Source organism: Diorhabda carinulata, chromosome 2 (assembly GCF_026250575.1).
Source record: "Diorhabda carinulata isolate Delta chromosome 2, icDioCari1.1, whole genome shotgun sequence".
In the NCBI taxonomy this organism is placed as follows: Eukaryota; Metazoa; Arthropoda; class Insecta; order Coleoptera; family Chrysomelidae; genus Diorhabda; species Diorhabda carinulata.
The window spans coordinates 11,232,574-12,263,282 of record NC_079461.1 but is presented as its reverse complement, the minus strand read 5'-3'; the positions used below and the strand labels follow the sequence as shown (position 1 = coordinate 12,263,282).

At 32.1% G+C, this 1,030,709-nt stretch overlaps 12 protein-coding genes and 1 long non-coding RNA gene across 20 annotated transcripts in view; 6 read left to right on the top strand and 7 right to left on the bottom strand.

The window, feature by feature from the left end:
* Nucleotides 1-58,678: 58,678 nt before the first annotated feature.
* Nucleotides 58,679-93,472, top strand: LOC130903725 (venom allergen 5-like). Its single transcript, XM_057815967.1, has 6 exons — nt 58,679-58,988; nt 62,368-62,660; nt 91,166-91,410; nt 92,051-92,095; nt 92,159-92,273; nt 93,223-93,472. The coding sequence occupies exons 1-6, from the start codon at nt 58,773-58,775 to the stop codon at nt 93,470-93,472; spliced, it is 1,164 nt and encodes a 387-aa protein (XP_057671950.1). The 5' UTR covers nt 58,679-58,772.
* A 21,955-nt stretch (nt 93,473-115,427) lies between these two features.
* LOC130903639 (NADH dehydrogenase [ubiquinone] 1 beta subcomplex subunit 1) lies at nt 115,428-115,984 on the top strand. The gene is made up of 2 exons (XM_057815865.1): nt 115,428-115,555; nt 115,643-115,984. Exon 2 carries the CDS (start codon nt 115,773-115,775, stop codon nt 115,941-115,943), a length of 171 nt encoding a protein of 56 aa, XP_057671848.1. The 5' UTR covers nt 115,428-115,555; nt 115,643-115,772; the 3' UTR covers nt 115,944-115,984.
* Nucleotides 115,985-129,485: 13,501 nt separating this feature from the next.
* LOC130903608 (serine/threonine-protein kinase Nek2-like) lies at nt 129,486-134,441 on the bottom strand. 2 transcript variants are annotated; one of them, XM_057815820.1, is made up of 2 exons: nt 134,323-134,441; nt 129,486-131,279 (listed from the first exon to the last, which is right to left on the bottom strand). In XM_057815820.1, the coding sequence occupies exon 2, from the start codon at nt 131,277-131,279 to the stop codon at nt 129,786-129,788; it is 1,494 nt and encodes a 497-aa protein (XP_057671803.1). In that variant the 5' UTR covers nt 134,323-134,441; the 3' UTR covers nt 129,486-129,785. The 2 variants fall into 2 exon arrangements, with proteins under 2 accessions (XP_057671803.1, XP_057671804.1); XM_057815821.1 differs by having other exon boundaries at nt 134,319-134,385.
* A 62-nt stretch (nt 134,442-134,503) lies between these two features.
* Nucleotides 134,504-157,671, top strand: LOC130903607 (WD repeat-containing protein 3). Its single transcript, XM_057815819.1, has 13 exons — nt 134,504-134,771; nt 134,914-135,123; nt 135,943-136,140; nt 137,568-137,744; nt 139,576-139,775; nt 139,876-140,259; nt 142,527-142,686; nt 144,295-144,522; nt 144,771-145,040; nt 147,022-147,261; nt 150,589-150,776; nt 154,459-154,681; nt 157,426-157,671. The coding sequence occupies exons 1-13, from the start codon at nt 134,601-134,603 to the stop codon at nt 157,588-157,590; spliced, it is 2,814 nt and encodes a 937-aa protein (XP_057671802.1). The 5' UTR covers nt 134,504-134,600; the 3' UTR covers nt 157,591-157,671.
* Nucleotides 157,672-159,666: 1,995 nt separating this feature from the next.
* On the bottom strand, nt 159,667-640,156 carry LOC130903447 (uncharacterized). Of its 5 annotated transcripts, none has more exons than XM_057815547.1 (8): nt 639,957-640,156; nt 603,539-603,580; nt 487,870-487,915; nt 376,469-376,588; nt 284,352-284,444; nt 175,088-175,259; nt 172,392-172,453; nt 159,667-167,103 (listed from the first exon to the last, which is right to left on the bottom strand). In XM_057815547.1, the coding sequence occupies exons 4-8, from the start codon at nt 376,575-376,577 to the stop codon at nt 166,784-166,786; spliced, it is 756 nt and encodes a 251-aa protein (XP_057671530.1). In that variant the 5' UTR covers nt 376,578-376,588; nt 487,870-487,915; nt 603,539-603,580; nt 639,957-640,156; the 3' UTR covers nt 159,667-166,783. The 5 variants fall into 5 exon arrangements, with proteins under 5 accessions (XP_057671530.1, XP_057671531.1, XP_057671532.1 ...); XM_057815548.1 differs by having other exon boundaries at nt 487,895-487,915; XM_057815549.1 differs by lacking the exon at nt 487,870-487,915.
* On the top strand, nt 313,476-315,656 carry LOC130903445 (putative nuclease HARBI1). Its single transcript, XM_057815543.1, has 2 exons — nt 313,476-314,080; nt 314,831-315,656. The coding sequence occupies exons 1-2, from the start codon at nt 313,667-313,669 to the stop codon at nt 315,554-315,556; spliced, it is 1,140 nt and encodes a 379-aa protein (XP_057671526.1). The 5' UTR covers nt 313,476-313,666; the 3' UTR covers nt 315,557-315,656.
* LOC130903446 (uncharacterized) lies at nt 314,104-316,715 on the bottom strand. Its single transcript, XM_057815544.1, has 4 exons — nt 316,581-316,715; nt 315,907-316,151; nt 315,651-315,783; nt 314,104-314,676 (listed from the first exon to the last, which is right to left on the bottom strand). Exons 2-4 carry the CDS (start codon nt 316,149-316,151, stop codon nt 314,161-314,163), a joined length of 894 nt encoding a protein of 297 aa, XP_057671527.1. The 5' UTR covers nt 316,581-316,715; the 3' UTR covers nt 314,104-314,160.
* On the bottom strand, nt 572,837-574,545 carry LOC130903444 (adenosine deaminase 2-like). Its single transcript, XM_057815542.1, has one exon. The coding sequence runs from the start codon at nt 574,496-574,498 to the stop codon at nt 573,011-573,013; it is 1,488 nt and encodes a 495-aa protein (XP_057671525.1). The 5' UTR covers nt 574,499-574,545; the 3' UTR covers nt 572,837-573,010.
* Nucleotides 640,157-641,269: 1,113 nt separating the features above from the next.
* LOC130903912 (probable ribosome production factor 1) lies at nt 641,270-646,321 on the top strand. The gene is made up of 4 exons (XM_057816298.1): nt 641,270-641,517; nt 642,564-642,788; nt 643,745-644,163; nt 645,912-646,321. Exons 1-4 carry the CDS (start codon nt 641,350-641,352, stop codon nt 646,087-646,089), a joined length of 990 nt encoding a protein of 329 aa, XP_057672281.1. The 5' UTR covers nt 641,270-641,349; the 3' UTR covers nt 646,090-646,321.
* A 104-nt stretch (nt 646,322-646,425) lies between these two features.
* LOC130903913 (uncharacterized) lies at nt 646,426-649,866 on the bottom strand. Its single transcript, XR_009060790.1, has 3 exons — nt 649,622-649,866; nt 649,347-649,534; nt 646,426-649,257 (listed from the first exon to the last, which is right to left on the bottom strand). It is a non-coding gene; the product is annotated as an uncharacterized LOC130903913 (long non-coding RNA).
* LOC130903911 (retinoblastoma-binding protein 5 homolog) lies at nt 649,463-665,947 on the top strand. 3 transcript variants are annotated; one of them, XM_057816297.1, is made up of 10 exons: nt 649,463-649,600; nt 649,934-650,259; nt 650,316-650,341; nt 650,435-650,836; nt 652,271-652,452; nt 655,148-655,267; nt 657,044-657,237; nt 657,378-657,553; nt 659,147-659,245; nt 660,921-661,404. In XM_057816297.1, exons 2-10 carry the CDS (start codon nt 650,241-650,243, stop codon nt 661,068-661,070), a joined length of 1,368 nt encoding a protein of 455 aa, XP_057672280.1. In that variant the 5' UTR covers nt 649,463-649,600; nt 649,934-650,240; the 3' UTR covers nt 661,071-661,404. The 3 variants fall into 3 exon arrangements, with proteins under 3 accessions (XP_057672280.1, XP_057672279.1, XP_057672277.1); XM_057816296.1 differs by lacking the exon at nt 649,463-649,600 and adding an exon at nt 649,775-649,872; XM_057816294.1 differs by lacking the exon at nt 649,463-649,600 and adding an exon at nt 664,651-665,947 and having other exon boundaries at nt 649,848-650,259; nt 660,921-661,056.
* Nucleotides 665,948-668,975: 3,028 nt separating this feature from the next.
* Nucleotides 668,976-672,833, bottom strand: LOC130904088 (mitochondrial import receptor subunit TOM40 homolog 1). Its single transcript, XM_057816645.1, has 5 exons — nt 672,502-672,833; nt 672,150-672,412; nt 670,340-670,569; nt 670,011-670,198; nt 668,976-669,198 (listed from the first exon to the last, which is right to left on the bottom strand). Exons 1-5 carry the CDS (start codon nt 672,659-672,661, stop codon nt 669,059-669,061), a joined length of 981 nt encoding a protein of 326 aa, XP_057672628.1. The 5' UTR covers nt 672,662-672,833; the 3' UTR covers nt 668,976-669,058.
* Nucleotides 672,834-693,179: 20,346 nt separating this feature from the next.
* The window catches only part of LOC130903512 (limbic system-associated membrane protein-like), a 1,047,744-nt gene continuing 710,214 nt past the window's right edge, over nt 693,180-1,030,709 (bottom strand). The window contains exons 6-11 of the mRNA XM_057815654.1: nt 841,108-841,205; nt 740,680-740,854; nt 729,742-729,944; nt 721,871-722,123; nt 717,495-717,542; nt 693,180-702,555 (exon numbers count right to left, since the gene is read on the bottom strand). Of these exons, the coding sequence (XP_057671637.1) occupies nt 702,434-702,555; nt 717,495-717,542; nt 721,871-722,123; nt 729,742-729,944; nt 740,680-740,854; nt 841,108-841,205 (899 nt within the window). The 3' untranslated portion in view covers nt 693,180-702,433. The remainder of the gene's footprint in view (nt 702,556-717,494; nt 717,543-721,870; nt 722,124-729,741; nt 729,945-740,679; nt 740,855-841,107; nt 841,206-1,030,709) is intronic.

Sequence of the window (1,030,709 nt, the reverse complement as noted above, 5' to 3'; positions counted from 1 at the left end):
ATAGGGAATCCGACATGAGAAAGATTCTAGATGAGTGGCAAGACGGAATATCAGTTGGCAGATAGAGGATCAACAACCTGCGCTACGCCGACAACACACTGATCTTAGCGTCAACCATACCAGCAATAGCAGAAATTATGACCAGCGAAAAATATTGCTTAATAAATCCAAAACGAAAATAGTGATAGTTGATAGACAACAATTCTCCACAAACATCAGAAATTGCAGGCTACGAAGTAGTAAACATTAAAAAAACAGTAAAAATCTATCACGAAAACAACGAAACTCCGTTTAGTTGATGCTCTTATCTTCCCCATTGCAACGTACGCAGCCGAAACATGGATTATAAACAAAGCAGATAAAAACCGAATAGAGGGTTTCAAAATGTGGGTTTATAGACTACTCTTACGAGTATCATGGACAAAACACCGAACCAACGTATCCCTATTACAAGAAAATGGTCTACGTACAAGGCTGCTAACTAGAATAAAACACACGTATCTGCAATACCTGGAACATATAGCTAGAAGAACAGGAACAATGGAACGTTTAATCATAGAAGGGAAAGTAGAAGGCAAAGGCACAAGAGGATATCTCTAACTATATGGGTAGACCAAACGAAACCCTTAATAAATATGAGACTGCATCATGCCGAAAAGATTGCACACGATAGGCAAGCATGGTAATAACTGTTGAATCAAATATAAATGGTGACACTTCATCCTTTGGAGTATAATGGGAAGAAGAGTAGGTGGAGGTATAAAAACTATATTACTTAACAATTGAGCGTAAATCGAAGACAAAAGTAGAGAGTTAAAACGTTTCAAATGACTAAATGGACAAGCCTAAAGGTGGTTCACATTTTCGTTTTGGACATGAGCAATCAAAAGCTGTTAATAAGAGGAATTAGAAGGCTGAATTCAGATCTGCAGTCAGTTTAGGAAATTAGTTCCAGTTTTTGAAATATTAAATAAACTCCTAACTTTGATAACTTTGACAATAACAACCTGTAATTAAAAACTATACATCAGAAATGTGCGAAGGCCGATCTATGTTTTTTATAATACTTGTTATATATTTTTTATTCACTTTTTATCTTGAATTTTTCGCTCGCCACTCGTTTTGTTAGGATAAAATTATCTATCATAAATATGTAAATAAACGCCATTCATTTCAATTACATGGTATATTTGTGACATGAAATTAACCTTCAATGTCATTGCAGAAACACGTGTCATTTTCTTTTTTAAATAACGTAAAAATAGCGTGATTTCTTTTTCTGTATCTAGTGGTTCAGAATCAACCCTGTTACTATAAATTTAAATCGCAAATCAAATCACTTCACGAAATTAAATCCTTTTTTTTTTTCGTAATGAAATCTAGTCTAAGAGCTGGTCGCCACTTCGACTAAGGTACTTTCACAAGGCTGAAACTGCTTCTAAATGATATTTAATATATTTAAAGTAGACAAATCAACTTCCGACAGGGTTAGCGCGGTTGCAATAATATCTATTGTTTTTTGCATATTGCAAATTTTTTATTTAAAAAAATTTATCTTAGCAAATCTGGCTTTCGAGTATATTTTTAATTAGGCAATTTTGAGTATAAAAAAAATTTCCAGATGATTTGCTCGGTTGCAAGTATCTGTAAAATGGATCGTTGCAAATCTAATTCCTAAAGAAAATATCTTGTAAACTATTTTGTAAAGTTAGGCATTTATAATAAAATATCATGATACAGGTAATTTATATTTTTCTTCAATTACAGATACTTGCAACCGAGCAAATCATCCGGCAATTTTTTTTACTCCAAATTGTCTAATATGCAAAAAACAATGGATATTATTGCAACCGCGATAACCTTGCCAGAAGTTGATTTTTTTACTTTAAATATATTAAATAACATACAGAAAAAGTTTCAGCCTTGTGAAAGTACCTTAGTCAAAAAGGCGACCAGCTCTCCAACTAATCGTAAATAATAAAGACGAAGTTATTGAGTGAAGCATTACTATTTGTATGTGGAACCAATTCCGATACCGATGATAAGTCACGATATTTATCTATACATTCAAACCGACGATATTCATCGATCAAAAGTAGCAATTATCTACATGATGTTTCTATTCTGTCCACATCGATGACAAAAAAATGAAAAGGATAAATTCAGCACGGGACCGCTTGTACAGCATTGTTTTGTGTTAAAAACAAAACCCAAGTAATGCAAATACATGTTTGAATGCATTTGACATATAGCACAAACGTAAAAGAAATACTTTAAATCGAATTTGTAGCATCGTTTTTGCATTTTATACGTTCTGAAGTACCATTACAATACAGAAACCTACTCTAAAAAATCTTTATTACAATCAAAATCAATTCAGCTACGTTATAAGAGCGTTGTTCTGCTCGTGTCCAAAAATTGAGCAGAATTTATTAATATGTGTCGAAGGAGAAGCCAAAGCCGAACAAGTACCTGTTGTTAACTACAGTACTAATTCCGAAATACGTTGACAAATCCAGAAGAAAAATTGTCTGTATTGAGTATTTATTAGTAAATTTGATTTTTCAAAGTTAAAAGTAAACCTATAGTAGAAAATATTACATAAATAATAAATATTTAGTAACATTACTGGCGTCCCTTAAACATCAAATTTAGTTATTTTAAAATTTTGTACCTATAGTGAATGGTGAAAGAGTAACTCCTATGAGTTACATCGGAAAATATATTGAAAAAATTGAACCAAACAAACAAACTAAATGTAAATATGTGATAATGTTATAGATATTTTATTTCACGATATTCAGCAAAATGAAAGATTGACAAAAGAAATCAACCACTCAAACCTCCAAAGAAAATACCATTAAATATTATACTGATAATTCAAAAACATATAAACATACTCACACTACCCCTAGGCTCCTGTAAGAGCACATTTTAGGCAGATGTGTGGAAATGAACATGATAAGAAACTATCAGAAATATGACATAGGGATCAATATCTATGGTGGGGCTACTATTAAAGTATTGAGCTCCTACGTCATCGACTCAAAGCTAATCTAAGAGTGCCGTGCCAAAGTTAATGACAAACGCAAGAATAATAAAGTTCTTTGAGTTTAGGTTTCTGACCATTCGGAATAATAAGGTCGATAATATCACTATACTTACCAATGAAGACATGCAAAAGCTTCTCATTAGACATTAAAAAATATGGAAGACAATTACTCTGGCGGATGATTCCAGCACTGGACTACGATCAAAAATTTTCCTTCGAACTTAACTTCTAAGTACTCTCTCGATCGCTTCAAAAATATGCTACCTGGTGAAGTATATTTCTCATAGACATTACCACATCCAGAAGTACTTAATATATCGAATATTGATGGGTGCAGATTTTGTAAGGAAGATAAAAAAATCCGATCTCCTAGTAACACAATGTCCTTTCATTGTTAGCCACCGCAGAAAATGTTTGACAGGAAATTTTGGCGCCAGGCCATATACTAGAGTTCATAAGAACTCGGTGTGAATAAATATAAAAATGATGTGAAATAAACATAATATAAACATATAGATGATATTAATCATGGAGTATAATCACTTATTTGAATAGAGGTGCAAATGCACGTATATAGAGGGAGTTGTGTTTAGGAGTAGAAGTTATATGAGAAGTACTTCATTCAAAAATAATCAAAATACCTCGATTCAATTTTTCTCCAAAGATGCTCGTTTGTTGGAAACAAGTAAATAAACAAATAAAAGGAATACAAAGAATACAAAGAATAAGCATTCATTGTATATTTCCTGGGGTGATATAAAACGGATTTTTAAACTATTATTTCTTTAAAAATATGGAACTTAAAAAATACTTTGTGTAACTCGATGCAGCAACAAGAAAAAATATATTTTTTTCCATGCTCATTTTTATTCCTCGCATAGTATAGACACTTTTGCAGCAATGCAACATTTTCAAACCTTCCATGTAATAGCTGCTATGTTTCTCATCGGAATAGGTGTTTATATATTTATATATGCGACACGTCTTCGTCTGATGTGAACTGCACTCCTGCAAGTGAAACTTTCAGTTTGGGACAAAGTCATTGGGGGGTATATCTTGTGATTACGTTGGTTGATCCAATTCGAAATGCAATAAGTAAATTATAACCATGCTCACAGAAGTGTGAGAAGGTGCGATGTCCCGATGGAAAAGCACTTTCTTTTTCAAATGTGATTGGTTTTTTGCAATTCGTTCCTTTACCTTATCAAGCAATGATGGGTAATACTCTACTGTTATTGTTGTTATTTCTATCTCTCTAACCTTAATTTGATGGTTGTTCAGAACTGCGTCGAATTTAGGGAGAATCTAGGGGGGATGAAGCACTAGTTACCGAGCAGGTATGGGCCCCGCAAATAATCGAAACTTTTTCAAATGTATATATAGCCCAACGATTGCTCGTGACGATACCTAAAACGAATTTTGAAACAGAAATGTCGTTATTTTAGCGAGAATGAATAATGTACATTAATTTATATTGTTAGATGAGCTATTGTCGGCGTTAACAAGACTGTGTATTGAAAACGAGATATTGCAGAATATGAATTTCTATAAAGTAATTGAAAATTTTGCCACAAAATCCAGAAAAAAATTTCGAGATGATTTCGATTTCCTTTGCCCCAGTATTTAATCCAACGCTAGTTCAGTACCATTTGGATGGTATCGCTGGTTGTCACAGTTTTTAGCCACACAACGAATTAATAATTCTGCGTAAATATGAATGTATGTACAATCCAAACAAGTACAAAAATGTATGGTACTAAAGTTTATATTGTGGAAGAAAATTGGAGATACACTTGGAATACAATACATCTACTTATTTAGCTATTGAAATATGTAATAAACTCTTCTTTCATAGTCATTGCATCATTAGGTGACTTTGTGTTAGAAGTTTCGTTCCAAGTTTCGTTAACTTGTTTCAATTTCCTGCATAATAATATTACATTGTTTTATTCTTTCATAATTATGTATACAATATGCTACCCTCGTAACGAGAATAGTTTTTTCAACATGGCATATGAAACATTCTCCATTTTGTAGCTAAAATCCCAAAAGTATTTTCAAGGCTACGACGGACACGACATAATCTGTAGTTTTAATTTCCATCTCTCGTATCAGGTTCGTTAGTACCGGTTAGAGGTTAATATTGTTTTTTTTTTCCAGTAAATAGTCAGATTTAGGTTATGTTATTTACTATGTGTTTCTCTTCTTTTATTTATATCATTTTCTCCTTGCACACGCAAAAGTATTCTGACACAATAGTAGTAATATTGCTTCTTTCTCGTCAGATGAACACATTGGACAATTTACACAATCTTCATCAGATATCATGTACAACATAAGCTTCAAAAACAGTGAAATAAAATATGGCTGCCGCAGTAGTTATTTTTTAACTACAAAAATATTTAATGAATCTCAATTTCTCACATTTACAGATAAATCTTCACAACGACTCACTCATACGATTTTATATATATATATATATATATATATATATATATATATATATATATATATATATATATGTGTGTGTGTGTGTGTGTCTTAGTGTCTTAGGTCTATAATTAGAAATAGTGTAAATATTTTAAATTAGAAACAAAATATTATATTCTATACATCGTTGTTAATTATATGATCAACCTCTTAATTATACAAAATGTGCTTCAGTGACTATACGTCCAGTTTTCATCTTTTATTCGATTAATAGTCTTTCTTAACGAAAATCTCTGTGCTGTCGAGTTTTCTTTACCTAAAAAAGTTAGCTACATTCAACTATTCTAACATAATATATCAACTATTGACAATCTATTATTCAATAACTTTTCCGATGTGAAATATTGGCAAATGTATAAAATGGTGTGATGTAACGAAGTCAAAAAGGAAATATGGTGATTGATTGTTGACGAAAACCGCCAGTTTGAAGCTTTTCAATAATATCACAATATTAGAATGGAATTTCAATTCAATGACCCATTTTCGGTTTTTTAAGGAGTCATACATCTCAACTACTCAAACACAGAGGCATTACAGGAACAGAACCACTTAAAAAACATCCCACGTTATTTGAATCTCAAGAGAAATAAGAAGATCGACATACTTGTTAAAGAGGGTCACTAGAACGCCGTCGGAATACTGTGTTTTCAAAAACCATAAAAAGTACTGGGAATTCATTCCTGACATAGCTTCTACTTTAACTAGCTAGTTGTAAAACTGATACGAAAAAGACAGTTAAATGTAAAAGGAAACATAGTTATTTAACTGGTAATGGAAGATTTAAACTTAAAACATAAAATGTCTATTAGATACCTAATGGAGCATGTTGTTTGTAAGGATTAATATTTGAGAAATCATATCACAGAAATTAATATCTGATAATCTCATAGCAAGAGTTTTTATTCTTCTGCTCTGATCCAAAATTTTAATGAATAGAGTTTACACGTTATGAAATTGATAATTAAATCATTATTTTATATGTTTGTCGTCAAATAAACCCCATTCATACTTAATATAGTCAAAGAAAGTTCCTAAATAAACGGGTATTCTTCAGCTTATATCAAGATCATTACAAATAAAAATTATTATTGTTTGTACTAATATCACTAATATTAATCACCCGGATATCATACTACTCCTCGTTTGGATACTATTGGACTAAATATAATAGCTTGCCTTAACCTCTCTTTTAATCTATCTGTTTTAAACAGCAAAGAATTGAAACCAGAAATTTCATCTAACCCTAACCTTGATAGTTTCCTAGTATTTTAACTATGAGACTGGCGTCAGATCTTGCTGTGGTTAAGTTGATGTCATACATCATACATAAGGGTTCCTAGGTATTTGATCGGTTTGATCATCTCATTAAGCTGTCCGAAATTGGCTCAATTACCCAAGTTTTTCATCAAGTTGTTTATACCAAACCTGACGGAAATAAGTGGTTACTATATTTATCAACGAATTATGAGAAGGCCTTATCGCTTGTAAAGATAAACCTTTGCATCCCCCTTGGTCACCTTCGACCTAGATAATAGAGGCTTTCCAGAATTCTAGAATCCTCTGGGCACTACTGGATGTAAGGCAAGGATGTTCCTCTGGGTAAACAGTCTTCTCCTCTTGTTTACTTGGCTGCGGTATCCAGACTATGGCTTGTTAGCAGCCATTTAACTGAGGCCATGCCTCTTTGTTTTTTCCTTTTGCTCAAGATGTTCAATAATGTACAATTAAGAGATTCCCACTGTAGGTTTGGGTCCTGTCAGTGGTTCAGAAGCTCCTACGTGACTAGGTCATCGGAAATCAAAAAAATTCTACACTACGGTTTCCATTCGATAGAAACTAATGCACCTTCTTAGGTGCCACATAGTTCAGTTGATGAGTCAACATTATTTTTGAATTTTAAAATAAGATTGTTTTGAAATAATATTTTAATATTTTTGCTTATGCAGATGATGTAAAGCTATTTTATTCTATAATCAGTATTAGCAATTGCCTCTTACTTTGATCTGATATTGTTGCTATACTTGAATAAAGCGATAAAATGCACTTCTTAATATTTTCAAATATATAATACCTTCATTAGTCGAATTTTTCTATTAATAATAATAGTCTAATTTTTCTTTGAAAAATTCGACTATTACGGTAGGCATGACAAGAAGAAAAATGGGGGGCACATCATTTTTCCCATGTTTTGAGACCTCCTGAACACGGGGTGATGTTGAAGAATTGTCTTTCTCAAGTTCAAAGTTTTCTTCTTCAGTTCTTCTAGCACAAAACGCCCGAAATCATTTTGATCGTTGTAATTGTTGAACTGGACCGCCTCTTATTTAATGAATAATACGAATATGATCGTTGCTGGGGTGATTTTTTTTACTTCCCATTTTCGAAATTTCTTGTCATTATGACAATTTTTTCTTTGTTGTCAATTGGAATTGAACAAGAGTGTTCGAGACCACCGGGTCTATTGAAATTATGAATTTTCATTCGAAAGAGAGAGTTAACTCGTGAAATGAAAAGTTATTGAGGAATAGCAAATTTTCCATATAAAGAAATAAGTTTGAGAATTGATATCATTTCCAAGAAATTCATTTTATGGAAATATTTGTTTGTTTATTAGTTAAATTCTTCATTCGACGAAAAATTCGACTTTCGTGATGGAGCTCTGCTGCTCACGGCTTTTTTTTACTAGGAAACTTAACCTTGGTTCAATTATAAGAAATTCTAGACAATTCTTTTAAATGCACGCATTTTAATACCTGGAGTCGTTGTTGATATTCATTCTGAACACACTATTCAATGCTGCTACTATACCCTCATTCACAATTCACTTCGGTTCCTGAAGACGATAACTTAGTTATTGGAACGCGCATCAGAAAACAGAATTCTAAATATTTGTGTAATGATAGTTGTATAAAGTATTCAGTATACAGAACGTTTATTGAATAATTTTGTTTAAATCTAAGAATATTTATCCACCTTAAGGAATACCTCAAAAGATATTGTTACAAGCTTTAATATGATGTGATATTCTAGAAAGCTTCATATTTTCAAAATTACGTCTTCACGATTATTTCAACGCGTGAATAATATGAGACCTTTACCTTACAGAAACTATTGACTATGAATGATTTCTAATCTTGATATAATTGTAATTCTCGCGCTTTCACACATGCTAGAACATACTTCAAATGAGCACAATTGGTAACCAATGAAAAAATATTTTTTCTATATCAAAAAAGCTTCATTGAATATACACTTCAATAGTAAAATGCCTTATCACATATGGAGCTATTGTGTGGTTTCAATCCACAGAGAAAGTAAAACTGGAGTACAACTGGACAGAGACCACAGCCCTCGCGTGTAGAGGACTGAGGAGTTCAAGTCTACAATAATGGAGCCAACTCCTGGAGCAGGCTTTTTGGCAGAAGACACTCATAATATTATTAGGGGACACGTAGTCGTCGTCCAAGCCAAAGTAGTCGATAGTATGTAAGTGCAAAATGTCCTAGGTAGATTGGTTAGTGATAGCTGCAAGATCCAGCTCTTTTGGGAGATGGATAAGCCTTCCAATTTGCCTATGTTCACAACGGTTCCTCACCGCCAAGTAACAATGAACTGTGAAGAACTTGTTGATGTTGAGAATCTATATTTTATAATAATGTTTCAAACAGATAACACTTTGTAAACTGCTATTCCTGTGCGGTAAGAGGAGGTAGTGAACCTCAACTAAGAGTCTCCACCTACAAGTAGTGAATTTTGTTATCTATACAGAAAAGTATGGAATGTTTGTAAAAATGTAAAAATTCCGGGATCACAAGAAAATATTTTGACAAAAAGATTTTCAAAAAGAAGTGCTCTGTAATTTCCAAGTGGAGTGCTGCTCTGAAAGGGCTTATTCTCGAGGCATCGGTATGAAAAGTTGGAGAGCACGTTTTATAATAAAGGTTAGAGAATGACAGCTAGGTAGACTGTGTCGAGTAGGCTTGAAGATATTGTTACATTGGCAGAAAGACGAGGGTTGAAAACTTAGGCATTGATGTGCAGAGTGATCAGTTCTGATGTGCTGTAGAGTGCTGTCAGAATGTCGTCGAATACCACCAGACCCATTCCAAAAACTCATCTGTTAACCTAACCTACATTCGAGGAATATAGTTCAGTGTTGAGTTTGGGAGTTCTGAGGGACAGGCAACTGTCGAGTTCCGTCGAATTAACAACAATTTCCTGATCCTCAGAACTTTCGATCTCAACACTTAAGTATATGACTCGATTTTAGATTAGGTTAGGTTAGATTAGACGAAGAGTTTTTAGAGTAAGGTTGGTAGCATTCGACGGCACTCTGCAGCATACAGCCCCAATATCCCCGTAAAACATAGCACTCTATTCTAAATCACCAAAGTACTCACACACACGTTAATTTCCAATCATACCCAGAACTACCATTTACGCATCCTCAATATAAAAGAGCAAAAACTCATAATAATTAACCACATAAAACAACATCAAAAACGTTATGAAGGAAAGTACAGAAGAGCAAGAGAACTAGAAATGAAAGACAAAAGACCAGTGGAAAAGGGTTTGCGAAAATGTATGTCGGCATCGGAAGAACAATAAGTGGAAAATCAAAAACTTCAGTGATTAGTAAATTCATACCAAAAATCCACAAAAATAGCCAGCTGAAAGAAGCAGATCAGAATAACGAAATTGGGTGGAACTATATATATCAGGAGATTCAGAAGATTCAAAAAGATTAAGGATTATACAATTTTAGACTATCATAGCAATGAAATTGGGAACTAAAATGAACAAAGTCATGCAAATAAAGAATAAGTTTATGGAATTTTTAAATATTTGTTGTGAATTTGGTCAAAAAAGTGAGCAGTCTGGAAGGGTCGGCAAATTCTTTCAATAGAGTCAACAATCTTATCTGATACGCACGAGATTATGAATCATAATAACATGCATCCAAACAACTTCGTATTTTCATTCATTACTCTACTCATGCTTTTCTTATAAGCAACTCCTACAATCCCACTATCACGTGCCCTAGAAAAAATTTCAAGTTCCTTTAAAATTCGTGATATGACTCTGTTTTCCATAGAACTTTCCCGATATTAGAATGTATTCAATTTTCTCTTTTCAAATCCTTGACTTCTCTGGATTGCTTGATATGAACTTATAATTAGTATAGTATAGTACGACAGAAGTAGAATTGGTGAACAATTTCTCTACTAGAGAAACTACAACAGATTCGTTAAAAATATTGCCAGTTTCTTATTAAAAAGAATAAAATACAAATGGAATAGTTAGTATCACATAATTGAAAAATTATTTCGATTTATTATGTTACGTATCATAATTTTTCAATTATAATGTAATAGTAAAAGTAACGCCAGCATCCTGGAATCATATTCCCATCTCTGGACTTACTGCAGTGGCACTCGAGATTCGAGACCGGGACATCGGTGTCCCTATTGATCAACGAGAGTTCGCGCCAAGAACTCGCGCAAGTCCTTGTAATTTCTGTTATTATCACGCCTGTATTTTATATTTCTGCAGGATATCTCTCTTTCGCTCGCATCTTTACCTTGCTCAAGACTCAACACATTGCAGAAGCTATACCACTTGTTTGATCATTGATATGCTATGGTTTCGAATTTTACTTTTTATATCAAAAGAAAAAAATATTCTTATGTTGTTCTTGTTAATATTTTTTAGCCAGAAAGAAAGAAATCATTGAATCCCAATGGAAAATTTCTTTCCAAATATCTCACAAAAGAGAAAAGATGGAAACAAGGTTTTAATAGTTGTTTGGAAATAAGTATAGACTGTAATTGTCAATTTTTTTAATGGAATACATCACATATTATATCAGTTTATGAATTCTTCAGACCTTCATGTCGTAAGAACTGAATTTTATGAATACGCATGTAGACACTAATTTTTTTTCGCCCAAATTATTTGGTTAAACTGATTTAATGATCACTAAACGTAAAGAAGTTGGTTATATAACATAAAAATTGGTATTCTAGTACTGTAACTGGAATCCTTAAAACAGTAATAACCGTTTGAAGGAACAAATTTTATGAATGTCAATCACTTCAAACATTAGTTTTTCTTAGGATGTATTGATATCTAGTTAGCCTAGACCAATTCCATGCATAAACAAAATATTGCGTTACCATAGCAACGTACAATAACTTATTAGAAGTATCAGTGTAAAGTTTGACGTCAAAAGAGTAAACCAGAGTTACGCAATAAATTAAAAGAAAAAATATTTCCACCGAAATTGTGAAAATCGTAAAAATTGAAGTATCGAGTCATCATCAAGTACCTGTATTTGAAAGGGTTAAGAGGTAAGCAGATTTACGAAGATATGCTTAATAGCCTTGGTGATTAGTGTCCTTCGTATGCAACCGTGAAAAATTGGACTCCAAGCTTCAAAAGAGGTAAATTTTCCATTGAAGATGATGACCAATCGGGAAGGCCAGTTTCTGTGTTAGTCCCCGAAAAAATCGATGCAGTTCATGACATGATTTTATCAGACTGTCGAATATCTGAACGTCATATAGTTCACATCAATTTGGACATGAGAAAAATTGCTGCAAAATAGATCCCCAAATGTTTGAATGCTGATCAAAGGCGTTCGATCTGTGCTCTATTTAAAAACAATGTAGACTTCTTAAACCGAATTGTTATTATGGATGAAACTGGGTACATTACTACGATCCAGAAACAAGTAACAATCGATGGAATGGCGACACTCTGGTTCTCCAAGACCTAAGAAGTTTCGTGTCCAAAAATCTGCTGGAAAAGTTCTTGCTTCAGTTTTTTGGGATTGCCATGGAGTAATCATGATTGATTTTTTGGATAAGGATAAGGAACTGGAGATTACTATTCGACATTACTGACCACTCTGCGGGAAAAAATTAAAGAGAAAAGACGCGGAAAGCTATCCAAAGGTGTTTTGTTTTTGCAGGACAACGCCCCTGCACACAAATCTCATGTTGCCATGCAAAAAATTGTTGATTTAGGGTTTGAATTATTAGAACACCCCCCTTATTCACCAGATTTGGTTCCGTCCAACTATCATCTCTTTCCTCAACTAAAAAAAGTTTAAAAGGTCGTAAATTTTCTTCCAGCGAGGAGGTAATAAAAGCTGTGGAGGTCTGGTTTGCAGAGCAAGAAGAAACATTTTTTTTAATGGTCCAGAGACATTGCAGGTTCGCTGTAATAAATGTATCCAATTAAAAGGAGACTATGAAAGAAAAAGAGAATTTTCGTAAAAACGTAATATTTTATCTCAACGATGAAGTAAATGGACTTAATTAACGAATTTGTTAGTTGTAATTCCGGTTGGATGAGGAAATGGTACAGAAAATAAATGTTTTAACAGGGATTATTAATGAACTAATAATCTGACCTTTCTTTATTTAAACGATGACAGATACTTGGACTTATTAGACAATTCCCTTGTGCCAGCAACTTTATCCATATTTCCCCATTCTAACTATTCCATCTTATGTTCCGATGACATATATAAGCTATCAAAATTACGCTTTTTCTCATTACACCTGAGCCGATTAAAACTCTTTACAATATCTCCACACAAGTAATAAAATGAAGCTTTCGATAACTTGGGTTTATAAAAATAAATTAATACATATTTGAGTGATTCAAATATAAAATTTTTTCTTTGTGTTTCATGTTCATTACATCTGGGTAACCATAGAATTTAGGAGAACGAAGATTATCGAGAGATCCAAGAAATCAATGATTTTATATGATATACAGGATATTCCATTAAAAAAAAACAGCTCTACTCGTACGTCGTTTTTATAACCCGAAAATTTGCTGTGGCAACCATGCAACACCTGTTTCTATCTATTGTGAGCGTTGGTGTAGTGGTAGTGTAAACAGTGTGTTCAGTACGAATATCACCGACGGTTCCAGAATTTCCAGTCAATTCAATCCAATCAAATAAATAAATATAATAACGAGCAACTACAAAGAATTTCAAAATCACATAAGAATACATATTTCTTGTGTGTATCTTCGTTACGAACTATTTGCTATGGTAAAGTATTACTTTCGTTTAAAATATGGAGACATAATTTTTGCTTATAGGTTCTGTAATGCTAGAATTGCTGCTAGAAAATATTACAGGAGCTTTTCTGATTTTAAAATTCCCAGTTAGATCTAGCATTTGGATCAGTTTTTAATTATTTGCGAGAAAATGGTAATTTTCCTAGTGAAAGAACAAAACGCCATGTTGATGGCGTGGAAAAAGGGTCGAGAGCTTGCTGTTACTCAGTCAAAAGTGAGTATAATCTCACAAAAAAATGATTTGTACGCATTTCATACATATTCAAATGGTTCAGCGATTACATCCTATTGTATATATTAACAATCATCGACCATCGACCAGCGGTGTACAGGACAGTATTTACATATAAAGGCGTCTTTTTATGAGACGGGATAAATAATTCCCATCATTCTCATGTGTAGTCTGAAGAAAATGTTATATGAGAATGTCGTTCCTAGTTAAGGTTTTCAGTTAACACGTGGATTGGTGTCATAAATGACTATAGGTACTCACTTTGTGGATGGCCCTTTAAGAGGACAGGTCTATTCAGAATTCTGACTTTGCACTGTAATATAACATTTAAATAATGTTTTTCGCGAAAGTTAGTGGCTTTCAGAATCCCCTGCATCCTGAGAAAATCTGAAAAATCAAATGAACTGTATAAATACTATAATTAATGAAAATTTATGGTCAATTCCGCAAAACACCCGGTAAATTGATAAAGAAGAGAAGTTGACACTTTCTACTAGCCACATGATATACTCCCTGGCGGATTGAACATATGGTAGACGTATGTAAAGTTCCTCATAACTCAGGCAGTATAATAGTAGAAACAGTAGACATAAACGAATATACCCTGATCTAAGTTGTGTGAGAAGGTCTGAAGTACATTCGGAAGAAATACTCTTTATTTTCTTCAACAGTATTCAACAGATGATACAGAAATATCATTCAATGATAACAGCATACTTAAAGAGAGTTTAAAAACTTAATAAAAAGAAACGAGACACTCAATCGAGGGTTTTTCTATAACAATTTAAAAGGACTCTCAGCAGAGAAATGTTTGTCGATTGGCACCTTTTGATTATTTGTAATATCATGTTTTTTAAGAAATCATGATATATGTTCAAAAAATAATGTAGTCATTGTCGACTGAAGTCACAATAAAACGTTGGTGTGAGCTAGTACCTTCTCTTTCAGCAGATATCCTCCGTCTACTTGGCAGACATCCAAGGATGGTATAGAATATCAAATTCTAATGTTTAATTTGAATAAAATGCCGCATCTCCTTTTTTGTAACAAGTTTATTGCCTTGACAAATATTTTTAACTCATTTTTTACATTTCTTTGTATAAATGAATTGAAACGTCCAGTTCATTTTTTGTGCATATCTATGTTTCAATTTATTTAATAAAAATGGTATTTTCAGAGAAGCAAAGTATTCAAGTCCTGATATTGTTGGGTTATGAGGATAGAATACGGATAGAATAGAATACGTATAGTGAAATTTGCATTCATTTCATAAAGTTATTAAGAACTATAAATTTGAATAACATGATACAGACAAAGACTTTTCCCAGAAGTGGAATGTGTTTTATAAAAAAATAAGAAATTAGACTTCAACCCTCCAAGAATGTCAATATTTGTTAACGGTATTATTGGACGAAAATCACGTTGAGTATAGACTAACGATTTGGAGGTTCCTGAATACAGAAAAATACCACCTATATAAAGTATCTTCTTCAAGTGTATTTAGAAGATGACTATGGAAATTACGTGAGGAAATTTTGCGACAATGTGATAAGAGAAATTGATTTCCATGGATTACTCTTTTTAGACGAAGCTACTTTTCATTTATATCAAGTAGTTAACAGGTAAAGTTACAAATATCTATACTGGTTTGGTTAGGTCATGTTCGAAGCATTTAAAAGGTGACAAGTCTATAATTTTTTAAGATCCTTATACCTGAACTCTACTTAGACTTTTTAATATTATTAATAGTACCAGTTATAGCTGTTATAATTTAATAGCCACCAATATCCCCAAACTTAATACCATTAGATTTCTTTCTGAAAGATGAGTTTATCAGATTGGACCAACAAATGAAGAAAATACAAATATAGTGGAATCAAATGATATATCGGCTGAAAATCTTTGGAATTCCATGCTATGTTAATTCACCCGTAGATAGTAGTTTTTGTAACTTTTTTGTTTTTGATAGAATCATATCTCTAAACCACATTAGAGAGAAAAAAAGTTGAGTGGAGTTGCAACTAAGAAAAAATTTCCAACTATTGGTATGGTATGGAAGCTTATGCGGTCTAGTTTCGAAAAACGTTGATTGGCTCTTAATTATAACATTAATTTATAATAAAGATATTTATAATTATTAGTGAATATGAGTTGCTAATAATTCAATCGATCGTCTCAATAATAAGACTATTAGTTATCTTTTTCTGATACATTCACTTCATTAGAAAACATCGCTCGTATTCATGTTATCAAATTACTCGACTCCAAGAATTGAACAGAACTATTCTCAAGATTTTGTAACTTCCAACTAATTTCATGTCAACCACAAACTAAATACTACCTTAATCAGTCCAAAACATTCTCTTGTTTTAGCTTTTGGTGCTTTACTGAACTAAATAGTTGATTAAGTTAACCGTATTGTATCCAAAGTACGAGAGAACGGCATGAATTCAGTTTCAGTTCATTTTAACAAGAAAATAAACAAGAAACATAGTGTTTAAGACATGATATGACGAAGTTATATTTTTTAATACAATTTACAAACGGTGGCCCAGAAATATGTACCTTAATTTTAGAGTATATCAAAAACAAAGGAACTTTTATGTGCACTTTTCTCTAGAGCTTAACAACATGAAGAAAAAAGTAACAAAAAACTCTCTGAAAGAGTGAATTGAGAAGCATATTTTCGTGAATACCTACCAAACGTTTTTAATGCAGAATTCGTAATTAAGTCCTATTTCATCGCAGATGAAGAATGCGGTTTTTTAAAGTTAAGTGAGAGAAAATTTTTTTATTATCTATGAATATTTTTTCTACTAATGTCAAAAAAAAGGTTCGCGCTCTGATAACATTATGCCAAATATATATTTTTTTCATTTTCCTATATTATCCCATAACCGTCTGCGAAATGCAGATATACACATTTTTACACGTTAATTTTAATGTTTTGTTTTATAATCTTTTTCTGCTAGAGAATTCATGCTTAAGGCCCGCCGCAAATTAAACCCAGCCCACGCACAGCACACGCGTGGATTATTTTGTAGAACGTTGTTTGAAATGGAGTGGCGCATATTGAATCCATCCCACGGCCAGCTCCGACCCAACCTGGTTCGCGTGGTACGGAGTTGTACTTGCAACACAGTTTCGTGGGTCGTGGGTAGCTACTTTTAAATAAACCATTACCAAACAGTTTTTCTTTTGACTCAAAAATGGAAAAATTAATCGAAATTGTGATATCCTTTCCTGTACTCTATGATTCTACTCATGAAGATTATATGAGAGCAAAACTGAAGGATGATGTGTGGGAGAAAATAGCAAAAGAATTAAATTTTACGGATGGTAAATGATTTTATTTGTAATACTTCACCTTAGTAGTCTGAGAGAGCGTCATAGAGAAGCTCTTCGAAGGCAACGAAAAAAAAGTGGGCAACAGGCAACGCAGAATAGGCTATGGACTTATCAGAAACAAATGGACTTCCTGAAACCACACATGAAAAACAGAAATACAGTTGGATATCCGACTTCGTCCATGGAAAGTCAGTTGGAAGAGGAGGACACTTCCGATAGCATGATATTCCTCAGAGTTGACGATCCAAATTGTGGCAAACCAATTGAACTATCTGAAAACGTCGCCCCTAAAAGTGCCAAAAAAACTAAATTATTCGCTGATCCCGCTTTGCTAAAGTTTATGGAGGACAGTGACGACAGAGTCAGAAAGAGGGACGAATTACGCCAAAAGATTGTTCTAGAAACGACCATCAACCCTCCAGCCTAATACTGCACTTTCTTGTTTCATAACACAAGAATTTCCTGAATTTTTTTCTCCATCGAACTCAACATCTATCAGCTCACTAGAAACGACAGAGAGAAGTTACTCAGGACATGAAGACGATTCCTTAAGAATACTTTTAGAGTTATGATAGCATGTATAAATTCACCGAATAAATATTTTTCAAAAAAAAATGTCTTTTGTTATAAATATTAAATTTTTTTAACCTTAACTCAAACATACTGCTAATTTTTTACTTCACACCCAATAGGTTTGTTTGCATTGCACTCTTGACCAGTAATATCCTTTTCAATTAATTTATGAGCCTCACTAAACTGTCTGCTGTTTAAACTAAACCCCTCCCTAAACATATTTTCTGGAATATCACCAGATAACTTGAACTCTCCGTAACTCACTCTTTTTCGCAAAAACATCTGAAGATTTGTTTTTCAATTGATGCAGTTTTTCTACGCCCTGTTTTTTCACCAATTTACTGACAGTAGATCTTGTTATGGGATTTCGGTTAGGAAATAAATTATTATAGATATTATACTTTCTTATTGAGTTCTACGCCTACCACCTTATCCTAATTTCATTTTAATATCAATTCGCTCTTTTTCAAATAAACGATCCATTGTGACTTTCAATAGACTTCAAAAATAATAACTTATTGAAACGTCAAATTTGTTATTGTAGTAGTCATAGCCACCTAAATGTAAACTTCGGCGGAGAAAACGCAAATGTATTTCTTAAGGATTTCGAAAAACGGAAAATATACAGGTTGATTCATTTGAAATAACTAAGTTCGTTATTTTCCGGAAAAAGGAAAGATCTGACAATGTAAATACCACTGTAATACCGGTCGTTTCACAAGACCCTTATATACAAAGATTTATGAAAATCGTACAAGCCGTGACCGAGATAATTGAGGCATGAAACTCACTCTATTAATTTTTTTAATTTCTATTTTTTCATCTAAACTTAGACCTTTCTATATCATATATATTTTTTGTGCACTTTATGAGATGTTTTAATGACAACCAGTGAATAAATCAGTATTATTCCTATACTAGATTCAAATTCAGCTCGTAATATTGTAGTTTTGGAGATTGGAAAAAAATCTATTTTTAACATAATGAAGGGTGATAGCACTTGATCCTGAAATTTCTCAATTTTTTTGATACCCGAATTTTATTGTCAAAAGTAGTTTCACGCATTCTATCGTGATGGTCAAAGCTTCCCATTCTTCATTAAATAATATTCTTCAAAAATTGCAACCTGTGCGTGAAATACATCGATAATTAAGAACTACCATATTTAAATTCGACGATGTATTTATATTTTACTGTAGTCGTCACCTTTTTGCAAGTAAGCAAGTAAATACGTAGATAATACAAGTTAATGTTAAATGGTTATTGTATAGAATTACAATAAAAACTTTTCACATAAAAAGGTTAAGAAAAAAATTTTTTTGTCATTTTGTCAAATAATTGTAAATTTGAAAAATAAAATGTGACGCAATATTCACCCTACAAAACTACCCTGTATTCATATTGATTGACGTAGGTGGTGACATGAAATTAATCATCTCTAAACTCTTATAATCAGTCTAAAAATATTAATTTCGTAATCATATTATTTAAAACAATAGGGTTTTTAATTCGCCCCATTAAAGAATCGTATCTTGCTTACTATTCCATTTTTTGAAAAGTGATATAAGTTTAAATCTAAAAAAATCAGTAGATTTGTGTGTATATGAATCAATTTAATTATGGTATTTAGCAACATTTGAAAATGCGAAGCACTTAATATGCGAGTTAATTAACAGAAATGTAGATTTCCACGATGAATCGAATGCCTACATAATCGAGGTACATTTTATACATCTGGGATTGTTACTAATTTGATAATTTATAAGTCTATTCCATACAATACTAATATTGATTTCGATATTTGTTCGTTAGTAAGTAGATAAACTAGTTTAATTAAGTTAATTAAAACCCACAACAATAACAGGGAATAGGTTGATTGTCGTGAAGTTTTAGAACGTTGCTATAGTTAGGTACTTTATACTTATATGTTTCCACCCTTACAGGTATGAGGCGTGGGATTGACTTTTCTTCTACTTTTCTTTCGATATTATATATTTTTTCTATTTACTGTACCTGATACATTACGGAAGAGGAGTTCTTTTTACGATAATTGAAAAAATACTTATCCAGGAACTAGTATAACTCATAACATTATTGAACCCCTTGTCCTCTACCTTAACTACAATGTAAACAGCCTGGAACTCCTCCTTAAATATTACATCTACTATTTCTTGCCTCTCTAAAGGTTTATCTTTTCTCACTTCTGTTTTCATTCATTGGCTCCTCTGTTGAGTTTTGTTTAATTACTTTTGAGACTGCTTAAAACTTCTCCTTTCCATGTTCAGTGGACTCCCTTGTCATTAACGGCACAAAATTGTCTAGAACTCATGGGTGCAACCTCTTGGTACGCCAGAGAAAAAGTTATTTCGACCGAGTCTCCTTGCTCTCAACAACAGTCGTTCCTTGAAATTTTGATCTTCTTCAGTAAACTACGGAAAAACACGCATGGCAATAGTTCACTTCACAATACTTCCTTTTGCTTTAGTTCTTTGTTAGTAGATATGTTGAGACTATATCACTGGATAAACCCGACTTCATACTTTTCTTCGAATCACTCCAAATATTGGTTCAATATTGGAGAGGATATTTAAGCAGCGTGTAGCATTACGTGTTACTTGTGAACATATAACAACTGCAATGCCTAAGTGAAATGAACCGTAGCACAGCAGACCATTATTTATTGGTGATAATAGCTTCGAAGCTACGTCTTGATTATCACAAATGTATTCGAAATGACCTCCAAAGACATCTATGCATGCTTAAAAACGATAATTGAAAGAGTTACTAACATTATAAACCATTTCTATAGGAACATTCCGAAATTCATTCCGTATCAATCCATCATGTCATACCTTGTTGTTGGAGGTATTTTGTACACTTTATTCTTAACGTGATCCTAGAAAAGTGTGTCTATTTCATTTAAATCTGGATGGCCACTGTACTGGACTATTTCTTCCAATCCACTATCCGGAAAAATTGGTTAATTCAGTTCACCATAAATTAATTAATTAGCGTGAGGAGGTGTACCGTCATGCAAAAACCACATACTTTGACGTTTAAGAAGTTGGTCCTCTTCCAATAACAGAGGTAATTGGTGCACTCACCTCTCAGCATTTCATTGTCAATCAAAAAAATATCGTCCTACTACATATTCATCAACAATACCTCCCCACACATTTAACGACCATCTAGTTTCACTGCGTTTCCCTATGTGATATAGACTATGAATAATAGAGAAACTTTTGCTTGTTAAAACAACTATTTTCATTAAACGAGGCTTCATCTCCAAATAGCACATTGTGGAAAATGTCTCCCCGTTGATTCAATTATCGTGAAGCTCACCTAAAAATACTGGTTTTTTTTTTCAAAATCAACTTTAATTAATTTCTGTTGCAAGTAAATATAGTAAGAGTGCATTTTGTCAGGGATTCTTAGCACATCCTAGTAGCTTAATTCTTGTGCGCTGTAAATACTCCTTACACTTATGTGTGGGTTTTCAATAACTGCCAGCAAAACATTAATTTCATTTTCTTCTGTTTTAAACCCTTCATGCTTTCCAAAATTAACTCAACCAATCTTGCTTTTGTGGGTTGCCGTCTTTCAGGAAAACGTTCATGGTATACTCGTGCAGAGCATTTTTATTGCATTCTTCCAATATCCAGATGATATCAATCATTTCATCACTAGAGAAAATGTACCAAACTGTTAGATTAAAAAATAATATTGTAGTTATTGTCATGTCATGTCTTCAGTTTTTGACAAAGCAATCATAGCCAACTCACAACTAATTGTTAAATTATTAGATAAATTGGGTAAGATTAGATATAGAAAATTGGTTATTATTTTTTCAATACCCCGTAGAACACTTCACAACCCTATATTTTTGCAATGCGGTAATTCATTTATAAAAATGTAGCTTTGATACGGCACAGCATTCTGGAATACCTTGTAAGATTGTAAATAATTTGAAGAAGACTAATTATGGATATCGTTAAAAAATTTAATGTCCATATAAATATTTGACAAGCAATATGTCAATCCTGTTTCATTACTGAGTATCCTATCGTCTGATTACCAACTTTTAAATACTTCGATATGAGAAGAGTTTACTATATCGACGGGATGAGCATCAGAGGTTTGAAAATTACGGGACCAATGATTATTTTGTTTGAGGAAAGGTTCTTTCTCAATAGTTGCTCTGGTATTCGAGACGGAGACCAATACGATAAATCAAAAACTAAGAAAACTCGATTTATGTGTTCGAATAAAACCGACTTGTTTTATATGTTAAGATGAAACCGTAGTAGTAGAAAATCACCCACTGGTCCAAAACATTTAAATTTAGCAAGATCATTAGTATGTTCGCTATACTTTAACACGTGTACAGATCTGTAGATGAAAAAGACAAATAACAAAAACACCATGAATTCATCCTCCGTTTATTTAGAGAAAACAATTGGGAACAAATCCAGTATTTTTGAATATTTGATTTTATTTCATTCGATCAAATTCTTTCCATTTCGAACACAATGTTTCTTAAAATTCCAATTCAAACAGGAACAAACTTTTCTATTCTCTTTCTATCAAATCAATTTGTGTTGTCCATCCTGGTGACTTTGAAAGTTTGATGAGAAAGAACTTATTCGAAAGCAGAAAACTATATAAAACTGAATTACACTGGTATCTCATGTCGAATCACATTTCGGCGTTTAACAGTTGAACGGCAGGATTTTTCCCAGTCGGAAACAGGATTCAGTTTTTGAGATGATTGAATTTTATGTTTCTCGAGGTTGAATAGGAAGCAAAAAACCAATTTTGAAAGTTGTTTCAACGTTCCATGAACGTGAACTGTGGAAATTGTACGACATAATGATGATTGAATAATGTACGGGATGGATAGTAACAAGATAAAAATATTGTCACAATCAGTGGTTCCATTTTGCTATTTCCGTCAAATTAAATATGAAAAATAAGGATAATTTGTCATTAAATAAGAGTCAAAGAGAACTAAACCAGGTAAAATATAATCACTATAGTGCAACAACTTAAAAGTTGATTTAGTTAGGTTAGCTACGTTCTTCTCTTGTCGAACGTAAATTATAGCGACCTTTCTTGTTAATACGACAACTTATCTATTATATCACGTATGAAACACTAGAAGTCTGCAATTTCTAATATAACATTTTGGCGCGCCATGTAAAACTTCATCTTTTTCAAAATAACATATGGTGCTTCAGTATATTTCCTTCGACTTTTTAGACAATACTCAGATGCGAATATTCCGAACACCGAAACTGGCCTCCCTAATCTTTTGAATTCAATCCATGTGACTGTTCTTTCAGAGGGTATTATAACCAGTAGTATACATACAACATCGACTTGAAGAACCTTTATTATAGTATTTTCAAAACTTAATACTTAGTTTTTCATTTGATAGATAAATATAATATTGTGTATTTCTTATTCTCCGAAATTTCTTATTAGTTTAATTAGAAAAATTCTCCAAAGAGGATGAGCTATTATGAAAAAAATTATAATTCTAATTTCATGCATGCAATCACCCTCTGAATTTTTTAACGTGAATCTAGAAATACTTTCAATTTTTCATGAATCTTCTCTAACAATTAATGAGCGATTGTTTAAGAATTTTATTTATTTGACACAATTTTTAAGCGGTGTATCTTACTTACGTAATTTATACTCTAACACTAAATACACTAAACTATCCACTAATCACTAATACTTATCACATTTATATAATTCTTATTACACTAATCTATTTAAATCCATCTCTTGATTTACTTTGAACTATACCGTGGTATTCACTTTGACATCATATTATTTCCAGACTACTACAATTATTAGAGACATTTATTTACGCTATTTCATTTTCTATAATGTTCAAAATATCTATTAGCTTTCTTATAAATTGTTCATAAAACGGGCACAACATAAAGTAAAGGTTATGAAAATAATAACAAAGAGTTGCATTCGTGCAACCGGCGTATCCATCAAACTTTAGCATCGATTAATATAATCGAACAGGATCGGCTTCACGGTCTATGTCAGTGGACGAGTTCATAATAATATATTCATTATAGTTGATTATAGAGATTTGATAAAAACTAGAGAATTTAGAAGTGAAGTTTTTTATATTCAGAGAAGAAATAAAGGAACGTAAAAAGGATCAGTAAAAAACTAAAAAATAATTAAAAATATTACATATTTCAACCGTGCGTACAAGGCACAAAAGGTGAAGTTAATGTGGAAATATGAAATGCATAATACATATTACATTAATAATTCATTTTTATATTTAATTTGGAAATGTAATCAACAATATTTTCCGAGGCTCAAGTTAATGGATAACATACTGAGCTTCCACGGCATGTTTGTATTCAAATCTTAGAGTTGCTAGAGGCTAAACCGATTTCACTCTGATATTTTAATTGTATTACCCATACAGTTGTCAACATAAAGTTTTAGAGTTGAAATATGTTCCCCTACATTAACTAAAATAGTCGCAGATTACCTTCGCAAATAGTAGTCCGTATATAAAATTGGATTTGCTAATTGCAAACTATTCACTATAACTTTTGCTAAGGTATGTATTTTTTTCCACCGTCTGTTTTGTACATTTACCATTTTGATGATTAAAAGATAGTCCATGTATGGACCAAACTGCATAATTTTATTAAATTTTATATTATTCTCGCTTGACTGTGAGAAGGAACTTTGATTTTTTTATCAGCAAACATGCAATCTCCAATAAGATTTTTTTAAATGTCTTCACCAGCAAGTCCTTTTCATCAAGTTCATCTTTTAGGAATTGTTGAATTTTTTCTTGATGGTTTTAAAACAAATTTTTGTTCCAAAAATTCACATAGTTTTGATATATTAACACCGTTTTCAATATTGTTACAAACTCTTCCACGACATGGTGGATGATATAAATTTTTATACAAAATAAATGTTTATACAAAGTGAGTTTTATATATGGAACGTCTCAATTATCTTGGAAACAGCTTTTACAATTTTAATAAATTTTATCAGATCTCTCCTTTCGGAAAAACAATGAACTTTGTTATTTTAAATGGATCACCCTCTATATTTTTCACTTTTCGAAATCCTTGAGAAATATTTATTATTTTTCATCCGATGTCATAATTTCGGAGTTATAGCTACATTTGGGTCAACCTCTCTTCCGACGTTAAAATTATATATTCAGGTGGCTATGACTGCAACTATACCAAATTTGACGTTTCAATAAATTATTATTGTTGAAGTTTTCAAGTCTAGGACCATAAAATAATTCCAGGTGACTGAGACTGTGGAATAGGGTGCATGAGGTAGCAGTTCAAACTTCAATTCTTTTGGCTTTTGTAACAACGGATAAGTGAGCTTGTTAATCATAATAAAAACTAAAAGCAATACAAATTATAATTAAGTTTATGTTAGACATCAGATCCCTAACATTTTTCTACGTTTAATTTCTTATTTAAATAAGTTCAACTAACTATTGGTTCAGTATTTCATTAGCGAACATCTCACAGTTCGTTTTATCTCATCAACACTAAATTTAACATAACTTGGGCTCAATTGCGATTTAAGCTGATGATTTCCGTTATGTTCATAATCTGTCCAACACGTTTCTACAACAAGATATGAATTATAATAGCTTATGTGATCTCACAATAACTTTGGGTATTATCAATCATCAATTATGATACTGGTCAGCCTTTCAATCTCCTTAATTGAATTGGTAAGAGGGAATTTGAAGGTCGAATTACTACAAACGTTTTCCCAAATTAAGTATAATAGTCACGTAAATAATCATTCTATTATCGGATTTTTATTGAACGGAATTAGTTATACCAAGGTTGCTACTTCAGTTTTGAGATAGAGAACTGAAAATAAATATTTATAATTGGATATAGCTCAAGTAATTTTCAAATAATTACCAATGGAGACTAATATACCTTTCCTTATATTTAAATCAATTCTTTTTCCTATTCAGATTGATCAACCTCTTTTTCAGAAGAGAAAACCGTTGACCTCGCAATTTATTTTTGATCTGCGGGAATAAACAGACATAATTGGGTGTCAACCAAGGACTTTACGGCGGATGACCCATCAATTCGATGATTTGACTGTTGAAAAACGATTTTTTACAATAATACTAGTATTTTAATTCATCATTGTTTCAAGCTTATTTAAAAAAAATATTCTCTTTTTTGTTTCATGTGCGTCTTTCAGTCTATATTTATTTTTCACATTTTAGTTTCATTTCCTGTGAGAGCGTGTTTCTCGGATTTTTGACACCATATTTATTTTCCATTGTTTAATTCGAAATATTATCATAAATAAAATTTTTTTAAGTTCTAGTCATTAGTTTTGGAAATCTCCAACAGAGGGTGCACAAATGTAAAATTCTTCTCGAACAACATAATAAAATTTAAGGGGTTACATTCTAAAATAATACTGTTGTATGTAAATCTCAAACAGAGGGCAAATTTAATTCGATGTGAAAAGAAAGTGATAATTTCTAGAAAAAAAATTCTGAAAAAACATTTTTTTACAGCGTGAACGGAATTTGAACCTACGACCGGCGAATTCTGAGGTTGACGACTTCGCCTTCTCAGCTAACAAACAAAGTGGTGGGATATACTAATAGTAATAAGTCACAACGGAGAGTTTCAAATAAACAAACCCACATACAGGTGAAACTAATATGAGCGTTTCAAAAATGTGTATTCTTGTATATATAAATAACAGTTGATAATTTATTTTTATTGCTTTTTTACCTAGAAATAAGTATTAGAACAAAAAATACTTCTAAATTTGTTTTTATGGGTATAAAATCAATGAAAGTACATAGAAAATCCACAAAGAGATGATCGATTGATACATATAAAAAATCAACAGTTTTAAAATGGAGTTAAAAAGTATAAAAATGAGTTTTTCTCACTTTTTCTGTCATGTTCGGTATAAGTTTCTCTTATTAACCCCCAAATATATTGTCCCATCATGCTTTCAGCATACTGGCCTTAGTAACGTCTCTCAAATTCCATTATGTCTTGATGGATCTTTAAATTTATATAGATGAGAATGTAACAGGCATTTTTAGGGACATCTCATGATATAAAAAATCGTAATCATATCAGTTATCAGCTCTTCGTAGTTTTCAGCTCTACGGTTTCCAAGAAAACCATGAGCTTCTTCATTAAAACAGGCTTTTTTCTTTTTATTGTTGAGTAACTCTAGAACAATATCCCAATTCATTATTTTTTTTAGTTGAGCGCCAACAAAGATTCCAGCTGCAATTTTCGCATCTGAGAGCTTTGGAAAAAAAAATTCAAATAGTTGAAATGATTAGGAGCCTTCACAAATTGTTTAATAAGACCCCATTCAATATGCAATGGTGATATAGTTTTGAGATCGACAATTGTTTAACATTGTATTTCCCTACTTCGTGCACAGTACGTACAGGACAATGTTTTTGTCGGTAGTGAGCGGCAACATTTCTACTATCCCACAGGCATAGATAACAGGAGTGTTCAGTATAACCACCTTGAATTCCTGTAAAAAAACACACTATCTTGAAATCACCAATAACTTACCACTTGTATTTAATTGCAGTTAATAGCATTTTAGTTTTGTCGTAGTTTTCTTTGAGATGTGCGGAAAGTGCTATTGGAATCGATGAAAATTTCTTCCTTATGTGTAGTTGAATAGCCTTCAGATTTTTAGTTGAACTGTCAATGAAAAGACGCTGTTCAAATGTATGACTTGGAATATCGAATTCTTCAAATAGACCTTTCACGTCATGGCAAAAACAAGAAATAAGAAAATTCTTCATGACGTTTTCTTTGACGGGATATTCGAACATCAGATTTAATTAAATTCCATTATTTTGACCGCGGTGCTAGTATCTGGGCTTTACTTTTTGGAAGATTTGAGTCTCTTATTAAGTCACTGAGATCTTAGCGGAGCAGGTACAGGATTTTTTTCTGTATGTGGTATTGAAGCAGATGTGGATGGTAGGTCAGGATAAGTTATATCCGTTAAATTTTTGCCTTTGAGTGGATTCACAATACAAAAATAACAATCAGTGAAATGGGCTCCCACCAAATTCTCGGCACTGTAAACTTCATTGCTCTTTTCTCACCTCGGTAACAACCTATAATAAAACGTAACGTAACGTACATCTCGTTCATGTTATTATAAGAAGAATTAAACAAGGAAAATGAAGATAAGAGGTTAAGATTGTATTTGCATGAGTTACATGATACATGTGGAGCCCATTTTTGACTCGTAGGTTGAAGTTAGCTTAAATCATACTTTTTCTCTCTCACTTTAATGAATGGCCGCAAATGTGACGAAACGAGTCAGCATCTCGTTTACAACTTCTTGTAGCAATTTTGCACAGATTTATACCGTGAAAAATGATATAAAAGACGTTATTTCTCTGTAATATTCAAACACCAACTGTCGTACACAACAAGCGATGCAAGAAACACTTCTCACACGCCCTTTTACTTATCTTTCTAGACCAGCGCGCGAAAACCGACATTGATTGGGCGCAAAAATCAAACATTGTCAAATCAGTGTAAGTTCTTAAAAAGCAAATAGTTTTAAATTATAATCACATTTTATTTTATGTATATGCTTATACATTCATGAGAACCGGATGTTTTTAAAATAATCATAAAAAATGAATTTTAAGAGAGTTTTATCGGTACAGAAATACTTTTTAAATCATAGGATTTGTTACTTCCTCACTTACGAAAAATTATGTCCGGCAAGTGATGTCTATTTTGGGCAATATAATGTTGTAGCCTTTGATGGAAACTGGCCTTAATTCTTTGCAGCATATCTACATCAATCTGGGTGACATGTCGACGAATAGCGATCTTTAGGTCCTCCAAAGTACGCGGTTTATTGTTGTACACACGTTTCGTCACTCATTAACAATATCTACTATTCAAAAATAGTAAGCATTTGTCTACAAAATTGTAATCGCTGCTGGGAATCTTGTTCTTTCAACCACGGCCCCATCTCAATGGTTGAAATGTAATTGCTATGAACAAAGGAAAAGTTAGATACCAGTCACGTGCCCCTCCTACCATGAGTACCATGAGTAAAATTTTTTTGTTCACTCGATTAATACAAGGAGACAGTAAAGATGTAGTTGAATTTATACATACATATTAGATTATGTTGTAGGTACTCATTTTAGTTGAAATACTCGAAATTTATTAATTACAATCTTAATATGTCATACGTCATTATGATTGTTGTATTTTTGGTAATATTCTAACGTTCACTAAAAATTGAATAAGTGCTACATTTCCCTTATGCTGTTTTCATTGATTATTTATGTAGTTTGAAAATCACTTATTGCATTGAAAAAATATTATACAGGTTGTAGTTCACTAAAGGCAATCAAAATGTATGGCCAATTTCATGAATCTTCATGTAAATAAGAAAAGAGAAGATGACACTTTTTAGTAGCCTCATAATATACTCCCCGAGTGGCTCTACATATGGTAAAAATATGTAAAATTCCTCATGACTCACACTGTATATTGTATTGAACATAATTCAAAAGATATGAGCGTTTAAACGTAAGAAAATATTTATCAAATTTTCCTTTTTGCAATTCATCATTCAAACTAGATAAGATACGTATTAAACTTTTTGGAGTCTTCCATATTTGCGAGATTGCAGGCTCGAATGAAATAATTTCTTTACAATTTCCAACATAGTGTTGTTAAAATATCAGCTCCAAATGTGAGCCTATATAATAGAAAGATTAAGGGTGTTCTGCCTTCTCCTGAAACCGCGCTAAAGGTTAATCCCTACACTTAGTTAGGCTCCTCTACAGTCGCTCGAAACATAGGGCGTAACTAAAACATCATTCACTGGCTCTTAGACTATAATAGTTGATACGTAAGGAACAGACTGAACCCTTGTGCTACAAGCTTCTATAATTGATTTGACAAACGGAACTCTAGGTCAAACTCATGTCTTACATTTCGAAAGCGCCAGTAACGGGAAACTTTAACTTTTAGATATTTGTTGATAGGAAACAGCCAAGAAACTATTAGTTAGTTAAGCATCGATACCAACATTGAAATAGTTCAATGTTTCCAAATAAATTCGTCATGACATCGATCAAGTTATTCAGAAGTATAATTTATGTAGTTAAATACAAATAATGGGCGATTTTGATTTTGAGAGGAAATAAATTATGAAGAGCTTTTGAGTAAATTGAAACAATATAATACTAAAAAATTTATTTAGTGTTATAATTATTCGTCTCGTTTCACCTTGGATTAAAGTGAACAAAACGAAAGATATAATAATAAAAGAATGATCCAAAGATGATAAAAGAGGATGAAAAACTGAATGTTGACGAAACATTTTAGACAGAATATCGGTGTATGGATATCTAGACACAGTCATCACATACAAGAAAATAGACACAGAATGATCAAAGCCAATGAATAGACAAAAATATCTTATTCAACTGAATAAATTTAAAATAAATAAATAAATTGATAAAAGGTACTTAATGTAGGAAGAAAAAAAGATAATTGGTTAATTCAGAGATACTAATAAGCTAAAATTAAAGGAATTGGTATCTGAAAAATAGTAGAAATAACAAAGTAAGACAAAATCAGAAACAAAAACATAAGGAACATGATGGGACGAAATGATTAATTCATGTAATGGAAAATATTAATTCAAATGAAGCAATTTAAAACAAGAAAAGAGCATTAAAAAATATCCAACAAGACAATGGACTGACTGAGTTAGAAGAATAAAGATGAAATTAAAGAAAGTACTTTTTAGAAATAGAAAAACATGGAAAGTTTTTCTTGAAAAATTCGAAAAGTTAACGTCCCAACAAGGAACGCTACCAAAAAGGAAATCAAGCTTATGCTAAAGGGAATTGTTTTTCTTTTATTTAGATGTAATAGGTCCTCAGATCATACAGTTAATATTAAGGAGATAGAGAGAAATATGTGGGAACTTGTTCAGTTGTCAGTCAGAACTGCTGATAGAGAGAAAAAGAGTATCGGCATATCACTCCCTATTCTGATTAGGTCTTATTTGTGCAGTAGCGGTTTGAAACGAATGTGTTTCTTTCTCGTGTCGACAACCATGTGTGACAAAAAACAGGAGCAACGTGTCAATCTCAAATTTCTCAATAAATTGAAAAACACTCCGATGCTATAAATTGTTGCAAGAGGTCTATGGGGACAATTCTCTATCTCTTGCGCGTATTTTTGAGTGGTGTAATCGCTTTAGTGAGGGCCGAGAGAGAACTGAAGATAACCAGCGCCCAGATCGCCCTGTGACTGTTTCAACTCCGGAAATAGTGACCAAAATCAACCAAAATGTGCAAACAGATCGTCGAATAAGCATAGGAATAATTGCCAAGGATGTAAACACCGATAAAGAAACTGATTCAGAGAATACCGAATACAAAAAAAGTTTGTGTGGTAAAGTAAATAAAACGTTTCCGTAAATCGGCATTTAAACCTAAGATATATAGTTTCTTGTTAAATTCGTACAAGTCTTATTTTTTCTCCTATCCGCGAAAGTGGATCAAAATATCTTGAAAATTTGTATTAAAGTATGGTTCAAATCAAGAATACAATTTCTCGAGGATCAGAAAGTGAATTTATGTATTCAAATGAAATATTTGAAGAGAAGCATTGTTCATTCCTCATGATTGAAAGTGAAATGCCCTCCTTTCAAAATCCTCCTTGTAATAAAAAGTAGCTATTCTCTCTGGTTGTACAAACAATTTTGTACTGGTATTATTATTCATCCCGCTTTATAAATACAAATGATGAATAAGTTATTACCTGAGGGTTTTAGCAGGTTATTTGTTTTCGAGAAGGAAAAACCAAAATAAATTATGCTTTTCTTCCGAATAAATTTTCTTTCTACTTATAATGAAAGTATACAGAAGTGGCAACAAGTTTTCTACGAGAGCTAGGTGACTGGAAAAATTTTGAATTAATGATAGTTCTATCCTCAATTGACTCCTAATATTAGGGAAGCCCACACGGGGACTTCAGGATTTACTAAAGCGCGGTAGATTGATATACAAGTTTAAGCACCTTCACCAAAATTGACACCCATATATATGGCCGCCCATCAAGGATAAAAGAATAGTAGAAAAAAATGATCATCGGACATTACGCGTCAAATTAAGGTAGCGAGAGTTTATTACATACTAAAAAGTGTATATTTCACTACTCTGACAATTTGAGAGTGATGTAATGGAAGAGGAGGGCTACAAAGTCTTTTGCAATCCTTACGTGCGACTACCCCATCATGTAAACGATCAGATTAACATAGATACATTATCTGACAAAAATCTAGTCCAACCAAATTGAAGTCGAATTCGCCCCAAATTAAAGAACAAATGACTTAACACAAAATATCAAACCTTCCGAAATAAATCAGCTTTAATTTCTATAAGATCAACCATAGGAAATATGTTAGTTATATCACACGTCGATGATTTTGCACTATAATGCTTTCTCAAAGAAAACAAAATTCTATGAAAACGTCTATCTTATTGGACTTCTATAGATCAATTTCATTCTCTTCTCATTCTCATTCTCAAACACACACCGATTCAGAATAAGGAAGTAACTTGTTCTGTAGACTAGATTAGAATAAAACATACGAAAGAAATGTGAGTAAATATCTTTTCAACAACCACATACATTGCGGTTCCCGCCGAATGGTATCAGAAGATTTGTTGTCGAATTTCAGTAAGTCACTAATGCACTACTATTGTCGCAATAAAGTAGTTGGCAATACAATATAGAAAGCAATTTGTAACAAATTGTTTTCGCATGTTCTCTAGATTTGAAAACCGATCACGACAAGAAATAACGTTATATAAAACGGATAGATTATAGAGAACAGGATTTCCCCCAAAAAAATGTGTTTCTTATTAGATGAAGCTTTATTTCTGTTGCTTTACTTTACTCCGAATAATTAAATCAAACACAAGAATTCTTTGGGTGATGTGATTGATCGACCTCTTGTCATGTGCGTCATAAATATTATTGCAGTATTATTTGTTCAACACATTTGTGCCTGAAAAATTAAAAAAATTCGGAAAACAAAAAAATCATATCATAAGGATACTTAATCATAACTTTTATGCTACTTAGATAGGACAAACATCACACATATTGAAAAATAGATTGTATAGGAATTGTATAGAAACTTCTTGGAACAGTATCAAGTACAAAAGGAACAAGATTGAAGAGTATTTTGAGTATAATGTATTATTCTATGAACAATTTTAATTTTAATTGCTTCTTCTGACATTAAGTATCATATTTATATAATACAATGTTAAATAATATCCAGATAATTAAAACAAGACAGGGAGATAGCCTCAGCCCATGCCTTTTCAACGTAATAATGGACCAAATAATTGAGAGCGTAAACGAAGTTAATGCAGGATTCGAAATGAATAACCGTCGCCTGAGAATCCTTTGCTACGCAGATGACGCTATACTTATAGCTGAAAATGAAGACGATCTACAACGCCTCCTTCATAAATTTAACCTGACGGCACAGAGACTTAACATGCAAATCTCATGCGAGAAAACACAAAGCATGGTAATATCCAAAGACCCAATAAGATGCAAGTTGGTAGTAAATGAACGCATTATAGAGCAAGTAATGAATTTCAACTACTTGGGCGTAGAAACAACGAGCAGCAGAAACATAACGGACGAGGTAGATAAGCAGATCAAGAAAGCAACTAGAATATCGGGATATTTACGGGACATTATATGGAGAAATAAATATATGAGCATAGAAAGTAAGACGCGAATCTACAAGACCTGTATCAGACCCATACTAACCTATGCCGCAGAAACAAGGGCAGACACAACACAAACAAAGAGAAAAATGAGAACAGCAGAGATGAAGATATTACGAACAATAAAGGGTACCACACTCCACGATAGAATACCCAACACAGATACCTTAAGAGAACTGGGAGTACAAGATGTCGTTAGATGGGTAAGAGCAAGACGGATTGCCAAATGGGCCAAAACACAGAAACCAGACACAAGACGCCCAATCGGTAGGCCCCCAAAACGCTGGTACGATAGCTGGACATCGGCGTCACAAGAGGGCAGATGACAGACCTGACAGGACCTCGTCCTACTACAAGAAGAAGAAGAAGAAGAATGTTAAATAATATTCAGATAATTAAAACAAGAATAAGAAAATTTGAGGAAACGTTAGATTGGTCCAGCACCACCAATCGGGACTAAAGAAAACAATAGCCAGCGTTGTTATTTTGTGCATATGAAAACACTTCAGCAGACGATTTTCTGATACAACTACGTCACATTCCATGAGGAAACAAATAGGCACAATTGCCGTTAATGAGTTATGTCTTTACCCAAAAATATGAAAAAAATCTTGTTGCAACGGCACAATAAATCCTTGAAGATCGCTTTTGCATTTGTTTTGTTCATAGGTGAAAGCCTCTGGCACAAACTTTACAATACGGTTTCCTAGGTGTAACATCACACGGAACATCAGGTTAGATACCACTCAGATAGAGAGAATACCGTTACTGAGCATATGTGGACAAAGAGAGTAGTGTTGCCGGTTCCCGAGTTGTGGATAATATCCAGGAACGTAATTGTAGCGCTATGTGGCTAAAGAGATGGTGTAAAATATTGAGTATCACTGTAGTCTATCTCTTCTTAAAGCTTCGCAATATAATTGTGTTCTGTATTTGTGTTTGGAGGTAAGTTTTCAAAAATTAATACACAATTGTCGTATGATAATGAACTATTAAGCTAAAATTAACATGTATCAATACAATCAACCATAAATAAACTATATTCAATTTCGCTAACAGATTATAGAAAAGTAAAATATGTAATCTGACATATAGTTGCTTTGCCAATGAAGTTTAATATGCAAAAACGTGAATATCATGAAATACTCCAAACATTATTCGTCTACTCCAAATGAAATATCGACATTCAGTATAAAACTAGATATGTAGGTTATGCATTCCAGATGTTGATATTCCTCTGGCAGAGTTTCAATATCCAGTAACTCAAATTTTGTTTTGACATATATAAATGGAAATTTGTACTATACTCCCGCAGAATACTAAAAATTTATTGACATGACATTGATATCAGTTATCCAGGGTGTAACAAAAAGTAATGATATGAAGTAAAGCACATATTCTGGGACCGAAATTAATATGTTCTTTATGTTAACATACACAAAAGTAGATTTTTTTACCTATTACTGACTATGGTGTACATACCAATACCTAAATGTATCAGATGCAAAAATAACTCATGATTTAACTGATATTCAATATGTACTTCTTCAAGAAATAGTAGATAATCATTTGTAACATGCCATTCGGCTTGTTACGTTTTTCCTCAACCATTTTGAATATTCCTTTGTTCACATATTGTGGCACACTTCTGATTTATTTATTCTAACATTCGGGTTTTTGAAGAAATTAATTTCTTATCGACCTCCCACTTCTTGCAATAAATTCATAAAAACTTCAGAATGTATTCGAATTATTCCTCTACCTATTTATACTTCAAATCAAAGTAAATTTGAGTTTTTAAGTTCTTCTTTATTTATTTTTATTGTGGTGACAAAAATTCCACTTATCTTTATGGATTTTCTTTTGTTTTAAGCAAATTTTGTATGATAGTTTTCATATAAATTCGTATTTTCTATTTATTTGAGAGATCGAAAGGATATGAAAAAAAGGGTTTAGTGAATAATAAAATTAACTGGTGAAGAATTGCAATTGATCAAATATGTTCAGACCCTTCCTAAACTTTTTGTTGAAGTTCGAAAAAGTTGAAAACTGCAGATGAAAAAAATGCAAAGCATCACAATTCACGAAAGAGATTTGCAATTTCATGTTTGTGACAGATTATGGAAAAAGAATTAGTTCCCTCCAATAAGCCTAAGAATTTTGCAACTAAATTTGCTCCTAAATAGATCTACCAGCTTCTCGTTAACATCTATGCTTTTCTTCTTATTCTTTCGTTCTGTTCAAATAAACAGAAAATACGAAAATACGAATTTATATGATAACTATCATATAAAATTTGCCTAAGACAAAAGGAAATCCATCAAGATAACCGGAGTTTTTGTGAGCATAATAAAAAAAGCAACAAAAATCTTACCAACGAATATAAAAAATAAAATCACCACAAATTTACTGAAATTTACTTTGACTTGAAGTGTAGATAGGTAGAGGAAGAATTCTTTTCAATTTAGAGGTTTTATTGAATTTCTCCAATGAAGTGGGAGGTCGATAACAAATTAATTTCTTCAAAAACCAAACCTATAAACCAAAAAATATAGTTAGATGAAACCTCAATCCAAAAAACCAACTAGCTAACTAAAATGTTGAAAGATTATTTCGATATAAATTTTTTCAAGAGACTAGCCAGTCACATTGTTAATCTGCATAAACTGTTTTTTAGATAATCATTGAAGACGTACGATCTCTCAGAATACCAGACATAAATACAATTTCAACTAAAGGAGGGGACTCGTCCGAAGGCATTATAATGATTCACTAAGGCAAACTGAGTCTTCTTATATTGCTAAGTATGATATTGATTTATTAAAAAGAAGGTCAATACTTGCTTGATGTTAATAACCGACTGCTTCAAGACTTTAACTATACGTAATTCTTGGTTTTCTACAGTAGAAGAGAAGTTCCAAAAAAGTAATCTTAGTTCTAAAAGTTAAATCCAAATAGGAATAGTTATACTGGAAATTAACTATGACATTCGTTTTATGTGCCGCGGGCCAAATGGTCGAACCAAAATTAATTTTGAATGAAAAAGGAGAATCTAAACTTGGACGTTGTCGCTCCACCAAATTTCTGAATAGAACTTTTAGACGTGTACTTCGAAATGATTTCACTCCTGCGGATATATTAATCACTAATCAATCCTTGAATAGAAGTTAGGGTATTGAAAATACAAGGCGTTTTAATAGTATAATTTACATCAAAAAAATGATGAAAAAATTCATGAATGATGCACCAATATAGCTGCAAAAGAATCCATTTTTCCATTTCTGCGTTTAGCTGTTTTTTCATTTTTGGTTATTATTTTGCGGAGATTTTCATCATTGTTTTTGTGTATTCGTTCCTTCTATAAATATTTTTCGATACCTATACATCATTATCTTATACATATGTTTTTTCAAAACACCACACAAGTGGAGAACATGCCTAAATATATTAAGGTGCAGATTATAGACTAGCTTTGTGCTGATGTCATAGCAAAAAGCCAAAAAGCTGATCCAATACGGGCAACTTTTCCCATTAAGAAACAAAAATATTATTTTCTTTACTATCTGGATGATTATTTCTTCTTCTACCCTCACTTACAGAATAAAGTGCAATGGTAAAATATTAATAATTATTATAAATGTGTCCGACAAATATCACATAAAATAAACCTATATGGTATCTTCTCATTTTTCTCAAAGTTGTTTCCATATAATCCTCCAACAGCGTTCAATACTGATTTTTGTCTTCCAGAACCCAGATTTGAATAATAGTAGGTATAATTCAACTTCAAAAGCCACGAACTTTGACCAATATGTTTGCTATTGATTTGCCGCCAGAAAATTATTTGCTTCAAACACATATTCGAGTCTTTTTCTATATGTTTTGTTAATAAAAATCAGTGTTGTTCAATTATTTTTTTTTCCAAAGCTACATACTTTTCTAACAAATCAGCTTGTCATTTGAATATTACTTATTTATTTCTATTAGACTAATTTATTTACAGTTGCTACTAAACACCAATTTAAAATAATTCACACAGCTCATAGAACATAAAAAACATGAATTGTTGAACATTTTCTTCTTTCTATCATCAATTGAATAAATCAAATTCGTCTTTCACATTGTTAAAAAAATTATGTTGTGTTATTAGATTCTGGTCAGAGTAGAAACAGATTTACTAATCAAGGAATTGATGTACTATCCAACTTATAATCAATCAGGTGATAAGTGTGTAATTACATATAAAATAATTGTGAATTTTATATAAAAATTCAGCTTAGTTTTTGATACTCAAACATCTATCCAAGGTAGCTTGAACGCATCAGTACTTTCAATATTGGTTGTGTAGGCGAGGGCCAAAGATGTACTTTATCAGACACTAAATTAAAATTTAAAAGGTTCATTGTATGCTATTATTGTTAATTGTAATTGTAGTTAAATAAAATACAGTGAAAAAGAAACGTAACCATAGCCAAAGATGAATATATATTAAATGTCAAATACAATAAGCTTATTGTTAAGCCGCTAAAATATGAGAAAGTAAGAAATACTTTATTGTCAAAAAATTGAAACAATTTGCAGACAAATCTTGTAAAAACTGAAAAACAAACTTGAAAAAAAAATTAAATAAAGATAAACCAAATAAAATAAAATTTCAATATACAGAAGAAAACAACAATGAGTAATTATAGGTAATAGTAATAAGTAATAATTAGTCGTAAATAGCAATAATTAAGCCAGTATGCAGCATGTCCCGAATTACTATTATTATTAGAATAAAATTCGTTCACAGAGTAGAAGGCACTTTCCAGTAAATATGCCCTCAAACTATTGCGAAATGCGGGAAATTTTGATATTGATTGGATTTCAATTGGCAAGCGATTATGCATTTTTTGTATGGTAAAATATTGAGCCCTTAACTTAATCTGAGCATGGAGTAGGTAGGTAAAGGTTGTGCTCCACGTTTCTAAGTGTATAGACGTGCAACGATCTTTCTGAAATTGGAGATGCTTGCTTACGAATTGAGCAAACGGATTCAAATATGAATAAGGAAGGGAGAGTCAGAATTCTTAATCTTTTAAAGAAGTCTCTGCACTGAGCCCTGCTGTTTAGTTCGAGTAAATATCAAACAGCTCTCTTTTGTAGTTTGATTATTCGCTCAAATTGAGTCGTACCACAACTACCCCGGAAGAGGAGGGAGATGTGACTCAATAAGGGCGTAATAGACTGTTAAGGAGATGGATGAGTTCAGTTCTTTGAAAACTGATCACAGCGCAAAACAAGAGGAACTTAATTTTTCAGATAAGGCGGTAATATAAAACTCCCATTTTAAGGAATTGTCCAGAACAAGCCCTAAGAATTTTATAGATTCAATGACATCAATAGTGGTTTTATTTAATAATAAGGGCTTGTAATGTATTTTATATGATAAAGGTTTGGTTTTAGAAACGTTGAGACAGAGAAGATTAAAATCGCACCATGATTTAATGGTGATTAGGTCACTAGATATGGTGCTATGAAGTTCCGTGGGATCAGGGCTGCTCCAAGAGAAACTGGTGCAAATAGACATATTCCACCACTGATGTCTAGATGTCGTTTATAAACAGATGAAACAAAATAAGGCCTAGCACTCAGCCTTGGGGCTATTGGCTTGCAAGAAGACATCGTTGTATCAACCCTTATAAGCTAACTTCTGTTGGTAAGGTATGACTTGATCCATGCGAGACGTGTTCCCTAAAACCGTAGTAATGCAATTTGTCGATTAAAATATGATCAAGGCGGGAGAATATAGCATAATAATATAAACAAGTATAAACAACGAAGCAAACTGAAGAAAAGAATGTGAAACTTGATGCACGCTTTCAATGATGTATTCGTTTTCAAACAATAACATACCTCCGATACTACAATTGCCCTTTGGTTTTGCATTATTTTGAACCTGTCTGGTTATTATTTTTCCTAACATTGTATTATGTATTAATATCTTAATTTTTGGTCCTGCTCCGACCACACAATTACTCCTAAAGTGTACTCCATTAATTAGGGCTTTGAGTCCCCCTTCACTAGTTTCTATCAGTAACGTGTGCCTCCAATCTTTGTTTATCAATGATCACAGGCGGCATTTGGTCACTGTACATCACAATAATTGGAAATTTTGCACATGTTTACATGGCCAGCTACTCCAATCTACAATTCATTCAGTAAATATGCCCTCCTTATAGCTCTAATTGTATCTTTAGGTCCCGAAGTGGAAGATTTAGTAGACTACAAGGATCTGTTTGAGGCCGTAAGTATGTACCCTCTAAGACTCAAACGTGAGGAGCTGAACTCTCTGTAGTGGTACTCCAGTTTTTCGATCATTGCTTAAACAAGAGCAGTTTTGGATTCAGAGTGATCCTCTGATGTTTTAGATAGTACACAAGAGTCTGGTGTCCCAATTGATGACGTGCCAATGCTACGCCATAGATGCAAAGAAGGAACTCTATTCTTTATACAATATATGACATATTTTACTATACAGAGTGAGTCATTTCGATATTTTATAGTACAAATTCATTAGGATATAAGGAAATGTTACATTAAATATTATCAATCAATTTTGAAACAACGAATTAGGTGTTCAAAATGGTATACTTCGTGAAAAAATCCTTAGCTTTCAATTCAATTCTTCACTAGGAAATCGAATATCCATATTATTATCTTATAGTTTTGATAATGGTAATGAGCCGACATGTTATCAGCTCATGAATATTATTTATTATCATATTCGATTGTAACTGTGAGGTTAGAATCGATATTCAGGGTTTGTGGTGTAATACCGGAAGACTTCAACTTTATTATTTTAAATAGGGCATTAATTTTTATCTTATTTCATGGTTGTTCAAGAAAATTTAGCTGAAATTTATGCACAAGGTCCTATAACAAAAATGAGTATTTTAAAAAAATGGTGTACGGTTTGGTATACGTATTATGCTTTGCTTCAGCCCCTTTGAAGATATGACAAAGTTAATTATTTATATTAATTGGACAAATTTCTAATCCAATTTGTACTTCATAGTAAATGGTGGCGCATGTAGGATTTAATAATGATAATTTTCTTAATCTCATTACATAGAGCAAATGTAATAGAAACATGAAAATAAACCGCTAGTGGATAGTAACATAATCGAAATTAATGTTTTGTGTTATTTTATGGCCTCTCCAAATACCTTCATTACATTATGAGATCTTATTTTGTAGACGACAACAGTTCATGGCTTTAAAAAAAGCACAAATAGAAATCATTATCATATCATTGCATTTCGTATCACTGATAATTATGTGATCTCCACCGAAGGTTAGAATTCTGTAATAAGGGAGGTAAGGAAGTAGAGAGATAACAAAAGACTTTATCGTGCAATTTGCTAAAAACGGCATTAAACTTTTTTCTTTAGTTTACTCTGTTTACACTACACAGAAAATTAAGATATCTACTCATAAAATGCACTAGAGTCTGAATATGGTTGTGTAGGAAAAAACAGGCGAATCAATCATTCAGCAGCTGCATAACAATAATAAACAAAATTTTTTCTGTTCATATTCAAAAAAGTTTATTATTAATATAAAAATAAATGCTCCGCATTAGTGATGACGTTTTGAACAGCTTATAGATTTTTTATTGTTATAAGGCATATTCAAATTCAACAAACTTTTGTGGATCAGATTTTGTCGGAATAAACACTATCTAATGTAAATCGAAAGTAAATAATAATTTTGAGGTTATTTCGAACTTGAATGTTACAATTTATTGTAATTATATTTTAAAGTGTATATTTATATATATATATTTATTTCCACAATGTATTTATTGTGAAATATTTTCCTGCCATTCGAGGAAATGTTTCATTTATCAATATTTATGTTATACCCTGCCTACACATTTCAAGATAGATGTTCTTCCACAAAGATACAAATAAATACGTTCATATCAGATATGTCTGGAAATAGATAAAGTAGAACTCAATCTTAAGCTTCTCTTGCAGACTTGAGTTGAAATGAAAGTAGAGACGATATGTGCCACATTGAAAATTTTCTCCCTTTAAAATTCTTGTCGACGTTTTTATCAATCTACATTGGATTTTCGAAATGTTCGATATTTATCAAATCTTCATCGTACATGGATTGAATAAGCTGTCATAACTCTAATAATAGAAAGTATTGATAAGTAATTACCTATCCATAAACTGAATAACGGAGTTTTAATGTGTTATAATATTTATCACTTTACACTAACAGTTGTAAATTATAATCGAATAGAAGAGCAAATCTAACAGTTTTATTTAGAAGCCTACAAAGTCGAGTTGTTTCCAAAAGTTGATCTGTGTTTTAAGTGATATGTCCACGGCGACCTCAAGCCTGTTACTCAAATCGAAAAGATTGGCTGGTTGTTTAAGCAGATACCAACGATCTTCTTTTAACACCCAAAAACAGTGTAATATGTTTGTGAAAATGGATTATATCAGGGTAGAGGTATAACTGGGTTCAAGAAAGCCGGTTTTCACCATTATAATACAAGTAAGATATACAACCAAATTGCCGGTTCTGTAAAAGAGAGATGAAACTCTGCAAATGTCAAGTTCTTATTAACATATGGAGAAAAAAGCTAGTTAAAGAAGCCTCCATAGTTAAACAATGGAGTAGTTAAACTTTGGAGTAGTTAAACTATGGAGTATTTAAACTATGGAGTATTTAAACTATGGAGTGATTAAACTTTGGAGTAGATAAACTAGGGAGTAGTTAAACTATGGAGTAGTTAAACAATGAAGTTAGGATGACTTACGGAAACAGATTAACCAGGCCTAACCTAATAGTATTAATACAATTATTTCATCCAAAGCTCATAAAGTTTCCCTCGAGATATAGCACAAATACATTCAGTTTAAAAGTGTCTCGTTGCACTTGTACCATCCCGTGAATGTTTTCTGATCCTCAGGAAGGCAGAATATGATACACTACATAGATAAAAGGTTGATTTCTCACTGAAGATGACAAGATACAGAAAACCATCATTATCATGTAATTGGTACGTAAATCAAGGCCTGTAGGCTTTAGGGCATGTAACAACTACAAACGATAAGGACGTATTTTAAGTTTTGTGCCTTCGATGAGTCAAGCTGTCAAAAATGATGCGTAAGAAATTAGAGTATAGTTTCGATCTCTGAAAACGATAACTTGTTTATTGAAAAATGTTTCGGTAATTGCTAGTGTTGGTGCCGTAATAGGAGGTAACAATGTGTACGTTTAATATAAATATAACCAACGGCTCCAAAAACTTTTACTTGAATAAGGAAGTGCTTCTACAATAATTCCAAATAATCACGTATAATATTATATGAGCATTGAATATAATCGATAATTTCATCTGCGAAAAATCATAAAAACTTTACTGGTTTTTTCCAGAGTCGTCTAGATACGAGTTAAAAATAATAATCGATTATTTTAGATTGCTCGTTACAATTATATAAGTAATAAATGGATCAACCTTTATGTTGTTTTAATATTGAACGTACAAAACCTTATTATCTATTCCTGACCTTGATAATGCACACCCTTTTTTTACTCTAATTTCCTCGTTTTTTGAAAAACTTCAACAGGTAGTTATCATCGCGGCAAATATTGTTGGACCCACCGAAAAACGAAGTGATTATAATACGTCGCCAACCATATAATCGCTTATCTGAACGCCGTAACTATGATCACATCGGAATTTCTTTCAACTAATTTTACAATAGATTGTATAATCCCTATAACAACGCTTCAAATTTCCAAAATTATATTCTTTACACTGATTTCTCATAGAGTTTTCTAAAAAGTTTCAAAGAAATAAAAATTTTTTCATAATGATTCTTATTTTCCAACATTATTTTCTTTCTATTTTTATATACTTAGTCCAGCTATGCTGTAGCCTTTTTAATATTCCAAATAATAGTTGCCATCTTTCTCCACAAAACAAGCGTAAACGTTTTCGATAACGTCTTAGTCTTATGAAAATCTCGTGTAAGTGAAACTTCAAGGTTAGAAAACAGAAAAAATTCACTGAAAACGTAAATAAGATAGGAGTTAACCAATCCGAAATGCCAAATATGATTTTTAGGAATGGCGATCATCGCAATGTGAGAAGGTGCATTCTACTGAGACTTTCCTGAGAAAGGGTCGTAATAATTGACGCAGGAAATCCTACTCATTTTGTTTTTAAATTAAATCTATAAGGTGTCAATAACTTACGCATTCATAATACAGTGCTTTTCAGATAAAAGTATCCACCTTTAATAACTTTTGTAATACTGGTATTTAGAAAAAATCCAAAAACACGTCAATTTATGTTGGAAGGGGCAAGCATTATGGCTTATTTAAACTTACTGGAAAAACCACCCCCTCACCCCTAGCAGCATCCCCTTTATTTTTTTAAATTACTTTTCATATTTTTTATGTAAAATTTGGATACTCCTCTTTGAGCTGATTTCAAAAATGTATAATACTTGTAGGTTAAAGTGGTTAGTTTATGAGATGAACAATTTTTCTTTTAAGAGCACAAATTTTACTTATTATTTACTTTCACCTTATTTTCCTGTACTAAAATGGGTTGTACAACAGTTCAAACTCTTTAATCTTTTTAACTGTGCTATTTATTCTACTTAAAAAATCCAAACAACAAAAAACTCTACTTTTTATTAAAGTTTGACATTGTCAACTAGAATTTGTAGTCACTATTGATAGTGTAATTTGATACATTATTTATTTTGTTTCTCTGAAATGGTTTACTCTTTGCAAGAAAAAATTGAAATTGTAGGTTTATACTACCAAAATAATAATTGTGCAAGAGCTGCTGCTAGAATATTTAACGAATTACATGACGGAAGACATGCAACTCATAAGTATGTAATTCAACTGATGGAGAAATTTACCACAACAGGGTCTGTTTGCAATAAAGTGCATAAGCGAGAGGGACTCGTAAATAACGAAGCAATCCAAGTGGCAATTTTAGGGCAAGTCAGTTTAGAGGCTCAACAACCCCAATCGTTGTCAACAATAAGTAGAGCGATCGGTGTTTCATCTTCTACAGTTTTCCGAGTTCTACATAAATTCAAGTACCACCCATACAAAGTTAAGTTGGTGCACGAGTTGAATGAAGATGATTTTGATCGTCGTCTAGAGTTTTGCGAATCAATGACGCAAATTATCAATAACAATCCACAATTGTTAAACAATATTTGCTTTTCTGATGAATGCTCATGGTCATTAAATGGCTTAGTAAGTAGGCATAATTGTAGATATTGGGCTGAAAGTGATCCACATATTATGCGTGAATTCCATACACAACATCCCCAAAAGTTAAACGTTTGGTGTGGTATCCTAGGTGACCACATTGTCGGACCTTTCTTCATCAACGGAAATTTAAATGGTGAATCATATCTTGAGTGACTCAGGGAAGGGGTTGACCCACGTATTACAACAATAATAGAAAATGATGATAACCTTTCCGAAGATTTACTGGTATTTCAACAAGACGGAGCTCCCCCACACTATGCTATGCCTGTCCGACAATTTTTAAACGAAACATTCCCCGCTCGTTGGATAGGTAGAAGGGGGCAGATGATGGAGTGGCCACCTAGGTCACCGGATTTAACACCCCTAGACTTCTTTTTATGGGGGTATTTAAAAACAAAAGTTTAAGCTACCCAACCAGAATCTCTGGATGATTTACGAGAGAGGATAGAAAATGAATGTCGACAATTAAATCCAGCCGTATTAAGCAATGTCAGAGAGGCATTTCAAAATGGATTATACCATTGTATGGAAGTGAATGGTACTCATTTTGAACACTTATTGTAACTTCATAATAAATAGCACAGTTAAAAAGATTAAAGAGTTTGAACTGTTGTACAACCCATTTTAGTACAGGCAAATAAGGTGAAAGTAAATAATAAGTAAAATTTGTGCTCTTAAAAGAAAAATTGTTTATCTCATAAACTAACCACTTTAACCTACAAGTATTATACATTTTTGAAATCAGCTCAAAGAGGAGTATCCAAATTTTACATAAAAAATATGAAAAGTAATTTAAAAAAATAAAGGGGATGCTGCTAGGGGTGAGGGGGTGGCTTTTCCAGTAAGTTTAAATAAGCCATAATGCTTGCCCCTTCCAACATAAATTGACGTGTTTTTGGATTTTTTCTAAATACCAGTATTACAAAAGTTATTAAAGGTGGATACTTTTATCTGAAAAGCACAGTATATCAATCAATATGTCTCAAATACGTTCTTTTGATTATGCCGAAAGCGTTTTCTACCTCCCTGTAACCTAATTTCGACAGATGTCTAGTATAGTTCTTTCAATATCAATTGCCGATTATAAAAACCCTTGCCGATAATTTTGTTTGATCTACCATAGGAGTAGATACCTCATTTTATGCATATATAATTTTTTTTATAAACACTTTAATAAATATGTATATCTTATAAGAGAAAGTATTCGTTAAAAGGCAATCGAATCATTATAAATTTGACGAAATTATAGCCGTAATTTAGACAGATTCATTTTAATTGTATTCCTACTTGGAACTTAGAAAAAAATAATTATTATACCTCGCTAACTAGCTACAACTGAATATTGAATTATAAAACGTAAATAGACGAGTAAAATGTACCTGCCCGTAAAGAAGTTTGGTTTAAACAGGTTACCAGATGTGAACTATGTCCTTTTTGTACCCTATTCGGTTTTTTTATGAATAACGAAATTTCAAAGTAAAAACCATAAAGCAAAATAAATTCTTTGCAAATAAAACATAAGAAAAAAAAACATTTCATTCCAAAGTATCTCTATAAATAATAATGGTAGTCAGAATCGTCTGAACTAGAGTCATCATTTGATTGAATTATAAAAGGTTGTAAAGAGGGTGATACCACAAGATCATCAAAAAATATTTGACGTGTATGTGGTTTTGTGAACTTGTTTATTTGTTTGTTGGTAACTCTAATTTGTGGCTAATTACTGTTAGTATATATTATCACTGAATTAGTTATGCAAGCGGGCTAATGAGTCAAACTTCGAATTCGCTGGACGTGGATTCAACTCCCTTTTACACTGTTTTTTTTTCTGCATTTTTTTAAGAATTTATCAGGTATCTAGAAAATCTCCTACCAAATGCAAACTAAAGATTCTAGATGTGAAATGATGATCAGCCTCCAAAGGTTTCTTCAAAGGAAGTTTGCACACTAAAGATGATAATGTTTTTTGCGCATAATTACAAGAACGGCTATATAAAATATTAAACATGGTCTATTGTACCAAGTGATACAAGAAGAGGTTGTATTGCAAGAATCACCAAGGGGATACAGCTATAGGGATACCTCGATAAATCCAAAAAAAAAGGACAAATATTGTAAATCTATCAACCTACCAGCTGAACAAACTTCACCGTTAATTTTATTAATAAAAAATACAACAATGAAACACCTAAAATTTTTATAGCACCGTTTTAAATAACTCTAAAAATTTGTGAATAAAGTTTTTTCTCTGAATTTATATCTTAATATTTATCTTAGTCATAGATAAAGTATAATATTCAAGTTGTAATGCTCATACACCAAGTGTTCCAGATTATCACTTGTTAAATAATATATCATTACCAAAAAAAGTCCATATCAAATATATCAGTTGTCAAACTTCGATAATACAGCTTTCTAATATTTACTATAATAATGTAGTTGAATAAAGATAACATTTAATAGCTCCAAAACGTGAGGTTGTGCATATATTTCTATGTTTCATAAAATTGGTAATATACCTGATATCGTTAAATTGGCGGGCTTTCAAGAAAATTTCAACATAATTTAGTCATTATCACAAGCTTGGTTTATGCAGCCAAAATTTAAAACTACCACTAAACGAACAAATTCAATTACTAAAAAACACTGAAATGGTACTTGTAGTTCATGCAGAAAATTAAGAATGAATTTAATTTAAAATTAAACTAAGACTTCCAACTTCTTTCAGTTCCTCAATTTTGTGAGGTTATGAGGACAGAATATGTTAAGTCGGTCGGTATTGGTGGTGTTGTTTTGTTTACAACATCCTTGTTCTTTGGTTATGGAAATATTATTCTCCTTATTGCGCCGATTTCCACTATGGGGTTTAATTTTTAAGACTGATATAAAAAATAGGAAAAAGCAATGTCTGATAATTAGCAATGTCCTTTAGACGATGGAACACTGATAGACAGTGTAAGAAGTTCTATTGGTTACCAGTAATTTACAATTATCTTTAACTCACTGCAAGAACCAAAAAATTACCACTAAGAAAGATTAGTTAAATGTTAATTTTAATTTAGTTTTAATTTTGGGTGCATGAACCAACCTTCGCACAATCGTTAAATATAGTCCATAAAATTACGTTTGTTGGATTTGAATTAAAAGTATGTAATTTCAATTATTTTCCTGCAAGCTAGACAACACATACAACATGTTTTAGCATTCGTGGTTGCCTTTATTCATTAGAGATTCTATTTCACCTTTGACATTTGAATGGGTGCAAGAAATTTTGAAGACGGAATTAAGCTGGAGGAATTCTTAGACCTACTTACATAAGCTGGTATCGCAAATAGGCGATCATCATCCTATCCGATAGTCAAGCAGCCCTTAGACTCCAAGAACATGAAATTCAAACTCGTTTGGATTTGCCTAGAAAAATTAAACGAGCTAGGCAAGAAAAATGTAGTTACCCTACAATGGATTCTGATTCATACCGGAGCGAAGGGAATTGAAACAATTGATAAGCTCACTGAAGCGAAGGCAGAAAAGCCTCTTATGGGACCCGAACCCTTCTGTATCAGTTACAGAACAACAAAAAGCACTGGAAAAGAATGTAGATAAGACCAAAACCAATTATTGAATACTGAATGTATCAACCTAAGTAAGAACAATCTACGAATACTAACAGAATTTCTATCGGGGCACTGTCACTTCAATAAATACCTGAAGACGCTAGACTTATCAGATGATGCGGCGTGCAGATTTTGTTGCACAGAAGACGAAACCTCTATCTACATTTTCTCAAAGTGTGAAACTCCAGAGCACTACACTTGAGAGCGCTTGAAATAGAAGACGAAGATCTCTGGCAATTAAAGCCATCTCACATTCTAGACTTTTTAAAAGAAGTTGGATTGATGGCTCAAATCCCATAATTCATACATAAATACATAAGCTGGTATAAATCTTCTGCTAATTGGTCAACGAAAATGTGTTGAAGGGAGCTTTCTGAAGTCTTTTTTTAGTGAAATGGATGAAATCTGAGGTCAATATATCGAATGGAACACGATTTTAAGCATTATTTCAATTTAACTCTTTTCAAAGGAGCTATCATACTTGACTGACTATATTGTCAGTTCGTACAACATTGTTAATGGATGTGTAATTTATAATGTATAACTCTAACATAACATCTTTAATTACTGAAGCCTGAGCCATTAGGATCAACGCAAACTCTTGATTTACATTGTAATAAGACACTGAAATTGTAATTAGAAATTTCTCAACAATATATCTTCCAATGTCATTGATATCAATTCCCCTAACAAAGGAGGAATGTACTTGAAATTTATTTGGAGTGAAATATGGAGTTAGCGAAGGAATGCGTTATTAAATTTTAAACTTCCATGGAACGAACCGGTGGTTATTTTGATTAGGGAGCATACGAATTGAATAACATTGAAATGAATAAAAAATAAACTTCGAGAGCTGATCTCTTTACGATTCACCCAACCCATTCAAAAAGTGGCATTCTCCATTAAATTGAACGTATTTTTTCTCATTGATCTTCTTACATTCATAATGGGTCTCGAAAGAAGCATTGTTAAACTTTTGAAAACAGCCGGAAATTTCTGTGAGACACAAACTGAATAATGTGGCGGATGCTCAATTAATTAGAAGCCTGCCTGAGCTATTGCGGCGGTCACCAAGAAACACCTCACAGTCTTATAACACTAGCGGTTTGCGAGCGGCTACGGGGCGGAGCGGGCGCGCAACAAATGCGCCGCGAACATGCCGCATGGACGTCGCGGACGCGTGGCAGAAACGCAAGGTTTTCGTCGCGTGTTTGTATCGCACAATACACTCATTAACAAAATGGATTTCGCAGCAATGTCTTTGCGCGTGCGGGGCGTGATCGTTGCGCGCCGGCTCCGCTGGAATTTAATATCTGCATCGTAGTGACAGATTCAGAGCTCATTCATTGTTGAAAATTCGAGCCGCTAAGTTACCAGATCTAGTATATCATTTTATTAATACTTCTTCAAGACTACACCCTAGTCTTTTTAATATCGAATGTGATCATTCAACAATTCAAATTCCCAGACCCCCTTTTGACGTTCGCTTACATCACATCGACATATTATAACTTACTTTTCAATAGTTCTCAAAAGACGAACCCTCACTTCCACTCCAGAACATCCTTTGTTTAACGAAATTATAACGTTCAAATTATCTAACTTCAAAATAGTTTATTTGTAATTTCAATACGAAAATAATAAAAGACCAATAACTGAGGCAGATTAGTGTTCATTACGATAAAACATAAAACCAAATTCCGTATTTTCATATTACGGGATGGAACACTATAATGTGCATATTTTTTTGTGGGGCAGAAATTGCCCTCAAGATAAGAACTTATTACCATTTTTGCCAAGTAATTTTACTATTCTGGATGTGGACCAAGGTGAATTAGTGAAGCTCTGATTAAGTTAATTACAATATAAGTAAAGCGTTTTAAAGAGACAAGCAAAGCTTAAGCCACAAGCAGAAAAGTCGTGCTAGAACATCTAGAACCGAAGATAATATTGAGAGTGTTATGCAGTTCGTATGAGAAGAACGGTGACTATTCATTAACATGAGATCGTCTGTCTTACAGTCATTCCGACGAAGATTGCAACAAATTTTCAACTTTTACCTTAAACTGCATCCATACAATTTGCAATTAACGCAATTCCAAACTCAAGACCAAAAACCACAACATAGTCCTAAATTGACAGTATGGGCAAAGGAATAATTGACCTTTTTCTTTGAAAATGAAATGTTGGAAAGTCTTTTAGCTTCAAAACTTGGAACTTCGGACCGAGCTAACAGTCGTAGATCAAATATCTACATGGTAGTTGTGAAACAGATATTTCCAGGCGTACGATTCCCAAAAAGAATTGATAATCTATAGACCCCTTGTAATCCAGATTTGACGCCTCTTAACTTGTCTATAGGATTACCTCAAACTCGAAATCTACCCTGTACTTCAAAGTAATTTTTCTTGATAAAATTTCCTGTATACAGTTAATATTCGTTATAATACAATCACATCCTTTTCTTATACACCAAAGCCTATAGATTACTATTCGGTGCGAATAGTCTATTTTATCGCTTTGAAATGAGTAAGTAACAAAAATTATTTTTAAATCATCTAAAGTATTTACGGTCTTCATGTATTATTAGTCGTCAATCAAAAGGTTTACAAAAGATTTTTGGTCCCGGCAACTCCTTTGATATCAACATTAAGTCAAAATAAATGTAAGAATCGAATTTAGAAATATGCTTGCACCTGTCTCTGGGGTTGCAGCCACCCCTTTTAGGAGGTGGAAGATAGAATCTTAAAATTAAGTGCAGGAATGGATAAAAAGAGTAATTGTATGAAAAAATATTTATTTAAGCGATTATTTACGTAGTTTTCCAAAATAACTTTGAAAATGTTCAACTTATAGAAAAAATGAAAGAAATATAGTTGGAGTATGTCAAAAAACAAATAAATTTATTTTAAATTTAGTTATCTAAGAGCAAAATAACTGAGAAGTGACTAGTTACTGATATTTTTCTTCCCATCAGTAAAATTAATAACTATCTAGGATCTCAAAACTAATCAAATATCAAATATTATAAAAAAATGTATTGAACATTTTTTAAGGAAAAAAAATTTCAATGAATTTTATTTCATCTTATTGGGATGAGAATTAACAAAGTTATAACAAAAATAAATTTTTTTATAAATTTTTCAGAAAAAATTATACAAAAAGTAATAAATTTTTAATAAATATAAAAATAAAAGATAATCACTCCAAAATATACCTCAGTCGGAACGTTACACAGGTATTCCTGTGAGAATATACATACTTTATACTTGCAGTTATTGAATACTTTTACATACTTTAGCGATTCGACATGTGAAACATGCTTTTGAGACAGCTATTTAAATTGCCCCCCTATCACAGATGAAGATGATGAAGAAGGGGAAGAAATCGAAAGTGTCTTTTCCGTTTAATAAAAAATTTATTATATACATTGTTTTAATTTTTTCTTTCAATCATTAAGAAATATAATAAACAACAAAAAAGGATTGATTCATGATAAAAATGTTTTTAAGCGTGAAAATATTATTATGAATTAATGTTTGACCACTAAGTATCACATTGTTTATTAGTTATTATTCAGCATTGAATAAACATATTAAAGCTGAAGAAAATCTTTTTATACCTAATGGTATCATTAAGCGTAGTTTATAGGGGTTGAAATATGATAAATATTATAAGAATTATATTGATTGACAGGTAACAATAAATTTTTCATACAGAAAAGTTTGATTTTGATTCATGCAAGGTATTTTTTCAACTTTTTCAATTATTCTGCATAAGGGGTGGTTTTCACCCTTTTAGAATATAAAGCCGATTCTTAAAGCTTTTTAAAAATAATCTACAGGGTAAAATAATCTTAATTCAGAATTTTCATAAAAATATGTAGCGGGAAAACACAATTCTATAATCGTACACCTTTTTTCTCCAGATTGAATGAACTATATCTTCGAATCTTGTATTTGTGTTTTTATTCTTTTTGTGACTTTAGAAAAACTACTTAATGCTCGTTCACTCGAGGCAATTGTTATTACTTGTATTTTTCGATTATAACAAATATGTCGTTTTTTTTAAAGCCATATTGAAATTTATAAATATCAGAAGCAATTATTGTGGTATTTTTAAAATGACAACAATTTATACATATATTTTTCGATTTTCATTAGTGCCCATATTCTTTTGTGTGATGAGAGAAATTAATTGATGATCTTTGGTTCTATAAAATCACGATATTACAATTTTAATCGGCTCCGACTGTTTGAGCAAAAACTTTTCAATTGTTTCGAAAAGAATTTTCTTTTAGTGGTCAAGGTTAACGACATTACTTTCATTTTGCATATAATTTTATCGTCTGATCACATGTATGCGTCCTTCAAACACCAAAAAATAGTTATAGTTACAATCGAATATATTATTAATTGTTAAAATCTTCGGTTGGTTTTCGCGTTGTCTATTTCAACTTGAGGTCCAGTACTAATAATGGTGCTGGGCTGAGCAAGGTTTGATTACAGATTGAGATAATAGTGGACATTCTCGGGAAACTCACCCCACAGGGGCTTTAATGTTAGTTCGTTACAAAAAAATGGTTTCAGAGCTTCAGCCATATTAAAAAAAAATTTTTGCTCTGCTTTCGCAATCTTAAAAGGAGCAGGCTTCTCTCTTGCTGCTGATATTAATCTATCCCAGTCAGACTGCACTTCTGCAGTGTTCTCCCTTTTTTTGCATGAATTAAAATAATCTTGATCGTTGGGCAGTCGGGAATGTCCTCAAATAGGAAAATAATATTTAATGGTTTTGAAAATTTTAAAAATGTGAGCTAAGGCGTAAAGGAATCTAACCCTCAAATAATTTTGTGTTGCCCCAGGCATCCATCACTAAACAACATCTTTGTTGCTTATATCTGCCCTGTTAAAATAATGCAACAACAAAGAAGTAACATCATACTGGGCTTTCTTGCCAACAGTTTCATTGTATACGAACATGGCATCATTGGCATCATGGCATCATTGGTTGCCAAATCATGCATTCTAAAAACATAGTACTAGAGGTGGCTGGCTGGCAAAAAAAACATCACCAGTTTGAATGTGGGGGTTTACATTGCCTTTTTATCTCATAGAATTTGTCAGTCTTACATAGATGAAAATTTTTCGCAGTTTCGATGCTAAAACGTTCTAAGTCACTGCATAAATTAAGTTTTGATATAAATCTATCACAAATGGCACACTCAGATCTCGGCAGACCAAACTTAATATTAAATGATGTGAAAACTGACCAATAAGCTTTGTAGGATACATTAATTTCTGCCTTATACTCTTATCTTGTAAGAAAACACTGTCTTGTTACTAAACGATTTCTGTCATTTCCTTGTTCCGCATTTAGTTCAGTATCAGTTGTATTACTAACTTTTCTGAATATCCTTTGACGCCATGTTATTAAACAGGGTTATCAAAGTCTGTAGATTATTCAGTTTTTGACATACCTACAATCAGCGCCAGTAACTCTAGCCGGAATTTGTTTTCCCACATGATTTATATGTGCGTACGTACGTACTTTATTTACCTTTATAACTGTTTCTTTCTTTACACATTTTTATCACAAATATCGTTAACACTTGCCATTCTTACTAATCAAACAGATCGGGACAAAGGTGTATTTTGCAGGAATTTTGTTGGACTATGGCTGTTTTTGTAAAGCTACTTGACGGCTACTTTTGACGGCTGTAAACACATACTATAGTTCTTTTTGAGGAATCTGACTTTCCCGGTCAAGCAGGTGGCCCCTGATTTATAAGTGTCAATTTAAACCACGGAATCCGAATTTCAGGACTATGGTCGTTTTTGTAAGAAACGCCTCAATTGCTTATCTTCCCTATTTAAAAATCTTTCTATATATTCCGGAATTTGTTTTACAATCTGCTGGTCAATCGGAGAATTCTTTTTTGATTTTTATGAATTTATTGATTACTCTCATGAAGAATCCATCACATCCGCAATTTTATCAAAGTGACACGCCTCATATGACCACACTTAATCTAAGAATTTTATATTCTTTTCCAATGGCTTTATTAAATTCTCGACAACCCATGTATCAGTTAAGCTTCGTTTGAAAGCAGTAGTAGATGTAGATTCCATCAATATCGCATTCCCACATTCAATAACCTCATATATACATAAAAATTCAAGCATTCCTCATAATATCTTGCGAAAATTGAGTGAAAGTTTTTTTACACGATTCAGGTCATATGCAAGACATTGTTGACAGATTCCTCCTCACTGATGTTTTCCTTATCACTGAGAGGAATATGACATTGTTGATAATATAAGTACGCGAACACTGTTGTTAGCGACATAATTGCATTAAAATTTCCATCTTTTTAAAAAAGATCTCCCACCATTTTCTTCTAAAATTACGTCGTGACCCTTGGAAACGTATGCGTAAACTACAATTTTATTTCTAAAGCATCCTTAAAGCTTTAATGTAATGTCATTCTGAAATTCCACATTATCATTATCACTTTCGAGATGGAATCCATAAGTTTAAACATTACTTGAATAATTACGTATCTATATCCACAACAGTTTCGGCTAGCTAGCTGGTTACTAAAACTGCTTTAGTGAGATCACCTCTGTAGTGTTTAACTAAGTTGGAGTTTCTCAAATCAAACTCTTTCCATTGCATCCGTACTGAACCCACTTCACCAACACTCCCAATTACACTGTCTGACGCGCGTTTCGAGAACCAACGTTTTCAGAGACTTAAGGTTCAACATAAGATGGCTAGTCTCCATTACCTAGTTTAAATCATTTTTCACATCGATATATACAAGGAAAGAACTTTTATTGAGGATGTGTTATGATCAGAGAATTGTAGATATATTAATTAACCGTCATAGGTATAGAAAATCTCTTTGGGAAACCAACTTTCTTTAAAGTCAAAATAAAATACAGGAAAAATTTGCTGTTTGAATCCCTTTTATACAAATGGATTGCAAAGAGTTTTTAACATAGTGGGTTTAAAATTGGTTTATAAGTCCAACAATACATTGAAACATTTATTCAATAATCCTAACGATAAAATACCAGATTTGGAAAAGAGCGGTATCTATGAAAGTATGTTGGGCAGACGAAGAGATCCATTAATTTCCGGTTCAAAGAGCACATTTAATATATGGACGAACCGAAAAACAGGGTATTTTCGAGCTGGAAGTCATAACCATATAATAAATATAAATAATATGAAATTGTTAAAAAATTTATCTAATAATAAATTGTTGGATGCATTTGTGAGCATTAGTTTGTGTGTTAAATGTAAGAACAGTTTGAATAAGAACAAGTGGCCTATTCCGTACAGCTCACTCTATAGGTTAGTAGTCAAGGATTGAATGTCACTTTTCCTGTCGAAGAGGTGATAAAGCAGTAACTTGTAAGACTATTTACAAGTGGTAAGGGAGAATTAAAAATGGTAAACGGCCAAGGACGTCAAGGACAAGGGATTATGCAAAATATGTCAAAAGTGGAGAAACTTTGTCATTTACTGGAGCAGCTTTGACCTTCATGAGAGCAGCGCACCGATACACGAATATGCTAAAAGTAAAACGTTCTGACACCATTCCTGAAATTTAGAATTCAATTTAGCAATTCAATAGCAATAGCAATTCAAATTTTATATTGTCTTTTACTTTGTTTTTAATCAAATATTTTTTTATCACTCGTATTTTATTTAAAGCGTGACTGTAATATTCTGAGATATATCATATATTTCAATATAACGATAGAAAATTCAATAGCTGCAATATATTCATGACCATAACAGTTATTAAATGAGTTTCACGCATGAATAACTGGGATATTGTAAAATGAAAACACGCCGTTTGGACGGAAATTATGGCACGCAATTTTCAAATGAATAAAGTCAGTGAATATTAGATTGTTTGTTTGATAAAGCCGATATGCATGGAAAGCTTTCCAGGATTTATTTTTTGTTGGGAGAAAACATACATATATCGGAAACTCATAAAGAGCATTTCAATCTAGAAATTCAAAAAATTTGCCTATTGGTATCAACCTATCTCCCTAATTTAATTGAGAAATTCAGAAACAGAGTTCGACCAGGCAAAATTTACGTAGGAGAAAAGAAATTTCAGAAGTAACAAGTTTTAAATACCATGTAACGACACTGAAAAATCTGAATTAGAAAAAGAGAAAGTCATTCCTGACTATTACTATTAGTTGAGCACGTAAAAAACGATATTATTTGAACGCTATAGCCTAATATATTTTCGGCGCCAGTGATTTCGTTGTTTTTTTATTCATGACTTGCGATATTGAGGCATCTTGGTGAAAAAAGAAATACTTTTCCATTAATTTAGCTGTTTTCAGAGCTTCTTCAATACTCGTCGAAAGGTCAGGTTTATCCATTTCATCTTCTCTCTTCTCAGCCACTTAAAGCAGCAGTCGCCTACTCCGACATAGATTTGAAGATTTTCAGTAACATTTCTTGTCATTTTGAACTGTTGAATCCACTCAGTTAATGGAAGATCGTCGTCGATCATCAAACTAAGGTTTTGTTTTCATCTCATTCAAAATCGAGCATGTCGGGTATAGTTATGACTTGCACTTGCACTATATTGAAAAAAGTTTCAACGTCACATTCGACTAGCTCCGTCAATAAACTTGTTCTGTAGTGAAACTTGAGGCTTTTAATCACACTTTGGTCCATTGTTTGTAAGACACTATATATCTAGGTAGTGTTTTTGCCAGGATACGTACATTTTATTTTTTATTGAAATAATCGCATCTCTTCCTGTATATACGTTACAAAAAGGTCAAGTAAATTCTGAATGTTTTGCAAATAGATCAGCTTTTTCATTATCATGTATTCCAATTTAATAGAAGAGCTTGAAGATGATGGAAGGAAGAAAAGAATTATTTGGGCAAAAAAAAAACAAGCAAAAACCCACATAATTTTATAACAGAAAAACAAATCATAGACATAGTAAAGTGTAGGAATGGAAAGATGGCAGGAAATGAAAAAGAAATTATAGAAGAATATATTGAATAGACGGTTACTCCTACAGAGAAGAGTTACTGCTAACAGTCATCTAAACTGTACCAGAATGAAGGGCTGTAGATATTTAGGATGACTTTTATAGAGGTATCTAAGTCTGTGTATTTTGCAGCTTAAATTGAAGCAAATAGTTCCTTAGTAGAAAGAATAGTTGATTTTTAATAAAATGTTAGTTTGGGAGAGTAACTAATTTACCTAGAACATCACTGTTTTAAGATACAACGCACTCAACTCTAAATGACTAACTAATACAGAAAGAGGGCTGTTAAAGTAACTGACTTGATTTAGAGAAGAAGATGAAATGACTAGAACTGACTTCTCCACTTAACAAATGAAGAGCTCTCATTACGTCACCTTGACCCTGCTGACCAGCGTCAATAACAGAAGCACCACTTATGATACCGCTGGCTCATATTTAGATTACTCGTGGGTGTAGTATTTGATTAAAAATAGATTGGTTTTGGGTAAATTTGATTCTACAGATGTCTTGAGAAGCAAGTAATAAGCTTTGTCTGCTGAGGAAAGGAATAGTAGTGCAATGTTTCTCTTGTACATAACAGTATAAACTTCATTAAACGGATTTGAAGGTACTCTAGAGCAGTGTGACAATTATATGCGCTATTTCTAAAACCAGTAAAAAAGCACATCAGCTAGGGATGTAAACTACCTATTGTCCATATTGCTCTTAAGCATATACATAGAGCTGCATTATGTTCAGTCTTTTTTATTATTATTTTTGAACTATTCATTGTGTCTTTTCCAGTGAATTGTATGAAGTAGAAAAGTATATAAAAATTACAGAAAACGATGAAAATCATATTCTGCTGTCATGAGAACGAATTGACTGTATTTCATACATCACTTAATATAGGAGTTACTCTTCATATGTACTGTTGCCAACGTTCAAAGCGCCCATGAATCTCCCGAACGTATTGTATGATACGAATATATCTATTCGGTTGTACTCTATATTTGATGTATATAACGCGTTCATCAATTTGTCACTTCCAATTTGTCAAAATCATGTATATACGTCACGGTGTTTTACTTTCAGTGTATTTGCTAACATTTTCTTGTTCATTAAATCAACCTTCAGATTATCTTTCAATTGGCAATATAAGGATGTGGTACAAGAATTTTACAAGGAATGCGACTCCAAAAAATCCTTATTGTTCAATTTGTTGTGTGGATACAAGTAAGAATAGTCTCACTAAAATTTGTGGGAAGCACACAATGTGTATGTACCAATCTGGACAATATGGAGCTGGATGTAAGGGAGTTTTAGATATTCCTTTTCAACAACAAGAAATTGATGTTATAGTAGATGCGCACAATACGGTGAGTATCGATTAGATGCTTCAATTTCAATAGTAATAATACTAGTGATTGAATTTTCTCGAAAATTCTGTCGACTTATTTTTCGACAAAATTGAGTTGCTTGAAATCACCCCAATGACGAAAGGTGAATCAAAATAGAGACTAATGAGATAAATTTAATCAAAAATTGTATTGTATCGAACTATCTCACGAATACAGTGAAAAGATACAAACTTTATATTTTGGAGAATTGGTGGAAGACTTTCAATATTAGATTCAATCTAGAAAGTTACTCAGAATATGTATTTAAATCTTCCTCTTTCCAAATTTGTTGCCGCTTCTATATACATCTTGCTATAGTCTATTTCAAAAATGTGTAGAGTAATAAAATGGGGAATTCCGTCCAGTTCCGCTCAATTTCGGTGTCGGCCATAGGTATAGGTCTTTAAATATTGTGAAGTGATTACTTTGGTAGTAGATTATACAGTTACGTTTTGCGTTTAACAGGTATCGTTTAACCTTCTATATTTTGAGAAATATGCATTTTGCCTGGGAAAAGCATAACCGTAAAGCACTTTTACTCGAAAGCGATGAAATTGTTTGCTGACGACGAAAATACTTAAGAAGTATAAAGCAGTATAGAACGGAGCAGAAGAAAATCTTTTATCTTGATGAGACGTAGATTAATGAAGGTTATACAGTACCAAAAACGTGGCAAGACAAAAATATAACCAGAGCTCGCCAAGCTTTCATGGAAGGCCTGTCAACGGGTATTAAGGTGCCATAATGGCCTAATTTTTATTCTGTTAAAATAAAATTCTTTCCTTTTCTTTTCCTTTTCCTACTGGCACGCCTTTGGCACAATATTTTCAGTGTTTGTGAATGGATAACAATAGGCTAAACCCATATATTGAGCTTAACACGGATGATACTACCTGCACATGATAAAAAAAAATTTTACAATGAAATCAATGCCAAACTATGAAAGTGGCTTAAATATTCGTTGGGTCACTCTGTAGTCCCCTTGCATACCTAATGAGGTTTTATTACTCCATACCTTCCTGAAATAACCTACAGTAGCTGCTGATTTGATTGTTCATTTCTTCACCTTCTAATTACTACTTTGTCAAACTGTCCGTATTCATTGTTACATTTTTTGTCACGTTGAAAAGATAATAATTATTGGTCAAATACTTGGAGAATTTTGATATGAGTGAAATAGTCATACTTATGTCACATTAACGCATTAGAATAAAGCGTTATTTAAGGTACACGTCATAAGAAATTGTTAACAAAATTATACTTATAATCAACCTCATCAAAATAGTACATCAAAGATAAGGTGGACCGACGAGAACGTTCGAAACTCGCCTTTGAACAGTATAATTGCCATTTTATATTTTTATTTGCTGTAAGGTCATTAAAAGGCACGCAATTTTTTTACTACGGCTTGAAATAGAGCAAGTGTTAGTTAGCCACGCATTTTTTGTATCTTTAAATCACAAATACTGATAATATTACACAAAATCAAATTTGAGCTAATAATTTAGAATGATCATTGACAACAGTATACCTTCCGTTGTTAAAGAAACTGACAAAAATTAACTTGCAGTATGATTGAAAAGCAAGCACAGATCAAATGAACGAATTGTATTTGCTTATCTTCAAAAAATATCGAAGCAATACCAGACATCCAATTTCTTGAGATGCGTTAGTAGAATCGTATGTCCAATATTTTCAATACAAAATTGTTTGTCTAATTGTATATCAACTAAAAGTTGAGATGCATAAGTCAAGGATTACATAAAGCATTTGGGTATTTACATATTAAACTCTTTCTTCACTAACAAAAATACTGATTCACTCATACTTATAATTTTATGAATTGTAGTAGCTCCATCCCCTGATATGGTAAAATAATCTTATTAAACGTTCCTTACCAAAATAATACTATCCTAGAAGCTATCGTGATAATTTTGTTCTTCGCTAGATGGCAATAGGTGGATACTGACTTTTTGCGTCCAGAAATTATATGTATCTAATCTGATAAACAAGGTTTAGCCTTATTCAAATGAAATAGCTTTTCGTGTGATAAATCATTTCAAATCACGGAAGATTTTCATAATTTCGCTAGACCCGATGGCTCCTTCCACGGTCAGATTAACACAAAAGTCTTCTAGTTAAGGCAATCGTTACATTATATCTTGACTAAGGGATCCTGCTATTTTATCGTCTTTCAAGCTATTCCTCGCCTATATACATGACCAACTAACGTCTGTATGTTTTGAAGGTGATACTCCCACAAGTGTTTTTAGCATCAGAGGGTCTGTCCGTTGATCCCATAGCGTTAAGGGCAATTTAACATCAGTTTCATGATTATTTTGGCATAAGCTCAGCCGAAGTGGATGATGATCTAGCTACCTACAGAACTTACATCACCTCGAACGGAGAACTCACCAACAAATTAGAGAGAGCAATAGTCGTTACTTTACTGCCAATTCTTCTAGGAAAAATGTTGAGATAATAGGACGTGTCCAGAGGAACTAGAATCCTCACTTAATTTTAAGGACTGTTAATTGAAAATGATTCCAATTAATATTCAGTCTATATGCAACAAAACGGACGAGTTGTATTTGTTTTTAGAGAAGTTATTAGCAGATATCACAGGGGTCATTTACAGAGGAACTCTAATTTCGAATTCCGGCGAGGACTTCTCGGCTGTATCAAATTATGTTTTTTTACCAGTAGAAAATTCTTTTGAATGTTCCATTACAACAAAACTATCGCTTTAGTAAGCTTATTAGCTATTTGATTTCCTTCGCTCTGGTGTATCTCGGAATTCATTGTATGGTAATTTTATTTTTCTTGTCTAGCTTGTTCAATTTTTCTAGGCAATCCCAAACGTGGAATAATTTGAAATACAAATTATAAAAGTACAATCATCTTCCTAATAATTTGGATAAAAATACCCTCAAAAAGTATCACATTTTACATATTAATTATTGTCACATAATCGAATGGAAATAGCCACAATCTCCCAATGATGCTCTTGCATATGTGCTGCGAGGTAGACAGCGCAGATTGTAAATTTTAACAGTAGGTACCTCGTCCTCGTCGCAGTATCTATATTTAGATAATTATACCTGAAGCTTGATTTATAGTTGGTAATGTTCGAATGGTCGATTGCATCAACACAATAAATATAAATATCTATTAATACAAAATTTATATAAGTATAATTTTGTTCAGATATTTCGATTCTCCAAAAAAAGTTCTTTTTGTTTCAAATTTTCATTATACTCTTAAGTTTCCACTACTCAGATATATATCTTCTGTGTATAATATCAATCTCAATTATTTTATGTCGTCTCAAAATAAAATAATCAATAATTTCCAATAGCTGAGAAATCGAATAGCATTAGGCCTGGAAGAAAGAGGGAACCCAGGTCCGCAGCCGCCAGCGTCAAACATGAGAGAAATTGAATGGAACGACGAATTAGCTGATGTTGCTCATCGATGGGCGTTTCAGTGTGTATACTCGCATGATATTTGTAGGGATTTAGATAGATTCCCAGTTGGACAAAACATTGCGAGAGGAAGTTTTGCCACAAATTACGATATTTCCTTTATCGCTGGTTGGTATGATCAAGTGCAATGGATAAATGAGCTTGATCTTAATACATATCAAATATCGTGAGTATAAACAATTTAGTTCTTAGCTCAAGAAACATACTTCAATGCACATTTGTATTATGTATACAAAATTCGATTACAAAAAACCAATTATTCCCGAGCCAGTTGTACACTGGAAGGCAATTGGGTGGAATGAGTATAATACTATATATTTTTCTAGTCTAACGAATATATTCAACAAGAAATTAATATTATTATATACAGAATAGGCTAAAATGAGCGGAGCACCAATTTTGTAGCTTAGTTACGAGTTTTATGAAAAAAATTTTCTGTATATTTTGTAGACTATCTAATGGTGTTAACAGATCTTCTGTTAAATTTTTTGAGATATAACGTGGTCTGGTAATATTGTAGATGCATCACCATGTATTTATATATTTTTGTATAAGTAGATAGGATATTGCTAAATTCATTTATTCCAAGTTTATTGGGTCTTTAACTTACCATGGTAAAATTCAAACGTTAGTACTAATATTAATATAATTAATTATCAAAAGGTTTATTCCAGCAGTATGTTCTAATCATATTTCGAAGTTAGCTGCACTACACATGGCGTTACCATAATCTAAGCACGTACGTAATAATTGCTGCTGGAACACCACCTTCAACACAGGTAGGGAAGAATAAAGAAAATCATAATTTCTGTTTTTATATAGTTTCACTCTAATCTCCTCTACAAACTATAAACTCTATCTCCATCTCATAAATATTTTTTAGATGACGCCATCTGTTGTTCGTTCTGCATTCATTTACATACCGAAAGTTGCGTTTTGAGTGTTCCATGTAGTGAAAGTGACAGTTCCGTACTGCAAAACACTTTCGGGACAACTTTAACTTTCTTAAATGTGACTCTAGTCACTTCAATGTTGACAGTTTCACATCGATGATTTTGTATAACCTTAAATTTTTAATTTATATTTATAAATAACAATGAATGATGATGAAAAAGAGAAAAAATAATATTGAAAATGCAAATATCATTAAGTACATTATATTTTTAATAAATAAAATGTTTATCATTCTCTATTATTTATTTTCTTTCCTAATTGAAAAAGTTTTGGATCTTATACGTCGTCTAAAAAATGTTGTGTGCGCCGCGGCTGAAATACTACTTTGTTGGACTCGTCTGTTGCTCGCCTCGCTTCTCTTGTCTCGCAATTTGCAGACTCATCGTACAAAGTAGCATTTTCAGTCCTTGGCATATAAATAACTATTACATACTAATAAAGCACGATACATGATCTGAAATATGTGTTGACATTACTTCAACCTATCAATCATGTCAGAACTAAGTGCATGTCAAAGAATAATTTAATTCATGATTGTTGATATTTTGGAGATACAGAGAAGCCACCGAATAAGGTACTTGCATTATTTAGAAAGTATTTATTTTATTGTTTATTTTATAAATTTTATAAGTTCTCAATCTCATCAAACGATTCTCATTGGTTTTCATTTGATGATCACGAGGTTATCGTTGCCGGCAATGTAGCGTGTGCTGTTTAATACAGTTTATATTCATTAGTTACGTATAAATAGAACTTTTTCTATATATAAGAATAAAGTGATTAAACCTTTTATAGATTAATTTCTTACATTATTACATAATCACATTAAAAATTGAAAGCATAATAAACTTAATTACCTACTATAAAATATTAAAATAAGTTGAATTTGAATCTTATTTATATTGAAATGATCCTGGCACCAAAAATAATTACATTTCGCAGGATCGTCAAAACGACCAGCACTTTCAAACCATTTTGGTTGTGTATTCAAATTTCTTGGCATCATAAAAAAAACTTTATCAGGTGTTTCAGTCGTTGTATTTTCACATCCTTGCACAAAACACGATTTATATACCATTTTTCAAATTATTCAAAGTTTAATAATAATGCTTATGTTAAAATAACCGAGAAAATAACTGTAGTATTTACTTTGTATTATATATTCAGTGTTTATTTTATACGTATAACGAAACGCAATATGGCGGCCTTACTGAAATGTTTAGACTACCTATAAAATTTTTCATTTCCGTACATTTTTTTCTCTATAAATATTGATCAGATAATTTACAAAAATTATAATAAAAGTTGTAAATAAACTATCCAAAACCATTTTTTCTCAAACCATGTAAGTACCCTATTGTTTAATGATACATATCCTAATAAAGTTTCACATAATTCTATATCTATAGGGTTTCGAAATTCGAGAAAATATAATGAGACTGACAGTGTAAAAAATATTCCTTATTGTGGACAAGAAAGAAAGTCACAAATGAAGATTATGAACTTTACTATTGAACAATTCAATATCAAAATTCACAATAAATAACAATATTGGTGAGAGATTTATAAGTGCAATAACACCAAGCTATAAAGCATTGAATGAAGATGATCTTGTTAAACGATTTCAGTTTAACAAACCAATTATGAATTATATCGTGAATAAAACATCCATGAATAAAATTGTTTTCCAATGAAATTTGCATTTGATGGAAGGTCATATATAATATCCACAAAAGCTTAACGTTTGGTATGGAATATTGAGGGGAATAATAATTGCACCCTTGTCTATGAAAGACACATTAAATAGTTAAAGATATTTACAACTTTTACAAGATAAGATAATACCAGAAGTAATTCGTTCGCTGCTCCGTAGCATTAACCAGATACAGTGATAAGAAGAAATCTGGTATGAGAACGATGGTGCTCCACCTCATTATGCTGCTAGGGTTAGACAATTCCTGAACAATGTATTTCCCCAAAGTTGGATGGGCCGAAGTGGTTATATTGAAGAAGTGGCAAGATCACCGGATATCCTCACTATAGTTTCTTCTTTAGGATTATTTGAAGTCTATACTTTATAAGATTTAAGCTTAAACTCTCTAATAACTAAGAAGCTAAGACTAAGATGACGCCTGAAATGATTCAATTTGTCAAAAAATGACTTTTTCTACAGATTAGGATACTATGAGATAACCGAACGTTTTTGCGTTCAACAACTGTTCTAATAAATAATGAATTTCTATATGTCAATATTGTATTTAATAAATAAATATTCCACTTTACTATTGAATTTGATGTTAAACCGTAATCCGTAAGTCGGAGATCCATTCAACCTAATATCAGTAAATTCAGCAATACAATACCTACTCAAAAAAATATAAATATAGGGTGATGCATTCAAAATATTAGATGATAACGTCATATCTCAAAAGATGTGATATAAACAATATAAAAACCATTAGTAATTCAGTCAAAATAGACAAAAATATGTCATAACTTAGCCAAAATTCGCATAGAGCTGAAAATTGACAGAGACGTTAAATACATCATTATAAATGAAATGTCAAAAGTTCCCTTCGATCCTACTTCTGCGAAAAATTTTATTCAAGAAAGTAGGTCAGGCAAAAGTTGTAGATCATACAATTTTCTACAAAAATGGTCCAGTCACTTTTTCTCTTACGACTCACCATACGTGAAATATCGCGGTTTTAATCTTTAGAAAATTCAAATTTTACATAATATACACTAAAATGCATCCAGTATACGTCACCAGACGTTAAATATAAATGAAAATAAGAAACTATTGGTTCGTGTTACATATACAATAAAACTTATATACATTAAACATCTGCTAGCTACGTCATTGTTCGAGTGTGGAGGGTCGCGTACCTGCCTATTTTTGAAGGAAGTAAATGAAATGACTTAGTACATAATGTACTGTACTGAAAATTCCTGTGCAGTGAACAGACGTGCTTATTGGTAATATTTTCAATTTTAATTTGTGCTGTTAAATAATTGAAACAAAATGTCAGAAGTTTATTTCATTTGTGATAAACCTTTGAAAGAAAGTGAAGTTGTTGTTGTTGATCGTGGAATGAAGACTTTGTTTGATGCAAGTGTTGAAAGGAATGATAATTTTTTTTATTATACTTGAAAGACAAGCAGTCTGTGACAGTCCACTTGCAGTGTCGTAAAATGTATACTCGAAAGAGTGCAGCTAAAAGACAGCGCAAGTCAGAACAAGGTAGTACATCTACGATAAGTCCACCTCATACTAGAGACCGGATTTCAACTTTAAAAGATATTGTTCATTTTGCGGCGATGAAGCAAATGAAGAAGCTGAAAAGAAGAAAGCGCAGAATGTTCGTCGTAAAATTTATAACGTATCTACACTTAAATTTAAAAACTCCACTTTAAAGGTAGCTCGGACTCGTTCTGATGACGTAGCAAAAGCTGTTATTGCCAGCATTGAGTATGAATTTGACATAGTTGCTGCTGAAGCTAAGTACCACCATAACTGTTATAATATCTTTCTGAAGCCTACTACGGGATATAAAGTCTGTCGGCCCGAAGATGAGTCAGTAAACTTGGCGATGGAGGAAATATTTCAGTACATTGAAAATAATGATTGTCAATTTTCATTACAAGAATTAAAAAATATCGGCAAAAATCCAACTATAGATAATAAAACCATTAAAAGAAGTTAAAGTATGGTGATAAAATTATAACTGAGGAGAAAGGTAGATTAACAATTATCTGTTTTATTGATAATCAGTACAATATTCTTAATAAAGCTTGATATGAAAATAAAAAACTAAATACAAACGTAGAACGATTCAGAATATTGAAAGCTACTGCAGCAATTATTCGAGAGGATATTCAATCTGTAGTGATTGATAAGACCCAAACGAATGGGGTTGGAAATTAAGCAATAATTATTTGGAGCCAATTCAAACTTTACTCCCGCCTGCTCCAGAAAAACTACTCAATACTATTTTTTGTAAATGCATGACGGATTGTGGTAAAAGTTGTGGCTGTCAAAAAGTGGAATTATTTTCTTCGACAGTATGCATCAATTGTCACAGTCAGACTTGCTCCAATATTGAAACAAATACAACAGATGAAGATATTTATGATATTAATGAAGAGACTATTGATGCATCCCTTTTCTTAAAACAGCGAACAGAAATTCTGCAAGAAGAAGAGAATGAAGACGAAGAAATAATTGTCGAAGTAGAATTAGACAATCATCTTATTTAATGACATGTAGAAAAAAACAACCTATTCCACTTTAATTATTAGCAATATTACTATTCTTTCAATTGATCTGAATTTGAATACGATCTGATCAAACTTTCTTTATTACAATAGATCGTGGAGTATACCTCCTAGGGAAACCACGTTAAAAAAATGCGCCAAGTACATTACCTCATAGGTGGTGCGGAAATATGTGCATATTATGTAAAATCTTCTAATGATTAAAACCGCGATATCTCACTGGACCATTTTTGTAGAGAATTGTATGATTTACAACTTTTGCCAGACCTACTTTCATGATAATAAATAAATAATAAATAAATCTTAAGTTTGTACTTTTGACCTTGAATAAAATTTTTTGCCGAAGTAGGATCGAAGGGAACTGTTGACATTTCATTTATAATGATGTATTTAATGTCGCTGTCAATTTTCAGCTCTATGCCAATTTTGCCTAAGTCAAATGTCTATTTTGATAGGACTATAGGTAGTATATGTACAAAAAATTTTATTCTAGAATATTTTTCATAAAGTCATTAATAAGCCACTCATTCGGTTTTTCGTCTATTTTGCCCGATCCTGTATAATACATGTAACCGCATCAGTAATATAAGTAAAATTATTTATACAGTAGCATTTATTTATGGCAGGACCCATATCAATATTAATTTTTTGATTGTTTATGAGTACGTTCCTATGAAGATTACATCAAAAAGTATTGTACAGAGAAAACGATTTACGTTTTGGTATAAACACTGCATAAAATTGAACAATCATTGAAGTTTTTCTATACGAGGTGTGGTCAATAAATTTAATGAATGGATTTTCATGGCAGCAATTGAGACAAACGGGAACTATAGCTACTTTAGTCAAATGATGTCAACTGTGTTTGTCGTGAAGCACAGATTTTGAAAAAAGCATTAGTTTTTGTTTCAAGTTGAAAAAAAATGCCAAAGAAGCTCACGAAATGTTTGAAACTGTCTGAAATGATAATATAGTAACTTTATTTGAAAGTAGTAGGACAAAATAAAAATCTAAAATGGTTGTCGTTTTTTTCTATTGTGAGAACATAGTGGGAATAGAGCTCCCAAGGGACAATAGAATGGGGCTAGAAGAAAACACTATTATACGTTAGTAGTTTTCAAGTTTTTTAAAACGTAGACGAAAATTTTAAATAAATGATAGTGTAATTTGAAACTTGAATCTGTTTCAAACTTCAAACTTGTCTGTGTAGGATCGAGTTAGGGATATTCTACCACTAAAATTTAATCAATAAACTTCGTCTTTAGACAAATTTGCTCATAACAAAACAAAGCAAATTAAATAAGAAATGACCAAATAAGTTATATGCTGTCAACTCGGAAAGTAGATATCTAGTAGGATACTAAATTTAGCATGATCTCTTTCATTGAGACTTCTTCGAATATTAATGAAAATCTTTGAAGATATGATCGATCAAACTTTTATAACAGAAGTCGTTAATGCATTAGCTATACTGATAAATATGGTAAGTATCAAGTATATTGGTATTCTGCAAGTTTTAATAAATCTTGCTGATGACTAGGAAGATCCCAATCATGTACCAGTATCAGAGATATCTGATTTATAAAATTCTAATAAAGTAATATTTAGAATATTGGGTGTTTTGTTCAATACATCATTACTATGTTTGATTTTTCACAAAAAACTTTTCTGTCGTAAAGTAATGAATCAACGCACCTCATTAAAACGATTGAATACATTAAATGGCTACCAACTCCCAATTCCCAAGATATGGTGATATTGTCTATAACAATCAAATTCTCTTGCACACTCGAAAATTAGAACGGATTTCATTTGAATGAAACTAAGTTTCTCTCTAATGATGCTCATTTTGTTAGTACAAACTTGATAATGCTGAATGCCAAATGTCTAAAACTTGTAAGGTAATCTAAATTATAGGAAATCCTGCAACAAAGAAATTCCAGAAACCCTTTCCCAAGCCGTGCTCAACTCCAACCCAATTTCTCGACAATGCACGTTCCTAAGGTACCGTGGAAACTGATTAGCTTACTCGGAGTAGAAGTGAATACCTGCTTACTCTGTTACGTATCCCAAAAAAATAGTTAATAAATGAAATCATATAAATTTTACTAATTCGTTAGAAAAATTAACATACAGTACATTAAGGCACAGAAAAAAAAGAGCATTGGATATTGGGAACGATAACCACGTATATAAATATCCAAGGTACACAGCTTTGGCTACAAAATAACGAAATCGGTATTCAAAATTAATAACCACAATCGGCGGTTACTAAAAATGATCAATTAATATTCAACTTAATTAATAGTAGTTATACTATATTATACAAAAAGCTTCGATCAGAGATTCCCAATATTTTGGAGGTAAAACACGAAAATCTACGGAATTCAGAACGCTCTCACGAACAAAGAAAGTATGTGCCTTCTTAGACGTAGGAAGCGCTTTTGACAATACTCCACACGAGGCTATCAAAAGTACATTAGATGCAAGAGGAGTAGATAGAACAACCTCTAGATGGATTTTAAAATTACTATCAACTAGAACAGCAGAAATGAAAGTAGGACAAGACATCATTTCAATTACATTACAAATTGTAGCATTTTATAAAGCTAGGTGATGAATCGAAAGTTTCATCTGATTCTAAAACTCCAGAGTAAAGCCACACACACACGTGCGCGTGAGAAGTCCCGTTTCTCTAAGCACCAACCCTTGATAAAACCACGGATGGGTGCGAAGAAGGACATTTCACCAACCCTCTGTCATTTCGAAAGATCCTCATCCTCATTCGCGTCATAGTTTCGCTTGTAGACTCCTTCCCCTCCCTGTTCTATGGCAGATTCCGGAAAGTCTTATCTTTTTGTTAAGAGTTAGCCTGTTGGCTATACACTCTTGGCTTCTTTTTCTGGACGTCCTATTGTGTGTGAGTTTCGCTACCACGGGTAAACCCTTTCTCACCTTTTTAGGGAAATAAAAGATCTAATTCGAGTATTCCTTCGCCTTTTCTATAGCTGTCCCCGTTATATAACTCGGCACTTTTTCATGAAATGTGTAGTTACCGTGTCGAGGGGTGTCCTCTTGTGGGACTGTCTCGGTAAACCTAGGACCTTGGGAAAATGTTTTTGTTGTTTTTTGTTTTTTGTGTGTGTATTTGTGTTTTTGTTTTTTGAAAATTTTTTACTAACCTAACTCGTTCCTGTTGTTCTCTGTTTTAGTTTACCTGTTGGGCAATGAGTGTTGCTCGGATGTTTTTTGTCTTGCTGGGCCTTGCGTTTTAGAAGCAGTTAAAGCTTAGCTAACTCCTGTTTGTTTGGTGCTCGTGGCTGGTTTGTTTTCCGTCTTCTTTGGGTTTTTCAAGCACCACCTGTAATTCAACAGGTGCTCTCCTCCGTAGGTCTTACATTTTGGCTTTTCTGTCCTACTTAGGGTCCAGTCCGCCGCTCTGTGCGCTCCCGCGCATCTTACTTATTGCACGTGCTTTGTCAGCGATGAAACCCTTGGCATCTGTAACATTGTACAGATCCGTCGTGCCTTTTCTCCTCTACTGCACTTATTTTTGTACGGCTTCTTGTAAGATTATTTGGTTTTGGTTTTAATCCGTTTTCCCTAACGCAGGGGTGTTTAAAGCCAGTCCTTTTTTGACTAGCTTCCTTTTCTTCTCTTCGTTGAGTAGGTACTTATACCACTCAATCTCTTTATACTCGCTCAGGAGCATCTTCATTTTGTTGAAATCATCTTTCGTTGCTGTTATAATCTTTTCTGAGTGTATTCTCATTTTGCACTGTGCATCGATTTTTCTCTGCACTAGCTGCTTCCATTTTGCTGTCCATATTAGTGGGGACTTTAATATTATGGTGGCCTTCTCTCTGATTTTTGCCTATTTTTTTGTTCTTCTCTTCTTATCTGTCCTAATTCTTTTTGAACTAGTCCGTACTGCAAATGAAATATAAAGGGTGGTCCCCTATCCAAAATAGGTAGAAAACTCAAATATAATTAGAGTTTGCTTTGAAAAAAATCAAACTTTTTTCCAATTTTGCTAAACTACTGGCAACATTGTAATGATTCCTGTATTCCATGCATTTGTTTTTATATCTGACTTCCATAGTAGGCGCTTGTTACACGGTTCGTACCAAGTAGTATTACACTGAACATTTTTTTTTCGCTATGAAAAAAAGTTAACATTAACGCATCAATAGACATACAGAAGTGTCGAGTATATTTGACAGTTGTGAAAAAATATCCAAAATAATAGATATTCGCATACAGAGTGTTTATTCCGTAGTGATTGCGATGTAAAAATTCCCATATCTTTTCAAATGCCCTGAATAGTTTGAGCTATTACCCACCTTGTATCTATGTATGAATGAATTTGGGGTCTCGTATAAACGGCGACCCAAAGGATCTAGTGTGTCCCCTTTTCTTGCTGCGATATCGGAGAACCCAGTGTTTCCAGCTGATCTTCTTTCATTTAAAAAGTCTAGAATGTGAGATGGCTTTAATTGCCAGAGATCTTCGTCTTCTATTTCAAGCGCTCCCAAGTGTAGTGCTCTGAAGTTTCTTAGTGTTTCACACTTCGAGAGAATGTGGATAGAGGCTTCGTCTTCTGTGCAACAAAATCTGCACGCCCCATTCAGGTGTTTATTGAGGCGATAGAACCCCTGTTAGTATTAGTAGATTGTTCTTACTTAGGTTGATACATTAAGCATATCTACTCTAGTTATCATTTCCCAGAAGAGTCTTTGTCTGTCTCGACTCCTGTAGGTTGTCCCAATAATTGGTTTTGCTCCTATCTACCTTTTTTCCCATTATCCACCTTATAGTTTGGGATATTTTCCATATAAGCAACATGTTTCTCACTTTATTGTGTTGATAATTTTATCGGATACCTTTCATAATAATGAAAATATTATAGAATAATCATCGTGAATATCATATAAATATACTTCAGTTCAATTTGAATAATTGGAAAAACTAATATCACAAAACCAACATTTTTCAGATTCGAAAGTCCCCTTCGTTATTATACTCAATTTATCTGGGCTGACAGTTATCAAATTGGCTGTGCTAGGGTTTTATTTGAGCATGAAAACGGTGCAAACATCACATATAACGAACATTTCATTTGTAACTACGGGCCAAGTGGAAATTTACCAGGACAACCTGTTTACAGAAAAGGTGCACCATGTACTAATTGTCCTGAAGGTACAGGTTGTAGCATAATGTATCCAGGACTATGTAAAAATGAACTTTTTTATGATGATCCGGAATTTAATATGGATGATAGTATAAGAAATAAAGAATGTTTACGATACAGAAGATCCAATTTGAATAAGACGAACAACGGTCAATTAAATTCCTTGTCAACTTTATTAACCTATATTTCTTGTATTTGTATATCGTTTTTATAATAATTAATATATTTAGTGAAGACACTCGGGTTTTCTATCGTTATGTTGATGATTTCGTCATCAACTGTATCTAAGAAATTTTCCGATAATTCGGTAATTTTCTTTGTGAATAAATTGAGAACTATAAAAATACGGTGAACAAAAACGATTAGTCGAACCGAATAGATGACTCGTTGAAAGTAGCCAGTCCAGTTGCTGGCGGCCACAGGTACAAGTTATAAACAAAAAGGCTGCAATTTTTTTACGAGTAATTTGAAGTATGCTAATTGAGAGAAGAGCTTAAGAAGTTATCTATTTCTCAAAGTGAAAAGAAATGTCGACAATAATTTTGATTTTAAAAATTTCCCATTATTTCATTCTATGATAGAAAACAGAAAAGTTTTTCTTAAATCAATTAGTATAATTTGAAGTACTTTTAAGAAAAAACAGCTTTATTGCTTATAACATTCTTTTGGTGCAAATTGTCTCCACCGACTGGGCTATCCACTGAAGGTATGGGAATGCATTTTGCTAACGTTGGTCTATCTTTAAAGGCAAGCCGCAACAAACCCAATCAAATCATTTTAGTTAAATTGTGTGGTGTATTTTGATACATTTTTGGTGGCGAAAGGTCACAAAACAAAGGAAATATGTTCCATAGAACAAGATGAAGAAGAATCAATGCAGTGTAAACCCATTCGGCATTGTATGATACAAGCTGGAGACAACGCTTGAGGTGATGTTGATTTGATTCTGACAAACTTAAGAATAACACATCATCTTCTGCTTTTGATAAGATACCTGCTAGTACGCCATAGCAGTTTCATGAGCTACCGTTGTCAGTATAGAAACACGCAAGTTTTCCACACAGCGACTAATTGACACTAGGTAGATCGTACTTTAAGGACTAATCGACGCGTTTAATCGCTTCGACTAATGGCCATAAATAAACCGTACCTTAACACATGTTTTGAAGAACTCAAAATTCATCAGTTCACTTTGAAGGTACGGTCTACATATAGCGATTAGTCGAAACGATTAATTATAGTCTATTGTATTGTATAAGTCAGTTAGAAAAATTGCCCACAACCAGTAAACGAAAAAAGATTTACATAATTGGCCAAATTCAAATATCAATTCACATCCCGGTTCATTGAGAATATAACTGTATTCTTCGAGTTCCATTCATCATTTATTCGAGATATATTTAAAACATATGAAATAGATAAAATTGCAGAAAATCGTCGAATGACGGTGGTTAGATCACTGCGAATCACCAAACAAACTGCAAAAAAAGTTTTTCAGAACACTAACAAATAGAACGTTGATTTCAAGAAGCTGTTAGCACATAAGAAATGGAGAGCTTATTTTATATCGATGATAAATAAAATTGCTTTTCAGAATTCCTAACTATTTGTCAGTATTACTTTGCCACCCCAGGATATAACGCAAACGTTGAAAAAGCTTTTTCATTGATAGGTTAGGAATGAACGAAAAAATGCAATAGATTATGTTGACAATGTTGCCAAAATGTTGGTTATAGAAAACATTTGACATGTAAGTATATATATATATATATATATATATATATATATATATATATATATATATATATATATATATATATATATATATATATATATATATATATTAATCGGGTTAAAACGTTCTTCGCCGTCTTCCGATTCCCAGTTTCCATTTTTCTCGATCTTCCCAAAGATCTTCTTCCAATACTCTCTCTCGAATATCCTTCTCGATACCTTGTCTCCAGCTTAATCTTGGTCTTCCTCTTTTTCTTCTTCCTTGTGGTGCCCAATTTAAAATTTGTGTGGGTATGCGGTCTTCAGGCATTCTTTGGACATGTCCGTACCATCTTAACTGATTTACCCTAATGTCTTCCGTAATCGTATGTTGCACTTTCATGATCTCCCTGATTCTGTCGTTTCTTATTTTTTCCAGTCTTGATATTCCTGCCACGCGTCTCCAATAATCCATTTCTGTGGCTTCAAGCATTTTGATTGTTTTTTCTTTTAGAGGCCAGATTTCGCTACTATATGTTGTTATACTTTTTATTATGCTATTGTATATTCGATGTTTGTTTTCCTTGGATATTTGTTTGTCCCACAATACACTATTTAGTTGTCTTATTGCTTGTCTTCCTTGTTATTTCTTTGTGTTATTGCTTCATCTAATCTTCCATCATTAGTGATGATCATGCCTAGGTATTTGTATTTTGTACAATGACTTATTTTTTGTTGTGTTTCTTCAAGTATTAAATTTTGTTGTTCTCCTCCAATACACATATATTCCGTTTTACTAAAATTTACTTCTAGACCCCATTTCCTGTATTCCTCTACTAGCTTTCTTGTCATATATTCTAAGTCTTCGTAGTCCTGTGCCAAGATTATTTGGTCATCTGCAAAACACAGGGTATATAGTGTGGAATCGATTAGTGGGATGCCCATGTTCTTACATTTCCTTTTCCAGTGTGCTAGTACGTGACATGTAAGTATTTTTACAAATACATTTTGAAAGAAACAGAAAGAAGAAGGTTTCAGCAACCTAAAAATATGAATAATTATTTTTATTATTTAACTCAAAGAGAGTATTTTTCTTTTATTGTATATCTTAAAGAGAGGAAGTCTTTGATAATTTTTTTAATTAAAAAAGTCTTAATCCAGTCACATCCTAGGCTAAACCGTTGGATCTCTGAGCACTTTGTTTTTTCTTTTACCCAAGCAGGTCGCTAGTCTCTTTTATCCGGGCTTGGGACCAGCTGTGAAACCACTGAGCTACTCAGTTCACCCAGCGATATCACAGGCACTAAGCACAATAGAAATGCGAACTCTGAGATCAATAACAGGATATACGTTACTCGATCGGAAGAGAAATGAAGAAATAAGGGACATGTGCGATATTCAGGATGTAGTAAGATGGGCAAGGAGCCGCAGAAGAGAATGGAGAGAAAATGTTGACAGAATGCCAAATGAACGGTTAGCAAAAATTGCAAATGGAAAGAAACCAGACACAACTCGACTTCCTGGACGACCACCTATAAGGTGGTATGAAAGCTGGTCCTCAGCTTCCCAACTACTCCTGGCAAACCCTTGATGAAAATACAGGACCTAGTCCTAACGTAAGAAGAAAAAGAAAAAAGTCTTATTTGTTCCTTTCATTGGGATTTAGAAAGAATTTAAATATTATGATGAATCTTCAAGTACCTAGAATTTAATTTTTAATGAATAATAATATAGTACCTACCTAAGACTATATTATATTAATTAGATTATAATAAAAAAAGCTTGAGTGTACATACAATTAATACTGAGAGGAAATCGTCAATAACATAGGGTGTCCGGCTTTTCTACCCAAATGTCGACTTGGCAACCCCGATTGCGATCTAAACCCGATTGACCTGGTATGGGAAAGATAAAGGAAGAAAAATAATTCTTCTAAAATGAATAATGTTAAACAGTTTAGATAATGTGAAGCTTTAGATAATCTGAAGTCTGAAAACTGAGAAAAGGCAGAAAAAAGGAAATGTGGAAGTTGTACACTTCTGTTCATTGAAATATCATACAAGTCTTGGGACAGATTTTTGCAATTTTATAACTGTGTCATTTTGCTTAACATTTGGTGCCATGTTTACCAATATCAAGTTAACAGGTAAGTTTTTATGAAAAAAGTCTTCTGATAGACCAGCTACCTTACAATTTGACAATAATGGCAGTTTTCTGGATTTCAGTTAACTAAGTAAACTTGTACTTCAACTGAACAGAAATTAATTATTAGATAATCTGTCAATGACAATGAAAGTGACATTAGGTAGGAATTCTGATATACTTAGGCAAAATGTAACTGTATTCTTTTTCAGTAAATAAAGGTGTATATTACTGATAAAATGATCGAACCACTCATTGTAAATATTTGTTACGATAGATCATCTTCTGATTTCGATTCTGATTCTGTTTACAAGTCAAAATTTGAACCGTAACGCCTATATAACCAGTATGACTCAATGTTTTTAATATATACCTTGTGAAAAAATAAAAGGTTTTAGAAAAAAAAGCACTTTTTTTACCTTTAGCTGTTCAACTGTATATAACAAATTAATAACGTGAAATTATAAGTGTAGAGGGTGTCAAACATAATATAACCCATATACTTTTCTTCAAACCTGTAAGAGTTATCAAAAAATTCTAATTACAAAAGTTTTTTGTATTTGACAGAATTTTTAGTTTATTGACTTTTGGATTACAAAGGGTATCCCAATTCTTCAGTATAGATATCAACTTTGGAATTTTAAAAACACTCTATATTTTATTGCGTTTTTTGATTTAGTGGTAAAAACAAAGGTAACTTTCAAAAGATCGACCTTTTTTACTTCAGCACGGTGTAAGAAATATTTGAGTTTTTTAAACTTTTATTTAAAAATCATTATATTTGGTCAATTTCGCGAAATGAAAATTAGGCGTGCTGGCATCATTGCAAAAGGAATTTTCAAACACAAACCCTAGGTTTATTAAATTTTCGTGATTTTCTAGTCTAAAATCATACTTGGTTTAATTTTTTAATGTATGAGTTTCGAATTTTGTAAATAACATAATCTCATTTTTTGTAAATGGCTCGTATATTATACCTTTAATAGAACGCGCATTAAAATAAGAATATTTTCATACATACATATCCTATATATAATGGTTGTGAAGTTATTTAACTTTTTCTCATTTTTTGCTAATCCTATATTTAAAATACTGAAAAACACTGGGTATTGCATTTTTGAGAAAAAACTGAATAGAGAATATTCATTAAAAACAATATGCTATAAAAATATCACACCCTTAAACAAATATTTTTAATACGAATAATGCAAATAAACATTTTATCTACATCTCGAGATATTTGAAGTATGAAAATGCAGAAAATTAATAAAATATACTCAATTAAAATACCCGATTCATATTTAAAGACCGGTATTTTACAATTTGTTTTCTATGTATCCGTGCTTCAGATTGGTTGACATAATTAATTTCCTCTTGAATTTTTTCTTTCAGTTCAGCCACTGCATAATTATTCCTATCTTTGCATATTCTATTTTTTGAAGTACGTCACAAAAAAAATTCTATCGGTGTTAAATCAGAACTCCCTGGAGGCCACGCATATGTCCCATTTCTACAGATAGTTTTATTGTATATTTTGAAATAAATTTGTTTAAGGGTACAAAAGCATATAGGAAAATGGAGGATACATAGAAAACAAATTGAGTATATTTTAATAATTTTCTGCATTTTCCTACTTCAAATCTCTCGAGATGTAGATAAAATGTTTCTTTGAATTATTGCTAATAAAAATATTTGCTTAAGAGTATTTTTATAGCTTTTTGTTTTTGATAAAAATTTTCTATTTTATCTAGTATTAAACTATTTTCAATATAGCATTAGCAAAAAAATGAGAAAAAGTCAAATAGTTCCACAATCACTGTATATAGTTATAGGACATGTATAAAAATATGAAAATATTATTTTTTTATGTGCGTTTAATTCCTTTTGCAATGATGCCAGCACGCCTAATTTTCATTTCGCGAAATTGACCAAATATAATGATTTTTAAATAAAAGTTTAAAAAACCTCAAGTATTTCTTACACCGTGCTGAAGTAAAAAAGGTCGATCTTTTGAAAGTTACCTTTGTTTTTACCACTAAATCAAAAAACGCAATAAAATATAGAGTGTTTTTAAAATTCCAAAGTTGATATCTATATTATTACTGTATATTTTGTTATTTACAAAATTCGAAACTCATATAGTAAAAAAATACACATAAACTAGAAAACCTCAAAAATTTAATAAACCTAGGGTTTGTGTTTTAAAATTCATTTCGCAAATGATGCCAGCAAGCCTCATTTCCATATCACATTTTATAAAAGTTACCTTTCTTTTAATCACTCAATCAAAAAACGCAATAAAATATAGGGTGTTCCATTTAAAATTTAAACGTTGATACTGAATACTTGGGGCACCCTGTATAATCCAAAAGTCAATAATATAAAAATTTCTTCAAATATAAAGAACTTTCGTAAAGTTTTTTGATAACAATAACAGGTTTTGAGAAAAATATGGGTCACCCGATATATTCATCATATTTATAAAAATGTTATTTCATCCAAAAATACTAGAAGTATAAACTAATATTTTAACTGTCTTCTAAAAGAAGCGATACGACTATGTATAACAAATTAATTATTTTCATACGCGTTTAAATGCATCGATTAGTCGTTATAGTATCATTTACCTCGTGTCCATTAGTTGCTGTAATGTGGAAATCAACTTGCGTGTTTCTTTACTAACAATGGCAGTTTATGAAAGTGTATACCAGCAACTTATTAGAAGAAGATGATGCGTTATGATTAAGTTTGCGAAAAGTAATATTTATCTTCAATGTTGAAAGAAAGAAAGAAAGATCCTATAATATATTAATTACAAGACATCTAATTGACGATGAAACTAAATTTCATCAATACTTTGCACTTCAACGACACAGATCCCTGAAGTATAATCATATACATGGTGCCCCAAGAAGAGTTAAAACTATCTGTTTACGGCAAAATACTTAACAGCAAAATCATGAAAATTTCTACGTTTGGGTTTTCGGATGGCCAGCTTCCGGTTCTACCGGAAGTCGACTGTAACTCTGTTAATTTGAATAGAACACCCTGTATATTTTTTTCGCAAACTGCATACTTATTGAGTTATTAATTTTTTTGTAAAAAATTTGACCGTGCCAGATAAATTACTTTTTTACGAGGATACCCTTAAAAATATGAAAATGGTTTCTATTCGGTTGCTTTTAGCAAGATCAGACGTATTTGGATCTATGTTGAAAAATTCATTCTATACCGGGTGTGTATAAAAAGGAATCAAAGTTTAACTTCATAAATATGAAATTCTCATTTTTTTAAATTATTTTTAAATCACCCGGTTTTTCTATTTTAAAGTATTTCAGGGGTAAAAAATAAGGCAATTGCATGTATATTTTCCTATACCTAAATCTTAGCGTTATCTAGATATTACATGTTTTCTGTGAATTTTTAGAGATGCAGGTATGGTCTAAATTTTTATTTATTCGTTATTAACTTGAGAACGAGCTATTTTAACGATTTTCGAAAGTATCAACAATTGACTAATGACTAAGTGTCATTTATTACAAAGCCTACTAAAAGTATACATAAAAAATTAAAACTTGTTAAAAAATACAATAATAATTTAAAACCTCAAATATCTCAGAAACGGCTAAAAGTTGAAATAGTATTAGTAAATACAATTTGATTTGATTTTTTTACAGACCTTGAGAAGACAAAGCTAAATACTTTTTTTATTTCTTAGTGCTTGAATCGACGGGTCAAAATAAAATTTAGACCACACCTCTAAAAATTTACAGAAAACATTTAATATCTGGATAACGGTAAGGTTTAGGAATAGGAAAATATACATGAATTTGCCTTATTTTTTACCCCTGAATGCTTTAAAATAGAAAAAACTGGGTGGTTCTATTTAAAAAAATGAAGAAATTTCATATTTATGAAGTTAATCTCTGAACCCTTTTTTATACACACCCTGTATAGATTAAAAAATTTTTCAACATAAATTCAAACACGTCTGATCTCAAAGCAACCGAACAGAAACCATTTTCATATCTTTAAGGGTATCCTCGTAAAAAAGTAATTTATAAGGGTCTGCCACGGTCAATTTTTTTACAAAAAAAATAATAACTCAAAAAATGTGCATTTTTTGAAAAAGTTTTTAGACAAAAGTATACTAAAATTATACGTAGATTTCAAAAATGATTAATTTACAGGGTGTTCTATTCAAATTAACAGAATTACAGTCGACTTCCGGTAGAACCGGAAGCTGGCTATCCGAAAACCCAAGCGTAGAAATTTTCATGATTTTACTATAAGTATTTTGCCATATACAGATAATTTTAACTCGTCGTGGAACACCCTGTATAGTAAACGACAAATTAAAAACTCCAAATACATTCCTTACTTAACCAATTCTGCTTGTCAACAACTTAATCTAACGTTGATGTTAGTTTTTGCAAATATGGCATTAATCTATCTGTCTTACAAGCTCCAACAAAGATATATTCATTTTTCAGATATCGTACAAGCGAGGAATCATTTCAATCAATGTCTTTCAGCTACCGGAATTCGTATAATCATATTAGCTTACGTTAACAGTTATTTGGGTAAAACGAATGCTTTCTTTTTTGCCGAAATTAACTGTCTAAAAAAAATTCATAGTGAGTTCATACGAAAAATTGAATTTTCCAAATTGTTATGGTACAACTGATGGCAAACATGAGCGTATTCCATGCCAATTTGGGGAGTTTATTTTTCAACTACGAACCATTTTTTGCAAACATATCGTTATCAATATATATATACAGGATGTTTCTTTATTCGACCCACAACGCTCTACGACAGAGATCTCAATAAATGATTCATTTTGATATAGGAATACGAATACCCCTTACGGGGCTTAGTTGCTGAGATATAGGGTGTTCAAAATTTTAAATTAAATTCAAAAATTTGTTTTGAACTACTTATGCTTTATCATTATTCGGAATTAAATGAATAATTCATTAATTTGTAAATTACTTACGTGCTTACAGACTTTTGTTTAGAGGCAAATTTGAGATCTTTCTATGGTAGAGCGTTGTCGGTCGAATATAGAAACACCCTGTAGATATTAGATGGAAAAGATGGAAAAGAAGAGGATAGCGGTGTGTTGTAAAAAATATCACTATATGAAGGATAGTAGTGAAGAATTTCTGCCCAGTGAAAATATGTTACTTGAATCAAATTTTGTAGTACCTCATGTAATGTGGGTGATGAAGCTTTTAGGCTTTCACGTCATGTGTTACGACATATTCCAAGACATCAAGTCAATAATGATCTTCATAAACGTATATTTAACTATCGTATACGTTGCGCAAGGAGAAAACCGAACACGCACTTGTAATTTTATGTCAAACATTTCGAGATTTTTATACCATATTGAAGTGAAGTTTTTCCACCAAAGATCTGAATATAACTGCGGTTTGTTGTTTTCACGTAACTAGTTATGAAAAGAACGATACTGTTCAACAGGAGTAATATTTACCATAACGGGAGTCGGTGAGTTTTGCAAATTAAGCGAGTTGAACAATATGGCTTTTTTCCAAACGTCTTTACCTACAACGTTTTATCTATTTCCGCGCTTTCATAATGTTTGATGGTATCTTCAATTACAACGAAAATATTAATGTGGAATCAAATTGTGTTAGAAGTATGGTTACTGTAGAAGCAAACAACGATTTTAGAAAATAAGCCAAAGCAAGTCAGAAGTAATTACTAGAAATGTCTTCATATAGCGAATCAGACATTCCATTTGAAGTAAGAGAGTCTGCAAATGCTACAAGGGGTAGTGTAGTACCTAAAAAATCAAGAAGTAGATACGCGCTGACCTACCAAAAATTTGAAAATTGGTGCGAATTGAAAAATATAAAGAACATCAACGAAAGGGTACTACTTGCTTATTTTGAAGCGTGAAAAACATTGAAGGCGTCAACTTTATGAACTACATATTCAATGTTGAGATCTGAACTCCTCGTGTGTAAAAATGTCGAAATCAAGTAGTACCTATGCTTTTGGCGTGGCTGAAGAGACGGTCAATAGAATTATAATGGAAAATGTGGCTTACAAATGTGGGCATAAATACCATTGGAAATTACCAGCAAAGATTGCTCAGTACCTGGGTCTACCTAATGTTAAAGGATTCGCAGGACATTGTTTCAGATACTCGTTAGCGTCTTTCATGGTAGAAATCCATTAGTGTAACCGAAGTCTATGTTGATAGTTCATTAGAAAATAAGATAAGAATTTCAGAAAACATTCTGAGCCAAGCCCTTGGCATACATGTAGGTATCAGAGCTTTAAATGAAATTAACATTAGACAAGAAGTTCAAGAGTTTTCAACGTTTATAAATCTTAAAATACTATTGAGTTAAAATAATGAGTCAATTGTCAGATTAAATAAAAAATAAACATTTGATAGCAGAATTAGATAAAAACAAACTAAAAAAGAATGTTTGACAGTTTATTTTAACAGATTAATACTGCTATGCTTCTGCACAATTTGAATTTTATACGGGTGTAATTTCAGATCTTTCGACGCGACGCGACGCAAAGATGTTCTGGATACCACAAATTCGGCTGATCGCTTGCGAGTCGATCAACCAGGATTACATTGAACTGAAGCTCTAACTTGTTAAATTGTGTCTTCTGTTCTTGTTGATCTTGGGGGTCCCGTAGGCTTCTGACTGAAAGTCGAACCAGTAGCTTCGAACTATCTGACTCACGATCGTATCACACTTTTCCTAGGACACTGATTTATGTCATGTAATCAATAATCAAAAAGGAGGTAATCAATGCCTACATAGGATATGTCGTTCCATACAACTTGGTCTTCGTGGATTAGCTGCGACAGAATCTGTAGAGAGTGGTTCGAATTCGATAGTCTCTTTCTCATCATATCTCATTGATATTCGATGGAAAATAAATCTGGTGTCCGGGATTTCTACGACAAAACATTAACGTTAGCTTTTTAGAGAAAATTGATGTGCAATAGGTAGGACTGCGTCGTCTCCCTGAAAAAAGAATTGTGGACGCTCGTTTAGATGAGACAGTAATTTGGTTTTTGGGACATAACTAACTGAATGATAGCTATTATACTGCTTCGGCAGCCACCTCAAATCATTACTCTAACAGTCCTGTGCACAACAGCGAATCCAATACCACATCGTGCTACGGTTTTCTGCATCAACTCAAACGTTAAGGATGATATGGCTTAAGCATAGTAACAAGTTTACTTTTCTCTCCAAACTATGGGTCATAAATTTGACATGTAGTACAAAAAGGTGTCACAGAGCTTGTTATCTGTGGGGCCTATCCACTGGTAGCCTGGTACCACGTCTATAAATTGGTCTTTTTCGTATTCTACTGTCTTCTTCTTCATACGCGACACTGACACTTTATAGTTGTCACTGCGGATCATTTCGGAAAAAAATAGACCAAAATTCTATCCCTGTAAAAATTATTGACATGGCGATAATATTGACATTTTTGATCTTGAGGCATTTTAACACTTCTAACACAAGTAGACGAATTTGCAATAACTAACAAATTTGTATTATTCGGATTCTGTCTGAAAAATTTTCCAGAAAAAAATAAAAGAAAATATCCAGCATTTAGTATTAATGTCATGAAAATTCATTATGCAAAACAGCGAATTAGGTCGTGAAATTTACAGCATTAGCCCAGAAATGTAAATCGTTGTGGGAAAAGTTCATCAGTGTCAAGAAAATAAATTTGAGCAGATGATTGAACCTATTTTCAATAATAGTCAATAAGATTAATTAGTTTTTGCATTCTATCATAATTAACTTTACAAATTAAATTAGAAAATTGATTCTTTTGATTTGAATTTTATACAAAAAGTGTTTCTTCTCTAGAAATTGATCTATTTCACTGTTTAACAAAATCTACGAATAAACTGACTATGGCGTCTAACAGGAAACGAACATCTATAAATCTGGCTGATATCAAGCAAATAGAACAGTCCGCAAACTAAAGAATAGTATAAATATCTAACAAAATCGTTCAACTTGGAATATATTTGATAAAGGAAAAATAACATAACAATACCCAAAAACACGATTTGTTTGTGAAAAAAAACTTATATTAATCAATGTAAAACATAAGAAATGTAAATAGCAATATAGTAGAGGGATACAAAAAGTATGTTTCTAGATAATGTGTGTGAAGTGAGCGAATAGAAAATTGTAAGACTTCCGTGTCTTGCCGGTGATGTAGATGCGGTTTGAGGTACGTATATTGGGTTGAAGGTGATGACTCAAAATATGCAGCCATGCATTGCGGAAAATAGAGATATGAAAAATGATTCTACAGCTGTAATTGGACACAAAAAAAAGCATTAAAACGAGAAAATCGCATAAATTGTATATAATTTGGAAAGAAATTGCTCTAAATAAATCAGAGAGTTTGAAACGATACCTAGAATGCGCCTAACATAATCTAACCTAACCCAACCTAACTTTACCTAATCTAACCTAACCTAAGAACCTAGATTTTAGATCCGAACCTAGAACCACAAGTTACGCAATGTCAGCATCTTCAACAATTTGGCTATGTATGTGTTAGGTGATATTGCATGATAGAAAGTTCATTATAATTTAAATTTTTCAAAATTTTTCGGCTTGTACGAGCTCAAAACACTTAACACCCTTATATTTACGGGTTTGATAAGCTCAGAGTACATTATAATCACATCCCCCACTCTTATACCAAACCCCACTACCATCTGTCACCGGCGTGTTACAGAAGTCTAGCCTAAAAAATTTCGAACGCAAAGAAATCTTATTAATTTTTTATTATATAGAGTGATTCATCTATATTGTCTCCAGTATGCAAACGGTGATATGTTTCAATATTTTCTTCTCATATAAACATGAATTAAGGCTACCATCTGAAATTATTAATAGCCATACATGATGTACCAAAAGTAATTCAACAAACCAAACGTACAATTTTTTAAATGTATATTTGATTACATATTTGAAATCTGCATGGGAAATTTGATCACCTTTGAATGAGGTTTCGTATATCGTTCACAGGTGTGAACTATCAATGATGATATTTGTTGTTCCATTATTTTATAATAGGGTGTGCATATATTAAAGGTTAGTTGACCCAAATTAACACAGCAAAACGTGCATAGGACATATGGGTTCCTTACAACTATCTGACCGTTCCGAAGTTACACACGACAAGACTCCACTTAGTAATCGTAGATTGTTCTTACCTAGGTTAATACATTCAACAGATCTTCCCTAGATATTATTTCCCAGTAGTAATATTCTTCAGTTGTTGCGATAACGCTTTCTTCAATAATTCGAATTTCTTTCTGTTTAGAGTTCATTTTAGTTGTTTGAGTTCAATAAATTGTTTGAAAATTTTTATTTTTGTGTGTTCGACGTACATCTCCCCATCCTTATTATGGGGTCCCGCGAAGCTGTTAAGTTCACGATAATTTATTATGAGATTATATTGAATGTAAATAAAACCAATACCGTATAGAAGGTTATTCCGGATAAGTACTTAGCCTCACCGACTAGTAGCGCCAATATCTCAAAAGGAACTTACTATCGAATAATACATTTTCTACGACGATCATCTGAGTCGAATCGGATTTCAAAAATAGAAAAAAAAGAAAATCGATCGATGCTTAGATTAGGAGTCCCAAAAACGGATACCACAGAGAATAACGTGAGAAGAATACATGATCTCATATAAGCAAACCGCCGAATGAGTGCGGGGAAGATTATGGGAACAGTAGGCATTTCAAAAGATCGTTTTTGCTCACTAAAGGCAAAGCGCGATCATGAGAGCTGTGTTTGACGCTATTCAAGCGTATTCCAAAGAAGTTACTATGTCGTTTATCAGTTGACTAAACATGGATCCACTGATACACACTACAGACCAAGAAACGGTCGAAGCAATGGGATTCTTCCGTCAAACGTGTTCCAAAGACGAAAACTGTTATGCCGGTCGAAAAGGTGATGGATACTGTTTTCCGGAAGTCAAAGGGTGTGATCCATTTCGAATACCTAAAGAGCGGCTGAGGAAGAAACAGCCCTATTCGACAAACAAGTGCTCTTTATATTATTATAACGCACCGACTCACACCTTTACACCCTCACGGCCAAATTGATCGAATTGGACTTACGAACTTATACCCCATTCACCGTATCATCCAGATTTGGCACCGTGCCATTTTATATTGTTTCCAAACTTGAAAAAGTCCCTCGTTATCCTCAAATTTGAATCGAATGACGAGATAACCGCTGCAACGGAGGACTACTATGTAGTGCTCGAGAAAACGTATCTTCTCATAAATATGGAACGCAATAAGCGTTTCATTTGACATTGACATTTCCTTGAGGTACAGTATGTTCTCAATGTAACGCAACACTCTAATATTGTTGAATAATGTTAAAACTTTTCAGACCAGTCGCATAAATCGAGACCGTATAATTATAACTCAATTTATTCTACACTCATCGAAATAACAAATAGCGTAGGTTTTCCTTGAAAAAAATAATTATCATGAAAAAATTACTTAGATATCTTATAAAATTACTTAGATATCTTATAAAATTACTTAGATATCTTATAAAATTACTTAGATATCTCATAAAACTAATGTTCGATTTGTGTTTATTCTTCTATTTGACAGTATCGATGTCTATTATAAACTATTATGAAAGTACGTGATATTTCATTTTCCATCAGTATTTTATTTCACATTTTATTCGGATTGTCACGATTGGTTTTGTAATAATTATTTTTTGAATATTCCTTGAAAAAAAATTGGTATAAAAACGATAAAACGGGAGATCTGGCTAGCCACTCTATGGTGTTCCTTCATCCAATCCATCTTCAAAAACGAAAAACTATTTGATTTCTCAAATTATCTTCTACTAAGATTCGTCTAATCACATATTGGGTCTTCAGAATTCGATGTTATGATGTTACTATACAGGCCTCCTAGCGATACCCGCTACAAGTGGGTTATTCTCAAGCAATTACCTGCAATCAAACGATCAAAGAGCAAATATTGTCATCGCTGATCACTTTAATTTTCGGTTGTCTGCTGATAGAATTTTTCCAACAGAACTGATGATGAGGGAAGGGGAACTGAAGATTTTGTCAACAGTCCCCAATCTAGATGGTGACTTTGCTAGCCTTTTAGACCTGTTTCTAACGACACATCCAAATCCGTAGGCAACAACAGATTACCACCAACAATACCGATCTTGTAAATATTCTTGAGTGGGGTGGAAGCAGCCTGAGTTTAATGCAAGAAATACTAACTACTGTTTACAAAGAAGGCTGGCAGTGCAGCTCAGGATTTCGTCTTATCTGGACATAAAATATCATTCACTTGTTGAGTGTGGAGGCTGGGAGCTATATCTCTATCTGTAGATGAAGTAGCTAAGGCAGATCCACAAAAACTTGGAGCCCCCTTTAAGACTAAAAAGCTATATATTCAGCAACAGCTTCTAATCCCCTACAAGACCCATATTCGTCCATCTTTGGAGTATTACTCGCACATTTGGAGCTCGGTCCCCAAACATACCCCGAGGATATTTGTCTCAATACAGAAGAGAGCAATTCGACTGATTGGTGATCCAGAGTTGACCAGAAACTTGGACAGCTTAGAGCATAGAAGAAAGGTCGCTGACCTAACTCAGTTTACCGATCCTACCACGGCAGATACTCTTCCAAGCTGTCCAACATAATTCCACCTTAAGCAGTTTTTGCAAGATCTACTCAACAGGCAGACTTGGCTAATTAATACCAAGTTAATAAATCGGGACTCCTTCCTTTGGATAAGTAGAAGCCTATGGAACCAGCTATTAAGGCACGTCTTTCCCGAACACTACAACCTACGAAAGTTCAAGATCATTATTCACAGGCACCACTGGAACTACTCCAGTGTAATAGTCTTTACCATCTTGTGCTAACTTTTTACATAAAAAAGTGGTGCCGATAATACCTGCCTTCATAATTAATATCACTCCAATGTCCAATATCTACAATTGTATTGATTGTATTGAAACAAACGTGGCCCCATCTGTAAAGAATACTTGTAAACTCTAAACCTAAATTATTTGACAAAAATCGAAATATCAAGTTACAATACTTTATGATCACACTATATAATTGTCATTTTAACGGTCAACAAAACACGTAATTTTGGATAATATAAATATGTTCATTTGTAAGGAGTGCAGTTCTCAGTACAGCGGATTTCATTACCTTTGTTCCATTTTTACTTTTTAAAGGAAAGATTATAATTGGTGAGAAGAATAGAGACACTGGTTGTTATTAGTTCTGAGTAATGCTTTTGCTATTTCTTTATTTTCATCCAGTGTCACAGTTTTTGTGGCCTGTGAGTATCACGTTGCTTTCATTGCCCTTCGACCTTCACTTCAAGCATTGTTCAGTGAAATTTTTTATTTTTCAGTAATCTTTTCATTTCATGAGTTACTCTATATAATTTATTACTATCTGCGGATGGATTTGTATTTTATCGTCTTCTCTCATTGATTATTTAACTTCGTTGGGTAGTTTTTATTGCTGGCAAAGTGATAAAAATTACAACTTTGTAGCCTTAGACGTTTTTTTATGAAATCGTGTAAATTGCAAACGCATTAGGGAGCTTCCGTTGGTTTCATATTAATATATCGATTTTCTATTTTGATATAAGGATTATTATTTACTGAAATTTTACTCTCTAAGAACGAAAAACAGAAAATAATTGATGACATATTTAACAAGATTTCTCAATTTCAATAGGTTAACATCTTGGTTGCTAATACTGTTAAATATATTCAATTTCGCGCATTGTTTGCTTTAAGTTTTAATCAGTTCCCCATAATAATATTAAACGATGATTCTTTAAACTGGAAATAAACTGTGAATGGCAAGCTTCTCGGCAATATATGTGCCGGAATTGCTGCTCGTAAAGCAATAAACTGTGAATGGCAAGCTTCTCGGCAATATATGTGTCGGAATTGCTGCTCGTAAAGCAATAAAGACTTCGATATCCTGCAAAAATTTAGATGGTAGAACGTGGGGATGTAGTCCTGAAAAACTGATGATAGTGAAAACCATTATTCCTTATGACGGGAACACCTTGATAAATTATAAAAACCAATTACACCAATGGAGAATACTAAAGATATCACATAGATATATCAGTTTAAGAGGATATTCTCCAGATATCTAAGAAATGTAGAGGTCATTAGAAAATTGAAAAGCAAACAATGCAATGCAACATGAAGTAGCCAACTAATCAATCTTAGCTGATTTGGGAGTGATGTAGAAGAAACAAAGGCTTGATCAAGAACAATAAGTTTTGGTTTTCTTGTCATTCAGGAAACAAGGGTAAATAATATACTCGCTATGAAAGTAGCACCTGCATCATAGCTATTCTATGCTAAGAGACAATGAATATTCAAGAAAGATTTCAAGAAAAAGCAATGTATGAAAGAGAATTACTTAATCGGATGCTTCCAGGAATTGACCACAATAATTTCTTTCGGAATTTTATTGCTGGGAGATCTAGATATATCTGGATATTAGCAGTGGATGAGTAAGGATTCCTGTGGAAGATTAAGAAACTTCAAATCACATTGTTAAATAATTCATTCCCATCACAGAAGGTGATTTGTATGCCCAGGTACTAAAATTCTAAATCTATAAGCCGAGTAGTGGATGGTATTCAACAAAGGAATCTTTCATGAGGGGACATAATAGACTTTGAGGTTGTAGGGTAACTGTACAATCTACAATATCGTTTTCAACAGTCTTCTATTGATTTTATTTCAACAATAAGTAGTTTAAAGCATAAAAAGCATGTCAGTGTTGATACGTCTATATTTGATGTTTTGTTTCCGTATAAAAGTCGATTCAGTTCTTTCTATGGCAAAATATTAGACCTTTGATTTAAAATTGGAGGTTTTTTTTTTATTGAACGAATCCTGCTAACTCGAATTTTCACTTCTTATTTCTAACCATTGTACTAGCACTCACAATCAGCTACAGACAACATCCATATGTTCTTGGAGGATATCCAAAATACCAAAATGAAAATCCAAATACAAATCTCCTTGGATAAAAATATTATCAGGATGAATCTCTTTACAGACATGATGAGCATTAAACCTCTGACATCATATTCTTCTACCCTCACTCAGACGTACTAAGCTTGACAACAGTTTGAAAAGTTTCGAAAAAATAATGAAAAGGTTGGGGGTTGGGGTTATCTTTAAAATGGAATCAAAATATAGCAATGAAGAATGTTAAATTATAGTTCAACATCGACGTGTTTTTGGTTTTTTAAGGAATATTAAAAGAAACTTTTCTAGGTTAATGAACTCATTGCGTCACTTCACTCAGCTTGTTTGGGCAGAAACCTATCAAGTCGGATGCGCAAGAGTTTTATTTCAACGATACAACGGAGCTAAAACGGCATACCGACAGCATTTTATATGCAATTATGGGCCAACCGGAAACATACCTGGTCAGCCAGTATATAAAAAAGGAATTCCCTGCTCGAACTGTCCTAAGAAAACATTTTGTAGTGATCAATATACAGGATTGTGTAGCAGAGGTAATTCTTTTCAGGCCGAATATACTTTTGATAACAAATTTAAGAGAAATGTCCAAATAAAGCGAAAGGATGTTAGAATTGTTGTTAAAAATAGTTGTAGTAAAAGTAATTCTTATTTATATACCCTACTTTTTATATCATATATAATTTTTAACTAATTCGCAACTAAAGTTGTTTCTTTTAATTTGTTTTATCATTTTTTTAAAAAATTGGTTCATAAAGTAATTGTTTTTATTTAATTATCATTTGTAACATAGTGAATTAATATGTGTCTCTCTATATTAACTCTTCCAAAAGCGTAATTACTATGGACAAGGGTAGCAGTATGTTTAATCTGTTCTCCAAGTTTCATCCTTTATATACTAACTAAACCGGTGGAAGTCTCCCATCGCGTGACTCAATCTACGATTTATCAAACGCATATTTTTACATGATATCTTCTTCTTTCAATAGATATCAAACATGATAACATAATATCGATGGTCTTCTCCATAAGACCAACTACAAGATATATGTAAAAGTTTTTTTTTTAATTTGGAGGTAGTAATCGAAATGAGACAAGGATATTTGACGAACTTGAATAACTGAGCGTACCAAATGTTGAATTTGACGTTAGCTTTGTTTACTGTGTTGTTTTTAGGGCTTTTTTGGGAACTAATTTGCATTTTTATTTCTTTTTACATCGGTAAGTATAAATATTATATATCATCAACTTGTCAACTTTGACCTATTCTCACATATGCCTCAGAAACCAGAGCCGAGACATCAACAACAAAAAGAATAATGAGAACCTCAGAGATGAAAACACTGCTAATCATCAAAGGAGTGATGACATACGAGAAGAATTGGGCGTACAAGATGTGGTGAGATGGGACAGGGCACGAAAATGATTCTGACAGATGGGCAAAGAAGGAAAATAATCCAAATTTCCCAATACCATTCAGTCGGACACCTCAAATAAAACTAAAAACAGAGATATACCAGAGGGAGCCAACATGGCAGGATGGAATACCTTATATAACATTTAGGAACCAAATAAGTAAATAAACACGTGAAACAATAATACAATACCGTCTCATGTTCTTAACCATTAGATTAAAGTCAGCTTACACTTAATTAATTCAAGGATATAGATTAGGTAGTTTGAAACTTTTTATTTTTTAAAGAAACTGTCAAAACCATAAATGATGAAATTAAGAATAAGGAAATTATTTCTATTGAAAGTATCTCTTTATCGGTGTATTAAAACATTTGGGGTAAAGAAAAGTAAACAACAGAAGGGCTTCAATAGAACAATTTAAAAATATACTCGTAGAGAAAATCGTGATAGTGTATTTTCAATGCAAGTTATATTTGTAGATAAACCATGGATATATGCCGAAAAGGAAACAAATCAAGTTCTTGGCAGGACAATAATAAGGTGTACGTAAACCTGGAGGTTACGACGGTAAACGCTTTTTATTGTTCACGTTGGTTCATCAAAAGGAGTTGTAAAAAATGTCAGATTAGTGTTTTCCTTTATTTCATCGTTGTCAGATTACCATGGTAAAATGAACTGCGAAATATTTACAAAGTAGATTGCGACGCAGTTAACTTAGAAGAACCATCGTTAATAGTAAAGATAATGTGCCTTATCATAGTATACTTGCAGAAAAGCAACCTTCTACTTCGTCCAAAAATATGAAATTATCACTTGGATGCAAGCCAAAAATGTTGAGTTTTTATGGAAACCTCTCAAGACCTGAACTATTACAAAGTGCTAAAATGAGCCAAAAAGAAGTTGATCCGAAAACATGGTCATGATGTCTTTAGGCTATCATGCTACCATTGCGAATTTAATGTCAATAAACTTATTAGAGCCAACTGCAAGACATATTGTAATAAGTATATTGGTAGAGACGAATACGGTGATGGAAGGGTATTGAGTATGTGGAAAGAGGCATTGGAAAAATGTATTGCATTTGTTTGGGATAATTGTGTTAGATACACCGTCAAAATAATTGGAGACTGGTTTACTGGAGAACAAAATTTGGTGAATATACGAGGTCTGGCTACTAAATAACGAGACAGCGCGTCTAGAGAGGACACTAGACGGATGATGTAAAAAATGAGTAGTGCGTTGGGTATCTAGATATCGTGTCTATGCACGTCCCAAAACTATTATAGTGTTTGTGCCGTAGCGGTTTGAAACGAAAGTGTGTGACGAAAAACAGGAACAACGTGTCAATCTCAAATTGATCGTTAAATTGGAAGAAACTCCAGCTAAGTGCTATAAATTGTTGCAAGAGACATATGCGGACAATTCTCTATCTCGTGCGCGTGTTTTTGAGTGGTCTAAGCGCTCTAGTGAGAGATAACTGAAGATGACCAGCACCCAGATCGTCCTGTGACTATTTTAACTCCAGAAGCAGTGACAAAAATCAACCAAATTGTGCGTGCAAATAGTCGAATGAGCATCCAGATGTTTGCCGATGCTGTAAACGCCGATAAACAAACGGTTAGAAAAATTACGAGAAATTAGACATGACAAAAGTCTGTGCGAAATTGGTGCCAAAAAATATGACTCCTGACCAAAAGCTCTTGCGTCCTTGAAAGGTTAGAAAAAGATCTGCTTTGAAAGATACTCGATTTGAGTCGATGGAAGCGACAAAACAAAAAACGGTAGAGCTCCTAAAGGCGCTCAATAAAGAAGACTTCCAGAACTGCTTCGATCAATGGAAAAAACGTATGGAGAGGTATATGGCGGAGGTGAGGAGAGTATATTGAAGGGGAGCATTCGAATGTAGAATAATTTTTATAATAGAACCCTTTTTCGTAACCAGTCTCGTTATTTAATATCCAGACCTCGTATATATTGATGAACTAGTAATAATAAATACTGGTGAAGACAGGTTATATTCCTAATTGAATGAACTCTAAAGCAAGTTTTTCTGCTACAATTTCACAGTCTTAGTCAAATATTCTGCTTTCAACGTTACACGAGTGTTAATCTACTAACGGTCCTAATATAATCAGTTTATAAAATGTGATTTTGAATCAGTTAGAGGATACCCAGTTGATACACTAAATATTGTTACTTTTGGAAACTACTTACTACTTATATGAAATCCTAGTCATCTTGCAAAAAATCAGCTCTCTAGTAATAAGCCAGCATGGCTAATATCAATTTTGAAACTTAGTCACCCTGTATATAAATAAGATGATGTTAACTATGTAAATGAAATACAAACAATTAAAAAAGTTCAATTTCTTTTTTTAACGACCAATTCATAAAAGACCGATCTTTGGAATATTAGTCATAACGATTATTTTTACTACGTTGCTGACGTATTAGCTACGTGATAAAAGACTTCCACGGTTCCACCAATAGTCGTTTGTTTTTAGAAAGTATTTGCTTTGAACAAACTGTTGTATCAAAATATACTCTGGTTTCAATAGAATGACTGTAGACCATATCTCGTTTATCATTTAAAGTACATCATGAGAATATTTTTAGTACATAAAGTAAATTAATAAATTAAATTCTATTTATAAATAAATAGTGAACTAAAACAATGATCAGTTCATGATCATCACGTGAACATTCCGAGCGAAACGGGGAACGGCATCGTTATTAGTCCAAATTAGAGGCACCATTATATACCACAAATGAAAAGATGCGTGGGAGGAGCCAGTGCGGCATTGCTGCAAAAGCCTCTAGATGTATTTGTCTGTTGCGTAATTTTCTTGAACATATCTGACACGGATACAGCTGATGAAGTTATTGACATTAGCTATACTCTGCCTAAGAAAAGAGCTAAAAAACTTCATTTTAACGCTAGCGAAAAACAAATGATTGTGAATATTTATAAAGATGAAATGGCAGAAAATGATGAAAAGACTATTGATGAAGTTATTTCCAAAACGGCAAATATTTCGGGAGTGTCTACCGAATGATTCGTGAGTACAGAGCTAATCATTCAGTGGCAGACCCAAAAAAGTACCAATCAAGAAAAAAAAATTAACAATTCAATTGATGATTTTGAAAGAAGCCCCATCAGAAGAAATGTGCACAATTTTTTCTTTCTACTATCTATAGTAGATAAAGTTCTGATTTTATAATTTCAATACAAAAAAGAGTAAGGAACAGTTAATTATTAGAAAAAGCATAAATAATTGTGTGGACGCGAGATTACCTTAGAAAAAGAAAATAGAAAAATTCACTACATCTAAGAAACATGGATAAACACTGGATATACTAAAGATAATATTTCAAAAAATTATTTTACGAGTTTTATTTAGTGTCACCTCTCTGTGTATGTATGTGTGTAATCACATCTAAGACGTTCATTTTAATTGACATCTACTTATAGCACAATATCTTCTCTTCTTATTTGATCAAAGGCTATCTCCAAAACTATAAAACAAATCAATTTCCTAAACTCTTATTATAAATGCTCGCGTAATTGTCTAATGCTAAATATCAAGTTATTTGAGCTTTCATTTTTAAAGCCATATTGTGAATCCTTTAAAATTATTTCATTCAAATAAAAGCTTGTTTCTGAAGAGATTGTTTTACTATTATTTATTATTGGTTTGACTTCTATAATTTCCATATTGATTCAATTCAATTAATAGCACATTTTATGTTTTGTTGTATACGTGTCTGGTTTTGTAGGGAAATTTTAATTGCAGGAAAAGGACAGAGAGTAATAATTTGTCACATCGGTAGTGTTTTCTGCCAGATTCTTAAAGGATATTTCATTCGAAAAAAAAATGGAAAAGGACAGGGTCTCCTTCGAAAATTGGTTTTCGAAAACTCTACCGAAGCTTGAAGAGAATTGTGTTATCATATTAGAAAATGCTTCATATCACAAGAGGAAACTTGAGAAAATTCCAGCAATGACAACAAGGAATGTAGGTATTCAAAAGGGGCTTACTTCTAAAAATATCGATTTTATTGAAACGATGGTTAAAGCAGAGCTTTTGGAAAAGGCCAAATATCATAAAAATAAGTTTAACTCAAACATCATGGATAAAATGGTTAGAAAACAAAATCAATATCATTGTGAACTCAATGATTGAGTTGATCTGGGCAGATGTGAAAGAATATGTTGCAGCAGAAAATAAAACATGGCCGTTCACTTTGTATCTACTCCAAACTTCACGTTTACATTGTATATTTTTGTATCAATAATTCTTCTTATTTATCGTACGTTAAGACTTAGTCCTATTTTTGCATCAAGGGTTGCCTAGCTGCAGCTGGGATGATGAAGACCAGCTTTCATACCAGCTTTCTCTGCTCGCGTATGTCATTACTGGTCTCACACAGGTCTTGTATATTCTGACTTTGCTCCAAATTACATCTCTCAGGTACCCTGATGTCAATGACGCCTTTGTTGTTTGAGCTTTCACTTAATTCTTTAGATTTCTATTACCTGTTATGTTCGCTCCTAGATATTTGAATGACATCACTTGTTCTACACTCTGAGTTTACATCTTCTCGGTTCTCTGGATACTGTAAAAGATTTTGTTTTCATTAGGGATATTTGCATGTTAAAAGCTTTCGCTATTTATTCAAATCTATACAGTAGCCTTTGTAAGTTATCTTCGTCTTCTGAGATGATTACTGCGTCATCATTATAACATATTATTTTTATTTCTTTCGTTCCCGTCCGGTATCCTCTTCCAGCTTGCGTTCGGGCCGAGGTTGTCTCCTTGTCTGATACCGGCCGTCACAGTTTTCTACTGGTCAGTTTATTTTCCATTCTGACATATTAGTAATTGTCGGTGTTCAGGTCTTCGATTACTTTTATTATATTGGGGTGAATCCTCCTTCTCTTCAGTAGAGATGTTACATCACTCAATCGTACCCTATCAAATGCTTGGGTGAGATCGATGAAGCACATATAGGCTGTCTTATTGAACTCTACACAATAAATGTGCATGATAATTTATTATTAATCTGCTGTAGGAATCGCAAATTATTTCTTAAATGCGGTCCTGTTACATACTCAACTCTGATCATGTGCAGTATGCGTGAATATGTTTTGATTTAATATTTTTCTTCGATAAATAGTGAATACAAAGTTTATTTTTTTCTTTAAAAAAAGTTTAGACGCCAAAAAATATTTGATTCACAATTTTAGCCAGTTATACTACAAAAAGTCTATATCTCTCCATCTCATCATAATCAGAACGAGCTGTGAGAAAATATATTTTTTTCTAATTTGCAAAGTAATTTTTTCAAAACTTTGACAATATAAAAAAACGAAGCTGAAGGAAGCAGGAGAGACTTTAATCGTATTTCCTTCTTCAAGTTATAGTATAACTACTATAACAGAAGACAACGACTGTCTGTAATTTAGAATAAATAGAATAATATTTTTGATCGCGATTTTGTCCCAATTTAGAAAAATGACGTCAATCTTGATTGTGTTGAAATTGGGACAACTTTATTTTAATGGCTATTATTATACTTAACAACCAAATATCGATTTTTCCCATATTCTGATTTGGATTTCACTATTCACCACGTTTATTCATTTATCCGAAGTAACAATTGTCGATGAAATAGGTTTGGTTTTTTGACGGCCAATATTCTTAGCCCATTTCTATGGATTTGTAATTAACTATAACGGGGACACCATCTTGGACACGTAGAGGTTCTCTTCATTAAGTAGGTGATAAATCATTGTATTTAAATCACTAACCCAATCATTAAAGGATTTTATATGTATGTATTATATCACTCAATAAGTCGTGTGACTGACACACAGATGTTGCTGCCATTGTCAAATTCATTTTCATCATCTTTCAAAATACTATGTGTAAAATTTCATGATATTTGATTAGTCAGGAAAAACTGACAGCCATTCAAGTTTAATTTCTTGTGTTAATTTCTCATTCCTTCTTGATGAAAAAAATACTGTACAAGCTCAGCAATAGCTTCCAAAGTGATATTCGGACTCCGTACTATTGAAAACAACCATTTGTTATTGGTTTACTGAATTTAAAGGTGGTCGTACAGTCATCGATGATATTGAACGTTCTGGTCGTGGAATTGAGGTGGTTTCTCCAAAAAACATCAAAAAAGTCCACAAATTGGTTACATCTAATCGTAAATTCAAATGGCGTGAGATAGCTGAAGCCGTAAAGATATCAGAGAGAGTGTGTTTACAATTATACATGAACATTTGACCATAAGAAAGTGAATGCCGCGTTTACTCACAATTGCTCAAAAACAACAACAACAACGTGTTGATTTTTGTGTCGATAAGGGACAATGGATGAAATATGAAACAATGAAACTTCAATATTTTGGGATTCGCATGGAATATTGTTCATCGACTATCTCCAAAAGGGAGAGACAATCAATGGCGATTACTATATAAAGTTGTTAGATCGTTTGAATGCAAACATCAAGGAAAAAGGGCTTCATATATCGAAGATAAAATCACTGTTTCGCCAAGACAACGTACCGATTCACAAGTCGATGGTAAAGATGGTTAAATTGAACGAATTACACTCATCTTCTGCGCAACAGAATCTGTACGTTGCATCCTCTTCTAGATCCAAGAGCTTCAGGTGTCTATTAAGACAAGAATGCCCCGGCAAGACTCCTCTTGCTCTTACCCATGTTCATACATTCATCAGATCTTCTCTTGTTATAGCTTTCCAGGAGTTCTTGAAAAACTCATCTGATATTTGAAAATAAGGATACCAGGTTTGGAGAATGTATTTATTTGCATTTCTCATTGATTCTTCTCTTTGAATAAATTGTCGGTTCGGTACATGACTTTTTTCTCAAAAGTTACTATGTCTTCGTTCATTGTATACTTTGATGATAGCAAGTGGTAAGTATAAAATGAGGCTCAAATTGAATAATGTTAATAAGCCTATACTCTTAGCCACTCATTTCTAAAATAACTTTCTAATTCTTCAGATTTTGGTGAAAAAAGATACTTCTCGATCACAAACCTCATCATATACTTTCTGGACGATAAAGACTATAGCGTTTCAACTAAAGTGACGAACGAGACATTTTCTCGCAATTTCAGTGAAGAATGTAAATAAAATAGAGGTAAGAAAGTTTGTACTTTTTTTTTCAAATTTGGTCTTCTCTTCGGGAGAAACGATGAGTGAAGGTGGAAAATAGCATATCAAAACTTACTGAGCGGTCTTAAATCGTACTTCAGAAATTATGGAAGATCGGATATATACATCGACCTAAGCAGTAATAACATAGTCATTCTCACAAGGTTGCTAACGAGAGCACTGATAATTTTAACATGCACCAAGATAGCATGCAGTATTTTGTTAAACCATCATCGAAAATGGAGAATCAACCACCCTGAAGCCGTCACAAAATATAATCCAGTCTATATGTAGGAAAAGCAAGCATAATAGATCTTCTATTTCGAAGTACAAGTACAAAATCATTATGTATCAGTCCAATTTAATAAAGCTAATATTAACTTATTGTGAAACAGTATTTCACACTTCACACTATGTCACTCTATATAATGAGAGCATTTGATTGATGGCTTATAGGACAAGATTAAATTTATCTAATTTAATATCATTTTGATCGCAATCAAGCAAATATTTTATGTTTTTGTTTATTATTCTTCGAACTATTTGATAATGTGATTGCAAAAGTACGAATGTTGATCAAATGAAAAGATACGAATCGACACTATGTGTATAATTAAAGTCTTATTCCAAAGTAACCATCGGATGCTTGAGCATAACTATCCCGATAATCAAAGAGGCGTGCTTCCAGTATTCCTGTATCCTTGGGGTCTCGTATACACTGCGTTCCAAAGTATCTAATGTGTATCCCTTTCTTGTGCGCGACTGGAGAACCCAGTATTTATAGCTGATCCATCAATCCCTCTCCTTTTAAAAAGTCAAGAGTATGGGATGGCTTCAATTGCCAGAGATCTTCGTCTTCTATTTCATAAACACCCATGTGTAGTTCCTTAGTGTTTCACATTTCGAGAGAATGTGGATAGAGGTTTCTCTGTGCAACAAAATCTGCACGCCGCATTATCTGCGTTGAGGCGATAGACCTCTTGTTGGTATTCGTAGTTTGTTTTTACTTAGGTTGATACGTTCAGCAGATCCACTCTGGTTATACTTTCCCAGAAGAGCCTTCGCCTGTCTCAGCCCCTATAGGTTGTCTCAATAACTGGTTTTGCTTCTATCTACCTTCTTTTCCAGTGTTTTTTCCATTGTTCTGTAGCTGATACCACAGATGTGTTGGGTCCCATGAAGACCTTGCCTGCCCCCGCTTTAGCGAGCTTATTAGCTATTTCATTTCCCTTCGCTCCGGTGTGTCCCGAAATCCATTGTAGGATGATTTTACTTTTCTTGCTCATTCATTTTTTCTAGGCAATTCCAAACGGGTTTTGAGCTTAGGGCTCTAAAAGCTATTTGACTTTCGGACAGGTTGATGCGAAAGTACCTCTCTAGATAGAGCTGAGCACATTTTTCAATACCCCTCTAGTTTTGTCAATTTAGAGATTGAAGGTTACATATCGTAGAATAATAATCAAACTTAAAACAAAACACTGAGAAACATTATATTTCAACGAATTAGCGGTTGAAATAGAATAAATAAACTGGATATCCTACCAACGAGTTTTAGATTAACTAAAACTTGAAATCTTAACCCCTCATGGAACAGAATATCTTTTTTCTCATCAATATACTTCTTAACGTTCTCGTGAAAGACACTTTGCAAAAAAATTACGATAAGAATGTTGAGAAAATGGCTTTTAGCTTGGATATTCTCAAAATAAAATGTAAATGAAGAAGGGGTGCCAGAGTTGAACGCAGCCCTTTAGAAACAACATTTTCAGTAAAACTAATGAAATTGGTAATGTCACAGAATTTTAATCTTTTCTGTTACAAAATCAGATTCAAAATTGAGATTTTTGAGAAGGGGAAAACAAAAGCATATAGATCGAGTTATAGATGAAGATTTATATCATGTAGTTTTATAGAGGTTATAAAGTAACGTTACTTGCTAATGTTTTCTTTTCTGTGCACTAAGTTTTCCTATTATTATGTTTTGATGTCATGAATCTTTTCACAATAATACAATCAAAAGTGGCAATGAGCAGTCTCTTGAATTCGGGCACTAGAATAAGCCTCTGCTGGATGTCTGGACACTATGAAGTGGAAGGTAACTTTCGTGTAAATAGGCTCGCGAAAAGTGATTCAAGAAAAGAGCATGCCGAAAAAACAGTTACAGTCCGATGGAAATCAGAACCAAATAGCAAGATACATGAATAAAAACAAAGATCAACCAAAAACTTATCACTGGATATTGTACTGTTTGCAAAATAATCCAAAAATGGGAAGTTACAAAAGATATCTATTGTAATGAGCGTAAAGGAGAAAAGACGATCGAGGATCTGTTCTTTCGGTGCCCTAGATTGGAAAACGTCAAATACTGGGAGATGACACAGTAGATTGCATCGAAGAAATTGCGGAATTAAAAAGAGAAAAAGTTGAAAACTTCATTCTGCGTTTGATATAAAATACGCCATGAAAGGAAAAAATACCAAAACTGCTGATTGAAGAATTATGACATTTTTTGAAGAAGTTCTAAAACTGACGAACCAAAGAAACTTTTATAGAAAATTAGAGGTATATGGAATAGAAGAAATTTGTATTCGTCTTATGAAAATAGACCCAAAAAAACTACCATCATTTTTTTGCTAAACAGAGCAGAAAACGAAATATCAAGTTACTCTATAAAGAGTATTCCAATTTCCAATATGCGCTTATACAAACAACAGTGAAGATACAGTTACGTTCGAGGTAGTCAGATTCTTCGACAGGCATTAATAACAAAGCAGACTGATAATTTATACATAGAACGTGTAATTAAGTGGTATGTAATTGCATACTTATCAGCTGATATTTTAGTTTGGATAAGAAATTACTCCTTTGAATAGTAATTCTGTTTGTACTTTGAATTCAATTGACGGATAGAAAGAAAAAAGTGTTCATTTTTATATAGTGTTTTTTTGTCCGTCTCTACGACAAATAGTGTTCGAGGTATTATTATCTGTCTACCCATTATATCAAGAGGATTTATTTATTTATGTTTATTTATATATATTTCTTCAATTTCTTAAACCTTTTAATATGTTTCTAAATCATCTTGATTTCAGATGTCTTCTGAATGAAAATTAGTTTTTTAAGACAGGTAAAAAATTGACGTTTAGACCTACTTCCGTCTTTATCAAAATATAACTGGAGACTATACTAGAAATCCGAACGAGAAGTTGTTACGTCGGTCTGAAACGACGCAAAAACATCAAAGCTAGTCAGCAGTTACAATTGCAAGCCATTATGGATATTGAAACCGACATATTTTTCTCTTTTAATAACGGCAAACCACATTATCGAATTATTCAAATTCGAAATAATTTCCGAAGTGAAAAGTAGAGATTCCATAATCTCATATAATGGCGGATGCAATTTATTTTTCTTTCTATTCTTTTTAGATAATGTTATTATTTTTCAGTTCAATCAATATTTTCGAAACAAAAAACTATTATATCGAATATTCTGATGATTCAAAAAATAAATCCCTATTATCTCCAGTAGTAATTGCATCAAATTGTTCGAACGGCCTTAATCCTGCACTGAATAAGAAACTTGAAAGACGAAACGGAATAAAAAGCAAACTGTGAGTTCTATTCACCACATATTCAGATAATGATATTAATACATATTGAGATGATAATTGATATTTTCAAAACATTCTCCAATCCCATTTTCCAATAAGTTATTTTTAAACCTGAATAAAGTTCATTTAAACTATATCTTCTCTAAGCAGTATACGTATAGTGTGTTTATAAATTAAAGTAACTTGCTAAAATCTCTACTTCTGTTGGGTTTACAAAGAAGGCCATCTGCGAAAGTCGTTTGGACGTATACAGGGTGCGCCAAAATAACAACTTATCGATATATTTGTGAAATAGTAGTACATAGTAGTATATAGTTTTCCATAGTTTCCAATACTCTAGTAAATCACAAATACAACCATCAAGATCTCATAATCATAGATATAATAGACCCAAGTTATAAACGTTTGAAATTATGATTATTAAAAAATATGGATTCTGGGATTTTCTCATTGTCGTTATCAAATAAGTTTGTTCGTGCTAGGTAAAATTAAACTATGTTTATAGAAAAGGAACAGAACAGAAAAGAATATCTTTTCCAAATCAACATAAAATCGCTTTAAAATTATCCGACAAAAGACGACCGTAGATTGTAGATTGTTTGGAAAGTCTTTTTGGCTTTCCAGTCGCTCTGCACCTATACCTGAAAAAATATCTATTTTTCTAAGGTTTCTGTTTCCAAGATGTTAGGAATACTCCTTCGAGGTACTCAAGCTTTTCGCTTAAATGAGCAGACATTCGCAAAGTAGATGCTCTGTTGCCCCTATGGCTTCGTCGCGGAATCTGTAATTGCCTTCCTCTGCCTTGCCTATCGTTTCAAGATGGTATTTGACGGAGCAATGTCCTGTCAAAACACCAGTTCCTACTACTTGCTGATATAGTCATATATCTTTGGAATTGTCTTATATCTGGAGTGTTTCTCCAGTAAGACTCCATCTGATACTTTAGCAATCCGTTCAATGTTGTATGAAATCTCAAGAAGCCAAAGTAGGGCTCTGTTTCAAAATCAAAAGAGGTTTTTATCCACAAAATTCTGAGCACATATACTGCAAGCCAAAAGTTTAAGGCTACATTAACACAACATAATTATCTATTAATTGTAACGAAACCCCGTAACCTAAATAAATAAGATTTACACTTTCACATTTTATTATTTATATAGAATATCTAAAGAAGTCATTCTTTTATTTACTTCCAAGTTATTGGACAATAAACATGTATTGTTTCCAAACGCCGACAAACGCTACATTAGAACCAGTTGGTAGAGTCGTAATAATATTTTTATCATATGCTAATAACTAAACGTTTTAATTTTGTTTCCCATTGGTCAATAATAAGGATTATTTACCTTTTAAACACGTGCTTCCGACTTATTATTATCTGAGGCTACATGGATATGTTCACAAACAATCTCAATTGGCTAAACTTATGATTTATGCACTGGACACGTCTTAAAATGGGAAAAGCACGCGAAATTAGCAGCTAATTGCGTTCAGTCATCGTTGTTTTACGTAATGAAGGCAATTCCGAACGTGATATTGCTTTAGAATTGAAGACTTGTGTTCATGACACAAGAACTCCACGTTCGGGAAGGCCGAGAGCTCCCATGTCAAGTGAAGATAATTTCATTGTTGTTACTAGCTAGCGCTTAACAACAGAACTAAACAAACAAAAATTATAAAACAAAATGCCGTTTCTTAAAAAAGAAATATGGTTTGGCCTCCTCGGAGCCCAGGTCCATCCTCCTTCATGCGGAAGTTGAAGCAGTATATCACAAGACACTATCAACAAATTGATTGCCCTATGCCGAGGATTTTTGTGTGAAAAATCAGTTTAGCTAACTATAGCCTTATTTAGCAGGGACTGATATTTCTTAACACTTTTCAAGTATATTAATTGTCGAAAACTGTTTTATTAAATGATTTAACAGTTTAATTAAACACTTAATATTTTATTGTAGTTTTATTTAATGTTCCTACTTTCATTAGGATGGTCATGCCTGCTGTTGATGTTTAGAGATGCATTTCGAGTTAGCGGAAGATCTATATTGACCCATGATTGGTCGTCATGATTGCCAGTTCGCATGAGATGTCTGTGTTCATCATCTTATGCATTTAGTCCATTGGTTTGTCACTGCTTTCTACCTTTATTAATTCTATAATCTTTGCTGAGCTGTCATATTCTCTGACTTCAATTGTTCTGTATGGATTAGCCTATGGGCGTCACTAAATATCTCTTTTTTTCAATATAAAATGAAGAAGAAGTGGCAAGTTTAACAGCGCCTCTAAGGCAGTAGCATAGCACATTTGTGTTAAGTAATTTATTTAATCACCACGATTGTTGATTTTAAATTGTCACTAATCTTAGATTTGTTGTAAATATCGAATAGTTCCTTTAATAAGAATTGCAGTTGGTAACAATTTTAATGACATTTGCTGTTCTAAATTACATAAATATTGTCTTCCAAAACAGCCGGAATAAGGATACCTAAAAAGCGTAGTGTAGAAGACATACCTTATAATCGGGGTTAACTATAAAAATAGACTAATGGTAACAATCTATCAAATAACAAATCAGTAATCACGTAATTATACAACAGCTTTTAATAAAAGATTTGGATACTATCAGACTTGCTTGAGTTATAAGATCGTGTTCATTATTTTTGTTAATGTAAATGTAAATTATCGATCAATAACTATCTATGAATAAAAAAGTGCCTTAGACATTCAAAAACAAAAATCACCAATATTTCATCCCCAATAATGTTTACAAGTTTTAATATTTGGAAGATTTTCGTAATGGAGTCTAAGATTCGTTCATGCAAGAAGAAACCAAGGCTAAGAAATGCAGAGTGATCCATAAAATTTAGAATTTTGATTATTAACCGATTATTTGAATTTCTGTCCAACAGCGGAGGGTTATGGACACATATAAGGAAACATGATACCAGTAGAATGTTAAATCGCATTCTCATGGTTACCTTTTTACAATAATAATATTAGAATTTACATTGGCTTGCGGGTTGTAAAGACTCATTTTTAGTTGGTATTTCTACTTCCTTAATGTTCAACCAAATAAACATAAATGGAGCAAGTTTCTAAGCACTTTGACTTTTGAATGTATGCATATATAACTTCAGAAAGTTTGAAACTTTATAAAGATTAAAGGATCGTTTTGGAAATAATTTCAAATTTTCTTCTAGTTTGAGTGGTTTGACTTCCATTTAGTTTACAGAAATTTTGGTATACTTTAAACCAATAAGACATTTATTTCTATAACTAAAATAGTAATAGTAATAAACTGACAGCTTATCATTGTAAAAATGCGTGCTTTACTAAATACGTTGTTTCAATGAATATTTCCGACAAAAGACAAACCCATTTTGCTCGATTCATGTTATATTTCCGTTTTTCCCACTGCTTTACGTCATAAAATTAGAATAACTTTTTTGTAACCGATTTTAATATGAATCAACTTGTTTAATTCTATGAATGTACTGATCCTTTCAGTGATCCACTACCGACCTCTAAGTAGGATCTGGAAGAACTAATTTACTTGAAGTTTCTGTACGTAACGCCTCTATTATTCCTTTGACCATTTTTTGAAAATTGAGAGGACTATGTGAAAATAAACCATTTATCTGACAAAGAATCTCCATTTCTATAAACCTTTAATAAGTCATAACAATGATATTGATGTTTTAAAGTTCAAAAACTTTAGAAATATACGCTGCTCAACAGAGACGAGTACACTCTTATCACTCAGAAGGCTTCTCACCCAAGCACTGAACGAGCCGGCTAATGAGGGTTCCCTACTCTAGGTATGAATTCTCCTACGTTTACCTTTTTCGTATAGAGAATACATTAAAACAATTGTTAGGTAGTCCTAAGGATAAAATACCCAATTTGGAAAAGATTGGTATATATAAAATTAGCTGTAATGATTGTGACAGGACGTATATTGGGCAGACTAAGTCATGGATTCAATTCAGGGGAACGTGATGGTCATCCGAATGGACCTCCCCGACTAATCCACCTGTTAGGAAACATGTTTTAAGATGATTTTTATATCATTTAGGAAGTGGAGAGGGGCTCCATCGTGCATGAACCACATATATCTGCGATTGTTTAAAGTAATATCACATAATATGGGGAGAAATCATTTTAGAGAAATTCCGCTGACCACTCAAGTTATTATTAAAAAAATATGGACCTAATAAATTATTACCCACTATACCTGCCCACACATTAATACAAAATCTATGTTGATTTTTTGTTTTACAATTTATGATAATTTTCTTCAGAATGTCTCTGTATGACGAACGGATTCCTTGGCATGTACAACGATCAATAGTAATTGTCCATTAAAAATTCATAATGTTCGAATGTATAATTTACAAAATATACTCAAATATAAGTGCCGATTTCGCAATTTTAAATGCCTATAACTCAAGAACGAGGGGTGGTATAAGAAATTTTATGTTCAGCATTATTTGCACGTCATCTACTCACTTGCGAATTTTTTTGCATCAAGTCCCAAAACACCCTGTAAAGCAATGTCTTTCTCCATCCTTAGCTACGATATAAAATTTTTCCGTAACAATTAATTTTCTGACAATTTTCGTTTTTGTATTCGTCTATGAACTTCTGTATACTAATGTTATTTGCATAGAGTGCAAGTCCGCTGCACGACAAGCATCCGTAATGCCCATTATATTAGCAAACCAACATAAATCATGCAATCGACTAGACTCGGAGCTGTGTTTAGAAAATTATGAATTTGATCTGGCATACAAGCTTTCCCTTTTTCAGCTATATTGTTTTTGGAACTGTCGTTCAAGAAACGCACGTAATTTTATATGATCCCCTATATTAAATCAATTATTTTTGTTGTGTGCTATTTGGTATGGAAAAGAAAGTTCATGTAGAGTAATTTTCATATTTCTTATTTTCTTAAATTAGCTAAAATATGCACTGCTGTAAATTACGACAATTAAATTGGAATTTAAAGAACCGTTGGTGACATTTATGCTGTATTATTAAGGCCGCTTGACATGATACAATACAACGTGCAATGCAATGCGCAGATGAAGTTCAGCTGATTGTTTCATCATCGGTTTGGTGTCATTTTTATTACGTGCAAGCTGCAATTCTAGGGAGAAATCTAGTTACTTTCATCATGTTCAAACCGGTCACAAAATATTGAATCAAATTTTAGGTAAGGTATTTGTTTAATTCACTTATTGAATTTTTGGTATTGGTAGCCATGATGCAATGGCAAGAAACTTGCATAATATCAAGCGACGTGCAATATGCATCTATGCAATATTTTGACCTTGCAAGAAATTGCATACAATTGCAAAAAATGTCAAGCGGCCTTTAAGAGTATGTTTGTTCAATAACGATGACCATTTTCTTACTATTACAACAATGTTGAAAAAGTATCTAATTTATGGAGATGTGCATAATAATTCATCTTCACTATCTGACAGCACAAAAGCAGTTGAATAATTAATGTGTAAAGTAATAGGAATAGATAAACTAGTTTAATCAATCACAGCTATCTTATTGTAGAGATTTTGCAAATCTAAATGTAATTAGACATAGGAAACATCACATGAAAAATATCCAGCATTTTTTAAAGCTATCAAAAACATAGAAAATTTCCTCAGGAATAAAAATTCATGAAAATCGTGAAAGCCGTTTCCGAAATATCAAATCTCAAATCCACTGCATTAAATTCATAAAAGCAAATCTACAAAAATCGTACATTTCTAAATAGAAACACAACACGACCACGGGGTACGTGTGGTGCGTCTCAATTTAAGCGAATCTTCAAACTACAAAAGAGAGCTGGGGGGGAGAGCAGGGCTCACTACCGGGACTTCTTTAAAAGATTAAAAATTGTGACTATTCCTTCCCTATTCATCTTTGAATCCATTTACCTAATTCCTAAGCACACTTCTCCAATTTTAGAAAGATTGTTGCACGGCTATCCACTTAGGAACGCAGAGCACGACCTTTAACTACCTACACCATGTTCAGAATTAGTTAAAGGCTCAATGAAAAAAAAAAACGCACAATCACTTGCCAATTGAAATCAAATCGATATCATCTTTTCCCGCATTCCGCAATAATTTGAAGACATGGAAAGTGATTTCTACTCGTAAACAGCTTCTATTCTAATAATAATATTAATTAAATTAATATTAATTAATTCCCGGCATGCTGCATACTGATTTAATTTTGCTATGGACTTATATACTAATTATTATATTACCTATTACTATTACCTATAATTTTCTTAATCATTGTGGTTTTATTCTGTATATTGAAATTTTATTTTATTTGTATCTATATTTAGTTATTTTTTTGTTAGTTTTTTAGTTTTTACAAGTCTTTATCTACAAATTGTAACAATTTTTTGAAAATAAAACATTTCCCTCTCTGATTTGCACTAAATAAACTCAAGTTTCAAAACACATTGAAACTGGACTGAAAAAATAAAACTCCAACTGCCGCAAATCACACCAGCACTGGGAAAGATTACTAAAAGTTTTTTTCATTCGGCACCGGAGGTAAACACAATTTCTAAAGACGTTAACTTGGTTATCGAAACCCGGTGTCAGACAGCGTAATTTTGAGGATTGGTGTAGTGGTGATAAAAAACGTGTTCAGTTTGTCCATTTAGTGGAAAATAGTCTTTATATTACCAACAAAATGTTTACTGCTAAAGAGGTGGATGTTAACGTAGTTTCGTCAAAACAAACATTAAACATTTCAGTTACATATTAAATTAGAAACCGTGAATATCCACATTATTATTCCTCGAAGTTAACAAAAGTTTGTCTATAAAATAGAATTTTACAAAAAAAAACTCGTGGCAGCTTATCCAAGCGATGCTCGAATTTCTCGAAGACAATTAATCTTTTGCATAATTTAAAATGCATTTATTTAATTTAAAATGTATTTTACGGAGCTAAATATGCAAATTCATGCTTGCAGTCGACGCTGGATTTGGCATCTGGAATAGATGTAGCCACCAATGTAAATAACATCAAACGTCAAAAATCACCATTGTTGGCACGAAGAAGTCCGAGTAATATTTCGTCAGTAGAGCGCACTGCTTTTAAAGAAGTACTTGTTTAAATACATAAATGGGAAGTCTTTTGCCAAAATTAATACTAATAATAAATTGAATTTCATTTATTTCTACTTCGAAAAGTCAGGCAGTCCATATTTACCTTAATAATAATAATAATAATAATAATAGTATCGGTACCTCCTAAATTCTAAAATATTCAATACTCTCTCTTATTGTTTTCTATAACTACATTATAATTTACATATTATTAGAAAAAATGGTGTATTTTCTAGCATTTCCAGCATACTTTCATTAAAGCAAATTTTACTGAAAACTAATTTTTTTAAATTTCAATGGACTTTACTAATATTATAAATGTGGAAACCTGATGGTCGGTCGGTCCTAATGGCCTGAGTAGTCTATTTTCAATCCCCTTTGTCGCTTTCACCTTAACCCATGGAGTCTCTACAATATTGGAGAATCCTATGGGCGTCACTGGCCTTGAAGCAAGGCTATTCCACTAGGTCATATCCCAGGATTTATCTCCTTGTGTTAATATGAGCTTGTTCAATGTACTTACAAATCTAAAAATAATTTCCTGCAACTTCTCTGGTCGTCAATAAACTTTTGAATAATTAAATGGAATTTTTAGAACATTATGAAACTGCTTACATTTTTGGAAAATATCGAAAGACATCGAAATTTCAAGAAATTGTTAAGATCTTTTAAAAATACTTAAAATATACAGAGGATACATAACAAGTGTCTGAAGGTTATTGAAGTTTCTACTTTACCACAAAGATCCTAAAAGTTTCGAATTTTCCTAGAAATCACTCACATACATTCTCATAACTTTTGACCCCTTATATTTCACACCTCACATCTATCAATCTAATAAGAACAATTCCAATATACAAACACAATTTAATAACTTGTTGCTACTCCATTTAATTGAATATATTTTGCTACCCTTCTGGACATAATTGATTAAGATGATCAATTGTTTGAGGTATTTCATCTGCTATTTATACGACATAGAAGTACAAAGTGAAAAATTTTATAATCGGCTTACTTTTCTACTGATCACAATGCAAGTATGCTCAATATGCAGCAACTGATTGGATGAGCTAAAAGAGATTGGTGGGGCTTCTTCTAGGTACTATAACAGCTTTTATATTGAAAAAGATATTATCCGACTGTATCTGACTGAAAGTATATTATGTAATGCCTACCAGGTGTAGCAATATTCCAAATCTAAAATGTAAACTCAGCTGAATACTGAATGCGTTGTAGGTTTATGACCAATTTCATCCAGAATAACATTTCCCACTGACTTTGTTGAGGTATAGTAGTCTTCAAGGGTAAATAACTACCTACCAATTTTCTTGCTCCGTTGGTTTTTTGGGTGGGCCATACCACCTCTATCAAATCTCTTCATCAATGAAATGTTATGTACCTTACACACTGTCTTTGAGGCCTTGACTTAAATTGAAATAATTTGAAGAAATTCATGAATACTAGGTAAGAGATGTCTTTAGACAATCAGTATATAAAAGATGGATACAATAGATTATTTAACATCAAATAGTATTTCATTTTGAGCAAACAGGATTTATAATTAGATATATAAATAGGTATGCCAATTGTGGCACCTCATATTTATTTTGTTCACTAAGTAAAAATATATTATATATAAAAACTTTGGTGGCAAGTTAAAAATTGCATAGAATAATTAAATATAAAATATACAAAAAAATCATCTGAAAGGAAGTATTTCCATGAGGCTTCATCAATTATTGGTAATAGGAGAGTATGAATACATTTGTTTATCTATTTTTGTCTAGTAATTTCAAATCATTATTGCAATCATAACTTGACAAATATATTTATATGAGTAATATTACTGCTAATATAGATATTATAGGTGAATATTATCTTACCACAAACAAACTAATGAAGGACCTTTATATATAGGGTTTACATCCAGTAGAAGTATAATTTCATCCACTACAGGACTCTTCAGCATTGGACCCTTATTCTTTAGCTACTTGGGGGAACACCATGGACAATATAACAACACATAGCAGCATAGAGTAACCGATCATGTGAGAATCTAGACGCAGGTTACAGGTAAATGTCCAAACATTTTGATGGACAGTGGTCAAATGGCGCCATTCACTGTTAATAATAAGGGATTGGAGGCACACAATACTGACGAGACGAGAAGACGGGCTCCATGACCGCAATACTAGATAATGAAGCCACCTGGTACAGGATAAATGGATTAACAGGAGATAAGCGAATTTTTCTCGCTTGGGGAGCACACTAGCCTCTTTCAAGTTGAAGTATTCGCTATGATGAAATATGGACGGGCGATACTTAATCAACGCCACAGAGACAGTAACCTTAATCTGCTCAGATAGCAGAGCTCCTATATAGATCGTTTATGTGACAAATCACTCGGACAATGACGATGCTGACTCGCTCGTCAGACTGAGATGAACAAGTGTAGCTAAAGTGCAGCTGTTAAATCTCTGAGGAGTCTGCTTGCAACACAAACTGGACAGTGATGCAATGCAATGTTTGATAAGTGGGCCATTTAAGCTGTAAATTAATGTGCACACAAATTTAGCAACATTTTCAACTTCAATGAATATTTTCCTAATATTGATCCAATTAAAATGTTTCTGATACTATGATTGGACAATTTTTTCTAATTTTAAGTTTAAATCATTCTATAATCTTATTATTTATTATTCCAATGATTTACTGACTTTCAGCAACTATAAATAATCCTTTGGAGTTTTCTTTGTATACTTGCTTAATGTCAGAAAGCTGTTGAATTTAACCAAAATATAAAAAAATATATAAAATTTTTCATGTATATTCTTGATTACTCTACCCCTTTGCTACCACTGTTAAAAAAATGTTTAATTTACTAATTATCACATTTTATTAATAAAAACTTCACCTCCTAAATTAAAAAGTAACAAAACGTTTGCTGATTAAATAACAAAATTTTTAAAAAGTATGATTGTAAAATTTACTGATGCTAGCAAATTAGTCAGCATTAAATCAATGTATACAAATATAAAAATTAGCATAAATCAAATTGCACTTAACCACTGATTTGATAATATAAAGGTTTACACAAAAACACCAAACTACAACTATTTGTTTTCACAAAGCTGAATGCACACCCACTTAAATACACATGCAGATTTCACTGTGGGTTTCTTTTCACAAGCGACTAATGCAGCATTACCTGTTTAACAAGAGGAAGCAGAGTCTGTTCTATACTACGAGTTTTAATTTCTAAAACGTCAAAATTTGTTGAACCTAATTCTGCCATTTTCTACACTAACTAACATTTTTATTTCGTACATGAATGTTTACCATACTCTTGCTTTTCTTTAAAACATAACCTCGGCATTTAAACTACACTACTGAAAAATCAGCTGTTCACATAAGCGACTGAGGGTACAAGCACATGAAAAGGATAGAAGTTTCGGAGTAGATCGAGCGTAATAAAAACAACCAATCAGCGCCACTTTCTAGACCGATATTCTCAAAAGTCTATTCTATATACTAGCGGAGATTAGAAGCGGTATTTAGATCTAAGTAGAAAAAATAGTCAATTTATTATACTATACATTTGACTAAACATATTTGCAATTTCACTGATTTTAAGGAATATCAATAGTAAAACGTATATAGTAGTAAATAGTTGTTGTCACATCGTAGATTCGAATACCATTTCTATTCCTGCGGAGCATGTTGAATAGGGGCTAATTGGCTGCTTCTATTTCGCTCTGTATACTTCAAAACTTCTATGTTCTTCAAGTGACTTTAATCTAATCAACACATCTTGCCATACACAGAACATACCCTGAATATATTCTGTGTTGCCATCTATCTAAAATCACGAGAGTTGACTGTTTAAAACCTTCACCAAAAATTATGTTTTAGTACATAACTATACTATAAAAAAATAGTATAGAAGGTATATGTAAAGAATAATATTTCATACGGAAGAAAATTTAAAAAAAAATATCCGGCTACATAAAATAATAGAATAAATAAATAATTAATAATATATAAAAACCTTCCAGAATTGCGCTGGTGTAGACAAAGAATATGTTATCAATGTAGCAACGATTTGAAATATGTGGGATTAGAAATTTTAGATCATAGTTTATTATTGGAAATTTCAACAACTTTTTTTGTACAAAAGTGTGAAAAGTCGTCCAGGGCGTTTCTCTTAAAATTTACACCAATGTGTCACAAACCTTATTTAACTTTGTTAGATATGTATACATATTTGTTCTTCTGACCTTTTCCCTCCATAACAACCAGGAAATGTATATTCTATATTCTAAACAAAAAAATATCCTACTTTAAAGGTCGGAACATATAGGACAAAATATGAGGTAGATTTAAAGGGTCAGTGTAGCAAAACGCACACACACGATTATCGATTGAAAAAAGCTGTGGAATCTACTTATCCGATTTAAATATCCGCCGTTTCTAGAGAAATCGAAGCAGTGATATACCTGTAGTATTTAGTCTCGGGGATAGATATATTTTATTTCACAAGCTTCCTAGTTATTTCTTTTGACTGAATCACTATCTAAGGACAAACTACTGACAAATTAAAGTATTATCATACAAATAAGACAAACACAGCAAAATGGAGGAATGAATCATCAACCAGAAACATAGATAACCTTATATACTCCGGAAACAGTTACTTTCACTGCAACTATGGAGGGTAGCGGTAAGAAGAACCGTCTTGTATGGGGGATTAATTGATTAAGTGTCCAGCTGTAAACAGTAAATTATAATACAAAAAAGCGCCAAAATAGCGCTAGTGTAGCAAGTGGAAATGATATGAATTCAGCAGTTATATATTTTATGTACAATTTTCGAATGAATTTGTATATTAATAGTTTCTTTGAAATATTTATCTTTCCAAAAAGAATTTAATTTACTATCCTACTTTAAGAATTTGTGGTGCTCTATTTAAAATTCTTCCATTTGCTACTATAGCGCCACCTTAATTTGCTTCTTTTCAACAGACACTTTTCGATACATCGAGATGGTTCTCCTTACATCTACCCTCCATAACGGCAATTTAAAATTATTTATATTTGCGTCATTTATACTGGCATGCCCATCTAGGGTTCTAAAATAAAAATAAATATAAAATAAATGGTTGCTGTACCAATAATGTACAGGTAAAACGTCAGAAAAATGAAAGATGACAATTTTGACAGATGAATTGATAGATCTTTAGTTGATGGTAATAATTTTTAATCGGACAATTTTCTAAAGCAGATTGTCATAAGTTGATTTCAAGGCGCATTTTTAATTTTGTAAGTGTGTAAAATACTGAATGTGTAACTACATCACTATATTTTATTTAAAATAAATCATAACCTAAATGATGATGTAATTTTTAGATGGCCCTAGGAATCGGCCGCCTTATAAAAAGGTACTGCATTGTAACAGTATTACCCCTTTTTGTAGTAAGTAGTATCTACGCCGACTACAGTCGTACACAAATATACAAAGCTAAAGTATATAAAGAAAATGTTCTATCCAATTATTCCTAAGGGCATTGGTTGGGGTATCCTACCAGTAATTGGATTAGTTACTGGATGGTATTTAGATAGGCTGGAAACAGAGCGCCTTACTTTATTTCGAGATAAAAGTGCTCTTTATGGTAGAGAACTTAAAGAAGGTGAAAAACCTAGTTGGTAAATGTAAAAATGTTTCATAGTTAATATATTGTACATCTAGAATATTTGCTTTCTTTTCTAATTCCTAGTTATATATATTGAATTGAAATTAACTTCCTAGAAGTAAACCATTTCAAATATTCAAAAGTTCCTTACTTTTAACAAATACTTTATAAGTGAATATTGTTAATACATATTGATATAATGAAGAATTATTTTTATATTTCTGTTGTGATACTCTTGTATTATTACATTAAAACCTAACCTAATCAACCTGCTAATTTGGAATGGTTATGGTTATTGGAAGCATTTAAATGATATATAAAACTTTTTCAAGGTTCATTTGAATTTCTGATCATATTATTGATATATTTTATATGTACATACATTGTAAACTGATGAAATTAATTATAAAAATATAAAGATCAAAATGGCATTAAGTAATGTCTAACCATATTTTTAATTGATTTTAAAAGCTTCATTTGTAGATTTTGACCTTTTAAACATAAAACAATGTTAGTCAGCTTAGCCAACTTGAAAGTCTTAGTTGACTAAATAAATATTTAAAAGGTTCGATAATTTTTATTTTTAATGTACTAAAGCAAAAAACAATTGAATTTATATAATCATATTTTATTAACATTTTCATAAGAATTTCAACTTATTGTACACTGATCTTGGATGCCAAGGACGTATTTCTGATGGAATGGTATTTAAGTATTTAAAACAATACTGCACACATACCTAGAAGCGAGGCTTCACCAGGGGGAACAGTATCAGTACTATACGTTCTGGTGGAAGAAGATACTTTTGCTATGTCTAATTATTTAATGAAACCATACCCTGGACGTACATTAGACATTCAGGAGAGAGTGTACAACTATACGCTGAACAGAGCTCGAAGGATAATACAGAATGTTTTTGGTATCATGTCTTTCAAATTCCAGATGTATCTTAAACCGCTGTTTTTAGAGACTAATAAAGTGAAGTCTGTCGTGTTGGCTTGCATCTATCTACCCAATTTTTTACGCAGGAGTTCAGTTTCAAGACGTGACTACATCTCAGATGGAAGTTTTGACCCATTTGATGGTGATGAAAATTTAATTGAAGGATCATGGAGAAGGGAAATAAATTTGTGATGAATTTTGTGATTACTTTGTTTCCCCTGATGGGGAGGTACCTCGGCAATAGGATTCAATAAATTAATATAATATAATAATAAATATAAGTAAAGGTTGATTTAAATTATTTTAATAAAGAATGAATTTAATTTATATAATATAATAAATTTGTACTTACTTCAGCCGTGGAGATGATCTACTTGTCGTCGAGTTTTTTTTTCTACTCCCCGTTGAATGATGTTCTTAAATTATGAATTTTCTTTGCAATTTCCGCCACTGTCACATTGTGCTTTGCAGTCAGAGGTTCCATGGCCAATTTCCTTTTTACCCGGTTTTTGTAGTCTGGACTTGTAATATCCCACAAACAATGATGAGATGCTTGGAAATCTTCAATCAGTTTCAAAACCTCCTCGTTCGACATCTTCACAAAGCGCTGTATTAACAAAAAATAAAGAACTACACAAAAACAGTCGAACCACGCCACTCTGTAGCCTGAGACAGACTCGTCTCGTCTCTAAACTCTGATTGAAGTCCGCACTGTCAAAATGTTGCGCAATATGTCTAATGTTGCATGAAGTCGGAAGACCCTAGACCTGCGATTTTTCGTCTCGCAATAGGCCCGTAGAAGGGGATTGGTCTATAGACATGTCTACGAAGGCAACCTAAGACAAGTCTCTGAGACCACGCGCTACGTTTTTAGATGAAGATGGAATATGGATACATACACTTTTTCGAATCTGCCAGATTACACATTAAATCACCTACCATTTTACTTTAATTAACGTTTAATTTCAAAATGGCACTTCCCAATTGCCTTAAGACGGCTATAATTATACCTCTGAATAAAGGAGCAGTTCAAGCATTGAATTATCGCCCAATTGCATTCCTTCCCACGTTAACTAGTATCTTAGAAAGATTGGTCAAAAACATGCTTTTATCATTTCTGTTTAAATATAAAATACTTACTACCCATCAATTTAGGTTTTTAAGTAACGAATGCACAAATGATGCTATATTCTACCTCCTAAATAATGTCTACTCTAGCCTAAACAGCCATCACTCCTCTGCAACAACTTTTTGTGATTTTTCTAAAGCTTTCGATTGTGTTAATTATAATATTTTAATCAACAAATTGCAGTACTACGGTTTCAGGGGAACACCTCTCGCATGGTTCATGTGTCATACCTTACCAACAGAAGTAAGCTTGTAAGGGTTGATACAACGATGTCTTTTTGCAAGCCAATAGAATGTGGAGTGCTCCAAGGCTCAGTACTAGGTCCTATTTTTTTTGTCTATAAACGACATTAATGGTAAAATATGTGCAGACGACACTATTTTCCCTTGGAGCAACCCTAAACTCACGGCACTTCATAAGACCATATCTAATGACCTAATCACTCTTAAATCATGGGGCGATTCTAATCTTCCCTACCTGAACGTTTCTAAAACCAAAGTTTTATCATATACAACTATATTGCAGCCTTTTTTATTAAAAAACATCACCATTGACAACGACGTCAATTTGTAAAATTCTTAATGCTTGTTGTGGACAATTCCCTGAAATGAGAGCTACATATTGCCGCCTTATCTAAAAAATTAAGTTCCTCCTGTTTTGCGATGACATCAGTTTCCAAAGAACTGAACTTATCCACCTCTTCAACAGTTTATTATGCCCTTATAGAGTCGCCTCCCTAATTTGGCCTTCCATTCTGGGGTATGTGTGGTGCGACTCAATGTGAGCGAATCTTATAACTACAAAAAAGAGCTATTAATTATTTACTCGGGCTAAAGCAGGGCTCACTGGACTTCTTTAAAAGATAGAAAATTCTGACTCTTCCTTTATTATTCATCCTTGAATTCGTTTGCCTAATTAGTAATAACGCTTCTCAAATTTCAGTAAGGTCGTTGCAGGGCCATCCACTTACGAACGCGGAGCAAGACCTTTACCTACCTACTCCACGTTCAGAATTAGTTAAGGGCTCAATATTTCACAATGCAAAAAATGCACAATCACTTGCCAATTGAAATCAAATCGATTCATCTTTTCCCTCATTCCGCAATAATTTGAGGGCATATTTACTAGAAAGTGCCTTCTACTCTGTAAACTAATTCTATTCTAATGATAATATTTAATTCCGGGCATGCTGCATACTGGTTTAATTTTTGCTATGGACAACAATTTTGTTACTCGTTGTAGTTTTCTTCTGTATATTGAAATTTAATTTCGTTTTCTTTATCTCTCTCTCTCACTACAATAAAGAATAGATTCAACAAAATATAATTGTAAAATAATATAAATTTATCTCCTTGTTGCGATTTGAGGTTCTTTTAGTGTATTTCACATTAAAATATGTCATGATTTTTGACATTCATCCTTTCAATGCATTTTGTAGCAAGTTACCGTTTCTGTGTGTGAGTTGCCTGGGATTAAATCTACTTCAACTTACATATTTTGAAGCAACTTTGTAAATTCGGTCCTAATATCTTTTCATCATATACCTACTAAAAATTACTACGTCTAACATCAAAGTTTGATTGTTATACCTATGTAACTTTAATTATTATGGAACTATTTTTGCCTGGTTTTTGAAATGTTTATACATACCTTCGGTTCCACGGTTCTATATTTAGGCATATATTCGTGTTTTCGTATTTTATAATAATAACTTAGACATTTCTGATTCCTATTGTTGTCCATGATTACTTTTAGAATTAATTCCTAGTAACATTTGCAATCTGCTTAAGTCTGTCTCTTATTGGATATTGGAAAAACATCCATAAAATTGAATAGCACAGTAGAATAGGAGGAATATTCATCGGGTTACTTATAAAAATAAAATGCATTTTATAACATACACTGTAATTGCAAATTTTTTAATAATACTGAAAGACGGTAAACAATTCTTAAAGCTGTACTTAGATTTTAAAAGAATTATAACTTTTATTTTACTTAAAAAAATGTATTATTAGAAACGAAACAATTGCACAAACTTACATTAACGCTAAGATATATTTATAATAAAAGCTTAATTAAGTCACTCTTAAATTGCACAGTAATACTGAAATATTCTAATCAACATGTCTCCATCCATCATTTTAACAATCACATAATTAAAAAGAATCTACAAATAACTATTCTAAATATTAGTCTAAAAATACAGTCTATAGGATTTCCCTTAACCAGGAGCGATCTGCAGACAATTGTATTTAAATTTGTACAGCAGTTAAATTTAAAACAGAAAAGCAGAAAGCTGGATATGATTTTGTGAATGGGTTTTTACGAAGAAATCAAGATATTAAAATGCGTAAATCGGAGGGAATATCTATTGTTTGCTTAAAAGGTATGAATCGGAATGAGGTAGACTCATATTTCAACATTTTGAAAACTGTTTTGAAGGATAACGCATTGTTTACAGCCGTCCAATATCTTTAATATGGAGTTGCATCATGAAGGGCAAAAATAAAAAAGCAGAGTATGAAGATGGTTCCGTCCTCTACATGTTAAAAAAATCGGCCACATAACTGCGGATAAGGTCCTACTGATTGTTGATAGACATGCATCGCATTGTGCGTTAGAAGTACTTGAAATAGCTGAAGCAAATGCCAAGCCATACTACTAATTATGACCAGTTCTTATCCAAAGCTTTTTCAAGTTCTTAAAATCGTAATTTTATTAACAATGTCATAACTAGCTCAATCATCATCCAGGTCGAAGATTTACACGATCAACATTTGGCACTATTTTTTCAAAACCTATATATAAAAGAAATGTTTCCTCTACTGGAAAAAAAGATCCATATAACCCATCCATTATTCATAACCATGCTTTCATATCAGACTTCTATGAAGAGCAAAATAAAGGACCAATACAACCTAAAGTTTGTAATGAAAGTCAAATCGCAGATCCATTGCGTCATGAGTCGAAGTTACCCCAACCAAGAACCTCAAAATCTGTTACAGACATTATCGAAGCTCCTTCTAAATTTCTTTGTTAATTGAATCCAGTTCCAGAAATTGAAAACGTGCAAAACAAGTAGCAGAAATAGGGGCTTCAAAAGAAAATATTATAAACAGAAAACATAGAATATTAACTACTATAAAATTGAAAAAATCGAAGATTGGATTCAGTGTATTTATTGTCTTTAATGTGGAAAAAAAGGCAAAGGAAAATACCTAATACAAGGAAAATCAAAGCAAGGAAAAAAAGACGAAGAAATAATATGGACTATGAACTTCTACTTCTTGCTATGGCCATCTGACACGGATGAGTCGGATAAGATGGCCACTTATTTAGTTGAAAAAAAAACTTATTTCTAAATTGTGATTTAATAAATCGATGTATTTTTTATCTTCATAATTCTTTTTTTAAAATACACTTTGAACACTATCTAAATAGTAGATAGTTACTAACATACCTATATTAGGTATAATTCATGACACAGAACATAAGCCAGCCACTGAGACAATGAATATCCACTACTGGGACAGTCAGCATCTGGTACGAATGGTATTTTTCATTTTATTAAAAATTTATCAATAGAGTAATCAAGACGTTGAACAACTATTAAAATCTATAATCACCAAAACTTCGATTTGCACAAAAATTCTTTAAAAAAAATAATAAAATTATGATGCTGAATACACGATGGTTTTGCCTTAACCCAGCGTTACATACGTGGGGTTTAATAATCCCCAGTTGCAGAAAACTCTTTGAAAATGAAATCAAATTTAAAGCTATGCGCGTGTCCGTCCCTGTAGCTTCCCATATATGTATCCGCCCTCTTTTCCGGGTCTCAACTCAGTACTCGGTTGACACTGAATAAGATCATACGCTGTGAAACGCTCTGGGGTGTATTAAACCCCATCTAAGTTTTTTAATTTCTTCTTCAACGTATTGTAAGTCTTAGGCCTGTAGTTTCCAACTTGTCATATTTGAGATGTTGATGTCCATAAATCCATCCATCTTTTTGGAAGTCTTCCTAAATGTCGTCGTGTCCCTGGTTTACCGTCTCGTGCATGCATATGTCAATATGAGTCTATCGGAGGTTTTGTATATTTTAACTTTTGCCCTTTTGTTCATACTGGTATTATTCCAGATAATGTCCCGGAGTACGCCTGATATTCGGCTGGCTTTGTTTGCTTGTCTTTTTACTTCATTTATTCTATTCTGGTCTGTGCTGATTTGTGTTCTTAGGTAGTCAAATGACATTACCTGTTCTATGGTTCTATTTTCTAGGACGAGTTCGCACCTCATTGGTTTGTTAGGGATGACAAAGGTTTTAGTTTTTGCGGTAGATATTTGCACGTTAAAGGTTTTTGCTTTTACGTAGAACGAATATAGGAGCTGTAAGTCGTCTTCGCACTCTGCCACAATTACAGCGTCATCGGCATAACAGATTTTTTTATTGCGCCCGTTGTAAATGAATATACTCTTGCTGTATTCTCGGCATGATTTATTATTTCATTCATTATCAGGTTAAACAGTTGCGGGCTTAAGGAGTCTCCCTGTCTGATACCTGTTGGTATTTGGTTCTGTTAGGTTTTGATTAATTTAGGTGTGAGTGGATGTGTTATAGTTTAAATGTTTTATGATGTCTATTATGGTTTTCGGAAGGTATTCAGTTCATTGCTTTCTTCATCTTCTTCTTCATTGTTTTCTTTGTTTCCATCCTCTTCGGGATCATCTGCGTGCAGTTGTTCGAAATAGGTTTTCCAGTGGGATTCGTTCTTAGCATTCCCCATACCTTTTTTTGTGCTCTGTATAGGTCATGTTCCAGGAACAGAAAAGGCTCCTGACGCTGTGGGCTGAGACAGAAACTGATGATGACGTAGTGGTTTCAGGAAGCGAAAATGACATTTCGTTTCTGAAAGCGACCTCAACTCTGGCACCGATTCTGAGTAGGATATAATAATGGAAGATCAAACTCCTAACAATGACCGGAAAAAGAAAAGTTCGAAGTGATTTGGAAAATACAAATGAAATCCTCCTTCAAAAAAACAAAAATATGTATGTTGGAAAAGATGGAACCAAGTGGAATAAACAACCTGAAAATGGACGTGTTCGAACAAGAGCAGAAAACATTATTACTCATTTGTTTGGTGTTAAACAAATTGCAACAGATGCAAAAAGTACTATAGAATGTTGGAACTTGTTTTTCGATAATGAGATGATCGAAGACATAGGGCACTTTACTAAGATGAAAATTGAAGAAAAATCCATTTCATATGGAAATTGTAAAAGCTACCAGTGTTCAAGAACTAAATGCGGACTTCTTTATTTAGCAGAATCAGAATTCAAAAGATTTATGGCAGACTGACGAGACTGGTATAGATATTTTTCGAAATCCAATGTCCCTAAATCGTTTCAATTTTTTAATGGTCTCTCTGAGGTTCGATAATTCGTAAAGACAGATTAGCTATTGACAAATCAGCTCCTTTGCGGGCCATTTTGGATAGATTCACCAAAAACTGTAAGCGATCCTATACTCCATAATACCTGACAATTGATGAAAAGCTTGAGTCATTCCGTGAAAGATGTTCCTTCAAACAATACATCCCAAATAAACCGGCCAAATATGGCATCAAAGTACATCAAGCCTTGGTTGATGCCCGTTCCTAATACGTTTTAAATATGGAAGTGTATCCGGGAAAACAACCAGAAGGGCCATACAGCCTTAGTAACTCTCCAAAAAATATTGTAGATAGGCTTGTACAACCGATTTCTGGTTCAAACCGAAATGTGACCTTTGATAATTGGTACACTAGTTATGATTTAATGACAAAGTTGCTGAAAGAGCACAAGCTTACGTCTGTGGATACATACAGTACAAAAAATGGAACCAAATTCGTCGTTATTTGGCTTTCAGAAATATATTACACTTTTATCTTACGTGCCCAAAAAGAACAAAAATGTTTTGCTGATGTCCATTATGCATTATTATTTCGACAAAAATAACGTTGAAGTTCCACCGGCCAAGGTTTCAAAGGTTATAGGAAGGTGTTCCGTATGCCCAAGAAGTCGAGATCGTAAAATCAAATACTCCTGTGAACGCTGGCACTCATTATTATCTATGAAGCATGCAGTGCTGAGGTGTGAAAATTGTGTTAATCCAGTCAAAGAGTAATGACTTGCATGTAATTCTCAAATATATTGTTGTCTCACTTGTGAAACTTTTGTTTTTTACACATTTTTTAGGGCTAGAATTTTTATTTTTGTTCAACCGATTTTTAGGAAAAAATGTGTTTTTCAGCAGTACAAAATACACATGGTTCTTTTATTTTATTTTTTTTTTCAAATAAATTTTTGATAAAGTATTTTTTGTGTTATTTTGATTTCCGGATGATTGCTTAAGAATATAAAAGTATAAAATATTGGTAAATTTAAAATCAAAGGAAATGTTGGTAAATGGGGTTTCACAGACCCCACGTATGTACTGATGTAAGAATTTTCCACCTATATAACGCCGGGTTAAAACCTGAGCTATTGAGACATTTACGGTAAATGTCTAACATTATATAATTTATATTGTCTAAGCGCCTAAAAAATATTAAAATTTGTACTTAAAATGTATTATAATAATTTATTATGTATAATAAATGAGAATAGATCTCATTGATAATAAAACAATTGTAAAAAAATGATAAACTTCTATAAAATAATATCATATCTTCGGCTCAACCGGCAAAATGCGTAATTCCACCTTTTGGTGAAAACAGGGTTTTAGCGACATCTGATATTACTATCTATGACCCAGAATAAACCGTTTGTCCAAAATACAGCGGGTTAATTTACTATTTTCAAAGAAAAAAACTACCTTCGGGTTGTACATATGCATATGTGTCTTTCTTCAGTAGTTTGACCGTGAAAATAAAGTTTTAAATTTTGGAAAATCATCTTAAGTGGTAAGTTCAGAATCTAAGAATTAGAAATAATACTTCAATAAGTGTAGGAGTGTTGGTAAAGTCGTAGGAAAGATATCAAGCATTCAATGGAGTTACGCAGTTTTCTTTGTTCGTTTTTTAAAAAGTATTTTTTTGTTCTTGATATGAAATAATGTCAGAAAGTAAAATATTTAATAAAAAGTGAAAAAATAATAACTAAATATTTAATTGAAAACTCATTGGTTTTCAGTTTTGACGTCATAGGTTTAATAAAAACATTAAGTAGTTGTCTGCTTGATGATTACGATATCGTTTCCGGCAACGTAGCGTGTGCTGTTATAATACAGTTTTTATTTATTAGTTACGTATAAATAAAAAAATTTTCTATAGATAAGAATAAAGTGAATAAATTTTTTATAGGTTAAGTTTTTACATTATTACATAATCACCTTTAAAATTGAAAGCATAGTAACTTAATTACTATAAAATATTAAAATAAGTTGAATTTGAATCTTACTTAGGTATATTAAAATGATCTTGGCAACAAAAATAATTACACCTCGCAGGGTCGTCAAAATGACCAACACTTTCAAACCATTTTTATTGTAGTATATTCGAATTTCTTGGCATCATAAAAAACCTTATTAAGTGTTTCAGTCGTGGTATTTTCACATCCCTGCACAAAACACGATTCATATACCATTTTTCAAATTAATCAAATATTAATAATAACGCTTATTTTAGAATAACCGTGAGAATAGGGGAAATGTGCCTATGATGGACCCCCGCCAATGATGGACCACTAGCTATATTTTCAAATTTACCGCGCATATTACACTACCACCATATTGGTTGGGTTGATTGATGCTTATAGTCAGTTGTTTACAAGCGCTCTTGCGAATCTAAACCGTTTTTGTGAAAATAAATAAATAAATTGAAATTGGTATGTATTGATATAACAAAGTAGCATGGCATGATGTTAGATAACTTTTGTTTTACTCTTAGCTAGAATCTGATTTTGTTACTACAGCTTGATAGAACTGTTGCATGTTGATTGACGAGTAAAAATTGAGGTTATGGCGGAGAACAAAAAAAATTGAGATTTTTATCTGATTTATGCAATATGGCCTATGATGGACTACTTAACGGATCCCAATGATGGACCAGGGGTCCATCATTGGAACTGAAATAAACAAAATAAATATACAGTCGAACTCCGATAATTCGAACACCGATAATTCGAATTCCTCGTTAATTCGAACTTTTGCGTCGGTCCCTTGACATTCCTATTACTAACACATGTAAAAAAACCTCGATAATTCGAACTTTTGAAGTTCGAATTATCAAAAAATTCGTATTTTCTGTGTTAATTACCGAAAAATTCGAATTTTTGGCGTTTAAATAATTGAAAAGTTCGAATTTTTGATGTTCGAATAATTGAAAAATTCGAATTTTTCTTGTATAAATTATGTATGTACAAAGGTATTAAAAAATTCGAACTGTTAGTGTTGAAAAAAATTGAAAAATTCGAATCTTCAGATTCTAGGTAAGACGACGATATTTTGTCGAATCACTCGATTTGCTTTAAAGGAAAAAATCGTCAGCATGAAGCAATCTAGCATAGCTGATTTCTTTACAAAAAAATAAATATATGTATTTTTTTTTATTTTAAGATAAATAATCGGTCCTTTTTAGGACCAAAAATTCTTCAAACGTATACAAATTATTATTTTAAATAAATAAACATGTTATATACCCATAACATATTTATTTATTTATAAAATGGAAAGATGCATCGAAATGCATACATATATGTATGTAAATGTGCACAACTCCGATAATTCGAACACCTCGATAATTCGAACTTTTGCTATGGTCCCTTGCAGTTCGAATTATTGGAGTTCGACTGTATTGTTTTAGTAGTTTTTCTTTTCCATTTATAGAGATGGCATCCAAAAAAAGACAACAGTGGGACGAGCATGATATGCGACAGGCTATTGAGAACGTACAAGATCACATTATGGGCTTTAAGTTGGCTGCAAAGACCTTCAATGTTCCCAAAACAACTTTGCGAAGGCGTTTGGCTAAACAGGACAGTTCCGAGGGTAATTTGGGAGGACGAACCGCAATTTTCTCTAAAGCCATCGAAGAGGAGATTGCAGGATATATTATTGATATGGAAACACGTTTTTTTGGTTTAACCTCTAAAGATTTGCGGCGGATGGTATTCGAAGTAGCCGAAAAAAATAAAATATAGCATCGTTTCAATCGTGAAACAAAAATGGCAGGTTGGAAATGGGTGAGGGGATTCCTGAAGCGCCAATCCATGAATTTCTTTGCGTAGTCCAGAAAGTACATCATTAGCTAGAGCCCAGGCTTTTAACAAGCCTAATATTCAAGCCTATTTCAATGCACTATCTAACACTCTGGAGCAGTACAACTTTCCTCCCGAAAATATATTTAATATGGATGAGTCAGGTTTGACTACGGTCCAAAAGAAATGTCAAAAAATTTACGCTTCAAAAGGTCGGAAGCAAGTTGGTGCACTCAGCAGTGCAGAGCGTGGGCAGCACGTGACCGTAGTGTGCGCAATGAATGTCATGGGCACTTACATCCCTCCTGCTCTTATTTACCCTCGTCAAAGGATGAACGATGAGCTTATGAACGGTGCTTCCGTTGGTAGCATAGCTTTCGTACAAGAAAAAGGTTGGATGACCAGTGAAATTTTTTGTAGATGGCTAAAGCATTTCGTGAAGTATACGAAAGCATCTAATAACAATAAGGTTCTTTTGCTCCTAGATGGGCACAGTAGCCATAAGAGTCTCGAATCTCTTCAGTTTGCAAAAGAAAATGGGGTAATTGTGTTCTGCTTCCCGGCACATTGTTCACATCACGTTCAACCATTGGACGTAGGATTCTTCCGTCCTCTTCATACGTATTTTGATCAAGAAATTCAATTATGGCTTCTTCAAAACCCGGGGAAGGCAGTGACTCAATTCAAAATAGCAGGTCTTCTCAATCAAGCTTATTTGAAGAGTGCTGTACCATCAAATGCAATAAATTCGTTCAAAAAAACTGGCATTCATCCTTTCAATCCTCATGTCTTCGAGGACTGGCAGTTTGCACCAGCTTTAGCAACGGATAAGCAGATTCCCGAGGCCCAAGGAGATATCATCGAGAACCAAATGGAATTAGAAATTCAAACCCCATCCACATCTGGTCTTAACATGTCTTCATCGTCAGTTCTCGACATTTCTGTGAAGGAAATTTGTCCTCCCCCTCAAACTGTAGCAATTGGTACTGATAAAAAAAATGCAGAAGAAGGGGAAAAACTGGTCATTTGAATTCAACACCAGAAATTCATGAACTCAAAGAGAAGGTTATAGAAAAGGAAACAAAGATAAGAAAACAACAAGCCAGGATAGTAAAACGGAAACTTGTCATTGAAAATGACAGTTCTGATGAAGATGAATCCGCCTTAGAGAACTTTTTGGAAAAGGGACAAGATGACTCAGATGATGATGCTAGCTGCCTTTACTGCAATGAGTTATTCTCGCACTCACGTGCAAAAGAAAAGTGGATTCGTTGTCAAAAATGTAACTCGTGGTGCCATAATGAGTGCGCTGGTGTTTCCTTCCATTGCAAGTCTTTTATTTGTGAGCTCTGTACCTAACGTGATGTTAGTTTGTTCTATATTTTTTCTAATAAAACTTTAAAGACATTTTTTTTTCATTTATTTTAAAGGGGTCCGACATGGGCAGATGTGTGCCAATGATGGACCCCTCGACTACTTTTTTAAAAATAGCTATGCTATTAAACAGGAAATTATTTGACAGAAAAATCTTCCTATACTATAATAAACTTCGAGCTAAGTATATATTTTCATGTAAAAAAAATTAATAAGTCCAAAACTAAAAAAGTTGTAATGATATTTCCTTAAGGGGTCCATCATAGGCACATTTCCCCTAATTGTCGTATTTACTTTGTATCATATGTTCATTGTTTATTTTATACCTATGACGTCACATCATAATTTTTTCCCTATAAATATTGATCAAAGAATTGAAAAAAAAAACTTATAATAAAAGTTGTTAATGAACTACCCAAAACTTTTTATTTCTCAAACCATGCAAGTACCTAATTGTAAGTTTTTTAGCACCTCACAATTTGGCCTTCAGGAGTCATAGAGAGAAGTTAACATCTGACTTAGATTCGAGTGTAACAAGTAGCAAATTTATAGATTTACTGAAGTTAACAGCCCAATTTGATCCCGTGCTGTGACTTCACCTCCAACATGTAAAGTATAAGACGATTAATGACTACTATATCGAAAAGACTATTTAAAATGAGAAAGAAACTGCAGACCATGTCATCATCGTCTACACTCATACGTATTTTACTCAAAAAAGCCTTACAGTTTGCCTAGTAACGTTTAAAGATTGAAGCAAAGACAACTTTTCATCGGCCAGACGGTCTTTGTGCGAATATCTCTATTTGATAACATTGCGTCGGTATGCATGCGATATAAACTGCCAGTTCGGTACTGCTAATGAGTCAGCGGCTTTATAGTTTCCAATTATTTATATTTTTCCAAAACTTCGACAGTTTTTCACAAAAAAAAATATTTCTATGGAAACATGGATCAACAGTGACTGTAATTCGAGTAAATAAAGTTTTAAATATTTTAAAGATTGCAAAAAAAATACATGGATCTTAGAAATTTGGAAAATTGTAAAACTAATTTTTCTTATTTCCACCAATATATTACCAGTAGTTTCTGATATACACGTCGAATCAGTTCATTGTGGTATACTTTGTTTTTATAAATTATTCCTTAGATAACTGGAATTGATGATTAACATCTACAAGTAGGTATGTTTAACATCAGAAGGATTATTCTCTTTATTATCACCATTCATTAACCTAAGTAATTCAAAGGCGTGTTTCTTATTCTCCTCTGTCCATTTTCTGGGTTTCTCAGTATTATCATTGACCACCTTTTCATTATTTTCATATGTATGAAACAATTGTTTTCCCTTTTTACCAACGTTTTTATGGTAAGTGAGAGATGACTTATCTGTATCATCAGAACAAGTTATCCATTCATTATCAGTAATTTTCATATTCGCCCCTTTCTGAATTTTTGGGTATCTAACAGTTTTTCTTCTGTTAAAATCAATGTCTTTCAAGGGACTGTGTCCTTTAAATTTTATACGTTTTTCAGATAATGTTCTTGTGAATAAAGCAGGTTTAATTATATCGTTGGCATCAAGTTTTTTGCTTGTAGGAACTATTGTCGAATCCCCACAACTTACATAGCTCACATCCAAGTTTTCTGTAACACCATTTGTTCTCTCAATAATGGAACTCATTTTTTTAAAATTGCATTTCAATGTTTGATCATGTTTTACTAATTCTTCATTTGCTTTTTTAATATTATTTTTCAGTGTAAGTTCCAATACGGCCAATTTATTTTCTTTAATCGATATTCTATGTTCTCTTTCTTGTAACAGCTTTTCTTTTTTCTGTAACATTAATTCCTTCTCCCTCAATTTTTCCATTTGGATAAGAAAAACATCATCTGCTTTTTCAGAGGGTACTGCAGAACCAACAATTGTGTCAGTAATTTTTATCAATAATTTGTATTTATTCCAATGGGTTGATTTTAATAATATCGTAGAATTGCATAATATTCTGTCCACATTTTTCTTTAAATCGCTATTGTCTTTGATCAAGCTGTTGATAAGTAGTAAAAAACCCTTAGAATATAAATTACCACAATTTTTCAATTCTTTTTCGAAACTACTTTTTTTAAATTTAATAAATGTGCATATCTCATAAATTAAAACTCCTAATGAACTTAACTTTTGACCTTTGCTCTTCGTTCTCTTGCAATCAAAATCAAAATTAACTAGTTTAACATTGTAGTTTTCATCGAAAAAAATATTTTTTATATCAATGTTAGTTACGAATGGAATTGTCTTAACAACCAGAGCTATTTGATAGATTATTTTACATAAAAATTCTTCACATATACGTGAAACATCTCTCAAAGCAACATCCATAAGATCTTTTAGTGACCCATGTCTACAGTATTCAAGGACTAAATAATATAATTCCGTATCTGTTTCTTGAAATAAATCATAAAAACCTAATAAATTTGGATGTTCTTGATATTTTCTTATTTGAAAAGTTTCTTCTAATGCAGCAATTTGTTGTTTTGAAAAGTGTTGTGGATCTATGATAATCCATGCAAAAAATTCACCATTTTCTTTATTTTTCACTTTGAAACATTTTGGACTCCTTTCTTTATCTTTGTCGAGAATGCTTATTAGTTCGTAGTTGTTAACAGACATCTGAAAAAATATTAATAGGTATTTGATTATTGCAATTGCATAATTATTATCAATCTTTTTGATAATTAAAAGATTCCGTCTTGTGAAAAAAGTATTGATATATTTTCCTTGATGGCTAATTAATAATTTTCTGGAGTAAAAATTTTTTAATTAAACAATGTTTGACATCAGTGTGAAATTTAAAAAAACATTAAAGGCGTTCTTGATTTATAGCAAATTTTTGAAGAAGAAGAAGAAGAGCTGCCATACAAGCTATAACAGCTGAAAAGGTATGCTCTAGACTAGTGCTGGAGTGTAAGAGAGTCCTTCAAAATCTGGTGAGTGATGTCTGCAAGATTCAGCCCGTTTGGGTGCCCAGCCACTCGGGCAACAAAGAGAACGATGAAACTGACTCACTTGCTAGACTGGGATCGGCGAACCCACCCTTGGGCCCAGAGCCCATCATTGGTGTGGCCAAAAGCGCTGTCATCACGTCCCTCAATAGCCTCCTCGCAAGGCGGGCTCGGCTCCAACTAAATAGGCGCAAAATCAGACTAGTGACTAGACTCCTAACCAAACAGTGCCATCTAAGACATCACCTTCACACCATGGGTATCACGGATGATCCGGAGTGCCGCTGGTGGAAGAGGACGAAACCGCAGATCACGTTATCACACGAGCGCGATTTAAACACCTGGACAAATCCCACAACCTGCCTAACGACATCAAAGGATTCAAGCCAAAGCACCTGATTGGCTTCTCAAAGAACATCGGACTTTGGTAATATCAAGTGGGAAACGACGGGCCTATCTGAAGCCTACGTGCTCAACGGCTTCACGGCCGCTCACACCTACGAACTATGAACTTAATATAAAATAAAAGTTGTATGAAATAAATTTATTGTTTATAGTTATTAGTTATTATGTACAATATGGGACAAAACTAAAAGAGGTCAATTTTTATTCTTAAATTGACAATTTACAGTATGAAAATATTATGCTCCTTCAGTACCCCCACTGAATTATGAGCATCCCTTCAAAAATTTTAAATAAGAGAGGAGTCGTTTGGCACCTTGTTGGAAAGAGATTTTAGTCCTGTGCTCAGCAATATAAAGTTTTTTTTTTAATTTGGTGCAATCATAACTGAAAAAATTAATTTTTAAGATGTAAAATTTTGATAATGTTTCTATCACTAAACTTTACATATAATGAAGATAATAGAATCACATAATATTTAGAATATACTTTACAATTAAATTAAATGTATTCACTTCTTGACAATAACCGAGGCGATTTTGGAATTCTCGTACATTTTGTATAACCTGAGGGGTTATTTTGTTAATTTCCTCTGTTACACTAGAAGTATATCTTTTTTTTCATCAGTAAATTGAGTCCCCTTACTTATTTAAATATAAAATATATAATATTTTGTTAATTTCCTCTGTTACACTAGAAGTATATCTTTTTTTTCATCAGTAAATTGAGTCCCCTTACTTATTTAAATATAAAATATATAATATTTTCATACTGTAAAATGGCAATTTAAGAATAAAAATCGACCTCTTTCAGTTTTTTTTCACATAGTACATAATAACACTAAAATTGAATTTATTCCCTACATATGGACCGCATTGTATATAAATATACATTTAAAAACTATATGGAAGGTTTTTTATTTTTAATCTTTGTGTTTGTTAACTGTTGTCAAGTAGATTCACTACTAGCTCGTTCGGGTGGTTGTTAAGACTGTTTAAGTGATGTTAACTAAATGCACTTATTTCTTCTTTGACAGGATGCGCATGGAGATCTTTCCTGACTTCATCATTAGGTATAAACCACAGTGTGTCGGCGATTGTGAGTAATACTTGAAACAGAAACTTCTTCATAATCTCCAGGTGAAATTTGGCTGCTATCCCCCATAACTAGATTCCATTGATCTATACTGGCTTGAAGACGACTTCGTAATTTTGCAATTATAATTTGGATTTACATCCTGATAACCAGTAGTGTTAACTGAATTTAATTCCTAACTGTTTCCTTTTAGTAAGGATATGTGTTTTCCAGGTGAGTCTTTTGTCTAGATCGATACTCAGTTATTTTACGCTGTCTGTTTGAGGTAGTGTTTGTCCATTTAGCGTTACTGTAGGTGTAACTGCTCTACATTTTGTAAAGGTGGTTTGAAGTGATTTTGCCTCATTAATTTTGATTCCCCAAATTCTTGTCCAATCGTTTATTTTGTTAATATGTTGTTGTAGATCTGCTGCTGCTAAGGTAGAATTTGTGTGATTTGCCAATATTGCTTTGTCATCGGTAAATTATGTGGTAGTTATATTTCTACTTGTTGGGATATCAGCAGTAAACAGTAAGTATAGTAAGTCAATACTATCACTATAAAATACGTTTCTTGCAAAAAGGATTCTAATATGAAGTATGTTGTGTGTGGGAAATGTGTCTTAAATTTAAAAAGTTAGCCTTGGAGTTCAAAACCACACTTTATGGGTAAGAGGATTAAAGCCACATAAAAACTGCACCTAGGTGTTTTACTACAAAGACTACAAATATACATTCAAAATTTCTGCATTGAATTTAAAAGTTTGCCTGGTTTTCCGATTTTTCATCACTAAGGAAGTTCGATAATAATATATTTTCAATAAATTTGTTAAATTCTGATTCTCATCGAACATGTAAATATATTATTCATATTATCTATAAAAATTAGTACTGTACGGGCACGATTATAAAGAAATGTTTGCTTAAAAATGGTAGATATTTATTCATTATCAATGCAGGAGGTTCAATCTGCTGTTTACCTAGTTATAAATTTACCTATCGAGAACTTATGTCTAAATTAACTGAGAATACTTGAGTATAGCTACTAAAAGTGTGTGAAGATTCTTAATAATATACTTAGGAAGAATATTTAGCAATATCGAGACTGCCAGATAATTGAGAACAAAACTTTTTGGATTAGTTCAATTAAATTACAGAAAAAAAATGATATATCAGGATGCTAGCATGAACAAATAAGGAATCAATATTTGAAATATTGTTTTTTACCTACTTACTTTTCACAAAATTTATCTCAATTTTAATATTTACACATATTGATACATATTCAAACAACAACAAACCGTTAAACTTTTAAATCTCCCACATAGACAAATGACTTTTTTACCAAAGGTATACTTCTTCTGCAAAGACAGTTACGGCTGAAGATAAAACCAGCCCACTGTAGATCTTTATGCTGCGAAACTAGCCCAACGTAAAAGAAGAATGTTTTATTTAACTTTCGCACGTGTAAAATGGGTATACAGAGTTGTAATTTGGACGTTATTTATTAGAAATGGGTTTAACAAAGCAATATCTAAGATATATTCCCGCTGGAAATTTTAATATCGTAGCAAGTCAAGCCTGTAATGTGTGTTTTGTTACTTTAGATGGACAGGAAGGAAGATTTGTTGCCGTTGGAGCCTGTGAACATATAATTATTTGGGATCTAAGATTAGGGGAGAAGGTATATTTGATATTTAAAAGAATATTTGCCCTCAACCTTTATCCGAATGTTCCTATTTCAGTTTCGTTCATTTCCTCTTTTGGAAAAATTATATCAATGTCCTGATATATAATAATAGACCATATTGTCATTATTCTTACAGGCACAAGTTTTACCAGGTGAAAAATCAGTGGTAACTTCATTAGCAGCTAGTCCAAATAAACGACATTTAGCAGCAGGCTATTCTAATGGAGACATCCAAATTTATGATCTTAAATCTGCTGAAGTAATCAGTATTTTTTCTGGGCATAAATCGGAGGTAACAACATTAATATATGACAATTTTGGTCACAAATTAGCATCTGGTTCAAAGGTAAGAATAAAATATTCCATTACAACTATATTTTTGTTTTAATAAGCTCCAGTTTTAACATTTGTCTTATCCCAAATATGGTAATTCTGATGGAGTCTCATCCATGCCCTTGAAACTCATTGCACTTCTACTTCAAGAATTCTATTAGAAAACTAGAATGCGTTTTAATCAAACTATTATGTAAATAATATACCTCTGTTGATGTACAGTCATAATTTACATAAAACTAATACTTAAAAGTTAAAAAAATCGTATTTAAAAGTAAATATTCATTTTTTATTTATTACTATTAAAAATTTTTACAATATATTCCATTTGGAGATTTTTTGAAATCTGTTCGCAGTTATCTATCTTCTATTAAACTGAAAATTTTCCCTTATAGAATTCGATAAAACAATTCATTCCAGTACAAAAGCATGGTTCCCCTTCACATCCCAGATTATAAGAACTGACTTCATTTTTTGTTTGCTGAAAACACATGCCATTTTTTTTGTTTTCTGCTGTTTTGCCATTCACTTCATTTAGGGGAAATTTTTGGTAGGTGGCTGAATTTAGAACTTCTTGTAATTTGAAGTGAACGATAATGAAATAGTCTTTGTTTTTAATTATTAATATTCTTTCATTAAATAATGTTACTTCTAAAAGAATATCTTTTTATGAGAGCTTTGACGTTACTAAAGGGACAAGTGTTCAGACAAGAAAACTATATATCTGATCAATGGCTTAGAAGGATAGGCATATTACCTTTTCCAAAAGGACAGCTAGGCAGTATATTACCTCTTCCGAAATGAAGATATTGAAAGTATTTTATTTTTATAGGATACTGATATTATAACTTGGGATACAGTTGCAGAAGTAGGCTTAAGCAGATTGTCTGGCCATAAAGGGCCCATTACACAGTTACAGTTTATGAAAGATCATGCCATCCTGATTTCAAGTTCAAAAGATAGCTTTGTTAAATTTTGGGATCTAGACACTCAGCACTGTTTTAAAACCTTAACTGGACACCAATCTGAAGTAAGTACACAGAATATTTTGTTAACAATGACTCCTTTTTTGGAAAAGCTATCTGCTTCCTGATTGCTTGATATACCCTGGTTTTCTACTTTAAGAGTTTTTATGTTGTTGATAACCAATATACTTATTAAAAGTGTCTTTTGGAAATTTACCTTCAAAAAACTTCAACAATTACAATAATTCTGTTTTATGATATGTGTTTGTAGTGATATACAAACTATTGTTTAAAATACAGGTAAGTGTCCAAATACTTTGAGGAGTAATTGTTGTTCGATACTATATAAGTAATAAATCATTTTGAACAGGAAATCAGAATTAATTTACAAATATGAAGACATATTTATATTTAGACTAACATTTTCGTGCTGAAAAATATACCCAACTGTCCTCTTAAATGTTAATTACAATTATTATGCAAATATTTGGCAATGCATGTAATTCATTATAGTAAATATTAGCTGCAGATCAATCATTATTAGTATTTTGAGATGGTATTATCTTTTGGAAATGTATATCCTCCTTATTTTCAAAAAAAGAAGTACACAATACTTCAGCAAGCACAATATTTTTATGGTATAGTTTTAAGGTATCAAATATTATTAAAATACATATTTTATTTTCACACATGTAATAACATACTTTGACAATAATTAATCAAGATCTACTCAACAATTCTGATAATTGTTGAACACATAATGATAGATCCCACTGGCCTCAATTATATAATAATCCCAATAACTTATACTTCTATTAGGACTCAATAATGCAGACAACTGTATCTTTTTTATATCATTTGCCATATGTTGAATATAATCTAGTTAAATTGATCCTAAGAATAATAGAGAATGCTGAAAAATCATTACTCCTGCAAGTGCGTGGTAAAAATTTTGATCAATATCAAGAGTCTCAAAAGATGGTTATTCGCATTATTCAAGACTTGTGTTATTGAAGATTACAACTTGTTCTACTCTTAAAAGCATTCAATTTTAAAAACGGTGGCTCTTAGGAAATAAGTAGGGAGACATTTTATTTTTTTAATATTTCAATTTTTTCGAATTTTATTTCATAATATAGCTTACTATTTTAAAGTCGTTGACCTTAAAAAAATTCCAGATATGGGATTGTTGGAGACAAATTATTTTTAATTCAATAAAATTTGGCATCAATTGCTAATATTATTATTCTAAAACTATATATAAATACCGATACCTTTTTTTAGACTACACTATAAACTATAAACAGCAGTGTTAATTGGATCACATATGTAAGTAATGTAGTGAGAATTTACATATCAAAATCATTGAAAATGATCCACCCCCTAAGGATCTCATGTTGTATACAGTGCAAACTAGATATATTGTTGTTATGATAATGTTCTTCAAATTTTTTGCTTTTATATTGCATCGTTATGATTGCAAAAATTTTAGGTATGGTCTATAACATTGATGAAAGACGACCAATATCTAGTGACCGGTTGTGGGGATATGGAACTTACAGTGTATAAATTGTTTTTCCGTGATCCCGATAGTGAAAATAAAAACCCATTGGAACATTTATCAATGAGGTTAGAACTTTCATCACTAGAAGATTCAGATGATTTAACTGTGAGTACAATTGAATTTTATGGATCAGGCAAACAAAAGTAACATTTGTGTGTGACAATGTGTGAATAATTTTTGAATGTAATGAAACAGTATATCATTGCCACAATCTTCATAGGTTATTTGATATTGATGAATTACTTTTGGACCAATATGTTGAATAGTACAAATCACAGTGAAAAAAAGCTTTATCTAATAGGTTGAGGAGTTAAATGCTGTATGAACCTGACGAGTTTATTTAATGTCCAAGTTTTATCAGTGATTCTAATTGTTGATTTATCTACTGTTATGTTACATTTCTATATAGTTGTCAATGATTAACTTTGTGATATATGTTTCACAGGATTTATTTTGGTTACTTGACAATGTTTATGTTTCTGCCTTTTGATGTTTGTTTTATGTTATGTAAGTCTTGGTTTACATGGTGCATTTATTATACTATTGGATCTTCCTTTATCTTTGAATCGAATATTTACAGATATATCTTTTTAAAAGTCTCGATCTTTATAATTTTTCAAGGTATATATAAATAAAAATCTTAACCTTAATAGATTTAATTCGGAAATAATGGTAGTGTCATTGATTATTTTCTTGTCTGGTTTATTGAAAAAAATTATCTCATACAGTTTTGTAGAAAAGCATTTGATGATATAATTCTAATTCTATTAGACCAGGGTCCAACATTATAGTAGGTTGAAACCTATTAGAAAAGGCAGAGGTATAAAAAGAATGAAGGGAAAAATAAATTACGGGCGAGTTCGGGAAATGGGTGGTGGTGAGTTTTTAAGGGTATAATATAGTTTATTTTTATTTCTGCCAAAACTATAAGTTCTACAGAAAAAACTTGAATGGTAAAGTTGTAGGTAATCAAAATATCTACAACTATTGCTCTTACACTTTTTTCACATAACCTAAAAATTTATACGATAAATGGAAAAAACCATATTTTTGGTTTTTTATTTATATCCTTTAAAAAAAATGTTTTACAAAATTTGGTTCTATGTCTTAAATTCACTGTAAATTTTCTGATTTAAAATACTTATTTTTTTACCCTATTTTGAACCGAAAAGCACCCTAATTTTCAATAGAAGAATCTCAGGTCAAAATATTCAATATTTCTAAAAACTTGGTGGGTTTTTTGTTCATTCAAATTTACTCTTTAATTACTCAAAAAATGTAAGATTCTATGTTATATTGATAAAAGAGAAAAATTGTAAATCCATAAAACATAAACATTACAAAAACCTGCGAAAATGGTTGTTCTAAACATTAAAGTTAGAATTTAAAGGGGATTCCATGTAAAAAGTGCGACTACTGCCATTGTTTTCAGTAAAAAAGTTAATTTATTAAATTATTCTCTCATTTAGGATTCATTAATGATGACTATTTCAATTTGGTTGTTAAAATATTTCTTTTGATTTTTAAAAAAAAACCTATCTAAATTCTAATTTCGAAAAAACCCATAACCATTTATAAGTAAGGTTGTAAGCACGTACCTTCCCTATTTTTGGATGTAAAATCTACTGGCGCTGATAAAAAAAGAAGTCATAATTTGAAACAGACAAAATTAAAAAAACATTAATAAAACTTGAGAATTAAAGATTGTAACCCTAAAATTTGCTATTGGAATTCATTGTATATTCTTGAAATACTATAACATACAGCATGATACATTTTAAAAATATTGAAATCCGCTTCCAGAATAACCAGAAGATTGATATCTATAATTATGTGATAACATATTAATTGGTTTGTTAACAAAACTTTTTATACATTTTTTAAGGATAAAGAGTAAAATATTAACATAATTTTAATAATGAATATAATTTTTAAGCATCCACTACAATGCCATAAAGCTGGCACACTTTTAAGAGGCGGACGCGGTAGAGTTATATCAATGTATAGTGATGTTAGCGGACATATTTTGGGATGTCATGGTACAGATAAGAAGATAGAACTCTTCCAATTTGTATATGAGGAAGATGCTAAATTACGACTTAAAAAAAGACTGAAAAAAGAAAAGAAAAAAAACAAGTAAGTTTATAACTAAACAATAATATAATAAAAGCTTTGAAATTATTTTCTTGAAGCATAAAATTGATACATCTCTGTATATAACTGTTATTTATTTTAGATCTGAAGGAAATATGGAAACTGATCAAGAAGATTCTGTCATTAATCCAACAAATCAATTAAGCTTATGTGATGAAGTTAAAAGGTTACCATCTATTACACTTTCCGATAAACCTAAAAGTTTTCATTTGGTTCTGGGTAATGGTGGAGAATTGCGTATTGCAACGAATCTTTCTAATAACGTTGTAGAACTATACTCTATTCAATCATCAGCCAAGGACTCAGAACCCAAACGTCTAAGATCAATTTTACATCAAGGACACAGAACTGATGTACGTTCAGTTTGTTTCAGTAGTGACAACTTAGCAATTGCCTCTGGAAGTGCAGAGTCAGTAAAATTGTGGAATAGGCCTTCACAAGCTTGTCTAAGAACAATTAGTACACAGTAAGTATATAATTTTTCTAAAAATGGAAGTGTATCCTAACATGATCTAAAGCAGGGATGGGCAAATAGTTTTAAGCACTGGCCAAAATGAAATTCTCAAAATGTCGCCCTGTTGGATCCTTCCAGGTTTCAGAAAATAAATAATTTTATCCATTGGAGTCCTTGCTGTAAGTAGTACTAACCAATCAACATCTTCACCAACTATAATTGTGAGTTTGTTGCAATCAATTTTTCTTTTGCTGTTTCAATTATAAGAACATCTGAGTCATTTAGAGCTTGTTTCACTGCAATATTTGCAGCTGTTAATTTTTCACTTAACATGGAGACGATAGAATAGCCAGATGATTTTTAAGTCCAGTTGGGTAGAGGAGATTCAGTTAGAGACTGACTTTCTTTTGAATAAATGTTTTGAGAATAGTATAATATATAAGAGACACAAATAGGTATTCATAATTGTCTTAAGGGCCTGCTATGTATATACGTGACTTATATGTGCATATCATGTGTAATGAGACTCTTAGAATCGCGATATCTCAAAAATAGTAAATCATAGGGACCACTTTGGTACAGAATTTTAAGATCTACAACTTTGGTTTGAGGTTTGAAAATTACTGTTTTCAGGGGAATCCGAAAAATCACAAATTTTGACCTTTGACCCCGAATAACTTGATGGGGATTTTTAAAACTTTATTTGTAATGGTAAACCCCAGATCTCCATCAATATTTGTCTTTTCGGGAATTTTTGTTATTTGGCCACTTTTTTTATGACTAAATTGACCATTGATAATTTTTTCTAATAATGTTACAAAGAGATTGAGGACTTGAATACTGACATTCAATTTTTTCTAAGAATTGTGCAAATTGTCGTTTATTGAGAGCTCTTGCGTTTATCTAGTTGATAACTTTTATTACAATTGATATTACATTGGGAAATGTTTTTTAACCTTGCTTCGCACATGATACATTATGGTATATCATACAATGAAATTCAATCAGAGAATGTGAAATATTTTGCTTAAGATACTGAATAAATCTAATCTTTTCCCTATCATACAAGATGCACCGTCTGTTGTTAAAGGAACTATTTTCTGTAGGTCAATATCCATTTCTTCAAATACAACATCAAATTCTTTAAATATATGTACACGTTACTAGTTTAATTAACTTTTCTTTCATTATATTTCCTGACTTATACTGAGCAAAAACTGTTAATTGTGCATAACCATTTACATCATTACTCTCATCCAAATCAATTAAATAAATTTCTGCATAATTTAAGTCACTATGTATTTGGGAAAAAATATTTTTTTCTAATTCTATCACTCGATCTTTAATTGTATTGGGACTTAAAGCTAAATCATTCATACACTTTGTAATCAAGTCTTCTTCTTTTAAATCAGCAAAGTAACATTACATTTTAAAAACGCTTTTTTTTTAGAAATTGCCTACTGAAAGAGGTTTCTTGTGACGAGCAATGCAATACGCAACTTGAAAACTAACACTGTAATGTTATTTTTTTGATCCAAAAACTTTTTAAAACACTACTTTGGGACAAATTCTCATTTTTCTTTTTCAAAAAATAGGTTTTTTCTTTCTTCATCTGTTGATAAACCGAGATTAGAATGCAACTTCTCAAAGTCTCATTTTACATTATATGTACGTGAATATTTTTCATTACAAATTACATATATGTAATCATTCGATCACACTGTATTTTCAAACCATTCAGTTTGATATGGTCTAGAACTTGTATCGCTTGTTTTTAATTTTGTAACAGCCATCATAGTGCAGGGTTACAATTAAAAATATTTATAATTAGAATGTAACGATTTGAGATTTTTTTTATTAACTTTTGTACATATTACATATAATACACATAACTTTTGACAACAGTGCCACATGTTAGTTCAGCGTACTGCGTCAAGTAGCGCAGGGACAGGAATACGATAGGAATAGAAAATGGATAGAATTATTTGCTCCTTCAAAATGATTTAACCACTTTTCAACGGTGTTACTGTCGCACATAATTGTGCCAGGCTTTGGCATGTTTTTGACAGGAAACAGTATTTTTTGACAATAAAATAATGTGACATTTAGTGTAATATGTTTAATCTTCTTGCCCTCAATCCCTTTATGTACTTAATGGACGCTCCTTCACTTGCATCAAAAAGTGATTTTCACGTTTTGTAATTTATTTTTCTCTTTTCATTCTCAACAACTAACTTGATTGACTTAATTAATTTTAATAATTTTATTTTTATTTTAAGGTACATTTTGTCTACTGTATTTGTACCTGGAGATCGGCATCTTCTGGCTGGTTTAAAAAATGGAATGTTATTAATTATTGATATTGCATCTGGTGATATTTTAGAAGAAATTCCAGCACATTCTACTGAACTATGGTCTGTAATTTTAACACACGATTTGGTAAGTATTGTCAAATTTTGTTTTTTGAATTTGATACAAACTTACAAAATTGCAAAAACATACTAAATTTATATTTTAGAAATCAGTTATTTATTACAGAAATTAACAATTATAAAACTATCACTGTTTCACTATTCTCGCTTGTCGTGCGTTGCTTTTATTGCCAATCCATGCCCTTAGAGATTTTGTTGAGCTCTTCTTAACAGTTTTAGAAGATAACTTGAACCAAAACAAATCTTGACACCTTGAAAAGGCGCAAGCAGGGATGCTAATCGGTTGTAATTCTATCCCCCAAGCATATTTTAAAATCTCCTAAATTTACTCTAAGACACCATAAGTTTTTTTGTGATGAAGTTTAGTTATAAATATACAAAGAAATACGAGGATCGCTTTTTTTCAGCCTCTAATAAGCTATAAATAAAAGCAAGTTCATTTAAAACAATAATATTATTACCAAAAGATTGGTAACACTTACGGTTACGACATCACCAAAGAGGTTGAGGCATTTGTCATATCTGTGAACAAGCTTTTCAATACCCTCTTCAAAGAAAGTTGCCGCCAATGTAGCCTAACCGTTCAGCAACAATAGAGTACAAAACAGACCTTGAAACTTCTGGAAATTCCGTAGACAAATCAGTAATGGTGAATCTGTGGATTTCTTTAAGCCACCATTCTGTCAACTCGTTGAACCATCCATCATGAAGTTTCACCCATACACACGATTCATTCACCGATGGATTTCTGCAGCACTATCGCCTTCAGCTTGTAGAAAACGAATCTCACTTGGCGGGAGCATCAATAATGACGGACATGTTTACGACGTAAACTTTACATGGCTCTAACACAACGCCGACTGATGTTTGAATGTCAACAATGGCTTAGTATGTAGTGCAAGAGCTTCGCAGTCGCCTTCAGCGCGTGCCCGCTTTCTTTTGACGCGTAGCTTATGCACGGAGCGAGGTTGGAAAACGATAGAAGGTGACAATCTACTTTTAATTAGAATTCCAAAACTTACACATTTTAAACTTATTTACTTTTTCCCTACAAAATACCCTAAAACTTTTTACCCCCGAAAAAATCCTCTTTCTTAAATTTTTATTGAATTAATACAAATATTTATTGGGGTGTTTAAGAAACTGTGTCGCGCAATAAGGGATAAGCACCGAGTCTTTCCTTGGCTATTAGTGGTACAACAACAATAACATGTTATTTCAAGGTTCATTGCACAAGTATACGAAGTTGCAGACAAAAACTTGTATCAAGATATTACCAATGCTTGGAAAATCACAGAGTCTTGTCAAAAAGAGTGTAAAGAGAAGTAGTATCTGCACTGTTTTTTTTAATGGAACTTACTATACGAACATCCCTGATATTGTCAATCTAAATTTATTTTAAAACCTTCAAAGTAGAATCCTACCAAAATGATGCAAACAAATATGGTTTGATTTCAAATATGATTTTTATTCAACAAATCAGTTGATTTAAATCAGGATTATATACTCCAAAGCCATACCATTAACTGTATATGTTTTGATTGCTACTAAAGTAAAAACAAGCCTTCAAACAAAAGAAAATTTGATTAGTGGATTAACACTATTGTCATTTTAGAGAGGATGTGTGACAGGAGGAGGAGATAGCACTGTAAAATTTTGGCAGTTTGAACTTGTGGTAGATAAAAATAGTGATTCCAAAGCAAAAGTGTTATCTGTTCTTCACACTAAAACTTTAAAGTTGGAGGATACTGTACTTTGTTTGAAAATGTCACCCAATGGAAAATTTATAGCAGTCGGACTGCTAGATTCTACAGTGAAGATATTTTTTGTTGACACTTTGAAGGTTTGTATAATTGTAACTCTAAATTATTTATTTATAAAAAATTGTAAAAAATATGTATAGTTCGCTTAGACAAATTTGGAAGAAAAAACATTTTAACCTTCCTTGGAATTCTGAACATTTACTAGATCTACGATAGGGTTAACTGTTTTGTTTCTTTTTTATCTAATTTTTAACAAAGCAATTGATTTATTGGGGAACTTTAAGAAAGTGCTGATTATTTTAGATATTGATAACCTTTGTTTTTTTAGTTTTACCTTTCTCTTTATGGTCACAAATTGCCGGTGCTATGTCTAGATATTTCTTCAGATTCTACTTTAATAGCAACTGGTTCAGTCGACAGGAACGTAAAAATTTGGGGAATGGATTTCGGTGATTGCCACAAAAGTATTTTTGCTCACGATGATTCAGTAACAGGACTTTGTTTTGTACCGAAAACGCATTATTTTTTCACTTGTGGAAAGGATGGTAAAGTGAAAGAATGGGATGGTGATACTTATGACAAAATTATGACATTACAGGTAAATAAACAAATATTTTTATATACAACATATTTTTATTGATAATTATAGATGTCGTTACTAGTACATAAATATTAGCAAAAATAATTTTCAAACATTTTGAATTTGAAACTCATACTGTATCTTGTTGGAGCTCCCTACCTCGTACTTGGTCTTAAAATGGACTTACAGTTAGATTATTTATTTCAGGGAAACGTTTCTGTAACTATTTTTTTTATATTAACGTTCAATTGGTATGTGTAGTCGTTTTTAATTACATTCTATTCCTTTTTCAATTTGAATTTAACCCAGATTTAAGCGAACTGTAGGAGTTGAATATATGGACGTGCTTTAATCAAGTTTGTTTTGTGAACTGGTGTGTGACTGTGTGATAGTTGATCATCAGCACGTCAGGATCATTTGATTTCAAGGCTTCTATTGAGAAATTGGAGAATCAAGGCAACTGGTCGCGTTGGAAAAGGAAATCACCTTACTGCTGAAGCATCAAAAGGTTTTGTATCTCGTAAATGGTAAGTTGACATTGACTGCTGATGGTTCCAATAATGATAAATTCGAAACAAAAGACTCGCTTGCTCAGTTCATTTTGGTGAATACGCGGAATACTACCAATGAGGAACTCACGTCTTCTTGTGAAACGAACAAGGATATTTGGGTCAAGTTGAGTTCTGTGTATGAGCTGAGCTCAAGTCAGAGATTAGATAGACTTCTGGAATCTTTCTTTTCTTACGGAATCATTAATGCTTAGGATGGAATTTTCAATCATGTTGCACGCCGCCTTCAGCGTGATCAGTGAGCTCAATCTCGAATTGAAGAGGCTGCAGCAGGCTGAACTGTCCGAATTAATGTTGATAGAGGCGGTGGGCTCAAGAATGCCAGTATTCAACAGCTGATGAATGAGAATAGATTAAGCATGCAAACAGCCACTCCATATACCCTTCAGAAAAATAGGGCGTACAGCTGCACGGTCTATGATTCATTCAAAGAATTTTCCAATCAAACTGTGGCGGAAGCGGCGACAATGCACTGGACAGAACAAGTCGCCGATTTAAATTATGTTTGCATTTCTAACTTCCTAAAATCGACTATTCCAAGATTTTTGGAAAACTAAATGCTTCATGCATGTGCCTAAGGAGAAGAGGTGGAAAATGGACAAGAAAAGTATACCATGTCTCTTTGTGGAACTTTGTGAAGGATTCGATCATAATATCTCGTGATATTATTTTTGAAAGAGAAACTCCCTTAATCAAGTTACTCAAGTCTGCCAATGTCGAGCCTGTGGTAGAAGTCGTGGCCTATCAGGAATCCAGGACCCTCCAAAGACAATTCTTCAGAATTTCTGTTTCTGGAACTGGAAGTGATTAGGTTGAAGCAGGAAATGTCGAGGGTGCTCATTGCAGAAAGGGACATGACTGTAAAAGTGATTTAGTCACATGAGTGCGACTTATGGAAACAAGCCATGCCGGAGAGCTGAATTCATTGGCAGAAAATGATACTTGGGATCTGACTTACTTAAGCAATTTGAACGCACTTGTATTGAAGTGTCTTCTCTATCACGGTGTTCCTTAACCAGACTTGAAAAAAATTGCTTGACGTCTTCGAGTTACGTATACACTTGAACTAGAGCACAAATCATTTTAATCTTATTCAGAAAATTGGTTACCCTATTTTCGATTTAATGATTATATAAATGAATTACATTCACCTTTCCTATATTGATGTTCTTCATAAGCGACAAAATATTTTTCGATGAATTAAAAAGTAGCTCAGATTGCTAGTAATACAAGACAGTTAAAAAGTGGTGTATTAAATGCTTCAATTCAATTAAACGAGGAATTAAACATGTATGTATGTTGAATATGACAAATGTGATAAGAAGTTTTATTATGATGATACATTTGGTAAAATACATGATAACATAGATAAGATTGAGATTTTAACAATTCTATGTGATTCAGATATAACATTAAAATTTTTATTTTAGGGACACGTTGGCGAAGCTAGAGGATTAGCTATTAGTTCAAATGGTCAATATGTAGTATCATGTGGAGCAGATAGAGTGTTGAGAATGTATCAAAAATCCGATCAAATTTTGGTTTTGGAAGATGAAAGGGAAGAAGAAAGAGAACAAGAAGATGAATTAGCCACGGGGGAACAGACAGTCATTCCAGGACATCCAGGACTAAACTTACCTTCCAAAAAAACTGTAGGAAGTGAAAAAGCGGTAAGGAATAGCATTACAATTAGTTTATAACAAAAAATAAGTTTCCATTATTCGTTACAAATCTGTTGTGTTAATACGAACCCTGCTCATTTCTTTAAATGTTTAAATGTTTTCTACAGAAAGAATGGAAGCTGAAAAAGGTAGTTAATGTGAGTCAGTGTTAGGTATACCAGATAAATTTCGGTCCATTCTGATTTTGAAAGAATTTACACTGGGTGCAAACGCTGCTTTTTCTAAAAAGGAATTCTAGAGATACCCAACACTGTTTGTAAGAAAGTTTTTTCTTGGCAACTTGACACATTTCTCCTTGTCTAGCTTTCTGGAATGACCTCACATATGTTTAGTGGAAGAGGGAAGTAGGATGTCTGTATGTGGAGGTCGTTAAAAATAGTAAGGTTAATTGTAGGTATCAAATCGAGAAACACGTACCACTATAAACAATATAACAAACCTTGTATCTATAACATTCACCTCGTAATTCCCAATATAATAATTTGTATAAATATAAGATTTAGTATAATACAGGCGGACAGACAGTGATATTGTTATCAATGTATCACATACCGACGTGTTGACAGAGGTCAGTAAAAGTATTACATAGAATAAGAGTTGTTAAATGTATAAGTTGGCAATATACCAGTGATTAGAAGATATGATTTTGTTAAGGAATAACACCACTGTAGAGCCCGGTTTTTGAAGTTCATTTTGGATTTTTTTTTCCAAAAAATTTTATATCAGATGCAAAATTTAATTATATGACTTTATTATACATGTTTTGAAGTAATTAAATAAATTTTTACAAAATGTTCAAAACAAAATGGCCTCAATACAGAGCTATTAGTATTAACAGGAATTTTAAGATAGGCCTCCACTACCACCAGCTTTTCGTTGTAGCTATTGATCTGAAATATAAAAATCAAGTTTTTCTTAATGTTTGAACTAAAATCAAGAAAGAGAAAAAATGTCAAATTTTAACAAAATGGCAGAAGTTCGAAATGTTTTTTTTTTATATAAAAAAATGCTACACTATTACACTAACACAAAGATATTTCATAATCTCACTAGTGCCACTTATAGGGAGCCGTGTGTATTATTTATTCTCATACAGACCTCCTAGATGTTTACTACTATTAAGAAATAGCCAGTATAACTTTAATGTTAAACGATGGGGGTTAAGTTATTCACTACTTTTGTTTAAATGCTCGTTTCAGCTAAAATAATTTCAGTTTTCTGAAACTTCCGGTTATACCGGAAGTGGACCCAAACTTCATTATTTTAAACGGAATGCTGTGGTTTTCATTAAATTTTTAGAATCTACGTGAAATTTCAATATAACTTTATATAAGGCATAGTACACCTAAAGTCCACCATTTTTTAATTATTTCACATTTTCGAAATTTTTGGAAACATGCAGTTCTCCACTAAAAAAAAATTTATTTCAAAGTTTAATTGAGTCAGGTCTAATATTTTTGGGATTTGGACAAATAACACTTACAGCTTTCAAAATCTGTGGTAACCTTGACAAAAATTTATATAGGGTGCTCAGAACATGGTGCCGAATTTCGCTATTTAAACTTTGAAAACATAAATTTTTCAAATAGCAACCCCCATTTTTCTCTTTACCATTGGATTCTACGCTTAAAATTAAGGGAACTTCGTTAGTAAACTCTTAATTCTTCGTTAGAAATCTGTCTGGAGCCACCAAAAAAAAACAAGCTAACATATCAACAAACAAACAATGAAAACAGCTGGACGTTTAAGCGTCTTTTTCAACATATCCTCAATTCTATTATGTACAATGAAAATGGTGACACCTTCGCCTTGTTAACACATATTTAATTCATTCAGTTTACAAAAAATGTCAGCTAAATACGCAAGCTTTTGCAGCCAAAGAACATTGGGTATACAAGAAGACAAATGGAACGGTTGATCAATAAAAAATGCTTTAAATTCAGATTTCAATTCAAACAAATGCATCAAAACTTTACCACGGGAAACCCATTTAACTTCTTTATGAGGTTGTAAAGAAAGGTGGAAACTTCCAGCATCACTTAAAGTAATAGATAACTCTGCAGAAATACGCTCACATACTAAAGCTTGTCTACGAATACAACAATGAGTCCATTACAATATTATTTTCGCGAACCACCGGCTGGGAATCACTGATGTAGTGATATTTTATATTTATTGCTGAACAATGTATCTAACAATTTCAAACCATTAAATCAAATCTTTGATAAGAATTGTGAAATTTTGTGAATTTCACTTAAAATATACTTTTATATCATGTGAAGATTGTACCATGCCATTCGATAGCTTAGAGCATTGTTCCACAAAGTGTGTACCGCGGCACACTGGTGTACTTTGGTCATTAATTGGTGTGCCTCATAAACTTGTAAGTAATGGTAAGAAAAATAAAAATATTTAGTTTTTTTATGTGTTGGTACCTAAGTATTTTTTTCTTCAAGTGTATAATATCTATATTATTTTCGACAACACAAATCGTAGGAATAACCTATTCTTTTACTAGTAAAATAATGAACGCTCATTATTGTACTAGTAACAAAATAATGAGAAACGATAGCAACGTCTTATTTATGGGCATTGTAACCAAGTAGACAGGAACTGTCATTTAATTTGATGTTTGTCAGTTTTGAAAAGTGTATTGTAAAAATGTCTCAAGAAGAATTTCAATGTACACCTCCGCTTGAAGAAAAAATAGTATATGTCACTCGGAGTAGAAGACCCATTATATGTTTCGCCCAGTTTGCACAGCCTCGACAGTGCAAGAATCTGGGCTCAAAAATAATGATAGCCATAGCAATCTTCTTACCATTATTTATTATTGTATGATTATATTCATGCAAGCGCATGAGCGAGATGTTTTTGTTTTATTCATCTTATTGCGTGGTTTCGTTTGGCGCGATTAATATTACTTAAAAATATATATACATTTTTTTTTAATTTGTGGTGTACCTTTAAAAATTTACCTTTTCCTAGGTGTACCTTGAACACTGGCTTACAGTATCGAAAATTTTGCTAATTTTTTCATCTTAATACTACTACTAATATAGGAAATTGTTATAATTTTTCATTTTTTTTTTCAATTCTGTTTTTATCATTTGTTGGATTAAATATTTTTATTTTTTTGTGAACATAAGTTTAATTATTTTTTTTCTTAAAATGTTTTGAATCGTTATATTAACTCCAGTAGGAAACAGCAATGTTAATCAAATCGCGAGGTCCAATAGTAGGGTTGTAATATTTACATTTAGGTTTTTGAAAATTTGGACATTCTTACTGAAATAATTAAAATTAATTTCTTAGACTGAAAGCATTCTGGAATGTTTGGAAATATGTGAAAAATATAAAGAACAATTAGCTGAGCATGCTGCTCATCAAGCAGCTTCTAATCAAACATTACCAGTTCCAATTCCACCACCATTAATGTTAGCGCTACAAGTTTCCACTCCTGATGATTTTCTTCTAGAAACCATCAAAAGGATTAGACCAAGGTAAGCATCAGATTAAATTCAATAAAATTATTTGTCGTGGGTAATTTCTGATTTCAAATTCATTTTATACCATTATTAGTAGTATGATCTCGGCTGATGTCTTTTAACTTGACTCCTATCAACTTTTTTATTTTTATAAACAAAGTTACCTTGAGCATTGCTTTAATTCATTTTGCTTAATTATTACTTATGAGCGATGAGACAAGATTATTATTAAAAGAGTATGAAATTTTCATTTTTTTATGAAAGTAGAAGCTATCCGAGAATACTTTTTTTAACTGAAAAGTGATGATATGAAAGTAAAAGCCGTCCTATGTGTAACCTTAACTAAAAAGAGATATAGAGAAACTATATATAAATGTTGTATGAAAATAGTAATACTAACGAAAAAATTGTATTGTGAAAGTAGACCGTCAGAAGTATAAACTTAACAAAGAAGAGGTATAAAGGAAATTGAAGTGAAAAAAGGTGTTATGAAAGTAGAAGCCGTCCGAGGTGTACCATTAACAAATAAAAGGTATAGAGAAAATATATATAAAATTTGTATGATAATAGTAATAGTATTGCCATACTTCATAGCATATCCAGAAAATCCAATGGTGTGTGCGGAAAGAGAATCGGGAATGCCTGTGATGAGTATTCAGTGGATTCTTTAGAAATTATGAAATCTTTAAAATTTAAGAGCGAGGGATTATGAATGAAAAAATTATTTTTTTTTAATTCATATTAATCAGAAATAAAAAAGATAAATATTTTTTGTAAAAATTGATTTGGAAGGATGAGAAAAAATTTATGAAAAATGTAATGTTCAACTAACTCTCTGTACTAGATTGACACTAATGCACAAGTATTTTGAACGTTTCTAAAGTTTCAATGTTTTTATTGCTATATAAAATTATGGTGTGCTTGTGTGCATATAACAAAAAATTTATTAGTAAGCTTATTGGAGATGGAAAGATAATATGGAAATATTATTCCAGACACTTTTTAACTTTTTAAAACTAATTTATTTACAATAAACGAATAACAAATCAATACTCTATTAAACCGACGGCAATAAAACAATGAATAATCTTTATTAATAAATTTGAACTTATATTTATTTGATCCGTGTTTTGGAATCCACTGACCATGTGAATATTATTTATTATACAAAGTGTCAAAAGGGATGGTAATATTTAAGCGTTTCAACATAAGTAATTTATTTTGATAGTCTATCAAAGTATGCAAGCGTTCTAAGTCATAATTTTCTAATAGTATGTCGAAATATTTTATCCAATCAGCTATTCTAGCGTCGATGGGTTTTATAATTTCAAATTCTTCCAGCAAGGGTGTTTTAATATTGCGTTACGTTATTTTCATGGACGTCAACGTGAAGAGCTTGTAATAAATATGATTTGACTTGAAAAAGGTAGACGCTTTAGAAGATAAGATTGTATCAGATCCTCCAGTATCAATTAAAAATTTTAATTTAGATTTTGGAATAATAAAGAATGGCAGTTGTGGGTTGTAACGGATGTTATTAAAATTTATTGTATTGGTGCTTCGTGAGTGACTTCGTAAAAATTTTCGTCTTGAACATCTGGATTAGTAACAGAATTTTCGTTTTCGAAATTGTCATTCGTACCGTCAAAGTCTAAAGTATCGTTAGGATTTAAGTTTTCATTTTAATGAGAATCAACCTTAAAATTAAAAGTTCTTCTCGTGGAAGTACTCATAGGTTGGTTTTTAACAGAAATAGTTTGTACACCACTCATTTCAAGAAGTTGGAAAAATTTTTTTGGAATTTGGATTATTTACAAAAAAATTGCTAGTAGATGGATAAATTAATGATTGATTGTAACCAAAGTATTAGACTGAGCTCTATTAAAACGTTATTCCTAGGAAAGTAATTGTTCTAAATTCTATTTATTTGAGAAATAGGTGAATTTACAAAAGAGTAATTTTTAGGTATACTTGAGTTACTAATAGGGTTCTGTGTGAAAGTGTAATTAAGCCTATTGTGATTTGAATGAATGGAATTTTGTTTTGGTTAGGTTGTAATCTTCTATTTTGTTTGCTCTTTAAAAAGTTCATATATAATTTTAGATTTTTGTGGTTGTTATAGGAGATATTAAAGGGCTTCGTCAAGAAAATTTATTTGAAAATATGATAAATATTCACAATAAGGCTCGTTGATGCCAGGGCAAAATGTTTTAGAGCAATATTTTTCATATATAGGGTTTCGAAATTGATAATTTCCACATTGTCATTGAGGGCTATATGTCGAAGCAAATCGTTTAACTTATTTGAGATTCTTTGGTGATATTGATCGTATGACTTATTATCGTACTGAACTATAGTAGATAACTGTGTTAATAATATATCTTCGTAGCGTCGATCTCCGTATTTAGCTAGTAATGCCGGACGTGCATCTGTTCAAAGTGTTAAATTTGGGTAATTTAAAAAATCTGTAGGTTCACCTTTTATATGAGAAATAATATTGGCGTTTAATATGAATTCTTGAGGTTGAGTGAGATTCTGTGACCTAAGGAAAGTTATTTATCGATTTTACAAATGTTAAAAGATTATATTTCGAACTAAGTTCAGGTAGAGTTGCACAAAGGCCAGAAATATCATTGTTTTGAAGAGAAATTCTCAAGATATCAATGTTTCGAGGTTCTTAAATTTGATTTTTATAAGATCGAGAACTATTAGCTGAAGTAGAACTGCTTAAAGGCTTGATAGAGAGATTTGACGATAATAAACGTAAGTTACTTTCGGAATAATCGTTAAAAGTGTTCATAAATAAAAAAAGAACATTGTACTCACAAAGGATGATCACTTGTGATGTCTTCTGCAAACTACATTTTCTCGTCTCGTTTAAAAACTGAAGTTGACCAGGAAACTTACTTCTGTGCGAAGTCGATCCTGTTTGCAGCGCCAGAAATGTTCTTTGAGACACTTTTTAACTTTTTAAAAATAATTTATTTACATTAAACGAGTAACAAATCAATGCTCTATTAAACCGACAGCAATAAAATAATGTATAATCTTTATTAATTACATTGAACTTATATGTATATATTTGATCCGTGTTTTGGAATCCCCTGACCATGTGAATATTTTGTTGGAATCCGCTAATCGTTAGGGAGTGTCGGGGACCTTTCATATTTCTATATAAAAACATTTTACGTTTAACTCAGGTTAGATAGATCCTGAAATCTTAGAAAATTGTTTGAATCAATTAGATTTTGAATTGAATCAACAGATTTTTTGACAACCGTTCATACATTTCAAAGTTATGTATTACCTGCGTCATAGGTTAATGAGTGTGTATAAGTTCATCCCGATATCATAGAAAAAAGTTTTATAAGACTCTTTCAATAACCACGTCAAATTCTTCATAAATGGGGTTGCCATTTGGAAAAAGTGAGTTACACAATTTTGCTACAATATCTGAGCTTTATTGTTTTCATCATAAGTCTTACACAACCAAAGACATCACCAGTAGTTTTTGGTATAAATGTCGACCCATTGTGGTATACCATATCTATCGTACAAGTTTCAACATGGACAAAGTAATGATAGCTAAAACTAGTATAACATTGAATAAATATAATAATAATATTCCAGATCCGTTTTTTTTTTCTGAAAGTTTTGAATCAAACATATTGTCATTAATTTATTTTTAATTTTTCAGTGATTTAGAAGAAGCTCTACTTATGCTGCCTTTTTCTTCAGTTTGTGAGATTTTACAAGCTATGCCAGCATTACTAACTAGAGGAAATCAAACAGAACTAGTTTGTAAAATATCAATGTTCCTGCTAAAATTACATTATGGTCCCATAGTTGCCAATCACTCACTTCTGACGACTCTTGAAAAAATACTGAAATTTGGAAATGAGCGAGTGGGTGAATTAAGGGTAAGTAATAAATACTAAAATACTCTACAAGACTATACCTATCTAATATATATTTTTCAACTGGTCTCATGAATAAATAGTTTTTTCATTTAATTAATTTATGTACTTCAAACTTTGTAAGAAATATTATTTACAAAATAATAAAAGTATAAAGTATGGAAGAAGAAACACATTTAAGTATTTTTAGCGACCCGAAGATAATCATCGTGTTAAATGCGGTGGAGATATGCTCAAAAGCAACTGTTGACAATATACTGTACTGTCGTTCCTAGTTTATGAGAAGTATTTCCTCCGCTAGCAGTTTAATAAGCAGAGTTATGGCAATGGCAGCTTCCGCAGATATCATGTGGAAGGCACTAGCTAGGCACTTAAAGTCTATTTATCGAAGAAAAATAGTAAATCAAAACATATTCACGCCACGTGCGAGTGATCAATGTTAAAAACGTCAAAGCCAAGCAAGTAACAGGAAAGCACTCTGCGCTTAAGAAATAATTTACAGTTTCAATGCAAACGTGAGGTTTGGAATAGATATAAAGTGAACAGTCAAAATATAGAACATAAAAATCAGGTATCAATAATATCCGAATTTTTAATGATTTTCAATTATTTCTAGCCTCTTATTTCTAACATCGAATACAAAAATAGAAGGATAATATGTGTATTGAAACATTGAAATAAAATCTTCATTTGCTACCTTAATAAACACATTTACTTATACCCCATTAGATGACATTGAGCTTCCACTGTGGTCAACATTTATACTAAGCAAAACAATAACAATGTTGTCTATTATTGGGTTGGCAACAAAGTAATTTCGGATTTGTAGTATAAAATAAAACAAAGAATAGTTTTTAATCAATTATATATTCTCCATTTTGCTCAATGACCTGTGTGTCAGATATATTTCAGAAAATCACGCAACAGACAAATATAAACAATGTCACTGCAGTACGATAATACGACGCCGTCCCTGTACTACACCTGATCTAACGGCTTTTTCAGCGATGCGGCGCTCGTCCTTCTCACACGGCTTTTTATTTGTAGTATATTATGTTGCCACTGATTTGAACCAATAACGATGCTGCGCCGCGTCTCGCCTGGTATGTTCAACACATACGTGACTTTTGACGACAGACTACTCTGTCGTGGACCTCCAACATTATGCATCTCTGCAACCTTTTTGACACTCCTACTGCTTAAGCTGGGTCTCAAGCATCAGTCATCATTCGCAGATACTTATGAATGTTATATTCTTGGAGTTCATGAGTCATGCGGGTAGCATGATATCATAGCACCATACCTTTCTCTTTCAGTTATTTTAAAGAATTACTTAATTATGGAGAACTGTACTGTAGTGAACTATATTCAAAGGACAGATAAATACCTTTTCAGACTAAAAAAATTAGTCTGAGACTGGAAATATCGAAATGTCAAAGATTATCTGAAAACCTGATATTATTAGTTTGACATCTAAATGTCTAAAAAAAATCTCAATTACTCCTAGGGACGCAAGACATAAATTTCAGCTGGGAAATTGAAATCAATTGGAAAGAAAGAAACACTATTCAGTTGTATACTGTTTAATCGAATAGAAATATTAGGGACACACATAAAATGATTTAGGAGAATTGAAAGCAATGAAAATGAGAAGAAAAGTTATTCGGACATCAAGACAAAATGTGGTGAGAGTTAAATCCTGATTCCAGAGGAACAAGAGGAAATGAGAACACTATAGTGCCGCATGCACAACAAGTGGAATACAAACCTTGCCAAGCACTATCACACGTTCCCCTAGCAACACGAGGAGAAAATACAAGGTTAGAGGTGAGGAAATAGTGAGCTTCTGAACTCTTGTAATTCTTGTTGTCATGACTACTCAATAAAAGGAGCTCGCATCGCGTCGCTTTGCCGGGACCTCCTGCACCTTAAGTATTATGTCAAATGCAAAAATTTATCTCATGTTCAAAATTATACTCATTTAAATTTGGTACACCAGAAATTTTTCGTAAAAAAATTATTACATTTGGCTCTGGCATGGAGTATTGAGAACTTTTATTGTAGCAGAAAGCTAGATTGAGGATTATAGATCCAGGACGTTTAGTGTAATAAAACATGTAATGTGACTAGTGTATTGAAGTTATTCCATTATTCTACTCGTGGATAGTGGACTGGTATTTTATAAGGTTCATAACTGTGTATAAAAATTATTAAAAGGGGATTCATGATATTCATAGATATTTATTCCCTTATTTCATCATATTTAGCTTCATTTACATTAGTAACAATCATTTAGTCGACATCAGTTTCAGAGTGCATGTTGAAGTTTATGATAAATTTCTAGAATTAATTAATGTAATGTCATTGTAATGAACCATTAACACCCTGAGATTTTCTGCTATTCGGATTCTAAATGAGTGAGGAGATTTAATTTCTCAACATTTTTGAATGAATAAAATCCTATTTAAAACGAAAACAGTAAATAATAATATTATTACACATTCGAATTCACATGGGAGTAAATAAACATCTCTGTACTAGGGTGCAAAAAAGTATTTCTTCTTGACTTCCCAATTTTGACATGTACTTGTAACTTGTTTTTAAATATCATCTTGGTTTTTTAAAATGTATCATGAATTTTGTTTTTGACATATTTATTGACATTAAAATCTGAACGAATTTATACTTACAAGGAATACTATGTTATAACTACATACTAAAATTAATGTCTATTTTTCTATTAACAGGACTTAGTAGGTTACAACTACTATGCAATGAAGTTCATTCAGAACGAAGTTGAAGCGGCTGAAGGTGTACAACTATTTAGAGATGCATCCCAGGAAAAAACTAAGTCCAATAAAAAGCGAAGACAAAGGGAAAAACTTAAGAGATCGATTATGGTTATGAGTTGAAACAAATAATGTGATATTGTTACAATTTAGGAGAATATATTGTGTATTATTTGGTACCAATACATTTTTATTGGTTTTTTACTCTTCATTTTATTCCTATCTGTAATATAAACCATTTTATACCAACAAAATGCCATAAAACTTTTTAACAATTCATCTATTATTATAAAATATTAATAACAAACAAAAGGGGAAAAAATTGGAACCACTGTTTACAATACATCTACGATTTGAAGAACTAGTGTAATTGGTGTAGTAGTGTGTTCAATTCAGTTTTTTCAGAAAATATGGTACCAAGAATAATAAAATACATGACAATAAACATGATGAAAGTATAATTTCCCCATAAATATAACTCAATACTTCTCAACTAAATAATAAAATAATGCTGTATATAGATTTTTGGTTTTGCAAGCAAATATTGGCTAAGAATGTATGTACTAGCAGAGGTGGATTCATTCATACTTTTAAGGCAATTACTTGTGGAAAGTACAAAAGTGCTATTGAATCTCAAATTATTCTCTTTAGAGATTTATCTGTTTATAGAAGGTTATAGTAAATAAATTAATTAAAACTGAAGCAGAATATGAATGCAGGTTGTGTGAGGCAGATATTGCTTTGGACGAGAAACTTTGAGAACGAGAATGTAGGGAAGAGGAAAGTACTCCAGATCATCTAATTACCAACATAGATAATGTTTTGAACCAGAAACTTGTGACTAACCTGAAGCCATTAGTATGTTAGAATTCTGGAATTGATCTATCCAGCGACAACACTTGCTATGATGGGGGGAACAATGGACCTTAGAGATCGTGGTTAATCCTTAAATACACTCATTTTCATACAAATTTGAAGCAAAAAATAGGAAATGGGAAACATTGACTATCTGGGAGAAATGAGAAAAATTGGAGATGCAACAGATTTGGTAGTAAATATGAAAATTGAATTAAGTGTAATATTTTATTGTTTTATTTCATTACATATGTGAAAATAGTAAACAAATAAGTATTCTAACATTTGTTCATGAAAATTATATGTACAAGTTTTTTAGAAGAAAATTAAAATGACGCCAAATTAAAATGTCTACACTCATGTTACAGTGTAGAAATGTTATACAGAAAAAGAAACTTAATATATTACTCATATTAATACTTGAAGTCTGATATAGTATATTGTGCAACTAGTGCAAAATATTCAGTTTCTGCACATATTGCACACTACACTTTTCCGACGACCTTCATGGAATACTACTTAGTTCACCATATGAACTAGTGCATAAATGTGTGCTCCATTCAATGAACAGGATATCATTTCAATTAAGTTGAAATGCACAAAATTTCGCGCTAATTCATAGGACGAAATATTAAGTAAATTCATTAAGGTGGTCTGATAATGTATATTTTATGCAACGTTTATGAGTTTTGTTAGAGGAGCAACATATACTTAGAACATGAACTGTTCTCATAAATTTACTAATTTTAAACGCCTCATAAGAGATATTTAGCGTTTTTGAAGATTACAGAAGAATAGAATTATTTAATATAAAACTGCCGTGAGCCATTTTACTGAATTACTTTTCTCGTCACCTTATATCAGTTATTTTTAAATATCACTGATCTACTTTGTAATTATTTTACTAGTACTTCTATTTCAGTTAATTCTTTGTGGTAGAAAAGAAATGCAATATTTCAACAATTTTGAGGACCTTTCAATTATTTATTATTTTTTGAGGTATCTACTAGCTATTCTACATGATAGTAAAAGATATGAAACAATTTCATTTACTTAAGGGAGTATTCTGGAATAGAAATTTGAAAAAATCGATGTTTTCTCACATATTTTCAAAGACCCTTAAGAATATGTCCTAAAACAATTTTTTGAAAATTTGCACTATTTCCGGAGAAACAGTAAATTTTATGACGTATCGTCTAAGCCGGCAGATCGAAACAAGGTATTCTTCTAAAATCTTTTCTCAAATTTTAAACGTATTTTTCTCTCTTTCTGTTTGATATGATATCTCCAGTTCTACCTGAACGGTACCTTTGGAATTTGGTGGAAATCTTTTTTATATATCTCTTTATTGCCTTGGATGTTGAAAAATTTCAATTTGAAGTACAAGGGCAGAAATCATGTCAACCAGGGTACACCGTTTTTTTGTAGCCCCCACGTAATTTATTGAATTTTTTTTTATATTCTTAAAGTCAACATATAAAAAATGGATAGTATGTTTTTTACATGTTCTTTTATGTTAGTTTCAAAAATGCCTAAAATTTAGGCTTATAGACCAGAATACTCCCCTAATTTAAAAATTTCAAAATAATATAAATTTTATGGCATTCTCTAATTACTTAAGTAAGAAATTTTTTAAGAATCACAACAATTGTTGAATACTTGTTCCCTTTTAGAATTTTTTTCTTGCAAAAAATATTTTAAATAAAAGTTGAGTGGAATTTTTACCAGATATTCCAGTTCAAACAAATAAACAGGACAAAATTTAAAAAGATGAGTCTATGAGATTCAAAAGGAGTCAATATAGTTGTGGGATGTAAGAGATTAGAAGATAAAAAAGAAATAATATAATATTTTCCTATTCATTGAAAAAGAACCTCGATGCACTTAACAGTTTAGTATTTGAAATGATGCCAATAATAAAAGCAGTAATAACTACAAGCTGTTTAGGGAATAGAAATTTTGATTTTATAGTAATATGATTCTGTTGAAACCATTTTGGCCCCATCATTGCCCTCACGTTTCTGACCTACTCATCAATCTGTATACTGTTAGCTCACAAAAAACTAGAAGAGTATTTCGTATTTTATTTATTATATAATTAATCTTTTTTACTGTTTTCAATTATGTAAAAAATTTTATACACATACATGCTTCTAAGAATTCAATATAAAGTAAATTATATGTAAATATATACGAAATACTATCATTACAATCTTTAAGATATTTTATGAACCTCATTATTATTTGATTTGACGAAATATTTGTTATATTAGTAGCAATTCGCCATTTAGAAATTTTTTAAAATTTGACTCGATTAAAGAACAGTTCTATATAATGTTTCGAATTCCATTCGAGTTGCACAAAAAATACTAAGGCTTTGGTTTGGAGCATAATTAATTTACATTTTGTAACTGGCAATTGAATATTGGCCAAATACCAAAGTAGCAAACAGCGAAAAAAGCAAAAAACTAACAAATATAAGCAATGTTAGAATACTCAAATAATTTAAAATACAATATAGTACATTTTAATATAAGATATTATTTGTACATAACAACAATGCTAGTTTTGAACACATTTTTTCATTTCAAGACACATTCAAATTAAATATTATGAAAATAACCGCCACTAGGTCTTTTACAGAATTAAAAAAACTCGCGTGAAAAGCAAAAGTAGCAGAGCTACATCCAAATTTGACAAAAACATTAATTCAAGAAATTCATTTGTATATCACTAAAATACTAAAAACACTGCTATAAAAAATTTCTATTTTTTGTAGTAACCTCTGCTTCTTACCATTGGCATCAGGATTGATTGAACTAGCAACCAATAGTACATGTGTTAGAGCCAAAATCAAAATTTCATGGTAATATTTTTGAAGTTTAATAAAATAATATCACAAGTAGCTCATATCATTATACAAAATGACTAAACTTAAATTTTAAATGATAAAATTCAGACTGAAAATTATTGGTAATGAAATGAATTATTGCTTTGTAAAAGGAGGAAACATTCCAAAATCTATTTTGTAGATATCGAAATAAGAAGGAGAAAGCTCTATAGAACAAAAACACATTTGTATGTGCTAAAACACAGTGGTCAAAAAATAGATATGTTATTTTGAAACTTAACTTCTGATGGTGCTAGATATATACTACTTCCAGGCGTAATATTGCTTTTGTTTTTTTTTAGATGGACATATTTTCCTTGCCGTTTATGTGCCTATATATGTCTAACCATTTTAATTTGTGTCTACTTTGGCTTTCTTACAATAAAATATATGTGGTTTGATAAAGTGACACAACCTGGACTATTCCGGAAATGATTGTCCTCATTATCATAAGAAAATTATTAATGATACATATTCATGACCTGTAATAGATCCTTTTAGTATAATTTCAAACTTTGGTCGCTTTTCGAACTCTAATAAATGGAATTCTCTTCAAGGACAATGAAAAGTAATGTGACTAAAATGGTTATAAACGTATCTATTAAAAAAAATGATCTTGATTTTAATGGAAATGAAAAATTTGGATAAAATCAATGCTTCCAATGAAAAAATCGATGTTCTTAGTCAACTGGCGTAGAAATTATTAAAATTATAGCTAAAATAACAATATTGCTTGTTCACTTGAGTAAAATATCAAATTTGTGATTATTTTTTATTTATTTTATGACAGACAATACCTAATGCAGATAAGTTTCCTACTATTCAATGACAACATTCTTGAGTTATTGTCACAAAATTATAGAAATGGATTTAAAAATTTCTGAGATGTTGATTAAACATATGGTTTAATTAATTACAGCACTAAAAACATTAATACCTAATTCAATATCTTATTTTTTAGTAAAATATGTTGAAAACTAAACTTATCATTACATACTTGTTTTTAAATGTACCAGTACGGAGTAAAAGAGGTTTGCCACTTTGGTATATTATAGAAAATAATACTCTAAAATAATAATACAAAAAATTGTTACTTTAATAAATTAGGAACCAAGTGCTTATAAATATTAAATTACTAAATTACATAATTATTGCCAATAATAATAAAATGTTCCATGACATTTATTATTGGAATATAATTACTCATTATCTACATTTATACAAACAGAAGGCAGTTGTCGACAAAACTTTATAAACAAAAATTACAATAATTCTACTTTTATATGTTACTCATTATCATAAAATAAGAACTTTTGTACTTTTTTAAGGACACTTGCCGACTGACTGAATCTGAAAAGTAATAACAAGTTAACAATAACGAAGTGTTAGCGAGGCTTGATCAACAAATACATCCGGGAATGTAGTATATTTTATTTAGAAGTGGCTAGTTGTTCCAAAACTAAATATGCCATGAAAACCAATGGTGAATTTTTTATTTTGAGGAATCTCTCCTCGAAACATATTACTGATCTACAGTATTTCATTATAAAAATTACCAATCTGATAATTTAATCATTATCAGATTGGTGATTTTTATAATGAAATTCATTAAGTAATTGAAATTGTTTTATCAGAAACTATTTTCATGTCGCCAGGCGAAAAGGGGGTTTCCTCTTCTCCCTTATATTTCAGCAATACCTTCCAAATATTTCTTATTCATTTAGTATATAAAAAATCTGCAACTATCTAAGCAGCAAATTGTGGAGCTTGATCAAAGCCGAAATAAAAATATTGGCAAATGGACGCTTTAAATACAATTAATAAAATAAGAAACTATGACAATGAAAAATGATATGAACAGATGAATTTTGAGGTACGTATAGAGAATTTCATTGTCTGATAAAAAGAGGAAAGAAAAGCATTAATTTAACTTTAACTCAACTTCGATTATAAAACTTAAAACGGTAAGAATGGAGAGATCTGAATAAAAAAGGGAATAGGAAACTGTCTAAAAGAGAATATTTAGATCAGAAATATTTCAAATTGAGTTTAAGAAATATCCAAATTCTGTTCTTTATTGATTAATATTAGTGCGTAAAAATTGTATTAAAGAAAAAAATGTCATGTAACCATAGAATAGAGAAAAATTGAATTTAAGAACTGAAAGATTGTAAGAATTGCTGCTAGATAAAATGCTCTTGTGTTGTTGTCTGTTTAAATTTATTATTTCAAACTAGTTGTTTATTCAAGAAGTGCAATATTAACCAATTAAAAATAAAACAATAATAGAAATAACAATTTATTTTGAAAATAAATAGAGATTTTGATTTATTTTATTATTATCTAGACAATAGATTTTCATATAAAACTAGTAAAGAATTATATAAATCGATTAAACAATCCAATTTCCTTTATTCGGAGATTTTACAATATTCCAACAAAATCAATTTTGTTCCATGAATGATTTAGAATTGAATATTTTTAAAACCAATCTATTACAAATTCGATTTTTAATCGATTATTATCAACTGATTAATGTAAAAAATGTCTTATGGAAATTCAAATGAAATGTAATTAGAAATTGAAATTCGTAATTACCATTCGAAAATTTTATTATTCAATTAGTTTATTAAGATAGTTTAAAATTTATTTATTCAGACACAACTTTATTTTAAACTGAATTTTTGACATTAATCATAATTTGATAGCTGCGTAAAAATATTATAAATTTTAAATAAATTTTTATTAGTGGAAAGAAGAAATGTATCAATTTCATAAAAAGAAAAGAAAATTCATTAGTTTCAATATTTTAGTTTCCTTATCAGAAAAACAAAATGACAAATATTACACATCATTGAAATCCAATGAATTTAAATAAAAAATCCAATTTCAAATGTACCATAATTTATTTTTGTAGGTTGCAATTAAATTAATTGTATTATACCCTTTATTTGCTGATAATGATTCCATAAATGAGAAACTAAAACAATAAAACTTTTGTAATAGATTCATGACCTTATACTTTATGTTATGCCTTTCTCTGTTTTAGGTTTTTAGTACTGTTAGTCTAAGGTTTACGAAAACTAGTCACTTCTATTATTTTTTAACACAAGTAAAAAAAATGATAATTTAAAATCATTCAATCCGCACAGTACAAGACATACATAACTGAATTTATACAATTGCTTTTATTAAAATACCTCCTAAGAGGTATATATTTACAATGTTGAATAACTTACATAACTTAGTTCAGACTTATATATATCAGACTTGCTGTACAAATTACACTGTTTTGAATACAGTTTTTGCTTACTACGAGACTAATATTGTCATAGCTAGCAAGGAGTGATTGATTGCTATTGGAAAATTTTGTACCACTCAAAATATTTGTACCTGATCGAAAATTTTCTAAAAACAGGTACCACTAAATAGTAAGACTGCAATCTATTAGAAAATATTAAAATGGAAACAATTTTAATAACCAGTTATGTAGTTATATACAATATTCTATATCCAGCATATTAGACATATGAAACCTACTCACGAAATCTATATACAGGCTGTTTAAAAACTTTCCTGTCACACTCAAACTACAGATAATAGATGTGATATAATATCCATCTAACCTAATTTTACTTTACAAGACAAAGAAGATGATACTGTTGTTAGTTTAATAAGCATACATACCTCAAAAGACTGCAAATTATATAAAACAGTGATGGTAAATTGTTTCCGTTTGATAGATACTATATATATATATAAATGTATAAAAAATGATACTGACAAAAATTTATCAAATTCACTTGCTGTTCCTTACACATTGGAGGCTTGGGGTAGCAATAAAAAACAGTGTATGGTAAATAATTTACTACTACAGGCTTATACCATGAGGCAAACTTGAAATTTGTAGATAGTCGTTTTTCGAGGTATGTTCAAAGGATGCTTGCTACTTTAAAAGGAACTTATAAAGGTGGTTTTGGTTAAGATGGATATGAAATCTCATCTAATATCTGTAGTTTGCATTTGGCAGGGAGTTTTGTGTTGAACAATGTGAGCGTAGGTCGGTAGTTAGGAATATATTATCATTTGTTTCACTTTGTACGTAAAAGAAAGCTGAATATAATAACTGAACCTTTCACAATATAAAAATGTTTAAAATAACACAAGATGCGTTATTCAACCACATTTTTGGTTTTAAGTTTTTCCAGGATTTTTAACCATGGAAAACCAATATTTTTCATCTTTGCTTATCTTCAATTTCTCCTATTATATCAAGATCCATATGTGAATATAATGTTGATTTGTTTCTTCTTTTTGTCTGGTTTAAAATTTATTATTGGATTGATGTGAATTTGTTCTATATTATATATGGAGTAGTGTTGTGGAAGCAATTGTTTGACATGTTTTCCACTTCGTAAAGTGAAGTAGGGAATATTGATATTTTTATTTTCAAAGGAAGACACTAATAAGATACTATTACAAATTGCAAGTTTGTTTTACATTTCATCTGTTGAAACTTTGAATTTTTATCTCTGTAAACCACAATGCTTCAGTAAGTGGTGGATAATTAATATTTTAAATTACAAAAATGCCTTGCATGCTACAGTTCTTAATTTGTGAAAATGCAGATTCATATAAAAATAATACGAATTATGAATTATGTATATTAAAATCAATTTATCCCTCAATTTTACAAAACTGTATCATCTTCCATACCCCAGAAAAATAATTAATTTAAAGGTTCGGACACAATATGATTGGAACTTGTTACATTAATTGCAATAAAATTGCTTACCAGATTGCAGTCTTACTAAAAACCGAAAAATAAAATTGTTTAATGTTACATTATTTAACATTATTCTATTCATATAATTTTGGTGCCAAAGTATTGACATTCATAATTTGCAGAACATAAAGCTGCACTGTGTATATAAAAATAAAATAAATTACTTAGCGAAGCTGCATATAACAAAGTGCTATTCACTTCTTTTTTTAACAAAAAAGTTTCATACAAGGTATAAATTTGGTTTATTCACTGTTAATCCACTAATTACAGTAGGTATGCACTATAAAAGCCGATATCACTAATAATTTTAAATAGCTGCACAGGACATCATAATAAAATTTGAATGACTTTCAACTTCGAATTCAAAAACTGTAAAATTGTTATTTTTTCTGAAAACGAATGACAGAAAAACAAACCTGTAATGGTTAGAATAACAATAATCAAAATCACAATTTCATTTTCAAATTTACCGAGCATCTGAAGTTCCAAGACATTCAATTTTTAATGGGACAGCCAGATAAAAAATAAAGGACAGAGATCCAAATATACAAAATTATATATTTGAAATTTTATCAAACGTAAAATTCATCGCCAAAGTTCTTAGAAACCAAATACAATAAGAAAAAGTCAAGATATCATTTGTTCGCTGTAATACTTTAAATCAAACAAAATTAAAACATGTCCAAAATTAAGTTTCTAAGGCCAATGGAAATAATCTTATGATTAATAAAAAATAAACATCCTTCGAAATGGCTATCCTTTATTGCTAGCTATGCACTAACACATTATGGTTCGTTCGAAGTAGGTAGTAGCGTCGTTACTTGTTGCAGTTCGATTTTACTATCTTGATCCTTCATATCTCCCCTATCCTGCACTCGAATGGGAAGATCTGTTGAAGGTGAAGGTGGGTTCGTTCGCCATCGAGCACCAAATGTTGGTGTATTTACAGCTGTCGTTCTACTATCTACACAGTCCGTACCAGTCCTACTCGCTTTGGCGCGACGTTTGTAGTGCAAATACACTACAATACACAATATCACTACTGAAAACACAGCTATCGTTGCTCCCCCCGCTATACTTGCCGTTTCTAGCATTTGTTGAGTTGCTGTAACAAAGAAAGTATACATCAGTAATTAATTTTTTATATTTTAAAACAATATTAACTAAAAATGATTATGGTTCCATCTAGTATAGTTCTAACTATCACAGTGACTTGAATTGAAAAGTTTTAAAAAGGACAGAACAGAAGATCTAACATTTTTAGAATTGATTGCTTGTAAAAAATTACACTTATGGTGATCTTCGTATGTTCAAAAAAATATTCATTATACTGGTTACTACAAAGAATTTTTTTGTGAATGCGGTGTGATGTTCATTGTTTTTTGATATTTAAAATTTGCACACACTATTTAATCAGCTTTTAGTATTATTTTTAATATTTCTTTAGAAATTAAATGTCAGATTTTTATACAACAATTTTCAGGGCAGCTGGTGGTGGTGGTGGTGGTGGAGTAGCAATGGTAAATGCACGAGATTAAATAACTTGACGAGCAAAAAATATATAAATGGAAGAATAATGAGAAATGAAATATTAGAGGGGGAATTATGTTGCATATGTGATAAATGAGGATGCAAGGAAATTATTCATCTGTAAGTAAAGTGCAGTAGGAAATAGATGATGGAGAAGTAAATGTACTAATCATGGAAGACCTAAATGGTAGAGGTGACAAATAAAATAAAGTATTATGAAGAGCCATGGGTAAAGAATGTGCAGAAACGAAAAATTAAAAAGGGGGGCAGAATTATAGAGGAAAATGGGCGGAAAATGTTAGTGATCATTAACTACTGAACATTATTAAGAATATGAGAACTAATAAAAACACATGCAGTAACAGAAAAAATAAAATACTATAAACTAAAGGAAAAGCAATACCAAACTAAATACCAAGTACTGAACAAAGAGAAAGTACAGGACGTAGAAAAAAAATGAAGAAGTTTTAAGAATATTATCCTCAAAGCTTCCAAAGAGACATGTGAAGTATCAAAAATATCTAACAAAAACATAAAGAGGACAAAGTGGCGGATGGATAAGTTAACTAAAAATAAAAAAAGAAAAATGAATAAAATACCTAAATACAAAAAATAAAGAAGATTATGAAACCTAAATAACAATAAGAAACGAAGTTGCAATTATATTAAATGGAGCCAAAGAAAAATCGTGGATAAATTAAAATAGATAATATATATAAATTAAATCTAGATATACGGAAAATAAAAAAATATTCCCTGGAGCACTTGAACAATTAAGAAAGAGGAATATAATAAAATGATGGATATAAAAGACAAGGAAGGATATATAATCACGAGGGAAGATAAAGTAATGCAGAGATGGAGCGTATTATTTCAAGGAGCTTATGTTTGTGGACATTGAAGAAGAGACGAAACAAATAGGCGATACTAAAGATTTTGAGACAAGGAAAGAAGAGATAATTATAACATTAAAACTAGGAAAAGCACAATGTAACTGCCGAAATGATGAAATATATAGATATGATGAAATATATAGATGAAAAGGGGATAAATAAAGCATAAACGACTTAATATTTACAATTAAACAATCAAGTGAGAAATTAATAAATAAAGATAAGAAAATTCATTTATGTTTTGTAGTTGTGGAGAAAGCCTTTGACCAAATCTGTAAAAAAGATTAAAAGTACTTGAAAACCCTGATATAGGTCTGAAGACAATAGTAATTATACAAATAATCAAAATGTGAAACCAAAATACCAAAAAGATCGTTACAGCAAGTAAACATTATAGATGAATACTAACAAAAAAAACGGATTTGAAATATTTGAAGTGTGAAAGAAGCAACTGAGTCAAATGAGAAGGAATAAAAAATGTAACAAAAAATAGAAACACATGGAGAAAACAGTAAACGTCATAACCTCCAATCAAACAACCATACACATCGCTGTAATCTGGTTTACGAATAAATGAAAAAATGGAGTTTCATGTTATTTACACCACTAATTAATCTTGTTACAGTAGGTGACACTCATACTGTACACTATATTTAATTATTACTACACCAACTGTCACATATATACTGTATAGTATACTTAAATTACCGTCACTCTCTGAAGACGATAACTTGGTAATCAAAACGCGCGTCAGACAGTGTAATTGTAAGTGTTGGTGTAGTAATAGTGGACAGTGAGTTCAGTATAACCGCACAATGATCGAATAATTATATATGTATAGTTAAAAATCCTTCAGAAAATATCATTATAACAGTTATAAAAGTCATGCAAAATTATCATGTAAATTCCTACTTCATTGGAAATAACGAGGTTTAAAATTATTTTGTTCTGAACATTTGTTATTTACATCTATTCGTCATATTTTTCACTAAAAATGATCCTTTCGTTAATTTTATAAGGTATGACTCTTAAGGTTAGAATAAAGTGTTTTATATAAAAATTTTAAGAAATCAAAAATTTGTTAACAAAGTCATTTCAATAAATGAAACATAAAAGTACAGGGCTACATTTTCTACTTTTTGTTTAGTTTCTCTTATTTTCACAGCTTCAAATTTAAAACACAACACAAAGTAATCAGTTATCCTATGATTAAAGAACAAACTGCATTGGTAACTATTTGAGAAACGTTCGATATTCGATAAAATTACCATCGTGCAACATGTAAGAAGGAACAGAAAATTTATAATAGTTATGGAGAGAGTTCAATAATCGTATATACCGGAAGTGGCCATTATCTCAATAAGGCTAACAGATATCGAACCATGGATAACTTTATTCGTTAGATCTCATCAAGATCTATCTCTGTGTGTAAAGTCATGATGATTGACGCATGCGCAGAGGAGTTTCTGTGAAAAAAGTATTCAAAAGCATAACCTAACTAAACCTTACCTCACAAAAATCACTGAATTTTCATTTTATCTATTGATTTTTCGTGAAAATAATGCATTTGCATACTTATTCCACAGAAACTCTTCTGAGCATGCGTCAATCATAATGACTTTTCACACACAGATAGATCTTGCTGAGATCTACTGAACAAAGTTATCCATGGTTCGATACCTGATAGCCTTCCTGAGATAATGGCAATTCCAGGTATCTCCGAATGTAAATGTTAAAACAGTACACAAATAAATTATTTTTATCAAAAAGCATAACCTAACCTAACCTCACCTCACAAAAATCACTGAATTTTTATTTTATCTATTGATTTTTCGTGAAAATAATGCATTTGCATACTTTTTCCACAGAAACTCTTCGCGCATGCGTCTATCATCATGACTTTTCACACACAGATAGATCTTGATGAGATCTATCGAACAAAGTTATCCATGGTTCGATATTTGTTAGCCTTCTTGAGATAATGGCAATTTCAGTTATCTCCGCATGTAAATGTTTCCGCATAAAAAAGATATGATAAATCGATTTCTTGTAGCATCAATAGTCTATGTATAGAGTGTCATGATGATCGTTTTGGGGTGGCTTATCATACTTATGCCCCCATTTTAATGTTGCAAATATATTTTATAGAATCGAAATAACAGTTACTTATCAATTTTTCTTATAAACTTTTCTACATTTTTCTAGGTATTCTGGAATAAGTAAGTTATAATCAATAATGTAAACGATATTATTCAGGTAATAGTCGACGGAAATATAACAAGACCTTGATCGACAAATACTAAACTATTTTTTATTGTCACTAAATATAGAAACGTAAAAGTCAATTAGATTTTTATAGTAAACTAATTTCGAGAAAATACAAAAGCAGTGGTAATAAAAATGGTAGTAATTTATAGTAATCGATTAACAATTAAAAGATCATTTTTTGAGTAGAGAGTTCAAAGAAGTTTAAACAAATATATAATAAACATACAAATAATAGGTAATTAAATTGGTTATTAGTAACAGATGGAATAACACATAATACTACACAGTGTCAGAAAAATATAATATTTTGATAAAAAATGTTAACGCATGTGTATCTGTCTGTATTTCAGCAAATTTATAGTTAAACAAGATGGTGAGTATTTTAGAAGCTTATGTCATTCGAAATTCATGAACAAGAGCATCTTTTTTACAAAAAAGAAGTTACGCTTAGAGATGTAACATGGAAAGGCACTGAAGAATGTCCTAATAAAACGTTGAAAACATAATCCGAATATATTGATAAAAAAGTGTTTAAAAAAAGAAGAATATTTATTATTTACAAATGTAAATTATGTGCCCCAACTTTTCAAATCGCATTTTTAGATGGAACCGAAGAAAAACAAAGCCAAACACTAAGACATTAAGACTAGATATTCAAAACAGGAAAAAGAAGAAATTAATTTAATGATAGAAGTTTAGAGGAAATAAAACAACGACGTACATTACAACAACAAAAAAGTTCAGAAACCGAGTTCCAAAAGGCAAACAATAAAACAAGTACCTAGTTAATAGCAAAATTGTGTTTAGTTGGAATCAAATATAACCAAAATTAATATTATAATGCAGTGCAAAATAATGAAAGTTTATGAAGAATTACACCAGACTTGTACTTATTTTCATGAGAGGAAAATCAAATGGTCAAAACAACACATGTGATTGAGCAGTGAAATAATTTCTGAAGGAATGAAACTCTGAAGTAAATAAACAAATGTATATGTTATAATTTTAACTCGCAATTTGTATTTAATGAAAATATTAATATATTTAATACATTTCATATTGTTACAAACAATATTGAAAATAGTAACTTTGTAGGCAAACAGGACGTACCTATAAAATAAATTTCAGATGTTGGTACGAGCAGAAGGGTCTACATATGTCAGGGTACATCTCAGTTTGCCAAATAAAATGCATGACTTTCTTTTCTCTGAAAAAGAGAAGTCATCGTTTAAATATTTATGATTATTTACTAGTAAAATATTCCCAGTATTACCCAGAAAAATGTTAAATTTGTTATTTCGTTTAAACATGCGTGTGCTATACTGAAACCAAATATAATCAAAAATCAATGCTCAAGATTACATAATGTTTCTAACAATAATTTTCTGCACTTAGTTGATTTGGTGACTCGCATTGATTTTGTGTATATCGGTATAAAATTCCACCAAGCAAGCAAGCAATCAGTATATAGTGCTGTTAAAGAAATTAACTAAAACTGATAATTTACCAACGATCTTATTTTCATATAAAATTATTTGGAAATATTGGTAAAAATTCAAAATCAATACCTTGGTTAATAACGACAAATATTTTAAACTCAATTGCCTACTTCGTACCATTAAACCAGAAATATTATCAATTTTAGAACTTCATATTTTGCGTCTGTCAATTTGACAAGCACTTCATTATATTAAATACTTACGCAGATAGGATCCATCTAAATCTTTATATTCACACCTAGGTCCCATATAACTCTCTGGACATCTGAAAAATAAAATAAAAGATTCTCAGGCTTCTCAATTTTATACCTTTCCAAACATGGACGGTTATCAGATTCACTTAAATATACAATGTGTCGCATTTTTACACTGTCATAGGGTAATAAACATAATGTTTCAATGTAGTCAACTGAGTTTTGAAACTACTAGTAGATAAATAGGGCCAATTATAGTTATTTCACTTCGCAATAGATATATCGAAAATATTTATTAGTAACTTGAAAAGTGATAATTGCTTTACAATTTTATGTAAAGTAATGTATTTTCACTAAAGCAAAGAAACGAGAGGACTCCATTCAGAAAAAAATATACATATATACAAAGAAATTATAGTACATATAATTAAAAGAGATCTTCCTCAACTTCTTCTCATTGATTGCATATTTCGTTTATTTCTATTATGCTGATTTCTTGACATACTTGTCTTATTCTGACACGAAATTTGTCCTTATTCCTCATCCTTGTTTTATTAACGGTGTTTCTTACCTTAAGTTTTTAACTTAAGTTATTCTCTATTCAAGGGCCTTATTTGTGAACTTTTCTTTTTACCATATTTTAAACGCGATGTAAAGTTGTAGACTCGGAGACTACAACCGAAACAGCCTCTTTTTTTCTATCGAGCTAATATGAAATTTTTGGTCCAAACAACGACGAAATTTTCTTGAATTATGAATACATGCACCATTTAACTGAAAATATATACCTTATCGTACGTTATGGTGAAAAACTTTTTAGATTTAGGTTTATAGGTTTATTTTATCCTTGAAATCCTTGTATTCATTAAAGAGAGCATTTGATGCAGCTCATTTTCCATAACCTTAGATGTGTTTCAAGTTAAACTCTCTCAATTTTAAATTTCAGTTGAAATCTGTATTCTTCAAAACATGAAAACTATGGTGAATGTATATTGAATTGAATTGAATTTTTGGACCTTAGGAAATTCATAATTCTGTTGAAAAAAAATTTCAAGACCCCATAATTAATTAATTCCCCAATAATGAATACTTAAGTATTCGAAACCTGGGAATATATATTAGAAAGAGTACATTTGGGTTTTTAATTGTCAAATAAAACATTTATAAACTAGATATATATACAACTATCTCATAAAGTACAGTTTATCCGACAGTATCAGTTTATTCACCAGTGAAAAAATGTAGTTACTTGATTTCTCGATTGGAATAATGAGAAATACAATCTTGAATCAATCTAATTTTATATATTTATAATGACGTTAATATTATATATCACGTTACTTTTATTATATTTTACTTCGTTTTATTAATAACAAAATTTTAGTTGTTATGGGCTTTAAAAGTTTTTGATGAATTCCTAGAATAAATGGATATCACCTACGAGGATGGTCCAAGAAATACTTGGCCTGACCTAAAGATGACACTAGTTGCTTGAAAAATACTTTATTAGAAAGAACACTATCTATACAGCATATTTTTCCAGTTTAAAGACGCCAAGTTGTTTAGTATTTGTTTGGCAGCCATTAATAGGGAACGTTTTCAGTGAAATTGTAATCATTATCGTTATCAACAGTAAAATATTGGGTAGCAAAGTTTAAACGAGACCGTACGACCTGCGAAGACCAGCTCGCAATGGTCGAGCTAATGGGGTCACAACTCAAGAAATGTTGAAGAAAATCCACAAATTGGTACTGGATGATCGTCGATTTAAAGAGCGCGAGGTATCAGATGTAGAAGGTATTTTAAAAAGCGCGATAAATCGCATATTAAATGAAAGTTTGGACATGAGAAAGCTGTGAGCAAGATGGGTACCGCGTTTGTCCACAATGGAACAAAAACAGCGTCGTGAAGATGTTTTCGTCGAGTGTTTGGCAATGTTTTCACAAACATAAAGCCCAATTTTAGCACCGTTTCATAACCAAGGATGAAACGTGGATCTATCAAAACAATGCACTGAAAAGATATAAGCATAAGTGTTGTTTCATCAAAACAATGCACCAGCTTACACATCCGTTATTGAAATGGCCAAAATAATGAATTAAAATTTTAATTGCTATCTCATGTACCCTATCGGATTATTTTCAAGGATTCTGCGGATTATTTTTTGTTCCCAGGCTTGCAAAAATGGCTAGGTGATTAAAGATTTCCCAACAAAGCAGAGGTAATGTCGGCAGGCTATTTGAGGAGCGTGACGATTCTTATTATAAAAATAGTATCGAATTTATTGAATACTACTGGAAAAAAGTGTATGGAGGTAAAAGGAGATTACGTTGATAAAAGGTACTTCTGGGACCATCCTCGTATAGTAATGAACAATTAATGGGATAAAGGATAACAATGGGATTTTCTTGTCATACAAAGATTTTTAGATGTACTCGTATAATACTCTATACAACTTTCTAATAACAGCTGAGTTCTTCTACTTACCATGTCGTTTAAGGAACAAAACCAAAAGGATTACATCATTTATTGATGAAAAACTTTCAAGATTTTGATTCTCAATAAACTACTTAATAGTTTTTGCTTGCGTGTTTTAGGTACATTTTATCCACTTGATAAAATTAAACATTATTGCATGAATAAAATGCTGTCTAACACACTTATACAATAAATAATTATTACTCTATTATAATACATGTACTTACTCGCAATTATAGAGAAGGGAGTTCTCGATTCTGACTGTAAAACACGTCGCCCCGTTGAGGCAGTACCACGTCGCATATTCCGGCGGACAAGCGTACGTAGGGAATGTGATGTTGGGCCGAGGTGTTGGAGCCGGAGGCCTAGGTTTTGGTGTTGTGCGAGATGAGCACGCATCTGGAACAAACGGAACGTAATTAGTTAAAACTATTAATTAAATTAATTTGATTCAGAGCATTAAAAATAAAGAATAAAAAACAATTTTACTTGATGACATGTGATTTTTAAAAATGCTTTATACTTTTCGTGTATACTGTTCACAACTCTGTGATTTTACTATTTCCTAGTACTTCTTCTTCTTCCTTAAGCACATCATACCATGTCGTTTCAGGCTAGTCATATTCGAACAACTGGGCTTTCAATTGATCTTAAGAAATATGAGTTTTTATTACGCTTAGACGAAAGTACGTCTGCAAATTATTTTACCTAAATTCTCAATAAACTTATTCGTTTCTTCTCATTTCATTATGGGAGAGGAAAATTTATCATTTAATTTTTTTCTAAAGATGATGAACTTTCAAGATATCTTTGTTTTATGAAGAGTACCGACCACAAATAGTTTGTAATACCACCCTTGATATATAAGTGATTCTATGAGTAGCAACAACTATTTTAAAGTGTCTATTATGTACAAGCTCACAAATTACCGTTCTTGACATAAGTATTTGTCAATCTTTTCGATCTAGTGGTTTCTCCAAATAGCATGAATAAACTGTATTAAAATAGATTGGATTATTTACAATATGGTTTGTGGGATGAGGTTAATTAAAGGGTAGTTTATGCCGGTCGATGCACAAACGTTTGTCGTCAAAATGGATTAGAATTTGGGACATAATCTGGTCGACACTTTTCAGTATTTGAATGACAGGTATAAAAGCATTATATGAATGCAAATGCATGCCAAAATTCGGGAACCCCTTGGCACAAATAACACTATTATGTCGGTTCGAACCCCGTAAAATTTTGACAATAGAATGGACCACATTTTGTTTCCTCAGTCATCAATTCTTGATGTTTGTTGGGTAAATTCGATAATATGTGACTGATGGTTATTTCTATGCATACAGTTCATTTCTAGAATTACAAATAATGAAATATAGTTATTCATACAGAGGTACCTACATAATTATAAAGGTCTTTAAATGTATATCCGTAAAAAGGTGCATTTTACACACGAACAATTTAAATGTACTGAACTGGAGGAGTACACAGAGCATTCAGTGCAGCGACAATAGATAAATATTATATTTACATCGAAAGTAAGAGAAAATATAAATGTTTTGGATTTTATTATTATTCACTCCAAATACTAGGAGCACTTTGTTTCCGGAAAAGAAAAGTGTAATTTTGTGCTTATAAAAACCTTTCTTCAACTCTAAAGAATATTTGGAAAAAAATTGCCAAATTAGTGTTGAGATGTGAATATGTCAAATCTGACATTGCCATCAACTCGCTTCTACTTTTGGTGATGAAGCACAATCTCGAGCCACCGCTTTTCGCTAGTGTTCCAAATTCAATTGTGGTCGCATCTCACTACAAGATGAATTTCGTGAAGGTCGTCCAAAATCGGGTATTGTGCCAGGAAACATCGATGCTGTGCGTAAACTGATATTGCAAGATCGTCATGTGACAAACCGTAAGATTGATGCATACCTAGGCATTAGTTCCAATCGTTTACATTCAACATTGCATGAACGTTTGGCTGTCAAAAAGTTTTGTTCGCTTTGGATACCGCATAATTTGATAATCACTCAAAAATGCTCATTCTGGTGTTTGTTGCAAAGAAATGCTTAAAAAATTCAATCGAGTTGCTTCAACAGACGTCTATAAGATCGTAACATGAATCATGGATTTGAACCCGAAACTAAACAACAATCGACTGTATGGGTCTTTTAAGATGAGTCCAATCCTCGCGCACAAAACACTTTGAAGCAAATGGTCGCTTGTTTTTTTGAAATTACTGAGTATATCGCCACCGTTCCATTAGAGTAAAGTCGAACGGTCAATTCTGATTGGTACACCAGCCTTTATTTGCTAAAAGAGAAGAAAAATGAGGGTAACCAATAGCAGAATCATTCTCGACCACGACAATGTGAGCTCTTCACAACAGTTCAAATAAAAACGTTTTTGAACAATAAAAACATCACCCGTCGTACCTTCTACCATCCTTGTTTGGCACCCAGTGATTTCTTCTTATTTTCGCAGATCCAAAATAAATTGCGAGGTCAACGTTTTTCTACACCTGAATAAGCGGTTGATGCGTTCAAATCAAATTTTTTGAAGGTAACTAAATCGGAACGGAAAAATGTTTCGACAATTTGTTCAAACGTATGTGAATGTGTATGATCTTAATGAAGAATATTTTTAAAAACAATAAAACCCTATATTTGTTTTTATTTGTCTATCTCAAAACATAAATAGCAACCCTCGTAGTAATATGTTTTGAATGAAAGTGTTGAGTACAGCTTGATAAAATTTTGAATATCTAAGAAATTGCATGTTTGTTTGTTCACAAAACCTGATATCTAATAACTAAATTACTTAAATATTCTTAAGAACGTATATCCCTGTGATTATATCTTTCTCAACTAATACCTATTTTAAATTTCGGGGATCGTCCTATAAAAAACAAAATAAAAAAATAGCATGTGTTTAGTTCGATCCCGGCACGTTCTCGTTAACAACGCTTCCACACTGAAGATGACGGTCTAGGAAGAACATCTGTTACTTTTGTTTCATAAAAAAAATCAACCTTAAAATATACCTCCTATAAAAAACGTCGGCGTTATAGCGAAATTAACGTTTCTTGCTTATTAGGAAAGTCAATTTATTTTTCAGGAGCATATGTTCGCATATAATTCCCAAATAGCACGAGCACAGGCGGTTTTTATTTTTATTGTTTGTTATTTCACTCTTAATTATATTTGGCACATATGTCAAATTGGGCACGTGTTTTATACTTTTTTATCAAGGTCAAGATTTCAATTTTTGGGCCAAATATTTTATATAAAATAAGTGAATTATTATTTTATTTTCTTCTACATGAAGAAAGTGCTTTCCACCTTCTATTTAATAATATAAGAGAACTTTTTCGTTATCCAAATAAAAATGTAATACTAAGCACTCCAACTCCAACTGTTAGCTTTTCAGAAACACTCCAGAGTTTCACTAGTAAAAAGACAAATCTGCCTTTCATGAATACCCACTGCAGTAATATTTTAGAAAACTTCAGTTTCTAATTTGTAACCAGAAGACATCGTCGACGATCTGACTTTTCTTGTTATGTAACAGATTTGTTTCTAAGCTAAAATATCCATCCAGTTCAACAATCAAAAGAAAAATGTTTTGTTATCAACAAAACAATTTTACTGGAGTAATATCTACATATATTCGTTTGTGAAAAAAACCAATTAATTCATATATTCGTCGGGATATACACAAACTTATTAATTTTTGTCATAAAAAGTTTGTCAGAACGGAGAACTGTTATTTAACCCGCCTTGATAGAAATCAGGTTTCTATCTATTGAACCACATATCATCCAGATGTTTTCACAAAACCTTGTTCAAAAAATCTTGTTGGCGGTATGGGCCCGATTTCCCACCTGAAAGATGACACCTTCATCCGACCATTTGCGTTAGTGACCTTGCCAAGATAACAAATTGCGCTAATGGTTTATCTCTACTTCAGGATGTTACCATATCAATTACCGAATATGATTCCCATAAATCACCTACAGAAAAGTTAACTTCAAATTTCTTAATTATTGGTGATCCGGGGAATTTCTATTCCATAACTGCTTTCTCACTTATCCAATCGAAATGATGAAACTAAGGTTTATCCCTTGTAACTTTGGGAATGGTAAAGCTGAAGAAATGTGCCACTGCACATCATTCGTGTGGTTTTATACTTATCAGATAATGCATGTGAACCCATCTTGGAATATCACAATACATGGTAAACGAGATTATCCTCAGTCACAGCTTTGGCGAGACGCAGTGTTATCCGTGGATCATTTTAAATCATTTCTATCGTTAAAGACCTTGTACGCTCGTTTCCGGTCATATAGCGGTTTTTCTGCTGCTTGAAAAGAGTTACACAATTTCACTACATGTTCTCTTCTCTTTGTTTCCACATTATTTGAATATGGAGACAAGCGGGCAGTCAAAAAATGTGATAGTTGGGAACCGAGTCTCAGACACTGAGATACCAAAATATACGTAACCACGTAACTTTTTGAGCAACTCTCCTATTAATTCGAAATACTACAATTCTCGATCATTTCTTTAATGTTTAAGTAGACATTTCGAAATAAAAAAACTACATTTTAAATATGCTAATACATGTTTAGGGAATACTTCCATTCAATTTGTGATATAAATATTCATGTCATAATTTTAGTTATTTTTAGAACAAATTTCATCAAAACTTTAAAGTTCGCTTCCATAGAAACGCACAAACCTTAAACTTCATATCCACTTTGATAATTAATGTGATATTAGGTGATATAAAATGCATTTTATATTTTCGAAAATTTTTCTCAGTGCATTTTTTAATTTTGAAAGCACTTATCCCAATAACTTTCACCGCATGATAAGTTCCATGTTCCATAAAACAAATTTTTATTATATATTTCAATATTTAAGCAGATAATGTAAACCTTGATAAGTACACTTTTTCCTCGGAGTGCATCTATTTTGAAATTTAGACTTGACTTTGTTAGATATTACAGGAACACCGAAAACATTTAATAATCTTTCCGAAGGATATAATTTAATACGAATTTCAACTTTCTAATAATAGCACCGCTACAACTTTCCCCAACAACATCTGCTCCACAATATCACTGTCCGTTTTACTCTAATCTCACTAATATTCCCCTATTTCTGGTCTATTTCCAGATTAATTTATATTTCCTTGAATATAGTTTTTATATAAATTTTAGCCAAATCAACCATTACACACATATGCTTTTATTTTTGGGAAAGTATTTGATATACGATTTATAATAACTGAATGTCTACTACGGTTAAATAAAAGGGAAGTCTAAGATACAAATTAATCAATAAAATCAGGGATAAATAAGTAATGAAGTAATAGGGAGAAACAATTTTTTGATTGCTTGCTAAATCTTGTATACTATTCTTGAAGCATTAACATTTTAAGATGAATTTTATGAAGAGAAATGAAATATCATAATCGAGTAGTTGTAAATTTCCAAGAGAATCATCATGATCAAGAATAAAAGCATTTCTTTTCTGACTTCCATATAAACATGAGCTAGTCTTTTCTAAGAGGAAAGGCTATTAATGTAATCAATTGGTGACGGGGTTAAGTTTATGATGAAAAATTTTAACTCAATCGTTTAAGTATTTTTTAACAATATTAAATACCTATTCAAGAAGAGAAAAAAGCATATGTGTTAGAAAGATCATGTAAATCATGTCAGTGAAAGTCGAAGTCTTTCAAGGTTTTTAAGGAGAACAAAAAATATTTATCATTTTTGAGCCATAAGTATATTATGATTTTGATTATATTTGATTTGATTATATATATATATAGAGTTGTAAGTTCAATTTCCAGATATCACCTATTTAGACTTTTTGGATTTTTATCTTTGACATTAGTTAAAAATATATTATTTATCAAATCCACTAAAAACTGTTCACAGTACGTCAAGAACAGAAACCGAAGCTGAGTGAGCGACTCCGACAACACATGGGTTGTTACGAAAAATATAGTTTTATTCCAAAATTGGTCTTCTTCTCATATGATTTTTAATTTTCGATTTTAATAATATATTTAATATTTGAAAATTTTATAGTTTTATCAATCAATCAATCTTCAAAAGTTCTTAAAGGATATCAAAAATGAAGAATACTATGAAGTAATTGCTATTTTCATATTATCTCATGATTCATCAATTTAAAGTATTCTATAGATATAAATAAAGCAAAAGTCATCTAATTGTACAGAATTTTTCCAACTTAACTCCATTTTCATTTGTTCGAAACTATAACTATAATTTTTTCTACCATTCCCCTGTACCAATAACTGTTCGGTTAAACCTATTCTAATTTGTTAAACATTCCAATAACAAAAATTTCTAAGCACTAAATCTTCAAAAATAAATGAAAAATTCCTCTGAATGACCTCCTCCTCCCCATCGAATTTTTCGTCCAAGTATTTACTCTTTTATTTTTATCGAACCAATTAAATGGCTATTTCCATATTAATTGGTGTTCAATACATCAACAGGGTCGGCCTTCTGCATTAATAAACGCCTTCCAAGTGCATTCTTTGAGCTCCAAGCAGGACCGGTTTCTAAAATGATCTCAAATCACACTTAGAATTGATGAAACCGATAAGATTTTGAATCAGCATCCTAAAATTTTATTGCGTTATTTTAACTATAAGATGAGGTGTCATTGCACCTTCTTCCAATATTTTGAGATGTTATTGAAAATTAATGTATATCTAGCTGTTCTCATCATACCATGATGTACATCTCTCGACAAATGAAAGTATAATGCTTCAAAATATCAAAATTCCAATAGAGGCTTATGATTGTGAATGGTGAGGCCGGCTCTGACTTCAAACAATGAAGAAAAGAGGGCAGGTAGCGCTTCGGTGAGTTAATAGAGTGGCCCAACAAATCACTCTTTAATGATAGAGCGCCTCGCATCATAAAAAATTTTCAGTTGATTGCCCAATTTCGGTTTAATTAAATGAAATGCAAAACATCTCGTGAAATGGAGCAGACAAGTTAACAAGAAATTCAGCAGGAATTCTTGTTACGGGTTGGATTTTTTTGGAAAACGTGGTTACGGAATTTGAAATTTGAGTTTCGAGACCGGTTTAGGTTATTTTTTCATTAGAGTGAAAACAGAATTAAAGAAACCAATCTTTGAGGTAATGTGAAATTATTTGGTAAGAATTCAACGGTAAGATCTATGTGCACCGTAGCCTGGTAGGAATATTTTGGGATGGAATTTTATGTAAATCTTCTTCAAACAGAGCATATCATTGTCAAGTGAAGAATAGAGTTGCGAGTGATTTGTTAATAATGTTTAGCAGTTTACACAAAACTTTTTCTAATCGGATCAGTAAACAAACCTTGACAAAGTAGGACAGTTGGAACATTCTCCAAGATTAGCGGGGCACACGAATTACGTAAAAAAACGGTACATTCATCTGCCTTATCAAAAACGTTCTCCACTTCGCATATTATATTGAAGACTTGTTGGTGAATGCATCATGAAATTTATGTTGAGTGGGCGTACAAATTGTTTGCCACTTGGATATGAGTATTTAACAGAAATGGAAATAATTAGTTGGCGATTTTATTTGACGCAATGATTTCGAAAAATCTAGTCGCTACGGCTGATGCAAGAGTAAAGAGCCTGAAGTTGACCGTTGATTACATTGGACTAATACACATGAATCCTTTCCCCCAGATATATTGAAGTTATAATGCTTAGAAAGTACAATTTCTGAGTTATGTAAGAAAGAATAAAATTAAAATAAAAAATTTAAATTTTAAACAGAGACATGAATATATCACTAATTTATTTAACGTATATAAGTACAAGACATAGTTAAAGTTTTTAAATTTATTAATTTATGTTTTGTTTTATTTTTCAATACCTTAATAACTGAAATTGAAGTACCTATTTTCTCATCTAGCCATATATTTTTCTGAAATTGTATATAACCCCTACTTTCTGACCTTCGCGTCGTTCTGACCTAAATCGGTTGCATTCAAGTATCTTATGAAATTAAAACCACCAAAAAGTAAAAATGATTGTTGCTCCAAATTGATCAATGCCGCCAAAGAGGAGAATGGCGAAAGGACGATCGATATTTTACCTCATAAAATTATTTACTTAAATACCCATTCATTATTTTCAAATTTATTTAACTTATTATAATTGTTAGAAATTGAGATATAAGAGGATTGCTACTTAAGTTTTGAGATATGGCAACACTGATGTGAATATGTCAAATCTGACATCACCATCATAAAGTTTGACATTTTTGCAGATGCACGTTTCGCTGAAAGTCATCCAAAAATGTGACTTACCGTCAAATTAAGGTATACTTGGGCATAAACTTAATACTACATGAACATTTGGCTGTCAAAAAGTTTTGTTCGTGTTGAATACCGCATAATTTAACAATCGCTCAAAAACGCCAGTGTCAATTGGTAGTACTTCAGAAGACATCTGTAAGATAGTAACAGGCGACGAATCATGGATCTATTTATATAAACCAGAAACTAAACATCAATCGACTGTATGGGTCTTTCAAGACGAGCAAACATTTTTGAATAGTGAAAAGATCGAATTGATGGGTATTTCGCCATACAGTTATTGTTTGGCACCCAATGGTATCTTCTTATTCCCGCAAATCAAAAATAACGAATAAATTACGAGGTCAAAGTTTTTCTACTCCTGAAGAAGCGGTTGATGCGTTTGGAGGTACATCAATTGGAATGGAAAAAATGCTTCGACAATTAGTTCAAATGCATCCAAAACTCTATTGATTTTAATTGAGAATATTTTGAGAAACAATAAAGCCAAATCCAATTGTGAATATTTGTTTTATTGTCTATTTCAAAGCTTAAGTACCAACCCTCATGGTATTGTCAAATAATTCCTATCTCGTCGTGAAGAATCCATTTCAATAATTTATTATCTGTAATTTACATCACTCAATCGAAGTTCTATAATTTCTTGTTAATACATATGATACTACTTTGATTATATTCCAAAAATTATTGAACAAGGTATTTAAAAACAGTTAAGAAAGGAAACGAATCCAAAGATATAACAGGTAACTGTTAAACTAACTTTTAAAAGTGAATTAGACGAAAAGTATAGATTTTATGTACTAAAAATCAAGTTCCTTCTTTTAAGATTCACCGACAATCTACAGATGAATGTACTACAAGAAAATTGGAAACCGCTGAGAAAACAATTTTGAAAATGGGATTTTGTTGGAAAAAAATAGTCAATACTAATTGAAACTGAATAGGATATGAAGATTGAAAAGGCGATATCTAACAATAGACACTAAAATTGGAAAAAATTTATAAATAAGTAATTCAAATAATCGATCGCATTAAGCCATTGATGATTTTTTTAGGATAATTATACTGAACTATTTTTGTATCAAAAAAAAAAGTATTACATCAATACAAAATTTGTTCGAAAAACAATTACTTCCGTAGTTCTAACAGAAAGAAACGCATGTAATACAAACAAAGGATAGCTAGCTGGAGATAAAACATTTGCTAATATTTCATAATATAAATAATGGTCTATATTACTTTAATCGATAATTTATAGTTTTTTGGTAATTCATATAATGATATCAATAATAGACTAGTGAACTAGGCTATTATCATCCACATTTATTGCTTATTTTTCTCAGACACTTTCATTCTACAAGGATTACCTCTTGTTTTTCCATTTGCTTCCACTCATAAGTTTACACTCCGTTAACATTATTTAACCTAGGGGTAACATCTACTGGTATGAATTCGAAATTGTACACGAATGCCTTAAAAACGAATATTGGTTGCTCTGTCAGGTAATCAAATCTGACCTGACCTTTTGAATCGAAGAGAAGCATTCTGTCTCAAGATAGGGAAGCTATCAGATCTTGGACGCCTAGATCTCAGCGGAGGTATGCAGCTTCTTAGAGATTCGGCACGCGCGATTGAGTTTAGTTTTTCCTTTTGTATATAACTTTGTGTATATTGTTTTGTTTGGTATTTGGTATCGGTAAGTAATCGTCGTAGTCTTACTGACCCCAAATCATATTTAAATGTCTTTGGAATTGGTTAAAAAATATTATTAACCAAATTCCACCCAAACTGGAATCTCTAGTAACATTTTGATCTTTTGTAGGTTTCCAACAAATTGTGAAAGTAAACAAAAATCAAACCATTTTAAGTAGAACTTTTCAGTCTACAATACTAGGGTTATCTGAAAAGTTTCCAACCTAACAGAAAAACAAGACATAATCATTTTTGTTTACATCTCATACACATACAATACAATCTCCAACGATGCTGTAAGCTTTTTAACCCTTAGATCTTTAATTATGCGATAACTTCCTCGTCTAATAAAAATCTCTCTCGTGCAAGTGAATCATAAAGATTAGGAAACAGAAAAAATTAACTGGGGGATAGATCTGGTGAATATGGTGAATGGTCAAGTAATTGGAAGTGCCATTCGCAATGCGCAATGTAGAACATCGTAGAGAGAGAAGGTGCGTGGTCCTGATGGAGAAGAATTTTATTTTCTTCAAATGCAGTCGATTTATTGTAATTTCTCCCTTTATCTAATCAAGCAATGATGAATAATACTCTCTTTAAAATAGTCGTTGCACACAATCCCATGATTATCGGTCGGTATAATTTTTACTGCTGATAAAACCGTTTTAGCTTTTTTCGAACCGGTTTACCCTTTGTAATAAACTACTATGATTATTTTGTCGTTTCAAGAGTGTAGAGCTGGATCCAGGTTCTTCATCTATAGTTATGAATAGACGTAAAAAATCTGATTTGGTTAAAGCGCGTTAATAAGGCCCAAAGTAAGCAAATACGGCACCCAACGCCCGTATAGCTTACACATACATAATTTTTCCATCAATATATGACAAATGCTTTTTTATATGCTGATAGCCTCTTCTAGTTCTCTAACCTCAATACGACGGTCGTCCAGAACCATCTGGTGAACTTTTTTGACAACATCGTAGGTTGTAGCAGTTTTTAAACGTCTCAATCGTTCTTCGTCAGTCTGCTTCGGTTTCTTTCATGTGCGTAGGCGTATTACCTTTTAAGATCAAATAGAAAATAATAGAACGATATTCAATTTCTTTTATTTTCAGGAAAATCTTCAAAGCGACTGACTTATACGATTATCGATACCATAAACTAACCGTCAAAAAAACTAAATACTTTTTATCAATCCACATCCACAATAATTTCAAATTTTCCTTTATAATTTGCAAATATGTTTCATTTCCGACCTGATTATTAATCAAAGTCATGTTCAAAAATAACTGATAATTTAGTATGAATGATAAATTTGTGCAATTCCAATCAATTATCGTTTTCAATATTACCTCACAGTTATTGTTCTACCACTATAATTTAGATACAAATTGTTAATAAAGTCACTCAATCGTTTTAATTAATAATAAATTAGTAAGGTAGTCGATTGATTACAAAATAATTTATTAGATCTTGTACACCGAAGTTTCGCAGCCATATCCAATAAAATACTTGTAAATCGCACAATTTTGAATTAATGGATTAAAAAATAAAAAATTAGGTTCTTCTATAAATAAATAAACGATTCCGCCTTTATTCCATACTGGACACTTTTCTTATTTTTTTCCTATAATTCCTCGTATTTAAAATTTTTTAAAAGTTTTTCCTTTAATACCCAGGCAAGGCTTTGTCGATGTAAAACGAAACGCGGATCCTATTGATATAAAACAAGCTTTGGGCGGTAAAACATATTGATCAAATGTTCGAACCAAGCCGTCCAGTAAGGTTGAGCAAAGCCGTCAAATTATTTTTTTTTGTTTTCTCACGGAACAAACATGAATGTTAGGTAGGCCAAATCCGTACTGCACCTAATTGTTTAAAGCGTAAAAACCACCTTCCAAGTCGAAAACATTTTTTAATTGTAATAAAATTTCAAGTTGAGTGACACGCAAATCAATCGATTATTGAACCGTTTGATCATGCTAATGGATCGTCTAGTCCGGCCACTGAATCGAAATAGACCGGTGCAGTATGGCTGGCATAAGTTGGTATATATGTTATTAACCTGCGACTATCGAATCTGATCCGGATAGACCGGCGTCGTGCGCGCCCACCAACTCGGTTTTGTTTTCTTGGAGGAGTCGAAGCTACCAGTAGAGCCGACTATGAAATTTTGATCCAAAAGCAAATCGGAAAATGGATGATGAAATTTATCGGTTTTTTTTCTTCAAATTTTCTTATAAACCTTATAGATACTTTTTCTGTCACAGTATCACTCGAGTCAACTTATTCTTTTCGAATATTAGGCATTTTACTAATATGTAACAATGTTGATTCCTGCACATAATTGAGCAGTGTTGTGATCTCATGAAATATAATGAAGATGGATTTATAAAGGAGAAAGAATATAAACATTTGCATGCTCAATTAAGAGTTCAACTGGAATATCCGCTATGTGTGGCTGCCTAAGTAGTCATAGTCAAAGAAATTTATTTATAAGATGAATATACAGACAAATTATGACCTAATCTTCCCAACTGTATCAATGGATTTTCTGATTTTTAAGAGTAGGTTATAACAGAAAATTATCGCTTCTCACTTACATAAGGTATAACTTTGAAAATATTCAGGAGGGACCATCTATACATGACGTTTTATTTTGACTGTCTCTAATATAAACCTTAGTGAGAGACTCTCCTCAAAGTAATTTCTTTAAAAGTGAACTTCGAAACTTGGTAAAAAAATTCAGATATCGCTTCCTTTGAAAAAATTTATAAATTGTCAAGATAATTATCAAAACCTATGCTCTAATGTGTTGAAATTATAAAGATATATTAGAAAAACTAATTAACAAAATGTCACCACAAATATTTGAAATTACTTTATTATTATTTCCTCTAGTAGACAATAAAGAAAATTTTGTTTGAGGATTAAAAATTTGCTATTTGAAACTCAACGAAATGGAGTGGGCTACCGATAAAGTAATTTCATTTAGAAGTAACTACTCAGCAGAAGTGACGGCACGTTTCAATTAAGCCCGTCCTAAATTTTCACAACAGAATAGAAAATCAAAATTGTACAGGGTCACAGAAAAAGACTGTGTACAATAAAAATTATAATACAATTTTTTATATTGACAGAGGAAGAAATATTCGACGTGAATTCTATCTGTCGTACAGTAGACATCTTGTTGATAATTTATCATCACCTCGGAATGTCTAAACATATTTAAAAAGTCACAGTTGATATTTTCTTACAGATGATATCTGTAAACTCTGTTTTTTGTAAACTAAACAATATTCTTAACTTAGCTCCAACAGAAAATCATGTTACTAACTGGGTTATGGTGAAATGCCTTTTTTCTTTCAATCTTTATTAAACTTGAAAAGAACAGATATGGCGGTTCATAGAGCCATTAATTTGGTTTGTGTTTGCTGATTAGAACGTTGTTGTGGTTTTTGTCCACGTATCGTGAAGTCCTGGCGATTTGGTGTATTTTCTAGTTTTATTCCTCGTTTCAATTGAATGTTTTAAACAAGTAATTCACAGACACAGGCTTATACAGGATGCTTAAAGGCTTAATATGTTTAATTAAGCGTTAAGCTTTTTGCATGGTTGCGTATAATTTTTATAACAAAATTGATATGGAAAGTTGAGTTTTTGCGAAAAACACATACTACTTTATAGATTATACATCATAGTATATATAGTGTATTGTAAATATTTGATTTCTTTAATATTTGCGACCAATTAATATTTTTTGCTAAATTTGTAGAATAACTTCATGAAAACATATGTAATATTGCAAAAACATTTTCTACCTGTATAACTTATAACGTGTTATTTAATAATACTGATATTATCTGTGGGACGGCGTATCGTTATAAAATAAATAGACAAATAAGGTGGATATAGTGTAAGCTGCCTGCCCCCTTTTATGGCCGTCGTCCTAATAAGTTTGCCGGTAACCGATGATGATGGGCAAGTCTATTCATTTGGAACTGGTGAAAAGTGACACAATAGACTACGAAGGTTGTACTGACCCACCAGGAGATCCATTTTACCGGTTATTTATGATGGTCACCAATTTGATTTATTTATATTTTTGACATTTTGATATGTGCAGAATATATGCATTAGAAACGTTAAGTTACGATGACATTTTACTAATAAAAAACATAATTTTGATTTCGATTTCGAAGTTAGATAAACCGTAGTTTTAGAAAATTATTTTAAAAATAATTATTTTTCACGGGGAAATACAACCTGGCAACTGTATTTAACTAGAAACGGAGTCCAATTCAGTATAGTTGTGCATTTTTTATTTATGGTTACTGATTAAAGCAATAGATACATAAATATTGAAAAACGTTGTATGTAATGGTGTTAACTTATGGAAACGAAATAGCAATTTCAGTTTTTATATGACATGTTTCATGATTTATTTAACTTTGGCATTACTGTTTTGCCGGTAAACCGATAGACAAGTTGCTTTATATAGATACAAATTTTGTTGAAATTAATTTTTCTCCATGTAACGTAACATATCCATTACTTCTGTATGCTATTTTTTGTTTAGCCACAAAATAAGCTTGTGTTTTACTAATAACTTCCTCATTTATTTATATTTCTTTCCTTTTAGCATTTAGTCACTGAAACCTAATCAGGAGAATTTGATGGCTGAGGATGCAATTCGAAGTTAAATTCATTGAATATCGTTTCTATCTTAAGAATCTTTTTCATCTGGTTGTGTTTTTGCTTTTGTTTTTGCTGGCTTAGGACGGTTATCGCTAACTCCAGTTCGCTCTGATGAATAATATATTGATTCAGGAGTGTTGCAGTGAGTCCAGGTATCTTACAAAGTCACTTGTCCATACAGTCCATACTTTTTAAATTCCTTTATCCAAATAGGATAAAGGAATTTAAAAAGTATCAGCTATCGTATGAAATGAAGTAAAAAATATAAAATAATATAAAATAAATACTATCCACACAACGTATCGAATATTCAAAAATTTCGTTTTCTATTTTAATAGTTTGATTCAAAAAGACTTACTATTGAAGTTAAGTTAAAACTTTTTGGAGCCACTAATAAGGATTAGTTTGCGGCTTTAAAGGAAAAAAAAGAAAAGAGTAAGATGTTATAATATGGTTGACTGGGCTTTTTTATAGTTTCTCATTAATTCAGATTAGCCAAACTTGAAGCTAAAAATGTGTATACAGATTCTACCTATATAAGATCCATAAATGTACGAAAGTATAATTCAGGGCGTCATTGCGATACAAAGAATTTATTATATATCCTTTTGTTGTTGGACACTGTTGTTTACAACTGATTTATTAATGCGACACCTTTCAGAAAGTTATCTGTAGCTGCCTAAAATATTCATTTTCTATTCAAGCCACCAGATGTAATGCCCTGTAGTTACGTAGTCTCTTTCACTTTGATAGAGATTTGCACAATCTGCACGTTGCAACTCTACTATACATTCTTGTAACTTAAGTTGTCATGTTATTTGTTTCATCAAGTTTTATCGCTCCTTCATTCTTTTTTGTACATAAATTAATAATAAATTAAATTTAACAGATTTTGCTTCAGCCACATTTCGAACTTCGTTAAAATATCTTTTACTTCATTCATTTTTAGAAGAACAATTAAACGATCTGACAATCAAGAGACGCAAAACTTAATAATAAAAAGGAACCTAATTTATCTGAAATTTCTCAATACCATCCAATATTTCCTATTAGGGATATGAAATACGGTTCTGCCCTAAATACGTCATATGCCCGATTGATCCATTAATCCCATAGCGGTGGGCAAATCTTTTCATCGAACCTAATAAATACGAAACTGTCGAAGGGGGATACAATAGATGCCGAAGGGACTACTGTTACGGATGACCAATGGTTATTTCGATAACAATAAGAATACACAATACAACCGACTGAAGTTTAATAACACGAGAGTCATGTAGGTATTTGATATACAAAGTCATAGGTTCTATATATGACCATATGGCACGTGTACTATAAAGTGACGGCGACGTGTAGTTTGATCTGATGTAAATAATAGTTTTTACGCGCTCAAAAATCGTCATTTAAACATAATCAGTGTTGATTTTATGACAATATCATCGTTTGTTGTTTGTATGTCTTTGTAGAAAATCAGTATATTATTTAGTCTATAAAACTGTAGTCTGTAGTCCAAAGTGTTCGCGACATCTATGATTCTATTTGTGCCCTACATACAACCAAGCCAATTAACAAAAACCCAATTAAAAATATTTAGGGAAAAATTCAATGTACCTGATATTCATAATATACACAAATCAAAATCGTTAAAATTAAAGTTGTTTAATTTTGACTAAAACTACAAACAATAACCTTTGATGAGGAATCTTAAAAAAAAAAAACATATATGAAAAAATATTGTAAAGATTAAAATTTCCTATAAAATTATCTATATAGCGGACCCGACAGACGTTGTCCTGTACACAAATCTTAAATTCAAAAATTCCAAATTTTTATGTAGGTATACCTATCAACTATCTGGACCGTTTTGATGGAAATTTCTATTAAAAAGGTATTACAATATCTAACGTCATTACATATATAGTTATCACAATTCGACCAATGGACAGCGTATGAGTAGGTGTATACTATGGGGGAAGTTAGATGTAGAGGCTGTGTGAATAAGAAATCAAACTTTTTTTTATTAATGTTGAAACTCAAACTATTTTATAACATTTATTAAATTGTACAATATTTCATCGTAATGTCATTGGATGTACATTATTTTTGGTTAATCCTTGAGGAGTATAAACAAATAAATTTGATGGTTTTCGCAACTCTGGAATACGTAACATATAGTTGATCATGAGAAAAGTACGGATTTTCTAAATCTAATTTTCTAATCTTCATTGTTTGACCTTGTGACTTATTAATAGTCACAGCACATGCCAAGCGAATTGGAAATTGTAAACTTTTTGAATGGTATAGATGAATCTAAAGGAATCATTGGGAACCATGGTTGAAGTACGTACAACTTGAAATAGTGGTTTCAAGAATATTACCCATGATGTCTTTTATGACTAATCGCATGCCATTACACAATTTCGGAGTTTTCAAATTTCGAAGCAAAATTATAGGTGAGCCAAACTTCAATCAAATTATGTAGTGGCATTCTCGGTAAATTCAGTGGATTCAAAAACTCTACAGGATAGTTAACTACTAAATAACAGGACGGAAAATATTTATTATATCGAGTTGCAAGTAAATAATGTTTAATTTTATTTTTTAACTTTATCTATTTAATATTTCCGATAAGAAATAATTTTAAATCAATAAAAGTTTAATGTGTTATGAAATCAATTAGCTACACATATAATTTTGTAAGTTAGGATCATTTTTTTATGCACATTTCAAAAATCCTCAAACACTAATTACATTTTATTTCAACAAAATAATTTTATTCACATTTTATAATTCAAAATCAGTAATTGATGAAAATTTTGGTCACGTCAAATTAAAACTTCTTTACTCAACAAAAAACACAAATACACTAGACTATCAAGCTTTTTGACATATTAAGTGGAATATATATTCCTTGGTAAATCGTCCAAACTGAAATAAGTCGATTTTTACCTTTACTTTCTATCAAAAGAGAACTAAAATAGATTCGAAACACATAAAAAAGGTCTTAAATGTAGAAAGTTAAAAAAGTGATATAAATTATATATTATCATATATCGAGTTTGGTATCCCTGACACATGATTCTAGTATAGTTATAGTTCTTTCAAGAAAAATTAAATTACGTAAAAACGTGCGTGTTTGTCGGTTTTCAATACGGATGTTAAAATAGAACTAGAATTCACAATTCCATGTCGCGTGTTGTACTGGCAAACATTTATTTAATCCTACCGTAAAGCACTCTCCACATAAAATGGAAATGTGCAACAAAAGGAAGAGAAATTGCAAGTTAGCGTGTGATACTTGTTTGAAGTTAATTCAAGAACTATTCTGCCTATATAAACTGCAAATTAAAAGTGGGTTGCAAAGTATTGACTTGAAACAGTGACACGTATACGAATTTATTATATTTACTTATTGTAGTTATTTCAATAAGGTAACTTATTCCAATTTGAAAATTGTTTTTTGTGATCGGTATCAATTTTATTCTAATTTTGAAACAACAATGGATGAATAAGTAGTCCTGTGTTCATTTTGGAGCTATCCACGATATACAAATACTGCTACTTTGTGTTTAGTGACGATTAATAACTGTTTTGGAATTTTTGGGACCGTTGGTGGTATTTATACTGAACACACTGTTTACACCACCACTACCCCAACAATCACAATTACACTGTCTGACGCGCGTTTCGATAACCAAGTAACCGTCTTCAGAGAATAAACTAAAACCTAAATACTTGTTTAACCTGTTTTATACTTAATTTTTCCACCAATAAACATTCTCTCACGAAAATTAATTCCAGCGGGAAAACCTACTTCGCGGGAATCTTCACATTTATTCCTTGACTACTAAACTATAGAGTGGGCTGTAAGGATTTGTCCCTAATTAAGCTGTTCTTACATTTAGCAATGTCAATGCTTTCAAATGCATCCAACAATAAATTGTTGTATCAGACAATGTAATTGTGACTGTTGGTGTAGTGGTAGTGTAAACAATGTGTTCAGTATTGTCGGTTATTGTTTGATAGTTTTTGTTTTTGTAAATCTAGTGCAACTTTTTCAATCGTATAAAACCAGAATTAACCAATGTCTCATCAGAATAGACATTTTTTTATTGTTTGAAAAATTCTGCTATTATAGTTCAAGAAGATAGTTTCGTAACCAAATCATCACTATCTTTCCATTAAAGGCGATTTTCTGTTATGCTTAGCAATGGAAAATAAGTTTGTGTAATTGTTTCACGACTCATGCTGCAGTTACCTAGTCTTTGATTGCAGTAGTCCATATTTGCGATCTCTCCGTCGCTGAATCTTGAATTAGAATGTTTTTATTATACACATACACTAATCATTAATTTCATTTTTATTTTATTAGATGCAACATGTAAAATTGTGGAGAGACTTAAAAATATTCACAACAGCTAATAAAAAAGCATCTAATTAGTCCACAAAAATCCCGTAGTACCCTACAAATATACTTTAGAAAAAACTAATCGGAAAGCAACAATCAGAAAGTTAAATAAAGAGAAATTCATATTCTAAAATAGGACATAGTAATAAACAATCAAGACTCGCGAATTTGAGCTATTCAGATAAAATAATAATATAAAAACAATAAGTTTGTTTTCGGTATACAACTTTTATTCTTTGTTGGTATTTTTATCAATGTAGGTACACAACAAAATTTGTTAATGTCTGTTCCAAAGTTATTTTAAAATGGAGGTTAAGAATTTCTAGTAGAAAGTCATTCTCCCTTCGGCGAACAGGCTGCCATGGGAAACCGACAATTTTAATAACTGAATCAACTGAAGAAGAATCGGTTTTTACCTATTTTTATAAGTTCAACGTGACTTCCTACATAATGTTCGGCTTAAAGCTGGTTTTTACCTGTAGATTTATAGATAATACAAAGTGTAAAAGAATTTTGTTTAAAATGAACAATGTGTTAGGAATCGGGCAATATTACCGAAAGGTGTCAAAACAACACTTTGCACATATACAAGTTAGGTAAAACTAAGGGATGGCATAACTGTTTTTATATTTAATATCGAAATACGAAGATTGTATATAATTTTTCAAATGTATTAGATTTTACATTTGACTTTTAGTGAAATTTCCAGTTAATCTGAAAAAATACTGTGGACGAATTTCTTTTTAATATAAGATTTTACATAAATGCGTGAGATGCATTCTCAATAATGTTGATGTTTTTAATTATATAACTTTGATCGTAAGTCAAATTTATTTTAATAAAAGAAATCACATATGTAAAAAAATAGTAGATATACATTCCAAAACAAATGTACAAAATGTACACTTACTGCTGAAATTATGCATCCGCTAATAGATTACAAAATACATTCTCGATTGTTGTGAATAACATTACAGTCACTTATGATCTTTCAAGTTCAAAATAGGGATTGTGTGAATAAGTGATTTTAAACATCCACACAACCAAAAATTCAGGGGATTATACCCTCATTTTTACATCATTATGAGAGGTACACCATCTATAAGAACTTCTCCAGTCTTCTTATTTTTTGGACAAATCTGTAGAAACGTGTTTCTAGATGGTAGTAAATAATTTGATGTGAAGTATACTTCTAGGTCGTTCACTAATATTAGAGTTTATTTCAGAAAGGTATAGAGTAATAAAACCTCATTAGGTATGCAAACGGACTACAGAGTGACCCGACGAATATTTAAGCTACTTTCATGGTTTGGCATTGATTTCATTGTAAATTTTTTTACTTTTTATCATTTGCAGGTAGTAACACCCGGGTTGGGGTCAATTTATGGGTTTAGCCTATTGTTATATTGTTATATATAAATAGGGTTGGAATTAGGCAGAGGCACTAATAGAATGTTAAACGGTACCTGTTAAACGCATAACGTAACTGTATAATCTACTACCTAATAATCCCTACACAATATTTCGATATTGACATACTTTTCCTAATTCTCTTACGCAATTACTTGAAATTTTAATATTACAAACAATCCTATTCCAAGACCTACTCCTATGGCCGACAACAAAATTGTGCCGAACTAGACGGAATTCCCCATTTTATTACTCTATACCTTTTTGAAATAGGCTATAGTTAATTTAGCAAAAGTTCTCGGTGCTTGTAAACTTGGTACATGATAAACGATTATTTAGATTACGCGAGGCATTTATTATATATTAGTCCTTTCATCACTAGTAAGTGGCATCATTATTAATATAACCTTTTAGGTTCCTCAAAATAACTGTTAATATTCCACAAGGCACGTAGAATAATCATATTGTTTCTTATTTACTTATTTACTACTTTTAAAAACTAGTAGCATCACTAATAAAGTAAACTTGATCAAAGTTTCATTTACAGTTCATTTTTTTTAATTGAACGCTCTGTACCTCATTAATAATTAGTTTCATCATAAATGCTTGTAAGAACTTTTTGTTTTAAATTTGTCGCCCACAGCAATCTATCAGATTACTTTGGAAGTATCCTGTATAACACCTTGAAATATATGATAAATCAAGTGCGTCGAACTATTAACAGAATCGGTGTAGGTCACACTAAAGTTTCATATCTGTAACAGGTAGTGTCAATCATCTAAATAATCTAATGTATAACAGATTTTTCCATCACTAATTGAAAATAATTTATCTATTGATTCTTGAGGTCAAATTATTAACATTTGCTCTGAATTACTCAGATAAAATGAGACTTCGTACTGAGCTAGATAGAAATACGACAGGAATAAGTGGCATAAAAGGTCAACTCGTATTGGAGACAAATATAATAAATATTTTATATTGTGATTTTAAGTTGAATAGTTAGATGTTAAGCTGAAGAATTTAACGAAATGCAGAGGAGAAACTGTCATTGGCACTTAATCTATGGTTATAATTCTCTTCCCTAAACTCCAAATTTAGTACTCAATCCAATATACTACTCACTCTTCATATTCCTTGAAATAGTTCAACAAAAGCTTTTCCTTGATAAGATATTGAAATTGATTTAAGTGATGAGCAATTAAACTTAAAAGTTGGCTATATTCTCCGAAACATTGTAGTTGTAAATTTATTTCAAAGGAAATTTATTATTTTGTTGTGATGTAATATTTTTCGTTCCTTCAAATGTTTATTGATAAAAAATAACAAAACCGACGACGCTGTTTTATATTTAAAATGATCTTTATAAAAAGTTGAATGTTTAGCAAAGTAGAAGTTGATATTTTTGAACTTTTTTAAAACAAATAATGATATTTGACATTTTAAGAAGCTTATTTTGACATTTTAATTCGTTTTAGATATATTGATGCACTGTTTCTAACGAAATAAGAGAAGTGATTATTTATTTGCATTCAAAATGTCAATATGCTGACAATCAAATTATATAAAACAACTGGTTCGATAGCTCAAAAATTAAGAACAAGGAAACAACCACATTATTCCAACATCAACTCAAGTGCGATCGATGAAAAGGATTATCAAGCAAAATCGATGCTCTAATTCCAACGAATTCAAAATATTATTAAATTATTTTTAAAGATGTACTGGCCACTAAGTGTTTAGGTACGTAAGTAAGTTTTAAAATTTACAAAGTAAGCTTACTTTTTCTTTGTTTTTTAACTCAAAATTTTCTAGGCCAAACTGAAGTTCTAACTTACAAAAATTCGGAAGAAAAATATACTGGCGTGGGTGAAAGAACAAAAATTTTGATCCTCCAACGAATGAAACTCTATTATTTGAAATGGTGAAGCTAGATTTCGAGTGCGCGTTTGTGGTAGTAGGCATGCTGTCAAAAAAAATAAAAAGTAAATATGTCAAAATTACTGTCTTCAAAAAAAGAAAATTGAAGTTACATTTTCTGTTCCTATTGGAAGAGAAAGAAACTTACACTTAGTGGAAGGTTTTATGAATACTAATATGTACTTGAAGATATGCGTTGAAATAATATTGAATGTATTTTTCAATAAGATTAATGGATGCTTGTCATACTACCAAACAAGTAAAATATTGTGTGTCTTATACAATATTAATATTTTTGAATCTTTCAACAGAAACATAGTTACGAATATTTTACTACAACAATCCGGGAAACGAACCGCTAAATGTAATACGTAATATGTAATACAATTAAGGATCTAACATGAGAATCAACGATTTCTTAATTATCTTAAGTATCGTCACGCTCCTCAAAATAGCCATTAGAGGAAATATATAGCCATCGAGAGGAAATAGGATGCATGAGGTAGCAATTCAAAATTTTAATTAATTTTGGCCATTGCAACAACAGATGTGTGAGCTGGTGCATTGTCTTTTATGAAACAACACTTTCTTCTTAGCCAAATGCGGTTGTTTTTATTCAATGAAAATTATTTCACGCATCCCAAAAAACCGACGCCATGACCTTGCCTGCAGATGGAACGGTCCTTCGTTCTCCGGTTCTCCCTTTTCTGTCCATTATTTTGATTATTCTTTTGGTTCGAGTGTGAAGTAATGGATCTACGTTTCATCCATAGTTAGGAAACGGTACAGAAATTCGACTTTATTTTTGCAAAACATTGCCGAACACTTGATGGAAATATCTTCACGACGCTATTTTTGTTCCATTGTGAGTAAATGCGGCACCCATCTTGCGCACAACTTTCTCATTTCTAAATTTTCAGTTGATGTGCGATGTACCCCAATTTTTGAAAAGCCTACTATGTCTGGTAACTCACGCAACTTCAATCGACGATCATCCAATACCACTTTATTGATTTTTTCATTTCAGGAGTCTTAAGTCGTACAGCCTCGTTTGAACTTTGCTACCCCATATTTTATTGTTTATAACGGAGGAGCTGTCTCATCCAGAGTAGAATCTTTTTCAGCTTTAATTTATTTATTTATTTAATTTATTCCATGTTTACAAATTCACTGAAACAAATACTGAACAACGTGGCGTCCCCAAACTTGAAACATATGCGCTGTATATATTGTGTACTTTGTAATACAGTGGTATTATTTACGCAACTACAGCTATCTCTAGGTCAGACCAGATACTTCAGGAACCATCCTCGTAAGGTCTTTGGACTAGTTCCAGGACATTTGGAAACAATCCTGAATATTCCATAATTGCATAATATCTTTAAAAAGGGCTAAGTTTTAGCGGAAAGAATAACTGCTCTAGACTAGTTGAAACATATTAACTACTAATAGTAGGCCTTTTTGATAGACGCCATGAATTATCCGTTCATCAAAACAAGTACCAACTCCAATAATAGTACCGACTGAAAATTTCATTTGTAATTAGAAAGAAAAGGACTGTAATTTTCCTATTAGTTCAGTTTATTGCCTCTTTTAAATTTACTATTTTCTTTATTTTAGTGACGTTTAGTTAAGGTGACGACGCCACATTGATAGTCGGTCAGAGTTGAGTAAATCTTCCATCACTTCTCGTCCGCCATTGAATCCATTTTATAAGTGAACGGACATGTTATGTTAATGTTGATTCGCTGTCAGTCTCATGTGATATTCCAAAATTCAGATTATTCCAGATATCAATAAACCGAAAATAAATTTTTCTATAATAAGAATATTTTAACCAATCAATTGTAGTTTTCATGATAAACGAGAATTTATTATCAAAATCAGTTTTACGTATAAACAATTATTTCAAGTATATTTCAACCAAAAAAATATCTGCAGCTAGTAAATGCTTAATGATATTAAAGAATTGTCCGATGTCCAGGAATGGAATTTTAATAGTTCTCACACTGGCAGATAACAAATATTTGCAAAAATACCTGCACGAATAATTCTTGGTGAGTGGAGTTATATATTAATAATTTTGATACCACAATTCCAAAAGGAAATACTGCAATACGTGATTAATTATTTAACAACGAAAACCGCAAACATTACAATAATAAGGTTGTTGCTACCTGTGAAATCAATGAAGGATTACAACTTCCTTCATTAATAAAATGATAATCTTTTTTCCGACCAATTAGATCATTTTCATAAACGTACATACACAATGTGTTCATTGACGAAATTCACAATTATTACATTAATTGATTTCGGAAACCAGACGTTTCGATACCATCGGAATAAATTATTTTTAAATAATATTATAATAAATAAATCTGATTATATATACGCATACTAAATAACTTTAGAATGGCAAAAAGGGGGCTAAAACAGAGTTAATATGAATTAAGAATAAACAAAACGGAAGTAGAACACGTAACAAAACTAAAAATGGACAGAATCATAGAGTAATTATTTAAAAAATGATAAAGCAGCTTAAAGTATCACTACATACCTACCAAACAAGATGCATAACGAATAAATTAATTGGTTCAATAGCAGGAATAAAACCATAAAGACATACAAATTAGAAGACTGAGAGAAGTAAAATAAAGACAAAAGATAGACCGGTGAAACAAAAGAAAAGCCGTGAGCAGCAGAGCTCCATCACGAAAGTCGAATTTTTCGTCGAATGAAGAATTTAACTAATTCACAAACAAATCTTTCAATAATAAAGTATATAACAATTTACTTACAAAAAAACCCTAAATTTATCAGTGAATTTAGAATGACCTTTAGGTGGGGTAATTAATTTGGACGAATTTACTTCTCCTGATTACTTTTCGGTTCCCTTCTGTACATTGCAATTATATGTCATCTAAATCGCTATTATGAAGCTTTGCGAATTTATTTTCTATGATTCATTAGTCGAATTTTTCGAAGAAAAATTAGACTATTATGGTAGGCATGACTAGAAGAAAAATGAGGGCACATCATTTTTCCCATGTTTTGAGACGTCCTGAACACGATTATGATGATTTTTCGAATGTCTGTAGTTTATATATCTATATATACTTTACAATCTTTAGTTTATAGTTAACATTTTGAAGCATGTACGAATTTGTAGATTTTTCAAAATATAAGTTTACTTATACCTGACATTTGTATACTTTCGTTTTCCTCACTCAATTGAGATATTTTTATATTTAATTCAGTTTTTTTGGTTTTAAAATAGCACCTCAAACTCTGGTCGACTTTACATCTACAAATATTGCACCCAAACTTCTTTGGCCGAATTCATTATACCAAAAGGTGTATGGCCGAATTTATTATCGCCAAAAGTAATATCGCTGTAAACAATTCCTTTTGCATTTGGAATTATCATATAGGACCCATTCTTTATTTCCTGTAATCTACCGGTTTGGTCTTCTATATGGAGCCGTTGAAGTAATAGCTTCCTTGTCAATTGAATGACTTGTGAAAGACACAAACACCTACTCTGCTTAATGTTCCAATCTGCTGCTGTTCTTGAATGATCCAAGAAGATTGGTTAAAAATATTTGACAGTTTCTCTATCGTCTGACATGTATGTTCACACTTCTGTCCTTAGCATATTGTTATCTAAGTTGGATTTCTTCATCTTAAAAAGTCAGAGAGATCAAAATGATCAGATCTGAACTTAGACAACCGTATTCGATATTTACGTCTAAAGCACTTGACTAAACAATGCAAATGTTTTTGATTGCGTTAGTTGTTTTTAGATCTTCGTTAATTTAAAAATATATATTACAAATCATTGTTTTGTATTGTAAGCAGAGGAAAAAGTTAGTCAAATATCCAATCTTCCATGATTCTGCTGTGTACCCTTCTAACAATGATAATAACTTTTTACATTTGGAAAAACATTAGTAAAACCTGTGTGATCACAACGTCTAGCTGTTTTTAAAGAATCAGAAACTTTTGTACAACAATGTAAAAAAAAAAGAATTTGGTCATAGCAAAATAAAAAGGATTCATTGCTTCGACATGATTGTAACCTTGTATGAAACCTGGATTCACCACTAGAGACATGAAACAGAATTTGAGTAGACTGATCTTAATGAAAGGCTAGCTAAGTTATATTTAGGGATACATCAGGTATATTCAGAGAACGAAAAAAGAATTTACATTGACCATTACTGTTGATTATTGGGCCGATTGAAATAAGAAATCACAATTACTCGACCTAATATGCAAAAAACCTTCTTTTCCACCAAGACAATACTCCACTAAACCGCTGGTAAACTTAAAAAATTTCTAATTGAATCTGCACCATGAAATTTGGATAAAAAGCTTGTCTTTTGTTTACTAGACCACGCAGTAAATGATCTAGTGTTATATTCAATTTGTTGCATTAAATTCTTTTTGAAATAATTTCAGGATTAGCTGAATTTTGAAGTTTTTCCTTCTATTTTGACTACCACCAATTACTTAGTACATACAACATCGTCCACTAGACCAGTGATTATTTCATAATTTCATTAAATCAATGTTAACGAGAATGTTCACCAAACCATGCATCATTCTTTATGGTTTACTGATGGCGCCTTAACGGTGTGGGTAGGAAGAATACAATAAAAATATAAGATAAAAAGCTTTTATAAAGTGAACATGGGCCATATGGCGTAGTCATTTGTTATATACCTACGTGTTCATAATATATCTATCGGTAATGAAAACATTTTATTGTACTAAATAGTTATATTTTCGAATATTTAGATTTTTTATGCAGTAGAAAATAGATGAATTACAATAACAGCATAAAATATTAATTTTGAAACATTTTGTTCTTTCAATACGTCAGTAAAATAAATTTCCCTCAAAGTAAAATTAATCCTACACATATGGTATTAGGGTTCAGGTAGATCACTCACCAGCTGATTGCGAATCTTAGCCCTGATTGAGATGTAGATCACCATTTCCGAACGTCGCGTTCAATTTTTAGTGGAAATTTCAAATTTAAAACATGATCTACAAGAACTTTTCATTTCTATTACTTTTTTGTGCATTGATATTAACTAAAGTTAGATACTAATAAGTATTTTTATGGTGAAATGACGAAATTTATGAAAACTGTGAATATTAGTAATCTATCAATGACGCTGCTAATGAGAATTAATATCAGACAGGCTTTTAAGCGGAATAAATAATTTTTAAGTTCCAACACACATAGACAAATAAAACAACCCATTAGCTGATCGCATTTATCCACCGGTTTGCCAGGGTAGAAATAATCCTATCATATGACTATTAACTCGATCCGGGTTAGTTTCCGAACATTGAAATCATGATAGAGTTAACTCTATCATAGTTTCCGAAAAGTCCTATTGATTGGTAATTGGTTATAATGGCTATTTTTTGATCACACCTCGTATCTTGAATGAGAAAAAAATAGAACATGTTTTACAATTTCCGTTCATAAAGTGCACAGTGAAGACAAATCCTCACTGTGTGAGTAAATAAATAATTTACAGTGTGTTGACAAAATAATAAAAATAAATAAATTATTTTATCAGGTGTCGTGAGATAAATTCTCCTTTACCTTTTTTTATAAGTAAAACGTGACTAAAAATAAGGTATTTAACTTTGATCTGGTGGTGGGTGTCTTTTGAGGTAGTATAATATAAGCCAGTAATAATTTTAAAGTGCTATTTTTGTCGAAATTGTGTCAGAGTCTGGATCTTTTTGTAAGAATAATGTTTATTGTTATATTTTAAGAAAAGCCAATGCAATTCGGCCTCGTCACTTACCATCCGAAGCCACCATCGAAGATCTCCATTTGATTTGTTATTTCAATTCGGCGTTTTCCTTTATGGGATAATTGGATATTAAAGAGGAGAGTTAACACGTGAGGACAGTTTCGGACTGGCTCCTTTTTAATCAAAAACAAAAAATTTTTCCATTACAACTTAAAATCATAAATTAATACATTGAATTATAAAATATGAAACATACAGTCCTAGTTTGGAAACAGCTATAGAATCCGGCTTAAAAGACCAAGTGTTTATTTCTCACTTAAAGTTAAAATGTGGTATGTTCGGGTAAGCATCAATGGTTACGATAGTGTTGTGGATTAACATGTTTCGATGCTTTCATAAAGAAACACATAAAGTACTTCTCAATTGAAGATTATGTACTATTTATCCTGCATAATTTTTAAAAAAAACAGTAAATTAAGAATCGATTTTTTAATTTCACATTTTGGCTGGGGTATACCACGATGATGCGGGACGATATTTATATCGGAAATTGCTAGTAATAACCTTTTTTTTATTTTGTCTACGTGAGTTTTCAATGAACTCGTGTCAGTTATAATATTCAAATATATAAATAAAATGGGCCCTAACTTTATTATTTTGACTATTTTCTGCATTTTCAAAATCTACGATAAATTTCACAATAGCTTTGTTCGAAACATCATATGTCTACACGATTTCCCTTTTCAGTTTTTCAAATTTTCATTTGGAAACATACGTAGTCAATCATTACAAGAATTGCTTGAAACATAATCATATCTTGGTTCAGAAATTGGAACTTTCTCGTAAAATGTGCAACAACTTTTTTGTTCTATATGGCAACACTATCATCTCCCTTAGGCTAAAAAACTTTGTGTTGAAATTTTTTATTATGGGTATTCACTACAGAATGTTATGATTTTTTGTGTCTTCCATAACACAATCTCTTCTTTTTATGCGTATTAGTTTTCCCTACTGCCTCTGTTGTCTCTGTTGTCCCAACCATCAAACCTTCACACATACTCATTCTAGATTCTTTAAGAAATTTCTCCAATTCCTTATCAGTTCTTCTCTAGCAATCTGTCTTAATCGGCTCTCTTTAATATCCATGTATCACGTGCATACTTTAAAGAATGTCTTTACTTCCAAATATTTGTGTTCCTTTAGGTATTAATCTTTCATTTCTTATTCTTCTACTGCCTGTTTGTCTTTTGTTGACACGAAGGATAGATCCTGAGTATTCCCGATTACCATATATTTTGTCTTCTCTTGATTCATCTCCAGTCTGAACATATTTGAATCTTTTATACAATTTTCTTATACCTTTTTTTCCATTTTTTTATTTCGCTACCAGTTATTTCATCTACAGAATCTAGACGCTGACATTCGTTATTTAATTGGGAATTGCAGATCACGAATACCAGAACTAGTATTAATAATAAAGTAGAAGGCGATTCGCGATTTTTTGTTTCATCCTGATTAGGACTTTGTAATATTCATAGCTAATGATTTGATATTGTGCTAGCGCTCCGTCGACGTACTTTTATATAACTAATATTCTACTTAACATTTATATTATTAGAATATTTTATCTTCTTGTCTTCATAATGTGCACAGCGCGATTTTTAACGTTTTTAAAGGTCTTGCAGATTATAGCTTTTCGCCTTTCTTCATGTAAGCCTCATTAGTTTCATATTATTGGAATTAGTACATTTATCTATTCCTGTAACAGTTTTCACTATAATTTAACTTTATACTAGTTTTTGCACTTGTTCTTCTGGACTACTATTATAGTTTTTACTTCTTCTCCGTTTGTGGCTTCTACTATAGTCTCGTTTTCTTTTGATCTATTTGTAACCTATTTTCTTCTTCGTTCTTGTTAAGTAGTTTTCGGTTCTATCAATTTTTGCATTAATCCCTTTAGTTGCCGTTGCAGTCGTTGTATTAAACCTTGGGAAAAATAAAATAGATTATTATCAGGACGCTGTTTGTGGAAGAATAAAAAAGAAACAATCACTGAACCACTGAACAAAGAATAGTGCATTTAATTATTTATGGAAAATTTGAGGTCGCTATTGAAAGAGACATCATAGGTTCTGAAAAAGCAATAAAAAACGAAGTTGAGATTTATTTCCGGTATAACTGGAAATAGCAAACATGTGAAAATATTTTAACTGAAACGAGCTCGTCAGTAAACTCCCCTATACATATTTTAAGAGAATTATTACCTGTAGTTTTGAATATATGTAAATGACGATTCAGATCATCATGGCATATTTAGTATATGCTGTAAATATCCAAATATGACTTTGAAAAGGGAAAGTCAATAGAAATACATTAAATAAGAAGACCACAGCAAACAAGTATCTCTAAAGAGATGCTTGTTGCTACAAAAGCTCCTGAGCTATATTCATCAGTCATTATAATCTTATACAATTCCACATCCATTTATTTGTAATACTGGTAATTACATAAATATTAATTTTAAATTATACTTATTGTATTTTTCTATTCCCTATATTTTTCATATTTTTCCTGCCTATAATTTCAACTAGAACATTATTTGCACCTGCATTATTCAATAATAGGTAATTACATTGGTTCCAGTGAAACAGGCTTTTCATTGCTAATAACAGGAGACGGTATTTAACATGATTAGAAAAATAAATTATGAAAACACCGATAATATCAAAGCAAGTAAGTTGAAGGGAAATGTTAACTTTCACATACAAATTATACAGGATAAGAAACTTCAAAGCAATTTAAACTAAGCAATTACACGCATAAATGTGATAACCTCGAAATTGTCATTTGTGTTGAATTGCATTCTAAAAATAAATCAATATATGATGCAAAAACAGGAAATGTCTAAGTCCTTTTTGCGAATCCACCTCTGGGAAGGTTGTTACCATCAAACACTAACACAATACAAGAATACGGAATGGTTCTATTGTGAGTTTTAGCGAAAAGAAGACCGCAACGTTGAATTTATCAACGTAAAGTGACAAAGACGAGACGTCTCGGAATAAAACACACAAATGGTATTGAAAGACCTTGCTTCCAGCAATACCAAGGTTCTCTGCGGTGTTTAACGAGATTGGAGAATTATTTTGAAGTTAATCGTTGGCTGTTAGTAATTCAAATGGAATTTTATCATGGTATCGAAATGTGGTGTTAAATTTGGACGGTTTTAATAGAATTTATACATCTGGACATATTTATCTTGACATCGTAATCATTATTGCAATACAATAAGCGATAAGTAATTATTTCAAGCAATTTTAAAAACATTTATAATATAGTAAATTTTTGAAAATAAATTGAAGACTATACGCCTTCGAATATTATTTATAAGTATAATCATTAATCATCATTCTACCAAAGAACAAAATTGAAAAATAACAAATATCTTTAACTACAGTTTATGGTAGATGGATTCTTCTGCATGGTATAAGCTAGTACACCTAGATAATTAAATTATTCTAAAATATTAACTACATATAAATAAAACTTGTTGAAATGTGTGACACACATCTTGATTAGTATACAATTAGTATACAATCTGATATATATATATATATATATATATATATATATATATATATATATATATATATATATATATATATATCAGTTCCATTTCTAAAAAATATTATTTTTCATGTTATTATTACATAAAATAATAAGTGAAAGACACTGAACACCATAAGATGAACAATATTGAACATAATGTAATGTTTTTCGTCTAATTTATTCAAACTACTCCACACCTGACACCAATGTTATGTTCTTATTATGTCTAATTTATTTAAACTGTTTTTCATCATAGGGTGCATTTATATCTTCTTATTTACTTTATTTATTCGCTTACAATAACTACTATTTACTATTCGCTAAACTATATACTAAGACTTATTACTAACACTTATCTAATTTTTAACATATTAATTTATTCAAACACACAGTTTACTTGCCTATTCCGATGTGTTGGATTAAATCAGATTATTTACTAACTTTTTCTAACTAACTAACCAGAATCGCCAAACTTTCCATTCTATCATTATATCCGAACATGACCGTAGACGCGATCGTAACAATAATTCCATGCACAATCATAAGAAAAATTTTAGATACCCAGGAATAATGATTGGAACGTATGGAAAAAACGAGACCGAAATTAACGTAATAGCTCTATGTAACTACTATGCAAACAATAAAATTTTTCTATGAAAAACATAAATAATACAAAAAACAAAGTCAATAGTCAAACCCTAATGAATCTTTGGATGCGTGAACTCAACATTTACAAGGTAACAAAGTAGGAGCTGTAGATATTAAATATCTAAGTAGCATGAAAGGGGTTACAAGAAAAAACAAAATAAAAAACCATGTAATAGAAGATCTGGGTATACAATCAATAATGACAGCAATTGAGTTACTTTCATGACTTGATAAATTACATGTGAATGAATACTATTCTAAAAATGTGTTTTGGGGTACATAATAACCCATAAACGGCATGGCTTTCTATCATTTGAAAACCGTGTTTTCATTGACTGAAATGCAGTTTTACCAAACGTAAAATTATTAGAGACAATTTTTATTATTCTATTGTACCAATTAAAATTAATATCAATGGTGAAAAGATTTCCCGACTAGATGTTTTTATTCAACGGTCAGATCCAAAATTAATAATGGTAAATCACAAATTACCGTCTAACCGAGGCCGAAACTGATTTTAAACAAACAAAAAAACAATTAAGGCAATAAAATAAAAAATAATAATGTGTTACGGGCAGGCGCTACAAAATTATCCTGTCTACAGATACAACGGATCGATTAGAACGTCACAGTTGTCATTTCGGTCAATGGTAATTGCAGGCCGGTGAAAAATTAGACGAAACTGGAGCCCCAAGAGATCTATTGTACCGACTATACAGGTACGTGTTAAGACGTCAACGAAGACCTACGTCAATGTGCCTCATTTGTCTAACGACCAAGGCAAATTTTAGCGTATATTTTCTAACAATGGAAAAGAAAAACGTAAACAAATGTTTAAGATAGGTTTATGTAACATCCACACAATGCAGCTAATTTTAAGCTTATCTTAAACGATAAACAGTAGCATGATAAGGAGAATTTTGCAGAGAAATTAAAAACCTGTCATATAATAAAGAATAGAAACGCTTGTACCAGGTGGTCGAATGAGAATAAAAAGTATTGTATCTAGCAAATTAGAAATTAATCGTCATAAAGACGCATTGGGAATTAATCTGAGTAAATTGGCTGAAAAAAGTCTGTGGAAATTATTTTCAGATATCAAAGATTATCTGGAACTACAACCATTTTCATTCGAATATGCTGAGACATAAAAATATGAATACAGAAGGTCCTTCGTAGTATGTCAAGAACAGGAATTGTAACTGATATAATGTCCACTAATGAGCTCTGGAATGTATTAGGTGTAATGGTTCGAACAGTTGAGGTGGCATTAATATATCACTACTTTTTAATTTGAATAAGTTTCACAATAAAATCGTAAAAAACGATCTGAGGGATGGAAGTCACTACAAAACACATCAATACAAAACACATTCTTTTCAATAAATTGTTATAAAGAAAAGAATAGGAATTGTGTTTGAATATTAAAAAAATTTCGTCCAACGGCTTAAGAATTATTTTGATGACTCTTCTCCTTGAAAATCAACCGTCATTAACTGGTATCTACAGTCTAAGCGTGGTCGTGCAAGCATTGATGAACCTCAATGACCAGCACGTCAAAAACGGTTACACTAGAAAACACGGAAAAGTTGACCATTTTACGTAATCATAAGAGCATGAACAAGCTTCTTTACGAATGAGTCCTGCGAAATTGAAACAACGAGTTGATTTATAACGTTGTTTATGTATAATAGCATTTTTTGCTTCGATATTTCACCATTGATGAAACCTGTATTCACTAATACACACGTGAATTAGAATGGTAGTCATCTGAGTGGAATGGTCGTTCTATACGATCAAAAACTCAACAATCTGCTGGCACGGTTTTGGCCTTTGCATAAACACAGCATATTTTTTATAGACTTTTGCAAAGAAAAGAAGACGATAAACAAGTGATAATTACATAATAATTACTGGACTTTTTCAGAGCAACTGAACAAACTCAACCAAGACATTGGTCAAATCTAGTTTTCGTATTGCTTCCGCACCCACCATATTATCTAGATCTGGCACTCACAGGCTACTGACTCTTTATATTAAAAAAGAAATATCAATCCAACGAGAAAATCATCTGAGTAGGAGTTGAGAACAAAAGAACATTGTATCATTTAAATCTTTAAAATTCTATTTAAGTTTAAGATGTAATTTACACCTCCTGTCGCTCTGAAAATCTGAAAATATATGTAATGGTCTTCTTCTAACCAGTTTAGAATTAATTTCATTATAACAATAAACGGACATGCTGTATAGTAAATATTGTAATGCAAATATGAAAAGTTTCCTCGGTAAAATACATTTATCATGTCCTTGACAATCTATTATAATATGGATACGATCACACAAACGCCGCCGAATAAAAACTCTTATTTTTCTCATCACATTCACACGAAAACTGTATACCTATATGTGTTTCGTTCGCCTGTTCTTATGAAACGTGGGTAATTTTCAAAGCATATTTCTGCATAGGTAAATACCGTAGCTCGAGCTTTGGAGCACACAGTTGGTTCAGTTTGTTGGTAGCTATTCTTTCAATTTTTACGACAAACACGCACATCAAACATAAATAACATTTTACCATCAATGGACTGAACGTGATGTCTTGCTTCGAATTCTTGGACACTCAAATGAATGCAGGTGTCAAAAGAATTGTCCCGGTACAATGGCAGAGGCGGATTGGAAGTTGCAAAAATTCTTAGAAGTAAAATATCGCTACAATAAACTTGTAAATGAGTAAACGAATTATTCGATCTGTTGAAATTGCATACAAACAGTAATTAAATATTTATTGGCAGTTATGTGAAAAAAGATGGGAGCGTTAAATATTTATTACCGTAATAATATTATTTATTAATTACAGAATTGTCACTATTTATATTAGAAATTACAGAATAGAATTTTATTGATGAAAATTTATCCATCTCTCCTTTAAAAATACTAAATACGCTTCATTAACACCAAAATCTTTTTTCTATGTTGACTAAACATATTTTTTAAATTATAAAAAAAATACTCTGAACTAACTTTTTTGGCAATAATGTGTTGAGTTGAGTGGTTGCAGTGTTATAACCTATCAATGAGAATATTTTGTCAATCATAACGAATCTATTTATTTTAATGGCACGTTATATATGGCAGAAACACTTTCATCCACATTAGGTTGATGTTCAAATTAATCAAACTCAAAAATCACAAAAATACTTAGAGAAAATAGAGTGCCCACTCCTTCCTAACCAAATATATCTCATCGGGAACACTTCCTGGATACTGGAAAACAAACATTGATAAGAACTTTACCACTATACTAAATGAGAAGGAAGACCTGGAAAGGGAATAAACCACCAAAGTTCATTGAAGAACTACCCTTAGAAAGTTTATAGATCGTATAAATACCATCCAAAGAGTTGCTGTTTTTGAAACCGTTAGTGACATTCATACTAAACACACGGTTTACATCACCACTTACACTATCTGATGCGCGTTTCGATAACCAAGTTATCGTCTTCAGAGACTTAAGTTCAGTATGAACCACCAAAAGAAATGAAGTTGGAGAATTTTGAGCAGTTTTGAACACTTTTGAACATTTGATGATAGCTAGCCTCCGAACATTTTATATAGGTACACAAAAACCATTAACGAATACATGAAAATTAACCCTGGAAGAAATTATAAGAAATGACCACTTCAATTCACTCTGATACTCAGGCAGTTTCCAACGTACTAAGCCATTGACTCACAACTAATTGGAGGAAACATGGTGAAATAGCCAAGAAATAAAAAAATTAAATTCATAGTATAAAATTAAAGTATTAAGATTTCAATAAGAATTTGAATTTAATACAAGAGTACATTAACTAAATAAATACCATTTTTTTCCATAATCTGAATTGACATAAATTTTTAATAATTAATAGATTAATTTGGTGTTTAATATCCATCTATTAACAGGGAAGAAACAATAATCAATTAAGCAAATTTGGGACGAGTCAAATCATTGTTCAACATGAGGCAGGTTTTCCCTCATGGATATCGCGATACATAATTATCTTTGATAGAGAGATTAGACTACGAAGGGCCATCAACACCGAAGGATAAGATCTGCTTGACTCAGACGAACAGAAGAGCAAAAATGTATACGCCCATTAGAACCTAGAAACTGTCTGAAATTCAACAGAGCTATACAATGTGCTCAGTATATCGCTGCGGTCGCTCTTTTGGTCTACAATCTTATAGTAGAGGGTTAATTCCACTTTCAACGAATATAGCCCACCGCTGCTCTCGGAGTAGAATAATGCAATGATGGAATAGAATGTTACTTTCGAACAAGTTTAGATTTTTTATAAGCTTGTATGAGAAAGCAATTTGCTTTGGAAAGTGTGCCTGCATATACCATAGGACTAATAGTTTCGTGTGCTATACCAGTAAATCACTTAACTGATCATGTTAATAGGGTTTTGAAACCAGTTGCTCTACTAACTTAATGGCATTAGATAATTTACTTTCTCTAATGCCCGTCTTTAAATAGCAGCTGTCACATTACAATACTTAGAAGACTTTGCTACAATTATCAAATGCAGTACAAACATCCTGGGATCATTTTCCCTAGAATTCAATTGATTCTCTCATTGAAAGCATATTCAGACGAGTGATAAATTCGCAATTTTTTTAAGTTTGGGATAATTTTGTCTATACATATTGATTGTTTATGTTCATCAGGTTGTATTAGGTATGTCCACAAAATTCTATTTTAATAAATTGTATTTTATGAAGCACTATTTTTCCTAATTCAGTGTAATTTTTAAGTTATAAGTAAAGCCATCTTGCATAATTATTAATGCAACTGTATACCATAAATAATATTGAATTGAATATATTTAAAGTGTAATGTTTATATTTTTAATGATTGTGTATGTGAAATAACTGCAATAAACCACAACATTCTCAAACAGTGTTATTTATAATTATCGAGTTAAAAATAAATCTGACAAATATGTTATATCATAATTAGATACTTCAAATCCTATACATAATAAACTAAAAATGAAATTAGACAGCTTCATTATCGGTATTTATGTGCATCGGAGAAACAGTACAAGACATAGATCTATAGATCTGGAGAATGGAACATAAAACACTTCAAGGAATATAAACACTTAAGAATGAAAATAACACACACACAGCAATTAAAGAGAAATATACAGGACAAATAGAAAAGCGAAGTATGGCAGATAAAAAAATCAATAGGAAAAATGCTAATGACGAATGGAATGGATTTCTGACGATGAGCAGCGGGCAAATCCAGAAGGGACAGAATAAGAAATAACAGAATGAGGGAGATAATGGAGATAATCGATGACATCAAGAACAAACAACTAATATGGTATGGCCATGTACAAAAAATTCCAGAGAACAGAATACTTAAACAGGTCCTAAACACCACAAGGGAAAAGGACAAGACCACGGAGAAGATGGAGAGAGAGCATAGATAAAGAAGTACAGGAGAGAGAATTAACAAAAGACCTAAGGCAGGATAGAGACGGTTGTAGTAGACGGTAAACGTCGGAAAATGAGAAACATCAGACGAAGTGTATAGAGCCCAACAGAAATTTCGTTGAGTAGTGAAAATAATTTTGTTCAAAAACCTGCGTTTCTTTTATAAAGATCTCATGGACCCGCTCTCGTAAATTTAATTTTTCATGACTTAAGTACCAAATGACAACAAAGTAAAATAACATTAGAAAAAAAATTTGAGTGTCATAAATATTGAAAGAGTTAATTATTATAAATACTATATGGACCATTCGTATTCTAGAGTCCGTCTCTGAATATACCATACGTTCAAAACGGTTCGGACATGTTAAAAATGTCCCGAACATCGTATTTATCGCGAATTTTGTTGAATTATCATTCCGAACGTGTCGGTAATTAACTCAAAATATTTGTATAAGGTAGCCACGAGGTTTCGACTTGTGGTTTCATATTAGCATTAATTATTAATGAATGATGACGGAAAATTATTATACTAAAAATTATGAAGATGTGCGTGGTGAACGAACTTCTACATTTAATTTATTCATAAAAACCGCATGCACCTGGTGCAACAAATATCGGACCTAACCATATAAGTATGATTATATCAATTTATGATATTCCGGATTAATTTATCATTTATTTTCTATCCAAAATTGTCAAATCTCTATGTAAGGAAAACAAGCAACAATTAATTTAAATTAATAATAACTACATTGTGATTTATGTCATTACTTATGGATTTTTAAAAATCATTTTTATTCCTTCTTCCCAAACGTTTTTAGAAATGTTTTCGAGAAAGTTACTCCGGGTATTTGTACTCTTTTGTGAATATATTAGCCTCTTCATTTTTTGTGATTCCCAAGTCACTAGAAATCCAGACTAGATAGACTATTATTCTTGTCTATTATTTTCTACTATATTATACTGTATCTACTTTGAGTCGGTGGCATTGGAATTCGCTAATTTCTTTATAGATTTATTTCAAATATTTCCGAATTTCAAACTGATGTACTGAACTAATGAGAATACAAAGCTCCTTGTAAGAATGTTATTGTTTTCATAAATCTTGACAATTTGTTTAGTATTGTGTATTGTTTGTGTGTTTAAGCGCTTCATCTTATTTACAATAACAATTTCAAATAGGTGTCACTAATCTGTGTGTAATAAATTCTTGCCTCGACTTACTCTGTCAAGGCACCTGTCCTTACCAACTATTTCCCCAGTCAAACAGAAATTAGTTTTTGGCATTCAAGTGTATTCATATTTTCAGAAATGCTAAATTCACGATTGTTGTGTATAATTTTTGTATCATTATACTTTTTTACATTCATTTTCATATATAAGTGATTTGGATTTTAGGTATATTTCAATGAATAATGTATTTTTAAATTGAAATCATAATGATAACTATAAATATAAAAATACAACCGTTTTTATCTATATAAAAAATTTTTCATCTTCAACTGTTTAATTTGAAGTTTTAATGCAGGAAAAAGATTCAATTCAAATTATTTTAATCCCAATCATTTAAAACAGGATTATAAATGTTAATTAAACTGTTTTTTATCAGTGATGGATTCTAAAACTTTTTTATTTGTATATGGATCGCAAAAATTCTTGGGTCCCCTTATGTCGAAATGAAACACTAATATAAATGAGATGTACGAGAAATATGGAACAAAGCGCCCCACGCTTTTTCCCAATAATACTAGTATTTTCCATTCATTTTTTTAAAGCTAATTTTAAAAATTATTTCCAGCTTTTTAGTTTGATTTGTTTCAAAATCATGTTTTTCAGTTTTTTTAAACTATATTTATTTATTACTATTTATTTTATATTTATTTATATATTACTATACTATATTTTCCGCTTTTTAGTTTCACATGCTACGATAGCATGTTTTTTGGTTTTTTAAACTTTATTTCTTTTCCACTTTTTAATTCGATTTATTGCCAAAAATAAATTTTCTCTTCAAGCTCTAGTCATTAGTATTCCAACAGAGGGTGCACGGAAGTAGAATTTATCTCGAACAACATAATAAAATTTAAGGTGTAAATACTAAAATAATACTGATGTAGGTGGTATAGTAAATCTACAAGGAATAGAGGTATAGTATATTTATACTGCGCTAAAGAATCAAATGATTACGACAATATACTCGCTAGAAAAAAAACAAATACTTTTTATTGGTGCCTGTCGGAAGACGAAACTTTGGTTCAGCCAGATTCAAAAAATGTTTGGATATCAGGTATACTTCTTTATATCGGCTGTTGTGCCAGAAAACACCGATGCTGTGCGTAAACTTATATTGCAAGATCATCATGGGACATATCGTAAGATTGAGGCATTAGTTCCACTTGTTCCACTTGCAAACGTTCAATATTGCATTAACATTAAACAGCTCGTGTCGATTGGTGCAATGAAATGATAAAAAAATTCAATCGCGGTGCCGTGATAAGCGACGAATCATGGATCTATGTTTATGAACCCGAACCTGAACAACAATCGACTGTGTAAGTCTGTCAAGATGAGTCAAATCTAAAATTGTTCGCGCACGAAGCACTCCGTACCAAATGGTCAACTGGACATGGCGTCACCGTTCCATTAGAGCAACGTAGAATAGTATTTTGAATAGTACACCAGCATTTGTTTGCCAGAAGTGTCCGAAAAAAAACAGGGAAAACAATAATAGAAGACGAATAATTCTTCATCACGTTATCGAATTGAAGGGAATTCGCCATGAGACACCTCAATCGGAATGGAAAAAATGCTTCGACGATTGCGCATGCAAAAGTGTGAAAAAAATAAAGCCATATCCAATGATAAATATTCGTTTTCATACATCTATTTCAAAAAAAGGTAGCAACCCTCGTAAAAATTGTCATATATTCAAGAACATAAAGATATTTTTCGATTTGTTTCTAGAAGGAGAACTCATTCACATTCGTTTGCATTAATATTATTCGTTAAATTAGCGGTAGGTAGAATACAACTCGACTTGTTAAAACACGTCTAGGTGTGTTTATCAATCAGGTTCTCCCCTTGAATAATGTATTCTTGAAAAAAATTGTGTGATTTCCAACGAAGTCATTAAGAAGGACATTTATATTATTGGACACTTATAATACTTCGGCAACTATTGACCTTGATAACAATTAGGTAGGTCAATAGCATGTTTTGTAGAAACACGTTCTCGAACGATGAATCAGAGGTGTTTTGACAAATGATTCGAAATTAACGCTACTTATTTTTATTGTTAAAAAAATATTACTCAAATATTAATGTTAACTATTGAAAATCTTAGTTACCTTATTTCAAATATGTAGTTGTTTATGTTATTTTTGTACTGTTTTCATAACTGTACTTCGTTCTCGTCATGCTTCTCACTCTGATAAGTGAAGTTGGTAGTTGGTCGTTTTTTCGTGTAGATTAGATCAATATTTAACAATTTGGTTCAAAAAGATTGATCGGAAATGTTATTATTGAATTTGAAAGAAGAGGATGCGTTTTGTGGTCAAGTTTCAAGAATTCATCAGTCAAATGGTTAGAAGATTTGAGGAAACCGAAGCACACACCATATTAAACATGGCATAACAGGAGAATATCTACAAGTCAAATCGAACACTTTTTCCGACAGTAGGTATTCACCAGACACAACAGCTGCATTGGGCGTTAGGTAAAGACTAAGAGAAGATTGGCTGTGCAGGTAGTTACCTACAGATCACACGGATTAAGATTCGCGGGATAATGCAAAGTCGAATGTCGATGGCTGGAAGATAATGTTGTTCGCAAATAAGATTCGAGTAAACCTAAAATCTCCAGGGAGTTGTGAAAGAGTGTTCCGTAGATCTGAAGAAAAATGTTAGGATTGTACTATTTCTCCAAATAAGCCATTCCGTGATGTATGTTTTGGAGGGAATTTATTTTGAGGCACATTCAAAGCTGATTCCTCTTCGCATGTACGAACGCCAAATCCTATTTGGGAATATTTTTCAAGACACCTCCATTTTCAGGTACAGTAATGCAAGGATTCGCATTGCAAATACTGTTATGGGTTACTTAAATAAAATCAACATGCAGATCTCAGATTGGCCACTGTGCATATCTGTCCCAAATCCAATAAAACAAGTTTAAAATAATAAATATAATAGTTTGGTATCTTATACTTGACCCAATGGACCGCCTGCAAGTGTTAGAGCGTATTGTTCTATTAAAAAAGGAAAATAAATGTAACAAGCGAATGAATGAATATAATTTGTAATTAATTTTTCTATTAACTAATTGTCCCTAATATTAATTGATCAATCAATAAACTTGAAGTTTAGAATATTTTGGTATTTATGAAGCAATGTCAAAGATACTAATATATAGAAATATTTTGATTTTAGATTAATGTAGTTACTAAACTGAAAATATTGTATCATTAAACTCCGAACCAGAAAAACATAACCCTATCAAAGAAACCTAATAATCAATTTCACAAAAGTATCAACTACGTTTAAATTCATAAGCTGAATCAACATCCCATACTTAACTACTTCTTTTCCACAATTGACAGAAAACAAAATGAAATACTGCCTATTCATACTATTTCTTTTTTTACTCAAAAGTAGAGATGCATAACTTATTGATAGGTTTCAGCGTCATCGTACACATTCAGTGCAAAGTTTATGCTCCCTTGTACAGATTCTAATATGAACCTTGATTCCATCATGATTCAATTCTTTGAAGTATGACAATACTTAAAACAAGTCGCTAAAAACGTCATCCTTGTAGTGCTGTATGCTAGAAAAAACAAAATTTTAGTTTTTTAAAGAAAATAATTTTCTGATGATGATGATTTACTCTTTTCTCTAATTACAAAAGTCGGTGTAAAACATTAAAGTTCAAATATAAGTATTCAGTATACTTCGAAATATATAAATTTACCTTTTTCTGTTCTTCTTGTTCAGTATGTGGTTTCCACTTCAACTCCTATTAGCGCATGTCAAAAGTGTTTGATATAACACATTGTAAAAAAGCAATTATCGATATACTTTCCCAATTTTTTTCCTTCTTAGGTGGTCATGAGTGAATTTATGGTCAAAAAATCAGTAACTAACGATTATTTCTTCAAAAATTCGCCAACTTTAACCTCTAGTTAGGACCACCTTAATTGCGACAACAAATTGGACTTGTTAAGCGGTAACATCAAAGCTTCAAACTCGCATTACAAATGATTTAGTGGAATTTGAAATTGAAATATCCAAGGAATCGTAAATAATGTTTGTTAAAAAGTAGATTCAAACAAACATCAGTTAAATATTGCGGCATTATAGATGTGATTAGTTTTGAGAGACGTTCCTCTGTTATTTGTTCTAAGACCTCCTTTATAATTATCAGCAAATTTCGGTCTATAATCAAGTGAATGTACCGCGGGGGACTTTTTTTAGAGGTGGTCTTCTTGTTAGAAGAAAAAAGAAGCTGTTGTGCCAAAACGGTTATGTTGTTTGTTGGTTATTTTCTTGTTGAGTTGATAGATTAATAATCTCAAACACTGTTCCATTGCTTGCCTATAAATTCTTAAGTGAATGGGAAGGTATATTATAAATACAAACATTCATTGGCCACAGATATATGACAATACGAAAATAATTTTATAGGACTGTAACGGCTATTTATCATTCCCGAATCAAATATGTAGTATTTTCAGACATTACTTTTCTTTAGGTTAATATATTCCAAATACGCTTTATGTGAAACTGGCTACATATAATATTTATTAGTTTCGCAGGAGAAGGAATACTATCACGAAGTTATGTTTTGAAACTGAAAATAGTAATTATTTACTATTATTTATTAGAAAATTGAAGGAATCGAAGTATGAAATGTAATAAACTAAGAATGAAATAAGCCAATTACATTATCAATACATAAAAAACATTCTAATATCAATAAATAGGTACCAGTTGCGGAAGGTACCGAACTATTTATAAGGGTCCAATATAATTATTTTTTTACTCTCATTAATTAATTAATTAATAAAAATAGTGGACCTTCCATGTATGCTGTGCCAGTGTCAAAAAGAAGAGATGGAACATTCAAATGGCCAATATGAAAATTACAACTTTTAGAGAAAGAAATGTCGCGTTTTCCACATTTTACAATATGGAAAATTCGTTATGTGTATAGCCATATGATATCGATGGTTTACTGCAGAATTATTGAAATATAGTTCAACAGCTCTGTATTAACATCATGGCAATTTAAAAACCTCTATACCAGTTAACCAATAAATTTAAGGCCGCTTGACATGAGGAAAGACAACGTGTAAGAAAATGCATACAATTTCTTGTTCAAAATATTTCATAGACGAATATTGCACGCTGTTGCCATTAATGTAAATTCCATAAAAAAAAAGTGAACAATTTCCTAATCTCTGGCTGCTTTGAAGTCTAATGGGCAGAGAAGATCGCCTAGGCGATGATGGGCTAAGCTCTGGCCGGATATACTCGTAATAAGGGAGAACATAAAATCAGCTTTAGAATTAGACGAGAAAACATACACAATCATATTTGAGAATGGATATAGAAACATTTGACAAACTCCCAAGAAAAATAAAACATAAGATAACTGAGAAATCCTAGACAAGAAACGTAATATCAGCAGATCAGAAACTCATTCCTTCCTAGAATTGCAACTTACACGTAATAGAAATGGCACCAAACAATGTTGAAGTGAGAGATCTTGCATGAAACAATCATCTGAACTTTATCTAAGTATACTTTTGATTAAGAAATATTGCGTTTTGTATTGGATTGCATGATGAATTGCATCATGTTAAGCGACCTTTGGATAAGATAGATCTGCTGCAATTGGAAGATATGTGGTGACTTCAAAGTTATCGCAATTTTAGTGGGTGCTCAAGGAGGGTTTAGAATATATAATCGCAATTAAATAACGCCATGTTGAACAAGGGTTATTTTTATTAGGCGACAAATTGAAAAGTTGCTGGGCGATATTAATTTTATAGAAAAGCTTACCACGCAAAAACTTACTGCTAGGAAGACTTTTGGGCCGCGATTTATAGATACGAACTATGAACAGCTAGTTAATAAAATATTAGATTCCTAAAATCGTTTGGTTTTTCTATGTAAAAAGGAAGCACAAGAGGATAAACCCTATTGCACTCGAGTAGTTCGAGTAGTGTCTGTGTAGAGATGCCTGTGTATATTGATCTTTTACTTCTGTAGATTGTAGTGTTCGGGAAATACGTGCATTGGTAGCGGATTCCTCAAGCTTGCGCTTCTCTTAAGAAATGAGTCTCGATAAATTGACGTTCTTGGTATTCATATTGCCAAATGCCATTAAATTATCTCCATTTTCATTTGTCATTTATAAATATATATAACAAATACTAAACAACGGGGCGTCTTCAAACTTATGTGGGTGATTCCGTTCTAACTGTGATTTTTTGTATTCAAAATTTCAAGATTTTAAAATTTAACTTTTCTAACTTTTTTATGCATATTATTCATCTATTTTACTGTAAAAATAAAACTCTAAGAGGAATTTACTACAACTTCAAAGTATCACGAGCAAGACACAAATGTCGGATTTTGAGTTCCACGGTACTGACTCATTTATCCACGGTACTGACATGGTAACTTAAGATATTAAACAACAAGTGCATCAATTTTCCTCAGTTTGATCATAAACATTAGAATTTATAAGGTAATTAGTTTAAATCATTTGTTACGACAAAAAAAATTAATAATTTATCGGTAAATTCTAGGAATGGACATGACACGGTACTGACATTCAAGTGATGTAGTATAAGTTTTCTTTAAGTGGCAAGTTATATTGTATAAAAATAATGTTTAAATATCTTAAGAATTATTCAATTAACACAAAATTTTTATTAATTGATTATTAATTAATGACTAGTACAAAAAAACAATACAGGACATTGAATATCACAGTTATAATGGAATCACCCATGTGCTGTATAGTTTGTGTACTTTTTAATACAGTGGTATTTTTCAAGCAGCTACTGCCATCTCTAGGTCAGACCAGGTACTTCTGGGACCATCCTCGTATATAACATCACTAAATATATATATGAAGCCTATAAAATTTCAATTTTCACTCCAAAATTAGTTATCTAATGTATCCTATTTGAATTTCAGTTAATGGATCGTGCCACCCACAATTTCTCACGTTGCTAGACATAAGCGAAAATGAATCACATGGGAAAGGTGCCAATGAAAACCAGACGCTATACATATCGTCTCATCTGTCATCTAGAATGAACTTTATGAGAATTTTCACCTATGTACCTTCTAATATTGAAAATATTTCTATTGTTTATATTTTAAAATACGACATGTTACTTCAATTGTATTTACCATCGATTAATAATTTCTCAGACTTATGGGTAGAGGTCACCACAAATCACACTATTATATTTTTTCTTTGAGGTGCCATCCTTGAAACGACAGCTGTCAAAGTTTATGCTTGTTCCCTCAAATATAATGTTTATTAGAATTTTTTGAAGTAATCCTTCTCTAACAATAGGAACAAGTGGACTTTGTTTTGAATAAAGACTGATTTTTAACCGATGTATCAAAATTTTGGCTGAAAATTTACCATCGTGATTATTCTACAGAAAAATCAAGCATCAATGAATGATATGCGGAGTTCAAGAATCCATGTTGCTCAACGATCAGGAGGTTGAAAAGAGGCAAAGTGAAATTGAGAAAAATATTAGACATCATGATATTTGACATGAACATTTGATCATGAAAAACTTTAGCATACGTAGAAGTGGAAAAACACAATGATACGACCAAAATGTTGACCAAATAATGCAAGATAATGCACCGTCAATAAAAACAATGGTCTAATTCAATGAACTGAAGAAAATTGGAAAATTGTACGCTGAAAACAGAAACTTATTTTGAGGTAAATTCTAAGAAAATAAGATAAAAAGGTGGAGAGAATTGGTCGGATTACTTCACTTTCAACAAAAAAAAAAACGAAGAAAACAAAATAAGGCTATAAACGTTTTTCTTTGCTAGACCAGGGACCATATCTTATCATTTCAAAGTATGGCTCAATACACGAAATTCCTTATCGACGAATGACAATTTCTATAGACATAATAGTAATTTAAAGTAGATAAGAAGGTTCTCAAAACACGCGGGATATACTATATTTAATTAGTATCTATGCTTTGAAAACATGAATACTGATATTAACATAACAAAAAATGGAAAAAATAACTAATAATGTGTAATGGTTACAATAGTATATTTCTAGTTATCATGGAAACTGTAAAAACGAAAATTTGCTTTCGCATAAAATCAATTGTAGTGTTTACATTTGCTACTGCTGTTGCTACTACATAACATTGATTACTTACCGTAAAAATCAAACTGATCATTACTACATATAACATTTGATAATAACGACCCCAAAATAATTGAATTGACATATATTGCTATTATTCTTTATTGTGAAATATTCTTTTAGTGATCAAAAAATTAATTAAATTCAGTGAAAAATATATAAGTGAAATTAATCCTAAACATATGATATAATATAATGAATTAAAATTGTGTATTTTCTTGCGGAAATTATAGTGCTCATTTAATTAAGTTATTGTGGCTTAAGTGAGATTTTAAATCAAATAGAATATTAAAAACGAAAAAAAAAACATCCATTTCAAATTATGTTTCGGGTTTGGGGTAAGTATTTTAAAAATCAATCAAAATTATGTCAGGAGATTGCGGATTCACTCACTTACAAACAACGAACCAAAGTGTAAAAAGAATGTAAAATTATTAAATGAATGGAAAAGTAAAAGATATCAACAACAGATGCAATAGAAAACATTACTCGTATAACCTTCAGAAAATGTCGGTACACGGTACACGGCGTCCATTATGTGAGTTATCCATTTGAAATTGCAAAGTATATTGAGGGGTAAACAGAGGGGTCGATTAAAAATCATTTGTGAAAGTGCATGCATCCATAAAGGTAATTAGCAAGAATAACGTAGCCAAGAAAAATTATGTATTCAAGGAAGACAGGAAGTTTTTCAGTGATCATTAAGTATTTACATGATATTCCGTATTGCTGTACGACCTTCCAAAAAGTTCTACTGTTACCGAAAATGATGGAATTAGTTATGTGGGTTTGGTGAGGCAGTACTTGTCATTACGCCCCGATCAAATAGTTGGTATTAATATGACGGTTTAACGGAAAAGTGGCATTTCAAAATAACAACACTTTCGCTTTAGTAATTAGATTGTTAGTGTTTCTTTGCTTTTAAGTACCCATATGAACATTGATGATTTTGAAAGTCAGAGACAGTCATTACTGTACCTACTTTAATAATGATTTTTAAAATCGAGTTCTTGTACTTAACGGATAAAAGTAGTTTTCTGCAAGGTGAGTGCCGCGATTGCTTGATGTTATTTAAAAGCTCGCTAGTGTTAAAATTTTCAACGAATATTTGGATATCTTCAAACGTAATCCTACTAAATTTTTCTGACAATATGTCATATTCAACAAACAGAAATACAGTGGAAACAATAAGTGGGAATTATTATGCTGGTTTGCTGACACAACCGCTATTATTGAAAAAAGTTTTTCGATCAAGTAAATACTCACTGTTGTGGAAAAATTAGCTAAACTACTTCTTCCACAATATTCAACTGATCTGGCTTAATCCAATAATTTTCTACTGGATAATCGCTACGTTGAAGAGAGTTTATGTTGAAAAATAATTTTTTTTCATCGAATAATGGACGTTGTACCAGTAAGTTGAAAGGCAATAATTGTGGCCATTACATATTTCAGAACTATCAGTACTCTAATTATGGAGAGTACCCACTTGACTCTTCCCATTTTATAGTCTTGACCTTGACATTTGAATTATAATATAATAAAATAATAAAAAAAATTATCAGAATGGTTAATTTCGTCGATTCCTGTAGGTATGCAGTAAATCACATAAATTCACATTTTTAACTAGAAATATCTGTGAGACTGACATCAGATGGGGAACGCCACACCACTACACGAGATACCGGCCGAGGAGTCTTCCGGCGTCTAGCGTCTATTTCAAGCAAGGTCAGAGACGTCTAGACCGACGCGTCACATGCCAGCGACGCCTGGATGAAAGTGTGATGCACCCGAAAGCCGGTGCACTAGGCCTTGGTGCAGTTTAAGGAGATGCCGTCCGTGGAATTCCGCAATCGGTGCCGAATTGAGAATGGGCGAGATCTGATTTACAACCTCGGCGAAATGTACATTGTAAAATATATTGCGCAAAGATTAGAAATTGATGTTGACAGACTTGTCTGGCTGGCAAAAAATTCGAGGAGTTCGTTATGAATGAGTTGGGCTATTTATAACATAAATGGGTTAAAAAAAGAAACGATAGAATGAACAGTGATGTCACGAAAACGAGACCAGGGTTGGCTGATTTGGAGAAATCATTTGCGTAAAATGAATATTTTAGTATATATATTTGAATTTGACAAACCATTTTTAAGACGTTTTAACCCTTTAATTGCGGTTATTGTATATAACGATGTATTGAAATTAGCTCTGGCGATCTATTATTGTTTGAATTAAAAAAAAATGAAATGTGTATGCAATTACGTTTAGTATTTGTAAGTTCATAATGATTTTTTTCTTCTACTAATTCAGCAATAGAGATATCTGTTATTTCAAAATTGTTTCATACAACAATGTTAATAAAGTGATTATGAGAAAAAAATCAAGAAAGGAAAATAAATCATTTTTCAATAAACGCCAAATCAAGTATAGAATACACAGTCCAATATGAGGATGTGATATTGTTGATCAATAACAGATAAAAAATAAAATCCAAATGTTATCAATAAACAATATTTCAGAAACTGAGAGGAAAACCAAGGAAAGACAAAATGAAGAATAGATAGGTAAAAAAAGAAAATATTAAAATCCAGAGCAAAAAATCCGTGCAGTGAATGTGATTAAAATGTGTACAATCAAAATTAACGATTTTAACGTTAAAAAACCATTTTGAGGTATGTGCAATAAAAGAATAACTATAATACATTATATTCTGTTGATCTTTTGCTTTTTACCGAATAAACTTTCAACAACGTACATAATTAAAATCCCGAGCTGCATAATCTTCCGTCACGAGTTGTCTAATCTTCATGACAACCACGATCACGAATTGGCCCATTCTAACAGAAGTTAAAATCTTACGGCGGGTATAATCACGAGTTGGCGCACGCCCATTATTTGATAAGCTTAAGAGGTACATCTAGAAAAAAATATTCTAGGTATATACACCTTGATTTCTGTTATTATTGCAGCCAAAATTGTTTTGCAATTTTCTAGTTGCACTTTTAACGTATGAACATTAAAATAGCGGCTCCAAAGGTAAATTGATATCTATGGTCACTACCATAATTGTAAAAGAATGAACGAAACTATTATTCATATTTGAAGCGTTAACAACTTAAATTATTTTACGAAGTCACGAAATAAGAGCAAGTTCAAACCACCATTTGGTTCTGCTAATTACTACTCAAATTAACTAAATAATAAAAAAGTTCACAGCTACTGCTACTGCAAAATGTTTACTTGGACTAAATAATAAAAAGATGCGCGTTTTTTACAGATTAATGGTGTACTGTCACTCCCTACCGTAATCGGGCCTAATCCTCACAGATAGCACTTAGACCCTCCACAACAGTTTCTCATAATTATCTCTGGCTCTCCTACTACATGTTTATTTTCAAAAAAGGATGATGATCCTAATTCTGATCCTTTTAATATGCCAAATTGGTACCTAGAAGTTTGAAAAAGAAGCTCACAACAATAAGATTTGAGCTAGTTGAAGGTGTGAAAGAAAAAGCGCCACGTAGAATGAAGGATTTGTGAGAATAAGACTTTGGGCGTGGAATTTTCTAAGGATAGAGAAAAGGTATATACTAAAATGAAAATATTTATCAGCATCAATTTTGATATATTAGCCTCAATGAAGACTGACTGAACAGAGTAAATAAGTTTTTACTTGTAAGTTTCAGAAATACTTATATATTAATGATTAATTGGTTTTTTGATAAAACTAACACAATGTTTTTATAAACACTTTTCCTTTCATTTGTCGTCACAACATAACCATTAATTTTTAATGAAAAAAACAGTAAATTTAATCTTGTGTTCTTTGAAAAGACATAATGGCGACAAAACTGTCTTAATATGTCTCTAACTGTGTAATTTTTCACAACGAACGTTTTTTTAATGGTGATAAATACAGACGCAAGTATTTTTTTGATTGCAATAGCAAATTCCAAAGGGGCGACAACAGAACCGAACTAAGCATCTTCAAAACCTCTAGTAACGTTAAGTATTTAAAAAAAGTTATACTATTTAAGCACAAAGATAAATTTGAAAATGCGGCAAATTAACATGTTGAAATGGGTAGAGGAAAAAGCATAAGAACTACAATTATTTATAGATGTTGAAAATCCCGAGGAATAACTATGAAAATCACATTAAGACAATGATTTCGAGCATTTCGATGATGTGTCAGTATACATTAAAACATTAGAATATACAGTAACTTTTGAAGTTGAAAAAATATGAATATTATTTTTTTAATATGAAACACTCATTGGGTATTTTATTACATTACAATCTGATCGAATTGGACCAATGAGCAGTTTTATTCTAACCTAAATTGATACGTTTAATGTCTTAAAAATGAGGTAAACTCATTAGTAGGTTCTGGCTGGTTAGGTTAAACTTAACACGTAAAAATGCATATTGTAATGCTTTCAACATTTTTACTCCACTAACTTAAACCGTTTGGTCCTTTCAAGTCTTTTTTCTATTTCTTTGTTGTCCAGCAGCTTGATTGCTTGGACGTTCACGTGTTAAAGAAGGATTTTTCCCAGTCTCTTAGTTAAATTGATAATAACTTGTTCAATAGTATGCATCTGCAGCTTATGAAATAGGAAAATTAATACTTTATTTGAAATCGTTGCCTTATATTTAAATTTGTCTGTTTGGTGCATGTTGTGTACTGACTGTAATATTTCCTTGTACAGCAACTTATTATGTAGTCAGAGTTTCTCTCATAAAGCCAATCCATTTTCCTATATCTATTCCAACTTCTTCTTTCATATGCAAGTTTTCCAATGGGACTCCACTTCGATTATCATACCTGGGTATTCTGCTGAAAATGATACTATTAATATTTACTATAATATAGATTTCGCTTCTTTTAGACTGATTTTTTATTTTGGTTATTTATTCTGTAGACAGTTGTTTGTAATTCTCAGTTGCGTTTTCACTATTTTTTTCTATTGTTAATAGTCAACATAAGTAGCAATAGTATTATGTTCTAGTTTTGGTGTCATATATGTATAGGAGATACAGAAACGAACCCAATACACATGTTGTACACTAGATTTAATTGATTTCAATTCTCATTATGCTTCTTGTTTTATTCTAAAAAATCTCATAGCAACGGAAGGATTGTGAAATTTCAAAGAATGTTTTCGGCAAGTAGGATTTAAACCGATATTATAAATAACGTTCTTCTTAGTATAAAATGTAATTGATAATAACGGAAAGAAACATGAAGAGATAAAAATAATGTTAAAATTTCAAATAAATTTTTGTTAGATATACCTTTGTTTCCAAGTTTACGTGAAACCGTTCGAAAAGAAAACCATGTGAGCTACTCCTTATTCTTGGAACCTTAATTACTATGAGTTGCGATAAAGATACAAAATAAGATGAAATTGAATTTTGACGCAGTGACAAGTTTGCACTGATTCATTGATATATCCACTTTGGTGGAATAATGATTGTAATGTTAAAGAAGCTCACGAAATATTAAAATTTGTATTCAGTAATAATTTTTTAGCTTTGAAGACTAATAACATAAGGAATAAAATATCAGTTATGAACGAAGAAATTCTTATATTTCAAACACAGATGGAAATGTGGATTTGCGAATTTTTAGACACTATCATGTTAGGCTATAAATGTTATGATCAAAGAAAAGATGTCTTCGTTTGCTTTATACACAACTAAAAAGCTTTCCATTCCATTCGACATAACTTAGTGTTTGACATCCTCAAGGATGTTGATATCGATAGTAAAGACATCAGGATCATACAAAAGCTGTATGCAGTGCAAACCGCGGAACTGCGAACTAGCGACTCTCTAACTACGGAACACCTTCAGATACTTAGGGAAATCCGTCAGGGATGCATGTTCCCCCCATGCTATTTAACATATACGTAGAACGAATTTTTCAGCTGGCATTAAAAGACCATCAAAAAGGCATTAAAGTAAATGGAACTCTCATAAATAACATTAGGTATGCCGACGATACTGCGATATTAGCCGACAACGTACAAGCCTACAAGAACTAGTCAATTCTATCAACGAAATTGGAACCAAATACGGACTCACAATAAACGCGCAAACTAATGGTCATAATAAGCCGACAACAACACAATCTCAATTACTTGGCAATGGAAATAACGCAGAGAGAGTCAATAAATTTAAATACCTTTGATGTATGTTAAATGAAAAATGGGATTGCGACGAGGAAGTTAAAACTCGGATAGCAATTGCAAAAACAGCTTTTACAAAGTATAATAAGTTCCTAATCTGCCGAGAAGTCCCCCTAAGCCTTAGATGTTATATTTGGCCAATCCTTTAGCATGGTGTGGAGACGTGGTCCCTGAAAGTAAGATCCTTAAACAGAATAGAAGCAATGAAAATGTGGCTGTTACGCACACTTCTGCAGATCCCATGGACCGAGCACATGACGAATGAAGAAGTACTGAGGAGAGCGGGTGTGGAAAGAAAACTGATAGCGGTAATTAAACAAGAAAAAGTATCTTATTTGGGACACATTCTGGGAGGACCGAGATATTCAACTCTCAAGCTCATACTGACGGGAAAGATCGGCGGAAGGAGAGGACCAGGGTGTAAACAACATTCCTGGCTACAGAATATAAGAAACTGGTGTGGCATTCAGGGTGCGGCAACAATATTTCGTCGTGCAGAAGAGGGATGTCTTCAGATAATAGAGTATAAGTTTTGGACAAGAGAACACCTACACGCTGCAAAGTGTATGATACTTGAAGAAGAAGACCCTATCCTATTTGTAGATATCCGCATTACGTCGGACTTTTTACTTTATTTTTAATTAAAAATTTCACTCACACTCAATATTCAATATAAGATACCCAGTAATTCAAATAAAACGATTCCATCAAATATATCATTGGAAAATTTGATATTAAAGAAGATTTTTCAAATAGAGGAAAACTATCAGTTAATTAAAAAATATAATTCTCTAGTTTTTTACGGACAAATAAGTACATCTAATTTCACTCAGTCGGCTATTTTTAATCTTTGCTAATAGCCTATTGCTTCACGTAAGTGTATTAACACGGTAGTTAATCAGTTCAAAAATAGACGTTAGTTAGTCTGATGCTTCGTTCTTGAAATGCAAATTCTGCTAAGCATGCAATAACTTAACTTTTCTTTGAAATTTTTTATACAGTTTTCAAAACGCCACATAAATTTTGAGGTGATAATCAGGAAAACTCACTCTTAATATAAGAATTCGACTAGACATAATATATATCAGAAAAAACAACTGTATTTTATTTAAAACAAGTACAAAACAAAACGAAGAGGGCGAAAATGTACAGAGTCTAGAAAAGATACAAAAATACATTCTTCTATGCTTCTTAATTCTATGTTCCGAAGTAAGTGCTAAAATTCTCAGATGTTAAATATATTTTTTATTTGGATAGCTTTTACTTCGAAATTTTAAAATTTTTACTAATTTTAACATCGTTCTTATTGTATTATTAGTTTTCACACCTTCACTGACACACTTGTGAGGAGGTCATTGTACGCTAATACTTTTAGGTTTAGTCACAAAATTGATTTCCGCTTTATGAAGGACGCAATAGCTAGAATACACACACACACACACACTAACCTCTAATACATCAAGGAATATTAAATGTCCTCGTAGAAGTCACTCTATTTATATAACATATGAAAATAACGCTTGCCAACAGCTGATAGCGTTTCGCTTTCATTTTACTCTCTCTGGAATGTCACCAAAGTATCACGTTAGAGTTTTCAAACAGGTTTCGATTTTTTGAAATTGCATAGAATATTCTGCATTCTTTTTGTTATTAAAGAGTTTGGTTCCCTGTAATTGGACATTGTACCGATTTTTTTTTCAAATATCAGAGACAATAAACTTCTGATTCGGTTACTGAAGTATTTGTTTTTATTAATATTAATAACAGCAATGGAGATACAATATTGTCATAGATATGTATATTATAAGTATCATATTAACGATCATTACGGTTATTATTATGACGGGCAACTATTTGCAACAATTATTTCTACGGTTCCCTTATCTTCAAGCACATCTTCCAATTCAAAAATTTCATTCGCAATTATTTTTCGATAGCTTGCGACGACCTACCTAGATTAGGTTACCTTGTAGCACACATAAAGGTGCAACAGCGGCGTCGTAAAATTATCTGATGACTTCGCATTCTATCACAAAACGATCGCAATTGAAATTTTCTAAATCGAAAAATGTCGTACTCCGAGCTCTTTCTGTGCGTCGCAAACTTTTTTGATGATAAATTAGAAGAAATAAGAAGAACATTACAATATTATCTAGTTCGAGTGCTTTCATTTGATGAATAAAGTTTATGCTTCTCCAATATGGCATTTTAGAAAAGTAGTAAATAATTTTCGATTTTGAGTTTCAGTTTTAGATATAAATCTTAAAAAAATACTTGTATCTAGCAAATAAATTTGAACTAATTAAATCATTTATAACTAATCCATTGAAATTGATTGAAGTATCAATAAAATATAATGTTCAATATACAAACTACACCAAATTTAAAAATTAAGTCAAACGAGTTCATAAGTGTTCATAAAATAACTTGCTAATTCTTCAATTAGGTTCACAAAAAATTTGAATGAAAAATTCCTCCAATAATTCTGCATAAGTCGATTAGTACTACACAGGGTGTACCGTTACTATAATTTGGAATCGTAATATTAAATAAATGAGCTACCTCAGCATAAATTCTTTTACGATAACCGTAATCTTTCAACACAAGTACCATTATTCTTTCCTGTTCGTTAAACATAGGTAAATCTACTACTGAATCTAAACATTAAAATTGTAATTAGGTACTTTTAAGTATCATATTTATTACCCATATACATGGTTTACTGAGTACTTCACAGCTAGTATATCGAATGACAAGAAAAATGGAAGGCTTAAACCTCAAAAAAATGATGATTCCCATTAATGACTTTAAGCTGGAAGATTCCTAATAATTAAAAAGTTCCTTAATGGGCTAAGGTGCTCCATATTCCAGGAAAATAAATATTTACTCAGTTAAGCATAACCAATACATTAATATCAAACCGCGCAATCTAGTCATGAGATTTCTGATAGAAAAAAATGAAGAAGAAAAATTCTTTTTAAAAACAACCTTTTATTATTTGTTAATAAAATTAACTAAAAAAGTGAAAATAAAGTGTTATATTTCCCGTTAAAATTATTTTTACTTTTTTAGTTAATTTCATTAACAACTTATGTAAGATTTTTTTTAAAAAAGTTTTATTTTTATTTATTTTATTCTCAAATTTGTTGGAGTTGCATATTCACGCCAACCAAGATACTCGTTAAGACGAATCATGTGAGCCCAAACTGGAGTTCCAGTTCCATCAGCAGACCCTGGTGACAATATGGTATCAAATTACTCGTCAAGACGAATCTAATGAGCCCAAACTCGATGGGGTGCGTCGTTTCATTAAGGAGTTCCTATGGCCACCTTCCAGCACAATCATCAAGCCTTTGTTACAATATGGTATTAAGACGAATCGGATGATCCCATCCCGATGGGGTTACGTCGTTTATTAATGAAGTTCCTGTGACCACCTTCCAGCTCCATCATCAGACCATGGTTACAATATTTTATCACAGTACTCGTCAAGACGATTCAATTGAGCCCAAACTCGATGAGGTTGCGTCGTTTCATTACGGAGTTTCTATGGCCACCTTCCAGCTCCATCATCAGGCCCTGGTTACAATATGGTATTAAGACGAATCGGATGATCCCATCCCGATGGGGTTACGTCGTTTATTAATGAAGTTCCTGTGACCACCTTCCAGCTCCATCATCAGACCATGGTTACAATATTTTATCACAGTACTCGTCAAGACGATTCAATTGAGCCCAAACTCGATGAGGTTGCGTCGTTTCATTACGGAGTTTCTATGGCCGTATTGCATTTTCATTTATAGATAGAAGCAAAATTTCAGCTCAATCGGAAACCGGAAAGTGGAACAAATTTAACTTACAAGATTTGGTTACTCACAACTGCGCAGGTGAAACTAAATAAAAGCTTGTAAAATATGGTATTTTATTAAAATATATTTTTACGAAAGAATACTAGTAAAAGTGCCATTGTGTGGATCAACCTGTATATGTACATAGCGAACCTGGTGGAAGATAAAATTCGAAACACAAAATGTCTATTTTCAATTTATTTATACAAAGTAAATCGAGTGGCTTTGATTTGTGTATATATATAAACATATTTACGTAGGTACATCTCGTTCCCATTATACATTTATAAAAGCGAAACAGAAAAGAAATATTTACACTACATATCACGTGTACATAAACGTTTGTTTACATTAGGGCACTTGATTTCGTTACATTCACCTTTTAGCTCGCCGCTCTAACAGTTTATATTAAAATCCTAAGTATCTGACAGAATAAAATAAATGTGTAACAGGTAATTGAGAACACACATTGAAAAAACTTCTCTATAATAAGAAAATAAAAACGAAAATGAATAGCGTAGTACAACGAATTTCAAGTGGGTTCCGATAAATTATTATCAAATTGTGTAGGTATAATAGTTGTTTATTACAATTACAATTTTATAAGACACTATTTAGCCTCTATTTTTATTTTCAATATTTATGAAAGAGTTGTGGGTAGAAATAAATACCCAAAAAATTAATAAAGAATGCCCTGTCGAAAATGCTAATATTAATTAATAGTCTAGTCAGAAAGTTGAAAAACGTTAAAAATAGAGATGAAGGTCCTAAAAGTATGAGCGATAGCTCCTTGGATTCGGTATCAATAAAATCAGTAAGTAAAAAATAAGATTTATATAGATTTAGTTTTTCGTTAGTAACTCGAAAAAAATTAATATTTAAGTAATTTTGAAAAAAGCTCGTTGAAGTGGAGAAAATTCCCGAAACTCTATATCCAGTATTTATAAGTTTATTTTAAGGTTGAAAATAGGGCTCCTCGCGGCTGTTACAGCATGCACGCGTGATTCAGATGTTTTTTAACATAGAATGCCATTTCAAAAATTTTTAGTATCTTATCACTTGAAAAAATCGAGCCCCGTTGGAAAAAAAAGATTTATCACCAATTTTCAAAAAGTGACTCAATTTTTTTCTAATCTTTGTTGGCATAAATATTGGTAGAAAAGTTATAAATATTTTTGAAAATTTTTTTTTATTTGTTGTCCAGAGAAAAGTATGATTTTTCTTCTTAATTTTAATTTTTAATTGTTTAGAAAGGTTTTCTTATATTTCGATTGTTTAAATAATCTGTTAAGAAATAATGTTGCTCTTAAAAATCATAATTCACAATTTTTAATAATTTGCAAAAAAAAATTATTTTATAATTATATATGAGCTCAAAAATTTATTATAAACAAATATATAAAAATATATAAAAAACTCAAAAATCCAACTTCACATTTAGGATTGAAATAAATAGTATATATAATACATAATGGTTTTGTTCTTCTTAAATTAGTGCCTGATTTGTAATTTTGTGATATAAGGTTTTATGAAATAAAAGGCGTATGATGGTTGTATCATTCTGTAAAAAGTTTGTGAAACTGTTGAACATCGATCAATAAGTCAACCAGTCTGGGGAAATCTATTATATGGTGTTCACATTATTTTACATGAACATTTAAGCATGAAATAGTTTCTTTCTACATAGGTGCCACTTTTCTGCATAAGTTAGTGCAACAATTAATGAATCATCCACATCATACATACGTCAAGAGTTACCGATAAACAAAGACGGGTAGTGTCATTGAAATGTTGAAGACCTGCTTATGACCAGCATATACATACTAAGTTTAGTCTGTAAGTAACAGGTATAAGTTTTGTTTACAACACTTCTTACTCCCTGCATCCGGCATCCGCCGCAGTAGTGAATCTATGCCTATGCATCTAGATTTAACCGGTAGTGAGTATTCTATATACTGAGAACGGTAAATATTATATATTCAATGAATAATAGTAATAAAAGAATACGTCACATGTTAATTAAAGTGTTACGTAGTTTCTTGATGTTTTTAATTTAACGGAAATTACATCTGTGGGTATTACATTATGTTAAACTGTATTTTTGTCTGTAGAAACTTAATAATTGGATATAATTATTGGTAATGGCATTTTCACCTTAAAGCATAATATATGGGACTTGAGACTAACACTAATATATGTACTCAAAATACTACTACTGTGGCCACTCAAATCCAAGTTGATTTTTGGCCTCGCCAACAAATTAAAAAATTGTGTCCATAATTTTCTATCCTCAGCCACGTCTACTTCTCCATCAAGTCTCCTTACATCTTCATCCACTTGGTCATTCCATCTTTCTCTTGGTTAGGTTAGAACTTGGTCTTCCCACTGGGCCTTCTGGTTAACCTCTCCTCACTCTTCTTATTGCTGTCTCTTCATCCCTTCTTCTTATGTGGTCCAGCCACCTAATTCTTTTACTTCTTATCACATTCACAATATCTGGTCGTTTGTACCGGTCCCCGAGTATTCTGTTTTTCAGTATTCTTCATACTCCTCCTTCGAAAACTGGCCCATATATCCTGCTTAATATTTTATTTTCAAATGTTATTAACTTCTTCTGGATGTGTTTTGTTAGTGTCCACACCTCAGCTCCATACAATAAAACTGGCTGTATTATGACTGTATATTCTTAGTTTCGTAGTTATTGACAGTAGTTTACTTTTAAGTAATTCCGATAGGCTCCAAGAACATCTACTAGCTGCATTTAACCTCATCTATATATCTTCTTCTATTTTATTGTTGATGTTCATAGTAAATCCTAGGTACTAAAATTCTTCAGTAATTTTAGAGCTCTATCCCATGATATCCAGCGTTGAATGATTGGGTTCTGCAACTCTTCCCATCTATTCAGTCTTCATTTACCTCCAATCCTATTTTTCGTGCTTCTTATAATACTTGTGTCAGGATTTTCAGGTCATTCTTACTGTCCGCTGCTAAAGCATAAGCTAAAATATTTATTTTCCCTCCAATATAGGCTCCTATTCGAATAGCTTCAATTGCTTTCAAAGCTTTTTCTAGAGCAAGGTTAAACTGAAGGGGGGACAACCCGTCTATTACTTCTGTGGTGATATCGAAGGTATCTGTGTATACTTTTTCTAGTCTGACCTTTCCTTTTGAGCCTTCAACACACATTTTTACAAGTTTATTATCTTTAGTGGTATGTTATTCTCCCTGTGCACATTCCATACTTTTGATCTTATTAGGCTATCATAAGCTTTCCTAAAGTCAATAAATCCATATATAAAAAAGAAAGTTTTGTTAGTTACACTATTTATAACTCAAGAACGGCTGTACCAATATGGGTGAAAATTGGTGAAGAGGTAGCTTAGAGCCAGGAGACAGACATAGGATACTTTTTATTCCGTTCGACAGCGTTCCAGGAGACGGAGTCATTATAAAACGTGGTATAACAAAAAAGAATTAGACTTGGAATAACAAAACCGCTATTTGCGGTTGTTGCTGGTAAATGTTTGTGGGTCAACGTCATTTGAGACATTACGGACTGTTAATGGTGTAATATTCCCAACATATGGTGCTGCATGTGAAGAACTGAGCTTATTAGAAAACGATACCCATGGGGATACGACAATCGCTCAAGCCATTATCTCTGAATCTCCAAGTCAGATACGCACAGTATTCGCTATTATAATTTCTCCATCAAACCCATGTAATCTGTGGCACAAATACAAGGATAATGTGTCAGAAGATATTTTACATCAAATTTGTGTCAGTTCCAGAAATCACGATGTTGAGATGAATGAGGAGATACATGAACGTGCTTTACTCTTGATCGAAGATATGCGTTACCTCATGTGCGGTAGTTTACTAGTCAGATTAGGAATGCCAGCGCCAAATCATGAAATGAATGACACATTTAATCGAGAATTGGAACGGGAACGTGAATATGATCATCAGGAATTAGATTTAGTAGTTCAAACGAATGTACCCATGTTGAATTCCCAACAAAAGGAAGTTTATGACACTTTAATGAAGGCAATCGATGATGGAAATGGTGGTTCATATTTCCTAGATGCCCCTGGTGGAACAGGTAAGACATTACTCATGTCAGTAGGTTTAGCCTCTGTTCGTGCGAGATCCAATATAGCGGTTGCAGTTGCTTCTTCTGAAATAGCAGCTACATTGTTAGAAGGATGCCGTACGGCTCATTCAGCATTAAAATTACCGTTAAATCTTCAAACTATTGAAGAACCAACGTGTTATATTGCAAAAAACTCGAAAATCATCATCTGGCACGAATGTACAATGGCGCATAAACGTGCATTAGAAGCACTAAATCGAACAATGAAAGATTTACGCAATGACTCGAGATGTTAATTGTAATTCCAGTAATACTTTATTAATTCCACTAGTATTCCATCTTCTCCAGCAGCATTCCCATTCTTCATCATCTTAATTACATTATCAATTTCTTCCAGAAGACAGTGAGATTTTTCCAAAAAGGGTACCGTCCCAAAGTGCTTGGAGTCAAGGATAAGGAAGGCAATATTGTAGGACATGATAAAACAGTATTGAACACATGGAAATAATATTTTAAAGAGCTGCTGAACTCTGAGAATATGAGCAATGAAAATGATCAAAAAGAAATTGAAATCGGAGAAGACCAAGAAAACATAAAACTTGATCTTCGTTCAATAGATTATGTTAACTTCATTTAAAGCCTTTTTTCAATTTTGGTAATTTGTTATTTTATATGAAGTCTGTAATAATTCAAAATTTGCAATCAATTCTATTAAAAACCATATAATTTCAATTATTTAATATTATTTAATTTCATTAAAATGCTCTCTAGAATCCCCCAACTATCCCTCCAATTTTCTTTAAACCGGTCTAAAGCATCCTCATCTCTACTGGTTTCCACAATTTTTTGAAACTTTAATCTCTTATTGGCCCACACCATATTTCAAATTTTTTCAATGGTTTTAGATGTACTGACCAGCCAGATTTGGCCACAACAAAATCCAGTAAACTACTTTTTACAATTAAAATTGAATGAAATAGAGTTTCCATAGTATTTATAAACCTTAGTCTTGGTTTTGGTGATTGTTTTTCCTCAAAAAATTAAGCCTCGTGAGCACACGAAACACGAAAAGAAAAAAATTAAAAATCTATGGTATCTACATTTTACTTACGCCGCGTACTTTATAAGCTTCTGAGATGCCCCAATTATCAGGAATTAAAATAGGGATTCAGATTCGATTATTACTTGATTAATTAATAACTAACTAATTTTTCTTGGAAATGTGTTCGCTCTTATCTTCCTTCTCCTTATTCAATGCATGTTTTGATTCTTTGTGATTAATGGTATGCCGTAAAGTTTTGAAAGAATTTCTTTTTAACCTTTCTACATCATTCGACTCTTTGTAGATTATTCTAAATTACATTACTTGAAATAATTTTTAAACACTAGCTTCAACTGAGAATATATTCTAATTATTATTTAATCATGAATTATTTCGAAGAGCTCCATTCTATCATTAACATTTGGGCTCTAATTAACATCGTTGGTGCTTCTTAGTGGGACCAAGAAAATAGCACCAGAAGCTAACTAGTTGTTAATACCGACTACACAAAAATTTGACCAATCTCTGTTTTAAAAAATGATTCCTTACTTTGTTACCGACAGCAGTATCCGTATACTCACCTGTAACAAAATAAAAAAGAATTAGAAGCTAATAAAATTAAATAATAACATAATTGTGATATAAACAAACACTGTGCATTCTAAAATCGAAAAACTCCAAAAGGCACATAATTATATAAGTCCATCACGAACTGAGATTAGTGAAGGAAACAATCTGCATTAAAAGGACACTGATAAAAGATTTAGACCATATTTCTTTTCTTCATGAAAAGAATATTTTCAGACCAATGTGTATTGATGAATCCAACAATTAACAAAAAAGATGTCCGTTAACCGAACACTATGTATATTTTTAGACTTGGCAACACTGACTGTTTCTAACTGCCACTGACATTTCCGGTGTAAATTATACATTGTTAAACATTATCTCAAATACAAGATATTATCATTTGAGTGCTATTGAAAATTTCAACGTTTAAGAGTGCATCATAGCTATTAATCTTACAATTCTATAAAATTGAAATGAATCCAAACGTAGCTAATGTTAACTCCAAAATTCCTACTTAGGAATTGAACCTATTGGGTATGTAACCATTTATACATCTTTCAGGCAAATACCTTGCTCGACCCTCTCGAAACTATAGACACGATTATATATTTTCCTTCCAATAGCACCCGAAATCGATTCATAAAGCTCATAACTTAAAAATAAAACTGTACTCCGTTTTGTTTAGATATACACATGTTCTCTTCTAAATTTAAATAATTACTCTTGGGGATTTCAAACTTATTTTTAACATTATTTATTGATTCCTCCATGAGTGAACTCAAATTTTGATTATACTTGTATTAACCTAAAGATATCTCACATTGTTCAAAACTCATTCTGGAATTCTAGAAGAAAGTCAAGTATAGATTTACAACTTGCAAAGAGAATCTCTTACTGGTGGATTGAACAATGCCTCAAATTGTGGTGCATGGAAAAAGTGAAGAGGCATAGCTACAGACAAATCAAAATCTTTATAAGTGGAGCAAACCCTTCATAGTGAGCGACGGAAACGGAAGCCTTTTGTTGGTTTAATCACAATGCATGCAGAAGTCTGTCTATAGACAGGATTGCTGAAACGGTCTGCTGGTTCTGTGGAATAGAGAAGTAAACTACTATACACATTGTGTGTAACTGTCAAGCTCTTCTTCACATACAAGTTGTTTAAACAAGATCGTCATGGGACACACCGCGAGATTGAGGTATATTTGGGCAATAGTATGATCAGCATCAATAAGATATCATATAATCATCTGGTGGTAAAAAATTTTTCTTGTTGTATTTGGCATAAGATGATCAGTGCTTAAATGACTAGCACCGATAGTGTATTAAAATTTGCCAAAATAGCTTTTCTGTGCAAGGAACGAACCATATATGGCACATATATGCTAATGTGGCAACATTAGCAGAAAAGCAACGTTATACGGGCTACTCCTAATGTATAAAACCAATTTTTTCCAGAAGTTATGGGAAAAATTCAGAATACTCCAAAGAAAAGCGCTGTCCAATTAATTGCTTTCTAAACTAGCCAGAAGGTCGAGTTGATCTAGAGTACAGCACGAAATGATTTTTGTCAAAAAACAACTGCGTGATCAACAATTTTAAACGTCTTGTGATTAAAAAGTCGATTTTGGAGATACATCAATCAGAATGAAAGTAATATTTCAAAAATTGGTTCAAACCCATAGACAATTATGTAAAACCTAATGGTGAATTTTGGATAGTATTTATGTATATGTAAGTTGTATTTGAATTTGAAGAAAAAATTCAAATATGCTATTAAGTTCCCAACTCAACTTAATTTATCTAAATAACCACTCTGTATATATAAGACTTTTCTGAAAAATGTAATTCTATATTATATAGTTTTGATGTTGTGAGTAATTGGAAAGAGCCACATGAACGATATTCTCCAAAATTAACAGCTCTGTCTGTATGTCTCTTTCGAGACATTCCGTAAATAGAAACATTTAAATATAAAAATCGAAGAATGTATGCATATTCTGCAGGTTGACGCCGTCAAATCACAGTAAAATTAACTACTTCTTCCTGTATGGTCACGGCGGAGGCGCTACCCATAACGTCACTTCCTTTTCCGGTCACAACGTGCCACTCTTAGCAGATAGGAAACCCTTTCATTCTCTACGTATCTACACCTGTACATATAATCTTTATCACAGAACAGGGCGTTAATACGGTCCAGAGCCCACTAATTAGCCTTTTTTTTAAAATGGGTAATTCTTATTATCTCTTGTCTTCAGTGCAACATATTTTTTATAGTAGAAATAAATGAAAAATCAACATATATAACATGTTTGTCGATATGGGCTATCCTGTTACACTAGCAAAAAGTAACACCTATGCTCCTTGGTAGAAAATGGGGTTTAATTTAATTAAATGTCTATGTTTATTGTTGGAATAGGACGGTAGGGGCAAGAAATAACATTGATACAAAAATTCTTGGCCTATGAGGGTGTCTTCAAAGATGGTGAGAAGAATAATATTTGCGAAAAGTTGTAAATCCAAAAACGTACTTCTACAACATCTATATACAAAGTTATGTATCCTGAAACTTTCTGTGAAGACTGCTAAAAGTCGGATCATGTCTCAAGTACGTCTGCTGAAAGTTTTCATACTTTTTAGAAGCTTATCTAGAAGAAGGTGTTTTTGTCAAATATGGAAAGAGGAAAAGTAGAGGGCAGTATAAGTAAGGCAGTCATTAAACAACTCTTGGGAAATAATAAGAACAGAGAATATGTTGCAATGTAACCAGCATGTTAGGATAGGTTAGGTTGATACAGGCAATGCCAACTAAACCATAGTATTAGCCTTTATTTTCCGTAATTTGGAAACTCAGCCAACTATCTTACTATCTGACCGCCAATTTTTCCCCTTTTAGCTTATTTTAAAGCATTTTTAACCCAGAAATAAGTTCATTTTTCATTTTACTCTTTGTAATAGATGCCCGTTGTCACCCACCATGAAGTCTTATGACAACAGCATAATACTTAGTGATCCCTCCAATGGTCTTCTCGACTAAACGTTTCGTGAATCTCATTTTCTTTTTTGTTTTTTCTTTATTGATATTTGTGCTTATCTCTGATGCTTATATCAATGGCATCTTCCACAGTTCCATCAGTAACTGCCTTTACGACATCCTCTCTCCTCGTTTTGCTTTTCCAAAGCATATCTGTTTTGACACACACTTAATAGTGTCCAATTACCTAGCAAATGCCTAGAGAGTCACGATAGCTCATTATCCCTTTTGATTTCGTTGTTTTTGACGCTATTGTTTTAAAGCTACTTGATTTTTCACTTCTTCTCAACAGTCTGACTGCCTTCTGTATTATATAAATTTCACTTTAAAGGATATCACATCCAATTATCACTCTGTTTGGTTTATGGATGTTCAGTTCCTTCTAATACATACTGGCTCCTGTTTTTTTCTTAACGAGTTATTTGTGAAGATTGACATAAGACTAAATAAATCGTATTACTAACTGTTAAAAATGTCATCTGCTTCAAGACCAATACAATCATTCTAACGCTACTCTAACTTCTCGATGCCATGATGAATAGAAAGAATTATCTTTTGCCTCAAAACAGGCTTTAGTATCAGCAATTGCTTCTTCATTTGAGTTTAATTTCTTACCGGCGAGCATTTTGTTGATATCAGCGAATAGTCTATAGTCACTGGGGGCCATATCTGGACGATACGGTAGATGAGGTAGTAATTCAAAGTGTAATTCATTCAATTTAACCAGCGTTGCCATCGACTTGTAAATCGGTGCATTGCCTAGGTAAAACACTGGTTTATTCTTAGACATATGAGACCGTTTTTTCTTGATTTTTGTATACAAACAATCCAACAACTCAATGTTGTATTCGCTATTGATTGTCTCTGCCGTATAGTCGATGAACAATATTCCATGCGCATCCCAAAATACTGGAGCCATAACCTTCCCAGTTGACTGTTGTGTTTTCGGATGCCTCTGAAGTGGTTCACCGTCTGCAGTCCACTCAGATAATGATCATTTCGATTCCGAAGCGAAGTGATGGATCCATTTTCACATATCGACGAATCTGATTTATTACGTTAAACATGGCCAAACACTATTCTGAATCATCAACACGTCGTTGTTTTTGATCGATTGTGAGTAAAAGCGGCACCAATTTTGAAAAAAACTTTCTCCTAGTCCAATATTCATGCATAATGCAACACACTGCCTTCTGAAATCTTCAGGCCCTCAGCTATCTCACGCACTTTCAATATATGTATAGATACAACTTATCTGTTTTTTCATGTTTTCTGAACTAACACGTTTTAATTCAGCAAACCAACGACAAATGGTTCTTTTCAGTAGAGTAGAATCCGAATAAGACTTTTGAAGCGATTGCTGAGCTTGTACAGTATTTTTTACATCAAGAAGTAATGATAAATTAACACCCGTAATGATAAATTAACAGGCTAATCCTCATATTTTCACTTAGTCCTTCAGTCCTTCAGCCTCCAAAGGTTGTTCTCTCTCAACGAGAGAGCGAGTTTTGAACAAACATGTTGAAGTAGAAAAATAATTTAGGATACTTGGAGCCTAAAAGGTTCGCTATTTGTATCATGTTCGATATAGGTTAGTGAGTATTTTCAACTAGATACTGGAAAATGGAATAAACATTTATAATTAATTCTTGACTTAGTGTTATAAGAAATTGGTTGCAATCTGTATATATGCATTAAATAGTTAAAAATCTTGGTGAGTATAACGTTCATGGAAAAGTATACATTAGGGTGAAGTTCTGAGTAAAATCGAAAGTAATTAAGAGTTTATCTTTGCTGTCCAAGAAAGCATTACCGTTAATCAAGTATTTCTTCGAGTAGACCCAGTAGACCACTGGGCAAGAATGATAAAACACAACTTTAAATCAATATCACTTTAATTAAAAGTATATAAAACCAGACGCCGATATTCCGTATATATACCTGTTATTATAGTAGAAGTTATAAAACAACACGATATTTATTAACTGATAATTGAGAAACAATTTAATAAGGAGGATGTGTTGTGGTTTAAATCAATTATAACAGGCTTTCTAGTTCGACTGCAATTATGTTGATCACTTAGCCGTTAGGTACTTATTTATAGTTGGTTGAATTATTGTCATTAAAATGTAAATGCTAAGCACTGCGCTACAAGAAGATATTTCAGAACATAAAAATTCTTCAGTTGGTCCTACTTAAAAATTTACATAAGGTTAAGTCACTGGATTAGTATGAGGTTGAAAAAAATTGTACTTTAAGAGCTAGTTGGACAGATAAAGTCATAAGACGACCATTCGATCATCTACAAAGTTATGGATTGTTGTACTCTCTCTTGAAGTACACGCTACTTAGAGATCTTGGATGACAAATAATCACAACAAACGTAGTTATCACAATTGCCCACCATCATTTAATCCGATTGGATATATGGTAATAAGCTATGGGACTGTCCCAACAATCTATCTTTTGGTACCCCAAACATAAGAACACTGAAGATAAATTGGTTAGATGATATTCATATTGAATACGCTGTTCACACTACCACTACATCAACACTCACAATTACAGTATCTGATGTGATGATCTGATGATATCAGACTGTGTAATTGTAAACGTTGGTGTAGTGGTAGTGTAAATAGTGTGTTCAGAATAAGAAATGGTTTGAAAATCGTTGAATAAGATCTTTTTATGGCAGATAGGAAAATGAAACTGCTTTCAAGCCAACAAAGTAGCTTACAGAACTTTGTTGGTTTTTTGCTAATAAATACATTATGAAAAAATCTATTTGCTATAAAATTATTTAGATACATGTCAATTTTTGTTTCAACACCACTGTTCTGTAACTCATGTACCTTGTAAAATAACGAGTAGTTGCCGCTACCAAACCTAAAGTCTTTTTTATTTTATTTCATGGTTGCATTAACTTCAGTGTGTAATAAATTTTGACGGAGAACACGTCGGGTTATCTCGATGCTTTTTCAGGGTTAATTTGGTGTAAAAATGTAAATTTTACATGCTCATTTCGACAACAATTAACCATCAAGACAAGGTGACAACTTCATAAAAGGGTGCAATCACGTTATCATTTTTAATTTATTTACGACTTAGGATTTTATACTTTTTGACGTTTCAAGTAAAATAATTCAAGATTAAACATCAGGATAAAGTGAAACGTTCTATACGGTATTTAAGTTTTAAATTAAGATTGTGTTAATGATAAAGTCGATGTACAATGCTCAAATTTATGTTGTAAATAGTAATTCCCTTTCCGCTGAGTCCAGTAAATGAAATATCAATTCATTGATTATTTTAGCGAAAAAGAAAATAAATGTCAACGTTGAATAAGTGTCCATAATATACGAGGGCGGTCGAGGGAAAAGTGATTTTTCATTGAAAAAGTTACGGTGAAACATTAAAACTTTTCGGTGAAAATTCTATACAAATACAAGTATTTCTTGGCATAAATTGTTCAAGGAGGAGTGGATGACGAACCGCGAGGAGGGGATTTTCGGAATAGCGAAAACCCCAAATGACAATCGCAGAAATTTGATTGGAAAAGGCAGCAAATGATTATCCGCTGCTTAAAGTTGGTTTTTCCAGTACGACTACGAAACGAAGCGTAAGAGTCACCATTAATTGATCCTAGACTCATCTACACCTTCCATGTTCCACATGGATACTCTAGTATCACATAGTATTTTATAGAATTCAAAAAAGAGCCAACCGAATATACCCAGAAATTTTGATCAGTTAGAAGTGAATCAGAACAACGCAGATAGGTGTTGATTGGGACAGTTTTCAGCTTCAAAAAAATTACCATAGCCTATCCTCTAGAACTATCACTCTGGAACATTTTGAATCGTTTGAAGACATTCAAATAACTGTGGTGAGGGTGTTGATGGAGGTTTCAATTAAAGACTTAGTACAAGATCTTGATGAATCGCTGTAGTCTGAGTATTAGTGCGGAAGAGTCTTACTTTGAAAGCGATTATGTTGTCATCGGATAATTTTATAATAATTATAACAAATTGTTATATTTAGTGTAAAATTCTAGTGGGATTATGCGATATTTACATATTCTCCACTTTAAGCAATTCATACAAAAATATTGATAACGAAATAAGAAAATTGGTGAGCGCATTGTAAGATCAATTATCAGTTGATTTTGTTTTATCATATATTCAATTCATTAATAAAAACTATATTTTCTATACTGTTTATTATATATTTAGTCAGTATAATCTCAGACAAATTCGATTTCCAGTTGTAGAAAATATAGTACAGTTCAACTTTCTAACAGTTTCGTGGATTACTCTACTTGTTCTCTGATCCGTCACACATATGAATTATTATTAAAATTAATATTAATTTAATAATGCAAATATACATCAGGTGAGCCTATTATTCTTAAACATTCACCTATGTTGCCAAATATTATACTCTAATATCTCACGAGTTTTAAAAAATTAAACTGTTTTTAATACATGAGAAGAATTTGAAGAAAGCTAAAAAAGGATATCTACTGATAAGAAGTGATTTGTTACTGTAAACCTAATGAAAAGAGATTAATTTCTATACTGTACCTATTTTTCGGCAGGTGGATACGTATCAATACATTCATTTAATTGTTGATTATGCATTTAAATTACATCTATTCCCTTTCTAATTGTTAATAATATAATATTATGCCGACCTCTTATAATATCAATTATGTAATTAGTTACGGAGAGATCATTTTTTTCAATTACAAGTGCTTAAGTATTGTAATGAAAATAATTAGTTAGTGAATAGTAAACATTATCTTTTATATACAAGACGTGCTTTTAAAATAAGATTTTAAGCTCCCGCGATCTATTGAGTTTCCCGCCGACTGCGACAATCGTGTAATACGTTTCCTTAGTACTAAAGGCTTCAAAGAAGCTGACTTAAGCACTGAATTAAGTGCTACTTACTGTGAAAACATGAGTTTTTGGAATTGGTCGGAAACAGTGTCGAGCCAAAGATGGTCCTTGAAACAACATAAGAAAGGTAGTGGGCACCATCGTTCATTACTGATCACTTAGATCAAAAAGTAAACAGTAAAGTGATCAAACAATTCTCGTTTCGAATAATTTCCTATCTCAAGAAAAAGCCAATCGATACATCCCATACAACGTATTGTTTGAACGATACCATCAGAACCGTTTTTTATCGCATGGTCGTTGGAGATGTTCAAATGCTAACAGATATTTGATTCAAAATTCAATTGGTTTTTTCGGTTCACAATTGGAAATTTGCACGAAATAAATATTATCGATTAAAAATAAAAACTATTTAAAAAAGCGACATTACTTTCAGTTTCCTCTTTGTATATTGTGAAAGCTTATAGAATAATTAGAAAAATTAAATCACAGATTAACACAAAATGATCTTTTTCTTCTTTTGTACTTTTATCATACATGGCAAGCAACACCATTATCCAGGAATATTCCAGTACTTTGACAAGTTCGATCTTTATCCATTTGGTCGACATGTTTCTTCTTAAATATTTTTGCATGTCGTCTTTCCTGATAGCTTTATCCATATTATTTCCATCTCTAATCCCGTGATAGTGTTTACTTTCTCGATCTCCAGGAAAACCTACAGGATTACACACAATTCGCACTAGTGTGAGTTAGATGACTAAATGACTAAATATAAAAGTATAAATCTTTTTTCTCTTTTTTCAACATAGAAAAAAAACTTCTTGTTATTTCAAAGTTTTATTGAAACCTCTCTTGTTAATTATCCATATGAATTAAGAATGTGACATCTTATTCAATATTCGAATAATATAAAGAATGATACGGTTATAAAATAACAGACGTTTCAAAATCGTTTAAGATAGAGCCTCGTTACGATTAAAAACTAATAACATTAATTTTACCTATTTTGTCAAGATATCACCCCTATTAAAATTCCTACCTACGTCAACGATTTTATCAAAGCACTATTTCGTAAAATTAACATTTATTTCGACTTATCTTAATCCCAAACTAGCTTTTAATTTAAACATATCACAATCAAAACAGAATCACATTCTTTCTTCACGGCTCTACAGTCATCGGCAGGATTGCTTCGAATCTCATGGACCAGGTATATAATTGAAAGAAGAGAACTAAGATTAAAAGTTAGGAGAACACTACAGGGTTGTATTAAATCAAATAATAGACCATTATATTTATCAATTCATCAACAGACAACGAGTTGGGGTTCCAAATTTTTGTTAGTTTACTTTTCCTATAATTTTTCAACTACTGTATTTATTTATCTTTCGTTTATTATTATTTTTAAATGTAAACCTCATGCTCATCCCGCGAAATATTTTCATCATTTAGTTATTTATAGTTTCATTATTTCCAACACGTTTGATAATTTTATATATTATATATATAAAAAATAGTATTAGGTTTGAATATGTCTGGCCCTCATTAATTCTTATATTTTTGCATGTGAAAAGTTTGCTAATGACTAAACTATTAATTGTACAAAAAATATTGACATTTTCTATTCAGTTTAGTTTAGAGAGCGAATAAAATAAGACAACTTAAAACTGATACATAAAATAAAATTCCAGTAGGTTTAAAAACGTTTAATATTTTTAGATTCCTTTTTCAATAATATACTGACCTAACTGAATGAGTATTTGAATTATTAGATTTTCATTTCCATTGTACAAGTTGAGAAAGCGACTTCAAGAATTCATCATGAACCTGCAATTCTTTACACACTTACTGATGCACCTAGATTTAGTACGAATTAGAAGATTGATATCTTATTGGGATATTTCAATCCAAGCTTCTTCTATTTCATGAGAAAGAGCTGCGGAGGATTCTGTAAATTTTATAGCCTTCGACCAATCATATCCCAGACAGACGGACTCATCGGTGGCCGAAAATAGGGTCTCACTTGGTATAATAGAACAGCATAAATAATGATATAAGGCGTTACCTCTCCAGGTCATAACGAAGATCTGTTATGTTATTTATAATGAAGATTAATTATCTCATATCTCTGCAATATCTCATAGTACTATATAATATGTCTTTTTATATGTCGCCTTCTCTCTCTCTCTCTCTCTCGATCGACCGTCACATATTCTAAACAGAAGCGAGTTTCCTTTATGGGTCCTACGAAATTATCTCTCTACACCAGAATATACCGGGTAAATGACTACAATGATTTTAAACTGTAAAGAGTGGACGGTAGGAAAAAAGATCAAAGGTTAGTATGTGTCCATATTATGTACGCATACCAATCTTCCATACTCTTCAAACCAATGATTTGTGATAATACTTGTGTGAGTCTTCTTGAGCCTATGTCCATTTCGAGGTATAATGCCCAAAGATCTATTAGTCCTATTGTAAAATTCAAAAATTCAAACAATCGGATCTCTCTCAAAGTCACTTATTTTGTCCACTTAGAGAATTCTATGCATTCTAGGTATTTTGCTTAACTAAAAAAGCTTCTTGAGAAAATTTACAACTTTTAAAATAGAATTGGCGCCATAATTCTTGCAAATTAGATGCCTGTAATCACTAAACCAGCTAGACAACCACTATATATTTTTTTAGTGTTTGTTACTAATGGATCTAAGAGTTTAGAAATACATCATACAATAAATAATGATATTTATTACTTACTTACTTACTTAAAAACCAATAAAGCACAGAACACTTTAAATACGCTTATTACACGTATATTTACTAAATATGAATCATAATTGTACAGATTTTTAAATAAAATAAGAAAAATTGAAAGTAGACAATGATATTATTTCATTCAATATCTATTATTTTTTCTAAATAGAGACACATCAACTTTCACTCTATAATATCTTGTTTAATGTTATCTTCAACTCAGTAAAATTGAAATATAAAGATTCACACACACAATTTCAAATCTTTATATAAAAGATTTCGGTCCTTCTTTAAAGTTGCACAGGTGATTAGTGGTGATTTAGTAGGTAGTCGACTTGTCGCCTATACTATCAAAATATTGAGCGTTTCGGTGACAACTTCTGACACCAAAAACCGACCAAAATTTCCAAGTATGCAGGTCGAGTCCTACTCTGGGGGTCCATTTGACAGCGCTTCATAAATTAGTCTATCGGTGTGGTGTCCTGTCGTCCTCAGAGGTCCGAAGAGAAAGAGCCGTATGTGCGCAAAGGCCGGCATCAGTCGTGTTCTCACGCCACCCGGTGTCGGGCCAATTACCACCCGGACCAGTAATTGTAACCATTGACGACGAAGGCGATTCTATTAAACATCACCGGCAATATATCTCGCTCGTTCCGACATTCCATCCTTTCACTGTTCCTTGTCATCTTAACAAGTTAATCCAGACAAATACGATGCCAGATAGTAAAATGACAAGATGGTTTTGGGAACATTTGATCAGTGACGGTCAATGTAAATTTTTTTAGTTTGGTTAAGGATTGTTTTGAATCTATATATAACATCAAAAATATAGCATTTCTAGGAACAATGTACGGTTTTTCCCAATTATGAAGCTTGTAACTTATGTAACAAAAGTTTTAGGAAAAAATTCGTTGTCTTCAATCTAATTCTAAATAACTTAGGATTTAGTTGCCATAAAAATATACATTTCATAATGTTTGAATCGTCATATGTCATTTGAATTTTTATCTAATTTCAACTCAGTTATGGCGTACAAGTTAGAAAAAGTTTAGTTGAACGACTGTCGAAAACTGACATTTTGAATATATTTATAGAGCAGCAGAATATTGCACAACAATTGAGAATGTGAACTAGGATTAACATGTTTAAATCTTCCAAAAAGTGGGCGGCCTAAAACTTTCTAATTCCCAATCAAATAGGTTTGTGGAATGTACAAAGACAAATTAGGAACATCAACTCGAAGGATGGTTCGGCGATTTCGGGTTCCTACATTACTATCAGTTTAGAAAGGGAGTTAACCAAAAAATTTCCAAAATACACTGAAGATCAGCTGTACAGAATTCCTATTTGCTGCGGAGCATTAATAAGATATGCCATCGCAAATAACTGAGTTGTGAACATAGATGACGAGAAATATTTCACCTTATCACATTTAGAAATAAAAGGAAATGATGAATTTTACACAAATGACATAGAAAATTGTCCGAATGACGTGAAATATAAAACCAAAAAGAAATTTGAAGATAAAGTTTTGATCTGGTGTGCAATATCCGAAGCAGGCATATTCATGCAATGAGATTTCTTCCAAAATTGGTTAATTTCATTAATACACATAATTCCAATGACGCAAAAATATTTTGACCGGACCTAGATTCTTTGCAATACGCCACAGATTGATTAGAGACTCACGATATATACCATTTGTACCGAAAGAAGATAATCCTTCAAATGTTCCCCAGGCTTGCTCAATCAAGAGTTTTAAGCGATATTGAGTAGAAAAGTGTATGATAAGGATTGGGAAGCCGAAAGTGAGCAACACCTATAAAAAATTCGCAAAATTGACAATCCAGCATATGATGCACCGCGTTAAGCAAAAATTATTCACAATTGAAAAGAAAGGCCCTTCAAGTATAATTTAAATTGTGTTTCTTGTTAATTTGTTAGAAAAATAATCGCAAAAACAAAATTAGTTAATATTACTAGGAAGGGTCAATATATAAACACTGCTCCACTCAGGCATGTCATTTGATGCCTGTCAAAATTTGAAAAATTCACGTCATTAAGTTAAGACTATCCCATTATTTGAAAATGAAAATGCAAAAAAAATCACTCACACCAATACTGTGTACACTAAATATGTTGATGGCAAAAAAGTAATTTACTGAGTTTCGTTATATGCCGAATGGTCTGGTTTCTACACTCGAGACAATTGAGAACAATTCACAGACGACTAATCAGAGTCTGATCTATTCTCTGGATTTAGCCCCGTTGACAAATAACCTAGCGGAAATATGAACTGTAAAAATGAAATCATAATTCTTCAAAAAATATTCTTGACCCAGGCAAAGAAGAGTTTTCTGAAGGAATAGAAAAATTTAAAGAACAATAGCCAAAGTGTCTGAAAAAAAAAGTATTTAAATAATTGTTTTAGCTAAATACCTGTATTTTCGTTTCCAAAAAACAAGAATTCATTCATCCTGTCTAGTATGAACTTTCTTCAAAATCTCACGTCTTCATCAATTTATTCTATAAAAGAAATATACGACGCTACTGTTTCTTCAAAGATAAAATAGACAGGCTTGTTTTATATTGACGATTACCTTAGTTTTAAGTGGCATCGGATGAGATATGTTGTTTCGTTAAAGAGGGACCGAATTACTTAGATTAATCCAGATTTGTCCCGTCTACATTTCAGTGTATAAAAATATTGCGGAAAGAAACCTTTCAACGGCTTCAAGAGAACGAATGAAATTGACGGATTGCTACACTTACGAAAGGTTTTAATAGACAACTTTTGTTATTCTTTAAAATAATTATTTTAAAAATACTTCTACTTAATGGAAAACAGAGAAGATTATAGAAAATAGATATAGGAAATGGTGTTCATTTTTATGTACTGAATTACAAATCTATTTTAACAGCTGAAGAATATTATTGGATTTTGCTTTAAGAAACTTGAACCAAAACTTTCACACTAATTGAAGATGAATCAATGACTGTCAATTAAAGGGGAATAAGATGACAGAAGCACTGATTATTCTGTATGAAAGAGTATTAGGAGACCTATGATTCTATTTATTTTACTAGAAAAGAAGTTCGATTTAAAGTATGTTTTTTTGTAAGATTTATTTGTCATCATGTGATTGCATTTTCATTTAATTCTAATTTACAATTCTAATAATATAACCAATTTAATCTATGTTGAATAGCATACTAGTTAAAAATCGATTTTGTATAGTAGTTTGCTATGGAAATAATAATCTGTCAGTGTTATAACTGGAATGTAATGTATTCATAATATAGAAATATCTAATTTTATAGACTGATGTAAAATATTAACCCTTATTAATGAGTTACCCTGAATAACAAGAATAATATAAAAACTTCGACTGAAATGATCGTTCGACATCTTAATAAACATTATGACCTTGCAGACAAGTGCAGTAAAGAAGACGTTTAAATGTTTTTTCAAATTATTGACATGACTATAACCTAGACATACTTTCAATTTTTCTGATCTAGTCACTAGACTATAAAGATTACTGCTCTCGCCGCAAGAATTACGTGTGCATTAAAGAAGACTTGGTAGTAGTTTGAGACGAGCATACTCGTTGACCGTAGCGAAATAATACATAATTAATTAGTGTATTAATATATTGTAGCAAGCAACGGCTAGATAGGTAGAGGGTTCACTACCGTAACGTTCACTGTTAGGTGTCTTTTTATATTATTATCCGTTGCTAGATAAAAAAGTACATTTACCAAGTAAGGAAACAAGGGTTTTTTCATATCTTTCAAGCTATCATTTTCCAGGGCACCAGCCTAATTTAGCGATATTCACAGTTATACACACGAAGGTTGGTGTGAAATTTCTAAAACTACCTTAATTAACCGTAAATTATGTATCGGAATATCTTAAACAAATACAGTGTGTCCACACAAATTCATTATTGAATACTTAATACTTTTGAGTAAAAATAAATGGTTCTTGCATACTTTTGCATGTAACTTGGTAAATGATTTTTCCGTTGAAATATCAAATTCTGGATAACTAGGTAAGCAGTAGTATCACTTAATCTTCACTCTTACCTATACCGAGTTAACCAACTACATTTTGCACCCTCAAATATTTTCGAGTTCTAATCAAATTATGAAAAATCAAGAATCTTACACATACAGAATGCTGAACTTATAATCTCTCAACTTTTAACACATTTCGATTAGATAATTTAATGAAATGAGCTTATTCTTCCTACACATGTGTCGTGGCTTGACTAAGTAATTAAAAAGAGCATGAACCACTTCTTTGGATTGAGAAACTGAACATCCAAGGTTTCATCTCCAAGTTTGTCCCTCAGTTTATTGTACAAATATGCAGACGCTGAAGAAGCGCTCTTGCTCAATCGTTTCAAAATATAAGTTTGCCCCAAATTATAACCTCTAACAGATTCATTTCCTATTCGCTAATTCTAATTTGCTTTCTTTGAATGTGTCCAGTGATAATCTTTTTCAATTTCGCAGTTGTTCTTCAATCTTTCAGTTGACGTGATAATCTGTTTTTATATAAGCTGTTTGCTTGGATTTATAAAGGGTCACTATGGGAAATTCTACTATGAATCCAAATTGAATGGATGTTTACATTCAAATATTTATTATCACAGATATCGGTAAATCAGTAAATCCTTTTGAAGTTACAAAAATACTAAATGAAAACCCATCCACTACATTCATTCGCACCAAAAACATCATTTTTATTGAAGTTGTTTACCACTTAATCTATTTTTCTTTTTAGTTGAGGTTCAATAACACTACCTGTGGATATTTTTACTGCTTTTTCAATTTTTCCAGAATGTTTTGAACACAAATGTGTGTGATCTTTTTGTTTACAAAATAATTGGACAAAGCTTGTATTGAGCTGTATAATTGTCTTTTGCGGTTAAAAATGACTTCATTCTGAAGTTAGCGCTCCATCTTCTATCTTTTTTCAAGTCAATTTTGATCTACAAGGAGCTGAATTTTTATCAATTTAACTTTTTTTAATCCCAGATCTTGATTGTCGGTGTTGCAGGTTTTCTGCGGTTTCCCTACAACCTAGTGAACCGGTTCTCCAGCCAAATAGCCGACGATAGGGAATAACGCAGCCGCATCTGTACCCGCCCGCTCCCATATAAATTTGAAATAAGCAAAAAATAAACACATTATTTGAAAAACCAAAAAAAAAATAATGAAAAAGGTTTTAAAAACATCAAAAAACCAATTCGAGAAGAATCGTTTTGCTTGCAAGCTCCCTTTCGCTTTCTTCTAGCCAAAATCTCTGCATTTCCTTTCCAGAGAAGTTAGACAAAAAACCCCACGTAACCACCACAACCTCAGCCCTGCAGAGGAGCAATTCCTGTATCAGGGCCCACTCCAATAAACCCTTCTCTTTATAAAAATCCTCCTTATCCTACCAAATTTAACCAACAAATCTCTCTATCTCTATCCCAGATCCCACTTGAAAAAACTTAAATGACAAAAGATGACAAGCAATATATCATCATCATGATGTTTGAAGCAGCTTTCATTTTCTATGCAACCCTGTTTTTTTTTGTTAATATTTTTCTCGGAAAACATTCATTTTCGGGATCGCTGAGATATGTGAAATTATTAATCCTAAACATTCTGGTAAAAAAATTTTTCGTAGATAAAACATGTTGTTTACAGTTGTTAGCAAAGAAGGTTGAACTAGAAAAACAGTATTATGAGAATAATAAATATTATTTTAGACTCTCCAACGAAAACCAGTGTAAGTTGAAAGAATGTTACATATTTTATTAAAACATGCGAAGAAATTAGCTCTTTTTTAAACAGAAACCATAATTTTGAGCGTTCAAAAATGACGCTAATGAATTCTAGCTATTCATAGTCATGCCTTAGTTGAAACAAACGAGAAAAGTCAAGAAAAAACGGTTTTGAATGGTGTAGTCAACAATTGTAATGATCCCAACTTACACGTCAGGAAAATAAAAATTGGGAAAACATTAAAAGTTTTTGTGAAATTCTCTGTTCTCTGAAAACATAAAAAGTTGCAATCCTAACCATTCACTACAAAATTCGTACTTATGACGTTTCGTTTGATTCGAATGTTTGTTTGTCCGGTTATTGGAAAACTGTCTTGTCTCGACGTTCCATTCATTTGTCTTCTTGGGTTGGAGGACATAACTTAGATATTCAAAGTGGATTTCACTTTATCACTTTTCAATAGAACAAAAAATTGAGCGGGCTCAAAAACTTATATCAGGTAATAGACCATCTGCTATAATAGAGCGATCTCAACCCATACTTCAGAGAAGGTCATAGACTTTTTATTATTGGAAATTGTATTGCTGTCATTCACTAAGACAGATAGATCTTATTGGTTCGTTAATAACCCCCATTATTATTTTCCCAATTTCTTAGATGTTCTTTTTCCTGCCGCAGAGGTCAGCTAGGCCGCACGAGCTACTTAGAACCCAAAGCCTATGCAGCTCCACAACATTCTCTACAAGGTCTAATGACATCAGAAATTAGAAAAAGTAGTAAAAGCTTTTGAGAATGGGGTTTACTATTGCATGGAATTTGGACGTAGGAAATGGAGCACTGAACATCGGCTATTTAAGCTTCATCGAAATTTGGTTCATGGCACTAAGAGAACTTTACAAGTATATTGGACTTGAACCGTTTTGGTATTTCTTTCAAATATAAATATAACTTGAAATATTAGGGCGCAAATTTTACTTGAGACACCCTGTATGGACTACCAATGTCATACTCTCATTCAATCAGATAAGACGTAATATAAACTATATAACCAAAAAACGTACTGGTATCTTACTTATTATGTACAAACTTTAGAGGTATTAGCATAATTTGCAAAGTGCATTTTATTTTTTAACCTTCAGCGATTGTGACTACTTATAAGCAAACTAAATTATCATAAAAACCAAAATAAAAAAAAAACGTTTATCTACTACCGCCTACCATAATAACGAAGATCTTAAAATCAACTGACGTTGATATTACCGCTTGCGACCCGTCATTAAATCGCGAGGGTCCCATTCAAACATTAATCTCGCCAACAATGGGTGAATAAAGCCAATTTGAAAGTGTTCATTGAATTGCGTCCACACGGCCGAATTATAGTATTAGCGAAACAACAACAATATACCGTTGAGTGTGCGTATAACATTGTTCCAACAACCCTATGAACAGTGACGTAGCAAATATAATTTCTACAGCTCACAAAAATTCACCACCTACAATCGGATATTGGATCAATCCTCTACCCTTGTAGGGGCATTGTGAGCTCTCTTTTCTATGTATGTTGTGCTCTACTTTACTAACTATTATTTTCCGTACCACTCGAAACTTCATGACGATCCAATCAGAATAGAGTACAGAATGATATACCGATGTTCTTTCTATCTATCAGCAATTCGGGCCAACTCGAACAAGCTTCTTGAGTCGCTGTATCTATCTTCATTATTAATTCTTGGTTTGGGCCTGAGTCGATTTAATTAGTAGACCACAGCAAATAACATACAAATTATTACTAAACAGAATAATTTATTAAAATATATCAATCTCTTTGCTATTCATTACAGAACCCAACCTAACGAGAACCCAAAGTACAAATATTACTAGTTTCCAAGATACTGAGATTTTCAAGTTCAAATATGGATTTTAATTTTTGAAATAACTCACGATTTATCTTTAAAAATTGGTAATTTGGTATATAATTTAGCATTGCTAATAGAGGCCGCTAGTTACCTTTTGTTGTGTTTAGTAAATCAAAGCTCATTTATTTTGAGGCTGAAGTTTTTTATCCCGATTATATAATTTGTTATATTTTAAGTATTAATATAAAAAAAATTAGAATTCATTGAACAATCGAATCAAACAAGAAAACCTTTCTGGTAATATTTAGCAATTTATTATTTTACTTATAAGTCGGCCGCAAAATTGCATGGTCCGAATGAGTAGTGACCATTCGAAAATTGTGAAAATGCACATTTTCAAATAAACATTGTAAAATATCTCTCTTAAATCTTCTGGTACGGTGCTAATTTCTTTATTTATTGATTATCAATATCTCATTATTACTATCAAGCAACATTTTGAAAATTTATTTTTGAAATCCATGAATTTAATGTTTTTTTAGAAGAAATAATGTAATTCAAAGCCGCCACTAATCTTAATTAATCATTTCCCAAGCAACGAATACATAAGTATTCGAAAGCTATTAGAGTTAGTACTCTTTGACAGCTATATTATGAGCGTTTACTTATTGGGAACGTGGCAATGAAACACCAAAGTAGAATAACTTAATATATTTTCCGAGCTTTCAAATACTTATCTATTCATCGTCTGGGACTGAAATTAATCGATTTTAAAAAGAAATATTCAAATTGACGCTTGATAGAAATATTAAGGTTATTGCATATGATTGTTACAGAAATCGTCAATTTTCAATGGAAAGATTGGTTAAATTAGGCTAGGTTTTTGTGAATGATGTATATATCTTGATATCGCAAAACAGACCAGTACAGGATTTTGTTTCATTTGCGTGTGTGTTGGCTCAGTTGAGAACCGTCTTAACGACTAGTTTAGACCGTCCATTCGAGATCTACGAATAGAGGGAAGCGATATACCTAAGAAATATAGAATCAATTTCGTTTGTTTTCTGTAATTTTGGTAAAAATGATCTTATTCCTTCTCACTTCTTCACAAAAACCACGATTGATATTCTTGCCCGTGCTCATAAATTTATTATATATTATTTAATATATCATCTGTTATAATGGGAAATGTACGTTTTCTTATCTAATTTCTTGATCAACATATTTTTCTTAATTTGTTTATTGTTTTGCTAGAAATTTTATAGTCGCTGATTGTTTCTTGTCACTAATCTCGAAATAAATTATTTGCAGGGAAATAAAAGTTAGCAGGCAAGTAATTAGCACATATAAATGTATATATCAGTTTTCTTTAATAATAGATTCTACGTTTTTTTATAAAATAAGTTATTGACATTTCGACATAAATTCTGTCTTTGCCAAAGTATAACTTGGCATTGACAATTCAAATATGAATTAATAGATGAATGAATTCATGAACATCAAAGTTCATTTTTAAACAATTTTATTTTTCATAATTTATCTCTATTCCAGGTATGAATGGAATGTTTGTCCTATGTGAACAGTATAAATATTATCACGATTATCATGAACATGTATTATGTCGTTCATAACTTCTTCTAATTTCTCTAATTTCAAAATAAATTAATATCTGAATTTAAAAGTTAGTGTAAATGTAATGAATTCTTAATTGCTTCTAATGTTTGGTTCATTCTTCGTTTGAATCTTATTTATCATTTTTTTGTGATAATTATTGTGTCAAAATTCAATTTCGGCATTTCCTTACCAATAAAAGATATTTTTTGAAAGATAGGATGACTGCTTCCGAATCAATTTAGGGCCCTATCGCATGCGCACTTTCAAAATCGCGAGAATAAAGCTATCAATTCAAATTTAGATAACTTGAGGACCAAGTTATCTAAACTTGTTTTGTGTACTATTCTGTTTTTCTTTTTCTTTTTATATAGCTGAACATCAAGAAAATAAACTTCATTATTTTGTTAAATCTCGAGTGTGAGTTTTTTATGACCAAATTTGAATGTTTGGCTCAGATTTTCAATTCATTGTTTTGATACAGCAATAACAACATAATGAAAAAAAACTTAAGAATGTTTTTTCAATATCTTACATGACTAATTATGGCTCCATAAGAATGCTCGATTTATACTTATATTCAATTGTCAAATTTGTAGAAGCTCCATTTGAATTAGTCTTGAGGTTAAGTCTAAATGTTTCTGAATTTTTTCTTTATTGTATTCACAGTTTTAATACCTTTATAATGAAGAAAATACACGTAATGAAATGAACATATATTCATTTACAATTTTAATATTTATAATAAATCTGCTGTAGTATATATTTTGAAATTAAATATTTTTCAAATAATTATAGGATTCGTATTATCAGATCAACAAAACATTCAAAATGTTACAATAACATTTAGTTTAAACTGGAATAGAAGGAATAGATACTACGTTTTTTATAGCTCTTAACTATAATGCGTATTTATCAAAAAACATCAAAATTTTCTGTTTTATCGTCAGAATGGGCGCCGCTGGACGAAAACAACAACATTCTCATATTGTTTGGTGTAAAGGAATTGTTCAATCACCCCTAATATATTTGTGTATGCGGTCTGAAGACTGAAGGAAACACAATACTTGAGAATCCATAGAAAACCACCACGGCTATGTTGGATACTGGATTGCACGCGATTGCTTCGAGGGGTAGTAAACGAGATGTGATAACTGGCGAGGTGTATAAGTGTAAGTGACTTCACAGATTTTATTTCTACAAATCAATGCTGCACTTTAAGAGAAAGATTATCAGGCTTCTAAGAATGTGGTGTAATTTTTTTAAATATGTAAAATAGGAATGCTAACAATCACAATATTTATGTTTTGTCCTTGTTTATATTTTTATCAATTTCACTATTAAAGAAGAAAGGATGTTAGGTTTGGATTGTTTTAATAAATAAAGTTCATCACTATGTACTTAGTTAGAAGGCAAATTTTAGACATGTTAAGTTTATGATGTCCTGAGTTATTAACTATATAATTATCCAAAGAAATTAACTTAATATTTAAGATTTTACACCTATTGCAAACGATCAAGAGATCTAGGTTTGGCAGTTCAATAATTTATCAGGTTAAAAAGCAGAAATTCTATTTTTTATATCCCTTCGACCGTTCTTCTTGTTGTTTCTGTCTTTTCTATCACATTTACGATATGAAAACTGTATATTAAATGTTTGCCATTGCCACTAATTCTTTTAGTTGATTTTGTTCATTCATACTCCATCATTCTCACTAATTTTCATTATTTTTTTTATTGTTTTTGTATAAGTACAATACTGTTTCTTTTTATATCTTTAGATTGTAAATGTTGTCCAAGTAAAAGTTACGGATCTGGCCTTCAGATAATAGTTTAGAGTTATTTATTTCGTCAAAGTTACTACATGGACATATGTAATCATCCATTAAAAATTCATAATATTCGAATCTATAATTTAGAAAATATACTTAAATATAATTTCTGATTTCAGAACTTTAATGCCTATAATTCAGAAACGAGAGGTAGTATGAGAATATTTTCACGTCATCTACTCACTCCCAAATTTTTTGGATCAAGTCCCGGATCACTCTGTATTCAAAACTCAAAATTTATAGCTTTCCATAAAAATTCTGAATTTCTTTCCATTTCATGATTGTCCCTCCTGTTGTACTCAGCTTCAATAGCGATTCCGCATTTCTTATAATGTTTTTGCAAGCTCCAGAATATTTTTAAAATATTAAAAGACTCTTCTTAATATTTGACACTTACATACATACATACATAAATCACTATTTTGATTCAGCTAATGGAACGTAAACACATTAAAATGAAATACAAAAATGATTTATAAAGTGAGAAACTATTGCACATTATGTCCTTGCATCTTGTCAAGCGATGTCAGTTCCTTCTATGCAAGTCTCACCCTAGCCGCCGTTATGGTTTATATCTCTGACGGTGTTGTTTTCATGGTCAAGATGTTCGTTTATGGTGAATGTGCAATGATGAAAATGGTTGATAAAGGAAAGATAAATTTTTATGATGAACATTGCTATTGACGACCTAACGTCATGAATGTACAATAGACACAAAGAGAAATTTGCGTACAGCTTTCCATCTGTTTCCAAAACTTGAGGATATTCTCGATTGATAGAAAGATGACAATTTGGAAAAAACTGTTACTAACTGGTTTAAAAGTCAGGGCTCAGAGTTCTTTGATGATGAAATTCAAAGCTGGAGCCACGACTTAACAAATGTTTAAATGTTAAAAAGTGAAAAAATGTTCGTATTTTAGTTTGTCATACAATTTACGTTCTTCTACTCATTGATTTAGCAATTGTCTGTATAACTAATATTAAAAGAATTAGTCGTCTGAGAATTACCACTTCATATAAATTAATTAAATGAAGTGATGGAATGGTTCTAAAATTATGAACTCTAAGCATAAAAGAAGCTGCAAAAGTGAAAAATTCAAATTTGTTACCAAAAACATTATATAAAAAATTATGAACTGGAAAAAGGAGAAAACAGTTGTAGAAAAAGTATAGTATGCAGTCGCAAATTTTAAAATAGTGCAAAATATGCACCAATTCTAGCTCGTTGCATAATATACTATTTTGCGTGTAGTATACTAATTACTTACAAGGTTTTTGGCACTAATGTGATATGCAAACAAACTTACACATACTTTTCTAAGACAGACGTCTGTAGTAATATTCGTTAAATTTCACGAAATTCTTTGTTAAAGATGAAGCGACGATGTTTATCTCCCAAATAACTACCTTAAAAAGCATGCAGGTTCGTCGCTAAAAAGGTTAAAAGAACGTAATGCCATTGAACTCGAACATCTTCCCCTTATACCATGTATTTTTTTGTGTATACATACACATTACGTATTTACATAGGATTGCAATATATACATGCGGTTGAAAACGTATGACATCACTTAGAGTCGTAGCGATCAATTAATTTTCCCACATTCAAATTGTTTATAGTCATCTGTAGAAGTTGAAAAACCTACACTTTATTTGACGTACTACTAAAACTAGTATACAAATTATAGAATTAGTAAGAATCCTCAAGTTTTAACTGTTATATATTTTTTAACTATAAGAGTAGCGTGAAAATATCTAGCGATTTTTCATTTCTTTTACAACTATATAATTATTTTCTGGTTATTATCTTTCTACCATATGAATAAAAATATCTGGTTAAAAAAAGTCAAAGTTATATATCGTTTTCTCTACTTTTTAAGATGGTTCGCACGTCGGCTTATAAATCATTCAAAATAGTTGTTAAGGAATATTTGGAAAATAGAATTAAAAAATTCGTTTAATTAGATAAATTTTCTACAAATTTGGGTCATATTGCTTCAAATTTAAGATTTTTTCAAGAATTTAAAACTATAAGTAACGAAGACTATGGGTCTTTACAATTTGAGATGAATCGAAAAACGAAACGTTAAATAGATGCAAAATTTTCATTGTTTTTTTTATTATTATGTTTTTTGAATGAATATATTCGAAACCGGACATTATAAATTTATTTATCATTCTAATAATATAGTGGCAGGTTTTGTTTTCATTTGCTGAATATCATGATCTTATTCAATAGAAATAGAAATTACTTTATGTTTCTAAACGTTGTTGATTTTAGGTCTCAAAATTAGTTTTTTTTTAAAATTTTTAAAAGATAGATATAAATTGATGTTTCGATTATTGAAAAAACTAATTTTGAGACCTAAAATCAAGAACATTTAGAAACATAAACATATCAAAAGGTCTAAGAAATAAGAAATTAAAGAAATAGAAATTATTATATACTATAATATTTGACCAATTTTTTTTCATATATTTAAATTTATAATTAACATTTTTATATCCTCCATGTGCTTTGCCGACTTTAGGATACGAAAAAACATTTCAGTAGTATTAAACATTTTTTTTAGATTAACCTATATTGTTTTAAATTGAGGTCAATGGCATCAAATGTCGGTTACTATCTCACGATTAGCATACACTAGATCATAAAACTATGGAAGATAATTATTTTATTTCAAACATTTAGAATATTCCAAAATTAACGTCATTTTTACTATCTTTTTATTATAAAATTCGTTAATTCTTTTGTTATTTTGAATCTTTTTTAGATGTGAAAATATAAATTAACTTTTAACTATAGAAAATACGTCAATCAGTCATTGACGCTCAGTCTTTGTCTATAGAGTTGAATAAACTAATAATGTGTTGGAAATACGAACATATTTGAATGATTTACCTTTTCATTGTTGTTATAAGTTGAGTTAAATTTGAAATAACTCAATCAAATAATGTGAATTAATACAATTTGATACTTTCCTAAATTGAAATTAAGATCATTTACAAAAAATGGTATTTTGTAATGGGAACTTCTGCAAATGAATTTTTCCTTTAGAGCAATTTTACAAATTGTCAAAAAACCTACCGTGGGGTAAACAAATGCTTTTGTACTAAGTTTTGTTATGGTTCGTGAACTCATTTATTCGAATGTATAACTTATTATTTTCATTGCTAAATTGCTTCTTAAAGAGTTGCTACCAAGGCGAAACTTCGTCAAACGTTAAAATAAAAATAAATTTATATTTTAAGAAAACATGAATAAGGGACATTTCTTCAGAAAAGCCTTCATCTGGGTTCAAATTCTTAAAGATGTACATCAACTATTACGTGCATCCATATCACGAAATCAATTAGGCAAATCAAAGTTTTTAGCGCATTTTTGTTACTAAAAAGTGAAGCATATAGTAAGATCGAGTTTTTTGGCAATCAATGCATGTATAGTCGAAATAAAAAAAAATTTGGAATTTTCAGGAAAGGAAAAAATTAATTAAATTAACCAAAATTGGATTTTTCCCATAAAAAATTATAAATCAACATTTTAAATCACGATAATGTCATATTTCATGGAGATTTTAATCAAGATCTCTCAACAATCACCAAATTTGAAAATTTTTCTAAAGCAACGTATAACATCGATTTGGTATCTTCAAGAGCTACAATAAACGCAAACACAACACTCGATGGAGTATTTGCAAAATTGAGCGCTAACAAAATTGAAACTTTTATATATAAATCTTATTTTTCATTCTATAAACCAATTATTATGAGAAGAAATAATGACTACAAAATTATTAAATAAATAAAATTATTGATATTTTTCTTTATCCGTTTTTCATGGAAAGGGGGCATCTATAAATTACGTTAGCTCAGATTGGGGGGGGAGGGGTTCAATGTAATCTCACCAAATCTCATTTAAACCAAGGGAGGGATAATCGACAATCTCATATCAACTTCAAAAAATAAAGAATATTACAGATATTAAATAAAATTATTTTAAAAATTCATTTTGCCAGCTAAAATAAATATCATGGCTATTGAAATCATTCAGTTTGAGAGTAATATAGAAAATGATAAAACTATTGATAATAGATGTAAGACGTATGGCCTTTATCTCGCTTCGTGCGAGTGGATTCAACCAATGCATGTAGTCAAGCGTCGTACTATAGAGATGCGTTGTGGATGAAAGTTTGGAATGAATAGGCGAAAAAAATGTAAAAATTTCCCGTTACTGTCTTCCAGCACTACCAGAAATCCCAGATGACATGTGTCCAATTATTTCAATCGAAAAAGTACACGAGTCTCCATGGATTGAATAAAAATTTTATAAAGTTTCATCTGTTTTTACAAAGAATTACATGTATTTCAAATAAATTAACTATACTTTACCTGAACGGTACATTATTTTTCCGAATAATAATAAAAAATTAGTTTAACATATTATTAGCGTCAATCTCACGTAAAGGGAGGGGGGTCCAGACAAATCTCACCTAAGGGGGGGGGGAGTATAAACTGATCGAAAAATGGTTCACGTAATTAATGGATGCCACCAAACTTCGTTTTATAAATTAACCATAGTCTATCGCGCCGAGAGTTCGATGAAGTTTTTACTTGTTTTCTGTATATTTATAATAAGTTTTAAGGAAATGTCCTAACCTACTATAGAAAAGTATGTTTATGAAAACAAATGTGGGTACAAAATATTGATAGTTTTTGTTTTATTTTTTCTATTAAAATAATTTTCTATTCCCAGTCGGTCAGGTATAGAAATTATTGGTTAATCCTTTGGGTTTGTTATATTATACTAAAGGAAGCAGAATTTTTGAGTTTACTTATATTCTGAGTCAAATAATTAATCGTAACCATTTTTCAACTAACAAACACCTCCAATGAGGAAACATATAAATGATTTCGTTGGCATTTTATAAAAAATCTCAATACGTTGTTTGTTTCAATTGTCCCGAATTTATGAATATTAAAAACGAAGGATATTTGGATATTACGCTAAAAATAAAGCAGATTCTCGTATTTATGCCAATATCAATAATTTAAAAAAAAAATTATTTCACATATATGTTCCAACAACCATATTGACCTGACCTCCTGAGAGTTGTGGCATTAGCATTTTATACGGCCATCAACGATTGCATGTTAGGAAATAAAAGTATTAGTGACAAAAAAAGGGTGAACAAAACAACATTAAATTATGCAGGGTGAAACGTCATAAATCTTTTTATCACTTCAATAAAGATTTTTTATATGGTGGAAAAAAGGGTTCGGGTGACTTTGAACTTAGATGAATGAGGTGTTACAACATTCAGTGATATAGCAGATCATTTGTTAGAAAATCAAATATGCGTGTTAATATACCTGGATGACATTTTAAAAAACCATAACGTTCTTTGATATACATGAGTTGAAGAATAAATTAATATCATATTGAAGTATACGTTGAACACGTACTCAATTTGTGATGAATTTGGTATATGTATATTTTTTACGTTTGCGATGTTGAAGTGGTGTCGCATTTTGATTCTACTAAGATCTTTACAAAAAAAATCAACGCTTATCAATGTTTTTAAAAAAGTAAGTAAAATTTAAATAAATGTAGTATATAAATGTGATTACAAGTTGGGCGAAAATTAATTCAGTTCAGGATTTTTTTTTCCTTCTGATTCTAGATTCTCGATATTCGCCGGCCGATTCATTTTAATTATTTTCAATTCACCACGTTCACCAGATCCTTTAATTCGTGAATGATATATGTATATTAACAATGAATAGAAATCACATGCAAGAGAAATCAAACAGGCTACATAATAACCATCACTAGTTGGGCTAAACCTAAATAGCATAAAAACAAAGACATTGGGACACAGGAAAATTGATACCGAAAGCACCACATATTTAAGAGGAAGAGAAATAGATCCTATAGAATAATTTTGCTATTTAGGGAGCATAATAAGTACACAAGAATATACCGAAAATGGTAGGTCTGGCGCAAAACGCTTTTAATTAATTGTTTAAAGTATGATCTTCAACAAGTCTTCAAGAACAACAAACCTAAAATTGTTTCAGATCAATGTAATATCTATTCTATTATATGGGACCAAAACTTGGATATGTAAGTAAATATGTTTCAAAAAATTCACACGTTTATGAACGGATATCTACGATTTATATGCAAAACTATTTGACCAAATAAGATAAGTGATGATTATCTTTTGAAACATTACGGAAGTAAAGAAAATAGATGTAAGGATTAATTCGAAAATAGAGATGGATACGTCATGAACTATGGACACCATCAACAAACAAAACCAGACGTGCAGTTAATCAAAATACAACAGGCAAAAGAAAAAGAGGCAGACCTGTACGAAAGTGGAGACGTGAACAACAATCGAGGAAGAACTACAATAGATAAACTTAACATGGGTATAAGCTACAAAAATAGCCAATAACAGAAGGAAATGGAGAGCATTCGTCAACAAAATTGGACGAAATCCACTGAACGACGCATAAGGATAGCAATTTCATCGTTTTACCACGGCTGCATGTGGATGTCTTACAGAAGTCGCCCAAGACAATCGCGGTAAGTATTGAGATCTTGGTGGCCATTCAATTGTACCAAGTCGTCCAATCTAGTGTCCTGCAATTATTTGATCAAAATTTTCTCAGACTATAACAAAAAAATTTGGAGTATACATGTATATATATCGTTTAACCAGTGGATAAAATACATTTCAGCTGCTCACGGCATGTTTTTCTCGTATACACGTTCACTATACTACCGTCAGAAACAAAAATATTTGAAAGCGATTGGACACAACTCATTCTACAACGAAAATCCACAAAATTGACAAAGCTTGACCTGAAAAAAATGTGATTGTTGAAGAAAAAAAGGAAATAAGTGAATACAAAGAAAATCATTAATTACTTGAATCAAACATATAACGGCATTCGTGTATGCGATTAAAAAGTGTTTTTTATTATATAATATATAATTTTATTTAATCAGATTATATCATTAAAAATACTAATTTGAATACAAAATTATCACTGAAAGGTATAGAAAATGAAGGATTTTTTTAAAAAAGTTCTATTCCTTAGTAGAATTATGTAAAGCAAATCTTCTCGGGGACGTTAATTATAAGTTATTTAGTAGTTGGCAGTCAACGTGTTAAAAATCTGCTTCGAACAAGAAGGGCTTCCTTTGAAATATAAGAATAATCAAGACCCCTTTGTTAATATTTCTCATAATTACCTATAGAATACACCAAATATTGTGTGATAGTTTTTCATTAGCCCAAGTCAAGACAAAAAGTTAGAGCCTCGTTGCATATTATTTAGTAAACAGAAGAATAAATAGCGTTACGTAGAGGTTAACTACGGTCAATGGTCACACCAACGTCTGTAAAATACCGACTAGATGTGTACTAAATGAATTATATCATACTTTTTAAATATTTTAACCTCCGGTCAATGATAGGCATAATTATATGAATAATAAAATACGTTTTTATATTCATAATTACACAAGTAGAAGTTTTAGATGATCTTCCTATTAATTTGAAGTTGTATATACCAAATATTTTGTACTTTTGAAGTTGCATTACACAGAATAAAACAATATTTGTAAAAGGCCAAAAAAGTTCATGAGAATTATTTAAAAATACGAATGCAACTATGAGATCAGCAAAATATATTTCAAATGCCACCACGCAATGGAAACTTTTCGCGACTTACGTCGATGTATCTAATTGATTACTTTTTAAGGAACAATCTCGAATCTCTAAGTCCAACTACAGACATCCATTCAAGTACTTAGCTGAAGGTTTCTATTTCTTAAAGTTCTGTTTTCAAACGATTAGCTCCGTAGGGAACAGAATGGTTTAGGTCCAATGTCATTCTTAGCTATCTCGTTCTCCTTTTTCTCCTGTGAGTTAGCATTCAGTCGGAGAACTTTGTCAATTCATTCAATCTTTCTAAACCTTCCATAGCTACCCATAGTTAAGGATGAAGTCAAACCACGCATGTTCAAAATTTTGAATAAAAATAAAATTTCATGTGCCTTAAATTAATGGATCTGTATTATTAAAATAACTAGCATATAAGTAGCATAGTATATTTTAAAGCGGTTAAGGTATGATGGGAGAGAACTGAATTTAATATTCAGAAATGCTCAAAAACTCTAGTTTCATCTAACAACTAAAGGTGATAAAACATATTTCATTATTACATCTAGGCACGCGTTTTCAGTTACAAGAATAATATCGAATTCCTGAATATTGGTTTGACAATGTTTTGTTGAAATATTTGAAGCTGTTAGTGATATTCATTTTAAACTATCACTACACCAACACTGCTAATTACACTGACTGACGCGCGTTTTGTTAATCAAGTTATTGTCTTCAGGGACTGAATGCGCGTCAGACAGTTTAATTGTGAGTGTTGGTATAGGTTAGTGTATGAGGATGTTCCTAGAAGTACCACAACCAACCATACACTTTTCTCAGCGATGTTCAATAAGTTTCCTTTTAATAACAAGAATCGTCAAGCTTCTCAAAATAGCCATTAATTACCGACATCATCTCCTCATTGTTGGGAAATCTTTGACCACCGAGCCACTTTTTCGAGTCTGGGAACAGAAAATATTCCAGGGAGCTAAATCTGGCGAATATGGTTCATGCGAATTTTAATTCATTAATTTTGGCCAATGTGACTTAATGAAACAACTTTCTTCTTAGCCAATTGCGGCCGTTTTTGCTTAATTTCTACACTCAGACGTTGCAACAAGTTCGCATAATAAAAGCCGTAGATAGTTCTTCCTTTTCAAGATAGTTAATGGAAATTATACCACGCGTATCCCAAAAAACTGACGCCATACTCTCGACTTAATTTCTCTTCATAACGGTGTTTTTGTTTCATTATAATCAAACGCGGAACCCATCTTGTGCATAGCTTTCTCATTTTAAAATTTTCAGTTAATACGTGATGTACCACACTTTTTGAAATGCCTACTATGCCTGCTAGCTCACGCACTTTCAGTCGACGATAATCCAATACCGCTTTTACATTTTCTTCAACATTTCTGGAGTCGTCACCTCTGCTACCTAATATTTTACTGTTGATAACGAAAGAGCAGGCTAGCCTAGAGTAGAATCTAGTTCAGCATCTCAAAAAAGTATTGTATCACATAACGATGTCCAATTTTTCCTATGTTAACAAATTCACTGAAAGCTTTCAATATTGATCGCTGTCATAAAAATACTAAGCAACGTGTCGTCTTCAAAATTTTTCAAGCAACTACCACCATCTCTAAATCAGACCAGGTACTTCTGGAACCATTCTCGTAAACAGGGTGTTCAGTATCTAGCATTGTGATGGATAGGCTTGCTGCAGCGCTAAGCTCCTTTTGATAAAATAATTTCGTTAATTTTGATCCAATATTTCTATATTGAAAAAATTACATATAATTGAAAAATAGTTTTTGATAAGACAAATAAATAAATAAATAATAAATATTTCTTTTCTTCCTTCCTGCTGTGTATAGGCATCATTGCCTGTTTTTCTTCACGTCATTGCCTCTGCTCAGTCACCTGGGAGGTTGTCACTCCATCTTTTCCTAGGTCTTCCAATGCTTCTTTGTCCTGCTGGTGATTTGTCCCTTGATATTTTCACAATTCGTTCTTCCGTCATGCGGTCAATGTGCTCATTCCATTTTATATTTCTATCCAGTACCCAGTCATTGATATTATCTATCCCTCATGTTCGTCTTATGTTTTCACTCCTTTCTCTATCCAGTAGTGTTCTATCCGCTATTCTTCGAACTATTTTCATTTCTGTAGTCTCCAATATCCGTTTCGTTTTAGAGGTCTCAGGTCGGGTCTCTGCTGCATAGGATAATATAGGTCTGATTGCGGTCTTGTAAATGCGGGCTTTTGCTTCAGTTCGAATGTATTTATTTTGCCAGATTGTGTCATTTAGGTATGCTGCTGCTCTTGAGGCTCTTGTAGCTTGATTTCTTACTTCCGTCTCCACGTCCCCGTGTCCAGATATTTCGATTCCCAGATATTTAAATTTCATTTCCTGGTGTATTATTTTGTTATCCACCACAAGCTTACATCTGATCGGTGTCTTGGAAGTAACCATTGATTTTGTCTTTGCCGCTGATATTATCATATTGAATTTTTTTGCTGTTTTGTTAAATTGGTACAGTAGCCTTTGCAGATCGTCCTCGTTCTCCGCCAACAGTACCGCATCGTCTGCATGCAATATTTCTTTTATAATAATCAATTTGAAAGTTTCGTTTTCCTGGTTTTTTTCCACGTAAAAACGAGATAATTAATTTCTTGGACTAGTTGAACTCCCATAGACGGCAATGCAAGAACGTACATCTTTCGTTTTTGCTAAGGAGTCTTTGATTTCATAATGGAAATGAATACATTCATTGCCTAACGTCTTTTCCAAATCGTCAGAATACTTACTAATTAGTTCATTGAAAAGATATTTCAATTCGTTTGTATCTATTTTAGATAAATCCTCAAAAAAATTAAAATTTTTGTCAAGTTTTCAATATGCAATTCCATGCCCGATTTCATTTACTCGAGAAATTTCTTGCTTCAACGTTTTTCCTCATTAGTCGAATGAACTGTTTTTCAGTGTATATTCCATCGAATTTTTTTCATAAAAACTAATATGTGCTAAATTTTTATCGTTGATAGATTTCTACCAAAAATAATCTATTAAGGCGAGAATTTCAGATTTTTCATCACGAATAAGTAATGTAAACATTCTTATTTCAGTAAATATTTGTTTACTAACTTTTCGTTTACTCCATATAATCCCCATCAATGGACAAAGTTTTTCACGAAGCATTACGATAGTTTCTTTGAATATATTTGATCTAATTTCGTTTTTGGCAACAAATAGTTGTTAATTGTTTGCGTAATAAAAGAATCTAGTCAAATAATTTCTATTGACAGTTCTATTCAGACTAATAAAGTTATCACATCCATTCAATACGTTTTCAATGATCCAATATCGAAATACCACAGTTTTATATCAGTATCTTGAGTTCATTCATAAAATTCCATGGCGAATTCTCTTTCTTATGTCTAGATCGCGGTGGCCTTAATCCTCCAGTATTTTGGCACAAGTTTCAGTGTCTAGTTCTTGATCGTTTAGGTGGACACCGAAATGAACTTGGACTGTCGCCAAAACGACGTCTCGAGCATCTTCTTTAACTATTTATGCATTTCCGACTAGTACGTGTATATGTATATGCCAAATGAAGTTTTTAGTTCAATTTCAAGTTGTATTTTCAAAAGATTTGTTACAAATATAGTTAAAAACCCATCTTATCTCAATGTAACAAAACGCTTTGAAACTAGCGAAGTTTCAAATGAATCAAATTGTCCACTTCATTAAATTCGTTTTATTATTTTATTTGAAAACTTTGGCTTTTGTCTCCTAAATTTACTTCTAATCTCTTAAATTGTTGATACCTTTTTCCTATTTGCTCGATATTATTCAAAAATCGTGTGGAATAGCACAAATACACATCAGCCGCGAGGAGCCTTATTTTCACCCTTAAATTAAAATTATAAATAATGGATATAGTTTCGGGAGATTTTCAAAATTGTTTAAATATTATTATTTTTCGAGTTATTGCCGAAGAACTAAAAACCATTTTTTTCATCTCCTTTTGTTAATAACAATTGAAGTTTTTTACCTGTACCAAAATACTTCAAGAATATTTTTCTAGAAGCTATTCCGCTGTTCCTCATATATTTAAGACCTTTATATCTATTTTTGAACTTTTTGGCTAGAGTAAAATGATCGATTACGTCATATAACTTAGGATACGCTATATATAGGTATGTATAGATTCAGAATTGGATATACTAATATTGTATGTAATGAAAATTTAGAGATACACAAATAAAACAATGAATGAGAAGATAAGCAGATAGTTTTGAAAATTAACAACTAAATCGTTGCCAAAACACAATAATTAGGTTACGGCATATAAAACCGAATAAGATATTGTTGTAAGTGATAATGAATGCAACGATATATATGAATGTATACATAAATGCATGCAAATATTTATTGAAATGCAAATTATATACCACCTACTTGTAGTTTTCGAAGAAATGTTACGATGGCATTTCATGTAGTTGTGGTCACTAACATATTAATTCCCACATAAAAAATACAAGCGCATTTAGCGACAATTTCGAGAATCATCTATAAATATATATAATTGGTTACCACAATGTTATAAATAGAAAAAAAAACAGTTTGTACATGAAGAGGAGAATAATTTTTTACGTATTTGATTTCAACCTAATGCAAGTTAAAATATTTAAATCCTCTAAGTTGCTCTGAGTAGTGTCCTGGCGTCACTGGCTTCAAAGTAAGACTTTTTCATTTATATTTAGGTCAAATTCAAGAATTTGACTTCCATCCGCAAATAATTTTACTATTATACTAGTCTCTTTAGTTTTTGTACTTGATGATTGAAGTTTTACATTTCTTCTATGACTGCTGGCATTCCCAAATCTCTATGAAGTTGAAAGTAATAGGATGAACATTTAGTTTTTACTATTTTTTTGATTCTTATACAATGCAAAAAAGAGTTAATAGGGAAAATTGGCTTTTGGACTAGTAGATACGACTGTCATTGACTAGTTTTAAAATGAGCCGAAGGAGCGTCGCCCCTCTCGGATAGTCACACTCCCTCTTGAAGATGTTTGGAATGTACGGTTGGTCAAAGCACTCCTTTGGACTTGCACAACATGGTTTAAGATAATTCCACGAAATAGGTCGTTTAGGTGGAGCACTTAAAACATTTTCTAACATTTCTTAAGTCTATTCCGGTTCTTGGTGTGGTAAAAAAATGAAAATAAAATAGATTTGATGAAGAATAGAGTTTAATAAATATCTGTGCTCATATTCGTTTCTATTTAAATGCATGATTGAGTAGCGAGAGATATTCGATAGATAGTTTTTAGGTAGGATAAGGAAAAATTTTTATAGGAGGGAAGTTTGTTGGAGTTAGCCCTCATATAGGAATATTCACTAATTTCTTTTTCCGATAATGTGGAATTTGAATTTATAGAACATTGGCGAGAAAATTAGAAATGTATAGTCGTAACATTAAAGGCCAACAAAGATTACAACTAAAAAGGCGATGCGCTTTCTTAACAAAAAAGAAGAAATTAAATATTTTATACAAACGCGAGAGCTACTTTAAAATGGAGATCAAAATATTTAAAATATTTAAAAAGGTTTTGTGGATAATCGAAAGTATGACGTACCAGTATAAAAAACAAACAAAAATGGTTATAATAAATGGCTATAGTGGAGAATATGGAATTCAGAAGAGGGATTAAAAACAATTTGCTCAAACAATCAACTATTTTTACTTTCAATGTACCTTAATGGTAGAAATAGTCATGAGTAGAGAAAATCAAAACTGTAAATTTGGTTTTTGTGAAGTAGGTCGCCGCTCGGTCGATGTCGGCCATTATCTACATCTGATTATACAGCGAAAAGGGCCGTGAGGGCTTTAATCGACGTTACATCGGCCGGTTACTTTTACTGTGTAAAGACCGCAAAATATAAGACGCCGTTTGGTTTATGATTCGTATAAATATACTATCGCTTGAATGGAGACCATAACTTCTAAATTTTAATTGTTGAAAAACTCGATTCAATTAGTGTATACACAAGTATATCATTGGTATGAAATATTTAAGAAAGACAAAATTCGAGGAGGGAAATCGGTCGAAGTGTGTACTGGCATGAGCCCGCATTAAAGATCATCGGATAACGGTTGAATGATAGCAGACGAACTAAAAATCAACCGCGAAACCGTCAGGCAGATTTCAATATTTCGCTACGAGAAAAATAACATCGATATCAAACGCAGGAGACTTTTTGAAACAAACATAAAATGTTGCTACTGTATCGCATTGATATAGGTAATAAAACTCAGGACTTTCAGTACAAAATCGAAAAACCTCGCACATGCAAGCCTAAAGTGAGAACGATGTTAATCTGCTTCTTTGACAGCCGTTGGATGGTCCCTATATGTAGTTCGTTCCGCTTGGGCAGATAGTGAATGAAGTATTCTATCGCGAACCACTTAGTACACGTCGAAAAAGGGTCAACATTTTTCAGCTTCCAGAAAGATTCAGTGTTACTCCAGACACCATATTTGCCAGACCTGTGACTTCTTTCTTTTCTCCACAATCAGAACAACAAACAACTGTGGCGATGGTGCTGTCAGCAGTTCCATTTAAGGACTTCCAGGATTGTTACAACGCCAGAAAAATCTCTGGTGTATTAGTGAACGAGGTCATGTTTTATGATAAATAATTTTTACAGTGTCACAGTATATAGATTTTCAAAAGGAAATATGACAATATGGAACAAAATAATCAAGATACGCATTAGTCGTTATGTCATGTCACATGGAACTAAAAATCAAAAGAATTTGCATCTTTAAAACAAACATAAAGATCGAATAAATAAACTTGAAATTGTTGCTTTTATATGAATAAGATGAAACTTGTAACTTTATAATGGAAAATTTGTCGAGAAATTATTTATCGGTATGCATGAGCTCATAAGTTATGAATGGTAGGAATAAAAACTGTTACTTATTCATGAATATTGAGTATCTGATAAATTGATTGCCCATTATAAGATATTAGGAACAAAATATTAATAAAATGGACCAACTGGCATGATTATAACATCTTAAATTCAAAATTATGCGTTTTTCTCGTGTTGGCATTTTTTCTTTCAATAAAAGCTCACGATGTGTACAAGCGCTATGTTGCCCGTAAGAATAAATGCAAAGTCACACGTAAAGTGTCGTTGACCGGTATGCCTAATTGGATCTAATCCATATTCCCAAAAAGAACGTTTCATTTCACCTTTCTATTTATAGGAAAATGGAAGAAAATTTTAGATTATGGTACAATAGAAAGTAATTACAAATCAAAATGGAAAACAACTTTTATGATTATTTGTCAAACGCCCTCACACTATAGAATAATTTCTTTAGAACATGGAAAAATGAAACCATAAGCTGCCTTAGCTAAGTCAGCCTCTTGACTATGCCACGATATACTGCTCCCAATGTCAATACCCAACGAGCGAATTTACGGTGCTGGTGATATTTTATGTCCGAGCAGGACCAAATCCTGAGCCGTCGCGTCGTACCAGCAATCATGTAAAAACAGCATCCTGGGTCTCCAGAATATTTTCAAGATTGGTATTGATGGTGGTGATCGTTGATGTCTACGGATTTGAATGTTAGCCGATTTTATTGAGGTTGTTAGTTTGAAGGACGACATGAGTGATATCGTCGGCGAAGCTATAGATCGGGTTTAGAGTTTTGTCTAGTACATCGTTGATGTTCAGGAGGAAAAGAGTAGGGTGACAAAATGCATTCCTGGGGAACACCGTCGATAAAACAAAAAATTTATAATATTATTCAGTAGAGAGCTATAACAATAAATAACAAGTTCCCAGAAGTGTTTTAATTTCCTAGAAAGTAGGTACTGTCTTCGGAATTGCCTTGTTGCATACGTCGCATTAGTTCCACTATTCTGAACGGCGTTATTGCCGTTTTTTTTGTTTGTTTCCATTTAGTCGAGTTACATTTCTGAATCAACATCAGTATTTCCATCATATTTTACAATAACACAATATGACGATGAAAAACACTGTGAACAAAACACGTTCGTCACTGAGCACAAACGAGATCTTGAACACTTACACAGGTCGCTTGGAAGTTTCGACTCTGAGATACGAGAGTAGGTTTGATAATTTTGGGACTGGTTTCGTATGTACGTAAGACGAAAAGTAGATTGTAGGTCAACTCTTACTGAAAGTAGGTATCAGTGAAAGCTGATTAACAAAAAAACAGATGATAAACTTTTCCTAGGCAGAATTAACTGTGTCTCTTGTGGTTTAGTAGAAATTTATTCCGCGACTTTTCACCGTGCAACTTGAGCTCCGCAGTTATATTTGTTTTAGGTAACAAAAATGTTCATGGATTCATTGTATTTGATTAATTAATTTCAATATATATCAACATCTTAATAATTACTTTAATTGTGAAAGTGTTATAATTCCAACTCCCATAAAAATATGAAGTATTGTATTATGTAATTCCCATCAAATTTGTTAAATCCAATGAAGTTACGAAGAAAATTCACTATGTTCTAAAGTATTTCACAATACAATGTAGACATAAGAACTCTCGTGACGAATTCGTTAAGAATATGTCGTGTTTTCATGTGGTATACTTAAAAGAATTATGATCGATTGCCATATTTTTTATGTGACATTTTTTCAAATATCACATGATCTGGAATCAGGAAATTTTTAATTTGAGGGGTCAATACACTAGCAGTTCGATAATCAACAGAGAGAAGTAGATTGAATTTAGTGGCGTGTACAAGCTTCTAAAAGTTTTAAGTATGGAAATTTAGTTTGTAGAACCCTAGAGACCCAAATTATTGAACATTCACTTCTTACGAGCACGAGGATTATTGATTAGGTTGAAGTATTTTTAGCAAGTTGAAATGCCAGTTATTTTGTCGGTACACCAACAATTCTAGCACCAATGTACCGAGTCATGCATTGAAAATGACCAAATTCTTATGATCGCTATTATTACCTATATAGAGAAACTTTAGCATTTCTCCCCAAGTTGTCATGGGACAACCCCGTGCCATATTGCTTAAACCGAAATTGTACAAACAATTACAAGGAATTGTTATCTTTCAACAATTTTTCATAATCTTTATTGAAATACAATTAAGAAATTTTCGATGACTAAGGTTAATATTTTTAAAGATGAATTTATCTCAAACTTGGATACTTTCGACTAATGAAAAATATATTGACAAAAAATATCGAATATAAATTATTTTTTTTTCCAATTCCTTATACAATAGTTAATAATATTCTCAATAAAGATTTGAGAAAATTTCATTGGTTTTACCTGGTTTTTTGATTGTTAATTTCGCGCGCTAACAAGTTTATACCAACATATTTTTATTATTTATACGAGTATATAATTATCATTCCAAAAAATGTTCAAATATCATTATATCTTATTATTTTTGATAAAAATGCATAAATTAATACTATAATAACAAAAAACAATAAACTGATAAAAAATTGATTTAAACTAAATATTCCGATTCATGCTTGAATAACTTTTGTAAAATTGATTTCATACTAAACACACTGTTTACATCACTACTACACAAACACACAGTTACACTGTATGAAGTGCGTTTCGATAGCCAAGTTATCATCTTCAGAGACTGAAGGTAAACACATCAGACAGTGTAATTGTAAGTGTTGGTGATGTAAACAGTGTGTTCAGTGTAAATATCGCCATCGGTTCCAGAAACTCCAACTTACAATTTATTCCAGAAAAAAAATATCAAAAAAAAAATTGTAGATAATTTAATTATTAATAACATGAGTCAGAGATAGAGGGCGATACTTAAAGATAAGCTTGTGAGTGCTCGAAATTAACAATTAAAAACAGGTATAACCAATGAAATTTTCTCAAATCTCTATTAAGAATTTTATTAATTATTGTTTAAACTGTTTAAAGTTTTAAAAAAAGAAATATTTATATTCTATTTTTTTTAATATATTTTCATGGTTCAATAGTACCAAAATTTGGGATTTTTCTTCATATCTCTAAAAATATTAACCTTATCGCAAAATTCATTTTCAATTGGATTTCAATAAATAATTAAAAAAAAATTATCCGGTTGAAAAATTCCTTGCAATTGTTTAAACAAATTCGGTTTACAGAATATGGCACGAGGTTGCCCCATGGCAACATGCATTTATATCATCAGTAGGGCAATTTGATGAGGATGGCATAAAAAAATTGAAGCGGAATAGTTTTCGGCACTGATGCGCCGATTCCTCCTGGACTATAAACACGAATCCTCATTATTTCAATTGTGAGGAAACTTTATTTACGGCTTCAACTGAGAATAAATTTCTTATGTTCAATATAATTAATATTTCGATGCATGTATTTGCATATAAATTAAATACGTGTTAAATGTAGCCTGACGATTGTGTTAAATATTTTTTACCTAACTTCTATTATTAGGATATTTGATGCTTCTTCCATAGAATAATATAGAAATTTACAAGTAACTTGTGGTATGCGAATTATTATTATTGTTACAAGGAAATTGGACTTTTTCTATGCTGGTATGTTAACAGATTAAACATTCAATGACCTATAAAGAAAATACTGAATAATGAGGTAACAAATATAATGCCTGCAAGTTTTACAAATTAAGTAAAAGAATTCCATGAGTTTTGATTTTATACTTAGTTTGTAATACTGAATAAATTTTTTACACTACCAACACTGACATTTACACTGTTTGACGAGCATTTTGATAACTACGTAATCGTCTTCAGAGAGTGAAGGAAAACTCGTTTATAATAATCATATACGAGGTCTGGCCTTTAATTAACGACAATGGTTACTAATAAGGGTTATAATATAAACATTATTCTATATTCGAATGCTCCACTTCAATATATTCCCCTCCCCTCGCCACACACCTTTCCATTAGTTTTTTCCATTGATCGAAGCAGTACTGGAAATCTTCTTTGCTTAGGAGCTCTACCGTTTTTTGTTTTACCGCTTCCATCGACTCTAATTGGGTTCCTTTCAAAGTAGATTTTATCTTCGGAAACCAAAAAAAATCGCACGGTGCCAAATCTGGTGTGTGCGACGGGTGTTCGAGCACTGGACCGGGCTTACTGGCCAAGTACTGCTTCACAGATAGCGCATTATGGGCAGGTGCGTTGTCCTGATGCAAAATTCACGAGTTATTCTTCCACAACTCGGCCCGTTTTTTTACGAACTAGTTTTCGCAGTGTTGCCGAAACTGACAAATAGTAAGTCTGGTTGACAGTCTGACCTATTCAGTCATCACGATACCATTTATGTCGAAAAAAACGATCAACATTGCCTTAATTTTTGATTTGGGTGCCAGTGTTTTGGGTCGTGCATAGATAAGATATCTAGATACCCAACGCACTACTCGTTTCTTACCCCACCCGTCTAGGGCACCCTCTAGGCACGCAGTCTCGATATTTAATAGCAAGATCTCGTACACTCAGAGATATCTGCATACAATTCTGTTTTGTTAATTTAAAATTTACTTGTATTAACCAAAATTTTTTGTTAAAGTGCTATCAATCAAAATGCATGCTGTTGGGTATAGTATTAGAACTCAACAAGAGGTATGCAGGTATGCACAAGATTGGATTAAATCCACATATCTCGTGAAAGTGTCTTTAATTAAAAAGTAATATTTCTGTGGGATGTAGCTATAGCCTCATATACTCAGCAGATTCGAAGCTTGTCCTGTAGATTCACACGGTATAACCCTTATTTTATGCTCATCATACAAATATTTGAAGTATAAAACTTACGAAATTTATACAGGGTGTTCCTAAATTGATACCACAAACTTCAGGAACTGATTGCTCGTATGAAATGAAGATGGGTCTTTCTTTTAACAAACTTTCCTCAGTCCACCCTTAAAAGGTGGTGACTAAATTAGAGTTTTGATTCTTTTTGCTAAAATTTTTTTGAAGTAAAAATATAATTCAATTAAAAAAAATTTTCTAGCTTTACTGAAAAAAAATAAAAACTCAATTGTAGACACCACTTTTTAAGAGCGATATCTCGAAAAGGGGTGCGCTTAGAAAATTCTGTTATAAATTTAGAAACACCCTGTCTATTCTGAGGAATTTAACAATTCTTTCATATTTAATATTGCAAGTATTGGAAGACGACAGTTTAATATAATGTGAAGGGTTGTACTTTTTTCTTACATATCCAATCAGGATGATTAGATATTTTGATCTTTGACAAGTGTGCAAATCTGACATGAAAATGAGACGAAATCGAGTTTTTCTCTTTTTTTCTAAAATTTAAGTTAAGGTGGAAACTTGAAATTCTGTAGTTTTCGTACACTCGTAAAGGGCTAACTACGGGTATTGTTTCAATATTCCTATTACATTACATGGGGTTGAAATTAGCAACCCTTACTACAATTCGTATCAAAACTTTTTTTAAGGATGAAGTTTTATGAAATAATATTATAACTCTAAATAATTGTTCAGTTAAAAAATATTTTTAATTTTTAATGTTTTTTCTCAAAACCAATATCTACAGAGAAAAAAAATAAACACTATAATTTATAATTTTTTCAATGAATTAACTGGTAAACAGTAAGGGTGTAAACTTAAACATAATAAATGCTGGAAATGATCACCTCTAGCTAAGATAAAAAACGTAGCCTACGTGTCTTGAATTGCGGTACACGTTTAGAAAAAAATAAAAAACTCAATTTTAGTCACCACATTTTAAGGGTTATATCTCGGAAAGGGGGAGGAAATTTTGTTGTAGAAAAAATTCATGTCAACTTCATAAGAGCAATCGCCTCCTGAATTTTGTCCCATGAATTCAGAAACACCCTCTATATACGTACGTATGATTATGCTTGAACATCAGGTGATGTTTCTTGTCTGAATCAACTTATTAGATCCTTAACCTTATCTGTTTTTATATTTAAGCAAATTAAGGGCGAATAATGTACAGAAAAACAAGGGCTTAAAAATGACAGGAATGCTTCAATGAGAGAAGCAATTAATAGTAAACAAGCAGATAAGATCCAAGAAAAGCTGAAGAAGGTAAACTATAAAACTAAATGAGAAGATTGAAAAGAACAGAAAAGACCGACTGTCTATATACAATTGAATTTATACAAAAATAGATGACACTGATAATATTTTGAACTATGAGAAGATAAGATCTAATACCTAAACACACTTAGGATGTTTAACTACAAACATTTCTTCTATCTCTATAAAATCTGAAATCATCTTATCCTAGATCGATCATAATCATTTTCTCAAATGCCTGAATCATCTCAATATATATAAATCATAATTTATGTATGTGACTTACTATTTAAAAAAAAATAGAAACCAAAAATGCGAAAACATCAATCATTCTTCGACTTGTTCAGAGTTATCGAGCAATTATCGATAATTCTAATCTAGCGTGCAATATTTGGGAAAGTGGAGTACTTAATATTCTCTGAAGGTATTACTCTATTTGTATTTTCAAGAGAATAAAAAAAGTTAATGGATGTTTCTGCCATGAAAGAGAACAATTTACAATCGCGATGTTAACTCTACTGGAAAGTTGTAAGGTTTGTAAGAGGTTTCTTTTTTTGGCAATTTATTATATTGTTGGATAATTTCTGAAGATTCGATTAGTTTACAAATAGCTCCTCTAAATTATGATATACGAGGTGTAATCTAGAAATACGAAGAGTTAATTTACAAAAAGGTAACAGAATTCAAATTCAACAAAGTATTACCTTGGACTGCCTTTCTCTTATTCCATCGTTGTAACCGACACCGGCACAGATATTTCTTAAAAACCGGCCAAATGAATCAATTTTTTCATGTGAAAAAGTATGATTTGAATTACATTATCATTATTATTATATTTGATTTATATCCATCTCCGCAAAGGTTTTCAATTGTTGCCACAAGATCAACATTTCTATTGGGGGGCAATTTGATATATTGTGCTTTTAGTCAATGGAAAAGTATTTGTTGAATGAATGTTCTTATGTAAATGATAAATATCAATAAATAGTTATTTACACTACTGTATAAGGGATTAAAGTAACATTTACTAATCGCCAACTATTTTGTGCTCCAGTGGTAGCTGGCTATGAAGTTCGTGACTAGTATATAATATTTTTTCTTTTCGCAGAATTTATTCTTGGAACTTTATGGACTTGATTGGATAATTTTGTTTTGACTAGTTTTTATAGCATCATAAACATTGTTAATTTATCAACAATCAAGGAAAAATCATTGAACAGTTATGAAGCAAGGTATCAATACTTCAAGAAATTGTGCCAATCATAACTCCTACTGCAGTTTCCTAAATCCTGCTATTGGCGTACATTCATGAAAAATCTACTGTGTGAGTCTCCATCAAGATGTAACTATGCCATGCCGAAGTTCACCCTTTTTATAGAGTAAAACTTAGTTATTTCCAAGTATCTATCCTAAGGGGTAAATTGATTAGTAATTTGGTGAGACAAGAAGTCTCTTAGCGACCAAAAGCCATTCCACAAACGTTTCAGTACCCCCTTATGAAATTTGTTGATGAATAAAGAGGCTATTGCAGCAGGCTAAGAAAATGGAACGGGTTTAAACCTGTTACATCTTGTTTCAACACGGTTGATGTGATTTCGGGCAGCAGCTACCACGTCAGGACATGACCGGCATCAAAACTATCAGAGCGATCTGTTTTGTGTTTCTTCGAGGTTGCAATTGAAGTGATTTGATTATTTCAATACGAATAAGGATTCATTGATAATTCTGATGTTGGAGACCAAGTGATTGTGGAACATGAAGACAGACATAAAAAAAGATATAGCTCAGCAAAAGCTGGAGAAAGATGCTACAGACCTCAACACTACTAGTGAATACCAGTGTTTATTTTGTTGTAGGGTTTAAATAATAAAGAATTAGAATTTATATTTGGAAACTCATCCAACACATTTTAGCCCGAATTCTCATCGATTGTAAGTATAGCCTAAATAATTCCTGCTATAAATAAAAAAATAACGTCTTCGGACATTGCAAAAATGGCTTCAACATAACAAAATCATATACGAACACTAATATGTACGGACGGAATGCCTTAGTAAGTTAATGTCTGCTGTGTCCTTACTGTTGATAAAAAGGAAGGATTCTTGTCTGAAGTAATCAACTGCTGATTACGTGGGAATATTGAAGCAATCATTAAATAGAATGCACCTCGAGATCCAACGATGAGACTCATTTTCATTTAAATGGGTTCGTAAACCGACAAAATTGTTGTTATTGGACCGAAAAAAATCGAAAATGAAGCATCAAAAACCACTGCATATTCCGAAATTAACGGTATGGGCAACAATCTAAAGCAAAGGAATTATTGGCCCTTTCTTCATCGAAGATTCACGAGGACGAAACATCACCGTTAACACTGACCGCTATTTTGCGATGTTAGAGGGATATTTGACTGCAGAACTTGCGAGATCAAGAATAGCGTATTCGAGAACTTGGTTCCAACAAGACGGAGTGATCTGTCACACATCAAATGGCGGCTGTGAGACAAATGTTTCCTGCAAGACTAATTTTCAAAAGAGGTGATATCACTTGGCCCCCACGTAGCCCTGACTTGATGCCTCTTGATTTTTGTTTATGGGGGCACCTCAAATATAAAGTCTACATAAACAATCAGAGAAACATTAGTCAGATAAAGGAAAATATCCGCTAGGAAATGGCAGCAATCACCCGAGATTTATTGACAAGATTTTTCACAAATCTGCGTTTGCGTTTAGAGGAGTGCCGTCTTCGAGAGGACCGTTATTTAGATGAAGTTATTTTTAAAAAATAAACTTCATTTAATTACCTAATCATCAAAACTTTTATTTCAACAATACCTTATGTATTTATTTTTTTTTAGCTTATACATAATAAATGCACGTTCTATTGCGCCACTCTATATGACAAAATATACCACCCAGTTGGGGAAATTAGCATTAAGTTTCCCATAATTAAGAAGATTATGATCTAGATGATATAAAACGATGGAATATAATACATTTAAGGGAAAATTGCAATATTTATTCAGTATCTTAATGAAACTTTTTTTCGAGTAGTTATGTACAAAATATTAATAGATATTTCATGAAAAAAATACTCAAATACAGTAATATCATTATCATGAATTTGCATTACATGCATTAGCGATAAGTCTACCCAAAGAGTTTATATCTAATTTATAAATCACATATTACTAGCACGCAATTTATTAAACGGTTCATAGCCGTATCATTTTGTAGCAGGGGCCCAGACAGGCTAAATTGGAATTTACTGAGATTCATGAGGACGTAATGGATTTTAACTGATAGATGATACATAGAAATCCTATTGTTTACAATGTATAGTGATTTAAAAATTAAGTTTTGCTGGGTAAGATTCAGGAGGTGAAAATTGAATGTGTGGTAATTATTTTCTACAAAATTGTGTTCTGTACTAGTTATCATGAATTATATACAATCATAATAATTATGTATTAAAAACTGCAAATATTAAAATGGAAAAGTATGTCTATAAAATGTGTATGAATAGCCATTAAGTAAAAGCTTTATACATATGAAGAGCTTTCAAAGAATACTACATCCTCAGAGATCAACCGTAAAACAATTGTAGTGAAAAACTTTATGAAAATTGCATAAATTAAACATAAAGAGTGACTTTATGGTAGCTTCAGCAATTAATTATATAAACAATGTGAGCATGAAATTAAATGAAAGATTTGTGGAAAATTACTTACCTACTATACTAATTAATGAAGATACTAAAACTAATAACAGGAAAGCCCAAGGAGGCGGATATTTGTGATGATATAAATGTAGTCGTCTTCGACCTAAAACAAAAGAAAAATAATTATTTATGTTGAGATCAGATACTTTATTTTAATTGAATGGCAACTGATATTCATGATTCTAGTTTACTTAATTGTCGCTACATTAGTAAAATATATAGCACAACCCAGAAATAGATCAAAATTATTGTTAAACAGTGATGACATATAAATGCGATTAAATGAATCAGTGAAATTTTTAATGTATTTTTTCCGAGAAAAAGATGTTCTAAAATATTCGGTTTTCAACGGGAAAGCAACAAACAAGTGGAAATATTGGACTGATTGACGCCTCGTTGAAATAAATATAGTACAAGAGCTAATAACTTCGTCTGCGGGTCTGTTTCCAAATCAAAATTTGTAGTTGTTTTAGTTCTGAATTTTCAATAACAGTTACTTATTGATACCAAATTAGCAGTTATAGGATTTTTTACAACTACGAGTTATACTTCTTATATACCAAGAATTGTTGAACTAAACTATTTACTTCATTTAAATTCATCCACGTTTCAAGATTTAAGAAGATTTAACATACAAATAACAAAAATATACAATAGTAAGTAGGAACATGCAGTTGATAAGTAAACTTTTACTGTAGTCCTCAAACGTTCGTGGTAACAGGTAAAGTCTGGAACCAGTTCGAATCAAGCACGCGTATTCGATTTTATATTGGTTAGTATGGGGTTGGGAATCCGTTTTGATTCGCAAACAGAGCTATTTACTAACTACATTATTTAATTTTGACTAAGGAAATGATATATTTTAGACAGTAACGCTGATTCATTTTTCTTTTGGAAGTTTAAGTTAAATATTGCAGAATGAAATTGATACAAAACTATTGATTATGTTTTAGAATCAGTGATTGGTTTTAATTTGCAATTGGCACTTCAAGTATGATAAAATTGCAAATCAGGCTCTGTTTAAGAACAAATTTATAGCAATGAAAACTGAGAAGAAAATAAATTAAAAATCGCGATGATGTATGGAGTCGATACGATGACTATAATAAAAAGAGAAGAGTAGAAAATAAAAATATCGGAACAAAAAATAATGATAGCAAAATGATATACAAAGATAATTTTTCAAATGTCAAGTATTTCGGCAACATCTCCTATTTGTAGGTGGAAAAGTAAGTTCAAAATTTGTTCCTCATTTGTTAACTAATTCGGATTGTGCTAAATTAGGTAGCAAAATCTTACAATGGACGTTGCAAAACTATTTCAACATCGTGTTGACATAAATATGATTTTAAAACCAAAATGCAGTTTGGTGCTTTGGAGGAGAATTACCACCTATAAAAATTTAAAGCTCACGATATATTGGTGTAAAATTACAGCTGAGTTCCTCTCGAAAAGTGGTTTGGTGGATTGCACTGGAAAATCAAAAAACGGTGACTGCCGACTGGTATATTACAATACCCATAAACAAACAACGACGTCCAAAAAAAGGTTTGCGTGGAATTAAAATGCTCACATGCGATTTAACAGTGACAGTGACGTATTGGCATATGAAGAGGAAATTCGAATAAGTTTTTAGTATTTGAGTATCTAAAAAGTTTGTAGCGGAAAGAGTAAAGAAGCAATAAATAAAATTGCTTGGCCATATACGGACAAGAAGTAGAAAAGGGTTTAAGAATGACATAATACAGTAAAAGTTTGATATGAACAAGTAAAAAATTATATTAGAAAGGAGAGTGATGAAGGATCTATAGACCTATTAAATTAGATGAAGGTTGGGAAGATTTGGACACGTGCAAAAGATGGACATTGGACAACATAAGAACAAGACGACGACCGAAATCTATATGAATGGATAATATGATAAGAGACCTAATTATAAGAGATGTTCTTAACATTAAAACAAACTGAAGGCAATTTTGGGAGTTCCAAGGCCCATTGCAGTTTGTAATGCCATCAAATAAAGCATCGAGTTCACGATAGTTTCCAACAAATTATTTACTAAATGATACTCTACGAAATTTGTAGTATTTTCAACCTTTTGGTATCGATTTGATTAATAAAATCTAATATAATTTAAAACAGGAACTTTCTAATTTTATTTTAACTGGTTATATTCTTTAAATTATTAACTGATCGTTTTTCTTTATAAACCTGATTAAAGGGGAGAGAATACACGCCTTGTTTGAAATCTGTGAAAATATACTGCGGTAAAGATAAAATGAACTTCAATCAAAGAACATGCATAGATTCTATATAGAACATAAACAAAAGCAATTAACACTAACTTTAAACGATTCAATTTATGCAGACTCGCCCGAGACTGCGAAAACTTTTCGATTTGATTGATATGAAGACAAATCGTTGTGAAGAGAATAAAAAGACGCTTTGGCACTCGCGATATCGACGCCTGGCGCCGATTCGATATTTTACAAGTACCAGTGGCGTACAATGTATCTACAGAAATTATTTTCTTTCGTTTCTCAAAGCGGTTAGGTTAAATTTACAGAGATGCTTAGAAATTATTACATTCAACGCTCTAGGAATCCAACATAAAGGCACTAAGCCCTACTTTGGCTTCATGACTTCAACAACGAACGGAATGGAACGCTTAAGGATCAGATGGAATTTTTCTGGAGAAACATTCTAGGCCTAAGACAATCTAAAAGATTCATGATAATAACCTCGAATGAGTAGTGCTAATAACCTTCGAAGGAGAACAAAAAAACATCCATACTTGTTTTGGAAAAACTATTTTGGAGATAGAACAATGAGATGCAAAGTCACGCACAAATATCTTTTTAGGTAAAAGCCACGACTCAATCTACAATTTAGGACTTCATATGATGGCATCTCGTCTCGATTGTGTTCCTGTTTTACAATACTTGTTTTGAATATTTTTATGGTACTAACTATGTCGAGAAAGGAGAACTAACTGGTTAAGACACTCAAACGAGTTTTGCCTCAATTCAATGATATCGAAACTCTTTCTTGTTTCGTATGAAGCAATATTATGAAAATTACAGTTGGAAATGTTACTATCCTTTCACAACAACTCCAATTTTCACAAAAAGTTTAGTAAGGACTTATAATTGAGAAAGTAAATAAACTATTATTGAAACTAGTTACATTGGTGAATCCTTGTGTTTTTACCCCTATTCATACAAAAACCTTTCAATGCAGGTAAAAAACATTTTTATGGGGAGAAGTCCAGTTTTTCACAACGTTCTTCTGTTGAAATTTACATTGAAAGATTAAGAGTGAATTCATTGAAATGTTTTCCAACATTGTATACACTTTATTGAATTTCGTAGCCAATCAGAAAGTATTGTTGTTTATCAAATATCTAGCGAGGATTTTCTGTATATATCTCACTGTATCTGAAGATGATATTAAAACGAAACCATCATCAACAGTTACCACCCAAATGGCCTACTTTTCCTTTTGTATCACATGTAATATTATCAAAAATAATATAATTTTTGGGATGATTATTCTATTTACAAACCTAAAGACGCTTATTATGTATCTCGTAACAGCCATTTTCATATAAAGTGCTCTATAAGCACCAATAACAAATTTTCATTGGAGGCAGAATCCATTCTGTTTATTGATTGTATCCTTTATCTTTCAAAAATACCCAAAATGGTCTTCCAACTTCAATTCTTATCCTTCAGCAAACATGACAAAAAGTTTCAGTCGCTTCATAGGGATTGAACTAAGGGGTTCATTGACCCAAATATAGAAAATCTTACGCAGTGGAAGTTAAGATACGGAAACCCTTCTATAGTATGTTTCGATCCTACATATACAAGGATATTTTCGGATTTGGTTTTTGAAAGTTGGATGGTATTTAAAAAAAATAGTATAAATCGAAAGCTACTTTAAAACAGGTGAACTTATTTTTAAAATTATTTCATTGACGGTTCGCAATAGAAAAATTTTTTTAGCGCAAATTACAAAAACATACAGATTGATGAACTGGTCGAGAGCACAACTGTAATCAGTAGCTGTACATCTGCAATCAGTCAGTTGGTATGACAATAAATTTGCAAGTTAAATTTAATATATGTTGGAATAATACAAATACATTGCAACAAGATTTAATTTAAAATAAATTCATGTGAATACATGCATATACCAGCATAATATATATAAATAAAATTAATAGTATGGCCCATGTCACCAACATATGACTGAAACTATAGAGAAATATCGACAATCCCGGGTAATCGCTCTGGATACATTTAATGATTTTATCAGGCATGCCAACCTATCAAATAAACGAAAGCCCCCACTTATCAACGGACTTGGTATCTTTCTCAAAGATTGGTTCAATCAGGTCGTCAACGATGGACACACTACAGGAGATTCTGAGGTTAACACTGGTGTTGCCTAGAGATGCATCTTTCCATCTACTCTCTTTCTCGTGTACAGCAACGATATACTTGACAAAATAGCAAGCCGACCTATAGCTTCGCCATCGGCAGTACAGTGGTGACATTGTTTAACTCAATCGCCCCAAAAAACCCTCAACCTTGTAGACAACAATAGATTACTATCACAATACCCATCTTGAAAGCATACCGGATTGGAGCAGAAATAATCTAATTGAGTTTGATGGAGTAGGTTCCTATTATTACAAAGAAGGCTGGTGGTTGGACATTCTATTTTGAGGCTGGAAGCAAATATTTTGGCTTAGTTATGTGGCCGAAATAGTTAGAGTCCCAAGTATACAACAAGCATCTAACATATTCCCACCTAGAGCAGTATTTGCAAGATCTATTTGACAGGCCGACGTTGCTCATGAACATTGGCTAGACGCCTAGAACATCAATTTATCGAAACTACATCTTGTGAAGAATTTTAAGCCCGTGGAATCAGCTACCAAGGCACGTCTACAACTACCACAACTTACAAAAGTTCAAATTTTTGATCCCATTGAAAACAAACTCGTGCGTATATATATTTTTTATAAATTCGGAACTATTGAAACTGTTTTTGTTCTTCCTTCATATTAATATAGGACATTAACATTAGCGTACATACAAAACTCTCTATATTTGTATTTTAACTTTTTGTAATTGATCTTTATGGTCAGTCTCTATGAAAAAAATGTCTGCCAAGCAAGAACCAGGGTATTTTGTTAGAATATGGAGTTTTTTTTTCAATTTTATCTATAATTTTGTTCCAAGCACAACTGTAGAATCTTCTGAAGTCTGTTTGCTTAACAAGAAACACGCAATTTTGTCATACATTACTACAATTGTCACGGAATTTTTGACGAATATTGTCAACAACAGCTGCGCTTAAAGTTGACGACTGATTATGTTTACGTAAAAGACTTTTTACATACCTCAAACCATTTCAATACCGACTGCAAACAATATTATGACGTATTTATTTTAGTAGTCCCGACTATTTATCATTCTAATTAATTTTTGTCAACGGTAATTTTTTCATGGATATTAATATTATAATTTTCATGAAATTGTTTCATTTCGTACTGATATTGGTTGTTTTATTCAATATTCGGAAATGGTAGGATGTCTTTTCCATAACAATTACCAATTTCATCGAAATATTAGTTAAAAATCGTTTTTAAAAAAATCGATTGACATGTTTTCGGAATAATTGACTACTTAACGCATGAAGAATCATAGCACGTTTTGTTTTAGAACAAGTTGTATTTAAAGAACAGTTTGTGTCGTCAACTCAACCATATCTAACGATATTATGCGTATCACAGTTTCTTCTAAATATATTACAATTTTGTTTTAAATCACAGTACCCTTTTATTTCAAGCAAATACTCTAAGCTCAACGATTCTATCTATCTAGAATCTATTATTATTCGGTTATCTAACTAAACAAAACCGTACGAAGAAATTCCAAATATTCTGAATAATAATTAGGAACATCCTCAGTTTGGCAAGTATCATTTCTGAAGTTTGGTACTATGTTGTCTTTGTAAAAACTCTAAACAATGCGTTAAATCATATTGCACGATTTGATTAGTAATAATATTTCAGTAGCTTTAACAATAATCGATTAGTTTCCGAGTTAAAAATAAATTTCTATTATTTTCGATTGCTCGAATGCTATTCGTTGCGATTATATAATGAAAGGGCCGATAGCAATGAATCAATTTTATATTAATATTAAACGTATATTCAATGTACGTAATTTGTGGAAAATTGTTATATGCCAATAAGCTTGAGCTATATTTGTAGTGCAACGTTCTGGCTCGCATTTTTTAATTATGTGTATTGCTTAGCTTTAGGTATAGTTTGAGGGACTCAGATGATAGTAATTTAAATAACTTCTTATAAGTTGTTTTCTAGTTTTCCACAACCTTGTCTATCATTTCAAATATTGGATTATCTTTTTTTAGGCGCATCCTTTTGTCTGTACGAGCATTATAGCATCATCAAAAACTATATCTTACAATGGGTCTATTTTTCGATTGAAATCTTGAAAATACATTTTCTTCTTAAGTTTCCCGGAAATATAACAAATCGTTTTCACGAATCCCTTATTATAATTTTCATGTCATCTTGAAAATCCAGTCTTTAAGTTTACCTAAAGTGTTCTTTCGAATGAATTCAGTTTTGTTTTTCATAAAATCCCAAAAATAGTGAATAATCACTTATATATAGGCCAAAACTAACATCAATTAGTAATTTCTATTGGCTAATTTTATGAACTGTAAAACGAGCACCGTACTATCAGAAATGTTTTTTCCAATACGCATAGATAGATGTACATACATCTAGTTGAGATTATTCTAACACACCAAATAAGTGACTAACTGATTTCACTTGTGCCAGTACAACAATATTTATTTAAACAGACTATTGTTTTTGTGGTACTGGGCTTGTGAATACATATCGAGTTTCCAAAAATATATTAATATATAGAAAGTTCTTTTAAGGATTTTCACGAAATCATAAACGTTTCATTGCTTATGTAGATATTGATAATATGTATTTTTCTAATTATTTTTAAAGTTATCTCTTTAAAATCATTACGAACAACAGATTATTTAATAAAGTAGAGCAACTGTATTGTGCTTTTAACAATTTTGGTAAATATATCTAACAACTTTATTTTTTTATATAATAGCATACATTTTAGATAAAGTTGAAAGAATGTGGATAATATCTTTGATGAACTAAAACACTTTTGTAGAAAAATTGAGTAAAACTAATATATTCCACCTTTAATTTCAAACTCTTTCAAAAAAGCAACCGACTCTGTATTTAAAAAAAAGAAGGATGAAAGAGGAAGTGTTTCCAAAATAGATGGTCTTCGATATCTATCTCGAAATTGCGTGGCGCAGAGAATATAAATGTTTGAAACGTGTTTTTTTTTATATTTTCAAAGTTTCTCCTGAACTTAAATATACAATAAAAAGATAAGTTCAGAAGAGGTAGGTCTATATATAAATATTCAATTCTTCAAATTTTCAGACACGGATTAGTGAGACAGTTTTTAGGCTGAAGGATTGAGCAATTTTATATATATTTGATTCTTTTGACGATTTCATTATTATACCTTTAAAAAGGTTGAATAAATTGAAATTTAAAGAAAGTATAAAAAATAGATAATGTCATGTCGTATGTCTGTACGCATTAGCAACAAAAAAATTGAAAGTTCAATACTCGTATTACTGTGAAAATTTTTTAGAAGAATAATTCGTGATAAGGACAGGAATAATATTTAGAATGATAGTTTTCATCCTGCGGATTTTCCTTGTTGAGATAATTCCAAAAGAGTATCAGAAATTGATTCATTGTTCGAGTTGAATAAAGTAGCTACTTGCCTTTCAACCGTGATAACAGTCTGAAGAAAAGGTTTCCTACTGTACTGAAATATTGATGTTACATTCAGTGATTCCCTAATCATTTGAATAAATGGTCTGGCTTTTGCCGTTATAGCCAAACATAATAATATTTCAAAAATTATTCCAAATCAACAAAAATTCATTATAAGTACCCAGAATTACTTTAGAAGAATCTGTATCGCTAGGTTTACTAATAAAACGCCAGGTTTCAGAGGTTGTACTTAATAAATTTTCATGGTAAATAAGGGGAACTGATTGAACAAGTTCTTGCACAATTCGTTTTACCGGACACTCATTGGTTCTGTCGAAGAGAAATGGTTCCATTAAGAACATCTGAATTTGGTGCAAATATGATTGGTAGAACCAACCTGGACAATGAGAATTATTCATCTGAAATAGTTTGAGAACCTTCTATCTCCAACGAATGACTTATAATGATCTGATCAAAAATGCTTACCACAAAATTAAATAATTTGGAAGTAGGCATCCAAAGAGAAAATGGCAAAAATACTCAATCCGTACTTTCTTAGTGTGGTATTCTTATATTCAAATAGTTTTTATCAAACCAAAATCGGATGTTCCGCCGGTTATGATACCTTTCAAATAAAACGTTGTACCTACCGGAACTAAAACGAAATCGGCAAAATTGTTATTAAATTTTCTTGTTTCTATTCATAACATACTCCAAGATTCAATTATGTGATGACAGTCATCTTCAGTTAATTCATGAATGAGGCATATTTGTAGTAGATAGGTATCGATTTTGTTGAAAATTGTTTGATACTGAAGATAATTCTAAACTGTACAGTTTAGATCGTCTTACCTCGGTGCATTCCTAACGTGCCCTAAATCTCTATGCTGCTGATAGATTGAGAAATAAATTTTAGATCTGGATGGCTTCTATAATATAATGTACCTACCTCTTATCAAATCCGAAAATAAGAATATATGCATGATTTTTTAATGATAAATATAAAAAAGATCCATTAATATATTGGTAAAAAAGAATCAATCATAAAAAATATGTAGGTTTTCAAAAGAAAATGAATGAGAATACAATAAATTTCGGCTTCATGATTATATTTTCACCGTAAAAACCTTTTATGGTTTCCGGTTATCAAAAAATTGCTAATTAATTAATTAATTTCCACCTCTAATTACAGAATAAAGTAATGATGCTTAATGTATTTAGTATTCAATAATAATAATAATTAGTATGAAGAAAACTGTTTTCGTTTTTGTATAAACATAGAAAACAAAGAGAAGCAGAGGAAAAGTTACGTAAAGATTTATCTTGAAAATGGTCAGTCGCATGAAATGATTTGGAAGTGATTCTTTGCTTTTGAAAATGACATTCATTTACTTTGTGGTCTTCCTCTTAGAGATGGTCCAATAAAAGTACGTGAGGTAGCTACTGAAATAAATATTTCAACTGAACGGATATGCAGCAATTTGCATGAAATCGAAAATGTGCATGGTGGATGCCGGCAATAACTTTATCGCCACGGTGTTGTGAGATTTTTATTGATTACTCAGAAAAAGAGGAAACGATTACTGGCCAATAATTTACTGATATTCTAACACGTTTTGATGCCGTACTGCAGAAAAACTGCCCTCACAGCCGTATTGAAATGAAGAAGTGATAACAGACATAAGCGCGTATTTAGCGAACCTTCGAAACCATTATTTTCTGAATATTTTGAAAAAATTAGAAACTTTCTGGTGTGAACAGAAAAAAAAAATAGAATAGGTTATTTACAATACAACTTTTTCCTTAAAACGCCCACGTAAAAGTTGATTAGTAATATTTACATTACATAGACGTCAATAAGGTTAGAACCTGTATGAAACAATTTGGAGAATGTACGAATTATCGGTAATGACATTGTAAGTATGTTAAGACTATTCATTATCTTTTTCCAAACCCGTTAATTAAACATTCACACCAATTCAAAGATGTGTCAGAATAGTTGATAAGATAATGTTGAAAAATTACGTTAGGTTATTTTATTATATTAACATTGACGTTGAACGAGATGTACGAGGATGATCCCAGAAGTCCCTGGCCCCACAGAAAACATAAAAATTTTAAGAAAAAAAATATATATTTATTTTTCAACGTAATCTCCTTTTAGCTCCATACACTAATAAGTTCAGCAGCCTCTTCAAGAATGGTCAAGCTCCTCAAAATAGCCATTAACCTTTCACCACCGAGCCATTTTTTCTAGAAAATAATAGTACATGAGGTAGCAATTCAGATTTTAATTAATTCAATTTGGCCATTGCAATAACGGATGTGTGAGCTGGTGCATCGTCTTGACTAAACAAAACTTTCTTCTAAGCAAAATGCGACCGTTTTTGCTTGATTTCTTCGCTCAAACGTTTTAATAAGTTCGCATAATACTTGCCATTGATAGTTTTTCCTAATTCAAGATTTGGTCGACCACTGCGATGCTGGTCTTCGCAGGTCGTACTCGGCTACCCAATATTTTACTGTTGATAACGAAGGAGCAGTTTCACCCAGAGTAGAATCTAGTTTAGATTTTATATTGGTGGGGCTAATGCCTTTCAAATAAAAGTATCGTATCACATAACGATGACCAATTTTTTTCATGTTTACAAATTCACTGAAAGTTTTCACTAAAACAAATACTAAACAAATTGGCGTTTACAAACTTGAAACATATTTTTTTCTTGAATTTTATAGTGGTAGGATAATTGTGTAGTAATTCTATTAATTCTTTAAGGACCAAATGATTGGTTAAAATACAAAAAAAACAAAGATTTTGCCGTCATAAGTGGCGTTCTATTTTTAAAGTTACTAAGTTATTTTGTAATCTACAATAATTTTTTCTATTTTAATCATTCAAAAATCACTTCGCAAATAAAAAAAATGTTTTTCGTCCACTACCCATTTTAGTCATTAAGTTATTGAATAAAATAACCATTTGACTTAAGATTTGTTTAAGAAAAATGTTTTGGTGTCTATTTCAATTGCCATGCAATCTGTAAGCAAATAATGCTTCCTTATATTGTTTAAGTCAAATTTATTCAAGTATGCATTAACAATGCCTTGCTAACTTCTAATTTTCGGGAATATATACGGTCGTGCAAAATGAACGGGACAACGAATTTATGGCTTAATTACGACTTTTAAGAAAATTATTTCAAATAAAATTCTCTGTATATTTTCCATAGTATCTAGTGGTATTTGCAGAATTTCTGTTTAGATCCCATTTTTCTAGATAGCACGTCATCAAGTAATATTTTGAAAAATCACACTGAATCATTAATTAGAAATCAACAGTTACATACAATAGATGTTCAAAATGAAAACCTTCGATTAATCTCTTACAAATAATAGTAGAAAATCATTTCAGACGTTATATTGTATACCTTGGCTCTAATTTAATCTTTTAGTTTTTATAGAGTCTGACGTAAATCCTTATAAACTATAGGAGTAGCCCTGAAAAAAAATAGAGTAGAGATAAATCCGGTGATCTTGCTGGCCACTTAATATAAATTCTTCGGCCCACAAAATGTGATTCATGAATGTATTAATCGATCAATTTAATTCATAATTACATAGCAACACTATACTGTTTTGACAGGATCATCTTCATTTAACGCTTGGTGTAATTACACTTCTAAGTTTTGATATTGAATTTTTAGGTTCTTCCTGTGCACGTTGATTATTTCATTTATAGCTGTTTTTTTTTCGTCCAAAACGGGAATATTTTTTATGCTGCAGGTTATTCCCTCACATTTTGAGACACCAAAGACTTGAAAATATGAGAAATTCTGTCAATATATGAATTTTTGAACAAATCGACAGCTTTTCGTAACGATTGCTTCGTACTTCCAAAATTAACAATTATCAATAAAGTAATACATTCAGGTTCTCTTTTATTTCTAACATGATTAATAATATATTAATTTCATTTAAATGTCATTACTTTTGTGTTTAATGGATATGTCAAGGGATTAAAGAAGATACTTCTTTGGTGATTTGCTTTACGTGAATTTGTTTGATAATCTTGGACGATTTGGATGGATTATTTCAATTATTTCATCAATAAATGTCAATCGTCAAATACTAGTGAATGATTAATAGCATATTAACTTAATTGAGTCATAGCAATATAACTTTTATTTTAAACTTTAATCCACAATCGATAGAAGTAATGGTTGAGTAATTTATAATGGATAACCTGGTACATTTAGCTCGAAACAACAACAAAATATAGGTTCTATATATTCTCTTTAGAATAAAACACTATAATTTCCATTCGTGATTGTTTGGTCAAGTTACGACCAAATTCATCTAGCTCTATATTTCAATTTCTCGACTCATCCATCAGTATTTTGCCTTTAATATTTATATTAAATTGCAGCAACAAATCTATCATTTCCTTCAATTCGATCAACTTGTTGCTTCTTCGTACATTTGTTTGACTATTCGTAAAAAAGTTCATTTCAGTTATCTGGAATAATTGTATCTGCAGCTAATATTAAGTCAATGATACGAAAAATATGAATCTGGAGCTTTTATTTGTTATTAAAACAAAATAATTACTCAATAATAATAAATCGAATGAAATCAGCTTTGATTTTTTTATTTAATTCTAATTTAGATAACCGAGAGGCCGTTTGTTTGAAGGATTTGGCATGTACTTCTATTTCTATAACATTCTACCTTTTGTTTGATTATTCATTTGTTTTTTCAGATCCTCATTTTTACCTGCTATTCTAGATTCGACCTTTGTTTTTGGTGTTCTGTTTACGGGCATTCGGTATATGTGTTCATATCATCTCTATTGTGTTTAATATATTTTATTCCTAACTGGTTTTACTTTAGTTTTCCTCTTTACGCTTCATTTTTTATTCTATCTTTTTTTATTTTATATTCTCCTGATGAATCTCATTTTCATTGCACTCGTAAGAATCATTTGATGTCTCACAGCTGTACAGCATAGTATCCTTGTATACTTTTATCACAATTTTTATTTTCATATTTTTTCCTACTTCTTTAGTCAAAATATAATTCTTCCATTGCATGAAATAATTTACCAACTTTTCCTAGTTTTTCTTCTATTTTTTCGGTTCCAATCCAATCTACCAATACTTTCTATTATTGCTACTAGATATTGAACTTATACTCTCTTACTGTTTGTTTTATTTGTTTTCAGTTTTATATTCATTTTTTTATTTAATATTTTCATCAGGTTATGTTGTTAATCTTCTGTTGATTTCGCTAATAATACGTTGGTTCCATCCTCCAAAAACTTATATTCAATTGAATCATCAGACTCTGCCCTTTTTATTATTCTGAATATTATGATTGAGAGTAGTAATTGGTAAGAATGTGTGTCAGTGTTAATACCTTTGAAAATGATAAACGTACCAAATTTAACTTTAAAAAGTAAATTCACGAAAAATTTATTGTTACAACAAAATGGTGTCGCAAATGATAAGAATGTATCGACAAATATCTCAAAAAATGTCTACTTTATAACTGACATTCATGTTTATTTATTTTGTTTGTTATTAATGAGAAAACTTAACAAATTCATCTTAATGTAATATGACTTCAGTTTCATCCACTTTAATTGATTTTAAATTGATACTTTTATATTTTCTCATCAATTTTAAATAATTCATATTTTGAGCAAAACCATTACTTAACGCACTCATGCAGATATATAAAAATAACATTGAAAATAATGTTTTGAAATAATAAATTCATTTAGTTTTATGTTTATTTCAATTACTTAAAGTTTATATAATACGTGAGCCAGAAGCCAATTTTTAATTGATCAGGTGCAGCGTGTTTTCATCAAATAATAATCTCGTTATAGCTTAAAGTTGTTCGAAATGTTTCATTCGAAATCAACTACACTTGTTCATTTCTTCAAATATGCGAATGACTATTCAAAATCATTTTAACTTGTTTTATATGGAAACGTTAATGAAATTAAACGATATAAACATTAAGCTATTTTGAAAGGAACACATACATACAAATAACTGATTTGAGATTGGCAGTAAGATCTATTCGAACAAGCTTTTATTAATCACTATACTGTGAAGCTGGAGTTGAACCATTAGTCTATAAAAGGAAACATTTAATGTCCAACTAGTATTTTATGATGATGATGAACAAAATTCATTCGGAAATCTGCTCAACAAACCAGGAATAATACGCGCAAAAGAAATAGTATTGAAATTTACACCGAACATAGAACTTTTCACTGTAAATAACAACCATAAAAATATAGATTCTGGAAATATGTACCAATTGCCTTCAATACCGCAAAACTGGCAACCTCAAGGTAATTATAGAAATTATAATTATAATTATTATTAATTATTAGAAATATAAGGTACGTCTACAAAGTGAGTTTCGTTTGGTTATATAAAAATGTATACGAATACAGAAAAAATATTTATTGGACAAAAATCTAAAACTGTTGAATCAATTTTATATACAGCTTCCGAAATATTGTAAACATTTGTTATAGCGTAGCAGAAGTTTTTGTATGCCTTCCTCATAGAGGATTGCCGCCAGTAATAACATGTTCTTTTAGCTCGTCATCATCGTTAAAGTGTTGACAACCAACGAACGATTTTAGATGTAAGAAGAGGTGAGAGTCTCTAGAAACGAGGTTACGATTGTACGGAGAATGATCAAATAGGTCCCAGTCAAATTCCCGCAAAAGTTTTTTTTCACGTTAGCAGTTTGAGGTTAGGTATTATCGAGGAAAAAAACAACACCTTCTGATAGTAATCCTCGGCGCTTGTTCTGTATTGCGCAGAGCAATTTTTTAATGGTCGCGCAGTAAACATGCACATCGATTGTTTGGTTTCGTGGTAAGAAATCAATCGGCAGAATTTTTGTCCAAAAAAGCGGTGAATATGAAAGTTCGAGGTATTTAGATATGCTTAGGCAACTTTTGTTGGAGACGAAGTGTGTCTGCATTCAATTGAACCGGGTATAGTTTTTGGAGTGTCGTGAGATATCCAACTTTCATCCCTCGTGATTATACAAGAAAGCAAATTATCATTTCATTGTTCAGTAAGAATTTCGCGGCAGTTCCATAGCATTAATTGTAAACTTAAGGTGTTGCTTGAGCTTGTCTTCAATTACATAAACCAGTTCATAACTAACAACAGACGGGCGTCTTGTATGACCCATTTTTAACCATTGAATTCCTCATAGGATTTTGTCCGTAAACCTTGCAAATTATAAATAAATTTAGAAAACGAATCACAGATTTGATTTCACAAACGACGGAATTTTTCATTAAGCATAAAGACACGCTACAAAGAACATGTCGGTAGCAGCTATCTGAAAATGGCGTAGGTACATTCCTTCTGCTAAGTCAGAATAACTGCCGCGCATGCTCGAAACTGCGATCGGAGCTCACTTTGTGGATGTACTTTGTATAATGAAAACATTACAAATCGCCGGCTTTAAAACTGAACAACGTGAAAGATATACGATCACCATTGGGCAACAAACCTATCGATAGGATTCGAAAATTTCATCAATATATATTTTTCAGGCATGACCGCATTTCTTCAGGCTTTAGAGTACATTGTGGTTTTGCAAATATTTAATAAAAACTAAGTTAAATCCTAAATAGCTCCAGTTATACCACAAATTAAAAGAAAGAGAAAAATATCATATTGAATTTTTTACAGAAATTCGTCCCCGTTCTTATAAAATTTTATGTGCGTTTTTTCATATTTTAAAGAAACTGTTAGATTCTCTTTGGAAAATCGTGCATCGTATTTCATAAATAAAAATTGTATTAAGTACATAATAAAAATGACAAATTGTGTTTTAAGCATCTAGGCCGAAGTAATGGTGAATATTTATTCGTCAATCAAGAGTTCATGCTAAATTTATTTGGTACTTTATTAGAACATGAAAAAGCCGAGTGAGACTTATAGAACGGCCAATTATGCAATAAATATACCTTGTTAAGTAACGTCGGAGTATTTTAATAATACCCTAAGCCGGTAGTGTCTCGATAATCTTATTGATTAAAAGTACATTTACGTTTACGTAATAATCTGTAAAAAATTAAATGGGTTTTGGCAGTGTCTCAACTTAGTTTTCAACTAATATAAGTATAGTTATTAAATTATTATATTTTATTAACATAACAAGATATTAAATTTTGAACAAAAGATTAAGCAATAAGAATTTTCCATAAAAATAATTAGTAAATTGAGGTGGGAGGTACTGCCTCACCCATCATACCCGTCCGATATCACGCCCTCGAATGTCTATTTATTCCGATTGCAACTTTTCTCAAACTGAATTTATTCCTACTTATATCTATCATGGAATTTGTTGCTCAGTTTAGAAAATCTGTTGGGATTTTTTATAAAGTATTACAAATACAAGATTTAGACAAATTCACTGCAAATTCTTTCGTATTTAAAATGAATTTTATAATTAAAAATCAGAATATTTCATATATTTTTTCACTGATTATTATTTTTTTCTCACTGGACTACAAACAAAATTTTTTCTACTCAAGCAATGGAAATGAAAATGTTTAGGGCACATCACAGTATCCAAAGAAAATGAGCGTTGCAACTATAAATATGTAACGCTGTCTACATAGCGCAAACATCTCAGTATTTAGAAAATAGACTAAGAGGTCATCAATACGATAAAAAAAATAGAACTGCATTAACAATGAAATATCAATAAAACATAAAACGTAAATTCAATTATAAAGATTCAAAAATTCTTGAAACGGAATCTAATACATGAAAAAGAGAATTTTTAGAAATTCACATTCATAAGAACTAAAAAGCTATAAATGATAAAAAAGATCTAAATAATTTAAGTAAAATTTACAGCTCTATTTTGTAAATTCTAATAAATTTAACATATTTGATATGTGGAAACCAAGGAAAAATCAATTTTTCTTATTGGAACAAAGTTCTAAGTTGATTTTATCCTTTTCTTAAATCATGATGGAGGTGATCTATAGATCAATATAAATAAGCAAATAGTCAATGCCTGAAACTTAAGAACAGAGCTTCAGGCAGAAGTTTTTCGAAATGTTTAGAACTTATCAGTGCTTAAAAAATAATAAGCATTTCAATTTGAATAAAGTAAGTTACTTTTTATCAGAAAATTTGATTATTTTCCTCAAAAGTATTAAAAATAAAAATCAATAATTTGCTATGTCTGAAAAAGTAGTATAAGATAGTATAGGATAGGATAGATAGTATAAGATATCATCCCCAATTTTCATTCGAAAATTTTTGGAGTTGCGTTCGTATCTGCTATCTGCGTATCTGCTTATAAACTGTCCCTCTTAAAAATACATGATAGTGAAGTAACTAATTTAAAACTAAATAACTTCTTTGTCAAAATTTGGATTTCATTTAACTAACATTGCAATTTTTAAACCTGAATTGTGAAATAAGAAAAAATTTCATCTATGTATTAAATAAATATAATTTATACCAAATCTGGAGATGGAAGTAATATGAATTTTTAATCAACTATCGTTATTGGAAATTCAGTTCAAATTAAGAATATTTGTTAAAATTTATTAAGTATTTTTCCATGCTTCCTCTGAATTTTGATTTTCGATTATTGTTTTCTTGTGATGAATTGGAAAAAATATTAAATCGATACCTTGAAAACAAAAATCTTTTATAATTCTTTCGAAATATTAGCTGTCGCTAGACATTTGCTTATTTATTTGGATGTTTAGTTACTTTAAATTATTCAATCAGATACCTTCAGAATTAAAACTACCAAATACATTCTACAATTTACCATAGACTCATAACTCAATTTAGTATGAAGTAAGATATTAATATTACAATATTTTATAATACAAAATTGTGTCGCTTTGTCCATAAAATTGTAAAATTATCTTATGACGATAAATCTTATATTTTACTCTCTCTCTCTCTAGTATGAACACTATTTTGTTATAATTTTTATAAATTCTCCATTATAATAGTTGCCAAATTTTCGATAAAACTTTCGATGACTACTTAATCGCTTTTAAATAGCATATAGTGAACTCATGTTTCTGAAAAATTTCTCCATCTACTTTAAATAGATGTAGTAAACGGCAATTATTCACATTGTAATATAATATTTCTAAAATTATTTTTTAATTTTTCCTTCATGAGGCAAAATAAAATATTTTTGATTTCTATCAAAAGTAAGAAACAATTTTAAAAATTGATTAACATAAATATAAAATCAACCAATACCACATTAAAATTTAATCAAAATTTTGTTAACAATATTTATACGCAAAACAATTTTTTTATGAAATTGAAGTTAAAACCAGATTTGTTTTCATAATAATTGAAAAATTCAATTTACTCTGATGCATTAACCCAATTTCCCTACTCATTTTAAATTTCGAAAATAATTTTTATTTAAATATAATTTTGAACAATCAAACTTACTACTTTCATTGTGTATTTCTGTCCGTACAATTTTAAAATTCGATGTTTCACTGTCCATTTTAGGAAACTTTTTTATAACAGAACAATTCATCACAAATCACCTAACACAGCACTGCACTTCGCACCTCGATCGCTGTACACGCTCGATCATCGCTACATCACAGCGTGGCACTAACTGAACCGAAGGATCTTGCGAGATCTACTGAGTGTTCGCTCATGTAGTTGATGCTTAGGCATTGGCTCGATGGGGTGGATAGAAACAGGGGTGGGGCAGGGTGGGCGTTAATGTTTATTGTAGTGCCAGCTAGGTTTCACACAATTAAATTAAACAGTTTGTCGCACGGGTCTCGTGGAGCACTTTGTAAAATATTTTTTGTACTACTTTGTGACTTTTCACTTTCGCCAACGGTTCCAAAATATTAAGTGACGTTCAAATGAAACGGTACATAATTTGAATTCTGAGGTAAATTATGAAACGTATGAAAAGGTTATATGAAAAAAATGTTTTAATCAAAACAATATATATCTTTTAACACATCGTGTTTTGTATAAAAAAAAGGTTAAACGAGTTTTAGTTCAATAAAATTAATATTCCAATAACCATTCAGTTAAGAAAACGTGCATACTCGTATGTAAATTCACTCGAACATAGGTTTAAAATAATCGAACATTTATTCCAATAATACCTAATCTTTTTGGAAAATGTCTCCTCAACATAACTAGATAAGAAAAATGTTCAGATTTAACTCAACCTCACGTGGTTGTCACAAAAACTTTAATTTTACGCCAATGTTTGTTCAAAATAAATTAATTTACAAATATTTCAATTTTTCAACAATGTCTTTAATTTTTATTTGATGAACAATGAATCAGAAATATTTCATCACTTGGTTTCTGAAAGTTTTACTGTAAAGCATTGTAGCGCGGTATAAGCAAAATGATTCGTTTTGAGCAAGAAACTAAAAAAAAATATTCTGCGATTACTAAGAAAAGCAAGTCACATATATACACTACTAGTCAATTTGAATTTTTGTTTCATCGATATAATCCCCTTTTGCTTTGATTATTTTGATGCCCAAATTTTGGCATTTTCTATAACAATTTCGACAAATATTCGTCATCTGGTTGGTTCTATTCGATTTTCAGGGTATTCCAGGGTGAAGTGGACATTGGATACTGCTTTCTCATTTCCCATAACAACTCAATAGGTTTTTTTTCTTCATCTTTCTTTCCAATTTTTCCAAATACTCTTTTCATAGCTTCGAGGAATGACTGAGATTGTTGTCATACTAGAAGACATTTTTTTTGCCGATCAGGGGTTGGCCATAATATACTACATTTACCTTTTATATTTTTTATAACCTCATTTCTTCTTCAAAACATACCCAAACCATCACCGAGCCTTCACCGTGTTTCACAATTGGGATTATGTATCGATCTAGCATCTGTTCTTTCTTTAACATGCGCACACTCTTCTCTTAGATCCAAAAACTTCAAACTTTGACTCATCCCTCAATAAAACTGTTTCCTACTCTTCATTCGTCCAATTCTTATGTTCTTTAACCTACTGTAACATCTAAATTTTATTTTGACATCGTAAAAGAGGTTTCTTCATTGCCACCTTTTCAAAAAGGCTTCTCTCAATCTCCCCTTTACCATAGTAGGAACTCGAAGGTAGATCCCAAGATGCATTATCTAAGCTGTTTTATCTGGGCCCGGGACTCGTCAATCACGTTTACTGATGAATAAAATACGTTTATCTGAAGCGATTGTGGTTTATCGAAGCCACCCTGAACGTTTTCTATGGCCAAAGCTCCTAGTGGATGCATATTTTTTCATGTTGTAGTCCTCGATACGTCGAGGTATTTTCAATTCGGCTGAAATGATACGGTTCGCCTAAACTATGAAGACTTGCGATTAATGCACTAGTTTCAATCGACACTAGTATACGAAGTTAACAAAAAGATATCTTGGACCAAAAATATCAATCACAAATGTCTTACAGAGCTACTGGGACTAAACTTCAATCATAAACACCGAAAAAGTAATTCAAATTGGAAGGAGAATAAAAAAATCCTTATCTCAACGTCGGGAGTTGCTGAGAGATCCCCAAAATAAATAGCAAATTAAGCTTAAGTCTCTCTATCCACCGAAGAATTAAAAATAAGGTTTAAATAATGAAATAAAATTAAAAAAAAGAACGTTTCGTTTTGATGTCAAAAAATTTTCTTTTTCTACGTCGGTTATAATACACACGTTTTTTAATTCATTTGCATTTATAAATAATGTAATTTTTGAATGGGTCAAAAAACGTGAAAAAAAAATACCGTAGCGGTTCATTTTTTTCAAGCTTTTGCATTAAAAAAGTCCGTAACGCGCATTTTTTAACGCAATTAAAACATTGTTTTATCAAAATAGTGAGCTGTGAACGCTTTCTTTTTTTCTCATGTCCATTCGTTTCTCCGATAAACTGTCACACTTTTATTTCTTGATATTTGTTCAAAAAAAACCGTTTTGTGTCTAATTAAAATTAATGTAGTATTATTTTATTAGTGATAGAGAGTAACAGTGAAAAAAGTTTAAATTGCACACCAGAAGATGTTGAATCGGCAACTGCAGTGACTATAAATCTTCTCCCTGAGAAGTCCAGGGTACAGTATTTGAAGGAATATAATTCTTTTATGGAGTGGCGCACTAAAAAAGGCATAAACAGCTTCACAGAAATAGTGTTACTAGCTTATTTGAAACTAAATACAAAATGTGGAAGTCTTCAACACTGGTCGACTTATTCAAAACTGAAAAGCACTTGGTAAATAACGACGTAGACATCAGTAAATACCAGAAACTCATTTACTCAAAATTTATTTGAAAAATAAATCAGTTCGCTAAAGACCCAAAAATATAAAACATTTTCCCGTGAAGAAATTAATAAGTTTCTGTTGCAAGCTCCAGACGATCATTATCTTATGCATAAGGTATGAGAGTAAAACATATTTGTAACATCTTTCAGGTTGCTTTAATATTCTGAATCGCAGGAGCTCTACAGAAGGAGGAATTATATAAAATGAAGTGTAACGATATTAATGAAATGTTTTAATTACCACAGTACCTGATACAAAAACTCATGTGCGACGTGGATTTACTGTTATTGGTGAAATATCTGACAATAGATTGAAGATTTATAAAAAATATAAAAACCAACGATCCACAAATATCAAAAGATCTTGTATTTTTACAGTATAGAAATGGAAAATGCAAAACCCAAGTTGTAGGTATCAATACCTTTTCAAAAATTCCCTCGCTTATCGCAACATACTTGAATTTACCTAATCCAAAAAACTACACTGGGCATACATTTCGATGCTCTTCGGCGTATATATTAGTGGAATCAACTAAAGACGGTGGGTCGAAATGATTCCGCAGTGAAAATTTTAACGGGAACAACTAGTTCGACTTCAAGCATTATTGTAAATGTTCACGATCTTACCAATGATGTTATTTTTTTTAACTCGTTAAATTTTGCAAATTCAAGTACCGATAGTAATGTAACTTCTTCTCCACCTCAAATTAATAATGCTCACAGTTGTACTTTTAATATTACTATTTCAAAATAAAAATTGATAAAAGTTTTGTCGAATTTTTTTATGTCTACAGACGTAGACAAAATTTTGCATGAAACTCGTGAGTAAAGTAACTTTGATTCACTCGTAGGAATTGCCGCACTCGCAACCGTCCTATTCGTGAAAAAAGTATTACTTTGTTGCATAAATAACTATTATAATACCCTTTTTCTTATCAAACAGAAAAAAACTTACCAAAATTACCTAACCAAATACAAGCTGCCATGGCAATATGTAAAAAGACTTATTGATGTCTGGTATAAAATCGTTGTATATGGATAAATATCAATATATTATTAGAAGACACAGCTCTTCAAATTCCTCCTGCTCAACGAGGTGAAATATTATAAAAAATCGAAGAATGTGAATGTTCTAACTTGTTTCAATTTTAATTTATTTCTAAAAAAATACATTATTTATTAGAAGAGATTCAAAATTAGGATTATTAATTCGATAAAATCTTTTATACAAGAACCTTCTTCCCATGTATGTAACCATTTATTCTCTGACGAAGAAACATTTAATTTTATCCTCAAAGTGAAAATGATAAATTGAGAAGGGTCATGCATGGATTTCTTCGAATATATCGGTAGCATCAATATTCGGTTGTATTCGGTGAGTTTTTATAGAAACAGCTATAGATAACGTCTTCCTCATTTCTATATCTATACCTTCTAAATCGTCTACAAGAAGTGAACATTAGTGAGTGGGCAGTAAGCAGGTGACTTCATGCATCTAGATCAACTTTTTGAACTAGAACTTTTAGTCCGTTGCTTTAAAGACGCGACATGTGCGACAGAAGTACAGAAAAACTTCAGTTAAAAATCATTAACCAACATCCGAGTAGCCTCATCGCTCATATCAGGCTAAAAATATTTCTCTTACATGTTTCGGTGAGAGAGTTTGAGAGTTCGATAACGACGTATACCCACTAACACACAAAATTTGAAATCTTCTCTGTTCTACTTACCGATCAAATTCAGAGCTACCTTGTTTTTTTGGCATTTTAGATTAGTGCTCGCAAATGAATGTCATTAGTAGTTGTTTAACGGATTGTTTACAAAAACACCTTTATTGATAACCATTAAATAAAATATTAGCCAATATTGAATGAATGTAGTCGGTACGTACCGAGGTACGTTACATTGTTCATAACCTTCATATATAAGTTATGAAAAGTAGTAATATTAAAACTTAAGTTTCAAAGAATAATTTATTAATTACTGTAAAAACTTTTAGCTCAATAGTATTTTAAGATTTATAAACGTTGAAAACAACATTATTAAAGATACAGTTATTTAAAGTACGTCCATTTTCTGGGTGAATATTCTTTTGAACTTATTGTCTAATGTTAATTTTATTTGAAGCTGTGATATTTACATGTATACCAAGAGTTTGGCTCAGAAAGTCTTCTGAGATTCTTCTCTTATCTTATAATGACATTGCCTTCCGATACACTGTTAGATTTCCATCCACCGTGTTGCTTTATTTCCAGAATTTCCGCTCCTGAGTCTGCCAGGAGAGACGCTGACGAGCGTCTGAAACAATGTCCTGTGCATCCTTTAACATTAGGTAGACCCAGGTACTGAGCAATCTTTGTTGGTAATTTTCCAATAGTATTCATGCCCACGGGTGTATTCCCCATTTTCCATTATAATATCGCACAAAAAATCTGTCGAGCTTTACACCTGGCGCTCATTTTGGAAAATATTACGTTTGTTAAACAATAACTACTATGTACCTATATATCAACGTATTTGTCAACAAGTGGAAAAATTGCAAACTAAATCTCTTCAAGTTCGCACGTTAGCCTTTATCCAAAATGTGATTATTGACGACATGATAATACAAGGCCCTACAAAGCTTAATCTTAATGAGGTTGTAATCACACGGTTTGTTTAGTCTACTTACAATACAGATTTAAATCCCATAAAATATATTTGTGTGATGAAGACATTCTTACGAAGATATATGTCAGCTCTCATAAATTCGATAGAGCTTCTGAGCGAATGCACTATTTTCATGTTTATATTCTTTACATTTGGAAATAAATTATTAAATAAATTATATTTCTGTGCCTGGATGTTATTTTTTTCAATGTTACAATACAAGAAAAACAACAAAAGAGATAAATTTGATCTAGTCAGAGTTAACAATTTATAATACAAATAAAAAGTTACATAAAAGACATGATAATTTTATGCTGCCTGTAATTGTTATCACAGTTGCAATTGAAATGATTGCAAGCAAATTAGTTTCCCACAATACAAAATATACCAACTCACTTCTTTATTGTTTTCTTTGTTTATTAATAATTATTATATTTCTTCTGAAAATGGCAAAGTCAAGTATGCTTATATATCTGGTGTAACTGTTAATTTTTTCTACTAATATTTATAATTGATATTTATTATAATAGCTTGAATGGATTTTCACAACCTTTCTATTTTCTAGTATAGTAGGAAAGTGGGTTACATATTCGTCACTTTACGTTACCGCGAGTCTCATTATTTTTTATATAATACGACAAAAACAAATTCAATAATCCTTTCGAACAGTTTGTTCGGTGATTGTATAAAGCGTTTAAGAAAAAAATACGTCAGAAGTGAAACCTCATATTTTGGTGTCAAAATAATTGGACTGAACAAAATTTAATGCAAATGTGGACAGAAAAAGTTGCACATTGGAAAACGAAAAAGGAAATTTGATCTTTTCAATTTTCACCGTTGAACATTACCATAACTTTTATATATACGAGGGCGGTTCAGATATGATCCCGACAAACGCTTATTGTAATTGAAATTATTAACAAAAACTTTTGTAAAGTGCGCATGAACTACTCTACTTCGTCGTCCATTTGTAACCTCCGCGTGTTTCTTTCAGTGGTACGAACATGTGGTAGTCACAGGGTGATAAGTCTGGACTATGGGCGGGATTTTCTAGTAGCCCCAGTTCTGATATTGTTTGTAACGCGCGGTGTGAGAGTGCAGGTTATCCTGGACAAGAGCCACACTTCGCGATGGAATTCTTCTCCGGTTTGAGCAATAAGCAGGTTTCACGTGTGTTTTCAGAAAGTTAGAATAGTATGTAGCATGTATGGAGCGTTGTATGCGCATTCCTCGTCGGTTACAGAATACTGTACACAAAATATTATCTGCAGATCTAGTTGTTTTCGCTTTGACTGGCACCCCTTCCTTCTTCCTCCACTCTTTAGATGACACCTTGCTTTCGGAAGTGTAATAGTATACCCATCTGTAGTGAATATTCACATTAAAAAACCGTCCTCCTCCAACTCGCTTTGCTTGCACAGGCGGCGACAAACTTTCAACTGCATGAATTTTTTCTTAAAGCTTTAAAGTGTGGGAAACCATCAAGCCGTTATTCTGCGACATTGAAGGTGTTCTTGGACGATAGACTCTATCTACACTAGGTACCAATACTAATGTCAGTTGAGCAGAAATTTTCATTCATCCTAAGATACTTCAAAATGAGTTGTTCGACACGGCGAATTTTGTCTGGTGTATTGCCGGTTTGCGGTCGACGATCATGCATCTCATTCTCGACGGTTTCACGGCCACATTTGACGTTTTGGACCATTTAAATACAGGCACTTACTACCGAATTGATTTCGTAAACGACTAAGAATCTCCGTGTTTTTAATGCATTCCCACATCTAAAAACGAATGACAATCGCAATGACGGTCGGCACTTGACGTTCACTTTGGTCGTAGCACGCGACTGAAACGTCCATTCGCGACTAAAGCTATGCCACACTATTACTAACCGACCTAGCTAACACATAATCAAGTCGCGGTCTTAAAACATACAGTTGCAACATCTACATCTACGATCATATTTGAACCACCCTCGTAAATCCATAAAATTTGAACATAAAAATTTTAGGGGGATTTTGAACCCATGAGCCCTCCAAACTAATCTATGCGTTACAATTGATGAGTAATGTTACATTATTAATGAATACGTTATTTTTATTTTTTTGCCACTTTTACAACTAGTTTTTATTGAAAATTATCATCAATCTTATTAATCTTTAAAAATGTTTAGTAACAAAAAGTAAGTTATAACATTTTATTCGCAGACCAAAATGGTCTCCATTATCCTGGTTTCACATTCGGTTTCTATTATAAATTGAATACCTATTTTGGTATTCTATTCTATTTTCCAAAATAGAAGCCACGATAATAGACAAGAATTATTATCAAAGTATATGGTGAGCATTTTGATTAGGTATTTACTTATTTTTTATTTTACGATTACAAGTTACAATTTACCAATTGAGTTATATAGATCAAACAAGAGTAACTTTTGGTTTTGTAGCGTTGACGCCTTCCAATATTTTTATTGTTTTATTCATAGTTTTGCCGAAAATATAGCTTAGAGTGCCTAAACACAAACAACCAATTGTAACCTAATATTAACAATGCTTTATAGGAACAATGTACAAATTTTATTGTTTTATACGTACAGTAACTTGCAACTGGCGATATTAAATTTATGAATGTTTAGACTTTCCCATGTATTTTCATTTTAATTTATTTTCGATTCCAGTGTTTGCATGATAAGTCCATTTATTTTCTAAGCCCCCACAATTCTGATAAATTAATCAGAATTTTATTTCAACTTGAAAAACTTCATTTATACAACATTCTTTTCCAAAAAAGCAACAAAAAAAGTGCAAAAAATCTCCAACTGAAATAAAGTATAAAATAAAAATATGAACAACAAAATAAGAATTTGAATATATATTGAGTATTCTTTATGCTTTTTTTAGAAGCTTTTTCTTTTTATTGCCTAACTCTATTACATTGGTGAGTGTTCGGATGAGGAAAACATATTCCTTTCAAATTCATTTTTCTGCAATAAATTTCTTCGAATAAATTATGAGGTTTTTACAAGCTTAGAATTTATAGCTACACCTCGCATAACACGAAGTGTGACTAACAAAGAAACGAGGCATTTTTTCATAGAATAAAGTCTCCTTTTAACTCTCTATACTTAGCCATGCTCTACCCTTTTTACTTTCTCCTCCATCAAATGCGTTCGCTTTTTTGTAATTTCTCCCTCCACCTCATCAATCAATTATGCGTAATACTCTCATATTATTGATTCACTTTTTTAAAGTAAGTCAGTAAAAACAATCCCATGACCGTTTCATATATCGGATACCCTCACTTTTCCAGCCTTTTTCGTAGCAGGCTCATTCTTTGTAAACTTTTGGGCTGTCGTAGTTTTTTTTTCATCCCAAATGCTCATTGCTAGTCAACCTAATATGAGGCTCCGTACACAGTGTTAACTTCTTTTTTATTCGTTTAGGCGTATTGACTTTCAAAAGAAAATATTTGATGGAAATTTTCTCTATTTTCAGTAAAATTTTCATAACCACTCTCTTATACGATTGTCAAACAGAAACTAAGTAATCAAAATGGATGGAATATGTACAAATATACAACTTAGTAAGTGCTGATGTCTTCTTGTTTAGGTCGGAAATTTTTTAGACAACCCGTAAGTGTAACATATTAAATACAATGATATTCGGGAATAAAGTCATTCAAAATCGGCTGTTGTGCCAAAACACATTGATGGTGTGCCACATCGTCATTTGACATACCGTCAGATTGAGGAATAGGTACTTGGGCATTAGTTCCAATCCATTTAACATTGCATGAACATTAGGCTGTCAAAAAGATTTGTTCGTGTTGGATATCGCATGGACATATCGCCACCGTTCCATTATTAGAGCAACGTAGAACGGTGAATCCTGAATGGTACACCAGCATAGTTTGCCAGAAGTGTCCGAAAAAATCAGAGATCGCAGGAAACGAAACATTCTACACCACGCTACAACAAAAACGTCAACACATCGAATTGATGGATCATCTGCCGTACAGTCCTTGTTTGGCACCAAATGACTTTTATTCCGGTGGATGCATTCAAATCACATGTTTCAGAGGTAACTCAATTGGAATGGAAAAAATGCTTCGACATGCGATTGAATGGCATGCAAAAATGTATCGATCTTAATAGAGAACATTTTGAAAGACAATAGAGCCATATCCAATTATAAATATTTTCTTTTATTAGTCTATCTCAAAACTTGAGTAGAAACCCTCGAAGGAGTTATCAGAGACTTTTAAGTTAATAAGGACGAACACTGCGGACTACGTTAAAATTTTTTATAAGCAATTACTTAATTCCAATTAATTTTTTTCCAATTAGAAAATATCCTCATTATAACACTAAACGTTTTTGAGAAGTTTTGGTTGTGACCATCACCCATTGGTTATAACCACAGCCCTAAGTGTATGTAACACTTTTGATACTATCAGAATGACATTAATGTAGCGTAAATTCCCATAATACAATGCTTTACTTCATTATTATTTTTTTTGTATACATTCTCTTGTTCATTCACATTCAGCTGTGTCATAACACGTGTTGTACCTGCTGTAATAATATCGAAATAAAACACGGGAGTTACGAATTAATACCGAAAACATGTGTTCATTGATATATCAGAAACAAATAACGAAAGTCGTTTGATGGCGCAATGCTAAATAGAATCCGGTTAATACTAAGCCGTTTCCATTTGAATATAATGAGATTGTCTGTAAGATACTGATTTGCACTTTCACCGTCTCGTTCGACTTCTATGAGAACCTGACTAGTACCATTCTGAATTTTTTTTTTCAATAAAGTCGAGTTTTAAACGTTCTTAGACTTTTCGATATGGTCCGTACACCATATAATTGCAATTTCAATAAACGTTGCTTTGGTGAATGCAAATTTCTTGCTTTTGCAAATTAATAAAACGGTATAGTACACTAACAGTTACATTAAGAGAAAGCTGTTATTTATTGTTTTCTTAACGAAAATGGAGATTATTAGTTGTAAATTTATTTAAAAATTATAAAACTTTAGGATGTTACAACGCGCTTTCGTATGTATGAACACCTACAATTTATTAGACAATTTCAATAAAATTTTCAAGACACGTTTATTTTCATTACATAAAGTGAAGATTGAAATTCCAAAATACAAAAACAAAAATTGTTAAAATTTTCAAATAATACGTTGTACCGGCACTTTATAACCTGTGAATCGAGTCATCTAAAGCAGCTTAAGCAGAGCATACACGGTCAATAAAACTGACAGTAGGTATTGATAAAAGTACTGAAGGTGCCCTTCTTCAGTATTTTCTGTGATTACACGATCATTATTACTGAAAGTATTACTGATGTTCGTTTAATTCACACGGTCATTATTACTGTCAATATTATTCGTCAGTTCCCGCTTTCCATCCTTTAGTAGATAACTTAACATGGATAGAGCCTGTTTGGCAATAGTTATAGCTTCTGCTGTTGTAAAAAAAAGAAAAAAAAGAAGAATATGGGTTAAGGATTGGCTGTTGGAAAGAGACAGGTACACCCATTTAAACCTATTGAATGAAATAGTAGTTAAAAATCCTGCAGATTTCAAAAATTATTTTCGAATGAGTGAAACAACGTTTTTAACTTTATTGGACATGGTTTCACCTCATATTAAAAAGCAAGACACTAATATGAGACAAAGTATCAGTCCAAAAGAGCGACTCGCTGTTACTTTGCGATACCTGGCGACAGGAAGAAATTTTGCTGACCTCAAGTTCTCAGCATTGATTTCCCCAGCAGCAATTAGTTCAATGATAATTGAAACATGTGAAACTCTCATCTATGTGCTTCGAGATTATATCAAGGTAAGTTGAACAAAAAAATTCAATTAGTAAAATATTTTATTAGTATGTATAGGCATTTATACACTTTACAAAATTTTATTTTATTCAGAAAATGTATGATAGTAGTCCTTCAAGTTATTTTTTGATGAAATGCCGTTATCATCGATTGGATCATAATTGTTATTATTGTTTAAAATCATAATTTTTTGGGGGGAAGTGGTGGTGGTAGAAGGGACATGGACTGGACTAGGAAGGGTTCCGTTCAGTATTTGGGAAGGATTTGATGAATGGAGGCAGGAAGATTGCGGCTCGTTGATTTTAACGGAGTTGTGATGCAGATTCCCCATTGTAGCCTCAAATAAAATGTCGTTTATGGCCTTTTCGGCAAGTATTTTTTGGGACGCATCCAAATTTTGCAATTTTGTAGCCCAAACTTTCGCTAAGTTAAGATTGTAATCTCCTTCTTTTTCCTTGGTCAGGTACTCACACGCTAAATTCAGCAAATCTGATTGTTTATTACATTTTTTTTGTTTTTTGGATTTTCTGTTGTAATTTATTGAAGTCGAAGGCTGAGTGATAACATCGTCCTCTGGAATTATGTTTGTAGTTTCTTGAGCCTAAAAAATAAAACAAGAGTTAAAAAATTCCTCGATGTTCATATTTCATGCTTTAAAAATGATTGACATTCTTTGTAACTAATTACAGCAAATTTTTATTACTACTAATAATAACAATCTTATTATTATTTAAAAAATATTTTTTTTTTTACAGCTTCCCTTAACAGAAGAGGAATGGTTATTAACTGCAGCAGAATTCAGCAAGAACTGCCACTTTCCTACTTGTCTCGGAGCTCTTGATGGAAAGCATATCGCCATAAAAAAACCGGCTAATACCTCCTCTCTGTATTATAATTATAAAGGACACTTTAGCATTGTTTTAATGGCATTGGTCAATGCAAATAAGGAATTTATAATGGTGGATGTAGGAGCTAATGGTAGGATCTCCGACGGTGGGGTCCTCTTTTATACAAAATTTTGGGATTTGTTTCTAAAAAAGCAATTGCATATTCCACCTCCCACAAAGTTACCAGGTTCAGAGGATTATTTTCCTTACGTTTTTGTGGCAGATGAGGCCTTTGCTTTGCACTGCAACCTTATGAAACCATACCCTCAAAAAAAATGTACAAAGGAGCAAGATACTTTCAATAAACGACTGTCCACAGCTCGATGTGTAGTCGAAAATGCCTTTGGCATTCTCGCATCAAGATTTGGTGTGTTTCAAAAGCCAATAAATCTTGGTCCTGACAAAGCAACAAAAATTACACTAGCATGCTGCTATCTGCATAATTACTTAAAAAAGGAATCTCTAAACTTTAGTGCACAAAACGAAATTGAAAGCATAGATGTAGGGGCTAGTCTTCGTGAAGAACATAGTAGGAATGCAAGCGACGCAAAATCCACAAGGGATAAATATTGTACATATTTTAATCTTACATAATAATTTGTCATAATACTTTTGCAAATGTTAATTTTTTATTTCAAAAAATTTAATACTGAAATTTATGGTAAAAACCAAACAATCAAAATCATACCTGTTCCTCTTCCTCGTTTTCCACATCAATCGACGAGTGGGTTTCGAATGGCTGCTCGATTTTATCAAGAAATTGAAGAGCATAAAATACCCATGACGACGGAGTGTAAATGTCTTCGGTACCACATCCAGACCTTTAATAACATAATAAATTCATTTCATATTTTCTTTTTTATATAATTATTATAAAAACAACTATACCTAATGCCTAAATAAAATTTTACTAAGAAAATCAAAATGTTGGTATATATTCTCACCTTTTCGAAGATTCAATTTTCTTAAGTTCTTTTCGAAAATTTGATCTTAATGTATTTATTTTTTTCCTGACATCGGAAATTTCCGCGTTAGGTTTTATTTTTTTGTACAAAGGCAATAATTTATTTAAGGCTTCCATCCTTTTATTTTTTTTCATGTAATTTGGATCTGTGGAGCTCCACAATTCGGGCATGGATTCAAAAGTATGAATAAATAATTTAAGATCTTCGTCCATATTATCCTCCATCTGCAAATTATTTAACAAAATGTAAATGAAGTTATGATTAATATTTTCGTTATTAACCCTCCGAGTACCATGGGGTCCTTTTGGGACCCAACACTTTTACGAGAATTTAACTTTCTCTGCTGTATGACCTTTGTAAACTCCGTTTTAAAATATTGTTTCTTCAGAAAATACAAGAAAAAACAAGTTGCACCTTTTATTTATTTTTGGGCATAAGTTAAAAGATGAGTAAACTTGAAGGTAAAATTCATTATTAGCATTCAAAAACATGTGAAAGTACCAAGTTTCAACTTCCTATTCAATAACCCAAGATTTAAAATGGAAAAAAATATTTGGGGTCCAAAAAGGACCCCTGTGGTACTTGACTTTCATGAGGACCGTGGTACCCAGAGGGTTAAATTCACAGTATTTTAAAAATAATCTTGTACTTACTTTGGATGCACGAGTTTTTGCACAATTTAATAACTGAGGAAGATAAATTTATCGTAATTAAACTTAATTTAACTTAATTTAAATAACGTAATTTAACTTAAATTCGTAAGAAAATAAGCAGGCTTCACGTTTTCAGAGAAAATAAACGGCAACTCTACAAAAAGCAAACCAACGTCGAACTCCAAGATTTCATCAATTAGATGGCACGTGTTTTCACAACCTAAACCCGCCTCATTACTGAAGAATGAAGCAAACCCGGCCACACGGTCATTATTACTGTCAGTATCCCCACTACTCGGCGACCAGAACTGAGGAATGAATGGATTGAAGCATCAATCTTCAGTACCCTCTTCAGTACTTCAATACCTCGGATTACACGATCAGTATTACTGACAATATTTTTCGATACTGTCAGTATTATTGACCGTGTATGCTCTGCTTTATATTTATTGTCAGTTTATTACTTTTTAAATTCGTAGCTAAAGATCGTGTATTTTATCTAATAGAGTTCATTCTATAATAAAATCAACATCAAATCAAACAATTAACTAAACAAAAAGATATTAATTATATTAATAGAGAAAATTAGCATAACAAAAAATAATAAAAGAATTATATTAATTAAAGATATGAACTTAATAATCTTGAGTCCATAAACTTTGAATCCACTCCTTGGTCATCATCCACATAAAGAAATTTTCTGGTGAATCTACCAGCAATTCTCTGAGGACGAAACTTCGCGATAGGTAAAAATTCTTGTTACCTCTGAATGTAATTGCTTGTGTTCATTAGTGGCAAAATGTAAAATATAGTTAACGGTGAAGATTATGGAAGATTGAAAACTACAAGGTCACGACCAACCAACTAATTTTAGATTGTTTAGTCTCAATGAACAAGAAGGGTGGTTTGTTAGCACAATGCACCTCATTTCAACACTCTTTGTGTCGTATCACGTTCGTTTCACAATAAAAGTTCAAGTTTCTCATTCTCTACGCATTTTGTTACCACCAGACTCGTAACTAAATACAATTTTATGTATACTTAAGTCCAGTTCACCCATTAGTTTCCTTCTTGCCTGTATTGTCATCATGCCGCTGTCAGAGGTACTGCTTTATTTGCGTAGATCGTTTTTCTCGCTGGCCAGTAGCTATCCCAATGACAAATCAAGAAGCCGAAATGATTGCTCGCGTTTTCTGAGAAGGCTGGATGAGCTGCTATGGGGTACCGCTATACCTGCACACGACAGCATACCATTCACAAGCCAACGGAATGGTCGAGAATATTCACATAAGGTTCAAAGCAGAGATACGGTGCCATCAAAATGACTAATGGACGGAATGTCAAGACACAGTCGTTTCACCGTACGAAATGCTACTCGGGCAACTCATACGTTTGCCCGGGGAATTCTTCGAGCCGGCGAGCCCAGATATTGAACCAGTGGAGATCAATATTCAGTAGGAACTACGCCTGTATTTAGACCTCCTATGACCACACCTATTAAGCGACATGGCACTAGGATACCGTTGGTTATTCAAGATCTGGCAACAGCAAAACATTTTTTCCTACGCCACAACGGTGTAAAAAAACTCGTTTTGCATGACTTACGACGGACCTTACGAAGTGATTGAACGAGGAGAAAAATATTTCCACTCCGAGGAAAAGAAAAACACAATTTCGTGACTTCATTATTGGAAGGGGGGTTAAATACTTAATATATATACAATTTTCTTGATAAAACAATAATCCTTCCACCGCTGACTGACCGGTACCTGACCCAGAAATTCGAAGTTACCTTTTTTTTGGGACTTCCAAGTCACCTTTTTTTATAACCTTAATGTCCTGATACACTTAATTTAATCATATCCGTTTTACCTGATACACGTTTTATGAAAAACCTATATAACTGCAGATACATTATTTGATAACTACAAAAACAAAGCTGAGATCATGTATGCTATTAAATCTGTTCAGCTTTCTGCTAATACAGTGATGGGAAGCTATGAGTTCTGATTTTGTTTCACAGTTTAAAACTGATTTTGATCGTTGTAGTTATTTTTCCTTACAACATGACTAATCAACTGATATAGTTAATACAGCTCAGTATTTGAAGAGTTAGAAACAAAAGAAGAGCTGGTTGTGTAAAGATTGTGCCGCTTACTGGGCATACAACTGGAAATGATATATTTTTAGCATTTAGAAAGCTCATTGAATCTGAAAACATTCCAGTGAAGTTGGTGGCCCTAGCTACGGATGGAGCTCTTGCAATGGTAGGCGTGGAGAAAGGATTTGTTGCCTTGTGTCGTAAAGACAGTGTCCTAGTCTGAAGCAGATCAACAATACGTGGAAATTCGTTCAAACTTGAGACAAAAATTTGATCAACGATTCCAAGATTTTGAAAGCATATTGATTGTGGCACAGTTCGTCAATTTTCCCTTTGTAGAGATCGATACAGAACATTTTTCAGTTGTAAGACATTTTGGTGGCGATCAGGCTGCCGTTGAATTCAGAATGACCTGTATCTAAAATCCCTCTCTACCACTGAAAATGTCTGGCCTCTAGTCCCCAAAGGAAAGTAACCATTAGTGATTCTAGTTTCATTGAGATTGAAAGCTATGATCAGTTCCACATACTTGTGTGAAGCATCTTTTTCAAGTATGAAATTTATAAAGAACAAATATAGAAACAGACTGACTGATGAACATTTGGACAACTGCATCAGAATACTACAACATACTCTCCAAACTTCAAGAAAATACTTGATGGTCAAAAACACTCCTCTCATTGAAATGAACATTCAAACTTTTTTTACACTTCCTACATATTTTGATTAATACTAGAAATAAATTTTCGTTTGTAATAAAATAATAAATTCCATTTTGTGTACTTTCTTTAGCCCATTATTCCTAGGTAGCTCACTAATAGGTTTATAAATGCTAGGATGGCTCACTAACTCAGAAGTTTGGCGACTACTGTACTAAACGAATAAACTACAATAAACTTCGTATATCCGAAAGACAGTATGTATAAAATTAACACCCCTATACAATTGTTAACTGTTTTTTGAGACTATTTTAATTGTATTTATTCACGTCTCAGTTCCAATGTTCTCATTTTTTTTCCCAATTTTTCACGGTCCTAAAGATATAATAGGTAAAAAGCACACAAAAGGATTATACCCAACGAACTCAAAAATCAAATAAAACTCAGCGTGATTTGCACATCTTCAAACTGTCCGGGGTGGGCTTCGATAATATAAATCACCTTAAAGTAATTACTTCAAAATTAAAATTTAAAAATCCGTTGGATTAGGTTGCCGACTATTAAGAGCAATCTCCAAGGCACGCCTTTCCCACACATTTGTTTTCGTGATACGATTCTTTTTTTGCAAATTAATTTTGTTCAAATTTAAGAATTCATCATTGGAGATTGTGAAAAAATATAAATTACTTTTGTTATTAAAAATTGAAAAGAATATATCCACCACTATCCCATAATGAGATGATACCAAAAGTAATCATGTAATTTCTAAAAAGATGGAAATAATTCACTTCAATCCTTGCTTTAAAGTTTCTAGTCAACAAAAATAAGGTACCTAAATCTGTAATTTTCACAGGTATAGATTTTAACCAATTTAAATATCCCTCAACTACCTCAACAGAAAGGGTTTACACAACAAAGATTAGAAATTATTTTAATTAATATTTACATTTCTATTTGTATAGTTTTGTAATTTAACATGCAGAATTGTGAATGTCTTGTTTCGATGTATTTCGATGTGAATTTATGAAACCGTCAAAGTTGAAATGGCATCTAAACATACTGCAATCTGAGCCATCTGATAAGAAAAATGAATTGACAGTCAAATAAAAACCTTACTTTAATATATCTTGAAATTTCCAAATTAGTAGTTGAAACGAATATCCTTATGGCGCTGAGGACAAATCAATACTTCCTGCTTTGGATAACAAATAATTTGTGAGGAATAAAGGAAAAATGTTTATATACCATTATCAAATGATACATTCAAATGGAGATTTGATGAAAATTTGGAAGCAAAGCTAGTTGCTCAAGTAAAAAAAGAGCAAGTTTCTTTCGTTGCGATTAAATCAAAGCAAATATATTGAGGATAATCTAATTTGTAATATATTACCGAAGACATCATCCAAGGAAATATTTTTTTATGTAAAAGCCTATCCACAAGAAGGTGGGTCGTACCCGGTCGCGGTCCAAAAAGTTTGGCAAACATTAGCTAACTATTTATCTTGTCGAATTTTCAAGATGTCTTTCATGCGTACGTTGTATTAAAGGTCAAATATGAGGAATTAGTCATTGTCCGATTTTTACAGAAAAAGTTTGATTAAATGATATTATTGAACTAGAAAACGATGTTTTGAAAGCATCTGGTAATTTAAAAAGTGACGCCAAATACGGAAAATCCCTTTTCAAGAATAACAAGAGCAGTTAGTCTGGATTGTCAGATAAAATTGATTCCACATAAATTATAACAAGCACGATGACCAATAGCGAACTTTCGCACGCAAAATTTTCAACTTGAAAAAATCAGCGTTAAAACGTTGAAGAAATCTTTTGTAATTGTCAATACCGAAACAATTAACACTTACATACTTTCATCCCTCGTTATCTTATCAGCTAAATTCAAACAGTGAATAGATTCAAGGTTAATGTGAAATATATTGAACTAAACCCCTAGTTTATTAAGAAATAAATTGGTGATTGAAACTAAAAATTTTCAAATGAAGAAGTTGTTATTTCAAGTCGAAAGTTCTGAACTGTTTACACTATCACTACATCAACACATAATTGCACAGACAGGCGCACGTTTCGATAACCAAGTTATCGTCTTCAGTGATTTCAGTTGGTGTGGTGGAAGCGTAACAGTGTGATTGTTGTGTATGTTGTTAATTTTGTTTTGTATAGGAATCTGAGCTCCTCCAGTCCTACAAATAATAAATTTTAAAATGTTAACGGATAAAAGAGAAATTTGTGAGAATGATAAAAATAGTTTCAAGTAGAGTCTAGGGATACATATTAAAAAGAGAATTTCTATGGAAAACTTACTTCTACATAATTGGCAACATAATTATTTTTTCGATTTATCCAAATCATGAATTATTAGAAAGAAAATAAGAGAGAAAAAAATATAAACATTATAAAGATTCTGTGTTATCAAGCACTATAACTAATGACTTCACAATAGAAAATCGTTCCATTAGAATTATTAGAGAAAGATATGATTCCACCAATGTCAAATGTATCATTTTTGAAATGAGTTAATAATAATATCAAAAGTTTCATTAAGTATTGTGAAAAACCCACATAGAATTCAGATTCATAACGAAAATGTGTAAAAATTCCCAACAATGTGGAATTATTTAGACTAAGCCCTTAGGAGGATGGAAAAAGAACCAGAAATCGTTCTAGACGTGACATATCGTAAACTAAAAAAGAGTGGACTTAAATATCGCTAGTCGGAGCGTTGACCTTCAGGATGGAAATATACACAAAGAAGAAGAATAGTCAGAATACATAAATTAATAAGTGTTTCGACTATATCCTAGAGAAAGTGTTTTCAACTTTTTAAATTGTTCTCGATTAATTATAAATGTTATACAATATGTTAATATTGTTAACAATGCTAATGGGCCTACCTACATGGAAGAAAAAATTTTCTCTTTTAATAATAAACAGCGTCATTATATAAGCCGATAAATGTTTTTTTTAATTTCTGTTAGAATACTAACCAAAAACAATATTTTTCCGCCTAACTCTATCCAAAGTATACGTTTCCTCCCTAGAGAGGAAAAGTACTTTTCCGTCGTAGGGAGGAAAAGTAGGAGTGAAATCATGGAATGGCCGCAATTATATTATGATTTATAGAAAATATATATATCGCTACCCCCTGAAACAGACCAGATACGTTTATTTGTAATCTATAGAGCATGAAAATTTTGCTAAAATTCCTAAAAAAATTGCAGAATTTTTGAAACAGCCTAATGCCATAAATCTGCACTCCGTCTGTTGGTAACATATTGCACAGACACTTTTTCATCCCAACTATTAAAGATGCCATTATTTCACTAATTATCATAAACCGGACAGTTTTAGAAAAATCTCGGCTGGAGGAGACATTCTTACTTTAAAGCAAGGAGGTTGAAAGTCTACGAATATCGCTGAAGGATATGTGCAGCAATCTCTTGCAAAGAAGCGAAAAATTTCTAACCAAATTATGGGAGTCACTGAAGTGACTGTGGTAGGGCCTAGTGGGGGCCGTACGCATTGACCTATTGTGATACTGAGACACGAGAGCCACTGCACTCGGCCCAGTTGCTTTCTCCGTACAGGGCAACCAACGTTGGCCCCAAATGTAAGAAGATGTTTGACTAATTAGGTATGAATCAAATGGAGCCTCTTAGGTGAAAGATCCCATGTACAATCGAAGGCACCACTGCATGCTCAGAGGTCGCAGGTGACCTTTTTCATTTTGTTATCCATATGTTCGTGTCAGAGCAGTTGTATAATATGTATAATGTGCTATATACATAAAACATTAATTTTTCAATTTTTTATGACTTTTTAAGGAAAAAATCAGATAGTGTTGAATCCAATGTCCTAAATGGCAAGAATAAAATAGCGAGGTCATATAAATATATTAATTTGAAAAGGTACGAAATGTACTTTGTCATGGTAATTTATTCATTCATAGATAAATTGTAACTTGAGTTATGATAACATATATGTGCATTTATTGGCTATAATTTTTATTTTACATTTTTCTCATAGTGTGAAGACATTTTTTTATGTAAATTTTACTGTTATAAATATCAACAATAATTGTGATCTACTTTTTTTTTAATATAAACATGATATCGTGCAGTGTTCGACGTTGACTGTTAATCAAATGAAATAAAATAACACCGAAGAAAACTAGCCCGTTGCCACTTTAATAATTTGCAAATTCAAGGTCGATTTAACACGCACATGCCCAGCCTTTAATTTTCATGATCACTGGCGAAAATATGTGTTCGATTTGCTCTTACCCTTAATTGCGAAAACCGCATTTACCCAAATACTGAATGCCCATAATTACGACAGGTGAAATAAGAATCCGACTCAACCGACTACTCCAACGGCAGAAAAGACCATTAATTGACCATCTACCTCCGTACACTTTCAGTTTTTACAAATTACATTCGAAAATATTTCAAAAGCTGATAATCAGATATAATTTGCTGCAAAAACAATGATATATATGATTGAAGATGAACATATACGAGGTGTGATGAAAAAATAAGATGATGATTTTTCATAGCAGCAATTACTTACGTTGTCCCCTATCCTCATATTTTGAGACAAATATACAGAATAACGTCTTGAATAATACTTCCACATTAAACTTAGGAGATCTGGAATGGGATTTAACATTAGAAATCATAAAAAAGTGCTAAGAAATATATCCAACCTGACGCTTGGAATAAAATAGGGAAGTTATTAATATGTTTAAAAAGATATTATTGAATTCGTGATCCAAGGAGGAAGATTTCTTTCGGAATGGCTGTCTCCCTTCCTGTTGCGGTCAGGTATGAGTCAAAACCATTTTTGTCATCACATTTTTTATTTTTGGAGAGAGCCAAAAGTCACAGAAGTAAAGCGGTTCTGGAAGAAACCGTTAGACCAGTTTTTAAATTTCTGTCTTCACTAAGATATCGACTAAGCAGTCGCGGACAAACAGGTTTGTTGACTTTTTCTACATTTTCATTAGTTTTTAGTCGAAGTATGGAACGTTCCTCGCACTTAACTAATTCATTTCCACTTTCAAATCGTCCATATCACTCGTACACTGCTTTAACACAAGTATGTTATCACAATAGACAAATTTTAAAAATTCTTGAGCTTCTTTCGTATTTCTTTCTTAACTTAGATGTAAAATGAAGTAGCAGTCTAACCTTCTTTCCATTGGATATTTTAGGTGTTTTATTCAACCCCGCTAAAGGGTTGATGTCATTTAGTGAAAACCAGCAGCCAGAAAAAATTTTATTCAAGGTCAAAAGTCAAAAAAATGAGTTCTTCGCAATTTTCAGCAAAACGGAGAGTTTGATCATTAAAATACCTTTGACTAAAATTGTAGATCATAAAATTATCTACAAAAAACGTATTAAAACTTTTTACCTACAAGCCACTGTTTCTGAGATATAATTGATTCAAAAAATTGTAAAAATTGTCGTATTTAATGGTTTCACCAATATATTTTCTTACAACATTGGAATGAACTGAGACTTGTGAGTATTTGAAAGAAATTTCTGTTGACTGGTAGGAACTGTCATAAGCAGCTTTGGTATATCTCGTGCAAACATTAAACTTTACAAATTTTTGAATCGTTATATCTCAGAAACGGTGGCTCGTAGGAAAAAAAGTAGTAATACTTTTCTTGTAAATAATTTTATGATCTACAATTTTTGTCTAAGGTATTTTAATGATGCAACTTACCGTTTTGCGGATAATTACGAAAAACTCATTTTTTTGACCTTTGACCTTGAATAGAATTTTTTTCATACACGGAAATTTCAATTTCATTTTCAATTATATATTAAACAATTCTACTGATTTTTAGCTGGATGGGAATTTATGTATAATCTATAGTATAAAAGTATTGATCATAAACACCCAAAACTTTTCTAAGGAGTCTTCGTCACTATTAATATTATCGTTGTAAACGTTAATGTATGCAATATAAATATTTGTAATTTTCCCTAATGAAATTGGGACATTTGAACTGTACAGTTAAACATTTTGTCAATTCGGATAATTTTTGAAGTTGTAAACTTTTAGTTTTTAAATTTAGATTTCTTACACTTAGTCCAGAGAGTTTTCTATCTTTTCAAATCATACCAAAGTAATATTTAGGAAATTCATCTATTTCAGCTCGCTTTTAACCATGACTTTTTTTGGTGGCCAAATCAGGTGAATAAGGCACATAAGACAATATAGTTGTCTTTTTTCTATTATAATGATGTACGGAAGTTTCATCTACTATAACATATTGACGAAAACATCCTCTCGAATTACCTTTGGGATATCTAAACATGCGTTCGAATTTTTAATGAGACCCAATCATTTCTGGAGTAATTACAGTAAATTTAATTAGTATTCGAAATTGTGTTCTATCCATATTTAACCAAAAATGTAAATAGTTTTCTTAATATAAATGAAATTAATAAAATAACATGAAAATTGAAAATATAATGGAAAGACTTATAAACCTCTGAAAAGTCAATATTATGTCAAACCGCCCTCGTATATTTTAAATAGACAATAGTATTGAATATATAGAATGAAAACAGATATGTACTAACAGCAGCAAAATGATTTTTTCGTAATGTAAAATTAAATTTGGTACTGCCTCCATTTTGCAGTGAAGTACAACAAAAACAATTGAAAGTTGAATGAAATGTCATTTTTTAGTCTTTTATGTAGAACATCTCCAGTGATATTAATAACTTAGTTAACGTACTCAGTTTGCGACTGCTATTTTTAATGTTTGGCTGTCTAATAAAAGTACGGATGCTTTTTTTTATTTTCTCTCAGGAATTATGTTAAAAATTACGGAAACAAGCATCAACGGGAAAATTTATGATGAATGAGTTTATCGAAATGCACCAACATGAATGTTTATTCACAACAAAAACAACATTTTTGAAGTTTCTTGAATGAAAGACATTGTAGGTAATGTAGATAAACCTTTATTAATTCGTTTTTGTACAATCAAATCAGAAAATTGTACTTAGATGACATCAAATAAGTATCTTCCTGATTGATCAAAGAAGTATAAAGAAACAATGGAAGCATCAAATAATGATAATATAAATAATGATTACGAAAAAGCTTTGGGTAAGTAAAAAAAAATTGAGACTCATCATCATTTAGGACCGTAAAATTTTGGATAGCCGAACTAAAACGAAGCCTTATAAGCTTTACTGACGATGAACGTTCGGAACGGCTAAAAACTGCGACAACCACCGAATATAATAGAAAAAGTTCATGAGATAGTACTGGACGACTATTGGATTAAAATTAGAGAGATAGAAGATGCTATTTGCCATATACTGACTGAAGAAGTATGCATGTGTAAGGTATCTGCTCGTCGGGTGGCACGATTGCTCACATTGGACCAAAAATGCATTTAAGCCTTATTGACGCGGTTTAAGTAAAAAGAGCCGAGTGTTTTCATCGATTCATTCACCACAATTTATTGATTAAATTGGAGAGCTCATATATTCGGGATATCTTACTATTGTCATAAGATATATGACAACAAGTTGAGTTGGGCTGTTGATGAGTTGTTTCGTCCAAAATTAGGGTTTATTTGTGGACTATCTTCATATCAACATTCTTCTTTTAAAGTAAAGTAATATCTTAACAAATTGTCAAATACGGAGAAGAATATCACAAAAATTGAATAATATTGGTATACAAACGAATCATTGAATTGAACAAAATTATTTCCATCAAAATATGAATGGTATTGCTTTCCAAAATTGCAGTACACTTTTCTCCTATATGTACAACCATTACTCACTTGAATAAAGGATTTTGGTATCGGGTAAATTTTCGTTATCATTAAACAAATACTAATCTGAAGAATTTTATTAAATTTAACTACACTGTTCTCAATTATATAATTTTATATAATTATATAATATATAATTTTGATTGAAATTTATGAAAGAAAATTATAAATATCATTCAAATTGCTTAGGTCTTTTTTATCATCTATAAATTTCTCATTTATTGTATATGAATAATTTTCAAGATTCTCTTTTTTGCATCTGATTTTGTTCTAAGAATTTTTATAATTGTATGTATGTTTCTTTACCAAGGTTGATTACTGGAATTTTATTTATCATATTGATGACATCCTAATTTATTCTATAAATATCGAGACTTACTTACGTAAACAGTATCACAATTTATAGGAGGAGCCTCATATATAATATCATTTCTTTTCTTGTATTATTAGATTTGAGACCACTAAAATATCCTTATAATGTACTAAATCCTTCATGATTTAATCATCAAACTTGAATAAATCTATAACTGTGGAGAAAATTCTTTCTTAAGAGGGCTGATCCCTTTGCATCGCCCCTAGCCCACTTACAATAAGAAAAATTACTTAGATATTGTTATTATTCAATATAGTCTCTATTGAGGTTAAAACAGTTCTTACTATCCAGGTTCGTAATTTCTAATGCGTTTCGAGAGTAGTTTGCTCGCAAGATGTCTGTCTTAGCAATCAACTATTCTATTTCTACAGGCGCGAAAATAGACATGTAACTGGTCTTTTAATCAGGCACGAACATCTAAGACGCCATACCCAAGCTTCACGGTCAACCTAGAATGCTTCAGGTGCATGAAGAGGCCCATATAGGCGAGCTTTCCAGTTTGCTTAATGACATTTAAAGGTTCAAGCTAAGCCTATTTAGCTTGTCCAAGGACATGTGACTTTCTCGGATTTGGGTTTTCACCGTGGGCTCGCTTCAATAGATTTTGAGTGGATAATTTCTAGCATGAGTTTATACATAATAGACTACTACAATGTGACGGGATAAAGAATCAGCTCTCGTATATGAGAATGATATTTAGGATCTGTTTTATTTGTTCGTTAAATCAAAAATTAGTTTATCCTCCTTTTGAATATGATATTTAATATTTTTTATGGTCAATTCTTTCTTAATACAGATTTTTCAGTTAATTCGCACCAACAATCAGGATCTGATAGATTTTTCATGAAAGTATCTCTTCGACATTTGTAATATATTATTTTCTAAAACTCATATTATGTATTTTAACTTAAGGATTTCACACTATTGTTCATAAGCGCCATCTGCACAATTTTCTAGATAAATATTAGCTGAGTTTTCCGTAATGAGCCCAAATATGGACAACTAAAATGACACGGTTTATCGTAATTTTGTAATTATATTGATATTTTGAGCTAATATTGTAAATACACGGTTGTAATGTAATTATGATTCCTTGTTTGATATATTTGAATTATGACATAATTTTGTTACAAGAACCGATATATAATATTAATTCAACAAGTTATAAGAAAATAGTTTTGAATTTTATTTCTTAACTTGTTTTGCTTTCAGTTTTTCCTTATTTTTGCACAGATATATTTATCCTTTATGCCGTCATGAATAAAGTAACCAGATCAAATATTAGAATATCTTTGAATCAATACAAATTATTGAAACAGGTATCGAACTGTTTCAGTATGTTATCTAATTTTATATAACTAACTATATTCATACCCTTATCCCATGCGAAATCCAAGTTTTTATTTCTCTTTAGTGTAATAAAAGCGAATAAATATGTAATAACTAATGATAATAATGATACGATAACGATGATATTATGTACAAACATATTTCGACTAAATTAGAGAATTCCTTATGATAAACAAAAAGAAGTAGAAAAAGGTGGAGTGCCTTTGATTATCTTATAAATGATGTTGTTGTTGGCCAGCCAGGCATTCGAAGATTATAAAGTGGTTACCGATCGACAATCTAAAGTAGATTTGGCGTGTATAAGGACGGGTGTAATAAAGAGGTGCACGGGTTCGTGCATCTGAAGAAGCTTCGTGTTGTTTACCTGCACTTGCCCTCTCTCTTACACCCGTAGCGATGGCCTTGCCGCTAGCTCTTTTAGACTTACATCGAGAGGGACCACCCACTACACCCATAAGCAGTTAAACCATTTTACCTTCGGATCCATCATTAGCGTTTTGTGCCAGACTATCGCCACTAGCGACATCTTGTTTGTTTATTGTAGTACTCTTTTATGCGAAAATCTTGTATGCTCGAGATATGCTTAATTAATAGAATTGGTGACCTACACTCATTACAGAAACAGATATGGCTTTAAAAATCACTACTTTATCACGGCTTTTTGCTCTCAAGGCAAAAAAAAATCAGTTGACAGTCAATATAAAGTCTTTAATGATATATTTTAAATAATCAACTACTTCAACTTCCTTCTCATCATTCTTATATTTTCCAAGTACTTTTCGAAATAAAAGAAGAGCAGAGATTTGTTAGTGATATTATTTTAACATAATTTTACGCCACTTGACATATGGTACAACAGAGCTACCGTCATCAAAGAATACTGTCTTAACAAACACTTCAACGCATCGTTGTCGTAGTGCTAACTCTCACTCAAGGAACTTTTTGCAGTCATTGATCGCTACGTCAGGATTGTAGGAAAAATAATCAATTTGTTTCCACCCAATTACTATAACCAGATGTTGGGTTTGATTGGTCAACGGGCATTATTGTAAAGCGAAATGATGCCTTTACTCAGCTTGCTACGCTTCTTGTTTTGACACAATATGACAGAGTTTTGAAATAGTATGGCACCGGCTGCAATGATACAGAGGCGATAAATACTTAAACAATATGCCTTGTACGAGTATTAACAACTTTTACTATTGAATAATAATAATAATTTTTTATATACAGCTGTTTCCTCCTACACGTTTCTGAAACAGTTCAGATTATAACTATCTAGAAATCTACAATTAATATAAAGTAGTCATCAGAAATATCTCGTCAGACACTCTTATCAGTGGAAAAAATTCTAAAAATATCAACAGAATCATATGAGATCATTTTTGACTATAACATAAAATAATCGGACTATAAAAAATCAGAATATATTAATGTTCGATATGTTAATATAAAAAAAGTCACAAAATTATTAAGCGGTTCCCATCATTTCTTTATATCGCCTTATAAACACTATGAAATATTTTATTTTTTCGCATATTTTCACTTATTAATTGTTGTAAATGGGATTTATAATTTAACAGACATTGTGCAATGAACCATGGTTAACTTATTCGATAGATCCCATCAAGATCTATCTGTGTGTGAAAAGTCATGATGATTGACGCATGCGCTGTAGATTTTCTGTAGTAGCAAATGCATTATTTTCACGAAAAATCAATAGATAAAATGAAAATTTAGTAATTTTTGTAAGGTTGGGTTAGATTTTTTGATAAAAATCATCAATTGTCTATGTATGGAGTTTCATGATGATCGTCGTGGGGTGGTTTATCATACTCTTACCGGAGAGAATTTTAGATACTAACCAAAATACTAGGTACAGTCCAAATATTGTTTGCACTATGGTCGAGTACAGTATAATATAAATATAACTTGATGAAGCGTGGTTAAGATCTTTCTTACTAAATGTAGTTTATTTGTTGTTTTCAAATCCCGGTTATGCTGTCTGCATTCGAATCCATGTTGAATTATATAAACACAAATTAGAGTCTGAAAGGTTAGTTTAACTCCAGTCTGTAAAGACGATAATTTGGTTATTAAAACGCGCATCAGATAAGGTATTTGAGAATGTTGGTAGTGTGAACAGTATATTCAGAACGATTATCATCAACATTTCCAGAAATTTTAACTCACAAATTATTGTTTAAAAGCAACGACATTTTTGGTGTAGGCTATTAATTTAACGAATCGACTGAATAACTTGCTAATCTTATTCGACTACGTTTTTGTTTTAGTTTCTGAATTATATGAATAAAGTGCAAGCATAGTGCGAACCAGAATTAAGATTTTTGGTTTTGGTATTCAAACAATGATTTAAATTATTTATGCAATGCACGAAAAACTCGATTCATTTTTGTTATGTTATGGTTACGTAACAATGTGATGTTTTGTAAAGAATAAAAAAGTTGCAATTGAAATATTCCATATTTTCCCTATTTGTACCTCTGACTTTTTTTCTAATAAGTACAATCCAAATGAAGAAATATTTCTATCGTTACCGCATAGACCTACAAAATGTCAACAATGGCAGATAAACGTTTATGGTAGTAATACTACTACTTAATTAAATCTTCAATATAATTCACTTAAAACAAATTACCACGCCAGAAATTATTATTACGAGGACGGTTGGATTTGGTGAATAAATTGGTAATTTTCTGCAACGATAGCAGACAAATAACTAGGCGCTTTGTCACAATGGAACAAAACACTCCTCTTCAACAAATATAGTTGTTTTTTCTAATTTTGACATTAAAATATGTCTGTAAAGCAGTATAATATTCTCCAGTCAGTAGTGATGATCAACTTGATATAATAAAACGGTTTGGACTGTTGCTAATTTGAGTTGCCTTCACTGCTTTCTAACTTTATCTTGTCTTGTTTGTACCTTTTATACATGATGGAGATTGAGATTCTACGGCTATATTGGTTTGTTTAAGTTTAAGCGAGAAACATTGCATTCAGAACAGGAGACTTCAAAATAATAGCTGTCATTCTCGTTATTTCTATATTCTATTCAAAGATTCTATTTGCAACTAATTTAAACCTAATGTGTTACATCGTTGACAGATGACACTCTCCGTTTCGTCCAACCTTTTTTTCTCATTTTATTTCAGTTCACACAATACCATTTTTCCCATAGCGGAGCCAAAACTAAAAAAAATTTTTCAACCCAGATAAATAATGTCCCTACCTAATTCAAAAACAATGCAACGAACTAGCCTCTAATGTGCTATAATTAGTCGCCTAGAGACCGTTGTTGGTAAGTTTGTTGCTATGATTGAAACGTACAGGAAGCAAAACCACATTTTCGCACTGTAAGTATTGTTTACCGCTTTTATACTCTTGAATACATACGTAAATATAATAGTATAATGCGTAGTTGTATTGCTTCTATTCTGTAAGGAGTCTTCAACTTCCAGTCTTCAACAATCCATCCATCCAACTTTCGTTTCAAGATCTATTTCATATGTATGCAGTTCCATTCGGTTCGTTTTCGGTTGTTTTTCGAAAACACCTGACAAGATGTGCAACGAGCTTCGATCTCTGTTCGGTACTTCGGTAGAAGCAGTACAACACCGAATACACCGTCGACACGAACAGGTTTCGATCGGTTTTTATCAGGTCTAAATTCATGTCAAAAGGTAATTGAAACGTTCACGCATCATAGTTGGTTTCGGTATCAACCCGATAGCTAGTGGATCTAAAAGTAATTTTTGTTCAATGTAAGTACCCATATTGTTATTGCTATTTTAACTTGAATTCAATTTAAAAAAAAATAATATTAATAATGCCTTTTAATTTTATTCTTCTCATAATTTTGAACAGGTAGTTCCAGAGAAAATGAACAATTTATCAGTTGATGTAGATCGGTTGATTTTTGCAGGTAGACCAGTGCTGTATTATTTGTGAAAAATATAATAAATTTAAGACACAGCAAGCATGGATTTGTCAAATCTGAGATTTAGCTAGTATTATAAGGTTTTTTCGTATATTATATAGTCTGCCTCAAATTCTTGCCGCAAAAGGATGAGAGGATGCACCCAATGAACTCTTGTATTCCTCCCTCGTGTTTTTATTCTTCTATACAGAACCAAATATGGCTATAACTCACCTTTTCTCCATGATTACTTTATATTTCAAATCACTACAATTCAATTAGCCTGAATAGACACGAAAAATAAAAGGAACGATAAAAACCTTGCGAAAACCATGTATGTGTGACAAGGTTTCATTTGTTTCTGGTTTCTATCGAAAAAGAACCGAACCGAATGGAACCGCAAACGTATAAACAGGCCTTACTTGGTTTTTCCAGTTTCGCTCAAATTTTAACTTAGTGGAGGTGAATCGGTTTACATAATTTTTCAACTTTTTTGGGAAAAACGCGAGGTTATTCATCACTACCAGTTTTAGTTTTTTTTCCTAATTAATCAATAACAATTACACCTCTGGAATCATAAAGCAGTGTGGTCATGACTGGCAAAACGGTATTTTATTAATTACGAGCACTTTCTTCCGAAAAAATCCATTGTTTTCCTGCTTCCGGGGTAGAATGATATACAAAAGTTACGGCAATTGTAACATAGTGCTTCAATTTTCTGGAAGAAGCAGGTTTTTCTACAAACAACCCCACGTCAAATGCCATTTTGACAGGTTTTTAATTGTAGTTAATAATTTTATTTTTTTATTCTTCTATTAATTTAATAATAAACTGAATACACTGTTTACACTACCACTACACTAACACTCATAATTACACTGTCGGAGGCGCGTTTCGACCTAACCAAGTTATCGTTTTTAGAGACTAAACTAACTAAACAGTTTTTGATAAGAATATCGGTAAAAAAGCAAAAACTTATGCTAGAACAACTCAATAGTTTCATAAACATGGCTCTTGTTTAATATCTGATAAGAAAGGTATTAGATCTAACGATAATTCAATCATTTTCATCATCTAGTTAATTATATAATTTATTTTTGGTTGCTCTAATAATTATCACTATGGCTATGGTTTAGAGGATCATGTACTGATCTATTTATATGTGGAGTCTACCAAATAAGAAAAAGCTTAAGAAATTCACTATTAAGAACAATTTTTATATCCTAATCAAGAAAAATTAAAATTTTTTCTACCAATATATCTTAACAATATTATTTTTTCAAAATGGGAACATTACTTACAAATAATTAGAAATTTGAGAAATGAGCAAAGCTAAATGTAACTGCAGTTCATGATTTTCTGTTGCACAACAAACTTCAAAAAATACTTATTTACAATCAAAATTACTGAAATGCAGAAATGACTGAGATTCGGAGGTATTTCAATTCATAATTATAAATACGTAAGACCGAAATTACATCGAAGAACTACATATAAACTACTTATAACGGTCCAAATTGGATGCTGTGTTGTACCATTAACCTTGTATTAACCCGTAGGAACTCCAATAAAATTATAGAATGAAAATTATTTGTTTCGAAAACATGTCGGATACAATTTTAAGCATACCAAAAATCTCGGAAAAAGTATATATTGAAAAAGTTCCACTCTTTGATCTTTGATGAGTTATAGTTAGTCTAGAATATAATTCTAACGAAAGTTAATCATATTCAGAAGGCTATTTTTTAGATAATGATGAACAATGGAAAATAGAATTTCCATTATAGAAATTTGAATAATTGTTATTTATGAATTATATATTTTTATACTTTCATTTATTTTCCATTCCATTCCATTAGGATGGATGAGTTATCACAAAAAAAGGTGATCTCGAAATGTTAATTTAAAATTAATTATATTAATTATATTATTAATATTCGTTTTACGAGGGTTTCTACTTTTTTGAGATAGACAAATAAAAGCTAATATTTATAACTGGAAATGGCTTTATTGTTTTTCAAAATATTCTCCATTGAGATCGATAAACTTTTGCATGCGCAATCGTCGAAGCATTTTTTCCATTACGATTGAGGTACCTCCAAAACATGTGATTTGAACGCATCAACCACTTCTTCAGGTGTAGAAAAACGTTGACCTCGAAATTTATTTTTGATTTGCAGGAATAAAAAGAAATCATTGGGTGTTGAAGAAAGACTATACGGCGATTGGCGTTATTTATTTTCGATCTGCGGAAATAAGAAGAAATATTTGGATGCCGAACAGAGATTGTACGGCGGGTGACTCATCAATTCGATGTTTTGACTGTTCAAAAACGTTTTGTTTGAACTCATGTGTGAGAGCTCACATTGTCGTGGTGACATGATTCGCATTATACGATTGGTTTCCCTGATTTTTTCTTCTGGCACTTCTGGTGCAACATTCAGAATTGATCGTTTTATGTTTCTCTAATTGAACGGTGGCGACATATTCAGTTATTCCGAAAAAATAGACGATCATTTGCTTCGAAAGGATTCGTGCGCAAATAACTCATCTTGAAGGACCCATACAGTCGGTTGTTGTTTAGTTTCGAGTTCATATGCATAGATTCATGTCCTGTCATGATGTTGAAGAAGTCTTTTGATCCATGGCGTATGATTTTTTCAGCATGTCTTTACATCAATCGTAAGTTTTTTTTGATTAATTGTCAAATTATTAGGTATCCAATGCGAACAAATACTTGTGTCAGCCAAATGTTCATGCAATATTGAAAGTTTATGTGACATGACGATTTTTCAATATCAGTTTACGCACAGCATCGATATTTTCTGAGTTGATCAGCACACTGCTGTTGGTTTAATTAATAATTCCATTTTTTGACTAAGATGAATTTTTCAAGTAGCTGCAAACAACTTAAATAGCGCAAACGTATAACAACACGTTCTGAGTACGTTCACCGTAAAATTTCAAACTTTAGAATGTCGAAATCAAATTTGAGATGTTCACATCAGTGTTGCCATATGTAAGTTATCTCAAACGAATTGTAGTGTTTGCAAAATAGCTATTTGTTTTAACAAGAATCTCGAACGAGAAATTCCAAACAAATGATAAAAAGGATATTAAACGTATCATATGTAAATATTAATAACCGGATTGTACTTCGAAAAATTGAAAATTACGAAACATATTTTATAAGGTATACGCACACATATGGAGTATCAATGGTACACATAAATTATATACGTGGGAGAAAACTGTAGGAAAATAATTTAATGTCAATGTCAACCTTCTAAGCGTATTGCTTAATTTGTAAAGTATGTGTATGTGACGGCATTTCTTAAAATACATATTGTCTTATTTACTTTTTTGGAGAGGCCTGTTAGATAAAATAATTGTCAGGGAATTACAAAAAACTGTTTGTTTAATGTTGATTTCTTAAATCTATTTGTGTATGAGGAAAGTTAAGCTGCTCCAAATCCAAAATGTCACTTATTAATAGATAAACACACTAGTGCTACTACTAATTTCAACCATTTATTTTAGACGCTTAGTTACTGTTTAACAAACCACTTCAGTGATCCCCATGTCTAAAATTCAGAAAATTCATTCGAGTTGGTTGACCACCCACCATTAAAAAGATTATAGACTCAAAACGATATGAAAAATATAAATGATCATGGAAAAAAAGTCTTCTTCCTTTGTTACATCTGGAACTTTTCAGACAACACTCGTACTACCGTATTTAGTGGTGAAAACATCAATTAGTCAATCATTATTTGGAGACTCATAGTTGCATGTTTGTAATAAATTTTTGAAATATGTTGCTCCCAGAAATAGCGCCTTTTATGTATAATCAAGCAAATAGATATTGAATAAGTTGAATGCAATCGCTAGTTTTCATTACTTTATCTATCCATTAAAATCCAAAAAAAGAATCCCGACTAGACTTCATCTTAAGTTCAAAGAATTTGAAAAAACTAGAAACATTAATTTCTGATATTAAGATGCATCCAATCAAGTTCAAGTAGTTCAAAGACTACACCCGTTCAAAATCTGCAGATCGATAGGCATCTTAACAATTTAACAAAGTCGTACCTTTCTTCATTTTTCTAAAAACAATTTTTTTTCTAAGAAATTTGTTTAAGACATCAGATTAGTACTGAAATTGTAATTGCGAGTTCATTTGCTTGTGTTATATAAATATAACAGAATGCATTAAGTTAGAATGAAGTTTATGCGAGTATGTCTTGTGTATCTAGAAGCAGATAGACAAACACGAAAATAAACAATTGGTCAACTGAAGCGTACCACCAGGTGTCCAATCAGATGCTTAAGCTAAGTATCTTTACGACACTGTTTTAGTTACTATACCTCAAACTCTTGAGCAATGGTTTGTTAGACGCCATCGTGGAGAGTGTCGTGATTACGTGACGTGTTTATCTATTGTTGAAATGCATGTGGACAGGATTGTTGGAGTAATGGTTTGAGGATTTCTTGCTAGTAGTACTTGATCATCATTTTATTCAAGGCATTATAACATCTGGGCATTATGTTGATGATGGCCACTCTATTGATTCATAAAATGGACGTCCACAAGTTCTTATTCAGCAAGACAACGCACATCAAATTATGAAGTTTCTGAAGAAACTAGCGTTAATGTTTTACCGTGCCCAACTCGTTAATTAGATGGAGGAAGCTGTTATATATGTATTACCTTCAAGGGCTGGTGCTATTGATACAGTTTGGGTTAATTGGGTATTTGAAGTGGGAAGTAGGTCTTTTAAATTTTTTATACCAATTATATAATTTGCTCGAGCAGAGAATTCTGACTTTTAATAACATTTCTAGTTTTTGATCTTATTTTAAAACTATTATAATCAATGAAGCGGGTATCACATCGATTGAGCATAATATTCCACTCGTAGCGTACTGAATTTATCAAAGTCTCACCCCGAATATACATTCAATAAATGCCCATCATTCAACCTACAAGTACAAGATTTCGAGGCGTTATTGTCGCGTATCTATACATTTTCAGCATGACCCTCGTAAATAATTTTATGAAACTATGTACAGGCGTCATATGGAACCAACCGATATTTAAAACTGTTTTTTTGTATTGAGCTATTTAGGATGTAAATTTATAAATATTAAATCATATACATTAGCTATACTATAGTAAATAATTACTACACAACAGTTTGAATACAAACGACGTAGATAAATAAAAATGACTTTGGTTGATATAATAAAATGTATTCAATAGAAGGTTACATCAAAACTTTTTTTTATGATGCAAATACACAAAAACCGGTAAGATAAGAAGATGATGCAATGTTGAATGTATTGTCACATAATCTGGTCTAAATAATAATGATCTCATCATAAAACTACCAAATTTCCTTGGGCTAGACCAAAGACTTTAGAATTTTATGTCCAATAAATATGTGAATAGAATAAAACTGACATGTTTAAAATCAAACAATATATAAATGTCACAATAGCCATACACAAACAAGTTACTAAAAATTAAAGATCTATATTTTTGGCTCAAACTTCATTTGCAATTTCCATCATAGTATTAGAAATGAAACTAAAAAATACGTAAAACATAGGTTACAAGCGACCAGCTTTTCGCCTGGATAGAGAAACAATCAATAATATACATATTCTGATCTACAAAAATCCACGAAGAAAAATTATATCTCACATAAACAGCGGCTTATGACTCCAACGGTAGAGACTAAATATGAAAACGTTTGAAGTAATAGAAATATAAAGCATATAGGAAGCAGCAAGATACCAGTAGAAAGGAGAGCAAATTAATACAAAAATTAATAAAATATGAGGCAGTTCAATCCGTTTTTAGTGATGTCGATTAAAAATGACATAATAAAGACATAAGTAGATATGGAATACAGATAATTGAATTGAATGAAAATGGACATGAACATGAACATAAAACGGAAGCTATGGTGATAAACGAAAAAAGACTTATTCAATCGTAAGATATAGATACTAGGGTATCAATCCATGGGTTATTTGATTTGAATTTTATTAATTTTTTTGCATATTTAAATATTTTAATATATATGAATAGATAATAATAGACCAAAATAATAAGAATCTAGAAGAATTCAATAATTTATCGTTACATTAAAAAAATATTTAAGAGTACCCGGGTACGTAGTTTAAATTCTGGTGAAAGAAAAATATTACTAAAGCAGTTAGTATTAAAATAAATATATTTTGGGAAAGTTTCAAGACTTCAGAGCTTATAATTTCTTTCGAGGACAGCTAGGTTAGAATTAAAATGATGTTAGATAATCAGACGCTTGGTCTTTGCCGATAAGACAAACATGATTAACTCCTCACTGGAAGCGAACGACAAATTTAAAAAATCCAAATGTGAAATACCAGTTCGACAAACATACAGTGACCATAGCTTTGTTCTCTCAGGAAAATCCCAGAGTAACTAAAATTTTTTTTCTGCGCAAATGCTGTTTGAATCAATTCCGTGAGTAACTTTTGTTTCTTGTGTTGTGAGAACGGATTACGTCTGTCAATAAAAAAAACGGTCAATATTGATATTTTTCTGCCTTCTTTCAATTCCAAAACAGTACATAAAGATCACAAATCATCAATAAACCTATATTCACATTATTAATAGTGCAAAATCAAACAAATAAACACTTAATAGATTCCAGAAAATCAAAATACGAATTTGAGTTGATATGAAACAAAATATTCCGAATTGTAATACAAATATTACAAATGCTCAGATCTTAAACCACAATATTTTGTTCTGCTACGGGAGCATTTATAAGCAATATTAGGAATTTTAGTTCCGTGAACTTCCAAAAGACGAGTGCTCATGCGCCGGACAGTTCTTGATAGATTCTGACTGTTCTTCGAATGAAGCTTATCATGCGAAAACAAAAATTAAAAAATTGAATATGCGCGACGAAAATCATGCTCTCATTGACTGTTATCCGCTCCAGTGACCACTATCAATGTGGATATTTGGAGTACACTACTAGGGTATTGATATAAGGGCTAAAATGATCATTCAAACTTTATACTGTATCACGAAAAATGGAAACACATTAATTATATACCTTATTTCTAGCTGAATACATTTTCAAAAATAACAAAGGATAGTTTCAAAACTATTAGTTTCAATTAATTACTCACGTCTGAAATGAGTCCTTTATATTCAAATCAATTTACCTGGAACAAATAAAATAAGTGTAAAAATACAACGAAAAATTTATTTTCAAATGTTCAGAGATTAGGATATATCAATATCCAAGTTTTGTACCATAAATTGACCTTTAATCAAATAAATGAGAAAATTTTATACATAATTTACAATGAATTAACTAAATTCTCTCAATAAGATTTCAGAAAATAGAATATACAGGGTGTTTCGGAATAGCACTCCAATCTCTCGGGAAATGATTTTATAGGTAAATATAAGTTGGTATAACAAAATTTCCAAAAACGCTTCGTAAGCGAGTTATAGTGAGAGATAGATTTCACCCAGATTCCTGATTTTGACCTGAAAAATTAAATAAAATAGATCTCAGATCTGTAACATAGAACAACTTGCTATTTTTTATTCACTGAAATAAAGATATTTTCAACTTGTATTTACTTTTTTATTGAGGTTATACACATCATTTTCTTCAGAATTAAATTTTCTGTAAGTTTTATTTGAAAGGTTAATGCATTTAACTAAGTTATTTTAGTCTAAACGTAAAAAAGTGTGTTTTGGAGTTGAGTTTTATGTATTTTACATCAGTTAATGTAAAAACTATTACAGTTACAGATCTGAGACCTGATTTATTCAATTTTTCAGGTCAAAATACGTATAGACCAAACAAATTTGCATGGCAATTTCAGAACCGAGACATTCAATATGGCTTCCTATTATTGGTGGATCAGGAATCTGGGCGAAATCTATCGCTCACTATAACTCGCTTACGAAGCGTTTTTAGTTAGGTAAGTTTTGTTATGCCAACTTCTTTCCTTATATTTACCTATAGAATCATTTCCCGAGAGATAGGAGTGCTGTTCCGAAACACTGTGTATATATATTCATTAATTACAATATTCGGTCTTTCTTGCTACAGGATTTCAAAGTTTTCAAATAAAAATATATGATACAAAAATATATCAATTATTTCAAGTTTAATAACCACTATTATTAAATATACAGAGTTCATATATTTCTCCAAGTTGGTTAAGCTATTTGGGACATTATTGTATTTATTAGGTTCTTAAATGTTATCGAACCACCAAAGCTCTTTGCGGCGATGCTCCATCATATTGCCAAATTATTTGCTCCAATTTTTCAGCAGCTAAATATGTTATGGTGTAATTAAAAACTAGAACAGAGCTCACAATTTTATTATAAACAGAGCAGACGAAACTATAACACACTTTCTTCCGGATGTCTTAATTTGATTGACATTTCGTTGTCTTCCAAATTCTATGCGTTACAACTTTTGGTGCCCCGTGAGATGTGCCGGTAGTAATCTGTATAGTCAATACTGGTTCTTGTTCAATACTCTATAAATCACTACATTCAACTATAACAATTATAACATCACCTACATAATAAAGCAATATGTCAAGTCCTTGATGTTTTTTCTCGAAAACGATATGCTCATAAAACTTTTGAAGATTTTCATGCGATTGTAAATGTGTGATTTGAAGCTTTCTTACTTTAATGGGTCTCCACATAAAGGGAAATATTTCAAATGTTTCAACTTCTATGTAATCAGGGGAGATTGGTGCTGTCGTGCTGTAAGCTCTTATAAGAACTAAACAAATTAAAACTACATAATTTAAATAATCATAATCTAAACTAATACAACCTACACCTTTCTTGAAACCGTTCATGATACTTATACCGAACATACTGTTTCCACGACCACTACACCAACACTCACAATTACACTGTCTGATACGCGTTTCGCATAGTAACTAAGTTATCGTCTTCAGAGACTGAAGGTAAACTGAGTGTACTGAGGAACTTTGTTATCGAAATGTATGAAAGACAGTGAAATGGTAGTATAAATAGTGTGTTCAGTACACCTACTTTCCTATTCTAGCTGTTGTAGTATTAATTGGCGTGATTTAATTGATTTGTTGCAATTAGTCCAGCGCAACACGTAATATCGTAGTTAAGTGCAAAGTAAATAGCTTATTTCGAGACATTCCAAACAGTCCTGTTTAGAACAATTTCAACTAAATTGCAACATACTATTATGGAGCGTGTGTGATTCTATGGAGTATGGAAGTTAATAAATACCGAGAGATTTTGTCAATATTCTCACGAAGAAGAGACAGACAGAGAGACTTAAAAACTAGAGGTCTGATATTAGTAAGTAGTGGAATCAGATACACAAGAAAATTTACTCAAGATATTTAACGCCAAAATAATCGACATTTTAGTTGTAATAAAAAAAAATGCGTTATATTATTTTCCCTGCTTACTTTTAGGTAGCGATAAAGCATAGTTAGAAATAGGGGTCGCCACTCTAGAGCACTTAGTTTTAAAATACAAAGACACGAAAACTTTAATTCTTTATAAATGCATAGAATATACAGGCTGAATCGATATGTATATGGGAAAGTATTGCGAGTAGTGTTCTGAAAATTCAAAACAAAAATTAGCAGGGACAAGTAAGATGATTTGGCTATGCTCTGAATGATCAATATGGAATATGTATGTATTAATAAGTTTGTAATATGTATTTTACTTAAGCTCCAGATAAGAAAATGATTAACCAAAATTCAATATTTAGACATCGACAATTCTAGGAATTATAATTAGTTTACAGGAGTATTTAGTACCACATTTATTGGAAGGTCTTCGGGACGAAATTCATATACGACCCTTACAGTAACCCGGATTAAAATTTGACCGCGGGATGCAACTCGTATGCAACCAATGCGGTACTTCACGCTAGTAAATATCAAGAGTAATGAGTAACCTAACAACTATTTTTAATCAAATAATTTCGCGAATACTGTAATAAGTTCTGTCTTATAACGACTGTTATGATTAGTGGATTAAGATTTTACCTACAGTTTTCTTTACGTACATTTTTTGTATCGGTATTTACCATTTATCGAACGCTGAGTATAAACAAGATATCAAGATCAACAGCCGTATCGAATTAACATTTCAAAAGTAATTCGTTTTAGTTATAAATCCACTGTCTAACGACACTGTGTGAATCTTCCACTAGAAATAAAAGGATTACTTTTTTTATCGCATACCGATGATAAATTTCTAAGATATGTACCTTCATTGCTTTCAAAGAAAACTGAAATTAGTTTATATGAGGGCGGGCCAATAAGTACTTAGACTACAAAAGAAAAAAATTTTAGATATAGTTTCCTTTAAATTCGATACGCATGCAAAGTAGGTCTTTGTGGGGGCGTTGACCTCCTCAAATTTCTGTGGATGGGAAGCCGTTTTTAGCTTAATTTTCTTCGGAGTCTAATCGGCCCACTAATTTCGCATAGTATATCCCTATTGCTGTTTTGCTCTTCTGTAGGTAGTCGATGTAGACCATACTTTATGAGTCCTAGAGAACGGTGGTCATCACCTTTCCAATCAAAAGGACAGTCTACGCCTTTTTTGGAACCACGTTCGTCGGGTGAAGTCCACTGTTCCCACTGTTCTTTGATCTTTGTTGTATACAAATAGATTCTTGTTATATCGACTATCACGAAACGACGCAGAAAATCGCTGATTATGCTAACAGTGTCAAATACTGCTCTAAAGTTATCTTCCGGTTGCTCTTATTGTCCAGAAAGAGCAAACGCAGTACTCATTGCTCAGTATGATTAACGCGATCTTTTAATTCCCTGCTGTCTCAACTAACTTGCGCTCCTCAATCGGGAGTTTGCCAATATGGGATCGTGGATTTTTGACACATTTAATCTCTGTGGTAGCCGTTTTGTTCTATCTGGATATGGCTTACCAAAAAAGGACGTGCTACCGCGTTTAAACTTTTTAAATCCATTTCTGATGGTCACTATTGCCGGAGAAGAGTCATCAGTCATCATACAAAGTATCTATACGTTTTTTGATTTGGAGGAGCGACTTTCCTTTTAAAAACTATATGAATTGACCACATTATAGTAAATTACTTCAAGAATATTAGTTCTATCGGGCGGTGAGTCTAAGTAACGCAGTCTTTGAACTCGATTTAGAGCAGTTCAAAGCGATAAAAAAATTCGATGAGGGATTTTTTGTAGTAGTGATGTTAAACTGTTGGTCAGTCTTATGATAGATCAATAGCACCTTAAGACGATAGACATGACAAAGAAAGACAACTGAAATTGATAAGAAGATACAAGGAACTTCTGGAAATGTTCTATATAGCACCATCAAAGACTGTTAAATGAGCGATTTAAAAGTGGAAATAAATCAGTTAACGATCATCCCTCGATCTAAAAAAGAGATGAAAATTTGTAGAAAGTTTGCAAAATTATTTGTTGAAGAACGCAATTGGTAACTGAAACGCTTGCGATAAAGAAGAAGTAAGCAATGGCCAGCTACAAGGCATCATGCCCCATGTGGCTTTTGATTCGAAAGTTTTTGATTTGTCTTTAGGATGATGATTTGAATCTATATTTTCTTATACTAAAATGATGAGGAAATGAGACAGTTAAAGTCAGTAACACGTTACATAAAGTCGGACCGATTATTCTTATCATAACCTCAATTTTTGATGGAATAATGTGCAAAAATTTTATAAATTTCCTCAATTTTACATTACCGTTGAGTCGGATTATTTTTAATAGTGTCACTTTTGCGAATTGTTCATTTCCTATAATTAGTTATTAAGAAGTTTTATGAAACGACTAAGTAATGAGCTGGTCTCATAAAACAACTAAGAGAATGTGCCCGTTTGACTTCAAAGAGGAAATAACCAATTGAGGTTTGAAATTTTTCATGTGGGTGACGTCGTGATAACGCGTGCCGCTATTAACAACATATGAACGTTAAGAAAATCATAAAGAATTGAGAAAAATAAGGTAGTATACAGAGCGAAGAATAAATATCAGAAAAAGCAATCATCCTGCTGTTGGTACGAGTACATATTACAACCTGAATTCACTCAAATGCATCCAACAATTAATTATTGGATACGTTTTTCAACAATTTTACATTATTAATATTTATTTCACTGGCAGCATGATCGGCAATACCTGATTTTCCGGTCCGTCCATATGAGCTGTCTGAATTTAAATGAGCCGTCCATAGCTCATTCAAATGAGCTATGTCCTCTTTAAACCGGACAATAACGGATCTCTTAGTATGCCCAATATACGTTCGGTCACAATCACCTCAGCTAATTTCATATATACCACCTTTTTCCAAATTTCCAAAGGTTTATTGGTGGGAAAATTTAGTATAAAACAGGTAAGTCGAGTTATAAGATTTTAGTTTACCTTCAATCCCTGATGACGATAACTTGGTTATCGAAACGCGTATCAGACAGTGTAATTGTGAGTGTTGGAGTAGTTGCGGTGTGAACAGTGTATTTCGAAACAAAAAAATTGATTTGAATTAATTAATTACCCATAATTACAAATATGTGACCATCAATGAACGATCACATCAATAAACGGGGAATAAGCTGATTTATTTGTGATAACCAAACTGAGGAATTATTTTTTCAATAATTTATAAAACCGTTTTTATCACAACGAAGATAGGATTGATAAAGAATAGGTATTTTTAACTAAAATTCATTCTATACTAGTGGTTTTGTTTTGTAAATATATAACAAACTTAAGATGAAATTGGTCATCTATCGGTACATAAAAATAGGCCAATTCAAGCGCTAGTGTTATAAACTACGAAATAGGCTTTGTTTGTTTTTTACCGAAACAGTTTTGTTTTAATATTAAATAAATAAAAGGGTTGCTAATTGAGTGTTGAAATATGACAACACTGATTTAAATATGTCATATCTGACATTGTCATAATAGAGTTTGTGCACAAACTCAGAAATTGTTGTCACACAATTGCTATTTGAGTAGTTTACATATACTTAAAATCGACTCGATTGCGGTGCCGTGATAAGCGACTGTATGGGTATTTCAAGACAACAAAAGTTGTTCGTGCACAAAGCACTTCAAAGCAAATGGTCACCTGTTTTTTCTAAATAACTGGACATATCGCCACCGTTCCATTATCGTAGAACGGTCAATCCTGAATGGTACACCAACATTTGTGTGCCAGAAGTGTTCGAAAAAATCAGGAAAACCAATCGTAGAAGACGAGTCATTCTCTATCACGAAATTACAAGCTCTCACGCATCAGTTCAAACCAAAACGGTTTCGAATAGTCAAAACAACGACTTGATGGATCATCCATTTACACTCTTTGTTTGGCAACCAATGATTTCATCATATCCCTGCAGATCAAAAATTAAGAAGCGGTTGATGCGTTAATGTCACATGTTTAGGACGTACCTCGATTGGAATGGTAAAAATGTGTATTGATCTTAATGAAGAATATTTTGAATAAAGTCATATGAATGAAATAATAAAGTCTTATTTAATTATAAATATTTGATTTTATTTGTCTATCTTAAAACTTAAGTATCAACCCTCGTAATGACAAGAAAGGAGTGATTGTGATAGTTCATAAATGCAAGGCCAATCCAATCAAGATGTAACCCAAGCGAGTACAAGCAGAGAAAATACATTGAAATGTAATCCTTAATAATGAAGGGTTCAATCCAAATATATTTGCAAAGGTATGAACTCAATTGTTGTGACCAAAACATTTTGCGATGTTTATTCTGGTGCACTAGACGTTCGTGAATCCCATAGATAGTTTAGATCCGATAAATTTTGATCTTTCTTATTCCTATCCAGGAATCCTATCCTTAAGAAACGTTAACCAGCTTTCTTGGATCATCCAACAACATGTGCAGCAGGTTGAAGTGTATTTACAGCCCGGAACATCAACAAGGACGACGAAAATTCATCGGTTCATTGACGAGAACTAAATTCCACAGGCAGCTCCCAATACTCGTTTAAAGTTTTAAAAGTAACATCCTACTAGGGATTGAATCACTAAGGGTACGAATATCCACTTGAAGTGCGATCAAAATTTGGATTCCTTATGTTGACAAGTATTCTTTAACAAGAGGTGTAGGCAAAGACATTCATTCTACCTGATTGATTTTTATGGGGAGCTACATGAGAAACTGTATCAAGAACCTTCAACAACTCCAAATGAAATGAAAGATAGAATCAGTGAATTTCTTAACAGTACAAACTTAAGTAGACAATGTAGGTTGATGTTTAGTTTAAAATTCTTTCTATTGAGTAATATTGTGGTTTATGTTTTTTCAGCATCAACCACGCATGATTAATAACAAGTTAAGGGAGAATAATTGATAAATTTATATGTATACATTTCAGCGATTACGGCAAACTAATAATAGTCTCTAGATTTTACTAGGTTAATTGCAGTCTTTCAGATGTTTTGTAAGCTTTTCTTGGTCTTCAAGTAGTAGCCTCTTTAGCGAATGTGATAATAAATTCTTCTTTCTTTAGATGTTGTATTTCTGACAGCCATATTTATGAATTGTTTCACATTTAACTCACTATTGCACATATCACATATTCGTGTGTTTTCCTGCTAGTAGGTAATCATTTGTAATACAAGTATAACCGATTCAAAGACAGGAAAGGATGTTGATAGAATCATAATAATTCGTACAGGCTCTTTAGGATTTGTGTTGGTTATGTATTGCCACTTTTTGCAAGTTTTTTTGGATTCTACTTAAAAAAAAAGCTTGGAATAGGTGAGTACAATACAGTCGCACACATGATTGTTGGTCAGTGCATGTTTTTTTTTGCTTTAAAATCTAATCTCTCATTTCCCTCTATTCCAGTGTCGCATGGGATCTAAATGAAATCAACATTTATGTAGCTATTTTTGCAGATGAGTAACCATTTCTTGTTAAGGTGGTTGGAGTAAAATTGGCAGATTTCTTTTAATGAACTTTAAGAATCGAATATAAGGACAAAAAATGGCGAACAATTTGGCAGAATGGATAGATTTGAATGGGTGAGTAAATAGGAGTAGAAAGCGGCCTCTTTTTCGTCTTGGTTTTTTAAGCATCTGTATATATGTTATAAAAGCTATAATATTTATTTAAGTTTCTTATAAATTCTTGCTTTGATAAGTTCATTGCAGTCTTTGATTTATTCAGGAGGGCATGGCCTAGATCTGCCATAGGGGGAGACATTGTCCATGAAGGGGGAAATTTTATGAATGAGCTATCATGAATATTTGGTAATTGCAAATTCAAACTGGATAGATATGTGTTGATGCTGTGATAGAAAGAAGGAGTAGTTGAACTGGTTGGGATTTCCCTTTTGAAACAACATATATACTTTGAATTTTTACGATGCGTATCGCTTTTTTTTCAAAAACTTCCACTGAATGACTGGTAGACGATAGCTATTTAGTCAAGTGCAATATCTAATCACAGATTCATATATGTGCCATAAATTTGAGTAATCTGCGCTCCAGTTTATGAACGAAAGTAAGTTAATTCCAGGTTGACACAATATCAAACTACCTGCTTTCCATGTTAATTTTTGGTCGGGTATGATACCTAGAGAATTTAATACTTTAACATATTTTATTTTTTCTAATTATGGATATAAAATTTTTAGGTTGGGGCTGAATTCTTATTGAGAAACATATTGCTTTTGTTTTCGTTGTATTCGCAATTCACTTGTTTTTGACCAGTGTTCGTGCCTAACGCATTTAGTATAACTAGCTACATACACCAAATATAACCAATATCATTTGAAAGAAGTAAAAAAATCATAAGGTCCTCTTTTAGATTATACTATATACAGATGCTCATCAATAAGTTTAAAAGCTAAATAATATTCGTAAAATTAGTACGCAAAGTAAAATTTTTTACTTTAACTTTACTAGAAAATTCCAATAATAACGTTTTGGTACTAAAAATTTCCCCACCCTGTATAAAATTATATAAGCGAAGTTTTAATCATGCACTGATATATTACGTGTTCTAGTAAATCTAGAACACGCCGTATATCATGTATGTGAGCGTGCTTAATTGTTATATCTCTCCATGAATACATCAAAGACTCACAGCATGTAATTCATAGCTTCGTTCTCGGTTTTATAAACAAGTTATTTCATACAAACAATTTTTATTTAAAAAAACCATTCCATAGCACAATATTTCATGCAAACGTTATCAAAATGATTTTAATTATGGTGAAAATTTCCAAAGCTCTGCAAAATGAAAAAATGACTGAGATAAGTATCGAGAATTAAATTGAATATAAATGGTACTGGATACTGGATAATTGTCGAAGAGATGAAAGAGGCTGTCTAAATGAATTAAGCTATCCGCGGGCTGGGTGCAGCATTTGGTCACTTTGGATGGAAAGCGCATTCGAATGAACATTTCCTATGCCTATGCGGTTTAAGCAGAATGAGTCGGTTTTTTTGCGTCGATTCATGACTGCAAATAAAACCTAATCCAGATCTAGATAATCAATACACTCCTAAAACGAGAAAACAGTCAAAACAGTGGATCTCAAAAAGTAAACCTACTCAGAAGAAGGCAACGGCCGGAAAGTGTTTTAGGATAATCATTAGATTGTGTTAATCTGCTATCTTAGATAAAACACTGACCCCCAGTGACTTTCTTGTTTCTTAACCTCAAAGTTTCACTTGTATGAAAGTGGCCGTTATCGGGCACGTAAACGTCTATTTTGAAGAAAAAAGCAGCAACTATTATATGGAAGGGTTAAAAAGGCCAGAGCATCGCTGAGAAAAGTGTAAAGAGTTGAAAGGATTCTATATTGACAAATAAAAATGATATAGAAAAAAATTCTTGTTTCTTTGTGAGGTCGGGAGCATTTCAGACAACTTAGTTTCACATGTGGAACGCTTAATACGATTATTCAGCTTTTTCAAGCAAAATTCTTCTTCTGGTATTGCCTAAACGTTCCAGATATTAGCGACTACCATGATTATTTGTCTATTCTAACTTTATTGACTGTTGCTCGGAATAATTCTTTTGTAGTTAAGGTAAATCATTACCTGAGATTTTAGATCAAAGAGTTTCTTCTACATCCCGGTCCCTTATGACAGTATATTTTACTTTAAAAATTAGCTTCATGAAGCTAAATCAGTTTTTATTGTTCGATATTTTACTCAAAAATTTCTCTTTATTTTTGTGTCGTTAGATACTATTTATTCCACTGATTTCTTGTAGTACAATGGAATTGCTAACCCCGTCCATCTATGATATTCTCAATACAAGAACATGATTCGGATCCATGTAGTAAAACCGTTAACACGTAAAAGCGCAACGTAGTGAACGTTCTTCGTTGATATCGGTAGATAATGGTTTTTATTTCTTAAGTTCCTCCTGAATTGCACTGAGATCAGTTTCCAAAAAGCTGAACTTATCCACCTCATTAACTGTTTATTTGCATATTTATATGCACTTCCCTTTTGGGATACGTATGGTGCAACTCAATTTAAGCAAATCTTCAAACTACAAAAGAGAGCTGTTAAATATATACTCGGATTAAACTGTAGGGCTCACTGCCACTCACTTCTTCTTCAGAATAATAAACATTTTTACGATTCCTCCCTTATTCACATTTGAATCCGTTTGCCTAATTCGTAAGCAAGCTTTTCCAATTTCAGACAGATCGTTGCACGGCTATCCACTTAGGAACCCGGAGCTACCTACTTCACGTTCAGAATTAGTTAAGGGCTCAATATTTTATGATGCAAAAAATGCACAATCACTTGCCAATTGAAATGAAATCGATATCATTTTTTCCCGCAATTTCGCAATAATTTGAGGGCATATTTACTGGAAAGTTCTTTCTACTCTGTAAACTACGTTTATTCTAATAAATATTCTAGAGAGTACTAATTTCGTTTGATGTAGAGTAAAAACAATGATGAGCAAGGCATTCAGGATGATGTTCATGAAATTTTCAATTTTTAATTGCAAATATCTTGGTTTTTATGTCAAATACGTGAAAATTCAAAATCGCCAATTTAATACGAAATTTTAATCTCTACATTTTTGTGAGAAAATCTTTCTCATATCATTTCATGTTTTCGAGATATTTTTTAACAAGTAAAAAAGTCTTCGGCGCGAGAGACTACAGCGCCTTTTTTATAGTTAACAATCAGTAAATATTAACAAAAATTTAATTTATTAAAGGAACTTTCCACGAAAAATTTTACGTTTCGACCTGTTGCGATCTTTATCGAAATATTACTGACATTGAATATTGATTAATTATTGATCACCTACATGAATATCAATGCAACTACCAAAATTATTTTACTTATTTTTGAGAAATATCAACTGAAATAAAAATAATAATATTTTGATACAGGCGTCTACAGGTTAAAACGTCAAATTTTTACTGTCAATCACATTTTGGTTAATTTAATAAATTAAATAGCACATTTTGTTTGTAAAAAATGTGCTAAAAGGTTATATTGAGGTGATTTTCAATAATTTCATACTCCCCAAACTGAAATTCAACAATGTATAATCCTTTAGCCCAATATCTTCTGAATGTTAATTTCAATTTTCATTTTATTGGAATATTTAGATAAAACAGTGGTATTCAAACCACCTACCGAACTTAAACAGGTCAGAGACCGCGATGAATGTTAGTGTTAATTTTATTAAGTGATTAATTAATTTATCCCGTTTAGCAGACTGGATACTCATTTAAAATATAATGTTAAACACATTCTTTAAATATTTGGGATGTTTGTATGAGAATTCAGATCAAGAAGGGTTTGTCACAAGAACATTACAATTAGGTCTTGTTTCAAGACTTTTAAAACAAAAATTTCTTATGGGTTTGTTCTATAATTGCAGAAAAAATAACTGAGTTCTTAAAGGTACTTTAGAGACAGATAATGGTTTAATTAATTTGCAAAATTGATATTAGTTTACTAGGGGAAATCCACTGTCAGAATGCGATCTGTGACATGCGGAGGCTCGCAACGTCATCTAAAAGACACTTATGAATTCGAATTTTGCCTTTACAATCTTATGAGATATTTTTATATACCGGCGATAAAATGAAAGATACGATCCATGCAACATTGTAGGTATCGCATTATTCGGTGTTAGATAAATTATGGTATATGGAAATAAATCTTTTCCAATGGCTCACAAACTTAATGATAAAAAATAATAGTGATTTAAAAGCTGATCGGTATATAGACTTCATTCTGGAGAGACATGTTGTGCCAGTAACCTCTTTTGGCCAAGAAAATGCACGTTTGCAAACCGCTAGAGTGATATAAAATGTTGAAATCAATAAAGCAGCATTGAAGTCCAAATTTTAACCCTATTGAGCCAAACCGACCCAATAACCTAGAGGTAGGCACAAAGTCTTCTTGAAATATAGGAAATATAGAAGTAGCAAATACTACCAATATTCTGAACAATAATTAAATTTTATTTATAACGAATTTGAAATTATCAATCTCTTTGTTTGCAAAAGTTTACTTTTCAAAAACATAATATTTTGATTTTACAGAATCCATTTATCGAAGTCCCCGAGAAGATTAGTAGTTCTGATTTTACTATAAATTTGAAGTGAATTTATGATGCAAGCGACAGGTTTTTTTTTTGAGAATCCTATTTTTAGGGCTGGCATGAACAGAGGAAAATGAAAAGTAGTTTTGGTTAACGTTTTCATTTATTCAACTTTTATTTACATACGAATTGAGAACTGCCTTTTGATGTTGTCAGGGAGTCGGAGAAACATTTTCTAGTTAGGTTAGGTTTACTTTAGCTTTGATTTCCGATAAGCCAGGTTAAATATATTTTTCTATGAATTACGATGTTTTTATAAACTGCAATTTCGCAAAATTCATAATACGAGTTCAAAAATCCGAACCGAGAGTCAATCCAATTGTTTACAATCCACACACAATATGAACAGATTACGAGGGTTGCCTTCAAAGTTTTTATATTGACGTTTGTAATTGCAAAGGAAGTGAAAGTTTAGAAATTGACTGAGTTAATAGTGAACATTTAAAACAAGCAAGTTTATGCAAAAATGAAACTTGCTCGGGAAGGCTTACGTTGGATGATTTTTTGAGATTTTAGAACCAACAATACATAGAATCGCTTCGTGTAACTTTTTGTTTGACATTTCGAGAAACATCGATGCTGTGCACAACATGATTAAAGATCAACTTGTGATTTACAGACTGATAGAGGCATCTCTTAGAATATCGCAGAATGAATTTTGATTCCGCATGCCGGCTACCATAACGCATGTCAAATAACTGAATATTTGAAGGAAACAAGACTTTCAAAACTATGTTACTACGAGATCAGCTTCAGCTTGAAAAAGTTTAGTTAATTTCAGTTAAAACTCTTCAAATTATATATGTTCAAACCTTTAGAAGAAATGCTTTATTCTTGAAAAATTGTTACAATTTGTAGAAAAAAGCTGGTTAAAACTAAATCACAAACATAAAAATAACTAAATAAAATAAAATAAATAAATGAAAGTTCAAAATACAGAAGAAACCCTCAATGAGTAACAGAATTATAGGTAATAGTAATAGGTAATAATTAGTATAGTCCAAAACAAAAATTAAACCAGTATACAGCATGCCCGGAATTAAATATTATTATTAGAATAAACGTAGTTTACAGATTAAAGGGCCAACAAATTTTATTGGATTTGGCTCGTAATGAAAGACCCATACTGACTATTGTTGTTTAGTTTCAATTTAACATGCATACATCCATGATTCGTCATAATCTTATAGACGTTTTTTGAAACGCCAATCAACATGATCTTTTCCTGAAAGATTGTCAAATTATGCGTGGTCCAACGGAAAAAAACCAAATGTCCAAGCAATATTCTATGTATTCGAGTAGAACTAATACCAAATATGCCTCAATCTTTCAAGGTATGTCACATGGTCATCTTGCAATATCAGTTTCACGCACAGCATCTAAGTTTTCTGGCACGATAGCCGATTTCAAATCACCTCCACAAAATTCATGCTATAGCTAAGTGCGCCCACTATTTAATTCGGAAAACGAGTGAAAAGCGAAGGTTCGAGATGGTGCTTCATCACCATCGAAGCGAGTTGATCGGCACACTGCTGTTGGTTTAATCTACGTCGAAAGTAATAGAAAATCGTAGTACGATCATGTTCGCGATTTGTTTCCTTTTATTGAGCAAAATGAATGTATGAGGATTCTGTAAACAATTCAAATAGCACACGAATTACAACATGTCAAAAATGTCAAACTTTATGATGGCAAGGTCAGAGTTGACATATTCATATCAATATTGCAATATTTCAAAATTTAAGTAGCAGCCCACGTATTACTTTTCGTAACGTTCCTACATAATCTTGTCTTAGCGACTTGAATTTTCATAGCACCTCATAAAAACAGCTTCTGCAATATATAATGGAACTATTATACAATTCATATTAGCTTAAGAGGCCACCCGTTTTTAATAGAAGATAAAAAATTAATTTTAATGTGGATAGATTTCACATATAATCGAAATATCGTGTCTATAACTTTTTTTTACTAATAAGTGTGAGATACACCCACATTATCAAACCAAGAGAACAATTAATTAGTAATTTAGAAGCGTAGGAACTAAAATTAGGCATCAGTTATTTGGTCATAATTATGCATAAATTCATTTTTTAATAATAATTGTGAATATTATAACAGCTTAATTTTGATTTATGAAGGTGCACTACTGATTCACCTGCCCATTCGACTCACTAGGGATAATAACTAAGCCTATCAAAATTTAATTAAAAAAAATGAGTTTACGAGTGTAATACTCTATCTAGTCATATAGATTTTTTAACGTGGATAGTCGAGAAAACAGTGGTTTTGTTTGATACTAAAATTTAACTTTCGAATCACATGTCTCTTACCAGTTGCTAGTAATTAACACTTATTTCAAATCACTAATCGCCTTTAATAATCGTTTATATGTATATTTGTTAATTTCTCCAGATTAATTTGCATTTTTTCATAATCCCAAAGCATAATAATATATAGCATCCCGCATTGGAGATGAAGACACCTCCATATTTTCTTTATTTAAATACCTACGAAGGTGGTGTGATGGATAGAACGCCGATTATATTACTATCTTCCGAGATGTTTTTGATGTCATCTATAAAGGTTTCACATAAATGTCACAGCCGAGCAGTGCAAGTAGTATGCGAAACCAAGTACAAGAGTGAGCAAGTAAGATTCCTGGAGTATTTCAGTTTTTTTTTAGAATTTTGATGAGTTTAAATATTACAATCGAAATATGAAGGAAACATTTCCTTTAAGCTTGTCGGAAATTTATAAATGAGCATTATCCTTACCTAGATTCGTCATACAGCAGATTGAGAAATATACAAGAAAAAAATTAGTTAAAAGGAAAACTTTGTATATATTTGCTAGTTCAATTCTTCTTCAATACTAAATTAATAAATTTATGATTCATAATACATAATTTGTTTATTTACATTGGTTCCGATTTTGGGCACATATGCAATATTAAAACTAACTTTGTCTTGGTCTTGCATTTACTTGTCAACAATTACAAGTCTTTTTACTAAAATGATTTTAGTTATGTTCGAAATAATTAACACCTACACTAATGAACTTTTGTAGCCAGTTATCATATAGAATTCTTTATGTTATTTTCACAATTCAACCCTCTGATTAACTAAGTTGGAATTCCTGGAACCGTTGGTGAAATTCTTCATACTGAACACACTGATTACACCACCACTACACCAACACTCACAATTACACTGTCTGACGCGCGTTTCGATAACCAAGTCAGAGACAACTCACTGTTTACACTACAAATACACCAACACTCATAATAATTACATTGTCTGACGCGCGTTTCGACTGAAAGAAAACAGTTTACCTTCAGTTTACCTAACCTAACCTTCAGTATCTGAAGACAATAACTTGGTTTTCGAAATGCGTGTCATACAGTGTAATTGTGAGTGTTGGTGAGGAAAAAAGTGTGCAAAGTATGAATTCAACCCTCTGCTCTGTAATGTGAGGTAATGCCGAGAATATTGTCTGACTCAAGAACATTTTGTGGTGTACTAATTGAGATACGTTTGGAAATCTCAATAGTGAATTTAACTGTCGATATACAAAAATAGATAAAACCATTATAACTCAGAAACAATGATAGTATCTAAACAATGGAATTCATCTGAGTAATGGGCTCCCTAGAAAACAAAAACCGTTTTCTTTTTTGGACAAGTTCATGGTCATCCTGTTTTGGTGTTCCTAAGGCGCGATCTTTATAATTCAGAAAATAAATTATAGTTTAAGAAAAAGCTAAAAAAAATAGACAAATAATTCTTGGCATAAGAATAAAATTACTGATGAGAAAATTTACTATTATAAAAGCGTGGAGTGCTTTTTATGACATTTTTAAACTAACTTTGCATTTTATAACAGAGGAGATCTGAGTCTGATTTCAAGTCAGAGGACTGTCGGAATGATTTTTTCCGATTCCTGAAAATTAATAAGTAAGTAGGACTTCCTTTTCCATTATTTCTTTCTGTCATCAATTTTTTAAAAATCTCGAAATGGTCCTATGTGGTATGATGAACGATAGCGTTTGTCGGTGAGTCGCTTATGTAGAGGACTGAAATATAAATGTGTCTCTAAGTTAGCTAAACTAGTAAATCTTCTAGTGCGTAACCAATAGATCCGAGATCTATTCTTATTCCATAACCGAATTTGAGACACTCGTTTTATTTTTATTTTTTATTACTTTCATCACAAAACAATAAATTAGTTAAAAAATCATAAAAAGTTTTTTATACTTTTGAACTATAATTTATTTTTCACTTTTTAATATAATTAAAAATTTTAAAAGCGCGTTCCTCTGTGTTTTCAATCTGTATTTTATTTTTCGCTCTCTAGTTCAATCATAATCTTCAATATATGCAGATGTGTTGATGATTGCATCTCGATATTGTAAGTTTGGGGCTGCGCGCTTACGTAGTTCGCCTACTAGTTCTATCATCCTTATTCTTTTTTTATTTCTCGAGGCGAATCTAATCAGGATAATCAGATAGTTCCATCGAATTACTGTATTGTCATTAGTATCTGACAAGTGCGCAAAGTTTTAATCAAATTAGATCGCTTAAAGTGAGGGAAAATGGAGGAAAAAGTCAGTAACAAACATACAGGTGAAACTAAAGCGTGTTAATAAAAAGGGAAATTGACGATGACATACCAGTCTTGCACTTGTTGAAGAAAATATGTGAATAGTGTATAGGGAGAGTTAAAACCATATTATGTTGAAGATTAAAATATTTTTTTACATACATGTAACTGTTACCTTGAATAGTTACTTTCCCATCAAACTGCACTTGTATCTTGTACGAAGGTTGCTAGTTAAGTTTTGAGATAGACAAATGAAAATATAAAATGAAAATTGCTAAGACGTACTTCCAAAACATGTGATATGAACGCATTAACCCAAATAATGACTGTATGGTGGATGACCCATCAACTTGATGTTCTGACTGTTCAAAAACATTTGTTTGAACTGATGTGTGAGATCTCGCATTTTACGATTGGTTACCCTGATTATTGACACTTCTGGCAAACAAATGCTGGTGTACCATTCAGAATTGACCTTCTACGTTGCTCTAATTGAACGGTGGCGACATGTCCAGTTATTCAGACCACAAACAGGTGACCATTTGCTTCGAAATGATTCTTGAGCGAATAACTTTTATTGGATTTGGCTCTTGAAAGACTCATACAGTCGATTGTTGTTTAGTTTTGCTCGTCACGATCTTACAGAAATCGTTTGAGGTACCGCGATCGAATTCTCTCAGCATTTTTTTGCACCAATCGCCACTAGCTTTTCTTGGGTGTTTGATAAATTATGCGATACCCAACGCGAAAAAACTTTGTCACAGTCAGATATTCTTGCAATATCCTATGTATGCGAGTGGAACTAATGCTCAGGTATGTCTCAATCCCACGGTATATCACATGATGATCCTGCAACATCTGTTTACGCAAAGATTTGATGTTTTCTGGCACAACAGCCGATTTTGGACGACCTTTACGAAATTTACCGTGTAGCATGACAAAGATTGAAATTAGAAAACCAGCGAAACGCGGTGGTTCGGGATATTGCTTAATCACTAAAAATCGAAGCTAGTTGATCGGCATAGTACTGTTAGTTGTACGATAATGCGATTTACTTCCATTTTTTGACCAAGATTAATGTTTCAATATCTGTAAACAATTCAAATAGCATTCGTATGACAACACGTTCTTAATACCATTGAAAATATCAAATTTTGTGGCGGCAATATCAGATTTGAGATACTCACATCAGTGTTTCAGAACATAGGTAGCAACCCGCGTTTATCATTTGTTAACATCTAAATAGTAGTTCAAATAATTTCTCTAGCTATCTCCAATTGCCCCTATTATTATCAGTACCAAATATAGAAATTTTAAGTTATTATGGAGTAGCTGTTTACTGAAATCTTATCAAGCAAGAATTTTTTTCGTTGTAACAAATGAACTTTTTCTATAAAATTTGCAATTCTAATCACATTGCGGAAATAAATTTTTTTATTTAAATAAAAAAGACTGTGAAAGGTTCATTTTATCAGATACGAAGTTGTTCTCACACTATCGAGTATACTTACATTGTCTAGTGTTTAAATAATTCTCACATTGGTAACAGGAGAAAATGTTTCACATTTTTATTTTAACTCATTTTTAAAATCAAATAGTAAGTGGAATAAAAACAAATTCCATTGTATAAATCTTCACTGCAACGGCAAAGACTAACAGAAATATAGATTATTAATAATCTGAGCTAAGATTAGTAAATCGTGGATGATCAATTTTACATTATATTTGACGGAACTAATTTTTTTGAAGAGTGTAACATTAATTTCATAGAATTGGTTTCAATGGGACACATACACTACTCCAAAAGCAAATATACAGAGTATTGATAAAGTAATGCACAAATTTCACAAAATGTGCTTTTATTTTTGGAAAAAAAATGCACGTCGAAAAAACTGAGAGAATTTATGAGAAACCAAATAAACATGATATTGAATTTATATATAACACTTTACAATTAAAAGACTTCAAATTTAAGCAACCTAGTAAAAATATATGTTTTCAATTGTTTTAATAAAACAACTATTCATCAGTGACAGTCTTACAATTAGTGTTATACCAATTTTATTATTATGGCTCCTTAAACCGTAAGAAAAAGAATAGAAATTCTATTGATGATAGGTTATGACGATAGACATCAAAGTCGCGAAGAAGCATGTGCTTTAGTTAACGAAACTTATTATGAACGAATCCCAATTGCTAGAAGCCTATTAGCAGAATTATTGAAAATTTGATAATGAAACGGGAACCGTGATAGATTGTACAAAATCTTAGGGACCAGGAAGAAGCGACGGTGCAAAGTTAGATGTAATTAGACGGCAACCGTCACGCAACTACATGCGGAAATTGCCTTAAAACAAAATTTATTTAGCTGTTTTAATTGAAGTTTTTAAAGACGAAAAAACTGTAACCAAATAAAATTTAACTAGTTCACGAACTCTCAGAAGATGATACAGACAGACGTTTGGAATTTTGTGAAATACAACGCATTGTGATGAAAACTCAAATTTTCCTAATGCAATGTAATAATCGTCAGGGAAACATTTATTGGTTCCTATTTCTCTTGCGGGAATTTAACAGTTGAACAATATTTTCGAAAGGCAGTGCTTCCAGATCTAATTACAGCACTTCTGGATCTAAATAATAAGAAAAACTTGTAGCCCAGTATTTGATTCCAGCAAACTGATGCAACACAACTTATTTTTTTTTTCTGTGAGGACATTTAAAAAGTCGTGTCTACTTTATCCGATCAGACTCAATGAAACGCATTAGACATCGAAGTGTTTCCATTAATTTATCATATCCCTATATAAATTATATTTTTAAAAAAAAAACAATGATAAATAAATCTTCCGATAAAGTTACAGTTGAAACATACAACAAATTTTGATTTCTAAACAATAATGTGATCAATATTTTAAGATTTATTCTCAAATGCCGGGATGGAATTTTATACGTCATCCAAAGTACGTCTTGCATTGTCGTGTTGCAAAATAACAATAACATTTTCTATTAAAAATAGCCGGGTTCCTTTCGATTAGAGATTGGTTCACTTGGTCTGCCTTTTATCAAGTTTTTCATAGTTTCAGCACTTCAAAATGAACAATACCGCGATACAGTTCACAGGAAATGCCTTTTAGGGATACAAACCAGCTTGCAGAACTTCGTGTTGGTTAATTTGGCATGAGCTACTGCCTTTTGCGTTATGGTTTATCACATAGAGACCATTTTCGTTTCCAGTGGTTAAAAAATGGTTTTGTATGGTGTCGTTGACGTAATTCGTTGCAAGTGATAGTTCGGCTGGGTTTGTTCTTTTTGGAGAGAGCAGACAGACTAAACACCGAGGTAAGGCATTATCAAACGTTTATTATTCATCAATTATTTTGTGGATATTTATTTTATATAAAAAAATTATGTAATTTCCAAGTTATTCACAAATCGAAAGAAAAGAGGTAAATTATTTGCTAATAATATACTAACTTGAGCCTCTTGTATTCTTTTAAGGAATAATGATTTATCCGTTTTTCGAAAATTTTTTATGCACCATTACAAAAAAGTGACAATAAATAGACTGCAATGAGTTGTTATAGAATTGTTTTGAAATTAAAAATTCAGATATATTTAAATAGAATAATTGAAATAAAGTATATTCCTCTAATTCTTTTTCAAAAAAGGAATGATAGGATTTCTGAAGTATCCTCAAGTACGTCTTTGTTAGCAAAAGTTTGGAATCAATTCAAATAGAAGTCAAGTTGAGAGGGCTCAGCAATCATACCTCAAAAATTTGATAAACACTCTACTACTACCCTAATCTCGTGCGATCTATCGACCATAAAAGGGAATCTTGTCTTAGGTCTAGGGTGAGTTAACGATAGGGTACTTCCCCTATTTTGGCAGAAATATTGGCTGACGTGACTAATTGGATTTTTTGCATATATTGGATTACTTTGAGTGTTATTCGGGGAGCACATAATACTTGGGATTGTTTATATCTGGAAGATTGATTGCTTGCCGCAAATGCAATTGAATTTTTTAATTATAGCAACTCAGTCGAATGCCCACACACCAAATTAATTTGTCGAAAGCATTTAAGGATCTGAACTTACGATTGAATGAAGTATAATAATTACAAAACTTCAGTTTTAAAAAGTTTCCAGTTATATAATTCGAGAGAGTTGTAAATGGTATAGCGTTTTGATCGACGTTATTTCGTTTCATAGCATCATTAATTATTGTGTTAAAAATTCACTTTTCTAATGAGCCACAATCAAAAATGAAAAAGTTGTAATGTTTCCGAATAATTTAAACTTCTAACACCTCTCATATTGCAACATTTGTAACTTTATCCATTACAGTCCGGTTGGTCATTCCACTTCAGAAATGTATTTCCATGGACCTGTTTCTTCAAACTGTTTTGTAAGTACCAATGGTTCACTTCCATATAACAATTTATAATAATAATAACTATATATAATAGTTAGTATAATATTTCATATATTGTCTACGTGTTAGTATTAAATCCTTTCCTTAGCGAATGATATAGTTTTGTTGCTGATATTCTACCGTGTATTTTTCCATAATAGCATCATAGATTACTTATTGTTGTCTCTAAATATTAGATACTTTCTAATTGTAAGTATGCAATTGATATTAGTATCATTTTTTTTCCTTTGATTTTCATTTTCATGTAGTTAGACTATCTTTCTGTGTTGTTCATGTGTTTGTTGCTATTACCATATCACCAGTTTCGTAATTTGCTGTATCCCACATTTATTTTTATGGAGATTTGAGTATTAGTACTCCAACTTGTATAACTTCGTAAGTTGTTCTATATGTTGCTTCTATCAAATGTTTTTCAACTACAAGAATCTATATCTGGTGTTTTGTTATAACAAAAATGCTTTTTTGATATGTATTAAACATATATTTTGTGTTAAATATTTCTAAAAAATTTGAAATTAAAGAAACATGGTGCTGCACTATCATCAGGATTCACTTTGTTTCGTATACTATTAAAGTTTTGAGATAGAAACACGAAAACAAATATTTATAATTTGATAATTGATAAAATTAATTGGATATGACTTTATAGTTTTTCAAATTTTATTATATTCTTCATTAATATTAATATACTTTTAAATGCGTTTAAACCAACTATCGAAGCATTTTTTCCAATCCGATTGAAGTACTTTCAAAACATGTGATTTATTCGCATCAACTGCTTCTTCAGGGATAGAAAACCGTTGACCACGCAATTTATTTTCGATCTGCGGAAATAGGAACAAATCATTGGGTACCAAACAAGGAACTAGATGAGTTCGCTTTATTGTGGTGAAGAATGATTCTTTATCTGCGATTGGTTTCCCAGATTTTTTCGAACACTCCTGGCAAAAAATGCTGGTGTACCATTCATAAATAACCATTCTACGTTGTTCTAATGGAACGGTGGCGACATGTACTGTTAGACATCCATTTGCTTTAAAATGCTTCGAGCACGAACTTTCGTTGGATTGACTCGTCTTGAAAGACCCATGCAATGGATTATTTTCTAGTTTCGGGTTCATATGCATCGATCCATGATTCATCGCCTGTCACGATCTAATAGACATCTTTTGAAGCACCGGGATTGAATTTTTTCAGCATTTCTTTGCACCAATTAACACGAGAATTTTATTAGGCGATAGGCCATAGTGAGCTTTCTTGATGAAAATCGAATATTAGGAATAGAAAAAATTGTGTTTTCAGCTCGAAAATTAATTGATATATTTGTGTCGCGAAACCACAAAGCGAACTAGGGAAAAGAAAGTGATAAGAAGAAAAAAACTCAATACAAAAATTACAATAAAAACCATATTTAGAGAGAAAAAAGTGATTGTTATAACTATTATACTGAAATATTTCCAAAGGATGCTTCAAATAAAATCTTTGGTGAATTAATGGAATATTAGAATTTTAAAAAAATATCTATATAATGTTCGATCGTGACTTCCGGTAAAGGTATTCATATAACAAACACCAACCAACATCCGTTATAAGTTATATTCGATACACCGTCAGCTGCTTAAAAAAATACAAAATTCTGTCTGCGACTGTTCCTTTATCTACAAATATGCTTGCAAAAGACTTTTTAATTAAATTATATCATAAAAATAATTATGTTGAAGTTTACCATAGTTGTGTATATTTTTATTCATTTACGTTGTTTCAAATAACCAAAATTCGTCGTTATAAACGTATAGAGGAAATAACCAGCTAAACAATTCAATATAAGTCGTCCAAACGTATTGTTCTCTTACTTCAAAGTTTCTTTATTTATATTCTTTAGTATCAGAAAAAGTACTATTATTAGAGATCAATCAATAAATAAAATATTATGTGAGACATGACAAATTCCGTACGATTTGAATGTTATGAACGAGACGCTAACCGAATGAAACAATACGATTGTAAGAAAATTACTTTCTATCCGAGTTTTATACGCCATTTTTGTGATTCTTCTTCTTTTTCTCATACCGTCTTCTCATGAAACAATTCTCCGACGCTGAGATTTCTCCATTCTCTTATGTTACGAAGCCAGGATTTCTCCTTCCTAAAGATGCTTTCCATTCCCTCTACTTTGCCTGTATTATGTTCTATAGCAGTAGGTATTTGTCATTGCGTAAGATGTGTCCCATGTAAGATGTTTTTCTTATCTTAAAATTGTCAACAGCTTTCTTTTGCGACTAATGCGTCTTGGTACGTCGTCGTTGGAGATTCTGTGTCAAGGGTATCTTCAGGATATGTCTATAGAGCCACATATATATAATATATGCAATGTAATGGTGAAAAATAATGTATACCATAGAGTTAATTTTTTCTCTGCGTTTTCTTAATCAACATTTAGAGTTAAGTCAGAAAATACGTTAATATAGTGTGTTTGCAAACATTTTCATGCACGTCTCAGTGACAAATCACAATAAGCTTTACACAAAGTGTCAACTTGCTTAGTCTATTCGATTTGAAAAATGTCTCAAATTGAGTTTCGCGCTATCATAAAATTCTTGACTAAAGAAGGATTAACCCCAACAAAAACCAAAAAACAGAATGGAGGCTGTTTACAGTGACTCGTATCGATTATTTACAATAATTGAACATTGGTCTACGTTGTTTCGCTGGAGATGAAAATCATTAGAAGATTACCCAAGTGTAGGAGGTCATGTGACGAGAACCACTCCAGAAAACATTAAATTAGTAAGAGAAATTGTTCGAAGTGAACAGCGCCTGAAAGCAAAAGAAATTGTAGCAGGAGCATTTTCAAAACAAGCGTTATGAGAATTATACATGAGCATTTGACTGACATCGAAAAGATATTCCATGGGGTGGAATCGGAATTAATAACCCTTCTAGGAAAAGCAAAGGTCACGAAAAGTACCAAAAAGTAATGGCTACAATAGATCGAAGATATTGTTTTGAGACTTTAAGGAATCAAATACAACCGTAAATTCGGCATATTATTCTGAATTAGCAGATAGTTGCGCCAACAAACTATCGAAGAAAGGACAGGCAAAATCAGCCGAGGTGTGTGCTTGCCTCATGACAATGCTCCAGTCTACACTGTTTCGCACGATCCTGATCTGGCCCCATCTATTTTTTGTTCGTAAAGCTGAAGGCCGAATTAAATGGTAAAATATTTAGCAGATACGATGAAATGAAACAGACTTCAGATATGCATCATATTTTTATAGTTGGAAGCTTTAGTTAGATGTTCTGAAAAGTGTGTGGAAATAAAGGGAGAATATGTTAAAAAATAATTACAGTTTTTTTAATTATTACCCTTACCCTTAATGAGTGCTAATAAATATTTAAATACTTAAAAAATCGTTCGACTATGCTGCTTAATTGATGAAGATTTCTATTTTTGAATTTTGAATGGAACATGTTTTATTAATTTATATTCGTTTTGGTTTTTGCTTTCATCTTCATCATTCTTGGATTTCAACATAGTTGACAATCATCAGTTTTATTGGACATTGTTGATTGAAATGCGATGGAAGTTCTTTTGGGCATTGGTAGAACGTAATATTTATTGACATTTTTCATTTTTACCTGCAATTCAGTGAGCACTGCACCATGCCAGTTACGTGGAATGTAAATAAAATACTAAATATGAATTAAAATACGTTGAATTATCTAATATTCCAAGTTTTTCATATATTTTCAAGTGACACTGATTCTGAAAAGACGTCCGTTGATAGGATTTATATTTCAATGTTTATTTCGGGATTATATCAAGGTACGTATTTTTCACGGTACTAATGCTAGGAGTAGGGAGGATTTCCTGGATAATTTCTTTGCAGTTACCTTTGTCGTTCCCACCCTAGCCCACGGATATTCTTAATATTGGAGAATCCTCCGGGCGTTGCTGATTCTTCCACTAGTTCCTAATTGCTTGGGTAGTATCTTTGTCTTAGCCTTTGGAGGCTTTAGATCCTCCACGTGTCGTAGATTTAGAAGCAAAATTCTTTCACTAGGTCAAAGTCCAGTATTTTTCTCTTTGTGGTAATAAAAGTTTGTCAATTGCAAAGGATATGCCTCGTAGTTTCCTATTCTTATTACAGAACTTTCGTTCGGGTCGGTAACCCTGCCAGAGTTGTATCTTTTTTATGATGCTTTCATTGCATCAAATAATTTACCTACTCGACCTCTCTTTTCATTTATCACCTACTATAGTCTGTTTTTCAATATTATGTGTTTAATATTCTCTTGCTATTATAATACTCTCAGTCCTATTTTATCTACTTTCATATTCATTTCGTTCATATGAAAATTTCCAGATGATATGAATTTTCCTCCGAACTCGCTAACAATACCAAATCATTTGCGAAAATCAATTCCGTTTTATATTTTGGCCCCATGCTTCAAGTTCCTATATTGAACTTATTCATCTGACTCTTTGTTCTTTTTATTGTTTTATCTATTGTTGTGAAAAATAGCATTAAGTACACATCCGTGTTAAACACCTATCTATAATTGAAGACAAAATAATTACGGTTTTGTAGTTTGAAATAAAACACTTTTTTCTAACAGAAAATGGTTTTTAATCAATTATATATTTTCCATTTTGCTCAATGACGTTTTGCCATCTTTATTTCAGCTTTATGATTTCGCTCTCCTGAAATTTCTGGTCCTTATGAGCAATAAAACTGAACCAGGTGCGATTGAAGGTCATCGTCATTTGTGAAAGTTTGACCATTCAAAGAATTCTGCAAACTTCGAAATAAATGGTAATCAGATGGTGCCAGATTAGGGCTGTACGGGGGATGTGGCATCACTTCCCAGTCAAGCTCCAATAGTTTCCCGTGAGTTGCCAAAGATGTGTGAGACCTTACATTATCATGACTAAAACTTTCCGATTTGACAATTTCCACCGTTTTTCTTTGGTTGCTTCATCCAGTTTCATTAATTGTTGACAGTAAACATCAGAATTGATCGTTTGGCTCCTTAAAAGCAGCTCAAAAAACACAACACCTTTGTAATCCCACCAAACTGACAGTATGAGCTATTTTTGTTGTTATTCAGCTTTCGATATGTGGTTTGTGCTGGTTAATCGTGTTTGCTCCATGATCGTTTTCGAACTATGTTACTGCACAAGACCCATTTTTCATCACCAGTGATGATTCTTTCAAGAAAGGGTCGCTTTCATTTTGTTTAAGGTTCATACCGCAAATTTTGATTCTTTGTGTTAAATGAATTTCTTTCAATTCGTGAGGTACCCAAATATCAAGTTTCTTAACTAGCCCAAGACATTTTAAGTGTTTTTCAATTGTTGTGGGCGATACATGTATCTTTTTCGCAATCTTTCGAACAGTTGTTATATGACGATTCTCTTCATTATGACTTTGATTTGGTCATCAACTTCAGTAGGCCGACCAGAACGTCATCTTTGAGAGAAAAATCTCCGAAACGGAATTCTTTATACCAATTTTGACAAGTACGATCTGTTATGCAACCAGCACCATAAGTTTTACATATTTCCTTGTGACCCTCAGCAGCTTTCGAAAATGTTCGATACTGCACTCCGTTTGAAATTAATCCACAACTAATAGCTTCAATAAAAATCACGCACTACTTGCTTCTAAAGCGAAATTGCTTAGGTTGGCAAAACCTTATATATTGTTGTTCAATGCCCCTATTTTAGAAAAAAAAAATTTTCATATTCAACACTCTCGAAAACATGAAGGTAAGTGTTTTTTAGAAAATAGGAGGAGGTTGGACGTCGTTACGTGAACAAAAACAGGAGTGTTTCGTTCCTTTATAAGGATAACCTTAGATCCCGGAATGCGAAAAAACTAACTGAGGTCAGATTATTAAATTTATAATTTTATATTCTTTAGATAAATGTGTTTCATTTGTTACTTCAGCCTACATATATAATAATACTAACATACAACAACCGGATATATGATTGTACATATTTTACTACAGAAATATGTGATAAAACTTGCATAACAATTCAATATAAGTCAATAACGTATTTAGCATGTCGCACACTCTTGAATATTTAAAAGTAATATCCGTGTCCAAAGTGAAACTTGACAATTATTAATTATAATGAAATAGTACGTCAAATTAATTGTCAGAACTCAGTATCATAGTATTTATAATGAAAAATCGGTGGGGTATTATATACCAAAGCATTTAAAACGAACGAGCTGTCAGCAACGTGGCCAAGGTGTGTTTCGAAATAATATGAGGAGAATACAAAAAAACGCATCATCTTTTTCGATTAAATAATCAAGCAATCCCTTCAAGGAATAGCAAAAAACCATCGAAAGAAAGTTTTACTTCATTATTACCCATAAAAAGTTTCTCTTTTAAAAGGATTAATTTGCTTTCAGTGGTTGGCAACAAACAGCTTTTATTGCAAATATTTTGAATTTCTCTCTGGTAGACTTATGAGAAATCTATCAATTAAATACCGATACTCACGTTGTTAAGTTCGATGTCTTAACATCTTCCATCAACTCTGCACGTGGTAGCACGTAGTTGTTAAAAAATGAGGAAAAACAATCCACGATTTTTATTATAAAATATTAAAGTGCCCATGAAAACCAGCCCAAAATAAAAACATGGTCCTTCGAGTCGGATAATATAATATGAAAGGGCTTTGATTAGAATAATACAGTTAGAGTTGAAGTGATACCGGCGTTTCCAGTAGTTTTGTGAATGTCGCCCAGGTTGCTGTTTCATTCCACCATTAATTTTAAGTACAATATAGAAGTAGCCATTTTGTGGAGGGTCAGCAGTTTATCACCATCACACTAACCTGTAGGTCAGTTCTATTTTTATATTATCTTGTTCTTGAATCTCTAATTTGTGAGCATGTAGGATGAACTTCTTAAGTTGAAAACAAAAAAAAAGAGAATAATTAAAACTCGCTTCACTAAATTTAAAACTTATTTCCAAACTATTAGTCAAAATGAATCATCTGATGCGATTTGTAAAAGTTTACAAGATAGACTTGAAAAGTTCGAACCGTTTTATCATGAATTGTTAGAAATCCATACGAATATACAAGTACTTTCAGAAAAGGATAACAAAGAGGAAATTCAACAGTTTGAAGACAATTATTTTGAACTAGTTGGTAATATAAAAGCTTTAATATATAACTACTCGGCAGATAATCATAGTTTTCATTCAGAAAACAGGTCAGAAAGAGGTTCTGAAGTAGGTTCAGTGACGGGTAATATTAATAATGTAACTTATAGAGAATCTGTAAAATTACCTCCGGTTCAACTTCCGCGTTTTGATGAACAATATAGCTCTTGGTATAAATTCAGTGATGCCTTTGTAGGTTTGGTAGACAGTAATTTACAATTAACAGGCTAACAAAAGTTCTATTACCTGCGTCAGGCTCTATCAGCAGAAGCCCTCAAAACCATTAAATCTCTTAAAGTTACAGATGCGAATTACAGTATTGCGTGGTCGAAAATGATAGATAGGTATGAAAATGAAAATTTAATAACGCACAATCATAAACAAGAAATTTTTGAGTGTCCAGCAGTAACGAAAGAATCTTCCACCGCGTTGCGAAATTTATACGAACAAATTACAAACAATTTATCCGCTCTTAAAGCACAAGGTGAGGAGGTAATATCATGGGACAGACTTATTATATACATACTTGTATCTAAATTTGACGTCGTTACTAAAAGAGAATAGGAATCTTACAAGATATCATGCATGATATAGAAACTTTCATAAAAAATTAATGTAAAATATTAGAAAAAATTGCGGCTAATAAAAATAATAAACAACATATCAGAAAAATCTCAGCCACATTTGTCACAACCATTTCTAATCAGAAAACTGCTATAAAATGCCATATTTGTCATCAATCGCATTCAATTTATAAATGTAACAATTATTAAATATAAATCTCCAAGAACGCTGGTTAAAAATCAAAGAAAATAAATTATTTACTAATTGTTTGAAACCGAATCACCCGTTCTGGAAAGCAAAAGGATGTTCAAAATGTCATAAACATCATAATTCTTTATTGCATTATGAAAAGCCAAATATTACCGCTGGGGCCACATTTTGTATCAATAGCGACAGCGAATCGTCTAAAAATCCGATCAGTCGAACAGCCGACAGCAAAAACCCTATTCAAAGCATTTTTTGCTATAATGAAAACAAGCCGTGTTCATCTAGTCAAGGAGTCGGTATTATTGAAAATCGACAAATATCTCTAGTCACGAAACGAAAAGTATGTATTATATTTCTAAAGTCTTATTGACGTCAGCTGTAATAAAAATTAAAAATAACAATAACGAATTTATTTTCGGTAGGGCTTTGTTAGACAGTTGCTCTCAAAGTAATTTTATTTCAGAAAAAATGTATCAAAAGTTGGGTATTACACCGAGTAAACAAACAAGTTAAAATTCAAATAAAGTCATGTTATAGGGAATTTCAAGCTCAGTTAGATTGTCTGGTATTACCCAATATTACGGAAAGTTTACCATTAGCATCATTCAACAAAACATTATTAAACATACCGGATTATGTACAGCTGGCAGACCCTAATTTTAATAGAAATTGCGAATTAGACATTTTAATAGGGTCAGATCTTTTCTGTAATTTGTTATGTACGGGACAAATAAACTCAGATCCTACCGATATTAAGAAACACATATTTCGGGTGGATAATTGCGGGAAATTTATTTATTAATACATCTAGTACAAAACTTAACACTGTAGCGTGCTTAAATATAAGTCAAGATATTTAAGCCAACAACTTAAATTTTGGAACATAGAAGAAATGCAGTGTAATCAGTAAAAGTTCTCTTCGGAAGAATATTGCGAAAATTACTTCCGGGAGACTACTCGCAGAGATAAATCTGGTAGGTTCATTGTTGAATTGTTCCATTTAACAAAAAACTAAACACATTAGGAGGTAATTCGAAGGACATGGCGATTACAAGATTTAAGTCATTAGAAAGGAAGTTGAGTAACAATCCCGACATGAAAATGGACTATATTACATTTATGAAAGAGCATGCTGCGTATGGATACATGTCTATAATCACTAACAGTGTAGATAAAAATGCAAATCAAGTATTTTATTTACCCCATCACGCTGTTATTAAAGCATCTAGTTTAACAACTCGGTTGCGCGTAGTTTTCGACGCTTCAGCAAAGTCTGATACCGGAATAAGTTTAAATGAGGCTCAGTTTACGAGACCGATGTTGTAAAACGATTTATTAAATATTATTTTGAGATTTAGAAAATATTATTATGTATTAACCGGCGACATCTCGAAGATGTATTGTCAGGTGTTAATTCATGAAGATGAGCGTAGTTTTCAACGAATATTGTGGCGAGCGGACCCATCGAAAGATATTGACATTTATGAACTCAATACTGTGACATTTGGCAAGGCGGCTTCACCGTACTTAGCTATAAAATGCTTACATTACTTAGCAGAACAACATATTGAATCACATATCGCGGCAAGTAAAGTCATAAAAAATTATTTTTACAACGACGACTTGTTAACCGGGGCAGATTCAAAAGTTGAATTACTCAAAATTCATAAAGAAATCATCAAAATATTGAGTAGTGCGGGTTTTGATCGCAGAAAATGGCTTAGTAACGATTTAAATATATTAGAAAGTATAAACGATGATAATGGCTTAGAAATGAATATCTTACCGTTCGGAGAAAACGAATTAAATAAAACTTTGGGAATTTTATGGAACGCTCAGAATGATCCTATCATGCATTCTGTAAGGGAGAATAACCAGATTTATAATACAAAAAGGTTAATTTTATCAACCATTAGTCAAATATTTGATCCTTGGGATTATTAAGGCCATTTATAATTAGAGCCAAAATATTGATGCAGAAGATGTGATCAATGAATATTTCTTGGATCACGATCATTCCACATAATTTACAAACAAAGTGGAATGAATTTAAAACCGATCTAGCATTTTTGAAAAATCTAAAGGTATATAGACTAGGTATAGTATAGAATTACATGTTTTTTGTGATGCATCCGAGAAGGCTTACGGTGCGTGTACGTTTCTTCGATGTGTAAGTACGAACGAAGATAAAGAGTAATCTTCTCTGTGCAAAATCGTGCCTTGTTAGCTGCTGGACTTTCACACACGATCACTGACGCTTTAAATTCAAATATAAATAAAACCTATTATTACTCCGATTCAACGATAGCAATCGCTTGGATAAAAGGTGAACCACATCGGTGGAAAACATTTGTGTCCAATCAGACTAGTGAAATACAGACTTTAAGCGACAAATCAAAGTGGTATCACATAAAGTCTAATGAATAGCCTAATACCTAGTACTTTATGGTGGCACGGTCCATCCTGGTTTTTCACTGATTTCTCGGAGTGGAATTTGTCTGAATGTTTTGACACTTTCACTAAGATTTTAAGTAATAAAATAATAACTATTTCCCAAAATTGAATAAGTTTTCCAGCTTCATGAAAACGCTCAGAGTAACGGCCTATATAATGAGGTTTTGTGACAATCCTAAAGCAAAATTCAGAAATAGTCCATGTGTAGAGAAAACTATAATTTTACAACCTAATGAATTAAAAACGCAGAAAATTTTGTGATAAAGGAAATACAAAAGTTTCAATAATACTCCCTTACCAAAACAAAGTTCAATTCTCTCTTTAAATCCGTTCCTAAAGGATGATATTATACGGGTAGATGGGCGTCTATCTATCTGTGTCTTTTCATATGTATGAGCAAAAAGGCCATACATTTAGATCTCGTCACTGATCTAACTTCAGAAGCCTTTATGGCTGTACTTGAACGATTTATTAGCCGGAGAGGGCAACCTGTAAACATGTATTCCGATAATGGAACAAATTTTATCGGTTCTAGTAGAGAGCTTTCGAATTTGTATAAATTTATCGAGCAACATAAAGAGGACATAGCTAATAATAACAGTTCGCTTCATATAGCTTGGCATTTTATTCCTGCCAGAGCTCTCAATTTTGGCGGCATATGGGAGGCTGGGATAAATGCCGTAAAATCGCATTTATAAAAGGTTATTGGCACCAATCATTTAACTTTCGAAGATTATCTTACCGTTCTTATTCAAATAGAGGGTGTCTTAAACTCCCGACCTTTATCCCCTCTTACTTAAAGATTTTACACCCTTTAACCCGGAGCATTTCTTGATTGGCAGTGCCAGAATTATCCCTTCAAGATGTACCGATGAACAGACCGAAGAGATTCCAGCATCTGCAGTCTACAGTTCAGCATTACTGAATCCGTTGGCAAAAAGAATATTTGTCATAATTACATCACCGCCTTAAATGGAAAACCAAAGGATCTGAACTTTTAACCGTTGGTTCCTTAGTCCTGGTCCAGGGAGAAAATCATAGTTTCGTGTACTAGACTTAAAAACAAAGTGTGGTGAAATTAAACGTCCAGTTCATAAAATAGGTGTCTTACCTTTGAATGATTGACATTTTTGTTATAAAATTTATTGAAAGATATTTATTTTATACATTTAATATTATGATTATTCATTTATTTTTATGTTTTATGTTTTTTGCAAGAACTTGGTTCTTGCAAGACCGGCGGAATGTTAAGTTCCATGTCTTTATTATTAAAAGTTTTGTATATGCGGCAACATTGTTGTATAGTTCTAGCTGTAGCGGTAGGGAAGCCAGTCTTCCATCAGCTCTGCACGTGGTTGTTAATAAATGAGAAAATATAGTTCACGATTTTTATTATAAAAAATTAAAGTGCCCACGAAAACCAGCCATAATAAAAACACACGTTGTAGAATACTTTAGTTTGAAATGATATATTTTCACTTATCATCTTCTATAAATGTCCACCGCTATCCTTATAAAGCTCCATGCGTACTTTCCATTCATTGAAACGGTGCTGGAAGGCTTCTTCTGTCAGCAATCGCATGTATATTTAATCCACAGTTAGATAGTATCGAATACTGAATACACTTTTCACGCTACCACTATCCCAACACTCACAATTACACTGTCTGACGCGCGCTTCGATAACCAAGTTATCGGCTTCATGTGCGCCACCAAGATAAATCCTGGGTTTCACAGATATAATGTGCATAATGTAAGTGATTGTTATTTTTGTTTGATTCTAACAAAAGGCGTCACAACTAAGTCCATACACACTTACACACAGTCCATACAGAACTTAAATTTGTCAGCCTACAGACCAACCCTACACAGTTCCGAACTGCCTGTGCCAAAGCCTCTAAATCAAGTAGAAAGTCAAGTCTGTTTCTAGTTTGTTCTTAGTCAACCCGATAAGGTATCTCAAGAGAGTGACCCAAGTTATAAACCGTCAACTTTAAAAGAACCTCATTTATTGATACAAAGTGATTTAAACGATTTAGTACGTGATTTTAGTTTATTTAAAAAACAAACTGAGCTTTTGGTTAGGAAATTTCTGATTTCCGACATAGTGACGATAAAATGAAACCTTCGTTTTCTAAAACAGATGATTTAGTCAATCGTGATAACATCGTAATGAATTAATTGAATTTTAGATATGATACAAATCCCTGGCAATACAACAAATGTCCTTTAGTGCCGGTTGCCTATGGTTCTGATATAAATGAGACTTACGAGAACATGAAGTTCTTGAAAAAATTGATTAGAGTGAACATGTTTGGAAAATTTATGGAAATTTCAAAGTCACTGCTCTTTTGCTTGGATCACAGCTTGGTAACACAAAATATTGCTGTTCCATTTGCGAATGGGCAGCAGAGACATAAAAATTCATTTACTCCAAGGTAAAAGAATTTAAAAAATTATCTTATAGTGAACCCTGACGACCACCAATGCATATAAAGCTCCACCTGATGAAAATTTTTGTAAAAGCTATGCCTAAATCCCTATGGCAGTACATTCTTATACCTGAAAGAGAAATTTCTCAAAATCTGCGAAGCAAAAATTAAAAAGGGAATATTTATTGGTCCAAAAGTTACAATCACTTAATTATTGAGCTTATAATTTCATACTGAGATTTGGGATGTAATATATCTCCAAAAATACATATCTTGCACTCTCATCTGGATTACTTCCCCGAGAATTTGAGTGCTGTATGTCAGGAACAAGGCGCTATCAAGAGAAAAAAGTCTAGCTAGCAGATTACTGTTGGGAGAGTTAATGTGTAAATTTTTCCGTTATTGTTTGGTGACCATAGTACATTTTGTTGACCAGTGTTATAGAAGAGGTTGAAAATCATCCAAAAGGAAATGAAACACTTAATATAAATACGACGTAATATCTGATGGTCTAATCTCATTAGAAAAGCCATCTAGTTGCTCAGTTTGATATCAATAAATTGAATTAGTTTATGTTATTATGATGCATCGAAAACATATCGAGTTATCAGATGGAAGGAGTCAATCTGTTTTCGTTGAAAAGATGAAAATTATCATAGAATTGTATGAAATTTCGAAATAAGTTTACGGGACTGATTTGCATAATCTACAAAATTTTCGGGAGGTTTTAAATGTTTTGAAAAGGGAGTAAAGCGGTTAACACACAGAAAAACATTCTACGTCATAAACGGATTCTAGTGTAACCAGATTTATTTTCATTCTCCTGTAGAATCCTAGATCCTTATTTATTTTCAAAGAGCACCCAGTAGATGTGGTCCAGAGAAGAATGGTTTCCTCCAAATAAATTTTAGGTCCTAATATTACATACACCCAAATGACCAACCAGTGACTTCAAACTTCAGGAGTTTTATATATGGTGATTATCTTGATTTAGTCACACACTGCAGAGGCTTTGGATTAATTGACTCGGATAGCAAACCCACTATCATCAAATCTTCCGCAATAGCATCATGTTACTTCACCGAAGTGTATGGCTTGTTTGGTATAGATCGACTGATGCCCAACCGGTGGATGTAGCTCTTATTAATATGTACGAAATAATAATAGCAAGTCTCGAATCCACTACGATTGAATGACTTCATCATCACATCGAATTAGTACTAAGATATGTTAAAAGAGAAATAACACCGAATAAGGAAAAAAAGACAGTGAAATAAGAAAACACTCATTCGTTATATGGAAACGAACCTCACATATAAAGCCACTGCAATTCAGTTAGAGCTTCCTAAAATCATCAAAATGATAACTAGCTAAGGGCTTCCTTCCTAACAATTATAAAATACCATCTGAAACTCTGCCACTAAGACATGATGGTGCATGGATGACGTGCAAGTTTCTAAATAGGTTGAAACTAGGTTTGTATATCCAGGGCTACGATGGTATACTAGAAAATATAAAATGTGACTGCAGAAGATCATAATGCACTTAGTCCAGTGTGGTATGTGTCCAGCCACCTTACAATACTTATCATCAAGCCTCAGAGAATTCGCTAGTGGTGTTGAAATTACCATAAAATTATATATAATTTAATTATTTCTAACAGTACAAATATGTCAATTTTTTCCGAGGGAATTAAGAGAAATAGCCCTTCCTGGTACAATTGAATAAACGGGTATTTGCTATTACAAATTAATAGAAACAAAGAAACATATAAAAAAAGTGTGGTAAATGTGTTTCAAAATTTCAAATAAATTTCTATCTATAATTTTCAATTAGATTTAGTGTGTAATAAGGTGTAGATCAGTCCAAACAAGCTTCTCCATTTTTTTTCAATTAATTGATATTTTTTAGAGCAGTATATTTGTTATAAATTATTATTTTTATTTTGAAATCAGATAGCACCTGCTATTTTTATTTCGATATGGCAACGCCGATTTCACCTATGAGGAAGATAAGTAGGTGCACAACTTAAAAATAAAGGGTTACTGACCTGAAAATCTTGCTAGGAATCGGTGGAAGTCGGTGGCGAGGGCTTGCGCCAGACACCGAAATACCAGGGGAAGGGGGAAGCGCCACCCCCACCCCTGCGAAGACCACATCACGTGCGCCACTGCAACATAAAAAAAACAGTTAAATTATTTCCCAAGCTCATTAAATGTGTAACAGATAATAACAAAGTGTGACGAGTATGTCGATGGGGGTTATTTATGTCAAACTGGGGTAGTTACTAACCTACTTCATGGATATTTGATACATTGCTGTAATAATATTATTTTGTGATTTGTAGTTTCGAGTACAGTTTTAATGATATTATAGTCAAAATTTTTTTATGCGAATCATTTATTTAAAAAAATAATTTTATGATAGTGATATTATTTATGAAGCAATTTTTTTTATTGTTCATTGTAAATGTCATTATATGTCTGAATATTTTGAAATTTTCGAAATAGTCTTTTTTCCTGTATTAAAAAATATAGTATATTTTATATCAGTTTTTGGGATGTGAGCGCAATTTTTTCTGTGGAATTCATATGTACAGTAATATTACAAAATATAAAAACATGGTACATGTAAATCAGCATGTTTATAATTGCAATATTGGACACAAAGAGAGTAGTAGATTTATAAACCATCGACTTTTCTAAAGCTAGTGTAAGATTTCAAATCTGAGTTGATATGGAGACGTGAAACAAATTATAGTACAGGTAAAATAGATTTAAACCTGAAATTAAATTGGGCGCTTCTGATGTTCTAGATTCTCAGAGGTTTTCGATTACTGCATAATTTTCGACTTGGTAAATTTTCGAAAATCTTGCGAGATGAAGAGGTATATTGGCCACATAAGCACTTGAAGTTTCAATGGATATATTTCATCACTCACCATATAAACAAGCAAATCCATCGAGAGATTTGTCGTTCGAGTTATTATCAATATTTTCATATATATATAACACACATGAACTACTTATTGGATTCAAATAAACTAACTTTCAAAAAACGCGGTTGTGAACATTATCTTCGTTCTCGGTTGATTATTTCAATATTCAGACTTCTCAATAGTTTCTCTTTCACAAAAATATGGGTTGAGCTCTATGGTTTAGTTTGGCTCCGGCAATTTTTTTCGAATTCTACGTAGTTTTCGAGTTATTCGCGATTCAAAATATTTTTGAGCTTTAAAACCCATTTTATAATGCAAATTTTGAGGTTAGGAGAAACATGAAACCTTTTTTGTACAAAATGTAGTGCTCTACATTTTTTCCCAGCAGTTTGTGCCGATATCCTTATAGTTTTCGAGTAACCGCAATTCAAAATATTTTTGAACACATGAACCCGTTTTACGGTGTAAATTTTGAGGTTAGGAAAAATGCTCAAAGACCAATCAATAGAAAATTTGGTGTTATACATTTTTTGCTCTAGCACTTTTTTTGAATTCCTCGTAGTTTTCGAGTTATTCGCTATTCCAAATATTTTTGAGTATATAAACCAGTTTTAAGGTGAAAATTTTGAGGTTAGGAACAAATACCTGAAATTTTTTTCGAATTTTTCTGAGTTTTAAGTCCCAAAATTTCGAAAATCCGCGCACGTAATTTTGTTAAGAGTTGCTATACTTATTCAATCTCCCAAAAATTAAACTTATCAAGAATAATAATAATAAAGGTCAGAATAAAGAAAGGTAATTATTCAACTATCCATATATCTGATCTGGTTAAGTGTGTAGAGCTATTCTGCATATTTTGATAATCTAAATAAAACGCCATTAGAAATCAAAGGGGGGCAGTAATGTCGCTTTCTTAAATTAAATTCAAACAAATAAAATTTCAATTTTATTCTCAGTCAATAGAGTAATCATTTCCGTTTTCAACATTTTGCTATATCTAGTGGCATGGCATTTTATATAATTATCAGCCAAATGTTTTGCTACTAAGAAAATGTTGTAGCGATGGCATTGTCGTGTTGCAGAATAAGACCTGTCACATTGAAAATGGTCGTAAACTGTTTGAAAATTTTATTCGATCCAATTCCCAGTACGTCGTGGTGTCGTGGTTATTAATTTGGAGTGAGCCACTGCCTTTTGCGTTTTGATTTATCATATAGCTACTTTTCGTCACCAGTCATCAAGCGATCAAAAAACAGTTCTGTATAATACCGTTGAAGCAAAGCAATACATCACATGTGATGGACCAGTTGACTTTGTGGGGGCACAAACACCTGCTCAGCTTATTTCTCCGATATTGTTGTTGTTTAACCGATGTTGGTTAAAGGTTTCGGGGATTCTTCTGTTGTCTGACATATATCTGCTGCTCTTAGTATATCGTTATCACAAGATGTTGGTCTTCCTGATCGACCAGAAAGATTAAAATTAGCTGATTTGAACTAAGAGTACCAACATTTACGAATTTATAAATATTGGTTGCAACTGTTGCGTTACTACCCTTCCATTCAAGTGAACTAGTCACATTAATCTTATTTTTTTACAAATGACAATCAAATATCGACATGTGCAGATACATTATTTTTCGGTCTTCCTAAAATTAGTTGATGATTCGATATAAAATACTAAAAATATATGATACAGAAAAATGGCTGGAATTGATATGAAAAATGATCCACAAAGTGATCAAGTATCATCTTCAGTAATTTCTGGAGGATAGTAAGTTTTTAAGGATGCGATTTAAGAGCTTCAAGGATTATGTTTAAATTCAACATCATTAGATATCTGCCTGGTAGGTATTTAAGAATTTTCGTGAACAAATAGTAGTACTTTAGTTTGAAAAATCTCTTTTAGAAATCGCAAAAATAGTTAATTGATAATTTACATGATCTCTGTCTATAATTGAAGGATTCCGAACGAGCAAGACACTTATAGGAATTTCTTCAAGAGAATATTCTCTGCTTCTAGGGTTTCCAGATCGTTAACAGGTGCAAAAATGTGGATTCAAAACTTCCAAACCAAATGCAAACATGTTTCTTTCCTATTCCTATATTTGTTTCTCTTGAGTCTTTCTGCTGGCTTCATAACTTTCCATCCTACCAGTTAAAAATTATTGCTGTAGAAAATGTTAAATCGTAAATTATTTTCGTGAAATTATCGGTTTTTTCATCCAACTCTATACAAAATTTAGTTTTAATATATATTAATTGAACAAAATAGATTGGATCCCATAAAAAAATGTACTGATGCATTCTACTTCGTCATAGTTGGTATAAGCTTTAAAAATTCCACCACAGTGCCTCCATCACGTATGTTCCCTAGTTCAAAGAAAATAACGAATGGAGACTTTCGGTGTCCTAGATATGGTTTTATGAAAAAAATTGATACAATCTGCGAAAATTCAATGCCCCTTAACACCCACGACGTCCCCAGACGGAGGCTTGCTCCATTCTTCTTACACCTTCAGCTTGTTCCACAACTTCCTCCATTTCTGCCAATCTATAGCCATTTGGTGCAAGTTCCTCTTTCTTATTTTTCTAAATATTTTTTATTAACTGATTTGTTCTTCTTTTGTATTTTCTGTTCCTCAATAGAACGCAAAATTTTACTTTCTATTCTCAACATCCTTTCTCATAATAATACTCATCGTAACTGCACCATAAGTCATGATGGGCCTTATTGTTGTTCTACATATTTCAAATTTTTTGGTTTTATTTCTTTGCTTTCTTCATACAACTAACTACAAACTGTAAAATAATATTACATTAGGTATAAATGCGAAATGCAATTTAATAAAAACCATTGAAGGCGTTCTCAATCAAAAAGTTAATCAACAAATTGAATGAAATCACTGAAGAATTACCAATTATAGCTTAACATGAGTACGAGTATGTAATAAGCAGTAATTAAAACAAGTTGTTAACTGTAGACAATCTATACCAACCATAAACGCTCAAAAGAAAAAAATATTTTATATAAAATAATGATAGTATCAAGATTTCGAGAAATTTCCAGAGCGGGTTTTGATGGGATATCACAAATCTACAAAAAAAATCCTATCTCGTTTAATGAAGGTATTTAAGAATATTATACGTTGTTTATAACGAGTGATTTTTTTGCTGGTATCTTTTTGACAACAGATCAACACCTGAATCGTGTCTTGTGTCATCGTCAAATTTGTTCAGTTTGGTCTATAATTTAAACACGAATCGACTTACGAACGAACAACGCTTGTAAATTATTGAATTTTACTATAAAATTTCATGCTCGGTTAAGATAATGCATCGCGCACTTCTTCCAATTTATAGGCATTTTGTTCGGCCTACTGAGGAAGCTTGTGACTAAATTTCAAACCCAGTTTACACTATTGGACATTAAACCACTAACACGAGGAAGAAAGATAATATTACGGCTGTATCCGATAGTATTACTGGTGACCGTGAAATGTCGATTCGCCGCCGTTCGCACCAATTGGGCCTCTGTTACTTCACTGCGTGGAAAATTTTGCCAGAGGGTTTGGGTGTAAAACCTTATAAGATACGGCTGGAGCAAGAATTGAAGCCACACGATCTCCCACAACGTCTAACATTTACTGAATGGGCCCTGGCAAAGTTGGAGGGAGATCCACTTTTTTATAGAAAAATTATGTTCAGCGACCAAGTTCATTTCTGGTTTAATGGATACGTCAACGGCAAAATTACCGCATCTAGAGTGAAGACCTGCTAGAAACATTGCAAGAGCTACCAATGCATCCCAAAAAAGTCACTGTTTGCTGTGGATAATGGGCCGGTGGCATCATCAGGCCGTATTTCTTCAAAAGCGACGATGGTCGGAACGTTACTGTGAATGGCGAGCGCTCCCGTGTGTTGATTAACGATATTTTTTGGCAAAATGGAAGAATTAGACATGCCTGACATGTGATTTCAACAAGACGGTGCCGCATGCCACGGCATGCCAAACAATGGCCGCCTTCGGTGACCACTTCATCTCATTTTTAGGGCCCGTCAATTGGCTGTCTAGACCGTGTGATTTAACGCCTCTGGACTATTTCTTGTGGGGCCATGTTAAGGCTAATGTCTACAGGGATAAACTAGCAACGATTGACGCACTGGAAGCCAATATTGAAGCATTTATTCGTGAAATACCGGCCGATATGTTGGAGAGAGTGTGCTAAAATTGGACCTTGCGCATGGGTTATCTAAGCGGAGCCGCGGCCAACATTTGCAGACATTAAATTATACTGAATGTTCGATTCCAATTTTTTGAAATTTTTTGTGGTTTTTTTCAAAATAAAATCCTATACCTCCTAAAAATCCCTGATTAGTAAGTAAATAAATAAAACTGTGAAGCAGTTAAAGTCGTATAGATGGAAGTTTTTCATCACGTGTCTCAATCTACGATTTATCGAACACACATTTCCTGCATACTATCTCATTCTATCAATAAATAACAAACATGATAACCGATCTACTGTCTTCTTCACAAGACCATCTACAAGACATACGTAATAGTTTCTTAAATTGACGATAGTAATCGTAAAACGAGACAACGATATAATAGACGTTAAAGTTGACGTAAGCTTTGCTAACTGAGTTGTTTTTAGGGAATTATTGGTTTGAACGTGTATTTATTGTTACAATCAGTTTATTAAACAACTGATTTGACTTTTTATTCGATTTTACATCGGTAAGTACGAATATAATACATCATCAACTTTTGACATTTCATAATACCTAAAATGCCGTAAGACGGGAAGATTACAATGCTTATGTTAGTGGTAAATAGTGTTTATTATTTCGTACAATGGGTAAATCTCTGCATAATTTTCAAAATTGCGTCTGATTATATTTGTAACGGTATATTAATCAACAAGTAATTTCAGAAAATGGCTGTAAAACAGCAAATTCATGAGCACACACAAGTTTTGATTGAATATTTTGAGATGGAAAAAAAAACAATGGCGGACCTTTTGAATCTCTTTCATCTGTTCAGTTGATATTATTTGGAAATTAACATCTATTTAAGGATATATCTATTTTTATTATACAGGGTATTTCTATATTCGACCAACAACGCCCTACCACAGAGAGATATCAATAAATTATTCATTTTGATATAGGAATACGAACCCTTACGGGCCTTGGTTGCCTCAGCAACAAAAATAACAGAGACTGTTTCAAGGGGAACAAATGTACACTACAAATTCCACAATGAGGTACCGGAGAGTTTACAATACGATGTACGAGTAGAGAGACCAGAAAAATTAACAAATTTCATGTTTGATGTCATGTCCTCAACCTTAAGGAAAGTGCAATGTTATTCATCTAATTGTAGTACTCTAAGAGAGATTAGTTTGAATGTTGTGTCATTTTTATTTCTAATAAAATAATTTGACGTATTTTTTATGTTATCTCGTATGTATGTATAATTAAACACAAATTTCGTTCGCGAAACTTAATATGGTATGTTGTCGTTAGTATTGTTTTAGACCATCAAATATTGTTTTATACTCATGAATATGTCGATGGCTCTAAACTTTTGGTCAAACGATCTTTCAGGATTTTTCGTTTTACATCAATATAACTGTGACGTTATTTAATCGCCAGGCAATAGATAGTTTCCTTAATGAGATCTTTAAACTGTCAATAAAAATAATTATTAAAACTAATATGGATTTTCGGAGGAGTTCGCTAATTATAATTTTTTGCATCAATCTAATACCCACGAGTGTCCTTGCTATATCTATTTTTTTAGGTTTGATTGCTTTATAAATTCTCTAAATATAACATATTTAGAAACCGTATACCTCACATTATATCACAAATTGATGAATTGTTATTAACATCCGCTTGTTGCAGTGTTTGGAAATAATTTAGATATTTTTATATTGTAAAGCTATAATATAAACGTAAATATTGGTATACGGTGAATGGCTAAACTTTGGAATATAATGATTCTATCGGAAGAGGAAGAATTTTTACGTTTTTAGAATGGCCATGTTCTACTCCACATTTCGAAGATTACATAGTGGTGACATGATAGTTGATTCTTTAAATAGAATTGGATCTCAATTGTAAGTGATGTTAAATCTCTATTCTAAATATTTCATTGAATCTTTTATAGAATTAATTAAAAAGAGGTCTTCGTATTTGACAAAAGATTTATAGCTATTTTTTAGAGTAGTACTAAAACAAATCGTAAAACTTAAGTGGGAGAACCAGTGGTTATGGTACGATTTCACTTCAGAAGATCCCAACAATATAATTAATAGATTTTGAAATTGTTTAAATGATATATATATCGCAGGTATATTGTGACATTACAATCTCACTAGTGATAATTCAATTGTGCAATACCTATTTAAAAATGGCCGCTGTGAGGGTAATCAATTGCTTTTGCTTTAATTCCATTTAGTACCTGTAAGCATTGGACAAAAACAATGGTCTAAAGAAAAATTTTACACAACATTTTATAAATTTATAGAGGTTATTACGTTATCGAGGTTTAAGTTATCAAGGTTCTACTGTAGTGTGAAAAGCTAGTATATTGGAAACTTTTGAAAATGAGCAGGATTATGACCAGAGCTGTTTTTATCAAAATAGAAAACTTAATAGAGTTGGAAAGGGCTCTCACTGAAGCAAGCCAAAATAAGAATATATACAATAACAATTGGCATAATATGTAACAAAACTAACTGCAAATAGCAACCTCCTTAGAAATCTTGTGGGAAGTAAATAGTGAGTCCTAAAAGTCCTAAGTTTAATACATGCAATATCAGTTTTTAGCAAATAAATTTCAAAATTAATTGTTAAACGATTATATAGAGGAGCGGGAGGCTAGTTGTAACAATTTGTCGCTTCTTGGCTATGAAAGCTTACTTGTTTCGTATTTATGAAATCTAGCAGTACGGTTCCAATTAACAACTATTCAACTATCGATCCCAAATAAACTTTTGATCAAACCTGTAACGATTTTTGGTAGAAACGGTTTAAAAAAAAACTGACGAGTGTTACACCTTAGCCCGTGATTGGGACTAGTTGTAACAGGCTTGGGGCAAATTATAACATTAGGAATTGAAAACCAGTTTTATATTTTATAAAGATTTATTTGGCATATTTAGCATAAGAAACTTTAAAACGCTGAAACAGACTTAGACACTTTAAGTCAATTTTTTAATCTAAAAGAAAATATTCAAAAATAAACAAAAAATATGGCATTTTGGGGTTTCAGATTCCAAATCAGAGTTCAAAACTTTCTTTTTTACTTTTTCTATTCCTTGTCTTTTAGCTATTTTTATCTTATCTGTTTCCTCTCGATCTTTTGCCTTTTCCTTCACCCTTCTTAGTCTCTTGTGTTTTCTTTGACTTATTTAACTTTTTTCGTGTTCTTTTTGTAACTCGTGTTTCTGGCGTGTCTGTGAGACCACAGCTTTGTCTTTTACGTTGAGGGCGGTTAGTGAATTTTCGTGGTGGAGCTTTCGGGTAAGGCCTTATTTTAGATGGAGAGAAATCATTTTGCTTTTGAATACCAGAAGGTCCAGGAGTTGGCCAAAAGTTCGATGGACCCCCAGGTAAAGGTGTAGTTTCTGGATTACAATTTTCCATGGAACTTATGATTTCACTGACACTTATATCTAAGGAGCAATTACCAAATGAATCTATATTAGGAAGATTTGTTGTCAAGCTGGAGGCAGTAATGTTTCAGATTCTTTGCTTGCAAGATTTGGCTGATCCGTAACATAAGATAGAGCAAAATCTGAATCTTTAAAAATATCTGCATTTAGAGGCCGTGGCTTTATAACCATTCATAATATTAGAATAATTCATTGCTAATGGCAAAGAATTCCTAACGATCCCAGGAATGTCGTATGTGGTCATCGTTTTCCCTGGATTGTTATGTATCCACGCTGTCTGTGTTCAATTTAAGTAATTCTTGAATGGGCCATAAACTCCAAAATCCAACGGCTGCAGATTATGTGAACAGTGGCAGGGGGGAAACGATAGCATGATAACATGACTTTCTTTTGCTTTTTTCCCCACTGAGATGTTTACGTGTGAATGATGATTATCGAGTAATCGGAGGACAGGTTCTTGCTCCGACGAATTGACAAACTTGATGAAATGATCCAGATATAAAATAAATTCTTACCATAGAACTTATAAGTAACAAGTTACAGCTTGCTCAGTAAAAATGTTACAACATACCCCACTGCGAGGTATTTTGAAATAAACCCTTTTGAAAAAAGTGGTGTACTTGGTTTGAAATAACATTAAATATAGTTAAACTAAACAAATGCTTAGTAGGTTAGGTTGAAAATCAAACGAATGTTCTTCAATTATTTAGGTAAAAAATGCTTGTTACTACTAGCCCCCCGCTCCCCTATGTGTAAATAATCATTGCTTTGCATAGAAAAATCAAAATATCTCAAAAACTAAGTACAGGAAAGGCACGATAAAAAAGAAGTACTTTTCGATACTCATAAAATGCGGGGTGATTCATTTAAAAAAATCGAGAAAATAATGTATTAGTATTTTGACTCACCCTGTAACAGAATCAATAAATATTACGAAATAAATAATTTTTACTACTATTAGAATTCTTCATCCGTGACAGATTTCTTTTCTTAAATTTCTCTTACAATGTACAGGTTATCGAACTTGCCACGATTTTTATGGAAAATAGATTATAACTTTTTAAATACCCCGTAGAAAACATCACAACCCTATATTTTTGTAATGGGCAAGTCAAGCTGATTCCAGATATGCAATAAAATATATGGTGTTTCATTTGAAAAAATGTAACTTTGATATGGCAATTTGGAACACCCTATAAGTTTGTAAATAATTTTAAAATGTGACGACTAAGACAATAATTATTCGTGCAAACATATGTTACAAAATTTGATGTCGTCAAATGCAATAAAGAAAATTGATTGTTTCAAATTAAAAAAAAAAATGTATAATGAATTTGGTTGAAGAAAATAAAAACATCAGAAACTGTTAAATTTATAATATAATCTTTTACATTGTTGAATTATGTAACTACGTAAGCATAAACAATAGGAACCTTGTTATTATTATAAAATATTGTCATATAATAAAAAAGTTGCCTTACATAATACTGAATTGCGACCTTCAAGGTCGTTCATGATGTGTTATACAACCTTCGATACTTTATATCATTTGGTTGAAATTTTATTGAATTTTCCTATAATTTTGTTTTATATAATATTTTATGCTAGCACCTTTAGAAAGTTTAATTAATTAAGTGATAGTTTTCATTAAATTAGAATTTGTTCAATATGGCCTTCAATATTTGCACAACTTAAAAAAATTATGCAACTAAAATATCACAATTGATACTACATGGTATACTAAATACCTGATTTAATCTTAAATAGTTTCAATTGAATGAATTAATCAGGATTAAACTTATGCCAACTCTTCATTTAGGTGAAAAATTATTCCAGAACTGCAAAATCTAGGTACATAAAACCTTATTTAAAGTTTTCTATGCCGAATTCAAAAAGTTCAATATTGCAAATTTGAAATTTGACTTTGTTCAAAGTAAAAAAATGGCTTGGAAGCAAGTCCATCAGCCACAGAATTTTTCATTGATACTACTTAAATATTAATTTTAATATCCTTGATAAAATTTACTGATAGATCCACTGACCATTACTACTTACTGAGTAAAATTTGGAAGGTGTATTGAACGCTGATCTAGAGTGAGATAAAATTACGCCCCCATCTTTTTTATTTGACTTCAACCAGGAAAGATCCTGTAAGATAGCCTACAGCTACGCAGTATATATGCTAGAAATATCGGGTAATTTGATTCTTATAAATTGCTTTGTATTATTAATGTATACTGCACATTTAACTCCAACCCTCGTCTTAGATCCATTAATATATATTATGGTCTGCTAGTATGGATTAGGGATTATGATTATGATTTTGTGAACTGTAAATATAGTTTGATAAGGAATATTATATATCGATAAATTTCTGTTGGTTTTATATATATTATTGATTTCATTGGTGTGAATGAAGGCTTCTGCAAGTGGAGGTGTGTTTTTAATCCTCCAACATTGATTTGTGAGGTTTTCTATGGATATACTACATAAATTGTTTATCGTGTCTGCTCTAAGGGATCTTCAATATTTGAACACCCTAAAGAAATAATGGAAAAATAGAGAGAGATTCGTTGGTTAAATTTAGTAGGATAAGGAGGATTTTTATAAGGAGGAGGTTTTGTTGAAGTGTGTCCTGATATAGGAACTGCTCCTCTGCAGGGCAGGGGTTGAGGTAGTTGAATGGTTGTGTTTGCCTTACTTTTCTTGCGGGGAAAAGTGGAGATTTTAGCTAGATGAAATTGAAAGGGAACTTGCAAGCAAAAACGGTTCTTCTCGAATTGATTTTTTTTGGTTTGGTTCACCAGGTTGCAGGGAAACGCAGAAAACCTGCAGCACCGACGATCAAAATAATGGAACAAAAAATATCACAATTGATAATTCAAGGTATATTAAATCCCTGATTTAAATGAATTAATCAGGATTGAACTTACGCCAACTCTTCATTTAGGTAAAAAATGGAATATTCCAGTGAAGCAAAATTTGAGTACATAAAATCTTATTTAAAGTTTTCTATGTCGAATTCAAAAATTTGATCAACTATAGATCTTTCATTTTCCATATATAAATGTATGGAAATGAAAATAATTCTAGAATCCTGAAAATTCATATAAATGGGAATTTCACAACATGCCTAAGAGAAAAGATGTTGAAACGAGTTATTAAATAATTCAGATTAAAGATAGCAGTAGAAATCTTATCTATAACAGAGGTTAAAATTTACGATATAGTATTGTATTATTTTGAGGAACCATCCTTTTTTTACAACCTATGCAATCATAAATAACGATAATGGCGAGTTGATTTGGTTTTCCAAGTCGGCAGCTGGGTTCACAAAAGGTAACACTAATAGTGGGCAAATTTCAAAGAAAGAAGTATAAATATTGGGAATTTCCCATATAAATATATATATCTATCATAATTTTGTTACATATACTAAAATTTGTTGTGTATCAATTGCGTATTAAATTGAAATATTGTTTCAGTAAGAATGGTAAACACTTACAGAAACGGAGAGGCCGTCCGCGAATTGGATCACACTGTTCTAAGTATAACTGTTCATATTTTAACGTTTTTTCACTAAAGCTAGGGTACATGATCACTGTTATTGTATATAGCATACAGAGTGAAAAAGTTAAATGAAATAAATTATTGGTATAATACCAGTCATTAAATCTCATCTCTACAAAAAGAGATATAAAACGTCTCACTGCGAACTGTATATTATACAACATATCCAGGTCAGTATCATTATATTTAATTTTCAGAATCAGTGAATCATTTAAAAATAAAAATAAACAAAAATTTGCATAAAAATTAATCCCTTCGAAATTCTAAATAGATTAAATCAAATTATACAGTGGATATTACACATAATTAGAAATATTTTTTCTATAATCACCAGATAGGTAATTTTAGTAGCGTTTTCAGTTCACAGCCAGTAGTAAGTTGTAAGCTGTAAAAGTGTGCGGTGTATTAAAGGTCATAGTATTCTTAGAAAAACAATACAGTATGTGGCAAACGTTGCTTCAAGATCAATCTTCAACAAGTAGGTTCGGTAAACGTCCTACTCGAGCCTAGCAGAGAGGCAAAGCAGTTAAAACATCTATCAACAAATACTCAAAAAGTGATTTAACTGTTTTAACCGACTGTTTAACTATTCAAGAAACAATATTTTTGATAAATACTTCTAAGACTGTACTCTACAAAATTGCAAACTGCAATATGCGAAACAATCTACAATATGCCAATTCTTCAAGGTATTCTTGCAGAACTGAAAAGGAAATATATATTTTTGAGATATGTTCAGTACACACGCTGAAAACGTTTAGAAAAGAACATGATTCTAGATATAAAATAGTAAATGAAGGACAAACAATAATGGAAAATTGTCGTTTGATGAGATAGAGAACAAATCTATTACTTGGATGAAACATGTCATGACAGCTACGATACTCTTCGTAAAGCCTGAACAAATGATAATTAGAAATGTAAAACGAAAGTACCACATTCCAGAGGTAGACGCATTATACATATAACATTATGGTGGCGAGCAAGGTTGGGTGAATGATGTATATTAATTTCGAAGCATGTTAAGGATAGCTCTTTAGATTACCACTAGGGTATTGAACGAACCCTTTTCGAGTCTCGGTTCAAAGACAAACTGGTACCAGCACTACATGCAATTAAGACAAGACAAATTCGTAAAATTCCAACTAAATATTCTTCCAAAGCAGACATATAGGAGTTTTTACTAGAACAAGATTGAACTCACAAAGATTTAGAAACAAAAATAATTGCCGAAGAATATACTGTTGACAAAATGACCAAGAGAAATGGTCACACTGTTTTAAGATTACCTCCGTGTTTTAAATCCAATCGAATCAATATGGTCGCAACTAAAAAGACAAACAAGAACACTTCACAAAAAAATTCCTCCTCCGTTGTGGAACTGATAATGAAAGAATGTTCAAACATTAGCACCGAAAATTGGATGTAAAATCATGTAAAAAGAGTTAAAAATCAATATATACAACATGTACCAGTTTTAAACAGTATTGAAAGTGATTCTGAGGAAGATAAAAGTGATACTAGTAATTTAGAATAATTGAGTTGTAGTATATGTATTACAAACGAAGAACACAGAGGAAATACTGGATAAATCATAAATCACTATTTTAAATAGCTATGAAGTTAATAAGTCATTCTGCAGATAAAACTTGGAAGCAACAAATTCATCGTTGTATTTGATTTTACTGACATTATCTTCGCTTGTTGTTTTAAGTACAAGTGCAAGTAAAATTTTTAATGGTGGGTTTTTTGATCTTTATCGAATAAAACAGTAATAAGTGATTAAATTTAATATATAGGTAGTGCACAACAAAATACATTTTTAGACGACGCCATCTGAAAGTTGTTCGTTCTGTATTCATTTACATACCGAAAGTTGCGTTTTGAGTGTTCCATGTAGTGAAAGTGACAGTTCCGTACTGCAAAACACTTTCGGGACGCTCTGGAGTAGACAACTTTAACTTCCTTAAATGTGACTCTAGCCACTTCAATGTTGACAGTTTCACTTCGATTGCATAACCTCACATTTTTAATTTTCTGAAATTATTTGATTTATCCTAAGTTTTGTCTAAATTAATGAATAACAATGAATGATGATGACAAAAAGAAAACATCAGCGATGAAGAGTTACTCGAATCCACGCCACCTGATGTTTATAATTCTCTATTATTTATTTTCTTTCCTCAGTGTAATTGAAAAAGTTTTGGATCTTATGCGTCGTCTAAAAAATATTGGGTACGCCGCGGCTGACATACTACTTTGTTGGACTCGTCTGATGCTCGACTCGCAATTTTCAGACTCGTCCAACAAAGTAGCACTTTCAGTCCTTGGCATAGAAATAACTATTTCAATAACTTTAAAAGGTTTAGTATTACAGTAGCCCCATACTTCATGATTACAAACATTATATAATAATATTATCATAATTCAATGAAATTTTGCACCTTAACTGCTACCAACCAAAAATCATATCTAGTTCAAACACATAGTAAAAACAATTGATGACAAGTTAGTATGTAGCAGATACCATATTCAATTTCACATTCGTTCCTAATTGTGCCTATAATCAACAAAAAGAACCGCTCAATTTTTCTATGAATCGGATACGTTACTATTATTATGTTTCTTCAAATTTTTGCATAAAATTTTGCTCTAATAATGTTAATATTTGTATCTGAATTCAAAAACATTTTAAATCAGGATCCCTTGGTGGTAATCTAATAGTAATCTTACTTTCAATCCAAAGAGCAAATTGACTCTAGTCAACCAAATTGTCTACGATTTACCAAAGAACACGTTAATTGGACTGACGAAGAATGGAGATCCGTTCTCTTGTCAGACGAAAGCTGAGTGTGCCTGGTAGCGCTAGAAAAGGACGAATCTACAGAAGACGACCTGGAGGAAATCGTGTTACATAAGAGAACGTGGCTTTTGTTGGAGGTTCTCGGATGGTTTAGGTTGGCATTTCAATGAAAGCAAAAAGTTTTGTTTGTTTGAAGATGGCGGTGGAGCGGAGGGGTATGGTTTTAGGAAATGTAGGACAATGCCTGTCCACAATGTCGAAATTGCTGCTATGAATTGGCCAGCGAGTAGCCCAGACTTAAGCCCTATCAAGCGTTTATGGGCTGAACTTAAGAAATAAGTTCGAGCTAGAAATCTTACACCAGCAACGAAATCGGACCTCAAAACAGCGCTGACTAAAGAATAGGGTAGCATCAAACAAGCTCGTGTAAAGAAACTTATTTGATCCATGAATAAGCGATTGGAAGATTTTATTAGAGTCACGGGAGAGAATCTTAAATTGATAAAGAGAGAGAGAGAGAGAGAGAAATGCTTTATTTTCAACAAAATTATTATTGATGTTTTCATAAATATTAAGACCGCTTGACATGATGCAAGACAACATGCAATGCAATGCAAGACGCAATATTTCTTGATCAAAAGCATTCGCAGATAAAATTCAGCTGTGTTTTTTATACAAGGACTCGCACTTGCAATTTCATCGATTTGGTGCCATTTTTATTGCGTGGAAGTTGCTATTTTAGAGCGGAATGAGTTTCTAATCTATTGATATTAATTTTATTTTCCTGAAGATTTTTCAAATGTTTCTTCATCCATTCTCAACTAATTTTTATACGTTTTCTCGTCCATCATACTACAAAAGCAACGCAGCAGCAGATATAATTATTACCATTGATGCAACGACCAATTTTTACTTGTTTACTCAACTTAGCTTTGTTATTTTCATTTTTGAAATGTCTACAAAATACTTTTACTTTTGGAATTTTGATCAGTTACAATCGTGTTTCAATGGTAAGAGACTTTCATACTGTCAAACGACGTGCAATATTCGTCTATGTAATATTTTGTCAACATGTAATTCCTTGCATGTTGACTTGCATCATGTTAAGTGGCCTTTAGGAAGAAAAGCATAATTCTCTATCACTGATTAATGACTCTATATTGGGATCAACAGAAAAAGAGTGCTCTAATTTATTTTCAAATAAACTATATTTATGAGGCGACAGAAAGGCGAAATAAAATTATTTTTGAAGTACGACAATGTTCCAGATAACATTATTTTTCACAATTTACAGCTTTCAGTGTTTTTTATCGATTTAAAGGTAATAAGACAAGACGAATAAAAGCACTATATATATATATATATATATATATATATATATATATATATATATATATTGTTAAAAAATTATTGTCTTGTTAAAAAAACATGAGTACAATGTACACAACAAATAAAAGCCTTTTTAGATATACTGCATAATTATGCGAACACAATAGAAAAAAATTCATATGAATCTATTTTTGAAAACGAGAAAAATATATTTTAATGACATCGATTAATTATATTAATCTATTCTAATAATGATCAGCATCGATAAATCAATAATCGACCTTTCTTGGAACTACAAATGTATCGAATAATTACAACTAACTACCTGTTCTTTATAACAACACTATTGTTAATAAAAACGAATCTCAAAGGCCCCACGACATACAAATAACACAGAATACCTTTGTAAGTATCTCGCTGGGTATATTCACAGTGTACCAAGTACCCAGTTTGTATCGTCAAGGCTGTGGGAAAGCTTACAGTTCAATGGTAATCAAAACGGTGATTCAATTCACCACAGAGCGTAATATTAGCGATCATAATTATTATTATGAGGCCATTTGTCCACACTACAATTATTTATTGGAAATAATATTCAATATTGTTATATCATTTACGAATACTGGATATTTATAAATCATATTTATTGGAGAAGTATTTGATGAAGTAACAAAAAATAGAAATAATTTGATTGCCATTATACAGTACAGGATGGCCAATTAAGAATACAAAGTGCTGTGGTATATTGGCGGTTGTGTTTTGAAAAAGTGGCCTAAAAGAGATCGTGGACAATATTTTTTATTATACTTACTATCTGAAAACATCCAGTTTTCCTTTGTTTTTACATAAACGTAAAAATGGCATATTTAGAACAGCGTTCGTCAATTTTTTCCCGATTTCCGATAAGAAAATAAAATTAATAATAATTAATAGAAAAAACAATTATTTATTTATAACACTTTTCTGAAAACAACATAGGCAATTAGTATATTTGAGAATCGTTGGTATTAATAGTAAAATTTATTACACAATCTGTATTATTGCAAAAGTTTAGTCCCTTCGGTATTTCATTCTTTAGAATTATAGTTGTTTAATTAGACGGTTCGTAGAAGTTTTGATTTTCCTGATTGAATGTCGTAGAGCTGATATTTTGCAAGTTAGAAGGGTTAAACAATTTTTGAGATACATCTATTTTTCAAACATGGTTGCCGAATAAAGCCCATTTCCCATTCTCTTCGGAATTTTTCAGTTTCAGGTATTTTGCAACAAGGTTCAGGACAGCGATGAGGGTATGGCATCTAACATGTTTGGCATAACGTTTACTGGCTCGCATTAGTAATGGTAAAACTTCTTGACTTATCATTTTCTCTATCTCGTAAAAACACAACAATCAATCACCCATTCATCTGTTCGACATACAACAAAAATCCTAAACACTAAAATGGGTTTTACCAGTAGATATTGTTCATCTTCAGCTTCGCATAAAAATGTGGTTACTTGTTCTGCCGTTAGTACATTGGAATTTTTTTGTTAGGTTAGGTGTCTTTTTTAGTTACTTTCTGTTGTTAGTTTGGCAGTTTTCATAACGTGTATTAATGGAATGACGTTAATAGAAACGTGTTCGATCAACGAGCATCTGTTAGGGTATAATTTGCTGTCACTTTTTTGAGAGTTAATGCGGTTGGTCTTAGAATGACCAATATATTTTTTATCACAATTTAGACAACGAATTTCATAAACTATGTTAGTCAATTCACTGATTGGTGTCCTTTTCTTGATATTATTGAAAGGAAATTGAATTGTAACTAACTGATTTTATGAGTAGTAAAGATGTATAAATATGTGAAATATTATAGATAGACTTAATATTACTGGACGATGAACCTCGTATGATGTCAATGCCACTGATGGTCAGTCAATGTTATATATGAGTTTCATTGAAAAAGTTTGTACAGTACCTTCATGTTATGTCAATGAAATATTGCATTAGAAATTATAAGGAATCTCTTTTTCGTCTGTTTGATTAAATTAATCTTGGAAGAACCCATTGGTGTTTCAAAGACTTGTTGGTAATTTTTATTATTTATTTATTGTCGATTAGTTTTCTAGATAAATATCTCCATTATAACTGTGACATTATCTTTGTCAGATGGTATGACCATCGAATTTGTATTTTCATTTAAAAACTTATGTTAGTTGTTTCAGCTATAACGATATTTTGTATGAAGGGAGATTTGTAATAAATAAAATATTAAACTTTAATTTAGTTTAATTTCAAAAAACAATTGAAAAGCAACAAAAATCAATAGGATATTTAACTGAAGTGTCATTTTGAATTTAATAATTGATACAAAGTTCACGACACCAAAATTCTCGATTAATCAATAAGTAATTTTCAATATTGTTATACTTTCACACAATGTAAATATTTTACAATGTACTTTGATAATATTTTCAGTTCCCTATAATGAATACACATGTATTCGAAAGCTGGGAATACATTCTAAGAGCACACTTTTTATTGATATATTTGATATTATGGCTAAAAAAATTATTTTGTCATAAAAAAATGTTAGTGATAATTATCATTAGAAATCAGTAAGCCTACCTTAGAAATTTAGATGTAAGGATAAACGAGGTGTTATCAAATATTATTTAATTAAATTATAATGAACTTGACTGAAATATTGATTTCTTATTATTAATAACTGAAAGTTTGTTTTTTCTTATTGTTAATTTTTGGTAATTTATATCTTGAGTTTAAATTTTTATGTTTTCAAATTAAAAATAAACCATTTCTACTATTCACCTCTGAAATAATTTCGAAAATATATTCTGCCATTCTTCAAAGGAGAAAACAACTACATTCCTGACTAATGCCTCGACGAATATTGAATTACATCTCCTGTGAAAAGCTTTATGTCTATCGACCTTTTTGTAGATATAAACATCCCCAATCGCTCGGAGTTGCAAGGGGGGATTTGTAACTACTGACTAGTTTCGATGTTATTACGTCTCATCAGAGTGGATATATATATATTTATATATATAATATATATTATTAAATTATTAGGTGATATATCAGACATGTTCAGTAATTAAAAAACATAATATCTATTTACACCTATTATTTAAAATTTCATGATTCGAAATGTTGAATTGCCGTTCTTCAAAGCAAAAATATCTACTTTCCTAGCTAATACCACGAAGAATATTGAATTACAACTCCTCCTAGGAACGTAATGTCATCGAAAATTCGCTAAAACTGGCATTGGAAGTGAACATGTTGTCAGAAGACGTCTACTGAGGAATATTTAACTACATGAACAGTAGAAGCGCCGGCTGGCTGTGTCTTCAATTCGGATTAGAGACTCCGAACGAGAGGTTGTTACGCCATTCTGAAGAGATGCAACAATGTCGAAACTAATCAATAATTACGAGCCATTAGTGATGCCAATTTCGGCAGATTGTCGATGACATCACGTTCTTCAATTTTCTTCGTGGTATTAGCTAGGAAAGTAGTTGTTTTCTCATTTGAAGAACGGCACATCATCATTTATATATACATATGTATCCCAATCTAGTATTATTGCCCGACATGTATATAACCCTTCGATGTTGGTTTTACAAAAAAAAACAATATTTGACAAAGGTAAACGTTTTACTAAATCAGTCAACAAGCGGGTAGACACCAAATTATTTGCAATTTTATGCTCTACAAAGCCTAACCAGGGCCGCCTAAAGTTTTTATATATGTATATATATATATATATATATATATATATATATATATATATATATATAAAAGTGGTTTATTGTTGTTAGGGTCATTGTTTTAAAACAAAAAAATATGTTATATCCGTAATGATAATAGAATTCGTATTTACAGCAACGACAAATTTGTGTGCAATCAAAACAATAATTATTAAATATATTGCGAACTTACAAAGATATTGAATTTTTTTAAAAATAATTATTACAAAATCGTTTATCAATTTCGCTTACCCCGACAAAAAAACTGATCCTCCTAAAGTAACTATTGACTCAATTTCAAGAATACTTATCGATAATCGCATCTGCCTATCACAGCGGCTCTCTTTTTCAGTTTTCAGTTTTGCTTTAAGTTTGAATTCTATGAAACATTTGAGGAAACATGTTTTTAATGCATGTCATGAAAATACTTGTAAGTGACATTACAGTAACGTGCCGTAATTCAGTTATAAGGACACAAGCTAAAACCCCTACGAAATTTTTCACAAATTGCAGTTGGTATGTGAAAACAAGTATATATCGAAATACGCATATTTGAATGAGCGAAGTGGTCAAAGGCGTGAGTGTTATTATTACACAAGGATTTAAACTGAACACACTGTTTGTTTACTACCACACCCAATTGTGATTGTTGTTGTAGTGGTAATTTAGTGTTTTCAGTACAAACATTACCAATAGTTCCAAAAACCCCAACTTAACAAGGATTTGATCGTGCAAAAAATATGTGTTGTGTTGTATTCAGAGCGAATATAATATTAGTCAGGAAATCATTGAAGAGGGATATTGTACAAGACACGTAAACAGAGCCAACAGTAGTCGATATCCACAGCATCGTGAATGTTTTTGCCGGTCAAATAATGACTACACAGTTTTTTCATCATCCTTCAGAGATTGAGGGCACGCTTTTTCCGTGTGCGACTCTAATTCATCAAGACAGGATAAATTTTGCACCTCGAAAATTGTCCAGTCGATTCCTCGTTGATTGTGTAAGAATTTTTCGGTAAAAAAGTCGTTAAAATGTCGAATCCATCCTATAGTTCCAATACTGGTCCCTGTCACTTTTTGATCTCACAAGTCAGGTCTGAAAGGGGCTCATCTTGGTGACATAGAGGAGGTCAAAGAAACGTGGTTATACTTTAGAAAATTATTAAGATGCTTTGATTTGTAGGAGCAACGTTGAACTTTTTGTGTGAAATGACACATTTCTGAAGGCTAATAATAAATAAAAATTTTTTTGCTTGTTTTTTATTAATAAAATCAATTGCAAGACCTTGTAGAAAAGAAGCCTGAAATAATGTTCAGTAGAAAGTACATCGACACAAATTGGTTGTAGAAGTACAATGGACATGAGAGAATATGTATACGAATAAGTCGTACATTTACGAAGATATTCAATCTGTTCTATCTAATTTGTTTATCGTACCGTCGATGCTTTTGTCATTTCAGCAACTTTTCTTCATTATTTTTCAATTTTTATTAAGCGTCTCCAGATTTGTTATTACTTTTTTATCGAGGTTCTGATTCTACTTGTTCTTCATACATTAACTTCGGTCGTTCCTATATGTGTTTATACAATTTAGTTCTTTGTGCTCTGTAAAATCTTACATTTTGTCAGCAGATAATGTTCTATACGTGTGCTTCATTAATTGTAACAAAATATTCGACGTAAAACACGACAAGCTAGTATCAATGTTACGAATATTGGCCTAGATAAAAAAGATATTCGAATAATACGCCACCTCTATTATAACTTATCAGCCAATATTAAAGTTGGAGGTGATCTGACGGAAGGAAAACAAATTCGACGTAGAGTAAAACAAGACTTCATATTGTCTCGTTACTCTTCATTCTTTACCTAGAACAACATATAAGAACGTCCTTAAAAAACAGAAACATTGTAATTTCTATCACATAATCATAATTACAAACAGTCTTTACATTAACGTAGAAGACCAAGACTAGTAAAACTCATATTTCTCACAGCCATGATAAAGAAACTAGAAACTTTTGAAATGAGGTGTTATAGGAGAAAATTAACATTATCATATTAGTACTACAAGAACAATAAAACTTAAGAGATCAACAATAAAATAAAAAATTTGAATAATTGGGTCAAAAAACAAGGGATAAAGATTTATTTGGCCAGCTGCAACTAATTCTTCGGGGCAAAATATACGACTATAGAGTACTGGGACGGAGAAGAAACTTCAAAACCTCAGGCTGAATTAACTACCACAGAATTATTCCGGAAAGCAGCTAACAAAGTTCGAATAGGCATGCTAGTCATCAACATTTAGACTGGATAGGAACTATCTACAGAAGAAGATGACTTTGAATGTCAACGAGGAGAAAAACCACGGATCTCGATGTCAGAAAAAGCAATCCCTTGATTGTTTTACATTTTAAAAATTTTTGCTCTTACTGTTGTTAGCTTGGATTTTGAAACTTCGTATTGTTTCCTATGCACTCTTTTATTTAGTTGATCTTACTTCTTATGTCTTTCCATTTTTATTTGTGTTTTTTATTGTTGAGTGTTTTTATTGAGCTTGTTTTTTTCCTTCACTAGTTCGTTGTGCTATAACAAGTTTTGTGTTATTCTTTGGAGAAGTCGAACTTAATTTTTTTGGTAGCCGTTTTTATATATCTGTCTAAAAATTTTTGTGCGAGATTATTTAGTTTTATAGATTCCAATGCTTCATTCTATAAGTATTAATCTTTAATTTAATTCTTTTTGATATTCTCCTTGTTTGATAAGTATTTTATTCTTTATTGGAGTCCTTATTTCTTTCTAACCTGTTATTAATATAGTCAATTTCTTCACAAAACCATTCAGGATTTTTTCAAGTCCACTCGCTTTGAGATGGTTTTTTAAAGAAATGTTTCATGCAGTTGTTCGCATCTCTGAATATCTATTAGAATATTTTCTCTCTCGTTTCTATTTCCTAAATATAATGTACCAATGTGTCTATTGTACATATATTATTAGTTTATAGTGCGATATCTTGCCTGCTATATCTTCATAGAATTCCTCTGCCTCTATATTTCTTGTAGATGCATATGCCTGAATTATCTGTAATATTTATCCAACAGATAATTCAAATAGAATGTATATTAATTACTGAAACTGATATTGCTTCTAATTTTGTCATCATATGTTTAATATCTATTGACATCTGAGTTCTTTTGATATTTATGTTAATTGTGTATATTTCCCCATTCGTTCCAATTACCTCTTTTTTTAGTTATTCTAGGTGATTTCAAGTTCTTAGTGTTGTAGCATTAGAAATGTTAACATAAATCAATCGATTAGTTTTTTTTTCCAGTACTTGTTGATTTTTTGCATGTCTTAGTTAGGTTAGTTAGTTAGGTTCACTTTTGGGCTAGTAGATAATCATAGTGCCTTTGCCTCTTGCATCCAGGAATAATATTCTTGTTCTTAATACGTAGTCGAAAGCTTGCTTATAATAAAAATTCAGAGAATTAGGGCATGTAATAGCCTACAGTACGACTCTTTCTATTTCACTAAAGTGAAATTGATATTATTTTATTTGGTAACGAAAGTACTGAAGATAAAAAATGTGGCTTTTTTACTTGGTAGAAGCAATGTTCGTGTTTATTTTCAATACGAGTGAGTATATAGCAACCATACTCTAACTAACGTTGCTACATATTCATTATCCAAAATTTACAATATACTGATGCATTAAACTTAATCAGTTTATATCCTCTCAAGTTTAATTATGATTGCAGTCGGTTGCTTAAAAATCCATTACGTAAAAAGAATCATGTGAATTAACAATAGTTTACTATCGATATATTTTGAAACTTTGTTATGTTATGTTATTTGGAGGACTAATAAACTTGTATATTAATGATAAACAAAAAAATTAACGTTTTGTAAAGGTGCAAACTGTCCATCAATTTATATTTAGCTTGGATAATCATTGTAATTAGTACCCGTCAAGGAATTTATTTAGTATCCTTGATATTTACGAAAAGACAATTTGAATTATTCTCTTATACCTAATCATATTATGTTGAAAAATAAAATCATAATGTTTAAATTTTAACTATTCTCATTAACTAGATAATAATTTATTTTTCATACCTCGGTCGAAAGTTTGTATTTTCGACGGACTATGAAGAAAAATCGTATACACTACACGTTGAAATCTCGGTCCTATGCGTCATAATTTCCAGAGTGGCGCCACAAGGCCGAAGATTCAATTTTCGGCCTTTGTAGTGTAATATACTATGGCGGTTCAACGGAAGGTGGCTGACAACAGTTTCACTACGATAATTCTATTAGTAGTTTCCGCCACGTCTCTGGTGTCATCAGTCAAAATGTAACATGAATCTGACATATTAGTTTTAATTCTCAGATAGAAGAAAACTGTTTGTGTTGTTGAATAAATATCGAAAACAAAGAAACCGAGGAAAAGTCAATAGTATTCTGAAAATGCACCATCCCGTGGACTAATTTTTAAGTTGTTCTCAGCTTTCGAAAGTATTCATATGAGCACAGATGATGCTGCACGTCCTAGACCGTCATTTATTATAATTACTCTAGAAATGGTTCATAACATTCTTGTCCTTGCACTTATTTATGGTCGAAAAGAATCATAATGTAGCGTACTGGAGGTATGTGAATTTTTTAAGGAGTAGTGAGCTGAGTACGAACACAAAGTTGAAAATATACAGAACAAGAACAACAACTAACCGTTATTACATATTGAGCCGAAATCATGTGCCTGTCGAAGAAGGACGAAGAGGATCTTCGAAGAATGAAGAGAAAGATCTTGAGGAAGATACTGGGACCTATCGAGACCGATGGAAGATATTTATGGATGGTTAATGAACCCCGGATCCAGAACAAGGTGAAAGAGTATGATACTAGTGAGAGTAGGAAAGATATTAGGTCACGTTAGTGCAAAAGAAATAAATAAATATGAATAAAAGACAATTGGCTGGAGCCTTGCGTAATGGAAATATAAGTTAAGTTTTTTAAAATGAGGATAGTAGAAAATGAGTTTGTATCCAGATCTATAATGTATATTACATAAAATTCCTATATTTTGGATTAGGTCACTTTTGTCCTCAACATGCAGTATAGCTGATTTAAAAGCAGAGAACTATGTACAAATCATTCCATTGAGAACACTTTCAGGGTAATATTGGTTTTACTTGGTTTCTTCAGTTATTTTTCCACATAATTAATAATATTTAAGTAACACTCAATGTTTTTTGAGCAATTTTCGTGAATCGTCCCAGAAGTACCCGGTATCCCAAGAGATGGCGGTATCTCTATACAGCATACGTTTCTAGTATGAAGACGCCACGTTGTTTGGCAACCATCACTAGTGAACGTTTTTAGTGAATTTGTAAACATGTAAAAAATTGGTCGCGAGCTAGCGGACATAGTAGGTATTTCAAAAAATACTACAATGGACTGAAAAGAGAGAAGCGGCTCCAAAGAAGGCAAATACCTCTTCAGGCGGGGGTCATGGTGTCGGTTTTTTGGGGTGTTTGTAGGATAATTTTATACCAGCTTATTGCAACCTTTAAGGGAAGATACGTTCCACTTCTGGCGAGGCTTTACCGACCTTCAAAACTTTTGGCGTTATTTAAGCGTTCTTATTTGAGGTTCGGACCCCACGATTCAACAGTTTTCACTCGTGTACCATTTGAGTTTTTCCAGCCCATTTTTTCACCTGAGAAAACCACCAGGTATTTTCATATCCGACCTGTACAGAGTGCCAGAAATGCCGTTTGGTGATGTACTAATTGCAGGCCCCCCTCCGTTTCCAAGCTCCAACGTCGTGTACCTTATCGATGCTGTTTTATGTAGCCAGCTCTTGGACTATACCTACCTCTAAACTTCATACATTTTTAAGCATAGATAAACGACATACTTTAGATCTATTAGTAAATTTTATCAATAATATTAGAATTGATATTTAAATAGTATCATTGAAAAACTCTGTAACTGACTCAATCACGCCAAGTATTATGCGAACTTATTGCAACGTTTAAGCGAAGAATAAAAGAAAAACCGTCGCATTTGGCTAGGAAAAAAGTTTCATCATACAATGCATCAACTCATACATCCGTTATTGCAATGGCCAAAATTAATTAATTTGAGTTTGAATTGATACCTCATGCACCCTATTTGCACCTCGGATTATTTTGTTCCCAGACTTGAAAAAATGTTTCGGTAGTCAAATATTGAACTTGAACTTATTGAACATCGCTGGGAAAAGTTCATATATGAATATATTTCCATATTTCTAAATCTTCTTGATTTTAAGTTTCTTTTGTTTCAAAATTAGTTATTTCAATAATTTTAAATATTTCGATAAAGACTTGAAGAAAATTCACTTACAACTAATTTTGAAACAGAAGAGACCTAAAATGAAGAAGATTTAGAAACATAAACATATCAAAAGATCTAAGAAATGAGAAATTAAAGAAATTTAAATATATTTTTTTCCAAAATTTTTGTGTTTCCTTCGTTGGGCCAGATACTTCTGGGCCCATCCTCGTATAACGAAATTTGCAGATACCAGTAACGAACTCCTACATACAGGTGTTAAGGTGTTACGTCACCGGAACTTTAGACCATTTTTGGCGTATTATTTTTGATAAAAATTATGCTATTCCAGTTTTTCCATATACTCGTGTCGTATTGAATGAATAAAAATGAAGAAATATAATTCAAAAGTGAATATTAGTTCTATTGAACCATAAATTTATAAGTAACCTACATATACATGTATATATATATATATATATAGAGAGAGAGAGAGAGAGAGAGACTTAAAGAATACTCGAAACGTCAAAATTTATCTTTCTTTTAAAAATTATCAAAAAAACTATTTTTAAAACAGAATAGACCTAAAATCAAGAACATTTAGATGCATTAATATATCAAAAGGTCTAATAAATAAGAAATTTAAAAAATGTATATAGTGAATATATTTAATTACATTGATATCAGACAATTCCTATTTTACATATAAATTGAGTACATACTAACATTGTTTTTGTGATATCCTTTACATTGAAATAACCAATTCTTTAAGATAACCATTGCCGACAAGTACAAATTACTAAAGAAAGGCGGTCGCTGTCTTTTGTATATTTTGATTGATTTATTGTAGCTATGTGTACAATAAACAGTACAGAGGTACCTGTCTTAGGCGTCAAATGTAATAAAGCAATTGTAAATACCCTATTGTGTAGGCATACTTAATTATTTAAAAAGCTTCTGACCATTTGTCAATTTATTTTTACTTATAGTAATATATAGGTATTATTTTTACACGTGTTGAACTAATGCGATATATTAAAATCAACTTTATTAATAGGATTAAAATTAAGAACCGACACTGTAGCGAGAAAAGCCAATCACAATAGCAGTGAACTTTATTGATGTTTGGTTTTATTTGATTTGTCATATTAAAATACATATAGTGAAATTCGAATTGTATACTGTTTGTATACTGTTCATCAAAGTTCATTCATAAATTCGGTAGAGGAATAAATTTTCGTGACCAATGCAAAACTAATACAGGATGAAACATTCGAAGTAATACTGAAATATTATCATGTATAATATTTTTGTTCTATTATATATTTCTCTATTAGCTTAACCTCGGATCAATACGAGTTTAGGGTATTCTCTATTGGCAAGATATTGAAGATTTATTGAGGTGTCAATGACGTGGGCTGAAAGTTGCATAAATGTTTCGAATGTTTTGATGGTATAAGTAGATATAATTTGAAATAGGCTAGGAATCAGCAGTTAAAAACGTTAAAACTATGAAATTTGTTAATCAACGTCGATTTTGATGAAAAAAATTGGATTTAAGCTCTACTTACCCCTTTATTCAAAATCTACCCTGTGTCGAACGATTCTTTTCATTTTTTAGGGGTGAAAACTACCTCTTATCGTGAAAAATTTAAAAATCTTGTGCAAACCCTCCAAAGACCATCCTCTGAGGGTAGTAGTATTGAAAGCTTTTTTTAAATCTCGATTTTCATGAAAATTTGAATTCAAACTTTACTTACTCTCTTCTACGAACCAGGCTTTTCATATTTTGGGCGGTGTAAACTACCCCTTATTGCAAAAAATATCAGACTTTATGCATATAAATAAATAAAATTGAGAAAATGAAGCTTCAATGTATTAGTCGTAAATCTGTTGATATCCTCACAACACGTTTATGATCAAACAGATTCATGCAACCCCTCCAAATCATCCCCTAATAATGAAAAGTTAAAAAATAATCTCAATGAAAATTTATAATTAAAAATTATTCAAAATTTATATTGAATTTAGAATATTCCGTCAGTATTTTTAAGAACTCTTGCTTTTCAAATATTTCAACCCTTATGAAACACACCTTCAATGATTGAAAAATTGCAGTTAAATTTTTTTACAGAAATTAAAATATAAAAAAAACTTTCAAAATAATATAGAGAATAATTTGGAATAATTATATTTATTTTATTATTTTTATTTTTATTTCTATTATATATCTTCTTCCTCTTCACTCCACTCGCTTTTTCCACTGCTCCAAAATTCGCCCTCCGAAATTTGGAAAAAAAAAACAGTTGGTTTTTCGACAATAACTCACTCAATTTTCAAGCTAGAAACTTTTTTAAAAAAGCATTTTGTAGGGGATTTCAAGTACTTCAACGTCATATCAATTCAAACTCTTTTCAACATCCGGTTTCAAAAAGGGTTCAAACTTTGAACTAATGTATCTCTTTCAATATTTATGATACTTAGATTTAAATAAGCTCAAAATTTTTGGCAAGACAAATCCTACAATTAATATTTGAAACATATTCTCACAATATGATTAGTTTTTGGTTTATTTGAGAAAACTTTTTTTTCCAGATTACGGAGATGGAGTGTTCAATTTAATCAATTATTTTTACTAAAATAATCAATCAAAACCGTGATATCACATGGTTCATATCAATAATACATAAATAAAGTTAATTGCAAGTAGGATACGATTAATTTCAATTAGAGTGATAATTGCGAGGGTATAATTATTACATTTTTTCAAAAAATAAAAAAAAGAAACCTTATTTCTGTTATAAATCAGTCAACTCTTATACCAAAGACTTTTGACAATGCTCATTTTGAAGGTTTTTCTATGTGCTTTGAAAAAGATCTATTGAGTTTTTTCTAAAAATTTCATCAATTTAAAATTATTTGATGTTAAATGTTTTCGGGGTTCCACAAAAATAGCCATCCTTCAAAGAGCCATAACTCAATAAATATTGAATTTAAAGAAGTCCTTAAAAAATCTTCGTTTTATTACATAAATTTTTGTTCTCAATGATAAAATTAAAACTTTTTGAGTTATTCATGAGAATTGGTAAATAAATATTCGTTTTTTCAATGAAAAATGAAGTTTCAATCGTTAATAACTTTAAAATTACCAGCTTTAGAAAAAATCTTTATGGAATAAAAGTTGCTTAGAATTAATCAATCTAGCGACCTACGAGATTTTTTTAATGAAATAAATTTTTATCTCCTTTCACCCCCAGGGCATAAGCAGCATTCGGCACAGGGTAGATGTTGAAGAAGGTTATAAATAATACCTTCATACCAATTTTAGAGAAAATTGACCCTGATTATCAAAATCCCACGGGAAATCGGCTAGCACCTGGCCTAGAAGTAATTGATTGTTCTCTCTTTCTCTTTAGTCTTATGTAATCTTAACAACAAAATATCCATTTAACAGGTACAGAATATAGTTAAACTTGTATATAAACACTGATAAACATAATTATGAACAAAGCACGGATTTTCAAATTATTATTACATTACAAAAAAAATTTCTATGAATGAATTGATTTATTATATGATACAAAAAATGATGATGAAACTAAGTAAAGTTTGGAAAAGATTCTGTTAAGTAAGCAGTATTGACAATAAGTAAAAAAAAATTCACAATAAAAAGTTGCTTACGTAGTATTATTTTAATATGATGGTAGAAATATTAACCTACGCAAGACATGCATGAAGAACTAAATTAGGTTGATAACTGGTTGAACTAGTTTATCATAAATATTGTGAATCTTTCACAAAGACGCTTATTTTTTCATTAAATGCTCAATGCAATCAAATCATAGTTTCACTTAATTTAGTATAAACTACCCAGAGGCAATCGGATTACAAATTTGGTACGCGAAGTTGCCATTTCATTCACTAAATACTCTCTAAAGCAGTCTTAGTGCATATTCCCAATAGAGGAAAGTTCCGGTTTTAGTGGTTCATTATGGAATAGTATAGTTTTTGAATTCAGCCAATCATCAAGTTTCGATATACGACATCTACTTTTGTCAATAGTACTTTTAATCTTAAATGGTAACTTGCGTTATCCATTACAGTAAAATAAGATCCAATATTTGTTCAAACTATTACTCCAGGACATCAACGGTGATAATGCTTGAACTGACACTGTAGTTTGAGAAATATACGTTAATTTTTTGTTCATCTAAAAACTTAAGATACACCACAGATAATTCTTCAGTCAGTATATCGCAAATGTGTTGTTTTGATTTGTCGATAGCCTCTCCTCTTTCTCACACCTTTATTTGACAATCGTCTAGTACCATTTGGTGATATGTTTGATGATTAGCTGATTGTCGCATATTTAGACAATCCGGAATACTCTTAGTCAGTTAGTTAAGGTCGAAGCCCAATAGCAGCACGCCATGCCTCCTCACGTCACGTGTCGAATATTTGTGCATATGTTTTTCCATTCAATTCAATTGTCTGCGTACATACTCAGCTCACCACACCCTACACCCCATGCCACGCCATACCACGTGAAAGGATTCAAAATTCTCAGGTGTGAATGGAGAAACATTTGCCCACATATTCAACCCGTGCCGTGGGGTGACGTGGCCTGTTGCTAGTGGGTTTCGACCTCCATATATAGACTAATTCCTCTCATTTTTTGTGAAAATATTTAATAACAGCTCAATATTCACTTTTGTCTATTTTCTGGAAAATCTCCAAAACGACTCATTCATACCATTGTCAAACAGAAACTGAGCGTGCAAATGGCTGAAAGTCCAGTGAGAATTTCTCAACGCAAATATTTCTCAATTTGTATCCCAGGTAACATTTTTAGTGGAAACCACGTGGATGGCACAATGGAAAAACTTGGAAGGGTATCGCCACTAATCGTTACCACGAAATAGCCACTTAGCTGGGAAACTAAGTGGAACTTATCCTGTAATAACTATGCGCGTTGTCTTCATTTCGTTTTATCTTTGTCCTTATAATTATAAATAATACTTCGTCTCAGTCCCGTTGCTTTTGAGTCATACATTATCAATACTTTTATGTCTATGTCGATATAGGTATATTTGACATAACTAGATACAGCTAATTGTTAATTAAAAAAGTGTGATTGTGATTGAGTGATGAGAGATTCTAACCATTACCAGTTTACTGACAAAATATTGATGTTATAAGTCGAAATATGAGACGCCTCTTCACGATTTTTTCTTTTTATGTGGAAAAAATAAACTAGGTGGACTTCATTTTCATGTAATTACGCTTATTTTTTTTATTATTTGTCATTGCCCAAACTTAATAAATAATAATTTATCCAATATATTTTTATACCACTAAAAAAACATTTATTCGGAGTCATATTGATGCTTGATATAATAGGAATATCATTCTTTCGTATAAATATGAATCATTGAAAAAATATCCACTTTAAAGTAGTTTTTTCCGATATCAGCGTAAATGAAGTGACCAAAACTTAACCAAAATGGCACTCTGTTGTGTAAAAACAGTGATATTTCAAATAGGGAAAAGAAAGGAATATATTTTACTGCCGCTCCGCAACAATAGGAGCAAAGCGAAATTTTCCGTCTTTCCCCAATATTATGCAGACGCACCGAAACCACAGTGAGACTCAAATGAATTTTGACGTTTATTGTCACTACACAAGACAGCAATCACTCAAATGATTATCACTTTGAATTTAAGGGGTGATAATAACTTTGTATCAGTCGTGAAATTAATTTCTTGCTAATAGCAAAAACGTAAGGGCCACCAATATCGGCTACCTACAAGTGAGGAACGTGACTCAAAACGTTGTCACAACTTTCATTACCATTTTATTCTCAAAATCATTTTGAAGTTATAATCTAGTGGCATAGTCTGGAGATCGCCAAATCGTTTTCCTCTTGAAAGATAAATACACTTCCAAGTGATTGAATCAAGTTACTTTTCGAAGCTAATAAAACGTGATTCCCACTATTCATGAATATGATGGAATGGAGTACTACAATTCGTGGGATTGATAAGTGTTGACATCTTCAGATTTAGGTAGGAAAAATTTTAGATAACCTTCGTAGACTAGGGGATTTAATATTTCTTTGAGCAATGTTCTCTTATGAAGTGATCATTTCTTCACGGTAATTACACGTTCGACAAAACAAAGTAGTCTGTTCAAATATTTTGAATTGGCACAACCAAACTGATCTCGTTATATTCTCATTTTGTTGTTATGCATATACTGTTATGACTGGTAAATTCTAACTTCTTGAGATTTCTTTTATTTAGATATTTGGTACTGGTCTCTTGTTCCCATCCATGTTAGTTTTCTTTTGTATATATGGCGCTTTTGATTTTTTTTGTAATGATTATTGCATTTCATTTCTGACGTCAATGTTAAAATCTGTTTGTATTGATTGAATCGAAGTTTAGAATGAAAACAAAAGTATAAAATAAAAAATAATGTTTGTGATTCTATTTATGTATTAATGACGATATGTACACCAACTATTTTTAATACCAACACAATAAACACGATATAGAAAAAACATAGAATTTAGACTCACAATATATACATATTTCATAGATTCTGTTATAAATTTATTTTTAAAAATGGGATGTTCTCTGCTCTCTAGTCCAAATAAAACTGTTCTCGCTCAAGCTTAAACCTGGTGAATACGAGATATTATCTCTTAACTTTTAAACAGTTTATTTGTTCAAATGATTAACCTTATTTTCGTTGGCTATGTACGTTTCCTTATTATTGTTAAAATAGTCATTTATTACTGAAGTGTCCTGAGTTATTTTCTACAAGTGAGAGTTGTAGTCATAGTTATTTGTAAAATTTGACTCAGTTTCGTTTCACTGTTTAGCGTCATGCCTAACAGATCCATTTATATTACACGATGATAGGTTTACCACCTAGTATTGAATTTATACAGAATGGATTGACGGAGACGAGAGCATGTTCATACTTGAAGCTCTTCGGAAGACACATTCTGAAATATGCTCATAATTTGTTGCTATTATATTGTTACATGATTAATTTAGTTGCTGTTGCATTTCCGAGAACCGCGCATACCGGACTATTTTAACCTTCGGTAGCCATGTCTGTTATTTCAGGAATGGTGGATTCTATCGATCAGCGACGGGATTCTTTGTTGCTAATTTGCTGCTTTAAGATACCATTAGTCCAAATTTTCAATTTATAGAGAGCCATATTCTAGCAGCAAATTAGCAAAAAAATACGCCGCAAAATCCGTCTGCCTTTAGAGTGCAATCAGACTGTCGCAGTCCTCAAGAACTTGCATGTGGTTTTCATTGTTGATACTGCAAAAAAGGGGCGAGAGTTTCACTACTGGAGGTTGATATTGAATAATCGAGCTAATGGTATCTTATAGCAACAAATTAGCAACCAAATATAGCGTTGAGCTGGGTCCCATAGCGGTCGTAGTTCTTAAAAACACGCATGTGACTGACATAGCTTAATAGTGCACACAAGGAGACAGCGAGATTTATCACTGTTGATATTGGAAAATGGCATCTCAAATCAACAAAAATTTGTTCGAGTTGATTCCGACTACTGCCACTGTTTCTGATATAACGGCAGCAGCAGCAAAATCAATTATTTAGCCATAAAATAGCAAAAAATTAAGAGCCTATTTCTTTGTAAGTATGATACAAAAAAAAGCCACACACTGGTACAGAAAGGTCCTATACCTGACAATAAATTGAAAAATTAATTAGCAAAGAAAGCCTACTTTTCATAATTTTTAGAAAAATCAATATCCCGTTCACAGGTAAATGTTATCTTTAATCCCAAGCGTTTACTACCTATCCCTGTACTAGTCAGTTTTCTACGGATAGTGTACGTGTACTGTTGTAGATTTGAATTTTTTTTGTGTGGATTTAAAGCTATATTTTCATAGTTTCTGTTTGAATTTCAACATGGAACCTTCGACTTTAGGTATGTAACCACATTTTAATAAAATTATATCCGCAGAAAAGTTTATGTAGTTAGTTAATACTATTTAAAACAAAAAATAAATTAAACAATATCATTTTAAAATTTTCCAAAATATATGTAAACTTTTAGTTGTCTTCCAATATATTCCAAGTTTTCAAATAATTTTTTTTATAATTGGTTAGTTTTCTTGCAATTATTTGCACTTTTCTTTAAAAAAAAAAGAATTTGTCTGTGTACTGTTGAAATAAAATAAGAATAATTTTTTAATTTTAACAATATTTTATTTCAGGAATAAAATGGAACACCATGTTTATTTTAACGAGAGAACTGTCTCAGAATTTCAAGTAAAAATGAAATTGATGCACAATTTGATTATTTGAAAGATGAAATAGTGAAGCGAACGAAATGTGAAAGTGAAGAGCTTTTAAAGCACTTGAGTAAAACATTATCATATTTCAAATCACAGTTTAAGTCGCGCTGCATGAAAGCCTTTAGGATAGAAAAAAGATTTCTCAAGAATAATGCTGAGTGGCTGATACATCAACTTTATTTACAATAAGAGAAGATGTAGAGACTCCTAAAAGGAAAAACGGGCGCCCAGAAATTCCATTTGAATCTAGTTCCATGCAAACGAAACGACTAAAAACAAAACAGTTGAGAGAGTCTACATCAATAAATATATAAAATATGCCACTCAAATGAGTTTAAAAGCTACTGGACAAACGCAAGCTTCAAAGTTGGATGATATTACCAGCACATCTCCGAAACGTACGAATCGATACAGAAAAACCGCTGAGAAGTCGCTTGAGAAACAAATTATGTCAGCTCTAGCTGTTTTAGTGGACGCGAAGTTATCTCGACATCAGTGTGACATAATCAGGATGAGTGCTCCAGAAAAATTTCGTACAGGAATCAGTGTTACACACAACACTGCTTTTTAATATGGTTATGTTGGAAAATCGTAGCGTGAAAGAGGGCTCAAACTAACCGTAAAGTGTATTGGCGTTAAATTCTGAAATAAGCCTTGAGAAAAAGAGTAGTGTGAGTGTAGAGAAAAAAATCGCATAGTAGCGCAGAGATAGGAGCGACAACTACGTGTAGTTTTCGCCTTTCATGTTTTTTCTCCCACACTACTGTGGAAAAAGAGAAAATATTCTTTCCTCAGTTCATAACGACAGAGGTCTTTAATGATTTATTGCAGATATGCAGTTGGTATAGCTAGAAAACTGGACTAAAATTGCAATAGATTTTAGTTTTCCCGTGATTTACACACTAAACACTAATAGTATTCAAAATTTGAATCTTCTAGTCTACTAGAAGTACCTTAGAGTTTTCATGATCGGTCAGTCAATGAGTGATCTTTAACTAGTTATAATTCTTGAACTAATGGTTCAAATTGAATGAAATTTTTATTTATACAAAGTTTGCTTGCTTACTAGAAATACAGGCTCTTAATTTAAGCCATACATTTTACATTCACAAATCCATAAAGTGACAAAATTCATTATCAACTGAATAAATAGTAAGACGAGAAAACACCAAAAGATATTTTTTTAAATTACTATTTTTTAAAAGAATTATTTATGATGCAGTTGAATAACCTTTCCATAATTAGGTAATTGAGCAATTTTTTTTTTCACTTAATAACGACTTAATCCGTTGAAAGATTCGTAACATAAACATTTAAGACTGACAGTTTAGAATTTTAAATGAAGCTGTTATGTCTATTGGCATGATTGAGACAAGACAAAATTGCGGAGATCTTTCGAGTCATTTCTGACTTTTTACTTAAATACCCAGGAACGTGAAAAAAGCACCGAGCAATTGACGGCCAAGAGTCCACACAGCATCGTTTTCTTCCCGTGTTTAGTATAATCAAGCAACTTGTAAGAGAGTCCGTTCCGTTAAGCATCTGCTACATCGTATAATTCCGACAGGACTCATCGTGTTTCGCGTCGTGATTTCCCGCCATATTCTACTTCCGCTTCCCCTAGTTGGGAGATTCTGGAAGGTCTTCTCTTTTCGTGAAAGGTTAGCTTCGGTGGCTATATAATCTTGTCATTGCGGTCGTTCGGTCGTCATAAGATGTGTGTGGGTATCGCAGCCTCGAGTAAACCTTTTTTCACGTTCTTCGCCAGAGGGTTTTACTTTTTTTATAGCTATACCCGGTGTATAAGTTGGCACTTGCTTATGAAGTACGAAGTAACCGTGTCAGGGGATTTCTTCTTATGGGTTGACTCGACTCCAAGGAACTTATTATTATATATCATGGAATATGGAGTACTTTGGGATGACTTCTTTGTATATATTGAACAGCATTGGTTATAATAACTTCATGTACTCTCTTTCATCTTATAAAGCAAGCCCTTGTGCCACTCTTGATCCAAGGCTTTGCTATGTTGGGAAAAATCAGTCTCGTGAATCCTTACTGCTTGGAACAGTAGTACTGTATTCTCAATCAGACAAGCGTTCTGAAGGAGAGCAAAGAATACTAGCAGTGATCCAAAGAATGGAAAAAGTTATTCAATAGCCAAATCTTGTACAATGTAGCACTGAAAAGTATTCTAACCTTAAAATGAAAAATTGACAAGTTTTCATCTTTCTTTTTCTTTCAATAATAATTAATTTCTACTTAACTTTATTGTTTTGTTTATTATAAGGAACATAATAATAAAGTGATAATATTTTATTATAAACGCGAAATAATGAAGGAAATGCTTTGGTTCATATTCCATATCGAAGAAGAAAAAATAAATAAAATGAAATAACCGTTATAAAATGAATAGATACATTACAGGAGAAAAGAAATTTCGATTGAAGCAGGTAGATATTTATAGACTAAGTATACTTAAGACCCAAGCTTATATTTTTTAAACACCTGTCTATTTATAGATTTTCATCAAGGTGCTAAGCATTTAATTTGGGTGTTCTGATATAACTAACTATAAACAATATATTTATACAGTGCGGTTAAAAAAGTGTCAACTAAAAAACAAACATGATCATAACTAGATTTCCCCTGAATATATATATATATATATATATATATATATATATATATATATATATATATATATATATATATATATATTAAATTACTCTTCACCTACAAGGCTCCATACGAATGTACCATTGTTTGAAACAGCTCCTTTAGAACGCCTACCACTTTCTCTTTCGCAGCTTCAGCGAACTAAAATCTTGTTCGTTTTAATGTTTATTTCATCTTAGAAAACAAATAGAAATCGCACGACGCAAGATGTGGTGAAAAAGATGGAACTTAGTTAAATACCTACATACGATCCGAACTGAGCCTTGCTGGAAAACTCCTTCTACAGTCCGATAAGCTCTTTAATTACATATTGTATGTTTTAGTTTAGGGTTTCATATAGACTATGAACCAAAGGATGTGTGTCCGCTTGTCTTGCTATGGCACTGGAGATACATAAATTTTCTCTTTTCAGTTTCTGGCACGATATCGATTGTTATATCGAATTTCCGATAGTGTCATAAGTGTTAACTCGTCCCTAGCGGAAATCACCTGGAATGTGTTTTAAAACGCTTAAACCATTCAAAAAAACAAGCATGTGATAAACGTTACCTATCATACACTTCCTTCGATAAAGTATAAGTTGCAATTTTTCCAAGTTTCTCGTGAAATTGTACTATTATACCTTCCGGCACAACAATAAACAATTTTCTTACGAATGATTTGTTTATTGTTGCGAGAAGCACTGAATTCATGAAATAATAAGTTTTTTCGGGATCAGTTGTTGTTTGCTGTTGGCACTCATGCTACCATGAAATAGTTAAGTCAGCTTCTTGAATGTTCATAGACAATAATAAAAAACTTGGGTTATAAAATTTGCGGATTATTGCTCATTGTTTCGACAATAAACAATTACACAAAAAATATTTATACGCATGATGAAGAGTCGCCTTTATTATGCAAATAATGAAAATAAGTCTCTTCTTTCAATGAAATCGTCAATCAACATTAAAATTTTATCAGCACCTGCACTTGATTGCTTTTACTTGTAGTCGGTGATTAAGTTATTCGATTATAATCACTCATTATTTATCAGTAAATCAGTTATATATTCATATTCTTTTATTAATTCAGTTCACAGTCTTTCAATATCAAAATACTTCCATGGTGTTCAATATATTCTATACATCTAAAAGTATATAGGGTGTCTCGGTCATAATTAAAAAAATATTACAAATTATGAGTCTTGGCTCTTTCTAGATTGAATGACTTGATTAAAGGATGACCGGTTTTATGGTTAAATATATTTGTCAGTCATCGACAAAACATAATATGCTACTCGTATATAATGGCGAGGTTATTCATATTGAGTGCAATTTAAATGTTTATATTTAATATTTTCCCAACATCTTGTATTTACTATAAACCAGATGACAGAACAAGGAATACTAGAGAAGAAGAAATTGTACGTGGCCTTCTTTGATTTAGAAAAAGCTTTTGATAGAGTACTTAGAAAGAAAATATGAAAAATACTGGTTCAAAGAGGGGCTAATATGAAAATACAAAATGTTGAGAATGCAGTCATAAGAAATAACAAAATATCATAAGGCTTCACTACTAATATAGGATTAAGAGAAGGGGGAAGTTTAAGTCCACTCTGTGTTGAGTAAAAAAATATGTGTGCGGGACATTCAAAGAACTGACATCAGTGAACGAGCTTTTGCAGACGATTTCATGCTAATAGCAAAGAACGAAAAAGAGTTACAAGAAAATATTGAGTTGTGGAACAAAGCAATAATTGATATGGGTATGAAAATAAACAAGAACAAAACAAATAAGTGATAGTGATTGGGGAAGAAGAGACCAAGATAAATATAAGAATCGAACAATAATTGACGAAAACGGGACACAAAATGCAGATATAAATACCAGAATTGCAAAAATCTATAAACTTTATTACGCCATGAACACTAAATTCAAAAATAAAAAATAAATATCAAGAAACACCAAACAGAAAAGTAAAATTCAGGCTACAGAAATGAAATACCTAATAAGAGTGAAAAGAGTGACAAAAAAATAAAATAAAAAACATAGATATAAGAAAAGACCTAAATATTCAACCTAGATTAGATTATAAAGAGGAAAGAAAACTAAAATGGTGGGCGAAACCTGGAAAAAACAGACTGAGAGATAGATCATGAAAATGTTGGGAAAAAGTTATAACAGGAATATTGAATGAACAAGGAATAAACTGGAAAGAAGCAAAGGACCGATTTCATAATAGGAATGAATGGAGGAAATTTGCGCAAACATAACAATCAATACCCTACACCACTGAATGGTGGAAGGACTTACTGATTTTATTATTATATATATATTATAATCAAATCACATTGAAAATCTGTAATCTTTCAGTGAGCTCCATTTGTTTCCTCATGTAAATATTGTCTGCAACGTAATAATATGAAGGAGGATCATCCTATTGAAATTTTATTTCTAAATTACCGAAATAATCTAGGTAATTTTACAGCATTTTAAGGTTTTTACAAGTACTCTTCTTAAAAATGCATTTGGTTCATGAATATTTTGTATGTTTTCTACAAGTCTTAGGATCGCTGCTACTTGATCATATAAAGCACGTATTTTTGGAAAGCAATACGCCTATGAAAATGAAACACGAGTTAAATAGTGTATACGGAGACATGTACGATCGTAACATTTTGGGCAACTGAGTTCAAACATGGCCGTATCGGAGCATTCGGAACGGCCAAAAACTGCGATAACCAGCGATATCATCGAAAAAGTTCGCCAAAAGGTACTGGACAACCGGCGTATTAAGGATAGAGCGGAGAGAAGAGGCTATCGGCATAAAAAACGCCATATAAACTGTCTGGAGAATTATACATCTATATGCTATTCAAGCGTTTGATCACTTTGGACCAAATGCGAATTCGAATGAACATTTTCCTGGTCTTGTTGACGCGGTTTGAGCAAAATGAGTCGGATTCATTGTATCGATTCGCAACTGTGGATGAAACCTGGATCTAACACTACAGTGTTTCTTTGAGATTTTATTAAAGATTTGAGGTGTATATATATGTATCTTAAAATTGAAATTATAGTTATGTAGTGGATTCTTTCACAAAAAACTAACAACATAGCAAAGTAAAGAAAACAATGTAAAGAAATGTGTGTAACTATTCTACACTTTGAATGTGTAGAAAAAAGTTTTGCCACATCAGAATACGACACATTTTTGTTAAATCATATATTTCGTTATCTAAGATCTTCATGAATTTACCGAAATAATTATTCGAGGTCTGGCTATTAAATAACGAGACTAGTTACGAAAAAGGATTTTATTATAAAAATTATTCTACATTCGAATGCTCCCCTTTAATATACTCCCCTCACCTCCGCCACACACTTTTCCATATGTTTTTTCCATTGATCGAAGCAGTGATGGAAGTCTTCTTTGGTGAGTGCCTTTCGGAGCTCTGCCGTTTTTTGCTTTACTCAAATCGGTTTTCTTTCAAAGCAGATCTTTTTCTAATCTTTGAAGGAAGTTTGAATAGATTTTTTGGCACCAATTTCTCACAGATTTTTCTAACCGTTTCTTTATCGGCGTTTACAGCCTCGGCAATCATCCGGATGCTCTTTCGAATCTGCACGCACAATTTGGTTGATTTTGGTCACGGTTTCCGGAGTTGAAACAGTCACAGGGCGACCTGAGCGCTGGTCATCTTCAGTGCTCTCTCGGCTATCACTAAAGCGTTTACACCACTCAAAAACACGCGCACGAGATAGAGAATTGTCCCCACAGGCCTCTTGAAACAATTTATAGCAGTCAAAGTCAAAGTTTGTTTCAATATAACGAGAAATTTGACATTGATACGTTGCTCTTGTTTTTCGTCACACATGGTTTTCGGCACGAGAAAACACGTTCGTTTCAAACCGCTACCGTACAAATATTATATTAATGACGGAAAAGTGTTTTGGGACGTGTATAGACAAGATATCTGGATACCCAACGAACTACTCGTTTTTTACCCCACCCGTCTAGGGCGCCCCATAGGCGCGCAGTTATTTAATAGTCAGACCTCGTATGGTAAGTATACGATAGTGTTTCCCACTGATTCAATGCACTTAAAACCTATTTTGTTATGAATATTCTTTAAATTGATAGACAAACTAATTCCTTGAATTGCTTTTGAAACAAATTATTTGTCTGAGTACATCGACGTAAATCCAAAAAAATAGATTGATTAATTTGTGTTCCACTAACAGATTCTCGTTTATTTTTTGTAACACTGTATACCTAAAATTAAGTCAAACATTTTATAATGAAATATCGAACTCAAACAATTACTTATTAACTAGTATCCAATTACTTTGCCTTAGTAATTTCAAAACTGGTGATAATATGGCATAATATGACTCAATCCGAAACAATGTATCGATACGGTATCAATAAGTGAGTACCTAGACTCATATTCATTTACCAGAATGAAAGTTTTTTATTTATACTCAACCGACAGTGTTTTTTTAAATTGACCTGAATCATTCTATTCCACGAGTTGCATCTAGAAAAATCTAGAAAACTTTAAAAATTAAAACGTAAAAAGATTATATTTCATAAATACTTAATTAGCATTAAGAATTTTTGTAAATAGCATTTTAATGAATTTTGTAAATTCAATTGTTAAAATTGAGTCCATTTAAACGTATTTTTGTGAATGAAGTTTTTTAAAAATAAAATTTCGGAATTGAAACGTAGAATTGGCGCAGACACACTAAGATTCCTGCGGTCGTGTATTTTTTCCGCAAAGTGGCGATAAAAAACTCGACTAAGAATTCCAATACAGAGTGCGAAGACATACGATCTACGAGGGACAAGAAATAGGATTCGGCCTTTTCCCCGGAGATAGTAATACTTTAAACAAGTTTATCAACAGATGTGAAAAACTTATCGAAACATATGCAATCTATAATGATATAAACACACATGTTTTGGAAAGTATACAAGAAAAATTAATTGTAAAAACTATCATGGTCATGGTAGAGAATAGGATGTAATTGAATAAATGGCCTAAAATGAAAGAAGCATTAAAATAATGTTTTCCTAACAGACGTGACTTCTACTTAGACTAGAGCCGATATGTACGACATCAAGAAATTTCATTGATATACCTAGTAGAAATAACAATATTAATAATAACAGATATTTCCAAAGAGAAAATCAAATTTTACATCTTTAAGAATTGTACCTATAATAATGGATATGATGAGAAAAATGAAGAAATGATAGATAATTTTGAAAATTTGAAATCAAAATAATCAAACTGTAAATTTTCGAAAAGCGCCTCGAACTGAGAATTAAAAACTGTTGAAATAAATATTGCAGCTAATAATCCATTACCATATATTGAAATTGCAATTTCCAAATTGAAAGTTTTGATCGACACCGGTAGTAATAAATCTTTGTTAAGATCTGTTATCGCAGAAAGTATTACCCTCACTGCATTTATCATTCAAACGTTGAAACTAAAACTTTATTAGTAAGTAGAACGATCAGATTTCAGGCAGATATACCCGCTTTTAAAGAAATGATAAAATAAATTACATACTATATGATTTTCATGACTTTTTTGATGGTATCGTAGGTCTAAAAGATATGATATGATAAACAAGTTTCAATTCCCATAAAATACAGATTACCAAAATTTTCAGTTCATATTGGTCCAACAGAAAAATTATTGAGATATTTACTAGTAGATATATTAAATGGAGAAATTTTGATAAATAAAACATATTTGGAAAAGTTTATATTCCAGAAATATTAACAGTAGGTCAAAACGGCTTTGCAGTTGTTGAAATAATGAATGAAACATTTAAAAAAATTCTATAACTATATATGAACCTCTTAAAGCTTATCCTTTTGAAAAATCGTAATATGATATTTGACTAAAGTAAGAAAGAAAAAGAAGAAAATAATAAAAAAATATTATAGTCAATGTAATACAAATGAAACAATACAAAAAATAGATATAAGTAAGTTAATCAGAACAGATCATATGAATTCAAAAGAAAAAAGTAATATAATTAAATAATGGGAAAAAATTTCTGATTTTTTCCTAAAACCGGGTAATCCATTGAGGTTTACTTCGAAAATGAAAAATTCAATTAAAACAACAGATGAAATTCCAGTACATGTAAAATCCTGTAGATATCCATTCCATTCCATTCCATATCCAATATAAAGAAGAAGTTCAGAAGATATAGAACATTTTGTTAATAATTGTGGAATATGTCAAAAGATCAAATATGATAGAAAATCTCCAGTAATTAAATTTAACCCCAACAACGAATAAACCATTTGATCATACACATATCGATGTTTTTTAACAATAATAGATGCATTCTCACATTACGCTCGAACTTACCCTATTTCAAGTATACACATGATTGTGGTTCAGAATTTAAAAATAATTTGAAATATTTTTGAAAATGACATAAAATTAAATTGCACTATATCACAGCAAAAAATAGTTTCTAATTCTAATTCACTTGTCGAGAGATTTCATTCCAGTTCAATTGAACATTTTCGATTCCTTCGAGAAACCAACAAAGATTTAACACCCAACATCAACGTGTATTCAATTCTATCATCATATATTAACTCAATTCATTCCGTTACCCAATTCACACCTTTTGAAATAATTTAAAGATTTATAAATAATCTAGATCCTTTTGATTTAGACGATCTCATTATATTCAAAATCACAAAGAAACCTCTATATTATTCTATGATAAAATTAGATATAAAAAAGCTGAAGTTAAATAAAGATTAATCAATAAAAGAAATTAAAATAAAACTGATCCATCCTCATATACGAATCAAGATATAACATGTAAATTTTAAAAAGTCAAAATTATAGAAGATTCTGGTATACTTTTAGAAGCAAATAAAGGAATTTATCATGAAAATATAATCAGAAAACTTGAAGTTAATTCGGGAAAATTGTTAATACTGTTAATACATAAAACATTTTACCAGAAGAACTAGACACAAGACGTACAAATTACCATTACAATTACCAATTAATTTAGGATTATGTAAACTTTATATTCTAAGCATACTTTTATATATATTATATAGATGTAAGAGAAATTGATAAGCAAATAGAAAATTTAAAAGAATATTTTTATAGTTTAAGAAATAGTTTAATAGAGGAATATGCAACAAATCCCATTTCACACCATTAATTATTAACATATTAGATGAAAAATCATAAAATATTTATCCGCACATTAGAACAAATAGAAGATTAATAAATGTTGTAGGAAAAATAGATAAATGGATTTTTGGAACTCCTGATTCAGAAGATGATGACAGATATGATAATTCAATGAATATTTTACAACAAAATCAAAAACAAATAATTTACTAAGTAAATATGCAAATATCTATAAAAATAGGAATGGAAGGGAATCACTTATATAGGTGCTTAACGTATGGAAGTGATTCCCTTCCATTCCTATTTTTTGCTTTCGTTTTCCAGTCCTGAATTACTCCTTATTTTAGGTTTTCATCACTTCTGCGTACCATCTTTTCCGTGGTCTTCTTTTTTCTCTTGTTCCCCTTGTTCTATGACCAACATTTTTTTTGTTGCTCTAAAATCTAAGCACAACCAGCCACTCTATTCTTTTGGATCTTATTATTTTACTTAGTTTTTCCAAATAGATTCTTCACTTCATTTGTTTTTGTTCTCCTCAACCATACATCTCCCTCCTTTTTACCACCTAGTCTCCTTCAAAGTATTTTTCTTTTCCATATATCTAAGTTCTCTTCGTCTGCTTTGTTAAGAATCCACGTTTTGCCTACGTAGGTCACTGTTGGTCTTATATTTCTTTCTGAAGATTATTTTGGATCTTTTCCTCGCTTCCAGATTTCCTTCCTTTTCACCGTCGTCCTTGATAACCACTCCAAGACATACATAACTTTGAACTTGTTCTAAACTCATTACCTCTTCTCCGTTCAGTTGTATTGACAAACTTCTGATTGCTTTTTACCTTTGTAGTGTTGTCATTATCATGAAATTCGTAGATTCACTGTCTCTGTCGTTTCTATGAAAGTTCTGCAGGTTTCCTTGAGCTCATTTTCCGATGTTTGCCTTTACCTACGTTTTTGTGTCATTTTTGTAATACATAAGGTTTTTTGGAATACTAAGATCGTTCATAATGCTATAAAAATTGTTTCTGTTCCCAAGTATGGTAAGATTTCTGGAAATATATGAAGACTGTGTAAATTTGCAGATCGTATTCATACCCCATTCATACAAAAACTTCATCTGGATTGTAGAAATGTAAAAAAATTTATTGATGATATTGAAAACGCAATTACAGTTTTTAAATTAAATTCAATTCATAGTTCAGTAATATCTAATCAAGAGATCTTAGAAATGATGAAATATCTACAAACCATTTATAAAGAACAAACTTCAAAATTCATTCATATTTTGAAATATTATCTGGACTCTTAAGTAACTTTTACAACTTCACAAACCTACTTGGCCAAGACTCCAGAAGTCATTTTAATAAAAGAAAAATCCAATTTGGATCCAAAGTTGGAGCTCTGATTTACGAAGGCAAAATGTAAGTAAAAAGAAGGGTACTTCGGTGATCTTTAGCGAACTTAGTGATTTTTACAGTATGTATAATTAGTATGGAGAGAAGTAACATAGTCAACAAAGATATATTAATAGTGTAATAAAATCCCAGTGATATGCAATATATGGCATTCATTCCTCTTCAACTTTCACACATCACAATGCCATCAGCTGCTGTCAACTCGGCTGATAATTTCTTTAATTCTGGAGTCTCTAAATAAATCCATATCATACATTTTCGCAAAAATTCCTGTTTATTACATTCAAAAAGCTCCAAACAGCAAGTTGAAACATCGATGCATCGCTATATCAAGCAACTTTTCCATATTCTTCGAAACAACTGCGGAAATCGAATGGTCAGAGCTATCACTGTTAACATTTATCAAGCCATTCCACAGTATCTCTTCCTATGTAATAACTCGTTCTTATCCCTTTTTTACAACACCAAATGTAGTATAACTTAGCCTCCAACAAATCTATCCAAATAAAGCCAAATGCTGTAAAACGCATTTGTTGTGACTTACCACCGTACCAACGAAAGAAGTGGTATTGCACTGACGGTGCCTTGTGTATGCAAAGCCCAGAACTTATCAGAGTAGCTACGAAAACTAGAGGACGTCATAAAAATATTGAAAGATGACCAGAATTATATAAAAGATCATCATCGTAAATATGTTTAAAAATACGAGATGATGATTCACCAGAAGCAGCTAAAAGTTATTGTATAACTTCATATGAATCATTGACTGATATAAAATCAAAGGTTTGGGAGCTTATTAGATAATAATTGGACAAGAATACGGAAAAGTACATTTCGACTGATCGTAGAAAACTGTCGATAAAAAAAACCAAACTTATTATACAAAAGTTTACCGCTATATAAGTTCATAAATAAAAGATGAGATATACCAAAAACGAAGTGCTTGCTTTTTAAATACATATAAGCACAGCAACACACACCTGTTATCACATCTGCCGGCAATAGTAACATAAGTTTCGCGTCACTAAACTATCCCTTATCAAGTGCGTCCCGCTCGGTGGCATTAACATGACCATTAACTTTATTTCCAAAATCAACAAATCTTGATCCAAGTACTCATCACAATAAATGACATCCAATTCTATATAACTTTCGGACATGTGTGAGGTAGTTTTTAGTTTTCAGCTCATGGAAAAGTTTCTGGTACAATAGGATATTTGGCGAATTTTAAATGGTATATCAACCTCTAATTTTATATGCAAAATTTTCATAATAGTTTTTCTGAACTTTTGATTTAAGCTATCCGTTACCAATATGACGTCAGTACATAGTAAGTTTGTGAACAGTGAACTGTATTCTTCAGTTTTTATTTCTTTTGTGTTATAAAATGTCTTTAAAAGTTATGAGTAGCGTACGTCAATGAATTGAAATTTGATTGAAAACTCTACTTTTATTTAAATTATTACGTTTTTAACAAATAATGAAAAAATGTTTGTTTTAAGAATTTTTGAACTTATAGCGATAGAAAAAATTAATATACATGCAAACATGTTCGACAGAAACATGGGATTTTTGAGGAAATCAGCAGTAGATTTGGGTTCTATTATGTCCCACCATTCAATATCTTTAAACCAGGAGTTCTAATTATAGAGATAAGATCCTTTAGTGTGAAATAAACTTGGTGGTTATTTTGATACGAGAGTGAACGAAAAGCGATAAGAGAAAATTGATAGTTTCATAGCTATTTTTAGCATATCAGGTGTAATCCATCTTTCCAGAAGTTGTGTCATCAGCCATTATTATATCACCAAAATAAAAATAATAAGTCCTGTAAGTACTCAATTGCGGATTGCATACACTAATTTTTTGTATATACTATCCATTCCTCTATTTTTATTATATAAAAGACGCTGATGTCAAAATTCTGGACAGACTGGCTATTGCTTTCAGTCTCTTTTCTTATATTATGGTTCGCTAAATTTGATGCATATATTAGAACCCTTATCACGTACTTATTTTCTGATTAATTCATTTTTTCTCAAATAATATCGGTTTTCCTAAGAAATATTGAAAAAAATTATTTTAATTCATCATTGATATATAATTTTGAGCTTCACTGCCAGAAGTTGTCATAATTTTTGATTCTATCGTTACCTCGATTGAAAAATAATAAAATGAACTGTTTGATGGCTGGCGGTGTCCTTTATTTCCAGTTGGCATATAGATTTGTTATGGCAACAGTTTGCGATCTGCAGAGCATTTACCATGGTATTAGCTTGCATGTAATTTAAAGAAAGGGAAGAAGAATGCAATTTTATACTAATAGACCGTGACAAACACTTAGTATCGATACGAAATAACTAGTTTGATATGGAACAATGATTTGAGCTGGTTATTGAGCTGATACCACAGTGACCACAAGCATTTGGTTCGAATATAATCAAATCAGTATTTTATTATTTTTTAAAAGATTGTTTAGCAAAAACTGAAATGCGAAATTGTCCATATTCTATATAAACTATTACAACAAATGCATTGCTGGTAGACCAAAAAACAATGAATAAAAAAGCTCAATGGCTAATTTGTAGGTGAACGCCAGTTGTCTACAGCTCAGTGTTGCCGCTTCTCGACAGGCATTATGCATTTGAAAATCACTCAAGTCCTTTACCTCATGACCTAATACACATTATTAATCCGTAAGGAATAGTATAAAATGCATTACATAGCGAAATATAGAATTTGTAGAATTAATTTTTAATTCCATACTATAATAATTGTTTAAAATTTCACTTATTAATCTATAGTTTTTATACATTGACAAACATTTTTAGTAATTCAGTTTTTAAACATATTATATCTTTTTAAAAAACAACATGGCAACGTTGGTATTTTTATCAAGAGTCTAGCCGGACTAGTTTTTATAATAAAAACAAATACTATTGCCAAAGACAAGATCACGGATTTATTTGACACAAGTTAAAAAGAAAACGCCGCTAACTTAATAATGAGAAACAACCAATGGAAACTGAATTAATTTAAACTAAAAACATATTTATAACACAAATATATAGAAATATCTACACATGTCAAAACGTACTTTGTGATATGGTTTCAAATTAATTAGGTATACAATGATTTCTTTTTAGTAGTTAGTTTAGTTAACGTCAAGGTGAAACTTTCTAACCTCATTAAAGAATCGTGTTACCTATGTATAGTATACAATAATATCAAAATTTCATCAGATTATTGTTGTATTTAATGAAGAAGAACTGAATGAACTGTCCGAGAAATGTTTTTGTATAATCGCGATAATAAGCAAATCAATTATTCTGAAATTATTGAAAATAACCTAGAACAAAATTTGTTAAAAAAATTAGAAAATATTTAGAGTGTTTATAATTAAAAATTTGATATTGAAGTTGTACTGAAGATTCAAACAGAGAATTTAAGAACTGGTTATGATAAAAGCATTCAAAAAAACCCTTATTGTACGAATATTAATGCCTTAACAAAATACAAGTCGTTTAAGGCACTGAAAACAAACTACATATTTGAAACACCCACGAATATACTGAATATACATACATTGAAGAGTCTTCAGAAACATGAAGGTGGTCCGATGTTCACTTTGAATAAGAATTCCATAGCACTACATCTGTTTGTAAAACTCATTACACGGAAGCAATATCCAACCTCTTAGTTAAATCTCACAAAGGATTACATGAGAAAAAAGTGGAAATTGGCCGACAAAATACAAGAAGAGTAAATAAATAGTATCACAACACTTCTTCGGCTGACGAGTCTCCGTAATCGGTAAAAAAACCATAAAAACTCAACACCATTCGATAAATCGTTTATACAGTGTAGTCGATAAAGTAAAAAAGTTGATTGTCTATTTATAAGTCGCGAAAAACTGTTCGATTTGCGAAAAATTCGTTTATGTGAAAGCAAGTAACGGAGCTCAACCGTACCAACGTTTACAAATTGTAAATACGGACTGACTGTCGAGAGAAACAGCATGCCATGTCTGAAAGCCGAAGTCGTACGACGGACGCTCTTGTTTCCCGTTGCCGATGTTTAATATTCTTCCCCAGATTTTCTTAATCAACATGATTTCAACTTTTTTATTTATTAGAGTAACTAAGTGACTTTGATAGTTTCAGAATTATGAGACTGTTAAAACTTTTCAGTAACTGGTACTGATATTTTTGTTTTTTTATGAATACTACATTTACATTTCCAGCAGTGGCGGATTAACAGATTTTCCATCTGTAGGCTTTTTATCTCTAGCCGCCTCTACTGACTGAAAATTTCAAATTTATAATTTTTATACAAATATTTTGTGTAAGATACCTGAATATTGTTAAAAGACATACTTTTCGAGTAAGGTAAGGTATGTTTTAAAACTATTCAACACTCATATAATGAGAATATAATAAGAATAGAACATATTTTTTTACACTTACGTTAAAAAACAATAAAATAAATATTTTTTCTCAATTATCTGTTGGTATTAGATCCTTTGAATCCGCAAAATCATTAATTATATTCTATTACAAAATCTTGTTCATTAGATCTTTGTATGAAAGAGCTGAAGCACTCAGCTTTTTTGACTTGAAGTCGATTGTAATTAGCCCTTCACTCTTTTGAAGCAAGTAAAGTCTATTTCACCGAACAATTTCTCGCTGGTATACACAGACAGTAATTCGAAGTGCTATATCAAAGTTTTCATAAATATTTTCTAAATTCTATTTTAGCAGCAACAAAGACTGACTTTTTTACCGATACAGTACTCTGTTCCTAAATAATGAGGGTATTTTTTTTGCCAGAAAACTAGCAATCGCTAAATCCGTTATAAGCCTCTTGTCGTTTTGAGTAACTCGAATATGAGTCTATTTATGACAATGAGAAACGTGTTAACACTGGAGCCATTACTCGCAGTCATTAGAGTATCTACTGCATCAGGTGTTTCATTAAATCTTCTTTTTAATTGTGATTTTTCAATTAGTTTCTTTCTATACGCTTAATTCACTAACACTTTCTTTCGAAATTCTCAGTTATTCATGAAGATCAGCAACGGTGATCAAAACCATTTGCTTCATATACATCACAACGATGGAGTATTAATTTTAGTTCCCACCACATAACTGACAATGTAAAAAAGTTTGCACTTTATAGGTAACATTTAGGGAACGAAAACTTTTTATTGTATAAGTACTATACAATGAATATGACCTACAATTTTTAGCGTAGATTGGAAATCAGATCTGACCACTCCAAAAAAAATTAAACTCATTTTTTCCACTCTTATGTCACGAATATTGCTGAGGTTGATAATATGTTGATATTATAATTTTCTAGTACCTTATCTAGTCAATCAACTGTTACGATCATGACTAATACCTTGAAGCTTTTCAACCTTTTTTTGTGGATAACTTCTCGATTTCTTTTTCATTACTTTTTTTTCTTCATACATTCCCACAGCTCCTAGGGTTATTTTGTTTTCGAGTCTACAATTCCTAGAGGTCCCATACCCTCTTCAATCTCCTTTCTCCAAGTATTTCTTGAGCTGCTCTTTCTTCTCAGCAATAGAGGAATCAATTATGTAATTTTCTGATGATACTTTTTCTAAGTTTGTGCTTTTATTATGATTACCCATTACTCATTTCTTTGGTCCTTCCTTCTTTTGATGTTTTTGTTCCTAATAATATTCTAATTACATTTTTCTAGACTATTACCATTTGTCCAGCTTTCCTTTTGTTTATTTCTGTGGGGATGGTTAGGTAGGATGACATCCTACGTTGATCAAGGCATATTTTCCATTCCTTCAATTAATGGCTTATGTTGCTTTGTTTCTAATCGGCTTGTGGATTATTGTATCTTCTCCCACTATCATATGTTCAAGCGTAGTATTCGCCTTTATTGATTTGGTCATTTGCTATTATATGTATAGTATGTTGCTTATTACTTTGTTAATAATCATATCTCAATGCCCTTATTCTTCTCGGTATACCTTCCGCTGCTATGTTTAGTCACGTTAACTCATGTTCTTATTTACATCAGCTTTTCTAAAGTTACTCCTTAGAATTTTACGTTGAAACGCGTGTGTGGTGTTATTTCTATTAATTTTCTTAGCTTTTTGGCGTATTCCTTGTGTATTTAGTGCCTTTATTATTTTTCCTAGAATAAAAAGTATCCCATCCTTTCAAAATTTATAATACTGTAGGATAATCTCTTCGATATGTTTGAAGAATTAGTGAATGGACGGTTGTATTTGGTGTCTACTACAACCATTTCACTTTTATAATTCATAGACTCGTTCATAGTTATCATAATCCATCGGTTCTACTGTTTGACTCATTGGCTTTCTTTGATTATTACTTTGAAGTTGATCATGATATTTGGAGTGTGATCATCACATACGATGAATGAATTATAAGTTTGAACCCAATTTAGCAGGTTTGATGCTTCAACCGCTTTAGTGAGATATTGTTTGTAGTGTCTGTGGAATTTTGAATAACGCATTAACACTAACGTTTGTTCGTTAAAATAAAAGCTTAAGAAACTTGGAAAATTATATAAGCCCGTTGAAAAAGGTGATGAGCCAACTGAGGTCGAGGTACGTTCGAGATGTCATTTAACCCCAAAGCAATCGATGAAAATGTGCAAAAGAGGACAAACATGTTTAATCAGATAAGCGACAGACTATTCGAAAGCTTTTAGATCTTAAAATTTTGATAGGTCAATAAAATGAGAATCGGGTTTTATTTTGGATTGAATTGATAGCTCTAAAAAGCCCAAAATCGAAGTCGAACGTTAAGGTCATGCCAACTTTGAATTTATCAAAGGTGTATTGAAACATTTACGAAAATATGTGCGAATAAAAAATGGATTATGTTTTTTTTTCTTCAGCATTAGGATGCGTCATGCTACAGGTCGCTTATGATTTGTGTGCTTTTGCTCATTGATGTTTTCTTGTCCCCTTATATCTGCGGTACCCACCGCCTTTAGCATAATACGACTTATGGATATTACTGAAAATAGTAAATATCAAAAGGAAAACACTTTGACATTGATCCTGATATTAAGAAGACCAGACAAAAGCTACGCCGAAATGCTTCCATGGTTGAATTTTACAATGAGATAAATTCATCGTTAGCCTAGGGAAATACCTTGAAGAGATAAGAAGAGATTTTATGGCTACCTTTCGAACAAAATTATTTAACGTTTCTTCAATTTTCGCATTTCAGAAATTTTTCCATAGAATACCTTCACATTGTTATTTTTTATTGTGGAGTGTTAATTTACTTTATATTGGATTTGAATGATTGGGTCTTAGGGTGAATAAATACGCTATGAAATTAGTATTTATTTAATTCTGGAGTAACCAGTATGCTTCCTCTGTGCCGTTACCGGTATAATATAGTACACTCTCTTCAAATAGCATTTTAGCATGATTGAGTTGCAAGCTCCTTGCATTATCAGATTCGATGCTCTGTAATTTGTATTCATGTTGATAACCTGAGTGATTTTACCTAAATTACTCTGTATTTGCTCTTTGAGTAAAAATTCACATTTTCTTTCTGAATTGCAGATTTTTAATTTCCCGACAGATCTGACAACATAGCATGTAAAAGGGTCTGGAAATATTGCAGCCAAAGCGAATGAAATTGTACCTTCCTTCCACTTAGGGAGAATCGTTCTCGCTGAAGTAAGCAACATAAATTTCTCGTCCCTCATAAGCAATTTACTTCGTGGGTTCATGAATTGTAATATAATAATTAATGAAAATGATGCTTAAGTCTTATATTAAAATATTTCTGTTCTCATTCTTTTGTGGCCATAGTGCTAATTACCAAATAAATTTTGATCAGTAAATCTTCTGTTGATTTATAAAAACACGAAACCCGTTTAACGACATAGTGAACTTTTTATCTCCAATCAGAAGGTTGATGTTTATCTAGCTCATGCTAACTTTATGGATATTGCGGGGTTTCTATAGTAAGATGATATATCACTAGTAATGTCAGTTTTTCTATGTAAAAATTTCTTACGCCTCAATTCAAACACGTCTTATTAAAAGTAATCTCTTATTCTAGGAGTAGAATTGCTTTACTCTCTTTAAATCTTTAACTCTATGTTTATTGTCGCCGCAGTACAAAGGAAATAGTAGAAAACCAATTAAGAAGATCAGTCGCCGATTGTCGGATTTCCTTGGATCTTCTAAAGATACCATAAATCGCCATTTATAATCATTAGGTAAAATCCATGGAGGTTCAAGTGAAACGTTGAGTAGAGGTGTGTAAACAGCTCATTGCCCTGCAGATAAATTATGGTTTTATCAGACGCATTTTTACTTGCGGAAATTGATTTATCCAAACAATCTGAGCATGGATCATCAGTGGTTAGAATAGAGATCGAAGTCGAAGTCTTTTTGTGTGTGTGCTGGAATTATGAATGTTCAGTCGAGTTATCAATGCCAAGATATAGAGTGGTCTTCTGATGCGAATGTATGAGGTTTTATGTTGTGTGTGTGGTGAAATTATAAATTTACAGTGTACTTCGTAATCATTCAAGATGGTCAAGATATCAATTCCGAGGTATATAAGCAGACAGACAGACAGATTACAGAATGATTTTACTAAGGTCTCCAAAAACTTTGTGAACGTTTGGTTAAACACTTGGAATACTTCGAATAATAAGTCTTTCCACTAAACCAACATAAATTATAAGACAACCTCTAAATTTAAATACAAATAAAATCCGAGTATATTCCAAAGATGAATGATTTAATATAATTAGCAAAGAATACAAATAATATTAAATATTAAATAGATAAAGCATTATGATCGTATCTAACGAGTAATTTTTTTGCTAATATCTTTTTGGCGACACTGTTTTTGACAGATCACGCGTGAATCGTGTCTTGTGACATTGTTAAACTTGTTCAGTTGTCTATAATTTAATCATGAATCGACTTACAGTTTACACCACTGGACATTAAACCACTAACACGCAAACGTACAGTGAAGACCGAAGAAAATATTGCGGCCTTATCCGCCAGTGTTACTAATGTCGATTCGTCGCCCTTCGCAGCAATTAGGACTCTGTTACTCCATTATGTGGAAAATTTTGCGAAAGGATTTGGGACTAAAACTTTATAACATATGGCTGGTGCAAGAATTAAAGTTGCACGATTTCCCACAACGTCTAACATTTGGTGAATGGGCGCTGGCAAAGTTGGAGGGAGATCTACTTTTTTATCGAAAAATTATGTTTAGCGACGAAGCTCATTTTTGGTTGAATGGATACGTCAACAAGCAAAATTGCTGCATCTGTAGTGAAGACCAGCCAGAAGCATTGCAAGAGCTACCAATGCATTCCGAACAAGTCATTGTTTACTGTGGATTATGGGCCGGTGGCATCATCGGGCCGTACTTCTTCAAAAGCGACGATGGCCGGAAGAATTGGACATGCCTGACGTGGTTTCAACAAGACGGTGCTACATGCCACACGGCACGCGAAAGAATGCCCAAATTGAGAGCCACCTTCGGTGAACAGTCCATCTCACGTTTGGAGCCCGTCAATTGGCCGCCTAGACCGTGTGATTTAACGCCTTTAGACTATTTCTTGTGGGACCATGTTAAGACTAATGTCTACAAGAATAAACCAGCAACGATAGACGCACTGGAAGCCAATATTGAAGCATTTATTCGTGAAATACCGGCCGATATGTTGGAGAAGAGTGTGCCAAAATTGGACCTTGCGCATGGGCTATCCAAAGCGGAGCCGCAGCCAACGTTTGCATGAAATCATCTTCAAACATTAAATTATATTGATCGTTGTATCGATTCAATTTTTTTCAAATTTTTTGTGGTTTTTTGGTTTTTACACCAGCAAAATTTTCATACTGATTACAATGTTAACTGCTACCATTACAGCAAACCCTGTTTTTTTCGGTCTCTGTAGATGCTAATTTGGTGTTCGAAACGTTACTCAGAATGTGTAATTGTGAGTTTTAGTGTAAGAGAAACAGTAAAGAGTATTAAAATCACCAACAATTTCAAAAATTTTATCTTCACATAACTTTTAAAATATACTAGTGGAACAAAGTAATGTCGTTTCTGCATATGTCGATATTTGATTGTCATTTGTCAGCTCATTGTAGAATTCAAAATTATGTCGAAGATATTCTAATATTATTGTGACTTGTCCACTCCTAAATAATGAATTATTAGATTTTTTTGCAATTAGGAGTGCAACGGCTATCCAAATACCAAAGTTACGAGATTTTTCAAGAGAATTTTCAATTTTCATTCGAGTGCATTCAACATTCCTAATTAACAAAGATGGTTTTATAAGTTCAGATCCGGCAATTTTGATATCTCTAACTCCTATCGATCAAGTCGCCAAATAACATGCTAAGTACAGAAGTGGGAACGAATTCATTTCATATAAATCACAAGTTATGATAGAAGACCATGAAGATATTTCGAAATATATTGACAAGGTAAGTATGTATGTAGTTTCACCCTCTATATAACTCATTATAATACAAACAATCATTCTGAAGCCTTTTTATCGAATAAAAATGGTGAAACAAAACAATGATCAGTGCATGATCATCACGTGAACATCCCGGGCGAAACGGGACTCGGCATGGTTATTGGTCCACATCAGACGCACTATAATATACCACATATATAAAGCCGCGTGAGAGGGGTTTATGCCGCATTGCTGCAAAAACCACTAGAACAGGTATTGTACAGGGATTCGTGTTATGGTATTGCAGTGAGAGATTGTTTATTTTTGTCTGTTGATTGTTTCTTAAACATGTCTTAAAATTTAATTTTGGAAAAAGACAAAGACTAATAATTTGTCATATCAGTAGTGCAGATGGTTTTCTGCCAAATGCTTTATGGGTATTTGAATCGAAAAAAACCGGAGTCTATCACGAGGAAATGGAAAATTGGTTTTCAAAAAACTCTACCGAAGCTTTTGATACTCTTATCATTATCACTAGCGCTACAGCCTTATTAGGGGACTTTGACTTTCTTTAGCCAAGAACGACGTGGGGTTTTCAAGGACATTCCGGACTGCTGCACTAATCTTTGTAGCATCTTCAGAGACTCAATCTTAGCCTTGGTTTTTCTCTGTATCTAATGCCTGTTGATATGACCTTAAAGTTCTTTTTTGTGGACACGCTGTTGTCGATGCGTGCTACATGTCCTGCCCATATAAATATTATTTTCTTGGACAGCCGCGTAAATTTTTCTTACTTATCTTTCTCTCGAAGGCCGATAGTAACGAATCATCTATTTTCATTAGGATCTAGGCTTCTGAGCCATAGACTAAAACTAGTACATTTAACGTTTTTGATTTTTGTATTTCTTGACAGACTCATTTACGTAAGTATTTTGACTGCCAAATAACATCGATTGGCCAGCGTCATACGCCTTTTTATCTCACTACTAACGTCATTACTCGGTTTTATAGTCTCGCATTGATTTGTAGTCCCATATTCTGTGTAGCCTCAAAATTTACAAAAGTTTCTTTGGTTTTCTTAGGGGCTACGTCGTTTGCGTAAGCAACGACCTGCAATGATTTACTAAAGATGGTACCTCTAGTGTCGAATTCGGTCGTTCGTATCTCGAACTACTTTTCCAGTGCTATGTTGAACAGGAGACAAGCTAGCGCGTCACCCTGCCTCATACCTATTGTTGTCTCTAACAAGCCTGAGATTACATTCTGTATTTTAACGTGCCTTACCACTTTTGACATTGTCATCTTTGTCAATTCAATTAAAGATTTTAGTTGATATAGTTCATTCATGGCCTGGTAGAGTTTCGGTCTGAATATGATAATATGCCGCCCTAAAATCGATGAAAATATAGAAGGTGTCAATGTTGCACTCGTAGCACTTCTTAAGTTTATGGCGTAGTATCTGGTCTGTTGTGGATCGACCAACCCGATTCTGGGTTGCGCATACGTCTTTTTGCGAGATAATAGGATGTGTGCCAGATTATTATAGACAGTATGTAGTAGTGTGATTGCTCGGTAATCACTACACTACATTCCACTCGTCCAGTATTTGTTTTCCACGCGATACTTTTTGGATGACATGTAAGATGGTTTCCTCAGGCATTTGACCACCCGCCTCAATGACTTCCACTAGATTAAGCGGTTCGACCAGGTCATCATTGAATGCTTCTAAATCTTCTAACTTTTGATTAATAGGGTCTAGAGAACTTTTGAGGAATGCTCCACCTACCAATTTAGATTTCCTCCTTGTTAGTAAGGATGCATCCGTTCTTGTTCTTACAAATATTGACTTTCGGTTCGAAATTTTTTTCTCATGGTGTTAACCTTCCAGAAAACTTTTTGGATTCAGACTGGTTTCTGGTTTTATTTCTCTTATGTGTCCTCTTTTCCTCTCTCCGAATATTCATGTACTTTTCTTCTGCCTCTTTTGTTTTTCGCTGATGTTTTCTTTTATATGATTTATTCTTTCTATCTTTCACTTCTCGGCATTATTCGTCGAACCAATCATTTGGTTCTGGGCCGCTTGTCTTATAACATAGCTAACGCGTTGCCACATGGCGTTCACTGATTCATCGCCATTGATGTTCTAATTCTCATCGATAAATTTCTTATATGCACTAAGTGTCTCCTCTTTTCCTCTTTCATTGCATCTGTGTTGTATCTCAATGTTTCACTTGTTTTGGCTTTTTTTACGTTGGAGATTTTGGCTGTTAGTTTCGCACCAATCAAAGAGTGATCTGATTTAATATTTGCGCCTCTGTCTTCCTACTTCTTACTTCCTACTTTCTTGTGATAAATTTTGATTGTGAATGGAAAGATAACAAATTTGAATGAAATTTTATATTGGCTGATACATATCTCTAAACTTCTAAGCCTGTGTTACATTAAGTATTGAAAAAAATATAAATTTAATAAATAAAACAATAGTTTACTCCCATTTGCATATTTTTGATACTATGATGTGATAAAATCATTTTCTCGTATTGCATAAATTTCCAACACGAAATGATGAATTTCTGATGCTTCTTTTAAAACTGATGATTATCTTTGTGGGAAACAGTCGCATTTCAGTTGATTTCATGCAATGTAATTAATTGCAATTAATTGCTTTTACCTATAATAGTTTTAATACTGTCAATAAATATTTTATCAATTTTGTAAGATCATTTCTGCATTTTTTATGAAATAATTACTGTCTTCGCAAAACTTTCTGCAAAGAGGGTGAACACGACTATTTATTTCATGTCGCCGTATACAAGGTTCCAATGAGAATGCCTGTTGGACATATACAGGATGTTTCTAAATTCATTCGAAAAAATTCAGGATGTTATTGCTCGTATGAAATTAAAATGAGTATTTTCTATTACAAAATTTCCTCAGCCCACCCCTTTGAGGATGGTGACTAATATTGGGTAAATGGGTGATTCTATTATAACTGTGATATTCAATGTCCTGTATTGTTTTTTTGTACTAGTCATTAATTAATAATCAATTAATAAAAATTTTGTGTTAATTGAATAATTCTTAAGATATTTAAACATTATTTTTATACAATATAACTTGCCACTTAAAGAAAACTTATACTACATCACTTGAATGTCAGTACCGTGTCATGTCCATTCCTAGAATTTACCGATAAATTATTAATTTTTTTTGTCGTAACAAATGATTTAAACTAATTACCTTATAAATTCTAATGTTTATGATCAAACTGAGGAAAATTGATGCACTTGTTGTTTAATATCTTAAGTTACCATGTCAGTACCGTGTCATGTCCATTCCTAGAATTTACCGATAAATTATTAATTTTTTTTGTCGTAACAAATGATTTAAACTAATTACCTTATAAATTCTAATGTTTATGATCAAACTGAGGAAAATTGATGCACTTGTTGTTTAATATCTTAAGTTACCATGTCAGTACCGTGGATAAATGAGTCAGTACCGTGGAACTCAAAATCCGACATTTGTGTCTTGCTCGTGATACTTTGAAGTTGTAGTAAATTCCTCTTAGAGTTTTATTTTTACAGTAAAATAGATGAATAATATGCATAAAAAAGTTAGAAAAGTTAAATTTTAAAATCTTGAAATTTTGAATACAAAAAATCACAGTTAGAACGGAATCACCCAAATATCCCTGTTACATTATATAGGGGTGAAATTAGCAGCCTCTAGTTTATTTTATATGAAAACTTTTCTTTAAGATGAAGTTTTATGAAATAATATTATAACTCAAAATCCTTGTTTTATTTAAAAATGTCTTTTATTCTTGGTTTTTTTTCAAAATCAATAGTCGTTGGAAATAACCACCTCATCTCTAGCCAAAATACATGAACATAGTCTACATGTCATTGATTGTCGTACACTCTCAAAGATTTGAGGTGTATTTCTAATGGTGTCACATTGGATATCATATATGGGTTTCATGTACATTAATTTAATCAAGGTAACCCTATAAACAGAATCATCATCGTACATGAACAACATATTAAGGGCGATGTCTTCAAGTAATTCAGGAAGATGATTTCCGAGAAAACTGGTGTAATAAATTCTATTTAATGGCTGAGGCAGAAAATGTCGCCCATTAAGTTATACCCTGCAATCCATAAGTTCACTGAAAAAACATTTTCAAAATGATGCTCTATAATCTCATGGGGATTCCCGTCTGCCCAAATGATTATTGTGAAACTTAAACTCCACATTATTCAAAAATTGAGGATTTCGTGTGTTAACCATTCACAAAATCTAGCACTTTTAGGAAAATCTCTAGATAAAAAAGCTTGAGTCCGTCGGATGTGGTAAGGATGTAACTGTTGCTCTTCTAAAATTCGACCAGTGTTTCTTTTCAACATTCCAGTTTCGGATAAATGGTTGTGCAAATACGGTGATTAGTCTACGTTCATGTACAGAGTGGGCCAGAAAGGCGTACGATTTTACAAACTCTCTTGCGTTTGAACGACATGAGAGGGAGCTGCGCGGGTGGTGGGGATGAGAAGCTGGGTTCTCGGACTTGTGGTATTCAGAACATCTTTGCTTATCATTTTGTCGAAAGATCTGAAATTACACCCGGATAAATTCAACTTGAGCAGAAATTACAGACAAATGAATTGATTTCAAGACGAGCTTTTTTGGAAAATTGTTGGAACGCTTTCAGAGTTTCAACAATATTCTGTTCTCCGACGAAGCCCATTTTCACTTAAATGGGCATGTCGATACATAGAATTTCCATTAATGGGCTGCAGAGAACCAACGGGCAAAAGATCCAAAGCCTCTGCATTCGCCGAAAGTAACTGTTTGGGCGGTCATATCACCGCACGAAATTATCGGACCCTATTTCTTTCAAAATCAACAGGGGCAGTCTGTCACTATAAATTCTGAACGATACATAGCCATGTTAAAGGATTTTTTCTTTCCGCAACTGCAACAATTTGAAGCCTATAATCGCACGACATAGTTTCAACAAGATGTCATACTTCTAATGCCTCTAATGTCCCTAAAGTAGAGCCTACTCCAATAACCCAGTCACGCTTAATCAGTTGAAAATCAACATCCGAGAAGAAATAGCAGCTATTCCCCGACCAATGTGCCAGCGAGTTTTTACCAACTTGAGATCTAGATTCGAGGAATGTTTGCAGGGCGATGGTGCACACCTGGATGATATTTTTTTAGAGAAATGAACTTCCTAGATGTATATTTCAAATAAAATAAAAAATTGTATGTGGATTATATTTATTTTTCAAATTCACAAAACATTCTAGCCTACCCTGAATTTTGGCTAGAGGTTGTTATTTCCAGTATTTATTTTGAATCATATTAAATTTTACATCTTCACTGTGTTACAATTAATTCATTAAAAATTAAAAAAATTATAAATTATGTTTTTTTTCTCTGTGACTATTGTTTTTGGAAAAAATTTAAGAATAAAAAATATTTTAGAATAAAAGGATTTTAAGATATCATGTCATTTCATGAAACTTTATCCTGAAAAAATGTTTTGATATGAAATAAAGTAGGAGCTGCTAATTTCATCCCCTTATTTCAATTTTAGTTACAACCTTTTAAGGGTGATATCTCGGAAAGGGGTGGAAATTTTGTTATAGGAAAGTCGCATGAATTTAGAAACTCCATGTTTATAGTTTATAGTGCAGCTGCGAGAAAAAATTCAGGACCAGGGCCGGATTAAGCTAGGGGCTTGGGGGGAGGCTATAGCACCGGGCCCCAGGTCCAAGAGGGCCCCATCATTTGGAAATCATTCTGTATTTTTTGATGTGTTGATACCACAAATCTAACGTATTGATATTATTTTGTGAATTTTTCCGGGTTTTCGAATTCCTTAAGGGGGCCCCGTCATTATTTTAGCCCCGGGCCTTATAAATCTTAATCCGGCCATGTTCATGACAAAATTGGTCTCGAGGAAAATTGGAAATTGTTTTCTATATCTAAGTTAGAGAACATGATTTATTGAAATAACAACATATGAAAATGAATTTCTTGAACATTGTTTTCTTTTAAATTGTTAAGCGACTGAAGTTGATGGTGACGTAAACAAACACTTTAATTGCGGATCTTTTTTTGAAAAGCCATTTTTCAACATATTCATATATTGATATGAATTGATTTCATTTCAAACACATATTTTTAAAAGATTCGTATTTTAACAATACTAACTATTAATCTTATGAACATAATTCAAACTATTTCACCACATCTACACATTTGATAATTTTTTATTATCTTTGCATTTGTACGAGAAGCTGATTTAGAATTTATTAACAACCCGGAAATATTTGAGCTTGTAGCAATAACTGACAGCATTTTTAACAGTCAGGCAAATGCTTCATAATATGCTATTTTGATTTATTGTGGAGTATTTTTTTGTAGCCAAAAAAACATAGATCCTAAACATATACTGTTCCCAGACTTTTAACATAAAAATTAGACTTATTGAATAATATATATTGAATGATATATTGAAAGTTCTATTCAGTATCTTCCACATGACTCTGGGAATTACGTCCGGGAGGCGTCCAGAAATCAGGTTTCGGAAACCATGTCTGTTAAGATTAAAAATCCATCAGTCAGAAATAGAGATTTGAATACAATCAGGAGTTTGAAGAGGAAAGATTGTTTTTAATTGAAAACACGCGGAGGAAACAAGGTTGTTATAATTGACAAGAAGGACTATTTCGAGAGAGTGGACAGCTAAATCATAACAGGACCATACACCAAAATCTCAAAGAATCCTATGAATAAAATGATCACAATTGTGAAAGAAACACTTAACAATTATAAGAACTTGGTCACCGGTGTACTTAGGTATAAGTTACGTGACGAGAAGTCCTGTTTTGAACAGGACTGTCCCTTTTTATAATTACGAGTCCCGGTGTCCCCGAAACAAACTCTTGAACGCAAAATTTTCCGGTTTTCAGTTATCGTACCTCGTCTTGAATAGCAGATTAAATCAATAAATTGAAAGACCATTTTACGCAGAAACAGACCAATCAGTTTCTTCCATTTATAGTCAGTCAATTAATGTTGAAATTGAAAGAGAATGGTACTGATATCGACGAAGAGTTTGTGAAAAGGACGGATACAGACTTTTGTGAAACAAGCCGTGAATATCTTAAGCAGTGGACTTGTTTTCTTATCAAAGAAATGGAGATATTTTATTGGGCAGATTTAGAAAAGGTCTCTAGATTTATTAATTGAAAAGCAATATTACATTACATTACATCGCAATATCGTAACAGAATGGAATAATTCAAATGTTTCCACACCAACAATTTTCAGCATGAAAACTTTTAATTGAATATATTTTATGTTTGCCTGCTACAAATACTTCAGTAGAAAGAGTACTTTCTATTTTGGACAAACTGTGGACATGTGAGAAAACCCAGTTATTAATTTCAGTACTTAACGCGAGGTTAATAATTAAGGTGAAATAAGGTGAAAAAAAAAACGTGCCAAAAGCTTCATTCTTACTTGAAATCATCACTAGTTATATTAAAGCTATTTTCGTACTTCCTATTCCTATTCTCCTTACAATAACATTGTACAATATATTTTATTGTACAATAAGATTGAAAGGCGCTTAGAATCCAAACGATCAATTAAATTGCACAATAAAGAAACTGCTGCGCAATTTTTTCGTGTTTAGTCGAAGAATAGTGTTTATCCCGTGTGCACTATCCGAACAAGATTTAGCTACTGCTTTAGTTGTGGCTAAACGTAAACGAACACGTCAGTGGTCGAAAGATTGGTACAAGAAAAGGCAAAAATACACTCACGAAAATCTTTTAAAAGATTTGATGATATCTGAGGAAGCAGACTTCAAAAATTTTGTACGACTGGAATAGTTTCAAAATCTACTAGAATTGGTCATTGATTGAGAACAATAATGAGGAAAGCAATACCACCTTTTTAACGGTTTCGAATAACATAACGGTATCTAGCGACTGGAAATACTCTGGAAGATTTGAAGTTTCATAATGCTATTTTCCCACAAAGTTTTTCTTTAATAATTATGGAAACCTGTGATGCAATAATACATGTTTTGAAGGAATTAATCAAGGTAAATAAATACTATAATCTTTTCATTTATTTATTAAACTGTATATATTGAGATGAAGAATGTTCGTTTGCATCATTTTCATGTTCATGTTCTAGTAATTATCTTGATTATTTGGCAGTTGCTCAGGTGAAAATTCAGAATTTTGCTCTTGAGAATAGTTTATAAAATACCGAGGCGATGGTGTTCTGCTGTAATTTGTTGGAATTGGCGTGGGTCTGGTATATGTCCGAGATGGAGTTACCGTAACTGTATTTATTTTTATCGAATAACGGTGTAAAAGTCGTAATTATCGTTAATGGCAGTAATAGCATTTTTAGAAAAGATTTGTTGCATTGGTTACATTTTCTCTAAATCTACAGCACAAGACAAACCCAAGTTTGATATTCATCTGGTTTCTCTTTAAAACGGTTAGATGGTAATTGCAAAAGTTCATCATTAAGTTTTTTCTTTAAATTCTTGTGTTTAATCTTCGGAACTGCATAGGATATAGATGGTGTTTTATCCACATCAACAGTTATAGTATTCTACTAAAAAGATAAATAATTTGTTTTTATTTCAATTTCAGTTACCGCAAACAGCTGAGGAATGAGAAAAAGTTGCCAAGGATATTGGGAGCCAGTGGAATTCCCCACATGTAATTCGGCAAATACGTGGAAATAAAGAAACCTCCTGGTTCTGGATTATACTACTATAATTACAAAAAACACATTCAGTATCGTATTGATGGCGGTTGTAAATGCAAACTACGAGTTCATTATGGTTGATGTTGATCGTGTATCAGATGGAGGTGTGTTACAGAACACAACATTTGGGATGCAATTACAAAATAATGCTTTAAATATCCCACCACCTGCACTATTGCTTGGAAGTTCCCGAAAACTGCCAAACTTTTTAGTTGAAGATGATGCTTTTCCAATGTCTCAAAATTTAATTAGACCAAATAGCCAAACTGGATTAACAAAAGAGAAAAGAATATGCAATTATCGAATATCGCGAGCTAGAAGGATGGTTGTGTTTTCGGTATACTAGCTACTTGTTTTGGAGTATTTCAAAGAGCATTTCCATTTTATCCTATAAAAGTAAGGAAAATTATTTTGACTTGTTGCGGTCAACGGATCTACACTTTTTGCAGTACAAGTCTTAATACAGAAATATCTAGATCAGCAGACAACTGTAATACCCTGCTTTATAAATTACGAAAGGGCTTTTGACAATGTGAAGCATGATATCCTGATTAACTTATTGAACAAACTGGGACTCGATAGTAGAGACATCACTATAATTGTATATACAACTGTATTGGAATCAAGTGGCCAAGATAAAGGGCGATAAACGGTCTCCCGGAATAAATCAAAATTAAGAAAGGTGTAAAACAGGGTTGCGTTCTTTTCCTGCTTCTGTTTAATATATATTCCGAGGCAAGTTTCCAGGAGTCACTGAAAGACATTGAAATTGGAATTAAAATTAATAGTAAAATCTTAAACAATATTAGTTATGCAGATGACACTGTAATACTAGCCCACACCATTCAAGATTTTCAACAGCTATTAAACAGAGTAAATACTATCAGTGAAAATTGCGGACTTAAAATGAACTATAGTAAAACTAAATTCATGGTAAGATCGAAAACTAGTATTAACAATGTGTCTCTATCAATTAATAACCAACCCATAAAGAGAGTACACCGTTTTAAGTATTTGGGAAGCTGACTGAATGACGAGTGGGACCCAGATGAGGAAATTAAGACAAGAATAGAGATAGCCAGGAGCACCTTAACATGAGAACTACTTTATGGCGTTGAGAGCTGGACTTTGAAGTTCTCCAGCATGCGTAAGGTTGAAGCTTTTGAAATGTGGCTCTTTAGACGGATCTTCAAAACACTATGGACGGATCGAGTGACCAACGACGAATGAACAGAGAACGAGAACTATTAACCATTGTAAAGAGAAGGAAAGCTTTCTACTTTTTAGAAATACAATTTTAGAAATCAAAAATATGCCTTGTTACAGCTGATCACGGAAGGGCAGATAGAATGCAGACGCGGCCTGGGTAGAAAAAGATTTTCATTGTTGAAAAACCTTCGAGATTGGTTCTATGTATGTCATGCCGCAAATCTAATACGCATGACTGAAGATCATGAGGAATTCCAATGGATGATTGCCAACCTCCATTAGAATCAAGCAGGCACTGGAAGAAGAAGAAGTTATCTACACAATTTTTTGAAAAAATCCCATTCATATTTATCTCCATCATTCATGTTTTGTGAGGATAACGAATCAGGAATAATACACCAATCATCTCAGGAAGTATTCCAATTGACACCATTGGAAAATATAATGAAAAAAAATCGCTGAATAACGCGAAGTAATCATGGGACGAATACAATGCATTTTGTAACAACGAAGGTGCAGTCCGTTGGCAAGGGGAAATGGTCTCGTAAAACATACAATTTTGTAATTGTTTTAATAAAATAAATTAAAATTTACCTGTGTATAATTATTGTCCAAACTAGAACGTTCACGCGGATTCCTCATCGTGTAAAAAAACATTTTATTATAATACCACAAAATAGGTTGATATATTTCGTCTGTACTAGATCCGGATTTTATCGACTAGAGATGTTTCTTAAGCTTCTTCCGTTAGTTAGTTCTCAAAGTATTGAATTTTTTCTTCACATCATCTTTCATCATAATATTCCCTACTCTTGACATTTCACAAAGATGGCAATTCTCTGTACAATTGGATTCTTTCGACGATAAACTCTCTTTTCTTTTTTATTCTCTTTTTCCGCCATTATCTACGCGCGCGTGCATTCCTCGTCAAGACGAAACATAGACTAAAAAATATTACGCAATACTAACCCTACACAATTGAATGGAAAAATATGGTCCAATAAAAATGAAATTCACTCACTTTTGTTCAATCAATTCGTAATATTGCGCAATAAACTTGATTCTGGGGCCGCCTGAACAACCCAACATTGTCAAAGCTCTATTGCATTCCCAAAACTCATAAACCTGGAAAGGCAATGAGATCTATTGTTTCAACAATTTGTACAACTAGTTATAATATTTCCTACTCATAAAACCAGAGAGAATTTCAATAAATAATTCGTTAGAATTTATCAACAAAGTGAAAGGTACAGAAATTGGAGATAGAGGGATTCAAATCTCCTTTGATGTAAGTTCATTATTTCCCAGTGCCGATTCCGCAGACCTCTGAGTACCTTGAGAACTGAAATCTAAGGATTTGCGAGCTGAATATGTAAATATTTTGAGGCAAAATTCAAATCCTTCTACAAGTACGGCATTGAGAAGTTAGAGAAGCGTTGAAATGATTGTATCGCTCTCGAAGAAAATTACATTGATGAATAAAATGGATTTTTGAAGAATAAATTTTTCTTACTTAGTTCTCATTGGGTGAGTGAGTGTTAGAGGTAAAGTTTTTTTTGTGAGTGAAGAAATTTCAGAAACAAAATAAATTTATGTTCAATAACAATATCATTCAGCTTTTCATATAACTGTCCTATTTTTATAATAATAATTTATATATATTTCAATAAAATCTCATTTGGACGTTATTGTCAGATAATTATTCTTTTATGTTTCAACAATAATATTATCGGATTTGCTGTGAAAAGACCAATTTGTGGATGCCATAAAATGATTTCTTATCACTTCCACACTTACATATTTATATCTTAATCTGAAACCAAGAGTGATTCTTCGATTTTTGTGTCCTAGATATGCGGCGTCAAAGAAAACATTAATTAAAAATACCTTATAAAATAAGTATGAACATTCGTAAAAGTCTCTTAAACTTGAATATATGTTTTTGAGATTCGATTTCAAGAATATGTGGATTGAAGCTACAAAAAGAGTTGATTAAGGTACTACCAAACATGTTATCTGCTATGTACCGTTGAAAATAATTAACATGATTGTTGTGGGTTTGACTTGTCGGATTTTGCAAATTTGTCTAATGTTACCTTAGTAAAATACCTTTTAAACATTTGGATTGAATTTATGTTCTCCTGTTGATATTGAGGAGGCTTTAAAAAATTTTAATTCATAGTACAAAAAGAGAAATCAAGAGTATGGAACTTACTGGAAGTTTGTGGAATTTTTTTCATTATCAAATCGATTGATTAAAAATGGAATAGATGTAAGCCAGTATTTTAAGGTAATAGCATTCTTAGAGAGGAAAAATGAATGTTATAGTCTCAAATCAATCAAAATTCTTCCCTCTGGAACAAGTTCATGGGTTTATAAATTAGTCTTAGTATGAAAATAACTTGATGATAAAAGTTGCTTCTATTTTCGGAATATAAATATGATTGCCGAGGTTGAAAGTTGTACAATTTATCAATTTATGAAATTAAATTACTGGATAAATTCGAAATAATAAATAAAAAAGTCATTTTTCGGTATTATTAGAGAATATAGCCCATCGTCGTTTCACCTGAAATACTTGTATTGTAAATGTTCTGAAAAGATGCCCTCATTGATTGTTGAGTTATTGCACACCAGGGCCAAAGAAATACACACTGCTTCACTGACAAAATCAAGCGCAGATACAATAGGAAAAAAACACTAAAAATGCCAATAAAATTAGCAACTCGGCTAGTTCATAATCGAAAGATTAATACATGCAATTGTACTATTCACCTTAATGTTTGAGAATTACAATATGAATTTGTGTTTGGTTGTACAATGGTATGGTAATTCGCTGATGCGGGAGGGAAAATGAGCCGCGTCCTCTCTTGGTTCGTGAGCACAACTAATAAGTTTATAGATTTGATGATAGATAACACTACGACATACAGTGTAAATGTGTAGTTCATCTAGGTTGGAAAGAAGCGTTTTCGTTTTATTGACGTACGGTTATTTTGATACCTAAAATGGGTGTATAAAAGTATTTAATCTCAAATTGTGGTCAGGCAACTAAAGCATGAGGATATAAATATTTACTAATCTATCTTTCTATAAAATGTAAATACAAGGAAAGTGTTGGTTAATTATATTAAAGTTGTACTTATTGTAGGTTTGATCTTCTTTTTGATGCCCAGGACTGTCTATCGAACCCAGTCCCGTTTTATGGGCAATACAACAGGAAATTTGAAAGTATGTCAAAAAAATGTAAAATCTTTGTGTTTAAAACGTAGTAAGGTTATTTTATTTGTATTCAAAATACGAAAGCACAATTCATAGACTACCCAGTTGTTGGAGACTCCACTACGCCCTATTAGAATTTTAAAGTAAACCTTTAAATTTTCACACATGTGCGTTAACCCTCAACTTTAACAGTTATGCGAGAACCAATCAATATCTCATAAATACGCACGAAACTGATAGCAAATAAAAAAATAAAAAGTAATGTTTATTCCCCGTATAAAATTCGATACACATCTAACAAACCGTCAGTCTACGTGGACTTATCATCTACACCGTTAATCAATGAAAATATCGAAACGTAAATATAAATACATTCTATTAGCTGTCTAGGGAAGACCTATGTACACAATTTATTTGAAATATTCCTTCTAGATAGTCTGCGATAAGCATGGGCGTGGCTTAGTGAGATTTATTTAATTCATAAATTTCTTTAAATAAATAGGAATATGACGTTTTTTAGACCACGGGTGAATGAACACAATGAAATTGCACAGTGTAATGAGAATAAAGACAATTTAATAACAAAGGTTTAGATTTACAAACACAGCAAGTTATTTGAAATATATAATGTTTAAAAGAGGAAAATATTCAGCACTCTAATAATGCAATCATAATAAGAATTGCTGAATTAGTTGAAGTGAATAAATTTACCATTTATCCAGAAGTCACGAAAGGGGTTTCTGTGGATCCTTAACAGAACCGAAAAACATGTAAAGTTGATAAAGTTACTCAAGATTTTAAACGTATGATAATTCGTAGTTTATATGAGGAGAACAGGGTTACGACATTAGAAGTAATACTACAATAGGTAGCAGATTATCCAGCATACAATTATACTAGTTTAGAAACGTTGCGTCAAGTTCTGTCAGCATGTGGTTTAAAACACAAAAAAACTGAATAAACTGATGGCAATAACCGAATCGTCAAGGATAGTTCGATAGCGACAAGATTATTTGAGACAGATAAAAGACTACCGAAGTTTTAATAGACGAATGGGGTACAAAAAGGGCTCACTTCACGTCTGGTAACCTGTTTAAACCAAACTCCTTTACAGGTAGGTACATATTACTCGTTTAATTACGTTTTATAATTTAATATTCAGTTGTAGCAACGAGGTATAATGATAATCTTTTTCTTAGTTCCAAGTAGGACTATGATGATTCGATTGCCTTTTAACGAATACTTTCTCGTATAAAGTATTTATAAAAATAATTAATTTGTAGAATGAGGTATCTACGCCTGTGGATAGATAAAACAAAATTGTCGGCAAGGGTTTTTATAATCTGCAATTGATATTGGAGGAACTATACCAGACCTACCAGTACGACTATCAAAAGATAAATTATGTGAAAAAAATTGATAGAGTTTTGAAAGGAAAGGTGTAGAGGAAAGATTAAAAAATGGTTGTTTATATATATATATATATATATAACTACACAAAACATTTGAATTTAAACAGAAAGGAAACTGTTGTTCCATGTACGTTTAGTAGTGCTCATGAACCAAGAGATGGTGCTGAAACGACAACTCGACATCTATAGGATGTTGTTCATCTATTATGATATATTTTTTAATTACCATTCTGGTAATTGAAAAATCATCATACAAAAGTTGGCTGCTATAGGTAGACGAATTTGTATGTTTCGAAAACTGAGGGATCATAATTTGGTCATTCTTGTCATCGATCTTCGGTAACAATTTGTGTCAGTGGGTGAAGGGTGATGATAATATTGCAACCGTAAACATAGAAAGGTGGGAATCGAGCGCAGTTGGCGAAGCTTTCATTGACTACAACAAAAACATCAAGTTATAATGATAAAGGAAAATTATAGAAGTAATTAACAAGAATAACTTTATCATAAAAATATTACTATTAATTATAATTATAACGTTAACAAATTTTTTTTCCAATTGCAGATGAAATATAGTATTCTAGCACGTTATTTAGTCAAGGTCATTAAGAACATTACATTTATGACAGTTATAGAAAAACATTTTGTCATTTTCGATTAGAGCAAATATTGATAATCAATGTAATAGACCATAAGATTCAGAAATACCGGGGCAAATTGCGACTATATAAGAAAAAAGTAAAGAGATATTCAACGAGTAAAATTAAGAATAATTATGAAACTATTTACAGATCGATGGCCCGAAAAGTCATGTGAACGCTTTATAAAACAAATATATATACTTAATTTTTTTCCGAACATCTCGCTAGTTATAATATCAACCAAAAACAATTCGTATAATTTTAACAAAGGAATAAGCGATTAATTAAGTCAAAGATAATTAATCAGTTGTGCAAAATAGAAAATATTTCACGACAACAACCTTCTTATACGTTTTAAAATGAGAATAAATGGGCTTAAACGAATAATAAAACTTTCTCATTCAATTGTTTATTAGCTGATGAGATTATTAGCTTCGTTAGTGAGGAATTACACCATTTAACGTGAAACACGAAATAAAAATGGAAATTATTGTAAATACTTTGTTGTAGTCATTAAAAATATAAAAAGACATGCACGGCATGTTTGTTATGAGAACTTAACCTTTCAAGAAGTACGAGAGAAAATTATATGAACACAAAAATGTTGTTAAAACTAAATATAATGTTTGATTTATAACTGATTAATTTACGATAAACCTTTTAATCGTAAGCCAGTTTGTATATAAAAAATTACTTTGGAAAGGTGACCATAATTCAAACAGTATTAACGCAAAAGATTATCAAATCTATGGCTCTTTAGCTTTAAAAATCTTATCCCTATTGATAGAAAATAATAATTAAAAAACTGCTATAGGCACGCGTCGTTGCAGCTGATTTAAAAAAAGTTAGAAATGCTTGCAAAATACCTGCTGAGCAATAGAGAAGATGATTCTCCTGGAATAGGTCTTTGATTCACATAATCAGAATATTACGAGGATAGCAGATTTTTGGACACGAAACTTCTTAGGTCTTGGAGAACCAGAGTGTCGCCTTTCCAACGATTGTTACTTTGTTTCTGGATGGTAGAAATGTACCATCCATATTAACAATTCGGTTTAAGAAATCTACATCATTTTCAAATCGAGCACAGATCTGACACTTCTAATAAGTTATTGTTCGTTGCTATGATAACGCAATATTTTGTTTATGCATGGAACAGTTTTAGGCTAATTAGATATAAATACATCCTCGTAATATGACCCTTGCTTTGTCATGCTTTTAGATGTTTGATTATTTCACAACTTCTCCAAAAATCATTTCAAAGTATACAATTTCTTCTTCTGTCGCTACTTACTTAAATTTTTCTCCTTTTTTGGGTGCAATTTCTAAGCTCAATAACATTTACTATTAATAGTTCGCGTACCAATGATAATTGCCAGATTCTAAAATTCTAGTACCCTCATGTTAATCAAATCCAACACACACCCTTAAAATATCTCACATGAAAGGTCAACTTGAGGTTCTTTCACAATAGATGTTCTCTAAAATGGTTACTAATATTTTTGATGTATTCAGGTACATCCAATTTCTTCATTCCAATATCAATATTTTTATCATTTCATATTTTTCTCATTTTGTTTTCTTCATAATTCATCAGTGATTCTAAGGAAATACTGAAATTCAAAAATTTTCTCAAATAAATTTATTAGTGGTCCGCCAAAGTAATAGGTTTAAATATATTCACTTATAATCTCTCTAGAGCTTGAATTATTTCCAAAAATTTTTTCGAGGCGAATAAAGCAAATATACAAATGGACAAGAACCATCTGTAGTACTTACATGACGCTAAAATTTCAAAACATTGTATATTTATCATGAAAAGAAAGAAAAAACAGTTGGAATTTTTAATTAATTTTACCAATAAATAACATGTATGTGCCCTTATTTCAGACAACAATAAATAAGTATTAAAAATAATTTAATCCTTTGTTATTATTACATTATCACGTGATAGGTGTCACACTAGGAAAATCATCGCTTATTAATTTTGCCGTTAGGTTACGAGACCGAAAAAAAAGTCGTTGTAGTAACCTGTCAAAGTGCCCCGATAGGAAGGATAGGAGTCATTCAGCAGTTTTTCTATGGTTATAGTTCCCCAGAAGAGTCTGTGCCTGTTCCAGCCCCTGTAGGTTGTCCCAATAATTGGTTTTGCTCATATCTATCTTCTTTTCTAGTGCTTTTTCCATTGATCTGTAGCTGTACCACAGAAGAGCTTTGGTCTCATGAAAGGCTCTGCCACTGCTTTAGCGAGCTTGTCAGCTTTTTTATTTCCCTTCACTCCAGTGTAGGGTATTTTTATTTTTCTTGCCTAGCTCGTTTCATTTTATAATATTAGAGTTTAGAGCTCTAATGATTTGCGATTTTCTGCTTGAAAAATGCTTGCTGTGTTGCTCGGGCTTTTAGAGTGTTTGGTTCTGATACGCGGAAAGTAAGTCTCACTTTTTTCCGAAGCGACTGTACGTTGCAGCGCGCGTTTGGGCGTAGAGATAAGTAGAAAGAGGTCTAAGCGGACTAAGCTTCTGGAATGATAGGACGCTTAAATTAGAGTATGTCACTCTTACAGCGCGGTTGAATTGAGGATGGAAAAAACGATCGAGCAGCGGTACTTGATCAAGTTTTGCGTGAAACTGGAGAAAATCTTCACAATGGTTCAGGAGGCCTTTGAGGATGATTGTTTCTTGAGATTTCAGTCGGACAGGTGGGCATAAGATGTTTCAGGATGGCCAACAAAGGGTCGAAGATACAAATTTTGGCTACCTTGACACATCGTTACAGATGAGTTTTATGGGCAACGAAGATTAAAACAGTGAATCACGTCAACTTGGAGATAAAAGATAATTGGAAACATCCCCACGACAATGCGCTCTCTCACTCGGACTTCTTGACATCAGCGTCATACCTAGCCGACCCAGAGTCTCGCCCCGCCAATTTTCTTTTTTTCCCTCGGCTCAAGAAATCGCCAAAAGGAAAACATTTTGAGACCCTGGACAACATTAGAGCCGTTACGATGAGGTCGCTTAAGGTCACCCCCGTTGAAGCCTTCCTGAAAGCCTATGCCGTATGGATATGTCGATGGCAAAAGTATATTGGTGCAAGGAAGTCGCATTTCGAAGAATGTTTTTAGTAAAGTAAAAGCTCTTTATTCGCGAGCTATATGTTACAAAAAAATGCCGGGAATACAGAAACCGTGAATACGGAATGGTAATTTGTATGGGATTATTGAGGATAAGTTCCTAGGTGACAAAATAAATAAATAAATACATAAAAAGCAAATATATAAAAAAATCAATTTTATTTAAGTTTTTGAACATTTTGATTAATTATCTTTAGGCTTAAGCAACGGTTTGAAGAATTTTGTAATTTTCTCTTGCTTGGCAATTTTTAAAAGCTTCTTCAATTCAGACATACGGAGCAGAGCATTAGCAATTTGCCTCTTAAAAATAAAGCTTCGTTCCATAGACGGATCAATGTTCATAAAGAAATCGCAAAGCTCATTTGTCATTCTTAAACCTTAACCTTAAAAGATTTTTCAAATTAAATGTTACTTCTTCTTCAATAGGCTGTGATTTAACATTTCCTTAAGTAGGTTTCAGTCAAATCTTCATCTTGCGATTCAAGCAATTCCTGAATGTTACTTGATTCTATCTGCTCGAACCCATCTGGTACTCGATCACAATTTTTATAACGAATGTGAAAGACGTAAAAATAAAACACGCGAAGCGACTTTTACCATAGAACGGAACAGCAACATTCAAAATATGTATATGTACTTCATCATTGAATAATAAGGTTGCTTTCATTCTGTTTATTTACATTCTAAAAAACACCGATTGCGGTGAAGGCGGCTTATGTCAAAGTCGTCGGCAATATCATTTAACAATATATTTTAGGCAAAGTTTTTATAAGATCTATTTTACTTTTTTATTGGAATCCTTTTATTATTATGTATGTACTTATTACATCCGCGAATAAACAAATTTTTAGCCGCGAATATAGGAATTGGGTTACATTTTTTTACTCCGCGAATAGCGAAAACGCGAATGAAGGAAGCGCGAATAAGGAACTTTTACTGTATATCTGACGCATTAAGTTTAAGAATGTTCGTTCTTGGTTCAATCACATTTTCTCAAACTGAGCGACGTTGGACTAATATGAGGTTATTTGAAGTTTTGGATAATACAGAGAAAGTTGTTTACACCGAAATATTGTCTCACTAAAACATCATAAAAAGTCAATATGCGTAATCTCATATTCTTGATGAATAATATGATGGTTAAATTTTGATTGGGTGATATTACAACAATCTTATGGTGGAATGTTCAATTCGAAACGGATTCGTTACGTGGGTTGTGAATAAAACAGTAATCTTATGAAATTGTTGTTTTTATGATACTAATAATAATAATAATCTCTCTTTAATCTTGTGATAGTAAGATTTCTGAAGAAGGAGAGAATATCTTTAAATAACTTTAACATTTAATACAAACTGAGAGGTTATAGACATCATTAACATGTAGGTAATTCTGTTTAAGTGAAAATGAGCGGAACTTATTGCAAAGATAAAAGATATAAAAGGAACGCGCTAACGACTGTTGTTGATTATGAACTTGTGACTTCTTTAGTCGCCAAACGCTTTATGAATCATGTAGATTTTTGTAAATACCTGTATGTATGAGAGCGATTAGATAGAAAAATGAAATAACATTTTTTTGCAACATAACTTTCCTTCAACATAATCTCCATTCAAAAAAATAAGCTCTTGGGAAGGTCTACAAGATATTTTTTGTCTGGAATCAATGAAGATCGTACGTTTGGAATCGCAAAACATTATAATCATGACCATATCATTCGACAAAAAAAAACGGTTTTTGCTTGGATGAAAGTCCATTTTTCGATTGTATTTTTGTTTATGCAGTGTACTGATGTTGTATAAACTGTAACATACTTATCAAGATATCGAAACATCCGTCTGAATATTTCATAATGGAAATTTCATACAAAATATTAGACACTCGTTCGGGTATAAATATTTATTTTATCAGATATCTCACGTTTTCCGATGGGACTAATTACTTTCAAGATAATATTGAAATGAGCTTTTCTTTGTTCCTTTTTACAAAATAATATAATCACCCTTTAGCTAAACTAGCTAAAATGTTGTCCACTCAAGAAAAGAGCTCTTCCATCAAGTTGCCCTCGTATATTGACACTGATATGTTCTAGGACTTATGAGATACTTGGTAAAAATAATATTTATGTTGCGTGGTACACTGTACTATGGTCACCAAAATTATACAACTTTGAATTTTTTGTGTGTTGTTCGCATAAATTATTATAAGAAGGTTGGTTAAGGGTGGAAGATGAAACACGCAGTGTGTACTACTGTGTACGCACTCAAATTCTCAAATATTGTCGGTAAACGGTTCAAATTACAGCAACTGATTATCAACCACGAAACCGTCAGATTACAATTAAAAATTTCGCGATGATAGAACTCTGTGCCAAAATGGTTTCGAAAACCTTCCAGAAAAGCAAAAAGCAAATTAGATATCAATTGCTGAAGACTGTTGGAAACAATGATACTATGTTCCTCGATCGCATTACTACGATGATTTTTTCGAAACTCGAAACGAAGCGTCAGCAGCTATCACCAAATGATTCTATACTAGAACAGTATACATGAGCAAGACGAAATTTAAAATTATGCTAATGTGATTCTTTGAGAGAGCACGCCCTATAATTCTGTTGCATCACGATAATACACCCTGATACTGAGCGTTGAGTTTGATGCAGTTTCTAGCTTACCAAAAGGTACCAGTGTTACCTAAGCCTCCTTATTTACTACATCTATCGTGCCGCGACTGAAAAAGAAAAACTACTTAAAAGTATCGTATTTGGAATCGATTAAGGACATCAAAACAACGTTGACGACGATGCTCTAGAAGAATTTTCCCAACCCGTGGAAAAACTACTGGAGTTAATATACTAGTAAGGAAGGAAATTACTTTGTAAAAAGTGTTAATTTCTGTTTCTTGATCATCAAAAAAATATCTTGTTAAGATACTAATACGTTTTAAACTATAAAAATTGATATACACCATAGAGTGAAGATGAGGTAACATTTAAACAACGATGTCTTCTTCTTCTTTCTCTTTTCTTAAGACTTAGTCTTGTTTATACTACTATTCAGTGTCTTGAGAAGTAGATGTCCAGCTTTCGTGCCACCTTTTGGATGGTCGGCCGGGAGATCTCCCGGTTGGTTGTTGGTTGGTTTTTCATCCTTTGTTCATCTATCATTCGATCGACATGTTCTTTCCTTGGGATCTCGATTCCTAAGTATGTACATTGCGTACACTGATCAATGGAGCTGTCGTTCACAGCTAGTTTACATCTTGTAGGCTCTTGTCATTACTATTGATTCTGTTTTTTCTACAGATATCTGCATATTTACGTTTTCGACTGTTATTTGGAGCCAATATAGCAAACGCTGCAAGTTGTAGCATAATATATTTAATGATCTTCGTCCTATTTGGTATCCTCTAGAATCAATAATCGAATTGATCATGAATGGGCTTAATTACTGTTAGTATTGGAGCTTGTTCGGTAAACACTATGATTTACGGGTGTTTCTGAAGTATATCAATGATGTCAGCTATTTGAACTCTATCAAATGCTTTCTTGAGATAGACTAAACAAAGGAACAGGTGTTTTTGATATTCAATGGATTTTTCAATCGTTTGAGAATGAAAATTGCGTCCATTGTCGATCTATTAAATAGCATTCAGATTGAGGAAATTTGATACAGGGATACTATGTTGATATTAAATATAAGAATATTTTGACGTAATTCTACTATGCGTTAAAGAAGTAGATAGTTGTTGACGTGCATGTTTTTATATTTGACCTATATATTAAGATCTGATGGTATGAATCAGTTAATTTCACTTCATTTTAGTAACGTAAATGAAGTAATAAAAATTATAAAATCAACAGGAACGTGACTAGCATCATCGTGAGTGTATTTTTCATTCAAATTATCCAGTACATAATAGGTTATATCCTGGCACAATTCAAGTGATAACAACCGATTATCATATTACGCATGGCGTCAAAATGAGTCGGAATAAATTCGATGATTTGGGCGCCACTTGTCCTATGACAATTGAACAATTACATTCTACCGTCTGAGTCACCGTACATAAATATTATACTAATATTTCGATTTATATTATATGAAATTGATATAAAAATATAGGAGTACAAGGTTATCCATTATAAATTGCCAATACCTTAACATCATATCATTATTATTGACTACAAAAGGAAAAAATTTGTGGTTATGTGACTAAATTTTATTAAAATAATTCATATTTTTAAAATGGTAATTGAAAGAAAAAGTACTTATATGTAGTTGGTGGAATCTTATATCAGCTTTCAGTTATTTTTTACTTAACCGTACTTACTTTTACTGTGACTCTAACATTATTTGACGAGCTAAAACAATTATTGTTAACAACTTATCTAGCTAATTTTTGTAGTTTGGTATTTGTTAAACACGAAATAAAAAAAGTAACTATTGTTATTAAATTAATTATTACGATATGACTTTTGTGTATTTTACATATCTCGAAAAAACAAATTCTACGGGGGGTATAGTCAGCAAAGGGATCTTCTATAAAATGGAGTACCCCTCAAAAAAGACAGGGCTGAGACAGTCCCACAATCGAAGGGAGTCAGTCCCGCGACCAGGAGGAGCTCGTCCAGTGACCTCCAGTGTCGCTCTGGTGACCCTAAAAGGAGTCTGTTTTTTCGCGAATGTGGTGATAGTAGTTTTTCTTTCGGACCAGTATATTATATAGGAAGAGATTTACATGTAAATCGAGATTCATATTTTTTTGGCTTTTACATTTACTTTCAAATTTAACGAAGATTTTATTTTGATATATTAATTTTGATAGAGCATCATATACCTTAATAAGTTCGTGTCTACGAACGGGTATTTCTTGAGTCGTATTTATGTACACATGTTCTGATACAACTTTTGAGAAATTAATTTAAAAGAAGAATTGAAGATTTAATGTTGACCCGCATATTTATATAATTTTCGTAACTCTATTTAATAAATAATATGGACATCCCGATAACTATAGTTCAAACCATCGAGAACATCTATTCCCATAACCAAGTCCAAGCCAGAATTAATAACAAGTTGACAAATGCTGTACCTGTAAATAGCGGCATCAGACAAGGTGACTCAGTAAGCCTCCTTTTGTTCAATATAATGATGGACGAAGTTATAAAAAAAGTACGACAGGATAAAAAGTACCAGATGAGTAACAAACAACTTAAAATACTTTGCTACGCGGATAATGTCGTACTGTTCGCTGAATCCGAGGACGATTTCCAGAGACTAGTACACATCTTCAACACAGTGAGTAAACAGTACAATATGATAATTTCAGTTGAGAAAACAAAATGCATGACGTCTAAGGTACCTATACTCTCCAAAATAGAAATTGATTGTCATGTAATACAACAGGTACTAAAATTTAGATATTTAGAACATAACGAGCTATGGAGATGTCGAGAATAAGGTGCGACAACAGGTCGTCAAAACAAATAAAGTAGCAGGATGCCTCAACAACACTATTTGGAAAAATAAACATCTTACAAAAGAAACAAAAAGCAGAATATATAAAACAACAATTAGACCTATAATGACATACACAGAAGAGACAAGACCCGATACAACTAAGACAAAAAGACTACTAGAGATAACGGAAAATAGCAGGGAAAACACTTTTAGATAGAGAAAGAAGTGAAAACTTAAGAAATACGTGCAAGGTAAAAAATGTAACTGACTGGGTACTAAAACGAAAACAAGAATGGAATAGTCACATTAGCAGAATGACAAGCGAAAGACTAGTGCGTATCGCTAGGGATAAATCGCCAATAGGCAGAAGAAGTATTGGTCGACCGAGAAAGAGATGGTGTGACAATCTGGATTCAGGAGGCTGAAACTGAAGAAAAAGAAACAGGTTTTAAACATGTTACAATCGGGAAGCCTTAGTTAATGTTCATATATTTATAAATGAGCTTTATGACTGTTGAGAAGATTTTGAATTGAAATAATAAGGTTTGGAATATAGATAATTCTGATAATTAGACAACACTATCTGTGTTGATACGAATTTTTCACCTCCATGGTAAAAAGTGACTTAGGTCATGGCTGCTTAGTTAGAAACCCAATTTATGTTGTTATAAATTATACAGGGAGGTACGGATTTGTACCCAAAAGAAGATTCCAAAAATTTTATTCGGCTCAGATAATCAGATAATCAGATTTATAGTTTTATTCAATATAAGTGTTATCGTTAAACCTATTGTTTCGATATTCACCTTGCCAAATCTCCCCTATGTCCCCTCCAGTCTAGGCGTACTTTTGGTTTAAGGAAAAACGGTCCAGCTTCCTAGGGTAAGGTAGGCGTTCGCAAAGCTAAAAACCTCGTCAAAGAACCAGAGAGGGCACCTCGTCCAGGCGTTTGTAAGCCCTGGCGGCCCACAGCGTTTTCGTTAGGAACGTAGTAATCCCCTAAAGATCTCTCTTCTGCTCGGGCCCACAACTCACTTTTTACATAAAGGGTAACAGGCAAGTCTTTTATCCCTGTGCCACTCCGGGACCGGTGAGAGTAGCTGCCTTCCTATACAGGAATGATTTGGTTTGATTCGTATATAGGGTCAAATGAAAAATTACAGGGATGACAAATTGTTACATTGTTCCAAAGCCAGATTATTCACAATTGGAAATCTCACTAATTACAATATCACATACTACTTAATACGAGAGTTGCTATTTTATTTTTGAGATATGACAACACTGGTATGAATTTGTAAAATCTGACAACACGACAAAGCCCTCACATATCATTTTAAATAAAAACATTTGTGAATAGTGCGCCGTTTTTGTTTAGCACTCAACGATTTCCTCTTATTCCTGCAGATAGAAAATAATTGCGAAGTCAACGTTTTTCTAGACCTGAAGAACTGGTTGAAGCATTCAAATCATATGTTTTGGAGGTAACTCCATCGAAAAGGAAAATATTGGTTCAAACGCCATGCCAAAATTTATTGGCTCTTAAAGGAGAATATTTTGAAAAGCAATAAAACCTCATCCAATTTTTATTCACATACAAATTATCTAGATTATATAAGAAATATATCATATTTTATATGACATGAAAAAAAAGCGGTTATAGATTTTTGTTTAGAAAATAGGCTTAGTTACAATATTTCTCCTTCTCTTGTGTGTAGCTCATCTACGATATGGTCACTTTCAGTCATAACTTCCACGCCGAAATTTTCGTAAATACGTTAATACATTATATAATATATAATGAGCAATATGGATACGAGAGAGGTCGGAGTATTAAAGCGGACAAGCGATAAGGAAAATATTAATCTAACAATTGAAGCGTTTCTTATAAAAACGACAATAGTCCTAAAATTCGGAATTCGCGGTTTAAATTGATACTTATAAATCAGGGGCCACTTGTTTGTCCGGGAAAGTCAGATTCTACAAAAAGAACCATAGTACCAATTTACAACCGCCAAAATATCAAGTAGTTCTACGAAAACGGCCAAAGTCCAACCGAATTCCTGCAAAAAGCACCATTGTACCGTTCTGTTTGATTAGTAAGTATTCATGTTATGATTGAGTAGATCTTTTGTTTTGGGTGTCGCGTTCAAAGTGCTTTCAAAATATTAACGAGGATAATCGACAAACTTTAATGACTCAGTTTAATAACATGGCATCAAATGATGAACAAAATTCTTATTTAGTTGGCTTAATACCCATAAGTGCTCCGCTTTGCCGTAGATCCAGAAAAGTTAGTAACACAAGTGATGATGAACCAAATGCGGAAGAAGGAAATTATAGAATGAAATCGTTTAGTAACAGTGCAGTGTTTTCTCACAACATAAGAGTGGAAGGCAAAGAATATCCTGTATGTTTAAAGGCGTTTTTAAGCATATTTGTTGTTAATAGAGGGAGAGTACGAAGACTACAAAATAATCTTTTGATTCAAGGTAAATCACCACACGATAGAAGAGGAAGGCATAATAACAGGCACAAGAAAATATCGCAGCCTGTAGCGAATTTGATAAAAACTCATATCCAGTCATTTATAGCTCGGCGATCACATTATTCAAGACGAGAAAATCGAAACAGATTATATCTTCCAGAAACACTTTCTGTCAAAGCAATGTATTAAATGTTTTTAGAGAAGTTTAATATTATTGTATCCTACAAAGGATATTGGTCAGTTTTCACAATATTATTTATTATTAAGTTTGGACTGCCGAGATTTGACATGTGTACAATTTGTGAAAGATTCTGGTACTATGTTTTTGAAGTGCATGATTTGGCAACCCATGATGCAACACGATGATGGTACACGAACATAGTACGATGAAACTGATGGCAAGAAAGCCCAGAATGATGTTACTTCTTTGTTGTTGCATTATTTTAACTGGGCAGATATAAGCAATTAAGACTCAGTGTTGTTTAGTAATGGATGCCTGGGGATAAACAAAAATTATTTGATGGTTATATTCCTTTACGCCTTAGTTCACATTTTTAAAATTTTCAAAACCATTCCCGGCTGCCCAACGATCAAGATTTTAGTTTAATTGAGGCAAAAAAAAGGAAGAACACTGCAGAAGTATTGCGAAAGGAAAGCAAAATGATTTTTTAATATGGCTGAAGCTCTGACGCCATTTTTTATGCCAAATCTAAAGCCGCCTATGAAAATAAAATCAGTAAGAGTGATTAATAAATAGCTGCCTAGTAGACTAAACAATCTTACACAGGTGCCTGGGAAACAAATCTCTACGAAAGCTTGCTAAATGCCTGAAAGTTCCGGATATTGTGCACTTTTATCTCAATCTGCAATCAACCTTGCTCAGCCCAGCACCAGTACTAGTACTGGGCCTGAAGTTGAAATAGACAACGAAGAGAATAGCAGTGGCGCAGAAGATTAAACAATGATGCCGATTTTCTTTGTAGTTATTACAACTTAACATTGTTTAAAACTAGACATTTTTTTTATCCTTTTGTATTTATAAATCCTCAGTTCCATAGAAATTCCCGTAAAAACAACCATTGTCCATAAAAAATTTGAAATTATTTGAAATATTACCAAAATTTTGTAAATTTTTTTTTTTGCCGACGTTCGCTAATTATAAAATAATATATAATAACATAAGAAAAAACCAAATTAAGCAAAACGTTGGGTGACAGAGAGTTTTTTCCAATTTCCCAAAAAAGTCAAAAACGAACTATGGTGATTTTTGTAAGAAACGCCTCGATCAATTTTTTAAATTTACTATAAATTACAAAATCCAAATGTATTTTTAAATTATTCATATCGATAATACTATGGTCGGATCAACCGGAGTGACGGACCATCGCAGGGCGGACGATAGGGATTCTACTGTATAAGTATTTGTTTTTAATTGTATATCTCAAAATTAAGTAGCATCCCTCATAAGTCTCAATTTAATGCGCAATAAATATAGGTTATTGATTAGATTTTAACTTTGTTTAAAATATAAATAATTCTGTAAACGTTGGAAACAATAATAATTTAAAACAAAATAGGGTGCTAGAAGCACAATTACATTGTTAGTTTTCAGAGACTAAGACTCATTAAATCAAGTTACCTTTACGTAAGTGATTTAAGAAATAGAATTTGTGCTTAATCCCAATAGAAAAAATACTAGATTTAGGAAAGAGATGCTACGAAAACAGTTGTGATGATTGGAGGAAGAAGTATGTTGGGAAAACTAAGTAGTCTATTAATGTTCAGTTTAAAGAGCATATAGCCCATAAATTATTCGATTATTAAATAAGAGAATAGTTTCAATCCACTCTATAGTTCATTAGTTAGGGATTAGCAGACGACAAATATCAATCTTATTCGATTTTTTTTATTTCAGTTTAACGTGCCTCGACAGCGCTGATCATTGGCACACAAAAACAATCATAAGTTAAATATATGACTGTTACAAAATCTATTACAATGCATAAATTAAATTATATTTTCTTATACAACTTGGTGGCTTTAAGAAACTGCACGATTTTCCTTATTTCCGTCGGGCAGTTAAGTGTCTCTTTGAGGTTGGTTTTCATATCAAACTGTTGATATGCGGTGGAATATTCTCTGCAGTCAGTGAGGATCTGCTTAACAGTCACAGGAACTTGACAAGTTCGGCTGACAGGACGACTTTCTGACGACATCAAATAGCCGTGAGTAAGTTTCGTGTGGTTGATGCGAAGTCTTCTTATTGTCACAGCTTCTCTCCTATTCAAAAAGTTTAGGGAAATGTGAAAAGGAGTTGGGTGGATTTGATGTAGTGCTGTAGTACTCTTGCTCCATGTATCGTGCCAAGATTTTTTAATGAGGTGTTTGAAGTTAATCCTCAGATTTCAAGATGATTCTTTGTGACTTCTTTGGCGTGGCGATCGGCACATTCGTTTCCAGCAATTCCAGTGTACGATGGAAGCCAGATGAGACAGACTGTAATATCAAGAGCAATATGAGTTTGATATGTGTCATGAATGTTTTGGAATATTGGATGGTCGGTGAATATGGTTGTGATTGACTGTATGGATGAAAGAGTCAGTACATATGGCGATATGTTTATGGGGAGAAGAAATATATTTGAAAGCTTGAAGGATACTGTATAGTTCACCAGTGTAAACACTACACGTCGAGGGTAAGCGGAAAGAACTTATGAGTTCGTGGTTTGTAGTGACTGCGCAACCCACACCGGATTCAGCTTTGGAGGCATCCGTATAGAGAATTAGGTCGAAGGATTTTTTATGCAGAATTTCAAAGAATGCTTTCTCTACAAAAACGCTAGGGGATTCGTGTTTATTGTAGATGGTTAGTGAGGTATCTACTATGGGAATATTTTTTATCCAAGGGGGAGAAGAAGGCAAAGAAAGTGGAAAGGTCAACGGTTGGGGTTGGTATTTTGGAGTAGAGGTGGGAGCAATTGAGGGATTGAATTTACAGTTGTTCGTGAGTTGATAGGTATGGAAGTGGTGGTAAGTAGCGAATGGAGAGGATTAGAAGGATTGGGAAATACTTTAGCAGCATATGACAGGAGAAGAGATAGTGGTGGCTCATTAGCTTCAACATTAACACTAGCGGCGGGGCTTGAGCGAAAGGCATCAAGGCAAAGGAGAAGAGCGGTGTTGTGTACAGAGTTCATTAAGTCAGTTTTAGATTTGGAGCGGACATATAGATAAAACAACCATAGTCAAGCTTTGAGCGTATGAGAGCTCTGTAAACTCTTGGCAGTATAGTTTCATTGGAGCCCCGTTTAAGGTGGCTAAGGGTTTTAATTATGTTCAGCCTCTTTAGGCAAATGCCTTTTACATAATGAAAATGGTTAAGTCGAGAATCAAAAGTCATACCAAGGATTTTGCACTGATTCACAATAGCTAGAGGGGAGTTCTCATAGAAAATTTGAGGTGAGTGAATAGATGTGTTTCGAGAGAATTTTATCAGCACGGGTGTGTTTCGGGAAAATGATAATCCTAGGGGATCTCTCTTGTAGTAGATTTATTGCGTTTTGGAGCAGTTGGCATGTAGAGGGAACGTATTTGCCATGGCAATAAATGATTAGGTCATCAGCGTATTGGACATATTTTACGGGAGATGGGAAGTTGTCACATAGCTCATTTATTGTGAGGATAAATAAAGTAGAGCTTAATATTGAACCTTGAAGGACGCCAGTTTTTTGTAGACGAGGAAGGGAGAGCTTACCGTTTGCGGAAATCCTGAAAATTCTATCAATTAGGAAATTATGGATGAATGATAATATGTTACCATGTAGATTGTATTGTGTGGGTTTATTCAGTATTGCACTTCTGGATATAGAGTCAAAAGCGCCTTCAATGTCGAGAATAGTTGCAATGACGTCCTGATGGTTATTTAATGCAGAGGAGATATTTGTTTGCAAGAGAACAAGGTTGTCGTATGTCGATCGATCACGTCGAAAACCCGATTGTGCGTCGGGAATAAGTTTGTAATTTTCAAAGAACCATAGGAGTCTTCTATTGATTATTTTTTCAAGGAGTTTGCAATTAGTGCAAGTGAGTGAGATTGGACGGAAATACTTAGGGGATGATGTGGATTTACCTGCTTTTTTAATTGGAATGATTATAGAGTTGCGCCATGCATCAGGGAACTGGTGAGTATTCCTAATAATGTTATAGATGTCAAGGAGCTTGGAGAGGGACGAGTCGGAGAGTTTCTGGAGAAATATATAAAGGACATCATCGCGAATTTTAGTTCATTTTAATTGATAGGAGCATTGACAGACGCAATATCGAGAGAATTTAGTTGTAGTGGGGAGGAGGGCTGAATATGTGAGTTATGAAAATCGGATGCCGGATTATGGATGCTGAAATTTTCTTTAAAATGTTGTGCGAGTGTGTCAGAGATTTTTTGGCTGTCGGTGATAAGCAGATCGTTAGATAATAAAGAAGGAATTTTGATATTAGTTTTTTTGCCTTGAATTTGTGCAATTTTTTTCCAAACTTGACTGGGGTCTGTATTGTGGGTAAGGGATGAAGTATAACTTTGCCAAGCAGATTTCTTACTTTGCTTGACAATAAATTTAGCTTTAGCTTTAAGCCTTTTATGTACAATAAGGTTTTCTTGTGTGTTGTGACGTCTAAACCTATTAAGAGCATGTTTTGATTCACGTATGGCACTCACAACAATCTGGACTCCAACATGAAACAGCCCCACATGCCGAGGAAAAGACCGTTTTACCAATGTGAGCCTCGGCAGCCGCAAGTATGTTCTTGGTGAACATATCTAGCGTATCGTTTATATTCGTAGAAACTATCAAAGATGATAAGTATGCTTCGGAGAGAGAGGTAAACTCAGGACAGTTTGCATTTTTTATTTTCCAGAAGCTTTTGGCAACAGTTTCTTTATTATAGGGATTGGATATAATAATAAGAAAGTGGTTGCTATCATGTAGGTCATCGGAAATTTGCCAAGAAAGAGAAAGTGTAGTTTTAGGGTTACAGAAGCTGAGGTCAACGGCCGAAAAGGAACCTGAGATGTTAAAGTGAGTTTTGGATCCAGTATTTAACAGACAGATACCAGTTGAATTTATGACTTTTTCTATTGTGTAGCCTCTAGTGCGAGTTTGGGTGGCGCCCCACATAGTGTGATGTGCATTAAAGTCTTCAACAAGAATGTATGGTTGGGGAAGCTGACGAATTATGTCTGTTAACTCTTTTTCATCAAGGGGGTGGTCCGGTGGAATGTATATAGTGCAAATGGTAAGTTTATTGGGGCACCAAGTAGTTATAGCTACTACTTCAAGGTTTGTTGATAATGGGAGGTGGGATGAGTATATGTCGCTGGATACAAATATTGAAGTACCGCCACTGGCTTTTATGTAGTTGGTACGGATGTAATGATATCCTTCAAAGTTTCTCAAATTGCGTTTATGATCAATTTTGAAGTTGGTTTCTTGGAGACAAAGACAAGTCAGGTATGGGAGAAATGATTTTCTGAATTCTTTCTAGTCGAGGATAAAATCCATCGTAGTTCCACTGTATCAGGGAGAATGTACTTGTTTAGGAAGAAGGGAGAGAGTATTCACTGAGATAATGTCGAGGAGTCACTGGTATTCCCATCATCAGTAATAGACATTTCGGGAGGAGTTTTTTGCTCGGGGTGAAGTTTAAAGCTAATTCTATTGATTAGACGTGTAATACGGTTTTTTAAAGATCTTTCTATTATATTAGGATAAATTAGGGACAAATCCTTCAGAAGAAGGGTTGGGTCGGAAATAAATTTGTTGGCTTCAGGGAGGGGGTCATTGATGCCATACGTTTTTTCAAGAAACGCAATAAATTGGGTGCCTGTAAGGGAAAATGATTCAGGGGAATCGTTGAATTGTTTATGTATAACGGAGCGTGATTCAGGGCTTATGAAGTGACAATCGTTTTTAGTCAGTTTAGATTTTTTGGTCTTCTTTTTCGCAGGGTTTCTGGAGATGGATGTTGAAAATTCGGGGGTAGGCATTGGATCTGGATGAAGATCAGTAGGAGATATAGACTGTGGTGAGTCGAGGCTGCTGTCATTCGAACGGGGACGTTTTTCGCTAGTTTTTGATAAGGAAATTAGAGAGGAAAAATGAGAAAGTGTGTCCTCCGAGGATACTACGGGAATAACCGAAGTATTAGTAGTGGCAGTAGGGTCAGCACAGGAGGTGGGGATGAGATTGACCAAATCATTTAATTTGGGAGAGGGATCTTGAGGGATGGAAGTGTTGGGGCATGAATCAGCAGTGTGCCCAGCATGTTTGCAGAGAAAGCATTCAAGTTTGTCGGTAGAAACGAATATTGAATTTTCATGACTAATGATAGTCGAAGTTTGAAGAGAAAAATCATTATTAGTTGGTAATACGTAAGTTACTCGGCGGAAATTAAGCACATGTGCGTATTCGTCATCAGGTGAGCCACTTTTGACGTATGATATAGGAGAGGTGAGTGATAACATTGGAAATAAGTATTATTTTGGTTGGAGATATAAGCCGACATATAGGGATTAAATTGGAATTAACTAGGATGCTTTGGTTGTTTTATAGAAGTTCGTCGACTTGAGTCGTCAATGATAAATAAATGAATATGCGACCGTGTGATATTCTGGATGCGAAAATGACATTTTTAGGAGAGACGATGCTACTTATTGATTTAATGTAGTCAAATAGTACAGTGTTGGCGATAGAAGGCATAATGATGGCCTGATCTCGTGAGGGCACAGAAGGCGGTGGGAATTTTGCTGAGGTAGCTGCAGCATATGATAAAGGTGGAGAGTTAATATTTGGATTGGTTTTTGGTAGTGAGGGAAGATTAGACATATTGCTATGATCTTGGTTGCCAAAATCACAGTCAATAGTTTTAATCTCAGCTCGAGAAAAACCAAACAGTTTAGGTCTCAGTAATTGGCCTAATGATATCAGGATTTATAAATAAATAATTTTAAAGTATATTTACCAAATTCTATGATAAAAACGCTGCTTCAACAATTTGTGGTATCACATTTTAATTATAACAAAAAGAATTTATTATTATTGGGATTTAACTTAACGATCTGAACCTAAAGTTATGGAATGAAAATTATCTATAATCAGCAATATCAATGTTTTATTTGTACGAGGTCGCTAGTCTGCTGCATCAGCAATACGATATTTCTTTAATGTTAACTTTAATAAAATTAAGTATAATGACTTTATACTTCATGGTAGTAACATAAAAATCTGTGTAAAATAAATTAAATAAAATTTTTTAAAAAATATATTTTGTGATTTCAAAAATATAAAGCTAACGAGATATACAGAAAGAATGATTATTCGATTTAAAACTACTTTTAAGGGATTTTATTGTGCCAAAATAGCGTAAAAATATACGATGGCTGTCTGAAAAGTTTCTAACCTCAACTGAAGATGTCAGCACTTATGAATATATTTGAACATATGTTATTAGATTCTCACTAAAATTTCAGTCATTTTGGATATTTGGTTTGTGTTGAACAATCGTTGTGAAGATTTATCTGAATATGGAGAAAATTGTGATTGAGCTGTCATTAATTAATTGTGTTTGAAAGGCAATACGCTCACGTAAATGAGAGAGAAGTATATACTGTATACGTTAACTCTGCACCATCATAGTAGTGGCGTCACATAGAAGAGGCTATCGGCATATCGAAAGAATGCATTCGCCATATGAAGACTGAAGAATTCATATCTGAATATGAAACAAAAAACAGTGACGACGTGGACATCAGATTTGCTCTGAAAAGAGCAAATACGGTTTCATCGGTCGGAAAAGTAACTAAGACCGTGTTTTGGGATACTCATGGGATTGTGTTCGTCGACTATCTTTAAGAACAAGATTCATATGCTTGATAAGATGAAGGGAGGGAGAAAGTGCTTTTTTATCTCGACAATGCACCTTCTTACACTTTCCACGGCGACTTTCTAGACAAACTTTTTAGACAACCCTTGTAATCTTGATTTTAGAGAGAGAAATGCTTTATTGTCAGAAAATTGTTGCAATTTTTTGAACAAAAGCTTGTAAAAACTAAAAAACAAAAATTCAAATAATTAAATAAAGATACAAAAAGAATACAAATTCAATACACAGAAGAATACACAATGAGTTACAAAATCATAGGTAATAGTACTATATAATAATTAGCATATAAGTCCATATTAAAATTAAACCTGCAATTAAATATTATTATTATAATAGAAGTCGTTTATAGAGTAGAAGGCACTTTCCAGTAAATATGCTTTCAAATTATTGCGGAATGCAGGATAAGATGATATCGATTTGATTTCAATTTGCAAGTGATTGTGCACTTTTTTTTACATTTTAAAATATGAGCCCTTAACTAATTCTGAACGTGAAGTAGGTAGCTAAAGGACGTGCTCTGCGTTCCTAAGTGGATAGCCGTGCAACGATCTTTCTGAAATTGGAGATGCTTGCTTGCGAATTAGGTAAACGGATACAAAGATGAATAAGGGCCTGCTGTTTAGTCCGAGTAAATATCTAACAGCTCTCTATTGTAGTTTGAATATTTGCTCAAATTAATTCGCACCACACGTACCCCAGAAGAGCATATTGAAGATGAGACTCGATAAGGGCATAATAAACTGTTAAGGAGGTGGCTAAGTTCAGTTCTTTCGAAACTGATCGCAAAATAGGAGGAACATAATTTTTTAGATAAGGTGGCAATATGTAACTCCCATTTCAGGGAATTGTCCACAACAAGCCCTAAGAATTTTACAGATTCAACGAAATAGGCAGTTATTATATGGTAAAACTTTGATTTTAGAAACGTTGAGATAGAGAAGATTAGAATCACACCAAGATTTAAGCGTGATTAGGTCACTAGATATGGTCCTATGAAGTGACGTGAGATCAGGGTTGCTCCAAGAGAAACTAGTCTGCAAATAGACATATTTTACCACTGGTGTCTAGATAATCGATGTCGTTTATAAACAGAAGAAACAAAATAGGGCCTAGTACTGAGCCTTGGGGCACTCCACATTCTATTGGCTTGTAGGAAGACATCGTTGTATCAACCCTTACAAGGTGACTACTGTTGGGAAGGTATGACTTTAACCATGCTAGAGGTGTTTCGATTTTGTTATGATCAACCTAATCGAAAATCTTGGAAAAATCACAAAGTTATTGCAGTGGAGTGATGGCTGTTTAGGCTAGAGTGGACATTATTTAGGAGGGTGAATAAATCATAATTTGTGAATGTAAGAACCCAAATTAATTGTTAGTAAGTATTTTATATTTAAACAGAAATGATAAAAGCCTTTTATTGACCAATCTTTCTATGATCTTAGATAACGTGGGAAGGAGTGCAATTGGGCGATAATTCGATGCTTGATTTTTCTCCTCCTTTATGCAGAGGTATAAATATAGCCGTCTTAAGGCAATTGGGAAAAGTACCATTTTGAAATGAAACGTTAATTAAAATGGTAATATTTGTTATGTCTTAAACTTTTCAGACAACCCTTGTACTTTTGATTTTAATATTTTATTATTAAATATTCTCATTGATATAAATATTTCTAGAATGTGAGATGCATTACTCGCCAAAAAAAAGTTATTTATCCGCTATGTAAATACTGTATGATGCTGAAAAAATATTTTACAGGATACCTTTTACTGTAAAAATTGGGCACAATACACTCTTTAGGAATGTGTAAAAATGGGCAGAAAGTTTACCTTGAATATGAATAGACCGATCTGTCAATTACTATCTATGACAAAATAAATATTTTTCAGTTTATTTACCATCAAAGAGCGTATTGTTAGAATTGTTGTAGTGTTTATTGTAATTCACGTTTCTTGTCCCGTCGTGATTTTGTCGTGTTAATCTTCTTCTACGTTTCGCCGACCATTCATGAAATTTCCAATTTCTGAAATATTTCGGATTCATTGAGACAAGTGGTACGGGGATTATTGTCACAAGGTGTTTAAATCCGTTTAACAATTTGCTTAAACAAATATTATAAGTAAAGTCACCAGAATTGGGACTAAAAGATTAGGGGTTTAAACACCTGAAGTTTTGTATAGGGTTACTCAAAGTTTGTATATAGGTTATTATAAAATGAATTTCAAAAACATTCCTCAGGAAAGTTTAGTCTCGATAATAACTATTTTTCTATACTGTACTTGTAAAGTCGACTTTATAGTACTGATTTGAGTCCGGAAAATGGAACTTTACGGTATCCTTGTACTTTACAATACAGTACAGTTAAATTCTCCCAATCCCGTTTGAAATGATAATAATTGTTTACAACGTTACCTAAGTGACTTCTGTTTTCTATTTTAATATAATTTTGCTTTTTATATAAAACCGAAAACAGTATGGAAAAAACATATTACGATATAAGTCCGTGAAGTTATTATTACGATACTCGATTATATATTCTTGACTCGGCTTCTTCGTCGCCTCGTCTATAAACATCTATCTCGTATCATACCAAATTACTTCCCTTTATAGGTAAGGTAAATAACTATTCTATTACAGGAAAGTGATATTTGACATTTTTATTATGAAGGGACTAATTTATAGAGAAATTTTTTGTTAAATTAGGAACAATATTCATAATCACCGGCATTATAATGTATTAGTATACTACATAATGTTCGCGATGTGCCGCTTAACACACGCGAGGAAATTTTTACGTATGAGTGTGTTATCACTTTCTAGTCAGTTATATACAATATTTTTGCAAGGAACTCTATAATGCAATGAACTTAATTTTCAAATTACCAATTTCTTTTATATGATTTACAAATTTGTTGAAATTCTTTTGAAATCTCTGTAAAATAAAAGTATATCTAATAATATGATATTTCTGTTTTAGAATTGCAAAACATAAAAATGAAGAAAACATTTGACTTATTTGAATTTTCTATCACGACATCGACACGACAAACCGACCAATTGCGTGTAATTTGGTAGTAATCTGTATCTATAGTCAATTGTAAGTTGCCGGATACCTCTACAAGATAACTTTTCGAAAACTATGATCAGGGTAACCCGATCATGATCTGAATGTTTGGAAACTAACTCGAATCACGTTCATTGTTGTTCGGAAACTAATCGAGTTAATCCGGTCGTAGTCATATACTTTCTATATTTTTAGACCAGTTGGTAAATGCGAACAGCTGACTGACTCTAATATTTACTCGCCTTAAATGGTTTCATTGCAAAATACGTGTGAGTGGCTAAATCGTTGATAACTGCTCAATAACAAATATTAAACATGTAGAATCTATTATACAACTAAATAAATATCATGGAAAGATTAACGCACAAAATAGTTATTTATGCAAAAAATGTCAATTACAATGCAATGTCAAATTCAAGTTGCGTACAATAAACAATTTTTGTACGGAATGAATACAATATTTTCTCAAAGTTGATGGAAAGAAATGTTTCATTTAGGTGTAGAAAAATGAAAAGCGTAATTTAAGAGCTAAATATTTAATAATTAATTAACACTATCGGTTAACATTGAGAAAGTTAGGAACTAGTAATTAGTAATAACTCAACTTAAACATTATTTGTACCATTAATATTAAAAGTAATTATAGGCCAGGGCATTTAGGAAATTATGAGGCAAAATTAATAGTAGAAAAAAACCAAGCCATCGTGTTATAGGTGTTAAATAAAAGTTATGTGCATGAAATTCAACATTTTCTTGTCTATGTGTTATTTTTTTTAACAATAAAAACCCCAAAAAATCGGTACAAATTTAGTTTTTTGCGTTTTGCGTCTTTGTTACTATGGGCAATATTGTAGAGAATTGAAAAATCTTCAAAATAAGCTTTTGTAAATTAAATTTCGATAATTTGTTGCGTAGATAATTTAACTGAAAGGAGAAAATTATTAATTTTTTTAATTGTTTATAATTTGTTTTATTTTAAATATAAAGGTTTCTTATTAACTGAAAGCTGAGATCTCGATGTAATTAATCAGTGCTCTAAAGGTGGGCCCTGTGGCCCCAATAGTTTTTGCAAAATGGCAATTAAACCATAGGAGGCCCTTTTTTTCAATGGAACATTCTTGCTCACCGGATGGTCCTATCATCGTTTGGAAAGTAGCATTAGAAAGAAGAAGATTTGAACTAAAAATCCCTGATCTCAGTTTTTTGAATTTTTTTTACCTCAAAAAATTTTTCAAAAAAGGGGTAAAAAAAATTTATCAACATTTTATAAAAATATCGTAAAATCAATGTCATATTCGGAAAGCTGGCAGTTTAATTTGGAGCGAAGATAGACATTTTTTTTAATTCACTGCGGCTTTGTTTTTCAATATTAAGGGGAAGCTTGAAATTTTTATCAAGAAAAGTTTCATTAACCTATTCTTGAAAATGTGCATTTGGTAGCAGTATAAGTGACACTTCCCACGACCACAGAAGATCCTCATATATGGGAATTTCTCTTAAAGCAGATTTCATGCGCGTGTAAAACACATGCTCATGCTAAAAGCACGGTATATGTTGCAGCTTAATATGCGCTAATTGCGAAACAGAGTGCTGCGAAAATTACGCTGACAGCTTTATTAGTATAGACGATCAAGTAAACGTTAACGATGACAAAAATAAAAATATTTTCAATGACGATGTACCCAATATAAATGAGACTGAATTAAATCATAATAATACAGGCGATGATGATGAAGTTGTAAGACCCAAGCGACGTTGTTTAATGTAAAGATTTATTTGAAGAAAAATGATGTATTGCATAGAAACAATAAAAAAATTATGACAGCTTCAATAATTTTATTAATTTAATAATTGAAATTAATAATTCATTTATGTTATACGTAGTATTAAGATTCAAGCTGAAAAATAATTTTTTTCACAGTATTAGGGTACAAATAAAAATATTTTTATAAATAACATATAAAAAAGGAGTATTTTAAATTGTATGAAACCTATAAATGTGTTCAAATAGAATGCAAAGTAATAAATAATTCATAGAGGGGAAAATTCTGGAAAAATTATTAATTTTAGCAAAAAACTAATGTGACAGCTAATTATAGCTGAACGAGTTAGCCCAGTGAACAAAAAAGTTCAATAGCTACTGAGATAATTAATATTTTTCAGCGCTCCGCAGATTTCAAATCTGTCGGAGCATTTTTGAGCGCGCCGTCTTTCCTTCTCTTCGTTGTCCCCATTCCTCCGCTGTCGCGGCTTTGCGGTGCAGCGGAGAAAAACAGTGTCACTTATACTGCTACAAAATGCACATTTTCAATAATAAATTATTGAAACTTTTATTGATAAAAATTTCAAGCTTCTCCTATAAAGTGACGCAAAAAACATGCCTTAATATTGAAAAACAAAGCCGCAGTGAATTAAAAAAAAATGTCTAACTTCGCTCCAAATTGACCAAAATAGGTTTTTTCAATGTATGTAAATCTGCCAGCTTTCCGAATATGATTGGTATTACGATATTTTTATAAAATGTTCAAAAAACAATAAATTGTTTATAAATTTTTTTACCCCCTTTTTTGAACACTTTTGAGGTAAAAAAAATTCAATAAACCGATATCAGGGATTTTTAGTTCAACTCTTCTTTTTAATGCTACTTTCCAAATGATGATTGGACCATGCGGTCAGCAAGAATGTCCCTTTGAAAAAAAGGGCCTCCTATGGTTTAATTGCCATTTTGCAAGAACTTGGGGCCACAGGGCCCATCTTTATAGCATTGATCAAGTACATCGAGATCTCGGTTTTCAGTGAATAAGACCTTTATATTTAAAGTTAAACAAATTATAAACAATTTAAAAAATTAAAAATTTTCTCCTTTCGGAAAAAAAGGTTGAATTTTATGCACATAACTTTAATTTAACCCTTAGAACACGATGACGTTGTTTTTATTTCTACTATTAATTTTGTCCCTAAAAGCCTTTTTTTTCGTAAGTGCCCTGTCCTATTATACAATTTATGGAATTTTCAACATTAATATTTCTTAGTGAATTATTTTTTAATTCTATTTCTTGAATTATGACTTCTCTAACTGTACTAGTACTTGGTATCTGTACATATCATTTTCTTCAGCTTGAAAGTGATTGCTCTACGTATCCTTCCGCTACTGTCGACGATTTCTCTCCGTGGTGTCGTTTGAGCTTTAATATATCTGCTCCAGTATCTGCAAGAAGTGTTGCGGATAATCTCCTGAAGCACTGACCTGTGTATAGTTCGCATGAGAAAGTCGAACTTGTAAACGATACAAAGACCGTACGTAATCTATCGCAGATTACTAGATAGACTTTGGATCAACAGGGATCCCCAAACATAGAAGGGAACTGAATCACGAAAATGCGCCCTGCCATTACGTAGTTAATGTGATGTAGTGATAGAAAGATTTTTTCGTCTACTCCAAAAAGAAAAAAACATTGTAAAAAGAACGCCTTTTGAATCAATAAACAATATTTATCACAACATTAGTCTCATTTCTCCACCTCGTATAAGTTCATACATTTGGAAAAATATGAATCACTCTAGACATAAATAAGGAAGAGCTTTCCAACATTCCTTTTACTATACGAGTCATACAATTTAATCTTTACGATTCGATATTAAATATTTCTATTCATGCAATAATTCCAATTCTTAAAATCCTATTGAAGTACACTACAAGAAAATATTTGTCTATTCTGAGAAAAGAGAATTCCAAATCTCCAATGTTTTTGTTCCTAACTATTTATCATTCTCAAGAAGTATTTATCAATAAAACTAAGTGCAATAAGATGATTTTGTGACTCCCATGCCGTCTACTAATACCCGGTACTTATTCAAGATCACGTACATCTACCCTTAGTCGAAGTACAACCCCAAAAATGAGTTTGTATCAATCGACCAGGTGAGAATAAGTTTCACGGCTGTGACCACCGTCAGAGAATTTAATACCTGTTAGGAATTTTTTCCAAAAATTCTATCTTTTGTTGATTTTTTGGGTAATATCTCACGTTCCAAAAACTTTAACGCGAAATTTGGTTTAGAAATTTGCACTTGTTAAAATGTTAATGTTTTTAATATACACATCTTATTGAGTTATTTAAATTATGACATTCTAGGTGCAATAATGAATTTTCAAATAATGAAACCATAACCACTTATTTTTTATTCAAATATAATAAATAACAAGACAACTCTTAAGGGCTGATTGTATAAATTAGTTGTTATTTATCATCGATATCTTTTTTCTTGGCAAACAATTTTTTTATAAACCAATTCGTTCTATTATAGATTTTACTTATAACTGTTGAAATTACATATAAGTAAAAGAATATAGTGGAACATTTTTATTTAAACATATTTTATTTAAAATGAACTAAAAATAGACCTAAAAATTTTTGGCATAAATCTTGAGACAAGAATGACTTAAGTATTAGATACTGATGAAGATAATATTAAAAAATATATTGTGAACATATAGCGATCTCTCTCGCACAATGTGACGTCACGTTGGAATAAAAATATAAAGTATAATGTATACTGTATACCTGTTATGAAGCTTTATGTTGATTCATGAAATAAGAGACAATTTAAAAAATGATTAGCAAAATTATGAAATTATTGACTTTAATAAAATTGTTTGTGATATATTATGGGTATTTAATTTTTGAGCGAATCATATATAGGTGAATAAATAATGTTTTAAACGTAAACACTTTGCGTTATATGGAACTATCCTAAAACTATCGAATTTTCAATAAAAATGACGAAGACTATTGTTGTATATAATTGACTGATAGAAATTCTCAAAATGCCATATTTTTTGAGATATTGGCGGAAAATGACTTTTTTAGGTCTATGTTTCAGGGCCCGTTCCTTCCACTCTTAGAATATTCTCGAATTTCGATCCAGAATTTACCAATTGGAATTTGTATGAACAAACACTACAGAATTTTATCTACGTAGGATCCTAACATCCAAACAAAATGTTATACGTATACAAAACCCATTTGGCTCTCAAGATATTTCAATTTCAATTAATATCTTATTATCATTATAAATGGGTAGATAGGCTAAAAATAGAGCAATACTAGCAGAAAACTGCATAAGAAAATATTATTATCGCGAAAACACCATAAATAGTATATTCTAAAGAAGGATGAACAAATATTATAACCAATTAACAAACTAAACAAAATAATGTTATTTCGAACAAATGAATAATATCAAAGATTTCCAGTAGTTTTAAATCTGTACCTCAGAACCAGACGAATGTTAGTCTATATATTACAATTTTCAGGTTAATACACCATTGTATGTAGAATTTGGTTATACATTAAGCCATATCAACTTAAGTCCTATGAAAAATTCCCTTTTGTAATTTGGAAAGGGTTGTAAGAACCTAAGTCGTCACCTATGATTGATCAAACGAACGTAAATCAACTTAGGTTGTTGTGGCTCTAAAGCTTTTTAAATACAGTAAAACGCAAGTCCATAGCTAGACTTACGTTAGACTGGCTGCAATATTCATCGGGCATCTCCTTGGAGTTACATGGAGAAAATTCTAGAAGGACATTTATATAAAACGCAATTGTATTAAATATCGTTAAACACTTCATCAGCAATTATTTTATTATAAATACGAATTATTGTAAACAATTTGGCATTGATTGATAATATTGAAAACGCAATAACATTTTCTAAATTAAATACGATTCATAGTTCGGTAATATCTAGTCAAGAAATTTTAGAAATGATGAAATATTTAAGTACTATTTACAAAGAATAAAAAATCCCAAAATTCAATAATATTTTAACGTGTTATCTCTTTCTTGGCTCACAAGTAACCTTTTCCAAATCTAAAATAATTTTTGGTACCCATGTTCCAATCCTAAAACCTATGAATTTTTCCATTAATATCATATAATCCAAAATCACACAATATTTACCCCTCCTCAACCTTACTTGGCCAGAAGTCAAGAAGAAGTCAATTTTATTAAAGAAGAATGTCCGGCATTAGAAGAGAAATATTATTGTAAAGAAACATTTAAGTTAAAAGACAATTGTACTATTGAATTGTTAAACGGACGCTCTGCTGAAAATTGTATTGTTAGTGAAATTAACATCCAAGAAACTATATTGGAACAAGTGACAAATAACGAACTTTTAGTAATTCCAAATTCAGAAACTGAAGTTATTTCTAAATGTGTTTCGGACCGTTATTTTACAATAAGTTATCCATCAATTATAAAAATTCCAAAGAACTGTAGTATTCAAATAGAAAGTGAAATTTTCTCAACTAACATACAAATTAAAAAAAGGAAAATCGATAATATTACCGAAATTAAACTTCAAATTTTTAAATAATCAAATTTATATACAAATCTCTAAATTCAACCAACATAGTTTTTGACAAATTATACGAAATAAATAAAATCGCTAGAAATATAAAACCAATTCATGAAATTTATAATCCGCAAAGCCATGTATCAATTGGACATTATAGTTAATTCGCAAATATAAAGGTAAATTTGTAAGAAAACAGAAATTTGAAGAAAAGAAGAAAGAAAACATCGAATTAGAAGAAGGAAGACAACAAGACATGAAAAATACCTCCGTCATTTTTCATTTTTAGGGATGGAGGAATTACATGCAGAAAATTCTAGAAGGACATTTATATAAAACGCAATTGTATTAAATATCGTAAACACTTCATCAGCAGTTATTTTATTATAAATACGAATTATTGTAAACAACTTGGCAATGAATATATAGTTCATTAAATGAATATCATTTAGTTCGCTTGTGAGATTAATTGTATTCATTCAATTATTGTAAAATAAATTTTTAAAAAATAATTTTCGAAAACCGAAAATTATAATTTTGGCGCCGTTTTTCTGTGTAAAAAATCAGCTGTGTCACACTCTTGTTTACTTACTGCAACCTATTGTTCTCTTATTATTTGAGTGTGTAGTTAAATTGGAAAGAAATTTAAAATGAGTAAATATAGCACAGGAAGATTAATATTATATTTACTACAAAATAACAACTTAAATAATAATAATGGTGAGGAATGTTACAAAGGAACCGAGTCCAGCTCCTCCACTTACAGAACTAAGGGTGAGTATTATTGATTTATTATGTTTCACTAGATTTACACCAACCAGAGAAGAAATGGGTCTATTCCGAAGTGTTTAATGAAGACTTTAACTTATCTTTCCATTTGCCAGACAATGACTGGACTGCCAAATTTAAAGTGGAAAAAACTATGCAAAACTTAATGAGCTCAGATTACAAAAAGGAAATCACTTGAAAGAAGCTTCACTTAGGTATATACTAGAGAGAGAGAAGACAAGGTAAAAGTTTGTGGCTTTAGAGTTGTTATATCTGATCTCCAAAAGTGCCTTTCAAGTCCAGATTTAAAGAATTCCCAAATCTTTTATTCAAGAAACTTTGAACATTAAATAGCACAATTTATGACGCAACAGTGGATAATACTTGGTGTATGATCTGGGATAAAACTACAGTCGGTTAAGGAGGGAAAGAAATTGCAACATGTTTATTTACTTGGTCATACGAAGAACTTAGAAATCCTGAAAAACCTATTGAAAACTTAACAGTCTGGATAGATCACTGTAGTGGCCAGAACAGGAATATCAACATGGTTTTTATGTATTTATGGCTGCTGGAAAAGGTTCCGACACTGAAAGAAGTCAACCATAAGTTACTGCTTGCTGGACACACGCACATGGAAGTTGACAGAAGGCAAAGTGTAGTCGAAAGAGCGAAAAAAAAAATTAAAAACCACAACATTTTTACTACTAATGACTGGGATAATTCTATTGCTTCATACTCTAAAAAGAACCCAATCGTTGTGAGAAGGATGCTTCTCAAAGACTTTCTGCGCTTGATGAATAAAGACGCCCCATTTATTCAAGGAAGAAAAATACCGACAATGAGTTGTTTTTAATATCACATGCAGTCTTGTTACAGCTTCGTAAAGGAGATAATAGCTGTATTACAAAAAAAGCTTCGCTAAGGATACCTTCCAAACTGTTGATCTTAAAAGAAAGCGGAGGGAAAAAGGGATTGTATTACCAGCGTCAATCCTACCAATGAGATTAAGTAGAAGACCGATAAGTAGTGAAAAGTACAGAGACCTCATTAACTTATTGCAATGGGTTCCTGAGGAATACAGATCGTTCTTTAAAAATATTCCACATAGGGAAAAAGAAGGGAACTTTCATGAGCATGACTCAACTGCGCTAGATTAATAGTTATCTATGGAATATTAACCCTTTAAAACCTAAAAGCATTTTATATATTTAATTTTTGTGAAGATTTATTTGAATAAATATTGAAAATGATTGTTGTGAAGTGTTTATAAACATACCTTGGCATAGTGTTAAGTCCTAAAACGATTTTATAAGTACAGCCTTATCTTTAATATATAGACAATTCTGAGTTGTTTTTAATTTATAACTGCTTTTGTCCGTTGTGTTTTTTTTTATTGTTCTTAGCAATAAATATCCATTTGGAAAATCGTGTTCGGGGATAGTTTTGGTTTGATTAATTTTTATTTTAATTAATAAGACTAATAATAATAATAATAATAGCTTTTCCGCCTTTTTTTATTAATTTTTAAAGCTGGTAGCGTCCAATTTGATATTCATTGTTCACCCCATCTGAATACCAGTTTTTATATACTTTAACTGAGGACGAATATTACAGTTTTTAGATGATTCCAAAAATTTAGACTCTAATTACTTATATTCATTAATGTAACATGGAATCTCGTTTAATTAGAGTGGGAAAATTTAATTAATAACTAAAAATTGTATGTAATGATTAAGAAAAAATTTCGGATGCAAATTTTTTCGTCTTATTTTTTGCCTTTTCTAAGAGAGTTCACCATGGCTATATTTAATATTTTTTACACCATCAGGAAAGACGCAACTATGGGGAAGCGCTTGCCACCTAGAATATGTTTTATGTAGCAGTACAGTAGCTGATCAATGAATATTATCATGTTTTGGGAGTTAATAGCAGAAAGGGATCTGGCATTGTTGTACATCAGCAAAAATACAGACGTCGGAAGCCCACGCCACATATTCTGTATTGTACATCTACATCTACAAGTTTGAATAGGGTGGCGCATATTTCCTTGCTGCATAAATACGATTAACTTACTATAATTAAATATTCACTAATTTTCTACATTCAAGACTTCCATTATATCTAAAATAGGGCCGGTCTCATGGTCCATGTCGCGGACGAGTTCATAACATTATCCCTTCTTAGAAGGAAATTCCTCATTGAACTCATGTATAGCTGGGACTGGATGTTTAAATCGGCAACTGGACCTATTCCTGTCCTTTCCGATCATATAAAAACAACAGGGCATCGCCTTCATTAGGTACTGATGACGGAAGAGGAGCTGCAAATTAATATGTAAACCCCGGTATCCTGGAATATTACCTTTACCATGTTCCTAACGACTCGCCAATCCAACTAGTTATTCGCTATTCTTGGTTATAGCAAATTTCTTTACGTTGGCTTCCAAAACATGGTGACGGAGGCTTTGGAGCAATTCCAACAAAGCGCGATAGATGGATCGATCTTGAAATTTATTTTCGATTACCAGGTAGAAGATGTCCCGCGATTGTGTTTAATTCTTATCGTCTTGCCGGGGGCAGGGATCTGCTCTTCAAGTTTCTAATCTACCAAACTTCTGTTGCAGACCGGTGAATAATTTTCCGGTAAAGGGACAAATTTCGTTGTTGTTATGTAGTGACTTCATATCAAGCTTTGCCGGTACTTTCCTACTACGTACAAATTCTCCGAAGACAGACAAGGGTCCTGTTCATTCTCTCGACCATTCCATCTGATTGTGGATGTCATGCGGTTGTCCTGGTTTTCTTCATCCCCAGCTGTTCACAAATTTCCTGGAATAAATGGCTCTCGAAGTTTGTTCCTTGATCGCAGTGGATTTCCAAGGGCACACCATATAGGCTGATAAATTCTTTCACCAATACTTCCGCACAAGTTGTGGCCTCTTGATTCGGGATCGCGTCAATTTCCACCCATTTTGAAAAATAGTTCATCACGACAAGGATGTATTTATCGCTGTTGTCAGTCGTCAGAAATGATCAAGCTATAGCTAAAGCAATCCTTTCGAAACGGCTTCCAGCATTATACTGTTCCATGGGTGCTTTTCTATTGCGATTTGGTCGTAGCACAAGTCGTAAATTTCTTACAACAGTCCTTCACATCGTCGGAGTTGTTTATCCAATAAAATCTTTCACAAACTCGCTGAAGGGTTTTCTCCACTTCCCGATGACCTCCCGAGAGATGTCGTGTAACTTCTTTAGTACCTCGGCTACTCTCGTTTTCGGAATGATAAGTTGTCTTCTCTTCTCGGAACCATCATCGTTCTCAAGGATTTTTTTAAAAGGCTCAAGGTAGTCCCACTGAGCCCAATATGACTCAGTGTCGGTGAAAACTTAATTTTTTCCAGTGCCGAATCATTTTTAAGTGAGAGCTCGAAAACGGCTTCCTAAGATTCGACTTTGTTGCAATGGGAGCAGTCTACTGGCACTGCCGTCTAGATAGGGAGTCGGCACTTCGATGGCTAACATCTGCTCAATGTTGGATATAAAAATTATACTCTTGCAGATGTTTAATCCATCTAGCGAACTGGCACTCAGGATTCTTAAACTGCATCAACCATTTGAGTGCTGGATGGTTATTGCGGATTAGGAATTTCCTTTCGTAAAGATACTGGTAAAAGTGTTTCACGGACTTCACTATCGCCAAAAGTTCGCTTCTCGTGATGTAGTAGTTCCATTCTGTTTTAGACAAAACTTAGGTCGAGGATGAAGTCCCCCTCTGGTAATGAATATATCAATATTCGCGCCGTGATTCGATATCTCTTCAAGGTTTTGAACGCTATTTGACAATCTTCCTAGAGGATAGCTTTTGATTCTTCTGTGAGTCGAGTTAGTGGCTTGGAAATATCTCCAAATTTTTTTATGAACCTCTCAATAATAGATGCAAAGTCCAAGGAAACTCCTAATCTGATGTTTATCGGTTGGTTACGGCCATTGCACGCCACTCTTTCATTTCTCACTATATGGCCTAGACACTCGACTCTATTTTGGCATAACTGGTACTTATTTGGTTTTCGCATGAGCTGGACAGCCTGAAGTCGTTTGAATAAGTCTTCTAAATTCTTTAGATGTTCTTGAAATGTCTTTTCTAATACTACAATGTCATCAAAATAAACCATAAGGCTAAACAAACACGAATTTATAAACATTTCTAAACAAGTTTGCCATAACCTCACGTATTGAGGTTGTCTGCTTGCCTTAACAATGAATGGTGATTTGTGTGACGTTTAAATTTTGAGATTCTGTGAGAGAAATATGTCGTCTCCTGTGACAGTATTCGCTAAAAATAGATCATCTTCTTTATAAAATAGATCAAAAAAGAATACACGCCATTCTATCCAGTTATTTGGCGTTTATTATTCTCATCTTTGGTATCATTAGAGATATGTGTAGTTGTGACCCAGATTTTGAAGATATGTCTTGTAAACCGTTATCCTAAAACTAGCAGCTAGAAAGTTTCAAATAATAGACAAATATGTCATATATATTTAATGCTATCAAAACCACTAGCCAGAATAAATCAAAACTTCAGTTCTTATTTTAGAACAAGGTAGAGAAGGAAATATAGTTTCTTTATAACGACCCCTCTGTCTCCTGCCAATCATCGCAAAGCTGCTTGAACGGCTCCTATTACAATAATAAATACAGACCGAATACAGATGATGGGACTCCATTCAATAATTTTGAATTCCGAGTATGTTAGCCCAAGAACTTAAATAACACTGCACAGCAGTGAGCCAGGCCTTGGACAAAGGGCATTCAGGCCTACATCTTATTTCAAGTTGCTGAGATCCTACCTTCGTCAGAGGCAATTGAGAGTTCGTATAAACTAAACAGTGACTAGCAGTTCTCCAATATTAGCAGAAGTCCCACAGGAAAGCGTTCTGGGTCCTTTAGTGTTGATGCACAAATAGTGGATAAAGTAGTGTATCAAAGATCAAAAAAATATTGTGAAGTTATAACAAAAAAAACCGATTTAATATATACTCTATATAAATGCTTTGTTTGTCATTTTGATTTGCAATAAATAAATTACAACCTTCACTCACTACAGAGTGTTTCATTTTTTTCATCATACTAGCAAATATTCAATTTTCCAAGGTATTTAATACTAATAATTATTACCAATATAGAATATAAATTTTCCTATATTACAGAACCTCTCAAATTATGTTACACAATCCCATATACTTAATCATCGTTTCCACCTCCAAATAGCACTCACGATTAAATCATCAAGGATCCGCAAAAAAGCCCCCGAGCACGTAATTGCGCGGGTGGTCCTGCACGTGCCCTCTTTCTCTACGTATCAATCTATAGCATACCATACGAGAAGACGCATCATCCGTAAGAGGGTATCGATTCGTATTTGATGAGATTGATAGGGAGCATATAACCACTTCACCTCTATTTCTTCTTCAACACAATGATTATCGCGTGTAGCAATTTTCTAGCATGGATACAGTAACGGGCTAAGTCAACCATCAACAAATTTGTTTCAAAAAATATTTAACTAAAATTTCAAATCTGAAATGTAATTAAAGATGATGGAAGTTTGTTGAAGTGTGATTTCTAAAGCATTTAATTGTATTAAATCGATGACTGAAGCATTTAAGTATCTTCTTATAACAACAACAAATCAACGACAAATGAGGGCAGATTCAGTCATATCAAAGCCATTCAATATAAATATATAGGTTAGAAAAGACTATATCACCTTATCACTGATTTTCAGTGATTCCAAACAGTTTCTAAATTGGGAGATGATGAATTTTGGAGTAGACGAAAATCTATTGGCATAAATTGGAACTATTGTTCGTAAATGATACTTCAAATGAAAGTATCTTTATGCAGATGCTAATAACCTTACACACAAAGTATATTCCGAAGCTAAATACCAACCAAAGAAAAGTAATGATTATTATAGATTATAATCCAGCACGTATAAGTCGGACGGTAGACTGACAACTGCCATTACTAAAGTAACAAAGGAGGGGAAGATATTGTACCTTTTAAAAACAATAACTTGAAACTATTAAACAAGCGTCTTTGATGAAAACGTGGCAATTGAGGACCGCAAATAAAAAAAAATCGAGGATATGTGGAAATCGTATGAATTCATTGATAAAGTAAGAGCTCAAACTAACAGTTGATCATAAACAAAAACTTCAGATACATATATGGATATTTTTCGAGAATATGCAGCTTTTAAAAAATTATAAAAAATTGTATTCTACCAGCATACTTAAAGTAACTTGTCTGGGGAGAAATTAAAAGGAAGATATCAAAGTAGACTACCTAGTTGATGAGTAGATGGGTAGACCAGTGATTACATAAGTCCCAGAAGCCACCAGAGATAGAGAAACTTGGAAAGAGACGATCCTAGTATTCGGTATACGATGTAATGTATAATGGATTGGAGATTCCAATACAAGTATGACTCGATATGAGATTTTCAAAAGACTTGTTGCAATGAAATATTGAAGAATCATATAAATTGCATTTATGCAATCTCACAACACTAGGAATTATTGAAAGATGATACTGAGAGATGGGGAGAATTAGAATACATTATGGATATGGAAAAATCATCTCGGAAAATTAATTGCTTCGATGAGATACAGATAATCAAGTGGTTCAATATTCTTTGACGAAACAATGAATTACGGTATTAAGGAAATGTTATAGAAATAATAGACACATCTGGTTTCAATAAGAGGAGGCGTCTTTTCTTTTCGTAAAGCCCGTGCGTGAGTATCTCGATTCCGTATTTCCAGGAAAAAGGACCAATTGAATGGTCGCCGAGAAATCCAGCAAACAATTTTTTTCAACGGGGTACTTGAAAAGGAAATATTCTAAGATAATGTTGAGGAGCTAAAAACACGATTGAAAAATGAATGGAGAGTAAATTTTCCTCAAATCTTTGAAACGAATATCTATGGCATTTACTAATAAACGCGATTAGAAAAACGAGTACGATTTTGTCAAAAAATATAAGCCTTGTAATACTGAATTTATCCAGAATTACATATTCTTTCTGTATATTTAGCTGCACGTCCTGGAACCTATTGAAGTAACAGATCTGTCAGGTATCACCTTATCAAGCATACATACATACGGTGGCTGCCCCCATTGTTTTCCTCTAAGCATTTATTATGTCTAAGTCCACTGAAAAATCAAATACGAGGATCACATTTTAAAATAAAAATGGATTTACTCCAGCAATTCGCGATTATTAAACATTTGCGCTCTTGCGTTCAAACGAGTCGACCCCAACGCATCTTACATAGTGAAAAGGTGGTGAAGTGAGTTTCAATGTGGTATCCAATCGTGTATATGTCGCATTATAATAGATAAAGCTCTAATATATTTATATCCTCGGGGATATAATTATATACCGAAACATAGAAAGCGATTCATTACTATCTTACTAAGAAGAAAATTATGATATGGTTGAAATTTAGCGTTTATATTACAACAACCATGTTCATCAGACCCGTATCCAGAACTCACTTAACAATTGGAAGAAAAAATTGTCGTTTGTTTATATATTTATACTTTAATTTGTGGAATAACGACATGTGATAAAGATTACGGATTGTGGCTTTTGTATTATTTATGCAGTAGCGAAAACACATATAGACTCAAAGAGCCGATATTTTGAAAACTGCTACTCAAAAAATGAAAATTCACTCATTAGTTTTGATGCCAAAGTTTATGATATGTTGCAAGATCGACGTGTTATTATTAGTCTAATAGTTGAAAAAACTGGTGTCTCATACTATGTGGTACATAATATAATTACCGCAATATACAACACAGTGTTGTGTGGTCTAAGTTTACATTTATGTACTGTCTTTCTCATTAAGATCTGTTTTTTCGCTTCTCTTCATGTTGTGTCTCTTTTGTCATGTATAGTACCAATTATTTCGTTCCGTGTTGCTTTAGGTCTTTTTTTATTTTTACCTATTTGTGCTTCCCACAAATCTCAATGATTTACAAGCTGTTTCATCCCTACATCTTCCAATGCACTTTTTTGGTATTTAGTGAGACTTTATAAGCAGCTGGATTTTTTAGTTCTGTAATATTTAAATGTGGTCACGTTTTAATTCCCTTTCCTAATATTTTTTATATTTATAGTTTGTTATTTGAGTCTTTTCTACATTTATTCTCAAACTGAACTGCTTTAGTATATTGTTCTAGATGTCTCAAAGTTTTTCTGTAGATTTTGGAGGTTTTCTGTAATAAGGACTATATCGTCGGCTTTTGATCCCTCATATATTTTCACTACTTGGTTCTTATGTACAAGCACACTAAGATGAGCGGATATTTATTACGTCATCTAGAAATATGTTGCAAAGCAATACAGCCCAGCCACCACCTGGTTTTACTCCTTCTGTATGTAGAAAGCCTCTGATATTAGATTTTTACCAATTACATTACTGTGCAACATGAAAAAATGTCTTAACGGTGGGTACCAAAAGTGTTACTAGATACACACAAGTATCTATGATGAGATATGAGATAACTCAGTCACAGCTTCTCCATTGGAACAGCAACAATTGCTCAGGCATTAGTCTCTTTTTGTCGAGACGCATTAAAAACATCAATAGGAAAAATATATTAACCTTAATGGAGACTATATTAAAAAATAAAAATATCTTTGTCGATTTTTATTACAGGTGGGTCAGGGATTGAGGAAGGAATCAGCCTTCGTATCTCCTTAAATCTAGACAGAATCACGAAATACATGAAAGAATTTCTATACAAAATATTTCAATAAATCGTGATTTCAACAAACGTCCAGATTAAATATACTTCTCATCATTATTTCGATACTTTTCTATCAAAAAAGTTGAAATATTACTGTAAACTGATATTTTTCTCTTTAATGTGTAATCATCATTTCACTTGAAGAATCCTTAGTTCTGCCCTGAAGTAAATGAAAACGTGCATGTGCTACAGCCAAAGGATCTGAAACAATTCGCTATATGTGCTTTGTTATGTGTGTATGTAGTCACGAAATACATACAGATTATCACGAGCACTTGTACAAATTAGATAATTCGCTAAATAAGTATACGGGCGTATTTTTTTTTGGTTTAGAAATAAATTTTAAGATATGGCAACAATGATGTGACTATGTCAAATCTAACATTGCCATAATAAAATTTGACATTTTTAATAGTGATTGTACTCAGAAGTGTTGTCCTACGAGTACTATCTAAGTTGTTCACAGATACTTGAAATATTCAACTTGGCTACAAAATATAATTAAATCGTGAACATGTTCGTGCGATGATTTTCTATAATTTTCGACGTGGATTTGCGTTATACTCTCATATTATTGCTCTACATTTTTAAAGATAAACGATGAACACAATCCTATTACTATTTCAAAAAATGATCGCCGATCATTTTTCCCGCTGATGAAAAGTGTCTTTGCCTTTTTAACAGGTGCACCGTTTGCAATCCACTGTCTTCTTATGAATTTGGGCAAAAATCATTTTGCTGAATCCGCATCAATAAGGCTTGGGAAATGTTCACTGGAATGAACTCCTTGTCCAAAGTAAGTAAACGCGGCACCCAGTCTGCGGGGTACATACCTAATTCTTCATTCAGTACGTAGTATATGGCAAATGAGTTCTTTTGATATGCCAGTATCTCTGTCTATCTATCTCTATAACGAACGTCCCGAACGTCGTCTTTAATCAAGCTGATATGGTTACGTCTGCCCAATATGGTCTTAAATGATAGTACAGTCTCCGCTTTTCTTTAATTTGCGTTGACGTATTCTCTTTAAAAACAAATATATAATTACAGCTCGATACTCAATTTCTTCTATTTTCAGTTGTCAAACAGAGAATATCTCAACGCATGCGCATATATATTTCCCAATTTATATTGATAAATACTCGCATCTTCAGGCGGCGGTGTCAAATTTCCAAATGAATAGAAAGCAAAAATATCTATCGTTTTATTACGAGCAGTTTTTTCATGGAAAAATCTATAAAAACAATTGTCTACTAGTTTGTTTGGTTGATTAAGAATTAAAAAAAAAATGTGTAATAAGTATTCTTTTATTCACTTCCAAAATATGACCTCTTTAATTAAAAATGTTTCTTAAATACTTAAAGAAAAAGGGTTCCTTCTTCACCCTTTAAAGTATTATATCTCTGTCAATATAAGTTATAGAGGACCCTTATTTTTTGACATATTATCAGTCTTAAGCTTTAGTTATCTAGACCAGTTTGTAAATAATTCTATTATAATAGGCTCATAAATACGAAACGAAAATCTATTGGAACTTATCTGTCAATCTATTGGCATTGTTTCTGAACACCTTGTATTAATATTAGTATAACTCTGATGAACACTCACCCAGTTATAAAAAAGTCCATATTACCTCGAATTTGAAATACGGTTCCTGAAAAGAAAACCTGAATTAATACATAATTAATTTTTTTTTGTTCTTGTTTCATTTTTTTAAACATCATAGTTGCTACTAAGTTTTGAGACAGACAAATATTTAAAATTGGATATTGTTTTTCAAAATACTCTTCCTTAAGATCAATACACTTTTGCGTGCGTTTGAATCAATCATCGACGTATTTTCTCTATTCCGATTGAGCTAACCAAAAGTGATTTTAACCGCTTATGCATGTTTGGAAAAACGTTTACCTCGCAATTTAGTTTTTATCTGCGGTAAAATCCTTGAGTGCAAACAAGGACTGTACTCGTTCTAATTATTCAAAAACGTTTTTGTTTAAACTGATGTGTGAGAGCTTGCATTATAGTGAAGGAGAGTGATTCTTCTTCTGCGATTTGTTTCCCTAATTTTTTTGAACAGCTCCGAAATTAACTGTTACTATGTTACTTTGTAGAACGGTGCGATGGTGATATGTCCAGTTATTCCGAAGAAACAGGCGATCTTTGCATCGAAGTGCTCCGTGCCCAAACAGATTTTGTTGAATTTGGTTTGTCTTGAAAGACCCTACAGTCGATTGTTGTCACCTGTCACTATCTTATAGACATTGATTAAATTTTGTCAATATTTCTTTGCACCAATCGACATGAGCTTTTTTCATCGATTGTCAAATTATGCGATATCCAACGCGAACAAATTTTTTTGGCAGCCAAAATATTCCTGCTATATTGAATGTATGTGAGTGGAACTAATGCCCAAGTATGCCTCAATCTTATGGAATGTTGTTTTTTTAATCCACGTCAAAAGTCATAGAAAATTATCGCACAAAAATGTTGGCGATTTAATTCTATTTTGTGGCCAAAATTAATGTTCCAATATCTATAAACAACACAAATATCATTCGTATGACAACACATTCTGAGTACGTTCACCATAAAAAATGTCAAACTTTATGATGACAATGTCAAATTGGACATATTCACATCAGTGTTGCCATATATAACATATAACATAAATTTACAAATTAATTTATTTTTTTATAGAACTAAATCTATGCCGATTTTTTTTAATACATTTTCCAACGTCAGCAAGTATTTTGAGTTAGTAAATAAGATGTTATGAAATGTTCTAAGTGGTTTGTGGAAATTATTAATAGCATTAGTTCGAGAGTCATATAAGAAAAGCTGCAAAACTAATGATTTTATTATTATTAACTGGTTCAGGATTTTATTTGAGGATCTAATAGGGGATGAATACTGATTTGTATTTTTGCTATTTGTTTTTTGAATCTTTCAAATTTGAACAGTAAGGTTCTCTTCATGTGGCAAAAAACAATTAATTGAATTCAATTAATACCAACGCTAATCGCTTTTTGGTGTTGTACATAAGCAATCGAATTGAACTTCTATTTTTAACAAAAGTCCGAGAACTGCTATAATTGATTTGTAATCAATGTTTGAAGGAATCCATGACCAAGAACAAGAAACTGTTACCAAAAATTCGGAATTTAGCGAACCGCAAATAACAGTTTAGTGACCTGTCACTAAAATGATTTGGAATCAGATTCACCAACAAAGCTATTTTGCTTTTTTATCATACCAATTATATATATAGGTATTAGACAGAGAATAATGGAACCAAAAGAAAATATATATCAAGTTGACTGATGCCAGACAAAATTATAATTTGAGTAGAAATATAAAAACATCTATTTAACGTGAAGTTCGTCTAGTTGTGCGCTTCTTGCATATTTTACACTTCCAAACTAAATTTTTATTATTCAACGTCAGTTTAAAAAATTGTTTATAAAGAATAAGATAAAAAAATAAGTAAACTCTTGAATTTTCCCTTTCCGATGTTCTAAAATAACTGGTAGGTTTCATTGAGAAAAAGTATTCAATACTCAATAATAGTATATTATATCACTGGTAATCAAAGATCCTTATTGTGAGCTGAGCTGAGTCGTTTACTGCCAAGACGTCATCCAAGACAAATACATAATATGAAGCCTTCTCTTCGAGTATATCCACGAAGCTCTTTAGTACTCTAAGCTTACAACTTAAAAATAGCCAAATATGTAGGAATATATGGCACTAGAACCAAGCTTACTATCCCAATGATGGCGAAAACATACGCCATTCATACATGCGTTCAATGCAATTAACGAAATACAAGTTATTTATTCTATCAGACAGCAGATCAGCCCTCCAAGAACTTGACTCTCATAAAATTGAATCAAAACTAGTACGGGAATACACGGTATCTTGGAACTCACCGGGAAGCAACAGCAAAGTTAATTCAATGTAGATATCTGGCATCAGCGGGGTGTACGGCAAGATCATTTCCTGCTAAAGAAAGGCGGGATACCTTGTTTCATAAGATCCAAAATCCATCAAGTCATGATCATAAAAAGTGAGAGAACAACTCCAAGATTAAGACCCTAGGTCTGAAACAATCAAAGAGATTTGTATTTTATTCTACCAACTGGAACCACAAGGTCCTTCTATTGAGCAAAGAGGAGCTAAGGAGAGTTACTGGATACTGTACGGTGAAGTACCGCCTCAAAAGCATTGGAGAAACTGTCGACAGCTTGTATCGTTGCTGAAAAGAACCAAAGGCTACGGTACTTACATTCAAGCCAGAAGAAGTAAACCATATAGCCCCCTGACAGGGGAGACTTTACAAAGTCGCTACTACGTTATTGGTTAACAGTCCGCTCATCTAATCTTATTTTAGATATACTATTTTTTCCTCGAGAATAAAAATACTTTATATTATACATAACGAAAAGGCATTCTTTATATCTTAACTTCTTAGTAGCTCATTTGAAAAACTCATTTGATTCACGCGACTTTGTTGGTTCATATAATGTAATCGACCATTTCACTTAATTCTATATATAGCCTTACATCGCAAATTTTGATGCATTTTCTCATTAAAGTATCTGAGAAGAAAACGAAATAAATTAATATTAAAATGAGCGTTTCTACGTAATAGATGTTACGATTTTTTATCGTTATTTTACTAGTTACGAGTAAAATAATAGGATATTTCTACGATTTGTGTTGTCAAAAGTTTAGTGATTATTATACGCTTGGGGCTGTTTTATTGTTTGAACGATAGTCGAAATTAGTTCCATTTGGTTTCTCCACGCCGTATACACCTTGTAGGTAAAGGTATTCTTTTCAGAATCGTTAACAAAACGTTAGAACGATATAGGAACATGTTAATTTTGGAAGAACGAAAATAGTTGGGATTCCACTAAGAGTGATCGGGAAATTAAACCGGGACAACGAAGGAACAATTCAAGTGTGACAAATAAATATAATTAAAGCTAAGACTCTATTTTTAAATGAATTTATTTGCTGAGACTGAGTGACAGATTAGAAAATACTGAATATGTATAAAAATAGTTTCTAAAACACAACCATGAAATATTATTATTTTCAAATAACAGACAATAGTTATCACTTAAGCATTTAAACCGTAAAGAGAAGCCTAAATTTTGGTTAACTTATTGTAATATATAACAAAGCGAATTAGTCTTGATCAAGTATTCGTACAGATTACATCTTGAAAAATGACATTTTTTAACGTTGTTTTCGACTCAATAATTGAAATAAAATTACATAATTATTATTTTATATCAAAGTCTCGAAAAAGTTACTAAATAATATGTACTCATACAAACTTTTGAAATTTGTTAGTTATATTGTATATAAAAATTGTTTTAATAATAAGTATTAGATTTAAAAAACCGTTATCTAATAGGCATAACAATAATTGTTTTTCTTGTTGTTGATGTTTTGTTACAAATTAAATTTCTGGACGCAACTATAATATTTGACCTAACCAACTATTATGTCGATCAATCCTCTATTCCGATCGATACTTTAGACACTGCTTAGACGAGCAGTTGTTACACATTGGAAATATTAAAGTAACAGTGGACACCTCAACCGGATTCCTCACATTAACCACAGATTTCTGTGAAATCTCGCACTCAAAAAAGAAACTATTTCCTCGATATAGCGCAACAGTTCAATAACCATAAATGGGTGGGTGAACTAGCAATATTGACAGCGGGAAATAAAGATGTCAAGGTTCTCAATGCGACCATTCAGAATTTTCCTCCGGGACAGTTGGTTACTTTCAAATCAGTCGACACCGTTATGAACCAGGATGACGAAGTCAACTATTCCACGGAGTTTCTAAATTCACTGGGATTGCCATGATTATTGAAAAATTGATTGATTGAAAATTTGCCATAAATGAAGAACGCCTTCAAATTTTTTTTTCAAATTTGGTGACCAATATGTTCCTATATTTTGACATAAACAAACTTTGTAAAAATTTAACCAGTGGCGCGCTGTCAGGATTAGTTGTCATTTTTATCCCCCTATTTTTTTACGCCACTGGAGCAAAAACTAATAACCTTTTATGGAGCTAAAATGAGCGGTGTTGTAGAAATTTGCCTCTAAACAAATCTGCAGGTAATTAAATACTGCTCAATATTTCTAAATTTTAATCTAGTAGGTACGTGTCATATTTTTATCGTTCTACTGTATGGAAAGTTTTAAAAGAACAAGTGTTACATCCTTACAAATTGGTCAGTGTTCAAGCATTGGAACTTACGAGATTTTAAGGTGCGTATGAAATTTTCAAACTGGTATTTACAAAAGTGTCGTAAAAACTAAATTTTCAAAAATATACCAACGAAGCTAGATTTACTAGGGACGGAATTTCCAACTGTAGAAATAGTCAAGTTTAGGATGATGAAAATCCGCTCGTGAAAGGGGAATTTAGCATAAATATTCGGTTAATGTGTGGGTAGGTATGGTTGGAGATTGCTTAATCGGGTCTTCTATTTTACCAAATAAATTAAATGGAGCAATTTAAATACGCTTTCTGGAAAAAATGTTGGATGAATTGTTGAATAATGTACTGTTAAATATTAACTAACACAAGTGGTTTCAACACGATGGGACATCTGTTGCAACATTTTGCTGCAACGGCAAGAAATTACTTGAATAGACGTTTTAGAGAAAAATGGATTGCTTGGGTTGGACCCAATTGTTGGCCTCCAGGATCACTTCATTTTTATATGGGGCTATATGAAATCCTTAGTGTACGAAACAATCATCGAATCTGAACTGGATCTAGTAGCTAGAATTCAAGCTGTGGCAGAAATCATTCGATCAAAGACACTTTTTCAATGACAAAACAGAGCAATAAGTGTTTTGAACTAAGTGGCCAACAGTTTAACAACTACTGTAACTTTGTCAATTTTTTTATTGTTGTAATACAGTGTTGTTTAAATTTAATTTGTGCTATTATCATTTTTTATTTTCATTGCCAATTTTGTTATTATTTTTATTTGTTTTGAACTACTTACGCTCAATCATCATTCGAAATTAAATAAATAATTAATTAATTTGTAAATTACTTACGAGATTGCAGACTTTTGTTTCAAGGCGAATTTCTACAACACTGTTCATTTTAGCTGCTTAAAAGGTTATTTAATTGAAAATGATCAGGCAATTTAGAACAAAATTAAAAAAAGAATTTGCTCCAGTGGCGTGAAAAATAGGGTCAAACAAGTGACAACTAACCCTGACAGCGCGCCACTGGTTGAATTTTTCCAAAGTTTGTTTATGTCAAAATATTACTTTATTAAGGAGCATATTGGTCACCAAATTTGAAAAAAAAATCTAAAGGCGTTCTTGATTCATGGCATATTTTTGATTTTGATTTAAAATTTTAAACACCCTATATCTTGGCAAGTAGGCCTCGTGAGGGTTCGTATTCCTATATCAAAATGAATCATTTATTGAGATCCCTCTGTGGTAGAGCGTTGTCGGTTGAATATAGAAACACCCTGTATATTGCCAATTTCATTTCAATCACATTTAGTAGGTAACCCATCACCTCAGGGGTTATACAATCAAATTCAGAATCTCAAATGTTAGCTCATATATCCAAATTAAAATAATTATATCACAATTTAATATAATATTAATTATTTTATAAATATTCTTTAGTAATAGAAAGTTTGCAATAACGAGTTGACGTCATATGGTATAGAAATATGAACGAAACAATAATTTTCAATCGATGTTATCAGGTTAATATTAAAAGGTGATGCAACTGTTTTGCAAAAACCATGTGCTCAATGGCGAAACAAGCAGGACACAAGGGTTGCAACTTTAACTCTCTTTTTTTATGTAATGTTAGATTGACGAAGACACGCGCCTACCTTATGATCATCATGATGATTTTTTTACAGTTGATTAAATTTTCTTGAGCGTAAACTACTACTTCGATATGCATGTGTTACTTTTAATAATACAATCCGTATTTTAGTTGTGCAGCTTCCATCACAAGTGTCATCAAGATGTAAGTTAGGTGGCCGGAAGTAAATTGCTGTTTTATAAGGGAAGGTGAATTGTGTAAACATTTTAAGATTTGGAACAGATCAAATAACTCGAACGAGATATGGCTTTTGTAACACGCCATTATATTAAATTTCCATACTCAATGCAAAAAATAAATATTCCATGAACGTGTTGACACCGTCGAAAGAAAACTGGGAATTAAAATAATCTGAATCGGACAATTAATAGTTGGCACCTTTCAGTGTTTATAAACAAAAAGATTGCCGAGCCTCGAAATTTTTCTGTTGATTTGTGTTCGTTTATTTCTGAATAGACCATTTTTTTGTCTCTAAGCGTATAATAATAACTGTATTATTTTTGGAAATACTAACTGTAGAAATATTCTCATTTTACTAGTATGATAATGGGGTTCTATTATTCTATGTCATTTTAATGTCCCCTACGTTGTCAATTTTAAATTGGTCGAGTATACAGGGTGCTCCGGGACTTGATACAAACAATTCGGAAGTGAATAGGTAGGTAACGTGAAAAAAATGCTATGACACAAAAAAATTCTCAAACCAAAGATCAGAAAGAGTTTATTTTCTAAATAAAAATTCAACACTACTATCTGATGGCCAGGGGCGGCTCATGTCTAATAGTTAACAATCCGTAACTTCTACAGGGACAACCTGTACAATCTAAAGATAGAAAAAATCAAATTTCTTATCGATTTTTTAACAAACAGGTTCTCTTTGTTGAGCTCGATAAAATTTATAGTTTAGGAGATTGCAGATATTTAGATGGTTGTACATGCCAAGGAAACCGTTCGCCATAAAGAGATATTCTGAAGAAAATTATCATAAAATGTGATGATTTATTGAAAATACAAATCACAATCAAAAATTTCTTGGATAACTAATGAATAAATAAATAAACATTTGTACTACATACTATCGAGATCATACTATTGACATAAAAAAAATTGAAAGAGATTAATAATTTCGAATGGTGTTGCGAGTTGAGGACTGTTTAAAAATTTTTTAAAATGCCAACGTTTCCATCTTTTATTTGATCTTTATTAAGACTTTTTAAATTATAAGTCATCAGTAAAAGATAAAATACATATATCCCATATTCCGCACAAAGAGATAATTCTCCTGTTAAGATACATCTATCAGTCTGATAAGAAAACAAGGAAAGAAGAAGTATTTGAAAAATAGTAAATTTATTTAAAAATCATCCTGTCTTTTGATATTAGAACGCTAATGAAGTAATGAATTGAATGGAATTTATGGAAATAAATGTTAATTCGTGGGTTGCTACTTAAGTTTTGAGCTAGACAAATAAAAACAAATATTTATAATTGGATATGATTATATTATTTTACTAACTATTCTTCATTAAGATCAATACACTCTTTCATGCGTTTGGCCATATGTCGAAGCATTTTTGCCATTCCGATTGAGGTACCTCTAAAACATGTGATATAAACTTTTGAGGTGTGGAAGAACGTTGCACTTGCAATTTATTTTTTACATACGGGAATAAGAGGTGCCAAAAAAGGACTGTACGGCGGATGAACCATCAATTCCATGTTTTTGTTTGAACAGATATGTGAGAACTCACATTGTCGTGGTGAAACATAGTTCGTTTTCGGTAATTTGGATCCCTAATGTTTTCGAACACTTTTGGTAAAGAACTACTTGAATACCATTCAGAATTCACCGTACTACTACTTTTGCTGGATTTGTCTCGTCTTGAAAGACCCATATGGTCGATTGTTGTTTAGTTTCATGTTCATTCGAATAGATCCACGATTGAATTTTTTCAGCATTTCGTGGCAACTATCAACACAAACTTTTTTTTTAACAATTGTCAAAGTTTGCGATAGTATTGATTGGACTGCGACTGGAACTAATGCTCAGATAATGGTCGATTTTGAACAACGCTAACGAAATTCATCCTGTAGTGAAGTGCGACCACGATTGAATTCGTAAAACCAAGATGATGCTTTATCACCAAAAGTCGAAGCTGTTGGTTTAATCCACGTCGAAAGTCATATAAAATCATCGCACGAAAATGTTCGGGATTTAATTCAATTTTTTGACCAAGATCAATAGCACGCATATGACAACACGTTCTAAGTACGTTCACCATTAAAAATGATGGCGATGTCAGATTTGACATATTCACATCAGTGTTGCCATATCTCAAAACTTGAGTAGCTACCCTTGTAATTGTATGAAAAAAAATATTTTCAAATCATTTCAAACATCGAACATAAAATTAGATTCTAAGAAATTTTTTAAATAGAAAGAAATAACTGTTTTCTGGTAAACTATAAAATAAATGAAAATAATGAAAACGATCTAATAAAAAACGTGGCTCGCATGTACTCAAATTTTTTAACTCGCAAGGAAAATACTGAAGTAAATGAATAATCGAAATGAATGTGAACGATAAACTTACCTTTCAATTGAATGCACCTTTGACACCGAAAATAGGTGAACAAAAGATTTTATTCAAAAACAGATGTATCAAAAGTGAAGATAGGTCTTCGTATTTTCGGGAATTTTGTATAACTGGCGAATGTATACAGGCTAACGGTAGGTTCTCATTTCAAAAAACTATAATCAACTCCGCTATATAAAAATGTGTCGCCGACTATTACTAACTAACCTAAATCTGGCTTTGTCTGAAAAAGGACGCAACTGAAATAGGAATTCGGACACTTCCATTTTTCTATTCAATGCTGTTAGTTTCCTGTACCAACGCACTAATCAGAAAAATTAAGCGCGAGGAATCCTCAGTCTATCCGTGATTCTATGATTCAGTAGAATCTCGTCATGCAAAGCCACAGTTCTATTGAATATTGAAATTCTATTACCAAAAGAAATCATAACTATATCAATATGAACCAATTTTTGATTATGGGAAATTGTTTTTGTGACAGTTTTAGTTGAGTAGAAATGGTGAAATAAATGAAGATTAAATATAAAGGATCCGTGATATATATCGTTTTAAAATTTACGAGGGGAATCCAAGAATTTTGGCGATGTTAGTATTTTAATAAATAATTAAGATATGACCAATACCTTCTATTTTTTGTTACCTATGAATTGAATTATGCTAACTCTTGAATGTAAATCTCACTAAAAAAGGCTTTTTATGTGTTTACATTACTATAATTGAGCATGAGGGCTTATTTCTTTCCCCTATCCTAGATGTACGGACAATAAAAAAATTGGTAGAGGTGTTTTTATTTTTCAGTAATTTTCATCATCCTGCTTCTCAACGATGTTATAGTATTTTCAATGCGTTTTGAAAGAAAATTGTTCAACCTAAACTTGTTAATTGTTAGATCAAATTAATGCATAGCCTGAAGGTTCCATTTTGAATGTTTTCGATAGTTGTGCTGACTGCACTGCTTAATCTTCATTATAGCCTCTACATCAGCTTTCCTTAATCTTGACTACATTGTACACAAATTATTTGTAATACATTCTCTACACACAGTAGAGAAAAGATTTGAATATAGAGAAAAACGAGGGGACTAAAGCAACTGGAAGATTATTCTATGCACAGTTGCTAGTAAAAAAATGGAAAAAAAACAGAAATATAAAAAAGTTGCTTTACCCATATTTACATTTGGATAGGGGACATGTACACTTACGCAGAAAAATAAAAGCAAATGAAATTTCTAAGAAAAATAGAGAACAAAACAAGATTCAACGAAATAGGAAATAACATTATAAGAGAGAATTTAAACTTATTTATTTCAAAACAAAATCGAGGAAGGACAAATGAGATGATTTCGTTGTATCATGAACGATTACCTACTACGGAATATATATGAAGTACGAACTTACAAAAACAAGAAAAATAATCGAAAAGGAAGTGGACAGGAAAAATAAAGATGATAAGGGAAAAACAAGGATAGAAAAGAAAGTCAAAGCTATTGAACATTAGGCTCCTGTAAATTGATTCGAATAAGTATGAGTAAGATGGTACAAGAAAAACTTGTCGATAGTTTTCTGTACAATTTATAAATTTCATTGTCATAATGCTGTTTCTCTATTCCGAGTAGCTCAATCGAATTAATGTACTTAACCTATTCACACGTGCCGCAGAAGGGAAGGGCATATCGAAGATGCGACTCAGTTTGAGCGAATCTTCAAACTACAAAAGAGAATTGTTAGATATATAAAAATTTTGAGTCTTCCGTCCTAATTCATCTTTGAATCCGTTTGCCTAATTCTCCAATTTCAGAAAGATCGTTGCATGGCTATCCACTTAAAAACGTGAAGCACGACTTTTACCTACCTACTCCACGTTCAGAATTAGTTAAGGGATCAATATTTTACAATGCAAAAAATGCACAATCACTTGCCAATTGAAATCAAATCGATATCATCTTGTGGTTTTCTTCTATTTATTAAAATTTTATTTTATTTGTATATTCATCTAGTTATTTTTATGTTTGTTTTTTAGTTTTAGTAGTATTTGTCTTCAAATTGTAACAATTTTTTGACAATAAAGAATTTCTCTCTCTTCTCTCTCATTGTTTCTTCAAGTAAGAAGTATTTTTGATGATTATATCATTATATATCAGCTGATTAACATGGGTGGCAATGTTTGGTATTTTTGTATCTCACCACACCAGCATAAGTTTTAAATAATTTATAAGCTTTGTTCTGTCTATTACTTATATGTACCATGAACAATAAATTTGATAGCTCAGAGTAACTTTTTGAAAATATTTATTATAAAAATTAATAAATATTTAAAAATGAAAAGATTAATGATTTCACAGAGTTTTTTTTGGAGTAACTTTCATTTCCATTCTTATAGGGTGTCGTTCGTATTTACTTTGCTGACAAATTTTGCAATTATGAATGTATGATTGATTATTTTTTATTTGGCCAATAGTATTTTTCTTCAATCCCCATCTTCAAGCCCCAATGATAAATTTGATAGCTCGAATTAGCTTCTCAAAAATATTTATTATTAAAATTAATAAAAATGTAGTGACCATTACAATAAAGTATGTATTACTATTACAAGAGCCAGTTAAAAAGTGAATTTTATATGACTGCTCTTGTGACCCTCGGCGATCTTGCCGAGTTTCTGAAAAGGCTGGTTCAGAGAAATCGATTGTGGGATAAGTGCCGTCAGTATCTTCTTATGGGAACCTATGTTTGGTGACGTTAAAATTCATGCTTTGTTTATTTTCAGTCACATCAACAACAAAATCGTTTGAAAACTAGATACTACCCACAAACAAATTTTCGAAGTTTAATCTGTTTTCCTGCTCAACCTAGTTGATTATAAATTGAGTTAGATATAAAATAATCATTTAGTTTCTTCTTTTATTTTAATTTATAACATCAATTACTTTTTCAACACTCGTCTTGTTTGCCAGAAGGACCAATGGAGACACATGTAAGTTTTTAACCAACATAGAAAACATTTCATATGATGCTGAGTTTTTGCGGATTATAGAATACAAATAGTAATATTTGCACTGAATATGTCCACGGTAATTGTGCCCAGAACTTTGCTTTAGTGATTCATTATGCACTTTGTTTTTTTTTAAACTTGATTTTATATATTCTGCATTAAGATAATAATAAGTAGACAAAGGATTGCATCTTTCTAACATAGCTCTATTGTTTGGAATGGAATTTTACTACTAATAAATTTTTTACAGATTTTTTTGACACATTTCATAGCTTCGTAAGTTACATTACTTACTGAAATGTTTTAATACTGTGTCAAAATACCTAATGGCATGCTTCTCCATGCGCTTTAATAAAGTATTGGCACTACTATCAGGATCTATGTATCTATGTGAGCAATTCTTGTAAAGTCTTTGGAACGAAATCGAAATTGTCCAATCAAGATCGCGTACTACTTCATGTTGTTTATTTGCTTTCTAAATAAAGTGGTTAAGATTGGAAATCACAGATTTCTATTGATGCGACATTCGTACAACTGCTTATAATATCAAAGTTCATTAAATATATATGCATTACATGTTTCAGGCCTCATCATAGTGCTGGGCGCACATATTTAATTAAGCGATCCAGTAAAATCGAAACTTCTTTTAGTTCATTCATCTGAGTTTAACCATCAATATTTATCTCCAAATGACTAACTTCTAATCGTTTATATGTTTTAAAACGACGGTTATTTACCTGATTTTTGCTGTCTTGATTCTCATCAGCTCTGACATAGACATTTTCTTTGGTAATATGCATCTTGGTTTGTTCTCCAATAATGGGCAGTAAATAATTCTGTGCAAGTTTAATGAAGGATCGAGAATGTGTTACGTTTAATTATTTCTCCAACTTTTTACTTCTAGATATATGTTTTTATTGATTTTTTCTTTATTTTAGGTCCCTTTCAATAGAAAATTAGTTTTAATACACAGATAAAAATTAACGTTTTGATCTATTTCTGCCTCTGTTAAAATATATATGTCAATTTTTATCTGTTTTGTAAAACTAATTTTCTATTAAAAGAGATCTAATATCAGGACGATTTATCAAAAATAACTGACATTTCTAGTTGTAAAATGAGGGTTTTGGGAATTCTGGAGTTGCAAGTGCCAGACCTTACCGCCCCGTAGTGTCGCTGCTGAAGAATAGATTTTATTGCCGAACGCTTTACACATTTGTATCCAATGGTTAATTTTTTACCGTTTCAAAATAATGTGTGATGACAAAGCACATTGGTTCAATTAATAGGTGAAATGTTTTTTTTTAATAGGTTCCTCAAATACCTCAAATTCACTTTCTTTTAGATTCAATTTTTCGATCTATTGTGAAATTTGTAATATTTCAATAGAAACTATTCTTAATCATTATTATTCCTAGTCATAAATCTATTTCCGGATGAGATTTTTTTCCAATAGTGTCTACTTCAGCCATAAGTATTTTTATGTGGCTCTCATCCGTGTTCTATTTATAGAATAATAACAGTTGTACACTAAAATGCATGATACAGCCTATTCATTTTTAATTATCATTTACAACTACTTTAGAATCAATCCCCAGCATTGCAAAAACTTGAAATAAGTTGTTGCGAATTCTATCTCAGAAAATAATATGTCCAGTAGCTCCCATTATATGTAAGTAACAGTAACTTGAAATGAATTATCTGAAAACACATGCTACTTTGAACATTTTTATAAACCTGCTGAATATTTTTAAATCTAGTAACCTGTTGATTTTATTGAAATTTTCATAAAATGTCTATCTCAATAAAACAAAATGATGATTATAGCTTGAAAAATATGTGGCCAGTTGATTGTTTTTTACTATATAATTAGTATCAAGAAATGTTGAAAAATTCAACTAGTTTGTGTATAATTGATTTTCAATTTTACAATTTGTTTAGTATTTCCTTTTGACTTGTAAACAATGCCAAGTAGACATCAACATCTTTTCACATTAAATATCTTTTACCAAGGCCCTATTATTGACATGAGATAGGCCGAGCTAATAGAAATTACTCGTCAACCACGAAGAATATTTTGGCATGAATTTGGTGACGATTTCCAATTTCCAACTGTAATATGGTTACATAGGATGCAATATGTTATGATAACAGATCAATGAAGGCCACTCTAAAGCAGATAATGTGCTAGAACTTATTGTAATTCTATACTTTGAGTAGTTGTGGTATATCCATTTCTAACAAGAAAGAAACACAAAAAGCGTCTGCATACTACAAAGGCTACAAAGCTAACATTGCACTCCTTCCATGAGATCGTCGAGTATACCACACAATCAGTTAACTCACAACTACAGATTCAAAGAGATTGAAAATATATACTGTAGGTAGTTTTATCCAATTGATAGATTACAACGGAGTATAGTTGAGAGACTTACAAATTGTGGAGAAGCAACTCATTATTGAAAGAACTTTCTTTTGTTTATGTTTCAATTATTACTTGTTTTATACAAAATTTTTATGGAAATCTTCACAAATCAACACATTCTGCAAAATATGTATTAGATACATTTGCAAGAATTGCCTGTAATATTTGTTTATAGTATCTTGTACTAGTATCTAGTATTTTCGTGAGCTGTAGATTGGTTCAGTTCGTGAACGTGATGTTAATAGGTTCCAAATTTCATTATTTCTGTTTTAATCACTTTTTACCATGACGTTCAATGGTGTCAGTTTCTTAGGTAGTATGTATTTGTTACTAGAGCTCTCATCTCTAAATTTATTTTTTTCTACGGTAATATACAGGGTGCGCCAGAGAAACTTACTTACTGAAAAAACTCCCTAGCATTCCCGGTGAGTTGGGGGTGTAGAGGAGTGGGAGAGTGCGCATCTGGATGGGGAAGTCCCCAAGTTTATCCCCCCTAGTCAGTTGCCATCATGCTTTGGTCGAGAGAGCAACGGGCATTCGCCGTTGAGAGTTACTTTTCTAACAATCGCTCAATTGTTGCCACACAACGTGCCTTCCGTATTCATTTTGAAATTCCTTTTCACAGACTTGTTTCGGGTTGTAAATGCCACCAGAACGGAAAATGTCGAAAGAGTGAGATAGTCAATTCTCCTCGGTGGTCCGCTCGCAAACATGCAGCTGCTCTGGGAATTTCTGACACCACTGTTCGGCGAATTCTCCATGAAGACCTTTATTTTCATTCCTATAAATTGGCTGTTGTGCAAGAATTGACTGAACACGATTTTGTTGCCCATCAAAACGTATGTGAAGTGCTGCTTGACCTGCCTCAAGATGCGGTCGTTTTTTATCAGTGACGAGGCTCACTTTCACATTTCGGGCTGTGTCAACAAACAAAACATACTTTATTGGAGTGGTGAAAATCCACGTGAACAGAAGCCACTTCATTGCGAACAAGTTACTGTCTAGTATGCGATATCAGTAATGGGAATAATTGGTTCTAATTTTTTTGAAGAACACAAACGTGCAATTCCAAGCCTCGAACAAATGAACGTTAGGGACGTGTGGTTTCAGCAATAACAACATTGGTGATGCCTAAATCAGTGTGTAAATCAGCCATTTAACAGATGTCATTTTCAGCACTGAATGAATAAAAACTTTATATTCTCAAATAAAAAAATTATCATAAAACAATATCTGAAGTACTTTTGTTTTTATTGACCTTTCAAATAAGTAAGTTTCTCTGGCGCACTCTGTATAAAATAAAATAATGTTAGTTACATCATTTTTAACTCAATAACGTAGAATCGATTTGGCTGAAAATTGGTGAGGAGGTAGTTTAGAACTAGGACAAGGAGAAGGGAATAGCATACTTTTTATCCCGTTTCCGCGGGACGTGACATAAAAGTGGTATAACAAAAAACAGAATAACGAAAAATTTATCAGTCATTTGTTAAGAATGGTATATAAAACCTTACCGACACGGAATAACAAAGCGCAATTGACTAAACTTAATGTTTTCTATGGTTAAGTATGATTAAAAATTTGATAATAAGTATGACGTAATAATAATTTGACGACAAATAAGTCTTATTTGATAATAAGACGGTTTGGTGTTGTTTGTTTTGAGTTTATATTATCTAATTGTACCGATATTAGACTGAAGAAGAAGTAATTGCACGTGAAGAGCGCCAGGTTAGTATAGTTTAACTTCGTGCTTCTCAATCACAAAAGCAAAGTGTGGCAGCCTGCGAAACTGATCGGTTGGCAATGCTAAATTGTTGAACATACCTCAGGTATCAACAACTAGAAGAACACACAAGAAGAAATATTTATACTGAATTTCTGCACTGATTACTGCGATCACGAAGTTTACGAATTTTGTGGCGCATTAAAGTTTTTTTGGGAAAGTGAAACATAAACAACATTGCATTCATTACTTCGTGGCGAAGCAACTGAAGAAAGAAATTTTGTAGAAAGCTCTAAAAAATACAATGGTTGATTCTAAATGACCTAATTTGGGACAAACGTTATCTAAGAATGAGGTTTTAATGCGACATTCAAGGTATTTATTTCTTTGAATGTGCCTGGCTTACCAGCGCGCAATTTAAGACAGGTTTGATCTTTAGTAATCATGCTTCGAAACACAAAATCATGCTTCGAAACACAAACTAATTAAAACTGTGCAACGGAAACGCGTTTGGTGGTGAGTCAATTGTAAAAAAATGTGATTTGCGCAAATTCGAAGATAAGGTTCTCTTCCCGAAGATCCTGATGATTCCAATCGATTTGCCTTTTGAGTTTAAGCGACCGGCATGAATTCGCCGTATCAAATCACAAGGCCAATCTTTGCCAGTTTGTGGTCTAAGTCTAGAAAATCCATGTTTTTCCCATGTTTAATTATGTGTGGCATGTTCACAAATTGGAAAACCATCTGCGTCATTTGTTCTTGTACCTTCTTCTTATACCTTGGTCACAAGCATAGATTTTTCGATGTAGTGTCCGGTTAGTTCTAATACAATTGCGCACAAAATGAAGCAGTTGCTTTGCTCGCTCACATTGAAACGAGCGCAAATGAGTCGTCTGACGAATTGGAAAAAGGCGATAATAATGAATTTAACAAATGGAGTTACCACAAAATATTGGCACACAATAAATATTAACCACCAATGTATATTCATATAACAACTCAACAAGTGCATTATACCAGAGTAGATTAAAAGAGAATATGGCCTTCAACCTCACAGTAGACGAAAAAGATGCCAAGCAAATTGGGAATAGGATTAAAACGAATATAATACAGAGTACCACGGAAACACTCGGAATCAGGGGAGATAACAAACTCACGAAAAAGAAGATGAGGCACTAGCAAAATTGAACAATAGAAAGCCCCCTCGATCTGACAGAATCTTAACGATAAAACCTGGCAAAAAAATGAAAAAAACTGATCCTTTATTGCTTTTAAGATGGCAAAAGTTAGTCGGGTTAATTTTTATCTAAATTGAACTATCTCTCATTCCAACTTCAATTAAATTTAAAATTTTGAGTCGTAGCTATTTTAATCTAGACAATACTACCATACCATACCATTGATAGTTGGATAGATCTATCAGCCAAACTTATTATCTCTGATCTTTTTTGTGATATAGGATGACACGAATTGAAGTTCAAATATCTTGAGGACCAAGTTGGTTTCGGATACCATTCAGCTCTTATGTTATTGTTAATTTTATATAATGTGACATCAAGTAAATTGGTTCTATTGATAATAAGTTTGGCTGATAGATCTATCCAACTATCAGATCCTGAATTTAGATACCTAGCTATTTAAAAAGCGAAAACTACAGTGAAAGAAAATAATTATCCGGAAAAAATGGCTAACAGCATATTCAAGAAAAAAAGAAACAGATTCTACAATCAATTAAAAAAAAACAGAAACAGAACATCAAAACATAAAAAATTTTTCCTTACCATATGTACAATGACTTTCCCAACAATTATCGAATTATTCTTATAAATGTGATATTAGTATAAGTCAGGAAGGACATAATACATTATCCAAATATTTCACTAAATTGAAATTTAAAACACCAAAAAACAAAAGAAGTGATATTATATATCAAGTGTCTTGTACTAATTGTGACGCTGTCTACATAGGGCAAATATTTCAGTATTTAGAAAATAGACTAAGAGGTCATCAATACAATAAAAAAAAATAGAACTGCATTAACCAACCATAAAAAAGAGAATTTTTAGAAATGTTTCACTTTCATAAAAACGAAAATGTTATAAATGATCTAAATAAGAGCTAAATAATTTAAGTAAAATTTATAGCTCTATTTTGTAAATTCTAATAAAACTACAAATAATTTAGTTGATTACTGCTAAATATTTGAGGTGTGAGGAAAGGACTAACAAAAAGTTAATTTTTCTTATTAGAACAAAGCAAAGTTCTATTTTATTAGAATTATTAGAAAAAAGTAATTTTGAAATAGAAGAGAACTAAAATCAAGAACATTTAAAAACATAAACATATCAAAAGGTCTAAGAAATAAGAAATTAAAGAAATATATATAAATATATATATATATATATATATATATATATATATATATATATATATATATATATAAATGTTCTTGATTTTGATAAAGACTTAAAGAAAAGTTGAAACGTCGAAATTTATCTTTATTTTGAAAATTATCAAAAATATGTTTTTGATTTTAGATCTAATCTGTTTTAAAATTAGTTTTTTTATTAATTTTTGGAAGATAAAATTTATCAAAATAAAGACTTAAAGAAAAGTCGAAACGTCAAATTTTGATAAAAAAACTAATTTTAAAACAGAAGAGAACTAAAACCAAGAGCATTTAGATGCATTTATATATATATATACATATATATATATATATATATATATATATATATATATATATATATATATATAAAATAATGATAATAATTTCAGACTGTAGCCGTGAAAAATGTCACTATTTGCTCACAAGAGACTGAATAAATAGAATCGATATTTCAAAATTAATAAATGCTATTTTAAAAAAATATATAAATTAATAAACCGTATTGCAAAATATTACAATATTTCATAAGCTGAGAAAACAATCAAAACTATTTACAAATCATTGTAAAATCATGTCCCTATTTCGAATACCGTTACGGTTTTGTATCTCGCCCAGTAAATAGAACTAAATAAAAAAGATTAATGCCCTCTAAAACAATATCCATCATCGTATACTTTACGGTTGAGCGATAAAATCGTAACAATCGATTTAGACAATAAATAAATGAAGTCAAAGAGAACATCAAGAAGATGTGATACGGTTTCGAAATATAGAGGATGATGACAGCTGGCGGGCGGTCGCGTGGATCACTGCTCGCAAATACACCTGCTCAAATATGATTATGCCGGAGACGCGAAACGGCTAAGGCACCGCACAGCGACCCTAAAGACCAGAAACAGTAACAAGCCCCCCGCAAATGTGGTTACCCTTATCTTCCTAGACTAAACTGGGGTGTTTTATAAGCCTGGAGAAACAAATGGAAACAAATAATTTGAAGCGTTAATTATAAAATAACAGAGTAGAACAAAAAACAATTCATTGTAAAGTTACATTTAAAAACGTGTACACGTGTACAGAGTTTTGTGAAGTTTATGCATGTTTCTCTTAAAAGATTCCGACGTCATCCTAAATATGTCATCTATTATCGATATAAGTTGGGAAATACATTTGCTCATGCTTGAGAGATTCTCACTAAAATTCCAGCCATTTTGGACACTTAATATGAGTGAGTCGTTGTGAATAGGAACGCAAACGGTTCTCCGAAGGTTCTCAAAACATCGATATATCGAGACTTAAAACATCGATGTAACATCGTTTTTCATAAACGATGTTAGCTACATATACCAACATATATCTCTTTTAGTCACAAGCATAGAGTTTTCGATGTAATATCTCGTTCGTTCTAATTCAAAGGCACACAAATCGAAGCAGTTGTTTTGTTCGGCCACAATGATGAATCTAATGTTACTTTGATAAAAGGAAATGCGTTGAAAATGTGGAATAACATGATGGGGTTATTTTCCAAGATTCTTTATTAAGCCATAACCTAGTTGTTCATCGTGGCAACTTTGGAACCCAGTGAGCGATTATTGTTTGAAGCTGGAGCTACTATTATCCAGGAAAGAAACCGCTTACTGGGCACAAGGTTGTCAACATTAATTGTTAAAATGAAATTATGACTATTCTTTAAAGCTAAATGTTAAAATAAATGAAGTTGTGTCCAGTGTCTACTAAAAAAAACATATCCTAACATCGTCCTAACATTGTCTGAGGCCTCAACATCGATGTTTTTTATAAGCGATGTTGAGGCAATGGAAAAATGAAGTATCGAGCTGTCATTGAATATTTGTTTTTGCAAATTAATACGCCTACGCAAATAAAAGTGAAGTGAAATAATGAAGAACTAGTATGGAAGCTGCATGCTGCAAGCTGAGGTCAAACATGGCCGAATCAATTGACGAAATTATATTGGACGATCGTAGTGTCGAATGGAGGTTAAATAAATGAGGCTATCGACATATCAAATGAACGCATCGACCATTTAGTGATTGAAGAATTATGTGTGGGTAAGCTATCAGGCAGTTGGGTACCGCGTGTGCTCATTTTGACCTAGAAACGCATTCGAATGATCATTTTCCAGTCGTTTTTATTGCGGTTTCAGCAAAGCGAGTCGAATCTTTTACGTTGATTCACACTACACTCATGAATATAACCTCAAAATAGTGGATTGCAAAGGGCGAACCTGCCCCGAAAAATGCTAAGACGGTTTCATCGGCCGGAAAAGTGGCGAACGTTTTTTGGGATGGCCATGGGATTTTATTCAACAACTCTTTTCAACTGGTGAAACGGTAACTGCTTGATAACGTACAGGGAAAAAAATGAGAGCGCTTTTCCATCAGGACAACGCAACTTCTAACATTTCGACGATGACCATGGTTAAAATTGATGGATTGACCATCCACCCACCGATTTTACCCAACGACTTTTTCCTGTTTCCCAACCTTTAAGTATTACTTGCAAAAAATAGATTTTTCTAAAACAAGAACGGTGTATTTTAAGGAAAAATATACCAACTATTATTTCGAAAGGTAAAAAAGTTGCTGGACTCAGTGTATAGACTTAGGAAGCTATGTTGGGAAATAAACGTGAATGAATGAATGAGAAAAACTGTCTTCTTTGTTTGGTCGGAAATTTCTCAAAAAACCACCTTAAAGTGTTTTTGTGTTAGAGTTTAGAAGTGTAAACAATCAAAAACTAGTACGGTATATTATAACAAGAACGAAACTTTGTAATCAAATCAACAGATTTCCAAATAGAAGTTATAATTTAAGACAACAAAGTAGTGGCCTATATTCAAGTCAAAATAAATAGTTAAAAACAGTCAAAAGCATAAATTATAAAAAGTAAATTATGGTGTGGCAAATACACATCAATAAAATTAATGCATAATTTCGATTTTTTAATGTTGAAAATATTGCAATGCTTTAAAGAAAAAATGAAACATTCAAATATTGAATTACTGCTTTTTTCCATTTTCAACTAGATACTAATGTTTTCGCGATAAGTTCTTAATATTTTGTAATTTCGGGAAAGGTAATCAAAGATGTCCTCATTTGTTAACTCCGTCTGCAGTGTCCTGAGGTGGACTGAGTAGCTTTAAGGCCACAGCAGCCGGTCTCAAGCCCGAAAAAAGGGGAAAAACTCACAACAAGAGGTAGGAATCCAAGTGAATAAGGCCTCAGGAATCTCTGGCTATTTGCGGGACCTCATATGAAAATAACCGTAAGACCTATACTTCATATGCAGGAGAACTTCGAGCAGCAGGATATAGTACGATACTACGAAATCGGAGAGACCACGTCGACAGAATGATGGGCTAAATAGGCAAAGGCACGAAAGCTAGACATCTACTTCTCAAGAGGTTGAAGAGCTAAGACTAAGTCTTAAGAAAAGGGAAAGGAGAATATGAGTTCTTCATTATATGTCTCTGCCAGACTGTGCGTCTGTTCTTGCAAAACCATTGTGTTACCTCTTTAATCTCTCCATAAAATGTGGTAAATTTCTGATGATATGGAAAGTTGGACAAATTCGTTCCATTTAAAAAAAATATAATAAGGTTATTATTGAGAACTATCGACCCATCACTATTATTTCCAACTTTTCTAAGGTATTTGAAACTCTGCTTTACGAATTTTCTTCCACCACGTGAAACTATCCATATGTAATAAGCAGCATGGTTTTTATCCTGGTAGATCTACGGTCACGAATTTAATATGCTTAACACAGTATACGACAGCGGTGGTCAGGTTGATGTCAGTCATGTATACTGATTTTTCCAAAGCTTTTGTTCGTTTGCATCATGGCAATCATCGGACTAAGCTATCCAAAATTGGTTCAACTGATTAATTCACCAACTTTTTCATTATTCACTATCTTACGGATAGAAAACTTAGTTACTTACCATGGTTTTAAGTCAGAAATAAACGCGTCTTCTAGAGTGACCCAAGGCTCGGTACTTGGGCCACTATTATTTTTAATTTTTATAAATGACATTATCTTGTGATTGAATTCTAATGTTCACATTTATGCAGATGATCTGAAGCTATATCATTCCATGTAGAACTTACTTCAATCTAATATAAGAGGATATATTGAAAAATTCTTAGCCAACTATAGAACCAAAAAAATTTCAATGTCAAAATATTTTATAACTCAACAAATTCTCCTCTTAATTGGATACATTTATTACAGCGAACCTGCAATGTCTCTAGACCTTTCAAAAAAATTTTTCTTCTTGCTCTGCAAACCAGACCTCCGCAGCTTTTATTACCTCCTCGTTGGAAGAAAATTTACGACCTTTCAAACTTTTTTTCAGTTGAGGGAAGAGATAATAGTCGGACGGAGCCAAATCTGGCGAATAAGGGGTTGTTCTAGTAATTCAAACCCTAAATCACCAACTTTTTGCATGGCAACATAAGATTTGTGTGCAGGGGCGTTGTCCTGTAAAAACAAAAAACCTTTGGATAGCTTTCCGCGTATTTTCTCTTTAATTTTTTCCCGTAGAGTGGTCAGTAATGCCGAATAGTAATCTCGTTATTGTTCTACCCTTATCCAGAAAATAAATCATGGCAATCCCAAAAATCTGTAGCAAGAACTTTTCCAGCAGATTTTTGGACACGAAACTTCTTAGGTCTTAGGTCTTCCATCGATTGCTGCTTTATTTCTGGATCGTAGAAATGTCGCAACCATAGTAACAATTCGGTTTAAGAAGTATACATCGTTTTCAAATCGAGCACAGATCGAACTCGATGCTTGCACGCTTTTGGTCAACATTCAAACTTTTGGTGATCCATTTTGCAGCAATTTTTCTCATGTCCAAATTGACGTGAACTATATGATGAACCTATTCGTTTGAAATATTCAGTGCCTCAGATGGAGGCTAACTAGATATCAATACATCCTCGAAGGTACAATTTGTGACTGGTGCGATGAAAATGCATTTCCTCTCAACATTTCAAAGTTTAATACCTTATCTTTCACTACAAAACTTAACCCTCGTCATTTTAATTGTCACATTTCTAATAATTTGCAACAATCAAAGATCTTGGTGTTACATTTAATAGTAAATCAAACTTTATTGAGCATATTATATATTATACTTATTATATTATTATATAATATACAATAATATCCTTGTTGGAGCATTTAGAAACCTTGGTTTCGTACTGAGGAGCTCTAGGCAGTTTGCAGAAGTTACAACCATATCTTTACTCTCTAATACATTCGTTTTTCCATAACTAGAATTTACTTCGCAAGCTATCAAACTCATATCAGAAAAATAAATAATATTCACAGAAAGTATGTTAAATATATGTGGTGGGACAATATTTATCCACCATAAGGAAAACCCCAAAAAACCTATGCAGAACTCTGGATATTTTTTGCAGCACTATTTCGAACATGAAAAAGAAAATATTTACCGTTCTTTAACTTTCTCATTATTTGTATTTGGCAGAAGTATCCTTAAATTCTAGAACTGCTTCCTTTTTTCGAATTTTTGTGCATATTATTTACACCTCTTTTAAATTGTTCATCTGTAATTTACAGCTTTAATTTTTAAATTTTTAACTTCTATAAAAGTCTTTCCCACCTTTTAATTGTCCCTCCGGCTGTAGGGTGGTGTAAATAAATAAATAAATGAAGTCTATAGCTCTATAGCTCTCTATAGCTTCTTTAGGGCTCATTTGTCGCACCACATATTTCCATTTGGAAGGAACTTTGATTGCACTATGGCCTCACAAACAATGAAACCAGTGTCTTTGATGTTCGATTTTACTGTGAAGTTGCTGTTTTCTTATTGAAAATTCTTAGTTTTATCACATATTACCCATAGACATAACTTTGATTTACAGTAAAATTTTTGACAATAAAATCCGGATCTGTCTGAAGACAATATTTTAATTCCATTGCACACTTTCATCTGTCTTGTAGTCGAAAGTCGTCTCGATCGTTCCTTCTTCTTAACTAACTCATTTGCACTTTTGAATCACTTTTAATACTTAGAAACAGGTTACATTATTACTATACAGATTTTAACATTTTATGTACTTCTTTGGCGCTTTTTTAAATTTAAGAAAACTTGATATTAATATGTTGCTCGGTTGTTTACGATAGGCTAAAACACGCAGATATAAACACAGTATTAACATATTGCTTAATATAAGTGGTTCATATTAAGTATACTGCAGCAAAATAATCCAAAATTCCATCGATGTACGTCGTATTTCTGATCACATCTTGTATATTACAAAATAAACCACAAAATATTATTAACCGTATTAACGGTATCAACGTTGTATATCATAAATTACAATAATTATTCATGGACGGCGAATATACAAGACTTTACGGAAAATTTCATGCTCTACAGAATAAGAGAATATTTCAGGTTCCTATTAAAGTGCTATTTTCTAACCGCAAAATTTAATAAATACTGATAAAATTTATTGTTATGGAAATGCATTGGAATAAAAAGAACCAATATGACTATTCACAAGATTACTATACATAATAGATTGGTATTTGAGAACCGTTTATTTATTCGCTTATAATCGACGTAACATTTGGCTGTAAATATCTTTTATCAAAAATAAATAACCCATGAGAAAATAATTAAATATCAGTAAGAGAAGAGGCGGCACACACTGCTTAGCCTATAAGATTGTTATGGATGTTAGACCGAGTTCTATGGGACCAGTTATGAAGCCTATGGAAATGGATGTCTCAAATAAAACTTTATAGTCGGCTATCTGGAATAACGCACATAGGATGTTACAATTTAGAAATATGTTACTCTCTATCTCTCTATACTCGCTTTTAAAATCATAACTTGTCATTCTCTCTTCACTGACTAAAGATCAATTTGATCTACAACATTCATTTCTCATTTGTATTTTTAACATTTGCTGGTTTGGACTATTAAATTTTTCAAGTGCTCCTATCGAATGAAATCTAAAGGATCTTGGTGTGTATTGAATAGATTCCTTCTTCATATCCATCTAATATACTCATGAATAATATGCTTTTTAGTTTTCTTGTATTTAGGTCTCTTCTGATTTAACATTATAATAGGTTCTTTTATAATTTTTTAAAGATAGACCTCTTTTAGTCTTTATCAAAATTTTTCAAGAACATTTAACAGCATCAACAAATATTTGATTACAATGTTTTTGCAAAACAATAAAAAATACTCTCTATTAGAAGTGTTAGATTTGCTCCATCTGAGCTTTCACTGTTCCAAATATTTTTCTTTCCCTCTTTCCTCGTTTTTTTCTAGACCTCTCCATGCGACTTCATGCGAGAAATCAAGAAATAGTGGCGCGAGGTCAGGTCAGTGGAGTGAAATGAAATTTGAAAATATGAGTACAAAACGGCCAGAAAGCAATCATTCCAATATATAAGAAAGTTATAAGCAATAGACAGTACCTACGTTCATGTAAGAATTCATTGTAATTCAAGGAAAAATTTATTTTATGAACGCATAAACGTCTTTCACATAAAATAATGTCACGAAATATTTCAACATCATTTGAGCATTTCTTATCATTATTAAAATCATCAAAATATATCATGTTGAAGTACACCTAAACTCGACCTCTATTCAGAGTAATCCAAAATAGCCCTTATAACAATATCAAGATAGATCGAAGTAAACATACTTAAAGTTAAGTTGAAGTTTTTGGAACAGTTGTTTATATTGTCTAGCGCTCGTTTCGATAACTAAGTTATCGTCTTCAGAGACTGAGGGTGAACCAGTAGTGCAGTAGTGTGTTTAATTCCTTAAAATAAGGAATTATCGGAATAATTACGATTTTATTAAAACCGACTTTACCTGCTTTCACTTTTAATAAAGTCGACTTTAAAAATGATGTTATCAGAACATCATATCGCTTTCGACACAAAGCTGCTATTTCTAATCTGAAATTTTGTCTTTTTTGAAAATTATAAAGAGTGGTGATAATTAATTTTCATTTTTTTGCACTTGGTAAATTATGAGGGTTATTGGACTTGATTTCTTTTATAGCGAAAACGAAATCTTGGATTTGGACATTACTAAAATGAAAAAAAAAGCTATACAACTAACACCGGGAATTTTGTTACGAGGGTTGCTACCTAAGTTTTGAGGTATGGCAGTTAATATGAATATATCAAACTTGACATTGACATTTTTAATGATGAACATACTCAGTGTTGTCATATGAGTGCTATTTGAGTTGTGTACAGATACTTGAAATATTCATATCAACTCACTTCGATTTTTAGTGATGAAGCACCATCTCGAGCCACCGCTTTTCGTTCGTTTTCAATATTCAATCGTAGAAGCACTCAAATCGGTGCAAGATTAATTTCGTAGAGGTCCTTAAAAATCGGCTGTTGTGCCAGAAAGCATCGATACTGTGGGAAAAATTAAATATTGCAAGATCCTCATGTGACATACTGTTGGATACTGCATAATTTGACAATTGCTCAAGAAACAAACTCTTGTCGATTGGTACAAAGAAATTCAGAAAAAATTTAAACGTTCTGCTACAAAAGACGTCTCTACGATCTTGACAGGCGACGAATCATGGATCTATGCATATGGGCCACAAACTAACAACAATCTATACTGTAAGGGTCTTCCAAGAAGAGCCAAATCCTAGAAAAGTTATTTGCGCAAGAAGTACTACGAAGTAAATGGTCGTCATTTTTCGGAATAACTGGACATGTCGCCACCGTTCCATTAGAGCAACGTAGAACGGTCAATTCTAAATAGTACACCAGCATTTGTTTGCCAGAAGTGTTTGAAAAAATTAGGGAAACAAATCTCAGAAGACGAATCGTTCTCCACAACGAAAATGCGAGCTCTCATACTTCAACGTTTTTGAACAGTCAAAACATCGAATTGATGAGTTATAAGCCGTAAATTCCGTGTTTGGCCCCTAACAGTATCTTTTTATTTCCCCAAATCAAAAATAAATTGCGAGGTTAAAGGTTCTACTCTTGAAGAAGCGGCTGATGCGTTCAAATCACATTTTTTGGAGGTATCTGAATCGAAATGGAAAAAAGACTTCGACAATTGATTGAAACGCGTGCAAAAGTGTTTTTATCTTAGAGGAGAATATTTCGAGCCCTCATATATATTAAAACCAATATTCTTTTAACTTTACATCTGAAAACACATGAGTCACATAGGCAACTAGTAATCGATTAAATAAAAAAGAAACTCATTTTCAAGAAGCTATTGCTTTCCTTTATTAAAAGACGGCACTAACTCAAAAGCACTTTACTAATGGCGGCACCTTGTGCGCGTGTGTATCTGTCAGATACGCCACAAATAAAGTCGATTTAAGGAAAATCACCGTTCCAATAATTCCCTAGTAATTTGTTATCTCTAAAATGAATAGATCGTGTGTAAAGTGGGCAGCAAATCAAATTCTAATGCTATCTTTGTTTTTTAGAAATTAGTAATGGAAAATATAACCGAGAATAGTTTATAGAAAGAGAAAATGATGCGTACTGAAAGTGGGATTCGCTCTAAATGCATATCTAAGTTCGAACATAATAGAAAAATATCACCTGTGCTCTGTAATTACTACTTGAATGGAAAACTTGAGCTTTGTTCGTTGAAAAGCAAATGAACTATTTAGTAAATCGATTATAAATATTCCCTATACATAATTATCCCCCCATCAGCAACCGAAATAGGTATTCTTTGCGAGTTCTACGTCGGAAACGGTGGCATTTTTTGGAAGTAGGTGGTTGAATAATGTTTGTCAAAGAGAAATAGTCCAGTGGGAATATAAAATCTAATGAAACTAATAATAACACGGTAGTAATAACACTTCTTTTAGGATTTTTCTAGCTATACAGTTTTGGTCGGAATGTTGTTTGAGAAACGCCCATAAACCACGTAGCTCGGCCTAAAAGGAGAGGGGATGAGTTCAAATACTACACTGAGCACGTAACGGGGGTTTTTTTCAAAAGAAATTTTGTTGAAGGCACAAAAATACTAAATATATATGAGAGATATTCATATATACATATTACCATATGTAAAACAAAAATAAATGTAAAATATGTAATAGAAAACGAAAAATATTGTGAAATAAAGCCGTGTAGCATCGGGCAGTGGAAGTGGGGTCATGGAAAAAGCTACGTTGTTGGACGCTCCCTTGGTTAAAACTGCTTTTATTTGTTGAAACTTTAAATTTTTCTTCTTCCCTAATGACGTCCTTATATTGTTAAAATTTGAGAAATATGTTATCTTTTTCCTTATAAAGTAATAGTCGTTAACTGGTTCACCCATTTTTATTGGAAATAAATAAATCTTCTAGTAGAGAGAGAGGTTCGTTGGATTGTTTGTGGATAGGATGCGGACATTTTTAATGTGAGGTGAGATATTTTAGGTTTGTCCCAGTTATAGGAAATTTTTTTTTGCATGACTGGAGTTGTGGCGGATTTTAGAGGGAAGTGTGCTGGAAACTGAAATGAATAAAAAGAGCAAAAAAGAGAGAGGTAGAGATAGGGAGAGGAGAGAGGGAGAGATTAGTTGGGTATATTTCAGGTACGGAAAAGAATTTTTTTATGATGAGTAGGTTCATTGGAATTGGCTCTGATATAGAAGTTGCTCCTCTGCAGGACTGGGGTTGTGATTATTTGTTTGTAATTGGGCTGTTTCTGTATAAAAAAAGAAACAATGAACGAGCAAACGAGGCTGAAGAAAGAATGAAGAAAGAAGAGAAACCTCAAGCCTAAAAAAGAAAGTGTATCCGGCATCTGCATCTTTAATAGCAACCAGCCATCATAAATTTTTCATGATTTCCATTTTTTTGATATTTAAATTCAAAATATGCAGTGGTGGCGCTGCGTTAATACGGTTTATGTTGGAAAACATAAACATAAATTTTAAAGCTTCTGAAATATATCAAAGAACGTGATGAATAAAAGTTTTTTCCGGAAATTACTAATGAAATAGTTAAGCTCAATTTAATGATGAAGAGAAGAGTGGACTTCCCAGCATTATGGCTGACAAACTGGTCTCTGAAGTTGATAAAAACCGTCGTTTAACACATTGATTCTTAATCTTTTTAAGCCGCGACCCAAATTTGAATATGTTCATGTCGCGACCGCAAACAAAGTCAAAATTTTTTCATTGCTTTATTTTAGTTCGTATTTTAAAAAAAATCTTCAATCCTACGATGATTAATTTTTCAACTTACAAATTTTTTATTTATTTTTTTTATAATAAAGATAAACAAAAGTACTTTTCGATCCAAGGAAAATTTAATTAATAATCAAGTGTTTTTAATAATTTTTATTGACCAAATTAAAATCTATTTATAACTTTTTGAAAATAATTGACATTATGAAACACTGATTCCAATTTAATCCTTCTTCTTTAAAAAACGAATCGACCATAAGAAAAATATCTTCACTTTGTTGACATTAGTTTGCAAAATAAAATGTCCTCCTGTATATCTGTTAAACCTGGATACCGCAGGTAAATCATGAGTTGAGCATCTGTCGTTTCATCCAGTTGAATACTAAACAAACCAGCAATTTTTACAGCAGAAATAAGTTGATTCTCAATATCAAATGACACATCATTAATTCGTAAACGAATTGTATCATTTGATAATGGTATCTTTTGTAATTTCTTTGAACTTTCATCTCCACACATAATACGTGCCATGTCAGTGGCAGCAGGTTTTATAATTTTCAGCAATATTATGGGGATTCTTTTATCTTGCAATATGCCAAGCCACATGAAAAGAAGCAAGTGTAGCTTGTTTGGCAGAATTTATAAAACCATTACTACTTGGTGCTTCCAAACGCTGTCTTTTTAAATGGGCTTCTTTTCTTTCGAAAAAAGTACGATCTTTTCCCTCAAAGAAAAAATTTTTATGTTTTGCATCAAAATGTCTTTTAAGTTTAACACGCATTACGGTTTGTTCACTCCTTGATCATAAATGCAAGTAAAACCTAATTCTAAAAATGCTTCCTTGTATTCACGTTTTGCCATTATTAGTGTGGTAACAAATTTACAATACGCACTGCAGCTTGATCACTCCACTATTAATAATAAGACAAAATTTATTTACTTATTTATTTAATTATTTAGTTATTCACAACACAATATGCAGAAACGATTTTTTGGCGGAGAGCTTACTGAGTCTGCGCGCACGCATGGCAATGGCGTGAGTATTACCAATACCTCCTAGAAGATTGGACGTCACTTCCGGAAGGCCATTCGCGAATAGCGGTAAAACCGAAACATTGTATTAGGGAATAATTTGTATAAGGGAGGTGTTGGTATTACTAATTATTTGGTGTATTACTAATTTTTTTGATTCGACTAAGAAATATACTTCGCGACCCAATTTTGGGTCGCGAAGCATATTTCTCTGTTTCTCTGTTATAAATTATATTTATCATTCTTAACTGCGTAGATTTTTTACTACATTGTATCTTTGAAAGAAATATTATTTCTGGAAAAGGGTTTTATGTTGAAACAACGTTTCTTTAATAACTGCCTAGAAGTGCAAAAATTTTGTTCAAATTTTAAGAAAGGTGATGCACAGTTTTCGATTTTAGTGTGTTGTTTCATGACTCCTTTAATTGAGTTTACTTTGGAAATGTTTAGTTTCAAGGAAAGATAGACTAAAATACTAGCGATTACATACAAAATGCACCAAGAAACTGTTCAATTCATTTTGTACATGATTATGAAAGACATTTAAAATGTTTCTCTATTAGTTCTATTTCCAATGGACTACTCTTTCGATGATGTTTGTCAAAGAAGGTACTTCTATGTATAGCGAACCGAAGGAAGTGGAACTCATATACATACGTATTTGGAGGGTGGTTGGATAGGAACCAGACTAGCGCCAGGTGCAAACTCAGACGGACCGTCATAAGTCACATTGCGTTGCCCTTGCCCTTACTGTTACTTGCTTTCTCACTCTTTATAATATGTCTGTTTCTGCGATGAAAATAGTAAGAGCGCTCAGTGTATATAAAATCTGTATTCGATATATATATATATATATATATATATATATATATATATATATATATATATAATTTTTATATTGCGCTAGCGTAATTTATCAAAGGAAAATATTTCGGATCAAATTCTTCTTTAATGATCCTAGTGGCAGACTAGATAAATTTTGTCTTTTCTTGTTTGTTATTAATAGGAAAAGGTTCTTAAAAAACAAAAAAAATGGGAAATTGCACAGAATATTGGAAAAATCGAAAAAACTTAATGACGTAACATTTTTGTTCCGATATATTTGATTTACTGTCAATTGGTGCTATTGACAAAATGTCGTTCAAAACAAATGCATATTTAGGAATTTTAATGATTAAATAATGATTTTATCATACTTATATGCACACTTCATATTTGGTTCGAGTGTACAATAAGTTTTTTAAAATGTGTTGGTGTTGGTATTATAATGTGTAATAACGCCTTTTCTGTTGACAATTATTTAGATTAAAGATGGGTTCACTCGATTCAATTGTTTACAATAATGACCTGCAACAGTTTGTCTAGGTTCCAGCACTTCTTCTTGGATGTTCGACCAGTGCAGTGTTGGTTCCTCGATTATCTGACATGGATTTGCTCCCCATTTTGATATCTAATATTGTTGGTCTGCTTGCCCGAGAGAAGCCAAGATATTCAAATTAGTCTGAACTCAAATATTTTTGATGGCAATTGTAGTATTACTATCCTTGTATACAATTCCGGATATGTTCTTCTGGTATTCGGCAGGCAAATGCCAATCCAAATTGTATTTTATCTTATTAACTAGTGAATAAGTTACAATAACGTTATAATAATGATTTTGACGCGACTTTGAGATACATAATGAGCTGACAAAATTAAATATTGACATGCGTAGAAACGACTATCACCCTGATAGTTTGAGTTGAATAATGGCCCACAAGTTATAAGATTCACGTTAGATAAAAAATCTGTATGGGAGTGCAATGAATTATTGGCAGGCGATTTTGGTTACACGTCTACAAATACCATGATGAACTTATGTTCATTTTACGGATTTCACAGCTGCTCCATATAATTAATAACGAAATATCCGGAAAGATAAATGTTTAGATAGATTACACAATATATATCAATTGTTGTCGCATTACTCAATCAAACGGAACTCATCGAGAACATTGCTGGAAACTACAAAGATCATGTTTGGTTGAACAAACAAAAAGCTGAAAAAATGTTTATGTCAATAAAAAAAAATGAAATTTCAAATATCTATTGAATTCTCAAATAATCCAGATGATTCTAAAATTCGCTGACATTTCCCAATTCACAACATCATAATCTACGATCAAAAATCGAGTTGGTAATAATTATAGAACGAAATTTGTCATGATGAAGAAATTAATGATTAACGTCACCGAAGCCACAAGATCTTTATGGAAACTAATCTAGAACGAGATTTTGATCCAAGTTTCCGTCAATTTTAGGTAGAAATTTCAAATTTAAAGCATGATCTACAAGAACTTGTGCTTTTTATGACTTTTTGTCTTTGTCTTTCATGATAATTATTTAGTTGTATAATAGATTCAAGTTTTTATTTAATTGTTATCAACGATTTATCCACTCTCACGGATTTATTCCCCTTTTAAGGGAATAAATAATTTCAATAACTTCAAACCATAGACAAATGAAACAACCCGTCAGCTAATCGTATGCACTCATTGGACTGCCAGCGTAGAATGATCATTCATTGGTTTGAGAATATAATTCTCGAACAGATCATACCATATGATTAAGACCCGATGAACTTGATCATTTTCCGACCAACAGTGAACGTGATCCTGGTTAGGTTCCGAATATTCAGTTCATCATCGGGTAACCCGATCACAGTTTCCAAAAAGACCTATAATTAGTAGAAGTACAAAGGCGAAGAAGTTTTGAATCCGTATTTTTCACCTTGTCTTTGCATGACGTATATTTTCGTGCTGGAAAACATCAAAACAATCCATATACGCGCCAGAGAACCAAATTTAAAATGTGTTACAAAAGCATTAGATTAAATTTAAAGCCAGAGAAAGTTACTGGATATTATGCAGTACGCATACATAGTTATATAATTTTTTAATTATTTTATGCAACTCACTTCAAACTTATGCTTAATAACTAATGTGTTATGCTTACAAGAATTCCTCTAATCATAACTATTCATATCTTAATCTCTAATATTTTGTGAGGCTTACATTTACACAGAACCAAATGGGATTCTCCTGTTTTGGTGTTCTTGGGAGACGGTGTCAAAAAAACATAATAATCCAGAGAACCTAACAAAATATGTATGAAATGCCGTGACAGTCTCTAAGTTTTCAATCTTTGTTCTCGAGATTTCGTTACAGGACGCTACAAAAAGAGCTAAATGGGTGCCACATAAAGAATCTGTCATCTGCTCTGTTTACTTCGAAGAGTTTTGTTTTTCAAAACATCTATAGGACGGGAATTATTGATTGTGAGCTCGATACCAACCAAATTACCACCTACAGTTAAAGTAAAGTTTGTTTTTCATATTAAGCCGTAATTATAAAAGAATGAAAGGTGGAGTTAATTTGATGGTAATATTTGATATCGGAAAAGTTAAAGTGTGAATTCTTTATTTCATATTGCCTCTTTAATGTCGACACAAGATGCGCCATTTTCAGAGGCAGAGCCAAATTAAAAACTAGAATGCAGTCGAATTCGATTTTCCGGTTTGTCCATATTTTAAATGAGCTATGTGCTCTTTAAACCGGACAATAACAGATTTCTTAGTTTGCTTAACATACCTCCCGTCACTAATTTCATATATACCACTCTTTTCCCAATTTGGAATTTTATCCTCAGGATTGCCGAACAATTATTTTAATATATTGTTGGATTTATAAACCAATTTAAAGCCCAGTCTGCTAAATATCCCTTCCAGTCTTTTTGTATAAACAGGATTGAATAGTATTAGAGCAAATTTCTCTTATTTTTCATTTTGGGTTTGAAAAAAAAGCGGTTTCACACAGAAATGTCTTCACAATTATTTCATCATAACCGTTGAGTACAACTACATCCTCAATTTCATATGAAACAGGTAAATCAAGTGTCAGGGTTTTAGTTCACCTTCAGTCTCTGAAGACGATAAGTTGGTTATCGAAACGCGCGTCAGACAGTGTAGTGGTGGTGTAAACAGAGTGTATTCAGTATAAATATCACCAACTGCTTCAGAAATTGAACCATGATGATGAATAAAGTCACGAATTTTCCCTCTCTGTATGAATAAAATATTTGGTTTCTTCGGTAATTTTTAAAAACACCATAAGCAGATAATTTCCGTTATGAGTTTTTAAATGCTCTATGATGAGCCTGAAGGTGAGGGGTCCATAAAAAACTGATTTTAAAACAGAAGAGACCTAAAATCAAGAACATTTAGAAGCATTAACATATCAAAAGGTCTAAGAAATAATAAATTAAAGAAATTTATAAATAGAGTATATACATCTCTTCTAAAAGCAGATTGTGACAATTCACTTTCATAAAAATATGTTCACGTTGAGAATATTTATTTAAATATATAAAATAATGTGAATCAAGTTAAATCCCAAAAATTCAACCCCAAATTTCAATTTCATTTCATGTACGACTACAAATGGATGATGACAGATTTTAAGTACACTTAATTTAACGACAATTACATATTTACGACTTTTATTTAATTTTTTCTAGTCAGTTTTTCAATTCATTAAAAATTCTATAAGCATCAATTTACTTGTTTCATTTCGTTATATTTTTTTTAGTTTGTTTCTGTGTCCTTTTGCTACCGTACTAATGCCCTTTCGCTCCAATTGCCCTCTGACCTTAATCGTCGACGGAGTTGTGCGGTAGTAGCAACGAGGGTTCAAGAAGTACTAAATTGCTCCAGCTGCCCTCCAGATTTTAGATCAAGCGAGCACGAGACGGACACGCGTGCCGCTGTTGCTTTTCACGGATTTATTCAAGTTCAAACCACCTTGCCATACAATGTTTCTACTTAATGTGTACAGTATAGGGCTAACATAGAAGCTGCGATTGACTCGAGTAAATATACACTAGGCAGCTGAAGAAGTTTTAAACAAAGAATATATTATTTCAATAAATGATGTGTGATAAATTGTGGTTTGTTGATGTGAGAGAGCACAAGGAAGTTGAAACTGTTAGAAATGCTGGGTAAATAATGATAAAGATACTGATAAATTATGTATTTAAGCAATAATGATTTTGAAAACAGAGTCAAAAACAAGGACCGATAAGTATTTGGAAAAATGTTACGTTCCAACCCATCAAAAAACCGTCCTGTACGGTGACGATTCAGCGCAATAGAGATTACACGTGTTCCAACAGGGCGGTTACCGCTATACGAACGATTTTGTTTTGCGTTCCAACCGATTTAGGTATCATTTGTGAACCGTTTCCGAGACGGACTTTTTGATACTTGGTTGATAGCAAGTACTGTTACAAAAACCGTGCATAACCGGAGATTACGCAGAAAATATCTATTAACGCTTCCGATAACCGTTCCAAGTACGAATCCCGACTAGCAGGTTGGAACAAACCTAATGTATAACTTGACCATCATAATACGGTACTTAACCATAAGATTTTTCAGCTCATCGACACCGAGAATTCATTAAATGACTAATTAAAATCGAACTGAATAAGTAAATTTATTTTGAATATCAAGTGACCAAAGGCGTAAGTCATTCAGTTTTACGGACTCGTAGAATCCATTTATAGGAAGTTCCATATGTCCGGTTTTATCAATAATTGGATTGGTTCACTTACGATTGGGCTATTTGAATAGGATAACGGGATTAAGATAAAGAGAAGAAAGACGTACAATAAGGGAAAAGTGAAAAATTATTGTTATTATTTGTTCAACTTTTATTTACATTCGAATTTGAAACCGTCCCTAGATCTTGTTAAGCGGACCGATGAATGGAACCGTTTTCTGGTAAGGTTAGGTTAACTCAAGCTTCAATTAGGTTAGTTTCACTGTAGGAGCTGTAATTCCATATAGTTCATGAATCCAGTCGAATCGGTCAATTACTGGTACAACTAGAAATACTAATAGGTATCCGACATCTGAGACCTCGATTAATGGATTCTGCAGCTTCGAAAGCGCTTGGTATACATGTAACGTTTCCTTGATCACTTCAACATTTCGGATATATTATATTATTCTCACACTCATTGAGGACCGATACAATAATTTCATAAATACGTTCCATATCCTTGTCAGTTTTATCAGAAACGGTTAGTACCAGTTAGAGTTCGCTGACCCATGGTTCATACATGGTATTGAACTTTGAGCCGTCATAACAAATATAAGTAACTGATTCACAATTATTTCACAAATATTCCACCGAACTTGTTGCATTACATATTTTTATTATATTGCTGCATTTGTATATAAGACCGATCAATTATTAATATTGTATACTTTAATTATCGTGGTTAATAGTGTCGTTTTGTTGTTTTATTAAGTGACTTTTGCGGCAGTAACTCTTAATTCTGAATTTTTTAATTTTTTGTTTGGCTTGCTATTAGAGAGCGTTTTTTAGTTTTACAATACTATTTATCATGATTCTAAGCAGAGCAGATACGAAAGTATTTCTAAAAGAAGCAGCACAAATGAAAACAATTATACCATTATACAAAGTAAGTGCGCTTTCTGGAGACTCTCGATACGAGAGGGGAGTGGGCGACAAGAGTGATAACTATCCACACTCTCGATTTAATCAGTTGCTCGATACGTCTACTACAGATTGAACGTGATTCAAGTGACGTTTCTAGCGTAAACGTATTTAATTGAAACTTTTTATTTTTGTTTACTCCTTAAGAATCGATTTGCATATATAAGGGGCCCGGTATGAGAAAAATGTGAGGAGTAAAATCTATCGTTACGTTTTTGGTGCGCACCCTATGATGCGCATCTTTCTAATTTGTCAGTGTCGACATACTTATATTGCTGTTTTTATTATAAATATCAATAATTAATATTGTTATTAAGTTTTAATTTTTATCATTGTGTTCCGCTAAAGTGAACTGAAAGTATTTTCAAATAACTATGGCAGAAAGAGGTGTAGCTGATATTGCCGGAACATCTAATAAACACGTGGTTGCAAGGTACGTTATAATTCATGTATTATATGTATGAGCATGTGCAATTTGTATTTATTAAATATTTTAATAATTATCGATGTATTTCATATAAATATATATTTGAAAACAACACATAAAATTAGATAATCAACCCAATATGAATTATCGAGATTATTGACTATTGTAAAAAGTTTAATGTAAAATATTTCGTCGATTAGTTATAATAAATGTATATGAAATGAATAAATTGAATAAATATATATTTATATATGTATGTATATTATTTTCATTAATTAACAAATTTACCCTTTTATACAGTATCAATCTTTTTTAAGTTAAATAAACTCTTTTTGCGTCTGGTTAGATTATCGAACTTAAGGAGTAAACTCCAGTCATGCGTCGGTGCTGACACACACAATTTTTTCTTCATCAGATGCACTTAAAATTAAATAGTCGTTTTCAAATTTCCACCCATGTATACTTACAACACAATACAACATAAAAATATATTGTATTACTAATATTTGCATCTCTACCTTTTTAGATTTATTTCTTTACTCATCCGATACCATACGCTTTTCACTTTATTTTTATCCTCACGTCTTTTCCCCGAACAACGGCAAGAAAAAAAGAAACAGCGTCTCCTTGGGGAGAATCTGTAACGGGCTTTATATGTCCGCTTTAAATTCTCGCGTAGTGCCTCCTAGATGCTCTTGATATGAGTCTTGGCAAGTGGAAGTTAGCGTTAATGTTGGCTACATTATGTGCCTACCAATATTAGATTATCTGACGTCAAAGTAAAAAAAATCAAAACGGAGAAACTGGTGGATGATGACGTCAATAGAACGTTGTACTACCTATGTTTAGTCTTTATTCAATCCCACGCTTCAGCTACTTTATTTTTAACCTTTTGATATACTTCCATAAAAGTGACATCGCACCCTAGAACTCACTCTAACATTCGAATACCCTAGTGTAGCCACGAGGAAAGTCTGGATCAGGCTATAGTAGGATGATATGTAGGTCTATACTTTTTAATCAAAATATTATTATCAATTACCAACATTGCATTATTGTAAATAAAACAATGATGTATTTTCTATTCATTACTTATGTTCAAAGGATATGCAAATTTTCAAATACTTCAATTCAGTTCATCAAAAATGGGAAGTTTCAAACGAGACTCTATTTAATTGCAACTTGAGACTTGTGACTTCATTTAGATCAATATACTTTTGCGTGCGTTTGAGCTAATATTGTTGAAACGCATCAACCACTTCTTCAAGTGTAGAAAAACTTTGACATCGCAATTTATTTTTGATCTGCGGAAGTAAGAGGAAATCATTGGGTTCTAAATAAGGACTGTATTGCGAAGGACCCATCACTTCGATGTTTTGATTGTTCAAAAACGTTTTTGTTGGAACTGACGTATGAGAGCTCTCGTTGTCGTGGTGAAGAATGATTCTTCTTATACGATTAGTTTTCTTTTGGCAAATAAATTCCATTCAGAATTGAACGATCTACGTTGCTCTAATGAAACAGTGGTGGCATGTCCAGAAAAAACAGGCGACCATTTGCTTCGCAGTGCTTCGTGCGCGAACAACTTTTGTTGGATTTGGTTTGTATAGATCCATGGTTAGTCTGCTATCGCGATCTTATAGACACCTTTTGAAGCACCGCGATTGAATTTTTTCACCATTTCTTTGCACCAATCTCAACAACCTTTTTGTTGGGTAATTGAGAATTATGTGTGATCCAACGCTAACAAATATTTTTGACAGCCAAATGTTCACATGGTTTTTCATAACCAAAAGTCGAAGCAAGTTGACCGACCCACTGCTATTGGTTTAATCCACGTCGAAAGTCATAGAAAATCATTACACGAAAATTAATTTGACTAATTTGACCAAGGAGTATGTTTCAAGTACCTGTAAACAACTCAAATAGCACTCGTATGACAACACGTTCTGAGTACTCTCACCATTAAAAATGTAAAACTTTATGACGGATAATCACTAAGCATATTTTATTTGGAAATTCAAGATAACTCAGTTTTAATAGCATATGACTTCATGTAGGATTGTAAAGTTAAGATTGAAATGATCCATTAATTTCAATTCATTAGATATGAAAAACAACCTTATACCTTTTTTGTACTCACCCTCTGAACCCTTTTCATTCATAAAACTTAACCTGTTGACCTCGACTACGGGTATAGAAGTAATCAAATTTCCGTTAATTCAAGAACGTAACCCTTAGTTTATTTGAAGTCGTCTCCCTTCATAAATAACTCCCTTATATATACACACATACAAGTTCGATCCTGTAGGGTTGCTTGTTGCATTCATCTTTATCTTATACTGTCCTGTAAACCTCTCCATATAATTCCACCTATAACGTTTACCGTATAATTTACTGTAATTTCATTTAATAAGTGGCATATAATTATGAATATTATTGTGCAGAATTTATTTCCACGTGATTCTTGATTAAGTTTATAACCACATTTTACATGGACTATAGTAAATTATGTAACAAATCCTTGATATTTTAGGGGAATTTCATCATTATCACACCACTGAGCTTGTAAATGACATTTGAACTATTATATTATAGAAATAGGTTGCTCCACTTATTTTCTTTGTAGCTGTTCGGCCGGTAAGCTACGTCATCAGCGCCGATGGCCTGACTAGAGAATTAGTTTCAAGTAGAACTTATTATTATCACGCCTTTGCTGTTATACGTGTTTTTTGAAATATCAAAATGTTCAATATAAATATTGTATTGGGCCTATGCCAAAATGTATATGTGTACAAATATGACAACTACACCAAATAAAGTATTCATTAGTGTGCCAAATAGAGAGAAAATACGGAAACAGTGCTGTAATGCAATGCAAAGGGACAAGAATATAACTAGTTCTTTCGAGTACATGTAAACGGTTTTGTTGTGGAGATCATTTTGTGGTGAGTTAATTTTTTAATTAATCAAGGTACGTTATATAGCTAACACAACGTCAGTTGTATTAGCACACGTGCTAACTTGAAATAAATTTGGGATGGGGAAGTTACCTTTTCAGATTATTTTGTGGGTGCCTGCTGAGCGGGTATGCCTGTAGATATTGGTCTTGAGCTTCTGTAGGCTGTAGAAATCGGACGTGTCAAACTTTATGTATGTTCTTACTATTATAAAGTAATATAAAATAATATATTAGTATATATTATGTAAATTGTCAGTCTGTATTTTCCAATAATATAGAAATATTCAGGTAAATCTTCTTCTTCTTCTTTCCTACTCCCTTTTAGGCAAATTGCCTGTTCATTCTTCGCAGCATGCTTATTGCCTCAATTCATTGTAATTGTAGGACTTCCATTTCGCTTGTTTCCAGAAGCCTTTTTGTTTTTTCTGTAACAGGCCGAGTTTCTGTTGTAAACGTCATCATGGGTCTGATTACAGTTTTGTAAGCTCTTGACTTGGCCTCAATACTTATGTATTTGTTTTTCCATATAGTGTCGTTCAGACATCCGGCTGCTCTGGCTGTTTTTATTGTTTGCTGCCTTACCTCTGTTTCAATATCACCATATCCGGATAGTTCTATACCCACATATTTGAATTTTATTTCTTGCTGGATTATTTTGTCTTCTACAACCAGCTTGCATCTAAGAGGTATTTTTGATGTTGTCAGGCTTTTTGTTTTGGAGGCATAAACCATGATATTTTGCTTTATAATTAAAGCGATATAGCAGCCTTTGGAGGTCATCTTCGATTTACGCAACCATTACAGCATTGTCAGCGTAGCACAGGATTGTAATATTGCAGTCAGCCAATTTGTATCCGTTCAATCTGCGTACTTGCTTTATTATTTCATCTAAGATAATGTTGAAAAGGAGTGGCCTCAGTGAGTTGCCCTGTCGTATTTCTCTTTCCACAGGGATTGGTTCGGTGAGCTCCCCGTCGATCTTGGCCTGGATTTTGTTTGCGCTGTATAGATTCTCTATGACTTTGATTAAGGTATGAGGTATTTGTCTGTCGTAGATTAAATGTACAACATCCTCTAACTGAACCCGGTTTTAGCGCTCCTCTTCATTGTTGAAAAATCTGTGACCACCGAGCTATTTTTCCAAGTCTGGGAACAAAAAATAATTCGAGGGAGCTAAATTTGGCGAATAGGTTGCATGAGGTAGCAATTCAAACTTTAATTCTTCAAATGTCTTAATGAAGCAACACTTCTTAACCAAATGCGGCCATTTTTGCTTGATTTCTTCGCTTAAACGTTGCATAATACGCGCCGTTACCGACGCCATGACCTTTCCTGCAGATGGAGCGGTTTTTGCCTTCTTTGGAGGCGATTCTCTCTTTTTAGTCAATTGATTTGATTGTTCTTTTGTTTCGAGTGTGAAATGATGGAACCACGTTTCATCCGTGGTCATTAAACGATGCAAAAATTCGACTTAATTTTTGTAAAACATTGACAAACAGTCGATGGAAATATTTTCACGACGCTGTTTCTGTTCAATTTTAAGCAAATGCGGCACCCTTCTTGCGCACAGATTTACAGTTATTATGCGATATACAGCAGTTATTGAAATGCCTACTACATCTGCTAGCTCGCGCTCTTACAGACGACGATCATATAGTACCGCTTTGTGGATCTGTTTCAACATTTATGGAGTCGGCACCTCATTCACTCGACCACTGCGATGCATATCGTACGGCCTCGTGGGGCTAATGCCTTTCAAATAAAAATATTATATTACATAACGATGACCAATTTTTACCTTGTTTACAAATTCACTGAAAATTTATTATTAATGGCTGCCAAACAAATACTAACCAACGTGGCGTTTTCAAATTCAAAACATGTGCTGGATAGATGGTGTACTTTCTAATGCAGGGGAATTTTTCAAGCAACTACCGCTATCTCTAGGTCAAGGCAGGTACTTCTGGATCCATCCTCGTATGATAATCCTTCAATGATAATAATAAAGTGAACAAAACGTGCTACTTTTTATTAACCTCTAAACTTTAATTGGAAAATTGATTAAAACTCGTGTCATTTGGGTGAAACGTGTATAAAATAGTTGGTTTGTGGATTTAGTTCTAAACGCACAAGCTCTCTATTTTTGTACACAACAAAAGTCAATCAAGTTATACTCCAAAGCTAGAAATGTGAAAAAAACTTTTTGAGCAGTAAATTATCATTTATTCTATCGAGTCATTTATAATTCTCATTATACCATAATTTTTTTGTAGTACTGATGATGAAATACTGGAGAGCTTTGTCAAGTTTGAAGCTTGCATTGGGCGTGTGATACATAAGAACTAAATATACAATTACCTATAAACAACAATTGTCTTTGTCTCACATCAAAAGTACTTCAAGTGGTTTATGAGCTTGTAAACCGATAAACACGTGCGAATGAGATCATTCTGTGGCGAGTATTATAAACAACCAAAAGGCAAGATGTTTCGAATTGATAATGTTTTGACGGGATCAGGATCACAACATAAAGAGATTAGAAAAAGAGATATCTCGAGGGTGGATAGTAAAAAATAACGTATACAGTTAGTTTAAATATATAAAACAGATCTCGATCTTGATGTTTTTCTAAGAATAATATACAACCTTCCCTTTCTTTTGGTTAAGCATATAACTGTAAAATACGTCTGATAATTTTATATACCTACCATATGAAATATATCGTAGCCGTTACATCATTACTACTTATATATTTCTATATCTTCTACACCAAAGACTATTTGTTCAAACTTAATTCTAAAAAACTACAATGTATGCATTTTACGTAAATACCATGGTGTAAATTTAACAACTTAAAAAAATCATAATAAACTTTTTATATTTCCATAATTATTTAAAAATACATAAGAGGATATATTGAAAAATTCTTAGCCTACTATAGAACCAACCAAAATTTCAATGTCAAAATATTTTATTACTCGACACATTCGCTTCTTAATTGGATACATTTATTACAGCGAACCTGCAACGTCTCTAGATCTTTAAAAAAATGTGTCTTTTTGCTCTGCAAACCAGACCTCCACAGCTTTTATTACCTCCTCGTGGGAAGAAAATTTACGACCTTTCAAACTTTTTTTCAGTTGAGAAAAGAGATGATAGTCGGACGGAGCAAAATCTGGTGAATAAGGGGGTGTTCTAGTAATTCAAAACCTAAATCACGGCATGACAACTTGAGATTTGTGTGCAGGGGCGTTGTCCTGCAAAAACAAAACACCTTTGAATAGCTTCCCGCGTCTTTTCTCTTTAATTGTTTCCCGTAGAGCGGTCAGTAATGTCGAATAGTAATCTCCAGTCATTGTTCTTCCCTTATCCAAAAGATCAATCATGATTACTTCATGGCAATTCCAAAAACTTGGAATGAGAACTTTTCCAGCAGATTTTTGAACACAAAACTTCTTAGGTCTTGGAGAACCAGAGTGTCGCCATTCCATCGATTGTTGCTTTGTTTCTGGATCGTAGAAATGTACCCAAGTCTCATTCATAGTAACAATTCCGTTTAAGAAGTCTTCATCGTTTTCAAATCGAGCACGGATCGAACGCGAGGCTTCTACCCTTGCACGCTTTTGGACAACATGCAAACATTTGGGGATCCATTTTGCAGCAATTTTTCTCATGTCCAAATTGACGTGAACTATATAATAAACGCGTTTGTATGAAATATTCAGTGCTTTAGATATCTGTTTTTCGGTGGGAATCTTTTTCCTTTCAATTTATTGCATAACTTTGGTTTACTTTTTTGACTTTAAACTTTACACTCACATTTCTAATAGGTTATTGTTCGTTGCTATGGTAATGCAATATTTTGTTTATGCATGGAACTGGTCTAGGCTAACTAGATATCAATACATTCTCGTATTATTCCGTCTTTGAAATCAAATATAGCAATTAATAATTATTTATAAAAATCTTTCAATTTTTAATACATTTTATACACCTTTTGTTACAATTTTCACCGCAAATAGAATTTTTCCATCGTGATCAATACGTGGTCTCGATTTTTTCATCGAAGGCCTAGCAAATTGGTGACTTAGATCAACCATACATAGATACTTCAAAGCACAAAAATTGTGTTGAAAGTGAAAATATGTCCTAGTAGCTTCTTGGAGTTTTTCAAGAAAATGAATCGCTCGTACCTCATGCATGACTTGTAAAATTAATCTTATAATGTAGAATCAATTATATTTTATAAGTTTAAATGATTATATTATCTTTCGTTAGCTAGACAATTCTTCTTCCGATAATGATTCTGTGAATGATATATTTTCTGCATATTTTTGGATTCCTAGCGATTTTTTGGTTGCTAAAACACAAATTTTAGTCAAAATTATCATTTGATATGGAATTTGAAAGAAATTCTATAATATTTGTGTGATTCTCAGAGCCACCCTTAGGTTTCATACAAAGAGAATAATATTTCGTTTAGTGGTATAGAGGTAGACCAATTATGACAATTTTTTTCCTCCAATGTCATTGATTTATAGTCAAAACACAACGGTTTTTACGTATCGAAACATATAGATTGCACAGTGGTATATTTGCATCCGATGAGAAACATTCTTCTTCGTTAAGCACATCCAAGTTCTCATACAATTGGACCTCTTCTATCTGAACCACCTCGTAAAAATATTTTTGAATACTTTCTAAAAAGATAAAAATCGCCACAATTGAACACTCATATAACAAACTCGAAACTACTTACAAAGTTATTGAAGCGAGTCAAGACTATATTAGCCAAAGAAAATCACGATTGTTAGTTCAAATCGATTTTGAAAACATTTGACCTGGAAACATGCACCAGTATCATCAAGATCCACCACTTCTAGTAAGGTTATTGAAAAAAGTTATCCAAGCATTTTTTTATGATTAGAAGTTGAATGTAAAATTCTTTTAGACAGGAATCTCTTGCACTAAATGAACACTTGAATCCTGTTTGAATGGATTTTTACTGAGACCATTAAATAAAAGTATGCTGGATGAAATACCAAAACCTGGCAGACCAACCAAACTAACCAAATTATGAGTTGAGGAACAAAATAAAATATGGAATCGATTTTGAATACGATCATTGATATTGGAACAAGCACCCGTATTATCAAGATCCACCACTTCTAGTGAGGTCATAGAAATAAAACTCATTTAAGGAATTTTTTATGGTTAAATGTTGAATAAGGAATACTGTTTTTGAAAAATTTGTTGCACTTAATCTTATGTGAAACAAAAGAAACAATATTTTTATTTAAATAGGGATCACCAAGTTTTAGAAAAAAATGCAATTTTTCTTACATTATTTTTAAAGTTTAACCGTGATTATTAAACAAATTGATCTCGCGCAGAGATGATAATTACATGACTTCGCCGGAGCCCATACCTATCTCCAGGTAATTCCTTTTTATAGGGCTTTCGTGAAAGGCGATTCTGTGCGATGAACAATATTCAAATTGGAGAAGAACATTCATCATGACATTGGTAACAACCAAGCGTAATGTGTCGAAGAAAAAATCTAAGGACCAAGTTTCAGAAATGCCAGTGTCAAAATGGAGGTCATTTCGACAATATTATGTTTATCAAATAATTTTTCATTTCATATTCTTTTTTTTTAATGATCGAAATAGATCGAAAACAATATGTATTTTTTCAAAATAATCTCAAAATTGCGAAAATGTAAGGCACACTGTATAACATTTACTACAATATAATTCCATAGTACCAACGTGTTCAATATGTTAATTTTGTAACATTTGAGAATTAAGTTCTACATTAACAAATATCCTCACTTCAGTAAATTGTAGTCAGCTTTCTTTTTCGGTTTGAACATAAAAAGCAAACTTCTCCGTATCAGCTTTTTCACAGCATATTTAGAAATCAAAGAATTTCAAAAAATATCCTTTTTTGACAAAAATAAATACAGCTCAATTTTACAAAAATAATGGTGTTTATTTCGAGTCGATAGGATTAGTATTAACAAACTTACAAAGTTTAGAAGTCTGGATATATTTTATAACGTTTCCAAATAGGTACTACGTCATCAACGCCGATTGTGTAGGAGAGCAGCCGGCCTGTTTGACAAAATTCTACTGTATAGACTAACTTGTTTGACAAAATTCTACTGTATAGACTAACTTGTCGTTATTTTGACGAAAAACAGTTCATTTGTTGATAAAATTGGAGCGGGGTGTGTTCATGGTCAACCAGACAACTTGCCCCGAATAGATTCACTTGCAATGGTTAGTTATTATGCCCCAACCAACAATTTTACGACTTTTAAAATTCTCGACAAGAACCAGATCAGCAGACGGATCGATAGAATTACATGTTTATGGGGCAAAAATAATAAGATTATATGTACACAGATCCTCTTCATTTATACTTCATACCAAAATTTAAAGTTAGAACAAATTATAACATTTAATTTGGAGCAAATTCGATTTGGTTGGACTTATAGTGTTTGAGTTAAAATTTATCAGATTTTCATCATAGTTTAATTAAAATTAGATAGGAAAATACTATTATTTTCTAAATGTTATCTTACTCGTAAGTTTATTAATTTAATTTAATTAATTGATAACTAGAACAGTTATCAACCAACTTACCTAAAAAATGTAGTTTTATAAAAGTTTTTATAAAAAAAGAATATGTCAGTACCACATTTTCACGATTTTGTCATAAAAATCGAATTTTATTTTTTACAAGAAAAAATGAAAAAGATCAAATTTGTACCATGTTAAACTTGAATGTTGAAACTTATTATTTCTGAAAAATCAGTGGTGCACCAATGCGGCAAAACAATAATATGAAATCACAGGTATCACACTTTAAAAGTACTACATTATTGTTACATAAATGCGTCAAACTACCCCGTATCGTAAATTTCAACTTTTGAATGTACTATTAAAAAAATGAAAGAACTGATTTACTTCGAAATAATCTTCACAACAAAACCGATTACTTGATGAAACAGTATTCCTTTTAGTGAGGGAGGAGTAAAAATATAACACTCTCAAAACATTTTAACAGCGCCATATACGTGCGGTAAATTGCAAATTGATTTACTTTATTTACCACAATCAATTAAAAATTTAAACCTGACATCGTTTTCACGCCATTCAAGGTGGAAATCTAAATAAATTGCACCGTGTTATCCTAATTATACCTCTTCGTCTCTTTTCTGGGTTTGTTGCAATTCAAATTTTATTCACTTATATGTTTCCTTATACATTTTGTATACATCTTTTAGTGAAAATTTACTCATATTTTCTAATATTAAACATAACTAAAATAAATGATATTAAAATGAAATTATTTATTTTCCATACACTCATTCCAGTACAAAATATATGTACATGTTTTGATTCATAGTTTCAGTTTCAGTGGCAGAACCACCCTGTATGGGCTGTGCAAGTTTAGCATCTGTCATCGTGCAAACATCGTAAAGCGAAATCCGACACCGCCATATAATTCGGAAGTGGCACAAGGTGTCTGCCATAAAGTGTCTATATACCCCACTCACCCTGCTCTATTCTATTTCTGTACATTAAATGAAATATGACAAGAGCTGTTTGTACTTATTTCTATGCAATGAATTTGATTTCTAATTTAAAACGTGAATTCAATGATCATGTGAAGGTTTTCTGTCACGATGAACGGTTGAGTTTGTTATATACAACTTTTGAAAAATTTTACGAAACATATCAATGTAAAATCTCTGAACAACTTACCATCTACCAACCAATAGATCACCTCGATAACTATTCCAATGGAATGTCCCTCAATTTCAAGTGTAGTGAGACAGTGTGAAGAAGGTCTATTTCTCATTATTTCTAACTAGTCATAACTCAATTATTTCGTCTTAACAGTTTCGAACGTTACAAAAAAACAAGTTTTTTTTATTACCATTTTTACTTTGCATCTTATACGTTTCACTACTGTATACACTGTTTATACCACCACTACACCAACACTCACAATTACATTGTCTGACGCGCGTTTCGATAACCAACTTATCGTCTTCAGAGACTGAAGATAAACGAAAATCTAGTCACTCGACTTACCTATTTTATGCTAAATTTTCTACTAATAAACATTCTTCGACTACTGAGTAGGCTATAAGGAGTTGGCCCTTTGTCCCTATTTAAGCTTCTCTTAAATCTAGCAATTTTAATGCTTACAAATGCATATAACAATGTCTTATTGGATACAATTTTACATTATTAATATTTATGTCATGATTGTGACTGGCAGCGTGATCGGAAATACCTGATTTTCCGGTCTATCCATATTTTAAATGAGATATGTGATCTTTAAACCGGATAATAACTGATTTCTTAGTCTGCCCAATATACTTTCCGTCATAATCACCACAGTTTGTTTCATATATACCACTCTTTTCCAAATTTGGTATTTTATCCTTAGGATTGCCCAACAATTCTTTCAATTTGAAGCCCACTCTACTTAATAATCCTTCCAATCCTTTGGTATAAAGAGGATTGAAAGATATCAGAGGAAATTTTTCTTAATTTTCACTTTGGGTTTGGAAAAAAGTGGTTTCAAGTAAAGATTTCTTAAACCTATGACGATTGATTAACCTATTACAATACAAGTTATTAGATTTTAGTTTACCTTCAGTCTCTGAAGACGATAAGTTGGTTATCAAAACGCGCGTCAGACAGTGTAATTGTGAGTGTTGGTGTAGTGGTCGTGTAAACAGTGTGTTCACTATGAATATCACTAATGGTTCCAAAAATTCCAGCATAATACATTTTTTCTAGCCTTTTTAACCCCTCCAAATAATAGTTGCCGTTTTTGTCCTCCAAATAGGCGTTTCTGTATGCCTATTTGATATGATATGATATATGATAACCTATTGGTCTAAGAAAAATTTCTCTCCTGCAAGTGAAAGTTTAATATTGGGAAACAGAAAATGTTGTTGGAGACCAGATCTGGTGAATTGGTGAATGATTAACCAATTCAAAGCGCGATTCGAGAATTTTATCCATGGCGATCAACGAAGTGTGTAAAAGTGCGTTGTTTTGATAGAAAATTCCTCTATTTTTCTTTAGATGCGGTCGATTTTTTCAATTTTTCATTTTACCTCATTAATCAATGGTGCGTAATAATCTCCTGTTACTGTCTTATCTATTTGAAATAGTCGATGAACACAATCCCGAGACTATCCCTAAAAATGGTTTAATCTACTCTTATTTCATCATTTCTGATAACAGGTCTCACTTCTCTCCGGACACGCTTCTCTTCTTTTGGCCGTAAGTGCGTTTCAGTTATTCTTAATGTCTGTTTTCTGATTAAAATCTTGAAAAGTTAAATTTTGTGAATTGGGTTCTAATGTATATTGTATTCCTTAATGGTAAAAATAAAGTTGATGTATGTGAAAAACTACAGTTAATTCTATTAGGTTCTTGAAATATAATATAATCAGGAACATCATCTCGGAAGGAAAATAGATGGAAAAAACAGTGAGTACAAGTGAGGGAGATCACAATTTTTTTCCCAACGAAAAAGTTTCTTGTAAATCAAGTGGTGCATTGTACTTTTTATACGGTTGAGTTGTCTTTATTTGTTCAAAATGAGTTTCATTTTAACATTTTACTTGAAATTTCAACTCACAGTTATATTTGACCAGTTTTAGAAAGTAATGCCTGGTAGATCGTTCTGCTTCAACACATTTTCAGTAATTGAAATATGAGCGGAGGTTTAAGTTGAAATGGAAACGTACTGATCATCTATGTCATTATTGAATTAGAAGATCTGCGGGAGCAGAACAGACTTAAATAGTCGCACATAACCTTAGGATACAAAGGCCTGTATATAATTCTTAATGGAACTATTGCCATGGGGCCAAATTTATATATTCCCACATCTGTACATAGTCGGAATTTCTGCAACCGTTGGTGATATTCATAATGAACACATTATTTACACTACCAACACTCACAATTACACTGACTGACGCGCGTTTCGATAAGCAAGTTATCGTCTTCAGAGACCGAAGGTAAACTAAAACCTACTTGACTTGATCTGTTTTATACTAAGTTTTCCCATCAATAAACTAACTCCCGCGAAAATTAATTCCAGCGGGAAAACCTCCCTGGAGAAAATTTTTACATTTTTACTACTAAACTATACAGTGAACTGTACGGATTTGGCACTTTGTCCCTATTTAACCTTACAGTTGGCAATTTCAATCCTGTTTAAACAAAGGGACTGGAAGGAATATTTATCAGAGTGGTTTTTAAATACAGCAATACATTAAAACAATTGTTAGGTAATCCTGAGGATTGGGCAGACTGAAAGATTCGTTATTGTTCGGGTTAAAGAGCACATAGCTCATATAAAATATGGATTGGCCAAAAAATCGATTATTGCCGATCATGCGGCCAGTCATAATCATGACAAAAATACAAATAACGTGAAATTGTTAAAAAATGTTTCCAATAAGAAATTGTTGGATGCACTTGAAAGCATTGAAATTGCCAAATGTAAGAGTAGCTTAAATAGGGCAAATTCCGTACAGCCTATATATAGTTTCCTTCCTCCAGGAAGGTTTTCCCACTGGAATTAATTTTCACGGTAAAATTCAGTATAAAACAAGTAAGTCAAGTTATTACGTTTACCTGCAGTCTCTGAAGGCGATAACTTGGTTATCGAAACGCGGTTCAGACAGTGTGATTGTGAGTGTTGGTAAAATGGTAGTGTAAACAGTGTGATCAGCAAGAATTCTTCTATGTCTATCAAATTTCTAGGAGCTTCTGGTCGCGTCTCGACTAATTTTCTTAAAAGGGCCAAATTTATAGCTTCCACATTATCATTAAATCAAAAAAAGCGATCTTCCATGAAATTTTTTAACACATACCTTCAGTAAATAATTTCTAACAGTTTTCTTCAGAAATTATCTAAATTATTCATGAGTTAGGATTTTTGACACTTTTGGAATAATTTTTTCATATTTTCGTTTAAAAAATATATTTTTGGTTTTAATAATAATGGTAATCCCAGTACTAGAATCATAATGTTTTCTTACTAACTCTTCAAGGAACACAACAAAATATTTTTAGAAAATGAAATCACTTTGGCTCACACTCTCCAGTTCATAAAGTTATTGTGAAGTATCCACTACACTACTCGCTTCGATGCTTCGACGAAATTAATTGAAGTGCATGCAACCTCGCGAGTAACTCGTTGTTTCACTTCGAGTCCTTTGACCTGGGCCAAAAACCGACAATAGTCGGAAGTTGAGCGAGTTGAGGCAAGAAAGTACGAACCGAAGTGAACTGTGCCTCTACATAACCTTATTGGCTTAACTTAAATCAACACGAGTAGTGTAGTGTAAAATTAATGGATTTCATATTTTGTTCATAGCCTAAATACATATTGTTCGCTAGTTGATGGCCTTGCGTCGTCAACTAGGAAAACATGCCGTATAAATTTGATATTTGGGTCCTTATTAGACTAGGCAGTCAGTTGCGCAATTAGTCGTTTACCCCGTAACCCCGTAACCAGATTGGTTCATATAGAGCTTAATACACAAAGGCAGCCAGTCGTACACCCACGTTTTGGCTGACGACTGGCTGCCCAGTCCGGCAACCGTACCGAGAATCACTAGCTTCTCCTGTGTAGCATACGGATCTTATTACAATAGACAGCCAATTATCTTGAGGACAACGTAACTAAGAATTGAATTTATATGCAATATCCCCCTTTTTCATCTCCTTTTGTTATAAGTAACGACAGAAGAAGCAAATATTCATTTCTCTTCATGTCTGTCATATTCACCAAATGGTTTCGTCTATACTGAAGTGAACCGCTGCTCCACTGGTTGCTCTGGTAGGCAGCCAGACTGGTGACTGGTTGCCCGAATTGTTGTGCAACTTGGTTGCCTCCTCTAACAATTTATGGTTGACTTGGAATATATCAGTTAGGAGTTATTTCTCATTATAATGACAAATATTTCCACTGCATTCTTACCGAACGATAAGCAATAAGCACCCATTTTAGTTATTTAATCCAGACCCTTTTGATAGATATTATTTACAATCAACTGCCGACTGCCTCTCAGTGTTTATAACAAATTGATAATGAAAATAACATCCTAGTTTTACTTTAAAAATGTGACATTTAATCGTTGTATATCACCCATTCGGATCTAACGCGTAAGCATACCTTAAAATCCCCTTATCGCGCATGAATAGTTAATCATAGTAAAGCCTACAGCAAATGAGTAAGTATATAACTTAACATAAGATGTCTCGTTCTTTATTAACTTGTAACTACAACTACAATACGTGCAATAAAAAGTATGAGATTTTTGGAGAATGTTTTTTTTTTAAACTAGTATAGTAGAAAAGGTGAAGGATCTTCCTTCACGTGACTCAATCTACTAGTTACCGAATACATATCTTCTTCTATCAACAGATATCAAACATAACAACATACATCGATTGTCTTATTCACCAGACCATCTACAAGACATACGTAATAGTTTCTTTAAATTGACGGTAGTAATGGTAAAAAGACACTACAATATAATTGACGTAACGTGAACAACTGACAGTACTAAAAGTTGAATTTGACGTAAGCTTTGTTTATTGTGTGGTTTTTTTGGGATTAAATATGGATATATTGTTAAAATCAGTTCTTTTCAAAACGAATTGGACTGATACATCGTCAGTTTATTTAAATAAAATTAAGAAAAATCAGGATTAGACATCATAAGCCATATAGTATTATCTATACAGTGTGATATTCTTCCAGTTACTTATAGTATAGAACCTGAAATTCGTAGAAAATTATTAATTCAATGTAAGTTTTATCACAGGTATTCTGTGTAATGAAAGTTTTGGAATACAAAAAGTTCTGTGTATTTTTAGTTTAATGTGATAAATTACAGCTTCTGCATGTGCTGATTTCTAAATTGAGTAAAGTTTATTAATTTATGGTTAACCAGTTATTTTTGAAAATTGCAAAAAAGTTGTATAAGTTTTTTCAAGAAGAGTGAGCTTATAGAAAAAAATCGATGAAATTTCACAGAGTAAAGCAGAAAAAATCAATGCAAGGTACCAGGTACTACTTAGATATAAAAGACTTTGGGTCTCAGCTAGAAGTTTTGAAAAGTACGTCTGTGCTGTTTCGGTTTCTAATATAGTTATTCCATCTACCATAGGCGATCCTTCATTTTATAAATTTATTATTTTTATAAAAGGCAATCGAATCATTATAAATTGGATGGCATTATATGCCGTTATTTCGACCGATGCACTTAATTGTAGTCCTACTAGGAACTTAGAAAAAACTATTATCATACCTGAATATTGAATTATAAAACGTAAATGGACGAGTAAAATGTATCTGTCAGTAAAGAGGTTTGGTTTAAACAGGGTACCAGACGTGAACTGAGCCGTTTTTTTACCCCATTCGTTTTTTTTTCCGGAAAATAGGTATATTTTTTTCATATATGTACATATGATAAAATTTAAGAATAAAGCATTAGGCACGAAACCGTCTTTGCTTTCGGCGTGAACTATTATAATGCGTTTCCCTTTAGAATATGACCCATTCAAACAGCAATTTTTTTTTTCAGTTCTCAACCCAACCGAAATCACTACATCGTTCCATGTTCCATTTAGATAAATTATGTGTCTATTAGAACTTCGGTAGTCTTTGAAACCATCTGTTACCTTTTGCAGTATTCTTCTAATGTCGCAACCCTGTACTCCTTATATAAACTGTAAATTGTACTACGTATGAAATCTTGAGTAGCTTTGTCAACTGATTTCATTTTTTCTTCACATGTTTTTTGGTTCTGTGAACGATCCACAGCAGCCCCTTCCGTGACTACTCGATAAATGGAAAAACACAGTGGAGATGATGAGTCCAGTTGACTGACGGTTTGTTAGATGTTCACCGAATTTGATACGGGGAGTAAACATTATTTTTCATTTCTTAATTTGGTATGAGTAACGTGCGTATTTATGAAATATTGATTGTTTCTCGAAAAACTGTCTTCTGCAAATGATATTGGAAGAACTATAACTATATGTGTTAAAATTATATTTCTAACGTCTGTTTATTTTTATTTGTGTGTTGCCCTGATGATTTGAGTTGTTTATAGATACTTGAAACATTCATTTTGGTAAAAAACGAATGGCAGTGTGCCGATCAACTCACTTCGACATTTGACGATCAATGATCATTTCAAGCCACCGATTTTCGCTGATTTATTGTTCAGTCATCAGTCAGATCAGTCATGTGATCATCGTTTCTACTTCATATTAGTACAAAAATTATATTTTTTTTCAAATAAAACATGTTATTTATATCTCCAAATTTATATAAATGGTAAGATAAAAAAATTATAAATTGCGTTTTCGTAATTTAATTGTTAACTTATTGATTTCAAAAATATCAGCTAATATTTGAATATTGTTGCTTATTTAGTATCGAATAAGAGCATGAAGAAACCTCCAAGTAGAAAAAGTATTTCAAGAGCTCGATAGCAAGTTTTATTGATGGCCAACTCCATTTTTACCTCTCTGAACTCAACCTTTACTCAAAGCAATCCACTCTGAAATGATCTATTCGATTTAGGTAATCACTATTGGCCGCTACATGAGAAGTAGCAAAAATCACACACATATTCATTGACTGAATTTTTCCATGCATACGGTTAAATATTCACCACTTTTCGAGGTTAAAGGCTATAGAGGTATTTAAATAAATTATCAAACTTTATTAATAACGAAATGTACAAGACATTTCAAAGAATTCAATGACCGCCTGTGATATGGCAACTATTTAAAGACCAGAGGCCGCTCATTTCCAATGGTTAACAATCCGTAACTTTCACAGGGACAACCCGTACAATATAAAGATAGCAGAAATGAATTTTTTTAATCGATTTTTTAACAAACAGTTACTTCGTGTATAACTCGATAAAACTTATGATTTAAGAAATATATAGACATTCTGAAGAAAATTGTCATAAAATGTGATAATTTATTGAAAATACTTACTAGGTATTAAAACATAATCAAACATTTCTAATCGAACTGCATACTGTCGAACATCGTGTTACTTACATAAGAAAAACATTGAAATATAGAAAAATTTATTTGGTTAGGCTACAACTCATTAAATAAAAAAAATTACAATGAATGTACGAAGTGGGCCCCTTGCACTTCTACACACTACTACGGACGGTCAAAACGGTTGGAATTATTCTAAATGTTAGCATCAAGTACTAGTCTTATCAGAGTATGTTTTATGGTTACTTTGAACTCCCAAATTGCATCATTCAGTTTAATGTACATATCATTTCGCTGATGTTTTTTTTTGAATATTTATGTTCCTTATCCAGAATTTTCACATCGTCAAAATTAAAGTTGTGACAATTGGTGAAATGATCTTGGGCTAGAACAATCATATTCATGCTGGTATATTCTGGATTTCATGTACTGTTTAGTCACCCCAATGTAACTCTTCTTGTAGTACAAACAACTCATTTCATAAATCACATTGCGATGTTGGAGTTTGGGTGTTTTGTCTTGTGAATATGTTGCCAACTTTATTTATTATATTAGAAATATTCATTCACTGATAAATGTACCTACCTTAACAGGAGAATTATATCTTCGTGTGGAATATGTTCATCTTTTAACTGACTTCTAATAATTTAAAAAGGTTTTTATTTATATGTGTATGTATTAGTTTCTTTGCATGATTTTTTTTCTTTGTTGTTCTGTTTTATACAACAATGTTCTCATTTGTTTATGTTGTATAGTTTGTTTAAATTTTCGTCTCATATTCATTTATATATACATATACTTTCAATTTTACTATTTTATAACTTGTTTATCTTTCTCAACGTTCAAATTATTGTGTGTCATATATTTTTAGCCTTGCTAAATAAAGGATCGAAGGGTTAGAAGTTTAAAAAAATTCTTAAAAACTTATTTTATACATTGTCCTTTTTTCATTTAATGGCCCTTGAATGTATTCTTTCTATCTTTATATTATTTCTCTGCCAATATACTTCCTTATTTATTTTGAATGTAACTTGTTCCTTTGCACCTTTTTTGGTTTTCTTTAATTTTCTATCATAAATATACCAAATTGAATTATTAATACTTTCATAGAAGACCGCGCGTATGCGGACAATCTGTATGTACATAAATACATCCATATGGTACAAGCAGGTGATCTGCAGATTGTGATCGAGATAATGAACGATACATTGGGGTATCTGATTTAAAATTGGCCTATATTGGATGTTTTCGAAACTATTATGATTGTAGCCCGCTTGAATAAAGGTATTGTATTACTTTGCTTTCAGTATATAACAGTGAACTAGCAGATTTTTCGATTGTTGAGATTTTATCGATGAGGTAACTAAGTAACACGTCGTACATATTCGTGCCAAAATATTGGAGAATTATTACACACTAATTTTCTTTCGGTTTCAATATTAATGACACTGGCAACACAAAGTTAATGTAAAGCGGAAGAAAAAAACCCGAAGAAGTTGGCACCGCACTCTCAAGTTTTTACTTTGTACTAGGTTTGTTCTATGTTGTTCCTAAATGTGAAGTTTGAAAAAAAATTCTATACGAAATTTAAGGAAAATCATCTTTTGCCGGGCACCGCATTTTCGAGCTATCGTGATTTAAATGCTTGCACTAAATTATTCCAAAGAATTTTTGGAAAAATTGATTACTCAACTGAAATATCACTTGTATGATTATTTGAAGAATAATACAAATTTATAGAGATATTTTTTTTTTGGTGGAACGTTATACTAGGATCCTAGAACAACTTTTACTTTTGCGATAAAAAATTGCAATTGCAAATAAGAAGCCTTTACTACTGAGAGTTCCGAAATTTGGTAAGAAATGACTTAAGAAATATGAAAATTTTAGGATTTAGTCTTATTGGTAAGTTTAAAGAAAGTAATCTCAGAATAACTGTTCCTTTTGAAGAAGAAGAAAGTGTTTCTATATCAAGACAACGCACCGTGTCATAAACCAAAAAAACTGTGCCAAAATTGCATGATTGTACGTGCAATTGGTCCCGTATCCACTATATCCTCCAGACCTAGACTCCAAAGGCTTTTTTCTGTTCACAAACCGCAAGGGAATGCATGCTAGGCACGAATTATGCGTCGATGAAGAGGTTATCGCCTAAACTGAAGCTAATTTTGATTCTAAAGACAAATTGTGGTATAAAAACTGATCCAAAAAACTTTATGACCGTTATAATTGCTGTATCACCCCCAAAGACAACAATATTGGAAAATATAAGGAAAAAAAATTTTTTTTCTATGCTAGCCTACGTACTTTTCAGTACACCTGTTATAATGTTATATCCTGTTCCACGGAAACTAAATTCCTTATTTATATTGCATACACTGAGGTGATAAGCAAAAAATTTTCCATTAACTAACTTACCAAATACAACTTATTTTGAGGACCATAAAAAACGTGATACGAATCGTGTATGGTTCTTCCAATACCAATTGCAGAAGAGAGTTATGCGAGGAAAAACCAATATTTCATAAATACCCACAGCACTCACAGCAAATTAAGAAATGAAAAATAATGTTTACTCCCCGTATCAAATTCGGTGAACATCTAACAAACCGTCAGTCCACGTGGATTCATCATCTCCACTGTTTACCTATGAAAACATCGAATCGTACACATAAATGCATTTCTATTGAACGAAGCTGTCGGAAGGCGTACGTACACAATTCCTTTCAAATATTCCTGTTAGACAAACTGCGATAAGCAGTGGCGAGGCTCGGTGAAATTTATTTAATTCTTAAATTTCTTAAAATAAATAGAAATATGGCGTTCTCTAGACCATGGGCGAATGAAGGCAATGAAATAGCATAGTCTAGTGAGAATAAAGACAGCAAGTTATTTTAAATATGTTCAAATGTTAAAAAATATTGAGCAATCCGATAATGCAATCATAATAAGAATTCCTGAATTAACTAGAGTAAATAAATTTTCCATTTATCGAGTAGTCACGAAAGGGGTTGATGTGGACCATTCACAGAAACGAAAAATTGCAATCAGTTGACAAAGTCACTCAAAATTTTATACGTAGGACAATTTATAGTTCATATAAAGAGAACAGGGTTGCGGCATTAGAAGTAATACAGTAAAAGGTACAATTATACCAGTTTAGAAACATTGCGCCAAGTTTTGTCAGCATGTGGTTTTAAACACACAAAACTAAATAACCGAATCAAAGATAGTTCGATTACGATAAGATAATTTGCGTCAGATAAAAGAGTACCGAAGTTCCAACAGACGAATGGGGTACAACAAGTGTTCAGTTTTCATCTGGTACCCTGTTTTTATAATCTGCAATTCATATTGGAAGAACTATAACGAGTTCCCTTTATTAGGAGTAGATATAAAAACATATTTTGTTATATCGCTACCAAAACAATTATTTTAGACATAAATGCTTTTATTCGTTCACCACGCTGTATTTTAAGAAAACAAACCCAATGTATGTTACACCTTTCGAGTTTTACTTTATTTTTAAGGTGATAATCTAAACGGAGGAGAAATATTAATTCTACATCTATCGTAGAAGATGTTTACGGATAAGTAAGTCTGTTTACTGCAATACAGCACATCGCCTAAATCGTAATATTATGAATTGCAGTAAATAAGGATGGCAATTCTTTCCAAAAGAGATCGATTTTAAAATCGATTCGATTCGTAATCTGATAAATTGATGTCTAAAAGATCGATTTTTAAAAAATCGGTTGTATCTACAATGTAAATATAAATCCATTTTCTAAAAATCAAGAAAGATACTATAATATATAACCTTTGGGATCTCTTTTTGGTAAAATCGGGGATTTTTAGTTCAAGGAATTTGATAATAACAATTATTTTTATTACCATATCAAAATATAAAAAAAGATCAGGTATAACAGAAGACATTTATTTTCTAAATGTATTTTTTACATAAAAAAGTTAAGAAAATAGATAATATAACTTATAGATCCCAATGCTTAATATCTAAGCTCAATAGTTTGTCAAGTCTACTGAGATCCAAGCGTTTCCGTTCATCACTTGCGATGTTGCCATCAATTTAAAAAAATCGCTCACAAGGAACAGATGATCCCACGATACTCATATACATGACGGCTATTGAGTGAACATGGTGATTTTAACAAAACAGAAAAAATCGAATGTCGATTTTTGAGGGTGAAATTTCGATTCCCTGAATATCGATTTATTTGGTCAGAGAAATCGAGCATATCCTTGCGGCTTTGTGTTTAAGTAAGCTCGGATATGACGTTTTTGAAGATTTGTTCAAAATATATAAGTTAATTTTAAGATAATAATCCAAATAAAAAAAATGTCCTCACGAGTTAATGTCACTAACCATTAGGCGAAATTATGGTTAAGAAATATAAATAAACGAAATGACGAATTCAATTATATACTTGATGGAATAATTATTGTTCTCACAATTGGTTAGATTTTTTATAATATTAGAAAACGTGATATTCCGTGATTCTGGATTCAAGATGATTGAGTCGGGAAGATTGTACATAGATACAATAAATGGAAATTAGAAAGGAATATTATGTTTCATTGATCATGATCATTTTCGAAAACTCTTCAATAAATTCTGCTGGAGCTTGCGAGAAGTACAGCTTAGCGCATCCAAAATAAGAGTCTTTCACGCTAATAACTCTTTCGTCAAACAATCTACCACGATACTCTTCTTTCAAATATCGTGTAATTGCAACGAAACGGTGCGGAGGAGCACCCTCTTGTTGGAAATCAACAAACACATCTGGAAAATTTTGAGAATTAACTGCTTGTTTGTTATAATGTCTCCAGATGCACCTTATCGGTTAAGTTAGTTTTTAGAAAACACTTCTAGGAAGGTTTTATCTCCACATGAAGATTTACATTACTCAAAATTCTCAGATTTTGAGAAATCACATTTCTATCAAAGTAGAACGTATTTTCGTCAGTATAAATTGTCAATTAATAAAATGGCAAATATCAGCCAAACGGTTCATTTTATCAAATTCCAGCAAAAGTAGATTTTATTTAGCTTGAAATGATGAAATTTCATACAGAGTGTGTCATCCCTGCACCATATCAAAATATATACGCATACATTCGTACTTGCTGAGAATTTTATGAAAATCAAAAGAGATTTAAAATAAAAACGAAATTTAAATTCAAACTTTGGAGATCTCTATTTCACAAACTAGATTATATTGGAAAGAATTATATAAAATATTAACATTATTTTGGCTCATACCATACGCTCTTAGGTTTTTTCTTCTAGTCCCGAGGCACTCTGTATATCAACATTAATATAGAGCTCAGCTTTTACCTTATAATCTACAATATTATTTGTGAATATCACTATATCACTCCAATTATTCCACTGCCTAATAATAATTACATTTGAATATTTAAAAGAAATTATTAATTTCTATCTATGCTGCTCAATCTGAGTCACTTTTCAACTTCTGCAAAAAGGAAAAACTACACTGTTATAATGTTACATTTATAACAAATGTATGTATAGTTTATTAACGAATGTTACTATATATGTATTTACTGTCTTTCCGAAACTGTCTATTTCAATTCACAATTATCCCTAATCTGCTTTCGGAACGGATTGAAAACTAAACATTTCACGTGAACAAATTGAACCATTATCGAAATCACCGATCTGAACTAACGCACCCATTCCAATAGGGTGGTAGTGTACTATCGAAGCGAAGCGTCTGAATGACAAATTACTCGATTCAAAGCTAATACGACATAATACAGGGTGACAGGGAGTCGTATGACATTAATGTTTATCCTTTTATTTAATGGCAAGAGCATTAGTTGCTATAGGGTTTACTATACCTACCAAACCATTAGGTTTTGACCCTTTGATTCCCTATAATTGGATCACCATAAGTTAATTATGTTTAACTGGGATGCATGGGATAACTGGGATAAATCGTTAGGGGCTCTAGTTTCGAATATACGTATATGTCAAGGAAATACAAATAACGATAATGATCGGATTATTACAATAGAGAAAATTCTCTTAATATTAGTGTACAAAATTTTAGTAGGAAACATCAAGTTGACAACACTGAACAAATCATCTATTGTAGAAACGTTTATCCACATAACTCGATGTCAAATCCTTTTTTCAAAATCTAGCGATAAAATGGCTAGTCTGGCAACATCCTGAATAATAATTAACACAGGTAAACCAAGATAATATTCCACCTATTCTAGAGTAGCTTCACGCAAGTTATTTAAAGTCAAGACCTTTTTTTAAATACGATTCCCAAATCTAAGGAAATCCGGCCAGTCTAGTAACACTCATTTTATAGTTCATACAAATGTCTCAAAGTTACACTTTTTTTTTTAATCATTCCTATCTAAATTTCATTAGAAATACCAAGTTGGCAACACTGAATGTACAACCTATTCTATAGAAGCTTCATACAAATGACTCAAGGTTTAAAATCTAGGGAAAACTGAAAACACCGCCAAAATATCAATTTTATATAAAAAGTAAGATCATTATTAGCAGGCACTTTGATGAGGGTTTTTCTTTAAAATATAATTTTAATAAAAGAACAAAGAATGTCTTAAATACAAATGCTCTTCCGAGCTATCCAGCATAATCGAACCTAGAGCAATTGTTGTCAAAACTTGATCAACAAACAGACGTGGCTCATGAACACTGAGTTTACCTGCAGACGCCCAGAACCAGATCCCTTTCTTTGGAGGAGTGCAAACCTGTGGAATCAGCTATCAAGGCACGTCTTTCCCGAACACTACTTCCTACAGAAGGTCAAGATCAATATACACAGTCATCTCCACATGGCAGGCACCACTCGTATTACTCGTGTGTGAAAGTGTTTACTCTTTTGTGCTTGCTTTTCACATAAACAAAAATTAGGTAGTGAGATAATTAGAACCGTCAAGATTGATTCTGTTTTAAGAATAAATTTTTGAGTGCCAATGGTTCTATACAAAACATGACCAGATTCAGACATCACCAAAAACCAATATCAAACAGTCTAATCTAATATTGCTGAACTAATAACAAATTTAAAACAAATAAAATGTTTGAAAGCAATATACTTGAGGTGTAATTTCATGTTGTCGCTCGAAGCTGGCTTAGAGCATCAAATGAGGTCAAGTAGTATACTTGGAGCGCCGTCTTAAATTAATGCAGCGTCAAATATAGGACCGCAAAGCTTTAAAACGACGAAAAAAGGTTAAAATATACCACCTCTGTCAATAAATAATTCATCCAATAGTTAGTTTATTGAATTTTTATCTTAAATGGGTTAATTATTTTGATTGATATATCTTTAGTTATTAATAATACTATGTAGTTCATTGTACTTTTCAGAACACGAGTAAACTGTTGATAACATGCGTTAAGATTTTTTGCTATAATGCATTTTTATCAAAAATAACACCTAGATATTTATAGTTCTCACATCTAGTTATTATTTCGTTGTTTTCTAGTTGTACGTTGGTTGTATCCCATCCCGTACATAAGTACTGTGTCTTTTCTACGTTCATCTGCATTCTTCTTTTAGTTTGCGTTTGCGTCATCTCTGTCGTTTGCTCATATTACCTGATCATCTGCAAATTGGAGGGTATATAAACATGTCATTGTCGATTTGGATCTCCATTCCTTTGTATTTCTTTTCCCAAAAATGATAACATAAAATCACCCTGCTTAATATCTTACTTGTTGACACTTTTAGCTTCTTCTGACAAATATTCACTATCAATACTATAAGAATCTTCATTGTTTTCTTCTGGCGACTCATCACAGTAATGAATATTCTTTTTTTTGTTATATTTTCTTTCTTCAATTGCTTTTACATTTTTTTCGTTCTGTTCCTTTGCATCTTTTTCTTCTTATAATACTGTTACCCACAATCTGGTTTTATTAAAAAACATCAATTTTGCAATACTCAATAAACCATCTATTCTAGAAAATCTTCAGACAAATGTATCAGGTCAAGTTATTTTTTCATATTCTTTTCTCAAATCTAGGGAAAACCCGCCAATCTGGTAACACCGAACAAACCACCTAAACTATAAATGGTTAACACATACGAATTGATATCAACTGGCTTTTTCATACATTTTTTAACCTGAATTATTATAAAAAAACACTTGATATAATTATAGCTCTCCCAATCTTGGCTTGTGAAGTTTCTATAGATTTACAAAGTACACAGTGGCCAGGTAAGAATGTTTCTTGAGAACTAGTAATCGTAGAGACAGCCATGTAAATCAATATTTTGTTATCAGATGTACGGCCTAAATGACTCATGATATTAATGACATTAATTGGCAGAAATTGAGGAGAATTAGTGTACTCACAAGGGAGATGTATATGCATATATCGTCCGCGTATTGAATTATTTTTATATTATCGTCCATAATGTCATGCAAGTCTGTGGTATAGATATTAAAAAGAATAGGGCTAAGAATAGAACCTTGAGGTAAACATTATTCACTATCCTGTTATCCTGTTATCGCGAATAAATATCTTACGGTTTTTCAAGAGTTCCAAAATGTTAGTATACTTTGTTGTTTATACCCATCATATTCATTTTAGAGAATAGGATGTTGGGATCTACAACATCGTAGGCTCCTTTGAGGTAAATAAAGAGACATAACAAATATTCGTTCTTAGAAAAAGATACTTCGATATCTGAGACAAGTTGTGCTAACGCGTCTACAGTTCCTTGACCTCTACGAAAACCATATTGACTTTTTGGTGCCAAGGTGTTACTTTCTATAAAAATCTCTAGCCGATTCTTAATCAAACGTTCAAATGTCTTTTCAAATAGGTCGAAAAGATGTCGGTGAATCAGGTTTTTTATTGGGTTTTAATATTAACGTTATAATAATCTCCTTCAATTTATCTGAATAATCTTGTCCAAGCCACCAACTATTATATATTTCTAGAAGAAATATTTTAGCTGTTTCAGGAATATTATATATCATTTTGTATGTGAAACTATCTATACTGGGAGCAGTATTTCGCGAAGTTTTTAGTGCAGTATGCAGCTCTTCTAGAATAAATGGTTTTCCTAGGAATTCGGTTTTGACTGAGGAGAATAAAAACCCATAAATTACGTAGTACGGTTCGTCAGTTCTTAGCCTGACACGGAAAGAAAGATCATAAATAAAAAACTGATTAATGTTCAATATATTCTATTTTTATTTCTACACACTGTTCAGAATATCTGACTAAAGCTTCAAAATATGAGGCATCTCTAGAATATTCATACACCGCCTGTTTAATTTCATCGTCGCTGTTGAATTTTTTACCTCTTAACGCGGCGTTGAGCTTTGCAAACAAAAAATAGTTAGACGGGGCCATATCAGGGCTATATGGTGAGAGTTCAATCTCTGTGAACCATATTCGTAATATTCTGCGTTAACAGTTGTATTTGATTTCTTAAAGTCATTTAAAAGGATACCCTCCAGTGCTAAAATATTGTAGCCATCAATGTTTTGATGCTTTTCGTGACCATTGCTTTTTGCTAGGTTCTCTTCTTTCCAATGCCATTTCGTGGAATCTCTTTTGGACGTCTGGTCATAGTCAAAGATCATAGTTCCATCACTCGTTACAATTGATCGGATTACACTTTCATGGTCCTCGCGGCAAACATCTAAAAATTGCTCACAACATTCTACTTACGAAACTTGTTTTGTAAATGTCGGTCTGTGTTGTAATTTCTTTTGTCTTCACGAGATGGTCACTTAGAATAATGTCTTCCATTAATTCAATGTTTTCTGGACTAGTTACAGGACTTTCTCTTCTTCTAATTATTCTTGTCCCCACAAAATTTTCATTGTTGAAAATGATAGACACAAGTTATAATGAACAGCCTCCATTCTATTTTTGCTTTGTGTTGGTTTCAATCTTTCTCTAACAGCGTGAAACCTAATTTGAGACATTTTTAACACAAACTGGCTAAATGGTCGTTCTATGAAAAGGATCGAAGCAGCAAGTTGAAACTTTGTGTGAATCTTGTTGACGCGTGCATAAATATTTTTGCTAAGTGAGGCCAATGCTCATAGACCGTAGTACAAAGTAACAAGTAAAAGAAAATCAACTACTGTAGAAAAAATATATAAAAATAGACAAATTTTTCCAGAAGTGAACATTTAAAATATGCTGCGTAATATGCCTTACTGAAGATTGAATCGTATGAGATCAATTATTTTTGCTTGAACGGAATGTTCCCCAACAAATTGATGTATTTTCACTAAATTGCTGTTTCTAGCCTATATACATGATACACTACCAAATACACTACTTAATAAGTACATTTATTATTTTTAGGGGCTGTGGAATATAAGTAGAAGAAAAGTTAGGTGAGTAGTATTCATGTGTATTTAAATTGAACACAGACTTTTGTTAATATAAATTAATTGCAATAATATTAATCTTTATTGACTAATTACGACATTGAAACTACTGTCAAAATGTAAATAATATAACTCTAAAAAAATCATATGTCTTCTATCCAATGATCGTAATACTTTACAAAACGGGTCACGTTAGACGTGAGTGCATTTCTCCCATTTCGATACACTTCTATTTATTGTTGGTGATATTTTTAACGTTTTCCCTATTTATTAAAACAGGAAGCTTTCAAATCCGCATTTGGCTGAATTTTTTCTGGTAATAAATCAACCCTCCGTAACAACTGCTGCCCGTAAAATAGGTAATCACGAGATTTGACAAATTTCTATGAAACCAAAAATGTTAGAATTTATTTATCATTTTGAATGACTTCGTCTTCTGAAGAAAAAATATTTTTCCCGAACGTGGGTCTCTTATATAATTTAAATTGAATATTAATAGACCGGTTGCTCGAGAGAATATTTTGAATCTATAGATTAATATTTATATCAACAAGAACTAACCAAAAAATTCATTTCATTGCTTTAATCAACTACGAGGGTTGCTACTTAAGTTTTTATATACAAATATTTATAAGTCGATATTGCTTTAACGTTTTCCAAAATATTCTCCATTAAGATCAATACACAATTGTATGCATTTGAACCAATTGTGAAAACATTTATTCCATTATGATTAAGGTACCCCCACAGCATGTGATTTAAACGCATCAATATCTTCATGTGTAGAAAAACGTTGACCTCGTAATTTATTTTTGATCTGTGGGAATTAGAAGAAATCATTGGGTGCCAAACAAAAACTGTACGACGGATGATCCATCCTTTCGATGTTTTGACTGTTCAAAAACGTTTTTGTTTAAACTGATGTGTGAGGGCTCGCATTGTCGAGGTGGAGAATGATTTTCTTCAAAGTGCTTCGTACGCGAAAACTTTTGTTGGATTTGGCCCGTGTTGAGTCGATAGTTGTTTAATTTCAGGTTTATATGCAAAGATCCATGATTCGTCATTAATCAAAATCTTGTGAACGTCTTTTGAAGCACCGCAATTGAATCTTTTCAGCATTTCATTCCACTGAACGACACGAGTTTGTTTTTGAGCGATTGGCAAATTATGCGGTTTTCAACGCGGAAGAATCTTTTTGACAGCCAAATACAATATTGAATGTATGCAAGTGGAACTAATGTCCAAGTATACTTCAATATCAAATACGGTAGCTAGAGTTGGTGCTTTATTTCAAAAATTGAAGGGAGTTTATCGGCACACTGCTGTTGGTTTAATCAACGTTGAAAGTTATAGAAAATCATTATACGAAATATACGTATGAGAATACGTTCTGAGAACGTTCACCATTGAAAATGTCAAACTTTATGATGGAAATACCAGTCTTGTGGTCTAGAGTTAACCCGGAAAAGACCAACCTCATTCTTTTTGCTAGGAAATACTAGACTAAACAACTTCTTTCTCCTCGGTTAAACAGTGTAGCGATAGCCGCAAGACTCTAGGACTTATACTAGACAAACCAAACGAAAATTTAAGACAAGCAAACATTGCTCTCTATGCCTGCAAAATGCTTATTGGTAGAAAATAGAGTCTCTTTCCTAAAAGATCTCGTTGATCTACATAGCAATAATCTAACTCATACTGAATTACGGTTGTATGATACTGTGGAGTAACTTTGAGGAATCCAAAATTTGTAAAAAGTTCAACAGTCTCTAATGAACCGTGCTCCCTATATTTTACCAAGGCCCTATCCATAACTTCGTGAGTGTAATTTTCCATCTTCCACCTCTAGAAATCCATACAATGTTCTCAAATTGAAGCATTTAAGCTCAGGCTATCTAGAAAGTGGATTAATTCAGACTCAGATCAACTAAGTTTAAGATCTTTATCTATGGATCCAAGACTATGTAATGTGTAGGTTTACTCTGTACATTTTGGAATAGATATCTCCCTGAAGCTGTTTAAAAAATCTCTAAAATACTACTTTCTTCACTTAGTTAAATGCAGGTAGAACACACTTACACAGGGGCAATAGGAAGAACAGCTTAGAGGACTGCGGAACTCATTTGGTCTTTGTACAACGTACCTCCGCTCTGATGGATTTCAATATGACAAAAATATCCAAAATAATATGTGTATTTGCGTAAGAAAGTCTTGTTTCACGGTTAGGCTTACTTGACCTAAATGTTCGGGTCGCTTACGAGCTCACCACTTCAACCTCACCTAACCTATGAGTTTGAATGTACACAAGCACTATATTTTCCTTTTCCACACGATTTTCTCTGCTTGAGCCTACAAATTAGATTTCTGGAAACAAAGTTACTTTGATAGAAACATAACTCTGTAAATATATTAAATAAACAATGTTCACTCTAATAACATAAAAAATACTTCTTGGAGACTTATTTTTGGAAAGGAAATATATTATAAGTAGTTAGAAAGAGGGCTTGTTGGTCCTTAGGTAATCCGTTTGCATTTTTCTGAATTAGGAATTCCAGGTGTCACTGGCTTTGAAGCAAGACTCTTCCACTAAGTCAAATCCTAGGATTTTTCTTTGTTTGTTAATAAGGGCTTGACACTTGGAGTGAATGTGTATCATAGGTTTCTACTCTATTCCATTATCAGTCCGAATCAGCGACTTTATCTGTTATAATTAACTTCCAACTATCCTGTGATTAGATTAACCACAGCTTTGATTTCCTTCTACTTGGCAATAGTGTTTTCGCAGCAGAATTCTTATGTGCTAAATCATTTTTTGTATCCCAATGTATCTCGTCGAATGAACTACAGTATATGTTTTTTAAAAAAATTTTTCAAGTGAACCTTTCAGGGTAATTTGACATACAATTTTCTAATATCCAACTACGACTAGACTATAATTTCCGTCGGCAAATCTAAGATGTAAGTATTATATCGAACAATAATTTATAATTATTTCTTTGATTACCATCCCACACATATATATGTTTGTACAATAGTTAGTACATTAAACGGCAGAAACCATTTTTAGCTAAATTGACCTCCATATCAAAAGTGTAGGTATAAACTTCCTGTAGGGTTTTGTCAGTTACAACATTTTTTTTCAAGAAATATTATGCGTAGGTGCACAAATTGCTTTATACAACTTAACTTAACTTTATATATAAATAGTATGACTAATGGTTATTAATTTTGGTTATTATATTATCGTTATTGCAGCAACGGAAGAAATTGAAATAAACACAAAAATTACAATATACAAAGTCATAGTGGAGCCCATTTTAACGTATGGATACGAGTACCTGCAACTGACAGATAAACAGAAGAAAATAATAAAGGCTGTGGAAATGAATTACTTGAGAAGATCGTGCAGGATATACAGAACAGAGCATAAACGAAAAGAAGAGATACGACGAAAAACAGATCGAGTATACACGTCTTTAGAGAGAATACAGACTAAGCAATTGCTCTGGTACGGACATGTAATGAGGATGGAGCAGAACAAGTGGCTGAAGAAGGTATTGATGTATTAACCGCAGAATAGAAGATGAGGATGACCCTCAAGGACCTGAAGAAAGGAATTAAACAGACCGGGACAGGCAGTGCTATTCAGTAAAACGTGCGTGGCAAAGGAAATGCGGAATGCGGCAAAGGAAGCTGTAAGACACCCTTTATATATTATGGTTATTACTCAATTATATCAATAACTATAGATTATTGTATCGAAAAACTATCAAAACTATTATTACAATCGCGTCTCTAGAGCTGAAATTTCCTCGAAAAAGACTTGAGGAACAAAACGCGGTCTACAAACACTGACGTGAACGTTAGTAAGAATATTGATTCTAAAATATCTCGTCGTGATGCACTTTCTTTCTTTGTTCCTTCTAAAAGAATCACTCACAGTCTTTACATCTGTAAATAGATTTGAGCTAGAGTAAACCATACTTAGCATTCAAAACAAGACTTACAGCGGCATTGATGGGTTATCAACTAAGTTATTTTTGAATTTTCCAGAAGGGATGATTAACGTTCTCTAAACAACGAATACTTTGAAAAGACAATTGAAAGAAACCGTCTAATTTGAAAGCTGAACAATTTGGTTTCCCAGCTAATAAATACAATAATGACGCTATATTTTCTGTTTTAATGGAACAAATACTTCACTAATAAATTTAATACGGCTTCGGATTTTTGCGATTTTGCTAAGGCCTTCGATTGTATTATTCATGAAATTCTGATTTTATGAGTATTATGGTATCCGAGGCGTTCCTTTAAAATGGAATAAATCTTACCTTGAAAGTAGAAAAACAACTGGTACGAGCTAACTTTCGAGTAATTTGCCGGTTGGCAGTTGTGTACCTTAAGGTTCAGAGTGAGGTCCAATTCATTTTTTGGTATTTATTTAGGATTACACAGACTTACGAATTAATGGTAAATTCAATTTATTCGCGGATGACAACAGTGTAACCTGGGGTGGTTCAAATATAAAAGCTTTACATTTTTCCATAGTAAATAAGTCATTACTTCTGACGCGTACGGTCTTTGTTTAAACCCTGAGAAAGCTCAACTTTTATCCTATAAAGGCCATAAGACGATCCTCAAATTCGATCGAGTATCTTGGTCTACATATTATTGGTGTCCTTCAATGGTATGTACATATATCCTCTGCTTGTTTTGCCATTATATATGTGTCAGCTCAATTCTCGTACTGCTTTAATAACTTACTACTCGTTGTTCAATCGCATCTTTGCTATGGTTTGCCTTTCTGGGGGTCTTGTGGTTTGCACATCTTCGAATCTATCTTCAAATTACAAAAAAGAGATATTCGTTAGAATTATAGTTTAAGTAGTAAATAGCATTGCGAAGTCTATTTTGAGAAAATACAAAAACTCTCCCGTTCTTCTCATTTTAAAATCTGTTTGTTTGGTTCGCAATTACTCTCACAATTCAACTGAGAGACCGATTCATAGCTACCCTACTAGAACTTTAGACAGTTACTTGACAATATCCACTTCTGATCTGATAAAAAGTTCTTCAGTCCCAAAAAATTATTTAATCAGCTACCTTCAGAATTAAAAATGGCAAATACATTTCATGAGTTCTGAAGATTGACAAAGTCATTTCCGTGGCAGAATTCTACAATTTACCATAGATCAATCGACTGACATAATTCAATCTACTGTGAAGTAAGATATATGTATTACAATTATTATTATAAAGCACAATTGTTATTTTATATTATCTAATATAAAATTGTATCACTTTTTCCACAAAATTTTAAAATTTTCTTATGACAATAAAGCTTATATTTCTATCTCTATTAATGCTAGAAATTCACATTTTAACCTTATTGGAGAATAATAGACTGACTGTGAGAACTATGGGATCTTCACAAAATGCAAAAAAACTAAACCGTTTAGCAGAACAATTAGACAAGAATGAACACAATAAAAGACAATAAATTTGTAAGGAGTGGAAAAATGTAGAGACTGATTTAACGCGTATATTGTGATATGAAATTTTTTCAGTTTAAAATTTGTGTAACAAAAAAAACGTGGAGCGCAATCAACAGATATCGAATTTTTATATCCATACATACACTACTGTAAAAAATTTTAGCCCACCACATTTTAACAAATTTCTCTTTCATATTGTCAAGCGAAGATCGAAACTATGTCTTTCAAACCAAAAGTAATAGTGTCCGTTATTTCTTTAGTTTAAAATTTTGAAATTAGTTCTTCGGTGTTTATAATTGTAGTTTAGTTCCAGTTAGCCCTGTGAGTCGCCAGAACAAGCTGTGATTTATAATTTTTTGACCAAGTGTGAAATTCCTTGTTTTCGTTCTCGCAAATTCAGACTCGTAACTTTTAAAACGGATAAAACTGAAAAATTGTCAATTCAAATTCGTGCATTAATAGCAAGTCTTTAAAGTATAGACAAAAGTAGCCGTACCCATACCGCCGAATTAAAAATACCTCGACGTACCGTGGATTACAATTTGAAAAAATATACCTCCACCAGGAGGCAGAAAAACTACAATCGCTTCAGATAAAAGTATTTTATTCATCAATAAACATGATCGCCAATTTACGTGCCCAGAAATAGCAACTCAGATCAATGAATCTAGAGTTCTGCCTTTGAGTACTTCTACAGTGAAAAGGAGATTGAGAGAAGTTAGCCTTTTTGTAAGGGCGACAGTGAAGAAGAAAACTTTTTTCAAGGCTATAAAATGAAATTCAGAGGTTGCAGTATGCAAAAGAACATAAAAATTTGACAAATGAAGAGTGGCAGAGAGTTTTGTGGAGTATTGACTCAAAGTTTTTGGGTCTAAGAGAAGAGTGTTTGTGCGAAGTTCAAAGGAAGAACGGATGTCACATCTATGTGTAATCCCGACTGCAAAACACGGAGGAAGCTCGGTGATGATTTGGAAATGGTTTGGAGGAAAGGCGACTAGAGTCTTAGCAAAAATTGAAGTGGTTATGGAGAAAGAAGGCTACAAAAAATATTAAATTTATTTTTCAGTCTGGCAATGATCCCAAGCATTCCTCAAAGCTGTACAAAGAGTATTTGAAGGAATTAGAAAGAAATAATGTACTAAAACTGTTTTAGCCGTCGCAGTCGCCCGACCTCAACGCGAATGAGGAAGAATTCAGAAAGTTGTATCTTACATCCAGTTAACATCTTTAGAATATTTGGAAAACGATTGGAAGCAAATAGACTAAGATTATTGATCGAAATTGTTACAGAGAATATCAAAATTGTGCGACGAAATAATAAAACCAAAAGAGGGTTCCGTCGATTAATCGATAATTCAAATATGTGACATTATATACTGTAGTTTTATTATTATTATATTCTTATCCATATTCGTTCTTTAAAATATGAATATCAAAATCGATCGTATTTTTTAATTTTTTTTTGTGTATCATGCAAACTATAGGATGGGCAAAAACTTTTCACTGAAAGTGTACATGCATACATAAGCTTGCCTAACGTAAGTTTCCAGAAACTGTTTCCTTAAATTTCATACGATAATGTTTTCCATCCATACCGAATCTTCAATGGAAATAATTTTTTCTGAATCAAAAACTGCAATAAATAATTGTACTTGCACATTTAACATAAATGAATAATATGACAACTAAAATCATAATCCCTTCAGATTATAAAACAATCGTTTTAATTATTAAAATTGCGACTATAGAAATAACGATATGTGTTTTTCGAGTTTAAATTAAAATTGCCGCGTGCTGGGAGAGAGAATGGAAAAATTAGGAAGATTGTTTTCTCTTAATGAATATCGACGGTGTAAATCCAAAATAAATTAGTATATTATAAATACTAGGTCTGGCTATTAAATAACAAGACTGGTTACGAAAAATTGTTTTATTATAAAAATTATTCTGTATTCTCCCCTCTCCTCGCCACACTCCTTTCCATACATTTTTCCCATTGATCGAAGCAGTGCTTGAAGTCTACTTTGGTAAGGAACTTTAGGAGCTCTTCCGTTTTTTGCTTTACCTCTTCCATCGACTCAAATCGGGTCCCTTTCAAAGCAGATTTTTTTCTATCCTTCCTAACCTTTACAGGAAATTTGAACATTTTTTTAACCGTTTCTTTTCGGCGTTTACAGCTTCGATAATCATCCGAATGCTCATTCGACTATCTGCACGCACAATTTGATTGAGAAATTTGAGATTGGTACGTTGCTCCAGTTTCTCGTCACACATGGCTTTCGGCACGAGAAGAAAACAAGTTCGTTTCAACACGCTACTGCACAAATACTATAATAGTGACGGAAACGTGTTTTGGGATGTGCATAGACAAGATATCTAGATACCCAACGCATTACTCGTTTTTTAGTCACCCGTCTAGGGCGCCCTCTAGGCGTGCAGTTTCGTTATTTAATAGTCAGACCTTGTATCTTGATGTATAATCAAAATCCAAGCTAGCTTCACGTAAGTATAATGATCGATTACCGATTTACACAGGTGTCCAATTGGCGATTTAATATGTGCATTTTAATAAACTTAATTTAGATTATTAATCGAAAAATATAGTAAGACATATGTGCTAATGTGCACTGTCATCCATGTGACCCAAATGTGGTACTTGTAGATTGTCGAGCCATACATGCCGACTGAGTGACAAGAATGAGCGCCGTTTCCGTTTCTTTGAGTTGGTGGTTTTCGACAAGTAAGTTAGGGGAACCTGCAGTCATTTTAGGGTGCATTAGCTCCTCGAAGATATCCGCTATAAATATTATATAAACTCGAATGATGTTGATTTTAGTCGATGTGCACATACGAGAATAAATAGTGACAAAAAAATAGAAAATAAGGGACTTTCATTATAAATTCTTCAAACTACTCAATTTCTAATGTAACAGTTTGAATTTCAATAAAACGACAAGATAAACTGTAATAAACTGTTCCCTGAATACTTATTCCTCTCTTTGATTTATTGAACTGTTAAAATCAATGATCGATTGTAAATAATGTCAGATTTTTTCACCATAATGACTTTTAAATAAAGTAGATATGCATAAACAAAAAAGAAATTGAACAAAAAAAATAAACCACAATATGAACCGAAAAAAAGATAAAAACAATATTATGTTTGGCTATAATTCTATCCTAAAGATAGATTATTTCCTCTTTATTCGGCGAGATTTGTAGTCCTTTCACAGTTATATCGATAAAGATTCAAAAATCCCAAATAAAAGGATTGATGATTTTGGTCTTTGTTCATATAGATTCTTCCAAAAATTTTTCCAAACGTTTATTTTTCTAACGATGTTGAGTTGGTGCAGGAGTTACTTTTCAGATATCAATATCTTATGATGTTCCAAGTATATTCACAAATTCCATCCGTTTCATATCACAACAAAAAAATCTTGTAATCTAGTTGTTATGAGGGTTGCTACTTAACTTTTGAGATCTAGCAACATTGATGTGAATATGTCAAATATGAAATTAATGAAGGTTGACATTTTTAATGGTGAACGTACTTAGAACGTATCATCATACGAGTGCTATTTATTCACAAATACTTGAAACATTCATCTTGGTCAAAAAATGGAATTAATTCGCATACATCAACATTGCATGAATGTTGTGAAAAAGATGTGTTCGCGTTGGATACCGGATAATAGCTTAAAAAAAGCTGGTGTCGATTGTTGCAGAGAAATGCTGAAAAAATTCGATCGTGGTGCTTCAAAAGAAGACAGGTGACGAAACATAGATCTATGCAAATGAAACCGAAACTAAACAACAATTGACTGTACGGGTCAAGCCAAAACCCACAAAAGTTGTTCGCGCACAAAGCACTTTGAAGCAAATCATTCTCCACCTCGACAACGTGAGCTCTCACATTCAGTTCAAACAAAAACGTATTTGAACAGTCAAAATATTGATTTGATTGGATTGAATTCGATGGATCATTTGTCGTACAGATTTAATCCTAATGATTTCTCCTTATTTCGTTAAAAATGCGTTCAAATCACATGCTTTCGGGGTACTACAATCGGAATGGAAAAATTTGTTCAAACTCATGCAAAAGTGTATTGATCTTAATGGAAAATATTTTGAAAAACAATAAAGCCATATCGAATTATAAATATTTGTTCTAATTTGTCTAAACAAACACTTCTCTAGCAACTCTCGTAACATTAACTAGAACGTATAAAAAATAATCCGAGCAGTGCATCACATACTACAATCTTGTTCTGATACTGATATACTTCGGTTCTGATAAGTATGGTGGAATGTATTAGAACAGTATTTTTCAAATGTACATTAATGGATTTGTGCCGCAAAATTTCTGTTTCTTTCTATCTATCTTCTATGGACAGAAGAGTGACTTCTCAGTTAAAATGTTACTTTACTGTAAAAAATAGTCTATTTTTCAAAATAAACAATTTTAAATTTGAGAAAAGAAAGTAATAGAGAGGAGTCAGATCAAGTGAATATAGTGGATGAACCTATGACTCATAACGCAGTTCGGTTCATTTTTCTGCCACAATAGCGGAGGAATGGGCAGGCGCATTGTCGTGATAGTTACAAAACATTTTTTTCAAGAATCATCGAAAATAAGAACCATGTGATAGATGAATGTCATTGAAACCGTAGCGAGCACTTGTACGATATTATTATATCTGAAAACATTTTGTTTTTATTTTCAACTCACATAATAGACTAGTAAATTTCTAATTTTTTCCAACCATCTGAAAAATAAGCTTCCTCCATTGATTTTTTTAAGTTTGATAACAGAAAGTAATCGAGAGAAGTCAGATCAGGTGAATGTAGTGGATGATGCTACGATATAATAATATAATATTTCATATGTTACCGATGAAATGGTACAACAAAATAATAAAATTGTACTTAAGCTGGCACCATATCATTGTGAATTGAACTCAATTGAATTGATTTGGGCCTAGGTAAAAAATAAAGTGGCAGCCAGATCTTCTAATGCAAGCCTAGGACCGTGGATGAGTCTGTTGTAAATACCAATCATGGGAGCTCAAGTGCGGTCGCGGTGGCCCCAGCTACACTCAGGTGCCACGCGTGTGAAAATGTCATGAACTAAAAGTATATTTTAGGAAAATTGCCGCCCACGACAACCGTGTAGGCTCACCTTGGTACCGCGGAGGGCCGACGTCACACTAAGCTTGTAATAATAAAACTGAGATCGAATGGGTTGAATTGTTAACATCAAATTTATGCTTCTTATAGTTTCTGACAATGTTTTCACCAATGTATAACACAAATATACAATCACGAGGAGAGATTGAACACTAAAAATACCCGATTAACTCGATCAATCACAAATATGAAAATTTACGAGCCAAATTTCAAAAAAATAGTTAGACGAAAATCATATGCATTCTATATTGAAATAATAAAATATTTAGTATTAGTAAACGATAGGAAAAAAATATGATATAATGATGGCATATACTTGAAACATGAACAGTTGTACTCAAAGGTTTCGTTTTTCTACTATTCCTCAAGTGCGAATCTTCTCACTCCCATATAACATTTTTCTTATTAATGGGTCTGTAGTTCTTCAAATCGTAGTCTTTTTTTATTATTCTATTTTACTATTTTTGTTATTACCATCATTAGTATTGAAATAGAATAATGTAATATTCATGACATTCAATATCTACATAACATAAAAAGTTTTGATTGAGGAAAATGAAACAGGCAGAGAAATGCTTATGTTTTTCACGCTTAACTAGGTGTATGTAATTATTAATCTTCTAAGTATATACCAAAATAAATGTTATTTAACTATTAAATCAAATTGGAATTGAAAATAATCAGATACCATAGATGGTAAAATTATTTTGTAATAAATATCTGCTCGATTAATAAAATCCAAGGTGATACTTCAATCAAGTCCTTTCTTTAAAAACTCTCGACTAACACCTGTTGTGATTAACAACATAAATAAAAAAAATGAAAATATAACACTCGGTATATCTCATCATGGCTTAAGATATCACTTGATAACCGCCACCCCACAAATTTCATAAAGATCCGCCCCCTCGAAAGAAACCTGAACTGCACCCTTATCTAGCAGCTGCTCGCCGGTGTACATCCGCATATTGCCTCGTGGATCTTATCCCCCTAAACACCTTGGACACCCTCCTACCCTTCTGAAGACGGCACGGGGCTTACTGCGACTGGTGGCATGTCTGTAAACCGAAACTCATCAACACATCTTTAAGATTTTTTGTTATATATATATATATATTTAATTTTTGTTTTTTTAAAACATTTTACGTTGAAAAAATAACCTTTGTCTGTCATTTTAAGGCTAAAAAGGCGAACAGTAAATTAGAATTGTAACAGTTTTTGATGTGGTAAGTATATACGAGGGTCATTGTAAAAATATTTCTATTCAAAATAACGTTTTCAACTTAAAATAACCGTCACATCGAATTACAAGTATTTAATTCACTCTCAATCGTCTACTATGTATAGGGTTTTACGAACACGTCAAAAATCAAAATAATCGTGGGATTCTATCTGGGGAATTTCTGTTGGCGTTAGTGATATTCACAATGAACATACTGTTTACGCTACCAACACTCGGAATTGCACCGTCTGATGCCCGTTTCGATAGCCGTCTTCAGAGACGTTCAGTTGAAATTGTGAGTGTTGATGTAGTGGTAGCGTAAAGAGTATGTTCAGTACATTTATTTCGCTAACATATACATAAACTATTACACGTTAGCTTTGTATTAAAATATACCTTTACTAAAAAGTTTCCGACCTAACAGAAAAATAAGTCTTTATTCCATAATAATACTATTTTTTAACATAGTCTCCTAAGTTTTAACACTCATTCTAAAGATGCTCTTAGCTTTTTAACCCTTCCAAGTTGCCGCCTTTCTCCTCAAAATAGGCGTTTACGGATGCGATAGCTTCTTCGTTTGATAAAAATTTCTCCCTTGCAAGTGAGTTTTCAAGATTAGGGAAAAGGAAAAATTGCTGGATGTCAGACCTAGTGAATACGTTGGAAAGTCATCCAATTCGAAGTGCAATTTTCGTGAATTTTAGTCATGGCGATCACCGAAGTATGAGAGGGTTTTACCTTATCAAATGATGATGTAGTAATCTCTTTTTCGAAAATTGGGATTGAGCTAATTCCATGGCTATCCCAAAAAACAGTTACCACCACCTTTCGAAGCAGATTCGCCATTTACAATCCACTATTTTCATTGTGCTTTCATTTCTGGTGTGTAGTAGCGGGTAAAGATTTCAGCGCCTGCATAATTCTTCCATCAGAGGATGGTAAATGTATTTTTTTGATGTCGATAACCTCTTCTACCTCTGTAACTATCCGACAGTCGTCCACTACCATTTAATTAACTTTTAGATGATATCACTGGTTGTTGTAGTTTTTGGCCGTCCCCAACGCTTGTCGGCAGTCAAGCTAATACAGGTAAGTTTGAATTAAGTTGCTCAAAATTATACGATCGTTAATAAATGAATTGTCAAACAGAAACTAAGCGTCTAAAATGGCTGAAAGTTTAGTTAGCATTTTGCAACGCGTGCACAACTTATATTGATAAGTGCTAACATCTTTAGGACAAGGTTGGAAACTTTTCAGAAAAATTAGAATAATTTTGAAAATCACATTGTGAAATGTATTATGATTTTTTCAATATTGTGCACGGCTGATCTGTATATTTCAATTGATATAATAAAATTTCAGATTCTATTTCAAATATGTCAAATATTGGTTTGAAACGGTTTTATGAAATTTTTTTGTTTGTTCGAATTTTTTTAAATGAAACTTATTATGGGACACTATACGAGTTTTGGCAGGAGAGTTAACAGACTTGTTAAGAGAGATGCCGAAAATATTGTCACTTCATCAATATAGGTTTTGCGGTATTTCTATTATTCATTTCATATAGAATTTAGGACTAGTTCAGACTTGTAAGATCTTGCGTAGTAGTGCAAATAAGTCTCAGTTTATCATAGCCAGTTTTCGAACTAGTGTTCTCATATTTACTGAAACATTTGAAAGTTGTTCGTTCTGTATTCATTTACATACCGAAAGTTGTGTTATGAATGTTCCATGTGGTGAAAGTGACAGTTCCGTACTGCAAAACACTTTCGGGACGCTCTGGAGTAGACAACTCTAACTTTCTTAAATGTGACTCTAGCCACTTCAATTTTGACAGTTTTGCATAACCTTAAATTTTTAATTTTCTGAAATTATTTGTTTTATCCGAAATTTTGTCTAAATTAATGAATAACAATGAATGATGATGAAAAAGAAAACATCACCGAAGAAAGCAATGCGGCCGTTGCCGGATCAATCTCGTGCAAAGTACGAAAAACAGTACGAGCTCTTTATGAAGTGGTGTCACCAGAAAAAGGCGAAAAACCCAACGGAAAACATGTGCTCGATTATTTTACAGAAAAATCTAAAATCTGGAAAAGTCCTACTTTATGGTCTACATTCTTGATGATTAAAAGTACTCTCGCAATAAAACAAGATGTTCACATCAACAAATATCCAAAACTCATCAATTTCCTGAAGAAATAAAACAAAGAGTACACTGCAAAAAATCAAAAACTTTAACCAAAGAAAAAAAAATAAACTCGTTCACCAAAGTAGCACTTTCAGTCCTTGGCATACAAATAACTATTATGATACATAAGGATGAACGAACAAAAAATTTATTCCAGTCATTGGCGAAGGAAATTACTTATTCAGATGTTTGTTTCATTTCTTCAATTCAAGACTTAGAATTATATTATTCGATTTATAATAAACGAGACAAAATTAAACTGAATGTTTACAATATAAACATAAAATAAAATAAGTTAAATCGAAATAATCATTTCGAAATTAGTTGAATATGACCTTAACATAACCTTAATCGCCTTATTTTTTTCATAAAAGTTTGTTTTTGCTGGATATACATGAATAAGCTATGATACCTCCAAATTGAAAAAAAAATCAGTAAAAGAGAAAAAATGCATATGGGGCAAGTTCTGTCTACTTCTTACCACCGCATTCAAGCGTCGCGGTATGCTTGATATTAAATGTTCAACAAAAGCTTGCGGTATATTCTCCCATTCTTCAATAGCGACCTCTATGAGTTGGTTGTGATTAGAAACAGGGGGTCTAAGACTTCGAATCCTCTTTCTGAGATAGTTAGGTGGCCCCTCTAATAAAGGGATATTGATATCTTGTAAATAGCCAATAACCTGTCTAGCCACGTGGTGACGAGTGTTGTCCTAAATGGATAAAAAAATTAAGCCCAGCAAACGCAGCAAAAGGCATTACATGTTCGACAATAATGTTGTCTAAGTAATATTAGACATTCATCGACCTCGTACGTATAGGGACCAACTCCATACAAGCATCGAAGCAAATTCCTCCTCACCACATTTCAGAGCCACCAATAAAAGGCACTTTAGGAGAGATATTACAGCCGGCAAACCTTTCTCCAGACACGCTCACGTCTATCTGGAGCTTTAAGGCTAAGACTAGTTTCATCGAAGAACAGAACCCATTTCCATTCATTGATGGTACAATTCTGATGCAGTCTATTGCAGTCTTGCAATATTTAATTTAATTTCGTTCGCGACGATATTTCGGATAACTGGTAATTCATTTTTAAGCAAATTGGTGTTGACTCTCATGTTTCTGAGAGCAAGTTGTATTTGATTAGTGTAAAGGTTCATCATGTCGCCTCATTATGCGACTGATGCTGGAATTATGTCTTCCTAACAAATCAGCAACATATCGCCTTGAACATCCTCAATTCAGGAGAGTCGATGCTTACTTTGCCTCCTCAATTGATATTTCTTTGGCGGTTTTCTCATTCTCATTTTTCTCTCCTATATAGTAATTCCACTTTTTCCATTATGATCTTTCCAATCTAATTTTATTTGCTAACAGTATTCAAATATCAAAATATTTTTCCTAACTTTTCCCAAATCGGCAATTATCATAATATTTTCTTTACAATGTCAATTAAACTTCTTCGACTCATGTCCTCTCAATATTTTAAAATTTTCATTTATTATTATATTCTTGAACTTTTTTTTTATTGAATAAATCTATTTCAAATAAATAAATTGAAATAAATATCTATTAAATGTATATTTGATAGAAAATTTTAATGAATTTCTGTGAGTAAACTTAATTCCTATTGCCATGTTTTATATTTAAACAATTAATTGCGTATTGGCATGTCATTTGCACATACAATAAATCTATTGACATAAGGCGTTTTTATCTCTTCTTTTAAACTGCTTATAGGAGTATGAGTTAAATATAGACAGGAAAAAAGATGGCGTTAAGTGATGACCCTTTGGGGTCTATTACATTTCAACAAAAAAGTGACACGTGCTCTTGTTAGACCTCTCTTTTTATGAGGAGATTAAGAGTTTTTATCGGTTATGGATTTTTCAATCTACCCAGACAAGCATCAATTTGGGTTCGTTTTTAGATACTGTGGTGTTAATGAGGTACTTCGGAGTCCTAATAAACGTCATTTGCGTTTAAAAATATCTGATATGGTTAGTTTTCACAAGGATATTAATAATATTATGAAAATTGTGTATAGACTCATTTTGTGAGGATGCAGATATGTTACATAGAATATTATGAATACATATGTTAAAGTTCCCCCAATAGGGGCGAAGTTTCGTAAAAATTTTATTGTTATCGGAAGATCGAAATGGATTTCTGACAGTAGACAAAATAGTCAATTGAAGATTTCATATCAATACAAGAAACTTTTTTTTAAACTTCTATCATTTTAAAACCTTTAACTGTCAAGAATTGTTAATCACTTTTCATTGGGTTAGCGTACAAACTATACATAAAATAGAGGAAGAAACCACAGAAGCTACTCCAAAGAATACTGTTTCAAATCACGATTATGTTTTGAGATTTTTTTGCAAACAAGGGTATAAGTTTTTGATAAAAACTGGCATAAATCGTGAAAGACTTGGCGTTACATATGAAAAAATAAAATGGCAAAAAATATACAGATTATACTTCCAAAATTAAATGGAATGTTGCCGATAAGATATTTGATGAATCAGAATCACATATAGCAAAATATTGTTTTCAACCCGTTTAGGGCATTCAGTTCGAATATAATAACTAGGCATCGGCAGAGGAATAGAAGACGAAGGCAAATAATGATAAACTGGTAAAGAAAGCATAAAAATTTTGAAAAAATATATCTATTTTCAACGTAATCTCCTGTTAGCTCCATACACTTTTCCCAGCGATGATCAGGTTTCCTTTTTATAATAAGAATCGTCAATCTCTTCAAAATAGCTGTTAACTGCCGAGTTCACCTCTTCGTGTTGGAATATCTTTGACCACCGAACCATTTTCTATGAAAAGAGAAAATAATCCGAGGGGACTCAATCTAGCGTGTAGGGTTCATAAGGTAGTAATTCAAACGCCATGACTTTGCTCAGGATGAAACGGTATTTGCCTTCTTTGGAACCGGTTCTCCCTTTTCAGACCATTGTTTGACTGTTCCTTTGTTTCGGATTTGAAGTGATGGACCCACGTTTCACCAATAGTTATGAACCAGCGCAAAAATTCGGGTTTATTTCTGTGGCACATTGCCAAACACTCGATGGAAACATCTTCACGGCACTGTTTTTGTTCCAGTGTGAGCAAACGCAGCTTCCATCTTGCGCACAGCTTTCTCATGTCCAATTTTTCAGTTAGTATGCGATGTACCACACTTTTTGAAATGCCTACTATGTCTGCTAACTCGCGAACTTTCATTCGACGATAATCGAGTACCGATTTGTGGTAAATTTGTAGTAAATCTAGTTCAGATTTTATATTGGTTGGGCTAATATCTTCCAAATAAAAGTATCGTATTACATAATGACGTCCATGTATACAAATTCACTGAAAACGTTCACTATTGATAGTTGCAAGTTGGGTATTCAAACTTATATGCTGTATACATTGTGTACTTCCTAATACAGTGGTATTTTTCAAGCAACTATCGTCATCTTTAGGTCAGGCCAGGTACTTCTGGAACCATCCTTAAATCGAACATTTCTAATTGAATTGCATATTGACGCACATCATGTTACTTACATAAGGAAAACATTTGAAATGTAGAAAAATTTTCTTGGTTACCCTAGCTCCTAGCAAAAAAAAATATAATAAATGTTAGAAGTGGGCACTTTGCATTTCTACATACTTCCGGAGTCTACGGAGGATATTTCTTTGAACTTGAAAGAGCATTCCAAGATTCTGCCTATAGCGTCACAATGCAAGTTTATTGTATCGACCATGTCGTTCCTCATGTTTACCGGTGTTGCATATACCGAAAATCAAAGATATGCCCAAAAAAATGAATCCATTTTATTTAATTCAGGGTAGCCATGCAAATATTCAGGTTATTATCAAAAAAGTATGTACCTATTAAATTATGACGAGGATATAGTGAAAAATTCTTAGCCTACTATAGAACCAGAACAAAATTTCATATCAAAATATTTTATTACTCAACATATTCTGCTCTTAATTGGATAGATTTATTACAGCAAACCTGCAACGTCGCTAGACCTTTTCTTGCTCTGCAAACCTGACCTTCACGGCTTTTATTACCTCCTCGTTGGAAGAAAATTTACGACCTTTTAAACTTTTTTTTTAGTTGAGGTAAAAGATGATAGTCAGACGAAGCCAAATCTAGTGAATAACAGGGTGTTCTAGTAATTTAAACCCTAAATCACGGCATGGCAACATGAGATTTGTGTGAAGGAGCGTTGTCCTGCGAAAACAAAACATCTTTGGACAGCTTCCCGCGTTTTTTCTTTTTAATTTTTTCCCGTAGAGTGGTCAGTAATGTAAAATAGTAATCTCCAGTTATTGTCCCTTATCCAAAAAATCAATCATGAATACTCCATGGCAATCCCAAAAAACTGAAGCAAGAGCTTTCCAGCAGATTTTTGGACACGAAACTTCTTAGGCCTTGGAGAACCAGAGTGTCGCCATTCCTTCGATTGTTGCTTTGTTTCTGGATTGTAGAAATGTACACAAGTCTCATCCATAGTAACAATTCGGTTTAAGAAGTCTTCATCGTTTTCAAATCGAGCACAGATCGAACGCGATGCTTCTACCCTTGCACGTTTTTGGTCAACATTCAAACATCTGGGAATCCATTTTGCAGCAATTTTTCTCACGTCCAAATTGACGTGAACTATATGATGGACGCGTTCGTATGAAATATTCAGTGCTTCAGATATTGGTTTTAACCCAATTCGACGGTCTGATAAAATCATGTCATGACACTGACACAGAAACTGGAATTACGAATGCTTTATTATTATAACACATTCTTATTCATAAAAAGAAACTATAAGAGGCAAGAACAAAGGCAAGAAGTGAAAAAGATAACAATTATTTTCATTTAATTTATTGCATTTAATGTATTTGATGTTGAGCGATTGAGCGAGCTTAAAAATATATGAAATTAATTTACTTGTTACACATACACTTTTCGTCATTACTATATTCATAATACACAGATCGAATAAAAGCTTCCCAATCAGCTTCCCAATGAAGCTTAGCCAATTCCTTTTCTTCTTTCTCTAAGCCACTATAATCTAGAGCATTCAAAGCAAGTTTTTTCAATAGTCTAAGGTCACTATCTCTATGACTGATAGCCATAAAGGTAACATACCAGTCGTAACTAATCCCTTTGGCACCCCAAAATGAGGGATCGTCAGAAGATACAACAACGGGATAATTATTTGCTATCATTATGGACGCTGGATGATTTCTCAGATCTGAAATAAGTTTCAATACTTGGTTTGATATGGGACAAATTTCTATAGCTATTCCTTTCTCTTTAACTAATTTAGCTGCAGCTGGATGTTTTAACAATGCAATCGCGTGACCCAGTCTTATAGAATCCAATAAAATAGCGTCAAATAAATTCAAATCGGAAGATTGACCATTCCAATTTGTTTCCCCGGCATGAAAGAAAAACTTACAACCAAAGTTTTTGAGTTCTAAAAGTTGAGTTGTAAAATTTAGTAAAGGTTCACCTAGATCTTCTTGTCCAACTAAATCAAAACCAATAACTAGCTCAGGGTAAGCTTTTTTTATGTCTTTATAAATTCGCACATAATCATTCATAACTTCATTATTAACTAATCTATGGGGAGCAAAAATGAACTTGCAGTCTATAAAATCGGGGAAATCTTTTTTAAATTGTTTCAAAGTTTCATCGTAGAGACCAACTACTTCTACTGGACCGTATTCTCTTCCATCTAACTCATAAACTATAGGCAGATAGCCTCGAAATTCTATGTACTTCACATTTTCTTCGTAAGTTTCTTTTAAAGATTGATAAAAATACTCTTGAAATACAGGTTTGTAAGTTATAAGTTTTTCCAAGTTGATAAACAGATTTTGAAAGTCTGTCCAAGCAGAATTCAAGTCTGGATACTCAATTTCTGGATAACTACAAATTAATGTTAATTTATTTTTTAAAAAACGTTCAAAATCGGGATCCTTCCTTAGGTCACTCAAAAGTTTCCAGCTTCCTTTACATTGACAATCTCTAAAAAATTGTAGTTTTAGCGTACCTCCTTCAACGAGACAGTATAAGTTATCTTTAAATGTAAGTTGATAAAGGAACTCTCCAGATGCCATAGCAGTATCATGTGAATGTAAAGATGCCCCTTTTGGTAGTTTTTTAATAAATTCAAAGACTTTCGATTTATCTATTTTATCTTTAACTTTGAAAAAATGATTGCTTGCCAAAAAATTTTCTGGTTTTACAAATCCTTCATCTAGCTCTTCATATTTGTATTTCATGAGGTATTTATTAACAGCTTGTTCTTTTTCATTGAGTTTTACGTCTGAACCTATGGCGTAATCTCTATCTTCTTCAAGTAGGGCATTTCTAGTAACCACGTATTCGAGTTTTGATGTTTTAGCTGCTTCAATAGGGTTCATATCAAATTAACATACTGGAATTTATAAGGTGAATTACATTTTACAACTTAACCTAAAACGTTTTGTCAGGATGACAGATCACCGATGTTAACGGGTGATTGGATATAGAAACAGTTCTTTTAGAAAATCCAATCACAAAAATGTGTGTTCTTTGATGTATTGTATTGATTTAGAAACTAACCGAAAATAACAAATCTATATAAGTTATATTGTATAAGAACTGGAATAACGCTACAGATATCAAACAACGTTTGTATGTTTCTATCGTTGAATTACGATTTCTTTAGAATTAGAAGTCTTGTTTTGACCATTTTTATGAATAGAATGGAGCAAAAAAAAGAGAATTACATCAAATTGTGTGAGTAATAACCTCCTCGTCTCAAATCGTAGCCTTCATCAACACATGGGTATTATATGAAGAGCGGTAACACACATGTCTAGCCTAACTCTAACTAAAGTAGAGATATCGATATATCCGATTGCAGTGCATGTGCAAACCCCTTGTATATAAGTGTTTACACGCCACGTCTTATTGTACTTTTGTCAGACCCAATAAGGATGTGAAAATGGAAGTATGAGGAATATGTAGAACAATTACCAACAAAAAATGACACCATGGTGGTATATCCAAATAAAGAAAGAAAAAAGGCACATGAAAACGATATCTGGAAAATAGAAAACTATAAAAAAATGCGAAGAATAGAAAACCAAAGTAGAATACATGGTAACTGAAGCAAAGAAAGTTGAAAGTTGCATAGACTAAACCAGAAATTGTTACAAGAAACAATTATATCTTTGAGCATTTTGAAGATGGAAATAGTAGAGTGTGAACAGAGGTGACAAAAATAAATGGGAAGCTGGGAAATTGTATTTTATGCAATTACTGATAGGAAAAAGATAATAATAAACAGGATAAAGAAAATTATAGCATAAATATTAAAGAGGACCACGATGAAAACGAAGAACGGATAACGGATAATAAAGAAAAACTTACTTGGCGATAAAATGGAAAAGCTACTGGGACAAAATAATACCTAAAAGCTTCTAGTACTACCTGGTTACTACCCATTTTTAGGTCAGGAGATATAACAACTACAGAACATAAGCTTTATTATATATATCGTTAAAAGTGTACGAAAAAATTCTAGAAAACAATTAAAGACCAAAAGTAGAAAATATACTAAATGATGCAAAAAGCGGATACCGCAAATATAGAAGTGTACAAGATCACGTATTTACTCTTCATACAATTTATAGATAAAGCTATTAGTCGAGATTCAGATGCATTATTTAGATTTAATGACAATAATGAGATATGAAAAGAACCTCTACCGTATGTAAAGTCAATGAAATAGTTAGTAATGAAATATCACAATAAAAACGAAATATGACAACTAGTTATTTTTTATTTATTATTTATTTAAAAAATCGAAGTTAATACATGAATATTGTTTTAGGGAATGGCAACTTGGTCAAATGATAGAGCATTTTATCTGGTATATACAGTTTTTTCAAAAAAAGGTAATCCCGTCTCTAGGATACGTAGAAAACTGAAAAATATTATGGGGTTTGTTCAGTGAAAAATTTTCGTAATACCATCCGTATTCAAGATAAAGGGCATTGAAGAAAAATAAATTTTACACATTTTTTACAATTTTGCCACAACTACTGGCAACATTCTATTGAAATTTTATACGAATATGTTTTAGAAGCTGATACATCCAATGAATTTGTTTTTATGTCTGACTCTCATGAAGGGAGGTTGTTACACGGTTCGTACCAAGTAGTATTGACCATAACTTCTTCAATAATAGATTTACTAAGCATAATTTCAATTGAACTTAAACATCATTTAATTTTACACCAAAAAGGTACTAAATATTACGAGCGAAGATTTCTATTTTTATGCACGATTGAGCTCCACCGCATTTTGATAGAAGGTATCATAATTGGTTGAGTAATTATTTTCCGAATCGATTGATTGGTAGAGGTGCAGAAGCTCCGATTCATTGGCCTCCTCGGTCATGCGATTTTAATTCTTTGGATTAGACAGTTTGGTCGTATTTTAAATAAAAAGTTTATGCTACAGAGGTAAATTCATCTCAAGAATTGGAATTACTTCATAATTTTCAAATCAAAATATTCCGAAAACGGTACACAGTATCGAGTTTTGTTAAGAGTACCTTTTTAATGTAAAATTATATGATGCTCGAGTTCACTTGAAATTTTGCTTCAACGCTCTTTATCTTGAATACGGATGACGTTACGAAAATTTTTCACTGAACAAACCCCAAATATTTTTTCAGTCATATATACTAGAAACGGGATCATCTTTTTTTGATTAAAGAAAAAGTAGTTTATTATAATGGTGATAATGTGCTCTCTTGGTTTACGTGTATAACCATTATTTCATGAAAATTGCATAGTGCATACTATATCTCAATGTAAAAATTATACTAAAATGTATCCACGATGGAATTTTTATGATATTCTTAAAAAAACAAAAAGGAAAATTTATGAATGAACTAAATTATTTCAGACGATTATTATGACATAGTTAGGGAGAGTATATAAATTTAGAAAGACGGCGTTTTCCGCTTCTAGCTTCAAAATTTGTCACAACTGACAAAAAATTTCATTTTTTACATAGACAGCGATAAGAGTAAAATGAGATTTCACAAAAAAAAGGATGAAAAAAACTGAAGCATATGATGGGTTTAAAAAAAGGGTCCTTATTTCAGCCTAAGATTGTTTTGACAAATAAGCACCCAGATGGAATTGATTAACAAAAAAGTGTGTGTGCCTGAAAATTGGGAATATATTTCTCCATAAAGAATAAGATAGTAATAAGAAATATTATATTTATATATATAATAAACTTATCTGACTCAGCAACGCTCAGTAGGAGTAATAGATTATATTAATTTTTTTACTCATTATTCTGATACCATCAAATTAATATTTGATAATCAACATGAAAATATTACCCCGATATAAAATTGAATGGGATTGAGAATTAAACGCCATATATTGAAAATTAGGGTGATATTTAACACACTTGGGCGCTCAGTTTTTTTTTTTTCGACAATCTTATAAGTGAGTCTTTGTGAATATTTTTGATAAAAATGGAAAGAAATGAGTATAGAACTAACATTAAATAAATTTGATTTTGAAAGGCAATATGTCTAAACAAATTAAAGAGGAGTTAGACACTGTGTACGGAGTCTCTGTGCCATCATTTGTAATTGTAGAATTTTGAGCAGCTGAATTGAAACGTGGGATTATCAGTTTTAATGACGACGAGCATCGGAAAGGCCAAAAACTGCGATAACCTGCGATATCATCACAAAAGTCTGGACAACCGTCGGATTAAGGTTAGAGTAGAAGAAGCTATCGGTATAATGAAGAATTATGCATGCATAAGCTATCCACGAGTTGGGTGCAGAATTTGCTTACTTTGGACCTAAAGTACAATCGAATGAACATTTCTCAGGCCTTATTGATGCAGTTAGAGCAGAATTAATCGAAATTTTGGTGTCGATTGTAGTCGATGAATTCTAGATTCACCACTACACCTTTTAAATAAAAAAGCAGACAAGATAATGGATTCCTAAGGCATAAACTTCTTCGAAAAAGGCAAAGACCGTTTTATTGGTCAGAAAAGTGATAGTGACGGTTTATTGTGTTCTTCGATTGTCTTTACGAAACTGCAAAGAAGCGACCGCATTTCAAGAAAAAAAAGTACTTTTTCATTAGGGCAATGACTCGAGCTTCGAATTGGTAGGCCATCCCTCGTATGTTCACGATCTGGCGCCCAGTGACTTTGTCCTGTTGCCTAACCTTAAAGTTTTACTTGTATAACGAATATTTCGCATACGTTAACGCTTATATTGAGAATAAATTCGGCAACTTTTATTTGGAAGAGTTAAAGCATCTCTGGACTTGTGAAGACTCAAAATTAGACTGTGTAGAAAAATTAAAATGATTATGGAAACAAAAGACATAATCAGTACACAAAAAATAACTTATTAAAAAAACGCACGTCAGACAATGTAATGGTGAGTGTTGGTGTAGTGATGGTGTAAACAGTGTACTCAGTATGAATGTCGCCAACGGTTCCAGAAATTCCAACTTAGTAAAACTCACCCTCACACTCACCCTTCTCGAAAACTAGAACCCCGATCGATTTTTGAAACCCTGTTTTTCAGTTGCTTTTCAGAGATAGATCAGTCGAAAGATTTTGGGAGTCACAAATATATACCGAGGACAAAGTTATTGTACACGCTTTAAATTTTTACATAATGCCTCGCATACACAAATTCTCCAATGATCTCCAGAACACCGGCCAAAAATATTACTATGTATATCTTTTAAATGATTGGTTATCAGGGAAAAAAGTGAATAAAGAGATTTTTAATGATAATAGAAAGAAAATGTTTTGTTTCTTTATTAGGTCGGAAACTTCGGAACAAATCTCGTATTAGCCTCTCGTATTCATATAGTAGCGGACGCTACTGTAACTCAGATTGAATTAATTTTTTATGATCATTTTGATTAGTATTTGCTAAAAAAGATAAAAATATTGTAGACGATTTAAAAACGTATGGGATTGAGAATCAAAAGTTCTGTGTAAACTTGGTACTAGGTAAAGTATTGGGAAAGTGAAATTTGTCACAAATGAAATTATATATAACAAAAGCTGTATATGAAGTTTTCTTATTATTTTTCTGTTAAACATACTGATAATATCTAACCTATAAACTGCACAGTAATAACACAATATACAGGCTGTCCCACGACGAGTTAAAACTATCTGTATGTGGCAAAATACTTATAGTAAAGTCATGAAAATTTTTACGTTTGGATTTTTGGATATGATCTTTTCAACTAAAATACTTCAAAGATGATCGACTTCCGGTATTCAAATATTCTGAGAATCAAAACATAGAAATCTTAGTGATAACGAGTTTTCGCCCGCTAAAGGTTTGGAAATCATTATCGACAACGAGTTATATTTTATATTTGATGGGTGTGAAGCTGCAAATAATAAGACTTATTACTGTCGGAAAAGCGAGGAAGTGATTTCAGAAGTGTCTTTCAAAAGACACAAAAAATTCAACTCGAAATTTTGGTAGAGTCAGCGATATCTTCTGTTCGTTCGTCAGCATAAATTTGTCCTTTTGGAAATTCTATAACTGCCAAAATATATGAAAAAGAGTGTGTTGGGTCTAATCTTAAAGCAGTTCTTAAAAAAAGTATCCCGAAGGAAATTTTGTGTTTTGGTCAAATATGGCAACTACTTATTATGCAAAGCTTATTCAGGGTTGGATATTTCGGGTACTGCGAAGTTTAGGAATGTTCCTAATGTATATATTTTGAAGGTTGGGAAGCAGCTATACATGAAGGATTGAAAAAGAGAGTTTTGGGAAAACGCCATATTCAGTATTTATTACAATATTTGAAAATAAAAATTAGGAGAGCGAGCCGACTGATGGATGCTGATTCAGTTATATAAATTGTGTTTAATTATGATGTAGTAACCATTGTTTCATAGAGTAACGTGTAAATAATTGAATAAAACAGTTTTTACGTATTTTTTGGCCCCACGCCCTTATTTAGGTTGAATTTTATAGTCAGTACTTACTACAAATAATAAGCACACCGGGATTTGCAAAATAACATCTACAATTCACCCTGTAAAAATTCATAAAAAATAACCATATATAAAAAGTTGAGTTATTATTTTAGCCCGCCGGGTCGTCCATCAACCCCTTTTGTTAAAAACGAGTGACACACCTTGGTCATAATAAAAAATTAATTTTAAATTTTTATCTCGATCACAACAGGTAGGTTGATGGGTCACCCCCAAAAATAACTTTCAGTACTGGACTAGCAATACAAGTAACATCTACTTTTTGTACCGTGTTCATTAGAAATTTTCTGCGGAGAGTGTGTGTAGTTTTTATGTTTGATATTGTGTGTGTGGTGTGTTCAAAAAGAAGTAGATTGGAATCAAGTTCATTAGACGTGAAAGACATAATACATATCGCGAAATCAGAAGACGACCCCCAAACACAAAGAATATTACAAGCTTCTAACAGATCATCATCAGAACTATAAGTAATGATTTCCATAATAATAGCAACAAAGCCACAGCTGAGGTCCTGGAATGGCAGCTGAAGAAAAAGGAATACCCAAGTACTAAGTTCCTAATCAAGAATATTCGAAACATATGTACGATCAGAAATGACATACTACGCGAAAGCAAGAGCTGTAATTTCTGTAACAGTAAAAACGAGATACTCGAAGTGACTTACAGAAGGAGGCAGTCATCAGAAAGAAGTGTCAAATGGATGTCAAATATCAATCAGCTCCACTCCGCCCGATCTCTCGGATTGATTTTTTTAAATATTAAATTTCAATCTCTTCGAGTCCCGTTCTAACACATCTAGCTTCCTTATTCTGGGGTCTTCTCTTTTACTTCGTATTTTATAGATCTTTTTTGTTGTTCTTTCTTCATTAATACGCTCCAGACGCCCGAGTCACTGGATTCGTTTAGTTCTAAGTCTTTTTCATGCGATAGACTTTTATAAACTTTAGTATTTCACTATATTTTTTAACAAAAGATCTTGAAGTGAGGAGAATAGAATAACCGTACGTTTTCATTTCCTTTTTTTGTTCTATCTATTTTCTTATCAATCAAGATTGATCGTATCGAGCAACGGTGATTGAATACTTGAATAATTAACCTCGGCGCAACTTTTGATGGATACATGAGGGCACTCTGCAGTACCATAAGACATAGTGAAAAGGTGATGTCGAGAGATTAAATATGCTAGACAGTCGTGAACAGACGAACATGCAAGTGGAGTACCCACAACAGCTACCATCCACGAAAATGTTGATAATCTTCGTCAGGGAAGGTGGCCCTAACCTTATTTTGGGATTCTGAGGGAAACAACCACAAATAGAAGTAATCATTATACCACTTATGCAAATTTCCCAATGAGTTACAGACAAATTCCAAATTTAAACAACAATTGCGCGATTTTCTACAAATAATTAAGTGATACATTTACATACATTAAGTGATACATTCACCAATTTTTTATTGTAACTGGATCAGAGGCAGAGAAAATGGATCAGCCCTCGTATATTCTTGTAAATAATTGATTGTTTCTAAATATATTTTAAGAAAAAAACATACTTTTTAAAGTTAATGTGGATGTTAAAAATGAGTAAATACAAAATATTCCAAGCTAAATTTGTTGAAGACGAATTCGAAAAGATTCAAGTTCATCCCTGAATGCCACCCGTTCTATATTAACACTGAGATGTGTATCACCGAATGGGTATACACACCTTAGGTGATGAATATTTCATAGGTAATTTCGCTTTTTTAACGTCAAAATATGAGCAAAGATAAGTAAGAAATTATTCTAACAAATCAAGGGGATGACAAGGAAGGGTGGCGTAACGTTGTAGCTAAAGGAAGAATTTTAAATAAGATTTCTGGGTAATAAAGACGCCGGCGCTGTCTTACAACAAAAAATTAGCACAAACTGATTCATAACATAAATTAGAAGCGTGTGCCTTAAGTTTAATTACCATATTTTTTAGTATGGGTTTTTAGGTAACAAGATTTGTGTGGTCGTTGGTTTCTATATAATTTCTTCATCCCTTTTTCTAATTCAATTATATTTTTGTATTTTTGATTGTCCTTTTTAGTCGAATTTTTCAAGGAAAATGACTAGAAGAAAAATGGGGGGCACATCATTTTTCCCATGTTTTGAGACCTCCTGAACACGATTATGATGGTTTTTCGAATGTCTGTAGTTTATATATATATATATATATATATATATATATATATATATATATATATATATATATATATATATGCAGCATACATTTTACATCAAATTTTGATTCCAACGTGACGTCACATAATGCGAAAGAGATGACGCGTGCCTTCATGTGTATGTGTATCGTGGTTTGCCGTAGAAAAAAAAAGCTGAGAAAATATTAGATTAAAGCACCATAATTATTATTAAAAGATACTTTATTCTTTATAAAAACCCGACAATATAACACTTTTTGCTCCTGACCGGATGCCTATTCTGCGGTTGAAAAAAAAATATAGACATAAAAGGAAATACCTTCCTAATACACACTCGCACACATTCAACGCACAGAAGCATGTGCACATTTTTGTATTGGTTGCTATACCTTATAATTGCGAACAGTGGCAAACATAGGCGTAACAGAAACTATTTATACGATTTTATGGAATGTGTATGTCTTGATATTACTAAGAGACTTTTTTGTTATTTTCAACACAAAAAATGATCACATATGAGATGTAAAAAAAGAAGGTAAATAAATTTGTATATCTTGCAACTAGTATTATTCAAGTTAAAGCCAACCAGACAAGTCACAAGTTTGAACCTATTCTAAATTGAGTCAGTCATTCTGCTACTATAGTTCAGTAAAATCATGTTTGTAGTGCCTGTCTTCAAACATGAACATTATGCAAGTTGTTAAAGAACCTTCTAAAATGTTGACGTTACACCTGGTATGGACGATTTGAAAGTGAAAATGAGTTAGATATAAATGAGAAATGGTCTAGAAATCCTTCTACCTCAAACCATATGTAATGGACAAATTTGTTCATACGAGGATGGTCCCAGAAGTACCTGGCCTGACCTAGAGATGGTGGTAGTAGATGGACATTGATAGTGAACGGTTTACGTGAATTTGTAAGCATGGATAACATTGGTTATCGTTACGTGATATAATACTTCTATTTCAAAGTTCTCAGCCCAACCAATATAAAATCTGAATAAGATTCTACTCTTGGTGAGACAGCTTCTTCGTTATCAACAGTAAAATATTGGGTAGCAGAATAACAGACCTGCGCTGACCAGAAAATCCACAAAGCGGCACCGGATGATCGTCGACGGAGAGTGCGCGAGATAGCAGCCATAGCGGGCATTTCAAAAATTGCGATACATCGCATAACAACCAAAAATTTGGATATGAGAAAGCTATACGCAAGTTGGGTGCCAGGTTTGCTCACAATGGAACAAAAACAGCGTTTCCATCGAGTATTTGCGAATGTTTCATAGAAATAAAGCCGATTCTTCACGCCGTTTCATGACCATGGATGAAACGTGGGTCAATTACTTAATAGCCGAAATAAAAGAACAATCAAAACAACTTTTCGAAAAAGGAAAAACTATCAACGGCAAGTATTACGCGAACTTATTGCAACTTTAGAGCGAAGAAATTAAGCAAAAACGGCCGCATTTGGCTAAGAAGAAAGTGTTGTTTCATCAAGATAATGTACCAGCTCACACATTCGTTATTGCAATCGCCAAATTTAATGAATTAAAGTTTTAATTGCACCCTATTCGCCAGATATAGCTCCCTCGGATCATTTTTTGTTTCCAGACTTTAAACACTGGATCGGTGGTTTAAGATTTTCCAACAATTAAGAGGTGATGTCGACAGTTAATGGCTATTTTGAGGAACTTGGCGATTCTCATTATAAAAAGGGTATCGAACTTATTGAACATCGCCGGGAAAAGTATAAGGAGCTAAAAGGAGATTACGTATATTTTTTTCCATGGAACCATCCTCATATATTGACAACTCGAGAGCATAGCGAAAATTTTAAAATCTTGTACGGATCCGTGTAAAGTGATTTTTGATTGAGATTCGCTGATCTCTTTGTATCTAGAATTTGGATGAAGCACCATTCCGAAAGAAGCCTTCCAGAAATACTTCTAGTCATGGATTCGACGTTATGCATTCCTATTCCATTATGAAACTGAATTGCATTTTAAACACAATTGATACTATAATTTCTCACAATATAATGTTGTATATTATTTGAAGTTATTGAGAATTACTTATTTACGTGTATTAATCCCATACTAATATTTCTAACAAAGTAGCTAATTATTTGATAGAAATAAGAAAGCTACAGAAGCAATTTTACTTCGCTCTGAAGTTTATTAAACTATTGCACAAACTGACAAGTTAATAGGCACATACGCATCCTTTTCAGAAAGTGAATGTATGAGCAAATATCATCAGTAACAGAATATTAAATCCACGTTTTTTAGGAAAACTGCATAATCGCTATTTAAACTTAAGGTTCAATAATTAGTATCTACTTAGGTGTTATGTTTCCCAATTAAATAGAGATCCTCAGATCCCCAGTGATTATCGAAAAGTTAGATAGTGTAAACAGTGTGTTCAACAAGAATATTACCCAACGGTTTCGGAAATTCTTACGCGACATATCGTTGCATTTGTAACAAAGTTGGATAGGATTGTAGCTGAGGTTGAACCTTAAATTACTTTATTCCGTACTTTTCCACAACTGTGTATATTTCACTGTACTGTCGTATGAAATGATTATAGATGAGATCTTAGATTGCTACCACTTTATCATCTAGATTAGAATTATTTATTTATTATTTCGTGTATTCACCTTATTTTTCCTCGTACCTACGTCTTTGGTTAGCACATGCGATTGCTTTTATTTCATTTAGAGAATTTTCGAGAGGCGATGGAATGCATGGTAATATGAAGTATAGACAGATGCAATACGGAGCAGATCGCATATGCACGTGTCGGAGCATCTTCCGCCTACTATTTTTCTAATACGGGGTTCATATTTTGAAAACTAACTACCTGCCCGATGGTAGACTATAAAATCGTTAATGATATGGACTATAACAACTATTGAAAATGTTTCATTCTCCCAAAAAAATTATGATACACAACGTGACTATAAGAATATGAATAAAGCAAACAAACATATCAAAAAAACGCGCAATTATATAATAGAAGGTTAATATTGACATTTACCTTATAATATCAATTAAAAATTAAGCATTACAGTTATTATTTCGTCTTTTAAGACTAGAATATTTTTATTATTAATTGTGTAAAGCTTTCGCGTCCGTCGTTCACTGCTTCAACGCGTTTTGGGTTATTGAGGTACGTTTACATCTGACATTTATTGCATGATATTTGTGTCAGGGAGTGATTTTTGTTAATGTAAACAGTAAAGAATTTATGTCTGAGATATATGTATCGGTGTCGAGTAATATGTGTCTATATATTTATATGTTTAATGTAAATACTACAACTTCTGCAAATTCCGACTCGCCTGAAATAAATTGAGGCGTTTCTTACGAAAACCCCATAGTCCAGTTTTGACTTTTTTGGGAAAGTGGAAAAAATTTTTTGTCGCCCAACGTTTTGGTTAATTTTGGTTTTTTCTTATATATATTTTATTTTATAATTAACAAATGTCGGCCAAAAAGAAATTAATCAAAATTTTGATAATATTTCAAATAACAATATAGTTTTTCTTTTTTTTTATGGACAATGGTTGTTTTTACGGGAATTTCTATGGAATTGAGAATTTCAATATACAAAAGGATAAAAGAAATGTTTAGATTTAAACATTGTTAAGTTGTAATAACTACAAAGCTATTGTCTTCGTTGTCTATTCCAACTTCAGGTCCAGTACTAGTACTGGTGCTGGGCTGAGCAAGGTTTGATTGCAGATTGAGATAATAGTGGACATTCTCGGGAACTTTCAGGCATTTAGCAAGCTTTCGTAGAGGTTTTTTTCTCAGGCACCTGTGCAAGATTGCTTAGTTTGTATATAGTCTACTTCAGCAGTTATCTAAATCAATCTTACTGATTTTATTTTCCTAGGCGGCTTTGGATTTGGGATAAAAAATGGCTTTAGAGCTTCAGCCATATTAAAAAAATCTCTTTGCTCTGCTTTCACAATCTTAAAAGGAGAAGGCTTCTCTCTTATTGCTGATATTAATCTATCCCACTCAGACTGTACTTCTTAAGTGTTCTTCCTTTTTTTGCCCCAATTAAACTAAAATATTAATCGTTGGGCAGTCGGGAATGTCCTCAAATAGAAAAATAATATTTAATGGTTTTGAAAACTTTAAAAATGTGAACCAAGGCGGAAAGGGATCTATCCATCAGATAATTTTTGTTTTGCTCCGGGCATCCATCACTAAACAACACTAAGTCTTTGTTGACTATATTTGCCCTGTTAAAATCATGCAACAACAAAGAAGTAACGTAATTCTGGCCTTTCTTGCCAACAGTGTCATTGTACACGAACATAGTTGCATCATTATTTGCCAAATCATGCATTCCAAAATCATAGTATCAGAGCTGACTAGCAAAAAAAAACATCACTAATTTGAATGTGGGCAAATTTTGCATATAATCAAATGATAAGCACATAATAAGGCCTTGCTTTCCTTCAAGTTTACATTGCATTTTTATCTCATAGAATCTACATAGATGAAGATTTTTCTCTGTATCGATGCTAATACGTTCTTCTAAGTTCTTTAAACGCGAACACCTAAAACAAAAGATCTACTCAATAATAACATGAATACTTGGAAATATAATCAATTTTTGACATATTTCAGCTCCAGTATCTCTACCCGGAACTTGTTTCTCACATGATTTACATGTGCCACACCACGTACTTTATTTTCCTTCATAACTGTTTCTTTCTTTACACATTTTTTCTTCTTTTTCTGCTAATTTGTAACATTTTCATCACAAATATCGGTCAAACAAGTGACCCCTGATTTATAAGTATCAATTTAAACCGCGAAATCCGAATTTTAGGACTATGGTCGTTTTTGTAAGAAACGCCTCAATTGCATTAGTTGACAAGTCGTCTACTATTGAAGAAGTGTAGAAAAGAATGGTTTAAAAATGAAATCGATGAATTAATTAATGTGTACCACAATAAACGTGAAATGTAGGATGTTAAAAGAAAGTGTTATAAAGAAACGAGAGGCACTAAATGAGATTGCGAGAAAATTTGCAACCATGAATTAATAAGCAGAACAATTCATAATTTACGAAATCAGTGAACTTAAAGGAACTAGTGAGAAATAATCAAGGCAGAGTACAGATGAACTTTATACTTCAAAATAGCTTCATTTTAAATAATTTTTGTTTGTACCAAGCGGTCTAATGTGTAGGATATAGAGCAACAATGAGTAAAAATAATATTTACTTTATTGGGTTATTTTTACAATAGTTTATACTGACATGGCACTTCTCCTTGAGGGCTAACAAAATAATTTCGACACTATTCTCTAACTTCTCTTGCTTTATTTGAACAGTTATTACCGCCTTGTTGCGTCAACGGTAACATGCTTTGAGGCCGATCTTTATTTCTCCAGTTTCCTGGTATTACTTCCCCCTCGTGTAGATTTTCTCGATCAAATGTACTTTCAGAAGCATATCAACTTGCAGAATATTTTTGTGTTAACAAATAATTGTGCGATCAACAGGCAGCCAGAGCTACCGAAGCTACCTGTTCTGGAGCAAGAAGAGTTGGTTTTCTGAATATTCTGAATAACATAACACCAAAAGCATTTTCTACAATTCGTTTTGTTCTGGAAAGTCTTTAGTTATAAATTCTCATTCAACCTTGACTGTTAAATGGATATGGTTTCATTATATTAGATTGCCAAGTAAACGCGTCACCTGCTACGAAAACTGCGGTATACGTAATGATCGTCCTGGAAGTGGCGATTTTTCCAATTTCCATGCTCATGAAATCTGAAATTTCGGTCACTTCAAAAGCTACTCCATGGAAAATTCTTCCATTACATCCAGCTTTAGTAATTAGAGTTTATAGTCTGCATCAACAACTGCCATTAAAACAGTGCTATGTTGTCCATTGTAATTAAAGCGATAACTTCCACTGTCAAAGTTTATTGTTTCCAGAATCTAAATGTTATAGTAAAGATGTGGCACTGGATATTAAGCCTATTATGCAAAAAACTCCGCGAAGTTCTGGAAAGGGAAAGAGAAATGATAATCTTCAAAAAAATTATGAAGTAATACAAAAAGTTATAAACGTTTTAAATGTAACAGAAGATCAGTACGATGTTTTTGGGAAATATATAGAAACTTAAAGAAGAAACCTTCCTTCCGAATATTTACGTTTACGAAAATTTCAACAGGCCTTATTAGAGATAAACGAGGAAGAAGAGCGGCTCAACACTGTTAATAGTGCGTAAAGTTTATGAGTTTATGTTTTGGACATACAGATACATCTGACCATTCAATACAGGTCAGTCAACAGCCTCTGCTACGAAGTGTAGCACATTACTTGTACACAGAAACTGGGAGTAGGAATATGCAATAATATCTATTACTATAAACTATGATAAAAACTTACTTTTGTATAATCGTCTTACAGTACCTACTATATTCAGTAGGTACTGCCCTACATACTTCAGGAATAATTTAACTTATTGTGCACTGGTATTCTGAAGTAATAACTCGGACTGGCATAAGAATCCTCTGCAAAAAAGATTAATAAACTATCAAATTTTTAAATCAAACAATGTGAAGAAAACAATGTAACAATGTAAACAAAAGTTATAATAATACTGCTTAAACCTACTTACCAGTTGCCAAAAATCTTAATCTCTCGAATATTTATAGCTTTTCTGAATATGGTATCTTGTTTTGATACAAAAGGTTCTTTTTAAGTGGTTGAGTTTTCAAAATCAGGTAATTTTATACGAACAGAATTTGAAAATTGTGATGGATATTCAACACTGAGTTCACGCAGTAACTGGCTACAAAGATGGTCCCAGAAATACCTGGCCTGATCTAGAGATAGCGGTAATTGCTTGAAAAATACCACTGTACTAGAAAGTACATAATCTGTACGTGCGTTTTAACCCACTTTCCCGCACGCATTTTAGTTTTGAAAGTGTCACTTTCCCGCACTAGTGGGTCGTTGTATATACGGTCGTAGAAAAAATAATGTTCCTAACTAATGCGTAAAGTGTCTTTCCGCACTTGACCGCTTGCCCTTGCCTCCACGTCGTTCGGGACAACGGCAGTCGCGTGCGGGAAAGTATCACTTTCCGCACTTAGGAAAATAACTATTTTCTACAACCTATCTTTAATGTACCTTGTATTTCAGCGGTTTGTAGTGCTTAAAGCGGTTGTTTATAATTCGAGTGAAAAAAATAATAAAGCGTTAGAAAGTGCCATAACGCTTTTCATAAAATAACATAGATAAGTGCAATTCGTCCACAAGCTTATTGGAGAAAAAAGATCAAGTCACCTTTAATTATGACATATCAGCACATAAACTAATTTGACTTTAATCAGTAATTCGATTTGTCTTAATTTAGTAGGGCTTTTAATTATTATTATTATTATTATTGTTAAGATGGAAAGTGAAGTTTCCGAGTTTAAAATATGTACTTCTGAAGAAATCTTAGTTATAAATAATACAGATTTAAGTAAATATGTCAAATTAATAACGTTTCTGAAATGAATATCGATTGAGTACAACCTTAAAAAAGCTAATACATTCTCAAGAGAGGAAATAATTTTATTAAATTTTATTAAATGCTCTAGAGAACAAATATTTAATGTTTAAGGTGAAAGTTTTAGATATTTAATTAATTTTTTGTTACTTTATTTATTATTTCGTAGGTATATTGATACTGGGAATAGCTAGAGGTTGTCGAAAAAAGTTGTAGAAAATGAAAATTGATGACATTGAAAAAAATGGGTATCTACTCATCACGATTCTAGATTCAAAAACGTATACAAGTTGGAATTTTACAGTTTTTGGAGAAAACAGTTCAAACTTGAATTTAATACTTCTTCAAGTTGTTGATATAAATAAACACTTTTTCGAAAATTCCATCATCAATATTTTAATTTACCGGATCCTGAAGAATATACTGGTCATACATTTCGACGTACTTCGGTACCTAGCGATAGAATAAAATCTAGATCTATCCTCCGACCACACTCCAGTAATCACTACAATTAGTGGCACAATGATCGAAAGAGACAAACTAGAAAAACTATTCAACTGAGAATATTTTACACAACTAATTGAAGGAAATATTAACCTCAGTATTCCGCTATAAACAAGAGCAGATATAGAGCTAGCTGTAAATTATTTAAACAATTTAATAGAGGATTGCTCTAGAAAATCTACACCTGGAAATCAGCACAAAGACTACAATAAAACTGTTCAATTGCAATCAACAAATTGCTGAAAAAAAAAAATGAGAAAAACAAGATAACGACGTGACAAAACACGATACGAAACTGCCTCCGACGAACTAAAAAAATTAGTAGTGCCCTGAAAAACAAATCCAAAGAATACTTAGAAAACCTGTCCAGCACTGCTAAGTCCGACTGTTCGTTATGGAAAGTTACCAGAAACAAAATATCTTAAAGAACCAATTCCCACAATTCGAAAAGCAGACAAATCCTGGGCCCGGACAGATCAGGAAAAGCTGATGAATTCGCAAAACATTTAGATAAAGTCTTCCAACCATTTCCATCACACTTGATTCAAATAGAAACGATGAAAATGAAGCAAGGAACAGAAGTCTCATACCAGATGTCACTACTACCTAAATTCTTCACAGTAAAAGAAGTAAATACAATGATTAAAGCCAACCTTCATCCTAATAAAGCCCCAGGGTATGATCTCATCACAGGACTAGTCAAAGAACTTCTTAGGAAAGGTATAGTCTTGCTGTCCATTATCTTTAATGCAACCCTACGCCTAGGACCCTCCTCCCCCAGTGAAAAGTTTCCCAAATCACCTTTATCCCTAAACCTGGAAAATTTCCTAATAACGTTAACTCCTACAAACCTATCAGCCTTTTCCTTATCTCAGATAATTACTGGAAACATTATTACTAACGAGGATTATATCAGTAATCGACACTAGGAATCGTGCATTTGAGGACAACAGGTATTGTGTAGCAGCATTCCTAGATTTGAACCAGGCCTTCAATAAGGTTTCGCAGCAAGATTTACATTTTAATCTCAAGAAACAGTCCCCACACACAATATACCTCATATTAGAATCATATTTGCAAGTAAGGTACTTTATGGTGAAATATCAACGAGAAACAAGTAAACTTTTCCCAGTAAAATCGGGAGTGCCCTATTCTATACTTACTGATTACTGCTGATATCCCGACGAGTAGTGATATAACAACCACATCATTTGCTGACTACAAAGCAATATGGTCAAACCACATAAATCCTACCTAAATCTTAACAAAATAAACGACTGGACAAGAATCTGAGCAATCAAAATTCATGGAGCACCTATAGTAACGCTAAACGTATAAACCCTACCACAAACAGAGAGCGTGAAGTACCTCGGTATCCATCTAGACAAATGATTCACCGCTTATCCTTACTAAAAGGTAACAGGTAATGATTAAATTTACCACTAGGTATTGGTTATTAGGACATAAATCCAAATTATTGTTGCAAAATGAACTCCTGGTTTACAAAATCGTCTTCAAGCTAGTAGGACCTATGGGATCCAGTTATGAGGGATAGCAGCCAAATCTCCTCTCGAAATTATGAAGAGATTCTAAAGTATTACATACAATCGCTTTCGCACCGTAGTTTATACCAAACAATAAAATCTGTAAAGATCCTCAAGTGAATTCTTTCAAAGAAGAAAAAAGTGCTACTTGAACGGACTCAACAACAACCCGAATGAACTAGCAGTGAACCTACATGACAACAGTGAACAAATTCAGAGATTAAAAATAACAAAACCATTATACCACAATAGCCGATTTTGGACGACCTTCACCCAATTCATTCTGTATCGAAATTTTGAACAAGATGAATGTTTTAAGTATCTGTAAACAATTCAAATAGCACTCAAATAGCACCTTAGAATGTGTGACAACACATTCTAAGTACGTTCACCATAAAAAATGTCAAACAATGTCAGATTTGATGTAATCACATCAGTGTAGCCATATCTCAAAACTTACGTATCAACCCTCGTAACTTAGAGATACGCAAAAAATTAACGTTTTTTTATAATTCGCGCATATCGTTCGCTTTCAACACAGATGTCTCGATACACCCCTGCTTTGTTTACTCTTAACCATTTTATCAGTTTATTCATGTACCATGTCCAAACCATCTTAGCTACGATTGGTCTATTTCAATATCTAAAAGTTTGTTCCTAGATTTTTTCTTTATCTATTATATGTCATCCTGACCAATCTCGTTTTCCCTTCTATCTTCCTCTCTATGCTCTGTATTTCATTTCTTTATCTTTGCGTTGCGATCCCTGTTTCCAACCCGAAAGTGAGTATAGGAGTGACCAGTTTTTTTTAAATTTATGTTTTATCTATTGTGACATAAAGGTGGAAAAGTCACTTGGGTTGTTTTTGTAGATATCCAAATATTCAATTCATTTGAATTTTCATTAGAGTAGGAGCGAACTTTTGATCAGAATTAAGAAATTATGGCACCCACAATGCAGATAGTTTTTTCATATATAAACTTTCGTGCAAAATATTGTATGCCTATTTGGTGGTATGACGATCTCGAACGTTCAGCAACAAACAAAACAAAACAAATTTTAAAAGCAGAAAGCCACTCATTATACTATGTGCGCTAGTTTTTGGGTCGAGGATTGCGAAGAGGTAGCACAATAATAAAAGTTCAATAACTACTTAAACTTACTATATATACATTAATACCAAACAAAACAATATACACAAACTTATATATAAAACGAAAAACTAGTCGTGCGTGCGGAATCTCTAGGAGCGACATAGCTCCGCTGAGATGTGTTATTTGCTTCGCTGTACCAGGACAGAATAAGCTAATGAGGTTATAAAAGAAAGGAGACTTGGAATTCTCAAAAGAAGGTAACTTGGAATTACCTGGGTCAGGTATCGGTTAGTCAGGGGTAGAAGAATTATTGTTTTATTGAGGAAGATGCCAGGGCACTTGGCGTGGTCGCCATAATACTTCAATAAGATTCGAAATTATTTTTCCACATTTACCATCAATATGAGTATTAAAACTAATGTTTTAGTCATAGTTATATAAAATATTCACAAATGACATCAGAAACATAATTTTACTTGCTTCATAAATGCTCTGTAGATGTTTGACTTATGTTTGTAATTACGATACGATTTCTGAGTGAGTTTTATCCTATCTCTTCTTATAATGAACATGTCCTGTTATAAAAAATCTCTTAATCAATGCCAAGCAATATTTTTGTTCATTCCATCACTGAACACAGACGGTTTCGTAAAAATGAATCACAAACTTTTTCCTCTAATGTTAACATTATATTAAAAAACACATAAATCTAATAAAACAGTGTTTGACAGTTCATTTTAACAGATTAATATTGTCATGAATACAACTTTGTTTTCCTACAGCAATCTTTGTTAGAAATATTAGTATTAGTTTTGTGAAATGAATGTGAGAAAATTAAAAACTGTTGTTGACCGATGATTCTGAAGTTGGTTGTAAGGATCAAAATGGAGATTCTAAGTAACTTATTTCAATAAGTTTATGCCATATTTGCCACATAAAAGTCATTTTAGTGTAGACAAAAATGTAATGTAAAAACATTAGGTTGGAAATTATTCCTTAGCCAAGCTAGATTGCACTGGAAAATTGGAATCTCCTACACCCATCCCGGAACACAAAAAAGAGTGCACGTTACCGTTTCCAGAGCTTGAAAGAAACTAAGTATTTATGAACCTCATCTGGCAAGAATTAATTCCAACAGGAAAACTTCCTTTGGTGAGGAATTTCTACATTTAATTAGTATATAGTAGACTGTAAGAAACAGCTCCTTATTTTTCTTTAGTTAAACTATTGTTAAATATAACAAATATATCGTTCGGATCGCAGTTTATATAATACCCTGTATTACAAAGCTACATACATCCATAATTTTTTTTGGATAGATTCTTTAGCAATGTTACATTATTTATACAGTATGATAACGACTGCGTACTTGACAATACCAGTCCATACTTGAAATGAAGTAGATGCTCCGTGAACCTGACTTTAACAGATCTGCTAGTATGGCCAACATACTTATTAACAAAATTAGCTGTGATGATTATTGGGGAAATATGTTGGTCAAACTAGGAGATCAGTTAATGTACATTACAATGAGCACCTCACTAATTTAAAATACGGAGGTACGGAACAGTCTGATATTTTCGAGCATTCTATCAATCATAATCAAGTAAAATATTAAATATGTAAGATTAGTTTAAAGAGAAACCTATTCCTCGCAGTTCTCTTTGTAATTTATTAGATAGCAATAAATAGTGAAAATATTTGGCTAAAGTAGGTTTTTTCGATTAATCGTTTTACTCGGGAAGAAGTTCATTGATATAAAAATGTGGTATATACAGGTTACTTACAATATTTATTGAAATGAGCATTGTTGTCAAAAAATCAATTAATAATGACATACATACACAAAGTACGATTGGAAATAGTAACGAATGATTGGAGCATTTTTTTTGTCTAGAGCTTAAAAGTGGATTCTCAGTATTTAATAAACAAAGAATGTAAATAAGAATCTTTTGTTGCAAACATATTCCATTGTGCACAACAATTTTTTTTCACACGACATATGACCCCACCTCAGCCGAGAAATGCTACAAATCATACAAATAGGCCAGTCAATATATTTTGAGAGAAAATAAAATATGCACTTATGTATATAATCAAATATTCTCGTCAAGTTTGTAAGAAACCATTGAATTAGTAAAAATGTTCTCTGTGAAAAATCATTTGGTACATCAGATACATCAGTTTTGTCTATCCGTCTGTGTAGCACAGGAACTCTCGGTTTTTACATTTAATTCCTGTATAGCTATAGATGTGTCGAAACGAAATTTTGGGCATTATTAGAAAAAAATTAATCAAATTAACCAAAATTTCATCTCTCAACAACCACCGATTTTGAGAAGTTTTGAAAGCTACATACAAATTTATTAAATGAATGGAATTATTGATATTTTTCTTGTTTTATTTTTCGTGGAAACTGCATAAATTTAGATTTTTATTAATATTTACTGATTGTGATTTTCCCGTCGAGAGTGGCGGGGAAAATCACTTGGCTTTATGAGAGAGTAATGAGTAGGTAATGTTATGAATTGAACAATAAATACACTCGTGAGCAATAAAATCTACGCAAGTTGCACGCTCGCAGTTAAAAGTTTCTAGAAAAAAGTCTGTAGCTTCCATTCTTGTTTTGATTTTAGTATCTCACAGTCATTAGTCTTAGCTTTATATTGAGTGGTCTATGAGGTTATTCTGTTCTTTTTTTGGTGAGGAAAAAATAACAAACAAAAAGTAATCTTAAACAATGAAAAAAAGGTATAAGTAACAAAAAAGAAAATACAAGTTTAAATTCGTCAAAATTAAAATGCATTATTCAGTAACCGCCGTTTGATCCCATAAATGCTGGATAGGATTTAAGTCAGAGCTACGAGCTGGCCAATCCATAGCGGCAAATTCAATATCCCGTAAATACTGAGCATTGCATTAGGATGAAATTTTTACCTATGAAACTGGCGAACTGAACGTCAAAGTCCTCTAAAATTTCTTCTATGTTCGATTTGCCGCTAATTCCCCCGACAGTTCCAATAAAAGCAAACTAGGTTTTACCTTCTATTGGAAGGCCCGTCCAAACCATCCAGGAATTTGCTGCGAAAGCCACATTTTTTTTGCAACTCTGCACGAATCTAAAAGTGCATAGTTCAGTGGATAGTTAGTTGATAATTTCGTGGATAGTAAATAGTTTAGTGTATTAATAAATTGAGTGAGTAAGATATTTTCTGTAAACAAATTCGACCCACTGTTTTAAAAAACTATTTTAGTGAATAAGAACATTACACTAATTTTGGGTCATTCGACTGGAACCAATATTAAGGCGGGTTCCCACGGAGCAAAAATACGAATTCGTGCCACTCATTGTCATACCTCACGACTTAAATTCGCGAATTCTTTTCGTTGCGGCCAATCTTAAATCTCTTTCTTTGTAGTACAACAATCTCTCAGTAGTATACAATTCTATAAACTTAACTGTTTCACTATCTTGCAACTTCACGACTCCAGTACCTTATGGCTCAGATATCTGAAAAATCCACTAAACAATCACCTGTGTGGATTCGTCAGAACTTGTCTAGCAACTGTTGTATACACACCTGAAAATCAAACACGTTTGTTATGGAGCGTGAGCGGTCGTGGACTGTACACGCTCCAGACGGCTACTGAGTTAAACTCACTGCACAACGTTCAGTCGAGTCGTCTTCCACGAATGTGTGAGCCTTTCGCGCGTGCTGCGCCCCGTGGGAACGGGTCTTTAAATTGTAATCATTGACGCAGTAGAGATACAAATAGGTGACTCGCCGATTTGTGCAAATATACGACAAGAATTTGGTTATTATTCATCATTAAACAAACAGACTTATATTTTTCACAAATGATTCTGTATAATTTCGAATGACTGAATTGCCGATCGACTGGCTTATAACTACAATAAATAGTAAGAAGAAAGAGTGCGGTAACACCTCCACGCACCGTCTGACCGTCGTCTTCTTCGCTATTTCACCTCAAGCTAAAGAAGTATGAATCACCGCGGGTTGGTCCACCCGCTACTGGCGTCTGCGGGCCGATAAACAGTTTTGTACGATAGCCCCGCGCTCTCATCAAGAGTCCGTTGAAGTACGACGAGGATATCCGTTTACATAACGCGATGTTAAACATGTTCCTGCTACGGAATGCGAATACAAATTTAACATTAGAAATCGCTATTTTTAAAGACCACCAAAATTATTGCAGAAAATACAGGGTTACATTATCATTTCTTCACCTGGGTTTCTCAAAATTCTTGGACAGTTTTATTTTGAGTCCTCAACCCGCAACACCATTTAAAATTATATTACTATTTCTATGAATATGTTAGCAACACCCTGAAAATGGGGAATTTCAAAGTAAGTAAGTTGTGAAGATTTTTCTTAAAAAGAAACAAATGGAGTATAACGGTCATCAAATAATTGTTTATGAAACGTGGCCAGGTTAGCTTGATTACGACGATTGTTCGGGACGGCCAAAAACTGCAAGAGCCAGCGATAACAACGAAAAAGTTAACCAAATGGTAATGGCCGACAGTTGGATTAGGGTTAGAGGGATAAAAGATGCTATCGACATATCAAAAGAACGTATTCGTCATATATTGTCTAAAGAATTATACATGTGTATCTATCATCCATCGCTACACCCTTGAAACATAAACGCAGTCAAGACAATGGATTGTAAAGGGTGAAACCTGCTTCGAAAAATGCAAACACGGTTTCATCGACCGGAAAAGTGATGGCGACAGTTTTTTTTGATAGTCATGGAATTGTGTTGATCTTTAGGCATCATTACTGGATAAGGTAGAGGGAGAAATGGTAAAAATGCGACTGTATTTGAAGAAAAAGAAAGTGCTTTTCCATCAGAACAAAGCACCTTCTCATAGTTCGGTGATTATCATGGTTATAGTTCACGATTTGCACTTCGTATTGATTAACCATCCACTATATTCATCAGATCTGGCCCCTAGAGATTTATTCCTATTTGCTAATAGTGAAGTTTCACTTGAAGAAGAGAGATTTTCATCAGATAAGGACGTTATCGCATACGTTAACGCCTAATTCAAGAAGAAATACGGAAACTATAATTTGGAAGGGATAAAAAGTATCAAACACCGCTAGCCAAAGTCTATAGACTTGAAGGAAGACTATTTTGAAAAATGAGAAGGATTATGAATAAAAAACTGCTTATTTATTAGGATACGTACATTTATCGTTTATTTGCTTGGTCAAGCTTTTTCATTAAATATTTTTTATGCAGTTTTCACCATTAGTAAATGTTTACCTTTCCGTGCAACCCAACTCATAAACTGATATCATTTTATGAGACCAGTCACTCTCCAGCGCCCGGGTATTAAAATCGACGGACGAATAGTATTAAGTTTTTTAAATCTGTATGAAGAGCTATAACTATCTAATAAGAAGGTGAACGATAGTTCTTTTTGTACGAAACAATTTGGATTATTCTCCAAGAGAAAAAAACCACGATACAACATCCAGGCAATCAAAATGCGTAAACGAGAATTGTCTGAAAAGTTGTCGACTTAACAAACGAACAAGAAATTGTCTCTTTTTAAGTCTATACACTGAGTCCAGTGATGCTCTATCATTTTTAAACCTTCCAGTAAAGGCAATTACGTATGCAATAACATCCTCGTGTGATAAAAATCTCCGCCCTGCAAGTAAACATTGAGGTTAGGAAACTGGAAGAACACGCTAGTGAAGTCTGGTGAATATGGTGAGTGGTCATCCAATTTGAAGGGCACTTCGTAAATTTTAGCCATTGCTAGCACTGAATTATGGGAAGATGCTTTTTGCCATTACTGCCTCTACCTTATCAAGTAATGATGCGAAAAGCTCTCTTATTATAGTTTATAGAGAAAGGTGATGAATACAATCTTAAAGAACGGTCGTCATGACTTTTCCAACTGATCAAAAGTCTTTGCTTTTTTCGGAGCAGATTTGCCCTCTCCAATCCACTGTCTCGACTATAGAGTCAAGAAAATGTAACATCGAAATGATGTATACATTGTAAATTTTTTTTGTAAAATTACCATTGTTCTACTAACATATGATACCTTAAATTACTAATCAGTGTGAATAAATTAAAATTACAAGGTGTTCCGGACTGGATGCAAAAATTTCGGGAGTGGGTAGATGACGTGAAAATAATGCTTTGATATTAAGAGAATTTTTCTCATACGATCCATCGTTTTTGAGTTATAGTTGCGAAATCAGAACTTATATTTAAGTGTACTTTCTAAATTATACATTCGAACATGAATTTTCAATGGATGATTATATATGTCCATGTCGTGGATTTCACGGAATAACTGCTTCTACACTACTATCTGAAAGACAGCGGCAGCTCATGCCCAATGGTTAACAATTCGATGGTAATATGATCTTCGATATTATGTAGTATAGATGTTTATTCATTCATACTCCAAGGAATGTTTGATTGTGTGTTTATACCTCCTGTAAGTATTTTCAATGAATAATTATAATTTATGATAATTTTCTCCAGAATTTACAACGATCTAAAAATCTACTTATCTCGTAAACCATAAATTTTATCGAGTTAAACAAAGAATACGCTTTTCTTGAAAAATCGATTGAGAAATTTATTTTTTATATCTATATATTGTACAGGTTGTCTCTGCAAAAGTAACGGATTGCTCTGATTTCGCAACTTTAAAGGCCTATAACTCAAAAAAGAGGCGTCAGATGAGTAATGTTTCATGTCCCGGGACACCCTTTATAATTTAATTTGAGTAATTTTCTTGGACACTTGAGAAAATTTAGTAAGATGAAAGAATTTTACTATCTTTGAGTATAAATCTTAGTTGGAAAGTAATTATACGGAACTGTTTATTATTTTTTAATAAGACTATTTGAAAATTCACAAAAATTTTTAGTACACTTATAATAGAAATATTTGTCGATCGTTGTTTGACTTTATGCTTAAGTCTAGATCAATAAATTCTTAAAATCCGCTTGTTTCAATTTATGCAATTGAATTTGTCATTTAAAAACACATTTATAAGTTTATGGATTATGGAATCCTACCCATGGAGACTAGATAGGGAAAAACGCTTACAATGTGTTGTAAGCGTCCGAGAATTGAAGAATTGTTTTCATTGAGAAGAATCAATACAGGATACCGCGTGTTTATAGCCTTGGCATAACTTGTTTACCATCATTTTATTTTTATTATTCGTATAGATAGGATCACGGGGGGCTAGATAGGAAAGAGGACGATTACTATAGGGTTATTCCCTTAAGAGAGGATAAATCATTTTCGTAAATATGCCGCCAGGGCGACACTGCGTTCGCTAATGTCCGGCAAATAGCGGACATTTATATATTTATTTATAAAAGAAAAAATATTAAAATCAATTTTTGATAATAATAATTATCGTTGCTTCTATTAAAACATCACTCAATAAGTTGTGTCACTAACTAAGAGAATCCCTAATGCCAAAAATCGATTTTATTCATCAATGTAATCTCCTTCAAGAGTAATACAATCATTAGAACGCTTCTCTAACTTATCAATGCCGTGCTTTTGCCTCAAATTAGGCTTCAAATTCAGCGTTTGCTTCTGCGTTTGAGCAGAATTTCTTACCGGCGAGCAGTAGTCACTGGGGAACCAGATCTGGACTGTACGGTGGATGAGGGAGAAATTCGAAGTGTTATTAGTTCAATTCAACTATCGGTGTGGATAGGTGTATTGTCTTGGTGAAACAGTGGTTTTTTCTTCGACATATGAGGCCGTTTTTCCTTGATTTTGCATTCAAACGTCCAACAACTCTATGTAGTATTCGCTATTGATTGTCTCCCCCTCTTAGAAATAGTAGTTGAACAATAATCCATGCGCATCCCAAAATACTGAAGCCATAATTTTCCCAAGTGACTGTTGTGCCTTTCGACGCTCGTGACGTGATTCACCGTCTGCAGTCTACTCAGATGATAATCGTTTTTATTCCAGAGTGAAGTGATGGATCCATGGTTCATCCATTGTCGCATATTGACGGAAAAAATCTTATTTATTACGTTAAACATGGCCAAACACTGCTCTAAATCATCAACACGTTGTTGTTTTTGATAGACTGTGAGTAAACGCAGCATCCACTTTGAAAAAATGTTCATGCATAATTGTAAACACACTGCCTTCTTAGGCATCAGCTATCTCACGCAGTTTCAATGTACGATTATATATTACCAATTTGTGGACTTTTTGATGTTTTCTGGAGTAACCACCTCAATTGGACTAGAACGTTCACTATCATCGGTGTCTGTACGACCACGTTTAAATCCAACAAACCCATAACAAATAGTTTTTTTTTTGATGAAGCAGCCATTGCAGAGCTGGTACAATATTTCTTTTTCTCAATATTTTTTTAAATAATAAAAATAGCTTCCTTTAAATGGCTCCCACCTTTCCTGACTAATCGAAATGTCAGGAAATTTTACACATAGTCTTTTGAAAGTTGTTACTTCATAAATGTCATATGGATTTGGTTATGGCAGTGCCATCTGTGTATTAGTCACACGACTTATTGAGTGATGTATTATAATTTAAGAAAAAGTAAAATTTTAAATTAACTGAAAAACATATCAAATGTGGTACAATAGAATACTCTAATAAATGAATTCTCATTGTTTTTTAATGTATAATGAACAAAAAATAAATATTAATAGTATAATAATAAATATAATCTTTTATCTTATCGTATCCGGCCATATTTAAGCAAAAGTGGAATATTAAGAAGAAAAATAATCAAATGAATTTTGTAAAATAATTTATTAGCTTCCTAATTATAATTTTAATACACTGAAAACAATAGAAGTTATTATTTTAATACATAAATAGTAAATAAATATAAAAATGTGGTTTGCAACACTTTGTCACTTTTTAAAAATAGTTTTATTTTCAAAAAAACATACTTATAACAAACTAACTTCGAATTTAAATAGCAATTAAATAAATTTTATTATAACAACCGTTATAAGAAAGATCTCATAATAAAAAGTCATAAAACATGTTTTCAGTGAATATTACGTTTGCTGATTAAGCATGTAGGTCTTCTGGCTCTTTAGGGTTACATTTCTTCTCCCATCTTTGGTTCTAACTTCGCCCACAAAGTTTTCGAAATGTCTTGGAATGTTGCTTCTAACACTTGGACCTGGGCTGGTTACAGTTTTGGCCCAAAAAGAATTTTGAAAATCTTCTCTTCTTCTTTAATAAAAATACTGATAAAATTACTAAAACCGACATTATAAGTTCCATCACGTAACGTGTAATTTTCTACTTCTTTTAAAAAATTCCAGAAATTGGATATATTGTAAAAACTTTTGTCAATGTCAATCAACTTATCAGTTGTAATGTTGGTCAGTTAATGAAATACATTTAATTTTCAGAAATTTCTTACCTAGACAAAGTTTTGATTAGTTTTAACGTTGAACTTTATATTCATTAAAACTTTGTCTGTATAACAAAAGACAATTTTCTTAGAATCATGCCAATCGGTTGTCCAGCTCCAATTTTCAGGTAAAGGTTTGAATTTGAATTTTTGTAGTACATTTAAAATTTCAATTTCTCTTACCAGTTACTTTCTCTCGTGATTTGTTTCTTCAAAGTTGATAATTCGATTAAAATCTTCAAAATTTTCATGGTTGCTATTACAATCTTCACCAATTAGCAATCCTTCATGTCGTTGCAAACAATTTTCATTTATATGAACGATATTCCTAGGTTCACTCGCACATTGTCCAGTACACCGAATAATAGAAATATCAACCTCTTTAGTACCCCAACTCTCACAAGTATTTAAAGAATAGCACCTGCTTTCAGTGCATACCAACAAACAAATTAGGTAACCTGTGGTACAGTAAATAATGATCTCGTACCCAATTTTCTATGGTTTTGATCAATCCTCCGTTAACGTAATAACTGTCGAAAAACCTATAGCAATCGTCCTCTTTCCTATCTAGCCGTCTATGACCCTACCTATAAGGATCATAAAAATAAAATTATGGTGAAAAAGTTATGGCAAAGATGTAAACACGCGGTAGCCTCTATGTTTCAAGAAAATATTCAAAGGCGTAAAATGGCATGAGGAGTTTAAGACACCAAACGCGTTTATGTCGCTATAAATGCATTATGTGTGGCCACCTTTCTTATGTGACGCAGAGAAAGTTGCGAACACTCATAAGTATAAGATAAAATTTTATTTTTAGCTATGAATTATTTAAAACGGTATTTTGTAATCTATTATTAACAATCTCGGTAGAGGGGAATAATGTAACTTCACCCCAATTGATTTTCGAACGTTTAATATTGCATGAGACTTTCTTTCCATAATATAATTATCACTTGATGCGGTGATATAAAATATACTGAAATAAAACTTTTTATCGATTACGATTTTCATTAAAACTAGAAAGAAATGAGTGGAAAAACAAATTACATAGTAGACATTTGAAAAATAGCATGTAAAATACTCACCTCTACGCAGTCTGTACAATCACCAGTCATGATACCAATTTTCTGGAAATGAACAATTCTTATTAGATGATATAAGGTAGAAGACGAAAAAGCGATAAACTAAATAAAGTAAAACTGATCGAGGTCACTAAATAATATGATAGGTGATCGTAAAGAGAGCGGGCCAAGGCAATCCTGATGAGGAGCATGTAAAGATCTTATGAGGCAATCCTGATAAGAATATTATGAGGCACTTCTGATCAGGACCATAAAAGGTAATCCTAATAAGGATCATATGAGGTAAACCTTATCAGACCTCATTAGTGATCTGCGTTAAATCCTCACCAGGTTCTTGCCGGATTATCCTGAACTTAACTTTACCTGGATGTGGAATTACCTGATAAGGTCCTTATCGGGTCCTCACAAAGATTCCAGTTAGGTTTCAAATGATTATTCTGTTTGTAATCCAGCAGTAGTCCGGGTTAATGATAAGTAAATGTAAAACCAAGACCAGGTTAGTCTAGGTCAGTAGAACTGATCAGTAAAGCTGATTGAGGTCACTAAATAAGTTTTCATAATAAATTTTTTTTCAAATTTCCTTGAAACAACAAAAATACCTTATCAGGGCACATCAAGGTAACCCTTTTTGAAAAAAATTCATTTTCCTTGATCATGTCAATAAATAAACATCTCAGGACCACCTTATTGAGAAGAAACATATTCCTTATCAGGTTATCTTGACAAGGTCCACACGAGGATCACAGTAGGTTGACCCTATTGAAAATAGATTAATTTTTCTTCAGATTTTCTTGGTCATGTCTATGCAAGTAATATCTAAGGATTACCTCACTAGGATGCAGACTATTTATTATTAGGTTATCCTGACGAAGTCCAAAGTAGGGTCATATCAGGATAACCCTATATAAAATAAATTATTTTTTTTATCAGGTTATCCTGATCATATCCACACAAAGAATCCCTCAGTGTCACCTTACTGGGAAAAAAGACATTTTTTATGAGGTTTGCCTGATCATGTTCATATAAGAAATCTCTCTGGACCTTATTGAAAAAAAAAGTTTATCCTGCCGAGGTCCACACTAGAATCATATTAGGTTGATCCTATTGAGAATTAATTATTTTTCACAAGGTCTTCCTTGTCCATACAAGGAATCTTTCAGGTTTACCTTACTAGAAAAATAATATTTTGCACTAAAAATAGATAAGTTATGTTTTGTCGAATATTTCTTTTATCAAATCATTTTAAACCATATAATTGCAACCTCAGATGAATTTCAATGCAACAGAAATTGCTTATTCATTTGGCTGTTGGATTGTATATCAAACTGAAGTGTAAACTACTTTAAGAGCTGCAGTTAGTCAATAATATAAAGTTTATATAAATATAAAAATTGAAATAAACAGAAAAAATAATTCAAGTGTAGTGATTGGGAAAGGGTTTGTCGAATTATGCATTAACAAAATTACTGTTTTATGATTATGGAAATTATTTATAGTTTAAATAATTTTGGAAGAAAATACAATGTTTATGATTTGATTTTTTTTTGTTTATCTAAAAATGTTATCATATTTATGTTGATTGCTTTTATTAAACATTTCTTGTAATTTGAATAATAAACAAAATTTATGGTAGATATATGGGTGATTCCGTTCTAACTGTGATATTCAATGTCCTGTATTGTTTTTTTGTACTAATTAATAATCAATTAATAAAAATTTTGTGTTAATTGAATAATTCTTAAGATATTTAAACATTATTTTTATACAATATAACTTGCCACTTAAAGAAAACTTATACTACATCACTTGAATGTCAGTACCGTGTCATGTCCATTCCTAGAATTTACCGATAAATTATTAATTTTTTTTGTCGTAACAAATGATTTAAACTAATTACCTTATAAATTCTAATGTTTATGATCAAACTGAGGAAAATTGATGCACTTGTCGTTTAATATCTTAAGTTACCATGTCAGTACCGTGGATAAATGAGTCAGTACCGTGGAACTCAAAATCCGACATTTGTGTCTTGCTCGTGATACTTTGAAGTTGTAGTAAATTCCTCTTAGAGTTTTATTTTTACAGTAAAATAGATGAATAATATACATAAAAAAGTTAGAAAAGTTAAATTTTAAAATCTTGAAATTTTGAATACAAAAAATCACAGTTAGAACGGAATCACCCATATGTGTCTATGATTAATATTAAGTACTCGAATGGCAAGTTCTAATCTACAAATCAAGAAAATATATACTGAAAAAACATTTCGATTTAAAGATTCACCTGAATCTATTTTTTGATCATTTGATCTGGTCACTTTTTTTTGAATGTTTTTCTATATTTCATAAGATCATCAAGTTAGGAAAAACATGAATAAAAGATTTTGTGTGATAGTGAAAAATCAATTCCTAGCAGGTCCAAAAGCTAACATTTGAAAACCAAAATTTCTTTATAAAGAACTGTACATCACATTTTTGTTTCTCTCAGCAAATGAAAATTTTTAAAACAATGTTATTCACTCGTGTATGGTGTTTAATAATGTTAATGGACATAAAATATTTCTATTCACAATTCACAACTCTATATCAAGTTTTGATAGCCCCAAACTATTCATCAATCTTTGAGAAACGTTTAATCCTGAGATTGAGACCAATATTTGAAGTTATTATAAACTAACTAACTGCGCTACGTTAACTCGTTTATATATCCAAAAAGAAGTTTTCAAAAGTTCTGGAAAATAAAGAAACAGTACAAAAAAATAAATAGACGTTCCTAGAAATTATACAAAAATAAACATCAGACGAATTCCGGGTATATCAAATGTGCCGCACCTTCGCCAAATTTTAGGATTCCACTACAATCGGACAGGACTGGTCTTTGTATTGTATAACTCTTGCAGTTCTAGGTCTTGGTGTTTGTCTCGGATAATTCTAGGCACTCCCTCCGTAGCATTAAAAAATACATATTACAAGTAAACTTTAATTCACGACATTTTTCATCTTTTGACTGTCTCCTCGAACAATTCCCTCAATAAAGCAATATTTCTTCGCCACCCGACTGATGCGTGATCCAGCGATCCCACGTTGCCTTTTTTTAGTAATTCCAAATTACCTTCTAAATTTCTTAACGACATGCATTTAACCTAATCCTCTCCGATATACCTAGTAGCATATTTAAGGACCAACATCGATCATGCACCCGACAACTTCAATTGTATTACTTTAATATATACGTTTTAAGTTGTCAATCGAACTTTGTTTATTATCTTCGCCATCCTTGATCCTAAGACTAAAACTAGTCCTGGTTTGACTTTTTCTAGATGACCAAGACCTTCTCATCAGTAGTTCGGGGAGGTTAAGAGAACCTCATCAATTTGTTTGCAGACGGGATATCATGTCACAAATCCATAGAGAGAGAAATGCTTTATTATTAAAAAATTCTTACAATTTGTAAACAAATACCTGTAAAAATAAACAAATAAAGATACAAATACAATAAAATTTAAATATACAGAAGATAACCACAATGAGTAACAAAATTATAGGGAATAGTAATAGGTAACAATTAGTATGGTCCATAGCAAAATTAAACCAGGATGTAGTATGCCCTGAATTAGATAGCAAGTGATTACATTTTTTTATTGTAAAATAAAGCCTTAACTAATTCTGAACCAGGAATAGATAGGTAAAGGTCGTGCTCGGCGTTCCTAAATGAATAGCCGTGTAACGACCTTTCTGAAATTGGAGAAACGTGCTTACGAATTAGGCAAACGGATTCAAAGATAAATAAGGAAGGGAGGGTCAGAATTTTTTATCTTTAAGTCCCTGCTGTGAGCCTTGCTGTTTAGTCCGAGTAAATATCTAACAGCTCTATTTTGTAGTTTGTAGATTCGCTCAAATTGAGTCGCACCACACGTACCCTAGAAGGGAAGGAAATATCGGAGATGCGACTCAACAAGGGCATAATAATCTGTTGGTGGATGAGCTCAATTCTTTGGAAACTGATTTCAGAGTAAAATAAGAGGAGCTCAATTTTTTATATAAGGCGGCAATATGTAACTCCCATTTCAAGGAATTGTCCACAACAAGCCCTAAAAATTTTACAGATTCAACGATCAACGGTGGTGTTATTTAATAAAAAAGCAGCATTGAATTTTTTTATGATAAAACTTTAGTTTTAGAAACGTTGAGACAAAGATTAGAATCGCATCATGATTTAAAGGTGATTAGGTCACTAGATATAATCCTACGAAGTGTCGTGAGATCAGGGTTGCTCCAAGAGAAACAAAAAATTGGTTTTATCAGAAATATAGGGAAAAGGTTTGTAAAAACGTTTTCAAAGTAATGAGTTTCCTGAATCCTTCATGATTTTCACGTTTCTCTCCATGTTTTATGGACAGCCTCAGAACAAATATAAGATAATACAGGGTGTTCTAAATTATCTTTATAACTAAAAAAAATTTTAACTTCGAACATAAACAAGATATTTATATTCTCTCTTTCGCATGTATTACTGCAACTAATAAAGTTTTTTTTCAATGGTCTTAACAGTTATAAGTGAAGATGTGGACGCCACAATAGAAAGCACAATGCGTGTCATGGTTCATAGAGACGAAATCAGATAAAAAGGTTCAACGGAACTCTAGGACAAAATTACAAAGAGACCCACCAACCAGACCCTCCATCCGTGCATCCAAGCTTCATGAGCACCGGATCAGTATTGCATAAAAGTGGAGCCGAACGACCCAGCACAAGTCCAGAAAATGTGGAGCGAATACGGTAAACCTTCCAGCCCAATCCGAAAGCTTCAATTCGTCAGGCTTCAAGGCAACTCCAAATGCCTACAACCACAATCCACAGGAATCTTCATATACAGTAGCGTTTGTATGCCTAGGTACAGTTGCAGCAGGCACTGTTACCAACAGATGTATCAAAACTTGCGGAATTTGCCGTAGACATGTTACAACGTATTGAGAATGATGAAGGTTTTTTGAAAAAGGTGTGTTTCAGTGATGAGGCTACGTTCCATGTATGTGGTACAATAAACCGCGACAACGTATGAATTTGGGTTTTGAAACCCCACATGCTGTAGTCGAGCTTCAACGAGACAACCCAAAGGTTATTGTGTGGTGTGGGCTTATGCACAACAAAATCATTAGTCCTTTATTCTTCATAAAAACCACAGTTACTGGCTGCGTGTACTTGGATATGCTTCAAAACTTTGCTCTTCCTCAGTTGAAAGAATTTCAGCCGATTGTTTACTTCTAACAGGATGATGCACCACCACACTGGTTGACAGCAGTTCGGGAACACCTCAACGAAACTTTTCCCAACCGATGGATTAGACGGGATGGCCCAATTCCATGGCCACCAAGGTCACCGGACATAACACCCCTCGACTTCTTCTTGTGGGGTTATTTAAAGGACGTGGTTTACTGGACACCGGTTAATGACATTGATGACTTGAAACGCCGTATTACACAAGATTTTAGTACAATCACAGGCGTTACAGCGTACCTGGCTTGAAATTGATTACAAAATGGAAGTACTTACTGCCACCAGTGGTGCGCATGTTGAAGTGTACTAAAAAAACTTTAGTACTTGCGGTAATACATGCAAAAGTCAGAATATAAATATCTTGTTTATTTTCGGAGTTATCAATTTTTGAAGTTGTGAAGATAATTTTGGATTACCAAAGAAATTTGCCTCGCAATCGAAATGGTGGATTTTCTCATAATATGAACATTTTGAAATCGTGTTTGAATGAATACTTCTCCACTTAATTATATTGCTAAAGGAATCATAAATATTCCAAAAAAAATATTACATAAAATATAATAATTTTATAAGCTATATTTGTGAGCCACAGGAGGAGGTTGTGCGAAGGCCCAACAATAGAACCAGCCAAGTATCTACTACAATTTTTGTGCGTCGCCTGGGCACAGGTTTCTTCTTCGGGAATATAAAAATATATAGTGAGTTTGTAGTGAAACCCAAAAAGAGTAGATAATTCTTCATGATCTTCAGATTCTAGCATGTCTACTGTAATATATATTGTTTTCAACATTCCTTAAATTTTAAGCTTCCATGACTAAAATTTCTGGTTAACAATCGATGGGTACAGTGTGGGAAATTTTGAATAGCCGGGTCGTTAATATCAATTTTGATTCGATTTCCAAACTACCTATAGTGATATAATATTTGAAATTAATTATCGATGATGTACTCTAGATGCGAGAATTATTGACCACTTCTTAGCCTACTATAGAACCAGAACAAAATTTGAATGTCCAAATATTTTATTATTCAACATATTCTCCTCTGAATTGGATACATTTATTACAGCGAACCTAAAACGTCTCTAGACCATTCAAAAAAAAATGTTTCTTCTTGCAAACCAGACCATAGCTTTTATTACCTCCTCGTTGGAAGAAAATTTACGACCTTCTAAACATTTTTTCAGTTGAGGAAAGAGATACTAGTCGGACGAAGCCAAATTTGGTGAATAATGGGGGTGTTCTAGTAATTCAAACCCTAAATCACGAATTTTTTGCATGGCAACATGAGATTTGTGTGCAGAGGCGTTGTTCTGCAAAAATAAAATACCTTTGGATAGCTTTCCGCGTCTTTTCTTTTTAATTTTTTCCCGTAGAGTGGTCAGTAATGTCAAACAATAATCTCCCGTCATTGTTGTACCCTTATCCAAAAAATCAATTATGATTACTCCATGGCAATCCCAAAAAATTGAACACGAAACTTCTTAGGCCTTGGAGAACCAGAGTGTCGCCATCCATCGATTGTTGCTTTGTTTCTGGATCGTAGAATTGTACCCAAATCTCATCCATAGTAACAATTCGATTTAAGAAGTCTACATCTTTTTCAAATCGAGAACAGATCGAACGCGATGCTTCTACCCCTGCATGCTTTTGGTCAACATTCAAACATTGGGGGATTTTGTAGCAATTTTTCTCATATCTAAATTGACGTGAACTATATAATGAAACGCGTTCGTATGAAATAATCAGTGCTTCAGATATTGGTTTTAGCCCAATTCGACGGTCTGATAAAATCATGTCATGAACTGCATATTTTCGGAGATTGACACAGAAACTAGTCTTCCCGATCGGTCATCATCGTTAATGGAAAATTCACCTCTTTTGAAGCTTGCAGTCCAATTTTTCACGGTCGCATACGAAGGACATTGATCACCAAGGGTATTAAGCATATTTTCGTAACTCTGCTTACCTCTTAACCCTTTTAAATGCAGGTACTTGATGATGGCACGATACTCCAATTTTTCGATTTTCACAATTTCGGTGGACATCTTTTAATCCATTGCGTAACTCTGGTTTACTTTTTTGACGTCAAACTTTTCACTGACACTTCTAATAAGTTATAGTTCGTTGCTATGGTAACGCAATATTTTGTTTATGCATGGAACTGGTCTAGGCTAACTAGATATCAATACATCCTCTTATTGTATGTCAAATATTGGCTGAATAGACTAACAAAAACTCTGACTAAAGTGGAAGACGACGGAATTGTATTATTGCTTTCAAATTATGTATTACTAAAAATACATGAATTTCAATAAAGAGACAAATCGGTTTATGTGCATGGAATTAGTTCACTGCCCAGTGAATATAATAAATAGATAAGTACGCGAAAGTCCTTATCTACCACGTATTTGAAAATTTATGTAAGTGTTAAAAACAGACGTATCATTATCCTATATTCTTCCATGATGTAGAGATAGTGTCTAATTAAAACAGACATGAACTGCAAAAAAAGAAATCGCCGTTTTTCATGAAAATTCCCAAACACAATTAGAACTTATTGTCAAATTAGACAGAAATGAGTAGGTTTTGAAATGAAAATAATGGTGTCTCGTTGTCATTAAAAAAGTTATCGGTGAAAGGGGTGACACAGACTAGCACGAACTCAGGGGTCTTTGATCTGTTCATGGGAATGTGCACGCACTGAATATTGTTAGAGGGCTTATATTAACCCACGCAATTCACGTCAAAGTACTATTTAATTTGAAACAGTAATTTTTTCTTTTTCTGTATTTCTATTTTGTATTAAAATATACATAGAAAGTAATTTGTTGATAAAATAATGTCCTATTTTCATCCTAACCTTTTATACCTGTAAATACAAAGGAAAAAATTATGTAGGAATATCTTGGATGATCTAGGAGCAAAAAGAAGATTGATAAAAATGCTTATGGATCAACCTCTTTCGTGGACGACCTCTACTCCGTGTTCCAATTGCAGATTTATCCCTTCCTATTTTTACCAGTCTATCGACTGTCATTCGGCTTATATGTTGGTTTCATTGTCTTTTACGCTGTGATTCCCATTCGTTAATGTGTATACGTCACATATTCCTCTGTTTCCTCTGTTCTTGATATTTCTGTTTTTGTTTCTGATGTGCAGATCATTATTGTCTTAAGTGTTTGTTCCGCTATACTACGTTCTGAAGACATCACCTTATTTGCTCTAGCTACTTGTCCACTTATCTCGTCTTCTACGTCTCCATAACTGATTATGTCAATTACAAGGTACATATATTTCATTCTCTGTTGTATTATTTGACCTTCCAGTTTTAATTCGCATCTAATGGGCTATTTTTTCAGTCGAAATAGTCATATTATACTGTTTTCCTGTGAGATTTAAGATATTTAATAATCTTTGAAGATCATCTTCAACACATATCATGGCGTCAGCAGCATAGCACAGGATTTCGATTTCTCTGTCACCCATTCCGTAACCTTTGCCTAACCGCACTTTTATTATGATTTCATCCATTATTATGTTGAATAACACGGAAATGAAACTAGAGCGGAGAACACAACCACTAAACGGCTCCTAAAAACAACAGAAATGCGAACTCTGAGATCAATAACAGGACATACGTTACTCGATCGGAAGAGAAATGAAGAAATAAGAGACATGTACGATATTCAGGATGTAAGATGGGCAAGGAGCCGCAAAAGAGAATAGAGAGACCATGCCAAATGAGTGGTTAGCAAAAATTGCAAAGGAAAAGAAACCAGACACAACTCGACCTCCTGGATGACCACCTATAAGGTGGTATGAAAGCTGGTCCTCTGCATCCCAACTACTCCTGGCGAACCCTTGATGAAAATACAAGACCTAGTCCTAACGTAAGAAGAAGAAGAAGAAGACATGGAAATGAGCGAGTCTCCTTGTGTGGTACCGTTCTAAACTGGTATGGGTTTTGTTTGTTTACCATTAATGCGAGCCTCAATTTGATTGTCTGAGTATATGTTTTTGATAGTCTGAAATTATACTGATAGGTATTATTACTATACCAAGACAGAATTGCACAAAAGCTACATCAGAACCCAATAAATGAAATAGAAGACGTGAATGAAAGTTGGAATAAAATAATGAATAATATACAATCTGCTGCACAAGAAGCCTTAGTAACACGCGTCAAACACTTAAGGAGGGAAAAAAGTGAAAGATAAATGCAAAGAAAAACGGATTGCTTATTTGAAGTTCAAACTGCAACGAAACCCAGAGTCCCAAGAATAATACAGAAGATGAATATTTGAAACGATTCTCCTCTCCAAAAGATTGGTGATTTTTATCGTGCTCAGAAACAAATGTGGCGGTTCCTGCGGACACAGTGAAAAGAAATAACAGAATTTGCAGAAACTAACAAAATACCTCAAGAAGAATGGGAAAGATATTTGACAGAATTATTTAGAGGAAATGACAATCATAAACATTATATATATATATATATATATATATATATATATATATATATATATATAAGAATTATATATCAGTCAACAAGAAGTACAAAAAGCCCTGGAAGCTCTGAAAAATAGGAAGTCACAAGGGCAAGACGGATACTAAACGAGCTACTAAGATAATTAAGATTAATAGCTATTAACTGCCGAAATCACCTGTTCAGAGCCATTTTTTTAAGTCCGGAAACAGAAAATGATCCGATGAGTCTAAATCTGGTTAATAGGGGGCATAAGGTACTAATTCAAACTTTAATTCATTAATTTTGGTCATTATAATAACGATTGTGTGAGCTGGTTCATTGTCTTGAAAAAAATACACTTTTTTGTAAGCTGAAAGTTTTTGCTTGATTTTTTTGTTCAAACGTTGCAATAAGTTCACATAATACATAATTACCTCCGTGCTTCCAAAAAAACCGATGCCATGCTTTTGCCTACACATGGAACGGTCTTGCCTCCTTGGAGCCGGTTCTCCTTTTTCAGTCCATTGTTTTGATTGATGTTTTGTTTTAGGAGTGAAGTGATGGGCCCACGTTTTATGCATAATTATGAAACCGCTTAAAAATTAGACAAAACATTGCCAAACACTCGATGGAAACATCTTCACAACTCTGTTTTTGTACCATTGTGAGCAAACGCGGCACCCATCTTGCGCATAGCTTTCTCATGTCTAAATTTTCAGTTTATATGCATATTCCGCGCTTTTTGAAATGCCTACTATTTCTGCTAGCTCGCGCACTTCCAGTCGACGATCATCCAGTACCGCTTTATGGATTTTCTTCAATACTGCTGGAGTCATCATTTGATCGACAACTGCGTTGCTGATGTTCGCAGGTCGTACAGCCACGTTTAAACTCACTACTTTACTGTTGATAACAATAGCAGCTAGAGTAGAACCTAGTTCAGCTTTTAAATTAGTTGGGCTAAGGCCTATCAAATAAAAGTATTCACATAAAGATGACCACACAATTGACGGTCACAATTGATAGCTGCCAAACAAATACTAAACAATGTGTCGTCTTCAAACTTGAAACATATATAGATACATTTGAAAAGATTTTAAAGCAAATCAAGTCGCTAACTTCTACTGTAAAAGAAAAATGTTTTTTTAAAAGCACCTTAAAATATGCGCGAGAAGCGGGATCGCTCAGAGCGGCTAAGTACATAAAAAGTATGCCGCTTCCATACAACAATTAAAAATGTTTACTTTTGAACTAAATTTCTTTAAAATGGTTTTTTAATAAAACCTCATTTTCTAATTTTATTTTATTATATTACTAGTAAGAAGTAAGTAAGAAAAACATAAACTGTATAAATAGGGATTCTCGATATAAATACTAATACAATGCATGAAGAGAGGCGTTTTTAGTATATAGTATAAGTTTAATATATAGTATAAGTTTAATATATAGTATAAGTAATTTTTTTATCAATTTTCTAATGAAAAAATACTCTTTATTCAACTCGGGAAAATTCATATGTTAGGAAATATGTAGATTTTTAGATCGTTTTACATGCCAACGAAACCGTTCGCCATAAAGAAACATTCTGAAGAAAATTATCATAAATTGTAATGATTTATTGAAGACACTAACAGGAGGTATTAAAACACATTCAAACATTTCTTGGTGAACTAATGAATAAATAAATAAACATGTGTACTACATACTATCTAAGATCATATTACTGGCATAAGGAGATTAATAATTATTTTTCATCCAGTAGGTTACAATCAAATAAGCTACTACGTGATATTCAATCAAAAATTGCAAGCGATTTAATTTTTTAATGTCAGTACAGTGAATAATTATCACATCGTATTTAACGTTTAAATGTGGTAAAATTTGATTCTAGTGAATATGCCGACATGAATTTGATGTATGGTTTGTCTTCCGGTATCTCTTCAGAAGCCAAAAAGTTGTATACTGAACGCTTTCCGGGCAGGATTGATCGCAGCTTACGGGAAAGAAATTGGTTTACATAAATTAAGTAAATTATTTTTCATAAAACGATATTTTAAGAAGTGTCCTCCAAAAAAAAAAAAAAGATAGCGAAAGTCAACAACGAACTATACAAACACCAGCTTTAGAGCAAAATGCATTAGATGCAGTTGATGCTGATTCCACAACTAGCGTACGCGAAATGTCACCATAATTCAACGCATCAACGACAACTATTCATAGGATTGTCCAGGAGAAACTACTTTCCCCTTTTCACATCCAGAAAGTACATGTCATGGAAATAGAGAATTATTCAGGCCTATGCTCGTTGGCTTCTGGATAAACAACGATTTCATAATACATTTGTTGGAAAAGTACTGTTTACCGATGGTTTCATTAATTCCTATTTATGGGCAGATGAAAATCTTCATGGAACAATTCAAACAAAAAATCGATTGTGTATTGATATATGGGCTGGAATAGTTAGTAATAATTTTTTTGATAATAACCTAAATGGTCAGCGATACTTAGAATTTTTCCAAAATGTTTTCTCCCCCATGTTATGTGATATTCCCGTGAGCATTCGCCGAGATATATGTTTCAGCCCCTCCCCAATCCCTAAATGACGTAAAAAATCTTCTTAATAACATTTTTCCTTCACCTGTTTCTTTGAACTTATAAGAGCTTTCCAAGATTCTGCCTTATAGCGTCACAATGGAAGTTTAATCAATCGATCATTTTGTTCCTCGTGTTTACTGGTGTTGCATATACCAAACATCCAAGTTAGGTTAGACAAGTTAGACAGCAAACTGACATTAACAAGTTAACAATTTTTAATTGAATATTACGTAGTACCTTATTTGACAGTAGCCTACTGGATGAAAAATAATTATTAATCTTTTTAAGTTTTTCCTTGCCATGCCAGTAATATGTTTTTCGATAATATGTGGTAGAAATGTTTATTTATTTATTCATTAGATCTTCAAGAAATGTTTGATTATGTTTCAATACATATGTATTGTATGTATTTTTAATAAATAATTACAATTTATGATAATTTTCTTCAGAATGTCTCTTTATGACGAACCATAAATTTTATCGGGTTAAACTAAGAGTAATTTTTTGTTGGAAAATCTTCAGATTGTACAGATTGTCCCTTAAAAGTTACGGATTGTTAACCATTGGGCAACAGCCGCCTCTGGCCTTCAGATAGTGGTGGAGAATTATTTATTTCGTCAAACACATTATATGAACATTGAAAATTCATAATGTTCTAATGTATAATTTAGAAAATATACTTAAATATAAGTTCTGATTTCGCAACTTTAAGAGCCTGTACTACTATACATCCACTCACTCACGAATTTTTATATCAAGTCCAGAAGCACCTTGTATAGAGCAACTGTTGTATAAACCTATTCCTATTTTAGATTTGTAATCACTCTAAGAACGCTGCAACAAGTAAGATAATAATTAAATATTAAGTAATTGTCACTTAGCTTATTGATGATTATTTACATCAAAAAGTATAAACTACCCGTCTTTTATTAGTCAAATTTATATTTTAACACCTTGTATATAATTGTTCGTTGAACTCCAGCTTGCGTACTAAACTCACGTAACAATCACTATCACTTTTACTTCAATTACGTTAATTTAAGACAAGTTAAATTTGCAAAATAATTAGCGAACGGAAGGAACTAAACTGTTGTCTAACTGCGCATGATGGATAATTAGCTCCAAACACAAAACTTAAAGGTTGAAGAAATACAAGGAATACGAGACTAATAATTAAGTAATTATAATTTGTAACGACAACTAGATATTTTAATATATGTTAAGTTTATACAAATATGGATTCCACGAATCCCTGTTTGAGTGAAAAACGATTTCATATACGTTCTTTAGCTATTATTGATTGGGGACTGCCAAACATGTTAAATCAATTTTGCCATTTCCATCTTGATTCTTTCTGCATTGAATAAATAATTAGTTTTGTCTATTCTATCATTTTTTCGCTTAGGTGAAATTACAATGCAGAAGTACAGAACAGACAAGTATTTATGAAACTTTAGATCGGCAGCGTATAAAGAAAGAAGCAGGAGACAGCTACGTATCATAAACTGGTGGAAGTGATGAACATTTCCAACTTTGGTGTGTTAGAAGTCAATATATATCAATATATATATATATATATATATATATATATATATATATATATATATATATATATATCGGAGTGCAATCAATCCCAATTATCTCTCATTCTACTAAATCGGGGTAATTATTCTCGCTTTGGTTCTCATTCTACTCAGGTCCTTTCTCATTTCTTTAAACTACTTTAATTTGGCACTTTTTCTGCCTCGTGGATCTCATTGTAGCATTGAAAAGGCTATTTTGGCTTCGCCTACTCTCCTTAAAAGCACTAGCATCTTATTCTTTGTGTTTTTATTCTTTCAACTATATCTCTCCCTTAAATTCTTTGTTTATTCTATTAATTTTCATAAATCTTGATCTGGCGTAATATCAAAGGCAAAATAAAAAAAATCACGATGCTTATTTAACAGGGAAAAGAGACTCAGGACACTAGCATTCAAAAACTGGGGTGCAGACTACTCAAATTTATTACACATAAACAAATCATTGATAAGATCTAAACTTGACTATGGAGCGATCGTCTACAACTCTGCTAGAAAAACTATTCTACCTTCACTGAAAGTTATTCAGAACACAGCACTATGCATCTGTTTGGATGCCCATCGTATAAGTCCAATCGAAAGCTTATTTAAAGAAACTGGAAAGCTACCACTTTTTTACCGAAGACAATATCTGAACATCTCGTACGCGGTCTCCGTATTATCAAATACAAAAAATCCTGTAATCCGTAACTTCATATGTGAACGTTTTGAAAATAAATTTTCAACCAACTCAACTACTCCTCTTTTCTATCACAGAGTCAACACATATCTATATAAGTATAAATCTGCTATTTCCAAAATCCATGATATATATATCGATATATCGTGAATAACTGCTAATTCCACAAAAATGGAACTAACAATATCCTTAAAACAAATTCCCAAAGTTTACTAACGGCAATCTCAACCATTCTATTGCCATTCGCATTAAGAAGGAGCTATCATTTGCAGAAACAACAAGATACATGTTAATTCCGCGTGCAATCAGTAAAGAGTAACTATAAAGTACATACCGATTTCGAAGCATTTGTTAAGAAGAAAATCCAAGAAAAACGACAAGGAACAGCAAATCAGAACCAACACGAACAATACGAAACCGTTAAAAATTATCACGACCTCAACACCAACCATATAAGTAATATTGATCCTCTCCTGTCTAAGAATCAGACATAATCGTATCACACCTACTTACTAACGGGATGTGCAATAGGGAGTTAACTGTGAACCATTTCTTAATTGACTTTTTAAAATATGACAAGAAACGAAAAATTAATCAATCACCATATTCACTGAAAAAGTTACTTCAAGAAGACCAAAAGAAACTTATAAACTACTGAAAGGCCCCGAACAAAATAGTAAAATCTAGATCTATCGATCGAAAATATTAAACCTTAATTAATCGCGTGGTTGATGTGTAAAAAAAGAGGAAAGAGAGGTGCAAATCTATAAGCATTAGGAAGCTGCAAAATCAGGTAAATATGAACAAATTTCAAATAGATGAAATAGATGAAATGGACGAATTCGAAAGTATCTTCCAAAAGAGGTCGTTCTGCCAAAGGCTCTAGTTCTTGTACGGTAATATAAAGGAATCCTGACTTTCAGATAGCGTACAGGGGGAGAGAAAAATCCAACAAAGGGAAACAATATTTGTTGAAGAGTGTGAGGCATATACCAATGACTGATGACAAGAAAAGAGAACAAGCCTACGAACTACAGACAACAAACAAGCAAAGGCAGAGGAACATTTTCCCACTACATCATAGAACAAAATACGCGGAGCGTTATCTAGAATAGAAAAGAAAAAATGGGAAGCATTTTGAAACAGAATCATTTTAACTGAACTTAGCTTTTCGCAAGTTTTCTTTTGCGATATAATCACTCAATAAGTCGTATGACTGACACAGAGATGGCACTGCCATTGTCAAATCCATATGAAGTACCAGCTTCCAAAAGACTGTGTGAAAAATTTCATGACATTTCGATTAATCAGAAAAAAGTGACAGCCATTTAAATGAAGCTACTTTTGTTATTTTCAAAATAATGGATTCAAAACAATTTCGAGTGTTAATTTATCATTGCTTCTTGATGGAAAAAAATACTGCACAAACTCAGCAATGGCTTCAAAAGTGTTATCCGGACTCTGCTCCATCGAAAAGAACAATTTTTTATTGGTTTGCTGGATTTCAACGTAGTCCTACAGACACGATGATGGTGAACGTTCTGGTCGTCTAATTGAGGTGGTTACTCCAGAAGACATAAAAAAAGTCCACAAAGTGGTTAAATCTAATCATAATTTGAAATTGCGTGAGATAGCTGAGGCCGTAAAGATATCAGACAGCAGTGTGTTTACAATTATACATTTTTTCAAAGTGGGTGCCGTGTTTACTCATAGTCGATCAAAAACAACAACGTGGTTAATGATTCAGAGCAGATTTTTTGCGTCGATATGTGACAATGAATGAAACATAGATCCATCACTTCACTCCGAAATCAAAACGATCATCATCTTAGTGAAACTCAGTATTCACAAATGGCTCCTAGTGACTACTGGCTCTTCGCTGATCTCAGAAAAATGCTCGCTGGTAAGAAATTCAGCTCAAATGAAGAAGCAATTGCTGAAACTGAAGCCTATTTTGAGGCAAAAGCAAATCTTTCTACAAGCATGGCATCAAGAAGTTATAGAAGCGTTGGAATGTCTGTATTGCTCTTGAAGGAGATTACAATGATGTATAAAATCGATTTTTGTTAGAAAATGTGTTTTTCTACTCTCACGTGATGTGGTGTGTTATAATTTGAAAATTCGCGCTTCATTCACATTGCAGTTTATTTTTATATTCAATGTTACAATAAAAATTCGGCATATCCCGTTTTCCGTAGTATTGAACTTTGTACAAGAAGAAGAAATGAATATAATTCTAATATAATATTCAGTAAGCTCTTCTGATTGGCTTGTTACGTGTATATATGTATAATTCATGGTGTCATATAGGGTGCGACACCAAAAGTTCTATTGTGTTTCCTTTTCTTGCTGTGGCACTAAAGGATTCTCAGCTGATCAGTTAATCGCACTCCTTCCAAAAGTTCAATATGTGGGATTTCTCTAGTTATTCGTTTTCTATTTCATACATCCTCATGTGTAATGATTTGGAGTTCTGTAGTCTCTCATACTACTAGAAAATTTTGGTAGAGGTTTTGTCCTATACATAGCAGAATCTGCACGTTGCATCATATGCTGAACCTAACGTTTTCGGGAATTCTGCAATACCTTGACATTTTCCATTATTTCTCTATTTCTTGAGGCGAGTATTAACGACTGTATATCGTTGTAGGCCTGTCCATTATCTGAGATTTCGCAGACTAGAAATTTTCCTACTTCTGATCCCTCTCTGTCCTCAATTAATAGTTGCAGAAATTGATATTTCGTATTTCCAATTCCATGCTCTACTTGAATTGATATGTTCAATATATCATGTTTAGTTATACTTAGTTTCCACAGAGTATCTTGGCATGTTTACGCCCCTGTAGATTATTCCTCTAATTTTTTTTCTTATTCAATTTATTTTCCATTGTTTTCTCTATTATCCTGTAGTCGATTCCACGTAAGGATTCATCTGCCTCTCCTTTAACAAGTCTGTCCGCTATTTCATTTCCAATGCGTTCCAGTATCCTTTTTGAGGTTAATTTCACTCTTTTTTCCTAGCTTCTCCATACGCACCACGCACCATAATTAGGGTCATAAAACTAAACATTTAACAACTCCTTGAATAAGTGCTTAAGCGAAGCAAGGTGTAGGTAGGTGGACCACACAGTTTTAATTTCCAATAATTGCGGTTGATTTGTTTTGTGACGGGTTATGGATATAAGTAATTATAAGACAATTTTTTCATTTTACTAAAAAATCAAAGGTAATATAACAGATGGGTTCACTTGATTGAGAAAATAATTAGACAAACCAGATGATGTTTATGCGGTTGACTATTCCATTAGTTTGACAGGAAAGGCGCAACGGTGATAGCTGGTCGCTCAAGAAAATGTGTGGTTTCATGGACCAGCAGCGACAAATTTGGCGGGTGACTGGTGCCTCAACACTGTGTACACGGTTTTAATTATTTTATAAATTATAAAAGGTGCATCTGCTATATCTGATATGCTATTGAATACAAAAATTCATTTTCGTCTTTCACCTTAACGGTAAATGAGTAATTTATCTACAGGGGGCGTCCAAAAATAGATACATCAAATTTCGAAAACTTGTAGAAGAGTAAAAAACAACAATAGAAATTGGAATAAACTATTTTCATAGGATCCTTCGTTACAGCCCTATAAATTTTTCGAAATGATAGTATTTTCCTATTTTGCGCTGAGATCAGTTTCCAAAGAACCGAACTTATCCACCTCCTTAACAGTCTATTATTCCCTTATAGAGTCGCATCTTCGATATGGGATACGTGTAATGTGATTCAATTTGAGCGAATCCTCAAACTACAAAAGGGATTTACATATTTGCTCGGACTAAACAGCATTGCTCACTGCAGGGACTTCTTTAAAGATTAAAAATTCTGAATCTCCCTTCCTTATTTATCTTTGAATCCGCTTGCCTAATTCGTAAGCACGCTTCTCCAATTTCAGAAAGGTCGTTGCACGGCTATCCACTTAGGAACGCAGAGTACTACTCCACGTTCAGAATTAGTTAAGGGCTCAATATTTTACAATGCAAAAAAAAGCACAATCACTTGCCAATTGAAATCAAATCAAATGTTTTCTTTTTAGTTTTTACAAGCTTTTGTCTACAAATTGTAACAACTTTTTGACAACAAAGCATTTCTCTCTCTATTAATCAAGGAACGGTAATATAGATACTAACTCACGCAGCAAAGCAAAGCTTGTCGTGATGAAAATAATTAAGTTTTTCCATTTTCCATCCTCAAATAAACATTTTTTATATTGAATAAACAAGTTGAGTGAGAAAGAAAATACTGATTTGAAAAATTGTAACTCAAATATGAGAAACTCTCCATTTTATTGAGGATGATTTTTTACCATTATGTAATTATTTCTAAAAATATTTTTTTCTGATAATTATAAATTGTTCAATCAAAAAATTTATTTATGCCTTTATGATTTTTACGTAGTGTTGTAGATATTGGTTCAACTCGTTTTTATCGAGTAGAGACGAGTAGTCCCATTCAAAATCTTCCTTTAAGATCATCTAAAGAATGTGCTTGTTTTTTAACAGTTTCTTGAGAAGAATGGATACGTAGACGATCAATTAAAAAAAATACTGATAATAAGGTACTTGTTTGGTTTGAGATAGTTTATATACAATTTCTATTATATTTTTTTTAATTCTTTGATTAATATTTGTAGAAAAAAAAATTATTGAAAATTCAAAAATTTTGTAGGTAGTTTAAACATTTCTGTAAGGCCGCCATATTGCGTGACGTCATAAGTAAAAAATAAATACTGAAAATATGAAACAAAGTAAATACGATAGTTATTCTCTCAATTATTCTAAAATAAGTTTTGATTAATCTGAAAAATGGTATAAATCGTGTTTTGTGCCAGTATGTAAAAATACGACGACTAAAGCTTCTGACAAAGTTTTTTTATGATGCCAAGAAATTCGAATATACGACAAAAATGGTTTGAAAGTGTTAGACATTTTGACGATCCTGCCAAATGTAATTATTTTGGTTGCAGGATCATTTTAATACAAGTAAGATTCTACTAAACTTATTTCAATATTTTATAGTGATGTAACGTTTTTCGTATTTATTTACACGCTTTCTATTCGTGGGATGGATTAATAAACATTGTCTCTTATATTCTTAATTTCTTTACAATACACTTAACATATAATAATTTACTTATAAATATCACTTAAACAATTTCTGCGATTAGTTTTATTAATTCGTCATTTTCACTACGACTATTTATTTGAAACTAAAGTAACTGCGCTACATAAACTTATCTATATACCACAAATAGAATTCTACAAAGTTCTAGAACAAAAAGAAGCACAAGAAATAAATAAATAGACTTTCCAGGAAATTATTTTAAAGAAGTGCTCTAAGAAACCGCCTTCTATAACAAAAGTTCATGAAATGCGCCTCCACCATTTATAAAAAATAAATCAAAGGCGCCGCGCGAATTCGCCAAATTTTAAAATTTCATTGTAGTTGGACTAGGCTTAACTAAGGACCCATTTCGCGAACTTTTTCATAAAAGTAATCAAATTATACTTTTAATTTCTAACGTGATTATATAGTAATGTAAGAACTTAAATTATAAAAGGTCTATTCACTTTATTCTTATATATAGAAAAATTTTTTATTTATACGTAACTAATAAATAAAAACTTATAACAGCACAGGCTACGTTGCCGGCAACGATAACCTCTTGATCCTCAAGCAAACAACTGCTCAATTTTTTCATTAAACCTATTTAACAAATGAAAATTAATGAGAATCATTGTCTTATGTAGTTAAAAATTTGAATTTTTTGCGATTTGAGATATTATTTTTTTCACTTTTAATGAAATATTGGATTTTCTGACATTATTACATATCAAGAACTTATAAAATAAACAAAAAACTACGAGTACCCAATTAATGATATTGAAGAATTGACACTTAATATGAAACAGAAATTATAATTTTGTGAAAATATTTTTATATACTATCCACGTTTGTTTATATGCGTAATTTAAAGTGACCTACTAACTCCAGTTCATATTTTTAGTACTAGGGGAAATTTTCTAAGTCACGTTTCTGTCAGATATCCCAATAGAAATGTACATTCTATCAGCAATATCTCTCTTGTTATTTCCGTTTTCCTCAGCCAAAATAGTTTATCGCCAACTAGGGATGCTCGTGCAAAAATATATCGATAGTTTCTTTGATATAATATATTGTAATATTCTATCGTTACTTGATGATATATCGAAGAAATGTATCGATATATTCGAAATATCGTAAAAATATATATATTTTTCGTAGTTAGTATAAGTGAAAACGACAACTTTAACTATTTATATTTCCAAATATGTTCTATCTAAACCTTTCGAGGTGTAGGAGTAGCGTTTCGATTAGTTTGATTATTTTCGAATACTAATATTGAAAATTTATTATGGAATTAGTAGCTTATATTAGATAATTTCATTAGGATATCTCATAATGGGTCTTAAAATAACGTCGGGTTTATATTTTTAAATTATTGGGCACGCCGTAACATGAATTTTGCAATTTACCACATCCATAATAGTACTGATATAAATTTTTAAAAGTGAAATATTTTCACTCCGTCTCATTTCTTCTTGCAGCGCGCCAATAGGTTGCTTACGTCACCAGCGCCGATCGAGTTTCGTCTGAGAAGCAACACACCACTTGTTTTGTTATACCATCTTATCGTGTCCTATTAATTGTATTTTTTGTGAGGATATCGAAGCATGGATCAACAAAGGTTCGTTATAAATATTGTATTTTCCAAAATGTACCAACACCAGTATTACTGCACCAAATAAAGTATACCTAAGGGAGAAAAATTACGGAAAAATGATGTAACGTAATGAGAAGGGACAGTAAAAAGAATACTATCAAGTACAAGTAATCGGTTTTGTTGTGAGGATCATTTCGAGGTATGTTATGATATGATACAGGGTAACACTTAACGTATTATTGTATCAAAAATTTAGTAATTTTAAGGGGTTACTAGTTATTTGATTTTTGCTATTTTTTGTCGTGGCGTCTGTGGAGGATCTATGGTTAAAGAAAAACAGGAACACCACCGATTTTTAAGAACTAATAATTTTTAAAATTCAAGTTTCACATGTAGCAAATTTTACCTCTAGAGTATTTTTCTTAAGTGAAAATTAAAATCGATGTGATTCTCATATGGTACAGTTTTTTTTTTTTTTGAAAAAAATCTTATGAAAATACATTTTTTATATATAACTTTTAGACAAAAATAGTATTTCCCTATCTCAGTTTTGTGATGAAAATCAGACGCTTTTTTACTCGAACACCATAAGTCCAACAAAATCGAATTTACTCCAAATTAAACGTTATATATTTGTTCTAGCTACCACGAAAAAACCCCTGCTCCATTTTCATCAACAAATCAATTCTTTGCCATCCCTTCTCCTACTCAATTAGCGCTGATGACAAAGGACCTATTTGGAACGGATCTCGGGCGGTATACACTTTTTTGAAATTTTCCAAGCCCATCAGCCACCATTAAAAATTACCAATAATTAAATAGGGAGTTTATTCTAGAGACTTGGGAGCCGCTCTTTAGCTGTTGTACCAATATACTTTGAAGGTTAGGTATAATATCATGTAGTGTAGTAACGAAACTTATTGCGAACGAAAGTTATTTCATAATTCGGAGATTCACGATTTATTTTTACTCAAGTTGCCAGTAAAAGTATGTTCTTTTTTATTACGATATTTGGTATATTGGATGAAATATATCGATTGCATATATCGATACCAGATTATTCGATAATATCGAGTGGAAGCGATATATCGAATACATATATCGATATTTTATGATCTATAAATACCAGGATTTCTTTTTGGATTATTTGCATGAGAGTAGGAAAGATAGAGCCAGTAAGCGAATTACTTGAGCTCGCAGACCCAGACTTGGAAAATTATCAACACTTCTGTGAATATCAAAGCAAATTGAACAAAAAGGCAAAGAAGTTCAAAAACACTTTTAAAGTAAGTTTTTCCACAAAGTGAAAAATAAGTTATATTTTTATAAAAACTAAAACACGCGCTTCTAGCAATAATAAAAATAAAAAGAAAAAAATTCTTCGTATAAGAATTAAATTACTAATGAGAAAATTAATGCCTCTGTTATAAAAGCGTTGGGTGCTTTCTCTGACATTTTTCAACTAACTCAAGTCTTTCGAAATGAAACTAGTCACAAATAATAACAAGTGACATCCAGTCCTTAATTTGGATACCACCATTTTGAGCGATTAAGTGAATGAAAAAAGGAGAATAAAGGAAAGATGAAGACCTATTTAGTGAGTGATATTCGGCAAGGGAAAAATAAGTCGGAGATCCGGAATGGAAATTGAGTCCAAATCTACTGGATCTAGAGACACGTACCGCATTTATATTTGAGTCTCCTACATAAGAGACTTGCCGAGAAACATTACCGTCCATGTTATTGTAGACAGCTATTTCGAGCTTATTAAGAAAAAAGGGAAAAAAGAAATGATGGAAGGGAAAGTCTTACTCAGTAAATAATTTCCTGTAAAAAAATTATTGGAGTTTTTAGATTGGGGATTGGAAGCAGACTCAGATCAATTAGTTACAAAATGCAAAGTTGTTATAAAATGTCATACAAAACACGGTTTTATATTATATATAGTGACATTGAGTTTCTCATCAACAATTTTATTCTTATGCCTAGAAATATTTCAATTTAAATAGAGAATTAATTCATAGAACTGTAATTCGATTGGCACTATGACCAGAATTATTCTTTTTGATTATATAGAATCATAAATAAATTTTCTATCAATGTGAAGTATTGGAAGGAATGATATATAATTTCTTTCTTATATAGTGTTATTTTAGGCTAATAATCTATATAAATTATATTTGGTGATTTAATTTATTCATAAGGCGCGCCAACTTTCATCTAGCAATATTCATAATAGAGGTCAAAAAATCCATTGTCGCTGCCACATATTTAAATAAGTCCCGGAGAAACCCTCAAGAAAGTAATACGCCTTTTATAATTCCGATTTCATTATTAAAACTATGGAAACTTGCCAAAATGGTAATAGCACCGTATAAGAAAAATAGGTTATTCAACGATGTAATACATCTTTTATTTTTGATAACACGCGACCATAACTTCATATAAATTGTATAAAAGCACAAAAGTACAAGTATATCACTATTTTAAATAGCGATTTTATAAGAGATTCAAAAATACTTCATATTTTTTTACAAATTGGAATCCATCGAAAAGAAAGAATAATAATTGAGATGCGGAGCGTTTTGGCTACTTTGGTAATTTAAAAGAATCTGGAGTGTGTGTCCATACATACGGTAAAGTAGAAAATCATTATTAGCTTAACTAGCCTTGGTTTCTCAGGGTTCATGAGTACGGCTTCGACAAGGGCCTTTGAAGTGCTACTGGATCTTCCACATTTGAAATTAACGATACAATTTGAAGCCATAATGATAGGACACATATCCGTGACGAACCAGTTGTAAACACTGAGCTCCCCAGTATCGTAGCAAGAAAGGAGGACAAAATATATCCTTTGGTTCGCAGTATATATGATACTCCAATATCTACATATATATCTACATACATCAAATTGAAGGCTGGAGTAACTGGCCACACGAAAATCTGGACTAAATCTGCAGACGGATCATTTTGATGTGCGGTGATCAATATCTACGACAGTTGATAATGAGGGCTTAAGCGCACACGTTAATGACAGTGGGCGGAGGATTCAAATCTCGAATAACTAATAATGTCACCTGTCTATCAGGTAGCTTCATAATCACTGCAATGGGCAGCTCTTTGGTTACCCGATCACTCGGGCAACAAAGGTAATAACGAGGTTAATTCGATTACCAGAAAGAGATCAGGAAAATAATTTTTGGTGTAGCCGTCATATTACATAGTCTATTCTAAAGACAAACTCTACGGAGATGGATTTTGGTATGATACAAGCTAAGGTATATATAGATAGATCCTCCTGGTTTTCTTACCAATCAACTAATCCACTTTAACAGGAGCGCAGTTTGACTGGTGATTATTCTTCTAACATGACAGTGTCATCTAAGATACCATGCTATAGGTATCACAAATGATCTGATATGCAGGTATTATATAGAGGAAACAAACTGCAGAACACGCCATCTGTGAATGCTCAACATTCACACGTGCAAGTTTCAAACAAATAGACAAATCTCACAATTATCCGAATGACAGCTACTATATCTGATAAGCTTATCGGTTTCACTCGCAAGAGATCGGAAAGTTATTGCATATATAAACGCCTATTTTGAAGAGAAAGACGGCAACTTATTTGGAAGGGTTAAAAAGGCTAGAGCATCGCTGAAAAAAGTAAATAGACTTAAAAGGATTCTATATTGATGAATATAAATGATTTAAGGAAAAAATGTGTAGTTTCTTTGTTATGTCGAAAATATTTTCACCCTCGTATCTGACATATAAACGGTTTTAAAAGAAGGAAATTAACGTTCCTGGAGCCGGGAAGCACAATAGACCTTTTTAAGCATTTACAAAACCATTAGCTTTTTAACCTAATCAAATATAGTGTCAAAATTTTACATTTAATGTCAGTTGTTTTATAACCGGTTTTAGTGAAACTATTTTTAATTAGTGTTGTGTCAAAATATACTGTACATAAATATATTAGCGAAAGCTAACTAGACGTCCAACAGACTATTTACATTGCATGTGAAATTCGCGAGCAGAATTGGCGTTGTCCGTGCGATGAAAATGGAAATCAGGGTGTTATTTGCTGTCACACATAATTTATTTACCACTCCTCTAACCTCCATCATAGTATACTTCAATGCCATGCGGTTAGGTTGGTGTGATAAAGAAGGCACTGCGGTTATATTTACCCTTTTAAGGTCAAGATTCCTCTAGTAGTAAATAACGTTTTAAAAATACATTGAAACCTGTTTAATTGGGATTTTAAGGGACCAAGACATATGTACCATTTATTGAGGGTTTCCAATAATCCAGTTTTCCAATTAAGCAGGTTTAAAATTATAGTTGTCTCATTTACAGAGGCCCCGCTTACAGAGATCGAAATGTGCTTTTATTCCATTTTTAGAGGTGGAAATATTGCCTCAAAAAAAAATTCGGTAAAGTTTATGACTTAAAGTAAATGGTTATGTTTCTCGATAGAATAAATTTGATCAAAAATATTTGAAGTATCAATACTTGACATTTCGAAATACTTGTGTAAAGTTTCTAAAGCTTCCATTGCCACACGCTTTGAAATTTTCACTGGAGTTTTCTCACAGTCTTCTTCTTCCTCTTCTTCTCACCATTCCTCACCACGGCAAGGCTGACCTTTGAACATAAATGTTTTATCCGGTAGACACTTATAGAATAAGCCTGCTTCATCGGCATTGAATACATCCAACGGGGAAATAATCGTGTAATAAAGCTGGAAGGTTTTTAATCCACTCATTATATTCGTTATTGTCCGCAGAATTGCTCTCACCCCAAACATTTTTGAAAGCGATATCGTTTCTTTTCTTCAATCTCTCCAACCAAACATTACTAATTATCAATAAAGAGCTTACTTGCGAATTCCTGAGCTTACTGTTTAATCATTGGTTCTGTTATTGGAATGTTATTATTCCATACCTGCTTTATCCTTGGACAGAGACACTTTTCTTAACTTCAGGATATTCTGCTAATTGTATTCGTTTGAGCTTTCCTTTTCCATGAATACACTGAGACCGAATTTTCTCGTTGTTATTAATAATTCTACACAGGGTTGGCTTTGGTATGATATTCTCCCTACACAGTTCATCACGCGACATTCCACAATCATAATCTGATAAATGTTGTAATTTTTCAGATACTGATAACGTTTTATATTTACGTTTGGACATTTTGTATAATTTTATTCTATGTTCTTAGGTCAAAACGTGAGATAGTATTGACAAACAAAGCATGCGCGAAAGACGACGCGAAATGTATGTAAAAAAACATATCAAAACGTGTTAAAACCTGATTAATCTGTCTCACTTTACAGGTAATTGAGCTACAGAGTCTTAATTATAGAGGTAAACATCGAAAAAGTCTTAGAGTTCAGATCTCATTTAACAAGGTTGAAAAAGTCCAATTAACAGAGGTAATAAATAAATTAATCAATGAAAAAGTTCGGGAACCTCATTGCAAATCTCAATAATAGAGGTTTCTCTTATCCAGGTCCCACTTAACCAGGTTTCACTATATTTCAATTATTAATCTTCATATCCAGAATGTCTATCATTCTATCATTCTATCATCTATCTGCCTATCATCATATTTTCTAAAGTCAGAAATAAATTTCATCACTTTACGTCGGAGGAGACAACGATCGTGTCAAACAATCATGTAAATTGATATCAGGGAATATAAAATTTTCTTTATCTATTCTATTCTCATAAGGACTACAAAAAGTATTAAAGGGTTTTAACTGTAAAACTGGTATATCGGGATGAGTATTGAAAAAGCACTTATATTACTCACTCACGCGACAAAAGTAGTGAATTTTACTAGTTCATTTATTCTTAGTAACCCCGGTAAGAAACATGTCACCAAGATTATATTTCACCAACCGACATGTCAATAAAAATTAATCTTAAAGATTCCAGTTTCGAGTAGCTATTCAAACCCAATCCAGATAGTCCACGAGGAAACGCGTTCAATTTGTTATCATGGTGGAATAGATTAACGACTTGTACATCACTTTTTTGTGAGTATCCAAATGGAACCAATAATTTGGAATCCCAAAAATCTTCATCACAAGAATTTGAACGTGGAATCGGATAAGTAAATAATTACAGGTAGGTATTTCTATATCTATTGGGCTGTTTTGACATTATTCACCACCTCTTTCGTTTCGACTTTCTTTTTTTAGTTCTAAACGTAAGACATCATAATATTGGTAAATCGTTAAAGTAGCAGTCACTTGTCAATGATTTTTCTACATTTTTAGAATCCTTTAACTTTCAAGAAACAACTAAAATTTCTGCGATTTTCAAAATTCGACTTAGAAAGGGTTCAAAAAGTTGAACAAAAATTTTTATTACGGGACCATATATTTAGCAATTCTTCATGACGAAATGAGATTTAGAAATGGGTCTGTAAATATCTAAAAACTAATTTCTCCGTTTCTTTTTGATTTCTTTAAAAAAGGTTAAATTCATTTGATGGAGAATGCATGGAGTTTCGATCTATAGATTCTGTGTTACAAGTTGATAATGCTGTGCAGTACCCATCAGAGTTCGTATTCACGCTCAATCCTCCAGGTTTCCCGGCACATAGACTTATTCTAAAGGTTGGAACACCGATAATGTTGTTTCGGAATCTCAATCCTCCTAAACTGTGCAAAGGTACGACACTACGTGTGAACGCTCTTCATAAAAACGTAATAAATATATGGTTCCGTAATAAAAATTTTTGTTCAACTTTTTGAACCCTATCCAAGTCGAATTCTGAAAATCGCAGAAATTGCTTTGTACGGAGAATTTTTTAGTACAAAAACGAAGTCAATATCTCAATTAGCGGCCGAGAAAAATGATAAAATCGAATTTGAAAACATACCCCGTTTTAACCTTTTTAAATCCAAATTTCGCAAAATCCTTTCTTAGTGCACCTCTACACACCGATACAAACATACCGTCCAAATTTCATGTCTCTATCTTTAATAGCCTTGTCTGGGTGTTGATGAGTGGGTGAATCAGTGAATCAGTCAAATCACGTCCATTTTGTAATAGACATAGCTGGCAACTGTATAAATCGAGAATGTGGATGGCTAGCACTCCTGCCTCCCAGACTCGTATCGAAAACCTCTAGGAGGTACCTTGCGAGAGTCTGGAGCAGGTATCAGATTAATTCTTTAGTGAGTTTTTTATAATATTTAGTGGAGATTTGTATAATAAAATATATTATAGGAAAGGATTTAGTTATACGAAACTAATGCATAATAAGTAATGTTTACTGAACGAATGCGAGATGCATTTAAACCAACGAATTGATAATCTAAAGTTGCTGCATTTATTGGATGCAATAAATAAAATATGTATAAATGCGAATAATTTTATATTTCTTCTTTGACAAAGGTTGTTGACGACGAAAAAAACATTTCTTTTTTAATTTGCAAAGTCGTTTTTGATAATAATATTAAACAACATAGAATTCCGACATTAAAAATGTGTCATAACATTCATTTTTATTATTAAACAACGTAGGTATTCATTTTAATAATGAGACGCCGCTGAAAGCTTCAGAATCGTTTATTTTACTACATATTCCTGGGGGTTTCTTTAAATCAGAATAGAACTACTGTATCTCAGCATTTCTAACAAATTTAATATTCGCAAAAAAATAACTTTTGAACGGGAATTTTGAGGGATCATTTCATAGCTTCCTTCCGGATTATGTAAATCTAACGGATAACTTCTACAAAATCAAATTACACCCCAGAATTAAATCACTTTCTGTCAACTTTAAAGGAATTCGGTATTATCAAAACGGTTGGCTTCCAATAGACATTAATTATTTGAGAAATACTTTTTATAACAGATTATTGTTTCACGTAGTGCGAGAAAGTGACAATCGCCAGATTCACCTCCAAATAGTTTTTTTCTTCGGAAATATTTGAGTCAAAAATTTATCGAATTAGTTTTAAAAAAGTTTAAAACAATTAAGGGAAAAATAATCCAATATTGTTATTTTTAGAATTTCTTTTTTAGATGCTACTTTATTTTGAAGCTATTGTGTCAAAAACATATAATACAATCGATTAAGTTTTAAAAGTATGTCACTAAAGTTAGCAGAGCAATATGAGCAGGCAGAAAAAACAATAAGCGGAAAATTAAGTGCTAATTTAGTGACATATTACGGAATTTTCCACTGTGCAAGTTTTTGAGAAATTGGCTGTTAAAAATGTGCAAAATCAATAGATAATTGAAGTAGAATTCTTCCATAATTAAGTGCTAGAAATTTTTTTTTTCTATTCTTGAACATCACGAAAAAAAAATGACTTTTTCCGAGTTTTCTCAACAGAGCACTGACATTTTGAAGAATTAGGCCTCGTTAGGGCCTGTATAATTAAATGCTCAATTAATGCTAATTAAATTTCGTGGAAAAAATGAATTTTTCGCAGAAGTGACCAAAAAAAAAAATAACTCAGCCTAACTCTATCTTTGATGGATAATTAAAGACTCGTGTACTCTGGTTAGGGCCTGTATAATTAAATGCTCAACTAATGCTAATTAAATTTCGTGGAAAAAATGAATTTTTCGCAGAAGTGACCAAAAAAAAAAATAACTCAGCCTAACTCTATCTTTGATGGATAATTAAAGACTCGTGTACTCTGGTTAGGGCCTGTATAATTAAATGTTCGATAAATTCTAATTGAAAGCTGCGGAATAAATGAATTTTTCGCAGGTGTCACGAAAAAAAAACTTTTCCCGGATTTTTTCAGCAGAACACAATCTTTGATGAAGACTTCTAAACTCATGCGGCCTCGTTAGGGTCTGTATAATTAAATGCTCGATGAATGTTAAACCAACACTATGATTGAAGAAGAATTATAATGTGACAGAAATTTAATTATATAGGCACTACCGAAACGACACCGATAGTGTTCTGCTGAGAAAAATGGGAAAAAGTCATTTTTTTCATGAAATATTCAATTTTTACGCAGTATTTAATTGGCTGTAGTCGAACATTTAATTATACAGGCCCTAATAAGGCCAGACGAGTCTATAATCCTTCACTCATGATAGTTTCTCCTGAGGAAACGGAAACCGAAAGAAGTCACTTTTTTCGCAACGTCCAAGAATTTCATCATTGAACAACGGCGCATTCTACTTCAATTATCTAGTGATTTTGGACATTTAACACTCACTTGCTCAAAAACTTGCACAGTAGAAAATTTCCTAATATGGCAATTAATTAGTATCTAATTAACACTTATTCACCACTTATTGTTTTTTTGTCTGCTCACATTGCTCTGCTAACTTTAATGGCATTTTGAAAATTCCCGACTTTCCGATCTCATCTTCGGACTACAGTTGAGTTTATTATAATTTACCGCGAGGTTTGATTGAAATTTATTTCTTCATATCTCCATCAATTTTCAATTTTCGGCTGCATTATATCCTAACATCTATCTATCTACGGAATAGACGGAATATCTAGAGCCGTTTATGATATTTATATTGAACTAGCGGACCCGACAGACGTTGTCTTGTCCCACGTCTTAAATGTAAACTTTTGAAAATTAGCTTTAACAATTAGACCTATTTGATGAAAATTTTTATCAGAAACTTATTACAATACCTAACGTCGTTCATATAATATATTTATCACAATTCAACCAATCGATATCGTGTGAGTATGTGTATTAGTATGCTTTCAGAGATGTTGAATGTAGAAGCTGTGTTGAATAAAAACTTGAAGCCGTGTTAATTGAAGGTGAAAAGGTTGAATCTCAAACTATTCTGTAACGAGTATTTATCTGAAATTATCGTAATGCCATTGGTTAATCCTTGAGAGGTATAAACAAATTATTTCGATGGTCTTCCCATTCTCGAGCACGCAATGTAGAAGCAAGAATTAAATTTACGGATTTCACTCAAAAACAACTTTGATTGAGATGTGTTTCCAGATAATAGCGTTTTCAAAGGTTCTAGTGGAGGTTTTAGTTAGGGCAGTGAAATTTTTCCAGAATAGCAACATAAACGGGCTGATTCACCTTTATATTTGAAAGCTTGACAATATTGACATTCTTTGTCCATACTACCAATCATGATTAGCGAATGTGATGAATAGTCTATTTCAGGGTCATATTCAAACGTAAGGCGATTAAATGATGCCAGTGGTCGATGGTTTTGCACCCGGTGTCGCTCATTTATTCTGTGAGCGTCGGTCACTCATTGACGCGCCTCTCGTTGCATTAATGTATTAGCACGGAGACGTTGATTGCATTGCTCTGAATTCTCATTTGCACGTGAGTTTGCTATTTGTTCTCATACATTGACATTAGTTGTCAAGCTTTCTTCTACTGTTCTGTTCAGTCGGTGGTTATGGAACATTTGCGCAATTATGAGAACGTTGACCAATATTTCTTGCTCTTCCGCGAAGAAATAAAATACTATGAAAAATACACAACAACCAATGCAGGCAACTTCTAATAGTGAAATTTTACAAGGCTAAACAAATATTGGGATTATAATTTCATTTCTTAGTTTTGTATATTCACTATTTCCAGTACAGTATAATTCAAAATGAGAGATAATTTTTAAGTTGTATCTCTGAAATATATAAATTACAAAAAAATTTGTAGGTTAGGATAGTTATGTAGATTAGAAAAATTTTATGAAGAATTATATAAAATATGTACTTCGAAAGAGTAACAGATTTCAAAATAAATAGTTTTAAGTAAGATACGTAAGAAGAAAGTAATGGATGTACCAAAAAGTACCGAACTGTCCTTTATGAATCTTCATTCAGATATGTATCATATAGAGTATGATAGTATAGCAGTATGAATGTTTAGACACTATACACCATACACATGAAGTCTATAATCTCCATAGTTTAGAATATACTTATGCTAACTTAGAATATGATCTTGTCGCCAACTACCAGGTGCAACAGAAACTCAAATATACTTTTGAATATCTGACACGCAGCGCAGTCTGCAGGAATTATATGGAAAACGATCTAACATCAACAACAATTTAAAAATAATTGATAAAACATTATCTAGTTGATCGAATTGTGAATCTTATCCATTCACGAACCCCCTTGAATACACACAAAAAATTCATCAAAATTGGTCCAGCTGTTTAGAAGGAGTTCAATTACAAACACACGTACAGAAGATTTATATGTATATATAGAAATACAATGCCACCACTAAAAATAATGCGTGTTTCGATAACCACTTTATTGTCTTTAGAGATTGTCTCTGAAGATGATCATTTGTGTCAAACATTCTAATTTTTGATGTTGGTGTAGTGGTAGCATAAGCATTGTGTTCAGGATATCTATCTATCGTTTTTTGTCATTCTCGTCTAATTTTATTTCTTATATGTTTTCTTTAATCTTTCATTCGCTTTATTTGACTTCTCCATCTTAATCTGTATCCTTCTGCGTATTATTCCTTATATTAATATGTCGTTGCCCATAAATGACAATACTATACAATCACTATTCCATAATATTTTAGTCACAAAAAATTATCGATCGCAAGGATATGAGTAGGTACTGATACGGACTATTCCCGTCAACGTCAATTTTCTCTGAAATATAGCGATTAACACGGGCTTCATTCATATTTTTATTACTTTTTCATAGTCGGCTCTTCGATCCCATTAAATTATGATGGTGAAGTTTGAAATAAAGTTTTGGAGGTGGTGATTGTATCTTTTTATTATACGTGGTCTGTCAATTCAGTTATGAGATTGACACTGAAAAAATTATTTATTATTGGATTGTACGATGACAACATGATCCCCTTCAAAGTGATTCCCTGCCGAACTAATACACAGCGAATTTTTTTCAGACCCTGTAGCAAGTGTTTGACTGGAACCTCCGAGATCACTCTCGTCACAGTTATGTCCACAATTGATTCAAAATATGTTACGTTGACAATTTTTTATTTCGAAGTCTATCAAGTACTTCGAGTAGTACTTTATTCGCAATTTATGCAGGTGGAACGACCTCATCTTGGAACACCCCGCAGTCAATGAAGAGGATGATAGCTACCGTTCACTGAACTTCGTTTTGGGTTCGTAATGAGAAAACTAACTTTTATCGCTCGTAAAATACAATTCAGCAGCGTATCACTATCTTATCCTAGTAACAACTGTTCTAGTTGTCATACACCGTTTTATTGTTGTTGACATTTTGTGACTTAGAACTCATCAGGTCAATTTGCTGATTATCTATGGAGTAGATGTGATAGAGATTTATACAGAAATCGTTTTCCCGATCGACCAACTCCAAGTAAAAAGACTTGCTTATATAGAACAAACTTTAAGATATAGTTCTTTTCCAACCGGAAAACACCAAAAGCCTGGACATAAGTCATTGTAACAAGTAGATTGAGTTAATAATATTGTTGTTTATATCCAAGTAAATCACCACAAATAAATATCATCAATTCAAAATACATTTAAGGTATTTCCAGAAAGAAGAAAGCTTTTGAATTGACAAAGGGTTGACTCTTAAGTTATGAGATATGGCAACACTGATGTGAATATGTCAAATCTGACATTTTTAATGGTGAATGTGTTGCCATACAAGTGTTATTTGAGTTGTTTACAGATACTTGGAACATTCATCTTGGTCAAAAAATGGAATTAAATTTCGTGCAATGATTATCTATTATTTTCGCCAACAGCAGTGTGCTGATCAACTCGCTTCGACTTTTGATGATGTCGTCCAAAATCGGCTCCTGTCGATTGAAAAAATTCAATCTCGGTGCTTCCAAAGACGTCTTAAGATCTTGACAGATGACAAATCATAGATCTTTGCATATGAAACCGAAACTAAGCAAGCATCCTCTGTATGAGTCTTTCAAGAGGAGCCAAATCCAATAAAAGTTGTTCGCGCAAGAAGCAGTTCGAAGCAAATAGTCGCCTGTTTTTTCGAAATAACTGGACATGTCGCCACCGTCCTTCTAGAGCAATGTAGAACTGTCAATTCTGAATGGTACACCAGCATTTGTTTGTGAAAATTCAGGGAAATCAATCTCATAAGACGAACGCTCTCCATAATGACAATGCCAGCTCTCATACTTCAGTTCAAACAAAAACGTTTTTGAACAGATCAAAAATAAATTGCGAGGTCAACGTTTTTCTACACCTGAAGAAGTGGTTGATGCGTTCAAATCACCTGTTTTGGAGGTACCTCAATCGGAATGGAAAAAATGTTTCGACAATTGGTTCAAGCGCATACAAAAGTGTATTGATCTTAATGGAGAATAATTTGATAAAACATAACTGATCGGTTAAAAATCCTAGTTAGGTGCGATAAATGCGGGATAAATTTTTGGCGCGGTTTGTTAAATCTTGATTGGGACGTATTCGTGCTCAAGGTTACTGGAATAATAGAAGGTTTGTGACACTAAAAAGATGCGCAGTAGACAAGTGACGTCACCGGTTTTTCACAGCTGTGAGAACGGCAACAAGTCTCAATAAATTCCTTAGTTAGAAATATATTCGTTTGTATAGCCAGATTAGCAAGAGATAACACACATCCTCATAACTCGTACATAATGTTAGTGAGGTTCTGTTTGACATAAAAATATAAACAAAACTGGTGCTGGTGTTCTAGCAGCTGATCATTTGTTTACAAAAACATGCATGCTTTTGTTTTCTTCTTGTCTGTCTTGGAAATAGACTTTAACTTTAGGTGGACGGAACATTTGTTGAAAAATGCTTTTGTAATTAAGAAAGCAGAGCGTCGTTGCTGTAACCTCTCAGATAATCAAGATAATACTAATATCAAGATAATAATAAACATTGACGTAAGATAAATATTTTATTACAAAGTTTGTTTCAACAAAACCTAACATTCTGTAGCTAATAAGACGCGCGCTATATCTACAATTGGCTTTAAAAGTACTTTACAAACAAAAAAACTATATTGTCACTGATCTACTGGTAGAGTACAGGAAAACCAATCGATGAAGACGAATTATCCTCCACCACGACAACACAAGCTCTCACACATCAGTTTAAACAAAAACTTTTTTGAATAGGCAAAACATCGAATTGATAGGTCATCCGCTGTACAATCCTTGTTTGGCACCTAGCCTAAATTAGTACGAATCGCTAAATTGTTTTTTTTATATTTTCAGCAGCATGCTACAGAAAATAGCGATATCTAACAATTTCACTAACTATAATTAATTGAAAAAATAGTTTACATAACAATCTTGATAGCAGGAAGTGACATATTTCAGCCATAATGATTCACGTAATTAGCGCCCTCTGAAAGCATATTTATAAACCATACATACACAGTTAAGATGATGAAGATTTAGAATGAATTTTCCAAATGACATTTTAACAAAAAAATGTATCATGTTGTTTTTACATAAATCCTTCAGCATTTATCTGTAGTTGCTATTTATGGCACAACATTCTCTACTTTGGTATTAGTAATAATATACTTTTCTAAATCCTACATTCACTATCGGCTAATATAAACAAATTATAAAATATAATGTATATTTATATCCTAATAATCTCATTAATTGAAAGCAATTTGCATTGTGGTATTTTCCCTTTAAAACTACAACTTTTAGTAACTAATATATAACTTCATACTAATGATGTTTGTTAAAAATTTGTACATAATAAGATGACTGACTTTTTAAAAAGTTTAATTAAATGGTAGAGCCCATAGTACTAATTGCAATAAGACGGCTTATTACGTAGAACGTGTACTTTTTGCAAATCACATCAAAACTAAATTACTAGAATTAGAAGAATAGACCCAAGTAGGTATTAGAATGTTACATAAGTCACCTTGTAATATATTTTCAACTATAAAATAAACTATTGAACGTATTATGATAAATAATATTAGTGTTTGTAAACAGTTTTTGTCAATTTTATCGCCCGCAAAAAATATATAATGATATAAATAAATAATATCTTCCTATTGAATACTTATTGTTGTGAATTAATAACTAGATAAAAGTAATAGAAGACATAATACTAAAAACTTGAAACATACCTGTATAACTCTAGAAGTTTTATACTGCATAAAACAATTAAAATTCGATTTTCACTTTCCGATAACACTGAACACTCAACACCACCTAAACGATTTTAAACTATTCGAAAATTACAATAAATTTTTCATTCACTAAATATCATTACACACAATAAATTAATTTGAATTATTTATAAATCTTCAAACTGACAGTACGATTCATAACCTCACACAACTATTTTTTGTATTACTTAGCAGGTAGTGCCATCTGCACTTATGAAAATCAATTGAGGGTCACTTTAAAATTAATGATATTTTTTTCTTAAAGCTGATAGTGTTCGCCAGGTATCTATTAAAACAGATGGATTTTCAAATTACTAAAACTATCAAAATTAAGATTCATATATGAAAGGTATTTTTTATTTCGGTTGGCATGTTTGATATATTATCTCTAAATTTAGTAACATTTAATCTGCCAAGAAAGCGGCGAGTAATAAATTATTATAATTTTTACGGAAACGTATCACTAAATAAATAATGTTTTCATGCTTCAATGCTAATAAACGATAATTTATTGTGAGAGTCTTTTTAAGATTTGCATCCAAATCTAAGAAAGACATTCTAGCTAGAAAAGGAATAATTTTAATTGCTACAAGAAAAAAGCATTCAAAATATCAGTTATTATTCTCAAAACTCCTTTCTTGTTCTATTTTATTATTATTTCCTGAAATTATTTGTCGTAAGTAATGCCAGGGTGTAATATAGTGATTATCTAAATAAAAGATATTATATGGAATGATAAAAATATAGTAAATGATTTAATAAAAAAAGAGGAAGTAAACTAGTCTGAAATATTGTTCATAGAAAACAGATAATTCCCTTATTATCTAAAAACTATCCCTTTCTCAGAATAAATTTCAATATTTTGAGGTCTACGACATAATATTCATAATGTTTTTATGAAAAATGATAGTTTGAGTGTTAAAATATGTATATAATTGGTTTCCTGATATTAGATACAATACCAATAGGATAATAGCGGCCTACAATTCACAACATATTTTCAATTAGTATAAACATATAGTTAGGAGCTGATAAAAAGGTAAAAATTTTAAGCAATGAGTAGATTCTGACATTTGTTTGAATGAAAAGTATATCACTTGACATATTTTCAAATAGTTTCTGGAAAGGGCGGTTATAAATTTAGCAATCTTGCTAATTAACATGTTATCAATTAATCCAAAAACAACTCAAAATAAAAAAACATCTCTATCTCATACACTCATTTGAAAGAGAATGGACTGACCAACTATTATAAAATAAGACAAGGAATGTCAAAAAAAGAAGAAGTTATATTTGAGGTTAAAATACCTTCCAAAACGTGAAGATACAAATTATTAATTTCTGAAATAAAATGGGCTCTGAAGTAACTGAAGACTTCAAAATAAAGGAAGAGGAAGAAAAAATCAAACCGTCGGTAAATGGAGGAGTTAAATTTCCCACTGAATCAAAATATTCCAATATAAAGAATAAACAAATCAGGATCCAACAATATCAAAAAGATAAAAGAGAAAGAAAAAAAGTAAGTACCTACAGCCTAAAAACTTAACAACATGCCAATTATGTCTTTTATTCACGGATGTTATTATATACCCACATAAACGCCCCTTCTAAACTAAATTAATAAGGATAGAAAATTTTAATATCTGTCTGGTTTTTTGAATGAGCCATTATATCTACAATAGCTAGGTTCTAAATATAAAGTAAAAAAGGTGCCTTATCTGGCCGCACGTCATCAACTCAGCCCTCTAAAATGTCCAAGAATATACACTTGTTAATGTTTTTCTCAATTTCATTCCACACCTGTTTAATCTAATCAAACAAGTAACTTGATTTCCACCCCATCAAAAAATTAATTTCAAAAGGGTAATTACTGTGAGTCAGTTTGCTAAAGTACTTAAAAGAAAGCAGTTATCTCTTTGAAACTAGTGCGCTCACTCTATGATATTGAACCAGATGACCAGACCAGTTTTTCTTTACTACTTACATATCCCTAGTATGAGAGACTTAGCTAGATTTATGTCCATTGCAATACACTAACCATAATACGGAAATACAAACATTTATGCAGATATTTTTAATTTCAATATTCTATTTAACCAACTGCTGTGTTATTAAAACAATTTGGTTGGCATGTTTACTTAAATATTTCAATCTATAGGTGGAAGGATATCTGCTTGATATATTCCAAGAAATTGTGATAATCAACATTTAATTAGTATTTTGAATTTTATTTCAAAACCATTCAAACTATAGCTTAAACCTAACATTCTTAAAGTAAAATCATTTAATATATGCATATAAAACAAACAATACAGAGCTACTACCATGCCAACACTAATTTATAGTGAAAAGTTATCACTAATAGATGTATCAGATTCATTGAACCACTGCAGTAACAAAATCTATAATAATACTATATTTTTATTCAGACAGTATATTTCTATATTAAGAACATAAGTAGTTTCTCGAATATGTTATTCTGTAAATCATATAATAGAATTCTGTCAGCTATTTGTTTCTCTTGAAATATCCATAGTTTTTCTATTGAATATATTCATTTTTCAGGCCAAAAAAGATGCCAAGAAGGCTAGAGAAAAGGAAGGTTTGCCAAAAAAAAATCCTCATACAATTGAAAGTCTTAGAGAAAAAGATGAAACAATAATTACAGACTTAACTACAGATGAAAATGAACTTATTAGGGATGATTTGGATCAAGATGAGTTTAATGAATTTTATAAGCAGTCTTATGAACCAAAAGTATTAATTACATATGCTGATAATCCTATGACAGTAAGTAGATAAGACAGATTTTACTGAGGTGGCTTATGTCATATTCTTCTTTGATCTTTTTAAATCTCTTGTAGTCATATAGATCTAGATTACATTCCCCTGCCTTTTACTTCTTTGGAAATCTATTAGCCTAGAGACTGAATTTTTAATGTGGCAGCCTGGTACAGAGAAACACATGTTATATAAACTCTTCTAGTTCTATAGTGTGCTCCTTCTATTCTTCCTATAATTAACAAAATGTACATTAGAGCTCTTCTGTCAATCCAATGAATAATTGATGGTCATGGAATTAACAATGCACTAGTAACAGATATATTTTTCTGTCTATATACAAACTGTTTTGTTTATCTTTTACCTGATAAATCCATTTGCCATAATCTAGAGTTGTACTTCATATATTTGTTAAAGGTCTCTTGATATTGTGACACAATCTAAAAATTAAAATGATGAGTCCCACAAGTTATCCTTACTAAAATATAGAAAAATTAGAGGAACATCCTGAAAAGATTGTTTGCTGGATACACTACATGGAATCTGCTCATTATGATTTTTTCTTTTTTTTGTTTTGTTTTCTTTCCATTTTAACTATAATATATTTTTTATTCCAATACTAATTGGAACATTAATTCCAATTTCTACTTATTCACTATTTGATATATGAATTGATTTAGATATTAATCTATTAAAAATTATTACCCTTATAAAATCTAATATTTTCCCTATGGAAACATCATTGAAATATTTTATTTCCCCAACTTTAGTCTCAACAATTATTTTATTTGCTGTAATTATAACTTTGATTTCTTCAGGTTATATCCCCAATAACTCTGATATTTGATTTGAAATCGTTGATGTTCAGTACTATTAACTAAAACCCTCTTATTTCTGGTTCCATGAAGTAATAGAAGTCCTAAATATGATTATTAATCATTTCTAATTAAAACCAATATTTGCAGAAAACAAGAATTTTTGGAAGAGAACTTACCAGAATTATACCGAATTCAGTGTCATTATACAGGAACAGATCTGGTGTTAAAAAAATTGTTAAAAGTGCAATAAAAAAAGATTTTACAGACATTTTAATCATTAATGAACACAACAAAGAACCTGATGGTTTGCTAGTTATCCATTTACCTGATGGTCCTACTGCGCACTTCAAAGTTAGTAATGTTAGAATAACAACTGAACTAAGAAAGAATCATAGAGATATCACAGCACATCGACCTGAAGTTGTTTTGAATAACTTTGCTACAAGATTGGGTTTGACCATTGGTAGAATGTTGGGAGCATTATTTCATTACGATCCAGAATTCGAAGGCCAAAGAGCTGTTACTTTCCATAATCAAAGAGATTTTATATTTTTCCGACATTACAGGTAAGAATTTTCTTCCTATGTAAAAAGGAATTAAAAGATAATTTTAAACCTTTGAGTATTGAATTATTTGAAGACTTTTATGCACATATAACGAATTTAATGTTGTTATATGGGTGAATATTTGATTTGTTTGTGCCCTTGGAGGAAATGTAATCTGTTTCTTTTCATTTCACTATTTTTAAAGGTGTGTTGACGGGGGCGAAAAGATTAAATTCCATTTTTCTGAGTTTTATAAGCACCAGAGGAAAATGTGTTACAAGGGGAGTGACAAATTGAAGCAGGGAACAGGTTAATGTTTATTCTTAAATTTACAATTTACAGCATGAAAATATTATTCTCCTCCAGCACCCCCTCGAAAATTTTAAATAAGAAAGGGGGTCGTGTGGCACCTTGTTGGAAAGGGATTTTAGTCCTCTGTTCAGCAATATAAAGTTTTTTTTTAAATTTAGTGTAATCTTAACAGAAAATTAATTTTTAAGATGTAAAATTTTGATAATGACTCTTTTACAAAACTTTACTTAGAATGAAGATAAGAATGTCCCATAATATTTAGAATGTATTTTACAATTAAATTGAATGTTCAAAATGATCACCTTTCACTCCTTGACAATAACCAAAGAGATTTTGGAATTGTCGTACATTTTGTATGACTTCAAGGGTTATTTTGTTAATTTTTTCCATTATCCTTTGGATGATTAACATCAGGAAAAAGTCTTTGTAATATAGGCACTAAAAAGTTATTAAAAAAATCCAGAGAAACCTCACCATTAACCGCGCCCTCAAAAAATAAGGGACAATAATTTCATTGTTAATGATACTCGTCCAAACATGCACTTTTTTAGGATATTGAGTCTGAGCCAGGATTTTCCTGTTCCAATATCTACAGTTCTGTTTGTTAACCGTTCCGTTTAAATAAAACGTCGCTTAATAAGAATTAACTATTTTGTTAATGAAGTGCAAATATGCGTTCATTCTGTCAACTCCTGAATCAACTGTAAGGGTGGTATTTTTCTTTATGCGAAATAGATGATTTACTAACATCATTGTCGGCAGCAAGCTCTCGAGGTGTCTTATGCGGATTTTTCCCAATCTCTAGAAGTACATCTAACTTTTTTTCATCAATAAATTGAACATTTCTACCTGGTTTCTAAAAAAGTTTTTACATATCCGGTTTCACGAATTTTTTTTTCAATTTTGCTAATTGTAGACTGCGAAATGTGTTGACCAGGGTATTTTATTATCAAAAATTTCACAAACCTCGTTTTGAGTTCTTGATTTATTATCACAATCAATTATAAATAAATGTCTATTCTTTGAGTCTAGAACAAATGAGCCATATATAAATTTATTAAATTATTATTTCTAAAATTAGATGATATATTGCTGGGGTATGCCTCAAAGAATCTTACCCTATATTAAAACGTATTCAGAAAAGTATATTTTATTATTTAAAGCTTTATTCTCACTACACCATTTTAGTATGTATAGAGTCTTTAGCATAAACCAACTATCAAGCCTTATTTTAGAAATTTCATAATAGTTGAATTACCATCAATTTCTTAATGGTAAAATTTTTATGGACGTCATAAACTGAAAATATTGATTGCCTATAAGAAAGCTACAAAATTTTAACCTTAAATCTTCTCTGTTACTTTTAAATTTAATTTTTCAATTTTAAAACTATAAAAGTTTTTTACTTCAATCATTTACTTATTTTTATTCTTGCTATTTAAAATCATTATTTTCAGGTATGGTTTTGATGCTAATGGGCAAAAATGCAGATTGAAAGAGCTGGGACCGAGATTTACTTTAAAACTAAAATCTTTGCAGAAAGGTACATTTGATAGTAAATATGGACAATATGAATGGATAATTGACGGAAGGAGACATTCTATGGAAACAAGTAGAAGAAAATTCCATTTGTAAAAATTGTTTCAATGGTTGTCACTATTTTGTCATATTAATTGATCGATAAAATTTATTGTATTATTTCTTTTACTAAAAAAATCTGTTCATCTTATTATTTTTATTTAATTTTAAACTAACTTCTCTGATTTTGGTTGTTTCTAAAATATCTTCATTGACATTATATTAACCATTTGCACTCCGTTGTCGGCGTATTTGCGACATTAAGGCAGCCCTAGCTTTTTTGCCGCCTCTTCAAACAATTTTTTTAGTCAGAGTAAAAGTTAAGGAAGAGTAAGTATTTACAATAATTATTTTACAGAATTTTACTAGAACCTATGAAAAAAAAATATAATATTTTTACTTTACTTGCCTTTATTTGATAATAATAAAAATGATTTTAGATTATAAAAAATACAAAATTTCTTTGTTAAGATAGATACCACAACACAAAATTAACAATACAAAACAGAACATATGAAAAAATATCTTTCCAATACTCCTAAACAAGTAAATTCTACATTACCGCATAATCAAATAACAAAAATTATATGATTAAAAGGGAACAAAATTAACATGTCTAAAGAAACTCACCAAAATCATAAAAATAATTTTTTTCTCACTTTAAGTTCTGTAACCTTTTATTATCTCTTTTGTGTTAATTAGGTCAGTAATTTCATGCTCAATAGCCAAAATGGCTAAATCTTTAAAAATATTTTGTATGGAAGTAGATCGTAAGAAGTTCTTTATTAATTTTAATTTAGAGAAACTTCTATCTCCACTTGCTACATTTACTAGTAGAGTAAACAAATTCTTAAGGCGGCACTAATGTTTGGAGCAAAATTTAAAGTTGTTATTAATTTCATTATTTCTTTTATGCTTGATTTTTTCCCAAAAGCGCAAAAACTGCAGAAATTTCCTCCACTAATTCTATTCCATTAATGTCAACAGAATCGCCATCAGTTAAAATTATTTGCAAATCCTTGCAGTGTTTCAATAGTTTCTTTAGACATGTTTTTTAAGTCGTATAATACAAAAATTGATAATAATTACTATGTTGCTTGCTTAAGTTATTCAAATCTAGTATCCAGTGCATTCAGTACTTGATCAATTGTAAAATAAAAAAAGTCTAACTTATATTTTTTTTGGGATCTTTGATCAGTTTATCTCGCACTTCATATAAAAAGTTGGTTTTCTTTCTTCTTACTCGGTGTCGTGGTATTGTTGATTTAAAATTAGAATCAACGTCAATTTTATCAGCTAGTTCTTTTGCATCAACAATAGTTTCATTAAAGGAATCTTACGATTAGATCCCTAAAGAATTTTTTGCAATTTTGTAAAATTTCAAGTGCAGATATTAAATCGTAATCTTTTGATTGCAATAGCTTGCTTATTAAATTAATACAGTTAAGTATTTTATACTAAATAACAACTAAATATAAAAACTTAAATTGTTTTATGTTTGTCAAGCGTACAACGCGCTAGCACTATCGCTCTGTTCTAACGCCAAATGCTTTCGATGGTCGACTGTATCCTTGTGCGCCCTCAACACCCGCAGACAGAACTGGTAAGGTTAACCTTGAGCCCGTTGAATTTGTGCAAACTAGTAATAAACAAGGCAATCATTATTTTCTTCAGAAGAAACGATAACAAATACTTTTCAGAAAATATTTCCCCCATATATATGAAAATATGTCCTACAAGATTTCCTGAAGGCTTTTAATAATATATCACTCAGTGTACTGACTGTTTCTTCGAGCTTCTCAATCGAGGGCTGTACGGGTCTCGAGTCCCATTTGGGTCTCGTCTCCCCGAGTTTCTTCTCCACGATTTCTACGAATCCCATCCAGTTGATTTTCCGAGGATTCCTGAGGGTTTCCCTGCCACTGGTTCGCGTTGATTTCGAACGATATTCTCCCATGGTCCAAAAACGCGTATTCGGGAGTTACCCTCCAATTCTCATCGCTAAACCCTACGAGTTAGCGGCCAAAGTTTATATCCTTGCTTTCCCACTGGGGGTGTCCATTGGCATCACATCCTGTCACCATGTGCTTTCTCTGAGCTCTCTCTTTGGACCATGTCTCTGATAGCTCCTGTTGGTGGTTCTTTCTCTTCATAGGGCATGCACGCTGAGGCTAGAAGCAGTAGGTTTTTGCCCTTTTTCTCGCATGCCACTACGGTCAGGTCATTGTTGCTATACTGTGAAAGTAGAATGAAACATAGTGATTTCTTTGCTACTATACACACTCTTTCCTATCTTCAGTTTGTGAACGAAATATTTCGTATTCCTTTGTCCCCAATCCTCGAATTTTGTGTCTATAGAGCCATGGTTCTTGGATCAGGGCTACATCCTTCTTTCTCAGATACTGCATCAAATTCCCCGAGGCCGCCTCGCAATGGTGCAGAGGGATGCCTCATCGACTGACATGACGATGTCCTTGCCTTTTCCATTTTTACTTTGGGTGGAGGATAAAATCTTCCACTCCTTTGTATTCACTCCCTTATTCATTCTTTGTACGACCGCCAGTGTTTTCCGATACTCCAGATTTAGCGGCGGAACCCACACCGAGACGACAATCTTCCTCAATGGCAGCAACGATTTCAGGATAACCTCCAGCTTGGAGCCCGGCCACAGGTCCTCGCAGCCACCGACTACTCCTTTTAGAAAATCAAGAGACTTGTTGGAGCACCCGACCACCTTGACGTCCCTCAGCCACCCCGCGCCCTTCGAAGGATATTTCTTTGTCGTCTGTCATCTCCTTCAAGATCAGCAATTGCCATCAGGACCCTCCTCTCAACCTCGAGCCACCTGTCGGATGACAGCCTACCATCCAGATCTGATCAATCTATGATGGCAACCTGAAACTCCTGTGACGACTCAAAGATAGTCGAGGGCTTAGGCTTTTTTATCTTCGTCTCATCTTCCTCTAGGGATCGAATCCTTTTAGACCCTTTCGTTTTTCTAAGCCCTTGGGATCGACTGCATTAGCCCCATGTAGGGTACCCCTTGACGATAACTCGTCTTCGGCTACCACACCAACCTCTTAAGGATTTCCCTTTATTTTTGCTGTTATGTAATTCCTTAAAATTTATCAATTACACTTGGGTTTATGATTCTAACTCTCTGGACTAAATGTAACAAGAAGGACCGTAGTCTTGTCTTTGTCGTGAATGCTTAAAGGAATGCACCTATAAGAGAGCATAAGAATTTCAGAAGGGCTTGGGTGGAGCATGACAAAAAAAGGTTGAGGGGCACTGGTTTCAGGAATCTCACTTACTTGTCAACATACAACACTGTAGGAATGGCAGTTTTTTTAAGCCGACGTTTGCTATAATTGTCAACATGTACAAAATCTTCAGGAACAAAATGCTTACTGTAGAGTTGCGCAGTCCCACTTTAAAATTGATGCTTTCAGAGTGCAGGTTGAACAATTTTAATCACTCATCTACATTATACTTTGGAAAACTGTAGTAAAAAGAATAAATTACAATTTTTTAGGGGTACATAAACAATTCTTCTGTGGCATGAAAAGTAAATTTATGATAAACTTACATATGATAAGACACGTCCCTCTCATTTTCAATGTTAGCATTACCGGGACCACATATAATACAATAATGATATTAAGCGACCATACTTTATAGCAGCACGTTTTTAAATCACAAATAATAATTTTTGTATGTAATGAAATTAAACACACACACAGTATAAGTATAAGCTGTATAGTATAAGTATATTCCTATGCTGTGATTATTAATTTTAGGTTAGGTTAGGCTCGCTGTCAGTGATTCAGATTCAATCGTGTATGATTACGCTAGACCGTTTTGACGTAAATCCTTTTTTTATCCTTTTAAATCATTTTAGATATTTTGCTGATCCAAAGTTACAGTATAATTATAAGGATATGGCTCAATAAACCCCATGGAACCTTTATATTTTTCTCTTTGCCATAATTTGCATCTAAAGATGTAGCTGAATATGTATCGCTTGTAGAAATAAATTCTTGACATCACTCGCAGTTACCTCTTCATTACAAAGTATGCTGTAATAAGAAGAAGAAAAAAATATCAACAGCAAATTTAATTATCCGGTGTTTTGCTTTGAATAAATTATGTATAATTGATTTATTTTTGAATCAGTTCAAGTTTTTTAACTATAAGAACGAAAAAATATGAATTTAGAACTATTAGGTATGTATTCATTCAATATTTCAATAAGGTTTATTCATTTTTATTGATTTTTTCAGAATCATTTGGACAAAACTATCCAGAAGTAAGTACATTTTATACTTAGTACACAATTCCACTTTAGTTTTTAGTAGATTTAGTTTGAAGTATTATTATTAATTAATTCAATTATTTTTAGGAATTTGATGGTACTTTAGATTCCCTCTCAATTGCTGTTACATGTCAGTTTAATAAACGAGGTACTCTTCTGGCTGTTGGATGCAATGATGGACGTATAGTAATATGGGACTTTCTTACTCGAGGAATAGCAAAAATAATCTCCGCACATGTTCATCCTGTTTGCAGTATAAGCTGGTCAAGAGATGGATACAAAATTGCTTCTGCTTCCACTGATAATACAGTTTGCATATGGGATATATTATCTGGAGATTGTGAACAAAAATACAGGTTTCCTTGTCCTATTTTAAAAGTTCAGTTTCAACCAAGAAGTTTAGAAAAGCTATTAGTATGTCCTATGAAACATCCAGCAATTCTAGTTGATATCAATGGGGAACATAAAGTTTTGCCAATTGATGAAGATGTAAGTACAGAACTTATTTGTAATAAATATCTTTTTGTACAGTTATTTATGGTTATAAGGTGTGTTTACCTAATGGAGTTCTAATCATATGAAAAACTTTTTTATTATTAATTTTGAATATATATTGAACATTAAACATCCAATTAGAAATATTTTTAAAGAATTGGTTCATGAATCATCAATCTACATTCACTGCTGGGTTCTTATTAAAAATAGTATATTTACTGTCTTATTTAAATGCTGGTTAACCTTAAGAGTTGAAAGATGAGCTTCCAAGTATAATTTAGATACCTACTTATTTGTATATAAAAGATTTCTACTGCTCCAACTGTTTTTTAGAACAAATTTCATTTAAACAAAGCTTACTGACTCAAGACATTTCTCCAGTCCCACTGAGATAAGGTGAACCTTACTAAACAGAGTATTTCCACTACTACTACATTAACACTCACAATTACACTGTTTCAATAGCCTTAAGGGTGTGCCCTAGGTTGCAATGCAAGAAAGTCTTACCAAAACTGTTGAGAGATGGTTGCAGCTAGTTTGGGTGATCAGTTACTTGGGCAACAATAGCAACGATAAAACAGATTCACTTGCCTGACTTGGCAAATCCACTAATGAAACCAGAACCCATTCTTGGTATAGCCAAAAGTATTGCTATTGCATCTTTCGATGGTCTGCTTGCAAGGCGGATATGACATGAGACAAGCAAAGGCACACATAGATGGACATATTGCCTCTCTTAACAATCAATTACTCACACCATGGGCATAACAGACTATCCGGTTGGTTGAACTAGTTTCATAGAACATATTATGCCAACTATGTTTGAATTTCTGAAACTGTTGGTCATATTCATACTAAACACACACTGACACAAGAACATTATGCTAATAGGAAATAACAACTCACAATTTAGTCATTGTTGTTTCTTCATATTCAATTATGTTTAAGATTCAGAAGCACTTGTATAGTGAGAAGTCAGAAGAAGTGGAATGAACTTTATTGGAGACTTTGTGGCTAATTATTTGCCAAAAACATTTTTTTTGTTGCTTTTCACAATTAATCAGTAACAAATTTTCTGGTATAATGTGATTTGATACTGTATACGTAAAATTCTTGTTGTTGATATTGTTTCTGAGGAATTGGTTGAAATGTCAAAATTAATTTTTATAATCAATCTGTAACGCATTTTTTGACCTAGAACGAGTTGATTCATTGTTTTTATTAAATATTTATTTTGTTACTATAAAGTTAGCTTCAATGTTATTTATTAGGAATCAGATGTGGAAAAATAGCAAAAAATTCTCTTGTAAAAGTTTTTTAATTTTACTCACTTTCCACTGCTAGCTTTTTAAGACTATGTACTGCCCATATGGAAACAGTATTCACAAACTATATTAATTTAAATACTAAAATGATTTTTTTGTTTAGGGAGATCTGAACATAGTTGGTTCATTTGACAGAAGAGGAGAATATGTTTACACTGGAAATGCCAAGGGTAAAATTTTGGTATTAAATTCCAATACATTAGAAGTGAAAGCTAGTTTTAGAATAATGCTAGGATCGTCTAGTGCTCCTGCTGTAAGAAGTATTGAATTTGCCAGAAGGGGAGAGTAAGTATATTCATTTATTTTTTCATATAGTTACACCTACACAAATTTATGACTATTACAATGTATATATCTCCCAGAGTATATCTACACCTTTCAATAATATAATAATAACAATCTTCTCTAGCAAGTAATTAAACCCATATCAAATCTTATGTGAACAGACCTCTTATTTTTATATTTCATATAAAATCCAGTAACATTTTTAAATGTGCATCATATCACCTTGCGGCTAGTTTGTAATCTATCCGAGCTTACAAGTTTTTAAATTCTCGCGCCTTTGTAACCATTAGCTGCCACACTGAGATCATTCGTAACTGGACCTTATACTTTTCAAATCCCCCCCTCCCTGAATGTTTGGAAACCATCTAGTGATAGACAGTTGCTTTTCCGCCTAATATACTTACTGATAGGTCAAGTGCGTCAGTCTATCTCGAGTGAATTAGAGTGGGGGTCATCAACATTGTGCTTCAATCATCAATAGAGGTGAGTACACTATATTTTGATAGTGTGAAAGTTTTTTTCTTCATGAACTAATAGTATTTTGTGTCAAGTAAGATAGCCTACAATCTTTGGAGTCGAACAATTCAGCAAGAGCTGCTCGACGAGACGTGAGAAATTTCTCCCGAGGACCAAGAGGCTCAAGAAAGCGAATAAAATGAAAGCGATGAAGTTTCTGGGCATAGCCCTGATTATTCAAAGGCTCCGGCTGATATAGAAGACGAAGATGATCAAGAGCTCCTGAGCGTCGGTCGGGCTAGTACTATAGGTATATAATATGCATAGTAGAAAAGAAAAGATTATAGAATAGGGCGGTGCAGGTAGCAGGGGGATACGAGCGTCTGAAAGAAAGAGCGAGCAGCGAGCGAGAGGGAATAAAGAGGGGGGCGTAGAAGGCGAAGGGGAATACAGACGGGACAGAAAGAGAAAAGAAAAATAAACGAAATTGAAGTAGGATGAGAAAAAGCTAGAGTTAATGAGAGGGCAAAATGGAGAGCAGTTTGAAAATTCCAACTGGTGGTGTTGAAGCACTAGACATTATTGAACAGTTTTGGGAAATACTTTTCAACAAAGTGATGATAAATATCATTGTTCAATCCACAAATATCGAAGAAATTTGCCTGCCAATAAAACTGAAAGTTACCATCATGTGACTGATGCTGTTGAGATCATAGTGTTTATTGGCGTTTTATATTGCCAAGGACTTCATCAGATGTCGATGAAAACAAACTGGTTAAAAAAAACGGTATTATGCTCTACAGAGTTTTCTTGAGGTAATGATACACCTTGCAGCAAATGACCCGTTGAGGAACAATTATTGAGTTTTCGAGGCAGATGTTTATTCCAAATGTATACGAAAGATAAACCCGATAAATATGGATTGAAAATCGTTACGCTAAACGATACAGAAACGTCATACTTGGTAAATATTTATTATTATTTCATCTACGTTTTGTGACATACATTTAGCAGTTTTTTTATATTAATATAATTTATTTCAGATATATGGAGTATATTGAAGGAATATTTTTTCTTTGTTGTTTTTACTCCCATTCACTCACATGTGACAATTGGTTTATGTCGGTACCACTACTACAGCACACGCTGCCTATACCTTACAACATGACAATTATGGGAAGAATAAGAGAGAGATCCCAGTTGCCTCCAAGTCACCACCAAACTAAAAGTTTTGCCTTACAAATGATCTGTCACTGGTCAATTACACGCCAAAAAAACAAATCGTGCTTCTACTTTCTCCATACACGCACATGACAGAGATAACTGATAAGAAGCCTAATATAATTCGTCACTACAACATAACAAAAGGAGGCACTGATACTTTTGAACAACTATGTCGTTGTCGATCTTTTACGGCATGTTTGACCAGGCTATGGTAAATTCTCGGATTCTGTTGGCGTGTAATTTTAAAGCCGTCAACTGCAACGAGAAGTGTTCTTCGATAGCGTGCCTTGAACATATTTCACTGCACCTGGTCAAGCCGTATCTGCTCAAACGCTACGAGTCGGTCACTTTGCGCCGTGACTTGAACATTGGTGTTGCTGGAATTCTGGGCCTAGATGTTCATAAAGAAAGCCTATGAACGGGTAAAATCATTGAAAAGAGTGAGATGTGTCAACTGCTCACGCAAAAGTGACAAAAAAACCCAACGAAGGTTGCGCAGGTTGTGAACATCCCTATGACGAAGACCATTTTATGTTCTGCATATCCTGGAATGTAATATTTATAATTTTTATCGAATAAGTTTGAATAGAATATGTTTTTAAATTAACTTGACTATTTTTCTTCATTCCTTGATTTATTTTTTATTAATTTTCAGTACTAAATGAAGTTTGTAATAAAAAAATGTGATGTTTGCTAAATGACTAAAATTGCATGGCACATATATTGTCGTAAAAAAGAGGAGTTGATGTACAAATGTAATTTTTTTACGATAAAAAACAGCTTAGTTTACGCAGAATAGACGATTATGTGGCTGGGGTCACAAACGTCCCAGTATGAAAGCTATGGTTGGCGCTAGAAGTATGGCAGTTAAGGGTTTATTCATACTTGATACACTATTTACTACTCTCTACTCACAATTACACTGTCTGGTCCTTTAAGACAGATCAAAGACAGTGAACTTATATTGTGCTTATGACAATATTTGAATTATCTTCTTAATTTTTTTGTTTTACAGCTGTTTTCTAGTAAACACAGCAGATAGAGTGATAAGAGTGTATGACAGTAAAGAAATTTTAACATATGGCAAAGATGGTGAACCAGAACCGATTCAAAAATTACAAGACTTAGTGAATAAGTAAGTTAGAATTTTCTTTTTTTAAAATGAACTAAAAGTATATAAGTTTTTATTTATGAATGGTGGTGCTCAAAAATTAATTTTTTTATACTAATCCAGCAAAATTCTTTCAAACAGAACAGTAATTATTTGCATATGTTTCTTAAATTCTAAAGCAGATTTCTCTTGAAAGTGATATACTTTGCACTGTGTTTACTTTACATTTAAGAGGTTTGAATCTGCAAAGTATTTTGTTTATTGGTTAAAAAAAATTCAATCTTGTCTTGTATGAAGTGTAACACGCTTCTCACTCGACCTAAATAGACAATACATGTTCGAATGTCAATACTAATGTGACACAACCATATGATTTCTGGTAATGCGATTTAGTATTGTTCGGAACGCGTTTCCGCCCTGGAGCTGGTCTTGCCTAAGTGTAGTGGAATTTTAAAATTCGGTATAGCAGGTGGTTTATTTACATTGTTTCTTTTGAATAATTTCTTGGAAGGTCTATTTATTCATTTTTGTTTTGCTTCTTTATTTTCTATAAGTTTTGATAATTATTTTGGGATATATAAGGAGTTTGTGTAAAGAAGTTTAGTTTACTTTATAATAGATAGTAGTAGTGAACAGACTGAAGTAGAAAGTAATCGAAGAATTTATTAGAAGAATAAATTATTTAACACATTGAGCCCCGGAGTGGTTCATAGGCATGCAACTGAACTCTCCACAGCCCAGAGCGATACTATGGACCGCAGGATGTATTTTATTCCAAACCTACTCCACAGCACAAGGGACCTTAATTAAATATTTTTCACAGTTTGATTAGAGTGTTATGGGTCCTTGAAATACCCTACAATTGGTCCATTTGATTTTTTGTTGTGATCTTCAACTCCATTGTAAAACAAAACCCTACTTTTCTTGTTTTTTTGTTTCCTTCAACATAATTCAAATAATATTTGATTATCATTTTTGATTTATGCTACTTTTACATTACCTTGATCTTATATAATATTTTTCAAAATATATCGTACATTTTTGTACACTTCACATAAAAGTATAAATCATTGTTCAAAGGATAAGAAAGCAAACAAAATTTTGTTTTTCCATTTTGCAGTAGGGTGTACCTTTCAAAAAATATAATGACAAGATTTATTTTGAATAAAAAGTGGAAAAATGATGTTTTTTTGTGTGCGGTTCATAGAATCTCTCTGGGCTCTGGATGAAGTTTTAGCGCTAAATTTTTACCTTATTTTTCCTTGGATCCACCCCCCAATGCAAAAAAATGTTTGGGCCTAGGGGAAAGTTTATCAATTTTGATTGGAGCCCAACGTGTCAAGTTAATCAAGTGATAGTGATAAATGAATCATATAAATTAGTTAAGTGTAGTGTAAGTTATTTAAATAAATGAAAAACGTAAGAGTCTATTAATTCACCACACGAATAAAAATCGTATATAGAAAAAAAGTGATGAAAAAATATTATACAGAATCATTGTTTGTAACATTCAATTCTCAAAGTGTTGCTAAAATTTGTAAGCCTGTTGGGCTGAAAACATTGTCAGAAATTAAATACTGTGAGTTTGACCCAAATTCTTGCTTACTATTACTAAAGGATTTCACATTTTTTGTTGATCAAGGCTTTTTACATTTTTGTTATTCAAGGTTTTTACATTTTTTGTTATTCATGGTTTTTACATTTTTTGTTATTCAAGGTTTTTACATTTTTCTTTATTCAAGATTTTTAAAATTGCTCTCAATTTTTCTTTACCTTCATACTACGAATTGCTTTTTTTAGAACCATGTGGAAGAAATGTTGTTTTTCGGGAGATGGAGAATACATTTGTGCTGGTTCAACTAGACAACACGCTCTTTATTTATGGGAAAAATCAATTGGAAATTTGGTAAAGATTCTTCATGGAACAAAAGGAGAATTACTTTTAGATGTAGCTTGGCATCCTGTGAGACCAATAATTGCCAGTATATCATCGGGTAATAAAGAATCTTAAAATTTCTCCAAAAATTCTTACATATTTTTACTTAGATGCTTGTTATATACATTCAGTTCACATAGTTTCATTCATAGTTTCAGTTACAATTTTCTTTCTTAATGAATCGCCCTCTTTTGACAGGTGTGGTTAGTGTTTGGGCACAGAATCAAGTAGAAAATTGGTCGGCATTTGCTCCAGATTTCAAAGAATTGGACGAAAATGTCGAATTTGAAGAAAGAGAAAGCGAATTTGACTTAGCAGATGAAGATAAATCAGTAGCAAGCGGTGGAGATGATAAAGAAGAGACTGACTTGGAGGTGACTTATTATATATGTGAATTCAAATATCAAATTAATGGACGTGACTTGGAAGATGTACATAAATATAAAAGTCATCATAATAATTATTCATACATATTTATACATTTTTTATTATTTCCTCTTTTGTAGTTCGAAAAAAAGTTTTTTTTTGAAAAGGTTGAAAGTATCATATCGCAACCAAAGTTTTAATATGATGTAGAAATGATCAATAATTTTAATAGATTATTATCATTTTATACCAAAAATCCGAGTAAATTCAAAAATTATGTGAAAAGTTTTACTTTTTGAGCTTCATTTTTACAATTTTCTGCTGTATTTGACGTAATGCTAATTCATTTGCCATGTTTCTTACTTCTTAGACCTTTTTTCTTAGATTTATTCACACATACAATTAGAAATTATTTAAAAGATCGAATGGCCGGCTTAATCACTTGATTTGATTCTTCTCGATTACTTCTTATGGGGTTATTTAAAATCTAAAGTATATTTTAATAGACCGGACAATATTGCTTGGCAAATGCCTTTCGAGCCATTTCAATTCTGATCTTGATTTCTTCGACTGGATCCATTTGAGCGTTTATGACTGAATCAAGATACTTGTATTTTTGCATCCATTCTATTTATTTTCCATTCAGTGTGACAATATGATTAATATTAATATTTTAGTTTTTACTTATAACCATGAATCTAGCTTTTTTCAATATTTATAGTGAGTCCTACATTTTCACATTCTCGGTTGATTCTCTCTATAGGATTTGAAGATATTATAATATTGTCTAGTCTATTAAAATACACTTTAGAAATTATCACATATTTCCATACCTGTTCTGCTAAACATCAGAAATAAATCTTCGAAGATACTAAACTATTAGTCAAATAACCAAATAAACAATTCATATGAATTTAGTAGGCTGTTGTCATTTATCTGAGACTCAAAGAAAAGACATTTCAATTATGATGCGTTGTGGTAATAAAACAAGAATTCAATAGGAGGTTTGTGAAATTTTTAATAATAAATACTCCGGTCAACACGTTTCGAAATCAACATATAGCAAGATTGCAAAACAGTTTCATGAAACTGGACATGTAAAAAATATTGAAAAATCAGATAGAAATGTTTAATTTACTGATGAAAAAAGTTAGATGTACTTCTAGAGATTGAGGAAAATTCGCATAAGACAACGCAAGAAGTTGTCGCCGACAATGGTGTATGGTAAGTAATCTATTTTGGGGGTTTTGTATCAAGAAAAATACCACCCTTACAAAGTTTTTTTTTGATGAAGCGACGTTTCATTTAAACAGAATGGTTAACAAACAAAACTGTGAATATTGAAGCAGAGAAAATCCTTACTGGATGTATCAGGCTCACACTCAATGATCAACGTTTGGGCAGTTATTATTAAAATTGAAATTATTATTTTTTTGAGAGCACAGTTAATGGTTTATCTGAATTTTTTGATTAACTTCTTAGTGGCTACATTATGAATACTTTTTCTTAATCATCCAAATGATGATAGATAGATCTATTTACTACCAACAACATTTATCTATATTTATCTATATCATTTATCTATATGTTTGTTGTTTCAGATCGATGTTTCAACTGTTGATCCTGTACCAGCTTTTTGTAGCTCTGATGAAGAAAACGAAAGTTCAGATTGCTTACAATTTTTACCAATAGCACCAGAGGTAACTTGAAAAATCGCCGTTGAAATTACAGTAAAGTTTTTGACCTGAACATGTTTATTTATATCGTTTCTCTTTGATTATTTATTGTGAAATGAAAGTAACACCTGAGCATTAGAGTATTTTGATTAGACTTGTTTTTATATATGAGTTATTAGTATGGAAAAGAAGCGAAAAATAGACAGTGAATGTGGAGCGTTCTGAGATAAATGGAACTTTCAGTATTTTGTAATTAAGTCTAATGTGCTTAATGAAACCATAGCTGTTCTCATAGAATGTAAAATTAAACGTCACTGTGGATCGAAATTTCTTCAAAATTACTCTAAATATATAGGAAATCGCACCAATCTTTGTTTAACAAAGTAAATACTGAGCGAGAGTCCGCAACTCGCGACAGCTATCGTGTGGCCCATGAATCTCAAAACGTGGAAAACCATTCACCGATGGAGAAAGGATAAAAGAATGCTTGATTGCAGTAGCTGAAGAAATATATCCAAAAAGGTCAATTTATTGAAAGGTGTTAGTTTGTCAACAAACACCGTGACTCGGAAGGTGCAAGACATTGAAGAAAATATATCATATCAACTGTCTAACAAAAATATTTATCTTGAATGATTTTCTATAGCCTTGGATGAGTCAACGGATGTGTCAGATACTGCTAATGTGTTAATTTTTATTCGTGGAGTAGATAAAATCTATGAAGAACTTCTTGATATTGTTAGTATCACGGCACGACAAGGGAGTTGAAAATGACATTAATAAAAAGAACTTTTTATGGAAAAACTTGACATCTCTCACCACCAATGGAGGCAAAAATATGTGTGATTAAAATAAAGGAGTGGTCGCACTTGTGTCAAACGTTGTAGGAAATGATGGTGGCTCAAAACCATTAGTTTTGTATTGTATAATTCATCAAAAGTCGTTGGTGCGGAAAATGTTAGGATTTGTCTGAAGTACTAAGATTAGTCATATCAGTTGTTAACTTCATCATATCACTGACAAATGACTTACCGTGTCATACGCAGGCTTTGTTCCAGGAAAGTCCTTTAACGCTTTTTTGAACTTCGAACAGAGATAACAATTTGTTTGAATGGGAAGCATCGCCCTTGTACTGATTAAGGAAATAGTGAATGGTTGTGGAAATTAGAATTCTATGTCGATTTGACAAATCATACGAACGAACTAAATTAGAGGTTGCAAGGAGAAAATCAGCTTTTCTCTGATTTATACATCAATATTAAATCATTCAGGCAGAAAATCTCATACTATCTCAATCGCAAAAACGTAACAAATGTTTTACACAGTTTAAAACATATGAAACATTCAGCTACATCACTGAGAGTGAATTTCCCATCGATTTTGCTGTTGAAACTTTGAGTGTTTTATAGATAAATTTCAATACTTGTTTTTCAGACTTTGATGTAATGGCGTTGAGCTTTTTCAAAATCCTTTTGATCGTGACACTGAAATCCTTGCTCTGGAACCCCAAATGTAAATTATTAACATAGCATTGATATGCTTAGGAACAAATATCAATTTTGAAAATAAATTTTATAAATAAAATATAAATAGTGCGAATCCGAATCCGATCCGAGTTCAAATAATCTGGACTCGACTGTATTATAATTTTCAATCTGGATTGATAAACTTTTTAAGTACTTGACCTTTTTTTTATTAGATTGAAGACCCAGAAGACAACTGGACCCCGACAGATAATACAACAATGCCTTCTAATACTGGTAACGGTCCTCCGCCAGCGAAAAAGAAGAAATATAAAACGTATGACATACATCTAGAAAATATCTCTGACGGAGGTAATAACAGTTGAATATATATTTATGGAATGCAGCCATTTTAATTTTATTATACATTTAGTATATAGAATGTTGTTAGTATATAATTTAGATATTTGAAGTTGATTGTGTAATAAATTGATGATTATGTATGTTATGAAAACTTTAATTTCCATTTTCTTTTTTATTTATTGTATGGTTTTGTGTTTGTTTTGTTAAGATGGTATGCCTTGTGATAATTTGGCAGTAACCAGAATAATATGCAGATCGTTTTATTTTAATTTGAAGCTTTTATAAAATCATATGAATATATTCAATTTGTTCAATATCAAAAGTACCCGTTTGTTTTCCACCAAATAAATTTTTTACTCTTTTCTTATAGTTATCTTTAATTTCTTGCATGACATTTATGATTTTTCGTAATGTTGGATGTGAACAAATCGGTACTATTGAAAGTTTTTGGAAAGTATTTCGAATCTCATCTTAGGATTGTACTAAATACACGTTAGAGATAATTGTTTACACCTACCAACAACACTCTCAGTGTAAACGTCCTAAATCGACACTTTTAATAGGAGTAGAAAGATCTACAGAAGGATTTAAGGAATTCAACATATACTTGATGTGGTTACCATTAAAAGAAATATGAAAGAACTATTGTATCGAGGACCGACTGAAACTAGTAGTTTCTTTATGCTTGTTTCTTTATTAACTTAGAACATCCGCCGATTTTATCCAGTATACTCTTATGTATTGAGACTTATAATTCTCTAGTGTGTAGCATTCAGCAAGTATTTAGATATATGTTTCCTCTTTGGTTCATTTCTTCCAATGTTATTCATCATCATTACCATCATCATCATCAAGCATTGAAGGCACCATGCTCAAGACAGAAAGTATTGACAGAATATTAAATAAAATGGGGACTAAGAACAAGTCTACTGAATAATTTTTCCAATACAAAGAATTAACAGTAATATATTTCTTCCTATTGTATGGTTTTGAAAATTGAATGTTTAAATATGGACTTTTTGGTATTGGAAGACTATAGTAGTTAACAGTGATGTAATTCAGTTTCTTCAAAAAATCTAAATCGATTTACTTTCAACTTATTTCAAAGTTAATTGTATGAATTTATTTTAAATTGATATAAAACATTGGATAAACTTTGGTCAAATCAATTAAAATGTCAACATTTTCTGCACCAGAGTAAATTTTGAAAATACTAGCAAAATGAAATATTCTTTTTTTAGTAAGGCATACATTTAATTACTATTCTCGGTACCTTGATAATGGCGGTATGCATCAGAATTCAGACCTTTCTTGTGTATACTAAAAAAAATATTGACAAAAAATAATACGTTAAACAACATTATAGCTTAATTTGGAATAATATTACTCAACACGATACTCACAAATACAATCCTCGGCAAAATTAGCACATAATTTGTTATTTGGCTAAAACTTAATAAAAAAAATCAGATTCCTTTTACAGACTTAATTTTGTTAAATAACGAAATGAAGTTATTTTTCTAGCATTCTTTAAAATGCATTAATTATTATACTGCTCAAAATATGTTAATTTGAGACCCCAAGTAACTGAAACTGGACCTCTGTTAACCCCACTGGCTTGAAGAGCACGATTATAATTTGCTGTAAATCAATTGGAGTGAAAAGACCTTTAGTGGTCGATCATAGTGTGTCAGTCAGTCAGTCATATCCCCTCAAAAAAGCCATACCTCATCAACCATTTATCACTAGCAGTGATCCGGTGTTTTCTTTTTCCTCAAAACGCATCAACATGATCAACGCCTTGTTGACATGACTTCTGAATAGAAGGCGCTTGCGTCGCGTCGCCCTGCCGGGGCCTCGTGCACCCCAAGAATTAAAAAATCAAAATTATGCGGTGATTATGTTGGGGAATCATCCAAGTCCGACCTAACATGTACATCAGTGTTAGCAAACCTTTTTACACATTTACATATATTATACAGTATTGAATTTGGAGCATAGATCGAATTTGTTCTACGAATTTTTTTTTCAATTGTATACCAACAATTAAATATTACGAGGACTGCGATTTATATTTTTGACCTTGGCTATACCAATTCAATGACATTTCCTGTGTGGAAATTTATAACCTCTACTACATTTTGTTACTTGCCGTGCTTGAACTGATTAAACAAGATTGCAGTGTGACACTGTTAGATTGAGCATTAAGGCTCAACTACTCAAATTGATCCATGTAAACATAAAAGTGAATGATTTAATGTTGTTCAATGGCGTTGAAAGAATATTTTCATCTTTGGCATACTCGTTTACGAGGTTGAACGAGAAATGAATATGTAAATGCAAGAATTGGACGATTCACTTTTAAGTTATTCGTTCGTGTTGCAGTGTCGAGGAAAGACGGTAGCCATAGTTTTCGAATGGAAGGAAGGGCATACCTCTCTCTGTTCTTGGAACATCTTAAAAATTCTACCTATCTATGGAATTATAAAACGGAGCGTTATAAAAATAGAGATTGTTATGGAAATTGAGGTATGAATCTGGATCTTCTTCTGCCAACACGGTTTGAAGTTCTAAGGCTTGTCTTTTCAATACGCATTCACCAACTACGGCGTTTTCTTTGCTTCTTTTTCGATAATTCTTTCATTAAATGATCACATAGTAATGCAACTTCTAAACGCACGACGACACCAACTACGGCGTTTTCTTTGCTTCTTTTTCGATAATTCTTTTATTAAATGATCACATAGTAATGCAACTTCTAAACGCACGACGACACCTTTCGAAAAATACGTATTGAACAATTTATTTTCCAGATACCGTTGTAACAACATTCATTTCATTTTTGCTCAATTCAACCAAAGTGATTCAATTTGGTTGAACCGTGTATTTTCGATCAGTAACAAGATCATATATGAAAATATGGCTTTAAAAACTTTATTTGCATTGGATTCCAAATAATTTGGCAAATATTCAAAAGAAGGTTCGATTTCTTCGACTCTGTATTGCAATGTTTAATGTGTATAACATCTGTACAGCCAAAGCAATGAACTGCGAGGGTTTTTTGAGACGAGTCAATTCTACAATCATTTTGTTGCTAGAATATATTGGATAAATTCTGAAAATATCAAATAAGAGCAGAATCATCAGCAGAAAGGTTCAATCGATGGACCACACAACATGCAGCTCTGATTTTATTTGAACATATTAAAAAACTGCCTAAATTCAAAATACATAATTTATAGTTAACTCGAAAAGTGAGTTGATTTTGATGGAGAATATTTTGAAAAATTAAAAAACTATTTGTAATGATTAAAATTTCTTTTTCCTTTGTTATGAATATGAATAGCTATCCTCGTAAGTAATATAAAAAATTCATAAACATTTTGTTGTCAACAGATGATAATAAATTGTCGAAATCCAATATTTTGAAACACTCAATATTGTATTGTACATTGTATTCTTCTCATCAATAATATTAGTAATTGATAATTTTTTAATAAATGAATACGAATTACGAAAAGCTTCAGTAAAATCGAATATCTGCATTATTCAGGTTATTTTATGAGCTCCCTCTTCTATAATGTGAGAAACATTCTTTTACAGAAATGCACCCTTTATTAAGCAATAAATCTATGGATAAACTAGGAGGAGGTAAGAAAGGAACAGGAAGACTGAAAAAATATTAAGAATCTTTTCTTAATAAATATTAAATCCTAAATAATTTGACTGGAGCTGAAAATCGACTATATAAAATAATCTTAAAGTTCATTAAAACCAGAAGTGATTCAGCTACTTCAATTTCATAAATTTAAAACAAGTTTTATGTGGTTGCACTTGAAATATCAATACGAAAAATGATTTTTGTGTTACTCAATCATACAAACCAAATACAACGTTGAAATTATCGAAATCAGAGCAATCTTAGAAGATGATATTATTATTGTAATTTTCATTCATCGACACATATTAGACAAATGTCTAGAGCAGCAGATACTACGAAACCAAGCCAAAACATTGTTCATAATATTTAGAAGGTTTTGAAACAAAACTTTCATGGGCACGATTGACATACATACAGCATTTGACTCCGTACGGCTTCACAGGATTATTTGAATTTATAGGCCAAGCGACGGGTACTTGTTTTTGCAAAGTTCTAGAGAACGTATTTTTTTTTTGGAATATGTTCAGGGGTGTTAAGTTAGGTCAGCCGCTATCTTGAAAAACACGTTTTATCGAATATCTCGCGAACCGCGCATCGCACGTCAATAATAGTGGAGATCATTTTTATAGATAATTATTTTTGGCATCCTTTTTATTTAAAACTTTTTTTTGTATAACTCATAGGTTTTTAATTATGGCGCTCCAAACTTTTTACAATATGGTGTAAGTGTAATAAGCACATATTGACATAGGGTAGATTTTGAAGATAAGGGTAAGTCAAGCTTAACTCTAAATTTTCATGCAAATCGATGCAGGCTCGTGAAAATTGGAGGTAATGCCTCATTTTTACCTTGGTAGCTAATTAAAAAATATATAAGTGAGGGAGACATGCAACACGGTAACTGAACTAGAAGAACAACCTGTACCATACCAACACAAGATATATCAACAACATTGAAAACCTCAGTGTCTGGGAATCACTTAACTAAGCTGTAAGTTCGTCATTTTGGTCTGTACAATATGGTGTAAGGCAAAAATGTATTTTGGAAGAATGACTTCGAAGGTGTTTGTTCCTATTTTCTAAATTTCTATTTACGAAATTACACATTTAATTTTGAAAACGAGTGTTAAGTAAATTAAAGTTCACATAACAATAGCAGGCTATTCTATTTCAAATGTACCTGAAATATTTGTATCAATTGTAGAAAATTATCACAATATATTGAATATTCAAGGTAAACTTGTTTTAATTTTATTCATTAAGGTAAATACATTAATTTGTTTACAAAATTTTATGCAACATATTATCTTATTTTCAGATTATTATGTTATTTTAAAAAAATAGAATAGCTATTTGTATAACAAGGGAGGAAAGTGCTATTATTCTTCCCGAAGAAGAAGTAAGTAATCATTCAGGTGAGGAAAAGGCACTTTGCTCCCATGTTATACATCTGATTTTTCAGCCTCCCTCAAATAACAAGAAGTAAGTAATCATTCAAGGGAGGAAAAGTCACTTTACTCCCATAGTATACATTCTTCCACCTCCCTCAAATAACAAGAAGTAAGTAATCATTCAAGGGAGGAAAAGTCACTTTACTCTCATGGTATACATTCTTCCACATCCCTCAAATAATAAGAAGTAAGTAATCATTCAAGAGAGGAAAAGGCACTTTACTCCTACGGTATACATTCTTCCACCTCCCTCAAATAACAAGAAGTCAGTAATCATTCAAGGAAGGAAAAGACTTTTCTCTCATGTTATATATATGATTTGTCCGCCAAACAACAAGTCATTTCTAAATAATTTATTCATGAAACTAACAAACAAAATTTATTAAAGAACTAAAACTAAGAAGTAGATACAGTACAACTTACAGGCACGCTATTTTCACTCTTGCATCCAACATATTTTGTTAATCGTGCAATTTTGAGCAGTTTTTATTTGAATACTACTAGATGTGAGAGCTGGAGCCAAAGCAATCTCATGATATTTTCATTAACCACATTTGGTTCGAAATATTTCGCTTTAGAGTTCCAACCTGCGAGTTTAAAGCAAGAATGTCTTCTCCAGAATTTGCAAGTAAACTTTCCAAGGCTCTTCAGAAACTATGCTTGGTACAATTTATATCGTTTTCTTAAGGAATTTTAGCAATAGTATTTTTTCCAACTTTTTCGTTGATACATTTTCCTGATCTATAGCAGACAAACAAGCTTTTCTGATCTGTTTTAGGGCGTAGCGATACATATGTTCTATAAATTCATCCTCTAGGGAAGAAAAGTACAACTTACAATGAGGCCAGGAAATATATACCTTGCCTAGAGGTAGAGGGAAAAATAATTTGACATACCTACTGGTGTTATTTATATAGGATTGAACTTTCAAATTCATAATAACAGGTTTTATTATTTAATCAGTAAAATTGATCAACTTCTACAATTTATCTTCTTTTATAGCACGTTAACTGGATCTTTTTTATATAGAAAGATAAACTAGACACATATACCATTTATGTATTACACTTGATCCTTTAGATCTACTTATTTCGTAGAACCATAATTAGGTTTGACTTTCTAAAACTTGGTTATTGAAAGGCGCGTGCATTAGCGCAATTAATTGCTCTATATCAATGTCGTCATCTAATGGTAATTCCTTCGCGCTTGACGATCGAGCGGGAGACGAAGAACGTGACATCTTGTCCATAGCGTAGTCAGAGCACGACTACTGAGCAAAACGTGCGAATTTTATTTCGCTGTATACTGCACAAAACATTCGCGCGGAAATAAATCCGCACCGCATAGCGTTCAATTTGTATCAAGTCAAGTTTTTTTCCGTGCGAATTATTTACCGCCAGTATGGCTACTCTTACAAAATAGCGATAAAAAAATCGCGCGATGAAAAATCGCAGTGCGGACTGGGCCTAACTGTTGCGAGTATTCTGTTGTGTTTATTCTAAAGTAGTTTTAAAGTTCCCATATTTTTTATGACTATCTGTCAGTCAGTGTGGCCTGAAAAATGTATGAAAAAAATGAGGCCCCCTGGATCTAATATGCATCCTTTGCCCCCTTTCTCGGCGGCCCTGAATTCCAATATTTGAGAAAATAATTTTAGTAACTTTGAGAGATTTGAGTTAATTCATCAATATGTCTGATTTTGTGAAAAAATCTTAACTATCTCAAAATTATTCATATGATGTTAAAATTTGGTTTTGTGAAAACTGCCATCTAATAAAAATCTGCATATGTGTATATTGAATGTTGAAAAGCCAAAAAATATACTAAATGCTTTCCACACTACAGCGACTGTCCTTAGGTTATTTACAATTTTCAGTTATAGTCCATTTTTTTTAAAGAGTAATAAAATGATGAAGCATTCGTATTTCATAGATGTATAACTTCCAAACAGCTGAAGGTGAAAAAGTGAATTATAATCTAAAATGTTTTATTTTTCCACATGATATGAAGAACATTGTGTCATACTGGTTGTTTAGATATAAGGGTTTAAACTGGACACCCCAAAATAAGCAAATCTTTCGTTTGGGGAACACGCTACCGTCACTTGGGCAACGATGAGGCGAACTCACTCGCCAATCTGGGATCGGCAAACTTACCGATGGGCCTTAGTGTTACTAAAAGTATTGCTTTCGTGACTCTCAACGATTTGCTTGTAAGTCGGGCTCGATAGAGATGGACCTAGCATGAGATAAGCAAAGGCATATATAGATGGACATTGTGCATCTTAGACCAAACAACTGCTCCAACTAAACAGGAGCGAAATCCGACTAGTTCTCGGACTTTAAACTGGATTCTTCCATCTCTACACCATGGACATCACAGATGAGCCAGAGTGCTGTTGGTGCATGAAGTGAGTATGAAACAGCAGAATGATCAGCATAATTACTTTGGTTTACTATTTATCTTTGACAAATAGACTTTTTCTCATAAAATCTAAATACAAATCCAAATTCTTGGTTTTTATTTCATGAGGATCGTTAGTTAAAAGTGAAAAAGGGCAGATCATACACCTTTCAGTTTTGGTTTCTAACATCCTAGAAATTTACACGTGAACAAAAATAATAATAAATGCCATTTTCAATGTAAATTTTTATTTTACCAACAGTAGCTTACAAATGCATAAAACAATTGTAAAATATATGCAACTACATAATTAAAAAACAAATATATAAAGTATCGCTTTGGTTTTTTAAATTGAAAACCAAACAGTAAAAAAAATGAACAAATAAAATTAGAACGAATAAAAATGCATCTGATTTAATTGATAAAACTTTAATAGGTAAGTTGTCGCAACAATGAATTTATGACTAATATTTATATATTTATAAAATGTCTATTTCTATCCGACCAATATTCCGACGCCAAGTCTAAATTGGTTTTTGTTATGATTCATTAAGCCACTAAGAGCTAATGTAAATGGTAGAGGACTTAATTTCTTTTCTAAAACTGCACCTACTGACCAATTTGAATCAATATGACCTGCAACAAAAAGTTCACTAATAGTAGAAATTTAAACAAACAAATACACACTTTTATAGATTATATCAATAATAAAATAGAGTATTCAGCAGAAAATACAGACACGATCAATCCGAACCCGCCCCTCTTAAAATGCATCCCTAAAAGCCTGATACATTCTAGGAAATTTTCATTTACTGCCCTCATCTTGTCCAATGGAATTGTAAGTTTTCTATGCCCTTTTCATGGATTTAGTGAAAGTGTCCAGTTATTCTGGTATATTGTTGTCTTCAGGATAGTGCCATGTAAGGTAGAAGCACCAATGGTTGACAGTCTGATATTATAATCTGAATGATAAGAGTTTTGTGAGTTACGGAAATCTTTTAAAGTAAACTAGGGTAACCAAACTCCATCTATTTTCTAACTTCCAGCCCACCCTTCTCCACAATTTACCAAATTGTCATGACTGAGGATTTTACAGGTGATTGACTTAGCATGTTAAATTTAATTAATATTGTAGTCAATTTTGATAAAGTGATTAAGAAATAGAGGTAAGTAAATAGGTGAATATGTACAAGCAGTACCATACAAGTATGTCAATTAAGTGATCTACTATCCTCATTAGGACATTTTTTCCATTCAAACATGCGCAAGATATACACCACTCACAATGGTCTAAGAAATCTTCAATTAAAAACTTAAGATTGTCTTAATGTGGGCCAATTTTTTAGATACATGTTGATGAAAGAGACAATGTTACCATTTCTTGAACTCCAACTATCTAAATAGATTCTTCATTGTCATCTACACATTATTCAAGTTCATTTGCTTACCTTTAAATACTACATCACTTTTTGGTAAATCCACCTGATATCCGACAGATGCTACAGCCTCTTGCATTCTATGATTAGCTTCTAATTCGACACCAATTTGTAGCTGTTTACTGGCTTTTTGGTAATAGCACAAATGAACTCCCGAGACTCCTAATGTGCCTGATATTTGTACATTTTCTGTGGAATACCTGAAATAAATGAACATAAATTAAACCAACTTCAAGTAAGATAACTGCTTTGAAAACTTTAGAATTCAGGCACAACCAATTTTAGTTAAGCCGATTCAAAATTTCAATTTTATATTGAATAATACAGAGAGAATCTCTTACTTAGCAGCTGCACTTAGTAGAGCTATTTGCCCTCCAGGAATTCCAGGTCCATTTTGGTAAGCGAGCTCAGTTCCCAGCGCTAAACTGGCCGTTACTGCTTGTAGATAATGTAACACGACCACACCTGAACCATTTATTATATCTGGATTAGCAACAGTACAACTGGCAGTGTAAAGGGGACCCTTATAATTCATTGTCAACTGACCTACTTGAAATTTGGAGTTTTGTACCTGAAAGTACAGAATATTTTATATGTAAATTGAAATGTTGATTGCCAAAGATCTGAGATTCCAAATAACCCAAGTTCAATAATACTAAAAACAACCATTACACACAGTTTCAAATAAATTTTGTCTATTAATACCACACATTTATTTTTTATATTTATTTATATGTATAGTCCTTTAACATAATAAAAATTATACAAATTAAAAGGAAATACAGGTATAGTTTATTTTGAAAACAAAGTTTTTAATAATATAGAGAATTCCTAACCACTCTGTCTTAAACATTTGAAAAATTCGAACAGTTGAAGTGTGCAAAAACCTTGAATACTTCACAATATATGCATTTGTGCTACCCTATAACAAAATCCAGTGTACATTTAAAAACTGTAAGAGGTATTTTATATTTTGACATTAAGGAACTGTTCTGTTTGCTGACCATTTATGTTCAATTATTCTTTTTGGCATCACAATATGAAATATTAATATTATACAGTAATCCCTTCATAACATAGATTGGTTCCTCATTGTAGGAGTATTCCCATATAACGTATATAATTTATCCATGATTAATTGCTTGTTGGATGAAACAGTTTTCAATCCCTTAAGTTTTTGGGATTTTGCTATTATTAAACAACTATTTAGAGGCATATTATTTTGATTGCAATCTTCTAACCACTCTACACTCCTAATTTTCCTTTCATTTTGTAAAATTGTTCATATTGTTGACTCATTTAGCATGAGATCCTTTGCTATTACTGTTGATTTTTTACCATTATTTAGCTGATCCAAAATATAAAGTTTTTGTAGTAGAGAAATGAATTTCATTTTTAACTTGAATTTTGTTTCCATTTCACTTGTCATGGCTTGAAACTAAATATTTTATTTAAAGTAGAATTTTTACTTTTTAATACATAAACTTGAAAAAGAATTTTGTTTAATTTAATGTACAAATGCGCAAAACTAATTATCATACAAAACATTATAAATTTCACAGTATGTACAAGAATACTTTGTTGGTAATCCTCGTGTTATAAGGGGGAATTCTCATGTTATAAGGGGGATTGAAATTGCGTAACATCAAAATGCATTATAAGAGTACCATGATATAAGGACAATTACTGTATTTAGAAATTCAATATCAGATTCATTTTTTTAAACATTACTAAGGGTCTTTTTAACTATGCTGAGGGAAGACTCTATTAATAATAATTATCCATCATGAAGAAAGTCATTAACCAGTAAATCTTGAGACTGATAACATCCTCAGATACCTTAAATACAGGTTCCGTAAACATAGATCAACTGGGTACCTCTTGACTTATGTCACCAACATATGGACTGAAACTATAAAGAAATATAAAGAAACCAGAACAATTACGCTGAACATATCAAAGGCTTTGACATACAATATATACTACCTTTATATACTATGGCAATTGTGTGAATAAATCAACATTTCCTCAATGATAAAAAAAATATGATGAAATAGGTTTACATTTTAAACAAAGTGAATCTGTTTTTAGAAAACTTGATCAAAATGATTAATTAACTTTTGTTAATTCAACCTATTAAATGTAAAGTACCTGTGCTCCAAATTTTGCTTGAATGTTGGGTTGAAGTTGGTGGATAATAGTTGCATTAAGATTCCCTGATGGATCAATGTCTCCTAACAATATAGGATAAGCTTCGGTGGGAGATATTTGTTTTGTTCCTACATAGGTTGCTCCAAACCTATAGCCACTAGGAGTAATTGAACTCATATTTATTGTATGTGATATCTGAAAGTGATTACTGAGACCTCTTGTAAGCATTACTCTAGCACCTTCAAAACATGTAGGAAATACATCTAAAATTAAAAATTAACTATTATTACACCTAATATCATACATATTTCACATATAGACTAGTATAATAGGTTAGGTCATGATTACATACTTTTACACTTAGTATGTATATCTTCTAGAGGTCCAGGGTTTTCAATAACTGAGGGACTAGCGGTGGGTTCACGCTCACATTCTTTTTTCTTTGAAAATGAAGCTCCTGTTGGTGGTGGCGGTGGTGGTGGATTAGATGAATAAGCGTGTACGTTGCCCATTTTGTTTTATTATTTCAACCAGATCTGAACGAGAATATCAAAACTATTACAGACTCTGCATGTGCTTCACAGTTTCAGTCAATAAATCTAATCAAAATCACAATTTTTAGAAACAACCACACATTTTATGAAATTTCAGTTTTGACAGATGACAAGAAGAAAAACACTTGACAGTCCAGTGTGGAGGAAGTTGTCATTAAAAATAGCGCCCCATTTAAAATTCGTTAATGGCTAATACTGCGTTGACGGTTACACAGATTTATTTGTTGATTTAATATGAGACCATACAAATTGTGTCATCAATCTTTTAATACCCAAGAACAAATTTAAAACTTCTCATAGTTTGCACAAATAATGAAAAATGAAGAACACAACGCATTAACAAAAAATTAGTGAAAAAAATAAAGATACTTTTTCAAAACAGAATAAAGTAATTAAACAGTGTCTTTATTCGAGACAAAAATACAAATAAGCCTAGTTGAGTCAGATTGAACACACGTATAATGTTTGTGCCTTTGAAACGCGACAAAAAGCTCACGAAGCCGTGGCAATTCGTTTGAATCTGATTGAAGACAATTTGATCGGCATTTATTTGTCTCAATTGTAATGCGATGCATGATTAGGTAGCCATTTTGAATAAAAGCGACCTGCGTACGCACCGACTGTTTACGCGACAGTAGCGCAATCGCCTGATAAGACGATCAATATCTTTCCCTCGCCCTGGTCTCTCCGCGTACTTATTCTTCTTAGGAGGGTTACTGATTCGCTCACTGGACACCGTCCAGAATACTCCCCGAAGGAGAAACACCTGGAAGCTCTTGTTTCTGCAAGGAGCCTTACGAAGCAGCCGAACACCTCCTCTGTAAGTGCAAGGCTGTTCATCGGCAAAGGCTATGATACTTCCATTCATGGTTTTTAAACCAGAAGAGGTGAGCAGTAAAGCATCCAGACTGTTAGCACACTTTGCAAAGTCATGGCTACTCGACTGGTAAACAGTCCGGAGTACACCATAGGTTAATGATTCATATGATAGCGAGGTAGATTCACAGCCTTTATATACATAAAAAAGTTACACTCAAATGTAACTGTTTACCGTAATTGTATCTCTTTTTATATGAGTTTTGGGGAGAAGGATTTTTGTATTATGCTATCTCATAAGTGGAACAGATTTTTTTTCTGTTTACTTTCAACTTATTTTAACTTTTGCCTCGGAGTAATTGAAAATCCGTTTTCTTTGTTATGTTTATTCTTAGTAATAATTATCATCATCCACTTCTTCGTTGAAATTTCTTATTTAAAACATTGTCATCTATTTTCCTCACGAGAATAATGAGAGGAAATAAAAACATATAAATGCGGGAAGATATTTCTAATAAATTCATTTCAGTTTCTTTGGGGTTGGTTTTTATTTTAATCTTTGAAAACTTTAATTCCTTTGTCATCTATTTTTCGGGCGTGTTCAATTTGCTTCAGGACACCCATGGCAGGTCTTTTTCTTGTGACGGCCTCAAGAAGTTGACTAATTTGTGTTAAGTTAACAGTATCCGATATAGTAGCTTGGCTTGCGTGCTCAAGAGTGATTGTTTCTAAATTAGAAGCTTGGCTTGCAGGCCTTAGAGAGATTACACCCCATAAAGATGTTGTTTAATATTTGATCAAAGGTTGACGAGCCGGTTTTAGCAAGCATATCCAGGTTCAGGTTTATTAGTTACTTCGGAAGATTCAAAATCAGAGACTTGAAAAATGTTTATATTTAGCGGAACAGATCCTATAGGTCTGATTCTACTTGTCGTATTATTGGTGCGAAAGCCAAGACAAAAGCTTTCCAGAGAAAGTATCAATATAAAGTCTTTCATGGTTATGTTAAAGTAGGTTTCGAATGGCCTAAATAATGTTTTATCTTTGGTCTACTTTTTATCGTTGGTTATTAAAATAACATGTTCCTTGGCCAATATTTATCATAAACTAAAATATTGTTCTCATTAAAACGATACAAAATACTTTTTAAATGTAGCATTTGGATCAAAATGTTAAGAAACGTGTTAAACTTTTTTATTATCTTTTTTTTCTTATTTTTTGTTTTACTCACAGTGTCATAGATATCAGTTTTCTTGTATTGGATAGACCACTTCTTTCACTTGCTTTGTTTCAAAGTACGATTCAATGTTTTTTATTTTGAAATTAGATAATTCTAGGAGTAGAAAAATAAAAGAAATCTGGTTAACTTATAGCGTCTTCAGATTTGTCCAAGGTAAAAATGATTTTATATCTCCGAAGTACAACACGTTACATTACCGGCCAAAAATTGTGAAATTTAGATTAGGATAAAAGAATTTGCAAAGTAGATTAGTGAATGGATCATAATTTTTTTTGTAGAGAATTAACCTCCAAAAAACGAAATGTTTTTATATCAGTTTTTATAGCAAGCGGTCTATTTACATTGTTTCTTTTGAATACGCGCAGCTTGGTTCAGTTTATAGTAAATACTCGAGTGAACAGAACGAATGAGCAAAGTAATCATTAGTAATAATTATTTGAGCTAGTTAAGTGATAGTGATAAGTGAATTATTATAGGTTAGTTAAGTGTAGTGTATAGTATTTAGATAAATTTAAAACGTAAGAGATATTGTCTATTAATTCACCCTACGAATAGAAATCGTATAAATTAATGAGAAAAACATTAGATATCGATTAATTATTCATAGCCAGTCATTGATGATGAATTTAAGAAGACATACCTACGACTTGGCACTCGACTTGAATTTGTCGAAAAAGCAGTTAGAACACTCAGGATCTCATTGAAAAAAATGACTACATTATGAAACTAAATTGTTGCCTTATAACTCAAACAGCTGTGTTATACTAATTTTTGCTGTTTTATTTGTGAATAGTATAGTCGGGACAAAAAAAATATTATGAAAATGTATTGTATACGCTAACATCTTTAAGCTCTGTACAGAAAAATGTGAAATATTCACCTCTTGTAGACTTTAAAACCGTTGCAAATTTTCTAGGTAACTATAGGAGTGAGAGGTACAAAGTTGTTGTTTGCTTATCCAGTAGTTATCTGTGCAAATGGAACCCAAGGATATTCGCCGGTTACTGTTGGACGTTAAAAAAGGACCATCTAGAAGCTAAATTTGCCAGAAAATCATAAATCTTAAATTTATAATTGAATTTTTTGTTTCGTACGATCATTATTTGTTGAAATATTCAAATTATATTGATCAATAGAATTCTTGGTTGATAATTTTTAGTTACTTATTTACACTAACAATCATAGGTCAAACAAATATGAGTGTGGCATGACGATGTTCAAATTTTGTTATAATTGCCCACCTTTATTTGACTTACCTAATGACACCATTGGAACTGCAGTTGTTATGATTTTAATACTAGATTACACCACCTTGTATTAGAATCTACAACGAAATGAAAATAGGTCTTACAGTAGTTTTTCATGCTAATTTCAAAAATGCAATTCGTTTCTTTATACCACGTCTGGTTAATTCACAAATCTATCACCATTTCTATGGTGGGGATTCAAACCTGGCCACTAAATAATCAGACTCCCGTGACGCACCGCTGTGATTAAGCGTGTACAACATTCACGATTCTCGAGTGAAGTTATGGTTTACATGTACAATTTCGCCTTTCACATGTTTCGCTCGTCTATCGGCACCTAACGAGTGGCAAATTCCTTTCAACCACGTATCGACTGCAGTAATCTTTTTAGCCAGATGCCGAAAATCAATATAAACAAATACAATATACGATATAGTTCGTCACTCTATAATCAGTTCATATCTTGTTATACCGGTAACTGTGAAAATAGTGTCGATACAAAATGAGCGAATCGAAACGGAAGTGTTTGAAAAGTCCTGATGTCTTTTGTTATATTTGTGGTAAGTTTACAGTAGCAAAACTGAAAAGTGACATTATTGGCTTAGTAAACAACCTGTATTTTGCCTATTTCAAATTACACAAATCATGGGCTTCCCATGAAGTGTGTCGCACCTTAGTAGAAGGATTGCGTCTTTGGAAGGCAGGAAAAATGAAGCAAATGCAATTTGGGATCCTTATGGATTTTTGTATGCACGAGACCAGTGGATACAGTTTTAAAAATACAAGAAGATTTGTTTCCTACTGCAATCTGAGAGTGAGGCCAATTCAGTAAAGGAATAATTTACTCCAGGCAAACCCAATGAACCATAGCTGCTTACCTAAGCAGAATTCAATGATTTGGTTTGAGATTTAAACCTATCGAACCAGGAATCTGAAATTCCAGGTTCAGAACTGAAATAAATGAATCTCTTAGCCTCAGGTACATCCTTTTCATCGAATCGCTATAGAGGATGAGATTCACTACTTTTCTTTGAATGAAAAAATTTAATGGTGTTGTAATATTACTGATCTGATGAAATATTTTGGAATTACGTAGGAAACGCCTGAGTGGAGACGTTTTGTTTATTTCTCTCAATGATGTTCGAAAGAGTTCTTCTACATTATGGCAATAAATAGGCCTCCATATGAAAATAAGGACCCCTTTTGGGCGACATCAAATTTGCGGAGTAATAATGTGTAGTGTGTGGCAATTTCAAAATGATATGCTCGTGGCAAACGCTGGAAACAAAAATTGTAGTCTAAATGACAAAATGTTGTACCTAGTATGCATTTACCTACATTTACCGTTGATTGACCCTAAGAAGATTTTGGTACCACCGCTGCACATTAAGCTTCGGTTGATGAAGCAATTTGTGACCGCTCTACTTCTGAGTCAACAAATCCGAATTTTGATAAAAGACGCAGATTTTGAAAAAAGTATGAATTAGAAAAAAAGCTTGGATGAGCTTTAAAAAAAATTTGCGTGGTTTTCTGGACAAAAATAAAGATCCCTGAGGAACCTGGGGGATTACAGTGAAGAGCAAGGTGAACGAAACCATCAAGATATGAAAGAAATGGAAAAACGGTAGCAAGGTAGGAGGAATAAGAATATGATGGCTAATTTCTGCTGAAATTTTAAGAGGGAATGCCTCGATACCCAAGAGATGTGAAGGAAATCAATAAAACCGAAGTTTATAAGCTTAACTATCTTATCTTATTCTACATACTTTAAAATGCCATCATGATTCATCCTCTTTCAACTATTAATTTTCATACATACACCTCTCTACACGTAAATTAATTTTGAAAACAAACTTTTTCCACAACTGCTATGAAAAGTGACGTATTTCTCATAGCTAACTTAATTTCGAGACCATATATTACTCACACAGTGAGAAATATTATTTCTCACGGCACTTTGCTCACACCACACACGTTAATATGGAGAATCAACAAAAACCGACGAAAACTTAGTTGGCTATTGTCAACTTCAAATACATATCTATACACAGGTTGCTGCTTCAGACGTTCTTCGGTAACAATTTTAGTAAATGCAGGAGGGGACATATTAACCTTAAAGCGCCACGAAGGATGGCAATGCAGTACCGTGATAGAAGTAGGTATATGTCGAAGAGCCTATTAAAAATAAAATTAACTTTGCTAACGAAACAACTTTATTGAAAAACCGCTCGAACCCTTTCCAGAAATAGAGATAGAAAATACACCGTATATGAACGATAAACCCTCAACATCTAAAATTAATATAACAGATAATTTAATAAAAAGAAATGATGTTCCGGGTTTAACTATATAAAATTGGGAAAATTTCACAATCAACTACAATTTTAAATAGTACTATTTAACAGTTAAGAGGATACTATAGTATTATTTTAGTTTTACTAATCATAAAAATAAACATTACTTTTATTCTTTCAATTTGTGCAGTTGTAGAAAAAGTATAGTGTGCAACATGTGTGAAAAGTACTTTTCTCCCTCACGAGTTTGCAACACTCGAGAAAAGTTGAATTTTTCCCATTTGTTGTACTATTGTAATGTTGTTGTGTTGTCATAAAATAAATATCATAGTCGAGTGGATGAAATTAAACAAAATCTGATAAAGACGTGATAAAGAAAAATGGAAAGCAGATACAGTGTCAGCATAGAAAAATATTTCAGAAACAGCTATTTATATTGAATCATCTGTAAAAAAAATTTTATATGCAGAGTAGCGCTATGAATAAAGAGTCGGATATATTTGATAAATTATATTAGTAATCTTGCGCTAGTTGAACATCTCTGATTTTAAAAAATGTCTTGGGGGCTGAAGCAGATTCTCATGTGGCCGTGGGCCGGAGTTCGCTTACCGTTAATGTATAACCATGCGAAATGCGACAGTTTGTCACTTATGTATCTTCAAACACATGAAAAGCTGGTTGTACCTGGGTACAGTAATATTCAAGTATCAAATGAAGATGATGATCTACAAGTCCTCATTCAAAAACGATTAAAAGCGGTTGATTTTTGTGGCTATACGAAAAATAAAAAAAAATATATTATTGTCGTCTGCCCGTTCTATAATGAAATTATTCATCAACAATGAAGATATTTACGATGCTAAGATTTCAGGTATTCGACTCGAATATTCTCGAACACAATATTTTTGTTTTTCGAGGAATGGAAATGGTAAAAAGAAAACATACTTAATATAAACATTGTTTATTAGTTAATTTATGATCAGTTCCATTATGTCACACATCCAAATTCTGCATTGTACAAATATATCATATCCAATTCCGGCACTCTTTATAAGTTCTTTGGACACTAAAACTCGCTTCAGATTCATGTTTACCACATTCAGTGACTAACATTTAGTTCACAATAATGTAGCTTTTGATAAGGGAAACACTCACCTACCTTCGTAATACAAAGGTATTCAAACTGAAATAGTCTAATTATATATTTATCACTGGATTTTCGAATTTTGATATCAATCAGTGCATTTGTATCTACTACAAATTGTATTGAATAATATTGGAAGTTATTGGTGTAAAAGTGAAGAAAACACTGAATATCATTTCTAAAGTTTTTAATGTAATTTTGGCTTGTCTCTAAATATACTATCGTCGATTTTCATAAATTAAAGTATTTGCTGTTGTGGTCATATTCAACTATCTCAATAATACTTTTACCTCTAGTAGAGGTAATACGCATTAGAATTTCTGGGACCATTGGTAATATTCATACTGAACACACTGTTTACACTAGCATAACACCAAAACTCACAATTACACTGTCTACTGTCTACGGTTATAAGTTATCATCTTCAGAGACCAAAGATAAAGAATGACCTTTCGGTCTCTGAAGAAGATAATGTAGTGTAATGGAGAAGTAGCAGTAAACAGTGTATTGAGGTAACACGCTGTATATTAGAAAATGTTGATAATACAACTTGGAGAATTGAAGGTAATTATCTAGATTGGGTTACATCCCTCCGATTTCGTTAAAATTTTAGTATGTTATAGAGGAAACTATGCTGAAAAATTTGATATATAGGGCAGGGAAATCATCCCTTTACATAGTTTTTCAACTTTCAGAAAAAGAAAAATAAATTATACATCATAGTTTAGCTTCGCATGTCTTCATTACCTAATGATGACATCATGTTTCATAAAATTTGCAGAGAATTTAGTCTAGTTTGGTTACATATGACTATCGTAAGTAAATCTATCAAAATTTGATTTTTTGAATCATCTTTGACCATGAAAAAGATAAACTTCTACGAATTTTTGTAAATAGCTGTTTATTAATTGCTATTCTATCAATATTCTTAGTTAAAATTAGTGGTTAGGTTAGGTTAGGTTAGGTTAGACATGCGAAGCTACACTATGATGTCTTTAACTTCAAATTTTTCAGCATAATTTTCTTTACAACATACTAAAATTTTAACGAAATCGGAAGGGTGACCATTGCTATAGGAGTAGTTGATGGTAACAACAACACAAATATTATGTTTCTATAATAAATGCACAGTGATAGTACCAATGAATTCAAATAATAATATTAGGCCTATTGTATGTAATTTTTTGTAACAGAGCTGGTTGGAGTGAATGGTACAGTAGATGAATCAAAATAGTAGTAACTGCATTATAATATGTAATTTATCTACGACCACCATTACAATTAAGTATTTAAAAACTCAATATATATATATATATATATATATATATATATATATATATATAAATTATATATTAAACATATGTCTAAAACCGTGCGAAATGTTTTTTAATTGGGATAATCATCATAATATTTTTTTATTTGTATATCAAGTTATCAAGAAGTATGAAGCGTCATCGTCATTTTGCAAAATGTTTTTCAAATTTTGATAAAACTTTGATTGTTAAGCTGAATAAAGATAGAAGAATAATCTGATTGCACTTCTCCTAAAATTGTGAAAATTGCGGGCAATATAACTCAAAATCAAGAAAAATATACATGAAGTCGGAGATTTTTTGAATTGGTGTAACACTAAAAAAATCAAAAATTACAAAGGAAATCAACATTGATATAAATACATTTCATGAAAGTATTTTTTAATGAGAACTTAGATAAAATATTGTATGAAACTCGTGCCTAAAGTACCCGCCATGCTAGTGCCTTTCATTTTCGCGGGTCGTGTACAAAACTATCACTTTATGCACCTGTATCACAAATAACTATTTTTAAAAGGAATATTAGTAGATTGAGTTTTATATTAAAATGTTTATTTAATCTAATATATAATCTGAAATTAATTATATAAATAGTGCAGCTAACCTTTAGGGCTTAATTAAGAATCAGTTCTTCAATCAAAATCTGCAAGATTTCCTAATTTTGCTCTCAACTTTGCTTATAAAATAGAAATTGAGGTAGGGTCTTAAGCATTATTTAATTATAAACTTCAAGTAAGTGGTCGGATAAATAACATCTATAATTTGGAAATTCCAAAATTCAACATAACAATATACAACATAACAATAATTCACCCAGCATCCTTTAGAGATCGTTAGAAAAAAATCGATGAATTTCATCTATAATTTTAATTACCCCACATAAATTACACCACTACAAGTTCTTTTACAAGTAAAGCAAAAATATTGGAACAAAGTCAACCCCACATAAAAAGATCGGAAGATTATGATTATTTGCTTTTTGTAGCATTGTTTATTACATGAATTTTATTATACAGAAAATGATATTTGTGTGTTGATATTATGAGTAACACTCATTAAGGGTGCAGAAGTAAACTTAAAATTAACTCTCAGCAGTTACTTTTGTTGATTAAACACCCGCTACAAAACGAATACAAATAATAACAAGTTTGGAGATAATGGAAATAATGTGGTTTGAATTTATATACAATTTTCACATTACAACTTCAATGCAACAATTACAATGTATCCGATATGGAATTCCGACACCGACCGCAAATATTTGGAAATTAATTGATGCTAAAACAATATTATTAACCTTCATGTTCTATATAATTAATTATTTTAAAGTAGTAAATTGTTCTGAAACATTATCTTTAGAGAAAATATGAAAGACAAAAAAATTGTTGAATGGATAATGCAAAAGAATAAGAGGCCCCTAAGGATATGGAACTGGATCCCAAGAGAATATTGTGGGCATACGACCAATATTTGAAATTTCGAATTTCCATATATTTTTTTGCTTAATCTGTGCTTCTTAGTTTCTATAATGATTATCCATCTTCTTGCAGCAACTTCAACTTTTATAAACTCTTAAAGTTTCTTTTTATGAAAAACATAAAAAAATTGAAAACATTCATAACGAAAATCGTTAAAATCGCTCGGAAATCTACCTCCACAGAAATTAACTAGAAGGTTTATAGTTTACTTTCCATTAATAATTACCTGCGGGTTCGTGCTGGTTTACAGGAAAAGATTTTATTTTTCTTTTTTTACATTTCAGCTCTTGCTTTTTTTCAAATGTTGTCTTTATAAATTCCAGTTTCTTTGTTTTAAATGTCCTTAATCCTTATGAATTGTAAAAATAAGTCAATGGAGATGGTGAATCGCGAAAGTATGGAGGGTAGAGGTTAGGAGGACCATCTCATATGGGGGCTTAACTTAAAAACTGTCCGCTTGTAGACGGTAAACTATAATTTAAAATTTGAGCAGATTGGCGTTCCTGTCGGACGAGATATCATATGAACTTAGTTATTTTATGTAGATTGAAGTATACAATGCTAGAAATTCAAATGACTATAGTCCTTAAATAAATATTGGTATACAAAATCTAAACTATTCACGTAGTCCAAAATATTTACCTAGAAAAATTACTGTGAGATAACGCTGAACATTAATTAATTATTGTGAATTTGTAAGAATTTTTGCAAGTAATTATGAAGTGTCAATTATCGATTTACACTCATGTTATAGTAGCGCCTCCCTAACGTAAAGGGTTTAATGGACACTTTCTGTAGCACAGAGACGGTTCTCCTTACCTCTACCCTCCATACGCGAAACAGAATAGAAAGAACATGTTTTTTTAGTGGTAATGCTTATGAAATACATATAACAATAGAAAAAATTGGCATCAGATGAATATTACACTCTCAAACTTGAAAACTATAGACTGCTAGAATTTGGCAAAAATATATGTAACAAAATATTTGATTAATAAATATACTTAAAATTGATGGTTATAGAATCGATACGAGAGGTTCAAATACATAGAACATTGGACAAAAGCAAATTGTGCATTTTTGGCAGTACATACTGAAAATAAATAAACATATCAAACTTCCCAAATAAATACGTTCGAAAAAGTGAAATTAGTGCATTCCAGAAATTTAAAAAATGAAACTGTGCAATTTATTATTATAGAGAGAAAAACGAAGTACACATTAAACTTTGGTTTCCATTTGACATATTTTAGAGCAGAGTAAAATCCTAATGTCGATTTATAGACAAAAGGTAATGGAATAGATACTGACCATCTATTCACACTACACCAACTGTTCACATTACCACTACACTAATTATTACACCGTCGCGCGTTTCGATAACCAAGTTATCGTCTTCAGAGACTGGAGGTAACCTGGTTGTCAAAACGCGTGTCATACATTGTGATTATGTTTGTGTAGTGGTAGCTTAACTGTGTGTTCGGTACTAATATCACCAATGTTTCTAGAAATTTCAACTTATTGGAATATACGTATGAACGTAAATATTATGATTTGGCATAACAGTAAAGAAACGAGAAAGGACTGCTATAGTTAAATGGACTAAAAAACTGGATAATCGCCAAGAACTATATAGTATTGGGAAATCTCTTTAGGGACACCATAATTTCCATGAATAATCTTGAACCTTATAACTTCTAATATACAAGGCTAAATCTTAATAGAATATTGCGATAAATTATGATTAATTCAACTGTTCCACTGAATACTTAATCTACTGTTTGATATTGCTAATTTTTAGATTCAAAATCGATCACAATCAAGGTATTTTGAGAAATCCTTAAAATATTTTAAAAAGAACCATTGCTTCAGAATTCAAATAACTTAGAAAATATCTCACAAACATAATAAAAAACAAATGGAATGTTGTGAAAATCAAATTAAATATTTTTGACAAAACATATATATTGTTTATATTATCGATACCTCGAAAACATAATTTTTCCATCGTAAAACATTGTTCTTTGTACAGTAAACCCCTGAACTCTCTTAAACAGGTTCTATATCTCCAAAAAGTGAGGTTGAATTTAAAGAAGATTACAAGTTTGTTTTTCACAATAAACGTGAGGTTCAAATGAAAATACCTTTGATAATTAAATTATTTCTTCACGTAAGGGGTCTTCCAAACCACCAGATTTGTGAATCTGTGAATTATACTTCATATCTTAATCAATATGTTTAATAATCATAGTTAAGTTTATTGCATATGAATCATTTTCATAAAAAATATTGTCGATACGGGATAATGTGACTTTCAAATATGGAACATTTCTCATTTGGAGCACGCTCACAACTTACACATATGAAGATAAGTCCAATAAGTATTTAGCTTCACCGTCGGAGCAAGTATCGAATGAAATCTAATATCGTGTAGCACATTCTCAGGACTGTGTATCAGGACTCCTTTCTCGAAAACTGTCAAAAAGTGTTTCAATCAATTTTAACGTGGTCACATGTCGGTTTTTGGTAAGTCACGTCCAAGTGCTCAAAAAATGCCTAACGTGGAGGATAACGTGATCATTGATTGAAGGTGCCCGATTCAGTTGACACATAAAAGATCGCATGGGTTATATCCCGCACGAAATTTGGGACATGAGAAAGTTTTATGCTTACCCTGGATGTGAGACTACTTAATAGCAGCGTTTGATGTTGTTTAAGTGCAATTCCAAGAGATATTTGTATTGGCCCATTTGGCCGACGGAAAAAGTGTTTTATATTGATGCACCGGCTCCCCCATCCACCATATTCTCAAGATTTGGCCTTTTGCGTCTTGTTTTTTGTATCCAAGTGTTAAAAAGTCGTTCAAATGAGGAGGTAATCGCTGTCACTTAAGCCTATTTTGCAAACCTCTATCAAACGGGCTCAAAAAATAGCAGTTTTTCTAAATTTTTTCTTTTGTAGTAAGTACTTATTGGACTATCCTCATATATTTTTTGAAGGCTGGTCTTATATAATTGGGATCCAAGGATCTGGGCTATACATGAGATCTGATAACAGTGCATTTAGCCACTTCCTGGAAACTTTTGACTAGTTTCTTTGTCTTATTTTAGCTTTTCGTAAGTTGCTTATGGCAATATTGTTAATATTTTTTTTAACAGACGTTTTTTTTGTTTTCTCTTGTTGGTTTACTGAATAGGAATTGAATCGGGGCGTTAATTGGCGATTATATTCGACTATAGCTGTTTTTATGTGATATTATCTCAAGTCTGAATTTATAAGATGAACACTTAGCAAATGATTCACAGATTGGAAACTGTTTAACGCTCCATTAACTTTAGAGGTGCTAGTCAATGATCGTTATTAAAAATTATCGTTTTATTATTTCATATACTTCATCATCAAAATTTGTGGAGGTCTTGTGCAAACCTCCATCCTCTACTACTTTAAGATACCGTGGAGTTAGAGTATGTTTATATTTTGTACTAATATATGCTTGAATACCACATTTCTGCTTTCTAAGATTTCAAAAAGTACCCCAACACCCATGCTATTGCAATTATATGTTTAACAAGGCCACTATTAAGAATGTATTCCTAGCATTTCACTAATCTTATATAATTTGATTTGCCAGATTTTCGGAGATCATTTTTTAAGAATCTACTTCAGGCCACTATTATGGCAAGAAGTCCTATCAATGTTTTTTTATTTACTATGATTCATCTGAGGTGCATGTGCTGATTTAGCCCTAGTAACACTGTCTAAATCTGTCTAAATAACCTACAAGCCCGTTACTTGAATCGCCTTTTTACACATTCGCAGCTAGATCAGTACTAGGCGGCCCCTTTCCTCAAAGCCTATCAGAAAATTTCCTAATCCCCTTTTCGGCCAATAGCGATGGCTTACGAAGATTACCTTGCCTTTCTTGACAACTCCCTCATCACCATTAGGTAAAACCCTTTCCTAAATACCCTTGTTCATCGTCGGTGTTGTAGAATTTCTGGTGAACTTGTTAACCAGCCAAATGGTCGAGGATAGGGAATAATGCAGTTGCATTAACTTGAATAAAGAAGGTATTTATTACATTTTACATAAAGCTATTTGGTTCGGAGAGCAATTTTTTGCTCATTTATTTCATTCTAAATCACACTACCCTCATAAATACACCACAATTCCAGTTCTGCAGAGGAAAGTTTTTCTTATATCAGGGCCAAACCTAAAGTATCACTCACAATTACATAAAAAATTTCCCTATCCCATTCAAAAGAAATTCCACGAATAATTTGATAATAAATAGAGAGAGGCTATTTATTATCAAATTATTCAGTGAATAATCGTTCAAAAATTCTCATTTTTTGAAATGAACTTACTCTTGTTATAATATTGATAAATTAAGTAATAAGTAGGGTACTCAAATAATGGAATGGGAATTTTGTGGTGCAGTTAAGTTCATTATAATTCATTGCAACGAACTATTTAAATTTACACTGGTCAATTAGAAATGAGTTGGTTTACATTTAAATTCCAATGTTTGGTAATTTTTTTCCGATACTATATTTAATGATATATTGCAAAGAATCAATGAAACCATTATTGATTAAAATAACTAATAGTATATATAGTGACAATGAAAATAATGTTTTAATTAGTTGTCCAGTGATAAATTTGTTCTATTTTTTTAGGAATACTAAACTATAACAGATAAAAGCAAATTTTTCCGCAATAACAAAAATAATCATCTCTAAATAGACATAGAGTTCTATTACTCACAATCTGCATCACATTTAAAGCCCTTTTGAAATTTTTATAAAAAAATTTCAAACCGAGCCCTTACTTATATTATATAAAGTTAGCTTCATAGTTAATTTTAAATTTGAAAATACACTTAGTTATTTACATTAATACTGTGTATACAGATGAGTAGAAATATGTTAAAAGCTTTCTATTTGGTTATATGTACAAATTAGCGTAGGTACGTATATATGGCAGGCTCACAATTAAAGGATAATTTTTAAAGTCATGTGGTACAAAAATTCGCATGAAATTAGATTAATACTTTTTTTGTAGCATACACAATTAATAAATAGCAAAAGAGATTGAAGATTTCGTAAATGTAAAAGTTGATAAAATGATAGGAAGCATTATGAAAAGTGCTTTTGTCTCTGAAAAACTTTTAATATTAAGCTCGAATGTTTCTCAATTGGAACAATGTCGAGTATCTTATATTTCAATTCTATTTAATAGCAAAACTACAGCTCTCGAATTGAAAAGTATTTAGTTCGAAATTAAGTATCTGTTTAAATAACCAATAATGGAAATTAATGTATAAACACAAAAGAAATATATAGTATCTACAAATAATTGAGAATAATTAAGATTATGAAATAGATTGCGTTAAAGTTTTCTATATCTATATAACACTTATTCAATGTCATACTATAGTATGTTTAACAGTTTACAGTCAATAGAATACAGTACAAAGTAACGTTGTTCTCATTCAAATATTACTTGACAATCCAATCGTCACATTTTGTTTCTTCACTTTACTACGAAGAGAAAAATTTTAATCTAAAATTGAATGGTGGTGATAAGTGTTTGAGCTTATGATAAAAGAAGCTTCAATAAATTGAAAGTCACCAGGAGAAGACTTAATAACTGAGTTATTATACAAGGATGCTTAACGTCTTTTAGTATAATGTGTGGTTTCAAGCGTTAATGCCAAATAAACAGCAAAATGCACTATTTGTCTTGTACATCAAAAGGAGACATGAATTGTAGAATTACCATGGGATTTCACTCTTGCCTACCGCTTAATAAATTACAACCCTATGCTGAAAAAAACAAGATGCTTGGATGGATGAAATGTCTTAATGTCTTAAAGTTTATTGAACGAAATATCAAACTATATAAAATTTTTGTATAAATAGATCTATTTATATTTCACATAATTTCAAAGCACCTGAAAAAATAATAAGAACGGATTGAACTCAAGGAACTCAGTATCAACAGATGGTTAAGACAAAGTGATGTACAATCGATTACTATTTTTATCTTTTGTATTTGCTGATGATTTCAACAAGGATTTCGAAGAAGACGTACAGATAATGGGATTTTTAATGAACAAGAAAAAAACTGAATAAATTGTAGAAAACTGAGGAAACAGTACAATGAATACTGAACTTAGTTTCGAAAGGGTCACTAAATTTAAGTATCTTGGCTCAATCATTACTGAAAGAAATGAATTAAATTCCTAGATAAAAGCATATTTGGCTGATGGCAATCAATGTCAGTTTTTAATGATTAAATTGCTTAAATCCTCTCTACCAGCAAGGAAGTTGAAACATGAATTATTTAAAATAATAATGTCACCCATTGTCCATTATATAGCCGAAGCTACTACTCAAAGTCTGAAAGAATGCCTATCATTTTACATTTTACGAGGAAAATTTCTGAAAAATTATATGGATTAATAAAGAATGGAACTATATGGAGAATTAGGGTAAACGTTATAAATACATGAATACAATGGCTCAAACATCTGGAGCAATGATTAAAGAGAGAGTAACAAAGATAATCTACTAGAAAGAAAATTTGATTACAAGATTCCGTCCAAAAAACTTCAATCTTGAAGATAAATATCATACTGGTTGACAAACTGTTAAAAAACTCCGACATATTTCATTTCCACGACATCGAGCTAAACGACGACCATATGAAAATTTTAAAACATTTACGCAAAATTATATCTATATAAAAGAAGCTCGACACTTGGTCTCCACATGAATTAACATCGAAAATTTATTGGACAGAGCTTTCATTTTTAAAATCGCGCTGATATGAAACGAATTTTTTTGAATAAATGACTAAAGGTGGCATGTGCGAAAGATATTGTTGCTGAAGCCTAGAGAAGTTTCAAAAACAGTTGCATTGCCAGTTTTGAGGAGAAGGAAGGTGGACGCTTGTCTTTGGTGAAAGCGTGTTGTTTAACATAAGCTACTAGAGCCAGGTCAAAGCAATAGGTAAGTCCAATTTCTATTAGCAACATATGATGGGTTGGAATCCTGCGTTACTAAAATCGTTAGTTTGTTGATCACTAAGAAAAGCGTTTTCCCTCACGACAACACACATATCTCGCGTGATTTATCAAAAATTGAAAGAGTTTAGTTGGGAAGTTTTAGTGCGTCCATTATAAAGATTTTACTCTGGTGGACTATAATTTTTCTGATTCCTACAAAAATTCTCTTGATGGTGAGAAGCTGGCTTCAAAAGTGGCTTGAAAAAATCACTAAGTTCAGTTTCTGCTCAGAGCCACAGAATTTTTACAGTAACGGAATTATTTCTACTAGAAAAGTTACAAAATTTTATCAATTAGAGTGGAATAAATATCAATGATCAGTGTTTGGAATTTATATCAATAAATGGAAAAATATTTTCTTCCCCAACCTTATATATAAGGAGTCACCTGTAATATATAATATGCGACAAATATAAAAAGTCTAAGAATGAAGAAGTCGGAATGAATTATACATCATTGGGTTTTTTCCTTTCTCTGTTTGCAATACATTTCAGATGAATTCCGATTGATTACAACTGAAAACATAAAATTTTGAATAGTACTAAGCTGAAATTTCTAGACCTGCTAGTGATTGATGTTGAAAAGTCACTACCATCCATCTGGCAACGAGTCACATATATTGTGGAATCGAAGCTAGATGCAAGGAGCCACAATATTAATAAAACGAGCCTTCACATAATGTCAAGTACTGGAAAAAATAGCTTATTAGAGCTATTTACTTGTAGACAATGTTATGGGAAAAATTTAGCTTAAAATACGATTTCCCTTAAGGCAAATTAACCGTACGTTAAATCAACTCCTACTTAAAAAATTAATTAACACTTTTCGTGTAATAATATGAAAAGAGGAGAAATATAATCTGATGGTGGTTCGAGATGAGAATTCAATAAAGGCTTTCTCAGTGGTTGCATGCATTTCAAGGGGATGTCTGTCAGTTTCTATATTTGAAAACATCAAATGATAAAATTTTGAAGTCTTTTTATTCTAGAGCTGTGGCTTATTCAGTGCATTATTATTATTATTCAATGCAAAATGAAATTAACTAACTTACGGTTATACTAATCATATTAATATGAAATTTTTTAATAGAATGCTTCCATACAAAATTTTTGTACTACATCCAAATAAAATTATAAATAGAGTAGGATATTTTGGACCCATTCACAAAAAATATAATATCATATTATGATACTCAAACTCAAATTATTTTTTGTTTCGAAATATAAATTAAAGTGATTGAAATATGGAGCTGAGAATATTTTTCTTAACAATTTGATACTAAAATAAATATACCTTGCATATCTTACGTATACAACATTTATATATAATATAAAATCAAAATTAATAGATTTATAAATTTAGTATATACATATATGAATATATCATTTAGTTACTGGAAAATCATGTGAAAAACAGATATTGATTATCCAAAATAGAATTGATTATTGATATTTCTGAACATATTCCAACGGATAAAAAAATACAGTATACAGAAAAAAATTTAATATATTTTGTGGTAAATTATCAATTTTTTTCGATAATTTACAAAATAATATAGCATAAACTATATCCAGGACTTGACGCAAAAAATTCGGTAGTGAGTAGATGAAAAAAATGCTGAGACATAAGAAACAATTACTCATACGACCCCTCGTTCCTGAGTTATGGGTCTTGAAAGTTATGAAATCATAACTTATATTTAAGTATATTTTCTAAATTATAAATTTGAACATATGAATTTTTGATGGATGATTACGTATATTCATGTAGTATGACGGAATAAATAATTCTATACGACTATCTAAAGGCCAGGGGCTGTTCATGCCCAATTGTTAACAATTCGTAATTTTTGCAGGGATAATCTGTACAATCTAAACATAGCAAAAATGAATTTTCCAATCGATTTTTTAACAAAAATTATGAAGATTTTTAGATCGTTTTACATGCCAAGGAGACCGTTCGCTGTAAAGAGCCATCATAAATTGTTTATTGAAAATTCTTACAGGAGGTATTGAAACATAATCAAACATTTCTTGGAGAACTAAATAAATAAACATTTATACCACATACTATCGAAGATCATATTACTGGCATGAAGGAAAACTTGAAAGATATAAATAATTAACATATGAAAAATAACATTTTTCCTAATAGGTGGATTGGCCACTATGTTTTCCTGAATTAAATACGATGGATTCATTTTTTTGGGGATATCTTAAAAGCTTGAGGAAAGAAACAATAATGAACTTTGATAACAGATTGATTGGAGCGTTTGAAAAATGAAAGCGGTGGTTCTACAAGGGCTACAAGTAGACAAAAAGTTTCATAGAATTTCAAGTGAAGACAGTAGAAGAAAGTGTGAAATTAGCAAATAAAAGAAGACAAATGAAAAATAGGAAAGAATGAAAAAACTTGAGATTATTAACCGATGAAAGTCTACATTCAAGACAATTTATCTTAAAAAGAGATGCATATACAAAACAAATAATAATTAGAGCAAAAGAAGAGACAGACAAGGAAAAAAAGGGAGTGGAGATGGAGAAAGGAAGAACAGAAGTTGGGAAAACGGAGTAATATGGGGAATTCGAAAAAATTCACAATTGCAAGTACAAATGAATATAACAGATGAGATTTAGACCAGGCTATATCAGCAGCATCTTAAATATACATGTACCAAGCAAAAACCAAGAACAGCTGTAAACACCGGTAAACACAAGAAATGAAATGATCGATAGAATTTCCATTGAGAAGGTACAAGGCAGAATCTTGGAACGCTCTTCCAAGAGATCAAAGAAATATCCTGTGTGTAGAAGTGCACTTATTTATTATAGTGTTTTTGTTTTTATTTGATACGTTGTAGGTGAATCAATTAAACTTTTTTACATTCAATCTTTTTCTTATGTAAGTAACAGTATGCAGTTCAATTAGAAATGTTTGATTATGTTTTAATACTTCCTGAAGTATTTTCAATAAATAATTACAATTCATGATAGCTTTCTTCAGAATGTCTCTTCATGGCAAACGGTTGTTAACCATTGTATTTGAGCTGCTCTTGGCTTCAGATAATAGTGTAGAATTATTTATTTCGTCAAACATACTACATGGACATACGTAATCATCCGTTGAAAATTCATAATGTTCGAATGTCAAATTTAGAAAATATACGTAAATATATAAGCTCTGATTTTCTAACTTTGAAGGCTTATAACTGAGAAACGAGGAGTCGTATGAGAAATTTTCTTTTACGTCTCAGCTTTATTTTCACTTACCTACTCACTCCCGAATTTTTTGCATCAAGTTAGGAAAAACCCTGTAGAAATCACCAAGTTGCAGTGGAGGTAGTCTTTTATGATAAATAAAAAAATACGTTTTCCTTTTGGTCTATTTATTACAAGCGTTTATTTTCGATGATGTCCAACTTCTATTTTGTAACATTTATCAAAATCTTGTTCTATAGTTATGAGCTTATCACATCTCCCAATTTCGTGATAAAGTCGGATATTTGTGAGGAAAAATCTGCTCTTACTGAAAACTTTTTATGCTACTTTATGAACCAGAGCTTTGAAGCTTCATTTTTGGAAGAACATTAATGATTTCACATATGACCGTTATAAAGCTTCTGCGTCTTTTTTTTAGACATAATCTGATTTTAAAGCTACAAATCGGCCTCATGTCTTCGATGTTCTGCTTTTGGCACTATCTTTTCTGTACACATGATCTCTCCAGTCCCATCTTGTGCTAATGCTTTTAACATAGTTGAAGCCTACTGTATGGTAGTAATCGATTGTAGCTACTATAAGGCATATAAGTGGTATTGCAGATATTTTTCGATGAATGTATTCCGAAAGAGTTCCTCTTCTTTTCCTATCTTGTTTTGACTACTTTTTCTATTCGCCATAAATCAATATACCTTAAATTAGAAAAGTATATATCGTCCAGAAAAGTATCTTTACGTTATTTATATGAAAAACAAATCTATTTTCATTCAGAACGGCATTAAACCCAACTTTATCACGCAATTCATGCTCTCAATAACTCAATGCCCAGTATACTAGCACGTCAAAACTTGTATTTTTGCATCCTAAAACTATTATCAAAATTCACATATAAAGTCGGGGGTCGAAGGTCACAAAAATCGATTTTTCTTACATTTTTTGCAAATATCTCGTTTTCTATGGGTTTTACGCTATTATCAATATCGTAGAGAATTACTACAACTTTTGTATCCAACATTTTGTTATACCTTGAAATGTTTTCGAGATAGAGGGCATAGAGCGCGTCTTCAGATAATTAGCTGAGATCAACTTGTAATCTCGATCAAAAACATGTGATAATAAGATTTATAGAATTATTATTGTCAAAATTAATAAACATTTCGAGAATAAGTTCTGATTTCAATTCTCTTCTTCTTCTTCTCGATCTTCTTCAACATAGTAGTCATCGTCCCTCTGCCGCAGAATTTCAAGTTTCTCTTCTACTTTTTCAACGAAGTTTGTCTCCAATTCATTCATAATTTCTGGGTCAAAGATTCTATCATCATTAATATCGGTCTGATATGATATAGCATTGAGACGAACTTCCCTTAAACTGACCGCAAGCTGAAGAGCACTGTAACCCCGCTCTTCTGCATCCACATCTTGAGCCTCAGCCACTTTTGCAGTTACAGAATATTGCATTGAGTTAATCATCTGGCGTAGGTGATAAAATAGTCATGATAGGTTCCAAGAATTCGTTACGCAATTGTCTAAACCCATTTCTGGGGTTCTGAATCATGACCTCAATAAGTTTGAATTTGATAATAAAATCGATTGAAATATTGGTAAGCTGCTCCACTCGTTGGTGGAATATTTGATAACTGGACAGGTTTATTCGATTTTGATGACTTGACGTATAGTGCATGACGGAGATCATCGATACTATTCCCAGATTTCGAAGCATTATAAACTGCTAATAATCTCAGAACCGGACAGTTTTCTTCTTCAAATGCTGCAGCAAGTTTACTGATTTTAAATAAGATGTACTTAATTATTTTCTACTTCAAATGCTATTAGTGTAAATGAGAATATAATTACAATGTAATTCAAGTATATCCCTTAGTAATTTTTCAATTACCGAAAGAGATTATGAGTATGAATTGATAAATTTTAGAATTATTTGAAAGAAAGATTGAATCTGAAAGTTGACAAAAAATGATAATTATATATTTAGCAATTAAATATAACATAAATATTAGTTTTTCATCGGAACTACTTAGGTAATTCTCTGACCGCGTGCTCTGCCCCCTATATCTGGAAAATAGTTCATGGTATAAAAAAATGTTGAATACAAAAGTTTGAATTGAATTCTCTATAATATTATTAATGAATACAAACAGCATAAAACTCATAGAAGACAAGATATTTGCAAAAAATGTAAAAAAAATCGATTTTTGTGACCATTGATCACTGACTTTAAAACTCACGACCATCAAATTATATGTGAATTTTTAGAATATTGTAGGATGCCAAAAAAACAAGTTTTTACGTGGTAATTACTGGACTAGTACTAAAGTTTCTTTTGATAAACTAAGTTATATTCCAATATAACATTCGAATTTGATGGTTAAATTATCAAATATAAATATTTTCTACAATCATAAAAAATTTACATTATTATTCCAGTAACTGAGCGATATTTTTGAAAAAAGAGAGTTAACTGTTGAACGAGAAACACATCAAATTTTATTTTTAAAAAGGAACACCAGAAACTGTTTGCAGTAAATGTAAAACACAAATCATAGGACTATATTAAAAAAAATTTACGTTGTTTCCTAACATTTCTTATCAAAACTTTAATATTTGAGAGTCATAATTGTTTCATAACGCATTGGGTGGTGTCAGAAAATATCAGAATATTTTCTCAATTGATTTTTGTAAATTTGATTGAAATGAATCGAACAGTTTTAAATATTCACGATATATGAAGGTATGTATACAATATACAACTAAATTTAACGGATATGAACAGCAGAAAACTGAAGAAAAAAGCGACTTAGAAGAAACTTCCCATAATAGCAGGGTATTATTAAAGTTTGATTGAACATTGCTGCAAAATAAATTCTTGTTCAATAAACAGTGATCACAAGAAAATAATTAAAAAAAATTACCTGGGTTTTTGAAAAGACATTTCTAAATCATTTGGAGGTTGATGAAAGAAAGAGAAAAAACGTGAAATAACTCGAAAAAGGTAAGATATATATGACAGTTTTAAATTGAAATATTATTTTAAGTAATTTTTTATGTGTACAAGATTCATTTACATACATGAAACAAATATGGTTTTCTGCTTATAAATTTGTGAAATAATTTTGTAGGTCTCAAATCTATTGATTATTTTTTCAACCCATCGTTTGGTAATTTTTCGAATATTTTAATTACATTTCTACGGGGAGATATAAAAGATATCAATGTCAAAAATATTTTATATACGCGAACAGTAATGATAAGAAATGCTAATACTAGCTTATACCAGCATAAAAAAAGATACAAAATTAAATATAAACTACCCTATAAGTAAAAAAGTGCACATATAGCTCCAGATGCATAGCAATAATTATTATATTCACATATATTGTATTTTTACGCTTATACAAAGGTGTGTAACGTAATAGATTGGTGTGTGCATCCTATCAGTGAATTTTACTTGTTTTTTTAATCTCATATGGAAAATATATATACTTTTGAAATATAAATTAGAAAGTTCTTATTCGTCGAAGAGTAGAAAAGTTTAATAAAAGAATTAATAATTAAAGTGAATTTTGTAATGAATTTCATTAATTTCTATCAACCGACAAGACAGAAAGTACCATGAAAAAAATGACCCTAAGATCTATTGAGTATATGTTATTAATTATTTTAATGAATAACATGTTTTTTTATGAGAAAATTCAATTTAAACTCTGTTCAATTTTGATCTTTGTTAAATTTGTTAAACTTGTTGTGATTTTAATTAAGATCTTTACATACTATTTAATAGCTAATATTTGAATTCCATTACAGAGAAAAGAAGCAATTGACAATTTGAATTTAGTCGAATTCTTTTGTAAGAATTGGGATACTGCTGACATATGAAAACTATCACAAGATTCGAAAAATAGATGGAAATGTCATCATTACGATATAAAACAACATTAACAAATAATGAAGTACCACAAAAACATAGGTACATTTGATTTCAAAATGTATATATTCTTGAAAAAAATCAAATACAAAGGAAATATGAAGATTTTTATAATTAAAAATGACAAAAAAACGGCGAGATATTTAATTTAATAATAATTTCTTTTCTTGTACTGTTTTGTTGTTTCAACTACTGACAATACAAAGTCTTCATTAAATTTAAAGATATTTATTTTGATAATCGGCTAGACTTCCGTATCACAACGGTGATAGATGCTAGTAAGGTTTGGTATGGGGTGGGGGTGGGTGCTCTAAATATGGAATATAAAATTGCGAAAACAACTGGAGGCGGAACTATGCCAATGTCATTTTTTGACCATTATAATGTACTCTGGACTTATCACACCCGTGAACAATACCATATAATACAAATAAGTGTTCTTAGCTCGCAAAAACCAAAAAATGAATAAAATTATATTGATCATGTAATATAGCCTAACACATACATAGCCAAATTGATAAAGGGTACTTGACATTACATAAACAATCAAATAATTGAAGCTTTACGACAACCAATGTGTGAATACTTCCATAGGAGACGTTGGGGCACGAAAAATTAAATAGATTCCAAGTTACAAGACTTGTGAGATTATAGATTTGTATACATTGTGAGATTGTGAATAACAAGAAACCATTTTTTAAGTTAGTTTAGGTTTTTTTTTACCAATTACAGCGTAGATTCACTTTTTCACAAATCCACTTCTTTCCATTTCCGCAATGAATGGTTGTATATTTTGAGTCTTCACCTGCACCCAACCTACATATCCACATCCACGCCGGCATGATATGGAAGTCTCACCAGATAATCTACCAACGCCAATGCCCTAAGGTGGATAGTTTCATTTTGCTTAATCATCATATATTTATTTTACAGTTGTTTCGTTTATTTTCATAAAAATAATGAAGGGACGTAAATGCATACATAAAATAGGAAATCTCCAGTTTTTACGAACAATTATTGATTTTTCTTTCACAATTTTTATATCATTAAAATTATATATCTTTTGTAGCGGAGACGGAATGATTTGTATTGTTGAAACAATATTTGTAATGTTAATGAAGGAAGCTTCATTTAAAAAAAAAATTCGATTTCTTCGGTCTAGTATAGATTATAATTATTGTTCTTAGTTTGGTATGAGAAATAATTATTGAAAAATAATAATGTAATATTCTTCATAAATATTTGAACGAAAATTTTTGATATAGAATCTAAAATTTATGTAAATTTTCCACTCCACAAAGCTTTACTTTTTGTTATTATTTGATTTGATTTTATCGGGAATTTGCTTAGAAAATTGAGAAATAAGTAATTTAATGCTCTAAATATCTCTTGCGAAAAGATTTAATTTTCCTTTAAAATAAACCAAAACTAAAACTTTCCTTCCAACTTGTTTTGTAATCACCCATTCCTTCTACATTGGAGCAGTCAATTCTTTACATGTTAACTCGAAGCTGCTATGAGATTGTGTCAGTGCTTAAATATGCTGAGGGACCACAACAAAGTGACAGTTGCTTGGATACTAGGACATTAAACTCATAAACACAACGAAAATGCCAAACAACAATTCATTCGTTGTAGAGGAAGTTTTCAATTCTAGGTTATGGTAAAGGTGTTCCCTAGGTCAAGTATGAAAGAAACAGTTTATACCAAAGTTCGCAATCTTTTGAGTCAGGAGGGTCAAAATTTACAAAAATTTATAAAATTTCAAACTTTCAAAAAGCCACAAATTTTTTTGCTGCTAATAATAAATAGTACTCGCATGAGTGAAGTATTTTTATATGGAATTATTGAATATTTATCCATCATTTGAGTTAAATAAATAGAATAACTGAACATTTACTCACAACTCAAGCTTGAACTTCAACAATAAACAATTGGACAAACAAGTTCAATGGGAGCGATTATTGCTTTGTATGGTTATTCAAGTAGAAAATATAAACTTCACTAAACAATGTAACTTGAACTTAAAATAAAAAAAAACTATGATATAAATTTGTGCAAACAAATTCAATGGAAGCGTTGGCTTGGTATGGTTTTACAAAGTTTGAATAATTTTGGCTCCTAACTTGTTGTTTGTACTAGAAAGCTTGCTCGCACAAAAATGTCGATCCGAAGATAGTCAGCACTTCAAATACCAACTCCTTCACCTCCATGTAGCAATCTGGAAGACTATTCCATGCGTCATTACAGCCTCAACTCGCGACATTCTCTCACAACTGTCCACTTTTGTTGCGTTATGTACATACATTTCTGGAGCTCCAACTCTTCTAACTTGCTTTTCGACTGTGTAGATTTTTCAGTCTACAAAGCTTTACTTGTTAAATCGATGAAATGCATTTCTGGAAATCCAGTTTCAAATCGAAATGGCTCAATGTAGATTTGGTTACTATTTGCATGTGAAATCGTTTTAAAACTTGAAAAATAAGTAATTTAATATCTTATGCAAAAAATTTGATTTTTCTTCAAAACAAACCAATTCTTCTACCAAAACATAGCCCGTTCCTTTCAATTTATTCAATTTCGCTTTGATATCCACCTTAAGGATAAATTTTTGCTCTTTAATTCAAGATGATTAATGCCTTTTTCATTGGGGAATGTATTTATTTTATTCAAACATAAAGGAAAACGTTGAACAGTTTTTGTCGCAAATATTTGGACACAAAGAGCTTCTTAATGAATTATTTAATGAATTTCGTGGTTTAATTTGCTATGAAGAATTGTTGTTGCCCCTCTATTTTTCCTGACATACTTCGAGCTCCATCATTTGGCATTAAAATAATTTAATGATTTAATTATGCATTCTTCCACGAACAACTACAATTCTAGTAACATAATAATTTTAAAAATCATCGTTGAATCAAGAATTGCTGCAACCAATGATTTTTTAATGGAGCTTCTCTATTGTGAATGTTCTTAAATTTTTTGTTTTTATTGCTTCGGTGTCTTAAAAATCGTTTCTTTGGTTGCATTGTTTGAAAAACGATTAATTATTTTCTGATATCTTTTAGCCTAGATGACTGAATTGGAAAGTTATCTTATAAGGTATTATGTGGCCACGCAAAACGACGTTGTACTTTTATGTCTCCCGAACCATACAACGCTCTTTAGAAAGTACTTTGCGCAAGAGGCAAAGGCCTGGATGCTCAGTCATAGAGAAAGGAAGCTTAACAGACGCAACGTTTCTGATCTAATAGGATAGGCTTAGGGTAAGGCAGCTGCTGTAAGTAATGGTGTCGCGGGATTCAAGGCAACTGGAATCCTGCGATATCCATATTATCCATCAATTATTTCTGACCATTTCTTCGCTATATCTGATGCAGCTGAAGTGGGAGTTGATGATACAGTAGACCTTAAATGCTAAAAAAAGGATCCAATACCTAAATCGACACCTGACTCAAAAGAAAAGGACCAAACATCTAAACCAAAAGAAAAGGACACTCCATCCAAATATATTAGAGAGCTTAATCCTATTCCAACCATACCGACCAATACATCTAGGGGAAAGCAGTCTGCCACAATCCTTGAATCAACTGAACATAAAGTTAAGTCCTATCTCATAAGAAGAAAACTAAATTGGATGATGTTTTGGAACGAGATCTGCGTTTACCTGTTTCATCTGGTTTCAAAGCTTAACGACCACTGCGAGGGAAGAAGGGTCTGAAATCGTCTGCGAAAAATAAGAAGGTCTGTTATTCTTTCTGTTCCGATTCATTAGTGAATATGCATTGCGAACGTTCAGAGAAGATATCAACTAAATCCAAGGATGACTGGATTCGGTGCATAATTTGCAGTAAGTGGTTGCACGGAAGCTGTACCTTATATGCTGATATGTGTAACAGATCTGGCCGTAAGAAAAAACGTGCCGAAAATAAGAATTAGAAATGTATTGCTGAATTTTCTAATAATTTGTCGACTAAACCCCACTAAAGCATTTCATATAAATGTATTGTTTTTTAGTTAAAGTTAAATTCCTACCAAGCCTAGTTATTATGATACAATAAAGTGTTATGTGTTATGACTTTGTCCGAAATAAATCTTAAGAAAAAATTGATCATTTTTTAATTGTGGGGCGTATTACCCTACTTTACCCTATATTGGGAATACAACTTGACTAAATTTAAAAAAATCTTGTGAGAATAGAGATTATTATGTAGAAATTGAGTAAATTATAGAAATCTACTGGATCAACATTTATTTTCTTGAAAAGTATGGAGTAAATGTCAAATGATTTCCAATGGGAAATTGAATTTGGTTTGATAAAATGACAATAATGTCGTTATAATTTTGTTAAACTGTGTCTAGTACCCCAAAAATCTGCGAATAGATATTCTAAAAAGAATCTGGATTCAAATGAGGGAGAAACCGATTTGGTGGGCCAATTAATACCCACATATAGGATTGGAATAAGGCCCAAAAAAAAGATTGCTTAATTTTTTTGGGTCATAAATGTTTTTATGGTTCAAAAATGGGTATTGTATAGGTGCTTAGGTTCTAACTAGATAAGACCTTCTGCAATTCCAGACGAAATGTGTTCTGTACATTATTCAGAATAATGATCACGAAGCAAACATAGCTTATACAGGAAGAGATGAGCTTAGTTTGGTGTGGTTAGATCATTTCATTGTGAAAAGGAAATCCAAATATAAGTGTATGTGTATTACGTTGAAAACTTAACAATTTACTCATGTTAGAAATGCAATCTTCAAGTCCATCCGGAATGTTTCTTTGAGTTCCATCAAGCATAAAATATAAATCGTTGACGTTTGGAGAAAAAAATTGATGAGATATATTAGTAGAAAACTTAGATTTCAATTCAGATTAACATTAATAATTTTAATTGATAAAAATAATTTCAAAACTATTAGATGTCAATTTAAATCTAGATTTACTAGGTAGCAATTACTTCTTAAGTGATTAGAAGCAATTGTAATTGTTTGGATGTAACTGCATTCATGATTATTTATTATTTATTTATTCAAGACCATGTATTGATAGGATAAGAATGGATTTTTAGTGAAAAAATTGCATAAATTGTGTGTAATTTCAAAATTAAAAAAAATTGTTTTCATTGTTAATTAATAGAGAAAATAAAATAAAAAAGCGGTCCCTTAAAGTTGAGATATAGAGCTAATATTTCTTAAGTTTTTTTTACATCAAATAGAAAAATTGTAGAGGATAAGAGTCAGAAATAAACATTATCAAACACCCTAGTATTACATACACCCACCTAGTAATTTTGTCATATGACACATTAAAGTAAAATGTGAGATTTTGGATCGCTTAAATAGGGCTGAATATTTCAGTAGTTTAGAAAGTGAATACAGCGTAGGACGATCTACAATGTGTCAAAGACTGGCTGTAGACCAGTCAAGAGACAGACACTCAAGAATATTGAATGTTCAGGAGTCTTAAAGCTTTGTATATGTAATGTTCAGGAAATAAATAGGCATGCGTCTATTTCGGGACTCATATTGGCTATGAACGCCAAGTTTTTTTATAAAAGAAAATAAAAAAACATTATTTTGTTGCTAGCAATGGATAGCTATCGAGTTTCAAGAGTGGTCTTAGCTCAAGCTTAATGACTAATACAAGAGACAAACTTTCTTATGACGTCCCCTGCACAGAGAGGTTTGACAGGGCTTTTTTGGCGTATGATACCTAACAAAACATTCGTATCCTATAAACAAACAAACTGAATGAGAACTAAAATAAGAATCTCATCATTGGATCCGTAATTTGTCAGATTAGAAAGTACTGTACCCGTAAAACGCTTGTCGGATTACCGGGTGTCCATTGTATATGTAACAATTACAATTAATTAAAAAATTGGATATATCGTCGTACTTTTCATTGTTTCTTATTCTTTGACGAATAATAACTTTCTGTAATCTAAGAGCACATACACATCTTAAGAAATAAATTTATAGAACATAATGGAAACCATCGATAGAATAAGAATTTCGCATGAACAAGAAGAAGCTGTAGCCGTGTTGAGTGATATTCCTAAGATTTCCTGGTGGATGTCATGTTCTGAAACAAACAAAAAAGTATTTTATAATTTGTTTTGAAGCTTCAATCTTGAAACGTTATGTGCGTGCGCCAGACCGCAGGTCGAGGCTAAAAATTCTCTCGTATATGCTATGAAAACACGATATACAACATCTAGATCAGATGGAAAATCTTCCGGAATTCCTGCTGGAAGTAATGGTCTAAATTTCACTATCAATTATTATTCCAATAAATGAAATTGTTATATGTGGAATAATCAATTAATAATTTTCTTTGTTAAAAATAAATCATTCAAAAAGTTAAATTTCATGTTGATTCTGTAAATTATTTTGACTCTGAAAAAATTCTTTTCATACGGTTAAAAGTTAAAATTCATTCATCAATGAAGATACACAAAAGTTTTTTTTTACAGTTGTAATATATAAAAGGATATATGTATAATATATTATGCCAATTCTGTCGCCAGGTACCAATTACGTAACTTTCGTAACGTGAATTGAATTTCAGTGGGGATCTTGCATAATATAAATTGGAATATTACTGTTTGAGATAGTAATGGAGCGGACGAAAAGGAAAACTAAGAAATAACTAAATTTTCTGGAATACCCAGAGGGTAAATTATGTTCCTAAAGTTATTTACGTTATAAGTCCGGGAAGTATGTACTTAAGTATGGTACGAGATAGATGTTTATGGACGAGGCGACGAAGGAGCCCAGTCAAGAATATCTAATCGTGTATCGTAATAAAAATTTCACGGACGTATATCGTAATTTGTTTTTTCATACTATTTTCGATTTTAAATGAAAAGCAAAATTATAATGAAATATGATATGTCATATTTGACAATTTTCCTGTCTCCTTTGATTATTCTCTTATTCTTAAAAAAAAAATAAAAATTAAAATTAACAGAAGTCATTAAGGAAACATTGTAAATAAAGGCAGACAATTTGAATTTTTGGAAATACAAAAAATATTTTTCGAAAGAATGGCTGATAAATTAAATAGACAGGCAAAGACTATTTACTGGTGAAAGTTATCGCATTAATTGCCGTTGTCGGAGGTTGTTGGCGGGGCACCTAAAAAAATGCCGAATTCTTCATTCTGGAGCATCCAGAAAAGTACACCGGACCTTGCTTCAGAAGGACTTTATATTTATATAACTTTTAATAACAAGTGGTTTATTTACATTGTTTTTTTTCGAATAATTTCTAGGATGGTCTATTCATTTATTTGTTTTGTTTCTTAATTTTTCTAGATCTTTTGAGAATTATTTTGTTATATATATGTAGTGCAGTTAAGTTCAGTTTATAATAAATAGTACTAGTATTTAAGTTTTAGTGATAGGTGAATTATTATAAGTTGGTTTAGTTTATAGTTATAAATTAAGAATGCAAAAGACATTGTCTATTAGTTCACCCCACGAATAGAAAGACTATAAATTAACACGAAAAACATTATCAACTATTTTGCATCTCGTGCGATTTTACGAAAGAGCATGAAATTCTGAACAAACGCATCATTTACGGGACTACACAATTTTTTTCCACTTGCAGCAGTTTTTAGCTAAAGTTACTAGGATGATGTTCTGACTCCATGATTTCTCCACCTCTAACCAGGTTTCCTGTTACTCTTGAAAAACTGCAGAAGACATTTTCGTTATATCGTATTAAAAACAAATAAGCAATATTTCCTGATTCTTGTATATTCATTTGGTTGTTATACAAATCAATAATTTCCATTTGTCTTAATGTTTTATGATAAACCGTCAGTTAGACGTTGTTGATAATGATGCTTCTGTTATATGTTATGTTATAGGAACCGTTCGAAGCTGTTCATAATTTCACGCGAAGAATATTGAATTGAACACGTTCAATAATTCCATTTTTATACTCTTCAGCGGGTGGTGCAAGCGTACAAATAGGAATTAACTCATTTTTGTGTCATAAAAAATAGAATACTTTTGTCGACATGTTTTTCTAAATGGCCGAAAAATAACGTAATGTTCTGTAGCATGTACACTAGAGAGTTTGCGGCGAAATAGAGAGAAATGAACCTCTTTTATATAAGTGGACACGTGAACAGTTTTTATATTTTGACGAGAATGTTTTTTTCCGGAGAATATATTCGATATGGTCGTATCTCGAAGAAATGTACGCTCTACGCAAGGTAATGGAAAATCAATGAATGTATTTCTAGACGATTACGAGAATTTTATTGAATCCTTGTGGAAATTGTGGTGTGCCAGTATTTGAAGGTTATTAGTCACAACTATTTTATTATACATAGATATTTACCAAGTAGATTCTACTATAATTGAGGTATAAGAGGCTTGTATAAAGTATAGGAGTGAATATCTTTAAAACAAACCGTTGTTTGTTAAAATTTAACGCATCTGATATTGTTTTTGGTTACTTCAATACTTACTGTTTCATCAGAAATTAAGTCATTTTTATAGTTCTATAAAGTTAAAATTATATTATTCGATAAGCGAGGTCTTGGAGAACCAGAGTGTCACCATTCCATCGATTGTTGCTTTGTTTTTGGATTGTAGAAATGTACCCAAGTCTCAACCATAGTAACAATTCGGTTTAAGAAGTATACATCGTTTTCAAATCGAGCACAGATCGAACGCGATGCTTCTACCCTTGCACGCTTTTGGTCAACATTCAAACATTTGGGGATCCATTTTGCAGCAATTTTTCTCATGTCCAAATTAACTTGAACTATATGATGAACGCGTTCGTATGAAGTATTCAGTGTTTCAGATATCCGTTTTAGCCCAATTCGATGGTCTGATAAAATCATGTCATGAACTGCATCGATATTTTCGCGGACTGACACAGAGACTGGCCTTCTCGATCGGTCATCATCTTCAATGGAAAATTTACCTCTTTTGAGGCTTGCTGTCCAATTTTTCACGGTCGCCTACGAATGACATTAAGCATATCTTCGTAAATCTGCTTACCTCTTAACCCTTTTAAATACAGGTACTTGACAATTTTTTGATTGTCACAATTTCGGTGGACATCTTTTTTCTTTTAATTTATTGCGTAACCCTGATTTACTTTTTTGACGTCAAACTTTACACTTACACTTCTATTAAGTTATTGTTCGTTGCTCTGATAAACAGAAGAGGTCCTCCATCACGTGACTTAATCTGTGATTTATAAGATGCATATTTTCTACATAACAACATAGGTCTATACTAGACATACGTAATAGTTTCTTGATCTTGATATCCCCATAGAAAATGACCTAAAGGAGTTATATCCAAAGGTCAATCCAAGATTTCATCAAGAAATACTCTTCCAATAATACCAATATTTTAAGAAGCACCAACCTGTTGAAACTATACTGTTTTAAGGAGGATATATGGTTTCTACTTCGTTGGGAAAAAAATAGTTGGAGCAGGAAATAATTTAAATTTGAAAAAGTCTAAGATAACGTTCAACGTTTCCTTAAAAAAGTTGTACTTAATATTCTGTAGTTGATGATATCTGTCAATGTATTCACTTTATCAAGACGTTGCATATGAGATTCACTCATAAAGTGTCGTTTTTCTGACTAAAAAAACGATTATAAACCCTCTCAACTAATCAAAAGTAGTACTGCACACGCCTTTCATAGTCATCTTTCAAAAAATTTTGCTATGCCTTGAATAGGTAGAGCTCACCTATTTTTAAAAAATAATCGTTTGCCTATATTTTGATTTGAAATTGTTGATAAATATGGATAAACAATTTTCTATTATTTTCCACTGGGCGAGTCCTTCACTGAACCATATATCTAGGTATTAGTAGCAGAAACCTGTGAAATGTGATTTTCCAGATATTTTGACTTCGTATTCTATCTCTATTTCCAACATTTGAGATTAATACTCTGTTTCGCTGACGATACAATCTTTATTGAAAAAGTAAAAAAGAAAATTTCCAATAAAAAAAATTAAAAAGCTATGTTTCACTGAGAATATGAATCTTTACGCTAGGTTGTATTGTCAGCTTTAAATATAGGAAATCAATGAAGTTTGGTGTTGTAACTGCCCAATGATCATTTGTTTTTAATGAAAACTTCTATTTTTTCATTTAATAAGACCCTTCCTTTCCTGTTTAATTTCGAATATTGAGCCTCCTCCTGAAATCTTCTTGAGACGATGAGCTCTAGCTTTTATGCCTTATTTTTTATGATCTGCCAGATGGTCTCAGTATCTTTGGTTTCTAATTTTTTGTCAATTTTGACTTTATCTTTTCTGGTATTTTCTCGGCATGCTCTCTCCAACAACGTTCAAGCTCTCTAACATTTCTTTCTTTCTGAATTCCTACTTCTTCTCTAATTCCCCGACTTCTCATTCTATATCTGAATCTCATTTATTCGATATCTCTTAGTATTTTCAGCTCAGTCATGTTGCTGATGTTTCGATTCTTGTTTTCATAGTAGAGAACAGATCTAAAACATGTTTCGTAGATTTTCAACGTACTCATATTGTGTATCCACATCATTGTTCTCAAATTTCCTCTGACCCTCTGTGTAGCTCAATTTTGTTATTTGATGTATTATATTGTTGTCTATAGCTAGATTATATCTAATAGGAACATTAGCTAAAACCATTTATTGATTTATCTTAGTTCAAATGCTTATATTATATTTATCTGTCATCCTGTATGGAAGGTTCTGCAGGCCATCTTCATTCTCTGCTACTAGTCCTACACCATTACTTACCACTTTTAATGGTTGGTCTCTGTAGCCTGCGTTGACTTTGTTGACGCCTATTATAACTTTGTGTAGGACTAAGGTTGTCTTCCTGTTTCATTGCGATCAGAATCTGTACTTTTTGTACTCAGAATTCTTGTTATACAATGTGACTCAAAAGAGAGTTCACATTTAAAAAAACAATTCTTATGAAAATGAGTTTATTGAAAAAAATGTTTGTTATGTATTAAAAAACATTAGTTGAGAATTTATTTCTTGAAAATAACATCGTCCAAATGTAAACCATTTGTTCATAGCAATCAGTTAATCGTGCACCAAAATGGCTTATAATGGTTTGGCAGATATTCTCCGTAATGCCTGCCATTTCGTTAAAGATATTTTCTTTTAATTGTACCAGGGATTAACTGTAGATTTATTCTAATCCACAGAACCAGGAGACCAACTTATGTCACCTCTCCTGGAGATACCAGGGAAAATTTCACGAACCCTTGCACAGATATATTGGACGTATATAAGTTGCTCCGTCCTGCTAGAACCATGTTCTTTGATTATAAACATTAAAGTTTTGCAGTTCAAAAATGACAAAGGCGTCTAACTTATGCACATAACGCTCTGAATTCACAGTAACGGTGTATCTCCTCGCAGCCCACACGGTCACATTAGGTGAATTTAGGGGTTTCTGATGTTTGTGTTTTCAATTGGTTGCGGCAATTTTGCTTGTTAACGTGTCCATTAATATGAACATGAGCTTCATCCGAAATCAAGATGTTGGTAAACGTTGGAAAGCGCTAAATCATTTGGTTCACTAAGTCAAGCCAGCATTCTGAGGCTTCAATTCTTGCACTAACTGAATTTTGTAAGGGTGCAGCCCCCAATCTTTGTGTAAAATACGAAATAATGATAATCTACGCACGTTTAAGGCACAAAGCAACAGCACGCTTCCGAATAGACAAGTCAGGCTCGTCACGAACAGACCGAATAACATTATCTACGTTATCGACCCATCTTGCATACTCATATTTTGGTTTAAACAAGTATTGATTCGGTCTCTTCAAATTTCGCGACCCATTTTCCAATCAATCTGGCAGCTGGCGTATTTTTAAGTGACGAACATTGTGATTATTGCAGTATTTTCTATGCGCGACTGTCGTCGAATTGTAAAACTCACGCACGAACAACGAATGGTCTGATGTTGAGAAACGTTCCATGGCGACTAAATTCCCAAAAACCAGACTAACCTCCCGCGCTCTTCCGAATAGATGGGTTTACAAAATAAGCAATACAATAAGTTGAAATTTACTTTGAGACTTGAGAATTTACGGTAGGTATTCAATTTTTTAGTAGAATTTTAATAATTTTGATCTATATTGTTTTTACTAGAATCTTTGATACGCGTCAATAGTATTTTATCGAAGGCTTTGGTGAGGTAAAGAAAGCATACAAATGTGGGCTTGTTGAGCTCAATTTATTCTTCTATCAACTGAAAATTATATTGCGTTTACAGTCAGTTTGTTCAGTCTGCTAGAAGTTCTTCTGTTGCTAGAATCTTTATTAAAACTCATTTGATATAATATAGTCTGCCAATATTGGTTGTTACGTTTGCTCGGAAGCCTGCCAAGTAGACTGTGTAGCCCATTGCCCACATCTGCTATATTAATTCATCCACAACAAGCACTAAAGATATATTTGTAACTTTTCTGGCTTCAAAAGATTTTTTTCCTAAAAACTACATAAATGTATGGTGAGATTCCATGTTTCATGGTTGTTTAAATTACACATTACACTTGTGTGCTCTGCTTAAGTATGTGAAAAAAACGTTAGGTCCTGTTTCAACGTTTTTTTGGTTGGACAGTGATAATTTTTTTTCAAACTTCCACGCAACTGTATCCCCCAAGTAACTCAGTTCCATCACTGATAAGACATATCAAAACTTTCCAGTTTCTGGGCGGTTTGGATGGAAAATTTGGAAATGGAATTTTTTTCTTCTAATTTATAAACACGTGAAAATTTCTTATGAGTTAACCATCTGGTCTCGCTATAAAATAGCAAAGTTGAATATTTCTCAGCAATACCTTCGCAAAGTACCCCAAATATTTTTGATTTAACGGCTGTAATTTTTTTATAGTTTACAAAACAGATTTTTTATTTACAAGTGCCAGAATTTCCAGATGTTCTACGATCACCATCGGTAGATATACTAAAGAAAAGTCACATAAATATCTTATTCAAAAATTTTCAAAAATTTCACAAAATGTGGCACCCCAACGTGGCTGATCCGAGTGTCTGGCAGCTCAGCATTTAAAAACAATTACTCCTCTGTCGAGCAGATCTTTCCTAATATTCTGAACAAATCGGAATTTATCGTAGCGACAGTAAACCGCGAGAATGTTCAATATCTGCCATAAATGACAGAGAGCAGATAAGAACGGATTCTCGCCTCACGCTTCAAATATAAGCGGAATCTAGTGAAGCGGCATTGTCAAGTTTTAATAATTTCAACTATTCTCGTTAATTTTGTCGATCTTGGATTAAACTCAGTTTTTAGTGCTCTATTCCTAGAGTCTGGAGTTTAAGGTGGTGATAATATGCTTTACCAAAGGAGTTTACGTGAAGATAATTTGTTTTGTACTCTGTATATTAGAAAGAAAGTCGTTATGAAAATTTTTATCGAAAATAAGGTTCTGAATACTAAAAAGTTAAGGAATGCTGAGCTGAGCTAATGTTTTTATATGAACCTACACTTTTACTAAGTTAATCGTTGTCAATTTATTGGATAAATGAGATTGAGTACGCGAAGCGCATATCTGATATTTACGAAAGTATATTGTTGAAATTAGGCTTATGATTGTTTATTAACGGAAACTTGACAAGAATTCAGACCTATTGAATGAATTAGAAGATTTTAGCTACCTTTCCACTGTCAAGAATAAAATCGATCCAAAATACCATCAAACCGTTGAAACTTCCTGAACAAATTTTTGATTGGCACATTGCGTGGAGCATAAACTCTGAATTGTATATATGTAGTTGATTTCCTAGAGTTTTATCAAACATCTTAATCTGAACGATATTGAGAATGAATGGCAAACATCTCCAAGAGAAATTGATAAATATTTGAACAGGTATATCGCTATTATCACTTGTGCTTGGAAATATGGACAATGGGGTGCAGTCAAAACTTAAGAATAGAAATAAAAAGAAAAAGTATAATGAAAATGAAACGAACATGAAAAAACGAAAAATAAACCCTCTGTACATTCAAAATGCAGCACTCGGTAGATTTAAGCATTGTCAATTTAATAAAAAAAGCTGCATGTGTTCCCCAGATTGAATTTCTCTAAAGCACATTGCGACAGAAGTTCAATCGAAAAACACTTAAGGTAGCAAAGAATCACATGAAAGCATTAGGAAAAACTGGGTCACCGGAACAATGTCGTGTCTGGGAAAATTTTGAGGAGTGAGTTTTTCGATAAACTGGGAATTATAAAATATAGATAAACTTGCTTGTGAGAAGTTTCATGTGTTAATATATAGGGAGTATGGAAATCACAGACAATATCATAAAAATGAAATGAATTTCGTCAAAGTTGTTCTACATAATAAATGATAGAGCGTGATTCACATGGTTTTTATAATCTCATATATTGTTCCTTGTTTCTTCTGAGTCTTTTATTGTATTGTAAAGAGATATGGGATGATGTTTAACAATCGGTATAGATTATAGAATATTTTATTCAACCCAATATCAATCCAATTATAGTTTGAAAGCAACATCGATTGTGTGGCATCAATTGTGATTATAAATTTCATTTATGTATTAAAGTACTCCAATTATTGTTGCTCAAAGTAAATTGCGTAATGACAGAAAAGAGGTTAAAGCGTTGCATGATTACGCTGTTTCCTCACTTCAATTACTGCTGATTGGTGGTAACTTTATATGAGTAGCAGTGCTAGGGGAAATGGTGAAGGAAATTTGCCTTAGCTTGAATAGACGTTTATGATGAAGGTGGTCAAAATTGTAATTGTTTGGTTATTCGAGTTAAGATTTCTGAAATCCATGAAGAAAGATTGTGACTACTGATCCAGAATTGACTATTGTTAATAGAGATGTGATCTGAGATCTCTACAACAATCTGGCAACATAATGGCTGGATGTACACGTACGTACGTACAAATATAAAAGAATTCGAATAGACTTTCACGAAGAGGCACGTTTCTAGTTGATTTAACGGTACGCAATAATAAACAACATACGAGTAGGTAGATATAAATATACATAAACGAAATTACACCCTCTTATTTGGTGTGGATCCTGTTTATGACATTGCACGACGGTATAGTGCGAATATGACAAAAGAGCTTATCTAAAAGTTTATGTTGACGGTTTGAAACGCACCTTACAGACCTGATCTAACAACCAACAACGCTGTGAGCTTAATAGCGGCAGTCTTCTTTACAGCACCAATCATCTAATTACCTATGTATTTTCCATAGTTATGGCACTCGTATTAAACGTAATTCCCGTTTACTCTTTACAGTCGACCAAAATTATTTGTTTTCATTAATTGAAAAAAAAAACACAATTTTTTATAATGAGCGAATTTCTGAAAAACTGAGAAAAATAGTTTATCCTAATGTACTTCACACAATATTTTTCCAAAACTGTTCATATTCAAATTACTAGTAACCTTTCTACAAATGTTCTTCGTTGATTGTTTTTCAAATGTGTAGTTAATTTGGAAATATTTATTTGTTTCTTTGTTGTGATGAAAGCAAGAATTGTTTATTGCCGTTATTTAGAACAAGTGAAAAATGAGAATTGTTTTTCTCCCCGTAGCTAATTTCTTTTTTTATAAGTAGAAGATTATAAAGTACAATGTCCCATTTAAAGAATGTCCTACTACTATTGCAGTGTGATAACATTCGAACGAAAAAGTTTTGCTACCGTATTTTGAAGAAAACAAGAAAAGTTTTTATCAAATCTGTATTAGAAAATGTAAAAGCTTTTTAAATACTTAGTAAATACTGTGAGAAAATAGAAATAAATTATGTTATAAAGTGCGTAATGTGACAACTTAAGATTGTTTACTTAAGTCTTGAGGCCAGTGCTTTAAAGAACTGATTTAAGATCCAAACAATTGTTAATACTTTTGTAAAGTGTAATCAATAAATAAAGTTGTTTAAAAAAATCTTGCTTTGAATTTATACATTGAGTTCACCTCACCGCATTATCTCGGAAACGATTTTTATAAATTTTTGTGCTCAAGGTGGTATCTACATTGTTGTCAGATATTTCCTTTTTCCGAAAAAATAATGAACTTTGTTATTTGGAACGGATCACCCTATACATATATTTTGTATTTTTAGAAATTCTTAAGAAATACTGATTAATTTTCATGTAATATTCTCAAATACCGCCATTAAATGTTAGAATCCACGTTTGTGAAGTAGAAGAATTGAGAATTTTTAAAAACATATAGTAAAGGCGATTACAGCAGATGCTCAAAATATTCAATACTTCAATGGAACAAGCCATGCGATTCTTAAAACTTTGCTATAGATTTTGCAGCATCCATGACTACGCATTCTTCTTATCTCTTTAGTAATCATTTGATGTTTTTTAAATGAAGCAACAGGAAATAGTCTAAAGGATTCTTGTCGGGTGATTGCGGGGGACCATTTGATAAAACCACGCCTTCCAATCCATCCACTGGGAAACAAATTATTTAGATATTACTCACCACACACCCATAGTGAGGTGGGCACTATGAAAATCTCTAATAATGAAGTTTTTTGAATGTAATTGAATATACTTACTTGGATTTGGAAATATTCGAGTCAACTCAGGTATAATACTATTTTCCAATAAATCTAAATACGCTGGACCATTCAAGATACCCTCAAAGACAAAGGGACCAATTATTTTGTCCCCTATCATTCCAGCCCATATATTCAGTTTTTCGAGATATTGGGTGTGGGATTTCCGCATCCAACGAGGATTGTTACGTGACCAGTATCTACAACTATGCCGATTTACGTTTCCATCAATACAAAAAGTGGTCTCATCGCAAAATATAACATGAGTTAAAAAATTTGGATCGTTTCGATTTTTCCATTTTTCCATCATTAGGTCTGCAAACTCTTCACGTTTATCAAATTCGTCATCTAACCAACGGTACTTTATATGGAGGGAATTTATTATCACGTAAGATTTCCATTACGGATATCTGCGAAATATCAAGTTCCCTGAATATTTGTCTAGTACTGTGGATCGTCTTCTAACAGGACAAAAACATCTACAGATTTGTTTTCAGTTTATGCAGTTTTTATGCGCCCTGATTTGGATGAATATTTTACTGAACCAGTTTCGTAAAGCTTTTTTACTAATTTATTGACAGTAGATCTTGTTTCTTGAGATTTCGGTTAGGATATAAATTATTAAAGATATTACACGTTTCTTGTTGACTTTTACCGCTATTACCATATCAATAAAATATCAATTCTTCATCATCATCTTCATCAATAATAATTTATTGAAACGTCAAATTTGTTATTGTAGCAGTCATAGCCACCTAAATGTATTATTTTAACTTCTGTGGTTATAACGCAAATGTAGCTATAACTCTGAAATTAAAGCGAAAAATATACAGGGTGCTCAATTTGAAATAACAAATCGTACAAGCCGTTTCCGAGCATTCCATACATAAAACTCACTCTGTACGTGTAGTAAATAAACATAATTTTTGCTCTTTGCGTATACGCTCATGTTATCAAGTTTTTGACTGTTCTTTATGAAAGCATTATGAAAACAGCTTTTGGAATTGTTAATGAAAGAACTTTATATCAAACAATGCCATGGTCGAATTACAATTATACGCAAAGCAAACATTTTATAATTATACAATGTCTATGTTTCAAGTTACGTATTCAAAATCCTATTAGAATTTATAAACCAAAAATTGTATTAATCCTCAGAAGAGAATTCGAGTTACGCTGTTGGGATTTGTGATAAAAAAGGAGTGGGCACGACTTGATTCCGCTCTCGGAATAATCTCGTCTTTTGTATATATACAATGCAAAGTAAGGGGAATACCAAATGCGAAAATTTTTCAATTTATTTAACTGCCTGTGACGACAATAATTTGAATCTTTCTCCTAAATCAAGAGGTGTGGGAATGCTAGCGATTGCTTATTTCTTTCCAATCTAGCATTATTTCTTTATTGTACCATAAATCCTCAAGACAAAGAAGATAAAGTTGCCTTCAGAATTTGAAGAAAAAATAGATCATACGTTGTAAATACTTAAGTGAATTATTTTAGTTAGATAATGATTTTCACTAAAATCAATTTTTTTACATCCAAATTGACAGATTAATTGTTGATTTTTTATATTTAATTTAATATAATACATAGGAATACCGAAAAGTAATATCGGTAGTAAATTGTCATATAATAGCTAAGTGTTTAGTATGAAGTCGTGACAAGGATATTTTGTGGTTATTGAAATATCAGAAGAACATATCATTGTACCTTTTTTGAGTAGTTGCAGCAGATTGGAAAAATAAGCAGGGCTGGTATATGGGTTCCCCATAATCTGCCCGAAAATAACAAGTCAATCTATCGATCACATGCAATTTATTGCCTAGATGGCACCATTGGATCACTGGAGACTAAACTTGGGTTTTATGTGATAATCCAAAACACAAAAGGCCATTAATCTCCACCACAAGGGAGTGCGGGAAGCGGAGCTTCAGTATGTTCGGTGAAGTATATGCGAAATTGTTCATTTTTAAGTGCCGAAACCTAGTTAAAAGGCAATGAAGATCTTTACTGGGAACAATTGACTGTAATGAAATAATGTTTATTCGAAAAGTAAACGGAGATTGTCAACACAAAAGGCGTTATCCTGCAACACGACAATGCAAGATCTAGAAGGTCCGCCATATTCCCTCGATTTTGCACTCTCGGATTTCCATTTATACCGATGGCTGTTTTCTTAGTGGTGAAAGAATTGAAAATTTTTGGATACCGAAATAAATTTTCAATAATTCACGTGGATTAGTTCAATATCAAATTTTTGCTGCAAGCTTTTAATATATATCGCAAAAATAAGAGAAGCCGTATAAATATTGAAGCACTTTCATTACAGAAACATGAATATTGTTCAAAGTTGAATTTTAAGCAACTTGTTTTTTTGGATGAGTTAATTCTAGATAATTTCAATATATTATTTGTTGTTTTTACAAAAAAGTCTCTTAATATTTCTAACTTACTCCAGTATATATCAAAATATTACCTGACAATTACATGACACGAATATAAGAATACAACCTGAAAATTTCAGAAGTGCTAAAAATCATTAACAGTATTATTTACAATTAACTCTTTGAATGTTTTATTTTCGAGAACATATTACCAGTAATTGTCAGCTTTTACGAGAGTAGCTACTTATGTTTAGAGAAAGACAAAAAAACAACTATTTATAATTGGATATTGTTTTACAAAATATTCTCCAAAATAAACTTTTGCGTGCGTTTGAACCAATTGTCAAAGCATTTTTTTCCATGATTCATTGAAGTATTTCCAAAACATATGCTTTGACCGCATCAACCGCTTCTTCAGGTGTAGAAAAACGTTGACCTCGCAGTTTATTGTTGATTTGTGGCAACATGAACAGATCATTGGGTGCCAAAAAAGAACTGTACGGCAGATAACCCATCAATTCGATGTTTTGACTGTTCAAAAACGATTTTGTTCGAACTGATGTGTGAAAGCCCGCACTGTCGTGGTGGAGAATAATTTGTCTTCAGCGATTGGTTTCCATGATTTTTTTCGAACAATTCTAGCAAAAAAATACTGGTATATTATTCAGAATTAACCGTTCTACATTGCTTTGGAAGAACGATGGCAACGTGTCCACTTATTCCGAAAAAACAGGCGACCATTTGCTTCAATATGGTTCGTGCGTGAACAACTTTTGTTGGATTTGGCTCGTGTTGAAAAACTCATACAGTTGATTGTTGTTTAGTTTCGGGCTCAAGTGCATAGATCCATGATTATAGATGTTTTTTAGAGCATCATTTCTTTGCACCAATTGACACGAGCTTTTTTTGAGTGATTGTCAAATTATGCGTTATACAACGCGAATAAATCTTTTTTACAGCCAAAGGATCATACAATAGTGAATGTATGCGAGTGAAAAATATGCCCAAATATGCCTTTGTCACATGACCACATCGCACAGCTTCGATGTTTTCTAGCACAACGGCTGATTTGTATGCTATACTGCTATCCAAGTCGAAATGTTGGCGATTTAATTCCATCTTTTGATAAAGATTAATGTTTTAAGTATCTGTAAACAACAAAAATAGCATTCGTATGACAGCACGTTCTGAGTACGTTCACCATTAAAAATGTCAAATTTTATTATGGCAATTTCAGTGTTGTTATATCTAGAAATTTAATTGTTAACCCTCGTAAATATTTTTTTTGTTGGCATCTATTTGAATATGAGGACAAAGTCACAATCGCAATGAAAACTGCACCAGCAAAAGCGCAAATGAGAACGATTATTATTTTGCGAGGCATTGTTCAGCTATGTTTACAGATAGACTGTTATGACTAACAAATAGTACTCCTTCCAGATCCGTAGAAACAGACCCAGGAACTAATAAAGTGAAGAAGACTTCTAAATCCAAATAAATAGTATTAGCACCATAGGACCACAGAGTGACTTGATACCAAGCCTTATCTTAAGCGGGAGTGATCCATTTCGGTTGGAGTTAAACCTTAGATCAGTTTACAGAATATTGCAAAAGGCACATAGATCACTTCTGATAAGAGGAATATTAGTTAAATTGGCATTTAGAGAGAGAGAGAGATTCATTTGTTTTATTTGTTTAGTTTCTAGAATTTCTGAGAAATTCGTTTTGGGTATATAAAAGAGTTTGTTTAGTGAAGTGAGTTAGTTTAGTTATAGTGTGCGGAACGAAATAGAAAAGTAATCAGTTAATTTAAATAAATTAGAAAAGTAGTTATATCGAAGTGAGTATTTAATTATCCAAGTAGTGATAAATTAATTATTATTATAAGTTAGTTAAGTATAGTGTCAGTGTTTGAATAAATGAAGTAAGTAAGAGATAGTGTATATAAATTCACCTGACTGATAAAAATACTATGAAAAAATAAAAAAAAACTACAGTTTATTAAACATTAGTTTCAGTGTCATAGACAAAAAAGTAAATTTTACTCACCATTATAAACGTGCTTTGGAGATTGCGGCCGATCTGGATAGCTCATATCTTCAATTCCAACAATTGAAAAGCAAATTCCACGGAGCATGAAAATTAAAAAAATGTTTGAGAGAAATGAGCTCCACAATAACAAAGGAAAGCATTATTATTTATAATTAACTAAATAAACAGTAGAACAAAAATTCTGTAAATGGTTTTATTCTCCACTGGGGGTACATTTTACTTGAAAAACAGTATATTATTTAATGAGCTTATAATAACCATTACTTTTGAATATAATACTATAGTTTAAACTATCAGTAGATGCAAAACCATAAATTATTTATTTTTGTCGACATATAATTATAATTAATAATTATTAAAAGCTGATGGATTTTTTCATCCGTCATATTATAAGTAGTACTTCCTGTGGTAACTTTACTTATATTGTTGGCACTTCATATGGTACAGTTACTTTTGTTAATTACTTATACATATATACCATAATTTTTTTTCACAATAGAGCAGGTACATAGAAAGGTTCAGGAAATCACAAATGCGCTAGAAAAGAAATCCTTCCTCTCAGCAGCTTCCTTAGACATTACTCAAGCATTTGATAGAGTCTGGCACGAGAGCCTACTCTACAAGATGAAGAAACAACTAGCACATTTCTTTTTTCCCCTCTGAAAGTCATATCCGACAGATAGGCTCTTCCTGGTCAAGCAGCAAGATCAATATATTCCACTATATCCCATTGCAGCTGGCGTACCGCAAGGGAGTGTCCTGGGACCTATCCTCTATCTTCTGCATACCACAGACCTTCCTCCAGAATAAGTTGCAACTTTTGCAGATAACACTGCAATCCTGGTTTTACATCCAAACTTTAGAAAAGCATTTCAAAATCTCCAGAATAATCCCAGGGCCAAAGCAATGAAACCAAGTCTGTTCATGTTCACAATGAAGAGCGAAAAGTTTCCACCAGTTACATTTAACGGAAAACAACTAACTCAAGCTACCGATGCAAAATATCTAGGTTTTCATCTTGACAGATGATTAACCTGGCAAAAGCATATATTTACGAAAAGGAAGCAGCTGGGACTTAAGTCAGGCAGATCTACTGGTTAAGTGGTACAAAGTAATAATTAACCATTGAAAACAAGTTGCTAAGGCTATCCTCAAGTCAGTGTGGACGTAAGGCATACAGTTATGGGGAACTGCGAGCAATTTCAATATCTGTATATTAAAACGTTTCCAAAACAAAGTCTTACGATCCATAGTCAACGTCCCCTGGTACGTTACATCATCATCAATAGAAAAAGACCTACAAATGCACTCGATCAAAGAAGAAGTAGAACATTACAGTGAAAAATATAGTGATTGAATAAGTGAACACTCTAATATTCTAGCAAACCAGTTATTTAATAACGCATACGGAGTGCGACGACTAAAACGCTTCAAAGACATACTCACATTTTAAGTGATAATAATTTCGATGCCTAATATTTAATTATATTAAGCTTGTTTTATACCACTAAGTCAAGTAACTTTTATGTATTATACCACCGTGTCATGTTGACTTCTATGTTTTATTTCACTGCTTCATGTTAACTTTGTTAGTGGTTTATGCTATTTATACTTAGATTGGACAAAATTGGTACAGAGTAGCAGTTATATTACTAAATACTTGAGGAGTTTCTTTACTGGAAGATACTCCTACGCGTCTGTTTTTAGTCATTCAAATTACTTATTATCATCATTCTACTGGATAGATTGTAATTATATGGGAGAGATAAAAGATTTCCTTTACCTAACTTGTTACTTATGTTGTCATCGATGTAATCTGCGGTTGATTTCTACCCTCCTACTTTTTTCACAGCTATGAAGTCACCCCCTACGTCACACAAATTGTTGCAGATGTTCGACGTAAAGATTATTATTAATAATTGTATGTCAAAGAATTGAATGATATTATGAATGAACTGCCATTACTTGTAAATAGTCATACATAGATTATGTGATAATAATAATATTGACCAGTGAAATATTTATTATAATATGATGATAGCGAGGATGGTGTGTCACTACATTTCAAAGCTGATAGAACATTTCCAGATCAATGGAACGCAATAAGGTAAACAGTGGAATATTCTACGAGACTACCCGACTTTATCTAATTAGTCTTCTAACGCAAAAAATTCAGAACGTAAAACTTGTTTAATGTCAGTCAACAAAGAAAATCCCCATGTTGGAAAATAATCATATTATTAAGAGAATTTTTTCTATTAAACCCATTGTATAATTTGAATATTGTTTTATATTATGAATTCACATTTTCTACTCCCTATTCATGTTTCAATAACTTACCCCCAGCTACCTATAGAACATACTGGTAATCTGATTAATAGAAAGTACTTCCCTTATACCCTAGTATTTAGGTTTTTTGAAAATACTAATTTCATATTTCAAGTGCTATTCTTTGCCAGTTAGTTTATGAGCGATTTCGTAGTGGGATTGTGATAAAATTGAACACCAAAGTTTTGCGGGGTTTAATGTATTCAAATTGACGCTTGATGGAAATATTAATCTGGTTATGATTTTGCTTATTATAACTCGTTTTTGATTTTTATAGATTAGATTATAATATATAGTTATATTATGAATGATCTCAAATTTTTGGAAGTTAGGTTGTAATGAGTGAAGTTAAATTTCATAAGGTAAGGATTGTTGGATGAAATTCTTTCATAGAATTTGTTTATTCAAAATCCAGAAGATATGCAAAGATTATTCCAAAGTTAATTAAATCAGTTTTCTTATTAATACATAGATCCTTTTGTGCAATATATATATATTGTTTAGAAAAACACATGTATTTTTGTATTTGTTGTCAAATCTTTGGCAGATTCATAATTCATACGATGATCGTCATGTGTGCATAGAAAACACCTATCAGTATATAATTTGCTATCGCTTTTGTGAGAGGTTATCCGATTAGTGAGTTACCGTTATAGATATTTTTGAATTGTTCTTTGACCATAATTTCAGTCCGTGAAGAATGCATGGGTATTCAAGAGATTGGGAATATATTTAGAATATTAGAATATAGTTAGTTCAATTTGCCACAATTTCTCTATTCGCGCTATTCCATTTCTAAATATTCATGTCTTATCTAGTATGGTTGCTTAGGTTCGCATAAGGCAACTGTCGCAAGGAATTTCTAATTCATAATGTATAGTTACTTTCATAATTGTTCAATTTATTCCTCGATTATATTTTAGACGAATGTTTAACTTTATCTATGTCTCGCCTAGCTCTTATCATTAGCAAGAAACAAAAAACCATGTAATAAATTACATAGGGAAATAATAAAGATCTATCGAAAGTCTGACAGATAGATCAAGTTTAATACTCATACAAAGACAATTATGTTATTTATTTGATAAATATAAGGAGAAATTTATATCGAGTGATCATAAATTATTTTTTACGCGGAAAAAGAAATCGAGGAAAAGCTATGTAATATTATTCTACCGTTCTAAAAGTTTTTCGTTCCATGGATTGATTTGTAATGGCTTCTTTGCTGTCATTTACTTCAATTACTAAAAAAATGGAAATGGTATACGTGTAGGAGATATTTATTTAAGTATGAACAGGTATGCAATGATTTAATGCCTATCAGATCAAGTCAACGATGTAATTGGTAATTATAGTTTCGACAACTAACCTAAACAATTTTAACCAAAAAGTTACTGGTGTCTTCGAACACAACTGTCGTATGCGTCTACAAAGTCTTCATATATCTAGTCCTAACTTGTACCACGACGGTTACTACAGAGCCAAAACTCTTTGAAGGAGAATTTATGGCCCAATGAAAAATAACCTAGGATATGTCAATTTTAATTAACTTTTGAGACTGCGGTAGATTAGTCATATCGTTCGAAGAGATGAAGAATTAATTCAGAAAATTCAGTGCTAAACCAGCCATAAAAAAGGCGATGCCGATATGATTGCACTGCTTAAGAGCAGATACCAGGATGGTGAGATGGTGAGCAGTGCCAGTAATGAGTTTTTTGCTGTGTATGGTAATAATTTGATTTGTAGGAAGAATAGATATATTGCTACCTCTTTTACACCGGCTAAAATAATATCTAGACAGGAGGGAAAGAATTTCTACCGTTTTATAGTAATAAATAGATATAAAGATATAGAATCTCAAATACATATTTCATATTTTGATAATTGGGATACGCTTTCTTTAACTAAATTTTGGATATTACTGTAATTGATGGAATTCAAATGAAAACAATTCAACATTAGAGAAAAGTCGCCTAAGATGGGAGTTACTGTAGTTATTCTGTAGATACCTCTGTCGCAATTTATAATAATGAATTTATACTGACCAGTATCAGTCGTTTGGAATGTGAATGCTTCAGAAATGGGACTCCATCCGAATTTGTTCCTTGCCTGAACTTTGGCTTCGTAATTTTGTCCGGATTCTAATCCCCGAATTACATAGCTCATAGATTGAACTCCGGGAGATTGAGTAGGGGCAGCGGGAAGAATAACATCTCTCCAATCTGTTCGTCTGTCCACGAATTGTCGTCCATAACCGTAGCCTACGCTGTAACCAACCGATGCGTACGTCTTATTTTCCTAAAAAAAAGTAATTTGATTCTAGCATTTTGTTAGGTAGATAATCATAAATTTAAGTATAAAATTATACTACTAATTTTTGATGTTTCCTTTTACAAAAAATAATTCGTTTTTCATATTCATAGCGTTTAACATTGAACAATTCTAGTGTAAACAAGAATTAATGAGTAAATTGTGTTACAATACATTTTTGAAAAAGTCCATATACTATATTGAATGTGGTGAACTATACTTTCATTATTCCGATTATCATCAAAATAAATTCTCGTAATATAACCCTCCTGATAATCTTCAATTAAGATATAAGATGGAACATATTAAAATCTATCCAAAAAAATTGCACATGTCGCCACCGTTCCTTAAGAACATAGTCAGTCAATTCTAAATGGTACACCAGCATGTGTTTGCCAGAAGTGTTCGAAAAAATCAGGGGAATTAATCGCAGAAGATGAATCACTCTCCCCCAAGACAATCGCGAGCTCACACACACAAACCAAAACGTTTTTGTACAGTCTAAACATCGAATTGATAGGTCATCCGCCGTACAGTCCTTGTTTGGAACCCAATGATTTCTTCTATTTCCGCAGATCAGAAATAAATTGAGATGTAAACGTTAATCTACACCTGAAGAAGCGATTGATGCGTTGAAATCACATGTTTTGGAGATATCTCAATTGGAATGGAAAAAATGCTTCGACCATTAGTTCTAACTTAAGCAAAGATGTATTGATATTATATGTATTGATATTTTGAAGAAGAATAAAGCCTTATCCAAATTTGTTCCTATCTCTAAACTTAAATAGCGATTATCGAATATTATAACTCACAACCTTTGGTGTAATAAGTAGTGATTTTTTAGTCGGAGTTTGGACATGTAGAGTAGTGCACATTAGTAGTGCTTGCACAATCAAACAGCTATTCGCACGGTACATATTTACTTTGATAGTTCTAAAAGAATAAAGTGATGTTTTAGGTGCCAGGCAGTTTTAGCGTCGATGAAAATAGAATCTGGTAACTGAAGGGTCTAACCAGAGCCCTCTTGATTTCGAAGATCCTTAGTCTTGGGGAAATCCTTGAGAAAATACTATCAAGCAACTGAACACGAAATTGCACAGTGTATGGCAGGACGTGGTTCACGAAAGTAGAAATCGTGTGTGTCCAGATAAGTACACTGTGGCTATTCTATGAGGACAATTTTGGAGCTTCTGTTAACGAATATCCCATAGGAAACTACTACTACCGTAGAATATACGTTTTAGGACATACGGTACGCGTACACCAAATCAGTCATCGGCCGAAGTATAGATTGGATTTTTGTCAGCTTTGCGCGGTGCTCTCTACGTTCGAGTCGATTTTATGAAGGATGGATACTGAAAAAATAATTACTTTTGTTTATAATAGGCCACCATTGTGGGACGAACAATCGAAAACTTACAATAATTGAGATATTGCGAAACGGCTATGGGACGAAATTGCTTCAGAAATGGATATACCAGTAGCAGACATAAAAAAATGGTCTAACTTGAGAGACCAATTTCGCAAAGAATATAACAAATGTACTCAACTAGGTAAATCTGGGGCGACAATGTCCGTTATCGGCTATACTCTAAAGCACAATATTGGGTTTCTTTTTGACCATTCATTTATTGTTGAAACTCTATACAATTACCTAGTAACGTATTCTATCACAAAAGTTATACATATGAAAAATACTTACGTTCTATAAAGTTTGGCTTACGAAGACTAATTATGTGATCTTAAATCAGGTAAGCATTCACCTCCAAAGAAGATTTTTTGATGCTTTTTTAGTTTTTTCGACATTTTTTCCAAGATCTCGTACATACGCGCTCCGATATATTAGTAAAAATATTTCTTCCGTAGTCCTCTTTGCTAAGTAGCTCCAAAGGCCTATTTTACAACATCCATCTGAGTAGTGATAAATTATATCGAGTCTGGACATTCAAATTTGGATCTAATCTTTTTCATATCTTTCAAATATAGAAGAATCGTTATTCATGAATATTCTATCAGTCATTAACCTCAGTCAGTCAGGGTTCTTATGCGATAAAAACAACGTTCATAGTATTTCTATCGATTTATGTGAAAAAGAACACGATTGCCAATATTTATTCCAACCATTAGTGATGTTCTACTTAAACGTGATCATTAAACCTTTTCCACACGTGAACCATATCATCGACCCTCTTTCTTGGTAATTCAATTCTATCTCAGGATACACCAAAGCGTTAAAAGCCTCTCTATGGTCGATATTTATTCTCTGTATCGACTAACTTTATGGTTACGAGCGCTTTGTTAGATGGCTCTAATGAAAGCTTTAATTTCTGGGATTTGATTCCTCACTAAAGCCGATATAAAGGAAATGCCTTCTACAAGACTTTAATTTATATATACGTTGTTAGCAGTTATCATTCAACTTCGAGATGAGTTGTTGAAACGTTTCAGAATAGAAAGAATAAGGTGAAATATATTATTACGATCAGTTTTTTTTATGATAACCGTTGCTCTTTTCTTAAAGACTTTTTCAAAAAAATAATTTCCCATTCAATCTTTAAATGTACATATATGTTCATATTTGTGGTACTGACATTTCATTAGAAGACAGTAACGACTTTCTTGAAAGCCGTTAGTTGTTAGTTACTTTGGTTTCAATATTTTACTCGTGGCAATAATTTTTAAAAATAAGTTTTAAAAACAAAATTTAAATTATAATCAATGAAATACGCGAAATAGTGCGGAAAGTTTTGATCAAAAGTAACGAAAATATGTAAAAAATTTGAAATTATAAAACTGTAGGTTTTGTATGATTCTGCGTTCAAATATAATGTTATCTTGAATATGGCACTTCCAGTTATAACTGCCTACATTTGGTTATTTCAAATAGAACTTGATATTTTTCATTTCAGTTTCGTAATTCTACATGAAATTATGGACAATGTTATATACGAAAAATGAAATATTTTCGAAATATTTAGATTTTTAAGAAAATTTTGGAATCTAGGAACGTGAAATTATAACCAATGAACAAGCGCTTTCTCTCTAGGTTCATACAAACAAGGATTTTTAACTTTAATCGTCGACATGTACAATTTAAATACTAAGATGCTAACTTAAAATAAATCCTGTATTTTTCCGGCGTATATTTTTAAGCCAAATCGTTTGGTATCGATATTCCCTATACCTAAATCCAACCATTTTTGAAAAATATTATTATCTTTGTTCAAACAAAACAACAATCAATTATTCGAACGTTAGCAAAGGGTAGACATTATTCCTATTATTTACCTTCAGTAAACAGTTCACCATTAGTCTCTGAAGATGATAACTTGGTTATCGAAACGTATGTGAAATTTTGTATTGATTTAATAAGGTAACTAAATGTAATATTAAACATAATTTTAAGAGGACTGAGAACTTATAACACATGTAAGAGATACGATTGAAGCCTTGCGCTTTATTGGCTGTAAAGGTCCCTCAAAATACATATTCTGGATTAACAATCACATTTCTCACCTCAATGTATGGGAGATGTTAGTGATGAGTACGGTGTGCATTTCCATCAGAATATAGCAGGAATTATCAGGTATAGAGGATCTCTACTACGCTAGAAGACTATTGTTGAACGCTAAGGAGAGAAGCTATAGATCTCGATTATAAAATAAAGAGTGGTACAACTTCACTCTTTTGAAATTAAAAAATGTATTTATATAAGTAAATTTTTAAATTGTTGTAAAGTTGTAAGTCTTTTCGTCGATATCCACAAAAAACCCTAGCCAACTAAGATATAAAATTATTACGATTATTATTATTTTATTACGTTTTCAATGTTCTCTAACAATTTTTTCTTTTCATGGGTTTGCAAAAGATATTTTTTTGTTGGCTATTGATATAAGCGTGACTCAATCTCGGATATTGCGCCTAGTGGGAACGCACCGTTAAATAGCTATAATCGGTCCGCATCGAATGTTCACTATTTAGTGACGTCGATTGCAGCTAATTGGTGCACCGTTTGCTTATGATCACATGAGAAAATGTTTGATTTCAATGAATTTATTTTATTGGAAATTATCACATATATTGATACTGATATTGAGTGAAACAAAAAACGCGTACATAAATCTCAACAACAAATGAACTAACTCATTTCCGACGACAAAATATGAATGACTACCGGAAAATCTATGATTTCTTGAGGTACGTTTGGTTTGAAAATTCAAAGTGATGTTGACATAACCAGTTTTCGTATTAAACACAGATTTTTATTCAAAATTTTCTATAAAAATCCGATAGCGTGATTAATGTAGGTACAGCGTACTCATCCCATTTGGCAACACTCTTTTCATGATTCTAATGTGCGAACTTAGTATTCCCGTTTTGCCTTTTTGATGTTGATTCGTTAGTTCATCTTTTGTTAGTTTGAGGTTGTTTGCTTATCTTTGGAATGCTTTGGTATGGAATTTGCTACGGCATTTTATGTTTCATTGGTTTTTAGAAAATACCGACCTCTGTGGAATGAGATTCAAAATATTTATCTATTGAGAGGAGAAATATGAATACATTAAGATATTCACCATAATTGTAGATATAATATTTCCACTTAACTTTGCAACGTTATTAATACGAGTATTACGCAAAACGTTACTCAACATAAAATTGTTCTACATAGTGTCAAATCCAAATTGACACCTTGAGGTATGATAAATGTGGATAAATGGATATACTCGAGTTTCAAAACACAATTATGTAGAATGAATTGCCTGGTTGGAACCTACTAGATACTAAGTAACATATCCAAATAGATTTTGAATATTTCATTTAGTTATTTACAGAAAACTACGAAAATTCCTCCATATTTTCCCTGTAATTTTGCAATTAATCATCAATTAATTCATTGATCACAAAGAGAAAGCCATCATTAAAAAGTTTATCTGTTATATTCAACTAATTCTGATTATTTTCTTAGCCAAACCCTGTAACGGAAACTTTATCGGAAGAATCTTTCTTGGATTCTTCTCCAAAGCACGTAGCAGTTTCTGTCGAACCACCTTTAGAAAATAGATCCGAATACGAAAAGTCGACTCAAATAGTTTATGATATAAACATTTAGTAATTCGGATGAAGACAACGTAAAATCAAAGAGAAAAAAGGAAATAACAATTCCCGAGAAATTGAATTCGGTAAACAACACAGTAGAAATAGCTATTGAAAACATGAGATCCGATAAAAATAAAAGCGAAAAGAGAAAGAAGAAAGAACAGTAAAGATTCTATAGGTTCGGCTAGCGATTTAAGATTAGATGAAGATGAACAGCAGCAATTCAAAGATGTTGCAGTAAGTGAAATATTAAAACGTGGGCAGGGTAGTAATGATAAAATTTCGTTATTTGAAGACCGGCATTATATAGACCAAGTCTTGGGGTGTGCTCAGCACTCACACTCTGGGGATAAGGTTCAAGCCATGGTGCATATCAAAAGACCTATGTTTGCAACAGTCACAAACCTCCTATTAACCATGAACTATCAATATCTCGTATACAACTAATTCTAATTCTAAATAATTCTAAAATCTGATGACTGCTTAATAGTTTGACACAATACAGAACGTCTCATGAAGGATGGGTGTCTTTTATAATCTTGATAATAGAAAAGTTTTTCGTATGCTGCGAATTGAGTGGGTACATTGAATAACTTTAGTGGATATTTCTGATAATTTCCAAGAATATTTGTGCCATTACAAAAAACTGTCTCATAATTGCTAATAAAAATGGAATGTGTATATCACAAAGGAGTGATGGAAATGGATCTGAAATATTAGCAATATATCTTTTTCGATACATTATCCCGACAAAGGAATTTTTAGACGTCCATAAAATTTCTAAAGCGGTAGATATCTAGGTCAAGTATTAACGTTTAAAGTTGCCATCTCTATAATATTGATTAAAGTTGATTAATATATAGGAATTTATTATTATTAGTAAACATTTTGGAGAAAATTTTGTTTCTAGTGATTTTATTATTTCTATTGTTGACATAAACCCCTTACAAAATATAACTAACAAATATGAATAAATTAAAGTTGAAACACATTGTGATGAAGAATTGTATTCTCCAGTTTATGGTGGTAATGTTTATTATAAATTGATACCTTGGGTACAGCATAATTGAACACCAAATAACGCTGACAACTCATTCAATATATTGTTATGAGCAATTATATATTTATGGAACAAAAAATTAACGAGACATCATATGTAAATAGAGTAGGTCAGAATCATAAAAAATGTGACAATACAGTAATCAATGAGATGAACACATTAATACAATAACGTAGTTAATGACGTATAACGTTGATGCATTGGTAATTATTCCATTCATTACATGGCGAGATTACCTGGAGTATTTCAAACTTTGTTTACTAACAGATATCAAAGTTTAAGAGGAAGTACCCAGAAGTACCTGGGCTGACGTAGAGATGGAGGAAGTTGCTTGAAATAACCATTGTATTAGAAACATGGAAAAAATTGGGTGAGACTGTACGGCTGTACGACCTGCGAAGACCTTCATCGCAGTTGTCGACCAAATGAGGTGATGTCGGTAGTTAATGGCTAGGAGCTTCATGACTCTTATTATAAAAAGGGTATTGAACTCATTGAACATCGCTAGGAAATGTGTATGAAGCCTAAAAAGAGATTACGTTGAAAAATGATTATAATTTTTTAAAGCATTTTATTGGGCCAGGTATTTCTAGAACCATCCACGTATAACAAACACCCTTTGTAGAAATATCTAGCTTTTTCTAGGATCTATATTTTAGAGGACTTGTACCATATGAAACTCGAAGCTAAATAACCTCTATATTGGACTCGAATAGAAGTATAATGAATCTTTTATAGTCTTCTAAGCTTTATATGTTTATTTGATTTCTTGCCGAGCTTCTTCAAAACTTCACTTTTACCATCAATTTGCTGAGGGCGCAAATTAAATTAAAAAGCTATACTAAAGCATTCATAATATTCTCACATATTAGTTGATTACAGTCAGAAGAACTGGAATATCCGAAGTTATAGGACAATAAAGAATCGCTAAACTGAGCGAGGAATCCATTTATATACCATGAATTTAACATAAAACTTGATGGGTTTTGGAAGCCACACAATTCAGTTTTTCAGAACTATAAGTAATACCCATCAAGAAGTATTTTGAGTCATATTTAACTAGCTTGTCAAATATTTTATTTCTACGGATTCATATGAAGCTTTTTATTCGTTTTTGAACAAAAAAATCGATTTCATAAATTAAAGAGAGAGTATGAAGATTAATATCATCGCAGTGCTTGAATTGGCGATTTGATTTTTTGTCAGACATAACCATATAAGAAGCGATTAACAAAATTTTTGGAAACTTTTCAATGATGGATGTGGTTTTCCTACATTTTTGTGTTCAAATAAACTGGAAAATTGGGTAGAGAGTTGATTTCATTTGAATCAAGTGTTCTCTAAATTTTCCTATCACTCAAAGCAGAAATAGTATATCATTTTATATTCTGTATTATTTACTTGCTATTTGTAAGTATCCAATATCATTATGTTTCATATACTCACTTTTCCTAATCCAAATTTTCTCTGACTCTGATGATGAAGTGGTTGAGGATGTCCATCTTCAGACGTACCAGAGTCTGGTAATCTTCTAAAAAGCAATTTATATTCTTCAATTGGACTTAGCGATTCAACTGCCCAACTAATATTATAACTATCCTTCCAGGATCCTCTTGAAGCGCTACTAAATTTTGCTGGATTCGGTTTACCTACAACAACCATATTGTTATGTGCCTTTTATAATTGATAATTGAAATAAGAACATTATAAGAAATGGAATTTTGGATATAATATTGAAGTTTCAATAATAATTTATTATGTGAAGGTATATACGCGATAAAGAGGAATTTGAAAACTATAGAGCCATAAGCCTTTTTAACAGATAAATAGAGAACACAAATCATACGCAGAAAGCATAGTTCAAACCAGGATGATCCATGATCAACGCGATCCACATAACAGACCAAATAACACAAAAAACATGGGAATACAATAAAAAGCTACACATAATTTTTTTTTTAAAGCGCGCTTGACTCAATAAATAGACAAACAATGATAGGAGATCTAGAAAGACAAAGGAGTCAAAGAAGGCGACTTGATTTCTCCAAACCTGTTTTATCTAATTTTAGAGAAAGTAATAAGAAAAGCAAAATTAAATAATTAAAATATTATAACGAATCAAATACAAGCAGTAGCATACACAGTCGATGTAACAATATTGGCTAATACAAGAGAGAAGGCAATCAACAAATTGGAGAGGGAAGCAGGAGAAGTAGGCCTAGAAATAAACCAAGAAAAAACCAAATACATGAAGATAGCAAATCAAGTCGAAGAGGAATAGACCACCTAAGGACGCAGAAATACGTATTTGCAACTGTATCCTCGTTCAATTATCTAGGAGTAACAATAATACAAAAAAAATATCGAACATTTGAAAAAAATAAAAAGTTACTTCAAAGCAAAAATATTAGTAAAAAGGATTAAATTAAACTATATAAAATATTAATGAGACCAGTGATTGCGTTCGCCATAGAAACAACTGTCAAATAAAAAGGAAGAAGAAGACCTGAAGAAAATCGAGAGAAAAATACTGAAAACTATACTCGGACCATATATTACAGGAGATGCAGAGAGAAGATTGTAGAAAGATAAAGAAATAGAAGAAGAGCCGGGAGGAGAAAAGATAATATGTGAATGAATATATGAAAGCACGAAGACTGAATTGGACAGGACACATCATGAGAAGGAAACCTGCAGAAATAGTGAGGAGAATAACTCAATGGATACCTTCATGGCCAAGAGGCTGGGACAGATCAAGAAATACTCCTGGGGAAACCAATTTGAAGAAGTTTCCAGAATTCTAGAAATAGTAAAATGGAAAGTGGAAAGCCAAATGCAAAAACAGAAAAGAATGGAGAAAGCTGACAAACCAAGCTAGAACCAACAAAAAACTATAACAAAAGAGCAAGGGAAGTAGTATACCCCAATAAAGAGATATGAAGGCGCCCAAAGCGTTAGCCATAATCCAAGAGATTATGATGATGATGATGATGTTGTGAAGATATAATACATTTCCCACAAAAATTGTGTATGAAAAATGAATCAAATTGTTTGAAGTTATTACTGAAAAAAAGTCAACAAAAATTATTTTGGTTAGGTAAGTTATGCTAATATATGTATATATTCAATCTAAATATTTTTAAGAGATCTTATCAGCTGATATCTTAACTTGAGATGCTTAGTTGCAATTTTAAATTTTATTTTGGTTTTAAGAAGAAAGAGTCAAATTTTACAAAAAAATTTATACTCTTGTTTGATTCATGTAATTTATGTTCGTTATTGAATTACGAGGATGTATTCATATCTGGATATCCTAGACCAGTTCCATGCATAAACAAAATATTGTGTTTCCATAGCAACGAACAATAACTTATTAGAAGTTTCAGTGTAAAGTTTGATGTCAAAAAAGTAAACCAGAATTACGCAATAAATAAAAAGAAAAAAGATGTCTACCAAAATTGTGAAAATCGAAAAATTGTAGTATCGAGCCATCATCAAGTACCTGTATTTAAAAGGATTAAGAGGAAAGCAGATTTACGAATATATGCTTGGTGATCAATGTCCTTCGTATGCGACCGTGAAAACTTGGACTGCAAGATTCAAAAGAGGTAAATTTTCCATTGAAATTGATGACCGATCGGTAAGGCCAGTTTCTTTGTCAGTCCCCGAAAATATCGATGCAGTTCATGACATGATTTTATCAGAGCGGCTAAAACGGATATTTGAAGCACTGAATATTTCATACGAACGCGTTCATCATATATTTCACGTCAATTTGGATATGAGAAAAATTGCTGCAAAATGGATCTCCATATGTTTGAATGTTGACCAAAAACTTGCAATGGTAGAAGCATCACGTTCGATCTGTGCTCGATTTGAAAACGATGTAGAATTCTTAAGCCAAATTATATACTCTTGTATACTATTTACAAAAATTATTATTTTCCAATGACTATTCGCATACTAGGAAAATTTATGAGGATATTTTGTGACAACATAAAACTTTTTACGTATTTTAATACATATCTATATTATTACCTTAAAAATAGGCAAATTTCAAGCCGATAAAAGTATGACAACGCTTACCTAATCTAATTTTCCATACACTTCTTGTAAGCTTCGACTGAAATAGCTTTCAGTACTTTTCGTATAATAAGTTTTCAGTACCTTAAGCGCATTACTCATGAATTTCAATGAGCACAATTATTTCGAAGAGAGAATTAGTCACAACTGTGTTTTACCAAAAAATCAATCACAATCATGATGGAATGTGATTTGAAAAAAAATCTGATAAATTTCTAGAAATTCAGTCGTTTACCATTTGACCTCTTGATCATGGTGAACCACACCATTATTGATACGTTTGATGAAATGAGTGTCCTAAGTTGTTAAACATCTTCTTTTCGATCACTATTTGACGTTATTTGTGCAAAATATTCATGTCTATCTCTTGTCGATTTTTGAGCACAATGTTCTCCACTTTTTTGATGTGATCGTCATTAAAAGAGGTGGAGGGACAACTCTCTGGAGATAAGTTTTCGACGACTTCACGTGAATGCTTTATGTTACACAGAAACTTGCGTTCGCGATAAAGGTGACTTCCCAAAATACTTGTTTTCAACGCTTCCGTAACTCCTTTGGAAATAGAAAATTTCACGCAAACTCGTATTTTTCCATAGTCAAACGTAGCATCGTATAAAACAAACACACTAATTGAGATATGCCGCTCAAACTTCATAAGCATCCATAAAGTTTGTACCAATCTAAGAAAAAAATGTTACCGATTCGGTTTTCGGTCGCAGTTTATATGCATAACAGATGCTGTTCTATTTCTAGTTATTTTACTATTAACAAACAAGAATCCAAGTTTGTTGTTGGATGAGATCTCGATATAAATAAGAATTTATACAATATGTTGCTTTTAATGTATTTACAATATAAAAAATTAGATATCATCAATTTATTCCAATAACGATCAATGGAATATCAAGACCAATCACATTATGGATGATGAAATTACAGTTGGGATTAACATCATGCGGAATCAGAGACATATCTAACGAAATTATCTCATCGAGTCGCAATCACGCGACTAAATTGAGTCAGATGATCACCCTAACAACTTCCACGCATCCCTATAATTTAGTAATCGATGTCTGGTGCACCAGTAGCTTCAAAGATTGTGTATCTTCGACTTGTCCATATTGATGCAACATCAGACGTCTACACTGTAAAATCTCGAAATATAATAGCGATAGTACACAGATAAACTGAGTGTATGATTTCCATAGTTAGAAATTATGTCGTCTTAATATTAAATAGTAAAAAATCATTTGAAATTATCCAGCACTTCCAACATTGAGCGCCACTGACTTATTTTTCTGTTTATTGTTGTACTGTAATCAATATTGCGAAAGTACCGTGAAAAAGTATCTTCGAGAAAGATTACTCTATGAAACTTAAAATACAGGAGCAATAAATCGTTTGTTAGTAACAGCAAGCAGTTTTTTATAAACTTTCAACAATATGAACTTTACTGGTTTTCTTTCTTATTTTATCTCGAGATTGTTTGTTCTATGGGAATAGTAAAACTCTTGTTTGTATTTTCTTGATTTTTCAATGTTTCAACGAGGAAAGTGAGATATGAAGTGTTGTGAACTGTGAATTACAAAACTCGTATTTCAAATCATATTTGAAAATCTCTCTCTGTTTCTTATTTATTTTATCTATCGATATAAATAAAATACTAATAGGCAGAGACTTTAATACTTATTAAATGTTATACGTAGTGAATGAATGCGTTTTAAATTTTTTAAACTTGTCAATCATCAAATTTTTTAGATTATTAGAATTAGTGAGAATTCTTAATTCATGAATTTACGTATTTACTAATAAATTAATCGGTTATTACTCTACACATTAGAATATATTATGGAGTGCTTTTCAGTGGCCGATCCTGGGGTTGATGGCATAATTGTTGAAATATCTCTATATAGTTTTTGAAACGGTCTTGTTTTGATTTCAATTGGAATTGACGGCGACAAATAATTTCAGAATTTATGATCAAACAAGACACTTTATATCAAGATCAGGATATTTTATAAAGAAATCCTGGAAGGATGATAAAAGGCAATTGTAACTCATCGGATACGTATATTGTACCACGTAACAAAAATGAAATTAATGAAACTAATGTTTTAGGAAACCACAACCAAACCATTATCTCCATTTTTGGTTAGGTTGAGTTGAATTCACGAATATATTATCCTGAACCCTCCTTTACACGGGAGAGGCTTACCAAGACCAAAATTAAAAATCTAGTATTTTCATTAATATTTGAGGTTTACAAAAATATCAACATACACTTTTTTTCATAGCTACCTGTGATGTTTAAGACCATTTCAACATAGTTTACATTAATAATTTTCTCCAAAAATCAATTTCAAAATAACGGTAGAAATTTTATTATCATTTTTATTACATATATGAACAACCAGAAAAGAAAAATATTTTGAAAATTGAAGAAAAACACAAAAATAGTAACATAAACTTATATAAAAAAAAAACAACAAATAATAAATAATTTCTTACAGAAAATACAAAAAAATTGTATTTTGAATAGTACACTCCCTATAACAAGCCATTATGTGCTCCATACAGAGTTAACTCTTACCTCCAACCATAAAAATTCTTGGTTTTTCTTCGTTTGCAGTATTTCCCGAAGCCTCTTTTGTTTTGGAGAGGAATCTTGTTGTTGTTCAAAAACTATTCCAGTATATTATTCAGCAATAACTCTAACACTTCTAGGTAAATTTTGGATAGATTCTCGTTGTACAATATGTTCCGTTATTAGAGCCCACCCTAAATGATTTATGAATAGCCTTCTACTTTTAGATGTCATAGTTTCAGGATTGTTACTTCTAGTTCTAGCAAACGCGTTAACATTATAGGATGTCATCATTGTATCCACTACATTATCCTTATCAGTGGTGTTTCAATTAGACCGCAAGATTTTAGTTTAAAATAAAACATGTTTTTCTGTAGTAAAGTATAAAAATATTCAATAATTTGGAAAATAAACTCGTACATTTGGAAATTTATGTATGAAACAAAATCTTTTGTGAATGCTTTTCTGGCGTATGCGTACCGTTTTCACTAAATTTTTAATAACGCTAATGATTCCTGTATTCCATTAACGCTGTATTCCATTGATACAGCGTTTAATTTCGGCTTTCAATGCCTGAAGATATTGGCATAAACCTGTGACTTCAGATAACCCCAGAGTTAGAAGTCTAAAGGCGTTAAATTGCAAGAGAGTGGAGATCAATTCTGTTCACTAAATCGTTAAATGACGATCAGGATGAAGCTCATGCAAGATCGTCAATGTTTCATGGGCGGTATGACATGTGGCGCCATCCTGCTGAATCTACATGTCGTCAAGATCAATAACTTCAAAATGTATACGATACGATACGATAACTTTCATCGTTACTGCATTTTCTTTTCCATTTTTGACCTCGAACCGAGTGTTTCACATTACTAACTGAACCATTACTTTTGAATTTTTTTCAATATTCTTTTCACAGTGGATGAAGTAGGCATATTATTTCGGCCGAACATTGGACGCACTTTACGAATAGTGGCAATCGAACTTTTGATAATAATTTTTGACAATGGGGCGTTTTGTTCTACAATGTAATGCTCCATTCTCCCAATGACAACTTTCGATCTGTCGCGTCATAATAATGTGACAACTTAATGAAACGTAATAATTTCCGGTTTCTGCCGGTTTCCTGAATTATGATCTTTTATATCATGTCTATGTAATGAAAAAAACCATTATAATATCACTTTTTCTCTTAGTAATGTAAGACAAAACTGTAAGTCAAAAAAGTCTTGACTGACACATTCTCAGAGTTACGGCTTGTGTTAAATTGTCTATTTGAATCGGAGTGGTTTTGTACCAACATATATTTCTATATGTTGTGGCAACCAGAAAAAATACTTTATTGACAAATTTGTTTGGCTTTCGCGGCATGTACAAGCGGAATGCACATTTTTAGCAAAATGCTAAATCTTTTTATCCAATGTCACATACTCTTTAACTGAATAACACTGCTTACGTTTTCCTGTAAACTTTCCGAACTTTTCACGTATAGCTGCAATTTTGTCAGTTGCCCTTCTGTTTTCTCTTGTATCAGTTATTATCAAGTCTTATAACTCTTAAGAAAGATCCTTTTCCAAAAACTCCCGGAGATTCTTCCTACCACCGTGGTCTTTGCCAGCTAGACACAGAAAGCCTAAAAATGCTTTCATTTCCACTTTAAATGTTGGCATAGTATCGTAACTGTCTTTGTATGGTTTCAATTTTACGTATATACAAATTTCTATATTGTTCTAAAACATCTACGATGTCATCAAAAAGAAGGTTTCGAGAGTCAATTGGAGATACTGCGGTACCAGGCGGGTAGGTAGTAATATTTTCTCTTCTGGTATTAGGGGAGGAAACAATTTTACCCACTTTTTACTCTCTTTTTTGGAATAATACATACGTTTGTCATTGTCTTCAAGAATTTCATATGGTTCTGGAGCTGCCTCTTCCTCACTATTAGAACTAGAATCGTTGATTTCCTTGTGATCTGAACCGCTCAACGATCCATCGAAATCAGCGATATATCTGGCAACAGTCGGATCACTCATCACTAAAGCGTCGAATCTCTTTTTCGTAGGCATCGTACATAGAACTAAAACAATGTTGCCAATCATGCGCTTCCTATCACAAACTGAATATAAATGGGGAAAAACCCAATCTAAAATCGGAGAACCTTTTTGAAGAAGTATAGATTATTTAGTGGAAGTAAAGATATTTATGAAAATTACAGAGTTTCTCAGACAGTTTGCAAACTCTGAATCGACTACTTTCATATAGAGGGCGATCATAATTGTGATATAAATTACTTACATATTAGGACAAACACGGATCTAACTCAAAAACTTAGTTTTTTTCTACAAATTTTGCACAAAAATACTTTACTATGTATGAAAGATACAAGAGATATCAGTTTTGTTAAAAAAAACAAATTATATATCGTAGATTCATGTTATAATGAATGAAAAACTTGAGCGAAATTCGCAAAAGCCTAATGAAATTTTTTGATCAAATTTAGGATAAGTTCCAAACCGAGCTATTTCATGTCATTTCATTTCTTTCGTTAGTTCTTATGTTATTCCAATTGGAGCTTGTGAGATTTATTATTCGTATATATTCCTATAAACAAAATGCTTTTTTTAAAATATTCAGTAAAAATTGAACAGTTGTTCTATTAATAGAAAATTATCGGTCTAGTGAGTGTCTATAAACTAATCATTGCACAAAATCATTGAGTGTTCAGCATTAAAGATGAGTGCTGCTAAGAACTTATGAATCTTCTCATTCAAAGTAAAGTGATTCTAGATAAATATCACGTGGGTTGTGTAAAAAACAAGATATTTTTTCCATAACCATTTTCATTTTTCGATATAAGACTATATACACTTTTTCCAGTTTTTCCAGTTTTTCAACCATTCCAAATAATAGTTGTCGTCTTTCTCTTCACGTTTGCGATATCGTCCTCGCTTGATAAGAATTTTTCTCTTTCAACTGAAACTTTAAGGTTAGGAAACAGGAAAAAGTTGCTGGGTAAATACGGTAGGTGGTCAACCAATTAAAACTGAAATTTGTGGGTTGTCTTGATGGACAATCATTTTCTTTTTTTTCAAATATGGTCGATTTTTTGCAGTTTATTACTATCAGGCAATGATGCTCAATTGTAATTGTTCTAAGTTTCTAAAGATAGTCAATGAAGACAACCTCATGACAATCTCAAAAACCGGTCGCCATTACTTTTTCGGCGGATGAAACCGTCTTTCCTCTTTTCGGATCAGGTTCACCGTTTGCAATCCACTGTCTTGACTGTTTTTTTCTTCAAGTATATGGTGTCGGATCCAAGTTCCATCTGCAGCTATGAATATTCGACTGATTTTACTCAAACGGCAACAATAAGGAAATGATAATGTTCTTTCGAATACTCTCCAAAATTAGCAACCACGCGCAGATACTTTACACACATGCATTGAGTTTTTGGGCACCCCAAACCACGTTGGAATTCAGATGTCCAAAATTTTATGTTTGTAAATGATGTAAAGGCATATTGCCTTTCAAAAACGAATATTTAATGATAGCTCAATACTAAATTTTTATGTTCTTCAGAAAAACCTTCACAATCTGTCACTCATATAATTTATAGAGAGAAAGTCAGCGTTCAAAATGGCTGAATTCTTAGTGCAAATATATTCCCCAACTGATATTGACAAGTGATGACATCTTTAGGATACATTTGGAAACAGCTTTAATAAATGAAAACTATGCAAAATCTACCATATTACTTGCACAAAATGACATTAATATTGTGTGATGGTATACATTATTCAATAAACGAGTATATAATTTCTAGTTGCTTTCCAATTTATTAAGCACTTTGTACACGAAACCCATTGGCTCGACGTTCATGAAATTAGCACACAAGAATCAATTGGAACAAACTTCGATAAGCTTTGTGTCAAGTGTCAAATTTTGAAACATTCAACCAATTATTTGCTTTTTGCATGCAATAATGTAATAGAATATTGTTTTGTATAGCCTGTTTGTGATTCCATTTCAAAAATACAAATGGAAATCTCAATAAATGCCTACATAACCGCAATCATACAGTTTATGTTTAGAGAGCAATTTTGAAGCCCAATCATTTATCTGGTGCTTATGGGGCAACAGGAAAACAAACAAAAAACGGCAATTCGGAACATGTATTTCGAGTTTTGCATATCCATTGCCCTATTAGGTTCTCAAAGAGTCCAAAATTAGAAAGCAAATTTTATATAGATTATCTATAACCATTAGAAAAAAACACAAAATATGATGATAAAATGTGATAATTATAATTATGATATGACTACACAGTGGTAGTTTTAGTTAGTATACTACAGTTATTCTTGTTAATTATGATTCAAATACAACCAGTGGCTTCATTTTTGAAATCATGAGGGACGCCCAGATGGTAATAGACACAATGGATCTGTTGACATGTTGGGAACAAAATTTTCTTAGCACATGAAAAAGACTATTTTCTCTAGAAGAGGGCGAAAATAGCAGAAAAGCTGTTAAAAACCATCTATTGCCTTTCGAGGGTATTTCTATAGATGTTTCACAAAAAAAGTCAAGAAAAATGACACATAAGCAAAAAAAGTCGAAGAATGTACTGAAATGAATAGATCAGCATGATGTGTTGATACTTTCTATAAAGGATCTTGATGGAATAATTAACGATAATTATTATTTAATTATTAATTATTAACGATATTACGATAAAGTCTAAAGTTTTCATTGACAATAATGAGGAAAAATCGTCCATGAAACTGTGCAATCAAATGTCAAGTTTTTTGCTTAAGAGGGATGTTAAAAAAGAATTAAAAAAATTGCAATTCAGCTGTTATTACGAGCTGCCATAATTCAGGTTGAGAATTTTGTATTTTGTGAAAGATAATAAAAAAGAGAAAAGATTAATTATTTCAAAATGAGTATAAAGAGTTGATACAAAAGTAACCTATGGCACGTAACCTTAGTATTGCATTCTTTATTTTGCGAAAAAAAAACAAATAAGGAATGTTCATGAAAATTCTCGTAATCAGTTATGCATTAACATTTTTTTGAAATTTTGTCAATTTTTCATATCTTAATTAATGAAAACATGAAAGAATATTATAAAAATAGAACCCAATCCAAATTATAACCCATTTTGATTCCAATATTGTGAAAAATGGAAAAAAGGAATTGAGGATAAACTTTTTGGACTTATGATAGAAAAAGGCCCAAAGTTAAAATATTATTTTAAAAACACAGAGCGATTCTACTACTAGAACCTAATACAATAGGATCCAGTGTAGGCTGTGTTGAAAGCTTAAAATGTACCGCTATCCACAAAAAATAAGCACATTATAAATTTTCGTCCATTGTATTTTTTGATCACCCTTTCTATAACAGATCTTTGAGTATACTTCGTTTATCTTATATAAAAGTAGTTAAAACATGGGAGAAGAAAAATGAAAAAATGAAAGTGTATCATACGTATTCTATCCAATTTGATGATTTTCATTATTTGATTTGTTCCTCTATTTAAAAGTGATCATAAATCAGAGAAATTGAATTTGGAAATAAATTAGAGATAAAACTTGTATAAAAGTATTCTACTATTAGTTCGGGTAGAACTTTAAACGAAATAAAAAACTTTTAAAATGATTTTGTTATTTATTCCGCTCGCCTGCTCCATCAACGATAGCTATAAATCTTACCGGTTAATTGGACGCTTTTTCTTGTTTTCCCCAGTTGATTATCTGCCACGCAAGTGTAATTTCCGAAGTCTGATCTGTGCACTTTACGAATCACGAGTGTATGCCGTGAGCCGCGTGACTCCATTATTCTTCTTTCTGTTGTGTCTAGTTGCATCGTGTCTCTGTACCATAGGACCTAAAAAGAGAAAATATATTGAAATCCGACCAACGCCATTAGTTTTCTGACCGATTATATTTTCTGTGCATTTTGGGGATGAGATGAGGAAATTTCATTTTCCAGTGCCCCCTTTCTAATAAATCTGATTACAAATAGGATTTGTAACTTCAAAGTAAATAAAGTCTGTAGAATTTCATTCGATTTCAGGAAATCAAATTTTAGGAAAGGTTATCATCAAATATGTCAGTTATAAAATGAACTTAAGATTAAGAAGTTGTACTGATTATATCATTCACCATACGTGTGAAATGACCATTTAAAATAACCAAAAATTATTTAGTATGATTCTTCATTCACCCTATATACAAAATTGAGTCGCAGCCATTCTGCAATAATACTAAATTCTTTTGAATTGAGAACTAGAACTTTAATTGTTGATTTAAATGATACAGGTCACATAATAATATTTGCATAAATTTCTACAGGGTCTATTCAAATCATTTGTCACAGAAAAGAGGTTTTCAAACACTATCGTATATCTCAATAGAAGTTAAAAAATGTGTTAGAGAATTCTTTATATGGAAAGTCATTTTGGTATTATATTATGTAATATTCGATATTTGTTAGGCAAGTCCTTTTCGTTGTTAATTGCTTTAAAATGTCTTATAACTTGAAAATACGATCGCGCATTCTATCATTGGGTTGGACAGTTGGAACCAAAGAATTTCACGTATCTCCCACAATGTGGAAAAATAATTTTCACCAGAGAGTCTGGTAAGAAGAGCAGAAAACACAGTAGAGGTTTTTCGTAGGAAACTTAGAGCGCGGATACTATACTTCAAAGTGTATCGTGTAAATCGGCATGAAATGGCCAAAATCGGCATCAAATGGTCAAAAATACCTTAACAGATGAAAATGTCCTGAATATGCCACAAATTAATTAGCATGGATGGATGCTGTCGTCAACTAAAGCGGATACATTTTGCGAAAGAAGGAATCATTGTTATGATTGAAAAAAAAAACTTGCCAATCCAGAAATCTAAAGAGATGATGGCTTTTATACGAACAATATAGAAGAGTGTCCTAAAAATGTAAAACATGGAAAAAAGCAACAATTGCTGATAAAGTTTTGGTTTAGTGTGTGATTCCACCAAGAGGGATATCCAGACCTTATGTGGGATTAAGAGGGATTTTGAAGGTATATTAACAACTGCCTTACCAAAATAGTTGATTTTGTATGACATCACGTTGGAAATAACAAAATGTTTTAGCTTGACTTAGCATCTTGCTATTATGCAAGGGAAAAGGAAAACTCAAAATAGGCTTTATCAATATAATATAGTTTTTATATCAAAACAAGGTTACACTCTTAGTGTACCTCAAATTTGTCAAGCAAAAGATTTTTGAGCACTTCTAACTCGTAAACGGTATGATGGAGTGTGGCAATTCGAAAATGTGGAACAACTATTTAGTTTAAGCTAATTGCATTGTTAGTTGAGCCGTTAATTGTGGTAGATAGAAAAAGTTTTATTAACGATTCTTATTACTATATGACTAAATATTTTGTGGCAAGATTATTGGAACCTGCATTTAACATTATTTTGCAACTTAGTTTTCATTCAAGCAGTGGTGGTGGTCTCCAATGAATGAAAATTCAAATCGAGTTTTATCTTTATATATAGATCCAATAAACAAGGCTAACACCCAAATCTGCACGTAGCAACAGATCACTACCATCAATATCGATCTTGGAAACATTCTGGAGTGGGGTGGAAGTAATCTGATTGAGTTTAATGTAGCAAAGACCCAGGCTGCTGTTTTTACAAAAAATATTGACACGGCGGCTCAGTGCGCGAATTAGCTACGACAGCTCAACAAAAAATTGTAGCCCTCTTTAAGACTAACAAGTTATATACTTTGTAACAGCGTCTAATTCTCTATAAGGCCCAGACTCGTTCATCTTTGGAGTATTGCTCGCACATGAACATTGAGTTACGTGGCTCATGAACATTAAGTTCGCCTGCTGACGCCAAAGAAGTGCAAGCCTGCAAGTCTGTCTGGAACGCCTCAACCTACCAATTTACAACATTATATATAATCTTTAACTTAATCAAAATAATCAAAGATATAATGTTTGGAAAATATTTTTTATTTGCCTTATTAGAGAGCTCTTTTTCTCATCTGTTTCACATATGATTCGATACCAAATTAACGAAGAGATAAATTCATTGCAATAATCAATTTATTTATCGTAAACCTCATTTTTTTTTTAATCTATTTATTGACTATAAATAACTTTTATCTAGCGTAGGCGAGCTATTAATAATTTTTAAACTGTCAGCATTTGATCAAGGTTTTAAATATTACCTATCAGCACAAACGGATTGATAAATGGAAAACAAGCGTACAAAGTATTTTCCAATGAACTGGAAATAAATAATGATTGATAAATCCATGAGATTCCGCTCTATTACATGGTACAAAACTAAATATTTGTCTAGCTTTATTGCATAGTGACCAAATTGGAAAGATTTTTCTCCAACATAAACATGTGTATGTTTCAATTAAAATGTTTCGCAAATTACACACAGAGTTCCTCTGATATATCCATGTACCTGTTCTAATCACGGAGAGGTTTGGAATAGTTGCTGTATCAAATTGAGTTGTATCAAATTTTGTAGTTTAGAAGAATGACTTTTTTTTAGAGACTTCCACCGATTTTAATTTAGACAGACATTGTAAATATTTGTAGTTATAGTCAAATCAGTCCTACAATGTAAATATAAGGTATGTATGTAATATTTATTTATCGAGAACAATTTATCTCGATTAGTAGATGTTGTTTACATCCCTTGTAGTATAAAAAACTATATATCGTGTGAAGTAAATTTTATCTTGGATCCGTTGGATTTTATCCGTTGAATTCTTGGATTTTCATCAACTCTATTCAAAAATTTATCACATAAAATGATGGACTAATTCTACCGATTCCAATAGTATCATAATCATTGTTATTTCATCAATAAAAAGACAAGACGACAGTTTATTATGAAAAAATGTGGAAGCGTATTGTTTTGTTTTTATTATCTATTAACGGTTTTTAATGGTGATGTGGATTTATACACATGGTCTATCGTACTTATTCAATATATTTATACACCATCCCAAAGTAAACTGAACTATTTACTATTTACTAAACTATGCTATTACTAAACACTTATCTAATTCTTAACATAATCATTTACTTAAACACACCGTTTTCTTGTCTATCCCGATGTGTTCCGGAAACACATTAGATTTCTGACTTACTTACTTATAAACAAGCGCATATTTACACAAAACGGATTTCTGGATAGTTCGGGTTCTAGAATATAAACAAACGAAATGTTTTTCCTAGAAATTGCTTCTATAAAAACGACCCCATCATCCTGTAAATAAGTTATAAAGAACAATATCAATATATTGTCCTCTGACTAGCTCAAAACATTATCAATCTTTTATGGAATGGTGCAGAAAAAAAGCAGCTACTGCACATTCGTTTTATTTATTCATAAAAGCAATCACCTTAACTGTATGTTTCATGTACTGAAGTTTGAACAAATTTCGCCTTGTCAGCCTGCAACTATAGGAGATTTTCTGAAATTATCGCATTTGTAGAGACTGTGGATCCTAAACAACGTATTGAAATCAATTTTTGTATCAAATGATGGTCCAAAGAAGTCACAGAATGTTGTCTATGATAATGATAGAGTAGTAACTTTTAAAAGAACGTCTATAAGTGATTTCAGACATAAATAACAGATGAAAATATTCAAAAAGCTGCAAACTTGTTAGTAGGAGTACAAGAGCGAACAATGTACGATCAAAAGATCTCAAAAATACGGCAAGGATTTTTTCTTCTTCATGAAAGCGTGCCATACTATGCGTCGCCTTATCCATCAGATTCATCATCAAGCGCACTCTGGCTCTTCCCAAAAAATTCAAAATGTTTTGAGGTCATAGCGGAGCAGAAGTCATTACGAATGAATCCACGTATTGGAATCAGTAAAAGATAGAAATTTCTTTTTGTTTTAATAGTACACTGCACCCCGTTTTTCAATTAAACCTTGTGAAAATATTCGTGAATAGTTCCTAATTTTCTGACTCACTCTATTCCTTTTTGTGTCATCAGAATTCTTCAATAAATCATATGTGCATGATTTAATTTATTTCAATGCTGTAGTCAGTGATGAGGTCAGTTACTTACTGACTATTGATGATACAAAAGCCTGCTTAGGACGTACTGAGTTTGTACAAAAAGGATCTTTTGCATTGCAAGAGGAATTTTTGTGCAGCCGCTAAAAATATAAGGTTTTATAAACATTCACGTAAAAGTAAACCAATTCATTGGAAAATCTGGATCTGGTAAGAAATTTCAAACATCGCTCTAGTCTGCTATGAACGACTTTTTGATGAATACTGCAATTTATATTACAGTTTGAGTCTAAGAAAGATTGTCTTCGGAATTTCCGCGTATCAAAAATTCAGGCTTTTTGATTGATACGTAGCTAGGCAACATATTCACGCATATTTAAAAAATTGTTTGGTCAAAAGCTAAATATATTTTATCTAAAAACTCTTGGATTTAGCATGTGTCAGTTCTATTTTATTATAAGTATAGAATTATTGTTGTTACCAATCAATAACTGAAACTAGAACAAAGTGATGATAACAAGTCATATTCTGTTTGACACACATAGGTGAGAGATCCAATAGACAAATTTAAACATATCAAGACATGTGTCTTCATCTCTCGTAGAATTATATAAACGCAAGAAGTTCTAGTGATCCTAATATTATTTGTGTAATTAATAAACAGTAAGATGGAATCGTACACGGAAATAGTACCGGTGCTACAAAAATTCGAAAACAACATAAAAATATCAAAATAATGATTATATGTGTAATTTTTAAAATTCCTTTTGATGTTTATTTATTTTTTTTTATTTTCTAATATTTAATACAATTGGCACTATAATATATGATTTTGTCCAACATTTGATATAAAGTACGTATAATATTATTGTACTAATATTCGAACGTACTTAATCACTGTCTTGATTGATGTAAAGAAAGGAATTATATTGTACAATGTAGAGTTATACTTTTGACTTCATTAAAATAATTCAGAGAGTGACAAATTATTAACCTTGTTCAAGTGTTAATATATGTAGATACCTTCTCTAGGATATATAGAAAACTGAAAAATATTTGAGGTTTGCTAAGTAAAAAATTTTCGTAACGCGTACACATTTTTTACGATTTTGCCGCAATTCATGGCAAAAATGTACTTGTTAAAATTTTATACGAATATGTTTTGGAGGCTGACACATCCAATGAATTTGTTTTTATGTCTGACTCTCATAGAGGTCGCTAGTTACACGGTTCGTGTGGGGAAGTGATATTTTCCATCCTTGTTGGGCTCGCAGACTAAACTTAAAAGTGTCTAAAAGAGTACAGTCTGAGTGATGTTTGTGACTCGAGAGGAGTCGAAATGTAGCCAGGACAGTGAAAGGATCAAACAACACCACGTGACATTAAACTGGTAATCTATATTAACCACATTATAATGAACATTATACTGTGGGTGAATAAATGAATTTATAAGCATTGTAGTGTTTATATTTCTCATCCAACTCCACACTTAAAAAGGTTCTCTTGATAAAACTCAATACCGTAATGACCGATGCTGGTATGAAGTAATGATAAATATGTTAATTAAACAAAAAATCACACGTTGAATATATACAAAAACGCTAATAACTAAAAATAGAATTCAATTTGAGTAGGTGTTCAAAATGTCCTCCGTTTTCAAGAATATAAAAGTCTAGTCTTTTTTCTAAAGAATCCATTAATCTTCTAAACGGTTGGGAGTCAGCTATAAGTGACGTCGAACACTGTTTTTAAATTCACCTCTGTACCATAAACTTTTTCTTTAAGATACGTCCAAGCTGTGTAATCCAAGGGATTAAAATAGTATAAACGATGAGGCCAATGAATCGGAGATTCTGCACCTCTACAAATCCATAGATTCGGAATATGATTACTCAACCAATTACGACACCTTCTATTAAAGTGCGGTGGATCTCCATCGTGCATAAAAAATTGAGATCTTCGCTCGTTTAACGCTAAATCTTCTAATATCTCGAATAAGTGATTGTTTAAAAAATCCAGGTACATATTACCATTTAAATTAAATCAAAATATTCCGAAAACGGTACACAGTATCGAGTTTTATCAAGAGTACCTTTTTGATGTGAAATTAAATGATGTTCAAGTTTACTTGAAATTTCGCTTAATAAATTTAATATTGAAAATTATGCTCAACACTATTTGGTACGAAGCGTGTAACTAGCACCCTCTATGAGAGTCAGACATAAAAACAAATTCCTTGGGTGTATGAGGTTCCAAAACATATTCGTATGAAATTTCAATATAATATTGCCAGTAGTTGCGGAAAAATCATAAAAATTGTGTCCATATTTTTTATTCAACACACTTTATATTGAATACGGATGGCGTTACGAAATTTTTTTATTGAGCAAACCTCAAATATTTTTCAGTTTTCTATATATCCTAAGCACGGGATCACCTTTTTTGATATCTGTGGTAAGGTTGTGTCACCTCTATTCCATTATAATAACAAAATTTTGTTGTTACTTATCAATAACTGAAAATGAAACAATGTGATAATAACTTATATTCTATTTGAAATACAAAGACACAAGATTCATTAGAGAACAAATCAAGACGTGTTTGATAACCTCTCCTAGAATCATGCAAGAAGTTATAGTGAGTCCATCACATTACTTTTTGAGCTTCCTGATTTATATAACATTTTTGAATGTTTCCAATATCTACTCAAATTTGAAGGAGAAACCTAGAAGTAGCTTACCACTCAAATTATCTCGTGAAATATTCAACATACTGTGTAGGAAATTGATTATTCACCATTTAAATAAACAAACCTTAACTAGAAGCAAACAGGAAATTGGTAAATATTGAATCCTGTTACTATCAGTTAACATTATCTGAAATTCATTGAAAATATTTATCCAATGAAAAACTGATGTCTTATTTAGAGCCCGCTATAATCATAAATTTCTATAAGCAATAATAATTGGAATAAGAGAGTTTGTTATAATCCAATTATTGCATGGAATTTATATTCACAATTATAATTCAGCGCTTCAATGGAACCTCGCTTCCCATTTGGAAAGATTACAGCTTTAGCAGTAGTGGCAGTAGTTACTACAATAATGAAAAAAAAAAACTTTATGTGACCCTAATATTTCCCTTATCCAACAATTGATGAAATTTAATAGAATTTGAGTTACTTATTCTACATATAGTTTCGAAAGTCATCTATCAATGAAAATTTCACTTGAATAATTCAATTCCCATGTAAATTGATTTGTGCAAGAGGGTCTGTAGTAGAGATAGGGTCACTTTCTTGTTGTAGGAGAGTTTTAATCTCTCATAAAAGACATCTGTTATCCATTATCCACCTTTTATGATCCGTGTCAATCATTATATTTGTCAACATCTGTCTTATGTTCTATCGTGAGCTCTATAGCATTATTATACCTCATGTGAAGCTAACTAAAGACATTTTTCCGAAACCAACGTATCTATCTATACGGTATATTATTGTGTGAAGAAATACTCAAGCGATATGCCATCTCTTGATCTAGTCACACGCTATTGAAAATACATAAGAGAAGCTAGTTGATCCTTAATTTGTTGGCAAAATCTTAATATCCTATTTTCAGTAATTTTTAGGGTTGTTAATTTGTAACAATGCAACTACGTGCTTGAAGAATTTGCCCAAATTTCAACATGATAGGGATGATTACCTAGTAGTATATTTACTCTGATATATTGTATAAAGGCAATTTTTTTTGTATTGTAAATATTCTATTTACAGTAGTTTATATCAGTGGATAGATTTAACGATAATTTCGGTTATTCAATACCCTACCCTAGTTTCTCAAAAAGTCAGAAAATGTTTTGAAATCGCAATGAATCGCTATGGAATAGTTCCATATTTAAAAGCAGTTTTTGGCATTCCGTCAAGGGCAAAAATATTAATTTCTTCAGTTCAGGAGACTTCGAGCAAGCACTTAACTGGTATTCTTAATGACTTGGTTTTAAATGTGAAGTAAAATAATGGCACCGATTTTGAAAAGGATGTTGTGAAAACAATTCTCAATTGTTCCGCGAAGCTTCTGCAGACAAATTTTTTTCTTCAAAATTTAATTGGAAAATAGACATTCAAACACATTATTGAAACACAAGTTCAGTCAAAAGAACAGAACTACAATCGCTTCTAGAGATTAGCAAGATTGTGGAAAACTATAAAGAAACGAAGCAACCTTATGTCTAATTTTTTAAGAACAAAGTCGATATTTATGAAGAATTCAATACCTACATCATATTCTCCTAAACTTCATAGAATACAGAAAATCCCAAATTGTGAACACTGAACAAAGAATGTCGATATAAGTGGGCACCGCGTCAGCTATAGAAGTTGTTAAGTAAAAAATTATCAAATATTGGAATGAATCTCGAATATTTTCACTTTTTAATTTATTTATTTTTATTATTTAATCACATTAAAAATTTTTTAGATACTTCTCGAGTCATGTGTATTGTTCCTTTTATTGGTACCAATAAATAATATTCACTAAACTTTTATAGTTTATATAAAAGACGGAAAAGAGCTTTTTTCAAACTCTCATGTGTTATGTAAACCATTGATTCATAGTGAATGTTAAAATCAACTTAAATATATTTTCACAACCTATATTCTAAATTTAATTGGATTGAAACACCCGATACACATTTTTATTGGGTGAAAAAGAAGCAATTAGATATTATAATGGGTCCAAACATTTCTCAAAAAAAAATGTTATTCAATTTATACTCTATTATTAGTATGAGAATTTCAATTTTGAATACCTTCTTGTCAAACCTGGAAGCTATTCAACTTTTTTCTGTATCCTTTCAACTTATGGAAATGTTGCATTAAAGATGATCCACTCACAATACTTAAGTTGTTTTGATAAAAAATAATATCCACCGACAAAATCCTGACAGAGGTAAAGTGGTTAAGAAAGAAAACCCGTGGAAACGTCTTTCTGTTATTTATGTTGAAGACTATGAGAAATGAAAGGGAAAATAAGGTTTGTGTATGAACGTCATAATTTACAGGAGTTGAGAGGAAAGGGCATTGTCGGCTTTCTGGAATGACTTTCGGCTCGAACGGCTTTTCCTAATAGCTTTCACACGACCCTCAAATAAAACTGTAGCTGGAAAAGCGCGTTGAGCATTTAACATATACTTTCTAAATCCATTTGTCGAACGTGATATAAAAAAATTCGACTAGTGCGTATGAATTATTAAAACTTATTTTGTTCAATAATAACACATATCGTTTTTTGGAAATGGTCTTTTCATCAATCTCATCCGGTCCTGTTTCAATCCTTTCCGTTGCCAACAAATTGGAATTCGGTGATTATCGACTGAACCTTCATTCTCCACTAAAATATTACTTCCGATAGCAACTAGCAACCTCGAGATCGGTATTTGGGAATCAAGGGAGAATTCTTGATAGTTTGTAATATACAAACTTTCCCTAGAAAATCAATCCGCTACTGAGAATATTTACAAATACCATCAGTTAAAACGATTTAAGAGCACTGTCTCACAAAGACAGAACCAGTTATTATGATATCAAAGGAACAAAACAATCCAAAAAAGTATAATCATTGACATAATTTACAATTACAAAAACAACAGACTGTAGGTAAGACCCATTCTATCAGGATGGTATTAAGGCTACGTTAAACTAGCAGTGGGGTGTCGAGTACATTTCCACAGATTGTCAAATATCAACATAAACGACGCACTTTCCTTGACCATCACGACCGAATAGAAGCGTCTGATAAACTACCCTTGAAGATGAAAGACGACATTTTGCAGCTAATTTAGATACATGAACAGGTGTCTAGAAAAAAGAAAACATGGATATGTTCTAAAACGCTGAACATGAATCACCGATGCATTTAATACCTGCAATTCATTGATTCCAAACATTGGTAAAATGTCTTCATTTCTTACATTGTTGATGTAACCTGAGCTGCATAATTTCTCTATCTTGATAATTGAATAATAATAGAATCAACAATTTTCTTCTAGCGTCGTTCAATGTCACTTCTGTGTACATAGCATAGATTTTTGCGATTTTTTAGCTGTAAAAATTCACTTGACATTTGTTGCCACATTTACCAATATTAATCATGGAGGTACGTATTCAACAAAAATTTCTAATTATACCATAATTATTGACTCTTTCATTCCAGCTGACTCGGGTAAATCATTACTATTCAAAACCATTTATTTGTTACAAGGTATGCTTGGGAATTACCGCGAAGTATCTTCTATCTTCTGAAGACTACTAAAGTGCATCATCCATCACTTACTAATACTAAAAAATATCTTTTTGCCGCCGTTGTATCTATAGCAACAAATACTTTTTTTACTGCATCTTTCTGAATCGACCTAGAAGGGCTTGAACTGATATGGACATTTTACCGGCCGCGTCATAAGTGGGTCATTTTTAAATAAAACTTGAAAACACAAACAAATGTTTAAAATATTTGGAAATAGATAGTTGAACAAATTTTTTGGGAACTAATCACAGCTCCATTCTCTTCAATCACTTTTTTAAATCTTCTTGGCATAGAGTAAATTGAATTTCGATAAATATTTCGATTCAACTTAAGGTCTTCCCATGCTGTTTCGATGGTTTCTCATAGCTCTTCTCAATTTCTGAGACGAAAATTCCTTTAGTAAATTTTTTTACCAACCACCGCTACCAATTTTGAATGGGATTTATAATAAGACTATTTGCTGGCCACGGTAAAGTCTCAAATTTGTTCAAATTGTTTTTATAAAATTAATTTCCAGGAAGCTCGTTTTATTTGTTCGTTCACTTTCAAGTACCGAATTATCGAGAAATTATTTTTGTATAAATATCGCTTGTTTATCTGCGAGGAAGTTAATAGAAACTTGGATACCATAATGAACGGATCGAAATAGTTAAAAGTAATCAGGATTTGAATAAATTATTTAAGTTAGTAAATAGTTGAGTATCAGTAAATAATTATTATAAATACTCTGGTGTTTAGTGCATAGTTTATTGTGTATTTAGTGTAAGAGTTTAAATAAATTAAGTAAGTGAAAAATACCGTGTGTATGAATTCAACCACTGTTTAGAAACAGTTTAATAAATGATTGAAACATTACAATATATTCACAGGTATATACCAGAGACTAAGAAATAGTTGACAGTGGAAAAGGACGAAGACCGTTTCATCTGCCAGAAAGATGATAGCTACCGTAAAATGGTAACAGAGTTGAACTATACCGAATTATAAAGCCAAGTTGGCCGAATATGACTCCTAACTGCTCCCTCTTTCAGTAATTTTTTACATTTGATTTCCAAACAAATAACTCGCCACTTCATTTTCGATTTCCTTTCGTAGGGTAGGTACGTTTCGGACTACTCTTCGTATTTCTTCTTGGGCTAGAAATTTTTTTGGTTAATTGTTCTTACCAAATATTGCTATAAAAAATTAATAATAAAAATTAATTTTGTAATAACTAACTTTTGGAAAGTGGAAAAAGGAATGTCATCAAAAAATTATTATATCTATATTAGTTATTATTCATATTTTTTCATTCCTTCTGTTTTAATTCCGGGAATAAATGACCTCTGTCCCTTTTGAAAATAATAGAGCACGGTTCTGGTAGGATTTACTTCACACTAAAAGATTCACCAGTTTGACTGATAATCTTTGCAATACAAAAGATGAATCAAAGCAAAATATGTCTAACCCAGCTTTACTACGGACCTGCTGATGCTTACAGCATTCAGTTCAAGGGAGTTTACGTAAACAACGACGAGCATTTTTTTGTAAAGAGTGATTCTGGCGTGTGAAAATTGATGATAGATGTTTTGTTTTTAAGCGATCTGAAGTATGTGCTAGAAAAAATAAACAAGGGTTTTGTTGTTATCGAAAGTGATGTCGTACGCATGAGTGCCATTTCTACTTCATATATTTCAATTTGTATAAAAAACGTTCTGTTTTATGGGGTTTCCCAAGTCGTTAACACCAAAAAATCTGAAAATATTTTGTTCATCTGGATAAGAAAAATGTAAAGGATTTTTTTGTGCGATCACTATTTTCCCTGTATTTCATTAGATAATACATCCAATTTGTTCTGGTATTCATAACTACAAACTAGTTACTACACAGATATTTGAATCTCATATATTTGTTTATCTCTAGTTGATAATTTCAATAAATTATTTTCTACATATTTTGGAAATTGATCATTTTATCGTCCTATTGAATCATTGCAAACATAGAGAAATCTAAAAAGTATCTTTCCAATTATTATTCAATTTGATTTTATTGTCAGTTTTGTCACATTGGGCATATATTTTTCACTACAGATACATTCACCCTATAGCAATCTTGGCTTTATATTCCTTTCATAAAACTCTTGAGGAATGCTTCCATTTCATTGAGTTTGCACAAAGAATTGCAGATTTCGATATTTGAATTAAATTTCATCCAGAACCACTCTAACGTCTAAGAACTCACTCGTACATGACGATCTATCTTATTTAATTGTTAAATATCATCAACTTTTCCATCGAGGAGCCAGTATTTTTTACAAACAAATTTCCACTATGAAAATGTTTCAAATAATCACACAAAGTACATCAGCAGCCTTATCGTATACAGCACACATTTTTCTACATGTTCGTGATTGTCTTTCATATAGTAAAAGAGGTGGTAAAATTGGGTGGAATTGAACTACTGAATAGACTCCATCTAAATTGATGGAGCTAGTTTGGAAAAACAAACAAATGCCTGACGGATGGAATAGTGGAGCCATATGGCTCAAAAAATAATATAAAATTGTTTTGATATATAAAAATGTCAGTATCAAATGATAAATATTATTTTAATCCACAATAAATTTGTCACTATTGCTACGATTTTGCTTTTATGTTTTTACGAGTACGAATCTGTCTTCGATGTGCCAGAAGCGTTGGGCGCACTACAGGCTTCACTGCACGTGTCTATAAGTTCACTTATTGGCGTTCCATACCTTTTCTATTTCCATGGGTTGAATTAACTTCAAAAATTTTTCTGTGTTATCAACTTCTAATCTACGACCGATTTTGCTCTAATAATAATAACAAATAAGCGCGATTATTTAAGACTACTTACAAAATATTGAATCATGGAGATACAAAAGACAAGAGTCATTCTAGTTCCATCAAATTTGTGGTGGTGAGAAGTGTCACTGATTCAAAAGTTCACAGAAATTAAAGAATTGAGAGTTTTTCAGCCGTCAGTGAAATTTCTTTGCAAATTGCAAATTTTTTATTCCACAGAAAGATTCCTGATACTTATGAGCATATAATTTTTTTTAGTAAACAAGATTCTACAATTTGTAAATTGTTGAACAAATCGAAAGCTTGATTATGGAGAAAATGTACGAGCATTCTCTTAATGGAAGACATTCCCAAATGCTGATAATTTATTTCACGATAAATTTCTATTTTTATACAGAATATATCATACCCAGAAGTTTCATACATTAATTCAGAAAATGTCAACGGATGTTTTGTCAGGATTAATAACAGCCATTTTCTGTTTCACACCTGATAAAATATTTCCAGTGAAATATAATGGATAATTTCTGTGGTTAAAGCAAAATTTTTCCACTAAACAAAATGTTAGTCTTCAAATTTCATATATCTAGGCATATATAACAAAAAGCGATCCATGATCAATTTATTGTAAAATGGTCATGTGGTAGATATTATTATTCATATATTTATATATCAGAATAGTAGATCTTCAAGGAGAGTTGATTCTAACTAGAAAGAATAAAAATATACTAAGAGTATTACTTCAGGCTAGTGGAGTAGGAGTTTTACCCATAGTTTTTCTAATATTGACGCAGAGTGTCTAATTGTTAATTAATTTTCTCCATAGATGTGAACTCAAGGTTCAACCAGCTTAATCAGATACAATATGAAATTAAGCAATTATTATGAATATAACGTAATAAGATGAAATCAGAAGAATTGGAACAGAAGATAAACGACAGTACTGGGGCAGCTGAAAGATTATTCAATGCAATTGAAACACAGTTTCTAGCCAAAGAGGTAATACCATAGCGGATAAGAACTAAAAAATATAGAGAAGAAGCCACAACCTTATTAACATACGGACCAAAGACACTCACTTAGAAACGAAAAAACAGAATACAGAAATATTTTCAAGACAAATGGATAATGAATACGACAAAATAAAGAATAAGAGAAAAAGGAAAATTAAGATGATTCCGTCATATTTTAAATGGGAATTAGAATACGAAATATATATGAAGCACGAACTTACAAAAGAAAGAAAGAGAGGAGGACCGAGAACGAGCTGAACAGAAGAAATAAGCTTGGCAGAAAAAATCGAGAAATAAGATGGCAGGAAATAAAACAAAAGATACAGAATGGGAAAGAATGGAGACTGCTTTGAAGAAGGGAGTGTATTACGTGGACTCTGCAACTCCAGTATGCTTTACATCTGAAAAGATAGAAAGGCACCTCCATTAGGGAGGTATATCAAACGTTACTATCATCTTATTATTGAACTAAAAAAACACTTGCGCTTCAAGTCAAAATAATCATAACTTCTTGTTGTGTTCCATCGACATGACTTTGTACTACCATTACTCAAATCGAATTCCTAACGTAACTTGGTTATCGAAACGTGCGTCAGACAGTGTAATTGTGATTCAATAATTTTTCAGTTTTATACCTATCCAGGAGTCGGAGTCACATTTGTTCAAACATTCTCTATAAATATATTGTGTGACTCACACAGTGTGAGGGCTTTATTAATGTAGATACAGATTTTCATTGAAATGAATTTCAAAAGTAATATAAGACCGAAATAACTATTTCGAAATGTTTAATTTCATTCCAAAAACATAGGAGTTTTATGTGGTTGATGAATAAGGTTGTGTGGTTTTATTCTGTAAGTAATCCTTCACACATAACACATCCTCAACATATCTACCTACCGTTAAAATTTACCATCGTATGATGAGCGAAATAATTTCAAGTTGGTAGTTTGGAAACTTTTCTTTGTTCGCGAGCATCGACGCCGTAATGCGGTATTTTACTTTAGAAGCAGTTTTGTTAGATGATGATGCATATATGGTCCAAGAAGTTATAATAGACATTTTGTATTATGTTCACGGCGGCCGGTAAGCGTTTATGTGAAGACGTAAAGTACAATGCAAACGTTTTACATAAATTAAATTCTCCACAATTCCAAATAGTTGCACTCAAATTAGTGCTCTTTATCTCAACGTACAAAGTAGATTATTCCTCCAACTTTGTTAAATATGCACAAAGATTCAAGATTTCATGCGAACAAAATGAGTTTAGTTTATAATTGAAGCACAAAATGCCGATGTTATGGAACTTTGGATTCTTCATCTTTTGGATGGTTCTTACTTATTTTCAATTGTTATTCACCTTAACGTTGTTATACAATTGTTAAGTGTTTTATTGCAATCCAAACAGTATTCTCGGTTAGATCATCTGGAAGAAGCAGATAAAATTTAGGGTTTCACAAACATTAGATGGATACAGATCACTCTTTCAAAACATAGAAGTTCACACACCTGTTTTTTTAGAAGTTCCCAGCAAAGTTGAACATTCAGATCACCTATATAACTTCATTCATCATCACAAGTTGTCTACTTTCTACTTATCTCTGGGTCTGAATTTGTAATAATTGAGTTTCTGGCAACAAAGTACAAGATGGTGAGTGTATTTTCACTGTCCTGGAGTCTGGGTATTCTAGGTATTTGTAACAAAAATACTTGATTCGTGAGAAATGTAATGTCTCGGAGTGCACTTTGGCTGCAATATGATATACTGATATGTTGGAGTAATGATCTGTTTACAGACCACAATTCTATTGAAGTTCTGATGGCTCTAATAAAACAAAGTTGTATGTAAGATTTTTTTCATAGAGCTTCGAAAAAATATGCAGTAAGATTCGCGGAAAATTAATGTTTTCTCATCTTCGTAATATGGTGCATATTCTCCACTTATATATCAGTTTTTCATTGTTCACTCAATAAAAGAATACAACAAGAGATACAAATATATTCGACAACCTAGATTTTATAATTTTATAGCTTATTTTTATATGAGTCACAAATCAACAGTTTTTACCCAAATAAACTGGCACAGTAATTATTGATAGCTATTGCGTACAGAAGAACACGAACCAACAACGTTTTGCTACAAAAATGACAGCTAAAATATCTTCTACCTCATAATAGAGAAAAAAAATTGAAAAATTGCTAGAAAATTCTGCATCCAAGATCAAAATGGAAGTATAAGGTAGTAGTAATAGTAGAAAACCAATTCTAGAAACTGTTAGCCACTCCTGATATTTTAAAAGTTCTACAGCTTCAATGCAATCAATTTATTATCTTCAGAAATGCTGTAGCAAGTCCTCCATGTATGGTTCAATTTCTTATGAATCCAGGTAATATGTCGAATTGTAATTCAAAAAAGATTTTCAAGTACAAGTATCTTGTGTTACACTTAGCGGTCCAAAGTGAGTCGTAGCTTGCTTGCACTCTCTATCAAATGTATGATTTAACTGATCTCTCATTCACTTACAAAGAAGGTTATAAGGTTATTCTCGTACTCTTCAAGTCGTAAGGATGAGGATATCAGAGGTGGATGAGACAATTAACTTTCACGTTTTCACAGGAAGAAAGAAAATTACGCTCAGCTTCTTGTAATCAGATGATTGGAAATGAATTTATAGGAAGAGGATTGATAAACGTTTTCAGAAAAATATATTGAACAGAGTGGACAAATTATGGTAATCAATAATATAATAGAAATATGTGGAAGATTATATATAAGAACAAATTTGTACACCTGTCTAAGTAGATTAGCAATAAGAACTATATGAATTTAATAAGGGAGCTCAGAGACATTGGTCAATAATAAATTGGAAATATTGGTCGTGAATCAAAGAATTAAAGAATATTTTATCCTGAAGAGATTGGGGCGTTCCACACGAATAATTTCTTACTCAATAGAAAACTGTTGTCGACAGATTCTGGATATTCGTCAATTTTATTTCCAAAATACGGAAAGTTTTAATTATGTGGTATCAGTTTTGAAGAGTATAAGTACTCTTTTTTAATTGCAAATATAAGCATAATTTATATGATGAAAGCAATATGTTAACGGAAACTATTTCAATGTTACAAATATTCATAATCTATTTTCTTTGTGGCTTAAATATCATAACCTAACAACAACAGACATCTTTCACAATAATCTACAATCGTTAAAATTTCTATATTATACGTCTCGGTTGAATATTTTATTCTTGATATTGAGCATATTGTGAGTATAGTAAGAATCAATACTTGCGGATAAATGGACGACATTCTGTTCAAATTAGAAAAGAATAATCTAAAATCTAGCATTTAAAATGGTAAAATATTTACTGAACTACTTTAAGAATTTATAAACTCTGTTTTTCACTCATTTAATTCACTTTAACACTTTACTCTACACTTAACTAATTCATATGATGATCAACTTATCACTAATACTTAACTAATTTATTTAAATTCTTCACTTACTTTTCTATTTTTTTCAGTTCACTATGAATATTTATTATAAACTGACCTAACTAACTAATATAGCAAAAAGACATTTCTAGATTTCTAAAAAGTGAACAAACAAAAACAAATAAATATCAAAACCTTTATAGAAATTAGTTAGAAAAAACAATGTAAACAATCGCCTGCTATGATAAGAACTTAAAAATAAACATCAAACGAATTCCGCGGTATATCAAACTTTCCGTATTTGCCGAATTTTAGAATTCCACTACAACCGGGCAGGACCGGCTCCACAGCCCATAGAGTGGACTTGTTCGTAACAATATTTATGATTATTTCGTTCTTGTGGTTGACACTAGCATAATTTAATTTAATATTCTCAACGTTTTGTAACGTGGCGTTGGTTTTCTAAGTTTATAACGGAATCTTAAAATTTGTCGATGTCATTTTTGATTACGCAATACACGTACCCAGTGAGGATTTTTGTTAGCTTAATATTGGCATGAAAAAAACAACACCTATTCTCTCATCATATATAGAAGTAATATATTATTTGAAAAATCGTTTTCGTTTAGATCGTTCAGCTTTTTGGAATTATCACAATTTTCAAACAGCTTTTGTTAATGCCACCATAAACGCCTAGATGTAGTAAGATAGCCTATAGCTTTTTATCTGAGTCGTTTCTAGAATGATATTTTTAAAAAGCAGCCCTTGCATGTCCCAGCCGCCAACATCGGCTATGAATTTGATAATAGATAATTGATAGATGCAATTCTGATCTAACTTCAGAAAATAAACAACCCTTTTCAGCTCGACTTCTCTCCTTCTTTTATTTCATCATCAAAATATCAACATGTAACAAATTAAAAATGAAATTAGTTAGCTACATTATCATAACGACAAAAAGAAATTCAACCAAATATTACATTTAAATAATACATTTGCACAAACTTAATTTTATCTCTGCTTAACATAACAGGGAAACGGTATTGATAGACAGGAAATCTTCTGGAGACGGAGCAACCTTTATAAGAATTTTGTAAACAAACTCGGAAAATTCACTATTTCGATGGGATATGGGTGAATTTAAGAAATATAGTACAGTAGTCGGGAAACTGCTCTTGAAAGTTTATCGTTTATTGCTCATAGTAATTATTACAGAGAGTGATGGTCTTTACATCTAATAATTGACGATTACCAGAAGAAGATGAAAGGAGATCGCCTCGGAACGTCCTGCAATGATTGTAATATCTGTGATAAAATTTGAAACAGACAACTTCAATTTGAACTGTTTAATGGCAACTATAAAATTTTATCCAATCAATCACATTCAATACGTTCTCATCGAAGTTTTACTAAAGATACCGTTATCTTGCAATGAAAACCATTTGTCTCTAGAATATGCTGCACAATGTAACATTTGAAATTGCAACATAGAGCATTTGTTTGACCCTGCAATAGAAAAGGTTATCCCATAGAAGGACGCTACAGATTGTAAAAAAAGAAATACTTCATTTGGACATTAGACTCTCTAGTAGATTTGGTTAATGAACCATTACCATTTATATTGAATGGGGTTGCATGATGTGCACAATGTAACATTTGAAATTAGAGGCGTAAAACATTTGCTACATACTGGTAAAGAAGAAGTTGTTCCAATAACACGAAATGACTCTTTAGATCATATTTCAGACGAAAGCATCTAAGGAAATTAGATTTTCTAGTGGATATGTTTAATGTACCAGTCGTATTTCATACTGGTACTGGTAGTAGTGGCAAATACAGTGACAGATAATGTGAAATAAATAGTTCCAAAAAGATATTTGGGTTACATCATTTTACCACAAAATTTTGTGTTCCTAGAATATCAATATTGAATCAAAGCATAACCAATATTTTAAATTGTAATTATAGTTTTATATCATTAATTATATATTATTATATAGCTATCATGTACCTGGCTTATATTTTTTAATTTGTTAGAAAATACAATAGAATTAATATATTGTTCCGAGCTCGTCTACTGGCGTAGATAGTGAAGCCGGTCCTGTTCTATTGAATTGATCCGAAGTTTGGTGGATGTGGATTTAATTTTTATAACGTATTCACAGTATGTTATGACCGTTTTTATTGAATCAATTTCTTGTCGGCCTTTTTGATTTGTTCCGATTATTATTGCATACTGGATGCGAGTGATAGTTCGTTTTGAAGAATTCTATGTGCTCTGCAACGTATCCATGAAATATACTTTGTAAGAGGTTTGTCTTCTTAGTCAAATTTTCATTGATATGATCTAATTCCGCAATGGTTCATGGAACTTTTACCACAAAATTAAAATATGAATAACCCAAAATAAGTTTTCGTCTTTACCGAAGACCTTACTATACATTACTACTTAAATTTTATCATGTTTATAGAAAATTCCAATTTTACAATTTGTCCTGAACCACTTAATCAGTAACTCAATCATTCTAAGGAATTGCTCACTAAACTGAAGTATACTTCAGGATTCAATTATAGTTGTATCTACCTCAGATGGACAATTTAGGAGTTTAAAAAACAAGCCACGATTATTAAAACGATCTATTCTATCACTCTCGCCGAAACTCGATTCAAAAGCATTTCAAAATTCAATACAAGCAATAGTTTTGTGGATATATACCTACCTATTCTTGGAAACATTTTTGTTATTTTCTGAGTATTTAAATGATGAGTGGAATCTTATTGAGCCATATTATTGATTTAACCTAATAACGGATAATCGATAAAATTGAAAAGGTGGATAATGAGCTTTTCGTGTCTTTTTATTTTCAAACTCTAGTGCTCACTGACTCCTATTACTGTCATTCATTATAAATTGAGTCTATGAAATATTGTAATTACTTTGTCATTAGCATTGTCTATTTCGTATATAAACTTTTCAGAATGAGAGGCATAGAAAGAGCTGTTGAACTATCTTCAATTCGTTTTGATTAGATTTCTTATTAAAAATTTTATATGAGGTAGTGTACCATGCAATTCCCTGCAATTGTTTCTTGGGCAAATAATAAACAGTTCAGCTCGTACGTAGTATGCGAGAGGATACTTTTTTCAATTGATGTATTGGTAGGTCATAGGTCTTTATTTAAATAAATGATTCCTACAGATACTGGAAAATTTATATGTATCTGATATTCCTAATCAAAACCATCGATAGAAATTATCCGCTGATTTAGAGTTATGTTTAACAATAGAATTGGGCTCCTAAAGGAGTCAAATTTATTTAATACATTGATTTTCATCTGTATGAACTACTTGAAGCAAATGCGATTATCCGTATAAATACCAACAATGAAATAAGAATTTATAAGGTCATAGAAAAGAATAAGTTTCATATTGTGTTATTCATTGAGAAAATTGGAGAAAATCGAAAATATACGTAATTATTCACGAACCCGATAAAGTATTTCATTCCATTCGTGTATTCCAAATATCACTGAAAAATGTCTACAGATCCCTGGGGATATCAAAGATACAAAGAAGGAGGACCAAAAATGGAATCAAATTATAGAGGTGTCCGTTTTCCTAGGAATCTGAATGATTTATGGACTCGGAATCTTAAAAAGGAAATTCGTGATGAATTAAAATGGAACGGGAATCCTTACATAACTATATCTCGTTTCAGAGAGATGAGCATCAATTTAATTTAAATGTTAACCGAAAGCTTTCTATTCATTTGGATTATATTTTCTTGTTTGGATCGATCTTTCTAAATAAAAAAACGTGGAATTAAATTTGATTTGATCGGAGTATTGTATGTACCTACAGTAGAGTTGAGTATCTAATGACTCTTTCAGGTTGAAATACGAGAAAAAATATTAGTGCAGTTAGTGAAGCATTTCATCTCTTAATTTTTTTTAATCAGAACCGATTTACTTGAAATTTGACATATAGTTAGAGAAAAGGTCAATGCTAGAAATCGATAGAGAATCAAATTCTGATAGAGAAATTTTTCGAGAAATCAATAGATTTTTAATTATTCACAATTGAAAACTTGGGATTTTGAGTGAAAAAAACCACGTTTTCAAAGTATTTTTCGCGAATAACTCAAAAACTATGAATTTTGTTAAAAAAAAGTGTAATAAACAAAATTCTATCAATGAAAAAACAAATAAAAAAAGACCTTTTGAATTAGCAATAAAAGTGAATAGGAACAAAATTGAAGGAATTGTAGTCAAAAATAAATTTGTCGCTCATAATTATTAAAGAAAAATGAGCAGTTACAGCTGTACAATTTCGACCTGAATTAAAATTTAACGTAGACCTTCTACAATTAGTTTTATTTGGGTATTATTCATACGATCCTGAAGTTAGTACGGTTTAGAATACGTATGTACGATAAAAGTTGAAAACGTATTTTTTCTACGACCGTGCGTTTTAACCCACTTTCCAGCACGCATTTTAGTTTTGAAAGTGTCACTTTCCTGTACTAGTGCGGGAAAGTAAAATTATGCAAATTTTGACCTTATTAGATAGTTTTTTACTTCTGAGATTATAACTATTGTTACTACAAGCAAATAAATATTCACGAAATAGTCCATCAAATAAAATTTAAACCTTTTCTAGCTTTTTGTAGCATTTTTAATTTATTTTTATATATATATATATATATAATTTATAAAATAATACAGATATTTTTTATTTAATCATGTAATTGTTACTAAAAGTGAAAGTTGTTCAAAACGTCTTGGAAGTGACCGAATAAGTACAATCTTCTTCTAAATCAAACCACATTGAACCGAATCCGATACAATAATATTAATGGATTCATCCGAAGAAGAACTTCCCGAGGCCATTTTGAAAGCTGCAAATGAAACTAATTCCGAGCTGTTACCTGCCAAATGACTTAAAACTGTTGCCGTCACCGCCATCGTCATCTTTATGCGACCTGCAACCGATGCAATCCTCATCGACGTCATCTACCTTCCAGTTGAAACCAAATTATTCCACTGGACCGGCAATTCTTACTAGTCTACAGAATTCAATAAATAGTGCTTTCAATATTAATATTTATAATAATTAGTAGTTTTTAGTTACAGTTTTTTATATTGTTATGTTTGTTGGAATAAAATAATTTTTCAAAAATGGGTTGATATACTTTTTTGTATATACGGTCGTAGAAAAAATAATGTTCCTAACACATGCGTAAAGTGTCTTTCCCGCACTTGACAGCTTGCCCGAACTCCGCTCCGCGTCGTTCGGGACAACTGCAGTCGCGTGCGGGAAAGTATCACTTTCCGCACTTGTTAGGAAAATAACTATTTCAGTTTCCTATAAAAACTGTCATAATCGCAAGATAATTGTGAAACTATGAAAGATACGTGAAAAATTATAAAAAACAAAAAAGTAACTTTTTTGTCAACTTATAATTTATTTATTTATGTAACTTGGAAAATAAAAGAGATATTGCCGTTTAATGTAAAGTGGAAAAATGACCTATCTTGAGCCCTTCAACCCTTCCCCTTTTTCATTTACATGAACTTATAGCTCTTGAAAGTTTCTTTTCAAATGCTTTTTTATAAGATACTATTCAAAGTTCATCGAGCTATGGTTAATAAACCAGTGACATTTTTTTGGAAGGAAAGAAAAAGGCTTTCTCATTTTTGGAGTGAAATGTTAGGATTTGAGTGCGCGTAAGTAGGCAGCTATTTAAGTCCGACTGTACATACATACATACATATAACATTTAGAAAGCATTTTTTTTATTTTTTCCAGAGATGGATTTTATGGGTTGAAAGGAAAAAATTCTTTAACTACCTTCAAAATTACTTTTTTAAATAGTAGTTTCACGATTAAATTATATCAAATCTTCAAAAAGTAATTTATTGTCATTATTTTTTGCATAGGGTTTGTTTTTAAGGGTTACATAGGGAGTTGTAAACATCAAATATACAATAAAATACATTGGAGAACATCAAACATTACTAAAAATAAAAAGCATCAATCGGACTTATGTCGCTATTGATACTGAGCCTAAGACGAACCTTATTCTATATTTTCATGCAAATCAATTAAGTTTCAGAAAATTAGGAAGTTATACCTAATTTTCAACTTGACTGACTGTATTCTCTAGGAAGTTATATAATGGCATTCAAACAACCATTATCAGATAGTAAGCTGTATATTTAAGTGGTAACAAATAAATCTATAACAGATAATTTTTTTCTAATGTCATGAGTATACGAATTTGTATGTTTGTAACACGCTTTATTGACTTTTAAATGTAAAGTCGATATTACTCAAGTGTAGAAGCACATATCCTCAAGAGTCTTAACCAATATTAATTGTACCCAATAATATAACCTCAACTGTCTATATAAAAGCCAATAATTTTCTTCGTTGTAATTTTCCATGAAGCATGTGTTACGAACAAGCTCGCGAAATGGATCCTTAGACCGGCCATGACCAACTACCATGAAATTTTAAAATTCAGTAAATTTGCGGCGCCTTTCATCTGTTTTTTAACAATGGCTTTGATGAACTTTTTATTATAGAAGGAGGTTTATTACATTATTTGTTTTTGTTCTAGAACTATGTTGAATTCTTTTTGTGGTATATAAATAAGTTTATGTAGTTCAGTTTTAAATAAATAGTCATAGTGAATAGTGATAGTGTATAGTGTATAAATAAATTAAGAACGTAAGTGTCAGTATTGATTAATTTACCCCACGTATAAAAAGAGTGTAAATAAATACGAAAAACGTTACACATGAATAGATTATTGAATACAAGTGAGTTTTTCATGAGGTCTGTGAATATTGTATTGTATTGTATTAAGATATATAAAAAAACGTCCAGTTATCCCGTGGAGCCTAATAGAATATCACTCTACACGACCAAAAGCTGAATTTTCGACTCTTTGCGTTATAATTCTCGAGGCAAAACCGAGGGCATCATGACACCCAGGACCAAGGTTTAATTCGTCCGTGGAGTATAAACGATTTTTCTTAATAGCTGGTCGAAAGTACGTTGTTAATTTTTCTTTTTTCAAGATTAAATGTTGGTAAGCATGTTTTTGATGCCTGCCCCGACCGGCTATGAGAAAAAATCGTATACATATACACGTACCAAAATATCTTTTCGTCCCTGCTATTGGGGACGAACTTCCGATCGAGATATGAAGAAAAAGTCATTTTGATGATTGCTATATCTACGCTAAATGTTTCTATCGCTATCAATTATGTATCAATCCTACAAAGAAAGGCCTATTTTAGTTTCAAAAGTAATTTGTATGTTTCTAGAAAAAATGATGTTGTCATATTCACAGAAATCGGTATAATCCAACTGAATGTGGAAGTAAATATGAAGGTGTAAAATCTACGTCAATGTTATTTTCTCAAAATAAGTTCGGAGATAGGAAAAGTGACCTTTATCTGTCAAAGCAAAGATAAGGACTATATAAGGTTTCAAAGGTCACAATTGCAACACACAAGGAAAAGGAGATATGAGCATTATTGTGTAAAAATAAAGAACTTATCTAAATTAATGATATTGCAATTATAGGTCTCGTAGAATAATTTATTAAAGCATCGAGTAATGAAGAAGATTGTTTCAACATATTTATTGACAATCTTTTAAGCTTAATGGGCAAGGTTGTACTATTCGATTATCATCAAGTACGGTAATTGATAAAAAATGTGCTGGAAAGTGAAGCTAGGAATGATTTTATACATATGTATCTATATTTCAATTAAAAAGAAAACAATTGAATAGCAACAAAAAGCAACAAACTTCGTATTTATGTCTTACTGTCATTTTGAAGGTTGATTGTATGAACGTAATGATTTAAAAATTTCATGAAAAATGTTTCCACTGCGATTATTTTTTGGTTGATTAATACTTCCTGCGTTTCTAAATATCTTCATTCATTAAGAATGTCCAATCTCTGAACTGTAGATTCTAGACCTTAAAATATGATGATTCTGCTCAACATGCCTTATGCAAATATTTCTAGTTTCCGAGATACGGCGTGGTGCTCAAAGTTTAAATTTAAATTTGGATTTTCGCTATAATTTTTTATGTTTTCACAATTTCTCTTTGAAAAATTGGTAATTTTACGTTTTTTGGCACGAGGAATCATAATTTACATTCTAATTTAACATTGCTAATAGAGGTTGCTAAACTTGTTTGTGTTAATTAAATCAAAGTAAACTTTTTTTGGGCTAAACTTTCAACCAAAATTATAAAAAAATATTAAAAAGCGTTGAATTCTCCAAAAAAAAGTTACTGTTCTTTGATTCGTGTAACTCAATCGGTTATCGAGTTATTTGCTTCTAAAAAGTTCAATAAATTTTAATTTTCTCATAAAAAAATTTTATTATTCCTTTTATATGTAACAATGATAAATTTGTGAACAAAAATTAAAAAATTCAAAGCAAATGCTTTAAATGCCCACCATTTACTTCAATACACTTTATGATCCGCATTCGTACAGTTCAGAGATTGGACATGCTTAATGAATCACCCTGTACATATATACATTGTTATATTTGGACCATTATTTCAGTCCCATACACAGACCATAAAAACGTTGGGCGTCAATCGTGATCTAATGTCATATATGATATACAGTGAAAATAAAAAATTTAATGAGAGTTATTATAAAAAGTGTATTGTTCCCAAATTTTATTTTTCTGTATTCTGTAATATTTACCTATTTGTCAAAAAAGTAGCGAAACTTGAAGGAACATTAGATAAAGAACACTTCTCTCCAAGGGTTTTTCTAATAATGCGTGAAACTTATATAATAAAATTTTGATTAATTATCATCAACAGTTGTATTGATTGGATATGTCATTAATAACAGATATTGAAAAGCATAATTAAATTTTGATAAATATGTGAATATTAAAGTTTGGTTATGGAAATTTATGCAATCAAAAATTATGTCCCAAGTATGCCTAATTACACTATTTAATTATTATGACGATCTAAAATGAAGAATGTTCATATTTACGTGGAAAGTTAAATCAGATGTTTCACTACGTGTTCAGGAATCTGTTTTGACTTTGATAACTCATACTGGATCCTTAATATCGAGTCTCTTGCACATTTCTGGAATTTCTTTATTATTTTTCTCTTCATTATAATTAATAGTTTCGAACCCTCTGATCACATATACACTTTTAGTTTTTTTTATTTTTGTTCACTTTCCGTAACTTCCCGTTTGGTTTTCTGGCACTACTTTTGTTTTCGTATTTTTATTTATTGTTCGTGATGAACCCCAACATTTTATCTGCCCTTTTTATCGTTTTAAAACGATTGTCACTTCTTTTAATTATGTTCTTTCACGATGTCTATTTATTGTAATACACTGAAAGTATACATAATTATAAGGTTATGAAATTGACAATGTAAGATTCAACATTAATTTTTAAATTATTCATCATAGTTTATTTTAAAAATTAATGTTGATTTCTTCGTCTCTACAATTAATTCTATGTACATAATCTTCATTTAATATTCTTACAACTCTATCAATTTCGCTGAAACAGTGTGCCAATTATGTAAGAATTTTTCTGTTTTAGTATGCTACCTTCGTATTTCATTACAATTCATATGAACGCAGCCTTTGCTAACTAGTTTATGAGCGTTTGGTAGTGGGAGTGTGACAAAAATAAACTTCAAAATGTACTATTCCTCATATACTTACGATCTTTTGAATACTTATCAGGGCTGACATTATGGTGAAAGTACAATATAAAAATCTCTATAAAAGTATAACAAATTATTAAATTCATAAAATTTGAATATTAATATTCAAATTGGCGCTTGATACAAATATTAAGCTCATTGTTTCTGGTTGCTATCGAAATCGTTGTTAATGTTCATTGGTTAGGTTATGTAAGGTTAGTTGGTTACTGATTACGTTGAATTTCTTTCAACAATATATAAAAAAATTCAGTTTATTGATATAATTAGGCGAATTCTCAGTGTCAAATCATATTTTTATAAAAACCGATTTAGATCGAAACGTCAAGTGAGCATCGCTAATGTAAACATTAAATCATATTAAGAATTTTATATAAATAATGGAGTTATTGGTGGTATAAATTGCATCTAGAAGAAGGTTATTTCTATCTTACTCTACTCAACAATTCTGATTGTATTCTTCTGTTTTTTCAGAATATTTTCCACTCCAAAAACCCAGCGATTTCGTCAAAATTTGGACATTCTAAATGATTTATCAAAGTTTATTGAAGTGATAAAAATAAGGGATTCGGGAAATTAACTCTAGATATATTGAACAGAATGAATTATTTAGGATGGAGTTTTATCAAGCTTTTCAATGCTCAATCACTTTATTGAAGAATATCAAGAATTATTGGAGTTATCGAAATATGAAAAAAATTGAACGTACTATAAATGTATGAAGAATATTCATTGTTGTCTTATCTGATATTTCCCATGTTCTGTTTTATAGATTAGCATGCAAAATTCCAAATAAAATTAAATCAGACATCCTGATATATTTATTGTATCAACGACTAATTTCAAGCTGCGAATATCAACATTTTTAGTATTTAATATAACAGTTACCGAGTAAAAAATATATTTAGTTCTGAGAAGGTTGTAGTGTATGCTTACTTAAAATTATGGCGGATGTATCGACTATTGACGCATTCGCCATTTACTCTTTGAGAATGTGCTCGTACTAAAAAGTTAACTAATATTCATACAGCGCTTATGTTTTGAAATTCTAATTTAGAAATTCTCATATGTTCTACCAATATTATTTGCTCACATTAGCGATGTTCAAAATTAGTTCCACAATTTAATGTATATAAGCTTGATCTACTTCATTCCGATTTATTATTTTCAATGTTCTTTATGTTTTAAGTACAAGGTAGGATATCAATTAACATGTGAAATAGTAGATCCTCGCTAAGTTAAAGTCCAAAATATTTTAAGTTATCAAGGGTCTATGTTAGGGATAGGTTAATATAGAGGTAGGTATGTACCCTTGTTCCTATTTTTACTTGTATGAGTCAGAAGGATTGGTTCAATAAAATACAGAAATTTGAATAATCATATTCAGTTATTCACATTGCACACGTCACATAAAAATAAAAAAATAATTAAAGGTTAAGTCTATTTGAAAAAGTTTGTGATTTGCTGTTGTTTTTAAACATTTCACAGCTTCTTAATCGATTTTATTTTCAATGATAAATAGAGAGGAGAATACGTTATCTTTTATGTTGCTACACTGCTCTATAAATGATCGAACAGTCGTTAAAGCCCTTTTTGTTTCGTTGATTAAAAGGTTCGTAGAAGTTTATGGCTCGTCGTTAAAATCATCGTCTTTATCACTTTTAATGCAATTGTTTACCGATTCCAACATTTCTTTCTCTGTTAACGTCCCTGCTATGACTACTCCATCATCGCAAGTAACAAAGTCTTCATAATTAATGTTTGACCCAGACATGTGCTTATTCCATTCTTCAGGCACTTTATTATCTTCCTCTTCCATGATTTCTTGAGGTTCTGAAAAAAAGCTACAGGTTCTAAAGCAGTTTTTTACTGCAAGGGGCGTTACGTTTCGCCAAACTTTGTCCACCATCCTCATTGCATGAAGAACTAGTCACTTCAGCCTTGCAAAGCAACGAGGTTTTGTTGAATTGCCTATAATTAAATTAAGTTTCAGTTTTGCTGTGAGTTTGTACTAAGAAGAATCGTAAGTCGGTCTTTGCTGTGCTTTCCACCATGATATTTTTCATTTTTGAATGTTAATGTTTTATCGAGAAGACATTTGAAAAAGAGACACGTTTCGTCAGCGTTAAAAACATCATTGTGATCATAATCATTCACTAAATTATGTAATTCAGATTTCCATTCTTAGCAGACTGATTTGCTTACGCTCGCACTTTCGCCGCATTTATCAAAGGCTAAATCATGTAGTTTCTCAAAATTCTCTAACCAACCATTGCTGGCTTTGATTTTCAGTGAATTAACGAACTCTTCAGGTTTTTCTTTCAGTATGGGTCCACTAACACTGATGTTTTTGTTTCGACACTATTTCAACCACGTAAATAAACATTGTTCTAAATTAGGGAATTCGGCAATTTTTCGTCTTTCACATTGAACAATTTCTCCTGATTCTTGTTTCTTCAAGATTTGAGATTCTTTTCTAATGATGTCCTCTCATGTATCCCAAACTGAGCCGCAACTTCTTTCCTTTTCAATCCATTTTCACTTCTTCTATAGCTTTCAATTTCTCAGCGTATGTGAGTGTTGTTAGTTTTTTTTTGAACTCATTTTGAGCCAATTTTATTACATAGTAGGTAAAGCGATGTTTCCAGGACAATGATCCACGTTAGCCATTGTCTTAAGGTTAATCGCCGCAAAACTTTAAAGATTTTCGAATAAGCAAACAATAGGTGACATATGTATTGTTAACGTTAACAATTTAACTAGTGCACACGTGCAAGCAATAAACCTTTTGTCTTGCACACTCTTTCAAAATGACTCATTAATTAACAATTTTATGTTATAGATGTTGTGGAAACATTTATTTGAGTTACTGAGGGCCAATACAGAGATTATTAATTTAAGTTATAGAGGTTGCGTATTTTAAGTTATAGAGGTTTTGGGCTCTGATGGGAAGGGATCATATTATTTTTTGAAGATATAGAGGTTTTTGAGTTACCTAGGTTTGAGTTATCCAGGTTCTACTGTATTAAGGATGTTATTCGGTGGCTCCAGCAAAACATCTAGTGTATAAGTGCCTTCTACCACAGGATATCTGACGCAATTTTTCATTGAATCAGTGTATAATTTGTATCACTTTAGCAAATTTTTCACCCTAATCATCCTCTCTCAATACTCGATTTTTTGATAAAGTCAGTTCGTAGTATCATTATCCAAATGTTGATGAAAGCTGCACTTATCAACTGGGCTATGATATATTATCCCTTATTATATAAGAATTTAGTTCAAGGCTCTGCAAAATATTTTATTTATTTATAATAGTCGCTGGTTTTGCCACGTGTGAATATATAAATATCCAATTATCTCTTGTGAAGATTGTTCACTTTGATTCCTTGTTCTCACTTGATTAAATTTCAAACCATTTATGAAAAATATAGAAATTTCAAAACTGTCACAATTTTTTACACGATAGACAGTAGAAATACGTTTCAGTTAAATGATTATAGTTGCAGACAAGTCAAATCACACAGAAAGTAACGTATATTAATTGATCAGACTGAAAGTCTGACCTCATGTGAACTCGCTTAAATAACAGAGCCACAAAGCAATGCTCATACATAAATCGTATGACGTTTTTCATTGGAATAAAAATCATTACAAATGATGTAATTTCGAAATTATTATAGTAATGAATGCATTATCACAGAATCGTTGTTTTGCAAACCCCTAGGGTGAAATATTTGCTTACTGTATACATAATATTTTGGTTACGTGAAATACTATAATGAGATAATGAATCCAAATAAATGTAAAGTTTATGCTGTAACTATTTAATATTGCTCCGGGCACCTATGCAAAAAATTGGTAAGTGAGTAGAAAAAGTGAAAATAATGCTGTTACATAAAAAAATTCTCCCCTACGACCCCTCATTTCTGAGTTATAGTCATATAAAGCTGCTGAATCAGAACTTATATTACGAATGTCCGTGTAGTACATTTGACGGAATAAATAATTCTACTGTACTATCTGAAGGCCAAGGGAGACTCGTGCCCAATTGTTAACGATCCTTAACTCTTACAGGGACAACCTGTACAATCTAAAGATATCAAAAATGAGATCGTTAAAATTTATCGTTTAGGAATTTAGATATTTAGTTCGTTGGACATGACAAGGAAACCATTCGTCATAAAGAGAGATTCTGAAGAATTTTATCAAAAATAGTAATTATTTATTGAAAATACTTACAGAGGTACAGAAACACAATCACTGCCTCGACAGCACTGGTCATTGGAAGACAAAAACAATCATATGATACATAAGTTAAATAAAGGACTGTTACAAAATCTATAGCAATACAGAAATTTTTGATATTTTCTCATACAGCTTGGTGACTTTAATGATTTTCTTCATTTCCCTCAGGCAGTTAAGTGTCTCCTTGAGTTGGTTTTCATATCAAACTGCTGGTAATGAATTGAACTGAATACAATCAAACATTTTTTTGGAAAACTAATGAATAAATGAATAAACATTTGTTCTACATACTATCCAAGACCATATAAAGCATAAGGAGAACCTTGAAAGATATTAATAATTAGTTTTCGCCGGCTACTACCGTAGGCTACTGTCAAATAAGCTATTACGTGATATTCAATTGAGAATTGCAAGCGACTTGATTTTTTTATGTGATATTCCTCTAAACATTCACAGAGATATGTGATTCATGCATGGTGGAGCCTCTCTCCTCTTCCTGAGTGATGTAAATAATCATCTTAATAACATTCTTCCTAAAAAGTGGATTGGTCAGAGAGATCCATATGCATGGCCACTACGTTCCTCTAAATAAAATGATCAAAAGAATAAACTTGTAACGCTTTAAGGAAGAAAAAGTGATCTACCAAGTTCGAAGAAATATCCTCCGTGGACTCCGGAAGTGTGTAGACGTGCTCACTTCCAACATTTATTATAGATTTTTTCCATACTTATTTGATAAGTTATAGGTAACCAATTAAATTTTTCTACATCTCAATTTTTTTCTTTATGTAAGTAACACGATGTTCGACAGTACACAGTTCAGTTAGAAATGTTTGATTGTATTTTTATACCTCCTGTAAGTATTTCCAAATAAATCATTACAATCCTAAATTATGAATATATATATATACATATACATACACGATTGCTTCTAAATCTTCTTGATTTTAGGACTCTTGTGTTCTTTTTAATAATTTTTTGAAGATTGATAAAAAATTGACGTTTTTATCAAAATATTTTGATTTCAATTTTGATTTCTGCACATCAAAAATACGATGAAGTTAGAGAAGGAACAGAGAAAATAATTATCTTGGGAGCTTATAATGCCAGAATAGGAAAAGACGTAGAAAGAGGTATGGGAAATGTAGGGAAATATGGCGAGGAAATAGCAAATAGAAATGTACAGAAAGTGCTGGAGTTTTGTCAAAGAAACGAATCACTGATTTGAAATATTTGGCACAAACCATTATACATATAAAAGAAATAAATCAAAGAATATACAAAGTAGAAACCGAATACGAAGAGGAAATGGGAACACAACACAGGCTAGTCTCAGCAAAAATAGATATAGGAATATTGGACCAAATAGAAGAAAAAAACAATACACAAAATTGAAAAAGAAAACACACGAGAAGAATATCAGACAGTAATAAATAGAAAATTTAGAGATTTAAGAGAATGAACTCGAAACAGGAATTTAGAAGACAAATGGAAAACTGCAAAGATATAGAGATAGCAGAAAAGATATGTGGTATAAGTATTTTAGGAAAACAAGATAAGAGGACTAGAGGGTAGACAAAAGAAATACAAAAAGTAACAAAAGTGATAAATAGCATGGAGAAAATATATCCAATCTACGATCAACACAGAGTACATAAAACATAGTAAGGAAGTAGAAAAACAAATGAGAGAAGCTAAACAAGAATGTTGGGAAGAATTCGAAAAAAAACTTAACAAAGAATAAGATAATAATAAAAGAAAATGGTGGCACATCATGTAAGCATTGGGAGGAAAGAAACATAAAAAAAATTGAAGATACACAAAACAAACTTATAACAAAACTTAAGGAAATATCAAATGCGTGGAACTCCTTTTGTTCGAAGAAATTCAAAGAAGAAGTAGACCAAACATATATAAGGCAAAAGAGGAAAAGAATGAAAATACAAAGGTGGTTAGAAACAAAACCCCAAGAATAGCTAGAGAATTTGTTAGTTCTCATCGAAAGACGAGAACAAACAAATTGCGGAAACTACAGACCAATATACCTAACTTCAGTGTTCTACAAGATATATACTAGAATAATAGAAGAAAGAAGTACTCAAAACACTGGAAGAAGAACAAGTAGAATACAGAAAAGGAAGACTAATAGTGAATGATATTTTCAAACTAAGAAATATAATAAAAAGACTTTATGAAAAGGGAAAAACACTGCATTTAAGTTGAGAGCAGTATTCGACTCAATCCAAAGAAACGTGTGGATGATATTAAATAAATTAGAGAAACTAAGAAAATGATTACTATCTCCAGAAGCGTATATAAAAGGTTGAAAGGGAAAGTATAACTGAATGGACAAAGATTAGAAGGCTTTATGATGGAAAAATCGATCAAACAAGCAGTCTAAGACAACTAATGTTGAGATGATCCCAATAAACTTAGAAGGCTTACTATATGCAGACATCGTAATTTTTGGCAAAAATCAAAATAAGATAGAAGCACTAAGAAAAATTTGGATAGGAGAAATGCAGAAAAAATGTAATAAACGAGAAGAATGGAAAAAATCAAGTTAATAGTAAAAGAAGAACAAATAGAACAAGTCACAATTTTCGAATATCTTTGAACATTAATAAAAGGTGACAGCAAAATAGGAAAACGAAAAACATAATAAAAAAGCAACAAATATATACTATGCATCGAATAAAACAGTGTTTGGTGAAGAAGAGATATGAAAAAAAGTGAAACTGGGTTTATAAAATGAAATCATAGTTCCAACACTGACGTATGGAAGTGAAATATGGATAACTAACAATAAATAGATCTTGATTTTAGGTCTCTTCTGTTTTAAAATTATTGTTTTTATAATTTTTATATTTTCTGGAAGATAGAAATTTCACATTTTAAACATAGAATGGAATGGAATACGATTTAGAAATATAAACATATGTAAAAGGTCTAAATGAGAAATTTGAAATATAGTAGAGGGAATGTAATTGAGATGAAGTATCCTACGAAAAATGGATAGATGAAATTATGAAATTATAATAAATAATTTATAACAAGGAACAATACAAGAAAAAATAAATAAGAGAATCTCAAACAAAGGCAACAGACAGTAAATCAAATAATGACACTAGCACAGAACAGGAAAAAATGGGTAAATGATTAATAAATACATTTTCGACATACTAGAGAGGGAAAAAGTAAAAATGAGGAGAGGAAGAATATTTCAATTGAGTGAAAGTAATATGGTTCTCTTTTACCCTTCAACAAGAACATCGATACAGGTGTTTCAAAATCCTATCCAAATAACGTGATAATATTGTTTTTATATTTTCTGGGCGAATGATTATTATTAAACGTAGCAAAAGCAGTCTAAAATAAAGCGTGGGTAAACATAGTTATAAAATTTATATCAAACAAAAACATTTTGGTACGTGTGTTTTATCACGCAAGTGTTATCATTTGACGTGTTCGAGCTGCACTTCCTATAATTACTTCATAATATACCATAAGGTTAATTAACTTCAAAACACAGCAACAGCATTAAAAATAACAATAAATAATCGAGCTTGTTTGCTTTATCATAATAAAGTTTATAATTTATATATATAACAATCGCGTGACTAAAACAAATATATATTGTGGAAAAGTTTGCGTGGTAAAAGGAAAAATTCTCTCGAATTGGTGTTCCAAAATTCTGTGCCTCCAAGGAAAATATTAATTAATACATTAATTACGAATGCTATATCTACAGAATATCTGTGTGTATTAACTCAATTCCTAGGGGCCTACTGGAACCACTAATAAAAACCATATCATCAAACCACACATATCGGTTTTTGTATAGGGTGTCAAATATAAGGTGACTCATATACTTTTCTCAAAACCTGTAAAAGTTCTTTATATTCAAAGGAATATTTAGATTCTTCTCTTTTGGATTATACGGGATTTCCCAATTTTTCAGTGTCGACATCAACTTTGGAATTTTAAATGGAACATCCTATATTTTATTGCGTTTTTTGATTTAGTGGTAAAAACAAACTTTCATGAGACCGACCTAATTGATTTCCGCAAGGAGTAGGAAATATTTAGGGTTAATTGAATTTCTAGTGTCGTTATATTTTGAAAATTCCGTAAAATAAAAATGAGGCTAACTGGCATAATTTGCAAAATGAATACTGGGTGACTTTTTTACTGTATGAATTTCTAATTTTGTATATAATAAAATCTCTTTTTTCAATAGCACACCGCGCATAGAAATAAGAATAATTTCATACATATATATCCTATTTATAATGGTTGTGGAATTATTTGACTTTTTCTCATTTTTTTTTGCTCATTCTATAATGTAAATAATGTAACGAGAATGATTATAATACCTTAAGGCGGGAAAAAGCGGGAATACTGACGAAAGTAGAGAGGGAGTAAATGAAGCAGCACATGAAATCTAGTTAGAACGAGCATGTGAAAATGATCTCTTAGCTCCAGACTATAAATAGGTGAGAGAAAAGAACAAATAATTTACTGGAACAGTAAATTAAGATAATGAGCTAAAAAAATTTGGTATCATTGCAACTGAATTCACTACTAAACAGGGTGTCCAACGACGACTTAGAACTATCTGTATATAGCTAAATACTTATACTAAAATTATGAAAATTTCTACGTTTGGGTTTTCGGATACGATCTTTTTAACTAAAATATTTTATAAGATGACTTCCGGTTCTACGAAATTGATTCTAGCCAAATTCTATATACAAAAGCCGTAACGTGCTTAACTTGCTATGATATGTGCTGTACCATAATTTTGAGCTATAGGTAGTATTTCATGGCAAATCATATGCATCTAGCAAATCTATCGAAGAAGTATTTGGCAAATATATTACACAACATGAAAATACTGATTGTGATGTACTATATCTCGGACGCAACTAATCATATCGTTGAGGGAAAAATAATTTCGTATAGGTGACGGTTTCAAACTAGTTAATTTTAGTCAATGTCAATTAATTGGAAGAACACCAAATGTATAAACAACTTTTTTTGTGGTCTTTGCAGCAATCTGAGATGAAACGATGATACAATATTCTGATCGGCGTTGAGCTTTTCAAAGCATATGAATATGTCAAAATCTATTATATGATACAAAAGTTTTCGAGAAATTGATTCAGTTAGCTTATGCACTCAACCCCACCATTTATTTCACAAAACAAAGGAAAAAGTACTGCAACTTCGTGGTACTATCAATTTGTTATAGAAAATGACGTTAAAATGTTATTGGTATGAGCTTCATCCTCTAGTGAAACTGAGAATCATTTGCAGCCTTTTTTTCTGCGCTTCTTTTGTTTCTAAGATATACTGTTCAAAGTTTCTGAAATACAGCGGGTTACCTCTCATAATCAGACACCTGGTACATATATTTCTGTCAAATTTCAGATATTTCACAGACTATAAATTACTTTGGAATGTCATCAAATCCATAAAAACTGTTAAGCAGTCGTCATAAATATTCCCGAAAACAAATTAAACATTGATAAATTTGAACTTCCATAAATTCGAGTATCTCAAATAGTATAAAAAAAACAACACGTTTGTATTTATTCAACAAAAATGTCACTTGCTTTATATTGAATCAACAATTCATCATTTGATGATGATTTTTTGAAGCAAATCTATTCAAAGAACGCGTCTCATTTCATTGAAGCGATGGAATTGATAATTTTATGATAATTACAAAATAATCGGTCTCGATTGACAATTAAGATACTCTCTTGTACATTTTTTGTTAATAGCTTACTGAGTAAATCAGATTCTTGAATATTTATTTAAGTTTCCATGTTCTATTGACCTACACTTTAGACTGAATCGTGGTTACCAATAAATTACAATTCCGTGATGGACTGCCGTTCGGGAAGGATAAATACACGGAAGAACGCGTTAAACTTCCAGAATAAATATAATTCTTGTTTTAGGTTTGAGAGAGTAATTTCAAGTTGTAACTTCCAAATAGTTAATTGCTACGCTTTCGCTTATAACTTTTAAATAAGACAGAGTTTAATTTAGTCGCATTAATAAGTTAATATTTAGAAACTTAAATGAATGAGTTTCCAAGTTTTCTAGTATACTAAAACTTATGATTTGACTTCAAGTAGTTAGTCTAGAATTACATCGTGCTGTAGAAAGACAATACAGTTTGAGATGATTGGAAAACATTTTCGAATTAATGAGCACATGACAATGATAATTGCATTGCATACATGACTGTTTAGAATCGCGTACGGCCCTATCCAAAATTATCCAAAAATTATCCGAAAATTATCCAAAAATTATCCAAAAATTATCCAAAAATTTCTGTTATAGCATCTTTTATCTTTAAGAAATTTGAACCTTTTCTTTTCGATATATCGCAAATGATTCCATCCATTAAATTTCATAATGGGAATTATTGCTCATAAAGATGGTGCGTAATTTTTAAAATCATCATTGTATTTTATATACAAGACATGATTCTATCCACTTGTTGGCAACTTTATTAGGATATATTGAAAAATTCTTGGTCTACTATAGAACCAAACAAAATTTCTCTGTGAAAATATTTTTTTACTCAACATATTCTCCTCCTAGATGGATACATCTATTACAGCGAACCTGCAACATCTCTAGACCTTTCAACAAAAATGTTTCTTCTTGCTCTGCAAACCAGACCTCCACACTGAAGCAAGAACTTTTCCAGTTGATTTTTGGATACAAAATTTCTTAGGTCTTGGAGAGCCAGAGTATCGCCATTCCATTGATTGTTGCTTTGTTTCTGAATCGTAGAAATGTACCCAAGTCTCATCCATAGTAATAATTCGGCTTAAGAATTCTACATCGTTTTCAAATCGAGCACAGATCGAACGCGATGCTTCTACCCTTGCACGCTTTTAGTCAACATTCAAACATTTGAGGATCTATTTTGCAGCAATTTTTCTCATGTCCAAATTGACGTGAACTATATAATGAAACGCGTTCGTATGAAAGAATCAGTGTTTCAGATATCCGTTTTAGCCCAATTCGACTGTCTGATAAATTCATGTCATGAACTGCATCGATATTTTCCTCTTTTGAAGCTTACAGTCCAATTTTTCACGGTAGCATAAGAAGGACATTGATCACTAAGGGTATTAAGTATATCTTCATAAATCTGCTTACCTCCTAACCCTTTTATATACAGGTACTTGATGATGGATCGATACTCCAATTTTTTGATTCTCATAATTTCGATGGACATCTTTTTTCTTTTAATTTATTGTGTAACTAGACCCATAATGGCCTACACCGCAGAGACATGACCAGAAACGGCTAAAACCAAAAGATTGATCGAAACAACAGAGATGAAAGTGCTACGCAGGATAGCCGGAAAAACCCTACTGGACAGGGAAAGAAGTGAGAACATCAAAAGATTGTGCAAAATAGATAACGTCAACGAGTGGGCTCTATCAAGAAAGAAAGAATAGAATGAGCACCTAAGTCGTATAGATAACAACAGACTGGTCAAGATAGTGCGCGATAAATCCCCATTGGGCCAAAGGAGTACCAGCCGACCCAGAAATTGCGACAATGGTCTCAACTCTCTTAATCAATTATAGCAATCACGGCTCGTGCTACAAAACTTCTTCTACATGAGCTATGATCCACATTACTGCTCATTGAATGATATACTATCAATATTTCATCAAGAAACTAGAAATATATCAGCATCTTTTTTCACAAAAAAGTGTGCTATCACTACCGTTTTGTTAGTCTCGCGCCGTGCGTGCAACGTCTTTTTTATTTGTTAGTCTCTTGTTTACTCAAATAAGTTGTGCGGTGTTCTGTCTTGCTTGAAACAACAACAAACAACATGTCTTTTGCTTTAAAAACTCTGTATGTTACTTTCTATAATTGATGAATATCGAATCAGGAATTTCTATATTGTGAGAAGCAACGAAAATTTGTTTTGTAAAACTGAGAATGTGGCTGAATTCCGGAAGAAATGAGCTGATTCTCTGAAATACACCTAGTAAGTTTTTGATATGGTTTATTTTCTTTTGGGTTTCTCAAATTAATCTATAAATTTGTTAAAATTATTATTTATTTACACCTATACATAATATCTCAGAATAAAGAGGTATTTTAGAACCCAACGAAATTAAGTGTTTAAGGTATGTATCTCATAGACGAACCAAATGAAGGAAGAATTGAGAAAAAAAAGGCACTTGGAAGCGATATCTTGCAAGCAGAACAATATAAAGCTATGAAAAAAACAAAGAACAGAGAAACAAATTAAATATATGGTAGAAGAAGCAAAGAAAGTGGATTGGAAAACTCGGTACCAAACTGGAAAGAGACAGCGAAGGAAACCAGAAACTGTTTTAAAAAAAAATCAACATTTAAGAAAAGGAAGAAACAAGATATACTGAATATACTGAATAATAATATACTGAATATATAAAATACTGTAATACAGTAATATACTGAAAACTGACTGAAAAATGGAAAAGCTGCAAGATGCAACAAAATAACACATGAAATGTTGATAGCTATGGAAGAGAGTCGTATAGACCTATTTACAAAATTATATGATATAGCTTGGATTACGGCACATATACCAAAAGACTGGAAGATATAACAATATGACGTATTTACCATCAAACAAATTATAGATAAAGCTGGCCGCCGAAGTACAAATGCATTATTTGGATTTATTGATATGGAGATAGCTTTCGACGGAGTACTGACGGTAAAAATATGAGAAAGGTTAGATAGATGTCGAAGAAATGCAATTATGATCTTGTATAAATGTGAGTGAAAACCTAATTTCTGATGTTTTCCCAACCACAGAAGGAGTGAGACAAGATGGAGGATTGAGTCCATTAACCAGCTTAGTCAATTCAAAGAAAGTGTGCGTAGGATACAAAAACCTGCAAATAATGGAAATATCTGAAAGAGTATATGATAATTACATAGATCTTATTGCAGAAAACAACCAAGATCTACTGGAAAAACACACTAAAGCAATGTCGCATGAGAATAAGTGTAGAAAAGACTGCAGTAATGGCACTTAAACAACAAATGATAAACCTAGAAATAGAGGGGCTTAAGATTAGGCAAGAACATTTAAATACCTTAGAACAGAAATAGAAAATACAGGCAATGAAGTTGCCAAGAGAATTAGAAATGCCATAAACACATATTACAGCATAAACAACTGCCTAATAAATAAACTAGTAGTCCAAAAAAGTACAAAGCTTAATGTTTATAAAGCAATTCACGGACCAATATTAACCTAAGGATTCGAAATATAAACTCTCACTAATAGTCAAAAGTGCATTACAAGCAGCAGATATGAAATATTTAAGGTGTAACAAAAAAGGATACATAGGTACACAACAAATGACCAAATACGACAAGACTTGGAAATTACGCCTCTTCTAGAATTCATTGAGTTAGAACAGTTGAGCCAGTGGGGTCATTCACAATGAATGGAAGAGTCAAGACCAGTGAAGAGAATTGGAAGCAAAAGAGGTAGACCTAAAGTAATATGGGACAAAGTAATAGGTAATATATTTGAGAAAAGAGACTTAAAATGGGAAGCACATTACAAAAAAGAATGGAATTAATTTGTATATATATATATATATATATATATATATATATATATATATATATATATATATATATATATAGTGTTTTTTTAACTGTATAAGATACTTTAACTTCGTAATACGTAATATTCATTGATTGGGATATAATGTTACGTAAATAAAGACTTTCAAAATACACTCTGGAATTTTTAGATGTTAATCCTGTATAGCTGACTAGACAGGTCTATAGGAGAGCGCACTAGTTTGCAGAAATAAGTTCCACTGTGGTACACTCCTGTTGATGGATTAAACAGTCGCTTATGTTTGGCAGTTTTAAGATTAACCATGTGTTTTTCTGGATAAATGATCTCGTCTCAACATTAGTGTGAATTCAATGTACCTGAATAAAAAAAACAGCTCTATCCAAATAAAAAAACTTAATACCAACGGCTGTTATTTAACAAATTACACTTTATTCAAAATTTTAGGTTAATACAATCATCTCCAATCCTTAGTATCTCCATATTAATAGATAATTTTCAATGTGAAAATTCATTTATCTATATTCAAATAATTTCGACATTGGAATTATAATATTAGATTTTTTCTTTATAGTGGAGGATAAACGTACACTCCAATTACGAGACCTTCATTTTTCCCTAAAGTTTTCACTTCTCTCGGTCGGAATTAACTATACCCACGGGCTTAAGCCGATGTAGCACAGTGTGTTGGGGACCATAATGGGTATCGATTGTGTGATTATTTAGTTTTCACCAATCTTTATGAACTCACTAGTTGATGAAATATATTTGTATATCTTTAAACTTGCTGAAATGTCTGAGGAAGTTCGGAATTAGTAAAGCTTCTCTTTTGGCAATTGTCTTCACCAACCGTTTATGTAACGTTTTTATTTATGATGGTAGATAGATAGAAAAAGTCAACATAATTTGTATACATTTCTATTATTCACTACAACATTACGATTAACAAGCCGGTTAATTTAAGCAAGACGAAATTTTTGCATTAGAAAAATGAGAAAACTTTGTTGGTATCACTCATACTAATAAATAATGACCGACCTCGAACTAAAATAACCTGACAGGGTGTGATATTTAATTGAGTTTTGTCGATATGGGTGAGATGGTATCGTATAGAGAGACAAAAGCTTGTAAAAACTAAAAAACAAACATAAAAATAACAAAATAGAAATAAAACAAATGAAATAAAATTTCAATATACAGAATAAAACCACAATCAGTAACAAAATAGTTATAGTAATAGTATTAGGTATTAATTAGTATATAAGTCAATTATTGTGCATTTTTTTGTATTGTAAAATATTGAGCCCTTTACTTATTCTGAACGTGGAGTGCTAGGTGTTCCTAAGAGGATAGCCGTACAACGGTCTTTCTGAAATTGGAGAAGCGTACTTACGAATTAGAGAAACAGATTCAAAGATGAGTAAGAAAGGAGAAGTCAGAATTTTTAATCTTCCAAAAAAGTCACTGCAGTGAGACCTGCTGTTTAGTCTTAAGAAATATCTCTCAAATTGAGTCGCACCACACGTACCCCAGAAGGGAAGGCCAAATTAGAGAGGCGACTCTTGGAAACTGATCTCATCGCAAACCAAGAGGAACTTAATTTTTAAGATGAGGCGGTAATATGTAACTCCCATTTCAAGTAATTGACCACAACAAGCCCTAGAAATTTTATAGATTCAACGACGTTAACGTCAACAAGAAAGGCTGCAATGTGTTTTTATATGATAAAACATTGGTTCTAGAAAAGTTGGGACAGACAACATTAGAATCGCTCCATGATTAAAGGGTGATCAAGTTACAAGAAATGATACTATGAAGTGCTGTGAGATTAGGATTTTTCCAAGAGAAACTAGTGTCGTCTGCAAATAGATATACTCTACCACTGATGTCCTAATGCCTAGTACTGAGCCTTGGGGCACAAGATACATATTGTTTCATCAATCCAAAAGCAAAGCGTGAAGTGATTTTCTTATTTTCGATATAAATTCTTGCAACTTCAAAATAAAATGCTGCCTTGTAGTAAAATTTTATATTTAAGAGTTAGAATGAGAATTTTGAATATGAACATTGTGTCATATCCAAGCGCTAGTCTATTGTTTGGTAAAATAATATTGATACGATTATCCTTCCCATGTTTACACAATTAAATTCATGTAACAAATTTCCAACGTTTTCAGAGGAGAAAACAATTACATTCCAGGTGACATTCCCTGACTATTCAATTATACAATATCGGAAAACGTGAGGAAAGTCCTACAAAGAGTGAAATACATACAATCCGTCCCTCTTGTTTGTCAATTTGATTGGGTATGCGGACCAGATTTAACGCAGTTGTGCAATCTGTACGTTTGTTAGGATGTTCTCGTTTACCGTATCAAAGTCACATAGATGATACAAATAGGGTATATTTTCTAGACTCGAAGGTATTCTGCGAGATTTTGGTCACGTTTTCAAAATAAAATTGCTGATTTAATTATGAAGACTACGTAATGATTCGTCATTGTTTGTTTTTTTAGATATCGATTGTAATTTCACTCAAAATTATTCAAATTGAAATTGTGGATAAATTGGAAAACAATAAGAATTCATTTTTACAAATGCTCTAGAATCCACTTGAGCGGTTTTTTGTGGTGTAGTATGCATTAAATTAACAAAATACAATAATTCTTGACGTGGTGAGAAATCGCTAAGTAAACATAATATGGCGAAGGCGCTTCTCTTGTCCCACTATAATCTATAAATTCGTATTTGTTTTGAGTAAATTTTATCATCTCCAAAGTGCATATTTCCGAAATTGCTATGTTAAAAATTTTTAACCAATGTGAATAATCTGCCTCTTATTTTTAGTTTGTATAGTGAAATTCATTCATATGAAATTTTTTCGATTGCTTTCGAAATTCTATCATTAAGTCCTTGAATATGGACCATTTGTTTTTATTATTCTGTTATTTTTTTTTAGGATAAGGTTAATTCTAAAATTCTGCTAATAGTTTCAATTTATTTGAAACATTCCTACGTGAGGTAGGAGTTCCATATCATGATGAAATTTTCAAATGCTTTGCCTTGAATATTTATCGAAATAAACTAGTTGCCGAGACATTTCCTCAAATTGAAGACAAGAAAATGGAGTTCATCTTTCAGAGAGATATGTACGAGAAATTTTCATCGTTTTTTCCTCGACTTTGTTTTCTACATTTCTTTTACAACAGAATAATATTCAATTTAAAAATTCGCTTCTTAAACATTCTTTTGAAAAAGTCTATATTCTTGTTGAGTTAATAACAGTAGTAATATTGCTCACAGCAGATTTGATTAAACTCTTTATACGGTGTGCTTCATTAGTGTGATGCAGTTCAAGTACCCAATTGTCATACAAGAAACGTAAAAAATTATGAAGCTTTTTTAAATACTTAAGCTCATATTTTTACATTCAGAATCTTCCCGTTTCTATGATATAATGAGTGTTAGACATGGTCATTTGAATTAAATGAGTAGTTTTATATGAATTTTTGTTAAAATAATTGATTTCTAAAAAAACAACTAGAGAAGCTGTTTTTAAATGTTATATAGACTAAAAAAATAATGAATAACCATAGACGAATCATTACTAGGATGTAGAGATCAAAATGTATAATAAGAAGTGTCGACTACCTCCACAATATCCAAGACAGTACCTTCAGCAGTGAAAATCATGTTAACCCCTTTTCACGATTTTGAAAGCGTAATTTTATTGGATTCGCTCCAATTATGTCAATATCACATACAAGCTTCGCACAAGTTGAGATTAAGGTATACTTTGGCATTAGTTTCACTGGTATACATTCAATGCCGCATTGGATGCCGCATAATTTGACAATACTCAAAATAAAGCTCGTGACGAAGAATTGCTGAAGAAATTCCACCGCAGTGATTCAAGAGACTTCTATAAAATCGTGACAGATGACGGACCATGGATATATGTATATGAATCCGAAACTGAACAAGAATCTACGGTATGGGTTTTTTAAGATAAGCCATACCAAACGAAAGTTATTCGCGCAAGAAGCACTTCTAAGTAAATGGTCGTCTATTTTTCGGAATAAGTGGACATGTCGCCACCGTTCCCTGGAGCAACGTAGACTGGTCAATTCCGATTGGTACACTAGTATTTGTTTAATAGAAGTGTCAGAAAAAGTCAGGGAAACTAATCTCAGAAGACGAATCATTCTCCACCACGACAGAGCGGGCCTTCACATATCAGTTTGAACAAAAACGTTTTTGAATAGTGGAAACATCGAATTGATGATGCACACACCGTACAAACCTAGTTTGAAACTCAATGGCTTCTTCTTATCCCCTCAGACTAAAAAAATTGCAAAGTCATCGTTTTTCTACACCCGAAGAAACGGTTGATGCGTTCAAATCACATGTTTTAGAGGTACCTGAATCGGAATGGAAATGCTTCGACAATTGGTTAAAGCTCATGCAAAAGTTGATTTATCTTAATGGAGAATATTTCGGAAAATAATAAAGCCATATCTAGTTAGAAATATTTGTTTTTGTGTGTCTATTCAAGAGCTTGAGTAGCCATTCCCGGTATGTGCGGTAAACAATTGGTTGGCAGACGTTGACCATCCTTTCTTTCGAAATGCATCAGAAATATCACAATATGTTGTTTCAAAAGTTTAATTTTCCACCATTAAATCAACAAATAATGGTGAAAATATCATTCATATGGTGCAAAGTAGTTCAGATTAAAGTTATGCTAACATTTTTAGTTTTGCAAATTCAAACAAGTGCAAATAAAGAGACTGATTAATGATAAAATTACAAATTTTCACGTTGTAGTTTGTAAAAATATGGTGTTTGATGAATGAAGAGTTGTTGTGTTATTTATGCACATGGGGTGAGCTGTAACTATTAATCTATATTGTTTAAACTAGAATGCAAAGCAATTGAGTTTATTGTATCTGTTAAATTGATCAGAACCGATAGATTTGGAACATTTGCTGTCATTTGAGATAGTTTTAATTTTAGCGTAATCTATAAAATACACACTCCATGGAACTGGGTCCTTTAAGAATTTTCCGTGCCTGAGCGCATATGGTTCTTGAACAATGGAAAATTTATTTTTTTGACACAACTTTTTGATTCTAATGCTCACCATTGTCACTTTGATGTTTAAAGAAAGCGTATAATTCTGAATCTCTAGTAATATTCTTATTTTCTTTCATACTAGTTGAATTTTTGGGTGTTGCATAATTTGTGAATGTAAGGATATTTTGGGAATTAATTCATGTCGACATTTTCAGTAATTCCCGTGGTCGAAGTCGTTTCTAAGAAAAATTCAATATTTTTGAATCAAACTTCTACAAATGTGAAACTCGTTTAGTTTAGTAATAACCACAGGAAGAAAATAATAATGAACTTTGGAATGATTACGTTTTTCTACGGCTTAACTGCAAGGCAACTTTTGTATCTTCCGATTCATCATTAGTATCTATCAATGATGTGTCTCAATTAAATAGTGAGTATATGACTTTCGTTACAAAAATAAACAAACCGTAATTGACATGTTAACTAATCTTTATTTTCAATTATGGGAATATAAATTTTACTTTTCAGTGCACATAAAAGTATTTCATGAATGTTAAAAAGTAAATACCGCAGTCTAATAACTTCTCAACTTGAGTTTTGTTCGGTGGATGTCTTTGTACGATAGATGATAAGATTCTATATGCTCGTATCTACAATTTCAAGACTACTCCATGTATTCTTAAGAAGAGTCCTTTAGAAAAGGTATATGGGCATTATATAATAATTTCTATTGAGGAAAAACATCAATTGCCAAAAACTTCCATTTTACATTTAGCTTTTTATAATTCTCAAAGTTTAGAAAATCGTTTTAATAATAAATGATGTAATTTCCTTATTTTCTTCTAGTTTATCTTAGTCGTACGTTTTTACGGTTGTCTGTTGAGGCGAATACTTATTCTTATTCTGTTATTCCAAGGTGAGGTTTCTGAAAATACTAACAATTCATGAAGAGTGATTCATTATTCAACATCAGGGTATTTTTGCGTGTTCTTGGATTTATACCATTCATTCCAAATATTACCAAGATAATGGCAGGTATATCATGAGTTGACTTTTAGATGAAAATTTATTGATTGCGAATGAATCTCATGACATTTGTGAGTGTCGATATCCCATTCTGTGTATTGAAGTTCATTTACTTAATGAAATTTATTGATTGGTATAGTTAAAAATTAATGAGAAGTTCCAATCCGATACCTGAAGCGTGAAGCATGAAGACAAAGTAGAAAAAAATTTATCCCCGATGTTATACGGAAAAGCGATATCTGATTAGACTAGTACTTTTTCTGTATGAATAATTTGATGTGTACTGCTAGTATAAATACACTCTTGAGCCTCCCCTATATTCTTCAGAATAAAATGAAATACAAGTTTAGCAAGTTTTCCTTACTTATCTACTTCACGGGTAAACTATTCATTCAATGTTCTAGTCAGAGTAAACAATGACTAGAAACTTAGTACTAAGAATTGATTTGAATTTTTAAAATATGAAGTTCAAATGGCTTCCTTTATTCTGGAATAGTCAGTTGACACCCGGCGGCATTGAAAAAATTAATTAACTCTCGTAAAATAGTGTTACATTCTTCTTCAATCGATTTAATTAGCTTTAATCAGTGATCGGTGGATTAGGTTTTATAAATACTGTTCTGCGAATGTTATCCCACTTGTACTCCATCGAATTTATTTCTGGTGACTTACATTTTAGACTATTCTCATAGGTCTCGACATTTTTCCTCTGCGGTATATGGAATTTTAATACCTCTACAAAGCATCTCGACTCCTTACTGAACAAATGTAGTTACTCTAGTTAGCGCGTTACGCATCCTAGTTTTATCCATAACCTCATACGACTTCTCTCGCTCTTCAATGTAAGCCTGCAAACATCAGAAAAAGGATTGCGCTAGAAGAAAATTTCTATGTTCTAGTCCACGTCAAGCAGGCAAACATATCCTAAATGATGATTTATATAAAAAAGTAGCTGATACAGATTTGGAATCATACTTTAACTGTGTGTATATTTAACTTAATTATAAGAAACACCTATCTTGTTTTACTTTTTTCGAGGACAATATATTTAAATGATGTCAACTCACTTTATTTGAAAAGTGTTGTTTAACTTGAGCCACGACAAAAACTTCTTCTTATAAATTAAATTTCCAACTCACCAGTTTCCAAAGAAGACAAAAAAATTGCCTATGCAAATATAAATAAAGCGTAAAGTTCAATCTACCCCAGTGAATTCAACTGTGTTTGCTGACATTGATATATAACGCCGTGCTCGGTACGCAACAGTGCCCTTGTTTGACACGAAAATATCTGCTTTAATCCGAACCTTCTAAAGCTGGAAACGCGTAAATACCGTGGTAGAAATCTAACTTCCTCCATTTATATAATCAAATAAGAAGTGATACGGCGAAGAAAAATTATATACAAACATATGTGTTATACACATAACAAAGAGACATTGTGCTGCAAATGCTATATATTCTTATTTTCTCACGTGATTTCTGTGATGCGGATGCGATTGCGAATAAGTTCTTGAGGAAAGAACGATATGGATACATAAGATGAATATATCGATTTGGCACCAAATATTCTTTGGAATTTTATAAAATAGAATGAAAGACGAAATTATCAGTGGCATTTACATGTGAAATTTCTATTCAGTGACACATTCGCAAATCAGCAAAATGGGAAATTACTAATATAATCAAATTATTGATTATAATGCTCACTTTCCACTGTTATATATTTGACTAAACTGACTTCTATATATTTATCACTTTCTCTCATATTCTAATCGCTTTGTTTACGTTCTTGTGAACCTTCGTTTTATGTTCTCAAACATTTGAACTCGCTTTTTATTTTTCGTATGCGCAAGTTTTCAAGTAGAACTTGATAGCTTCTGGCTACATTCACTGCAATAATAAAATGTGCTGATTACGTCTTTAGGTTTTGTTTCTGAGAAATTCAGAGACTTATCTGTTGCTATACAACATACAAGTAAATGGATGTTTAAATAAATGCATCTCAATGTTCTTAATTTTAGGTCTCTTCTGAAAATACACAATATATTTTGATGAAGACTTAAAGAAAAGTCGAAACGTCACATTTTATCTTCCAAAAATTATTAAAAAACTAATTTAAAAACAAATGTTAAATAAAATGAAGAACATAAGGATGCATTAATATATCAAAAGGTCTAAAGTCAAGCTTTTAGGATATCCCCCAAAAAATGAATCCATTGTATTTAATTCAAGGGAACGTCGGTCGTGGCTATGCAAATGGACCTTCTCGACCAGTCAACCTATTAGGAAAAATATTTCTATCAAGTTTTTTCTTATGCTAGAAATATGATCCTCGAAAGTTTATATATTTATTTATTCATTATTTCTACAAGTATTCTGATTTCGCAACTTTAAAGGCCTATAATGAGAATGTCACAGCATTATTTTCATATCATCTACTCACTCCCGAATTTTTCGTATCAAGTCCCTGTATACTGTTTGATTGATTAGTGTGAAGTTCAGAGCCTCCGTTGTCATTTAAGATATCAATTTGAAAATTTTTCTCATTTTATTCTATTTATTTTAGCTTTCATTACTCTTCACATTTTGAAATTATTTACAATCTTGCAGAGTATTACAGAATGATGTGCTATATCATGGTTACATTTTTGATATGGAAAAGCCTATATTTTTATTATATATTTGGACTAAGTTCAACTTTCTTATTAAAATAATATAGGGTTTTACAATAAGGTGTTCTCCAGTGTATTTCATTTTTAAGAGAAGTTCAAAAATGAAGAACAGTTGCGTCCAAAGCATTTAAATAGTAGAAAGATTCTAGAACTAAGATTTTTTTAGCATTCATTGAATCTGATACAGAATGAATCGAAATACTAGTACATAATTTCCTAGGTTTTTTTCAAAAGAGTCATCCTGTTCTTTATGTGAGTATCGGAAAGTTCTACCATATACTTAATTGATAGCAAACTATCTCATGACTTTAAGAGAGAATTGAGAAACAATGATTTCATGTGGTAATAAGTATTATGTTTTGCAAAAAACATCACTCCAACCAATACTAAGCTAATACTAACTATTTTTGGAAACTATACCGTCAATTTTAGTTGTGGTACAGAAGATGCAGAGCATTCTGCACTTTCACTTGAAGTTTCAACACCCTAAAAAATTGATGTTAGGGATACCGTATCATATGAATCATTAGGCTCAAATTTACTAGGGTATGAGCGCCATGTTTGCTTACATTCGTAAACACGAACGAAACGTGCATTCACCTTAAGACACTAAAGACCCATCAGCAATCAAAAGTTTGGAATTTAAGTGATGTATCAATGCTTAAGAAGATCAATGTCAGTTAATATAGTTATGGCGACTTTTGAGGATTCAAAAAAGATTTTTTTGCATCAGGATAATGTGAGTGTAGTTTCCATGGTAAAAATCCATAAATTGAACTGTTTTAACGATATGCTTTCTTTCACCTTCTAAAACACTTCCCGACTACACACTATCTTTTTATTTCTTTTTATCATCAATTTCCTTGGTCGCACTAATAACTATATTTCGAACATTCAAATGTTTTATAATTTTATAAAAGAAAAAAGCTGGGGACTGTTGTGCAATGATGTTGTTTTACATTAGGATGACGTACTCAAGCATAAATCTACAGATATTTTCTGAACTTTCTGAAAGCATCTAGGGGGAAAATGTGTTAACCTCAAAGAGGAATATACAGAAAAATAAAAATGAATTGGTAGTGCATATGGATCAGTCATCGTATATAGAAGAAATTAATTTAACAATCAAAGGGAAACCCTTTGTAAAATAATTTTTGTATTTCGGACAGATTACTTATCATTAATTCCATTTTATCTTTACATTTCGTCGTTCTTAATCGTGTGAAATACTTTACTAATATAATCAAAGTGAAATAATCATGCAATCTGCTACTTTAATTACGATATTCCGTGTTGTTGTAATTATTCTAGTTTATCTCTAACCAGTTTTTTTATGACAGTACAAAATGTTTCAGTGAGTCACGGTAAATGTAAAACAAGCAGAACAAAATACTCTAATATGAATTATCTGTTACAGTTTAAAAATAAAAAAGGAAAAGCATTGCCCTAATTGGAAACGTTTCCAAGAAGCGAAAATAATTATGAATTCGGTTGTTTTGTTAATTGAGAATGTAATAAATGAGTTTTGAAATGTTAGTTATATTGCTTTGACTCGATGATAAATGTTAGGCTTTCAGACAGCCCGGAAGAGGTCAATATTTTCGTAAAATAAAACATAGAAATGAAGTTTAAGTAGAATGATTGTATCAAGGTAAGTCGAGTATGTATGTATGTATTTGGATATTGGGGTATCATATATACTACGACCCAAAGGATCTATTGTGTCGTCCCCCTTTCTTGCTGCTATACTGAGGAACCCAGTGTTTACAGCTGATCTGTAGATCTCATTCCTTCTAAAAGTAATGTAATTGCCAGAAGTATTTGTTTTCTATTTCATACGCTCCCACGTCTAATGCTCTGGACGTCCGTAGTGTTTCACAGTTCTAGAGAATGTGGATATAGAGATTTCATTTCATCCTCTGCAACAAAATCTTCACGCTGCATTATCTGCTAAGTCTAGCGTGGTCAAGTTTTTGTTTTGACTTAGGTTAATACGTTCTACTCTGGTTATAGTTTTCTAAAAGGGTTTTGCCTGTCTCAACCCTTACAGGTTGTCCCAATAATTAGTTTTGCTCCTATGTCTCTTCTTTCCAGTGCTTTTTCGATTGCTTTTTAGCTTATACCAGAGAAAGGTTCAGGTCTCATGAAGGGCTTGTCTGCCTCCACTTTATCGAGCTCATCAGCTGGTTTACTGCCTCACCTAGCTCTTTTTACAAGTTGGAGGCTTTCGAGATATGGTTGCATCGCAGAATCCTTAAGGTGCCTTGGACGGCTAGATTGAACAACTAATGAATTCTTAGACGCATCGGCAAACAAGGTAAATTATTTGAATTAATTAAGAAGAGAAAAACGTCGTACCTAGGGCACGTAATGCGAAGCAACAAATATCAATTTTTGCACCTACTGAGGTGAAATTGAAGGAAACAGAGGGATCGGAAGGAAGAAATATCTTGGTTGGAAACATCAGGAAGTGGACAGAGCTACACGATATACAATCCTTAATACACACTGTAGAGAAGCGTTGGATTTTATGATATTGGAGCTTAAATCTATAATTGCTGCTTGACTATCGGAGAGAATGATAATCTCGTGTTTGCTTGAAAAATGTTCGTTGCCCAGACTTTTAAAGTGGTTGATTCTGGTCCCGTACACTTCTATTCCAGCTCTGTCTGCTGATTTATATCCGTCCGAATACCATTTAATGGCATTTCTGTTCATTTCTTTTATGGTGTTATGATCCCACTTACTTCTACATCTTAGTATTGAAGTAATTTTTGTCTTAAAGCTAAACTTAGTCGATGCATTATCCTGTGACATGTCCCAGATTTGGTCATCATTTAGGAATGGTTATTCTTTGACGATTCAGTCTATGAACATTCTAAGCGATATTTTTTCTACCATGCTTTCCAGTACTAGGTGAAAAGGTTAAGTCAAGTAAAGTTAATATCATTTTTTTGTGAATAAAACAATTTAAGCTACGAATTTGAAATTTGAAATTGAAGTATAAGTAACAAGTTGAACTAATGCTCTTGCTCTTGATGTCACACAGTGATTATAGCATCTAATTTAAATGTTATGCGGCGTTCGAAAGACGAAATTCATCAAAACTATCCATAATAACTACCAAGAAACAGACTGAGATCCGATATATGTTCGTTATTTTGATTAATGCTAACGCACTCACGTACAAATGTGCACATATTTCCAATAAGAGACATACGAGTAGTACATGGAACAATATACAATAAAGAACTAGAAAATGGAAACAAAAATGAAGTTACTGACAGAAAGAACTTATTACTAAATAGCACAAAGCGCGTTTTGCAAAAAACTTAGGAGCATGATTCGAAATTTCATATTGTGAACCGTTCGAGAAGAGAAGAGGGAGAGAAGCCTTTTCAATATGAAAAATCTATGTGAATTAAATGTGGACCACTAATATGTTTTAAATTGTTAATTAAATAATTAAGGTACATATACATACACTTTGGATGTGATAAACTAGCTCTATATTCATTTTATGGGCAACTTTATCTAGCTGTGACCTGTGATCATTTCCTTTATCACATTTTTGATATCAAAGTAAATTTATAAACGAAAATGAATCTGATGCGGCATAATTTTGTATTGCTGCATATCTAAGCATAACAAAAAAACTGTAGCATTTTATTTAGGCCTTTCTATGAATCAAAAAGTAAGTATTTATATATTAAAATCATATATAGGGTGTATTGACAAAATTCAGGGGATGATTGTTATGTTGTTGAGATGGGTCTTTTCTATAACAAAATTTACTTATTTTGTTTGAAAATATGTTCCATTTCCAACTTTTTATTCCAAATCCTGCAGACATAAAAATAAACACCTAAATTTTTTTTAAATAAATTGAGTGGAAAATATTTTTCTCAACGAGTTAGATTTTGTAAATGGTTAAAATAATTTTTATATAAAGTATTGTTTCCGAACAAGGGTACATTTTTCAAGATTATGTATCATAAATTTTCACAATAATCATCAATAAGCACACGGGAATCGTTATGAGATTGCACTCAATATTGTACAAAACATGTAGATCATACACGATGGTGCTCCAGTACACTGCTAGGCAACATTTAGATGCCTAACTCAACCGTTGGATTGGTCGAAAAGGGTCCCAAAAGTGGCCTCTTCGATAACTAAAGGTAAATCCTTGTGATTTCTGTTTATGGGGTGACCTCGAATCATTAGTTTACAAGGCACCCTCAGTTCATATCGATGATTTGAACAATCGTTTTCAAAAGCGTGTGACACCATAAGAAATATACCTTGAATCCATGATACGTAGGCTACATTCATGTATTTTGGCTAGAGGTGGTTATTTCCAACATTTATTAAGAAGCGTATTACATTTTACTGTTTTCCATTCAATTTATAGAGAAAATGATATATTATGGTGTTTATGTGTTTCTCTCTAACTATTGGTTTTGGGAAAATAATTAAAGAATGTAAAGCATTTTTAAATAAAATGAGAATTTCAAGTTATAATTCTACTTTATGAACCTTCATTTTGAAAAAAAGTTTCGATATGAAATAAGGTAAGGTTTGCTAATAATGTAACATAAATATTGAAAAATACCCGGGGTTGGTACTTTGCGAGAGCACTAGAATTTCTAGCTTCACTGAAATTTTACCAAAAAAAAGGACGGGAATTTTTTTTTAAGGAAAGACCTCAATTTCATACGAACAAACACCTCCTGAATTTTGCCGCATGAATTTAGAAATAGCCTGTATCTATTGAGAAAAACTCAAAGGTTATAGATGAACAAGGAACAAGAAGTTACATTCATGTTCTATAAAAGTTATTCTACTAGAATTAAAACAAACAAAATCACGATATTGAAACTTGCGCTACCCTGCTATAGCTATGATATTGTTTAACGCCCCAGAAGTGGCACCAGAATGTTCTAGATGTTCTGTTTCGAAGATATTCGAAAAAATATATGCACGAGCCCTGTGTGTGCTTCAACTTCACCAAACTTTCAACAATCACTTGATTCGAGCAACGCAACCTTTGTTGTTGATTTTAGAGGTCTATTATATATCTCTTAATAGTACTTGAGCACATGCTTACTATTTTTAACAAGAAATACGGCCTCTGTTTTTACCATAACGTGAAAGATCTATTTGAAGAATACGGTATTCCATGCCATACATCTGAATGCCGTCTTTTTATTAACAGTTCAACTAAATTCTGAAAGATGTTCTACTACACAATTTTCCATCGATTCCATTAGCATATTCCGTAGACCCGAAAAAATTGCTATTAACTGCAATTAAACATATGGATTACAAGTAGGAGGTTATTGGTAATTTGAAGATGATGTATTTTTTGAGAGAAATTCAAGGTGGTTATGATGAAAACTCCTGTTATCTATAGCTGTGGGATAGTAGAAATGATGCCGCGCACTACTGACAAAAACTGTGGCTTGTACGTACGGAACACGAAGTAGGAAAATACAATATTAAATGAGAAGCAATTGTCGATCTTAAAACTACATTAATGCCGTTATTGCATATTAAATTGAGTCTTATTAAACAATTTGTAAAGGTTCTTAATCACGTCTTTTACCAAAGCTCTCAAAGTTACTTAGCAATAAAGAGAAAAAAGCCTGGATCAGTTTCAAGGCAGTAGTTCATGATTTTCTTGGAAAGCATAGAGCTGAAAATTATGAAGAGCTGATCACTGACATGATAACGAATTTTTCTACCTTGGGATGTAGAATGTCTCTAAAAATGCATATGTTACATTCTCTTCTAGATAAATTTCACGATAATATGGAAGCTTAATCGGAAAAACGGTAAAGAGGCTTCCAATAAGACATTTGAGAGACGTTACCAAGGCCAGTATAATGAAAACATGATGGGAGACTATATTTGGTGGTTAGAGAAAAAGTGAAAAAATTCAGTTATCAACTCCTTAACTTCATTTCGGAAATGTTGATTTTTGATATGTTTTAATAAATCATTCATTTGTGGACTTGACTATATTGAAGAAAATAAAAGATTTGTTGCTAGGGCTAGCTACAAATTCTATAAAAAACTAACATCAGACAATCACTTCTGATATTTTTGAGAAATATGTCAGTTAAATTATAGATTTATTATCGACCAATTGTGTAATAGTTATGGGTAATACCAAATTTGAATAAACTTACATAGAGCTAAACGGAAAAGCAAAACCTTTACGACTGACTGACAACCAAATTTTCTTGAATTAACGAGAATATTATTTCATGCTATCACAAACTAAAACATGAATTTGAACGATGAATCAACTGTTTTTTCATCTTAACTTAATTAGCGATCTTTTAATTTTTGAGATACTTATTGATTACCAGCAACAATGGAATTTCCAAAGCAGCTGTTAAATGGAATCAAGTTATATATAGGTAATTACTGTTTTATAGCATACGCGTATAAACTCAAGAACGCAGTCAATGGAAATAGAAACTCTGAAAAGTCTCTTCAAACAGAAAACTTTCTAAAGAACCAATTAAAGAAAGATCACAACCCTTCTAGTCTAATATCCTTCTCATTAAAGTTTCTTGGGGCTCTCACAACGTAATTTTTGACTTGAACTTTCCGAGAATATGTTCCGTTTTGAAGAGTTGAAAAGACGTTGATTCAATTGGTTGAGTTTAGTGAGTCTGTAAACGAAACAAAAGTAAACAAGATTCAAACGAGTAGGAGAGTGAGGCAGTAAATTAGCGATCTAAAATTAAATGTTTTACTTGTTGCCGGTTATTTCAAGTTTTTCAGCCAAATTTTCATTAATGCAAACAATGAAAATTTAATAATTACGGAAAGTTGCTTTTACGTTGTATTTTAGATTATTTGAATCTTATATCGACATTAACGGTACTTATAAGCCACTGATTCAACGATCTAATTTTTTATTTTTATAAAGATATAATGTTCTCAGAACAGATTACTAGATTGGTTGAAAGTATGTTCACCATAATATTAGATTTTTGGCGACCACAAAGTAAATCATAAATATAATTTCATCTATTCTGAAACCATAACCAAACATTACGATACCCTACTTGGACTGATTTCATGTAGAATCAGTGATTTTAGTATAAAATGAGATCAACTTCAAAATAAAGTAAGATGCTGATTTTTAGCATCCTAGAAGCCATTCGGCTTTTTACGTTTTTCTTCAAACATTTGTTTGTTCACGTATTGTGGCACAGTCACTTCGCATTAATTTATTATAATATTGGAGTTTTTGTAGAAATTAATCTGTTATCGATCTCTCACTTTATTCAAGTTATTTGATAAAACCTTGAAATTGAATGGAATTCTTTCTCTACGTATCTACACTACACCTATCAAAGTAAATTTGTAGTGATTTTATTTTTTATATTCGCTGCAAAGTTCTTCTTCGCTTTTTTATTGTGCATAAATTTCTATGGATTCCTTTTGTTTTAAGCAAATTTTGTATATTAATAAGTTCAGTTTTCTCATATGTTAGAGTATAAGCTCCTTTTGTTCAAATCTGTTCTTGCTACTATTTCCGTCTCCAGTAATTTCCACCTGTCTTTCCGTTTCTTTCCTAATTTAATTTTTTCCCGCAGTTCTACAGCTACCAAGATGGGAGTTTCAACCACCAAGAGTTCAACCACCAGACTACAAATTCAACTGACTCCAACACTTGGGAATCCAGTTGAGGGCTGCAACCATCCTGGTTTTCGCAGCCTTATATTTAATATACAAATGAAGCTGAGTTTTTTTTTCATTTATAACTGCTTTTGTTCGTTGTGCTTCATCGGAGACGCAGTTAATGCGAATTTACTATTTTTTCAACAAATTTATTTGATGCTGAAAACTTTTTTATTGTTCTTAGCAATAAATATTAATTTGAATAATCGTGTCCGGGTATAGTTTTAGATTGTTTAATTTATCTTGTCTTATTGATTGTTACGTCGTTCGTTAAAAAGTTGAAGGCGTCCAATTTAATATTAATTGTTTGAGTACCTCATTTGAGTACTAGTTATTTATAAACTTTAACTGAGGTCGAATACCCAATTAGTAGCTCGTTAAAATTGAAAATTTATTTTAAATTATCAATTTTATTCTTATTCATCATCATCTTCTGGACATTCTGTTTGTTTCATTGTTATCATATTAGTTGAATTGAATCGTTGATACAAGATCTTCCGAAATTTTAGGGTCAAAGTGAATTGCAGCTCTGATTCTCTACACCTCTCACAACTAAATAAAAAATTATTCTTTGAAAGATGGTGGTAATATTGTTCAGTGGATACAGGAAATAATTTGAGAGCAACCAACCCTTTTTCTGGACCAGGATTCCTGGTGTACTGATTAATGCCCTTACTTTGATTGTTGGTATTATTCTTAGATTTTGAAGCACTGTATATCGCTAGTGAAACGTAATTTTATTTAAGACAATCTCGAGTAAGTTCATCAAAATTGGCAAGTTGCTCTACCGATTACAGATACAGCGATGTTGTATCATATTTACTGCATCCATGTAGGTACAAAAAGTATGTTCTCGGGAGAATAGTCAAATTACTTTAAATAATGGATTTGTTAATTGGTCTTTCCTTTGTTAACTTTTTGAGAAAACCATGCTCTATATATAGAACTCATAGAAAACTGTTTAGAGTAGAAATCCAGGAAGACTGATTTTTTTACCTTTTATTTTTAATAAGTTACGACGAAATGTTTATACAACTTTTAGATCGTGCATACCAAAAATCAACTTACTAAACGCTATTATGATGACCGTTTCATAAGCTAATTACTGACGTGCAGTTCTGGGCTGTTTCTAGAGATAAAGAAAATGCTGAAAAATTACATATCATTATTCAACGATTGTTTGAGTAATATTTTGTATAATAAAGTGATATTTTTAGCAAGAAAAACATCTAAATACAAATGGGGGTTACTAATATTTGGGTATCATTTAATCAAATATATTCCATGGATGTACATTTCCTTCATTTTAGAGGATTGTTTATATTTGTTTATCGAATGAAGAGCTTACAAAAAAAGTGACGAGAAACAATATTGAACAAAATCAGAAGGGGGTACATAAGAAAAATTACAAAGCAACCATCAATATAATCAATAAAATATAATGAAAAACAGTTGAATTTACTCTTATTGCAAAAACAATTACGAGGAAAATAATTGGAAAAAACAAAGAAACAATCAAAAAGAAAGGCCAATCAACAAAGCGAATAGAACGAAATGAAGGAAGAAGTCTGTAGGAAATGGAAGTACTTTCCAGGAACGAAAAAGCGAGGGAAACATAGGTGGAAGCGGACAAGTTCAAATCCAATTTCTGAAAAGCCGTCAGAATTGATCATGAAGGAGGAAGCTTGGAATTCAATGAAGGAATCGTAAGAATGCAAACAAAAGAAAGCACAAATGGAAGTATGGAGAACTCATTATCTTATTTTTCTAAATCACCGAGGTTCTGTTGATTTTGGTGTTATTAGTATAGAAAATGGGGAGAGAAAGTATAATTTACAAGATTTTTTTCCATGTACCGTTATGTGTTGATGTTTAATATATTCAATGCTTCCCAAACTTCTAGATATATGAGTTGTTTCTATATTTTGACAATTGTGAGTAGTATCAACTACCGATGATTCTAAAACATATTACAATAACTGTGGACTGATATTTGTAGTTAATTCCTGAGCCTCAAATTATTCATAATATACGTTGACTGTGAATTCTATAAGAATCATTGTTGGCATAAATAACTGGAGTAAATTTTCTTGTGTAGCTTTCACTCTTCTAACAACAGATTTTTCTATAATGAATTTGGTAATGGCATTCCTCACGTTTTTGATTCTATATTTTCTTCGCATGAATATTCACTGATTGTAAAACAACGAACGTACTTTACAAAATCACACAAACTCAAATATAGTCGCGAAAAAAGCTATTTAGTTAGGACTTAGACCATCGTGTATAACACATTGCAAGGGACTGAGTACAACGTAGTTCTCTGGCCATAACACGTGACGTTGTTTGAAACCGGTATTGAAACGTGGGTCATCGAAAGAGCGTGCAGAGCACGTTCATGTATACCAGATAATTAATAATACTACAACAGTGGGAATCGGAAGGTAGGTGTACATTATTCAACAAGTCGACTTCACTGGCATTTAGTTCACAGTTTTTTATCGAGTAAACTGAAAATTATTGAAAATATACGAGTATATTGTTAGATAATAGAAAATATTGTACTATTAATTTATTATGACAAAGACTTATGCATAACAAATGTGGCAAATATTCAATATTACTGTCTCCTGGAAGTCAGCATTGTTGTTTTTTGGTAATTCTAATTTGCCATTTCTACCGTACAGGGTCTTAGGCATGACGCCGGCTGCTCATATAATTACTGATACTTGATATACGCATGCTTGGCAAGTTTCTCCTGATGTTTGTCAAAAACATTGTACGGAACCTCAATCACATTCTTCTTGTAATTGTTACTGTTAATAATTTGATCCTGGTTAGTCATCATTGAGCCTTCAAGTACTTACTTGAAGTCAGATTTTGGGAAGGCGGTGATTTATCCTCATCCGCCTTGAATATAATTCGATGTAGGGCTGATATTTATGATTTTGTATAGAATAATTCAAACAGTTTTAAAACCTGTGGAGAATTAAGCCTCTTTTTTAATAGTAGTTGAATTCGGATGATGGTTGTTGTTCTTCGCCTTCATGGTTCGTGTTAACCACTACCTCTGTCTTCGTCCATTTCAGGATTTCTTTAATATATTATAAAATTATTTTTTTAATCTAATTATTTCAATACCTCTGCAGCACTGTATCGCTTATGCACTAACCATCTCTGTTAACAGAGAACATATAGAAACACTGAAGGAATCTAGAAAATTGAAGTTTTCATTAGAAGTTACGAGTATACGAGTATTATAAAACACGAAAGCCAAAGTAAGATATCTGAAAACACTAACAGAAGGAATAATAATGAGCAAAGGTGTTAAACAAGGTGATTTCTCCAACCCTGTTCAATGATTTTAGAGAACGTGATAAGAAAAGCAAAATTAAATAAGAGAAGACCGGTGTTTGCGTACGCCATGGGTCATAAATAAGAAAGAAAAAGAAGATTTGAAGATAATTGAGAGAAAAATACTGAGAACTATACTCGGACCAAATATTACAGAAGATGGAGAGAGAATATTGGGAACAAATGAAGATATAGACAAAGAACTGGGAGGAGAAAATAAAAGAATAAATTGGACAGGACACATCAGAGAAGGAAACCTATAGAAATGGTGAGGACCAAAAAATACCTGGAGAAACCTAATTGTAGACTGGAAAACAAACTGCAGATACAGAAAATAATGGAGAAAGCTGACAAACGAAGCCAGGACCAGAAAATCTATTGTGATAAAACATGAAATACTATTACAGCACAACTATTGTTTTAAGATTGGATGAACTGATCTAAACCCGAGTTACATTAATAATAAAGAAGTTTCAAAAAATATATTCAAGAGATTTCACAAAGTTTCTGGAAGTTACGAGTTCTTATACTTCTAGTTCCGAGCAAATAATTTCCAAGCTTCCTCTCACAAATCAAGTTTGCTATATTTTCTTTAAGTACATGGGAGTTCTTATCTATCGGAAAGACTTCATTTGTATAAGTAACAATTGAAACAGCTTCTGCAAATGTTTAGAATAAATTAGCATATACTGGCGTCAAGTGTGTAATAGGAATTTCGTAACTATCATTATCAAGGGCGCTATACGGGCATATATAAATTGTTATATAATCCCCTCAGATCCTCAGATATGTAGAAGTCTTGAACATATCCAAAACCAATTCGACGCTCTTAAAGGAACAACCTAGAGATTGGAAAAAGAGTGAGAACAGAAGTTTTCGAATTATATAATAATACGTGGATAATCATTTTACTTTCATATTGGAGTTAGGATTTTCGTAATGAATATACATCATTTTTACAAGATCAATTGATAAATTTCGTACAAATAACTGATGATAGTGTACATTGAATTAGCGTGATACTGGTACCAAGTTTATGATGAGATGATAATAATCATCACGGGGACCAGGAGTGACTGTCACTCTATACAATCCAAAAAAACCATAGAGTATTTTAGAAAATACAAAACGCGTCTCATTTTTGAGCGAAAATTTTCATTTCAAGAATAGTTGGAAGATCTTTATCAACTCTCAATTTTCTTACGTTCAGTTTGGTTAAAGAACAAATGATATTGAAGCAATTATTTTTCGTATTCTTTTGGAGCTTGTCCGTGATGAAGTATAGATACCTCTCACCTCTACTTGTGCTCCGCTTCTTTAACCACAGCTAGAAAAGATTGCAGTTTAAGACAAAATAAAACGTTCATACGAGGTCTGGCTATTAAATAACGAGACTGCGCGCCTAGACAGCACATTTGGCGGGTGGGGTAAAAAAGGGTAGTGCGTTGGGTATCTAGATATCTAGATATCACCGAAACACGTTTTCGTCACTATTATAGTATTTCTGTAGTAGCGGTTTGAAACGAACGTGTTTTTATCTCGTGCCGAAAACCATGTGTGACGAAAAACATGTGCAACGTATCAATCTCAAATTTCTCGTTAAATTGAAAAAAACTCCAACCGAGTGCTATAAATTGTTGCAAAAGGCCTATGGGGACAATTCTCTATCTCGTGTACGTGTTTTTGAGTAGTGTAAGCGCTTTAGCGAGTGCAAAGAGAGCACTGAAGATGACTAGCGCCCAGGTCGCCCTGTTTCAACTCCGGAAACAGTAACCGGGGTATCCGAATGATTGCCGAGGCTGTAAACGCCGATAAAGGAACGGTTAGAAAAATTTTACACCAGGAATTACCCATGACAAAAATCTGTGCAAAATTAGTGGTAATTAATCTGACTCCTGACCAATAGCTCTTTCGTCAACGGGTCTGCTCAGATTTCCTTGAAAGGTTAGAAAGGTTAGTAAAATATCTGCTTTGAAAGGGACCCGACTTGAGTCGATGAAAGTAAAAAAGTGAAGTAAAGCAGAAAACGGCACAGCTCCTAAGGGCACTCATCAAAAAAGACTTCCAGCACTGCTTCAATCAATGGAAAAAACGTATAGAAAGGTGTGTGTCGAGGGGAGGGGAGTATATTGAAAGGGAGCATTCGAATGTAGAATAATTTTTTCAATAAAACCCTTTCCGTAACCGGTTTCATTAGTTAATAGCCATAATAATGTTTAAATCGTTAACGACAATGTTATTTGTTTTGAACAAATTGATTTCGTCTAGGAGTCTACACCTTTACTAATCATTGACATCCGAAAATTCGAACGAAGTTGAATTTCATTCTTTTCAGGACTTTACGGCTTAATTTTACGTTAGGTCATTTGAGTAACAAGAAAAGGTACCCAACAATAATCACTTATAGTCCCTCCAAAAATATTCCTGAGTTAGAAAAAATTTCCCGATTTGATTTAACCACATGTATAATCCAGTAAGAAAGTGTTACAATACATTGTGATCACAATATATTAATTTCATTCTTCCGTTTCTCACCTTTTAAAAATTTTTTTGTTTGGATCTACAATCGCAAAATTTAGACATATTGATTTGGTTAATCGAGTGTAATAAAGTAGAAACCCAATCTAAGAAGCGTTTTGAAATAATCCATTTTTGTCAAGTAAGTAAAAAAATATTCACCAAGAAAGACGATAGTTAATACTAGCGACTGATAATGAAAATAAATCAACTAGATGAAAGCAGTTGATAAGCTTACGCGCAGAAAAATCTTATCATTTTGATAGAGCGGATATCCCTGTCGAATAATTGGCACTTATTCTTGAAGATTATAGCTTTAATTTGCCGATAAATCAGAACAATACAAAAAAGGGGCGTGGATGAGAAATGAAGGAGCTTTAGCATGCGGGGAATATTTTGTGGGAAAAGGAGCCATCAAGGAAAACAATTGTCGGAAACTTCACAAGGTGGCTCAAACAAATCACTCGATAGTAAGTGGCTAGAATCAAACGGCACATATGAAGAGTTAATTAATTAATGGAAAGTTAATAAGCAAACGAAACAATATAATTAAAGAGAAACGCTCATTTTTAACGCCGCATCTTCAGTGGAAACAACTCAATTTTGTAGATTGGGCATAATACGGTATATGCCTGGTGTAAGGATATGGTATTGAAATTGCCGTTTTAAATGATGAAATTATGAATCATCTTTCTAGAACTATTGCTAATTTAAATTTAATAAGACCAGATGAACCTCAGTAAGGTTAACTAGACTTAGGCCGGGCGTAAGTTGAGACGCCGTCAACGTGCAAGGCAGCACATTTTCTGTAACTCTTGTTGTCTTATGGGACCGTGCGAATTGAGAGGCAGAGCAAGTTAGGAAAGTACTGCGCTGGACGTGTCCAATGTGGCACTCGTGAATGTCACATAGAAACTGTGTCACACTCGCATAGTTGCCTACAGGTGTTTAGGGAAAATGATATCTCGTGAAGAAAAATTGATTGAACTAATGTGAAACCACCCAGTGTTATCTCGTCATCAGTATTCGACTCAAGGCTCCAATTTAAATGATCCATGTCATGAAAAATTTAAATAAATTTAAACTATTGGTGAATCGTCACAACCGAACATTTACTGTCATGGACAACACCATCAATATAACGTAAAACTAAGATTCCATATATTGTTAAACAATTATCTGGTCCACATAGGAGTACAAAGACTTAATTCAACATTAGTACAACATTCAAAAGAATTTCAAAATAAGCGATGGAATTGTTTGTTATACCAACAAGAGAGCAGTTGATGTATGTACAACGAGAAAACGAAATTAAAATGTTCTTAATTCTCCTAAAGTGTGAAGAATTTGAATACAGATCATTCAACAGATTTTGAAACTAATCTTACACACACCCACCTTCTATAAGCTTCTACATAAGTAGGTACACATTGATTCACGACAGTTATCATCCTTCGACCGTTTCTCTGAACAGCTTTCTTAATAAAACAATTCTTCAGCCCCGGAAAATCCAAGTAACCTAATTAATCCTCTCCGATATACATATCTACATCTCTCCATCTCCTACATTTTGTTATATCACTCCTTTATATTTCTTATTTACACGAACTCAGGCGAGATATTTTGGATTGAAGAGGAGTTCACTCTTTTTCGTGGCAGCGAAGCGAACAGATCTCGAACGCTTAGATCTCAGTAAAGCTACGCTGCTTCTAGTGATTCGGCACGAGTGAAAAAACTTAGCTTAAGTAGTGATCGAACTTTGATTATTGTGCCACCTTTTCACCATCCTCGAGAATAAGATTAGCGCCCACAAGTATGCTAAGTTTTATCTGGTTTGATAATGCAAATACACGAGGAAATAACAATATGTTGAAAAAATCAACTGTTGCAGAAAATTTTTGGGACATTTTAGTGAAAAATTATGTACGTCCGGATTCTGGCGAGAGATATGTAAAATATGAATGGAAAGTTATAAACCAGTTGATCATTGGAAAACATTCACAAAATGTGACACGTATTTTGAAGAAAAAAATAAATTAAGACAATATTAAATGGAAGTTCTAGTTACTGTCTGTTACTGTTTCCATCTCCCTTCCTCTTCTACGCAGCGATATGTGTCAACCAATTTCTGATAAACAGTACTTTTGAGCCTTAAAATTAAGTCATTTACATACAGTATATTTCATTCATTAAGGATTAATTTTACTTAGATACCTTTGTGTTTTACTAAATTTGAGTAATTGTTCTTCTTCGCGTGTCGTGATCTTTGATTCCCATGATAGTTATCATATTGGCTATCATTCCTTTATTTACTGCTACACAGAATAGCTAAGTTGCTAATTTCCCGAATCATTGACCTATTGCGAGTTCTAGGAAGTAAGAGTAAAGATGATACTCCACTGTATCCAAACTTAAATATATATCAATTTTAATATCCGAAAGTAAAAGTGAGCGTTACAACAGTAATAAAATAATTGTCGCTTAATCACGTTCGACTCTGTCATCTGTCATTGTTCACCGTCTCTGAAGACGATCCCTTGGTTGTAGAAACGCGCGTCCAACAGTGTAATCGTGAAGGTTGGTGTAGTGATATAGCAAACAGTGTATTTAGTATCAATATCGCCAACGGTTCAAGAAGTTCAAGTTCTAATGGCCGAAGCTGTCGGAAAGCGTATGCACCCAATTTCTTTGATATATTCTGTCTAGACAATCTGCGATAAGCAGTGTCGTGGCTTGTTAAGATTTATTTAATTCATAAATTCCTTTAAATAAATAGAAATATGGCGTTCTTTAGACCATGGGCGAATGAAGACAATGAATTTAATAAGAAAGACTTAGATATACAAATCCAGTTATTTTAAATATATTCGAATGTTTAAAAAGGAAAATATTCAACAATCTAATTATGCAATCATAATAAGAATTGCTGAATTATCTAGAGGAAATAGATTTTCCATTCATCGACTAGTCAGGAAAGGAGTTGCTGTGCATCATTCACAGAACCGAAAAACATGTAAAGAAAAACTGAAATCAGTTGAGAAAGCTACTTAAGATTTTATGCGTAGGACAATTTATAGTTTATATAAGGAGAACAGGGTTGCAACATTAGAAGTGATACAGCAAAAGTATCAAATTATCCAGAATACAATTATACCAGTTTAGAAACATTGCGTCAAGTTTTGTCAGCATGTGGTTTTAAACACAATTAACTGAAAAAAAAACAGATTGCAATAACCGAATAGTCGAGGGTAGTTCGATGGCGACAAGATTATTTGCGTCAGATAAAAGACTACCGAAGTTCTAATAGACGAATGGTGTACAGAAAGGGCTCAGTTCACGTCTGGTACCCTGCTTAAACCATATTTCCTCATATGCAGATACATTTTACTCGTCTATTCACGTTTTATAATTCAATATTCAGTCGTAGCAAGTTAAGGAGGTATAATAATGATTACAAGTAGGACTACAATTAAGTGTATCTGTCTATATAGCGTCCCGTTTATAATATTTCGATTGCCTTTCAACGACTATTTTTTCGCATAAGATATACCCATATTTTCATAATTAATTATAAAAATGATAAAATTATAAAATGAGGTATCTACGCCTATGGTAGATCAAACAAAATTGTCGGAAAGGCTTTTTTATAATCTGCAACTGATATTGGAAGAACTATACCTGGGTATTGACATGAAGGTCATACAAGATCGTCCATGTGTTTATAGGAAGAATAGAATGACATCGATAATACCTCTTCAGAAGTTTGTTTACTTGAAATCCTTATAATCTCATGTTTATCAAATTATTTATTTGAAGTCGTGATTTGTCTGTTATTCACGTTATATAAACACGTGACCTTCATACAAACTATACTATTATCCTTTGTTAGTAGTTTTACGGTATCAAATTATTTCACTCGTTTTCCTAAATATTGAAATCAATCTTCATACATTGTTAATAAAAACTGTAGTAGGCAGTATATGAATATTTTATTTGTTTTGTTATCAATCGGAGCAACTTTGTCAAATAAAAAAAAAGGCAGTGGTAGGAAGCCACCATAGTTTTTTTCATATCACGCTCGTAAAATCGTCTCGAGTGAAGTGTTGTTGCTAGAGGCTTCCTTTGTTTTGTCACACCATTTTACACGTACTTTCGACCCTTTTCTTAAGCGTTCTGTTGATTGTTTTTCAAATTGCCAGCTGTTTTCTTGTTTTAATTGTTGTCGTCGTATGCCAGGATTGTCAAAAGCGTGGCAGTAATTTGCTTCAAGTGATAAAAAGTTTCTTCGAGACTGTGTTTTAGATATTTCTATTTGTTCGAAGAAAAGCTCGCTAAAGGATTCTTAACGACTATTATTTATCTTTTAGGCTGGTTAAACGAATAAGAATAGTATAATTATTCTAGTGGAATTTAATTTGGAAGAAATTAATGGATGTTGTTGAAACATGAAAATATTTAATAAAACAATTCAGAAATATTTTATATACAAGGTGATTCATGACTATTAGGACTTTCGTTGAGAGTAAGTTTCAAGGCGTTGAAGCCGATTTGCATCTATCGTCATTTTGTCGAATAATTACTCTGTATATTTATCAATTGTTATCAACATCAACAAATGAGCGTTACTTTGCTTGAAAAATATTCAGTATTAGTATTATTAGTATAAGTATCACAGATAATTCACATACAAGGAAAGTCATTTAATAAATTGAGTATTAGTTCCATTCCTATGACACTTTCCACAATAATTTAGCTGTTTAGAGTCTCAGAATAGGAAACAATTGAAAAAGATTTTTCGCAAGGCTTCTATTGTAATGAGAAAGTAGAATTGGATACATTTCAATACCAAATGAGAAGCTTTTGAGTGTTCTATGTAGCCTTACTCTACTACCACGACTCTTCTGATAGTAAAACACTGCCAAGAAACCATAATTATGTTATTACATTCCACATTTTCTTACTTATCTCAATTTGTGAATTAAAATCAAGTGAATGGAGAACTTGATATGTCTACAAACAAAGAAATCAAATCCTCCTTTTTGGCAGCTACTTAAAAACATTTTCTTATAAATGTTAAGAACAAAGTAAATACGGATTTGAAATTTGGAAGAACATTTGGCACTAGATGTGAAATATAAATTCATTTCCAACAAATATAGGGTGTTCCAGAGTTAATGCGACAAGAACAGGAGGTGATTTATCGGTCTTTCTTATAACAGAGCTTTATCCGCCCACCCCTTGCCGAGAATCACTCTTACTAGTGGTTGATAAAATTGAGTTTCTATTATTTTTTTCTAAAATTTTAGTAAAGCTAGAAAGTTCTAAAATTTTATTTATTTATCATGGAATTAAACTCACAACCACTGTTTTAGTTGAAACTATTCTAATTGTTGAGTGATTGATAAGAATTAAGTGTAATTGAGCTCTATTACATAAGGTTGACCATAATCACATACCCAAAAACCTTGTGAATGGTTGATACTTAGCTTGATGACATTAACAATGTTCCGGTAAGTTATATTTCTTGAGTTACTGATTTATTTGCATCACAGGCATACTATACTACGTTTTTCAGGGGTTCACTGTAGGGACTTCTTTGAAAGATTGAAAATTACCTACCTACACCATGTTCAGAATTAGTTAAAGGCTCAATGAAAAAAAAACGCACAATCACTTACCAATTGAAATCAAATTGATATCAGGTTTTCCCGCCTCCCGCAATAATTTGAAGGCGTATTTACTGGAAAGTGCCTTCTGCGCTGTAAACGACTTTTATTCTAATAATATTCAATTTCGGGCATGCTGCATACTGGCTTAATTTTTGCTATGCAATTATATACGACTTATATATTAACTATTTCCTAGCACTATTACCTATAGTTCTGTTAGTCATTGTGGTTTTCTTCTATATATTGAAATTTTATCGTGTTTGTATCTTTGTTTAGTAATTTTTATGTTTGTTTTTTAGTTTTTACAAGCTTTTGTCTACAAATTGTAACAATTTTTTTACAATAAAGCATGTCTCTCTCTGTCCTTAGGCCTAACCAAATTATTCAATAAGTGTACTGAGATCGGTTCTCCACAAGTGGCAAAGGTTTTTAATTCCGTTTTATGCCACATTGACAATATGTTTAAGGATAATGGTATAAATTTATGTGCTAAATTTCGAATTTATTTCACTTCTTGAAGTCGTCGAAAATTAAGTTCAAATATTCTATCATATAGACATATACATACAGAAAAAATCAAGAATTTTGAGTACTCGGGAATAATTGGAAGACTACAAGAAAGTTTTATATTCACATCGATTCTCAATAAGTGTGTGAAATTTTTAGTGATTCTGATTACTTTAAGTGGGTAAAAGTCAAGTTCAAATATAGCGTGTTGATCGATATTTTCATTAACTTGCTCATTCAATTGATAGATAATTTCATTAAATATTCTGCATATTTTAGTTGGTTGGTGTTAAAGAAAACAATGCAAAGTTGATATTTTTCATTCACCAGAATCAAAAGTTTTCATTGTATGTTTGTTACTCGATGTGAATCTTATTTTTTTGTAACGTCTGCATTTTTCTTAATCGCGTGTGACAGTACATAAATTTTTCTTCTTGACACAGTGAAAAGACAACAAGGAAACAGGTGTAAAATAGAAAAATTTATACCAGTTGTAAATTTTCATGCAGATTATTGCAGATATTTTTCAGCTACAATCTACGTGTCACGTTAAAAATTTACTTTTCATAGTATTTATACAATTGCTGGAAGAGGAATTAATTGATTATAAGTAATCTCGAGCACTTATTTGTAACATTCACTAGAAAAATATAAAAAAGGTTAACTTATTATATCTGTGAATCTTTGAAATATGTGAAAATTCTGAATGCATTGATAAAAGCAGAATTCTATTATTCCATAGTTGTGATAATACCCCAAACAAACAAATCAGATTCTTGGAAAATATATGTTTCCTGTAAAAAGTTCTTTCTTCGACTTCTCACTATAAATTACGTCTACACTTCTTATATCAGTTTCCTAGAACTGACATAATTTTTAAGGGGAATTTTTCACACAGAGAAAGTTAAAATAGACTCACGTAGTTCTTTTATGAACGTCGTATGTCAAAAGCTTTTAGACGGGAACATTGGAAAGAGAAATATTATTTTAGAAAATTAAGAAAATATTTACATGAGGAACGTCTCGGTATTTTCACGGTTAGGTAAGTTAATACAGAAGAAATATGGTTATTTGCATATGTCTGCTCATTTAAAACGTAAGCGTTAACTTTAGTAAGGTAAATTATATATTTTTTTTGGCAGAAACTTCGTATATACTCATTTAATATTGAGAGCGCAACATTTTTGTGATGCATTTTTACTATACCAAGTAAAAATAATCGTTGATGAGAAACTTTCTCCAAAATTATATGTAATTTGGAGCATTTCTGAATTTAACTAAGATCTGTAGAAAATTCTTCTGTATCCATTTGAAAGACTCTATTACAACACATTGCCAGTGTACGTCTGTAACATCTGAAGATGACCATGTTCGCAGAATGGAATTTTCTCCAACTAAAATGAAATGATGTAAGGTGCAGTCACATTACGTGAGATACTCTCTTTTACAATTACTCTTTTTTCCATAATAAGTTTAAAGCATGTTTCTTCTTCGATATCTTTCCTTACCCTGGGTGTAAGTTGTCACTCCACCTCTTTCGTGGTCGACCTGTCCTTCGTATTCCAATTGGAGATTTATCCCTTGTTATATTAACCGATCTATTAACTTTTATTCGATTAATGTGTTGGTTCTATTGTTTTTTCACGATGTAATTCCTATTAGTTGATGTTTTCACTTCTTCTTTCTTAAGTAGCGTTTTTCTTGAAATCCGCCTGAAAATTTTCATTTCTGTCATCTCTAAGAGCTTTCGTTTTTGATTTTTCTGGCCTTATCTTTTATATATAGGTCATTCTAGGTTTAATTATTGCTTTCTAAACTAGTGCCTTTGTTTCTTGTCTTAGGTATTTCGCCATATTGCGTCCTGCTACCTCTAGCTACTCGTCCTCTTACCACGTCTTTTACGTCTCCATAACTGGTTATGTCAATTCCAAGGTACTTGAATTTCATTCTCTGTTGTGTTATTCGATCTTTTAGTTCTAATGTGCATCTAATGGGCTCTTTTATTGGTGTCATGCATATGGATTTTTCATTCTAGATAGTCATATTATCATGGCGTCATTGGAACAGCACATAATTTATCGGTCACTCTCAATAATATGGGACTAAACGATTCTTCTTGTTTACATTAATACGAGCCTGAACTTGATTGTATGAGTATATGTTTCCGATGGTCTAGATTATATTGATAGGGATATTTCTATTGTACAATAGGTGAATAACATCTTGCCGTTTAAAATGGTCAAACGCAGTTGTGCTGGTTTGTTATATTCTATGGATTTCCCAACCAGTTGTCGTAGGATAAATATTGCATCTACGCAGAATCTCCTAATCTGAATGCTTGCTGCTCGACTTCTAGTGTTGTGATCGAGTAAATTTTGTAGTAATTACGCCTGCAGTGCTTCTGAGTCGCCTGAGTAGCATAGTGACACAGTTTTTGGTCCCAATTCCGGAAAAAAATAGGAGGATTGGGGAGCCAGGTTAACAGCCTACCCTAGAAAATAGATAATACGCTCATATTGTCTATGGAAAAGACAATTTTAATGAATCAAAGTATTTAGGTTTGTTGAGAAATTAAATGCTTCCTGCAAAAATAAATGCAGTTAGGGAAATTTTGTTGATACTTCGAAATTACTTAAATGAAGTTTTCCAAAGCAGATGAATTGGAAGAAGAGACATGGTAAGCCAATTCTTCTCATTTGTGGTGTGTAAACTATTTGTTTGGTGATATGATAAATACTCGTAATAGCGAGGAGAGGAGACAAAGTAATTTGTTGCTGCTATTTATTTTGGCGGAAATATAGTTCCCAATTCACTGGATTATGTAAGGATGAAAAAATAAACAAGATGGCCTGAATTATTTGAAAAGCTCTTCATTCAACATTGTAATCTTCTTGAAATCGAGATATTAGCAAGTATCTATAATTTATGAACACATTGTATATATTTTAGACAGCCAGTGAATGCAGACAAACAACCAACTCAAATGAAGAACATCCATTCAATATATTTTCTGATAAAATAGCATTAAATTCTATCTATCGCAAATTTTGTGTCCAAAAGAAATTGATAACATAGAAACAGCTATGACTTGTGAACCTGAAACCAAAATCGGTTAAAAGAATAGGAGCATGGAGACAAACATACACAGAATTTTGGAATAAACGAGCTCTTTTTAATATCACATCGAAGGAATAAATGAGAAACAATGGAACAGTTATTACAATAAAGATTGTTTATAGAAATAAATAATGTTTAGAGGTTTCAAATAACAACTCAACATAAAAAAAAGGAGAATTGAAAACGCTAATAAGTAGCCTACAAAGTTTGCTACATTAACAAATGAAAATAGAATGTGTTTGTAACTGTTTAATCCACAGTTGAAAACGCTTCTTAAGGAGATGATAATGGTCTTCAATCCAACTTTGATATCCAGTTGGAATAAAAACTTGATATCAAATTGGACATCACCAGCGTTTTAACGAATCGAGTTTCGTGAATGAAGAAAAATGTAGAGAATCAAAAACATTTTATGAGAAATTAACATTACCTTAAATGACTAATAAATTTACCTAAGCACTATAGTTTACATGAAAATAAATAGTTGAGGGTGGTGAGAAAATGTCAATCATATTATATGTATGAAATAAAAAACATACTTTGCGAATTTTTCTTCCGTAGCTTCTGGTAGGCGATTAAGGTTAGGGTTTTTGAAAATAAGAGTCTGCTTTTTTAGGTGGCTTTACAAAAATAATTGACGGCAGGCGAATTGACATATTATATGGTGAATATTGATGTTCATGTCCTATTTGGGTAGTTTTTCAAAATATTTTTCGAGATTCATCTCTAAAAACTTTTCTTCTCCAGTAGCAACATTCTGTGTATAAAATCAATCTGTTGTTGCAGCATGTGGTGACTAGGAAAAAATTCATTATCACCATTTCAGGATAAAAACCCATTCAGTTCATATGGTGACGTTTTACCGATGTATCACTATCTTACTATCTTATATAATTATTCGTATTTTGTTGAGTCTATTGAAATAATTGTAGAAGTTTGATACCAAGTTGCGGTAGAGCTTTCGTTTCGTTTGTGAATCCAGCACGTTGCTCTCTGCATCGCCTAGTAAGTCTATATTAGTTGTTCGGTATGACATTAGGTTACATTTATATTTATCTAACCGCTTTCGATTAACTACGTTACCGTATAATAATTATTTCCCTAGGGATACAACTATATTACGACTTTATCTATCATACTCCATCACAAGCACAGTAATGTTGACCGCATCTGATCTGAAGAAGAGGTTAGTTAAAAGCTGGGTTAGTATAGACCATCATACAACACGTTATTTAGAGTAAATTTATCGTAAAGATTGATAAATATAATGATTTGAGCTTTTTGAAAATGTTTTATGAGGTCAAAAACTACAGCAAATTATTCTACAAAATTCTACCTTGATGTGCAATGTTGTTTGATATCCAAATTACCGTTCTTAGTGTTTATTCCATTACAATATATCGTAAAGTTTGTCGAGTGTATTATTAACATGGTTTTAACATTAAATATGAGTAGCAAGAGAAGTTTTAGATTTAGTTTATTATAATTGTCATAATGGATAAACTATGTTGTGAAAGACTTAAGCCGGATTAAGTAACAGTCAATTAGGTCGTTCAAATATTCATTTGGTGGCAATTTACGACAACAAAATTAATCAATGTGTTTTGGATTAAATTGTGTATGTTTTGTTGCAAACGATGAATAATCTCTCCCTCTGATCAAAGTTTTTAATAACCTATAATGACCAGGCAGGATTTACTATTTCGAATGGACTTTAGGGGATTAGCTACAGCATGATAAATGAAAATAAATCTCCCTATGCTCTTCAACTATTCTTATGTGTGTTCAATATTTTTACAAATTTATTACTTCACTGCAATTCTTACTGAACGGCGTCGTGCTAATCGATGAATTTTCTCTGAGTTGTCAATCAGATTATACGGGATTATATATTATGTCATTTATAGTGATATTATACACTACGACCCAAAGGATCTATAGTGGTACTGAGAGTAGTCAGTATTTATATCTGATTTAATAATCTTGGTTCTTTTAAGAACTTTAGGATTTAGGATAGCTTTAGCTACCTCAGATCATACGCCTTCAGTTGTAAAGCTCTGAAATTCGGTAGTCTCTCACATTTTGAGATAATTTGGATAAAGATTTCGTCCTGTACACAGCAAAATCGTTACGTCCTCTACTTAACCTAATTCTCCAGTTGTTCAGGCGACAATGCCCGACAAGACTCGTATGATACTACTACCCATGACCTCATAGATTATGTACGTAACATATTTGTTTCTTTCTGTCCCCTTTTTTAGTTGTATAGAATAGTTAAGGTCCTACAAAGGATTTATCCCAAGCAAGTACTTCTGCAATTTCATTCCCTTCCCTAGACATAATTCAGCTCTCAACAGTTATTCTCTAACCAGTTTAGGTCTTATTGACCGTTGGCTTATCGGATATTACGTTAATTCTCTGTTTATTCTAACTGCTTTCCAAGCTAAACTGGACACACTTATCAATTGTATATATTTCTCCTTGTGGTATTGCCTAAGCTTCCAGAGTGTTTGATTCTGTGCACGTACACCCTTATTCCAGTTCTGTCTGTTGCTTTGAAACCTTCCGTGTGTAATTCTATCACATTTCTGTTCCTTTTATACCTTTTCAGGTATATGATCATGTGGCACCCCTGGCGACTACTGCTCTAAATATTCTGAGTGACGTTTTTCCGCCACGATTTCCAATGATAAATGGAGCGGTGGAATATTTATAATCATTTCTAGTGTTCACCGGTCTTTGTTTGAATGACCTAGACTACTGTTTGAGATATAATTATTGGTATCAATATCGCCGTGAACATCAACAGCAAGATTTTTAGGTTACAACCCAATTTTTCTTCATGAAGTTTGTTCCAGAAAAGTTTACTATCTAGAATTAGTCCCAAATATTCCTACTCTCTCTGAAACCAGCTACTATTTTGAATATCACAAAAAATATATGTGTGACTTAAAAAAAAATGACATCTCACTTCAATAAAACAAAATATTTAGTGGCGAAAGTTAATTACGATAGAAAAATAATTCTTAGGAGAAAAAAAACTGAAAAAATTGATAATGCACAAAAATAATCAATCAAACTACATTCATTCCGAAATGTACGGTTAGATTGAAAATGTTTCTAGTTTTTAGATTATACGATGTCACGTGAATAACAATGTTTTAAATAGTTCCAACGCACATTTGCTAATGAAAGTCCTTGACCAGCAACTGTGTTTCGCTAATGGCGAATATCTTCATTTAATGTTGAAAACATTGAGAGAGTGAGACGTATGATCAAAAAGATCCAAGACACACCTATGAAGCGATTGAGACAAATCTTGGTGTCGAATATGCGACAGTTCAATTTTACATGGAATATTAATGTAAAAAAAATGTTACTTTTGGGTGCTCCAAACACTTAGCGGTTTCCAATAGACAGAATAAGTGAGAATCGCGCGGGAAACGTTAGAAATGTTACATAATGGTGAATATCGTATTATTTCTAAAATTTATTAAAGCGTAAAAATCAACCTACAATTACAGCAATCTCGTACACCATGAAATATTTATTGCAGCTCAGTCAATATTCGTAACTTAATGTTGCTTTAGGATAATGCATTGTAACAATCTGCATAGCAAACAGATAAATTTTTACGTGAAAATAAAGCCATTGAACGTTCACACTATTCAGAGTGATTTTTGGTTATTGTTTAACTTGAACATTTACGTGGTCGACGTTTCACATGCAGCATGGAATAGATGAATCAATTCATCAATTTTTTTAGAGCCTTCCAAAATTTTACCGGGCCGAAACTTTCAGGTTGTGAGAGTTTCGGTTACAATAGTGCATTGATGTAGGTGATGATTGCTTTGTTTACGAAGATAATCATTTTCCTAAAAAGATGAAAGCTTTAAAAAAGTATGAACAAAAACAAGATTACATAGCAAAATCTTCAGCATTATTCCATGCCATGTAATATCTTCCTCTAAACGCAAATATGTATCTTTTTTCAATGCTTATAATACCTATTATCATATCAAATTTCTTCCCCATTATAAAAACAAAGACAAAGAAAGACTTCGATGAAATTATCATATCTAATATCACGAGTTGAAGCGTATCAAGTTGGAATGAGGACAAATAAAAAAAAGGGAGAAATAAATATATGCTGAAAAGCTTTTGTATCAGAGAGTAGTTGCGTTTGTCATCGACGTACACTGTACTGTCGGTCTATAGTTTTGATTTTATAATAATTTGATGTAGATGAATTTCATTCCAATAGTCAGAATAACAGAAATGTGTAGTCTGTGGTTACTTTTAAAGCACTTACACCATTGTACAGTATCTAATTACAGTTATCTAAATTCAATCTCCGGTTATTCTCTGACAGTGTTAATAACTGCAGGATTCATCGTATTTACATAAATTACAACGAATCCAGTGGGCACATCAGCGAAATGTCAGAAGTCCATAATTTACTTGAACTAGTTTCAATAGAACATAGTACAACATATTCCAAAATAATGGTTTTTGATATTAACACTGGGTACTTTTCTCGTTATTCTATATTTCTTTGGACAGTGATACATATTATACTTCAAGAACTTATGTTTTACATGTAGGGATCCTTTTCTTTCCAATATTCATTCATACCCTACTTCCATTTCTCTTCTAATTCTGATTTCCGAAGTAGCTTATCAGCTCTATCCAACATATAGTTTGGACTATTAAATGATTATTCGTCTGGTGACTTCCTTTCCATAAAAGGAAAGTTCATGTTTATTCACTAATAATTTGTTTGTTATAGTGCTGTGCTGCTCAAACATTCGTTGTACTGAATATTAGGTTACTTGAAAAATCCAAATATTTAATTTTTGTACAACACTGCTACTTACTTTAGAAAATTCTTCAAAGCTTTCAAGGAATTGTTGAATTGGGGCTATTATGGGGTGAACGTTTCACTCTTCAACCTTGTAATTACTATACTGAAAAGTTCATGAGCTGTGATGTTTTTGTCATTATATCAGCGACAAAATGTTTTTCCGCTAACATAAGCTTACTTTCTAATTGTGAAAATAAAATAAGATTATAAAAACAGGCGACTGTTAAATTAATTTTTAATTATATCTGCTTTTCCAGCAAAAATGCAGTGTTCTTTATTCGATAACATTGTAGTAATTTCTTTTAAATGAATTGTGAGTAAATGAAATTTCTCAACGGGAAGTTGTACACATTAAGTTTTTAGTATAAAACATCTTAATTATCTTTGAAATTATGAGCTTTGGTTTTTGGTTTCTAATGGTTTTTTGTAGTATGTAATATAATGTGGATTTCCACTTTTTTGTCTTCTTCTTCCAATTTTCTCAAAATATGCAGGCTGTTTCCTTTCATATTTCGATAGCAATATATAGACGCTACTCAAACAGCAAGAGAAGCGTATGCACTGGGATATTGTTGATTACCTCTGTACTCAGCGACTTTCATCATTCACTAGAATTGAAACCTGGTTAGGAGGACAGTGCTTCCAAAGCAACTAAGATCTCAAATCAACGTTTTTACTCATTTGATTCTATTTGCGGTGAATTTTTTTGAAGACTCCCGCAGATGCAACAAAGGTTTCAAAATTCCAAATTGAACGTTCTTTATGTAAGCAAATTAGGAACGCTATTGAAGATGGTTACTCAAAATATTGAGCATTCAATTCAATACAAGCCAGCGATAATTACAACTTTCCAAAACATATTTTAGCATTTCTGTTTGCTTAGAAAGGAGTGGGTATAGTTAAAGTAGCTATACCTCTGAATTTATGAGAATTATGTGTAGTTATGAAAAATAATCAACATTCTTCAAGAACTTGAAACACCAAATAAAGGTAGATCCATTTGACAGAGGAAAATTCAATATAACATTTACCCGAGAAGTATTTTACAATTCTAACTATAAAATATGTTGGTGGTAGTATTTTGATTTCTTGTACAATTAGCTCGAATGAACAACCAACTTGAAGCACGCTTCACAGGTGGTGAAAGACGTTATGTTTATGTGTTATTTTTTTGTTACTCGATTTTATTGTTTAGCCTTAACGTGTCACAAACATACTTTGAAATATCTACTTACGATGATTGTGCTGTAACTAATCTAAGTATGCGTAATTAGTTTGAAACTTTTCATGATGGAAAGCGATAAAATTTTGCTGATGTATCAGGAATCTACAATCAACAGAATGGAATATTTCGAAAAATGCTATAATATATATATAATATATAAAAGATATAAAAAAATGCTTGCGTGCTTATGACTTAACTGCACGATATGTTATTAAAAGTATCGATATCTACGATATTTTGTGATTGAATTGGTGCCATTTCCAACAGGTTACAAAACATGGATTAAATATTGAAAACATTAATGCAGGCTGAGGCTGCTCAATAGAATGGGCGTTGTGTATCACGACGTCAGGCCGTACATACATATTTGATTAGTCATCAAAAATTGCCTGACCTTAGTTAGGAAGACTCAATGTAGTCTGATTATTGCACCGTCTGACAATAATTTGTTTTGATATTTGCAAAACTCTTTTCATGTGGAAACATTGGCAACTAGAGAAGAGGTCGACAATTATTGCACGAAAAATGACATATGGTACAGTAGAATATTGATACATATAGCGTAGGTTTTTAGGAAAAAAAATTCATTAAAAAATTAAATAATCTGAAAATATTATTAAACGGTCCCATATTTTCAAAACACGACAAAACCGATGAAGTACTTACCTTAATAATAACGGCAATTCGTTAAATAATTAAGTACGATCTATTGTCGTAAAAATTCACACTGTATATTCGAGCTTTATAATGGAAATAGAAACATATGGCTTTCTCAATTTTTGAGCCCGTCAACAATTCGTACTTCAGTAAAATAATCTAGATTTGTGAATGATGTTTTAACGTTTTGGTTCAAGATTATCTTTTATCTAAACATGAAAGAAGCCATCAAAATGAAAGTAATCTACCTAACATGAAGTATAATGTATTATTTATTTCTTGAAATTAGATAAAATGCCTATTCAACCCTGTATGAATAACGGTTGGGCCTTTATATTTGACTGGTTTCCTCACAATTCCTCACAAATAATAAAAATTAATGTCAATCAGAAATTTTATTCTATTAGTGAAATCATTCCGATCGTTCCGTTACAAATATCTTATTTTATAAATCAATTTGGAAGCATCGTCCCCGAATATAATATCTTTATATGCATATCTCTGCATTTTCTTCAATATGCAACTAATTCGAGTCTATTAAGGGACTGTATAATTAGTCTCAAGTTCACATTATGTGGAGAATTGAATGACTTGTTTAATTTTTATCGTGATAATGTGATGCATTAGTCTTAAATTTCAGATATCCTTTTTTCTTTTATAATTCTTCGCTATAATATTTCAGTATTATTTTCTTATTTAAAATCGAACATCTATAAAATCACTTTTCCGGCATTTATTATGAAAATGTCCTTCTATATTTTAATGGAATTAACTAAAATAGAAGCATACGGAGTTTAATGGATGTAGTGTTCGTTTAGTGTTTAATATGAGGATTTCATTTAATGAATAGTGAATAGAAAATGTTCTTTAGTGTATGAAATTCGAATACTAATCTGTAACAGTTGAAATTTCATCGCTTTTCGCATTTTCATGTATGATAAGAAAACTGAGTTTATCCGTTACACTTTATATAATAGTTATTTATACTACAAGGGACGTAGGTAAAATTTACTAGACGGTAATGATTTTGCACCCGAGCAATAGCGATTACTGACAATAAAGTTCGAAATTGTAAATATCCCAGGTAGTAGTCAAGACTTTTTCTCCTTATCACAGATACATTCTTGGACATTTATTAATTTATTAATTAGTTGTCGCATGAAAGTATGGATAGCTTTTACTGATTTTTATAGCATCTTAAGCATTGTTATTTTATCAATTGCAAGCAGACAGTGACCCAATCAAAAATTGAATGGCTGCTACTTAAGTGTTGAGATGTGGCAACACTGATGTGAATAACTCAAATCTGACATTGCTATCATAAAGTTTGACGTTTCTAATGGTGGACGCTCCCACAATGTGTTGTCATACAAGTGATATTTAAGCTGCTCACAGATACTTCAAACATTCATCTTGATCGGAAAATGGAATTCAAACGCGAACATTTTATTTTCTATGACTTTCGACGTGGATTAAATCAAAAGCAAAAGCTGATCAACTCGATTTGTTTTTTGTTGATGGAGTACCATCTTTTGTCACCGTATTCAGGTGGTTTTCCAAATTTAATCGTAACCACTTTGCTACAAGATGAATTTAGTGGAGATCGTTCGAAATCGGCAGTTGTACTAGAAAAAATTGATGCTGTACATGAACTGATATTGTAAGATTGTCATGAAAAATGAGATTGGGGCATAAGTAGGCATTAGTTTTACTCATACACATTCACTATTGCATGAAAATTTGGCTGTTAAACTGATTTGTTCGCGTTGGATACGGCGTAATTTGACAATCGCTCAAAAAAAGCTTGTCGTATGGGGCGAAGATATGCAGAAAACATTCAATCATAGTGCTTCAAGAGACTTCTTTAAGATCGTGATAGGTGAAAAATCATAGATCTATGCATATGAACTTCAAACTAAATAACAATTGACTATATGAGTCTTCCAAGACGTGTCGAATCGAAAAAAAGGCGCACAACAAGTACATCGGAGCAAATGGTCGCCTGTTTTATGGAATTAACTGGACATGACGCAACTCTTCCATTAGAGCAATTTGGAACGGTAGCATCTGATTTGTTAACGAGAATTTGTTAGCAAGTTACATTACATTATCAACAATTATTATCATGATTCGTGTATACTTATTTTGCAGAATGTATCATGTAAATATATTCTACATTCTAAATTGTTGGCTAATGGATATTATATTGAAGAATGCTCAAGGAATCTGAGAAAATCGGACATATTTTTTACTTAGAGGCACGTATTTTTATGTATATTTTTACAATTTCAAAAGGGAGGAAACTGCAAATCAAGACTCGGTTCTTTCTCTAAATGGATCTATTATCCACAGTATTTATTTTCAAATTTGTTAGTCACTTATAACTAAATGGTTTCGACATACCAACATCTAGACAAATGTATAAGCTAAAGCGCTGGGCACGTCTATTTTCGCCAGTTGAATCTTATGTCATCATTTTAATTCCATTCTTTAAAAAACAATAACTTTGTTTTTCTTCTTATAAAGTATATCCCAATAATTTTAGCACATATATTTTTGTTATAAGTATTTTTGACGAAACTTTCCTTAATTCCCAAAATTAACGGTTCAGTGACTAGCAAAGTTAATAACTTAAACTAAATGGAGATACCCGCGCTCACCGAGTAGGCGTAATTTACTGCGAAAATTTCTTAATTGATCTTGGACTATTTCGCGTATTTTATAGCGTGATTGCTTCTTATTTTCTGCTTGCCATCCTCCATTCTACATTTGGCTAAGTAAAAGTGCCCGAAACTATTCAATTGGACAAGTCTGGGATAAATTGGGGAAGGGGTCTGGATATTCCTGTTGTCGTCTTGTTTTTCTTTATATTTTACATTGTACATGGTGTATAAAAACCATCGTTTCTATCGATCCCACTCCAATCATAAACTCGGCCGAGTGTCCTCTCCCATCGCTACATCGCAATTACTACTTTGAATAATTTTCGCGCAAGACCGTCTCGATATTATTTGAATCAAGATTGGTGATAGTTGCGGTGAGTATAATGGAAATATGGACATGAGACGGATGTATGATATGTGTCAACATCTTGGTATCCTTGCAAGTTGATTTAGAGTATATTTCTCTTTGAAGAGTGGTTTCCTCTTGATAATTTTCTTACGGAAACTCTGACTCTGTCTTTTGCTCTTCTTACTAGTCTTTTCACTTTTTCTTTGATGAAAATTGTTGGATTTCTACTTTTAGGAGGTTTAGACATGGTATTCCTCCTTCACATTCAGCTATAACACAATAAATGCTTCTGCATGAAATATTTTAGTTTTAGAAAAAGCGAACTATGTCAAACTTAATGCTCTCTCCATGAATGCTTATTTTTATGTCCAGCTTATAAGACATAAAGAAAGACTTGTATAACTAATACTAAGAAAATAAATAATTTTCTGTTTAACAAGTCATTTTGTTATCGTAGTATTTCAACCTATTTTTAAACTATTAAATTTTGTGCCCAAACTATTACAACATACGTGAGAGTATGTATTAGAATATAATAAAATCAAAAAAGCTTTTTTCAAAAAATGATTTCAACATTTACCTAGATCTACTGATAGACATGGTTTGTTTTAGCTATGCCACTTCATAAAATTCTACTACTACTATCTTTTCTTAAATTATTTTCATCCTCAATTGTCTGCATTATGATAGATGGAGCTTGCCGGAAACATTATTCAAAAAACGTTGAATAATTCTGAAATTTATAGAACGTATGAAAACTGTTCAACCAATAGTTTTTAGGTCTATTGCCGGAAGTGTTTTTGTCAATGAAGAATTACGGCAGAGACGAATGGTCCAACATTATCCCTTCAAGCTCCTGCAAATGACAGATGATTAGTCTTCATGACTCATTTCAATTATCAGCACACTTTATTAATAAAGCCAAAAAAGTTTTTCCATTTGTGAGCTGGGCTGAAACAATATTTTTCTTACACATTAAAGTTTATGATATATGAGAAATTGAATATTTTCAATTTAAAGATTTTGTGAAGGAAATATGGGAAACTATTTGTCTAATTAATACATAATGGCTCAGCAACAAGGGTAATCGGGGAAATTCTCTTGTAGATAGAAGAACATAGATGCACGTCATTCATTTAAAACTAGATTAGGACGGAAACAGTGCAAAGCACTTCCATTTATCTCAATAAGTGTCGAATTTAAATCATTTGAAATTATTTCCGGCATGTTTTTAGTGGAGAAAATAAATATTTCAACTCAAAGCTTAGCTCAGAGCTATTAGAATTTAATCAATTTTCAGAGATTCTTAAATATTAATGAGTCATTGTACAATTTGTTGAAAAAATAATAATACATATAGTAAATGAAATTGAATACTTGTATTGAGAATTAATAACTGGTTAGATAGTTCGATAAAATGTGAAATGAATCATTTCATGAAATGCGAAAAGATTAGGAGAGGAAACAAATAGAAGTAAGTAGATAATGGAAAATACATTGTACAAGGTATTGAGTATGAATATACACATAATAAATCAAAATTGCTGCCACCAAAAACAACGATTTCTTAATATTAATTTTTTTGCAATAGCATGACCATCTCGATAGCATCAGAGTATTATTGGCCTTTAGAAAAACAATATTTTTTTAACTCCTGAAGAATCAAGATACGCGGATTGAAAAGACCTTGTCGGTAAATGGTTGTTTGTCTACTTCTGTTAAGCGTGAGAAAAGTTAACGTTTGAAGGAACTAGAAGAAAACCAACTGCTCTGCTCAATCACTTCACTACAACGCGTTATATTCCGACCACCATCCCGACTAGAACTTTTTCCTCATTTCCTTGAAACATCATCATAACTTTACAAGGTTAAAACAAGGTTAACCTTATTAGTGCAAGCCTGACGAACTCCACGCTAGGAGTGCATCAGGATAACCCTATTCAAAGTAAATTAATTTTCCATCAGGTTTTCCTGATTGTGTCCATATAAGGAACTTCTCAGGATCCCCTCATTGTGAATCAAAATATTTCTATCGGGTTAGTTGGGCGAGGTAAAGTAAATTAATTTTTCTTCAGGCTTTCCTGGTCATTTTCACGCAATTTATCTCTCAGGATCACCTAACTAAATTAAAACCTATTTTTTATCAGGTTATCCTAACAGAATCTACACTTGGATCGCATTAGATTGACCCTATTGAAAATAAACTGTTTTTTATCAGATCTTCCTGATCATGTCCATAAAAGGAATCTCGCTGTTTTCCCTAACTGGAAAAATAATATTTTCTCATGAAATTTGGATCTTTCCTAATATTTCTATTTTCAAATCACTCATTTTAAAGCATCTAATTGGAACCTCCTATGAATTCCGATACAACAGTACTCTCATTTCACTTTTAGAAATTGCTTATTCATTTGCTGTTGAATTTGAAATCAAACTGAAGTGTAAACTACTCCAAGAGAGGTAGAACGTCAATAGTATAAAGAAAAGTTGATATCGATCTAAACCAGATTTAAATCTTTGCGTGAATAGTAATTTCTGAATATAGTTAACATCATAATTTATAATATATAGCTTATATTCTTTCTTCAGAGTTTATATTGAAAGCGTTTGGATATAACAAACATTCTCTCTCATTGGTGTACATTCAGTTGTATGTATGACATTACTACTTTGAAATGTTGACCCTACTAATAATTTTCCTATCTATTCAAAAGTGAGAAAGTTTTGTTAGGTATTTTTCATGGTAGATATAAGTTTCTATGATTAATAGAGTATTCTCACAAATAATTTTTGCTTGTGTGAACCAATTACTCCCATACAAACCAAAAAGAAAATCTGATTAGAAATATGATAGATAATTGTGATTAGATCAGTCCAATTAAATCCTGATTTGAACCATATGAAGTGATCCTGATAAGGATCTTATTAGGCAATCTCAATCAAGGCCATATAAGGTAATCCTGATAAGGACCATAAAATGTAAACCTGATCAGGACCTCATTACTGATTAACGTTACATCCTCATTATATCCTTGTCAGGTTATCCTGACCTATAATTACCAGGTTGTGCAATAACTTGATAAAGTCCTTATCGAGTTCTTACAAAAAATTCTCGTCGGGAAAGTGAAAAGTGAAAACTACTGCATAGAAAGTTTGTAGTTATGATTTGTTTCGAAAATACTTTTATGCAGACAGTTACAAGAAGTTCATTAGATTGTACAGTTTCTTTTATTTGATCTTAATTGTAGAGAAACTTGGCATTATACGGTTTTGTGGAAACAATTTTCTTATGAATACGATTACTTACGGGATAATTTCTATAATTTTATTTTCCAATTTATTATCTGGACAAAGATGATTTTTTACCAATAAATGAATCAAAAGTTCATTCAACTGCTACGACTCAAATAGTGCCGAAGAAATTGCCTCTGTCAAATTAATGTATCTAAATCAAATTTCCGCTGAAATATCTTCGATTATACAGACCATAAAAAGCAAAAAAGAAATAAAGTGGTGAGATTGAATGTAAAATACCAAAATAGAAGTGGAATATAATTTATTCATCCAAGCCTCTAAAGTTCAGTACATAGGGAGAATCTCTGTGAAATGACTAAATTGTTTCCCAGACCCACAATTCGAAATTGACGTGTGCCAAAAACGACGACAACTTCAATTGATAATGAAATTGCATGCGTAACTGAATTATTGAGGAGCACAGTTTCCCAAGATCTTCCACGGTTTTTGGTCTCATTAAATATGCAGGGTTCAAACTGATAGCAGGAATGAAGTTTGGTAAACATGAGACGGTGTTGCCAATACGAGAATTGTATGCCAAATCTGTTACCTTATTTTTAGTAAGAAATCATGTATTTTGTATCAAGAATATTTCATATTCATCTGCAGTTTACCTCATGTTTATGAGAGTTTGAACCATTCATAATGATTTAACTATTATCAATGTCGAAACATACAAAACGATATATTTTTTGAGTTAGTTTTTGGTAGTATAGAATGATATGATTGTTTATTATCAGCCACGATGTTTAGTAAAAGTTGAAATGGGAAAAGGTGTACGAAAGAAATACCATTAAATTGTACACAGATGACTTAAAAACCACTATAGCAAGTGTTCTGAAATACTTGAAGCTGGTAATTATAAATGCAAGGCTTCTATCTGAGTATCCCAAAGAAAAAAATACTTGGTATCGACAGGTGAGAGGGAATGGAACATTCCCATTTATTCTGATAATCAGTCAGCGGTTCAAAGTTGAGATGAGAGTGCTGAAAAAATAATAAAATCCCTACAATCCTATTTCTTAAGTCATACGTGATGTAAAAGAAATTTAGAGATGAATATTTAATCCAACCTAACCAAAAAAGGAGCATTAACGCCTTTTACTGGTAAAGAGCCTTTTTATGGTTAGGTTAGGTTAGGTTAGGTCTTTTCTTACATCTATGAAAGAGAGGTTCGGAAGAAGCAAGAAACAGAACTAAAAGCTTTTTCCCGGTTCGAATTATTATCGAAGAGTCCTTTTCCATCTACTAAATTCGAATCTGAAATCATTATTTTTGGTAATTGGTCATCCTGCCAGTTAAATCAATGCTCACATTTCTTCGATTATTCTATCAGTTGGGAGGGTTCCCGGTACAAACTTTTCACTTGTCCAAATTATCTTTGGATATTGGATGTACGGTGAATATAATAAACACACTGTTTACACTAACCTTACACCAACACAGTGTAATTGTGAGTTTTGTTGCGGAGATAGTATAAACAGTGTGTTCAGTATGAATATCACCAACGGTTCTAGAAATTCTAACTACCGTCATTATTAAATGATGGTCTGGTCCTATGACAAGAGTTACCAATGTTCAACTTTTTTTTTTCAATGAAAACCTCATTGATCTTTGATAGTATTTGTTATTTTATTTATTATAATAGGCGACACGCCAATTCACGTAATGTTGACATTAACAATAAATCCTCATCTGATGGACTTACATTAGAAATGTTTTCGAGTTTGCCGGAATGTACATTATATCACTTTCCCACTTTAATAAACATTTCATTTCAAAATTCAAAAGGGCTCGTAGTTTACAAGGCAGAAAAATTGCACAATCATTTGAAGTCAAATCTATAACATCTTTTCCCGCATGTCATAATAATTTGAATAATTTACTGGAGTGTCTTCTACTCTTTTCGAAGTGACCGCTGTGTCTGCCGTAGAAAATAGTCCAGCGATATTCAAAACGATCCTCTCGAAAGGACTCTCAATATTATATTGTTTCATGGATGCCTTTCTCTTACATTGTTGTCTATTATTCGTAGGGTAAGTCGTACATTTTTAGACCAGTGCTGTTTATCCAATAAAACCTTCCACAGACTCGCTAAACGGTTTTCTCGATATGACTAGCTGTCTCCTCTTTTCGAGGATTCTTGAGGATTCTTTTTAAAAGGTCCTCTTCTAAGACAAGAGATTCCCACTGAACCAAATATCCTTTTAGTACCGGTGAAAATCTTGACACTTCTTGCCAAGTAGGTAGTCAACTTTCTTCCTTCCATTGCCGAATCATTTTTAGGTGAGGATCATTCTCTTGATCTTCTTTGATCTTTGTAGGTGACCATTCTTCGTTGACCACTGTAGTTATTGAAACTACAGCTTCCTTCGATTCAGCTTTGTTACAGTGGGAGCAGTCTGCTATGCACGGTCGTCTAGATAGAGAATCAGCATTTCGATTGCTGATACCGGCTCGATATTGGATATCAAAGTTCTATTCTTGAAAGAGTTCCATCCATCTGGCGATTTGACCCTTGGGATTCTTTAACTGCATCAACCACTTGAGTGGCGCATGATCAGTGCGGAGATGAATTGTAATACAATAATTAATTCAGACCATGCTACGCACTGGTTAGATTAGGTTGTTATTGATTTTTAATACAAATTATTATATATTTCAGGATTGTCGTGTTGTTAGTTTTATAATCTGATTTAATTTTGACATTGTATACACGTAATGTATATTACATATAAACATTTTCATATGTACATTCTAAATGGTAATTTCGTATTTTATTGTAGTTTTCTTGTATTCCAAAGCTTTCCAAAAATTGTAAACAATTTGTAGACAATAAAGCATTTCTCTTACTCTCTCTCCAAAAATGATTTATGTCAGTGGTGAACTTGTTCTAGAAAATGAAGTTTCCTCATGCTGTTTCAACTTCTCAGATGTAATAATCGTGGATTTACCAAGTCTAACATTTGAGTTGGTTGTGCAACTTGGCTTTAAATTCCGCTACTCAATTTTTGTAGAATTAAATAAAAACTTCACTGATAATATTGTCAAAAATATTATTTTCGTATGGAATTGGAACTCGGACGAAAGAAGTGAAAAATAGTGAGTTAACGGCCTAGCAGAATAAGAGATACAATCGCCTCTAGTGTTACCAGTCTAATTGCTGCAATCACTAACCTTGCAGATAAATGCATGAGAAATTATTTACACATGAGATTTAATGGGGTATGTCATTACGAACATATAATTTTCGTTACAATCTGAAAAAAGATCAATGTTGAAGTCCAACTAAAAACAATAGCACTAATGAGTGCCACCATCGAATGTATCCGAGATAATTTACGCAAAATTTTTTGAAAAAGCGGAAGCAACATAAAAATCTTCATTGTTCTTATTCATTGTATTTGATCGCAGAATTTTTTTAAGCACTATTAATTTTGTAACTGTTTTCCAAGCAATGAGTTTTGCTTAGAACAAAACAAGAGATAATCTGATAGCAAAATATCTCGAAAATATGAAGTTTGTGGCAGACCTTCCCATCCCAACTGTCGCATCCGTTCGTATGTTATTGTGATTGAAAAGTTAGGTCATTCCGATTCTTTTTCTTTCATAGCTTTATCCATATATGCATTTGCAATAGTTTGGTAGGTTGGCAATGTTTAAAATTCTTCTAAGCCGACAGCTTCAGCTTTTTCGCATTCATATCTCAGCGCTTCGCTTTTATCCAACCATTATGGTTGTCTCGTGAGATCTTCAGACATCACTTTTTATCTCCGGTAACAAGTTGCTGAAAACTGCAATCGATTTTGTTGAGAGAATAGCAAACTACAGATTGTGATCTGTGAATGCGGTTGTTTTCAGTTGGTTCATGTGGAACCGACTTTATCTAGCAATTAATTGCAACAAGTTTTTGCGATAACTCAAAATTGTTGCGAGCTCTTGTTAACGAACTAATACTAAAAAACGACATCGATTATTCTTAGACTTGCTACACTGATCATTGGAACTTAGGTTATTCCTTTGAAAAATAATCACCATATACGAGTACAGGTATTACAGGTATTTTTTTATGATCTCATATGGAACATTATTTACATTGAAATGTGTAGTTTGGAGTATACGTAACCTAGTTTTACTTGAAAGAACTGCAGACTGTATCATTGCATATATTGAATAATTATGTAAATTTCTACTTCAGGTTATAGTTTATTTTGTTTGAGTTCTGAGCTTTCTTTGTGAGTAGTGCAAAAATATGTGAATATTACTATTCACTATACACTCGTTGGAAAAATATTACAAGAAGGTCAAAACTGATAAGATATAGTTAAATGTTTTCCGTTCCTACTTAATTATTTATCTCAGAATATTCTTATCATTTGGATAAGTATAGACTTATATGTACTCGTAAGATACTTCTCCTGATTTTTAGAGAATATTTCGTAATAATATCAAACAAGCTCCGTCGACTTCAATAAGAATAAAAAAAATAACAAATCATCTTTAGCTTTCATATATTATATAATCTCAAAATGGTTGTGAGCAATAGTGAAATATTAACTATTTCATAATGTATGTAACCCTATTTGTAACACGTATTCTTGTGATTTTTGTTATTAAGCAAAGGGGATATTAAAAATTTTTATTTCGACATTCCAGCTAAACAGTGACTTTTCTAAGGATTAAAATTTTTTCATAGAATTCGATTCTATCATTTAACATAGTTGCCTTCAAGGCGGATACAACTATTTTAGCGGTTATACAATTTTGCGAAACCATTTTTATAGTACGATTTGTTATTAGTACCAACAAAGGCGCTTACTCTTCATCGCTGCAAAATTTCTGTCCATCAAGCATTCTCTTGAGGTCTGAGAACAGGAAAAATCACTAGGGACCAGATCTCGAGAATACGATGGACGCGGAAGCAATCCGAAGCCCAATTTATGCGGTGCATTGTCTTGATGAAACAGCCTTTTTTTCTTCTTCAAATAGGGTCTTTTTACCGAAATTTCTTCCCCTAAACGCTCCAATAACGCTTCCTTTGGTTCTTTTTCTTTTTAATATCGTCATTAAATATCGCATCTCAAAATACTTTCCACGTGCAGACTATTCGGATAACTGTCGATTGAACTCCGATGTGAAATGATGAAGTCATAGTTTATTGTCATATATCGATGCAGAAATTTTGGTTTATTATGATTGAACAGGGTCAAACATTGCTCAGGATCATAAATTCGTAGTGGACTGTGAGCTCGCGCGACATATACCCAAATATTCATTCATGATATACCCAACACGTTCCTTTCTAAGGCCTCAGTTATCTAAATCAATTCCATTTCACATTTACCCCAAAATGATTTTGTGGATTTTTTTGATGTTTTTGTCTGTGATAGCTTCTTTGGGGTGTCTATCGTCCTTGGTCTATCGCCTCGTTTGAACGTAACAAGCCATTTCTGATTTTTCATCTGAATGATTTTTATCAAGCCAAGGCTTGTCTTGCCAAAAAGCGATACTAATACACTAAATTACAAATTATCCATTTTTCAAAGTTAATATAGGTTGCTTCACTTAAGGCACTCTCTGAAAATGTGGGTGCGATCTGTTCTTATTCCAATGAGAGCAAATTTGAAGAAAATGTATTATGTCGTTTTATAATTTGGCAATTTTTATTAGTTTATTACATTTTGTTGTTAACAGGAAAAAATATGTTTGATACTTGGCTTGAAAAGTATGGGTACTCTTCTTCAGATATATCAAACTTCAAGGTCAAGGTCAAAATCCAAAAAGAAAACATAAGTCTTTCGAATTGAGATAGAACTTAGCAATCAGCTGAATAGGTTATGGCCATTAATGGAATACAATATCAAAGAATATGTTGCAAGATGTACATGTACATTTGAGCATGAGAATGGAACAAAAAACAACTAATTAATTAATCTAAGCGATGTTTCGATCTCTTTAGATCAAATAACAAAAAAATTAGGCAATAATAAGTAACCAGTGATGAAAATTGGAATTATCATTACATACACAACACACAACAAAGTTGTCCGAATCGAGATAAAACATAACAATCATCTGAACAGGTTATGGCCATTGTATTATGGAATACATATATATAATACAAGATTAAAGAGTTTGTCGCAACAGAAAACATAAAGAATTCTTGAATTCATGATGGAATGATGCAAATCAAATTGTGAGAGGTAATGAGTTTTTATACCATTTTACACGTACATTTGAGCATAAGAATGGAACAAAAAACAGCTAATTTATTATTCTAAGCGATATTTGGATCTGTTTAGATCGATTAACAAAGAATTGTTGGTAATAATTTATAACCAAGAATGGAAATTGGAATCACCATTACATACTCAATCAAAACGGTGGACTAAATGGATTGGAGCAGCGAAAGTCATCCGAATAGAAATAAAACATAGCAATCAGCTGAATAGATTATGGCCATTGTATTACGTATTACATATTGTCTATCGACTATTCGTTAAAGGTGAAAATAGTTACCAGTATGACTGTACATTATCAAACCGATTAAATTGTGAAATCATAAAAAAATATCCACTTATGCAGAATTTATCAAGACATTGAACTGAGTCATAAGTCGATGAAAACGATGATCGAATTCATTGAACTCCAGAAATTACTGATTATTTTCAGACCTTGAAAAAAGTCTACAAGGAAGGAAATATCAATTAAGTAAGGAATTTATAGTTGGGACCTGAAAATTGCACAGAAACAAGAAGAATTACTTTGAAGCGTTCAGCCTCTTAATGATAATCTTATAAATTTAAATTTAATATTTTCATCATCTTTACAAGCCCTCTCTTCGGAATATTCCAATAAAGTTGTTTTCATTATATTATTTGAATGATACGGTTATATATCCATTCTGAATACAACAGATGAAAATGCGAATTTTTTTGAGGATATTATAATCTGTCCCTGGAAGAATTTAAGTTCGTTTTTGTCCCTAAGTCTTCAATATCGTTAAATAAAATGAGATTTTTATATATACACAAGCAAAATACAAAATAAAACGAACTGAAAATTTGTCGACAAAAGCTGTACGAGTTAATGCTTTCACTGCATACACCGTCCAGTCAATAAACGATCGACGAAATCCATCATAATATCCGTTTCAGTTTCCGCTGACAAACACAACCTTTTTTAATTTGATCATTTGGTTATTCCATGATTCCGTTTAAAGAGATCCATTTCCAAGCAAGCAGGTAAAACCTTGATAATCTGTATGTACGTTTCAAATGGTTTACAAATGTTGCTTTGTGAATTTCAATTTGGGAAATGTGGGACTCTATTGAAAAAAATTATCGACTCTGCCATTTCACTCTTTTACTTTTTTTGATTGAGATGTGAAGCTTCAACTAAAACCAAAATAACTCTTTTCATAGGATTTTTGTTCCCTTTTATCTGAGTAACTTGCTACAGTTAACATCATATTTTATTTTTGTTTCCAAATGAATATTTACAGAGTGTCCTTAGCCATTGCAACTTTCAATATATTGCATAGATAAGTCTTGAATTTTATTTAATATTTGTATACGGTTTAAAAATGAAAATAACAATACTAAGTAAACAACTTCCGCTACTTTGCTTTTGAATTGTGATGGACAGAAAAGAGTATTAGTCAAAATCTTAACCTCAAATTTCATTTAATATTTTGTACTTTTTTTTCTCCGTAGAATTGTAACTTGCACGCAATGAAATGACATCAAACCGATACTGTGGCAAGTGCAGGATCTTGCATGGAACAATAATATGAACTTCAACTACGCATGCTGTTATCAAGAAATATTGGGTCTTGCATTGCATTTCACGTTGTATTGCATCATGTCAAGCGGGCTTGACTAGAATAATTTTAAAGATGAGTAGAGTGCAGCAACTGTCTTCTACTTGCATGTAAATAATTTTATTCTATTTTTATCTTTTTGCAGCTCGTTAAGTATTACATGGGATTTGTTTCTTAGTTATGTTCATTTCAGCACAAAATTATTCTTTGAATTGAATACCAATATCCTATTATATCAATGCTTGCCAATCGTGTTGTCCCAATTTATACATATGACTTAAATGTATTCAAACACGCAAAAAAAAATTTGTCACCCTAACTATTCCATTTGTTTGTTATCACTTTCCGTGAAGCCAACTTTTTTAGTAATCAAGGGGAGTCATATCAGGTGGATATCTTCTGTAACATTAGAAGACGAATGTTATGATAGAACTAAAATGTTTTATTAAATACAAGCGATCGTTTTTTCCTAAATTTGACATTAAAACATGTGAACAAACTCATAATTTTGCCAAAAGCAGGGGTTCCCAAATAAATAAGTAAAAAAGTTACAAGAGTTCAAGGTTCTCAAAACCGTCCCCCTCCATAGCAGTTACTGTTAGACGCAACGGCCGTGTGTACCGATACCTCCGTATGGCCTTGGTATGAGTGTGAGTGTTCCCGCACCCCTTCCACCCACCCCACCGCATTTTAAGTCCAATGTCAATAACCTTGCAGTTTGTTCAGTGCTTCCATTGTAACTAGTACGTTCTGGCACAGTGTTTTCCGTGAAATATCAGTCAGCGTGTTTGCTGTATTGTGGGTATTCTATAATTACTATGATGTTTGAATTGGAGTAATTATTTTTGTGTTGTGTGAGTTCTGTGTGATGCTGAATCAGAGAAGATGAACACGTCAAAGAAACGCAAATATATTGACGATTATATTCAATATGGGTTTGTTTCCTTGCTTAACGATAATATTGATCACCCTCAGTTCGTTATTTGCTATGAAGTATTAAGCAATTACGCGATGAGGCCTAATCGTCTTCTGAGACATTTGTCAACCAAACATGCCTCTTTAAAGGACAAACCTGAAGAATTTTTCACCTCTCAGAATTTAAAGCGCATGAAGTTAGATAGCACTGGATCTGCTACTCAGTCATTTCTAAAAGTACTTGAAGCTTCCTATGAATTATCTGTTCTTATTGCCAAGGAAAAGAAAAACACTATTGGTGAAACGCTTGTTAAACTGTGCCTTTTAAAAGCATCCGATGTTGTCCTTGGAACTGATAGTAGGAAAAAGCTATCACAAATACCACTTTCAGACAACACCGTAAAACGCCGAATTGATGATATGGCCAAGAACATTAAAAACCAAGTGGTTGATGCAATAAAAAAATCCCCTTTTTTGCTATCCAGCTTGACGAGAGTACAGACGTAGCACAATGTTCTAATTTGATTGTATATGTTCGTTACATTAAAAATGAAAGAATGAAGGATGAACTGATGTTTGTACTGAGCTGGTTACCACTACTAAAGCTGTAGATGTGATGAAAGTAGCATCAGACTTTTTTGAGAAACACGAACTTTCTTGGCAAAAACTTATTGGTGTATGCACAGATGGTGCTCCTTCAATGCTCTGTTCTCGCTCAGGCTTTGTGCAGTTGGTCAAAGAGAAGAGTTGGTTGGGATTCATTGTTTTATTCACCGTCAAGCCTTGGTAGCAAAAACGCTTCCAAAGGAACTCAATGCTATGTATTACAGTAGTCAATTACGTAAAGAACAGTGCATTAAACACTCGACTGTTTAAAAGTCTTTGTGAAGATTTTCGAAGTGACCACAAAACGCTGCTATTTCATACAGAAGTACGATGTCTATTAGAAGACAATATGTTGAGAAGACTATTTGAGCTCCGTGATGAAGTGATTACGTTTTTGGCACTGCAGAAATAAAACAAGCTTAGTGCAGAGTTCAAAAAACCCACTAACCAAGTGATTTTGGCCTATTTATCAGACTTTTTTGACACGTTGAACAACCTAAACTTGAGATTGCAAGTTGCAGACTCAAATATAATAACACATCGAGATGCCATTAAGATGTACGTTGAGAAACTACAGCTTTGGATACGTGAAGTGTCAATGAACCCCAGCAACTATTCCAGTTGCAAAGTATTGTTAGTCTCAGAAGAAGCATGTTTTGAGGACGTTTTTGAAGGACCGCTTTTGAAAAACTTGATAATTGACCATTTGAAGAACCTCAACTTATCAGAGGAGTTTAACAAACTATCAACCGACCCGTTCAACATGGACATACTGTTGCCGCCAGAAGAGCTGCAAGAGGATGGAATAGAAATAAAAATGACTCTGCTGCAAGATACGATTTTCAAAAAATGGACAGACCCTCATTTTGGTTAAAGTACTGGACAGTTTATCCTAGTGTTTCAGAGAAAGCTGTTCGGATGTACTTGCCTTTTTCAACAACACACATGTGCGAAAAAGAGTTTTCAACTCTTGTGACGATCAAAACCAGGTACCGCAACAAACTTGGTGTGGAAAGTGACCTACGCTGTGCTTTGTCTGAAACTCAACCTAGGATTTGTCAACTTACTAAATTACATTTTATGTTTTGTTTTTGTGAGTAGGTAGGCCTATTGCTTTACTTTCCTCAAATTGAAAATGTATCTTTGTTACAATGTTGAATTTTGTATAAATAATTATATTCGTTTTTCATGTGAAACTGCTTTTAATTTTCATCATCATACGTACAATTATTGAATCTTTCCATTCAAAAGTGAACAAAAAATCTACCTACTCACCGTATCAAGTAAGCATATACTGGGAAGTTGGTATGTACGGCACCGTGGAAATAGGGTATTGCAAAATGAAAAGCTGATATATGTAGTATACCAGAGGGGGGCGTGGTACAAAAAAGTTTGGGAGCCACTGGACTAAAGTTTTCCTTTTCGCTGATTAATCAATAAATATTACACCATTGGAATATCGAAATACAGTGGCCAATTTACCAAATTAACTGTTTTCCTTAGAGTATTTTCCTTCGATGGAGTTTATTGTTTTGACTGTTTTCATTTGTTTCTGGAGTTAAATGGTGTTTCCAAGTTTTCCTATTGAATATGGAACCGGAACACTTGAACTATGTTTGAAATCATAACAATTTTGGTGCTTTTAATAAAATTAAGCAATCGTGGCAGTAACCTTACAGACATATTTTTCAAATGACCTTTTTATTAAATTCATTGCAAACTGTTTCGGATAAATATTTCTGAAGTAGTTTTAGTAAATGATGATCCCGTATGTTAAGCATCTTCCGAAGTCATATAGCAAATTTTATAAAAGGAGTGAACTACTTAAGAATCATTCCATAGGACTTAACACTTTCAGGATAATATTCACCCAACTTTTCTTCAGTTTCTTAAATTCTTTTTTCTGATTAAAGTAATTTTTTAGTAAAGTAGTTTTTATGATCTATTCGTAGGATGTATATGAACTTTTGACAGATTAAATTGGAAATATGGTCAAAAATACGAGTACATTGACTGCAGTTGAAGTTTTTTCAACCTCTGAACAGTTATACATCCGTTAAACAGTATCAACAAAAAGAGCATGATATTTGATAAAAGTCATCAATGCTTAGCTTATGCTGTGATGTTACGTTAAAAGGAAGAAACAAAAGAATACTTGAAAAAGCCACAAAACAACTTATAAACAGCAGCAGAAGAGATAGGCCTACACTTTGATAATGACAAAACGAAGTTTATGAAACTAATGAATAAATATGGAAGGAAGACAAAAATCAATTTCAAAGTACATAAAGATGATGGGATGTTAATAGAATTCGAGGAAGTAAGAAATTTCATGTATTTGGGTGTACTTCTAGATAATAACTGCCAAGAAGAAAATGAAATCGGACTAAGAATTGCCAAAAGTAACAGCTGTGCAAGCGACTTTGGAAGAATATTAACATATAATTTTAGACGCGAAAATCTGAAAGAGAAGAATAATGAGAAGAATTTTTGGAGAAAAGCAGACAGAGTTACGATAGGATATAAGATCAAACAATGAATGAAATTTACACACTTTTCCATGAGTCACCAATTAACACGTTTGTAAAGACAAGAAGGTTACAATATATATATATATATATATATATATATATATATATATATATATATATATATATATATATATATATACATAGATGCATCTAAATATTCTTGATTTTAGGTCTTTTCTGTTTTAAAATTAGTTTTTTTTTATAATTTTTAAAAGAAAGATTGATATTGATAATTTGCTTATTTATATTGATTTATAGATCACCTTCAGGATATAATCAACTTAGAACTTTGTTTTAGATCTCAATTCAGTGAAATATTTGGAAAATGTATTATGTCCTCTATGACTTTACTAATTTCTTATTTATTGAAATAATTCGATAATTGTTGGGAAAGTCCTTATTTTGTTATTCATGATGAAGGTGATCTATAAATCAATATAAATAAGCAAATTGTCATTGTCAATATCATATTTTGATAAAGACTCAAAGAAACGTCGAAACGTCAAAATTTATCTTTTTCTTTTAAAAATTATCAGAAAAAACTAATTTTAAAAAAGAAGAGACCTAAAATCGAAAACATTTAGATGCATAATAAATAAGAATACATATATATACATATATGTGATTGAATGATTCCCATTCACTCTTTGTCAATATTCCAAAATAATGAAACATTCTCCCCAAAACATGACGTCATTTGAACTATTCACTATGTAGCTGTACTTTCTGATTTAATTAGAATTATCCAATTATTCATATTCCTCCTACATATAGAATATCTCATGATTACTGAGTATTTAAATTTTATCATTCGAAAAACACAACAATCTCTTGATAAAACATAAAACAGCTTAAGTCTATTCAGGTAACCTTGATTTCCAGAACCCCCTCGTATTTTTTCAATTCAATCACAACATCTCAATTTGCCTTTAATATACCAATATATATATATATATAGCATTAATTGCTTCAAATTTTCAACTCTCTCTACTACATTATTCAAATGATAGATGAAAAAGATCCATCGTAAAAATTTGTTGAACTGCATCGATTGAAAGATCTACTCATTATGCATTTTTAACATTTTGCTTCGATTCAATATTTCATGGAATTTCAACTGATCGTTCAAAGTTCAACTACCTATTTGACCAGTTAAATTTAAATTTAATCCTCTAAGTTCTGCAAATTAAGTTGGGTATGCCTCATAAAGCACTTATATATAGTGGCGCTGCTTATTACAGATGAGAAAGATATATATTTGGTTGATAAAAATTGGTTTTCTATAATATCCCGATATATTTTCATTACCTGCATTTTCGTTAAAATTGATGATGCAAACACACGAAACTGTTCTTTGAACCATGAGGATCAGGAACAACAAGTGAAGAAGAATGAAAAAGAAGAACTGACTATACTGAGAACTAGAGGATTTGTACGTTTACAAATCAATAACAAGATACACAAACGCCCAAAGAGTAAGATGGTCGGGGCAAACTAAAAGGATGCCGGGAAATAGATTAGGAAAAAAGATTATTGTCCAAGGACGAGAAGGCACAAAAGGAGAGAGAGACTAAAGAAAAAATGGTTGGATCCAGTTTTGAAGGATAGTAGTAAAATTGTGAAGTCGGTGATATTTCACATTTCTAGGAAAAAGTAAACACAGAGGCTTGGGCAGAATCAGGAGGCGTCCCTGAGATGGAGCATATAGGGAACTACGCCTGTCTAGGGTAGCCAAAGATTATCACCATACAGGGAAGTAGTTGATTTTTACGTCTTTTTTCAAGATTTTATAGTATAGTTTATGAAAAAAGGAAAGAGACTGGGAAAACTACTGTGAAATAGTAATATTATTAGAAGATGTATTTGGTTTATAAATTAGGCTAGTAAAAACGACGGAAATATTCGTTGGAGAAAAAAAATTGATCGGCCGATAGTGATATTCCGACGGGAGTCATCGTGACTGCAGCGCACAACCCGTGTCGATTTCATTATAGTCTCAAGTGTATTTTTCTATATTTAAGCCCACAGTCAATTACAAAGTCCCATAATGTACCCTCACATTTAGAATTATACTCCGGGAATCCTAACAATTTTTACTGAATAATTCCATGAGTCGAACTGTTAGAATTATGATCCTTTCAATAAAGAAAGTTCAATTTATCTAGCTACTCACCCCTGTTTTCTGCCCAGAATGATTATTGTTTGAGAATAGTATTAACGGATCTATGACTTACACATCTTTTTTTATCATTGAATACGTATTAATAGCATATAATAAGTTTCGCCAAGAAGCTCTCATACTAATACATTTTACTTACTTCTGGTTGACTTTCTCCATGAACAATGCAGACAAGTTGAGCTTCAAAACCTTCCGCAGTGTGAACAACGGGTCTCTCCACTGAGATTTCAGGAGGATCTGCAACAGAAAAGTGAATAATATTAAACTTTGATCTAATGGCCTAATGTATTTTTGAGAGTATCGTCATCAAATAATGTAGAGTAGTAACAATAGATTTCAACTCTACTGAAGCTTTTTATTGTCAAATTCAAACGTTCAGTAATGTTTGCTGTGAGTGAAACTTCAGGCATAATTAGTTTATCTTCAAATACTTCTACTGAGGATGATAAAATCATAAAAAACATCGAGCGCCAAAAAATGAATTTCAATCAAGAATTACAGCGAACTTAAATTTGGATATAGAGGTGAAAAATAAATTTTTAGACCAATTAGAGAAATGTGACATAGTTTACTATCATTATATTTGCCACACTGAATTTGAATTCATTGAAATCATTCAAAACAGTTCCAACTTCTTGGCATATTCGGCGGAAATTACATCAAAATGACTTCGATGATATATAAGCTCATCAATTGAATACAATGTAATTAGTAGAGGCCGTTGTTACTTGTTATCATATTTATAAAGATGACATGTCTACAAATTACAAAAATCAGTTGAAGAAAGTCAAAAATATTCGATATTCTCGTAACATAACAAAATGAGAATATTTCAATCCAAACATGAAAAAGTAATTGCATCTAGAGGCATTACGACAATCGACAACGACCTATTTGAAAATTTAAACGACGAAGATATGCTTCAAGCGAAACCATCGATATTGACGTCTGAACTGGTATCACATACGACAATTTTAACGGGTTTATTGACACAACAACGGAGAAAGATTACTCTCCACGATATCGTAGGAATAGTATAGATTTGAATGTAGAAGACTTTGCGGATAGTTCAGAAACTGAAGTGGATAATGATTCAAAAAAACGTCAACGAAGGTTATTTGAAGCTATATCGACAAAATTACCAATGATGATAGTCCAAAATAGCTGAATTCTCATTCAATTCTAATAAATGCATCACTAACGGATGTTTCAGTGGTTCTGGAGACAATGCAGCGAAGTATAAATATAGATAGCGAATTGAACCAGCTATGCTGACACACTAGTTCCCTGTGAAATTAAAAGTGAGTGAATCAGAATCGTGCACGGTTAGGAAACTATAATGTCTGCCCGCATGTTAGAACCGACCTATGTAGCCACTTTTGTAAATATATGCGTATAGTATCATCATAAATAACATATGTAATTCACAGCCTTGCTGGAACAACGCAAATTTCTATAAAATTTTAGTAGCTCTGAATTGTAAAAAATAGAATAGGAACCGTGATAAGTGTCAGCTATTAAATTTTTCGATAGAAAAGTTATATATTCCAAGATATTAAAATGGCAGATATGCTGCAATCACGTTTTTAAAATCCATTTTAAAGCGTTTCGACTTCTAAACACGCCCTAAAGGGCCCTCGATAGAAATAGTGACCCCTCATTTCATCAACGGCAGGTGAACCAGTATACCTGGCATTAAAATGGAGTTTGATGATATACTGTAAGTCTGCGGAGCACTGGCTCTTAGTATATTAGTGAGACGTGAACAAAAACGCAAATGTAATCTGTTTCTATTCCTGTCATTTTCATAGTCGCTGGATCAATTCAAAAAACTTGAAAATATATTTTAAGCAAAATCTCCAAATTTTTGGAAAAACTATTACATACAAATAGAGTTTGCATTCCTACATTTATTGGAAAGGAAAGTTTTCACTGCTCAAATCTGTAGATCCACTTCATCAAATGAGAATAAAGTTTCAAAGAATATGACAAGCTTCTTCTATGTACAAAAATTTACATCATACCAATAGACTAAGCAAATTTCCAGAAATTAATTGTTGTAATCTCTCCCAAATATTCCCATTAGTTCAAAACTTCAGATTGTAGTATTTCTCAACTTTCTAAAACGAACAACAAACTTCCCTTACACTGATAAGAAGAAAATTTCTACGAACAAATTCTCACAGACTATACATCTCTATATTGATGCTACCAAGTTCCATAATCAATCGTCTATATTGAGTGTGCAATATATATTGAGGAGCTGTGCTCAATTCATGAGGCAATAGAACTTTCTAAGGATTCCGATCGACAGAATTTCCTATTATATCGAATTAATTAAGTGCACTTCAAGGTATTTCTAAACAATATCAAATTTTTCTTTTGATATCTATGAATACGAATATTCATTCTATTAACAAGATCGTTAAATTACGTTGAAAATCTGCTGCTTTCATACTTAGAAATATAATAATTTATTAACCAGTAACGACAGAGATAACTTCAATCGACAAATAAGATTTTCTCCAGCGTATCTCAGGTAATATACTTGACATATAATTTATTTAAAATGAGGTTAACGTATGATAATATCATTAACTCTAGAGATGGATTCCTTATAAACTTTGTCCCTATTAACTCGCTTACTACATGCGCTGTAGATCCAATAGGACGTATCATTTAGATTAGTTGCCATGGCCACATTTAGATCGATTTGATATTATTCGATGGAATGATAACTTATTTCTAGAATTGATTCCGATATTTTTGAAATATCTAATTCAGTTATAGATGGTATTTACCGACAAACCACGGTTTAAACGTTACCGGAGGGCTGGCGGTAGTTTCAGTTTCAGTTTAACATGAAACGAAAGATCTGAACCTTTCAAATTGTTCACATTTTTACAATATTATTGAGGCTTTAATGAAATGATTTAAAATTTACACTTTATATTTGATGAAGTTGACAATGATGATGAGAAAATTATCGACCTTGTCGACGAAATAAAAAAGTTGTTCTCTAGATCAAATCTTCAATTGTCCCACTAAGTTGTAAAATGTGCAGGCTTCTATCAAAAATATTTCTTTGTATTTCTTCACGAGGTAAACTAAAAGTACTACACCATTGTCAGAGAAATTGCACTCGGAAATTGTTCTTTTTTCATTTTTGTTTGTACAACTTTCTCAAATAATTTAACAACAGCAAATATCGGAAAAATTTTGGTTATATTCCCGCGCCAATGATAACTACCAGAAAAATGTATGTTCAACTTTAACCTGTAAAATAAAGAAATTTTGTTTTATTTTCGTTGAAACTTTTCTTTTTTATCCCCAGGTTCACCTTAGGGTTGTGAATTTGGTCTTAAGAGAGGATGGAATGTAATTTTTGAGACTTTACTAGAATCATCAGAAGATCATATAGATGGACCATTGGATTCGATTTTTCTATGAAAATTTCAGGATCAGATAAAATCAAATAATTGAAAATCATCATTCAAGATACACAGTTTATAGATTGAGCCTATTTTAGTTTAGAAGTAAATAAATCAGTGAATCTTTACTACAGAAATGTGGCGTTTACTTAGTTAATTCATCGCATGATGATTTTTATTATGAATGAGTTTTTGCCTTTCCACTTTTTTGGTTCAATCGCCACTCTTTCAATTAGTCGTTAAATTGGCAGTATTCAATATTTCATGTCCATCACTCTAATTTCGTAATATTTTTGTAATCGGTAGTCGGCTATGCTTGCTTGATCATGAGAACATTATGTTGTTTCGCGTTATTGTATTAGTGGCCGATTTTGAATTTGACAACACTATATTGGATTCGGTCCATTTTTCTTTAATTTTATACTATAGAATAGATTTTGTGTTCAATGTTTCTTTGACTTCTTGGGCTTGAAATGACATTTACTACAGTTTATTCATAGTTTGGAAACAGTAAATGTTCTGTTCATCATACATATCTAATAATTACAAGAATAAGTAACTTTCTCAAAAATTTCACCATTATTGCATAACAATTTTTTGATCACTTTTTGTATTAATATCTCTCGAGAACAATAGAAACAGATTCTTCCAACTTGTGACCTCATTAAAAAGCAGAAATGTTTGCATTTTATTGTTTATGGTAATTCAATATATAATAATCTTTTCATTTCAGATATGCTGCAATCACGTTTTTAAAATCCATTTTAAAGCGTTTCGACTTCTAAACACGCCCTAAAGAGCCCTCGATAGAAATAGTGACCCCTCATTTCATCAACGGCAGGTGAACCGGTATACCTGGCATTAAAATGGAGTTTGATGATATACTGTAAGTCTGCGGAGCACTGGCTCTTAGTATATTAGTGAGACGTGAACAAAAACGCAAATGTAATCTGTTTCTATTCCTGTCATTTTCATAGTCGCTAGATTAATTCGAAAAACTTGAAACTATATTTTAAGCAAAATCTCCAAATTTTTGGAAAAACTTTTACGTACAAATAGAGTTTGCATTCCTACATTTATTTTCTGCCACAGAGGAAAGATTTCACTACTCAAAGCTGTAGATCCACGTCATCAAATGAGAATAAAGTTTCAAAGAATATGACAAGCTTCTTCTATGTACAAAAATTTACATCATACCAATAGACTAAGCAAATTAAATTAATTACATATAATTATTAGTAGCCGATTTCGAATTTGACAACACTATATTGGATTCGCTCCATGTTTCTTTAATTTTATACTATAGAATAGATTTCGTGTTCAATATTTCTTTGACTTCTTGGGCTTGAAATGACATTTACTATAGTTTATTTATAGTTTGAAAACCTCCAGTAAATGAATTCTGTTCATCATACATATCTAATGATTACAAGAATAAGTAACTTTCTCAAAAATTTCACCATTATTGCATAACAATTTTTTGATCACTTCTTGTATTAATATCTCTCGAGAACAATAGAAAAAGATTCTTCCAACTTGTGACCTCATTAAGAAGCAGAAATGTTTGCATTTTATTGTTTATGGTAATTCAAAGGAAGCTTTTCATTGTAGAATTTAATATAAAAAGTGCTTTAATCAGACGAAAAAGCATCATCCAAGGATGCACTTGCTTCTTTTGTTGATTCTAATTTTCAAATAAGATGAATTTCATAAAAGGGAGAAATTTCTTCTGCTGTTGCTACCGTCACAATAAAAAAGTACGATTCAAACTTTTCACAGAAATTGTTCCATGCTAAAACTCCCTTGAAATATTCAAAGCGTTTTATATTTTTTTTGCTAAAATGTCTTGATTTCATACTTCTTCTAATTGAAAATTAGTTCCTAAAACAGTGAATGTGATTACATTCCATTAAAATTTTTGATCAAAAACATAAATTATGTGAAATCCCGATTCAACCAGAGTAAATGATCAAAATCCACGTGCACAGATAAGTTACAACATATTTCATATAGATTTGTGATCATCGAATAGAAAGCTGATTAACAATGGTGGATTTATAATGCGAAAAGATACTGGAAGCTTTTACATTTGAAATTCGCTCAGATAACTTGAATATAGGTCGCTATGAACGGGAAATTGTATTATCGATGTCGGTATTTTCTTCGATAAGGGATGTTAGGGGCTAATTTGAATTACCTATCGCCGAGAGTACATACACGCATGAGATGTTATCTCATATGCTTTTAGGTAGATACGTTATACGAGTATGAACTTCAGCAAAAAGTCTGGTCAGAGATATCGCAATAGCAATCACAATTTAGAGATTAATCAAATTGAGGGTCGATGTAGCTTGTTTATCTGCATATACAGTACGGCGCATGCAAAATGAAAACCCTTCCATATTATTCAAAGGAATTCATAGTAACATTGTAACTCAGTCACGGGCTTCACATTTAAATATATAATCAACAGAGATATTAATAAAATGTTTCTTAGTAAATTATTTCAACACTTTCAGTGCTGGCGAGACCATTTGAAGTCATACGAAACTTGAATGGGTCAGGCATGTTCTATGCTTCAGATCGTCGTAAGCCATTTCGTTAGTTCGTTTAATTTCGCAATGAACCATCGCGAAAAGGGAACTTCCAGCGCCAAAAGTCTCGAAAATGTTTATACATTTTACGAGACAAAATTATTACCGTTAACAGATGAAAAGAGAAAGCAATATTTAATGAACTCAGAAGATGATCTCGAAGACTTTATAGTATTGAGTGAGTGTAAGTCAGATAATTATGAAAATAGCTAAGGCGCAGAAATTGTTAAACCTGACTTCGATATCATTTATTATGTTGATACTTTAATTTAGGATGCGTATACTCCAAATCAACTAGTAAATATCGTTCAAATGATAGAACGTTCAAGTAAAATTCTCAATAAATACATTGTACAGGACGCGGTGGCAATTTTGTATTACCCATTGGATTTTAATAAATAAGGTTGAATTGAAATTTATATTTAATTTGTATTTACTCGTAATATGGGTACCATAATAAATATTATTGGAAAAAGTCTCGTGTTTCTAGTTTCATGAGTCGAGATCATTTTAGGATAATATTGTTTCCACTTCCACTCAAAATCCTTCATGTGATGGATCAAAACAAGCTAATGGATTATAAAAAATTATATGTCTGTTCATATTATTTGTACTTGAATCTTGAAAATAAAATTTGTTATCCATATAAAAATTGTATATTGAAAATAAAAATCATAGATCCGTCTCCAAATTACAGTGGAGGTCTTTCATCACGTGACAAATACGTCAGCGCAATATTCATATGAATGAAATCCGAATTTCTGACTCAGTAGAAATAATCGTTATGACTTATATTCCAAACGGTCTGCTTTTTAGGAATTGGTAATTTAAAAAGAAATTCAGCTTTCTTAATATATATATTTTCTTTATATAATTAACATTGACATATTCAGCAAAAGTCTTCTGATAAACATACAGAAAATTAAAACTGGCCATGCTGGGTTATTATTTGAAAGTTGATTTTTCGCAGTATGATTTATTTATGTAGTTTACAAAATTGACGTGATATCCAATCAATGAACTGATTTTTATTAGAAAACTTTGGAAATCGACGTTTTGGTGAATAAACTACTATCATTAGGGCAAAACACATATAAAAATGTCCATAACAGACATCAGAACAAAAATTTAAACACATACTAGAAACTGAAAACACACAGACGAATTTTTTGAAAGGTCCTAGCTGGCACCCAACTCTTTTTATCTAAGTAGTAACTGGTAGTTCACATTTATTTTCTCTACCTTTACTTAGTGGAATTCCTTTGATTTTTTTTAAAGTTCAAGCTTCTTGTACTCTGATTCTTTCATTACTTAGAACCACTATGATCAAACCATTGAATTACAAGTTTTCACAATACAATACCTACATGAAATTCGGCAGAAACAACACAGTAAACAAAGCTCACGTTAAATTGGTACTTACGCATGTTACGTCAATTATATCATGTCTCTTTTTACAGTTACTTCTGTCAACTTTAGGAAACTATTACGTATGTCTTGTAGATGGTCTGGACAATTGATCTCAGGTTATCATGATCCATTTCTATTGATAGAAGAAGATATTATGTAGTATGTTCGATAAATCCTAGATTGAGTTATGTGACAGTCGAGGAAAACCTATTGCTGTATTGCCTTTAGGAAGAATAGAAAACACATTCCTAATGACGTAAAAACTACCAAGTTGAAAATACGACAAACCTTTGCGCGTTAGTCGAATAGTAAGGTGATTGGTAAGCGGTTAGATGAAAAAGTTGTTTTATTAATAATTGAGAAAGCACTTTAACAACAGGGAAAAGAAAAAGAATATAATTGATACCATGTGCCACTATAATAAACTAGTTTACATATTTTGACTTTTCTATTAATCTCGAAATAGATGTTTTTCAATGTATCAAACTACTTGCAAAAATACCATACAGTTAACATTAAAGATAGGGAAAGCTACATGTAAGTGGGATTGTACAACTGGAAAAGATAGAAAGAGCATGATGTCTTCATGCTATAATCAATTTATTATTTGTCATACATTACTCAACGTCCAATGTCTTATTTAACACTGAATTAAAATGTTACGTAGTATGTTTGTTTTGTTGGTGGACATTATATCTATGTTCTCACAGGAGAGATAACCCATAGATTCTTTGATAAGTGTATATCTTTATTCTTTTGAATTTTTCATAGTGAACCACGTTAAAAAGTGAGTACCACATGTATTTAGTGAATTTTAGAACCAGTCAAAGATTACGTATACCTTCCAATTGGTTGATGATATAGCGACAACCTGCCCTTTGTTGTAAACCATGTATTCCGAAATTTCAGAAATCTGCAGAATTCACAGTCTGACCTGCATAAAGTCTGTTGCCGTCACCGGCCTCTCCCTATGTATACACTTCAGGTTGTTGACGACACCTTTGGACGTCATGAGACATATAACTTATTTCTAGTACTTTTTTCAGAGCATTAAATATCTCTTACATGTCAATATTGTTGTCATTATAAATTTTTCTTGCAAAATACTGTCAGCTTTATAATATGTCAATATCTATTGATCTAAATGACAAAATTGAGATTTCCAGTTTTCCTATCATTTCGATCCAAATAGGAAACCACTCCAAATTTTTCTCTCCCAGTTGACACCATGACCTCTCTAATCGATCACTAAAAGAGACATTGAAAAAGCTATACGTAATTCAAAAAATAACAAAACGGCTGGTCCGGATGGAATTCCTTCAGAAATACCCCAACTCCTCGATGAGAAACATCATATATGAGACAGGTCACTACACCAGGCAACGGTTAAGCTCTACTTTGCCTAAGAAGATAAATGCAAGAAGATGCGAAAACCATAGACTTATTATCCTGACGAGCCATACCCCAGAAATATTTCTTGGAATCATACACCAAAGAATATTCCGAAAGTGCGTAAGAGACATAAGTGCCTTGGACGGTTAGATTGAAAATCGAAAAAAATTTGAGACGCATCGGCAAGAACGTAAATTATTTGAATTGATTAAGAAGAGAAAAACAGCGTACCTAGGGTACATTATGCGAAACAACAAATATCAATTTTTGCACCTACTGATCAAAGGTAAAATTGAAGAAAGAGAGGGATCAGAAGGAAGAAAATATCTTGGCTGCGAAACATTAGGCAATGCAAAGGACTTCAGTACTTACAATCCTTAATGCAAACCGCATGAAATAGAGAAGCGATAGAAAATGTTATCCATCAGTGGATATGCATTAAAAGAAGAGGAATCCGAAAAATTCCATCATAAAAATGTTCAGATAATCTTGTGTGACATAATCTATACCGGTGGATTGCATTATATGTATTCATGTCAGAACAGATATGAAGGTTTAAGAATTCATAAATTTCTACATACTTAATATAAGCAGAGTCTCATCCGTTCCAAGCTTGACTATGGTTATTTTATTTACATGCTCGATCCCAACTTACTTATTAACCTTTGTACAGAATACCAATCTTTATTTGAACACCTTCCTTCACTGTTTTCTTCTTCTTTTTATATAAAAATATCTCTATAGTGGACACTTCATTTACCGTATACAATATGAATCTCCTAGTGTACTTGTGAAGAAAGTATTCCTATAAGTTCTTCATAAAAAATCGCTCCTCCTCTTTCTAATATATTTTCTACCCTATATGTACCTCTTTTGTCAATAAAATCATATTCACCGATCACCCTATAGTCAAACAAATAGACATCTACCAAACTCTCATGATATAATAGTGTCTCTTATCTGGTTTCCATTGTACACTGGAATAAATGGAAACAAATCAACAATGAAGCCTCCAACAACCCCTATGATATTTTAGTGCAGATTGATAATGACCCCAAGATTAAATTTTTGTAGCAGGAGAGATGACAATTAGAAGACTCCGTATTAATAAAACGGTTACTTGATATTATCAGAGAGTCGTCCTGTCTGTCAAATTTCTGATGTTCCTGTATCCGTCAGCTCATATTCACCGACTGCAGAGAATATTTCACTACATATGTTCACTGTAACCTGAAACTGAGCCTTGACACTCAACAGCTTGACAGAAATCAAGGAAGTCTTGGAGTATAGTTTATATATGTATTATGATATGATTTTGTAACACTATGTTACCTTTATATTCTTTATTTGTTTCAAATGCCAATGACCAGCGCTGTCGAAGCACCTTGTACATGCTTGGATAAAAATTGATTACGATATTAATTTGAAAAAATAGATTACCTCCTAACTAGTAGAAGCTTCAAAGTATATTGAATAAGTTGATATTCATATCGAAGATTTAATTTGAAATATAATTAAAGAAATTATCTATTGAAATTGAACATTTCATTAACTGTTAACCAATGCATTGTCTGTATAGACTAAACCTAATTTTCTATTTGTACACTAAAAACTTCAGAATTGAGTGTAAGATATGACAGCAATTTATGTTTCACTAGAACAAAATAACAAAAAATTGAATGATATTAAAATTAAAATGTGAAATACAGTTTCATTTGTGTCTACATAGTATCAGATTCGAAATAAAATACATTGTGTTATGTAATTTTATATTCATGCATATCTCTAAAACAACTGAAATTATAAAATAGTCGTCTCGTTTGGAAAATAGTATATGAGATGTGGAAGCTTTTGATAAATTAGAGTTTCCACGTTTATTGTACATTTTTTTTTGGAAAATTGTATACCATTATTTACAATTTCTTTTATAAAACATGTTGAGATATATTACGAGAAAACTAGAAAATATTAAATCTATAGTTGAAAGGTGAAAATATAGAAAAGGGCAAGTTGTGATGGACGCGAATGCTCTAAATGTAGCACTGGAATAGTTCTTCCAATATCAATTGCAGATTATAAAGACCCTTGCCGAATTTTTTTTTGATCTACCATTGGCGTAGACACCTCATTTTTTAAATTTGTTTTTAGTAATACTTTTGAAAATATGTGTATATCTTATGCAAGATTAACTATTCGTTAAAAGGCAATCGAATCTTCATCAATTGCACGGCATTATACAAGGTCCTTTACGACGAGCTGCATCGATATGCATATGGGAAAGTACTGGAGCTAGTGTTCTGAAAATTTGTTTGCATGAGTTTTCGGAAATGCTCGTTTGAGCTAAAATAATTTCAGTCTTCTGAATCTTCCGGTTATATCGGTAGTGGACCCAAACATAATGTTATGGTTTTTATAGAATTTTTGGAATCTACGCAAAATTTCAATACTTCAATTATTTCACATTTCCGAAATTTTTGGACAATTACAGCTCTCCACTAAAAAAATTATATTTCTAAGTGAATATTTTTGGGATTTGGACAAATAATACCAGCAGCTTACAAAATTTGTAAAAACCTTGACAAAAATTTATATAGGGTGTTCAGTAAATGGTGCCTAATTTCGCTCTCTAAAAAACTCAATTTTCTCAAATAGCAGCTACCATTTTTCTTTTTACCATTAGATTATACGCTTTGAATTAAGGGGACTTCGTTAGTAAATTCACATATCTCAAATTAACGGTTTTTCTAGAAACTTGAAAAAACTTAAATTTTCATGGTTTTTAATTGTCACCTGATGATTGCGAACTACGAATAACGAAACGTCAATAATCAAAAATTGAAATACTTTAGTCAATTAACAAATATTTAAAAACACTACACTAAGAGGAGAAGAACAAAACTAAAAATTAAACTATAGTAAATGTTCGAAATGGTTGCCCCCAACTTCCAAACATTTAGGGATTCTTCTTAAAAACCCGTGTTGAGTGGCGTTTCATATTTCTTGCGGTGAAAGAGTTCGAAATGCATTCCGAACACTTTCCTGACAATCTTCTTTTGTAGTTAGCGGCGAACTAGACACTATATCTTTTATACCACCCCAAAGAAAAAATCTAATGGTCCTCAAAATGAGTCTGTAAAAAGTTATTTACAAGCACACTACCGTGTGGTGGGGCTCCGTCGTTCTGATACCCCAGCTGATTCCAATTCAGATTTAGCGCGTGTAAATATTTTTCTAATATTTCTAGATATCTGTTACCTGGAATAAACAAAAATTTGAAGTAAAATTCACCCTCAACCTTACACAGCAACCCCTCCCGTGACTACTCGATAAATTTATTTACTCCAGTTAATTGTACAATTCTTATTATGACTGCATCATCAGATTTCTGAATATTTTCCTTTTACAAACATTCGAATATATTTCGAATAACTTGCTATGCTTTTATATCTAAATCTTTATTATTAAATTCATACCTGTCTTTAGTCTCACTACACTATGCAATTTCATTGTCTTCATTCGCTCATGGTCTAAAGAAAACCCTATTTCTATTTATTTAATGAAATTTATGAATTAAATCAATCTTACTAAACGACTCCACAGCTTATCGCAGACTGTCTGACAGGAATATTTTGAATTAATTTTGAACATACGGCTTCGGCCAATAGAAATTCATTTATGATACGATTCGATGTTTTCATTGGTAAACAGTGAAGATAATGAGTCGACGTGGACTGACGGATTGTTAGATGTTTACCAAATTTTATACAGGGAGTAAACATTCTTTTTCATTTATTAATTTGGTATGAGTGGCGTACGTATTTATGAAATATTGATTGTTCCTCGCATAACTGTCTTCTGTAATTGATATTGGAAGATATATAATAGATGGTAATAGATAGGTAAGTAAAGATGGTCTCCACCTTCTGACTTCAGTAAATGATTGTTTTTTGTGACTATACGCAATCGTCTAAGAAAGTGCATATTGAGAAGTAGAAAGTAAAAACTGTAATCCTCACCAAAGCATTGAAATATATTTTCAGTTTGTTGTTTATTTTAACAATTTTACACTTCTCGTGAGAAGAAAAAGATGAAAAACAAACATGTCGTCCACAACTTCTGAGGCAACAAGTCTTGGTAGTGGGAATAAGAAACGTGTAAATGTTGTGGAGTAGCGATTTAGGCTAACAAATCCAACAGAAAAAGAATTGAAGAAAAAAGTAAAAGTGTCTGGTGTTGAATTGGAGCAATAACTAGAAGAAATCCATTGAAACAGGTTTCCGACAGTAGCAGTTCCAAGTTCCACCTTTTATCTAGTGTGTGGACAGCCGTATCAAAATTCACGTTCAAAAGAAACACTGGTTTACTATAACAGGAGCAGAAACTGGACTTACAGATAGATATACATCTATTTAGATTCGTTTTTTTATTATCAATCTGCTATTCTGTGATGACATTACAACTAATTGTTTTTTTTGTGTTACAATTTAATGTGAAAAAATTCCCTATAAATTGATAGTTTTCCGTAATACCACATAATATTAATATATTACTGATTCTGAAAAAAACACAGACTTTAGTAACACAATCAATCGCAGTTTGAGCAATGTAATAAAATACTGAGGTTTTGTTCAGTTTTCTATAAATTTAACGGGCATACAAGTTGTGAAACAGAAGCTAGACTACCACAAATTTTGTGCAAGATGGGCACAAAAAATGCTAAGTGATTGATTACCGACGATACTTTGGAAATACATGAATTGCACATAATTATTACCAAGTAAGATTTTATCCTCTCTGGAATAGAGCAAGGATTGATTTTATCGAACGTAGTGTCACAGTAAACTCTAAGGGTTTCCGTTAAACTTAGCGTAACCTTAGGAGAGTAATTCAAATATAGCGCTGAGGAAATTTGACGTCAAATATTCCCATCTCAATTTCCCATTCATGCACACGTGATTCTTTTCTTGTTTGTTCATCTCCTCTTTCAGCTGTTACAATTTTTCTTTTTTCTTTTTATTCAATATTTCTTAACTTTTTCTCCTCGGTTTCTAGCCCTCTTTGCTCTATTTAAACTGTAGAAATCTTGTTTTAGGATATGTCAAAAATTCGCAAATTATGAAAAAATAGTATACAACCCAAAGCTTTTGACCAAGGTCTTCTGGACAAAAGCTATTCTTAAGGTCACTATGAGAACACTGTTTATGAATTCACTTGGATATTTCCCATAAAATAGTGAACAAAAACGTGAAATCTGGCATACAGCACTCAAGTGGAATAGAAAGAAGGACAAGCCTCTCAATTCAGAATTTTATCAGCACATTTAAGAGGATAATGTTGTAATATATTTCGACGCTTTTGTGTAAGTTTCGTAGAAAGATGCCCATTGAATGGATATATGTAAGATGATATCATGCGTCGGCTATAAAAGAGGGACGATAGTAGATTGGTTATTTGAAGGATATTTTTGTTATTCAATCTAAATACAAATATCCAATATCAGTTCGATTCATTTATGAGATGTTTCAATAGATGAGGTAATCATAACATTCTATTTTTTTAATTCTTATTCGACATCATGTAATCAACCGAAAGTTTTTTATTTAAGTTCTAATCTATGTTTTTTTTGTTACCAAAATTGAGGGGATTAGCCAATACAAAATTTCGTAAGATATGAACAATTGAACACCTTTCAAAAAATAGTAATTGGTTTATGGCTTACAGCTCGTAAATTTAAATATATTTTTCAATTTATAAAAAAAATATCCTCAAAGAGCGGTATTATTTATAATTTTAAAATGTCGTTGAAAATAGCTCTCATCCTACCATAGCTAGTTTGAAAGCACCGTCTAAAAAGCAAGTAAGTGAGTCAAAAAAAAGGTTACTCAAAGTAAATGGAACAATATTAATACATCATTTAATTCATTCAATTTTTTTAAATAGGAATCAACAAAGGTGTTATAGTTTCTTCTAATGAAAAATTAAATTTACTTTACGCACTAGTGCATAAAGAAAATTACCATTAAACTTCATAATTTCTATAAAATAAAATTTTCAGTAGTAGAAAAAATATAGTATACAGTTCGTTCTTAGGAGGCTACTTTACACACATATTACATAAATAACTATTTTTTTAGTAAATAATTGTTTGTATCCTTGTTTTATATGTATATAAAAGCTCCACCAAGCAAAAAAGTTTCAAAATTATCTAAGCATGAAGAAATATTGACAAAATTCTGTTAATTAACAATCGCATAGTTTGTTGAGAGATCGACTCAAAAAAAATTCTAGTGGGAATTGATTCAAATATATTTATATTTCACTAGCTGTAACCGAAAATTAGCTACAGCTATTTTTGATGGGCTAATCGGCAGTAAAGTAACACATTATACAGGTGAGTCGATAGATGAAATCGCCTTTTAGTGCGTAGGCACTGAAAAAACTGAACTGCCATCGCCTTCATGTTCTACAACAGACGATTAAACGTCAAACAGCTTACAATTTTTCAGCATTACGAATAATTCAAACTGTTTTTTTAATATCACTAAGAATAAATGGAAATATATAAGACTTGCATGCCTATTTTTGAGAATATGCTGTGTAACTAAACGCGGCACTCATAACCTATTCTGCTTGCATCATTTCCAAATATGTTCGCTAAGTAATGCTGAATCTGAGCTATATCGAAAAAAAATTTATATATAACGTATCCGAAAGGTTTCTTTTTTGTCATTCGTCTCCAGTCTCAAGACAAAAAGTGACAGAAGAGAGAAATGCTTTATTGTCAAAAAATTATTACAATTTGTAGACAAAATCTTGTAAAAACTAAACAACAAATATAAAAATAACTAAATAAGGGCTCCCAGACGGAAGACCCCACTCAGTAGAGACCTATCACGTGCCTACCCACATATAAAATACTTACAGCTTGAATCACTAATAGAATTCATAGGCACGTCGCGGAAAATGATATTCTAGCAGAGGAACAGAAAAGTTGCAGAAGAGATCATCAAGGATGCAAAGAACAGCTTATTATGTATTCTATGATACTTCGGCAAGCACAGAAAGATCACCTGAATATATACACTGCTTTGGTGAACTATAAAAAATCGTTTGATAGTGGATTTACAAAGTTCACCCAACTATTGTAAGCTTACTTTTAACAACAATCAAATCAATCACCTTCTCGATATAACACATTGATTCTCCACCGAAATAAATATGGAGTTTGGACTGTCTAAGTGCAAGACTACGTATCGAGAAAGGTTTATCATCAACGGAGATGTGCAATTTTCCAACAGAGAAAACGGAGAAACCTATAAATACCTAGGATTTCAACAGGCTAAGCTGCTGGACCACAAGCTGGCAAAAGCTAGAATCCAGGATCAATACACCAAAAGAGTGAAGTCAATTATGCAATCCGAATTAAATGCAGGCAACTCAGTCCAAGCAATCAACACCTATGCCCCACCTGTTTTAACGTACTCTTTTGGACTCCTGGAGTGGACGAAAACAGAGCTAGAAGGTATTCAGAGGTTGACACGAACAATGATGACGAAGAACAACAACTACCACCCGAAGTCATCCATTATTAGAATAACATTACCCCGAAAGGAAGGTGGAAGAGGCTTGATCGACCTTATCAACCTGCACTCTCGACAGGTAATGAAACGACGTGAATTCTTTCATATTAAATCGGAAGTCTGAACTCTGCACCGGATTATATCCAACGCGGATAAGAATTGTTCACCTCTCAACCTCGCATCGCCATAATCTGACTTGAATATAGTATTGGACACCGAGAAGCTGGAACAGTGGTCACGAAAGGCACTACACGGTAGACATCATCATGACCTCAACCAACCGTATGTTGACAAGGAAGCCTCAAACAGATGGCTTACTAGCGGCAATCTCTTTCCAGAGACTGAAGGCTTCATGATGGCTGTCCAGAATCAAGTTATTAACACCAATAACTACAAGAAAAATATTATTGAGGATCCAAACACTCAATATGACAAATGGAGAAAGTGCCAACAAACATTAGAGATCATCCTGCATATAACATCTGCTTGTAGTGTGTTAGCTAATACCGACTATCTACACCGGCATAACCAAGTGTGCAACATAATCCACCAGAAACTGGCCAACAAGTTCGGTCTTCTCAATATGTATACACCGTATTACAAGTACCAGCCGCAGAAGGAATTTTAGACTCTACTACGATAGGTCCATTATCATTGATAGACAGGTGACTAATAACAGACCTGACATCTTGGTGGTTAATAGAAGAGTTAATTCAGTCCTTCTTGTCGATGTAGCCATACCGAACACTCATAACGTTTTCAACAAACACCAGGATAAACTGGACAAATACGCGGAACTCGCAATTGAGATTAAACAGATGTGGCACAGCGAAAATGTGGAAATAGTCCCAGTTATTATGTCAACAACTGACGTCGTGCCTAAGACCCTGCACGATAGCATCGCCAAATTGGTATTACCAAAAAACACCTTCGCCAACATCCAGAAGGATGTAATACTGATTACTTGCCACACAGTGCGCAAGTTCATTATGTGAACCGAGCCTAATCCTTTTGATACTTTGTATCCCGGATAGGTAAATAATACCGGCTCTAAGCTGAGTAGTGCATAAGTGTTTCGCATAATAAATAATGATAGTATTGGGCCCTAAATTAATTCTGGAGTAAGTAGGTGAAGGTCGTGCTCCGCATTCCTAAGTGAATAGCCGTGCAACGACCTTTATGAAATTGGAGAAGCGTGCTTATGAATAAGACAAACGGATTCAAAGATGAATAAGGAAGGAAGAGTCAGAATTTTTGATCTTTTGAAGAAATTTGGTCCTAGTAAATATCTAACAGCTCTCTATTTTGCTAAAATTGAGTCGCACCATACGTACCCCAGAAGGCATATTGGAGATGAGACTCAATGAGGGCATAATAATCTGTTAAGGAGGTGGATACCTTCAATTCTTTGGAAATTGTCTCAACGCAAAACGGGAGGAATTGAGTTTTTCAGATAAGGCGGCAATATGTAATTCTTGTTTCAAGGAATTGTCCACATCAAGCCCTAAGAATTTTACAGATTAGACAAAGACAATGATGGTGTCACGTAATAAAAAAAAAATTTATATGATGAAACTTGAATTTTAGAAACGTTGAGATATATTAGAATCGTACCATGATTTAAAAGTGATTATGTCATTTGATATGGTCCTATGAAGTATCGTGAAATCAGGGTTGCTCCAAGAGAAACTAGTGTGGTCTGCAAATAGACATATTGTACCACTGATAGGCGATGTCGTTTATAAATAGAAGAAACAAAATAGGGCCTAGTAGTGTGCCTTGAGGCACTCCGCATTCCATTGGCTTGTAAGTAGACATCGTTGTATTAACCCTAACAAGCTGACTTCTGTTGGTAAGGTATGACTTGAACCATGCGAAAGGTGTTTCCTTGAAACCGTAGTACTGCAATTTGTCAATTAAAATATTATGATTAACACATTCGAAAGCCTTGGAAAAATCTCCTGTGCATTTGTTCCTTAAAAACCCAAATTGATGGGTAGTAAGTATTTTATATTTAATCAAAAATGATTAAAGCCTCTTTTTGACCAATGCAAATGGGCAATAATTCGATGCTTGATTTTTATTTCCTCGTTTATGCAGAGTTATAATTAGAGCCGCCTTAAAACAGTTGAGAAAAGTATGACTTGTCTTGATACATGAATAACTATTAACTCACAATGATGTAGATATCATACCGGATTGAATTAGAAAAGAGAACAAATACAATGGTATGAATAAGGTTTCCCACTTCAATCGATTTCTTCTGGTTACAACTTTGAGAATGAATCGTTTATATCAATTCATTTCTTTTAGGTTCATATTTTTTCAACTCTGTACAACAATTATGCTCATTTCAAAATAAATCTGATTTAATATTAAAACTCTCAACTAAATGTGTCTCAATCAACTTTGGTGAGAATATTTTTTTAAATCAGTGACTTCATCTCGACAATCGTTTGATTTTTCACTTGTAATGGGCATAAAAGTCGCTGCACCTACCTATTCAGGAAATTAGGAACTGAGAAACTTCCGAACTCGAAAAACCTGGTAAATCATATTAATGGTCTTACTCATAGTTACGTGACCCCATAGAAGAAAACTTTCAAGGGCCATTAAGCACTGCCAGTGGAATTGTAATGATTTTAAAAAGTTGGAAGTTAACACAAACTGAAGTTTTAAATTTTCGGTATAGTCTTTAGCTGGATCCCTTACTTGGAATTTATGTCTTTTGAAAATTCCTCGCAGCTGTTTCCTCCATTTGCCGATATTTATTCTCAATTTAATGATTCAATATTATGTATGACAAATTATTTTTATATAATTATTATCACTAAATATGGAATAAATAATTGTAGCAAAATATTTAAAACAATGTTTTCGACAATAATCTTATTATATAATTGGTAAAAAAACAAACATCAGTCACATGTTGTCAAAAATATTGCGTAAGTTTTATCCCACGATCAGATCACTAACATAAGTTACTAATATTTATACCAGAAAATAGTATTGTTATGAACTTCTCCACGACACGGACCGTGAAGCCGGTACTGTCCGATTATAATAGAACTCTAAAATTTGGCGAATGCGGAGGCGTCTTTGACATTATCTTTGAACTATGTTTTTTGTTAACAGAATCATTTATGTTATTTATTGTAGAAATAGTTCTTGGGAAGGTCTTTTTACTTATTTCATTTTATTGTTTACTTGAAATGAAATAGCATAAACAAATAAAAAAACATTAGATCATTAAAGACATACCTGGATAATTACGCGAAATCAGTGAAACATTATTATATACAACTGTAACTATTGATGCCTATTGATGCGTAAATGTTGACATTTTTCTAATACCAAAATAATTCACAAAATAAACATCAATAACAACAACAACAGAATCAATTATTAATTAATTATTCATCATAGAGCAATTTTATTTATCAAGTTTCAGCAATTAGAAGTCGATTTAGAAGTAAATCGACTAGCTAAGAAATGTGCATTTTCGTCTGAAGCCCGGCCACTTTGCTCGTGATCAGTTTATTGTATGGAGTCATAGGCTTAGACGTGTGTTTACCCAGTTATGGTTTTCTTTGAATTATCATCGGCGGTTATAAATTGTTCTATATTTTTCAGTTCAAAATGTTAAATATTTGTTTGAGTGGTTTTATGGTTAAAAAGTAAAATTATAGTACAGTAAAACCAATGTGCATTAATTGGTACATCACACAAATCTTGTAAGTAACATTGCAGCACGAAATAATAAGTCTGCTGCTAAAATAATGCACAAGTCTCTATGATGTTGAAACTATGTGAAGCGTCATTCATTTTTGTCTACAAATTGTAACAATTTTTTGACAAGAAAGCATTTCTCTCTCTCTCTATCTCAAAACACCCAGTATTCTTCTATTTTTTGGAGTAGCACTCTTCTTTCTCATTTCAAAAAATATCAATACAGGGTTGAAAATAGTCAACGAAATCCTGGAATACAAAAAAGGGTGAGATTTTGAAAATGATCAAATACAAAATAAATTTTTTGATCTAAAGTCACCCGATCACTCAAATGTGCCTAATTATTGAACTAAAAAGGCGAAAAATTGTTATAAAAAATATAAAATTTCATCTGTGTGAAGTATCAACCGTCCCCTGCAAATCGCCTTGTAAAAACGTAATTTTGCGTGTATCACGTACGAGTTTTTTCATGCGAGACACATTCCCTTTGATACAATAACTGTTTGTAGAGAAAGAGCAGAGAACAGAAACGGATGGAGAGTTATAGTAAAAAGCGTAGAAGAAAAAGAAACAAACTGACCCTCTTGGCCTGTACACTCTTGCAGCAAAACAAAACGTAGTACAGTTTTAACCGAAGAACATTAAGGCTATCACTTAGAAAGAGTTATCCAAATGTATAAACAATCAGCAGCTTTTTGGAGTTTGGTAGAACCAATAACGAATCTACTGATTGTTGCATTGTCATACATCGGCATAATATTTGAAGGCGATTTCCTAATACTCTAATAGATAAATGGAATGAAATTTTGAGAATTTATCAACCAAACTAAAAGCTTCGAATTAACATTCATATTAAGAGATGTGAGTTGAAAAGCTCATGGAAACGCTACAGGGTCAAACAAGTTGGGTCTGTACAAATTTATTAAAATAAGTGTAGCTGTTTCTATGAATTTAAAACGGGTAGACAAGCTAAAGGATTTTCCTAGATGTCAAAAAATTCGAATGTCGTGAATAAATTAACTAATTTCAAATTAAATCACCTAATATAAATAAGAATCACTACGATTGAAATATTATCCAGAAATTTAAGTGGAAATGCAAAGTTACCCTATCAGTATTCTAGGAATATCGATTAAATGTTCTGAAAAGATAATAATGTTCAAGAAAAGTTTTAAAATTGTTTATCCATAATTATACTTTTGCTGAACACATTATCAATTCTCAACACAATTGTATGTAAATTCTTTATCATGAAGAAACTCAAGTAATAAAATCAACAAAATTATGTTAGTTGAATAAAATTTGTTTTTTTTTTATTTTTGGTAATGTCAGGTTCATCTCTAAAATGTGTTTACGTTATGATCAAATAGATACAATGAATATATTAATAATTTTAGATATTAGAATTGTTTCTCAGAAGGAATACTATAGCGAACTTGATATTCTTATAATGGGGTACCTTTACATGAAAAAATAATTTACATTCACAAGGAATACCTAAATTGATGATATGTTTATTAATATTATGTTTAGGCATCGACAAAACGCTAATCGAAGCAAATTCAACTTCGTGAATTCCACTGCGTCAAAGTATGTGAAGATTAGTACAAACTGAACAATCAGTCTCCTTTTTATCACATTTCACACACACACACACACACACACATATATATATATATATATATATATATATATATATATATATATATATATATATATATATATATATATATATATATATTAAAATCACTGTTCACACTACCACTACACCAACGCGCGTTTCAATAACTTCAATCTCTGAAGACGATAACTTGGTTATCAAAACGCCGTGACAATCAGTGTAATTGTGAGTGTTGGTGTCACCAACGGTTTTAGAAATTCCACATATATTGAACGGGACCGTCATGGTATAAAATTGACAAGTCGTATTCTTCCTCTACTCTCACAGTAAGACTGTCATTGCAGTTAACATGACATTTTTGGAATTGAAGGGCATACGTGAATAACAGAAGAAAGTTGGTGCTATTAACACGTTAATGGATATTGGAATCTCATATTTTCTTTAATTTTATCGCTATGTTTTGAGTATAAATAACCGAACTCAATTCGAATTATGAAACAAAATATGTATTTGTGATGATTCAAGGTGAAATTTTCATATTTTTATTAGAACCTTATCAAGCTACATTATTTTTTACTTCTTAATTTGATATGAGTGCCGTGTGTATTCATGAAATATTGTTTTTTGCATAACTGTCTTATGTAATTGATATTGGAAAAACTATAAACAGTGTGTTCAGTATGGTTAATAAGATCTGCGCCCCTGTAGTCAGCGGTAGCTAGTTGAACAAATATTTCAACCGAACAGTATTTTGTAAGAAAATTCATATCTAAAAAATCTATCCTCAAGTAGGATATCACGATTATTTGATTCTTATCAAAATCTACCTCGCGTCATTGTTGTGAATATTGTATGTATGGATATACCACGGAAGATTGAACTTGGATACACCATTAGACTTAGAAACAAAAACACAGTCGAAGCAATGAACTTGATATGAGAAATATGTTCGTAAGAAAGCAACAACGGTCTTGGAATTATTGTGTAATCTTCACTATTGACAAAATGATAAATATGATAGTGATTTCCTGAGCCGTTTTCATGGCGAGCTGCCAAAAAAATAACAATATTGTTAGAGATAAGAGTTTTATTTTCACCACAACAAAGGGCCCAAAGGTTGCATTACAATCAAACGAATATCTATAATTTTTTGAGTGGTATAAAAAAATTATATATTACTCTTCTGTCAAACTACCCTCGTATACACAATATGATTATGATCGAGAGCCTGATTTTTCCATCAAAAATATTTTTCTAAAACCATGTATTATACTCATAACATCATAACAACTGAATGTGACTAGCCTCATATAGATGGCATTTTCAGTGACATAAAATAATAAAACACAGATAACTGCATCTGTTTTGAGGTTAAAAACGATCAGGCTCTCACCTGAAATTGACAATATTTATGGAATAATACAATTTGATTATACGAGCGAGTGAACAGAGAGGCATGTGTTCGACACAACAACAGGCTAATCATCCGACTGAGACTTTGAAGAAGGGGTTCTGGCGCTACGAAAGTTTGTATTGAAAGGACGACCGATAAACTGTACACGTTGCCATTGACAGCTAATTATTGCCCACGATACTACTGTTATCAGATTTTCCTATTGAATCACCTGATGTGTACGTGTGTTTGCGCGATCCAAATTCGTTGTTGGATAATCTTCAATTGAATATCGAGTTGTATTGTTAGGACGTTTCATGCGCTTTTGTAGTTTCAATTTAACTGTCGGTTTGAAAAAAGCGTGAAATGGTGTAAAACCTATTGTGTTTCTTTGAAGCAACATGAATTCGAATCAAATTCAGGTGCGGACTAGGAGATTCAATACAATGGTCATTGTTGCCACTATTTTCTTTCGGTTTTGGAGTTATATGTATAAAAACTTTATTTCCAATCAAAGTTTGTTGCTTAAACCTAATCTTATAGTCCAGAAATATTAGTTAAATAGAGCGAACTATTTCGGAATGAAAGATAATTGGATATAAAATCTCAATTTTGTACCCTAAACCTACTTTTCTAGAGTGTTCACAACTACAGATATTACAAAGTCAAATTTTAGAAAATATCAATTTTGTTACCCATTTATTGCAAATTATAATCTCGTAGACAACGAAAGATCACGAGCATCAATACCGATCTTGGAAACATTTTGAAGAGGGGTGGAAGTGAAATTATTGATTTTAATGCAGCAAGAAACCAGACTGCTATTTTTACAAAGAAGGCAAGCATTTCAGCCTTGGATTTAGTCCTGACTGGACATAAAGTATCACCATCTCTGCAAATTCGCAATTTGTTCCGTCATAGTACCTGGCCGAATTAGCTAATGCAGTTTCGCAAAAACTTGGAGCCCTCTTTAAGACCAAAAACTTGAATATCCCGCAACGACTTTTTATCCTCTACCTGACACAGATTCGTCCATCTTTGAGTATTGCTCGCACATTTTGAAACTAGCCTACCAAGCATTTTCTGAGGATGCTCAACTCAATACAGAAGAGAGCATTTGTATTTAAAGCTGATACAAAGTTTACCAGAAACTTGGCAGCTTAAGGCATATAAGATAGGTCGCTGGTCTGAGTCTGTTTTACCGATACTACCACGGCAGATGATCTTCCGAGCTGTCCAACATAATCTCACCTACGGGAGTATTTGCAAGACCTACTCGATAGGCAGACGTAGCTCGGACGGACACGGCAGAGGAAATTTGACGGGACTCCTTTCTTTGGAGAAGTGCAATCCTGTGGAATCAGCTAACAAGGCACATCCGCACGGTAGGTACCACTCGAACTACGAGTGTAATAAGGTTTATCCTATTGTCCTTGCTTCTTACATAAAAAAATGTATTTTCTGTGGCTTCTATACTATTTGTTTTTCATATTGTGGAGGATTCAATTTTCTATATCATTTATTTGAAGAGCTTTTCATAATTCGCAATCAGAACAGTCGCAGATGAAAAGCACGCCGAGTAAAATTAAATATATAAATTATTGGTAATTAGATAATTTCAAATAATTTGAATTTTTTCATTAACTAAATAGATTCTTATTCATTTGGGAAAAAGTGATTTTTAAATTATTAGGATAAATACTCTTTTATTTTTCAACTCTAATTATGGTAATACTAATCAATTCCCAATCAAATAGAAAGAAAATAAGTATATTTTTACTCAATGCTTTTATTGGGATATATTATTCCATAAAATAATGAACGTTGAAATTTGAAGAGATTATATAATTACATAATAATAATGACGACTACAAACTGTAATACAAGTTTTCTTCTTTTTCTTTATCATTGTCTTCCCATTGCTAAATAATTTCCAATTTCCCTGTGATCTCGTCTTCAACAACATTTTTATCAGTTCTTCCCGGATTTTGAGGTCAAAAGTAGCGTCTTTATTGATATTGATCTGATATGGTGTCTAAGACACGCTAAAGAGTACTTAAGATCTGTTTACCTGTATCCAAATCGGGAGCAGCAGTCCTACTGGCAGTTGCAGAATATTGTATATAGCAATTCTTATGAATTTATTTTGTGGATTAATTGTCATAAATGGTTCCAAAAATTTATCACACATTTGTCACTCAGTCATGAAGTTCTAAATCATGCCTTAATCAAATCTGCAATTGATAATGAACACAGTTGATGGGCTGCTGCATTCGTTAGTGAAATATTTGATAACTTCATAGGTTCAGATTTTGAATCATCATATATTACCAACAATATTAGCCATTTCATTTTTCTCCAGTGTTTCTACAAAAGATTTTCCTTTTTCTAAAGAGAGCTAAAGTCGTTCCACAGCCACTTATTGCTTACAGAAACTAAATGTTTTTTAAAGGATACTTATCGAAACTTTTAGAAAAAAATATACTTTTCACATTACCTACTTTTTTGTATTTTTGTCGATGAGATAAGGCGCCCAATTTAAATGGCAAGTGAATAAGTGTATCTATCTATCTGCTCTTATTATAACAGCAGTTGTTCGACGTTTAGATTTATCAATAGCTGTTCAAATAATGAGACCATTCACATCATGTCTGGTCTCTTTTGTTGTGATTTGAATGAGGAAGCTCTTAAAATGTATTAAAATTAATTAATAAACTGAACACGTATTTCTCTTGATACCTTTATAATTACACGAACAGGTGAATATTACAGAATGGATGGATACTGAATTATTGGGAAAAATTACTAATTATGAAGTAACAGTTAATATGAATCGCAAATTATTCTAATTTATATATTTATCAATAATTTATTAACTCCATAAGGCGTTAAATTCATAGTTACAAATTTGAGTAAACGCTGTACCATTTAAAAATCGTATACTTGTTTTTTTTCAACTGGCTTGAGATATCTTGTATGATAGGGAATTATGAAAAATGGTAGCCGTGATTCATATTCTATTCAATGGCAGTAAGCAAAAAATATCGTCCACCATAGATAAAAATGATCAATTCTAGTGGATACAATCGTAATCACTGAGTCTTGATACATCAAAATCACATATGAAACTTATGCACTTTCAACATTATCGGTTCCAAACAATTTTTATAGCATGTAAGTAACAACTCTAGTGAGAAATATTATTTTTTTTTGTCTCAGCCACCAAACAAATGTGAGTGAAATTAGCTGATCGAATCGAGAGTTTTTTCAAACTTCCGTATTCATTAATATAACCACATTATAGTTTTGGTTGAATTCAGTCATAATTCAATGGTAATATCTTTGAATACGGTTAAACACTGTCCAAGATTGATTATGAAATGTGATAGGTAGGTTCGAGGATTTTATCGATAAAAAATAAGCGATTAAAGTATTACACGAACATTTTATTCACAATATTTTCCATTCTACACAACAATTCCAATATTGCTTCCGCGATTTCAAAACATCCTTGATTATCTTCTGAAGTTAACCACGGCTAACCTTAGCCTTCTCTATGCCTCCAAGACAAGCTCTTTTTAAAAAGAGCAAGATCGAGTCACTAGATTGGGGGCAGCATCCTTAAAATCCGTTTTGGCAAGTTCGAGTCATATACGGAAAACGTGTACCCTCAATCGCTTCAAGATATAGAATTAACTATCTAGTTACTTTTTGGCCAACTGGATGATATTTACGATGCTGTGAATATTGAAAAATAAAACGATCGACATCGCTCTCTGTCTCGATATCTTCATTTTGTTTGACTTTTTCTAACAACTTTTACTACTGTTAATTTTGTTTACTGGTTTCAGAGTCATTCTCAAATATCCAGATCTCTCCTCCAGCTTCTGGCGTCATTCTTAATGCAATACAACAAATCTTTCAGTTTATTTTCCCCATTCTAATGCTTCCATCTATATTGACCTTTTTCAAAAAAAGTTCCACAACTATTTCGATAAACCAAAATTAATGAATCGTTTTTATCATGACAGTTCAACTTCATTATCATAATTTGAGTTCATGTAGTTTGAACTTTTATAAACTTTTCAAGTTTTCTTTTTTAATGAGAAACATAGAACTATAATAAGGCTTCTTAATTACTTTCCATCAATAATTATCTGTAAGCTTGTACCGATTTACCGGGAAAATTGTTTTTTCAGTTCTTGCTTCTTTTAGTGAATAAAGAAATAAAAAATCGCGAAGTTTCCAATTTTTCTAGAAAAAATCATATTGGTTTCAAAAATTATGACCAGGCATGTTGAACAATGGATTATTCACGATCTTAGACTCGAAAATATTCGTAAGGAAAAGGAACTATGTGTGCGCGAAAAATTTATTGTGAATTCAATAGTACCCATTCGTCTTATATGAAAAAGGGGGGTTTTGGTTTGCCGAATAGCCCCGTATCCCTTTTATACATACGAAAATGTGACTTAAGTAAAAGTTGCTTTGAATTAGAGTGTGGAGTCAATTTACGACATCAAATAATAAGATTTCAATAAAAAATGTCTTCCGGACCACTCGGAACATCGATATTAAAATTTTAACACATAAATCGACTCCTCGATAAAAAATTATGGTGGTCACGTTTAACTTTTCTTCCTAAAGACTGGCAATAAACCACTCTCCAGTATGCATCGTCAAATATATGAACGGTTTTTGGTTTGTTCGGCTGTTGTCGGTTGTGTCTTCTCTTGACGTTTCGCTAACATGACAGTTTCGCATATTCAGAAGCTGCGATAGGCTAGACTTCTAGTGACCAAGCGATAGTAGGTCGCATGCGTTGTTAATTGTTATACAACTTAACAAAAAACGCGCGAATGGTTAGGTTTACGTTGAATGCGATCAGTGAGTACAATTAACCGGACATTCGCGACGGTAGGAATGATAAGAGTAGCAGCACCTTATGTTAATCGTTTTCTATTAACTCATATCCCCATTTGAATCCATTACAACCAATGTATTTTCGACAAAACTTTTTTTCGCTGATTTTACTGAGTTTGAATGACATGGTGCTTGTTATATGACTCACTACATAATTGAAACAGTTTCTCTAGAAATATATGCACAAAAAATGAACCCAAGTCTTTAACGATTTTAAGTTTAAAGTAAACCTAGAAGAGTGAGCCCATTTGCTAGCAAGATGCGTATTATCACTTCTCGAGTCATAACTAAACTTAATTATCACACCTCGTATGCAATGTTTTAGCTTTGAAAAAAATTGCTTGCATTGTGTTTGTCAAGCGCTCTTTACAAAATATCAATTACGATCCTGCAAGGGTAATCGTTTTATTAAAATTAATTATTTATAACTTCAGGATCAAAACGTCGAGAAATATTGCTAGATTATACGAAATTATTCATAAAAAACATTATCATTTTTTAAATAGAAATAAACCTAATCAGATGAACCTTTGTTTACGACGCCGAGGTTATAAGTCACTCTCAACCCATATGGATTGACGAATAACCATTTGTCTCTATCTCCAATAATACAAATTTTCTACATTCTCGCCCCATAACTGCAATATTATTTCTAAATAATTTGAATAAAATTGCAGGCAATCATCTTTTGTTCCAGTTTCCAGAAATCACTAATATACAGGTACAATTCATACAGATACAACTGCCGGTGGTATAGGTGGTATAGAAAATATTCAAAATATGGCTTTCCAGAGAGAGAAAAGTGAAGAGTACGAAAATTATGAATTCTTCTAATCATATTATTGAAAATCAGTGATTTATATTATATTTTCTGGAAAATTTAAGAGATCATAAAAGTAGAGTAATTAATTTTAATAATAGTTTTGAGTTTCAATCCATTTTTCAAACTAATATTTTAGTAAGAAGTGCTTCCAGTGAATTTCCATTACCATTTTTATTAGTTACAAAATTCATTAAACTAAGTACAAAGTCAAACTGTACTACGCCAACTTTTCAAAGTTAAAAAATCAAGTGGCTAGGTACATGAAACAAAATCGATACTCACTGCGCTTTCTAATTTATGCTCGAAGAGGATTAATCAGTGGTAACTAGTTGAAAGGAGAGTTACGAGAAAAGATAATGAAATTTGATGAGAAAAGTTGGTTAGAAATTTTTTTCACTACATGATAAAGTATTTATTCTGCTGGTAACAAGAGGAGAAAATTATAAACAAGTTGTGGCGAAGACAACACAAGATAGTGGAACGTGCATCATGCCTCTGATAAATTGGAGAAATAATAATATCGATACGATTATATTATACGCTTATATTATACTCATTTTTTTATTTGGAGGTGGGCTACCAACCAGAAGACAATACTAGGACGCAGTACCGGAGAAATACTTTGAATTGAGAGAAGCAATGATTTCTTAATGTAGAATCTGGATTAGTTATAAATGTTAGCTCTTATCTTCCTCAGAATGAAGAACAATATCAAGTGAATATTTTCGACTTTTGTATTATAAGTCGACTATCTTACCTGGGCAATTTACCTCGAGAACCCAAGAGAACCTTGGTTGTTATTGTTTCTTAATGTTATCATAAAATAATTCCAGAATCGTAGTGAATTATCATTAGTTTTAACACCAGTAACTTTTTTCACATTTACAATGTATCACCACATTACATTGATAACAGTGAGTGGCTAGATTAACGGAATTGGTTGGCATCTTTGAGAAAACCAAGCGAGAGCTATTCTAAATTTTTACCTGTACAAGAGGGAGACCCTCGCGATGTACAATATTTGGGTTCCACCAAAGCATTTTATTTTTGTTTATGAGCCGAAACCAAAGAAAAAATATTGCTCTGCTTTATCCAATTTTCGTTCTGAAGACATTATAAATGCAGAATATAGAATAAACGCCAGAAATCATCACAATTTATAATTTGACGATCGACAGAGAAGATATAGTGTGCGAACTTATTTTTACTAATTTACTAGCCCAACACTACCGTACTTCCATTCAGCATCTAACACAAGCAATGGTTCACAGGATCAAGCAAATTTTAAACATGAATGATCAGGAAAAAAGGCGCCACCATGTTTCTTTGCATTATGCACAAGTCGTAAAGCGTTGTATGATTTGCAATGGAGTAATTTCTAATGAGTATGTTAGAAAATTTACTCGTCCACCATGTACCACAGAACCAATAGAATAAAATTTTTCCTTGAGATACTGATAATATACTACTAATACACATCTAATAATAATAATAATGTGTATGTGAATAAAATTGGTAATTCGTACATATGTGTTTTCAGGCGACAACTATAGGTGTGCCGAAGGTTAAAGAAAATTTATGCAAGAAGATGCATTGCAAATAGAACTTACAATACCATTTAACAAGCTTATGTTTGAATTGATCCACCATAATCTCATACAAAAAGAACATATGCGTAAATGATATTATTTTGGTCTTTAATAATATGTCAGTTTTGCCATTTATTGTCTTCATAATGGAATTTTGTGAAAGGTCACATATAAGACCTACCAAGTAGACGTTGGAGGGCAATTCCTGCATCTGCTACTCTATAGAGATCTTTTCTTTTCAAAATAATTTTTCTTCTTTTTCCAATAACCACAAGAGTGAAGAAACTACGTGGTGAGACTTCACAAGCTTTTCAATGACCCTACAATTGAACCATTTTTGCAGTTGTGTAGAGTTGTAGAAATTAAATGAAAAATTCCTATGTATTTGTATCGAATAGGTCTTACGTAAAATCAATTCCTGTGTTTATTTGATTTTGTTAAAATATTGATAAGATGATTCTTGACTTTATAATTATTTACTTCCTACGATCGCACCAGTCTTATAATTGGATTTCTATTCTATTTTTCTGTATGAAGAAACCTAGAGGAAATCACTCTTATAATTTCATAACTGCGAAATTCAATCAAAAGATAAATTCTCTGATTATGAATATAATTCTAATCCATCCTCCAAATTGTCCAATAAAATTATTTAAATTCAGTCGAAATTCAGTTTTCCTGGATGAAGACACGTTTAAAATATGAGACAATCTTTTATTTCTTTGCCAATATATTTTCCAAATCCTCGCTATAAGGAAATTACTTTGAAAATTTACCGTAATCGCTTGGAGCAGTATTCGAAGCAGTTTGTTTACGCTTACTGGCGCTTTTGCTGACTCCGTAAATACGTTCATCTGATGTACTAGTTTCGCTAAAATTTATGAAAACATTATTAACGCCACAGGAAATAATATTTCAAAGGAAAAATTACAAAAGGAGCATCCATTCTGTGATTATTTTGAATTGCGAAACACAAAGTTTCTCACTGTTGAGTTACAGAGTGGTTGAACAGAAATGGAGAATCAACAACGGTGTCTACCATATGGTTATGATTAATACATATATGAGGGTTGTTTGAAAAGTTTCCTATCTCAAATGAAAGATGTTAGCTCTTATCGATATAAGTTATGAAATATATTTGCACGAGAGTTGAGCAATTCTCACTAAAATTTCAATCAGTTTAAATGTTTGGATTCTGTTTTACAATCGTATAAGTGAGTCGTCGTTGAGATTATTGTGAAAATGTATCGAGTTTTCATCAAATATTTGTTTTTCAATGGCAATATGCAACGGCAAATAAAAAAAGGAATTAGACACTGTATAAGAAGATTCAATCATTTACGGCCGTAAAATTTTTAGTAACGACAATATGACATAAGATATTTTTTGACGCGATTTAGTTTTGTCCTTATTCCAGTCTTTATCAAGGTGTAAGCTGACATCAAAATGCAGTCTGTAGATTGTATTTCCTCCTTCTGTCACGAAGTGTCACATCCCCAATTTGACTACTCCTTTCTCAGAAGATTGATCTGATAAATGTTCACAGTTTCTACTTGCCCACTCTATAATTTCTAAATGTGGCTCAAGTATTTGTGATTGCTATCGATATCAGAAACTAAGCAATAAAAATAGTGGAAAAAGAAATTTCACTAATATACTAGTACCAGAATAAATATAACCGTGATAGGTGCGAATGATACAAAGAAGGGGGTATACTACGAACGTGCTTATTACAAACTTTCACACAATCGATATCAGTTGGATTGATGTTTGGAAAACATTGCTAATAAATATTTGATCTGAACTTTCTTGTCTTAATGAGATAAAACATCATTAAGCATAATAATAATAGAGAAAATCCAGAATTCAAAAGTGAAAAACCATAGTAATGCAGAGTGGTAAGTCTTATATCTCCTGTATGTACTGCTCGTTTTTGAATACGAGGGTTGCCAGTTATGTTTCGGAAAATGGCAACACTGCTGTAAATATGTTACAAATAATATTGCCATCATAAAGTTTGACATTTTTAATGGTGAACGTACACAGAATCTGTTTTCAAACAATTGCCATTTGAATTGTTCACAGATACTTGTGAAGGTCATTCAAAATCGGCTGTTGTGACAGACAACATCGATGCTGAGCATAACTAATAATGCAAGATCGTCATGTGACAACTATGATATTGAGGTATATTTGGGAATTAGTTCCACTCGCATTAAATTGTCGATTTGTGCAAATAAATGCTGAAAAATTAAAACGTGGTGCTTCAAAAGATTCATGCTTCGGGCTCCATCTATAAGATCGTGAGAAACGACGAATCATGGATCTATACCCGAAACAATCCACTGTATGGGTCTTTCCTGATGATCCAAATCCAACAAAAGTTGTTCGCTCTCTATGTACTTCGAAGCAAATGGTCACCCTGTTTTTTGCATGTACAACGATCTAACAATTTACATATCTCCAAAGTCATGAATTTTAGATTTTCAGTTAGAAAAAATAAAGTCATCTACTAACAACATCTACAAATTTTTTGCATCAAGTCCTGAAACATTCTGTATTACATAGGAGAGTGTCTCTATTCGAATCTCTGGAACCGCTGCTAATACTCATACTGAACATACTTCAGACTGTCTGTCAGACGCGTGTTTTGATAACAAAGTTATCGTCTTCAGAATCCAAAGGAGCTCACCAACTAACTAATGATGTAGTGTGTCATAGCAGTAAACAGTGTGTTTAATATTCAATAAGGTAGTCGGTGAAGCTAAGATATTACAAATATCTCAAAATTTTCGTGGTTGTTCAATCCCAAATGCCACTTGAGGATCATTCTCATATCATTTCAAATTTATCGATGATGACGATGCCAAAGAGCAAACAGAATATTCTTTCGCTTTTTAATATGACAGTTGGTAGATTTGGCATATCGGACCTATTTCGTGCAAATGTATATAAGTATTTACTTATATACATTAAATAGTGTTTCCACACTGTCACGGTACAATTACATTTCAATATCCTAATCTAATATTGTTCGTCCAAATGAATTTTTCTCTTGGATAAAGGAGGTGATGAATATTTAGTTGTATGATCTTTCATCGTTTAAATATCTTTGTTTTGAGTTAATTACATATGATAACAAACTTATATTTTTTAGATTAACAGAAATTGTAAGCTACAACTGTAATTTCTTCCAAACTCTATATGTTCGTTTTATCTAAGCTCATTCATGAACATCATTACCATTTGACGTAGGTACTCTCACATAAAACGGCCTTCGTAAAGTCCCAAACTTTGTCAAAGGTTCACGTCACATCGTAGATGAGATGTTTGCAAACTTTTTCCCTTCCAACCCTTGGTTTATCAAAGTTTGTATTAAAACAAATATACACCGCCAAGTGAGGGGTCATAAAACATCAAATATATTTAACTACCGAAATTTTGGAAGTTTCTTAGATGGGAATTTTCAGAGTGATGTAGCAAGCAATATATAAGTTTATGTGTTAGACGTAAGAATTATATCAATAGAGCATCCATGTTATTCACGATAAAATTATACGGTTGAAAATTAAATTCAATTTATCTAATGTTCTAAAAAATTTTACACTAGTTTAAGGTTGGAAATGATTCGAGAAAAAAGACATGCCTAAAATTGATGGCTCCTATCTCTATTTATACTATTTTCATCGGTGGGATTAATTAATATTTTACTTATACTTATTTAATTTATTTACACTTATACTAGACCGAACTAACTTATATAATAGACAACTTATAACTAATACCTAACTAACTAAAATAATTTATTAAAATTCACTGGTTACTCTTCTGTGTCGTTTTATTCAATATGATTTTCAATTATAATGACTAAATTTGCTGAAAAAACGATTTTCTTAAATATTCTAGAAAATGAACGGGCAAATAAATAAACGAAAAGACCTGCCTTGAAATTATTATATAATCAAATGTTTCGCGACCTCGTCAAATTTTAGAATTCAATTATAATCGGACATGACCGGTTCGGGGCCTATGTCATTGACGAGTTCATAACATTAGTATCAATTCTAAATGAATGGAAGAAAATCCGCTTCGATCAGTTTTGAAGTGAATGGCGGAAGTGAAGTACGCCAAACATGCAGTTTTGAGAAATAAATGCTTGCTAAGAATTAAGAGTTAAATAACACGTTTGACTAATAATTCTATTCTGTTTCGAAATTTCCATAACAATTATTTTATTCATTCGACTGACAGCTTTAAAATATATAAGGGTGTTTGATAGTGAAAAAATTCGAGACTGATGAAATTTTATCACAACATAGCTATGTAATTTTGAGATTACCGTTTTATTTCTGTCTTAAATACGATGGATATGGACATCATGTAAACGATATATAATATATACGCCGATATTTAGACATATGCACTCAATTGTAGTCCTACTTGAAACTTGAAAAAAATCATTATTATATCTCGTTAACTTGCTACAACTAGATCTTAAGTTATGAAACGTAAATAGACGAGTGAAATGTACCTGTCTGTAAAAGCGTTTGGTTTAAACAGGGTACCAGAAGTGAACTGAGCCCTTTTTGTACCCCATTGGTTTTTTTTTCTGGGAAACAAAATTTCAAAACAAAAACTATGAAGGAAAATAAATTCTTGCAAATAAAAGAAAAAAAAAACATTACAGGTAAAAAAATTTTAATTTTTGCCAAACAATGTCTTGTTCTACTGAGTCATCATGCCAGGAAGCTTTAATTGAACATTATGATGTGATTACATTTAACAATCATAACCTGTAATTTCGTAAGTTGTTCATGTTAACACAAACTCTTGTTGGTTATAATGGACTATTTCCAAAATTTATACAATAGATTCATTCTCTAGTTAATTTGAGGCGAAATAATTCAATCCTTTACTTCATTCGTCACACAATAGCAACACTACAACAATATTATGTTCTAGAAACCTGTATACATGCGTGACCAATTCTATAAACAGAACATTCATATTTCATACAACTGTTGTATATAAATCTTGATTAAATTGTAATTTGTTATCCTGAATTTTTTGTCATTTCCATTGTTAACAATAATGTATTCATAAATCTTTAAATAGCGCGTGTTGTTAAAAAAATTAATATATAACTTGCTCATTTTTCATGGTAGTTTGTCGTATTTTTATAAAATAATAAAAAAGTATAGTGGCTCTTTGCATGTTTTCGAATGAATTTTCCATCTTACTAAAATTATTACGAAGGTATACAGGTTCCACTCGGAAATAATGATTATTTCAACGAAATACAAGAATATTAGAATATATTTTATATATATTATACTTTATAATAGTTTTGTAAAGATACTGGACAAGCACTACGTATTTTGAACTAATCTTGGGAGAGAATATGTTTTCCATTGTACTAGAGATATCGGTTATGAATTTTATATGAAGGTTTCCATTTCTCATCCAACAAAATATTTTCACGAATATATGAATGCTGAAGATTTACTAGGAGTTACACTAAATCATGAGTTACATGTGGTATATCAGTCTTGTTTCATCTCATTTCGTTATCATCAGTCATACTATTATCTATTATTCCCTCCCAAACATTAACTTTCTCTAAGTTTAATGATTTATATGACCGTTTAGTAGAAGTGTAGCTTCATGAGAGACCTTTTTGATTACATCGGATCTCTATTATTTTAATCCATTATAATTTTCCAAAATTTAATTTGTCTAACAAATCATCATACATAAGTTCTTATACTAAACTTACTTTGTACGAATGCCACTTTTCCTTTCTAAGGACTATTGAATGGTCCATGTCATTAGCTAATGCTACTTGTCGTTAAGTGGTATGGCATATCAATATTGATGATGATAAGGTAACTGGATATTCAAAAATGGTGAAAAGTAGACAGATAAGATATTCCCACTGATGGTCTTCGAAAAATGTATTTTTGGGTGTCAATAAATACATCATACCAATACATAATACATTTTATTGAGAAATCTGTTGAAATTTTGTCAATAATATAAATAACAATACGCAAAGCAATTACTATACATAAACGCCAATTCTCGTAATGTTTCTAAATAAACATGGTCCGTGGAATGATCTAAGAAATAAGGCTTCTTCATCGAGCATAATCTCTACTTCACCTGATAACCTTAATTATCACTTTGTAAATGTAGCCAAAAATTTATCAAATTCTCTCAAAGTACTTCTCATGATCCGCTTTCATATCTCCCATTAAATTTCAAAATGTCATTTTTAATTGCCTTAAGAAGGCTATAATTATACCTCTACATAAAGGAGGAGAAAAAAATCAATCATCGAATTATTTCCCAATTTCCCGCCTTATCTAAGATCATAGAAAGATTGGTCAAAAGGAGGCTTTTATCATTTCTGTTCAAATACAAAATACTCACTACGCATCAGTTTGGGTTTTTAAGTAACAAATGCACAAATGATGCTATACTCTCCCTCCTCAATAATCTCTACTCTAGCCTAAACAGCCATCATACGACTGCAACAACTTTTTGTGATTTTTCTAAAGCTTTCGATTGTGTTTATCACATTATATTAATCAACAAATTGCAGTACTACAGTTTGTGGTGAAATATGTCTATTTGCAGACGACACTAATTTCTCTACCTAGGAGCAACCCGCACAGCACTTCATAGGATCATTTCTAGTAACCTAGTCACCCTTAAATCATGGTGCGATTCTAATCTCAACGTTTATAAATCCAAAGTTTTATCATATAAAAATAAATTGTAGCTTTTTTAAATAACACCACCATTGACGTCGTTGAATCTGTAAATTTCTTAGGGCTTGTTGTGGACAATTCCTTGAAATGGGAGTTACATATTGTCGCCTTATCTAAAAAAAAATTATATTCCTCCCGTTCGTTGCGCTGAGATCAGTTTCCAAAGAACGGAACTTATCCACCTCCTTAATAGTCTATTATGCACTTATAGAGTCGCATCTTCGATATGCACTTCCTTTCTAGGGTACGTGTGATGCGTCTCAATTTGAGCGAATCTTCAAACTACAAAGAGAGCAGTTAGATATTTACTCGGAATTAACAGCAGGGCTTACTGCAAAGACTTCTTTACACGATTAAAAATTTTGACCCTTCCTTTTCAATTCCTTCTTTATTGATCTCTGAATCCGTTTACCTAATTCGTAAGCACGCCTTTTCAATTGCAGAAAGGTCGTTGCACGGCTAGCCACTTAGGAACAGGGAGCACGACTTTTACCTACCTACTCTATCTTCTCAATTAGTTAAGTGCTCATTATTTTACAATGTTAAAAAATGCACAATCACTTGCCAATTGAAATCAAATCGACATAATTTTTTCCCGCATTCCGCATTAATTTGAGGGCATATTTACTGGAAAGTGGCTTCTATTACCTATAATTTTTTTACTCCTTGTGTTTTTTTTCTTCTGTACATTGAAATTTTATTTATTATAGATTTATTCAGTTATTTTTATGTTTGTTCTTTTTTTACAATCTTTTGTTTACACATTGTAACAATTTTTCTCTTGTTATGACTGAAGAGGTAGTTAAAAAACCTTTCGAAACGGTGTATTACAACACCCACCTTTATATTTAAAAATTCTAGTGATCACATGATCACGCTCATATAAATAACATTAAAAATAAAAAAGTATCGTTACGAATAGCATGTTTGAAAATAATCGACGGGCTTCAGTATTTTTCCTCAAAGTGACCGGTTTACGAAATAATGAATTTATTTCTTTCACTTGCACCATAATGTTTAGATTAAAATGGAGCATTATGGTGAAAATGTGAAAACTTATTGCTATATTTTTAAAACTTTTAAAATATAGAATTGTACACAGGAAGTTCCAAAGATCATTTGCAAGCATTTAGGTTCTCAACTCCCGTTGTGGTAAACCAGTATTTCATATCAACATTTTCTGTTTTACTCCTACAATAATCAAAGTCACTATTTTTAATAATAAAAAGATATTGTGTTATTTTTACAGCGGAATATTCTCAACTAGCACTATACGCTAAGCACGATACGCTAAGGGAGTAACTGCTCATTAAGGAATTATTCAATGTGAATTAACTAACTACCCCTCTCTACTTGCACTCATATTACCAATTTACATGTTAACATCGAATATAGAGCAGCGAATACTGTGACCAAGACTCATTTGATAAACATTCGTCTGCTTAGATTATAGCCCATTGATATGTAAAGTATTGCTCCACACGCTATATTAGAGAATCATTTTTCACTACGTTTGGTTGAGCATACCAAAATCTAGTTTTCTTTTCTTTTAGATGATCAGAACTTGATATTTTTTATTAATAGAAGGGTATTATAAAATAATGGATAATAACTTAATGGCGACAAAAAAACTTCGATAACACAGTAATAGAAGCTTATAACTACTTAACTATTTTTTATTCACGTGATCGATTATCTTAGTACTCATTCTATGAAAATTAGGAGTTAGGGTTACTCAGAAACATGAAAAATCATATAATTGAATAATTTTTTTTTGGCACGCACAAGCTATTTTATAATACAGAAGTAAAAATATAGCATTATTACATCATCTTTTGACTTGACTTCACGAAGATTTGAAACAAAAAAATTGAAAATTGTTGAAGTTATAGCAATTTGTGTTGATCAAGTTCCAACAGAAGTTCTTCACGGTGACTATCACAAACCCTTAGAGATTCTTCTAAAATCGATAAGACAATTAATATTAGTTCAATTAATAGATAATCTAGTGTCTGATCGAAGCTTTTTTCAATTAACAAAATAGCAGCCTCAGGAAATTTATTTCCAGATTCTCGGGAAAAAAACAACACTTTATTGTATAGCTTTAGAAATTTCATTGAAATCTACCCAGTGGTTGTTGAGTTACAGTGGTCACCAGTTCAAAAAACATTGTTTTGAGAAAAATGCATTTGAAATTTTCCCTTGATTTATGTATTTATTCTTGGGTCATATAATAGTTCTTCAGCTATTGTGGAAGCTTCCAAATTTTGTTATCTACGTAGCATTCTGCTTTCTCGAGTGTTATCGTTAGCGCGCTTATCTGATACCTTCACAGTGCAGCATCTTTCGGCATACTGTTGAGAATTAGTGAGACAATTAAGTTCCAGTGTATTCATTATAATCAATAATGAATTCTTACCTTCATTGAGTATACCAGTAGATACGTATGCCACAATTTTTAAGATAATAGAACCAGTAATCATCGTTTTTAGACATATTTTTTTCGCTAGTTGGTTGAAGCTCTCATTATTGTTCATTCAATTTAACCCATCGAGACATCTTACAAGTAAATTTTCATTACTGAGATCTACATGAATGGGCTTGATAGCTACAGAAGACATCAGAAGGTAAGGGTGAATAATCTTGAATATAAGTAGCAAGCCCTCCTCTTGCTTCAGCACGCTGGTAAGAAAACCATTAATAGTTGCATTTTGGACACATACTATGACGTATTGATAAACTATACCACACAGTTGATATACCCACCACTCAGCAATGTAGTTTGCAAATTTAAATCCATATTTTGCATTAGACAATCGCATACGTCTCCATTTTCCCTGAAAACCCTTTGTAAAGAGTACACTCATTTTCATGTAATTCATGCAATTCCCTAAACTCACCTCACATCAAGAATATTTTCAGTAAAATAATCAATAATACAAGAAACTTCAAATGACGATGTTTATCCCCTTTTGTGCCATGCTTCACCTCCCAGTACAATTGAATCATTCTCATACCTTCATTTTCAGTTGTTGGCATCCATTGCTTTTCTTCATTTACAGCTTTATTTATCAAGGCTTCTGCGACGGTTTTACTACAATCTAAAACTCACTTCAGTAATAATGTATGCGCAGTTTCAGCTAAAAAAGCCGGTCATAAAACTTGCACAATCCTTGGATTCTATTCCTAGTACTCTAATCAGAAAAATAAAGCGTCTACTTCTTTCATAAGAATATCCAACGAAGGGCAGAAAGGAACATATTAATTTCCACAATTATCACATTCAATTACAATTCTTAATCTTAGCCCTCTTGTACTTACTTTTTTATCTGTCTATTTTTCACACTTAACAAGAACAAAAATTGCGGTGAATACTGTAATCAAATATATTATTCGAAATTCTGTACTACTATTTTCGCGTAAGATTTCTATTTAATTTCTTAGAAGATGTACCACGATCCGCTGTTTTCGGATTATATACATTTTTCCTTTTCTCTGAATGCGACTCAAGAATATTTGACTCCGACGATACTACGACAGGCCACAGGCATACTGGCATCAAACAAATAATATATATATATATATATATATATATATATATATATATATATATATATAGCTACTCATAAGAAAAGAGCCAGAGAAACCAGTTGCCTTTTGCCTGCAGCTGCTGCTAGCTACCTGCTCTCAAATATTCCAGAGCGCCCGAGAGCCATTTTTTAATTACTGAATAACTCAAAAAGTATTTATCGAATCCGCTTCAAATTCTCAAAGAATGTAAAAGACACAAAAGAAAACCCAAGAAAATCAATTTTTTTAAAATTCTTAATACCCTTAACCTCTTAGGCATGAGAATATGATAAAATAAAAACAAGAATTTATGTATGTATGTAGATATTGGAGTATCAAATACACTGCTATCCAAAGTATTTATTGCGTCCCAGTGTTTACAGCGTTTACAGTGTTTCTGTAAATATCACATTCAGAAACTTTAGAATGTGGGATGACTGTAGCTGCCGAAGATCTTTGTTTTCTATTCATACGCTCTCGGTGTAGTGCTCTGGAGATACGTAGTGGTTCAAACTTCGAGAGAATTTGTATGGAGGTTTCATCCACTGTGCAACAACATCTGCACGCTGCATCATCTGCTAGGTCTAGCGTCCTTAGATGTCTCTTTGGGCAACAGTGTCTCTATGGAACTCTTGTATTCTTATATTGTTCTTACTTAGGTTGGTACATTCAGCAGATCCTCTCTGGTTATAGTTTCCAAGGAGAGTTTTTTCCACCAATCTTTGTAGCATTTTTGGAGACATCATCTTTCCATCTTAGTTTGATTTCCCTCTGCCTATACTGCCCGTCGGTATGGACCCAAAGTTATTTTTTGTGGGCACGCTGTTGTGGATACGTACTACATATCCTGGCCTATCTAAGTTTTCCTATCTCTACTTTTGTTATTATGTCTCTTTTTCCTTATCTTCTGTATCTTGACTGTCGAAAATAACATCGATTGGCAAGTATTATTCGCCTTTTGCCTTTGTCAAGTATCTGGTGTAGTAGGGATATAATAAAAACGCCGAAATTCCATCCGTCTGGTATTTGTTTTCCACGATATACTTTTTGCATGACTTATAGGATGAATTTCTGCTGAGATTATATCCTTTGCAAGGGCTTTGTGGTTTTTCAGCTTCTTGATGGCCTCCTGTTTTTCCTATAGATAGGGCACTTTTTGTTTGTATTTTCTTTTTGTTAATTAGAATACATCCGTTCTTGTTTCTTACATATGTTGACCTTTTCGATTCTGACTCAATTTTATCTAGGATTCTATCTTCAAGCTCCTTTTTCTTTCTTTTATATGTTCTCTCCTCCTCTTTTCGAATATTCCTATACTGTTATCTTCATATGCTTTGTAATTTCTATCTGTCACTTCTGGACACTTTTCATCGAAGCAATCATTTCCAGGTGATCTACGCTCATTGCCCAGTGTGTTCCTGGTCGCTTGTTTCATGACATCGATGACGTGTTGCCACATAGCGTTCACCGATTTATCATCATTGATGTTCAATTTCTCTAATATATAGCCCTGAAATTCACTAATAAGTGTTTTCTCTACTTTCAATGCATCTGTGTTGTATCTCAAGACTTTACTTCCTTTGGCTTTTTTTACGTTGAATATTTTGGCTATTAGTGTCGCACTAATCAAGTAGTGGTCCCAATCAAATTTGTAACTCCATACTTTCCCTTATCTATGAGGTTGGAGTATTGTCTGCGGTCTATAAGTACATGGTCTATTTGGTTTTCCGTTTCTCTATCAGGACATACCCATGAAACTTCATATACCTTTTTGTGTTCGAACGTCGTACTTCCACTACCATATTCTTTGATGCCACAAAGTTTATGACCCCACGTCTGTTGCCGTTACTTTCATCATGGAGACTATGTCTAACAATATGCTGTTTGTGTATTTCGTCTTTTTCAATCTTAGCATTCATATTACCAATAATTATCTTGATGTCATTTGTTACAGTTTGAACATAGGCAACAAATAACCAAGAATTTTATCCATTTTATTAATGGTTGTCAAAAACTGTTATACAAAACCTTTGTAATATTAAGTCAATTTGTTTCCAGTATAATAATATCACCAATAACATATTGGATGGAATCAAATTTTTATATTGGGTTTTATTCCCAGTTTACCCACGGTTTTGAGTATTGTTAATGAGGTGAACATATAGAGTTGCGTTGTCAATTGAAAATACGGAAAGTACATGAAATTGTTCAAATAATACTGATTGGTAATTTATCTATAAATATAATTATGTTATAATTTGAATTGGGTCATCAAATCATGAGCTATTTCATATGTACACGGCGTGTTAGGGATACAGAATAAGTATCGGATGTTTAGTCATATTGTTAAATCTGATGGATGCAACATGATCGACTTGATACGATGCATTTTGATTCCAACGTCATACCGTCCTGAATTACTAAATTTTGCAATAATATTCGCAAAAAAACTTTAGAGATCTACGTTATTTGTATAACATGAATATAATACAAAATATGAGGATATCTCAAGAGAAATTGACAATTCTAATTAATAAATCGTTAGTAGTTTGAAAATGTGATAATAAGAATGATTGTACTATATTACAAACAAGTATTTATGATCGGAACTATTCTGGACGGAAGTCAATTTTCCAAGTACTTTTTCAGTCCAACTTAGTTAACTCTAAAATATGAAAAACTTTATATTTTTGGTATTGAAAATCTTTGATCACCCAATTTGTTCATGATGTCCGAGAAAAAAATAAAGTTATTATGTGCCAACTCAGGGTTGTATGGTGGATGACCAATACAACTCGATTAAGGGGCTTGTTAAGTATTCAATTATATTAATAGGGGCTTAAAAGCTCGAAGTTTTCCGAGTTTCTGCACTTTCCTCTGGCAAAAAAAAGATTGTGTACCATTTAGAATTTAGAATTTTTTTTTTTTTTGAATGACCATATCAATCATTGTTTTTTTACTTAGGCAGATCTACAATTAGTCACCTGCAAATGAGATACACAGCCTTTGATGCACGTTTTACAAATATTTTCAATATTCCAATGGACCTGTCGAGCTTTCTTTTGAGTGCTCATCAGGTTGAGCGGATTACAACAAAATCAAATTTCTCATTACAACATTCAGAGAGAGAGAGAGAGAGAGGAAATAAGCTTTATTGTCACAATGAAATTTTACAATTTTATGGACTAAGCGATACAATATTAAATTAAAATAACAATTTGGCTTAATAATAATGATTATAATATTAATATCTCACTCCATACTAAATATTGAATTATGGCATTCTATGGTACAATTCTGCCACAGAATGATAAGGTCTTTAAGCAGAAAGGCCTTTGCCAATTTACGAAACTTATTAAATATAATCGCCACTTTTGATTTTGAGGGTAGCTGATTGAATAATTCTTTGGAATTGAAGGTGCTTAGGTGCCAGATTAGAGGTGGATATTGGTATTGTTAAATGAATGTAAAATTTTTTTCTTCTAGTTGGATAACTATGAATGGTTTCTCAGTTGAATTGTGGAAATGTTTGCGAACAAACTAGTTTAAAGATAGATTCGAAGAAGTGTAAACTATAAAACCCCCTGAAAGTCAAACCATAGCGAAGATGTAATTCAAACAACGAGTAGTAAGCTGTTTTTAATGGCAAAACAAGCAGAGTATAATTTTTCACCCAAAATGTCTACATGTACAGACAATTGGTATTCCCATGTGATATGTTCTGATCTCCCGGTATTTCACATGATAAGTTTATCATTATCAGTTACAGCACAGCCTTACTATTGTAATGACATTTTCAATTTTTTTAAGAACATCGTTCTGAATCAAATACTTGTCACGTACTGATTCCTATTGTAATGACATTTTAAATTTTTTTAAGAACATCGATCTGAATTAAATACTTGTCACGTTTTGATTCATCGTAACAGTTTCTCATATTACTTTTGGACTTCTTTAGCATAAAGCTATGAAAATAACCTCGAGCGAATTCCATTTTCTACTTAATACTACACTTTTCGTCGTTATATTGTAAACATCACTGATCAATTGTCAAAATTTTGTAGTTCAAAGTTATGTTCAATAATGTCATTGTTACCAAAGACATTGATATGAGTTGCAATCATCGAAATCGTGTCAATAATCCAAATTATACTGCATTTGACGCTTTTCATGGTGACGCCACAAAAATAAAACTCCCTCTTAATAAAAAACTGATGCAGTGATTCCTTCTATTTACATTTAATTTATCCTAACGAGTTGCATAAAGTTAATACACGGTATATATACATATTCTTTATTCTAATAAATCTTCATACTTCACTTTGCTCATTTGATCTATACTTTGAACGCACCATTCATTGATCTCTAATTTATATTTACTATTCTGTGATTCGAGATTTCCTTTCTAACATCAGTTAAAATACTAAATAGAACTAAACGGTGTCTACAGTTTTTTCTTGAGACAGCGACGAAGTCAACATGAGTCTGTAATTTCTAAATATTCTTAACACATTTAAGAAAATCGTAAAAGGTAAAATAAAACTTTATTATTTATGCATAAACAAACCCACTAAAGCATTGAAACGTTTTCTCTATAGTCGTTCAATTTTTTTATAATTTTGATAAACTATTCAAAAATATTTAACTTGTTTTCTCGTTAGATTTTAATTATATTTTCAAATATGTTGTCTATTTTTTTTGCTTATAAAACTTTTCCAATAATACCACCAATCGTTAAACTTTGTTGGGCAAATTTTATTTGGAAACAGAAACTTTCTTCGGAAGAATTAACACAAAAGGAACTCTTTGAGTTTCTTTATAAAGGTAAAATATTAACAAATTAAAAATCACACAAGTAGAATAGTTTTGTTCATACTCTCTCAACATTTACTTTCAAACTTAGAGTCTGTAATAATCCATCTCTATGGAGACAAGTGATTTTGTATGTTTGAGCCATAATTTTCGAAAACTCCTCTTCAAGAAGTGATACGTCGGGATATTTTTGGAGAAGAAGAAGTATAACCATCCAAAATGACATCTTGAGAATTTAAAAGACTGGTTTTTAGATTTCCGATATTATTCAGAAATATATGGGGGTTTTATAACTTGACACCTGACAATCGCGAGTGGAGTGAAACAGTCATTCATTATTAGCAAAATGAGTTGAAAGATGAATATCATCTGGAAACCTGTCGATTTTTGTTTAAATTGATAATATATGGTGAATAATATTGGACACCAGAAACTAATTTTCAAATGATATATCATTTTTTAGAGTTGACCCTGCCGGTGACTAAAAATTATCACAAATTGGTTCAAATTGATATGGGATGGAAAGAATTGTTATCATAACATTGTATTTATCTGAAAAACACATCACTTATAAAATAATAACATGAATCAAAATTATTGATACAAAATTATTGACCTCATCAAAAACTCAGGTTAGTTAGTCATGAAGATTGCATTAAGAAATGAACTTATTTCAACAGGCCACAAAGTTCCCCGATAGAGGGATGAAACACATGTAATAGACCCTTCAAACAAACTATGATCACAAACTATGATTCATAGAAAAAAGTCTAACACTTAGTTAAAACAACTAGAAACATTTACTCATAGAAATCAATGTTCTTAACTCAAAACATCAAAAGTGATATTGATTGGGAAAATAAGTAAAACTATCCATGTTTAATTAATACCGAGTTTAATGTTAACACTACCACTATACCAACACTCACTTTGTCTGATTCGCGTTTCGATAACCAAGTTACCGTCTTCAGAGACTGAAGGTAAACTAAAACCTAGTAACTTGATTCACATATTTTATACTGATTTTTCCAAACAATTAACTCTCTACCGCGAAAAATAGTACCAGCGAGAAAACCTTCATATTTATTCCTTAACTACTAAACTACAGAGTGGGCTGTAAAAAAATTCGTTAAAATTTATTATTTATTTTTTATCAACTGAATGCTATAGCACAACCATAACCCCTAAATGCTTAACAATTAGTGAGAAAGAAATATGTTATACTTAGCAATTTACACATCCCATAAGAATAGTTTTCAAAATGACAGTGCTGCAAGTCAAATCAACTAGGACGTTATATTTTTGAATTGGTACATATTGGTAGTTCCTGAACAGTTATAAATGTATGGGTAGGATACCATATTCTGAAAAGACAAAGTCATCAAGCATCGAAATTTTTCCTAGCAAGTTCCTTATTGTGTTAATAGATTTGAAAAGAAATTCAACGGAATCCTAAAATTCTCCATAGGCTATTATTTACGGAATAAGCACATTTCTCCAGAGTACGTGTAGGCAGAAAAAAACCGACGCAATATTATTTTGTTATGCTTTCAAAATTTGCTTTTAGTTAATAAATGAAATGAAATTATTATGGACAAGTAAATTACTATCAGTAATTAAATTACAATTGCTTGAACTAATTACAAATTCTATGGAGTAAAAAATTGAGAATTTTATATTAGCACCACTACATGAAAGTTTTTTATTTCGTTCAATTTCATTTTAAAAACATTTAATAAGCTAGGCTTGCATAAAATCAAATCTCGTAGATTGTTTCTCACCATGAAATTACCTTTCATTATTTTCGGTTAATAAATTAAGTCAAATTTCATTTTCAATTCTCGTAATCGTATACTATGAATGAAATATTGGAGGAAAATGAAAAAGCTTGTAATTTAAATTTAACATATTATTTCATAACTATTTTTCAAGGAAAAACATGGAGAGTTAACGAGTTCATATTTCTTAACAAATTTTTATGAATACTTACTAATATGACGCAATTCTATGAATTGCATCTATACATGATCGATAGAGGTTGAGTGGAGTTAAATATCTGTTAACAGTAAAATATGCATTCCAAATATAATTTGGAAAATCCTTCTTTGTCAACATTATATAACGTTATATTATGGGTCTGTTGCGCAATACGTTTTCATACGGCCGTATAGCAGCGTTTAAATTGTATTCAAACAAATTTAAATTCTATCTATTAAGGGGAATAATATGACGATAGAAGGATAAGAGGAAGTGGATGAAGAGGTTAGGAAAATATGAATAAAAAAATATTATTTGTTTTTCTGAACAATTGATTATGATTTTCAAATTGTATTAACGCGGTGTGAGTTTCTGACTCACAAAATCCCTATCCAACTAATCGTCGTGAGAGTTTCGATGACTGAGTCTCTGACTAGTGCAGATTATCATTTCTTTAGTTCATATCTGTAAACGCATTTTTTATTTAATGTCTACTCATGAATAATTCTGGAGAATAAATTGTGAACCAGAGCAATATAAGTTCTTATCAAAATCTCTTGGAGCAATCATTCTTGATTGTAAATGTATTATATACCTCATGTTCCATTTTTATGCTTCCGGTCTTTTTAATACAAAGCAAGTATACTAATACACGTTTATTATAGTGCTTTTGACCAACTTTTTGCATTGCTTTATTCAAGAAGGTCGAAAGTAGAAACGTCATTGGTTGACAACAATGTTACGGGAATGATAATATTGATAATATACGAGGGCCGCACTACACACTTCGCCATTGTTGATATTAAGAGGTCAGTCGGCGTTGTCCTACAGCCACGTAAGCATGTCAGTCATTATTGATGCTTCCACCAAGTGTGATTCGTTTTTTATAGGTAGAAGGCCATAGTGCTGCAGAAATCAATCGGAGAATGAGTCGTATGTATGGGGAAAACTTCATGAGTGTTGGTGTTGTGCGAGAATGGTGTCGAAAGTTTAAAGATGGGCCCTAATGATGTGCATGATGAAGAGGACCAAGGACGCAAATCTGTCGCTTCAGATGTCTTAGTTCCACGAGTTGTAGGAAATAGCAGATTCACCATTAATGCTTTGTCTACGAAGTTTTCAGAAGTTTCAAGGACTGTTTTGTACTATATTGTTACTGAGCGCTACATTGGCGGCAACTTTATTTGAAGAGGGTATTGAAAAGCTTGTCCACAGATATGACAAATGTCTCAATCTCTTCGGTGATTATGTCGAAAAGTAGTAAGTGTAACAATCTTTTGGTAATAAAATTATTGTTTTATATGAACTTGTCTTATTTATAGACTATCGAAGGTTAAAAAAAAGACGGCCCTCGTAGTTCAAAGATTAATAATCAATATTCAAATAAATCGTGAAAATGATATTTGTTCCATTAGTGATGAACAATCTATGAATATTGTTGATTTTTCAATCGGCTTAAAAACTGAAAATCTCTCACGTATATTTTATTGAACTAAATGTAGTATATTTTTTGCTAACTTCGAATTTCACGTATATTTAGAAAACAGGAACATTTCGATATTGTCATTGTATGTGGATCAAAGTAAGTGATTGATAGGATTCCTGACTGTATATTTCAAATATGCGACATGAGTATTTGAATGGGGGAAGGAGAATCTTTTCATTTTATACGTTCTATCAACATACCCAATAACAAGATTCCAATATATGCACTCACGTATTCATATAAACCTAAACGCGCTTCGAGATTGAAAAAAGCTCTAGGGAAACTGGAACTTACCTGAAACAAAATGATATTGTTAGAATGAAGCACACGTTATATAGTGACAAAAAAAGTTATTTTGCACAATCATTTGTAACTACCGATTTTGTTTTATTTTTTGTATATTGCTCACTACTATATAATGCTTCTTGATATTGCAATAACGATATATGTCTAGATTTGAGAACACAATTTACAGTCTTAATATACTATCACTGTTGAATTTATTTGTAAAGAATAGAATTCCATCTATGTCTCAATAATAGATCGTAAATGCACCAAAATTTACATATGTCTTCAGATCATAAATAGCTCATGTATAGAAGCTTCCGTTCGAGACATTAAATTCCATTAGGTCACACTGGTCTTCAAAATATAATTTTACAGATATGAAGATTTCGATGCTTTGAATTGCTGAGAAATTGTTATCAAATAAACTTTTTGTGTTACATTTGTAGTGAAATTACTATAAAAAACTGCAACAGTTTTATTAAAAATAGGTATCAGGTTTACTTGCAATGAGAGCTATGAAAGTTGGCTGCAAAAAATACTATTTGCTACGATGAAGCTTAGAATAATGAAAATGATTACTTCTATATCGCATGATATATCGTATATTCTCAAAAAATGTGCAAAAAATTTGGTCTATACGCTTGATATAGTTATATTTCAACCATATACATATTCATATATCTTCTCTGAATTTGGTGCTATTCAAGTTCGAGTAATATGTTCAAAAGATTTCGTTAGAGAGTAAATGTAAAGATTAAAACAGTGGATGGTGAAAGAAAGTTATTTAGTTTAATGTAATCATGCTGAACCAAGTTTTCCAGAAAAATCTGGTAAATGGAAACTATTTTGTATTAAACTTCGAAGTTTAATTCTAAAAGCGTTTTATTGTAATACACTTCGCAGTGTCTCTCGCATATGCAGCAAATATGAAGGGAAACAATATTAATTTTTAAGCATGAAATCTTTGTACCGATTTTAATGTCGCAGCAGCTATCCTAAAGGCCGCTTGACATGATGCAAGACAAAGTCAATATATTGTATAGATGAATATTGAATTTTATTAAATATTTGTGTGCGATTTAAAAATGATAATAACAAAACTGGGTAGAGTAAACAAGAAAAAAGTGGTCAATGCATCACCGGCATTAATTATAATTTCTGCTACTTTGCTTTTGAAGTGTGATAGACAGAAAAGAGTATTAATCAAAATCCTAAGCTCAAATTTCATTCCATATTTTGTGCCCTGCTTAACAATAAGAATAAAGCTAAGTTTCACAGACGTCAGCTGTTGAGCCAAAAGTAACTAGATTTTCCCTTATAATTGCAGCTTGCATGCAATAAAATGATATACAACTGATAAATTTACAAGTGTGAGATCTTGCATAGAACAACAGCTGAACTTAATCAGCGTATGTTTTTGATGAAAAAATATTGCGCCTTGCATTGCATTGCACGTTCTACTGATCATGTCGAGCAGCCTCAGATAGATAAAAGGTTTGTTGCAGCAGACTGTTGGTAGCTACTTAAACATGCGACATGAAAATTGCGTTCCTGCAGTACCATGTTTAAAAAATGAACAAAAAGATTCACGTTTCTGCAGCAAACCGAGCATGTTTATTAGTAGTTAGACATGAGCGAAAATAGATCTATGAAAGTCAACACAATTTCAGATATTTATTTTATCGAGCTTTATCAGGTTGTAAAATAAAAAAGATGGAGAAAGTGAGTAACACTACATAAAGACAATAACGATTATTTCTTTTGAATACCTATGCTCTAGATAATGATCTAGCAGTAATCGTTGGGTACGTCTTCCTAATATGATGATATTCAAGCGTAATGCACCTAAATTCGAAATATGATCCAAACATCATGATAAAAAAGTGACTATAAGCAAGAATGATAAAGTAGAAACTCACTACTGAATCAAATAAGCATAGTAAAAGATTTAATTCAGCTATTATGTACAGTAATAGGCATATAAATAGTAAATGCTTAGCAGATATGCTTCCTGACCTCAGTTGGTCGATTCAACAAAAAACAATGAAATAAGAAACTACTATATAACTTCCTTCATATCACCATAATGAAATAAATGTATAGATGGTATATTATACGGAAGTATATATAAAATAACTATACAAAATTCTTTCACCAGAAAAACAGAAAATGAAATTAGATATTTGAAAATTATGTACGATCTTTCTTTCCGATAGAAATCTCATGTGGACTACTTGACAAAAAAATAAGGAGCATCCTATATAGTTTTAAGAAAAATGTCGAATTCTTGAATAAAGAAGAGAGAATCATGGTATATCAGAGTTTTGTGGAATCACATTGAAGTTATGGAATAATAGGCTGGGGAGGTGTTTCAAAAACACACTATAATGTACTTCAAGTGCAAAATTAAACTTCTAAACAAGCATCACAGGTAATCCAATAATAAACTTTTCATCGAAGCGAAAGTGCCAGATATTCGACAAATATATTATTTGCACATCAACTAAAGACAATACTTGAACAGAGATGAATTACCAGATCAAACAAATGCTTTGAAACTAAAAATAAACCAAAGTACGTTACACCTATAATCAACAAAAATAAAAGACAGAGAATTAAAGATAAAGATTCAAGACTGAACTGAAAAGTTATATTAGGAATAGACCATGAAAATATATACATGAAGTAATTGACAGTTCTTGATCTAAAAGTGAATTAAAACGTGCATGATTGTAATACCATATTTATACACTAATGATTTTATGTTGAATGAAATAACCTTTTGACTTCATTTCTTATATGTAACAATTAACTAATATTAGTTTAGGTAAGTATCTACTTATTTGCTTCTATACATTCATTAAGTGAATTGTCCCACCACTTACAAACTATTGCACGTCTAGTTTCTATGGTTATTTATGCGTGTCTTGAAGTAAATCTATTCCAACTCAATGTAAATACATATAAGGTTTTATGTCAATAAACATTATAAAATATACGAAACTCATCTTCAAAATATGAACAGATACTGCATGGCGATCGTGCATTATGTTAAGTGACCTCGTAAAATTTTGACCACTCTTTGCCAGCCTCTCGAGATGCAGTCATTACGGTTCACATTTCGGTAAGTGTTGTTTGTATTGTTTAATATTATTTCAATATCAATTTCAGATTATGAAAACTTATATAAAAACCTTTGCCGACAATTTTGTTTGATCTACCATAGGCGTAGATACCTCATTTTATAAATTTATTATTTTTACAAATACTTTTAAAAATATGTATATCTTATGCAAGAAAGTATTCGTTGAGGCAATCGAATCATTATAAATTGGACGGCATTATACGCTGTTATTTAAACAGATGCACTTAATAATAGTCCTACTTGGAACTTAGAAAAAAATTATTATTATACGTCGCTTACTTGCTACAATTGAATATTCAATTATAAAACGTAAATAGATGAGTAAAATGATCGTGATTGTAAGGGAGTTTGGTTTAAACGGGGTAAAAGATGTGAATTGAGGCCTTTCTGTACCCTATTAATAATTTTTCTGGACAAAGGAATATCAAAAGAAAAACCACAAAATAAATTCTTTGCGTATAAAACAAAAGAAAAAAAACATTTCAATTCCAAAGTATGTTCATAAATAATAATAGTAGGCAGGTTCGTCTCAACTAGAGTCAACATTTGATTGAATTATGAAGGGTTGTAAAGAGGGTGATACCACATACTCATCTTCCTAGATAACATATTTTTCCGAACAGTATTTCCGAAGCTCTTGGCGGTCTGCTGTTAGAGCTTTATAACTTTATTTACGAGTTCTACAACCTCTTTACTTAGTTCTGGAGATTGATTACATTTTCATAATTCTGATTTTACGTTTGCCCATATTATCTCTATAGGGTTGAATATGCAATAGTGAGGAGGTAGTCTGAGTAGACTGTGACCCTGTTCTTTGCAAAGCATGTCAAAATTATGAATTTTCTCTAACTTTAAACCTTTAATAACAGTAAGCAATTCTTTGTTTGTTGTTCCTTTCCTACGATCGCTGACGGAAATAGGAATAATTTTTTCTGATAAAAATATTAAAGTTTGAGCTTTGTTACTACTACTATTTGGTATCTTACGGAGTTCCCGCCAGTAGTAGGATGCATTATCCATAACGATTACCGACTGTGGTGGAATGTTAGGTAAAAGTTGTGCATTAAACCATTTTTCAAATGGCCTATTTAAACAGCAATTTTTATAATCGTCAACCCAAATGAATTTCACTACATCGTAACTGTCAAACCATATTTCATCTAGATAAATTATGTGACTATTAGAACTTCTTTAGTCTTTTATCTGAGGCGAATAATCTTGTAGTCATCGAATCTTGACCATTCGGTTATTGCCATCCGTTTATTAGTTTTATGTGTTTGAAACCACAAAATAACAAAACTTGACGCAATGTTTCTAAACTGGTATAATTGTATTCTGGATTATCTGCTACCTTTTGCTGTATTACTTCTTATGTCGCAACTGCCTATATAAACTGAAAATAATAATTGTCCTACGAATAAAATCTTAAGCATCTTTGTCAGCTGGTTTCAGCTTTTCTTCACATGTTTTTATGTTCTGTGAATGATCCACATCAACCCCTTTCGTGACTACTGGATAAATGAAAAATTCAGTTAATTTAGCAATTCTTATTATGGTTGCATTGTGAGATTGCTGAATATTTTCCTGTTCTAACATTCGAATATATTTAACATAAGTTGCTGTGTTTGTATATCTAAATCTTTATTATTAAATTCGTACCTGTCTTTATTCTGACTATACTGTGCAATTCCATTCTCTTTATTCGCTCATGGTCTAAAGAACGCATTATTTCTGTTTATTTAAAGAAATGTATGAATTAAATTAAAATCAACAAGCCACGCCAGACTTATCGCAGACTTTCTGACAGGAGTATTTCAAAGAAATTGTTTACATAAGTCTTCGGCCAACGGTTTACGATACGATGAGTCCACGTGGACTGACGGTTTGATAGATATTCATTGAATTTTATGCGGGGGGTAAACATTATTTTTCATATCTTAATTTGGGATGAGTGCCGTGCGATTTATGATGAATATTGATTGATCCTCGCATAATTGTCTTCTGCAAATGATAATGGAAGAACTATAACTGCTTAGTTTGTCGCTATTACAATCAGTTATCCTACACGATGTTCGCTCATTCATTTTTTTTATATGAAAAAAGATCTTTCCACTCAAATTCAGCGGTGTTTTGAATAATGGAAGTATGCATAAATGATGTAGACTTTTCACTAATGGAAAGACATATGTTTAAGATGAAGAACAATTTGTACGACATAGTGTAATGAATAAATACTTATCATTCTTTTTTAGAACGAAATGTTTAGATGAGAAGTACTTTGAAAATGATGACAATAAGGAAGAAACTGATTTGACCGTCAAATAGCAAAATTCTCTGAATTGTCAAAAGTGAGTATACTGGAAATTGAACAAATGTTGATATTTTATCTTTTTATACAATTAATGTTCATAACCAAATTTTCTTTCACTTCATAAAAAAGCTTTTTATTTCGAAAAGTACTTAGTTTGAATAGTTACGCATTAGTTATAAGTGGTGACAGTAATATTATTAAAAGAATTTTGTTAGAATTTCTTGTTGTCGTGGGAAAAGTAATATAATCGCAAATTATTGCTATTATTTAATCGGTTGATTTAGAAATTGTTATTGTATACACAGAGTATTTCTAAATTCATTCGTCAAAATTCAGGAGATGTTTGCTTATATGAAATTAAGATGGGTCTTACTGAGATATCACCTTCGAAAGGGGGTGACTAAAAATTCTGTAATTTTCGGGCACTCGCAAAGGGCTAACCAAAGATATTTTCAAGTTTTCTTGTTACATTATACGGGAGTGAAATTGATAACCCTTATTTCAAGCATCTATTATGAATCTTATTACATTTTACATCTGTACTGTTTTACACGTAATTTATTGAAAAAAATATAATTTATAGTGTTTATTTTTATCTTTCCAGATATTAGTTTGGGGAATATAATTTTACAATAAAAAATATTTTTAAATAAATCAAAGATTTATTTTATTCCATGGAATTCTATGTTGAACGAAAGTTTTGATATGAAACAAAGTAAGGGATGCTAATTTTAATTGCGTATAATGGAGCAATCACCTCCTTATCGCATGAATTTAAAAACACTGTAAAATATTAAAATTTTGTAGATTGAAATTTTAGTCGATATATTGGAGTAATTTTCTGATAATTGTATCAAATACCTATTTAAAATAATTTAAAAGAGGTTAATTTGGAATGAATTAATTATTTATTAACATCGCCAACGATTCAAATATCAATTGATTGCCTTCATTGAACCGTGATTTTGTATTTCAAATACTTGATTTATAGTTTACAAGCTCATATAATTCTATTATTCGATCACTGAATGGAGACCTGTTCATTATTTCGAAATGAAAACAGAGAACATATCAGTTCACAAAGTTATTCAACCCTTCAAAAAACACGATGATGTTTGTGGATGAAGACAACAGTCTAATGAAAGTTGATTATGAAAATTAGAATAGGATTCCAATTAGTTACAGTGATGGATAGATCAAATAAAAAAACTAAAATAGAGCAATGTGGTTTCATATCTTAACAAACATTATAATAAACGAACTACTTTAGAAAGTCCATTCGAATGGTCATATATAATGCAACAAAGTAATTTACTTCTGAAGTAAGAAACCTTTCCTTTAGAGCCGTGTTTCTCAACGTGGTACCCGCGCCCGACAGGGTGATAATTTAAGAAGAGCTCTCAGAAATGCCACATGGTGAGAAACTTTATTCAATTTAAAAAGAGCCATGGTATAGCTTTATGAGGAAACAGATATCAAATACTCAAATTTGACCGAATGTGCAAGAGAACTATTGTTTCCGTTTCCATTTTAATATTCAGCTGAATGTAGATTTAGTGCTGTAAATGATTTACTAAAAAAAAAAAACAAATTGTGTGAATATAACAGAACGGTGAGACTCGAGACTGAAGATAACCAAATTGGAAACAAACATTAAATGTATTGAAAATTTAGCTACTGCGTTTTGTTAACAATTTCTTACAGATTGCTAGGCTATCATTTGAACAATTCAAAATTTTTTAATATTTAAAATGGATAGGATGGAAGTGTGAGAAAGGAACATCTGTGGAATTTCAGAGAAAAATAAATAAAAAGCAAAATCGTGTAAACGATTTAACAACAAAAATCTTTATAAAGATTATCAATGATACATGCGATGAAGTTCTTAAAAAAATTTTTCACACGAGGGAAATAGGACGTCGGTGTACTGGTGGAATACCCATATTGCTGAAGCCAGAAATGAGTGTCTTAGGGCAAAAACGACTATTGCACGCATCAATAGAAGCAGAACAGCAAGTAATTAAGAAACTTATTAAAGCGTAAAACAAAGAAAAGAGAAATGTACCTAAGAAAGAAATGGAAGGAGGTCCTAGAATACGTTGATGCGGACACTTGCGGTATAGGATACAAAATAGGCTTTCGATTTGAAACAAACAAAACCAATACCATAGAAAACAATGACAGAGGCTGCAAAGTTATTTCTATAACATCCAAATGAGTATGTCTAGTAGAAATGAATCGTCAGCTAAAATTAGGAAAATTTCCAGGCATCTGAAAGAAATGCAGACGAGTGCTACTGGAGAAAATTAAAATGGATATACAGGGAAATATTTCTTATTAACCGTTATGTATGCAAGATTGTATGGGTAAGCTGCTTTGGCACCTTCTGAAAAACAAATTATTGAGAGAGATAGAAAGAAGCGGGGGACATGCTGTAACCCACTATGGTTTTACTGAAGGAAAATCTACGATTGACGCAATATCGAGAGTCTAGAAGGTGGTCAAAACAGCAAACAATTTCGCGTGACAATATAGAAAGCTATGTCTACTAGTCCCGCTGGACATCAAAAATGCGCTCAACTCTGCACCCTGGCAGGGCATCATGGACACTCTTTTGGTACGAAATATACCCTATTAACTTATACGGATGCTCTCACGCTATTTATTGGACAGAAAGCTTGGGATTGAGGATCTACAGGTTATGGATGTTACGTGCGGGGTTCCCAAGGAATCCGTGCTTGTGCCTCCATTCTGGAATGTGTGGTATGATGACATCTTACGTATTAACATGCCAAAAACGGTTTTCCTTGTGGGATATGCAGATGATATTGCGGTGGTTACCATGGAGAAGATAGATACAATTTTGTTGGCAGCAACAAATATCTCCATACAAAGAATTCAAAAATGGATAAGAGAAAAACAACTTGATCTTGCTCCTGAGAAAACGGAAGCTATACTCCTCGCAGACGGAAGAGTTTCTAAGCAAGTGGATATAGACATACAAGATATCTATATTAGAACACGAGAACAACTAAAATACTTGGGTGTAGTTTTTGAGAGAGGAAAGCTCTATGCTTTTCTGCTTAACGCGTAACATCTGCACTAGAGTTTTCTAAACACTCGCCTAAGGTTAATAACAGGTCAGTGATTCAAAATTTCATTACATTTTGGTTAACTATCTAATTTAACAAATAACAAGGTTTGAGAAATGTAATTATTATTGACTCAAACTCAATGTTATAACTATCAATGAATGACAGTTTTCAGTGTCCATAATTATTTAACTTAGAAAAACAAGATCCTATATTGATTAGACTCGATATCTGTGAAACGAAAGCCCTCATTCCCAATTTTTTATATGTATCCGTTTTATCGATAGGGTCTCATTTACGCCAGAAAAAAAATTTCTATTCACATAATGCTTACTAATTAATGATAATAATAATGAATAGATTTATCAGTCGGTTATTACTTCATAATTTTCAAATCAAAATATTCCGAAAACGGTACACAATATCGAGTTTTATCAATAGTACCTTTTTGGTATGAAATTAAATGAAGATCAAGGTCACTTGAAATTTTGCTGAATATATCTTATATTGAGAAAGTTATGTTTAATTCTACTTGATACGAACTATGTAACTAACGTCCTCTATGAGAGTCAGACATAAAAACAAATTTATTGGATGTATCAGCTTACAAAACATATTCGTATAAAATTTCAATACAATGTTGCCCGTAGTTGCGAAAAAATCGTTAAAAATGTGTATAAAATTTTTTGTCCAACGCCTTTTATTTGGAATACTGATGGCATTACGAAAATTTTTTACTGAGCAAACCTCAAATATTTTTCAGTTTTCTATCTACCCTAGAGATGGGATCACTTTTTTGAAACACCCTGTATAATCTAAAAGATAATCAATATGGTCGTGATTTTATTTTACAATATGTCGAACAAGTCTGCTTATAGGTTACACATGTCTGTTTTGGAAATTGGTGTAAAATTCAATTTATTAAAAGATGCAAATTTTGTCCATCGAATGATAACAAAACTAACGTACAATATTTGTAAAGCGCATTGCATAATTCATAATTACTTGTGTCCAGCCTGTCACTCAAATAAATAATGTCATATGTATTTTATATTTTTCTGTTGTAATGAATGACATTAAAAATTTTCATTATATGAAATTCTTCCATTTTAAAATAAACTGGGACTGAAACCGAACAGCATAGTTTTGATATACAAATATTGATATGAGTGAATGATTCTGATTAACCAAACATTGCGCATTTTAAGTGATCATATACAAAGTGTTCACAAAATAGAGCAAATTGCTATTATTTTGATTTATGTTAGGTTCGCCGTAACCTCTAATCACAAAATTATTTTTATGTCTCTCCTACCAAATTAAAATTAACTGCTTCAGCTTAATACAATGAGAATTAATGCATACGATTCAAGTAAAATCTATGAAACAGGAACCTACTACTTTTTTATGAACTTTGGAACTATTAAATATGGAATTATGTGATCTTGAATATTCTGTTAATTTGGAGGTGATGAGAAAAAACTGGTATTATATATATATATTGTTTGGAAAAAATTTATTAATAAGTTATTTTAGAATAACGGTTCCTCGAGATGTTGATAGCGCAGTTCTTTGTTAGGTTAGTGTCGTTTGTTCTGTGATTCTGCAGTAATTTTTTTGTAGCGTTATTTCGTTCTTGATCTTTTTTTTTTAATATGGCAAGTCAAGTCAAGATGCATCTCTAACATTTTGATTTCTATTCGGTAAGTATTTGTATGTATATGTTGACAACATCCTACCAAGATTACCTTATAAAAAAAACTGAAAGGTATGAGTGGTACGCACAATTTAAAAATGGTGACTGCCAATTAACGGAAGCGCTCATTATGAACGCTCGTCAATTGTCAAAATCGACGAAAATAATGAAAAATTTTAGATCTTGTGCTCACAAATAGTCGAATCACAACTTATCAACTATTAATGAGCAATGGGTTATGCGGTGTGAGGAATTTCAACGGAAGAATTGAAAATTAAGCGCTTGTTTCTCGAGCTTTGGCTGACAAACAGAAAAAGATCGAGTTTAAATATATTGAGCTTCGAATGAACAACTTAAAGCTAATACTGTTTTTCCACAGAATTATTACTGGTGATGTGTGAGTCATTGTGCTATGATTATGACTTAGAATCAAGATAATGGAAGTTGCCATTGTTACCCCATTAAAAAAATTTGATCAACCAAATCAAACATCAAAACAATGCACATTTGTGGCAGATGAGAAGCTGGTTATCGCACAATGATATCAATAAGGTGTCATATGTACCTTACTCACCTGCTCTGGCATCATATGACTCATATGACTTATTTCCACACATATCACAGCATTGAAGAAGTGATGAAAAGAAAAGGATATGGAAAGTAACTTGAACTGGATAAGTTTATTTTGTGAAAAATATTAAATTGATTATATTTCTTCAATAACTTTTCGGATCCTTTTTCGTATACTTCTATTTGACTCAAGCCGGCCGGTGATCCGACAAACTTTCATTCAATATCATTTTTAGAAACTGGAATTGAAATATTAGCAGGTTACGGGTACAAAGACATTGTATTATAAGCTAAGATCAATATAATTCTGAATATATCAAAATGACGCTATATACAAACTATGAGCCTTCATTCTTATTCGCTCAATTAACAAATTAACGGAACAACTAAGTTTAAGTATAAGTATTCTCTGAAATTATGTTTGGAAATTGAGCTCTGCAACTTTAAATTACTTCTTGGTTCGCTCGTTTATAATTAATCATGTTGAAATGGTTTTGTTACTAATTGTTTCAATGATTATCGTAAAACTGAACGCTTACGGAGTATTTACTTTGGTATGATATAATTTGAAATCGAATAATCAACCAACTTTGAGAACAACATTGAGAAGATTGATCTTCATATCGTATCGATGTCAAAGAGATTTATAACTGATTTTTAGTATAAAAATTTTCCAAATTTTTAATTATTCGTTTATTTCTCATTTTCATCATCATCATTTTCATCGTTGATTCAAGTTAATGTGATGAGCTGTCAAGGAATAGAGAAAATAATATCATCCCAGAGTAGAGAAACTAGAGATCAAATAATTATTCAATCTATGAACAAATTAACTATTGACATGAGTTCATCATCTCTTTTCGCGTTCAAAGTACAATAAAGGAAGAGGGATACAACCACAAGGCTCACAAATAAAAATGGGGTTGAAGTCATACGGTATTCTGAAAAGCGTTCCACAACTTTTTCAAACATAGCAAAATCTTTTTTGTAGTTTTGAAGAAATAGTGAAGAATTGTGCTCTGGAACTCCTCTAACATTTCGGAAGAGTTATACCTGAACTTTCCCACATAAAGCTGATATTCTTCATAGATATTCCAAATCTGGAGGTTGCGTTTTATGGATAATTGATTTTAGATTTCCTTATTGGAAGAAATCTAGAGGAGCTTAGTCGAGAGATTGTAGCGTCCATTATTTTGTGCATATTCGACCAATCCATCTACCGGGTAATGATATAGCTGATATAAAGTAATGTGGTGGAGCCCTATCATGTTGGAAGCGGATACGACCTTTCCTAGATAAATATTATGAATTTTCAATATTCCCAAGAAAACCAGCTCAATTTTCACTTCATTAAATTCCTTAAATAAGAACGTACACTCATAAAATTGAGTTTTCCTGTGGAAATAGTCACCAAAAAGCTTTTGTAGGATTTGCATTTCATAACGGTGACATTTAAGTAAGTGAGGTACTTCCATTATTGTTTCAGCTATAATTTCTTTCCTTTGTTGGTAAGATACATATTTTTGATTCAAATTAAAATTGACATATTACAAACAATTATTGACCTACAAAATTAATTTTATAATGAATAGTATTGTGACAAGAAACAATAAATCAAGAATATTCTAACAAAAATGTCGAGAAATATGTTCCTGGAATCATTTCACGACTACAAAATGTTTATTAGAATTATATTTTTTGTTAATTTCGCGAGTTCACTCTTATTAATTAGAGTGAAAGTATTTTTTGACCATCTTTCTCCGGAAGTGCCTAAATTAAAGTTGAGTTCATAGTATTTCTATAAAGGTAGTTAGAGCATCATTAAAAAAGGGTATCAGTTAATCTCCTTTTCCAGGTTTTGCATATCATGTAATTTACTTAAAAGCCAGTATAAAAACTGACCTTAAAAGTAAATTAGACGACAGATTCTCTAGAGGACAAAACATATGTTTCCAAATGTTGCTTCCATCCTAAACTGTACTTTGTTCATTTGAATAATAGCTATTTGTGATACAACTGCCAAAACTAACATTTTATTTTGCGATTGGATTAGTCACCTTCATGTTTGTATATAAATCATACTATTCTGCTTAATGTTAAGAAAATACGAGTGTAAAATGGATTGATTTCACTCTTGAGGTCAGCACAGGTCGGATATTAAAATGCCAGCCAGTTTTCCCAAACGAAAAAATTTGACTGAAAAACCTCAAAACAGGTGCGTGTGAAACCTTTTGTAACGTGGGGTTTACTCAAATAAGAGCGGTGTAATAGTGCAAGAAATTTTGCAGGCCGGAAAACCCTAGTAAGAAGTGATCGAAAGTGCCGGAAAACTCATCTTTAGCTTCCCGATCAGCTTTCTCATTTCCTATTATACCGACGTGGGATGGAATCCACACGAACTCGACTTGTTTGTTCATATTGTGGTGTACTTCAAGATCGATTTTAATTTGCCATAACATTGGCTGGTTTGGGTATACCCTCAATATTTCCTGTATTGCACTCAAGGAATCAGTGAAAAGGAATGTCTTTGATTTGCAGTGCTGTAGTAGAATTTTGTAGAATCAGGGAGTCCAAGAATTGATATTCAAAATTTCACTGGAATGGATGGTGCCATCGCAGATTTCTGCTATTATTTACCGACGTTTTTTGTTGCTGAAATACTAAAAATATAATAATTTCCCAACGCAGTCGGTATAAATATGTTTAGAAAAATACTCTCCTTTGTTTTGTTTTTCATCCTATTGAACACACAGTATACACTACCCCTGCACCAACACCCACTTGTTTGCCTGCGCATTCAGTGGTGAGCAGCTTAACTTAACACTGAAGACGACAACTAGTTCATCTAAACGCACATCATTGTAGTGGTAGTGTGAAGAGCGTGTTCATTACTAACGGTTCCAAAAATTCCAACTTAGTTTTTTATCTCAGTGGAGGCAAGTGCTGACAGACTCAGGAGAAAATATACCGGAAATAAAAAGCACGGAAAGTAGAAAACGAACAACAAATCAATTGATAAATTGATTAAATGGCAATTGCTTAAATAATTATACAAATAATTATAATATGAATTGAATTGAATAAAACTTGAAAGTGTTAAATATTTCTCTCATCAGTGTTAAACATATCAGTGATATTATAGTTATTTACGTAACTAGTTACGAAAAGAGCTATATTGTACAATGAGCGTGATATTTGCCAAAACGAGCGTCAGCGAGTTTTGCAAATTACGCGAGTTGAACAATATCGCCCTTTTCATAACGTGTTTACGTACAACGTTTTATCTAATTCCGAGCTTTTATAATATTTAATAGAATCATGAATTAGAATGAAAATATTAATGTGGAATCGAATGTTAGAAGTTTTGTTACTATGGAAGCAGGTCTTGAAGTATTGTTGCTATAGAAACAAACAACGATTTTTCAAAAACATCAAAGGCGTCGACTTTTTAGACTACATATTCAATGTTAAGATCTGAACTAACCGTGCACAAAAATGTCGATAAAAAAAAGAACACTATACTTTTTGGCTTGAATGAAGAGAGTTAGCAGGATACCATGCAACAAAATCGGAGATTTTAAGGAAGGAGATTGCAAAAATATTAAGAAAAAAGGTTGATGATGAAATATTTCTATATGCAAAAGTGCGACTCAATGTACGATATGTTTAAAATTTATTGCCAAGTAAATCTGTTCCTGAGGTTGCAATTATAATAGGATTGTGGGAGCCAGCAGAAAGGCTGAACTGACGTTCCGACGAGAAGGAGGCGAGCGCGCGAGTGCGCGCGTGTGTGTGTGTATGTGTGGAAAAGGCTTGGAAGCAAGTCCAGAGAAGGAGACGTATTTGATGAAGGCATAATTTCTAAATTACAATTTCAGAAAGCAAAACACACGTTATGTGCGAATTTGTGGTCACTGCTAGAAATATTGCTGGTGTCAATCTTGTTCACTTCCTCAAGAAGTATTAGGTACACTCATTTTTTATTGGACATTATACAAAAAATACATTATACAGAAATCAAATTATGAAAAATCATCTCAATACTCTTTGTCATCTGAGGAACTGTCATCTCTTCTTGACGTTATAATTAACGGGGCGACGATCCGATCGATCAAGTAGTCCAGATCCCACATTTGCTCATCTTCTTTAATGTCATGCTGGATTGCTTTTCGCCAGTTCTCTGGTGTCACCTCCATAATGGCTTAATCAAACAGTAGCTTACCGTCTTTCATTTTGAATGTCGTGTTGAGACTTGCTACAAATCCTTTCACTTGCGCCCATTTAAGTTCTGTAGGATTTAGTTCGCAATGATATGGCGGTATGCGCAGCACAGTTACACTATGTTTTTCTGCTATATCTTCCACGGCGTATTTCATAAAACGATTTTTGTGTAAATTTGCTATAGCTAATAGCTCTTTTTTCATCAAATTATCTTCAAATTCAATACTTTTGGTGGTTAACCAGTCAATAATTTCTTGTTTTCTCCAAGATGAAGTTGTAGTCTTTTCTATGCGTCGAGAATGATAACTTGCATTATCTATAACTACCACTGAATCGGCCGGAAGATATTTTATCATTTAACCAAAATAGTCTTCAAAAACATCCGAATCCATGTCCTCGTGGTAATCTCCCGTATGGTACGACTGAAAGGTTAGCAAACCTTCTTTTAAAAATCCTTCTACGCTTCCAATATGGATGATTATTAGTCTTTTCCCTTTACTTGAAGGCACCTTAATACCCGTTGACAGGCCTTCCATGAAAGCTTGGCGAGCATTGGTTATATTTTTATCATGCCACATTTTTGGTACTGTAAAACCTTCATTAATCCACGTCTCATCAAGATAAAATATTTTCTTCTGCTCTGTTCTGTACTGCTTTATAATTTTTAAGAATTTTTGTCGTCAGCAATCAATTTCATCGCTTTCCCGTAAAAGTGCTTCACGGATATGCTTTTTCCAGGCTAAATCCATATTTCTCAATGTGGTCCATAAAAGTTTGTTAGTTATCAATGGAATACTGTCATCCTGGCCAAGTTCCATTAGAATCTTATCTAGGGTGGGTATTTCTTTTTTAAAATAAAAAGAGTGAACATTTGGGAACATCGATCGACAGTTCGTAGAGTACATTTCGGGTAATTGTATTTTATGCAATAGTGTACATTTAAAATAATAAGTTTTTAATTCACTGATTGTGGAGAATTATTAGTACATCTTTTCCTTGGTGTAAATGTCGCCATTTTATTACTAATCTTATAATATTGTGAAACTACTTACGGCTTAATAGCAAATTCTGATGCGTTAAACTAAACAAATACACTTATAACAAATGTCTAAAAATTTTCGGTAAGGTACCATTTCCCTTACGGCGCATGGTTTAGCTGAATTTGAAATAGGGTTGGAATTAGGCAGAGGCACTAATAAAAGGTTAAACGGTACTTGTTAAACTCAAAACGTAACTGTATAATCTAGTACCTAAGTAATTCCTACACAATATTTCAAGACCTACAGCTATGGCCGATACCGAAATTGAACCGAACTGGACGGAATTCCCCATTTTATTGCTCTACACATTTCTGAAATAGACTATAGGCCTCGTAAGTGTTTGTACACTTGTGCACCCTGTATATTTATACACGTGAAATTGGCAATAAATTTATGTTAAGACTACAGTTATTGACTTATTCATTTGCATCAATATATTATATTGAATATGAATAAGATCTACTCAGAATTTGATTTATTCGCATGAAATGATGGTAGGAAAACATATCAATTATTCTTCATTACGTTAGTGCTTAAAAACCTCGCATTAATTTTTCCGACTCGTATACTAACGTGGAACCGAAGTGTTACTCATAAATAAAAAATTGATATTTCCAGCCGAAGCCCGTTCATTATCAGAGGTCGTATATTTACAGCAATCCATACAGATCGCAGGTACATTCACGGAAGTTATGAGGACGATAATAATTTTTTAAACATGAAATAAAAAGCAAGGTTTGTTATTGACTATTGTTTCGAGGAAATAACACTAAAAAAGCTAAAATTTGTTACTTGATATGAAATTGAAATAAAACAATATTTTTTTCAATAATTTTATTTTAAATTTACAAGAATTTGAAATAAAGTCGACGAAATCAACTGAATATATTAATATTAAGATGATTAAGATGTGACTTAAACGGTATTGCGATCGTGTTCGTGGTTACAAGCTTTACTTTTAAACGAAGGGTTTTTAATTTTTTTTTGTGATTTCTTACTGAGGAGGGGCGAAGTATGAACGAAAGTATGCTAACTATTGATGATTGTTGAAGGGTGAGTGTGAATTCTGGGGAGGAAGGAAGAACATATAGAATATTTCACGATCTTAGAAAGTGATTAGGCTCCAGTTAATTTATGAGAAGCAATAGAATAGACTCCTAACATAACCGGGTCGGATTATGTATAGTCCCAACGCTTTGTCTGTCAGTTATATACCCTGTATGAAAATCAAATAAATTTTACAAAATTCCCATTTCTCTTTAAACTATGAGGAAAATGATAGGTATTATAATATAATAGTGCGGCCCTGCACTATACCCTCTCAATAAATGAGTCTTCGGTAGTAAAGACATTTTCTTGAATTGTGATTAGAAAAAAAAGTAAGTTCGATTGATTATCTTCTAAAATACTTCTTTAACTGGAAAAAGCGAGGTAATTGAGCAATTAACTGAATATATTTGGGGAGAAAGATTTCTCAGAAAGGTGTTAAAAAGAAGCCTGAGCAGATTAAGCCATAAATTGAAACTGAATAGGTATGCATCTCATTAACATTCAAGATCTCCAATTAATACAAATATGTTTCACAAAAGTTCATCACTATACGGTATAAATAAATGTTTAGCTAAAATACTTTAGACAAGAGGGTATCATAAACTAACTTGCGTCACAGGCAAAATTTGATAAAATAGAATACAAAGAAAATGAAAGATTGAAATTTACATTCCTAATCAATATGTATAAATATACCTTATCTCCCAAATTTGGTTAGTTTTTCGCAATTTGGACATGTAAATGAAAGGTAATGAAACTACCTACAAATTGATGTATATATGTTTGTAATTTGATAGAAGGAGTGGCGCAAAGCAAAGTAGTGAAACTGGTAATTATCATTTGACTCCTTAAATAATCCCTTTTAGAATAATTCTAATTAAATTTGAACATTAAACATTAGAGTACGGAAAAACTGTGAGAGATACTAGTATAATGAATAATACACGTTAGAAACAATCAGAAGACTTTGTTCCATGTACGTATATAGAAAAATATCTCAAGCTTAGAAGTTTTGTCACAAAATGAAATATAGAAAAATATGGTACACACTACATAAAATCTTCTTCTTCATGATCATCACTACTTTTGTTTTCAGTAGTTTGAAATAAATTGCTGCGAGATTGTGTTTGACACTATCCACACTTATTCGAGCAATTTATACCGGCCCTATTTAATCTCTACTGTGACGTATTGTTGTGGAATTTTGATAAACGAAGTTGATCAAAATTTTTTTCCCGCACCATATAAACCTAGTAGGAACTCTTCTCTAACAGTAATTATGTCATATTTACTAGCATTCGGATTTAAATAACCAGCTATCTCGCTTGTGAATCTTGGGGCTTCTCTAGAAGTTTGAATATGAACAAGTTTCCTTTTTGATACATTGCAGAAATAGTATCACATCCTGAAATGTTATAACAAAATGAAGGACGTCAGAGTACCTATCCTATTCTGTAACTCATTTACAGCTGTTGTTTTTTTGACTTTAGCAGACTTCCTCCGATTTACGAAGGATTGATATATGATATCCTAACAAATGTACTTTATAACTATAATCTAATCTTTGATTTTATTGTTTTCCTGTCATAAGAATATAGATTGCAATAAAAATAATTTTGCCTATGGCTACCGTAAAATTATATAGATTAATTTTAAGAATATTTTAGAATCAAAATTGTGAAATATCATATGAAACAATATTACAATGCTTTTATAAATGGTCACATAACACTCATAAAACATTTTACTATATTGTAAAAACGTTATAAAATAGTTTTATCACTTTTTTATAGTAAAAATTTCACAACTAGAACAAAAACAGTTCTAGTAAAACATTCATTAACTATTTTATTGTAATTAAATATATTTATTAGTTAACACTCCATAAAATCACTCGAAAATACTCAATATAATGAATATTCGTTTTATAAGAAGCTTTAATAATAATTTTCTGACAATAATTGGTTTTTAATTTACTATGAGAGTTGTCTGAAAAATTTTCAATCTCAACCTCAAAATATATTTGCTCATGCATTCAGAGATTTTCTCGGAAACTGCAGGTATTTGAAATACTAAGTTACTGTTTGTTAATCATATGAGTAAGTTGGTGTAAGATTTTTCTGAAATTGGAAATAATTGAGTATCGATCTGCCATTAAATATTTATTTTCAAAGGCAATACTTCTACGAAAATGGGAGACACTATGTACGGGGACTTTGCAATATCATTTACGACCGTCAAATTGTAGGCAGTTAAATTAAGCCACCAGGACGGCCAGCAATTGCGACAACTAGCGATTTCATCAAAAAAGTTCACCTTAATTGTAGTGGACGGCTGTCAGTTCAAGGTTAAGAGAAATAGAAGAGACTATAAGCTGGCCGCTCATTACAGAGAGTAATCACGTGCATATTGCGTGAGAGAGAAATTGTAAGCCTGAATCACACCATACACAATACTAAAAGGCATTTAGTGGCAAATTTAAATTGAATTTTAAATGCTTTTTTCAAACTAACATTTTTATTTGAATTTTAAATACTTTCTTTTAATATCATATCATATAAATAATACTTTTATTTATCAATTGCATAGCATTCATACATTAAAATCTTCGTTCACTTAGTTAACTACTAAATGTTATACCTACATATTTCACACGTTGCCTTGATTTTTTTAAAAGTATCTATAAATATATATAATTATTATTTTAATCGTAATTTTGTTTTCCCCAACCTTAAATAGCTAGACGGTTTTTCAAATTTATGGTAAATTAAATAAAAATGTAAGCGTATCTAATACTGTAAAGTAATATCTAAGAAAGAAATGTGGTGCTATATGTTCTATTCAAATAAATGTGGTGCTATATGTTCTATTCAAATACGTATCAAAGGTTATAAAGTAAATTCATACAAAACGATATAAATAATAATAATAATAATAATAATAATAATAATAATAATAATAATAATAATCTTTATAAACAACACAAGGTCCTTTCCTGAATAAATTATCTGTTTTCAAAAAAGGTGGTTAAGAGGGATATAAGAGTGGATGAATTTTTATTTCAATCTAAATCGGAATCTGATTCCGAAGAGGACGAATCAGCTCTTAAATTTATTATTAGAGGTTCCACTTGTTTTTCCATTAAATTATCGATGTCCCACATTTTATTTCGAAAAAAGCAGACATGCTGGATTGCCTTACTCCAATTGGTTTGGGTAACATTATTTAAAGCTTTAGTAAATAAAGTTTGGACATCACTAATTTTAAATGTTGTGTTTCTCCTTGCCACCTCACCCTTGATTTGTGGAATATTTTTTTACCCACACTAACCAAAAGATTGCAACTACAATAAAACAATAACTTGGTTGCAATGAGGAAAATCGCTTCAGTTTTTATAAAAAATAAATATTTATTATGCTTTGCATCCTCAGATGCATTTTGTCAAAATTTTAAAAGTATTAAAGCAATGATATGTTTAGAAATGATTGTTCTTCAGATTGAATAACGTAAATAGACAGTTTAAATTTAGTTCCATGAATACCACAGCCACTTTTAACAATAAAATTTATTTTAAAATAGAGGATAGTCAATATATAACATAACTATAATACCACATATTAAAGAACAATAAAAATTAAAGTACATGTTTAACATGCGCTATTATACAGTCACATAATTCTTACTGTAAAAGCGCATGTTAGAAATGTAGTTTAATTTTTAATTTTTATCATAGTAAATAAATAACATAATAAAACAAAAGCTTAAAATAATTATTAATATAAAATTTTTAGAATATAATAATAATAAATTAATGTAACGTGCAACTGTGTGAACTTGACTTTCTCAGACATTGCTTCAGCCAATACGAATCGTTATAAAAGGTACCACTAGCATCCCATGAGCCGATCACGCGTTTTTATTGCTCTCACTATCGATCGGCCAGATTATAGCTGCATATAATGCTTTGATCTCTGCTTTTGCTCTGTTTGGATCAAAAGCGCATTATATTGAACATTCACCAGGCATTATTGATGTGGTTGAGTAATTTGAATTTAAATTCCCGTTTTCCGATACATGATTAACAAAGCGGTATATAAAATTTTTCCCAGAAATATATCCGCCATTTTTATATTATTATTATTTAATACATCAATTCCATCCTACCGCATTCGACTTGCTCCGCCAAATTAACTACAGACTCGATAAATTCATCAATTTAATACAACCGAAGAACGATTGAATCTAACTCACAAAATTGAACGATGTGAGGAAGTTTCAGATCAATATGTTCACGATATTATACGTATGTAAGTAGTACATAAGTTTGTACGCTAAAAAGAGTTTTTCAGTTTATCGACTTTTGTCAACGTGAATTAATACACAAAAATATTTTCAATATTCAACCCACCTCACTCTGAACTATTTATCATTGGAATAATAAAATAAAATTGCGTGTCTATATAAGATATATGATTTCAATTATTCTCCATTGCAAAACATTTAGAGCCTACAAAGGCTCATCAATTTTTCGTTCGAGTTAGTTTTTAGCGTGAGGGAAAAGTGTTTCTCATAAATAAAAAACTAGATATTTCACCGGCTGAAACTCGTACATTGTCGAAGGTCGTATATTTCGAGGAACGTTCACCCATAGTGATTGTGTGTATGGTGGATGCGGTGGAAGCAGGAATTGTAGCACCGAGAGAGGAAGCCGACGTGGATGAGCTTATCGAACTAATCGCTGCCCCGGGGAGCGGTTAGTTTGCGATACTCCCGACGCTGTAAAAACCTTCCTGATTTATAACTCTCTTGTGGAGTGAACACTCTAACTAGCCCTCCTGTTATGTTCGACCAGGTAACCGAAAGCCCCTGACCGATGCCTCTTCTGACTTACGATCGGAAGCCCGCCGACAATATATCAACTGAATTTAAGTGATTTTGATTGAAAAATACTTCATAATTTACAATTATGAACCGACTGAAGTTTCGAAAATGTATAAAATACCTTGAGGAATATATAGTTACGTGTTTTATTCTTGAATAATGATATATTGTACTTTGTGCAGGATTTTCACTTTTTTGCAGTAGACGTATTTACCACGCACGTAGTTATTTAACTAAACAACGAGAAATTCTCAGAATTTCAATCAATACATATAAACACTTATACTACTCATATAGTCATATTTGATTGGCTGGTGAGTTTATCATTCCAATATTTTTTATAAAATACGGACAAAAGTTTAACAATGTATGAATTGCTCCAGAATTTACAGGAAAATTAACGACATAAGATCAGTCTCATTTTCACTACAGTCTATTTAATTTACTCTGTTAGTTTGTCTGTTGATATGTTGATATTTAATTTTCAGTACTTTCAATATATTCATTCAAATTTAAGGCTAAATAAAATAAACTGTAAACATATTCAATAAATCAAATGAATTAACTAATTTGACATATGGAACAGATTGTTCTATTTTAATTTTATTAACGTAATTACAAAAATTTTTTATCGACTTTTAAGTAATGTAAATCATATAACTCTGTTGGACTGTAATGTAATATAAATGACTCCAACCAAAAGTTTTCTTAACAATTTCGTATTTTTCTGCACTTTTAGATTCGTATTTATCTTTTGAATGTGTTTTACGAGGTATTGCAACGGATTTTTTCAATTCTATTAATTCCAGACACGACGATGAATTCAAGAGGCAAAAGAATTCTGGAAATGCGCAATATAGCAGTAAAACTAATAAAAAAACAAATTTACAAGATATTCATAATACTATAACGTCCATTAGTGCAAAAAATGAGCCTAACGTGACTCTTTCAAACGGAATTGTTGAATATAATGAGATTAATAATGAACATATCATGATTCTAATGTAACAAAAACAAAAATATAAGAATAAGACGATAGGCTCTCAGAAATGTTGGAGCTCGCATGTTCGAAAGACGAAGTTGATCATGGAGTATATAACGTATTATTTAGCTAAAAGTGATATCTATGAATTTTCTCATGAATACGAGAAAGAAAGGCATGACAAGATAGACAAACAATGAGACCACTATGGGTGCCTCTTGGCCGGAAGTTTTCGGTGGAACAAATTTTCCTATAAAGGTTCTTTCAAGCGTATCCTTTATGTGTTCTATCGGATTTAGGCTGGGTGATGTTGCTAGCCAATCGATTACATCAATGTCTCTCAATGTCACAATACATGCTGTGTGTGGGGAGTAAAAGGACAAATTGGGCGAAGAATATCAGTAATGTACTAACCAATAATTTATATAATTTTAAATTGCGAAACGATTAACCTTGAGGTTTTGAAAATGCCTTGATTGTCTTTAATACTAGACTTACTGACGATCATAACATTTGAAAATTTGTGTTTCAAGGTAAGGCTGAATATTGGAAGGAAGGCTACACGATGTGTCCAATGTTTGCGCCAACAACATACAATACACGTAGCATTCACGAGCAAGAGGACAAAAAGTGGATGTAGTTGTACCACAAGTGTTGGTTCCATCAGCGTTCCAATGTTGGGAACTCCTACGAGGCGGGTCAAAACCACGATCTTCCCATGGTCAACGTTCCAATGCCAATGGTGGGCGCTAAAAATTTGTCAAATAACATACGTAGCACACGATGCGTCCAAACATGCGGGCGTCCATCGTTGGTAGCATTGGGTGTATCGTGTGGTATCGGTTTTAGTAAACATGATAAGAGCCATTTGAGCTCCATCAATAGTGGGACGTCTGTTGTTCTTGTCTCGAATTTGAGCAAATTAATTATTTATTGCGAAACTTTAGCCAACTTAGTCATTAGTGATAACTTGATGTAGGATTTTGCAGTTATACAAAAAAAAATAAAATAGAAGATAATGTGAGTTTACCAATTTTATAAATTATTTACAGGGTTTCCTAAATATGCGATAATTGTTTTGAGTAGTATACAAATGAGTTACCAACTTGTAGGTCAGAGTATATGCAACGTGATTGTGAATAATTGAACATAGCTATTGATCATCCTCAACACGTACGCTGGCAGGAGAAATTTTCAAAAATGATTCCACAATACAAATGAATTCTAATTAATCAGATAAAATGCAAATTTGCTATATTCACGGAATATATGATGAATTTAGATAATTATCAAATCTATTGTAATCGATTTGAAAGATAAATATTCTATGACAATACAAAGTATATTCGTACAACAAATAACAATTGCCAATGATGAAAATTATTTCATTATGTGATTGAACAAATTTATAAGCTTTCATAAATCTGTAGACGGTATTCTAGCAAGTACAATTTATCATATAACCTTGGAAGAAAGTGGAAGAAAAAGAAAGTAACCAAAAAATTGATATCTTGGAATTAAAGTGATTAGAGGAAGCAAGTTAATTGTGCTGAAAGTTTTCAGCTTGAAACGGGATGATCTAATGGAAATTTCACAGATTTTTTACAAGGCGTTTATTCGGTCGATGCGAAGCATTAAGGAACTAATGAAAGAGATAAATCTGATTACTTAGGTATATTTACCAACCTTAATGGAATATGAGTATTTTTATATTCAATTATTTTTTACAAAATGAAACAAATTTTTTTATTTTGGATTATCGTGGAAATGGTAACAATACACACGTTTGAGTTATACTGTGATTACGTATAAACAAGGTGTTCCGGGACAAAACATTCGGGAGTGAGTTGATAATGTGAAAATAATGGCCTCGTTTCTGAGTTGTGGCCTATAATGTTGTGAAATCATAACTTATATTTGAGTATATTTTCTAAATTATACTTTCGAATATTATGATGATTACGTATGTCTATGTAGTGTGTTTGACACAATAAACAATTCTACATCACTATCTGAAGACCAGGGCGGGTCATTCCCAATAGTTAACAATCCTTAACTTTCACAGGAACAACCTGTACAATCTCAAGATGGCAAAAATTAGTTTCTCAATCTGCTTTTCAACAAAAAGGTACTCTTTGTTGAACATAAAATGTATGGGTCAGGAGATATATAGATTCTTAGATCATTGTACATGCCAAGGAAACCATTCGCCATGAAGAGACATTCTAAAGAAAATTATCATAAATTGTAATTATTTATTGAAAATACTTACAAAATGTATTAACAAACAATCAAACATTTCTTAGGAAACTAATGGATGAATAAATAAACAATTCAACAAAGAATCCGCATCAATTTTATGTTAATGTGTGCGCAGGAATAGAGAGTACTAATTTAGTAGGGCCATATTTTTTTGATAATAAACTGAATGGTCAACGATTTTCAGAATTTCTTCAAAATGATTCAGGGATATTAGCAAGTAAATAAGGCTTAATAAATTCGGAATTACAATATAGATTTTGTTAGTTTGCAGTCTTCCAGGTAGTTCATAAGTTTTTTTTTTGGTCTTTTCAAAGCAGCATCTCCAGTGAAGGTCGTAGTTGATTCTTTTTTTTGTTCCTTGTCATATTTTAAACAGTCAATTAAGAGGTGGTTTACAGTTAACTCACTATTGCACATCCTGCATGTTAGTTTGGGAGTTACCTCCAATAGGTAGTCATGTGTAATACGAGAATATCTGATTCTTAAACAGGAAAGGATCAGTTTGTTGGTTTACTAAGTTTTTATTATCAATAACGAGACGATTATGTTTATTTTGAAAAGGAAATACTTAATTACTATCTGTCATATAAATGTTTCTGTTTAAAAATTCTTCTAATTGTAATTGTATTGAATAGTATTAAATAAATAACTATATTTAAAATATTTTCTTATTCCTGATTTGTCTGTAATTCTTATATCTGCAAACCTCTATAAATGATTGGCAGAAATCATATTCACTAAATTTTTACTTGCTTGCATTCCCCCATAATTGGAACAGAAAAAATCTAGTCTGTTCGTAGTGTCCAATGTATACTAGGAATTGTCGTAACAGTCTCGATCACAATAAACCATTCCAATTTATCAATGTTATTAATTCCCGAGCGCACACAGGGAATTAGCGAAGGAATTTTCTCATCTCCTACAGAACCCAGAATATATTTCAACGTATTTAGCACTGGGTCCATCATTTGTTTCCAAAGAGCTCCCAGACAGATGACCCCACTCAGTTCACACCTATCACGTGCCTACCCACTTTATATAAGATACCTACAGCTTGTATCACTATAGGCACGTCGAGGAAAATAACATCTCAGCAGAGGAAGAGAAAGGTTGTAGAAGATCACCAAGGATGTAAAGAACAGCTTATCATGGACTTTGTGGTACTTCGGCAAGCACAGAGAGATCACCGGAATATACACACTGCTTTCGTGGATTATAAGAAAGCGTTTGAAGTGTACCTCATTCCTGGCTTGTGGAGGTCTTGCAGATTTACCAAGTCCACTCAACTCCAACAACGGATTCAGCATTAAAGCTAACAGAGACACCAACTGTACCATCTCCTATCTTCTTTGTACGGACGATATCAAGCTATACGCAGTAAATAAGCGTCAAATCAATCACCTTCTTGATATGACACATCGATTATCCACCGATATACATATGGAGTTTGGACTGTCTAAGTACAAGACTCTACATATCGAGAGGCATGAACGGAAATGTGCAAGTCACCTAACCCAATGTAGATATCGTAAAGGCGATGGACAACGGAGAAATCTACGAATACCTAGGATTTGAACAGGCATTGTTGTTGGACCATAAGTAGGCTAAAGCTAGAATCCATGATCAATACATTAAAAGAGTGAAGTCACTTATGAAATCCGAATGAACTGCAGGCAACTTAGTTCAGGCAATCAACACCTATGCCATACCTGTTTCAATGTACTCTGTTGGAATCCTGGAGTTGACGAAAACAGAGCTAGAGGATATTCAGAGGTTGACACGAACAATGATGACGACAAAGAACAACAACCACCACCTGAAGTCATTAATTATTAAAACAACATTACCCCGAAAATATGGTGGGAGAGACTTGATTGACCTCCTTAACCTGCACTTTCGACAGGTAATAAAACTACGTGAATTTTCTTATACTAAATCCTAAATCTCAACTCTACACGGGATTATATCCAAGGCGGATAAGAATAGCATCGCCAAACTGGGATTACCAAAAACACCATCACCGACACCCAAAAGACTATATTAAGCACAGTGCTTAAGTTCATTATGTGAACCGAGCTGAGTAGTGTATAAGTCTTTCGCATAATAATTTCATATAATAATTATTACTTAATTGCACCCTTTCAGCTCCTAGTGGCAAAGATATTTTTTGAAACTGCCTCTGGTACGTCGAAGTATATGGTGAGGTATTCCTCCTTCTTCTTCCATGTGTGTGATTCTAGAATTCTCAATGTACTATAACACGTATTTTTCAGAGAGTTTGGCAATAAATGGCTTCATAAAATCTCAAAATTATATAGGAATCAATTAGAAACTGACAGCTTTGAAATCTAGAACTCTCACAAAATTCCTCTTTCGGACTACATGTCCCAAATGTAAGTAAGAATGATTGTGGAAAGAGACCAATAAATACATTTTCAAATAACACATATACTGACAAAGACATTCAAAGTCCAAACCAAAAAAAAAAAAATATTAGAAAAAAAATTCTTTTCACAAACCTTTGTAAGCACTGGAGCTCTTCAAACGACCTCTTTTTTATTATCGAAAATACACATTGTTATATTATTGAAGTCATATTGAGCTGCTAACCCAATTTCAGCTTTTGACGCATCATTAATTAAAAAAATGGTTTGTCGGGCGTTTAAAATGGGAGGCAAAGTAGAGGGTAGATTGTCCGCATTGTAGAATTAAACTGCTCCATATTGTCACTGCTTTTATTCGTTACTGGAGTGAGAAGGTTTTTATGCATTCATTTATGGACAATATCGATCGTATCACAAAACAATGTAGAATACTGGAACATCACAACCAAAAGCAATATTATTTCCATATTATTTTTTTGTAAATGTGAGCTCAATAATAATAAATATATCCATTTCTTTCAATGAAATTTCATGGGAGAATTTATCAACAGATCGGAGACTTTGTTATGAGAGGAAACATTTGCTATTATATCTACTATCTAAACCAAGTAACGACTGTTCCTGAGAACACATTTCAAAGTATGCGTTTCATAATTTATATCGGAAATATTACACAGTTTTGTTCATTCAATTTGTGAAAACTTTTCGCGCGCTTGTGATGTTCGCGTCAGTGCAGATGAATTCGTGCTAATTTGGTTGTGAATTGTGTTTGTTGACGCGCGCATGTTTGTATGCTGCCTGTATGTAGATACAATGCGGTCCATATGTATGGAATAAGTTCAATTTTACCGTTAATATGTGTACTATTAATATATGCCATGAAAAAATCCTGAAACAGGTTGATATTTATTCTGAAATTGACAATTTACAGTATGAAAATATTATCCCCCTACAGCACCCTACCTGAATTATAAGCACCCCCTTGAAAATTTTAAATAAGATAAGGGATAGTGTGGCACTTTGTTGGAAAATGATTCTAGTCCTCTGTTAAGCAGTATGAAGTTTTTTTTTAAATTTGGTGCAATCATAACAGAGAAAATTAATTTTTAAGATGTGAAATTTTCATAATGTATCTAACACAAAACATTACGTAGAATGATATAATGATGTCGCATAATATTTAGAACAAAATAACGACCATCCACTCCTCGTGTAACATTTTGTATGACCTTGGGGGTTATTTTTTATATCTTCCGTTATCCCAACTTTTAAATCAGCAATATTGTCTGACTTATTAAAATATACTTCAGATTTCAGATAAACTCATAAGAAGTGATCGAGAGGAGTCGAATCGGGGGATCTAACCGGCCATTCGATCGTTCCATATCTTCCAATCCACCTATTGGGAAAAACCTCGTTTGAATAATTTCTAACTTTATGTGCAAAATGCGGTGGAGCTCCGTCTTGTTGGTATTAAGAAGACTGATCTATTTCAGTTGGATAATTAACATCAAGGAAAAAGTCTTTGTGATGTAGGTAGAAGTTAATAAAAAAATCTAGTTAAACCATCATCATTAACTTTTTTAGAATATTGAGTGTGAGCCTCACACAGACACTTAGGATTTTCTCTGTTCTGTTTGTTAACTGCTCCGTTTATTTTGAAATGTCGCTTTATCAGAAAAAACTTCTATGAGGATCATCTCCTGAATAAACTGGATTTGTATGGGTTGTATTTTTCTTTATGCAAAACTCTCAAAATAGATGTTTTACTTACATCATTATCGGCGGCAAGTTCTCGAGTTGTCTTATGCGGATTTTCACCTGGTTTTTAAAGATTTTTTACATGTATAGTTTCACGAAATTTTTTTACAATTTTGCTAACTGTGAAACTGCGAAAGGTAATAACCCGGGTATTTATCATAAAAAATTTCACAAACCTACTTTTGAGTTGTTGTTTTATTACCACACTCAATCATAATTAAAATGTCTATTCTTTGAGTCTCGGACAAATGAGCCATAATTAAATTTAATATGCGCACAAATATTATACCGTCTTTTAGTAACTTTGAATACTAATATTACTGCAGCCTACTAGATTCATATCAATTGTTTAGCTTTTTGACTGATATTTTAGTATCTTAAAAGATTGTTTCTTGATATTTAGCAGAACAGATACAAAAATACCTGATTATTTCTAAAGTATATTCAAATAAACCAGACTATTGCTATTTAAAAGTTAAGAAATTAACATGTAACTAGTAACATGTACGGGGATGTAACGTATTAATAATAACACAAAATTTGAAAATCCTCTAAAGAAGAATATGCAACAATGAGTTTTTATGAGTGAATGGTTTTCTACACTTCAAGAAACGTTGATCCGTTCAAATCATATGTTTTGGAGGTATTTCAATCGAAATGGAAAAAATGCTTCCTAAATTATGAATATTTGTCTTTAATCTTAAGTAGCAATCCTCGTATTCGAGAAGAAAAATTTTAAAATTGTTTGTTATTTTATAGCAAGGCAACTATGATTCTCTATAAAAGGAAAAGGAACCAATTTGTTCAAAATATTATAAATATTTCCCAATCATCCTAACATAATTTTTTTTGTCTATTGAAATACCAACCATTTCTAAAAGGAACTTTTAAGTCTAAAATCATATGAATATTTAGAGAAAAGTTTCATAATCTTTTATTGCTAAACGTTATGGACTTTTCTCAAAGCTATTTTCACACTAGAAATTCACCTCCAATCCAATGTATAGATTGATTTCGATTTTTCTTACACATATTCATCTTTACTATTCATTTGCGATTAATGCGTGAATATGTACAAATGCGAATTTTAAAAAACAAATTTATACAATGTGTGCTACTCATGTTTCTTGTCAAACATTAATTGGAACATAGGATTCAAATTTTTTATTAACTTTGAGTAATCTAGTCAATGCTGCAATTTTGACGAACAATATTAAATGTGGTATGTGTACTTCCCACTTCCGAGATAAATTTCTACTATTTAATAGTCACTCTCAAATTAATTTCAATCCCACAGGAAGTAGGAACGATCTCTGAGACCGTCGATATATTAATTTTTAATTAATTCAGCGAGAAGCGGTGCATCGCTTTCTCTAAGTAGCTGCAAAATTCAGTCGCTCGGTATGAGTCATGTTTTTTTATTTAGAACAAAAATTAGTATTCATGAGTTATATTACTTTAATTGTTCTAGAAGCTAAGAGTTTTGAATACAATGCTTACGATCATAGAAGAATCAGTTGAAAGGTGAATCTTGAAAAATAAATTTAGATTAATTATATTTTTAGTTTAGCTCAGTTTTTCATAGGGTGGAGACTAATTTGTACTGATTATTCAAACAACAAAATTTTGGAACATTTTATTTATCAATACGTCATTTCAATAAATTGGGGTCGCCTTCTAGAATGGTAGAACATTTATTAATTATTATGCGTTAAACAGAATAATTCTGACCAAAATATATACGAGTAGTCACTGTTCGAAGAATTAATCTCGTATAGTAAAATATCAAGTAATGAGTATGTAATCACAAATAACTTACGTATCCTATATGATAATTATCAGTCTGCTTCGATATTGACGACCACTACACCAACACTCACGATTACACTGTCTGACGCGCGTTTCGGTAACCAAATTATCGTCTTCAGAGACTGAAGGTAACCTTACGTTACGGTTATAGAAACGCGCGTCAGACAGTGTAATCGTGAGTGTTGGTGTAGTGGTGGTGTAAACAGTGTATTCAGTATATGTCTATACTTTTTTCTTAGTCAAAAAAAGTGATGAAAATAAGTGGAAAAAAGTTATCTAATTGAAATTAATCTTAAACATATAATATAGATTGTCAAATGAGGCTTAATATCAAGCCTCAAAAGTATGCTAAAAATATTTATTTCGAAGGGTCAATTATTTAAAATATTTAAAATAAGAATATTTTCTATTGTTTTCAGAACTGCAGTGAAAAGTAAATGGATATTATCAACTTTTTTGGAATATCTGACTTATTATTTATAATATAAGTGAAAATCAGGTTTCGAGTAAAGTTTTGTTCCAATAGTTTTTAAGAATTATTACCACTAATTGTTTGAATTCTTATATCACCAAGTACACCTCACTCATTGTTACCTTGTTATGGCATACATTCGAAAAATAGTATCTAGACACATTTGTCCAACGTAATTTACAATACTATATGATGGATAACATGTGGCATTCGAATAAGATGTTACGTAGTCTTCGTTTTTTCGCTGTGTTTACATTTGGTTGGATTTGCACAGATGTTATTTATGGTTGTAACGAGACATATGTGCAATTTTTCATATCATGTTCAATATATGCAATCCAAAATGTGTTTCTAGATATAAATCTACAGTGGATTGCCATATTAATAGGACAGTTACATTTTTTATCAATTTCAGACTATTAAGCACTTGAATGTACATTCAAGTGATGTGATTGTGGAACATATTTCAATGTTCACAGGATTTTTATAAATAGATCTTTTAATATAACTGAAGGATTTGATTGTTTTCTGAAAATATTTATATAAAAGAGAGTTATTCACACGTATGAAATTTTAAACAGTTATTTCGTAATTTGTACGACAATTATGGACCAATATAAAGTGATTTTATTGTTAGTAGTAGAGAGATTGGGCGCCTCTACATTGTCTAGAGAATCATGAAACAGAAACATTATCAGCAACTTTTAGAAACTCGTCTATTATAGTCACTCCAAGAATGGATTACAGATAGGGAGGAGTTTATGTTGTGGTTGTATTTCAATACAGTATCGTGAAGCGAGAATTGTAATAAAGTTGTTAGCGAATCACATTATTCTAGTTTAACCTAGGCCTGGTACTTTCTCAGATGTGAATCCTAAAATCAAGGAAAATGACAAACAATGTGTAGAACTTACACTTACCGAAAACAAAGAATATGTAACAAAATACTAACTATTTATAATTTTCAGTTTAATTTATCTATGTATATATTTACATTATTGTAGGTACTTATGACTCATTTTTCGTGTCTCATCTGTCTTCAATTCTTCTGCCTTCTCCGTAGGTTATGACTATGGATCTTAGAACCTGAAGTCGGCTCTACATCTCAAATATCTTCCAGACTGCATAAAATATATTTTTTTGGCCCCCCTTTTTCGTTTACCTTTTTTTTAATTACCCTTTTTGGATATCTATTTGCCATAATAATATGCCCCCACCTCATTCTTTAAACTTCTGTGAAATTTGTTACTGATATGTATTTATGAAAATTCTTCAGTTCCTGTTTAGTTATCCATCTCTAAAGTCCTTCATTTGCTTTTATTTCCCCAAAGATTTTCTTCAAATCTTTCTTACGCATATAATAGGGTTTTGTTTCTTCTGCCTTTCTAGGCCAAGCAAAGGGGATTTTTTCGTGACACAAATCTTAACAGGTAGCAAGTGGTGCCAATCGATAGAGTAAGTTGCCCCCATCAAAACAGTATACTTTTAAACTCGAGAAAATCGCGCGTTTGTTTGTTATTAACAAAAAACTGTAAATTTTCGGACTTTTTTTGGTTTTTTATTTATAAATCCGAAAGATTTGTAGGAATCGTTATGGTTGTAATACAAAAGTTGTAGAGAAATGGATAACGAAGAAAATGAGCTGTTGCGCGACTTCGTAGCTTGATTAGAAGCTGAGAAAACCCGGAAAAACTGGAAAATTCTCTCTTTTTTTAAAAAATTCATATCTCCGTCAATTTTTGACGTGGAGAGCCGAAACTTCGCAGAATGATAGAAGAACATATGCGCTTTATGCATGGAAAACCCTGTAACTGTGCGATTATTAGTTTTGCCGTAACGGTTGTTTAAACAAATTAACGCGAAATTTTCCCGAGTCTCCTAGTGACACACGGATCGTTTAAATTCAATTTTGAAAACGGATTTCGAAAGAATGCGACCTCAGCTACACAATGTATATTCTGATTTTTCGAAAAAAAAAGAAAAACTGTTTCAAATCCGACGTCAAAGAGGACCGTTTTTCTTCGCGCGCCGCGAAATAGTCGAAGAGTGGGGGGAGCAGCGGCGGAGGAGAGCAGCGCATATATAGTAATAGCTGCGCGCTGCTCGCGGCACACGTATATTTGTAGTTATCTGAGTTCGCTCATTGATTTTTCGTAATAAAGATGTTGTTATTTTTTTGTTTAATGCATGCAGTTATAATTAACGTGTAAATGCGCAAATTCGATGGGTCATGAAGGTGAATGGGAATAATAAGCACAAACTGTTGTTTTAATGAACTTTACTGTGTTTTTACTATTGTACATAGTTATTTATAAATTCGGAATCATACAAAAGATATATAACATTTATTTACATGCAGGTACATATATTATTTCGTCATATTCTAACTTAATAAATAATAACGCTAACATTACGACGCTTTTTTTTTACTGGGCTTACGGATTCGATATCCTCGTCACTGCTTTCGTTTTCGTTTTGCATTGGAATAAAATTACTCGCCTCATCATCAAGATTCTGTTCTCGAGCAACCATATTCGCATAGTAATCCCCCATCAATTCGTCATCATCTACATTTTCATTTCGGAAATAATCATCGCCTAGTGCATCATCGCTTTCGGACCCAGGAATTTTATTTGTATCATCTAAATTACTGCAGGTGCCTTCGTGACAATGCGCGCATAAATTCGAGCAATGTAATCCGTGTTTTTTACAGCTACATGATTTGTCAACACAACCCTTCTTGCTACATGAACATGAAATTTGGTTGAGTACCGTAAGAGGGATCGGCGGATCTTCAGTACCAATTGGCAACAATCGGAGACAAAGAGAGACAGAGAGAGAAGACCCGAAAAAGAGACGCGGAAGATGATCATTGGATGCTCCGAAATGAGAAATAATTCAAATACAATGACGTGTTTCATACCGTAAGGAATTATATTTTACGAAAAAATTTATCAAAAATCCGAACGTCGTATATTTTATTTAACAATCGTAAAAAAAATCAGTGAGATTTATGAAATAATAGCAAAGAAATTCTAAGATTAAAAACGAATGAGGCGGCATGCTACAAGCAGCGCGCAGCTATTACTATATATGCGCTGCTCTCCTCCGCCGCTGCTCCCCCCACTCTTCGACTATTTGCGCGGCGCGCGAAGAAAAACGGTCATCTTTGACGTCGGATTTGAAACAGTATTTCTTTTTTTTTTTCGAAAAATCAGAATATACATTGTGTAGCTGAGGTCGCATTCTTTCGAAATCCGTTTTCAAAATTGAATTTAAACGATCCGTGTGTCACTAGGAGACTCGGGAAAATTTCGCGTTAATTTGTTTAAACAACCGTTACGGCAAAACTAATAATTGCACAGTTACAGGGTTTTGCATGCATAAAGCGCATATGTTCTTCTATCATTCTGCGAAGTTTCGGCTCTCCACGTCAAAAATTGACGGAGATATGAATTTTTTAAAAAAAGAGAGAATTTTCCAGTTTTTCCGGGTTTTCTCAGCTTCTAATCAAGCTACGAAGTCGCGCGACAGCTCATTTTCTTCGTTATCCAATTCTCTACAACTTTTGTTGTTCTCGAGTTTAAAAGTATACTGTTTTGATGGGGGCAACATACTCTATCGATTGGCACCACTCGCTACCTGTTAAGATTTGTGTCACGAAACCCTATATACAGGCTGCCCCGTTGCTTGGCCTATTCATTGAACCCATGCCTGCACCGAAAAACCTCCAGGTATTGCTTGTTTGTAACCAAAGAATATATCAAAATTCGTTTCTTCCTGTTCTCACGTTACAAATGATGCTTAATTATCACTTACTATTATTGTTTAAATATTGCCATCTACTTCTTAGCCCATAGCAACCCTGATCTCACGGCATTTCAAAGGAACATATCTAGTGACCTAATGACTCTTAAATCATGGTGCGATTCTATCTTACTCGTATACTAATTTTTGGCTATTTATATAAGCATTCCAGCCATAAACAAATCTACTGTTCAATTGTTTTTCTTTCTATTTAAACTTCAATCTTAAAAACAGAGTACAAATAAAATATCATACAAGCGTTAATTTTGGTAGCTCTCAAAAGAACCAAATAATAATTATCAGACACAAATCCTTTTAAACCGGATTTTATTCCATTTTGCGCAGATCAAAACGTGAGGAGTTCGCTTCGTTGCTTCAAATTAATTTGTCCGTGTGAAAAATCTGGGAAAATGCGGAAATTGGAGCGACACTATTATTAATAAAAGCTTACACGATGCTGATACGACTCACTCTTCCACTCTATGGAACTTCATAGCGTCGCCACTATTCGGTATTAACGAAATAGAACAGAAAGTCCGGAAAGTCCAGTTAATCTTCCGCTTGTTTAAACTACATCCGTCTCTTCCGTGTAGATACCATTCAAACATTTGATAGTTTAGGACTTTCGAAGATGATTACTTACTTTTTAGATGAGTTTCGGACGTGTTTAAATCTTTTTCACGGAATTGGACTTCTATTCAGTGGGGACATAAAGGACAGGATTGTTTGGAAGAAGCTTTCAACTTTAATAAAAATGGAAAGAAAGAGTCTCATTTGTTGAAAACTTTTTTCTTTGAAAATAATAAGCCGAGAGTTGAGGAAATATCTAATGATTAAGATCAAAGTCAATTCGGTGTTTAATATCGATAATATTTTTATCTATCATAACAAAACCATAAAGAATGGATTAGCACTTTAAATATCCCGATAAAAAATATTAAATACTTCCAAAAACTCTCAATAATCTGTTGATGTAACCTGAAATATTTATTATTTATTAAGATTATCATTGGAGTTGATTCATTCTTTCACGCTCAAGGATAATACTCACGTTTGTTACATTTTTTCAAATTCCTTTTCAGAAATTCAATTCTCTCATATGTTTTTGGTTCATATGGACTAACAGAAGGTTATTCGTTATTCTGAGAAGGAAAAGGGTCAATCTAATCAATATTTTGATATATGATATGAAAATGTGTTGGCCAAACTTCAACGTTTTTCAATCACTATTCCTTATGTTTTTAGAGGTGTTTAGTTTAGTGAAGGCATCTGTGTCAGTTTATTTTTGTTTCTATCGTATCGTGAAATTATTTTCAAAACTTGAGTTTAGTTATTTTTCCCATTTTTCTTATTTCGTGAAATCGGTTCGTAATTGCGATAACAGAGTAAGCAAACTTAACAAAGATTATTCGATTAGTTTTTATCAATGTAGCTTGTATCATTCAATATGAAGAAAATACTCAGTTCGGTTATTTGGAAGAATTTAGATTCCAATTTCCACACATAACTACAAGGTTGTTGGCAATCAACTGGAATTTATAATTTAACCCCACTGACCTTATTAAAGTCGTTATCTCTAGAAAGCAAATTAACTATGTGGCGATCGCAATATTAACTACTCCAATATGCGAGTGCTGTTCAAAAAGGAATTTTTGATTCTTTTGGTATAGTCAGGCATATAACCCCACCAACCAGAATAAACCAGTTCTAGTACTATAGACTATGTAGAGGTATGATTCAATCTGTCTCTAATTCAGTTTTCTTCGATCATAAATCAGTATTAACAAAATTTTCTGTAAAACCCAATACTAAAAATGCTTCTCACAAATAATGCCGTATCTTTTCGGAAAAAAAATTTAAAACTTCAAGCACCGTTGTCTAAAAACTGGAACATTCTCTCTGGTAACGTGGGCGAATTTTCTAGATTCATGAAAACACTAACTAGTCTAGCATTCACTTTTTTTCCTCTCAGGAGTAGTAATGATAGGCAAACTAAAACCTGATCCAGTGAAGGTTTACCTAAGAAAATGCTCAGATAGCGTCTTATTCCAAAATTACGTAAAACTATACAGAAAAATTTATTTATTATGATAAGAGACTCGAAAATTCTCCTAATGTTGCTGAAGAAGCATGGTCTGTTATGAATGATCTAAGGAATAAGGCACGTGTAGAGCACAATATCTACTGCACCTGATAATTACTTTGTGAATGTAGCTAAAATTTAGCGGATTCTATAACTTCTTTTCATAATCCGCTTACATATATCCCTGATATTAATGTGAATTTACACAGTTTCTTATTTATTTCCGTTGTTAGCAGAGATTCGCAGTGGTACTGATGGAATTAAAATGTGGGAATGCATGTTAAATCACTTTATCACTTCAATAAATGTTTCATTTCAAAATGGCGCTTTCCCAAATTGCTCTAAGATGGCAATAGTTATCCCTCTGCATAAGGGAGGAGATGAAGATCAAGCATCAAACTATCGCCCAAGATTATTGCACAGCTATCTATGCGGATAACGACCTTCATCTACATACTCGACTTAGTTTAGTGCTCAATGTTTTACAATACAAAAAAATGCACAATAATTTGCCAATTGAAATCAAATCTATAATATCGCAATAATTTGCAATATTTACTGGAAAGTGTCTTCTACTCTATAAACGATTTTAGTTCTAATAATAAAAATATTTGATACGGAGTATTCTACGCACTGGTTTAATGTTTATTTGTGTATTCAATTACTTAAATGTTCGATTCTTAGTTTTTTACAAGCTTTTGTCTACAAATTGTGAAAAAATGTTCGACAATAAAGCAGTTCTCTTTGTCTCAATTGAATTCATCCAATAAAAACGACTCAAACGTACTTTCTGTGAAATTGATGTGATATAGAGAAGCAATCATTTATATACTTTACAAGCAGCAAATATATGGAAATATGACAGTAACACTTGAAATATTAATGATAGAAACTCATTGAAACAGACGGTATTATAGGGGAACTGATCAGAAGAAAAATGGATTCATTTTGTTTCCAAAAATATAAACTCACTTTGGATAAACTTTTAGCAGATATAAATGGAGATAAAAACATGCGAAACATTGAAAGAGACAAATTGTGCAAAAATTGATATGAATTAAACGAGTCCGTCAGCTCGTAGACAAACATGAAAGAAAATTAGGAGAGAAAAAAATAATCTTTATTTGGATAAAAAATAGATAAATGGAGAAAATTTGAAAAATTCTACAAAATGTTCACATATTTCTGTTAGGTGTTTAGAGACTTGAATATCCAATAGTGAAGATCGACGTATCAATATCACTCATTTTGGAGAAAAGAAAGTGTTTGTAGAGACTCATACTCATATTGTACTTGGGTATTTCATCGGGATATTATTAATGCTATCCTATCAATATAATTTTTCCTAATTGTTTTGAGTTAATGTTTATTCTATCGTAGGTTGTCAGGTTCCATGTAGTTATTTTGTCCACAATTTTTGAACTTTCTTTCTGTGCTATTTTTGTGATGCTGTGAATTGAAGAGGTTCCTTGTGAACTTTTTCTAGAAATGCTTCTTTCGAAACTCAGTCTCGTCAGTAACAAAGAGTCTTTTTTTAACAATTTCTACCCCCTTTCTGAATTACAAAACGTATTTTTTACTGTTCTAAGGAATGTGATTAACAATTAAAAAAAAAGTATCAATTACCCTTGAATGCGGGCTATAAGTTAACCCTTTGGTGGTAATAACATATACTATATGAAACGTGGATCTTATTTACTCACAAAAAAATATTCATTGAGTTTCAGTTCTCATCAAAAAAGTTAGTCTTTGTTTGGCACACTTCTTGAAATATTGATTTGTTGCCTTATACATCTTTCTCGATTTTTTTTTGGTAGCAGCAACAGATTAGCAATATTTACCGATTCTGATATATCTATTTGGCTGTTATACAAACGAATAATCGTAATAACTTTTCCCAATTATTAATAATAAACTCTCAGCTTTACCTAGACAATGCTTATGATGCTATAGAAACCAATCAAAGGTGTTCGTAATTTATAAAAACCCAAGAATAAATTCTGCGGCATAGACAAAAAATATCCTATAATTCACGGGATGTAAGTATATTTACTAGTCGAGAACGATTTTGCGCGCGAGCGATAGAGAGCGTTGGCAATTTTCGATGTTACTTACAAGCCTTATGTAATAAAGAACTATTTTCAAATAGATATATTTTATGTCCCATGTTGTTCTCGATTTTCTGGAATACGATGCAAATCCAAGCTTCAATTTTATATTTATGCATTAAAAGAAATTAATATATCAGGAATATTCAGTGAGTTATGAAAGTTTCGCAAAGTCAACATTCAATTGAGAAGCAGAGTTCATATCATTTGAAGAAAAACGGTTTATCTCACAACACAAGTTATTACTATTCACAATTAGGATAGGTTGGATTAAATAAGAGAGTCCAAACAAACCAATTGATATAACATTGCTGATTGTTTCAAAATCAATTGAAGCGTTCCACAGTCAAACCGAACATTTTATACTGAGAAATGTTTCTTGAAAAAATGTTTCAATGTATTGTCCTAACAATATTTTCATTCTAAAAGCTTCATACGGTTACATCAATTTTATAATATATTATACATAAGTTCAAACTTGATATTTGATGATTTGACAAAGTCAAAAATCAAGTGAGGCATAGAATAGGATAATTTTGTTAATCTTTACACTCAATTTCCAGCGATAGTTAGAATGAAGAGTATCCTTATCAAGTGGTACCCGAATGCTTACTCCAGATAAGGGGTGAATTAATTATGTGTGTATTCTAAACAACTTGAAAAGTCTACTCTTTGCAACTTCGTTTTCTGTATAATTTCATAATTTTGCATATTTCAGAAACGTATTCGCTTTGAATCACATTATAATGGAATAATCTATGTATTAGTTGACAAACTGCAAAATTCCTTCGAACGTAACTTCATGAAATATTTGTGAGAGATAAACCAACAATGAACGTCAAGCTCCAATAGAATGAGAAACAAATTATAACTCATATATATATAAGGAATATTTTACCAAAACTATAAATGAGTTTCTTGGAGATATTCGGCATCATGAGACTAAAAATGAAAACTGTTTTTATCTAGTAGTTCTAGATTTAGAGATATGAAATATGTGCCAATAAGTAGAAGAACGCTTGATAAACGGATCGCAGAGAATTTAGTCGAATACTAAAAAAAATAATCCCTTCGACAATTTTTTTTAAATGATATACTAAATGTTTTGATTCCTCCATCCAAAACATTCAACACTAGAGTGACCGAAATTCTCAAGAGAATTGACCAAATAAGACTCTAAATAATAGAGCTTGATGCTTGTGTTGCAAACAAGATTCATTAGGACTATGTTGTGTGGTTAGGACAAAAATTTTTTCTTTGCTTTCGCTTTCATTCGTTGCTCAACAATATTTCCATTATTAACTAGTATTCGTATTTAAGGTCCATCGAATATTACAGCTAGCCTAATATAAGAAACAAGTTGGTTGTTTATATCATTGAGAAGCACGATGAATTCATTCATTAGGGTAATTTTAATTTGATTCATTTAAATTAGCAAGGCAAAATAGCCAATTTTAGAAGTGTTCAGACTCTCGTCATATAATCGTGACTAGGAATTTCAGAGCTTCTTTATTCGCTCATTACGTAAAACTCATCAATCATAACAAACAGATTTAGACATCAACGGCTTACATAAAATACTCATTTTTATTTCAAAGTAATAAAAAGAGCATCTTCTACGAAAAAGATTTTTTACAAGTCAGATTTTCTATGAGTTTTGAACGAACATATACAAACACTGCAAACTATTCAAATTTCTTTTCGGTGATGTAAACAGCAAACTAAAAATATCAAAACTAGGCCCTTAATTAAATTAAATGCGCCTGTATTCGCGCATAAAATATATTAAAAACTAAATCTGAGAAACAAAAAACAATGAAAACTATGGTTGATCGAGAATTACTGTATAAAACTCCATATTAAATTTTAAATCGGGAAACTATGTAACACACCTTATACATGTTTGATTGTCTGAAAGCGGATGGTTTTTAGAGTTATTTATAGTCTACGCAAAAGTATATAAACAGATGCGACAATTGATACTGATAACACTAATAAAAATAAATCACCAAAAATCTTCATGAAATCGGAAGGATTGATTGAGGTGAGGGAAGGCAAAGAAATGAAAGGGATATAAAAATATTACGAGCAATGGTTTGTATTGATCAGTTTCACAACATCACAACTCACTATAGACTCATTATTTGATATAACATCAGTAAAGTACATGACAATATATAGAAACCAAAGCACACGCGGTGTCTTATTACCAGATGAAACTTCATAAGAAAGGGTCAACAAGTAGAGGAAAGTGTTCTAAAATGATATACTTTTTTTTAAAACGATCGATATTTGTTACCAGCTCCACGCCTAAGAGTTGCTTGGGGAACATTATAGTTTCGATACCCTTAGGCCATCCATTTTTTTCTTGTACATCTTTTCTGGCTTGTTGCATAGTTGTTTTATCCCAGGATTGTCTAGTACTCTTTCTGTTGTATCTTCCCACCATGTTTATATGTAAAATTTTGTGAACTAGACTAGATAAATCATGTAGGGGGTGTTGTATAAAATGACCTACTGTGTCATTTTATAAACACTTGATGTATATCGTTTCAAAGTAAGAATGTGTAGGGTATTTTGTGAAATGTTAAAGTTCGTATTCAAAAAGCGTCAACACAGTATTTAAAACTGTAACATACCGTTCAGCTAGTACAAAAAAGTTTTTTGTAAACGATAAAAATAAAAACCGGAAACTTGGTTATTTTAATTTTTCATATGAATTTTGAGTTTATGTGAGAAAGTGTGAATACAAACTCAAACAAAATTATTTTTTTCTCATTTGTCTTATATTCTTTTCCTTTTCCAAACTTGTTATTCTATTATCATTGTTTTTGATTTCAAAAATTATCGACCTTCTTCTATAATGAAATTGAAACGATATGCGTTCATTGCATTTTTTTGATAAAACTTTCTTTACCTAAAATTCTAAAAAAAATTTATAAATGTAATTTCACCTCAACATATGGTATTGAATTGAATTTTTCGACGAATGAAGGAATAATATTTTTTTTTGAAACTAGTATTTGTTCTATTCCAGTCGAATTGCTTTTTAATAGAGATAATGTTGCTGCAGACATTCTAATGGTGTTTTCGCCCACTATAATAACGATAAATGTTTAACGCATATTGATATTTACTAGCGCATTATAAATTTATAATTCTTCATGAATGACATTATCTATTGGCAGATGGGTAATATTTCATTTTTGATAATACATTATTCATATATGAATCACCACTCTGTTATGGGAGTATAAACAGTTCTGGATAATTAGATTTATCATATTAAGATATGGCCATTCGAATTTGTGTTGTATATGAATCATACGTGTATCTATTCTGTCGATTGATAACAAAAAACTAGTAATAACTTCCACAATAAATAAATAAGGAATATGCAGAGGATATGGAAATAGTAGGTATTTCAAAGTTTGGACATCCAAATAATTTAGGAGAATTTGGCTTATGTATATTATACCAGGATTATGAGAGTTTTCTTAGTGGGATTGTGGCAAAATTGAGCACCAAAGTGTACTCTAATATTTTCCAAAGTTAGTTCATTTACTGAATGATGAGATTAATTTTTATTATTGTTATATTTCTAAACATATTTTTGCCACAATGCTACAACAAAAAATGAATTCCACGTGGGATAGAAGGACTGCCGACGTCTGCAACCAACTATCTGTGGAAGACTCATGTTCCTCTTGTGAGATCCTTTTCGATCCTCCAGCTATCCAATTATTCTTTCACATAACTAGTGCTTCGTTTACACGCTAGCTTTGATGTGTACTCAATATCCTTTAGGGTCGTCAAGGACATGTGGTTATCACTGTGTTTATCACAGTATAGTTCACAGTAAATTAAGATCTTACACAACAAGTATTACAATACCTGAATGTATCAGAAAGTTGACAAAACAGTTGAAAGCTACAATTACTACCGACGTGTTTTTTTTTACCAAAAGACGCGCCATCTACGATGAGCAGCTCTCAAGTTATTATCCCAATTAAGACATTTGGTAAAGAACTATGAGATTACAGTGAATTATCCGACAAAGCATTTGGTTTTTTTACGAACCAGCAACATTTTCATAAAATTCTATCTATCTTACTCCTGAGTACGATTAATGGAATATTTTTAGCGACACAAAAGAAAGAGTATTCAGTACAAAGCTGCTGCCTGGTTATACACAGCTATGAAATCACCTGTATAAGTATACGAGTAAGAGATATATAATGAAATCGAAAACATTGAAATTTCATTTAGTATAAGGAAAGAATTGATAAGACGAGAACAAATATTGAATAAACTCATTCTTAATATCGAAAGCTCGAAGATCATATATAAGTCACATGAACTGAATGAACAACAGTCTAGTACGACATAATCTATAGTCAGACACAGTGACATAGATTCACAAAGATACATTATCATATCGTATAATTTTTGTGTTGGTTTCAATTGACCATTGTGTACGAGTCTAATTAAATACGTTTACGGTTTTATTATAAGCAAAACTAAAATGTCAGCTCAGTTCTTCAAGCACGACAGACGAATGTTCTTTGATTTAAATATAAATCAGCCTTTTCATATTTTATAATAATCACGCATTATAAATTCAATTTAGTTGAATAGTTTCTAGTTAGATTAGATTAGATATGTAATAATGAGTTAAAGTTGCTGAAACGATTAGTATTCGTGATAATTGATGAATTAATTAGCAAATTTATTTCTCCATGTTTGTTCCATGTATAGTCTCTTGCTCTATAGAAAGAACGTAAAAACTTGGTCCTAATTTATCAGTCCAGGAACCAAGAGTGTTAACCTAACACTATTGATATACGAGCAGCTTTTGATCAATACTTTGAGAAAAAAATTTTCGGTGCGAGAGAGGCTATGGAACTCTCAAAAACTTTCGGAAAACCAACGTAAATGTCAATGAAGTGGAAGGGGTTGAAACTTTCAATATAATGTAAGTGAACAAACTTGTATAACGTGAAAATCTGCACAAAAAAGTCCCTATATGTTTTCTCGGAAAATGCTTCCTTTACGAGATAATAAACTATAATTGGAGTTATAAGATCCACGCGTTAGCAACTTGGAATATTGTAAGACTTGCTGTGATTCTCCAGTAAAATCTCTAGAACTGCCTTTTTTGGTAAAAAGTCCTAAAGTAAACGAGATTTTGGAGAAAAATCATTGCCGTTAAAAGTGGCTCCTATTTGTTATCCAACGCTGAAATAATTCTGTTTGATAAATAAACAAACTAGTTTTACTAATTTCTCATGTCTTTTTTAGTGGATTATTTCGACATGCAGAATTCATTCCAAAATTAGTAGTTCAAAATTGAATTAATGAGATATAATAATCGTTCCCACCTCGTCTTAAGCCAAATTCAATCACATTTTTCTAAACACGTTGTTATATAGTTTGCCCATTTCTGATCGATGTCTTTGCGATTGACGTAAAAATATAAAAGTGCAGATTCCTGAGAAACGCCACTTGTCATTCTAGTCACAAGACCTTGCTCTTTCAGGATATGCGTCTCAAAACGTGCGATGAGAAAGTTTTTTATTGAATGTTCGTTACACTATACATAAATTTTCCAAAACATATGGAATTTGTTGTGGTGAGGCTAGTAAGTTTATCTTATAAACTATAGCTTAATCAATGTGAGAATTTGTATTTCAGAACTTTCTTTTTCTCACAGTGACCCTCATGTTTTTCTTGGTAGTCTTGGGCCAGTTTTATTTAGTCATTCTGGTTTGTATTAGTTAATATTTTCTTCTTTTCGTTTCATTCCAGTTCAAAAATTCCAACTTATTATGAACCACAGATAATAAAAGGTTGCAATGTTTCCGAATATTGTTAGTTATAAATGAATAATTCGAACTGTCAAAGCTGTTTTCAGAATCGGAGGGCGAATTCAAAAATATTAATTGTGTATACCTGGCAAAACAACTTTATTTATAACAATTATTATGAGAATCTTATTTCAGTCTCCTCAAAGCACGAATCCACACAGTTACAGCCCAATAAACTTGAGCATAAGCATCATATCTCTTGCACCAGGTGTTCATCACTGAAAAACAACACTTCAGGGCCAGATATCTCCAAAATGAACTATTTTTTGGAAAAACATACCCTGAGAATTTTCTAAATGTAAATACATATTTCTATACAGTATATAAAAATATTCAATCCTATCCACGTTATTTACAAAATACCAATTCTTACAGTTTTTCTGGAGGTTCATCTTATTTTCCACGGCAGATCGCGCGCAGAATAATTTTTCATAAAGTACTCTTCCAAAACTTCTTGTGTGCCAAAAACAGTATTTTTGGTTTTAATGTCAAGTTTTAGTAAAGTTTTGGTTACAGCACCTGGACTATATTGACATTACATTGACATTAGACAAGATCCTAAACTCGTCCTGATACGGATTGAAATTTTCTGTCCGACACAGAAATAGAACGAATTTATTGTCCGTTACTACTTGCATGATTTATCCTGTATTGGTTTCGAAAGAGTCACGAAGATTCATTATAATGTTCTTGAATATAGTATAGACCTGAAAATAGTTTTCTTTTCCTTATGAACATAGTGATTACTCAAATTCGTACAAAGTGCCTAAAATGGTAAACATCAAAAGGCTTATTTTATTGTTTCAACAACGAGACTTTTTAGTTAATTTCAATTATGCGAAAATCATTCTATATATTTCCGTAGAGGGTTTGTCATACCTAGTAAAAATGAACATCATTAATAACCATTATGAGTACTGTAAATATTATCACATTTCTAAAATATACATTATACATATTGTAAAAAATTCATTAAGCTTAAGTGAACAGTTTTAAAATGAAAAATAAAACACGTATTCACAACAAGAACTTGAAATGCATAAAATTTCAAAACGAGGAGTTGAATTGAAATAGTATACATGGAGTAGCTCATATTATTTTGGTTCAGAATATATAGTTTTAGCTTTCCACATATTATTTCGAAAATATAAAATATTCTATTATCTTCAGTTACTGTAACAACAGGAGAAGGTGTCTTTTAATGCAAGAGTATTAGGGAAATAGTTGGCTTTCCTTCAATTTCTGAATTAATAAAAACCAAATAATGGAAGTTAGTAATCAATTTACACACAAAAAACTTTTCTAAATATAATGCTCCAAGTCATTATTCCTTTAGAGAATCATAATATTTTTTTATTGAGAAGAAATGAGGATTTTTTTCAACTATTTAAATGTTTTTGAAAAAATAATCTTTGTTCATATTGTATTAGGAATCAGACAATAAATTTTACCTGAATACTGTTAATTATACATAGTTATTTTGACACACTTGATCTTATTTTTTTATTTTCCACAAAATTATTTTGTATCGCGGTCCTATGATCTGAATTTTCAATTGATTAAAACAAATTTTTAAGCCTTTTGAAGGATTTAAATTAGAATAAGATAGTAACGTAAACTTATTTTATTTTGGCTTTTGAATTTTCGTTTTTTTTTATTTCCTGCACATCTCTTGGGTATCTTGGCAATCCCTTTTGAAATCACAGCAGTAGTTAGCCGTCATATTTTTATATCGGTGGAGCCATTCACCTTGCTCCTAGGTTCTCAGGGAAATAGTCAAGGTGGGAATTTAGGAAAAGCACTTGCAGCTAACATGGCCTAAGAATGTTTCTACTAGGTTTTTGAACTCAGTTCAATTCTTTATTGTTGCCTAGAAAATCGCCCACAACTTTTTTAAAGCTCATCTAAGCTAGTTGTTCTTTCTGATTTGTGACGGCGGATTTGGCGACTCAAATCGAAAATTGTTTTTTTTTTATGAGGTAAGACGGGGAAATATACGGGGAAAGATACCTGAAGCAGACACCGGTTTTTAATAAAGCGGTCACGAATTGCTTCATCAGTCGGAGCTTTATGTGCAGCTGTGGTAGCAAAATCTTCTTAGGGTCAACCAATGGCTCAACCTTCTTTACCTTCTTTGAGAGTAATCAATAAAAAGTCTTCACTAAGACGTAAAATATTTGATAAGATCGGAAATATTACAATATAACACCATTGAATTTTTCTCTCCAAAGAAAGGTGGCAAATCTCGTTCTTTATAGCGATACCAATGAAAGAATGTAAATGGGGCTTACAGATTTTTTGATTTCAGTTTTGCACCTAGAACTTAAGACTGATCTTGACCATACAAAAATTGCAGTTTTTTACATAATTTTGCAGTCGTTTACATGATTTTGCGGTCCTCGTCATACCATTAGGATCCCAAAGGGCGTTTTCTTCTTTTTGCCTGTCTTCCAAAGGTGCAATCCTACACAGGTGCAACACACTCTATGGAGAGCCCATGATTTGTCTTGATCTTCAAGTTGAAATTTGCAAAATATAGTTCTCTACTAACCGATTAATATCACTACGCTACTGTGAAAGTACCACAAATATAACAAACACTTTTCAAATATTCACGATTCAAATCTAATGACACTATTTTCACAGTTATCGGAAGAAAAATAAATGAACTGAGGTGACTATAGAATGACGAATTAATTCGCTACTGTATATAGTATTCTTTTGTAATTGTTTTCGATAAGTGCAGTCGATGTATGATTGAAAGGAATTTGCCGCTCGTCCGTAAAATGCCGACATTCGAGAGTAACATGTAACTGGCCGATGTTGTACATATAAATCTAGCCACACACGAGAATCGTGCTTTACGTGTTGTACACGCTTAACCACCACGGTGCGTCGCGAGTGTCTAATTATTATTTAGTGACCGGGAATAAATCCTTACGATAGAAATGATCGTTTTGTGATTTAAGTAGAGGCGGTAGACAAAAAAAAACGAATTGTATTTTTGAAATCGGTGAGAAAAAATGTTGATGATGATTGAAATGTCTAATTATTTTTCTAATATTCTATACCTTATATGAATTGTGAATGAGAAATTTAAAAAGAATCTAATGAATATTTATAAAACAATACCACAACTACTGAATGAGAATTTTACAACATATTCAATTTCCCAGTTCAGTTGTTTAAGTCAGATGTCCCGCAAGAAATGCAGAGTTCGGAAAAAATAGACAGTTTGTTTTAGTTTTGAGTTTTCTATCCGACCCTGTAATCAACTGTTCGTTTTTGAGAGATAGAGTGATCTAGATAAAGTATTTTCCAGGTATGTAATGGTTCCAAGAATTTATTATAAACAAACATTTGCGTTATAGATGAGACGTCACATATAGTGACAGTTTTTCGTCATCGTAGGGGATGAACCTGAAAAAAAATGTTTCCAGCATTTTCATTCCGATACATTTTAAGTGCTGTACTTGATATACTTATTGACCCATCCAAAACTTTGATTTAAATATATGCCAAGCTTTGCTCACATTTTGAAAAAAAAGTTGATAACAATCTAGGAGTTGATTTTCATCATAGTTTCAAATTTTTTTTTCCATTTTTCAAGATATATCTCTTGAGCTTATTCATAAGCTCAAGGGTTGACTGATAACCTTTTCAATTTTTTTATTTTGCAAATAAGAATTTCTACCGGAATCAATAGTGCTTTCGATTCTTTCTAAATTTTGAGGTCTTATTTTTGGATGTAATGAAACATGTTTTTATTAAAAGAAAGGATTTTATTTTCTTAAATACCAAAAAAACTCATTCAAGGTGATGGAAGGTAGAAGTCCTTTGTCCATTCTAAGTTCTCCTTTTTCAAAAATCAAAAACTTGATAAGTTGAGAACAATAAATAATATAGTCATGTGCTGCTGCTATTGCTGCTAGACTTATCAGAAACCAGGTAATACAGCGAATAAGCTACAGGTTCAAATGAAAATTTGAAATACTCTTTTCTAAACAAAAAACATAATCGTGGGCGTCCTATCAAAAAGGATGCTTTCGAAGTAGCTGATTTTACAATCTTCTAGTGTTTAAAAAGCGATCATTGATAAAAAGCCTTTACATATCTGGTCTATCAAATGGTAGTGTACATCGGATTCCGAAAAAGTAAATTTTATCCCAACGAGATGTATATGTATATATAAATTTGGGGAGTAGTGTACACTGCGACTCGATCTTTTGTGTCCCTCTTTCTCACTCCGATAATGGATAACCCAATGTTCACAGTTGAAGATAGGATGGTTTTGATTACCACAGATCTTCGTCTTCTATTTCAAGTAATTCCAGGTGTAGTGCTCTGGACTTCCTTAGTGTTTTACACTTCGAGAGAATGTATATGGAGGTTTCATCCACTGTGCAACAAAATCTCCACGCCACATTATTTTCTAGGTCTAGCGTATCCGTATTTGTTTAAGCAAAAAACGAGATGATAATAGTTCAAGAATATAATCAAGATGTTACATTTTCAATAAACTTCCATTTAGAGGCTAAGGATCATCAACCTTTACGGCTCTACCTAAAAACCATCAGATAAAAATGTGATTATCGCTTCATCAACCTTATGTCCCACATGCTTAGAGTATTCTTACGAGCAAATCTTTTGTGAGATGATAAATATCGTCTATCACAGCTCATAGTCAAGACAATCATCGAGGATGCCGTGGAGTTGGAAGAATGCATCAGCGTTAGCTCAGAAATAATCGAGACTGAAATCAACAATTAAATTTCACTCTGGGAGATGTCATTTACATGGTGACATACTTGATGGAAAACCTCATTGATCCTTTATAGTTATATGTACATAAAAAAAACAAGATGGATTTATACAATTATCTTGTTATTTGACTGGTGTTATCAGTTATTATATCAGAAGAGGTTCGAAAATAGTCAATTATTTTACAAATAACGAGAAGTTATCGGCGTAAAATCTCGAGTCGTATCCGTTACGACTACATAATGAATTATCGCTTCTCTACGTATTTCTGAGTTTTCATCATGTTCAAATCCAATTACTTTGCTTCCTTCTAAGCTTGAGACTATTCTGGTATTCTGGAAGGATATTTTGCAACATTAGGACATTTTTTGACAACAAAAATGGTTACTATGCAACACACATTGTTTGACTCACCAAAAAATTACTGTGCGAAGCGCTTATCTGTCTGCAGTAAATATGATAATTTATATTTTATTTTATAGTTAATAATCAAGTTCCATTTTGTACACATCTTTTTATCAGAATAAATAATAAATTGAAAGGTTAGCCACTCGATTGTGTCACTTACTCCAATCCATTTGTTTTGGGAAACTTTTAATCAATAAGCAAAAATAAATGCCTGTGGAATGAAATATCATTGGAATTCGTACCAACTTCTCTTCTTGTTGCAAAAAATATTGTATTGTATTTACTCCGGCAAGGTAGTCATATCCTAGGAAACAAACGCCTCGTGAGGTATGTATAAAGTTTTTCTCGTCTTGGTAATAAATTGACAATACTGATGTGATTATGTCGAATCTGACATAACCATCATATTGTTTGACACTTTTGATAGTGAATGTACTTAGAACGTGTTGTCATACAAGTACTATTTGAGTTGCGATTTATTTTATATGATTTTCGACGTGGATTTAACCAACGTCAGTGTGCCTACTAATTCGCTACGACTTTTGGTGATAAAGCACTATCTCGGGCCACTTTGTATGGCATGTTTTCCGAATTCGCTACAGGATGAAGGTCAGTTGTTGCGCTAGAAAACATTGTGGCATACTTGGGCATTAACTCCAGTCGCATACGTTTAATATTGCATGAACATTTGACTGTGGAGAAGATTTGGTCACGTTGGATATCATATAATTTGACAATTGTTCAAAAAAGCTCGTTCAAACAAATGCTGCAAAAATTCAATCGTGGTGATGTATATAATCCGAATTTAACAACTATCGGTTGTATGGGGCTTTCAGGATGAGCCAAGTCCAACAAAACTTCGCGCACAAAGCACTTCGAAGCAAATGGTCACCTGTTTTTTCGGAATAACCGGACATGTCACTATCGTTAGAGCAACATGGAATGTATATAGTACACCAGCATTTTTCTGTACATAAGTTCAAACAAAAACGTGTTTTGAACGGTCAAAGATCGAATTGATGGATCATCTGACGTACAGACCTGGTTTGGCACTGATTTCTTCTTACTTACGCTTATAAAAAGTAAATAACGAGGTAACGTTTTTCTATACATGAAAAAGCGGTTAGTGCGTCAAATTACATGTTTTGGAGACACATCAATCGAGATAGAGAGAAGAAATAATTGGCTTAAAGACATGCAAAAGTGTATTGTTCCTAATGGAAAATTAATTTGAAAGCAATAACGCCATATTCAATTATAAATATTTGTTTATAAAGAAAGATAGCAGAAGTAATATGACAAAACTTCCACCCTAACTTCAAGCATTCAAGTAAAATAATAAAAAAGTTAGGAACACACAATTTATCATCTATACCCAATTTTTAATGGTTCTGTATTTTGTAGGAAAGTGTTTCCACTTCATTTACCTATTAAACTGCAGTTAAAATTGAAAATGTTTATTATCAATCTTTTCATCATTCATTTCCACTTTTATACCTTATCGTACTCATAGTTTCCGTTTTCCTCCATTTATCAGTTATCCTTATTAAATATGATTGATCCAATTCATATTTTATGAAACCGATTACATTCGTGAACCGACTTTATTTTAGTAGTCAAATATACCGACTTTGATCTGTTTAAATATACATAACCTTCGCAATCTGGATTTTCCATGAAATGTTAGGATTTCATTCCATTCGATATATATTATGATTGCTGTCAGTGAAACTGAAATTCATGTGAATTATTTCTAAATCGATTTCACTTAGGTGTAACTGTATGGAGCTCAGACATTATGAAGTAGATCAATCAAGTTCTGTCACAATTCAACAGTTTGAACGAAAATACTTGTTTGTTAAATAGAATTGAAAGCAATATCTCGTGATCTGAATATTCTGTTTAGCAGATGGATATTTGAATTTAGTCACAATTTTCATGCCAATAATTGAAACTCTGGAATACGTAGGAAGTAGAGCTATTATATAACTATTATCTAATTAAAATTCTAAATAGAATAGAATGGTTCAAAATGAACGATTCCTCCCATTCATCTCTGAAATAATTTCGAACTTGAATATTTCGAAAATAGATTCTGCCGTTATTTACAGGAGACGAATATCAAATTACATCTTCTCTGAAGAGCGTGATGTCAATCGATCTTTTTATCGATATTAACAACTCTTATGTTTTATCTTAATTTCCTCTTATTCCTCATGACATTTAACTCTACGCTCTCATTTTTCAATTTTATTTAGCAAGTTTCTTCACCTAATTATAGCTTCTTTAACATGTACTTTTATACCTAGATCATTTTCAATGAAGTTTTCCATGATAATCATCAATATCTCTTTGTCGTTTTCATTTATACTAATGCCCTGTACTATCACATTATTTCGTCTCTTTCCATTTTCAATTCTTTCTAGTCTTCCAGCTATGCCACCCACTAGCTTTTTCAGTTTTATTCTCATTGTTTAATTGTCCATTTTACATCTCCAGTCTTTTTATTCTATTGTATACTTTTTTTACTTATTACCCATATCCACTACACTCTTTAGACAAGTCCATTTTTTCCATCATTATCATCATCATTCTTCCTAGGTTTTCCTCCACATTTCTATGCGTTTTCAATGGTGATCCAAATGTTCCCTTGCTTTTACTGAAATAGTCTTCTTCGTTGCCCCTTTCACTTTTCCTTTTCCTGCTAACTTCTGAGCTATCAGTATCCATAAATGGTCTCTCGAATATTAGTGCTAGTGCTTAATATTAATCCTACCCTGTCCTGTTTCTTTACAGTTAAATCGAAGACATCCTTAGTTAATATCGCGGAAAAAACCAGATCCCGATCGACCTGCTAGAAGCACTGCTTTTATCTGTGTGATTTTAATTAATTAAATATAGTCTAAACTCTATATCAAACGTTTTATTTCACTATCTTTCACTGGTTAACTATACTCTTAGAAATTTAAACGCTCGTAAACTTAGCACATTTAAAATTATTATTATTCTACCTCGCCAGAACCGGCGCTTCTAGAATCACAATACATCGAAAAAATGGATTACGGGAGGAGAAACCTCGCTGGCTAGAGCTATATTGAATAATATTTCTTTCGAATAATTTTGAGCATATCGACTCTTATCTCGATGTAAACAACCTGCATGGCTTGCCAGTACACTGGATTTCGATCTAGTTGGATCTCTTCAGAGTGGCCTAAACCCTCTTGTTTCAAAATTTAAATGCTGATTGAAGGTATTTTATCACACAGATTAAATAAAAGAGCCAAATGGTTTTAACCCCAGTCTATAGCGCTTTAATTTTAATCTTCAAACACATTAGTTAGGTATTGCCTCACCACACGCGCTTAGCGAGTTGGCCCCATTGCAAAACATAACATTACTTAAAAGATTTGGATCGTATTGATTGTAACATTTTTCCATCATTAGGTCTTCAAACTCTCCATGTTTATCAAAATCGTCATCTGACAACTCTTGAACCAACGTTCAAGTTCCTTGAATATTTGTCTATTACTTCTAAAGATATGTTTGCAGTTGATGCTGTTTTTATGTTCCCTGATTTGGATCAATCTTCTATTCAACCAGTTTATCAATTTACTGACAGTTAATCTTGTTACGGGATTTCGGTTAGGATATAAGTTATTAAAGATATTTCAAGGTTCTTGTTTTCTTCTACGCCTATCACCATAGCTACCTAAATGTATTATTTTAACCTCGGCGGAGATAACGCAAATGTAGCTATAATTCCGAAATTATGGCGTTTAGGTAGAGAACATTGAATGAAAAATAATAAGTATTGCTTGATTATTGCGAAAAGCGAAAAATATACATGGTGATCCATTTGAAACAACAAATTGCATTATTTTTCAGGAAAAAGAAAAGATCTGGCAATAATGTGAATACCATCATAATACAAGACTAACGGAAGCGTGTTAAAATAAAAAAGTGAACAATTCAAATAACTTTATCTCGATATACATATATCGTTATGTATGTTTATAAATTTTCTTTTGCATGGCTCACGCTATTTATAAAATGGATAATTCTATAAATATATAACGAATTCAAATTATATTCAAATATCAATGGATAGTGGGTAATATTTTCAAGAAAATGGCTAGATGAATGTTCAATATTCAAATTTATGAAATATTATTCAAATGTTTTCCAGACGAATGAAGTAGAAAAATTTGAAGTCTACTTAACTTGATTTTTCAAGTTTTTCATGCTGGATGAATATATTTTCATATATTAATATACACTTCAAATTAGACTCGATTTGTTGATGTTTCAAATAGATGTAGCCACCAAATATTAACAAGACGTGACTCTCGTCGGAATGATTGAAGTCTGGCTTACAAAAACCTGCCAAAAAACTTCTCGACGTTTGCAGTAATCGGTGTTTATATGAGGATGGTGTTGAACTGTGGAGATGATAAGGAATACATGATTACTTATGGGGGTGATTAAAGAATTTCTCTGCATAAAAAGGCCAAAGAGAAAAACTTTAAAATGGTAGATCTTAACAAAAAGTTCAATGGAAAAGTAATAATCTGTGCTATTTATAGTTATAACAATTATTCTATTATATTATAAAAGTGTAGAACAGCATGATCAGAGAGTATGATTTTGTGAGAAAAAAATATTTTCTTTGGAACAAGTATACCACGGGCGAAAAAATCATAAACATAAATCATTGGTAGATCAAAATAACTCTTTCCCTCCATACAATGAACTAAGACTTATGAACAACTTTACGGGTCGGATAAGTGAGACTAGTAATGTATTCTGGAATTTGCAAATAATATTTTCAAAAATTACAGAAGGAGAACTGAGAGAGGATATATTTGTTGTTGGTTCAAAAATCTGCAAAGTTATAAAATATCCCCAGATTACGAGTTTATTATCTATAAATGAAAAAGCTCCTTGAAGTTGTTGAAGAAGGTTTTCAACAAAATAAGAATTATGAAGATTTTTCATTTAATTTTGAAAACTTAACAAATAGGAATGCCAATTCAATTGCCAATTCATTACTTACTCTCATAATTTTTTACCTGGCAACTTGATAAGTATTGTTGGCGAACCCACCACTTCCCCTAAGTGTTTTTATTAAATTGGAAATATTTTTGAGGAACGTTATCAAGGATTTGAGTAAGTAGATAAGAGGATTAGTGTTGGTCTCCAAAATAACAAACTGATAAAAAAAAACTATAAAAAAGGCTAAAATTTGTTAATTTTGATTATTTTGTTATTGTTAATCACGTTTTATGAGTAATGGAGTATTTTCAAAACCAAACTTGACACATTTATTATTCTGTTTAAAACTATTACCTAAATAAACAATGTTGATTCATACCATCAAATTAAACAATTATTTTGTTAAAGATACCCTGTCAACCCGATGTATCACTACTAGATGACCCCTTTCTTCAAATCCCATAATGATAGTTTCCTTTTGGGTGTTATTGTTGACATACAAATACCTTCCCTATCATCTACCACAATTCTATCTAGTTCCTACCTCTGGGCGAAACTTCCATATCAGGGCAAAACAAACCTCTTCCTCTCTCTCCTTTTGTTGTGTTGCTAGAAAATATGCTATCTGGCTAACTTTCCTTAATATTTCTTTATGTTTGCAATATACTTTTTCAACATTTTCATCAGCAGAGTCTATTATTCAAATCAATTTTAGAGGCACATTGTAACAAGATTTGCGCAAAAACTTACATTTCATTTTATGGTGCATTTTCAATGAAGTGTGATTAACAAAAAATTTTAATTATTTAATCCCTTTTAAGTCTAAAAAGAGTAAAAACACACAATTTCCTCAAGAAAATTGTTGTTTATTACGTCTCTAGTAAGAATTAAACCACATTAACATTGATATATTGAAGAAATTTTACATTTGAAATCTTATTTTGTTGAGGCAGAAATAAATGATTCATTTTACAAAAAATCTTCTTCATTTATTCTTATATCTTATTATAATAATGACAGAACTCGTACAGCATTATGAATTTCATGAATTTTTCAATGAATCGCGTATTGTTATCAAAAACGAGAAATTTCTAGTTAAATTTGATAAGAAAATTCAATCTAAATAGTGAAACAAAAAGATCAAATTAACAGAAAGAGTTGAAGTGTGTTGAAAACCAGAACTATTTCTCTCCTCGGATTAAAGTTCTTTCGTTCAGGCAACACTCAAAGTTACCGGACCAAATCTGTTGAGCATTTTAATGCTAGCACCTCTAAAGTTAATAGAAAAAGATCAGTTTTTGTCATTCACATCTAAAACCGTTCCAATATTTTTTTCACTGAATTATCACCTTTCCGTATCTCGGAGTTATCATCAATTATATTGGCAAAGTCATCTTTGGAAGGTAATTGATAGCTGAATCGTGTAAAATGTCAGGCAAATGTGTTAATTCTACCGACTTATTCTGTTATATTTGCTGTGAATATACACCTAAAGCCAAAAATTAGGAATTGCTATCGTCTAAATTTTAATCTGGATATTCGCAATCAAGATAAATATTATGGCCACACATCTGCTGTATTTTATATCCCAGAAATTTCACTGGTTGTTTCAATGGACAATATTTACCAAAGCTTTTTGATAAACCAGTGATATGGCCAATCACATAAGCGAATGTTATATTTGCTTGACCAATATCAAAGACTTCACGAGGAAAACGAAGCAAACGGTGAACTAGGCTGTAACAAAAACAATCCCTCATTCGGAAGAAGTTCCTGTGCCTTCTCCTGTTCATGATGTTGAAGAAAGATCAAGCAGTTCTGAAAACGAAGAAATTGGAACCAATTAACCAATTGGAGCTTGATTGCCTCATAATAGAAATCTACCTAGAGAAAAAGCTAAAGTGTTGAGTCTGGCTTTCATTACTACCTTAAGAGAAGCTTAGATAACCTTTGTCAAAGTTACTGAAAACTTTTTGGGTGACTACAAATTTCCTTCATGATTAAAAAAAACACTCAATGCATATTATGAATTTGGATGTAATATTTCCTTGAAAATTTCCAGCAATACTTGCAGTCTTCAGTTAGTTAAAGACACTCCGGACTCCGAGTAAAGGAGACTCATGAAATGGTCTAGAAAAACTAGTTTTTTGCTGATAATAAAATTGGAGTTTCATAAATACTCAAGATTTTCAGTCTTTCTATAAGAATTACAAATCACTTAATCTTATCCACCAGAAAAAAAATAATAATTTTTTTGTCGTCTAGTGTTATAGTTCTTTCAATTAAATGTGGTGGATAAATGATGACTTCCTGACTAAGCCTTTTAGAAGTTTTTAATTGTGTGAGTGAGATTTGTACATAATTACAGCTGATGTATGGAATAATATGATTTTCAATGAATTTATGCAATTTCATTAATTTTCTGCGAATCATTAATAACTAATACATTAAATGATAACATTAAATTGATATAATTTTGTTTGTTTTTAATGACCGGATAATGATATATCTATTTCATAAAAATAGTTGCAAGCCATCGGTTTACTAAATTACGGATGAATATGTTTCTCTGCTCAAGGTACCAGACATTTTATATCATCCTGGAACGTGCACGGCATCTCAATTTCAGAAAAATGTATTATATAACGCTATTTTATAATCGGCTCAATATAAAAACTTTGTACCAAGTGGAAGTCGACTTGACTAGCTTTTTATAACAGAAAGCTTGAGAATAGATCCTATCAGACGAAGGTAATAAGAAATTTCTGATCCTAGGAATAATTCAAATCGATATATTTCGACATTCAACATGCGCATTTATAACCAGATCTTATTCAAATATTTTAGAGAAAGGTATAAATATTTCATGAATGTACTTACCGAGCTGTGTTTTCTCTGTTCACGAAATGTCAGCAAAACAGAAGACGGTAGAAAACTCATTGTTTTCTTTCACACAAAGCCTGCTTTTCGTTAACTCCCTTTAATGATTATTAAACAATACTCCTTGCATAATACGAAGTGATTGTTAGCTTTTGTTCTCTTTCAAAATTTTTTGATTGGATATTGTTTTATAATACATTTTCATTATAAGTTATTTTGTTAACCAATGAAATTTTCTCGATATTATAATTTGATCAAAATTATAACCAGATCATTCCATGTTATTTACAATACAGTGTTCATAAAAAACGTTCAAGGTCAAGATTCTACAGTTCTACTTGTTAGCTCCAATTATGGTCATTTGAAATCAGTTTAGTAATACAAGTTTACGTTTTTCGTCATAACTAGTATTTGAATGAATTTTTTGGCACTAAATTGGTGCAAGATTTTTATTATAACTAATTTTTCTCACCTTGAGGATGTTCACCGAGCAGTTAATAATAACAATTCTTATAATAAGATGTTAGGTTATTGTAAAAACACTTATGATGAAGTAATTGGTAATACTGCAAGATCGTGGAATTTTTTGAGCAAGCGCGTTTAACTGTAAATTACTCTGAATTTAAACAAGCGAAGACTAATGATAGAAAGTTGTAGAACACTTATTTGGAATAAACAAAAAAATATGGTGTAGAATTTATCTTTGACAATAATAAGAAGAATAAGTTCCATCGGAACAACATAATGCTCATACAAAAATCATCTGAACAAAATTATATTCACAGAATGGAATTTTGAGAAACCTTAATGCAAAAGGTGGACGCACACCCTTATTTTACATGTAAAATATTCTTTATTGATGATATAGTTAATCACTACAATTATAGACATTGGTGTGCTACTAATCCTAGATAGATGTGGTCCCATATAATACAAAGGCCTGAAAAAATTGAAATTTCAGCAGGTATTATTGACATTCTATCATTAGACCATTCCTTGTAGGAAATAATAAGAAAGAACTAAAGTATTTAGAAATGGTGAGAAATCGATTAGTTCCTGTAATAAGAAATGTTGTTGAAAAAAATTTTAATGACATTAATTTTCATCAGAATGAATGGTGCATTATCACATTTTAATATTAGTTACATTAAGATTGTATCATAGATTGGAAAAAGAGAATCGCGTCTCCAAAGAGATCTAATCGATTTATGCAGTATTGACACCGACTCATGTTAATATGAATTATTGAAGACGCTTTCGAGTCTGGATGGTTATCTCAAAAAAAAATGCGAAATCTTTTCTATAAAGTTCGATCAAGAATTATTTATTTCTCTTCTTAACCCATTAATGCCCAAAACTATTTTAAAATATTTTTTGAATCATTTTGTTTGTGGGTATGAATTGGTTTTTCAAAGAGATTTCTCTCGTATGAACTTCTTCTTTTTCTTTCGACGCCGTCTCCCTACGGAGGTTGGCGATCCAAATGGCTAGTATCGCACGAGAAACTGCAGCTCGGAAAATTTCTGTAGATTTCTCTCCGAGCCATCTGCGCCAGTCTTTCAGTTATGAATTTTGTTTACGGCCTTTTCCTTAGATCTTTGCTTCTATTATCAAGCGGAGAATCTCATATCGCTCGCCTCTCATTATATATTCTAGGTACAGCAACTTTCTCTCCTTGATCGTCGTGAGAAGTTCTTTATGTTTACCCATTTGCTGCAGGACCTCTATGTTTGTCTTATGTTCCGCCTGTAGGCGTAACATTTCGAACGCATCAATTTTTTTCTCTGTGGCCGTATCTATGGTCCAACCTTCGCATTCCGAGTTTTGAACTAGAGTCACTTGAATCGAGATTCTTTCTAGAATATCTAGAATAACGCTATTATTTTCATTTCATGAGACCATATTCAATTTCTCATTGGAAATCATTTGACATTCACCCCATACTACTCACAGGGCATTTTTGTTTAGTTTTTGAAGCTATATCAAGAATATAATTTTTATCACATATTTTCGCTGTAAAATTGAATTCGGCCTGTAGATATGAAAAGAGAAATAAAGTTACCCTACAATGGATTCCGGGATACACCGGAGAAAAGGGAAATGAACCGGAGAAGAGGGGAAATGAGATAGCTGATAAGCTCGCTAAAGCGGGGCAGACAAGCCCTTCATTGGACCCGAACCTTTCTGTGGTATCAGCTACAGAACAATGGGAAAAGCACTGGAAAATAAGGAAGAATAAGAAAAAAACCAATTATTGGGACAACCTACAAGGGCTGAGACAGGCAAAGACTCCTCTGGGAAAGTATAATCAGAGTAGATCTGCAAAATGTATCAGCCTAAGTGCGGAAATTCTACGAATATTAACAAGAGTTCTATCGGGGTTCATTAGCTTCAACAGATATCTGAAGACGTTAGACGTAGCAGATAATGCGGCGTGCAGATTTTGTTGCACAGAGGACGAAGCCTTTATCCACATTCTATCGAAGTGTGTAGCACTAAGGAACTCCATAGCACTACACCTGAGAGTGTATGAAATAGAAGCCGAAAATCTTTAGCAATTGAAGCCATCCCACATTCTAGTACTTTTGAAAGGAGTGGGATTGATGGATCAGCTGTATCAATGGTTCTCCAGTATCGCAGCAAGAAAGGGAGATACACTAGAACATTTGGGTCGCAGTGTATACGAGACCGAAAATCCATACATACATATATACGATATAGCAAAATAAGAGGAAGTTATTCATTTTTTCAAGAAAAAAAAAATTTCTGACTGAAAATTTACGTTGATCAAAAAAATTTACAAAAAAGCTAAAATTACATTCTTTGTTTTTATGAAATTGAGGCTGCCCCTATAATTGTTAAGGTTAGGTTAGGTGAGGATTTTTCGAACAAATCTGTCTGGTTTAAAATGATCAGATTTTTTTTAAAAAAGGATCTTCTTTTTCCAGAAACTCTAAAATTGATTGAAGAAGAAAATAAAGTCTTGATTAACATGCACCTTTCGACAACCAGCGTACTTCGCTATGTAACAGCATTAATCAGAAATTGAAGACATTGGTGCAATCTATCACTAGTATTTTTTGCCGCTAGATGTTGTTGGTGGGTAACACAGTGAATTGCAGATACCTCTGGTAACTCTTTCAAGATGGATTCTTCAGCTACGAAATCGCTCGACCACAGAAGGATCTCCATATGTTGCCTCTAAAATAACGAATGGAATCGATTTTAAAATATTATTTGCATATATTAATAGGAAAAGTCAAGTTCTCCACTATCAACGCCAAATAATTTTTATGGACCCCGGCACACGATTGTGGATTTTTTGTCACGCCCAACTTAGACCCCCTTCGAGTCACCTGGACCTGGACCACTTTAGGAATCACGGATTCAAAGCATCTATATCAACCGTGATATTTACACGTCAAGAGTGTCTTATAATATTCATAAATAAAGACATTATAAAATATTATACTCATCCAATAAATATATTTTTCACACCAATTATCTGGAATAATTAATATTTTTCTTTCTAATACTTAAACTAAATAATTTTCAATTCAAAATAAGATGTTCATGATCGTGTCACTAAAAAAAAAGTTTTGATAGTGAATAATGTTTTCACATCAAACGGATGTGATGATTTCTTCATTACTTGTATCTGGAGAAGGAGGAGTTTGGTACAAAACAATGGACATTACCTTCTATTCCTAAAGAATGTCGTAAATTCACCAAATTATTTTCATTATTCCGTATATGCTAACTGCATATCCATAGTTATTCTGAAAATTTAATACCATTTCATCTAATATCAGCGGATTGAACCATCAACATTCTAAATTATGCATAAAGTACGGTCAAAGTATTTAAGACGGTATTGGTATGCTACGTCATGTACTTTAATTCTGAATGACTGTTACTACATCTGGGTCTTTAACTATCATCTTTACTCCGTTTAACTACAGGACCGGTTCACTAAAAATCAAAATTTACTTCAAAATAATTGATTCATAAATAGTTGAGTGAAATTTATAACAACTAGTATCCATCCCTTTATGCTAGAATTGGTTCCATATAATATGATCTACATGCTGGTATTTCCATACCAGTTTTTTCGTGTAAAGAGGTTTTATTGAGTTGGGTATTCATCCAAAGAGTCTTCGAATAATAAATTCTACTATTTTTCTGACAAAATCTGAATTTGAATGAATAGACTACAGATCGAGATTTTTTTATATCTAATCAAATTCAATTAGCGTTTTAACTATTTATAAAAAATTGCATGTTCTTATCGGCACATAATTTAATCTGTGTACTAATTTAGATTCGAGGACCGGTCCGGTCTATTCTCTATCTCATATGCTATACCAATAGAGTATCCAATCGACCTTTGGCGAAGTTCATTTCTCCATTAGCATAATCAATTGATTTTGACACAAACAACGTTTACACTTCGAAATCTAATTACCTTTGCTCCAATGCTCTTAACTGAGATTCTGCTTCATGAAATGGGTACCGACAGGCGACGACTTAATACTACTATAACAGGCAGAATTTGTTTTTAAATTGCTACAGTCTAGAAAGGAAGAGAAAATGAAAGATGATGATTTTATTAACGATATAGTTTGATGTGATGTATTCCGTTGCATATTTTTAATGTAATTATCTATCGAAGACGAATAAATTATGAATTCTGGGAGCGAAACTAGAATTGAAAGGGAAATGCTTTGGAAGCCTTATATAGGGTATTCATAAACTCTATGCCAAAATGGATCATACGAGCTTTCGTTTAAGAGTTGTAGGTATCTAGATAGATAGGAACTTTTGAGTGCTTTAATTTGTAAAGTATACGTTTAAGTAACTACTTATAACAAACGAATTATTGAAAAATTTTTTTTATTATGCCAGTTCTATAGTTTATTTAGCTTTGCACATTCTTACGAAATTAATTGATGATTCTATATCATTAAATAAAATAATTCATATATAGTACAAACAAATTAATATTCTATCTAAACTAAAATATCAAGGGATGATTATGCGATTACATACAACTCAATTGTAAATTCTATATGAAAATTATTTATCAGTTTGCTTCGTTATTGATGCCTGTCAGAGGCTCTAGCCAAAGTACCTCGAAAATATCAGTACATTAAATGTACATTGCCATTGTACGAGTGAATTCAGGAATATTTTGATTTTCATTTACTATAAACTGAATTTAAATCAAATTACGGCTAAAGATTATTTCTACTGCCAGCATTATGACAGTGAGGAACAGCTCAATTGTATTGTATTATTGTTCATTGTTCATTCTTGGTGATAAAAAAATTGTATGTATTATTTCATATTTTTTTGTAGTTGTATTTGTTTATAAGACATTTCTCTCGTACAATAAAGAGATTTGATGAATATACTATTCCATTTCAACAACATCAACACATTGAGTTCAACTATTCAACATCAACAATACAACATTAACAGTTCAACATCAACACATCAACATCAAGACAACAACCAACATCAATAATAACTAACATACATTTGGAATGCTTCCTTTTCTTTTCTTCTTTGCTTTATTTAATTGTAATTGAACACTATGAGCAGGCACGAGAACTGGCAAACAATTGTCATAACTTCAAGGTCTTCCACTATTTAATGAACTATTAATAAGCTTCATTTTAGTTTTTGTGATTGTACTTGTGAAATATTTTGTATGGTTTTGTTTTTAAAAATTCTGAACAGTCCATTTGACCTTGTTTATTTCTATATCGGTTTTTCACTTTTTTATGATACAATATTTATGAAAAATATATGCTTGATCTTTGGTTTTAGTATGGATCAACTTTTCTGGTCCTGGCTTGTTTAAATATTGGTTGGTAATCATTCATAATATATATCTCCTGATTTCTCATATTCATCTAAGCAGTTTAATTTAATTAATTTTTTGGGGCACAAAAAAGTATCATTCAATTCTGCACGAAAGATTATTTTATATTTTCATATCATACCGTTTTTTGGTCAATTTATACATTTAGGAGATACTTGAATCACTGGAAAAATATTTTTCCTCACTATTATTCCAGGAGTATTGGGATTCCACAGAAGGCAAAGAATTCAAGTGTTCTTTGACAGAATCCATTGTCTAGCCCGCCAAATGTTTCTGGAGAGGTCAAAGCGGAAAGTGCTTTATTAATTGGACTATAAAAAATACAAAAAATGAGCTGCAAATCTTGAACCTCAAGTAAGTATCCTTATTATCAACATACTTTAATGGTAAAACTCGTCAACTTTAACTATCTCATATAGTTACATATTCAATTCTCTCATTCCCTAATGTGTATTCTTTATACTTTTTATACTCATGAAAAGTAATAATATCATACCTCATACATTGACTTTTTCTCGAATTTGGAGGAAACTACTCATCCATCTCTTATATAATATATTTATAGTGAGAGTGAAAAACTAAATATATAGCCTCAAAAGTACGGATGTGTGTAAAAATTATTATTTGCCCATCGAAATTTTATCGCTTAGAATATCAGGAACAAAAACACGAGGGCCGTTTTTTTTCAACCTTTGATCGCTACGTACATATAAACAGTCGGCGTTGTGCTACAGCCACGTAAGCATGTCCGCCATTATTTATACTCCCGCCAAGTGTGAATTGCGAAGTGTGACTCGTTTTCTACATGCTAAAGGCCGTAGTGCTGTGATGATGTTGTGCTTGAATGGTGTCGAAAGTTCAAAGATGGCCGTAATTAAGCGTATTTTGAAGGGAGCCAAGGACACAAATCTGTCGTTTCAGATAATCTGGTTCAACCAGTTGATAGTATGGTTAAAGAAAACCGCAGATTCACTATTACTGCTTAGTCTACGGAATTCACAGAAGTTTGAACATCTATTGTGTAGTCTACTTGAATATATTGGCGACAACTTTCTCTGAAGTAGGAATTGAAAAACTTGTCCATAGATATAACAAAAGTCTCAATCTTATCGGTGATTATATCGAAAAGTAACCGTACGTGTACCAATCTTTTGGTAATAAAATTATTGTTTTATATGAATTTGTCTTTTATCAATAGCCTATCAGAGGTTGAATAAAAACGGCTCTCGTACATCAATTTCTTGAGGTGGGAAGTACTTCAGTATTCGATTCAAAATTGTGTCGAGAGGGCAGACTCCCGTATGATATATTGAACGATATAAATGAATCTATACAGAAATCCGGTGGTGTATGAGAAGTCAACGGAGACAACATGTTCAATGTCTAAATTTCAGAAGTAAATTATCACATCTATTTATGAATGAAAATGGTCTCTTACGATGGTATGAACTATATGGAAGAAAGACGACAATTATGTCAAATTATTTTCTCATAGAGTCACGTACTTCTTTCTTGACATTCACTAATTTCTAATTCAAAAATCGTTTTTTTTTTTTAAGTAGGCTATTACAATATTTGTTCCAACAAATTCCAACTTGACCGATCGAACACAAAAAACAACACTGTATATATAATTAAAAATATTCATTTATCAACTCAAAGAATATTGTTAGTTCAACTATTATCCTGATCAACTGAACGCCATTATTATAACGTACGTCAAATTTTTTAGATGAATGTTCAACAGAAATAAAAAAAAGTATGACATTTAAAAATCTGATGTATTCATATATTAACTATAAAATAGTAATTAATCTCTTGATATATATTCTATGGATTGAAAATTCCAATGTCCTACGAGCTCAAATCAGTTGAAGGATCTAGCAGGAGTGAATGATGAATATCTGTTTGTCCTAAATCCTTACAATTTAGTTGTGGAAGCAATCAATTACCGTTTACGGTCAAAGCTTTTACGAATGATGAAAAAGAGGACAAAAAAAGGAATTGTAATTTTACTAAAACACTATCAAGAGTTTTTTATTATAAGTATCAAGTTAAATAAAATTATGTCACTTAAATGATTTTCTTAGAGAAAGATAACGGTATTTATCTAATTTATTTGCAATCACTCAAATTACGTAAAATGATATTTTTGAAAAGTATTTCTTCAAGCTTTCATTTTCATTTTAAAAGCTTTCAAGAAGAGATTTAATGGTGATACTTGAAAGGATGTGAACTTGATGATTGGTAAATGCCAAAAACGAATCATAAAAGCTCTTTCTTGTCGTGGAATAATGGAAATTACATAGAGTGATAATATAGAATCATAAAACAAACTACTCGTAATTTACCATGGAATTTGATAGAGATTAATGTTGTAACAACTAATATTCTGTGTGATCCCCATTTGCACATCTTCAAAGACTACCACAGTTCGAAGTGGTTTCGCATTATTGAACTGGTGGGCTAAAGCGGCTTGAAATTATGGCAGTATGTTGGCCACCTATATACCCGTCCTGTCATGTTTCTATACCATTCAATCCACTTAGTATTGTCATCAAAACAAATAACTCTACGGTTCATAATTGTCCCCTCGGAAGGGGTGAATTCATTGAACATACAGTTGATGAAAAGACGTTAAATCTATCCATATTTTTTCTCGTTCCTGTATGAAAACAATCCATGATAGAGTTTGTCTATGAGGATCGCTTTCCTTCATTCAGTACGGCAATATTGGCGTTCCAATGCGCAAGCTTTGTTGCCTATGCGCAGGTGTCCTGAAAATCGTCTGGATTTCAATTTAGCACTCTTTTCCTCATAGATATCGTTATATTAACACATCCAGCATTGGAAAGTTTTATTCATGGGAGTCTACAGGTATCACGAGAATTTCTACGATACGTAAGTAATGATGAGCGAGACTAAAGGGAAAGTAAACTTCAGATACTTTTCTCCCACACCTTATTCACCATTAGAATTTATCTGTTTTTAATATGAATTTATTCACCTTCCAATTTAATACTTATAGAAAGAACTTTGCTTGTACTCGTGCTTCAAATCCTTTGTTTATTTCGTTAAAGAAATTGCCATCCCCAAAATATTATATTGATACAAAGAAAACTGTTTTATGGATAAAATGAAAACATGAATCGTTGTGGTTAGTAAATTATTCCTATATAAGGTTATAAAGTTAAGCAATGACCTTCAAAGTATCTTTCTTCAAATATATATACACTAAACAGATCTATAGTTTGAAAGATTATATGAGTCAAAAGCTTTCAATCTTGTATTGTCGTTAGTTATTTTGAAGAAGATCTTCCATTTCCATTTCCTCTGTTAACACGTGCTCAAAAATGGATATTTTGTGTAAAATCAAAATATCCAATATAAAGGACACTCCCAAATTAAACCAATAATAAAAGAAACAAGAAATGTGGACATGAACATATGGTCAATACGGAAGTAGCTCTCGATAGGAATCAATTATAAAGCCGGATCAGACTCTCTCGGTGGCTTTTTCGGGTCACTTAGAGTAGATAAAACAGTGATATATGTTTGTGTTCGTGCTGCGCTATTGTTTACAAACAGCTTAAACTTGGATGCATGCCCATCGAACATTATATCCACAAACTAGAGTTACGATTTTATCAGCCGATACATCCATAAATTATTCTTACTTGTGATGTTCAAAAACTATACAGTTAAAACTCTGAGGAGTAAAAATTCCACTGATAAATAAAGTGATACTACGACGTATCCTGTGAAGTATTCGTTTCTCTTTGAATAAATCATGCTCAATAAAATTTTTGCGCTTTCTCATGGAAAGAAATTGCCAATTCTACTTGATGAATGTATAAAAAATTCAGTTTCTGAATGTGAAACTATTGGAATTGAGATATGAATTTGAATCGAGTTATATGGTAAGTCTATGAACGATTAATAATTCAGTCGTATGTTAGTCTTATTGAATTAACTTACAAAAATACGAAAGAGGAATCTTTTGAAAGTATATTCAATTGAGTTTGTATTGATTATATCTATAACTATGAGATTATATTCTACAAATCAATACAAATTTCGAACATCGTTCCAGATACAAAATTAAATGAACATTTTATTGCATTTTCACCAATTTATATCTAAAATAACCACCGACATATGCAAGATAACAAAATGGATAATAATTTGAAGTTATTTAATCATAAAACGCGCTGTAACTATGAAATATTTGTACGAGCTGAAACAATTATTGTAAAGAACTGATCCAGCAAATTTTGTAAGTATTTATTAAACACGTTAGTCACACCTACCGAAATACCAGAAATATATAAACAAATGTAACGATTGTGATTAAACAATTACTTTGTATTTCACATTCCTCGGAAAAACAAACTGCACAAGGATCGTATTCAGCAAAGGAATCTGGTCCCACGACCATGGAGATTTCATTAAGGCTGCTGACATGATGCAATAGAACGTGCAATGCAATGCAAGGCGTGATATTCCTTACTAAAAAAGCTTAACATTTAACGACGGAGATCTTGTTCTGATAGATTAATTTTGATAAAGCGATAAAGCATCATATATCTAAATATTCTTTAAATACTAGTTATGTACATACTTTCTGTTACGAACATTGAGAAATTAATCTTAGCAATATTGGACCTATTGTTTCGATATTCACTCACCCTAATCTCTCCTCCAGTTAAGGGGCACCTTTCGCTTAAGGAAAAACGGCCCAGTTACTAACGGTAAAGTAGGCGCGGGCAAAGCAGAGAGCCCCGCCAAGGAACCACACAAAGTACCTCGTATGGGCGTTTGTTAGTCCTGGCGACCTACAGTATTTTCTTTAGGAGCGTAAAAACCCCTTAATATTTCCCTTCCGTTCCAGCTAACGGCTAATTTTATTTCTAAAAGGATATCAGATAAGTCTCTTACCCTCGTACCGTTACGGCACTGGTGACAACAGCTGCCTTTATACATATAAATATGTGGTTTTATTCCCATACAGGATGAAAATCAAAAAACGAAATCAAAAATCACAGTGGTGACAACCGGAATACATCATTTATCATTAACTTTTATATTTCTATGACTTTTTCATTTCACTATATGAGAGGTCTTTGACGGAATACGAGGTCTGACTGTTACATAACGAGATTGGTTAGGAAAAAGGGTTTCATTGTAAAAATTATTCTACATTCGAATGCCCCCCTTTCTTCGGCACACACCTTATCATATGTTTTTTTCATTGATCGAAGCAGTGCTGTAAGTCTTCTTTGCTGAGCGCCTTTAAGAACTCGCCCTTTTTAGCTTTACCGGTTTCGATGACTCAAATCGGATCCCTCTCAAAGCATATTTCATCTTCGGAATAAAAAAAAGTCGCATAGTGCCAAATCTAGTGAGTAAAGCGGGTGTTCGTGCACTGGAGTGCGCTTACTGGCCAAATACTGCTTCACAGATAGCTTTTTACAGACAGATGCGTTGTCCTGGTGTAAAACTTTTTTTATGAACTCGTTCTCGCAGTGTTGCCAAAACTAACAAATATTAACCCTGGTTTACAGTATGACCCTCTGGAACCCATTCAGTCATCACGATACCGTTAATATCGAAAAAACGATCAACATTGCCTTGAATTTTGATTTATTCTCTCGGTCATCCCTCAAAAACACTTGCAACAATTTATAGCATTTATAGAAATCGAGTGTAAAATCTCACGAATAAGTCTTCTCCTTCTATTTCTTCCAATTTCTATTCGTGTAGAATAATTCTTGGCTAGGTTGATGACTAACTAAATGCTGTTAATATCCCTTTATTTGAGTAGCCACTTGAAGGACCGGATATAAATCATATAAATATACCGGGACGAGGTTAAAAAAAGTATTAGATGTCGTCAATCCATTAATGTTACTTATATTTAACTCTTCTCGGCCTTCATTGAGAAGTGGATGATTATTTTTATTGGAATTATCTGGAATTTCAAAAATATCGAATTTGGAATCAAGTGATATTTCTAAAACTAATCATCTTTGTTACGAAGAACGAAGAAATTTGAGAAGACATAAAAAAACAGCAATAGAACAGAACCTAAAAGCCCTTATAATTGGGTATAAGTGACTCATTGAAGAAAATGCATAAACAGTTGAGGATTTGAATGTAATGGGGCAGAGAGCCGATACTGAAGACACATATTTGTCAGAAGGAGAAAATACATTAAAGAAATTGACAGATCATAAACACAAGAGAACCAAAGCTTCTTATAGTCCTAAATCAATGGTTACTATTTGCAGCCGAAGTCATAATAAGCAAAATAAATATTTCAAGTAATTTTAACTTTTATACACAAAAAGTTTCTATTTAAAATTCAAATGAAATACATCATGTGGCTAGGTTATTATTTTTCTGATTCATATATAATATGTTTATAGGGCATATAAATCCATATTCACTGTTGCCAAAGATTGATGATATAAAAAATACAATTGGTGTGACAGATGTGGATCTTATTATAGTTGCTTAACAGAATTAGCCGCTATCACTATTGATTTTATAGTCATTGGATAAAAGCGAAATGTATTGGTATCCATTGATCATAATAGAGCATTTGAAATTTTAAGTCACAAAATATTGATAGTAATTCTACATTTCATTGGAATTTATTCACAGGTTGACATAAAGAAAATGTTGTATGATTCTTTGATGCTTTAATCACTATATTTAGGAATCGTTGATATTAATAGTAAAATTTATTGTACAATTTGTACCATTGCAGAAGTCCCCTTCTCTTTTAAACTAAAGATTTTGAAGCAGATGGTTCACAGATGGCTTCATTTTGCTTATGGAATGTCGCAAAGTTGTATTGTGCAAGTGAGAAGGGTTGAATAATTTTTTCTGATAATTCTATTGTTCTATGTTTTCCTGTGCTATTTTGGAAGAACGCCATCCTCCGTGTCTTCTCAGAATTAGCAAATCAGTCCCGCGTTCCACCAATATGGTTACCAAAGAACGCCTATTTCGTAAAATACTTCGCAATTTTCAGTTTCAGGTATTTTGCAAAGAGTTTCGGGATAGCGTTAATGGTATGGCACCCAACATGTTGAGGTAACTACGATTTCGGTATACTATAAATATTATTCTAATGTTTATAGTTTTAGAACGTGGATCTGCATATTTAGTATAAAGTGCACTTGGTAATGGTAAGACGTCTTGACATATGATTTTTTTCCACCTCGTAAAAACACAACAATAAAGCGCCCATTATCTTCCACATCACAAGGAAAAATTTTCATTTCCAGACTCCTGAAGTATACTATTTTTCATTAATATTCGTGGTCAATATTGTATAATTCATGTTAAATAGAGTGTTGTATCGAATCGTGATATTGCTAAACAAAATGAGATGAAAAATATACTTCCATTTTTGAATTATATAGTTTTTATTCAAAGGTATTCAAACAGATAACCCTTTTGTATTTGAGAATATTTTTTCCAGTATTCCCATTCATTTTCAAATTGCAAACAGAGACTTAACTATCGTAAAAACTTCGAACATTTTTCATTTATGAGGCGCCGAAGAGTGAATGTAATATAAAAACATAACTGTCAAGATTCTAGATTAGACACGTCCATCAAACATTGTTCAATAAAGAAGTGATGCAGGAGCGATGTTTCATCATGTTTTTATCTGTTTTCTTTTATTCTACATTTTCTTAAATAAAATCCCATCTTTCCAATTCATTTATATGCCCTTTTTTATCTATCTGTTCACGCGATCGTTTTAAAAAATGCCATGTATTTATTCGAATTATTTTAGAACTTTCTAGTTTAGAATATATGTTACAAATAAATCTTCACATCGAATTAGCAATCATGATATTGAATCAATTTCAAATTTGTGTATTATTATATCAACGTATTGGATGAATATGTAGGTAAATTTTCCTACTACTCTAATTCATTTAATTTCTAAACGTGTTGAATTCAGAGAACATGGAGAAAATAATAGACATTGTGAAGAAAATTTTAAAGTGAGAGAAGAGATAAATTAATTGAAATGTTGACTATAATGGTCATTTGTTATGACTCTCAAGCAGAGGCTTTGGAGACTATAGAATTTTATGTATATCTAGCAATATAGAGAGATTGAGACTAAGCTGAAAATAATGGAAAAAACTGATAGTCCAATAACTTCATACATCAAAGCTTGCGTCAAATTCGGTAGCTCTGATTTTTTGCAGATTTTTTTATGATTTTGATTTAATGAATAATCCAAGTTTGTGACCTTGAGCGCTGAATATAATTTTGTCAAAAATCAAAAAAAAATGCGAAAAATCTGATCTAATTTGTGGAAAAACTGTCTTAGTACGTTTTTAAAATAGACTAAATTTGCTATAATATGATACTAGAACTGTCTCTGTAGACCTACTGGTTCAAGCCTTCCAAAATTTATCATTTTCTTGAACTTATATTTTGAAATACTGTCTTTCTGATTAAATTTTAATCATGATATTACTAACTAAGCCCTTTATTTCTATAATGGGATGTTAAAGAAGAAAATGATAAGTAAGAACGATCATTTTTGAGGGTGAAGAATAAACTAGGAAGAGCATGAAATCAACCACTCAAAGAGGAAGGAGAGAAATTTAGAAGAATTGATAAATTGTTATTTATGCAATGGAACACATATTTTAAAATTGAAACTCAGTTTTACTATTCCAAATATCGTTTATTATTTATTAAGTTACGAATAATGGAGTAAAACAAAGGTGAATTGATTTATTCGTTAGGAAAATTATTAATAAAATCACAAATTTAAGTCAATTCATCTCTCTTGGAAGGTCCCGGTTGAGGTTCGTCCGTATCTGGACCGACGTATTGGGATGACACATCTCCATCAGGGGATGGTGATGTGCCATCACCAGAAAAAGATACCAGAGAAATTAAGAGGAAGCATTAGGAACCATATCTGTATTGAAAAGGAATCCGTTCTCTTAGTATAGCATTTATATAACTATAAAAAAATCATTGCGGAGCAGGCATCACCTAGTGACCTAGTGTACTCAATACATCTGACGCAGGTATTTGATAAGGTGAGATTACACGCCATTCTCTAGATACTAAAGGAACGGAATATATGCCGAAGTATGCTAGTACAATGATATATTATGTTCTAGATATAAAACCAGAAATAGTTCATTAAAATATCTTGTCAAAAAATTTTATGTACATTGACTTGTAACATTAGGGGAGACAACAAAGCGCTAGTATGGGAATAGGTCATCCAAATTACAACTTGAGCTATTTCTTCGAACATAAAAGTCTCACAATAAGAGAAATTTGACGAAAATATTCCTAGGTTGAGCCTTCTATATTCCATTCATAGATAAAAATAATTTCATCATCTAGCCACATTATAACCTATCAACAAGTTCAAGTAGAAGCTTAGTTACATCTCTGTAACAAAACTGATCATGTCGAGAGAAGCGCGGATCACATACTTCTTTCTAAATATGTTAACTCAAATTTGCAAAGATTTTAGATTAGGGAAATTTACAGTATGAGATAAGGAAAAGATGATATCGTAAGTTTTAACGTGGTAGATAGTCGTATTTAGACAAACATTCAATTGGAACACCCACAATTCATACCTTAACGAAAATGTGAAAAAAGTAGAAGGAAAGAAAAGAAAATCTTCCTACCAAATTAGCAGCAACAATGGTTGAGTCATGCATCCAACACTACAATGTAGAGACCAGAAAATTCGATGTTTATTAGCGTCGAAAATAGCTACTGCATTTAAACGTATCTTAGGATGCTTTTGTAGATTATCTGCAAAAATATTTATGTTTTTTATTATTCCAGTATATATTTCCATTATTGATTGTTATTTCTCATCTTTTATATCATGAATTCACTATTCAGTTTACATAAAACCATTCCTGAAAATGTTACATTTTTATATTCGAAGCTTCCAAGAATGTTTCTATTAGACTCAAATGAAAATTTTCTCGTCTTTCAGTTGGATAAAACTGAATTCAAAAGTTTTGTGATTTTTATCAAAGTTTGAGATATATATAGTTATGAAAAAGTTCGCAAAATAGTTTCCTAGGCCGACCCTGTCCAGCTACTATGGAATTTCAAAAATACGGAGTATTCGGCGCTTTTAGTGCGGCCTCTTTCACATTTTTTATGAATGGCGGAAATCGTTTGATGTTGATAATTTTTTGTAACAGCCATTTATTCACAGTATTTCTTCTAAATAAATTCTAGGAAAGGCTATTTATTTATTTTTTTTTCTTTCGTTTAGTTTTCGAACTTTCTAGAATTTTATTTAGGTGTATAAATGATTTGTGTAAACGCAGTTAGTTTCAAATAAATAGTAGTAGTAAATAGAATGAATTAGTAAAGTGATATTTATACGTGAATTATTGTAAATAGTGTATAGTGTCTAAATAAATTAAGAACGTAAGAGTCGGTGTTTATTAATCCACCCCACGAATAAGAAGAGTAACAGTGAAAATACGGAAAAACATTATAATATATCGAGTAATAGTTGAACTATCGATTGCAAATGGTAAATGAATTTTTTCTATGTTAATAACCGTTTTATAGATTGATGAAACCGTTTTATAGATTGATGATTATGTTTAGTCTATTCACATATAATTTCAATAAAATGATAATATCTGTATGATTCTTGTCTACAAAATTCATTATAATGACTACTATAAATAGATTTTCTCCGCTAATCTTCATTATAGGTCTTTAATAAGCCGACTTAGTTCCTATAAATAATATTTTGCTTTATGTCGAAAGTGTATCTCGAAGCTGTAATCTTCAACTTCTCGTTCACGTCAAAAAATATCAGTTGAAACTTGGAATTTATATGTAGGATAGAAATCTAATTCTACTTTTCCGTACCAAATACTCTATTTTCTCTATAATCCATAAGATGTTTCTGAAAAATCATTTTTCCAATATCGAAATGCATCAGTATTATTTTGTTCAAAACTCCATTATTAAAATTGACTATTCCGGAGTGTCGATGGGATCTAGAGATTTTAGACTTTAAAGCTGTTATTGAGTATTTGAAACGTATACAAGATGTTTAAAAGAATTGAAAATCAAGTTCAGTATACATTTATATTTTAGAGATATGGCTACTAGTTATCCAATGACTAATATTTGTATTTCGTAACAATAGATGGCATACGTTTTCAAAGAAAATCTCCATGACAATTTGCATAATTAGTAGAAAATTTGAAGGCGACTTTTACCCAGCGCTTAATTAAAACAATATGTTGCATATGTCGTCAGGGGCAATTGATAATTGTTACCCCGTCCTTCAAAATAGTGTCAAAATGTGTTGTTTGCAATATATGGAGAAGAAAATTCTTTTTTATTTCTATCCTGTACTGTAAAGTCCAGAAAATGGCACTTTACGGTATCGTAGTACTTTACAGAACCCTCAAATTCTCCCAATGCCAATATTTCCAAAAATTCAATATGTCTGCCTTTGTTAACAATGTTTTTTTAGTGACGTCTGTTAATTTTTATTTTATTGAATAATAAGAGAGTGATCAAAGGAGATATTTCTCAATAAAATTGTCAAATATGACATTTCATATTTTAATATAATTTTTATTGCGGTACTTGATTAGATATTCTTGACTCGGCTCCTTCGTCGCCTCGTTCATAAACATCTATCTCGTACTGTACTAAATCACTACTCGGACGTAAATAACTATTTCAACTTCATCATTATCAGCATCTACTAATCCAATTATTATTAATTAGATATTCTACGAAGAATCGTACGTGAATTATAGTCAATTTAAGATCGAGTCTCCACTATCTTGAGTAATCCACCCAGTCCTCAAGGGACCTTTGGGATGACAATATTTTGCTATTAGATATTCATATTGGCCTTGGAATGTACTTAGGTTAGGGTTTGGTGTTTGGACAGAATGTGGAAATCTGGAATTTATCGATTGAAATTTTTCTTGTGAGTTAGAGACTAAAGACATTCAGCCCAATTATACCTAAAATGGATAGAAAACAGATTTTGAGTCCATAGAAAATCAAATATGATTGGAGATGCTATCTGTATAAATATATATGTATACATACATATATATATATATATATATATATATATATATATATATATATATATATATATATATATATATATATATTAATTCAAGATAAAGTAATTGTTATTCTTCTGAGGATGGGAGTATTTAACTTATAAAAGGATACTTGCCAGAATTACTTTTTTTCGTAAAATATATTTTTGAGGAATTCACCTTCTACGACTCAATTTTAGGCAAGTTACGATCGTAAGAAACTCAGAGACATACTTTGAAGGTGACTATTATAAACATTTGTAGCGTAAAAAAGATTCACATCAGATTTATGGTACAAAATTAAAATTTATCCTGGATAGCATCGTTTATGTAGAGAATGAAATTACATAGTAGCTTTATCTCTTTTAATTTCCTTTGTTGTCAGATTTGCATAAATTTGTATACGTAATTGGAAAGTATCGGAAGTTTTCTCTCGAATATACACATTTAATTTGCCATCAATACTTCCTCAGACAATATTACAAACTTGCTAGAAGTAATTGTTAAACTTTTAATGTACAGGAAATCATTGATTTGGATCATTTCTGTTGAGGAACTTTCATTACTTCAACATTTGTATAATTCATTCATAAAACGTCTTGTTTTATATATTCCTCTGAAATAGGAGAATAAAAAAACTTAATATCCGATTTCACAAGGAAGAAGAGGTAATTATTGATTGAATGGTTTTCAGTTAACTATAGGTAAGTTTTTTTTTCTAATGAATGCTATCCATATATATAAACCTCATGAAAGTGTTCAACGCTTATTTCTTACTTAATAGATTTGAATGTGCAAAATTAAGCTATAAAGAATGGATTCCACTGATATTTTTTGAATTACTAAGCAATATACTTCTTGGTATATTCAATCAATACCATGATAAAGCTTTGTATAAGAAATTATTATTTTCTGCCCTCAGTCGTTTTATTTTGTATTGGAAGAATTCTTTGGAAACTGAATTTGACGAATTTATGTGATCTATAGTAGTAGAATCAAAATTATAACTGATGAAAGACTTTCTAGAAGTGCACTTTTATGGAGTTTGTACGTCAATTACTATGACGTACTACTAAAATTCTTGTTCTTCATTCTAATTTTTTTCAGAGATAATGGTCCCACAAACGTGTCAAAAAGTTGTAACATAGACCACATTTAAAGAGTGTGATCATAAAAAATCGTAAATTTCTAGGATTTCGTTTTCGGTTAAGTTTCTGAAAAGAAAATGCTTAATAAAGTTTCTTCAAATAATTCAAGCCATCTGTATAAGTCTATCATGATTTTCTAGATGTATATGAAAAGGAAATGCATACAGTGGCCCGCTAAATCACCTGATTTATGGACTGTAGATATTTGAGACAAACCGTATACAATACAAAACTTGATAATGAGGATGGAATAAGGAATAAAATGATAACATGACAAATTACATATCAGTAATAGTGGAATTCCTGTACATTATTTTATGATAGACTTGATTGCTGTTAAGTTAAGTTGAACATTCAATTGAAGAATATTACTCAAGTTATTAGTTACTAAATTTTGCGGATAAAAACTAGATAGGCAGACTAGAAATAGAAATATTGGAAATTTACTTTACTTTATGCATAAATTTTCCATTTTCTTTCTTCCTCTCTTTCTGCTTACCTCAAATATACACATATTTTCGCAGCAAGTATTATCGCCTAAAAGTGTTACAAAGAATTGTTCATTTAATAAATAAATTGCAACATGCGAGCATGTGATCAAACTATACTTGCAAGACTCTTGTAACCATTCAATTCTTTGTGAATCACTAAGAAACATTCAGAATAATTATATTTTATTACATTATATTTTTATTTGGAACGGGTAGAAAGAAGTATTCAGTAGAAAACAAAGATCGAAAATAATGAATGAATGAAATTATTCCATTTAGAAAATTCGGAAGAATATTGTGGTCAATTTGATCTTTGGGTTGCTAATGGTGCACTTATTTATACAATGTATGCCTAAAGACAATTTCTAATATTTCTATTTCTATTAGACAGAAAAAACATTTTTGATAGAACTGGAGCCAATAATGTGGGTGTTATTTTTCAAGTGAATGTTTAACATCTAATTGACAGCATTCAAAACCATGAAATCTCCATCATTATCTCCGATTTAGGTTTTCTATTGAAGACTTTTGCTTGTGCTATATAAAAAACGTACACGATATATGGATGGAGATTGATCTTTAAGTGGCCGTACGCAATCTCAAAAATATGGTAGGTATAGGCATTTGTATTGAATGTTTCTCAGTATATCACAAACAATGATCGAATGATTGCAAGAGTATAATGTGTGATTTTTTAAATGAAAAATTCATAGTTATACTTATTTCCGAGTAACTTGTAAACACTAGCACTGGCTGTGGAATGTGTCTTGTCTATTTGAGGTAAGCAGGAAGTTGAAATAGGGAATGTATCCGTCTCGTTTTGTTTTCAAGACAGTAGGAAAATGGACTGCGGTCTTGCTGATAGCCCGATACAGAATAAATTATGAAAAAACAAGAAATTGACAATAATTTTATACTTGTATCATAAAATATCAACTAATGATGATATGCGCTACATAGCTACTCCAAATATTTTGAGATGTCACAAAAATGGAGGATTCTTTCTGGGATAGTGATAAGTGGAAGGTTTTACATACCAATTAATGATATTCCTACCCACCAAAGGAGCCGTGAGTGGATGCACGAGTCTTCAAGACTGTCACAAAGTTATGTACCCAGTTTCTTTGCTACTACAGGATTAGTAGAATCAAGTAAACTTGAAATTTACGCAGGGCTACAGTGAACTAAGTTAGGGCAAATGTTATATCACGATAATGCACCGTAACACACTTCACAGTATACAGTTGAATTTTTTGTGAAAATAATTAACATTAACAGCATTCGCTCTAGCAACCTGATTTGGTCGTGTATAATTTTTGCTTATTCTTTAATTTAAACAACGATGAACGATGAGATAGATGGAGTGCTTCTACAATTTTGTTAAAGCCTTCCATGAAATCATTGGCTTCAAGATTTTGTTTGTAGCAGCTGCGGTTACAAAAGTGGATTGAAGTAGTGTGAAGCTGACAAACAGACACCCGGCACACTACCCAGGAATATTGACAAATGATAAGCGCATATACCAAGGATTCGTTTATTTTGGAAATTCCAAATGGGGCGAAGGGATTTCTCCATGGATTACAATTACTATAGTTGGGCATAATCTCGAACATAATAAAATCATTTTTCTGAAAAACTATTTTTATCTCATCTGTTATTTCAAAATATATAGCGACATCTATGAATTTTTTTCCATGAAACTTACTGTCTCCCCGATTTAAACAAGATTAAAGTGATTATGTAGAACTTTTTTATGGACCATCTATATCATCCCTGTGGATAACGAAACTATTTTAGTTTTGTATTATTTTCTATTATGGAGAAAAGATGAATGATGGCAGGGGATATATGAATAAATAATTTGAAAATTGTGTATAGTTGTGATTGTGAGTATAGCGATAGTGAAGATTCATTATTTTTGTATATAGTATACTTGCTGTAGCTTCCGCAGTTTTGTATAGTCCTCAGAGTTAATAACAAAAATTAGTGTTAATATTCGTAAACCTAGGTTATGTTTTCAACTCAAAGAAAACGTATGTCCAATATTTTTTCATAAAAAGTTTCTCATTCCACACCATTTGAAGGATAGTTTTGCAAAACTTGTAGGTATATTTTTCATCGCCATTAAAAAAAGAATTCATTGTTCCTACCAAATATAACGAAGATTTTTTATAAACTTCTAGTCCTTATTTAGCATCCTGAGGGGCTAAGATTTTTTATAAACTTCTAGTCCTTATTTAGCATCCTGAGGGGTTAAAATTTTTGAAATCTTTTCATGTTTCTTTCTCAAGTTTATGGAATTCACGGTTTAGTTGGTGAATTTATTGAAGTGGGAAAGTACTTTTGAAAATGGCGGAAACGCCTTTCAGTAATCCGTCGATATCCGAAGGAATACAGACGTGACTATCAAGTAGAATAAGAGATTATCAATCATAAGCCAAATTAATGAATTGGAGTTTTAAAATTTTTGCAATTATTAATCAATATTGTTCATTCAAAAAGCTATTTCTTTCAATACTAGATTTTCGTTACAAAGAGTATATTGTTATTGAAATTCAGTTACTAAACGATAGAAAATTTGAATACCATGAAGTTGTTTTAAGTGATAATGTTACTCTCTATAAAATATTTTGCAGTTTCTGTTGAGACCCACTCCAGTTTCTTTAAATTTGTTTCTTATAATGAGTACGTTTCAATTGAAAAATTCCACTTGGTTGACAAACTTCAGCTTCGATTACTCATCCATCACATTTAGTGCAGTCATTGAAGGGAAAAATAGGGTCTTACCTCCGAATTTTTTAACTGTGAAGCAATTTGCATGAAATTTTGGAATTAAGCTCATCTTACCCTTAACTTCAAAAGTGAAACTGATCTGAGCTTCGTTTAATATTTTTAAGAGGTGTAACAACCCCTTAATGGAAAAATTGACATGGAGCCATCTTATCTTAAGAAAACGTATTTAATATTACGGGGTGAAATTTTAAAGTGTTTTCTAACACAATTACCTCATAATAAAATAATTCTCAACCCATTGAAAACCTTACAACCCTTGCAACGACCCCTAAATTGAAAAAAAAATTTTCAACAGCTCTTTTTGTACTTGCTGCAATATTTATCTCGTGTATATAACTACTTCTACACGTATGATGAACGTACACAGTTTTTAAATTATCGATATTTGAAAAAAAATTATCATGTCTTTCTTTTGAAGCTGCATCACTTTTTTTAACATTAAAAATAACTCACCAATATAAATTCGAAACTGTGCGCGCATTATTTTAAATAAAAACTTGACCGATGCACGTGCAAAAAACTTCCACAATTATTCCAACAGGAATGGATAAAATAATGAATACTAAAAACCATAAAGTAATGTTAATAATAACACTACTTACACCAATGAATTTATTGCAATTATTCATAAATTCATTTAAAATTTCTGTGGTCACTTGAAGTCAATTTTAATTTTTCAAATTAAATTGTATGAATTGTTTGAATCTTGGTAGAATATGAATGAGTTCCACTGTTTAAAATATTATTTATGTAGGGCAGAATTAATTAGTAATAAATATTTATGTAAAAAATATCCCCAAAAAATGTGCTGAATTAAAAATTGTACTTCACACAATCTAGCAGTTAATTTCGTGACAATTTAATCGATTTCTCACTTAAATATTTGGAAGAAACTGATTAAATTAATACGATAATAAGCTTAAAAATCTACCTAGGATAATCCGAGCAATACACATAGTTACTTTCATTCAACGTTGGTATGTATTCATGCCTACGTTTCTAAAATATATGTGCCATAAAAGGTGTATATATACATAAAACAATAGGGTCTATTACTTTGCTCCAAATATTCACACACCGAAATTTTCAGATTACTAAGTAGAAAAAAATATGATTAGTTTTTGGACCATAACTCCTTCAATATTGATGCTATTACAACTTATAAAAAACTATTTTTTTTCTCATTACAATATATAGTGAAAAACCTTTTATTTCAAAACGGTGAAGGGTCAAAAGGCTTGAGAGAGACTGTGATTGCGCTACCGCGCATGCAAGCATATCTCCGTCCGTCCGTGTCAGAAAAAGACCTACATTTTTTATCAGTATAATTTTATACGTATCTCTCATCATTTTTGAGATATTTTGTAAATAAGGTATTTCTTAGAAAAATATTAAGTTAAATATAGACGGAGTATGATTAATTTCAATTTTGGTGAAAAAGGCACTTATGAAACCCATTGATTTAAAAGAAAAAACTATTGGATGCTCCTCTTATTTGCATTACAGCTCATTCATTTCAAGCACTAAAAGACGCTATTTCATTAGAAGGCCTAAAATGTATCTGCTCGCCGCTAGATGGCATTGAATACATCGATGAAATTTTTTCATCATAAAATTTTCGTTTCCGAATTTTCAAATACCAATAACTTAAAAAGTATTGGGTTTTTTGAAAAACTTTTTAGAACATTTTTTTCTCGACATAGGCCTTCTATCGATATCAGATCATTTTCAATTTTTTAAGGTAATGGTAAAATGAGCCTAATTCAAAAATAAAATTAACGTATTTTCACACAAATGTCATCCCTTTCCACCTCCGTGCGATGATAAATTGTCCAGTCACTCAGTCAGCTAGAACATGTTCTTTCATTTATTTATAAGACGAAACAGAAAACGAAACAGAAAACTAAACAGAAAACGAAACAGAAAACGAAACAACTGATTACAAAATTTAACTTGTTCTATTGTCATTTGAGATCAGACACTGGTTTAATGATATTCGCAGTTAAGTACCTGGCAGTATAAGCTACCTCTGACTTCAACGTGGCAGGAGTCAATCAAAATTGGAACACAAATATAATATAAGCGTTCATCAAGTTTGAGCTGGATGGCAAGAATAACAGATGCGGATCCAAACCGAAGTAGATCAATTTTTTCCTTGATGTTTAGTGAAAACATCAGCCCGAATTGCGACCCAAAGGATATATCGTGTCTCCCTTTCTCGCTGCGATACTTGGGAACCCAGTGTTTACGCTTAAAAAGTCCAGAATGTGGAATGGCTGTAGCTGCCAGAGATCTTCGTCTTCTATTCGCTCCCAAATGTAGTTCTCTGAATTTCCGTGGTGCTTCATACTTCGAGAGAATGTGAATTGAAGTTTCGTCCTCTGTACAACAAAATTGTTGAGCAGATCTTCTCTGGTTATAATTTCCCAGGTGAGTCTTTGTCTCAGGCCCCTTGGGTTCCTCCAATGATTGGTTTTGCTTCCATCTACTTTCTTTTCAAATGCTTTTTCTATTGCTCTGTAGCTCATACCATAGAAGGGTTCAAGTTCCCTGAAGGGCTTATCTGCCCCCGTTTCTATCACTAAGCTGGCACTACAATACAGTTTGAATGTCTTGTGTTATTCAATCATCAATCTTGTCAGTTTGAGGACTTTCATAATTGATTTAACCAAGATTTATTTCATCGTAAAAGTTAGGAACCTGGAAAATATATCAGGAATTCATATTAAGGGTTATTTGCCATTACTCTCATTCATTATACTTGTTCAATTCGAGAGAACATATGGTAAGAAAATATGGTTCATACATAAACTTAGATAATAAGTACCGTGAGTGATGTTTCCTGGATGTATGTATATATTAACAATTACTCTCATCAATGTCTGGTATTTTTTGAAGTGTTTATCACATTTATTCATCATAAGATTAAATGAGAATACGTGTTACATATTTTCCATTACATATTGTGGGATTACCTATTTCATAGGGAGCTGCCAATAGAGTGCTTAGCTAATGAATTACAGAAAATATTTTCTCTCGCCGACTATGATTGTTTATGTTTTGAATAAACTACGTCAAAGGAATTGTAGCGACATAATACGAGTGTTTATTTGTCGTTCCTTCAGGAATTTGTCAACATATGTCGCGGGATATTTTCCTGGACAATGGGGAAATATTTTGTAGCGAAACTCCAGGTAAAACCATGGTAAGGTTACGGAATATTAGCTCTTGCGATTTACATGTATATTCAGTTGGGTAACAGGTAAATTAGGGTGAAAGAGACAAGGATATTGTTCACAGAAACGAGAGAGACATAATTATCAAATTCTGCTGATAACCGTCCTGATAACTACATATTTGCATTTATATTTGAATTTTGATAAACACCAAAAGCTGTTACAGCGTTACATGATTCCAGTTTCAGTAAGTGAATTCAATTCAAGCCTATTACATTTTGTCCCAAGTAAAACAATAAATTTGTGCTCGGAAAGATCCTGGTGGAAAAAATTTAAATAGTTTCGATTTTCTATTATTTTGAAAACAGAACCCGAATTTAACGTTTGCTAACAGAAAAAATAAAATGCTTAAAAGTGATAGTCGTGGCAGTATTTTTTCAGTATGAAATTCTATTAAATTTGTGACGAACTATATTAAAAAATTTTTGAATGCAAATTATTTCTTTAGATCATTTTCTGTGGGACATATAACAAAAAGCAAAATAAAATCAACTAAGAGCCAGGAATGAGAAGATTATCTGGCTTTGAAAATGCTATAACTCGGAATACTACAAAATGTATTGGTTCTTAAAAACACGTGGCATGTTATATTGAAGTGACCGGAGAACATTTAGAGAATCTATTGTTGCTGCCATCTCCTCAAGTTTGCTATATTTCTTAATTTGCTGTTTACTCAAATATGAAGTTTTTTCCAACAATACATGAACATCCAAAGATTAATCTTCAAATGTTCCTACGGTATATTATTCAATGCGTAATAATTCGCAATTACTCACGAATAGAATGCTATCGATTAATAGAGTGGTGAAAAATATGAATGAAGCCTTTGAACAGAAAACATTTGTCTTAGCCAAGCCTTTCATTAACAGTATACTTGGACCTGTACGTTATCCAATTTATGTATCTGTTCTACAAACCACTAGGAAAACAGAAGTAGCAACGTTTCCTGTTTACATGGCAATTCTTGCAAATTATTAAAATTCTCAAACTACATAGAAAACTTCATAAGAGAGCTTAGATAATATTGAAATCTAGATGAACAAGTGGAAATTCAAGCCTAACATAAATAAGTCAACTCAGGTAACATTTACTTAACGCAAAAATACATGCCCATCAGTAACACTAAACAAAATTGCGTTAAAGCAAGAAAATTGGACACAATATCTGGGTATGTACCTAGATAAGAAATTAACACGGTAAAAGCATATCTTAACAAAGAAGAAACAGCCGGATATAAAATTCATAGAAATGCAATGACTAATGGGCAGAAGCGATATTAAAAATAAGCTGTCCCTCTATAAGATCATTGTAAAACCCAAAAGAACCTATAGGATTCAATTCTGGGATACAGCAAGTAACTCCAAAGGATTCAGAGCAAATCCCTTAGAGCTATTGTGAACGTCCCATGGTACGTGTACCATTACTATCATAGAAAGGAATCTTCTAGTGCCTTCGGTCAGATATAAAGACGAATCAAATAACAGTGCCAAAATTATATCGTACTCCTAAGGAAAATAAATGAAGAAAACGTAGAGTTAGTTGATATATAAAGAAGATCCTGATTGGTGGATAGTTCTCTATTGCCATCTTCAATGAATATAGCAAATAGTCCTATTACGAAAGATTGTATATTACATGTGGTTGAAAAATCTTGGATGGGAAACAAGTAAAACTCAAGATACAATGTACAAATTGGAATATGTACTAATGTTTTTAAACATAAATTATTTCACTATAATAGCCCGGCACAACCTATTTGCCCCAAAATTTTGCATTATGGATCAATTATAATGATTAAAGTATATCTTTTCATCCAACTATCAATATTATTCAATTGCTAGTCAATGAGAACTGTCATTTTTTGTCAATATTGTCTTAGTAATCTATACATTATGTGACAGTTCTAGAGCTAGAGCAGTACATACATAAAATAATTTCATTATATTTCAAGGTGGAAGAACTGAGAACAATGTTACTACTACACAAACCACAGTTTAGAGAAACCGTGTAGGCAATTTTCGAAATAATTGAGGTGTCTATATTCAAAACCCAATATGTAAATTTGATGACAATGAATTGAGTGGATACGAGGGCGACTTGACATTGACAACGGTTTAGAAAAAAGGAAAACTATAACTGGACAATATCATGTGGATTTGCAAACACATTCAAATACCACTGCGTAGTGCTCTTGTCACTTTTAATCCAAAAGAGGAATTGGACTAGTGGTTACTATTGTTGCTGAAAACATGCCTTTATAATAAATATTATGGAAATGGGTAGGTCGGGGCTCAAAACTCGTTAATGCAATATTAGAATAATAAAATCACAATATCTAGAGATTACCACTATATCACCCCGATCTTAGTCCCATGGAACTTGTTTGAGCATCTTTTGAACAATATATTGGAAAAAATAACACGTTCAATTATTAGATGTTGAAAATTTGGTTTGAAAAATTTTATGAGTCACCGGACAAATGTGTAAAAATGTGAAAATTTGGCGATTGTTGGAAAATAATATAGTTTCACAGTTAAGTATATAATTGAGTATTATCTCTTTTATCAATCGGCACTCGCAAAACTTGTAGACCAACTTGACATAAGTTAAGCTGCAAACTATCACTTTGAATTAATTAGAAGCATATCCAGGTCTACTATATTACTGTAAGTCAAGCCTGAATTATTTAATTTCCATTGTCCCCTGTTTAGATCCCTCCACCTCAACCTTCCTTATTATCCGCCTGTAAATTAGAGTGAACGAAATTTCAACCCCCTACTCTTTGTGTAATTAGCATATTTTGTGGATTTCAATTCTGGCCAACAACATCTTCAGAATAATTTGAATATTAGATATTTAAATAAGTATCTCGCATTCATCTTCTCTCTATTTCCAAAGAAATATAACTGAGCGGTCGTTAACGCCACTGAAGGGATTTCGGCGATTCAGTGACAAATGATTTATTAACATTGTTAGTGGTGTTTCAAAGACTTTTCGAGAAAACTTAAGAACTGTAATAAATACTATACAGATTATACGCATTTTTTCATGAATCCAGTTCCTAACTCTTTCTAATTTTATAATATAATATGTCATTAGAAGTTTATTCGAATTTAAGATATTGATATAAAAAAATTGCGCTACAGTTACGAGGTGTGAAAATTAAGTTTTGAAACTTTTTCGCTGAGGTTCAGGCAAACATAAAATAAAAAAATTTCGCTTGTATAATATGGTAACCTCGTTGCATCCGTCCATATTTTTCTCAGATGAGCGCGATCATAAGCTATCTCTTAGCTGGATATTTTATACATATGAGTTGGTGGTATACAAATAGAGGACCGAAATCTCGTGCATAACGTAGCGATCAAGTTTTGAGCAAAATTGGAGGATTTTGCGACAAAAACTTACGATAAAGTATTAAAATGATATTTGGTAATCCGTGTGTATGAGTATTTCGTTTGAATATTCAAGGAGAGCCATGAAAACGTGGAAGACCAAGTGCGAGTAGGAAGATCCGTCGAGGAGCACGAAGAGCGAACGCGCAGTGTGTGCAACATCGTCGGTTAATGGTTAGAATGATGGTAGACGAGGTAAATACCTACCACGAAACTGTCAGGTGTTTACCTTCAGTCTCTGATAACCATAAATTATAGAAACGCGAGTCAGTAAGTGTAGTCATCAGTAGTCAGAAATTCCACCTTAGTTGCACCTACTCTCTCTTCTTCTACATCAAAAACATCGTAAAATAAACGTGGCTAGACATAAACGTAAACGTTGTAGTTTAAAGAATGTAGTTTTACGAATGCTATTCGAATTTACAGATAATCAAAAATTGGATTAAACCAACAGTAGTGCGCCGATTAATTCGTTTCGAGTTTTGGCGATCAGGCACTATCTATAGCCACAGCTTTTCGCTATTTCTCCGAATTAAACCGTGGTCGCACTTCGCTAAAGATGAATTGCTTTAATGTTGTTCAAAATCGATACTTTGCCTAAACTGATATTATAAGAGTTTTGTACTAAGAAATGCTAAGAAAATTCAATCGTGGTGCTTCAAAAGACGTCTATGAGGTCGTGACAGGTATTAATCATGAATCTATGCATATGAATCCAAAACTAAATAACAATCGACTGTTATGGGTCTTTCAAGATAAGCTAAATCCAACAAAAGTCGCCTGTTTTTTCGGTATAATGAGACATGACAAACCTTTTCATTGGAGTAACATAGGATTGTCAATTCTGATTGATACATCACCATTTATTTGCCAGAAGTGTTCGTAACAATCAGGGAAACCAATCACAGAAGACGAATCATTCTCCACTACGTCAATGCGAGCTCTCACACTTCAGATAAAAAAAATTTTTTGAACAGTCAAAACATCGATTTAATGGGTTATTCAACGTTCATTCTTTGTTTGAAACCTTATATTTTCTTCTTGATCCCGCAGTTCAACAATAAATTTTGGGGTCAACGTTTTTCCTTACTTCAAGAAGCGGTCAATGCGATCAATCACAAGTTTTGGAATGGACAAAATTCTTCGACAATTGATTCAAACACATGCAAAAGTGTGATTATATATTTGTATTTATATTACTAGCACATTTACATAGATTTCTTTTTGTTTCATCTCATACATAATCCACAATTGATACCAACGAAACCATTGAAATCATTGCATAATTTTGTGGATTGGAGTGATTGGTTGAATCAATGTTGTTGTTGTGTGTGGGTGTTTCGATTTCGATACCAGTATCATCTCACAGACCACAGTTATCTCCTCCTTATAAGAATAATGGTTCCGACACTGACTTCCGTAGTTTATTGATTTCATTTCATTGATTTTTCATAAATTCTAAAAAAAATGTTTGGATTAGTTTGGAAAGCTAGAGTATTGTGAAGTCTTTTGAAAAAAAAAACTATTCAGTCAAAGGAATTATTAGCATTGTTTTCATTTGCTTATTCCTGAGTGGAACTTCGTTTAATTAATATTGTTATAGAGGATTTAGGGCAAACCCCTTCCATGTACGAAAATATGTATTGGTTGAACTCCGGTTAAGTTGATTTGTCCTTTTGAAGACAAAATATCTTCTCTTGTGAAGTAGACACGTTTATAGACAAGATGTACCTAGATTACAGAAGGATCAATAAGATGGATTATGTCGTCTTTGAAAAATGAGAGACGAATGGGGAATAGAGAAGCGAGTTGAACAGTTTAGATACTTTGTAAACATACTTTATCCTGGTTTTATTTTATCGGCAACAAGAACTTTGAAGAAGTTATGGCCGTAATCGTGAAAACACGATTTAAATTGAGTGAGATTACGTAGAGTCATTTTTGGAGTAATTTGTAATTTGAAAAGCGTTAGCAAATGAACAGATGGAACTATATGAGATGGTAGCTACCTGGTCATTCTGTTTACAATATAATTAGCAACTAATTATCTAGGAAGGTTGACTATAGTATAAATTTCTATATTGGGACATTCTCTTGGTGATTAGTCCTTAGAGGTAAATTGTGAATATATATTATTTCATATAAGAGAACTGGTTGATAAGTACTTTATTGCAAGAGAAATTTCTTATCGCTTTTTTACCACGTACAGGAATGAACATGAACGTACTATGAAATCAAAGAGTGTTTGAAAGTCGAGTAAGGTTACTATTTTTCTTCGATGGCGATCGTCAAAGACTGATTCAACTCTGTTGTGTATCCGTCTTAGTGCCCCAAAAAATCAAACACCATGTATAACAAACATCCAGCATCTCGTATTGAAAGAGTGTGAAACAAAAGAGGCAGTGGGCTCTTTGGAAAATAGTATGGGCTAGAATTTTTTATGAAATTTGGGTGTTTGCTCATGCATGTGATCACTTCAAAGCAGTGTTTCACGATTTTTGAACACGGTTTAAAGCAGTTTTTATGACAGTCCACAAAACATGCTAACATGCAAAACATACTCTGCATATTAGAACCAAGAAATAGTTGGAAAGAAGAACTAACTTGGCGAACGAACTACAAACAAGGCAAAAATTTTCCTATCATCCGGAAATGTGATAGCAATTGTTTTCTGGGATTTGTTAGGTGTAATATATATGGACTACCCAGAGAATTGCAAGATAGCCGTGGGGCTATGGTATACTAAATTTTTGATTGGACTTTACGACTAATTGAAAAAAAAAGGTCTTATTTGGCAAACAAGTACTTATCCATCATGATAACGTACCAGGTAACATATTCATCCTCATCACGTACAAATTGATCCAATTGGGCTAGGAACTTCTGCCTAATTGTCCATATTTGGCGTCTACGTCTTTTTTTTTCCAAACTTAATAAAGTTATAATCTTAGTAACTAAGAACCACTTCTTAAATATAAAGTACTTGAAAGGTATTAACGTAAAGAGAATTCTCTATTTCTCATCATGAGGGTTGTATAGCCTCTATTTTTATCGCTAAACATAGTGTGCATGAAGAAGTAAAATATATTCTTTCCTAAAGACTTCCTAGGTGTAGATCTTGGTAAAACAGTATAAACTTTATGGAAATACTCACAAGCTGATCCTGGAGATCTGATTATTCCCATCTAATTCACATATGAAGCCCTTTTTCGCACAATGTGGATAATTCTCACCACAATTCCAAAGAAAATACCTATTTGTTTCATATACGCTATCTATTGGTACAAACTAGAAGAATCCAGTTTACTCTAATGTACTGCGTTATCGATAAGAAACTTTACATTCCACATATTAACGCTCCAACAAAATTAAAACTCCATAGTCGATGAATATTTCTCGTGCGTAAATTGAACAAATCAGGAACTCTCATCTCCTCGAAAGAAAAAAAAATGGCTTCAAGACTTAATAATTTTCCACAATTCTGCTTCACATATACAGATGATGCATCCAAAACCACTGTCGGCGGATGTGCAGCAGTGGGCATACAAAACAGCACAATTAAATTTACCTGTAACAAGCTACCTAACTAAAAAAACTATACTATATGCTGTATCGTTTCCCTTTTCTTCTTCCTCTGCTACTTGTTGTAGCTAAGTTTTTTTTGGGTGTTCCTTTCCTCATTTTCTTATATCTTTTTGCTTCTGTCACTTTTCTTATTAGGCTTTGTGGTGATTTTCTCTTCAAATGCTCCTACCAATTTAAACATTTTGCAACTATTTTGTTGCTCATTGGTTTCTATTTGAACTTTACTAAAATTACCTTAATTTTCATCCTATCCATACGCTTTTTCTCTGCTATTTTCCTTAGTAACTTCATCCCCGCTGCCCCTCTTCTACTTCAATTTATTAACGTGGGTAAAGTTATTTAGTTGTGAACTTTTGTTTTTATGTCTTCTCCTATTTCGTTTTTCCTGGATATTGTCTTATTAAGAGTATAATATATTTGAATTGCTTCTATATCTATTTCTCCATCTTCTGCGAAATTGTCTTTCAGATATTCAAAAGTGGTCACCCTATCTATTCTTTTATATTATTATTTCCAGATCCTACCCATGCTCTCGTTTTTAATTAACTACCATTCTTTTGCAAGCACTCATTCACATAAAAACAAAATATATATATGTGGTATATGAATGGGTATACTTAGAGTTATTTGTCACACTGGTCAAAAAAATGAAGAATTTGACCACAATACTCAACAAGCAGTGTTGCAGTGATTAGTGAAAGGAGTGTGGTGGAAACGGTAGTGTACAATGATATGGAATCACTACTTTTATCGGAAACGCGAAAATTTTGGTAAATCCAGTGATAAATATCCCAATCTAAACTACGTGATGTGAATTCGGAAGAGAAACTTTGGTCGCAGATATTGAGTGAAAGATATGACTCCACGTTGAATTAATAAGGTTACGAATAGGTCACACTACGATGGATTACTTAATAACTAAGAGTGAATCCTGAACAGGTGAATTATGCAAGACCCAAATCACAGTGATTTGGGCTGATTTCAGTTCAAAAAATCACAACAAGACAAAATCTTAATAACTAAAGAACAAATAATTTACAGAAGTTATAATACCTAGAATCTTTCTCAATATTTCGATGGAATCAACTACTGAAAACACTAGAAATGTTTATGTTTATGTTTATGTTTATAGATATTCAAATTAAAAATGTTAGCGTGTGGATAAATTGAAATAAAGCAATTTTTCACAGAAATTTTTAGCTTGTAAACCTTCAAGGAAATGATCAATAATTTACATTACGTTCGAAAAATGGGAGACGAGTTTGGAATATGAAGTATCTTTGTAGAGCAAATTTTTTTTATTGATACTGATAATAAATCACATTTTCTCGAGAGCTTTGCCAAAACAACAGAGCACAATAAATTTTTATGCTGGGCGATTTAATACTGAAATAACTTATACAATACAAACTTCGATGGGTTAATCGAATATTATACAGTTTTATTCAAAAATGGTAAATTATTTATACCTCCTGATATTTTTTTGAAGTATGTTAGTATACATTTTTGGATATTAAAGAAATGAATAAATTGATAATTTTTAATGAGTGTGGAACTACTTTTTTACGTACAATATGTGAGACTCGCGCCTTGCTTATTGAGGCGCCCCACATTAAACACACACCTCTTTCTGCTTCCACAATTCTGAACGTTTGGGACCGCGTAGGCATTACTTCAAATACTTCAAAAGTTCAGGTAGTCGAATATATTATTTCAGTATATTACTGTTGAGTTATCAGGTATGTATCTTTACCCCAAGGATATGTTTTATCATCACGGCAAATGTAGTCCGTTGTTCTGTGAGAAGCCAATAAAGTCAATACAAGGTTTTCAGTAGTAAGGATGGTGATAATTTCCCTTTGAAATATTTCTCCTTGTACGTTTTACCAATAGCATTGAAAGACGGTATGATCGGCGTCGTCATTGTTATTACAGTATAGATATATTGGACAGTAAATCAAGTGAAAACGATACAGATAAGCTCTGAAACATCCACGTCCAAAGAGTGCCTGTATTAGGTATAAATTGATTTCGTAGTGTTTCCTGTTGCTCCACTCAGGTCAGTTTTGAATGAGTGTTGTCGTCCAGTTGTTTGTGTCTCTAACTCTATTCATGTCGTTCTGTGACTAGCAAATCTATAGGTGGACAGTTGCCAACTACACCTACTGAGTCAGTGGAGATATTCCAGTATGCATTGAAGACTCCAATTGCCATCTTTACACATGTAAATTGCATTTTTTTTTGAGTTTTTGCCACTCCCAGACTTTTTGTCCAGACTGGAATTGCGTAGAGGATGGTTGAGTAGACAGTAGACACAATAAACTTTGACGTCTTCTTGATGGTTTTCAATTGACAATTTATATAATGTAACAGTTATACATAGTTTTTGATCTATTTAATTAAACAAACTTCTATAACTAATCAAGTTTCAACGTAGATACAAAGATTTTTGTATTAAATATAATATTGGAAATACTTCATTTATAAACATGTTATTTATATAGATTTCACTATACTTTCATATCCTTTGACTAACGATAGTCCCTACAAATATGGCAATTTGTGTTCCTAGATTCTTTGTTGAGGATAGATACATCACAATGCCGATTATGAGAATACATTTATTGGTTGTATTTATCAAATGAAAATCAAGCAGTGTTTATCTAGATATCAAGCAGTATTTATTTAGATTCCAACAATTTTCTTCAAATTGCTGTCCATGAACAGTAATGCGCATGACAAGAGGACTCCTTTCGGAATGACTACCATCTGATCTTCTATTTTATATATTGTGTTAAAATGTTTCTCTTTCAAAACTTGTTTTTCGGGAGGAACTGGAAGACGCTGCTAAATCTAATAATAAAGGCGGAGAGACCAAAAAAAACGTTCTACCTCCTCAATCGCCTGTTTAAACGATGTGGTCCACTTTCCGCACATTTCTTAGGTTTTAGCACAGAATCTTACATTTTGTGAGCTTCTTTGACCGTTTTTCAAATTGAAAACAAAATGCAGTTTCAATATGGATATTGCACAACAGACAATGCAATTTCAGCATGATTCTAGAAGCAAATTGGGAACCCAGAACAGATACAAACATATTTCAACACAGCATGATATGTGGGAGTCATATTGTGTTCACTTTTTTGATTGATGATATAGTGGGGAGATTGATTATTTATTTTGCGTTTAATAAACTGCCGAAATTTCTAGATTCATGGGCTTATTTGTTATTTGGTAATACATTAAACATTAAAAATAAAACTAATTTTCTTTTAATTTCTACCAATATATTCAATGGGTTAAGGTTAAATGTGCTGTATATACTCGTTTGTTGGCGGTTTCATTCCAAACTATTTTCACAAGGAATAAAATAGACCAAAACGTAAAAGTTAACGTCCAGCATAAATTCAGTTTATTTGACCACAAACCATTGAATTCATTGGTATTGTTAATAAAATTAAACGAGGATACTTCGTTGATAAGCAACATGATATTATTTAACCAAAAAGAAGTTTTCAAGTAAGTGCTTATCAGGTTTCGAATAGATTGATAGAAATTCACACACACACTTTGAGAAAAGACGTTCTTGTAATCAAAATCTGCAAAGAAAAGTTAACAATCGAATGTGTCCTCATCGATGGAATCAAATACGACACCAACCTATTAAAATATAGTTTACCATTAGAGCTACCTTACAGGTAATATCTCTATTTTATATATATAAGGGTTTTTGTAGTGTAGTAGGATTGTGTCAAAATTATGTACTAAAGTGTAATATTTCTAATATATTTCCTAGCTTTCGAATACTTATTTATTCGTCATCAGGGAATTAATTGGTTTAGAATTGCGGTTTCTTTAATTTTGTTATTTTTTTTCAAATGATTTAATCAAATCAAGTCATCAAATTTAAAAATCATTATTTAAATTGATGCTTAGGTATACGTATTTATTTTTATTTTTTAATTTGAAAAATTTATTAGTTTTTTCAAAGTAATAGCAAAAATAAGACACCGCAATGCTGAAGTAATATATTAGAAATAGTACACTTTAGTGGTTAATTTTGCCAGAATTCCGCTACAAACAAGCTGGCGAAGGCTTCATTCCAATCCTCTACTCATTTTCTATGACAATAGACCTTTTTTTTATACTCTATACCTAAATGCCGTAATTTCGGAGTTATAGCGACATTTGCAGTATGTCCACCAAAGATTTGTTTTCAATTGATGCAGTTTTTTTGCGCCCTGATTTGTATAATTCTTCTACTAAACCAGTTTAATTAAGCTTTCTTACCAATTAACTGACAGTAGATCTTGTTTTGTAGCAGTCACAGTCACCTAAATATATTGTTTTAACTTCGGCGGAAATAACGCAAATTTAGCTATAGATCCGAAACTATGGCATTTAGGTATAGAGAATATCAAATAAAAAATAATCGTTATTTCTTAAGGATTTCTAAAAACACAAAATATATATGGTGATCTATTTGAAGAAACAAAGTTCATTATTTTTTCGAAAAAAGGAAAAACAACCATGTAAATACCATCATAATACCGGCCGCATCACAAGACCCTTGTAAACAGAAATTTATAAAAATCGTATAAGCCGTATATTAAAAGTTGAAAAAAATTTAAAAATTATATATATATATATATATATATATATATATATATACAACAAATAAAGAGAAAAAATTATTTAACAGCATAACACAAATATCTCCTTCTTCATTTATTACTTAGCAGTTCGAGTTTGTTCCCTTAAGTCGTAACAAAGCTTGATAAACTAAGCACGTACGAAATTCTGCTAACATTACCATTTCGAGCAAAACAAAATGGAAATTTTATATGTGGGTTATATCATGCTGATGTCTTCTAATCTTGAAAACTTTCCCAACTCATTTTCATGTTATTAGTAAGTTGAAATTGAACATTGTATTGGAAATTATGCAATTTGTATTTTTGAGAAGGGTAGACAGAGTCGATTACGCGGAGATTTCTGAAGAAATGTTATTTGGTTACACAAAGAAAAGTTGTATATCAGTTATCCATTGTGCAACTTTTCCTTATACGTGTGGAAATCATTCATGGAAACATATGAAACGAGAAAACGATACATGTATATTCATAATTTTGGAAGCTTCTGAATGACGTGTATCATATATGGCATATTCTGGATGATCTAGAGCAAATTTGGTTAGGTTATTTATAATTTCCCACAACGAATTTGGAGTATTCATAATTGACTACAATAGGGGTATTTGACGGAGTTGGTTTACACTACATTGAGATAAATGACAACGATAATAAAGTCCCCTATGAAACGCATTTCGATTGTTGATGAAGTTTCTCTAGAAATTTACAATAATAGATGGATATATTACATATACTCTATTCTTCATATAATCTCACAAAAAAGTATAAGTTGAAGATCAAGTCATCTGAAAGACAATTTTATAGTGAATCCTCATTGAAACCATTTGTCGGGAAAGAACTGATACAAGTTAGTTTCTTTTTTTATCATGTAAATATCTAAGTAAATTTTTAGTTACCAAATTGTTATTCTGGTGAAAGCACTACATCATGAGTAATAAAATCAGTTATATTCGTTTTCCATTTTACTATCTCTAGAAGCCCCAGCCAGCACTTATTTCTGTAGTAATTTTCCCAACTTACATGCACAAATTTCTACGAATAATTCATTTAAAATGAAGATCACAGCCAACAGCTCTAATTATCTAAGCATAATGGGGTATTATACCATCTCATACAGATAAATTTATTGGAGATATGATATTAGGGTATAGGTTAATCAATTAAGGAATAACTTCATCTCTAATGATGCCTGTTTATATTAGAATGTTGAGTGTGACTCTCACGCTTCTAAAGTGGATTTTTGCTTACCTATAAATAGAAAAAATCCCATTTATGTTCTTTTTATCTATCAGTAATTTTCAGAATTCGATCTTACACTCTTGATAGTTTTTTATTAGCTACTGCACAATCGATTCATATGGATAATTTTCATAGAGACCGAAAATTTTGGATGACTAATTTTAAGAGCGTCATCATCTTCGAAGATAGTGAGGGTTGGCATATCCATGTTCTCTGAATTTCAAAAACAGTTCACTAAGCATACCTTTTATCAAATAAGTTTGACGAGTCATCCTGACTTGTGCAATTATGTCTTTAAAAGATCATTATTATCATCTCCAAAAATAATATCAGATAATCTTAGTTGAATATTACTACTTAGGAAACAAGAATTTCGGAAATTTCAAGACAGCAACAGCGTAGAAATAATTTATTTATGAAATAAATTCTAAAAAAAATATTCCCAATTGTATCAAGTGTTATTTATCCTATGTATTACTGAGATGAGGATAGATTTAGAAGTTTAACAAATTTAATGAATTATTTGAAACAGAGCTGTGTTTTTTAGGGGAATTTAAAAAACTAACATATACTTCTTGTGATAATATGTAATATATCAATTCAATATTAATCAAAAAGAATATGGTATGAATTAAGAAAAGGTTGACCTTGAAAAATCAATTAATACAAATACTTCTATTTATAATGCAATGATGTTTAGAACGGTATCTTGACTTATTAACTCTGTTAGCAATTTTGGATGCCTATAAAATACAAATTATTGAAGACTTCCCTTATTACATTAGGAGCATCTTTACCACGTGCAATTTATGATACGAATCGTTAACAATAACAGCACTGCATCGAAAAAAAAAACGTCAAAAAGAATTAGAAAATATTACATTTCAAATGAAATTTGCTTGGAAAAAGATTCACAATATAATATTTTTATAAATTGAATGGGAAACAGTAAAAGATGTAAGACGTAGTACGATTCATAATAAATATTTTTTAATTGAACCAGTATTTTTAATTATAATTTTATTTCATAAAACAACTTGAAAAAAAGTTTCATTTGAATCAAAGTATGGGTTGCTAATTTCACCCCCGTATAATGTAACATAAATATTGAAAAAATATCCGTGGTTGGTCCTTTGTAGGTACATGGAAATTACTGACTATCAAATTTCTATCTCTACAGAAATTTCTAAAAACTCAATTCAAGTCACTACCTTTTAAGGGTGATATCTCGGAAAGGGAAGAACTGAGGAAATTTTGTTATAGGAAAAACTTGTTTAAATTTCATACGAGGAATCACTACCCTTTATTTTGTAGCATAGATTTAGAAACACCTGTATATTACGGTTTTTATATTAAATATATCTTATCTGCTTGTTCGGCCAAGGCTTTCTCCAAATCCCAAAAACATTAATTTCTCACTCGATTATCTAATTGGAAATAATGAATCCCAAGGATCGAGTAAGTAATTGAGTCGAATAGCGAAGTTATCGTTAAATTTCCATGAGAACAAATCTGAAAGTGTGAGATACTGAAATTGGAATGATGCTACTGTCTTTTACTTTATTTTTCTACAGAGACTTAACTGTTATACTGAATATAGGTTTGTTCAATGTGTAGTAATGTAATTTTTACCTGCCCTAGTCTAATAGACAGAAACAAATTTCTGATCAAAATACAAGCTTTTGAGACATAATAGAGATTTAATAAGCTATCAATTCTCTAAGCTCATAACGTTATTGATAAATGATCTACAGGAACATAAATTGAACATATTGCTATATCGTCAAAAAAATTAGTTTTTGACAAGAATATTGGCTCACTAATTCTTATTTGATCGAGCCCATTCCACTTAAACTGTAACGAACTCGTCCAATATATAGACTGTATAGCTGGTCCTCTTCGGTTATGATGGAACAGTATGAAGTTTGACGGATACGCCAGTTCTCGGTAACCTTTGATATTATTTTTTTGTCATATATTTTTATAAAACCTTTTACTTGTTTATTTCCTTTCTAGAATCGAGTTATTCGAGAAATTTTTCTTGGTATAAATACTGGCTTGTTTATCAGCGATGAAGTTAATAATCTGCTGTCATTACAAACAAATCAGGATCAATGTTCATATAAATTGATATGTGTATTGTGTATTGTTCAGTGAATAGTAAATAGTTTAGTGTGCTAAGTGCAAGCGTATAGATAAATTATGATGTTTGATTCATGACATCTCACAATAATTTTTTTATCAGTGCACTCGTACATTACTATTTGTCTTGAGTTTCATCTGTTTGCCGCCAATAAAAATAAAAGTATTGGCATTTTGATTCCCTTCTACGATATACTACAACGATCTATCCATCAATCATTTAATGTGGACCAGAATCATTATTTTTTTTGGTTTGTAACAAAATGTATTCCTTATAATATGAAGTGAATCAATTAGAAACAAAATACTCGAAGAGGATGTATTTATATTCCAAAACATTCGTTAAACAGCTGTATCATTAATCAAGTGATAATTAGAGAAATTTCACTGCAAATTTAATAGTTGAAAAAGCACGAAATAGCTGGATGATTGCTGGGTAGCATATTTATCATTCTGACAGGCGGAGTATTGTTAGCGTCTTATGTTACTAAGTCGCGAGATTGGCAAGGAAAAACTTTCATTTTAACAAATTGCTACAAACTTTGTTGGTTTTTAGTCGGTGGAATAGTGAAGTTATACGAATCAACTATAGTGATGATGACTCTTTTCATGATTATTTTTCGAGCAACTTACTATAAAGGGTGAATTATTGAAGGGCGTTTATTCGATTAACTATCATAGAAGTATTGTTTTAGCTTGGTAAAATACTACTCCAAAAATATAGGTTGGATATAAATGTTAATCATCGTATGTACTTTTTCTAAGATAAATCTTCCAGTTGCTAGTTTTTTTAATAACAAGTAGAAGCTTCAGTAACCGGAAATCGGTCATTAGAAACCTGTGATTGATTATTCTTCGAGCTGATGGCATAATTATCAGTTTATCTTGCGCTTTTTAGCGGTTTTGAACATTGATAAAAGTGGAATACATCAAATTGAATATCGATGAACGAAAGAGATATGATAAACTGACTAACAAATTGTGCGTTAGTTAAAATGCATTTAAAAAACGTTGGAAGTAACGTTTTTTTACAAACATAAATTAGGTGAAAGGTTTTAGAAGTTCAAATTTGTCTTACAGAGACCGCTGCAGATTACATAACCACTCAACTTTTTGTCTAAAGGCATTATCTCATTTCTGAATTAATAATAGAAAATATGATGAATTTGGAATTTCATTATGACGATAATTTAATGTATGAGTGATATATCGTAGCCAAACTTGATATATTCATAATATTACCGTGAAAATATTTTATGATATCTCCTGATCCATTTTATTCCATATTTCAGTATGTACATGAGGCCATCCTTACTACCATAATGAGTGAATCATTTTGTTTTTGATGGAGGCGCTTATTAGTGAAAGTCAGAAATATACAAGAGCTGATGGGAATTTAGAAATTCCCATTCCTGTTCTTCCAAGTTTCACTAATAGCTTCTTTAATCTATCATCAGCTATTTATGTATCCCTTCACTTCTTCCTCAAATTTGTTATGTTTTCTTCTCATCACTTCTTTGGTCCATCTATGTTCACTGCCATTGGCCATCTTATTTTGGTTGCCTTCAAAAAATGATGTTCGAATATTATTTACTTTTGTATTAGTTAGTAACTTCCATCATCCAAGTATTTTAACAACCCTTATCTTCCGTATCATTATCCAAGTATCGCAACCGTAAAGAACTATTGATCTAATCATCGTTCTAAATATTCGTTACTTTGTTTGTTTGAAGAGTATTTTCAATGCCGATGAACTGATGAGCATTTTAACCACTGCATCACATTTTTTTATGTTTATTGTTATCTCTGGATAACCAAAGCAACCTCGAATATTTATTTATTACTCGTTGTTTTACAAGTAACTTCTCTCATCTGATTACATCTCAATACATTTTATTTTCTTTTTGTTATTAGGTTTTGTATCTTTCCTTTTTTTCTATTTATAAATCAAAGTAACGTCATATAAATCATTCCCTTGGTTGAGATTTTCTTAAAATATATACTCTCCCACCAATTTGAATGAAACTAGAAGCAAGGAACATCGCTGTTTCAGTTCTATTAAAATATACTCAATGTATCATGATCAGTAATATGCTAATGGACACTTTACGTTTGTGGACAATAAATTTATTTGTTTAAGAACTTGAAATGACTACAGCACCAAAATAGGAGAAATATTTGTCGAAAAACAGAACGATAGTATGTATATTGTTCCCTGTTATGAAACGGGGTACGATATGCCACTCTAATCTTATAATATATCATCCTGTTTTAAATGGTGGTTAGTTCTACTTATATTCATATTTTTCACCTCTTGCATATGAATGCTGAGAAAAACTGCCGATACTGTACATTTAGTGAAGTGAGAGCACTACGAAAAAGGAAGGAGTTGTTACATCTAGCGAATTGGAATCTAGCATAATTTTTAATGAAACGATCAGTATCTGCTTAGCGTTGCTATATTCTCTTCATATTCAAGAAACGACAACTTTTGTTGGAAGCTCTAAGCTGACTGCGACCATAGGTCTGAGTCTCCATTTGCACCAGAATTGATGCTTATTCCATTAATCTGCTTAGAAATATTAAGTGAGGAACCACAAGAAAAAATATGACAAAAATTTTTTCGATGAATTTGCTTATAAATTTGTACTCGGCATTGAATACTTCTTTCTCTGATAGATAAATCGTAGTGTTATTTCCAGCATACATCATTTTTCATTGATACGTTTTTTCCACTTCTATCTTTCTATTGGCAACACACGAAATAGAAAAATGACAATACAATCTTTTTCTTTGAATACGGATCCTTTTTTATATAAACTCATCCGATATCTCTCCAGGTATGACAAATATCGAGTAATTTACCATAAATCAAAATACACACAAACAGAAAATCTCAAACTATGGAAACTCAATCGATTTTTTTTTAGTCGGAGGAGGGTGACATTCAAATATCTATTATTTTATTACATGAAATCCTGAGGTGTGGTATAAAAAATATTCAAACTACAGAAACAATGATAATACAAATTACAGCATACTCTTTCGAGCTTTCTGTCATGATCATAATTCCTGGTTAATATCGCGAAGATTATTTCAGAACATTAAACTTCCGATAATTTAGTTATGAAAAGCGTCATCTCGTGAAATTTGAAAATTGGAAATTATACAGGAGCGGCTCGATTCCTACACGAGTATGTGACATCATAAAATTATGCATGGGTTTATACATCACATTCGACGATAGGAGAAACAGTTTTAAGAATAGGTTTTAACACTAAAAAATGTACATTCTTCTTGATTCATATGATAACAATCAGAAATGTCGTTACTGGAGCAATAAAAATCGACGACTTTGTAAGAGAGGTCTTTTACAGAAAGAAAGAGAACTTTTGGATTGGTATCTTTAGGAATACGAAGATGGTGACAGAAAAGTTTTGGAAAAAAATATATTTAAAGTTCAACAAAATCCTTCCAGCTCTATACACGATGTTCAATGAGTTCATTACTTTTTTATAATAAGAATCGTCAACTCCTCAAAAAAGCCAAAACCTGCCGACATCACCTCTTCATGGTTGGAAAATCTTTGACCATCGAAACATTTTTTAAATCTAGTAACAGAAAGTATTCCAAGAAAGATAAATCTGGCGAATAGAGTGTATGAGGTAGCAAATCAAACTCTAATTGATTTTGGTAATTGCAAAAACTGATGTGTGAACTGGAGCATTGTCTTTATGAAACAACACTTTCTTTTCAACCAAATGCGGTCTTTATTGGCTGATTTGTTGGATCAAATGTTGCAATAAGTTCGCATAATATTCGCCGTTAAGAGATTTTCCTTTTTCATGATGATTCAATGGAAATTATCCCACGCGCCTCCCAAAAAATTGACACCTCTAGATAGAACGGTTTTTGCCTTCTTTGGAGCCGGTTTACCGTTTTCAGTTTATCGTTTTGATTGCTCCTCTGTTTCAGGTGTAAAGTAATGGACCCATTTTTCCATAGTTATGAAACGGCGCAAAAATTTGGCTTTACTTCTGTGGAGCATTACCAAACACTTGATGAAAACATCTTCACGAGGCTGTTTTTGTTCCATTATGAGGAAACGCGTCACCCACCTTGCGAACAGCTTTCTCATTTGCAAATTTTCAATTAAAATGCGAAGTACTGCACTTTTAGGAATGCCTACTTTGTCTGCTGGCTCGCACACTTTCAGTCGACGATCATCTAGTACTGTTTTGTGGATTTTCTTCAACATTTCTGGAGTTGCCATATTTCTAATACAGTGGTATTTTTCAAGCAACTACCGCCATATCTAGGTCAGGCCAGGTACTTTTGGTACCATTCTCGTAGTATTTTCAGACTTTTATACATTGAGTAAAAACCAGTTGGTGAGATTTGTTTGAAAACAATAAATATTACAAAAAGTAGTTTGTAAAATCAGACTGTTACGGCATTATTTTCTCAAAAGATCTTATTCTCTTCTAACAACATGCAGATTCATCACATTCCTCTCTTCCAATAGGAAATTAGTTGAAAGCAGTCTCATCATTAGCCCCTTCATTATTATAAATGTGTGACTGACGAATTGCATCTGTAACTTTTATTCTTCTACTTTACCATTTTTGGTGTCAATGTTAGTGTTTTCGAACTATAAGTCAATACTGGAAGAACGGATTGGTCAAACACCTTTCGTGTGAGACATGAGAGTTATATTTGACTTGAAACATGTCTCAGCTTGTCAAATGCAGCCTAAGTCAATCCTATCATTCTTTTTAGTCTGATTGTCTCTTCCGATTTGGATCTCATGTCCCGGATATTTGTAGAATGTTACGTTCGATTTTTTTCTCCTTATTCGATTTTTTCTCCTTATAAAATTAGGTTACGACTGTGACTAAATTCTTCATAAATTGGTTCTTCACGATGTTTAGAGTTAAGCCTACTTTTCGACGTGTAGATAGCTTTATACTGAAGTTCTTAGAATTGTTAGAAATAAGTGATATCGCAAAATATTCAATAAATAAAATAGAATCACCGTTTTCCTTATTACGCAAGAAATATTTCGGAAAGATAATTCAGCGGACACCAATTTTACACAGCCTACAATTGAAAGATGGAGTACGAAGTTTCTACCTGAAAATTGAGTTTGACATTGGTTTTATTATTTTTCAGTTCTCTAGTATCAAAATATAGGAGGTGGTCTGAAATTAGCACTTCATATACAAATCTATCTAATGTAAGTAAAATATGAGACATGGTGAAAATACAATCATCATTGAATGATGATGAGCCAGTCAGCAAAAATGTGATATGAATATTGAAATAATATTTCATTCAAAAGTATTACATAATCTATGGATTCCTGAGAAAATATTGATAAATACTCACTGAGTATTGATAAACATCGAGAGTTTTATGATACAGATATCGCCATAATTCAGACAATAAATTTGCCTTGAGAAAAAAAATGAATTTACTAAAAGATATTAAAAGGGATTCGAAAAAGAGTTCAAATTGATGCCCACCTTAATCAATGTATTTACCGCAACGTTTTTCTATAGAAAAGCAGGTACGCGAAATGTTTCAAATTCTTTTTCAATAGCAGTTGGGAGGTGCGTGGTTCTCCTATAAAAGCGCGGTCTTGGAGAAGTCCTCACAGGAAGTGTTAGGTGACATGACCTTGCGGACCACTCAACTGCCTATCCCAAACTTTACAGTGTATGCCTTTCAGCATTCGTCGTAAAGAACGAACAGATATTTAAATTTTTTTTTTTTTGATAGCCGCACTGCGGATTGCTTCGTCTCAATATTTTTGAATAGCGTTGCCAGACTTATCAACCGATTTTTCGAAACTGTTGCCTGACTTATGCCGACCTTTGTTTTATTCAACCGTCATGTCACCGTCATGTCGAGAGACATGTGAATTTTACGAAATGTCCATCCACTGCCTCTATCTCATCAAACATAAAACTCTCTATAAGTTACCAGAATGAGAAATGAACCTAACAAAAAGTTGACATAAGTTGGATGCTATGCGAGAACAAATAGTTATGTTTCTAGAAATGGAAGATAACTTTACACAAGTTATTTATTGGTCAGTAACAATTTGTTATGAGTGAAAGTGGTGATATGATAGCTGTTAAAAAGTAAGAAAGTCAAAATCAATTGTAATTACCGAATTTTACATAAACTTTAACAAAAATAGGAAAGTTAAAATGAGGATATTTCTCATTTCATTAATGGAAATCATCCATTGAAAAATGTACCCCTATCATCCTATTTCTGACAGAAATATCAACTTGTTACAACATATTACAAATAATTCGTATTATTATATTCCAACACTAACCGTCTCCTACGCCGGAAGTAGTTAAGAATTTCATGCACGACGTACTCAATTGTAAATTACAATATATTCTAAAACAGAGTATTTACCATCCAACTAGAAAATTTTAAAGCAACTACATGCGCTTGGAAATCATAGAAATAACAGCTTATATCCATAAGTGTTATTAATAAAGGCATAGGTTCGTGTGTAACATTCGTGTAGAGTTTGCCTTAACCATTGCCTATAATCATTTTGTGAGATACAAGTGAACATAAAAAAGGATAACTTGGGATTACGAATGTACCAAATCCTCTGATCCTTTAATTAAAAAGTCATCATTTGTTACTGTTTCCAGTTGCTATACTGGAAAACCAACATAAGATATGGAGAATTAGTGAACACTACAGTTAATTGGAGGTTTCAACTCGAAAATATATAACACAATTATTTTGAAATTCTTAAGTTTTGAAGAATTACGATCTTAATCGATAGTAACGTGTTTGATATAGTAGATTTTTTAGACAATTCCGTGTTGCAATACTATCCTCGTCTAAAGTTCTAATATACCTTGCACCCAAAAAGTTTTCCTAAATGATCACAATTTGGTGATATAAACTGCTTACTGAGAATCATTTTGCTTGCGCATTTTCTATCATGCAATAAACCTGTTGCCGACCCTTGTTTGATCCCAAAAATTGCCAGGCAGTTCACAGACTGCAGGAAAGAAGGAAAGACATTGTAGAAACTTCTTCAAAACATCAAAAATTCTTACTCTTCCTTCCTTATTCATCTTTGAATCCATTTGCCTAATTCGTAAGCACGGTTCTCCAATTTCAGAAAGGTCATTGCAGAGCTATCCACTTTGGAACGCGGAGCACGACCTCTACCTACTAAAATGGAAAATAATAAGGATTTATTTGATTTCGTAGATATTACGAAACACTGTTGTGTAGAATAAATTTGTTTTCTTCAACTTACACTAAGATAAACAGTGTTGATTTACTACGATTTTCACATCAACGTGTCCATACATAATGTAACAAAACCATAATTCATGGACAAGTGACAATTGAAAATATGAGAATGGTGCTCTTTCGAAATAAGAAATATATAGTAAACAAGATTAAATAAAATAACAGAGCAAAACAAAAATTACAGAAAAATGGAGAACAGAAAAAAAATAGAGACGTCTACGCTGGAATACGTTCAATGAATTATAGATAGGTAGTTATGGAACGTAGGCTGTCATATCACAAAATATAATGCCATAAGAACTAAATTTGAGCAAGTACAAGTCTAAATAAAGTTTTTAGGAAGACAATAAATATAATAAGTCATTTTGGATCTCTGCTATGTAATATTAGCTTGTTTTTTTCTTATTTTTATCTAAGTATAGGTGTTCTTTTTACAGGACTATAAAGAGATACCCTCGTAGTAATTGCTCAATAACTTGCATCGAGGTCTACTCATTTTATAATTGAGTACGTTCTATACAGCTGGTGTAACAAATATATTCACAGTCCGTTGCAAATAGAAAATTCTATTAATTTTGAATACGATTCCCGTATTTTAATTAAATTCAATTTTTGCAATGCAGAGAAAACAATTAACGTGGACTGTAATTGAAGTGACCGCCCCCATTGGTGTGCTTGATGGAAAAATAGATATAACATTGAACAATATTCATTTAGTTTTATAATGGATGACTTTTGAAATGAGTCAACCAATACTTTCGCAATGTATATATAATTTTGGTGTATTTATTTCAGTGTTTCGTAAGGTATCATTATTTCTCAAGTTCGCAAAGATATTGAGACCATTCGCATAAATCGGTTAGAAGTATATATTTGCAACGTTACTCTTGAATAACCAATTAATAAATTAGATGCAAATATTACATACAGTATTTTTTTAGTTTCTCTTAAAAAGAAAAATGATTAACAGGAACAAACAACTTATAGAATAGAATAGATATTTGAATAATCTTTCTAAGTCTATTTTAACAAGCTAATAGGGCATTATCGTAACGGCGATTTTAATAAAATCCCCTTAATTTATGACATATCTGACCCTCGTACTCGTACAAAGCACCATTAATAAAGTACATGTAATCAAGTTAGTGTCGTTTTGTGATAATCTAAGGCTTTACCTTCATTAAAATCGACTTTTTTGTTCTTGTTTTGGCCGATTTAATGAGACATTCTGGCTGGTCTACCAATGTCGCTGGAGGATATATGGTAAATTCACTTACAATCAAAAATAAAATTGTCAAGCCAAACAAACTTTTTCTCATGATTCGGATACTTCGAAATCAATAAACATTTAAATATACCAAACATTTCCAATGAATTGAACCCGTTTAATATTAACAATTGTTCAAATTTCCATATAAATATTATTATAAGCATAGATTTGGATGTTTCTAGTTTTGTCCTATAAATAAATAATTATTATGGAAAAATAATGTATTTAACACGACCGTATCGTCCTAAAAAACAGTACTTTCTGGATTGTTATATGAATTACTACTTAAACATAATGACAAAACTATTTTGCCTTGATTATGAATTCAAACGACTGAAGTATTGTAAGCATAAATAAATGTAAAGTAATTATTTTTATATAAAACAAAGAACATAGTACAGAAGCTGTTGATAAGGTTGATAAGATTGTTTGATAAGGGACACTAATATAAGTTTGCGTTCGTGCTCGGTATTTCATCCGACATTTTCTGATCGTGAAGAACCAATTATATTCCAAAATCCCAAACATCGTATTTCTGATATTGATTAGAACCGGGTCAATCCAAGCAAGTGGCTTCATTTAAATAGATTCAATTTGACCTTTCTCTGAGGCGGTAATAATTTACGGAGGTTAGACTGGACTGACATATTTCGAAAACATGGTAGGATTATGGATTGTTTCAAGAAAAGCAATTTGTATAGTAGAATTCCAACATTTGTTACTAATCACATCCTCATAGACCAATTTCTTGATAATTTTCCTTATTACAAATACAAAGTGGTCAAGTGAATGCAACAAACTTTTTTACTAATGGTATTACTTATAATTTATATTCAAAGTTTTAGTAGTAGTTCCCATTTTGTCTGTCATCAGATGTCTCTCACATTAATTCACTCCTATTTTCACCAAATCCGTAATGATTGCCTTTTACCATGTTTCTTTCAATCTGCCCTTTGGTTATTCCTCCTTGTGTTTTTCGGGAAACTCATCAAACAATATTCAAAAACTGAAACGATGGACAATTATATTATAACAGAAATTCTGAAGTGGAAACATCTCCATCCATGTCAATTGGCATAGTAATATGTGCCTCCTTAGACATAGAAAGCGCCTTTGACAATACTTCGCACGACACTGTCAAAAGAGCATCAGATGCGAGAGAAGTAGATAAGACAACCTCCAGACGGATAGCACAACTACTACCTACTAGGACAGTAGAAACGAAAGTGGGACAAGACACCATTTCAATCAATGCAAACAGCAGATTCCCACAAAGGGGGGTCGCGTCCTCATTTATGTGGAGCTTAGTAGTGGATGAACTCTTTTGCGGGTTGAAGAGCTCAACATAACTTGTTAAGGATATGCAGACGACATAGTCATTTACGCAAAAAGATGCTCGACAAGGACTCAACTATACAAAAAGGTGGTGTCGATCGGTAGGGCTAAATATCAATCCGAACAAGACCTACCTAATTTTCTTCACTAGGAACAAAAAACTAAAGCTCAACCTCAAGCCCATCAAAATAGAAGGGCAAGTAATCGAAAGGAAAACAAAGGGGGAATGTCTGAGACTCACACAAGACAATAAACTTCTCTGAAACAAACAAAGCCACAAAAACCTTGATGGTGTGCAGAAACTTTGCAGGGAAAAATTGGGGTTGTAACTTTAAGATCCTAGGGTAGATATAGACGGCAATTGTGAGACCAATAATTACATATGGGGCAGTGGTTTGGAGTACTAGAACTAGTCTGAATACCACGAGAACAATCTCTGAAATGTACAAAGACTCGCTTGCTTATGTGCAGCTAGGGCCATGAAATCTTGACCAACAGCTGCACTAGAAGTGATTCTAAATCTCCCACCTCTCCACACAGTTGGAACCAAAACACCATACAAGAAATGAACAGAAATGCCATTAAATGGTATACGGATCAAAAACACATTTGTTAAGCAGAAATTTATGAAATTGAAAAATGTGTACCGTTCAATGTAGAGAGGATATCATCATTCTGTCCAATAGTTAAGCAGTCATAAGAGCACAAAGCTCCAATATCATTGGGATTGCCTAGAAAAATTAAACGAGCTGGGCAAGAAAAATAAAATTACCCTATAATGGATTCCGGGACATCCCGTAGCGTAGGGAAGTGAAATAGCTGATGAGCTTGCTAGAGCAGGGGCAGACAAGCCCTTCATGGGACCTGAATCCTTCTGTGGTATCAGCCACAGAGCAATAGAAAAAGCACTGGAAAAGAATGTAGATGGGAGCAACCAATTATTAGGACAACCTACAAGGACTGAGACAGGCAAATACTCTTCTGGAAAACTATAACTAGAGTAGATATGCAAAATGTATCAACCTAAGTGAGAACAATCTTCGAATACAAAAAGAAGTTTTATAGGGGCACTGTCGCCTCAACAAACACCTGAATATGCTAGGCCTAGCAGATAATGCGGCGTGCAGGTTTTGTTGCACGGGGATCGAAACCTCTATCCACATTCTCTCGAAATGTGAAACCCTAAGGAACTTCAGAGCCATGGAATTGACATTTGAAAACATATCAAAAGTATGATATTACGAAGGTAATACAATTCAAAGAGATTTTGTTGGGGTCACGTTGTCAGAATATATGTAAAAAACGATAATTTCTCCTCTGATGTCTATAAGCATTGGTTTCTACTGTCAAAATTGGGTTCCGAATTCAATCCTGTCCTTTTACTGAAAAGTGTTCCTCGCGAGTTCTGTAGTATTTTATCATGATTGATATATCTCAGGTTCCACGATTTCAATGCGATAATATATCAAAAAATATAAGTCTATAGAACAGATTATTGGAAAATTATTTCAAAGTATTCAGAAATCTGAAACATAAAATTGATCTCTTAGCCATTAATTACCACTGGAATTACCGGTTACCTGGAAGTTATCTTAATCGATAATTAACGCTAAGGGTTTTTTGATCAACTTAACTAATTACGAACTTGAATTCCTTCATTTTTTTTCTCGTGATGCTGAACGGTATAAATTATTCCAATAATGGAATAAGTACTAATAAACAAAAATTAAGAAGAAATATTCGATACATTTTTATTCATGTTTGCGTCATGTAAAAAGGAGATAAAACAACCAAATACATTTAACACATTAAACTTTTTCAATAATTCATTGTGGAAAATCAGGTCGCACCAATACCGAAAAGATGTGGAATATCTTGTAGAAAGCACATCTCTAACAAACGAAAACAGTTTTCTATGAGTATGATCTACAATGGAGTTTTGACATATGGAGTGTTCTACTAGAGAATATATGCAGAAAAAATTTAAATCCTGAAGCGATATCAATCGTGAATGGCTCACGGTTTGTATCAGTTCGTGAACTCCAAGTGGTCTAAATTGAATCGACATCCGATTGATTATAACAATGAATATTGATAAAAAAATTATTATCAAAATTCACTATGTCCATCCTATTTACTGAAAAGAAAATTCTAACAAAACTCATTCATTTTTCATGAATTAAAATAGTCCTATGAGAGTTTCAGCAAATGTTGGATTTAATTACACGCTGAAAAAGAATTACACTGTTAGGGAATACATTTACCGTTGTGGGTGAATAATTGTTGAATTATATAATGTTCTTGGTGGAAATGTTTGAATGCCATTAACCTTAATAACAATGTATACCATTATTTCGACAACAAGAAATTATTCTCAGGAAAATATTCAATTATACCGCAGTGCGTAACACAAACATTTAGTTTATAATGAACAGTTTCGTTTAGATTATTTGTAGTTCCAGTATTTATTTCTATTCTAAATCTATGTTAGTTTGAACGTCAATGAATTGATTTATCATAAACATACCAGTATTATGAGGAATAGGAGATTGTCATACACGCAAACATGGAACTTATAAAGTATTAGCTTAAATATTCGATTGAATGAGTCACGATATTCCTCAATTCGGTCAATAAAAACTGGTATATTTTAATTTCTAGCTTGATCTTGTACTCTTAATTTCCTCATATTTGTGAAACCTAAATTGCAGTCATTCAGTTTTAAATGACCATTCAAGTTAAGAGCTTGAAACCTACAATCATTATGCAAGGAAAATGTACCACAAAATGTAAGAAAAAATCGATCTTGTGTTACCGTTAGGAAAATCATCTTTTAGGTAATGTTATATTCATTTGGGATTGTTCATTCTCAAAATCAATCTATCAATGAATAATTATTTGAATCAAATACTTGATGTGGCATTCACAAGAATGAATTAAACTTTTTTTGGAAATCTATGACCTAAGAATAAAATCACTAATCGTAAGTCCCGAAGCCACTAAACATTTTGATTTTTCAAAATGTGGTAAGCAAGTCCGATATTCCTGAATTTAAACGAACACCTGTAAGGCAGCAGTTAATATATTTATTAGAATTAAGGTATCGGTGAAAAATGAGAACTCGAATCGCAATTAATAAAAATAATTGATTAGGTGTAGATACGGTGTGAAATGTATAATTAAAATAGTTGTGTGTGACTAGGAACTACATGTTTTAAAGTTCCTTAATCTCAGTTACGACGCCAATTAATTATCAAAATTCATCAAAATATTCTTTGTTTTGGGGAGACTGATACAAGAGTTATGATATTTGTTTCTTTTTAACCCAATATATTCAATAGGATACATATTTCCTATGAGTATTATGCACTCTCCATTATTCTGGATCTCATTAGTCAGCAGGGCATTATAGGAGAGTGCGCTACAACTCGTGATGATATTTTCCGTTGAGATGAGGATGCGCCAGTCGAGACGAGGATATTTCAGGTAAACGAAAAGGTAGTACGAGTACATATTACATCTCGTGACGGATTCATTTCGGGAATTTAGTACCTTTTCCACTTATAATAGAGAAATTGCGTAATTTGTAAAATTCCATATAACTTAATAATGGACACTTGCGATTGGTTGAAATTTTATCCCCAATATTGCCACCACCCTTTGTCAAAATAATAAATTCGTTGCTGCGTTCTTCATTCTTCAAACAGATAACGTAGTGTGGGTGTTGGTGGTTTGTGACAAAGTTCTTAGTTGCTACTCGTAGAAGGATGTGCCCTAACGATGGAGGTGAGTTAGGTTAGGTTCATTTCATAATACCGCGCTGCATAATCTATGACGGGTATTATAATCACTAATTGGCGCACTCATATTACCCATTCAAGGACACTTTATCTTATTGTTTGTTGTGAATATCATCTACAGAAATAAAAACTTGATTCAATTAATTGAAAGAGAAATAAATAAGTTGTTTCGTAATTTCTCTTGCATTAAAATTCCAACAAATAATCCAAACTTCCTTTTCTGTGATCAGAGACATAGTTTTATTCTTGATAATTGCACCATCTTAATTCGATTTTGATACTTACTAGTCGTAGTTAAAAAGTTAACAGTTTCTTAGCTACACTCATATTTATTGTATTCAAACTGCAACTTACCTGAAACAAAAAAAATGTCAATAGTAACAGTGAATTGCATGGTTGTCAATATTAAACAGTTTCCATCAATTATAACATCGATATTGAAACAAAACTTCAGCACTAATACTTTGGAAACGAAGACAAAATATTTGCAACAATGCATATTCTATTAAATAATCGTCGGATTATTTGATAGTATTATCAATGAATTGATCATCAATTATTGTCGCAGTACTTTTTCTTTCTTTGTCATAGTTAACTTGAGCTGGAAGGCTATCAATGATATATACAATTATGTAGTTGTAGGTGAAAAAATTGACATTAAAATAACCCTGAAGTAAAGATGAGACAAACATAATTTGAAATAAACATACAATTTCCAGAGAAGAAACATAAAACAGTTGCGAAGTATGTATAATATGTTCCTTGTATATACAAACTCGAGGATTTTCCGGAAAATATGATCGGTATCAAGATATGAATGTTCTGAGAGTAATCTGGATAATGTTTACTAGCGTTCCGGAACTGAACGAAGCGAGGGTTCATAGCCATGTGATAAAACTTTTTCTATTCTAGTATACCAGTGATATTATTATTTTTATTTGCTTAATTATCAATTCCCTATAAAGGCTTATCTTTGACTGATTCTTATAAGCAGTGTAATTAATAAACTACTGAAGTTTGTCGTTTTTCCATTTCTGGGGTGTCTACATAAATGTTTTGTTAGTATTAAAGTTTGATGTGAAAATTGTTAATGAATTGATGAAAATTGCTAAATTAGATTTCCGCTGATATGCTGATCGGCTGATAGGTGATCTATCTGATTGAAAAGTCCTTTGTCCTTATTCAATAAAATATGATTTAGCTAAAAAGTTTATTTAACGTATTCTATAAGATATTTAAATTTTTCATTTTGAAATGTTTACTTTATAACCGCGTTGTTTTGCTGTCCAAGGTATTCAACAACTGAATTGAAAGTGAATTTCATAAATAATATAAAGATGGTTTACTGATCGAAAATGATTTTGAATACCAATAAAAAAATTGATGGTTCACAAAAACTGTGAACTATACCCATTTCAAACAAGAGCACATTCTTTTTTGGGAAATTCCCTATGGTCTTTGAATTTACTTTAACGTTCAGCAAAAAATTGATGATCATCGTTGGTGCTATCATTATCATTATTAAAAACTTTTCTTTGCGCTGTAGTGACATAGATTCTTGTTAGGTATATTAAAATTTTTAAATGTAACCACTAATAGTGATTTGAGGTTTCAAACAGTATACTTGGATATCTTAAATTAAAAATGGAAAAGTGCTATGAAATTTGAAAAGAAAACCCTAGAAATGCGGTTTTTGAATAACAGTTTACAAATTTTTAATATATTACTAGTAGTATTTCTGGAGGAAACTTTCATCTACTCTGTCGTGGACTTTTCAATGTAAGGAATTGTAACAAAACGTTTTCTTTCCAGCAGTTCAAATAACTCATTTCACTATTAAATCACTCATACCACTTGTGGACTATATTCAAAATAACTACATAATAACCATACACAGATTTCAACGTTTTTTGAGCTTCCTTGGCCATTTTTTAGTTTTAAACCAAATTTATTATTTAATGAGTTGTTCAATTTCAGAATACTACAATGTTTTCCTTTTAGCTTAATACCATTTTATATTAGAAATTTAAAAAAAAAACTTTTTTCTTTGAGACTAATTGTGATAATAGTTTATGAAAAATCTCCAAATTTTAATTCAACCACCACACTATTCACCGCCAATAGGCTTTTTGCAATGTGTGCAATAGGTGGTCGCTAGGTGTCGTAATCGGCCTAATCGAGAAGAAGCGTATAAGGTCGTTTTACCTCTACCAAAATATTATTCATTAAACGGTGTTTCAATTTATAGGATTTTCTCTATGGCGAGGTGAAGATTGACACGTATAGTCTACGCTCCTACTATAACCTAGCAATTTGGTAAATCACTCATAAATTGATCCTCGAAAGCCTAAAAATTGTATGTGAAAGTGAAAATTCTTTCCGTCCTAGTAAATTCATTGTCAAAAACCTAATATTATAGAATCAAACATATGTTGTGATTATGACTCTATCTTTACATCTGACATATTAAGAGCAGCAAGAAGAGCTGTCAAAGCTTCTTCGATAATACTCCTGTATATTTTCTGCATATTTCTTGCATGAGTGATTTTTTGGTTGGTAAAACATAACTTTTAGTCAAAAATATCATTTGATATGAAATATGAGAAGAAGTCTCTAATATTTGTGTAGTTTTTAGAGCCACTTATAGGTTTTGATACAAAGTGAATAATATTTTGTTTACCGGTATTTTGCTTTTAATTTCTCTGATTTGGAGTTAAAACGAATGGAATCACGTAAAATATATAACAATTATCAAATACTACAACAACGTGAAATTAGCGACTCTCATTTTGACGGAGCGCAAAATTGCCACACTGGCACGCACATATATCAAACTCGATACTAATTAGGAAGGTACTGAAGCGCTGCCCTAAACGCAAAAATCGTAAATCATGCGTTGTAAAGTTTACGATACTAGATTTAAGATATCTGATCACAGACACTGAAGCGGTTCTGTAGCAGACTGATAAGTTGTAACGCTTGGCTCAACACATGAGGCTTACTAGTTGAAATAAATGCAAATAGTTGCTGTTATGAAGAATATTGAGTTTTTGTTTGTTCACACTTCGTATTCCTCCTTATATTTTTGTGACTAAAACATCTAATCTTCTAAAGATAGCAACAAATCCTTTTAAAATATACGATCAATTTATCACCGTTTTCTTCCTATAATAATCCTTAAAAGTACCTAAATTTGCCAAACCGTTTCTCTGTTCTGTGTGAATGAAAAAATTTTACTAACAAACGAACTAACTCCAAAGAGGAAACTATTTACCATGTTGATACTACTTCGAAATGTAGTAAATTCATGCAGCGAATAAGTTTGCATAGAATACCTATTCTAGTTAGCTTATCAATAACAATTTGAATGTAAATGATAGGAAAGTTTTATACAATGGAATTTTTATTTGTTTCTAGCACCAAGAGAAGTAAGAAATAAAATACCGTGAAAATTTGCATAAAAACGTTCCAAACTTGACAGTTTAGTAAATTTATAGGAGCAATCTCATGTTTTTTGTAATAAAATTTATTTCTACTATAAGTGACGTTATAAAAAATAGTCCATTGATGAATTAATTAATCTTTTCATATAATACATGAGAAAAATTTTCGCATCTTTAATGTCTAGTTAGAGATTTATATTCAATATGCATCATATCTTCCTATACATTATAAAACCCCAGTTCCAACAAAGGCGAAGGGGATGATAAGCAGAATTCAAAGGAAGGATTATGGTAAACCTTGATATTATGTTTCTATGTTTCAAATATAATATTGATATATTCATTTTGTTTCGAATTTCGCATTTTTTCGCATAAAATATTGTGGATTTAAGTCAGAAAGGCATAAAAAATCTCAAAATGAACGTGTATATTTGAACAATTTTGTTATTGTTGCTCAAAAATTTACAAAACGTGCATTCAAAAAAGGTCAATTGGTATACATAGTTTCTCAAGATGTTCAGCTTGGATCAAGTTTTAAATGGTATTCACGTCATTTATAGAATCATCGAGCCAAATAGAAATATTTTTCATTATAGCCAATTTGCTCTCTAATTAATAGCATATACTTTTTCATCGTTTGAGTGGGACATACAGCGACAGAGAATATGAGTATTCAGTATATCAGTATTTAATTTGATAATGTAGGAAATAGTAGAAAATCTGCCCAAATCAGCGGGATTCAAAAAAAGAAACAATGAAAGCGGCTCGGATTTCAGGTTGCCTGAAAAACATAATTTGGGAGAACAAATAACTGAATATCGAAGGTAAAATCAAAATATATGAAACGAGTAGGTCACCAAAGAAGATGAGAACAATCGAAATCCCAAAATGATGTATCGAGAATCAAGGATCAAGAGAATACTAAAACACGGAGGCATCTGTAGAAACGAAAACGGGAGATAATTAGTAGTTCACTATGATAAATGGATGAATGCGTACTAATAGCTTCTAAAGGAATATTAACAGATTCAATTTCGTTGGGAAAGAACAGTTTATACATAATAGTATATTCAATATAGCAACATATCCATTATATTCCCATTTTCTTGTTTTAAATTCTACAGTATACTATCTCATAATGTTTTGTCTGTATTGTTAATATTTTTTAAATGAAGATGGATGTTGAGTTTACGTTCAACTTTAGATAATATATAGATGATATGTTATTGAATATTTCATCATGTGTAGTATCAGTATATGTTTTGTAAGTTTAACGTCGTCCTCTTAATTCCATGAATTATTAGAGTGGATAATATACAGTGTGTTTCGAATAAATTTGTTACGCCTTATTAGGTATTTAATGAGTTTAAAATCTTCTTTGGACGAGAAGAGAATTTTCAAAAATGCTTTTATGAGAAATTATTTGATGACAAATGACTTGAAAATGTATAGATCAATTTCATTGTTGGTGCGTTACTGACAAAGATACCAAATTCTGGTTTCTAGAAGTAGAAAAAAATTGCTTGCTAAATGATTATTGGCAAAGTGATTCCTATGTGAAGATCGGAGAAGAATAGAGGTTCAATAAAGGATTATTCTGCCGAATTATCAACATTTGGAAAAAATTATTTATTAATAATATACGCAGCTACCTAAATATCCAATGTAGTGGAAAATTGATCAAGTATGAATGATTAATTCAGGGTCTAAAATTATAAATAGCTGGAACATCTAGAAGCATGTATGCACACACTTTTCAAATATATAAGTTGATGTTGAAAAAGAAATCTTGGGAGACTTGTACAAGAAAAGTCTATTTCAAAAAACCATCAATGATACCTATTACTGGATGATAAGAGGCAAGTTTTCTATAAAAAATTGTTAACATGAGTTAACTTAGTTATCTCTTTTTTTCTTTAATCAACGCTGCAGATTCTAAGAATCCAAAGTATGCAAAGTTTGAGTTTCCCTCCTGATATTGAGTGTTGATGGAAAATAATTAGAATCATTATGTTTTCTTCCAGTTTTTACCCCACAAGTAAGTAAAGTTTCATGAGACATTCTCTACGCCAAATGTGCGAAGTAATAGTTTTAAAAGGTGAAACGAATTGTTCACCTACCTTTCTGAATAAAGCCATCATCTTTCGAGACCATCACCAATCGAATATATCCCAATTAACGCAATCTAAAAACTATCGCTTCTCCATGTGTCCAAGGGAAATTTATATTTCGATTGAGAAATAGGATTTCAAATGTTGTGGGACCTAAATGCTTTTATTGTTTTTGTGATTCGGCGTATTATGTCGTCGTCGCTTTGAATCATATCTTGCTCATATTTATTTGTTCAGCGAACCATCCTTCTGTCTCCAGCATCGATGGTTCTAAATAGATGTGTGTATGCATTGTCCGTTTATTTGCCTTGGGCAGTGAAAGTCGCATATACGTCCATGGCCCATTATGGGTGAATATGTAGTTTCCCATGTAAGTGTTGATAACGTCCGATAAAGATTTTTATTAGAGCATACGATTTTCTTCCTTCTAAGCCATTGACCCATTTTTGGGACAAGTTTCTATTTTTATGTAAATTTGTTCTATTATAACCCTTATCTGTCCTTCCATATTATACGTTATGTTTTATTTGTTTTATAAGTGTTTTCAGGTTTTCCTTTAATGATATAATTGTTTTGTTTCTATTGCTGCTCTTACTCAATTATTGGGGTACATTTTCTAGATATATGTTGAACGTTTTACCTTTATTATTATATCTATAGGTTCTGAATGATTATATTAGTTCCTGTTTTCAATACTTTTATCTCCAATGTCATGTTTTCTTTGTAGATTTGTTTTCTCGCTTCGGTTATTATTATTACTCAAATTCCTATATTGTCTTCTTGTTATCTTTCTTTTTGCTTATTTGTATACTTGTGTGTGTGCTTGCAGTTTTTTTGGAATTGTTAATTTGATTGGTCTGCTTATTGAATGTGGTGTGCCTCTGGTTTTGCGACTTGTTGCTTCTTTAAAAGTGTGACTGCTCGATTTTCAAGAATTTTCTGCAATGTTGTCAGTTTACACTTGGTTCCAATTTGTAGTCTATTTTTATAGCTTTTTCCTCATGCCCGCGTAAAAATTGTCTCATATCCCTTGTAAGTCCTCTATATTGTGTACTTTGAATTGTATAGGCTTATTTCCCATTTCATTTCTTGGTTGTTTAGTAAGGTTATATTGTAGAAGACAGTATCCTTTTTTTCTTCGTTTTGTAACAGTTGTTCGCATAAGCTGACCATATATGTTTCCATTTTTTCTCCAAGGCTCGTGAACCATGTACCGTAATCAGGAGAATATCTACAGAGGATTGTATGACGTTACCGTCTATCGTTTATTCTTCCAAAATTGTGATTCGTAGTGTATCTTTGTTAGTGTTACTTAAAAAACTGTGCGCGGCTTTTGATTGTTTTTTCACACAAGCTGATCATATCTCATAATCAGGAGAATATCTGCAGAGGATTGTATCGTGTCATCGTCTATCATTTGTCCTGTGTTTGACAATCGCTCTTAAGAGCACTCTAATGTCGTTTTTCTCATCATGTCGTCCTTTCTGTTTGTTTCTTGAACAAAATATGCATAAGATGTTATGTACATCGACACCATTCAGTTTGTTCACAATTGTTGCTATTTGTATAATTTCCTCTTTTGTGGAATGACTGTAGTGACTAAATCCATGTTGCTGTTCATTTTGTTGTTATCTTAAGATAGTGTTTATTGTCAACAGTAGAAATGTGCCATCTTCAATAACGAATGTTTTTATCATGAAAACATTGTTTGTTAAAACTATTTCCCATGCTTATCAAGCTAATTTTGTTGTCATTGCAAATCACCCCTTTGCAACACAGTTCAGTAGATTTCTAACTAATTACAAATTTATGATGATAGAGTGGTATTTATTGTTGCTGGTATACCATTTGAGTGAGACGTGTGTGCTTTAGAGAATAGGTTTGTAATAATGATTTAACAATCTACTTTTTTCAACAGTTTCCAAAATTCATCATCATCTATCCTGTAGCATCTACTTAAATTGAAGGTATTTCCAGATTAAACGAGAAATATGTTTTGGCTGATAAGATGTGAGCTACGAATTATTTTCCAATAATCTTCCGACCATTAAGTGGGTTGAACAGAATTACTTGTTTCTTCCTAATTGTACTGTTCCCCATCTACATAAAGTTCTATATTGAGCCTGTGTACATGAGATCAATAAAAACCAAACTAGAATATTCATGTGATTTATATTGAAATTCTGTTGATTCACCTAGTATTTAGACAACTTAACCTATGTATACGTTTATTATTAAGTTTGGATTAAGTTGCTTTCATAAATTGTTGTAAAAGGGTGAGGCTGTTAAGATAGGCATTAATTAACTCACTTGATTCAATCCCACGTCAAATTCGATGTATGTGAATCACAAAATAAACATTACCTTTGGCATTTTGCATAACCATGAATATTAATGTTGTTTTAATTCCAATATACATGCTTAAGAAAATTATGGTTAGAAGGTGGTAGGAGAATGATGTTTATATTTTGCTGTGCTGGGTACATGGTGTTTCCTCAATACATCTAATGATTTATTTAACATTCAAAAGTGATGCTAAATATAGGTATCAATTTGCATAAAATATTAAACTATGTTATGTATGAATATGTATTTACTGGGAATTAAAATAATATAAGATCACGAGGAAAAATACAGGAGACAATTGAAAGAGTTTAAGACAATATATTTTGATATTATTCGGCTTTGGTTATCAATTAGTATCTTTTTCGTGTTGTTCATTTAATGTAACAGAATCAATTTCAAAAACTTACTCTACAATGAACGGTAACGGTAAAAAATTTTTTAAGTGATTGTGATCAAATGCAGCGAGGTACTTGAATAAATTATATATTTCATTCATTTCACTTGAACTGGAAGTAAATTGGGAAGTTCGAGGAAAAACGTTAACGAAACCAAACATTGGTATAAATCAAAAGAATATTAGATAATATTTTTCTCCCTTTTCCTCTTCATTTTTCAAGTCAAATCGTCAATTGGATTCAAATAAAAATTTCTATTTGTTTATTTGTTTTAGAAACAAGTCCAAAAAGAATTTTGGAATTGAAATGATCTTTCCTTCTTTGAATATTTTTTGAGATTGTTATTTTGGTGATAACACTAGTTTAAACATTTTATTTTCTATATAACCTGAAATTGAAGTTTATAAATGTTTTGAACCACTCACCCCACACCTAGAAGTGTGAGCAGAAATAATCTATTATGTCACTATTTTTTTTCAACCAACATGGTGACTTGCGTTTAATATCTTCTGCAATTCGATCAAAATGTGGCGTTAAATATTCAAATGAAGCTCCGATCGTTTTTGTTACGTTTGTAAACATTTTTTTCAGAAGTTCCGTTGAATCGAACATTCTTTATTATTCTGGATGTAATTTTGGTTCACTAATATTAATCATGGAAATACAGTTGTTGAGACAGTGCGGTAAAATATGAAATATAAGGCAAGTAATATATCAATTTTTCCCATTAAATCCAGTCAAAATATATTATAGTATTTCAACGAAAGTGATGATATAGTTGAATCTATATCTGATAGTTTCAATAATATACTCCACGTGGAATTGAATGGTTTCATTAGAGGCAAAACTTCTTTGACTTTATTTATTTTATGTAGTCGTGAACTAGATACGAAAGTTAGCTCCAGGAACAGAAGCAAGGTTTACTCCGAATTTTTCAATAGAGAACTGGAACTTATTCGTCAATTCTTCAAAAAATAGTCTCAAAGCTGTTTCATAACATCACTCAACAAGTCTTATGACAATACTATCATTTGACTTCTCCAGTTCGTGCTTGTAGAAGGATTTGTATTTCACCTCAAAATATGCTTCCGTTTCAGTAATCGCTTTTTTTCTGGAGCTGAATTTCTTACCTGCGAGCATTTTTTGAGATCAGCGGATAGCCAGTAGTCACTGAGGACGAGATCTGGACTATAGAGTAGATGAAGAAGCAATTCGAAGTGTAATTCATTCAATTTGACCATCATTGCCATCGACTTCTGAGGAGGTGCATTGTCTTAGTGAAGCCGTGGTTTTTTCTTCGTCCTATGAGGCCGTTTTCCATTTATTTTTCCATTCAAACTTCCCAACAACTCTATGTACTCGTAGTATTCGCTATTGATTCCCTCTTTTATGGAAATAGTCTATGAATATCCTTCCCATCTGACTGTTGTTCCTTGGACACTTCGTACTTGGTTCACCGGCTGCAGTCCTCTCTGATAGTTTTGATCCCGGAGTTCAGTGAGGGATCAATGTTTCATCCTTTGTCACATATCAATACAAAAAATATGATTTCTACGTGTAAACGTGGCCAAACACTACTCTGAATCATTAACACGTTGTTTTTGATCGTCTCTGAGTAAGCGTGGCACCCGGTTTGAAAAAAGCTCTCTCATGGTCAAATGTCTTCTGATATCTTTACGGCCTCAGTTAGCTCACGCAATTCCAGTTTACGATTAGATATGACCAATTTGTGGACCTTTTGGACGTTTTCTGGACTAACCACCTCATTTGGAAGACCAGAACGTTAACCATCATCAGTGCCTGTACGACCATGTTTAAATACAACAAACCAATAACAAATCATTATTTTCTAGGGAGCAGAGTCAGGATTTTTTTTCATCAAGAAGCGATAATAAATCAACACACGAAATTGTTTTGAATCCATTGTTTTGAAAATAACAGAAGTAGCTTTACTTATATGGTTGTCACTTTTTCTAACTAATCTAAATGTTATGAAATTTCACACATAGTCTTTTGAAAGTTGGTACTTCATAACTGTCATATTGATTTGACAATCGCAGCGCCATCTGTGTGTCATTCACACGACTTATTGAGTGATGAGTTACTTCACAGTAAAAATCAAGTGAATTACTAAGATAGCTATGAGTAAAGAACTTAGAGTCTCAAGTGCCAGGAAATTGAAAATATATTTACTTATGGTTTAATTTCTTTAGTAAGCAATTCATATTCGATTTACAAGGTTTCAATGTCGGCAACTATCAGATAAAATAAGCGAGAAATCATCTTGATACTATCAAACCCTGTCAAAAAACCGCGTGGTGCAAGTCTGATTGTACTGATATTGTCATATTAGTTTTTGTTAACTGTTCAATAGCGCATATTCAAATCCTCTGGTGATTTCACCGTGCTAAATCTGGACGAAATATATGTTGGTCAATATTTAAACTTAACTTTCAAAATTTCAGAAATATTTTAAACACCCCAGGAATAAACACAAACGGCAGCTAGTTGAATGTCGGAGAGTGTTATAAATACTGTGGCCTCAGAAAGAATAGTCTGATGTGGTTCTCACGTGAAACATTTGATAAGTTTTTCTGTTATGATCTTGCATCTGTGCATCTATATTCATATTAAAATCATACATCACTAATATGTATAGATACTTTTTAATTAGACTTACAAAATTAATGAATTACATAACGATTGATGCATTCCATTTTTTTATAAATTTTATACTTTTATGTTTTAATTTCTGTGAAGTTTCCAATCATTCCAAATTAACTGTCAATATGTCATGCAACCAGCCTACAATTAGTGGAAAAAGAAATTTGAGGCAGTGATTGGTAATGGTAATAATAATGGTAATAACACTTTATACAATTCTAAATACTACTTGAAAATATAGGTAGAAAACCGAAAGAACTGTGTAGTAGAACATTGTGATTACTTGATAAGTATGTTTAATAGAAAGACGGTAATATAAAGTTTGTTCTTTTCTTTGAACAATAGTCAAAAATATTAATGCTCTCAAATTTTCTTCATTCTTCAATTCATATTGAATGGTGTTATTGATTTAAGAAAAAACTGTGTGAGAGGACACCAAAAACTAGATATAAATGTAAATTATCACTTTTCAGATTATTCAAGATTGAAGAATAAATATAACCAGATAAAAAGGAAAATACCCCAGCTCGGTTCTAAAGCTTCCTTTTAGGTGGAATATATATGTCTCATCCTGAAGTATTCCAAATATTCATAGTCCCATGTTCAATAAAAAATGATGAATAATGATTTCAACTATTCTATAAACATAAATTAATAATTAAAGCCTAATTTGAGAGGGTCGCTAATGAATATTACAATTTCAAGCATTCAAATTAAAATACTAAGAATTTACGATGCATTTAAAAATTCCATTTACTCCCATTTTATATAAAAACTCGTACAAATTGCATCGCATAAGGAACGTGAATTATCCTCACAATCACATAATCAATTTCCGACATCTGCCAGGACTAGTGTTTAAACGAACAATGAGCCAGCTTGTTTGTGATTCAATTGGGCTGAAAATTCATTTGTTAAGTTTATGAGGTGGCGGCCAACCTTTTATTCTACAACAAATTTATTTATGATCCTTTAGTCTCTGACATTTTGCTGGTGCAATTGTTCTTCTTGATCTTTCGCCTCTATTACTGCCACACAGATTTCAATCCGACATTTGCAGAGATACTAGAAAATTAAGAAAGTTATACATATACCATAGATATTTTTTATACAAGATACATTTTGATTTAATTTATGAGGATATGAAATGGAATGAAAACAGCAGAAAATACATTTTCAATTAATAGTGATATAGATAATTTTGACAGATGACATCGGAAGCTATCTGTTCCGTCAAACCGCCTTCCAATATGAATCGGTTTGCTTCCGAAAAACTGGAAAGAACTGTTTAAATCAAAATATTTCACTTAACATATTTTTTAAAAAATGTCAACATGTGAAGAAATTCAATTTACAACAGGATTCAAAATTTTATAGTTTTATATTTATCCATAATTTAGTTATATGTTTCTAAAAATGTGAAATTATTGCCTTTTGAAAAAATCAAGTTGCAAGGGGATAAAAAACCATCAAATTTTAAGTAAAAACTGTTATTTTTATTGTGAGACAATGTTTACAATTTACTTGAATAAAGAGAGTACTGATCTGAAAGTACATTTTAACCTTATTTGTGTTTTTTCCTTTTGTTTCTTGTGATATACATGATTTTTTGTAAAACCTATTTTACCATTTCTTGAGATCTAAAACTACGTCAGATTATGTAATCTCATGAATAGTGAACTTATTAAACCATGATAAGTTTTGCAAAATTATATCAGTTATTTCCTGAACATTAGAAATGCGGTCATGTTCCTTTAAAACCTTAGATATTATTCCCTGTCACACGGGAGAAAACTGTGGCCACGAACAGAGAAATACTGAGTGACCTTTTGGAAACAACCTGAATCTGTCAGGTATAAGCAGAACCTTGACATCGCTTGGTTTTTGTTTTAGCTTGAACAGTTATTGCTGAACAGATGAAGTTTATTGGCAGTGTATTGGCACTGATTTTGGGTATTTATTGAGAAAACCTCATTAGGGCGTTTTCGTGCTACACCCTCGTGGTACAAGAATAATGTTTTGTCGTTGCTCTCAAAATTATCTATTCCAAAGCAATCAACTGACAACTATTTCATGTAGTACATTTCCTGAACGAAAATTTGACGAATATATATAGTTTTCATGGCCTCGTTGATTGACTTATGGATGCGCACTGAGTCGGGCATTTTTTACTACATGTATTTACTTTGTATTGTTGGGGTTATTGGCCTTTTCTTTTTCTTGGGCTCCCAATTACGACATTTTCATCCCTTAGCCTGTCACCTACAACTGCTGAACTATTAAAACTGTAGCTTTCACTACAGCATTTTTAAAGTTATAATAACAATAGACAAAAATGAGCAGTAACAGCTGACTACAGATAACAGGCGAAAGTTCAGAAATCAAATAGAATCCATAGAGGAAATGAACTTACGCCTTTAAAAAAAACTCGTTTGTACTTGTGCCCTTTTAAAATAAACCAAAGAATTGAAATGCTGATTTGAACCATTTCCACTCGTGATGAAATCACCCTTTTAACAAAACTCGATGTATTCTGATGTTTGGACTACAAAACCACCAAAACCTGAAAACCGAAAAATTCGACTTACACCCGTTTAAAACAAGTTTATATTTCTGAGAAATTATTTTTTTCAAAATTCATTATGTATTTTTTCTTGATTAGAAATTAGTTTCAATGTAGCGTTTAAAGTAATTGCATTTAGTAAGTATACATAAAAAAGTGCTTGTTGTTACTGTTTACAACTTTGTAACGTACGAACGTGAAAATGTATTTTGAAAAGTAATAATTAACAAACTTTCTCCTCTTCATCAAACCCATGATTCAATAAATGATTTGAAACGTTTTATTCTATACTAAGACATCGGAGAATATCAAAATATAAATTTGCCAATATCTCGAAAGAAGCCATACTCGGTGATTGAAACACATTGAAAGGAAACGATTATGATATATTTGAAGAAAACACCTTCTGATATTGAAAATCTAGACTGTTAAGTTTATTTTATATAATCTTGATTTGATTGTGTATAATATATAATTTTAAGCAACACCTGCTGTATACCCGCCTATGGAATCTTTTTGTATTGTCATTAGATTATTTTTTGATAATTATTCCGATTAAAAAAGGAGTAGTAGGAAATACCCAGAAGTAAAATGAAAGGTTGAATTAACACATTCATTCAGTTTTACTCATAACTAAATCAATCAATCAGAATATAAGTCAAGGCTTCGCAATATATAAATACAGTCCACTAGCAACTCAACAATAGACCGCTGCTTTTTCTTTGACTATGAAAGCCGTAGACTTGTATGTACAGTTTTCACTAAATTAAACAGGACTATTCCAAAGGTTATGATTATTAGCAACTGAAAAATGTACCGGATGAAGATATTTCTTTAATACCAAAGCAAATTCATTAATAAGGAATGAAAGATATTTTCTGGAAACTACATCTACCAAATGTCCTCCGTTGACACCTATGCATTCATGGAGTCGAGCCTGAAAGTTGTGCATAACTCTTCGCAGCATATCATCAGGTATTCGCTGCAAACGAATTCGTTGTTTTAGTGTTGTCCTGGGTAGATTAGTTCCAAACACTTTCGTTTACAGATAACCCAATAAAAAAAAGTTGCAGACACTAAGGCGATATCCCCGTTTCGAGAAACGACACGCCTTGAAAACAAAGGATTCATCTCATTTATTGAAATTCTTGCAGTGTGGCTTTTTGCACCGTCTTGTTGAAAAAATGTGTTTTCATTAACTGGAGAGCGGTGAAGCTCAGGTGTGAGGAAGTTCCGCATAATTGAAACGTATCTCTCAGAATTAAAGGTTACGTCATTATCAGCCTTATCCTCAAAAAAATACGCACCGATGATTCCATTTTGCCGACATTGCACACCATATTGTCACTTTCCGAGCATGAAGAGATGTTTCATGAAGCAAACGAGGGTTCACCACCGCCGCGTACCCCTGAAATTTTGTTTGTTTACAAAACCGAAGAGGTGAGAGTGTGCCTCATCACTTATTAAAAAGTTCTTAATTTGCTCATCATTTTCTTCAAACCTGGCTAGCATAACCTCACAAAATCTGAGACATTCATGAAGGGTGAAGGGATTGAACAACCTGTATTTTATACGGATGGTATCGAAGATTTTGATGGAGTATTCTTCTCACCGATTTGTTACTTATTGGAAAGCGTGTGGCGTGGCTAACGGTTCCAATCGTTCTGGCACTACTACCTCTTTTTTGGTTACCTACATTTAAATTACATGGTCTGACGGAACATGTTGGTTACGGGGTATGTTAAAATGCCGTCTAAAATCCTGACGCGTTTGCACATAACTCTCGCCATTTTGATAATAAGCCTCAACTGAGTAACCGCGATGCTCACCCTTCCAAATCTTCCATTGTAGACTGAATGGCAAGCCACTCGGTTCCGGTAGGCCTGTGACTATTTTCCCTACCACTTCACCACGCGCTGCAAGCCCCACTCCAAATCTTCCCGTTTCATTACCGATAACTGATTCATATCAATGCTATAGTTGAGCAAGGAACCATTGATAATGAGGAATACAAAAATGGGCTCATTTATAAAAATCAGAAAAGATGCTCCTCATGCATTGAAAGAAAATGCATCCGATAATTTTCTGACCATAAGTTGTAAAGTTTTTAATTAAATCTGAATTGATGTTTCAAATGACAAAACTACGTAACCACAAATCATAAGCCTTATAGCATTTGAATTAAATTGAATTGAAATAATTAATAATTGAATAATCTAGCAGCCAAGTGATCGCGAAGATTAATGGTTTTTTTGTTCCTCTAATTTTCGTACAATTTCCATTTTAAAGGTTACTTGGCATTAACACTAAGGTATTGTGTATATTTCGAAATATCACGAAAGTTTAATGGCTGCTATCATAGAATGAATAGTACTGAGTACGATTTGCCATCTAAATTTGAATTTTTCACTAGAACATGTGCGAGCGATGATCTACTATAATTTCAAAGTCGATTTTATTAAACAAAGAAAGACGCATTTGGTAATGAAAGTTTTTCAAGAGCAAATGGGATTTAGAAGAGAACGGATAACGCTTGGTGATAAGGCATTTGCTGGTATGCCCTGCTCTTTAGTTATTGTTATACTCATTAAGAGAGGGAGACGTCTATTTGAAGAAGATGCACCGATCAAGCGAATGAGGCACTTCTTAATGCTGAATTCTCAATTGTGAATTATCATGATCTTCATGTGGCAAAAATTGTTACAAGTTAGATACAACAATCGCTTAACGATTTACAGAAGGTACTGAAATAAGGTGAACATCAAAATAGTGAAAGGTGATGGCCGACACTTACTAGATACCATTTTATAATCTTTCTAACAGCCAGGAGAGCCGTTTGTGGACTCATGAATAGTTGGCAACACCAACAACGGCGGAAACCCAAGGTCTGTTAGGAATATTATAGCGTAGTTTGAAGATCACCGTACATCTCAGCGAACTGGTACACCACAAAATGTTCACCTGCTATTCTTAAGTCAATAAATATTGACGAGTTAATGTTGCATCGCTATAATTTATATTTACACAATGCAAAGCAGTGTTTTGAATTTTTATATAAAAATAATGTCATTGAACATCTACCTTTTTCACCATGTGCGATTTCTGGCTATTGGTGGGTGGTAAACACTTTGAACATTTTTCTAAAACTACTTGTAGTGCCTTCTAACTTAATATACATAGCGTCACGTATGTGTCTAAAACTATCAAAAATAATCAAAATATTTTGTGTGCTTTACAAATGTTCTAAATATATTGTTAATGTACCATAAAATTGTTTTTGACGTTTACTTTGATTTATATTATTTTCATTATTTTCGATAATTAAATTTGGTGACAATGTTTTATTAGAAGCAAGTTTTTTCCATGTAGGTATACAAAACTACGTAAGAATGTTGCAATTATTTTTTTCTTTTCCTTTTCAAACTATTGTTAATATGTTGGTTTTATTACTTTTTATTTATGATATGTATGCGTATGATTCTGTTTTTTTCCCAGAGATGGAATAAATTGGTACTTAATTTTATTTTTAATAGTCTCGCACGTTATATTTCATATGAATTTTCATTTTACAAATCCGGTAGCCAATGTGCGAGGTGTAGCTATCAAATAACAAAAATAACGCTTAAAAATATTTCATTTTGATTTAATACATCTACCCCTTCTATATCATTGCAATCATCAACATCAACTTTCCATTGTTGAAATTGCGCTGTCAGTTTGCCCCAGTTGGCTTTCTATTTCACAACTCAAGAAAAAAAAATGAAAAGAAAAGGTTCGTTGAATATTACTATATTTTTAAATAAACTTGAAAGAGTTCCAATGGAATTTATTGTATTTGTAAAAACAGCGAATGTGGGAATTTGGTACACACTTGTTGCGTATGCATTAATAACACTTAGAACAATTCTAGAATTCGCAATTATATTTAAATTATAAGGCTAAATCATTTAGAACATCTGGACCGTGATAAAAAATTTCACATTTAAAAACACGTGAACCAATACATCGATTTCATACATTATACACTTTCTTTAATAATTCCTTGTTATACTGATACATTTCATATTTTTTCGGCCCAACTTATTTATTTATAGTAGTACTGTATTCCCATTAGAAGAGTGTGAGGTCACATAAATATTATTCTGTTTTATTGAACGAATTTTTCCATCATCTGACCTTTTTTCTGATTAATCAGTACACAAATAAACACATTGTAATATTTGAAATATTACCGTTAATGGAAAAATAGTTATGCTTTCTTGCAAGAATCTTCAGGTGGAGTTAATTTTTTCGACTATAGTTTTTTCTGCAGTTTCATCTTCTGGGACATACTATTACGTTGGTATACAGCTTTTCAATGTTTATTATATTACTTACGTATCATGGGACACAGACATAATAATCTTACTGTTTTCAAATTGTTTTTCTACGTAAAAAATAGCGTTAGAGTAACAGTCAGAATTCATTTTCAAATATTAACCCATTAACAAACATCCTTTTCTTCACATTAGTATTGAAACGAATCTATCCATCAGATCCGTGTGATATTTTGATAGATGAGATAAGAAACGAGAGAAGTACTAAGGATATAATCATCGTTGTGAGAGTTATAAGTCTTTGAGTTCTTATTCGATCGATTATACTTGAATTATAATTAAAATGTTTCTTTTTTCCGTTGTTCGTATTAAATTTGACCAAGTTTTCAAATCTACATTAGACCCATACGAGTATACTCTTCTCAGCATTTTCGATTCCTTATAACTAATTGCATTATCCCATTTTCGTATATAAATATAATCAAACAAGGTACTCATTATTAATTCGATAACTTATAATAATCACGTATTACTTACTATTCTAGGAAGTTGTCGTTATAGCAGAGACAAAAAGTGGATCAACCTGTTCATTTTGAAACGGTTTTTTCGGAATAAAGGAGCTAACAATTTAATTGTTGTAGCACTGTACGAAGGGGTGAATAAAATTAACTTTACTCATATTTAAACAAGTTTCTTGGGAATTTCCTTTCCTAACCCTATAACGTTTAGGTCAATTTCGAGAGTTTTTTTCCTCTCATTTCTTCTACTTCATGAATTTTGATTAATTCAACCTACTCGGATATTTTTCTGTAAAACTACGAAAATTCCCAACTCCACATTAAACAATTTTCTGATGTTCAAATATAAGGAAACAATCTTCATCAATAATATCAATAATGATTTAAACGAATTTAAAATTCCAATATATGTGAATGTTATTCTGGAATTTTCTGTTACACTAAAACGAAGAAAGTAAACAAAAAGCTGATAAAATGTCTTTTGATATATATTGTATGATTTCATGAAACTGAGTTTAGTGGTAACGTTGGACATTATTCAGAAGAAGCTGCTTACATACCCGTAGAAAATAATTGGTACGAGCTAATAGTGAAGTTTCATGTAAATTGCTAGTTGGCACTCGTATACCTCAGGGTTCCGTTTTTGTTTCCAGTTCTTTTTTTGGTATTCCTTAATTCGTAGGTTCCTAGATGAAACTAGTGTAAACTGGAGTAGTTCAGATATACTAGCTTTACACCCTACCATGTGCAAAGATTTCATTACTATCAAGTCCTAGTCTAACACAAACAGTCTTTGTTTAAACACTGAAAAAATTATAGTTTTATCCTACGAAGAAGCTTTACGACCTCTGAAACTCAACAATGACTTAAAGCGATCATCAAATTTACTTTATTCGTGGATGGAACGAGTGCAACCTGTAGTGGTCCAGACATACAACCTTCACATTATACCATGGGCAAAGATGTCATTACTATTAAGTTTTGATCTGAAGCGAACGATCTTTCTTTAAACACTGGGAAAATTTAAGTTTTATCCTACAAATGAGCTTTATAACCTTTAAAACTCAACAATGACTTACGATACAATACGATCCTCAAATTCGACCAAGTATCTTAAAAGCTTGATTCTCGTACTGCTCTAACAACTTACTACACGTTGTTCGAATCGCATCTCCGCAATGGATTGCCTTTCTGGGGGTCTTGTAGTTTGCTCCTCTTCGAATCAATCTTCAAATTATAAAAAAGAGTTATTCGTTATAATTATGGTTTGAGTAGAACGCATTGAGAAATATATTTAAAAAACACAAAATTTCATCATTTCTCGCTCTTTTCATGTTAGAATCCGTTTATTTGGTTCGCAAACACCTTCACAACTCAACTGAAAGACTCAAACATAGCTATTAGAAGAAAGAATTTGGCTAGTCACTTAACTATATCCAATTCTGAACTGGTAAAAATTTTCACAATCTTCAGTGCAATAAAAAATTATTCAATAATTATTATTCATACCTTTAGAATAAAAAATGGCAAATACATTTAATAAGTTCCGAAGATTGCTAAAGGAATTTCTGCTTGAAAGACCTCTTCTGTGGCAGAATTCTTTAATTCACCATAGACTCAATAGAATGGCAAATTCAATTTAGTGAGAAGTAAGGTATTATATGTATTATAATTATTATTATTAAGCCAAATTCTCATTTTACATTATCTAATATGAAATCTTGGGGCTTTATTTATAAAATTGTAAAAATTTTTCAATGCCATTAAAGCTCTCTTTCTCTCTCTCTCTCTCTCTCTCTCTCTCTCTCTCTCTCTTCCACTAATGACTATAAATGTTTGGAAACACTTCGTTGTGTTTAAATAGAGTGTGGTTGTGAACAAATAAGTAAAAAAGTCATCGCATTCTCGGCTCGAGAAACTACTGCCCATTTTAAATCGTTAGCCTCTAGTGAATATTAACAAAAATCTTAATTTGTGAAACTAAGTTTTCATGAAAAACAAAAGAAGAAAATCAATAATTTCATTTATATAATAATTTTGTCTTCATTATTTTTTGACAATTAACATATTAATTGGTTCATGAAATGAAAAAAGAACTCATATGACATGAATTGAAGTCCATTGAAGGCGATTGACGTATATTATTATTTGATGTTGATCGATATCTTATTACATCTATTGACGTCTATTAATGTCGATTTACGGCAATTAATGTCGTTTAAGGTGATCAAATGGATCACATTTGGCTTATTTAAATCGATTTTTTTTCTATTAAGGCCCAAAATTTCTTTCGTTTCTACCGCTATACAGGTAAATGCAAAATTCTGAGTTCGTTACGTGCTTCCTGTGAGGAGAAATCACTGCTACAGATAGACAGACGGACGGACAAAACGATAGTAAAATTCAAACGCAGTTAATTTGCTAGGTTGATGTTTAAAAAAATTGTCTGAAATACTCTTCGGCCAAGGGAGAACCGAGTAATTATTATTCAGCTGGCAGCTTCCGTACTAATTTAATACATAACCACGGCATTCTTTCAAATTCAGTAATTGTTAAAGATAACGCATCTTATCATTTGTCAATATTAAATAACACTCCTAGTACCATTTTTAAATTCGAGTATATGGAATATAAATATCTATTAAAATTAACAGCATATATATTCCCAAAAACCCACTTGGAAGTTCAAAAAATTATAATTTCCAAAACGAGTATGTTATTGATAACTTTTGCAGGACACATTTTATACATCGTACCGTACAAGTATGAAATTACGCAAATATAGTTTACCTCTGTCAAAATCGGTAGTGGTTGGAAACATACGTCTAGTTATTTCAGAATTTGACAATAATGTACACAAAAATTGTGTTGAACTAGTGATGAAGAAAAAGAAAAATATTCTATCTTACACCCTTTACGCTAATAACAATTAATCTTCTAAATTTCAGTCCAGATTGGCCTTTTTTATAACAAAATTCGCAACAATCGTATACTGGTTATTATCGTTTCAGTAAAAGTTAATAGTTTTATCTACAGATATTTGTTAAATTAAGTTTATGATTGGGATCTCTTTAAGGTAATTTCAAAGGGAGGTAATATTGTATTTATGTCCTAAAATTTCACTTATTTTGCTATTATAGTCAATTTGTTTTAAACAATTGGATTTTGTTTGCTAGTGTATTGCATCTTTTATATCTATTGAAAGCTTTTTTGTTGCTCTTAATTGCTGATTCACAGTCGCTATTCCACCACGGCACATGATAGCTTCGTTTCAGGCGCGTAGTTCTTCCGATATGTCTACTAATCGAAATAATAGTTTTGAAAAGAGCTCTGTCTGCTTTTTTTAAGTTCCATTTTGAATATAGGTCGTGATTGTGATTTGATTTTCTGTTGTTATGAATAACGATTGGATAGTGGTCACCCAGTGCTCACGAATAGTGAGGTCAATACATGAACCATGCCCTTATTGTATGTTAAATCTAGTTGGTCTTCCATCACTTAAGAAGAAGAAGAGATATGCGTCATAAAGAATATCTCCCAATAGGCGATCCTTGTGGTTTATTGATGTGGATCCCACATAGTGTCATGAGCATCGAAGTCCCCGACTATTATCCTAGGCTGAGGAATTTGTTCTAATAATTCACTCAATTCTTCAGTATCTACTTGATATGCTTGCAGATATTTACTTTTGGATTAGTGTGTAGTTCGATAGCTACGTCTTCTAGGTTTGTAAGTATCGTGATTTCTGCAGCATGGAGAGATTTTCCCACAAATATTGCTACTTCTCCGCTAGGTACTTCAGTTTTTATTCGGTTGTTGCAGAAGCTGTTAAATTGCCTGAGTGGTTCGTTATTATTGTATTTGAAATTGGTTTCTTGAAGACAACTAGCTTCTGTTTTGATAGGATGGCTTGCAACATTGGTAAGTTGTTATAAAAGTCTAAAAATTTGTATTTGACATTAATAATTTTAGAAATATTTCCGCTTTGATTCGAGAGCATGGTCCTATTTTGGCACAGACCACTTCATATCAAGTTAATAGGAGCTGATTTTTTAGCGAGTTTTTCTTTCAAACCGATGTAAAATTGATAGAACTCTGTGCAACAAATTCACTGTTTTGGTATAAATGTATGAGATTCTACTTATAGTAATATGTCTCTAAGTTTAGAATACTTCCAAAAGCTTCTAACTACAGTTTTATAAATTTTCCAAAGAAATAAGTTAGAAAGTTTTTATTTCAATAGCCAGTTGAAATATTCATAATACATGATATTATACAAAAGATATTATACATTAGAAAATAATGCGTAGTGTGTAATGTTCAATTAATGCCTGCGAAAAGGATTTGAAATGCACCTACGATTCATATATACTACGATTCAAGCTAACAGGTTAAATGGCGATTGTTAGATATTGCTATTTTGTTTTATAAAATTTACATATTCATTCCTTAAATTCAAAGCGTATTAAAATGATATGGAAATCGTATGGGAATAAAACATCTCTTTACGGCCGCAATCTTTTACCAACAAATCACCGATTGTTTTACTTCTACTTTATAAAGTAGAATTGTAAACTGTAAAGAAGACTTCCTTCAAAATGCGGTTATGTTGAAGAATCCAACAAATACCTTGGACAAAATAAAGTAACTTACAAAAGTGCTAATGAATAAAATGGAGTTGAGGTTCGTAATAATAGTGCACATGTATTTTTGCATCTGCCAAGCTTCGAAACCAATATTATATAACAGAAGGAAAGCAAGAAAGCAATGTTAAATTAGTTGAGCTTAGCTATTTTGAGATGTTTTTGTTGAAGCTTGAATAGTTGAAGGTGCGAAGAAAATCCTGAATATAAACACTATATAGAAAAAATTTCCAGAAAATGTAGAGAAGTAAGAAATTATGGTTTGTTCTAATTGCAACAATTTATCTTCACAGTAAGTAGAAATATTAAGCAATCGGAAAAAGTTTGAAACATGTAATAACTTCAAAACTCACAATAAATATCTATTACAAGTGAATTATTGAAACTTCCAAATTACAAGTACAGATTTATTTTTATCAGGCAAAAAAGCAGATCGTTAACCGAGTTACATTATCACTTTATTAACTAACGGCCATTGCGCTTTGGAGTTGTCTCGTCTGTCACACTCTCAATGCTTAATATTTGAGTCTCTATAGTGCTATTTCTGAGTAAAAGCTTGAAATGTTCAGTGGTAACAAAGCTGGTTTAATAAAAACCTTCTAAAGTTGATGAACCTACTGAAAATTATATGTGCGGAATTACTCTCTGATGCATGATTAATAAGAGATGAGTTTTTACGGGGTATTTTTAAAACGAAATCATCCGCAATATCCCCACACAAAAATAAATTATTATTTTTAAGGTGTTATTGGCTACATTGTAACGGTAAGGAATTTATATAAAATATTAAAATAATCGTTTAGAGCTAATAGATTCAATACAAAATTTCTGAAGTACCTAGTAGTTTTTATTGTTAGGAATACCTCGAATGTTGAAAGACCCCAAATCAATCTATGTGCAGAATTATTTACCAAACATTTCATGGCTCGAACCTGGAGCCTATTGAGAGAAAAAACGAAAAAACAAATCAAGTACTACAACTAATTGTGTACAGCATAAAATACCACTGATTGGAGAAGTTAAACTTGATGTACGATCTTTAACGAGATACTTAACACCTGTCATTACTTAATACAAGTATACGATATACTCGTATTTTCCATACAAGTTTCCACAAGTTTTGTGGAGGTTATCAAAAGATTATTTTTTTGGTTAATTAAAATGCTAAAAAAGTTTTTACGATAAGGCTCACTTTGTTTCAATGAACGTATCGATAACACTGGCAGAAAGAAAAATTTTGCTTGCTGAAACATTAAGCTGAATAGCATTCTAGAGTAGAATTAATCTATCCAAATACGAGAATAACGAGAAAAAACCTGTGAGAAGTTTTTTTTTTGTTACATTAAAAACAATATACACATTGCTGTGTATCCAATACATTTATTTGTAACATTTTTTATTTTTTCCTTTCGTGGGAGCTCATACCTTCCCTCTTGAAAATTTAGTAGTATTCACTCATCATCGCCCTTAGTATCAAATTTATATTGTTCTGATATTTTGGTGGGAACTTTTATCATGGTCGTCACTGCAGCTTCCAAATTCTCAGAAAAAATTATGTGTGATTCATAAGAATCTAAAACTTTATAATTTCTGGACCAGTAAAAAAATCCTCTTCTAACTTCTTTTTTCTTTAATCCAAATTTAATATGAAACAAGGACAGAAGGACATTTTGGGTCTTCAAAACACGCATAGAAGGGTTGCTACTTAAGTTCTAAATATGGCAACATTGATGTGAATATTTCAAATTGACATTGTCAGCCATTTTCAAAAGTTAACGTATTCAGAACGTATCAAGCTACGAGCACTACTAGAGTTTTCCACATATATTTAAAATATTTATCTTGGTAACAAAATGGAGTTAAATGAACAACATTTTCGAGCGATGATAATTTGACTTCAACGCGGATTGAATCAACATCAGTGTGCAGACTTCGACTTTTGGTGATGAAGTACCATCTTGAACTACCGTGTTTCGCTGGATTTGAGAAGATTTAAGATTTAAGAATAATAAGAAGAATAATTAAGCATTAAGCACTGTCAAAAAGATTTTTTCGTGTTGGATAATACATACTTTGACAAAAAAGAGATAATGTCGATTACGGCGAAGAAATGCCGAAAAACCTCAAACGCGATGCTTTATGCTTTATAAGACATTTATGAAATCGTGACAGGCGACAAATCATGGATCAATGCATATGGATCCAAAACTACACAACAATCGTCTGTATGGGGGTTTCAGGATAAGAAGTTCAACAAAAGTTATTCGCACACTAAGCACTTCGAAGCTAATGGTCGCCTGTTTATTCGGAATAACTGCACATATCGCCAATGTTTCATTAGACGTAGATCAATGCAAGCTCTCCCACATCAGTTCAAACAAAAAAGTTTGGTCCTTACAGTTCTAATTAGGCACTCAATGATTTCTTCTTATTCTCGCAGATCGAAAGCAAAGTGTGAAGTCATTGTTTTTTTATATCTGAAGAAACAGTTTATGTGTTCGAATAACATTATTTGAAGGTGTCTTAATCGAAAGTGGAAAAATGCTTCAACAATTGGTTCAAAAACATGCAAAAGTGTATGATCTCAATTATGGAGATATGTTTTTATTTGTCTATCCCAAAACGAGGTATCAATACTCGTATCATGATCTTATCATGCCTTTGGATCTTCACAATAAAAGCAAAACTGAATTTACCCTTTAACGTATTTCGGCATTTTTTACCTGAAAGTTTATCATCGGAGAAAACTGGAGCTTTGGAACTAATGTTATACTGCCAGCTAGAGTCAGAATAGAAATATGAATCTGTATCTTAAAACCTATAGCTGATTGAAAAAACCTAACAAAGTTGGAAGAAATAACATAGCAATGTTTATAAATCTGTTCTGAATTTCTAACACAAATTATTTGCTCATTGTGATTAATGAATTATTTAATTTTTATAAAGAATTTATTGTGTTTGATATAGAAATTTATTTGATCTAGAACAACAAGTTAGTTACGAAATATAAACTACAAATATGATTTGAATCCTATCTCTAGCATTTAAAAAGAAATACGTTTGAAAGATTCATTATATCAGTACACTAACGATAAAAAATATGAATTATCACATTAGTAACATATATTTGTGTGTTAGTAACTCATGTAAATACAAAATTTCTTGCTATTACTATAAATTGGGGAAAAAAGTGTGTTCTGAACAAAGCGAGAGTTTCCGTGATAACCGCTTTTTATTTTTGTTACCCTTATAGCACGCTAAGCACGTAGAAAGTTTTTTTCTACTTTAAATTCAACACATTGCTGTAATAAAAATTCTAAATATAAAAATGTAATAATAGTCCAATATTCCACAATCTATTTACACAATTACTTTTATTTATTTACGTCTGGGAAAAGAGATGAAATGTTTCTTGGAATATTTTGTTCGTGGAAAATTTCAGCAACTAGAAATAGAATTATTAACGTTAGGTCGAAACACAACCCGTTTTAACACTGCAAGAAAATTTTTACGAATGGAAATATTTCTGGACGTGTGATCTATTGAAATATTAAGTAATCCTCGTCTAGATAAATATTTGAAACACGTTTATAGATACTTCTGCCAAGTCTACTTGCCCCTTTCATTTTTCAATTTTTACCAAAAATCTATGTTTTTCATTCTACATTTAACCTGTACATGTTCAATTTAATTTGGGGATGAATTATGGCTAACAAGAAATTACAATTGTTGGATAGAGGAGTAGCCATTGGAGCTCTAAGCTTCAATGTCATAAGATCCAAGCTGGTTTGGGAATATCTGGACAAGTTAAATGAGCTAAGCAAAACGAATGGTGTTATGCTAAAATCGGTTCCGGAACGAACTGCAGTGAAGGGAAATTAATTAATTGATTATTTGTAGCACCTGGATTGTTCTGTATAATCTGCTATAGAATAATAGAGATAGAACTAGGAAAAAAGTTAGGAGAACAATTCCTAAGATTAGAGACCGGGACACAGGAACCTGAAAACCAATAGTCAAAGGAGATCCATTGAATGTACCCAGCTTCACTATTATCAGCAAGAGTCATGTCTAAATGGACACTTAATGACGATAGGCCAGGCAGAGGAAGCAATGTACAGGTTGAACTCCAAAGGAGATGCAATAATCTCTGGAATATATATACATACACACATACATACATAAATCTTTCTCTATCTATCTATATGTCCCCAACGACATTATTCATACGTTGATTATTTGGATCTTTCATAGTATAATTTTTTCTGACAAAAACGCCTCTAGGAACATAAACAATTATTCAAGTGGTAGGAGCCTTTGATTAACCTTATGTAGGCCTCGCAACCGTATCTGTTTAGTAGAGCAT

Bases quoted from the DNA above. Each gene is read 5' to 3' on its own strand.
- LOC130903725 (XM_057815967.1), top strand. From the start codon at position 58,773: ATGTGGTACAAGAATTTTACAAGGAATGCGACTCCAAAAAATCCTTAT. The intron at 92,096-92,158 runs GTAAGTATAAAT...CATATGCCTCAG, and splicing joins TTTTATTTCTTTTTACATCG to AAACCAGAGCCGAGACATCA. The intron at 92,274-93,222 runs GTGAGATGGGAC...TGATGTCTTTAG, and splicing joins AATTGGGCGTACAAGATGTG to GCTATCATGCTACCATTGCG.
- LOC130903639 (XM_057815865.1), top strand. From the start codon at position 115,773: ATGTTCTATCCAATTATTCCTAAGGGCATTGGTTGGGGTATCCTACCA.
- LOC130903608 (XM_057815820.1), bottom strand. From the start codon at position 131,279: ATGTCTGTTAACAACTACGAACTAATAAGCATTCTCGACAAAGATAAA.
- LOC130903607 (XM_057815819.1), top strand. From the start codon at position 134,601: ATGGGTTTAACAAAGCAATATCTAAGATATATTCCCGCTGGAAATTTT. The intron at 145,041-147,021 runs GTAAATAAACAA...TTTTTATTTTAG, and splicing joins ACAAAATTATGACATTACAG to GGACACGTTGGCGAAGCTAG. The intron at 150,777-154,458 runs GTAAGCATCAGA...TTAATTTTTCAG, and splicing joins ATCAAAAGGATTAGACCAAG to TGATTTAGAAGAAGCTCTAC.
- LOC130903445 (XM_057815543.1), top strand. From the start codon at position 313,667: ATGGATAGAGCCTGTTTGGCAATAGTTATAGCTTCTGCTGTTGTAAAA. The intron at 314,081-314,830 runs GTAAGTTGAACA...TTTTTTTTACAG, and splicing joins TGCTTCGAGATTATATCAAG to CTTCCCTTAACAGAAGAGGA.
- LOC130903446 (XM_057815544.1), bottom strand. From the start codon at position 316,151: ATGGAGGATAATATGGACGAAGATCTTAAATTATTTATTCATACTTTT. The intron at 315,784-315,906 runs GTGAGAATATAT...ATGTTATTAAAG, and splicing joins AAAATTGAATCTTCGAAAAG to GTCTGGATGTGGTACCGAAG. The intron at 314,677-315,650 runs GTATGATTTTGA...TTTATTTTTTAG, and splicing joins AAAACGAGGAAGAGGAACAG to GCTCAAGAAACTACAAACAT.
- LOC130903447 (XM_057815546.1), bottom strand. From the start codon at position 426,049: ATGTTTCTGAAGACTCTTCAAT. The intron at 284,445-376,468 runs GTCAGTAACCCT...CTTTTGTTTTAG, and splicing joins ATTCCTAGCAAGATTTTCAG to GTCGAAGACGACTACATTTA. The intron at 175,260-284,351 runs GTAAGTAATTTT...CGTTTGTTCCAG, and splicing joins TTCATTAATTAGTATAGTAG to ATGCGTGCTCATCTCGCACA.
- LOC130903444 (XM_057815542.1), bottom strand. From the start codon at position 574,498: ATGAACCCTATTGAAGCAGCTAAAACATCAAAACTCGAATACGTGGTT.
- LOC130903912 (XM_057816298.1), top strand. From the start codon at position 641,350: ATGGGCTCTGAAGTAACTGAAGACTTCAAAATAAAGGAAGAGGAAGAA. The intron at 641,518-642,563 runs GTAAGTACCTAC...TTCATTTTTCAG, and splicing joins ATAAAAGAGAAAGAAAAAAA to GCCAAAAAAGATGCCAAGAA. The intron at 642,789-643,744 runs GTAAGTAGATAA...CAATATTTGCAG, and splicing joins ATGCTGATAATCCTATGACA to AAAACAAGAATTTTTGGAAG.
- LOC130903911 (XM_057816294.1), top strand. The intron at 655,268-657,043 runs GTAAGTTAGAAT...TGCTTTTTTTAG, and splicing joins TTACAAGACTTAGTGAATAA to AACCATGTGGAAGAAATGTT. The intron at 659,246-660,920 runs GTAACTTGAAAA...TTTTTTTATTAG, and splicing joins TTTTACCAATAGCACCAGAG to ATTGAAGACCCAGAAGACAA.
- LOC130904088 (XM_057816645.1), bottom strand. From the start codon at position 672,661: ATGGGCAACGTACACGCTTATTCATCTAATCCACCACCACCGCCACCA. The intron at 672,413-672,501 runs GTATGTAATCAT...TTTTAATTTTAG, and splicing joins TATACATACTAAGTGTAAAA to ATGTATTTCCTACATGTTTT. The intron at 670,199-670,339 runs GTAAGAGATTCT...CATTTATTTCAG, and splicing joins CTACTAAGTGCAGCTGCTAA to GTATTCCACAGAAAATGTAC.